Source organism: Pleurodeles waltl, chromosome 5 (assembly GCF_031143425.1).
Source record: "Pleurodeles waltl isolate 20211129_DDA chromosome 5, aPleWal1.hap1.20221129, whole genome shotgun sequence".
Lineage (NCBI taxonomy): Eukaryota > Metazoa > Chordata > Amphibia > Caudata > Salamandridae > Pleurodeles > Pleurodeles waltl.
Genome location: NC_090444.1, coordinates 1,732,496,975 through 1,733,650,407, shown reverse-complemented (window position 1 = coordinate 1,733,650,407; position 1,153,433 = coordinate 1,732,496,975). Strand labels below are relative to the sequence as shown.

The 1,153,433-nt window shown below is 46.1% G+C and overlaps 1 protein-coding gene and 1 pseudogene across 1 annotated transcript; both read right to left on the bottom strand.

The window, feature by feature from the left end:
* Positions 1-27,509: 27,509 nt before the first annotated feature.
* On the bottom strand, positions 27,510-417,982 carry LOC138296721 (cytochrome P450 2K6-like; annotated as a pseudogene).
* Positions 417,983-549,396: 131,414 nt separating this feature from the next.
* On the bottom strand, positions 549,397-1,028,374 carry LOC138296720 (cytochrome P450 2K4-like). The gene is made up of 9 exons (XM_069236121.1): positions 1,028,330-1,028,374; positions 1,001,589-1,001,751; positions 850,531-850,680; positions 675,488-675,648; positions 649,710-649,883; positions 575,296-575,437; positions 559,969-560,153; positions 552,012-552,153; positions 549,397-549,578 (listed from the first exon to the last, which is right to left on the bottom strand). Exons 1-9 carry the CDS (start codon positions 1,028,357-1,028,359, stop codon positions 549,397-549,399), a joined length of 1,329 nt encoding a protein of 442 aa, XP_069092222.1. The 5' UTR covers positions 1,028,360-1,028,374.
* Positions 1,028,375-1,153,433: the final 125,059 nt, after the last annotated feature.

Below are 1,153,433 nucleotides of genomic sequence, written 5' to 3'. Positions count from 1 at the left end.
GCACTCTGTTGACGATGATGGCGACTGACCAGCCATAGATCTAAATATGGCGGGTATCTGGCTGTCAGCTTGACAGAGCACTTGGAACCACCACCACCATAGATTGCCACTAATACCATCAAGTTCTAAATCAGGCCCAGAGTCTGGCTAGATGTGGTGTTTCTGAGAGGCAAGTACAATAGACCTGGGACAGAGACAGGACATGCCCTGTTTCTAAAAGACTGTTAGGCCTGTGGTAGATAAAGGGCACACTTGCCTCTGGCTTTGATATAGACAGGACAGGCAAGTTCCTTTGAAAGCTCTGCTATGCTGGAACATGGACAGAGAAATGGACAGACTTGTCTCTGTAGTGAACGGCAGTGACATGACACCATAGTGCTTCTGAATGTTCTGTAGGAAAAAGGCAGAGGAAGAACACACCACTGTCTCTCAAAGAGAGGTAGGGAATGGACAGGAAAGGGGCAGGCAGGTGTCTTTGACTGTTCTGTTGGTTTGGGGGCAAAGTCAGGGTAGACCAGTTTCTCTAAAAGGCTGACATTTTTGAGACTGAACACAGTAGTGCCTAGTAACGACCCCAAGGCAAAGTAGTCCAGTGCCGATAAACACACGCAGAGGCAAGACAGACCCGAGCCCCTGCATTTGTTAGGTTGGGTTATAGTCATTCACAGGCAAATATGACATGAGCATCAGACTACACTACAAAAGGGCCAGACTCTAGATTTTTAGGCACAGGATCTTAACCAATTTGCCCAGAATCACAGAAAGCTGAGTCGACACCAGGACTCATACCTGGTTCCCAAGTTCCAAAGTCAGCAGCTGTGGCCACAAGGACATATCTCTTTCTTTCCTTACATGAGTGCTTCTGTGCTGTCCGCCTGATTGACCATCTTTTGATTTAGTGGCAGCTGATCCAGCCCTTCTTGTCACGGGTTTAAAACTGGTAGACAGTTCTTGGACATGAGTAATACAGCCTTTGTCTGAAAACTCCTCGTCTCTGTCCTCTTATTTGCCTCAGAGTCTCCCAGCATAACTTTTCTTGTTCTTAAAAGCCCCCAGAGCTGCAGATGTGGGCTCTGCCCAGTGCTCTCTGCCATGGGGTAGCTCATCTGATGTCACTGTGTTTATCCATACCAGCACCCAGTACCAGATTTGTGTAGGGCATTAGTGACTTTGGCTCTGGCCTCGGACACACATTTTTTGGCAACCCTCTTCTGAACTTTGCTGCATATTTACAAGCCTCTAGTGCCTTCTTGCCCTACATTAACGTTAATTTTTTTAAACTCTAATGTGGCATTAACGAGGCATTTTTTCTGCACCATATTTACAAGGTGGCGCAATGCATGCATTTCGCCACTTTGTAACCCCTTGCACCACATCATGCCTGTGCCAGGCATAAGGTATGCAAGGGGGGCGTTACAGCAGTAGAAAGCCTCCAAAAATAGCACTGTGAAATTTGCAAGATTTCACTGCTCCATTTTTGGCATCATTTGTAATGCCTGATCAAAGCAGGTGTTAAAATAATGCACCCATAGTAACCTATGTGCCTCCTTGCACTTTGTTGCACTAGTGTCAAAATGTTTGAAGTTAGTGCAGCAAAGGGCCACAATAGCATGGAAAATTCTGGCGCTATTTGCTTGATGACCATGGTGCATCGTATCATAAATAGGGGAACTACCATGCTGTCGCTAGGTGCAGGTAGGGAGGGCGCAAGACAAGTGGCGCATCATCAATGATGTGCCACTTTCTTGTAAATATGGCCCTTTGTTTTAGCAACAATTAAGGGCATATTTATACCCCATTTGTGCCGAATTTGTGTAAGTTGTGTTTAAGCAAATTTGGTGCAAACCTAACTCCAAATTTATGATTTGAAGCTAGACCCGTCTAGCGCCAAAGTTTTGGAGTTAAATTAATTTTGTGCCTGCGGGAAACTACCTTGAGTCAATGTGATGCAAGGTAGGCGTTCCTGGGCAAAAAATGACGATATGGCCTTAGCGCCATATCTATCCCCGTGCTAAAATCAAGCACTGGGAGAAGGGGGCCTTAAATATTAAAGCTAAGCTTGATTAATGCATTACTTAAAGCCTGGGTCAGGGCAGGCCTTAGGGGACCTGTGAGCCTATTTCCATGGTCAAAGACCATGGAATGGGCCCACAGGTGCCCTTCCCTAGCCCCAGGGACACCCCCACCCACACCAAAGTCACGCCAGAGGATGGGGGACCCTATTCTCTGACATGTATGGTAAGTACAGGTAAGTATATATTTTTTTTAAGAAGTGCCATTGTAGGGCCTAACATGGGCCCCCCTACATGGCACTGGGCCCAGTGGCCATGGCCAGGGGACATATGTCTCCGGGTAATGGCCATTGGGGTGGTGGGAATGACTCCTGTCTTGCCAAGACAGGAGTCATGTACATGGGGGTTGCGTGTCAAAGGATGACGCTAGTTGCGTGAAAAAGTATAAATAAGGGCCTAAATCTTGCTTGCCTTGTTACTTTATCATTACAGTTCAGTTCCCGAAGACCTGCCAAACGGAGTCAAATGGGGCAGTGTTTGTTGTTTGTTTGCTTTGCAGTGGGTTATTAATGACACATGAGAACATTTAAGGAGCAACAGTTTTTTTTTTTTTTTTTTTTTTGTATCGGTGTGAGATTGTGTGATTGTCATTATTAGCAGGCTCATTATCAGGAAACTGAGGGCCTGATTTATTCTTTTTAGCGGTGCATTTGCGTCATTTTTTTTAAAAGCAAAAGCGGCACAAATTTACAAACTATAATTGAATTTTGTAAGTTTGCGCTGCTTTTGCGTCACAAAAATGACGCTAATGCAGTGCTAAAAAAGTTTAAATCGGGCCCTGGGTCTCAGGTTCCAGGAATGAGAAGGTAACAAAGATGTATGAAAATAATTTACAACACTTTCAATATCGGTTCTGTTGACATCAGCTTCTAATACATAAATATTCCCTTGAAATTATATACAAGACCATTTTGTGACGCTTTTACTTTGAAGAGGCAGTGAAGTTGCAGTGTGTTCACTTGAAAGCCCTCATTACTCTCTCCAGAAACCTCTCAATTGGTAATGTCCATTGCTATTTCTTACCCTCGTCATGTTTCACACATGGAACTACAGCTTTGCATTTTCCCTTGAGAACAAAAAACACCCAACTCGGTCGGAGGAGGTGTAGAAGCTTTCACTGGGAGCAGAGTGAGAACCAATTCTCCATCAATGCAGAAAAGGAAATACACTACTTATGTGGCTCACAGAACCACTAGCTGATGCTTCTGAATCCTTATGTTTTGTGACCTCTCCGAAGGCCATCTAATGAGCATAGCTCTTTCACACACCAGAGCTCTAGAGATCTTCTCTTGGTCCCCAAAAGATATGAGTGTGCATCATATGCAGTACAATTTGGCATTAACTAAAGACAAAGTATGGTAAACAGAACCCATTATGAGGACTTGCTTGTCATCACCGTATCATCATCAAAATAAATTTACTTAGGATCAAAATGAAATAGATAAAGCAAAATCAGAACAAATATAAATGTTCTACTGACTCAATTCAGTTCAATTCTTTATTCGGCTATTGCCAAAAAACGTGCATGCCATCAATTTAAAAAAAAGTAATAAAACAAAATATAATTCATATCCATGCCATGGTAATAGTCAATTTGTTCACCTTTTAAAAATGCCTCATTAGCGATAATGCATGCAGAATTTAAAAACGATAACAAGTTAAAAATGGCAGAAACATCATGATATTAATCCACCTAAAACTTATACAAAAAGACGTTGATTGCAACATTACTTTATTTAGCCCTCGGAAAGTTACTTTTTCCTGATTATTAATGAACACCATATAAATCTAATAACTGCACAACAGATAAAATATGCTTCTGAAAGGTGTAGAAACCACAAACCTGACAAATATTTCTGCTCACAGGATTGGGCACAATAATTGTGTTCTTTTCTTTTAAAGATGTTTTTTATTGAGTCTAATACAAGAACATTAACTTAACATTGCCAGGACAGAGATATGCAGTTGTGAATATATATATGCATAAAGAATATTGTACTTATAAATGCATATTAAACATGTAAATGAATTAGGAGTATACAGCAATATAGTATCAAAGACTCTAAGTTTGAATAAAGAAAGAAGAAAGAGAAAGGGAGAGGGAGAAGAGCTATAGGGATAGAAAAGGGAATCAAGTGATAGCTATGTGGCGAGAGAGGAATAGACATTAGTTACAGCGAATGTAAGATGAAATAAGGATATATAAGAAGAAAAACAGGAAATATATTGACGTTTTTAAAAAGGAGGAGAAAAATCAATTTCCTTTGCAGTGCATGAGAGATAGTTACTTAATGGCAACCATAGCTGATGACATTTGAAGAAAGTTCCTGTTGAATCAAGCTTGTAGCCATCAAGTCTATGGTGATAACATACAGAATTCCACCACTGTCTGAGAGTAATGTTCTCCGAAGATTTCCAGTTAGATGTAATAATAGAGATTGCAATAGAAAGCAAAAGGTCCACCAATTTTCCAAGAGGCCTGAATGAACTCTAGATATCGTGTATGCCACCCAAAAACAGTAATTCATAAGACATTGGTAAGGAGATCTGAGCTATTCCTGAAATGCGAGACCATATTGAGGACCAAAAAGTAGATAGGGATGGACAAGAAAAAAATATGTGAAAGTCAGTACCTTGCTGAGTGTGGCAGCGCCAACAATTGTCATTTTGTGCAAGTTTGAGTTTGTAAAGGCGTACAGGAGTGTAGAAAAGTCTATTATAAAAAAAATATAGGGTCTGCGTGAGGCTTGCAGTGCGTGCAGTGGAATGTATCTTATACCATATTCTATCCCATAAAAAAGTTGGCCAAACACACCAAGATCTGATTCCCACAATGTCTCAATAGGTGATTTGAGTCTAGGTGAAACAAATGTTCTTAAAAGTTTATAAAATTCCAGCTGCCCTAGGATAGTTAGAAGTTACAATTGGGTGTGGAGATGATGCAAAAGAAGAATGATTATGATGCATAAGTTTATTGAGGGCCTCTTGGACCAGAGTAGAAAGAATGATATATTGGGATTTCATGCAAATAGGGAGATTATAAATTTCTGAGAGAGTAGTAAAAGGGATGAGAGAGTCTTTATGATATAATTGGGAAATGAGAAGAATACCTTTAGTCATCCAAGCCTTCCAACACAAGGTTTTACCTTGTTTCCTAAGAGAACTATTGTGCCAAATAGGACTGTTAAAGAATTGATTAATGGGGGTAAGATGCGAAATAAAAAAAGGTTTCAGTAAGTTGACTGAATGGGAGATAGTGCTGGGCAACCAGACTTTTGGGGGGTTAGACATAAATATAATGTGTTTATGGGAAAAGGGAGAAATAAATGTTTCTTCCACAAAGAACCATATCTTTTGAGGGGCATCATTGAGTGTAGATGAATAGGGAAGTATTTGATTAATGCCAAAAGATTTGTGATAAGTTAAAAAGTCAGGAAAATTAACTCCCCTTGTACTTTAGGAAGTTTTAATTTCGAGAGAGAGATTTGGGATTGTTTACCGTTCCACAGGAACTTGGATAGAAGTTTATCAATTGAACTAAAAAATAGTTTAGGTATCTTAATAGGAAGCATCATAAGGAAGAAGTTAATGATAGAGAGAAGCATCATCTTAATGGTATCCAAGCGGCCCACCACATGAGATATACAGAGACCATTTCTGTGTGAGATATACAAGCTTTGAGATAAGATTTCTAAATTAGTCTTTAATGTATCCTTGCGAGTAGTGCAGTACCATACCCCCAGGCATTTAATTTTAGAAGAATTCCAAGTTAATCCTGCATCAAGGAATACAGAGACAGTGCAATCAGCATTAAGTGGTAAAACCACTGTTTTGTCTATATTAGGTTTATAGCAGATACATCAGAATATAAGTTGAGCTCATGCAGGAATGCAGGAAGAGAAGTGTCAGGGTGAGACATGAACAAAAAAATATCATCAGCATATGCCATACATTTGATGTGTGCATTAGTAATTTGAAACCCCGTAAATTGTTCAGATGTTTTTAATTGGTATAGAAAAGGTTCAAGAGCCAAAATAAATAGTAAAGGAGATAATGGGTATCCCTGATGAGTACCCCTTTTAAGAGGGACAAAATGAGATCAGATACCATTTGTTATAACTGAGGAACATGGTGAGGAATAAAGAATGGATATAAAATGTCAGAATGTAGTACCTAGTCCATGCCATTCCAATGCCTTTGACAAGAAACCCCAGTAGACCCTATCGAAGGCCTTTTCCACATCAAATGATAAAGCTGCCAGAGGAATCTTAAGTTTAGATGCCTTGTTAATAATATTTAAAAAAAGTACAGGAATTATCTGCTACATTTCTATAAGGGATAAAACAACATTGATGAGAATCAATAAGTTCAGGTATATATGGGAGCAAACGGAGAGCTAAAACTTTGTCATAGAGTTTACAATCAGTATTAATTAAAGATATGGGTCTGTAATATTTACAGTCAGTCGCATCTTGATCTTTTTGGGGAATAAGACAAATCATGGCCTCCGTAAATGAGCCAGATGCAGAACCTGACATTATAAAGTGATTAAGTAATTGAAAGAGTTTGGGGAAGAGAGACTTAGCAAACTGAATAAAGAATTCTACTGTGAAGCCATCTGGGCCTGGAGCCTTACCCTTGGGGAGAGATTGTGAAGCTGTATATAGTTCGGTAAGTTGTAGGTGTTGGTCTAAAGATGAGAGGTCAATCTGCAATGAGTCTCTTGGTTTGAGATTAGAGAAATATTGGTTCAGAGATTCAACTGTCGTGTGTTCTAGTGTGTACAGGTCCTTATAGTAAGAACTGAAATACGTTGCTATATCTTTATCTCTAAAGTGTTTAACACCATTGTTATCTGTGATAGATTTAATAGCTGTTTTTTCTTTTTTTTGTTTCAAGCTAGAAGAGAACCAGCTTTATTGTTACCACCATCATGATACATGGCATTTATTTTCAGGAGAGGGATGCATGCTTGTTCAGTGGTATATTGGTTAATCTCGATGTTAGCTGAGACTAGTGCTTCAAGATGTGATTCACTAGTTTGTGAGTATAGTATTCATGTTCTAGGGACTTTCTATTTACAAGGATGGAAGTCGATTTTTTTTAGCAGACTTTTTTTTGAGTGAGCGTAACTTATGATGAAATCCCTAGATGCTGCTTTGAATGCATCCCACACAAAATGAAATGATAGTTGATCACTATCGTTGATGTGGAAGTATTCTTCTATAAACTTACTGTAGGAAGCGATAAAAGTAGCATCTGAAAGTAGAGATTTATTAAACCTCCATGAAGATGTTTTAGAACCATTAAGAAAAAGATCAAGGTCAGTAATCACAGGTGCGTGATCCGAGATCAAAATAGTACAGATTTCAGAGTTGACCATATGTTGACCATATGTTGCAATAAACCTTTACTCAGAAAGATATAATCAAGCCTAGAATGAAAAGAGTATTTCAAGAGGTCAGGATTGCATATTCTCCAGGAATCAGAGAGAGAATGCTGTAAAATAAAGTTTTTAAAAGCTTTGTGGGAGGCAGGTGGAACGAAACGTGACGTGGAACGTCTGTCCAAAACTGGATCCAGAATTTGGTTGCAGTCACCACCTATTAGTAAATTGTTTGAGGAATGTTCAGAGACAATGTGTGAAAGATTCTTCCAAAAATTTGGGTCTGGATGTGTGGGGCCATATATATTTAGGATAATAAGAGAAATATTGTCAATTGTAAATGAAACAAGTACCCAGTGACCTTCTGTATCTTGATGCTGTGAAATTATGGTGGGTTTGAGAGATTTATGACAGAGTATAATTACCCCATTTTTGTTTGTGGGGGAAGGGGAGTATAAAATGTCCCCCGCCCATTGTTTTTTAAACTTAATTGCCTCAGAGTCTTGGACGTGAGTCTCTTGCAACAAAGCAATGTGGCATTTCAAACAAGCTAGGTGAGATAAGACACACTGACGTTTAATGGGGCGTTTAAGCCCCTTAACATTCCAAGTAACAGTTCGAAGTTGCATAACAAGAAGTATTAATAAACAACTGCTGTAACAAGGAAAAAACTAGGCATATCAATTTTGTAAAAGCAAAGAAATGGGAAAGAAACAAGAGAGTAAAGAAAAAGAAAAGGAGGAAGATGACCTCTAGAAGTTGTAAATACATGGATGTGGCAATATAGGGACTGAAGTCCACGAAAGCTAAAGAAGACAAGATCGAAAGTGAATACCCCCGATAGGTAGAGGGACAGTGTAGAACCTGAAAAGACAGGCAAGAGTGGCTCCAGCACAAGAAAAGTGATATTAGATATTAAAACATATGAAGGCGAGTTTCATGGAAGAAAAAAAAACATACAAACGAAAAATGTACCATTCAGTAGACCAAATAACGTAATAACTACAGTAAAGGAGTGTGACATGAAGAACAATAAAAATCAAATCTTACCAGTGGAATGTGTAGGAGAACAATTTGGATGGTGAGAAAGGAAAACGTTTGGGAAAGGAACATGAGGATTGCACAAAGAACACTATAAAAAATAAAAGAAAATAAGAAGATGCAGAGAAGGAAAACCATGGATATAAATACTAAACATAACCATTACTATTAAACTGTCCAGAAAAAAAAGGAAGGACATTAAAGACAAATTAAATTATATCTTCAAGTAATTGCAGATGCTCCTAGTTCCATTGCTTCTGTTTTGTGTTTGTTAATAAAAGTTTGTAGTGCTGAAGGTTCCTCAAATGAGTAAGATTTGTCCTTGAATGTAATTTCGAAAAGGCATGGGTGAAGAAGACCATATCAAATATTCAAGGATTTGAGTTGTGGACGTAGGTCCAAAAACTGTTTGTGACGTGCAGCTGTAGCAGGAGAGAAGTCCTGTATGAAAACACTTTATGACCTGACCATAGCAAAGAGCCCATCTTTTTGGCTTCCGAGAGTATTTGCATCAAGTCAGTAAATTGTAGAAAGAGAATAATAATGCCTCTAGGATGTGCACAAGGGCCAGTTGAAGTATGTGGACCTAATAGATGTGCCCGTTGGATAGAGAGGTAGAAGGCAAGCAAAGAATTTAAGGTATTGCTGTTTGAAGGAATGCAATCATGTTAGAGCCTTCAGACCCTTCTGGAATCCCAAAAAGTCGAAAATTATTTCTCCTATTTCTATTTTCTAAGTTTTCAGTAAGCCTTTTAAGTTGAGCTATGTCCTTGGAGATAAGAGGATTGACAGTGTTACAATCTTCAAGGTTACTGACTCTCGTTTCCAGAGTACAAATTTGTTGTTCGTTTTGGGACCATTGCTCCTCAATACGTTGCAAAGAGGCATTAGTGTCTATCATAAAGGGCTTTAATGCACGCAATTCCTCCATGACATCATCTAGAGTAAGATGTGTGGGGATTTTGAGGGAGAATCAAGGTATTTTTTTGGGCACTTGACGGAGGAGGTGTTAGATGATTTTTTCGCAATTGCGCCAGCAGTATGAGATGAAGAGGTGTTATCATTTAAAAAGTCTGTAGCACTATCCATTGTTAAAGCTGATGGTAGAGAAGATTTAGTTATATGTGTGCGCACCACTCGAAGAGGATTATTAGACTTGGAGGAAGAGGATGACTGGCTGCTCTGAGAATTATGTGGTCTCCCCATAAAAGCCAGCAGCAATTTGGTAATAGGAAGCCAGTAATGTGGAGGTGATGATGAAATTATTTTAAGATGAGAAGCTGCTGCGAGAAGTTTCCAACAACAGAGCAAAATATAATAAAAAATATATAAATAGAAAATCCTAAATTATTCTCTCAGAACAGGCATGACAGAATAACACAAGAGCAAAGCACTTTACTGCACATAGTCAAACAATTGGTGACTAGTTTTAAGGGAACCTTCTGAAAAGGAAAAATCCCCTCCGTCAAAGGAAAGCATTTACCATGTTATGAAGAGCAAATTGAAAGAGCTCCTTGACAACAAGAGCTGCCAGTAAATACTGAAAGTTGAAAACCTCAGCTAAAGGTGTTTGAAGAGAGAGGTCAAAAGTTCAGCTGGCTGTCAGAAGGTAATACATATTCCATTGCAGAGGAAATTAGATTTGTAGAATGACATCCAGGCAAGCAGTTAAAAGTCAGTTGAAAGTTTAGGTTTGTGCAGAGGCTTATGGAGTGAAACACAAATGATGCAGATAAATAATTACCTCAGGCCCTCACAGGAAATCTCTGAAATGACTTCAAAACTCGATGTCTCTGTAAGATAAAGGCATATTTATGCAGTGGCAGAGCTCCAGTGTTCATAAATTCTGAAGAAATTAATCATTTTGAAGTAAAAACATCTCCTCCTTCCAGGAAGTGCTGAAGCCTCACGGAGCTCTAAAGAGCAGTGGCCATCTTGCGTGACCTCCTGCCACATTCCCGCAATAATTGTGTTCTGGGCAAGCTGTAAAGCCTACAAAAAAGCATAAAATGTACTGTGAAGTGAGGTGACATTTGGTCACAAGGACAACTAACTTAAACAGAAAACCAAGGGCCACATTTTTGAGGATTTGGTGCAGGGCAGCACTGCAAGTCATCTTGTTGTTCTGCTCTCCATTCCATCAAAATGAAAGGGCAGGAATGTGTTGTATCCTTAAGGCACATTCCTTTAGCTTCCAACTGCACTGGTGCCGTTGTTCTGCCTAATCCCAAAGCAGGCACCTTTGAAAGGGGGTTTACATTGTCGGCAAAATTGTTTTTGTACAGGAAGGGGCACCTTCCTGCATAAAATCAATCCCAGGAGTTTTTTTTTCTTTCAATATGTGCTGCAGAATGCAGCATACATAGAAAGAGGAAAAAAATAGGAGAAATTAAGATATTTCTCCTCATTGTGCCTTGCCTGGGGAGGCACAATGTTTTGGTGCATCCCCAGGTATACAGGCTCTTGTAAATCTAGGGATGCATCAAAATCCATGGGTGTTACATGGGAAAACCCACTGCATCTCCCATGAAATGCCTACCAGGCACAGAGTAAGGCAGCACAGCTATTTGTGATGCCTTGCCGTACTCCATATCTATGAGGTCATTCAAAGTTGCTCTGCTTGGCCTCATAGATATGGATGAGAGGTGTGGTCCACCGCTGTGTCACTAAATGTCACGCAATGGTGGCACAAGCCTCTCATAAATATGCCCCCAAGTTCCCTGCTAGAGCATCTATTTGATGATAGATGAGAAATAATTAAACAGATAAATACCTTTCAATACATAAATAGAAGAAACTGCTCCTCAGATGCAATAATTCCAACAGAGTTCACTACTTGATCAAGAATTTGTTTGTGTCACAAAAAAATGGACAATGAGTAGGGTGAAAATCTGAAATTTACAATCAGTGTTTTCACAAAAGATCGGTAGATTTGGTTCTGGTTTAATTGAAACACACGTCTGTTGTATCACAGTATATGTATTTGTGAAAGTGCTAGACTCTATGCTATGTCATATAAATTTACTGGTTACCTGACCTTGTTGTAGGTACAGTAGCATTATCACTGAGGCTACACGAACCATACTTTCACCTGTGATCGGCTGACCCTCAACAAGAAAAAGTTCACTAGCTAGTGAACAGGAGGACTCAAGGAAAGGGAGTCAGGAACAAACATCAAACTAAACTACAAGATAACATAAAGACAAAATTGCCTCTGTGCTTACCAGTAGAGATAACACATTGATGGGCATATTTAGGAGCCCTTAGCACCTCCTTGTGCCACATTAGTGTAATTATTTTTTATGTTAATGTGGTCCGAAGCCAAAATCCCTGCGTCATATTTACAAAGTGGCACAATGCTTACATTGCGCCACTTTGAAACCCCTTGCGCTACATTATGCTTCTGCCAGGCATAATGTATGCAAAGGGAGCGTTCCCTCGTTAACAGATATACTTGCATCATTTTTTTGGCACATTTAATGCCTGCTTGGAGCAGGCATTAAAAGGGTACAAGATTTTTTAGAAAGGGCCCCTCCTGCAGAGAACATCAATAGCGTCATACAAAATTACTGTATTGCCCCCTACCCAGCACCATGGTGCACTGTATTATACGTATGGTGCACATACGGTGGCGATAGGGTTGTGGTAAAGGGTGCAAGAAAATTGGCCCAGCATTTTTCTTAAATATGCCCCTGAATCTCTGGATCAATAACACCCTGGATTGATTTTTCAATGAGGACCTAAATAAAGGAGATGGCAGTAACTGCAGTGAGAACACATCTTCCCTGTATGGAAGCTGGTTGGTAACACAAACTAGTCATTGGTGTTTCTTTCAAATAAAGTTTCCTAATTATATGCATCAATGTTTTAGGCCCGAAATAGCAGTTGTTTCCTGTTTATATGCATCAATGTTTTAGGCCAGAAATAGCACTTGTGAATCATTGAAGAGTTACAGAACCCCAATTTGGAGTGGAACCCCTTCACAAAAGGGAAGTGGTACGGTGGAACCCCTTCTCGTTTATGAATGTTAAATTAAAGTTTGTTGGGGAAGATGCAGTGGCAACTCTCAAACATACATAACACAAACAATGCAGCTCTGTTACCTTTACATGGTTGCCTTCTGGCCCTATCATTTACTTGTCGCAAATTCTGATCAGTACTTTGCGAGCAATAATCAGAACATTTGCCCCTTAGTTCTCTGTTACTAGTTTTGTTTTCCTCATTCCACAGAGCATTTATTTAGTAGTGGTGGATGCAGGTTCAGATGAATCTTTGAAGTATCTAAAGACAGGAGCTGGAGAGTTGGAACGACTACCTTCGCCTCACAGTGTGAAACTGTTACTGCGCCTCCTGACAGCCCCTTTGCCTCTGTGCTCACATCCATATTAGGGTGCGTGTGCAGAGCCAAACTGCTTCCTTCATTAGCATGGGTCCACCATCCCACGTTTATGAGTGAACACCCCCTGAAGACAGTACGAGCACTCTATGTGCACCAACTCAATCTGTACTACAAAAGAGGGTGCACAAGCATCTGTGCCTTCTTCTGTAATACTACATTGTCTCAGGGGAACAGAACATGACATATTTGCCCTCTGAGCTCCCAGGTAACTGTTTATAACACAGACCATGCAGTTTATACTAATTGTAAATGGATCACTCCACTTTTTCTATGGCCACAAACCGTACTTAGATAAAGAGATGCCCATGATAATGTTGCTCGCACCTTATCTTGTTGATTCCTGACAATATACTTTAAGATTATCAAGACACCAAGTCTAAAGCCAAAAAGACAAAAGTGGAATAACTAGTCCCACAAATTATTCATCTAATCCTAGACCTAATAAAAGTGTGTTACACTGGTTCTTGATTGATGGCCAACCAAACAGTGCAAGAGACATTTCTCCACCTCTTCCAAGTTTTGATTATTTATTTTATTTTTCTCAAGAGCTCTGACTATATAATGTGGCAGATAATGCCCTTCCATGTTAGGCTCAATGATACTCTTCTTTCACCAACATTCAGGCTCCGCCACTTTTAGGCACCTATTCTATGTGCCAGTACAAAGGAACGTAGATGAAGCTCCTTACCTTTATTAATGCTCAAGCTATGATCTTTGAAAAAGGAAGACAAGCCATGATACAAGGTTTTTTTAATATCACTGCGATATTTTATATTACTTCAGGATAATCTGCAAATTGTAAAGTTGTAAGTTTTCCTACTAATGTGTGTGCGTTAGAGACAAACTCAACGACAGAGTTGGCTACAAAGTTTTTTTAAAAGTCCGAAAGAAATGGAGACCAATATGCAGTGTTGTCTGACTCATGAAGCCAACATACAGGTAGGAACACTTTCAAGGAATGCTGTATAGATGTCACCTGGTGCCAAGTATTATCCTCTTTATAACACCAGCAATTATCAGTGATTTACCTGCATTTTCTTGTTTATAATTTTAGTCAGTGGCTGTTAGAGGCTGTTAGAAATGGGGTCTTTGGTTGGCAGTCAGGTTACCCCCCTCACTCTAGTCAGGGTAAAGGAGAGTCACCCTCAGTTAACTCCCGCTCTCCTCCTTGGTAGCTTGGCACGAGCAGGCAGGCTTAACTTCAGAGACAATGGGAGTCATTACAACATTGGCAGTAAAAACCGCTTACCGCTGTGCAGAAGGCCGCCAACACACCGCAGCGGCCGCGGAATTCTGCCACCGTCATTATGACCCACAGCTCAGAATCCGCCAAAATCCAGCCACCCACACAAGTCCGCCACACCAAAGGTCAGTGATAAACTGGCAATAACAAAACCTCCACCGTCACGCCAACAGGAATACGCCCACACTATCACGACCCACGAATCCACGCAGCGGTCTTTCAACCGCGGTATTCCATTGGCGGTACATACTGCCGCACTCAAAATACACACACATATACAATACACAACCACATTGGGCAATTCCAAATACACACACCTGATACACATACACACCACACACCACTCCCACACATCCAATACAATATAAAACACACACCCACATCACCCAAAAAACCCTTATGACCACAATTGCGACTGAGGGCCAGAGAGAGACACCACCATCTACAAACTAGCATCCACAGGCGCTCAACACCATCACTCACACAACATCCACGCATCTCACACAACACACCTCTAAATATCACCCCACACATCACAATACACACCACCCCACACATCACCCACACCAGCCCATGGCACCGCAAAGACACCTCAGGTTCTCTGAGGAGGAGCTCAGGGTCATGGTGGAGGAAATCATCCGGGTAGAACCACAGCTATTCGGATCACAGGTGCAGCACACCACCATAGCTAGGAAGATGGAGCTATGGCGAAGAATCGTGGACAGGGTCAACGCAGTGGGACAGCACCCAAGAACTAGGGATGACATCAGGAAGAGGTGGAACGACCTACGGGGGAAGGTGCGTTCTGTGGTCTCAAGACACAACATCGCGGTTCAGAGGACTGGCAGCAGACCCCCACCTCCTCCCCCACAACTAACAACATGGGAGGAGCAGGTCTTGGCTATACTGCATCCTGAGGGCCTCGCAGGAGTAGCTGGAGGAATAGACTCTGGTAAGTGAATTCCGAACGTTTACATCCCCCACCCACCTGCATGCTGTCACATACCCCCACCCTCGCCCGCACCCTTATCACTCCAACTCCTCACATATGTCCCAATATCACAAACCACACATCCCAAACTCAAGCCCTGCATGTAACACCAAAGCATGGACACCCATCACCAATGCATGGCCAATACACATACCCATACATCCCCCTAAACCATTATCACACAAGGTTCTACACAGGAATGCAAGCACTGGGGTACACGGTCACCCACTCATTGCACACCATGGCACACACAGATGCAATAATCATGCCTTTACACCCCTGCAGGACCCCTACCCAATGTCACCGGAAAGGAGGGTCCAGATATGTCCACTCCACCCACAGAATAGGCCCACAGTGATGACAGCAGCTCTGTCCAACTGGATCTAGATGACCAGCCGGGTCCATCTGGGACCTCGGGACAGTCGGTTCCCCTCACACTGGCACAAGCCACTACAGAGCTTGCCCCCTCTGGAAACACCAGCGCAGCACCCATCCACCGGGACCATACCTCTTTCCCCAGGACACGTCAGGGAACCCAGGCTAACCCACCACCCCAACAACACCAGGGACCTGGGGGCAGTGGTAGTGGGCACACGGTTCAGAGGACAGAGGACCAGGAACACAGGGGAACTGGGAGGGCTGCTGTGAGACAGGGGGAGGACAGGCCCAGGGAACCAACTCTCCACGAGGCCCTCTCCAACATCATGGGAGCCTACCACCATTCCCAGGAGACGATGGCAACGGTACTGGCCAAGTTTCAGGAGACCCAGCGGCTGCAGGAGGAACAGTATTTGGGCTTCAGGGAGGAACTCAAATCCATCAATTCCACCCTGGGCAGCATTGTAGGAGTGCTGAAGGAACTCACCAACACCAGGAGGGACACTGTGGCACAACAAGAGGCCCCTGACCCTAGACTGGATGATGAACTGCCCACCACCTCCGCGGGCGCTAGTGGACAGGAGGCACCGCCACATGACCACGACACCAGCACCCCACCCCCCCGCAGATGGAGAACCACCCCGCAAACGGTCCCTGAGATCCAGGACAAAGACAGAGAACAATGCCAAGACCCCTGCCAAATAATGAGACCACCCTGATTGTCATCCTTCTGTCCCACTTTGTCACCCTGTCCATACTTAAACTGCCCCAGCTCCACTTCCTATGCCCCTTTGGACAATGCACCTGTGAGACTAATAGACTGGACTCTGCCATGCACATTCCTCCACCATCACCCCTGACCTTTTTACAACCCCCTCCACTATTGAGCACTTAAATAAACACCCTTAAATCACAAAACAATCTGGAGTCAGTCTGTGCTTTAGAAAAAGGGTATTTGCAATAACAGTGGCAAAATGCTATATCAAATGTAATGTCAACATACCTATGTCACACAGCACTAGTCCATGCGGAAACAAAGCAGATGTCACACAGTGGGACCCACATCTGTGAAATCGTAAGGGAAAGTGACAACTCAGTGACCATACACTGTGTGAAAATGACAGACAGGTGAGAGGTAGTAGAATTAAATCAGATGTAGCAGGCTGAGTTGTCTTCTTACCTGTGTCTCACTGGAAGTATTGCAGGATCACTGTGTTCCTGTTGTCTATGTCCTCTTCTTCAGCTTCCTCGTCTTCACTGTCCACAGGCTCCACAGCTGCCACAACACCTCCATCTGGACCATCCTCCTGCAGAAAAGGCACCTGTCATCACAAAGCCAAGATGTGAAGCATACAGCAGGCCACGATGATCTGGCACACCTTCTTTGGTGAGTACAATAGGGAACCACCTGTCATATGAAGGCACCTGAACCTGGCCTTTAGGAGGCCGAAGGTCCTCTCTGTAACCCTCCTAGTTCACCCATGGGCCTCATTGTAGCGTTCCTCTGCCCTTGTCCTGGGATTCCTCACTGGGGTCAGTAGCCATGACAGGTTGGGGTAGCCAGAGTCACCTGCAAATGTCGAGGGACAACTGTTAGACACACACTAACCCTTAGGGACAACCCCAGACACAGACACCTAGTCACACTGTATAGGGTCCATGTCCTCACCTAATAGCCACACACGGTGCCTCTGGAGTTGCCCCATCACATAAGGGATGCTGCTATTTCTCAAAATGTAAGCGTCATGCACTGAGCCAGGGAATTTGGCGTTCACATGGGAGATGTACTGGTCTGCCAAACACACCATCTGCACATTCATCAAATGGTAACTCTTCTGGTTTCTGTACACCTGTTCACTCCTGCGGGGGTGGACCAAGGCCACATGTGTCCCATCAATGGCACCTATGATGTTGGAGATATGTCCCAGGGCATAGAAATCACCTTTCACTGAGGGCAAATCCTCCACCTAAGGGAAAACGATGTACCTCTGCATGGGTTTCAGCAGGGCAGACAACACTCTGGACAACACGTTGGAAAGCATAGGCTGGGACATCACTGATGCAATGGCCACTGTAGTTTGAAATGACCCACTTGCTTGGAAATGGAGTACTGACACCACCTGCACTTGAGGGGGGATTCCTGTGGGATGGCGGATAGCTGACATCAGGTCTGGCTCCAACGGGGCACACAGTTCCTGGATTGTTGCACAATCGAGTCTGTAGGTGATGATCACATGTCACTCCTCCATTGTCGACAGGTCCACCAGCGGTCTGTACACCGGAGGATGCCGCCATCTCCTCACATGCCCCAGCGGATGGTGCCTATGGAGGAGAACAGCGAGCAGAGAGTCAACCAACTCTGAGGTAGGTAAACACAGCATACTCAGAAATATGAGCAAATCGACATATGCCTATATGAGTGTTTAGGCAAGGCCTAGATATGTGTGACGCAGTCCAAAATAATGTCATGTGGGCCCATGAAATGGCAACTGCCTGACCTGTAATGTGGGACAATGGGATATGAGGTAACTGCGCTGGCGTTGTACACCATCGTGGTAGGCGGTTGAAGACCGCAGAGCAATCCTGCATTTGTTAACATTGGACCCTATGGTTCCCAGGAGCCAATGACGATGTATGCCGGCGGTGACGGTACGCACCGCCGTGGATGTGACATACATTTTCTCTCTGTTCAATCACTTGACACCTGATCTTCGACAGGAGAGGACCTACACTGCAAGTGCTGCTGTGACCTTAGTCTGGAAGAGACAATGGCTCGTGTGTCTGGGGAAAGGGCCCCTGCCTTCTTCAAGGAGGAGTTGCACAAACTCGTGGATGGGGTCCTCCCCCAGTACACGCTACTCTACGGTCCTCCAAACAAACAGGTAAGTACACTGTGAGCATGCTGTATGGGCAATGCCTGTGTGGAGTGGTGTGGATGAAAGATAGTGGGGGGGTGAGAATGAGGCATGCATGAAACAACGGTGAGTGCATGTGCGTCATGGCAAGGGTAGGGATCCGGGCCAATGACTGTGACGGTGCGGACGGTAAATAACTTATCTTTTTCCCCTGTACTATTCCTGTAGGTCAGCGCCCACCAGAAGAAGAACATTTGTCGTGCCATCGCCAAGGAAGTCCGGACCCTGGGGGTCTACGACAGACGGAGATCCTACTGCCTGAAAAGATGGGAGGACATTCGCCGCTGGAGCAAGAAGACGGCGGAGGCCCAGCTGGGGATGGCCTCCCAACGTGGGAGGGGTGCTCGTTGCACCATGATCCCCCTGATGTTCAGGATCCTGGCACGGCATCTACGGAGTTGGATGGGCACTTGAGGGCATCACAGCAGCCACAAGGGGGTGAGTACACTCTCATTCTGCTGATTCAGTGTGCATTGGAGGTGTCTGGGTGGGGGAGCTGGGCTGTGGGTTCCCCTAGGCCACTGCGAGTTTAGTAGGCAAGGACCCTTCTTAAGGCAGGCCCTGTGGCACCCCACCCCACCTGTGTACAGTGCCAACTACACCTAGTCAGGCTCCTGTGACATCCATGTGTGCAGCAATCGGGCATAGCCTTGTAACCCATGTCCCTGGGATTGAATAGGGAACTCCAAGTGCGCGGTGTAGTGCAGGGGGCTTCTGTGTCTGTAGTGTCCGCCATCGGTAGCGGTATTGCATGCACTCAGCATGTCTTTCTTCTGTCTTCCCCCCCTTTTTGTGGTTTCCCTGTTCTTGTGTGCATTAGCATCATCGGGCGGAGGAGCAGTGGCACCGGAGCAGGATGGAGCTGCATCCCACATGGCCCTAGAGGGCGACTGCGGAGTCTGAATTTACCAGTGGGACTGAGGGCGAGGGGAGTTCCACGGCGGAGACAGGAGCTGACACCAGCGATATAGACTCCTCTTCTGATGGGAGCTCCCTTGCGGTGGTGGGCCCATCTGTGCCCCATGCATCTACAGGTACAGCCGCCACCCCGCCTACCAGCACCGCCCTCCCAGCAGTCCCTCAGCATTTGCCCGTGCCCGCTCACCCAGGAGGGTGGGCATCTCCTTTGCCCCAGGCACCTCAGCCCCTGCCCCTGTCACCCCTGCTGCCCTCAGTGAGGAGAACATTGACCTCCTCAGGTCCCTCTCTGTTGGGCAGTCTACCATTTTGAATGCCATCCAGAGTGTAGAGAGGCAGTTGCAACAAACCAATGCATACCTGGAGGACATTCACTCTGGTCAGGCAGCCCATCAGCGAGCTTTTCAGACTCTGGCCTCAGCACTGATGGCAGCCATTGACCCTGTCTCTAGCCTCCCCCCTCCAACTTCCTCCACCCAGACCCAAACCCCTGTACGTCAGCCTATCCCAAACACACCATCAGACCAGCATGCACACACCTCAACACACAAGGGAAGCTCTGGTAAACATAAGCACCACACATCCCACAGGCATACACGCAAGCATCACACACCTGCAGAGACACCAATATCCACTGCATCCACTGTGTCCCCCTCCTCCTCATCTCCCTCCTCCCTCCATGTCTCGTCTCCACTCACACCTGTATGCACTTCATCCTCAGCCACTACGTCCATCACCAGCACACCCACCACCACCCCCCACTCACGTGCAGTAACCACCCCCACTACCATTCACACATCCCCTGTATCCTCTCCCAGTGTGTCTGTGAGGCCACCTCCCAAGGTACACAAACGCAGCCACACACCCACCCAACAGCCATCCACCTCACGACAGCCTCCATCCCATGCACCTTCATCCAAAGTCACCAAAGTTACACCTCCTACAACCACTACCTCTTCTTCCACTCCCAAACCCCCTCCATCTACCCGTCCCAGTGTTCCTAAGAAACCTTTCCTATCCAACCTTGACCTCTTACACTCACCTTCCCCACCCCTTCAGTCTCCTAGGACCCGACTCTCCAGATCCCAACCCAGCACCTCAGCCACAACATCTGCGGGACCAGTGGTGCCAGTAGTAACCGGCTTCTGGAGTGTGCCAGGCAGCAGGGCAGCCAGTGTGGCAAGGAGCCAGAGCACGGACAGTCCGCCACCTTTAAAGCATAAAAAGTTGGCCAGTGCCCAGCGGGAGAGGGGAAAGAAATCAGCCACCAAAGCCACTCCCAGGGGTACAGTTGGGGGTGTCGAGACAGCTGCGCCACCATTCAAGGTGGGAAAGGGGCACAGGAAAACAGGCAAGTCTGGGAAGATCTGCACGGCGGACAAGACCATCACCAGCCCCGCTGCCCAGGACACTGCCAGCAGTAGCACCGCTGCCCAGGACACCGCCATCAGCAGCACCGCTGCCCAGGACACCCCCGCCACCAGCCCGCTGCCGACACCGCCACCAGCAGCACCGCTGGCCAGGACACCGCTGCCAGCAGTACCGCTGCCCAGGACACCTCTGCCACCAGCCCCGCTGCCCAGGACACCACCGCCAGCAGCACCGCTGCCCAGGACACCGCCACCAGCAGCACCGCTGCCCAGGACACAGCCGCCCACAGCACCGCAGGCCAGTGGGCACCAATGATTCTGACGCTACTGAGGCCGCCACGGGCAGGATGAAGCACTCTGGGCACAAAGCCCCCTCCAGAACCAGTGGAGAAAGACATCCACTACCTCAGTCCTTGGCAGGATGAAGCACTCTGGGCACAAAGCCCCCTCCAGAACCAGTGGAGAGATAGATCCACTACCTCTGTCCTTGGCAAGATGAAGCACTCTGGGCACAAAGCCCCCTCCAGAACCAGTGGAGTATCACATCCACTACCGCAGTCCTTGGCAGGACGAAGCACTCTGGGCACAAAGCCCCCTCCAGAAACAGTGGAGAAAGGCATCCACTACCTCAGTCCTTGGCAGGATGAAGTACTCTGGGCACAAAACCCCCTCCAGAAACCAGTGGAGAATGTTATCCACTTGAGAGACTGTGGCTTTGCACTCCCCAGGATTGAACAGTGGGCAGACCACCCACTGTAGAGACTTGAGAGACTGTGGCTTGGCACTCCCCAGGATATAGCAGTGGGCAACACACCCACTGTAGAGACTTGAGAGACTGTGGCTTTTCACTCCCCAGGATTGAACAGTGGGCAAACCACCCACTGTAGAGACTTGAGAGACTGTGGCTTTGCACTCCCCAGGATATAGCAGTGGGCAACCCACCCACTGTAGAGACTTGAGAGACCGTGGCTTTGCACAACCCAGGATATAGCAATGGGCAACCCACCCACTGTAGAGACTTGAGAGACTATGGCTTTTCACTCTCCAGGATATAGCAGTTGGCAACCCACCCACTGTAGAGACTTGAGAGACTGTGGCTTTGCACTCCCCAGGATTGAACAGTGGGCGTGGAGCCCCCTCATAGATCCAGCATTGTGCACTCATCCGGCTGAGGTGCCCCCCCTTTACTTCCCCCTGAGGTGCCTGTTTTATTTCTATATTATGCCCCAGCAGTGTTCTCTCTGCCTTGTTCGAGTATCTTGTGTGGGCCTCGCCCATGCATTTTGGGCCCAGTGGTCCACGGACTATGATAGTGGAATACCTTGGACTTGTATTCTTGGTGTATATATTTGTTTATAGCGTGAATATCTTAATATATGTATAGATTTTTGATTACTGTCTTCGTATATATTACAATCATTCAACTAATTTCCTTTTGTCTTTGCATTCTTCCAGTGGGGGTTGGGAGTGTAACTGTGATGTATCATGATGTATTAGTGTGTGTGTTGTCGTGGGTGAGGGTGGGGGTGGGGTTGTTGTGTGTTGCGTGTGTGGGTCACTGTTTTTTCTCTCCCCCCTCCCCTGTGTCGTAGGTGCAGTACTCACCGTGGTCTTCGCTGCTGGCGTTCATGCTCCTGGTAGAGGAGCAGGAAGATAAGGGCTGGAAGAATCTGAAGTTTCGGTTCCATTGCGTCCTGGTTCCTCGTGGGATGTGTAGAGGTGAGCGTTTTCCCTTCCAAGTCCTGTTTCTGCTGTGTTTTTGTTTGCGGTGTATCCACCCTGGAAAAGGTGGCGGATTGGTGGCTTGTAATAATGTAGGCGGTACATTGTCTTCCGCCTGTCTGTTGGTGGTTACCGCTGCAGTGTTTGTTTGTACTGCCGTGGCAGTCGGAGTGTTAAAGTGGCTGTCTATGTTGGCGGTTTCCGCCACGGTCGTAATTCCATTTTCTTTCCCACCAGCCTGTTGGCGGTTTTACCGCCACTTGAACACCGACCACCAGGGTTGTAATGACCACCAATGTGTTAAGTATTTGTACAAACACACACAGGTTTTCCAAAAAATAGTTCATATTTTATCTAAATAAACAAGACCAAATATGATAAAAATCCACAATATACAGTTAAAAATATGACAATGTTCAAAATGTCCGAGGCACTCATGTAAATCAATATGCAAATGTTCGTGTTGATAGTAGTAGATCCAATCTTCTTCTTATCTTAGGAATATCCCAAAACACCACAATCCACTGCCAACAGCTTGGATCGAATATTCTTGTTGTTTATTTAAAGGTGAATCACACAAAGATAGCCAAGAGTTAACAGCCAACACTTGTTTTGTTGTGCGAAAATTATAGCACATGACTTTGTCAGGGCTGTAAGTACAATTATTATATTGATATATTTAAAAATAAATCAGATCTATCATTTGGCAAATTGTTAGTCCTCTTTTTATTTTATTTTTCTAGCTTTTATCTTTAAAATGCGATTTTCAGCGTCGGCTCGGGTTTACAGGCTTTCGCGGACACGCGTTGTAGGAGTAATAAGACAACTCCCTCTCCGGACAGAGTTTTTTGCTACCAAACTTTAAGGTGGGTGAAATGTTGTATGTAGTTCTTTAGATGTTTAGAGGTCTTTCGATAATATTATCAATGCTGGCAAAACTAATATATTCCAATACCTCCTCAGATAATCGACTTTGATATTTATGCCGCAAATGGATTAAAGATCTCTCGATTTTTTTGATGCATTAGATTTTGGAACTCACTTCTAAAGGTATGTGTCTAAAACCACAAGTTGGGCCCAAAAGAAATATACATCTTTTCTGAGATGTCTAATGATAATCGGGCTCCACATCATTACTTTTTCCTCATGTTTCTTTTTATCAAAAATCCTTTTTCTTTTTTAGTTTTTCATTAATATTCACGAATGTGTGGTGATGGTACACTCTCTGGATTCTTCCCCTTTCTTCTAATTAACATTCACTACTATGTTAGTTATATCACTTGCATGATATAATTACAATGCAGGCGCTTTACTTGTGATAAAGTCATTTTGACAATTGTAGCATTTTCTCAATACTAAAGCCTGATTCCACCCAGTGGGTATTCTGTCATATCACTTTTTAATATGGGTGATGTTTCTATAAAATTACATTTAATTTGCCAAATGATGGATCTGATTTATTTTTAAAAATATCAATATATTAATTGTACTTACAGCCCTGACGAAGTCATTTGCGATAATTTTCACACGACGAAACACGTGTTGGCTGTTAACTCTTGGCTATCTTTCTGTGATTCACCTTTAAATAAACAACAAGAAGATTCGATCCAAGCTGTTGGCAGTGGACTGTGGTGTTTTGGGATATTCCTAAGATAAGAAGAAGATTGGATCTACTACTATCGACACAAACATTTGCATATTGATTTACATGAGTGCCTCGGACAGTTTGAACACTGTCATGCCTCTCTTCTAGAGAAGTGTGGGGGAATTGGGAGGATCCTCCTCCCGGGAGCACCATGCCATTAGTAACTTCTGTTTTAAATTTTTGGTTGTATGATGGATATGCCATGAGCGCCAGCCTTATTTAAATCATTCTCCCTCTATCAACTAATTTACAGTTAAAAATATGAATCTAGCACTTAAAAGTAATAAACAGTGCCTTGAGGCACAAATGCTGTAAGTTGGTAACATGCGGCACCATGACGGAGTTGTTTCCTACAATGCAATGCCAATGGCGCCATTTAAAGAGTCATTCATCCCCAGGTACAGTACCTTAAGAAGAAGTAGAATACAGGCTGGTGCACGGAGTCGGGGAGAGCTGCTTCGCTGGGTCTGATGCTGTGTCTGTTCCGGTGCCATGAGGCAGAAGGACAGCGACGACACGCAGCGGCGTCAGATCCTCCCTACAGGGCGGTGGAGGTGAACCGCCGTCAGATGCAAAGTCGTCCCTCAGTTCCAGCAGATACGAAGTCCACTGGAGCCATGATGCTGCGGTGCGACCTCACGGGGTTACAATGATGTCATTGCGAAGTCGTATGGCATCGTCCGGCATCGCTAGACTGGTTTTTCCCCCAGGAATTCACTTCCAGGGGTCTAGAAACTGGAATGGCACCCTCTGGAAAGCTATAGTCCACAGAAAGCAGACTCAGGTCTGGTTGGTGAAGCCTTTGCTGTCCCTGAGGCTTCAAAACAGGAGGCAAGCTCTACTCCAGGCCCTTGGAGTCACTTCTCAAGCAGGAATGCAACAAAGTCCAGTCTCTGTCCCCTTGCACAGGCAGAAGCAGTGACTGCAGGATAGCCCAACACAGCACAGTCAGAGACCAGAGCAGCACTTCTCCTCAGCTCTTCAGCTCTCCTCCAGGAAGAGGTTCCTCCTTGAAGTAATCTGATTTTCAGTGGTTTTGGGTGCTCTTCTTATACCCCTTTCTGCCTTTGAAGTAGGCCTACTTCAAAGAGAAGTCTCTGTTATTTTCAAGATCCTGCCTTGCCCAGGCCAAGCCCCAGACACACACCAGGGGGTTGGAGACTGCATTGTGTGAGGGCAGGCACAGCCCTTTCAAATGTAAGTGACCACTTCTCCCCTCCCTCACAACATAGATGGCTCATCAGGATATACAGGCTACACCCCCGCTCCCTTTGTGTCACTGTCTAGAGGAGAGGTGCAAAAAGCCTCCACGAACAATCAGAGTCACAGAATGGTTTAAGCAAGAAAAGGCCTGCTTTCTAAACATGGCATTTTCAAACACACAATCTAAAAAACAACTTCACTAAAAGATGTATTTTTAAATTGTGAGTTCAGAGACCCCAAACTTCATATGCCCATCTGCTTCCAAATGGAATCTACGCTTAAATAATATTTAAAGGCAGCCTCCATGTTACCCTCTGAGAGAGATAAGCCTTGCAACTGTGAAAAACGAATTTGGCAGTATTTCACTGTCAGGACATGTAAAACACATAAGTACATGCCCCACCTTTAACATACACTGCACCCTGCCCATGGGCCTACCCAGGGACTACATTATGGGTGCCTTACATGTATAAAAAAGGAAGGTTTAGGCCTAGCAAGTTGATACACTTGCCAAGTTGAATTGACAGTTTAAAACTGCACTCACAGACTCTGCAGTGGCAGGCCTGAGCCATGTTTACAGGGCTAGTAATGTGGGTGGCACAACCAGTGCTGCAGGCCCACTAGTAGCATTTGATTTTCAGGCCCTAGGCACCTCTAGTGCACTCTACTAGGGACTTGCTAGCAAATCAAATATGCCAATCACGGAAAGCCAATCAACAATACAATTTACAAAGCGAGCATCTGCACTTTAGCACTGGTTAGCAGTGGTAAAGTGATCAGAGTCCTAAAGCCAACAAAAATAGGTCAGAAAAAATATGAGTCAGGAAGCAAAAAAATTGGGGATGACCCTGCAAAAAGGAAAAAGTTCAACAAAGCACAATAAATAGTACAACTGATTCTATCATTTATAAACCTCTCTGATCTTGCAGTACATAACATAAATCATGCTTCGTAAGACTAGTGCAATAGTTGAAGGTAAACATGGTGTCCATTGATACAGCATGGAAGGAGTCCAAAACTAGGCTTAACTATTAATGTATACCAAGTGGGAAAGGTCTGATCTTAAAACAATCATTGACAAAGCACAGAAGGCTAATGCATGAAGTCTTAGTACATTAGGGCGAAATACTCTGAAGGGAGCCTCTAAAAATGGAGAGAGAGCTTGATAGTTTCAAAGTAATCCCTGTTGCAGTTCAATGCACGAACTTGAGTGGATGATGGAGGATGCACTCAAACAGCAAAAAACAGTGATGTTCAGTGAGAGATGAGTACTCTACTGTGCTGACTAAATCTCAAGGCAATGACTATAATAGGTTGATCGAAGAAAACCAATGGTTAAAAAAGGTGGACTCAAAGCCCAAACTATGGGGCAAATTTATTAAAGGGATGTGTAACTTTTGCACCACGCAACATGGTGCAAAAGCAGCAGAACCCCCTAAAATGCGATTTATCAAGTCACACAAGGCCACCTTGCGTGGCCCTAAGTGGCTTGAGAAATCCAGAGTGAAGCAGCACATAACTCTGCCCCACGGAGGTGTTCAATGGGGTGTCAATGGATGTGCCCACACAACACCCATGGATTTTGACGCATTCCCAGATTTACCATGAGTGGTTGAGACCTGGGAATGTATAAAAAAAGGCTACGCCTCTCCAGGTGAGGCGTAATGAGGAGAAATATGTTTATTTTTCCTTGTTTTCTCCTCTTTTCATATGTGCTTCATTCTGAAAAAGGGAAATACCTCGGGGATTGTTTTGGGCAGGAAGGTATCCCTCCCTCTCCAAAAATATCCTACGTACAACACAGGCCCCTTGTACCATGGTGCAAGAGTGCCTGCATTAGCGGCAGGCAGCACATTGTGCCCCAACACTGGGAAAAGGCAGGAATGCACTATTCCTGCCCTTACCCTGTCATGCTGCGTAGTGCAGCAAGGTGACTTGCTGCACTGGGCGACTTTTTAATAAATATTCCACTATATATGGACAGAGCAATAGTTATATTTTACAGGTATGCTGTCAAAAACCAGGCCTAATAAATAAGATAACAGAAGCTGATTTGCATGAATGGTAGGTAAGTGCGTGCTATTGAAATGAAAAAAACATCCACCTTAACACAACCAGCCACCCAGCACTTACATTGAAGAATGACAATAAACTCAAACTTTAACCACAATAGGAGGCTGAGGAAAATCCAGGTTTATTTTTATTGATAAGGATTTCTACATTAGTCCAGGCCTATCACAGAGGACAGCATCTCTCAATGGAGTCCAGGCCTATCACGGAGGACAGCATCTCTCTTCCTCACACAGGCCATGACCTTCTCTATTCAGAACTGAACGAAAATTATATTTCACAGTCACATGTTTGAAGTGTAAACACAAATACAAATTCATTTTTTTAGTTTATTGTAGGAATTATGTATTGGAATGTGTGAACTTGTCTCTCACAATCAATTATATGTACCTATAATGAATATCTCAAGCCCATGAATTGTATGCATGTGCCTTTAGTGAATGCACCAGCAGCAATGACTAATGGTTTTAGCCATGACAGTATGAAAACAATTGAGTCTTTATTTAAACTTCGACAAGCTATTGAGAATCTTCTAACAGCGTGGAAGTGCACAGATCTCATAAGGCTTGGGCGGGGTAGTGAATCCAACTGCAGGAGTGAAATCCGTATGAGTTACACCAGGAGGAAGACGTAAAGTACACTTCTGCAGAAGGCTTGTAAAGAACAAAAACAGCTCCATTCTGGCAAGAGTTTCGCCAATACAGATTCTTCGACCTATAACAAAAATGATACGATATATTAAAATATTAGCAATTTTCATTTATTCAAATTGAACCCATCTCCTGATTTTAGGAATCTAATCTGACATTTTTGTTTCTACGTGTGTGTGAAGCTATTTGTGCATATTATTCTGTGGTTTTAGTTCCTACACAATTTGTAGTCAGACGTCTGAGCATTATAGGCTTCTTCTTACATTTTGTGTCTGAATTTGACTGTTACGATATTCACCAAAAGCCATAGTTGTATCCATGGAAATGTATGCAATGGGTAATGTTTTCCCCCTTTCTCATTCGTGCCACAGACGGTTAAAAAGTAATTGTAAGCATGACACATGTGTTCGCGCTTTTCAGTTTTATATTCTTATTTTATTTAACATGAAACATAATTTTACATTGAATCATCACTTCTTCTACATAAACTGAAAATATATGGCTGCTTGTTTTTTGTGTGAAAACACACCTGAAGGCTGTGACTTTGAGGGAGTTTGTCTCTTTACCCCAGCCCTGCCTCCTTGCTCATTCCACGTGAACACTCATGTTTTCACAAGGTTCCTGTTGTAAGCATGAATCTCAGATGATTATGTGAGCAGAAATAACCTCTTGTGTTAGATTGGTTGTGACACAATATCTCTGTATTCTGAGCCTTGAGGATTTGTCTATTGTAGATGCAGGACTTGAAACATAAGACAGAAAATAACCGCTCATATAGAAGTACGTGAGGCTTTTTGTATCAGTGGACCTTCTTTGTTGATTGGCAAGTTCACATATATTTGTGTGTGCATGGATGGGTGAAATGATGAATGTAAAAATAGATAATGATGGATGGATGGATAAATAAATGTGATCGAGGACTGGATACCTTTCTGCCTTGCCACAAGGTTACATTTGATATCTGTAGTACAATCACATTGTACTGACACTAAAACCCTGCTTTGACAGCATCAGCAGTTGGCCAGCTATCTCAACAACAAGAAGAAAGCCTCATGAAACTAACTAGTATTTACAAATAAAAGGAGACATGCCCATGTTCTTAACAGCATCTCATACACATATCTCTTTGTGGCATGAGTCATCATGGAGTTTTCACCTGGTACAACTACAGTCACCAGGTGGGCTCAACCCCACTTTTGGAGGGAGCACTTTGATATAGTAGGGGAAAATACCTCAAGAATCTCGTAAAGGATAAGAGTTGGTTTTGGCTCATTCCCTGACTAATTTGATTATATCATAGGGCCCTCCTAGTAGATTAAAAACCTCGAGGGAGCGTGCAGGGAGTACTTATGACTGCTATGTCCGCTGGCCAACATGTGTCAGCTGTTGTTTCAGCCACTGGGGTAATGCAGCTTTCATCAGGACCATCAAGATTCCTAATGATGATGGGACAAGGCATGTTCAGTGTGTATGCATTCCATTCATGCACATTCTCACGCACACATCAAAAACGTATTGTTTGCGGCAGATACAAATGCCTGCAGCTTCTTATCCCTCAAAGACCACCCAAACAAAACTTCAAAGTTGCTTGGTTTACAAATGTGGGGCACTTTTTTTTTACTAGTCAATTCATAAATGGGGCCATTATTTTTGTCTCAGTCTGACCAGGAGCAACAGCCAAACTGATCTCAGACCATAGAATCCCTCTAGAGCTTGGGGTGGAGGTCGACCTGCACCCACATGAACTGTTGCTGCAGTGAATCTGCCTTGTAGAAAATCAGCGGCAGTATCACACTGCACCGATTTCTCCATCCTAAACATCCGAAACATTCTTCACACACATAAACGCTTCACAAGTGTCTCCCTAACAGAAGATGCAAGCTTTTGAAGCACAACTTCAGATGTTGCTTGTTGCCAGATACCACTTCATTGAAATGAGAAATGAGAAATCTACGAGTCGATGCTGTGGTGAAACCATTACCTCTGATGATGGAGGCCTCCAATATTCCTTAGTAATTACACATATTACTCTCCTTACAGATCAACCTCCTTTTAATGCATATAACTTTTATTCCTACAACATGCAGCATGCCTCTATGTGATTTGCAACCACCTGACTACAAGGTATAAGGCTCACTAACATGATTTAAAAATACGAAAAGATGTTCATCTGAGAAATATTACCTGCTCCAAAGTTCATTAAAGCTTCATTCTTCACAAACTTCCCATCAGAGTCAAGAAAATGCTGCGGATTAAACTCTTCAGGTGTCGCAAATTGACTCTTATCGTACAGCACCGATTCGAGTAGTGGAATAATGTGAGTTCCCTGGGAAATAAAAAGAGATATAATGAAACGCGTGTAGCCAAATTAATTTTGAGTTCCACAATACATTTCATGCCCAGTAAATATGTTCTGCGCCATGACGTCTGGTATTCCTAAAGTTACTACAGTTATGTGTGTGGCCGTTGATTAATTAAAATGCTAGGGATAGTGGAAGTAACGTCATTATGCCCTCTGACCTATGGATGACATCACAGCAAGTTACGTCACATGACCTTTAACTTGTTGTTAGTGATTGATGCTATTGTGTTTTTGGCTGGTGCATGTAATGCTATTTAGTCCAGTTGTTAGAGAAGGTAAAACGTAAAGCCCTGCACATTACATACTCACACTCAAGTTACACTCATTTGAGAGGTTTTATCCTTATTTTGCTTAAACTTTATCATCGATTGTAGTCACAAAAGTATACATTTCTTGCTTGCAACTGTCATACAGTCATCACTTAATCATATTACTTTCAATAGTATATTTGAATTCAACTAACAATTCAGTATCCTAGAAACCATCTTTAGGAACTGAGAGCCATGCTTTGAGACAGTTTTAGAAATTCACAATACAGTGCAAGTTCTTGGCATTTGCTCAAATAAAAATTAAAAAAATAAAAACTGCAAAATGCAATGCACCAACCACATGACAGTCAATTGTATACAATGTGTTTTATGCTTGACACATTTTGTTGGGCAGTTATTTTAAACCATAGTTTGATTCACAACAGTTTAGACTGCTGCAAGGAATTTTCTGTTCATGTGGCATGTTGTCTGTTAGACTTTTCATCCTTGGCGTGGTCTCCCTTAACTTTTTGCCGCTGTTTCCCAGGTTGTTGATGTGTGCTGGACTCTGATTTTGCTGTTTTTATTACTCTGGGCACTTTACCACTGCTAACCAGTGCTAAAGTGCAAGTGCTTCTGTTTAAAATGTGTACGTAATTGGTTCTCCATGATTGGCATATTTGTTTTACTATTAAGTCCCTAGTAAAGTGCACTAGAGGTGCCCAGGGCCTGTAAATCAAATGTTACTAGTGGGCCTGCAGCACTGATTGTGCCACCCACATAAGTAACCCTGTAATCATGTCTCAGACCTGCCACTGCAGTGTCTGAGTGTGTATTTTTACACTATAAATTCGACTTGGCAAGTGTACCAACTTGCCAAGCCAGAACCTTCACTTTTCTTACATGTAAGGCACCCCTAAGGTAGGCCCTAGGTAGCCATAAGGGCAGGGTGCAGTGTATGGATAAGGTAGGACATATAGTAATGTGGTTTATATTTCCTGACAGTGCCAACTTCGTTTTTCACTTTTGCAAGGCCTGTCTCTATCATAGGATAACATGGGGGCTACCTTTAAATATGATTAAAGTGTAGATTCCCCTAGAGTGTAGATGAACATGTGGAGTTTGGGGTCCCTGAACTCACAATTTAAAAATACATCTTTTAGTAAAGTTGATTTTGAGATTGTGCGTTTGAAAATGCCACTTTTAGAAAGTGAGCATTTTCTTCCTTAAACCATTCTGTGACTCTGCCTTGTTTGTGGATTCCCTGTCTGGGTCGGTTTGACAGTTGGGTTGTTTTTCATCTCGCACTAGACAGTGACACAAAGGGAGCTGGGGTGTAACCTGCATTTCCTGATTAGCCATCTCTGCTAGGAGGGAGGGGTGGAGTGGTCACTCTCATCTGAAAGTACTGTGCCTGCCTCTGACAATGCAGGCTCCAACCCCCTGGTGTGTGTCTGAGGCCTTGCCTGGGCAAGGCAGGATTTCACAAGTAGGTGTGAGTCCCCTTTGAAGAAAGGTGACTTCAAAGACTAAAATGGGTATAAGAAGAGCACCCAAATCTACAGACTTGAGAAACACTTCTGGAACCAAGAGGAACCTCTGCCTGGAGAAGAGCTGATAGCTGAGGAAGAAGTGCTGCCCTGCCTGTGACTGTGCTTTGTGGAGCTTTCCTGCAGTGCTGCTTCTGCCAGAGTAAGAGGGCAAAGACTGGACTTTGTGTGCCTTCCAACTTGTGAAGAAATCTCCAAGGGCTTGAGTTAGAGCTTGCCTCCTGTTGTTTGAAGTCTCAGGGACAGCAAAGACTTCTCTCTGCCAGCACCTGGAGTCTCTGGAGAGACTCCTGCTCTGACAAGTGGTGCCCTATCCAGTCCCTGGGCCCTTGAAAGAAAAGCTGGTGGAAATCCAAGGAAATCGACTTCGGACGACTCCGGACTGATGCTGCTGCTGAATCCGGTAACGCCGCCTGCCCCTGACGCCATGACCTTCACTGGAACGTGACGCTCTTTGCAGGCCCGACGCCGCTGCAGCCCTGCTGAAGTCCGCAGCTCCGTGGAAGTCGCCGCCCCCATCGTGACCGACGGCGCTCGAATCGCGTGGATTCAATGTTTCGCACAGACGCCGCGATCCCAGACTTCACGAATCGGCTTGTTTTCACTCTTCACCAAAGGTATTGAACTTGGGGGTCTAAACGACTCCGTGTCCGGCGCCGCTGGTGTCGGCTTGTTGGGAACGACTCCGTCACGACGCCGTGTTAACATCTCATCGAAGCATTTTTGTTTCTAAGCGCTATTATTTAGTTTAATCTTTAAAAATTGATAACTTGACTTATGTAAGTCGGATCTTTGCCGTTTTGGTCTTGTTTTGCTTAGATAAATATTTCCTATTTATCTAAACTGGTGTTGTGTCATTTAGTAGTGTTTTTATTAAGTTACTGTGATGATTGGTACAAATACTTTACACCTAGCGCTCTGAAGTTAAGCCTACTGCTCTGCCAAGCTACCAAGGGGGTAAGCAGGGGTTAGCTGAGAGTGATTCTCTTTTACCCAGAGTAGAGTGAGGGTCCTTGCTTGAACAGGGGTAACCTGACTGTCAACCAAAGACCCCATTTCTAACATTGGTGATCAGCGGTTGGGATTTGGACTTGTATTTGTACTTGACATACAGTAATTAAGTGTACACTACTGTTTGAGTTCAGACCACTACGTGACCACATACTACTAGTCTTGTGATTTTTATTTTTTTTCTATTTGGTCTGTTTTTGCTCTGCATTCAGTTTCTTTTTTCACTGATCCTGTGATTGACTTTTCTGGAACTTCATTTTGGAACTTGTTTTCTGCATTTGGAACTTTGCACTCTTTTTAACCTTTCATCATGTCTCTACTTGGAGATGCATCAGTTGGAGCTGACTTTGACCTTGAGAAATTGGAGAGTTATACCAAAGCTCAGTTGAAGCAGTTCTGTAAAAGTTTTGACTGTCCCATTAAGAGCTCATCCAGGAAGGAGGAGCTGCAAAAGGCGCTGAGGGCCTGGGTGACAGCCAAGAGCACTGAAGGGCACACAGAGGATGAGAGAGATGAGGAGGATGAGGAAGAGTGTTCAGTACACAATGGTATTGTGGGTGGGCCTGTTATGTCCAGGGAGAAGGTCTCCAGGGCAGGTAGCAGTGTCTCATCAAAGGGGCAGACACCTGAGGAATTACAGGACAGACAGGCAGAAAGGGAGTACTAATTGGAGCAGAGGAGGCTAGCCATTGAAGTTAGCAATGGCTCATGAGCTTAGCTTGAGAGAGATGGATCATAGAAGCCAGTCCAGTAGAGATGGTGACAGCAATCCTACAGTGCAGCCTGAGAGAAGGGTACACATCCCAAAAGACCTTGTGAGGGATTATAAGAGGGAGGATGATATCTACTTGTGGTTCAAGGGTTATGAGTCAGCTCTCCACATGAACCTGGTCCCTGAAGCTCATTGCGGGGCAGCCCTGTGGAAGCATTTTGAGGCAGAGGGGAGGGACACACTGACAGCCTTAGGGGATGCTCAGAATCTCACCTAACCTGTCATGAAAGAGGCCTTACTCACCAGGTATGGTCTCACCTCTGAGTAGTACAAGGAGAAGTTTAGATCCTACAAAAGAAAGGAATCCCAAACATGGTTGGAATGTGTTGATTCTTTTTGCAGGTCACTGGATGGTTGGGTGAAGGGCAGTAAGGTAAACACGTATGAGGGGCTTTACAATTTAATTGCTTGGGAGCACTTGTACAGTTTATGTTTTCCAGAGCTGCGCCAGAACCTCATTGACAGCAAGCTGACTGACCCCAGGAAGCTTGCACAGGAAGCGGACCACTGGGAGAGCATCAGGGTCCAAAAGAGGTATGGGGGAGACCACGCCAAGGATGGGCAGGGTCCCTCTCAGAAGAAAGGGGGGTAAGGGAAACAGGGGGAGTTCTCTAAAGGGCCCCAAACTGATTTCCAGGGTAAGGATTCCCAACCCCCCAGTGAAAAGAAGCCATGGTTGTCCAAAGGGAAGCCAGTGGCAGGTGGTCCCCCACGTAAGTGCTATGCATGTGACCAGGTGGGTCATGTGAGGGGGGGACCCCAAAAGCCCCAAAAGTACACCGGCACCCACTGGTGCACCGTCCCAGGGTTTGGCCAGTGTAGCGCTTTGGGAGGAGTTGGTTTCAGGTGGGTGGGAACCAGCCTAAATTACCCTTGTCTCACCAGGGGACAGTGAGATGGTCCAGAGAAACCTAGTGCCTGATAACACTAAGAAGTACAGGCAATGGGTGACCATCAATGGACAGAGGGTAGAGGCTCTGAGAGACACAGGAGCCAGTGTGACTACAGTGAGGAGTCACCTGGTGTCTGAAGAGCAGATTGATCCCCGGGTACTTCACCAAGTAGTTGCGGTAGACAACTCTGAGCGCCTCTGCAGAGTGGCGCAGGTTCCCTTTGAATGGGGGGGGTCTCAGGTTCCTGGAAAGTAGCTGTGAGTCCAACCATGCCTGTTGATTGTTTGCTAGGTACGACCTGGAGGATTCCCCTTAGAAGTAGGTGGAACATAGGTCTCACTTGGAGATGTTGGGTCTGCCTGGGTGGGTATGCGTATCCACCCCGTATATGGCAGCCAATCAGGGTAGTTGTACGAGGCTGGCCTGGCTTGTAGTGGGTACCCAGGGGTACTTACACTCTGTACCAGGACCAGTTATCCCTTATTAGTGGAGAAGAGGTGTTTCTAGCAGCTTAGGCTGATAGAAGGTAGCTATGGAGAGCAGCTTAGGCTGAACTAGGAGACATGCAAAGCTCCTACTATACCACTGGTGTCATATGCACAATATCATAAGAAAACACAATACACAGATATACTAAAAATAAAGGTACTTCATTTTTATGACAATATGCCAAAATTATCTCAGTGAGTACCCTCAGTATGAGGATAGCAAATATACACAAGATATATGTACACAATACCAAAAATATGCAGTAATAGCAAAAGGAAGTAATGCAAGCAATGTACAGTCACAGTAGATTGCAATGAGAGCACATAGGTATAGGGGCAACACAAACCATATACTCCAAAAGTGGAATGCGAACCACGAATGGACCCCAAACCTATGTGAACTTGTAGAGGGTAGCTGGGACTGTAAGAAAACAGTGAGGGTTTGAAAAATAGCCCACCCCAAGACCGTGAAAAGTAGGTGTAAAGTGCACCTATGTTCCCCAGAGAGCACATAAGTCGTGATAGGGGAATTCTGCAAGGAAGACCAACACCAGCAATTCAACAAAGGTGGATTTCCGGACAAGAGTACGTGTGGAACAAGGGGACCAAGTCCAAGAGTCGCGACAAAGTCAAGATTGGGCAGATGCCCAGGAAATGCCAGCTAAGGATGCAAAGAAGCTGTCACCGGATGGTAGAAGCTGTGGATTCTGCAAGAACGAAGAGGACTAGGAACTTCCCCTTTGGAGGATGGATGTCCCACATCGTGAAGAAGCTTGCAGAGGTGTTCCCACGCAGAAAGACCGCAAACAAGCCTTGCTAGCTGCAAGGGTCGCGGGTAGGGTTTTTGGATGCTGCTGTGGCCCAGGAGGGACCAGGATGTCGCCAATTGTGTGAGGAGACAGAGGAGGCGCCCAGCAAGATAGGGAGCCCTCACAGAAGCAGGCAGCACCCGCAGATATGACAGAACAGGCACTACGAAGAAGAGTTAACTGGAGCTCACCCGAAGTAAAAAAAAGGAGATCCCACGACACCGGAGGACAACTCAGGAGGTTGTGCACTGCAGGTTAGAGTGTCGGGGACCCAGGCTTGGCTGTGCACAAAGGAAATCCTGGAAGAGTGCACAAGAGCCGGAGCAGCTGTAAATCACGCAGTACCCAGCAATGCAGTCTAGCGTGGGGAGGCAAGGACTTACCTCCACCAAACCTGAACTGAAGAGTCACTGGACTGTGGGAGTCACTTGGACAGAGTTGCTGAGTTCCAGGGACCACGCTCGTTGTGCTGAGAGGGGACCCAGAGGACCAGTGATGCAGTTCTTTTGGTGCCTGCGGTTGCAGGGGGAGGATTCCGTCATCCCACGGGAGATTTCTTCTGAGCTTCTAGTGCAGAGAGGAGGCAGACTACCCCCACAGCATGCACCACCAGGAAAACAGTCAAGAAGGTGGCAGGATCAGCGATACAAGGTTGCAGTAGTTGTCTTTGCTACTTTGTTGCGGTTTTGCAGGCTTCCTGAGCAGTCAGCGGTCGATTCCGTGGCAGAAGGTGAAGAGAGAGATGCAGAGGAACTCTGATGAGCTCTTGCATTCGTTATCTAAAGAATTCCCCAAAGCAGAGACCCTAAATAGCCAGAAAAGGAGGTTTGGCTACCTAGGAAGGAGGATAGGCTAGCAACACAGGTAAGAGCCTACCAGAAGGGGTCTCGGACGTCACCTGCTGGCACTGGCCACTCAGAGCAGTCCAGTGTGCCAGCAGCACCTCTGTTTCCAAGATGGCAGAGGTCTGGAGCACACTGGAGGAGCTCTGGGCAGCTCCCCTGGGAGGTGCAGGTCAGGGGAGTGGTCACTCCCCTTTCCTTTGGCCAGTTTCACGCCAGAGCAGAGCTGGGGGATCCCTGAACCGGTGTAGACTGGCTTATGCAGAGATGGGCACCATCTGTGCCCATCAAAGCATTTCCAGAGGCTGGGGGAGGCTACTCCTCCCCAGCCCTGACACCTTTTTCCAAAGGAAGAGGGTGTAACACCCTCTCTCTGAGGAAGTCCTTTGTTCTGCCTTCCTGGGCCAAGCCTGGCTGGACCCCAGGAGGGCAAAAACCTGTCTGAGGGTTGGCAGCAGCAGCAGCTGCAGTGAAACCCCAGAAAAGGCAGTTTGGCAGTACCCGGGTCTGTGATAGAGACTCGGGGGATCATGGAATTGTCTCCCCAATGCCACAATGGCATTGGGGTGACAATTCCATGATCTTAGACATGTTACATGGCCATGTTCGGAGTTACCATTGTGATGCTATACATAGGTAGTGACCTATGTATAGTGCACGCGTGTAATGGTGTCCCCGCACTCACAAAGTCTGGGGAATTTGCCCTGAACAATGTGGGAGCACCTTGGCTAGTGCCAGGGTGCCCACACACTAAGTAACTTAGCACCCAACCTTTACCAGGGAAAGGTTAGACATATAGGTGACTTATAAGTTACTTAAGTGCAGTGGTAAATGGCTGTGAAATAACGTGGACGTTATTTCACTCAAGCTGCAGTGGCAGGCCTGTGTAAGAATTGTCAGAGCTCCTTATGGGTGGCAAAAGAAATGCTGCAGCCCATAGGGATCTCCTGGAACCCTAATACCCTGGGTACCTCAGTACCATATACTAGGGAATTATAAGGGTGTTCCAGTATGCCAATGTGAATTGGTGAAATTGGTCACTAGCCTGTTAGTGACAATTTGGAAAGCAAAGAGAGAGCATAACCACTGAGGTTCTGGTTAGCAGAGCCTCAGTGAGACAGTTAGTCATCACACAGGGAACACATACAGGGCACACTTATGAGCACTGGGGCCCTGGCTGGCAGGGTCCCAGTGACACATACAACTAAAACAACATATATACAGTGAAATATGGGGGTAAAATGCCAGGCAAGATGGTACTTTCCTCCAGTAGTCAAGAGCCCCTGGAGCCTGAAACAGTGGCCCAGGGGACCGCCAAGAAGAGGAAGGGCAGGGGGCACGGGAAACCGGCCCGAGGTTCCCGCGGTCCGGGAGGAGGCGGAGCCTGAGGGTGACACCCCGGTACATACAGGGGAGCAGGTGGCTGAAGTGGGGGAGGTCCCTGAGCTGTCACAGTGGCAGCAGGAAGGGGGACCCACCAGGGAAGCATTCTGCACAGCGCAGGAGTGCCCTACTCTTGAGGGGCTGCGGCAACAGGCTGCAGCCCAGGCGGCTGGCGAGGTGCCAGGTACTCACCTAATATATTGGGAGGATGGCCTCCTGTATAGTGAGCCTAAGGTTCCTGAGCCTGGGTCAGCGCGTATGCTGGTGGTACACCAGTGCTTCAGGGCCTTCCTACTGGGCTTGGCTCATGATATGCCTTTGGCAGGACATCTAGGGCAGGACAAGACCTATGAGAGGCTTGCCTCCCACTTTTACTGGCCCTTGATGCACAATCAGTCAGCTGCTTATTGTAGGTCTTGTCAGACTTGTCAGGCAAGTGGCAAGAGTGGGGGAAAATGCAAAGCTCCCCTCCAACCTTTACCTGTAGTCAGTACTCCCTTTGAAAGGGTAGGAATTGACATTGTGGGGCCTCTGGATCCCAAGACAGCCATGGGCAACAGGTTCATCCTGGTCTTGGTGGACCATGCCACACGGTACCCAGAAGCCATTCCTCTAAGGACGGTCACTGCCCCCGTGGTGGGACGTGCCTTGATGGGAGTTTTTACCCACATGGGGTTCCCCAAGGAAGTGGTATCTGATAGAGGTACAAACTTCATATCTACTTATATGAAGTCTCTGTGGAAGGTGTGTGGGGTAACCTACAAGTTCACTACCCCTTACCACCCCCAAAGTAATGGTCTGGTTGAGAGATTCAACTGCACCTTGAAAGGCATGATTCAGGGCCTGTCAGAGCCCTTGAGGCGTAAGTGGGACGTCCTCTTGCCATGCCTTCTGTTCGCTTACAGGGAGGTGCCTCAAAAGGGACTTGGCTTTAGCCCCTTTGAGCTCATCTATGGCCACCCTGTGAGGGGACCAATCAGTCTGGTGAAGGAGGCTTTGGAGAAAGCTCCTAGTAAACCACCCCAGGATGTATTTAGCTGCATGCTGGCACTAAGAAACCAGACTGCCCGCTTCAGGAGTCTCGCTCAGGAGAACCTGGAAGCAAGCCAGGAGGATATGAAACAGTGGTACGACCAGAATGCCACTCTCGTTGAGTTTCAGCCTGGACAAAAAGTGTGGGTCATGGCACCAGTGGAGCCTAGGGCTCTCCAAGATAAGTGGACTGGGCCTTTTGAGGTGGTGGAAAGAAAGAGCGAGGTCACCTATCTGGTAGACTTGCAATCCCCCAGGAACCCTTTGAGGGTCCTACATGTCAACCGCCTCAAACCACACTTTGAGCGAACTGAGCTATCCATGCTCCTAGCGATAGATGACTGGGTGGAGGAAGAGAGTGAGCCTCTTCCTGACCTCCTGTCTGCAGGAGAGAAAGATGGGTCTGTGGAGGGAATGATCCTCTCCCCCTCCCTGACTGAGGAACAGCAGAGGGACTGTCAACACGTGTTGGGACAGTTCACCTCCTCGCTGTTTTCCCTGATCCCAGGAGTCACACACCTGTGCACACATGATGTGGACACTGGGGACAGTACACCTGTTAAACATAAGGTTTACAGGGTGACTGACAGGGTCAGGGCTTGCATTAAGGAGGAAGTCTCCAAAATGTTAACCCTAGGGATCATTCAGCACTCCAGCAGTCCTTGGGCCAGCCCAGTAGTATTGGTCCCAAAGGCTGCTGCTCCTGGTGCCACTCCAGAACTTAGTTTCTGTGTGGACTACTGGGGTCTCAATGCGGTCAGCAGGACTGTCGCACACCCCATCCCCCGAGCTGATGAGCTCATTGATCGGTTAGGAGCTGCCAAGTACCTCAGTACGTTTGATTTAACATCTGGGTACTGGCAGATTGCCTTAACTGAGGGGGCAAAGGAGAGGTCAGCATTCTCTACCCCAGATGGGCACTTCCACTTCAATGTGATGCCCTTTGGGATGAAGAATGCCCCTGCCACCTTTCAGAGGTTGGTCAACCAGGTGTTGGCAGGACTGGATGAGTTCAGTGCTGCTTACCTGGATGACATTGCTGTGTTTAGTTCCACATGGAACACCTGCAACACCTCTGGAGGGTGTTAGAGGCCCTGCAAAAGGCAGGCCTCACTATTAAGGCGAGAAAGTGCCAAATAGGGCAGGGTTCTGTGGTGTACTTAGGACACCAGGTGGGGAGTGGCCAGGTGGCACCCCTACTGCCTTAGATTGACACGATTCTGGCTTGGGAGCCTCCCAAGACCCAGACTGAAGTGAGAGCCTTTTTAGGTCTCACAGGATATTACCGGAGGTTTGTTAAGGGATATGGTACCATTGTTACCCCCTTAACTGCGATGACTTCTAAGAAGCAACCAAAGAAAGTGATCTGGACAGAGGCTTGCCAGAACGCTTTTGATGCCCTGAAGGCTGCCATGTGCACAGCACCTGTGCTGCAGGCACCTGACTACTCCAAGGAGTTTGTTGTGCAAACAGATGCCTCAGAGCATGGTATTGGAGCAGTACTCTCACAGCTTAATGAAGAGGGCCTAGATCAACCCGTAGCATCATTAGCAGGAGGTTACTACCCAGGGAACGTAGGTGGAGTGCCATAGAACGTGAAGCGTTTGCTTTGGTCTCGGCACTGAAGAAGCTAAGACCCTACTTGTTTGGGACTCACTTCCAAGTTCAGACCGACCACAGGCCCCTCCAGATGGTTAATGCAGATGAGGGGTTAGAATCCAAAACTGTTGAGGTTGTCCATTTCCCTACAGGGGATGGACTTTACGGTGGAACATCGTCCTGGTACAGAACATGCCAATGCTGATGGTCTGTCCAGATTCTTCCGCCTTAGTGATGAGAACTCACATGAGGTTGGGTAGTTGCTCCCCACTTTTAGCTGGGGGGGACACGTGTTAGACTTTTCATCCTTGGTGTGGTTTCCCTTAACTTTTTGCCTCTGTTCCCCAGGTTGTTGATGCGTGCTGGACTCAGATTTTGCTGTTTTTATTACTCTGGGCACTTTACCACTGCTACCCAGTGCTAAAGTGCAAGTGCTCCTGTTTAAAATGTGTACGTAATTGGTTCTCCATGATTGGCATATTTGTTTTACTGTTAAGTCCCTAGTAAAGTGCACTAGAGGTGCCCAGGGCCTGTAAATCAAATGTTACTAGTGGGCCTGCAGCACTGATTGTGCCACCCACATAAGTAACCCTGTAATCATGTCTCAGACCTGCCACTGCAGTGTCTGTGTGTGTATTTTTACACTATAAATTCGACTTGGCAAGTGTACCCACTTGCCAGGCCTAAACCTTCCCTTTTCTTCCATGTAAGGCACCCCTAAGGTAGGCCCTAGGTAGCCCCAAGGGCAGGGTGCAGTGTATGGATAAGGTTGGACATATAGTCATGTGGTTTATATTTCCTGATAGTGAAATACTGCCATATTCGTTTTTCACTGTTGCAAGGCCTGTCTCTCTCATAGGATAACATGGGGGCTACCTTTAAATATGATTAAAGTGTAGATTCCCCTAGAGAGTAGATGGACATGTGGAGTTTGGGGTCCCTGAACTCACAATTTAAAAATACATCTTTTAGTAAAGTTGATTTTGAGATTGTGCATTTGAAAATGCCACTTTTAGAAAGTGAGCATTTTCTTGCTTAAACCATTCTGTGACTCTGCCTTGTTTGTGGATTCCCTGTCTGGGTCGGTTTGACAGTTGGGTTGTTTTTCACCTCGCACTAGACAGTGACACAAAGGGAGCTGGGGTGTAACCTGCATTTCCTGATTAGCCATCTCTGCTAGGAGGGAGGGGTGGAGTGGTCACTCTCATCTGAAAGGACTGTGCCTGCCTCTGACAATGCAGGCTCCAACCCCCTGGTGTGTGTCTGAGGCCTTGCCTGGGCAAGGCAGGATTTCACAAGTAGGTGTGAGTCCCCTTTGAAGAAAGGTGACTTCATAGACTAAAATGGGTATAAGAAGGGCACCCAAATCTACAGACTTGAGAAACACTTCTGGAACCAAGAGCAACCTCTGCCTAGAGAAGAGCTGATAGCTGAGGAAGAAGTGCTGCCCTGCCTGTGACTGTGCTTTGTGGAGCTTTCCTGCAGTGCTGCTTCTGCCAGAGTAAGAGGGCAAAGACTGGACTTTGTGTGCCTTCCATCTTGTGAAGAAATCTCCAAGGGCTTGAGTTAGAGCTTGCCTCCTGCTGTTTGAAGTCTCAGGTACAGCAAAGACTTCTCTCTGCCAGCACCTGGAGTCTCTGGAGAGACTCCTGCTCTGACAAGTGGTGCCCTATCCAGTCCCTGGGCCCTTGAAAGCCCTTGAAAGAAAAGCTGGCGGAAATCCAAGGAAATCGACTTCGGATGAATCCGGTAACGCCGGCACCTGACGCCGTGACCTTCGCTGCAACACAACGCTCTTCGCAGGCCCGACGCCGCTGCAGCCCAGCTGAAGTCTGCGGCTCCGTGGAAGTCGCTGCACCCCGCCGTGACCGACACCGCTCGAAGCCCGTGGATTCAACGTTTCGCACAGACGCCACGATCCCCAACTTCGCGCATCGGCTTGTTTTCACTCTTCACCAAAGGTACTGTACTTGGGGGTCTAAATGACTCCGTGTCTGGCACCGCTGGTGTCGGCTTGTTGGGAACTACTCCGTCACAACGCCGTGTTAACATCTCATCGAAGCATTTTTGTTTCTAAGCTCTATTTTTGAGTTTAATCTTTAAAAAATCATAACTTGACTTGTGTATGTCGGATTTTTGTCGTTTTGGTCTTGTTTTGTTTAGATAAATATTTCCTATTATTCTAAACTGGTGTTGTGTCATTTTGTAGTGTTGTCATTAAGTTACTGTATGTGTTGGTACAAATACTTTACACCTAGCGCTCTGAAGTTAAGCCTACTGCTCTGCCAAGCTACCAAGGGGTTAAGCAGGGGTTAGCTGAGGGTGATTCTCTTTTACCCTGACTAAAGTGAGGGTCCTTGCTTGAACAGGGGGTAACCTGACTGTCAACCAAAGACCCCATTTCTAACATTGTCTTATTCACAAAATGCATAATGTGACTCCCTAAGTATGACATACTATCAAGTGAATCTTATTTATTTCGCTATTGTGACTTCCCAAAAAAGTATTGTTCCAATGCATTTCCATAGTGAGTTATATGTTCACCTACATTTCAATAAGAAATGGGGAAGTTTATTCTGGTGCTGAGGCACCGGGAGAACATTGAGACGTGGCAGGAGGTGCTTGAAGCATTGCAGTGCCATCGGGTGCTTTAAAAAGCTGCATCACCTCCCACAGTGCGGGAAGCCCTTTCTGGTGCTGAGACCCTGGAAGAACCTTGCGATGCAGCAGGAGTTGCTAGGAGCAGTCCCACCCTGCAGGGTGCATTAAATGGCCGCGTCAGCTCCTTCATCAATCGACGTGCCAAGACGCATGCCCAGATGAACACTGGTTCAAGAGCGGGCCCATCTGAGTCCATCCACATGGCTGGACTGGGCCTGTATCTTAGTTCATTGACTGGGGATGTATCTGCCACGCTGCTTCGATACATTTGCAAGGAAGTAAGTGATGTCTTCCGTTTCTCTCTTATATTTTACTCAGTCTTGACTGGCCATCACTGCCTTCAGTTTCTCCTGGGACAGTCATAGTATTGTGGGGCTTCTGCATTTTTGTCATAGGAATAAGGAAAATTAGAAACACCAAACCCGTGCTGAGCCCCAACAGCACTACCATAGACAGAGCTGTGGGCATCATTACTAAGCTAAATACCAGCTCTTGGAGGCCAGCTGCTTCTATCCCGCACTCCAGGACACCAGGCGCGCCTGCAGATGGCCAGAGAAAAGATGGAGAAACAGCAAGTCCCCGGAAGACTTCGAGGCCTTCAAAGCTGTCACCAAATCCCATCACCACGTCATTAGTGCCACCACTCTTCACCATGGTGAAAGAGTTTGACAAACCCCAATCAGAAACGGCAAGCATCCCTCCATCTCAAGACATCTGCTACAGACTAGCCAAGTTCTTCCACTGGAAAATCAAAGACATATATGACAGCTTCGGATCCCAAGACCCTCCGAGCCCTCCAACAACCCCCCCAGCTCCGACCCACCAAACCGTCACAGATCCTGCACCGCTGGACCACCCTCACCACAGACAAGACCTACACCATCATGAGCAACACCCACCCCGGAGCCTCTACGGACCCCTGTCCTCATCATATTTTCAACAAAGATGACACATCGCACCTGAACTCTGCCACAACCTCAACTGTTCCATAGAGACAGAGACCTTCCTAGAGGACTGGAAGCATGACAAGATCTGCCCACTCCTGAAAAAACCCACGGCCAACCCCCTGGACCTTCAAAATTACAGCCCCATCTCTATGCTGCCTTTCCCAGCCAAGGTAATCGAAAAGGCCATCAACGCTCAGCTCTGTATGCACATCGAGGACAACATCATCCTGGACATCTCCCAATCAGGAGCAACCACAGCACGGAGACCACCCTCCTCACTGCCACAGATGAGTAACCCATGCTCCCGGTTACCAGAAGACTTGACTATGGCAACGTCCTTGACGCCGGCACCACCTAGAAGAACAGCACATCCGAAATGCCTCCGCCAGACTCATCCTGGACATTCCTTGCTGCAAACACATCTCCAATCACCTTAGAGACCTCCACTGGCTTCCTATGAAGAAAATAATTAACTTCAAACTCCTCGCCCATGGATACAAGGCCCTCCATGACCTAGGACCCGCCTGCCTCCACCACTGTCTCATCTTCTATTACCCCACCAGACCTCTCAGCTCTGCTCAACAAGCACTAGCCACCGTACCACGCATACAGAAGACCGCAGCTGGATTTTGTTGGGCCCGATACCATTCTTTCACCTACTGATGCTAACCACATCTTTTTGGGGGAACATGTAGGGCCCATGCTTTTGGTGGACACTCTGTTAAATGCTACTGCCCCGGGCTCTCCTGTGGATTCACCGGCCCCAGCAATCAATTTCTAACTGTAACCCAGCCGCTAAGTGGAAGCGGATTTCTAGGCATATGACTTCCAGAATCAATGGCATGCATAACCACATCCCTGACACGTTGACCGCCACAAGTATTATTTGCCAGATACGTGTGATGATTCTGCATGGATCCCCCTTCTTACCAAATTTATTGCTGCCCTCAATAAATGTCTGGCTCCAGTAAGGGAGAAACTTAACAAGTTTGGTGCTGAAATTGACAAAATCTTTGTCAGTGTCATCTCAAGCCTACCCCCAAAAACCAGGCACCTGTAGCCACCTCGATAGCCAGGCCTTAATCCCTTACTAAAGCATCTAAATCTATTCAAACCAGCAAACCTGGTCAATACCCAGATGGCAACACCTGGACCACACTGTTCCCTTGGATCTGAGTGTTGACTGTTGACCATTCACGTGCCTCTCAGGCCCACCCAGCTCTCATCAAGAGCAAGGTCATTATAGACTTTCCACCTGCTGCAACTCATTAAGTAGTGGTGATTTGGAACATACCACCACTGGCCTGAGGTATGAGTGAGTCCTTTGACTAGTTAAAAAATGAGGTGATGCAATGGCCTAGCTGCCATTCAAACTTAGGTCCCCATATCCAGCAATGGATAAATATGGTGAGAAGAGTAAGCTCATTGGGAAAAGACATGAAAGCTTATGAGAAAGACTCAGTGGTGGCTATTTCAATTGGTCTCTCGAAGCTGTGCAGGTTTTGGCAGCTGTTGGACCCTGCAGATCAGTTAAACAGTCCTGCAATTCAGGTGTTGCAGCTGAGTTTTTTTCTACAGGCCGGAGGTTGTCTGTCTGGCACCTTGGACACAAATGGGCTGTTCAGGTCATCCTCTGCTCTTGAAGTTTCCGGCAACTACATCTCTGGAATCTGTAAATTAGTTTGCCCCTTTGAGCTCCTTGGATCCTTGTGACTGACTCGATCTTCATGTTTCCTACTTGATCCCTGATACCCTCCCTGCTGCCAGTTCTCTCTTTCTTTCATTTGAATTTAGTCACCCGAACTGGGATTTATTTATTAGGAAAGTTAATGTAATGTAATTTGTTTACAGGAGTCATGGTAGACTTTAAACCGACTCTTTCTAAGGGGTTATAAAGTGTACTCTGTCTCAACTCTTGCTTCAACCTATGGCAGGGTTAAAGGGGGTTTAGTGACCTACATCTTCTTCGAAGTGAATGGACGTGTTAATGAATTATCCTCTGGCTCTCCAGTTTTACAAGCACTAAGGATGAAACTGCCTGGTTCCCTTGTATTTCATCTACTGCATTTTTAAAACACAGTAACAGGCCTACCAAACATTTCTAGTATATCACGTCTGGGTTCTTTTATTGAGTATCTTTCTGACAAAGAGGATGGCTGGCCTAACTTATTCATTGTGGATTTAAACATACACCTTTGTGAGTGCCCTCTAACTGTTAAGATCAAGAAGCCTCCATGAAGGATTCAGAAGGACTTACACATGTAACACTCAAGAGATGGTACTGAGTTAAATAATTGTTTGAATAATAACAACTTAGTTTTCTCTATGAAAAAGCTGGTGTACGCCTTTAGCCCTCAATTTCTTCCTACTGTTATGGGCAGTAGATGTTCAATTATAAATGATTTTATATTTGGTTCTGTCCCTTTTTTTCATTGATCTCTAGGTTCAATATACTACACAGTGTTTTTAGTGGCCACAATCCGATTTTTTCTCACTTGAGTTGGCAGTAACCCATTTTATCCATCACTCAAATGTCACTTGGTGCCCATTGTTTCACTGATAAGGGAAGGCACACAAGTTGGGCATTGGTGGAGCCCAAGCAGTTTAAACACATCCTCTTTCATAGTTGTGCTCAGGATTCTGTTACTTGTTTAGATATGCTTGCCAGTGATCAATTATGTTTGAGGCCTTTGAGAATACCTCTAAAATAGTTGCTATGTTCATATCTCATCCAGTAACTAATTCATCTCCCCTTCACTAGAGATGGTTTGATTCTGGATGCTCAAAGTCCTTACAGACTCTAAAGAGAGCATTAAAATCCAGCCCCAGAGATAGAGACCGTGTTGCCATCCCTTTGTTTAACCTATAAAACTGAGCGAAAGAAATGAAAAGACATTCTGAGAACACACACGTGGGATGACCTGGCGCAAGCCAGCTCGTGGTAAAGCAGCTTAACCTTTTGACGCATTGTTAATCAGCCCTGTTTTGCGTGGGCGAATTATACTGCTGTATGTCACCATATTGCTGTCAACCAGTGGGTGCTCACTTTGAAGAAATTTATAACCATTCATCATTAGCTGAGGCAACGTCACCCATGATTCCGACCCTACTGTGGTTGTACTTGTTTTTCAACTTAGAAGAAGTCGCTCAAGGAATTCAAGGTCTAACGAGTACCAAGGCTCCAGGCCCAGATTGTATCCCCCCTGATTTGTTCCTTAGTGACGTTATGCTTTGGGGGTCCCACCTTGACTGCGATTTTAAACACTGCAGTCCGAGAGAATCCCCTCACTCTTGGTCCAGATCAGTTAGAGTTCCCATTTTCAGAAAGGGGGATAAAGATAACCCACAATGTTATAAACCTATATTCATCATTGACTCAGTCATAAAGGTCTTGGGGCGTGTACTGCTGGCTAGGTTATGTGCTGGGAGGAGGAGAAAAATATTATCTCTGACCTGCAGACAAGGAAAGTCCACCATTGACTAGTGTCTGAACCTATACCTAGTGATTAATAAATATACCGTTGCCCACCTTGACTCTCTTCATCTGGCCCTTATGTACCTCATGCCAGCTTTCAACATGCTCAATAGGGATAAATTGTGGGATATTCTTTTCGTGATGGTGTGGACCCAAATATTGTTTATTTTTTTGCACAACCTCCATACTCACACAACTGTGTCAGTTGGGTATTCAAGTCAGTTAACTCACACTGATTGTATTAAAGTTGGAAGAAGGGTCTGTCAAGGGTGCCTAGTGCCCCCTTTTTTATTTCCCCTTGATACTAATAGTCTTTAGCAAGTTTTCAAAGCATTGAAGGTTGATTGTCCTCACATTGGTACTCGTTTGCTCCCTGTCCTGCTATATGTGGTAATGCAGTCCTGATACAGGGGCCGCTAGGGGATTGCAAACTCTTCTACACACCTTTGTTGCCTTTATGGAGAAACTTGACCTGGCAGTCATTTCTCAAAGTCCTATGTGATGGTTGTGGGTCACAGCCTAACTAAGACTCAATCTTTTAGCATCTGCAACCATGTAGTTGCCAAGGTCAAGGCTATTCCATATTTAGGTATCTTGAGTTGCAAACCCTGTGACACCTAAGAATGAGAAGCTTAGCTGCTCTGTAGCCATAGTTTTCAACTTTGCCGCTAAGTTGGGTGGCAAACCCCTTAAGACCCTGGAGATGAGTTATCAAGCAAAACAGGTCTCAAAGGTATTATGTGGAAGCGACATCTGGGGCTAAGTGGCAATTAACCACTTTCAGGTCCCTGAAAATACATTTTTGAAGTGTTAATTATTATGTGTTCCCCATGGCACCCCATCCCTGTGTTTCCATGAGGATTTGGATGTAGGTTATTTGAGTGATTTATTTGCCCTCAGCCCTTTTTTTGTGATGGATTAGATTGTGGATCGAGGACGAACTAAGCCTGAACAGGTTGATTTTAAGCGGTTGTCTTCCACTTGATTGAGCTCCCACAATTCCCTACTTTAAATATATTAAGGATTTCATACCACACCTGGGGTGGGGGGAGTTTTTTAACAATCCTGAGAGTATATGCAAAGCAGAGAGAATCTGGGTGAAGAACAGCTTTTTAAAAAGAAGATCTCTGCATAGAGAGTCGGAACTAATGAAGCCCATGGTTCACAGGTATGTGTTGTTGACAACAACACAGAAGATAGAACCATATCTTGCACTAGTTAAAAATAACAACAAATGATTCTTCTTTACCAGGTTCACATGAAATCGTCTGCATTTATTCATAGCTTCTCTAGTGGGTGTTATGTTCCTGGGCATGTGGGTGACTTCGGTTGTGAAAATGTGACTCCGCAGGATACCCTTCATTTTGTGATGTTTTGTAAAGATTTTATTGAACCGAGACTAGCTTTTATTATCCTGCTATTGAGGGATAAGGCATTTCTTTAAGTCTGCCCCAATCTTATAATTTTATCGATGTTGACTAATGAACTTGTAATTTTTAATGTTGCATGTCTTTTAAAGTCAATCATGTATCTCAGGAATTTGCAGAAAGATTGACCAGATTTTTATCTTATTATATTTTTTTGTGTACTGTGATTTTATGTGTGTATGCCTTACATTGTGCACTTTTATGGATCAAAAAGATTCTGAATAAAGGTGGTTGCTGATGATGAATAAGAACCATAATTAAAACAGAGGTGGAGAGGTATAAGAGTGCCCAGTTAAAAGAAATGGACAGTGCCCTGGACAGTCCCATGAGGAAGCACAAGAGCCTAATGCTTAAAGAGTTCTAAATATGACCTCTTACCCGCCCAAGTCACCCAGTTTTAATTATCCACTACATAATATTCTGTCCATTTCCAAAGTAATAATGCAACACCCGAAAGACAAAACATAATGCTTCTTTAGATAGAAAGCATTAACACTACAATGATATATACACTACGGTATTGACACACAGCACATTGTACAACATGGTGCACTTGCAGCATATACAGAGCAATGCAATGTGAAGTACAAAACCCAGTTTGAATGCATGTATAATTCAGTGGTTCAAGCACACATTGCATGTAGTCCATTTGTGCATGTCAAACACTCTTCATACTGTCATTTCAACCGTGTTTGAAAAAGCTCATTCTTACTGTTGCAATTCCATCGGATGCATTTCAGTTATTAAGCTCAGCACGCAACTAGATTCCAGAATAAGAAAACTCGTGTTACATCTACCATAGTTTGAAAGTCCTGGAAATTGCTCAGTTTAAACATTTGCACAAAGCAGTGTCGCAGCCACATAGGCTTGGGACACAGGCCCGACATTTTCTGGTGCCACACCGAATTTCCCAGATTCATGACATTTTTCACAGTTGAAAATGACAAGGCAGAAAGCAATGTCCTTTGACATGCAGTATTGAACAGATGCAATAGGCATTGGTCCATGAACATGTATATTGGACAATAATGCCACATAACAGTAACACATGACAACCAGCACATGCTTATGTTAATGCAATGTGCATTTTTTACATGAGCTGGTACTGCATATTGATAGTAATATTGTGCTGTTCAATTTTGTAATTTGGACGTGATACGGCGAGAGAGATCAAATTTATTAAATATATTAGTGTCATAGAAGTTAGCATATGGTGATGAATTAACCTACATTTAAGGGTCTAACAGAGAAAATAATGAGTTGTAAAAAGTGCACATTTGACTTCTGGTGAACCATGTGGCCACCATTCGTATTTAAAACTATGTTTTAACATGAGATGTTTTTATTTTATTAAATGAAAGTACGAATATGAGCTAACGTTAGGGTGTTTTATTAAAATGTAGATTAAGAATTGAAGTATTAAATGAATATAAATTAATCATACTGAATAAATTATTTCATTAACATGAGGTACATGTGTGCAGAAAAATAAATGCACATTTAAACTGTTCTACCGTTATAAAGTTTGCAATTAAATAATTTGCTTTGCATATTTGATATAAATTGTATGGTGCGCAATAGGTTTGTTAATGTATTAATGTATATTAAGTCTTTCTTAGCTTCACTAGACCTGAAAGATCCATTTTGCTGCAGTAATGGAAAGTCACTTGTTTGTTTTGTCCCCTCTGATCTGAATTCTTTTCCAAGACTGTTAATGTTGAATGTCCTATTGTACTGGAGGCAAGAAACGCTTTAGAAATAACAATGATGCATTATTTGTTCTAGCTGTCGAACAAGACAGGACATTTGTAGTTGTCATGTGAAATGTATTAGTTTAGTTTATTGTGTGTCGTGAGAAAGGATCTCAAGTAGCAAGTAACTAGAAAATGCAATATTTTCGCAGAATTGTACGAAGTCATGAAATTAACAATGCACTTTTGCTGAGAAGTTTTGGAATAGTTACAAATTTGATGGTGTCATCTGCTGCTATTGGATGCTGAATCTGACGTCTGAAGTGCACCCACCTGAAGGACCAATCAAGAGGATTGTGGTTATTTTAATTAGTGAGAAACTTGAAGAAGTTCTCCTCCTGCCTCAAAGCTGTCCAGAACCTTGTATGAGTCTTAGGTCACACTCTTATTCTTTAAGTCCCCTGATGAGTTTTCCTATCTTAGTCTTAACTGCCCGAATCTATTCTGCGGTTCAATACTAATATGGCCAACTAATCCTGAACTGCTGAATTGTCCTATATGCAGCCAATATTCTGCACTGTCTTGATGTTGCTGTCAACTGATGCAGGAAGAAGGTGACTGTCCTGTTTTGATGAATCAACTTTGTATGCTGTCTCATGAGGAGAGGTATAACTAAATGTTGTTTCTTGTTTCCTTTTCAGTTAGCCACTTACACCTGAGTATAGATGTTTTTCCAGATTATTTTTGTCTTTTTTCTACTTTTACTTTGCCTGCAAGTGTGAGCCCGTTCCCACACATGCAAGTCAAAATTTGTGTTAGTGATAGGAATGGCCCAACTCTGAAATCTGAAATCTGAAAGTGATTGTGAAAAATTTATTTTGATGGTTTACTGATGTCACCATCATCTGCTTTTAATTCTATCAATAATGAGCATATTGTGTTGTTGTTAATTTACATTATTATTTTGGAGTTTTTAACAGTGTTGACATTTAGCAGTCGAAGAGGTATACTTATGAAAAATGGTGCTGCACCTAGTGCAGCTCCACTTCTCTTGCACCCCTTAGCGCACCCGTAATGCCACCATGTGTGCCCTGTATTTAATATACGGTGCACCATGGCGGTAGTTAGGGAACTAGTGTCAGAATTTTTCACTCTAGTTTGGCGCTTTGCAGGGTTAGTGTAAAGAATGTTGATGCTAATCCTGCAAAGCACCCAGAGGCCCACTGTAACCAATGATAGCCTCCTTTTAATGCCTGCTTAAAGCAGGCATTAAAAGTGCCGAGAAATTATTGCAAAGAAATCTCATAGATTTCTTTGCATCACATTTGCGGCCCCCTTAATGAGGGAATGCCCCCTTTGCATACATTATGCCTGGCGCAGGCATGATGTAGTGCAAAAGGGTACAAATGCATGCACTGCGCCACTTTGTAAATATCGTGCAGCATTTTTGGCTATCTAATGCCACATTAGTGTAAAAAAATTGACATTACTATGTCTTGAATGGCTCTTAGCCCTCTTAAATCTGGGCCTAGATCTTTTTGTTACCTTTCGGTCAGCCTATGGTTTTTATGTATTAATAACTTGTTTTTGCGCACCATTTCATGACATTGATTTTGGGATTGTAATAAAAATGTGAAACTTTATTTGATTTAGAGTTTGATTTAGTGTTTAATTTTCATTGAGATTAATATTGTTTATAATATATTGTCATTGACTTGTGATTGAATGATTCTGACTGCTACACTGTTCACTAAAACAAAAGATTCAGTCGCCCTCTATAGGTGAGATTGGTGATGGTGTCTCCTCTGTGTGCTGGTGGTCATTTAACCCATAGAGGGAAAAAAAATATTCCCGGGCCCCAGCATGTCAACAATGGCAAACTGCATGATGCAATATTCTTCTTTCAAACATATGCCGAATGCTCAGAACTAGGCATTTTTCTTACTACATCACTAGCATCTCATGTAGTAATCATTTTTCTTTGCATTTTGGTGCCTGCAGTCCTGTTTATACCATTATAAACATGTCTACAAGTACCATAATTAAATACAAACACATGGACAGGATGAGTACACATGCACAAATATGGCAAACCTTGTGTAATAGCTCCAGATTTCATATAAATATCTTCCCTGGCTCATATAAATGACATTATGCTTTTTGATTTTATTCTGATCAATATAAAGATATTTCCTGCCAATCCTGACCTAGCTCTCAAAACTCATGTTTGGCTACAAAATGAAGCATCTAAAAGACTGAAGAAGAGTGGCTATAATTAATGAAGCAGTTGCAGTTGCAAGTGGGACCAGCGCTGTAAAGTGCCTATTGAACTGAAGCTTAAATATGGATATCTCTTAACGTCTGTAGGAGAGGCAGGGTGGACAGCTTTTCTTAGCCCTTTGTTAGTGTTATGGCTTGAAGAAAAAGCAACCGCATGGAGTGACTTACAAGAGGAGAGAGGTGAATGAAGAAAAGGAGAAAAACTGTTGATTGAAGTTGAAGGTGATCGCCATTGGGAAATGGGGAAAGCAAAGGGATGTAGCTTCAGGGGGCTGTTTGAGGTCATAGTCTGACAGTGGCAATCACACCAACTGTCTGCACCAACAACATAAATTATTTGTTGCTGCAAGCTGGTAGAGGTGGGCGAAGGTTAACAAAGTAAGAGTGTGAGCTGAGCCTGAACCGAGCTGTCAGCCTTGCTTGGCTCTAAGAGCCCATACACGAGCTGAGCCTTGAACATATTTGGTATGTACATCATGCAAGAAGCATTGTCTAAAAATATGAAAGAATTAGTTCCAGATTTTTTTTAAAGTTCTTTTCTCTAGCATGCTGAAAAAACTCTCTTTAGTCTATCAGGTTATGTGACCTCTTTGAGTGATATTTCTTAATAGTGATAGTTTGGAAACATGAATTTAGGACTATTTAAGCCCCCCACCGCCCAGAGACGGGACCAACACTAGTAAGTTCAGAGGCTTCAGTTGTCCGATGCCTCCTATGGTAACCTAGATTCTTATTATATATGGAGAAAAATTATTGTCTGTTAAATCAAACACAAGAGGTTTTGAACACTGACTCAAAGTCATAATGCCTGGCAACATAACTTTTTTGAATGAGAAATATATGTTGAAAACAATACTTTAAAGATCCGCCAGTACAGAAAGATCTCTTCAACCAACATAGTGTTGTAAGTCAGGTTAGCGCACCCTAAATATCAAAAGAGCAATAAAATATATGGTGAATTGGTGCAAGGTGCAGGAACCTGTAGTCAAGAAAAATATTAACGTAAGACTGAGACAAAAAAGCAATAAAGAAACAACTATAAACAGCTCTAGAAAGTTCAAAATCCAGGAAGAAAATTGGTCTTACTACCACCTAAATATATAACTACCCCTATCAAAGAAAAATACAAAACTGTATGAAATTTAATTTTGCAAAAATTGATCGAAAGTTGTGTACCGACTTCATGCACATCAATTCAAAAAGTAGCAAATTGTAGTGGGTTGCAATCCAACCTACCTCATCAATATTCAAGAGGTGCGTCTTGAATGGCGACTCATTTTAATTGGATGCCATCACAGGGATGGTGCTCTTCTGAGATCAGAAGACCACCGTGTTTGTTTTCCCATTTTCATAAAGCAAACTTTACTTTTTAAATGCAGTCAGTTTTCTTCAACTGAAACAAGACTACATTTAAAAAGAAAAGTTTACTATTTGTTTCAAGTTTGTTTGAGAGCGGGTAGTAGTCTTTCTTTTTTACATTCACAAATGGGAAAGGGTCCAAATGTCAGGGATGACTTACAAAATAGCACATGAGGCATGGCACTGTTCTTTGGTAATGGAGGCAGAATCTTTGACTCTAAAAACATACCCTCAGTTTCTAATTACATTTTCCACTTTTCTTCAGGATTGGAATATAATAACACAACTATCAACAATAAATTGTGGATTGAAATAAAACCCTACAGGAAATCATGTTAAATTAAATTATTTAAATATAATTAAATATAAATTAATGTTCAAAATGTATAAACATATTTATTAGCAATCAAAGTATGTTTTCAGTTTGAATTTAGCAAATTTATCAATTCATCTGCTAGAGCAGACATTAAAAACATATTACAAAAAATACAATTTTCAACCAGCTCGTGTTTCTGCCAATGTTAAAAGCTAGAACATAAATCTCATCAATTTGTCTCTGATTGTTGCTTTAAGATGGTCTTTAAGTTAAGTCTGAGGTGCAGGATTGGTAAATGAATATGTTAAGTCTTGCCACCTTTTAGGATTTACTAACTCTCAATATTATCCCCAAAAGAACAGGTCTATAGCTACTTCTTCAGCCTTAATATTGATTGAACTATAATTCATGCAGTTGTCCTATTCTATGGTCATATCCAACTTACTGAGGGTTCCATTATTCTTTGGGATGCAATTTATGTAAAAAAATTCAGACACAGAAGAAAAATCTTTCCAACTCAGATTGTTTTGGGGTTTCTCATCAGAGATTTTAGGAACTGGAGGTGTACTGCCCTGGAGAGGTTAACCAAACTAAATTCAAATCTTAATTGACTTATGAAGGTGCTATTTGGAAGACTAAACATGTTTTACAACAAGAGACAGTATATTTTAGATCATTGTTCAATTTAGCCCAGCCAGATGGAGAACCGAAAGTGATGGCAAGGAGGAAACTTGCTCCAAATAATTCCAATATGATTATTCCTGCTGGGCTATTAGAATTTGGTATAGAGTTGACGATGTTGAAATTGCACACACTATTTCTCAAGGGCTTGGAGTTGACAGCTTTGGTCTATGTTGTTGTTTTGCTGAGCCATCAGGTATTGATAGGAGGCTATTTGGTGAATAATCTTTCTTCTGATGTTCAAACTATTGGTATGTTTAATCTGCATGAATATCAACATTTTAGAGTTTTCACTTTTAATTAAAGGTCATTATTATTGCACTAATGCAAGGTTGAAAGTGAGCACTACAGACTGGTGGGAGTATAAACACAGAGCACCATATTGTACTGTAATGCTCGTATTTGTTTGGTGCTTAGATTGAGGAAGTTAGCTCTCCTTATCAAAATGTCTGGTATCAGATCCACTGTAATAATTTAAATAGTTGTGGGGCAAGCACTGGGGCACTAATTTGTTTGGTGAGATCTAGCACACCTATAATAATTTGTTCCATGATGTACAAGGGAGATCGTATTTGCCTCAGTTCAGGAATTCTTTTTCCTGATCGTCACAGTAAAGTTCTGACAAGAATGTTGTGTTGTCCTGGATCCAAATGCTCTAATTCTGGTCCTGGCTGTTACCTTTCCCCACAATTTCTTAGAGACATACATAGTGGTCCAAAGCTTGAAATCATGCCATCTTTTTGATTCAAAAGAAACGGGTTCCTTTCAGAACTTTTGTTTATACTTTCATTTACGTGTCTTGCAGTCTAATTGTAATAAGACAATACCATTATTGTTTGGTGCCTGATCAGATGATGTAGGTTTCTTTTTATAAATCCTAGCTCTTGTGAACACCAAATGCTTTTTTATCATGTCTCCTTGTCTGTGATACCGACAGATTTATTCCCAGCTCCTAAATAGAAATCCAGTATGATAGAAGGACATCTTTGCAGTGTCTAATAGTCTGTCCCAGAATAATCGGTCACAGAATTATTACTAGTCTCAATTCCATATTGATTTCTCCAATGCATATAACAATGCTGCATCCATCTACGTTTTCTAACAGTTGACTTTACTTCTGGTTCAGCTACGGTCTTTAGATATTTAGGGGGTCATTCTGACTTTGACGGGCGGCGGAGGCCGCCCGCCAAAGTCCCGCCGGCAGAATACCGCTACGCGGTCAGAAGACCGGCGCGGTAATTCTGAGTTTCCCGCTGGGCTGGCGGGCGACCGCCGAAAGGCCGCCCGCCAGCCCAGCGGGAAACCCCCTTCCATGAGGATGCCGGCTCCAAATGGAGCCGGCGGAGTGGAAGGGGTGCGACGGGTGCAGTTGCACCCGTCGCGATTTTCAGTGTCTGCTTGGCAGACACTGAAAATCTTGGTGGGGCCCTGTTAGGGGGCCCCTGCAGTGCCCATGCCAGTGGCATGGGCACTGCAGGGGCCCCCAGGTGCCCCACGACACCCGTTACCGCCATCCAGGTTCTGGCGGTCAAAACCGCCAGAACCAGGCTGGCGGTAAGGGGGTCGGAATCCCCATGGCAGCGCCGCCATGGAGGATTCCCCTGGGCAGTGGGAAACTGGCGGGACACCGCCGGTTTCCCGTATCTGACCGCGGCTGTACCGCCGCGGTCAGAATGCCCATGGGAGCACTGCCAGCCTGTTGGCGGTGCTCCCGCGGTCGTTGGCCCTGGCGGTAGTCTACCACCAGGGTCAGAATGACCCCCTTAGTGTGCTTGATGCCCCATTCGATTTCAGTAACTTGCAGCAAGTTGTCGCTTTCTCTCCTAACTACAATTTCATAGGAAACAATTTTCTGAAATAAAGATAGAATTGCTAGATAATAATCCGAGAGAGTACCTTTTGTGCCCACAAAGTGTCATGGCCCAGCAAGTATATCTGAGGAAATCGGGCTTGTAAGATTAATCACTAGGAGCCTTAATATAATGGACCAAAAGTAAGAGTTAATATCAATTTTCATGTCAAGTATTTCCCAAAGGTTTGCGGAACTTTTGTTGGATTTGGGGCATTCAGATCTCCTTGGAGTATGAACTGAACTTTCACTTTTGCCATTAATTGTGAATGGGTTCAGGTATAGTGATGTATACTATTCACTTTTTTGTAGTGCATTTGGAGGAATATAGATATTGGACAACATTAAGATTGGAAGATTCGTAACCCTAAAGTTTTTTTAATTTTGAAGCCAATATTAAATCTCAATCGATCTGAAGGATTTTGTTTGATGCCAGTACACTTAAAACTCCCAAACCCAAAATTATTTTAAAATAATGTCATGCAAAATAGTCTTATTTAGGAAATTTGAAAATTGTAAATTCCTTCTTACCTTTGGGATAAAAAAGCCTTTGAAGTTTGTATCCACAGTGGTCTCACGTGGCAAACCTAATGGCAGAATGTTGCCAAATCTCTGAACCTCATGTAACACGGCATCTGTGTATGGCATAAGCTTACGATGCACAGTGTTTGGCTGCTCCAAGCCTATGACTCTGTCAATCTCTTCCTGAACTTTTCCTGATAAAAAACAAAACAACACATTGAAAAACATTTAGAAAAATATGTTCACATTTATTTAATAATAACTGCACATTTGGTAGTTTTCCATGCACTTTTCTGTTCTCATTACAAGGGTTAAATATCGTGTTTTTGAAATCCTTCCCAATAATAGTACACAGTTTAAGGTTAAATTTAGAATATGAATAATTGCGTGCCACCTAGTCAGTATATATGATGAGTAAAGTGTACCCCTGTGAGTAGCCTGAGTCACTTACCAAACAATATGGACAACAGCCAATCCGTTGTTGCTGTATTTGCTGTATGCCTTTCAATTTTGCATACTCAATCACATACATTGAAGGGTAAAAAAGCCCCAAAGATAAACCTCATCAACATTTGTTAGAATAAACTGATTTAAAACGTATGATTTGTGTCTGATCACATTGTTTATATTTTATTTGCAAAGTATCTAAAGCACTTTTATGTTGACACTTCAACATGTATATTATCTCACACACCGCACTGACCATACCCGCATTCTCTCCCAGATCCTGACATTTCAAGAACCCGCAGTAAGTGCACATTATACACAATTTCAGCCTCATAAACAAAAGACTAAACACTACTTACCCACAAATAACTAAATATGATAGAAATGTCTGCAGTCCTCAATGTTCCAGACATTGCAGACCTCGATGTGCTCTTCATCAGTGAGACTGATTCACAGCAACAACCTGACGTGCTGGAAAACTTTGCTTTCAAAGGTCACAACATTCATCACAGAGTCGGAATATGCAAAAAAGAACAGATTTGCAGTTGTCCAAAAGTCTTTCTGCTCCTGTGCTGTAGGTTAACAAGTATTAATTAACTCCATAGAGCACCTCACTTCACGTCTCTCTGTCTCTGCAACTCATTCAACCAGTCCATTTCATGTGCAGGCCCGTGGACAGAACATATAAGAAAAGTGTAACTACCTCACAACCTTAATCATCCAAAACATGCATACAATACATGAAGAAAACAAGACAAATCCTTCTTAGCTTCCTTCTGCTACACCTGTGCCAGGAATTTACCAGTGGCAGCAATTAATATTTTTGAGAAAATAGTAGGTTCTGTGCTCCATGCTTGGTAAAGCAGTGAGTTTTTTGCCCCATGCTCAATGCACAGGATGGCATATCTCCCTCCCTCTCTTCATTTATCAGATCTCACTGGCATTTCAATGTCAGCAGTCACTCACAGTTGGGCTCTTTAGCTTCTGTGCCACACCACCCTACCACCCTGAAGAGTGTTGGTTTGAGAATGTAAGCTAAATGGGGATAAGTATGTGAAACAGAGGGTGTTCTTCTTTCTGTACCTACAGGAGGCAGTATCGCAGAACATATAGTCGGGCTAGACTTATGCATAACCTTTGCTAAGATGGTGGCTTTCCAGTGATAGCTGCCCAAAGTTGCCAATCCAAGATGGAGCTAATCTATTTCTCTAATATAATTTCCTTTTTAGATCATAGTAAACAGGCACCTACATAGGACCGATGTATCACAGTGCATATGGTCCCTTCTTTTTTACTGCAATCATTGTTCACTTGCTACCGGTTTTAGTTCTGATTTATGTTCTGCCTTGTAGTTGCATTCCTGCCTTGATTTCTAGTTCTGAAAGTCTATGCTGAGCTATTTCGCAGCCCTTTTTTAGGGTAGTTTTGGTGCTTTGATTTTCATCTTCTACATTAATTTACCATTTTTAATCAAGAAGTGCAAAGAATGCTGAAGAGGTTTTTTCTTCACTTTGTAGCATTTTCCTCCTAACTGGGATCCCCCTAAGGACACACTTGACACCTTTCACATGGGTAGTGCATGGTAACACCATGGTTACACATTGACACGCTCAACATGATATAGCATGTAACCAAATCAATGCACTACAAGGGATGCATCCTTGACCTGATCCTTTTGGTAGAAATCTTGACCTAGCTATAGTGTGAAAAGTATCTGTTCGATGCAAGGAATTTGTCAGCTGCAAAATTTGAATTTCTCCCACTCAGAGCTTTTCTCTCCAAACTCAATGGATTTAGCAGGACATTCTCCCAAAGCTATTCAGCTTTGAGAAGACTTTGGTAGGGTTAGCCTGCAACCTGGCCCCACAGGAGGATTCTGACTTCCATTTCAGAGACCAAGTCAGAAAGCAAAATGTTTGACTGGGAGAAACCAGCATGGTGCTACCCAAGGGTAGGTCGCTCCCCCTGCCGCTGCAGCTCCTCCAGCTCCTCCAGGTTCCTGAGTTCCTGAGACCCACCTCACAGTAAGTACCCCCCACCTCCCAGCCCCTCGCTCTGCCCCGCGCTACTCACCCTCTCTCCTGCTCCTGCTTCTTTTCTTCTTTTCTTCTTCTCTGTTCTTCCTCCTCGCTCCTCGTCTGTAATCTTCTTCTGTACTCTTCTTTTCCCCGTCTTCTCTCTTCTTCTGTGTGCTTCTCAGCCTCTCCTGTCGCCTCTCTTCTTCCTCATCTTCTTCTGTGGTCTTCTGCCTTCTGCTCTTCGTTTTCTGTATCTTCCTCTGTGTTCCTCTGTGTTCTTCTGTGTTCTTCTGTGTTCTTCTTTTTCTTCTGTTCTTCCGGTCTTCTGTTCTTCTGCTCTTCCGGTCTTCTGTTCTTCTGTTCTTCCGGTCTTCTGATCTTCTGTTCCTCCGGTCTTCTGCTCTTCTGTCTTCTATCTTCTGCCTTCGGCTCTTCTGCCTCCTCTGTCTTCTTCTCCCCGCGCCTGCCCTCCTGCTCCTGCCTCATCCCCCTCCCTCACTCGCCTCCCCCTCTCTATCACCCCTATCTAACCCGTTCGCTATCTACCTCCCTCACTCCTCCTTTCTACCTATCTCTCTATCTCTCTATCCCACTATCTAACTCCCTCACTCTCCACCTCCTCCTATCTACCTATCTCTCTATCTATCTATTTCTATATCTATCGATTTCTCTATCTATTTTCTCTATCTATTTCTCTATCTCTCCCCCCCTTCACGCCACCCCCTCTATTACCTATCTACCTATCCTCTCACTCTACCTCTCACCCTCACCCACCTCTACAACCCCCCCTCCCCTATCTTCACAAGCCTACTCCTATCTTTCTCCCTAATCTCCTAAACCTCCTAACACTCACCCCCCTCCACCCTTAAACCTCCCTCCCCCAGCTCTTCTCACTCTACCTGTCCCCCCCTCCCTCGAGCTTTCCCGCCGCGACCTCCTGCACGCCCCCGCCCCCCAGCTCCCATTCACCCCCAGCTGACCCCTCCCCCCCTCCCCCCCTCCTACCTCATATGGCGGCCGCAGCGCAGCGTGCCGCTGGAGCGCCGGAGGCGCGCCAGAGGCAAGCCCGTCTGCGCCCGTCCGCACCTGGCCCGCGCCCAGCACCACGACCCCTGGTCCCCAGCTCTCCCAAGCCCCGCTGACCCGCTACGACTCCACCACCCTCCACGCCCTCAACCCAGGACGCTCCAACACCTGCTTCCAAGCTCACCCCAAACGCACCCATGGACCCTTCGCCTGCAACTCCTGCAAACGCATCTTCCACCATGCAACTACCACGACCACAAGCCCATGCGCCATCAACCACCTCAAGTGCATCCTGGTCGACGCTCGTTCCGTCCACAAGCACGCCGTTGAACTCTGGGACCTCCTGGACTCCACAGCCCCGGACGTCGCCTTCATCACGGAGACCTGGATGAACACCTCCTCTGCTCCAGACATCGCCACCGCCATCCCCGAAGGCTACAAGATCTCCAGAAAAGACCGCACCAACCAAGTAGGAGGAGGTATCGCCATCGTCTTCAAAGACTCCATCAGCGTCACCACCTCCACCGAAGACACCCCTCTCGCCCCTGAACACCTGCATTTTCAGATTCGCACCGACCCGAGGACCACCCTCAGAGGATCCCTCGTCTACCGTCCTCCCGGACCGCGCGCCCCTTTCAGCGACGCCATCACCGACTTCATCTCCCCGCACGCCCTCGCCTCACCAGACTACATCCTCCTAGGCGACCTCAACTTTCATCTGGAACAAAACAACGACCCCAACACTACCACCCTGCTCGACAACCTCGCCAACCTCGGCCTCAAACAACTGGTGAACACCGCCACCCACATCGCCGGACACACGCTTGACCCTATCTTCTCCGCCAGCAAACACGTCTTCTTCAGCCACACCTCCGCTCTACACTGGACCGACCACAGCTGTGTACATTTCACATTCCGACGCGAGACCCGCCACATCCGCACTCAGCCCATCCCGCGTCGACAGTGGAACAAGATCCCCGAAGAGCAACTCTTCTCAACACTCGCCGCCAACCAACCCACCCTCACCACCGACCCCAACGACGCAGCCCTCAACCTCACAAACTGGATCTCCAACTGCGCAGAGAACCTTCCTCCCATCAAACGCACGCATCGACAGACCAACACCAAAAGACCTCTCTGGTTCTCTGACACCCTCAAAGAATCAAAGAAAACTTGTCGCGCCCTCGAGAAGGCCTGGCGCAAGGACCACACCACGGACAACATGACCGCCCTCAAGAACGCTACCCGCAAACACCACTGCCTGATCCGCGCTGCTAAAAATAACTTTTTCACCGACAGACTGGACAAAAACAGCCACAACAGCAGAGAACTCTTCAGCATCGTCAAGGAGTTCTCCAACCCCAGCGCCAATGCCAACGCCAACGCCGTCACGCCCTCACAGGATCTGTGCGAATCCCTCGCCACTTTCTTCCATCGCAAGATCAGTGACCTCCACGACAGCTTCGGACAACAGACCCAACATAACACCACCGAACCCGCATCCCCGGCCATTACCCTCCACAACTGGACCCACATCAACACTGAAGAAACCAAATCCATCATGAACTCTATTCACTCCGGCGCCCCTTCGGACCCCTGTCCTCACTTCATCTTTAACAAAGCCGATGACATCATCGCCCGCACCTCCAGACCGTCATCAACTCTTCTTTTTCTTCTGCTACCTTCCCCGAATGCTGGAAACACGCCGAAGTCAACGCCCTACTAAAGAAACCTACGGCTGACCCGAGCGACCTGAAAAACTTCCGCCCCATCTCTCTTCTGCCTTTCCCAGCCAAGGTTATAGAGAAGACCGTCAACAAACAGCTGACCACCTTCCTGGAAAACAACAACCTGCTCGACCCTTCACAAACCAGATTCCGAACCAACCACAGCACGGAAACCGCCCTCATCTCAGTCACTGACGACATCAGAACCCTGATGGACAACGGTGAAACAGTCGCCCTCATTCTCCTCGACCTCTCGGCTGCCTTCGCCACCATCTGTCACCGCACCCTAATCACCCGCCTCCGCTCCACCGGGATCCAAGTCCAGGCCCTGGACTGCATCGCCTCCTTCCTCTCAAACCGTTCCCAAAGAGTTTACCTCCCTCCGTTTCGCTCAGAACCCACCGAGATCATCTGCGGCGTCCCACAAGGCTCATCGCTCAGCCCGACACTCTTCAATGTCTACATGAGCCCCCTCGCCAACATCGTTCGCAAGCACTACATCATCATCACCTCCTACGCCGACGACACCCAACTTATACTCTCCCTCACCAAGGACCCCGCCAGCGCCAAGACCAACCTACAAGAGGGTATGAAGGACGTCGCAGATTGGATGAGGCTCAGCCGCCTAAAGCTGAACTCTGAAAAAATGGAAGTCCTCATCCTCGGCAACACCCCGTCCGCCTGGGACGACTCCTGGTGGCCCACGGCCCTCGGCACCGCACCGACCCCCACAGACCACGCCCGTAACCTCAGCTTCATCTTGGACCCTCTTCTCACCATGACCAAGCAAGTCAACGCTGTGTCCTCCGCCTGCTTCCTCACCCTCCGCATGCTCCGCAAGATCTTCCGCTGGATCCCCGCCGACACTAGAAAAACAGTGACCCACGCCCTCGTCACGAGCCGCCTGGACTACGGCAACACCCTCTACGCCGGGACCACAGCCAAGCTCCAAAATCGCCTGCAACGCATTCAAAACGCATCGGCATGCCTCATCCTCGACGTACCCTGCAACAGCCACATCTCCGCTCACCTGAGACACCTGCATTGGCTCCCAGTCAGCAAAAGGATCACCTTTCGACTTCTCACCCACGCACACAAAGCCCTCCACAACAAGGGACCGGAATACCTCAACCGACGCCTCAGCTTCTATGTCCCCACCCGCCTCCTCCGTTCCTCTGGTTCACACTCGCTGCCGTCCCTCGCATCCGCCGCTCCACGGCGGGTGGGAGATCTTTTTCCTTCCTGGCGGCCAAGACCTGGAACTCCCTCCCCACCAGCCTCAGGACCACCCAGGACCACTCCACTTTCCGGAGACTACTGAAGACCTGGCTATTCGAGCAGCAGTAACCCCCCCTTTTTCCCCTAGCGCCTTGAGACCCGCACGGGTGAGTAGCGCGCTTTATAATTGTTAATGATTTGATTTGATTTGATCCTGCACTCCATCACAGTTGGCTTGAAAACATGCCTCGATCCCGGTTAACAGTTACTATATGTGGGACCAGAAGGATGGAAACAAGAACAAGCAAGAAGCAGACATTGTGGGTTAGAACAAAAAGGCAGTTATTACTTTAAGTACCCAATATTTTGACTGACATAGAAAGATCAATGTTGGAATTAGGCCTGTCCTTCAGTCCAAGACGCTTTTGAATTTCACAACAACTAGGATTGATCTGTTTTTATCGAATTTACTTCAGACATGCACATAAAAATATAGCACATAATGAAATACGTAAATTTAACAATAGTTTGTGTATTGGGCATGTGGGAGGCTTTATTGCCTTGAACACCTTGTAAAACAATGATTTTGAGAGTCTGAGTGAACAAGAGACCTTGGTGAAAATGGGTATAGAATTAGACACCAGTAGCAACAGTGGTTTTAAAAGAAAATCTAAGTTTTGCCCAGCCCTGCTGCCCGACAACTTACATACCCTTCAAGAGGTAGTGATCTGGGAACTAGAGAACTTAGAGAGACACATACACAACTGGGAGTAGATCAAATAACAGTATACTTACTTAACACAACAGGAGGACATTAAGGGGCTGATTACGACCTTAGTGGAGGGGATTACTCTGTCCCAAATGTGACGGATATCCTGACCGCGAATTTAAAGTTCCATTATATCCAATGGAACTTGTAAGAGGGTGGACAGGATACATTTGGAACTGAGTAATCCCCTCTGCTAAGGTTGTAATAAGGCCCTTAGACTTTAAGGGCTGACATAATGATTATCATTAAAGCATCCAAAAAGAGTGGGGGTGGTCCTATGAGCCATGGAGGACTATGGAACAAAGATGCATAAGCAACTATACAAATCAGAATGTTAATAGGTAATTGAGAGGGAAATGCACATCTGTACCATTAAAATATGTAATGATCTTGTTAGTGAGTGGAGAAATTGAGGCACACTTAACTATGAGGAATATAGGTACCGTAGAAATGATCATACCATGTTCTTGCCAACTAACAAAAGTACATTAGAGTGTAGAGAAACCATCATGGTAACCTATACTTTTATCCAATGGTAGCCTGATGGAGAAAACCTGTATATGTCTTGATCATTTTGTGGTATGTTTGTACTGAAACTGAATTTGACTTGTTCCTGCGAATGCAGAATTCTTGTGTGAGATGTAAGGATGCTGAGCGCAGTTGCCTGGTAGAGTGGTGAAAGCTGAGGCGGTAGTTGAGATGGGCAGGTCTGACATTGAGGAGGGCTTTTCAGGTGGGGGTGAGCAGCTTGAATTGGCATTGCTTGTGGATCGATAGCCAGTGTAGTTCTTTGAGGTGGGAAATGATAGGTGCATTGCTGGAAGAGTTGGGGATGAACCTAGTTCTGTGTGGTCTGAAGTCTTTATATGAGTTGGTTTGTGATGTTAGTGTAGAGTGTGTTGCCATAGTCTTGTCCACTGGTTGTGAGGGCCTGTGTGACCACGTGTCTGGTGTCAGTTAGGAGCCAACGGACAATCTTGGGGATCAAATGTAGGGTGAAGAAGCAGGAGGTGGTGACAGCATTCACTTGTTTGGTCAATGTGAGTCTGTTGTCCACAATGAAGCTGAGGTTATTGACATGGTTGCTGGTGGTGAGCATGGGCCCAGCTCTGTTACCCACTAGGAGGAGTCCCATGGAGAGCTCCTGCTCCCAAAGATCAGGACTTCAGTTTTATCTCTGTTTAACTTTAGGCAGCTCTGTTTTATCCGGTGTGCTATGTTAGACATGAAGGTGTTGAAGTGAGTCCTGTGTGAGAGTGGATAAGCTGAGTGTATTCTGAGTAGGATACAATGTTGATTCCATGGGATCTTATGAAATGGGCTAGAGGTGCCATGTAAGCATTCAAGAGGGTAGGGCTCAGCGATGTTCCTTGAGGGCCTTCACAGTTGAGGTTCTTGTGTTCAAAGGTATAGCTTGATTCACTGTCAGAGAGGAAAGAGGCCATTCAACTTGTGGTGGGGCCATGTATCCTGAAGTTGGGGTGTCTTGTGATGAGGTTGCTGTGGAAAATGGTGTCAAAGGCAGCAGAGAGATCAAGTAGAATGAGTTCTGTGATTTCTCCTTTGTCTGTGGTGGTCGGGATGTAGTTGCTTCAATGAGAGCAGTTTCCTTGCTGTGGTTGCTGCAGAATCGAGACTGCAAGAAGTCTAGTCGGTGGTGGTGTTCCAGGTGGTTGGAGAGTTGTTTGTTGATAGCTTTCTCCATGACTTTCAATGGGAAGGGCAGGAGTGATATGGGTCTGCAGTGGCTGAGCTCTTTTTGGGTCTGCCATGCATTTTTTCATCAAAGCTGTTATTTATGCATGTTTTCAGTTGTCCAGGAAAGTTCCACTTTGGAGGGAGGTGTTGATGATAGTGGTGAGGTGGGGGTTGATCAGAGTTCCCCCTAAGTTGAAGATATGGTGGGGGCTGGGATCAGTGGGAGGGTCACTGAATGGATTGTACTCATGATCTTGGCAGTGTCTTCTGTGGTGAGGGGTTTCCAGTCTGTGATCTGGTGGTCCATTCTGGAGGTGGTGGGTAGCTGTTTGATGTGATCTTGTGCCTTGCATTACGGGGTCGGAGTTGCTGTAGAGGTTGAGGATTTTGATGCTGAAAAAATTGGAGAAGTTGTCACAGAGGTCTTGTGAAGGGGTGATGGACGGCTGTGGGGTTGCAGAATTCTTTGAGGATGTTGAAGAGTCCTTTGCAGTTGTTGGAGCTGCTTTCCAGTCTGAGAGCTAGGGTTGTTTTTCCAGCTTCACTGAGTTGGGTGTGATACGTCCTGAATGTGGATTTATATGTTTTTCTTGCTGTGTTGTCCACTGAGCCTTTTCCCCTGTTGGAACACCTTTAGTATGGCTACAGAGTGAAAAGATTCCAAACATAGAGGAAGGTTATTCCAGCTGCCAGAATACCAGTACACCTGTGGTGTTTAGATCATTTTGTAATAATCAAACACATGCATAACTTGTGATTAAGGGTCTCTGAGCTGATTCGGAGGAAACTTAGGAAACATTTCAAACCAGAGATTTTGTGGTGGGCTTTAATGAGAGTTGTGTTGAGCCTTAAGGTAAATGTACACCAGGTATAGGTATTGAGGAACATTTTCATTAAGGTTTGCAGATTGTTGGAGCAGTGTAGAAAAAGTTATATAACCTTATGTGATAGTTGGAGTTAGAAAATGATCATCCTTTGAGGACTATGGCACTGTGCCACATGTTTCACCATGAAGATTGAGGTTACACAGTTACTGAACAAAATGTTGAACCTGACCTTGTCAAGCACTAGTCACATACAGATCCAAGCTTTCGTCTGTAAAAACACTAAACTTCAGAATACTTCTCAGGGAAAAGGAAAACGTTTGACAGTGAAAAACTACAAACCCTTCCCTCACGTCATTCTATTGCCAGTATGACTACAAGGGCTCTTATAGGACAGTCATGCATGATGTTAAACCAAGGTGAACGTACAACTTACTTTCGCTCAAGCTCTATCACCACTCAGTTTCAACAAACAACTAAGACCTGGCCAACTGCACCCTGTTAACTCACTCTGATTTTTAGTTCCCATTGATTCTTTTGGTATTTTTTAATGACTTCATCACTAAATGGATTATATAGATTTCGGTTAAGTATTACATTGTTATCTGTTTAACTAAATTAGTTTGGAGGTTTTGGGTTAGTCAGGAATTTCTCCTTGAATCCTATTTGCTGATTAGGAATTAATTTTTTTAACTTTCCGGAGCGCAACCACAGCTCAGGCTGTGTTAAGGGTTACAGGTTTTGGGTGAAATACGTTATTTGCTGAAAATGTGTTTTATAGTCATAATTGTCCTGCAACAACTAAAGTCCTACAAATTTACTTGTGACAGATTTCTTTAGCGCGTCTTCCAAATTCTCAAGCAAATATCTTAGCAGGGCAAATGTGGGGTAAAAATATGGTACATGTGGAAATTGGTACAAAGAGCGTGGATTTAGTTTTTATGTCTCACTGCAAAACACATAACAGGAAACACGTTCCCCAGCCCACAGTAGCAAAATGCATGGGTGTGTTAAATCTTCTATTTACTTTCACTGCACCCGTTATCAGGGCCTACCTCTGTTATTTGTTATTGCGTTCCCAACACAATGTCTACACTTCTGAACAGTGATTTGTGAAAGGTATGGCTGAGCTCCTAGGCATGATTGGACATTTTTAAACCCTGTTAGTTCTTGAAGAGCAACCCCATTGTCCCTTTAAATTAAGTTTTTTGCCTTTTGTATTTAGAACTATCAATACAAAAGGAAGTGATTGATCGTGCTCTCTGATAAATAGCACTCACAATATTCAAAATATTCATAGATGTTGGGATTTCAAACTGACCCCAGTCCATTCTGGCTCATGCAATCTTAAAAATGTTTACATTTTCATCTTTTTCTCGCAGTCTTTATGAACAATAAATATGAGTAACCTGTTAAAATATATTTTGCAACCATTACTGAACATTAGTAGGGATGAAATTCAGTGTTGTTCCAGTGTATTGTCATGTCGTTTCAAATTTGCCTTGAATAACACTAGGCATATAGTACACTAGAGCATCCCATGGAAAGCCAACATTATATGTCTGAAGGAATGATTGGTTGCACTTGACAGCACTCCAATATTTCACAGGTGTGGGCTCTCCTTAGCACTACTATATCTTTTAAATAAACATGGTAGCAGCTTTCCAGGAGACTGGCTGGTATACATCACACTTCTAGTGATGTTGGAACCACATGGCTTAAGATTTTCCTCACAGATTTCTCCATGTCAATTAGATAGCTTAATGGGGTTGGTTGCTTATTTCGGACACATGAACTCTGAAATATATATCTGACAAATATAACTTTACTTTCAATTTTGCTTCCAATACTTGGTGAAAAAGATCAAATATAAAATGTACAGTTTAAAGTTGGCTTGGCTTGAGATGCCCACATTTGTAGTAGGATTCCAGTTGCATATTTTAGTTTTAAAACAGACAATTGCAGCTTGTGGTGGCATTCAAGCAGAGCAGGGCAGAACATATGACACGTGTTTGCTTTCAGTAAGGCTGGTTTCAGTAGGGATGTGTAGCATTGTGGTAGGTGTATTCCTCACATTTTTCTTTTCGTTTTTTAATCTTAATTTCACTATAAAAATACTGGCCAGTTTTCAATGAGGAAACATTCTTCCCACAAATCTCTGTTTCTTCAGCAAACAAACCCAATCCTGAACAGTTTCAAAGGTTCTGTTGTCTTCCTCTTACCCACTGAGACAAAGCACCTTTCAAGAATGCACCACTGGTAAACCAAACAGTGATCTCAATGAAGGGATGCTAGTTGGCAGAACTAAACAAAACAAACCAACAGCCAAACAAAAGCACCAATCATCAGAATTCCAGTGGTTAGAACATACAAAATATGAATAGAACTGTTTGGCAGGCTTAAAAGATCAGTTAAAATGAAAAGAGCAGCCAAAAGTGTAGCCAAAAGGAGCAGCCAAGGGGAGGGACCCAGCCCAACCTCTTCCAGGCTCTTACACGGGGGTAATCAAACGCCGCGGAACTCCTTTGTGTGTCAAGACTTGTTGGGGTTGTACTACCCCTTCTTGAATCGCAATCATCATGGGAACAAAGGGGCATCACACGTGAAGCAGAGAGCATCGACTGAAATTAAATTGAAATGTTCCATTCATTTTCAGGGATTCAGGCAGCAACATCATTAAATGTAGTCAGTGCCAGAGATGCTCAAATTACACACACCCTACCCTGTGCAAAGACGTACAGCTATGGAAAACTGGCCTGCTGGTAATGAGAAGTGTGCCCGCAGTGAATCGTCCCCACCGTGGTTAAGAAGTGCGCTTGTGGCGGTCCTTGCCTCTGAGATCAAGAAGTGCACCTGCAACTGTCAGACCTGCCACGATGAGCCCTCTTTCACCTGGTCTAAGCTGCCTGCAACGTGTGTCGCAGAAGCAGGTTGGAAAATGTCTTACCCTGAGGGGTTCTTTTAACTTCAAGGACATGTGATTGTGATGGCTGGAGGACCTCGGACTTCATCTCCGTTGTCGCCTCTCTCTGCAGTCTATCTGGACTGACAGAAGCATCTCTTGTGGATAGTCTGAATCCTCCCAGAAGTGGGAGTGACTGAAGAGGTGTGTTGCTCGTTCCGCACCGGCCATGATTAGAACATGGTGAGCTTTAAATGGTGAGTCTTTAAGGGGGACTTTATTGGACTGAAAGCTGCTTATTCTTAACTAAGGAATCTGGATGGGCATCTTTATTGGTGCCGCATGGACACTCTACCTATAACAGGGCTAGTGTGGGTGCCATGCCAAGGTGTAGTAAATCTAGGACTGTTTTCCTTTATTGAGCCTGCTAGTATTTCTTGCGTTTTATTCCATTTTAAGTGCATACAATTAAAGTGCCTTTCGTTTCTAAAGTAAAGCACTGAGTTGGACAGATTTTTTAGTACCTCGCACCACCAATGTGAGAAGTCTGTGACTGCTCTCCATCACTACCACTTACACTGAGAGGTATGTGAAGAAGGATTCGTCCCTAGCCCAATTTACAAGGCCATAGAAGGACAGATCCTAGGACATGAGAAGTAAGCCTCTGCATTTGTTGCTGTTTTATTTAGAGTGAACTCAACCCAAAGTATTAGAGCGCTTTACATGAGAACCAGTTACATTGCACAAGAACACATTCATTTTTAAGGCATGAAGAGATTAAGGGGGTCATTACTGTGAGAAAACAGGGCTGATTGCAGAGGCCCCATAACTTTTTGCCCCCATTTTCCACTTTTTGCTGGTGTTTTCCTGACGTTAAAGGTGCCCTGGGTACTGCTAACCAGTCCCAGGGCCTGTGCTCTGTGTAAAATGGATATGCAAATTAGGCTAATTATAATTGGCTAAGTTAACCTACCTATAAGTCCCTAGTATATGGTAGGGCATGTAGGTTTAGGGACCACAGCATAGGTGGTGCACACCTAGGTGCATTGCTGAGGTGCCCAGTGTCATTTTAAAAGCAAGCCTGCCTTGCTGGCTGCTTTTAAATTAAAGTTATATGCAAATTCGACTTTGGAATTAAAGGTACTTCCAAAGTCTTAAACTACCTTATTTTTACATATAAGTCACCCCTAAGGTGTGCCCTATGTGCCCCTAGGGCTGGGTGCCATGTAACTATAAGCAGGGACTTTATAAAAATAGATTTATAAGCCCTGGTGAGGTAAAAACAGCCACATTCGTTTTTCCCTCATTGAAGTAAATGGCCTTCATAGGCTAGAATGGGCAGACTTTATTTTAAATTTTAAAGTCTCCTTAAATGTTACATACCAAGAATTTGGTATCAAATTGATTGTTATAATAAATCCCACAACTTCCAGTTGTTGGATTTAATATAACCAGTTCAGGTAAAAAGTTTAGACTTTACCTAAAAAGTTGCCAATTTCAGCTCTGCATTGTTTTTGCTGCTGTGCTCTGATTGGCCAGCCTGCAGCAGCTTCTGCCAGGCTACTTTAATGAGGTGTGAAGTGGCCTGGCTTCACACAAAGGAATGTGCTTGGGGGAGAGAATCTCCCCTCAGCAGATGGTGAGGCAGGAAGGGGGAGGGCTGCCAAACTGGTCTTCAAAGGCAGAGAAGGACATCTGGAGCACCCAGCAACACCCCCACATCCTGCAACCCCAGACAGCTAGGTGCCCCCTTGATTAGATTAGGAGAGGGCAGGAGAGGGGTGTGTTTATGATTTTTAGCCACACCAGTGGGTGGGCTCAGCCAGATCTCTCCTCCAAAAATCAGATTCATCCATTTTGGATTTTTAGAGAGTGTTGCCTTCTGGGATGGATTTTTGCCACACTTCCCAGGAAGTGGTCATCACAGGGGGACGACCCTGTCCCTGATTGGAGAACCAGGGCCCCCCTGCTTTTCACCCAGGAGCAAGGATAAAACTGGCAGACCTGCACCCACGCCTCAGATCCCCTCCAGAATTCAACAAGAAAGGAACTAAAGAAGAAGAAGGACTGCCCTGCTGGACCCCTGGCCTGCACCTGGAACCTGCACTCAGAAGGACTGCACCAGCTGCACACTTGGGCTTCACCACAAGAAGGACTTTGCCTGGCTTCAACTGGTTCAAGGAGGGACTCCCTGTTTGCTACAGGTGAAAAATTGCTAAACCAGAGTCCCCTGCACCAACTCCTGAAAAAAGAGACCAGTTGACCACTGCCCAGTGGCCAAAAAGGAGTTTGCGCCAGGTGCATTCTGGGAGTTGAAGTCCGCACCCCCCAAGGACCATCACAGAACTTCTGGACCCCTGGGGTGAGCTGTGTACTCCAAAAGAACCTTAAAAGAACATCTGGGTGAAGCCCCAGAAGTTTGGAAAAGATTGGAGAATTTTTGGAAAAAAGCTCCATAAAGTGACCGACCCGACGCGGAAATTCTAGCCGGCTTGCCTCAACCGCGACCCGGCCTGACTTCGTGGTTCGTCCCGGTAAAGAAAAACATCCAAAAAAGAGACTAAGGCCCTCATTCTGACCCTGGCGGTCGGTGATAAAGCGGCGGCCAAGCCGCCAACAGGCCGGCGGTCTAAAATATGCAATTCTGACCCTGGCGGGAACCGCCAACACAGCCCGCCAACTTAACACTCCGCCCGCCACGGCGGTACAAACAAACAGCGCGGCGGTTCCCGCCAACAGCCAGGCGGCAGACAATGTACCGCCCACCCTATTACGACCCACCAATCCGCCACCTTTTCCGGGGCGGGAGCACCGCCGATAAGAACACGGCGGAAACAGACTACGAACGGGAAAACGCTCACCTCTACGCACTCCACTCGAGATTCCGGCAGTATGGAACCAGAGTTGCAGGTCATCCCCGCACTCCTATACCTGCTCATATACCAGGAGCACGCCCGGCGGCGCGGAAGACATCGGTGAGTACTGCACCTACGACACAGGGGAGGGAAAAGATTACCGGCACACACCCACCCACCCACACCCACTACAACACACACATCAATGCATTCCCACAGATCACTGTCACAACCCACAAACCACCCCCAACCGAAATAATGCAAAGACCAAAAGAAGAGATCATAAACGGGCAGATATATTGAAATATGGACACCAGTAATCCCAATAAATAAATAAACTATGTACAAAATATATACAGCTACTAAATGTAGTCCAACCACTGTCCGTGGATCACAGGGGTCCTGTGCAAAGGGGCAAGGCCCAGTCCCACGACAAGAACTCCACGGAGAGAACACTGCAGGGGCATCAGAAAGAAAATAGGACAGGCACCTCAGGGGGAAGGGAAGGGGGGGCACCTCAGCCACTTGAGTACACGACGCCAGATCCACGAGGGGACTCCATGACCACTGGCCCATCCTGGGGAGAGCAAAGCCACAGTCCATACAGTCCATACAGTGGATGGCCTGCCCACTGGGCCATCTTGGGGAGAGCAAAGCCACAGTCCATACAGTCCATACAGTGGGTGGCCTGCCCACTGGGCCATCTTGGGGAGAGCAAAGCCACAGTCCATACAGTCCATACAGTGGGTGGCCTGCCCACTGGGCCATCCTGGGGAGAGCAAAGCCACAGTCCATACAGTCCATACAGTGGGTGGCCTGCCCACTGGGCCATCCTGGGGAGAGCAAAGCCACAGTCCAAACAGTCCATACAGTGGGTGGCCTGCCCACTGGGCCATCCTGGGGAGAGCAAAGCCACAGTCCATACAGTCCATACAGTGGGTGGCCTGCCCACTGGGCCATCCTGGGGAGAGCAAAGCCACAGTCCAAACAGTCCATACAGTGGGTGGCCTGCCCACTGGGCCATCCTGGGGAGAGCAAAGCCACAGTCCATACAGTCCATAACAGACCCCACTGCCACTGGAGGAGGAAAGTTGGCCAGAGGACATCCTGCAGCCCTGCCCGAGATAGATCCTGCCCTGCCACGTCTGCCAAAGGGCCAGCGGTTCTTGCCTTGAAGGGCCCAGTTCAGCGGTTCCTGAGACGGCGGGGCCCAGCGGAGCGGTGCTTGAGACGGCGGGGCCCAGTTCAGCGGTCCTTGCCTTGAAGGGCCCAGTTCAGCGGTTCTGGAGACGGCGGGGCCCAGCGGAGCGGTGCTTGAGACGGCGGGGCCCAGTTCAGCGGTTCTTGAGACGGCGGTGCCCAGCGGAGCGGTGCGTGAGACGGCGGGGCCCAGTTCAGCGGTCCTTGCCTTGAAGGGCCCAGTTCAGCGGTTCTTGAGACGGCGGTGCCCAGCGGAGCGGTGCGTGAGACGGCGGGGCCCAGTTCAGCGGTGCTTGAGACGGCGGGGCCCAGTTCAGCGGTCCTTGCCTTGAAGGGCCCAGTTCAGCGGTTCTTGAGACGGCGGGGCCCAGCGGAGCGGTGCTTGAGACGGCGGGGCCCAGTTCAGCGGTTCTTGCCTTGAAGGGCCCAGTTCAGCGGTTCTTGAGACGGCGGGGCCCAGTTCAGCGCTCCTTGCCTTGAAGGGCCCAGTTCAGCGGTTCTGGAGACGGCGGGGCCCAGCGGAGCGGTGCTTGAGACGGCGGGGCCCAGTTCAGCGGTTCTTGAGACGGCGGTGCCCAGCGGAGCGGTGCGTGAGACGGCGGGGCCCAGTTCAGCGGTTCTTGAGACGGCGGGGCCCAGTTCAGCGCTCCTTGCCTTGAAGGGCCCAGTTCAGCGGTTCTTGAGACGGCGGGGCCCAGCGGAGCGGTGCTTGAGACGGCGGGGCCCAGTTCAGCGGTCCTTGCCTTGAAGGGCCCAGTTCAGCGGTTCTTGAGACGGCGGGGCCCAGCGGAGCGGTGCTTGAGACGGCGGGGCCCAGTTCAGCGGTTCTTGCCTTGAAGGGCCCAGTTCAGCGGTTCTTGAGACGGCGGGGCCCAGTTCAGCGCTCCTTGCCTTGAAGGGCCCAGTTCAGCGGTTCTGGAGACGGCGGGGCCCAGCGGAGCGGTGCTTGAGACGGCGGGGCCCAGTTCAGCGGTTCTTGAGACGGCGGGGCCCAGTTCAGCGCTCCTTGCCTTGAAGGGCCCAGTTCAGCGGTTCTTGAGACGGCGGGGCCCAGCGGAGCTGTGCTTGAGACGGCGGGGCCCAGTTCAGCGGTTCTGGAGACGGCGGGGCCCAGTTCAGCGGTCCTTGCCTTGAAGGGCCCAGTTCAGCGGTTCTTGAGACGGCGGCCGGTCTATGGCCAACTGCTAATTGCCTGGTGGTGCCCTCCTGGGCAGCGGGGATGGTGCTCCTTCAATGCCCACCTGGGCTGTGAGTGGTGGGGCCCTCCTGGCCAGCTGGGCTGGGTCCTCCCTGGGCACCGGCTATGGGGGTGGTGGGCTCTCCCGGGGCAGCTGTGCCGGTTCCTCCCGGGGCAGCGGCTATGGGGGTTGTGGGCTCCTCCTGGGCAGCAGGCCTGCTGCCTGACCTCTCCGACTTGCTGCCCTTGCCCTCCTTAGTCGTGGGCCTGTGGCCCTTTCCTCCCTTTGGAGCTGTGGCTGGTGACTGTCTCTGGGTGGTGTCCGGGGGGGATGTAGAAGGCGGGCTCCTGCGGCGGCCCTTCCGCCTTCTGCTCCTCTTCCCAGGGGGTGGGCTGGCTGTCCCCTTGCTGCTGGGCGAAGATCCAGACATGCGGGCTGGCGGGCTCCAATACCCCTGCACCCTTGTCAAGGGGGCTGCAGGGCTGGTGGTGGCTGAGGTGCTCTTCTTACCCCGACGAGAAGGAGGGGGGGGCTCAGGGTCAGGAAAGAAGTTAGTAGTGGCGAGGAAGAGCTTCTTGGGACAATGGAGAGTGGTAGGTACAGTGGGAATGGGAGTGGAGGGAGAGGATGTGGTTGTAGGTGAGTCACGTTTGCTGTCTTTGGGTGCAGGTGCAGGAGGGATAGGCTGTCGTGAGGTGGATGGCTGTTGGGTGGGTGGGTGGCTGCGTTTGTGTGGTGTGGAAGAGGGGGTGACAGACACAGTGGGAGAGGACACAGGGGACGTGTAAATGGCAGTGGTGGTGGTGACTGCACGTGTGCGGACTGGAGTGGAGGGTGTGCTGGTGATGGAAACACTGGCTGATGGTGAGGTGAATGGAGGTGTGAGTGTAGACGTCACAGGAAGGGAGGAGGGAGACGAGGAGGTGGGGGTCACAGAGGTGGTAGTGACTGTTGGCATGTCTGCATCGGAATGTTGCATGTGTGAATGTCTGCGTGATCTGTGGTGCTTATGTTTGGATGAGCTTCTCTTGGGTGTTGAGGTGTGTGCAGGTTGGTCTGATGGTGTGGGTGGGACAGGCAGAGGAACAGGAGACTGGGAGGAGGGAGTTAGTAGAGGCAGGCAGGAGACAGGGACAATGGCTGCCGTCAGTGCTGAGGCCAGAGCCTGGAACGATCGCTGATGGGCAGCCTGACCCGAATGAATGCCCTCCAGGTACGCATTGCTGCGATGAACCTCCCTCTCCACCCCCTGGATGGCATTCAAAAGGGTAGTCTGCCCAACAATGAGCGTTCGGAGGAGGTCAATGACCTCCTCACTGAGGGCAGCGGGGGTAACAGGGGCAGGGCCTGAGGTGCCTGGGGCGAAGGAGATGCCCGGCTTCCTGGCAGAGCGGGCACGGGGCGAACGCTGAGGGGCTGCTGGGAGGGCGGAGATGGTGCGCTGGGTGGCGGCTGTACCTGTAATGGCGGGGGGCACGGATGGTGCCACCCCCGCAAGGGAGCCCCCTTCCGAGGACGTGTCCGTGTCGCTGCAGGGTCCAGTCGTCCCCGTCGTGGAGCTCCCCTCGCCCTCCGTCTCACTGGTCCAGTCTGACTCTGTGGCATGGCCCTCCTGGGCCATGTGAGATGCAGCTCCCTCCTGCCCCGATCCCACTTCTCCTCCGCCTGATGATGCTGATGCACACAAGCACAGAAAGACAAACAAAAAGGGGGGGGGAGAGAGAAATAAAGGGATATTGAGTACATGGATCTCCGGTATAGTTAGCGGACATGACAGACACAGATGCCCCCTGCACTAAGTTGCGCACTTGGGGTCCGCTACGCATTCCGTGGAACATGCCCTACACGCCTAGAGTTGACAACTGCACCCATGGATGACACGGCCCAGGGATGGCTGTACTGACAAACTACTGAGGGTGGTGGCTGGGGACACAGGGGCTTACGGGGGTGCCCAGCCTACAGATATCGCCCTGGCCTAGGGGGACCCACAGCCCTCCTCCCCCACCCAGACACCTCCACTGCGCGACAACAGAGTAGATAATGCTTGGACTCACCCCCTTGTGTCTGCTGTGCTGCCCTCACGCGCCCATCCAAATCAGGGTAGGCCACCGCCAGGATCCGGAACATCAGGGGGCTCAGTTGACGGCAGGCACCCCGCCTACGTTGGGAGGCCATCCCCAGCAGAGACTCGGCGGTCTTCTTGGTCCCGCGGCTGTCCTCCCACCTCTTGCGGCAGTGGGTGCCCCGTCGATGGTGGACCCCCAGGGTCCGGACTTCCTTGGCGATGGCACGCCAAATCCCGATCTTCTCATGGGCGCGGACCTATGTGACACGTACAGGGAGGGAGAAATACCACGTTCAAGTTTGTCAGCATTTTCCTTGCCAGTGGCCCAACGCCCCCCATCCCCGCCAGGCCCCCCGCCATGCCCCCGCCATGCCCAACATGCCCCCCATCCCCGCCATGCCCCCGCCATGCCCAACATGCCCCCCATCCCCGCCAGGCCCCCCGCCATGCCCCCCGCCAGGCCCAACATGCCCCCCATCCCCGCCAGGCCCCCCGCCATGCCCCCCGCCAGGCCCAACATGCCCCCCATCCACGCCAGGCCCCCCGCCATGCCCCCCGCCAGGCCCAACATGCCCCCCATCCCCGCCATGCCCCCCGCCATGCCCAACATGCCCCCCATCCCCGCCAGGCCCCCGCCATGCCCCCCGCCAGGCCCAACATGCCCCCCATCCCCGCCAGGCCCCCCGCCATGCCCCCCGCCAGGCCCAACATGCCCCCCATCCCCGCCATGCCCCCCGCCATGCCCAACATGCCCCCCATCCCCGTCAGGCCCCCCGCCATGCCCCCCGCCAGGCCCAACATGCCCCCCATCCCCGCCAGGCCCCCCGCCATGCCCCCCGCCAGGCCCAACATGCCCCCCATCCCCGCCATGCCCCCGCCATGCCCAACATTCCCCCCATCCCCGCCAGGCCCCCCGCCATGCCCCCCGCCAGGCCCAACATGCCCCCCATCCCCGCCAGGCCCCCCGCCATGCCCCCCGCCATGCCCAACATGCCCCCCATCCCCGCCATGCCCCCCGCCAGGCCCAACATGCCCCCCATCCCCGCCAGGCCCCCCGCCAGGCCCCCAAGCCAGCCAGTGGCCCCAAATCCAGATTGAATTAAACTCACTTGTTGGTCTGGAGGACCGTAGAGTAGCGCATACTGGGGGAGGACCCCATCCACAAGTTTCTCCAACTCCTCTCCAGTGAAGGCAGGGGCCCTTTCCCCAGTCGCAGCAGCCATTGTCCCTTCCAGACCGAGGTCACAGCAACACTTGCAGTATAGGTCCTCTCCTGTGAAAGTTCAAGTCGCAAGTGGATAAGTAGATAGAAAATGGCGGTCACGTCCGCGGCGGTGCGTACCGCGGCGGTGCGTCCCGCCACCGCCGGCGCCCTTCGCCATTGGCTCCTGAAACCCATAGGCTTCAATGTTAACCAAAGCGGCTTGGCGCCGCGGTCTTCGCCCGCCGCCCGCCGCGGTGTGCCACGCCAGCGCATTGACCTCACATCCCATTGTCACACTTCACAGGTCAGGCAGCCGCCATTTCCAGGGCCCACATGGCTCAATTTCAACTGCGTCACACAGGCCTAGGCCTTGCATAGCCACTCAGACACGCCATTCACTGCATAGAGAATCGTTTACTGTGCTAGCTGTGAGTACCTACCTGTGGGTTGCTTGACTGTGTGCTCCATGTTGTCCTTCCTAGGCACCGTCCGCTGGGTTGGGCGAGGAGACGGATGAATCCTCCCGTGTACCGACCGCTGGTGGACCTGTCGACAATGGAAGAACGCCACATTATCCTGACCTACCGTCTTAACCGTGCCACTATCCATGAACTGTGTGCCCAGCTGGAGCCCGACCTGATGTCCCCCATCCGCCAACCCACAGGGATTCCCCCTCTGGTGCAGGTCCTGTCAGTACTCCATTTCTTGGCAAGTGGGTCATTTCAGACAACCGTGGGAATTGCTTCTGGGATGTCTCAGCCCATGTTTTCGAAGGTGTTATGCAGAGTGTTGTCTGCCCTGATGAAATCCGTGAGGAGCTACATCATTTTCCCTGAGGGGGGCGAATTGGCTACAGTGAAGGGTGATTTCTACGCCCTTGGACATATTCCCAACGTAATTGGTGCCATTGATGGGACCCATGTGGCTTTGGTTCCCCCAAGAGACAGGGAGCAGGTGTACAGGAACAGAAAAAATTACCATTCAATGAACATCCAGGTGGTGTGTTTGGCTGACCAGTACATCTCGCATGTAAATGCCAAATTCCCTGGGTCAGTGAATGACGCCTACATCCTCAGGAATAGCAGCATCCCTTACGTGATGGAACAGCTACAGAGACACCGTGTATGGCTAGTGGGGGACTCTGGGTACCCCAACCTGTCGTGGCTACTGACCCCAGTAAGGAATCCCCGGACCAGGGCAGAGGAACGGTACAATGAGGCCCATGGTCGTACTAGGAGGGTGATCGAACGCACCTTTGGCCTCCTAAAGGCCAGGTTTAGGTGCCTGCATATGACAGGTGGATCCCTAATGTACTCACCTAAGAAGGTGTGTCACATCATCGTGGCCTGCTGCATGCTTCACAACCTGGCTTTGCGCCGCCAGGTGCCTTTCCTGCAGGAGGATGGTCGAGACGGTGGTGTTGTGGCAGCGGTGGAACCTGAGGAGAGTGACGAGGAGGAAGACGACGGGGCTGAAACAGACAACAGGGACAGAATCATTGAACAGTACTTCCAATAGGACACAGGTAACATTTCAAAGATAATTTAGTAAATGTTAACTACTCTCCTGCATCTCTGCTGCCTGTCTATTTGCCCCAGTGTATGATGACTGAGTTTTGGCTTTTCCCTCCCTATTTCAGATCTGGGGTCCCCACTACGAGTCCTGTGCTTCGTTTCCCCATGGACTACAGCTTTGTGGCAGCTGTTTGTTGACTTCACCATGTACAAGGACATATTTGCACTGTCATGTCAATTACAATATATTGAAATCACAGCCAGACTCCAGATATTTTGGTGCAAAATAGGTGTTTATTTAAGTGTTCAAAATGGGATGGGTGGTTTCAAGTGGGTGGGGGCTATGGTGAAGGAATGTCCATGGCAGAGTCCAGAGTAACAGTCACACAGGTGCATTGTCCAGAGGCCTGTGGAGAGATGGAGCATGGGCAGTTCAAGGATGGACAGGGTGACAATGTGGGACAGTGGGATGACATCAGGTGGTATCCATTGCTGGCGGGGGTCTTGACATCCTACTCTGTCTTCTTGCGAGATCTCAGGGCCCTCTTGCGGGGTGGTTCTTCTCCTGCAGGAGGTGGGGGTCTGGTGGGCTGCTGCTGTGCGGGGGCCTCCTGTCCACTAGCGCCGGCGGAGGTGGTTGGCTGTTCTTGGTCCAGGCTAGTGGCAGGGGCCCTTGGGTGTTGTTGAGTGTCCGCCCTGTTGTTGACGAGGTCCTGCAGCAGCCCTACCATGGTAACCAGGGTGGTGTTGATGGCTCTGATGTCCTCCCTGTACCCCTGATAGTGTTCCTTCTGCAGTACCTGGATCTCCTGGAACCGGGCCAGTACCGTCGCCATCGTCTCCTGGGAGCGGTTGTATGCTCCCATGATGGTGGTGAGGACCTCGTGGAGAGTGGGTTCCCTGGGCCTCTCCTCCCCCCCTGTCGCACAGCTGCCCTCCGAGTTCCCCTGTTTCCCTGGGCCTCTGCCCTCTGGCCGGTGTGCCCACTACCACTGCCCCCAGGTCCCTGTTGTTGTTGGGGTGGTGGGTTATCCTGGGTGCCCTGTAGTGGTAGACACACCGCAGATTGACGCGCCCTGGAGACAGAGGCATGGGCCCGCTGGGTGGGAGCTGTGCTGGTGTTCCCAGAGGGGTTTGGGTCTGTAGTGGCCTGGGCCTGTGTGAGGGGAACCGACTGTCCAGAGGTCCCCGATGGTCCGGGCTGGTCATCGGTGTCCAGGTCGACAGAGCTGCTGTCATCGCTGACGGCCTCTTGTGTGGGGGGTGTGGAGAATTCTGGCCCCTCCGCCGTGGTGTGTTGACGGTCGGGTCCTGCAGGGGTATAGAGGTATGGTTATAGTTTCAATGTGTGGCATATGGGTGTATCTGTGGGTTCTCGTGTCCCCAAGTGCTGGCATTCGTGTGTGGGGGCTTTGGTGAGGGTGGCTTGTGGGGGGGATGTGTATATGTATTGGGCATGCTTTGGTGATGGGTGTCCATGCTTAGTGGACGCATGCAGGCCTAGGTTTTGGGATGTGTGGGTTGTGATGGTGAGACATTGGCGGGGAATAGGTGTGCTGGGGGTGGGGGTGAGGATGGTGGTGGGGGTGAGGATGGTGGTGGGGGTGAGGGTGGGGGTGAGGATGGGGGTGGGGGTGAGGGTGGGGTTCGAGGATGGGGGTGAGGGTTGGGGTATGATTTGGCATGCAGGTGGGGGGGAATCAGTATTGAAGCTTCAACTTACCAGTATCCATTCCTCCGCCGACTCCTGCGAGGCCGTCAGGATGCAGGATGTTCAAGACTTCCTCCTCCCATGATGTGAATTGTGGGGGTTGAGGTGGGGGTCCTCCGCCAGTCTTCTGCACGGCGATGTTGTGCCTGGATACCATGGAACGCACCTTCCCCCGTAGGTCGATCCATCGCTTCCTGATGTCTTCCCGATTTCTGGGGTGCTGTCCCACTGCGTTGACCCTGTCGACAATCCTCTGCCATAGCTCCGTCCTCCGGGCAATGCTGGTGTATTGTATCTGTGTGCCGAACAGCTGGGGCTCTACCCGAACGATTTCCTCCACCATGACCCTGAGTTCTTTGTCTGTGAAGCGGGGTTGTCTTTGGGGTGCCATGGGGTGGTGTGTATGATGTGTGGGGTGGAGTATGTGTATTTAAGTGAGTTGAGTGTGGTGGTGTGTGTTGTTTTGTGTGTGGATAGTGTGTGGGTGATGGTGTTGAGTGGCTGTGGCTGTTAGTTTGTGGATGCTGGTGTCTCGCTCTGGCCTTCTTTCAGAATTTTTTAGCGTAGGGGTTTGTGGGTGATGTGGGTGTGTGTTTTATATTGTATTGTGTGTGTGGGAGTGGTGTGTGTATGTGTATCAGGTGTGTGGGATTCAAATCGTCCAATGTGGCTGAGTTTTGTTCGTTTGTGTGTATTCTGACCGCGGCGGTGTGTCCCGCCAATGGAATACCGCGTTTGAATGACCGCCGCGTGGATTCGTGGGTCGTAATGGCATGGGCGTATTTCTGTTGGCGTGGCGGTGGAGGTTTGGTCACCTCCACCTTTCCGCCGACCGCTGGTCTGGCGGTCTGTTGTGGCGGTCGGATTTTCGGAGGTTTGCCTTCTGCGGGTCAGAATGACCGTGGCGGGTTTCCGCGACCGCGGCGGGATTATGGAGGATTTCTGACCGGCGGTAGGCGCCTTTTACCGCCGAGGTCAGAATGACCCCCTAAGTCTGAAGGTAAAAAGTTGACCGGGACCTCCCAGCCATCGTATCCGAGAAGGGCTCCACGGACGTCGGATCAAGATCCAGGTTTACCCCGGTCGAAGGATTTTCATCTCGAAAAAACGACCAAGTCCGAAGGTAAAAATCACCACCGAGGAAACCGACTTCGCGTATCCGGACAAGGGCTCCAGGAGGTCGGATTCATCTGGCAGGTTCGTCCCGGGGAAGAAAAACATCAAAAAAGAGACTAAGTCCGAAGGTAACTTTTTAACCGAGGCCTCCCGCGACTTGTAGCCGAGCAGGGCTCCATCGCGGTCGGCCTGAAAGTTTGACTTTGCCCCGGTCCTGGTGCAACCAGATGACCCGATTGGCGCTTTTTGTTTCTAAGCGCTAGAAAATAATAATACTTTAAAAATTCATATCTCCGGTTCCCCTGAACCGATTTTAATCGTTTTTGTGTCATTTTAAAGATAAAAATATAAGCTATTTTTATAAATTGGTTTTGGATTTTTAAACTGTTTCCTGTGTTTTATTTAATTACTGTTTTGTGATATTTGAATGCTTTACACTTTGTCTCCTAAGTTAAGCCTTGACGCTCGATGCCAAGCTACCAAGGGTAGAGCTGGGATTAATTTACTGAGACCTAACTGTACCTATGTGGAGGTTTGTGGCTTGTTGCTAGGTGTAGGTACCTACCTGCCCTACCAATAACCCATTTTCCAACATAATTGGAAGCAGCGACGGGATCCTGTACTTGTGTTCAATATCACGTTACAGTTTTAGGTAAAACAAATTAAAAATCCTTTAAATTGTCCTAGTGCAAAAATTGTTTTTAATTTTTAATTTGGATTAATTTCAATTATTGAATTTTTGTAATTTTTCTAAATTCTTGTTTCCAATTTTTGCAAAAAGTTTTTGTTGACACAAAACTAGGGAACCATGGAGCTTGATCTGGCTAGCCTACCCACACTGACAGTAGTCCAGCTTAGGGGGTTGTGTATTGAAAGAGGGTTGCCTGCAACCACTGATCTCAGGAAGCAAATCCTGATCACATCCCTGACAGCATGGGCTGAGGCCCAAGAGGTAGAGTCAGAAGAAGCTCCAGAGGACGGAGAAAGAAGGGAGGATGCAAGCTCTAACCACTCAGGGGAGGGAAGGCATCTGAGCCTAAGTGAGGATGAGGAAGAACGGTCCTCAGTAAATACAGTCACTAGGGGCAGATCCAAAGCTAGTGGTGGGAAGGGGGTCCTTTCAGGAGGAGAGAACCCATCCATCAGAGAAAGAGAGCTGGAGGCCCAGCTAGCATACATAGCTTTGGAAGCAGAGAAGCTGGCCCTAGAAAAGAAAAAGTGGGCATACAAAGAGAAAAGAGATGGAAGCAGCGATAAAGAAGCTGAGGTGTCCATGGGTGGGGGAGTTTGCCCCAGATTACCCAAGGGGGTAGTTCCTGCTTATGTAGAGGGGGATGACATAGATAAGTGGCTGGGGGCCTTTGAGAGGGCACTCCAAATGAGAAGGGTTAGGCCTCAATACTGGGGTTCCCTTTTGTGGGAGTTGGTCCCCAACTCAGGGAGGGATAGGCTTCTGACCTTAAGGGGGGAGGAGGCAGATTCATACCCTAGTATGAAGAGGTGCTTAGCCAAGAAGTTTGGTCTGACCCCAGAGCAATATAGAATGAAGTTCAGGGACACCCAGAAGGTCAGTACCCAGTCTTGGGTTGACTTTGTAGACACCTCACTAAAGGCACTAGAGGGCTGGATTATTGGTAACAAAGTAAATACTTATGAGGGTTTATACAATCTGATCATGAGAGAGCACATCTTGACCAATTGTATCCAAGAAAGGTTACGCCAGCATCTAGTGGACTCTAAGCTGACCAACCCTAGAGAGCTAGGGGAGGCAGCTGATGAGTGGTTGAGAACCAGGTTGGTTGTCAAGTCCCAGGGAGGAGACTCCAAGAAGGGGGGGACAGGTCCCCAAAAACCTAAGGAGGGAGGTGGTAAGCCCACCACAGAGACTCCCTCTGTACCCCAGAACCCTAAGAAGGAGGAGAGTAAATCCCACTCCCACTCTGACATGCAGAGACAGGGAGACCCAGGGTTAAAAAAGCTCTTGGACAGTAGGGCTTGCTTTGACTGTCAGCAGACAGGTCACTTCAGAGGAGATGCAGCCTGTCCAAAGAAGGTGGTTAGCACTGGGCTGTCCAGTGTAGCCATAGAGGAGGATTCCTCAGATGATGAAGTCCTCCTAGCATTGTGCTGGGAGACAGGACCAGATGGTAAGCTGGTGATCCCTGAGGGTGGGAGTAGGCACTTCCACCACATTCAAGTGAATGGGATCCCTACCACTGGCCTGAGGGACACCTGTGCCAGTCACACTATAGTGAGTGACCGGTTAGTGACCCCAGACATGTATGTCCCAGGAAAGACAAAGAAAGTCAGGATAGCCACAGGGGAGGTCACCTCCAAACCTGTAGCCATAGTGCCCCTAGAGAGGGAGGGTATCCTTGACTGGATTAGGGTGGTAGTCAGTGCTGACCTTCCCCTAGATTGTATCCTGGGCAATGACCTCCCAGAGGTGAGTCTTGTCACAGATGGGGTGGTCGCCCAGGGCGCCCCCCCAACCCAAAGTCCTGGGGAGTCAGTCCCTACAGTTAGGAGACAGGGGTCCCCAAGAAAAGGAAAGAAGAAAAGGAAGGGTAGGCCACTCTTAAAGAGAGTTCCAGGGAGCCAAGGGCCTTCTGCCCCAGTAAGGGGGGAGCCCAGAGTTGGCACTGGTGAGGCCTCACCTGACCCCAAGGAAGTCCTGAGTAGTCAGGCAGCTGTCCAGATGCAAGGTGTTGCCCCTGCACTGACAGAAGGGAGAGTGGAAGGAGGGTGTCTGCCACAGGAGGTGGTAGTCCCCCACTCTAGACAGCAAGAGGGGTGCCAGGACCCCAAAGATGCCCCTAAAGCAGCTCAGCCACCTGTCAGTGGAGAGCTTAGGGTGTGGTTCTGGGTACTGACAGCTGTCAGTAGCCTCTGCTGGGTGCTAGCCTTCCTGGCAGCAATGTACTTGGCCTGGGAGGCAGAACCCAGGGCCAATAGCAAAGTAGGCCCCCTGACCCTATTGGTCATGGTGGGGTTGCTCAAGTGTTGGGTGACCTCTTTGGGTAAGCTAGGTGTTGCCCTAGCAAAGTTTGGAGTAGTGGAGGTGGGCACCTCACTACCCAAGTTGGCAGAGAGAAAGGAGGAAGACCCCCCTAGAGGGAAGTTTCAGTTTGAGTTGGGTCCTTTTACTGTTGGGATGGCTTCACTACCCAGAGGGAGTGACCCTGACAGGAGGATGTAAGGCAGAGTAGGCCCTGCAAAGGGACAGCCAGTTTTCTTCACTGTCTTCCTCGCCTAACAAGCCAGGAAGACTCTCCCAGGGTTGGGCTGAGTCTCCTGGGCGTGTGGGCTGGGGGGGGGTTGTGTGAGAAAACAGGGCTGATTGCAGAGGCCCCATAACTTTTTGCCCCCATTTTCCACTTTTTGCTGGTGTTTTCCTGACTTTAAAGGTGCCCTGGGTACTGCTAACCAGTCCCAGGGCCTGTGCTCTGTGTAAAATGGATATGCAAATTAGGCTAATTATAATTGGCTAAGTTAACCTACCTATAAGTCCCTAGTATATGGTAGGGCATGTAGGTTTAGGGACCACAGCATAGGTGGTGCACACCTAGGTGCATTGCTGAGGTGCCCAGTGTCATTTTAAAAGCAAGCCTGCCTTGCTGGCTGCTTTTAAATTAAAGTTATATGCAAATTCGACTTTGGAATTAAAGGTACTTCCAAAGTCTTAAACTACCTTATTTTTACATATAAGTCACCCCTAAGGTGTGCCCTATGTGCCCCTAGGGCTGGGTGCCATGTAACTATAAGCAGGGACTTTATAAAAATAGATTTATAAGCCCTGGTGAGGTAAAAACAGCCAAATTCGTTTTTCCCTCATTGAAGTAAATGGCCTTCATAGGCTAGAATGGGCAGACTTTATTTTAACTTTTAAAGTCTCCTTAAATGTTATATACCAAGAATTTGGTATCAAATTGATTGTTATAATAAATCCCACAACTTCCAGTTGTTGGATTTAATATAACCAGTTCAGGTAAAAAGTTTAGCCTTTACCTAAAAAGTTGCCAATTTCAGCTCTGCATTGTTTTTGCTGCTGTGCTCTGATTGGCCAGCCTGCAGCAGCTTCTGCCAGGCTACTTTAATGAGGTGTGAAGTGGCCTGGCTTCACACAAAGGAATGTGCTTGGGGGAGAGAATCTCCCCTCAGCAGATGGTGAGGCAGGAAGGGGGAGGGCTGCCAAACTGGTCTTCAAAGGCAGAGAAGGACATCTGGAGCACCCAGCAACACCCCCACATCCTGCAACCCCAGACAGCTAGGTGCCCCCTTGATTAGATTAGGAGAGGGCAGGAGAGGGGTGTGTTTATGATTTTTAGCCACACCAGTGGGTGGGCTCAGCCAGATCTCTCCTCCATAAATCAGATTCATCCATTTTGGATTTTTAGAGACTGTTGCCTTCTGGGATGGATTTTTGCCACACTTCCCAGGAAGTGGTCATCACAGGGGGACGACCCTGTCCCTGATTGGAGAACCAGGGCCCCCCTGCTTTTCACCCAGGAGCAAGGATAAAACTGGCAGACCTGCACCCACGCCTCAGATCCCCTCCAGAATTCAACAAGAAAGGAACTAAAGAAGAAGAAGGACTGCCCTGCTGGACCCCTGGCCTGCACCTGGAACCTGCACTCAGAAGGACTGCACCAGCTGCACACTTGGGCTTCACCACAAGAAGGACTTTGCCTGGCTTCAACTGGTTCAAGGAGGGACTCCCTGTTTGCTACAGGTGAAAAATTGCTAAACCAGAGTCCCCTGCACCAACTCCTGAAAAAAGAGACCAGTTGACCACTGCCCAGTGGCCAAAAAGGAGTTTGCGCCAGGTGCATTCTGGGAGTTGAAGTCCGCACCCCCCAAGGACCATCACACAACTTCTGGACCCTTGGGGTGAGCTGTGTACTCCAAAAGAACCTTAAAAGAACATCTGGGTGAAGCCCCAGAAGTTTGGAAAAGATTGGAGAATTTTTGGAAAAAAGCTCCATAAAGTGACCGACCCGACGCGGAAATTCTAGCCGGCTTGCCTCAACCGCGACCCGGCCTGACTTCGTGGTTCGTCCCGGTAAAGAAAAACATCCAAAAAAGAGACTAAGTCCGAAGGTAAAAAGTTGACCGGGACTTCCCAGCCATCGTATCCGAGAAGGGCTCCACGGACGTCGGATCAAGATCCAGGTTTACCCCGGTCGAAGGATTTTCATCTCGAAAAAACGACTAAGTCCGAAGGTAAAAATCACCACCGAGGAAACCGACTTCGCGTATCCGGACAAGGGCTCCAGGAGGTCGGATTCAACTGGCAGGTTCGTCCCGGGGAAGAAAAACATCAAAAAAGAGACTAAGTCCGAAGGTAACTTTTTAACCGAGGCCTCCCGCGACTTGTAGCCGAGCAGGGCTCCATCGCGGTCGGCCTGAAAGTTTGACTTTGCCCCGGTCCTGGTGCAACCAGATGACCCGATTGGCGCTTTTTGTTTCTAAGCGCTAGAAAATAATAATACTTTAAAAATTCATATCTCCGGTTCCCCTGAACCGATTTTAATCGTTTTTGTGTCATTTTAAAGATAAAAATATAAGCTATTTTTATAAATTGGTTTTGGATTTTTAAACTGTTTCCTGTGTTTTATTTAATTACTGTTTTGTGATATTTGAATGCTTTACACTTTGTCTCCTAAGTTAAGCCTTGACGCTCGATGCCAAGCTACCAAGGGTAGAGCTGGGATTAATTTACTGAGACCTAACTGTACCTATGTGGAGGTTTGTGGCTTGTTGCTAGGTGTAGGTACCTACCTGCCCTACCAATAACCCATTTTCCAACAATTACGACCTCGGCTGTCTTTTTGCAAGACCGCTGATGGACCGCCATGCGGAAGACCGCCTGTGCAGGCGGTTTGCCGCTCGGCGTATTATGACTGTTGGCTGCTCTCTGTCGTTATTCCGAAAGAGAGCCGCCAACAGCCATACTTGTGGGCGGCGGGGAAGTGGAGGTTGCTCCACCGCCACGCCAACAGAACACCGCCCAGCGAATCACGTCCTGTGATTCGCCGTGACGGTGTTCTGTTAGCGGTGTGGTGTCGGCAGAGCTGCCCCCATGGCTCCCGTCCCCTCCCAGAGGATCGACGGACCAGGTAAGTCGATCGTCCGTTAGGGGAGGGGGGGTGTTGTGTGCGTGCATGGGGGTGTGCGTCTGTGTATGTAGAGGGGGTGTGTGGGTGCGTGTATGCTTGCAGGGGTGTTGTGTGTATGGGAATGAGTGCGTGTATGGCTATGGGTATGTCTGTATGGATGTGTGCGTGTATGTTTGAATGTGGGTATGTGTGTGTGACTGCGTGTGTGGATGTAGGCATGTATGTCGGGGTGTGTGCATGTGTGTGTTGGTGGTGCCTGCATGCGTGTCGGGTGTGTGTGAGTAATGTTATGATGGGGGTCGGGTGGGGAGGGGGGCCCTGCCACTTTTGGGGGGTGGCAGGGGTGGTGGGGGGTGTAGGGGAGGGAGTCGGGTGGCGGTGGGGGAGACCCCTATCAGTTCCAGGGAAGGAGTTCCCTGGCACTGATAGTGCTTACCGCCATGGATTTCATGGCGGTTGAAATTGCTGGAAATCCACAGCGGTAAGCCGGGTCCAAATACCGCCGGCGGTATAGTGACGGACGCCGGGCTGGAGTCCAAGGTCTCCAGCCCGGCAGTCGTCTCCGCCCTGGCGGGTGGGACGGAGAACCGGCGGATGACCATGGCGGTAACCGCCATGGTCATAATTCACCAAGGTAAGCCCGCCAGCCTGTTGGCGGTCTTAACGCCGGTTCTCCGCCATCCCCCAGGGTTGTAATGACCCCCTAAGTGATTTCCCCTGAATCAAAGGCTGTTGAGCCAACATCGAGACTCCAACCTGGTCCCCCATTTCGACAATCTGCAGCTCTGTCTGTTACACCACATCCTCTACTCTGCTGGCCCCATTACACCCTATAGATTCTGACAGAAAGCACATTCTGAGGCTGCGATACAAAGTATTTTAAACACAGTTTCTGACTCATCAGCTGACTTTTGCTGACCTGCTTAGTGTTGATTTCATGCCTCTAACTCTCACTGGCATTAACGAAAATAGGCACTGGGCTATTAACTGTCTTCAGAAGTATGCTTGAAAACAGGCCTGCATTTTTGGACTCACTGTTTTTCAAAATTGTTTGTTGTAGGTGTGGTCATCTGCATCATTCTGCCCAGATGAAGAAACTGCTGTGACCATCTGAGCAGCATTTTCTTTATGCAGTGGTTTTGTACTTTATACTTTGGATTGTAGCTGCTTCTGAGCTTGGATGAACACTGTATTCTGAGGTTTCATAAACGTAAACATAAGTTGTTACAGGATTTGTCTTCCAGTAATGCACTTGCTTTCAGAAATGTATTAAAATATTCAAAACATTTAGTTTGAGCATTCAGCTTCTTGTGGAATGATTGCAAACTAACCACCCACTGAACATTCATCATTGTATTTAAGGAGCTTACAATTGCCCATCATCACATCTGCTTTCTATGGTACTGTAGACCTCTGACATCTTCTTGGTATTCAGCAATTTTTCTCCAGCTCCTGTTGCATTTGTGGCACCAATGCCCATGGTATACTCCTCTGCACCTAGTCTGAAGCCTTGTCTCACCTGCAGCATTTTCAATTAAAATGTTTGCCACAACATCAACAGTTATTGCAAGTTAAGCGAAGACACTCATTTTGGAGCCTAGGGGGAGCATGGACACTTGTTTTGGAGACGGGGGAGCCCGAAACTACAACCCCCAGCGACTATTGGGACAGGAGGGCAGCCCTGTCATCACGCACGCCTCAAGGCGCATTAAAGCAGAGCACTGGTCCCTCTGCATGGGGCGCATGTGGGCAGGCCCGTGCCAAGGCTGAGCTAAGAGCAGGCCCGTCTGCACCTGTCGGCGGCTGGACGGGGCTGGGCTGGGCCACCCCCCCTTGGCTGTTTGAGATCTCAACAAGCTGGTTATGAAGAAGTACCAACTTTTTCTCTCTTCTTTTGTGCTGCTCATCCCTGGCGCTATCGGTGAATCGTAACTGCAGCGTGCTGAAGGGCCAAACAGGGAAACGCAAGGCTGCCGATGGCACCATGCCAGGATCCAAGAAAACTAGTATGGATACATTTCTATCGCAGATGGTTGGTATTATTAACACATAAATTGAGTTGTCAGAATGCAGCCTCTCAGTCTCATCCCTACCCTCTTCCCCCTTAAGAGTTATAGATGATGTACTACCCAACCTGCATAAAAATGTGACTATATTTTGTTGGAAATGGCCTTTCTGCAGGGTCACCCCTAAACTTTTTGTCTTCCTCCTCTTTTTGTGACCTCATTTTTGTTGGCTTTAGGACTGCGCATGTTACCACTGCTAACCAGTGCCAAAGTGCATATGCTCTCTCCTAAAAACATGGTCACATTGGCTCATACCCAATTGGCTTATTTAATTTACTTGTAAGTCCCTAGTTATGTGCACTACATGTGCCCAGGACCTGTAAATTAAATGCTACTAGTGGGCTGCAGCACTGGTTGTGCCACCCACATAAGTAGCCCCCTAACCATGTCTCAGGTCTGCCTGTATGGTTGCAGTTTCACTGCCACTTCAGCTTGGCATTTAAAAGTACTTGCCAAGCCTTAAACTCCCCTTTTTCTACATATAAGTCACTTACATGTCAAAGGACAGTAGCCTGCCCTCACACAAAGGACTGCCACAACCCCTACTGGGACCCTCGTAGACAGGGTGGAATTGAAAGGGGACCCTGTGCACTTCTAAGCCACTCTTTGAAGTCTCCCCCACTTCAAAGGCACATTTGGGTATTTAAGCAGGGTCTCTGACCCTACCAACTTAGACACTTCTGAGGTAGACACTCTACCTTAAAGACGCTTCCTGGAGAAAAGAACCTGAACCAGATTCTACAGCCTGCCAAGAAGAACTGCCTGGCTGCCCAAAGGACTCACCTAACTAAATTCACCGCACGTATAACCGGAACAACGCAGCCCGACTTCGCAACGAGAAGCTCGATGAAGCACCAGCGTAGCGACCGGAAATTTGGCGCACGGCCCACTGGATTGACGCACAGTCAAGCCGGAACGACACAGCCTGCCGTGCATTAGAAATTCCCACACAACGCCCACAGGATCGATGCTGCTCCTGGTACTTCATCCTGTCAGCACTGGAAATCCACGCATTGTCCCCGGGGCGTCGGAAAACCCCGCAACCTGAAGAGGATCTATGACCAAGTGCCAGAAATCGACGCAAAGCCATCCCTGCGTGAAAACTAAACAACGCATTGCCGTGTGTGGCCCGAGAAATCGACGCATCCTGTTTTCCACGCATCTCCTCCTCTGCCATTCTTTTCAGAGATTTTGAACGCAAACCATGTACTTTGTGCTTGAAAGAGACATTTATTGCTTTTAAAAGACTAAAGACACTTTATATTATTTTTACAGTGATATTTCAACATATACTTATTACATTTTAATCGTTTTGACCTGCATCTTATCAGATAAATATTATATATTTTTCTAAAGACTGTGTGGTGTATTTTTGTGGTGCTATACTGTGTTATTGCATGATTTAATGCACAAATACTTTACACATTGCCTTCTAAGTGAAGCCTGACTGCTCAGTGCCAAGCTACCAGAGGGTAGGCGCAGGATAATTTGGATTGTGTGTGACTTACCCTGACTAGAGTGACAGTCCTTGCTTGGACAGGGGATAACCTGACTGCCAACCAAAGACTCAATTTCTAACATATTGCAACTTGCACTAGCACCAAACTCCCCTCATGAAGATCGCAACTAGTTGCACATTAATGGGGCTAACTCCATGCCCTCACAGGTATTTCAACCTCCTGTCCCTTTGGAGGCTGAAGTTGTGATAGTCACCACCAAGAATGGAGAAGAACTTGTGGGGGGTAGGGGAGAGACAAGAGCCTGTTAAGGTTTCCAAATTCCAAAGGGTCAACACCACTCAGCCCCCAAATCAGAAGGCGCCAAACAAGGGAGACAAGCTAGTGCCGGTTATTGCCCAGGACACTCTGAAAGATATGATAAAAGATATGATAAATGCCGCTTTGTACTCCAATTAAACCCACTTGTTGAGCGTTTGGGACAAATTGAACTAGAACTTGAGAAGCTCAGTGACCTGTGGTGTGTGAGATTGCAATCCTTTGATTTGTGTCCTCTGGCTCTGAGGTAGCGACCAGTCATCCACATCTGATGCACGAAGTAGTCATAGAGGCTCTGCATGCCAGCCCTCTGGGTGTACCTAGCCGGAAGTTGAGGGCAGGGCCTATAATGCTAATACTGGAATTCATGTGGGCTTTAACCAGCAAACATCTAATAACCCCTCAACATCGGCATCTGCAAGATCACAGAGTCTAAGGTTATTTAAGAACATTTCAGTAAGTAAGGAGTTGGGTCTAGAGAACATTGCCGCTAGATCTGAAAACACTGATGTTAGACTGGACATTCCCCCAGAGTGTATTCCTTATATTATCATACATGAACATTTCCCACCCCTCCTTATGGTCACTGTGAGTTGCATGCATCCCTCTTAAACAAAGTCTCATATTGGTTACTGAAGCGCTCTGGTTGAATTCATGATTTATCTAAAGATATTATTTCTACCTGTAGGGTTTCCTGGGTTGGCTCTACACTTAAAGTTGCACAGGGTGACTGCATAATTGTGAATTTAAACATACCAAGTTTAGTTCAGTCCTTGTTGCATTTACTTAGTCAGTATTATAGCACTTCCTTTGGGCTTCTTTTACCCCCTCACAGAATTGAGATCTTCCCGTTGCTAGTCAATCTGTTCATCAGGGACCAGTGGAGAGCGTGGCAGGTAATTATCTGATCAGCGCTGTTCCCACCTTTAATAGATTTTCTGCACTGGCCTCTGTAGAGCAGTTGGACTGACTACCTCCCTCAGGGACACAACTAGGCACAAAAAGTAATCATTCTACTTTGTACTTACCTGATGGACAGCAATCACAGGAAGCCTTACCTGTCAGCTGCTAGGAAAAGATCTGCCACAAGAGGGGGGTTTTGAATTAATTTCTTGGAATGCGCAGGTCTGCGTACGAAATTGGAGTCTCTAGACTGGTTAAATTTGATGACCCATTATCAAGTCATCTGTTGTCAAGAGTCATGGCTGGAGAAGCCCCCACATTTGGAGGGTTTTATTACTTATCGGCCACTCAGGTTGTGCCGAGGGTGGCCTGGTGACATTCATCGCTACATCTTTAGTGGTGGGCAAAGTTCAGAATTGGCTACCTCCCCACATTATCAGTTAATTTGGTTCTCATTTATTAAGACTTTTGATCCATTATTGGTCAATTACTACCATTATATTTTTGACCCGGCATTAACAAAGATCATTGATGGGCTGGAGGACGACGTACACAAGACCCTAAATGACATCAGGAGGGAGGTTTTGATAATTTGGGTGGGCGATTGTAACATTGAACTTTGCAGTAAGTGTTCCTCTACAATATGTGGTATTTGTGATGAGTTTGATAATCCACTTACACATTTTAAACACACTCCTTATGGCAAAGTTCTAAACAGAGTATGCCTTGGAAATAATCTGGTATCTGTGCAAGAACATGGGTCTGGGGGGACTGCTCAGATCCCTTCATCTATTGGCCTGGGGGCAGGCTTCTTTATAGATTGCATTTTAATCTCCAAGGACTTGCTGCCGGCCTTGGTAGCATGTAAAATGTTAACCTCAGCTATAGGCAACCACAACCCTTTATCATTGGAACTTAAAAAATTATTTTTATCTCATGCTGTTTTGAAAACACAGCAATTTCACTTCAGTTTTAACTGGAATAAAGGGCTAAGTATTCATTTGGGGAAAATAGATAAGGAGGCTTTTTACAATGATTTACTTGTTCATAAGCAATGTGAGATTAATCAGATTCTCCAGGCGGATCTTCACCCCCACGATGTTATTAAGGCCTTCACTTCCCTCAGAGAATATACAGTATGGCTGACAAACAGACTAGACTACCTAAAGATGTGAGGACTAGCCCCAGGTGGTTTGACAGCGCTAGTAGGAAAGCGCATAAAGCATCAAAGTTGGCATTGAAGAAAAGCCCCTGGGATAGGCTTAGCATAGTGGAAGCCAGGAAGACTTACAAAGAAGTAGCCCTAGAAGGAAGGCTGAGGTAAATGAAAAGGCTCGGGAGGACTTAAGGATTGCTAGCGAGAGTAAAAACCAGCGGGCGTTCTGGCAAGTCCTGAACTCCCAGACAGTTCTGGTAGACTCATCTCCAAACGTTGAGTGTGTGAGTTCTAAACAGGACTGGGTGGCCTATTTTTAAACCATTTCTGGACCCAAGGAGCAGCCTGATACTCCTGCTGATAAGGTTGTTGGCATTATGGACCGTTATGTCAATATGGAAATGAGTAACTATGTCATCCTACCATTTAATAGCTCCCCTTCCGAGAAGGCCCCATGTCTGGACCAAATACCTAGGGATGTTTTTAAATCAAAGCTACAGTTTTGGGGACCTATAGTAACCAATGTGTTGAGAAGCGCTATCCGTGGTCCCTTGGTACAAACATGGGAGGAGGCTACGATTGTCCTAATTTTCAATAAGGGAGACAAAAGACAATCGCTATGCTACCAGTCGATTTTACAATTGGAAAGTATGGTTAGGATCCTGGTAAGGGTCCTATTGGCAAAATTGGAAATTTGGGCTCTAGAGAACTGTAAGCTCTCACCTACAGTTAGGGTTTCGCCCAGGTGTTGGCACAGTTGATTAGGCTTTAAACTTGTCTCTTATAGTCTAAAAGTATACCAAGGTTGAAAAAGATATTGTGCACCCTGCTTTCATGGACTTGACTTGTGAATTTGACTCAGTGGATCGTTCAAGGTTGTGGGGGTTAATGTCACAATTGGGCATAAATAGTGCAATTATCTCCCTGTTACAAAGGCTGCACGCACTTGCCACAGCCAGAGTTTGCTATATAATAAAGACTTAGGGGGTCATTACAACATTGCCGGTAAAAGCCGTTTACCGCCGTGCAGAAGACCGCCAATACACCGCTGCGACCACCGAATCCCGCCACAGGTATTATGACACACATCTCGGAATCCGCCAAAATTCAGACACCCACACAAGTCCGCTACACCAAAGGTCAGTGATAAACTGGCGAAAACAAATCCTCCACCTCCACGCCAACAGAAACATGCCCATGCTATTACGACCCATGAATCCACGAGGCGGTCTTTCAACCGCGGTATTCAATTGGCGGTACACACCGCCGCGCTCAAAATACACACACATATACAAAACACCGCCACATTGGAGAATTCCAAATACACACACCTGATACACATACACACACCACTCCCACACACCCCAACACAATATAAAACACACACCCACATTGTAGTGTGGTCAGTTTTATGTATCCTTTGCGCATTAGCTTCAGGCTTTAGGCCTTTGTGCACTTTGCCCTGGATGTATGTTATTCCTTTGCTCGCATCTTAGAGCATCTGTGCACTTTGCTCTAAATGCTTTGTATTCGGCTTCGTACTGTTATTTTTCAAATAACCAGTTCTACGGTCTTGATTTATTTTTTATATCACACTGTTTAGCCTACTTCAGCACTGGAGTTCTCAATAACACATTCCTGTTCACTCTGCGCTTCAGTCAAGGATACAATCTGGTACATTGCCGATAGACGTGGTAGGAGTTTAGTCTTTGGCGTTCTTGCCTGGGCACATCTAATTTTCAGGTCCGGCTGACTCTCTCGGTCTCATATATATATATTGACTCCTCGGTTCCGATAACGGAGACGTCTGTGGGGCTGAGGATTTCCGCCACCACGAGATAGGTACATCCTATTGCTTAGTGGTCGGTTGTTCAAGCTTGAACTTCGAAAGGGAAACCCCGAAATTGGTGTGCCTTCTCTGCCCTAGTGCTGTTTTGTAATGGCAAATCCTCAAGTAGTGAACATAGCGCTTAATATGCGCCAACCGCTCACGGGACATCTGATAGCACATGGTCTCACGAACCAGGGGGGTCCGGTCACGTTTGTGGTGGATGCCCATGCAGCTTATAGAACAGAACTTTTTTATTCTTGGGTTGTATTTCCAGCAGTTGATGGAGGTACAAACACTTTTCACGAATACACTCTTGCTAATGCCCCTGGACAATGCAGGGCATATGCATATTTAGAAATACCTCTATCATATGAAGAACATAATAATTGGCTTGATGGCACCCTACCCCACACCATAGCACCTGTTAGGTTAGGTCCACTGAGTAATGATGGTCCTACCTGGCCTTTATTGGCTACATATACACCACATCCTGCGGTTGCTCAATTGGCAGTGGCTGAAGTTCGTCGCTTATATACGGAATTAACGGCTACTTAAAGACGTTTGGTTCAATTTGTGATGCAGACACTTAACACAAATCCAGCACGTGTTGCTCCAGCGCAACCCCATGCAGTGGTTCCGGAGGTTAATCCGACCACTGTCCACTCAGTTATGGGTAAAGTCCCAGCAAAACGGGAGGAAACTCCATTTTGGCTGGTGCAAAAAATTAATACGCTGGAAGCAGTATTTCCCCATATGGGACCTCAGGATAAACATAGAATATTGACGATGTGTTTGCTGTATGGAATGGTTCCTACTGTGGACCATTGTAATACTTGGGGCACGGTGTTTGCCGCGCTCTACACCACAGCACACGGTACACCAACATTGGCTAATCTACCGGAGGTGCTGAAACAAATTCAGGATGAATATTGAGCTGCCCCAGCCTTAGATTTAGGGATGCAGCTGATGGGCAATTTTGCCGCAGTTTCTTCTATGATTTTGAATAATCTCAAAGGGGAGGCAGTAGCACTAGCGGTGCATATGCGTCTTCGAGACGTCCCGCAGGGTAACCAGGAAAGGGAACTGCCGAGAATAATAGCAGAAACATATTCGAGTATCGGTCGTGATAGCCTTGGGGCTAGACCGCAACAACCCCAGTTACAGGGTAAGAATAGTAAAGATACTACTAAACAACAGCAACCTGAGGGTACTAAAAAGCGCTGGGAGAAAAAACAACCTAAGAAAGATAGGGGACAATCTCCGCAACCGGAGACCCCGCAGAATAGGTATAATCTCAGGAATAGGGATAATTTGAAGATGCCTGATAAATAACAATATACTGATACACGCCAATCTCGTTCCTTTCAGGACTCCTCGGAAAAGAGAAATGAGAGAGGTGGGCGGTCAGAGCGGAGAACAGAGTACGTGAAACCGAGACAGGAGTCACAACGCTCATCAGAGGTTTCAGTCAAACAAGAAGAGAAACCGATCCAACAAAAGCCACAATTCAAAAAGAAGAAAGTGGCGGCGGTCTCAGTTAGACATGCCACTCAAGAACAGAGTTCTCTTGAAGAACAAGACATGGGCGTTAGCACTGTTAGACAGCGCGGCAGAGGTCACAATAGTTCGCCGGAGTCTTCTAGAGCATCTGGAGGTGAAAGCAACTGATGACTTCATACAAGTCGATACAGCAGATATGCGTGTCTCTAATCCCGATAGAGTTTATACAGTCACTTTACAATTAGAAGGGGATGTTGAATGCACTATAAACGCCATCTTTTGGGACCGTGTGGTCGAATTGTATGACGTTCTGCTGGCCGAACAGGATTGGCCACCTGACTTTGTTCGTGACTGTCCAGTTGGGGAGGAGGTTATTACACCTTCATTCTCACCACTTGTTCCGGAAGAACTAGCAGAGTCCTATAGTAAGACATGGGGTCTAGCACAGGCTCGAGCCCTATATAGAAATAATGTGGGGTGGGATAGAAATTCACCTTATCATGTAATTCCAATAAAAGGCGAACCTCAGCTGCAACCGCAGTATCCTATAAAATTTGAAGCAAGAGCATCGGTAAGGAAAAATCTTACACAATTTAAGTACCAGGGAGTAATTGAACCCTGTTTCTCGCCGATGAATAATTCCTTATTTCCAGTAGAAAAACCGGTCCATTCTTATAGGATAGTGGTGGATTACAGACATTTAAATGGACATACACGCACATATTCAATACAGAATTCACACAGCGCTGCGCTCATGAATAATATAGTGCGTAAGAAATACAAAACAACTTTAGATATCTCGAATGGATTCTTCTGCCAAAATATAGCGCCTGAAAGTAGGGACTATACGAGCTTTACTGCGTTTGGCACTCAAAAATAGTTTTGTCGTCTGCCTCAGGGGTATAAGAATAGCCCAGGACTATTTTTGGCTCGTGTAACTGAAATTTTGCACGAGTTGGACCCCGAAGCATTATCATATGTTGATGATATATATCTGACGGACAATGAGTTGCTGTAACATTTAAGGCGAGTAGCGCGCATTGTTGTGGGATTTGCTGACATTGGCTACAAATTTAATTTAAAAAAATCAAAGATTGCATTCCTCAGCGTCATTTTCCTGGGATATTAGTTGTCTAATTAGGGCAAGAGCTTAGCGCCTCACTTTTTGGAGAAATGTGCTCAATTGCAACCTCCTAATACGATTTGGAAACTCCAGTCATTATTGGGGTTTCTAAATTTTGGCAGAACTTACATTCCTGGTTACGCTACACGTATAAAACCATTATGAGTTGATTCGCCCGAATTTTTCGAGTAGATTTTGGACGAATGAGCATACACAGATTCTTCGAGATTTACAAACTGATCTCTTAGCAGTAACACATTTACACACTCTGGACAATAAAACGCATCTGGTCATCAGGGTTATACTTGGTGCTGTTGGATTTACTTATGTCACCTTTAATAAGGGTGACACAGTCCCGATAGCATACAAGTCGCACTTGTATTCTGCTGCAGAACACCGTTTTGCACAAACTGAGAAAATTCTTACTGCAGTACAGATCGTTGTAATTAAAGAATGACCTCTTGCCCAGGGCCAACGCATCGTTGTCGTTTCCCCAATTACAGCCTTAGAAGCTGTTACAAAAGCGAGTGTTCCTAATTCGAAGGCTTTACACCCGCGATGGATTCAATGGGCTACGTCTTTGACAGCCACTGATGTAGATTACATATTTGACCCTAAACTGCAGACTCAAGAATTCCTTCAATATGAAATGGAGTACCCAGTTCCCGCTGGCACATTGCCTATTGACCAATATGAAGTGGTCATGTAAACCGATGGCTCTGCGCAACCAGCGGTTGGGACTAAACAACAGTATTCTGCTGCATGTGCGGTGGTGAGCAGCTATATGGAGGGGGAAGTGTTCTGCTCCCGACATACTTATACACAGACCTTGGGAGATTGTACGGCACAGTTGGCTGAGCTGAAAGCTCTATTGTCAGCCTTGGAACACGCGGATCCGGCAATATTGACATTGCTGGTTTGTGACTCCTATTACTGTGTTCAGTCTTTCAATGAATATTTGCACTACTTGAGATTGAATGGGTTCAGAGATTCCAAAGGTAACACCATTAAACACAAATTGCTGTGGGGGAAGGTTGCGGATCTGAAAGAAACGCTTCCTAAAGTCCATGTTGTGCATACACTTGGACACCAGCGCGTTGGAATACACATTGCTGGGAATACTTTGGCTGATGAAGCCGCAAAATCGGCAGTGGCTGTTGCCACTGTGGCCGCAGTAACTTGTTCGAGTTCCAAACCAGACACAGAGATTTTGGCTGCCATAAAAGCTACGGCTGATGGCACGCCTTTTCCTAAGGGATTCCCTTCTAAATATAATTACCGTATGGGTGGTATGCTAAATGATAAATAATATCCCAGGCGTTGGTGTACGTGAAATGCCCAATAAAATTGAGTGACCTCGATTAATTACTGCAGCACACGAGGGGGCGGCTTCTGCACATGCGGACATGGCTGCCACTATTTCACTCTTACAGGCTCGTTATTGGTGGCCTGGTCTCTATAAAGAGACAAAGCAGTATGTCCTTTGTTGTGATGTCTGCCAACAAATTAAAGTTTCCACGGCTAGACACCCGCAGCAGGCGCCCCTTCTCATATCAAATAAACCTTTACAGTGTGTGTACTTGGATAATTGTGGTCCGCTGACGCCAGATAGTGCATACAAATATATATTGGTTGCTGTAGATTTGTGCTCCAGATTTGTGTGGGTCTGGCCACAGCGCTCAGCTGATGCTCGAACTGTTATCAAAGATCTGCGCATCTTTTTCGATACATTTGCAGTTGCGGCTTTTCATTCGAACCAGGGCCCTGCCTTTGCCTTTAAGGCATTCAGGGACACCATGGCTTCGTTGGGGGTCCACCTCCAGTTCTCGTCTCCATTTCATCCCGAGGGAAATTCTGTCGTGGAGCATTTAAATCGCGATTTAAAGCAATCCTTAACGGCCAGAGTTATAGGTACGGGTCGTACTTGGCTAGCCCACCTGTATGGAGTACAGAGAGCACTTAATAACTTGCCTAGAAGGTCCCTGGGGGGTCGTACTTCATATGAGTGCCTGTTTGGAACACAAATGTGTGTTCCTGATCTAGATGGTCCTGGTGTGGAGATGGCGGATACGCCCTTTGACATAAATGAACGTGTCACTGTCTTGCAGGATTTACAGCAATTCCGTGAGGAAAACTCTTCTGCGAGTGCTGCCTCCACAGGAATTAAGGATGAACCGGTAACGTCTACAGGTTGGATTTCCAGGATTGGGGATCTTGTGCGTGAAAAGGTCGCAATAAAAAAAAGAATTTGGTCCTTCTTATCGAGTGCCTGTCCCAGTGATAGGGATCAGCGGCACCAGAACTGTAATTTTGCCGCCGTTGCAAGGGGCCAAAGGAAATCGCTTTGTTTCCATTGATAATGTCAAGTTACAACATGTGGCCGATTCTGCACAGCAGACTAAGGGGGACACCCAGTAGTTCCAGAATCCCTCTCACTACTGGGGAAGAAGTTCCGCTGCAGGTGATTTGCACCAACGCTATTTCCTCTCCGAGCATGGGGAGGGTGGAAGCTGATCTTGCGATTGTTCCACAGACGACAAATGATTTGGAATCTTTTAATCAAGTTGCAGTACGTTCTACTGATATTGCTGAACATGTGGTTTATAGTGTGCCAAGGTGGGAGCCACCATCTGCTTCTATGTTTACGGTTGCACCTTTTGCGAGAACTGCCTCAGGCTGCTTCAACACCACTGATGATACTGTGTCGGACTCCTCGTCCTCTTCAACCTCAGCTCTGGGTCCGCGAAAGCTGCTGTGTTGGCTTAAACACACATATTTTGTTGTTCCTTGGATTTATCTGTGGCTTTTTATGACTGTAATGATTGTTTTCTTGTGGCTGGGGTTTGTGGTTACCTTTTTTCTGGTAATACATGGTCATTTTCTTCCTGAACGATCTGACATTGAGCACGTGGAGACGGTGTTGAAACCACATTTTTCATCACATATGGTTCGAAGAGACTTATCCTTTGTGAACATTTCTGCAGTGCTGATTCCGGATGGGATTGTGTGGGATAGAGTAATGTTTGAAATATATGGTCCCACTGAAATAATCCAAATACCGTATGTTCTCAAATTATCAATGAATGATATTGTTATACCAGGCATTGTATCTGATGATTGGGATGTAAAGACAGTGGATTCTATGTTGATGGAATTGCAGTACTATACTGTCTATGAAAATGAAGATGCTTACCAATTTAGAGATAATTATGGTGACATGTTTTGCTACAATTATTATGGACACCACTTTATTCATAAAGCTAGTAGCCCTAAATCGATATTTGAATATATGCAATGGGAACATTGCCCGACTCCTCCACAGGGGAGCTCTAAAACGTATTATGATAAATTTGCATATTTTTCTGGGCATATTCAACAGAATGCTAAGTCTTACTATTTTAAAGTTACTCCACATGCTAATAAGCAAATGTTATTGACTGATACTAAATTGCTGTATTCAAATTTGTTTGTATCCAAACTTTCGGTTGATGGGTATGAATACTGGTCCAAGACTGTTGATTTGAAAAGTGTCTGGGGAACGAAAAATTGGCAAATGCGGGGCAGGTACACATTGTTTAGGGCGTGTATTATTCCTGTCCAAATGATTTTCCTGAATGACACTGTACAACAGACTAGTTGCATGGGCTTAGCAACGATTAGAGATTTGAATTTGCCTAGCATACCTGTCCCTTCCAAAATGAACAATTGGCAGCAATATATTAATGCCACGTTTAGTGAGCTTACAGACTGGGTCCAGAATGGTATGCTTAACACTTCATTGATGCGTCCGGGTGGGTGGTTATTATGGCCCATAGATACTAATGGGTGTCGTCAACGTTTTGTCACCTCTTCGGGGGGGTTCAGGACTAGTAGGGCAGACCCTCGCTACATATCACCAGAACATGCTGATATCATTACTACATACAGCGTGGGCAAACTTTGTCAACAATGGTTGAAGTCGTCCACGCTGGATGCAGTTAAGACACATCTCATGTTACTGTCTAATGATACTGACTTGCAAGATTTTTTGTCAGGACCAAGAATGCCACGGAAGAAACGTTTTTTATATGAGGTATATAATGAGATTTGAAAGCTTTCACAACAAGAGGCAGCCGCCCGGTTGCAGCAGATTGATCAGGAAAATTTGATACAGGCTTTGTCTGTTGTGGATAATGGGATGCATACCCTGTCAGATCGTGTATACACAATTGATAACATTGTTTCCTCTGCTATAGACATCATTAAATCGGATATGTCTTCTTTATATCATGGGCAGAGTCAAACGCGGTCAATCATGCAGTTGGGTTGGACTCTACAGACCTTAAAGGCAGGTCACGTTCCGTAGCAGCACATTCGTGCCAGGGAGATATTTATTTCCTTTAATTTAACTCGTCAACAACAACTGATGGCCAAGAAGGAAGCGACTTATGTTATGTTGAATATTGAAAAGTTGGAGAAATTGCCTTTTACTGTGGCTGAGATTCCATCAGCTGAGTGGTTGATTCACAGGGTTATTAATTTGCCTATCTCCACTCTACAATTTACTTCTTGTTTAAAACACATTCCGGTGGGTAGATATGAACGGTTGGGAGACAGTTACATAAATGAGGTGTGGGAACTTCCCTTTCTATACAGATGTATTAATGGTTTGAGGGAGGTTTTTCTTAGCGGCAGCGAATGTGAGACTTCTGTCAGCCATTCAATGGTTTGTAAACAGCTGTCTTTGCACGGGGCGTGTAATGCCTCAATTGCTAACTTAGCTCGTTATCTAAAGGGAGTTCCAGTCACGGTAATTAAAAACACTTCCCAGGAGCTTTCAAACGGCAGTTACATCCTTCTTAACAGTGAACCCTGTTGTGGCATGCGTGCCTGAATAGTTTACGTAGTCGTTGTCAACAAGGCCGTTACGTGCTGAGGGAATGTGTTGTTTCCCCCCACTCAAATTAGGGAGGTAGCGGACATCTGGCCTCATATTGCTACTTCCAAATTGAATTTCTACAAGTTGAGTCGAATGAAAGCTCTATTGTTTCAAAAGCATGTGGCCCTTACATCTGCTAGCGAGACCTACGCACTTCAGGTGGCGAGGTCATCTGCAGAAATACAGTCCCTTTTGAATACTAACTTTCCGAGTCACTTTGGTGAACTCATGAGACGTATATTTAATGTGTCCAGCACTGCTGGAATTGCACATTTTTTCAAAGCCATTGGTGTTGGTTTTGCTCATACCTTCTCTTCCATATTCGGTTTAATACCTTCGGCTATTCACTCTATTTTCGGAAGCATTTTGGGGGGATTCCCGATTACTTTGGCTTTGTTGGCTGGGGTTTTGCTGTTGCTGCTGTTCATCCGCAATGGCTGTCCCACTGCAACAAGATCCCGTATTAGCACTCCCGTCAGCGCAGCTGTGTCGTGAACGCATGATGCAGCATTTCGGGGCAACACTCCTGGGACATTTGGAGTGTGACTGGTCTCTATCATTCCGACCGGTTTTGGATTGTGTGCAGCCCGTGTTTCGGTGCCTTTAGTGCTCGTTTGAACATGCACTGGCTCTCTGTCTCTCACTGCAGCACCCCCCCAGTGGTTGATACTGATCTGTTGATGTTCCCGATTAGGGCTCATTCCCAGACTTGTGCACTGCGGTTGCGTTTGCTTTGTGAGGCGGTTTATGAGATTCCCTTCCTGGAGGAAGATGGTATTGTCTCATTCATAGGCCCTGCACGGGTGACGCCGCGGATGGTTCTGGGGCCTTGAAACACACATGCTCCGTGTTAATTTTTGGCGTGGATTTTCCGATGTTGACATCTGTCGAAGTGGAGGATCTGCTTTCCGTGGCTTCTGTCTAATATATATATATATTTTTTTTTTAATAAATTGACATTATATAAAATTTGGCTTTATTGTCACATGCTTCCCAATTTAAATTTGTTTTCTGCTTTATTGTCCTCTGATCTTGTCGAAATATGTTAGATGTGTTTTTGTATCTGGGGCATATTTGTTTATTGTTAGAACCACTTGCTATCGACAAGGGGAGGGTGTAGTGTGGTCAGTTTTATGTATCCTTTGCGCATTAGCTTCAGGCTTTAGGTCTTTGTGCACTCTGCCCTGGATGTATGTTATTCCTTTGCTCGCAGCTTAGAGCCTCTGTGCACTTTGCTCTAAATGCTTTTTATTCGGTTTCGTACTGTTATTTTTCAATTAACCAGTTCTACGGTCTTGTTTTATTTTTTATGTCACACTGTTTAGCCTACTTCAGCACTGGAGTTCTCAATAACACATTCCTGTTCACTCTGCGCTTCAGTCAAGGATACAGTCTGGTACATTGCCGATAGACGTGGTAGGAGTTTAGTCTTTGGCGTTCTTGCCTAGGCACATTTTGTGATCACGCTAACATGTTAGTTATAAAATACTTCCTTGTCCAAATACATGCAAGAGGGAGATTCCGACCAGGGAACCACAACTAGACGCTGACTGCCTCGTTGCAGATGCTGAAATAGATCACAGGCCTTTGCTCAGGTATGAGGGTTCATGTCTTCCCAGGGAATCTGAAAGGCAAGTTAGAAGCTTAACATGTTGTGCTCGAAATAGAACTAGCTGAGAGAGAGTAGAAACTGTTAACACCATGATAGCATTATTCTTATGTTTCACTCTCCTCGTGACTATTTCAATCCTACTGTGTTGTATGGTTCTGGGTATTGCGGCTCACGCCTTAATATCTAAAATGCAGTTGTTTTATTAAAACAATATATAAAACTTAAACTGCCTTTGTCATTTGTATATGAGATCATACTGTAAATGAGAGAGTTGGTTTGGATCTGAGTGACCACGACTTCCCTGAGAGGTTCCAAAGATCTCATGCGCTCGGCTGCCTAATCATCCCTTCCCCACGGGAGAGATGAGGCACTTGTAGTTAGCCAGAGCAAAACCGGATTTAGGGTGACAAAGGTCCTTCCAAGTGGGTCAGACTCAGTCCCCCACACCGTGAACGATCCTGCTACCTAGAAATCCAGTAGTCTCATATAGGATAATGAGAGCCCACGCGACATCACCCACAAACCCTTACGACCAGAAATTTAGACGAAGGCCAGAGAGACAGAACAGCAAAGACAACCCCACCACACAGAGGCACACAAAACCATCACCCACACAACATCCACGCACAAAACACCATACACCACTACACATCACCACACACATCAACACTCACACCGCCCCACACATCACACACACCACCCCATGGCACGCCAAAGACACCCCCGCTTTTCCGAGGAGGAGCTCCGGGTCATGGTGGAGGAAATTGTCCGGGTAGAGCCACAGCTATTTGGCTCACAGGTGCAGCACACATCCATAGACAGGAAGATGGAGCTATGGCGCAGAATAGTCGACAGGGTCAACACTGTGGGACAGCACCCAAGAAACAGGAGGACATCAGGAAGAGGTGGAACGACCTACGGGGGAAGGTGCGTTCAACGGTCTCCAGGCACAACATCGCGGTTCAGCGGACTGGCGGCGGATCCCCACCTCCTCCCCCACAACTAACAACATGGGAGGAGCAAGTCTTGACCATCATGCATCCAGAGGGCCTCGGAGGAGTCGGTGGAGGAATGGACACTGGTAAGTCAATTCTTAAATATCATATCCCCCACCCTACCTGCATGCTATCACACACCCCCACCCTCACACCCTCCCCTATCACCCCAACTCCTCACTAATGTACTAATACCACAAACTACACATCCCAACAACAAACCCTGCATGACACAACTAAGCATGGACAACCATCACGAAAGCATGCCCACTGCACATACCCATAACAACCCACTAACCATCATCACACAAGCCCCCACACAGGAATGCTTGCACTGGGGTACACACACACCCACCCATTGCACACCATCACACACACACACATGCAATATTCATGCTCTTATGCCCCTGCAGGATCATGAAGGACCGTCACCACACCGGAGGGTCCAAACAACTCCACTCCACCCACAGAAGAGGCCCACAGTGACGATAGCACCTCTGCCCTACTGGAGCCTGATGGCCAGCCCGGATCATCGTGGGCCTCGGGACAGTCGGTTCCCCTTGCACAGGCACAGCCCAACACTGACCTTCCACCCTCTGGTAACACCAGCACAGCACCCACCCAGCGGGCCTTAACCTCCCTACCCAGGACAGGTCAATCAGATGTGTGTCCACCACTACAGGGAACCCAGGATAACCCACAACCCCAACAACAACAGGGACCTGGGGACAGTGGTAGTGGGCACACGGTCCAGGGGACGGAGGCACAGGAACACAGGGGAACTGGGGGGGCTGCTGTGCGACAGGGGGCGGACAGGCCAAGGGAACCTACTCTCCACGAGGCCCTATCCTCCATCATGGAGCATACCACCACTCCCAGGAGACGATGGCGACGGTCCTGGTCAAGTTTCAGGAGACCCAGCGCCTGCAGGAGGACCAGTATTTGGGGTTCAGGGAGGAGCTCAGGACCATCAGCTCCACCTTGGGCACCATCGTAGGGGTGCTGAAGGACATACAGCAGACCATGAGGGACACTGTGGCACTCCAAGTGGCCCCAGATACTAGCATGGACGATGAAATGCCCACTACCTCCACCGGCGCTAGTGGACAGGACGCCCCGCCACATGACCACCACACCAGCACCCCACCCCCTGCAGACGGACAACCACCACGCAAGCGGTCCCTGAGATCCAGGAACAGGACAGAGCAAGATGGCAAGACCACCGCCAGGAAATGAGACCACCCTGATTGTCCCCCCACTGTCCCACTTTGTTACCCTGTCCATACTTAAACTGCCCAAGCTCCACTTCCTATGGCCATATGGGCAGTGCAACCTGTGAGACTGATAGACTGGACTCTGCCATGGACATTCCTCCGCCATCACCCATCACCATTTTACAACCCACCTCCATTTTTGAGCACTTCAATAAACACCCTTGAAACACAAAACAATCTGGAGTCAGTCTATGAATTGGTAAAATGTAATGTCTATGACAGCGTCAAAAAGCGGTATTAGTTGTAAAGGCAACATACCAATGTCACACATCACACGTCCCTCAAGAATGCATGCGGATGACACACGTTGGTAACCACACCTGTGAAACCGTACCCAAATAATCCCATGAAAGTACACACAGGATAGAGGAGGACGTGTGACAGTGAATGTAATGGTAAAAATGAAAATGTTCTCACCTGTGTGTCACTGGAAATATTGCTGTATGACTGACTCCCTGTTGTCGTTGTCTTCTTCCTCAGCTTCCTCCTCATCACTGTCCACAGGCTCCACAGGCTCCACAGCTGCCACAACACCGTCATCTGGACCATCCTCCTGCAGAAAAGGCACCTGGCGTTGCAAAGCAAGATTGTGAAGCATCGAGCAGGCGATGATGATCTGGCACACCTTCTTCGGTGAGTAGAATAGGGAACCACCTGTCATATGGAGGCACCTGGCCTTAAGGAGGCCGAAAGTGCGTTCGATCACCCTCCTAGTCCAGCCATGGGCCTTATTATAGCGTTCCTCTGCCCTGGTCCTGGGATTCCTCACTGGGGTTAAGAGCCATGACAGGTTGGGGTAACCAAAGTCCCCTAATAGCCACACATGGTGCCTCTGGAGTTGACCAATCATATCAGGGATGCTGCTATTCCGCAGGATGTAGGCATCATGCACTGAGCCAGGGAACATAGCATTAACCTGGGAGATGTACTGGTCTGCCAAACAGACCATCTGCACATTCATCGAATGATAACTCTTCCTGTTCCTGTACACCTGTTCACTCCTGTGGGGGGGGCAAAGCCACATGGGTCCCATCAATGGCACCTATGACGATGGGGATATGTCCAAGGGCATAGAAGTCCCCTTTCACTGTAGCCAAATCTTCCACCTCAGGGAAAATGATGTATCTCCTTACGTGTTTCAGCAGGGCAGACATGTTGGAAAACATAGGCTGGGACATCCCTGATGCCATGGCCACTGTTGTCTGAAATTACCCACTTGCAAGGAAATGGAGCACTGACAGCACCTACACGGGGGATTCCAGTGGGATGGCGGATTTGTGACATCAGGTCTGGCTCCAACTGGGTATGTAGTTCCTGGATTGTGGCACGGTCAAACCTGTAGGTGACGATTACATGTCGCTCCTCCATTGTCAATAGGTCCACCAGCGGTCGGTACACCGGAGGATTCCGCCATCTTCTCAAATGTCCCAGCTGACGGCGCCTAGGAAGGACAACAGCGACGATCAAGTCATTTTTTTTCCATGGATGTACCCACAGTTACACAGAAGACGACACCAAACACAAAACCCTTCCTGTATGTGTGTTGAGTGTAGGCCTAGCTATGTGTGACGCAGAAGTAAATAAAGCCATGTGGGCCCCTGAAATGGCGGCTGCCTGACCTCTAAACTGGGACAATGGGATTGTGGGGTAACTGTGTTAGCGTTGCACACCGTCGCGGTAGGCGGTCATAGACCGCAGCGCAATGCTGCATTGGTTAACATAGGACCCTATGGGTCCCAGGAGCCAATTAACAGGTGCGCCAGCGGTGATGATACGCACCACACGGACGTCACCACCGCGGACGTGACCGCCATTTTCTATCTGTTCAATCACTAGATACCTGATCTTCAACAGGAGAGGACCTCCACTGCAAGTGCTGCTGTGACCTCGGTCTGGAAAAGACAATGGCTGCTGCGTCTGGGGAAAGGGCCCCTGCCTTCGCTGCTCAGGAGTTGGAGAAACTGGTAGACGGGGTCCTCCCCCAGTACACGCTACTCTACGGTCCTCCAGACCAACAGGTTAGTACACATGGAGCACGTTGTATGGGCTAGGCCTGGGTGGAGAGGGCTGGTTGTAAGAGGGAAGGGGGCAGAGTTCAGGGGACATGAATGCATGTGAATGAATGGGCCACATGGCTAGAGTAGTGAGGGGGGCCACTCACATCGACGGTGCAGTTGGTAATGACTTCTCTTCTTCCCTTGTGCATGTCATGTAGATCAGCGCCCACCAGAAGAAGGACTTTTGGCGTGCCATCGCTAAGGACGTCCGGACCATGGGGGTCCACCAGAGACGGGGCACCCACTGCCGTAAAAGATGGGAGGACATTCGCCGCTGGAGCAAGAAGACGGCGGAGGCTCAGCTGGGGATGGCCTCCCAACGTGGGAGGGGTGCCCGTCGCCCCATGACCCCCCTGATGTTCAGTATCCTGGCGGTGGCATACCCGGAGTTGGATGGGCGCTTGAGGGCATCACAGCAGACACAAGGGGGTGAGTACAACATCATTCAGCGGACTTTGCGTGCAGTGGAGGGGCTGGCTGAGGGAGGAGGGCTGTGGGTGTACCTAGGCCAGGCAGAAAAACGTAGACGAGGCCCCTCCGTAATGCAGGCCATGTGGCACTCCACCCCACCGCAGTAGAGTGCCAAGTACAGGTATAGATGCCCCTATATAGGATATAGGCATCCATGTGTGCAGATGTCCACCATAGCCATGTAGGCCTGATCCCGAAATTGCATCTGCAGAGGCCAGGAGCAAGGCGTAGTGCAGGGGGCTGCTGTGTCTATATTGTCCGCCAACGGTAGCGGTATGCCATGCACTCAACCTGTCTTTCTTCTGTCTCCCCCCCCCTTTTGTACTCTCCCTGTTCTTTTGTGCATCAGCGTCATCAGGCGGAGGTACAGTGGCACCGGAGCACGAGGGAGCTGCATCCCACATGGCCATGGAGGGCCACACCACGGACTCAGAATGCACCAGTGGGACGGAGGGCGAGGGGAGCTTCACGTCGGCCACCGGATCACCAAGCAGCGACACGGACTCGTCCGCCGATGGGAGCTCCCTTGTGGTGGCTACCAGCACCGCCGTCCCAGCAGCCCCTCAGCATTCGCCCCGTACCCGCTCACCCAGGAGGGTGGGCATCACCTTTGCCCCTGGCACCTCAGGCCCTGCCCCAGTCACCCCTGCTGCCCTCAGTGAGGAGCCCATTGACCTCCTCAGGTCACTCACTGTTGCGCAGTCTACCATTGTGAATGCTATCCAGGGTGTAGAACGGGAGTTGCAACACGGTAATGCATTCCTGGAGGGCATTCATTCTGGTCAGGCTGTCCTTCAGCGAACCCTGCACTCTCTGGCCTCAGCACTGATGGCAGCCATTGTCCCTGTGTCTAGCCTCCCCCCTCCAACCTCCTCCACCCAGACCCAATCCCCTGTACCCCAGCCCATCCCAAGCACACCTACAGACCAGCATGCACACAAGTAAACACACAAGGGAAGCTCAGGCAAACATAGGCACTACACAACCCACAGGCACACACACATGCATCACCCACATGCAGACACAGCAACATCCACTGCCTCCACTGTGTCCCCCTCCTCCTCTTCTCCCTCCTCCCTCCCAGTGTCGTCTACACTCTCACCTACATGCACTACATCTACAGGCACTAGGACTCGCACCAGAACACCCAGCACCACACCCCGCTCACCTGCACTCACCACCTCCACTCCCATTTACACGTCCCCTCTGTCCCCTCCCAGTGTGTCTGTGATGCCCCCACCCAAAGTACACAAACGTGGCACCCACACACCCAACATCCATCCACCTCACGACAGAGTCCAGTACCTGCACCTGCACCCAAAACACCTAAAGTGACACCTCCTACAACCACCTCCTCTTCCTCCACTCCCAGGCCCCCTCAAACTACCCATCCCAGTGTTCGTCAGAAACTGTCCCTCTGTAAAGTTGACCTTTTTGCCCCCACCCCCCTCCAATTCATCAGTCCCGTTGTAGCGCCTCAGCCAAAAAGCCTCCAATACCAGTGGTGCCTGTTCAAGGTGTGTGGAGTGCACCGGCCACCAGGGCAGGCAGTGTGACCCGGAGCCAAGGCACTGGCAGCCCACCCCCTGTAAAGGCTCTGAAATTGGAAAGTGGCCGACGGGACCCTGTGAAGGCTCCTGGAGGCAAAACAACTCACAGGGGCCCCAGGGGATTGCAGAGTCAGCTGTGACTCCTCCAAAGGTGGTGAAGGGCCAGAGGAAGACTGCACAGCCTGGTGTGAGCATCACGACGCAGAAGGGCAGCATCCTTCCCAGCGGTCGGGACACCACCGCCAGCACCGTCGTCACTGGTCCGGAGACCACCGCCAGAGTCATTGCCCAGGAGTGCCCAAGTATCGTCACTGGTCCGGAGACCACCGCCAGAGTCATTGCCCAGGAGGGCCCAAGTATCGTCACTGGTCCCGAGACCACCGCCAGAGTCATTGCCCAGGAGGGCCCAAGTATCGTTACTGGTCAGGAGACCACCGCTACCACCAGAGTCAGTGCCCAGGAGGGCCCAAGTATCGTTACTGGTCAGGAGACCACCGCTGGAGTCAGTGCCCAGGAGGGCCCAAGTATCGTCACTGGTCAGGAGACCACTGCCGGAGTCAGTGCCCAGGAGGGCCCAAGTATCGTTACTGGTCAGGAGACCTCCGCCACCACCGGAGTCATTGCCCAGGAGGGCCCAAGTATCGTCACTGGTCAGGAGACCACCGCCGGAGTCAGTGCCCAGGAGGGCCCCGGATGCCACAGTCCCGCTGGGCTATGAAGGAACGTTATGCCACACACCAATGCCCGTTCCAGAACCGCCATGGCAATGCACCGCTGAACAGTCCAGAACCGCCATGGCAAAGCACCGCTGAACAGTCCAGAACCGCCATGGCAAAGCACCGCTGAACAGTCCAGAGACTGCAATGGCAAAGCACCGCTGAACAGTCGAGAGACCGCCATGGCAAAGCACCTGCTGAACAGGGCATGCACCAGGGAAGAATGAAAAGACCGCCACATCAAGTATCGTCATACCATGTGCAGCTGGGACAGTGACGGGACAGGAACTTTCACTGGGAGACCAATCCAGTCTGGGCACCAGTCCCCCTCCAGAGCCAGTGGAGGCTGTTATCTACTTGCGAAACTGTGGCTTTGCACTCCCCAGGATGGTCCAGTGGGCAACCCACCCACTGTAGAGACTTGAGAGACTGTGGCTTTGCACCCCCAGGATGGTACAGTGGGCAACCCACCCACTGTAGAGACTTGAGAGTCTGTGGCTTTGCACTCCCCAGGATGGTACAGTGGGCAACCTGGTCCAGTGGGCAACCAACCCACTGTAGAGACTTGAGAGACTGTGGCTTTGCACTCTCCAGGATGGTACAGTGGGCAACCCACCCACTGTAGAGACTTGAGAGACTGTGGCTTGCACTCCCCAGGATGGTACAGTGGACAACCCACCCACTCTAGAGACTTGAGAGACTGTGGCTTTGCACTCCCCAGGATGGTACAGTGGGCAACCCACCCACTGTATAGACTTGAGAGACTGTGGTTTTGCACTCCCCAGGATGGTACAGTGGGCAACCCACCCACTGTAGAGTTTTGGAAGACTGTGGCTTTGCACACCCCAGGATACATCAATGGGCATGGAACCCCGTCGTGGATCTGGCTTTGCACTCATCTGGCTGAGGTGCCCCCCCTTCCCTTCCCCCTGAGGTGCCTGTTGTATTTCTATCTGATGCCCCAGCAGTGTTCTCTCCGATTGTGGACAGGTATCTATTGTGGGCCTCGCCCATGCATTTTTGGACTAGTGGTGCACGGACATTGATATGTGCATATCTGCGCTACTTCTCGTAATGTATATTTTTTTAATTAATTTTATGATATATCTGTATATTTTTGAAACATGTATATTGATACATTACAATGTTTGAACTGATTTTGTTTTGTCTTTGCATTCTTCCGGGGGGTTGTGGGTTGTTACTGTGATTTTTGTAAATGAATTGGTGTGCGTGTTGTAATTAGCGAGGGTGGGGGTGTTTCGTGTGTGTCTCCCTAACTTTTGCCTCCCCCCTCCCCTATGTCGTAGGTGCAGTACGCACCGTTGTCTTCGCCCGCACCGGCGTTGCTCTTCGTAGATGAGTAGGAATACAAGGGCCATTAGAATTTGTAATTCTGGCTCCATGGAGTCCTCTTTCCTCGTGGGATGGGTTCAGGTGAGCGTTTTCCCATTGCAGTAACTGTTCCCGCCGTGTTTTTATCCACGGTGAATCCGCCCCGGAAAAGGTGGCGGATTGGTAGGTTGTGATACTATGGGCGGTACATTGTCTTCCGCCTGTCTGTTGGCGGTGACCGCCGCGCTGCTTGTCTGTACCGCAGTTCCCTTTTTTTGTCCGCCAGGATGTTTGCGGTATTGCCGCACCTTTAACACCGTCCGCCAGGGTTGTAATGACCACCTTAGTGACCTCAGGGAAGATTTCCTAACCGTTTCTGGGGTAAGACAGGGCTGTCTCCTGGTGCCATTCCTTTTCTTGATCCATATTTATGCCCCTAGAGCTCACATGGTTGGGGCTGGGAAAGACATCTGTGAGCTTGCCTCCCGGGAAATGGCAGTTTTACTCTGCGCAGATGTCGTCCTTCTCTTAGCGCAGACAACTAACAGTCTCCAGTCTCTGCTAAATGCCTTACACTCTTTTATGTGCAATCTAGGTCTAATAACTAACCCAACTAAGTTATTTATAATGAAATGTGGACCCAAATTGACTAAGACAAGAAAGTTTTTGCTTGGCGGGAAAGAAATTAAGAAAAACCCTCATTTTACGTATTTAGGGAATCCGTTTGATATTTATTTTTACTCGAGGTTTTTATGGAATGTAAGGGTCCTGCAATTTCAAAAATCAATAAATGCAGTTTTTAGGTTTTCAAAAAGATTGGGACACAAACCTGTAAGTGAGTTATTCTGTATTTATAAGAGAAAATGCATGTCTATTGCACTGTTTGGTGCCAGCATTTGGGGCTTGTTGGCAATGGCATCTCTGAAGGGTCACCCCAAACGTTTTGCCTTCCTCCTCTTCTTTTTCTGAACTCATTTATGCTGGCTTTAGGACTCTGGACACTTTATCACTGCTAACCAGTGGTAAAGTGCATGTGCTCTCTCCCTAAAAACATGGTAACATTGGTTCATACCCAATTGGCATATTTAATTTACTTGCAAATCCCTAGTAAAGTCCACTACATGTGCCCAGGGCCTATAAATTAAATGCTTCTTGTTGGCCTGCAGCACTGATTGTGCCACCCACATAAGTAGCCCCTTAACCATGTCTCAGGCCTGCCATTGCAAGGCCTGTGTGTGCAGTTTCACTGCCACTTCGGCTAGACATTTAAAAGTTCTTGCCAAGCCTTAAACTCCCATTTTTCAACATACAAGTCACCCCTAAAGGTAGGCCCTGGGTTTTGGGTTCCTTTGCTGACGATGTGTTCCGTTTTGCTCTTCTAGCCAAAATTTCCAGTTCCTAGAGGAAATCCAATGTAGCCCTTATTTTTAATAAAGGTAACCGAGAAAACCCAACAAGCTACCACCCGATTTCCCTTTTAGACTCCTGTGTGAAAATCCTAGGAAGTGTGATTCTCCAGAAACTGGAAGATTGGGCTGAAGATAAAGGTTTTCTCTCTGAATTGCAGTTCGGTTTTCGACCAAACATAGGGCACAGTGGAGCAGCCCCTCAAAATGCTCCTGATCACAGGAAAGTGCATTGAGGCAAAGGAAGACATACTACATCTACCATTCATGGACTTTTCTAGTGCGTTCAACCTGGTGACCAGGGGCAGGCTCTGGAACTTAATGAGCAAAGCTGAGGTATTGAGACACTTTAGCTTAAGTATGGTACAGCTCAGATGGGGAATTCATGTCCCCTTTTAAGGTTCAAAAGAGGACTAGACAGGGATGCATATTAGCTCCCTTTCTAGCCCTCTTTTACATTAATTCTCTTGACCAAGTACTGCAGGCCAATGGGAAGAATTTGCCTAGGATATGGGATGGATCAGAACCCATTCTCCTTTACGCAGACGATGCCGTGCTCTTGTCTTGTACTGCCAAGAGGCTACAGCTTCTGCTGGACTCTTAACAAGTTTATTGGGGACTTGAAGCTAAGGCGCAATCATACAAAGTCATATATTATGACCTATGGTTCTAGAAATACATGCTCTTGTATATTTACTATTGATGAGAACCCATCGCCAAGGTTGCAAATATTAACTATCTTGGGATCATGTTGGGTCCCAATTTTAAATGGGATATGCTTTTGGCTCAGAGAGGGCTCAAAATGAAAATGCAGTTGATGCTATTTTTAAATTTGCTAAGAGACTCAAACATAACCCCATTAAATGATTTACTCATTTTCTATAACACTAAGGCCCTCATTATGACATCAGCGGTTTCCAAAGGTTTCCGCGCGCCATAATATGGCTACTGCAGGATTTCTGCCACAATAAGGGCATAAATCCGGCAGTAGCCGTGCTGTCGGTCTGGGCACCTGGCCGTGCTACCACCAACACCACCCCACCAGTAGGGCGCCGCCAGCCTTTTTTTGACCAAAAAGACAGACTGGCGGTGTCCTGCTGGCAGGGCGCTGCTATAGGTAACAGCGCCCCTTCCCGTTCCCTGCAGGACGATCACCTCACCAGACAAGGTAAGTCGGTCGTCCATCAGGGGAGGGGAGTGGAAGGTAGGAGGTGTTGTGTGTGAGTGTGTGGTGTCTGCGTGTGTGTATGCATCTGTGAGTGTTGTGGTGTATGCGTGGTTGTATGCATGTGAGTGAATGCATGTATGGATGAGTGTGAGTGAATGCGTGTATGGATGTGGTGGTGCACCGGTGTATGCGTTGTGCTTGTGGGTGTGCACATGATTGTGGGGAGGAGGGTCGGGGTGGTGTGATTCTACAGGGTGGGGGAGTGATTCTAGGGGGGTGGGGTGTTAGGTGATTGCTGGGGGGTGGGGGAGCCTTCTACCGGCATATGGCGGCAGTACTGCTGCGAAAGCTATGGCGGTGGGCCCGCTCATTATACCGCTGGCGGTCATGTGTGGACCGCTGGGTCAAAAACGCACATCTCCAGCCCGGCGGTTCATACCACTATGATGACAATATGAGTGGTGATGTGGCGGGTTGGCTGCGGCCAACCCGCCATACTCATAATGTGGTGGTATACACAGCCAGTCTGTTGGCGGTGATACTGCCACATTAACCCTGGCGGTCAAAAGGCCGCCAGGGTTTAAATGAGGGCCTAAATGCTTTTCTTTGGGCACCTACAGGACCAGGGTGTGGGGGTATGTGGCCTGCAGCTATTTCCAAACCATTGAAAATAAATTTCTATGCAGATTGCTAGCAGTCCCTAGACGTACTGCCAACATTATTACCCATACTGACGTCAGCCTTCCTTATGTAGAGAATCCAAATCATTCCACTTTTACTGTGGGTGAAAATTTGGAGTTCCCCCTATACAAAACTTTTTCCTGAATTCCTTGCTGATTGCATTAAACTAGATTATGGAGACAATATTGCTTGTCTAGCCTATATTAGAAGATCATTTCTAGATCTCTGTGTCATGCATTTATTTTATTTACCATGCAAAATCAATAGTAATTTAAGGTCCTTGTACAATCTCTTTTTCAAAATAACAGGGACCGAAAAGGATGAATAAGTCTCAGGTTATGGATACTGTACGCTACAATATGGAGATTACATTTATTGAAAAAACTGAATTGTATTTAATTTGGATACACAACCTGGAGCACAGATGTTACTTAACCCAAACCTGTTTTAGGCTGTGTACAGACCACTTCCTGGTGGCACAGCGACTCAGAACCAGCAACGGCGATGAAGGCAACAACCGTGAGTACACACACCTACCTGACACTATACGGAATACCCAAAGTACATATGCACACACATCAAACACATCCAGGACGGCTTGCAATGGCAACACGCACATGTAATCACACACCCATATGCACACACACACACACACACATACACACATGCACATCCATACTACACACACACACACCAATACTACACACACTACCGCCAACACACACATGCAATACACACACCAACCGGCAGACACACAGCAGCGGCACAGTCTAACACAACAATACACAACAGCACCGATTCACACAACAACAACAATACCACAACTGCTAATACACGAATGCACCGGCAAGCAATTTCATTACACACCTCCACATGACACTGCATACAGATAACAATGCGTAACAACATCTGACAACCAATATACACAATCACACAGCCATACAAAGAAGCATACATCATACCACGCTAACACAACACACAATGCATCTGACATATCCATCACCGCACACACGGACACCCACACAACAACCACATAAGGGCACACAAGACCACCATTACACATGTCAACACAAACTAGACATAATTCATCTACATAAATGCGTGTATCAATCACAAACATATCCTACACACAATACACAGCCATGACAGAGGGACAAATGGCCAGGCCACACCCACACATGCAGGCCAGACACAACAACTAGCACAACCAACACACACACACATGTCACACACACACAAACCAAAGCTGCCAAATGCTAAACAGCCATGTGGAAAGAAAGGCAGGACAAGTATGTTACCATCAAATCCAACAACAGGTTGGGCCAGATGTATTAAAAATCTTAAATATGGGTATAAAAATATAACCATGTACAAAGAGAGAAGACCATTGGCCAGTCCAAAGTGCCAAGGGCACAAATGGCACCTCAGTGTGCCCCTACATGACTCCTGACTGCTATATGACCTCCACGGGGGAAGGCAGGCACCTCAGGGATTTGGGGGGGGGAGTTTAGCTTGGGTTTGGGAGGGGGGTCTCTGGGCTTAGGTTTGGAAGGGGGCCCTTGGGCTTGGGCTTGGGATGGGTCGATTTCTTGGCAGGGGGAGGGGCATATGTAGTAGTGGGGGCAGGGGAGGACTTGGAGTTGGAAGGACTGGACTTGGGGAGGGACAGAGACTGGGGGTATCGCAAGGTGGGAGAGTAGTAGGGAACAGGGAAAACTGAGAGAGCAAATGCTTGTTAGACACACGGGGTAGTCATGGCAAAAAGGTTTGGGAGTGGAGGTAGAGGGAGTGGATGCAGGAGGTGTGGATGTGGACATCTTGGGTTCAAGTGTGTGTGAGGAATGCTTGTGGGTGCTGGGTGTCTGTTGGGTGGGTGAGGCGGGCATTTATGCGTCTTGGGAGGAGGGAGAGGAGGTGCTGGGAGATGCCACGGTGGATAGGTGACTGTCTGTTGGGGTGGCGTCTGCAGGTATGTAGATGTGCTGCATGTGGGGGTGTCAGTGGTTGTGGTGGCTGCGGTTGTGGTGACTCAGGTGGAGGGCTGCGGGTCTGTAATTGTGGTGACTGTGGGTAAGATAGGAGTTGTGGCTGGATCAGTGAATGTTGGTGTGGTGGCTGATGGTATTTCTGCTGTAGTGTCTGTGAAGGAGGGGTGGTGGAGGAGTCTGCAGGTAGTGGATATTAGAGTGTCGGCAGGTGGGTGTTGTTTGTGTGCATGCCGGTAGTGAGTCTTGTGGTGCTTCTGCTTGTCAGTGGTACCATTGGCTGTTGAGGTGGGTGCATGCTTGTGTGTCTGTGCTTTGGCTGGGTTTGGGGAGAGGGGTTTGTTATTGGGAAAAGGTAAGTGGAGGGGGGACGGAAGACAAAGGGTGACTGGCTGCTGTCAGTGTGGAGGCCAGAGCCTGAAAGGAACTCTGTAGGTCAACCAGTGCACTGTGAATGCCCTCCAGGAACGCATTGTTCTGCTGGACTTGAGCTGCCAGTCCCTGGATGGCATTCACAATGGTCGACTGACGCACAGAGATGGACCTCAAAATGTCAATAGCATCCTCACTGAGGGCAGCAGGGCTGACAGGGACAGGGGCAGAGGTGCCTGCGACGAAGGAGATGCCCACCCTCCTGGGTGAGCGGGCACGGGCAAATGGATGGGGAGCTACAAGGAGGTCAGTGGTAATAAGTGTGGTGGCAGACAATGATGGTGCTAGGGTGGTCCCAGAAGGGTCCACCACTGCCAGGGAGTATACACTGGAGGAGGATTCTGAAGATGATGTTGATGATCCAGTCTCCCCTGTGGCACTCCCCTCGCCCCCTCTGTGCCACTGGGTCCTCGCTGTCACTGGTACCAGCACTAGGGTCCTGTGGCCTGCAGCATCCCCACTCGCCTGTACCCCTTTTCTTTTGCCTGCCAATGCTAATGCACACAACTAGAGAGAGAGAGAGGGAGGGAGAGAGAGTTATATGGGGTTAACAAGTACCTCACATACACACATTTACACATGCACATCTGTGAAAATACATATCCTGGCTAGGCTAGCTCCAGTGACAGTACACATTTCCTACATCATGTCACAACATGTCTCCACTACCCAGCCCTGTTTGCCAACCCTCACACCTACTTCTACATCTAAGTAAGTCAGCATGACTGGAGTCATCCACACGATCACCACCATAGCCATGTCTGCCTGGACAACATGGTCTGGATGAGGTACCAATGTCTCCCTGATTTCACCTGATACCTCACCGTACTCCAATCACCCTTTGGAAGTGCAGCTGACTGAACAAAACACATCAGGCCTGTACAGTTACAACAGCTGATCAGTCCATGTCCTTTGTTAAATATCCATGACAGTGAAGACTACTCCTCTCACACACCAAACAACATCTGCCTGTCACATTACATGGCTGACATAACACTCTGTACAGCAATGCAAAAATTGATGTATGAACAGATTAAGCCGCTAAAGGTTATACACCCATACAGGTGACATCTATTGTGTACAATACAAGTGAAGGTCAGCAGACAGCAAACACATATATATCACAACTATTCATACATCAAAGTGCATCTACAATGGCCTATATTGCACATATTACACATCCATACACAATCCCAGTCCGGGTTCCGCAAGAACCACAGCACGAAAGCCGCCCTCATTGCATGTAGTGACGATATCAGAACCATAGTCGACAAGGGCGAGACCGTCGCACTCATCCTCTTGGACCTCTCCGCGGCCTTTGACACTATCTGTCACCATACACTCCGCACACACCTCCACAACACAGGGATTTGACACAAAGCCTTAGACTGGCTCACCTCCTTCCTCACCAACAGAAGCCAAAAAGTCTGCCTCCCTCCATTCCACTCCACTGCCACCAAAATCATCTGCGGTGTCCCTCAAGGATCCTCCCTCAGCCCCAACTTCTTCAATATTAACATGACTCCGCTCACCAACATCCTCCGACCACACGGAATCACCATCTTCTCCTATGCAGACGACACCCAACTCATCATCTCCCTCACCCGCAACCCTACTACCGCCAAAACCAACCTCCATGCTGCACTCCTTGACACCGCCACTTGGATGACAGCTAACCACCTCAAGCTCAACTCCAACAAAACCGAAATAATCATTTTTGGCCCCAACAAAGCCATATGGGACAACTCCTGGTGGCCCACCGCCCTAGGCCCCACACCTACCCCTGCAAAACCACGCATGAAACCTTGGCATCATCCTGGACCCCTGCCTCTCCATGACCCAGCAAATCAATGCCGTCACCTCCTCCTGTTTCAACACACTCTGCACGTTGAAAGAAACCTTCAAATGGATTCCCATAGAGAACAGAAAGACCGTCACCCACACACTCATCAGCAGCAGCCTAGACTATGGAAATGCCCTCTACACCGGCATCACACTCAAACTCAATACAAACGCCAGAAAAACCAGAACACAGCCGCACGCCTCATCCTGGACCTCCCTCGCCATGAACACATCTCATCACACCTCAAATCCCTTCACTGGCTCCCCATCGACAAGAGGATCACCTTCAAAATCCTCATCCACGCGCACAAGTCCCTCCACAACGCCGCCCCAACCTACCTCAACGAAAGAGTGAACTTCCACACTCCCAACCGCCACCTCTGATCTGCCAACCTTGCACTCGCAACAGTCCGCTGGATTCAACGCACCACCACAGGAGGAAGATCCTTCTCCTACACCGCCCCCAAGGCCTGGAACACCCTCCCCACAAACCTCCCCAAGACCCAAGACCTCCTGCTTTTCAGAAAGAAACTCAAGACATGGCTGTTCGAACAGTGACCCTCCTTCCCCCCCAGTGCCTTGGGACCCTCACGGGTGAGTAGCGCGCTCTATAAATTTTTTGATTGATTGATTGAATCACTGAGTGCAGCGTCACAACTGGTGAAACTCAGGAACACACATATGACATCATGTTCCACATACAATACCACCACTCATGAAAATTCAACAGTAGGACTTCACAACATGATTACATCACCCTCACTCACACCGTTCCAGATTTGCCGATACCCGTACCTAAGTACAGACAACACACATCTCAACCGGTAAATACATGTAAGCAATATCCATACATGGACCAACACCACTGCCTTTGAACTGAAAACATATCCCACAACTACATAGGACAGTCTCAGGAGAGTAAACACAACATTCATGTCACATCAACATCTCATAAGTCATACAATACACAATCCTGTCCTAATCACCCACTCCAGCTAGGCCAATGGTAGCAGACATTGTCCCACTCCATCAAATGGGCCCCCAAGTAACCATTGAGACATGATGTAGGCAGCATATAAAATATCTTGCGCGGTAATACCTAGGCCACTGGCATACATGCCATCTACATTACATATTGACAATGATGAGGTCTGCCTAGGAACTTACCACCTCTAGTACTATCCCATTGGGTTCAAGGTCTCATCCCCACAAGTCTAGCACTTAGAAATGCATGAGGATTGCAATCAGACCAAATCAAAGGTACAAATTAAATGACCCAACATTTGCAACCTTCACATACCCAATAGATAGCAGATTACCAATATATGGGGATACAACTATCAAGCCAATAATCCAGTCCTATACAGGCAATATATGTGGTGGAAATGCAATGGCTGCCTCACATGGAGTCAATAGCATAACTAGTACGTGATGTATATAGTCACAGTGATGACACAGTTGCATATACAGGTGTGTTATAATGATGGGAAAGGACTGACACCTTAGAGTCACAAATGCTCAAATGCTGATGGATGGAGCAGGTCATACTCAATGGGTAGGGTGATACACAACCTCAAATCCATAGTAAATGCAGGTTGGAGTCACACATGTGCCAATGTGATTAGACCATCACCACAATGCAGACATAGAGAAGTCTGGATATGGGAGAGGTACATCCACTGACAACAAACCAAAACACAGCTACAACTAACACTCTGGCCGGGTGGTTACTACCTATTCCCCCATGTCTACCTACATGTCGCATTAACTACATTGTCAAATAAGCTACAGTGAAGCAGCTAATCCCATACTATCGGAGCCAAGTCCCAGGATACAGTCAGTACTCACCCCCTTGTGGCTGCTGTGCTGCCCTTAAAAGTCCATCCACCTCAGGGTAGGCCATCACCAAAATGCAGGCCATTGGGGGGGTCAGGCTCCGATGGGCACCCCTCGCTCAAGGACATCTCCGGCTGGGCCTCTGCAGTCTTTGGAGCCCAGCATCTCAGGTCCTCCCACCGCTTGCAACAATGAGTGCTCCACCACCTGTGGAGCCACAGGGTCCGCACTTCCTTGGAGATGGCATGCCAGGTCCCTTTCTTCTGCTGAACGTTCACCGGGCTGCTGCCATTTTGTACCCATATCATGCATTGATGTGCCAATATAAGTGTGCCATGCACATATTTGGCCAAATTGTGGAGTAACCCTGTATTGTGCCATCACGGTAGTGTAAAGACATGTGAAAAGCATGACACAGTGACGTGATGTGTCAGTATATCTGTTGATAGGCTTGCTTCATTAATCGGAGACACATAGGTGGTGGCACAATATAGGTATATCTCATTACTTTTGTAATCAGTGCAGGACAGCTCAGTCTGCTATAGATGGTACATTACACATGTGATATGTGTCCTATGCGACTTAAAGGTTCAGCATTGTGCAGCAAGGCAGGTGTCTAAAGCACTACAGCATGTCCATTATAGTATATGTAGGCAGTGCTGCACATGTCCTACAGTGATAGGTGTGTGCTATTTTCACATGTTCTGCTTACATGTGGCAAGTGCATTACTCACTGGTCATTCTCTCCTCCCTACCTAGATATCCTGCCATGAGGAGAATGAGACAGCCACCAGTGTACCATCCACTAGCTGACCTTGCAACTATGGAGGACAGGCATATCATCCAGACCTATCATCTGAATAGTCAGACCATCATGGATCTATGTACACAGTTGAAGCTTGATCTCTTACCAGCCATACTCAATCCCTATGCCATCCCTCACACAGTAGAAGTCCTGTCATTGCTATGCTTTCTTGTCACAGGTTCCTTTCAGAATTCAGTGGGCTTGACAGCAGGGACTTTCCTACAGTAATCTCCATTGCTACTAGGCCCGTTCTCCTTGCCCCAGTCATCACAAGTGAGGTGAGCCCACCTCACAAGACAGAAAAAAGAACAAGAAGAATGTACATAATAATTGCCCCACCCCATAAGGCTGGAGCATATATAGGCATTTCTGACCCAGCATTCCTCCTAAACTACCAATCCCCCATCAGATGAAAGTTAGCAATCCAAGAGGGAAGGAGTGGTGTGCTGAATGAGACTAGACAACAGGACCATGAGTAATGAAGATTACTCATAATTAATTAGTCATTACACCATGTCCCCCTTGTTCTTGTCACTTCTATCAAAAGTGAGGAATACCTAAGCATACAAAGAAGGACTTTCATACGAAAAAGAAGACAAACCAATAAAGAGAAATCATTAGTAGACTGGAATACCCCATAGTGATTTCTTAAACAGAATAAATACCATCACGTTAAGGCAGAATGAAATTTGACACTAGTATCATCATACAGAACATTCTATAACCTGTAATGTTTGACAAATGTATCTGGAGTACCCCATGTGGTGCTAAACAAAGTTCTGAAATAGAACCATCTTTCAATTCAGCCACCTGGCGGAAACACATCTTGTTCTAAATTCCAGCCAGATGAGGAGGAGCAGACAGGCAATAGACCAAAGAGATCAGCTGCTTGATCGACCTGCTGTTTGACAATTAGTTTTTTTTTTCTTCTCTTTATTGGAATCTCCAAAAGAGACAAACAAGGAGTCCGTCCTCTGAAAATGCCTTTTCCTGTCCAGATATGTCAAGGGAGACCTTGTCAAATCAGGCAAACTCTAGTGCAAGTTAGCATCAAAATGACCCCTACAGTTAGATAAGGAAGGACCACTTCTTGATCTTTGTGAAACTGGAATGATACCTTGTGAATGAAGGAAGGAAAGGCATTCTACTCAGAATAGCCTGCGATTTCCCAATTCTCCTTGCTGAGGTAATCGCTACAAGGAACACCCTGTTAGATGTCAAGAACTTGAAATCAGGGAATTCCAAAGGCTCAAAAGTCTGAGAAACTAAGGCCTTCAACACCAACGGCAAATCCCATAACGGATAAAAGGGTTTTACGAATGGTCTGGGAAGATAAAAACCTTTAAACAATCATGGCACCAGACCATTAGCGTCTGACACATTTCCCCAAGGTGCCCTGATAGCCACCCACTGGTCACGCAAGGTGGCAATTGAAAGATGCTTTTTCAAAACCATCCCACAAAATATGCAGGGCATCATTCAAATTGCACCCAATAGGAGAAAGACTCTTAGGCCCACACCATATTTGAAAACTGTCCCAATGCCTTTAACATGGCTTGAACATGGAAGGCTTCCCTGAAAGTTGAATAGCCACAGCTAAATGTCAGGGAAGGTGCTTGTTCTGCAACACCATGCTCTCAACTTCAATACTGCAAGTCGAAGCCTTAGGAAATACAGAGAAAGGGAAGACCTGGGAGGGGGAGGGGTAGAATAGGATCATCCATGGGACTAGATTACTAGAGACATTAGCATGGAGAAACTATGGGCCTCAATACGACCCTGGCGGCCAGTGGTAAGCTGGCGGTAACACCACCAACAGGCTGGCGGTGATCCGCCAGCTATTATGACTGTGGCGCAATAGCCACAGCCATACCGCCGGCCCCTCCACTACACCGCCAGGTTTCCGCCTGCGGTCATAATCCCCGTCCGCCAGCCTGGCCACAGTGGTAAACACCACCATGGAAAGGCTGGCAGTAAGGGGGACTTGGAGTGCCCCTGGGGGCCCCTGAGCTGCCCGTGTACTTGGCATGGGCAGTGCAGGGGCCCCCAGGCATAGTCCCAATTTCGGGCAGTGAAATGTGCGACGGGTGCTACTGCACCTGCTGCACATCAGCATTGCTGCCGGCTCTATTATGAGCCAACAGCAATGTTGATGTGACTTTTCCGCTGGGCCAGTGGATGGTAACAAGTCAAAATAGGGAGCCAGAAATACCGCCCGCAGCCTCGGCGGTCTTCTGTGTAATGAGGGCCTATGTGTCAGGGCCAGAACAGTATTACAATTACTATTTCCCTGTCCTGAAACAACAGTCTGGCAACCAATATCAGATGAATGGGAAGAAAAGCATACAGCAGATGATTTTGCCAAGAAAGACTCAGGGCATCCATTCCTCCTATCCCCCATGCTCCCTCTTGGGAATTCCTGGCAAAAAACCTGGGAACATGAGGATTGTGCCAGTAAAAAAATAGATTCAGGAAGGGAGTGCCAAACTCTTGCAAAGCTGATGAAACAATGGACTGGTTAAGGACAGAGAGAATCTGCCACTACCTTCTCCAATCCCCTGATATGGACTGCCACTGGAGATAGCAAAAGAGCCTGCTCCCACTGGAACAGTTTATTAGTCACTAGATTTAATGATCTGGACCTGGTGCCCACCTAATTGTTTAGGCAGGCTAGAGCAACTAAATTGTGCATTCTGACCACCAAATTGCACCCCACAAGATCCTCTTCTTGTAAATAGCTGTGAATTCTCTCCAATTGGAAGAAGGCCTGACCATGTACCTGAAGAGACAGGGTTCCTAGCGTGGTCTTCTAACCAAAGGAGCTCAAATCCGTTGTCAAACCTTTTGGTGGATCCTGTTGAAGAGCAACCACCTTTGGAAGAGAGTCCAAAAAAGTCCACCATTCCCACTCCTGTTGGATTCCAACTCCAGTGGAACTCCTTGCCCCTGTCTGCTTGGAGTACCTCTAAAATTGTGTTCCTTTGGAGAAGGGCCTATTTCCCCTGACAGAGAGCCTCCCTCTTTATCTCTTTGGAAGGCCACATGGTCTGTCCCCCCCGAGTCCTCAGGTAGTGACACATACTCTATGAAGTGCTAATCTCTGATTATACGAAGCATCCAATTGTTTGAAGTTGTTGCCTTCCATGTCATCAAATTGCTGGATGTTGGCTTCAGCCACAAACCCCTGACTAAGAGCCATCTAGACAAGACCTCTATTTCACAGGGGACTTGAACTTCTTCTCCCCACTTCTCTTGCAATTAAATTTCTCCTGAGATTGTTGTGGTTGTCTACAGGAGAGCTGACAAAAAGCTGATGTCTTCTGTGTAGTTTGTTTCTCTGAAGGGGGTCTGCTTCACCGGTAAAAAACACTTCTTTGTTTCAAAAGGCTTGTGAAACATCTCCTCCAATTTAGCCCCAAACAACTGGACATCCTTAAAAGGCAATCACTGCACTGAAGCCTTCCATGCAGAGTCCTTGAACCATTCCTCAAGAACCAGATGCTTCCAAATTGTGACGGGCAGCAGCTCTCACCAATCAAAAGCTATATCTAACATGTATTCAACCTACCATTCAATTTGTTCCAATAACAAGGAATAATCTGGGGAATCATCCAGGGAACAAAATAATTGATTAATGTCAGAAATCAAGGACTAAAAACAATATGTCCCATAAATGCCACCACAAAAAGCTACATGAGTGCCAGAATGAACCTTTTTTAGATCGAAAGCAATCTTTTTATCATTGTTGTCCCTGATAATAGAGTCCTCTACCAATGATGTTCTATGAACAAGACTTTCCACAAATGAATCAATAGGAATATTGTCTGGTTAGGTCTGTTGCATATCCTTCAGAGAATACAGTTTGACAGTAAAAAGAGGTAATATTATCATATCTGGGTCCTTCCATTTTCACTTAAGGGCTTCTAAAATGTACATATACACCAGAAAATCCAATTGAGCAGCACTATTGAAATTCGTGAGCAAACAACTATAGAAAATCTCTGGAATTTCTTCCTCTTCAAACCCCATATTACTTTTAATATGAGCAACAAACTCTGGCAATACGCTCTTCAATACATATTTCCCCTTTTGCTCTCTTGCTCAGAATCAAAGGAATCTCGAGAAAGTAACTGCTGCGTATCCCGCACAGGACCATTATCTGGGGCCAATTCCAACAAGGTCTCTTTATTTGGCCAGTTTAGCCTCTCCTCCTTACTCTCTAAGTGCTTCTTTGTTGAACAGAGAGAAGGAGAAGGCTCAGATGAGCAGAAAGAAGAAACCACATCTATGCTTCCTCAAATGTTTTACCTTAATGTAAACCAACTTGTCAGCTAAGTACAAGACCACTACACAGACTAACTGCTCATAAATGCCGGCCATTTAACTCACTTCTCCTTCCTGGAGTGAAAGACATGCATCAGCAGGTGTATGTGGGAGTCAATGACCTCCTGAGCATGCACTCTAAATCAAGAAATAACATCACTTGAGCACTAATTTCCTCCAGAATCATATGTCACCACACAAGCCCAGCATTCAAGAAGATACGCAGAACATGCAGGCACTTCTACCCAGCTGGAGTGAAGACAGCAAACTAAACACCAAGTGGCTTAAGCTGTGCAAGGGGCATGCACAGAAAAAAGAACAGGAGGAGTACTGGGTACGTATTTCTTATATAGGCTCCACACTTATGGGGAGGAGCAATTACTAATTGCATTCTTCTTGTTCTTTTTTCTGTCTTGCGAGGTGGACTCACCTCACTTGTGTCAACGCTGAATTTTAATAATGAATATTCATGTACTCTGAGTGTTGAATTCGGATAGAAAATTAATTAATGTAGAGAGAATAATGCACATATTTGAAGTTGTCCCACTTGAGTGGGCGCCAATGTTCACGAAGTGTACTTATTAATAGCTTATTAATGTAAAAGATTGAGCTTATGTTTGGATTAATGTAGTAGTGTGTCATATTAAAGGTTATGTATTATGTATTTGCTTTATTATTCGGAGGCCTTACTTTAGCGAGGTCTTGGGCATAGTTGCACAGCCTTATGTCAAGCTGCATTTCTTAGGCAAATTAAAAGGGCTGCTTAGAGAAATAAGTTGTGATTTTCCACTGCATTGACCAAATGCTTGTAGCTGAAATTCTTTCTCATGAGAACTGCTTGCTAGAATATGCTGTACTAGTTAGGGATGCAATGTATAACTTAGGCCCATATTTATACTTTTTTAGCTCCACATTTGCGACGTTTTTTAACGCAAAAACGGTGCAAACTTACAAAATACAAATACATTTTGTACGTTTGCGCCGCTTTTACATCAAAAAATTAAGCAAATGCGGCCCTAATAAAGTATAAATATGGGCCATAGTGTGTGTAAAGGCGACCTTCCCAGGAGTAGACAATGGAAGCACTGACTGGAGTATAAGCTGATACAATATTGATAAGCCCAACGACGTGAACAGGAGAAGAGTAGCCAATCATAGACATGTGAACCATGTGCTAGTAAATTCTTAGATTTGGGGTTCTACTTTCATTGGACTAAATGTAGACGTATGGTTCTTTGACCAATAGCAATGTGGGAAGTAGTTTTAGGAAATCTAACTTAGACCGACTGCATCGAGAAGACTTACACCATTCTCCTCATTCTTTTTGAGTGTTCAGTTATTACTCTTTTCCAAACTGCATGAAGAGACTTTTGCTTTTCCTGAACTTTAAACGCTGAATTCTGATGCCTTGCTGATCAAACTGATGACCAATTGATAAAGACTGTCACAGCTTGCTGAACCATACTGAGGCCAGGTATAGGACGATGTTAATGATTGTCATGTCTAGTTGCTTTTGTCCTGAGGTACCAACTGGTATTTTTGATAGAACCATAGCTATATGTTTTTCCAAATTTTGTTGACTAAATTGCTTTTGAATGTCCAAACATGCTATTCTAATCTGAAGCTCAGTTAGGATACTCACTGATGATGCTTGCTACATGTAATTTGCTGAATCTAAATGTATGTCATTTTGTTTGCGCAGTTATTCTTGCTATTGATTTGTACTGTAACCTTAGAATGTGTAGTGGTTCAAGCTTTGATTAAATTGTGATTCTTTAGGCGATTTGAGCAGCCAGTATTGTTTCTGTATGTTTACCATTTTTTTTTAGACTAAGTTACGTGATATTATCATTGTTAATATAGGGAAATAAACTTTTTAACTTTTACATAAAGGTGTGGTTATCCATGGCCTAGAGGTCATGGTGTGTGGAAATTACTGACTCCTTTGATTATTAATGTTATTGATTGTTACTGCCATTGATTTGTATTGGTACGGGGTTACATGGTGGGAACTACTCTAAGCGCAGTCAAAAGGTCCATCAACCTACAAACGCATACCCTTAAAAATTAACCAAATAAGGTCAGAAGCACTAACACTTATGATGAATGGGACGAGGTCAACAGGACTAGAAGCAATGAAGATGACCAGCAAGTAATTAGACATTACTACTGTTCAAACTCCTTCCTCTATCAATTGGTTTATTCAAGATTACACTAAATGTTACCCCTTACTCAAAGCACAAACAACTGTGCTGAACAGGACGAGGACAAGTGGGACCTAAGGAAATAACTCTTCAGTCCCAGATATAACTCAGCATTTTTTCCTTTTAGCCCAAAAGGATTATAGGATGCATTTGTTGCTACTAGGTATGAGACGCGAATCATAATTAAGTCAAAATGAAAGTAGGATTAGTGAGACCTCTGGAGAAAATGGATTAGTATTACATACCCATTTAAAACAGATTTTGAGCCTGATTAGACCTGCAGAAGAGTCTTGGTTACCAAAGACAAAGAGAATGCTTGCTACAAAGAGAGTGTCTCATATCTTACATATGACTACTGAAATAATGTCCCTGCTATAAATTGTGGGTTCCAAGAGTTGATTCCAGATCTAGGATGCCAAATGCCTGGCATTGTGCATCATGATATTTCTTGTTGGGAGACTGTCTGCTGCAGAAGCCTGATTCTTAACTGTGTGCTGAAATACTGAAAAGATCCTGGAACAGCAGGGTTGTGGAGACCTTTGAAATCCACAAGTAAATGGGCTGCTTTCATTTGAATAGGCATCTAAAGAAGTAAAACAGAAAATTGTCTTTCTAATCCTGCCTTTACCATTATGAACCTCCGAATGAGCTCCAACATTCAGTACCAACAGTAAACCAGTGCAGATTTTAAAGTGCCTGTCATCACATCTGCATCAATACATGACCTGAGGCACGTTATTTTGCATGGTTAAAGATTTTCCACCAAAGAAAGACTAGCTACCTTTAATACTTTGTGGCACAAGTTCAACACTTTCAAGTGATGAAATTCAGACTAAGAATTGGCTTGACCCTCATTCCACTTTTGCCATTATGGAATGTGATCATGCCATATTCCAGCGAATATTGCACTGTGATTAAACCTGCAGAACCAAAAGCAATTTTTATTAACTGCCACTAGATGCCCTTATTTAAAATTGTACTTCTTTGTGTAGAAGATTCAACATGCACCAATTGGATCTACAAGGTCACGGTCACAATGAGTTATCCACAGCCAATTTCGATGCCAGTTTCAAGGACACTAACTGCTGGCTCTTCCTGTTGAATCATCATTTGAAAGGACGAGCGTGACAGTGAGAAGAAACAATGCAGATTTTCCTAATAGCAATGGCTAAATTATGACATTTGCATTGTGCTGCATTGTAGTGCAGAGATATCAGGTGAGAGTAATATATAAAGAGTGGAATAAAGAGAACTACATTGGGATTTATTCACAAAATTAAATTCAGGCATACATGTAAATTTACAACCATAAAGCTATTCCGGCGGTGTAAATTAATTTACTTTGGCAGATTACTCTGCCATAAATGTAGCGATATCTGCAGTAGCAAATCCCACTCAAGGCACAGGAAGTGGGTGTTTGAAGGTGTGATTCGCACTAGAACTTTAAGAATGTCCATACACATGTGCATATGTTGGCATTCCTAGACTTCTCCATGGACTTCTTCTGCTACTGATAGTGCTCGGAGATTTACTGTTGCCAAAGGCTGGAGTAAACCCTCTTTCATAATAGAGAGGGGAACGGATGACCCTTAGATATGCTGGATGTGTTGGATAAGGGTTTTCTTTATGGGAAACATTCTTTCCCCACAAAGAAAAAAATCTGAATTTGCACAGAAGGCTCCCTTACTACTGCGTAGAGTTATCCACTGTAAAAAAAACTCAACAGGTGGAGAATAGGAGCCCTTGTAAATAGTCAAGTGGCATTCCCACTTTCCAGGCATAGTACTGAGAATGTTTGTAAATAGGAAAAAAAGGAAAGTATGCTCAGTGGGACGTGGACATATCTGCCTATTGTTTAACTTTTTTTAGACTAGTTTGATTGTGTTTCACACCAATATGCTTCCCGGAGGAAGTCACTCAAGAGACTCTGTATACAAGTGTTAGAGCGCTTTACAAAAACTCATATATGAATAAATAAATAAGTAAATAAAATATAGAGAGAGAATGGAAAAACACTTGGATATATTGAGCTCTAAGTTAAGTACGTCAAGCACCGTAATGCACAGGGGGCGAACACAATGTGCTTGAACTCAATGCATTTCTGTGGCTAATATAATAATTTTTAGATATGTAGACAGTAGTAGTTTGTGATCGACTGCATTCACACAACGACTTGTGGTCAGATGTTAAGCATGGAAAAGCACAGTGTTCTGCTCTTTGACTGTGGTAAAACCTATTTGGCTTTACTCAGAGAATATTGCCCTATAACTTGAAAGAGTTCTATTCCCCCAGAGGTCGCATTTCCTGATGCAAAACAGAAGTAACAAATCACCACTATTGATTGTTTATGTGCAGGAAGGAACACCTTCCTGCACATAAACAATTATTCCCTGCTGGTGGACGTTTTTGCTTATGCAGGGTCATCCCCAATCTTTTGCCTCCTGCCTCCTATATTTTCTGACCTGTTGCTGTTGGCTTTTGAACTCTGAGAACTTTACCACTGCTAACCAGTGCCAAAGTGCATATGCTCTCTGTGTAAATTGTATGTAATTGGTTTATCCATGATTGGCATATTTGATGTACTAGTAAGTCCCTAGTAAAGTGCACTAGAGGTGCCAGGGCCTGTAAATCAAATGCTACTAGTGGGCCTGCAGCACTGGTTGTGCCACCCATATACGTAGCTCTGTAATCATGTCTCAGACCTGCCACTGCAGTGTCTGTGTGTGCAGTTTAAAGCTGTAAATTCGACTTGGCAAGTGTACCCACTTCCCTTTTCTTACATGTAAGGCACCCCTAAGGTAGCCCCAAGGGCAGGGTGCAGCGTATGGTTAAGTTAGGTCATACAGTAATGTGTTTTATATGTCCTGACAGTGAAATATTGCTAAATTCGTTTTTCACTGTTGCAAGGCCTGTCCCTCTCATAGGTTAACATGGGGGCTACCTTTAAATCTGATTAAAGTGTAGATTCCCTTTGGGAGCGGATGGACATGTGGAGTTTGGGGTCTGTGAGCTCACAATTTAAAAATACATCTTTTAGTAAAGTTGATTTTAAGATTGTGCGTTTGAAAATGCCACTTTTTAGAAAGTGAGCATTTTCTTGCTTATACCATTTCTGTGACTCTGCCTGTTTGTGGATTCCCTGTCTGGGTCAGTTTGATAGTTGGGCTGGTTGCACCTCACACTAGACAGTGACACAAAAGGAGCTGGGGTGTAGTCCGCATTTCCTGATGAGCCATCTGTGCTAGGAGGGAGGGGAGGAGTGGTCACTTACACCTGAAAGGGCTGTGCCTGTCCTCACACAATGCAGTATCCTACCCCCTGGTGCGTGTCTGGGGCCTGGCCTGGGCAAGGCAGGATTTCACATTCAAAAGAGACTTTATTTTGAAGTAGACCTACTTCAAAGGGGAAATATGGTATGAGAAGGGCACCTAAAAACCACAGACTTTAGATCACTTCTGGACATCAAGAGGAGCCTCTTCCTGGAGAAGAGCTGAAGAGCTGAGGAGAAGTGCTGCCCTGCCTGTGACTGTGCTTTGTGGAACTATCCTGCAGTTGCTGCTTCTGCCAGAGTAAGAGGGCAAAGACTGGACTTTGTGTGCCTTCCATCTTGGGAAGAAATCTCCAAGGGCTTGATTTAGAGCTTGCCTCCTGTTGTTTGAAGTCTCAGGGACAGCACAGGCTTCTTTCTGCCAGCACCTGGAATCTCTGCAGAGACTTCTGCTCTGACAAGTGATGCCCTATCCAGTGCCTGGGCCCTTGAAAGGAAAGCTGGTGGAAATCCAAGGAAATCGACTTCGGACGACTTCGGACCGATGCCGCTGCTGAATCCGGTGACGCTGCCTGCACCCGACTCCATGATCTTTGCTGAAACGCAACAATCTTCTCAGGCCCGACGCCTCTTCAGCCCCACTGAAATCCACAACTCCGTGGAAGTCGGCGCACCACGTCATGACCGACGCCGCTTGAAGTGCGCGGATTCAACATTTCGCACAGACGCCGCGATCCCCGACTTTGCGCATCAGCTTGTTTTCACTCTTCACCAAAGGTACTGTACTTGGGGGTCTACGCGACTCTGTGTCCGGTGCGCTGGTGTCGGCTTGTTGGGAACAACTCTGTCACGACGCCGTGTTAACACCTCATCGAAGCATTTTGTGTTTCTAAGCGCTATTTTTTTGTATAATCTTTAAAAATTCATAACTTGACTTGTGTATGTCGGATCTTTGTCGTTTTGGTCTTGTTTTGTTCAGATAAATATTTCCTATTTTTCTAAACTGCGGTTGTGTCATTTTGTAGTGTTTTCATAAAATTACTGTGTGTGTTGGTACAAATACTTTACACCTAGCACTCTGAAGTTAAGCATGCTGCTCTGCCAAGCTACCAAGGGGGTAAGCAGGGGTTAGCTGAGGGTGATTCTCTTTTACCCTGACTAGAGTGAGGAACCTTGGTTGAACAGGTGGTAACCTGACTTTCAACCAAAGACCCCATTTCTAACATCTGCATATGCTGCAATCATTCCCTGCACTATGGTACAAGAATGCCTTTGTTGGCACTAGCCAGCTAATTTTAGCAGCAGCAGAGGGAGAGAGTACAGAAATATGCTGTATCTTGTAGATACAGCGCATTTCTATCCTTTCCCAGTGGCGCAGTGTCTTGCTGCGCCACTTTGCACAATAGGGGCCTGTAAATAAGCCCCTTTCTTTTTGCTTAATCAGAATTACTTATCAATGACACATTTCAGGTCCAAAGCAATCAGCTGAAATGTGGACCCCCACAGAGTTCCTCATTGTCCCCGATTTTCTTTTACATTTATGCTAGACCTTTGAGATTTCATATTCATTCCTTTGGCCTGGAATGCATGGCATAAGCTGACATCACTCAGTTTCTCTTTCGGTTCTACCATCCTACTGAAGATATTTAACAATTTCTGAAACCATGACATGTTGATGACCACATCTGGATGAGAAAAAAGTTGTTAAAATTGAATGCGTGCAGAACACAACATTTAGCACATGGGTCCTTATGAAACGACAGTTTGTGGTCTGTCGCGTCTTCACCATATGTGGTCCATGTGGGAAAAAAAGTATGGCTTAAAATTCACAAAGACTTTCTTTGGAGACACAAATCAGTGCTGTAGTGTCTACATGCTCCTACCAAAAATTAAACTGTTCACAAAACGTCTGAGTCATTTTGTGTAAAATGTGGGCTATAGTGTTTGCATCAGCCACCTTTTCCAGTATCAACTATGTCAGTCCATGCTATCTGGGCTTGCCTGAAACGTTTTTGTGCAGGCATGAACTCATCCAGAATACAACTGTAAATTCAGCTGTTAGATTGCGTAAATTTGAGCAGACTCTTCTCTAATGGCCTGTGTTACCAAATATACACATGGACTGTTCTGAATTTTGTCAGGGCAAGTGTTCCCCATTTCCAAAAAGCCCTACTGGCAGTAAAATCTTTTTAAATTCAAGCCTCTATGGCCACCTATTAAGTGCCTCCGAACAACTGTGGATTACAGAGCCTGCCACAAGAAATTAAAAACATATATTTTTGGCTAAATATAAAGACAACTGTGACATGCCTGTTAATATCAGTTTCAAATAGTCTGTAAGAAACTGCCATTAATTAGCTCTCCTTTCAGTCTTCGGGCTCCAATGTGTCCAGTGGTGTATATTTGTGCTAAATAACAATTTATTTAGTTCATTCTTTCAAATGGACCACAACATTTTATGTTCAAGAAATGGTTCCAATAAATATTTTAGCAAAGTATAAGTCATGCTTATACTCACTCTGAATGTCTGGGAATTTCATCATCAGCAAGCATCCCCAGCGGAGGGTGGCAGATGTGGTGTCTGTTCCAGCCGTGAACAGGGAAGTGACAACACACAGCAAGTTTTCATCATGAAAATATGAATTTGGGTTTGTTTTCTCCTTTTGAAAAAAAGAGTAGTATATTAAATTAGATTCCACAACAAAACTTGATATTAAATGTGGGCAAAGTTAACATTTACTTTACATTTCACAATTTTCCTTAGTTAATAATGTGATAGCAAGCATATCCACATGCGGTTTCACATATTTCTGCGAATGGGTCTATCAATGAACGCAACAATGTTTTGCTCAACATTTTGCTGGCTCTGTCATCAGCCGGTGTTAGAAATTGGGTTGTTGGTTGCAGTGTGAGCCCTGGTCAATCAGCAACCACAACCCTAGTCGGTAAGACACCGGCAATCTCCAAATTAATCTGTGGTAGCTTGGCACAGAACAGTCAACCTTAATTTGAACCCAATGTGTAAAGTATTTGTTCAACACTTCAAACAGTAAAATCAGGTTAGAAAAATAGGTCTAACAGTAGGTAACAGAAAACCCTTTAGCATTTAGCTATTGTTGCTTAGATTTTTAAACTTGATTCAATAGATGACATCCTAGAACTCAAGGTCATTTGAAAATGGTGAGTACAATACCAAGGCCCATATTTATGCTTTTACATGCAAAACTGTAAAAGTATAGCGCCAGCTAGCGCGATTCCTGGATGCCGCCTGGCCGCCGTATTTATGAAATGGCTCTAATGCCCTGTTAGTGTCATTGTGAATGACCCAGACCGGGTGGGGGAGGGTGGACTGGGGGTTGTGGGCCGAATAATGGCGCTACACTGTTTAGAGGCAAATAAATGCCTCTAAACAGTGTAACGCCACTCCTGGTGCACAAATCCCATGGACATGACTCCTGTCTTAGTAAAGACAGGAGCCATGCCCACCATCCCAATGGCGATGCAGGGGGCCCCAAGTCAGGGCCCCCGAGTGGAAAAAAAATAAAATACTTACCAGGACTTACCTGGGATGGGTCCCTCATCCTGTGGTGTCCCTCTGGTGTGGGTGGGGGTGTCCCTGAGGTCAGGAAAGGGCACCTGTGGGCTCTTACCATGGTCTTTGACCATGGAAAAAAGCCCACAGGACCTCTAACTCCTGCCCTGACCCAGGCGTTAAATAATGGCGCTACGCAAGCTTAGAGCCATTATTTAGGGCCCTCATACCCCTGTGCTAGATTTTAGCATGGGGGGGATAAATATGGCACTGTGGCCATATCTTCATTTTCTGGACAGGAACGCCTACCTTGCATCTAATTGACACAAGGTAGGTTTTACAGAAAATGACGTTAACTTCATAACTGTGGCACTAGACTTGTCTAGTGCCAAAGTAAAGATATTGAGTTAAGTTTGCAGTGAATTAGCAAAAAAAATGATGCTAATTCAGAGCAAACAGAGTATAAATATGGGCCTAAGTGTCATGTTTCATATCTGTCCATCATGATGGTATCTCTTTGGTATGGTATACCAGGTCTGGATGCTCAGTGAACTAATGTATCCATTTCGAAAATACACATTATGTTATGTTAGCTCAACTATCAAAATGAATAACGTCATCATTATTGCAGCATGCTCATTTTCTGAAAGCTTTTAAAAGGTTATCTCTATTTATTTATGCACATGAATGTATGAAATTTATTTTTTTCTCAGTGTTCCTCCGACTTTTTCTAATTTTTCACCCTGGACAACTCATATTTTGAGCTATTTGCACCTGGTTTTGTTTCCCAACTGCACGTGTCGCACTCAACACACAAAACATCCCTTAGAATTAAAATGGCATGTTTAGGGGCAGATTTAAGAGACCCTTGTACCATCTAATGACACATTAGCGTAATTTTTTTGATGCTAATGTGGCGTTAGATGGCCAAAAACGCCACACCAGATTTTTAAAGTGGCCCAATGCATGCATTGCGCCAATTTGTAACCCTTTGCAGTACATCATGCATGTGCCATGAATAATGTAGGCAAAGGGGGTGTTCCACAATTAGGGGAACTGAAAAAATGGCGCAAAGTAATCTAAGAGATTTCTGTGTCTCATTTTTTTTAGCACTTTTAACACCTGCTCTGAGCAGGCGTTAAAAGGAGGCACACCATTATTCATAATGAGTCTCAATGGGCTGTGCAGGATTGGTGTCAACATTTTTTATGCTAATCCTGCAAAGCTCCGATCTAGCATCAAAAATGTTGACGCTAGTTCCCTAACTATTGCCATAGTGCGCTGTATTTTAGATACGGCGCACAAATCGTCGTATTAGGGGGCGCCTAGGGGTGCAAGAAAAGTTGCTCTGCACTGGGTGCAGCGCCACTTTTCTTAAGTCTGGTCCTTAATGTTTTGTAAATTGTTCACTGATGGTGAAAGCTGCCCAGAAGTCAGATTCTAAGTGCAAACTTGTAGAGCAGTGTTCTTAACTTGTAGTCCTGGGAAGTCTGGAGGTTCACTAAGGGGCTCTGCAGCTGCTCTGAAAATTAAATAATATTAACAAGTTAACAAAGTGTATATAAATAATGAAGCAAACTTGAAAGTTAAACATTTTAAAACGTTCTATAACTATTTTTTGAAATTGGGTGATAAAAATGTAGTTAGCATCCTCAGAATTATTTGTGGGAACAATGCAAGTGCATAAAACAGAATATAGTATGGACAATAAGTGACTTCAGTTGAATTTAGAAAATCACAACCGTCTTCTTAGAATTAAAATGTTGATTTTATTTTATATGTATTTTAACTAAATAAAACACTTAGGCCCTCACTACAACCCTGGCGTTAAATGCCGCCTACCGCTGTGCTGACGGCCGCCAACATGCCGTGACCACGGAGGTATTCTGCTACCGGTATTATGACTCACACAGAGAAATCTGCCACTATACAGACACCCACAGAAGTCTGCCAAACCAAAGGTCAGTGATAAATTGGCGGTACCAAAACCCACACTGTACACCAACAGGAATACGCCCATAGTATCAGAGCACACAAATCACTGCAGCGGTCTTTCAACCGCAGTAAACCATTGGCTGTACACACCGCTGCGCTCAAAATACACACACACACTTACAAAACTACACAACATTGGACAATTCAAGCTACACACACCTGACACACATACACACACCACACACTCACACCACTATAAAACACACACCCACATTACCCACAACCCTTTCAACGAAAAAAAAAGGATTGCCAACAGAGAGAGAACACAAGCTAGGAGCACCCACTCAATCAGAGCCACAGAACACCATCATCCATACACCATCTACGCACCTCACACCACACACCCCAACACATCACCCCACACACCCTCACACATATCACTCACACCACATCCATGGCACCCCCAAAGACACCCCAGGTTTTCAGAGGAGGAGCTAAGGGTCATGGTGGAGGAAATCATCTGGGTAGAGCCACAGGTATCCGGATCACAGGTGCAGCAGATGTCCATTGCAAGGAAGATGGAGCTATAGCGGAGAGTCATGGACAGGGTCAATGACGTGGGACTGCACCCCAGAACAAGGGATGACATCAGGAAGAGGTGGAATGACCTATGGGGGAAGGTACGTTCCGTGGTTGCAAGACACCAGGTAGCTGTACAGAGGACTGGCGGTGGACCCCCAGGTCCTCCCCCACAACTAACAACATGGGAGGAGCAAGTCTTGGCGATCATGCATCCTGAGGGCCTCGCAGGAGTAGCAGGAGAACTGGACTCTGGTAAGTCAAATTTCCACTACTTTATCCCGCACTGTACCTGCATGTCATCACAAACTCCTACCCCTACCCTCACCCCCATCACTCCACCACCTCACATATACCCCACTATCACAACCCACTCATTCCAATACCAAGCCCTGCATGCCAAAACAATCCATGGACCCCCATCACAGACCTGCATGGACACCCATCACCCCAGCATGCCCATTAGAGAGAATCACCTAGCCAACAAAATCAACATGCACACAAGGCAAAGCTGACAGGGCAATCACAACCATACAGGGAAATACACCCATGCACAAGATGGAACAAGCAGATACAATAACACTGCATTTGCATCCCCACAGGACCCCTACTCAACGTCACCGGAGAGGAGGTGCCACCAACATCCATTCCCCCCACAGAAGAGGCCCATAGTGATGACAGCAGCTCGGAACACCTGGATCACGATGACCAACCTGGCCCATCAGGGACCTCTGGACAGTCAGTTACCCTGCCACAGTCCCAAACCACCACAGAGCCTCCCTCTTCAGGAAACACTAGCACAGCACCCACCCAGCGGGCCCATGCCACTATCCCCAGGACACGTCAATCAGCAGTGTGTCCACCACTACAGGGACCCCAGGCAGCCCCACAAACCCAGGACGATCAGGAACCTGGGGTCAGTGCCAGTTGGCACACGGTTCAGGGGACAAAGGCACAGGACAACAGGGAAACTGTGAGGACTGCTGTGCGACAGGGGGAGGACAGGCCCAGAGAACCCATCTCCAGGAGGCACTCACCAACATCCTGGGAGCATACCACCATTCCCAGGAGATGATGGGCCAGATACTGGCCAAGTTGCAGGAGACCCAGCGGCTGCAGGAGGGACAGTACCTGGGGATCAGAGAGGACCTCAAACACATCTACACCATCCTGGTCACCATTGCAGGGGTGCTGGCTGACATGGTCAACACCATGAGGGAGGCAGTGGCACACCAACGGGCCCCTGACACTAGCCACACCAAAGAACAGCCCTCCACCTCCGCCAGCGCTAGTGGACAGGAGGCCCTGCCACAAGAACAACAGGCCACCAGCACCCCACCCCCTGCAGAAGGAGAACCACCCCGCAAACAGTCCCTGCGATCCAGGCAGAAACCAGAGAACATGGCCAAGATGCCCACCAGGAAATAAGACCTCCTGATTGTCACTCTCTGTCCCACTCTGTCACCCTGTCCACCTTGAACTGCCATTACTCACCTTCCTATGTCCCCTTGGACAATGCACCTGTGATACGAAGAGACTGGGCTCTAACTGGACATTTCTCCACCATCACCCCAGCCCGTTGCACATCCCCCTCTACTTATGAGCACTTAAATAAACACCCTTGGAACAAATACAAACTGGAGTCTGAAAAATGATTCAAAATGTATTAGTACAACATTATGAAAGCATTGCAAGTCATATGTACAGTTATATTTACATTGGAATGACCTTTAGTGGGCAGCAGTAAATATACCAGAAGCGAGAGTGGGCCACAGAGATCTTAAAATAGAGATGCCAAAAAGTACAGTAAGTGGCCATAGACATAGGGAAATCAGGCTGCCATGTACAATGTCCAACAGAAAACTGAACAGTTGAGTGAAGTTACAGTGTCTTACCTGTGTGTCACTGGAAGTACTGCTGAATAATATTACTTCTGTTGTCAACATCTTCTTCCTCTGCCTCCTCTTTCTCACTGTCCACAGGCTCCACCCCTGCCACAAGACCATCTCCAGGCTCATCCTCCTGCAGAAAAGGCACCTGGCATCTCAAGGCCAGATTGTGCAACATGCAACGATGATCTGGCACACCTTCTTGGGTGAGTGGGATCCACCTGTCAGATGGAGGCACCAGAACCTGGCCTTCTGGAGGCCAAAGGTTCTTTCAATTATTCTCCTTGTTCGCCCATGTGCCTTATTGTGATGTTCCTCTGCCCTTGTCCTGGCATTTCTCACTGGGATCAGTAGCCATGAGAGGTTGGGGTAACCAGAGTCACCTGAAAACATAGAGGGACAACAGTTAGACACACACTAACCCTTAGGGACAACCCCATATCCAGACACCAGCTTCTACTCACCTATTAGCCACACCCGGTGCCTCTGGAGTTGGCCCATCACATATGGGATGCTGCTATTCCTCAAGATAAAGGCGTCATGCACAGAGCCAGGATACTTGGCATTCACATGGGAGATGTACTGGTCCACCAAACACACCATCTGCACATTCATAGATTGATAGCTTTTTCTATTCCTGAACACGTGTTCATTTCTCTGGGGTGGGGGGTGCAAATGCTACATGTGTACCATCAATGGCACCAATGATGTTGGGGATATGTCCCCGGGCATAAAAGTCAGCTTTCACTGTGGCCAAATCCTCCACCTGGGGGAATACAATGTAACTGCGCATGTGTTTCAGCTCGGCTGACAACACTCTGGTCAACACGTTAGAGAACATTGGCTGAGACATCCCTGATGGCATGGCCACTGTTGTTTGGAAGGAACCACTTGCCAGGAAATGGAGCACTGACAGGACCTGCACTAGAGGGGGGATACCTGTGGGCTGGCGGATAGCTGACATTAGGTCTGGTTCCAATTGGGCACACAGTTCTTGGATTGTGGCCCGATCAAGTCAGTATGTTAGGATAATGTGCCTGTCCTCCATTGTCGCAGGGTCCACCAGGGGGCTGTACACTGGAGGACGTCGCCGTCTCATATTCATCCTCAGCGGTTGAAGCCTATGGAGGAAAATGGTGAGCAGAGAGTCATATTCACACATCTATTGAAATAAGGATTCATCTTTTCCTTTACAGAACCAGTATGTGATTCAGGGAGTCAGTTGCTATGCCAATGTATGCTGTGACACAGTTAGGTGCCTGACCTTTGAGGAGGGACAAGTGGAAATGAGGTAATTCTGCTGGCATTGTGCGCCGGTGCGGAAGGCGGTAGATGACTGTTGCGCAACTTCGCATTTTTTTATCATTGGGCCCTATGGGTTCCTGGAGCCAATGGCAATGTACACCGGTGGTGACGGTACGCACCGCCGCGGACGTGACCGCCATTTTCTATCTATTCACTCACTTGCTACCTGACCTTCAACAGGAGAGGACCTACACTGCAAGTGCTGCTGTGTCCTGTGTCTGGAAGCAAGAATGGCTCATGGTTCTGGGGAAAGGACCCCTGCCTTCACTGCGGAGGAGTTGGAGAAACTGGTGGATGGGGTCCTACCCCAGTACACGTTACTCTACGGTCCTCCAGACAAACAGATGAGTACACTGTGAGCATGATGCGTGGGTCATGAATGTATGGATTGCTGTGTGTGTAAGCCATATGTGGGGGGGGGGGTCTGAGGCGTCCTGGCCAGAGTGATGCATGTATGGTGGTCATTGTATGTGCGTCAGGGGATAGGAGGGATCTGGTGGGCCATGAGTGTGACGGTCCGAAGGATTGACTAATCCCCTTTTCTGCTGTCTTTTCCATGGAGATCAGCGACCATCAGAAAAAGGGTATTTCGAGTGCCATCGCCAAGGAGGTGTGGACCCTGGGGGTCTTTGACAGGCAGAGCACCCACTGCCACAAACGGTGGGAGGACCTGCGCCCCTGGCCAAGGAAGACGGCAGAGGCCCAGCTGGGGCTGGCCTCCCAACGTGGAAGGGGTGCCCGTTGTACCCTGACCCCCCTAATGTTCCGCATCCTGGCGGTGCCCTATCCGGAGTTGGATGGGCGCTTGAGGGCATCACAGCAGCCACAAGGGGGTGAGTACAAATTGAGAATCATTATTTTGCAAGCGTTAATAGTTGACCTGGGTGGGATGTGGGCTGTGGGTGCCCCTAGGCCAGAGCGAACATGGCAGGGTAGGTCCCTTGTTGGGCAGGCTCTGAAGCACTCCAACTCCAATAGTGTTAGTGTGCATATACTACTGGTCAGGGCCCTGTTTGTTTCAGGTGTGCAGCTGATGGCGTTAGGCACTGTACCCGATGGGCTGTGACTAGCATTGAAACTGGTAGTGCATGGCCTAGTGCATAGGGCTGTTCCCTGTGAGTTGTGTACGCCAACGGCAGTGTTGTTGCTGGCATTGACCAAGTGTATCCTCTGTCTCCCCCCCTTTTTGTTTTGTCACCCTGTCCTTGTGTGCATTAGCATCATCTGGCAGAGGAGCAGAGGCACCGGTGACAGAGGGAGCTGCATCCCACATGGGCCTGGAGGAAGGAAACCACCGACGGTGAGGGCACCAGTGGAACGGAGGGCGAGGGGAGCACCATGACGGGGACAGCAGGGGACACTACAGACAGCGACTCGTCCTCTGATGGAAGCTCCCTGGCGGTGGTGGACACCTCTGTGCCCACCCCAACAACAGGTACAGCCGCCACCCCCCCACCAGCACCGCCCTCCCAGCTGTCCCTTAGCGTGTTTCCTGTGCCCGCTCACCCAGGAGGGGGGGCATCTCCTTCCGCCCAGGCACCTCAGGCCCTGCCCCAGTCAGCCCTGCTGCCCTGAGTGAGGAGGCTATTGACCTCCTGAGATCCCTCACTGTTGGGCAGTCAACCATTCAGAATGCCATCCAGGGTGTCAAGAGGCATTAGCAGCAAACAAATGCATACCTGGAGGGCATTCACTCTGGCGTGGCAGCCCAACAGAGAGCAATTACGGCTCTGGCCTCCGCACTGATGGCAGCCATTGTCCCTGTCTCTAGCCTCCCCCCTCCAACTTCCTCTGTCCAGTCCCAATCCCCTCAATCCCAGCCTATCCCAAACACACATTCAGACCAGCATTCACCCAAATTAACACACAGAAGTGGCTCAGGCAAACACAAGCACCACACCTCATCTCACAGGCATTCACACAAGCACCATCCCCATGCAGACACACCAACATTCACTGCCTCCACTGTGTCCCCCTCCTCCTCCTCCTCCACCTCACTCCCAGTAAGTCTCCACTCACACCTGCATGTACTACATCCTCATCCCCTACCTCCATCACCAGCACGCCTATCACCACACACCCCTCACTGGCAGTCACCACCTCCACATATATGGACACGTCCCCTGTGTCCTCTCCCACTGTGTCTGTGACCCCTCCTCCCAAAGTACACAAACGCAAGCACCCACCCACCCAACAGGCATCCACCTCACAACAGCATCCAGCCCATCCACCTGCACCCAAACTCAGCAGACAGACCACCCCCTCTTCCTCCTCTCCCAAATCTTCTCCCTCTTCCCGCCCCAGTGTCCCTAAGAAGCTCTTCCTGGCAAACATTGACCTGCTCCCTACCTCTCCCCACCCTAAGGCCTTCCCCTCGTGCCAGGGTGCCCAAAACCCAGGCCAGCACCTCAGCCACCAAGTCCACATCTGCTGTGGTTCCTGCACCTGTCAGAGGCTCAAAGGGGGCACCCGTCAGGCCAGCCAGTGTGGCACCAACCCCTGCCAAGACCATTCTGCCTCCTGGCAAGGTGTAGAAGGGGACAGCATCCAGCAAGGGGAAGGAGCCACAACCACCCAGCAAGGCCACCTCAAAGACTCCAGCTGCCAGACCCAAGGTGACACCACCATCTGCCAAGGGGAGGAAGGGGAACAAAACACCAGGCAAGGCACTTCAGCTGTCCCAGGCTGCAGGTGAAGGCCTGGTGGCTACAAGCACAACCGCCAGCACCGCCACCTGCCCCACAGCCAGCACCGCCACCATCACCACCGCTAGCACCGCCATCAGCCCGCCACTAGCACCACTGCAAGCACTGCCACCTGCACTGCACCCTGCTCTGCCGCTAGCAAAACTACTGTCTGCTGCAGCAGCCCCAGTGGGCAGCCGTCCAAGGCTGCAGGAGAAGGGATGGGGCATCCCCCCCACCACTGGCAGCACCAGCACCTGCACCACGGCCAGCACTGCCACCTGCACCACCGCAAGCACCGCCAGCTGCACGGCTGACAGTAGCACCACTACCAGCAGCAGCAGCCCCAGTGGGCAGCTGTCCGAGGCTGCAGGAGAAGGGCTGGAGCCTCCCTCCACCACTGGCAGCAGCCCCACCAGCACCGGCACTACCACCAGTTTGCAGCCATAGCCGCTGCAGGATGGACTCTAGCCCTGCCTCCATGGACTATCATGCATCCTGGTCCATGCAAATCTCGTGCCTCAGACACCCAGGTGAGGGACTGTGACCTGGCACCCCTCAAGTTTTGCATCACTGGGCACACAGCCCACTCCAGAACCAGTGGAGAAATGCATCCACTCACCCTATCCTTGGCAGGATGAAGCACACTGGGCACAAAGCCCTCTCCAGAACCAGTGGAGATATGCATCCTCACCCTATCCTTGGCAGGATGAAGCACACTGGGCACAAAGCCCCCTCCATAACCAGTGGATTGAGGCATCCACTCACCCTATACTTGGCAGGATGAAGCACACTGGGCAAAAACCCCCCTTCAGAACCAGTGGAGATATGCATCCACTCACCCTATCCTTGGCAGGATGAAGCACAATGGGGACAAAGCCCCCTCCAGAACCAGTGGAAGAAGGCATCCACTAGAGAGACTGTGGCTTTGCACTCCCCAGGACCAATCAATGGGCAACCCACCGACTTGAGGGACTTGAGAGACTGTGGCCTTGCACTCCCAAGGACATCGCTGTGGGCATGGAGCCCCCTAGAGGAGCGGTGGCGTTGTCCCATCTTCCAGCTGAGGTGCCCCCCCATTCCTCTTCCCCCTGAGGTGCCTGTGTGTTTTTGACCTCATGCTCCAGCAGTGTTCTCTGCGTATTGAGGCAGGAGTCAAGTGTGGGCTTGGCCTATGAGTTTTGGCCCAGTGGCCAATGTACTTTTTGAGTGGACAATGTACCGCCTTATGTACATATTGTATATTTTTGTAAATACTGTTTTTCAAGTTATTATGTATATCTGACTATTTCTAATATATCAGAGATTTGACTCAATTCCTTTTGTACTTGCGTTCTTCCAGAGGGTTAAGGGGTGTAAATGTAATGTTGATGCATGTGTTTGTGTGTATGGTGTTGTGGGTGAAGGTGGGGGTGGGGGTGTTGAATGTTGCGTGTGTGTGTCACTCTCTTTTTCCTCCCCCCTCCCCTGTGTGCTAGGTGCAGTACTCACTGTGGTCGTCACCACTGACGTTTGTACTCCTGGTAGATGAGAAGATAGACCAGCATGGGCAAGACCTGCAGCTCGGGCTCCATGGAGTCCTGGTTCTTTGCTGAGTGTCGAGAGGTGAGTGGTTTCCCTTCCAAGTACTGTTTCTGCCGTGGTTTTGATGGTGTTGGTACCGCCCCGGAAAAGCTGGTGGATGAGTGGGTTGTAATGGGGTGAGTGGTACATTGTCTTCCGCCTGGCTGTTGGTGGTTACCGCTGCGGTCTTTGTTGCTACCACCATGGTGGTCGGAGTGTTAAAGTGACTGTCTGTGTTGGTGGTTTCCGTCGTGGTCGTGATTCCATTTTTTTTACCGCCGGCCTATTGGCGGTATTACCGCTGCTTTAACACCAGCAGCCAGGGTTGTAATGAGGGCCTTAATCATTTGTGGATATTTTTGTGTATTGTTTTGTGGTTCAAATCATTAAAAAGTCTGTAGCTGGGGCCCCCGGTTTCCAGTATTGGCTCAGTCGGGGTTCCCCGATTTTAATAATGATTCAGTGGGGTTGTTGGATTCCAGTACTGATTCAGTGGGGTTCACCGATGTCAAAAGGTTAACAACCGCTGCTGTAGATAAAGAATTATCCACTCACTTTTGGAGCAAAACCTGCAGCATAGGCTCAGAAACATACCTTTAGCAGTTCAGTTTAGGGCCGGATATTAAAAGTAAAAGCAAATTTATGTTTTTACTTTCAATGAGCGATTTACCACTTCTAGTCAGTTATAGATGTGTTAGGCATAGCTGCTCATGGCGTAATTTCACATTTTCCAGAAGTGTTCTTAAGCAATCAGGAAGAATAATATACATAGACACATTAGCATTTTATTAAATTTCCTGTACAGAAAACTGCTGCCTGGTGGCCTGCTTAAATGGTTGACCATATTGAGCTCGGCCCTTTTGTCCAGCCCATGCCCATTAAGCAGCAGAAGAGCTCATTTTAATGCATAATCTCAGTTTTTGGCTGATTGTCATCTTTACCTGTTGAAGTCCATAATAAATTGACCATACGTTTTTTCTTTAAACATTTATGTAAAAATCTTACAGGAGTTGGAGTTGGAAAACTGCGGGGGAGAAAACTAAGCCATTCTAAGGTCTTCGGATATGGAACTTTGCTGCCCCAGCAAGTTTGGGTTTTCTTTGGGTTTGGGTTTTCTTTGTGATAAAGCAGCTCAGGTGATATATCGGTCATAGCTAGTTTCTTCCTTTAAGAACGTCTGCATTCATTTTCAAAGCAGTGAGTTTAATAGACCTTAGAAGAGACAAGACAACCTGCATGGAAGAACTGCCACCCACCTACATCATGGCTTTGCCCTGAATCTGTGGGGGTCAATGGATGTTCATGCAGTTAAGGGAACTAACTTTCTGTTGACTCCACATGAACAAACAGAATCCCAAATCTTCCCTGATGATACCTGTCTACTAACTGGAGCATCTTGGGGGCAGATGGACTTTTTCTTTGTTTAGATGGAAATCAGCAAACTAGTAGAAATGGGCATTTGGCTTTAGACTTGTGTTTGTGGTTCCGTGTCCAAGAAGGCTAAGCAGAATTGTTTGAGCAGCAGGAAAGAAGTCCCAGTTAATAGACTTTTTCCTGGACTATTGTCATTTCCAGCTCTAGAGGGCTGAGAGAGACAATGTTCAACAGAGACGTGTCTTTGTAGCTACACATATATGCTAGATGTTCCCGTTTTTTTAGGCGGCTACTGTACAATTGTGAAAACAGGCATCTTAATAGATAGGAGCAGCTTCTAGCCTTCTCCTCTGAAGATCTGCAGCCTCCAGGAAAGCTCCAAAGTCCAACACTGAAACTCTAGACTGGGACTAAATGCTAATCCTTCCTCAATTTGCTGCTCTGCAGGTTGAAACTTAGGGTGCCTAAGTTCAGATCCTCTGCAAAACGTGGTGTGCAAATTGGTTCCACCAATTTAGTCGGCCAGGATTTTTTGCATTCAACTACCTGTTTTTTGGCTGTTTAGTGTGAGTCTCACTATGTGAGTCTCAACCATGGTAAATTCACATCAATTGGACTGAGAATGCTAACCACCAGTGTCCATCTTTCAAGAAAAGGCCACTGCTCCCACTCTGCACCACACAACACAGAGGGAGAATTCTCCTCCTGCTTGTTCTCATGCACTATCCCACACCTTACACCTGCCACTCCCGCTCCAACAACACCCAGCATCCCACTCACTTACACTCACACAGGGGCCACCCGCTCACACTCAAACATACCAACCACCACCCACAAAACACATGCATGTTCTTCAATACCTGCTTGCTCAGCAAACACACCACAGAGATATATGACCTACTATAGGACAATGCTTCTGGTCTGCTCTTCATCACAGTAACATTTCTAAACACAACCTACACACCAGACATCACTACAGTCATCCCTGCTAGCTACTAGATCACCAGGAAAGGCTGTTAATACAAGGCAGAAGGCAGATTCTGCATCACATTGAAAGATACCATCAGCTGCACTATCTAACCTCAACCAGCTATATGGTACACCTCATATCCAAGATACACATCACAGCAAACCTCTCCCCAGGCAGAACCCTCCTGTGTAGACCACGGGGACCTTGCACCAATTTTGCAGGTGACTTTGTTGCATCCCTCATCAATGCCAGCATCTTCATCCTGCTCAGAGACTTTATCTTTCATCTAGTAGACTCCACCAACCTAAACTCCATGACCCTTCTAGAAAACTGCATTAACCTTGGCATCACCCAGCACGTTGCTAAATCCACCCACACTGCCAGACACATATTGGACCTGATTTTCTCCTCAATCAGCAATATCACAGTCAACAAGCCAGCAACTTTGACCTGGACAGCCATGCCCTTGTCAATTTCAGCATACCCACCCCCACCACTAGAGACCTATCACCACAGGATCCCACTGCTGTAGTTGGAAAAGCATCATAGAAAAGGACTGGGCTTCTGGCTACTCTGGGACCAACTTGAGCACACATGCAATCTCAAGAACTTCCTGGCTCCCCACAAGCACAACCTAAAGGCAAGAGCCTGACCCTAGGCTAGGAGGTACACAAAGGAACTCAGGCTGATGAAACACCACTACAAGCAACTAGAACACAAATGGAGAACAAGTAAGAGTCTAAGGATAAAGATATCTCTTGGAAATGGCCCATTTAGCAGGGTCATCCCTAAACCTTTTGCCTCCTTTCTCCTATTTGTTATGACCAGTTTGTGTTGGCTTTAGGACTCTGGGTACTTTACCACTGCTAACCAGGCCTAAAGTGCATATGCCCACTGTGTAAATTGCATTGTAATTGGCTTGTTCATGATTGGCATATTTGATTTACCAGTAAATCCCTAGTAAAGTGCACTGGCAGGGCCCAGGGACTATAAATCAAATGATACTAGTGGGCCTGCAGAACTGGTTGTGCCACCCACATTAGTAGCGCTGCAAACATGGCTCAGAACTGCCACATCAGTGTCTGTGTGTGCAGTTTTAAACTACCAATTTGACTTGGAAGTGTACCCACTTGCCAGGCCTAAAACATCCCTTTTTATACACCAAGGCACCCCTAAGGTAGGCCCTCGGTAGCCCCATGGGCAGGATGCAGTGTATGTTAAAGGTGGGACATGTACTTATGTGTGTTACATGTCCTAAAAGTGAAATACTGCTAAATTCAGTTTTCACTGTTGCAAGGCCTATCTTTCTCATAGGCTAACATAGGGGCTGCCTTTAAATATCATTCCCTTTGAGAGCAGATAGAAATTAGGAGTTTGGCGTCTCTAAACTCACAATTTAAAAATGCATCTTTTAGTGAGGTTGGTTTTTAGATTGTTAGTTTGAAAATGCCACTTTTAGAAAGTAGGCATTTTCTTGCTTAAACCATTCTGTCACTCTGCCTGTTTGAGGATTGTCTGGGTCAGTTTGACAGTTGGGCTGTTTGTAAATCCCTTCTAGACAGTGACACAAAGGATGCTGGGGTGTAGCCTGCATATCCTGATGTGTCATCTGTGCTAGAGTGGAGGGAGGAGTGGTCACTTACACCTGAATGGGCTGTGCCTACCCTCTTACAAAGCAGTCTCCAACATCCTGGTGTGTGTCTGGGGCCTGGCCTGGGCAAGCCAGGATCCTGTAAACAAGAGGGACTTCCCTTTGATGTTTGCCCACTTCAAAGGCAGGAAGGGGTATAAGTAGTGGACCCAAAACCCCATACTTCAGATTTTCTTCAAGATCACTTCTGGAACCTAGAGGTGCCTCTGCCAAAGGGAAGAGATGAGGAGGAGTGCTGCCCCTGCCTGTGACTGTGCTTTGTTGGGTTATCCTGCAGTTGTTAGTTCTGCCTGTGAAAGAGGACAAAGACTGGATTTTGTGGTATATTCCTGCTTGTGAGGAATCCCCAAGGGCTTAAAATGAGCTTGCCTCCTGTTTTGAAGTTTCATCGCCATCAAAGACTTCCTCTGCTAACATCTGGACCCTCTGCTCTGCCAAGTGGTGTCCTAGCCAGTCCCTGGGCCCTTGAAAGGTGAAGTTGGCCAAACAAGAGCTAAAAAAAACAACGCACAAAATGCCTTTCAGGGAAATTTTCGATGCACCATATGCAACGCGGCTGATAAATGACGCGCTGCAGACTGCGTGGCTAAAATCAATGACCACCTGCATCACGGCTGGGTGATTGATGCATCGTGGCTTGAGAAACGATGCACAATGTCCTCTTGCGGCTCCTGATAACAACGCAAACCCCACGCAGCGCAGTTTTCTAACACTGTGAGACTGGATTTTCCATGCATCATCCCTGGGCTTCAAAGTCAACCCGACTCTGTGTGTGTGGATTCAAGGTGCCCATCTGGATCGCATCTCTCTCTTGCGAGGGAAAAAACAACGCATCACTGACCCGACCGGAGAAAAGTGACGAACGGCCTCCCTTGCGAGGAAGGAATCGACCCATCGGTGACTTATCCGACGCACACACTCGCCCATGTGGCTTTATTTTTTACGCTAACCAGGTACTTTGTGCAAAATCATAGTTTCCATTGTTTTCTACGGAGTAAGGCTCTTATTCTTTTGAAAATTCATATTTTAACTTGTGTATGTTGGATTTTTGTCGTTTTGGTCTTGTTTGATTTAGAGAAGTATTACCTATTTTTGTAAACTGGTATGGTGTCCATTTTGTAGTGTTTTCACTGTATTACTGTGTGTGTTGGTACAAATACATTACACATTGCTTCTGAGTTATGAATGCCCGCTCATGCCAAGCTACCAAGCGGGTGAGTGGGGGTCACCCAGGTGTGTTTCTCCTTTGCCATACCTAGAGTGAGGGCCCTTACTTGGACAGGGGGTAACCAGACTGCCAACCAAAGACCCCAATTCTAACAATATCTTTATATTCAACCTAAGAAGCTACCACCAGCGGATATGGAACACCAAGCATAAATAGCAGCAAAGAAAGCTTCACCATCATCGCAGATTTCATTGTGCCTCTTGCTGCCTCCAACAACATCACAACCTTGCAAGATATTTGCAACAAGCTCTTGGAATTCTCCTGTAACAAAATCACAACCACAAATTGCAAATTCAACCCTCAACCAAATCACGTCACCATCCGTAGCAACTCAACTTCTAGGCATATTTCCAGACACCTGGAAACACACAACCATCACACCGTTGACCCAGCCAAACCCTTCAGCTACAGATCCATCTCCCCTACCTTACCCAGCAAAGGTCTTAGAGAAATTAATCAGCCAATGCTTCACTGACCACCTCAGGAATCACCAGCTCCTTGATGCCACCTCGGTTCGGATTCAGGCCCAACCATAGTTCATGATTCTTGACAGAAGGGAAATGGCAGCCGTCATTCTTCTCGACCTCTCTGAAGAATTAGACATGTTTTCACATCCATCCTCATCAGGAGACTGCACAAGATTGGCATCCAAGGACCTGCTGTCCGCTGGATTTGCTCCTTCTTAAATTATAGAAAATAAGCTATCAACCTGGCAAGTTACTATTTGAAAGCCCACAACTCATCCGCAAAGTGCCTCAAGGTTCCTCGCTCAGCCCCACCCTCTTCAAAGCATTCATAATCCCTCTGGCCAATGTCTTTTGTGCACATGACACCAACATCTTCTCCTACGCTGACGACACACAACCCATACTCTCTCTCTCAGGCAAGACCTTCACCACAAGAAACATGTTCACCACCTGTAAGCCCGAAGTTGCTAACTGGAAGGAAGCCAATGGTCTCAAGCTCAACACTGACAAAACAGAGGTAGAGATCTTTGGCAAGAACAACTCACCATGACATTCCAACTGGTGGCTGACCGAGCTTGGACCCACACCCAGCACCGTGGCACGATCTTCCTCAATGAATCACTAAAGCATTGCAAACTATCTAGAACTTGTTCAACCTCCCACACAGAACTCTCATCTCATCACACCGCACCTCAGGGAGCACTACTGGCTCCTGATACACAAACATACTCAGTTCAAACTCCTCACCCAAACATTCAAGCCACCACACAACTAGGCCCCACCTATTTCAACAGTCACATCTCCTACTCCACAGTCACTTCTACTCAAACACATTCCACACATACAAACAACCAGATCAGGAGAACAGGCATGCTTTTAAATGGCCCCTAAAGGCTCCTAAAGCACAGAATGACTTCCCAATCAGATATCAGAGCCTCATCCTCTGTTCTCAAATTCTGCAAGAAGCTGAAGACCTGGCTTTTGAATTAACCAACCTACACTCTGCAGACCTAAGCACACACATTAGCTTAGCACCATGGTTCACTGGAGAAGCCATAAATATGACGATTCAGTGAACTCTAAACAGAACGTGGACCGAAGTTTGTCAAACAGAGTACTATGTCACACATTTGAACAAGTACGGAGTTTGCCAACTTTAAATTAGCTGCAGATAATATAACAACTCACCAACTCATTCACACCGTAGCAACATATTTTAAAAAAAGCCCAATCTGACCAATGACATTCACATTTCTGAATTATTAAATTATTTGACAAGAGTGAGTGGACTTATTTTCTAACTGAAACAAGCTGAAACTAGGTTTTACCAATGTATAATTTTAAAAGCCAGTATCTGATACTTTTAACAACATATATGCTTTTGTTAGTTTTTTTTAACTATTGTACATTCACAATTTACTATTCACATTTAAGCCCATGGCAGCAGGTCAAACGTTTACACAGCACAGTTGCACCTTATTTAAACAGCTGACTTACACAGCGTAAATTCTGCTATTTGGAATACAAACATGGGTTTACCTTTTACTTTTAATCCAGTGCTCTACCTGGTTTGTCAAAGGCTGTTTTGGGAATGGTTTTGGAGTACAAAACAAGTTGTTGGCTGGTAATCAGATTGAGTAATAGCTTTGGGAAATAAATCCATCATTTTCCTTTGTTTTCCCTGAAACTATTTTATTTTTGGAACTCTTGATGATATTGTTTACATCTGGACAAGTAAGGCCTGTTAAACAGGTCCAAAAACTGTGCGTTGCCTTTATTAATCATGGAAACCATTCTGCTCAAAAAGTGTGCATTTGACACATTGGTAAACTAGTGTACATAGGAATTGAGTAGGCATATGTAAATAGTGAAGAAAGTTAAACCATTCCTCGAAGAAAGTGACTACAGAACTGCTGTTCAAGAATTCATGTTGTCACATTTTTTGTAAACATATTTTATCAAATCAACAGCACTTGCGCATTATACCAACACTGAACGCAGCAGATAGTTCACATTCAGTCTGTAAGAATAATAATGAGGAGCATAATGAGAATCACTGTTGCGGAACAGCGCTATCTCAACCTGTCAGCATATGATCTTTAGAGCAGTATAGCAGTATGTATAGATCAGAGTTAAACAAGATCATGGGTAACCAACAACTTGTAAAGCATTATTCCAGTCCAAAGGGGACCCAGTCCCTCCTTCCTCTCATGTCCTCATGCTCTCAAACATCGTGCTCCATTACCTCAATGACTCCACATTGGTCCACATAAAGGCACCCAACTCGAACTAGCATCGTTCAATCATGGAATGAAGAAATATGATCATATCATTCCCATCCTGATGGAACTCCAGTGCTAGGTCTCTGCCAAAATTGACTAACCTGATATAGCATCTGCTGATAATCTACTAATCTCCTCCTTGGAGGGCAACACAGATATAAAGAAGTTCCGCTCATTACCAAGAACTCGGTAGGGGGAAAGGGTGTAAGAAATTGGAGACTTAGGACCGGATGTACAAAGCTATTTCGTGATCACAAAATGGGAAAATCACCTTTTGCGGCTGCAAAATGGCCTTGTAGGATACCATTCCTATTTTGTAAGTCAGTATCTAGTAACAGAATCGCAAAATAGGGACTCCAACTCGCAATTAACAAGGGGCGTTCCAAGGGCGTCCCTTCCTAATAGCGACTCGCAGGACCATGTATAATTGTTTTGTGACCACGAATGCAGTCGCAAAACAATCGCAGTTACCACCAATTTCGAATTGGTGGTAACCAATTCACAAACTGGAAGGTGTCCCCAAGGGACCCCTTTACTCTTTGTGAATGGAAGTGCCAATGGAAGTGGAAGGAAAGTGCCAAGGTTTTCTCAGAGCAGGCAGTGAGCTCATGTACCATGTCCTTCTCTGAAAAAATGAAACTGAAACGTTTCATTTTTATTTTTGAAAAGCATCCTGTTTTCCCTTATTTAAAATGAGCTGCTTTAAAAAAAAAAATGCTTTCATTAAAAAGCAGTCACAGACATGGTGGTCTGCTGACCCCAGCAGGCCACCATCCCTGTGAGTGCGGCCATTCAAAAATGGGTCGCAATTTGCGACCTGCCTCATGAATATTGATGAGGCATGTCCCTTGCGGCCCATTTACAAATCGCAAACAGCGTGCTTCACATTGTTGTACATTTTGAAATTTATGATTCACAAAAAATTGCAAATTGCAAGTCGCAAAACAAAATGGTCGTACATCTGGCCTTTAAATGAAGACAACACTTCCACAGCACCTCATCTACTGGGTTCAGAACTTCATGTCTTACCAGGTTATCGGTTTACAATAGAATGTTATAATCTTGAGGAGAGAGAGAACACTCAAGTGTACAGTAATGCAGGCAATTTCAGCACTGTAATCTCAATGTGTTATACAACTTACTCCATGCTCAGATAGGGCGGTATAGACAATACCGAGAGAGCACCAGAACATCCTTACCAAATTGGAGAACATGGGCAGCAGCATGGTGTATGGCAAGGTGGGAAAACATAGGAATGGAAAAACCAACAAAGGTGTGGGAACGCTAATGGTGAACAAACAAAGCAGAGTAGGAACCTCACAACACTGCAAATTGCGAGTCACAGAGTGATTTCCCCTCCCACTACTTAAAAACAACGGGAAGTACCCGCCCTATTCTGTTGACTGGGAAGACATCCACGATTAGTTCTTGATTTCAGATTGCGCTTCCAGGTCGTCTTTCTCATCCCCAGCCTCCACAGGCCTGTACTCCACCTTTTTTAATCCCACCCAATTCAAGATTGTCTGTGCGCTGATGTCTTTTTTAATTCATTGGCAGTTACATCCTCCCACATTTTAAGGTCTACAATATCAATGTTTGTGGGCACACAGGCAAGAGGAGAAAAGGACTGTTCAGAGAAAAAGATCTGTGGTCATATACGTGACCCTTGCAGAAGACGGTGGCAGTGCCAACCTTGTTCTCACAAGCAGCTGGTGTGGAAGTGACGTGAGAACTGGAAGTCTCATCGGCCATTTTGGGAGCCACAAGTATAAACAGGAGCCACAACAACTGCTCTTGGTTCAGGTGGTTCCTGTCTGCAGCTCTGCAGTGAACTCACAGAGGAATCTACACTGGCGCCTCTATTTGTGAAACTTGGCTAGAGATTTTGAGCATTTCAAAATGTTGTGTTTAGCTAAAAAAATAGTGAATTCCTAGTGGTAAGAAAGTAAGGTTATCTTAGAAAATCGAGAGAACTGAAAAGTGCAGCCATCCAAAAGGAAGATTGTAGTTACCCTAGTTTAACTCCTTAGTATAGAGATATTTAGACATCTAGCAAGCATTTAAGCTGTGAAAGTCCAAGCCATACTTTTCTATTTGAAGTGCTGGAATGTTTCCTCTTAATGTGATTTAATTTCGGAAATGATCCAGTGATTTCATTTTTTAAATATTTGGGGTTAGATGTATCAATCTCTCGGTTTGCATTTCTTAAATAGCAAATTTTAAGAAATCGCTATTTAAGAAATGCAAAATGGGAGGTATGAAAATTGCTTTTCAGTAAAACCGAGTTCTTAAAAATCACAATCGTAATCGCTATTAGCGAATCGCAACTAGGGAATGGGACTCCATTCATCCCTATGGGACATAGGCCCATAGGTGAAAATGGTTTTGCATTTCCGAATTTGCAAATTCCTCTTAGGAATTCACAAATTAGGTAATGCAAATCCCAGGACGCTGGGGGCCCCAGGATGCTGGGGGCCTAATATTTGTGGACATGTAAAGCGCACACGCTACATGTCATTTTAAAAAATGCATTTGTAATACATTTTTAAAAATTGCACATACTTACCACCAAACTTAAATTCATGGTAATTGCATTTCCTAAATACCAAATTCGTATTTAGGAAATTTATGATACATGTGCACTGGTAATTGCAAATATGTATTCCCTGTTTGCGATTACCTATTTAGGGAATCGCAATTTGCGATTCCCTAAATGGAGTCGCAATTTTAAGGAATCGCTATTTTAGTTATTCCTTGAAATTGCACTGCAAATGCCTATCATACATTCTGAAAGGCAATTTTGCATTCGCAAACGGTGGAATTTTGCGATTCGCCCGTTTGCGAATGCAAAAATATTTTATATATCTAGCCCTTGGAGCGTTATATCTATTTTTGGATTTCTCACTCCGTGTCTCCCTCACCGCAACACCCATCTCAAAACCCTTCCCCATATCAATCCACTCCAAACCCCTGCTTCAGATAAACAAACCAGAGTTGATACTGTTGGAAGGTGGTTTTAGGAGTGTGTTGCTCAAGGGAATCGGCTCATAACTGAAAAAAGAAGCTACTGATAAGTATATGTGAATTAATAGTCACTTTTACCATTATGGGATAATTCTTAATGTAAGATGATCAAAGTTACACAAAAAGATTTGATAATGCCTGAGAATGCCGCACTAGCTTTTAGGACCACCCAGAGCAAGTTACATCCCTCCCTGCCCCACCTAGCAAAATTAAAGGATTTTTATTTGGATGTGTTGACTGTAGATGCCCATGGTTTGAGAATGAGTAACGATACAAGATCTGCCACCCCCAGTCCAACATTTAATGTAATGTTTCCTACAGCAGTTCTGTTGTCTCCCCCAGAGAGGGGAGACCCAAGAAAGACCCCACAAAGGTACAGGTTTTCTTGGCCATGTTCAATTACGTTTTATGTTCAAATTGGCAGCTTTTTCCTGATGCTCAATCCAGGGTGGACTTTCTTATTTGGGTGGTGATGCTGCTATTTGGGAAGTGTCTTTGGTACACACCGATGATCCAAACCTGCATAATTGGAATAGGTCCAAACAAGAATTTGAGAAAGAGTTCAACTGCAAATCTTTTACTATGTCAGCCTCCAGGAAACCACCAGGACTTTCACAGGTGTCAAATGATTTGGTCTTTATTCTCATACAAATAAATTATTTGGTGGCTGAAACAGAGTAGCCAGACAAGAAATGAGCTGCCCTGTCTCACCAGGGGCTTAAGGGAGAAGTGAAGGGTGTCCTTCACAAACTGATCCAGGGGTACATTTTTCTGCTGAATTAATTCTTCTTAACCTAGGATTTGATCGTAGGTTAGCTGATCTAAAAGGGGATTAAAACAGGGGTGAAATGAAATGTCCTTTACAGCCAAGGCAAACGATGTCAGCCTTATCCGCCCAAGTAGAACCAATGGAAATGGCAAAAGTGTGAGGAACCTGGACATAATAAGAAAGGTCGCAGAAAATGAGTTCAATGTTTCTATTGTGCAGATAAAGACCTTTGCCAAGGATTGTCCAACAAAAGCAAAACTCAAACCAGCAGGTAAGGGACACTAAAGAGCTTGAGGGTGATTCAGAAAGTACCTTCAAGCAGAAAGGAAAAACGTTTTTTTTAACATTTAGGCCAAAGGGCCTAGTGCCTCCTTGTGCCACATTAGCGTACTTTTTTATGACGGTAATGTGGCCCATCGAGGCCAAATTCGCTGCGCCATATTGAAGAAAAGTGGTGTTGCCCCCCCCCAACGTCACCATGTGTGGGTCGTATTAAAGATATGGTGCACCATGGCAGTAGTTAGGGAACTAGCATCAACATTTCTGGCTCTACTTTGGCGCTTTGCAGGATTAGCATTAAAAAAGTTGACGCTAATCCTGCAAAGCACATTGAGGCCCATTATAAATAATGGTATGCCTCCTTCTAACGCCTGCTCTGAGCAGGCGTCAAAAATGCCACAAAAAATGGTGCAAAGAAATCTTTTAGATTTCTTTGTGCCATTGTTTCAGCCCCCCGATGGGGGAATTCCCCTTCCATCCATTATGCCTGGTGCAGGCATAATGTGGAGCAAGGGGTTACAGAGTGGCGCAATGCATGCATTGCGCCACTTTGTAAATATGGCATGGCAAATTTGCTCTCGTTGGTCCACATTAGCATCATAAAAAATAATGCTAATGTGGCACAAGTAGGTATGAGGGCCTCTTAAATCTGGGCCCTAATACTTAACAAAGTGCCACATCTCACGTTACCTTGAATGTTTGAGACAGTTCAATTAGAACGAAATAGAGACAGTAGTTATGCTTGACTCCGGAGTTACTGTTCATTGACACCTCTTATTTTCGAAAACGAAAGTTGCCTACCATTTACTAAGGCCCAGATATACAAAAAAGTGGTGGAGCGCGGCGACAAAATTTGCAGCACCACGCTGTGCTACTTTTGAAACGCAGGGATGCGCCATGTTTACAAAAATACAGCGCACCACTATGTTTTCCCCTGCCCCGGCATTTCATTTAGCTGCCAGCGCAAAGCAAGCATCCTTGTATCATAGTGCAAGGGTGTCTGCGTTGAGGGAATAGATTGTTTATGTGCAGGAAGGTGCCCCTTCCTGCACTTAAACAATCTACAATGGTGATTTTCTCACTTCTATGTGTGCTGCAGGATGCAAATTGTCATTTTTGAATGATTGTTTATATGCCGGAAGGAACACTTTCCTGCACATAAACAATCATTCATAGCCTTTTGCTCTTTCAATGTGTGCTGCAGAATGTAGCACACATAGAAAAAAGCAAAAACAAGGAGGAATAAAAGTATTCCTCCTTGTTGCACCATGTGGCATTAGCTTTTGGCGCTACCACAGATTTATGATTTCTCGGGGCAGAGTCAAAAGCAATGGGTGTTGCGTGAAACGCCCACAGCAACAACCATTGCAAGCCGCTCTGTCACAGAAAACTGCATTGGAGGGGCCCATATTTACAAGGAGGCCATAAGCCACAAAAAGTGGCTTACCGCCTCCTTGTAAGTATGGTGCAGTGAATAGCCTTGTAAATCTGACGCTAAATCCACAAGCTGTGGGAGCAGTGGATGGGACCATGATGACAACAGGTCCCATCAGCCAGCAAACAAGACCTCTCCTAATGAAGTGAGGAGCTGAACATGATCATCGTTAAGAAGAGCTGCAATTTTATATTATTGATGTCCCACAATCCTAGGGATGCCATGGCTGTCATTAAATATTCCCACAATTAATTTGGCAATGCACAATAACTGTTTAAGTTTCTGATATTATGAAAATACCTTTTTTTGTTCAAGTGACTGAAAAAATGGAGTCCTCAATATATTTGACTCATTCACTTGCAAAAGCAGCAGTAATGTTCATTGCTTTACAAGAAAGATGCATAGAGTTCCAAGATTTCTTTAGTGAGGAAATGGCAGACACCCTCCCTTACAATCACAGTTAGAATAGCCAGGTTGATGTTAAACCTCGGGCAAGTGTCCCATGTAGAAGTATCTATACATTGCCCGAAAGTGAAAATCAGCGCTAACCAGAATACCTGGAGAAATACAAAGGCCAACATTGTACTAAAAAGTCAGTGCCAGCCTCTACTCATCCCAGTTCTGCTGGAGCAAGTAAAATCTGTGCAGTCTGCACAAACTGGATCTCATAAGGAGTTACCATTCAGCAAGGGTACGATCCGAGGATGAGTGGAAGACTGCCTTGTGCACACAGTGTACAAGAAGGTCCCTGATACTAGTGAAATGTTTAAATGTGAACCTAAGTTAATCTATCGGAAAATTCCATGAGTTCAGGATTGTCCAATACTTTACAATTACTTTCTTGATCTTATGAGCTGTGTGCAGTAACTAATGTCCAAGTATCTATCTTGTTTCTCACTTGCAGCTCTCTCTTGTTATTTAGAGATCTTTTATAGCAGTGGTTCCCAACCTGTGGTCCGAAGACCCCGTGGGTTCTGCAAAGCCACCTCAGGGGGCCCGTAACTGCTTAGAAAATTAAATAATATTAACAGATTAATAGAAAGAAAGTGGCTAAACGTACACTTGAAAATTTCAAAACATACTGTAAACATCAAGGAATTTGAAATTGGACAGAATATCCTCAGAATGATTCGTGGGAGCAGTGCAGGTGTATCAAACAATATATATTATGGCCGATGTGTAGCTCAATTGAGTTTAGAAAAGCTCCAACCTTCCTATTAAAACAAAAATGTGTAATTTTTTATTTATTTTTGTTTGTAAATGAAATCAAATGTATTATCATTTGTGTACATGTTTGATGGAATGTTTATTTCTGAAGTTTATATGTATTGTTTTGCAGTTCAAATCATCGACAATATTTAGGCTGGGATCTCCAGCTTCCAGTAATGACTCCATGGGGTGGTCCCTTGATTCCAACAATGTTTCAGTGGGGGGCCTTGGGTTCCAGTAATAATGAAGTAGGGGTCCACAGAAGTCATAAGGTTGGAAACCACTGTTTTACAGGCCTCTCGATAGATTTGTTTAGGCTTAGCCTTCTATGTGTCTTTAAAGAGGTCTGATGTAATGTTGACTCATGAACCTCAGATATATGGCACTGTGAGACAGTCCGAGTTTGATTCCACTAATCTGTAGATGCCAAGTGAACTTTCTTAAATGGGGTCTGTTTTAATATGGCATAGTTAGACAGCATGACTTTGATTCTACTCACCCGTAGATGCCTACAAAATTTTCCCTGAACAGGGCCTTAAAATGGCTAGTATACTTGTTAGCATCTGCATAACACATTTCTTAGACTGGGATACATACAGTCACACATATTGTTTGTATACAACTGCAGCCGCCACATCTTAACATGTGGTGCCAATTTAATTATTTTGGTACACTGGTTTCTAAAAGACCATGCTCACAACTTTGCAGAATAAGGTGTGTGGCAGTTCTTCGAACAAGTGTGTTCCTGCATCACTTGTCATAGGCATCTCCATACAATCTGCTCACAAAAAGAAGTAGTAAGCACACCTCAATACATAACGTGGACCATCAGCATCCCATACCAGAGGCCTGCATTTGGGATGTGCTGATGTAATTAGCTATGTACTTAACATCTTTTAGGTGGTGTGCCCAAGATTGACCGGTGATTATTACGTGAAAGAAAGTGTGGGATGTAGAATAATACTTGCTGTTTACCCAATTTATATAAAGCACATGATCAGGGCTGGCTTTAGCGCTGGTGGGGCCTGGTGTGACAGTCTTTTTTGGCACCCGCAATTACCTCTATTTCTGATTCCTTCACTATCACCCAGAAAAGTGCCCCTCATCTCCCCATAGCCACTCTCTCACATACATTTCATTTTTTTGAAGCACTGGTACAGGCTGGCTTTACTAATCCACTCAGCTAGCTACATAAAATACAGATCAGTTCTTTGCAGCAGACACACTAGCCCGCTCCACTACTTTGTGGCTGTCAAAACTGCCACTAGACAATGTTCTGCTCTCTCAAGCAGGAACAATAATCACAAAACTTTTGTTTACATTTGTATTGCTGCCTGTAACCTGGAGGCACAAGTAATTATAGCCGGTGCCTTTAAATCATAAGCTATTGCTAAACACAGCAGCCCCTCCTAAAGTCAGTGCCCCCCTTCTAGGTCAGCACCCAGTGCAGCAGCACCAGTCACACTGCTCTAAAGCCAACCCTGTGCATGATAAAATGAGTAATTTAACATGGTAGGTATTGTCCTCCTCCCACCTCGGTGTAAGTAAAATATATAATGTAAACTGGAAATACACTGTACAATGGTGATTCTATGCACACTGAGAGATAGAACCATGTTGTTAGGAATTATAATTATAGTAACAAGTGATGCACGAAGGTGTGTGGAACGTTTGGGAATTGATGGTCCTTGATGTTATTATTATGCATGTTATAACATACAGAGGGCAACATAAAAACTATCTTGATGTTTTAGCAAAAAAAAACAATTGAATCTGACATGAGTAACAGACAAATGGATGGGAGCTGATACATGTTGACCGTCATCAGATAATAATAAAAGTTGGTTGAATGTAGATATTTCACCTCACATCCTTCATGTGCCCCCCCCCAGCTTTTTGCCTTCAATTCTCCTGTTTGCTGACTTCTGTTTTGCAGTCTTTAGGGCTCTGAACACTTTACCACTGCAGACCAGTGCTAAAGTGCATATGTTCTTGCCTTAAAACATGGTAGAATTGGCTTATACCCAATTGACCTATTTAATTTACCTGTTAGTCCCTGGTAAAGTGGCACTACCTGCGGCCAGAGCCTGTAAATTGAATGCTACTAGTGTGCCTGTAGCACTGGTTGTGCCACCCACTTAAGTTGCACATTGAAGATGTCTCAGGCCTGCCATTTCAACCTGTGTGTGCAGATTTACACTGCCATTTCTACCTGGCAACATAAACTTTTGCTGGGCTCACACCTTCTTTTCCAATACATATAAGTCACCCCTAGGGTAGGTCCTGAACAGCCCTGCGGCTCGGTTCAGTGTGTTTAAAAAGTAGTTGAGCAAACTCATGGGGTTGAAAGTCCCAGTAGTGTCTATCCTAATTCAAGGGGATATTCTGCTTAAACCAGATGTCCAAAATGGGAAACCCCTGGCCCATTAATATAAAAGCATATATTGGGGTGAAGGACATATATTGGCACAAGCTCTGTCCTTGACCCCTATTTATGTTTAAAATGCAGGACATTTACTTTTAAGGTTTACATGCCCTGGGAGTTAATTTATTTTACCGTACTGCAAGGTCTACTTCTCCCATAGGATAACATTGAGGTTACCTTACTAAATGAAAGAAGCTGTTATTCCAAATTGCAACAGGCAACCATTTCCTGTTTGGTGTCCTTGGAATGATAACAAAAAACCCTAATTTATGGTAAAGTCCGATTTTAAGTTACAATTTTGAAAATTACACATTTAGAATGTTGCCATTTTCATGCCTTAGCCACGTAATGCCTGAAGCCTGTCTCTGGGTCACATGACTGGCTGTACAGGACAGTAGATTGTGTGTATTCGTCCCAGACAGCCACACACAAAAGGTAACTTAGCTGTGCCTGGATGGGCCATCACTGGCACAGTGGGAGTGAGGAGCTGGGCACAGCACCGCTTACACTTGAATAGGCTGTGCCCTGCCTCCACACAAAGGGCTGCATAGCCCCTGTAGCTAGTCTGTGGCCCGGGCCAGGAAGGCAGCGCACCTGTGTACTTCATAAGCCTTCCTCTAGAAGCTTCTCCCCACATCCAAGGCACAACCGGGTATAGATATAGGTCCTCAGACACCAATTCCTCACTACACATTTCGACCTGTGGATACTCTGTCAGGAAGGACTGCTTCTGAAAGCACTGACACTGCTGGACTGCTGCTCTGAAGGACTAAAGCCCTGCTATACTGACCTGCTGCCTGCTGCATTCTTGCCTGGGTAATAAGGACAAGACCTACATCTGTTGAACCCAGGACTGCCAGAGTGACTCCAACAGCTAGTTGGCTTGAGGATTTAAGTTACTTTGATCAGTGGGCCTAATTGGGTCGCTGTCACTGGTCTTCACTCCATCGCGGTCAGCCTGAACTTGTGACTTTTCCTGGTCCAGCGTGATCAGACATTCACAGCTGGTGCTTTGTGTTTTTTGGTGCTATTTTTAATTACATTTTTGAAATTGCATATCTATGGTTCTAATGATTAGTTTTGTTCTTGTTTTATTTATGAAAGAATTCTCTATTTTTTTTAACTTGGTGCAGGATTGATTTTTGTTTGTAGTGCTTTTCTCTTTATTACTGTTTTAAGTGTTGCACAAATACTTTACATATTGCCCCTAAGTTAACCCTGACTGCTCTGTGCCAATCAACCAGAGGGTTGAGCACAGGTTAGGTTTAGCTGATGCCTCACCCTCATAAACATTGTGGTTATTGCTTCACCAGGGCTCACACCCTAGTCAACCAACACCCACATTTCATACTGTAGGTATACATTTATAATTGTATAGTGTGATCGGAACCGAAAAGCAGCAGAGCACTCTATATAATCAAAAGCAACAATCCAGTCAGCAAGTGATTGGAAAGGTATCTGCTTTCTGGGATCAGAAGTATACTGTTAATGTTTCATGTGTCAGAGTTCTTTAAAGAGGTGTATTTTCAATGCATTCTTAAATTGGAGGAGGATTGAATTATTCCTGGTAGAGGGATGTTGTGCCATATCCTGGGTATATAGGTGGAAAAGGCCTGTTTACATTTTTTTTCTTTTTTTCATACTTCTTTGTCTCCAGTCCAATTGTGCTGTGAATGTCTGTGTGCTTAGAGCAACCTGGGATGGTGAAATTGTCAACCAGATAGACAGGGATGCTACTTGTGATGAGTTTGTAAATAATGCAACTGGTTTTGAAGATGGTGCAGGCTGGCAAGGGGAGCCAGTGTATGTCAGGTGACATGAAATCTAGATCTCAAAGCATAGCAAGAAGAGGGGAAGGCTTGCTCACAAAAAGACAGCACGCAGATGATTTAGAATTGTGTGAGAATCGAAGAGGTGATGAACAATCCTGTAGGAATCAGTCTGAGCCTGATGACTTATTGAGAATTAAGGTTTTCGCTCCACTCCTTCTATTCTCCATTAGCGTTCCTACACCTTTGTTGTTCATTCAATTCACTGTTTGTGTTTTCTATCTGCAGGTTTACTGATGTTCTGGTTGTGCCTATGAGAGAGCGTAGTTTAAATATTACATGTTAAAGGCGTAAAATGCTTATGTTTAACAATGCTGCATTAATAATTGAAATGTATTCATAAACGTGGAGAATTGTTCACCTGTGTAAACTAATGACAACTAGAAGATATAATCATTACAATTGAGCACATTAACACGTATGAAACCGCATTCATTAGAACTTGTATACTTTAAGTTAGCGTGAGTCGAGAATTAGCTGTGTAACTCTCATATTAAAGCGTATTTTTCTGTTTCTCCAGTGTGCTGACTTGCAAAAGACCATGACCCAGCGATTATTCTTTCTTCTTACTTATTTGCTACAATGCTCAACTCTCTCATCCGCATGCTAGTAGCTTTATTATAAATTTTATAGGCTTTCAAGGACAATAAAGCGAGGAGAAGAGAACTCTTGACCCGAAGTGTGTGCCAAGGATATGAAGTAACCCCGGATATGCCACCTACGAAAAACGTCAATTATGGAGACCAATTAGGATTTAGAGAGATATCATGAAATGACAAATGCAGTACTTAATGTATAATTTGATTGGTTACCAATAGTGGGGTAAAGTGACTGACCAATAGAATTGTGGGGGAATGTATTTTGGAAAAAGGGATAAAAACCCATGACACAAGAGACAAACGGCATTAGGTAGGGAATTATATCAATTGCATCCAGAAACTCTGTCACTCTATTTGGTGACTTGAGACTTAGACAATAATCTTTGCCCATAGACTGCCCATTACACTTTCCTCCTTAAGGGGAGAGTGTCCCTTGCCTTTACTTAGATAGACTGACGGTGATGTCCTGAAGACGAAGACTGATCCTGTATGCTGACCTATCCCGAGGAGGGTAAATATATTATTAATGAAATCTATTTTGCCTTTTCTTTCTAGGTACCAACTGCTGTATGTTTTGATTAGAAATCTTAGTTAGACGTTTTCCAAATTGATGTTCTAAATTGTTTTGCATGAAGCCCCACATGCTAATGCTAATTCGAGGTTAGTTGAGGTATTATTAGACTGACGGACTCACGTGACTGACGTGGTGCTATGCTGAACTAAGACCTATAAGGGGTATCATATATCGCGATCTGTTCTTATTCATATAATTATCTTATGTTCCTGATCTTTGCATTATTGAAAGCTCATCGTAGTTGTCACCTTGTGATTATGTTCATATGCTTCTTGGTTTTGAGACTAATACATTTATCATTAGATTGTAATCAATAGGGAATAAAATTCACTAAAATCTCCATAAAAGGTGTGGTTATTCATGACTGAAAGGTCATGATTGCGCCGAAAGTTTATTAATGACTAAAGTGAAATATATTTTGATGTTAACCGTTGACAATGTTATTGATATATTGATTGACATCTTGATTGGTTATCTCGTCTTACGGTGTCTCACCACTGGGTCCAAAGATTCATCGGCCTAAAACGAGTCCTGATGTGTATAAATTAACATAGACGGACGCGTTAGCAGTTCTGGTAGCAGAGTGACGGTTAGGCCCTTGGGGGCCCTAGGACGGAGTTCTCATTGTTTAATTTGTTTTCTGTGGTAATACAATTTGGAGAGATGATGAGTGGCTAGGTTCGCCATGGCTTTCCAGGGATCTCGGAGCCTGCCTGAATGAGTTGGGAATGTTCTCGGCACCATAGTATGCGTGGTTAGGGTCTTTGCGCTTATTAAATTTTATGCATCTTGCAGGTGGTTGTGAAAATTTGCGTATGTTTAGGACAAATTAAGTGTTAATTAGAAGGAGTGGGCGTACTCCACGGTATGAGAGTAGGGAAGTCGGTGTACTTCATGTGAATGCAGCGCTTATTGCTCAAAATTATCCACGTGGTTGGTTGTTGTATACGGACCTATTGAGGTCTAAGACTCCGGAGTATGATGGTAAATATGGTTTATGTTGTAATTTGTGTGGTTTAATAGGTCAATCGGGCCTGGTTGACAAGTCAAGTTCGAGTTATAATGCATGTGTGAAACCTTCGATGGAGATTTGACGAGTTCTAAAGTGCACTAGAAGGAGTCATTGACAAGTCGAGAGTAGGATTTGCAGGTCGAATTCTGCTTGCGTATGTGAGAACTGAGAAGGAGAAAGTAGCGGCCGAGGCTTCAAGTGAAATCTCTGTAAAGTTCTGAAGCGAATGTGTTACCCTTCCTGTAGTAAACCAGCAGATTTGTGTTGTCATTTTAAGGTGCTTGCAATAATTTGCATTAGTTTGTATGAATTGTTAGGAGTTAGTGAGGTGTGGACAAGCCGTAAGACTTTGTCAGCCGCAGTGTGTGTGGGTGTGACGTCAGAGGTGCTGCGCTGAGATTGGTCAGATGCCGAGAGGGGTCGTGCACGGATTGGCTGCCGTCCGAGAAAGGCAATAGGTTGAGAAAAGGGCAGGTGAAGAGTGTCCTGGGAATTAAGCCGTTTCCTGATTAAACACGAATTGCAAAAATGAATTTTGTTAAGGCATTCAAAAGCGCTTTGAAAGGAGATGTATATATTGTAGCAACCGATGGGGAACCTACACCACCTGAGGGTACTCCAGCTTATACAGTTATGGAGGAGAAGGGTGTTGCACCTTGTTTATGGATGAAACAATGGCGCAAATTAACAGAAAAAGAGGGGTGTCTAGCGTTTCCAGAACATGGGACATTCAATCCAAAGGTATTAGAAAACCTGAGGTGGATGTTAAGTACGCAGAAACCACCTCCGAGACCGGCACAATACGAGGCTTTGGCGATTTGGGACCTGATGGCTCTTAAACATAGGCAAGAAAGGTTTCACAGAAGATTAACAAGAGCAGAAAAATCCTATGCAGAAGCTAGATGGGACAATGAGAATAAAATGTGGAGACGAGGAATAGTAGATGGGTTAAAGCTGTTTCCAGCAATAACACAGGGAGAAGAGACACAGGAAAAGAAAGCTTCTTGTAAAACTGACAAAGATTCAGGTAAAATTAAAGAGAATAAAAGGTCTTGGGAAGAAGAGGATGATTCAGATGAGGAGGCATTTATGGATAGATTGCTACATGATCGTCCACCACCGTATGCGGTGAGCGACAGTGTTCCGAGTACTAGCTTGGATCCTGGGAACCAGACGCAAGAGAAGGGAGTTACTAATACGGTACAGACTAGTGATACAGCCTCAATACAGAATGGTGACAGTGTACCCACTGCACCAGACTTACCGATACAGTTGCAGCCTCCACCGCAGATAAAAATAATTTATCCTGATGTTCCAGTACTGGAGACTACTACAAACTTGGTGGTGCCTCCAGACCCGATATACACAAAGCCAAGGCTGATTCAGGTTGAGTCAACTCCAAAATTAGTGTCTCAACCGCCACAGCTGATACCTGGGTATAACCCTGTAGCAGGACCGCCGTTAGTACCTGTACCAGGTACATTAGAACAGACCTATGGTGTTGCAGCTCCAAGAAGTTTGGGACCAGGCCAGACACCTGCTGCTATATCACTACCTATTACTGTCGGTCCCCCGGTGCCGTTATATGCACAAGAGAAGACAGGGACATGTGAACAGGGAGTTATGACTCATGAATTGACAAGAGGAGGGCTTATTAGAACTCCACAGATAATGGCCCAAGAAGGACAGGTATGCGAACAACAGAGACCCTTAATAGACCTTAGTCCAATAGGGGCACCTCGTGAAGCAATGCAGCAAGCAGGGTTGGGAGTCTTGACTCCCCAAACTATTAGTACGAATACCTCCCACACTCCAATGATACATGCAGGAAACATTTCACTGCAAGGTTTTACAGTACAACAGTTAAATGAGTGGTTAGAGAAAACTTGCGCTTCACAAAAGACTACAGTGACCTCAATCGATCCTGAAAAAGAAAAACAAGATGAATATCTGAATATTGTACGATTAGGGACAGAAGCTGCCGAGTTGGTAGAAGGAACTATGGGAGTGAATAGGTTGGAATCATACACTGAGGCAGAGTTGAGGTACTTGTGCCCCAAGATTACCAAAGAGGTAGGCAAAGTACACCAGAGATTAACGAATTTGGCAGACAAATACAATATTGATATTGGCAACACAAAACATTTGAAAAGGAGCTACAGACTAGATTTTGACACTAAAGATTTTGAGCACATGAGATCTGCAGGCATGAAGACACACTTGAAAGAGTTGTTGCAAAGTGCACAAATTTGGGGAGCACTAGAGAAATGGGAAGGCCGGTGGGCAAAGAAAAGAGATAAGGAAAAAAGAGATAGCCCAGGGTCGAATGAAGTAACAACTACAACCAATTTAGACACGGTAAAAATCCTACCTATGAGAGAAACAGCTGGTGGTATCTTAGTGCATGTGCCTTGGTCAAGGGGAGACATTTTGTCCTTTACGAATGATTATCCTAGTTTAAGAGAAAAAACAATCGAGTGGTATCAACAGACGGATAGATTTGTGAAGCTTGCGAAGTGTCTTTGGGAAGCCTTGAATACTTTATTTGAGATCATTGTTCTGCCAGATTTGTGGCTCGAGTGCAAGAGAGGAGTAGATTGGCCCACGAAGGAGCCAGCAAGGGATAAGGTGACTGGAGCACCTTCTGAAGAGGTGATGAAATATTATCATAAAGTAATTGAGTTTTTGAAACAAAAGGTGTTGCCGAAGGTGACTGATTGGCAGAAAATTGACTGGACTTCGCAAGAAGTTAAAGAATCAATACATGCGTATTATGAGAGATTGTTGAAAGCATTCAAACATTACAGTGGTACTGAGACCATCGAACCAAAGGACATGAATCATCTTGTGTTTAGGTTCATTGAAGGGCTGAGACCGGAGGTCAGCCAGATGATTAAAAATCATTGGATTTGTTGGCAAGCTAAACCGATTGATGAAGTGTTGCAGTATGCGAAATACTGTAGTGATGAAATTGAGTTAAAACAGAAAAAGTTGAAGGAGAAAGTGATGGTGATGCAGATAAGGGCTGCACAAGCTGGAATTCAGGGAAGTGGTGTTCAGCAGATGATACAACAACAACCACAAATGAATGGGGTGTTTCAGGCACAGCCGAGAGGTAGAGGTCGAGGTTTTGTGAGCCGTAATTCGGATATGAATAATGTTGTTATTCAAAATGACAGTCAGGTAATGAAGAAGATGTCTCCATGTCATGCGTGCGGGGGCATGGGGCATTGGAAACGGGATTGTCCAAACGTGGTGCAGGATGGTACAGTTCAGTAGAGCATTAATGCCGGTACACTACAAAATCCACGAGGTCCAAGAATGAGACACCAGAACCCGAATTTTCTGAATAACTTGGTGCAAATGCCAGGGGTGCAACCCATGCAGCAAATGCAAATGCCGCGTTTCCAAACAGTGTCCGTACAACCAATGCAACAGCAGATCCCTATGGTGCCTAGACAGCAAATGCAGTTACCCCTAGCTCCGATGGGACAGCAACAGGTGACGCTTCCTCAGCAGGTCACAGGCCAGGTAACAAACCAAAACAACACTGTACAACAATTCCCATTACGAGGTGAAAGTGACATGAATGAAGAATGGTCAGACGACAGCTCAGACAGTGAAGAATGCAGGCTTGCTGCCTCTTTAGAGGTAGATCAGAGAGGCCCATATGTAGAGGGAAAAGTAATGTGCTATAAGGTTTCATTTTTAGTTGACACAGGAGCTACACGCTCTACAGTTCGCAGTGTAGAAGTACCGAGATTACCTCTTTCAGGGCGCACCATACGAGTGGTTGGTGTGGCTAACCAGTACCTGACAAATACAATTACTGACCCAGTGCAGGTTGAAATTGGAAATTTCCAAGGCCTGCATAGATTTGTTGAATGCGATTCAAGTCCAGTGTCCTTACTAGGAAGGGACTTATTATGTAAGACCAAATGTTCGATTACCTGTTCCAACAATGGAATAGAAGTTCAGACAAATAGTGATGATGAAGGAGATGAGGGTCAATTAATAGAAGGGGGAGAGACGAATGAAGATTACCCTCTAATTACTTTATTCCCAGTGTTTACTTTGATCGATTTACCTGCTGATCTACAAGGGTCTGTAACAGAGAAAGTGTGGGATTTGAATGGAAAAGAAGTTGGATTAATCAAGGGAGTAGGGCCAGTCAAGGTGCAAATAAAGCCAAACGCAGTGTTCCCACAAGTACCACAATACCACATGACTCAGGATGTCCTCATTGAAGTGACACAGATAATTGCAGATTTTCTCAGACAGGCAGTTTTGAAAGAAGTTTTGAGCAGTCCGTGTAACTCACCTATTATGGGTTTAAAGAAGCCCTGTGGAAAGGTTCGAATTGTGCAGGATTTGAGAAAAATAAACGAAATTGTGATAAAATGCTGCCCTGTGGTACCTAACCCAGCGGTAATAATGTTCCAGGTTCCTTGTGATGCTGAATGGTTTACTGTAGTAGACCTATCACAAGGATTTTTCTCAATACCTCTACATGAAGATAGCCAATTTTTGTTCAGTTTCAAATTCCTGGTTAAGGTGTACAGCTGGTGCAGAATTCTTCAGGGGTTTTCTGAGTCACCATCCATCTTCAATCAGATATTGAAGAAGGATTTGGAACCACTTGAGCTGCCTTTTAATTCGACTCTTGTGCAGTACATTGATGATTTGTTGATTGCATCCAAAACCAGAGACAGCTGTAAATACGATACTATTGCATTGTTGAATCATTTGGGAAAGAATGGACATAAGGTGTCACCTAAGAAGTTGCAATACTGTCAAAGAGAAGTGAAATATTTGGGGCATCTGATTGAGAAAGGGTCCCGAAGAATATCAAAAGAAAGAATAACAGCTGTTTTACAAATGAATCCCCCAACAACAAAAAGAGATGTCAGGATGTTTTTGGGAATGGTGGGTTATTGTCGCCAGTGGATACCCAATTTCTCGATCATCTCAAAACCTTAAATAAAATTGACAGGAAAAGAGGTCAAGGATGAACCATACACAATCACTTTGACAAAAGAAGAGCTTGAGTCATTTTTAGAGCTGAAGGAGTGCATGTGCAGGGCCCCAGCACTAGGAATGCCTGATTATGAGAAACCTTTTCTGTTGTTCTGTCATGAACGTGATGCTTGTTCTTTGTCTGTTTTAACACAGGTCCACGGAGATGCAAATCGCCCTGTAGCATATTTTTCAGCTACTTTGGACCCTGTTGCAGCAGCCTTACCGGGTTGCTTGCGAGCAGTCGCAGCAGTTGGTCAAAGCCTTTCATAATGTGAGGGCATAGTCATGGGATACCCTTTGACAGTATTGGTTCCACATTCTGTCAAAATTCTGTTGACCCGAACTAAGACACAACACATGACAAATGCACGACTTACCAAATATGAGACGATTATTTTGGGGTCACCAAATGTTACATTAAAAAGATGCACTGTGCTGAACCCTGCAACTCTACTTCCTAATGAAAATACCGAAATCAAAGATGGGGAAGAATTTGAGCATGACTGTCTTGAGGTGACTGAGCTCTGTACCAAACCTCGCCCAGACATACAGGACACCCAGTTAAAAGAAAACGACTGCATTATGTTCGTTGATGGGTCCTGTTTAAGAGATTCAACAGGAACATTGAGAGCTGGTTACGCAGTATGTACCATATCTGGCATAGTCGAGGCCTCTTGGCTCGAGAAGGTGTTTTCTGCACAGGTGGCAGAATTAATAGCTCTTACAAAAGCCTGTCACGCTGCTGTAAATTTGAAAGTCACAATCTATACTGACAGCAGATATGGATTTGGAATTGTGCATGATTTTGGCCAACTTTGGTCACAGAGGGGTTTCATGACATCCTCTGGTTCACCAGTAAAAAATGGAGAACAAATAAGAGATTTGTTACATGCGATTCAGTTACCTCTTGAAATTGCAGTGGTAAAGTGCAGTGCTCACACCAGATCACAAGATTTTGTGTCAATGGGGAATGGTTACGCAGATCAAGTTGCAAGATTTTGTGCATTAAACTGTATATCATTTAAGGAGCAGTGGGAATTGTTACCACAACCTGAGAACGACACAACCTTAAGCCTAGCATTACGAGTGGTTGATACCTTAGACAAATTAAAGACATTACAAAGCCGTGCTAGCAAAGAAGAAAAACGTTCCTGGCAGAAAATGCAGTGTGTACAAAGAGCAGATGATATGTGGGTTTCAGAGGAAGAAAAATTGGTTTTGCCAAATAGCCTTCTATCACAATTTGCTCGATTATATCATGGGCAGGCACATTTGGGAAGAGATGCCATGATCAGATCTTTTAAAATTGATTGGTTCAATCCAAAATTCAGACATGCCGCAGAAATTACGTGTCACAGGTGCGTCATCTGTCAGCAGATGAACGCTGGTAAAGGAACAGTGGTAACTTTGAGCCACATTGGAAGAGCTGGAGGTCCATTTAACAAAATGCTAATGGATTTCATTGAAATGCCTGTTTGTGGAGGATTGAAGTACGTGTTGGTGATTGTGTGTGTTTTCAGTCATTGGATTGAGGCATACCCCACACGTAGGAATGACAGTCTTACAGTTGCAAAACTACTACTCAGAGAGTTAATACCAAGGTTCGGGTTTCCGGTTTCTATAGAATCAGATAGGGGAAGACACTTCGACAATGAGGTGATCAAACTTCTGTGTGCCGCACTCAACATTGAGCAGAAGTTGCACTGTAGCTATCGCCCTGAAGCATCAGAACTAGTTGAACAGATGAATGGTACCTTAAAATCAAGAATAGCAAAAATGTGTGCAGCAACAAACATGAAGTGGCCAGATGCATTACCTCTAGTACTGATGTCTATGAGAAACACGCCAGATAAGAAAACAGGACTGTCCCCCCATGAAATCCTCATGGGTAGAGCAATGAGGTTACCAGCGGTACCTGCAAATGCACTAGTGAATATTACAGATGATATGGTGTTGGATTACTGCAAAGGTTTGGCTGACGTGATTCGCTCTTTCTCTCACCAGGTGGAAGCTAACACATTGCCGCCAATCGGCGAAACAGGACATTCTTTGCAAGCTGGAGATTGGGTGGTTGTCAAGAAGCACGTGAGGAAATCGTGTCTTGAGCCACGTTGGAAGGGGCCATATCAAGTAATATTGACAACCACTACTGCTGTGAAGTGTGCCGGGGTTCCCAACTGGATACATGCCAGTCACACAAAGAAGGTAACATGTCCTGTTGAAGGGGAACTTGAAGATTCCGGTACAGTAACTTCAGGAGGAGAAGTCTCAGAATCAGAGAACAGCCAAGAAAGATCTGAGACTGCGGGAGAGCCCACTGAGAACAGCCTTGTCCCTCAAGCTGACAGTGAGTTCGAGAGAGGTGACAGAGTGCCTATCTCAGTTGAGGCAGCAGGAGAACTAAGACAAGGAGAAGTTCTCACAGAAGTAGACGAATATAATTCAGAGCCTGAGTACAGTGTAGAACCGGAAAACGACAGAGAAGGAGAAGTTGAACCAGTTGCAAGTCCGTCAAGAGAAAACACCATATCACAAGAGGAGGGTGCTGTTCAACGTCCTGAAGGAAGACACCGAAACAAGACATACAGAGGTGATAATTGGCCAGACAAGACACATCTCAGAATAAGGGAAATAGCAAACGAGACCATAATAGAAGAAAGTGATACTTAACAAGTAGAAGATCTGAGTGAAGGAGAACAACAAGGTGATCGAAAATTAAAAAAAAAAAGAATAGCAAACCGAAGATACACAGGTCCTGAATGGGCATATGCTACAACCTCTGAATGGCAACAAGAGTTCTTAGCATTCTGCTTTGATCGAGAAGTGCCAGGCCAATACTACGGTACCTGAAGGTATTCTACAAGAAAACTTGGACAAAATTGAAATCGTAAAGCTGAAAAGAGAAAAAAAAAAAGGAGACTTTAGAAAACTATCGGAAAGCGACACTAAACCTGGATTTGACTTCAAGAAACCTGATTACGACAAGCTGCTAACCTGAATTGACGAAAAGGGTCCTGGAGTGAGTGAAGACGCTGTAAAATATGCAGAAAGAGTTTGCCTTCTTGAGTTGATTGTTGATCCGCTATTCTGATTCTATACAAACATGGCTTATAGTAGCAAAGGAAGTAAGGTGTGTGGTTGGTTAGGACTTATGGTAGGTGTTGTATGCGCAATAATGATTGTGGGAGTAATTGTGGGAATGCCATGGAGAGAGAATGAAACTATTAATGCAACTCCAAAACCTGAGACTACTACTGCTAATAAATTATCACCATGGGAGAAATTTGAGCAAGATGCCAGACATCTGCATTAGGGAACTAATGCAAAAGGGGAACTTTCTACAAATGTCTTCTATCGCTTACTAAATGAGTATGTGGAAACAATGGATGCGAAAGATTGTTATGTGTGTACTAAAATTCCTTCATCTGTGCAGGAGGGAGTTACTTATCATAGCCTCCCTCTTACTTATGGGATTAGCTGCAGCTTGCTATTAACAAGATTTTATAATCAAGAGCATGTGCAATACTTTTATTCAAATTTGGATGTTGTGTTTTCTTTTGTGCCTGTGATTGAGTTCTTAAATAAGTTAGCTAAAGAACATGATATTAAAATAGTTAGAGGATTCTTTGAACCAACACTTACATTTGGAACTGCTTATGCACATCGCAATAATTTGACTTGCTTACTGTCTCCTGTAGAGAAAAGCTTTCTAGATCACACAGATGATAGACGCAAAGCATTGAAGGAAAGGTTGGAAAAAGGCTTAGAAAAACATACTTATGCAAATGATTATGCTTACACGGCAATTAAAACACAAGGCAAGTTAGCTATAGATGCATTACATGTAGGTAGACTGTGTATATATAGGCCAAAATCTGATCAAGACAATCTATTTGTAGGTACGAGTGAATGTAGACATGTGTTTCTGTTTCAGAGTAAATGGACTTTTATGTTAAATGGACAAGACCCAGCGATTCCTGGAATCTATTACATCTGTGGTTTAAATGCATATTACCGTCTCCATAAGGGATGGTATGGGACATGTTATTTGGGAATAGTATTCCCAAAGATATACCAGATTGATGACTTAAAACAAATACCTAAAACGTCTGAAATACAACATACTAGACAAAAGCGAGAATCAGTGGCGGCTGTCATTGGTGACATATTTGGAGCTATAATCCCATCAGTAGGGGTTATCTTAAATTCTATGAAAATTCAAAAGTTGTCTACTATTGTGGATAACATGCTGACAAATTTTACAGGAGCTATACTTCTGATGGATACTGAACTTGCTGCAGAAAGAGCTATGACTCTTCAGAACCGGCTTGCTTTAGACATTCTTTTAGCAAAGAGTGGAGGTGTGTGCAAAATGCTTAATGAACGTCATTGTTGTTCATTCATACCTGATAACAGTAAGAAAATTAGAAGCATGCTTACTAACCTTACTAGAGATAGTACAGATTTGAAGGATCTAAAAGAACCTGGTGTTTGGGAAAAATTTGGAAAAGTAATTGCCCGAGTGGGAAGCTGGCTTACCAACATTTGGAATGGGGTACTTGTAAAAATTATGATAGGTCTATTAATGGTTTTGATTTGTCTATTAGGATTATGGGGGGCATGCAAAATTAATGACAAAATAAAAAGAAATTTGTCAAAAAGAGCCAGACAAAATGAAGAAAGTGAAAGAGAGAAAATGTTCAATGAAATATGGGAAGGCTCACATAAAGGGCAGGATGTTGAAATGCGTATCATGCGCAAGGTGAAAAATTAAGATAAAAAGATTGTGTGATGACGAGCGTCATCAGAGGAGGGACTGAGAGAGCGTAGTTTAAATATTACATGTTAAAGGCGTAAAATGCTTATGTTTAACAATGCTGCATTAATAATTTAAATGTATTCATAAACGTGGAGAATTGTTCACCTGTGTAAACTAATGACAACTAGAAGATATAGGGCCTCATTATGACCCTGGCGGGCGGCGGAGGCCGCCCGCCAGGATCCCGCCCTCCATTATACCGCTCCGCGGTCAGAAGACCGCGAAGGGTATTATGAGTTTTTCCCTGGGCTGGCGGGCGGTCTCCAAAAGACCGCCCGCCAGCCCAGGGAAAAACTCCCTTCCCACGAGGATGCCGGCTCGTAATCGAGCCGGCGGAGTGGGAAGGTGCGACGGGTGCAGTGGCACCCGTCGCGTATTTCAGTGTCTGCAAGGCAGACACTGAAATACTTTGCGGGGCCCCCAGGGGCCCCGCGACCCCCCCTACCGCCATCCTGTTCATGGCAGCTTTCCCGCCATGAACAGGATGGCGGTAGGGGGGGTCAGAATCCCCTCGGCGGCGCAGCGAGCTGCGCCGCCTTGGAGGATTCTAAGGTCAGTGGAAAACCGGCGGGAGACCGCCGGTTTTCCCGTTCTGACCGCGGCCAAAGCGCCGCGGTCAGAATGACCAAGGGAGCACCGCCGGCCTGTCGGCGGTGCTCCCGCCCCCGTTGGCCCTGGCGGTAGAGAACCGCCAGGGTCAGAATGAGGGCCATAATCATTACAATTGAGCACATTAACACGTATGAAACCGCATTCATTAGAACTCGTATACTTTAAGTTAGCGTGAGTCGAGAATTAGCTGTGTAACTCTCATATTAAAGCGTATTTTTCTGTTTCTCCAGTGTGCTGACTTGCAAAAGACCATGACCCAGCGATTATTCTTTCTTCTTACTTATTTGCTACAATGCTCAACTCTCTCATCCGCATGCTAGTAGCTTTATTATAAATTTTATAGGCTTTGCAACAAACATGGACACTTTCAAGGACAATAAAGCGAGGAGAAGAGAACTCTTGACCCGAAGTGTGTGCCAAGGATATGAAGTAACCCCGGATATGCCACCTACGAAAAAAGTCAATTATGGAGACCAATTAGGATTTAGAGAGCTATCATGAAATGACAAATGCATTACTTAATGTACAATTTGATTGGTTACCAATAGTGGGGTATAGTGACTGACCAATAGAATTGTGGGGGAATGTATTTTGGTAAAAGGGATAAAAACCCATGACACAAGAGACAAACGGCATTAGGTAGGGAATGATATCAATTGCATCCAGAAACTCTGTCACTCTATTTGGTGACTTGAGACTTAGACAATAATCTTTGCCCATAGACTGCCCATTACACTTTTCTCCTTAAGGGGAGAGTGTCCCTTGCCTATACTTAGATAGACTGACGGTGATGTCCTGAAGACGAAGACTGATCCTGTATGCTGACCTATCCCGAGGAGGGTAAATATATTATTAATGAAATCTATTTTGCCTTTTCTTTCTAGGTACCAACTGCTGTATGTTTTGATTAGAAATCTTAGTTAGACGTTTTCCAAATTGATGTTCTAAATTGTTTTGCATGAAGCCCCACATGCTAATGCTAATTCGAGGTTAGTTGAGGTATTATTAGACTGACGGACTCACGTGACTGACGTGGTGCTATGCTGAACTAAGACCTATAAGGGGTATCATATATTGCGATCTGTTCTTATTCATATAATTATCTTATGTTCCTGATCTTTGCATTATTGAAAGCTCATTGTAGTTGTCACCTTGTGATTATGTTCATATGCTTCTTGGTTTTGAGACTAATACATTTATCATTAGATTGTAATCAATAGGGAATACAATTCACTAAAATCTCCATAAAAGGTGTGGTTATTCATGACTGAAAGGTCATGATTGCGCCGAAAGTTTATTAATGACTAAAGTGAAATATATTTTGATGTGTTTGACAATGTTATTGATATATTGATTGACATCTTGATTGGTTATCTCGTCTTACGGTGTCTCACCACTGGGTCCAAAGATCATCGACCTAAAACGAGTCCTGATGTGTATAAATTAACATAGTCGGACGCGTTAGCACCTATATTGATAATCCATTCAATTTTCTTTTTTGTCATACACAATGCTGGCTCCGGGGCTCCCAAACTTGTAAATTGCCTTCCAGTGCTATCCATGTTTTCTCATCAGCCCACTGTAAATTATATGCTGTGTTGATATTTTTGGGCTTAAATTGCCTGCATCATTGTATACTGAAGTATTTTCAGTTCCTCAGAATTACATCCTTCTACTGTAACCTGCACATGAAAAACATGTTAAGGCGATCCTACTATTCTAAAACCAATAGACAAGATGTATTTTATTTTTCTGTTTTTAATCTATTATTCCTTCCCCCCTGCCAAGGACAGGTAATGAGCTTCTTTAGATGCAGGAAGACTTAGAGCTTGCCCAATAAGAAAGGTTTTCTAAACAGTATTTACAGATTCGTACGTTTTCGAGAACGTTCCCCACTGGCACCACCGGCAGTTTCTATTATCGCTACTCCTGGCATTTCAAATATGCCAATGATAATATTAAAATCAGACCTTTGAATTCGGACAATTGGCCCACACTGAGACATTTCCTTGTTGAATCCCATACGTCAAATGCATTATTTTTTCATTTGATATTTCTTTATTCAGGTTCTTACACAAAATGGAAATGAAGGAAGTGAAGGATATAGAAAACCTGTTGCATCAAACAGTCCAAAACTGTGTCAGCCCCCGTACCAGTACACAGATTGTGCACAATGAAGACAGATTCGGGGCACAGCAACGCAGCAACACCACAGCCCAGAATGACCGGCAAAAGACAGATTAGCAGGGGGCACAGGAAGGATGGAGTGAATGGGGAGAATAGGGGAGAAGAGTGAGCCTGCGAGCCGGGGTGGGGGTGGGGGAGCAGGGAAGAGGGAAAAAAAAAGAAAATGGAGGACAGAGACAAGGAAAAGGAGGAAAGGGGAGGAAGGAGGAGAGGAGAAGGGGGAGGGGGAGGAGGCAAGTAAGAAGATGGGGGGGGGCAATAAGGGCCAATGAGAAGAGAGCAAGGGGAGGGGGAGTGTGGGGGATTGGGACTAAGGAGGGAGGTACACATGTAGTCATAAAACAAAGGCTGTGTAGTGGGTGTGGGGGCAGGTAGCAGCCCTCAAGAGCCAAGACAGGGCCACGATAACCAAGTGGACCTGGACCCAGTCCTTGGAGAGCAAACAGTGGGCGTTCAGCATCTACTATCCCAGGTGAAGGGAGTCCAGTTGAAGAGAAATATCTTCGCCCTTTCCTGCAGCTTATAGATGACAGGTTGAAATAGGGCTGCCTGATATATGATCAAGAGCAACTCCTCATACGTGGGAGAAAGGGGCGAACACTAGTGACGAAGGATGCAATTGTTCGCCGTTGCTAGCTCTTGTGTAGAAAGTAGCCCTAATTCAAGGAAAAGGCTGGGGAATCTGTGAGACCATGTAGCAGAATCAGGGGTTAGGCCACAGACACCGAAACCAACAGGACCTCACTCAGCGTGGCACTGATTGCTTCCCAGAAGAACTAGACATTGAGGCAGTTGTGGAAGACATGAACATGGTGACATTGATCACAGTCAGCAGTTAGAATCGGGCAGCAGCCCCACTGCCCGCAGATTCATCGGGGTTGAGTGTCAGTCATGAAGCAATTTGAAGAAGCAAAACTTCAGCCATAACTCCCTGGAACTATGACCTAGCACCACCAGTAGTTCCGAACAGTCCTCCAGTTTGTAGTCCATCTGTAGTCAGGTTTGCCAACCGATAGGGAGGCTATTCAACAGGGGTAAGGAATACCAATGATGAATCAAGAGGCTATAAACACTGAACATCATGCCTCAAAGCATCCCCACATTCTGAGGTAGGAGACTACTGGGTAGGGCTGGCAGTTCCAGGGATGTGGGTCCAGATGGTAAGTGAGGCAGTATCTCAGCTGGAGGTATCACCAGGATTAGTGGGACAGGAGGCTAAATTCCCTGATTGAGCTTGTAATGGAGGGTGTGGATTCAGGCAGTACACCACAACTCCCACTTCATTGCCTCGCCGCCAGTGCAAGTGCTGGAATTGCCTGCAAGTTTGTGTAAGCAAGCAACCACCACAAAAAAGACTGTGGGCTCTCAACCAAGATGTAGCCATTGCCAGAAGCACCAATTTCCTAGGATATGGGGCGGGAGCATCATACCTAAAGAAAGGACACTCCAGGATGGAGCGCTCAACCATGACCCATAACAGTGGGTCCAGCATTTTGGGAAGCATGTAAGTGAGCTGTGCCAAGTGCAAAAACAGAGTGTAGTGCTCGGCAAGGGAAGGCCCAGGCCACCAAATGTACAAGGGACTATTAATTTGCTACTGGGCATTCAAGTTGTGTCCCAGATGAAGGACCTTATGCTCCTGTCCATTGATGGTAAGAACGAGAGAGGCACGAGCATGGGGTGTGTGCCTAGTATGTAAGTGAATCTCGGCAAGGTCACCATCCTTAGTGCCTGTGTCCTTCCGGACAGTACGAGGCAGAGGCGGGCCCACTCTTCATTCAAAGTCCAGTTTCATGCGTGTCACTAGTGGGTCGAGGTTGTCTGCTACCATGCAGTACAGTCCCAGTTGATGTAGCTCCCCAGGTATTTAAGAAGCAAGGACTTCCACTTGAAGGGGTAGGAGGACACAGTTACACGGGAAGTCACCCGAGGCATCAGTAGGGCCTTGCTTTGTCCCATTTGATCCAACATCCCAAGAGGGCCACAAAGTCAGAGATAATGTACATTAAGGCCAGGAGGCCGAAGCATAAAAGTAGGATGTCATATGTATATAGGTGATATCTCCCTGAGGTTGGTGATTGGAGGAGTGAGGATGCTAGGGTTTCCATGGTGAGGAAAAATAGAAGCGGGGACAATGGGCAGCCCTGCCGGATCCCTTGGAAGACTGGTAAGGTGTCCGAGAGGAAGCCCCCCACAACTAACCTGGGCAGCTGGTGAGTCACAGAGCCACTGGAACTTAGCTATAAAATCCTTCCTGAGACCTGATCTCTGGACTGTTGCAAACAGTTACTCCCACTCTGTCCAGGTCACATGCCTTCTCAGCATCCAATGAGAAAGCTAGCGTATCCTTGGGCATATCACTGGCAGACCACAAGCAGGGGCCAGGGTGCGGAGGTGATTCAGAGGTGAGCACCAGGGACAAACCTCACTTGCGAGTGGTGGATCAGGGTCAGAATCACTGCCCAGAGGTAAGCCTCCATAACCCCAGCCAGGATCTTAATGTTCCTGTTGAGCAGGGATATGGGCCTGTAGCTTCCACAGGGGAGAGGATCCTTCCCCGGCTTGGGGAGGACTGCAATCAGAGTTTTGTTTGAAATTAAACCTAGGGAGCTTGTGTATTCTGTCTCCTGAAAGGCCTCATAGAGGGAATCCTCCACCTCCTCGCCCACCATTTGTAAAACTTTCTGGGAAGCTGTCATTCCCCAGGACTTTGTGGTTTAGGAGTTTTCAGATGGCCTGCATCATTTCCAACTAGATGATCTCCCCTCAGAGCAGGTCCCTGCCCGCTTCGCTAAAATAGGGGTGATGTACTTCGTCAAAGAAAGAGTCTAGGTGGGCAGGGTCTGCTGCCACCTCTGGAGTATGCTGGGCCTGGTAGAAAGCCGCAAACTCCTTCACAGTGTTCTGCGGTCAGCTGAGAATGCTGCTGCTCCTGGACCTGATGGCCAGGATGGCCAGTGTTGCTTCCTGTTAGTCCAGCTGAGCTGCCAATAGCCTTCTTGCCTTCTTGCCCTGCTTATGGTGATGGCTTTTCAACCGTTGTACCACATACACAGCCTTGGAGATATAGAGCACATTAAGGTCCATATGGGCCTTCTCTAGATGGTGCCAGAGTGAGACCAAGGGGTTGTTAGTGTAGAGGCAGCTGAGAGTCGCGATGTAGTCCTCCAGGGCCTTTTTCTGTGCCGCCCTCTGTGTGTTGGTGAGGGCAGTATCTCTCATCAACTGACCTTGCTTTAGCGGACACCCACATGGTGCACGGAAAGGTGATTTACCCCTTGTTGTGCTTCAAGTAGAAGGAAACATGGGATCCTAGTTGAGATTTGCCCCGGGGGGCAGAGGTGGCATGAGACATTGAGGCACCATGGTTTGGAAGACCAGGGAATAGTTCCCTCAAGGATCCACGTCTCCCATGAAATGGCCATCACTTGCTGGGAGACCAGGAAGTAGTCCAAATGGGATTGGGTGCCGTGCACCAGCAACATAAATGTGAACTGTCAGTCCATGGGTGTGAGAGGTGCAAAAGGTCCACAAGACCACGGTCTGTGTTGATGTCCTCTAAAAGAGCCTGGTCTGCATTATTTCCCACATCAAGTGGTCAAGTGCTGTCTAGGACCCAATCCCGGGCCAGGTTCCAGTCTCCCACTATGAGCCAGTTGGTAGCCTGGATTTATGTTAGGAAAGGAAAAATGGCATTTAGGCCCAGAAAGTGCATAAACAGATCCTACACAGAGCGTTTGCTTGCTGAGATGGAGCTTGACAAACTAAAGCAAGGATTTGTGCAGGAGGATCGCCACACCACATTTTTGAGTTTGCCTGGGCACGTCAGTGACTGAGGGTGGCGGACTGCTGTGCATCACCATCCCCTCAGTCACCACACAATTTCTCTGACTCTTGGTGGGAGAGATGAGTCTCCTGGAGAAGGACCATGCTGACTCACTTAGACTGGAGGTTTGCCAGTGCCTTATTGTGCCTGATAAAGTGCTTGATAAAGTGTGTGAGGCCATTGATGTTCCAGGATATGGCATGCAAAGGGTTTTGGGGGGATGGAGAGCACTGGTTACTATTGGGGAGCAGTGGTGCTAAGATTTGAGGGAAGGAGGAACGTGGAGGGGAGAAAGAGGAATAATGAGACCAGGAGGGGGTGGGAGGAATAGTGGCAGGAAAGGGGAGAGGTGAAAACATGAAAAGCAGGGAAGAAAGGAGATGCAGGAGAAGAGGCTTAAAGCTGAGAGTGGGGCGATAAAGTGCTGGGAAATGCCAGGGAGGGAGGGAAGGAGAGAGAGACAAGCCAACAAGAAGCCACAATCTGGCACCTCTGTGTTGCCCTGTAACCTTGAGCTGTGGGTCTAAACCTAAGACACCACGTGGCGCAGGAGGCCATTTGGGGAACAGAAGGTAGTCAGCCAGGACAATAGGGAAGCCGCAGCAACCAAGGGAGTTGAGGAGAGGGGCAGGAGCGAGAGGCAATGTCGAGCGGTCAGAAGGGCATGCCATGATCACAGGGGCAGCCAGGGCTCACGGATGTAGCCATCACCCCCTCAGGGAGATTGGGTGGCTGGCCATGCCAGCAGGAGCAACAAGGGGAGCCAAGAGGAGGGAGGGGAATGTTTATAGCACTGAGGCCTGGAGCTCATGGTCCTGGGGTCCACAGACAGTGTGTGGGGGAGGGATACAACAGAAGGGATACAAGAGACACAAAAGTGGTCCTAAAGGCAAGGAGGTAGCTCAGAGGGAGGTAAAGGAGAAGGACATGAGAAGAACAGAAGAACATGGTTTGAGTAGAGTGGATAACAGGCTATTACCCAAGGACTGGCAACAAACAACAATGAGTGGGGAGATGGCATCAATGGCAATAAACAGCAACACACAGCAATGCAGGCGAAAGACACTCAGGTAACATGATACTACTGCCTGTATCGCCTTGTCCATGCTGCTCTGGGATCTGACTGAGTGGTTCTGCAACCTGCCTTAATGGTGAGCCTGTCTGGGACTTTGGTCCATGCTCACTGAGTTGCCTCACAGGTGCCTCAACAGTTGTAGTGTCCATCCCCTGATTCATGAGGCCCTCCCGAAATGACCACAATTCCTTAGGATCAAGGAAGCCCCTAGATCTTCCATCCTTCGTGATCCAGATGCACACAGGTTCGAAGGGGCCGAGTATGATGTTCAGTTTCCGCAAGTGGAGCCATAAGGCTAGGAATGCCTTCCTCTTTTCATTGGTTTCCCAGACAAAATCCGCAGCGATGAAGACCTCACATCACTCAAAGTCAGACAGGCCATGGATACAGGCCACATTCAGGAGCTGCAGAACCAGCTCATGACAAAGAAAGCAGGCAATGAGGGGGCATGCCCACCCCAATGTCACTGAGCGGATTGGACCCAGTCAATGGGCTCCCTGATTCTCTAAAGGAGGGGAAAAGGTCAGCCCCTTGAAGGTAGGGAGTGGGTGCCCGAGGACACCCCGGATGTTGGAACCCTCAGCGCATAAAGGGAATCCAAAAAAAAACAGAGATTGTCTCTGCAGCTTCCGTCCTCTAGGTCAGTTTGTTGTGTTGGTGCCAAAGCTCTGAGTCCTGGTCCGAGAGGTGACTGAGTTGCTGCTTTATCATCAACAAACGGCAATCCACCCCCTCCACCTTGTCACTGAAGCCTGATATGTTGGTCCGAATAGACTTTCAACTTGATTTGGATCCTGGTAGAGGGGCTTACTCTGTCACAAAGATGATGGATATCCTGTTTGCTGTATTGCAATCCAATAATTCCCTCCGCCAGGATCTAAATCAGACTCTTAGATTCTGCATTAAGGTCAGACTTCTTGATGCCAAGACCTCGAGGCGGGGGCCAACCACAGTGATTTCTTGGAGGATGCTTTCCATTGTGGGCCGGAGTAGGGCGAGATGAAGAAGTGGTGGTCCTAGCAGTAGATGGCAGAAGTCCTGTAGAACAGAATACCCCAAGTCCTGAAGAGGACACTGCCACGAAAAGGCAGAGGGCATCAACCTTACGTTGTCACTAGCCATGGCTGTGGGGGTCGAGGGCTCTGGAGTGTACCACCATCCTGTCCAGTTCTGCACCAGGCAGATTGGCCATGCATTTGGGCTGTCAGGGCAGCCCTGGCTCCAGCCCAATGAGACAGAGGGGGGGGGCGCTGAGTCACTGCAGTCAGGAGTGGAGGGTGCAAACAGGACAGGCGAAACTAAGGAGAAGTTAGGAAGAGCAGGAAGTCCAGAGGGTCTGAAGAGGGTCCACGAGCACTCTAGGAGAGGAAATGACAAAACGCAGCCTCAGGGGTGTCCTACAATGTAGGACGGAGGTAAATAGGTTTCTCCGGAATGTATGGAGTGCAAAGGCCAGCTGGTGCAAAGGCCAGCTGTCCACACTAGGGCTCATGACCAGATCCTATCAAGCCTCTCCACTAGGCCTCCTGGGGCAGCAGGCCACAACTGCTCATCCCCCGCAAGTATCAAAAGATTGAGGCCCTGCTCCACATCAGGCCAGAGAGAAAGCGAGGTGTTGCCGAGAAAGTATGTGCGGATTCGTGGTCTTAGCACTGTACCTCACTTTCCTCTGTAGGTGCCGGGCTGCCCAATACCTCGCACCAGGGTTGGAAAATGAGAGAAGAGGAAGGGCAGGCAAGCACAGTCTGAGGAGGCAAAGTGAAACCACATGAGGTGAGGTGTAGAGGGCAGGCCAGCAGGCTTATGCCCTGATGCAGGCCATCAAGCATGATGCGGTGAGCACGCCCTGAGGAAGCATTGCAGCCCAATGACCCTGTCCTTCTGGGAGCAGAGGCTTGTCACCGTGGCGAGATGCCACTGCCTGCATGGTGGGGGAGCGGTCTGTGGTGCAGTGTGGAGTGTGGATGGCTGTCCAGTGGGGGGAAAGGGCAGGGGGTCAGAGAGGGGCACTGGGATGGTCCTCATGGCTCATCTTAGCCAGGCAGGATGTTGAGACAAATATATATATATATATCCACATGTATGTACCTATAGATATACTTTAGTTCCAATTCTCTCCACCACTATCTGAATCCCAGTAAGCTATTTATTCATTTCTCTTACCTAGAGGCTTGCTCCTCTCATTCACCGAATGTTTCCACTCATCCACATTAGTATTTTAGCACTGCCCCAAGACTTCCCTGCTGACCTCTCTGACACCTATGCCAGCTGTGCAAACAAACTTCTCCAAGCCACGTTGTTAAGTTTAGCTCAGTCTGACACATTAAGTTCAGTCAGTCAGCAACCCAGGCCCCTTTTTCTTACAGTCCACCTGTAGTCTGTTCACTTGTTTCTCCTCACACTGCATTATGTATAATTTTACTCTATGGTCTTGAAGTTTTGTATATGCAGCATTTCTTTTTGTATATGCCTGCTGTCACAGTGCCCTTTCCTCGGGATCTGCACGCTGTTGAACAAAAGGCCCACCTCCTGGCGTCACCAACTCAGAAGGCTATTATAGCACAGAGTTCTGATGAAGCCAGGCAGGGTGAAGGGAACTAGGGTAGGGAACTTCAGGGAGAGAGATCTGAAAAGAAACGGTTAGAACAAATATGCATACATTCATTCATAACAGTATAACTCACCAATAGACTCTTGAATAAAGGCGTCTCCGTAATATCAGGTTGAGACCCTTTGTGAATTGGGCGTAGCCCTTTCTTTGAATCATGGAACAAGAACAAACTGCAACCTCTAAACCTAGAGATGGCAAAAGCTTTGGACTATAGTCATACTATAAATATCAATCATGTAACTATTATGTATTCATAAGATGAACGTTTGATCTAAGCCTAGAGATTCTCAAAGACTTAAATATGTATCTCACATGTTATGTTTCCCAAAAAACAATGAAATTATAATTTGCTTATCTCTGAAACGTTTTCACATTTACTACCTAGGCCTGAAAGTTTCCTCATTGAACTTGAAGCGTTTTGTTCATTGGGCATAAGCCCCTCGCTTGTTGTTCATGAAGCGCTTTGATCATCATACATGAAGTGTCTTTTTCATTATACCAAAGAGCGTTTTTACTTGCTTTGTCTGAAGCGCTACAGTCGTTATGCCAAGGGGTGCTTTACTCATGTGGCCTGAAGTGTTTTGATACTTGTGTCCAGCTCGCTTTACTCATGTAGCCTGAAACGCTTTGATTGTCGTACCAAGGGCGCTTTACTCTTGTACCTTGAAGCGCTTTGCTCTTTGTGCTAAGGAGGCGCATTTACTCATGTGGACTAAAGCGTTTTGATCCTCGTGCCAAGACCGCTTTACTCATGTGGCCTGAAATGCTTTGATTGTCGTGCCAAGGGCGCTTTACTCATGTGGATTGAAATGCTTTGATTGTCGTGCCAAGTGCGCTTTACTCATGTGGACTGAAACGCTTTGATTGTCGTGCCAAGGGTGCTTTATTCATGCAGACTGAAATGCTTTGATTGTCGTGCCAAGGGCGCTTTACTCATGCAGACTGAAACGCTTTGATTGTCGTACCAAAGGCGCTTTACTCATGTGGATTGAAACGCTTTGATTATAGTGCCAAGGGCACTGCACACGTGTGGCCTGAAGCGCTTTGCTCCTTGTGCTAAGGGGCGCTTTACTCCTGTGATCTGAAGCGCTTTGATCATCGCGCCAAGGCCGCTTTACTCTTAGAACTGGAAACGCTTTGCTCGTTGTGCTAAGGGGCACTGTACTTTTGGAAGTAACCACTTCCTTCAGGATTGGGCTCATCAAGACCTTACCGCTACGAGTACGACCTACTCATATCTGAATTCACCATGGAAACAAGGATACTCTGACTTGCTGTCAATCTGCCATGCAGGAAATCTGCTCTTCTTCAGAGGAACCCCCACGAGGTCAGGCTGCATCAAAGTCTTCAAAATAGTGAGCAAGGTGCTTGGGTGTGGCTGGGCTTTATAGGCCTGCCACACCCCAAGATGGCCGCTGCCTCTAAAAACCTGGGAATTGTAGTCCCTTCATAGAATAGCACTGATAAGTGCATCTTGTCCACCAATGTCCTGACCCTGCAGCTACATGAGCTTCACCACAGGGCAGGCGATGCTGATGACCACTTTTAGAATAGGAAGGGATGACAAGTGGTGCGCATGAAGTGCCGCAAATACGTGCAGCGAATTTCGGGCGGGACCTGGACCGCGCACAGCCTTATTCGTGACACCTGCCCATGTTTGGACTGTGTCCCCTTTTAGGGTTTTGCTGTGACAGTACTTTCAAACATATATATCTGCCTGACTTAAATGTCTTGTAAGACGTAACAATAGGATGTGCGTCTTCCTTCTGCCTTGGCCTGCCAATAAACCTTAGTACCTCAACAAACATTTCATCTGTTCCAGAGCCTTGCCTGGTGTTTGTATTTTCTTTGCGTCACTGAGGAGGGTTGGAAAAGTAGTTTACTCAACAACTGGCTTCAGAAGTGGGATGCGTGAGATGCCACCACCGGTAAGTTAATTAAATGCCTTGCTGTTGTGGCCTTTTAACACTTACAATATAGCTGATAGTAAAACTTGGGATTGAGATGTAAATACAAATATAGATGGCAATAAAAAATGTAATTAAACAGGGGACTGAGGAGTGACTAAGTTATCCGTATCATTACTTTAATTGGTAGTGGCAAATTCTTACGGAGAATAGTAAGACCACGCAGGAGAGCCTGGGCCAGAGGGAAGAGAATTATTTTCATTTTAAGGGAACCCCAAAGAGAAAATAAATAAATAAAACAGTCCCAGAATGTAGCTTGGGAAACATTTGATCAGCTGGCGCCAGAACACAGGGAAATGATTTTGAAATGTGCACAAACAAATAGTCTGTCATTGATCGATTGCTGTATTTGAATTACGTGTTGATTATGAATAAGGGGGTCATTTTGACCCAGGCGGTTAATGGTACCGCCAACAGGCTGGTGGTACATACCGCCAAATTATGACATTGGCGGGTTGGCTGAAACCAACCAGCCAATGTACTACTCCGACCGCCATGGAGGTAGCAGCCGCCGGGCTGGAGATAAGAATCCTGCTGCGGTAGGCGGCATTTACCGGCAATGTTTTAATGAGTGCCTAAATTTCCCACTATGTTTCATTCCAATGTTTCTTTGAATTATGTGTAAGGTAGTGGATTACTGTATTAGAGAAGAAAAAGTATTTATGTTGTGTCTCTAAGTTGTCAACAGCTCTTGATTTTCTGCATCTCTCTCTGTCTATCCACCACTGCATAACAACTTTTTCCTGCTTAACAATTTTTTTGCAAGATACAACCATTGTGTTTATTTTTCAGGTTGTAAAATTGTGAGGGAAGGGCATGATGGGCAGCTGGAAGTCTAAAGGAAACATAATGGTGGTAAGCCAGGGAATGCTGAAAAGACTAAAACATTGTTTAAACAGCTGACAGGAGAGAAAGGATTTAAATTACTACCAGATAGCCCTGCAGCACAGGTTCTAGAAGAAACTAATTGTCTGGAATATGTGACACCTTTCTGCATGCTAGTCTGCACTTTGAAAGGAAATAACTGGAGGTGGCCTCAATTTGGTTCTCTTGAGATAGATGATATTGGACACTTGACAGAGACTATAGAATTACGGGGTGACCCATCATGGGATTCACAATATGTAAGCGATTGCTTACAGCAGTGGCTTTCACTTGCTAAAAAGAAAGCTCTACTTTCAAAAAAGAAAGGCCAGGAAAATGTCTCCACAGAGTCCAGAGACTGTTCTGCAGTAGCGGTGGTGAACTGAGAGTTCAAAAAACCCTAATCAAAAGAAGCTAGAACTAGCCAATGTTTATTAGAATTAAGTAACTATGTGCAAACAGAGCAGCATTTTTTTGCACTATGTATCCACTGTGGTTTGACGACAGCTGAAGCAGACAGAGTTAAAACAATACCAAATGCCACCACTTCTAGAAGAGCTGTTGCTCTGCTGTGAATTTGGATCCACCCCCAAGTGTATATTGACATAAATAAATTGAAAAAAACTGTTTATCACCTCCAAGCCTCCTGGCCTTTTTGTAACATTAGGGGAAGGAGAGAACAATGAGCAAATAACTAGTAGTTGACCCGGCGCGCACTACATCCCCCAGTAGTCCAGGGTGCAGGGAAAGCTGCACACCGACATTTCTGGCACCCAAGGCGCATATAACGAATGTCTCATCCCACAGCACAGAGAACTTGGGAACTTGGAAAGTTAACTGGGGGGGGGGCACACTACATCCCCCAGTAGTCCAGGGTGCAGGCGAAGCTGCACACTCACATTTCTGGCACCCTGAGGCGCATTTAATGAACACCGCATCCTCCAGCGCGGGGAACTTGGAAAGTTGACCGGGGTTGGCCGCACTACATCCCTCAGTAGTCCAGGCAGAAGGGGAAGCTGCACATCAACATTTCTGGTGCCCAGAGGCACATATAACGAACACTGCATCCCGCAGCGCAGGGAACTTGGAAAGTTGACTGGGGGCAACACTACATCCCCCAGTAGTCCAGGCGGCAGGGGAAGTGCACACAGATATTTCCAGCCCCCTGAGGCGCATATAACAAACACAGCATCCTGCAGGGTGGGATGCACCCGGGCGCGTGCCCAGGTGAAGATCGGACCAAGACAGGGCCTGTCTTCGCCTGTCATCACCTAGAAGAGACTGGGCCAGGCCTTCTCTCTTGCCTTTTTATCTGTAATTATATGGGCAGAGGGAAGGCTTACTATGAAATGGGGACTTGAGGATCTGGCTAATGTTTGTTGGGACGTATATTATTTCTGCAGTATGCCTAGGCTCAAGAAATCTAGTTGTAAAACATCCAGCAAGACTGACAAAGAGCCTATAAGCCCTATAGGTCAAGCAGGCTCCTGCAAATCGAGAATAGACAAATTTATAGTAAGGGCTGTGGGCATAATTGACAAAGAAATTGAGCTGGCAGACGTCAGCTCTCTGTATCTTCCCAATGCTCCCCTCCTCTGGGAATGCCGGGACCCCATTATCATGCACTACAAACAACAAAGAGTTGGTTGGGAGGGGATGAAGTAGGGCTGAGATGCCCTTTGTTGACCTGGTGGTGGATGGGACCCAGGGGGGTGTGAACGAGTCTGAACAGGTCTTGATGCAGGCATATGTACCTTCATAGTCTAGAGCTGTAGTTATAGCTTCCTCATAAAGTTCAGGTGTAAATACGGCGACAGGCAGGAAGAGGAAACGATCTGACTCTGATAGGAATTATAAGCATCAAAGGATTTGCAGTAACCAGCTAGTAACTCAATGTTCCACTCAACCCAAAAAAAGGGGGGCTAAATTTGGATTTGGCAGAGATCTGTGCAGGCCCAGGGGGTGAAAATTGAACAGATAGAAGTAAAACTATGTTGTATTTTTGATTTAAAATTGTAGCCTCTAATCGAGCATCCTAACTTGATCGAGGAAAAGCTCACACAGTATGAGCTTATTCACGATAGCAGAGACCACTCTATTAATCCTAGGGTTGGGCGTTGTGACAGGTCCCTCAAGCCTTGTGTTATTCCTGATGCCCAGAGAGTTAGCCTGAGAGGGAACAAAGAAGGATTGCTGACCCACCAAGTAATAAGTAGGGAACTAGGACCACTAGTAATTAATGGACCCACAAAGGGAACCTCCCAATGCCCATGTAGCGAACACCTTGTGGGTGAACTGGAAGGGGCAGCAGATCCAGCTAGTGGTACAGAGGAAATAGGGACTTTGCGTTTAGACCCTGGTACCCCTGATATACAACCTAGTATTCCCACGGAATGCACCCCATATATTATCATTCTAGAGAACAGTACACGGCTATCAAGAGGAATAAGTGAGTCACATAACTCATTACTAAATAAAGTTTCATACTGGCTACGGAAACAGTCGGGATGGCCCCAAGATCTCTGTGGGGAAATTATTACTAACCGAAGGGTGCTTGGGTGTGTCCTATGCCAAAATCCCCACAGGGTGACTGTATAATTGTGAACTTCAAGACACCAAGTTGTGTCCAATTTTTGGTAAATTTGATTAGCCCAAAAAGCCAGAAGAATGGGGGCATTAGAGCGCTACCCTTGTTTTTTTTTTATCCCCCAGTAGCAGAGGAAATTGGGAAGACCCAGTCTGATGTACATCGACCACCACAAATTCGGCGTAAACGCCATTCTACTTTTAGGATACAAATTTGTGACCGGTTCTACTCATTCACCATGCTAGATCGGGGCTACAATCTGACAGGAGAACTCTTACCCCCCGGATCTGCTCTCAATGAATCAACCTTGGAGGCTCCCTTTGGGGAGCATCCGGCAAACCGGCAGATGGCATTCATAGGGACGTTTCTCCTGAAATGTCATCTGAATGCAGGACAAATTTATCATTAATCTCCTGGAACGTGACGGGGGTGAACCCTAAGGTGGTAGATAAAGAGTGGATCTTTCTTATAGGGAGATATGATGTCTGTGTGTTTCAAGAAAGAGGGGCTGTTAATAAGGTCTTTGTCTATGGATTTACCACATACAGTGTGGAGGCCCTGCCACCTAAGAAAATGGGCCGGGCAATGGAAGGACTCATGATCTTGATTAGAAATTATATAGCTTGCAGGCACAAATTACTAAGGATAGCCTCCTCTGATTTAATGGGCATCGATTACGATTCCCTAGGGGGGTAACTCTAGTGATATTAAATGTGTATGCATGCTCAATGCCAGCAAATAGGGAGCCCTCGGTTTTGGTCATGCTTGAAAAGTTGGGGCCAGATGTAGGTAGATATGATTTTGCGACTTGGAAATTGTGATTTGCAAAATCAGATGCAGAATTGTGTCCATGACACCATCTGCGAATCGCAAGATTCGCAGATGCGATTTTTATGCTATAATTAATATATAATAATAAGATAATTGTATGCGATAATTAATATTAATGAGATGGGTCGCAGTTTGCCACCCACTTGCGATTCCCTGCACTCATAGGGATGGTGGCCTGCTGGAGACAGCAGACCTCCATGTCTGTGACTGCTTTTTTAATAAAGCAGTTTTTTTTTTGTATTGCAGCCCGTTTTCCTTAAAGGAAAACGAGTTGCAATTCAAAAGAAAACATTAAACCATTTGGTTTCAGTTTTTCAGAGTAGGCAGTGGTCCATTGGATCACTGCCTGCTTTGGAAATAAAGTTTTGGTGACATTCACAAATTGCGAATGAGTTAGCACCCACTTGACATGGGTGCTAACTGCAAATTGCTTTGTGACCGCGTTTGCGGTCACAAAGCAATTCTGCATCGTGATACGAATTGCAAATAGGAATTTTGCAGTTTGCGCCATGCAAAATGGTTGCTACATCTGGCCCTTAGTGTAGACTTATAAATGTAAATCAAGAATAATAGTTGCTGGTCATTTCATTACTTCATTTGAACCTTGTTTTGCTCTCATCCTGGTAACTAAAGAAGAGAATGAGCAGAGGGGTGTTCCCCTGTTGGGTGGCAAGCCACTAAGCCATATTTCTGACATGGCTCTACAGATAGTGGCAATGGTGGCGGCCCATGGGCTACGTGCCTGCAATGGGAGGACCAGTTCGGAACAAGCGTGAGTGCCTACATTCAGAAGGGGGCACAAGAGAAGTGTTATTGATTGCATTCTGATGGATGTGCGGTTATGGCCGGTTCTGGTGGATACGTAGGTGCTGAGTACCACTGAGAGTGGTCATTGCCCTCTAGCTATACTGCTAAATTGACGGAACTATTTCAGGTCTTCCACTCGGAAACATTTAGCCCTGCCGGAACCAAGTGTCACTAGCAACCAACGAAGATTAACGTGGCCTAGAGTTTTTTGGCCAACCAGGACATGCACCCTGAGATTTACCAGTAGTTTGTACAGTATTTAGCTGAATTAGAAGGCCTGCTTGTTGACCCTAATCTTGTCTCACAAATCCATAGCTTATTCTTTGACTAACTTAAATCAGTTTTTGTCAGAGAACCCCAAGGCAAACAAAGGCTGGGAGCGAGACTTCCACAGTGGTTTAATCGGGAATATAGGATGACCAAGTGGGAGTTGGTAATTGCCATAAAAGAATAGAACCGAGCAGACATTAAGTGTGCTCGAGCAAGGTATAAAGAGGCTCCAAGGGTGGCAAGGAAAGAGAGGGACGAAGAGAACTGGCATAAGCTACTTCAGGCCATGAAGCCAAGAGACAATCACACCTTTTGGGTAATAGTCTCTGATAGAACTGGTGAATCAGGTATTCCGAGTCGCTGCAATATCGCACCAGATACGTGGGAGGAACACTTTGGTGCTCTATATTCGGCGAGCTCTAATGAGAAGGGGGATGATCCCTGTCGTCGTCTCATCAACAGATTTGAGCCCCATAGCAGATTATATCACAGCCTTAGGGGTGGAGAATCCATGTACATCTTCGGTTGTGGCAGATGCTGCAGATAGTCTTATAACTTTCTTTTTATTGGAATGCACACTGCCAGCTATAGATTTTCTGAAACTCCTAAAAGCTCCTGGTTTGGACTGAATCCCTGGAGACTTGAATGAGTCTGAACCTCGAGTATGGGCTGGGTATATACGTGTTCTATCTAATGCAATAGCAAGTGGGGGCAGAATGCCGGACACCTGGAAAGGGGCTGACATTTTTGAAGTGTTTAAAAAAGGTGACTCGAGCTGCCCTGCTAACTATCGCCCTATTAGCCTGGTGGAGAACCTCCAAAAAATATTTGCTAGGCAGGTACTCAATAAACTGCTGGGTTGGGCAGCTAGTGAAGAGGTATTGTCACCCCTGCAGACAGGATTCCAGCCAATGACAAGTACCATTGATCAGGTATTTAGGTTTTCAGTATTGTACTGGAAGCCTGTCCTCTTCCAAAGTCAGAGGTTATACGTAGCCCTTGTTGCTTTTGATTTAATCCCACAAGACAATCTGTGGAAAGTCTTAAGGAAAATGGGAGCTCCTAGTAGTCTAGTTGACATCCAAATAAATTACATAGTGGGAACTATGCCCAGGTCTGTTGGGGAGGGCATGGAGAAGTGACATCTAGAATCCCAATCTGCCGGGGGGTACCTCGAGGATGCGTGCTGGCCCCCACACTTTTTTCTTTATATATGAATGAAGTCACGGAATATCTTGGCCAGTGTATAAATGATTCCCCCATCATTAATGGTGGGAACGTTCCTATCTTGCTGTTTGCGGATGACTCACTGATAATTTCTAAGTCCCCAATCGGACTGCAAAACCTGATGACAAAATTTGGGCTCTTTTGCAGAGAAAAAGGGTTGGAGATAAATTGCTCAAAGACCAAGTATATGGATTTTGGGAATTCTCTAGCAAGAATAAGGAGCATAAGCGTGGGTGATTCCAGTCTTGAAAGGGTGTCAGAGTTTGATTATCTGGGTATTACCATGTCTCCAAAACTAAAATGGGATTCCCAAGCAGTAAAAAGCTCCCTAACATTACTACATGGATCTATGGCCATTCTTCGCTTTTTTAGAGCACCCATTCTATTTCACCAGCCCTCGAGGCATATCGAGCCAAGGCCCTATACTGGCCATGTACAGTGCATGTCTGGGCCACTTGGTAAAGCTTGACTTAGCTCAGAAAGCCCCATGGCTGAGTTTTGTTTATGTTTGATACAAAAAGCTGAAGCTTGAGGCACTCTGGGAACAGCTGTATCCAATTTGCAGAGAAGATAAACAGGTAGTCAAGGTGGCTTATTGGCAGTATATTAGGAAGTGCCAGCAGCCTAGGGCCAACCAGGGCCACCTAACAGAAACATATTTGGAGTTTAAACTTGTGCCTAAATTTGAAGAACTATTGGGTTATGTTACCCCCCGAGGGCAAAAAAGTTTGTATTTGCGATTTAGAGATGGCTGCTTGCCGTTGAATGCTTTTTGTAGCTCCTGGCGAGGAGCTAGGTCATCTGCATTATGCCATCTTTGCAAATTAATGCCTGAAATAGGGAACCATATTGTTATCATCTGCCCAGGGCATCGAGCCCTAGGCGGCGGTGGCTTAGGCCAGTATGCCTATCCCTAGGGATCGGGGATTAACGAGTGGCGTTGCACCTGTTTAGGACAAGTACAGATAAGACCATAGTTTACCAAATGAGCCGTTTTCTTCTGGGTGTGTAGACTAGAAGAGATAGGTTTCTGGCTCAGGAGGGAGCTGGGGAAGCTAATTTATAGAAAGCCCTGGGACAAAAGAAAAGTTCAGACCTTGATAGGCTTGACGTTGACGTTGCACTGAGCACGTTATGTAGATTGAGAGTTGGACAGCCTCTAAGAGCTGACACGCAGGCTAAAGATTTGGATGAGCACTGGTCTTATTGATGGGCGGGGCATAAAAGTTTAAACTGGTGGTTTTATTTTATTGTTTGAATCAGGATTTAAGGATGATAGTTGATTATGTGGAGCTATTAAGTGCCTCATATAGATGGATTAAATATTATATAATGACATGTACTACAAGACTATCAAGAGATGGAGTATACTTTATACTACTGATTGATCGACCCTTGTTGGTTTTTATGTGTATTGATTTTTTCTTTGGATTTTAAGTATTTATGTGTTTATGCAAATACAAATCTGAATAAAGTTATTGTTAACTAATAGTACATTAACTGAGGAAGAGATACTGTTGTTAACAGAGGAAAGAAAGGAAAAGACAGAGATTGGATGTGAATAGTGAATTTAATTCCTGGAGCACAGGTAAAGATAGCACTGAGAGCAGTCCCCTAATATCGGAACAGAGCATCCATTCTCCAGGGCGAGTTCTGCCTCTGCAAACAACTTCTATTTACCCATCACTTTCAGACCCCTATACACACTGTGAAAGAAATAACACACACAAGCAGGCTCTGGGTCAAAAACCATGCTTACCACGTCTGCCTTATTTCCATATATCCCTGGAAAGTGATTTAACTAGGATACCTGACAAGCCAATCAGTCCCAGAAAAGGTGGAGCCTCAACACCGGTCCTGAATAGACACCTATCCTTTGGAGGGGAGGGATACCGCTTGCTTTTGAAACCCCTGCCCCAACTTACACTTTTTGTCTAAGGGAGGATTTAGGGCTGAGTGCACAAGAGAATCCTGAGTGGATTCACGGCACAGGGTGCAGATCCACACTAACAACAACTGAGACAGAGGTGCCTGCAACGGATGAGCACCTGCAACCCATGGAGCAGTGCAACACACCAGAAAAAGGGGAGAAAGACCAGACCATTCCTAAGAGCCACGCTGAGGGCCCCTCATCAAGTGTCAGGTGACACCAACTGATGCAGTTGACTGAAGCACACAACGTAGTCTCAAAGAAAGGTGATTGTCGCATCTGCAGAAAAATTGACTGAAGAGGACACCGTAGGGCAGGTCCGTGAAACGGCCCCTGAACAAGACAACTGCAGATCAGTAGAAGAAGCAGAGGACAGCACCCTGCATGCCAGTGCCTTACTGACAATTAGAGAAAGCGACTTAGAACTGAGTAACAGAAAGACATCATATCTATATATTTTGAAGAAATAAAAATGCATTACATAGGCCACATAGCACAAATATTATTTTTTAGTACCTTAATTTTGTGTGTGCTCCCGTTATTTAGGCAACCAGCTGACCATCCCCTCATTGCAGTACGTGAGAAAGTAGCCCAAGTCTTAGGTCTTGAAAATTGCGGGATGTGTAGAGAATTATCCAGACACCCGAATGACCCCATTGGTTTACACGGGGCACCTGTGCCTATACAGCATTATGCACAAGGAAAGGGATGCCTTATACCAAATGTATCTTGGGACTGTGGAGAAGGAAGGATTGGGTAGTACCCACATTGTACCATACTGGCAATTATTCGAGCTGAATACCCAGTGTCTCCTATGGTGGAAAACCATGAGGAGGACAGTGCTTTTCCTGTATGCATAAACCATCAATTTCAGGATGTAACCCAGCTTCCCAATACTTAGGATATCTAGCAAGTAGCAAGTGTCCTAACATATTAGAATTTGATGATACCACTGGTAATTGGAAAATTAGGGATAGACAGTTAATAAGTAGGATCTGGACAACTACGATACAAGGAAAAATTTTAACTACACTTTACATTGCTGGAACATCACTATACAGAGACAGGCACTGTTGATAACACCTGATGGTCTTTTTTGCGATCCATTAATTGAGCAAGAAAATGATTATGCCATTTCACCAAATGTGATTTCTAAAATATTAGAATATCCTTTATGGTCAGCTCGCTGCTCTTACATGGCACCGTGGGCAAATGTTACTCATAAATTCTGCATAGATTGATTATAAATGGTGTGATCAATTTCAGAACTCTTTCCCTGAGGGGGTAGGCCTTCCTCTCAGTAAATATAACTCATTGGACACAAAGTTACAGGGTGGTATGTATTTTATTTGTGAAACTAAGGCTTACAAGGTACTTTCCCGACACTGGGAAGCCATGTGTGCTATTTCTTATTGTTAGACTTGGCATCCTTGGCGTGGTCTCCCCTAACTTTTTGCCTCTGTTTCCAAGGTTGTTGATGTGTGCTGGACTCTGTTTTTGCTGTTTTTGTTACTCTGGGCACTTCACCACTGCTATCTAGTGCTAAAGTGCAAATACTCCTGTATAAAATGTGTTTATAATTGGATCTCCATGGTAGGCATATTTGATTTACTGGTAAGACCCTAGTACAGTGCTTAAGAGGTGCCCAGGGCCTGTGAATCTAATGCTACTAGTGGGCCTGCAACACTAGTTGTGCCACTCACATTAGTAGCTCTGTAATCATGTCTCAGACCTGCCACTGCAGTGTCTGTGTGTGCAGTTTTAAACTGCCAATTCGACTTGCCAAGTGTACCCACTTGCCAGGCCTAAGCCTTCCCTTTTATTACATGTGAGACACCCCTAAGGTAGGCCCTAGGTAGTCCCAAGGGCAGGGTGCAGTGTATGTATAAGGTAGGACATATACTAATGTGTTTTATATGTGCTGACAGTAAAATACTGCCAAATTCGGTTTTCACTATTGCAAGGCCTGTCCCTCTCATAGGTTAACATGGGGGCTGCCTTTAAATATGATTAAAGCGTAGATTCCCTTTGGGAGCGGATAGACATGTGGAGTTTGGGGTCTCTGAGCTCACAATTTAAAAATGCATCTTTTAGTAAAGTTGATTTTAAGATTGTGTGTTTTAAAATGCCACTTTTAGAAAGTGAGTATTTTCTTGCTTAAACCATTCTGTTACTCTGCCTTTTTGTGAAATCCCTGTCTGGGTCAGTTTGACAGTTAGGCTGTTTGCACCTTTCCCTAGACACTGACACAAAGGGAGCTGGGGTGTAGCCTACATATCCTGATGAGCCATCTGTGCTAGGAGGGAGGGGAGAAGTGGTCACCTACACCTGAAAGGGCTGTGTCTGCCCTCACAGAATGCAGTCCCCAACCCCCTGGTGTGTGTCTGTGGCCTGGCCTGGGCAAGGCAGGATTTCACATACAAGAGAGACTTTCCTTTGAAGTAGGCCTACTTCAAACACCAAAATGGGTATAAGAAGAGTACCAAAAACCACAGACTTCAGATCACTTCTGGTCATCAAGAGGAACCTCTGCCTGGAGAAGAGCAGAGGGGAAGTGCTGCCCTGCCTGTGACTGTGCTTTGTGGAGCTATCCTGCAGTTGCTGCTTCTGACTGGACTTTGTTGTGCATCCCTGCTTGTGAAGAAATCCCTAAGGGCTTGTCCTCAGCTTGCCTCCTGTTGTTGAAGTCTCAGGGCCATCAAAGACTTCCCCTGCCAGCACCTGGACTCTCTGCTGAGACTCTTCCCCTGCCAAGTGGTGCCCTATCGAGTTACTTGGGCTTTGACAGGTGACGCTGGCAGACCAAGATAGAAAACCCACGCACAGACCGCTGTGCGGGGAAATTTCTGACGCAACCTCCAAGACGCCGCCCAAGAAACGAAACTCCACCGGCTTCACGGCTGAAATCGACACACCGCTTGCAGCGCGGCTGGAAGATCGAAACTCGTGGCTGGAGAAACAATGCGCTGCATCGCTAATGGAGGCTGGTAACGTTGCAACCCACACATCACGATATTGCCAACATCATGCGGCAGGATTTTCAACGCAAACCTTGCTTGGTGCGGAAAAACAACACCACGCCTACCCAGACCCAAGTGCTGCACGGATTGACGCATCGCTTTCCTATGGAGAGGAAAACCAACACACGTCGACCCGACCAGAGAAGGAGAAACAACACACGATCTCGCTTGCGGGTGAGACGTCGACACACCGCTTACAATTTTTGATGCACACTCGCCTGTGCATGTTATTTTGATGCTACCCAAGTACTTTTCAATGCTAACAGTGCTTTACCTGTATACAAAAGGAAATATGACTCTTTTACATTTAATATTATTAACTTGACTTGTGTATGTTGGATTTTTTTCGTTTTGGTCTTGTTTTGTTTAGATAAATATTTTCTATTTTTTTTAAAATGTGTTGTGTCATTTTGTATGGTTTTGATTAAGTTACTGTGTGTGTTGGCACAAATACTTTACATCTAGAACTCTGAAGTTAAGCCTGCCTGCTCGTGCCGAGCTACCAAGGGAGTGAGCGGGGGTTAACTGAGGGTGATTCTCCTTTACTCTGACTAGAGTGAGGGTCCTTGCTTGGACAGGGGGTAACCTGACTGCCAACCAAAGATTACATTTCTAACACTTATCTACACTAAGCATTTCAGTTGTGCCGCATATTGCAGCACACAAGGTATTCAATTTGGGGAGTTATGCTCATAGGTATAAAAGAGATATACATACACCTATTCTGGAGGCTAGACAAGGTCTTTTTTTCTAGCTAATGCATATATTAATCTCTGGATATGGTGTATGATTTGGAATTGGCCTGTGTTAACATGTCTACTGAGCAAGCTGTAGCGTTCAGTGCCACATGAGATGCACTTCAAAAGTTGCAGGTGGAAATAAACTCAGTGGCTGCCATGCCTATCCAACACAGAGTTCCCTTGACCTCCTGACACTACAACAAGGAGAATTGTGCATTTTTTTAAAATCCTCTTGCTGTTATTTTTTAAATGAAAGTGAAAACATAGCAAGGGATGTGGCCCAAATTAGGAACGCAGTTAGAATATTTAATGGAGAAGAGAAAATGACAGATTCTGATGACTGGTCCTGTCTCTGGTTGTGGTTACCAACAGGATGGTTGAAGAGCTTAGTTCTAGCACTATTTGGTATCTTCATAACAATAGTTGTACTTTTGTGTTGTCATCAGTGTTGTTGCTCCATGCTCCAGCTATTCTGTAGTAAGGGCATCTATTTGATTTCTGCAGTTAAAGCTCTACCTCCTACAGAGCAGGAGCTAACACATAGATATCTTAGAATACAGCAAGATGTAGAGGAAGCACATAAAGAAAAGTTTGATATAATGGCCATAGACCCATAAAACATGAATGCATTAGGTACTAGAATATCATTTTGTCTATGTTTGAATAATCTGTATCTCATAGGTGTATATCTAGACGACAATATCTGAATTTCATCTAAAGACATGTGCAATGCCATCCAAAGATATGTATTTTATTGATACGTTGTTAGTACTATGCTTCTGCCATATATATATATATATATATAGATATATATATATATATATATCTATATATATATATATATATATATATATTACAATTGTGTATGATATTACTATCAAAAATTAAGAATTGTTGAAAAAAAATACATATATACATATGTGTGTGTGTGTCTATATATATTTATATATATACCTATAGATATCATAGTTTAGTTCCAATTCTCTCCGCCATTATCTGAATCCCAGTAAGCTATTTATTTGTTTCTCTTACCAAGAGGCTTGTTCCTCTTATTCACAGAATTGTTCCACTCATCCACATTAGTATTTTAGCACTGCCCCAAGATTTCCCCGCTGACTTCTCTGACACCTATGCCAGCTGTGCAAACAAACCTCTCCAAGCCACGTTGTTAACTTTAGCTAGGTCTGACACTTTAGGTTTAGCCAGTCAGCAACCCATCCCCATTTTTCTTGCAGTCCACCTGTTGTCTGTTCACTTGCTTCTGCTCACACTGCATTATGTATAATTTTACTCTGTGGTCTTCAAGTTTTGTATATGCAGCATTTCTTTTTGTATATGCTTGCCCATGTTTGGACTGTGTCCCCTTTGGGGTTTTGCTGTGACATCACTTTCAAGCATATATATCTGCCTGACTTAAATGTCTCAGGGCAGAAGATGCTTGCTTGAAAGACGTTACACTGGGATGTGTGTCTGCCTTCTGCCTTAGCCTGCCAATAAACCTTGGTACCTCAACAAACATTTCATCTGTTCCAGAGCCTTGCCTGGTGTTTGTGTTTTCTTTGCGTCACTGAGTAGGGTTGGAAAAGTAGTTTCCCTAACACAGGATACATATGGGCAAGCCCAAACACCTGAGGCATCCTGGGGAGGGCAGAGCATTCTGTTCTTGTACCAATGCACGCCATGGTACTGCTTTGTTCGGGATGAATAGATCTCAAGCAGTGCCACAGCTGCATGGCTTGCTCCATCCAAGTCATGTCCCTCCTATTGCTGGCACTAGCACTAGGCGATGACAAAGGCTCTCTGGTTCTGTACTTTACAGTGTTTGCGGTCACGCAGAGGGAGAGTCGAGCTTTCCGCTGTGCCAACAGCTCTAAGGACACTGCTTCATCCTCCGAGGCTCTCCAGCGCCACAGAGGTCTTACCTCAGGTGGCCATCTTTGGTGTTGGCCAGACTCCGCCTACATTGAAAGCATTGTTAAGGCAATGTAGATTACACTTTCTTAATCAACTACAACTACTTGAGATAGGATTTCGAAAATGGCTTTTATGTTATCATTTAACCAGTGATGTCATATGTGATGCTTTTATTATTTAGACAAGCAGCCTTATTCACAAAGGTAAAGTATACTTTTGAATAAGCTTACACCTTAAGACAATTTACTACTTTTTGATATTCATAAACTCTGAGTTTAAACTACTATTTAAAAAAAAATAGTAAGTCCAGCACTACACAGGGACTTAAAATGTAATTACTTTACTTACAATAGTTAAAAATATAAATATATTTATATAAATTAATGTTAATAGATAGAGAAAATAGTGCATATGTATTAATTATAAAATAGTTTGATAATCTATTTGGAATTTAAAAAAATGAATGTAACAATAAGGCGGTCATTACAACATTGGCGGTACAAGCCGCTTACTGCCGTGCAGAAGACCGCCAACACACCGCCGTGGAAATCCGCCACAGCTATTATGACCCACAGCTCGGAATATGCCAAAATTCAGACACCCACACAAGTCCGCCACACAAAAGGTCAGTGATAAATTGGCGAAAACAAAACCTCCACCGTCATGCCAACAGAAACATGCCCACACTATCACGACAAACGAATTGGTGGTACACAACGCTGTGCTCAAAATACACACACTTTTACAAAGCACAGCCACATTGGACAATTCGAAATACACACACCTAATACACATACACACACCACTCCCACACACCCAATACAATAGAAAACACACACCCACATCACCCACTAACCCCTACGACCAGAATCACCGAAAGAAGGCCAGAGAGAGACACCACAAACAACTGCCAAGCATCCACAGGCACACAAAACCCTCACCCACAGAACTTCCACGCACCTCACACAACACACCACTCAATATCACCACACTTACCACTACACACACCACCCCACACATCACCCACACCACCCCATGGCATGGCAAAGATACCCCAGGTTCTCTGAGGAGGAGCTCAGGGTCATGGTGGAGGAAATCGTCCTTGCAGAGCCACAGCTATTCGGAGCACAGGTGCAGCACACCTCCATAGCTAGGAAGATGGAGCTATGGCGAAGAATAGTGGACAGGGTTAACGCAGTGGGACAGCACCCAAGAAATCAGGATGACATCAGGAAGAGGTGGAACGACCAACGGGGGAAGGTGCGTTCCGTGGTCTCAAGACACCACCTTGCGGTTCAGCGGACTGGCGGTGGACCCCCACCTCCTCCCCCACAACTAACAACATGGGAGGAGCAATTCTTGGTGATTCTGCATCATGAGGGCCTCGCAGGAGTAGATGGAGGAATGGACTCTGGTAAGTCAAATCTTAACTATAGCATCCCCCACCCTACCTGCATGCTATCACATACCCCCACCCTCGCCCTCACCCCCATCACTCCAACTCCTCACAAATGTCCCAATATCACAAACCACACATCCCAACACCAAGCCCTGCATGCAATAAAAAAGCATGGACATCCATCAACAATGCATGGCCACTGCACGTACCCATACACCCCCCTAACCCACCATCCCACAAGGTCCCACACAGGAATGCAAGAACTGGGGTACACGGTCACCCACCTATTGCACACCATAGCACACACAGATGTCATAAACATCCCTTTATACTCCTGCAGGACCCCTACCCATCATCACCGGACAGGATGGTCCACACATGTCCACACCACCAACAGAAGAGGCCCACAGTGATGACAGCAGCTCTGTCCAACTGGATCTAGATGACCAGCCCGGCCCATCGGGGACCTCTGGACAGTCGGTTCCCCTCACACAGTCACAGGCCACCACAGAGCTTCCCCCCTCTGGAAACACCAGCACAGCACAAACCCACCGGGCCCATACCTCTGTCCCCAGGACACGTCAATTTGCAGTGTGTCCACCACTACAGGGAACCCAGGCTAACCCACCACCCCAACAACAACAGGGACTTGGGGCAGTGGAAGTGGGCACACCGTTCAGGGGACAGAGGCCCAGGAACACAGGGAAACTGGGAGGGCTGCTGTGTGACAGGGGGAGGACAGGCCAAGGGAACCCACTCTCCACAAGGCCCTCTTCAACATCATGGGTGCCTACCACCACTCCCAGGAGACGATGGCAATGGTACTGGCCAAGTTTCAGGAGACCCAGCGCCTGCAGGAGGAAGAGTATTTGGGCTTCAAGAAGGAACTCAGATCCATCAGTTCCACCCTGGGCACCATCGTAGGGGTGCTGAAGGAAGTACTCAACACCAGGATGGACACTGTGGCACAACAAGGGGCCCCTGACACTAGCCTGGACGATGAACTGCCCACAACCTCGGCCAGCACTAGTGGACAGGACGCCCCACCATAGGACCACCACACCAGCACCCCACCCCTTGCAGAGGGAGAACCACCCCGCAAACGGTCCCTGAGATCCTGGAAAAAGACAGAGAACGATGCCAAGACCCGCCAAGAAATGAGACCACCCTGAATGTCATCCTTCTGTCCCACTTTGTCACCCTGTCCATCCTCAAACTGCCCCAGCTCCACTTCCTATGCCCATGTGGGCAATGCACCTGTGAGACTAATAGACTGGACTCTGCCATGGACATTCCTCCACCATCACCCCTCACCATTTTACAACACCCTCCAATATTGAGCACTTAAATAAACACCCTTGAAGCACAAAACAATCTGGAGTCAGTCTGTGATTTTGAATTTGTGTATTAGCTATTACAGTGACAAAATGCTCTTTGAATTGTAATGTCAACATACCTATGTCACATAGCTCTAGTCCATGAGGAAACACAGCAGATGTCACACAGTGGGACCCACATCTGTGAAATCATAAGGGAAAGTGACAACTCAGTGACCATACACTGGGTGAAAACAATAGACAGTAGAGAGGTAGTAGTGTTAAAGTACATGTAGTAGGCAGTTTTGTATTCTCACCTGTGTCTCACTGGAAGTATTGCAGGATCACAGAGGTCCTGTTATCAATGTCATCTTCTTCTGCTTCCTCATCCTCACTGTCCACAAGCTCCACAGTGGCAACAACACTGCCATGTGGACCATCCTCCTGCAGAAAAGGCACCTGTCGTCGCAAAGCTAAGTTGTGAAGCATACAGCAGGCCACATTGATCTGGCACACCTTCTTTGGTGAGTAGAATAGGGATCCACCTGTCATATGGAGGCACCTGACCCTGGCCTTCAGGAGGCCGAAGGTCCGCTCGATTATCCGCCGAGCTCGCCCATGGGCCTCACTGTAGCGTTCCCCTGCCCTTGTCCTGGGATTCCTCACTGGGGTCAGTAGCCATGACAGGTTGGGGTAACCAGAGTCACCTGCAAATGGTTAGGGACAACTGTTAGACACACACTAACCTGGAGGGATATCCCCTGACCCAGACAACCATTCCCACTGACTTTCTTCCAGGTGCTCACCTAATAGCCACACACGGTGCCTCTGGAGTTGACCCATCACATAAGGGATTCTGCTATTCCACAGGATGTAAGCGACATGCACTGAGCCAGGGAATTTGGCAATCACATGGGAGATGTCCTGGTCTGCCAAACACACCATCTGCACATTCATGGAATGATAACTCTTCCGGTTTCTGTACACCTGTTCACTCCTGCGGGGGGGTACCAAAGCCACATGTGTCCCATCAATGGCACCTATGATGTTGGGGATATGTCCCAGGGCATAGAAGTCACCTTTCACTGTAGGCAAATCCTCAACCTGAGGGAAAACGATGTAGCTCTGCATGTGTTTCAGCCGGGCAGACAACACTCTGGACAACACGTTGGAAAACATAGGCTGGGACATCCCTGATGCTATGGCCACTGTTGTTTGAAATGACCCAGTTCCAATGAAATGGAGTACTGACAGCACCTGCACTTGAGGGTGGATTCCTGTGGGATGGCGGATAGCTGACATCAGGTCTGGCTCCAGCTGGGCACACAGTTCCAGGATTGTGGCACGATCAAGCCTGTAGGTGATGATCACCCGTCTTTCCTCCATTGTCGACAGGTCCACCAGTGGTCTGTACACCGGAGGATGCCGCCATCTCCTCACATGTCCCAGCGGACGGTGTCTATGAAGGACAACAGCGAGCACAGAGTCAACCAACTCAGAGGTACGTACCCACAGCTTACACAGAACACGAATCATAATCAGAAATTTGGCCTGTATGAGTGTTGAGGCAAGGCCTAGGTAAGTGTGACGCAGTTAAAAGTTAAGCCATGTGGGCCCATGAAATGGCGGATGCCTGACCTGGAAAGTGGGACAATGGGATGTGAGGTAACACCGCTGGCATTGTACACCATCGCGGTAGGCGGTCGAAGACCGCAGCGCAATTCTGCATTGGTTAACATAGGACCCTATGGGTCCCAGGAGCCAATAACGCCAATGCGCCGGCGGTGACGGTATGCACCGCCGCGGACGTGACCGCCATTTTCTATCCGTTCAATCACTCGATACCTGATCTTCGGCAGGAGAGGACCTACACTGCAAGTGCTGCTGTGACCTCAGTCTGGAAGAGACAATGGCTCGTGCGTCTGGGGAAAGGGCCCCTGCCTTCATATCGAAGGAGTTGGAGAAACTCGTAGATGGGGTCCTTCCCCAGTACACGCTACTCTACGGTCCTCCAGTCAAACAGGTAAGTACACTGGGAGCATGCTGTATGGGCTATGCCTGTGTGGAGTGGGGTGGATGAAAGATGGGGGGGAGATTGAGGCATGCATTAAACGACGTTGAGTGCATGTGCCACATGTCAAGGGTAGGGATGGGGGACAATGACTGTGACGGTGCAGTTGCTAATAACTTTTCTTTTCCCCCTGTACAATTCATGTAGGTCAGCGCCCACCAGAAAATGGATATTTGGCGTGCCATCGCCAAGGAAGTCCAGACCCTGGGGGTCCACCACAGACGGAGCACCCACTGCCGTAAGAGATGGGAGGACATTCGCCTCTGGAGCAAGAACACGGCGGAGGCCCAGCTGGTCGCACCATGACCCCCCAGATGTTCAGGATCCTGGCGGTGGCGTACCCGGTGTTGGATGGGCGCTTGAGGGCATCACAGCAGCCACAAGGTGGTGAGTACACTCTCATTCTGCTGATTTTGCACGCAGTGGGGGTGTCTGGGTGGGGGAGATGGGCTGTGGGTTTCCCTAGGCCAGGGCGAGTGTGCTCGTTAGGTCCCCTTGTTCTGGCAGACCATGTGGCACCGCACCCCGCCTGTGTACAGTGCCAAGTTCACCTAGTCAGGCTCCTGTGTCATCCATGTGTGTGTGTATGTCGGCCATAGCCTTGTAGGCCATGTCCCAGGCATTGAACAGTGGAGCCCAAGTGCACGGCGTAGTGCAGGGGGCTTCGTGTCCGCCAACGGTAGCGGTAATGCATTCACTCAACAAGTCTTTCTTCTATCGTCCCCCCCTTTTTGTGGTCTCCCTGTTCTTGTGTGCATTAGCATCATCAGGCGGAGGAGCAGTGGCACCGGAGCATGAGGGAGCTGCATCCCACATGGCCCTGGAGGGCGACACTACGGACTTAGAGTTCACCAGTGGGATGGAGGGCGAGGGGAGCTCCACTGCGGGGACAGGAGCTGACACCAGTGACACGGACTGATGGGAGCTCCGTTGTGGTGGCAGCAACATCTGTGCCCTCCCATCTACAGGTACAGCCGCCACTCCCCCTATCAGCACCTCCCTCCCAGCAGCCCCTCCTTTGCCCCGTGCCTGCTCACCCAGGAGGGTGGGCATCACCTTCGCCCCAGGCACCTCAGGCCCTGCCCCAGTCACCCCTGCTGCCCTCAGTGAGGAGGCCATTGACCTCCTCAGGTCCATCACTGTTGGGCAGTCTACCATTTTGAATGCCATCCAGGGTGTAGAAAGGCAGTTGCAACAAACAAATGCATTCTTGGAGGGCATTTATTCTGGTCAGGCGGCCCTTCAGCGAGCTTTTCAGACTCTGGCCTCAGCACTGATGGCAGCCATTGTCCCTGTCTCTAGCCTCCCCCCTCCAACTTCGTCCACCCAGACCCAATCCCCTCTACCTCAGCCTATCCCAAGCACACCTTCAGACCAGCATGCACACACCTCAACACACAAGGGAAGCTCAGGCAAACATAAGCACCACACATCCCACAGGCACTCACACAAGCATCACACACATGCAGACACACCAACATCCACTGCCTCCACTGTCCCCCTCCTCCTCGTCTCCCTCCTCCCTCCCTGTCTCGTCTCCACTCACACCTGCATGCACTACATCTACAGCCACTACTTCCACCACAGGCACTGCTGAACAGGGCACCGCCACCACAAGCACCGCTGAACAGGGCACCACCGCCACAAGCACCGCTGAACAGGGCACTGCCGCCACAAGCACTGCTGCCAATGACACCGCCACAACAAGCACCGCTAACCCATGAGCGCCAAGGGCTCTGACACTACTCAGTCCGTCACAAGCAGGATGAAGCACTCTGGGCACAAAACCCCCTCCAGAACCAATGGAGAATCACATCCACTACCTCTGTCCTTGGCAGGATGAGGCACTCTGGGCACAAAGCCCCCTACAGAACCAGTTGAGACAAACGTCCACTGCCTCTGTCCTTGGCAGGATGAAGCACTCTGGGCACAAAGCCCCCTCCAGAACCAATGGAGAATCACATACACTACCTCTGTCCTTGGCAGGATGAAGCACTCTGGGCACTAAGCCCCCTCCAGAACCAGTGGAGACAAACATCCACTACCTCTGTCCTTGGCAGGATGAAGCACTCTGGGCAAAATGCCCCCTCCAGAACCAGTGGAGACAAACAATCACTACCTCTGTCATTGGCAGGATGAAGCACTCTGGGCACAAAGCCCCCTCCAGAACCAGTGGAGACAAACAATCACTACCTCTGTCCTTGGCAGGATGAAGCACTCTGGGCACAAAGCCCCCTCCTGAACCAGTGGATAATCACATCCACTACCTCTGTCCTTGACATGATGAAGCACTCTGGGCACAAAGCCCCCTCCAGAACCAGTGGAGAATCACATCCACTATCTCTGTCCTTGGCAGGATGAAGCACCCTGGGCACAAAGCCCCCTTCAGAACCAGTGGAGACTGTTATCCACTTGAGAGACTGTGGCTTTGCACTCCCCAGGATGGAACAGTGGGCAACCCACCCAATGTAGAGACTTGAGAGACTGTGGCTTTGCACTCCCCAGGATGGAACAGTGGGCAAACCACCCACTTGTGAGACTTGAGAGACTGTGGCTTTGCACTCCCCAGGATGGAACAGTGGGCAAACCACCCACTTTAGAGACTTGAGAGACTGTGGCTCTGCACTCCCCAGGATGGAACAGTGGGCAACCCACCCACTGTAGAGACTTAAGAGACTGTGGCTTTGCACTCCCCAGGATGGAACAGTGGGCAAACCACCCACTGTAGAGACTTAAGAGACTGTGGCTTTGCACTCCCCAGGATGGAACAGTGGGCAAACCACCCACTTGTGAGACTTGAGAGACTGTGGCTTTGCACTCCCCAGGATGGAACAGTGGGCAACCCACCCACTGTAGAGACTTGAGAGACCTTGGCTTTGCACTCTCCAGGAAGGAACAGTGGGCAACCCACCCACTGTAGAGACTTGAGAGACTGTGGCTTTGCACTCCCCAGGATGGAACAGTGGGCAAACCACCCACTTGTGAGACTTGAGAGTCTGTGGCTTTGCACTCCCCATGATGGAACAGTGGGCAACCCACCCACTGTAGAGACTTAAGAGATTGTGGCTTTGCACTCCCCAGGATGGAACAGTGGGCAAACCACCCACTGTAGAGACTTGAGAGACTGTGGCTTTGCACTCCCCAGGATGGAACAGTGGGCATGTGGCATTGTTTTAGAAGGAATATTTTAGCCAGTCAGCAAAGATGGCCTTCAGGTGGATGACTGCTGCCCAGGCCCTAACTCGGGTTAAGGAGGACAGCCAATTAGGCAGGATCAGAGACTGAGAAAGCAAATTCTGAGACAGCCTTTGAAGGAGGGAAAATGGAGCAAAACCTGAAAGTGATTTTTCAGTCTGCAGAGGTCCATCCAAGGACTTGTCTTTCAGTGCTTTTAAAGGACATGTTGATGGCAGTCATGTTGTTCCTTCACAAGATCATCCTATGCAGTGGGATAACAGCCCAGAGAGCAGGTATTTATGACAGCAACCATTTATGGTGTGTTCTCTTGCCACCCCCCCAATTTAGTTCAGCCCCAAATTCCATATTCACTGATGATGCTGTATGTAGAAAACAAGCTTGCAGACCTACTGGTCTACTTGCACGGTTTGGGTAACACCCATCCTCACACTGTACATGAGCAGAGATAATTTTTTACTATTGTAGTGCATGCTTCATTTCAATTGCAACTGCAGCATTGCCCTAGGACCATCCAAACCACGTTGATCAAAATTCTGCCTTTTGTGGAACATCCGTCTGTCCGCTCTCCAGAGATTTGTACCCCTGGAAAGAATATAGGTGGTCATTACGACTTCAGCGGTCTTTTCTAAAGACCGCCGAAGCTGCGGGCGCCAACATACTGCCAGTGCTGGCGGTATGCTTGGCGCCCTATTATGAATTTTCTGCTGGGCCAGCGGACAGAACCAGCATTTCCGCGCACTGGCCCATCGGAAAAGTCACAACAACATTGAAGCCAGCTTGTAATAGAGCAGGCAGCAATGTTGATGTGCAGCTGGTGCAGCAGCACCCATCGTTCATTTCACTGCGCGTAATTCGGGCAGTGAAATGAGAGATGGGGCTATGCCTGGGGGCCCCTGCACTGCCCATGCCACATGCATGGGCAGTGCAGGGGCCCCCAGGTGCGCCCCGAGACCCCCTTACCGCAGCCTTTTCATGGCGGTGTTTACCACCATGGACAGGCTGGCGGATGGGGACTCATAATCCCCAGGGCAGTGCTGCTTGCAGCGCTGCCCTGGTGGATTATGACTGCCAGGCTGCCACCTGGTGGTACCGGAAGTATTACCATGGGGAATGTGCCACAGTCATAATACGGCTGGGTGACACCGCCAGCCTGTTGGCGGTACTACCGCCACCGCCGGCTGGGCGGTCTGGGACTGCCGGGGTCGTAATGACCCCATAGTCCTTGATCATGCACAAAGGGTGGCAGCTGTTCAGCCAGTACATTTAAAGCTAAAAGGTTTGTAATGGTATCAAGTATTTACATGCTGTGTGAGAGTTCGACTGGCCATGTACACAGCATAAGTGTGTAGACAGGGAAGGACTCCAATAAACTCTGGAGGTTGCCCTCCCAAGCTAGGTGTCACAGGAAAGATTGTATGGGAGCTTGTCCAGCCACTTCTTCACAAAGGTTATAACCTTTATGTGAACAACTTCTATACAGGAGTAGAGCTGTTCAGTGAGCTGTACAAAACTGGCACTGTGGCATGTGGTACAGTTTGTAGTCCACACAAAGGATTCCAGCAGGAGCTTGTCGATAAGGAGCTCCAAAATCCAAGAGACTGCACTACGTTCCAACAAACTGCTCGCTGTCAAGTTCTCTGATAGGTGTGATGTGTTTGTACCTACTATAATTCATGTTCAGAGCACTTCCCCTCTCATGTAAATGTAAATTTTGCACTTGTATAGCGCACTACTCACCCGTTAGGGTCTCAAGGCGCTGTATTCATACCGCTATGGAACCCCTCCTGGCTTTTCCCTGTGAGGCGCCTACTCCTGAGCACCCCCAGGGTGAAGCCAGGCATCCAAGCACTGTTGGGGCTGTTGTGGAGATTAAGCAAGCTATTGCCCAGAGTTGCAGAGTGGGACCCATGAATTAGATTAGGCACTGAGGCGAGAATTATCTGGTCAAAGGGAATTGAGCCCAAGACCTGCCGAAGCAGGACTTGAACCCTGGTCTTGAGCCAGATCTCTGCTTCAGGGTCTGCTGCTCTAACCATTGAGCCACACTTCTCCACACCTCATGGTTGGGGTCACAAATCCTCCTGTATACCTGTTTACAACAACTCCATGGGAGGTGTGATAAGAATGACCTGGTTCTTCAGCCATACAATGCAGGTCGTAAAATTCCCACTTGATATAAGAAACTGTTTACTCACCTGATCCAAATGGAAACATACAATGCATATTGTCAGACCATCCGAGAAAGACTTGGATCTTTCCTTGACTTTCCTTGACTTTCAGTTGACTGTCATTGAAAGTCTTCCTGCTACAGAAGAAGCAGCCTCCACTTCATCTGCTCCAGAGGATGTGGCAAGGCTGCAGGATTGAAAAAAGCTAGAGCTCCAAAATGCACGAGTCAACATGTACAGCTAGTGCCCTAGGGCTATGTGGTAACCAATATAAAACAAAATATTCCAAGTAATCAACTGATACAATACACTAGTAAGTTGAAACACAATTGTAATTATACAAGACATTTGAATAAGTTTCTTGTTTAATCATCACAAATATTGCTTCACAGTTGTGTACTATAAACATGCACAACTGGAAGAAGTATTCATGGCTGATTTACATGACCCAATGAGTTTCAGATGCAAACCCTTCGCTTAGCTTTTTCCAATTTGTTTCCCAGGCCTGGGCAGGGCTTGCTACAACACTGCATTGCACTCAATAAGTTTGTTTCTGATGTCAAAATTGTTTAACAATTTGTGTTCATTTGTGTGCACATCAACCATTGTTTGCAAAGCTGCAGGATCAACACTTTGCCATTGCATTCATGAAAAAGCTAAAACTATTCAACCATATCATCAGTTTAGAGTCTGCTCGAAGCAAGAAAAGTGCCAGGAGTATTGTGTTTACTGTCCCCAGTGACCATCTCAGCCAGTCCTGTGTTTTCTTACTTGTTTTATGTTATACCATAGAAAAAAGAAGTATTGGGATACTACATAAGGTAGAGCTGCCATAAGGCAAACCTTTCAATGGATGTTAATGGATACCCACACTTCCGTGGGCCACTACTTCATTAGGCAAACAGCCATAGCATTTATTTTGTTTACTTTTCGTCTGTGACCTGCACAACACCTTTATCTGCCATCGGAATGTGGTAGGTGTTCTGTTTCCAAGTGCATTATAGTCTCTACACTGCGCACGTTGGTGGAGTGCAGTGTGTGACAAAAATGTAAAGTCTTTACTATTTTTTGAAGTGTTTTTAGGGAACTTATGTATATACCACAAGGACCACTCTGATTGCCCATGAAAACGAGAGTAATTGTAATAAGTCAAAGAAATGTGGGACCCTTAGCAAGTGTAATGAAGCAAACAAACGGGGCACATTTACCAACAGTGCTACATTTAGCTTTTAAACTGAATTAGTAATTTCACACTTCCAACCCAAAAGTAGAAGTGTTTATGAATGGGTCCCACAGGACCTTTGTTTGGCTTACTATTTTAGGGAACTTAGGCAGTATTCCCCAGTATGTTTCTATTTGTTTCAAATGTCAGTCAGTTCAAGGAATAGAGGACTCTGAAGGCATTCTTGGACACCCCCAACTTACATCCACAAACTGGAGGGAGTTGGCTTTAACACAGTGAGTGCACTGAATGCTCATGATAGACATGTTATCTTGAGCTTCAAGTAGCTATAGATGGAAGCCATTGGTATAGGTTCACCTGGCAAGTATAAGCAATTAGTCAGGACTTAGATGAGTACAGAGACACGATCGGGTAGAAAAATGTTGGCTAGGTGTGCTTTCACAGGGATCTCGCATTGGCAGAAGGCAGATAGTCATAGTATTACAGATGCAGATGACATCACTTTATCTTCAAATAAGGACTCAAATCTATAGTCACATCACTCACTCTGATACTAAATTACTCGCTCACTCAATCAAGCAGATGACTCCAAACCGCACAGAACACAACAAGTAACCTCCTCCCTCAACATCCCAACATACACAAACCCTGCACCTCAAACAGCTTCAGTGATTCCCCATCCACAGTTCTTTTCAAACTCCTGACACACACATGCAAGGCCTTACACAGCACCGGTCCAACATACCTCAATACTGACTCAGATATCCGAAACCTTCCAGACATTTTTGGTCAGCCAAAGTCATCCTCACTCATGTTCCACTCATACACAGCATTAGAACAAGGAGAAGTGATTTCTCCTAATTGACTCCAAAAGGGTGTAATGATCTGCCCCTACACATATGCACCATCTCTAAATTATGGCATTCCACATGAAGCAGAACACTTGGCTCTTCAACTCGGTTAATCCATGGATCAGCTCTGACTGCTCCTATGTTAGCAAAAGGATACGCTCCACTGTGACAAAAAAAATCATAACATTACAGAAACCCTGCACCAATGCCAAACATATGGGTAAAATGATTGCCCTGTTTGCTGTATTAGAAGTGCAGTCACAGCACTGCACATAAAAGTGGATGGGATATATGCAACATTCTTACTGACTACCTGTGTGTGAAAAACTAACATTCTTCATAGTTTATAATGTGCTCTTTAGGGAACTTAGGCAGCATTACCCAGCGTGTTTGCCATAGTTTCAAAGGTAGCTATGCTTATTCAGTTCAAGGAATGTAGATCTTGGAAGGCATTCTCAGACACCCCCAACTTGCATTCACAAACTGGAAGAAATAGGATTTACCACAGTGAGTGTGAAAAAAATGCCTGTAAGACATGATTTTCTGATCTTCGTGTGGCTGTCATGGAAGCCATTAGTAAAGGTTCACTAGGCACACATTGAGTAATTTTCAGAAAGTAAGGAGGTATTGATAGGTGGTAAAAATGTGATCCAACTCTTTATTGATTTGTGACGATTGTGGACGAACCAACTATCAACATGTCTTGACATATGTCCTTATATAGGTTTGTTTGTGGTGTGTGGAATTAGGTTGATGCCTGGTTGATAGGTGATTCCATCCTGTGGTGTATGAATGAGATGGGCCCTTGAATGGGAGCAGTAGTGTGATGTGAGTGCACTGATCTGTTGGACTGGGCCTGTGCCCGGTGGTATGAAAGTCTTCTGTGCGGTGTGTGAATAGTATTTGAATGGACAATAAAGTTGTTGGTGTTTTGACGTGGCTTTAGGGCTCACCTGCAGGTGCTAAAACCAAACAGTTCAAGTGTTGGATTATCTCTAAAAAATTAGTATCAGATTTATATCAGTGGCAGTAAGGCTACTCCATCGTAACAGCAATGTTAATAGTCTGCCAGTGTGATATAGATATGCAGACAGACCATTGGTGCAACCATGGGGAAGATGACTCCATCGCTGGTATGGATGCACGCCGCTCACGTCTTGACTGAATAAGGGCCATCTGTGGCTGACCTCTTTGTCCCGGTACCTAATTTAGATGTGTGGACATGCAGGTCAGCTTTCACTGCCCTTCACCACCTGGAAAACTATGGTGGTAAGGGACAGTGAAAACTGTCTTATGCCACCCTTTGTCGTGGGAGATAGCTCCCATGACAAGAGGGGCTTTTTTTTCCAAAAAGAAAATCCGGCTTTGGGATTTTGTTTTTGAAAATTTAAAACTTGATGGATGACTCCATCGTGTTGATAGAGCACTGCATCAAACATAAAAAAGTATTGACAGGATCCACCCTGATAGTGGCTCCTCACAATGTTTTTGAATTGACTGCCAGCTTGGCAGTCATTTCTAAATTTGGCAGGCAGAGTAGCCTCAGCATGGAAGACATTAATTCCTCCACCAGTATAACAGAGTTTTCTTTGCCAGCCAAAATGTAAGTCTGGCCCTTACTAAGAACTCCTTGTTTTTTTGCAATCTAAACATCTGAGGGTGTCCACCGTGGTGTAACTTCTATTGATTCAGTTCCATTTCCCATAGTGCTATACAAAAGGTGAAAGTGCACATATGGCTAGAATTAATAATTTATTTACATTTTGTGTTGGAAATTTCTTTAATCTGTGAAGATCCACGAATTGACAACCAACCAGTGTTTCCACGTGTCTCCACATGAAAAGTGAACCCAGTTTTTGCAGGTGGCCTCAAAACCCACAATTGGAAAATACTGAAAACGCAACATAGACACATCACGTTTCTGCTGTAAAAATGCATCTTTTGTTTGCAATGTTTGGAGCTTGTGGATTTTTGGCACTAGCCCAGCCAGCACCTAGGCATACCTAGCAAACTAGCACATTTTTGAAAGCTTAATGAAAGGTGGTTGGTAGGTTTGAATGGAAAAAGTAGTTTTGTAGACAGCCTAGCCTCTAGAAACATGATAGAGTTGTTGGTCCTCTCATTAGGTTTGACAAGGCATCTTTTCATTAGTTGTAACAAACCTTTTCAGGCTTTTCCCAGGACCTTGGTTTCCTCTGCTCTATGAAGGATCTATTTGCCCTAAATCTGATTTTCCTGGATGCAAAAGAGTGTTCAATTGACATTTTTTGTGGTGATCTATATTTTCATACTGTATGAAATTCTTCTTGAAGAAAATATCTTTTTAAAGTTGTTCTTCAAAGTATTATTCACTTTTAAAAATAATAGGTATTATTCAAAGTGATATTTTTACAAGGAACGAAGTAATACCCATCTTGGACCACTAACATAACTTGATTCGTTCAACTGTATGTTAAAAGGCAAAGAAAGAAACACACTTTTCTCTTTAATCTAGTGCCACTCTTTAAACTTGAGAGAATATTCCAAATGAAAAGGGTTTGAAACATAACTAAAAAAGAAATAGTAAGGGCCTGATTTAGAATTTAGCGGATGGGGTTAATCCATCACAAACATGACGGATCCCGTCCGCCGTATTAAGATCCCTTTATATTCTATGGGAATCGTAATATGGTGGACAGGATATCGTCACGTTTGTGACAGAGTAACCTGTCTGACAAACTCTAAATCAGACCTCACATCAATAAATGCTTTTAACAGAGAAAACTAGAAAGTGTGAATTGAGATTTGCTTTACTATTCTGGTGCCAGAAATATTAACAGTGTTGTTTTGTAAATACTAAACAATAACCCCATTAAATTAGAAATTCAAAAGTTTGAACCATGAATAAATAAATATGGAACTTAAATGCAAACAAACTGTGTTATTCATTACCTCCTTCTCCTTGATAAGAAATGCTTCTATGAAATTTCTCTTTTCCTCGCTTTTCAGTTCATTGCGACTCGCTAAAAATGTTTTCCGCAGAAAAGAATGTATATCTTTTATATTCTGATGTACAGTCTTGTGATTCCCAGGTAGGAAATACAAAGCAGGGAATAAATTGTAGAGCTGCAGTATAGAAGAATAACAAACATTGATAATGCCATTAGATCTAGATCATGAACGAAAGTGCCTTTTGTGTCACTGGTTTGTGTAAGCACCCAAGTCATCATACATGTACTCTGTCACTCATATTTGTTCTCATGCATCCATTACATCTTAAACTAGCGCATTATTGCATTCTTCCTTTGACACATACAAGATAAATTCAAAGAATACATGTACAAAATAAGAAAACACACTGATGTTTAAATAGGATGGCCATATGCTTTCTATAACGAAATTAAACAATATGCTTCCTGGAATAAAACTAAACATGATAGCAATTTTCCAACTTGCAAAGGTACTGCAAATTGTCCAGTGTTGTTTTAAATTACAAGCATGGCTGCACCCATTCAGATACAAATTGTTGGCTATTAGAAATGGGGTTTCTGGTTGGCTAGGGTATGCACCTCAGCCAGGCAGAACCTACCCATTCTAGCCAGGGCTTGGGAGTTACACGTCCAAGATAACCCCTGCTCACCCCCTTGGTAGCTTGGCACGAGCAGTCAGGCTTAACCTGGAGGCAATGTGTAAAGCATTTGTACAACACACAACACACGTGACGCAAAATACACACCACAAAGTAAACACAACACTGAGCTATGTTAAAATAATCTGTATTGCACAAAACATAATTAGACCAACATTACACGTAAGCAATACCCTGCTACCCTAGCAGTTGTCAGAGGGTTACACAAGTTACTAATACTCTGCACGAATATGCAGTGGTCACATTAGAACACGTAAGTACTCAGGATTCTGCAACATAAGCAGTAGTCAGGAAGTATAGGAAAAAGGTATATGCACTTGTCATGAACAATTCCTAAATACCCATAAAAGGAACATTAGAGAATATACCACAAGTCATAAACATACATATCAGCTAGACATGCCTAGAAAAGGAACATTAACACATATATGTACAAAGAACATCAAACACAGGTCGGTAATATATGAGCCAAAGAACTTTGGATTATCATTATTCTTGGTCCCTTAGAAAACGAGTGCCTGGGGGGGTGGAGCTAGCCAGCCAGCAAGATGCCTGGCACTCCGTGAGGCTCTGCTCAGACAGGAGCCCAACTTTAATATTTACCGGGCCAGAACGGCGCTGGCCGAGCAATGAGGCGGCGGGGGAGTGCCTGAGATCGGCGTCGCCCTCTTGCCGCAGAGAGCGGAGGCAGATCGGCGGCACGAGAGGGGAAGCCGGTCCCCTCATGGCGTGGTCTTGGCCACCGCGCCGAATGCAGAGCTGCATCGCGCGGACCCCGGGGAGTCCTGGAGGGCTCCTGGGGCTGTGCCCATTGAGACACACCAGGGTGCCTTTCGGCGGCGGTGTTGTGCCGCGGCCCCCCACCCTCTACACCTGGGGATTGCTTTGTCGGCCGCGCGGATGGCACGGAGCGTTCGGTGGCCGGAGGCCGCCTATTGCTGGAGGACGACCCTGGGCAGTGAAGGAGACCTCCGTTGGGCCATATCTTGGTGTCTGGGGGTTTTGGGAGGCCACTTGGTGGTCGGGTCGGACCACGGCCCCCCCCCCCCCTTCTCCCTCACTCCTGGCTGGAGTGGGATGGTCCCGCGGCTGGCTGTGAATAGCTGGCCAGAAGTTGCCTTGCCTGGCATGGAGGGCAACGTGGAGGAGCAGTACGGTGTGAATTGGCCCCTGTGTCTTGGGCCCGTCTTATAGAGGTCAGTGGGGCTGCGGTGCCCTTTGGAACACATATTGTGCGAACAGTTGGTGTGACGGAGCTGAGTGTGCAACCTGGATGACCGGGGTCGGACAGGGCTGACTGGAAACAGTACGGCGTGAATTGGCCCCTGTGTCTTGGGCCCGTCTTATAAAGGTCAGAGGGGCTGCGGTGCCCTTTGGAACACATATTGTGCGAACAGTTGGTGTGACAGAGCTGAGTGTGCGACCTGGATGACCGGGGTCGGACAGGGCTGACTGGAAGCAGCCTAGCAGACTTGGTGCGCGAGATCTGTACGCCTGGCTCCCTTTCTTGAACTTCCACGGAGGTTAGCGTTATATATCTGGAGACGTTCTGCTGAGTGAGAGATGCACTCCGGGAAGGCGGAGCAGAGGCAAGCTAAACTCTCATTTGAGGGGGGCCGACGGAGGGGGGGGCGCTGATGCCCCATCGCTCTGTGTACTCACGTTATGCTAGAGGCGTAGCGATTTTGATACAGAAAGGGTTACAGTGGCGCACTCGTAAGGTGATTATTGACCCAATGGGACGGTATGTACTGCTTAGTGGGGTACTGATGGATAGGCCGTGCCGCCTTGCATCTGTGTATGGACCCAATACAGATGACCCTGAGTTCTTCAGTGAGGTCTGGTGATTGATTGAGTCTCTGAGGGGAGGAGCTGTGATATGGGGAGGAGACTTCAATGGGACCCTTGATCCTATCCTTGATAGAGAAAGTGCGGCTCGGGTGCAACGTTCTGCTGCTGCTCGCGTCTTGTCCGCAGTTATGGAGGATGCGTCGTTAGTGGATTTGTGGCAGATGCGACACCCTGCGGCCCGGGAGGGCACTTGTGTAAATTATGTGCATAATAGTTGGTCGCTCCTTGATCGTTGGATAGGCTTGCTCGATGTAGCTTTATGGACCCGCTCCGTTGACCATTTGGCTCGTACACTGTCAGACCACTCCCCGGTTTGGATGGACCCACTCAGACTTATGTTTGGAGACTTCCACTAGAGGCGCTTAGAGATGAGGTGTTCCGTGAGGAGCTGCACCAAGATATTAACCTTTATTTCGAACAGAATGCAGGTTCGGTGAAATCTGCTGGCACGTTGTGGGAAGCCTTTAAGGTGGTCGTGCGCAGGACATGTATTTCAAAGCAACACAGTGTATTACGCACGCTGCAGCGGGAGCTGGCTGACTTGGAGGGCCAGATTGCGGAGCTGGAGGCCCGGCTGGTGTTGGATTGGTCGGGAGTTACATTGGCGGCCTTACGGACTGCGATCTCGGCATACGAGGAGGCCTCTCTGAGAGAATTACACTTCTTAGGGAAATTTGCATGGGCCAGACGCTATGGAGAGAGCTGGGAGCACCTTGGTGAGTTTACTCCGCAGGCCATGGGCTAGCAGCTATGTGGCTGAGATGGATGATCCGAGTGGAGAATGAGTGATGGGTACGTCTGAGGTTTTGAAGGTCTTCACTGCATTTTTTCAGGATCTGTATTCTGCCCCCTCTGCGATTCCCGTGGAGGTGATTCAAAGATACTTCTCAGACATTAGTCTTCTCTGGTTTGACAGGGCGCATAGGGAATATTTGGATGTCCCCTTCACTATAGAAGAGGTAAAGGCTGCGATTCGGGGCCTTCCCGGAGACAAGGCCCCTGGGTTGGATGGGTTGACACCGGCGTTTTACAAAGAATATGCTGACATCTTGGCGCCCTATCTGCTTGAGATGTATAATGAGGCCCTACAGGAGGGAGCCCTCCCGGCCCCTCTGCGCGAGGCGCTTATTGTCACGATCCTTAAGCCTGGTAAGACTGCAGCTAGCTGTGATTCGTATCGACCTCTATCGATGATTAATATTGATAACAAGATATTGGCTAAAATGATAGCGGCTCGGCTGCAGCCTCTTATGACGAGACTGGTGCTTCCGGATCAGTCAGGGTTCATTCCAGGGCGGTCCACCGCGCACAACCTACGAACATTCTTTGTCATTGCTGGTTTAATTTCTGCCGATGATGTGGCTGCAGTGGTGTTTCTAGATGCTACTAAAGCGTTCGACTCATTGCTATGGCAATATCTGTTTGCGCTTCTGGAAAGGGTGGGAATGAGCAGACGTTTTGTGAACTGGATACGTTTGCAATATTCGCAGCCAGTGGCCCGCTTGCAGGTGAACGGCTGTGTGTTGGAGCCTTTTGCGGTGGCGCGTGGAACTAGGCAGGGATACCCCCTGTCGCCATTGCTTTTTGCAATCGCAATGGAGCCTCTGGCGGCCTTTTTGAGACAACACCACAGTGAGAGGGGGCTGCCGTTCCGACAGAGAGTGATTCTGATTTCCATGCCGACGATGTGGCACTGTATGTGCGCGACCCTGCACGCAACTTAGATGCGCTGTTAGATGAGATTGTCAGGTTTGGAGGTATTTCTGGAGTGGCGATAAACTGGACGAAGTCGGTTGTGTTACCTCTGTCAACTGGAACAGCGGAGTGTCGATCCCGTTATCCTATTGTGTGGGCGGACGGGCTCCCCTGTGACCCACGCGCCCTGCCGCGCGCTGGAGGCGGTGCGAAGTGCGTGGTCTCCTTGGAGGCTTATCACAAAGCTGTATGGCTGTGTACAGGAGCAGGGGGTGGGGCTGTCGGTGAAGGTGAGGTGGGCGGAGGATGTAGGGGAGATCATTACAGAGGATGCCTGGAGAGCGTGTTGTGCGTATATGAAGGATCTCTCACCCAACTACAGGCTATGCTTTATACATTTTAAGTTTTTGCACCGGCTATATTACACCCCTCGAGGTCTATGTGCTATGGGGCTGCGGGCGGATGACATCTGTACGAGATGCCGGGCCACTAACGCTGATTTTCTACACTTGGAGTCGGCTTGTCCGGAAGTGTATGCTTACTGGAGGACGGTTTTCTGTGCGCTCTCTGGGATAATTGGTCAGGAGATTTCTGCTTCTCCCTTGATGGCGCTGCTGGGTGAGATGAGTGGAGTGCAGACTGCGATGAGACGCCTGGCTGGTATGATGTTGCTGCTGGCTAAGCGCAGGGTGGCAATTTGTTGGGGCTGGGCTCGCTCTCCTTGGGCCTCGGATTGGCTGCAAGATGCTGCGTTCTGCCAGGAGAAATTAACGAACTACTGGGAGCTAATGCCGGCTGGCTCTAGGCCGCGGGACATCTGGGCGCTTCTGTGATTATACCTTGAATCTGAATCTGTCTAAGGGGTCTGCTGTGGACGGGAATCTTAAGGTGTCGTGGGCTGTCCCCGTTTCTACAGGCTGCAGTCAGATGGAACGGCTGTTGCGAGAACTACTTGCTCCCCCTGGCTCTTTCTCCCTGTCCTTCTCTTTACTTTGTTGAGATTTTTGTTTCTCTCTCTCTCCCTATATGTTTAGAGCCCGGCCCTTGGGCTTGACGACCTGCTGAACTCTCGTGGCAGGGGACTGCTTCATACATATATTGGACACTTCTATTGGAGCTAACTCAGCTTGAACATTAAGAACTCTTGAGATTCGAGCCATGAAGAATACTTGAAGTGTTGAGAATCCACTATTGTTTAACTGTTTTTGAGATACAATTGTAAGGGCAGAGGGAAGAACTCTATATTTTTGTTGTATATTGTTTATATAAAATTATAAATAAATATAAAAAAAAAAAGAAAACGAGTACCTGGTTGGATGAAGAGGCACTTCCAGTGCCTAAGGAGGAGTATGGGGGCCCCCAGCGCTCCTATGCATGGAAAACAGGGGCCGCGCCAGTCTCCTGGAAAGGAGGGGTGATCTACACCCTCTCCACGGAAGAAAAAGAACGGGCCCCTCCGAGGACCTGCAATCCTGGTGGGGCCCCCCCCCCCCTGACCTCTGACGGCCCTCTCCGAAGGGGGGGGCCTAATTGTCAAGCAACTGCCTTTATGGTGAAATGGGGTGATCACACCCCTTTGGCAGTGTCAGGGGGAAAAGGAACTCCCTTTCCGCACCTGGAACCTGCGATGTGGATGGTAACGAGGTCTCACGGCGCAGTGACCTCCGATGAGGTCTCCTCCCGCCCGCGACCTCGAAGGGCAGCTGCGGAGGTTGGGCTGCTCCGGAGGAGCTCCTGCCCGTCTCCTCTGGCTGAGGGTGGCTCCCACGTGGAGCGAAGTTCACCAGTACCCCAGGGGCAAGGGTCCAGGTCTGTGCACCCCAGGAGCACGACAGGAGTGGCAGGCTCCTTTCAGAGAGATCTTGTCAGTGCCCTGGGGGCACTGGAGGCAGCGCGGTTCCGGCGCCCCACACACAAAGGGAGCCAGGCTGCGGCGGTGATTTTTCGCGGCAGGAGAGCGTTCATTGAAGCGCGAGGGCTCTGCTTTACACCCGGTCTGCGGCGGTGATTACAGCGGCAGGAAAGTGCTCCTCCAAGCGTGAGGGCACTCCTATGAACTCGGTGCCACGCGGTGATTTCCCTTCAGGCGAGTGGTGCTTTAGCAAAGCACCAGGGCATCCCACAGAGCGCTTTTTACAGCGCTTTCTGTCCCAGCTGTAAGGATTGTGGCAGGGGTCAGGGGTACAGCACCCTGCCCCTGGGAACAGGCCAAACACAAGGAGCACAGGGCTGGTGGGCCCAGCTCCAGGCCAGCACAAGGGGTGCAGGTGGTGCCAGACCTTCTGGTGACCAGGCAGGTCACAGGTCAGCAGAGCAGCAGCAGTCCAAGGTGGTTTCCTGGTGAGTCCATTCATCAGCGCTCTGTGTCCAGTTTCAGTTCCAAGAGTGTTCAAATTGTGGGGAAAATTCCCCTGTACTTATAGTCAGTTTTTACAGTGTTTCACAATGGTAGGGAGAAGAGGTTCCAGCCAGTTACAACTGGTTCTGGGAGTGCCCCCTCTCTCCTTTCAGCACAGGCTCCAAACATCAGTGGGGGGTTAACGACCCTATTGTGTGAGCCAGGGCACAGTCTTTACAAATGCAGGTGTGCCCTGCCTCTCCCTTCTCTCAGCCCAGGAAGGCTTTACAATATGTAGATGCACCTCTGTGTCACCTCCACCCTCCCTGTGTTCAGGCTGTCTGAGAAGTATGCACAAAGCCCCAACTGTCAGTCTGCCCAGACTTTCTAGAAGTGGCATTTCTGCGATAGTAATAAAAAATATACCCACACCACTAAGCAACATTTCTTACCACTGTTACAACCATACCAAACATGCCTACACTACCCCTCATAAATCAGACAATACCCCTTACACATAAGGCAGGGCATCTCCAATGCATTCCTATGAGAGGGCAGCACTCACACCAGTTAGGCTGTTTGTCACTACCAGGACAGGCCACGCAACATCGCACATGTCCTGCCTTTCTACATACATGGCACCCTGCCCAAAGGGCTAGCTAGGGCGCACCTTAGGGGTGACTTACATGTAGTAAAAGGGGAGTTCTGGGCCTGGCAAGTAAATTTAGATGCCAGGTCCCTGTGGCAGGAAACTGCACACACAGGCTTAGGTTAGACAGGCTACTTCAGTGGGTGGCGCAAGCAGCGCTGCAGGCCCACTAGTAGCATTTAATTTACAGGCCCTGGATATAGGGATACCACTTTACAAGGGACTTATAGGTAAATTAAATATGCCAATCAGGTATAATCCAATCATACCAAATTTGTAAGAGAGAGCACATGCACTTTAGCACTGGTTAGCAGTGAAAAAGTGCTCAGAGTCACAACGTCAGCCAACAAAGGTCAGAAAAATAAGGAGGCAAAAGCAAAAAGTCTGGGGAATGACCCTGTAGAAGGGCCATGTCCAACATTGGCCATCTTGGAATGGTGAGAGAATGATACACTGTGGATAAAAGCCTTCTATAATCGTCTCCTGGTTTAGAGGAAGTGGCCACATGGGATGTGACACACTGCAGGTGAAAGGAGCGTCAATCAAGCAACCTGTTAGCACTGCCTGGTGAGCAGTACAGTCCTCTTAAGAAACATTAGAATAAAAAAGAGAAGCTGAAAAGGGACTTGTAGAAGGAGAAAAACAAAACCAAAGAACTGGTCAACCAGCACTAACACTAAAGCAAAATCATTTGCAGGTCGCCGTGCAAATGTGATGCATTTCACTGTCAATGATGGAAAGAGTGAAAAGGACACTCAGTAATATGAGAACAGAGCTGACCCAAAAGTCCTCTATTGATATGGATGTATATTTCTATACATGTTGTATGTATTTAATTATTTATTTTATGACAAGATCCTGACAGACAGCTAAGAAGACATTAAAGCAAGAATTATTTTCTCACCTGATGGGATGTGTCAGTATTGTAGGACTTTCTGTAGACAAGTGGTTGTGCACTAATGCAATTCACTATTCTGGCTTTGCTGTCTGGGTCACTCATCTAGGTTTCACTCTCTGTGCAATGGGTGTGTCAATATTCTAATTAGGTCTCAGGACTGGGACGGGGCGTCAGAACTTAGAGGAATATTTATGAGAGGCTTGTGTCATGTTTGCACTACACAACATGGTACATGTGTGGCACATACTTCTAAGTCAGATGTTTGAAGTCGTGCAAATCCACTTTGTGTTGCATGGAGAGGCTCCAAAAATCAAGAGTAAGGCAACCCAGCTCAAATCGCTGCATAGCTTTATCCTGCACTGGGAAAGGGCTCCATTGGTGTTGTGTGCGTGTTCCCACGCAACGCCCAGGGTTTTGTACACATTCTCAGATCCCATAAATGTGCCCCTTAATGTCCATTTGGGGACAGCCAGTGCTCTACTGTTCCAAATCTCTCTCTCTGTGAGCATACCAATACTTCAGCTCTCTCTCTTTCTCTCTCTCTGGAGAAATAGTATGTCACTATTCCTGATCTCTGTGCAGAGGGTATGTCACTAGTCAGTGTCTCCCTCAGTGCAGAAGCTGTGCCACTATTTTAGGGCTCCTATTGGGCAGAGCTATGTCAATATTCAACTTGTTCTGGCAAACAAAAATCTAACATAATGTTATACTGTAGAATCATCAATGCGATATAAAGTACCATCAATGAAAGTCTGTTAATTTATCATTTCATGCATTAAACACACTTTTCTCTTTAATCAAGTTCCACTCCATAGCATTGAGGGGATATTGCAAAGAAAATGGTTTCAAATATATCTGAAAAAAGAAACACATGTTAAAAACTTGATTATTAAATCCTTTCGACGGTCATTGTTTCATATATGTCACTGGACAGGCAGTGTGTCAGTACTGTAGGAATCTCTGGGCAAGGGCTTTGTAGGTATTCAATGCTTCTCTATGGCAGTGATGTCCTTACTCAAAATTAAGCATTGTGTTACTTCTGGAGATATTGAGAAAAATATATGTCTCAGTTATGTAGGTCTTTCTCTTGGCAGGGAGTATGTCTATGTGATGCCATTCACAGATTATGCTGGGTATCAGTATTTAAAGGCTCTCAGGCCCTCATTATTATATTGGCGATAAAAGCCGCCTACTGCCACGGCGACAGCCGCAATACATACCATCGCCGTGGCCACCAACCGTCCACCAAAATATGACGGTAGCTGGAATTCCGCCAGAAGGCTGGTGGAATTCCGGCTACGGTCATGGCAGCAGACGGCAGTAAGGTGTCGCTGCTGTAGAGCGCCGCCAAACCGCATCATGAGCCATGATACGGCCTGGCGGTGCCCTGCTGGCGAATGCTGCTGCTGGCACCAGCGTTGCGTCCCGTCTCCTGCTGAAGGACTCCCTGCAAGCAGGTAAGTCGGGTTCTCCAACAGGGGATGGGGGTATTGTGTGTGTGTGGGAGTGTGTGTGTGACTGTGTTTGTATGCGTGCATGCAGGTGTGAGGCATGTGGAATGTGTGTGTACATGAATGGATGTGAGTGTACGTGTATGTTGTGTCGTGTGATGGCGTGTGTGCTAGAATTTATGTTAGTGAGTGTTGGTGAATGTGTGTGCATGAATGTATGCATGCATGGGTGAATGTGGATATGCGGGTGTGTATGAGTGTGTATGTATGCGCATGTAGGTGTGTGTATGTCGGGGGAGTCGGGAGGGGGAGGATGAGGAAGGACTCTGGGGAGGGAATGGGTGAAAGCCCTATCAGTGCCAGGGAAGGAATTCCCCGCACTGATAGTGCCTACTGCCATGGTTTTCGTGGCAGTACAGGAGCCATGGAAACCATGGCGGTGGACGGGTCATATTGCCACAGGCGGCCTAGTGACGGACGCCGGGATGGAGACTGTAGTCTCCAGCCTGGCAATCGTTACCGCTGTGGAGGTCGGTGTGTTACATTGGCGGTTTACCTTTTGCCAAACCGCCAATGTCATAATATGGCGGTATGTACCGCCAGCCTGTTGGCGGTACTACCTCCACTATTACACTGACCGCCAGGGTCGTAATGACCCAATCAGTATATTTTGGATTGTATTGTAATTGCAGCAATATATCACTTCATACTTCTGAAGAAGCATTAAAATGCTTTAGCGGACTGTTAGCTCAAGGTTGAAAGAATGAAGACTTGAAGTGAGTTTCTTATTGGAAAATATTTAGGAGTGATGCATGACTGACCAGGGTTGTGATCTTCAACCATGGGTCACTGGAGGCAGCAGAGTAAGAAGGAGTGCAGGACAGAATACAGAAATGTTATAAACAATCTGTTATTATTGTGTTTAGGTAGAGTGTCACTATTTAAGGTCTGCCTTTAGGTAATGGGTGTGTCAGTAACCTAAGGCTGCAAAGGAGGTGTTTAAAGATTTGGGGCCCCTGCACGTGCATGTCACTATTTATGGCGATTTTGTCTACCAACGTTGCTTGCCCAGCAGTTACGTTTTTCTTATTTAAGGTTAATGGTCCTGAGGAGGCAAAGGTCATAGAGAGAAATGGTAGAGCGATCATATCTGACTGTCATTTTAAAATATCAAGAGGTAACTGAAGTGTGCACCTAATTAGGACCTGCAGTGGCAAACTAAATTTAAACCCTCCATTGGCCAGAAGCAGGTGGCAGATTTATTCAGTTATCCCACCCCTGAACATATGGTAATCGGTGTCTTTTTTGCTGTGGTGCAGTACTGGGTGATGTACATGACTGCTAGGAATTGTTTTTTGTGGAAAGGGGTGTGAGCCCTTTTGAAGCAAGATCCACAATCCTTGTCAAGGTGAGCCACAAAAGGTCCCTAAATTAACCTGTGCTTAACCTTCTGGTAGCTTGGCACAAAAGCAGTTAGGCTTAACTGAGACGCAATGTGTAAATTAGGTATGCAGCACTGAAACAGTAATAAAGAGAGAACACAACAAAAGAAAAACCCCACACGATTTTAGAAAAATAGAGTGACATTTGATAATTTTTTTGACACCAAAAAGACAAAAATTAAACTCAGTAGAACCAGAGTTATGATTTTTAAATGTATTAGAATTAACTAGAGGCTACAAGATCGAAGCGCCAACAGTGGATATCTGGCCGAGTGGGAACGATGCAAAGTCAAAGGTTATGTCAGATCATGATGCAGCATGGTTCAGATACACAAAAATGGATTAGGCCAGATAACCCCTCTTCTTTGGACTTCAAAGAAATTTCAAGGAAAAATGTCTGAGAAGGTAAAGTTTAGCAGGGCAAGGAAACTGGTGGTATCCGAGGAGGAGATGTCATTGAGGAGCCGCTGGACAAAGTACGGTGAAGATTTCTACGTTTGGATTTAGGCCCTCATTACAACCGTGGTGGTAAATGCTGTCTACCGCCGTGCTGACAGCTGCCAACATACCGTGACTGCGGCAGTATTCTGCTACAGACATTAAGACCCACACCAAGAAATCCGCCACTATACAGACACCCACACAAGTCTGCCAGACCAAAGGTCAGTGATAAACTGGCGATAGCAAAACCCACACCATTACGCCAACAGGAATACGCCCACAGTATCAGGACCCATGAATCACCGCAACGGTCTTTCAACCACGGTAAACCGTTGGTGGTACACACTGCCGCGCTCAAAATACACACACACTTACAAAACTACACCACATTGGACAATTCAAAATACACATACCTGACACACATACACACACCACTCCCACACACCCACACCACTATAAAACACACACCCACATTACCCACAACCCCTTGCAGCGAAAAAAAGAGAGCAAGCAGAGAGAGACAAGCCAGGAGCACCCACTCAATCAGAGGCACAATACATCATCACCCATATACCATCCACGCACCTCACAACACAACACCCCACACATCACCCCACACATCCTCACACGTACCACTCACACCACATTCATAACACCCCAAAGACACCCCAGGTTTTCAGAGGAGGAGCTAAGGGTCATGGTGGAGGAAATCATCCGGGTAGAGCCACAGCTATTCGGATCACAGGTGCAGCAAACGTCTATTGCAAGGAAGATGTAGCTATGGTGGAGAATCGTGGACAGGGTCAACGCTGTGGGTCAGCACCCCAGAACAAGGGATGACATCAGGAAGAGGTGGAAAGGCCTACAGGGGAAGGTACGATCTGTGGTTGCAAGACACCAGGTAGCCGTACAGAGGACTGGCAGTGGACCTCCACTTCCTCCCCCACAACTAACAACATGGGAGGAGCAAGTCTTGGCAATAATGCATCCTGAGGGCTTCGCAGGAGTAGCAGGAGGACTGGACTATAGTAAATCAAATCTTTACTACTTTATCCCCTACACTCAACCTGCATGCCATCACAAACTCCTACCCCTACCCGCACCCCCATCACTCCACCACCTCACACATACCCCACTATCACAACCCACCCATCCCAATACCAAGCCCTGCATGTAACACCAATGCATGGACCCCCATCACAGACCTGCATGGACACCCATCACCACAGCATGCACAGTAGAGAGACTCCGCAAGCACACAAAATCACCATGCACACAAGGCAAAGCTGACAGGGAAATCACAATCATACAGGGAAACACACCCATGCTCAAGATGGCACACGCATTTGCATCCCCACAGGACCCCTACTCAACGTCACCTGAGAGGAGGTGCCAGCTATATCCAGCCCCCCCCCAGACGAGGCCAACAGTGAAAGCAGCAGCTCTGCATGCCTGGATCACGATGACCAGCCTGGCCCATCAGGGATCTCTGGACAGTCGGTTACCCTGCAACAGTCCCTATCCACCACAGAGCCTCCCCCCTCAGGAAACACCATCACAGCACCCACCCACCGGGCCCATGCCACTGTCCACAGGACACATCAATCAGCAGTGTGTCCACCACTACAGGCAACCCCACAAGCCCAGGACAATCAGGGACCTGGGGTCAGTGGCAGTGGGCAAACGGTTCAGGGGACAGAGGCACAGGACAACAGGGAAGCTGGAAGGACTGCTGTGCGACAAGGGGAGGACAGGCCCAGGGAACCCACTCTCCATGAAGCACTCACTACCATCCTGGGAGCATACCACCATTCCCAGGAGACCATGGGCCAGATACTGGCCAACTTGCAGGAGACCCAGCGGCTGCAGGAGGGACAGTACCTGGGAATCAGGGAGGACCTCAAACACATCTACACCATCCTGGTCACCATTGCAGGAGTGCTGGCTGACATGGCCAACACCATGAGGGAGGCAGTGGCACACCAACGGGCCCCTGACACTAGCCACACTGATGAACAGCCCTCCGCCTCCGCCGGCGCTAGTGGACAGGGGGCCCTGCCACAAGAACAACAGGTCACCAGCACCCCACCCCCTGCAGAAGGAGAACCACCCCGCAAACGGTACCTGCGATCCAGGCAGAAGCCAGACAACATTGCCAAGATGCCCACCAGGAAATAAGACCTCCTCATTGTCACCCTTCTGTCCCACTCTGTCACCCTGTCCACCTTGAACTGCCATTACTCACCTTCCTATGTCCCCTCGGACAATGCACCTGTGTTACAAATATACTGGACTCTACCCTAGACATTTCTCCACCATCACCCTAGCCTATTGCACATCCCCCTCTACTTATGAGCACTTAAATAAACACCCCTTGGAACAAATACAAAGCTGGAGTCTATGAAATGATTCAAACATATATTAGTACAACATTATCAAAGCATTGCAAGTCATATTGTACAGTTTAAGATACTTTTGAATGACCTTTGGTGGGCAGCAGTACACCTAGCAGGAGCCAGCGAGGGCCACAGAGATCGGAAAATATAGATGCCGAAGGGTACACTAAGTGGCCTTAGACATAGGGAAATCAGGCTGCCATGTACAATGTCCAACAGAAAACTGAAAAGTTAAGTGAAGTTACAGTGTCTTACCTGTGTTTCACTGGAAGTACTGCTGAATTATATTTCTTCAATTGTCAACATCTTCTTTCTCCGCCTCCTCTTCCTCACTGTCAACAGGCTCCACTGCTGCCAGAAGATCATCTCCAGGCACATCCTCCTGCAGAAAAGGCACCTTGAGTCTCAAGTCCTGGTTGTGCAATATGCAGCGATGATCTGGCACACCTTCTTGAGTGAGTAGTACAGGGAGCCACCTGTCAGATGGAGGCACGGGAACCTGGCCTTTAGGAGGCCGAAGGTCCTTTCAATAATCCTCCTGTTCCTCTGCCCTTGTCCTGGTTTTCCTCACTGGGGTCAGTAGCCATGAGATGTTGGGGTAACCAGAGTCACCTGCAAATATTGAGGGACAACTGTTAGACACACACTAACCCTTAGGGACAACCCCATACCCAGACACCTACTTATACTGGGTGGGGACCTTGGGCTCACCTATTAGCCACACAGGGCTGGTGACTAGCTGTGTAACTGGTAATGCATGGCCTAGTGCATAGGGCTGCTCCCTGTGTGTTGTGTATGCCAACTGTAGTGTTGTTGCTGGCAATGACCAAGTGTATCCTCTGTCTCTCCCCCCCCTTTTTGTTTTGTCACCCTGTCCTTGTGTGCATTAGCATCATCTGGCGGAGGAGCTGAGGCACAGGCGACAGAGGGAGCCACATCCCACATGGGCATGGAAGCCGAATTCACCGACCGTGAGGGCACTAGTGGGACGGAGGGCGAGGGGAGCACCACAGACAGCGACTCCTCCTCCGATGGAAGCTCCCTGGTGGTGGCGGACACCTCGGTGCCCAGCCGAACAACAGGTACAGCCACCACCCCCCCTACCAGCACCGCCCTCCCAGCAGCCCCTCAGCGTGTTTCCATTACCCGCTCACCCAGGAGGGTGGGCATCTCCTTCGCCCCAGGCACCTCAGGCCCTGCCCCAGTCAGCACTGCTGCCCTCAGTGAGGAGGCTATTGACCTCCTGAGATCCCTCACTGTTGGGCAGTCAACCATTCTGAATGCCATCCAGCGTGTCGAGAGGCATTTGCAGCAAACAAATGCATACCTGGAGGGCATTCACTCTGTCGTGGCCGCCCAACAGAGAGCATTTCCGGCACTGACCTCCTCCCTGATGGCAGCCATTGTCTCTGTCTCTAGCCTCCCCCTCCAACTTCCTCTACCCAGACCCAATCCCCTCAACCCCAGCCTATCCCAAGCACACCTTCAGACCAGCATTCACACAAATCAACACACAGAAGTGGCTCAGGCAAACATAAGCATCACACTTCATCTCCCAGGCACTCACAAAAGCACCATCCCCATGCAGACACACCAACTTCCATTGCCTCCAATGTGTCCCCCTCCTCCTCCTCGTCCACCTCCCTCCCAGTAGCGTCTCTACTCACACCTGCATGCACTACATCCTCATCCACTACCTCCGTCACCAGCATGCCCATCACTACACACCCCTCACTGGCATTCACCACCCCCACATCCATGCACAAGTCCCCTGTGTCCTCTCCCACTGTGTCTGTGACCACTCCTCCCAAAGTAGACAAACGCAAGCAGCCACCCATCCAACAGCCACCCACCTAACAACAGACTCCAGCCCATGCACCTGCACCCAAAGTCAGCAGACAGACACTTCCTACAACCACTCCCTCTTCCTCCACTCCCAAACCCTCTCCCTCTTCCCACCCCAGTGTCTCTAAGAAGATTTTCCTGCAAACATGGACCTCTTCCCTACCCCCTGTCCTTCCCCTCAGGCCAGGGTGTCCAGAACCCAGCCCAGCACCTCAGCCACCAAGTTGACGTCCACTGTGGTTCCTGCAGCTCAAGGGGGGCACCCATCAGCCCAGCCAGTGTGCCACCAACCACTGCAAAGGACAAAACCATTCTGCCACCTGCCAAGGTGAAGAGGGGGACAGCATGCAGCAACAGCAAGAAGCACGAACCACCCAGCAAGGCCACCTCAAAGACCCCAGCTTCCAGACCCAAGGTCACACCACCATCAGCCAAGGTGCGGAAGGGGCAGAAAACACAGGCAAAGCACTTCAGCCATCAGAGGCTGCAGGTGAAGGCTTGGTGGCTACCAGCACAACCGCCAACCCCGCCACCTGCACCGCGGCCAGCAGCACCAGCAGCCCTACCGCTAGCACCGCCACCTGCACCGCTACCTGCACTACCACCTGCACCACCGCTAGCACCACTACTGTCAGCAGCAGCAGCCCCAGTGGGCAGCCATCTGAGGCTGCAGGAGAAGGGATGGAGCCTCCCTCCACCACTGGCAGCACCAGGCACATGCACCACGGCCACCACTGCCACCTGCTCTGCAGCTAGCACCGCTGCAGGCCCCGCCACAAGCACCGCCACCTGCACCGCTGACAGTAGCACCACTGGCAGCAGCAGCATCCCTAGGGGGCAGCTGCCTGAGGCTGCAGAAGAAGGGCTGGAGCCTCCCACACCCACTGCATTACCCCCACCAGCACTGGCACTACCACCAGTTTGCAGCTTTAGAGGCCGCAGGATGGAGTCTAGCTCTGCCTCCATGGACTATCATGCAACCTGTTCCCTGCATATCTCGTGCCTTAGACACCCAGGTGAGGGACTGTGAACTGCCACACCCCAAGTGTTTTATCACTGGGCACAAAGCCCCCTCCAGAACCAGTGGAGAAAGTCATCCACTATCCCTATCCTTGGCAGGATGAAGCAGACGGGGTGCAAAGCCTCCTCCAGAACCAGTGGGGAAAGGCATCTACTATCCCTATCCTTGGCAGGATGAAGCAGAGTGGGCACAAATCCCCCTCGAGAACCAGTGGAGGAAGGCATCCACTCACCCTATCCTTGGCAGGATTAGGCAGACTGGACACAAGCCCCCTTCCAGTCCCATTGGAGAAGCCACCCACTAGAGAGACTGTGGCCATGCACTCCCCAGTACCAAGCAGTGGGCAAACCACCCACTTGAGAGACTTGAGAGACTATGGCCTTGCACTCCCAAGGACCAAGCAGTGGGCAAACTACCCACTTGAGAGACTGTGGCTTTGCACTCCCCAGGACCAAGCAGCGGGCAAACCACCCACTTGAGAGACTTGAGAGACTTGAGAGACTGTGGCTTTGCACTCCCCAGGACCAAGTAGTGGTCAAACCACCAACTTGAGAGACTGTGGCCTTGCACTCCCCAGGACCAAGCAGTGGGGAAAATACCCACTAGAGAGACTGTGCCCTTGCACTCGCCAGGACATCGCTGTGGGCATGGAGCCCCCTCGAGGAGCAGTGGCGTTATTCCATCTTCCGGCTGAGGTGCCACCCTTTTCCCCCTGAGGTACTGTGTTTTCGACCTGATGCTGCTGCAGTGTTCTCTCTGTATTGAGGCAGGAGTCAAGTGTGGACTTGGCCCATGATTTTTGGTCCAGTGGCCCGCGGACATTTTGAATGGACAATGTACTGCCTTATGTACGTACTGAATATTTTTGTAAATACTGTTTTGCAAATTATTACGTATGTCTGCCTATTTCTAAAATATCACTGATTTAACTCAATTCCTTTTGTCCTTGCATTCTTCAAGGGGGTTACGGGTTGTATCTGTAATGTTGCTGCATGTGTTTGTGTGTATGGTGTTTTGGGTGTGGGTGGGGTGGGAGTGTTGCATGTGTGTGTGTCACTCAATTTTTCCTCCCCCCGTGTACTAGGTGCATTACTCACTGTGCCGCCCTTCGTATTCCTGGTAGATGAGGAAGTAGACCAGCATGGGCAGGACCTGTAGGTAGGGCTCCATGGTGTTCTTGTTCTTCGTTGAGTGTCGAGCGGTTTCCCTTCCAAGTCCTGTTTCCGCCATGCTTTTGATGGCATTGGTACTGCCCCGGAAAAGCTGGCAGGTAGGCGGGTTGTGATGCGATGAGTGGTATATTGTCTTCCGCCTGTCTGTTGGCAGTGACCGCTGCCGTATTTGGTGCTACCGCCGTGGCAGTCGGAGTGTTAAAGTAGCTGTCTTGGTTGCTGGTTTCCGCCGTGCTCATGATCCAATTTTTTTTACCGCGGGCCTGTTGGCGGTATTACCGCCGCTTTAACACCGACCGCCAGGGTTGTGATGAGGGCCTTAGTCTCTTTTTTGGAAGTCAAAACTCTTCAGTGAGACAAAGCTGCAGGGTGTCTGAAAAGGGCACCAAGAGGCTGGATACCCTTCCAGAGAAGAGCTGCTTAGGGGTGGGTGTAACTAGCCTAATTCTCTCTAGAGTAATTGCCGAACAATTATTAGTAATTATGAGTAATTATGTGAGAAGTTTAATACAGCATTTTCTTAATGCATAATGCATCCAAAATGAGCCACAGGATGCAATTTGCGCTAAGAAAATAGCAGTAAATGCTACAGGACACAAATAGTAGCCAGTAGCTGCTCACTCCTGTGTTAGGATGTTTGCCCTAAAGTACAGTCCAAAAGTGAACAGAAAAGTGGGTCTGAGAGTCTTATTTTTATACCTGGTACCCACTTCAAAGAGAAAGAAACTTCTAGAGTATTCCCCTATAGACGTTTCTGGAATATACTGCCACCCTGTCCTAGTCCCAGGATGTCTGGAGTGACAATAGCCTAATTTGACGTTCATAGTGCATGTGCTGAGGCGGAAGTGCAAATGGGGCTATGCATAACCCCGCCCCCACCCTGCCAGAGTGGCCCATCCTGCCACCACACATTCCCTCTATTATGTGGCTGTATTGCGGAGAACACAAAGGCCAACTGCCACTCGCACCTACGTACGTGACCCAGGAACAGGTTGCAGGCACCAAATGGTTAGGACAGGAAAATATGATCTTTCTAAAAGTGTCATTTCCATGGTTGTGACATAAACTTGAAATTTACAAAAAGGATGTTGAAATTAATTCCTTAGATACCAAACAAAGGGATGTCGAAATCAATTAATTAAATACCAAACGTGATATTCCTACCTTCTCCCCTATCACTTAATAAATGTAATCCAATGGGAAAGATAAGCCTAATAGCAGTGAAAATGAATTTGTGGGTTTTTCACTATCAGGATATCTAAAATTCAAAGTACATGTCCAACTGTTTTAAATACAATACACCCTGCCCTATAGGCTTTCTAAGGCCTATCCAAGAGGGAGTTTTAGACTTGGGAAAGGGTTTATTTTGCCAAGTTATATTAGGAGCTCAAAATTACATGCAAGCTACAGTGACAGGCCTGAGACATGTTTTCAAGGGGTACCTAAGCGGATGGCTTATGAACTACTGCAGGCCCACTAGTAGCATTTAATTTACCAGCCATGGGTATGTGGTATACCACTTTACTAGGGATTCATAAGTAAATTAAATATGCTAGTCAGGTGCATGCAACCTTGGCCATGTTTTATAGAGTGAGCAAAGGCATATTAGCACTGGTTAGTAGTGGTAAAGTGGACAGTGTCCCAAGGCCGACAGAAAGGAATTAAGCAAAACATGAGGGCAGTAAGCAAAATGTTTGGGGGAAGACCACCCTAAGGCTGACAGGGTTAAAAATGACCCTGAGCATTTTTATCATAAGTGAGTGTAAGAGTGTCAAGCAGTAAAAGTGTATTATTATGCAGCTTGTACAAACTACAATTAACCGTCTGATAACTGCGTGTTATGGTATTGGTTTTAGTGTGGGTTATACATTGTATTAAAATTGCATTTATAGCACTTACTACCTGTGACAATGTGTTGTAGTGCTGAAACAGGACAGCACACTGCTCCACAGTTAGGGGGTCATTACGACCTTGGAGGGCGGCATGAGCCGCCCGCCAAGATCTGACCGCCATGCGGCGCCAATGCGGCCGCACCCCCGCCGTGGCCATTTGGAGATCCCCGCTAGGCTGGCGGGCGGAAACCTGGTTTCCGTCCGCCGGCCCAGCGGGGACCACGGCCGCAACATAGGAGCCGGCTCCAAATGGAGCCGGTGGTGTTGCGGCCGTGCAACGGGTGCAGTTGCACCCGTCGCGCTTTTCATTGTCTTCATAGCAGACAGTGAAAAGCGCCATGGGGCCCTGTCAGGGGGCCCCTGCACTGCCTATGCCAGTGGCATGGGCAGTGCAGGGGCCCCCAGGGGCCCCACGACTCCCCGTTCCACCAGCCTTTTCCTGGCGGTGCAAACCGCCAGAAAAAGGCTGGCGGCTGGGGACTCGTAATCCCCTGGGCAGCGCTGCAAGCAGTGCTGCCCAGGTGAATTAAGACTGCCGGGGCAAATGTGGCGGAATACCGCTGGCCCTGGCGGTGTGACTGCGGCGCTTCCGCCACGGTCGTAATATGCCTGGAAGCACCGCCAGCCTGTTGGCGGTGCTTCCGTCGTTTTAGCCCTGGCGGTCCCGTACCGCCATGGTCAAAATGACCCCCTTAGTGTTTTCTTTCACTTTTTTTGTTATTGTTGGTTATTGGGATTACTCTTGCATTCTTAAGGAAACCATGCCATGCATTTACTCAGTTTCTATGTTGTATATTAAATTAATAGAAGTTAGGCAAGCTTTTTAGTAAGAGAGAGGGATATGTGAATTAATTCATTAGTTTTTAATAATTAATAGATGAGCTGCAGGAGATTAGGCATTGTTAGGTTGCAGCTGTTGGTCTCTATTGATTAATGAATAAGTGATAACTCTCTACGTACAATTTATACCGCACTTCATAGCCATGATCAGTTTCCTAGGATCCATTTAGCTGTATGAATCAAAAAGTGCTGTTTGTAGATCCACCTATGTGAGAAAAATGGGTGCTGTGTGTGAGGTATGGTGGTAAGCTAGAAGTGTGGCACAGAGCTTAAACAGCACATAATTGTTGGTGTTGCAGAGAGAGGGAGGTGTATGCAGGTACTTACCATTTATACATCAATAGTTTTAAATATAGAGGCAGCCACTGATTGTGCCTGTATAGTACACAGTTAGAACTACAAATTGGGCTGCACACTGTTGTTGATAACTTAATTTCTTGCTTAATGTTTCTAAGCAATGAGCCATGTTTCAAAGAATGTACGTTAGTGATAGGGCGCCAAGGCCTATACTGCTAAATATAAACAGCCAGATTTATGCTGGCCTTGCGCCATTCCAAGGCCACATTAGCGTCATTTTTTTCATGCTAATGTGGCGTTGGAAGGCCACAATATGCTTGCGCCAGGCATAATGTATGCAAGGGGGCATTCCAGCGCTAGAGGGGTCGTAGAGGGGTCGTAAAAATGGCTCAAAGGAATCTATAAGATTCCTTTGAGCCATTTTTAACTGCATTTTTTTAACGCCTGCTAGGTGTTAAAAAGAGGCTCCCATTGATTGCAATGGGCCTCTGGGTGCTTTGCAGAATTAGCATTGTGATGTTTTACGCTAATCCTGCAAAGCGTCAGACTAACATAAAAAATTATGACACTAGTCACCCTAACTACCGCCATGGTGCGCCATATTCTAAATATGGCACTACCATGGATGAGTTAGGGGGGCACTAAGGGGTGAAAGAAAAGTGGCCACGCACTAGATGCAGTGCCACTTTTCGTAAAGGTGCCCCTTAATTTGAAAGGTTCAACAATGATCATATATATAATAATGTAAGCTAAGATTAGAGTGTGAGGTTCTAGAAAGGAACTTTGTGCCAGTCTTGAGACAAAGGCCATTCAGAACTATATTGCCTTCCTTTGCTGAAGACTTCAGCAAGGCCTGTTTAGCCTTCACTTGGTGGGCTTATCGGCAGACACTGCCAATTGGATGAACATTGATCCTATTGTTCAGTAGAAGTATGTGGTTGTGACCCACCTTTAAAACTCAAAGTATGCCCCTTTCATTTTGGGGCTACATTTTGTTTAGTTAGCTAAAGGAGTGAGGGTGGGATTTAATATACTTTACAACATGTTACTGTGAGAAAGTCATCCTTTTAGCATGTTCATCCCAATGGGTCTGACTGATATTGGTGGTAACTGAGCCTGACTGTGCCCTAAGCTCTGCTAAAGAGGCCCAGGGCCAGTGTTCTGAATAAAATGTATATGGTAAAATGGTACCATTACAAATGGCAATGACTGACCCGTGTAAGTCCCTAGTAGATAATAGGGAAAGGGTGATTCAAACTACCTATAAGTTCCTAGTATGTGTTAGGGCTTGGATGTTTAGAGCTCCAGTAGATTTGCTACACAGGAGATTGCACCTCTGTGTTACCTGGTGTTTTTTTAAAGGCAGTCTTGCTTTTCAGAGTGTCTTTAAAAAGTAAAGTGTGTGAAAATGTAACTTTGGAATTTAAGGTACTTCCAAAGTGGTAATCTACATGATGTTGACATATACGTCATCCTTAAGGTCTCCCCTACATGCCCCAGGTGTAGGAGCTAATGTAACTATAAGTAGGGACATTATAAAGAAGGTTTATGTGCCCTGGTGATGGAAAAACTGCACTTTTCTTTTTTCCTCATTGTAGACACTTAGGCCCAGATTTATGAAGCCTAGCTCCATTGCAACGTCACATTAGCATCATTTTTTTACGCTAATGTAGTGCTGGAAGGCCAAAAATGTCACACCATATTTATAAAGTGGTGCAATGCTTTCATTGCGCACCTTTGTAACCTTTTGCACCACATTATGCCTGTGGCAGGCATAATGTATGCAAGGGGGAGCATTCCAGCGCTAAGGGGACCGGAAAAAATGGTGCAAAGAAATCTAAGAGATTTCTTTGCATCATTTTTATCAGCATTTTTTAAGCCTGCTAACAGCAGGTGTTAAAAAGCGGCTCCCATTAATTTAAATGGGCCGATGGGTTCTTAGCAGGATTAGCATCACATTTTTTACTCTAATCCTGCAAAGCGCCGGACTAGCGTAAAATATTATTATGTTAGTCCCCCTGACTAACGCCATGGAGCGCCATATTTTAAATACAACGCACACATGGTGGTGTAGGGGGCGAAAGTGGTGCAAGAAAAGTGGTGCTGCACTAGGTGCAGCGCCACTTTTCATCAATCTGCCGCTTAGCTCCATAGGCTAATATGAGAATATTTTACAAAGTATAAGTATTGCTAGGTGGGAGCTAAATGTGTCACAAAAGGACCTAAAAGAATGGTACTGATAAATCCAACAGATTGCCACTGTTGTATTTATCATAACTAATACAAAACATAAGTTATATGGCTTTTTTTCTGCAAGCCAAATTCCAGCCTGCTCCTGATTAGTCAGCCTTAACCGAATTAGCCAGGCTGCTTTGATGAGGTGATAAGGGGCCTGCACAGAGCAGAGAATCTCTAATGGGGGATGGTTGGCAGATGCTGAGGCCAGGCCAGGAAGTGGACTGGGTAAATCAAACTGGGGTTTTAAAGAAAACAGAACAGAGTGGAATGTCAGCCAGGCCTCCTCTCTCACCCTGTACCCCCAGGTAGATAGCAGGCTCAAGAAGGACATTTGCAGATGTCCAGAGGGGCAGTATTAATGGAAATGAACCACACCTGTAGGTTGGTTTAGCCAGGGCTTGCTCCTTTGGAGGAAAATCGTCCATCTTGGAATTTTAAAGTGCAGTGCTTTATTAGACAAGAAGTTGCCACTATTTAGAGGAATCTGTCGTGCTTTTGGGTTGCACCCTGCGGCTCACTGGACAAGGGTGCCCCCTGCTTATCCCCCAAGTTGATTGAATAAAAGTGGCTGACCTTCATTGCAAATCAGGTCTGCTGCCTGAAATCACAAGAAGAAGGATTGCCCTGTTGGAACCCTGGTCTGCAACCGCAAGGACTGCACACTGAAGTACTGCGCCTGTTGCACACTGGAACAAGAGCCCAAGGACTTTGCCTTGCTTCAAAAAGGACTCGGGATTGGACTCCCTAAAAGCAACAGGTTAACAGAGCTTCACCTGCACCTGCACCATCTCCATCAAGAAGACCCAAGCTGAACAGCCGCCAGTGGCCTTTGAGGAAATTGGCCAGCTGAATTCTGAGAAACGTTGTCCCAGCATCCCAAGGATCAGAGCTTCTAGACCCTTGAATTGGTGTTGTGGATGCCCAAAGATCCCTGCCTGGAAAAAAGAAGAAGGGGGACTGCTCTGCTGAACCTCTGGTCTGCACCAAGAAGGACTGCACTCACAAGGATTGCATGTGCTACGCACTCTGGGCTTCACAAAAGAAGACTTTGCCTGGCTTTTGAAGTATTCAGGAGTGGATTCCCTTTAAGTGACAGGTATAAAAGAACTACCACGAGCCAACTGCATCAACTCCTGCCAGAAGAGCCCAGCTGGAATTTAAGGATGTAGCCAGGTGCATTGTGGGAATTGAAGTCCCAATGTCACAAGGAGCAACTCCGAGATTCTGGAACCTTGAATTGGGGTTGTGCACCATTTTCCAGCATCAAGAAGCACTTCTGTAAGTAACTGTAAAAGTGTTACATAGTGGGTGGCTAGAACTCTTGACTGTCCCGGTCCAGTGCAACCTTTTTTTAGCCCTTTGAGTGCTATTTGCTTCTAAGCACTAGTTTTACTTTTAATCTTTAAAATATCATATTTCCGGTTCCCTGTATTCGATTTTTGTAGTTTTGGTGTCTTTAAGATAAAAATATTTCCTATTTTAATAAATTGGTGTGAGATTTCATTGAGTGTTGTGACTTAGCTTTTTGCTGTATTGGTGTACTTAAAAGCTTTACATACCTGTCTCCTAATTTCAGCCTGCCTGCTCATTGGCAAGCTACCAGGGGTTGAGCCAGGGGCTAATGTTTTGAGACATTGACTGGACTTAACATTCTCTGGGGGCATTATTGCTAGTGGTAGGTGCGTACTTACCTTGACTAATAACTGGCCTTCAACATAATTGGCATTCAACGGTGTGGATGCGGACTTGTATTGGAATAACACCACACAGTAACGTGAATAAAGATCAGTATAAATCTACTAAATTGACTTAGAACAAAACTTTTGATTTTGGATGTTTGAAACTTGGACTAGAAATGATTTTTAATCCATTATTTTGATTTTTCCACCTGTGTTTCATTTCTGATTGTAAAGTTTGTGTGTAAGTGAATAAAGATGAGTACAAATCTGCTAAATTGACTTAGAACAAAACTTTTGGATTTGGATTTTTGAAACTTGGACTAAAAATTATTTTTAATCCATTATTGTGATTTTTCCAAATGTGTTTTATTTCTGATTGTAAAGTTTGTGTGACCCAAACTAGGGATACCATGGAGCTGGATCGGTCGAAACTGAACAAACCCAAAGTAGTTGAGCTTAGGGTTCAGTGTCTGTCCAGTGGGTTACCTAATAGCAACAAGATCAGAAAGGTTGAGATGGTTAGGTTCCTGAAGGCCATGCTACAAACAGCTACTGAGAATGAAGGGCAGGGGGAAGGTAGCCCTCCAACAACCTCCCCCTGGAGGAGGACTATGACACCCTGCGCGCAACTTCCAGTACTAGATTTGTGCTCCCAGCTAGGGGAAAGAAGGACGGCTCTCCCAGAGGGGAACCACGACCATCTCTTGAAAAGAGAAAACTTCGGCCTCAGTTGGAAGCCTTGGCTGTAGAAAAGGAGAAGCTAGAGCTGGTAAAGAAGAGGTGAGCAAGGTAAGAAGACAGAAAAAATGGTGGCAGCGATTATGAAGAAAGTGCTGAGATGCCCAAGGGGGGGTAGGGGTACTTTCAGCCTTCCCAAGGGAATGCTTCCTATGTACACTGAGGGGAGTGATATTGACAAATGGTTGACTGCATTTGAGAGGGCCTTTAAAATGAAATAAGTCCACTCTAAGGATTGGGATTCATTCCTGTGGGAACTGATTCTAATAGCTGGGAAGGATAGGCTCCTGACCCTACAGGGGGATGAGGCAAAATCTTACTCTCACATGAAGCAATGCTTAGTCAGAAAATATGGCCTGACCCCAAAACTGTACAGGGTGAAGTTCAGGGACACCCAGAAGGTGAGCACACAGTCCTGGGTGGTGTTTGAAGACATATCAGTGTAGGTACTAGAGGGCTAGATTAAGAGTAACCAAGTGAGTACCTATGAGAGTCTGTATAATATAATTTTTAAAGAGCACATCCTGACTCATTGTGTCGAAGAAAAGTTACATCAGTATATAGTGGACTCAAAGTTGTCTGGTCCCAGGGAACTGGGGGAGATAGCTGATGAGTGGGTGAGAATCCGGGTTTCTAATCAACTCCAGGGAGGTGAACAAATGAAAGGAGGACAGATCCCCTCACAGGGGACAGCCCAGGGGAAAGAAGGTCAAAAACAGAAAGAGTCCTCACAAGGACCCCAAAAACCTGCACAAGAGGTTGGGACCCAGAGCCATGCTACTTTCAAGAAGAAGGGGTATTTTGGGAAGAGTTTTTAACCTACAAAGGCAGGAATGTTTTGTGACATAATGAAGGCAGGACAGTGTTTTGACTGTTACCTGCCAGGACACAAAAGAGGAGATGCTGATTGCACAAAGAAGCCCCCCACTGGTGGGCAGTCCACTGGGATTGCTAATGCAGATGTGGGATTGGGGATTATCCCGGGGATAAGAAAGGGGTTAACAGAGGCAACCTTAGTGTCCTTGAGTGGGGTGGAAATTGCAACCCTAGCCCCCTTGCCTCCCAGCATGCAGAGGTCCTGGCCAAGGCCTAGAATCAATGGAACTGAGATTGATGCTCTGAGAGATACAGGTGCCAGTGTGACGATGGCCACATAGAAGCTGTTTTTTTCCAGAGCAGATCATTCCTGGTGTGTGCCACCAGGTAACCTATGCAGACTGCAGAACCAAACTCCATTCCATGGCAATGGTGAGTTTGGAATGAGGAGGTGTGACAGGCCCTAAGCAAGTGCTTATGTTCCCTGCACTCCCAGTGGTGTGTCTACTGGGGAATTATCTTGAAGCTTCTGACTGGTCAGGGATGGAGAGAATGGTTAATGCAAGGATGCTGGATCCCCCTCAGTGGGTATGTGCTGTGACCACGTCACAGGCTGCTCAACTGGGAAAGGCTGGATGCTTGGACTCTGGAATAATTGCCAAGTACCCAATGACAAGAGGAAAGGCACTGGGTCTAGTGAGCTACTCCAGAGAACCACAGAGGTGCAGGAGGATCTGACCTCTGATGGTGGTATTCCAGCCTTACAAGATATGCCCAACTTGGCAGAAATGATAGGATCTGGTGGACCTGCCAGAGAGGTGTTTTGCCAGGCACAGAGAGAGTGTCCTACTCTTAAGAGCTTGAGGCAGACTCTTGGAAAGATGAGGATGATGTTAGTGTACCCCATGAAGTTTACTGGGATGAAGGAGTCCTATACACTGAGGCTAGAGCCCGAGGTTGCTGGAACCTCAAGTGTATAGAGAATTCCTGCTCACTTTGAGCCATGAGATCCCCCTGGCAGATCATTTGAGTCAGAATAAGACTTGTAAACGGTTGGTGAACCAATTCTCTTGGCCCAGCATTTCTGCCAAAATGAAGGAGTTTTGTACCTCCTGTGCCACCTGTAAAGCCAGTGGCAAGACAGGGGGCAAACCAAAGGCTCCCTTGGTACCACTGCCAGTGGTTGAAAATCCCTTTGAGAGGTGGGGTTAAACATTGTTGGTTCCCTAGACCCACCAACTGTATCAGGGAACAGGCATATCTTGGTGGTAGGGGACCATGCCACAAGGTACCCTGAGACAATTCCCCTCAGAACAGTCACTGCACCTTCAGTGGCTAGAGCCTTACTTATTGTGTTCACCAGAGTGGGTTTCCCAAAAGAGGCTGCTTCAGATAGGGGCACAAATTTCATGTCCAGCTATCTGAAGGTGATGTGGGAAGAATGTGGTGTTACCTACAAGTTCACCACCCCTTATAACCCCCAGACAAATAGTTTGGTGGAAATGGTCAATAAGCCCCTGAAGGGCATGATCAATGGGTTGTCCGACAAACTCAGGAGAAGATGTGATGTTCTCCTATCATGCCTTCTGTTTGCCTACAGGGAAATTCTACAAAAAGGGGTTGGCTTTAGTCCCTTTGAACAGTTGTTTGGGCACTGTCAGGGTCCTATTGTGACTGGTGAGGCAGTCTTAGGAAAAGCCTCTAAAGGAAAGTAAAGGACAATGTGATGGACTATATACTAGGCCCAGATATTCATAAAACAAGCAGGAACTTGGAGGCCAGCCAAGAGCTCATGAAGCTCTGGAATGAAGACTACTATGCTTGAGTACAAACCAGGACAATTGGTGTGGGTGCTGGAGCCTGTAGCTCCTAGGGCCCTCCAGGACAAGTAGACTAGAGAAGAAGGGTGAAGTTACCTATTTGGTAGACTTTAACACGCCCAGGAACCCTCACGGTATCCTGCATTTCAATAGGTTGAAACCCCACCAAGACAGGGCAGACATGACCATGTTGATGGTCCCAAATAAAGGAGGAGAAGCAGAAACTGAGCCACTGCCAGACATCCTCCAACCCAATGTGCAAGATGGGTCGGGGTTAGGGAACTGTGCTCTCTTCCAAATTGACAGACCAACATCACAGAGACTACAAGTGCTGGGGAGGTTTGCTGGTCTGTTCGCCCTGACCCCTGGACTCACCATTTGGTGTGCACATGAAATTGACACTGGTGACAGCTTACCTATCAAAAGAAACCTGAAAAGGTTGTCTGACCAGGTCAGAGCCAGTATCAAAGCTGAGGTAGATAAGATGCTGGAACTGGGGATAACTGAGCCTTTTGACAGTCCATGGGCCAGTCCACTAGTGCTGATACCCAAACCTAATCCCCAGGGGGAAAATAAAGAGCAACGATTCTGTGTGGACTACAGAGGACAGAATGCAGTCAAAAAGACTGATGCTCACCCTATCCCTAGAGCTAAGGAGCTCATTGATAGGTTAGGGCCTGCTAGGTACCTGAGTACATTTGATTTTACTTCAGGCTACTGTCAGATTGCCCTAAGTGAAGAAGCAAAGGATAGGCCAGCATTCTCCACACCAGAGGGACAGTATCAATGTATAGTGTGCCCTTTGCCTAAAAGAATGCCCCTGCCATCCTCCAAAGGTTGGTGAACAGGGTCCTGTCTAGGCTGGAACAGTTCAGTGCAGCTTGCGTGGAGGATATAGCTGTGTACAGTTCCACCTGAGAGGATCGCCTGACCTATCCAGGGCTTTAGGCCCTGCAGCAGACAGACACGAATATTAAGGCTAGTAAGTGTCAAATAGGGCAGTGTTCAGTTATGTACCTGGGTCACCTTGAAGGTGGAGACCATGTATATCCTCTCCCAGCTAAAAGCCAAGCCATACTAGACTAGATTGCTCTTCCAACCCAGACACAAGTCAGGGTCTTCCTTGGTCTGATTGGGTATCATAGAAGATTTGTTCAGAACTATGGGTTCATTGTGGATCCCTGAAAGAACTAACTTCCAAAAAAGACCAAAGAAAGTCATGTGGACCCCAGAGTGTCAGAAGGCCTCTGATACTCTGAAAGAAGGTATGTGTTCAGCACCAGTGTTGCTGGCCCCTGACTACACAAAGGAATTTGTGGTTCAGACAGATGCTCCAGAGCAGGGGATTGGGGCAGTGTTGGCACGGGTAAATGAAGAGGGCCTTGATCAGCCAGTTGCCTTCATTAGCAGTCAACTACTCCCCAGAGAGCAAAGATGGAGTGCCATTGAGAATTAAGCATTTGCTGTGGTTTGGTCCGTGAAGAAGCTCAGTCCATACTTGTTTGGTACTCACTTTTGTGTGCAAGCTGACCACAGTTCTCCCAGATGGCTCATGCAGATGAGGGGGTAGAATCCTAAATGGTAGAGTTGGTCCATTTCCCTACAGGGGATGGACTTCCCAGTTAACACAGACCAGGGATTGCCCATTCTAATGCAGATGGACTTTCCAGGTTTATCCACTTGCGAGAAAGTCATCATTTTACCATGCTTACCCCAATGTTTCTGACTGACACTGGTGGTAACTGACCCTGACTGTGCCCTGGGCTCTGCTAAACAGGCCCAGGGCCAGTGCTCCGAATAAACAGTAGAATGTAAAATGGTGTAGTTATAATTGGCAATGACAGACCTCTGTAAGTCAATAATGGATAATAGGGCCTAATATATAATAGAGCAGAGATGTTTAGTGGCCCGGTAGATTTTCTGCACCAGAGAGTGCAGTGCTGTATTGCCTGCTGTCATTTTTAGAGGCAGCCCTGCCGTGCAGTCTGACTTTAAAAAGAAAAATGTGTGCAAATTCGAGTTTGGAATTTAAGGTACTTCCAAAGTGATAATCTACTTTATTGTTACAGATATGTCATCCCTAAGGTCTCCCCTTGATGCTTCATGGGTGCAGTCCCATGGAAATGTAAGCAGGGACATTTTAACAGATGCTTTCTATGCCCTGGTGAGGTCAAAACTGCACCTTTCATTTTTCCTCATTGTAGATACTTAACTCCATAGACTAGCATGGGGATATTTTCCATGAGCATAATTATTGCTAGGACGGAGCTAAATTGTAATTGTAATTGTAATTGTAATCGTATTTATATAGCGCTTACTACCCAGACGAGGCGTCGAAGCGCTTTTCGATGAGTAGCACGCTACTCCGGTACCCAACAAGAATTAGTGATGGATTAGTATAATTTAATAAGGAGTACAGTTTTAGTATTATTATGAGTTAATTTGAGTTGCGGATATGAGAGTTTGTTAGTTAGATTGACTGGAGTAATGGAGGGGTGGAGGAGGAAAGAAATCCAGAAGTGTTAATTGGGAGTTTATCCTTCATTTACTCAATCCAAAGGCTTGAGATGAATAAAAGGGGAGCGGAGGGGAAAGAGGATGTGGAAGGGTTAGGGAGAGCATAGTAGCAGGGTGAGATGAATGCAGGAAAATTTAGTAGGGTTGTGTGGGAGGTCACAGAGGTAGAGTGAGGTTTGGTGAGTTAGATGTGGAGGTGGAGGGAAGAGCTTAGGCAGAGATATTTAGGAGATGAAAATGGTCGAAGGGATTTGGGATGAGTCCGAGTGAGAATGGAGGATAGTTTGATAGAGACATGACATAAGGATGATGAGTAGATAAGTGTGATAAAAAAAGAGCAGAAATTCATAGATATCTAGTATAACAACCCAAAAAAACCAGGAGCCATGCAATGATCCACAAACATGCCAGGCACAGAAACAACATATACACATACATACACATATAAATATGTATTTATACACACACACACATGAATACACACACATATGCACATACAATACATAATTAGAATCATGGGTAAAAAATACTTAGTCAGACAGGTTTAAAAGAGTGTGTGTGTATTTTATTGTTATAGGTTTAGTTTCTGTAAAATGAGCATCGTGGCCTACCCAACCGGAGTATTTTCTACGAGTATGTCAGTAAGCGTTACCTAGCATGTTTTATACACCCCGTTTATATTGTACACTAAGGGTACGTGATGGGCCGCGGGGTAAACGTCTCCAGCAACCTTGTGTGCCTTTGGCAATGTGATTGTTACTAGTGCGTCTTTGTTGAGATGTCCTTGTGCTTCTGAGCATCAACAACGCACCACCGGAATCGGCGGTAAACGCATTGGGGTCGTTTTGGAAAGCTGTCCATCATTCTGGTAAAAGGCGGGAATTCCTTTACCTACTTCGAGGGTGGACGGGGCGTGGCTCAGCGGGCGGAGCTTACAGGTGCTTTATAAAGGGAGAACCTTCTACTCTGTGTCTCCAGCAGAGGAAGATAGAACCCGCGTGTCTCAGTCAGATACAGATTACGCTCCAGTACATCATCAGTTCACCTCCAGGATGGATTCTAGATCTTTTTCTGCTATGGGATCTCTGAGCGCAAAGCCTTGCTTTATCTTTGCCAAGCCCAAGAGTTAGGGTGGCTTGTCCTTTCCAGAAGCTGAGCTTCAACTGCGGCACCTGCTACAATTATATTTGTAAGTGCTTCCTTTGAGGTTTAGTTTCTGTAAAATGAGCATCGTGGTCTACCCAACCGGAGTATTTTCTACGAGTATGCCAGTAAGCGTAACCTAGCATGTTTTATACACCCCGTTTATATTGTACACTAAGGGTACGTGATTGGCCACGGGGTAAAACGTCTCCAGCAAACTTGTGTGCCTTTGGCAATGTGATTGTTACTAGTGCGTCTTTGTGGAGATGTCCTTGTGCTTCTGAGCATCAACAACGCACCACCGGAATCGGCGGTAAACGCATTGGGGTCGTTTTGGAAAGCTGTCCATCATCCTGGTAAAAGGCGGGAATTCCTTTACCTACTTCGAGGGTGGACGGGGCGTGGCTCAGCGGGCGGAGCTTACAGGTGCTTTAAAAAGGGAGAACCTTCTACTCTGTGTCTCCAGCAGAGGAAGATAGAACCCGCGCGTCACAGTCAGATACAGATTACGCTCCAGTACATCATCAGTTCACCTCCAGGAAGGATTCTAGATCTTTTTCTGCTATGGGATCTCTGAGCGCACAGGCTTGCTTTATCTTTGCCAAGCCCAAGAGTTAGGGTGGCTTGTCCTTTCCAGAAGCTGAGCTTCAACTGCGGCACCTGCTACGTTTATATTTCTAAGTGCTTCCTTTGAGCTTTAGTTTCTGTAAAATGAGCATCGTGGTCTACCCAACCGGAGTATTTTCTACGAGTATGTCAGTAGGCGTTACCTAGCATGTTTTATACGCCCCGTTTATATTGTACACTAAGGGTACGTGATGGGCCACGGGGTAAAACGTCTCCAGCAACCTTGTGTGCCTTTGGCAATGTGATTGTTACTAGTGCGTCTTTGTGGAGATGTCCTCGTGCTTCTGCGCAACAACAACGCACCACCTGAATCGGCGGTAAACGCAGTGGGGTCGTTTTGGAAAGCTGTCCATCATCGTGGTAAAAAGGCGGGAATTCCTTTACCTACTTCGAGGGTGGACGGGCCGTGGCTCAGCGGGCGGAGCTTACAGGTGCTTTATGAAGGGAGAACCTTCTACTCTGTGTCTCCAGCAGAGGAAGATAGAACCCGCGCGTCACAGTCAGATACAGATTACGCTCCAGTACATCATCAGTTCACCTCCAGGATGGATTTTAGATCTTTTTCTGCTATGGGATCTCTGAGCGCACAGCCTTGCTTTATCTTTGCCAAGCCCAAGAGTTAGGGTGGCTTGTCCTTTCCAGAAGCTGAGCTTCAACTGCGGCACCTGCTACGATTATATTTGTAAGTGCTTCCTTTGAGGTTTAGTTTCTGTAAAATGAGCATCGTGGCCTACCCAGCCGGAGTATTTTCTACGAGTATGTCAGTAAGCGTAACCTAGCATGTTTTATACGCCCCGTTTATATTGTACACTAAGGGTACGTGATGGGCCACGGGGTAAACGTCTCCAGCAACCTTGTGTTCCTTTGGCAATATGATTGTTACTAGTGCGTCTTTGTGGAGATGTCCTCGTGCTTCTGAGCATCAACAACGCACCACCGGAATCGGCGGTAAACGTATTGGGGTCGTTTTGGAAAGCTGTCCATCATCCTGGTAAAAGGCGGGAATTCCTTTACCTACTTCGAGGGTGGACGGGGCGTTGCTCAGCGGGCGGCGCTTACAGGTGCTTTATAAAGGGAGAACCTTCTACTCTGTGTCTCCAGCAGAGGAAGATAGAACCCGAGCGTCACAGTCAGATACAGATTACGCTCCAGTACATCATCAGTTCACCTCCAGGAAGGATTCTAGATCTTTTTCTGCTATGGGATCTCTGAGCGCACAGCCTTGCTTTATCTTTGCCAAGCCCAAGAGTTAGGGTGGCTTGTCCTTTCCAGAAGCTGAGCTTCAACTGCGGCACCTGCTACGTTTATATTTCTAAGTGCTTTCTGTTGAGGTTTAGTTTCTGTAAAATGAGCATCGTGGTCTACCCAACCGGAGTATTTTCTACGAGTATGTCAGTAAGCGTTACCTATCATGTTTTATACGCCCTGTTTATATTGTACACTAGGGGTACGTGATGGGCCACGGGGTAAACGTCTCCAGCAACCTTGTGTGCCTTTGGCAATGTTATTGTTACTAATGCGTCTTTGTGGAGATGTCCTCATGCTTCTGCGCATCAACAACGCACCACCTGAATCGGCGGTAAACGCAGTGGGGTCGTTTTGGAAAGCTGTCCATCATCCTGGTAAAAGGCGGGAATTCCTTTACCTACTTCGAGGGTGGACGGGGCGTGGCTCAGCGGGCGGAGCTTACAGGTGCTTTATGAAGGGAGAACCTTCTACTCTGTGTCTCCAGGAGAGGAAGATAGAACCCGCGCGTCACAGTCAGATACAGATTACGCTCCAGTACATCATCAGTTCACCTCCAGGAAGGATACTAGATCTTTTCTGATATGGGATCTCTGAGCGCACAGCCGTGCTTTATCTTTGCCAAGCCCAAGAGTTAGGGTGGCTTGTCCTTTCCAGAAGCTGAGCTTTAACTGCGGCACCTGCTACGTTTATATTGTACACTAAGGGTACGTGATGGGCCACGGGGTAAACGTCTCCAGCAACCTTGTGTGCCTTTGGCAATGTTATTGTTACTAGTGCGTCTTTGTGGAGATGTCCTCGTGCTTCTGAGCATCAACAACGCACCACGTGAATCGGCGGTAAACGCAGTGGGGTCGTTTTGGAAAGCTGTCCATCATCCTGGTAAAAGGCGGGAATTCCTTTACCTACTTCGAGGGTGGACGGGGCGTGGCTCAGCGGGCGGAGCTTACAGGTGCTTTATGAAGGGAGAACCTTCTACTCTGTGTCTCCAGGAGAGGAAGATAGAACCCGCGCGTCACAGTCAGATACAGATTACGCTCCAGTACATCATCAGTTCACCTCCAGGAAGGATTCTAGATCTTTTTCTGCTATGGGATCTCTGAGCGCACAGCCGTGCTTTATCTATGCCAAGCCCAAGAGTTAGGGTGGCTTGTCCTTTCCAGAAGCTGAGCTTCAACTGCGGCACCTGCTACGTTTATATTGTACACTAGGGGTACGTGATGGGCCACGGGGTAAACATCTCCAGCAACCTTGTGTGCCTTTGGCAATGTTATTGTTACTAGTGCGTCTTTGTGGAGATGTCCTCGTGCTTCTGCGCATCAACAACGCACCATGTGAATCGGCGGTAAACGCAGTGGGGTCGTTTTGGAAAGCTGTCCATCATCGTGGTAAAAGGTGGGAATTTCTTTACCTACTTCGAGGGTGGACGGGCGTGGCTCAGCGGGCGGAGCTTACAGGTGCTTTATAAAGGGCAAACCTTCTACTCTGTGTCTCCAGCAGAGGAAGATAGAACCCGTGCGTCACAGTCAGATACAGATTACGCTCCAGTACATCATCAGTTCACCTCCAGGAAGGATTCTAGATCTTTTTCTGCTATGGGATCTCTGAGCGCACAGCCTTGCTTTATCATTGCCAAGCCCAAGAGTTATGGTGGCTTGTCCTTTCCAGAAGCTGAGCTTCAACTGCGGCACTTGCTACGTTTATATTTGGAAGTGCTTCCTTTGAGGTTTAGTTTCTGTAAAATGAGCATCGTGGCCTACCCAACCGGAGTATTTTCTACGAGTATGTCAGTAAGCGTTACCTAGCATGTTTTATATGCCCCGTTTATATTGTACACTAAGGGTACGTGATTGGCCACTGGGTAAACGTCTCTAGCAACCTTGTGTGCCTTTGGCAATGTGATTGTTACTAGTGCGTCTTTGTGGAGATGTCCTTGTGCTTCTGAGCATCAACAACGCACCACCTGAATCGGCGGTAAACGCATTGGGGTCGTTTTGGAAAGCTGTCCATCATCCTGGTAAAAGGCGGGAATTCCTTTACCTACTTCGAGGGTGGACGGGGCGTGGCTCAGCGGGCGGAGCTTACAGGTGCTTTATAAAGGGAGAACCTTCTACTCTGTGTCTCCAGCAGAGGAAGATAGAACCCGCGCGTCTCAGTCAGATACAGATTACGCTCCAGTACATCATCAGTTCACCTCCAGGATGGATTCTAGATCTTTTTCTGCTATGGGATCTTTGAGCGCACAGCCTTGCTTTAGTTTCCAAAGAAACTATAAATAAATAGAAATATACATATAATCTGAAAAAAATAATTATCCACATAGGCATATGCAGTTCATAGTTGTTTGAAAAAGGTGGTTATGAAGGAAAGAGCCAACTCTTGAGTAGTTTCCTGAAAACAAGAAAGTTATCTGTGGCTCTTATAGTTGGGGGTAATGAATTCCATAGTTTGGCTGCTTGGACGGAGAAGGATGTACCACCTACAGTCTTTTTCTTGTATGGTGGTGTTCTAAGGCGGGGTGCCAGTCTTGAGCATAGGGTTCTTTGTTGGATGTATTTTGTCATTTTCTTTCTGATGAAAAGCGGTCCTGTTCCATGTATAGCTTTGTGGGTGATACAAAGCAGCTTGAAAGTGCATCTTCTGGCAACGGGTAACCAGTGTAGTGCTCTCAAGGCAGGGGAGATGTGGGCTTGCGGCTTTATATGTAATAGCAGCCTGGCTGCGGAATTCTGGATACGTTGTAGTTTTTTCATAACAGATAGAGATGATCCATGGTAGAGGCTATTGGCATAATCCAGTTTGGATAATACAAGTGAGATAGTAGCTTGCACCTTGTGTGGAAATCCGAGGTGAGGGAAAATGCGTCGTAAAGTCTTTAAGGTGATGAAGCTTGTGCGTGCTAATTTGTCTACTTGGGCATTCATAGTTAGTTTGGAATCCATGGTGATTCCTAGGTTTTTCACTTCCTTGGATAATTGAGGAGGTGGTCCGAGATCGTCAGGCCAGACGCACAGAGGGTCATAATGTTTCCAGTCTCCACATATGAGTATTTCAGTTTTGGAGGTATTTAGTTTGAGATGGCTCCAGGTCATCCACTGATCAACGGCTCTGAGGCAACTGAAGATTTGAGAGTTTTCAATGTTTTTTGGGGTCTTCTAATTGAAGTAGTATTTGTGTGTCATCTGCATAGTTGTAGCATGTGAGATGGAAATCATTCATCAGTTCTGGTAAAGATATCATGTAGATGTTAAAAAGCAAAGGTGAGATGATTGACCCTTGGGGGACCCCTGTTTTTGTGAGGTAGGGTTCGGATGAGAAGGGGAGTGAGTGGATGATATTTGCTCTTTTTTGGAAATAGGAAGTAATCCAGTCGAGCGCAATCCCTTGTATGCCGGCTTAGTGGAGTCTTTGAGTTAGGGTGTCATGGTCAACCGTATCAAAGGCAGCTGAGAGGTCCAAGAGAAGTAGTGCAGCAACTCCATTTCAGTCAACTGTGTTTTTAAGATCGTCCCAGATTGCCATGAGTGCCGATTCAGTGCTTCTTCCTGGGCGGAATCCAGTTTGGAAGTCTGAAAGTATAGAATTGTCTTCAATGAATTGTGACATCTGGGCGAATGCTGCTCTTTCTATCAATTTGCCCAGGAAAGGTCCATTTGTGATAGGTCTGTAGTTGTTGGGGTCTTGCGGGTCTAGATTTGTTTTCTTTAATAATGGTCGTATGTATGCCTTTTTCAGGTCTGTAGGAAAAGTTCCTGAAGTTAAAGAGTTGTTGATGATTCTTCTTACAGGTGTGGCAGCGGAAGTAGATAGCAGGATGTTCTTGAAGATCTGTGGTGGGCAAGGGTCAGAAGGGCAACCAGAAGGTCTGCTTGCTTTGACCAAATCCATAAATTCATCCTGGGATATTTGTTTGAAGGACTGTAGAGGTTGGGATGGTTTATTCTTAAAGGGTATTTTAGTAAAGGGGTTGGTGCTGATGGTTTTCTTCTGTTTTAAATAGGAGTCCAATGTGTCTGCCTTGGTTGTGTAGTGAGTTGCCAATTTGTTTGTGAAATCTTGAGTGGTGGGATGACTTCCTTCCATGCAAGTGGGTTTTCGAAATTCATTGAGAATTTTGTAAAATTCCTTGGTTGTAGATTGAGCATTTAGAATTCTGTCTGAGTAGTATCTTTTTTTAGCTTTTTTGATTGATGATTTGTATATCCTGTTAAGTTTGTGTAGCTGCAGTTTGTCTTGACTGTTGTTTGTTTTGAGCCAGGTCCGCTGCAACTTTCTGATTTGTTTCTTTTTCTTTTTAAGTTCTGTGTTTCTCCAAGGTGTTGGTTTTCTTTTGTCATGTTTAGTTTTTCTGAGTGGTATTAGGACATCAAAAGCTTCCTGTAGCCACTCATAAAGTTTAGGTACAGAATTGATTGTATCTAGATCTGTGTTTGCTGTTAGTTGTGTTTCTAAGTGATCCAAATTGAGTTTTCTCCATGGTCGATAGGTGTATGTATGTAAGTGGTTGTGGGGTGTGTTGATTTGTGGAGTTGTCTGTCGGAAAGTTATCAGATGGTGGTCTGACCAGGTGGTTGGTGTGATGCTATGAATAGTAACAAGTTCAAGCTTAGCAAAAATGACATCTAGGATGTGACCAGCGATGTGTGTGGGATTGTGTACAATCTGATGTAGATTCAATGCGAGTAGGCCAGTGGTGATAGCTTTTGGATGGGGCATATTGGGTTTGTCAAACCAAATGTTTAGATCCCCAAGAATGCATAGATTGGAGTATAGTGTAATAAGGTTTGAGACTATGTCAAGAAAGGCATCTGGGAAAGTGGAGTTGTTAGGTGGAGGTCTGTAAAGGAGGAGAAAGTTACAGGTGGAAGTTGGAGTAGGGTGGCATCTGGTAAGGAGGGCTTCACAACCTTGTATGGAGATGTTGTCTGTTTTACTGAGGTTTATTGCCTGTTTGAATATAATAGCTAGTCCACCTCCTCTCTTGCCTATACGGTTTTGTGTGATGGTTTGATAGCCTGGAGGAAGGGCTTCGTGCAATACTGGTGCCATGTCATCTTCCAACCAGGTTTCCATAATGAATAGTAAGTCAGGTTGTGTGTCTGTGAGAAGGTCGTAGTTGTGGTGCTTGTTTTTTGAGAGTGATCAAGCATTTATGAGCTGGCAGTTTAGATAGGGTGTGTTAGTGTTAGTGTTGTTTTGTTTAGTAGAAGGGTAAGTAGTATAATGTGAGCTTGAAGCAGGAGTGTTGCTAGTTGTGTTAACTGTTTGAGGCTCACAATAGTCTTGCTTTTCAACATAGTATTCCTCTTCCAGCAGGTTAAGGAGGCATTTTGTTGGGTCTGTGTGTGTGGGTGGTGAACTTGGAGGCTGAGAGAGCCATGAGGAGTGTAGTGTTTTTTGTAGGGTAGTTTTATTATGAAACAAACAAGGGGATGCGAGGTTGCTATGAGTGGCATGTTTTTTATTTTGTTTGCGTTTGTTTAGTGTGGATGGAGTATGGGTTAGGGGTGGTGGAGGAGCATGTGGATCATGATGTAAGGCTCTAAATTGTGCAATGGAGGAGAGGCGACTGAATGAAGGTTGCTGGGATGGGGTGCTTGTGGTAGGTGTTTGTGAAGAGTGGGGGGGTAGGGGTGGAGATAGGGTGGAATTTGTATCCTTTGTGTAGTTTTGGGGGTGAGAGTGGGTATGATGATGAGTGTAATGTAAGTTTGTGTTGCTTTGATGTGCTGATGTTTGTGGTTGGTATTGTTTTTGTGGAATAATGAGAGGGGCTATTGGTGTAGTTGTTTTTGGTGAGGGACTTGTATGTGAGTTAGTGCTGTTAAGTGGAATTTGAGTGTTAGATGGGGTGTTGATGTGTTTTGGAGATGAATGTATGAGGTGTATATGAGGTGATGGATGTGTGTCAGGGAGATAAGTATTAGTTGAGATGACTGGAAGAGGTAATATGTGTGGTGGAGTGAAATGTGGGGATTGTATGGTTGTGTGTAATTGGTGAGCAGAGGGGAAGAGTGTGTGTAGATGATGTTTATGAAGGCAGGGTTTTGGCATTGTTATGAGTTCAGGCGGTCTGTGTGAAGCGAACAGCGGATAGTGTTTTTGGTTAGTATGTGTAGAGAGTGTGTATCTGGGAGACTGAAACTGAGAGAATTGTATGTTGTAGTTTTGTATTGTGTGGGCGGTGGCAGGTAGTGTTAGTGGGAGGGGACAGAGGAGTGTTTGCTGTGAGTATGAAGGTGTTTGACTGTAGTAGTTATGGGGTGTATGTGTATATGTGTTGTATGTAGGGTATTGTGTTGGGTGGTGGGGCAATGCAATATGTCTGTGGTCAGTTTGTGATGCATGAGTTGGATATCTTTGCAGATAATGTGTTTGCATGTTGAGGGATGTGTTGGGGTAGAAACCATTCCTGGTGGAATGAGAATTGGGCAGCATTTTTGGTCCTAGTCCCTACCTGTCCCGAACAGGCCCAAACAGGCAACTGCCCTTGTCCTCTCCGCCCTTTGCCTCGACGCCCGGGCTCAGACGCCCTGAATCCTAGCCTTTTATAGCCCTACTGGCCAATAAGAAGCTGGTCCTAACCCTAGCCAATCCGATTTTAAACCCTGATTTAGCCAATTAATGGGAGACCTAGCCCTAATCACCAGTCACAGCCCTATTTCCTGACCCCCAATCACAGCCCCAGCCCTACAGCCAACAGCCAATCAGAATCCCAGCCCTATCCACCAATCATAGCCCTAGAACCAACAGCCAATCAGAGTCCCAGCCCTATCCACCAATCATATCCCTAGAACCAACAGCCAATCAGAATCCCAGCCCTATCCACTAATCATAGCCCTAGAACCAACAGCCAATCAGAATCCCAGCCCTATCCACCAATCATAGCCCTAGAACCAACAGCCAATCAGAATCCCAGCCCTATCCACCAATCATAGCCCTAGAACCAACAGCCAATCAGAATCCCAGCCCTATCCACCAATCATAGCCCTAGAACCAACAGCCAATCAGAATCCCAGCCCTATCCACCAATCATAGCCCTAGAACCAACAGCCAATCAGAATCCTAGCCCTATCCACCAATCACAGCCCTAGAAACCAACAGCCAATCAGAATCCTAGCCCTATCCACCAATCATAAATGCATCCCTGGAGCTAGCAACCAATGAAACACCATCTCCCAAAAACCAATCACAACAGCATATGCAACAACCACGAGGAACCTATATAAGGAGCAAGTTAACTAAAAGTCCAGTCCCTGTGGCCTGGGGGGAGGCTACTGCTGCTCTATTCAGTATCTCCTTGGATACAGACAGGCTGAATCCACACTTCCAAGCTAGCAGAGTCTACTTTTCAGGTAAGGGGGAGATTGTTTAAGAGACAAACACTGCAATAGTTCTGGGCGCACACTCTAAAATCGGGCTTTTTTAAGGCAAAAAATACAGGGGGGCAGACAGCTTTTAAGCACAATTTAAAACACACAAACAGATTAAAAACAGTCTCCTAAAACCACACTCTGAAAGATCTATGTAGTCTTTTTACTAAGAATAGGGGTGAAAAAAGGGGGGCAGAGGGGGGAAAAAAGGGGGGGGGGAGCCACAAACTAGCAAGGGAATTCACACAGTCACAGCAAAAACGATTTTGAAACAAACACCACTTTAAAAGAGGCTAGGCTGCCTGAAAACACAGAGAGTCCACAGTAAAACAAACACTTTTTGAACAATTAATACTATTTGACTAGAAAATATCTTTGGGCTCCTTACCTAGGTCTCTTTGCAATCCTTGAACACTGGGCTGTATCAGGACACAGGAGAGATGCACAGAGGAACACAAAATGGAGGTGCCTGTCTTTGGCCTTCCCTCCACAAACTTAAGGAGCCAGAGCAGGTGGGGGGGGCGGGTCTAAGTCGACATGACTAAGTCGAAATGACTAAGTCGACATGTCATAAAAGGACTCAAAATAACAGTAATGATAAATCCAACAACTTTTCACCTTGCCACTGTTGCATTTATCATACCTAATGCAGAAAAGCAGCTATACGACTTTAATTTCTGTAAACCAAATTCCAGCTTCCTAGTGGCCTCTCCTGATTGGTCAGCCTAAACAGAATTATCCAGGCTCCTTTGATGAGGTGATAAGTGGCCTGCCCTTAGCAGAGACTATCTGATGAGGAGAGGTTGACAGATGCTAATGCCAGGCCAGGAAGGGGACTGGGTAAATCAAACTGTCCTGGGTGGTGTTTGAAGACATATCAGTGAAGGTACAAGAGGGCTAGATTAAGAGTAACCAAGTGAGTACCTATGAGAGTCTGTATAATATAATTTTTAAAGAGCACATCCTGACTCTTTGTGTAGAAGAAAAGTTACATCAGTATATAGTGGACTCAAAGTTGTCTGGTCCCAGGGAACTGGGGGAGATAGCTGATGAGTGTGTGAGAATCCGGGTTTCTAATCAACACCAGGGAGGTGAACAAATGAAAGGAGGACAGATCCCCTCACAGGGGACAGCCCAGGGGAAAGAAGGTCAAAAACAGAAAGAATCCTCACAAGGACCCCAAAAACCTGCACAAGAGGTTGGGACCCCGAGCCATGCTACTTTCAAGAAGAAGGGGTATTTTGGGAAGAGTTTTGAACTTACAAAGGCAGGAATGTTTTGTGACATAATGAAGGCAGGACAGTGTTTTGACTGTTACCTGCCAGGACACAAAAGAGGAGATGCTGTTTGCACAAAAAAAAACCCCACTGGTGGGCAGTCCACTGGGATTGCTAGTGCAGATGTGGGATTGGGGATTATCCCGGGGATAAGAAAGGGGTTAACAGAGGCAACCTTAGTGTCCTTGAGTGGGGTGAAAATTGCAACCCTAGCCCCCTTGCCTCCCAGCATGCAGAGGCACTGGCCAAGGCCTAGAATCAATGGAACTGAGGTTGATGCTCTGAGAGATACAGGAGCCAGTGTGACCATGGCCACATAGAAGCTGTTTTTTTCCAGAGTAGATCATTCCTGGTGTGTGCCACCAGGTAACCTATGCAGACCGCAGAACCAAACTCCATTCCATGGCAATGGTGAGTTTGGAATGAGGAGGTGTGACAGGCCCTAAGCAAGTACTTATGTTCCCTGCACTCCCAGTGGTGTGTCTACTGGGGAATTATCTTGAAGCTTCTGACTGGTCAGGGATGGAGAGAATGGTTAATGCAGGGATGCTGGATCCCCCTCAGTGGGTATGTGCTGTGACCAGGTCACAGGCTGCTCAACTGGGAAAGGCTGGATGATTGGACTCTGGAATAATTGCCAAGTATCCAATGACAAGAGGAAAGGCACTGGGTCTAGTGAGCTAATCCAGAGAACTACAGAGGTGCGGGAGGATCGGACCTCTGATGGTGGTATTCCACCCTTACAAGTTCTGCCCAACTTGGCAGAATGGATAGGAGCTGGTGGACCTGCCAGAGAGGAGTTTTGCCAGGCACAGAGAGAGTGCCCTACTCTTAAGAGCTTGAGGCAGACTCTTGGAAAGATGAGGATGATGTTAGTGTACCCCATAAAGTTTACTGGGATGAAGGAGTCCTATACACTGGGGCTAGAGCCCGAGGTTGCTGGAACCTCAAGTGTATAGAGAATTCCTGCTCACTTTGAGCCATGAGATCCCCTTGGCAGATCATTTGAGTCAGAATAAGACTTGTAACCGGTTGGTGAACCAATTCTCTTGGCCCAGCATTTCTGCCAAAATGAAGGAGTTTTGTACCTCCTGTGCCACCTGTCAAGCCAGTGGCAAGACAGGGGGCAAACCAAAGGCTCCCTTGGTACCACTGCCAGTGGTTGAAAATCCCTTTGAGAGGTGGGGTTAAACATTGTTGGTTCCCTAAACCCACCAACTGCATCAGGGAACAGGTATATCTTGGTGGTAGGGGACCATTCCACAAGGTCCCCTGAGACAATTCCCTTCAGAACAGTCACTGCACCTTCAGTGGCTAGAGCCCTACTTATTGTGTTCACCAGAGTGGGTTTCCCAAAAGAGGCTGCTTCAGATAGGGGAACAGATTTCATGTCCAGCTATCTGAAGGTGATGTGGGAAGAATGTGGTAATACCTACAAGTTCACCACCCCTTATAACCCCCAGACAAATAGTTTGGTGGAAATGGTCAATAAGCCCCTGAAGGGCATGATTAATGGGTTGTCCGACAAACTCAGGAGGAGATGTGATGTTCTCCTACCATGCCTTCTGTTTGCCTACAGGGAAATTCTACAAAAAGGGGTTGGCTTTAGTCCCTTTGAATTGTTGTTTGGGCACTCTCAGGGTCCTATTGTGACTGGTGAGGCAGTCTTAGGAAAAGCCTCTAAAGGAAAGTAAAGGACAATGTGATGGACTATATACTAGGCTGAGATATGCATAAAGCAAGCAGGAACTTGGAGGCCAGCCAAGAGCTCATGAAGCTCTGGAATGAAGACTACTATGCTTGAGTACAAATCAGGACAATTGGTGTGGGTGCTGGAGCCTGTAGCTCCTAGGGCCCTCCAGGACAAGCAGACTAGAGAAGAAGGGTGAAGTTACCTATTTGGTAGACTTTAACACGCCCAGGAACCCTCACAGTATCCTGCATTTCAATAGGTTGAAACCCCACCAAGACAGGGCAGACATGACCATGTTGATGGTCCCAAATAAAGGAGGAGAAAAGAAAACTGAGCCACTGCCTGACATCCTCCAACCCAATGTGCAAGATGGGTCGGGGTTAGGGAATTGTGCTCTCTTCCAAATTGACAGACCAACATCACAGAGACTACAAGTGCTGGGGAAGTTTGCTGGTCTGTTCGCCCTAACCCCTGGACTCACCATTTGGTGTGCACTTGAAATTGACACTGGTGACAGCTTACCTATCAAAAACAATCTGTAAAGGTTGTCTGACCAGGTCAGAGCCAGTATCAAAGCTGAGGTAGCTAAGATGCTGGAACTGGGGATAATTGATCCTTCTGATAGTCCATGGGCCAGTCCACTAGTGCTGATACCCAAACTTAATCCTCAGGGGGAAAAGAAAGAGTTAAGATTCTGTGTGGACTACAGAGGACAGAATGCAGTCAAAAAGACTGATGCTCACCCTATCCCTAGATCTAAGGAGCTCATTGATAGGTTAGGGCCTGCTAGGTACCTGAGTACATTTGATTTGACTTCATGCTACTGTCAGATTGCCCTAAGTGAAGAAGCAAAGGATAGGCCAGCATTCTCCACACCAGAGGGACAGTATCAATGTAAAGTGTGCCCTTTACCGTAAAGAATGCCCCTGCCATCCTCCAAAGGTTGTTGAACAGGGTCCTGTTTAGGCTGGCACAGTTCAGTGCAGCTTGCGTGGAGGAGATAGCTGTGTACAGTTCCACCTGAGAGGACCGCCTGACCCATCCAGGGCTTTAGGCCCTGCAGCAGACAGACACGAATATTAAGGCCAGTAAGTGTCAAATAGGGCAGTGTTCAGTTATGTACCTGTGTCACCTTTAAGGTGGAGACCATGTATATCCTCTCCCGGCTAAAAGCCAAGCCATACTAGACTAGATTGCTCTTCCAACCCAGACACAAGTCAGGGTCTTCCCTGGTCTGATTGGGTATCATAGAAGATTTGTTCAGAACTATGGGTTCATTGTGGCTCCCTGAAAGAACTAACTTCCAAAAATAGACCAAAGAAAGTCATGTGGACCCCAGAGTGTCAGAATGCCTCTGATACTCTGAAAGAAGGTATGTGTTCAGCACCAGTGTTGCTGGCCCCTGATTACACAAAGGAATTTGTGGTTCAGACAGATGCTCCAGAGCAGGGGATTGGGGCAGTGTTGGCACGGGTAAATGAAGAGGGCCTTGATCAGCCAGTTGCCTTCATTAGCAGTCAACTACTCCCCAAAGAGCAAAGATAGAGTGCCATTGAGAATTAAGCATTTGCTGTGGTTTCGTCCGTGAAGAAGCTCAGTCCATACTTGTTTGGTACTCACTTTTGTGTGCAAGCTGACCACAGATCTCCCAGATGGCTCATGCAGATGAGGGGGTAGAATCCTAAATGGTAGAGTTGGTCCATTTCCCCACAGGGGATGGACTTCCCAGTTGAACACAGACCAGGGATTGCCCATGCTAAGGCAGATGGACTTTCCAGGTTTATCCACTTGTGAGAAAGTCATTATTTTACCATGCTCACCCCAATGTTTCTGACTGACACTGGTGGTAACTGACCAGTGCTGTATTGCCTGCTGTCATTTTTAGAGGCAACCCTGCCGTGCAGACTGACTTTAAAAAGTAAAATGTGTGCAAATTCGACTTTGGAATTTAAGGTACTTCCAAAGTGATAATCTACTTTATTGTTACAGATATGTCATTCCTAAGGTCTCCCCTTGATGCTTAAGTGTAAAAGTGTTACATTGTGGACGGCTGGAACTCTTGACTGTGTCCCGGTCCAGTGCAACCTTTTTATTTTTGAGCACTATTTGCTTCTAAGCGCTAGTTTTACTTTTAATGTTTAAAAATTCATAGTTCTGGTTTCCTATATTTGATTTTTGTTGCCTTGGTGTCATTATTTCCTATTTTTATAAATTGGTATGGGATTTGTATTGTTTGTTGTGTCTCACTAATTTGCTGTATTGTTGTATTTAAATGCTTTACATACCTGTCCCCCAAGTTAAGCCTCCCTGCTCATTGCCAAGCTACTAGCGATTGAGCCAGGGGTTCATTTTTTGAGACCTTGACTGGACCTAAGGTAGTCTGGAAGCATTATTGCTGTTGGTAAGTGCATAGTTACCTCTGCTAACAACCGGCCTCAACATTTACAATATTATCTGCTATTTAATATTGGTAAATTTTGCTGTCACTATCTTGTTTACTTTTATAATTGTTACTATTTATATTGTATGCACTAGGACAGGATTTTTTATAAATGTATTCCTGTGGTTTTTTAGTTTTCTTAATTGTGCCTTTTCTCAGTTAAAAAGGGTTTCAGGTCTACTAATTCTCTCTGTAATATTTCATAGGATTGTTTGTTATCTGAAACACATACCACTTAAGTAGTGTTTAGGGGTTGATGTATGGTTGCAATCCAACTGGCTTTCTATCTCGAGTTGGAACATTAACAAAGTCCTTAGTGGGCCTAGAAAGCCTGTTTCTGGCCCAGGTTCTGCCCAGTCCAGAAAAAATATCAGTTTGTAAGTTCCATGTAGAGTTTATTTTGCATAGTCTAGGTGTGACAGCATTAGGGTTGTTGAGGCTCTGGCAATGTAGGGAGAGCCGAGGTTAGGGAACATTTTTCCTAATGTTTTCATGGCATTGAAGTGTTTCTTTATATTGTTGGTCTTTTTTTGAGTGAGAGTTTGGAGTCCATGATTAGCTCCAGGTTCATTATTTACATTGATGTTGCAAGAAGAGATCCTGGTGCATACTTACAAGAGCTTTGCATCACATTTGCACCATGCAAAATGGTACATACATATCGCTAAGCTCTAAGTCAGATTTATGGAGCCCTGCAAAGCCACTTCGCGTGGCTTTGAGTGGCCTCATAACTTTGAAGTAGCGCAACACAGCACATGTCGCTGTATTGTGCTACTCTGTCCTGGGTAGGCTTTCCATGGGTGCTGTGGTGGGTGTTCCCATGTACCTCCCATGGATTGAGAAGTATCCCCAGATTTACAAGACTTTGTACACCTGCCAATGCGCCAAACCATTACGCCTCTCGAGGGGAGACGCAACAAGGAGAAATTTGACTATTTCTCCTTGTTTTTGATTCTTTTTATGTGTGCTGTATTCTGCATAGGAAGAGAAAAACGTCTCCTGGGATTATTTTTGTGCAGGAAGAGACAATCCTGCATGGAAGGGTGCCTGCATTGGCACTAGGCTGCCAAAACGGCACCAGAAATGGAGGAAAGGACAAGAATGCACCATATTGGATTGATACAGTGTATTCCTGCCCTTTCTTTTAACGCATGCATGCGCTGCCCTGCGCCAAAAGCTCGTAAATATGTCCCCCAATCTTTATAGGCTGCACTATATTAGGTCATGTGTTTCCAATATTCACACATTAGCATCACAGTTTTTGAAGCATTTAATAGGTTATTTTGCTTGTTTTTCAGCACCCATGTGTGAACCCCTTAACTTCCAAACCCCCTTCTCCACAGTGCTAGGCCTTTTTTTTGTTTTGGACACTCAGTCCCATATTTATGGGCTTTTGATGCAAGCAGTGCAGCAAGTCACCTTCAAAATGACAAAGCTATGTTTGCTGTACTAAGATTACCTTCTTCCCAGCTTTTACGACCAGGCTGCGTGGTGATACAAGTATTTTAAGTACAGTTTTTACACTTCTGTAAATGGTATTCGATTTTCCAGATGTTTTCTGCTTTCTGCCTACTTGCAGTTTTTTGTGGAAACAGGTGAGAAATCCATGGGTGAACCTGGAAAGCTATACATTTCTGATACATAGACAAAGTGTGGAATTCAGCAAGAGCTCATTGTTTTCCCAAATATAGTAATACTTGAACTCTGACAGTAATGAAAATAAGTAGGACATATTTTCATGTGTAACTTTGTGCCCTGATTGGCCGGACAATTTACTAAAGTAATGTACTGTCACATTTTTCAGTCTCTTATTGTACCAAGGACTGATAGTATTTGTTGCTTAGTTTTCCAGAGCCAATAACTGAGCTGAAGTTTATACTGTTTTTATATAGGGTACTGAATATTTATCAGTTCATATGGTAAAATTGACTGAATAAAAAATGATGGATAAACCTATGCATCTTTGAAATATTCTTCAGGTGGTGAATTTAGGAAGAGTACTTCCAAAAGTTTGAATTTGAGGGTTACCTATATTATCATTTGATTTAGTTGCCACTTACATTTTTACAAACTGACTGGCTTACATTTGAATGAAAACAGTGGAGAGAAAATAATTCGATAAAAACAAATGTTCAATTATTCTATGTTCCCACACTTCTTCCAATAAAAACAGTAACACACTGGTGTGGGTGGGCCTTCAAGGCACGACAAGAAAGGTCACAAACCGCAACAAGGAAACACCAAGGTTTCACCTTGCAAATCTACACATTCTGACACTGTACTTAGTTGCAGAATGTGACCCTGACTCGACTGCCACCCAGGGAAATGTACCAACATGGGAATCTGCTGGTTATGGGGACTTAATCAGACGAGTCACATATTACTCCTCTTCACTTTATTCCATGCCCCTAAGACTCTCATCATGTTTGCATTGTGCGGCAGCTGCAAGACATCTTGCAGAAGCCTCTTAGAATATCTAGTTGGTATCCACTCTTATTGCACTACAGCCTCATTTTAAAGCTACCCTCTTACTTAGTACACATACCCAAACAACACCTTTCCACTGCTATATTATGCTAGTATTCTATATTATCCTAGAATGAAAATCAGGTATGAAGCTTGTATGCTTGGGAGCATTGAACCCAACTTCCCTGATGCTCACAAGAAGGTGACCCACAAGATTGCTTGTTAGAGTACACTTGACTGAGCCTTGTATTGATCTGCCTGATGCACCAACACCAAGAGGTCAACTTGCTTAATATGTGGATGGCTCCTATCTTTGAAATGATGATGGAGATTTTGTAGGCAAATATGTTTTTGCACCTTTTATAATATTGTTGCAAGTCGCTATTTACCTCAACTCTATTTTGCCCAGATAGCAAACATTGTTGCCCTTACGAAAGCATATATTCAAGCCTGTAAAAAGATTGTTACTGAAGTTAATGATTCAAAGTATATTTTTAGTACGTTCCTTGGTTTGATCCCTTGTTGATGCAAAGCTTGTTCCCCAGCTTAACAAGACACCCATAATAAATGGTATGCTTGTAAAATGTTTTTTAATGCCAGCATGTTGCCATATAGAATAGCTATTATCAATTGTGTTTCTCATCGTATACCCAAGAACTTTCCCAAGGCAGTGCCTTTGTGGATCAAGCAATTAAAAAGCCTAATTTCATTCATGTTGTTCCTTGCACTGGTACTATTATAATGTGCTAAACCTGTTTTTGTACAGTATAGAGATTTGTGTATGTTCAGGGCATAAAAGCACTCTTGGGAACTTCAAATTTAAATAAGATTTTCCTTGGGGCAGTATTACTTAAAACAAAAGTGTCAGACCATCCAATACTTTTACCAAGCTTTATTTATTCTACTGCTCAGGTTTTTATGTTCCTATGTGAATACTTAACGAATCTTCCTAGGTAAAGCGTAGTTGGAGCTTAGTGGTAACTCTGGCAACCATTATTGCACAATTTCTTTTGAAGTCCCTCACTGGCTGCTAAGCAATCTAAACACTCCCTCCTTGCTCCTGCTCTGCCTCCTGTATCTGACTATGATTTACTGAAGCATTACATACCGTGACCATGTGAAAAGATCTCCACTGCTGTATCTTCACAACCACAGCCACTTAAGGATACAGCACCTTCTCATCCTTACCACTGTAATTTTCAGGACTGCTTGCACAGCATCCCGCAATGGGTCTTGTCTGAGTATCATCAGCTTTGGTGTTTTTGGCATGGTGTGGTGCTAAAGTATTGCAAACACCTTTAAATAAAGATCAATGTGCTATATTACATCTACGTCGAAAAAACCTTCTTCCGCCTGGTAGAACAATACAGCGAGGACCTGAATCTTTCTTCTTCCTGGGTTTTCAGTCATTTGCTCACTGATGCACATGAGGTGCGTTCTTGTGCCTTTCAGCTGGCTTGACCATTGTGTTGAATTTGCACCCCAATAAGTTCTGTCAGGAAATGAGACAATGCCACGGAGCCACCTCCTTTGACCAATCTATCCTGCATCTTGCCTACTCTGTTCAAGGACAGTACTGTGAGCAAAGCAATAGTGGAATTTACTTAAGATAAAGTGGGAGAATTTCCTATGTCACAGCATTCCACAACTTCAATATACTCTTTTTTATTTCCGATTGGCCTCCGATAAGGTGCATGCCGAAAGCAAACTCCCTGGACAACTTGAACAACTATTGTATGTGTGGCAGAAATTCCTGTACATGGCTGCTTACTGGCTCAGACCACTCCTATTATCCAGAGTGTGTGGCTCCATATATTCGCCACATAGTTACACAGACTTCCCACCAAGTCAGACTTAATAGTGAAATATCTGAAGTTGCTAAATTTTTTAAGACCCTGATTCCCTTGTATGGGATAGGCATCACCACCCATGATGTCGGAATGGTTGCAAGAAGTCTAGAAGATGTAGCTCATCTATTACTAATTACAATCCTCAAGGGTTGTAATCGTGCAAAATACTATGGCTCCTATATGCCAAGGGCTATGTGTGTGGCCTTGTTGGTGCATCATGATGTTTGTATATCCGGAACACGTCTCTCTTATTGTCCTCGAGCAAATAGATCACACTAGAGATGGTGTTCCAATCTGGTCAGGGCTGAAAATAATATTCGTTGGATGGGGAAGGAAAATTATCTAAATTATATTGGCTGTTCTCCTCATGCTGCTTCTTCTTCACTTATTCATACAAATTACCATTTGTGCAATTAATTCTCTCAACAATAATAAATGTTCATCCCTGGTCTTCCCACTTGCTTTTCCTGAAGATGATGAAAGCTCAATTAGTGCATTTGAGTATAAGATTCAAATGCCATGATGAGATGCAATGATAATTTATTAAATTGATAACAATAAATTTGCTTTAGTTTCTGCACTAAGTGGCGCTTAAAGGAAAAATTATGAAACTGTGAAAATGTGCTGCAAAACTCAGTAAGAGACAACACTATGTTGCTTTACCTGCAGCCATTGTGTTCTCTCATGTAAACCAAGCTGTCTCGTCTCTAAAGTACTTAGGCCCATATTTATACTTTTTGACGCAGTTAGCAAAGACAGGACTCATGCCCCCTTGCCCAATGGCCATGCCCAGGGGACCTATGTCCCCTGGGCATGGTCATTGGGCATAGTGGAATGTAGGGGGGGCCAAATCAGGCCCCCCTATGCCACAAAAGAAATTCTGAAAAAAATACTTACCCGAACTTACCTTTACTTCCCTGGGATGGGTCCCTCCATCCTTGGGTGTCCTCCTGGGTTGGGCAAGGGTGGCAGTGGGTGTCCCTGGGGGCAGTGGAGGGCACCTCTGGGCTCCTTCCGAGCCCACAGGTCCCTTAACGCCTGCCCTGACCCAGGCGCTAAAAAACAGCGCACATCAGGGTGTGCGTCGTTTTTTAAGGCCCACCCCCTCCTGTGCGTCAAAATGATGTCAGAGTATAAATATGGGGCACAGGCCTTAAAGTCATTTTTTGGAAGGGAACGCCTACCTTGCATATAATTAACGCAAGGCTGGTTCCCCCTTCCAAAAAATTAGGCACATAGTGGAATTTTGACGCTCGTAGGGTCGGACGTCAAAGTATAAATATGGGGCAGTGTTTGCGCCGATTGTGCGTCAAATGTTTTGACGCACATACGGCGCAAACAGAGTATAAATATGCCCCTTAGCGTCTCAATCATGCTTGAAACATCTAGGTGAGAATAGTTGTTTTACTAGCTCAGCATTTAAGAATTACTGTTTGTTTGACCTTGATTCTGTTCAAGCTGCTTGTGACCACAGGCTACATTTCCCGGATTGGCCAGTATGCACAATTCTGCGGCTTCCAGGGAAGATGGCATTCATGGCACCACTCTCATGCCCCCACCTCTTGTGAATGTCGGAGACCAAAGTGGAACTGTCATATCTCTGCTGCCAGTACACTTGCATCAACACCTAGTATTTTATTGATTTTATGTCAGAGCAATGAAAAAATATAAAACTAATTTTTCAATATGCTGTTTGACCTCTGGGGCTATATTACACAAAGTGCCCTGGGGGCACAACGGGCATGCGCAACCACTTTTTGTGTCCCCAGGATACTTTGGTAGTATAGATAGCACTGGCCCTTATGTGTACCATCACTATTGTGAGAGGGCATTCCCTGTTTGCATGGGGCCTGGCCCCATGGAAACGAGGGAATCTCTTTATCGCTGTACTACGCCCTATTATGGACGTGGGCACAAAGTCAAACAAGTAAAAAAAAAACTGTCGGTGCATCTCCCAGAGGGCAGACCTCAGGCAGGGGAAAGTGGTTCCCGTTGACCGCCCCAGAGATCCCCAGCCAGGTAAGTCCAGTAACTCTTTGCACCTTCCTACAATGGGATCTCTCTCCCCTCTTGAATGTGCCAGTGGGTTGCCGTCTCCAAAGTGAAACATTTTTGTTAAATGTATTTTATTGGTTTTATTGCAAACAAGAACTTAGACAGTCAGCAGTGACAAAGGGCAGATTAAGTGAAATTTGACACAAAGCAATTTCAAAGTGAGCACACATAGCAGGCTCAATGTAGTCTTACATTTCAGCAGAAAGATTTCAAAATAAGTAATTGCAGTAGTCTGTATTTCCATGTGTCAGCGTTACGCACTTCTATTGTTTGAGTCATAGACTAATAACTCCCTCTCCCTCCTCCCACCTAACCACCTATATAGTCAATCTCCCAACATGAGTAGGTCACAATAAAATGGAGAGTGAGAGGTGTCATCTTCAGAAAACAGTTCAAATGCCAATCTTCCTGTGGAATACCAAGTGAAAAGGAATTATGAATACCCACTAGTCATAGCTCGCGTTTTCCAGGATACTCAATACTGGTCAATTATCGTTCGATTCTTGCAGTCTGAATTCTTCCAGCATAGTGTCCCACACCATAGAAATTGGTCACTGTTGGAAATGGGGTTTCTGGTTGGCTAGGGTACGCACCTCAGCCAGGCAGAACTTACCCACTTTAGTCAGGGCAAGGGAGTTACACGTACAAGATAACCCCTGCTCACCCCCTTGGTAGCTTGGCACGAGCAGTCAGGCCTATCCCAGAGGCAATGTGTAAAGCGTTTGGACAATACACACAACACACGTGATGCAATATCCCCACCACAAAGGAAACACAACACCAGATTAAATGAAAATATACTGTATTGTACACCACGCAATTATTAGACCAACATTACACGTAAGTTATACCTTGCTACCTGAGCAGTTGTCAGAACATTACACAAGTTTTTAATACTCTGCAAGAATATGCAGTTGTCACATTAGAACACGTAAGTACTCAGGATTCTGCAACATAGGCAGTAGTCAGGAATTACAGTAAGAATTCTATGCACTTGTCATGAATAACTCCTAAATACCCATAAAAAGAACATTAGAAAACATCTCACAAGTCATAAAAATACATATCAGCAAATCATGCCCATAAAAGGAACATTAGCAATTATATGTAATGGGAGGAAAAGCAGGTAAAACATATAATTTCCCTAGGTCCATACTTGGCTCACTGAGCCACTATTTCCCTAAAAAGTACCTGGTTTCCTAGTGTAGAGGCACTCAGGGGCGCTCTCCAAGCGCTTCCTCATCACAACAGCCCTCCGTGTGCAGAAATAAGTTTACAGAGGTCAGGGGCCACAGCACCCTGTCTCTGGAGATAAAAACAAGGAAGAAGGGGTGCAGGGCTGGCGAACTCAGCTACAGGCCAGCACACAAGTGGATGTCAGCAGTGCCAGTTTCTCCTTGTGACCAGGCAGGTCACAGGTCAGCACAGCAGCAGCAGTCCAAGGTGGTCCTGGTGAGTCCTCTCAACAGCTTCCTGCGTCCAGCTCCAGCTAAGGTTTCTGGAGTCCAAGAGTGTCCAAAATGATGTCTAAATTGTGGGGATTCCCCTGTACTTATACCAGGTTTACAGGGTGTTTTACAATGGCCAGGAGAGGGGGATCCAATCAGTTACAACTGGTTCTGGGAGTGCCCTTTCTCTCCTCCAGAACAGGCTCCAAACATCAGTGGGGGGGTAAACGACCACATTGTGTGAGGCCAGAGCAAGCCTTTACAAATGCAGGTGTGCCCCGTCTCTCCCTTCTCTCACCTCTGTGACACCTCCACCCTCCCTGTGTTCAGGCTGTCTGAAAAGTATGCACAAAGCCCCAACTGTCAATCTGCCCAGACGTGGATTGGAGGCAAGCTGCAAAACACCAAAGTCATAATCACAGATAAATGCGCACTTTCTAGAAGCTGCATTTCTGTGATAGTAATAAAAAATACACCTACACCAGTAAGCCGCATTTCTCACCACTATCACAACCATACCAAACATGCCTACGCTACCCCTCATAAATTGACGATACCCCTTACACATGAGGCAGGGCATTTCCAGTGCAATCCTATGAGAAGGCAGCACTCTCAGCAGAGAGGCACCAAGTTAGGCTGTTTGTCACTATCAGGACAGGCCATGCAACATGGCACATGCCCTGCCTTCTCCATACATGGCACCCTGCCCAAAGGACTATCTAGGGTGTACCTTAGGGGTGGCTTACATATAGTAAAAGGGGAGTTCTGGGCCTGGCAAGTAAATTTAGATGCCAGGTCCCTGTGGCAGAAATCTGTGCACACAAACCCTGTGCTAGCAGGCCTGAGACAGGTTTGAAAGTCTACCTCAGTGGGTGGCGCAAGCAGCGCTGCAGGCCCACTAGTAGTATTTAATTTACAGGCCCTGGGCATAGAGATGCCACGGTACAAGGGACTTATAGGTAAAATAAATATGCCAATTAGGTATAAGCCAATTATACCAACTTTAGATGGGAGAGCACCTGCACTTTAGCACTGGTCAGCAGTGGTAAAGTGTTCAGAGTTCTAGAGCCAACAGCGAGAGGTCAGAAAAACAATGAGGAAGGAGGCAAAAGACTGGGGATGACCCTGTGTAAGGAAAAAAGTCCAAAAGTCACTTACATGACCCCCTATTTTCTTCCCTGCATAGTGTTGAATTTTCTGCAGCCCCCTATCTGCATGGTTCCTCCCTCCAAGTCAACACCAAGGGTGGAGTTGATGAGTTCCACATCGCATTATCTGCCACTTGGCCAGAAGTAATGCTACGTCTACAAAGGGTGCCTCAGTACGGCACCCCTTTGATCCCCGGTAGAGCCCAAATATGCAATGTTCCAATGTTTCCCAGTAGAGTGTTTCGTTAGTGACTGAAGCAATTCACAAACTCCCTCCCAAGAAGATGATAGGATATGACATGCCCATATTATCCGTATTAAATCCACTTTTTTCATGTGACATCTGGTACAATTTGGCATTGCAGTGGGGAAGAGTGTGAACCTTTGAGGGCTTCAAGTATGGCCTATGAAAGATCATGTATTGAATGAACTTCAACTGTGTGTTACGGGGTATGAGAGAAGCGTATTGTAAGAGAAATCACCATTCTTTATTGTGTAGTGGGCGAGAAATCTGAGTTTCCCATTTGTCGCTCGGGGGGACAATGACAATTGGAGGTGTGAACGTATACCTTTGTACACCCATTTCACCAAATGTCTCCCGTGCCCATCTCATGTATTGTGCTCACCAAAGCGTTAGTTGCTGGTTCTACCCCATCTGTTATCCAGTGTTGTTAAATAAATCTTAAGATACTGGCATGTGTGAGGAAGAGAGTCCCAGGGAGCGTGCACTTCTGTATGAACTCCTGATGAGAGATCAACAATCCCTCCTCAAAGAGATCCCCACCATAGACACTCCCTGTGCTTCCCAATTTCAGAGTCTACCCACTGATAACATACCTGGGGGCTAGGCAACCCGCTTAACTGGATATTGGAGGTTTACGAGATTGTAGCTCATTTGAGGTAGAGCGCTGAGCACCAGTACATTAGGGCATTATGCAATAACAGAGGCAAAGTCTGGAGGGGATCAGTTCCCCCCTGGAAACAGTAGTGCGTGGAGAATGCCTTTATGTAGGTGAGGTGGCGTACAACCTATTTCTTGTACATTAATACCCGCCAGCTAGTGGGAAAGCCATTGTAAGTGGGCTGCTAAACAGTAAGAGGGGAAATCTGGTGACCCCACCCCTTCATCGGTTGGTAGCTGTAATTTTTGGAGACCAATGCGATCGAGGTCATAGGCCCAAATGAGGTCTGTTAGGAGAGAGCTCAGTGTTCTAAAAAAAATGATGATAGGATTATGATAGGGAGGTTAATGAAACAGTATAAAAGTTTCAGAAGCATCACCATTTTAACTAAGGCCAGGCTGCCTGCCACAGACAGTGGTAGAGTAACTCAGAACTTCACCCAGGATCGAAGGTCGGCTATCACATTCTAGTAGATCTGATGGGGATCAGTATATTTGGATGCCCAGGTATCGAAAGGTGTGTTGAGGCACTGGGATTTGATGCCCCTAAGCTTGCTGGAATCCCGCTTCCAATATTAATGTTTGCCGACGAGACCCTGCTCATCTCTAGTACTCCAATGGGCCTCCAGGCAGAACTGGACTCCTTTGTGACCTTTTGTAAGACAAATGATCTGGAAATTAACCCAGCAAAAACAAAATTTATGGGGATAAACACCCACAAGACATTTAGAGGAAGAATGTTAATCAATGGCTCCACAATTGAACAAGTCAAACCCTTTGAATACTTAGGGGTCCGACTGTCTGATTCAATGTCTTGGGGCCATCAGTTGGTGAAGAGCAAAAATCTTCTCACCCAGAAGGCATACGCAATCAGCAGGGAACAGAAGGAAATGGAGGGGGTGGTGCAGTGTCCCCGGTTCTCCAGAAATACAAAGCTACCGCCCTCATGGTAGCCACTTATGGGTTTTAAATCTTTTACATGTGTAAATAATACATTTAAGATCTGTATGCATTAGGAGATTGTATGCACTCAATTTTATGAATGTATTTATGTATACTTTTATGGTTGTCCAACCGAAATAAAGTAAATACTACTACTACTACTACCAAGTTAAATTTTACCGGGGTAGTACATCCTGAAAGGTGAATGCTGTTGATTTGGCCGCACAGCTCCCCAAATAATTTGAGGTTCGTAGCTATGGAAGGAAGGTCCATTGTCATAGTGCTGATATTGATAAGCATGTCATCTGAATATAAGGAGACAGTGTGTCTGATGCTCACATGTTATGTCCCAGGCCATCCCATCCTGGTGTAACCTTTGTGCTAACGGTTCCATGGCCAGGAAGAATATCAAAGGTGATAGTGGACACTTGGAAGATACATATGTCCCAATTCTAGCCTTGGCCATCAGCTGTGCATTTAAGACTTTCACTCAGTTTGTATAGGCAGTCGGAGGATGAAACTTCGGTAATACCTGGAAGAGGTATTCCCTCTCTATGATATCAAACGCCTGTTGTAAGTCCAATGAAAAACAACCTGCATTGAGGAAGTGGGATCTTGCAACCTCTATAACATGGTACAGGTGCCTAATATTCAGGGAAGTTCTTCTATGGGGGATCAGTCCACATTGGTCAATGTTTATCAGTTCAGGAAGCAAGGGGAACAGCCTTTTAGCCAATATCTTGCTAAGGATTTTGTAACCTGAGGTTAGTAAAGAGAATGGTCTATAAGAAGATGGGCCTGTAGGGCCTGAACCGACGAGGGGGACAATTCACCAGCATTAAGAGGAGCTCAATACAGCTTTTCCTGCCGAGGTAGCAGGCGTGTGACAAAAGGCCCCCCTTGGTGCACCCCAAAAATAGGGGGACACCTGTAGAGCACACATATGCCTAAGGGGCATGTGTGTGCTGTATTGCAATTGAAAAAAAGAACTTTGGGGGGCTTTTTTTAAATTGCACCTGGTTACCATCGGCTTCAAGTTGATGGTAATTGCATCCCCTAAATGCCCAAGTCGGAATTGGGAAATGCATGGTACATCAGACTAGGAATCGCATATAGGAAATCCTTTTTAGCGATTCCTTAAAGGGCATTGTACATAGGAAAAACCCAGTTTTCATTTCTTAACGGTCCGAAATAGAGATTTGGACCATTAAGAAATGCAAACAGGCTTCGTACATCTGGCCCTAAGTCCCTTATGAGAGGAACCTATACCCCTGAAGTTCCATGTCATTAAATTGTAATGTTTTATAATGGAAGCCATGTCTTGGGCAGGGGGGACAGGTCAGCAAACATGACCCCAGTCACTTTATATTGTACCACAGGAGCTTTAAGACCTATATGTGGTAAAGGAAAACTATACCTCAATGCTAGGCCAACAGAAAATGTCTGTCCAACCAAACAACAAAAAAGGCAACATAGATAACTGTGAGTCACCACTAAGGGAAGGGATCAACCGTATAAAGAGAATTCTAGTTTGGACTTTTGGAGTCTGGAACTGCCACAGCCGTTACAGCTGACTATGATCCCCCCCCACACCCCCCAGGAGACTGTCACTCCATCTCCTTTATGCACACATACCCACTGAAATATAGTGCCAATAAGGGCCTTAAACACACTTCAATCAATCATCTAAGACTAACAATGCAAAAGTCTTCATGGTATTTCAATTGCACCAGGGAGAGACAGCAAGAAAGAGCAGAAGGGAAAAAAGGAGGGGGGAGGCGAGAACAACAGCAGTCAGAAAAAAGAATAAGATATCTGTTCAGATGAAAACCATTAGAAGGTCACAACAATATAGATGTAAACAATCACATTTGGAGTGGTCTGAAAGTTATCAGTTCAGCTTGTCCGCTGTGGCATTGTCAAAAGTGCCACATTGGCATTTGAGTCTGAGTCAGAGCGTGACAACTTGGAGGAGCTCAAGGAGGGCCTACAGGGATGACACTGTTGCCAGCACCTCCGCTCTGTCCTCTGATGCCTGCTGCGGCGAGGGTACTGCTTTGGATGATATCCCTTGATATTACCCTCATTGCTGGGGTGGCCTCTAGATCCCTACCTGCATGAGTCCCAAAAGGGGTGGGCGGAGAGCAAAGGGGTATTGATGCTCTAGCCAGTCCCAGGCATCCTCTGGGGAATTAAAAAAAGTGAGCACTCATCATGGAAGACCTTCAGGTGTGCTGAAAACAGCAGAGCATATGTGAGGCCTTCCTTATGGAGCTGCCTCTCCACTGATTTATCTGAGGCTCTGCAAGGCTGCACCTCCAAATTACAGTCAGGGAAGAGTGAGATTGTAGTATTATCTATTTTAATGGGTGCTGCTTCCCGGGCCCTCCGTAGAAGATGGTCTTGGTCTCTGAAGGTCAGAATCTTGGCTATCATGGGTTTAGGAGGTGCCCTGGGGAGGTGCTTGCCTTATAGTTACAGGGTGCGAGCTGACATGGTGTGTCCTATACTGATGTCACAGAAAGTGGCCGTAACTGCCCTAGGAGGGGAGCCAGGGGTCACCACTCCTTCTTGGTATTTCTACAACCAGGGTTGGGTTTTATAATGAGGGTGACCAAGTGCCAGACAGGTCGCAGTTTGCGTCTGTTTTAATCCATTCCAGGTAAACAGGAGTGTTCAAAGGATGAATAGCAATTTGACACACCTCGAACCAGGCTGTAGGGCAGTTTGGCTGATGCACCAATCAGTGGGCTCCTACCATACCCAATGCAAACCGGTCTTCGTTTGACACTTCAGAGCATAGATTGTTATGTACATTAGCACAGAAGCTGCATGTGTAAGGACTGAGGGGAATAAATTGTGAAACATCAAGGAAGGGTTTTGCTCTTATATTGGCACATGTGACGGGCCCCATGTAGAGTCCAAACAAGCTTATCAGTAAATCAGTATAGAATTCCTAGTCCACCATCAGATTCATCCTGTGATATTGAGGTGCACAGTTTCCAATTCAAGTGAGGCCTGGAATATACTGATATCACACTATCCCATGCACATTTCTATGTTCTCTTGTGTATTCAGGCCTCACTCAGGGTTCATACGCTTCCCCGCAGCAGAGTAGTTCTGCTACTCCTGGTACTCAGGACAATCAACCAGACCCGTAAATAAGCCTCCCTGTCTGGGCACTGCAATCTGTGTGTGGGAGTCAACAATCGTCTCTCATCTGCCTCGCCCGTAAGTCGGCCGGCTATAGGTGAGTTAGGGGGTCATTTTGACCACCAACAGGCTGGAGGTGCAGACCACAACATCTCCACTCATACCTCCACGGCGGTCGGAACCTCCGTCCCAGAGATCATCATCTCTGACCCGGCGCTGCACAGAAGACCACTGGCGGTATGAGGAGCCAGCCTTCCGACATGGTTCCCGCAGCGGTAGCACCACCACGAAATACAAGGCGGAAGGGCTACCAGTGACTGGGAATTCCTTCCCTGTCACGGGTAGATGGCTCCCCCACCACTCCCCAGCAAGCACTAGACACCCTCTCCCCCCTCCCCTCTCCAGCCACATCTTTGTTTAAGAAGTAGTACTGCTTGCAATTGAATCTTTACTGGCAAGCACCATATGACATCTGCTACACCAAGACATATTTGACTCCCTGATATATCATACATCTACTTTATGCACTAACATAAGTAAGCACCTTTGTTTTTTGAGTTAATTTCTATAGATTTTTCATCATACTTTTTCCATTATTTGGCACTGGTCATCTATGTGAATTATATGTCTTGCTCAGCCATGTGACCCATTTTCTACAGTTAAACAATGGTATCCAAGTACAAAGTTCAAACCCAAGTGTGTTGTGAAAGTGCAGACAAAACTTTATCTGCAAGAAAATTGTACACAGCACCCAAATTCCAAGCAGGCATCCAACCTCCAGTGAGGCTTTGGTCACAGGGCCTAGCCTCTGGTCCTTAGGTACTGACTCCCTTAGTCCTATAATGGTGGCTGCATACTTTTCTCCTGATGTTGTAAACAACTAATCAGATCGTTCTGGTACCACAGATTCTTCTCCAGATCTAGGGCACTGAGATGATTGACATGGTAAAGAGCTCCTGCAGCCAATCAGAATTGAGTTTTCAAAAAAATATTTTGTTTCTGTGAGGGACCACAGCACTAGATATCAATAACATTTAACCCCATTATGCCTACTGAGCACCTTTTTAAATCCTATCAGAGAGAAAAAATCACTATGGAAATTTAAGTGGTAAAATGGGATAATGTGCCATTACCGTTCTTCCCTCCTAACTCCACCAACACCGATTTTCTTTGCCCCCTGCTTGATGGATCACAAAAGTTTCCAAGAAGACCCAAAGTGGATTAACTTTATTTAGGAATGTTTTGTGCAGATTCGTCAAATGGTGGCAAAGTTATGAAGAAAACAAAAAATTCCATTCCAGTGGAAATTCTGACCTAACTCTACCACAGTAGTGCCATACCCAGGACCGGTTTTAGCATTGGTGGTGCCAAGTGCAACAGTTTTTTTAGTGCCCCTCCCCCCATGACCTCCTCCACAGATGCCCTCACTACCACTCTCCAACAGTGCCCCTCATCTCTCTATCATACATTCATATTCTTTATAGTGCTACTCATACTTCACTCACACTCAGTTCTGTGATCTGCATGGTACACGTTCTTTATAGCAGGCACATTAACTCTCCAGCCTACCCTATGATGAGCCAAAACTGCCAGTAAAAAACTTTCTGATCCCTCACCAAAGGTAACATTAACCACCAGAGTTATCTTGACATTTTTCTAGTTGCCTGAAAACTGCTGGATGCACAAGGAAGTTTATGAACTTTTAAACCAAAAGTAATTTTTAAACACAGCCCCCCTGCCAAAGTCAGTGCCATGAGTGGCTGCACCTGTCGGATCGCCCTAAAGTCAGCCCTGGCTATACCACACCAGTGTAACATACATACATACTGTTGGACTTGGCCCAATCTGCAGGGTCACACCCAAACTTTTTGAGTTCACCCCGCCTATTATTGCTGAATTTGTTTTTGTTGACCTTAAAGATTTCTGCACATTACCACTGCAAACAACTGCTAAAGTGCTTGTGCATTCTCCTTTCAATATGGTAAATTGGCTTACAACTGATTGGCATACCTAATTTACTTTGAAGTCTCTTGTAGAGTGGTTAATCATATACCCGGGCCTGCAAAATAGATTCTACTAGTGGGTCTACATCACTTATTGTGCCACCCACTTAAGTAGCCCCTTCAAACATGTCCCAGGCCTGCCACTGCAGCCTGAATGCAGTTTTAAACTGTCAATTCAGCTTGGCAATATAACTCCCTTGTCAAGCCTTACACTCCCCTGTATTGCTTATGTCACCCCTAAGGTAGACCGTAGGTAACCCATAAGTCAGGGCACTGAAATTAAAAGGTTGGACATGTACTTTTAAGTTTTGCATGTCCTGGTAGTAAAAAACTCATAAATCCATTTTTCAGTGTAGCACGACCTACCTCTCCCAGGCCCACTCTTCAGTTCACTTTTTGGACTTGTGGAAGGACTCTCAGAGAACTGCCTGCTGCTGTGGGCTGCTGTGTACTCAATAAGACTGCTTTGCTGCACCTGCATTTGCTGCCTGGAGCTTGCAGTGCTGCTTAAGCCCTGTTTTTACACTTGAACCCAAGACTACCAGAAGGACACCAAGGGCTAGTTGGCTGGCCTCCTGATCAGAGCCTTGGGGACATATAAGGCTTCAACCATCTTGAACCTGCACCTGGGCCCAACCTGAGTGAGTCTTAATCCCTCAAGTAGTACCCCTCCAGTTCTCAATCCTTAGTGGTAGTGCTGAAGGAACACAGAGAGCCAAAATCCAAAACTTGGGACTGAGAACATTTTTGGCTGAAAACTGCTTTGAGAACTGAGAGAAGACTGAGATCAACCTGCTCGTCTATCTGCCTGATGTGCATCACTGGTCGGCCTGACTTCTATGGTAGCTCCTGCTACATTCTTCTCCACAGCAGCAAATTCTGTTTAGTGGAACTTTGCCAAAGAGATATTCAGCCTTGTGGAACTCTTCTTGGCTACAGCCTCTTGCCTCATCCAGCTGGAGGCTTTCAACCCCCAACAAGAAACTAAGATCAAACAAAGAAATCTTCACACCAACTTTGTCCAGCGGCTCCTCGACAAACATGCTCCCTCCTCAAACACCACCTGCAGCCTTGCCCCTCTGAACGTTAAGTTCTCAGAACATTTTCTTCTAAATTTCTTCTGAGTCCAAAGATAAGCACTGACCGGGCCCAATTCACTCTTTGTATCCGACCTGTGCTCCATTGTGGTAGGCCATATTTTTTTACTTTGAGCCAGTTTCATGCGACTAGATGTCCTTCATTGGCACTTTGATCTTTTAGGTGCTAGTTTTTCATTTAAAATTTTAGAAATTCATAACTCAGGGTCTACGGATGGTATTTTTGTTGTTTTGGTGTCAAGAATGTACTCAATTCTTTTAAATGTTTCACTTTATTACTGATTGTGTGCTGCAAAAATACTTTACACATTGCTTCTCAGATAAGCCTGATTACTTTTGTGCCAAACTACCAGAGGATAAGCACAGGTTAACTGAGTGAATTTTGTGGTTTACCCTGACAGAGATTGTGGCTGTTGCTTCAACTGGGGTCACCTCCCACCCCTTTCGAACAACAACAACCCAATTTCTCACATAGGTGTTCAGCGGAGTGGATCAAAAATCTCATAAAAATAATTTGATATCAGAATTGACCTTTTTTTATTCTTCTTAATTTTCCATTGGCTGTTTTCTTCTTTTTCTAAATGTAAGTGCCCTAGCTCCCTTTGTTGTCCCACAGAGATGGATCTGATCAACTTTGACATCCTCAGCAGGGCTGAAGTTAGGCAGGAAGTCTTCCAGGCTGGATTTCCAGGTAACACTCAAAGCATTTGAGGAAGTACAGAGGTGCTAGGCCGCCCCCAGAGGAGGAAGGAGCAAACTTGAATGATGAGGAGATGGAGGACTCAGACCTGGGTCCTGAGCTGCAACAAGAGCATATGTCACCACCAGAAGATGCCCAGGATGCTTTGTGTCTTTCTGGGGTCTGTCATCAGAGGAGCTAGAGGATATAAAGGCAGAAAGGAAGCTCAAACTGTAGCTTGCCAAACCTAGGTTGGAATCAGTGGAAAGAATGGCAAGGAAGAGACTTGCCAAGGAAGAGAGGAGGATGGCCCCTGGTCTCAATATCAAGGAGCTAGACATCAAGGCCAAGAAGGTAGAGTCCAGCAGTATTGGTGGCACCATACCCTCAGTGTCCATTGGAGAGGTGGGGGTCCACATACCACAAGCTCTGGTGGCCAATTATGAGGTGGGAGATAATATAGCCAGGTGGTTTTCTGCATATGAGGTAAGTCTTTGGGTACGCAAGGTCCTAGAGGAGTACGGGGGGATAGCTTATGAAAGCACATACCTACAGTGGGGAAGGCCACACTTCTCACAATTCAGATGAGTGACCATACATAGTATGCCTCATGAAAACCATAGTTTTGCTAAATTTGGGTTGACCTATGAGAGGTGCCAGGAGAAGTTCAGGCACAGCCACAAACTCTCAAGCCAGTCGTGTGTGGATCCCATAGAGTATTCCAGCGAGGCACTGGATGGCTGGGTGAGAGGCAGCAAAGGTGACTCTTATTTTGGGTTGTACAACTTAATCTTGAGGGAGCGCATGATCAATACCTGTATTACAGAGGTGCACCAGTACCTAGTAAACAGTAAGTTCTCTGACCCCAGGGAGCTTGCTAGGGAGGCAGACCTCTGGATAAACATCAGAGTGTCTAAGAAGGTACCTGGGAGTGACTTCATGAGGGTGGTTCAAGTTCCCCTCAGCAGGTTAAGCAAGACACGGACATAGCCCAGACTAAGGGGGGGAGCAAAGGGTTCCCATGCTCCTTCTGAGAAACAGGGAGGAGGTTCTGGTGGGCGGTGGCCGAGGGTGCCCCATTTCCAACCTCGCTGCTTCGATTGTTCTCAGCTAGGATACAAGCAGGGGGACTCTGTCTATCCTAAGGGGTAGCATATACTCTAATCTTCCTTAGTTGGGAGGTGGGCTCACAGGGTAAACATGAGATCCCTGAGGGTGAGAGTGGTCGCTTCCACCTGGTCAAGGTAAATGTGGTGCCTATCATTGCTCCGAAGGACACCGAGGCCATGGTAGTGGTTTTCTCAGAGCAGTACACTGGCCGGGAGTGCAGGGTTGCTCCAGATCAGGAGCAGGACTTTTTTTGTCCCATGGCATCCCTGGTGTGGGGTGGGGAAATGACCCAGCGAAAGATCATAGTAAGTCCCAAGATGCCCATAGACTGTGTTCTGGATCATGAGATTCCCCTGGTATCAGAACAACTATAGGCTTACTACTCCCAAATCTAGGGTTCAGCAGCCCAGATGGAGGGGCGGGCAAAAAAGGACTCACCTCTGACCCCTTCTCAGCCTCAGAATACAGACCCAGTCTCAGGCTACCACCCCTGGACTCAGAATTCAGACTCAGACGCAGAATTCAGATACCCTGGATGACCTGGGGGTTGGCTCTTGACGTTCACAGCTGTAATTGTCCTCTGTTGGTTGCTCTCCTTATGGGTAGAGTTTTTGGTGGGTTGGGGACAGAAGTCTGATCAAAGAGATGGAATGGATCACATCTTTTTTGTTGGAATGGTGGTACTGCCTGCCTACTGAAATGCATCTATGAGCATATTTACAGTTAGGTGCTGCACAGGTGGAGTTTACAGGTGAGGAGAAGGGTTCCACATGGGTCAGTTCATTGGCTCAGGAGAGTGTAGACAGATCGATCCAACTGAATTCAGAGGGCCATAGAACTGGCAAGCACCTCTGCAATAGAAGGCTATTGTACAGATTCTATTGCCTAGGTAGGGAAGCCCACCAAGTTATTGAATAGTCTCCCCTGGCTTTTGGATAGAGGGGGTCACTAGGGGCTAGACCCTCTCTGCAGTGTCATCCCCCAAACATTTTGCCTCCACCCTCCTATTTTTGCTGAATTCATTTTTGTTGGCCTTAGGGCTCTGTGCACGTTACCACTGCTAACCTGTGCTAACGTGCTTGTGTTCTCTCCTATAAACATGGTAAATTGGCTTACACCTGATTGGCATATTTAACTTACTTGAAAGTGCCTTGTAGAGTGGTATCCCCTATACCCCAGCTCAATTGACTAAATGCTTCTAGGGGGCCCACAGCACTTATTGTGCTACCCACTTAAGTAGCCCCTTAAACATGTCCCAGGCCTGGCAATTGCAGCCTGAATGCAGTTTAAGCTGGCAATTCGAACTATACCTCTCTCCCCATGGTAGTGAAACACTCTTAAATTCATTTTGCACTACTGTGTGGGCTACCCCTCCCATAAGATCACATTTAATTACTGCTAACTTTTGATTGGGAACTGGTGAACATTTCAGGTTTGGTATCTGAGAAACTATAATTAGAAATGATCTTCGATGGTAAAGTTGGATTTTAAGTTACAATTTTGAAAATGCCACTTTTAGAAAGTCTGCATTCTCCTGCTGTAACTCTTTGGTGCCTGGAGCCTGGCGCAGGTGACATTGCTGGGTTTAGTTGGCAGTTGAACTTTCTTTATTCCTAGCTGACAGCCACACAATAGAGGGATTAAGTGTGATTGAATGGACCATCAATTAGCAGTATTGGGGGCAGAGCTGGCACAACCTGACTTGCAACCAAATATGCTGTGCTCTGCTTTCACACAAATGACGTGTTACCCCTTCAATGTTCATGAAGCCAGCTTGCAGCCATGGTAGGGGAAGATGGAAGCTTCAAGAACTTCAAAGGGAATTCTGTGTCAACATCTACTTCAAAGAAGGCACCAGGAATGAACATTGGATATCTAAGTTAAGCCTGACTGCTTTTGTGGCAAGCTACAAGAGGGATAAGCACAGGTTAATTTAGTGAATTTTGTGGTTCACCCTGATAGGGACTGTAACTGTTGCATGAACAGGGGTGAGCCCCCCTTCAGCCAACACCCCACTTTCTCAGACATATAAGTCTATCTAGATTCCGGGATCAGAACTAATAGTAGGTCAAAATTATGAATCTGAAGTTGTGGTGGTACACTGGAGGAAGAGGTTGAAAACAGAATGAACACATTTATAGGAATACACCTCCCCTCTTCCACTGCAATCATGCCATGCTTGCAGTTTTTATAGAGCCTTGAGACAATATCATTAGACAATATTACATTCCCATTCCAATAAAACTAATATGCCTATCGGCTGTTTCTTACTAAGGAGAGAAGGACAGAGATAGTAAAGAGTGTGGAGGGGCTGGCAAAGGGCAAAAAGGAGAGAGAAGAGCCGGTATGATGTGAAATAACATTTGTTACTTTTGTTACATTTGTAGAGCCCTTAGATCCCTTCTACAAGGTAAGGGGGCAATGAAGCCATAGAGAGAGGACATGAGGGAGAAGGGTATCATCATACGTTTGCCTATTCTGAAGCACAGATGCTACTTAGGCCACATCAAAAGACTGCAGGGAAATGGAAAAGACAAGGAGGAAACTCTGAGGGAGGTATTTTAAAGAAGAATTTAATGGCAAGAGGATTGTTGATTCTTTTATACTGCTTACCATGCCGTTAGACTGCATCACAGCACTGCACCAGAACATGAGTGAGGACTCAAGGAGGGGGTATAGGGCCAGATGTATGATGCAATTTTGCAGTCGTAAAATGTGAAAATCGCCGTTTGCGACTGCAAAATGGCCTTGTACAATGTACCATCCCTATTTTGTGAGTCTGTATCCAGTTACCAACTTGCAAAATGGGGATTGCGCGGGGGAATGTATGATTGTTTTGTGACTGTGAATGAGGTCAGAAAATAATGGCAGTTAACACCAATTTCAAATTGGTGTTAACCCATTCACAAACAGGAAGGGGTCCCCAGGGGATCCCCTTCCCTTTGTGCATGGTAGCAAAAATGTTTCTCACAGCAGGCAGTGGTCCTATGGACCACTGCCTGCTCTAAAAGCATGAAAAGAAAACCTTCCCTTTTCATTTTGGAAATTCATACTGTTTTCCTTTAAGGAAAAAGGGCTGCATTTTAAAAAGAAAAACAGCTTTTTTGAAAAAGCAGTCCCCAGCAGGCCACCATCCCCGTGAGTGCTGCCATTCCCAAATGGGTTGTAAATTGCGACCTCCCTCGTGAATATTAGTGAGGCAGGTCCCTTGCGAACCCATTTGGAAATCGCACACAGTGTGGTTAACACTGTTGTACATTTTGCGATTCGCTAATGGATCGCAAATTGCAAGTCGCACAAAAGATTGTACATTTAGCCCATGATGTTTTGTATTATTCTAACTTGTATGGCATATAAATTGCTTGTAGGTGACTTCAAAGAATAGAGGGAAAATAAGTGAGGGGAAGGAGATGACATGTAAGGGAAGAAGGGAGGCATAAGATGGAAGGTTGGGTCATAGATGAAAGTAGGAGGAAGGGGCAGGGTTGTTTTGATTGGGGATGGCAAAATATTCCTTTTCTCCGTGGACATGGTGAATTTTGGCCCCTACACATTACTCTTTAATGCAGAGTTCTGGCCAACTTCTGCCATTTGCCACCTGGTGGAATTTTTCTCCTGCAAGGCACCAGAATATGTGAGCTCGAGGGGGAGATTTGGTGTCCACTAGTGCAATTATCTAGTGCGGGTGGTCACCAGCATTCGTGAGTGGTCAGAGGGCTGCTATTTGAGTAGATTTGATGCAGCTCGAGTAGATTTTCTATTGGAGCAGCAGCAAAATCAACTTGAATAGCCGCACACTGTTGTGCAACGCATGATACAGGTTGCGCTGATTTTCAGCGCTGCTCGCGCTACCAGCGCTAAATTTCAGCACAAGCTGCATCTTTTCCTGTGGAATTCCATAGAGTGTAGCTCTGCCTGTTCCGCCCACCCCTAGTTTTGATGTGTGGTATAGCTGGTTTAGAGGTACTAAGGCCCAAAGGTGTGATTGGCCCAGTACCACCTCAAATATTGATATCTTTTACTCAGGGCCATTAGAAGAGGGGTCAGACAGAGCATTATTCCCAAGACTCGGTGGGGTCCCACACTTGTGCTGTGAACTCTGTTTTTAAATTAATTGAAAGAAGTTTGTGCTGTTTATTTAGGCAGCTAAAACCACTAAATAGTGCCAGATATTTAAGTTTCATTTTCTTTCACCTCATGATATTTTAAATTGGAAAACTGGTTCTTGGAACATGTTGGGGCAGGCATTATGGGCCAGATGTATGACTGTTAACATTGTTGTACCTTTTGCGATTCGCCAATGGATCGCAAATCGCAAGCCGCACAAAAGATCGTACATTTAGCCCATGATGTTTTGTAATATTCAAACTTGTATGGCATGTTAATTGCTTGTAGGTGACTTCAAAGTATAGAGGGAAAATAAGTGAGGGAGGGGGATAGTCCCAAACGGAGATTTGGCCCATTTGCAAATGCTAAAATGGCCTGTGGCCTGTACATGGACCACTGCCTACCCTTAAAAATATTAAACAGAAACATTTCATTTTTCCTTTTGAAACACATCCCATTTTCCTTTAAGGAAAACGGGCTGCATTTCAATAAGATAAAACTGCTCTATTGAAAAAGCAGTCACAGACTAGATGGTCTGCTGTCCACAGCAGGCTACCATCCCTGTGTTATTGTCCATTCTCAATGGGTCACAAATTGCGACCTGCCTCATTAATATTGATGAGGCAGGTCAATTACGACTCCATTGGTAATCACTAAATGTGTCTGTGACACATTCGTAAATTTCCTTTTGCGAATCGCATATTGCGAGTCACAAAAAGGCGCAAAAGGAAATGGTTGTACATCTGGCCCTACGTTTCTGAAGTGAGCGCAGAAACTGGAATGTCCACTTTTAATACCCCCTTTTTTGCTCCCGCCATGCCTAGATATCGTGGAGTACTTGCATCGTTTTAAACGTTACGACATTTAAGCATATGATGAATGCGTGATGTAAATTGGTCCAATACTTTCTCATTTTTGCTCAGAATTTCAAAAACCTTTTTTGGAGGAAAACCAAAAAAATCTGAACCACTGACTAAGCTTGCAGTTCCCATTCTTGCTTTCTGGCTTTTCCAGTCTGCTCAGTTTGGACGCTGATATGACAAGACGACTTTGGTTAACAGTCCATTCTTGATTTTATCTGTGTCTGTATCTGAAGATCCTGATTGGGGTCTGCCACATGTGCTGTCAGATAACAATTGTTGGTATAAGTTACGTGGCTGGACTATCTTGATGCCTATATTGCTGTATTAATTATTAATCTTTAAAAAAAAATTCAAAATGTATTGCAGCGTATCATGCGCACGCTCTCGGCACTATGCTACATCTTGTGTCAAATGGTTCTAACATCGCCGACAAACTAGATTTTGTAACGGTTAATATAGTTTCCCAGACTTAAATAACACAGTGCCACACATTGCACCTCTGAGCAAATGCACAGGCAGCTTTTGATTACATTTCGTAGGCTACCAATAGTATGCATTTGCACATCCAATTAATTTGTTCAACACGGATACCTAAATACTTTCAAGTGTATGGCTCACAAAGTCTACATACAAGGTATATTTCCATTTTTGCATCGCAGACAAAATTCCACTTACGTTAACCATAGGACTTCCAATCAACCTTAAATTTTCTGTTACTAGCTGTGTGACCATCAGCAGCCTGGGATGATCGTAGTCAAAGCGGTGTCCAAGCACTATGGATATGATGATATTAGCGACAGCGAAATTCATTATTTCCGTAATGTCAAAGGGCTTGCCTGGGAAAAATAACAATTACAATGCATTTTACATTCCATGTTGAAATGACACCACTATGCATTCAATAATCTATACTGTATTTATTTCATAGAAGCATTGCTGTTACACATTGTCTGTCCAGTAAACCAGTTATTAATGTTTTATTTGTCTTTAAATAATCAACAAGCTGTCTTCCAAAAATCCCTAAAGTAAGACGTACTTATATTGTGAATTTAACTCTATTAAAATTAACATATTTTGCCACCTAGATAACCAGTGCCATACAGTAGTTTAAAGGCTGTATCTAAAGGAATTTAACTGAAATAGACCCAAATTATAAACAGGTTCCCTGTAGCTAATTTAAAAATAAAAACAAGGCAACTGTAGGTTTACTGGAGATGTTTGCTATTTGAAAGCTTTTGATGCACCATTTGGTAAACTCTAGGGCAAAGGGCACAGCAAATGCGTGCTGGTGCTGTTTAGAAATAAACTCCAACAGGGGACTGAGAGTCAACATTGGCTCAGACAGCTTCTTTCGTCTGTAATTCCGCACTGGCTGTAATGCTCACACAATACAGATATGACTTCAAAACCATCACATGTGGAGTACACCCAGGTTTAGTATTGAGATGCACACTTTTTATCATTTACATGGACCTCTCTAGCCGCACTAGAGTGGTTTTAATATCTTTGCCTATGGTGGCGAAACTCAGATCTTTCTCCGACTGGGCAGAGACTAAAATAATCCTCAGCAATATTTTAAGAATCATATAAGTACCATTGTTATCATAAACCAAAATTCTTATTTTCTGTAATACACCAAATGGCGAAATGAGCCGTGGCCTAATCATTTGTGAATAGCATCTCCTGTTATTTCAGCTTCTAAACTGGATATTATTTTCGAAGCTTCACTCATTTTCAACGCTCTAATGTCTGAAATAACAAACGCTTGTTTCATGCTATTGAAAATGCTGCCAAACATCCTAAGTCATTTACACTCGGTTTATCTTAAGACAGTAGTCCTGTCTGTCGTTCTTGCTAGACTGGACAATGGTCATTCACTCATCTTAGCCCACCTCCAACAGCTTATACATTGTCTTCAAGTGGTTCTACATGCAGCAGCACATCTGATCCTGGGATCAGCAAGTGCTTTAGGATAACCACATATGTATGCTCTGGCTTCCCATCAACAAGCACTAACATGTCAACCTCTGTGTCTGTTCTACATAGCACTGCATCTACCAGCCCCCATGTATCTTGTGAACTTGTTATGCAGACACCTTCTAAAACAAAGTACACTTGACGCAGAAAAATAAGGTAGGAAAGGAGTTCAGAGGTTTTGCTACTGCCCCATCCACATTTAAAGGGTTAACTGTCCCCTCGACTCGAAACCCTTCCCGTGTTCCAGAATTTAGAACACTGCCATGCACACAATAGGAGACCATCCTTTATACTAATACCACACATCCTTCCCTTTTAAAAAAAGAAACAAAAATTAATAAGCAATAAACTGTATGAATTTACATTCTGGTTCACCTAAAAAAAAATAATACAAATATTGTCAAGAAAACGTTCAGGAGTAAAAACACAATATTGAATATTTCACCGAAACAATACAATAAATAAATTAACTGCACCTTCATGTTCTTGCATTGACATGGAGATAATTGGGGATCTTGGAGAGCCTTTTTGGCCTAACCTTTTCTGCCATTATAGTTCTTCCACATGAAGAACTATAATCACTTCCATTAGATGAACTACACTTTTTTTTTAAATTTTCTTAAATCCATCGGAATTAGGGCATATTTATACTTTTTGGTGCAAAACTGCACTAATGCAGTTTTGTATCAAACAGTTTTGCACCGGCTTGCACCATTCTTGAGCGCCAGCCGGGCACCATATTTATGGAATGGTGCAAGCCGGTGCAAAGGGTAGGCTAGCGTAAAAAAAAATGACATGAGCTCGGTGGGGGTGGCAGTATGGGAGAAGGGGGTTTTGCACCAAAAAATGACATTAGGCAGGTTAGAGTAAAAAAAATGACTCTAACCAGCCTAGTATCATTTTCTGATACAAAACCATCCATACCATATAACTCCGGTCTTACAAAAGACAGGAGTCATGCCCACCACCCCAATGGCCAGCACAGGGGAGCAGTGTCCCCTGGGCATGGCCACTGCACCCAGTGCCATGTAGGGGGGCCCATTTCAGGGCCCCCAAAGGCACTTAAAAAATATATATATATACTTATGTTTACTTATCTATACTTACCTGGGATGGGGTCCCCCATCCTCTGTTGTCCCTCTGGTATGGGGAGGGGTGTCCCTAGGGCCGGGGGAGGGCACCTGTGGGCTTATTCCATGGTGTTCCACCATGGAAATAGGCCCACAGGCCCCCTAAAGCCTGCCATGACCCAGGCGTCAAATAATGGTGCAAAGCAAGCTTTGCACCATTATTTGACCACTCCTCCCCCATGTGTGATTTTAGCACAGGGGATAAATATGGCCCTAAGGTGCTAGACGGGTCTTGATATCATTTCTTAATGACCTTTCTTGGGGCAGTGAACTTCGATCCAGGTTGAACTCTCACTGGAGCTTTAATTTTTACCCAGTCACCCAACTTAAAATTCAATTCTCTCACAGCATTAAATTCTAGTTTTCCTTTATCCATCTTCTCACATTCTTTGATTCTCCAACCAGTATCTATAGAGACATTCACCCAACTTGTATCCCTTTATTGCAATCAATCCATCCTGGCACCAATTGTGGGTTTTCTCCCTCTGAAACAGAGATTTCCCTGTTGCTATGAAGGGGAAGACAATAGGAAACAAATCAATTCTATAGCTTTTTATTATAATCCAGACCACTAATTTAGCTAACTGGCATCCCTCTTATAGTGGCCTATTGAATCGTTCTTCCATCCCATTGGATTCAGGATGGTAAAAAGCTGACTTCTTGTGTTTCACACTATATGATACCAAGAAATCCTCAAATTCTCTGGAACAAAATTGTACCCAATTAACTGTCAGTATAATGCTTGGTGCCCCTTCTCTTCGGAAAAGTCCTTCCAAAACCCAAATAACAGCATGTGAGGTGATATCAGACACTGACGCCACTTCAGGCCATCTTGGAAATAGATAGATAACAACAAACAAATAGGTTGTAGACCTCTGACCCTTCAACGGTCCCACAAAATCAAGAGCTGTTTCTTGCCATGAGCACCTAGGAATTTCTCTGCAAACCATGGGCACACATCTGATTGTATATATCTTTTCAGTTTCTCCACAATCATAACATTAAAAAATCTTCCTCTCAGTCTCAATATTCAAACCTAACCACCAGAAATCTGACCTAATCCTTTCTTTAGTTTTGATCACACCCTGATTACCCTCATGAGACATATTTATTAACTTATTTCTCATCCATACAGGAAATACTAGACAATCGCCTCTGAAAACCAACTAATCATGAACAGAGTGTTTGTCTCCAATCATTCAAAATGGATGAGTTTTTTCACTAAGTTTAGTTTTTTGTGGGCCACCCATCGAAGTGTATGGAATAATAAACATCAGAGACTCATCTTCCTTCCCCTCAGATCTCCACTTCTCTTCTCTAACAGGACCACCCGTCACAAAAACACACACTCTTGTTAGCCCATATGGTGTCATCCAAACTGTCACAATTATCATTTTGTTCTGAAATCAACCTGGATAAGCAGTCTGCAGTACAATGTCGTACTCCCGGAACATATGCAATATAAAACATAAGTACTCTTGTAGTTCCACAACCCATTTGTGTATTCTAGCTGAAACACTACTCAGCCCTTTTTTCATGGAAATCTCCATTAAGGGTTTGTGTTCCTACAGTGAATGTTCTGCCTCATAAAAAATACTTACATTTCTTAATTGCCCAGCAAACTGCCAAGGCTTCTTTTTCAATGATAGAGTAATTTTGTTTAGCCCCTCTCAGTGCACATGACACACATGCAATCATGTGCTCCTCGCCTTCATCAACCTGATACTGAACCACACTCAACCCTTTGTTACTAGCATTAATAACTACTGTAGTTAATCTGAGTGCTTTGAAAGCATTGTATTTGGGAGCATTATGTAACACACACCTAATTGCATCACACACTTTCTGACAATTATCATTTCAATTAAACTCTGTGCTCTTTCTTCACAAACTTCATATCTCCTTTGTTCTACTGGGCAGATTGCTTATGAATTTTCTATAAAATTCAACCATGACCAAGAAGAACACTACTTCATCCTTGTTCTCTGGTGGACATATCTACATATGGTTCCCATTAATTCTGATTGTGGTTTAACCCCATGATAGTGTGTCCTAAATAAGAATTAAACGTAATTCTTACCAGACAAACTCCAACATCTTGTAACCTTTCCAATAGGACAAAACCCTTTTATTGTGCTCTTCTGAATTGCTTCCATAAATGAGCACATCATCCTGAAAGCATTATACTCTCTACAACTTACAGAGTACGGAAACCTTTGGCCTCTGGAACACAGAAGCTGATGTTATGAGACCAAAAGGTATCCTAAAAAATGAAAATGCCCCCATAGGAGTAATAAAATCTGTTAGATCCTATGAGTCGGTATACAACCTGATTGGATAATATGCAGATGCAAGATCAAGCGTAGCAAAGAATCTCCCATCACATATGGTAGACATCATTTGAGAAATGTTTTAGTAATGGGAATGTATCTACTACCACCTTTTTGTTCAACCCCCTCAAATATACATCTAAACAAATAGTAACTAATAGCTTCTGTGAAACCACAATGGGTGCTAACCATTCTGTAGCCTCCACTGGAGCTATAATACCTCTGTCTCCAATCATTCTAGCTCCTTCTGTGCCTCCTTATGCACACTGAGAGAAACTTTCCTAACTTAGACAGAAACTGACAAAGCCCCTGGCTTAAGTTTTTTTTATAATGAAGATAATCCCTGACACATCCTAGCATATTAGAAAACACATTAGCACATCTTTTTACAATTTGTCTAACTCCTATTTGAGGTTGCACATTTGGATTCAGAAAAAAGCCCAACACTTTTTGATGAGGCCACCCCAGGATATAACCAACCTTATAAGCTACATACAATTTAGCAGGAATAATGTGCCCTTTATACTTCATAGTGCTCACATCTTAATTTCTTGCCTCCTTGAACCACTGGCTACAAGCCGTTGAAAGAAAATGCTATATGCTCTATGCTACTAAAAATGCTGTCAGCTTTCTTGCTGATTTTGCTGCACATTTGAGATTTTGTCTATATTTGATTCTGACTATTATTTTGTATTGTCCTATTACTAAGAGCCTTCATTGCAGTGATATTATGCATATAACAGAGGCTAACTACATCCGCACATCCTGTATTGTACCATTTAAATTTTTGTAATAAATCCCTATCATTTTCTAATTCTCTCCTAGAAAACATTTATTGAGTCTGTCTTTTCTTATTTGATGGTAATTTTATACGCTCAATCAATTAATCAGGATTTATAAAGCATTAGGGTATCTAGGTGTTTGCAGGTCCCGGGGGCTTATTCGAACTGCAGGTTTTGTGGGCGCAAAGGTAAAGTTAGACCAAATGTCTAAGTTTACAACTTTGAGAATTCACAAAGGGCATTTACGAGTAGTATCTTTATGTCCACACTCAAGGCAGAGATCTCCATTGCTCTGCTATTATTATGTTTCATTATCCTAATCGTTGCAGTACATGCCATTTTATCTAGAACATAGTTGATTTAATAAAGTGCATTGAAGCAAGTCCTGCTTCTGTTTGTCTTTGCATGTGTGAGACAAATGTAACTGAGGGAAAAGGATGTGATCTGTTCCACCACAATTTTTCAGAGAAATCAGAATCTCATGCGCATGGCTACCACAAATCACTACCTCTCAAATGAGGTACTGCTAGCTGGCCAGAGGGTTAGGCCGACACTTGTCACACGGTGTGGGATTGGACTCAGTTCCCCACAATCAGTGATGCCACCGCCCGAATCCAGCAGTCTCCTTGGTACAATGAGAGCCAACACAACAGAACTGGAGGCCAGCAAACCAACCCTTGGCATCACTCAAGTAGTCCTAGGTTTAGGTGTTTAAGCAGGGCTCAAGCAGCAGAACAGGCCTCTGAGGAATCAAGGCAGGCTACAGGCAACAAAGCAGTCCTTCCAGGTGCACTAAAGCAGTCTTGTAGAGGACACAGCAAGGCACAGTCCTCTGAGAGTCCTTTTGCAGATTCAGAAAATGAACTGAAGAGTGGGTCTGAAGTCCCTATCTTTAAACCTGGTGCCTTCTTTTATGTGGGAGAAGTTTCTCTCTGAAGTGCTTGGAATTTCCTGACAACACTGCCCTGGCTCCGTGCTGGCTGCTGAGACAGTGTAGTGGTCACAAAACCTTTGTGTGAAGGAAACACACCATCTATTCAGTTGCAGGGGAGAGGTGCCCAGCTCTGTCCCCCACCCTGCCATCGGGAAACTCCCTGAAGGCCACGAAAGAGGAACTACACATTCCTTAACCACGACTTCGTTGTTTTGTGCCTTAACCACGCATGTGCTGAACAACGCACATGCGTGGTTAAGGCACAAACAAGGGAGTTGGCTGAGGAGGATGATGCGACGAGTCAGGTAAGTGGGGCGGGGGTGGGGGATCAGGGTATTTTTAGTTTTAGGGGTGGGGGGTTGAGGTTTTAGTTTTAGGGGCGGGGTGGGGGAGTCGGGGTATTTTGAGTTTTAGGGGCAGGGGTGGGGGCTTGGGGTTTTTTGTTTTAGGGGCGGGGTGGGGGTCGGGGTATTTTTAGTTTTAGGGGCGGGGGTTGGGGTTTTTAGTTTTAGGGGCGGGGTGGGGGGTTGGGTCAGGTAAGAGAAGTGGGGTTGGGGTATTTTTAGTTTTAGGGGCGGGGTTGGGGTTTTAGTTTTAGGGGCAGGGGTGGGGGGTCAGGTCAAGTAAGAGGGGCGGGGTATTTTTAGTTTTAGGGGTGGTGGGTCTTAGTTTTAGGGGCGGGCAGAGGTGGGGGGGTCGGGTATTTTTAGTTTTAGGGGTGGGGCGGGAGTGGTGAGGGGTTGGGGTTTTAGTTTTAGTTTTAGGGTCTGTGTTCTCGACTTGAAGTTGGCAAAGAGATGATGTCCCTACCTCTCCCCATGTGGATGCATTTTTAATTCTTATTTCTAGCTTTACATTGTGAATGAATATATAATCACGGCATATGTAGATATATTATCCATGATTGAAGTAGTGTATTTTCATTGTTTGTTTCTATGATCATTATTATTCTACTGCTGTGATTATTTTTGGAAGTGCATGTGTGTGCTGCATTTGACATTCGACATATACGCCTTCCCTGAGTGAACGTTAAGAAGTGCCTTAATAAATTCATTACTCAGACTAGGAGCTCTGCATGGTGGAATTCCTTTTATTTGTGTTTCATCTCAGTCTGAAGTAAAGCAAAACAGTCAGCTGAGCTAGGGCCTAAACGTCACAACTACCCACATTGGAAAAAAAGAGCCAGTTTTCAGTGGAGAAAAAAAAGTGATGTGTCCATGTTGTGTTTAGGGCCCTTTCCTGTCACGGGCATTAGGCTACCCACACAAGTGACACACCATTTTGATCGGGAACACGTGGGACTAGAGAATAATAGAATAGTTGATATTACCAATTGTATGTCTCTTCACTTGTGCCTTCCAAATGTAAAGCAGTGTGTAAGAAAGAAGACATTTTGATAGATGCCCTCTGAATCACATGATATTATGGGTACCCACAAGTTCTTAGATGTAGAAATAACCGATGCTCATAAACAATGTATCTGGTGTCTTTTAGTTTGTTTGGGAACACCTTGAGGGATCTACACAAATGACCCCTTGCTAAATTTAAACTTTTTGTCTACTTTTTAGAAATGTATAGCTTTCCATGATTCCCATAGGATTCACCCTAGTTTCCATCACAAACTTGAAGTAGGTTGAAAGCACAGAAATTTGGAAACACATCCTACCTCTTTGAAAAATGCCAAAACTGTGGTAAAAAATCATTTTTTTTAAATTCAGCTCTGCATGTTACTGATAACCGGGAAAATTGTGATTTTAGCACAGCAAACCTTTTGTTTGTGCCGTTTTTAGGGGGAAAACAGTAGCATTTTGTGAAGTACCTGTTTCCTATTTTTCCCCCAAAAACTCAATATTTTGCAATATTTTGACTATTTTCATAGTCCCCTCCAAGGGAGTTCACAAGCGCTGGGCATCACCAGGATGCTGGAAATAAGGGCACAAATGTGCTGTGAATACCTTTTTTGGAAAAATTTTTTATGGAGGCCTGAGGAAGAGCTACCCCACATAGCCATAAAAAGGGCTGAGCATTCTAGGGGGAAAGGCCTGGCAGCGAAAGGGTTAATATCAGTGAAATCAACAGTAAACACTGGCCCAGTATATAATGAAACAGGTACACAGACAGAAAAAAGAACAGTCCACATACCGACCTGTCACACCAGCCCATGGGGCAATGCCTAATTAGTCTCTAGGTCGGTTTGACCCTGGGCATTTGTCTGTGTTATGCTATTATACTAATTATGCAGTGAAATCAGTAAGTTCAAAGGGTATGTGATGTCACTTTTGCTACCCCTGGCATTTGGCGAATTGATTGCCATGAAAAAACATCTACCAACCTGTAAATAGCCTGGACCCAAAGTATGTGTAGTTAAAGGTCGATCTGAGCCACTTTCAATTCACCCCACATTCTCTGCGCATTTCCTTTCTCACCATCATTTTCCTTAATGGCTCACATGTATATACACCACCATTGCATAAATGGTGAAATAGGAGCAAAAAGTCTGAACAGAACTCACTTTCCCACATATATCTTTTACGTTTTCCTCATTTTATTACGATAAAAATGAGATTAATCATATCTAATGTAGTATTTGTTAAGGCATTCTGTATCCATGACATTTCCTCTGAATTGTTATGTGATCTCTTCAGCCGGTACACAAACCCACTGAACTCCCATCCCATTAGTCGATATCCTGGATCACAGCACCCCAGTTGCCCCCTCCCTGGATCCTACCCAAGCATATAGTGACTGACTGACTTTTCAGCTGACTGTGTACCTAAATGTATATAACACACTCTACCAGAAAAAGTTTCTTTACTTTGTTTAGACTGCCTAAATCTGTGTTACAATATCGGAAATATAGTTCTTATCAAACTAGAAGCTCAAAAACATAGTGAGGTTAGAGTGTCTCAACAGAATTGGGACTCTCAGTCACCTGATGTTACTTAGTGTTACCAATTGCATTACTCTGAGTCACTCTGCTATTACAGTTCAGTTTTGACATTATAATGCCTCCTGCCAGCAGCCAAGGTGACAAGCGGGTCACAAAGGATAATTACAGCTACAGTATGAAAATAGGCCAACAGACAGGCGGCAGACAATGTACCGCCCACCCTATCACAACTCACCAATCCGCCACCTTTTCCGGGGCAGGAGCCCTGCCGATAAAAACACGGCGGAAACAGACTACGAACGGGAAAACGCTCACCTCTACGCACTCCACGAGGAATCTGGACAGCATGGAACCCGAATTAAACATCCTACCTGCTCTCGTCTACCTGCTCATCTACCACAAGTATGAACGCCGGCGCAGACGACAACGGTGAGTACTGCACCTACGACACACGGGAGGGGGGAGGAGGAAAGGTTACGGCACACACATATGCGACCCCCCCCCCCCCCAAACTATGTACACACCAATGCAGAGCAACAAGTCACAGTGACACCACCCAAACCCCCGTGAAAAATGCAAAGACATAATTAAATTGTGAATCAAAACTTATGTACAAAATAGCCTCTGATAAGTCATGGTCAAATAGCAATAAAAATTATAAAAAATCAATTCAATATTCATTGCAATGGATAAACCGAGGCAATTAGTCCTGCACATTTAACGAAATTCCAAGTGTCCGTGGGCCAAAGTGTATCAACACAAGGGCAAAGCCCACACAGGAGACCTGAGTCCTTTGGAGAGAACACTGCAGGGGCATCTGATGACAAAACTACAGGCACCTCAGGGGGAAGGGAAGGGGGGGGGCACCACAGCCACATGAGTCCACGACGCCAGATCCACGAAGGGGCCACCATGCCCACTGTGCCATCCTGGGGAGTGCAAAGCCACAGTCTCTCAAGTCTCTACAGTGGGTGGGTTGCCCACTGTGCCATCCTGGGGAGTGCAAAGCCACAGTCTCTCAAGTCTCTACAGTGGGTGGGTTGCCCACTGTGCCATCCTGGGGAATGCAAAGCCACAGTCCATCAGGTGGATTACAGTCTCCACTGGTCAAGGAGGAGGCATGGTGGGCACAGTGAACCGTGAACAGTAGCTCGACCCAGATCCGGCACTGTTATTGTGCCAGTGGTGCTTGAGACGGCGGGGCCCAGCGGAGCGGTGCTTGAGATGAAGGGCCCAGCGGAGCGGTGCTTGAGACGGCGGGGCCCAGCGGAGTGGTGCTTGCAGGAAGGGCCCAGCGGAGCGGTGCTTGAGACGGCGGGGCCCAGCGGAGCAGTGCTTGACAGGAAGGGCCCAGCGGAGCGGTGCTTGACAGGAAGGGCCCAGCGGAGCGGTGCTTGAGACGGCGGGGCCCAGCGGAGCGGTGCTTGAGACGGCGGGGCCCAGCGGAGCGGTGCGTGACAGGAAGGGCCCAGCGGAGCGGTGCTTGAGATGAAGGGCCCAGCGGAGCGGTGCTTGAGACGGCGGGGCCCAGTGGAGCGGTGCTTGCAGGAAGGGCCCAGCGGAGTGGTGCTTGAGACGGTGGGGCCCAGCGGAGCGGTGCTTGACAGGAAGGGCCCAGCGGAGCGGTGCTTGAGACGGCGGGGCCCAGCGGAGCGGTGCTTGACAGGAAGGGCCCAGCGGAGCGGTGCTTGAGATGAAGGGCCCAGCGGAGCGGTGCTTGAGACGGCGGGGCCCAGCGGAGCGGTGCTTGCAGGAAGGGCCCAGCGGAGCGGTGCTTGAGACGGCGGGGCTCAGCGGAGCGGTGCTTGACAGGAAGGGCCCAGCGGAGCGGTGCTTGAGATGAAGGGCCCAGCGGAGCGGTGCTTGAGACGGCGGGGCCCAGCGGAGCGGTGCTTGACAGGAAGGGCCCAGCGGAGCGGTGCTTGCAGGAAGGGCCCAGCGGAGCGGTGCTTGACAGGAAGGGCCCAGCGGAGCGGTGCTTGAGATGAAGGGCCCAGCGGAGCGGTGCTTGAGACGGCGGGGCCCAGCGGAGCGGTGCTTGACAGGAAGGGCCCAGCAGAGCGGTGCTTGCAGGAAGGGCCCAGCGGAGCGGTGCTTGAGACGGCGGGGCCCAGCGGAGCGGTGCTTGACAGGAAGGGCCCAGCGGAGCGGTGCTTGAGATGGCGGGGCCCTGCGGAGCGGTGCTTGCAGGAAGGGCCCAGCGGAGCGGTGCTTGAGACGGCGGGGCCCAGCGGAGCGGTGCTTGCAGGAAGGGCCCAGCGGAGCGGTGCTTGAGACTGCGGGGCCCAGCGGAGCGGTGCTTGACAGGAAGGGCCAAGCGGAGCGGTGCTTGACAGGAAGGGCCCAGCCGAGCGGTGCTTGAGATGAAGGGCCCAGCGGAGCGGTGCTTGCAGGAAGGGCCCAGCGGAGCGGTGCTTGAGACGGCGGGGCCCTGTTCAGTGGTGCTCTTCTGCACGGCGGGGCCCTGTTCAGCGGTGCTCTTCTGCACGGCCGGGCCCTGTTCAGCGGTGCTCTTCTGCACGGCGGGGCCCTGTTCAGCGGTGATCTTCTGCACGGCGGGGCCTGTTCAGCGGTGCTCTTCTGCACGGCGGGGCCCTGTTCAGTGGTGCTCTTCTGCACGGCGGGCCCTGTTCAGCGGTGCTCTTCTGCACGGCGGGGCCCTGTTCAGTGGTGCTCTTCTGCACGGCGGGGCCCTGTTCAGCGGTGCTCTTCTGCACGGCGGGCCCTGTTCAGCGGTGCTCTTCTGCACGGCGGGGCCCTGTTCAGCGGTGCTCTTCTGCACGGCGGGGCCCTGTTCAGCGGTGCTCTTCTGCACGGCGGGGCCCTGTTCAGCGGTGCTTGTCCAGTAATTCAAGGGAGCCAGACCTGGCCTGGACTCCATGCTCAGTCGCCCTCCGACCGTGCAGTTGCAGGACCCTTCGGTGACGGAGTCCTGGGCCCTTTGGTGTCCTCCCTTACAGCCGGGATGGGGCTTGTGGGGCCCTCCTGCTCCGCGCTCCTGCTGGCTGACTTTTCCGCCCTGCTGCCCTTTCGCTCCTTAGAAGAGGCTCTCTGGCCCTTGCCTCCCCTGGATGTTGTGGCAGGTGAAGTGGCCGAACTTTGGTCCTTGGGGGCAGCCGTGTCAGTCCTCTCACGGCGGCCCTTGAGTTTCCGGGTCCTCTTGCCTGGGGGGGGCTGGCTGTCCCCTTGCTGCTGATAGAAGTGTCACTGCTGCCAAAGGGTGTACTCCAGAAACCATGCACCACAGTGACACTCGAAGCTGGGCTGGTGGTGGCTGAGGTGCTCTTGGGTCTCTTAGCAGATGGAGGGGGTGGGTCAGGGGAGGGAAAGAGGTTAAGATTTGAGAGGTAAACTTTTTTAGGACCAAGGTAAAGGGTGGGAGTAGTGGTGATGGGAGTGGAGGAAGAGGATGTGGTTGTAGGAGAGTCAGGTGTGCTGTCTTTGGGTGCAGGTGATTGTGACGTAGGCTGTCGTGAGGTGGATGGCTGTTGGGTGGGTGGCTGCCTGCGTTTGTGTGTCTTGGAAGAGGGGGTGACAGACACAGTGGGAGAGGACACAGGGGACGTGTAAATGGCAGTGGGGGTGGTGACTGCACGTGTGCGGACTGTACTGGAGGGTGTGCTGGTGATGGAAGCACTGGCTGATGGTGGTGTGCATGCAGGTGTGAGTGTAGACGTCACAGGGAGGGAGGAGGGAGACGAGGAGGAGGGGGACACAGAGGTGGTAGTGACTGTTGGCATGTCTGCATCTGGGTGTTGCTTGGATGAGTGTTTGTGGGATCTGTGGTGCTTGTGTCTGGATGAGCTGCCCTTGGGTGTTGAGGTGTGTGCAGGCTGGTCTGATGGTGTGGATGGGATAGGCAGAGGAACAGGAGACAGAGACAGGGTGGAGGCAGTTAGAAGAGGGAGGCTGGAAACAGGGACAATGGCTGCCGTCAGTGCTGAGGCCAGAGCATTGAACGATCGTTGATGGGCAGCCTGACCCGAATGAATGCCCTCCAGGTAGGCATTGCTCCGATGCACATCCCTTTCTACCCCCTGGATGGCATTCAAAAGGGTAGTCTGCCCAACAATGATGGTCTGAAGGAGGTCAATGACCTCCTCACTGAGGGCAGCAGGGGTGACAGGGGCAGGGCCTGAGGTGCCTGGGGCGAAGGAGATGCCCGCCTTCTTGGGCGAGCGGGCACGGAGCGTAGGCTGAGGGGCTGCTGGGAGGGCGGGGCTGGTGCGCTGGACCTGTAGAGGCGGGGGGCCCGGATGTTGCCGCCACCGCTAGGGAGCTCCCATCCGAGGACGTGTCGGTGTCGCTGGTGTCACCACCGGTCCCCGTTGTGGTGCTCCCCTCGCCCTCCGGATCACTCGTGCCCTCGGTGTCTGTACCGCAGCCCACCGGGGCCTTGTGACTTGCAGCTCCCTCGTGCTCCGATGCCAAATCTCCTCCGCCTGATGATGCTAATTCACACATGCACAAGAAGATAAAGAAAAAGGGTGGGGGGAGAAATAAAAACTGGTTGAGTGCATGCATTGTCAACACCGTTGGCGGAGAGGACAGACACAGGAGCCTCATGCACTAAGCCGCGCAATCGGGGTACACTACTCAGTACTTCTGACTAGGCCAACAGGTCTAGGGACAACAAACGCACACATGGGTGATGCAGGACCATGGATAGCTGTACTTGGCACCCTACAGAGGTGGGGGGCGGGGGCACAGGACCATGCCTAAAGGAGAGGGCTACACTACAGAAAGCGCCCTGGCCTAATGTCACCCACACCCCTCCTCCCCCACCCAGACGCCTCCACTGCGCATAAAGATAGCAGAATGTGCTGATACTCACCCCCTTGTGTCTGCTGTGATGTCCTCAAGCGCCCATCCAAATCAGGGTAGGCCACCGCCAGGATCCGGGACATCAGGGGGGTCAGGGTACGACTGGCACCCCTCCTAGGTTGGGAGGCCATCCCCAGCAGTGACTTGGCGGTCTTCCTCGTTCCGCGGCGGATGTCCTCCCACCTCTTGCGGCAGTGGGTGCCCTGTCTGATGTGGACCCCCAGGGCCCGGACTTCCTCGGCGATGGCACGCCAAATGTCGACTTTCTGATGGGCGCTAACCTATATGACATGTACAGGGTGGGAAATGAAATTTCATCATTTTTCTAAATGTTAGATGTGAATGCCCCCCCCTCCCCAATTTTGCCATGTGGCACATGCTCTCATCTGTCGTGCGTTGCACTCCTCATTCGCTCCCCACCCCACCAACTTACATCCACCCCACTCCACACAGGCATAGCCCATTCAATGTGCACCCAGTGTACTTACCTGTTGGTCTGGAGAACCGTAGAGTAACGCATACTGGGGGAGGACCCCATCCACAAGTTTCTCCAACTCTTCAGACGTGAAGGCAGGGGCCCTTTCCCCAGTCGCAGCAGCCATTGTCACTTCCAGACCGAGGTCACAGCAGCACTTGCAGTATAGGTCCTCTCCTGTGGAAGATCAGGTCTCGAGTGATTAATCATGTAGAAAATGGCGGTCACGCCCGCGGCGGTGCGTACCGCGGCGGTGCGTACCGCGACCGCCGGCGCACATTCTCATTGGCTCCTGAAACCCATAGGGTTCAATGTTAACCAATGCGGCTTCGTACAGCGGTCTTCGACCGCCGACCGCCTACCGCCACGGTGTGCCACGCCAGCGCATTGACCTCACATCCCATTGTCCCACTTCACAGGTCAGGCAGCCGCCATTTCAAGGGCCCACATGGCTTAATTTCAACTGCGTCACACAGGCCTAGGCCTTGCATTGCCACACATACAAGCCTTTCAATGCATTGCGATTCTTTTACTGTGCAAGCTGTGTAAACGAACCTGTGATTTGCTTGACTCCATACTCCATGTTGTCCTTCCTAGGCACCGTCCGCTGGGACTTGCGAGGAGAAGGATGAATCCTCGCGTGTACCGACCGCTGGTGGACCTGTCGACAATGGAAGAACGCCATATTATACGATACCGACTTGACCGAGCCACTATACATGAACTGTGTGCCCAGCTGGAGCCAGCCCTGATGTCCCCCATCCGCCAACCCACAGGGATTCCCCCTGTAGTGCAGGTTCTGTCAGTCCTCCATTTTTTGGCAAGTGGCTCATTCCAGACAACAGTGGCCATGTCATCTGGAATGTCTCAGCCTATGTTTTCAAAGATTTTGGCCAGAGTGTTGTCTGCCCTGCTGAAACACATGCGGAGCTACATTGTTTTCCCTGAGGAGGGTGATTTGGCCACTGTGAAGGGTGATTTCTATGCCCTTGGACATATCCCCAACATCATTGGTGCCATTGATGGGACCCATGTGGCTTTAGTACCCCCAAAAGACGATGAGCAGGTGTACAGAAACAGGAAAAATTACCATTCTATGAATGTGCAGGTGGTCTGTTTGGCTGACCAGTACATCTCCCATGTAAATGCCAAGTTCCCTGGGTCAGTGCATGACGCGTATGTTATGCGTAATAGCAGCATCCCTTATGTGATGGAACAGCTACAGAGACAACGTGTGTGGCTAATAGGTGACTCTGGTTATCCCAACCTGCCTTGGCTATTGACCCCAGTGAGGAATCCCCGGACCATGGCAGAGGAACGGTATAATGAGGCCCATGGGCGAACTAGGAGGATCATAGAAAGAACCTTTGGGCTCCTGAAGGCCAGGTTTAGGTGCCTGCATATGACAGGTGGATCCCTGATGTACTCACCAAAGAAGGTGTGCCAGATCATCGTGGCCTGCTGTATGCTTCACAATCTGGCATTGCGACGTCAGGTGCCTTTTCTGCAGGAGGATGGTCCAGATGGTGGTGTTGTAGCAGCTGTGGAGCCTGTGGAGAGTGAAGAGGAGGAAGACGACGGGGACGACACAGACAACAGGGACACAGTTATCCAACAGTATTTTCAGTAGCACACAGGTAAGAATCACCCACGCCATTTAACATTTCCTGAAAGCCTCCTGCATCTTTACTTTGTGTATTTCCCCCCAGTTCTTTTTAACTGATGTTTGATTTTCCCTTCCCTTTTCAGTGCTGTATGACCCACTGCGTGACTTCTGCTTGGTTAGCCCATGGACTAATGGTCATTGACATCGGTATGTTGTCATCACAAATTGACTGAACATTATTGAACAGTAATGTGTTATACATTTGTAAATAATACAGGCTGACTCCTGAATGATTTCAGTGCAATGAGTGATTTATTTTTAGTGCTAGATATTGGTACATGATATTAAAACGGTGATGGGTGAGGGTGGAGTAATGTCCATGGCAGAGTCCAGTTCTCAGTTTCACAGGTGCATTGTCCATATGCCTGTGGAAGGATGGAGCAGGGGCAGATCAAGGTTGGACAGGGTGACAATGTGGGACATTGGGATGACATCAGGGGGTATGTTATGCTGGAGGGGGTCTTGGCATCCAACTCTGTCTTCCTGTGAGATCTCAGGTTCCGCTTGCGGGTGGTTGTTCTTCAGCAGGAGGTGGGGTTCTGGTGGCCTGACGTTGTGGTGGGGCCTCCTGTCCACTAGCGCCGGCGGAGGTGGTAGGCTGTTCCTGGTCCTGGCTTGTGACAGGGGCCCTTTGTGGTGCCACATGGTCCTGCAATGTGGTTTCTATCCGGTTGAGGGCCTGGACTATGGTCCCCATAGCGGTAGCGATGTTCCTGAGTTCATTGCTGAACCCCATGTAGCGTTCCTCCTGCTGTGCCTGGATCTCGGTGAACCTGGCCAGTACCGTCGCCATCGTCTCCTGGGAGTGGTGGTATGCTCCCATGATGGTGGTGAGGGCCTCTTGGAGAGTGGGTTCCCTGGGCCTGTCCTCCCCCCCCTGTCGCACAGCAGCCCTCCCAGTTGCCCTGTTTCCCCGGGCCTCTGTCCCCTGGACGGTGTGCCCACTACCACTGCCCCCAGGTCCCTGTTGTTGGGGTGTTGGGTCAGCCTGGGTGCCCTGTAGTGGCGGACACACCGCTGATTGACGCGTCCTGGAGACGGAGGCATGGGCCCGCTGGGTGGGAGCTGTGCTGGTGTTCCCAGAGGGGGTTGGGTCTGCTGTGGCCTGTGTCTGTGTGTGGGGAACCGACTGTCCAGAGGTCCCCGATGGTCCGGGCTGGTCATCAGGTTCTAGGTCGACAGAGCTGCTGTCCTCACTGGGGGCCTGTTCTGGGGGTGGGATGGACAAATCTGGACCCTCCGTGGCGGTGTGTTGGCGTTCGGGCCCTGCAGGGGTAAAATAGTGTGGTTATTGTTTTTGTGTGTGCCATGGCGTGCATTTTGTGAGTGCCCTTGTCCCCCAGTGCTGGCATTCCCTTGTGGGAGGTTTTGTGAGGGTGGTTGGGGGGGTGTATGGGTATGTGCAATGGTCATGCTTTGGTGATGGCTGTCTATGGTTTGTGTTGGCATTCAGGGGTTGGTGTTGCTTAGGGTGGGTTGTGCTGGTGAGACATTGGCAGGGAGGATGTGTGCTGGGGGGGGTTGAGATTGGGGGTGAGGGTGGGGGTGTGGGTTGGCATGCTGGTGGTTGGGGGGGGGTGAAGTAGTTGAGATTCGACTTACCAGAGTCCATTCCTCCGTGTACTCCAGCAAGGCCATCAGGATGCAGGATGTTTACTACCTCTTGCTCCCATGCTGTGAATTGGGGTGGAGTGGGTGGGGGTCCGCCGCCAGTCTTCTGCACAGCGATGTTGTGTCGCGACACCATCGAGTGCACCTTCCCCCGTAGGTCGTTCCATTGCTTTCGGATATCTTCCCGATTTCTGGGATGCTGTCCCACAGCGTTGACCCTGTCTACGATCCTTTGCCATAGCTCAGCCTTCCTTGCTATAGTGGTGTGCTGCACCTGTGTGCCGAAGAGCTGGGGCTCTACCCTAATTATTTCCTCCACCATGACCCTGAGTTCTTGGTCCGAGAACCTGGGGTGTCTTTGGGGTGCCATGGGGTGGTGTGGATGAGGTGTGGGGTGGTGTTTGTGGTGATGTGCGTGGTGATGTGTGGTGATGTGTGCGTAGATGTGGTGTGGGTGATGATGTTGTGTTCCTGTGTGTGTTGTGCTTTGCGTGCCCTGTGCTCTCTCTCAGTGTATTGCGCCTTCTCTCAGATATTTGTGGTTGTAGGGGTTTGTGGGTGATGTGGGCGTGTGTTTTATATTGTATTGGGTGTGTGGGAGTGGTGTGTGTATGTGTATCAGGTGTGTGTATTTCAAACTGTCCAATGTGGCTGTGTTTTGTATATGTGTGTGTATTTTGACCGCGGCGGTGTGTACCGCCAATGGAATACCGCGGTTGAAAGACCGCCGCGTGGATTCGTGGGTCAGAATGGCATGGGCGTGTTTGTGTTGGCGTGGCGGTGGAGGTTTGGTCATCTCCAGTTTATCGCTGGCCGCTGATGAGGCGGCCTTCCGTGGATGTCGGGTTTTTGGCGGTTTCACAGTTGGTGGTCAGAATGACCGTGGCGGTTTACCGCGGCCGCGGCGGTAGAATGGCGGACTTCTGACCGGCGGTAAGGGCCTTTTACCGCCGAGGTCAGAATCACCCCCAGAATCTTTCAGCGTGTTTCTACACATTCCGAGCTACAGCAATTTTTTAATCTGACCTAGATTGATTGAGATATGTTTTTGCAAAGTATTACTCACTGCTTTTTTGTATGTTTAATTTCGTACTATAGATTTTGCGTATATTTTTCAGGTCTACCAGCATAGTATCTTTTTCATATAAAAGAACAATTACTCAAGCAATCTCTGAGAAGGTTAATAGTGTGCCAATGTGTTGGACCTGGCGATTTCTGCAGAGTGTCCACCAAACTGTTTGCCTTTACCCTCCACTTTGTGCAAATATTCATTTTTGTTGGCTCTAGGACTCTGTGCACTTTATCGCTGTTAACCAGTGCTAAAGTGTTGCTGCTCTCTCCTTTATACATGGTAAAATTGGCTTACTCCTGATTGGCATATTTAATTTATTTTAAGTCCCTTGTACAGTGGTATACCATGTGCCCAGGCCTGTAAACTAAATGCTACTATTGGGCCTTCAGCATTTAGTGTGCCACCCAGTTAAGTAGCTCCTTAAAACATGTCACAGGTCTGCCAGTGCAGCCTGAATACAATTTTAAACTGCCAATTTGACTTGGCAATATAATCCCCTTGCCGAACTTTAAACTCCCTTCTTATTGTAAATAACTCACCTATAAGGTAGGCCCTAGGTTGCTCTTAGGGTAGACTGCATTGTAATTTAAAAGGTTGGACTTGTACTATTTTTAAGGTTTACATGTCCAGGTAGTGAAAAACTCCTAAATTCTATTTTCGCTGCTATGAGGCCTACAACTCCAAAAGAAAAACAGCGGCTTGCTGTATTGCATTTAGTAAGTGCGAACCTTTAATTGGGAAGAGATCAGCAATTATTGTTTGGTATCTATAAACTTGTAGTTAAAACACCAATTTAATGGTAAAGTCAGATTTTAAATTACAATTTTGAAAATGCTACTTTTAGAAAGTTGGCATTGTCCTGCTCTGTGCCATTTGGTACCTGCAACCTGCACTAGGTTTCATGACTGGGTCTAGTTGGAAGTTAGATTTTGTGAATTCTTCCCAGACAGTCACACAATTGAGGGCTTATGTGTGCCTGAATAGGACATCTGTTGACAGGAAGGGGGATGAAGGGGAGGGGGGGTGGGGTGGCCGAATTCCGTCTACGGTTATAATGCAGTTGGCGGCTGGTAGCCACGGCGACGGTATGTTGGCGGCCGTCACCATGGCGGTAGGCGGCATTTACCGCCAATGTAATAAAGAGGGCCTAAATGTTTTTCATTGCTTGCCAGTACTGTTTGCTTGTTGCTTTGAATCAAACAGCATACATTAACACTGCAAATGCCTTTTATTTTTTTAGGTACCCAGCAAGAAGCCTTCAAATCAAAGAAACTGAGGAAAATCAGGTAAGTAAAGTAACATTTTTTTGCAGGTTCACATATTACCACACAGTACACATTTGCTGCCTAAAGTGTAACAATCAGTCTTTAGAACAAAGACAATTAAAAATATCAGATAAGGAAAGTAAATAGTTGTTTAGCACGTTCATGCTTTACCACACAGTACACAGCTACTGTCCCACAGCATGTTGTTCTTTTCTTTTTCCTTGCAGGTTATCAAGGATGAATCTTCTTGTATAACATAGGAGAGGATCCGAACCCAGATGCAATGCCAGCAGAGGACCAGAACGACAGCAAGAGCCCAGGAATCCAAAGACGCAATGCAAGAAGTCAGGTAAGTGCCAACACAGGAAGAACTAATGACAAGCAACTTACTGTGGTGCAGCGCACAATCTTAAAGGCTGTGCACTTACCATTTAAAGGGGCCGCACGTTCACGGTCTGAATCCAAACATTCTGACACCCAATCTTGCACCACAAGATGTCCGCAGTTGGCGCTTTGATTTTTTAGGTTCTAGATTTCTATTTGAACATTAAAAAATCATAACTCTGGTTCAACTGATTGGACTTTGATCATTTTGGGGTCATAATATTTATTTTACTCTAGTTTTCTAAATTGGTGTAGATTTTTTTCTTGTGTGTTTTTTTTTCATTTTATTACTGTGTGTGTGCTGCATAAATACTTTACACATTGCCTCTAACAGAAGCCTGACCGCTTTTAAGCACAGGTTAATTTAGGTCTTTTGTGGTTCACCATGACAGGGATTGTGGCTGCTGCTTGAATAGGGGTTAACCCCTTTAGTCAACAACCCAATTTCTCACACCATGTATTACAAAGAAAAAAATAGCCCCCCACCATACGTTAAAAGGATACATCAAGCCACCTCAGAGTTTCGTGACCTTATGAAGGAACTCAGACTTTGGCCTTGTTCCACAATGTGGTCACAGAACATCTTGGTGCAGAGGATACTTTATCATGTATAATCTTAATATACATAGGTATATCTGAATTAGTTCATTTACAAATCTCTCAGTGACTCTGAGTATTAGCAATAGGAGGCCTCTGTCCTAAGGAGAGTATTAGCACACTTTATGACCCTAGACATTTTAAAGAAATAAATCCGTGTGATATCAAAAGCTGAGCCCTGTGTGAGTATTGATTACTAGAAAGAAAATAACTGTGGGTGACTCTGAATATTATCAAAAAGTTAGTTAGTTATTTATAACATAGCTACAAGTGACAAAGAGCTCATTGAAACTGTTTATTTATTACAAGTATCACAGTTATAACAGCAAATCACACTTTGAATGCCCAGAGTGCAGAGGATTGCCAGTTTATATATTTCTACAAAGATAAAACTCCCAAACACATCTAAAAAGCTTTCCTTGATCATCTTCACAGTATATGCCTTTCTTAATGATTACTCTAATTTTTTTTAAGTAAAAAGGAGGATCTGTTGAAATTGTCCTTGAACATTGAAGAATAAAACAGTCTTCATATTAGTATCTAATAATGATAAAGATCTGGACATAGCTCCCGATAACTGGTGGCTGAGTAATCTGGGGATAATGTATGCCCACTGTTCTTTGATGACCATTGCAAACTAGTGCAGTGCTTCTTTGGCGCATTATTTCTACTTCAAGGACAATGGGCCCGATTCACAAAGGTAAACTTAGACCAAAGGTTTCAGGGGCAGATTTAAGAAAAGTGGTGTTGCACCTAGTGCAGCGCCACTTCCCTTGCACCTCTTAACACCCCCCTATCGCCAACATGTGTACACCGTATTTAAAATACGGTACACCATGGGGCATGGTAGGGGGCAAAAGTGTTTTTTTTTACGCTATTGATGTACTCTGCAGAAGTAGCCCCAAAATGTTTGCACTACTCCTGCAGAGTGCATAGGGGCCCATTATGAACAATGGAAGCTCCCTTTTAACACCTGCTCTGAGCAGGCTTTAAAATGCTGAAAAAAATTATCTAAGGAAATCTCTGAGATTTCCTGCCACCATTTTATGAGCCCCTCCAATGCTGGACCACCTCCTTGCATACATTATGCCTGGAGCAGGCATAATGTGGCGCAAGGGTTTACAAAGAGGTGCAATAAATGCATTGCTCCACTTTGTAAACATGGTGCAGGGTAAATGCCACTTTAGCGCAACTTTAGCGTAAAAGAAATGACACTATGGTGGTACTAAGGTGGTGCTAGGGGCTCTTAAATCTGCCCCTAAGTTTAGACCTAAAGTCTAAATTGAGACCAAAAGTCTAACTTTACTTCTAGTAAAGTTAGACACTTGGTCTAAGTTTGGGCTTCTGGTTTATGTTTAGGCTAAAAGCCTAAACCTAGATCTAAAGTCTAACTTTACTTACAGTAAAGTTAGATGTTTGGTATAAGTTTAGACCAACAGTCTATCTTTATTGCAAGTTAGACTTTAGGTCTAAACTTAAACTTTTCGTCCAGGTTTACCTTTGTGAATCGGGCCCATCATTTGTGATGACTTTTTGTCTCTGTATCACACGGTGGACTCAATTACAATTTAGAATGAGAGGTATTTCTTAGTAGGCTACTGCTCTGCGTGATTGCAAGAGGCCTAATGTTGCAGTTCCTTGATATTCTCGGTGTAGAAACGCTTGGCCTGATTTTGCCAGCAAGTACATCTAGACTGCAAAGTCATGTATGGTTGGGGAAAGGCTGCTTGCACAAACAAAGCCAGGTCTCACTCACCCCAGTGGCACTGACCCAGCTTGGCAGTAGCCTCCTTCCTCCTTGTATGTGACTCCACTGCAGCCCACTTGTACACAATTGTACACAATTGTGAAAGGCCCACCCTATTATCCATCTGAATGGATATGAAGGGTAGTTTTGCCCAACCATTTGTTTAGAAATACAGGGACTCATTTACAAGAAACAGACGGATCGTCATCGATACGTCAGATTTCTTGCGTCTGTCGCACATCCCCTAATGATGCCATGGATGGGCTGCATTTATTATACAGAGCTCCATGGCACACATTTTCACAGATGCATCAGAAAGAGACACACTGCTCAACTTGCTTTGTTAAACTGACACAACTCCAGCAATGTGAAGAGAGTCCCATTGTATAAAGCCCTGCATTCATTTTACACCTGGTCTGAGCAGTCAGTAAACTTTTGACACAGTAAAGTCATAGTGAAAAGTTATAAATTTTACTTTGTCAGTTCTACGTGGCTTTTTCCATGGGAATGCCTACCCTACATACATTATACCTGGTGCCCTACGTGGGAAGGGTATGCCCAGATGCCACTGGATTCAAGCTAGCCTGGCTGATGAGGGGTGAAACCCCAAAACCGGTCGCAGGATGCTTGTTTCCAGTCCAGGGAAGACCTGGCCTGGCAGTTCGGGCTGGACTGTTCCCATGGGGAACAGGGTCATGACTGGTTTGCATATGGCTGGGTCCAAACTGGCATGGCATGGGTAGCAAAAAAACGATGGATTTAGGCCCAGATCTCTGTACTGGGGGTGAATGTTTGACATTGTTCAGCATTCCGTCCATCACTTGTTCTTTTTTAAGGTACCAAAGCAACATTCTCATCTCTAACTAGTACCCTGTTGTTCTACGGTTAATATGGGTGAACTATTTAATATAATATTTTGGTAAGATCACTAGTCAATAATCTTAAAAAAATCTCACCCTTGTGAGCCACAATTAGTAGCTGGACCAAAAAAGTAAGCGTGATATTTGAGTAGAAGCTATAAAGTTTATCACTTACCAGCATGTGACTGAAAATATGTTGTTAGAAATTCACTTTCTTCTCAAATTTAATCCTCAATAGTCCTCTTGCCCATTCCAAAATCTTTCAAAGTTAACAGGGTGAATCTTCTCATTCTTTTCCATTTTTCTCCATGTGCAAAAGGAACACCTATAAAAAACTATTTCAGTGACAAAAAATAATGTCATACCGATCTGAAACAATGTTATTCCACCAACTTAAATGAAAAGTCACACATAACAGTGCAAAACATAATGATTTCAATTGTTGTTACATATGATGTACTGTTTGATATTGTGATTAATGCACGAGAGGGTGAACTTTGTGTTGCCTTTTCAGGTTGTCATCCTTAACTTCATTGTCCAATTGCCCACAGATTTTCTGGAAGTTGAATCTTTGCAAAGCATAGTTTGTGCCTCATTGCTCTGACCCTCTCCTTGTTAGCATGGGGGAGTGAGGAAAATCAAAGTGGCATTTATAAATAACCATTAGACTTCTGGTTCAAGGGTGAATAGATAACTTAGTGGATCAGTAATTTGACACAGTTATGCAACACAAGATTAACAAAGCAATTTATAGAATTTAGGGCCAGATGTAGAAAGCATTTTGCATGGTGCAAACTGCGAAAATCGCAGTTTGCGCCATGTAAAATGCCTTTTGCGATGCAAATTCACAATTTGCGAGTCGGTACCGACTCGCAAATTGTGAATGCGACTCGCAAATAGGAAGGGGTGTTCCCTTCCTATTTGCGACTCGCATCGCTATGCTAAATTGCTTTGTGACCGCGAATGCGGTCGCAAAGCAATTTGCAGTTACCACCAGTGTCACACTAGTGGTAACCCATTCGCAAAAGGGAAGGGGTCCCCATGGGACCCCTTCCCCTTTGTGAATGTTGCAATAAGGGTTTTTCAGAGCAAAGGTTTTGTTATTTTTTTGATTGTGCAACTCGTTTTCCTTTAAGGAAAACGGGCTGCAAAATAAAAAAAAAACTGCTTTATTTCAAAAGCAGTCACAGACATGGAGGTCTGCTGACTTCAGCAGGCCACCATCCCTGTGAGTGCAGGGACTCGCTATGGGGTCGCAAAATGCGACCCACCTCATTAATATTAATGAGGTGGGTCTTTGCGACCCCATAGCGACTCGCAGTCGGTGTCTGAGACACCGTACTGCATCCGATTTTGCGAATCGGAAATTGCGAGTCGCACCGACTCGCAATTTCCGATTCTCAAATTCGGAAATTGCTACATCTGGCCCTTAGTGAAGAGTGAAAACATAATTTCTGAATGTCATATAGTTAGCTATGAAGAACAGGTTTTAGTTAACGTTTATAAATAAATCAGGACCCATTTATACTATTTCAGCTGTCTCCTATGTGGTTATTACATACATACCAGCATGATACTGAATGATAAGTCTATCTTGCTATTTATGATACAGCATATTCCTTTGGTGGACAGGGTTAGGCATTTCAAGGGTGATTCCTATGATTGCACGATCAATGTTTTCCCTTTAAGGGAAATCTGGTGAGGGTTTTAGTCATCCCTACGAAAACATAAATAGCATTCTTAGCAGGCAATGAGTCTTTGGTTAACAAGGGCTTACAATTGATGAGGTTATGCTATATTATATGCCAATTATAACACCTTAAAACACCATGCAGTGATCATCAACTAAAAGAAAAATAAGCCTCAGTTCCTGTGCTTGGTAATTCAATCTTCTGGAGTAATTGAAAAAGGGATAGGCTTGAGTGGAAATCTTATAGTAAAGTTTATTATGCATAGTTATTAAAAACTATAGCATACATTAACTCATTGTAAAAGAAATTGCTACAGCATCTTTTCATAATGATAATGCCCATACATTAAAAAGGTTAATATTTTTCACAGTAAAAAAGACCGTATGTTTAAAGAGAAGACATCCTGCATTGTCAGCAGATGGGATCTCACAAGATTAAAATTTGTTACTGTAATCTTTAACAATTTGGTAAAACTACAGTTCACTGAAACGTCTGTTGTCTTGTGAAAAGCTATCACAGCTTGCATGCACAAGTGAATGCCTCGCTGGTTGAAAAGTACCCTCAGCAGCCTCGTCCTTGTGGACAGCAGCCCTGGACAGATGCAGGTTATATGAATAATGTTTTCTCCCCCAGCAAAACACAATCTACAGCAGATGGCTTTAGGACCCCGAAGCCAGTGTACTGCATGAGCAATACCAGGGAAATACAAAAAGGTACTTGCCTGGGCCAACCCGTTTCTAAATAGCATTGGGGTTTAATATTTTTGTATTTGTTTAGGATAATCCAAGCGTGTGATCTGGCTGAAAGGGCCCCTTTATCTATTAATGCAGATGTTTGCTCGTAACACCATTGATCACTTTTTATCAAGGGGGCTAAAGATCTTTTTTCCATAGGGATAGAACGGACAGATCATCAATTACCAGATTTATATACTTCCTGGATGGCTCATTTGTACTTGTTTGAACCTCTTGCCAAAGAACTTGGCACAGTCAATTGGTGGTCAATAATTGTATTCTTTCTCAGACTTTCATATAGGCTCACTTCCTTGATATTGCTTGATTCAATAGACCAAACTCTAGTCTTATCTGGGCCGGAAAAACACTTTAACATCTCTACCTCATAGAGCCTTGCTGCCATAGGTGATACTCGGAGGTAGTTTTTCTGGTAGTTTTGCTGCTATTACCTTTAGCAGGGGCAAGTAGTTTGGGCAGTCTAACAACCTCTGCAAGGTGCGAAACGCAAGGAGTAGATTATGTCTCTTCCTTCGCAATTCCAACCTGTTCTGGAGGAAGGAGCCCTTGTCATTAAATAGTTCTCCAAGGTATTGGTATGTTCTGACTGTCCCCATTTGTTGACCTTGGTGATACCATTTATGTGTTTTCTGTATCTTAACTTCTCTCTTCCATGGTCTTTGTCTTCTCGTTTATCAACACCCATTGGCAGTCAAATAGTGCGATAGCTTGTTGATAAGGCATTGCAAGCCAACTTTGGTTGGCTTAGAAGTATTATGTTGTCTCGTTACAGAAGGTTAAAAATGTGCATACTGCCTGGTTTGGGGTTGTGCGCATTTTTTGCATCCAGTGACAGAGACAAGTCAGCTAAGAAAAGGTTCAACAGGTAGTGCCCAAGGATGCATCCTTGCTTTAGGCCCCGCGAGGTTTCAAATTTCCTTGACATAGGAGTCTTCTCCAATTTGTGCTCTTACCCAGGTGCCCAAGAATAGCAACTATATTGCTATTAAGAGGTGGGGAGTAATACCCCAACTTGACAGTGTTTTCCAAAGAAGGTTACACTGCACACAATCGAATGCCAACTTGCAATCCACAAAGCAAAGGTACATTGTTTGCGTAGTCAATTTTTGTATGCCCATAATTACTGAGAAAGATAAAATGTTTTTTGTCATACCAGCCCCTTCTACAAACCCTGTCTGGATAGGAGGGATAATATGCTTCTCTTCTGCCCAGCACAGTAAATCCATTAGGAGAAGGCGTGCAAAGAGATTTGCCTCGGTTGTGCAGCAGCGCAATTAGGCAGTAGTTGTCCAGTAGATGATGATCACCTTCTTTGAAGATGGGTGTAATTATAGAAACTTTACATGGGTTCAGGATAGTTGTGAGTTGAAGGGCACTGTTAAAGACCACCACAAGGCTGGCTGCCCAAAATGTGGGATCAGACTTGTACCATGCTTGAGGAATTCCATTTGGGCTTGGCACTCCGTCTCATCTGCTCTTTTAAATGTATGTACTTATTGGCTCATCTCAGAGGCTAGGTGCAAGGGTGCCTGAAGTTCTAAGGCTTTTTATTGAGGCTTTGCTAATTAGCTCTTGGCTGAAAGGAGCTTTAGCCACAGGAGTTGAATTAATGTGGTTTGCCAAGGAGTCTGTCCATCTAAATTCTTTTAGGTTTGAACTCAAGATTACCAATGGGGGCCTGCTCAGGTTGTTGACCATTCTCCAGAAGTCTCTCAGGATTTTCTTTTTACTTAGGATACAGTGCTTGTGCCCAGAAACTTTGTTTTATTGTTATTTTCTCCTCCCAGGTTACCCTTCCATATGTTTCGTTTATACATTTAGGTAGGTTTGGATTGCAAGGTTCACTGTTGATGGGCCTGAGTGTTTACTCTCATTTGCCCTGCATCTGCAAAGGCATTTTGCTCTTTGCTTTTGGCATTTGAAAAAAAAATGCCTAACTTAATGAGTGTTCAGAGGATGCAGCTAACTTTATAAAAATTGATGTGGCACAAGATTCTGATTTTTAACTTCAAGTTAGACAAAGGATGTCAACTAATAATATTTCAAAACAAGATGGTTTCCGAGAAATATTGTATTTTCAGAAACAGGAATATAGATTGTCAGGGTCATAGACTACTGTCAATGCAGTGCACTTAAAAAGTTAGAGTGCTGACTGGACAATGCTTTTTGGGTGTTGTTTGTTCTTTACCAGTGAAATGGAGTGGTTATCCTGATCACATCCCTTGAGAAGGCAGTTCTGCCTTGCTACTCTGAAAGAGTCAAGTGCTACAACGGAGTGCTTAGTTCCCAGCAGACCAATGGTCTCACATCTTTGCCAAGGAATAATCAATTTCCTTGCAATTTTCTAGTCTTTTTTTTGGGCCAGTAAAATTGGGTCCAGTGTCCCACCCCTGGGTAAGCAGGGTGAAAAACACTGGACATTTGTGATTTGGTGTAGCAGAATTGTATATTGGATTTCCACTGTACCTGACTCACAAGGAGGGTCTGATGTATTCAAATTAAAAATGAAAAGGTTACTGTTACATCCTTACTTAAACATTTCGTCAGCAATTTTGAAAACCCAGACAAGTAAAAATCATAGATCCCTTATTCTGACTGTGTTTATACATTAGATTCTACCCTAAGGGCAATCAAGAGACATCATTACATCTGTACATTTGCAAACAATGAGCCCTCCTGCATTCAGACTTAACTCTGGGGATCCCTTCCCATTTGCGAACAGGTTGTCATCTCCTTTAACGAGTCTGTTAAATATTAACATCTTCCGACAGCATTTCAGCCGCAAAACATTAATACATACCATAAGGAATCACTCTTTAGAAGGGATGCCCTAAACATAACTGTAGTATTGTACTACAGTTATAGTGCTGTGTATTTTATAATTATATAGTATGTTGTTATAAATTTCATGATGTTTAGTTGTAATTGGTATGTTCCATTTCTTACTGCTACATTCGTGATATGTGTACAATAATTATTTGTTTTATTTTGACGCTGCAGCGTTTCCTTCTCGCGTTATTTAATGTTGCTTAGCATTGGAAGTTCAAATTCGCGGCTGGTTTCACAAGTCTCACGTTCAGCTTTCAGCAGCGCACGATCAATGCTTAGCAACTAACTTTGCTTAGCAACTGACTTTGAGCTTTCCAGCAGCTGTCAATAATATTACGTTTTTCTACAGCACGCAATCTCTGCCCTTCAGCGAGCTTCTGGTTACTTAGTAACCGAAGCTAACAAGATCAGATGGGCACAGAGATACACTGTTGCATTGCAACATCTGCTCCTCAGACCCTTCAGATTCACTAACGTTTTCTAGCAACAGTTTCAAACTATCTCTTCTCCATGTGCTGCATCAGCTGTTAATACTTCCTCGCTAATTTTTGTCATAACTCGAACATCTCGACAACCTCAACGTCATCACAGTCCTCTCTGGAAACAAAGCTGTGATACTATTTGAGAACATTTTAAGATTTGAGTTCTATCTTCAGACATGCAAAATATTTATCCACCGCCTTTCTTTTTATCTATTCCAGGTGAACCATCCATTCCATGGCAAAAATGGAAAAAAGTTTTTTTAACTTACCTAAGAATTTGCGGTAGCAACTTCTCTGCTGAAAAGAAAACATCTGTTCTTCAGCATTGTTTAGGTGCAGAAGGCCAGGATATTCTACAGATGTTGCCAGCAATTTATATACCAGGTTGAGCAGAAGGAGACTCTTCTTTAAATGAATTTGAAGAAGCATTGCTCAAACTAGACAAACATTATTTACCAAAAGTTTTGATCATTCTTCGAAGGTTCTACTTTGGGAAGTGTAAGCAAAGTGATAAGGAGTCAATCGAGGATTATGTGACGAATCTTCGTAAACTAGCTGCCCTTTGCAACTTCGGTGCCAACAGTGATGAACGAATTTGCGATCAATTTATTCTTGAATGCAAAAGTGACAAGGTCAGGGAGGTACTTTGGTAGAAAAGTGATCCTACTTTGGATGAGGTTTTACAAATTGCTAAACAAATTGAACATTCCGAATCCTGCATTGAGAACTTAAAGAAATCTAAGAGTTGTACTTCCATCCAAAAGATTGATTCTAAGTCTAAAGCAACCTCTAACACAAAACAAAAAACTAAAATGTTATGTTTTAGGTGTGGGTCACCTACACATTTAGCCAACTGCAAATAATGTCCTGCTTTTTCAGCAATTTGCAACAGGTGTAGTAAAAAGGGGCACTTTGCTAAGTAATGTAAATCTTCTAACAAGGGTAATGTAAAACTTAATGAAGTAGTATGTGACTTTGATGACTAAGAATTTATTTTACAGGTTGTGAACAACGTAAACTGTATATCTGCAATTCGTTGTGATTACCCAATGGATATGGTTGAAGTCAATGGAACTCTAATTTCCATGATGATGGACTCTGGGGCAAAATTATCCCTCATTTCTGAAGTAGACTTTAAAAACCTTTTTGAAGGAACAGTGATACTGCAATAACCTGACGTGACTCCTTATTCTTATGCTGGTAGGCCTATACAATTAAAAGGGTACTTCGATGCACGTATTCAGTTCAAAGGCAACAAAACGTTTGGCAAAATTGATGTTCCGGTTGTAGGAGACACCATCTTGAGTTGACCTCACCAAAAACAGTTGGGAAAAATCTTAAATCCCAATGCTGTACCTCAAGTACAAGTACAAAAAATTCCAAACATTGAACATGACTTGTGGGTTCAATTTTCCGATTTCTTCAATTCCAAGATATGGTGTATCAAAGGATACAAGCATCGCATTGTGCTGAAGTCCGGCGCTCAACCTATTGCTTGCAAATTAAGGAATGTTCCCATCAGTCTACGTGACAAAGTGAGGTTAGAACTTCAAAGACTAAAAGATGTTGGAATCATTGAAGAAGTTGAGGCAGCTCAATGGATTGCTCCCATCATAGTAGCTACCAAATGTTCTGGCGATGTACGGCTGTGCATAGATCTTCGCAACCTCAATAAGGAAATCGTCGAAGATAGATTTCCACTACCCAATATTTCTGAAATGATTAGTTCATTAGGCAATGCAAATTTTTTCTCTACACTTGGTCTAACTTCTGTGTACCATCAAGTTCAATTGACAGAAGATTCTAAGCTGATGACTTCCTTCATTCCATCGTTTGGTGTCTTCAAATTCTGCAGAATGCCATTCGGTCTCTGTTCGGCAGCTGCACTATTTAAAAGCCTAATGAGTAAGATGTTAGGAGGTATTGAAGGTGTATGTTTCTTTCAGGATGAGAAGGATAAGTGTGAAATTCTAAAGTCAGACATTGTGTATTTGGGTCATGTTATTTCCGGCAATGGAGTAAAGCCTAAAGATGATTTAGTCCGCTCAACTGTAAGCTTGTCCACTCCAGAAAAGATAAGTGACGTTCAGGTGTTCTTAGGTATGGCAGAGTTCTATGCTAAGTATATCCCTGATTTTGCAAAAATGTCAAGTTCCATTGGGGATTTCCTTAAAAAGAATTCGGAATTTTTGTAGACCAATGAGTGTGAGTTAGAATTTCAAGATCTGAAGATTGCATTATCCTCAGCCCAATCTCTTAGCAGTTTTCAACCTGGTTTACCCTGTTATCTCACAACTGATGCTTCTGACAAAGGATTAGGGTGTGTTTTGAAGTAGATAAAAGGTGATGAGACTATTATTATAGCATTTGCTTCACATACTTTGCGAGGTGCTGAGTTTAAGTATTCTACCATAGAGAAAGAAGCACTAGCAATATATTGGGCGAGTAAGAAGTTCAAACAATTCCTTTGGGGTGTTCAGTTTGAAGTACATTCTGACCACAAACCTTTGCGAGAAATCTTTGAGAAAAAGTGGCTTGATAATGTCTCATCTTTCATTTGTAAGTGGGTCATAGCTCTACAAGATGTTCAGTTTGTAGTTAAGTATGTCCCAGGTTGTGACAACAAAACTGCAGATTGTCTGTCTAGGATGAGTTCAGAGAATATCTCTGCTGATTCTGGTACTAATTCATGGTGGGTTGACGAGGAACTGAAAGTGTGTACTGTTACTGAAGGGTGCATATCAGAACAAGAATGGTTAGATGGGATGACTAAGGATGAAGAATTATTGAAAATTAGTGATTTGCTCATGTCAGGAAAGTTGGAGAACTACAATGATCATGTAGTTTTGCCTTTCAAGAAAATTTGGTCAGAACGTTCTGTATCAAATGGCCTGTTGCTAAGAGGATATATGTTAGTGCCTCCCTCTGCGTGAACGTCTCCTCAATCTTGCACATTCTGGTCATCAAGGGATCCGTAAGACTAAGGAAAGAATGAGGAATACGTATTGGTGGCAAGGTATGGACTTAGCTTTAGAAAGGAAAGTTAGGGAGTGCGTGGAGTGTAGGGTAGCCGATAAAACCTTAAAAGTCAGGACTCAACTTTTAGTACTTAAAGACATTCACAAAGAAGTTTGGGAGGAAGTGTCCATTGACATCATGGGACTGATTTCATGTGGTTCTGTTTCCAAATACGTTGTTGTACTTATAGACAAGTTGTCTAGGTGACCTGAAGTATTGGTCACATCCGAAATTACTTCCAAAACTGTTGAAGATTTCCTCATGAATGTTTTCGGTAGGGAGGGTAATCCTAGATTCATTTTATCTGACAATGGAGTTCAGTTTACCTCGAAACTTGTGTGTGACTAATTTTCTTCTAGGGATATAGTTCATAAGAAGTGTGCCTTGTACCATCCAGAAACTAATGGGATGGTAGAACGCTTTAACAGAACCCTAAAAGAGTCTATTCAGCTAGCAAAGGTGGTTGGAGTTAGTTGGGAAGAAATGATTAAGTTCAAAGTAGAAGAATACAGATTTACACTGCATTCCAGGACAAACCAGTCTCCTTTTGTATTGTTTAGGGAGCGAGTTCCTCACACAATTCTTAGTCCACCATGGGTTAAAAAGTTTCTTAAAACAGATTTTGATCAAGAAGAATCAGAGAAAAATGATATATGATGCCCGCAAAGCTGTTAAAGAGAAAGAAGTACATATAGGTGATAGGGTCAAAGTCAAATTACCTGTGAAAACAAAATCTGGAATGTCAGGTTTTAGTAAAATACATCGAACTGTAAAAGTGTTCAGAGGAGCGGTTAAACTTGATGATGGTCGAACCTGGAACCTTAACAGAATTGTAGTTATGTAACTTTATGTGTTTTGTTCGCTGGGAAGGGGGTAGTGTAGTATTGTACTATAGTTATAGTGCTGTGTATTTTATAATTAAAAAGTATGTTGTTATATATTTCATGATGTTTAGTTGTAATTGGCATGTTCCATTTCTTCCCCTGGATTGCTCTGTAATCATATGTCTGGAATTCTGAGAGTGTTTCGGGAGACAGTTGACAGTAGCATCCGGGAGCTGGAGTGGATGGAGTTCTCCTTTCTTCCCTACTACTAACTTGAATAAAAGTCTAGATAAAATGACTTTGCACCGGTGAACCTCATTTCGCTTTCAACTCAAGAGAGGATCTACTTCAACAACCCTTTCAAATTAGCTATTCCTTCTGAGTTCCTAAACCCATTTAGTGAAACAGTAACATGTTACTGAATCACCAAATTGGTTTAGTACATTGAGAAACTACATTTTATTGTTGCAAACCCTGCCATTTACCAAATGGCAGGTGTGAGAAACTGGGGCTGATTGCAGAGGCCCCATAACTTTTTGCCCCCATTTTCCACTTTATGCTGGTGTTTTCCTGACTCTGATGGTGCCCTGGGTACTGCTAACCAGTCCCAGGGCCTGTGCTCTGTGTAAAATGGATATGCAAATTAGGCTAATTATAATTGGCTAAGTTAACCTACCTATAAGTCCCTAGTATATGGTAGGGCATGTAGGTTTAGGGACCACAGCATAGGTGGTGCACACCTAGGTGCATTGCTGAGGTGCCCAGTGTCATTTTAAAATCAAGCCTGCCTTGCTGGCTGCTTTTAAATTAAAGTTATATGCAAATTCGACTTTGGAATTAAAGGTACTTCCAAAGTCTTAAACTACCTTATTTTTACATATAAGTCACCCCTAAGGTGTGCCCTATGTGCCCCTAGGGCTGGGTGCCATGTAACTATAAGCAGGGACTTTATAAAAATAGATTTATAAGCCCTGGTGAGGTAAAAACAGCCAAATTTGTTTTTCCCTCATTGAAGTAAATAGCCTTCATAGGCTAGAATGGGCAGACTTTATTTTACATTTTAAAGTCTCCTTAAATGTTACATACCAAGAATTTGGTATCAAATTGATTGTTATAATAAATCCCACAACTTCCAGTTGTTGGATTTAATATAACCAGTTCAGGTAAAAAGTTTAGACTTTACCTAAAAAGTTGCCAATTTCAGCTCTGCATTGTTTTTGCTGCTGTGCTCTGATTGGCCAGCCTGCAGCAGCTTCTGCCAGGCTACTTTAATGAGGTGTGAAGTGGCCTGACTTCACACAAAGGAATGTGCTTGGGGGAGAGAATCTCCCCTCAGCAGATGGTGAGGCAGGAAGGGGGAGGGCTGCCAAACTGGTCTTCAAAGGCAGAGAAGGACATTTGCAGCACCCAGCAACACCCCCACATCCTGCAACCCCAGACAGCTAGGTGCCCCCTTGATTAGATTAGGAGAGGGCAGGAGAGGGGTGTGTTTATGATTTTTAGCTACACCAGTGGGTGGGCTCAGCCAGATCTCTCCTCCAAAAATCAGATTCATCCATTTTGGATTTTTGGAGACTGTTGCCTTCTGGGATGGATTTTTGCCACACTTCCCAGGAAGTGGTCATCACAGGGGGACGACCCTGTCCCTGATTGGAGAACCAGGGCCCCCCTGCTTTTCACCCAGGAGCAAGGATAAAACTGGCAGACCTGCACCCACGCCTCAGATCCCCTCCAGAATTCAACAAGAAAGGAACTAAAGAAGAAGAAGGACTGCCCTGCTGGACCCCTGGCCTGCACCTGGAACCTGCACTCAGAAGGACTGCACCAGCTGCACACTTGGGCTTCACCACAAGAAGGACTTTGCCTGGCTTCAACTGGTTCAAGGAGGGACTCCCTGTTTGCTACAGGTGAAAAATTGCTAACCAGAGTCCCCTGCACCAACTCCTGAAGAAAGCGACCAGCTGACCACTGTCCAGTGGCCAAAAAGGAGTTTGCGCCAGGTGCATTCTGGGAGTTGAAGTCCGCACCCCCTAAGGACCATCACAGAACTTCTGGACCCTTGGGGTGAGCTGTGGACCCCAAAAGAACCTTAAAAGAACATCTGGGTGAAGCCCCAGAAGTTTGGAAAAGATTTGAGAATTTTTGGAAAAAAGTTCCAGAGAGGGACCGACCCGCCGCGGAAATTCTAGCCGGCTTGCCTCAACCGCGACCCGGCCTGACTTCGTGGTTCGTCCCGGTAAAGAAAAACATCCAAAAAAGAGACTAAGTCCGAACGTAAAAAGTTGACCGGGACCTCCCAGCCATCGTATCCGAGAAGGGCTCCATGGACGTCGGATCAAGATCCAGGTTTACCCCGGTCGAAGGATTTTCATCTCGAAAAAATGACTAAGTCCGAAGGTAAAAGTCTCCACCGAGTAAACCCACATCGCGTATCCGGACAAGGGCTCCAGGAGGTCAGATTCAACTGGCAGGTTCGTCCCGGTGAAGAAAAACTTCAAAATAAAGACTAAGTCAGAAGGTAACTTTTTAACCGAGGCCTCCCGCGACCTGTAGCCGAGCAGGGCTCCATCGCGGTCGGCCTGAAAGTTTGACTTTGACCCGGTCGAGGTGCAACCAGATGACCCGATTGGCGCTTTTTGTTTCTAAGCGCTAGAAAAGTAATAATTCTTTAAAAATTCATATCTCCGGTTCACCTGAACCGATTTTAATCGTTTTTGTGTCATTTTAAAGATAAAAATATAAGATATTTTTATAAATTGGTTTTGGATTTTTAAACTGTTTCCTGTGTTTTATTTAATTACTGTTTTGTGATATTTGAATGCTTTACACTTTGGCCCTCATTCTGACCTTGGCGGGCGGCGGAGGCCGCCCGCCAAAGTCCCGCCGTCAGATTACCGTTCCGCGGTCGAAAGACCGCGGCGGTAATTCTGACTTTCCCGCTGGGCTGGCGGGCGGTCGCCTTCAGACCGCCCGCCAGCCCAGCGGGAAAGAGGCTTCCACTATGAAGCCGGCTTGGAATCGAGCCGGCGGAGTGGAAGCTGTGCGACGGGTGCAGTTGCACCCGTCGCGTATTTCACTGTCTGCGCGGCAGACAGTGAAATACATGTAGGGCCCTCTTACGGGGGCCCCTGCAATGCCCATGCCAGTGGCATGGGCACTGCAGGGGCCCCCAGGGGCCCCGCGACCCACCCTACCGCCATCCGGATCCCGGCGGTCGGACCGCCGGGATCTGGATGGCGGTAGGGGGGGTCAGAATCCCCGTGGCGGTGCAGCAAGCTGCGCCGCCGTGGAGGATTCTATGGGGCGGCGGTACACTGGCGGGAGCCCGCCAGTGGTGCCGGTTCGACCGCGGCTTTACCGCCGCGGTTGGAATCCCCATTGGAGCACCGCCGGCCTGTCGGCGGTGCTCCCGCGGTCCTCCGCCCTGGCGGTCAAAGACCGCCAGGGTCAGAATGACCACCTTTGTCTCCTAAGTTAAGCCTTGACGCTCGGTGCCAAGCTACCAAGGGTAGAGCTGGGATTAATTTACTGAGACCTAACTGTACCTATGTGGAGGTTAGTGGCTTGTTGCTAGGTGTAGGTACCTACCTGCCCTACCAATAACCCATTTTCCAACATAATTGGAAGCAGCGACGGGATCCTGTACTTGTGTTCAATATCACGTTACAGTTTTAGGTAAAACAAATTAAAAATCCTTTAAATTGTCCTAGTGCAAAAATTGTTTTTAATTTTTAATTTGGATTCATTTCAATTATTGAATTTTTGTAATTTTTCTAAATTCTTGTTTCCAATTTTTGCAAAAAGTTTTTGTTGACACAAAACTCGGGAACCATGGAGCTTGATCTGGCTAGCCTACCCACACTGACAGTAGTCCAGCTTAGGGGGTTGTGTATTGAAAGAGGGTTGCCTGCAACCACTGATCTCAGGAAGCAAATCCTGATCACATCCCTGACAGCATGGGCTGAGGCCCAAGAGGTAGAGTCAGAAGAAGCTCCAGAGGGGGAAGAAAAAGGGGAAGATGCTAACTCTAACCACTCATGGGAGGGAAGGCATCTGAGCCTAAGTGAGGAAGAGGAAGAACGGTCCTCAGTAAACACAGTCACTAGGGGCAGACCCAAAGCTAGTGGTGGGAAGGGGGGTCCTTTCAGGAGGAGAGAACCCATCCATCAGAGAAAGAGAGCTGGAGGCCCAGCTAGCATACATAGCTTTGGAAGCAGAGAAGCTGGCCCTAGAAAAGAAAAAGTGGGCATACAAAGAGAAAAGAGATGGAAGCAGCGATAAAGAAGCTGAGGTGTCCATGGGTGGGGGAGTTTGCCCCAGATTACCCAAGGGGGTAGTTCCTGCTTATGTAGAGGGGGATGACATAGATAAGTGGCTGGGGGCCTTTGAGAGGGCACTCCAAATGAGAAGGGTTAGGCCTCAATACTGGGGTTCCCTTTTGTGGAAGTTGGTCCCCAACTCAGGGAGGGATAGGCTTCTGACCCTAAGGGGGGAGGAGGCAGATTCATACCCTAGTATGAAGAGGTGCTTAGCCAAGAAGTTTGGTCTGACCCCAGAGCAATATAGAATGAAGTTCAGGGACACCCAGAAGGTCAGTACCCAGTCTTGGGTTGACTTTGTGGACATTTCACTAAAGGCACTAGAGGGCTGGATTATTGGCAACAAAGTAAATACTTATGAGGGGTTATACAATTTGATCATGAGAGAGCACATCTTGACCAATTGTATCCAAGAAAGGTTACGCCAGCATCTAGTGGACTCTAAGCAGACCAACCCTAGAGAGCTAGGGGAGGCAGCTGATGAGTGGTTGAGAACCAGAGTGGCTGTCAACTCCCAGGGGGGAGACTCCAAGAAGGGGGGGACAGGTCCCCAAAAACTTAAGGAGGGAGGTGGTAAGCCCACCACAGAGACTCCCTCTGTACCCCAGAACCCTAAGAAGGAGGAGAGTAAATCCCACTCCTACTCTGACAAGCAGAGACAGGGAGACCCAGGGTTAAAAAAACTCTTGGACAGTAGGGCTTGCTTTGACTGTCAGCAGACAGGTCACTTCAGAGGAGATGCAGCCTCTCCAAGGAAGGTGGTTAGCACTGGGCTGTCCAGTGTAGCCATAGAGGAGGATTCCTCAGATGATGAAGTCCTCCTAGCATTGTGCTGGGAGACAGGACCAGATGGTAAGCTGGTGATCCCTGAGGGTGGGAGTAGGCACTTCCACCACATTCAAGTGAATGGGATCCCTACCACTGGCCTGAGGGACACCTGTGCCAGTCACACTATAGTGAGTGACCGGTTAGTGACCCCAGACATGTATGTCCCAGGAAAGACAAAGAAAGTCAGGATAGCCACAGGGGAGGTCACCTCCAAACCTGTAGCCATAGTGCCCCTAGAGAGGGAGGGTATCCTTGACTGGATTAGGGTGGTAGTCAGTGCTGACCTCCCCCTAGATTGTATCCTGGGCAATGACCTCCCAGAGGTGAGTCTGGTCACAGATGGGGTGGTCGCCCAGGGTGCCCCCCCAACCCAAAGTCCTGGGGAGTCAGTCCCTACAGTTAAGAGACAGGGGTCCCCAAGAAAAGGAAAGAAGAAAAGGAAGGGTAGGCCACTCTTAAAGAGAGTTCCAGGGAGCCAAAGGCCTTCTGCCCCAGTAGGGGGGGAGCCCAGAGTTGGCACTGGTGAGGCCTCACCTGACCCCAAGGAAGTCCTGAGTAGTCAGGCAGCTGTCCAGATGCAAGGTGTTGCCCCTGCACTGACAGAAGGGAGAGTGGAAGGAGAGTGTCTGCCACAGGAGGTGGTAGCCCCCCACTCTAGACAGAAAGAGGGGTGCCAGGACCCCAAAGATGCCCCTAAAGCAGCTCAGCCACCTGTCAGTGGAGAGCTTAGGGTGTGGTTCTGGGTACTGACAGCTGTCAGTAGCCTCTGCTGGGTGCTATCCTTCCTGGCAGCACTGTACTTGGCCTGGGAGGCAGACCCAAGGACCAATAGCAAAGTAGGCCCCCTGACCCTATTGGTCATGGTGGGGTTGCTCAAGTGTTGGGTGACCTCTTTGGGTAAGCTAGGTGTTGCCCTAGCAAAGTTTGGAGTAGGGGAGGTGGGCACCTCACTACCCAAGTTGGCAGAGAGAGAGGAGGAAGACCCCCCTAGAGGGAAGTTTCAGTTTGAAATGGGTCCTTTCATTGTTGGGGTGGGTTCACTACCTAGAGGGAGAGACCCTGACAGGAGGATGTAAGGCAGAGTAGGCCCTGCAAAGGGACAGCCAGTTTTCTTCACTGTCTTCCTCGCCTAACAAGCCAGGAAGGCTCTCCCAGGGTTGGGCTGAGTCTCCTGGGCGTGTGGGCTGGGGGGGGGGGTTGTGTGAGAAACTGGGGCTGATTGCAGAGGCCCCATAACTTTTTGCCCCCATTTTCCACTTTATGCTGGTGTTTTCCTGACTCTGATGGTGCCCTGGGTACTGCTAACCAGTCCCAGGGCCTGTGCTCTGTGTAAAATGGATATGCAAATTAGGCTAATTATAATTGGCTAAGTTAACCTACCTATAAGTCCCTCGTATATGGTAGGGCATGTAGGTTTAGGGACCACAGCATAGGTGGTGCACACCTAGGTGCATTGCTGAGGTGCCCAGTGTCATTTTAAAAGCAAGCCTGCCTTGCTGGCTGCTTTTAAATTAAAGTTATATGCAAATTCGACCTTGGAATTAAAGGTACTTCCAAAGTCTTAAACTACCTTATTTTTTCATATAAGTCACCCCTAAGGTGTGCCCTATGTGCCCCTAGGGCTGGGTGCCATGTAACTATAAGCAGGGACTTTATAAAAATAGATTTATAAGCCCTGGTGAGGTAAAAACAGCCAAATTCGTTTTTCCCTCATTGAAGTAAATGGCCTTCATAGGCTAGAATGGGCAGACTTTATTTAAAATTTTAAAGTCTCCTTAAATGTTACATACCAAGAATTTGGTATCAAATTGATTGTTATAATAAATCCCACAACTTCCAGTTGTTGGATTTAATATAACCAGTTCAGGTAAAAAGTTTAGACTTTACCTAAAAAGTTGCCAATTTCAGCTCTGCATTGTTTTTGCTGCTGTGCTCTGATTGGCCAGCCTGCAGCAGCTTCTGCCAGGCTACTTTAATGAGGTGTGAAGTGGCCTGACTTCACACAAAGGAATGTGCTTGGGGGAGAGAATCTCCCCTCAGCAGATGGTGAGGCAGGAAGGGGGAGGGCTGCCAAACTGGTCTTCAAAGGCAGAGAAGGACATTTGCAGCACCCAGCAACACCCCCACATCCTGCAACCCCAGACAGCTAGGTGCCCCCTTGATTAGATTAGGAGAGGGCAGGAGAGGGGTGTGTTTATGATTTTTAGCCACACCAGTGGGTGGGCTCAGCCAGATCTCTCCTCCAAAAATCAGATTCATCCATTTTGGATTTTTGGAGACTGTTGCCTTCTGGGATGGATTTTTGCCACACTTCCCAGGAAGTGGTCATCACAGGGGGACGACCCTGTCCCTGATTGGAGAACCAGGGCCCCCCTGCTTTTCACCCAGGAGCAAGGATAAAACTGGCAGACCTGCACCCACGCCTCAGATCCCCTCCAGAATTCAACAAGAAAGGAACTAAAGAAGAAGAAGGACTGCCCTGCTGGACCCCTGGCCTGCACCTGGAACCTGCACTCAGAAGGACTGCACCAGCTGCACACTTGGGCTTCACCACAAGAAGGACTTTGCCTGGCTTCAACTGGTTCAAGGAGGGACTCCCTGTTTGCTACAGGTGAAAAATTGCTAACCAGAGTCCCCTGCACCAACTCCTGAAGAAAGCGACCAGCTGACCACTGTCCAGTGGCCAAAAAGGAGTTTGCGCCAGGTGCATTCTGGGAGTTGAAGTCCGCACCCCCCAAGGACCATCACAGAACTTCTGGACGCTTGGGGTGAGCTGTGGACCCCAAAAGAACCTTAAAAGAACATCTGGGTGAAGCCCCAGAAGTTTGGAAAAGATTTGAGAATTTTTGGAAAAAAGCTCCAGAGAGGGACCGACCCGCCGTGGAAATTCTAGCCGGCTTGCCTCAACCGCGACCCGGCCTGACTTCGTGGTTCGTCCCGGTAAAGAAAAACATCCAAAAAAGAGACTAAGTCCGAACGTAAAAAGTTGACCGGGACCTCCCAGCCATCGTATCCGAGAAGGGCTCCATGGACGTCGGATCAAGATCCAGGTTTACCCCGGTCGAAGGATGTTCATCTCGAAAAAATGACTAAGTCCGAAGGTAAAAGTCTCCACCGAGGAAACCCACATCGCGTATCCGGACAAGGGCTCCAGGAGGTCGGATTCAACTGGCAGGTTCGTCCCGGTGAAGAAAAACTTCAAAATAAAGACTAAGTCAGAAGGTAACTTTTTAACCGAGGCCTCCCGCGACCTGTAGCCGAGCAGGGCTCCATCGTGGTCGGCCTGAAAGTTTGACTTTGCCCCGGTCGAGGTGCAACCAGATGACCCGATTGGCGCTTTTTGTTTCTAAGCGCTAGAAAAGTAATAATTCTTTAAAAATTCATATCTCCGGTTCCCCTGAACCGATTTTAATCGTTTTTGTGTCATTTTAAAGATAAAAATATAAGCTATTTTTATGAATTGGTTTTGGATTTTTAAACTGTTTCCTGTGTTTTATTTAATTACTGTTTTGTGATATTTGAATGCTTTACACTTTGTCTCCTAAGTTAAGCCTTGACGCTCGGTGCCAAGCTACCAAGGGTAGAGCTGGGATTAATTTACTGAGACCTAACTGTACCTATGTGGAGGTTAGTGGCTTGTTGCTAGGTGTAGGTACCTACCTGCCCTACCAATAACCCATTTTCCAACAGCAGGGTTTGTGACAAGAAAGTACAGTAGTACGCCGGCCCATAGTTATGCTTCAGCAGTCCAACCATATGACAAAACATTAAAGGATACATACCAAAACCATTATTTATGTCTTCAAATATGGGAACATGTGCCCTTTCGCCAAACTCGCTGCCATGATGCACAAGGGCATCTTTCACAGTCTCATACCCAGCGAGCACCACCATTTTCTTCATTCCCAACTGGATGCTGAAAACTGAGCCATATTTCTTGGATAACTAAAAAAAGAAAGCAAGCATGCAACTGAAATTAAATATATATTATTAAACCTATTTCTTTAAGTATAGATATGCGGTATGTTGTGCTAACAACTTTTATATTGCAGAAACACACTGTGAAGTGCCAAGGTGCAAGGGCAAATACTGTGTAGGGCTGAAGAGAAATAGGAAAGGCAACCGAATAACCATGTGTAGTATTTGGGTTTGATGTATAAAAGCCACATTTCGGTAGATGGGTAAATTTAGAAATAAGGTTTTAAATCAAGAAGTAACCTATCTGTAAACAGTAGTCTATGCAGCTCCAGCCCAGCATACAAATGCCACTCCTAGAGATTGGACACCCACTCAAGACCTAGGAAGTTATATAGGGTGCAGGTGTGTGGGAATAAAGAACATCATAATACCAAGAACAACATATAATAGCTAATAACCACAACCAAAATAAACACATAAAAAATCACTCAGCAAGAATAGCACACCCCTCCTCCCCAAAAGGACAACAAGTAATAAAAAATGATATAAGATAAACAACTTCGGTCAGAATGTAATCACACAACTTTCTTGGCAAGGAGATAGCACCCTACACTTCGCACACTAAAGAATTATATACATCCTTAGTGCCATCACAGTTAGCGTCTCTAACATCCTCAAATATCTAATCAAAAAAAGCAGCTCTTCAGACAGCCAGATATTTACCTGATTTTCAGCATATCAGCATTCAGACAGCCTTCAGCCAACAAAAATGTTTCTCAGATCTTCTGAACCAAAACACACCATCCTTTACATCCATATATACATTGACACATGTTTCCTCCTCTACTACACACTGAGGGCCTCATTCCGAGTTTGGCGGGCAGTGGAGAACGCCCGACAAACTCATTAGGTCAGAAGACAACCACTCTGGTCTTCTGCCCACTGGCCGTATTGTGAGTTTCCCGCTGGGCCAGTAACAAACAACCCACAACATTGAAGCCCTCTTGTAATCGAGCTGGCGGCAATGTTGCGGTGCATCGGGTGCGACAGCACCCATCCCGCTTTTCACTCCTTGTGATTCAGGCAGTCAAAAGCGCGATGGGGCAGTCCATGGGGGGGCCCCGGCAACCCGTCTTTGCCAGCCTTTGGATGGCAGTGGAACCACCATGTAAAAGGCTGGCGGATATGGGAGTTGTAATCTCCAGGACAGCGCTGCTTGCAGTGCTGCCCTGGTGGATTAAGATCACTGGCACCGCCAGGCCGTCGGGCAGCGGAACAGTGGCGGTGCCAGCGTGGGACTTTGTCACTTTTGGCATGGTCATAATTTGGCTGTTGGACCGCCGCTTTGGTAGCGGTCCAGCCACCACCGCGAGTCTGGCGGTCCTAGGACAGCCAGACTCGTAATCAGGGCCTGAGTATCTTTTGATTCACAAGTCTAAAACAGTTGTGCTTGATGCTCAGTAACCTTTAGTATATAAAGTTTTGACCACCATCTTACATCAGCAACCTGTGCAAATCCTTTTGTAATAATTTAATCATGCAAATGTCTGTCATATTCAAAGACCCATTTAGCACCTTTGCTACTTTTACCATACTTTTGTTTAATTAGAAGCCAGTGTTCGACCAAAACAATGACTACTGCAGTGCTCTTTCTACATTCAACATATTTGTTTCATTTTTTCCTGTTTTAATTACTCTGTCCCTACCTTTCTCGACTGTAACACAATTCTTAGACACACTAATACAGTCCAATAACCAGTTAAGTAGTAACTTATATTTAGTGCACCTTCATACCATTATACCCCCAAAATTCCCACATCTTATGAGAAATTAGCTGCTTAGTGTTAACTGTTATAATTATGTAGCAGCTACTTCAAATACAAACACATTTCAAAAACTCAATATCAAGTGGCTGCCTAAGTAAGTAAGAAATACTTTATTGATTAATTAAAACCATTGCAATAATATTTACAATATACAAGTTAACCTCCTCAATGCCACAGAGGTAACGGTTACGTACGGTGGCACATCGCTACTGTGCCACGGGCATAAACATTACGTCCTGGCTGTGACTTGTGGGGAGAGTGCTAGTGCTCCCCTGGTGGTCACCAACCCCCCAACCCTCCCCCACATGGGCAGGGAAAGCAGCAGAAGCACTTCTGCTGCCACCCCGAACCCCCATTGACATCTGCAGAAACCACTAGACACCAGGGATTTTAAAACAATTTTTACATCAGGGGAGCGGGCCCTTAGGCAAGGGGATCTCCCCATGGGGGCATATTATTTTATGCCATTTCTGTCCCCCTTGCGGGCAGATGGTCCTCTTTTTATTATGTCCATCTGCCCCTAAGGGAGGCAGAAACCATTTAGGCACCAGGAATTCCTGTGGTTGTGTGTTTTGTTTGTGGGGGTGGTCCCTTGGGCAAGGTCGCTCTCCATGGAGGCATATTACTGATGACCATTTCTGCCCTCCAATGGGGCAGATGGGCCTATTTGTATTAGGACCATCTGCCCAAAGGGGGGCAGAAACCACTTAGGGACCAGAGATTGTTGTGTGTATGTTTTTTGGGGGGGCGGCCTCTTGGGCATGGGTCGCTCCCCATGGGGGCACATTACTGTTGGCCATTTCTGCCTACCTTGGGGGCAGATCGGCCTATTTTTGTGAAGCTCATTTGCTCCCAAGGGGGGCAGAACCTAATTAGGTACCAGGGATCGGTGTGTGTTTGTGTGTGTTTTGTTTTGTTGGGGGGTGACAGCCTCTTGGGCAAGGGTCGCTCCCCATGGGAGCACATTACTAATGCGATTTCTTCCCCCCTGGGGGCAGAACAGCCTATTTCTGTAAGGCCTATCTGCTCCCATGGGGGGAAGAAAGCCCACTAGACACCTGAGAAGATTTTCTTTAAAAAAAAAAGAGGGTGGGGCTATGGTGTACTGCCATTTGATGGAGTTTGTTTTGACCAATGACTTTGTGTTTCACCACTGCGCATATTAGTTGCTCAATGTTCACCAGTAGCACATGGTATGTTTTGTTCAGTTGAGCCACCTATGGGCTTTGACATGGCATTAGCCATTGCTTTCTGTATTCAGTTTAGCCGCCTATGGGCTTTGACATTGCATTAGTCATTACATTCTGTATTCTGCCTATTGGCTTTGACATGGCATTAGCCATTACTTTCTATATTCAGTTGAGCCGCCTATTGGCTTTGACATTGCATTCCTATTGGCTTTGACATTGCATTCCTATTGGCTTTGACATGATGTATTCAGTTTAGCTGCCTATTGACTTTGATATGCTATTAGATATTCTGCCTATTGGCTTTGACATGATATTATATATTGCATTTTGTATTCAGCTTAACTGCCTATTGGCTTTGACATGATATTATACATTGCATTTTATATTCAGCTCAGCTGCCTATTGGCTTTGACATGATATTATACATTGCATTTTATATTCAGCTCAGCTGCCTATGGGCTTTGACATGACACTAGACATTGCATTTGATATTTAGGTTAGCTGCCCATTGCCTTTAACGTGGAGTTAGACATTGCAGTTGAGAAACCAAGCTGTATTTTTCCAAGCTGTGTTTTTGCACAAGATGAACCAAGATGTTTTTTTCTCACAGTAGACTAGACCTGATAAGAGAGAGTACATGGGTGTTTTTCTCTTCGCTTGAGCTTGGGAACAGGAGTAGTCTTGGAGACCTTGCCAGTCTCCAAAAGGCTTGCTCAGTTTCCCAGGTCTGAGAGGAGGGGGCACACCTTTGTAACGAATGACACAGGCTGCAGAGAGTCAGATTCGAATCTGCCGGACCTCGTGCTGGAGCTTGGCGCCAGCTGCCAGCAATCCCGTGTGGGTAGATGAATCTCTTTCTCGCGGCTGACAGGGGTCATCAGCTTGCAGACCTTAGAAAGATGAAGCTGTAGATAGTTCCCATACGGTGAAGTATTTGTTTTGCTTTGCATTCAATATCTTATAAATATAACCTGCTGTGTATATTGCAAATTGATATATTTTGTTTGATTAACGCGGACTTGAAAGCTACTAATTCGTCATACATAAAAATTGTGGTTGGAGAAGAATTAACAACAATAAAAGTCTTCTTTGACCTCAGAAGTGCATTTCTAATGTGTGTTATGTTAGTGCTTTAAAACTAGCTAAGAGGAAAGCACTACAATTGGTACCAGGAGTGGGGTCGGTCATTAAGAGGTGATTAAGAGGGTGTTGACGAGTTGGTAGATTTCTAAGTGCACACTTTAAAAGCGTAATTGTTTTTGTTGTTTGGAGAATTACAGAAATTGTTTTCTGTTTGGGGAATCACAGTAGCACGGCAGACCATGTCTGAGAATGCATGTATTGGTAAACTGCCTGATGGTGCTACGAAAAACTGTGAATTGTTTTCTGTTTGGGGAATTACAGAAGAAAATGCATGTGTAGCTAAAATGCCTGATAGTGTTTTGAGAAATAATTCCTGTTGTACATATGTAGAAAAAGTGTCTTTTGGAAGTAATGATGACAGAAAGGTTTGGATACCTTTATTTGCTTACAGAGAAATGCAGGAGAAATGTAGGAAGTTGGAACATGAAAATAGGAATTTACGTGAGCAAATTAGCCCGACTGAAAGTTATAAAAGGGCTGTTTTTGAAGAATCTTTCTTGTCCCATTCCAGTAATGAGGGGGTTAAGACAGCTCCGAGCTGCACTGAGTTTTCGTGTGAGCCAGGGTTTTTGGCAGCCAAAATGCATTCCTTAACTGATAACACGGACGAGAGAGACCAGAATGTGATTTACGAGTTACCGTTGCAAAATGCACAAGTAAAACGAAGGATTTTAGAGCAAGACACCCCGAGTTTCATTAGCTTGTTTGATTTTTGGAAAAAGAATAGCCCTCATTTGAGTGAAATCCTAACACTTTTGTATATGGTCACTGTGAAAAATTATATGCAGCTGCGCGCTTGTGATTTGGCAAATGAAATAATGCAGACTTTAGGTTTCTGCGCAGTGCAAGAAGGAAATACTTATGTACATGTAACTCAAGAACAAGGAAAGAAAATAGTGCCCCTAGCTAGAATCATACAATGGATCTGGTACTTGCAAGACAGGGCTAGAGTACCACAGATAAAAGAGTCCCCAATGAAGTTGAGTGCACCATTTGAATTCGTGTCCACTGAAGATAAAAAGCATGTTTGTTTTACTAATGATTCATTGACTGAAATGTTGTTTTCTGGCACCGTAGAAGGAACAGCGTTGTATAATGTGTGTCAGATTTTAAAGCAAGAGCTACGTGAGATGTGTCATTTTTACGCTGATTTTTGGTTCATTGCTAATGTTTTAGCACCTAACTGGTTCAATTACCTTGCAGATGTTAATGAGAAAAATTCAGAGAGAGAAGTGTTCACCCAGAATTCTGCCTTAGTGGGGATGGCTAAGTGGGTGCCCCAGAAATGTGAACAGCTGAGAGAAAAAGCCACTTACAGGTGGGCAGAGATGAGAGAGATGCACATTCCCCTAGATTTGATAAAAACTGTGCAGCACGCACAAAAGCAATCTGTCATGCAAGCAGTCACAGAGCAGTTGGGGAGAGGAAAGTTACCAGAACAGAAATGGCAAATTGATCAGGTTTTAGGGAGAGTGATTGCTGCAAATTACCAAGGAAAAATCGAAATTATGCTGATACCTAGAAAAGAATCCCAAATTGGCAAAAGTGCAGTGAATGGAGGTTTGTTAAAGAAGGAGTCTGCCCCAGCCCTTCTGACAGTGCAAGAAAAGGGAAGCTGTGGCGCAGCAGATAAAAACCTCAGTGCTGATGTGTGGGCTGAAGCCCCAAGTGACCCTCCAGAACCTGCAGAGAATATAACAAAGGGCCCCAAAAACGTCCTGCTGATTATAAAACAGGGAAAGAAAGAGGAAGGGTGCAGTTTAAATGAAAAATGTTATTTGCAAGAAAAGTCATACTTGTTTCTTTTGCAGATCCTACCACGTTTCGCCACTGTCCCTGAGTGTGCTGTGTGGTCCCCATTCCGGTGTGTGCGTGTGGGGTCGGGGAAGGGACCGAATCCCCAACCTGAACCTGGCTGAGTAAAGTGCCAGCACCATGGATCCATTTTGCGCAAACTGCGCCTTCAGTTCAAGTTCAACTTGTTTGATTGCATTCTTCCACTGGAACTAAGCTGTGTTTTTTTTTTTTTCCCTCTCGTATGGAACTCTGACTTTGGCTTATCTTCCAGCAAACCTTTCAGGTGGACCGTGCCCCTTTACATGAGTAGAACTCATGCCACATCAAATTGCTAACACTGTTGAATTAGAGACTCATTCAGAGAAAAAAAAAAAAATTGCTCAGTCTTTTCTATGTAGATGTATCTGATGTGAAAGGTTATGAAATCAATGTGTTAATTCACTTCTATTGCTTTACAGGGATTGTTTTGATCATTCAAATGTGACTTGCTGATAATGTTTTTTTTGTGCTGATGTTTTTTTTGTTTTTGTTTGAAACAAGAGATATGTGAAACAAAAATTCATTGGTCAAAGGGCGGAATGTACTGCCATTTGATGGAGTTTGTTTTGACCAATGACTTTGTGTTTCACCACTGCGCATATTAGTTGCTCAATGTTCACCAGTAGCACATGGTATTTTTTGTTCAGTTGAGCCGCCTATGGGCTTTGACATGGCATTAGCCATTGCTTTCTGTATTCAGTTTAGCCGCCTATGGGCTTTGACATTGCATTAGTCATTACATTCTGTATTCTGCCTATTGGCTTTGACATGGCATTAGCCATTACTTTCTGTATTCAGTTGAGCCGCCTATTGGCATTGACATTGCATTCCTATTGGCTTTGACATTGCATTCCTATTGGCTTTGACATGATGTATTCAGTTTAGCTGCCTATTGACTTTGATATGCTATTAGATATTCTGCCTATTGGCTTTGACATGATATTATATATTGCATTTTGTATTCAGCTTAACTGCCTATTGGCTTTGACATGATATTATACATTGCATTTTATATTCAGCTCAGCTGCCTATTGGCTTTGACATGATATTATACATTGCATTTTATATTCAGCTCAGCTGCCTATGGGCTTTGACATGACACTAGACATTGCATTTGATATTTAGGTTAGCTGCCCATTGCCTTTAACGTGGAGTTAGACATTGCAGTTGAGAATCCAAGCTGTATTTTTCCAAGCTGTGTTTTTGCACAAGATGAACCAAGATGTTTTGTTCTCACAGTAGACTAGACCTGATAAGAGAGAGTACATGGGTGTTTTTCTCTTCGCTTGTGCTTGGGAACAGGAGTAGTCTTGGAGACCTGGCCAGTCTCCAAAAGGCTTGCTCAGTTTCCCAGGTCTGAGAGGAGGGGGCACACCTTTGTAACGAATGACACAGGCTGCAGAGAGTCAGATTCGAATCTGCCGGACCTAGTGCTGGAGCTTGGCGCCAGCTGGCAGCAATCCCGTGTGGGTAGATGAATCTCTTTCTCGCGGCTGACAGGGGTCATCAGCTTGCAGACCTTAGAAAGATGAAGCTGTAGATAGTTCCCACATGGTAAAGTATTTGTTTTGCTTTGCATTCAATATCTTATAAATATAACCTGCTGTGTATATTGCAAACTGATATATTTTGTTTGATTAACGCGGACTTGAAAGCTACTAATTCGTCATACATAAAAATTGTGGTTGGAGAAGAATTAACAACAATAAAAGTCTTCTTTGACCTCAGAAGTGCATTTCTAATGTGTGTTATGTTAGTGCTTTAAAACTAGCTAAGAGGAAAGCACTACATATGGCCATATCCCAACACACACAAAGTTGTTTTGCCCACCAGGGGAAGATTGGGTAATTACCCCTAACCCACTTCAAGGGGGCAGAAAGCCCACTAGATACCAGAGAATTAAAAAAATAGAGGGGTGGAGCCTGCCAACCACTATAGGCATGGTTATGTCCCCTACCCCAACTGAAGGGAGTAACAGTCTTTCAACCCCGCCCTTCAAATTAAAGCATCTCATCCCAATGGCAAGCAAGAGGATATTTAATTCTTTTGGGTTTTGATTTTATATTTGGGCCAAGAGAGCTTGGCTAACTCCCAATACCATCCCATTTGGAATGGTGAGTGGCTGCACCTTTTGGACTTTGGTACGCTGCCATCTAGAAAAACCTACCAGACCTAGGCACATCTGAAAACTAAACATCTGGGTGAGTCCAGGGTGGTATGCTTCACATGCACCCCACACCATTTTCTTACCCACAATACCCTGCAAACCTTCAAATTGGCTTGAAATCACGCATTTTCCCTAAATTTTTATGATGGAACCTTCTGGAATCTGCAGGAATCCACAAAAGTTCTATCACCCAGCATTGTCGCATCTTTAACGATAAAAATTCTGCCCCACTTGTCAGCCTAAAAATATATATTTTTAAACTGCCCTGTAATTTACATGCTAGCACGGGGACCACTGAATTCAGAGATGTGCAAATAACCACTGCTTCTAAACTTCCATTTCAGAATTATAAAGGTTTCCTTGGTACCTATTTTTTTACTCTTCATATTTTATCAAATGAATTGCTGTATACTCGGTTTACAATGAAAATCCTTTGCAAGGCGCAGCTCGTTTATTGGCTCTGGGAACCTTGGGTTCTTGATGAACGTACAAGCCCTATATATCCCTGCAACCAGAATGGTCCAGCAGACGTAATGGTGTATGCTTTAAAAAATCTGCCATAGCTGGGAAAAGTTGCAGAAGAAAACATAGACAGATATGGCTGTTTTTTTCAACTCAATTTCAACTGTTACTTTCGATAGGAAGGCCTTGAATGATCTACACAAATGACCCCTTGTTGAATTCAGACTTTTGTCCATTTTTCAGAAATGTTTAGTTGTCCAGAGTCCGCCATTGGTTTCACACCCATTTCTGTCACGAAGTGGAAGGAAGCTGAAAGCACAAAAAATAGTAAAAATTGGGTATGTCCCAGTAAAATGCCTAAACTGTGTTGAAAATTTTGGTTTTCTGATTCAAGTCTGCCTGTTCCTGAAAGCTGGGAAGGTTGTGATTTTAGCACTGTAAACCCTCTGTTGATGCAATTTATAGGAAAAAACACATGCTTTCTTCTGCAGCACTTTTTTCTCATTTTTCCCGAAAAAACAAAAGGTTAGCTGTATTTTGGCAAAAGTTTTGGGTGGTCATTACAACCCTGGCGGACGGTGTTAAAGCTGCGGGAATACCGCAAACAGGCCGGCGGACAAAAAAAGGGAAATATGACCCTGGCGGAAACCGCCAACAAAGACAGCCACTTTAACACTCCGACCGCCACGGCGGTACAGACACACAGCGCGGCGGTTACCGCCAACAGACAGGCGGGAGACAATGTACCACCCACACTAATACAACCCGCCAATCCGCCACCTTTTCCGGGGCGGATTCACCGTGAATAAAAACACGGCGGAAACAGCTTTTGCTATGGGAAAATGCTCACCTGAACACATCCCACGAGGAACGACGACTCCATGGAACCAGAGTTGCAAATACTCCCTGCCCTTGTCTTTCTGCTCCTCTACGAACAACAGCTACGTAGGCGCAGAAGACACTGGTGAGTAGTGCACCTACGACATGGGGGAGGCAAAAGTTAGGGGGACACACACCAAACACCCCCACCCCCACCCTCGCATATCACAACATACACACCAATGCATTCACAAAAATCACAAGAACAACCCACAATCCCCCCGGAAGAATGAAAACACAATGCGAAATTCGGTCAAACATTATACTGTGCCAATATACATGTCATACATAAATATACTGATATATATTAGAAAATCACTCATAATTATATACAATACAAGAAGTAGTGCAGATATGTACACAACAATGTCCGTGCACCAACAGTCCAAAAATGCATGCCCGAGGTCCACAAACGACACCTGACCACAATCGGAGAGAACACTGCCGGGGCATCAGATAGAAATACTACAGGCACCTCAGGGGGAAGGGAAGTGGGGGCACCTCAGCCAGATGAATGCGAAGCCAGATCCACGACAGGCACCATGCCCACTGTGCCATCCTGGGGAGTGCAAAGCCACAGTCTCTCAAGTCTATACAGTGGGTGGGTTGCCCACTGTGCCATCCTGGGGAGTGCAAAGCCACAGTCTCTCAAGTCTCTACAGTAGGTGGGTTGCCCAATGTGCCATCCTGGGGAGTGCAAATCCACAGTCTCTCAAGTCTCTACAGTGGGTGGGTTGCCCACGGTGCCATCCTGGGGAGTGCAAAGCCACAGTCTCTCAAGTAGATGCAGTTATCTACTGGTACTGGGTGGGACTGGTGCCCATAATGGATGAGTCTCCATGTGAAAGTTCCTGTCCTGTCACTGTCCCAGCTGCACATGGGATAAGGATGCCTGATGTGGCGGTCCATTCATTCCTACATGGTGCCTGCCCTGTTCAGCGGTGCTTTGCCATAGCGGTCTTTGCCCTGTTCAGCGGTCTTCACCATGGCGGTCTTTGCCCTGTTCAGCGCTGCTTTGCCATAGCGGTCTTTGCCCTGTTCAGCGGTCTTCACCATGGCGGTCTTTGCCCTGTTCAGCGGTGCTTTGCCATAGCGTTCTTTGCCCTGTTCAGCGGTGCTTTGCCATAGCGGTCTTTGCCCTGTTCAGCGGTGCTTTGCCATAGCGGTCTTTGCCCTGTTCAGCGGTGCTTTGCCATAGCGGTCTTTGCCCTGTTCAGTGGTCTTCACCATGGCGGTCTTTGCCCTGTTCAGCTGTGCTTTGCCATAGCGGTCTTTGCCCTGTTCAGCGGTGCTTTGCCATAGCGGTCTTTGCCCTGTTCAGCGGTGCTTTGCCATAGCGGTCTTTGCCCTGTTCAGCGGTGCTTTGCCATGGCGGTTCTGGTACGGACATTGGTGTGTGGCATGACTTTCCCTACACTGGGAATTGGTGTATGGCATGACGTTCCATCATTGCCCAGCGGGGCTGTGGCAGCCGGGGCCCTCCTGGGCTGCGACTCTGGCGGTGGTCTCTGGACCAGTGACGATACTTGGGCCCTCCTGGGCTGTGACTCTGGCGGTGGTCTCTGGACCAGTGACGATACTTGGGCCCTCCTGGGCTGTGACTCCGGAGGTGGTCTCTGGACCAGTGAAAATACTTGGGCCCTCCGGGGCTGTGACTCCGGCGGTGGTCCCTGGACCAGTGACGATACTTGGGCCCTTCTGGGCTGTGACTCCGGCGGTGGTCTCTGGACCAGTGACGATACTTGGGCCCTCCTGGGCTGTGACTCTGGCGGTGGTCTCTGGACCAGTGATGACGGTGCTGGCGGTTGTGTCTGGACCGCCGGAAATTATGGCGCACCTCTCCGCCGTGACACTCACAACAGGCTGGCAAGACTTCCTCTTGACCTTCCCCACCTTTGGTGGAGTCACAGCTGACTCTCCAATCCCCTCCGAACCCAGGTCAGTTGTTCTCACACCAGGAGTCTTAACACGGTCCTGTCGTCCACTCTCCAATTTTAGAGCCTTTACAGGGGGTGGACTGCCAGTGCCTTGGCTCCGGGTCCTACTGCCTGCCCTAGTGGCCGGTGCACTCCACAATCCAGGGGGGGTGGGGGCAAAAAGGTCAATTTTACATAGGGACAGTTTCTGACGAACACTGGGATGGGCAGCTGGAGGGGGTCTGGGAGTGGAGGAAGAGGAGGTGGTTGTAGGGTACTTTAGCTGTTTTGGGTGCAGGTGCAGGTACAGGAGGCTGTCGTGAGGTGAATGGATGTTGGGTGAGTGATTGCCGGCGTTTGGGTACTTTGGGAGGGGGCGTCACAGACACACTGGGAGAGGACACAGGGGACGTGTAAATGGCAGTGGAGGTGGTGAGTGCAGGTGAGTGGCTTGTGGTGCACCTGCACCCAAAACAGCTAAAGTAACACCTCCTACAACCACCTCCTCTTCCTCCACTCCCAGACCCCCTCCAGCTGACCTTTGGTGTGGCGGTGTTGTGTGGGTGTCTAACTTTCACATCAGAGACCAAGAAATTGATATGTTTACTCCCACAGGGATTGTTTCTCAGCCCCACCCTTTTCAATATATACATGACACCTCTTGTCAACATCATCGGATCCCAAGACATCACCATCATCTTATATACCAGTGACACACTAATTTTCTCCCTGAAGGACAAAACAACCACTGCCAGAACCAACTTTACCAATTGCACGGTTTTGGTAACTGGATGTGAATCAACTGCCTGCAGCTCAGCTCTGACAAGATGGAAGTACCGGTCTTTATCAACAGGCTCTCCCCATGGGACTCCACCTGGTGGACGTCAGAGCTAGGACCAACACCCACATCCACAGACAATGCAAGAAACCTAGGGATCATCCTGGATGACAATCTCAACATGACAGCTCAAGTTGATGCAGTGTGCAGCTCCTGCTTCCATACTCTACACATGCTGAGAAAAATCTTGATATGGTTGCCTCAGAACACAAGATGGTCATTCAGGCAATCACTTATCACCAGCATGCTGGACTATGGCAACACTGTCTAAGCCAGAATACCCAAACAACTCCTACACAAACTCCAGACCATCCAAAACACCACGGCAAGACGCATACTCAAGCCCCCACTCCACATCCACATCACAGACTCCCCATTTGCAAGTGCAGCCAATTCAAATTTCTCACACACACATAAAAAGCCCTACATGACACTGGACCAGAACACCTGAACAGCTGCATAAACTTTTACCAAACCACCAAATTGGTAATTTCATCACTCACTCTCACTCATTCCCCTCATCCACAAAATCAAAATTAGGTCGCTCAGTCTCTTACATTGCACCCAAGACATGGAGTGACCTAAATCTACACATCAGAGCATCCTCTGCACTTCTTGAGTTCCGCAAGAAGTTGAAGACTTGGCTCTTTGTACAAGCACCTTGGGAACCACAAAACTACACATATGGCCAAGCTCCTGGATACCCTCTCGGGTGGCTAGTGCACTATAAAACTCAATATAAAATAATATAGCATCATAACAGAGGTACTGTCTAGGAGAGTAACAGAAAGAGAAAGGTGAATTTCACCAACAAGAAAAAAGAGATTTTGATTTCAGAAATGACAAAGCAAGAAAATAATCTGTTGATTCCAAATTGCCATTATCCAAGAAAGACGCTTTATGAGAGCAGTAGTAGACATGGTTACATGCATAGCACTAAGGAAAAACTGACACAAATGTGAAGGCTGCATTGAGAACTGGAATAGGCCAGACATCTGTGAGGACTTGACCCCAGTGGAGGAGCAGGTGGCAGCACTCATTGGACCTGCCTAAGTGTAAATATAAGACTGTTTTATGAATTACTAAAATACAGCTACTTCTACCTAGTACCTGTCAGCACATTGGACAGTGTTTGTGAAGGTATGAGCTCAGGTATATGAAATATGTTTTGAATGTGAGTAGTTGTTTTATATCTTTTATTTGTCCTGTTCTATATTATGTTGCTGCTAGTTCAAATATGCCCACATTGCTTTTTGTGATCTTCTTCTTTAAAAACATGTTTTACAACAGGATTTGGGATACAGCTAAATTATGGTTCCTTAATTTCTGGTGTAAACCATACAAATCAAAATCTTAAACAACTATGTGCACCATTTGGAATTTGTCCATGGCTACGCATATGTGAAAGGTGTGCACCACTCTTGCTTATTTCCTACCTCGTTAAAATGTTTGCCTCTTTTATATGATTGATACCTGCTGCTTGGTCGGCACTGAGCACACCTAGTGATGGCTTTTTAGTTTAAAGTATGGTAGACTTCACAGTCCTGAACTATTTCTCTAAAGGATCATCAAGTCGTAGTGCACACTGAATAATTATGTTCTTCACCTTCGGTGTTTGACCCTGAGATTTTGTTAATTCATTTTGCCCTTATACATTTGATCTTAATGAACAACAACTACCCCAAGTCCCTGGAGCTACAACAAATCGAAATACAATTATTAGCTCATTACAAATGATCCATAAGCTTGTACAGCCATCCATGACAGACCATTGCTCTTTAAAAAATTGACTGTGTTATTATCATGTTTCCTAAGTTATTGTTAGGCAAGTGAGATTCTGCTCTTTAATTGTGTAACAACAATAATGATTTGAAGAATATAATATGCACTTTATAGACCTCACTTATTTTACCTAGAAATAGGAGGCACATTTACAAGAGCTATCAGGAAACACATTTTAAATGCATTCCTTGGCTAGATTGGTCTAACAGCTCTTCTTTGGTATCTCCTTCATTTAATTGAACACTTAAAACATTACCACAACAGAAAATGTAAATACAGCACTCTATTTGATCTTTTAAAAAATAGCACCCGTGACCTTAAATTTGTTATTGTTATAGTGGCCATAAGGTTACATTTACATTTAATATTTGGAATATTTTCACATTCTTATTTCCACTTTTATCAATTTATACTAAGTTATGTGTATTTGTAGAGTGAACTATTACCTCAGAGGGTAACCTGGCGCTGAGCAGGTGACAGTCTAGCCACACCTAGGGCAGAAGGCAGGGCTATTTAAAGAGCAAGGTCTTCAGCAGAACTCAAGAAGTGAGACGGAAGCTCTGACATGTCGTAGTAGTTAGTTTTACACTATATGAGAGGTGTAGGGGAAGGTCTGACCTCCGGATCTGTTTCTGCATATAATGGGATGAGTGCAAGTAGAAGACTGGCAGCGTAGAAGTGTCTGGATGTTTATGAAAGCATATGCAACTATTAAAGTAGGCTGAGTCAGTGTTGTGTTGTGCTTTGAATGTGTGAATGAGGAGTTTGAACTGTGTGTGCTTGTGTGTCGGGAGGAAATTAAGCTTCTTGAGGTGTGTCCTTAGTGGGAATTTAAAAGGGATTCTGCCTGCTGAGCTCTGAATTCTTATAGTCCAATATTTTTTCACACTGCAATGTACTAAATAAGGATTTAAACTCTTAAGAATGAATGTAATTTTTCTTATGTATCCAGAGGCAGACAATCCATCGCCTGAGGAATGTTCCAACAACGGCATGTTTGCAGCCTTGATCCCACCTTGCCCTACTTGGATAATAACCATCTCAGAACTCATATATGTTTTAGACAATTTTCACCCATGTTGGCAGGGGGTGGCAAGGTGGCAGTGTTTCCTCAAGTACCTCAACAGGCTTCTTACCAAACAACATCTGCTTGACACCATTTTTAACCAGCTAGTTAATAGGAGACTTCACTGACCTCTGGTTAGCGTTAGCTTTGCTCCCCCTGTGCAGCACCACCTGTTGCTGCTGCTGCCCGACGTCCTCTGAGCCTGCCTGGCTCTGGGTGTTCAAGCCCCCCCCTCCACCTGCAGGCACCCGTCTGCACCTCATCCCTTGTGGCCAGTGGTGACCTTCTGTCTCTCTCTCTCTCTCTCTCCACTGCCTTCTGCCTTTTTGCTCTTTTTGCCTTTATTTCCCTTTAGTTACTCTTTTTTGCCTCTTTTCACTCTTTTTGCATTGTTTTGCCCCTTTGTCTCACTTTTTGCCCTCTTCGGTGATCCCAGTGCTTCCCCTACCTTTGCTGCTTCTGCAGCCCTGCCCTTCTCACTGCTGTGTTTCTTGCTCTCCTGCCTCCTAGCTGAGTGACCCCTCCCACCTCTCTCCCCTTCTTAATGGTAGCCTCTGTGTGGACGCACCGCTGGCACGACAAAGGCAAGCCCATCTGCACCCGTCCATTGCTCCATGCATCACAGACCCTGGTTCCCACACTATCCTTTGGTACGAAACCAGCACCCTGCACGCCCTCAATACCAGAGGCTCGACGGCCTGCCACCGTGCCTCTCATAAGGACACTCTCGGCCCATTCTCCTGCCATAACTGCACTTTCACCTGTTCTCACACACTATACCACGCCTTCTGCTGGGCCACCCGGACACCTCAGATGTATATTACTCAACACTCGCTCCCTCATAAAGCATGCAATAGAAGTTTGGGGCTTCCTCGACTCCATTGCCCTGACATCGCCTTCTTCATGGAGACCTGGATTACCACCTTCTCATCACCGAACATCACCACTGCCATCCCCGACGGCTACAATATCATACATCAAGACCGCATCAACAAACCAGGAGGAGGTGTCGCCATTGTTTGCAAAAACTCACTCTGCCTCACGATCAGGGTCGATGTCCGGACCCCTGTCGCAGAAAACCTGGACTTTTAGATTCAGACAAATCCAAACATCACCCTCTGCACCACCCTTATCTACAGACCCCCTGGACCCCCCCCCCTTCTGCGAAGCGCTGGCTGACTTCATCACCCTCCCATGCCATCCTCTCAACATACTACATACTCCTTGGCGATCTCAACTTTCAGCTCGACAACCACAGTGACCCAAACACCTCAACCGTCATGGAAAACCTCTCCACCCTCAGGCTCAAGCAAATGTACGCTCAGCAGGAAACACCCTCTACCCTGTCTTCTCCACCAGAAACCACATCTCCTTCTCACACACCTCCAAACTCCACTTGACTGATCACCACTGCATCCATTTCTCCTTCACCAAGACAGTTGAACGGCACCACACCCACCAACCCCTTGCAGGAACCGGACCAAGGTCACCGTAGCCCAGCACACCGCAGCTCTCCGCCACTCCCCACCACCAGACACCATGGATGCTAATGTCTCAGCCCACAACCTCCACTAATGGATCACCAACTGCGCCAACACCCTAGCTCTCCTAAGGAATCCCGCCGGCATTCAACACCACAGGAGACCCAGCTGGTTCCCCCCAACCTCCAAGAATCCAAGAGTGGATGCAGATGACTTGAGAGAAAGCGGAGAAGCAGTGAGAGCTCAACAGACCACAAAGCCTTCAAAGACACCGTCATATCACACCACAGGCTCATCAGATCAACTAGAAAAGTGCCCATTCAGGAGCGCATCAACACCAATGCTCACAACAGCAAAAAACATTTCACTATAGTCAAGGAATTTACGTAACCTGGCAGGGACACCACAGACATCCCACCCTCCCAAGACCTCTGCGACAACCTTGCCACCTTCTTCCACTGGAAAAGTAAGGACATCTACAAAGGATTGGATCTTCTGGACTCTCCCCATCCCAGAAGACACCCGGAAGCTCATGAATACCATCCACTCTGGGGCCCCCTTGACCCATGCCCGCACCACACCTTCAATCAAGCTGGTGCCATCATTGCCCCCAAACTATGCTGTACCGTCAACAGCTCCATCGAGACCGCCACCTTCCTGGACGCCTGGAAACTCATGGAGATAAACCCCCTACTGATGAAGCCCTCCCCAGGCCCAACAGAGCTGAAAAACAATCTCACTGCCCACTTTTCCAGCCAAGGTAACCGAAAAAACGATCAATGCACAGCTCACTGAGTTCATCGAGACCAACAAAATCCTGGCTCCCCCCAATCCCGTTTCAGGAGCAACCACAGCACCGAAACCGTACTCCGAGCAGCCATGGATGAAATCCGCACCACACTGGACCATGGCAAAACAGCTGCCCTCCTCTTCCTTGACCTCTCCGCAACCTTCAACACCATCTCCCACACCATCTTGTGCACCAAACCACAGGACGCCTGCGTCCACGACAAAGCCCTGGAATGGATCGGCTCCTTCTTCACCAGCTGAACCCAGAGAGTCAGGCTCCCACCTTTCACCTCGAAGCCAACGAAAACCAGATGCGGAGTTCCCTAGGGCTCCTCCCTGAGCCTCACCTTCTACAATGTCTACACAACCACCCCCTCGCATAGATCATCAGGCACCCCTTGCTCAACATCGTCTCTTACGATGCTTACAGAGCTCATTCTCTCCCTCACCATCAACACAGAGCCATCAACAGTCAAAAGGAACTTTCACTACAGAGTGAAGGCAGTCGACAACTGAACTAGAGACAGCTGCCACAAGCTCAACTCAGACAAGAGGGAGATCCTTATCCTGGGCCCCACGTCTACCACCTTGGACGATTCCTGGTGGCCCAGTGCCCTTGGAACTGCCCCATCTCCTACCGACCACGCAGGCAATCTCTGCATCATTCTCGCCTCGTCACTGTTCATGGTCTGCTAAGTCAACGCCGTCTCATCCTCATGCTTCCACACTCTCCGTCCGCTCCGGAAAATCTTCAAGTGGATCCCCATCGATGCAAGAAGAACAGTCACCCAGCCACTCTTCAACAGTAAACTCGACTACTCAACATACTCTATGCTGGAATTAACAAGAAACTCCAAACAAGACTCCAGAGAATGCAGAACACCGGTGCCAGACTGATCCTGGACATCCACAGCCACAGCCACATCTCTGCCCACCTGAGAGACCCACACTGGCTTCCCATCAACAAACGCATCACTTTCAAACACACACATACAAGGCCCTTCACAACATTGGACCTGCCTACCTCAACCACTGCCTCTCCTTCCACACACCCTCCAGGCAACTCCTCTCTACTCAACTGGTCCTCACCTCCATCTCCAGGATCCAGAAGAACACGGCTGGAGGATGATCCTTCTCCTACCTCGCCACCCTGATCTGGAACATGATGCTGCTCCACCTCAGGCAGCCCTCCTCACTTGCTCGGTTCAGGAAGGACCTCAAGACCTGACTCTTTGATTGACGCAAGTCTCCCAGCTAGTGCCTTGAGACCCTCCGGTATATACTGCAGCTTCAATACACTGTGTGCAGTGGCATACTACTGTCCAGCTGACTGTAGATGTTTTAAGAAGCCAAAAATAAATCTATCTTCCCTCTTTTCTAATTCTCATATCTTTGTTGATATACAGGCACAGTATTTTGCCCCCCCTTGACACAACATGACATCTCCATTTTCATTACACATACAGGGTAAAAGCCTACTTTACCATTCACGAGTCTGAAATCATAAACATTATTCCCAGTACCAATGTTGGGTGCCTGTTATTTTTCATTAACTGTGTAGGTGCACATGAACAAATTACCCTTCATTACATGTGTCATCATTACTAACATTATCTAATGCTCTAAGGTACATAGGTCATATAGCCCACAACCAAGGGTGCATGATATATAAACGTAGAACATATAGGCCCTCATTTCAACATTGGTGGTATTGACCGCCTACCGCCACGGCAACGGCCGCCAACATACCGCCGCCGTGGCTACCAGCCATCTACCGGTATCATGACCACTGATGGTATTCCGCCAGAAAGCTGGCGGAACATCGCCAATGGTCATGGCGGCGGCCAGCAGTAAGGCGGTGCTGCTGACATGAGCAATGATATGGCTTGGTCGTGTTTTGCTAGCAGACGCTGCTGCTGACAGCAGCACCGCAGATAGTCTCCAGCAGGTAAGTCGGTTCTCCAACAGGAAAGGGGGGGGTGTTGTGTGCATGTGTGGGGGGAGTGTGTATGTTTTGGTATGCATGCATGCAGGTGTGAGTCTCGTAGGATGCATGCATGAATGAGTGATTGTGAGTGTTGTGAATGCATGTGTGTGTCAGGGTATGTTGGTGTGTGTTGCGGTGTGTGGGTATGTATGTGTGCATGCATGGGTGGTGGTGGGTATGCGTGTGTGCATGTGTGTATATGGGAGTGCATGTGTATATGTGCAGGGGCAGGAGAGGGAGGAGGAGAGTGGGGGAGGACTCTGGGGAGGGGGATGGGGGGAACGGATTCCCTGGCACTGATAGTGCCTACCGCCATGGTTTTCGTGGTGGTAACTTTGGCACGAAAATCATGGCAGTAGGCTGGGTCGGAATCCCGACGGTGGGATTGCGGTGGCTGCCGGGCTGGAGACAGAAGTCTCCAGCTCAGCAGCCGTTACCACCCTGGCAGTCGGGTTGTTAAAGTGGCGGTCTTGGATGCGGAAATACACATATTTTCCATTATAGATTTATCATGTTTATAGCACATGTTACATATTATGTCAAAAGCACACACACATTGGATAACATATGCATTATAAATAGATATAGATTTATGTTAAATTGGTAATTTCATTATTCTTGTATTTTGTTAGTTTAATTGACATTTGCCTGAAGGTGTGTCAACTTTTACAGTGCTTTGTCAGGTCATGCAATAAGTTGTAAAGTTGGAAGCGGATCAGTTACGTTTTTCTTTCGAGGGTATAGTTGTTAGAGTGTGTGAAAGTGCTTGGTGGTGATTTGAGTGTTTGGCGAGTTTAGAAGAGTTTTCAGTTTTAGGGCCATATGGACTAAAGCTTTTTCCCGTAGACACAGAATGGATAAAATCCTTTGATACATCTGACCCTTAGGGGGTCATTCCTACCCCGCTGCGGTCAAAAGACTGCAGCGGTCAATTTGACTTTCCCGCTGGGCTGGCGGGCGACCGCCAAAAGGCCGCCCGCCCGCCCAGCGGGAAAGCCCCAGCAACGATGAAGCCGGCTCCGAATGGAGCCGGCGGAGTTGCTGGTGTGCGACGGGTGCAGTTGCACCCGTCGCGATTTTCAGTGTCTGCTTTGCAGACACTGAAAATCTTAATGGGGCCCTGTTAGGGGGCCCACGACACCCGTTCCTGCCATCTTGTTTCTGGTGGTGAAAACCGCCAGAAAAAGGATGGCGGGAAGGGGGTCGGAATCCCCACGGCGGCGCTGCTTGCAGCGCCGCCGTGGAGGATTCCCTGGGGCAGGGGAAAACCGGCGGGAAACCGCCGGTTTCCCTTTTCTGACCGCAGCTTTACCGCCACGGTCAGAATGGCCCCTGAAGCACCGCCAGCCTGTTGGCGGTGCTTCCTCCGTCCCCTGCCCTGGCGGTCCATGACCGCCAGGGTAGGAATGACCCCCTTAGTGTTTTGTCATTGTGCTGAAGTGTGTGTTAGTATAGGTAAGTATTGTCGGTATTTTTGCCAGTCTTTTATTGTTGTGAGTGCTTTTGTGAGTTGTCTGTCTTTGTTTATTATTATTATTATATGTATATATATTTTTTAATTTGTTTGTGTAGTTGGGGATAGTTTTCGGTGTAAATATGACAAGTACATTTTTAAGAAAGGGAGGTAAGTGCTTTGGTGTGGCTAGTTGTGCACTACCTCCCTGAAATGCTTGCTGCTGGTAGTCATGTATGATAGGGCCATCCACCGCAGGAGAGAAGGCAATGTTAGCAGAGGGTCATTTGTCATTTGACTTAAATCTGCATGATTGATCAAAGTGTGCAGTAGGTCCAGCATCAAATGGTGATGTGGTGTACCGAGAAGCAGACCTACTACATCGTATTAGAATTGGAGTAGCAGTGCAAGTTGGTAAGATTTATGTTAATATTTTTTTCAGTAACAAGTAATGCTATATTTTAATTGAATGTTTAGGGCCAGTCTGAACAATGATTTGCAGGTTTTGCTATGAAATCAACAGAATTTTGGAGTGTAATTTAGTACTAAACACAAATCATGATTTGCATTGGATAGTATCCCTAAGTAACACAACTTTCTGCAATGTGCTTCTTTGGGCCACTTTGCATTAACAAGATGTTGCATGTTTGGTGCATAACTGTTCTCATGAAACAACACGTTTATACACTAACCAACAGATGCTAACTGACATTGTTTAACAATGATTAGACCCAAATGCTACACCTCCTTGAGGCAGAACTAATAAGGAAAAATGTTTCAGTTCTCGTTGAGCCAACTTTGCATGTGTGCTGCATTGTACAGAACACAAGCAAAGTCAGAAAACCCTTACAAGGGACCTCAGGACACAAAGTATGGTTCAGACAAGGCATATAGACTTAGAATATGGTGCAACTCAGTGTGCATTGTCACATAGAATTCAAACATGTGCAAACGCACAGATCGAGTACAACAGCACCCCATTCTAATAAATATGGCACTGTTCTGCTCTCTACCTTTCAGGCAACACAGTGCAAACACTTTAGCAGCACAGAAAGCTTACGTGATGGTCTCCATTATGTTATTTTCATGTAAATCCTGGGCTTTGTGTAATGCATTATTGTCAGATATGTGAGTAACATCACATAATTATGTTGATAATGTACTTTGTATGTACATTTCATGGTGTTTAATGTTATTTCAGGTGGCGCACCTCCAATTTGAATATGCTGAAACTGTTTCCATCAGTAATACATACACCGTTGAACTATGCATTTTTATATTGATTAACTTTTTTTTCTTGTTAGTATGGTCACCACAAAGACATTAATTGATACATGGCCAAAATGTTGTTCGTGGTTAATTAATCTGCCTTACATTTACTAAATCTTTGCCTTGTGTTTGACTTACTTCTATAAACGAAACTCAAAGCAAAGTGTTACTGTTTATTGAAATTCCCCCCCCAAAAAAATCTAACTTTAAAATAGTAATCAAAAGTAACCAAATGTGCCTAATGTGCTGCCTTACGTTACTTTATGTTATCCGGTGGTTATAACATGGCAACTCAAGGAATGTGAATATAGAACCACATGTTTTGTGTGACAATTAAGTGTCAACAAAGAATGTTACACAGATATTTCTCGAAAACGACTATTGCTCCTTCATGTATGCACAATGATGACATTTTTCTGTATTTTTTCTAAAATTCATAAAAATCATCAGGAAGCCTTAAGAGACAATGAACAGCATGATAGTCCATGGAGTGCAACTCATGGAAGTCTTCCACGTGAGGACCGGAGTCCACCAGTATTGTTTGCTCTCACCTTTTCTCTTCCTCCTGGTCAGAGACTGGATGATGAAGACAGCCACAGCAAGGAGAAGAAATGGGATCCAGCTAACACTTTGGATGCAGCTCAAAGACCTGGACTTTGCAGGCGACCTGGCTGCGGATGCAACATAAGAACGTCAATGTTGTAGATGCAGATGCAAGATAAAAGTGACAATATGGCAGCCGCATCAGCACAACTTGGCCTCATCATCCATAGGGGAAAACCAAGTTTCTGAAGGCTATCATGGCCAGCACAACTGAAGTCACTCTTGCAGGCGATGCTCTGGAAGAGATTGAGGGCTTTACCTGGCTGGGCATTGTCATCAACAAGCATGGTGGAATAGACACTGACATCAAGGCAACAATAGGCAAAGCAAGGGCTGCCTTCATTCAGCTAAAGAAGATCTGGAGCTCAAAGGACCTAATACTGCAAACAAAGATAAGATGTTTTAACACCAGTGTAAAATTGTTCCTTCTGAATGGAGCTGAAACTTAGAGGACAACAGTGACCACCACCAACAAAGTCCAGAACTTCATCAACACCTGTGTGAGGAAAATCCTCCAAATCCCCTGGCCAAACACCATCAGTAACAACGACCTATGTCAACAGACTTTGCAACTCCCTTTTCATGAAGAAATCATGAAAAGATGCTAGGGCTGGTTAGGTCACAAGTCTGCATCAAACATCACCCGGCAAGCCCCGACCCTGAAACCTCAAGGGAAAACAAAAAGATGAAGGCCAAGAAACACCTGGCATTGAGGCCCTGAGGCTCACTGCAAAGAGAGGGGTTACACCTGAAATCATAATGGAAGAAATGGCCAGACAGAGATGGCTGGAGAGTCCTGATTGATGCCCTATACCCCAGGAGGGGTAGTAGGCATAAGTAATTAAGTGCACATTTGCATGTGTGTTGCACTGTACTACACACATACAAAGAAAAATATTTAAACAGTACTCTTTTTCAATCAAGGTATGCCTTTCAGTGGTAGGCCTATCCTTTAAAGAATGCATACATCCTTGCAATCTTTCACAAGGGTGTATGGCAGAATGTGACAGCATAATGAGAGAGCAGAGAAGCAACATATCTATTAAAATGTGTTGATAATCTTCTTCTTACCTGCGCAGCTGCACTTTTTGGTTGCACGTGCCCGCACAGAAAATCATACTCCATTAAGAAAGGGTGTCTGCATTCTTTGAAACATGTTTTGGGTACTGGAAGGGGTACCTTGCATTATCAAACATATATTTTTAACTTTTCCATCTTTGTATGCATGATGTACATTTCAAAGTGTTCAACAAAGGTTACAAATGACTGCATCTGCCTCCAGTAGGCACAGCACTTAGCAACAAATTACTGTCAGTGTAAATTTAAAGTTAGTGGTTTGATCTGCAAACCTTGCAACAAACACAACAATGAAGTTTGCTGGATTTATTTCTAAATGATAAGGTTGTTTTGGATTACCAGGCTTGCAAGAAGAAATACCACAGAGATGTTCTCCATCGCTGGATTGCAGCAATGCAGGAAGAGCAACAGCAGAGTGCAAGCAGTTGCTGCTGCTATTAAATCATTAAACACTAGCACAACCTACCAAATGCCAGACAAATTGTGGCACACCACTTACATCAGATTCCACATCAGACCCCATCAGACCCACATCAGATGTTTGGGTATTTCATGAGGTGGCAACAAAGCACAACATGCTGTTGCCACCATTGCTATTGCCGCTGCCTCCACCATTGCCACTGCCGCAGTTGCTGACATTACTAAACATTGAAGGTGATGGATGGAATGCTTTAATCAATCTCAGCCACCGGTAATTACTCTGGACCTTATACAATCAAGGACCGGCTTACATCAACCACTGAATGAACATCCATCAACACACTCACCCTGCATCCATCACAGCTGCAGCAGTGGCCGTTCCTTCTCCTTCATCACTGCCAAGACCTGGAACAACCTGCCCCTCCATCTACGAACAGCACCCTCCCTTGCAGACTTTAGAAAAAAACTCAAGACCTGGCTCTTCAACTAAGACTTCGTACCCCCCATGCCCAGATAACCCCAGGAGTGACAGTGCTGAACTTTACAAATACTTATTAACACATTCTGACTGATTTAAGGCCGCAACCTAGTCTATTGTTATTTTGCACGCCATACCATTCCACATAAGTGTGGACCTAACCACATGCAACTCATTCTTGGCCCTGTTTGAATGGGCCTGAACCAGAATACAAACAACCCAGGACTGGTTTCACCACTGTGAGGGCTCATCAGCCAGGTATAACTTGATTCCAGTGACACAGTGTGCATGGGACCCAGGTCAGGACATACCCGTCCCACTGAGGGTGACACACTGAAGTATACAAAACATTGGCATGTGGCAGGCTTTAACGTCTAGCCCCCATTGGCCCCTCAGTGGACAAATGGGAATTTTACAAGGACAAGTATGCAAAACAGGCACTAATCTACCTCTTCTCCACATGGGCCGGGTGCCTTACTCCTAGGGCTCTCCTTAATAGCTCAAATTACTTTGGCAAGTTCAAAAACAGCAATGAAGGTCCCATATCCAGACACTTGGGCCTCCTTCTCCTTATCCATACCCTTGTTATGGGAATATGGATGAACAGAGCTTGCTAAAATGATTTAACCATCTTTCGACTGAGATCAAGGTTTCCACCTGCGGGACATAGAGTTTGTTGGAAAGAAGGTTGAGTAATAACCTTCCAAAAAAGCTCCATGTTCCTTTAATTCACCTGCAGTGATAAGCTCATGCCAAGGTTTTTTTCTGATGTCACTCTTCCTCTGAGCTATTGCGTCCTTATATTTCATCCTGCATTCCTGAACTTCCTTCCAAATTGGTGAGTTCCATTTTTTACAGCTACTAGTAGTTTTCTGTGGGCCATCAAACAAGCACAATTGAACCATCTATTGGACCATCTTTATGGCTTCGTATTGCTTGAGACTTTATTCCTGGTCATCAAATTGTTTAAAGGTTGAGAGTAGAGTGTGGAAGTCAACTACCTCAGTAGGTTCTGGGATATTATCTAAGCAGATAACACAAGACCTTTCACTTACCTGCGTCATACTTCGAAGTGACGCAGGGTCTAGTTTTCTCCATTTAACTATAACACCTTTATTCTTGGAGTAGGATATATGAAGCGTTTTAGTTCCTAGAAGTTCGTTTCTCTAAAATTTTACTTATCCCTGGAAGGAATGTGATATGCCTATAGTTTTTTGCCCTATCACTGTCCAGAAAAACATCCTTTAGCAGTGGTCGAATGATAGCATGCTTCCAAGAGTCAGGAACACAGCCCTCTTCAAAAGAGGCATTGTATAGAGCCATCAGGGCAGATAATATGGCCTTACCTCCATTCAGAAGAATGTTTATAGTAGCTGGATCTAAGGGTGATCTAGACTTTATTGTGTTTGCATCCACTAGAATGTCATTTATTCTTAGCCTAGGGAATGATGAAAGATCTGCTGATGTTCGGGGAGTCTGACAGCACTGCTAAGGAGCTCTAGATCTGTCTAACTTTACATAGAAAGTAGTTTGCCAGCTGCTCTAATAGCTCCTTATAAGGAGGCAGACCCTTCCCTGCCACATTCAGTTTTAGGAAAGAGTTGACCAGGGCATACATTTCGTTAGAGGGATGTGCAGCCTACCTAACTTTGTCGGCAAGATCACTCAGTTTGGCCCTACGAATTGTGTAGGCATATTTTTTTATGCTTGTCTTATAAACTTTTTTGTTTTCCTTGTCAAATTGGCACCTCCACTTCCTTTCTTGTCCCTTAAACTCTTTTTCTAGTTATTTAAGTTCAGGCGAGCCGCATTTATTGACTGGCCCTCCTAGGAACCAGGGTTTCCAGAGTAGAGTCTATCCAGTCCCTAAATGCTAAATAGGAGGTGCATACATCACTATCTAGCTTAGGGATGGACTTATTCAGAGCTGTTTGCCAGCCTGGATTGTCCACTTTTGACCTTTGCCCTGAAGGATTGGAAAGGACTCTATTGGGTTTAAACATTTCAGCTTTGGCGATAGTGAATTGAACAGATGATCGGACCAGAAGGTTTGCAAAGGGTCATATATCTTCCTGGATGCAATGTGTGAAACAATTGTGCTCCGGAATATGACTATTTGAATGGAGGGGAAGTCCCACCAATTGCATGAATTGTATTGCTGATAGATCATATGGTGAAACCTCAGCCTGTGTGCACACATTATCATCAAAGTGGATGTTTAAATCCTCCAATAGCATTACATTAGTTATTGAGAGACTATGTGCAGCTATAAATTCTTCTAGGACCTCTACACATTTTGTTGCAGGCCCTGGGGAACAGTATGGGAGCAAAACAGAAAAGGTATACATATGCAAACATTTAGGTGAGAAAAATAAGCTTTCACATCCTTCAAAGTGTATGGAAGATGACCTACATTCGAGGTGATCTTTAAAAATAATGGGTACCCACCCCCTTTCTTCCCAGCTGACTCATTACTGTCAAATGTATATCCAGGTAGAAAGGCAATTGCGATATTAGGCCTGCTGTCCTCATGCAGCCATGTTTCCATCAGAAAGAGAGCTTTAGGGCTTTTTTTCTTCCAACAGTGTCAGTAGCTCAAGCTCAAAGTCAAAAGTCAACATTCGTGTTGACCTTCTATCTATCGGCTAGCTGACCTCCCTCCACTCGACAACTACACACTTTTGGATCTTTTTAGTGATGTGTGACCAGGGGTGCTTGTGCCCTCATCTGCACTTGTGCCAACTGCTCCTAGTTTGTCAAACAAGGGTGAGAGTTATGAGAACAGTGCAAAGATCGGTTGCAGGGCCCACATTTTGCCTATCCTGTCTATCTGTCCACTTGACTGTTTGTGTTTGCTTGTGTCTGTCTACCTGCTTATCCACTTGCAGCTGCTTGTTTGTTAATTTGGCTGCAGCTTTGTTATGCTACAGCTTTGTGATTTGGTCACCGGTCCTTGGTTTCCGTGCCATTTGCCACCTTACTCCACTCTCCTTTGTCCAATGGTGATGCATCGATCAACAGGTGGTTGTGTCTCCCTTGAGGGAGTGGTTGCTCAGTATAGGTTAAGTATATACATATTTACATGGTTGTGAGCCATCCTTCACACCATACACTACATAAAATTCTTCAAATTTCCACAGGCTGCAGGGTGAACTGGTATGGGCTAATCTGAGTCTCAGCAAGGTTACCCCTAATTTCACCCCACCTCATTCTTGAACAGCCCCGGACTTTCTTTGGCACTGGCTTCACAGTAGCCCAAGATGGCCATTTTGTTGCTACTCTGGGTTATTAAAAGCCCTAATCTTCAATCTAACAAACTATGGATTTATCCACAGAGTGCCATGGCCCCTCAAGCATCATGTGAGTAACCAGAGCCAAAGCTAGAACCATATCTAATCCATATTCAATAATAATGTACTTGAAGTAAAAACAGGTGTTCTGTGAAACTAAAACATTAAAGCTTGATAACAATCACACCCACATAATGCATTTAGATGATATCAGGGACTCTGGGAACCCAGGATAAGGAATGTTAATGATCCCACCTAAGGCCTCAAGACCTAGATCAGTACTCTTCTCTGACAAAAGACAATGTTTCACAAACATTGCCACAAAATGTACCCAGAATACAGATGCAACTGCATCTATAACCTGTTATTCCCCAAAAATATGATGATTGCATTGTCAAATAAAATAACTAATATGGTAACCACAACGAAAAGCCACAGTAGCATGAAGAAGAAAAGCACAATGAAGTTGATCTACAAATGTTAGAGAATGCAGTTCCATGCTCAAATTTAAACCAAGATAACACTCAGGATAAACTTTTAACTGTCATCTTCAACCCAACAGGCATTACAAACTACACGTCTCAGCGAGCAGTTCCCAGTTGTCAAAAACAGATGAACACATTTATTTTCTCTTTTCTAAACTATTAACCACTACCCGGGATTCTTGCGCTGCTACTGCTGCCTATTTTGCACATTTCAGGTCACTTATATGGTTCTTTTAAATGTTTTCAATGTTTTAATACTGTGATAGACTTGTGTGGTCACATTGTATTTTTGCTTGGAAGTACCCCTCTGTAAGAGCGGGACCACTACTACAACTACATTGTTGTTCCCATTCTAGTCATTCTACCTCTTGGAGAGAAGACTACTTATACCAGATGCAGATGCGACTGTGGAGCGGGTGCGCCAAAGGCATGCTAAAGGCAAGCCCGTCTGCGCCCCTCCACACAGCCATGCTTCTGGTTCTCTTGACAAACCCTTAAGATCTCCTAATGACAGACTAACCTATTACTACTATCTCTCTGCAAGGAGGTCAGTAATTATAATCTTTCCCGGCAGGATATAATCCTTCCTGGTGGGATATAAATGGAGAGAGTGCATTACCTGATGTGTCTACACTGTCTGCAACTTTGAAATGCTGTCTGTTGAATGCAAGGTCCCTGGTTAAACATTCAAATGAGATTACCCAGATGTAACTGAATGAAAATTCAGACATACTGTTTGTCACAGAAATGTGGCCTACCCCTGACTCCACCTTTGACCTTGGTTTGGCATGCCCGATGGGCTTATATAGTTATAATATGCACCATAAAAAGAGTAGTGGGAGTAGGAATCATCTTTAAGGAAAGTTGGAACTTGGTGTCCTTAACCCTTGCCGAACCTATGGGTCCTGCCATCATGGGCTTCTCTTTGAAGTCTGAGAAAGGCTGCTCACAGTCAGGAATTTTATGATACCACTCTCTTGGCCTTCCTGCGCACACTTACAACCTCTTATCAAGCTGATTTCAAATGTGGCACTGGCCCACTCTATTTTTGTCATCTTAGGTGACTTTAATATGTGGCCGGAAGTGCCCCTTCTCCCTCTTTGCTTAATAAATTTCCATCTTCATGTGAAAGAACTAATTCCCACCAAAAAAAGTGGAAACTGTTTTGCCGTAGGGCATGGCATAAATTTGGTAGATTTTTCTGAAATGAGCTAACTAATCTGTCCATCTCTTTTGCTCAAGATAAATCAGTTGAAGAACATTATGAAATCATGGGGGAAGAGATTCTCAAACTTCTTGACTCCAAAATTACACAGCATTGAAGAAAAAAGTGTAGTTGTCACTCTGCCCTATGGTGTAATCCCTCCTTGAGGCAGCTAATAGTAGTCTGTAGCAAACTGAGACAAATGGCAAAGATCCCATAAGGAGGAGGATAAAGCAAGGCTAAAATCCTCCCTATACGATTAAAAGAAGGCGCTCAGTGCAACAAAAGCTGACTACTACGTCACTGCTATTCTTACAACACCCAAAAATGTCAAAAAGGGTTTGACATCATGCAAGAGGTGTTTAAACCAGATTGCCTGAAAAGGGACACCATACCATCTCAGGAGCTATGTGGCAACCTTGCACTGTTCTTTGAGGAAAAGATAAACAATATTTTGAAAGACATTAACACTTCCCCTCACCATTCTAGTACTTCATCATCTGGAGCATTGGATTGTAGCCCTTCCACTGAGTCCTTCCTCCATACTGTTTGAAATGTACCTGAATCTCCCAAATTCTCACATAGTCCTGAATACAGTTTTATATTTCAAATGACTGTTTTCGCTCTTTAGCCAAATCTATATCCTCAGGCTCGCCATTCGAACCCTTCCCCCATAGGGTTTGGAAAGATCTGGCAGAAGAAACATTTTTGCTGCTACATCAGATCTGTAACCAATCTTTGAATACTGGCACAGTACCACAAACCTGGAAAAAAGCCATTACAGGCAGTTCTAGGCCATTTGCTTTGCTGCCTTTCCTTATAACATTATTGGAATGCTACATTAGTAAAAACTTATCTCACTGCATGGAACTTCACACCTTGCATGAAAAGGAGAAGTTCGTATTTAGATCTGGGCATGGAACTGTGTCGGTCCTGGATGACCTTCGATTGCTAGTCGATTTTATTAGTATTATCTGCCACTTTTAACACGGTAAATCACAACATCCTCCTAGAATCACCATGGTTGGAATAAGAGGCATCGCACTGAATTGGATGCATTCCTATTTGTCTGAGAATTGTCGGGTCGTTGTTCTTCCCCCTACAGCTTTGCCTTTACAGATGTTGAGCATGGTGTAGTTCAGGGTCTGCCCTCGGTCCTATTTTCTTCAATTTCTATATGAGGCCTCTGGTGACCCTTATCAAAACCCACAATATTCAGTTAGTTAATTATGCGGATGATGCACAGCTAATCTTGTCACTGGACAGTGACCATCAGACAGCGACTAAGACCTTTCACAACTATGAAGGAGATTGTAACCTGGCTAATTGTATAAAATGTAATGGAAACAAAACAGAGCTTCTGTGTTGCTCAGCCAACAAAATTCCCCTAAGTCTCCCAGTCAATTTCTGGCCTTCATCCTCACAGGAAGAACTATCCCCCTCGGACTTTGGGGGTTATTTTTTATAGCAAATTATCCTTGGAAGGTCATGTTACCAAAGTAGCTAGGAGTATCGCCAATATCAAGAAGACAAGATAGGGTGGTGTGGCTTCATAATCAGAGCTCCACAACTCCAATAAAGCAGTCTGACTCTTTTCAGATGGATGAAGAAGATATATGGTTGATGGACAATTGTCACACGTTGTGTAAGACCCTGCTAATTTTAACCAGTCACTTGAAAAGTGCAATGATGAGTCATACACTTGAAAACCACTTTTTAGATGGCCATGAACCACCACTAAAATAAGTCTAAACACTTTTGGAACTCACCTGCCTAACTAATACCAGCAGTTGTGAAAACAATGTGCAGAACTGTAGCCAAGGATCTAAGGGGCATATTTATAAGCCCTTAGCACCACTTTGCACCACCCTAGTGTAATTTTTTTATGTTAAGGTGGCATTAAGGAGGCCTTTCTCCCAGGCTGTATTTACAAAGTGGCACAGTGTTTGCATTGCGCCACTTTGTAAATACTTGTGCCACATTGTGCCTGCACCAGGTATAATGTATGCAAGGGGGTGCGTTCCGACACAGGGAGGCCCGCAAAAAATGGTGCAGTCAAATTTACATTTCAATGCGCCATTTATTCCATAATTTTTAATGCCTGCTCAGAGCAGGTGTTAAAATGACACACTCATTTTAATCAGTGGGCCTCCCTGTGCTCTGCTGCACTAGCATCAACATTTTTTACGCTGGTGCAGCAAAGCGCCACAATGGCATCAGAAATGTTGATGCTATTGTCCTACTGACCACTCTGGTGCGCCATATTGTAAATACAGCACAACCATGGTGTTGTTAGGTGAAGCAGGGGTGACGCAAGAAAAGTGACGCATGTGGACCAATGCGCCACTTTCTTGTAATATGCTGCTAACTGTCCAAAGACAAAATTAGATGATCAAACTGCAGTGATGTGTGAATTCTCAACTCAAAGTTCTAGTACTGATAAAAGAATACATGGAACGTAAAGTGAAAGACAAATTGAATAAACAGCCACCAAATAATGACTGGTGTACCTGCACAGCAATATTAGTAAAGCAATGTAAGAGATGTAATACATTCAATGCATCCAGATTGTGAAAGGGACATGACAAATGGTGACTTGGCATAATCTCCTTTAACACAGGAAATCAACCACAACTGCAAATCATTAACATGCAGAGGCCTAGTCATGTATGGCAATGAGGATCCAAAGGGTCAGACTCAAGCATCAATATCAAATGCAACAGGAAAAAAGAACAGATTAAAAACCAAGACAAGGACTAACAAGACCTTCAAAAAGCTAAAGAAAGAGACACAAGCCAGAGAATGGGGTGAGGGGAGGAGAATATAAAAAAGGTTATATGGATACTATCCAGCCAGAAAATGTGCAAGAGATATGGGACAGTCAAGATGCTCACTTGGCCTGCCTTCTAACCATGAAAAAAGGTTTTTGTCAATTCAAATCCAGGGTTATTGTGTGATAAATATTGAGTAAAATATTCTCTTGTGACAAGAGCACCGACTGGCCTTAGAAAAACACCCCATTCAATGCTGGTAATTGCTAAAACTAGTTTATCTTCAACTATACACCTTACTGATCACGTTAGAGATATGGATCCCGAGTCACCACAAACTTGCCCAGTGAAGCAAAGGAACCCTGAGAAGGAAATGGAGGGAAAATGAATGAATCACATCCAAAACGAGTGAGGTGTTTTTTTGAAGGGCTTACCTAGCATCCCCAACTCTGATATGTAATTGAGAGCCCTAGTAAGGTCAGAAGGTGGTCGGTCTGGTGACGTGAAGAAGAGTGAAGAAGAGGAGGGCTCACACACTAATCGTGCCATGCTTCATCTTCTACAACCTCTCCCCAATCTGGTAGGACAATGCTACCAGGCCAGCCTCAACCACACATGAAGTGGTAAATGGAAGGGAGTTCTTAGATAAATTGTACAGGATAAAGACGGGATCAAGAATAATTAAATATACTGCTTGGTCAGCTTTATTAAAGTGAGGCCATAGGTATGAATATAAACAATGGTGGATGGTCTGTGAGATAAATGACTCACACCATCATTTGAGGATGCAAGATAAGCCCTTCAAAAAACCTCACTGCGCTAGTTTGTGATGTCTTTTTTAAAAAAAGGGAGGAATGTACAGCATTTCCTTTTACTTCCCTATAGTGATTACAGGAATACTATTGAAAATATTGAAGAATTTAACTGGATCATGGATTTTGAAACATAATCTAAAATTGAACCTGTATGTCCAAGTCGTCTTGCAGTGTAACCTTTTCCAAACAATGGCCTGACTAGTATCACTGACAATTAATTCATCCAATGACAATATTACCCAAAACTTACCACTAAAGATCATGAGATTGTAATAGCACATCTGCCTAATTCAGTGGAATGTATTAGGGAATATCCCCATGCTAATAGTAACTTAGTTAAAACCTCTGGGAGAAAAGCATCTGGAAGTAAGTGTTAACTTTATGGTGAAAGAAATTACCTGGACCCCAAAGCATTGGCCCAATTCTGCCCCAGAGAGTAAGAACAAAAACACATATTTTTCACTCCAGTATATCAATCTAGAGGCAAGAATGACAACCTCAACTGTTTAGTGATGCATGGCCTTGAATGTTTTGTTTTATGTAGGCTCTGTGTTTTCAAACAGATATCATGAGACAGAAGCAACACAGATGCTGTTGTCCAGCAAGAACTTTGCTGATATAATTATGGGTCTTGCTGAAAAATTGGCTTAGTGGGGTATTATTATACCCAAGGTTCGAGTGAAGCCTTACTGGCATATTTTACCTGAAAAATAGGGCACAATGCAGGGTAAGCACCAGATAGGAATCAACTTGCTCTCAAATCAGCATGGCGTTCCACACTGAACCTTCCTAGAAATAAAAATCTACGTAAAAAAATAATTGAACTGTATCAGGTTATAACAATAGAATATGCCTTTAGTACCTGTGGATAAGTTCTCCTCCAATCCAAATCAAACCAGATGCAATAACTGGTAAACACTTCAAGAGCTCCCATGCAGCCCTTCTTAGGAACTAATCTCCGGTGTGACATCCTGTTGCTAAGAACAATGTCAAGCTGGAACATAGCAGGCCTCAAACAGAAAATGGACGGCCAGGCCTACATTTCCGTTATAAAAATGCAGAATATTTGCTGCTTTTAAGAAACTTGGACCACAGCTGGTGTTGAATTTGACAGGTGCATATTGTACAGCATCAGAGCAGCAACCAGACAGACCAAGCCCCTCATTATGAGTCTGGAGGTCCTGGGACCGCCAGACTTGCTGTGGAGGTCAGACCACCACCAAAGCAGTGGTCCGGTCTCCACATTACAACCCTGGCGGAGGCGCCACGGTCTGACCGCTGGCACTGGCAGGTTGGCATCAGTCGACAGCCTGGCGGTGCCGATGGTCTTAATCCGCCAGGGCAGCACTGCCCTGGGGATTACGAGTCTCCTCTCTGCTGGCTGGCGGAGACAGGGTGCTGGGGGCCCCTGCACTAGCCATGCACATGGCATGGGGAGTGCAGGTGCCCCCATGGACAGCCCTGTCGCGCTTCTCAGTGCCCGAATTACTAGTTTGGACATACGTGCCCTAGAAAACGCTTAATATGGCAATAAACAAACAGTGGGATCATCGACAAATTGGACAGGAACGCAATTAATATTTTGGAAATGTTGATCAAATAACTTACAGACTAAGGAAGTATACTGGAGCAGCACAATTTAGACTCCAGTCTTAACAGATCATTATTGTGCAAATACGTATTTTACTTTTGACATTACATTTACTACATGCCCTAATATTATTGACTTGGCTGGACATAAAATGCATTAATTCAATGTAAACACTGAAAGACTGGAGCTTTATTACATGCACACTAATCTTAATTTAAAATGCCTACATGTATTCATTGAAAGAAAACAAGTATTCCTTATTCTTGTTCAGTATTTATTTTGACAAGTATATGTGTGTGTGCATATATAATCATGTATTCAAAATGCACATTCAATGTTGGTTAACGTTAGCATGACTAAAGGCCTTACTTAATTTTAAAATTTAGTTTGCTTGGATACTGTGTTCTTTCTTTTGCAGGTGAGTTTCAAGGCTTCATGAGTTAGAGAAAAGGAGTATTGTTTTATGTATTAGTTTGCTGATAGTAAGGCCTGAGGAGAGAAATCTTGGCAATACACATGAAGATCTAATGAGCAGCTGAAGTCTCCTGTTCATCATGTACCAGCAAAGGGAGATGCTCAAGGTTGCAGTAACTGTCTGAGTTCTGTTGGATGAGAAATTTAGGTGGTGTTGCAAATCCAAACGACAAACTAGAAGCTGATTGGTTCTCCAAGTGGAGGAAAGTGATATCATTGATGTTGAGGTTTTGTTGGATTTATTTAATGCATACGCTGTTAGAAGTAATAACAGATTACATTAGACTATGAGGGGTACAGACCTCTCTACTTCCTTTTATTCTTGCAAGTGTGGAGCTTGATCCTAAACACTTATCACTTTCCCCTCGATGATGTCTGCTGAAGCCTTCACTTGCCCACACAGGTGAGGCACAATTTTCCTCAGGAGATTTGGGGGAACGCTGGATAGTAATATATTTGTGGCTACCCACAGATTCCAAGACTGTTTCTTACGGAAATGCAAGGAAAATGGGTCTTTTAGACACATTTTGAGCTTTATGGTGGATTCTGGGTAACAACTGGCGAGAGGTACACAAGCCATACACCCCTGGACTTCCCTGGTTGTCTAGTTTTAAAAATGTGCATGTTTGCCTAGTTGCTGGCTGAGCTAGGGCCTAAAATCCACAGCTACGCATAATGACAAAAAATACAAAAACAAAGTGTTCTTAGTAAGGGCCATCTTACCGCCACAGATACAAATCTGATACTAATTTGTTAAACGTTAATCCACCACTCACACTGGTTGGTTTTAGCACCTCCAGAAATTCTGGCTCCAAACCATACCCATCAAAGTATCTGAATAATGAAACCCTGCCTTCTGAAGGTAAGCCATGAAGCCTCTTCTTGGCACCAACTGGTTTATGGTCCATTCACACGCATTCATGCACCACACACAAGACTTTCATACCGCCAGCCACGGGCCCAATCCAACTGATTAATGTACTCACATCAGCTTACCGCTGCCAGAGAAGGGCCCATCACATTCATATGCCACAGGACAGTATAAGTTTGACTACATTTTAATACCTCTCAAGTAACCACCTCCTTCTTCCTAAACATTACTGAACACGTGCGTAGTGAACCTTTACTAATGGCTCCCATGACAGCCACGTAAGGCTCAGGAAGACATCTTTCATGCGCCTTTACCACACTCAGGGGGTGATTCTAACTCTGGCGGGCGGCGGAGGCCGCCCGCCAGAGTTCCCCCCTCCAGAATACCGCACCGCGGTCGTAAGACCGCTGCGGTGATTCTGGGTTTTCCACTGGGCTGGCGGGCGACCGCCAAAAGGCCGCCCGCCAGCCCAGTGGAAAACAACCTTCCCACGAGGTGTGGGAAGGTGCGACAGGTGCAGTTGCACCCGTCGCGAATTTCAGTGTCTGCTGAGCAGACACTGAAATTCTTTGTGGGGCCCTCTTACGGGGGCCCCTGCAGTGCCCATGCCATTGGCTTGGGCACTGCAGGGGCCCCCAGAGGCCCCACGACACCCCATACCGCCATCCTGTTCCTGGCAGGATGGCGGTATGGGGTGTCAGAATCCCTCGCTGCGCCGCCATGGAGGATTCTTTTGGGCAGCGGGAGACCGCCGGTTTTCCTCTTCTGACCGCGGCCAAACCGCCGCGGTCAGAATGCCCTGCGGGGCACCGCCAGCCTGTTGGCGGTGCTCCCGCCAACCCTGGCCCCGGCGGTCCATGACCGCCGGGGTCAGAATGACCCCCTCAATGTGCTAAATCCAATTCCTTCTAGTTTGTGGATACAAGCTGGGGGTGTAAAAGGATGCCGTGCAAGGCCTATTTCTTCAACTGAGCGAGCATATCTACCTTTTAAACTAAGGCCAACATGCTGGGAAATTTTCGCAAATTTCCCTAAAGAGAGGAATTGTGTACAGTGTAATAGCGAATCATGGAGTAGCATAGAGTATGGTGTTGTACAGTGGAGTGGCGCAGAGTATAATAGTATATAGTGGAGTAGTGTACAGTGGAGTGGTGTATAATAGAGTGGTGTCGACTAAAGTGGCATACAGTGGCCTATGGTAGAGTGTAATACCATACAGTCAAGTGGCATACATTGGAGTGGGGTCCAATGGTGTAGCATAGAATGAAGTGGCGTAGAGTGAGGTGCCATACACTGTAATGGGGTACAGTGAAGTAGCATACAGTAGGGGGGCATACAGTGGAATAGAGTACAGTAGAGTGGTGTAGTGTAGAATGGTGCAGAGTGGAATAGCATATAGTGGAGTAGCATCCAGTGGAATGGCGCAGACTGGAGTGACGTAGACTGGAGTGGCATACATTGGCATTGCATACAATGTAATAGTGTAGAGTGGATTGGCATAGCATGGAGTCTTGTACAGTGGAAAGGCACAGAGTGTAGTGGCATAGAGTAGAATATCATATAGTGGAGTGGCTACAATGGTGTGGCATAAAGGTATATATGACATTTAACAGCACTGTAGATTATGGCATGCAGAGTAAAGCAAAACAGTGAACTGCACTGTCTTCTGTTTCTCCAGATTTACCAGTCAACGCAGGGTCACTCATGGTGGCCTTGTGCTCCTTTCTAAATCTGACTTAAATAGTGCACTGCCTAAGAAACGCTATGAGTGACTCAAGGGTAGTGACTCAAGGGTATGACAATCCAATAATACAGCTACATCTCAGTTTTCTTTGGGCCATGGTATACCGTGATAACTGTGCAGTATACCATGCTACATGGCAAAAACAAGCCAGCATATAATTTGGTAATGGCTGTTTTTGGAGAATGGAAAGATGATCAGTTCGAAGACGAGAATGAAAAGGCAGCCATATTATTTTCACTACATTTCGGCTGTGTTACGTGAATGGGCCTTTGTTATAGGTAAATAGTAGGTCCCTATCTATTACACTTTACTTAAGAGGTAATAGGTAGGGAAATGTATATATATATATGTATTTAAATACCTTTACAGCTATGTACCACGGTAGTTTCCCAAACTTTTGTGAAATTGCCTGAAAGTATCATCTTGAATGATATCACTCAGTTTGGATGCCCTATAACATAAAACTGTACCACAAAAGCATAATCTCTGCAGCACAATGAATAATCCTGCAAAATTTCATGTAGATCCATTAAGCGATTTTTGCCGCTATGTCAAATACAACAGTCTGTGGAAGATGCACTGTTGAAAAAGCACGTTGGATTCCCACCCCCCCCAAGGATTCTTCACATAAATTTACATCATGTCAAACTGTAGAAAATGCTATAGGTCTGGAACATTTTGTGGTGAATTGTCAAATGGGTGGAAAGTTATGATAGAGCTAATGTCCAAGGAATTCCTATCTTCGGGAATACTAACTATAACTTCAGACTGTCAATCAGGTTTAATATAATTTCTTTCTTTTTATCAATTGTATTTGTTCTGTATTTGCTTATTGGTTTAAATTATCATGTGACCATAAATGTGTTGTTTAGTTGTTCATGTAGTAATTCTTAAACTTTACATATGCAGTCTAGTTTAAGTTTTGGGATTCCTTTCTACTTTTAGTAGGATCATGCAGCATACTAAGCCCAAACTGAATGCAAGCCAATCATTATTGTTATAACAATTAAAATTAATATTTTTTTCCTATTGTCAATTATCATGTCTGCCTTATAGTAGTTTATGTATACTGGAAAGTGGTTTATTAATAAGGACAGGTAGGAACCTACACTCACCAATAACACCACAATCACAAATAAGGGCCAGTCAAGGTTGCAATATGTTAACCCTTGCTCAACCCTGGGTAGCTTGGTTCACGAACAGTCAGGCTTAACTTAGGAGACAGCCGTGTAAAGCATTTCATATCAACAAAACAGTTAATAAGTAAAAAGTTCACGTTTGAGGCTGACCACAATGGAGCCCAGGTTGGATAAACTGAACAGTAGGTCTCGGTCAAACTTTTACCTTCGCACTTAGTCACTTTGTTGGTTCTTTTTTCCTCGCCCTCGAGGGAGGCTCCTCTGCAGTCTGGGTTACAAGTTATCAAAGTCAGCTTGGTTCAGCACGAGGCCTCAGTAAACTCCTGGAGGTCTTGGTTCTTGTGCTGAGTGGGCAGAGCTCCATAGCTTACAGCAGGGCGAAACTGAATTTAAATTTCAAAGTCGGCGGCTTGACTCTCGTTGACATGTCGGTCCAATTATGGAGGTTTTTTACAAAAGTTCTCCAAATGCCTCCTACAGTCTTGATCTTTTTTCAAAAGGACAATTTGGGATCTTGAAGTGTCAACACCAGCCAAGGAGGAAGAAGCTCTGAGTTGCTCCTTGGAGAGTTGGGACTATAATTCCAACAATACACCTGGTCAAATCCTTAAAAGTCCACTGGACGCTAGCCAGCTAGGATCTTCTTGCAGGAGTAGATGTAGGGGACTGTTGGTAGCTCTTTGGTACCTGTTGCTTACAGAGACTCCACTCCTGAATCTCAGAAGCAAGGAAAAGTCCTCTTTTGGTGAAGCCCAGAATGTGTAGCAGGAGCAGTCCTCTCTTGGTGCAGACCAGGGATTCAGCAGGGCAATCCTTCTTCTTCTGATTTCTTTCCGCAGAGATCTGAGTTGCTGGGCAGATCTCCCACATTTATCCAGGTTTCTAGGCTGCCAAGCTGGAGGGTACCCATAACCAATGGTGTACAGGGTGCCACCCTCTCCCTTTGATGACCAGTTTGGTTACCCACCCCCACGCCTATCTTGGCGTCTGCCGCTGCAGATCTCTTCCCACCAGATGGTCCCTTTGCCTCAGCAAGGACCGCTTCACACCTCATCAGAGTAGCTTGGCTCAGCCTGTCTAAGGCTGACAATCAGAACAGGCTGCTACTCTGCTGATTTTAAGTAAAGAGTTCTAAAACTATTTTCATGTAATAGTCCCTGCAAGTAGGTGGATATATTTTAACTATTATTCTGACTCTTTGAACTACTGTTCTAGTCTATTTCTAATACAAATTAAGACTTTATTAAAGCTTAATAAAGCCTTCCAATATTAGCCTATGGGGCTAGCAGTGCTACAATAGGGAAAAACGGAATTGGCAGTTTTCCCTCACCAGGGCATATAGAACATCTTTTATAATGTCCCTGCTCTTAACTACAATGCACACTATCCTTGGGGCTCCTACGAGAAACCTTTGAGATTTTGGAAGGACTTTTAATTCCAAAGTCGAATTTGGTCTTACTTTTATTCTAAAAGCAGCCAGCAAGGCAGGGCTGACTTTAAAATGGCACCAGATACCACAGCAGTGCACCCTCAAGTGCCTTAACTCCACGGGGTCCCTAAACCTACATGCTCTACTGTATACTAGGGGCTTACAGGTAGGTTATCAGAGTCAATTGTAATTATGCCTACTTAGTATATACTTTTTAAACAGAGTACTGGCCCTTTGCCTTGTTGCGGAGTCCAGGGTACAGTCAGAGTCAGTGCCCACCAGTATCAGTCAAAATATGGGTGTGATCAGGGCAAAAGGATTACCTTCTCAAAGTGTAGCTCATTGCCAGATCACTTTTCCATTTTGCTGCATAGGAGTACATAAGGAAAGTGGTTTTTGTTTGACTTGTTGGGCACAGTTTTATTGTGTGCCACATAGCATTAAAAAAACATTATGTAGGTTAGGATGTATTGTATTCATCATGTATTTGTTTATAGATTTCCATTAGCATTTGACCAGAAATAGCTCTTTCAGTTGTTCATGTAGTACATCTGTAACTTTACATATGCAGTCTAGTTTATTTTTTGGGCTTCCTTGCTACTCTTATTACGATTGTGCCACAAGATATCACTAAGTAGAAAAAGCTTATAACTTAGGAAATACTTACTCTACTTACCTGCAGTACCCAAAAGAATGATCTGTGCACTGTAATATCTAATGCTGCCAAATTTCAGCAAAATTCGACCAGCTGTTTTGACGCTTCTTGAAATACAAAAGTCTATGTGAAATGCATTGGATTTCAAGGGATCCTCCCTCCCCATTTTCGCTTTACAGCCCCTTGACTAAACGCTCTGAAACTTTCACTACTCTGACAATGAAATAGGGTCAGCAGGTCTGCAAAGTTTCACTGCCATTCATCAAATGGGTGCAAATTAATTCAGGGACAAAAATAAAAAAGGCCCTTATACCTGCTGATCCTAACTATAACTACAGAGTGGCTATATACACAGCATGAGACTGTGGTCTCATGACTGTAGATATATACAGGATGACTGTCATCAAAGACAATGAATCCAAAAGTTATTTGCATTATTCAATCATGAGTGGAGGCATTTCAAGAAATGACATCAAAAGTGAGTTGCACTATTTGAATATATAATGATATTTCAAATGCAGTTTTTAAATTAATTTGTGATTGTGTTGTATGGCCTTTTAGACTGAAACAAACTATTGATGGATTGTAAGGTAATAAAAATCATCTGGTCTGTTTTATAAGTAAACGTATGCTAGACATTGTGCTTGATACATTAGTAGTATAACTAATATTGTATTGCACTGGTAATAGAAATACTTGGGATTTCTGAATTTATTGAAATACTAAAAACTACTTAAGTACCCAACTATCTCTGCTATCAATCTCGCAGAGGCAAAAGCCATACATAAAATGTTTCGATCATCTATTAGGTTTTCTTAGGAGCTTTGTCTTTCTTGCACCTCCAATGGCCTCACCTCATATGGCAAATCTTGGAGAAAGCTGTTAAATCCATTGATGCTGGAAGGTGTTTTTAAGAAGATGGACACACTTTGTGCAAAAGGTCTAAAGGGATGAGGATCCTATTCTGCAAGGCTTATTTCATACGCCATGCATGTCAACTATGGAACACCATTGCTGAGATATTTAGCTCATTTTTTCTCCTCTACATGTATGCTGTATAATGTCGACTAGTGTGTTACTGTAAGCATACATATTAGGGAGTTTTCACATTAATTTATTTATGTGTTAATGTTGTGTGATGCTACTTTTATCTGTCTAAGGATATATTTTAATCCGAAAAAAACATTCTTTCAATTTTTGACTACCTCAGACCTATAAATGCGCATGGATCGATGGTAACAGAGAAAAATGATTGTAATTATTAATCTCCCATTCAAATAACCAACTTATGACAACATGAAAATACAACCATTTCAGATGGGACAATTAACATTTAGATGTCTTGCTCAAATAGGACAAGCTGGCAATCCATGAATCTGTAAGTAAACTTTTAGGTAAGCTTTGTGGGTTAAATCACTAATCATTTTTAGTATTATCAATTAAATAAGAGGTGAATCAGGTTAATAAAAGTAATGCTAAGAGTTTCCAACTGAGGGGATTAGAGAAGTCTGATAAAGATCATCAGTTTTCACAATGGCTAACTAGCAAAATGTAATTATAATAAAAGATGAAGTTATAAGAAATAAGCGACTTAATTAAAGCCAGAAAAAACAATTATGTCAACAGTAAATGAAAGCAGCAAAGATAAATGTGTGACTATTTCAGAAGTACCAGAAAGTTTCTGACGGAACCCATTCATCATGCTCCAGAAGTCGATCAGTGATATATAGCTAAAATTGTAAAGAAAAAAAAACAAAACTGCCGGTGACGAAGGTTTTTCTTAAGAGACTGAAACCCATGTCCACTGCAGTGTGTTGCCCTGTGTCTAACTTTGGGGTGCCCTACTTTCACCATAGGAACGACCCACTTCTGCTGCTGGGGCCCCCTAATTCCACCCCTGGCATTACCCACTGCCTGTAGAGACACCGCCCAAAGCCTTCTGTGCTCTGACTGCCACCTGGCGAGCGTGGTGTTTGGTTGAGCCCCTTCTGAAATCTGCCTCTTTTTAAAATCAGGGGAAGCAGATGGCATCAACATGAGAATAGAGTACAAAGCCTACCAAAAAATAAACTTTGTATTTTGTTCTAAAAAGGCTTCTTCTTTCGACTAAACTCCAAATAGGTTTAGTTAACACTTTGTAATGATGTACGTTTCAAAGAATCGAAAACAAAGCATTAACCTTAAATGTAAAAATAAGAGAATGAGATACCTATCTAGAGACTGAATTTCACATATAAAACAAGGACGCCTGGAATGAATCATCACATCTAAGAGCACTTTGAAATACACTTTGGGATGAGCATTGTACAAAACTCTACTTGTACAGGATTTTATTAAAACAATCTAGGCCACATACAAGGTGACGAGGATATCCCTAATAAATGTCACTCAATTAAGTAAAAAGCATGTTTGTTGACGGAATACAGTATTTACTATATTTGTGCCTGGACATTTCGCGCACCATCAACATGCATGCCAAATATTTTCATGGATCGTTTCGTGTTATGATGTTCTATCATTTCAATACATTACCTCATTTTACTTCCTCTTACAATAGCCTGAGATGCTGTGGCTCCACTGGTGAGAGGAACACGATCAATCATCTTAGAGGGCAAGCCAACAAATCACCATGGAGAGGCGAGCCAGAGTAGAGCCAAGGGTCTGGCTCAGATCTTAAAACCCATGTACAAGATGAGTCCTGAAAATCTGCCTCATGCAAATCATGCAACAAACCACGTAAAATATGATAATGTCTGTTCAGTGTTCAAAAAAGTGTATTCCTTTAACACGTGGAAACTTTGATATTAATAGGGCACACTATAGCATGGCACTGAGAAGTGCATATTAAAAGTGATAATTGTGTACCCACTCACGCATTCACAAGTACTTTCATATATAATAATGAAGAAAACAGAGCGTTGGAGAAAAAAATATTTGCCTAAGATCACACAATTTAAGAAGGGAAGCCATGATTTATCCAGGTTTCCTGGTTTCATTCTGTACAAATCAGTCAGTAAAAGGGTACCTATATGGCTTTTCTTAGGTTACAGCTCTGTTTTTACCTCTTATTGCATTCTACTGCAGTCTTTCAAATTTAGAGCAAACTTGACACCAAGGTATTGGAGTGCTTTGTATGAGCACTGGTTACATTATACAAAGTCATATGCATTGTTCACAGGCATGGTGAGATTAAGTGATTTGCCCAGCATCACATGATGTTGACTCTGAGCCAATGCAGGGACTTTAACCTCATTCCAGAGTTCCTGCGTCAGCAGCTCTGGCCGGGTGTAGGAGCCAGGCAAAAGCCAAATGAAAGCTCAGCTCGTTGTGGGCTCAAGGTTTCAACAGGGCCTTGAGCTGAGCCAGAGACAGGCTTAAGGCTCAATCCTGGCTTGAGCTTTCGCCCACCTCTAATGAATCATGCAATCGAAATTTGTTATCAAGGCCATGCTTTTGGCTTGTGATTTGTTTAATCCTGAACATTTTAAAGATGCTTGAAACGGCAAGAAGTCGCCTTATTTGCTCTGCTCGGATAAGTTATACTTTGTCACTGATTAGAGCCCTTTAGTCTGTATGCAGGTGTGAGCAATTGGGCTGGTGGTTGATTGGGGTGTGAACCCTGGTCAAGCAATAGTCACAATCTCTAGCAGGGGGAACCTAAAAAGTCACTAAATTAACTTGTGCTTACCCTGGGTAGCTTGGAATGAAAATCAGTGTAAAGCATGTATACAGCATGCAAATAGTAATGAGGTGAAAACGCAACTCTAGAAATACCCCACATCAATTTGAAAGGATATAGTGCATTTTAATAGATTATTTGACACCAAAATGACAAAAATCAAATCAGTAGAACTAGAGAAATGATTTTTTAAAGATCTTACTTAAAAGCCCAAAGTGCCAACTGTGGACAAGGACAAAGTCACAAGTTCAGGCTGACCATGATAGTGCGTGCCCTGGCTACAGGGACCCAGTTATGCCTGATGAACAGAGTATCTCAGGTCCTGGTTGCAGAGTGATGCAAGGTTCCGGGCCAAGGAAATACATTGTTTCTGAGGTGCCGTGGAGCTGCGATGCAAGGTCCTGCATCATTTTCGAGGAAGCCAGTTGACAAGGGTTTTTGATGCAAAGTCCAGCTTTGAGGATGCGCAGTCCAGTCTAGGTGATGCATCAGTTCAGAGGAGCTGTGATGCAAGAACCTGCATCACTGTCAGTCTGCTATCGACAAGAGATGCGGGAGCCTATATCAGGAAAGCTTTGCACATGCTGCGGTTCCAATATGGCTGTGGAGTTTGAGCAGAGTACTTTGAGTTAGGAGCTCCCTGGTAGTAGAGATAATCGAAAAGATCTGCTTGGGTTTGCGCCATGCAGCAGAGGAGATGCTTTGTTTCCTGGGTGAAAAGACAGGCTGGCAGAGCACATTCAGGCATACTTCCAAGGGTCCATGACTGGGGTGGAACAAACTTTGTGTCATAAGGACTCTCGCATAGCAACGAGACTGCTGGATTTGAGATGGCAGCACCTTTGCATTGTAGGTGACTGAGTCACTCCTACACCAGTTGGCAGCTGTTGGCCTAACCCTTCTGGCTCACTAGCAGTACCTCAACAAGACCCAACCGGTAAAGGTGATTTGTGGCAGCCTTGCATGGGCTCTGGAAACCCTCTCAGGGAAATTGTGGTGGAAACAAGCCTTACCCTTTTCTCTCCACATACACGTCTCTTACACACACACATAGGTAAGAAAATAGATGCAGGACAGTTTTCAATGCATTTATTGAAAAGACTGCAAGCTACAATAAAATACATGCACTCCAATGATTAGGATAGTGAGGAATAACAAATTCAGGATTGTGAAAATTAGAGATGTGAATATAAATGACCCCAACATATTGTGATAACATGAATACACAATTCCAACCTAAAAGCTTAATCTCTAGCCCCTAAGTGAGAGCCTGGTGATGTAAGCCAAATCTGTCTATACAGTGTGCATGGGAAGTACACCCCTGCCCCGTTACCTTGGTACAAGGTCAGGCCACCAGTCTCCAGATCTGGGTCCATGGAGACACAAAGGTTGAGAAAGGACGAAAAACTGGCATGCAGCATGGTTGGACATTCTGGCTAGAACACCCTTTAATGTCTTTTTCTCTACAAGATGTTTTTATAGGGTACATGTTTATATTCACGCACAGAAGCCTGACATGGGTATGTACCTAAGCGCTGGACTATTTATACAAGCTTGGGACCGGCAATCCAAAATATTATTCTGTGTGCTTCGCATTGTGTTCTTGTGGTACTAAGGAAAAGAATGATGCAAAGTATGTCATTCATAACAGTAATAATGACTCTTTCACAGAATAGCAGCTGATACCGAAATTGAAACAAAAACACTAAAGGGGTCATTACAACATTGGCGGTAAAAGCCGCTTACCGTCATGCAGAAGACCGCCAACACACCACCGCAGCCGTGGAATTCCGCCACAGCTATTATGACCCACATCTCAAAATCTGACAAAATTCAGACACCCACACAAGTCCGCCACACCAAAGGTCAGTGATAAACTGGCGAAAACAAATCCTCCACCGTCACGGTAACAGAAATACGCCCACGCTAACACGACCCACGAATCCACGCGGCGGTCTTTCAACCGCGGTATTCCATTGGCGGTACACACCGCCGCGCTCAAAATACACACACTTCTACAAAACACCGCCACATTGGACAATTCGAAATACACACCCCTGATACACATACACACACCACTCCCACACACCCAATACAATATAAAACACACACCCACATCACCCACAAACCCTTACGACCACTATTACAGAGAGAAGGCCAGAGAGAGACACCACCATCCACAAACTAGCAGGCACAGGCACTCAACACCATCACCCACACAACTGCCACGCACAAAACACCACACACCACTACATATCACCACACTTATAACCACACACACCACCCCACACATCACCTACACCATCCCATGGCACGGCAAAGACACCCCAGGTTCTCGGAGGAGGAGCTCAGGGTCATGGTGGAGGAAATCGTCCGGATAGAGCCACAGCTATTTGGAGCACAGGTGCAGCACACCTCAATTGCAAGGAAGATGGAGCTATGGAGAAGAATAGTCGACAGGGTCAACACAGTGGGACAACACCCAAGAAATCGGGAGGACATCAGGAAGAGGTGGAACGACCTACGGGGGAAGGTGCGTGCCGTGGTCTCAAGACACCACCAGGCGGTTCAGTGGACTGGCGGCGGACTTCCACCTCCTCACCCACAACTAACAACATGGGAGGAGCAGGTCTTGGCGATTCTGCATCCTGAGGGCCTCGCAGGAGTCGGTGGAGGAATGGACTCTGGTAAGTCAAACCTTTAACTACCATATCCCCCACCCTACCTGCATGCTATCACATACCCCCACCCTCGCCCCACCCCTATCACTCCAACTCTTCACAAATGTACCAATATCACAAACCACACATCACAACACCAAGCCCTGCATGCAACAACAACGCATGGACACCCATCACTAAAGCATGCCCACTGCACATACCCAAACACCCCCCTAAACCATCATCACACAAGCCCCCACACAGGAATGCAAACAGTGGGGTACACGGTCACCCACCCATTGCACACCATGACACACACAGATGCAATAATCATGCTTTTACACCCCTGCAGGACCACTACCCAACGTCACCAGATAGGAGGGTCCGGACATCTCCACCCCACCCACAGAAGAGGCCCACAGTGATGACAGCAGCTCTGTCCAACTGGATCTAGATGACCAGCTCGGACCATCGTGGGCCTCGGGACAGTCGGTTCCCCTCACACAGGCACAGGCCACCAGAGACCTACCCCCCTCTGGTAACACCAGCACAGCACCCACCCAGCGGGCCCATACCTCGGTCCCCAGGACACGTCAATCAGCTGTGTATCCACCACTACAGGGAACCCAGGATAACTCTCCACCCCAACAACAACAGGGACCTGGGGGCAGTGGTAGTGGGCACACGGTCCAGGGGACGGAGGCCCAGGAACACTGGGGAATTGGGAGGGCTGCTGTGCGACAGGGGGCGGACAGGTCAAGGGAACCCACTCTCCACGAGGCCCTCTCGTCCATCATGGGAGCATACCAGCACTCCCAGGAGAAGATGGCAACGGTCCTGGCCAAGTTTCAGGAGACCCAGCGCATGCAGGAGGAACAGTATTTGGGGTTCAGGGAGGAACTCAGAACCATCAGCTCCGCCCTGAGCACCATCGTAGGGGAGCTGAAGGACATACTCAACACCAGGAGGGACACTGTGGCACTACAAGGGGCCCCTAACACTAGCATGGACGATGAACTGCCCACCACCTCCGCTGGCGCTAGTGGACAGGAGGAACCGCCACAGGACCACCACACCAGCACCCCACCCCCTGCAGATGGGGAACCCCCCGCAAGCGGTCCCTGAGATCCAGGAACAAGACAGAGCACAACACCAAGACCCCCGCCAAGAAATGAGACCACCCTGATTGTCAACCCACTGTCCCACTTTGTCACCCTGTCCATATTGGAACTGCCCCAGCTCCACTTCCTATGCCCATATGGGCAATGCACCTATGAGACAAATAGACTAGACTCTGCCATGGACACTCCTCCGCCATCACCCCTCACCATTTAACTTCACCCTCCAATATTTTGTATGTAAATAAACACACCTAAAGCACCAAAAGATCTGGAGTCTGTCTGTGATTTGGAAATAGTGTATTTGCAATGACAGTGACAAAATTTCCAGGAATTAGTAATGTCAACATACCTATGTCACACAGCTCTAGTCCATGAGGAATCTAAGCAGATGACACACGTTGGGACCAACACCTATGAAACCGTAAGGGAAAGTGACAACTCAGTGACCATACACTGGGTGAAAACGACAGACAGGATAGAGGTAGTAGAGTAAAAGTACATGTAGTAGGCAGGAATGTATTCTCACCAGTGTTTCACTGGAAATATTGCTGGATGACTGAGTCCCTGTTGTCAATGTCTTCTTCCTCTGCTTCCTCCTCATCACTGTCCACAGGCTCCACAACTGCCACAACACCGCCATCTGGACCATCCTCCTGCAGAAAAGGCACCTGTCGTCGCAAAGCCAAGTTATGAAGCATACAGCAGGCCACGATGATCTGGCACACCTTCTTTGGTGAGTAGAATAGGGATCCACCTGTCATATGGAAGCACCTAAACCTGGCCTTCAGGAGGCCGAAGGTGCGTTCAATCACCCTCCTAGTCCGCCCATGGGCCTCATTGTAGCGTTCCTCTGCCCTGGTCCTGGGATTCCTCACTGGGGTCAGTAGCCATGACAGTTTGGGGTAACCAGAGTCACCTAATAACCACACCCGGTGCCTCTGTAGTTGACCCATCACATAAGGGATGCTGCTATTCCGCATGATGTAGGCGTCATGCACTGAGCCAGGGAACATGGCATTCACATGGGAGATGTACTGGTCGGCCAAACATACCATCTGTACATTCATCGAATGATAACTCTTCCGGTTCCTGTACACCTGTTCACTCCTGTGGGGGGGACCAAAGCCACATGGGTCCCAACCTATGATGTTGGGGACCTATGATGTTGGGGATATGTCCAAGGGCATAGAAATCACCTTTCACTGTAGGCAAGTCCTCCACCTGAGGAAACACGATGTAGCTGCGCATGTGTTTCAGAAGGGCAGACAACAGTCTGGACAATACGTTGGAAAAAAGGCTGTGACATCCCTGATGCCATGGCCACAGTTGTTTGAAAATACCCACTTGCAAGGAAATGGAGCACTGACAGCACCTGCACTTGAGGGGGGATTCCTGTGGGATGGCGGTTCGCTGACATCAGGTCTGGCTCCAACTGGGTACACAGTTCCTGGATTGTGGCACGGTCAAACCTGTAGGTGATGATCAAATTTCTTTCCTCCATTGTCGACAGGTCCACCAGCCGTCGGTACACTGAAGGATTCCGTCATCTCCTCACATGTCCCAGCGGACGGTGCCTAAGAAGGACAACAGCGACCACAGAGTCAAACAACTCAGAGGTATGTACCCACAGTATAGACAGAACACAATTCATACACAAAATCTGGCCTGTATGTGTGTTGAGAGTAGGCCTAGGTATGTGTGACGCAGTTGGTAATTAGGCCATGTGGGCCCCTGAAATGGCGGCTGCCTGACCTCTAAAGCGGGACAATGGGATGGGAGGTAACTGCGCTGGCGTTGTGCTGCATTGGGTCCCAGGAGCCAATGACGATGTACGCCGGCGGTGATGGTACGCACCGCCGCGGACGTGACCGCCGCGGGCGTGACCGCCGCGGACGTAACCGCCATTTTCTATCTGTTTAATCACTCGATACCTGATCTTCGACAGGAGAGGACCTACACTGCAAGTGCTGCTGTGACCTCGGTCTGGAAGAGACAATGGCTCGTGCGTCTGGGGAAAGGGCACATGCCTTCACATCGGAGGAGTTGGAGAAGCTAGTCGACGGGGTCCTCCCCCAGTACACGCTACTCTACGGTCCTCCAGACCAACAGGTAAGTACACATGGAGCATGTTGTATGGGCTATGCCTGTGTGGAGAGGGCTGGTTGTAAGAAGGAAGGGGGCAGAGTCCTGCGTGCATGAAAGACGGTGGGTGCATGTGCCACATGGCAAGGGTAGGGATGGGGGCCAATCACTTAGACGGTGCAGTTGGTAATGACTTCTCTTCTTCCCCTGTAAATTTCATGTAGGTCAGTGCCTACCAGAAGAAGGATATTTGGCGTGCCATCGCCAAGGACGTCCGGACCCTGGGGGTCCACCACAGACGGAGCACCCACATCCGGAAGAGATGGGAGGACATTCCCTGCTGGAGCAAGAAGACGGCGGAGGCTCAGCTGGGAATGGCCTCCCAACGTGGGAGGGGTGCCCGTCGAACCATAACCCCCCTGATATTCTGGATCCTGGTGGTGGCCTACCCTGAGTTGGATGGGCGCTTGAGGGCATCACAGCAGACACAAGGGGGTGAGTACACTCTCATTCAGCTGACTTTGCGCACAGTGGAGGGGTCTGGGTGGGGGAGGAGGGCTGTGGGTTTCTCTAGGCCAGGGCGAGTTCCATAGGCTAGGCCCCTTCGTAAGTCATGGCCCTGTGGCCCCCCATCCCACCTCTGTAGAGTGCCAAGTACAGCTATTCATGCCCCTGTGTCATCTATGTGTGCAGATGTCGTCCATAGCCTTGTATGCCATTTTCCAGGAATTGCACTGTAGAGCCTAACAGCGCGACGGAGTGCAGGGGGCTGCTGTGTCTGTCTTGTCCGCCAACGGTAGCAGTAAGCCATGCACTCAACCTGTCTTTCTTCTGTTTCCCCCCCTTTTTTTCAGTCTCCCTGTTCTTGTGTGCATTAGCATCATCAGGCGGAGGAGCAGTGGCACGGGAGCACGAGGGAGCTGCATCCCACATGGGCATGGAGGCCCACACTATGGGCTCGGAATACACCAGTGGGACGGATGGCGAGGGGAGCACCACGGCGGTCACAGGATCTGCAACCAGCGACACGGACTCATCCTCCGATGGGAGCTCCCTTGTGGTGGCGGCAACATCTGTGCCCCCCACTTCAACAGGTACAGCCGCCACCCCCCCCTACCAGCACCGCCCTCCCAGCAGCCCCTCAGCCTTCGCCCCGTGCCCGCTCACCCAGGAGGGTGGGCATCTCCTTCGCCCCAGGCACCTCAGGCCCTGCCCCTGTCACCTCTGCTGCCCTCAGTGAGGAGGCCATTTACCTCCTCAGGTCCCTCACTGTAGGGCAGTCTACCATTTTGAATGCCATCCAAGGTGTAGAAAGGGAGTTGCAACACACAATGCATTCCTGGAGGGCATTCATTCTGGTCAGGCTGCCCTTCATCGAACCGTTCAAACTCTAGCCTCAGCACTGATGGCAGCCATTGTCCCTGTGTCTAGCCTCCCCCCTCCAACTTCCTCCACCCAGACCCAATCCCCTGTACCTCTGCCTATCCCAAGCACACCATCAGACCAGCCTGCACACACCTCACCACACAAGGGAAGCTCAGGCAAACATAAGCACCACACATCCCACAGGCACTCACGCAAGCATCACACACATACAGACACACCAACATCCACTGCATCCACTGTGTCCCCCTCCTCCTCGTCTCCCTCCTCCCTCCCAGTCTCGTCTACACTCACACCTGCATGCACTACCACTACAGCCACTACGTCCCGCACCAGCACACCCACCACCACACCCCGCTCACGTGCACTCACCACCCCCACTACCATTCACACGTCCCGTGTCCTCTTCCAGTGTGTCTGTGACGCCCCCTCCGAAGATATACAAACGCAGCCACACACCCACCCAACAGCCATCCACCTCACGACAGCCTCCAGCGCATGCACCTGCACCCAAATCCACAAAACTCACACCTCCTACAACCACCACCTCTTCCTCCACTCCCAAACCCCCATCCAGCTACCCGTCCCAGTGTCTCCAAACAACTTTTCATGTCCCCCCTTAACCTATTTCCCACCACCCCCCGTCCAACTCATAGGTCCCGTACTAGCACCTCAGCCACAAAATCACCGGGACCAGTGGTGCCTGTTGTGACAGGTATGTGGAGTGCAACGGCCACCAGGCCAGCCAGTGTATCACGGAGCCAGTGCACAGCCAGTCCCCCCCTTTGAATCACCAGAAGTTGGCCAGTGCCCGGCCGGAGAGGGGGAAGACTCCAGCCACCCAAGCGCTCACAGGGGTCCCGGGGGGAGTGTGGACTCAGCTGTGACTCCTCCCAAGGTGTGGAAGGGGCAGAAGAAAGGCGCAAAGTCTGGGAGGAGCAGCATGGCGGAGAAGACCGCCATCATACCCGCTGACCAGGAGGCCACCGCCAGCCCCATCGTTGCTGCCCAGGAGGCCCCCGCCAGTCCCCTTGTCGCTGTCTAGGAGGACCCTGCCAGCCACAGCCCAGCTGCCCAGGAGGGCCCCGCCAGCCACAGCCCAGCTGTCCAGGAGGACCCCGCCAGCCATAGCCCAGCTGCCCAGGAGGACCCCGCCAGCCACAGCCCAGCTGCCCAGGAGGACCCCGCCAGCCACAGCCCAACTGGGCAATGAAGGACCGCCAGCCCCAGCCCAGCTGGGCAACGAATGACCGCCAACTCAAGCACCGCTGAACAGGGCAATCACCGCTGAACAGGGAAAGCACCGGTGAACAAGGCAAGGACCGCCAACTCAAGCACCACTGAACAGGGCAAGCACTGCTGAACAGGGCAAGGACCGCCAACTCAAGCACCGCTGAACAGGGCAAGCACCGCTGAACAGGGCAAGGACCGCCAACTTAAGCACCGCTGAACAGGGCAAGCACCGCTGAACAGGGCAAGGACCACCAACTCAAGCACCGCTAAACAGGGCAAGGACCGCCAACTCAAGCACTGCTAGCCCATGAGCGGCAGGGGCAGTGACGCAACAGGGACCTTCACGGGGTGAGTGATGCACTCTGGGCACCAGTCCCCCTCCAGAACCAGTGGAGACATGCATCCACTCTGTCTGTCCTGCACAGGATGAAGCACTCTGGGCACCAGTCCCCCTCCAGAACCAGTGGAGACCTGCATCCACTCCATCTGTCCTGCACAGGATGAAGCACTCTGGGCCCCAGTCCCCCTCCAGAACCAGTGGAGACCTGCATCCACTCCGTCTGTCCTGCACAGGATGAAACACTCTGGGAACAAAGCCCCATCCAGAACCAGTGGAGACTGTTATCCACTTGAGAAACTGAGGCTTTGAACTCCCCAGGATGGTACAGCGGGCAAACCACCCACTGGAGAGACTTGAGAAACTGTGGCTTTGCACTCCCCAGGATGGTACAGTGGGCAGACCACCCACTGGAGAGACTTGAGAGACTGTGGCTTTGCACTCCCCAGGATAAAGCAGTGGGCAGACCACCCACTGTAGAGACTTGAGAGACTGTGGCTTTGCACTCATCAGGATGGTACAGTGGGCAAACCACCCACTGGGAGAGACTTGAGAGACTGTGGCGTTGCACTCCCCAGGATAAAGCAGTGGGCAGACCACACACTGTAGAGACTTGAGAGACCGTGGCTTTGCACTCCCCAGGATAAAGCAGTGGGCAAAGCACCCACTGGAGAGACTTGAGAGACCGTGGCTTTGCACTCCCCAGGATAAAGCAGTGGGCAGACCACCCACTGTAGAGACTTGAGAGACCGTGGCTTTGCACTCCCCAGGATAAAGCAGTGGACAGACCACCCACTGTAGAGACTTGAGAGACCGTGGCTTTGCACTCCCCAGGATAAAGCAGTGGGCAGACCACCCACTGGAGAGACTTGAGAGACTGTGGCTTTGCACTTCCCAGGATAAAGCAGTGGGCAGACCACCCACTGGAGAGACTTGAGAGACTGTGGCTTTGCACTCCCCAGGATACATCAATGGGCATGGAGCCCCCTCGTGGATCTGGCGTTATGCACTCATCCGGCTGAGGTGCCCCTCTTCCCTTCCCCCTGAGGTGCCAGTTGTATTTCTATCTGAAGCCCCTGCAGTGTTCTCTCTGTCATGTTCCGGTATCTTGTGTGGGCCTCACCCATGCATTTTGGGCCCAGTGGTCCACGGACTATGAATGGTGTATTACCTGGACTACTATTCGTGGGGTATGTTTTGTTAATAGTGTATATATGTATATTTTTGCTTACTATATTTAGATATTATACAATGGTTACACTCATTTCCTTTTGTCTTTGCATTCTTCCAGGGGGGTTGGGGGTGTTACTATAATGTTTGGACATGCTGTATCAGTGTGTGTGTTGTAGTGGGTGAGGGTGGAGATGTTGCATGTGTGTGTCCCTGTTTTTTGCCTCCCCCTCCCCTATGTCGTAGGTGCAGTACTCACTGTGGTCTTCGCCGCTGGCATTGGTGCTCCTGGTACAGGAGCAGGAAGACTATCGCAGGAAGAATATGGAGTTCCGGCTCCATGGTGCCCTCCTTCCTCGTGGAGTGTGATGAGGTGAGCGTTTTCCATTCGAAATTCCTGTTTCCGCTGTGTTTTTATCCGCGGTGAATCCACCAGTGGCCGATTGGCCTGTCATAATAGTGTGGGCGGTACATTGTCTTCTGCCTGTCTGTTGGTGGTGACTGCCAAGCTGTTTGTCAGTACCGCTGTGGCGGTCAGAGTGTTAAAGTGGCTGTCTTTGTTGGCCGTTTCCGCCACGGTCGTAATTCCAAATTTTTTACCGCCGGCCTGTTGGCGGTCTTACCGCCGCTTTAACACCGTCCGCCAGGGTTGTAATGACCACCTAAATGTTTTAAGAAAATAAAATGTATAAAAACAACAGGACATAATAATTGGGTAAAGGGGCACAGGCCACAAGCCTAGGCTAAGCTGTCACTGTGCCCAAGCAAAGGACTAAAATGGACCCAGGACACGCTCCCTCATTGCCGGAATAAGGGTGTAAAGTCAAGCCCTAATGTTTAAAATTGCTCTAATAAAAGCATAAAAAAATCTAAAAGCATAGCTAAAAATGTACATAAGAGACAAATGTCCATGATGACAAGCCAAGCAGGCCAACAGACAGGTTGAATTAAAAGGCAATTTGGTGTCACGTTTTACTTTTGAGAAAAACCCAATGGTCGAATTTTAGCAATAATCATGTTCCCACAAGAAATCTCTGATGTCATCAAGGAGATTCTACTTTGACAGGTGACAAGTTGATCAAGGTGTTGGCAGAAGGATCGATGGAGCAGAAGTGTGCAGAGCCTTCTGGTGCAGAATGAACTGTGTAAATAACACTAGTCTGCCTGCCAGATCTCCTTGGAGCCAGCAAATCCACAAGTGGTGGCTCATAGGATGCCTCTAGAATCAACTGCATTCTCAAGGGGCATATCCGTGAATGAACCCTCATCGAAAACATTAGCATATCTGTGTCCACAGGAGGTTCAGGCTGCAGGCAAGACACACTATTGGTGCACATTCGAAAAGGCCCCAGGTGCAGTGGAAGACTGGCTGGACACACTTCAAAAATTGGTCTGAATGTCAAAGACCAATCTAGCTCCAGCTCCTCAAGCAAGGAAGCACTGAAGTGCGGCATCATGAGTTCACCACACAGCTGAGCTGGTGGTAGCTCCATCACTCCGCTTAGCTGAGAGAGAACAGCCACTGTGTACCACAAATAGCAGCAGCAGAATTCAGCCAATTGATGCTAAAGGTATAGGGAATCAGTCATGGACACTCAAAAAGAGTGAGTGTATGGCCATAGGTATTTCTCTAAACACGGTCTGGAAGGTGCTAACAAATCCAGAACCGACAGCCTTAAAAAAGTGCAATCCCCACAGTTTTCAATGCATTGAATATTCTGCTGACCAATTCTTCAAAATGCTTTGGGAAGTTGGTATTTATTAGGGGTTGTATCTCAGCCGATGATTTTGCTATGTGCAGATCCACATGTTTTTGAAACAATAACATCTTTAGTCTGCTGAGCTTGTCAAAGTCTACATTAGAAGTAGCAATGTGATGCCACAAGTCTGCCACTTTTATCGCTTGTGTGTGGGGGGCATAAAACATGGCGTAACACGTTACCATGTGAGTAACTGAAATCACATAAGCGATTCCTGGCTTCATTCCACAGCAGATGTGATCGTTCAGAACCACATAACTTCCATTTGAAAGTATCTGAAATACTGGATGAATCAAAGAGACATGAGTACCTTTTACATATCATGCCAAATTTGCGACCTCTGCATTACACAGACTGTGCAAGGACACCTGCTTGCAAATCATAGAATGACTAACAGTAGTCTCACATTCGCTTCTGCTAAGAAAGACCTCTGTTTTGCTGTTCATTCATTTGTAATCAAAAGGCAACTCCCACACCTCAAGCATATGACTGTCTCATAGCCACTCAAACCTGCCTGGACATGGGCAGATTTATTACTGGATGTATTAGCCATGCTGGCGAGGGTATTTCTGCTACAGTGAAAGGCAACTTTTCTCATTTCTCAATGTAAAGCATGATGTAACTTGCTTCTTTTTTAGCCATTATTTTTGTTGTTGGAACAAAATTAAAATCAGCAAACAACTAAGTAACATTAATGTGCATCCAGGCCATGTGGCCACTTTTGAGAACCTGCGGTGTCAAACTTAACTGTTGATAGAACGCAGCTTGCTTTGTCCATGTTGTAAAAAGGGCATCTCATTCTGAATAATGTCAATTGCAGATGACACAATATTATTTAGGGTGTAAATTCAGTTAGATAGAGTTCATGCCATTATTGACAACAGCTAAAGCATTTTCCATGTTTTCTTTATCAATCTGCCTTAAACATGCAGCTTCCATCTGGGATAGTTTCCAGATCTCGTTATATAAGGCATATAGGATATGCTTTGAGCATAGATCCTAGTGCCTAACTGGAAATCTTGTAGATTGACTTCCTCCGGCAAGAGATTAAGGTGTTCCTTTACAGATCTTAAGGTGGAGGAATGCAGACATTGTTGACACAGTTAAACACTGTATGTAGTAATGGTATCTGGATGTTGAGCTGAGACAAAGCGAGGATCTGTCGGGCTTGCTCTGATGCCCCCAGAGGAATTAGAAAATCATGCCTGCCACTCATTTGTGTCCACTGGCTACAATAAACACCCTCTGGGACTTGAAAGTGAGGAATTAAAGGTACCATTCTGAACCCAAGCAGTTACTTGTTTTTGAGCGAGATTTAAGAATGTTGCCAATTGTGAAATTTAGCAAGTGAGGGGATACTGGGCCTGTTTAACTCTTTGATTTTTGGTAACCCCAAACAGGATTTTTGCTGGACGGTGTCACTTAAAAATATCATTTGTAAAGGAATAAAGCATGCTCTAAACAAAACTTCCCTACCCCGAATTTGCCAATCTTTTGTTCCCCTTGCACTTTTGAATTCAATACTGTGTTTCCAAGATTCATAGCCTTCCACAGCAAGACAGGAAACAAAGGAATCTGAATAGGTTAATTTTGTATTGGTTGGCAATAGTTTCGTCATTTTGGAGGCCGCAATTTGAAATAATATGACACAGCATTGCTGGTGTCATGCCCAGTAAAATATGCAAACTTAGCTACATATGTTTTGGGTCTCCCACAGGTGGTGTTGAGCAATGTTCCTACTGTGTGTAATTGTAACCTAATCATGGCGCACTGGTTCAGTGCAGAAAGAAATTTCCATAACGGTGATAACAAAACATTTTCCCATAATTCGCTGCATCTTCAATTTCAAACACAGTGAAGTATTCAAGCTCAGATAGCATAGAATCAACTGTTTTAACACCCCAGTCATTAAACCTCTAAACACATATGGAATTTGAATGATCTCAGTAGGACTGTATTTGTCAAATGGTACTTTATCCTACACAATCCCATCTGGAATCGGGACTGCTGAAATGTTCACAAGGATCAAGTCTCTTCGGATTTCCTGGGAAGATAGGTAAGGTGTCAAAACCTCATTCACCGGCTCAACAGCAGAACGTTCAGGAAGGTAATGACCATTTATTAGGAAGAAAAGGACAATAACGAAACCAATCCAAAAGCAGAAATGCAAGCAATGTCCACATTATCCACAGATAATACCATTGGTAAATTAAGTAATTATTCTTAATCCTAGCGTACAGCTTACGTTTCTTCAATACAGTCCCAGTTGCAAAAGAAGATGAGTCAAAAGAAAAGTAATCAGTGTAGATGAAATAACCAGAAACAGTCTGTGCAAAGCACAAGAGCAGGTGCAGAGCTGGTGGATGAAACCATTTGTGGTAGTTCATAGTAGATGATGTCATCTGTCTGGGTTGAGTTTGAATAATGGTGTTTCATATCTCAGACAGCGTTTGCCAATAAAGTGTTGACAGGAATCAGCAGACGCTCATTCTCACCCCCCCCACCATGCACGAGGAGGCAATTGTAGCATTGGTGCTGGTAGAAACGTTGTTTACTGCTTGTAAAGGTATATCCTGTCGGGTAGTGAGAGGGCAATGGGTACTACCCTAAGGACCTCTGGGTCTACTGTGCAGGATCGGCCACATGGTGCTATTTGACATTGTCAAAAGGAACAAATCTATTCTCCCTGGAACCAGGCAGCGATGGTATGATGACACCTTCGGTACCGTGTATTCACAGGACTGGAACCGGTGCTCTGTAAAATGGTCCGAATTCCTTTTTCGCAGCAATCTTTTCACGCACAAGATCCCCTAATTTAGGAATCCAACCTGTGGATATTGTTGGCAAATCCCTTGTTCCCAAGATGATGGCCAGGTGCATGACTTCTCATCACAAATTTGCTGTAGCTCCTGTAAAAGAGTGACACATTCATTTATGTCAAGCGGTGTGTCTGCCGCCACCGCGCTGGAACCATCAAGATCAGGGACATACAGAGACACCCCGAAGAGGATCTCATAGGGGGTGCGACCTCCCAAGGACCTTGTGGGCTGATCATTTAGTGCTCTCTGGACCCCACAGGGGTGATGAAGCCAACTAGGGCCTGAACCTATGACTCTCGCTGTTAAGGACTGCTTTAGTTCAACCGAAGCTTTCACAGCAGCCAGTGTCTCATTATCCAATCTCGTCTGTGAGCGAGTTAGTTCAGTAACAGAAGATGTAGCTACTGCAGACTTGGCAGCTTCATCAGCCAAAGTGTTTCCTACGACATGTACTCCTACACATTGATGGCCCAATGCACGTACTACATGAGCTTTTGGCAGTCTGTCCCATAGGTCAGCTACCCTCCTCCACAGGTTTTTGTGTTTGACGGTATTCCCTTTGGAATCTCTGAAGCCATTCAGGAGCCAGTGATTCAGGTACACGTTATAGGACTGGACACAGTAATATGAATTGCATACAATCAGGGAGGTTGCCCATTGAATCCAACGTGGATGTAATTCTTTTGCATTTGGAACAAAGGCAAGTGGTCTCTCCTTGATGACAGCCATCTGAACAGCAGTCAGTATTTTTTCAGTTGGTGCAAAAGGTTGTTCTGCATTCGAATACAAATGTGATTCGTATGCTTTGGGTACCATGTCACCTTTATTGAATATGACATAGGTGAAGTTGATGGCACCAGCACTTATTCTGATGGGCAAGTTTGTTTTGTTGCCATATGTGTGTAAATGTTTTGCTCCAAGCAAGTCTTGCTGAAGTTCTCTGAGAATGTGTGTGTGTTCTATTGTTGAGTGTTTGCTTGAAAAATCTGGATGAATTAAATTATAAAGTGGTTTTATGAATTGTGCATAATCAGATTTGTATCTTCCGCCAAAATTAAAGAAACCTGTCAATGACTGCAGTTTCTTAATGTCACTTGGAGGTTGAAGTTGAGCACATTTTTCTCGGAAGTGCAGGACCAAGTTCTTGCCATTAGCTGATAGTTTGGATCACAGATATTGGACACTCAAGAAAGCAATTTTAGTTTTCCTGAAATAAAATTTGGAGCCCTGTGCACCAAATCCTAACATGATCAGATCCCCCCTGGCTAGATGTATGTTTAGGTCGTTATCTGTGAGATAAATATCATCCATGTAAGACAATGCCTCAATTTCATGTAGTATTGATGTTACTCGGGCTGAAAACAACCTAGGGCTCTTCCTTATACCACTGAGGTAATCGGAAAAAGCAATGCTGCAAGCCTAATGAGCTAACTTGACTTTGGGGGGCTAGATTTTGGCAGAAAAAAACACTGGAAATATCTGTTTTGTTTTTGTATTTTTGCACACTATGTTCATAATTAGTGCTGTGCTGTGTGCTTTTTGTATTGCATAAGTGCATGTGTGACTGTTTAAATGTCTATAATCTAAGACTATTCTGTGTGAATGATCTGGGCTGGCAACGGGGAATAATAGATCGTTCATTGCAGAGACACAGGGTTCAATTACTCCCTGGTACTCAAGTTGTGTGACAATCTTTCTCACTGGAGTTTTGGCCGCATGTTTCATACCACATTAAGGTTGAGCCTGTGGTGAAATCTAATTGGTATCACATGGCAGGGGGATTCTTCATCCCACCCCACGTGGTTGCGGTACAGCGCGAAGCCTGCATCAGAGTCCAATCATGGGCAAAAGAATGTCACAGTTTACATTTTTCCAAAATATTGCTTCAATAGTACGCTCTCTGTCACCCTCTTTTTGGACATTTAATTCATAGACCCTGTTGGGTGCAGAGACGTGCCTGCCTGCTGTCTCTATGACGAGAAGACGAGAAAGTCATTAGTTGCGTCACATCCAGATGATCTATAAGATTCTGGTGACAAATTGTGGATTTTGCTGTGCTGTCTAGCAGATTCGCTGCCCACATCCTGTTCTTCAGCTACATTCTGAGCATGGCTGGCAAATCTTACCAAAATTGCAGCCATCTTTTTCCTTTTGAAATGTCTTTTTTATTGAGAAGATGTGTCCTCTTTTTTAACGTAAGCTTCCGAGGAACATTTTAAGTCCTTCTTCGCCTTTGTTTAGCCAATTAAGGTTTCAGATTGTCCCACTCTCTCACTCTGTTTGTCTGGTGTTTCCTTAAAGGAACGAAAGGGGCATGTATCAGTGTATTGGTATCTATCAGGATTTTTTAAAGTTTCTCTATTTCAGAGATTATGGCGGTCATTCTGACCGCGGCGGGCGGCGGTAGCCGTCCGCCATGCTGTCACCGCCATCTGGCCGCACCGCAGTCAAAAGATCGCGGCGGCCATTCTGGCTTTCCCGCTGGGCCGGCAAAGGAGCACCCGCCGGCCCAGCGGGAAAGGCCCTGCAACACAGAGGCCGGATCCGAATGGAGCCGGCGGTGTTGCAGGGGTGCGACGGGTGCAGTTGCACCCGTCGCGATTTTCACTGTCTGCTAAGCAGACAGTGAAAATCATGCTGGGGCCCTGTTAGGGGGCTCCTGCATTGCCCATGCCAGTGGCATGGGCAGTGCAGGGGCCCCCAGGGGCCCCACGACACCCATTCCCGCCATCCTGTTCCTGGCGGTAAAAACCGCCAGAAACAGGGTGGCGGGAAGGGGGTCGGAATCTCCATGGCGGCGCTGCTTGCAGCGCCGCCATGGAGATTCAGCCCAGACAGGGGAAATCCGGAGGGAAACCGCCAGATCCCCTTTTCTGACCGCGGCTTTACCGCCGCGGTCAGAATGGGCAGGGAAGCACCGCCAGCCTGTTGGCGGTGCTTCCGTGGTCATCCACCCTGGCGGTCGATGACCGCCAGGGTTGGAATGACCCCCTATATCTCCTTTCAGAGGTCTCTGGATGCAGAGAATCTCCTCTCTGACTTTGTCTGTCTTTACTTGTTTTTTGTTTATCCCAGCATTTTTAGAACCCTCTTGTATCCCTTCCTATACTACTATAGGTTTTGGAAATAATCTTTGGCAGCTCACGCTCCTGTTCCTGCTTAGGAACTTCTCAGAGTCTTTGGAGAATGTCCAATGCTGCTGCTTTCCCTTTAATGTTACTTAAATAATTGAGGATACTGTGTCAAAACTGTGCATCAGTTTCATCCCAAAATCCAGGGGCAGGCGGCCCTGTGTTCATTTTGAATTTGTTTTAACAATTCCGGCAAATTGGCAAGTGTCAGGGTACCATGCGTGGTAGTGTAAACTGCGGCAAAGACTGAACCCCAAGAGTTAAATCTTCTATTGAGGAGACCATGCCAAACAACAAGCAAATTGTAAGAATTGTATGTTTGTTTTGGGTTCCCTTATGGGGAACCACTGCTTCAAACTGATTTGTTTTTTTGTGTAATCCAGAATGGAATTTTCTGCTACTCTGTGGGTGTTTTCCCATTATTGAGTAGACTGGTTGTGGATTAATTCCAGGAATGGCCAATTGATAAACAGCTTGGGCAACTCTTGCTTGGGCGCATTACAAATTGCATTACTCTTCTATATATTGCTATTAGCTCATTGTAAAGTGTGCCTACTTCAGCTACTGTCATAGCCTGCACATTGGGGTGTGGGGTATACATGCCAATTGCTGGCTACATTGGTCTATCATTGCTTAAAGGACCTAATCTCACAGGTCATGTTACATATGGAAGGGTCCCATTGAAAAGATTTTGATGTTCTTGATAAGAGAGAGGTATCTCTAAATATTGATAAGCTCTGTACTGCTGGGGTATGTTTGCTATTCTGTATGCATGAAATGTATGTGTATTTACATCTACTTCAGGAAAATTGACCCAGGAATAGAACATTTCTGGCCTATATGCGTCATGGGCTTCCACAAAGAATGTGACATCTCAGCCATCTTATGTTAAGTCATGGACTAAGAGAAACTGCATGAGCTGTTGTCTGCAGTTATCCTTGATGTTTACATTATTTGCCATATTTGAAAATAGGTGTTAGGGTTGGGAACAGCAACAAGGGAAAAGATATTTTTATGGTTCAAGCTTGAAGAACCACAGCTTATTCAGCTGAGGAGGATTATCCTTAAGACCTCAGACGTCCCCGTGTGATGGTACTTAGGTTACCTCTAGTATGTGTGAGACAGAGATACTCAAGAGATACTCATGAGACTTAGGGCCTAATTACAAATTTGGAGGTCCCACCACGGGACCACCAAACTCACGGGCAGGGTGCCACTGCCATAGTGGTGACGTTCTCCTGAGCGTATTACAATGTTCTCACCGGGCTGACCAGCGGGAATATTGTTAGGATGTATACCTCGGCTCCCTTAAGGGAGCCAAGGCCAATACCCTAACACTCCAACATCCGCAAAACAGACCCCTGCGCTGCCCATGACATGGTTGTGGCATCCCGCCATAAAGACAGGCTGGCTGTAGTCGGCCAGGCAGTGCTAAATTCAGCACTGCCACGTCTGGTTACAAGCCCAACCACCATCTTGCCACATGGAACCATGGGCCAGATGTATGAAAGCATTTTGCATTCGCAAACGGTGCGAATGCCCGTTTGCGAATGCAAAATGCCATTTCAGAATGTATGAAATACATTCTGAATGCAATTTTAAGGAATCGCCAAAATAGCGATTCCTTAAAATTGTGACCCTGTTTAGAGAGTCGCAAATTGCGACTCTCTAAATTAGAAATCGCAAATAAGGATTCCTTATTTGCGATTCCTTAGCACATGTATGAAGCAATTCCTAAAAGCGATTTTGGCATTTAGGAATCGCCAAGTTGAACTTGGTGGTAACCATGTGCAAAATTTAAAAATGCATTTTTAAATTGTACATGTAAAGCACACATGCTCTTTTGGCATGTGTGCATCTTACATGTCCCAAAAATATTTTTTGGGGTGCAGCAGAGGGGGCCTTAGGCCCCCAGCACCCTGGGGTTTTGCATTTCCAAAATTGCGATTTCTGGTTCAGAAATCGCAATTTTGGAAATGCCAAAAATTTGCAGATATGGGCCAACAGGCCCATAGGTGCGAATGAGGCCTGTATCGCAATTTGCGAATCGGTAATAGCATTTGCGTTTTTTAAGAAATCGCTATTACCGATTCGCAAATGTGATACATGGCACTTTACGAGTCGGAAATAGCGATTTCTTAAAAATCGCTATTTGCGAATCGCAAATGGCCTTGGTGATACATCTGACTCCATGTTCCCAGCGGGGACAGCAGTCCTTTGGCAGTTCAAAAGTCAAATTTGTAATTTGGCAGTTAGACCGCCAAAGCCACGATGGCCTGACCACCACCACAAGTTTTGCAGTCCCATGACCGCCAAACTTGCAATGAGGTCCTTGGTGCCTACACCTTTGATGGTGGTGCCACGTCATAAGGAATCTCTCAAAGCAACAAGACTTGGGGTGGCAGCACCTCTTCATTGTAGGCAACTGAGTTTCTCATTCACCAGTTGGCAGCTGTCGGTCCAACCATCCCAGCTCACTAGCATTACCTCCCCAAAACCCAACCGGTAAAGGTGATTTATGGCATCCTTGCAAGGACTCTGAAAACCCTCTGAGGGAGATCATGGTGGAAACAAGTCTTACTCTTTTCTCTTCACATACAAGTCTCTTACGTACACATAGGCAAGAAAATAAATGCAGGACACTTTTCAATACATTTATTGAAAAGACAGCAATCTAAAATAAAATACATGATATGCAATGATTAGGATAAACAACCCCAACATATTGTCATAATATGAATGTACAATTTCTGCCTAAAAGCATCATCTCTAGCCCCTAAACAAGAGCATGGCAAATCTGTCCATACAGTGTACATGAGAAGCACACCCCACCCCCGTTATCATGGTACAAGGTCAGTCCGCCAGTCTCAGGATCTGGATCCGTGGAGACACAAAGGCTGAGGTCGGTAAAAAAAATGGATTCCAGCTGGAATCCCCTCTAATGTCCTCTGTCCCACAAGATGTTTTTATAAGGGACATGTTTATATTCATGCACAGCAGCCTGACGTGGGTATGTATCCAAGCGCTGGACTGTTTTACGCAGGCTTGGGGCCGGCAATACAAAATATTATTTTGTGTGCCTCACATTCGATTCTTGTGATTCAGAGCAAAAGATCATGATGCAAAGTATGTCATCCATAGCACTGACAATTACGCTTTCGCAGAATAGCAGTTGATATTGAAATTAAAACAATACCACTAAAAGTTTGAAGAAAATAAAATGAATAAAAGCAACAGAGCATAACTGGGTAAAAGGGCACTGGTTGCAAGCCTAGGCTAACCTAGGAATGTGCTCAAGCAGCTAAGTAAAATGGACCCACAAGAATGGCAGGGTAGGACTCACAGATAGCAGAGTCCAGGTGCTGGGTTCAAGTTTGTTTGAGTCTTCTGTTCCTGAGGCTAACTAGCCCTTGAGTCACTTTGGAGACTTGGGTTCAATAGATGCCGGTCTGTTTCATCTTACCCAATTAAGAGGGCAGCAGGCAGTAGGTCAGCACAGCAGGGCAGCAGTCCTTCACAACAGCAGTCTAGCAGAGTGGCAGTCCTTTCAGAAGCACAGCAGTCCTTCTTCCTAGGAAAGTATCCAAAGGTCCAGAATTGTGCTGATGAAGTGGCATCTGAGGTCTTATTTATTTATCCTTGTGCCCTCCTTCTGGAAGGTGGGAGAAGCTTCTAGACAGTGACGTAAGAGTGCATAGAACTTCCTGACACCCCTTCCCCAACTCCAAGCTGGCTGCAATGACAATGTGGAGGTTATCCGCCCTTTGCGTGAAGGCAGAGCACTCCCTATTCAATAGCAAGTGGGGCTGTGCTCAGCTCCGACCCCATCCTGCCAGCAAATGGCTCATTCAGACACCTAATCCCACTATTATGTGACTGGGAGGGAGGAATTCACAAAGTCTATCAATTACATGCAGTCATGTGACTTGGGCAGACTGAAGGCACAAAAGTCCTAAGGGCAGAACAATGACAACTTTCTAAAACTTGCAAATTGTAATCAAAACTTGATGTTAAGTCATTAAATACAGTTATTCATTGTAGTTCCAAAGATAACAAACATTGCATAACTACCTCTCCCAACTGGAAATTATAGCTCATTAAATGTTATAAGGAATTTCAACTGTTATCCTATGGGAAGGATGGGCCTCACAGTAGTGAAAAACGAACAAACTGAAGAGATATTCCCTCAAAGGCCACTATCTTCCTATTCATTAGAAACCTGCATAATATCGTAAGATCTTAAGTTGTCTATTGAGCTCTTGTCCCCTGTTCAGCGCTCCATTGCTTCTAAACAAGCTTTGTGCTATATAAATACAGCTGAACAAACATACCTGATTTACAAGCTAAATTTGAAAAGGCAAAAGCTGACGTAGGTTGATGCTCTTGTTCTATTCATAAATCATTTAAAAGTGCATAATACGAAAAATAAACTGTTACAGATTTTTTTTAAATAGTTTTAAAGATACCAGGCCATAAGAACAAGTATGTATTTTTTTTAAACTATAGAACTAAACTATAGTCATTTCAATAAAGAACAAATTGCACACAATTTCCACAAAAATATTTTTTTTAATGTGTAGCTTTTTTTAGAAAATTCAATATTACATGTATATGTATAATTTTGATGAATTTGATATATGTGATATAGCAAAAACCCTTTACTTAAAAAGAAAAGGTTGAGATAATATATTTCTTTGAGATGGAATTGTAGCTTTTTAAAAGTTGTGCTCAAAAATCTTAACTGATAGAAGCCACACACATTCTGTTACCCCTGAAAAATAAAATTAAAACTAATCTATGGGTCTGATTATAAGCTTTATGATACTGGTGCGTGCAAACTCTATCATTGTAAACATAAATACCATGTGAAAACACAACACCAGTACAGTGCAATGATGTGTTAATCCCCACGGAATGGGGAATAGCTAAGGAGACTTATTTTTTATGGTCAAATTGTGCACAAAACTCTCAATTTCATAGGTATTAAAGCTCCCACTTACCACCTGCTATGAGCAAGTTGTAAATGGGAACTAAGTCGGACTAGGCAAATGGAGGGCTTTAGGGAGTGTGTCAGCTCACAGGGCAGGCTGGTGCCAGACCAGGAGCCGACACCTATCCTTCCCTGATGCATAAGGAGGAGTTTAGACTATGGTGTAGCTTCAGACAGGGGGATTGAGGTGTGGCACTCCCCCAAATAAATACATTCTCTGTAGTTTTGTCTGGGGACCCTGATTCTGCTCCGTATGTGTTGGCTTTTCTTGTCATCCTGATTTTACTATAAGGTTTAACTTAATTTTTTGGGCCAGGGAAGTAAATATATTTAGGCTTGGATTTACAGTGATTTTTCATCAGGGTTGTGTTACTTTTTTTGAAACAGCCCGAAGCGAAATCATTTTTTGGTACCTATAAAACCATGCAAATAGCGATTTGAATGACTTTTAAGGAAAATTGACACAACGAAGTGCATTGCACTCTTTTGTGTTACTTTGCATTAGGTACGCTTTCCAAGGGTAGTGCATGGCGTTCCCATGCACCCCATTCATAGATTTCAGTGCAAACACATATTTAGAAAGAGTTTAGACATTGGTTTGTGCCAAAATGGTGCATTTGTCTGAGGCTGGCATAGGGAGGAGAAATATTTGTATTTCTCCTTGTTCTTTCCTCTTTGTAGATGCATTACATTCTGCAGCACACATACAAAGATGAGAAAGTCTCCAAGGGTGTTATTTTTTTGCTGAATGGTAGCCTCTCCTACATTAAAACTATCCTGACCATAATGCAGACACCATTGTTCAAGGGTTTCTGCATTGGTGGTAGGCAGATGAAAGTGTGGCAAGACAGAGAGTGCAGAAATGTGCCATTCTTTTGAAGATATAGCACATCTCTGTTTTCTTCAATTGACACAACAGAGTGCAGTACTTTGCTTGCTGCTCTGTGTTGCACCACTGCTTTCTAGATATGCCCTTTAGTAACTGTACTAAATAAATTAGCAAATCACCACCCACAGAAATACTTCTTGAATGGATATAAATGTACTACTCTTTAGATTTCACAAACATTGATAGTTGTAGGCTCAGAAAGCCATGCCAGTGTCAGCTTTCCAGGCATACTACTAGCAATCATTCACCCAAAAGGTGATGAGACAAATGCTTGCAACTAGTGTAAACGCTGGTAAGCTCATACTGTAGCATTTCAAATCATTGTTTTTCAGCCAATGTGCCCCTCATGACAGAGGACCTGATTTAGGATTTGGCAGATGGAGTTAAAGCAGATTTGGTGACGGAAGACTCAAGTGCCTTTACTCTACCTGCCAAATTTAGAGATCTCTGCCAGCCCAGTCGACAACTCCAATACATTACATTGGTTGCTCTATGAAAGGTTTAACAGGTGGTAACATCAAACATAACGGCTGACCATCAAACGTTTCCAAAGTTTTTTTATTTATCAAAAACAAACTCCCAAAGCAGGTAAAAAAACTAACAACCCCACATCAGTTTTCTCCCATGAGATGGAGGTCTTTTTTCTTCTTCTAATATTCCTCACTACCACGGTATACATGGCGGTGACAGACAGTAAAAGACAAATGCACTCTAAAAAGGGTGGGCAGTTGGATGGGAAGATCGCTTACTTTTACACAACGTAAGATTCACTCTGCAAGCATAAAACTTGCAGTCTGCCCAAATCAAAATGAGGCAGGTGGATCTTGAGTTTGGCAGACAAAGTACTCCATCACCATTACAACAGAGTACTTGTCTGTCAGGTTATAAATCAGGCCCATTGGCCCACTTTCTGCAAATCAGTACTGATCCTGCTCATCATGTGAACACTTCATCCCAAACCTTGGTCACCACACATATTCACCTCGTGGCTGTAGGAAAGTCTTCCTTTTGCCCTGGTTACCCCCAAAACCTTTTGAACAGATACCAATGGTTACTGACTCTGGGCTTTGCCCTGGGTACTGCTTACCAGTCCCAGGGCCAGTGCTCTTTATAAATTGGATATGCAAATTAGGCTAATAAAATTGGCAGTATCAACCTACCTATAAGTCATTAGTATATGGTAGGGCATGTAGGTTTAGGGACCACAGCATAGGTAGTGCACCCATAGGTACACTGCTGAGGTGCCCAGTGTCATTTTAAAGGCAGGCCTGCCTTGCTGGCTGCTTTTAAACTAAAGTTATATGCAAATTTGACTTTAGAATCAAAAAGTACATCCAAAGTCTTAAACTACCTTATTTTCACATATAGGTCACCCCTAAGGTGTGCCCTATGTGCCCCTAGGGTTGGGTGCCATGTAACTATAAGCAGTGACCTTATAGAAATTGCTTTATAAACCTGGTGAGGTAAAATAGCCAAATCCAATTTTTCCCTTACTATAGTGAATGTCCTCCATAGGCAAAAATGGGGAGACTTTATTTTAATTAATAAAGTCCCTTAAGTATCAGATACCTTGAGTTAGGTATCAAAGTAATTGTTCTAATAAATCCCATGTCATGGGTCCTGTTAGAAATGGGGTTTCTGGTTGGCTAGGGTATGCACCTCAGCCAGGCAGAACCCACCCACTCTAGTCAGGGCAAGGGAGTTACACGTCCAAGATAACCCCTGCTCACCCCCTTGGTAGCTTGGCACGAGCAGTCAGGCTTAACCCGGAGGCAATGTGTAAAGCATTTGCACAACACACACACACATGTGACGCAATATCCCCACCACAAAGGAAACACAACACGAGATTATATGAAAATATACTGTATTGTACACAACGCAATTATCAGACCAAACATCACATATCAGTACTATCCTGCTACCTTAGCAGTTGTCAGAACGTTACACATTAGTTACTCTGCAAATTAGCAATAGTCACACATAACACACAGGTTACTCAGTATTCTGCAACATAAGCAGTAGTCAGGAAACACGTTATCACATTAGAACACTTGTCATAAGAATATCATAAAACGCCCATAGTAGGAACATTAGAAAAAATATGGCAAGTTAGGGAAACATATTAGCAAGTCATGCCCATAAAAGGAACATTTGCATATGCCTATGAAACACCATCAAAAACAGGTAGGCAACATATAAATCAGACGAAGTCTCTAGTAAGAACTTATGCTCTATATATTGTTCCTTTAACGGTACCTGGCTTGATGAAGGCACCTCCAGTGCCTAGAAGATGAACAATGGGGCCCCCGGCGTTCCTATGCGCAAAATGGGGGCCTCTGACAAACCTTTTGAGGAGAAGAGGGCGGCACGCACCTCCTCTAGACCATTGATGGGCCCTTCCGGGGATCGTGATTACTGGGGGCCATCCAGGAAGCGCTTTTCAAAGCGCTAAGGCCATACTTATAGCCCGGGTTGCGGCGGTGATTCCAGCATGAAACAGGTGCCTCGAAGTGCCTGAGGGCACAGAAGAGTGCTCTCTCAGCGCAAAGGGGATATCAAGGCAGCACTCCTCGTGAAGGTAAAAGTTACAGGGGTCAGGGGCCACGGCACCCTGCCCCTGGGAACAATAAAGCAGGAAGGAGCACAAGGCTGGTGGGTCCAGCTACAGACCAGCACAAGGGGTGCAGATGATGGCAGTTCCTCCTAGTGACCAGGCAGGTCACAGGTTAGCACAGCAGCAGCAGTCCAAGGCGGTTTCCTGGTGAGTCCATTCAGCAGCGTCTTGTGTCCAGGTTCAATTTCCAAGAGTGTCCAAATTGTGGGGAAAATTCACCTGTACTTATAGTCAGTTCTTACAGTGTTTTACAATGGTAGGGAGAGGAGGTTCCAGCCAGTTACAACTGGTTCTGGGAGTGCCCCCTCTCTCCTTTCAGCACAGGCTCCAAACATCAGTGGGGGGTTAACGACCCTATTGTGTGAGGCCAGGGCACAGCCTTTACAAATGTAAGTGTGTCCCGCCTCTCCCGTCTCTCAGCCCAGGAAGACTATTCAGTATGTAGATGCACCTCTGTGACTCCTCCACCCTCCCTGTGTACAGGCTGTCTGAAAAGTATGCACAAAGCCCCAACTGTCACTCTGCCCAGACGTGGATTGGAGTCAAGCTGCAAAACACCAGAGTCATAAGCACAGATAAATGCGCACTTTCTAGAAGTGGCATTTCTGTGATAGTAATAAAAAATACACCCACACCAGTAAGCAGTATTTATTATCACCATCACAACCATACCAGACACGCCTACGCTACCCCTCATAAATCAGACAATACCCTTTACACATAAGGCAGGGCATTTCTAATGCACTCCTATGAGAAGGCAGCACTCACAGCAGTGAGACACCAAGTTAGGCTGTTTGTCACCACCAGGACATGCCATGCAATATGGCACATGTCCTGCCTTACTACATACATGGCACCCTGCCCATAGGGCTAGCTAGGGCGTACCTTAGGGGTGACTTACATGTACTAAAAGGGGAGTTCTGGGCCGGGCAAGTAAATTTAGATGCCAAGTCCCTGTGGCAGAAAACTGCGCACACAGGCCCTGCACTAACAGGCCTGAGACAGGTTTAAGGGTCCACTTCAGTGGGTGGCGCAAGCAGCGCTGCAGGCCCACTAGTAGTATTTAATTTACAGGCCCTGGGTATAGAGATACCACTGTACAAGGGACTTATAGGTAAATTAAATATGCCAATTAGGTATAAGCCAATCATGCCAGCTTTAGATGGGAGAGCACCTGCACTTTAGCACTGGTCAGCAGTGATAAAGTGCTCAGAGTCCTAGAGCCAACAGCGAGAGGTCAGAAAAACCAGGAGGAAGGAGGCAAAAAGACTGGGGATGACCCTGCGTAAGGCAAAAAGTCCAACACAACCCCCTACCAGCCAAAAGCCAGGGGAGAACAATCAATACCTTCATGTACTTTCCTGATTGGGGCGATAGAACAAGGACCCAGGCCGACAACAGCAGGGGCATGTTCCAGTTCTACGCCTTCCTGACTCCACTTGGATCTCTCTGTCAATGCTTCCCAGGCAGCCTAGACCAACCCACGGGGGTTCTCTAGCTGCCAATGGCCAGAACCAGGCCCCAGGCCATCTAGGAGACTCTGGTCTCTGAAACCATAACGAGTGGGGGGCAGTATCCCCAGGTGCAAAGCAACCTGTCTCCACTCCATTTCCAATCAGTTCAGGGGCTCTACCCTGCCACTGATCTACCAACCTAGGGTCCGCCCCCATAGGTTCTACAGGGGCTAGAGGCGAGGCTCTCCTCCCTCTACCCCTCCGTCTAGGATCCGCCCTCCTCTCCTAGGAGGGGTATCACCAGAATCCACACTTGCCAGGGTGCTGGGTACAGCAGCCCTGCACAACTCTCTCGCCAGCCCAGGATCACTACCTGGCGACTGACCACCCAACCTAGGGACGACACCCTTGGGTTGCACCGGGGTCCGGGGCGGGCTTCTACCACCCTGAACCCCACTTCCAGAGTCCTGCGTCTCCCCGCCTCGGGAGAAGCCACCAGAAGTTTCACACGGGGTGAGCACACTAACCGCCCCCCCCAAACAGGTCAGAGTTTACCCCCTGAACCTGTCTATCTAGTCCAGGGACGACACCCTTAGACTGAACCATTGCCCAGCGAACCAGGACTTCCTTGGGAGCACACCTACCCCCTACCAGATCAGAGCTTCCTCCCTGAATCTGCCAATCCAGCCCAGAGTCACTACCCTGCGGTTGAACCACTGCCTGGAGCACCAGGACTTCCTTGGGAGCACACCTACTCCCCATCAGGTCAGAGTTTACCCCCTGAACCTGATCATCCAACCCAGAGTCACCACCCTGTGGTTGAATCATTGCCTGGCGCACCAGGACTTCCTGGGGGGCACACCTACCCCCCACCAGGGAAACACCTTCTCCAAGGGCCACACAAGAGTCTGGCTGGCGCAGGTCTCCTGACCTCTGCCCATCTGACAGAGTCTGGATTCCCCCCAGCCCAGAAATGGTCTCACCAAGGTCATTCCTGGGGGGCTCTGCTCTCAGAGCTGACCCCTGACCCTCCAGGTTCTCCACTGGGGCCCGCAGCCCCCTCTCAACCCTATGCCTGGATTTCCGCCTCCTCCGCTGTAGAGCGAGACTACCGGACACCAGGACCGGCGGAACGCTATCACCAGCCACCCGCCTAAGTCCTAATGACAAAATGGGATCCTTCTGAACAGCTGGCCCTACGGCACAGGCTAGGCTCACCTCCTGGCGTTCACTCATGGAACCCTCCAGGACCTGAGACTGGAGCGCAGGTACCCTGGGCCTCAGCCCAACCCCATTCCCTCTCCTCTGAGACTGGACATGGGGTGCCTTACCCGCCCCAACACACTGGGACCTACCTGGGACACAAGCCTTTCCCACCACACCTGGTTGGGAAACACCTAGACCACTCTCATTAGGAACACCCCCTAATGCCACACCAGACCCTCTGGTACGCAACCAGAAGGCTGCCTCCTTTGCAAGCTCCCTGGGGTCAGAGAGCTCACACACTGACAAGTGTTGGCGTAACTCTGAAAAACAACAACGAAACAGGTGCTCTCTGACAATCAGATTAAACAGCCCTTCAAAATTGTTTACTGTGCTATCCTTCACCCATCCATCTAGAGCAATGCATCAATCCTCCACAATCTCCTCCCAAGACTGGTGGGACAGTTTCTTACCACCCCTAAACCTTTTTCTGTATTCCTCAGGGGAAAAACCATACTTCACAATCAGTGCATTCTTGACAGCGGAGTACCCCTCCCTGTCACTCTCTTCTAGAGTCAGTAGGGCATCCCTCCCCTCCTCAGGAATAAAGCTCCCTAGGCCAGTTCCCCAAACCTTCTCAGGGATCCTGCGCTCTACCAGAGCCCTCTCATATTCCTTTAACCACTGACGTATGTCACCCCCCTCTTGGAACCTAGGTACCAGATCTATGGGTATGTGAGGAACATCTTTGCTACAGCACTGAACATTGCTGCCACCACTGGACTCCACCTGCAGCGCTGGTGAGTCCAGAACCTTCAGACTGCGCTCTAGAGCGAGTCTTTCTCTGGCAAAGGCCCTCTCTGCCTCTGCCATTCTCTCCTATACTAAGGCCTTCTCTACCTCAGCCATTCTCTCCTCAACAGCTAGGCGTGCTAACTGCAACTTCAGGTCCCTCTCTTCCCGCCTATCTCTTAGCTCATCAGGCGTCAAGGAATGAGAGGTAGCCCTGCTTCTTACACTGGACCCAGCAAGGGACTCCCTATCACTGGGGCCTTCCCTGTCAACTGGCGTCCCCAACCGGACATTCTCACCCTCCTGATCAGTCTCTCTACCACTCTCTAGGGATGAGGTCTGGGAGCCCTCCCATTGGGAACCCTCGCCACACTCAGGATCCTCTGGGTACCCCCTAAGCACACTCCCTCCCTGGGTATATGTCACAAACCTTTCAAAGAAATTCAGAGATCTCCTGAGGTCCCCTTCTACAGGCAGCCCTCTCTCTCTACAGAACCCCTCTAATTCCTCCTGCGTGTAAAACAGCAGGTCCTCTAAATCAAAGGTAAGCCCCATCTTGAAAAGGTACAAATAACTCAAATGTGACAACCACAATACCAAAGCGTGAGAACTGAAAACAGGAAAAATGACCAAAGAGAGAAAGTTAAGAGAAGCCAAACATGTGATGGTCTTAACGCAATCCTTGTAGTGAAATAATGAGTCACAATGGTATTGTGCAAGCGCAAGTCCTATCCTCACCGCTGATGACCAATGTTAGAAATGGGGTTTCTGGTTGGCTAGGGTATGCACCTCAGCCAGGCAGAACCCACCCACTCTAGTCAGGGCAAGGGAGTTACACGTCCAAGATAACCCCTGCTAACCCCTGCTCACCCCCTTGGTAGCTTGGCACAAGCAGTCAGGCTTAACCCGGAGGCAATGTGTAAAGCGTTTGCACAACACACACACACATGTGACGCAATATCCCCACCACAAAGGAAACACAACACCAGATTATATGAAAATATACTGTATTGTACACAACGCAATTATCAGACCAAATATCACATATCAGTACTATCCTGCTACCTTAGCAGTTGTCAGAACGTTACACATTAGTTACTCTGCAAATTAGCAATAGTCACACATAACACAGGGGTTACTCAGTATTCTGCAACATAAGCCGTAGTCAGGAAACACATTATCACATTAGAACACTTGTCATAAGAATATCATAAAACGCCCATAGTAGGAACATTAGAAAAAATATGGCAAGTTAGGGAAACATATTAGCAAGTCATGCCCATAAAAGGAACATTTGCATATGCCTATGAAACACCATCAAAAACAGGTAGGCAACATATAAATCAGACAAAGTCTCTAGTAAGAACTTATGTTCTATATATTGTTCCTTTAACAGTACCTGGCTTGATGAAGGCACCTCCAGTGCCTAGAAGATGAACAATGGGGCCCCCGGCGCTCCTATGCGCAAAATGGGGGCCTCTGACATCCTTTTGAGGAGAAGAGGGCGGCACGCACCTCCTCTAGACCATTGATGGGCCCTTCCGGGGACCGTGATTACTGGGGGCCATCCAGGAAGCGCTTTTCAAAGCGCTAAGGCCATACTTATAGCCCGGGTTGCGGCAGTGATTTCAGCATGAAACAGGTGCCTCGAAGTGCCTGAGGGCACAGAAGAGTGCTCTCTCAGCGCAAAGGGGATATCAAGGCAGCACTCCTCGTGAAGGGAAAAGTTACAGGGGTCAGGGGCCACGGCACCCTGCCCCTGGGAACAATGAAGCAGGAAGGAGCACAAGGCTGGTGGGTCCAGCTACAGGCCAGCACAAGGGGTGCAGATGATGGCAGTTCCTCCTAGTGACCAGGCAGGTCACAGGTTAGCACAGCAGCAGCAGTCCAAGGCGGTTTCCTGGTGAGTCCATTCAGCAGCGTCTTGTGTCCAGGTTCAATTTCCAAGAGTGTCCAAATTGTGGGGAAAATTCCTGTGTACTTATAGTCAGTTCTTACAGTGTTTTACAATGGTAGGGAGAGGAGGTTCCAGCCAGTTACAACTGGTTCTGGGAGTGCCCCCTCTCTCCTTTCAGCACAGGCTCCAAACATCAGTGGGGGTTAACCACCCTATTGTGTGAGGCCAGGGTACAGCCTTTACAAATGTAAGTGTGTCCCGCCTCTCCCTTCTCTCAGCCCAGGAAGACTATTTAGTATGTAGATGCACCTCTGTGACACCTCCACCCTCCCTGTGTACAGGCTGTCTGAAAAGTATGCACAAATCCCCAACTGTCACTCTGCCCAGACGTGGATTGGAGTCAAGCTGCAAAACACCAGAGTCATAAGCACAGATAAATGCGCACTTTCTAGAAGTGGCATTTCTGTGATAGTAATAAAAAATACACCCACACCAGTAAGCAGTATTTATTATCACCATCACAACCATACCAAACACGCCTACGCTACCCCTCATAAATCAGACAATACCCTTTACACATAAGGCAGGGCATTTCTAATGCAATCCTATGAGAAGGCAGCACTCACAGCAGTGAGACACCAAGTTAGCCACTTTGTCACTACCAGGACAGGCCATGCAATATGCCACATATCCTGCCTTTCTACATATATGGCACCCTGCCCATAGGGCTAGCTAGGGCGTACCTTAGGGGTGACTTACATGTAGTAAAAGGGGAGTTCTGGGCCGGGCAAGTAAATTTAGATGCCAAGTCCCTGTGGCAGAAAACTGCGTACACAGGCCCTGCACTAACAGGCCTGAGACAGGTTTAAAAGTCCACTTCAGTGGGTGGCGCAAGCAGCGCTGCAGGCCCACTAGTAGTATTTAATTTACAGGCCCTGGGTATCGAGATACCACTGTACAAGGGACTTATAGGTAAATTAAATATGCCAATAAGGTATAAGCCAATCATATCAACTTTAGATGGGAGAGCACCTGCACTTTAGCACTGGTCAGCAGTGATAAAGTGCTCAGAGTCCTAGAGCCAACAGCGATAGGTCAGAAAAACCAGGAGGAAGGAGGCAAAAAGACTGGGGATGACCTTGCGTAAGGCAAAAAGTCCAACAGGTCCATTTTAGTTAGTTGCTTGAGCACATTCATCGCTTAGCCTAGGCTTGCAAACTGTGCCCTTTTATCCAGTTACTATGCTTTGTTGCTTTTATTCGTTTTATTTTCTTCAAACTTTTAGTGGTATTGTTTTAATTTCAATATCAACTGCTATTCTGCAAAAGCGTCATTATCAGTGGGTGACCAGGCTGCCTTGATAAGGTGTGAAGCGGCCTGGGCTTAACACAAACGATGTGCCTTGGGGAGGAGATCTGCCTCATTAGATGGGGAAGCAGAAAAGGGGGGGGACTGCCAAACTGGTCTTCAAAGGCAGGGAAGGACATTTGGAGCAGTCCAGCACCTCCCTCACATCCTGCAACCCCAGACAATTAAGGGCCAGATGTAGCACGCCGTTTGCATGGCGTAAACTGCGAAAAACGCAGTTTGCGCCATGCAAACGGCCTCACGCGATGCACATTCCCAAATTGCGAGTCGGTAGCGAATCGCAATTTGGGAATGCGACTCGCAAATAGGAAGGGGTGTTCCCTTCCTATTTGCGACTCGCATCGCAATTCAGAGTTGCTTTGTGAACGCAAATGCGGTCGGAAACCAACTCACAGTTACCACCAGTGTCACACTGGTGGTAACACATTCGCAAAAGGGAAGGGGTCCCCATGGGACCCCATCCCCTTTGTGAATGTCGAGAAAAATATTTTTTCGGAGCAGGCAGTGGTCCTACGGACCACTGCCTTCTCTGAAAAAAACGAAACCAAATGGTTTCGGTTTATTTTTCATTTTGCAACTCGTTTTCCTTTAAGGAAAACGGGCTGCAAAATGAAAAAAAAACTGCTTTATTTATAAAGCAGTCACAGACATGGAGGTCTGCTGACTACAGCAGGTCACCATCCCTGTGAGTGCAGGGACTCGCTATGGGGTCGCAAAATGCGACCCACCGCATGAATATTGATGAGGTGGGTCTTTGCGACCCCATAGCGAGTCGCAGAAGGTGTCTGAGACACCATTCTGCATCCGTTTTTGCGACTTGCAAATTGCGAGTCGCTCAGACTCGCAATTTGCAAGTCTCAAAAACTGATTTTTCTACGTCTGGGCCCTAAGTGCTCTCTTGTTTAGACTAGGAGAGGGCAGGAGTGGGTGGGCTCAGCCAGACCTAACCTTCAAAAATCTCTTTTAGCCATGTTGGATTTTTGAGGAATGTTGTTCCCTGGGATAGATTTTTCCCACACTTCCCAGGAAGTGGTCATCACAGGGGGAAGGAGCATGCCTGTGATTGAATACCCAGGATCCCCCTATTTTTCACACAGGAACAAGGATAAACATGGCAGAGCTGCACCAACACCTCAGATCCCTATGAGGAAAAACATCAGAAGAAGGACTGCCCTGCTGGACCCCTGACCTACAATTGGACACTGCACTCTGAAGGACTGCACCAGCTGCACTCTTGGCTTCACCACAAGAAGGACTTTGCCTGGCTTCAGCTGCATCAAGAAGGGACTCCCTGTTTGCTGTAGGTGAAAAATAGCTAACCAGAGTCCCCTGCATCAAATCCTGAAGAAACTTATCAGCTGGCCACTGTCCAGTAGCCATTTTGGAGTTTGAGCCAGGTGCATTCTGGGAGTTTGAGTCTGCTCCCTCAAGGAGCAACTCAGAGCTTCTGGGATCTTGAGGTGAGCTGTGGACTCCTACATGACCTTCAAAGACCTTCTGGAAGAAGATCTAGAAGTTTGAAGAAGACTGGTGAACTTAATAGAAGGATCGACCCGCGGGGTGAGTCTAACCGGCTTGCCTTACTTGCAAGTTCGTCCCGCTGAAATAAATCTGCAAGAAAACGACTAAGTCCGAAGGTAAACTTTTGACTGAGGCATTCAACTTGCTGTAGCCGAGCAGGGCACCATTGCGGTCATCCTTAAAGTTTGACTTTGCCCCGGTCGAGGTGTGATCAGAAGACCAGATTGGTGCTATTCGTTTCTTTGGGCTAAAAAACACTAAGGCGGTCATTCTGACCTTGGCGGACGGCAGAGGCCGTCCGCCAAGGTACCGCCGTCAGAACACCGCACCGCGGTCAAAAGACCGCGGCGGTGATTCTGAGATTTGCCCTGGGCTGGCGGGCGGCCGCCAAAAGACCGCCCGCCAGCCTAGGGCAAATCAACCTTCCCACTAGGATGCCGGCTCAGAATTGAGCCGGCGGAGTGGGAAGGTGCGACGGGTGCAGTTGCACCCGTCGCGTATTTCAGTGTCTGCTAGGCAGACACTGAAATACTTTGTGGGGCCCTCTTACGGGGGCCCCTGCCGTGCCCATGCCAGTGGCATGGGCACGGCAGGGGCCCCCAGGGGCCCCGCAGCACCCCCTACCGCCATCCTGTTCCTGGCAGGAGAACCGCCAGGAACAGGATGGCGGTAGGGGGTGTCAGAATCCCCAAGGCGGCGGAGCGCGCTCCGCCGCCATGGAGGATTCTGACGGGCAGCGGAAAGTCGGCGGTACACCGCCGGCTTTCCGCTTCTGGCCGCGGCTGTACCGCCGCGGTCAGAATGCCCGGCGGAGCACCGCCGGCCTGTTTGCGGTGCTACCGCCAACCTCCGCCATGGCGGTAATTACCGCCGGGGTCAGAATGACCCCCTAATTCTTTAAAAATATATATCTCCAGTTCCCCTTATCTGATTATATTTAAACTGTTTCCTGTGATTTATTTAATTATTGTTTTGTGATACTTGAATGCTTTACATAATTTGGGGGTCATTTTGACCCAGGCGGTAAAAAGCGGCTACCTCTATGGTGACGGCCGCCAAAAGACTGTCACTGTGGCTACCAGCCATCTGCCAAAATATGACCACAGCCGGATTTCCACCAGACGGATGGTGGAAATCCAGCCGTGGCCATGTGTTGGATGGCAGTAAGGTGGCGCTGCTGCCACCAGCAGCCCCAGGCCAGTAGACTGCCGCTAGCCAAATTATGAGAATAATACGGCCTGGTGGTGTTCTGCTGGCAGATGCTGGTGCTGGCTGCAGCGCCCATCCCGTCTTCTGCCGGGGGACCACCTGGACACAGGTAAGTGGGTGCTCCAACAGGGGAGGGGTGGGGGTTGTTGTGTGTGTGTGGGGGTGTGTGTGTATGTCTGTGCATGCATGTATGCGGGTGTGTGTTGCATGTTGTATGTATGTGCATGTTTAGGGGTGTGAGTGCATGTATCTTGAGTAGTGTGAATGCGTGTCTGAGTGTATGTATGTAAGTGTGTGTGGATGTGTGTGTGAATGGATGCATGCATGCATGGATGAATGTGGGAATGGGTGTGTGTATGTTTGTGTGAAGGGAGGGGTGTATGAAGGGGGGTCTGGCGAGGAAGGGGGAGATGGGGAATCTTGTGGAGGGGAAGAGGGGTAGGGGAGACCCCTATCAGTGACAGGGAAGGGATTCCCTGTCACTGATAGTGCCTACTGCCATGGTTTTCGTGGCGGTAAGGAAGCCATGAAAACCATGGTGGGAGGCGGGGTCATAATCCTGCAAGTGACAGCCGCCAGGCTGGAGATTGTTGTCTCCAGCTTGATGGCCATTACCGCCATGGCGGTCGGTGTGGTACTGTCATAATATGGAGGAAAGTACTGGCAGCCTGTTGGCTGTACTTTCCTCCATATTACCGCCGACCAACGGGGTCATAATGACCCCCTTTGTCTCCTAAGTTAAGCCTTTTCGCTCGTTGCCAAGCTACCAAAGATTAGACTGGGGTTAATTTATTGAGACCTAACTGGACCTGGTGGGGGTTAGTGGCCTATTGCTAAGTGTCTTTTATTACCTTCCCTTACCAGTAATCCACTTTCCAACAGTGGCCCACTACATTATTAGTTGGGAAATTTGAGCTTCATCCTCCTCTCAAATTTCTATGTCTAAGCTATCCCCCTGGTGCCAGATAGTGACCGAGCTGTGCTTCTCTCCACTGCTTCTGCCCAATCTGCATGTGTGTATGATGATTGCATCTTTGTACATCCTGCAGGGCAAAAATCCAATCGAAACCAAGTCAAACATTCATCCCTGTCTCTCTGAGTTTGCTACTGAAAATTGTTAAGACGCTTAAAAATTTACATCTTTTAGTAAAGCATCAGGTTACCATTTATTTCATGGTTCGCCAGCAATAAATATCAGTATTTTGACAAATAGCAATACATACTAATCAGCGGCAGCTCCTCAGCTATGGCGCAGGAGCGTCTCCCACCAGCAGCAGCAGCTGCAAAACTTGAAAAATAAAACGATGATAAACCATGTTTATTATCGCTATATTTGTTGAGGGGGCAGGGCCATGTGGGATGACAGGTAGGGAGGGGGAGTGGTGTGCACTCCCCTTAATGTAAATGTGAGTTTGGTTGGCTGTCTCAGGACGGCCAAACCCACATGCGCACTGAGCTCTCTCTAACCTGAGCTGTGTTGCTGAGTTGGAGACAGCAGGCACAGGCTTTCAGTCTGCCTGGGAGCGTAAAGCAAGGGTGCTCAGACCAATCCTGACTCTGCTTTCATGCTGCTGCCAGCCTGAGAGCAGCATTAGGATTGGCTGCAGGGCAGACTGGGAGCCTGTGCTGTGCCTGCAGTGAGTGGAGCCAGAAGAGCGGCAATGTGGCGGCGATGCGGTGGGCATCACTAAGCTTTTTTTTAATTTAGATTTTTGTTGTCTTTCTATACCCCAGCAGCAGCCACCCCTGCATGTAATGAGCAAAGGAACTTTTCAATACACGTTCAATAAAGGTTTGAATGATTGGATATGGTTACAGCAAATGATAAATGTAATTGACTGATAAAGAAACATAGGATAGACAAGCTGTTTTTTTTTTATTTTTATTTTTTTATATTTAAGATAAAGATTTTCACTGTAATGCAAGATTTTCACTGCAGCCGGAGTATACATTCTAAAATCCAATGTAACCATACGCTATGAAAACATATGTACTGCGGTTGGTTGCAGTACCCCAATGATAATACAATTAATTTCAACTCCATCTTTCACATATGTTATAGAATTACTTCTTCCAGGAAACAAGGGGGGGAACATGCCCCCTGACCACCACTCTACGTGAATTCCACAATTTGCGCTGATGAGTCCAGGCGGTAGGCACCTATGAACTCGGACATATTTTTCATCTTTAAAGCAAAAAAGAAGAGACAGAAAATAGAGGAAGGAAGAGGAGGGAAATAAACAAAAAGTGTGACAAAAGGAGATAGCAGAGAAGAAAAAGAGAGGGTAAGATGGAGATCAAGAGACATACAGTGTATGGTGGTGGAAGAAAGAGGCATAAGGGAGGGTCAGGATTAGGCAGCCTGTGTATTCAGCAGCCCCTTAGGCAGTACAGTAGCAAGGATGAAATGGGCCCAGGTGACTGCAAGGAAAATAGCCCCTTTGACTGCTGTTGAGGTAGTAAAATACAGCAATTATTAGGGTTCAATGTGTTGCTCAGGTCTTTTAGCCCCGGTGCACTGCACCTGCTGCACCAATGATAGCTACGCCCCTGCCCTCAGGAGGATGGTGCAGGCTGCTAATTTTTTTAGCCACTAAGCACTGTTATATGATAAGGGTTTACAAAGTCAAACATCTATTTTTGAATCCATTCCCCGATCTTGCTGTGAAACATGCACCCTAATAACATGTTGTATTTTAGTTAAAAAATATAGCTTGACAAATTTGAATACTTTACCTCTACAAAGGTTTTTTGCGGTCTCTTCAAGTTTATCAGATGCAAGTTTCCAATCAGTGGGAGAGGTCTGGGCCCAGGTGGAAAATTATTGCTGATGCTCTTCTTCCAGGCATTGATCGTACTTTTCACACTAATACAGATAAACAAAATAATGAAAAGAACTAAAATGAATCCTATTAGATACATTTCCCCTGAGGGCCGGAAAGGTACGATTATAAATATATAAAGCAGCTGTGTGCGAACATCCATTTATAATCTTTCACCTGGAAATAAGTAACTTATTTCACTTGGAGAGCTCCCAGTCTTTGGCCTCCTGTAAACTCTTGCACACAAACTCCAGTGACAGTGCACGATGTCTCATTATTAAGAAAAACGAAGGGCGAGAGGTCTGCAAAATGTTGTTTTGTATGTGCAAAGGTTCACGTACTTACAGTGCAACTGGCAGACGTTGCAGGTCACTGGAGCACACCGAGCACCTACCACTTAGCTCTATAAAGCTGTAAATAGCCGCATGTTGTCCTTGTCATTTGTCTTCACAAAGCTGTAGCTATGACTGCAGCGGCCTCCCCTAATCTCAAAAGGAGGGGTGGGGGTGCCTGGCCAAACCCACATGTGCACTTGTTGCAATGAGGCCAAAATTGCTGCACCAAATTTACAAAGTGGTGCAATGCATGCATTGCGCCACTTTGTTATCCTTTGTGCTACATTATGCCTGAGTCAGGCATAAGGTATGCAAAGGGATTTATGATGGAACAACGTATGCGCCAGCCACGCATGCCTGAACAACGCGGTTGGACCAACGACCGCATTGTTTCCATGAATGCCTTTACCGTGCATGCCTTTACAACAATTTTTTGTTGTAAAAGCATGCCTAGTGAAGGCATGTGTGGAACAACATGCATGTTTTTCGCATGTCATCCTCCCCACCCACCCTAAAAATACAACTACCCCGGCCCACCCAACCACTCTAAAATTAATACTATCCCGATCCCCCAACCTGCCCTAAAATGAAACTACCCTGACCACCCCAACCCACCCTAAAAATAAAACAACCCCTACCCCATCCGCCCCTAAGAACTACCCCGATACCCCCACCCACCCTGAGCCCTAAAAGCTACCCCGACCCACCCTTAAAACTGCCCCCACCCCAAAAATAAAACTACCCCACCACTAAAAACAAAATTACCCGACCCTCCACCCCACCCTAAAAATAAAACTACCCTGACCCCCTACCCACCTTAGAAACAAAACCATCCTGACCTCCGCCCACAAAGTAAAACTACCCTGACCCCCTACCCACTTCTAAAAACTACCCTGATACCCCCACCCACCCTGAGCCCTAATCCCCACCCCACCCGTAAAAACCCAATACCCCCACCCGTCCTAAATACAGAATTACCCTGACTCCCCACCCCACCTGCTAAAAACAAAAATACTTAAAACCTAATCCGCACCCACTCTAAATACATAATTACCCCTACCCCCCACCCCTGCCCCTTAAAACCCAATCCCCCACCCGCACTAAATACGAAATTACACCGACCCCCACACCTCCCCCAAAAACCTGATCCGCCCCACCCCTAAATAAAATATTACCCTGAGCCCTGCCCCTAAAAACCTATCCCCCCACCCGCCCTAAATACAAAATTACCCCTATCCCCCACCCTGCCCCTAAAAACAAAATTAGCCTGACTCCCCCACCCCTACCACTAAAAACCCGCACCCACCTGCCCTAAATACAAAATAACCCCTACCCCCACCCCTAAAAACAAAATTACCCCTTGCCCCGCCTTAAAAACAAAACTAGCCCCCAGCCCTACTTACCTGATTGCGTCCTCTCCCGATGCTGACTCCTTAACCATGCATGTGCGTTGTTCAGCACATGCGTGGTTAAGGCAGAGAAAAGGGGAGTCGTTGTTAATGTAAGCGTGGTCCCACTTGCGTTAACAACGTTGTTGCGGTTCTGGCATCGTTTTGGATGTTTCCCATGCAAAGGGGACGTTCCCCCATCAGGGGGTGCGAAAAAAATGGCACAAAGAAATCTAAGAAATTTCTTTGCATCATTTTTTTTCCGCCCGTTTAACGCCTGCTCAGAGCAGGTGGTAAAAGGAGGCACCCGATTGTTTACAATGGGCCTCAATGGGCTTTGCAGGATTAGCATCAACATTTTTCATGCTAATCCTGCAAAGCTCTGAACTACCATCAAAAAGTTAATGCTATTTCCCTAACTGCCACCATGGTGTGCCATATCTTAGATACAGCGCACACATGGTGGCTTTAGGGCGACGCTGAGTTGTGCAAGAAAAATGGCCCTAACAATTTTAGGTGGAGACCGCTCACCAAAGTCTTCTGTGTCTTCTTTAAGCAAGCTTAAATAAGTCCTCAAAAGAAGTGAGGTTAAAAGAGTACAAAAGTTTGGTCACCACACTAGTCACAGCTACACTAAGTACTGTTGAGCTCAATAAAGCCAGCCGGTGAGTAATATGACATGCCAAAAATGGCATTATAGGAGTGAATGACAGCATTGGTCAATTGATACAGAGCATCCTGTTCAAATCCTGCTGCCACCCAGGACTGATACCTATTGTTTTAGCCAATCTAGCCATTTTATTTTTTGTATAAGACCTCTCAGCAAATTCAAATAAATTTAACAATTACAGTCCATGTTATGGGGGAGGAACCAAAACTGGTTCTTTGGTTTATGTTGTTAAAAGTCAAGATGGAGTTTTTGAGCCTGAACATGTTTCGATCTATTCCAAGGTACTCAGCATGCTTGTGAAAACATCTGGAAGGTCAAATGGATGGTCTGGAGTCTACATTTATGGGCTAATATTCTGTATGAGTTTGATAACCCAGTTTCGGTTCACCTATGTTGAAGCGCTCTAACGAGTGATGAATAATAAAAATCTTGATTCCAACTATTCAAGGTTGAAGTAACTGCTCTATCGGGAAAGGAATTTTTAAAATCATGTTTTGAAATCAATAGGACACACAGCCTGGAGGAATTAAGGTGGTGAACTAGCAAAAAACGACTTGGCTGATTATTACTTTAATCTTTGAGACTGCCATATAGATGAATAGACTGATTAATACTAACTTTTGAGACTGACATATGGAACAGTTGATGTCCAGAATTGGTTGGATGGCAGAGCCTGTAGAATTCAAAATACTACATTTCCACAGCCAGGCAGAGGAACTGAGAATATCAATAACATTTGATAATTGTTTGAAGGCGAACAAATATTTTAAGAAGACTTTGTTCTAAGGGTTGTGATCAAACATTGGGACATTTGTCTACTTGTCATATGGCCTTGTCTTGAATTTAGTACCATTGGATATATGCAAATTTCGTCAAGTTGAAAATTTGAGTTTTAAATGATTTCTTGTATATAAAAACTCCTTTATTGATTCATGATTTAAGTAGTATAACACAGTGTACACAACTGTAACCTTCGGAAGGATCCAGATTTGGTTTCCCCCAAATCCTTATATTTACATGCACTTTGTATCTGTATGAATCAGTATGCAGTTGATAGTTACTTTATTTTCTGTGTATCCTCTTTATGGCATCAAGCAGAGAAAACTGTGATCAACCAAAGGGTGCTTTCATTCCTATTCTTATCTAACAGTAACAGTTAATTGCCGGTCCAGTTCAAGTCAATCAAACTTCAAGGGCAGTATACCCTTTATAAAAAAACATTCCACCCCTTGTTTCATAGTTGAAATACTTCCTTCTGCTATGTTCATGGTAGTTTGATTGAATAAGATTTTCCTCCATTCATGCTAATGTAAAATTACTGACTGCTATCAATTTGTGTCACAAAGTCTTTTTGACAAAAAGTGAAGTGAAGTAAATTAAAGTACAACTCAACATTTTCCTTTGAAAAGGAATGCAGCCGAACTGCTCTGGATGTTCCTGCCCTCCCACATGGCATTATAATAAAAAAGGAAATATATCCTGCATGTTAGTGCCCTACTATATGTGCCTCTGCTAATAAAACTGCATATTACCCTACCCTAAGGGTGACCATGTCTCCACTGAAAGAGTTTAACAAGAAAACAGGTAAGTCTGCCACATATGATGAAGTCATAAATTGAGACAAACTCTTGACAAAGTTCCTTTTTATTTCAAAGTTGCTGCTATAACCCTCCTATTTCTAAGAGCATGATATAGTTGTACACAAGTAATCGAAATACAAACATTAGTAATGCAATATTTTTCAAACAATTTACAACATAAATTATAATATAAAGAATTATAGATGGATAACAGTGAACAACCGGAATGTTTTACACCAAGAGAAGGGGTGAAAAATATATCCTTTAAGTTCTTTATATCCTTTATGTTTACCAATTTATAACATCATGCTGAAAATGGCCCACAAAATCATCAGCCCCTGCTTTTTTTTCTATGACAAATTTTATAATGTTTTCCACAAAATCTGGCCTAGGCTGACAGGACACAGAAAATACTTTGCAATAACAGACTCAAACATTAAGTTAAGTCAAGTTTGAATAGCCACCCACTCCCTACCCCCACTCCATTTATGTCCCCACAGCCCCAAAACTATATACTATATCACTGATGGCCCTGGTCACATCATGGAACAAAATAATTTCTGACCTCGTCTTTCAGGTATGAATGAATGGTGCGAAACGGTGGTATCACTATACCCCTGTGAGCCGCCCACCTGCCATATTTTGGGATGTTTGTGTGGGCTTCCCCTTGCCTGGAACACTGGCTCTCTAGTCCCATACTGTATTCCAGGCCCGCTTCCACTCATTTACAGAGGGTGCACTATCTGACATCCGTGCCCAAGCTATGTCCCTTTTTGCAGTAGTGAGGCCCAGGAAAATGAGTGCCTGTTTGTATCTGTTACTCCCTAGTCCATCAGAGATGTGTAGTAGGATCAGTCTGGGGTCTGATGGAATGGTTCATGAGAGAACCTCACTAAGGCAGGCAGTGATACCCAAAAGATCCAAAGCGGGCAACCCCACACTGTATATATGAATGTGCCATCTGTTGTCTGACACTGTAGGCACAATGTGGAATCCACCACCCCCATGCACCACAGGCCATACCTTGTGTAATAGGCCTCATGGAGACATTTCAGTTGATTAAGGCAGAGGAATGTCGAAATAGCCACTTCCCGGTGTGCCTGTATCACCACAGACCAGTCGTCATTGTCCATGGCGTCTACATCAGTCTTCCAGGAACACCGGAGTACTGTGAGTGTATGTGTACTATTGATCACCAAGGAACTATATATTTTGGAGATTTTGTGGTCTCCTAAGTCACCTACCAGGAGTTTTCCCTCCAGGGCATTGAATTCTAGGAGTGAGTCAAGATGTTTGATGTGGGGGGATGGCAGGTCTTAGCTGTAGGTATCGGTAAAATTGGCTTTGGTCTAGCTGATAGTATTGTTGAAGTTACTGGAAGGATTTCAGAACTGTGCTGTCCATGACATCCCAGAGACTTGAGATGCCTATCATTTCCCATTCCAAACCCTTTCAGTTGAACCATCTGCTGTAAAACCACATCTTGCCACAATGGTGTCAACTCTGTGAGTTTGCCCCACCAACCCATACGTTGTTGTGAACCTCGCCATGTGTTGATAACGACCTGCGTTTCAGAGGAGGTTGGTTGATTTTCGCATTACCATACAAGTATTCGAGCAGTGGGGTGTTACCCATGGCCCTCTTCTCAGTTGCATATGCTGGGTCCCCATAACGGCAACACCACCATTCATTGATTATCAATAATTGCGAAACTGTATTGTAGGAATACATATCAGCAGAGGAAATGCCTCCACTATAGGTTGACTGAAAGTAAGTGGCAAGAGCAATGCGGGGAGCCCCCATTCTAAAGTAACCCTGCAGCCCCTGATTTCAACCTCTGCAGAGGAGGTAGAAGGGCAATGGAGGACCACTGTATCATATGGCTTCTCCTCCCTGTCACAAATGAAAAGAGAATGGTCTCTTGCCACCTACTCAGCCCACCCCCTCCTCCTCCATTCCTGAAGCTATGCTCTTTGTTCTCTATTAGAGCTGAGAGTTATGGTTGCACTGACTGGCTTTCAGCCTCTCAGAAAGCACTGTTAGCGGAGCCTGAAGTTTCTTTATGACTTAGCAGCAGTGGGAAACAACTTTTGCTTCACACTGTTGCTTCATCATAGCTGTGAATAGTGAGATTGAGGGTGCTAGTCAGACTAAGCTAAACCTATACAACTGTTTAGTCAGTAACTGCCATGACTGTAACTTTCAGTTCAATTCTCAGCGTGCTTCTAGTTGCCCCTTATCACCTGCGGGCAGGCAGCACGCATATTAAGCTGCAAAAATCAGCTCTGATAATCAGACATATCTCTGTGGCATGTTGCTTAACACCCGGTACCTTACTGAGCACAAAACTGAAACTCACAACTTGGTTCTTGCACTGTCCCTGGATTGTTTATTCATAACTGAAACCTGGGCCAGAGACGACTCTTGTCCTGATCTGGTGTGCACTGTCCCATTAGGATACACTATTGCCAGACCTGATCGCCAGGGCCATTGGGGAGGCAGGCTGGCCACTATAGCATATAATGGGGGTCATTATGACCCTGGCGGTCTTTTGACCACCAGGGTTAATGTGACGATATCACCACCAACAGGCTGGCGGTGTATACCACCACATAATGAGTGTTATGCTGCCAACCCGCCACATCAACACTCATATCGCCTTGGCAGTATGAACCGCCGGGCCAGAGATATTCATCTCTGACCTGGAGGCTCACAGACTACCGGCAGCGGCATTATGGGCCAGCCTAGCGCCATGGTTTCCGCAGTGTTAGCAACGCCATGAAAACCATGGCGGTAGGGCCTACCGGTGACAGGGAATTCCCTCCCTGTCACCGGTAGGCAGCTCCCCCACCTCTCCCAGCAAGCATCTAACCCCCTCCTTTTCAAGATGGCGCCAAAATAAAACGCGATACAAGGCATAAGGCTGTCGCCTGTCCGGAATATTGGATAAATAACGTGGTATTGATACCACATACTGTATGATGCATCTCTTTATAAAAATTCTTGTAATTACTATATATCACCAGATCATCTGTTATACATGACTATTGAAATTCCTTGAGGAAGCCCTAGGAGGACTCACCATAGAGGGCGAAACATGTGTCGGCTGAGTCTGATCTGAAACAATTGAATAAATGATTTAATATCAAATACAGTCTGCAAGTTCAATTCATTCAATTTGAATACCATTGAACAAAATTACAAGTGGGTTCTCATTCTCAACTTGTGCAGGCCATTAAAACCATGGCGGTAGGGCCTACCGGGGACAGGGAATTCCTTCCCTGTCACCGATAGGCGGCTCCCTCACCTCTCCCAGCAAGCACCTAACTCCCCCACGCAAACCCATCCAAACTCATCACCCCCTCCGATTCATTCACAAACACCCCCATACACGCACACACCTGCAGACACGACACCCATTCATGCACACAAAGACACACACCCACCACACAACTGCCCCCACCCCCCACATCCATACACGCACCCAGCCACACACACTCACATCACCCCCTCACCCTCCTCCATACAGTCACAGCACCCCACACCACCCTCCCTACAAACACGTACACAAACACCCACACGCAGCATGCAAACACCCATTCACCTACACCTCCATACATGCATTCACTCATACATAAAATACACATTCAGGCACGCATTCATACAGACATACTCACATGCGTACAACCACGCATACACCACAACACTCACATTCACACACACATGCATAGACACAGGCAGACACCACACACTCACACAAAACACCCCCACTCTCCCACTACCCTCCCCTGTTGGACCCCGACTTACCTTGTCCAGCGAGGTGACGGTCCGGCAGGGAATGAGAAAGGGCACTGCCACCGCCAGCAGCACCTGCCAGCAGGACACCACCAGGCCGTACTAATGGCCTAAATACAGCTGGCGGCGTCCTTCTTCCGGGGCGGTGCTGGTGGTAGCAGTGCCAGGGCACCACCATCTGCCACCATGGCTACTGCAGGATTTCCACCCTTATTGTGGCGGAAATCCTGCAGTGTCCATAATATGGCGGATGGAAGAGCACCAGCACAGTCTTCTTGCACCCTTGGCATCGGCAGTATTCTGAGAATGCTGCCAATGTTATAATGAGGGCCAATGTGTTTTGTGGTACCTTAGACTCTGTGGCCCTGAGTATAGAGGACTCCACGGAGGTAGCCCTCTTCAGGCTCAAACTTTCTGCTAATATCACCTTCTCTGGTCTTCAGGCATACCATGCTCGGGGTTCACAGACCAATTTTCTAGAGGTCTAGGGCCAGAGTTTAGAGTCATTTCTGGTGCATAATCACTTCACTATTTTGGGGATTTTAACTTTCATTTGAATGACTCTTTTTGTAAAGACTCAGCTTCCTTCTTGAACTTATGTCCAAATTAGATTTTTTCCAGCGGGTACCTTTCCCCACCCATTCCGCGGATCATACCCTTGATGGCATATTTCCCAACCACAATGACCTGACTGTTGATTGTGTACATCCCTTCCACTGGGCAGACCATCAGGCAGTCACATTCGCAGTCCATCTTCCACAGCGTAGACCTGGGGTGGCCATGGGCACCTCTAAGCCTATAGCATGAAGAAACCTGAGAAAGATCACACCAGACAGACAGGAAAAGGTGCTAAGCCTCACCAGAGCCCGATACAATGACTTTGTTGTATATTCCGTAGAATGCTTTCAAGCCTCAGCCAGCGCTGCTCTGGATACTGTAGCACCCCTTAAAGTTAAAAAGGTTACCAAATGTAAACAATCTACACCCTGGTTCTCTGAAAAACTCAAGGGCCTAGAACAAGATTGCCAAAGACAAGAGTGTAAATGGAAGTCCAATCCAGGTCCCGGGGAAAAAGAGAAACGTAAGGCCCTTTTGTTGCACTACAAACAAACAATTATACTGACCAAATCGTCCTTCTTCACAGAGAAAATCAGGGCTGCCAACAATTCATTTAAGCTACTTTTAAATGTAGCAAAAGTAAGTAATAATTTTATAAAACGTGTGAATACCGAGGTGTCTTGGTGCTAGCGACTACAGTACAATAACTCCTATTTAAGAGAGGAGCTGAAGAACCATGTTTTCAACAGTTTTCTCAAAAGAGTAAGGTTAGCTTGGGATACAATGGACACTGGCAAACGGTTGCAAAGTTCGCAAGCCAGGAACGAGAAAATTTTGCCTCCCCATCTTATTTTATTGTTCTTGGGTATGACTACCAGTTTCTTACATGAACATCTTAATTCATTCTGTGTTGTGTACAATTTAAAAGTATTTTGTAAGTACTAAGGACCTGTACTGTGTAAGGCTCAGTGAGTAATACGCAGGGCCTTAAATTTTACACTGTCTGAGATGGGCAACCAATGTAATTCTCAGATTTTCATAATTATAGGGCTAAACATGGGAACTTTAAGAAGCAAATGGGTGGTTATGTTTTGCAAGGATTGCAACTTAGCTTATGAGCTCTTGTTAATGCCCAAATACAGAGAATTGCAATACACATTCCTTGAAAGTATAAGGGCTACCACTAACGTTTTTTACATCTCATTCAGGATGAATGGGAAAATATTTTTCAACAATTTAATCAGATAGAAACAGGATGAAGTATTAGAGCTGATCTGACCAAAAAAGGCCATCTGACCATCAAATAGCACCCCAAATGTCTAGGTTTTCTAATGGGGGAAGGAAGAGGTCTGAGATTATCTGGCCACAGAGAAGTACACCAAAGGTCTTGTTTTATCCGAAAACGTAATACCTCAATTTTATTAGAATTCAACTTCAAACAGTTGTCTTACATCCAAGTTGAGACATGTTTTAGGCAGCTATTGAAGTTGTTAGTTACCAAGCCAACCTCCGCAGATGCAGACACAACTATGTGAGTGTCATCAGCGTAAGAGACGACAGAGAAAGAGTGTGGGTGACAGGAATGATCCATGAGGGACCCACATAGGAGGGTAAAGGGCTTAGACTTAAAGCCTCCGATCTTTACCCTTTGTTCCTTATTTGGATAGGAAGGAGCTCAGGATGGAAGGAGCTGTAACACCAGTCCCAATAGTCCTTAGCCGGTTTATCAAAATGGAGTGATTTACTGTATCAAATGCAGCTGAGAGATCTAAAAGGACCAGAGCAGTCTTGCCTCCCTTATCTACAACTTGGTGGCTTTCCTAAGTAGCACAAAGTAGTGCTGACTCAGTACAATGTTTAGGACAAAAACCATGCGGGGCTTGGTCAATGACATCGTGCAAATTTAGATATGCCTTAAGGACCTCATTTAGGGCTTTTTACAATATTTTCGTCAGGAGAGGTAACCTAGCAATGGGCCTATAATTTTTAACAGTCATGAGATCTGATGAGGGTTTTTTTAATATGGGGAGAATAGATGCCTTTTTCCAGGCTGTAGGGAAATGGCTAGCTGTCAATAGATTGTTTAAGAGTTTTGTTAAATGTTCTGCAATGATATTGGAAACAGTGTGTAACACATATGGTAGGCAAGGGTCAGCTGGGGAACCGGATTTAGTTGTTTCTAGTAAACTAATAATTTTATCCTATGTTTAGGTAGGAAAATTATTCAGTATTGGCAGTGTCATAATTGTTAACGTGGGACTCATCAGACATTGGACAATTAGAGTCACTGGAACAAGATAGGAGTGATCCAGCCGAAATAAGTTAAAAACACTGTTGACCTTTGACTGAAAAAACTCCGCTATTTCATCACAAAAAACTTGATCAGGAGTGAAGACTTTGGCCCTCAATATGACATTGACGGTAAGTCACGCTTACCGCCATGCCGACTGCCGCCAACATACCGGGTATACTGCTACCCATATTATGACACACATATAGCAATCCATCACTATACAGACACAAACACAAGTCCGCCAGCCCAAAGGTCAGTGATAAAATGGCAGTACCAAAACCCACACCGTTACGCCAACACACCACTCTCACTACATCCATGGCACCACAAAGACACCCCAGGTTCTCAGAGGAGGAGCTAAGGGTCATGGTGGAGGAAATCATCCGGGTAGAGCCACAGCTATTCGGATCACAGGTGCAGCAGACATCCATCACTAGGAAAATGGAGCTATGGCGGAGAATCGTGGACAGGGTCAACGCCGTGGGACAGCACCCCAGAACAATGGATGACATCAGGAAGATGTGGCACGACCTACGGGGGAAGGTGCATTCTGTGGTTGCAAGACACCAGATAGCTGTACAGAGGACTGGCAGTGGACCCCCACCTCGCCCCCCACAACTAACAACATGGGAGGAGCAAGTCTTGGCAATACTGCATCCTGAGGGCCTGGCAGGATTAGCAGGACGACTGGACTCTGGTAAATCTACTCTATTACTATCACCCCCCCCACCTGTATGCCATCACATAACCCCACCCCTACCCTCACCCCCATCACCCCACCACCTCACATACACCCCACCATCACAACCCACCCATCCCAGTACGCAGCACTGCATGCACCACCAATGCATGGACATCACTCACAGCCCTGCATGGACACCCATCAACACAGCATGCACAATAGAGTCACCTAGCCCACAAAACAACTATTCACACAAGGCAAAGCTGACAGGGCACTCACAACCATACAGGGCAACACACCCATGCACAAGATGCCACACGCAGAAACACTAACACTGCATTTACATCCCCACAGGTCCCACACCAAACGTCACCGGAGAGGAGGTGCCAGCAACAACCAGTCCCTCCCCAGAAGAGGTCCACAGTGATGACAGCAGCTCTTCTCGCCTGGATCTGGATGACCAACCTGGCCCATCAGGGACCTCCGGACAGTCGGTTACCCAGCCACAGTCCCATACCACCACAGAGCCTCCCCCCTCAGGAAACACCACCACAGCACCCACCCAGTGAGCCCATACCTCTGTCCCCAGGACATGTCAATCAGCAGTGTGTCCACCACTACAGGGACCCCAGGCAACCCCTCAAACACAGGACGATCAGGGACCTGGGGTCAGTGGTAGTGGACACACGGTTCAGGGGACAGAAGCACAGGACAACTGGGAAACTGGGAGGACTGCTGTGTGACAGGGGGAGGACAGGCCCAGGGAACTGACTCTCCACAAGGCACTCACCAACATCCTGGGAACATACCACCATTCCCAGGAGACAAAGGGCCAGATACTGGCCAAGTTGCAGAAGACCCGGCGGCTGCAGGAGGGACAGTACCTGGGGATCAGGGAGGACCTCAGGGACATCCACACCACCCTGGTCACCATTGCAGGGGTGCTGGCAGACATGGCCAACACCATGAGGGAGGCAGTGGCACACCAATGGGCCCCTGACACTAGCCACACTGATGAACAGCCCTCCACCTCTGCTGACACTATTAGACAGGAGGCCCCGCCACAGGAACAACAGGCCACCAGCACTCCTCCCCCTGCAGAAGGAGAACCACCCCACAAGCGATCCCTGTGATCCAGCCAGAAGACAGAGAACATTGCCAAGACCCCGCCAAGAAATAAGACTCTCCTCATTGTCACCCTTGTGTCCCACTCTGTCACCCTGCCCACCTTGAACTGCCATTGCTCCACTTCCTATGCCCCCTTGCACAATGCACCTGTGATACAAAAAGAATGGACTCTATCGTGGACTCTCCTCCACCATCACCCAAGCCCACTGCTCATCCCCATTAACTTTTTAGCAACTAAATAAACACCCTTTGAAAAAATACAAATACGTAGTATGTCAAATGATTTAAGTATGTATTCCTTTAACAATCTGTAGACATTGAAATTAGACTGTACAGTAATGTATACATAGGTATGACCTGTATTGTGCTGCAGGCAATACACCAGGAGCCAGAGTAGGGCACAGATATCTGTGAATAGACATGTCAAAGGGTACAGGAAGTGACCATAGTAGTGGGAACAGCAGCCTGCCAGTGGAAATTTACAACACAAAACTGCAATGGAAGGTGAAGTTACAGTGTCTTCCCTGTGTGTCACTGGAAGTAGTGTCGAATGCTAGATGTTCTGTTGTCCACATCCTCATCCTCTGCCTCCTCTTTGTCACTGTCCACAGGCTCCACCGCTGCCACACGCCCATCTCCAGTCTCATCCTGCTTCAGAAAAGGCACCTGACATCTCAAGGCAAGGTTGTGCAACATGCAACATGCCACGATGATCTGGCACACCTTCTTGGGTGAGTAGCACAGGGAACCACCTGTTAGATGGGGGCACCAAAACCTGGCCGTCATGAGGCCAAGGGTTCGCTCTATAATTCTTCTTGTTTGCCCATGTGCCTCATTGTAACGTTCCTCTGCTCTTGTCCTGGGATTCCTCACTGGGGTCAGTAGCCATGAGACGTTGGGGTAACCAGAGTCACCTGCAAAAATTGAGGGATACCTATTAGCCAGACACTCACCCTTAGGGTCAACCCCACACCCATATACTAACATACACTGGGTGGGGACCATGGGCTCACCTATTAGACTCACCCGGTTCCTCTGGAGTTGAGCCATCATATATGGGATGCTGCTATTCCTCAGGATAAAGGCATCATGCACAGACCCAGGATACTTAGCATTCACATGGGAGATGTACTGGTCCGCCAAGCACACTATCTGAACATTCGAGTGAAAGCTCTTTCAATTTCCTGTTAATTTCTCTGGGGGGGTGGGGGAGCAAAGGCAATATGTGTACCATCAATTGCCCCAACAATGTTGGGGATATGTCCCATTGCATAGGAGTCATCTTTCACTGTGGCCTCCACCTGGGGGAATACGATGTAGCTGCGCATATGTTTCATCAGGGCAGACAACACTCTGGTCAGCACATTTGAGAACATTGGCTGTGACATTCCTGCTGCCAAGGCCACTGTCACTTGGAAGGAGCCACTTGCCAAGAAATGGAGCACAGATAGGACTTACACAAGAGGGGGGACCCCAGTGGGATGACAGATAGCTGAGATCAGGTCTGGCTCCAATTGGGCACACAGCTCTTGGATTCTAACCCTATCACGTCTGTATGTGAGGATAATGTGTCGCCATCTCCTAATCATCCTCAGCGGTAGTAATCTAGGGGGCAAAACGATGAGCAACTGGTCAGTTTCCGAGATTTCCTCAATGTACAATGAACTGCATGTTGTGACAGAAACAGTATGTTGATGTTTAGTCCCAAAATGTGGTCATGTCTGCTGTGACACAGTTAGGTGCCATGGCCTGCCCCCCCCTGAAATGGCGGACACCTGTCCTGTGTGATGGGACAGGTGGAAATGAGGTAATGCCACTGACGTTTTGGGCCATTGCGGGAGGCGGTCAAATACCGCCGTGCAACTCCTCATTGGTTATCATTGGGCCCTATGGGTTACAGTAGCCAATGGTGATGTTTGCCGGCGGTGACAGTACGCACCGCCGCGGACGTGACCGCCATTTTCTATCTGTTCACTCACTTGCTACCTGACCTTCAACAGGAGTAGACCTATACTGCAAGTGCTGCTGTGACCTGTGTCTGGAAGCGACCATGGCTCGAGTCACTGGGGAAAGGGCCCCTGTCTTCACTGCTGCAGAGTTGGAGAGACTGGTGGATGGGGTCCTACCCCAGTACCGATTGCTGTATGGGCCTCCAGACCAACAGATGAGTACACTGTGTGCATGATGCATGGGCCATGAATGCATGGAGTGCTGTGTGTGAAGGCCTCGTGTAACGGGGGTGGTTGAAGGGTCCTGGGCAGCGTGCTGCATGTATGGTGGGCAATGTATGTGCGTAAAGGGATGGGAGGGATATGGTGGGCCATGAGTGTAACAGGCCGAATGGTATGACTGATACCATTTTCAATTTTTATTTTTCTGCAGGTCAGCTCCCATCAGAAAAAGGGTATATGGCGTGCCATCGGCAAGTATGTGTGGGCCCTGGGGGTCTATGGCAGGCAGAGCACCCACTGTCGCAAACAGTGGGAGGACCTGAGACGCTGGGCAAGGAAGACGGCGGAGGCCCAACTGGGGATGGCCTCCCAACGAGGAAGGGGTGCCCGTCGAACCCTGAACGCCCTGATGTTCAGCATACTGGTGGTGGCCTATCTGGAGCTGAATGGGTGCTTGAGGCCATCACAGCAGCCACAATATACTACTTGCGCGTGGAGGGATGGTCTCTGAGTGGGGGATGTGCACCTGTTGGTGCCCCTAGGCCAGGCCGGGCATTGCAGTGTAGGATCCATGTGGGGTGGGGCTGATGCACTCCACCCCCAAACAAGCTAGTGGGCATCCACTACTGGGCAGGGATCTGTGGGTCTCAGGTATGCTGCAACTGGCGTTAGTTATTACTGTCCATGGCCTGGTGACTAGCATTGTGACTGGTAGTGCATCGCCTATTGCGTAGGGCTGTCCCCTGTGTGTTGTGTACGCCAACAGTGGTGTTGTTGCTGGCAGTGACTAAGTGTATCCTCTGTCTCTCCCCCTCCCCTTTTTGTTTTGTCATCCTGTCTTTCTGTGCATTAGCATTATCTGTCAGAGGAGCAGAGGCACCAGCGACGGAGGGAGCTGCATCCCACAGGGCCCAGGAGGCCGAATCCACTGACGGTGAGGGCACCAGTGGGAGGGAGAGCGAGGGGAGCACCATGGCGGAGACTGCAGGGGACAGTTCCGAAAGTGATACCTCCTCCGATGGAAGCTCCCTGGTGGTGGCGGACACCTCTGTGGCCACCCCAACTACAGGAACAGTCGCCACCCCCGTAACAGCACTGCCCTCCCCGCAGCCCCTCAGGGAGTTTCCCATGCCCACTCACCCAGGAGGGTGGGCATCTCCTTTGCCCCAGGCACCTCAGGCTCTTCCCCAGTTAACCCTGCTGACCTGAGTGAGGAGGCTATTGACCTCCTGCGATCCATCTCTGTTAGGCAGTCAACCATTGTGAATTCCATCCAAGGGCTGGCAGGGCATTTGCAAAATACAAATGCATTCCTGGAAGGCATTCATTCTGGCGTGGCAGCCCAACATAGACCATTCCAGGCTCTGGCCTCCTCCCTGATGGCAGCCATTGTCCCTGTCTCTAGCCTCCCCCCTCCAACTTCCTCTACCCAGCGTCATTCTCCTGAACCCCAACCTATCCCAAGCACACATTCAGACCAGCATGAACCCAAGACAACACACAGGGGTGGCTCAGGCAAACACAAGCACCACACATCATCCCACAGGCACTCACACAAACACCATCCAGAAGCAGACATACCAACATCCCCTGCCTCCACTGTGCCCCCCTCCTCCTCATCATCCACCTCCCTCACAGTAGCGTCTACACTCATACCTGCTTACACTGCATCCTCATCCCCTACCACCCTCACGCCTATCACTATACGCCCCTCACTGGCAGCCACCCCCCTACATCCATGCACACGTCCCCTGTGTCCTCTCCCACTGTGTCTGTGCCCCCTCCTCCCAAAGTACACAAACGCAAGCACTCAGACACCCAACAACCATGCACCTCACAACAGCATCCAGCCCATGCACCTGCACCCAAACACAGCAGACAGACACCTCCAACAACCACTCCCTCCACTACCAAACCTTCAACCTTGTCCCGCCACAGTGTCCCTAAGAAGCTGTACCTCTCCACCCACGACCTGGGCAGCACCCAGGCCAGCACCTCAGCCACCCAGTCCACAGCCACTGTAGTTTTGGCAGGTAGTGCAGGTGTGAGAGGCTCCAAGAAGACACCCATCAGCAATAGCAGTGTGCCTGCACCTGCTGCCAAGGGGAAGGGCAAGGAGCCACCACCAGCTGCAAAGGGCAAGGAGGCACCAACACACGGCAAGGAGACACCACCAGCTGTCAAGGGCAAGGGTAAAAAGGCACCACCAGCTGCCAAGGGCAAGGACAAGGAGGCACAACCAGCTGCCAAGGGCCTGCAGGCAGGCGGGACAGGAGGCCTGGTGCTGTGACAGGATCTGAGCCCCCACCACCAACCATGGCGCTTCAGCCATCCGAGGCTGCAGGGGAAGGGCTGGAGCCTTCACCCACCACTGGCAGCACCGCCACCAGCACTGACACATGCACCGCCACCAGCACCACTGGCAGCAGCAGCAGCCCCAATGGGCAGCCATTCGAGGCTGCAAGGGAAGGGCTGGAGCCTCCCCCCACCACTGGCAGCACCAGCAGCGCCACCTTCACCGCCAAGTGCACCGTCACCAGCACCACTGGCAGCAGCAGTAGCCCCAGTGGGCAGCCGTCCGAGGCTGCAGGGGAAGGGCTGGAGCCTCCCCCCAGCCGGCACTGCCACCACTGTGCAGCCGTTGCCGCCGGCAGATGGACTGTAGTCCTGCCTCCATGGAGTGTTATGCATCCTACCCACTGCAAATCTTGTGGGTATGATACACAGGTAAGAGACTGTGATCTTGCACTAGGGCAAGAAGTGATGGTTCAAAATGATTCTGCAGTAGGATTTGTTTAAAGACTTCATCTTCTCAGCAAAGTATTTTGTTTTTTCCCTTATAATTGAAGCTTTATAATCATCACAGGTTACTTTGTAAGCCAGTCTGGCTTCAGTTTCAGACTCCTTCCTCCATTTACGTTCTAAGGCACAACATTGTTGGTTCAATTTCCTACGCCCATAGGAATACCTTGGAGTGATGGGACTTCTATAACTTTTTACCATTTTTTCTGGAGCAAGCATGTAACTACCTTATCACCTTCAGCCTACTGATTTGGTAAAAGAATTGTCCAAATCGTTCTTCTTCACAGAGAAAATCAGGGCTGCCAACAATTAATCTAAGATACTTCCATTGGCGGTTAATGAATGGCGCTTACTGCCGTGCTGACGGCCACAAACTTACTGCTGCGGTGGCGAATATCTATGCACCATATTATGACACACAAACCCCAATTCAACAGAATACATACACAAATCCACCAGACCAAAGATCAGTGCAAAAGTGGCGGTCCCAAAACCTACACCGTTACGCCAACAGAACAACACCCATCACATTATGACCCACAAATCACCACGGCGGACATTTAATGGTGGAAAACCATTGGCGGTACATACGACCAGGCTCACATACAAAACAACAATGTTGCATTGGACAATTCAAACAACACACACCTGACACCCATACACACACCACACCCATACCACTATAAAACACACACCCATATTACCCACAACCCTTTGCCAACAACTATTGCCCCCACGAGACTGAGAAGAAGAGCACAGAGACAACTATACACACACACCACTCACCCCTTACACCCCTCACGCATTCCACATCACACATCCCACTACATTACCCAACACACCCTCAGCAACACACATCACACAACACCCACGGCACCACAAAGGCACCCCTGTTTCACTAAGGAGGAGTTAAGGGTCATGGTGGAGGAAAAATCGTCAGGGTAGAGCCACAACTCTTTGGAGCACAGGTGCAGCAGATATCAATAGCAAGGAAGATGGAGCTATGGCGGAGAATCGTGGACAGGGTCAACGCCGTGGGACAGCACCCAAGAACAAGGGATGACATCAGAAAGAGGTGGAACAACCTACGGGGGAAGGTACGTTCCACTGCAGCAAGACACCAGCTCACCATACAGAAGACTGGCAGTGGACCCCCACCTCCTCCCACACAACTTACAGCATGGGAGGATCAAGTCTTGGCATTATTGCATCCTGAAGGACTCGCCAGAGTTGGAGGAGGACTGGACACTGGAAAGTCTACTTTGAGCAATTATCACTCCCATACCTGCATGCCATCAAACACCCTCAACCTCACTCCCATCACTCCACCACTTCCCACACACTCCACCATCATATCTCACTAATCCCAATGCCAAGCCCTGCATGCTGTACCAATGCATGGACACCCCTCCCACCCCTGCATGGACACTCATCACCAAAGCATGCACAGCATAGGGAAACTAACATAACCACAATACACCAACATACACAAGCAAAAGCTGGCAGGTGAACAACAACTATAGAGGGAAAGCTACAAAATTACAAATGTCAGACACTTGAAGCATAATACAATATTTACATCCCCACAGGTACCCCAGCCAATGTCTCTGGAGAGGAGGTGCCACCACTATCCAGTCCCCCAACAGAAGAGGCCCACAGTGATGGCAGTAACTCTAGACTTGAGGATCTGGACGATCTACCTGGCCCAACATGGACCACTGGACAGCCCGTCACCCAAGCCCACTCACAGACCACCACAGAGCCTCCCCCATCAGAATCCAACACCACAGCACCTACCCAGCATACCCACACCTCTGTCCCCAGGACAAGTCAATCAGCAGTGTGCCCACCTGTACAGGGACCCCAGGCCACACCTCACACACAAGACAATCAGGGACCTGGGGTCAGTGGCAGTGGGCACACCGTTCAGGGGACAGAGGCACAGGCCAAAAGGGACACTGGGAGGACTGCTGTGTGCCAGGGGGAGGACAGGAGCAGGGAACCAACTCTCCAGGAGGCACTTTCATGAGATCCTGGGAGCCTACCAACATTCCCAGGAACACGATGGGCCAGATCATAGACAATGTGCAGGAGAACAGGTGGCTGCAGGAGGGACAGTATCAGGGGATCAGGGAGGACTTGCAGTTCAATAACAACACCCTCATCTCCATGGCAGGCGTGCTGGCAGACATGGCCAACAGCATGAGGGAGGCAACAGCACACCAGCGGGCCCCTGCCACTAGCCAGTCATCTGAACAGCCCTCCACTTCCACTGCCGCTAGTGGCCAGGAGGCCCCGCCACAGGAACAACAGGCCACCAGCATCCCTCCCCTGCTGAAGGTGAACCACCCCGCAAACATTTCCTACGAACCAGAAAGATGCCAGAGACACATGTCAAGCCCACCACCAGGAAATAAGACTCTCCTGATTGTCCCCCTTGTGTCCCACACAGTCACCCTGTCCACCTTGAACTGCCATTGTCCCCTTCCTTTGTCCCCATGTGTAGGAAAGTACAATCTTGCCTGGCATGTTACCCCCATTTTTACATGTATGTCAGTTTGTTTTTGCCTGTCTCACTGGGATCCTGCTAGCCAGGACCCCAGTGCTCATAGTTTGTTGCCTGAATGTGTGTACCTGTGTAGTTACTAAGGGCCAGATGTACAAAATTCCGAGTTTGCGACTCGTAATTTGCGAGTCGCAAACCCGGATGCAGGATGGTGTCCCTGGTGTCCCCGGTCGCAAAAATGAGGTGGGTCACAATTTGCGACCCCCTTGCGATTCGCAGCACTCACAGGGATGGTGGCCTGCTAGAGACTTCATCTTGGATGCAGACATGGAAGCTATTTTGAAGAAAGGTTTATCTTTTGTCCCAAGTGTATCCATCAACTTTTTTGGACTTCTTACTGACTTGCATGCGTTTTTTAGACGCATCAGACTTAGCAGATTTTTTGAGAACAGAAATAATACTGCAGAGAACAACCTGTCTGGGTTGAAACCTGTATCCACCTTCTTCCCGAGCCTTGACATGGTGGAACCAGAAATAAGAATCTTTGAGAACTTGGTCCTTGAGAAGGTTAAAAAACTGTGCAAAAATTCACTCCCAAACCTAACTATAATCTGACGAGAAATGAACATCAGGCCCTTTTAAGATTACAGCAGAATAGAAACATTGTTATTAAACTTTGCGACAAAGGGGGAGGAATTGTCCTCCTGGATATGGACCAGTATAAACATAAGATCAGACTTATGTTAGGTGTACCGGAGCATTACAGTAAAGCCAACAGTGGCTGGCAAAGGGAAGTGAAAAAGATAATTCAGGAAGTCAGCTTGAAAGCATATAACGATGGATTGATTAGTGAAAAAGAATATATATACCTGAATCCTATGACTACTAGAGTGCCCATTTTATATGGTCTTCCGAAAGTTCATAAAAGTGAAACGGATCCTCCGTTTCGACCCATTGTGTCCACTGTAGGGTCTGTTACGGAACCATTGTCAAAATATGTGGAAACATTTCTTAAAACAAGAGTAGTACAACTTCCTGCATATGTTAAAGATACAGGACATATTATTTCAATCTTGGAAGGGGCCAGTTTCAATCCAGACAATGAGTTTCTGGTTACTATGGATGTTGAGGCCCTATATACAAATATTCCCCAACATGAAGCCTGGCAGGCGGTTCGACAAATTTTCAATAAGGAAGGCATGACGGACCACTTGCTGTTTGTTCTTGACTGCCTTAAGATTGTATTGGAAAGTAATTTCTTTGAATTTGATGGAGAGATTAGCAGAAGAAGGGAGTCAGCATGGGAGCAGCTTGTGCTCCAAGTGTTGCCAATATTTATGTAGGCCTATTTGAACAGACTCATATATACAACGAAATTGCCCCTTTTTATGAGAATATCAGACTTTGGTCGAGGTATATAGATGATGTCTTTTTTATCTGGTCAGGATATGAAGAACAACTAGAAGAGTTTTGTAAATGGGTTAATTTATGTGATACAAATCTTAAATTTTCCATTCAAAAAAGTAGGGACAGAATTGAATTCCTAGACATTTGGATAAAAAGCCGGAACTCTCAGCTAGAGGTATCACTATTTACAAAACCCACAGCAAAGAATACCATTTTTCACTTTGATAGTTACCACCCTAGAAAGTCAGAAACAGGGGGTTCCCTTCAGTCAGTTTCTGAGACTGGTGGATGGGGTTCTGCGTATCCGTAGAAACTGTACGGAATTGAGTGATTACAACATACATGCAGATGTGCTTCAAGAAAAGCTTCTCCTGAGGGGGTACCCTAAAAGATTGATCAGAGATTCGTACAAACGATAGAGAAAGTATGTTCCAACAATGCATAAAAGAACCTAAGCAACAATTAGTTTGTGTCATTCAACATTCAAACATGAATGACAGGATCAGGAGAATAATCAATAACAATTGGCAAATTCAAAATAGTGATCAAACTCTCAAACCATTAGAGAGACCTCTTTTGGCGTTCAAAAAAAAACAGAACATCCGCAACAAATTAGTTAAGACAGCTCTACCTAGAGAAAAATAATTTTGTCAAAAGTCTATTACTGGTACTGTCCCAGTTTTGGGAAATCACCGGTGTGGAACCGGTAAAATTTGCCCCAAGGCTATTGTCAGTGATTTATTGGTATGGGGACATAAGAAATACAAACTGTGTGACATGACTAATTGTAGAACCTCTAATTGTGTGTACCTGATTATCTGTCCCTGCTTAGTGGGATATGTGGGAGAAACTGGACGTGAAATCAGAGTACGAATCTCAGAACATCTATCGAGTATTCAAAACAAAAGAGAGGGAGCTCCCCTGGTGCAACACTGGTTGGAGGAAAAACATGAGCTTGATGATCTGACGTGGACGATCTTGGAAAAGATCAAGGACGTTCCAGGCAAAATAATGGAAGATATAAGGAAGAAGCGGGAAGTGTTTTGGATTTTTACTCTGGACACATATGATAAAGGCCTCAATGAGTGTATACCTTGGGAGAATGTTTTAATCTGAATTCCCCTAGATATGGGTTCTCTTGTGTAGAGATGGATGGTTCTTTTTCCTTTTCTGGGCAGTATTTGCTTTTTTTGATCTGTCTTATACATAAATAGAGAGATCTTGGTCCTTCTAGGACAAGAGCAAGGTATGATGTAGATATATACTCTTGTTAGGACCCCCTATGGATGTGGTGTTATTAATTATTATAGGAGCCTCTGTTTCTTTGTATTTAATTTTATTTCGTATTTCTTATTTCTTATTTTTTATTTTGTAGTTTCTACGTTGTATTTTTATTGTGGTTGTGGTCTCTCTTTTATTAGTTGGCTACATTTAAGACTCCTTTAAGATGGCCGATCGCATCTTTTGACGGTTTGTTTCTTGGAAACCGGATTATTTCGTTTCGGTCTGGTTCTTTTTTCAATCAGTAGGCCGTATGTAAGATAATTTCAAGATGGCCGACGCTATTTTTCTGATCCTGTTCCAGCTTGAAATCGCGCGATTTTGTTAGACGTCTCGCGGTTTTTACCACGTCTGGGAACTGAATGCCTGACTTTAAAAGGGAGAATGCCGTGTTTGGCAATCTTTTATCGGGCGTCCTCGTGTAACATTCGCCATTGGAAAATCAGTGCATTAGAAGGTATGGTGTCTCCATTTTAAGGATTATAGTTTTTTCCTCTGAACGAGAGGCTTTTGAGTATACAATTTTTTCTCTTGTATATATTGAGGAACTTTACCATTTAGTCTTGAACTTAGGGGAATGGTGAAAGATTAAGTAAGAGTCTTCTTAATATATCTGAGTCGCGTCCTGTGGGTCTAGAGATAAGGGACTTTAATCAAGTTCTTAAAATAAGAGACAGAAGAGAATATTCGAGGGAGGGGAACCCTATCTTGGTTATATTTTTGATCTGCTCTCTCCCTGTCCCTTTTCATATATAGATGGAAGATTGATGGAAGCTGTGAATATTTTTCCCCTAGAAATCCGGTTATTTTGAAGACTATTATGGTATGTGAAGAAATAAGTTATTGTCCCTAGAGGTAAAGGGTTGGTCTCTTAGACGCATGTATTTCTTGCTTTTATTGATTTAAGGCTCTCTGTTTTGTAATAGAGATGGATCTGTGAGTCTGGCTGCATGCCGGTATAAGGAGCCCCGTGTGACCAGAAGTTGAAGCTAGAGAATCATTTTTTCTGTGTTCTCTCTATTAGGGAACGCATCAGAATTGTCATGGTATTTAATAGTGTTAATATATCTATTGTGGAGAGTAGCCTGGGTAAATCACATATATTTGATGGTGTCTTTTGCATGTACTGGGTGTGTTTATTTTCTTGCACTGTTTTGTGGCTTTGGACTTCTTTGGTGGCTATTCTATTTTTTTCTTGATCACTTTTCATTTATCTTGTCACTGGGTATTTGTATTTATGCACTTTAGATCTTTTTTGATGAGAATTTGACTGTGGTATAAAATAGGTGGTTAGCGGAATCTCAAGGAATTGTATTAAATATATATTATTATGGTATTCCTTATTGTTATTTTCTACATTTATTAGATTTGATTCAGATGGGAAAGACCAGAATTTATAAGATCTGCGATATCAGTCACCGAATATTAAAAAGGAATTGCCCTGATGAAGGCTGTTCTACAAATCGGAGTTTTGCCGCCGAAACGCGCGTAGGCTCAGTTCCTACAGTTGTTAGAATGGAATATGAAATTCTAGGGTCCAAGTAATTTTCTCTTATGAATTAGGTGGAGACGTGATCCTGTTCTAAGTTATTATATGTTACAACTGTGAATGTTATTAAGGCTTTAAAGTAGTGCCATAGAGAAAGTATATATTCAATTTGTATTTTATTGTACTTTGTACAGTTTGGACTTCTTGTTTTTCTTCTTTTTATGTTATGTTTCTATTATCTTTTGTGTCTTGTCTTGTATAACACTTTGTCTTTGTCTACTCACTATATATCAGAGTGTGTGTCTTTCCCTTTGAACATGTAAATATTTATATTTTGTACTTGGATTATTGTTGTTTTGTTGTTGTACATACATATGGAATAAATATCAGTTTTTGTATTATATTTATCTTGATTGTTTGGTTGTTTTACATTGTAAACAACAGCGAATATTAGCTGTAGCTCATTTCCTTTCTTATGTTCACCATGTCTGTGACTGCTTTTAAATAAAGCAGTTTTTTATTTGTATTGCAGCCCGTTTTCCTTAAAGGAAAACGAGTTTCAATACAAACGAAAAAATTAAACATTTTTGTTTAATTTTTTCAGAGCAAGCAGTGGTTCATAGGACCACTGCCTGCTCTGAAAAAATGTTTTCAGGGCCATTCACAAACGGGAAGGGGTCCCATGGGGACCCCTTCCCTTTTGCGAATGGGTTACCACCAGTGTGGCACTGGTGGTAACTGCAAATTGCTTTGCGACCGCGTTCACGGTCACAAAGCAATTCTACATCGCGATGAGAATCGCAAATAGGAAGGGGAACACCCCTTCCTATTTGCGACTCGCATTCCCATTTTGCGAGTCGGTAAGCAGGTTACCGACTCGCAAAATGGGAATGAGCATCGCGATGTGCTTTTTGCATGTCGCAAACAGCGAAATTCGCTGTTTGCGCCATGCAAAAAGTTTCGTACATCTGGCCCTAACTGTGTCACTGAGGCTCTGTTAACCAGAACCTCAGTGCTTATGCTCTCTCTGCCTTTAAAATTTTCACTATAGGCTAGTGACCATTTTCACCAATTTTAATTGGCACACTGGAACACCCTTATAATTCCCTAGTATATGGAACCTAGTTACCCAGGGTATTGGGGTTCCAGGAGATCCCTATGGGCTGCAGCATTTCTTCTGCCACCCATAGGGAGCTCACACAAATCTTACACAGGACTGCCACTGCAGCCTGAGTGAAATAACGCACATGTTATTTCACAGCCATTTTACACTGCACTTAAGTAACTTATAAGTCACCTATATGTCGAACCCTCACTTAGTGAAGGTTAGGTGCAAAGTTACTAAGTGTGATGGCACCCTTACATGCGCAAAGGTGCCCCCACATAGTTCAGGGCAATTTCCCCGGACTTTGTGAGTACGGGACACCATTACACATGTGCACTACATATAGGTCAATACCTATATGTAGCTTCACAATGGTAACTCCAAATATGGCCATGTAACATGTCTAAGATCATAGAATTGTCCCCCCATGCCAACTCTGGTATTGGGGTGCCAATCCCATGCATCCCTGGGGCTCCACTATGGACCCCGGGTACTGCCAAACCAGCTCTCTGAGGTTTCTCTGCAGCTTCCGCTGCTGCCACCCCATAGACTGGGTTCTGCCCTCCTGGGGTCTGGGCAGTCCAGTCCCAGGAAGGCAGAACACCCTCTCCCTTTGGAAACAGGTGTTAAAGGCTGGGGAGGGGTAACCTCCCCCAGCCTCTGGAAATGCTTTGAAGGGCACAGATGGTGCCCTCCTTGCATAAGCCAGTCTACACCGGTTCAGGGAACCCCCAGTCCCTGCTCTGGTGTGAAACTGGACAAAGGAAAGGGGAGTGACCACTCCCCTGTCCATCACCATCCCAGGAGTGGTGCCCAGAGCTCCTCCAATGTGTCCCAGACCTCTTGAATCCTGAGGTGTGAGGGCACTCTGGAGTAAGTGACGTCAGAGACCCCTCCTGATAGGTGCTTACCTGACTAGGTGGCCAATCCTCCTCTGAGGGCTATTTAGGGTCTCTCCAGTGGGCTTTTCCTCAGCTAACGACTTGCAAGAATTCACCAGAGTTCCTCTGCACCTCTCTCTTTGACTTCTGCCAAGGATCAACCGCTGATTGCTCCAGGACGCCTGCACAACTGCAACAAAGTAGCAAGAAGACTACCAGCGACATTGTAGCGCCTAATCCTGCCGGCTTTCTCTACTGTTTCCTAGGGGTGCATGCTTTGGGGGTGCCTGCCTTCATCCTGCACTGGAAGCCAAGAAGAAATCTCCCGTGGGTTGACGGAATCTTCCCCCTGCTCCAGCAGGCACCACACTTCAGTATCACCGGTACTCTGGGACCCCTCTCATCCTGACGAGCGTGGCCCACGGAACACAGGTGGTGGACCCACGTGGCCCAGACTGTCCAGTGGTCCAACTGTCCAAATTTGGAGGAGGTAAGTCCTTGCCTCCCCTCCCCAGACAGTAATCCTGTGCACCGTGTGAACTGCAGCTGCAAGGGCTTCTGTGCACTTTTCCAAGGAATCCTTCATGCACAGCCAAGCCCAGGTCCCCAGCACTCTATCCTGTATTGCTCAGTTCCCTGAGTTGACCTCTTGCTTCGTGGGACCCTCTTTTGTAGTGTTCAGACGACCGCTGTGTTCAGTCTTCTTAAACCCATGTTCAAGGACTTCTGTGGGTGCTACCTTCTTGTGCATAGGCTCTCTACGTTGCTGAGCGCCCCTTCTGTCTCCTCTCCCAAGTGGCGACATCCTGGTCCTTCCTGGGCCCCTGCAGCACCCTTTTTCCTCTACTGTGACTCTTGCAGCTAGCAAGGCTTGTTTGGGTCTTTCTCCAAAGAAACAACTCTGCATCCTTCAGCACTCCGTGGTACATCTTCTGCATGAAGGAGAAATTCCTAGCACCTTTTGTTGTTGCAGAATATTCAGCTTCTTCCATCCGGAGGCAGCCATTTTGCACCTTCACCCGGGGTTTAGTGGGCTCCTGCCCCCCTGGACACTTTCACAACTCTTGGACTTGGTCCCCTTCCTTTGCAGGTCCTCAGGTACAGGAATCTGTCTTCAGTGCTTTGCAGTCTGTTGTTGTCTTTGCAGAATCCTCTATCACGAGTTTAGTATGTTTCTGGGGAGATACTAATACTTTACTCCTACTTTCCAGGGTCTTGGGGTGGGGTATCTTGGACACCCTTAGTGTTTTCGTACACTCCCAGTGACCCTCTACACACTACACTAGCCTGCGGGTCCATTCGTGGTTCACATTCCACTTTCTTAGTATATGGTTTGTGTTGCCCCTAGGCCTATTGCATTCTATTGTGTTCTACAATGTTTGCACTACTTTCTGACTGTTTTACTTACCTGATTTTGGTTTGTGTGTATAGTTTGTGTATTTTACTTACCTCCTAAGGGAGTATATCCTCTGAGATACTTTTGGCACATTGTCACTAAAATAAAGTACCTTTATTTTTAGTAACTCTGAGTATTGTGTTTCTTATGATATAGTACCTATATGATATAAGCGGCATAGTAGGAGCATTGCATGTCTCCTAGTTCAGCCTAAGCTGCTCTGCTATAGCTACCTCTATCAGCCTAAATTGCTAGAACACTACTAATCTACTAATAAGGGATAACTAGACCTGGCACAAGGTGTAAATACCATCAGGTACCCACTATAAGCCAGGCCAGCCTCCTACATTGGTGGTGCAGCGGTGGGATAAGTACTTGTAACTGCTTTACCACTTTGTGATTGGTGCTTTTCATAAGAAAAACATATTCCAAATACTTAAAAATATACACAGTTAACATAAACAGTCTAACGCTCTTTCTAAAATCTTTCTACAAAGTTTCTAAAAAGTTTTGAAAAGTTTGAAAAAGGTTTCTCTTTTCTTTAAAAGTTTCCAAACTTGTTTTTCTCTATCTAAAAGTCTTTCTTGTAACTATGTCTGTAGTAGAGGCCATTCCCACAGTTGTCCAGACAACTTATGGCAATTTAAACTTTAAACGTTTGAGGGGTCTCTGCATAGAAAGACGTTTAAGTATTGGTAAGAACCCTTCCAAAGATCTTCTCCTTAGCCTTCTCCTTAGAAAGTGACCAGAACCAGTCTGGCCCATCCCAGGAACAGGGGGTAGAGGAGGAGGGTACCCAGGTAGAATCAGGGGAGGGCCCTGAGGACTCTGGGGAGGGTTCCTCCAAAGACCTGTCAGCTAACAGGCCATCTAGTGAAGCTGGTAGTGTGAGGGGGTCACACATCAGCAGGGCACCTTTCACTCCAAAAGGCCAGGTAACTAGAGTTCAGGCAGTTAGAGACAGGTCCACTTCTGCCAATTCCCACATCACCTCTGTGTCAGAGAATTCCTAAGCCTCCCACCCTGAGGCTAACACCCTAGACAGGGCACTCAGAAAGCTGAGGTTGGAAGAGGCCAGACTGAAGCTGAGACAGCAGCAGTTGGCCTTAGACAGAGAGTCTCTAGATGTAGAGAGGGAGAGACAGAAGTTTGGGTTAGTTCCCCATAGTGGCAGCAGCAGTGTTCTTGATAGTCATCCTGTAAGAGAAACAGATTCAAGAAACCTGCACAAAATTGTCCCCCCTTACAAGGAGGGGGATGACATAAACAAGTGGTTTGCTGGACTTGAGAGGGCCTGTCTGGTACATTTGGTCCCTCAAAGGCAGTGGGCTGCTATCTTGTGGCTATCTTTCACTGGCAAGCGTAGGGATCGGCTCCTTACTTTCAGAGAGAGTGATGCCAACAACTACAAAGTTTTGAAAGATGCACTCTTAGATGGATGTAGCTTAACCACTGAAGAATACAAGATAAAGTTCAGAGATACCAGAAAAGAGTGCTCTCAGGACTGGACAGACTTTGTAGACTGTTCAGTGAAGGTCTTGAAGGGATAGTTACATGGCAGTAAGGTGACTGACTATGAAAGCCTATATAATCTTATTTTGAGAGAGCATATTTTGAATAATTGTGTGGCTGACTTGTTGCATCAGTACTTGGTAGACTCAGATCTGACCTCTCCCCAAGAATTGGAAAAGAAGGCAGACTAATGGGTCAGAACAAGAGTGGGCAGAAAAGCTCATACAGATGGGGACAAGGATGGCAAGAAGAAGGATGGTAAGTCTTCTGACAAGGGTGAGGACAAAGATAAAAAGCATTCTGAGTCTTCATCAGGCCAACAAAAATCCTCTGGGGGAGGTGGGTCCAAATCCTCTTCTAACAATCAAAAGAAGCCATGGTGTTATTTTTGTAAAAGTAAAGGCCATTGGGCAAGTGATTCCACTTGTCCAAAGAAAAACACCAAGGCTCCCACTACCACAACCCCAGCTGCATCCTCTAGTGCCCCTAGTAATAGCAATGGTGGTGGGAAGAATACTAGAAATAGCCAATCAAAGGGTGTAGCTGGGCTCACCATTGGTAATGTAGTTGGGGTTGGCCTTGTTAGGGAGACCACAGAGGCTGTTTTAGTCTCTGATGGTGGTATTGTCTTTGCCACCTTGGTTGCCTGTCCCCTTAATATGGGTAAGTACAAGCAACTTCCCCTAATAAATGGTGTTGAGGTTGAGGCCTACAGGGATACAGGAGCCAGTGTCACTATGGTGATTGAGAAACTGACACGGTTGACTCGTCTCTTACCAGATTTATCTGCAGGATGGTCTTGCCGCTTGTAGGTTCTGACTTGGGCGAGGTATGGGAGACCCTTTCTGGTAGCCACGGTGCTGCTGACAAGGGAACGTCAGGGCAGTCTATGCCTTCCAAAAGGAGTCCCTGAGGAAAAACCCAAAGGAAAAAACCTCAAGGCTGGAACTCCCTAAAACAAAAAAAAGGCACAGGCAAGGTAAGTTTTCAATAACAAAAATATAACTGTAAGGGCCAGAAAAAAGGGCAAAAGAGCTGGAAAAAACACAGAGCGTGATCACCACCAAAGGAAGTGTTGCAGCGCAAGGAGATCAAGTTTCTTAGACCTTACATACCCAAGAACTGGAAGTGACCTTCAGGAATAGAAAAGATACCATGTTAGTTTAGGAAAAACTACCATAGGAATATAGATGAAGTCACCATGTTAGATAGCGATCCTAATGCATGCAGAGAAGAGAAAGACATGCTGGGAAAAAAAGAGCAAAAAACATGTCTCCACCCAACAAGAGACAGAGAATAAAAGGAAGAGCAAAAACAGAAGAGAAAAGAACGGAAGTAAACAAAGAACCAGGTAAGTGGCAATGTGGGGGGAAGGGCCTGTTACTAGCTCCCAGGTTGTGCAGCACTCCGAGCTCACCGAGGCCTGAGAAAACCCCAGGGCCTCGTGTGAGGAAACGCACAAAAGAAAGGAGTGCGGCATGACGGCGGTACAGGAGCTGAACCGCGGCTGCCGCGACCTGACTCAGAGCTTCCGAACACACTGCGGCAGGTCGCGGGGCAACAGTAGGTCTCCCCAGGAGCTCTGTGTTTGTGCGGATGCAGACGGAAAAATTGATGAACCAAAATGGGGACATGAACAGAGGAGGCATCTTCCCAAGAACATTCGCTCAAAGGGTAGCCCTTCCAATGGATAAGATACTGGAGGCGATTGCGGAACAGATGGGAATCACAAATTTCTTGGACCTTGTACTCAGGTTCATTATTCACCAAAAGAGGAGGAGGACAGGTGAATTGTCTGCCAAAAGGATCAGAGCTATACGGCTTCAGGTGCAAGACATGAAAGACAGGATGAATCTTCCAAGTCTGAGGCAAAATCAGCTGAAAAGATACGGGATTGATCTTTTGAAGGATAGAAAAGGGTCCATAATAACGGGGCTTGAATTTGTTTTGTGTTAAACGAAGAGGTAGTAACCGGGAGGAAAGCCAGACTTTGTCTTGAACTTTATAGGATGGAGCCTCACAGTGTCTCTTGTCAGCCATTCTTTTCATCTGTTGCTTTGTAGCTAGAAGATCAGAATGGATGAGGCGTTGAATAGTACGTAATCTTCGAATAGAAGAAGTGACTGCAGGAAGTGTAGAATAATCTCTCATTGCAGAAGGAAAAGACTTGGGATAAAAACAGTATGAACAGAAAAAAGGAGTATTTTTTGAGGCACTATGTATTGGGTTATTGTATGAAAATTCAGCAATAGGTAAATATGTGGACCAATTACTCTGAGTTGTGTTACAGAAGCAAAGTAGATATTGTTCTAGTCCTTGATTTAGACTTTCTGTCAGGCCATTATTCTGAGGGTGGAAACCAGAGGACAAGGCTACCTCAATTTGTAAAGTCTTACAGAAATGCTTTCAAAAACATGATATATATTGTGGACCACGATCGGAGAGGATAACATGAGGGAGACCATGGAGACAAAATATGTCTTGTATAAAAATTTGACTTAATTCTTGTGAGGTTGGTAGTTTCTTCAGGGCGGTAAAATGAACCATTTTAGTGAAGGAATCCACAGTCACCATCATTACCCGGTTACCTGCAGAAGGTGGTAAAGAATACATAAAATCCGTTGATATTGTGTGCCAAGGAGCGGGTGGCACAGGTAATGGATGAAGTAATCCTTCAGGTTTGGTATGAGGTATGTTAGCTTGGGCACAGATGGGACAAGACGACACATAACTCTCAGTATCTTTTTTAAGCATAGGCCACCAGAAGGAACGGAGAAGTAGTTATTTTGTGGCCTTAATTCCACGATGACCTTCTATAGGGGAATTATGACACATTTGGAGTGCTCTCCTTTGTACCTTTTTGGAGGGGAGAAATAATGCGTCTTTGTAATAAAAGTGTTCTTTGACTTTGTGTATTCAGACTGTACTTCATCAAGAAAAGACTGTACTAGACCAATGATTTTTTGGGGGTCAATAAGATGTTGTGAAGGAGAAGGGAGAACTTCAGGGTAACATCGTGACAAGGCATCTGCAAGTATATTCTGAGAACCAGGGATATATGTAATATAAAAATCAAATTGACAAAAAAAAAAAGCCCAACTGGCTTGGCAACTGTTCTGACATTGGAAGTTCCGTAGACATTATACATTTCGGTGGTCGGTTCGTACTTCAAAAGGTTCCTTGGATCCCATAAGGAAATGTCTCCATTCGTTACATGCTGTCTTTAGTTCTAGAAGTTCTCGTTCCAAAACAGGATAATTACGTTCAGAATCTGATAGTACATAAGACAAATAAAAGATTGGATGTTCTAATCCATTGTCAATTTGTTTTTGTAGTAAGGCAGCCCCTATAGCTCTCTCTGAAGCATCTGTAACCACAATAAATTGTTTAGTGGTGTCAGGATGTCGTATTATTGGAGCCTGGGTAAAGGCATGTTTTAAATCCTGGAATGCTCTTTTGGCAGTGTCAGACCACATAAACCCATCACGTAAATTCTCTTTCTTAAGAACTTGTGTTATTTGGCTGGTTCGTTGAGCGAAATTGGAAATAAATTGATGGTGAAAGTTGGCCAACCCTAAAAAACACTGTGTTTCTTTAATGGAAGAGGGGGGTGGCCGATCTAGTATAGCCTGAACCTTCTCAGAATCCATGGAAATACCAGCTGGACTGATGTGATATCCAAGATATTTCACTTCCGTTCTATTGAATTCACATTTTTCCGGTTTGCAGAACAGTTGATGTTGTCGAAGTCTGCCTAGGACTTTTACATGCACGGTATGATGTGCAGGATTCTTAGAGTATATCAGGATGTCATCCAAGTAAATGACCACAGTGTGATTTAGCAGATCAGAAAATATTGACTCCATAAATCTCTGGAATATGGAGGGAGCGTTGGTTAAACCAAAAGGCATTACTCGATATTTGTAATGACCAAAAGGAGTGCGAAAGGCAGTTTTCCATTCATCGCCTTCTTTTATTCTCAACAGATGATAAGCTCCTCTAAGATCTAACTTTGTGAATCGGTGCGCTCCTCTGACAGATTCCAAGATATCCCTTATTAAGGGAAAGGTGTATTGGTCTTTTATAGTATATTTATTTAACCCACGAAAGTCTATACAGAGTCGCAGATCCTTCGTCTTCTTGGGCACGAAGAAAAGAGGAGCCCCAGCTGGGGAAGAAGATGGAGCAATCAGGCCACTGTGGATATTTTACTGCAGATAGTCCTTGAGAATCCTCTTCTTTGATTCAGTAAGCGAGTACATTCTACCAAAGGGAACAACAGCACCGGATTCCAATGGAATGGTACAATCATACTCTCTGGGTGGTGGTAACACTGGTCTTGTTGGTTTTTGAAATACATCGGCATAATCCATATAATGAATAGGTACCCCTTTGATAGCATTTAACAACCCACTTCGGATGCTCTGGGTAACAACTTCTTTGGTGACCAATATGTCCCTGAAGCATAACAGTGGTCTTGACAAAAGTGTGAGGAAAGAGAAATAGTTCTGGTCTCCCAGTTGATATAGGGGTTATGAATGGTAAACCAGGGTATGCCTAGGATTATGGTATGGTTAGGTGTAGACATCAAATCGAAAGAAGCATGTGCTTGATGTTTACCAAAGTGTAAACACAAAGCAGGAGTTGCGTTGATGACAGGACCGGAGGCTAGCAAAGAACCATCAACGGTATGAACTTGTTCTGGTATATCTTTAAATACTCAAGGGATCCTGTGTTCCATAGCCCATGTCTCATCCATATATATTCCACTAGCCCCACAGTCTAATAAGGCTAAAGTTCTTTCTTCCCGACCGTCAAGTAGCTGTAGGATGATTGGTAACAAAAACAATGTAGTGGAATTCTCGTTAGAAGAACTGACAGAAGGTATCGCCGAACATCCCATCCCCTCCCTTCTCATAGAGGATGGGAACTGGTGTTTCCAGAGGGTTTTACTGGATGGACGGGGCAAGTACGTAGCAGGTGGCCAGTCGCGCCACAATACAGTAGAGACATAGGGGATCATTCTAACTTCGGCGGGCGGCGGAGGCCGCCCGCCAAAGTTCCCCCGCCAGAATACCGCAGCGCGGTCAAATGACCGCCGCAGTAATTCTGACTTTCCTGCTGGGCGGGTGGGCGACCGCCAAAAGGCCGCCCGCCCGCCCACCCAGCGGGAAAGCACCAGCAACGAGGAAGCCGGCTCCGAATGGAGCCGGCGGAGTTGCTGGTGTGCGACGGGTGCAGTTGCACCTGTCGCGATTTTCAGTGTCTGCCGAGCAGACACTGAAAATCAATGTGGGGCCCTGTTAGGGGGCCCCTGCAGTGCCCATGCAAGTGGCATGGGCACTGCAGGGGCCCCCAGGGGCCCCACGACACCCGTTCCCGCCAGCCTGGTTCTGGTGGTGAAAACCGCCAGAACCAGGCTGGCGGGAAGGGGGTCGGAATCCCCATGGCGGCGCTGCTTGCAGCGCCGCCGTGGAGGATTCCCTGGGGCAGCGGGAAACCGGCGGGAAACCGCCGGCTTCCCTTTTCTGACCGCGGCTTCACCGGCGCGGTCAGAATAGCCCCAGAAGCACCGCCAGCCTGTTGGCGGTGCTTCCTCCGTCCCCTACCCTGGCGGTCTCGGACCGCCAGGGTAGGAATGACCCCCATAATCCTTTTCTACGCCGATGCTCGCGTTCACTTGCCGTGAGGGGACCACAAGTGGTATCTAGTTGCATGGGTTCTTATTCAGTTGTCTTTTTTGAGGCTGATCGAGTTTCTTCAGTATGATGGACGATTGGACGTGGATTTCCAACATAAGAAGGACCACGATTCTTTCTTCTTTCAGGACGGCGTTCCTTTAGCCGATACTCTATGGAAATTGTTTGATCCATCAATCCATGTAGATCTTCCACTCTGGTTGAATGTACTAATTCGTCTTTGATTTCATCTCGTAGGCCCCGTCGGAACAGAGTGACCAAGGTGCGTTCTACCCATGTTGTCTCTGCTGCTAGTTGACTAAAACGTGTAATATATTGAAGGACATCCTGGTTACCTTGTTGGATATCGCATAACCCTTCTTCTGCAGACGCCTCCAATCCTGGGCGTTCGAACATTTGTTTGAAAGCAGTGAGAAAAGCTGGATAATCAGATAACTTAGGGTCATTGGCGGCTACCAACGGAGTTGCCCATGCCAAAGCAGGACCAGACAAGGTACTGATAAGATATCCCACCTTTGTTTTATCTTGTGCAAATTGTGTAGGACGAAAAGCAAAATAGACGGTCAGGGCATCAAGGAATTCTCGCAGTGTGTTCGGATCTCCTGAGAAACGTGGCATGGTAGCAGAAACAGTGGGAACATCGGTGGTTCGGGATGCCAGGGCTTGACGTAAAGCCACATTTTCATTACGTACTTGTTCTAATTCCTGGGCTTGCTGTTAAATAGTCACCCGCAACGACTGGTTGGATTCTGCAGCTGCCTTTAAGTTATCCTCCATGCTGCTCAAAAAGTGCTGGTTTGTTAGGTGCTGCAATCTGTCACAGTTGACTCGTCTCTTACCAGATTTATCTGCAGGATGGTCTTGCCGCTTGTAGGTCCTGCCTTTGCCGAGGTATGGGTGACCCTTTCTGGTAGCCACGGTGCTGCTGCGAAAGGAACGTCAGGGCAGACCGTGCCTTCCAAAAGGAGTCTCTCAGGAAAAACCAAAAGGAAAAAACCTCAGGGCTGGAACTCCCTAAAACAACAAAAAGGCACAGGCAAGGTAAGTTTTCAATAACAAAAATATAACTGGAAGGGCCAGAAAAAAGGGCAAAAGAGCTGTAAAAAACACAGAGCGTGATCACCACCAAAGGAAGTGTTGCAGCGCAAGGAGATCGAGGCCCTCATTACAACCCTGGCGGTTGGCGGAGAAGCGGCCGTCTTACCGCCAACAGGCTGGCGGTAAACATTTTGGAATTATGGCGGTTACCGCCATGGTCATCCGCCACTTCTCCGATCCGACCGCCAGGGCGGAGACGATCGCTAGGCTGGAGACCAGGGTCTCCAGCCTGGTGGTCGTCACAATACCGCTGGGGGTATCATGACCTGGCTGACCGCCATGGATTTCATGGGGTTAGGAATCGCCATAAAATCCATGGCGGTGAGCACTATCAGTGCAAGGGAATTCCTTCCCTGGCACTGATAGGGGTCTCCCCCACCCCCACCCGAGTCCTTCCCCTACACCCCCCACCACCCCTGCCACCCCCAAAGGTGGCAGGACCCCCCTCCCCACCGCTACCCCCAACATTACATTACACATTCACACCCGACACGCACGCAGGCACCACCAACACACATACCCGCACACATACCAACATACATGCCAACAACCACACACATACGCACACACCCACATTCAGACATACACGCACACATCCATACAGACATACATACAGACAGACATGCACTCATTTCCAAACACACAACACCCCCGCACGCATACACGCACTCACACACGCCCTCTACATACACACACGCACACCCCCACGCACCCACACATCACACAACACCCCCAGTGGGAAGGGCCTGTCACTAGCTCCCAGGCTGCGCCGCACTCTGAGCTCACAGAGGCCTGAGAAAACCCCAGGGCCTTGTGCGAGGAAACGCACAAAAGAAAGGAGTGCGGCATGAAGGCAGCCCAGGAGCTGAACCGCAGCCGCTGCGACCCGACTTGGAGCTTCCGAGCGTACGGCGGCAGGTCGCAGCGCAACAGAATCTGGTTCTCCCTGATCAACACCTACTTGGTCAACAGTACCAAGTGACTGATGCTCATAACAACACTCTTAACCACCCCATTGCTGTTGTGAATCTCAACTGGGGGGGTTACTGGTCCAAAGAAAGTTGTGGTAGCCTCTGATTTACCTGTAGACTGCTTACTAGGCAATGATTTGGAGACATCAGCATGGACTGAAGTGGAGTTTGAGGCTCATGCAGCAATGCTGGGCATTCCGGGGCATATCTTTGCTCTCACCAGGGCTCAGGCCCAGAAGCAAAGAGGACAGGGAAACTTTGATCCTGGAACAATGGACCAAGTGCTCCAAAAGCTTGGGGTAGAAAGGGTAAATCCTTTCCCACTATCCCTCCCTCACCAGAAGATTCCCCTTTTGAGGAAGAGGAATCCTCTCCCTGTGCAGAGCCTACACCAGATAAGCTGGCAGCAGACACTGCTGAGCTTTTGGGTGCCGGGGACCTGCTAGGGAAGAGCTGAGTGTGGCACAGCAGACCTGTCCCACACTAGGGTTTAAGACAGCAAGTTGTCAAACAGCAGAATGGGGATACCACTGATAGCCATCAAGTCTATTGGGAAGATAACCTCCTCTACACTGAGCCAAGGGACCATAAACCTGGAGCTGCCAGGAGATTGGTCATCCCTCTGCAGTACAGGGAGTTTCTTCTGACTTTGGCTCATGATATTCCTTTGGCTGGGCATTTGGGCCAGAGTAAAACTTGGGACAGACTTGTTCTATTATTTCACTGGCCTCATATGTCAGAGGACACCAAGGAGTTTTGTCGCTCCTGTGTGACCTGCCAAGCCAGTGGCAAGACCGGTGGCACACCTAAGGCCCCCTTAATTCCACTCCCAGTGGTTGGGTGCCCTTTGAGAGGGTAGGGGTTGACATAGCTGGCCCCCTTGACCCTCCAATAGCTTCAGGCAATAGATTTATCCTTGTGGTAGATGACCATGCCACTGGGTATCCTGAAGCTATACCCTTAAGGACCAGTACAGCTCCTGCAGTGGCAAAAGCCCTCCTGGGAATATTTTCCAGAGTGGGTTTCCCTAAGGAAGTGGTGTCAGACAGAGGTAGTAACTTCATGTCTGCATACCTCAAATCTATGTGGAAGGAGTGTGGTGTAACTTACAAGTTTACCACTCCTTATCATCCACAGACAAATGGTCTGGTTGAGAGGTTTAATAAAACTCTCAAAGGCATGATCATGGGACTCCCTGAAAAACTCAGGAGGAGATGAGATGTCCTGTTGCCATGCCTCCTTTTTGCTTATAGGGAGGTACCCCAAAAAGGAGTGGGCTTTAGCCTCTTTGAACAACCTGGATGACGTCCCCTTCCTCTTGTAAAGGAGGGTTGGGAACAACCTTTAAAAGCTCACAAGCAAGACATTGTGTATTATGTACTTGGCCTAAGATTCAGAATGGCTGAGTACATGAAAAAGGCCAGTAAAAACCTTCAGGCCAGCCAAGAGCTCCAAAAGCAATGGCATGACCAGAAGGCTGTCCCGACTCAGTACTACCCAGGACAGAAGGTGTGGGTATTGGAGCCTGTGGCCCCAAGAGCACTCCAGGACAAATGAAGTAGACCCCATCTCATAGTAGAAAAGAAAGGTGAGGTCACCTATTTGGTAGACCTGGGCACTGCTAGGAGTCCCCTTAGGGTGTTCCATGTCAATCGCCTAAAACCTTATTATGACAGGGCTGACTTAACCCTGCTCATGGCAACTGATGAGGGACAGGAAGAAGAGAGTGACCCTCTCCCTGACCTCTTCTCTACCACTGAAGCTGATGGCTTAGTGGAGGGAGTTGGGCTTGCAGATTGCTTTACTGCTGAGCAGAAGGACAACTGCATAAATCTCCTAGACCAGTTCTTTGACCTCTTCTCACTGATCCCAGGTACAACTACCTGGTGTGAGCACACAATCAACACTGGAGACAGTTTACCTGTCAAAAGTAAGATTTATAGGCAGCCTGACCATGTCAGAGATTGCATAAAACAAGATGGACAGAAAATGTTAGATCTGGGAGTGATTGAACCTTCTGAAAGCCCAAGTGCTAGCCCAGTGGTGCTTGTCCCCAAACCTCATAGTAAAGATGGTAAAAAGGAAATGAGCTTTTGTGTTGACTATAGAAGTCTAAATCAAGTAACCAAAACTGATGTTCACCCTATACCAAGGGCAGATTAGCTCATAGATACACTGGCTTCTGCCAAGTATCTAATCACTTTTGACTTAACTGCAGGGTGTTGGCAGAATAAGATGTCAGAAGATGCTAAATCTAAAACAGCATTTTCAACCATTGGAGGGCACTATCAGTTCACTGTTATGCCCTTTGGTTTGCAAAATGCACCTGCCACTTTTCTTAGGTTGGTGAATACAAACCTGCAATGATTGGAAGCCTTTAGTGCAGCATATCTAGATGATATAGCTTTCTTTAGCTCCACCTAGGATGATCACCTGGTCCACCTATGGGAAGTTTTGGAGGCCCTCAAAAGGCAGGCCTCACTATCAAGGCTTCAAAGTGCCAGGGGAAAGTGGTTTATCTGGGCCACCTGGTAGGTGGGGAAGAGATTGCACCACTGCAGGGGAAGATCCAGACCATTATGGAATGGGCTCCCCGTACACCTCTAACTATAGGAGGTTCATTAAGAATTATGGCTCCATTGCAGCCCCTCTTAATGACCTCAACCAGCAAAAAGATGCCTAGATAGGTATTGTGGACAGCTAGCTGTCAAAAGGCTTTTGATGAGCTCAAACAGGCCATGTGCTCTGCACCTGTCCTAAAAAGCCCTTGTTACTCCAAGAAATTCATAGTCCAGACTGATGCTTCTGAATTAGGGGTAGGGGCAGTTCTATCACAGCTTAACACTGAGGGCCAGGATCAGCCTGTTGCTTTTATCAGCAGGAGGCTGACCCCTAGAGAAAAGTGTTGGACTGCCATAGAGACGGAGGCCTTTGCTGTGGTCTGGGCACTGAAAAAGTTGAGACCATACCTGTTTTGTACTCACTTTATTGTTCAGACAGACCACAAACCTCTATTATGGTTTAAACAAATGAAAGGTAAAAACCCTAAATTGTTGAGGTGGTCCATCTCCCTACAGGGAATGGACTATACAGTGGAACATAGACCTGGGAGTACCCATTCCAATGCAGATGGACTCTCCAGATATTTCCACTTAAACAATGAAGACTCATCTGGGCAAGGTTAGCCTTATTGTCCCTCATTTGGGGTGGGGGGGTAGGAAAGTACCATCTTGCCTGACATGTTACCCCCATTTTTACATCTATGTCAGTTTGTTATTGTCTGTCTCACTCGGATCCTGCTAGCCAGGACCCCAGTGCTCATAGTTTGTGGCCTGAATGTGTGTACCTGTGTAGTGGCTAACTGTCTCACTGAGGCTCTGCTAACCAGAACCTCAGTGTTTATGCTCTCAGGGTATTGGGCTTCCAGGAGATCCCTATGGGATGCAGTATTTCTTTTGCCTCCCATAGGGAGCTAAGACCAATCTTACACAGGCCTGCCACTGCAGCCTGAGTGAAATAACGCACACGTTATTTCACAGCCATTTTACACTGCACTTAAGTAACTTATAAGTCACCTATATGTCTAACCCTCACTTAGTGAAGGTTAGGTGCAAAGTTACTAAGTGTGATGGCACCCTTGCACTAGCAAAGGTGCTCCCACATAGTTCAGGGCAATTTTCCCAGACTTTGTGAGTACGGGGACACCATTACAATGGTGCACTACATATAGGTCAATACCTATATGAAGCTTCACAATGGTAACTCCAAATATGGCCATGTAACATGTCTATGATCATGGAATTGTCCCCGCATGCCAAATCTGGTATCGGGTGCCAATCCAATGCATCCCCAGGGCTCCACTATGGACCCCCGGTACTGCCAAACCAGCTCTGTGGGGTTTTCTCTGCAGCTACCGCTGCTGCCACCCCACAGACAGGGTTCTGCCCTCCTGGGGTCTGGGCAGGCCAGTCCCAGGAAGGCAGAACAAAGGATTTCCTCTGAGAGAGGGTGTTACACCCTCTCCCTTTGGAAATAGGTGTTAAGGGCTGGGGAGGAGTAGCCTCCCCCAGCCTCTGCAAATGCTTTGAAGGGCACAGATGTTGCCCTCCTTGCATAAGCCAGTCTACACCGGTTCAGAGAACCCCCAGTCTCTGCTCTGGTGTGAAACTGGACAAAGGAAAGGGGAGTGACCACTCCCCTGTCCATCACCACCCCAGGGGTGGTGCCCAGAGCTCCTCCAGTGGGTCCCAGACCTCTGCCATCTTGAATCCAGAGGTGTGAGGGCACTCTGGAGGCCTTTGAGTGGCCAGTGCCAGCAGGTGACGTCAGCGACCCCTCCTGATAGGTGCTTACCTGACTAGGTGGCCAATCCTCCTCTGAGGGCTATTTAGGGTCTCTCCAGTGGGCTTTTCCTCAGATAACGACTTGCAAGAATTCACCAGAGTTTTTCTGCACCTCTCTCTTCGACTTCTGCCAAGGATCGACCGCTGACTGTTCCAGGACACCTGCAAAACTGCAACAAAGTAGCAAGAAGACTACCAGCGACATTGTAGCGCCTAATCCTGCTGGCTTTCTTGACTTTTTCCTGGTGGTGTATGCTTTGGGGGCTGCCTGCCTTCATCCTGCACTGGAAGCCACGAAGAAATCTCCTTTGGGTTGACAGAATCTTCCACCTGGTCCAGCAGGCACCAAACTTCAGCGTCACTGGCACTCTGAGACCCCTCTCATCCTGACAAGCGTGGTCCCTGGAACACAGGTGGTAGACCCAAGTGTCCCAGACTATCCAGTGGTCCAACTGTCCAAATTTGGAGGCGGTAAGCCCTTGCCTCCCCTCTCCAGACAGTAATCTTGTGCACCACATGAAATGCAGCTGCTAGGGCTTCTGTGCTTTTTTCCAAGGAATCCTTTGTGCACAGCCAAGCCTAGGTCCCCAGCACTCTGTCCTGCATTCCTCAGCTCCCTGAGTTGACCTCCGGCTTCGTAGGACCCTCTTTTGTAGTGTTGAGATGACCGCTGTGTTCAGTCTTCTTGAACCCATGTTCAAGGATCTCTGTGGGTGCCACCATCTTGTGCATGGGCTCTCTATGTTGCTGAGGACCAGCTGTGTCTCCTCCCCCAAGTGGCGACATCCTGATCCCGTGCAGCACACTTTTTCCTCTACAGCGACTCTTGCAGCTATAATCAATTTCAGGCACTCGTCCAGCTAATATCTCCCCACTAGTATACTATGCAATGTATATTCCTTATTTATTATTTACACTCATTACTTATTCACACATCTTCTGAAGTACAAATTACAATATTTTTGATATAGATATTGATTAAGGTAATTTATCAGGAACTTGTTGCTGATTACAGGGTAGTTTTGGAGGTGTTCACCCTGTTCAGTGCACCGTCTGGGCTAGTAGTTTGGGTTAATCAAGGGCAGGTAGCGCCATTTACTCTTGAAAACTTCCTATTTCCAGTGACTCTTGCAGCTAGCAAGGCTTGTTTGCAGTCTTTCTCCAAAGAAACAACTCTGCATCCTCCAGCCCTCTGTGGGACATCTTCTGCATGAAGGAGAAGTTCCTAGCACCTTTCGTTGTTGCAGAATCTTCAGCTTCTTCCATCCGGAGGCAGCCATTTTGCACCTTCTTCCGGGGTTTAGTGGGCTCCTGCCCCCCCAGACACTTATACGACTCTTGGACTTGGTCCCCTTCCTTTGCAGGTCCTCAGGTCCAGGAGTATGTCTTCAGTGCTTTGCAGTCTGTTGTGGTCTTTGCACAATCCTCTATCGCAAGTTTAGTAAGTTTCTGGGGAGATAGTAGTACTTTACTCCTACTTTCCAAGGTCTTGTGGTGGGGTATCTTGGACACCCTTAGTGTTTTCTTACACTCCCAGCGACCCTCTACACTCTACACTAGCTTAGGGGTCCATTCGTGGTTCGCATTCCACTTTCTTAGTATATGCTTTGTGTTGCCCCTAGGCCTCTTGCATCCTATTATATTCTACAGTGTTTGCACTACTTTCTGACTGTTTTACTTACCTGATTTTGGTTTGTGTGTAAATTTTGTGTATTTTACTTACCTCCTAAGTGAGCATATCCTCTGAGATATTTTTGGCACATTGTCACTAAAATAAAGTACCTTTATTTTTAGTAACTCTGAGTATTGTGTTTCTTATGATATAGGCCCTCATTACAACCCTGGCGGTAAATCCCGCTGACCGACGTGCTGACGGCCACCAACATACCATTTCTACGGCAGAAATCAGCAACGAGTATTATGGCCAACACTGAGAATACTGCCACTATACAGACACCCACACAAGTCCGCCACACCAAAAGTCAGTGATAAACTGGTGATAGCAAAAACCACACTGCTACACCAACAGGAATACGCCCACAGTATCACGACCCACGAATCAACGCAGCGGGCTTTCAACCGCGGTAAACCATTGGCGGTACACACCACCGCGCTCAAAATACACATACACTTACAAAACACAACCACATTGGATAATTAAAAAAACACACACCTGACACACATACAGTACACATACCACACCCACACAGTCACACCACTATAAAACACACACTCACATTACCCACAACCCCTTACAGTGAAAAATTAGGAAGAAGCAGAGAGAAAAGCAAAGACCACACAAGCATCCAGAGGCACACAACACCATCACTCATACACCATCCACGCACATCACACCACACACCCCAACATAGCACCCCACACATCACATCAACCATCACCTCACACATCACTCACACCACATCATGGCACCTCAAAGACACCGCAGATTTTCTGAGGAGGAGCTCAGGGTCATGGTGGAGGAAATCATCCAGGTAGAGCCACAGCTGTATGGATCACAGGTGCAGCAGACCTCCATTGCTAGGAAGATGGAGCTATGGCGGAGAATTGTCGACATGGTCAATGCAGTAGGACAGCATCCAAGAACAAGGGATGACATCAGGAAGAGGTGCAACGACCTACGGGGGAAGGTGCGTTCCGTGTTATCCAGACACCAGATTGCTGTACAGAGGACTGGCGGTGGACCCCCACCTCTTCCCCCACAACTAACAACATGGGAGGAGCAAGTCTTGGCGATAATGCATCCTGAGGGCCTTGCAGGAGTAGGAGGAGGACTGGACTCTGGTAAGGCAAACCTTAACTACTTTATCCCCCACCCTACCTGCATGCCATCACATACTCCCACCCTCACCCTCACCCTCATCCTCACTGCCATGACTTCACCATCTCCCACCACCCTCACCCCAGTATCATGCCCCACCACTCCTACAACCAAGCCCTGCATGCAACAACAATGCATGGACACCCATCACAGACATGCATGGACACCCAACACCAAAACATGTCCAATAGAGAGACTCACCCAGGGCACACATTCAACACTCACACAAATGCCAATGCGACAGTGCCAGCACAGTAATAGGGGGAAACACACCCATTGCACATGATGGCACACACAGATAAAATAACAATGCATTTACACCCCAACAGGACCCATACCCAACGTCACCGGACAGGAGGAGCCAGCCATATCCAGTCCCCCCACAGAAGAGGCCCACAGTGACGACAGCAGCTCTGTACGCCTGGATCAAGATGACCAGCCTGGCCCATTATGGACCTCTGGACAGTCCGATCCCCTGCCACAGTCCCAACCCACCACAGAGCCTCCCCCTCAGGAAACACCAGCACAGCACCCACCCAGCGGGCCCATGCCACCCTCCCCAGGACACGTCAATCAGCAGTGTGTCCACCACTACATGGACCCCAGGCAAATCCACAAACACAGGACGATCAGGGACTTAGGGTCAGTAGCAGTGGGCACACGGTTCAGGGGACAGAGGCACAGGACCACAGGGAAGCTGGGAGGACTGCTGTGCGACAGGGGGAGGACAGGCACAGGGAACTGAACCTCCACGAGGCACATTCAAACATCATGGGAGCATACCACCATTCCCAGGAGACTATGGGCACGGTACTGGCCAAGTTTCAGGAGACCCAGCTGCTGCAGCAGGGACAACATATGGGGATCAGGGAGGACCTCACCAACATATACACCATCCTGGTCACCATTGGAGGGGTGCTGGCTGACATAGGCAAGACCATGAGGGAGGCAGTGGCACAACAAATGGCCCCTGACACTAGCCACACCGAAGCACAGCCTTCCACCTCCGCCGGCGCTAGTGGACAGGAGGCCCGCCACAGGAACAACAGCCCACCAGCACCCCACCCGCTGTAGAAGGAGAACCACCCCGCAAACGGTCCCTGCGATCCAATCAGAAAACAGAGAACATTGCCAAGAGCCCCTCCAGGAAATAAGACTCTCCTGATTGTCATCCTTCTGTCCCACTATGTCACCCTGTCCACCTTGAACTGCCATCACTCCCCTTCCTATGCCCCACTGGACAATGCACCTGTGATACCATGAGACTGGACTCTACTATGGACCTTCCTCCACCATCACCCCAGCCCCTTATACATCCCCCTATACTTATGAGCACCTAAATAAACACCCTTGAATCACAAAACAATCTGGAGTCAGTCTGTTCTTTCACAAATGTATTATTACAACATCACCAACAAATATCAATGTAAATATTCATTTGCTCATACCAATTTATGACAGTTGTTGGGCAGCAGTACATATAGCAGAAGGCAGAATGAGATACCCAGATCTGTAAAAAGGAAAGCCAAACTGAACTGTCAGTGTCCATAGACAGAGGTGAAGAGGCAGACTTATACAATGTCCCACAGTATTCAGAAATGTGAGGAGCAGTGACAGTCTCTTACCTGTGTGTCACTGGAAGTACTGCATGATGATGTTGGTTCGGTTGTCAATATCTTCTTCCTCTGCCCCCTCTTCCTCACTGTCCACAGGCTCCACCGCTGCCACAAGACCATCATCAGGCCCATCCTCCTGCAGAAAAGGCACCTGGCGTTGCAATGCCACGATTATCTGGCACACCTTCTTTGGTGAGTAGTACAGGAAGCCACCTGTTAGAGGGAGGCACCGGAATCTGGCCTTCAGGAGGCCAAACGTCCTCTCAATAATACGCCTAGTTCGCCCATGTGCTAGCGTTCCTCTGCCCTTGTCCTGGGATTCTTCACTGGGGTCAGTAGCCATGAGAGGATGGGGTAACCAGAGTCACCTGCAAATGTCGAGTGAGAACTGTTAGACACACACTAACCCTTAGGGACTACCCCATACCCACACACCTACTCATACTTTGTGGGGACCTTGGGCTCACCTATTAGCCACACCCGATGCCTCTGGAGTTGGCCCATCACATAAGAGATACTGCTATTCCTCAAAATGTAGGCGTCATGCACGGAGCCAGGATACTTGGCATTCACATGAGAGTTGCACTGGTAGCTTTTTGGATTTCTGTACACTTGTTCATGTCTGCGGGGGGGACAAATGCCACATGGGTACCATCAATGTTACCAATGATGTTGGGGATATGTCCCAGGGCATAGAAGTCAGCTTTCACTGTGGGCAAATCCTTCACCTGTGGAAACACGATGTAGCTGTCCATGTGTTTCAGCAGGGCAGACAGCACTCTGGTCAACACGTTAGAGAACATTGGCTGAGACATCCTTGATGCCATGGCTACTGTTGTTTGAAAGGAGCCACTTGCCAGGAAATGGAGCACTGACAGGACCTGCACTAGAGGGGGGATTCCCGTGGGATGGCGGATAGCCGACATCAAGTCTGGCTCCAATTGGACACACAGGTCTTGGATGGTGGCACGATCAAGTCTGTAGGTGATAATAATGTGTCTGTCTTCCATTGTCGACAGGTCCACCAGGGGTCTGTACACCGGAAGATGACACCATCTCATCATCTGTCCCAGCGGATGTGCACTATGGAGGAGAATGGTGAGCAGAGGGTCAGGTACCACAAAGGTTGCACAAGTGTCTTTGCAATGATGTGAGTAAATCCGTGTGTGGCGTAGTTTGTCCGAATATCTGCCAAATTGTGCTGTGACGCAGTTAGGTGCCATGCCATGTGCTCCCCTGAAATGACGGCTGCCTGACCTGTGAGGAGTGACAAGGGGAAATGAGGTAACTGCGCTGGCGTTCTTAAGCGTCACAGTAGGTAGTCAAAGACCGCCACGCAATTCAGCATTTGTTATCATTGGGCCCAATGGGTTCCAGGAGCAAATGAAGATGTACACACCGCAGCGGACGTGACCTCCATTTTCTATCTGTTCACTCACTTGATACCTGAATTTCAACAGGAGAGGACCTACACTGCAAGTGCTGCTGGAAGCGACAATGGCTTGAGTGTCTGGGGAAAGGGCCCCTGCCTTCACCGCGGAGGAGTTGGACAAACTGGTGGATGGGGTCCTCCCCCAGTAAACGCTACTTTACGGTCCTCCAGACAAACAGGTGAGTACACTGTGTGCATGCTGCGTGGCCAATGCCTGTTTTGAGTCGTATGGATGGAAGATACATGGGGGGGACTGAGGCCTGCATGTGAGGATGGTAAGTGTATCTGCGTCAGGGCATGGGTGTGAATTGGTGGCCAATGAGTCTGATGGTCGGGACGGCTGAGTAATTTCCTTTGCTCCTGTACCTTTCCTCTAGGTCAGCGCCCACCAGAAGAAGGGTATTTGGCATGCCATCGCCAAGAAAGTGCAGACCCTGGGGGTCTATCATAGATGGAGCACCCTCTGCGCTGCTGGAGCAAGAAGATGGCGGAGGCCCAGCTGGGGCTGGCCTACCAACGTGGAAGGGGTGCCCATCGCACCATGACCTCGCTGATGTTCCGGATCCTTGCGGTGGCATATCCGGAGATGGATGGGCGCTTGAAGCCATCACAGCAGCCACAAGGAAGTGAGTACAGTGTCATTATGCTGACTCAGCGCGCCTTACTAATTGTCTGGGTGGGGGATGTGGGCTGTGGGTTCCCCTAGGCCAGGGAGCACTTGGTAGGGTAGGTCCCTTGTTGGGCAAGCTCAGTGGCACTCCAACCCCAATATTTTTAGTGGCTATCTACTACTGGGCAGGCTCCTGTGGGTTCCAGGTGTGCAGCAAATGGTGTTTGGCATGGTACCCCATGGGCTGGTGACTTTCCTACTGACTGCTAGTGCATGGTCTAGTGCATAGGGATGCTCCCTGTGTGTTGTGTCCGCCAACAGTAGTGGTGTTGCTGGCATTGACGATATGTGTTTTTTGTCCCCCCCCTTCTTGTTTTGTCACCCTGTCCTTGTGTGCAGTAGTATCATCTGGTGGAGGAGCTGAGGCACCGGCAACGGAGGGAGCTGCATCCCACATGGCCCTGGAGGGTTAATCTACGGAGGGTGAAGGCACCAGTGGGACGGAGGGCGAGGGGAGCTCCACGACGGGGACAGGAGGAGATACTAGTGACAGCGACTCCTCCTCTGATGGAAGCTCCCTGGCGATGGCGGACACCTCTGTGTCCACCCCAACAACAGATACAGCCGCCACCCCTCTACCAGCACTGCCCTCCCAGCAGCCCCTCAGCGTGTTTCCCATGCCGGCTCACCCCAGGCACCACAGGCCCTGCCCCAGTCAGCCCCGCTGCCCTCAGTGAGGAGGCTATTGACCTCCTGAGATCCCTCACTGTTGGGCAGTCAACCATTCTGAATGCCATCCAGGGTGTTGAGAGGCATTTGCAGCAAACAAATGAATACCTGGAGGGCATTCATTCTGGCGTGGCAGCCCAACATAGAGCATTTCAGGTTCTGGCCTCAGCACTGATGGCAGCCATTGTCCCTTTGTCTAGCCTCACCCCTCCAACTTCCACTACCCAGACCCAATCCCCTCTACCTCAGCCTATCCCAAGCACACCATCAGACCAGCATGCACACACATCAACACACAAAAGTGGTTCAGGCAAACATAAGCACCACACATCCCACAGGCACTCACACAAGAACCATACCCAAGCGCACATACCAACATCCACTTCCTCCACTGTGTCCCCCTCCTCCACGTCCTCCACCTCCCTCCCAGTCTCATCTCCACTCACACCTGCATGCACTACATCATCAGCCACTGCCTCCATCACCAGCACGCCCATCACTACACACCGCTCACGTGCAGTCACCACCTCCACTACCATTCACACGTCCCTTGTGTCCTCCCCCAGTGTGTCTGTAAGCCCTCCTCCCAAAGTACACAAACGCATGGACACACCCACTCAACAGCCATCCACCTCACAACAGCCTCCAACCCATGCACCTTCACCCAAACTTAGCAGATGTACACCTCTTACAACCACTCCCTCTTCCTCCACTCCAACACCCCCTCCATCTTCCCGTCCCAGTGTGTCAAAAAATCTTTTCCTAGCAAACATTAACCTCTTCCCTACACCTCCCCCCATCCTTTCCCTATGGCCAGGATGTCTAGATCCCAGCCCAGCACCTCAGCCACCAAATCTGCATCCGCTGTGGTCCAAGCTATTCCAGTACGGTCTAAGGGGGTACACGTCAGAGCTGCCAGTGTGCCACCGACAGAAAAGCAGGACCACCCTATTCCACCACCTGCAGAGTTAAAAAAGGGGCCTACTTCCAGCAGGGGACAGTCACACCACCCACCAAGAAAGACCTCACCCAAACACCGAGTGGACAGTGCCAAGGTCCCTTCAGCGACTGTCAGGAAGGGGAAGGGCCACAAGCCCAAAGGGCATATCACCTCTCTGACACGATGTCTCCTGGTGAGGGGCTGGTGACCACCATATCTTTAGGGATGGCAGCCACATGCACCCCAGTCACCACCACCGCTCCTACCGCCACCTGCACAGCCGATGCCACAACATCAGTCTGCAGCATCCTCCCCAAGGTTCAGCCATCCGAGGTTGCCGAGACGGTATGTTGTCTCCATCCACCACAACAGTCACTTGCATCACAGCCAGCACTGGCAGCATCTCCGCCGCAGCCACCGCCACCTGCACCACCATCAGCACCGCCATGTGCACAGCCGATGCCACTCTGTTGGACGTCAGCCCCATCCCCAGTGTGCAGCCGTCAGTGTCTGCAGGTGACGTCCTGGACCCTGGACACGCCACTTGACACATCACCTCCAGCACTGACATGAACCAGCAATTGGCATCCTAAGTCGCCTCAGGATGGTGGTGTGGCTCTGCCTCCATGGAGTATCATGCTACCTGTTCCAGGTACATCGCGTGGCTGAAACACCCTGGTGAGACAAAGTGAACTGCCACACCCCAGGTGTAGCATCACTGTGCACAAAGCCCCCTCCAGAACCAGTGGAGAGATACATCCACTCAACCAGTCTTTGGCAAGATGAAGCACTCTGGGCACAAAGCCCCCTCCAGAACCAGTGGAGAAATGCATCCACTATCACTATCCTTGCCAGGATGAAGCACACTGGGCACAATGCCCCCTCCAGAACCAGTGGAGAAATGCATTCACTATCACTCTCCTTGCCAGGATGAAGGACACTGGGCATAAGGCCCCCTCCAGAACCTGTGGAGAAATGCATCCACTATCACTCTCCTTGCCAGGATGAAGCACACTGGGCACAAGGCCCCCTCCAGACCCAGGGAGAAGCCATCCACTTGAGAGACTGTGGCTTTTCACTCCTCAGGACCAAGCAGTGGGCAGTGCACCCACTTGAGAGACTTGAGAGACTGTGGCTTTGCACTCCCCAGGACCAAGCAGTGGGCAACCCACCCACCTGAGTGACTTGAGAGACTGTGGCTTTGCACTCCCCAGGACCAAGCATTGGGCATGGAGCCCCCTCGAGGTGCAGTGGCGTCGTACCATCATCCGGCTGAGGTGCCCCCCTCCCCTTCTCCCTGAGGTGCCTGTTTGTTTATCGACCTGATGCCCCTGCAGTATTCTCTCCATTTTGAGGAAGGTGTCATATGTGGGATTCGTCCATGCTTTTAGGGACCACTGGTCCTCGGACATTTCATGGGACAGTGTACAGACATGTGTACTTGCTGTAAATATTTATGTATACTGTTTATTCGCTGTTCTCTTGGTCTTACTAATTGTTCAAATATTACACTAGTTCAACTCATTTTGTTTTGTCCTAGCATTCTTCCAGGGGGTGACGGGGTGTATCTGTGATGTTGTAGGATATGTGTGTGTGTATGTTGTTGTGGGTGGGGGTGTTGCATGTTGCATGTTGCATGTGTATCACTTTCTTTTCCCTCCTCCCTTCTCCTGTGTGCTAGGTGCAGTACTCACCGTCGTCGTCGCTGCCTTCTTTCCACTTCGTGGTGTATTAAAAGATACAGCAACATGGGTAGGATCTGTAATTCAGGCTCCATGGCGTCCTGGTTCTTCATTCAGTGTGGAAAGGTGAGTGGTTTCCCTTCTGTGTCCAGTTTCTGCTGTGCTTTTGATGGCGTTGGTACCGCCCGGGAAAAGCTGGCAGATTGGTGCCTTGTAATAGTGTGGGCAGTACATTGTCTTCCGCCTGTCTGTTGGCGGTTACTGCCGCGGTGTTTGTTGCTACTGCCGTGGCGGTTGGAGTGTTAATGTGGCTGTCTGTGTTGGTGGTTTCCGCCATGGTCGTGATCCCAATTTTTTTACTGCCAGCCTGTTGGTGGTATTACCGCCGCTCTAACACCAACTGTCAGGGTTGTAATGAGGGCCATAGTTTCTATATGATATAAGTGGTATAGTAGGAGCTTTGCATGTCTCCTAGTTCAGCCTAAGCTGATCTTCTATAGCTACCTCTATCTGCCTAAGCTACTAGAACACTACTAATCTACTAATAAGGGATAACTGGACCTGGCACAAGGTGTAAGTACCATCAGGTACCCACTATAAGCCAGGCCAGCCTCCTACACCATGGACAATGCACCCGTGCTACAAACAGACTGGAACAATACCCTGGACTTTCTTCCATCATCACCCCACTCCATTGCACGTTCCCCTCTATATTTTTGCACAACAGTAAACACCCTTGGATAAAACTCAACTACTAGTATTTCATGTATTGCAAATGTGTATTGATTGAAACAGCTACAACCATTGCAAATGAACTGTACCTAGAATGATCATAGAATTAATGACCTGTAGCTGGCTGTTGTGATCACACCAGGAGAATGTTATCATATCACCAACATCTGCAAAATGAATATCCATAGGTAACAGTAAGTAGGGCAAAGAAGTGGGTAATGCCAGCATGCCAATGCCATACAGAATACACCAATACTAATAGAAATGTGAAGTTGCACCGTCTCACCTGTGTGTCATTGGAAGTACTGACGTATCACTGATGTTCTGTTGTCCACATCATCATTCTCTGCCTCCTCATCCTCACTGTCTTCAGGGTCCTCTGCTGCCACATGGGCATCTCCACCTCCTGCAGAAAAGATACATGCCGTCTGAAGGCCAGGTTGTGCAACATGCAGCATGCCACTACTGTTAAAAATGGGGTCTTTGGTTGGCAGTCAGGTTACCCCCTGTCCAAGCGAGGACCCTCACTCTAGTAAGGGTAAAGGAGAATCACCCTCCATTAACCCCGCTCACCCCCTTGGTAGCTTGGCACAAACAGGCAGGCTTAACTTCAGAGTTCTAGGTATAAAGTATTTGTACCAACACACACAGCAACTTAATGAAAACACTACAAAATGACACAACACAGGTTTAGAAAAATAGGAAATATTTATCTAAACACAACAAGACTAAAACAACAAAAATCCAACATACACAAGTGAAGTTATTAATCTTAGAAGCAAAAGAGTGTTAAATCCTTTTGTAAACAGGTAAAACACTGTTAGCGTTGAAAAGTACCTGGGTAGCGTCAAAATAACACGCACAGGTGAGTGTGCTTCAAAAAAGGTAAGCGGTGCATCGATTTCTCACCCACAAGCGAGACCGTGCGTTGTTTCTTCTTCTCCGGTCAGGTCGGTGTGCGTCGGTTTTCCTCTCAACAGGAGAGCGATGCGTCGATCTGGGCAGCACTCGGATCCGGGCAGGTGCTGCGTTGTTTTTTCGGCACCCAGCAAGGTTTGTGTCAAAAATCCTGCTGCTCAGTGATAGCAAATCCTCACTGTGTGGGAGCACCATTACCAGCCTCCGTTAGCGATGTGGCGCATAGTTTCTCCAGCCGCAAGCATCGATCTTCCAGCCGCTCTGCAAGCGCTGTGTCGATTTCAGCCTTGGAGCCGGCGGCGCGTCGTTTCTTCAGCCGCGTCTCAGAGGTTGTGGCGGAAATTTCCCCACACGGCAGTCGGTGCGTGGATTTTCGATCTTGGTCTGCCACTTCACCTGTCAAGGCCCCAGGACCTGGGTAGGGCATCATTTGGCAGGGCAGGAGTCTCAGCAGAGAGTCCAGATGCTGGCAGGGGAAGACTTTGATGGCCCTGAGACTTCAACAACAGGAGACAAACTCAGGACAAGCCCTTCGAGATTTCTTCATAAGCAGGAATGCACAACAAAGTCCAGTCTTTGTCCCCTTTCACCAGACAGAACCAGCAACTGCAGGATAGCTCCACAAAGCACAGTCACAGGCAGGGCAGCACTTCTCCTCAGCTCTTCAGCTTTCTCCAGGCCGAGGTTCCTCTTGCAGTCCAGAAGTGATCTAAAGTCTGTGGTTTTGGGTGCCCTTCTTATACCCATTTTGGCCAGGCCCCAGACACACACCAGGGAGTTGGAGACTGCATTGTGTGAGGGTAGGAACAGCCCTTTCAAGTGTGAGTGACCACTCCTCCCCTCCCTCCTAGCACAGATGGCTCATCAGGATATGCAGGCTACACCCCAGCTCCCTTTGTGTCACTGTCTAGAGAGGTGTAAACAGCCCAACTGTCAAACTGACCCAGACAGGGAATCCACAAACAGGCAGAGTCACAGAATGGTTTAAGCAAGAAAATGCTCACTTTCTAAACGTGCCATTTTCAAACACACAATCTTAAAATCATCTTTACTAAAAGATGTATTTTTAAATTGTGAGCTCAGAGACACACAGTGCAGCCATCAGAGAGTGCATGGGCTTACCAGGAGCCTCCCCTAACCACCACCACAGTGCAGCCTTCAGAGAGTGCAGGGGCTGACCAGGAGCCTCCCCCAACCACCACCACAGTACAGCCATCGCAGAGTGCAGGGGCTGACCAGGCGCCTCCCCCAACTACCACCACTGTGCAGCCATCACCACCGGCGGACACCATGCAGCCAAGCCTCCAGTGGTTACTGTGCAGCCTGCCCCCTCCAGAACCAGTGAGCAAGACACCCACTTGAGAGACTATGGCCTTGCACTCCCCAGGACCAAATACAGGGCATGTTGCCCTCTCCAGAACCAGTGGGCAAGACACCCACTTGAGAGACTGTGGCCTTGCACTCCCCAGGACCAAACACAGGGCATGTTGCCCCCTCCAGAACCAGTGGGCAAGATACCCACTTGAGAGACTGTGGCCTTGCACTTCCCAAGACAAAGCAAAGGGCATGTTGCCCCCTCCAGAACCAATGGGCCTGTTCCCGCATCCGGCCGAGGTGCCCCCCACCCTCCCCCTGAGGTGGCTGCCTATTTGACAACTGATGCCCCTGCAGTGTTCTATCCAGATTGGTGGAGGATTTGAGTGGGGCCTTGGACTGTGCCCTGTATCCACGTAGGACATTTAAACTATGGACTGGGCAGTGTCCCTTTTTTTATACAAGTATACTTATCTGATTCACGGTCAAATTGGATTGTTGATTTTATTGTTGGACTGATTACAATCACTTTTGTCAATTCCTGTTGTCCTTGCATTAGTCTGCAGATTTTCAGGGTCAAATTGTTTTTGTAATGCATCTGGTTGTGTATATGGCATGTGTGTGTGTGGTGTGTGTTGTGTGTGTGTGTGTGTCACTCACGTTTTCCTCCCACCCTCCCTTGTGTGCTATGCGGCTGTACACACCGTCATCATCTTCGCCGGCGTTGGTGTTCCAGGTGGAGCATAACGTAGAAGGTCATTGGGAAGACTTGCAGTTCATGTTCCATGGCTGTGTGGTTCTTCCCTGTGTCTCCAATGGTGAGTCTTTTGACTTTTGTGCTCTGTTTCCGCCAGGCTTTTGATGGCGTTGGTACCGCCCCAGAAAAGGTGGTGGATTGCAGGATCAAAAAATGGTGGGCGGTACTTTGTCTTCCACCTGGCTGTAGGTGGCTACCGCCGTGGTGGCTCTTGTTTACAGCCTGGCGGTCGGTGTGGTACATTGGCTGTCTATCAGAGATATCACCGCAATGGTCATAATTTGGCAGTAATTACTGCCAGACTGTTGGTGGTATTACCGCCACTTTATCACCAAGCACCAGGGTTGTAATGAGGGCCTTTATGTCCATCCTCATGCTGATTTACACTTAAAATTATTTCGTTCTTTATATTTATGGTCTAGCTATTCGGATTCGATAATGAATTAACTGTCTACTTTTTGCCTTCTTTTCTCTGATTTTAAAAAAGCTATTAGGTTTTAACATGGATTTTTTTCTTGTGTAGGTTTTCTCTGATAGCCTTGGACTTAGCCTCACGAAAACTCAGATAGTTCTGATCGTATGTATTGACCCTTTAATTAGCTAATTAGAAGTGTTAACACAATCACCATAAGAGGCAAAATATTAACTTGTGACAGCCCACCTACCTTACAGAGATACCAGCCTGTGATGTGACAATAGTTTTCCCTGCTCTTCTGGTCTCTTGACACTAGTCTAACGTGCAACTGACTATATGGTGACCTTCTTTCTTTTCAAAGGATTCAGCCTCACAGATGACTGACAATTCCACAGCCATACTGGGCCTTCAAATGCACGAGATTTCAAGAGATTTTTTGAACATTTTGCCCCTAACTGGGCTTTGGAAGGTCTCACCTTGTTCTGAGTGACTCTTTGGCAGCCTTAGATGTGTTTCAGAGACAGGCCGTTATAGAGAGGTATGGCAGACTAAGATGCATGTGTGATATCTCCAGATTTTCTGCTTTTCATCAGACTCACACGTTAGCCAAGTGGTGGAGGAAGAACATGAGAGGGAAGGAGCAAAGAAATAAAAACATTACATTGGAGAAAATAAGAAAAGTAGCAGCAGTAACACCCCTAGTTACCAGAGTAAACTGAACAAATCATAAACTCGAGTGTAAAGTGAATGTGGCATTTGTGGAACTGGAAAGGCTGAGGGAATTTTGTGGGGCAGACAGTGTCTTTATATCCATGATAGAGGTGCGAAGCCAAGATAAGTTTCTAGTTGAGAAAAAATAGGACCCAAAACTAAACTCAGTTTTTAAATGTTGTGACCCTGCTCTATCAGTTTAACTTTCTCTTGCTTGGTCCCACCTGATCCTAAAATATGACTATCTGCAACTTGGATTCAATCTTTATGCATGCCACACACAAACATCTTTCAGGTTCCTCAAAGAAAACAAAGTTTTGTTCTTGCAAAGGAAGTGCACACTGCTAATGTTCATGGAGTTGTGTGTGTGTGCATGTATGGGGAAAGCATGCATTGTTTCTGGCTATTCTGCCTGTCTAAGTGATGGTTGCACACAATTCATGTACTCTGTTGCTCATCTCTACCTTCATGCATCTGTTCATCTTTCCACCCACTGAATCATTCTTGCATTCACACTCTGACGTAAATGTTATAAAATATACACAAATTCAACAACATATGCATGATAAACTAAAAGAATATAAGTAGAAAAAATAAAAACTGCTGCCATCTAAACACAGCAGGCAGTCAAAACTAAACATAGCAGGGGGTGTCTATCTTGCAGAGGTATTGTAAATAGTCAATGATTGCCAAAAGGTTCCAGCATGGCCGCCACATTTAGAATCAATTTGTTGCCCATCTTGGAACAGTAAAACAATGATAAACTATACATAGCTGCATGGTTTAGAGGAAGAGGCCACATGGGATGTGGTGCACTGCAGATGAAATGAGTGGCAAGCAAGTGACCAGTAACCCTTTCTGGAGTGCTACATTAGTGTCTTAAGATATATTCAAATTAGAAGAAGAGAAGCAAAGAAACATAAGGGGAACTATGCAAGGAGTACATTGAAAACTAAAGGTACCCTAAGTATATATACATATATTTGAATGATTTTGGCTAAGAAGAGAGATTCTAGCAAGAATTATTACAGTGCAAATCATTTCTCCTCAAGGGCTTTTCAGAGGTAAATTTCTTCCCTACAAAGTTAATCTGTGACATTTCAGTTAACAGAATACCTGTAGACCCTAACACAAAGAAATAACAATCCACTCTTAAACCTTATTGTCTCCAACATATTTGTTTCACAATCAATATGTCAGGCCTGCTGAGTTTACCATAACTTTTCACAATAAAGAGATTAGATCTATGGCAACAAAAATATTTTTTCCCAGTGAACCAATCCGACCCTAGATGTTATTATTGGATTTTCAACATAACCAATTCAAACCCACTTTGTTGGTTATAAGCCTTTCCACAAGGCATCGATCCAGTATACCATAACACAAATATGTACAAAGTGCAATGGTCAAAACACTATGAAAGCCAAACTAACAGTGCTTTATAAGAATAACCACAGTGCAAATCTTCTATCCCCAAGGGGTGCTCGGGTGGGTCAACAACAATAAAAACATTGCCTACTAATGTAATCCATAAGATTCCATGTAACTAAATACCCATAGGTATGGTTTAATATAGTGTACAATAATAATAATAATAATAATAACAACAATAATAATAATAATAATAATAATAATAATAGCGATAATAATAATAATAATAATAATAATGGAAAAAAAGTAATTTATGGTGTGTAGCAACTTCAAAACGAAGTTCTGTGTTTTCATTTGGAAGCAAAGTTGCCGGATTCAACACTGTACATCTTTTCAACATTACATTTGGTGACCCCAATATAATCGTTTCATATTTTGTCAATCTTGCATTTGTCATGTGCTGAGTTTTAGTACGGGTCAACAGAATCTCAACTGAGTGAGGGACCATGACTGTTAGAGGATGTCCCATCACTATGCCTTCACACTGTGTGAGGCTTTGACCAACTGCTGCTACTGCACACAGACAACCTGGTAAGGCTGCTGCAACTGGGTCCAAAGTAGCTGAAAAATACGCTACTGGTCGGTTTACACCTCCATGGACCTGTCTTAGGACAGACAAAGAACATGCATCACGTTCATAACAAAAAATATACAAAAGGCTTCGCGTAATCAGGTATACCTAAAGCTGGAGCCCTGCACATGCTCTCCCTCAACTCAGTAAACGCCTTCATTTCCTTCTCTGTCAGCACTATGACATCTGGCCCTTCCTTAACCATCAGTCTCACCAATGGCTTGGAGATGACTGAGAAATACGTGATCCACTGATGACAGTAACCCACCATTCCCAGAAACATCCTAACATCTCTCCGTGTCATTGGGGGATTCATCTGTAACAGTGCAGTTACTCTTTCCCTGGATAACTTCCTCAACCCTTTCTCAATTTGATGACCCAAGTACTTCACCTCTTTCTGGCAATATTGCAATTTCTTTGGGGACACATTGTGTCCGTTCTTTCCCAGGTGGTTCAGTAAGGCAATCAAATCATACATGCACTCATCCCTCGTTTTGGACGCGATCAACAGATCATCAATGTACTGCACTAGAGTCAACTGAAAAGGCAATTCCAATGACTCCAAATCCTTCTTCAGTATTTGATTAAATATGGAAGGTGATTCTGAAAACCCTTGAGGAATTCGACACTAATTGTAAACCTTGTCCAGGAATTTGAAACTGAAGAGAAATTGACTGTCCTCATGAAGAGGCACAGAAAAGAACGCTTGGGACAAATCAATTACTGTGAACCACTCTGCATCACATGGAACCTGGAACATGATCACAGCTGGATTTGGCACCACTGGCCAGCATTTCACCACTATGTCATTGATCTTTCTCAAGTCTTGGACAATACGAACCTTCCCACAGGGCTTTCTCAATCCCATTATTGGTGAATTACATGGACTGCTCATCACTTCTTGAAGACTCCCTGCTTCACAAAGTCTGCAATCAATTGCGCAACCTTTAGAAGGACATCCTACGCCATATGATAATGCGGTACCTGGGGAAACACAGCATTTGGCTTCACACTAACTTTAACTGGTTCTACTCCTTTTATCAGTCCTACTTCTTTCCCTCTCAAATCCCACACTTTCTCTTGGACTGTTCCCTGCACATCTGTAGGGAGATCAGCCACAGTGAACATCGAGAAGAAGTTAATCAGAGGATATTCCTGGTCTGTAGTCTCCGTTTCAGGCTCTGAAACCTGTTCCTCTCCTTCATCATCACTGTTTGTCTGGACCTCAATCCCCTCATTTGAACAGGTGATAGAACACCTTGTTTTGCATAGTAAGGGGGTTATTCTAACTTTGGAGGAGGTGTTAATCCGTCCCAAAAGTGCCGGAAAAGTGACGGATTTACCACCAGCCGTATTACGAGTCCATTATATCCTATGGAACTCGTAATACGGCTGGTGGTATATCCGTCACTTTACCGTCACTTTTGGGACGGATTAACACTCCTCCAAAGTTAGAATAACCCCCTAAGTCTATTCCCAGTAGGGACACAGGACTCGAATCGCAGACCACAAACCTGTGCAATCCCTAGAAAGTGCCAAGCTCAACCTGTACTGGATCTGTGATCGGGTTTGTTAGGAGTTGGTTTGCCACTCCCAATACCTTAACTGTACGTCCCGAAAATGGCAGTTTCGGAACCTCTGCACTTCGGAATGCAGAGCGTGTAGCTCCTGTGTCAACCAATAATGAAACCTTGTGACCCATTACTTTCCCCTGAACACAGGGCCCTTTCTGGTCTACCTCAAAGGACGCTGCCAGCCTGCACTCCTCATTATCTGAACTCTCGTCCGATCATTCATTGTTTATTCCATTCTCACCACGCAATGGGAACTGTTACACTGTGTTATTTTTGACTCATTCTTTGACCTGTGACCTGTTGAGGAAGCATCACCTGTTGTTGTTCAATTGGCACTAAAGGCACTTGCATTTGCTGTCTAGGTACCATAGGAACCTGCTGTTGCATTTGTTGCATCTGCATCGGCTGTATACATGGCATCTGTACCTGCTGCATGGGTTGAAACCCCTGCATCTGATTCATATTATTTTGGAAGTTCGGATTAGGACCTCTTAGCCTCAGTCCCTTTACATTTAGAAATGCACTGACATCATTGCTTTGTTGAACAACACCCTCCTGCACCATCATCGGGCACTCCCGCTTCCAAGGTCCAATGGCCCGCAAGCATGACAAGGTAACATCTTCTTCATTCCCTGTACATTGTTTTGAACTACTACTGTGTTCAAATCTGGACTCCTGTTCACAAAACCTCCTCGACCTCTCCCTCTCACTTGCGCCTGAAACATCCTGTTTCCTTGCGGCTGTTGCACCATCTGTTGTAGACAACCTCCCTGCATTCCTGACTGTGCTGCCTTAATTTGCATCACCATCACTTTCTCCTTAAATTTTCTCTGCTTCAACTCAATTTCGTTACTACAGTACTTCGCATACTGCAACACCTCGTCGATCGGCTTCACTTGCCAACAGATCAAGTGATTCTTAATCATCTGACTAATCTCAGGTCTCAACCCTTCGACAAACCTAAACACAAGGTGATTCATGTCCTTCGCCTCAACAACATCTGTACCACTGTAGTGCTTGAACGCCTTCAACAACCTCTCATAATAAGCATGTATCGACTCAATGGCTTCCTGAGCCGTCCGATCAATCTTTTGCCAATCAATTTTCTTTGGCGAAACTCTCTGTTTCAAGAATTCAATCACCTTATAGTAGTATTTCATCACCTCAGGAGACGGTGCTCCTATGATTCTATCCCTTTCCGGTTCCGCTGTTGGCCAATACACACTTCTCTTGCATCCCAGCCACAAATCAGATGGAACTATGATCTCAAAGAGAGTATTCAGGTCTTCCCAGAGACATTTCGCATGCTTCACAAACCTGTCCGTCTGCTGATACCACTCTATTGGCTCCTCCTTCAGCCTGGGAAAGTAATTTGTAAATGACAGAATATCACCTCTAGTCCACGGCACGTGGACAAGAACCCCTCTGGCAGTCTCTCTCATTGGTAACATCTTTACCTTTGCTGGCTGCTCTATATTATCACTTTTCCTCTTATCTCTTTTCTTTGCTCATCTGCCTTCCCACTTCTCTAAGGCTCCCCAAACTTGTGCATTCTGCAGTATTTCTTTAAGGTGTGCCTTCATCCCAGTAGATTGCATGTGTTTAAAATCCTTAGGCTCAAAGTCTAACCTATAATTCCTCTTCAGATGTTTGGTATTTTGTAAATCTATTCCAGATTTGTCTGCCAAATATGCCAACCTCTGGTGCACCTTGCTCACTTCTTTGGTTATCTTTGGACACAAATATCTCAATTCTGCTTCCGTGTATAATGCTAACCTGTTCACTCCCATGCTCCTTTCAACAAGTTCATTTGCCTCCGTGCCCAACCTTACAAAATTCAGGTACTCATCTCCTTCCGTTCTCCCTGCTGCTGCAGGAGTAGTCTGCGGAGTATTAAGCTTGCCTAACCAATCGTTCAACTGTTGTGCAGTTAACCCTTGTAATGAGATATTCCTAATCTGCGCTAAAGGTGTCTGCGGTATATTTGCACTCGAGATCTGTGGAGTTAACAGTCTCGAACCCATCTGTCTCATGGCCTCTGGAGGAGCCCCAATCAGACTGAATTTCAACAAAGACTTAGATCCTTCAAATGTTGGTTCCATTGGAGTCATCCCCTGAGAGCTCCCTACGAACCCTCCTCTTGTCATCTCTTGGGTCGTTATCCCCTGATCGCACACACTAGGCTTCGCCTGCGCATACAATGGTACTGGAGGACCAACAGTAATGGGCAAGGATATGGCGGCTGGCATCTGCCTGTTTCCCAAAACCTGTGGAGTATTAACTCCCATATTCTAGTTCATTACTGGTGCCATAGCTGACTGCGGTCCTGTGACCGAAGTGTAATTCGGGATCATCTATTGCTGTACCTGGGGCAGTAAAGGTGGAGTTGGATCAGTCTGAAACAGCTTTGGTCTCGAATATGCCGGCTCTGTCGGCACCATCAGATTTGTGATAGTCTCTAAGATTGGGACATCAAGGTAAAGCCTCTGAACCTGCGGTAGTTGCAGCTGAGATTGCATACCCGGAGCAGTGGACCCACTAATACTACTCTGCACCGGAACTGGTGTGGAGACAGGACTAACCTGTACCGGATTCGTCGTCACCTTCTCTTGGGTCGAACCTACAGGACATGTACTAGTACTAGGTCTATTGTCATCGATTGCATATGGCGGTGGTCGGTCATTCAGTAACTGATTAAGGAACTCATCATCGTCTGAGTCATCCATCTCTGACCAGGGCTTCCTAGCCTCTTTGTCTTTGGAAGGACTTTTGTCAGTCTTACAAGTAGCTTTCCCCCCTTTGTTTTCACCTTCTTGATATTGCTGGAAACATCCTGATTCCGTCTATTGTTTCTCTCCTTGCTAATGTCTTTTCTGCTTTCCTCATTCTCCTCTCAAATTTCTGTGGCTGTTGTCGTATTTCCATCAGTTCCCAAATTGCTAACGCCTCAAACTGTGCTGGCCTAGGAGGTGGCTTTAGCTCATTTAGCACCCTCCGAAAAGTTTCCAAAACCCTCATGTTGAACGTTCCGTGCTCCGGAAACGCCAAACACCCTTCTTTCTCTGTCGCTTTACACCATTGCTTTAGCCAAAGACATGGCGCAACACCCCTTTCCTCCATTACGGCATAAGCTGGTGTATCTTCTGGCGGTATAACCTCCCCTACACTCGCAGTAATATATACATCTTCCCTCAAGGCGCTCTTTAAAGCCTTGAAAAATTTAATTTTTTTGCGTCTTTTATTTCATTCACAATCAAATGTGGAAGTGACTTTAATTCCCAGAACTCTCTTCGCCTACCTTTGCAACCAATTGCCTCTCACGGGCGGCTACCAATCCGTGCGCGACCCTTCTCACTAACTTACCTATCCAGCATGGCTCCAATGACGTCACACTCATACACACTGCGGCTGACAAAGTCTTGCGGCTTGTCTTCCTCACTCTCGATTCACACAAAACTAATGCAATATATTGTGAGCACCAACAAAAACTCAAATTTGTCAGTTTACTACAGGAAAGGGTAACACAATTGCTTCAGAACTTTACAGAGATTTTGCTTAGCCTCAGCCGTTACTCTCTCCTTCTCAGTTCCCGCACTCGCTAGCAAAATTTTACCCGCAAACTTTACTCTCAACTTGTCAATGGGTTGTTCAAGTGCACTTTAGAACTCACCAAATCTCCATCGAAGTTTTCATTCACTCACTTTGATTCAAACTTGACTCGTCGATTTCACCTTTGACCTATTAAACCGTGCAAATTACAACATAAACCAAGTGCTCATACACTTATCAATATACTCCGGAGTCTTAGACCACGCAGGGTCCGTACATCATCAACAACCACGTGGACAATTTGTTAGCACAAAGCACCACACTCACTAAAGTTCGCCGACTTCCCTACTTTCATACTGCGGAGTACGCACACTCCTACTAAAACATCATCATTTGGCCTAAAATCCTCACAGACTTCACAATTCACCTGCGGTGTGCATAAGCTGGGCAAGCGTAAACCCTACTTCACTCACACTATCACTAGAGCGCCAAGAACATACTCAAACTCCCTTCAGCAAGCTCCGAGATTCCGGGCAAGTCATTTGGGACTTAGGGGCACATCATCTGTCCAACTAGCATCATTGAAAAAGAAAAATTTTCCCAAAACCCAATTTTCCGAAACACCTTGCTTACTTCCAAACTACGCTCATCAATTTCTACCGGACCTTTTGAACCATCAATCCTTTCACATATTTGTCCCTCGTCCTGGGGCCCCCCAAAGGGCCAAACCGTCCGCACTGCTACAAAACTGTTATCAAAATGTGATCTTTCACACTGGGGCCCCAAAGGGACAAAGCATCCTCTGCTACCAAAAACTGATAGCGCGTCAGAACCTTGATAATTAAACTTACAAGGAGACATGCCTAGGTCGAAGAACCTTTGGACCACGTTCGGGGACTTCCCAGTATGCGATATCTTTTTGCTTCACAAAATCAATGGATCAATAACCCAATCAATATTCACAGTAACTAATCAACAAGTTAATCAATAACATTTAATAGGAATCAATACAGTGAACACACCATGGCCTTTCAGTCATGAATAACCACACCAATTTAGTTAAGTGTTAGGTTATTTATTTCCGTATTCGTTACAATCTAAAGTCATTTCTGTTAATCTCATTAGCAATCAACCTCATTAGTAACTCTTCAGATTTTAATTGGAACACAATTAATCAACACATAGAGAATATTCATTCAGCATTAACACGTCATTAATAAAAGCAACTTAGCAAAAGTCTCAGTAGTGCATGATTCAACAAAGCAAGAACTCAGTCATTTGTCTATTTGCATCAGATTTTGTGAACACATTAACTAACCTCGAATTAGCATTAGCATGTTGGGCTTCATGCAAACCAATTTAGCAAACACAAATTTAGAAAACATCTAACTATGGCCTCTATCAAAAGCGCAGTTGGTACCTAGACAGAAAGGCAAACAGGCAATTACAATTTTCATCAGATAGTTACCCATCCACTAATCAGCAAACAGCATCAGTCTTCATCCTCAGGACATCAGTCGATTCATCATCAGCAAAGATAGGACTGGGCAAAGTCTCAGTATGGCATAGTTAAGGAATAAGACTCTTCCCTCATATGGAGGAGAAGTAAATATCAGGTAAGAATCGATAGAGGATGGTCAAAGTATCAGGAAGAATAAACGGCAAAGTCTCAAAAGAATGGCCTAAATGCCAAAGTAAAATGGCAAAGAATGGCTTGGAATGGGATGTCCAATAATGGCTGATTTCTCCTCGGGTCATGCGGTTAAATCAATACTGCCTAATTTGTTCCTAATTCCTCATTGGATAATAATTTGCGCATCATTATCTCTGTCCAATAATTCTCCATGCATTTCACTAGAATTTTCCATAAACCACGGTTCTCATTTAGTTGATTGGCCCATGTTATTGACGTCTTCATCGGTTGGAATGTCAGGTAAGAAAAGTTACACTTTACGCTCCAGTCAGTAGCTCTGTTGTTTTCTCCTACTCCAGGCAGCCTTGCACCTGTTCCGAATTACACTGACATTCAGCAAGAATGTCTCCTTGAGCAAGTCAGGACTCATGAGAAAGAATTTACTACGGCTACACACACATCTAGCGTCTGGAAAAATACAGTTTCGTGTCCTTCAGGAAAACAGCACATTGCACGTTAGGAAAAACACAGTTTAATATGAGACCAGGCAGCTAGGCCCAAACCCTCGCTTAACTAACGCCTTGTAATTTAGTTAACAATCCCCTAATACATGACTCTAATTATAATATGCTAATACAAATTCAAAACATTAGTACGTAATTAATTCATTACGAATAAGTTTAATTAGTCTTCGTATACATTGGTAGCCACTCCCCATGGGCACATTTCAAACGTGTGCATTATTTTCTACATTAACACATTTCTATGCAGCTTCATTACAGAATATATTGCAAGCTTTTCATGTTAATATTGCTTTAAAAGATACACTCCAACAAAACCACATTATTTTGTGAAACAACCAACATTTTTTTGTGTTTTTTTGTCTGTGTGTGCAAAAAGTTCCTGGTGAAGTTCCTGGTGAAATCTGACAGACACCTCACCATACCTGACTGACAATTTATGACAAAATGCATTTATTATGGGTGTGTAACGCCCCAAACACCCCACTAACCCCTGAAGCTACGCCACATTGGCTCCAATAGAATCAACTCATTTGCAAGGGGGCATGATAATTGCTTTTGGCAAGGTAGGTGGTAATATAACATAAACCTTGTGATATTTCTTCAAAGTTTGCTTGGAGTTTCCCAATCGACCACTGGGTGGACTACACCAGGTGGAAGACAAGCATATCTTCGCCTAAATGTTTTCCGGTTTCAATAACTGTGGAAAGTAGATCCTCAATCTGTTAATATTTTCTCAATTGGTCATTGAGGTCAATAAGGTAAAGTACAAGCCTGAAATAAATCAAATCTGTAAATGAATATGTGATTGCAGAGGAATGGTTGGGAAAATATTGTACCTGTACACATCGGCACAAGACAGAACACTAGATCTGATATATTGTATGCCGTAACAATTTCGTATTTGAACTAATAAAAATATATTGAATTTCTCACGGGCAATGAGCACAACTTTGTTTCAAAGTCATTGTTGCAGTGTAATGTTGCTTTGTTAAAAATCCCATTTGCCAATGATTACCTCTCATTAAGCTCAAATTATGAGTTATGTTGAATATGGCCCATTCTGCAGGGTCACCCCAATTTTTTTTGCCTTCACTACTTCTATTTTTCCAGAATTTGTTTTGTTGGCCTTAAGACCCTGTGTGCATTTCACAACTGGTAAACAGTGCAAACGTGCTTGTGCTCTCTCCTTTAAACATGGTAACATTGGCTTACACCAGTTTGGCATATTTAAATTACTTATAAATCCCTATTAAAGTTGTATGCCCCAGGGTCAGTAACTTAAATACTACTAGTGGGTCTGCAGCACATATTGTGCCACCCATGTAAGCAGGTCCTTCAAACATATCCCAGGTCTGCCGCTGCAGGCTGAGTGCAGTTTTAAACTGCCAAAGCAACTTGGCAAGATAACTAGCTTGCCAAGCCTTACACTCTACTTTTATTACATGTAGGTCACCTCTAAGGTAGGCCCTGGTTAGCCCATATGGCAGGGTGTGTGGTAATTAAAAGGTTAGACATGTACTTATAAGTTTTACATGTCCTGGTAGTGAAAAACTCCTACGATTGGTTTGCACTACTGTGAGGATTACCTCTCCCATAAGATAAGATTGTGTTGCCTTATTACATTTAATAATTGCTAACTTTTGATTGGGGACAGGTAAACATTTCAGGTCTGGTTTCTGAGAAATTGTATGTAAAATTCAGCTTTAATGGGGAGTGTGGCTAAGCCAGAGAACATGGTGCTCTCTCTATGAAAGTACTCCGCTTGGCACGCAGGCAATCCGCCTGAAATAGCCGCTCCACAGGATCATCCAACCCAGCTGCAATCCACTGTTGTGGCACACATGATAATTTGCATACAAGAGGTGCCTCGCCGACAGGAGGAGTTAGATGGGCCTGAGGCGGACAAGATGGAGTGAGGGTGAGGCAGCTGAAACTGAGATTGTTCTGGGTCAGGCAGTGCCTTGTGAGTGGAGGGGCTCCTGAGACGTGGCAGAGCTGCTGACAGCTGATGACCGCTGCAATTGGACACAGTACCATGAGGGAATTGGTGCTGCTGGAGGGCTTGACAAGTGCGGAGGGACCGCCTGGACTGCAGCAGAAGAAGACGTCCTTCTGAGCGGCTGTGAAGGACCCCAGAGGAGACTGGCACAGTGATCGGTATCTGTGTTGTGGTGACCCAGAGGGGAGAAGGTGGAGCAATGGGACCTGAGGGGTTGCGGGAGGCTCCTGCAACATCATGGTGTCTGGTGAGGTTGAGGGTTAGGGGAACCCCCCCTCCTGCCAATATCCTTTCCGGACTAAAGAGCGGGCAGGCCCCAAGGGACTGCCCTTGACCCAGAGGTCTTCTTCATTAGTGGTGATTGGGAGGCGCTATTATCACACTGGCAATGGTGATAGGATTTGGAGCAGTGTCACCCCTGAGGCCCTGATAAGACCTGGAATTGAGTGATGGTGCCTCCATGTCTGCTACTGTGCCAATCCTGGGTCACACATGGATTGTCCCTTGGCTTATGAGGGTCCCAGGGGGGTATGATTATCAGCGTTAGTTGCTTTTAGGAGGGCAGTTCTCCTCTGACTCCCAGTCTGCCTGTGTCTGCCAGCCATACAAAATGTTCAACAGCAGAAGGGTTTGCAATGGTGAAGGGCTTTATCTGTGCCAACTGGGAGTGTGACTGGCAGGTCGTTCCAGTGACTGGGGTCCTTCCTTCCACCATAAAAGAGGGCACCCAAGAAAGACCTAATGCATAAGTCTGTGTCCAGGCGCTGCACTTTGGACTGCACTGCACTTTGGACTGCGGTGGAGCTACGACATGGGGGGTAGATGAAGGCTGGATGCTTACCTGTGGCTAAGGAGGTCTGTAGTGCATCTGGCGGAGGCCCACTCATGCTTAGAAGGGCACCAACTGCGTAGCGTCAGGGGCTTCGCCCTAGCCCTGAAACAGGTGCAGCACACTGTGCTCAGCCATAGGAGGTGATGGCATCTCTCACCAGATCTGGCGTATGGCATCCTTGCCACAGTGGTACTACATCATGGCAAGAGACAAGCCGGTCACTGCTGCCTCCAAACAGAAAATTTATAAATATACTAAGCAAAGTGCCCGGGTGGGAGAGGCTGGTGCTGCGGGGGATGCCCCCATCAAAGGGTGATCTGCAAAAGTCTCCTATATTGCATGTAATCCAGGACCTCAAAGTCACCCTAGAGGGCAAGATGATAGAATTGATGTTTGACCTAGTGTTATTTAGACAAGATCTCCTGAACACTAATCACAGAGTCACCAAAGTGGAGAGTAGGTTGTCAGAGACAGAAGACACAGTCTAGTCACAGGAAGAATGCTTGGTGACTGCATCGCATGGTGAGGCAGCTAGAGGCTGCACTGAGGACACAGAGGGGAGGTCCGTGCGAAACAACCTCTGTGTCATGTGCATTCCTGAAGGGGAAGAGGGTTCCACACTTATTAAATTTCTATGGGACTAGCTGACTAGTTGGGTCCCTAAAGAGGAGGTATTAAACTGCTTTAATATAGGACAGGCGCATAGAGCCTGACCTCTAAGCCTCTGGTGGGTTCCCCCTCGACCATTTATCATGCAGGTCCTCAACTATGCTGACTGAGACAGGACAGCTGACCTATCACTCCTCCCACTCTTCCCCAGTAATGTTTGTCTGCACTGTACCCTGCAAGTACAACAGCAACTGTGCTCCTTTCATGAGGCCAAAAAAAATGAGAGCTTTGGAGATCACTTACATGCTTCTATTTCCAGCTCATCTGAAAGTTATTTTTCAGGGCAAGTCCTTTTTCTTTGATGCTCCTGAGCAGTCTAGGACTGGATCGAGGAGCACCCTAAGTGCCATACCACAGATCCTTAACTCCAGGAGGGTGGGGGAGAAGCAAGGGAGGCAATGGCGGGCCTCAGAAAGAATGGCGCACTACTCTGAGGAAACTGCCTCAATGCAGGGAGTGGAGGGCCTGGTCTTTGAGCTCTGAACACACCACCAGAAGGGAGGGCCCTTCCGCAGTGGACAATACCCCTGCGCCCACCAATGTTGTTTCTGTGCTGCAGGAACTACCTGCTACTCATTGTTGTACAATATGAGACACAACAGTGGGTGCTTTTCAACATGACTCATATCAGCTAGTCAGGGCTTTTCACACCTTCTATTCAGTTGGGGAAGGCTTTAGTTGGGGTGGGGGGTTTGGATGGTATGGGTGATAAATATCACATGCTAGCCTGTTGGCTTTGGTCCCTAGTTGCATCACAAATGGAACCTCCAGTTCACAAAGTATGGGGGGAGTGTGGGCGACGGGAATTGGGGATATTGTTTTCTTTCCTTTTCAGACGTTGGCAGTGAACACAGCTACGTGTTGGGCACATGGGATGCTTAGACACAACATACAGGCACATCTTGACCATGGCTGACCCCACACCCCGCAGTGCCTATTGCAGGGAAATGTGACCTCAAATACACTTAAAGTCCTGTCATGGAACATGAATGGGATATTGGACAAAATCAAAAGAGTGGGACGGTGCTTAAGGTGGCCTCGAGCAAAGATGCAGACATAGTGATGCTCCAGGAAACCCATCTTCTGGGCAATTAATACTCTTTCCTGCCCAAAGAGGCTATGTCAAGGTGTCCACTCTGGATTCCACCAATGCTCCCAGGGCATGGCCATCTTAATTGGGAAGGGAACTCCACTAGAGGTTCCAGGGTATGGCATGATAGGTTGGGCCGGTACATGACACTGTCAGACCCACTTCACAGCCTCCCCATCTCCCTGGTTTGCATGTATGCCCACCTCCCCTAACTTCAGACTTTTTTACTAAAATTAGGGTCCTCATACTGGAGTTACCGGAGGCCCCATTGTTACTGGGTGGCCACCTTAATGGGGTGTCTGACACAAGCCTTGACCGCTCCTCGATCATTGTCGGGGCTGGCCACAGGCCAATGCTCCTCACAACCTTTGCACATAACTTAAACCTGACAGACGTGTGGAGGGCACACCAACCGGGGGGAGAGGGAATCCACTGGACTGAATTATTCTTTCATCCATGAGCGGGGGAGCCATTGAGTCCTTGATGTTGGATTATTGGCCCTAGCACTCTTAGATCACTAGCTTGTGGTGATGGATCTGGCTTGAGGCCCCAAGAGAGATGGGACGGGCTGTGGCCTGGATCACTGGAACCTATAAAAGGAAGAATTTAGAAAGATGTGCCAACACACATGCCAGTAATTCATTGCTGAGAATGAGGGACCTGTGACTTCCCACAGTATAATCTGGGAGGCTCAGAATGCCACAGTCAGGGAACACCATAATAGCTACTCCAAAGGTCAAAGGGAAAAGGATCATCAAATGGTCAAAGACCTCGAGGAACTCATACTCAAATTGGAGAGCCCTATATGGCATCAAAGCAAGAATCCCTCTTGTTGGTCTTGCTACACACATAGATCTTTCTCTGGCAAGAACTCACACAAGAAGCGACATAGGCATGGATGGCCAATCGTAGTAGAATTACCAATGGGACACTAAGGCCAGTAAGACTCTGCATTCGGTGTCTACTCCCAGGGAGATAGGAGCTCCAGTGCCTTATTCAATAGCAGAGGTTGGATCCCGGGGGACTGGAAATGAGCCCATTGCAAACACCTTTGCAGCCAACTACCCAGAGCTGTATAGTGCAGACCCTTTGAGCCTCCGTGTGGACCTGCCTTAATGTGTATTAGCGTCGCTTATCTACTGAAGAATGTGAATCTATGGAGGGAAACGTCACCTGCAATGTGCTGCTTGCAGCTCTGGCTCAGCTGCTGGCTGGCAAAGCGCTGAGTCTTAATGGTATCCCAGAGCAGTTTTGGTGCCTGGTGTGGCCCCAGACCAACCCTTTGCTACTGGACACCCTTAACAAGGCTCTAAAGAGCAAGGCGAGCTACCCCTGGACCTTAAAACTACTGAGAATGGTGGGGATTTCAGATCACTCTCACTCTTGAACTTAGAGGTGAAAATCTGAGCCAAACTGTTGGCTACCCAATTAGCAGGAGTTATCACTAGCTTGGTCCACCCAGACCAGTTGGGATTTATGACCCACCGTGCCACTTGTCATAACCTATGGAGAATACAGAACGCAATTGCACTAAGTAAGACCGCCCGAGGCCACAGGGCCCTCCATTCCATTCATTTTGGGAAAGCCTTTGACTCAGTGGACGGGGCATTCCTGTTGGCCTTCCTCCCCTGGGTTTGGTTTGGTCTGAAGTTTATAAGATACGTGCTCCTTTAATACGCCAATTTTGAGACCAGGGTGCGCATTGAGATAGGTGACATTGGAATTGTCCCCTGTAGCTCGGACCACCCAGCAGGGCAGTCCACTGTAACCCTTGCTCTTTGCACTAAGATTGAACCCCTTGCAGCCTGGTTGAGAGTTGGCACGCTTCTTAGGGGCTTAAAGTGCTCTGATGAGATGAGTGCTTTATGCTGATAACAGCCTCCTCTTTCTAGGTGATCCAGACGCATCGGGTCCCAGGGTACTCCAAATTCTACATATCTTTGAGTCCTATTTTGGCCTTCCCTTGTGGAAACATGGACCAAGGGCATGGATCACTGTATGGGACTGGAACACCCGATATACCTGGCAAGGGGTTTCTCCCAATAACACTTTAAGATCTGGAAGGATTGGGCAGGGTACAGTGGCATACAGTTGGAGGCCTGCACAAACAGGCAGTGGGCTACTATGGGGAACATACGCCACCATAATATGAGCACACTCAATACACGAACAGGAGTAGTGGCCCAGGCCCTGATGTAATATTTGATCGTTGTTCTGCCAAGTTTTATGCTAGTATTGTCATAATGGTCTTTTGTGTGCTACTCATGGTGCTGTACTTTATACATGTGCCAAATGTGGCACACCACTTCTCACCTTCGTTGTAAAATATTAAAAAGTTTTTGTTTTTTTTAAAACAGCTTTAATATTAAAGTTGAATTTTAAGTTACAGTTTTGAGAATACCACTGTAGAAAGTTGGCATTCTCCCACCATAACCATTTGGAACATGTAGTCTGTTCTTGTGTCACATGACTGGGTGTAGTTGGAAGTTTGACTTTGTTTATTCCTCCCAGACAGCCACACAATAGCGGGAGTAGCAGGATAGAGGAGCAGAGCAGGAACACCCCTACATGCACATAAATAGGCTGTGCCCTGCCTTCACATAAAATACTTGTCACCTCTGCATTGTTCATGCAAACAGCCAGAGCCAGGCAAGGGAAGCAGGAAACTTCAAGCACTTCAAAGAGAATTCTCTTGAAACTTGTTCTACTTCAAAGAAGGTACCAGATATAAAAATAGGAACCTCAGACCCATCCTTCAGTCCACTTTTTGGACGTGTAGAAGGACTCTCAGAGCACTTCCTGATGCTGTGGCCTGCTGTGCTCACCAGAAGACTGCTTTGCTGCACCTGTAAGGACAGATTTACTGCTTGGAGCCTGCCTTGAACCCTCAGAGGTCCACCCTGCTGAGGTCCAGGAGAGCCCTGTTCTCCTGCTTGAACCCAAGGACTACCAGAATGATACCAAGGGCCAGCTGACTGGCGCACTGATCAGGAACAGAAAAGCCTCCAACCATTTTGAACCCACGCCTGGACCCAGCCTGAGTGTGTCCTAACCCCCCACGTGTTACCCCTCCATCCTTGAGATCATTTGTGGTAGTGCTAAAGGTACCCAGAAAGCCAAAAGCCAGAACATGGCTAAAAACTGCTCTGACAACAGAGGGAAGACCAGTACAACCTACTTGTCTATCTGACCAGGGTGCACTAAGCCTGAGTGAAGCAATCTTCACTGTGACTTTGTCCTGCAGTTCCCCAAAGATGACGCTTTCTCTTTGCACACAGCCTACAGTCTTGCCCCACTGAAATTCTACCTTCTCAGAGACTTTATTCTGAAATTTCTTCTAAGTCTGAAGGTAAGCGTCAACCAAGCCTAATCTACTTTTTGTCTCTGACTCACACTCCATTGCAGCCAGCTATATTTTTTTTACTTTTTCTCGGTCACACATGACTTAGGCCCTCATTATGACATTGGCAGTAAATTCCACTTACTGCCACCCTGACTGCCGCCAACATACCGCTGACGCAGCGGATATCCGTTCACCATATTATGACACACACACACCAATCCGATAGAATTCAGCCACACACACAAGTCTGCCACACCAAAGGTCAGTGACAAACTGGCGGTATCAAAACCCACACTGTTACGCCAACAGAACAACGCCCATCTCATTATGACCCACAAATCACCACAGCAGACATTCAACAGCGGTAAACCATTGGCTGTACATACTGCCGCGCTCAAAATACACACACACATACAAAACATCACCACATTGGACAATTCAAACTACACACACCTGACACCCATACACACACACCCACACCACTATAAAACACACACCCACAGTACCCACAACACCTTACGAATACAAACCATTGGCACAAGACTGACACCACGACTACAGACAAATCCAGAGCCACACACTATACACACCTACAAATCACCCTAGCACCCCACATCACACACCCCAACACATCACCCTACACACCCTCACCTACACACCTCACACAACACCCATGGCACCACAAAGACACCACAGATTCTCAGAGGAGGAGCTAAGGGTCATGGTGGAGGAAATCATCAGGGTAGAGCCTCGGCTATTTGGAGCACAGGTGCAGCTGATATTCTTTGCTAGGTAGATGGAGCTATGGTGGAGTATCATGGACAGGGTCAACGCCATGGTACAGCACCCCAGAACAAGGGATGACATCAGGAAGAGGTGGAACGACCTACAGGGGAATGTGCGTTACATAGCAGCAAGACACCAGCTCGCTATCCAGAGGAATGGCAGTGGACCCCACCTCCTCCCCCAAAACTAACAACATGGGAGGAGCAAGTCTTGGCAATCATGCATCCTGAGGGCCTGGCCGGAGTAGCAGGACTGGATTGGTAAGTCAACTCTATACTACTATCACCCCCCCTACCTGCATGCCATCACATACCCCTACCTCCCACATACCCCACCATCACATCCCACTCATCCCGATGCCAAGCCCTTCATGCACCACCAATGCATAGACATCACTCACAGCGCTGCATGGACACCTATCGCCAAAGCATGCACACTAGAGAGAATCAGGAAGCCCACCACATACCAACCTACACAAGTCAAAGCTGGCAGGGCAAATACAAACAAATAGGGCAACCCACTGATGCACAATATGTCACAAACAGAAACAATAACACAACATCTACATCCCCACAGGAATCCTAGCCAATGTCAGTGACGAAGAGGTGCCAGCACTATCCAGTCCCCCAACTGAAGAGGCCCACAGTGATGACAGCAACTCTGGTCGCCTGGATCTGGATTACCAACCTGGCCCATCAGGGACCTCTGGACAGTCAGTTACCCAGGCTCAGTCACACACCACCACGGAGCCTCCCCCATCTAGAAACAGCACCTACCCAGCCTACTCATCCCTCTATCCCCAGGACACATCAATCAGCAGTGTGTCCACCACTACAGGGACCCCAGGGCACACCTCATACCCAAGACAATCAGGGACCTGGGGTCAGTGGCAGTAGGCACAATGTTCAGGGGACAGAGGCACAGGCCAACAGGGAAACTGGGAGGAGTGCTGTGCGCCACGGGGAGGACAGGAACAGGGAACCGACTCTTCAGGAGGCACTCACCGAGATCCTGGGAGCCTACCAACATTCCCAGGATGTGCTGGGCCAGATCCTGGACAATGTGCAGGAGAACAGGCAGCTGCAGGAGGGACAGTACCAGGGGATCAGGGAGGACTTGCAGGCCATCAACACCACCCTGGTCTCCATTGCAGGGGTGCTGGCAGACATGGCCAACATTATGAGGGAGGCAGTCTCACACCAGCAGGGCCCTGCCACTAGCCAGACATCTGAACTGCCTTCCATCTCCGCTGCCGCTAGTAAACAGGAGGTCCGCCACAAGACCATCAGGCCACCAGCACCCCTCCCCTGCAGAAGGTGAACCACCCTGCAAACGTTCCCTGCGATCCAGGCAAAAGTCAGAGACTATTGCCAAGACCCCCGCCAGGAAATGAGACTGTCCTGATTGTCACCCTTGTGTCACACTCTGTCACCCTGTCCACCTTGAACTGCCATTGCTCCCCTTCCTATGTCCCCTTGGACAATGCACCTGTGCTACAAATAGGCTGGAACAATACCCTGGACTTTCCTCCATCATCACCCCATCCCATTGCACTTGCCCCTCTTCTTCTTAGCACTTCAATAAACACCCTTGGAAAAAATACAAGTTTGGAGTATGTCACATTTTTTAAGCATGTATTCATTTAACCAGCTTCAAACAGTGCAATTCAACTGTACAGTAATTGTTCACATAGGAAATACCTGTAGTTTCCTGCAGTGATCACACCAGCAGCGATAGTGGGGCACCAACATCTGCAAAATGAATTGCCAAAGAGTACAGCAAGTGGACATACAAGTGGGAAATAACATCATGCCAGTGCCAAAGATAATCCAAATAATGACACTGAAATGTGAAGTAACACTGTCTTACCTGTGTGTCATTGGCAGTAGTGTTGTATCACTGCAGTTCTGTTGTCCTCATCCTCATCCTCTGACTCCTCATCCTCACTGTCCACACAGTCCACTGCTGCCACACGGCCATCTCCAGCCTCCTCCTCCTGCAGAAAAAGCACATGGCGTCTCAAGGCAAGGTTGTGCAACATGCAGCATGCCACGATTATCTGGCAGACCTTCTCTGGTGAGTAGCACAGGGATCCACCAGTTAGATGGAGGCACCTAAACATGGCCTTCAGGAGGCCAAAGGTCCGTTCGATTATCTTTCTTGTTCGCCCATGTGCCTCATTGTAATGTTCTTCTGCCCTTGTTCTGGCATTCCTCACAGGGGTCAGTAGCCATGATAGGTTGGTGTAACCAGAGTCACCTGCAAATATCGAGGGACAACATTTAGCCAAACACACAATCCTATATGGCCCACACCACACCCATACACCAACATATGCTGGGTGGGAACCAGGGCTCACCTATTAGCCACACCAGGTGCCTCTGTAGTTTGGCCATCACATTTGGGATGCTGCTATTCCTTAGGATAAAGGCATCATGCACAGACCCAGGATACTTAGGGCCATATTTATACTTTTTGACGCAAAACTGCGCTAACGCAGTTTTGCGTCAAAAAAATTAGCGCCGGCTAACGCCATGCGGGCGCCGTATTTATTGAATGACGTTAGCAGGCGTTAGCCGGCGGCGCTGTCTGGTGTGCGTTAAAAAAAATGACGTACACCAGGCAGCGCCGGCGTAGGGGAAAATGGAGCTTGGGCGCCAAAAAATGGGGCAAGTCAGGCTGAGGCAAAATTTGCGCCGCAACCCGATTTGCGCCATTTTTTTTTTACTCCCAACCCCCATTGACATGACTCCTGTCTTAGCAAAGACAGGAGTCATGCCCCCTTGCCCAATGGCCATGCCCAGGGGACTTCTGTCCCCTGGGCATGGTCATTGGGCATAGTGGCATGTAGGGGGGCACAAATCAGGCCCCCCTATGCCACAAAAAAAAATATAATAATAATACTTACCTGAACTTACCTTAATGTCCCTGGGATGGGTCCCTCCAGCCTTGGGTGTCCTCCTGGGGTGGGCAAGGGTGACATGGAGTGTCCCTGGGGGCATGGGAGGGCACCTCTGGGCTCCTTCCGAGCCCACAGGTCCCTTTTCCAGGCGCTAAAAAACGGCGCAAAAGCGGCCGTACGTCATTTTTTTTGACCCACCCACTCCCGGGCGTGAATTTTGTCCGGGAGTGTAAATACGGCGCACATGCCTCGGAGTCAATTTTTTAGACAGGAACGCCTACCTTGCATATAATTAACGCAAAGTAGGTGTCCACGCAAAAAAATGACGCAAACTCCATGGACTTTGGCGCTAGACGGAGTTAGTTTTGCGTCGGAATTGCGTAAAAAAAAACGACGCAATTCCGGCGCAAACAGAGTATAAATATGCCCCTTAGCGTTGACAATAGAGATGTACTGGTCCGCCAAGCACACCATCTGGACATTCATGTAGTGGAAACTCTTACGATTTCTGAACACCTGTTCATTTTGACGGTGGGGGTGACAAATGCAATATGAGTTCCATCAATCGCCCCAATTATGTTGGGGATATGTCCCATTGCATAGAAGTCAGCCTTCACTGTGGCAAAATCCTCCACTTGGGGAAAAACAATGTAGCTGCACATGTGTTTAATCAGGGCAGACAACACTCTGGTCAGCACTATTGAGAACATTGGCTGTGACATTCCTACTGCCAAGCCCATTGTCACTTGGAAAGAACCAGTTGCCGAGAAATGGAGCACAGACAGGACTTGCACAAGAGGGGGTATCCCAGTGAGTTGACGGATAGCAGATATCAGGTCAGGCTCCAATTGGGCACACAGCTCAGTGATTGTGGCCCTGTCAAGTCTATAGGTGAGAATAATGTGCCTGTCCTCCATTTTTGCCAAGTCCACCTGGGGTCTGTACACCGGGGTATGTCTCCATCTCATATTCATCCACAGCGGTTGCAGTCTAAGGGACAAAAGAGTGAGGAGCAGGTCACAAACTGAACAGTGGAGCCACAACAGTACAATGCATGATGTTAATTACTAATGGTTAAGTGGGATTTGTCCTGTATGTCCAGTTTTTAACTGTAATGCACCTATTATCCAGGGCCTGCCCCCCCCCCCCCCCGAAATGGCATCTGCCTGTCCTGTGTGAAGGTACAGGTGGAAGTGAGGTAATTCCGCTGACATTGTGCGCTTTTGCAGTAGGAGGTCGGGAACCGCCGTGCAACTCCTCATTGGTTAACATTGGGCCCTATGGGTTACAGTGGCCATTGGTGATGTACGCCGGCCGTGACGGTAGGTACCGCTGCGGACGTGACCGCCATTTTCTTTCTGATCACTCACTTGCTAGCTGACCTTCAACAGGAGAGGACAAACACTGCATGTGCTGCTGTGACCTGTGTCTGGACCCTACCATGGTCGGTGTGACTGGGGAAAGGGCCCCTGCCTTCACCTCGGAAGAGTTAGAGCGTCTGGCGGATGGGGTCCTACCCCAGTACGGACTGCTGTATGGGCCTCCAGACCAACATTTGAGTACACTGTGGGCATGATGCATATGGCATGAATGCAGGGAGTGGTGTGTGTGAAGGCCTCGTGTAGGGGGGGTGGGTGTATGTCCCCTGGGTGGCGTACAGCTTGTGTGCTGGGCCATGTGTGTGCAAATGGTGATGCGAAGGGGTATGGTGGGCCATAAGTGTAACAGGTAGGACGGTCTGACTGATACCATTTCCTGTGTGTATTTCCTCTGCAGGTCAGCGCCCATCAAAAGAAGGGTGTATGGCATGCCATCACCAAGGACGTGCGGACCCTGGGGGTCTACGGCAGACGGAGCACCCACTGTCGCAAACGGTAGGAGGACCTGAGATGCTGGGCACGGAAGATGGTGGAGGCCCAGCTGCGGATGGCCTCCCAACGAGGAAGGGGTGCCAATCGAACCGTGACCCCCCTGATGACCCGCATACTGGTGGTGACCTATCCAGAGCTGGATGGGCGCTTGAGGAAATCACAGCAGCCACAAGGGGGTGAGTACAGTGCCCATCATTACAACTTACGCATGGTAGGGTGGTATCTGGGTGGGGGATGTGTGTCAATGGGTGCCCCTAGGCCAGGCCTGGCATTGCAGAGTAGATCCCATTTTGGCCAGGGTTCTGAAGTGATAATCCTGCTACCTAGCTCTTAGGCATTCACTACTGATCAGGGCTGCGCGGGTCCCATGTGTGCTGAATTTGGCGGTGTGCCCCTCCCCATGCCATGGTGGCTAACTATTCATCTGGTTGTGCAATGCATATTGCGTAGGCCTGTTCCCTGTGTGTGAGGGTCGTGTGTACGCCAACGGTGGTGTTGGTGCAGTCACTGACCTAGTGTAGTCTTTGTCTCTTCCCCTCCCCTTTTTGTTTTGTCACCCTGTCCTTATGTGCATTAGCATCATCTGGCAGAGGAGCAGAGACACCAGCGACGGAGGGAGCTGCATCCCACAGGACGCAGGAGGGAGAGTCCATCGACAGTGAGGGCACCAGTGGGACGGAGGGTGAGGGGAGCATCATGGCGGAGACTGGAGAGGACAGTTCGGACACAGATGCCTCCTCATATGGAAGCTCCCTGGTGGTGGCGGACACCTCTGTGACCACCCCAGCTACAGGTACAGCCGCCACCCGTACCAGCACCGCCCTCCCACTAGCCCGACATCAAGTTGCCTGTGCCCACTCACCCAGAAGGGTGGGCATCTCCTTCTCCAAAGGCACCTCAGGCCCTGCCCCAGTGAGCCCTGCTGCCCTGAATGAGGAGGCTATTGACCTCCAGAGATCCATCTCTGTAGGGCAGTCAACCACTGTGTAGGCCATCCAGGGGCTGGCAGCCCAGATGCAACAGACTAATCCATTCCTGGAGGGCATTCACACTGGCTTGGCTGCCCAACAGAGATCAATCCAGGCTCTGGCCTCCTCTCTGATGGCAGCCATTGTCCCTGTTTCCACCCTCCTCCCTCCAACTTCCTCTTCCCAATCCCATTTCCCTCAAGTCCAACCTATCCCATGCACACAGGCAGACGAGCATGCACACAAGACCACACACAAGAGTGGCACAAGCAAACACAAGCACCACACATCATCCCACAGGCACTCACACAAACACCATCCAGATGCAGACATTCCAACATCCACAATTTCCCTCCTCCTCCTTCTCCACCTCCCTCCCAGTTCCGTCTACACTCACACCTGTATGCACTACATCCTCATCCCCTACCAACATCACCACCACACCTAGCAGAACACACACCTTACTGGCAGACACCTCCACAACAGCCATGCAAACGTCCACTGTGTCCTCTCCCACTGTGTCTGTCCCTCCCTCTCAAGGTACACAAACCCAAGCACTCAGACACCCAACAGCCATCCACCTCACAACAGCATCCAGCCCACGCACCTGCACCCAAACATAGCAGACAGACAGCTCCTACAACCACTCCCAAACCTTCTCCCTCTCCCCACCCAAATGTCCCTAAGAAGTTTTTCCTCTCCACCATTGACCTCTTCCCTACCCCTCCACCACCGTCTTTCACGTTTGGCCAGGGTGGCAAAAACCCAGGCAAGCACCTCAGCCAACCAGTCCACAGGCTCAGTTGTCGCCACACCCACTTGTGGTGGGAAAAGATCCAGGGAACATGTCCAGAGGTTGAAGGAGCCTGCACCAGGCAGCCTCAAGGAAAGGGTGCCTGCCCCAGCTGCTGGCCGGAAGACCAAGGAGCCAGCCCCAGCTGCTGCCAGGAAGGGCAAGGAGCCAGCCCAAGCTGCTGCCAGGAAGGGCAAGGAGCCAGCCCCAGCTGCTGCCAGGAAGGTTAAGGAGCCAGCACCAGCAAGCAGGAAGGACAAGGGGCCTGGTGCAGGGACTAAGAATGAGCCCCCACTACCAACCATAGTTGTGCAGCCGTCCAAGGCTGCAGCGGATGGGCTGGAGCTTCCCCCCACCACCATCAGCAGCAGCACCGCCACCACCACCATCAGTGGGCAGCCATCAGAGGCTGCAGGGGATGGGCTGGTGCCTCCCCCCCCCACCACCACCACCACCAGCAGCACCACCACCACCACCAGTGGGCAGCCATCCAAGGCTGCAGGAGGTGGGTTGGTGCCTCCCCCCACCAGCAACAGCAGCAGCAGCACCACCACCACCAGTGGGCAGCCATCCGAGGCTGCAGGGGATGGGCTGGAGCTTCCCCCCACCAGCAGCAGCACCACTACCACCACTGAGCAGCCATCACCGCCGGGAGACGGTATGTAGTCCTGCCTCCATGGGCTGCTGTGCAGCCTGCCCCCTGCAAATCCAGTGGGTATGACACCCACCTGTGAGACTGTGACCTTGCACTCCCCAGGATCAAGATCACAGGGCACGGTGCCCCCTCCAGAACCAGTGGGTAAGACACTCACCAACCCCTGCCTCCCCAAGATCAAGAGCACAGGGCATGATGCCCCCTCCAGAACCAGTGGGTAAGACACCCACCAACCCCAGCCTCCCCAGGATCAAGAGCACAGGGCGTGTTGCCACCTCCTGAACATGTGGGCAAGTCACCCATTTGGGAGACTCTGGCCTTGCACTCCCCAGGATCAAGCACACGGCATGTTACCCCCTCCAGAGCATGTGGGCAAGTCACCCACTTGAGAGACTGGCCTTGCACCCCCCAGGACAGAGCAATAGGCATGTTGCCCCATCCAGAGCATGTAGGCAAGTCACCCACTTGAGAGACTGTGGCCTTGCACGCCCCAGGATCAAGCACAGGAATGTTGCCCCCTCCAGAGCATGTGGGCAAGTCACCCACTTGAGAGACAGTGACCTTGCACTCCCCAGGATCAAGCACAGGGCATGCTGCCCCCTCCAGATTATGTGGGCAAGTCACCCACTTAGGAGACTCTGGCCTTGCACTCCCCAGGATCAAGCACAGGGCATGTTGCCCCCTCCAGAGCATGTGTCAGAGTCACCAGATCCTCCGGGTCTGTGCATGTTCCCAACAGTTTCACCACAAGACAGCTCCAATACTCTGATTAGATTTGCCACAGAGTCTAAGAAAGTCCAAGTGGGGAAAAGGGGATTTGGAAGGGAACAGCTGGGAAGGAGACCTGTAGCAAGCAAAAGGTTAAAACACACATCATCAAAATTACATCTCAAGAAATCAGTACTAGGCTATGGCTCTAAGCATCGTCATTCGGCAAACATGAACAACCTAAGAATAGACTTAAAATGACTAGGCTTCAAGATGACTGAATACCTGTGAAGTAATCAAGAAAGGTTAAATGAAACTTTCAAATTCAAGTACTTTCTTTAGCATGAGTATCAGGAAACAATCTGAATAAGTTCTGAACCATCATATGAATCTTATTTTAAGAATACATATCAGGAACAAACAACATTTCATCTAGAACTCTGGCCTTTTTTTTGTTCTCTCAAAAATGTTGGAACATGAATTGCGCACATTGCAGAATTTCACATAGGTATTAAAACCCCATAGAAAGATTGTGCACCATGAATAACACAACGTAGATTCAAGGAATAAATCACGTGACTTCTCAACTCGAATACTTCCAAGTAAATGCCTTAGAATGATAGCGCACAATGAATAACAAGAATTAAGCACGAGGAAAGAATTGCATGTCTTGCCAATTCGAAAGCCACCATGTAACTGTCAAGGAATGGTAGCGCACAATGAATAACATGAATTAAACACGAGGAAGGAATTGCGCGTCTTGCCGATTCGAATGCCACCATATAACTGCCAAGGAATGGTAGCGCACAATGAATAACATGAAGTAAGCACGAGGAAGGCATTGCGCGTCTTGCCGATTCGAATGCCACCATGTAACTGCCAAGGAATGGTAGCGCACAATGAATATCATGAATTAAAAACACAAGGAAAGAATCGCACGTCTTGCCGATTCGAATGCCACCATGAAACTGCCAAGGAATGGTAGCGCACAATGAATATCATGAATTAAAACACAAGGAAAGAATTGCGCGTCTTGCCGATTCGAATGCTACCATGAAACTGCCAAGGAATGATAGCGCACAATGAATATCATAAATTAAACACAAGGAAAGAATCACGCGTCTTGCCGATTCGAGTGCCACCATGAAAACTGCCAAGGAATGGTAGCGCACAATGAATATCATGAATTAAACACAAGAAAAGAATCGTGCGTCTTGCCGATTCGAGTGCCACCATGAAAACTGCCAAGGAATGGTAGCGCACAATGAATATCATGAATTAAAACACAAGGAAAGAATTGCACGTCTTGCCGTTTCAAATGCCACCATGAAACTGCCAAGGAAATGGTAGCGTAAAATGAATATCAAGGGTTAAATCACCAGGAAGTGAATTGCGCGTCTTGCCGATTCGAGTAACAGCATGCAAATGCCATGAAAAGTCCAAACGCACATTCACACGCGCAAGAGTAAATTGTTTATCATGAAGAATAAGGCCCAAGAATTAGAGTGTCCTCGATAACGGGGTCGGGGGCCCAGCCCAACCTCCGTCTTACCGCTCTGATTAAGGATCACCAATGTAGTATGAAGGGCAGAGGCCTGGAAGATCAAAGTAGGCCACCGGAACAGGAGCTCAGGAAGCTGCTGCTGCTCTGCACCGGGACCTCTGAATAGTGAGCACGTGGAGCGGGGCTGGCTCCCTTTTATAGAGTCTTGGCCCATCCCACAACCACACCCGGGCATGCTGCAGGGAAGGCTTCTAGAAGGCCCTGAAAAGGGACCACACCCTGACACACTCTGAAAGCCTGCACCAATACATTGCAAATGAACAGTATTTATAAGCACCTTAAAAATAAGTCTCTGCAATGCAAAAGGTTAAACAACAACATATCAGCACAATGCATAAATTAAGTTCTCTTGAGAGTGTGGGTTTTTGCATTCTAGTCACCCGTAGAGCGCGCACTGCCCTGGTGTTGACAGCATGTGGGCAAGTCACCCACTTGAGAGACTGTGGCCTTGCTCTCCCAGGACAGAGCAATGGGCATGTTGCCCCCTCCAGAGCATGTGGGCAAGTCACCCACTTGAGAGACTGTGACCTTGCATTCCGAAGGATAAAGCTATGGGCATGTTGCCCCCTGCAGAGCATGTGGGCAAGCCACCCACTTGGGAGACTGTGGCCTTGCACTCCCCAGGATCAAGTACAGGGCATGTTGCCCCCTCCAGAACCAGTGGTGTTGTTCCATCTGCCGGCTGAGGTGCCCCCGTTCCCTGTCCCCCTGAGGTGCCTGCCTATTTTCCAACTGATGCCCCTGTAGTGTTCTCTCAGTGTTGCTGCAAGTGACAGGTGGGGCCTTGGACTTCGGCCTGTGGCCCACACACAATGAGGACTGGGCAGTGACCCTTGAACTGTACAAATGTATTTAACAGTTACATTGCATTTTCATGATCTCCTTATATTCACTTTTGCAAATTGTTTTGCAGTATTCATCAGGGGTATGGGGTAAATATGTTTTATTGCTGTATGCATGTATGGTGTTGGGGGTGGGGGTGTGTGTTGTGCATGTGTGTGTGTGTGTTTCACTCTCTTTTTCCCCCCCCTCCCCTGTGTGCTAGACGGCTGTACTCACCGCGGTCTTCTTCGCTGTCGCTGGTGTTCGTGGTGGAGCAGGACATAGAAAATGATTGGAAATATTTGCAGCTCGGGCCCATGGCGGCGTGGTTGTTCCCTGTGTCTCCAAAGGTGAGTCCTTTCCCTTCTGAGGTCTGTTTCCACCAGGCTTTTGATGTCGATGGTACCGCCCCAGAAAAGGCAGCGGTTTCCTGTCTCATAATATGGTGGGCAGAACATTGTCTTCCGCCTGGCTGTAGGTGGCTACTACCGTGGTTACTGTTGTTTCTGCCCTGGCAGTCGGTGTGGTAAAGTGGCTGTCTATCTGAGTTCTCACCGCCATGATCATACTTTGGCAGTAGTTACCGCCAGCCTGTTGGCTGTATTACCGCCACTTTATCACTGACCGCCAGGGTTATAATGAGGGTCTTAATGTCCACGGTTGGCACTTCGATATTTTTGGCGCTGTTTCTTACCTTAACCTTCAAAAGTTCATAACTCTTGTTCTAATAATTGGATATTTGTAGTCTTGGTGTCAATTGAGGTATTAAAATGTATTCTATTTTTTCTAAATTTGTATAGGATTTTACTTGTCTTGTGTTTTAACTTTTTGTTTGTTTGTGTGCTGAATAAATACTTACACATAGCCTCTAAATTAGGCCTGACTGCTTTTGTGCCAAGCAACCAGAGGGTGAAGCACATGTTAACTTAGTGACTTTTGTGGTTCACCCTGACAGAGACTGTGGCTTTTGCACGACCAGGGTTAACACCCCACTCAACCAACAACCTAATTTATCACAAAGTGACAAAAATATCTATTAAGATTTGTAAGATTTATGCATGTGCCCCTGCAAAGGACATATGTGACGTCCTAATTCTTGTTCCCAAAGAACACATTTAGCGCTGAAAAGAAATAAAAACAAATGAATGAGAGGAGAGTACTTGTATCTATATTAGAACATTGGAAAGTTGAGTGCTCCATTGAAAACGATGGAGTGCTCCAGGCTCCTAATGACCAGTAGAAGCCCGGAGAGTTAACATTCTAATGTTTTTGTTAATAGCTTTTGCTCTGAACTACAGCCTAATGGAGCCTGAGGGGATTTAAATCCCATCAGGCTCCATAAGGCCTTCGTATTATTTATTATAACATTCCGTTTAGAGCCATATTAACATGCATATTATGTTTTACTTATGAAAGCCAATCCTCCTGCTGGAGAGAATTGTATATTTTTCTAAATCAAGAGGTGTTTTTCATTAACTTTTCTGCTTCCTTCAATACCATACTGTGCCATATCAGTAGATGAAGCTAGAGTGTTCCATATTATCACTTGTGGGAGAAACAAAGAAACTGTATGTTTGACAATCACACATTTTGTGCTATTGTTCATCCATACTACCCCATCAGTTTACTGCACACGAATATTCCTTCTTCAAGCTGTATTGTGGTTCCAAAAATGTACCTACGATTAGAAGGAAATATTTTGTCAAAAAAGAATGTACCACGCTGCTTTGCACATTGAAATGTAAGAAAATGATTGTCTCAGATCACGCATAGCAAATGATATGGGCAAGATCATGGCATCTATAGTAGTTGAAAACCTAGATTACAGAAAGCTATGAGGGATATAGTGGTGATTAAAGGGAATGTAGTAGGAGTAAAGAAATGAAATGCAGAGGACTGAGAGACAAGGTAGCATAATCAGCAAGTCTAAGATTAAGCAGAAGATATTGCAAACTACAGAACAGCTCTGGGCAGTGATGATGACTCCCCAATTGATCTCCCTCTCACACCTATTCAACAGTAATTATTGACTACAATGGACATCAGGGCCAGACTGAAAATTCAAAGCAGCCCTGGCAAATTTTGTCAGACCAGCCCCTATAGGGTGCATTGCGAGTGAGCTTGGCTACTACAATGGGGCATTGGAAGTTCTGACCCCCAAGAGAATTTGATTAAAGAATGGTGCATTCTAAAACACATTTTTATATATCCAATTGTATACGTTTTTATAGTGCAGTAAATGATAACCTTGCAGTGCACTAGGATACGGCAATCTTTATTGGGGTTGTTCAATGATTCCCTCACCTTCACCCTCTAACAGTGCCTCTCATCTCTCATCTCTCCATAGCCCCTCTCTCACATGCATTTCAATTGTTTTATGTACCCCCCTTTTACGAGTGCCAGGTGTTGGGAGTACTTTACATTGCTTACACATACAGAGACAAAGAATCATATGTGTGTAAATCAACGTATAGAAAATATTGACAAAGAAGACTTCAAGGTGTAGGATTCATGTAATTCATATAGGTCATCATTCATACAAGTCAGCATTTTTTAGGGTACTTGGTCTGGGGAAGCATAAACCCAGGATTCAGAGTGTTACACTGTCGATAGGGTTGGCTATACTAATTATATTTTTTAAATCTTTTTTATTGAAATTTGAAACTTGCAGCAATATTCAATGATTATGATCTTATATACTACAGATATTTTACGTGCTATGAATTATATTGAATAAAATTGTTCTTTGCACAGATGCATCTTGTATGCAGTCAATGGTCATATTGTACATATATTTTCTATTGGTTAATGGGCAAGTTGAGACATTACAAGATATACATTTCATTTGGTTATGCTGCTGCATTTTAAATTACAGTTGCATCGGATTTGAATAAGAAGCAAGCTGTCTTATTCACTAGTAAGGGTGGAACCAGAAGGTGTAAGATAACAGGGGAGAAAAAAGAGGGGGAAGGAAGATAGCAGGAGGAGAAGTCAATAGTTTCCGACCATGTCAATTCCATTACATTTACATATGATGGTATACAATTTTCACAGTAAAAAGCCTTATATTCAATCAAGGTGACTACGGTTACTGGACATTTAGGTGTTGTGTGGGGCTCCTTCATTAGGCATTTCAATGTGTGTAGCATATTCATGTGTTGCCCCATTGTGTTGTTTGGAAGTATGGAGTTAAGTCAGGATAGTGTTCCAATGGGTTGAAATATGGTATTTGCAGAGTCCTGGACTGTCTTTCCTGTGCAATGCCATGCCCTTGTCCATGCAGAGATGGAGAGATACCAAACTTCAAGTGTGGGGGGCTGAAGGAACTTCCAGTATCTTGTGATGAGGTGTTTTGCCACAACAAATCCCAGATCTAAGAATCAAGTAGTGGCTCTATGTTTTTTGTCCGTGTGATGAAGACCTATAAAGCACTGGTCTTCGAGGGCAAGTGCTTCATCACTTCATGCCAGTAGTGTTGGACAGCAGGACAGGCCCACAGCATGTGTATGAGGTTGGCATCTATGTGCTTACAATGAGGGCAGTCTGCATCCGTTCTATTGAAGTATCCGTCAACTTTAGCTGGGGTCAAGTATGCTCTTGGCATGATATAATACTGTATGAGCCGAAACCTGGAATTTTAGGGCACATATGTTGGGCTTGCCAGCAGTGTAGCCCATTCTTTATCTGTGCATTGTCTAGTCAAGTCTGTCTCTCAGCTTTGGTGAAGGGGTGTGAGTAATGGTGCTGTGCGATGTCTCAGTTAGTCTGTTAACCAGTATGTGATATGACAGCCTGTGCCCATCACATGCAGATACTGCATGGTGAGGTGCATTTTGGGTTCAGTTGATATGTCATCCCAGCTACGCCCCAGTGCTCCAAACAAGGAGTTGTATATAAGGAAATGCCCAGAGAGTAATCCCACATCAACCATTAGGGATTCGTAGGAGAGGAGGGATCCATTGTTAGCTGTGTGCCATGGAGAAAGCTCCACCGTGGAGGTAATAACTTGTCCTCTGGGTGTTCCCAGTACTGTCAACGCTAGTGCATATGGAATGGTTGATCCAGTGAGATAGAGGCAGTGGCAGAAGCAGCGGTGGGCCACAAGGATTAATTTGGGGTGTGGTAGTGGTGGGTTAGTGCATGGGTAGAATAAATGGAGGACAGTGGTATGGTTCAATGTACGTTCTAGTGTGACATTATCTGTAAGTAGCAGGCTCGCTATCCATCGAGCCACCCACTGAAGCTTAGATGTTAAATAGGAGTGTTCGTAGTTTGGTACCACTAGTCCTCGCCGATCAAATGGTAAGTATAGTTTTGTTAATGTCACCCTTCATCAGGTTTTGTTCCAGATGAACCCTTGCATCATCTTTTCCAGAGACCAGAAAAAGTAGGGTGAGATATATAGCAGTAGATTTGAAAAATAGTGGAGAATGGGACAGGGCAATTCGCCCTGCGACAGACAGTGAAAGTGTGGCCCAGAAAGCTATTTGTGATCTTAGCAACGTTACAGTCCTGGTGAGGTTTCCATCAAACAGATCTGTGTCCAAAGGTATCTGAAAACTGACGGGTGCCAGGTTATGAAATTGGTATTAATTTTAAAGTTCAAGACTGACATTGTGGGCGTAAAGGGGATGAGAAAAGATTTTGCCCAACTGACGTTTAGATAAGAGAGATGGATGAAGTGATGTAACGTTTGGAAGACCGTTGAGGGAATGGAGCTGGTATCTTTTATATAAATTAGTAAATCAACTGCATATAAAAAGATTGTGTGTGTCCTTTCTCCCATTGGTATGCCCCAGTCTGCTGACTGAGTCCGCAGTGAAACTGCTAGAGGTTCAATTGTTAATGAAAATAGAAGGGGCAGGAGTGGGCAACCCTGTCTGGTGCCTTTACATATTTGGTTGGGCTCTGATATAAGGTTTCCCGTTTTCACCATTGCCAGCAGATTCTAGTACAATAGGTGTGCTACTTGGGCTAATCTAGGCCCTATGCCATAGTTGGTCAGTATTGCAAACAGGAAGCCCCATTCCAGCAAATCAAATGCCTTCTCAAGATCGAGCATCATGCATCTGGCATGGGGCCAGTTGCCTAGGGCATGAGCGAGCAGCCAAAAAATGCAGCATAGATTGAGAGATATATTGCGAGCAGGGGCAAAGCTGTTATGGTGAGCCAGTACAGCGAAAGGGGGGGGGCAGGTGGTCAGTGAGTATTTTGTCTGAGATTTTGTAATCTGTGTTCAATAAGTCTTGGGGTCTGTACGACCCCAAGACAGTAGGGTTCCTGACCCATTTGGGGAGGGTGATGAGCATAGCCTCGCACAGGGAATCTGGGAGGCAGGAGGACTCTTGTGCAGTTTTGTAAATGTTTTGGAGATGGGGAGTCTAGGGTGTGGCTTTATAAAATGTAGTGGGTAAACCATCTGGTACTGGTGATTTACCCTTGGCCAGCACAAGTATTGCCCCTTGTATTTCAGAGAAGGACATCTGGTTGTCTAATTCCTGGCTGCTGGTCTGCAGTGATTTGTGGAATGGGTAACGCATATAGAAATGTGTTGATCTCATCTGAACTGACGGACAGCGTTGACTGCTACAATGCAGTGTAGTGGCAGGTTACTTCAGCGTGTATATCTAGTTGTGTATATAATAAAATGTCTTCTGCAGAACCCAGTGTGGTGATGGGGTATCATGGGTGTCCCTGCCTGATCAGTAATGCTAAGAGGGAGCCTGATTTGTCAGTGGTTGCGTGGGCCTTGGCAGAGTGGGCCTCTTAGCTAAGGCAATGAAGACGTTCTATCAGGGTTGCATGTGTGGTTTGTGCTTCTGTAAGAGCAGCAGCCTTCGAAGGATCTTGCACTGCTTAGGTTTCTAGACTTAGGGGAGTGTGCCCAATCTGTGACAGTTCCTTATCTATATGTTGGTGCATGCCACCATTTGCTTCCAGGCAGTGTCCACTAAGTGTTACTTTTTGTCAACATCAGGACAGTGCGCGCTCTACGGGCGACTAAAATGTAAAAACCCAGTCTTTATGCAAGAGCATAATTCATGCATTGTGTTTATATGCAGTTTGTTAACCTTTTGCATTGCAGAGTTTTACCTTGAAACCACTATTAATGATGTTTGCAAATAATGTTCATTTGCAAGGTATTGCTGCAGGCTTACAGAGTGTATCAGGGTGTGGTCCCTTTCTGGGACCTTCTAGAAGCTTTCCCTGCAGCATGACTGGGTGTGGTTTGTGGGCTGGGCCAGACTCTATATAAGAGAGCCAACCCAGCTCCACGTGCTCACTATTCAGAGGTCCCAGTGCAGAGCAGCGGCAATTTCCTCAGCTCTTGTTCCGGAGGCCTACTTTGACGTTCCAGGCCTGCCCCGCATTGTCTTGGTGATCCTTGAGCAGGGTGGTAAGACGGAGGTCGGGCTGGGCCCCCGACCCCGTTCTAAAAGACTCATGAGTTTTGGGCCTACTCGTGGAATTTTCAGAATATGCAAATCATTGCTCTGATGTAAATCTTGGTGTTCAGATCGGTAAAGGCTTGCGTGATCATTTCATGGCATTTGCATATTCTTATTAGAATCGGTAGTGTGCGCGATTTATTTCCCGCATGTAAATCTTGGTGTTAAGATCGGCAAAGGACGCGCGATCATTTCATGGCATTTGCATATTCTTATTAGAATCGGCAGTGTGCGCGATTCATTTACCGCATGTAAATCTTGGTGTTCAGATCGGCAAAGGCATGCGTGATCATTTCATGGTATTTACATATTCTTGTTAGAATCGGCAGTGTGAGAGATTCATTTCCTGCATGTAAAACTTGGTGTTCAGATCGGCAACAGTTTGCGCAATCATTTAATGGCAAGTAAAATCTTTGAGGTGTAATGTTTGTTGAAGTACATACATTTATCCTGAGCCTATGGATTTCCTGTGAAGATGATAAAATCAAAATGTGACGTTCCTTGTGCATATTAAGTCCATAGTACTATTCCAAATGTTTTCCAGGGAATGTTTCAGTTTGTTTTGCCCTCATGTTAAAAATGCAGTGTTTGTTCTGAAACATTATTCTAGAAGGTTCTTGTACTCCTAGACGGTATGTGACATTTCATGAAAAGCCCATGTGAAACATTGTATCAATCCATTCTTGATTTTTCCAGGTACCTAGATTTTTCGAGGCCTAGTTGGAGTCTAGTTCTAGGCCATTCATGTTTCTTTAGTACAGAGTGTTATTTCATGTTCTGATCATCATTGAACTCTAGATTCAACAGAGTGTTATTTCATGTTCCGAGTATCATTGAACCCTAGATTCAACAGAGTGTTATTTCATGTTCCGAGTATCATTGAACCCTAGATTCAACAGAGTGTTTTTTCATGTTCCGAGTATCATTGAACCCTAGATTCAACAGAGTGTTATTTCATGTTCCGAGCATCATTGAACCCTAGATTCAACAGAGTGTTATTTCATGTTCCGAGTATCATTGAACTCTAGATTCAACAGAGTGTTATTTCATGTTCCGAGCATCATTGAACCCTAGATTCAACAGAGTGTTATTTCATGTTCCGAGTATCATTGAACTCTAGATTCAACAGTGTTATTTCATGTTCCGAATATCATTGAACCCTACATTTAACAGAGTGTTATTTCATGTTCTGAGTATCATTGAACCCTAGATTCAACAGAGAGTTTTAATGAAACTCAATGTGATTATATCTTGATATTGTGTTGTTTAACCTTTTTGCTTCCTACAGGTCTCCTTCCCAGCTGTTCCCTTCTAATCCCCTTTTCCCCACTTGGACTCTCTTAGGCTCTGTGATATTTCTATCAGAGCTTTGGAGCTGTCTTGTGGAGGACATGTTGGGAACGTGCACAGACCCCGAGGATCTGGTCTCCCCGACACTTTTAGTGCATCCCATTCAATCAACTGTGATGTCACAGTGCCTGTATTGTGCTAAAAATATGTCTCAATGGCGGTGTCCAGTGCTGCACAAAATAGGTGGTCTTCCAGTGTTGTGGCCTGCAGACAACAGGTGGGGATAAGAGGTGGGTGAGTGGCCCAGTCAAGGTGTAGTTATTAGGGGTTATGGTCTGAGTGTATGCGCCCTAAATAGTCAATGTGAGTGAGGGAGGGGAGCAAGTTGTGGGTGCAAACCAGTCAATCAATTTTAACATAGAGTGTATGTTGCGGGGAGCAAAAAGAATATATGGCCACATGTACGTACGTTTCGGACTCGCAAATCAGTCGCAGCGCTATTTGCGCCCAGGCAAAACGCAAAATGGTATGTACAAATGCGATTTCGGAGTCCCAAATAGCGATGCAACCAGTTACCGAATTGCAAACATTTGCGACTCGTAAATAAGAAATCACAATTTGTGACTAGCAAATCGAATGTACAAGGCAGTCGCAAATTGCGATTAGTCGCAAATAGGCCATTTTGCACACCCAGATTAACACTGATTCCAAACAGGTGGTAATCAGAAACAAAGCATAAAAGCAGGCCCAGGAGGCATCTGGGCTTTTCAAAATGGCTGCACTCTACGTGATTGCATGGAGGACAGGAGAGGATATACAGAACCAGGCAGACCATATTTTAACAGACTGAGGAGGAAATATATGAGAAATATAGGTGAACAGCACAGTCATCTTAGAGATCATTGAACTGCTGAAACCTCAGCTAGAAAGACAAACCCTACGCAGCTTCTCCATCCCCACACATGTGCAAGTGCTGTGCTCACTGCACCTCTTGGCCTCGGGTAGCTACCAGGGGGTGATTGCTGTTGCTGATGGGGTGTCCCAAACTGCACTGTCATGGTTCTTAAATGCCATACTCGCACACATGTCCAGATACATTTACCTTCCCAGGAATGCGGAGGAAATACACAACACCAAATTGGACTTCTACAGAATTGCAAACTTTCCCCATGTAATAGGGTGTGTGGACAGGACACATATACCATATACATGTCCTCCTGCAAATCTGGAATATGTGTTCCCCAATAGGAAATGTACTCACTCACTCAACATCCAGGTGGTATGTGATGCCCATAAAGTCATTACTGATATAGTGGCAACATTTCCAGGGAGCACACATGATGCCTACATATTCAGGCACAGTGGGATACACAACGCCTAGAACGTGGGGAGTTTGATGGTGGATATTCATTAGGTACTGTGTAGAACACACCAATGTCATAAATACGTGTCACTGCATAACCATGTGAAGCAATGCTCATATCTGCTGTTTTGTTACACTGGTGACAGTGCATATGATCTGAGGCCATCGATACTCACCCCATACCTAACACCTACCAATCAGAATGAGAGGCGCTACAACATTGGACATTGGCGCACTGGAACCGTCATTGAGAGGACCTTTGGCATGCTGAAGTCATGTTTTAGATGCCTGCACAAAAGTGGAGGTGCACTCCAGTATGCCCCAGAGTCTGCATGCAAGAATGTGGCTACATGTGCCATCCTACACAACATATCAACCAGACGTGGGCTACATCTCACCCTAGATGACACAGATTTGGAGGATGAGGAGCAGGAGCCACCACAACGACAGCCTGGGGATGGTAGCATCGCAATGGAGGGCAGACGGAGGCAGGATCACATAGCAACTCATTACTTTGGCAGGTAAGTGCCAACTGTAACAGCACTCACCAATGTAAGACACACCTAGCCAGGTTGGGCAAAACAAAAATATCTGTTAATGGCAGGAGTGCATAATGTAAATGGTGGCGTATAGCCAGCAGTGAACAAGTCTTATGTAACAAAACCTAACACATTCCACTCATGTGCCTTAGGCTAAACCAAGGGAGATAACATCACACCCTCCTACGCTACAACCACCAATCATAGCGGTAGGAGGGTGTGATGGTATCCAGTGCCTGGTTGGTCCACAGATGTCTGGCGAGCACTGCTACTACGCAGGATGCAGGCTACTGAAGCAGAAACGCTGCTTACACTTGATATGTCCTAGCTGTCCCGAGGGCTGTCACCAGTACCTCTTGCTGCCTGGGAGGTATGAATGAGGTCAACAGCAGCAGTAATGCACCCTAGTCCCCTTGCCACATCTCCAACAAAATGCCCTAGTTCAACCTGGAGTGTGACAGTGCGTCTTGACAGGCATGTAGCTGTGGTGGCTAGTCGGCCAATGGTCTGATGGAGCCGGTCCAAAAGTGCAGCTGGGTTGCACTCTTTGCACCTTGCATGGGTCCGATCCACCACCATTTCCCTACATAGGTCATTGATGACAGTGGTGAGGTTGACCATGTTGGTGTTCATGGTAGATAATTGAGTTTCAACATTCCCAAATCCCTGTGTGAGGGTCTGTTCCATTCAGTGCAGGTTCCGGTTCATCATCCGCATGTGTTTATTTTTCAGGTGGTAACTGCTGAGTAGGGATGCCTCCAGTCCAAGGCATTGTTGTGTAGTGACATCCTCCTCACCTGCATCATGTGTCAGACAATGCCTTCTACGCCCAGACCCTGCTGTTCTCAGTGGCCGGCTCTCACCCATCTGTGGCCCAGGTGTCAGGTTTACTGCCTCATTGTCAACATCTGTCTCCTCTGTTGTCTCGTGTGCATGGGGAACAATTTTTGTGGTGCTGCACTCCTCTGAGGAAATACTGACTGTTTTGTCTGCTGTCATGGTGGCATCGTCATCTCCCTCCACACTGGGGTCATCAGTAGATACCTGAGGGAGACCTGTGGGACACACGGGATACACTGTCAGTGCCTCTTGGATGTGTGGCTTATCAAAATAAATATTCCACAAATATTGGACTACTGAACTACATTACCCATAATGCACTGAACTTGAGGTGGGCATTAAGGCATGGAACTATTTGGATGATGCATGCTTTTGTGAAATGTGGTTGTGTGCATGGTGCCTTGAATAGTGTAAATAAATGTAATTTGCTACTTACTTTTGGAGGTTCAAGGTGCTGAACTGTCCAGGTCCCTAATTCCAGCAACAGCCTCTGGCTCCAGTGTAGTCTCCACCATGCTCTCTATTGCTGTGGGTGGTGGTACTGTGGATGGTCCCCCACCTGTTCCATGCGCCTCCTTCAACCGCTCTGCAACCCTTTCCTTGGTTCTTGACCTGAGGTCATACCATCTCTTGCGCACCTCCTCGATGGAGCGGTGACTGACTCCAGTGGAATTTATCTTCCTTTGTATGTCCAGCCATATCTTCTTTTTTGTGAGTCAGGGACACTCATTGCTGCCTTCCCAAACAGGACCTCCAACTCTTTGTCAGAGAATTTCAGCTTTCTCTTCCTCCCTGCAGTGTTTGCCTCCTGAGTTTGGCTTGCCATGGCTGCAGTTGCTCCTCTCAACTGGGTGTGTCCTTGCTGTCTGTCCTGGCTAGACCCCTCCTACTTCCATGGGAGGTACTTCCTGGTTCTGAGGTCATCATCCAGCACATGTAATTTCTCTTTTCTTTTGCACCCGTTCGCTAATTGTGACTCCGGGTCGCAAATTCCGATTCAGTTAAACCCCCTGTGTGCAATTTAGGAAATCGCAATTTGCGATTTCTCTAATTACGATGCGACTAGGCACCGAATCGCAAAATTGATTTGCAATTTTTTCATACATTCTGTTTTGCGAGTCAGAAATTGCGAATCTCATGGAGTCGCTATTTCCGACTCGCAAATGTTTTGCTTCGTACATGTGCCCCATAGTCTGTCAGTTGGATAGTGGAGGCGCCAAATATCTTCTAAATGCCATTGGGTAAGTCAATCTTGTTATGTCAATATATTGGATGTGGCTGTAGTGCATGGAAGGAGGGAATGAATGATCCAGGTCAACCTTTAACATGCTGTTAAAGTGACCTCCTAGCATCCATGAGACCCCACTTCAGCTGGAAAGCACATTGGAGATAGGTTTTAGAAAGTAGTGTTGGTCAGTATTGGGAGTATATATATTCCCTATCAATACGTGTTGACCATTTAGGCGACCCTTGACAAAGACATACTGGCCCTCGGGTCTGTGACTGCCTCATCCAGTGCAAAGGGAACCACGGGTCTCACCGAAATCAGCACCCCTTGCGTGTAGGAGGAGAAGAGAGTGGCATACACCTCTACACGCCATCTGCTTTGCAGTCTGGTCGCCTCCAAAAGTGTTAAGTGTGTTTCTTGTAATTGAGCAATGTATGTTCCATGACATTTAAGATAAGAGTACACCACATATTGATGTGAAGGGGTGTGCATGCCCCACACGTTTAAAATTATTATATTAGTTTGGATCTTGAGGGCCATGTAGAAATAAGTGTGCACCTATTGTTACTGCGAGGTGTACTGGTCGGTATAGGGCATGTGTTTTTATCTTCCATGTATGTTTGGGTGGTGTGAGGTTGAAGTAATACTTTGGGTCAACAGATCATAAAATACAAGCATTTAGAATACCAATAGAGCAGATCCACAACATGTGTACGCCCAAATTTGTGCCCATTTTGTACCAAGAACCAAGGTCAAAATAATGAAGGGTGGAAGGCAGAAGTGTGATGTATTTCATGCATGGGCACACCCGGTGTTGAAGGATATTCAACCCTTGTCTCTTTTCATCCCCATCGGACTTGTTTATCATGTGCAAGATTCCCAGTCTAGTTCCCATGGTACATTAGGGTGTGACTGCATGTGCTTGGATGATGTACGATGTGTGCAGAAAAAGACATGCCTTAAGGGTGAGAGGGCAGACATATCAAAACAGGTACTCATGTGTGTGCCAGGTTAGGTAATGAGTTCTGTTAGCCCCCGTTTCTGTATTTAAATGATGTTGTTTGAGGGGTCACATCAGGGATGTTCTTGTGGTCTGTTTGGGGAGGCCACTTCAAAGATGATCCCTCATCACTGGAATTATTTTCTGATGCGGTCTCTGAGCCTGAGTTTGGTGTAGTGTTCCGAAGTTGGGAAGCCATTTGTAGGGCATACCACCTTTCAGTACGTCTCTGCTCCAGGTCAGGTACTTCTTTAGGTTGGAGCGATTCACGTGATTGATGACGTCAGCACATGTGACGTACCTCCTCTTTTCTGGCCTGTGCAGCAGTCCCGATGTTTCCAGATAGTCCCACATGTTTTGTGAGGAATCGAAAAACCACTTCTTTCCACCTCACACCACTGTCAGGTGGGCAGAGAACAGCAGTGAGTACCTCAGTTCCATTTCTTGAAGTCGAAGCTTGACAGCTAGGAGTGAGTTACGTTGGCATTGCATCTGTATTGTGTAGTCAGGGAAAAAATTGAGAATTACATTGTCCTCCACCTTGATATTGGAGAGCTTTTGGGTTTCTCTCAGTAGTGAATCATGGTTGTGTACTGTAACAATCGAACTAATAGAGGTCTGGGGTTGGATCCAGGTAGAGGACCTCTCGCTGGGATGTGTTACGCTTGCTCTATGGAAAAGAACTACAACAGAGCCGTGATTGGGAGGAGCTTTTGGAGCCAGGGTTCTAAGTATGCCGTTCCATCATGTCCTTCTGCTCCCCCTGGAAGACCTATTATGTGGACATTGTTGTGTCGGGTGTGACCCTCAGAGTCTTCGGCTCGCACCTCCAGGGTGTGAATTCATTCCATCCAGGACTTGAGGTCCATTTGCAGTTGTTGTGTTGTCAGTTGGATGTGCGAAAGTGATGCTTCTGTTGAATGCTGATGGTCCACCAGTTCGCAGTGGGCCGTGCAAAACAACATGTGGTCAGCGGCATCATGTTTGTCTCCTGTGAATGATTGCTTTTCAGTGCGGGCAGGCGTGGCTGGACCCCTGCCGATGGATGAGTGTGACGATGTCCCTGAAGCATTGGTGCATGAGCGCCCCATGTTAGCGGTTGAAAAATGTCAAATTCGGCTGTGCATCCTGGGACACTGCAGTCTAAGAGTGTGGGGAATGGGCCCACTTCCTAATGCCTATGATTGTGACTAAGGGCCTGCAGCACGTATTATACGCAGTCGCAGGACACGGCTCCTGTCCCCAAACAAGCAAGTGTGCTGTCAGCAGAGGCCAGAGAGGGGAGTGGAGGTAATTTAGATGTGGGCACAAGTCCGGTATCACTTGGCCCAGTTGCCCTGCATGCCATGCCGGTGCAGCTTGCCCCTACCTCGGGTGTGGGTAATGACAGTTTTCAGGCATGTGAGTGCCTCAGGCAGTGATCATTTATCTCCATTACAGCATTCTGCTTGCGCTGGTGCACAAACTGATGCCTAGCACAAATGCACGCACCCTTGCAACATGGTGCAAGGGTGTGAATTTTGTAAGCGGGGATTTTATGGTTAAGGAAGGGAGGCCTTCATGCACAAAATCATTCATCAGAGGCATTTTCTTCTGACTGTGTGTACTGTACAACGCAGCACACTTCGAAAGATGAAACAATGAGGATTTTTCTCCTTGTTGTGCCCTTGGTGGGGTGGTGTACAATTGTTACACTTTCCCAGGGCTACCAGTGTTGGTAAATCTGGGAATGGAATGTTTTACAATGTATGTGTGGGTATGTTGGAATGCCCATGGCATGCCTCCTGCTGGAGAGGAATGCAAGGTAGTAAATAGTTCTTCCTTGTGTCTAGAAGATTCAAGCCACACAGGTCCATGCAAGGTTGTCTTGCATTACCTGGTAATTATCATATAGGCATAGCTTTGTGTTTGCACCCTCTTTCGTGGTGCAAGGTTGACATAAGCCCATGATAAATATGGGCCCATATGCGAGACTGGAAACTGCTAGTAACATACACATTTGTGTTCAAAAATTGAATTTAGTGATATAAAAATGTACACCAACAGCATCATGTACTGAAGTGAGCACAATACATTTCTTAGGAGGGCCACTTTAAAAATGGAATATTGCCATATGTCATGAAATACTGTTTAAAAAAGAAAATCTGTGGACCTAAATGGTATGTTTTGCAAAGTGCATCTCTAAATATTTCTAGTGAATAATGGGGGTGTGAGATCAGTGTACATGGATTGACATGTGACAAGTGACAACAGAACAACAAAGGACATATTCACTTGTAGAAATATATGCTCTTCCTATTCCTGTGTACATGAAAGTGAAGGAAACTTATGTCACAATGTAAGAGATATCACTTACATCATATACAATCATGGAATATTGGTAACATACCACTATTTCTTTCCAGAGGGACAAACAGCATCTCCTGTAGAGCAGTCTGCCTGCGATGATCAACTAGTTGTAAACTCCCTCCTGTACCCCATGGGTGAAGACACCTTCTAACATCTCCTGGACAAAATAGAAACATCTCCTCTGATTTTGGCAAGGGAAGACAATATTTTTGTCTCTCCACATGAACCAAACCAGATTGTGTATGGACCATCTGCATGTCATATTGCAAGTGAGGACTCTAATCAAGGGTAGGTCGCTCCCCCTGCCGCTGCAGCTCCTCCAAGTTCCCGAGTTCCTGTGTTCCTGAGACCCACCTAACTGTAAGTACCCCCCTCCTCCCAGCCCCTCGCCCTGCCCCGCGCCACTCACCTTCTCTCCTGCTCCTGCTTCTTTTCCTCCTCTCTGTCTCTTCCTCCTCGCTCCCCCTCTGCAATCTTCTTCTGTGTTCTTCTGTTCTTCTCTTCTGTACTTCTGTTCTTCCCTTATGTTCTTCTGTGTTCTTCCGGTCTTCTGTGTTCTTCTTCTCTGTTCTTTTCGGTGCTTCTGTGTTCTTCTTCTCGGTTCTTCTGTGTTCTTCTCTGTTCTTCTCTGTTCTTCTCTGTTCTTCTGCTCTTCCGATCTTCTGTGCTTCTGTCTTCTGTTCTTCTGTCTTCTGTTCTTCTGTTCTTCTGTTCTTCTGTCTTCTGTTCTTCTGTTCTTCTGTCTTCTGCTCTTCCGGTCTTCTGTTCTTCTGTCTTCTGTTCTTCTGTCTTCTGTTCTCCTGTCTTCGGCTCTTCTACCTCCTCCGTCTTCTTCCCCCGAGCCTGCCCTCCTGCTCCTTCCTCATCCCCCTCCCTCACTCGCCTCCCCCTCTCTCACCCCTAGCTAACCCGTTCGCTATCTACCTCCCTCACTCCTCCTATCTTCCTATCTCTCTAGCTCCCTATCTCACTATCTAACTCCCCCACTCTCCACCTCCTCCTACCTACCTATCTGTCTATCTATCTATTTCCCTATCTATCGACTTCTCTATCTATTTTCTCTATCTATTTCTCTATCTCTCCCCCCCTCCCGCCACCCCCTCTACTACCTATCTCCCTATCCACTCACTCTACCTCTCTCCCTCACCCACCTCTTCAACCCCCCCTCCCCTATCTTCACAACCCTACTCCTATCTCTCTCCCTAATCTCCAAACCTCCTAACACTCACCCTCCTCCACCCTAAACCCCCTCCCCCAGCTCCTCTCACTCTACCTGTCCCCCCCCTCCCTCGCGCTTTCCCGCCGCGACCTCCTGCACGCCCCCGCCCCCCAGCTCCCATTCGCCCCCAGCTGACCCCTCCCCCCCCTCCTACCTCTTGTGGCAGCCGCTGCGCGACTGCGCAGCGGGCACGCGCAGCGGGCACGCCGCTGGCGCGCCTGAGGCGCGCCAGAAGCAAGCCCGTCTGCGCCCGTCCGCGCCTGGCCCGCGCCCAGCGCCACGACCCCTGGTCCCCAGCTCCCCCAAGCCCCGCTGATCCGCTACGACCCCACCACCCTCCACGCCCTCAACCAAGGGCGCTCCAAAACCTGCTTCCTAGCTCACCCCAAACGCACCCATGGACCCTTCGCCTGCAACTCCTGCAAACGCATCTTCCACCACGCAACTACCACGACCACAAGCCCACGCGCCATCAACCACCTCAAGTGCATCCTGATCAACGCTCGTTCCGTCCACAAGCACGCCGTTGAACTTTGGGACCTCCTGGACTCCACAGCCCCGGAAGTCGCCTTCATCACGGAGACATGGATGAACGCCTCCTCTGCGCCAGACATCGCTACCGCCATCCCCGAAGGCTACAAGATCTCCAGAAAAGACCGCACCAACCAAGTAGGAGGAGGTGTCGCCATCATCTTCAAAGACTCCATCAGCGTCACCACCTCCACCGAAGACCCCCCCCTCGCCGCTGAACATCTGCATTTTCAGATTCGCACCGACCCAAGGACCACCCTCAGAGGATCCCTCGTCTACCGTCCTCCCGGACCTCGCGCCTCTTTCAGCGACGCCATCGCCGACTTCATCTCCCCGCACGCCCTCGCCTCACCGGACTACATCCTCCTAGGCGACCTCAACTTCCATCTGGAACAAAACAACGACCCCAACACCACCACCCTGCTCGACAACCTCGCCAACCTCGGCCTCAAACAACTGGTGAACACCGCCACCCACATCGCCGGACACACGCTCGACCCTATCTTCTCCGCCAGCAAACACGTCTTCTTCAGCCACACCTCTGCCCTACACTGGACCGACCACAGCTGCGTCCACTTCACATTCCGACGCGAGACCTCCCACCTCCGCACTCAACCCATCCCTCATCGACAGTGGAACAAGATCCCTGAAGAGCAACTCTTCTCCGCTCTCGCCGCCAACCAACCCACCCTCACCACCGACCCCAACGACGCAGCTCTCAACCTCACAAACTGGATCTCCAACTGCGCTGACAACCTTGCTCCCCTCAAACGCACGCATCGACAGACCAACACCAAAAAACCTCTCTGGTTCTCTGACACCCTCAAAGAATCAAAGAAAACTTGTCGTGCCCTTGAGAAGGCCTGGCGCAAGGACCACACCGCTGACAACATGACCGCCCTCAAGAACGCTACACGCGAACACCACCACCTGATCCGCACTGCCAAAAGGAACTTTTTCACCGACAGACTAGACAAAAACAGCCACAACAGCAGAGAACTCTTCAGCATCGTCAAAGAGTTCTCCAACCCCAGCGCCAGCGCCAACGCCGTCACGCCCTCACAGGATTTGTGCGAATCCCTCGCCACTTTCTTCCATCGCAAGATCAGCGACCTCCACGACAGCTTCGGACACCAGACCCAACCATACACCACTGAACCCGCTTCCCCGGACATCACCCTCAACAACTGGACCCACATCAACACGGAAGAAACCAAATCCATCATGAACTCTATCCACTCCGGCGCCCCTTCGGACCCCTGCCCGCACTTCATCTTTAACAAAGCCGACGACATCATCGCCCCGCACCTCCAGACCGTCATCAACTCTTCTTTTTCTTCTGCTACCTTCCCCGAATGCTGGAAGCACGCTGAAGTCAACGCCCTACTAAAGAAACCTACGGCTGACCCAAGCGACCTGAAAAACTTCCGCCCCATCTCTCTTCTACCTTTCCCAGCCAAGGTAATAGAAAAGACCGTCAACAAACAGCTGACCACCTTCCTGGAAGACAACAACCTGCTCGACCCTTCACAAACCGGATTCCGAACCAACCACAGCACGGAAACCGCCCTCATCTCAGTCACAGACGACATCAGAACCCTGATGGACAACGGTGAAACAGTCGCCCTCATTCTCCTCGACCTCTCGGCTGCCTTTGACACCGTCTGTCACCGCACCCTAATCACCCGCCTACGCTCCACCGGGATCCAAGGCCAGGCCCTGGACTGGATCGCCTCCTTCCTCGCTAACCGCTCCCAAAGAGTTTACCTCCCTCCGTTTCGCTCAGAACCCACCAAGATCATCTGCGGCGTACCTCAAGGCTCATCGCTCAGCCCGACACTCTTCAATATCTACATGAGCCCCCTCGCCGACATCGTACGCAAGCACGACATCATCATCACCTCCTACGCCGACGACACCCAACTTGTACTCTCCCTCACCAAGGACCCCGCCAGCGCCAAGACCAACCTACAAGAGGGTATGAAGGACGTCGCAGATTGGATGAGGCTCAGCCGCCTAAAGCTGAACTCTGAAAAAACGGAAGTCCTCATCCTCGGCAACACCCCGTCCGCCTGGGACGACTCCTGGTGGCCCACGGCCCTCGGCACCGCACCGACCCCCGCAGACCACGCCCGCAACCTCGGCTTCATCTTGGACCCTCTTCTCACCATGACCAAGCAAGTCAACGCCGTGTCCTCCGCCTGCTTCCTCACTCTCCGCATGCTCCGCAAGATCTTCCGCTGGATCCCCGCCGACACCAGAAAAACCGTGACCCACGCCCTTGTCACGAGTCGCCTGGACTACGGCAACACCCTCTACGCCGGGACCACCGCCAAACTCCAAAACCGCCTGCAACGCATCCAAAACGCCTCGGCCCGCCTCATCCTCGACGTACCCCGCAACAGCCACATCTCCGCACACCTGAGACACCTGCATTGGCTCCCAGTCAGCAAAAGGATCACCTTCCGTCTTCTCACCCACGCACACAAAGCCCTCCACAACAAGGGACCGGAATACCTCAACAGACGCCTCAGCTTCTACGTCCCCACCCGCCCCCTCCGCTCCGCTGGCCTCGCACTTGCTGCCGTCCCTCGCACCCGCCGCTCCACGGCGGGTGGGAGATCTTTCTCCTTCCTGGCGGCCAAGACCTGGAACTCCCTCCCCACCAGCCTCAGGACCACCCAGGACCACTCCGCTTTCCGGAGACTCCTAAAGACTTGGCTGTTCGAGCAGCGATAACCCCCCCTTTCCCCCCTAGCGCCTTGAGACCCGCACGGGTGAGTAGCGCGCTTTATAAATGTTAATGATTTGATTTGATAATGCCCCTGAAGTCACAAGTCAACAGTGAGTGGTAGGGTTCCAGTTGCGAATGGTTGGTGAAGTCAGGTTGAGGATGGAGACTATAGCGAGCCCTTGTGAAGGAGTCTGTAGATGTCGCCCCAACAAGGGGTTGTCAAAGGCTCCATAGTACTGATGTCTCCTTAGCTGATATCGCTGGTGTCAGGATGCAGAAGGACCAACAAGACCAGCCTTCAACATCTGATACCAGTAATGCAGTTGAGTTGAGAAAGCAATCTGCAGCCTTGCAGCCTTGTAAATCACTGCAAATCACAGCACTGCACTGCCTTTGTCATTTATGCCACCCGCCACTGCTCACCATCACTTGCATCATAAAGCAGGAGTGGAGTAGGCACAAGAGTGGACTTGGGGGGGTCCCGGGAGCTCAGTGCCAAAGAGCCCAGAAGCACAAGATTTCAGGAGCGGAGCCCAGGAGGTCTCAAATCTCCCCTCCGGTCATGTCTGCAGGCCCTGTGGTTATCGTTTGATGGAGTGCTGGAGAGTGTAGCCAGTGTATAGCCGGACAGTGAATGTGCCGGTGAATGTGCCAGTGAACATGGAAACAAAGGAAAACAAACCAGCCAAAAAACTGGCTGATCCAGTTAATCCAAACTGAAAGCTAAACCCAATCCAATCCACCTTCAAACCAGTTCTCCAGTCCAGTCTTGGCCAGCCCAACCAGCACAGCTAACTCCACCAGCCCAGCCTAGATTGGCCATTGCTCTCAGCTGCAGCTCCATAATCTGGCTCCATAGCTGGCTTATAATGGCTTCCTAATTGTAAGTTTTACACCAGCTCAATACAACTGGAGGCTGAAGGGATCCAGAAGCGGTTACGTCTCTGGGGAGTGCTGGGGGTTGGGGAGTGTCATTATGAGGAGAGTGTGGAAAAGCGGCAAACGTGGAGAGTGACAGTGACAGTAAAAGTTAAGCAATAGGATGAAGATACCCTCTATCATCCGGATGGAAGGCGTATACACTCAATAAGACACAAAAGACTCTGAAGTTGTAGTAGTAAAGACAGAAAAGACTGTTTTAAAGGGCAAGAGGATTATAAACATGTACATTGGGCACATTGAGTTTAGCAAGTATATTAAACACATTGAGCACACGGTCCGGTGTGACACCGCCCATGAAATAGCAAAAGCGGACCGTATTGGGTGCAGCTTGCAGGAGTTGCAGGGTGTTATATAGTGATAACGCGTCCCAACTTTGACAATTTACTTAAAAGGGGACTCGTTTTAGGCCAATGAACCTTTTGACCCTGATTGGAGGCTCCTCAGGACGAGATATCTATTCAACATCTCAATTGATAGATAAATAATCTAATCAATATTCACAATAACTAATCAATCAAACTGATCAATGACATATGTTAAGAATGAAACACATGACCTTTCAGCCATGAATAACCACACAAACCTGGTAAGATTTTGGATATTTATTCCCTATTAGTTACAATCTACTAGCATATTCATTAGTCTCAATATCAAAAAGCACATCAACAAAACTACAATATGGCAACTCGAATAAGACTTTATCAAAGCATAGATCATGAACATTAGGACAAAGCACGACGTCAACATGAATCAACTTTAGCAGAGTATCATTAGTACATTATTCAACAAAGCAAAGATTTAGTACTTTGTCTGTTGGCACCCGATTTAGTGAACTCCTTAACTAGCCTCTCATTAGCATCAGCATGTTGGGCTTCATGCAAAACAATTAAGCAACATGAATTTTGAAAACATCTAACTATGGCCTCTGTCAAAAGAGCAGTTGGTACCTAGAAAGGAAAGGCAAACAGACAATTACAATTTATCATCAGATAGCTACCCATCCAAATTGGGCAGCATACAGTGTCAGTCTTCGTCCTCAGGACATCAGTCGATTCGCCATCAGCCAGGATAAGCAGGTAAGTCTCAGCAGGGCATAGCAAGAAACTCTTCCCTCATAAAGGTGAGAAGTGCATCTCAGGCAAAGGGTAAGGCAAGAATGGTTTAAAGTAAAAGACAAGGGCCCTCATTACAACCCTGGCGGTCGGTGTTAAAGCGGCGGTAAGACCGCCAACAGGCCGGCGGTATAAAAAAATTGAATCACAACCATGGCGGAAACCGCCAATATAGAAAGCCACTTTAACACTCCGACCGCCACGGCTGTAGAAACAAACAGCATGGCGGTCACCGCCAACAGAAAGGCGGAAGACAATGTACCGCCCACACTATTATAAGAGGCCAATCTGCCACCTTTTGCGGGGCGGATTCAACGCGAACAAAAACACGGCGGAAACATGACTTGGAAGGGAAAACACTCACCTCTACACATTCCACGATGCACCAGTACGCCATGGAGCCAGAACTCCAAATACTCCCTGCAATAGTATTCCTGCTCCTCTACCAGTAGCACGAACGATGGCAGCGACGACCACGGTGAGTACTGCACTTACAACACAGGGGAGAGGAGAGGGAAAAGAGAGTGACACCCACACGCAACACGCAAAACCCCCACCCTCACCCACAACAGCATACACACAAATACATGCTGCAACATTACATTTACACCCCCAACCACCCCTGGAACAACGCAATGACAAAAGGAAATGAGTTGAACGATTGTAATCAATAAAAATCCATTAGTCAAAACTTGAAATACAGTATAAACAATTATATACACCAACTATACAAGTCCGGATAGTGCACCATTCATAGTCTTTGGACCACTGGGCCCAAAATGCATGGACGAGGCCCACACTCGATACCAGACTCCAAACGGAGAGAACACTGCTGGGGCATCAGATCGAAATGAAACAGGCACCTCAGGGGGAAGGGAAGTGGGGCACCTCAGCCAGATGAGTGCACAACGCCAGCTCCACAAGGGGCTCCATGCCCATTGATGTATCCTGGGTAGTGCAAAGCCACAGTCTCTTAAGTCTCTCCAGTGGGTGGTTTGCCCACTGCTTTATCCTAGGGAGTGGAAAGCCACAGTCTCTTAAGACTCTCCAGTGGATGGTTTGCCCACTGCTGTATCCTGGGGAGTGCAAAGCCACAGTTTCTCAAGTGGATAACAGTCTCCACTGGTTCTGGAGGGGGATTTGTGCCCAGAGTGCTTCATCCTGCCAAGGACTGAGGTAGTGGATGCTGTTCTCCACTGGTTCTGGATGGGGCTTTGTGCCCAGAGTGCTTCATCCTGCCAAGGACTGAAGTAGTGGATGTCTTTCTCCACTGGTTCTGGAGGTGGCTTTGTGCCCTGAGTGCTTCACCCTGCCAAGGACTGAGGTAGTGGATGCCTTTCTCCACTGGCTCTGGAGGGGGCTTTGTGCCCAGAGTGCTTCATCCTGCCAAGGACTGAGGTAGTGGATGCAGTTCTCCACTGGTTCTGGAGTGGGCTTTGTGCCCAGAGTGCTTCACCCTGCCAAGGACTTAGGTAGTGGATGTCATTCTTCACTGGTTCTGGAGGGGGCTTTGTGCCCATAGTGCTTCACCCTGCCAAGGACTGAGGTAGTGGATGCTGTTCTCCACTGGTTCTAGAAGGGGCTTTGTGCCCTGAGTGCTTCATCCTGCCAAGGACTGAGGTAGTGGATGCAGTTCTCCACTGGTTCTGGAGTGGACTTTGTGCCCAGAGTGCTTCACCCTGCCAAGGACTTAGGTAGTGGATGTCTTTCTTCACTGGTTCTGGAGGGGGCTTTGTGCCCAGAGTGCTTCATCCTGCCAAGGACTGAGGTAGTGGATGCTGTTCTCCACTGGTTCTAGAAGGGGCTTTGTGCCTCGAGTGCTTCATCCTGCCAAGGACTGAGGTAGTGGATGCAGTTCTCCACTGGTTCTGGAGGGGGTTTTGTGCCCAGAGTGCTTCATCCTGCCAAGGACTGAGGTAGTGAATGTGACACTCCACTGATGGTGGTGCAACATGCAAGCTGCCCAGGCTCCTGGAACTGACCACCAGCCTCGGACGACTGACAACTGGGGATGGCAGCCATGCCTGTGGTGGTGCCACTGGCTCAGGATGTCGGGGGCCGCTGGCAGCGGTGTCAGTAGCGGCAGTGCTTCAAGTGGACTATGTGGCATTGGTGCTGGCAGCAGGCTCTGTGGCATCGGTACTGGTGGCAGCCTCTGTGGAATCAGTGCTGGCGGCGGCCTCTGTGCAATCGGTGCTGGCGGCGGCCTTTGTGGCGGCGGTCTTTGTGGCAGCGGTGCTGGTGGCGGGCTCAGTGACTGCGGTGCTGGTGGCGGGCTCAGTGACTGCGCTGCTGGTGGCGGGCTCAGTGACTGCGGGGCTGGCGGCGGGCTCAGTGACTGCGGTGTTGGTGGCGGTGCTGGTGGCGGTGCGTGTGGCGGTGCTGGTGGCGGTCTTGCCCGCCGTGCAGGTTGGCGTCGACGTGACCTGCCCTTGATCTTCTGGCCCTTTCCCACCTTGGATGGTGGCGCAGCTGTCTCGCCACTATTCTCTTTTGTTTTGCCTGAGCCCTTGGTGGCAAGTGTTTTCGCCTTCTCCCTCTGGGATGTGGGCAGCTTTTTGACTTTTGGAGGTGGCGAATGTCCTTGCCCTCGCTCCATGGAACTCTGGCAGTCCTGTTGCTTGTGCACTCCAAAAGCCCGCAATTGCTGGCACCACTGTGCCCGGTGATGTGGTGGCTGAGGTGCTGGGTTGGGACCTGGAAAGTTGGGCCCTAGGGGACGGACGGCGGGGGAGGTGTAGGGAAGAGGTCAACATTAGATATGAAAAGCTTTTTAGACACACTGGGACAGGTGGATGGAGGGGGTTTGGGAGTGGAGGAAGAGGTAGTGGATGTAGGAGGTGTACGTTTGCTGACTTTGGGTGAAGGTGCATGGGCTGGAGGCTGTTGTGAGGTGGATGGCTGTTGGGTGGGTGTGTGGCTGCGTTTGTGCACTTTGGGAGGAGGGCTCACAGACACACTGGTAGAGGACACTGGGGATGTGTGAATGGTAGTGGGGGTGGTGACTGCACATGAGCGGGGTGTGGTGGTCGGTGTTCTGGTGATGGATGTGGTGGCTGAGGATGTAGTGCATGCAGGTGTGAGTGGAGACCAGACAGGGAGGGAGGAGGGAGACGAGGAGGAGGGGGACACAGTGGAGGCAGTGGATGTTGGTGTGTCTGCATGTGTATGATGCTTGGGTGAGTGCCTGTGGGATGTGTGGTGCTTATGTTTGCCAGAGTTTCCCTTGTGTGTTGAGGTGTGTGCATGCTGGTCTGATGGTGTGCTTGGGATAGGCTGAGGTACAGGGGTTTGGGTCTGGGTGGAGGAAGTTGGAAGGGGGAGGCTAGAGACAGGGACAATGGCTGCCATCAGTGCTGAGGCCAGAGTCTGAAAAGCTCGCTGATAGGCTGCCTGACCAGAATGAATGCCCTCCAGGTATGCATTGGTTTGTTGCAACTGCCTTTCTACACCCTGGATGGCATTCAAAATGGTAGACTGCCCAGCAGTGAGGGACCTGAGGAGGTCAATGGCCTCCTCACTGAGGGCAGCAGGGGTGACAGGGGCAGGGGCTGAGGTGCCTGGGGCGAAGGAGATGCTCACCCTCCTGGGTGAGCGGGCACGGGACACACGCTGAGGGGCTGCTGGGAGGGCGGTGCTGGTAGGGGTGGTGGTGGCTGTACCTGTAGATGCGGGGGGCACAGATGGGCCCGCCACCGCAAGGGAGCTCCCATCAGGGGAGGAGTCCGTATCGCTGGTCTCAGCTCATGTCCCCGCCGTGGAGCTCCCCTCGCCCTCCGTCCCACTGGTGAATTCAGACTCCGTTGTGTCACCCTCCAGGGCCATGTGGGATGCCGCTCCCTCCTGCTCCGGTGCCACAGCTCCTCCGCCTGATGATGCTAATACACACAAGAACAGGGAGACCACAAAAAGGGGGGGGGAGACAGAAGAAAACATGTTGAGCGCATGCAATACCGCTGCTGTTGGCGGACACTACAGACACAGAAGCCCCCTGCACTATGCCGTACACTTGGAGTTCCCTAATCAATCCCAGGGACATGGGTTACAAGCCCATTCCCGATTGCTGCACACATGGATGTCACAGGAGCCTGACTAGGCGTAGTTGGCACTGTACACAGGTGGGGTGGGGTGCCACAGGGCCTGCCTTAAGATGGGACCTTGCCTACTAAACTCGCCCTGGCCTAGGGGAACCCACAGCCCACCTCCCCCACCCAGACACCTCCAATGCACGCTGAATCAGCAGAATCAGAGTGTACTCACCCCCTTGTGGCTGCTGTGATGCCCTCAAGCGCCCATCCAACTCCGGGTACGCCACCGCCAGGATCCTGAACATCAGGGAGATCATGGTGCGACGGGCACCCCTCCCACGTTGGGAGGCCATCCCCAGCTGGGCCTCTGCCGTCTTCTTGCTCCAGCGGCAAATGTCCTCCCATCTTTTCCGGCAGTGGGTGCTCCGTCTGTGGTAGACCCCCAGGGTCCGGACTTCCTTGGCGATGGCACGCCAAATGTCTTTCTTCTGGTGGGCGCTGACCTACAGGAATAGTACAGGGGAAAAGGAGAAGATTTTACCGTCCGCACCGTCACAGTCATTGGCCCGCATCCCTAGCCTTGCTATGACGCACATGCACTCACCGTCGTTTCATGCACGCCTCATTCTAACCCCCACTATCTTTCATCCACACCACTCCACACAGGCATTGCCCATACAGCATGCTCACGGTGTACTTACCTGTTTGTCTGGAGGACCGTAGAGTAGCGTGTACTGGGGGGAGGACCCCATCCACTAGTTTCTCCAACTCCTCCCTGCTGAAGGCAGGGGCCCTTTCCCCAGACACACGAGCCATTGTCTCTTCCAGACTGAGGTCACAGCAGCACTTGCAGTGTAGGTCCTCTCCTGTCGAAGATCAGGTATCAAGTGATTGAACAGAGAGAAAATGGCGGTCACATCCGCAGCAGTGCGTTCCGTCACCGCCGGCATACATCGTCATTGGCTCCTGGGACCCATAGAGTCCAATGTTAACCAATGTAGGATAGCGCTGCGGTCTTCGACAGCCTACCGCGACGGTGTACAACGCCAGCGCAGTTACCTCATATCCCCTTGTCCCACTTTACAGGTCAGGCAGCCGCCATTTCATGGGCCCACATGGCATTATTTTGGACTGCGTCACACATATCTAGGCCTTGCTTAAACACTAATACAGGCATATGTCGATTTGCTAATATTTTCCGATTAAGCTGTGTTTACGTACCTCAGAGTTGGTTGACTTTCTGCTCGCTGTTCTCCTCCATAGGCACCGTCCGCTGGGGCATGTGAGGAGATGGCGGCATCCTCCGGTGTACAGACCGCTGGTGGACCTGTCGACAATGGAGGAGCGACATGTGATCATCACCTACAGACTTGATCATACCACAATCCTGGAACTGTGTGCCCAGTTGGAGCCAGACCTGATGTCAGCTATCCGCCATCCCACAGGAATCCCCCCTCAAGTGCAGGTGCTGTCAGTACTCCATTTCCTAGCAAGTGGGTCTTTTCAAACTACAGTGGCCATAGCATCAGGGATGTCCCAGCCTATGTTTTCCAACGTGTTGTCCAGAGTGTTGTCTGCCCTGCTGAAACACATGAGGAGCTACATCGTTTTCCCTCAGGTGGAGGATTCGCCTTCAGTGAAAGGTGATTTCTATGCCCTGGGAAATGTCCCCAACATCATAGGTGCCATTGATGGGACACATGTGGCCTTGGTACCCCCGCAGGAGTGAACAGGTATACAGAAACCGGAAGAGTTACCATTCGATGAATGTGCAGATGGTGTGCTTGGCAGACCAGTACATCTCCCATGTGAATGCCAAATTTCCTGGCTTAGTGCATGACGCTTATATTCTACGGAATAGCGGCATCCCTTATGTGATGGGGCAACTCCAGAGGCACCGTGTGTGGCTATTAGGTGAGGACATAGACCCAATACAGTGTGACTAGGTGTCTGGGTCTGGGGATGTTCCTATGAGTTAGTGTGTGTCTAACAGTTGTCCCTCGACATTTGCAGGTGACTCTGGTTACCCCAACCTGTCATGGCTACTGACCCCAGTGAGGAATCCCAGGACAAGGGCAGAGGAACGCTACAATGAGGCCCATGGGTGAACTAGGAGGATTATAGAGCGGACCTTCGGCCTCCTGAAGGCCAGGTTCCGGTGCCTCCATATGACAGGTGGTTCCCTATTCTACTCACCAAAGAAGGTGTGCAAAATCATCGTGTCCTGCTGTATGCTTCACAACTTGGCTTTGCGAGGACAGGTGCCTTTTCTGCAGGAGGATGGTCCAGTTGGAGGTGTTGTGGCAGCTGTGGAGCCTGTGGACAGTGAAGACGAGGAAGCAGAAGAAGAGGACATAGACAACAGGAACACAGTGATCCTGCAATATTTCCAGTGAGACACAGGCAAGAAAACAACACTGCCTGCTACATCTGATTTAATTCTACTACCTCTCATCTGTCTGTCATTTTCCCCCAGTGTATGGTCACTGAGTTGTCACTTTCCCTTAAGATTTCACAGATGTGGGTCCCACTGTGTGACATCTGCTTTGTTTCCGCATGGATATGTTGACATTACATTTGATATAGCAGTTTGCCACTGTTATTGCTAATACACATTTTTGAAAGCACAGACAGACTCCTGATTGTTTTGTGATTTAAGGGTGTTTTTTTAAGTGCTCAATAGTGGAGGGGGTTGTAAAATGGTCAGGGGTGATGGTGGAGGAATGTTCATGGCAGAGTCCAGTATATTAGTCTCACAGGTGCATTGTCCAAAGGGGCATAGGAAGTGGAGCTAGGGCTGTTTAAGTATGGACAGGGTGACAAAGTGGGACAGAAGGATGACAATCAGGGTGGTCTCATTTCTTGGTGGGGGTCTTGCCATTGTTTTCTGTCTTTGTCCTGGATCTCAGGGACCACTTGCGGGTGGTTCTCCATCTGCAGGGAGTAGGGTGCAGGTGTGGTGGTCCTGTGGTGGTGGCTCCTGTCCACTACCGCCGGCGGAGGTGGTGGGCAGTTCATCGTCCAGGCTAGTGTCAGGGGCCCCTTGTTGTGCCACAGTGTCCCTCCTGGTGTTGACGAGTTCCTTCAGCACCCCTACAATGGCACCCAGGGTGGAATTGATGGATTTGAGTTCCTCCCTGAAGCCCAAATACTGTTCATCCTGCAGCCGCTGGGTCTCCTGAAACTTGGCAAGTACCGTTGCCATCATCTCCTGGGAATGGTGGAAGGCTCCCATGATGTTGGAGAGGGCCTCGTGGAGGGTGGGTTCCCGGGGCCTGTCCTCCCCCTGTCGCACAGCAGCCTTCCCAGTTCCCCTGTGTTCCAGTGCCTCTGTCCCCTGAACCGTGTGCCCACTACCACTGCCCCAAGGTCCCTGGTGTTGTTGGGGAGGTGGGTTAGCCTGGGTTCCCTGTAGTGGTGGACACACTGCTGATTGACGTGTCCTTGGGACAGAGGTATGGGCCCACTGGGTGGGTGCTGTGCTGGTGTTTCCGGAAGGGGGAAGCTCTGTAGTGGCCTGTGCCAGTGTGAGGGGAACTGACTGTCCCGAGGTCCCAGATGGGCCGGGCTGGTCATCTTGATCCAGTTGGACAGAGCTGCTATGATCACTGTGGGCCTCTTCTGTGGGTGGAGTGGACATATCTGGACCCTCCAGTCCGGCGACGTGGGGTAGGGGTCCTGCAGGGGTGTAAAGGTGTGATTATTGCATCTGTGTGTACCATGGTGTGCAATGGGTGGGTGACCGTGTACCCCAGTGCTTGCATTCCTGTGTAGGACCTTGTGTGATAATGGGGGTATGGGTATGTGCAGTGGCCATGCTTTGGTGATGGGTGTCCATGCTTTGGTGTTACATACAGGGCTTGGGTTTGGGATGTGTGGTTTGTGATATTGGGACATACGTGAGGAGTTGGAGTGATGGGGTGAGGGCGAGTGTAGGGGTATGTGATAGCATGCAGGTGGGTGGGGGATGAAGTAGTTAAAGGTTTGACTTACCAGAGTCCATTCCTCCTGCTACTCCTGCGAGGTCCTCAGGATGCAGTATAGCCAAGACCTGCTCCTCTCATGTAGTGAGTTCTGGGGGCGGAGGTGGGGGTCCGCCGCCAGTCCTCTGAACCGCAATCTGGTGTCTTGGGACCACGGAACGCACCGTCCCCCGTAGGTCGTTCCACCACTTCCTGATGTCATCCTGTGTTCTTGGGTGCTGTCCCACTGCGTTGACCCTATACACGATTCTTTGCCATAGCTCCATCTTCCTAGCTATGGTGGTGTGCTGCACCTGTGATCCGAATAGCTGTGGTTCTACCCGGATGATTTCCTCCACCATGACCCTGAGCTCCTCCTCAGAGAACCTGGGGTGTCTTTGCGGGGCCATGGGGTGGTGTGGGTGATGTGTGGAGTGGTGTGTGTTGTGATGTGTGGGGTGATATTTAGAGGTGTGTTGTGTGAGGTGCTTGGATGTTGTGTGAGTGATGGTGTTGAGTGCCTGTGGATGCTAGTTTGTAGATGGTGGTGTCTCTCTCTGGCCTTCAGTCGCAATTGTTGACGTAAGGGTTTGTGTGTGATGTGGGTGGGTGTTTTATATTGTATTGGGGGTGTGGGAGTGGTGTGTGTATGTGTATCAGGTATGTGTAATTGGAATTGTTCAATGTGGTAGTGTTTTGTAAATGTGTGTGTATTTTGAGTGCGGCGGTGTGCACCGCCAATGGAATACCGCGGTTGAAAGACCGCCGCGTGGATTCGTTGGTCATGATAGTGTGGGCGTATTCCTGTTGGCGTGACGGTGGAGGTTTTGTTATCCCCAGTTTATCACTGAACTTTGGTGTGGTGGACTTGTGTGGGTGTCTGGATTTTGGCAGATTCCGAGATGTGGGTCATAATACCTGTAGCGGAATTCCGCCACCGCATCAGTGTGTTGGCGGTCTTCTGCACAGCGGTAAGCTGCATTTACCGCCAATGTTGTAATGAGGGCCAAAGTCTCTCAGAATGGCTAAGGGTGATTACGAATGTCTCGATAATGGCAGGATAATGGCTCAGTAATAGCTGATTTCTCCTTGAGTCACGTTGTTATATCAAAGTTGTCGGACAAGTCCCTAATTTCCCATTGGGCAATATTTGGTGCAACGTTATCTCTGTCCAATAATTCGTCGCACACCTTACTAGAATTTTCACCTAAGACAGTTCTCATGCAGTTTATTGGCTCCTGTGATTGACGCCTTCAACGGGTAGAATGTCAGGTAAGGAAAGTTACACTTGTCGCTCCAGTCAGTGGTTCCATTGTCTTTTACCAGTTTAGGCGACCTTGCACCTGTTGCCAATTACACTGTTGCATTCGGCAAGAATGTCTCCTTGAGCAAGTCAGGTCCCATGAGAATGAATTTACTACGGTTACACACATCTCTCTAGCTTCTGGAAAAGTACAGCGTTGTATCCTTCAGGGAAGCAGCACAGTGCACGTTAGAAAAACACAGTTAATATAAGACCTGGCAGCTAGGCCCAGACCCTTGCTAACTAAGGCCTAATGAGTAATTTAGCAAAACCTTAATACATAACTTTTAGTGCTAATACAAAATCATACATGAATACATTATTAATTCATTTTAGTCAGTTTCATTAGTCATCGTAGACATTGGTGGCCACTCCCCGTGGGCTCATTTCAAACGTGTGCATTAGTATTGCATTTATGCGGTTTCATTAGACATTACATTGCAAGCTTTTCATTATAATATTCATTATAAAAGTCACACTCCAACAATAGTGCTAGTTTAGACGCAACCGTGACCATAATAAACATCCTATATCGCTAAAGTGCCTAACGGCAGAACTGTTTGATAATATACGTGTATCTTCGAATTGGTTATCATCTACGTTGAGACATTTACACGTACATACTTTGACACGTTTACATGTTGACACTCTGATGTCGACATATTGACACTTGCTACATTGATAAATATCCCAAAATCCCATTACAAGTGAATTCAAGTCAATTCAAGCATAGTAGCTCAGCCCTAAAATGAGGTTGGGCATGAAAGACTGGTAAATACAGAAGTGAGTAAGAGGAAAGGGCTGCAGATGGGGAAACAGTGAAAAAAGTGAAGGCAAACTCGGCAAGGGAAAATGTAGCTCTAATATCACCTGTGACAAGAATGTTTGAGAATGTATTGAAAGGTCCAGAAAGAATTGACTTTTTAAAGGATCCAGTGTGAATAATCTTTTCTACTCCCAAAGACACAAATGTACTCACAGGACCAACTGCACCAATAAAATCCAGACCAGCACAATTGAATGAACAAAGGGACGATGTGATTGAGAATATGCAGGAAAGTGGATTAAATAATTGTTTTAAAAATCAAGAAGAAGAAATTAAGGAGGAACTTAAGGAGGGAAATGGAGATAATGTGATGTTGGGGTGGGGCTCTGTTAGTGACATAGATGTTTTGTCAGTTATGCCAGAATCATCTTCTCAGCAAAATAATAATAGTGAGAATAAATTTCCCCTATTGAAGAATGGATATCCAATGTCAGTGGACGTTATTGTGAAGACTGATGAGAACAAGCGAGGGGAAGCAAAGGAACCCTTGATTAAAATGGACAAAATAGATATAACAGTTATAATGGAAGAAGAAATGGAAGGTAACAACCTAGTAAGGAAAACGAATAAAGCGCCCCAAAATCTCACTCGCAAAATTTCAACAGGGGAAGCAGGCCACACGTGATATCCAGAATGAGTCTACAGACCAACAAAATGAGAGAGGGTTTAAAGCTAACATAATAAATGTGTGGGAAATTATGTTTAAAACATTGCAATTGACTCTTGAGGCACTAACATATCAATCACATAAAATGGATTTCCAGATTGACCTACTGGATATAATGGCAACCTTGATATCAGGTATTGACCAGAGACTGGCGGACTTAAATAATCTGATCACGCAAGCACAAACCCTGGCAGCAGCAGCAAATATTGAATGTATGTGTGCCCCAGTAGTGGACACACTGAAGCAAATTCCTGAGGTGTGCTAGGTACTATAATAGAGGATCTAAAATTAATAACCCTATACGAAATGTAAAAATAGAACACAAATTGAATTAGTGCTGTAGTCCTTAGAAGAGAATTAAAAAATATGCTTCCAAAAGCCTCAACAGAGGAAGAAAGTATAATGATATGGGAAGCAGTGAGAATAATATAAGTGATGTTAAGGTAGAGGTTCTGGAAAAATCCAATACACCTGATGTACAAGTAATAAATGGTCCATTAGAACAGAGAATGACAAAACAACAGAGAAAAAAAAACTGCTTAAAGCCAGAAACAAGCAACATACAATCTCAGTAAGGTTAGAGGTCCTAAACGGGTGGCAAAAGACAGAAAAAATTAGGGAGATGACATTGGAAAAGGTGCCAACAGAGATGGAACAAATAAAACTCTTCCTAATATTTCAAAAGCATGTGAAGGACAATGATGATAATGCTGGAAAGACCACAAATGTCAAATTAATTAAGGACACCAATTATGAAAAAAGCCCAATAAAGGCAGATCAGTCTCCAACAACAATGCCTCTAGCTAAGGGCACAAACCTTGTAAAAAGTACAATGAAGGCACATCAGTCTCCAACAGCAGTGACTCAAAATGATGTGGATAATATAGGCCCTCATTACGAGCCTGGCGGTCTGTGACCGCCAGGCTCGCGGTTGGCGGGAGCACCGCCGACAGCCTGGCGGTGCCCCTTAGGGCATTCTGACCGCAGCGCTTTGGCCGCGGTCAGTGCAGGAAAACCGGCGGTCTCCCGCCGGTTTTCCGCTGCCCGTCAGAATCCTCCAAGGCGGCGCAGCATGCTGCGCCGCCTTGGGGATTCTGACACCCCCTACCGCCATCCTGTTCCTGGCGGTTCGCCCGCCAGGAACAGGATGGCGGTAGGGGGTGTCGCGGGGCCCCTTGGGGCCCCTGCAGTGCCCATGCCAATGGCATGGGCACTGCAGGGGCCCCCGTAAGAGGGCCCCGCTTGTATTTCACTGTCTGCATAGCAGACAGTGAAATACGCGACGGGTGCAGTAGCACCCGTCGCACCTTCCCACTCCGCCGGCTCGATTCCGAGCCGGCGTCCTCGTGGGAAGGTTGTTTCCCGCTGGGCTGGCGGGCGGCCTTAAGGCGGCCGCCCGCCTGCCCAGCGGGAAACTCAGAATGCCGGCCGCGGTCTTCAGACCGCGGTGCGGTATTCCAGCGGCGCAACTTTGGCGGGCGGCCTCCGCCGCCCGTCAAAGTTGTAATGAGGGCCATAGTCTCTAAACAGAGGACCCTGGACCAAAAAAGGCAGCAAGTTGAAGGATCTAATAGCATGGGAGCTTTAGGAACTATAGGTATCAATTATCAACACCAGCAGATAGCGGGGGATACGAATAACAAAGAGGTGAAACTCCCAATAACAAATGAAAATGTGTCAGAAGTACAGAGGGTAAAGGGAAAAGATATGACGTGCCAAGAATTGGACTATAACGACAAAGGAGATCAAAAGGAGATTTTAGGAACTGTGAGGACCAGTCAAATCAGAAAATCAACAGAAAGGGAGGACTGGAAATTTGTTAGTGGATGTTCAACTTTATCAAGTAAAATAATTTTTACCCCCATATACAAGTCTAGAGGTCCACATGACATCCTGAACCAGGGGAATATATTACTTTTCCTCCATGCAATCCCATCACTGTTAAAAAATAACCTCAAATTATATGGGCCCCCATTTCACCCCTCCCCCTATGCCCCAATTCTGCCAGCCAGTGTAAACTGCCATGGAAAGGCTGGCCGAATGGGGACTCGTAATCCCCAGAGTAGCGCTGCAAGCAGCGCTGCCTTGGCGGATTACAATCCCGGGACCGCCAGGCTGCTGGCTGGCAGGAACCTGGCGGAGTCGGTGGTCTGACACAGTTGTAATATGGCGGTCCCACGGTCAGCCTGTTGGCGTTGGTACCACCACTGCGAGTCTGGCGGTCATGAGACCACCAGACTCGTAATGAGGGCCATAGTGTCAATTGAGTTTCTGGGCCATACCGAGGGGAGACTGCAGGAAGCCCCTATGGTCACCTTTCAAAACAAGCTACTAGGACAATCAGTAATGAGACAAAAAGATATCTTGGCAGTATGGGGGATATAATTATATTTACCCCCACAATACGTGTATCCAGAACCGTTTGTGCTGGTAAAACCTAAAAAAAACATGGCCCCACATGATGATAGGGGGATCAATTATATTCAGTCCTCAGATTGGCAAGAGGTAGGATGGAAAAGCTTGAGGAGAATCACCATTCCCTATGCCTACAGGAAAATGAAAGGGGCACACAAGTAAATGTAGGATGGTTAACAGAGACACCACAAGGTAAATATAAGACATGACCGAATGGGAGCAAGGCTACAAACAGATGGTGTGACTTGCTATCCATTACTTCATGGAATATTAATGGAGTACAAACTAACTCACAGAAGAAAGATATAGCCTTGCTGTTGAAAGGAAGTCAGATAATATGCCTCCAGGAAGAAGGGTGCTTGAACCTTTTGATATAGTAGGGTATGTTGGATACTGCAGTCCCACAGTTAAAATTAAAAAAATCAGGGCGACCAAAAGGTGGGTTAGCAATTTTTATTGAAATTGCATTAAAAATGTAAATAGTCCAGGTACCGTCAGGAAATAATAATATTTTGGTGAAAAAGCTTAGCAATTGGATAAATGAGACAAACACTCCATTATATATGATAAATGCGTATATTCCTCCAAGTACAACAAGTAAAGGGTTCCATAGTATCTGAGCTATGCGATGTGATAATGGCCTTGTTACAGGAGCCAAATCTACCAGATATAATAATAACAGGGGAGATTAATATGGATCTGAGGCACAATTTTGACCGTGAAGACAAGGCAAGATTATATATGGCCAATTTCCCCCCAAATGAACAGGAACTCTATAAGAAAAAAACAATATAAAAGGGCAAACACCTTAGTAAAGGACTTGGAGTCTTTAGACATGAGAGTATTAAATTGGAGGTTTCATTCTGATTGTCCACAGGACTGGACTTATTACTTGGTAACAGCATGCTTCATAATAGGTTATACAATGGGAACGCTAACTCTCTGGGATAAGTCAAAGTTGTTTAGTAACAATAAAACACAGAGTAGTGACCATGAGCAGCAAAGAATTGTGCTCTCAGCGCAAGTACAGCATCATCAACAGGCACCCTTGTTGTTTGGGGGAGATACTATGATAAATTATCGAAGACTGATATGGTCTAGTAATTTGGACATCCAAAGAAAGGAGTTAGCCGAAAGATTAGTAAAAGAATGTTTAGCTAGCAGAGATGGTAATAACATTAAACAATGGATGATTTTTCTAAATAGAATAATGAAAAAGGAAGTAGCAAAGAAGCCCCATAAGCTCTCTCAAGAAAAGATAGTTCAGGGGAGTAGGGTAGGGGTAGAATAAAACTATCCATTTCTGCTCAGCTAAGAAAAAAAGGAAAACACTACAAAAGAATATAGGAAAGATCCACAGAATAGAGATCTACGTTGTGCCTACGTTAAACTGAATAGACTCCTGTAAAGACTGGTCTGCGAAGAAAAAAGGAAAGCAAATGATATTTTTTTGGGCCAATATACTATATTTATGGAAACAAAAGAACGCAAGGCAGTTCTGGAAGGTTGTAAATGGAATAAACCACCAACAATGCCTCGTAGTAAACTCCAATATAGCAGAACAGACATGGGTAACATTTTTAAAAGAATTATTTAAATTATCATCAATTGGGATGAAAGAAGAATAACCTGTAAATGAGAATATCAGAAAGGGAGGTCTAGGAAATAAAGCCTCTACTGTAGATAGTTTTTCTGAGAATCAGATAAAGAAAATATTGTTAAGTTCTAGGCAACATGGTGCCCCGGAACCAAATGGGTTACCCCAAGCACTGTACTTGTCAAATATAGATTTATGGGTTCCAGTACTAACTACAGTCTGTAAGTGTGTGTTACAGCAGCAGATAGTGCCAGACTCATGGCGGGGGTCCATAATAAACCCTATATACAAGAAAGGTAATAGGGATCTACTGGGAAATTACCAGCTGATAACACTCCAAGATGTAGAAGCAAAGTATTTTGCTAGCTCATTACTGGATGAATTTCGTGAATGGGCAACAGATAGAAAGATTGTTCAACTAAATCAAACACGGTTTACACTGGGAGTTGGAACAGAAGTTAATATTTTGACCTTGTCCCTGTTAATGGACAAGCAAATTCTTAAGAAGCAACCAATGTACATTTGTTTTGTTGATTTTAAATCGGCTTTCAATACTGTGAATCAGAATTTACTTTGGAAAAAACGTACAACATTGGGTATTCCGTCTGGTCTTCTTAAAGCTATTCAGCTCCTTTGCACTGATACTTGGGTGAGGTTACAGATTGGGGACGGATCTGTATTGTCAAGAAAAATATATACCTTTCAGGGATTAAAACAAGGCTGTGTCCTGGCACCCTATCTATTTAACTTGTTTTTAGCAGATTTATCACATGATTTCAAAGTAGTAAACTCACACGCACCAAGACTGGGCCCGATGTCCATCTCTAATCTGCTGTATGAAGACAATGTTATTCTTATAAACCAAACATGGATTGGACTACAAAGATTATTGGGAAGGTTATCAGATCATTCAAAGGAAAATGGGCTTACTGTGAATGTAAAAATTAGTAAGCTAATGGAATGCAGCCAGAGGATAAATAAAAAGCATAGATGGTTCCTGAACGGAGAACCTGTCGAGTTAGTACAATCTTATCGATACCTGGGAGTATGGTTTGACAAACACAGGAGTTTTACTTAACAAAAGGAAGAACTAAGAAGAAAAGGCACTCCACTGCATTTGGCCTTTTCAACCCTAAAATGATCCTTGAATGGCCCAAGCATTCTACCATTATTAAAGTGATATCAGCCAAATCGGCTCCTAGCCTAACCTATGGTAGTGTAGCACTGAATGGGCACAATGCAGTATGTTTAAATACAATCATAACAAAAACTGTATAGGCAGCTATTTCTCCTGCCACCAAACACATCAGGGCACAAATACGCTTGGAGTTTGGTTTAGTAAACCAGTCAATAGCCAGAAAAGGAGTCTACATGAAAATCTGGTATAGAATAACCACAAATAGGAGGAATGATCTGTGCCAGGTATTGTGGCAAGGACTTCAAAGAAATAGCGGGCATCCAGCCTCGCTTTACTTGGATCTGGCAATAGAGGATTTAGGGTTGCATGAAAGCTGGGAAAGTGACTTATCGGTAGCATGTTTCAAAAGAGTATTAAACAGTAATATGAAGAGGCTAACCTTGTGGATAGATAAAGAAACTTTATCAAAAACATCGCATGCATGAGGGGTGTTAAAACCTCAGTTCAAAAAATTGGATTTTTGTATGCACGATTAGGGAAACTGCCAGATGATAATCAAGGAAGGAGAAGCATAAATGAGGACTGCAGGTTATGCAAAAATGAGAAGAGGAACTCAATCGATTTTTTATGTCTTTGCCCAGCATTAGCGCAAGAAAGAAAATGCTTGTTAAAACCTCTTTTTAATCAACGTGGTATACGAACATGTAGACAAGCAGTAATAGCATGTCTAAAGCCAGATGATCCAATTCTGAAATCTTGTATGGTGAAATTTCAAAGGAGGCAAAGAAGACATGTTTTAGTAAATGAGAGAATAGAATCCTTGCTGTAGCATGTGGGGGATAATACGAAACTGTGAAAATGAACTAAACAATGTATGCGTTTCTGTTAAAAGATGAAGTTATGTTCTGTTTTGAAACTGTATTTTCATTTAATATGTTGTAATATTTATATATTTTATATGCTGCTATTGTGATTTTGTGTGGTAATATATAGTATATTTGCATAATGGTTTTTATTAACTGTACAATAAAGATTCAATCATTCAGTGATGTAGTTAACCAGCTGGAAGCCATCAATTCATCCATCCAGTGCTTGGAAACAGGACTGGAGGCTTTATATAATCATTTGGAGGCCATGATGGATTCCTCAACTCTCTCAATAGCATTGGTGTAGCTGTGTTGTCCAACCAGCAAGCCCATGCCAGTGGCTGTCTTGCTGTCTTACTGGCATTCACAAATCCAACTGGGAAACTGGGAATCACATCTACTGCCTCTGATGTTTTTGTTTCAGTCCTCAGCCTCCTATTCCAACACCACAACATCCATTGGAAGCAGAACACTCACCAGAGAAGGAAGATGTACAGTTCCACAGTTTCAGAACCAGAATTTCACTGTAAGCATTTGAGAAAGCATCCTGGACAGTTTTATGAAATGTCTTGTGTAGGACATTGTGCTGCCTTCTAATCAGCCCTCTACAATACTCTATTTTTGTGACATAATTGACTTTATCCTACTGTTTCCATCAAATAGGATCCATTTTTGATAATGGCAATTTGTTCCTCAGCAGTAAATGAGAATTGCTGAAAATTGACTTATTATGTGATGAAATGTTTGGATCTGAAGCAGGTTTATAATAAATGACCTTGGAATCCCATGACCAGGACCTTACAGCCTAATCTCTAAAGGCTTCATACATACCTTACTAAAACAGGATCAAATAATTATAAAACAAAATTAGAGGGGAATAAAGTAAATATGACATGAGGCATGTGATATTTACTTTAATCCCCTTTGAATATGCATCAACTACTATAATATTAATTGCAATGGAAGATTGAGCAATGTGTAGTACCTCTATGAAACGTACACAATGACTTACCACCTCTAAAATGTATATATAAGGTATGTGAACACAACACACTGTTTCACAGATCCATATCTAAGCTGCAAACAACTTACCTCTATATAAATACATAAGATGTATAACTCACAGTTCCCACAAAGGTTTGTGAGAGATACATGAGTCAGAATAGTGAACTCATGATACTATGGCCCATAAATATTTTTGGTTTGCATAGTCGTTGCAGCACACAAGGGGGCACAAGGGAAACATAAAACCTTGAATGATAATTACCAAATCATCGAAGGCCACCTTAGGTGGCCCTGTGTGTGTTGGTAAATGCAAAGTAATGCAAGGCAGGGCAATATTTGACATATATTGAGAGTGTTGAACATGTGTTGAGCCCAGGGATGCATTACATGTGTTGAGCATGGGTGTACCCACACATCCACACATTAATTTAGGTGCATTCCTGGAGTTAGCATTAGTGTTAGACCAGGGAATATGTAAAAATGCTCCACCTCCCCAGGGGAGGGCTAATGAGGAGATATATGTTTAAATATCTGTGTTGTGACCTCTTTCACCGTGTGCTGCAATATGTAGCACACACAGAAAGTTGGACATGCCTCTGAGGATTATTTTTGTGCAGGAAGGTGTTCCTTCCTGCACAAAAAAAAATTCATTCTACAGCACAAACCCCCCTTTACCATGCTGTCATTCAGACTCTCCTAAACATTATGAATCGAAACATGGCCTAGGGGGCCTTAACCACAGGACCGCAATGCTTGGGCATAGTGGCAGGCAAGTGTTGTCACACTGCTTAGGAAACCTAGTAGAATCCTTTGATTTAGGGCCCCTTCAACAACTAAAACACATATTCAGCAAACCAAGCCAGAATCCATAGCGAACTAGTGTCGGCTCTACCAGACCTCTCAGTTTGACACCTTAGGATAAAAATATCATGAACATCATGCAAAGAGTAGGCCTGTTTTTGTTGGAGTTTCAGTTGACATGAGAAAGTGCTTGTACACAACAGACAGGGACAATGTTACCCCCCCAAATCTTTCAATAATCACATTAATCCAGTAGGCATCTCTAAACACATTACGACAATGGTCCAACAGGCAACTCTCCTGCTCCCTTGTAAACCTTCTATGTCATTTCATGCACATCAATATGGAATGGTCATTGTACTGACTGCCATGGACCACTGTACTGGCTCGAAGGTGTGGCTGCCTGCTGTGCCTCGCAATCATGACCGCCAAAGAAGCATTTGGTGGACAAGAGAGCCAGCTATGAGTTTTCGGTGGGTGTGCCTCCTGAATATCGGAGATAGAATATCATGGTATGTAAATATCGAGGACAAACTATTGAAGCCAAATATCAAAAGCATACGTAAAGATTTCCTATCCCTACCTCAACATGCATGTACTTTAATGATACGTATATCTTCAAGGTACATAGATGTGGAATTAGGAATAATAAATAAATACTTTTATATGCATCTATCTTTCCATATTTTTGGTCCTGGATATTTTGTCCAAGATATTCTTAAATCATGATATTCCTATGTTTTATATTCATTTGTACAATCATTGACTGTGAGAGGTAGCCATGGTCATCAAGTAGTGCTCCAGGAGATGAAAATCTGTTTTTTTGCAGTAATGTTTTCAGGTAGAAATACAAATTCTCCAACATTGCTGTAAATTATGAAGCAGTTTTGTAAATTCCACAGCACTTTTTTGGAGTACTTTGAGCTTTAATGGAATGAGAAGTATTTTCATAAAATGTGTGAGAGAAATCACTGGTACATTTACAAATTCCTGAATGTTCACTACTTGCCAATATGCATGTATAATGGATGCATGTAACACTGAAAATACTTGAAAATGTATGAATTGATTTACATATACTTTTCATTCATCATACTGGTCGGTGCCATTTCTGATTTTTTAAACAGATTTTATTGCTTTTCTGCATATAATCACACATTAATATCAAGTGAGGTACATAACTGTGAACCAATCAGCCAATACAAGAAAAAATGTGTCAGTCAACAAAAATACATATCATTCAACATTTACATCGATTTTGACAACTGAAGGCTGAAAAGGTATTAGAACATAGGAAACAACATGTCCTGAGGACCCTCATAATACATTTGTTTATCAGCCTCTGCTCTCATCAGTTAACGTGTAGCTATAGTAAAAATGTTGTGTGGTCTATGAAATGTGTACCTCCCCTTCCTCCCCTCCCCCACTCTGCCTATTATCCACCTAAGCGTTTGTCTATCAAGTCCTGTGTTATAAAGGAGACAGTATACCCAATGGTGGACATCCCTCGAAGTAGGGAACCCTTAGAAATTGAACCCTTTCCTCAAAGTAGCAGCATCATTAATATCCCCTGGGTTTGTATGTGAAGTAGTGATTGGTTAGGGAGAGGAGCTTTCAGTCTCTGATGATTGGGAATTCTGTTGGTCAAATAGTGACACCAAGGCCTCCCAACCCGCTGCCCCTTCAATGATCCCTGCCCTCTTCCAGTTTCCTGCAACTTGATCACACTCTTGTATCCTGCGCACATTAGCAGTTCTCACCTCCAGCACTCAAAGGTACGCCCTTGTGATGTCTTCCAGCATCTGGTTATTTCCCTCTTGGCTATAATGAACCCTAAATCCACAAATTGGCTTCTAATTTTCATTTTGGAAGTGTGAGCCAATTAAACAGTGCCCTGGGGTACAGAGAACTTCCCGCTTGACTATCAATGTCAGTGTCCTAGTAATGCCCTCCTATTAGCCCAGTAGGGACCTGCAATGCCAAAAAATATGGAGAAACGTGGGTCAGAGCTCCCTGCATCTGGAGCATTTGGCATCTTCCTGGCCGAAGTACCGACTAATCTTAGCCGGAGTAAACTGTGCCCTATGTAGTATGTAAAAATTGATGAGTTTAAACTGGATGTTGTTTGACACCCTGGGCATACGCTCTAGAATCCGCTCTTATTCCTTGTCCACAAAAGAGCATCCCAGATCTTCCTCCCAAAAAGATTTAAGAGCTACTAAAGGTTCAATAGCTCGCTCCTCTGCCACCTATATAAGCAGGTAACTGCCTTAAATATGCCAGAGGTGGTGACCAAGTAGTGGCAGACCACAGAGTGGGGCAGGTTTGCCAAGCCCTGCTTCCATTGCCGGCAGAGCATAGTCGTCACCGCTATGTGAAAGAGGAACTGTCCCAGGGGCAGGACCTAGCATGCAAAGGGTAACAGAGTCCCTGCTTCATATAGAGAACCCACTGTTGTTACTTCCGCCGCTGCCCAATCTCATATCCCTCGCCAGTCACCTTCACTCGGCAGTGCTAGGAGAAAGCGCATTGTGATTTCAGGGGAATTGGGGAAATTTGCGGAGGCAGCGATCCCAGCAGCAACGTGCTACCGAAATCTCCATGCTATCCTTAGTGGCCGGTAATCGTGGTCGGAGAAAGATGGTGGCCATTCTTTTTATGGTTGTAGTACCAGGTTGTGGTATTTCATCAGGGGACCGCCGTACAGCTATCCATTGGGTGAGCTGCTGCATTTGGTTTGCTAAATAATACAATTTGAAGTCTGGAATGGCCAATTCCACCTCCGCCACTAGGCGCTTAAGCACGGACAAAGCCACTTCTGTGACTCGATTCCCACAGGAATCCCATGATGACCATGTTCAGATCCCTAAACCAAGACTGCGGTATCCAAATTAGTAAGGTTACAAAAAAGTAGAGAAGGTGCAGTAATGCTACCATTTTTAGTAAACAAACAAAACTTATGGACAGAATGTGAAACAAATCAAACATTCACCCCCAGTCACAGATCTGGGTTTAATTAATCAATTATTTTGCTTAGCATGACACCTCAGTTTGAACCAGGCCATATGCAAATCAGTCTTGACCCTGTACCCAATGCAAACAGTCCAGCCCAAACTGCCGGCCAGGTCCTCCCTGGAATGGAAACAATCATCCTGGGACAGGTTTCACTGTATCACCCTTCATCATCCAGGCTAACTTGAATCCAGTGGCATAGTGAGCCCAGGACCCACGTCCGGGCATACCCGGTGCACTTAGGGCGATAAAAGCAAATAAAGACAAATGATGGACAGAATGTGATACAAATCAAACATTCACCCACAGTCACAGATCTGGGTTTAATCCTCAAATTTGTTTGCTCACCATGCCACCCCAGTTTGGACCAGGCCATATGCAAATCATTCTTGACCCTGTTCCCCATGGGAACAGTGCAGCCCGCACTGACAGGTCAGGTCCTCCCTGGACCGGACACAAGCATCCTGGGACCGGTTTCAAGTGAAGCCCCAAGCTCAGGAAGTCTAAACATTGCCCAGGGAGCAAGATTAGCAAAATAGGCAAAGATGCCAAGAGTCGAAAAGAGAAACTCCCAGCAGTACTCCAAAGTCAGACATATTCTATTAAGGAAGGTGAAAGTAAATGGGGAAGAAGTCAAGGAAAATGAACAACTGTAAAAGGGGAAAAATACTGAAGGTGACAGATGGGAGTGCTAAACAAACTAGTAAAAGTATAGGATCAATATAAATTAACATTGCCAGGCAGCAATATAATGCCTTCATGGTGTTTTAATACTGCTCCTGCCTGTTGTGACCCAAAAGACCCTCCCTTGACCAAGTTAAGGAGTTACACATTGCACCCCAGGTGCTACATTCTCTTAAACCAAATAATTAAAAGGATCTGCCTCATGGGTGTTCTTGTGGCCATCCTAAAACCTCAGGTACCATGTTGATTCCTGACAGAGCAGTAGTTAGAGTGTTGTTGGTTAAAATGTCAGGCAAGTAAAAGTAAACTAGGCAACCTAGAAATAATATGAACATGGTAGTGTGGTAAAAGAAGTTGAAAAGAAATGTCCATGATTCCAACAGCAATTGTTTGATCTCTTTAAAACTATTGTGAGGTACCTTAGGCTTCTAGTCAAATATATCTGGTTATGGGCTCCCAAGTATCTCAAAATGTGTTTGCATTTTATTACAGGGACACTATTCAAGCACTCCATACTCAGATGAAGCTTGACCAAGATATGCTAATGTTGTTATGCCAGTTTAGGCAACATGATTCTCATTTCCTCACTGTCCATCTGAACAGCTGGGAGGTATTGTACGCGCCTCGCCTTAGGAAATCTTGTACACCTTGAAACATTTTTCATCACTAGAAGGAGTGAGAAGCAAAAGTTCAGGATAACCTCTGCATTCCAATCAATACAGATTCTATCAGAATAAAAAGGCTCTGGTACATTATATGGCTCCCACAGGATTCAGGTGGTAGATGGCTGGACCCTGGAATCTCTTAGATTATACAAAAGGATCCTCATCCAGTTGTACCACCAGTGGCATTCTACATCATCAGATCGTCACCCATTGCACCTATTGTAAGTGGGTAGGCTTGACACGATTTGTAAGTGAAGCACTTATTACAGCAGGACATTTAGTTAAAATTGCCTGCAGGTTTCTCATAATATCCATACTTTAGGATTAGACTTCTAAAAGTAATTTTGTTTTCCCTCGGCGCATGGATTTGAACTACATATTGTGACGCAAGCAGTATTCCATCTGCTCCTACCAAGAAAGCTAAGGTTGATGTACCTGATCCAAACTACCTTTGTTTAATTTTAGAATTACTTTACTTTCAAAAATACTTGAGAGTGATCTAATCTCACAATTCTGAGGATTTAGAACAGAAGACATGGTTGCAGACTTGCAGTTAAAGTTTCAAGTAAGTAAGTAAGTGCGCATCAAAGGGTCCTGCGTAGAAGTTTGGGACAGACTTTCTTTAAGCAAAAGGCTAGGGAAAGTTGCAGACAAAAGGCCTTTGGTAGGTTGGCTTGATTGTGTCAGGAGGGGACAAAGACTCAAGACTACCAGAGGTTTTTGGGGACAGTATAAGCTGCCATGAAGGCCAGGTATCTTGCAGCAATAACATGGGAGGCAAGCTCGAGAGCACCAGAACTGAAGCCTTCCAAGATCATCTTTTTGCTTATGGAACATACAGAGAAAGGTGGAAATGGTGCATCTTACTTCCCACCCTAGGAGCCATGGGAGTAGGAGTGACAGAAACCTTATTTATTTCTCAGGAACAGGATAAACAACAGCATCTGTAGGGCCAGTAGAGAACCTTTTCAAGGAATTAAATCATTTTGTGAATGAAAAAACATCTTTTGTGTGTTTCAATCAAACTTATATGCTCATGTAACATATAAAATGTTGACTTATATAAGACTTTGCAGAGTTTATCCAGGTGTAAAATGTAAATATCTAGTCACTGATATAGCACTTAACATGTGTTATAATTATACCAAACAAGGGGCCTCAATATGACCCTGGCGCCCGGCGGTAATCTGGCGGTAACACCGTCAACAGGCTGGCGGTGTTCTGCCAGCTATTATGACCGTGGCGCATTAGCCACGGCCATACCGCCGCCCCTCCACTATACCGCCAGGGTTGCGCCTGGCGGTCATAATCCCCCGGGCAGCAGTGCAAGCACCGCTGCCCTGGGGATTATGAGTCCCCAACCACCAGCCTGTCCACGGCGGTAAATACCGCCATGGAAAGGCTGGCGGTAAGGGGGACTTGGGGTGGCCCTGGGGGCCCCTGCACTGCCCATGCACGTGGCATGGCCAGTGCAGGGGCCCCCAGGCACAACCCCATCGCGCATTTCACTGGCCGAATTTCGGGCAGTGAAATGCGCGACAGGTGCTGCTGCACGTCAACATTTCCGATGGCTCTATTACTGGGCCAGCAGGCGGAAACACTGTTACCGTCCGCTAGCCCAGCGGAAAAGTCATAATTGGGAGCCAGATATACCGCCAGCACTAGCGGTATACTGGCGCCCCCAGCATTGGCGGTCTTTTCAAAAGACCGCCAAAGTTGCAATGAGGCCCAAGGTAACTGTGGTACAGTGAGATGAAGTGATCTTCCCAAGAAATACACAATGTGGTCGAAGTGTAGAATGTCAGACTAGGGAGAATCTGAGGTTATTTAAAGTGACATTTTCTGAAACTAAGTAAATGCTTAAAAGTACAATCATCAAACAATATGCTTCCCCAAAAACTAAATTAAAAAAGAGAGCAACTACATATATTTATTTTGCTGAAGATGTCGGAGGAAAGAAAAATCTTGTCATACTTAGAGCTCTACCATAATACCACTTGATATTCATTAAGATTAAAACTTACAGAACAAGCATTGGCAAAGCCAAAATAATAGTTTAATGCATTAATGGATGCATTGTTAGCACAATAGAGCTAAATCGGAAACAGAGGTTGATGGTTGTATAGCTGTCTTTCATGCAATTCAATGCAAGCGTTTGAATGGAGGAGGAAGAGCACACTTAAACAGCCAATAGCATTAAGTGAGAGAGGAATACTCTACTGGGCTGAGACAAAATACGATCAACAAAGTTTCAAGAAAATGGTTACAAGTAGCTTATCAAAGAAAAACAAGTGTTGAAAGAGACAGTTCGAAAACCCACCGCCTGTTTTGCTTGTACTGCACTGTCAAAACCCAAGACTTTAAAAATTAGTATCACATCTGCTGAATTTTATAAATGGCTGGGATATCTGACTTGGCTCAATAAGCCATCGAGCGTTTCTATTTTTAGAGTAAAAATAAAACCAAATTTTATTTACATGAGGGATTTTTGGCTGAGATAAACATGTGAGCTTATGCTGATGAGAAGCATTCTATTTGTCTAGGCTCATCAGTTCTCATTGGAAATTTCCCTTTACTCTTCATCACACTGTCCATGGCCTTCTCTATTCAGCACTGAATAAAATCATCTTTGACGGGTAAGTATTTGAAGTGTTTCAAAAAGTACAATTTTTTTTTTTTACATTTATTTTAGTTATTGTTTTTAAGGTATAGATTTCAGTAAAAGTGTCTCTTGCAAACATTTACAGGCCATATATTATGAAAACTATGAATCTCACAAACTCATGAATTGCTTCAACACAGTGGTTGATGTTATCAAGCATGGTGTTGATGAGAATAACTGTGTTTTTCTTTATACACTGATCAACAACTAACAATCTTTTAAGAGCGTGGAAGGGCACAGAGCTCAAAAGGCAAGGGTGGGGTAGTGAATCCAATTGCAGGAGTTAAATCAATATGGGTTACACCAGGAGGAAGACGTAGAATAAACTTCTGCAGCAGACTTGTAAAGAACACGAACAGCTCCGTTGTGGCAAGAGTCTTGACGATGCACATTCTTCGACCTATGACAAAAATGATAACATCTATTACTATATTAGAAATTTTTGTTCTCTTAAGCTGAACTTCACATGCTATTTTTAGTAGCTAAGGCTTGCATTTATAGATAAGTGAATGGGATACTCTATCACAAACATGAAGAATATCCTGTCCTGCGTATTACATGTGGTATGGAGTGAAATGAAGTGGCCATACAGCAGATGTGATATCTGCCACTTTTGTGACAGTGTAACCCATCTGACAAACTCTAAATGAGGCTTATAATCTCCTTCTTCTCGATCTGCCTTATTTTGTTTCCTCATGTTACTTATGCTATATGTGCCTATTATTCTGTGAAAACAAGAAGATGGAATGAATTAATCTCAACTACTGTCAATCGCCCAAGGCCATATTCAATACCATTGTTTTTCACCCACTGTGCCATTCTAGACAGAGGCCCGCCTTATGCAAATCAGTCTTGGTCTTGCATCAATAGGAACAGGCTAGCTCGCGATGCCAAGCCATGTTTCCTCTAGAAGGAAACACAAACAACCAGTTGTGACTGACGTAGGTCTCATCAGTGAGGTACAACTTGAGTCCTATAGCAGAGTGCGCATTGGACACACGTTTAGACATATCTTTCACACACAGGGTGTGTTCTGTAAAACAACAATGTAATAGAAGGAATGTTTGAATTATTCTAAGTCAGCAACAATCGCTCTGATCTACATTTACAAACTGTGTCAATAGCTGATTCTTAGTCGAGTGACAAAAATCCCTATTGGTATCCATAAATCTATTTGAAGATTGTTGTATCCCTTGCCTCATTCTAACCCCCAAAAAATGAGACGTGAACCATCCGCAGTAGTAAGAATGATGAAAAATGTATTTGCGCAATTCAGTTTTACATTCCTCTTCTGTTCTGCATGGAACATATTTTCCTATATTGAGCAATCCCTTTGTTTAGACAATGTGAAAGTATATGGACGCCTTTTTTATTTTATTTTTTTACACTTTATTAGCACATTTGTCACAGCTTTTTGGCGCCAAAAGGAAAAGCTTGTTTTTTTGTGCAAAACCCATTTTGAAGTTAAGACTTTCTTAGTGTTTGCCTCTTTACAACAGTCCTCCCCCGTGCCCGTTCCATGATAAAACTGATGTTTCTATCAAGCATTACGAATTTCCAAAATTCCAGCTGGGTGCAGAAATGCAAATGAGCACAAATATCTTTTTGTGTTATATCACTTGTGACTCAGTAGCTTTGTAGTCTGGGCCTTGAAGTTTTGATTGCCAATTGTATATGCAGAATTAGAAACATTAGAAAGAATATAAGCACTCATGTAAACAGGGCTGGCTTTTTTTCATAATTGGAACTGCCTATTTGTTTGCTCGTGAATTGCACGTGAATTGCTTGAAGGAGTCAAAGGATGAATATGTGAAAGTGAAAGTGAGCCGCTGGTGGATTAATTCACGTCTGGATGGATGGATGGATGTGTGGACAGATAGTGCTTTAACACTGTGGTGCTTACTAAAATCAGCTTGGACTTTTGACAACGTTGATATCTGTCCTGTCTCAACATCCACAAAATAAATGAACTTTACATGCTGTTGCATGGATCTGGGACCTTGCACTATGTTTCAGCAAAGAAACACCTGCAACTGATCAGAGCACGCAAGCAACAGCCATACTGACCTGAGACCATGGAACCCTTCTTGAATACTGGGGGCGAACTGCACCTATTGGTATCCGTTTTGCAGTGGATTCCTCTGGCAGAAAATCCGCTGGGAGAATCACACTGCACGGATCCGATAGTGCCATAGTCGAATCCTCCCACTGTAAGGTTTTTTCCAGGCTTTAATTTGAGCCAATGATTGTAGAAGAGGCCCACTGGCACTCATTTTGATATTATTACTCTTCAGACTTTGACACAAAGCAAGGTTATCAAAAACACACAAGGGGAAAAAAAAAGGGAGAGAAAGACTGAAACGATGCACAGGTAGAGAGAAGGTACCTGCACGAGGGAGATAAAGGTCTAGAGTGCCTGATCCTGGATAAAAGAGGCATGAGGTAGAATTGTGACTACCTAACCTTGGTATTCACCACGCTGACAAGCAATAGCGTCGATCTGTCGCTTTTGAAATTTTTCTCCTACTCAAAACTGCGTTACCAGTGTCACCCTCTGAGATGGTCCAAGATTTCGGAAACCACTGTAGAGTTTGTCGTGCAATGCTGTGGCGGAAGCCATCAACAGGGACTGAGAAGTCTCCAGCATTCTTTAGCAATCGAAAAATATCCCTTTCACTAAAGACCAACTGATTTTAATTCATTTATACCTTTCATGCCTAGAACATGCAGTATGCTATTGTACGTTTTGCAGACTCATCAACAATGACGGTATAAGTGTTGCTGGAATATGAATTAAAAAGTATGAAAAGACATTCTGTTAACAAAATAGTACCTGCTCCAAAGCTCATTAAAGCATCATTTTTCAAAAACCTCCCATCAGAATCAAGAAAATGCTGCGGGTTAAACTCTTCAGGCTTCGCAAACTGAGTCCTGTCGTACAGCACTGACTCCAGCAACGGAATAATGTGAGTTCCCTGCGAGTATTAAAAAAAAACTTTCATAAAAAGTATTTAGCCAAATTGAATATAACGTCCACAATAAGTGTCATGCACGGTAAATATATTTTTATGCTACAGTGGCGTACCTATCATTGGTGCAGCAGGTGTAATGCACCGGGGCCAAGAGCCCTGAGGGACTTATTGGGCTCTCATAATTGTTTTTACTACACCAACAACAGTAACATGGGCCATTTTCCTTACTTGCCCCAGGGCCCTTTCCATTTTTTATACCCTATTGCCATTATGTATGGTATTCCTAAAGCTACTACAGTTATCTCTCTTTATTTATCCATAATCATAATCCTTCTTCTCCCTGTTGAACTACTACCTTGTTATCAAAGGTCTGTACAACACACGTCTTCTCTTTTGTTTTATGAATGCACGTGCCAATACCCGTGAACCTGTGCACAAGCGCAGATAGAGAATTGCAGTGTCAGACCATTTGCAGCCAGTAATTTTACAAGGGAGGGGGCGAGGGAGGGGGAGGTTACTCTTGCACACATACACTTCACTCACACTCATTCATTCACACGCACTCACACACCCATTCACAACACTCACTGCAAATACACATACATTCATAAATGCGCATACGCACACATGCACAAACCATTAAAAAAAACAGAACTTACTTCAAGAGCAACAGCTCTGACGGGAAAGCCTAGGAGGTGGTAGGAGGGTTGGGACTGCTGTCTTTGCTCAGTGACTGACCTAAAGTCAGCCGATGATGAAGGCAGCAGTCCCAGTCTTGTCACAGAGGGGGGTGGAGTCAGTGTGATTGCTGACCCCACCTTATTCTGTAATGAAGTGTCACTAATTGACACTCGACCCAGGGCACTTCAGGGCTTAAAATTGAAGCACTCAGGTCCGAGTCAATCGGTGTTGATCCCCCTCGTCTTGAGGGGGAGGACATTAAGGCACCTTTACCAGGCTGAAAGGGTCATGCCCACAGGGCTGTGACCTATTCAGCCTAGCAAATTTCAGCTCAGGCACCCCAAGCCTGCGCATTTTGCGCACGTCCTGCACCTGGCTACCTGACCTGAACCAGAAGAGTATCTGTCAGGCTGACTTTTGTTTAGCCTAACAGACACTCTCTACATCAGGAAAAGGATAGAGGGGCATGGTCCCTCATCCTGTAAGGACGGGCCACTGCTGAGTCAGAAATAGAAGCACCCGTGTATCCAGATAACCTGACATTTAGGCAACATTGCACACTGACCAACTGTCATAGATAACTGCATTCAACAAATTATTTATGGACATGTACACCTTGGCAAACAAGGTAAGTGATGCACAGCATGGAAACACATGGTGATGCTCACACAAAGTAGAAGGTAAGGTGCACCATGAAAGCACTATATGCACCTCATGGAGTACAATCATTCTCCAGCCATCATTACAGAGAAGAGAGATCTACACCTCTTGCTATAAAATATTAAGTTGATGTTTTCCATTCTGTCATCGAATACCCATCACATCATACACCAAATCACAACAAAAGGAGTACAGGTGGAATCACAGAGAGCTCCGAAAAATGGCAGTCGAGGGAGGAGATGAATGCTATGCTAAATCTTAAAATTGAACCTTCATACAGTATCTGGTCTTCCCCAACTGTTTTGTTCCCAAACTCAGATCAAAATTGGATGGAACCATCAGGCTTTGAATCACTATCTATCAAGTTAACAACATTTCAGACCTGAAAACGTAGTCAATACTTCAAGTAGATGAGATGATAGAGGACTTGGGTAAAACTGTATTCCTCAGCACTTTCAAATTAACAAAAGCGTATTGACAAATCTCTCTGAATTACAAAGGTTGATACAAACCTACATTTCTACTCCCATGGGGCTCTTGTGAATTACATTGCTACATTGTTGGCTTTATTAGGCTCCAGCATAATTTCAAAGACTAATGGACATTATTTTAAGGTCACATTCTCCATATGATCTGCATCACTATTTGTACCAATATCTTTTTGGGTGGCTACCCCTATCTTTTGCACTGATCCTCCTGTTTTTTATCTCTGCACACCGGAGCACTACTGTCGAGGTTCCAATGCCCAATGTGCTCTGACTCCTTAAACATGACAGAACTGGCTGACATCTAATTGGCATATTTAACCTTCCAGTAAAGCCACAGTATGTGGTGCAGGTAAATACACCAATTGCATTGGAAAATGAAATGTAACTTGAGGACTGCAGTACATGTTGTGTGGCCCACTAGGCTGCCAAAGAAAACATAGCTTGTGCCTACCTGTGTAGCTGGACTACTGGAACTTTAAATCTACAGGAAGATCTGTCAAAGTAACCCATTTGACAAGAAATACTCTGCTAAGTAGCCCATAAGGCATATAAGGTGTAGGGTCTAGTATCTACAAGTGGTATATGCAAGACTTTAATGTTGGCATGTACCTATAGTAACTAGCCAACACAAGTTATTTTTACTGTACAAGGATGTGTCTGCATCTATAAGAAAAACTAGAGCTCAGATAACATCTGCTATCATGAGTTTGGGACACACTACCGGAATCATTCTTGTTTATTAAAAATCAAACATATTTGTGAAGCTGGATCTTTAATTAATATCCGGTAAACTTAACTTTTACCTGCAGTTGACTAATGGGCATTAGCCTGCCAACAGCTGTCAGCGCTTCCCCTTAATGAGGTGTGAAAACTGCTCCCAGAACAAAAACAATGGCTTAGGCCTTTTGACAGGAACACCTGGATTTGGAGTATGCTACTTCTATTAGCTCAGGAGGGGCAGTTGGGGTTCAAGAACTTCATTAACTAGAAAAAGACCAGAATGAGGCCTGCCAATTTATAGTTAAGTGTACAGAAAGACCTGGAGGATAGAAGCATTCATTTCGTGGTCCATTTATAGCCAGCTTGGCACATGCCCAGTGGGAAGGGGAGCTGATCCTAACATTAGTTTGTTGTAGTTGAGGGGAAGGGAACTGCTCATTTCCATTAGCACACCCTGGGAGGCACACCAGACGCCTCCAAGGGTAGGGGCCATATTGGATTTGCCTCAAAATACTGCACTGTGGAATAGTTTACAGTAAGGCCACAGCATGGTCTGCAAATGTTGCCCATGGGAATCTTTTTCTCATTAGTTATAGAAGCTCCAGGAGTCACCCCCACCTACTGACTAATGAATCCCATAAAACTGGCACCTCACCAACAGCTTATCAGCTCAAAGCTTATTAAAGCACATCTGAACCCACAGAAGAAGATAAGAGGACTGGACCTGCTTTGACCTGTGTGGAGATAAGAGGGGCTAGACCTACTCCCACGTGTACCCAGGACTGAATAGTGGACTCCAACACTCCGTTGTTTTATCTCCTGTATGACTACGCAGACACAACAGACTGCAAGAGGCCTTTTTTCCTAGGGTGACTAGCTGACCAGTACCAAACAGACCTGGACTGAACCCTAACTGGTGCCCTCTGCTCAAGTCAGTGCTGGCCCCTAACTATATCAGAGAGGTCCTGGGCGCCATAGAAGTGACCAAGAGAAGCTGCTACAGAAACTTTTAAAAATTGGAACTTAGTTGTTGGACTTCCAATACCCCTAGAGCATCAGTGGGATCTTGTGGCAAAGGTGCCTGACTTAAAGAGGACTTTGTTGGATATAGTTTTCAGGATGGTCTTGTTAGAGGATTTTGACAATCAAAACAGAGAAAATGTCTTTACATAGAAATGTTCGATTTTTTCCTGTTACGAATTTTTCTCATCCAAATCAAAGGCTATCTGACTTGGAGAAAACTTCACCAGATAAAGTTTTGGGTGCAAGAGCATTTTTTCTTCTGTAAAAAAGACCAAGGGCCTGATTTAGAATTTGGCTGATGGGGTTACTCCGTCACAAATGTGACAGATATCCCATCCGCCATATTACAATTCCATTACAGCCTATGTAACTTGTAATACAGTGGACAGGATATCCGTCATGGTTGTACCCCTCAGCCAAACTCTAAATCAAGCACTGAGTTAGAACGTAAAAACTTTGACTAGGATAACCCACTTCAGAAAGGGAAGTGAAATTGTAATGAGGAAAGATACTGGGAAGTGAGATGGCCCTTTGTTAGCAGTACGAGGAAGACAGCTGTTTATCTGAGGTGAAGCAATAATGAGGTCTAGAATGTGATATTTATTATGAGTGAGGTTGGCAGACAGTTGAGAGACTGTGAAGACTTGGAAAGTGTCAAAGGTGAAGTAAAATTTGGATTTAGGATCCCTTAGTCAGTCACCCACAAAGATGGTTAATTAACAATGACTGAGATTGGCTTAGGGTTAGGTAATAAAAAGGGCTAACAGCTGCGGCAGAATTTGGGGTCATTAGCACTTAGTATGATGTGCATACTGTTGGACCTGGCCCTTTTGCAGGTTCATCCCCAAACTTTTTGCCTCCTTCCTCCTATTTTTCCTGACCTGTTTTTTTGGCTTTTGAACTCTGAGCCCTTTACCACTGCTAACCAGTGCTAAAGTGCATATGCTCGCTGAGTAAATTGTACTGGTGAAGAATCCCTGAACCAGACCTGCCAAGAGAAACTGCCTGGCTTCCCAAAGGACTCACTGGGACTGCTTTTTTGACAAGGACTGCTGCCTTGCTGTCACCCTGCTGCCTTGCTGCTCTTTGGCTGTGCTGAGAAGTGCTCTCCAAGGGCTTGGATAGAGCTTGCCTCCTGTTCCCTGAAGTCTCAGGACAAAAGACTTCACGCCTGCAACTGGACTCCTTGTGTGGCGAAAGATCGACGCACAGCTTGCTAAAAACGAGACACAGCCTGCCCCGCGGTCATAAATTCACTGCACGCCTAATCGGAACGATGCATCGCGACTGCGCAAGGAGAAGATCGATGCAGTGCCTGTGTTGCGACTGGAACTTTGACGCACAGCCCACTGGATCGACGCACAGCTGACCTGGGATGACGCAGCCTGACTTCCAGAGCGGTATCGACGCAGCGCCTGCCATGCGGGAGAAAATTCCACGCAACGCCCACTGGATCGACGCAGCGCTTGTGACTTCGCTCCACAAGCCCAGGATTCCATGCACAGACCCCGGGGCACCAGAAAACCCCGCAACCCGAAGAGGAACCAAGTCCACGTGCCAGAAGATGACGCAAAACCTTCCCCTGCGTGGAAAATAATGGTGCAAGTCAGAATGCAAAGGGGTAAAATCGACGCAGACATCCCGTTTTCCACGCATCGCCTCCTCTGTGGCCCCTTGCGGAGATTCTGAACGCAAACCAGGTACTTTGTGCTTGCAAGATACTTTTATTGTCTTTAAAAGACATTTACTTGTTTCTCAAAGACTTAAGACACTTTGGGGGTTATTCTAACTTTGGAGGAGTGTTAATCCGTCCCAGAAGTGACGGTAAAGTGACGGATATACCACCAGCCGTATTACGAGTTCCATAGGATATAATGGACTCGTAATACGGCTGGTGGTAAATCCGTCACTTTTCCGTCACTTTTGGGACGGATTAACACCTCCTCCAAAGTTAGAATAACCCCCTTTATATCACTTTTACAGTGATATATCGACATCCACTTGTTGCATTTTAATCGTTTTGACCTGCATTTATCCAGATAAATATTATATATTTTTCTAAACACTGTGTGGTGTATTTCTGTGGTGCTATATGGTGTTATTGTATGATTTATTGCACAAATACTTGACACATTGCCTTCTAAGTTAAGCCTGACTGCTCAGTGCCAAGCTACCAGAGGGTGGAAACAGGATAATTTGGATTGTGTGTGACTTACCCTAGAGTGAGGGTCCTTGCTTGGACAGGGGGTAACCTGACTGTCAACCAAAGACCCCATTTCTAACTTATACCCTTCCTAATTTTACTTGTTGGTCCTCCCCGAACACTGAGCAACCTTGGGGGAATATAGAATTAAACATATGTTAAAGATATGTTCAGCCTCGATTCAATAATGTATAGCAGGTCAAGCTTTTAGAAGCCAATGACGGAGCTGATGTTTGCATGATCAATGTTGGCAGATATTACATAATGAAGCATCCTATCTAATTTAAGATTGATGTATCATAGTTACAAGCAAGATTTCTGGTGAATAAATGTGGGAGTCATTATGCTTTATGTATATGAAGCTGTCTGGGTAGATTTGTGTAAGTGTTGCATGGAATTAATAGGTCGGGGTAAAATTGGAATAGGTAAATTTCATGTTATAAAGCACATCGTGATAACTGAAGTTGAGTGATTGATGAATGTAATACACAAATGTGTGTGAAACTGAAGAGTGGACCTAGCAAAAAAGCAGAGATTGTGGTAGAATGAACTTAAATTATTTGCTCATTAAGGATTTCTGTAGTGAATGGTTGTATCCAGGATTAAAGTCATATGAGGAGGTAAAGCAGAGAATAAATCACACAATAGGCTTGTTAAGAGATGACTTTTAGAATCCCTGGTAAAGAGTAATATTAGGTTTCAATATGAGGAGTAGCAGGAATTCCACTTGAATAAGATGGCATGTCAGGTAGAAGTCAAACTGCTATAAGGTCTTTGACCAGCTGATACAAACTTTGAATGTCTTTTTCAGTCTGAGATTTACTTAGTGAATCTCTATTTGAATCTGAAAGGTGCTGTCAGACTAGTGGAGAGTATTGCGATAAGTATCCTAATTTTACACACTCACTACATTTAGGATGTTGATAGGAGAAAACTTATGACATCATATTATTGATGTTTACTGGGGCCATTACAATGCAGATCATTTTAAAGGTGACCACGTTATGGGGTGACATTTCAAAGTCACAGTGAGATCACCACTCTTCTAAAACTCAAGGGCAGGTACAGTAATCAGCAGCCATTACATTGCCCACTGACAGTGGGTGGCTTGACAATAGACTTGTATAGAACTATGGTGATTAGCAGAACTTTTCACTGACCATTGATAAAGGTGACATGCTAGCAGATTTGAGCGTGTGGACTTGGAGACAAGGACACATCAAGGCATGGAGGGTTGGCCGGCTCGAGGAGCACACAGTCATTAGCAGCACTTTCTACTGCCATTTGACAATGAGTGGCGTATCAGCAGATTAGGTCTATACCACACTACCTATCAGGTTTGTAAAGTAATCGGTTTGGAGACGCATCTCAGATGGCCACCAAATCTGCAGAGCTCCTTAGCTTAGCTGTGGTCTCCAGTCACCGTAATGATAGTTTTTTTTCCAATCTGAGTGTGGCTTTGAGGTGGCATGCCAGATCTTAGGTGAGACAGACAGTAGTTGAGATGATGAAGTTTGAAATTTGTGTTGCACTGCACCGGAATACGTTCCATGGTCTGTTTCTCTTCTATGCTAAATCAATGTAGCCATTTTTCCTCCATGCCGTGTTTTGATTATGCACAGAATAAAATAATGTGCGACTTTCCCTGCTGGGAGACATTGCTGGGGTTGGCTATGCATCACCTTTGCTGGTCTCTCCATCTCTGTCTGTTGTCAATGCAGAAGAAGATAATAAGGTTGAGGGTGGTTCTGGGTACTGCTGACCTCAGCTCGCTGGGGGGCAGCTAAAGCAAATCTATCAAAGGCAAGGAAGATTCCAGGGAGTGCTGCCCACAGATAATTAGAGATCTCACCAGATGGTCAGAATTTGAATGGTTTGAAAAGTTGCACGTGAAAGATGGTTTTTGGAAGGTTTTAGGTGGTCAATGTTAATTAAGTTAGAACAAAAGTTAGAACAAAACTAGAAAACAAAACATCATAATAAAATGCAACAGCCAATGATTGTACTGTCTAGGGACTTGGAATAATGGGAATTAGTTCTTACCTTTGGAATAAAATAGCCTTTGAAGTTAACATCCACAGTGGTCTCACGGGGCACACCTAATGGCACAATGTTGCCAAATCTCTGAACCTCATGTATTATTGCATCTGTGTACGGCATACGTTTACGATGCCCAGTGTTAGAATGCTCCGATCCCAGAACCCTGTCAATCTCTTCCTGAACTTTCCCTGGTAAAAAAGAAATAAAACACACCAGATATTGTAAAACATATCAGGGAAAACGTTCCTTTCCCTTTTTCTGGGCTCACTACAAGGGCAATAATGTGCAATTTTATCACAATCACCCAACAGCTTTATACAATGATCGTTCACTAGACTGCTAAACAGTTTAAGGTTACATTGAGAAATGAACTATTCGAATGTCCACTAGTTAGTATATCAAAAACATTGATTGCACCTTTAAGAGTATGTTACCTTGCAGATGACCCATCCTTCCTTATTTCTAAAGAGTATTCCTTTACGTCTAGACCACTGCCTCACACTCATTTGTAGGTATCAAAGAAAAAGTGATAAACGTCATCAACATTTGTTATCAATGATTGTTCATTATTTGAGCCATAATCATAGTATTTATTTTTTCTTTGCAAAGTATTGACATCAGTGGTCCAGTGACAAATTAACAAGTGACTCATCCTGTACACCACACTGTCCATAACCACAACCAGACCCAGAGGCAGACAATGCAACAATCCAAACAAAGTCCTCACTACAGACAAGTCCAATCCACTATATACCATTCTCCTACAAGCAAGAAACCTCCTACAATCAATGCCCAATATAGCACTTAATGCTGCAGATATTTCTGACCTTATCACAGAATGCAACCTCGTTGTGCCTTTCACCACAAAAATGATATTTCCCCTAGATCCCGAGACACACTGGACAGTCATGTGGCCGCAGTCTACAGCATTAATCATGAAGAATGGATGAAGAATTGTTTTTTTCCAATAGTCCTTCTGTGTTTGTTACCTGAGTGAACAAGTAATGCACAACTCCAATGGGCTCTTTCCATCACTTCTACCTCTCTGCAACCCATTGAACCATACCAGCTAGTACAGGTGCATGGATAGAACAAGGACTTCATAGACAAAACATTTGATGATTGTATAACCTAAACCACCCAACCTATGCAGACTAACACAAACACATGCACACACCATAATCTTTAGAGACTTCGGTTCCTCACCAACATCATGTTACATGTGTGCAGAGGCAGAGGCATGCAGTTATGAGAAGACAGTGTTCCTAGTTTCCATGTTCAGCACGTGGCGAGGCAGCATGGCATTGGTCTGTGTGCTCAGCATGGGGGAGGCTATCATATCCATGTTTGCAGTCAACCAGATAAGTGTTCTGCACCTTGTGTGGAGCATTGGTTTTGAAGAGAGGTGGATGGGGCATGGGAGCTCACAGGAAAAAAGGATGTCAAATGTGAGGCTCTTCCTTTTGTACCTACAAGATGCCATATTACTGAAGATGTAGGCATGGCTAGCATTGTATATAATACTTCTCAAGATGGTGGCTTTTCTAGTGATGTTTGCCTGAAGCTCCCAGTCCAAGATGGAACTAATCTCTTTCTTGTGATATCAATACAGGACACTTTTTCCCTTCTATCTCATTGTGTTCATCTCCTACTTGAGACAATTTTTACCCCTGACTTTTACCTTGTAGATAGAGACCTGCTCAGATTTCTGGCTCTGAAGATTTATGCTGAACTTTTTCTCAAACATGGTTCAATGTAATTTTGAAGTCTTGCTTTTCAATGCCTGCATTAATTCATTATCTTCAATCAAAAGCAACCAAGATTTCCAAGGAGATTTTTTGTGCTAAATGAGACCCTCTTCAGGAAACACTTGACACCTTCCACATGTATATTGATTGCACAGTGTCACCATCATTTCCAGGAGGACCTTGCCTTGGGCAAATGCTAAGAAACTCAATAGACCTAAACTGCATCCAGTCCTTGACACATCAACATGTTCAGCATGGTAAAGCATGCAACTGATCTAACCCATTCCTAAAGATAAACCCTCAACCTAGTCCACTCAGCTTCACCTATGGCTCTCTGCACCTCCTGCCCTGCCACCACCATGCAAGTATCTTGTAGTGAAGACCCTATTGCCTCACTCAGTTTTGACCAGATTTGGACTCAATTTTATCTTTGACCTACTTGGAAAATGGCAAGCGTTTGCTTCCTAGGTTTAAAACATGGTGTAATTTCCTTTCTAGGGAAAATATATACACCATATTCAATTTCAAGGACTGCAAGACAAATGTTGGCCTAATTGAATGTTGATGCTCAGATACGGGCTCAGAGGCAAAGAAGCTATCAGGAGATGCACTGACAGTGAAATACCTAAACGTTAGCGCACTATGGACCCCCCCAGACATTCCCTTGCAGGCGGGTGCAGTCACTCACTGTACCCGCCTCAGAGGGGATTTCTATTCCCCCTTAAAAGTATAGACGGGTCGCCACCTGCACAGTAAAACACAGAGCAGCTTTAAAGCAGCTGCTCCGTTTTAGATTTGAATGCGCTCACATGTTTACGGCTGCCATGGGGTCAGCACATTCAAAGTAATAGGGTACACTTTCTCTGTTTGCACATAGCACACTTCTTTTAAAGTGCAGTGTGGCGCAAACAGAGAAAGTGCACCCTATGCGTAATAGGGCCCCAGGTCGGAGGAAAGTATTGCTAATCACAGGCTTTTGATACATTCCACGCCATGCACCAAGAGCCTGCTAGGAAGGGTAGAAGGTTAACCCAGTAGTCTTTGTAGGAAGTATTGCAAACATAAGACTCTATTTAAAGTACTGTGCTCATAAAATGCTGTCAAAAACAAAGATTGCAATCAGTGTAAGAATTACTAAGTGAAGACCTGTGCTGTGCCCAGTTTCAACTATTTAAAAGTCAAGGACACGGGCCCTAGAGAAGAGATGTTGAACATACTGAAAGTATTGGGGCACATGGGTATCTACACTTCAAACTCTTGGTAAAGTCATCAAACATATTCCCCATTTGTCATATGGACCTGTAAAGGGGTTAATATCAGAAATACATTTTAAACTTTGTGAAGCCAATGTTACTCCACAATGAAGAAAAAGATTCAATTAAGGTTGAATATATGTGTATATTTTAAAACGTTTTTCCATCCAGCATATATGCAAAGTAGGAATACATTTAGAAGATACAGCAATATAGTTTGAAGGCAAAAATGCTCCAGTAAGTTAAATCATAATAAAAAAACATAAAAAAGCCACAATACAAAGAAACCCAATTGAGGCAATAAGGTGTTCCATAAAGAAATTTCCCTTTTCTAATCTGAACATAGACTGAAAAAAGGATTTCCTAACGGGGATTTCAAGTCAGGGAGCATAGAAGGTGACAGCTGAGAATCGAACTTTGAAATAAGAAAATTGTTCAGCATGAAGTTTTACACCCAGGGAGAGCCCAGCAAAGAGATCTGTTCCCTTCCGGAGCCAAGAGAAAGTCTTCCTAACTAGATAAGGAAACACCTATTAAACATAACAGTTTCTTCCAAAACACCTCTCCAACCACAAAAGCAAACCCAGTTGATGAGTTTGAGGGGTGTTCTCATTTCCTCAGAATCAGGTATGCAGCTGGTAGCCTTGGGCATCTCATCCTCCTGGTATGCCGTAAACAGAAGCTCTCCTTTTATCATCATTATTTGGAGTTTGTTGCCATCTTCCTTCCCGCATGCCTCACTATTAGGGTCCGATACAAACAATAAGCCTTTCTCTAACTAAGGAAAAGAATGATAACACACCTGCAAAGGAAAAAATCAACACACTGACAATTTAATGTAAGCATTCTCAGTAAAGACCTAGGTGGTCATTCCGACCTAGGCGGGCGGCGGTTGCCGCCCGCCCGTCGGAATCCGCCTGAATACCGCCCCGCGGTCAATTGACCGCGAGGGGTATTCTGACTTTCCCGCTGGGCCGGCGGGCGATCTGATTCAGATCGCCCGCCGGCCCAGCGGGAAAGCGCCTTCCACAAGGAAGCCGGCTCGGAATCGAGCCGGCGGAGTGGAAGGCGTGCGACGGGTGCAGCAGCACCCGTCGCGCTTTTCAGTGTCTGCATCGCAGACACTGAAAAGCCTAGTTGGGCCCTGTTAGGGGGCCCCGCGACCCCCCCTACCGCCATCCTGTTCATGGCGGCTTTCCCGCCATGAACAGGATGGCGGTAGGGGGGGTCAGAATCCCCTCGGCGGCGCAGCGAGCTGCGCCGCCTTGGAGGATTCTAAGGGTCAGTGGAAAACCGGCGGGAGACCGCCGGTTTTCCCGTTCTGACCGCGGCCAAAGCGCCGCGGTCAGAATGACCAAGGGAGCACCGCCGGCCTGTCGGCGGTGCTCCCGCCCCCGTTGGCCCTGGCGGTAGGGAACCGCCAGGTTCAGAATGAGGGCCCTAATGTCAAGCTAAGCTCTCTTGAAAATCTAAATGGATGTATGTTACAGTATTAAGCATATGTGAAATGAGAACAATAATCAATGTTAAATGTAAATATGCTAATTATGGTTACAACAGCTGCTTAATCAACTTAATAGACTTATGTATAAATATTTAGTGTTTGTAATGGATACACTATTATTTTGATTAAGTGTAACACACACACTAATGAAGTTAAGTCACAGGTTAAATACAATGGTGTATATGAGTATATAGATGTATAGGTATAATATATTCAGGGGGGGCTAAAGTATGCTGCTCCAAAAGTCAGGTCTATTTGCAGCCTGCCTGCAAGCATACAACTTAAACTCAGTGAACAGATGAAGAGATTTGACCAACTTCGGTAAGATCCTCTATTTTGTTAACTTTAAGAAATGAATCTTTTTGCCATGAATCTTCCAATAGCTATCACTAGTAGGCATCTGGTACCCTCACCTTTGGGCAGCTGGAAAATTCTAATTAGCTCCTAGATTCATGTTCTAAGACCATACATTGAAAATGTATTTTTTTAATTACACTGGCATCTTTGCCACTTTGAAGAGGCAACCATTATGTGCGAAACGGGTTGGCACATTTGTTCAAAGCCTGCATCTCATATGAAAGCTGGCAGGACATGGTTTAGCTACATACATGTAGAGAAAAAGGTAATATGCCTAAAAAGCACATGTTGGTACAGTCAGTTGTTTTTTAAATGAAAGTGGCAGATGTGACACTCGTACATCAGCTGTAAAATATACACAAAGTATTTGCACAAACTATTTAAAATTAAAATCTGAAACTTCAGACTTGAAGATTTGGGAAAGACTATTAGCAATAGCCTGCATTTTGAAGTGAAACATTTTGACCTAGCGATATTTGTCAAACTTCTATTATGAAAAGCATCACACTACAAATTTGTAATGCCTAAATATAATAAGTGTGACAAAATCATTGGAAACATTACATTTAATTACACTTGATTTATATGTTTGATAATTTCTTATATTCCACACTTGAACTTTATTAAGTGTTTAAAAAATGCCTTCCTGATATGATTCACAACTAGCTGTCCCATGGCACATTTATTTTTTTGAATCATCATGACCAATGTTACAGCTTCACAAGTTTGCACTAGATATAACTCCAGGAAAGTCTGTCCTACTTACAGGCTCCATCTCCTTGTCAATCAAAGCTAAAACACTTGCCTTCTTTATATAGAAGGGAGCTCATAGTCTGAGCAAGATCTCGTCATGGCCTGGGGTAAAGCTGGAACTTGAAGGGGTTGAGATGTCTTTGATCTTCTAAAGGGAGAAGTGGGCTGCCTTCGGGAAAGTTTGGAAAGGTGTTTGGAGAAAATATGGGACTGCTGCCTTTGTTTGAATTAGTGTAATATACTCTGTTAAGTAATGTAATGTGTCAAATTAAGTCAAACATTTCTTTATTCGGTTAGAAAACCATTAAAGACATAGAAAAGTTAAAATATTAAAAGACATAAAACCAATTAAAAAATCATCAAACACTCCATGAATAAATAGTCAAACAACAATTACTTCCCCACCAGGCCTCTCAGCCTCACAGCAGCAGAGATAAACTTATAAATGCTCATAAATGTATTTAGTCTGTAAAAGTAGTCGGTAAAATAAAGCAGGTCTACTCCTCCTAATATTCAAACATTGTAAAATCGATACTTAGAACTTTTTCCTGGGGACCGAATATAAAGTGCAGAACAAGATAAAGTGCAGCAGAGATTGAAAGGAAACAGATTCACAGGGACAAGGGTCAAAAGCAGAGCTTGAATACACTTTACTCGGGTACGCAACTAAGAAGTGAGATATACCCAACCAAAATCTAATAAGATAGAACCTTTGATAGGGTCCAATGGAAATAGCAAGTAAGGCTCAATACCATGCGTGGTGACCAACGGGAGAAACTCCTCCACACTCCTCTTGCCCTTCATAGCCGACATTCTGCATGGTAAAAACAAGCTCAAAAGATCCTGCTTCAGCCGCTTTCTAGATACCAATACCAGGCTTGTTGGTGAAAGAAACCTCTCATCTCTGCCCAGGGCTACCAAGAGACCCTTCATGTATCTAATCCAAGGAATCCTGCAGGCTTGTTCTAAAAGTAAACTATCTTGAACTATTTCCCGATTGCAGGTGGTTTCATCCTTTGTCCAAAGTGAGTGCCACAGCATTACTGGTGGCTGCCCAATATGGTCTTGCAGAGGGGAAATGCCTAGCTCAGTTTGACATAGAAGGCCTGGGACACTATTAGGAACTGACAATAACCTCCTTGGGAATACATTTTCTTATTCCTGCACCTTTAACACGTGTAGTGTGTATTTGCAAAGCACACTATCACTGCAAGGGTGTCTTGGAACCGAGGTGTGTGCACCTACCCCTGTTTATGGTAGTTTGGGTAATTGAAAATCCAGGTCTCCAGCTTCTTGTGGAATTGAAGAGAGGAGTAGGCTCTCATGTGGAGTTGGAGGTCATCCTACTTTTTAGGGGCAATGTGAGAGTATGATCATCCTCTTGATCTGTTTCTGTGTATGCATTGGGATGTGCGCAAGAAAGAGTCCTGCGAAGCAGTGGTGTCTGGTTGGTTGGTGGAAAGATATGCAACTTCTCAGGTGGGCCTGAGTTGTGCATTGCCTTTTACCTGTGTGTGAGGAGTTTGAATTGAGCATGTTCATGTATCTGAAGCTAAAACAGCTCCCTGAGGTGTGGTGCAGCGTGCGTTCAGTGTGGGAAGTTGAGGATGAGTCTGGCTGCCAAGTTCTAGATGGTTTATAGTCTTCAAATTAGGTGTTTGCTGATCCTGGCATAGAGGGTGCTCCTATAGTCCAACTCTCATGTGACTAGGGCTTGAGTGATAGTTTTCTAGAGTTGTTTGGAAGCCATGAGAAGGCCTTCCCCAGCATCGTCAGGGTCTGGAAGCAGGTTGAAGTGATGGCGTTGTCTTATGCGGTCATGTCCAATTTGCAGGTGATGATAATTCCAAGGTTCCTGGTGTAGTTCTGGGTGTGGGTACAAGTTCAGTCAGCCACTAGTTGGAGTCCCATTGTGAGGTGTTTTTTCTGAAGATCACTACTTTTCACTTGTTGGTGTTAAGTTTGAGACAATTGGCTTTCATCCAGTTAGCAACTTCAGCAGTGAACTTGTCTCTTGCGTTGAGTGCCTTGTCAACAAGGGAGAGTATGAGTTGTGTGTCATCTTCATAGGAGAGGATGTTGATGTCATGTGCACAATGATGTTGGCCAAAGGGATCATGCATGTGTTGAAAAGGGTGGGGCTGAGCAATTACCCTTAAAGCACTCCACATGTGAGTTTACGGGATGCTAAGATGACAGGTTGTGTTCTATCCGTTAAGAAAAAGCAGATTCAGTGGAGAGTGGGTCCTTTTATACTAATCTTGTGCACGCACCGGATAAGGATGGGGCATGAGAACACGTCAATTGCTGCATGTTCCAGGAAAAGAGGGATGCTGTGTTTCTTCTGTCAAGGATCATGCAGATGTTGTCTGTGGCGGTGATGAGTGCTGTTTCTTATGAACTTCTTCCTGGCGAAAAGGACTCTTGGCTCAATTTTTGAGAAGGTACAACTTCATCAGGACTTGTCTGAGACTGTATGCAACCCACGTTCCATCACGGTCGGCCTCAACTTTTAGATATACCCAGGTCTAGCGTGACCAGATATCCCCAGTTGGCGCTTTATGCTTTGAAGCACTATATTGCATTTTATTCTTTAAAAATTCATATCTTGTCATCTGCTCATTGGATTGTTGCTGTTTTGGTCTTGTTTTGCTCATAAGTTTAAGATGTATTATACTAACCAGGTGTGGTGACTTTATGTGTTATGTTTTTACTGCTCTAATGTTTGAAGTGTTGCACAAATACTTTACACATTGCCTCTTAAGTTAAGCCTGAATGCTCTCTGCCAAATTACCAGAGAGTGAGCACAGGTTAATTTATGGTGCATGTCTGACTTACCCTGGCTAGGATTGTAGTTCCTGCTTGGAAAAGGTGCATACCTCTTCCAACCAGAAACCCAATTTCTAATAGGCATGATGACAACATGTTTCACAGTACTCAGGAATGTAGGTTAATCGATGGAAGTGTTGAGGATGGGTGTTAGTGCTTGCCTGATTGATAGAAGTCCTTTGGGGAAGATGTGGTAGGGGCAAGGGTGATATGGTCTTCATGGTAACAGTGATTTCAACAATGGTAACAGTAGGTCACAAGGTAAGGGTTCATTCATCTCCTGTGATGGGAAGTTGTTTTGTGATGGTGACAGGGTTTGAATAATAGCTGAGGTTGCTGTATATGGAGGTGATTTTCTTACAGAAGATTTTGGATAGCTTGTTGGTTGCAGAGGTCTTGTGAAGGGGTAATGTTGCTTGAGGAGGCACAAGGCACAGTGAAATCTTTGATGATGGCAAAGATTTCTTTGGCACTGTTAGTGCTGGTTTCAATGTGATCTGCAAGAGCTGTGTGCTTGGATTTCTGTATCTGCTGATGGCAGGGTCTTATGGCTAATTTGAAGAAGTTTTGATCTGTAGTGTCCCGACTTCCACGTTTGACCTCCAGTTGCTTGCAGTGGCATTTCATCATCCTCAGCTCCTCTGAGTACCAGCTGGCCTGTAGTTAGGCTCTTGCCATTGGGTGCACTTGAGAAGAACCAGGGTGTCGGTGCATGCGGTGATCCAGTGGTTTTGTATTGTTTTCAGCATGTCACTGGTGTGCTTGGGCTGGTGCCTGGACTGGGCAGACACCCACAACTGTTCTGAGATGTTTTTTCAGCAGTGGCAGGCAAGTCCGATGGTGGCAGATCTATGATGGTGGGTGATAGGTATGCTGAAGCTAACGAGGGCGTGGTCTGTCCAGGTCAAAGTTGATGGCTTGCCGACTGTGATATTGATTATTGAGGAGGTAATTGGGTCCAATAGGTCTCTGACAGTGTTGGTGGGTTCGGTAACATGCTGGTTGAGGCCAAGGGTTCCACGGTTTTCTAGTAGAGCAGTAGAGTTTAGGTTAGTGTGGTCTACTAGATGAAAGTTAAAGTCTCCAAGAAGGATTAATGAGCTAGTGTTGATGATGAGGGGTGCAAAAAAGTCCAGGATTTTGCTGGACAGTTTGGTGTTGGGTTCTAGTGGTCTGTATTCATGGGGTTTTCTGTGGTAGCATTTAGACTTAACCACCCTTCTTTAAACAGTAAATGGGTAACACTATAATACATTCTAATAATAGAATTTGAGAGAACTTTAGTGTGATTTCCTTAGGTTTTGTTGGCAATACTAGCAATATTCAACTTTTAAGAAAACTACTGTTTTTGCACTTTCCTTTAGAGAGCAGACTGAAGCATAATTAGAGAAAAATGCATCCCTGCTTCCTGCTGGAAGAATTCCTTTCTACCTGGCCTAAAAAGAGAGTTATTTCTTTTTTCTGAAACTTTGGGACTAGAAACTTGCTCATAATAGCATGGAAGATAGTCTTGTGTTCATCCACAAGTGCAAATGACCTGAGCCTATGTCCATGGAGCTTGTCTGCTGGAACACATTTATAATGCTTGGAGAGTGAAAAGATAAAAAAGACAGTGGAGGTTTTGTCTGCCTTACAGACTATCAGTAAATCAGTGGCATCATGATAATTTCGTCATCCAACCCACAAGAAATGGCTTTCTTGGGTCTGGAGACTGAAGATGATCTTGAGATGTAGTGGGGTTGAGCTGTATAAGAGCAAAGCCTGGAAAACATTTGCAGCTAGATATTTTGCAGTGTCCTTAACTACGAGTGGTGTTGAGTCTGCCCGTTAATTATGATGAGACGTCCCTTTAATAACTCCTGATACCTACTTTGATTTTCTACATGTTGCTATCATTTTATTTATTACATTTTTAAAATCTTTTTAATAAAACTGGATTTGGGATTTTTGGGTCAGCTAGGGATCCTGCCTTGAAATCAATTTACTTATTAGGAAACAGAATGTATTTACTTTGTGGGAACTAAGCCACAATTAATACCATGGCCAGGGATTACAAGTCTCAAGTGGAATACCCATTTTACGAAAATGATGTGGTATTTCAAGTTTTTGTACAATGACCCCATGCCAGCAATTTGCCCTGACAGATTTCTCCACCAAATACTTGCCAAAATGTATCATGCTAATGTGAGAAAAATGTGATGCCTGTATGTGGGTAACTTATTGAGAGAAGGGCCCCCTTCTGTGAGTAGGGTGGGGAAGAGAGCTTACCACACACACTACACACACTACCTTGAAGGGACAGAGCATTTCCCTCCAAACTGACAAGACCTCATGGGCCCCTGTGGGATTCACAGATCAAAAGTTCTACATAAAGTCCTGATTTATCCACTCCGGCATATGCTGAAGGTAACGCTTTTGGGTGTCAAGAAGATGAACTTGAAGGCAATGCCGAACCATGAATGGCATATGTGCCTTCAGTGCCTGGGAGTGGGGAAATTAACAATAGCTCATAATTGGAAAAATGTGGATTGGACTCTGGTTCATATTGCAGTGTGTGAGAAATGGGATTGTTGGTTTGTTTGTTGGTTGATTGGGGTGTTAGCCCTGGTCAGGCAACAGCCACAACTCCTTGCAAGCTGAACCAAAAAAGTCACTAAATTACCTGTGCTTAACCTTGGGTAGCTTGGCACTAAAAAGCAGTCAGGCTTAACTTGTAGGAAATGTGTAAAGTTTTTAAGCAGCACACAAACAGTAATAAAGTGAAAACACAACACAATAAAAATACCGAACCAATTTAGAAAAATAGAGTAAACTGTAATAAATTATTTGGCACCACAACAACAAAACTCCAATCAATAGAACCGGAGATAAGAATTTTTAAAGTTTAAGGTTCAAAAGTGTCGTTAAAAGCAAAAAGCCCCAACCGCGGACATCTGGTCGCACTAGACCGAGACAAAGTCAAAAGTTAAGGCTGACCACGATGGAGCGCGGTTCGGATACACAAAGTGGAATGGGACTAGTCAGCGTTTACCTTAGGACTTAAAAAACATTTGAAGAAAAAGGACTCTGAGAATGTAGAAGTACAGTGGGGCAAGGCTGCAGGAGTGTCCAAGGAGGGAGGGTCTGCCATCGGATAGCCATGGAGCAAAGCCGCAGTGAAGAGTTTCACCTTTGGACATAGCCATTGAGATGGAAATCAAAACTCTCCAGCAGAATGAAGAAGAAGGCTGTAGCCGAAAACTGTTGTACAAGGTCGGAAACCCCTTTGGCGAAGGACTGCTGAAACAAATTTGTTGCTGTGGAGAACGTAGCTGGAGAGATTGCAAAGTCATTCTGACCAATGTTGAACCACGGGTGGATATGCAAGCTGGTTGGTCCTGGTTTCCTCCTGGTTCTCAAAGCACTTTTTCTCCAAATGTTGTCCTTAGTCTTTGAAATTGGCCACCTGGGCACCTTTAGGACCACCACGAAAGGTCCAAGAGTGGATGGGGACCTCTTGGGGGGTTCAGGAGTCACTTAGGCTGTGTCCAGGTGCAGGCGCAAGATGGTGGGAGCATGTTATGTCCCTTTGACTCTGAACAGGTGTCCAGCAAACTAGCCCTTAAAGTCCCTTCTGGATGTCCTGGGTGCATGTGAAGATGCAGGGCTCAGCAGCAGGACTGGCCTCTGAGGGTACAAGGTAGTCTCCGGGCAGCAAAGCAGTCATTCCAGGTACAGCAGAAGAGTGCCCAGAAGGTCAAAGCAGCAGCAGGCACTCCTCTGAGAGTCCGTCTGCAGGTCCAGTAGTGAACTGTAGAGTGAGCCTGAGAGCCTTCTTTGTATACCCTGTTGCCCTATTCCTAGAAGGTGGCAAAAGTTTCCAGCAAGGTTCTTTGAAGTTTTAGGAGTTTCCTGTCTCCCCTGCCCTGGATCCATGCTGGATGCACTGACAATTCAGAATCGTTAAGCCTCTTGTGTGGTGGCAGGGCACAGCCTATTCAGGTGCAAGTGGGGCTGTGCTCAGCTCCACCGCACCGCCAACCTGCCAGTGGAAAGACCATTCAGGCTCTGCTAATCCCACTGTGGTTTTACTGTCTGGAGGGAATTCACAAATTCCTGTCTGTCAGTTACACCCAGTCATGTAACCTAAGGCAGGCTGCAGGCTCAGAGGGCTAAGTACAGAATTAGACCAACTTTCTAAAAAGCGGCATGTTCAAACCTGTAGTGATAAATTTAACTTTACCATTAAAGAAGGTTTATCATTACAAGTTCATAGGTACCAAACATGCCATATGTACCTCCACTCATTTAGGAATTACATCCTGTAATATGTAACAAGGAATCCCCAAAGTTATCCTATGGGAGGGGTAGGCCTCACAGTAGTGAACAACAAATTTGGGAGTTTTTCACAACAAGGACATGTAAAACTTAAAAGTACATGTCCTACCTTTTAATTCCGCTGCACCCTGCCTTGAGGGCCACCTAGGGCCTATCTTAGGGATGACTTATATGTAATAAAAGGGGAGTTTAAGGCTTGGTAAGGGTTTTAAATGCCAAGTAGGCATGGCAGTGAGACACTGCCTTCGGGCTGCAATGACAGGCGGCACAAAAAGTGCTGCAGGCCCACTGGTAGCATTTAATTTACAGGTCCTGAGTACAGATATACAAAGCTACAAGGGACATACAAGTAAATTAAATATGCCAATCAGGTATATGCCAATCGGACCATGTTTAGGGGAGTGAGCACAAGCACTTTAGAACTGGTCAGCAGTGGCAAACTGTACAGAGTCCTAATGCCAGCAGAAGCAAAAACATGCAGAAAGATGGAAGCAAGTCGTCAAAAAAGCTTGGTGGGAGACGACTGTAGGGCTGACAAGTCTAACTCAATGGAATGGTTGACTAGTAACATGAATGGTACACAGCTATTGTTTGATCTTAAATGAATGCCCCTCTATATACAGCCTCAAAATTCCACCCTTTCACTATGTTGGAGTGATTTGGGCTTATATTCATTGATGTACTAGAGCGAAAGATCATGTTTGCTCCAAGATCTCATTGTTAATATAAGTGGGGGAAGAAGCACAAAACCGCTTGGGTTGATTCACAGAGTGGTGGGACATGGTTAAGGACTACAGGGGGTTGCAATGTGGGGAGAGTTGCTGTCTGCAGTTGGGGTTGGCAGTAGGCAGCGGAAGGCAAAAGGGTGACTTGAGGACCAAGACTTAATGCAGTCTGACAGGTACAATGACAAGTCTCCGCCCATGTATTTCACAGCCATTACTGGTCATCAGAGGGCATGTAGTTTACATTGCCATGCTGATTTAAATTTGGTTTGGATTGCACCACAAGCATACTGCAGTCCAGGTAGGCCCTGGAAAGCCAATATCACACCTGTCTGACAAAGTGTTTGGCTGCACTTGACAGCACCTGAAGTATTTCTCAGTTCTTAGTTTTCTCAACACTCTTAAGTAGAGATGATAGCAGCTTCTGCTTGTGGGTCCTGCATCACGCAATCTTCACAATAAATGCAGGTAGAAATATCCTAATGGGTCTGGTCAGGCAGCTCATTGATGATCATCCCCACAGATTTACCCATGCCAGACAGCCTTTGGACCTTAATTCTGACATGTGAAATGGAATATGTCCCAAACAAATTTAACTTCACCACTAATTTGGTTCTAAAGTCTGGTAAAGAAAATCTAATTTAAAATGGACTTGTAGTAGGAATTGAATTACATATTTTTAGTTTTACATGTTTTGAGACATCGAATGGTGAGATCCTGATTCTAAATTCATACATATGGAGATTCGCCTTGTGATTACATTTCTTCACAGCGATTTACACTAGATAATGGCCCATTTGACAGGCCTTTTGGACCTCTGCAATGTCCCAGTGAATGGAAGATGTGTGATCTGAGAATTTGTTACTGAATAGAGCTTCACAAGCTAGCGGTCCAGGCATACTCTAAAACTCTATTGCCCTAATGAACATCCTGAACTAATGCTGTAAGTAAGCAGTAAAAATGCATGTAATCTTGAATATACTGATTGATATTAGGAGGAACTAGAAGGGCATAGAGACCTCTTTAGCTGCAGACATCGCCTCAGCCATTTTGTATTTTAGCCCACAAAGAACTCAGGGCCCCATTTACGAGGCCCTAGTGGCACATTGCACCACCGGAGCATAATTTTATTTTACACTCTGTGCAGTGCAGTATGCCATCCCATATTTACAAGACCACACAAAGCCACCTAGAGCGGCTTTTCATGGCCTTGTAAATATGGGCCCCTTTCAAGCAGAAAACTGTGTGAAAGGGCCATTCCATGGGTGTTGCTGTGGGTGTTCCCATACAACACCCATGGAACGCTAAAGAATTTGACTCATTCGCAGATTTACAAGTCTGGTAATATGTCAGATTCCTACTCCACCTCAGAAGTGGTGTAGAAGTGAAGCAATGGGGAGACATATCTTTATTTCCCCAGTTTTTTCATCTTTCTCAGCAGCACATATAGAAAGAGGAAAACACCTCTAGTGATTGTTTTTCTGCAGGAAGGTGTCCTTTCCAGCACAAAAACAATCATCCCTACAATGCAGGCATCCTTGCACGATGGTGCAAGAGTGGCTGTGTTTGCACTAGGCAACCCATTATGCGCCAGCACAGGGGGAGAGGACAGATATGTGCCATATCTCGTAGATACAGTGAATTTCCACCCTTTCCTGGTGGCACCAGGCGGTGTAGCAAAGTACTTGCTGCGTCACCCTGAGCCACCTTGCGTCACAGCGCTTGTCAATAAGCCCCTAAGAATGACACTTTTTGCCACTCTGCATAGGAACTATATCACAGTGTAAGTGCAAGTGAAAGTGTGGCAAAAGGTACCATGGAAGCAAATGAATGATCATACTTACTTTGAATGACTGGGTATTTCATCATTAGCAAGTATCCCCAGCGGAGGGTGGCGGCAGCGGTGTCTGTTCCAGCCATGAACAAGGAAGTGACAATACACATCAAGTTTCCATCATGGAAATAGGAATTTGGGCTTGTTTTTTCCTGTGGAAAAAAGCAATATACAGTATTATGATTAAGTTTCATCACGAAACTTGACTTTAACATGTGGGCAAAACATATTCTGTTTAAATTTCACACTTTTCCTTAGGTAACAGCATCATAGTAAGCATGTCCAACCATGCTTTAAAATCACTTCTTCTAATGGATCCAACAATGAGATCAAAGATGTCTCTTTCTGACATATTGTTTATCCTACTATTAGCTATTACCCAACAACAGTACAACCCGTAGAGATTGCTTTTTTGATTTCTAAACCTCAGTCAACAGATAAGGTGTTGTAACTCAAGGGAAGGTAATTTGCAGACGCAAACACGTGAAACTGATAGGTACCATAGGCCTGCATGTTTTTGCCATCTCTATGGTGTAATAAAGATGTAGTCCAATTGCTTGAAAGTAGGTTCTTTATTGGAAGTACCTTATCCACAACACAGCAAGACAGTCTCCCTCCAACAGCTCCTCTACCCTCTCAGAATTCTCTCCCCCAACTCTCTAATCTGACATCATGTGTGACATCCAACCTCTTGCACAGAAATACCTTCAGTGCTCAACCTACCACACACCTTCTCTTTAACAAATATTGAGAAGAAAGAGAAAAAAGAAATTAAAAAACAAAAAAATATTACTAAATGTGACCAGATATATTATAGAAAAAAAAACTTCAAACCAAGGTTAAAAACTAGAGTACACATTTCAACATCAACTCATGAACATCTCTTTGAAACCACCACACGATTAAGATTCCATACTCTCCCATCCTTGATTTTCACAGCTTTCCTAAACAACTTTCTCACTTCAAATGGACCCAAAAACTTGCTTCCACTTTTACACTGTGCAGGTTGTTTCACCAGAATTTCATCCCCAACTTTCACATCAATCACACATGTGTTCTTCCTATCATCAAAGTATTCTTTTATTTTTTGAACACATTTCTTTTCCTGTTCCTCCTTCTCCCTCTTGTCACTTCAAGTTACACCATCATTCTTTCCCCAACTTACCCAGCCAAGTGCTAATAACGTATTGGCTTTTCGTCCTTTAAACAATTCAAAAGGAACTTTACCTGTGGTAGTATGGGGAGAGATCCTATACGCATGTAAAACATTTTTTAGATTGTCCTTCCAATTCCTATTCACTGCAACCTACAACTGTATGCACTACTTCACACATTTGTTAAACCTCTCAACTGTTCCATTTCCTTGAGGATGATATAGAGAACACTTCTTGTGCTCAATTCCCTTCTCCTTAAGATATTTCTCCATTTCTCTTGACACAAATTGGGGACCATTATCAGTCACAATGGCGTTCGGATATCCTTCACGTCCAAAGATCTCACTCAAGAAGTCCAATATTTTCCGGGTCTCCATACTACCGCTGACACACAATTCAGCCCACCTGGATAATTGATCTATTACTACCAGAATATAACTACATCCACCTTTCATATCAATTGGTCCAACAACATCAACTGCTATAACATCCCACGGTTTCTGTGACACTTCCTGAATACCCATAGGTGGTACCCTGACTTTATATATCTTGTCACTGTTGCAACAATCAACACACTCTCTGATTTTCCTCTCAATCATAATGTCCATCCCTGGCCACCAATATTTGAGACAAATCCTCGCTTTTGTTTTACTCATTCCTTGGTGTCCTTCATGTCCCAGCTCCATTATTTTCTCCCTCAAATTTGCTGGAACCACTAATCTTGACCCAAGCAACAGAACTCCATCTTCCACCGAAAGTTCTTCTTTTATTTTCCAATAACTTTCCAACTCCCTTTTACACTTTGCATTCTTGTTCCAACTCTCACTTAGGCTACAACACACACTCTGTAAAATAGAATCCTCTTCAACCGCTTTAACCCACTCTTCACGTCCAACAATACCGTCAGTTATACTACATACACTCACTACATCATCCATAACTTTTCCCTCACACTCTTCTGTTTCTGTACTGAGCCTTGACAAACAATCAGCTATCCTGTTAGTCAAATCCGGAACATAATGTACCTTGAAAGCAAATTCTTGCAAACTAACAACCCACCTACTAATCCTGCTGGAAATAGTGTCAAGGCCCTTTCTCGTGAACACTTCTACTAGAGGTTTATGATCAGTGAAAATTTGAAAGTTCTTCCCCCACACACATTTTTTTAGTTTGTTAATTGCCCAATGAACACTCAAAGCTTCTTTCTCAATTGTAGAGTAGTTGATTTCTGCTCCTCGTAATGTCCTTGAACAATATACGATGGGTTGTAGCACTCCCTCCTCTGTTTCCTGCAATAGGACAGCACCAAGACCTTTCATGCTAGCATCAGGCATTACAACACTGTCTCTTCCTGGATCAAAAGATTTCAAACACTCAACACTTGATAATTCTCTCTTGAGATTTTCAAATTCTTCCTTGCAAGCATCACTCCACACATATTCACACCCCTTCTTCAGTAAGTTACGCATGTGCATAGTTTTAGATGCCAAATTTGGTAAAAACTTGGCATGGAACTCTACCATCCCAAGAAAAGAGAAAAGTTCTTCTCTCTTTTCTGGATCTCTAGAATATTTTCCCCCAGTTCCTTCTTTGGATGCATTCCATCCGATGATATTTTGTGGCCCAAATAATACATTTCTGTTCTACAAAAGGAACATTTTTTAAGTTTCAAAGTCAGACCATGTTTCCTCAATATTGTGAGAACTCTCCTGACTCTCAACTCATGTTCATCCTCCGTTTGACCATGTATCAAAATGTTATCTTGGAAAAATTTAACTCCCGGCTCTGACCCAAACAAATTGTGCATGACACGCTGAAACACCGCTGCTGCAGATACGAGGCCAAATGGCATTCTTTTAAATCTGTAGGTACCAAAGGGTGTGATGAAGGTCGTAAAGTCTCTTGAGTCTTCATGTAACTTGACCTGATGGTAGGCTGACGTCAAATCCAACTTGCTGAAAAACGTTGATCCGAGCCAACCGGACCTGTTGTAAGTGTTAAAGTTGAGCAGAAATCAGGAAAAATGTTAGCATTCAAGGAATCTGCCCAGCTAATGAAGTTCCCTAGTACAATAGTTTTAGGAGTTTTGAGGATAATAGTATAATATCAAGTACAGAGTTTAGGACCAAAACACGTTATCAAAATTATCTTTTATGCTGTTGCTTATACCTACCACCACTGTCGCTGATTATCAAATTTGCACTGATGTTGCTGCTCTATATTCCGTCCCTGAGTATGATGTTCCTCAATGAAGGGGTAGTGTGTATTTCAAACAATGGGTCCTTGTTGGCAGACTAACTCAACATCTGAAATCATGTAATCAGTCTTCCAACAATCACATTTATAATTTTCTGATGACTTCCCACATTTGTTTAAAAAATGATGGTTAAGGACGCATCCTTCCCATATATTTCTGTTTTTCAGCTTTTTTGCACCTATCAGATGCTTTCTTGAGACCAATTTGAAGATTTTACTAAAACATCAAACTGATCCTTAATATTAGTCACAGTAAGGCATTCATCGTGCAAATTATTGTTTCACAACAATCACACCTTAACCTTGCACCTATAAGATACCAAATGCCAAAGTAACAAAATCAAAGAATATTAAGGGGCATATTTACAAGAAAGTGGTGCATCAGCATTGATGCGCCACTTTTCTTGCTCCCCCCCAACAGCACTACGGGTGCACCATATTTAAAATACAGCCCATCATGGCTCACAATACCACAATAGCGTCAACATTTTTGGTGCTATTGTGGCACTTTGCTGAAGTAGCGCTAACAACTTTGTCGGTAGTCCAGCAAAGCACAGGGATGCCCACAGGAGATTATGGGTGCGTCATTTCAACACCTGCCCTGAACAAAATCTAGTAAATTTCACTGTGATATTTTTCTGGGCCTCCAAACAAGGGGACGCCCCCTCTATGCCTGCTGCAGGCATAATGTGGCGCAAGGGTTTACAAAGTGGCACAATGCATTGCGCCACTTTGTAAATATTGAGTCCGGAAATTGTCTCCTTATTGCCATATTAGCATAAAAAAATGACGCTTGTGTGGCATAAGGAGGCGCAAGGGGCTTGTAAATATGCCTGTAAGTCTGCAGCGTTTCACACATCTTTTTTCTTATTGGTTATTATAATCATAACTCATCACACAGACCATTCTCACAAAGATCTATTTCTCAGTGCCCACTCAGTCATGATTGCACAGTGTACTTCGAGTCCTTACATTTTGTACTTTCATTCCAGCTACTTTACCATCTCTGAATTGGGGCGAAGAAAAGAAGTATTGTCTGTCATATCACTTGCTTCATTATGAAGCCGTGTTCTATATGAAGTAAAAAAACAGGTAAAGAACAACCATTATGCTGTATGTCGGAATTTCTCTCATATAACACCCAATGGGCAATATTGGCCACTCCAGACAGACAGTTCTTACTGACATGCCCGGACCAAAACGTATTCCAAAGGCCAGGCCGCTGTTATTAGATGCTGGTGGTTGACATGATATATTGAGGCATCTCATGAGCAGTGTATGTGGAAACAGCTCTGTCGTGTGATGCAGGGAGTCATAATTTCACAGACCTCTGGAAAGTGAAGTCTGGTACATGTTTCTGTCCCAAAAAGGGCTTACTTTCAAATACAGAGTTGGTAGTACCATCCTTCAGAGGTTAGTGTACAAATTCAATGTAATTGGGTGAGAGGACGTAAAAGACCAACAACGAGTACTATGGAAAAGGCTGTAATGAAGCAGGTGCCCATTACAAACATTTAACCTTAGGCAAAATCACCATATAAACTATAAAATACCTCACTAGACATCAGTAATCACCTACACCCTCACATACCCCCACCCATCTCCCAACTTAACAGCCCTATCAATGTATATATATCCTATTTCCTGAACTTTATTTGCTTCCTAACACTGTAAACCTTCAACTTCCTGCCTTATGTCTGTGTAAACATACCTCCCCCCACTTTAGACTGCTTCATCCACCCCAAAAGGCAATAAAACCTTTTCAAACCTTTAAAACAGCTCAGTAAGCAATCAACCATAAGAACCCTGCATAAGAAGTTTTTATGCCCCCCACCAAATGGAGCCTACACTCCTCGCCACATCCGAAACTACCACTAATACTTCCTGCAAGGTTCTATATGCACTTCCTTACCACAAAAAGAACTGTGGCTGCACATCTATCTGACACATTCACTTTGGGTGCCACATCTGACTTTCTTTCATAACCCCTTTTATGGTCTTTACTAACAACACTTTAATTCTTACTAGATCATTTTCCTCTGGGGTCACAAGCAACAGGGGGAACATAGAATTTATGTCGCTCTTCAACAAATGTGCTCCCGGCCCTAGCAGTGTCATCAGGCCAATAGCCACATTCAATGAGAAATATGTTGAAAACCATAAGCCATCACAGACATAGTCATTCAGTGACTGTCCTTCCGGCCATGACAAATGTTGAGTAAGTTTGAACTGTCCCTGATCTTTTTTGGGAACTACCATGATGGCAAAGCCATAGCCTGCCCATGGGATACTGAAACAGCTAACCCATTCTGCCTTCCTTAGTTTCCTTCATTAATTTTGACTGTAGTACTTCTGAGTATTCCTTCACCAGTTTTAAATTCTCTGCCCACCTCCTGTTCATTGGCCTGCTTATCCCAACACAAACCCCAAATAAAACGCTAACAAATGTGCATCTTCTTTACTGTCATACCATTGCAGCCAGTAAGCCAACTTCTCCACCACAACTGGAATAAGAGCTCTTTCCTGAAAGTGCTTGTGCCTTTCTAGTGTCCCAGAATCTGTTAGTGCACGTTTTCTTCTACACCCTCTGAGTCCCACCTGTGTTACCTCTAAAGAGAGAATGCAGATATTGTGCTGCACACCTGGAGCAGTTGTGTGAAAACCTACAATACTCCCTGTTGCAGGACCCTGGTTAAATTTTCATCATGCTCCACCCTATTCTGTCTGTCTCCAGTGCAATGCTCGCAACCCACTATGTGTAGGATGCCCTTGAAAGGCCCGTAAACAAGTGACAAGCTGCTGACCATAAACACCATGGGTATTGGCCTGGTCAGTGCTATGGTGTGCAGCCACATGTAGTTATCTAATTCTCCCCATTTTCCTTCTGCAAATTCTGGCACCCTCGCCCTGAACTCATCATTGTACCAAACTCAGACATACACCCCAAAAGTACTGTGGGCCTTCCTAATGACATTCGTGTTAGACCTGTGAGCCTTAGGGTGGTCTTCCCTCAAACTTTCTGCCTTCACCATCCTGTTTTGTAAGCCTGTTTTTGTTGGCCTTAGGGCTATACACTACTTACCACTGCTAGTTCACTCCACCTAACATATGGTAGAATTGGTTTACACCCAATTGGCAAACTGAATTCACTTGTAAGTTGCTAGTATAGTGGCACTAACTGTGCCCAGGGCCAGTAAATTAAATGCTACTAGTGGGCTGCAGCACTCACATTGCAGCCTGTGTGTGCAGTTTAAAACTGCCATTTCAACCTAGCAAAAGAAATGATGTCTCCCCTGTCGCTTCATTCCAACCTGGCTGCAAGGATGGCAGAGGCTTTTCCCAGCTGGAGGCCCTCTCAGACTCTACTCTGGCCTTTCCCCTGTGTCATTTGACTTTGCCCCAGCCCTCAAGCTGACTTCAGCCAGTGATGCTTGCAATGTTGATGAATGCACTGCATGAGGCAGCACATCCTCCTGGTGTCTGTCAGTTACAGCAAACAAACTGCTGATGCACACATCTCCTCTGGCCATTCCACTGTCCTACCAGCCAAAATGTTCTGCAAAAGCATAATTGGGCACTAGTGGAGGTTCCAACCCTACACCATGCCCTTCATGTTCGCTCCTCATAGACATTCCCTGCTGTGCTGGCCACAGACTCATTAGCCGTCCCCACTTGCTCTCCCACCTACAAAATTTTCCATGTGGTGGTGAGCAGGGAGAGACTGCTTTTGGCAAGCCAGCCACAGTGCACCAGCCAGCCAGCGCCACCCCAGTCACCTACCAAAATACCCATCATCAGCAGGTCCTACACCCAGCCTCCTTTAAAAGGTGCAATGCATACCTTACCTTGTTGTTCTCCAATATTCCCGCACCCTAGAAACACTTCACCACTAACTACTCCTAAGCCTTGATACTGCCCTGCCTTTACAGACAGCCAGACATGGTGTCAACTTTTCTAAAATGGAGGCCAATGACCTGCATGTCACCCCCCTGCCCATCAAATAGCCAATCGCATCCTGCAGTCTCCTGCACTGCAACACGCACCCAGGTGGCATACTGTTCCAGGTCAGCTGTCCCACAAGCCTCTATTGCCAGCACATGTTAAATTAAGTTGTATGCAAACAACATGCGTAGCAATACACATCAGATATTTACAAAATGATGCCTGTGACACTAATGGTCATTTAAAAAAAAGACCCACTTCAGAAAGACGGTTGGAATCAACGTCACACTGCCTGACTGCCATATTACTGAGGCCTATGAGCAGCCAACCTTATGGCTGACCGCCTATGTGAACAAAGAAACTCAATTTCAGCTCTTTTTAGGAGACTCTTGTAGTTACTCTGTGAAACTAAGACCAGGGTAATTTAATTTCTGAAAGAAATGGTTCATTAGATTTGTTGTTAGTTTCATTTATATATAATTGTGTTGCACTGCACCTGAATCCTTAGTTTGATTATTCCTGAGGTCATGCAATATACTTCAGCAGTAAATCAACAATAAATATTTTTTTATCTGCATGTCTACTGCTCCATGTGGTTTATCTACAACTGAGTCCGTCAGATCTTAATAAGTGCCTCCAATCACATTCAATGTATACACTCGCCTCTGAAAGACTGAGCTCACAACTTTGCATTTGACAATAATCTCATTTGGTCATGAACTATGTAAGTCAAAACCTTCTGTCAGAGTTGTCTAATATCAGCCAGTGAGTGGTATATGAAAGAAAGTCTGGGAGGTTGAATGATACTAGTGAATATGAGGATGAAGTTGTTTTAATTTAATATAGAACACAACTTCAGAATGAAGCTAGTGATTTGGCAGACTAGGAATAAGTGCAACATATGAAGTGGAATATAGAACGCATGGAATGGACAATGCAATGATGAGCAAGTGGGCACTGAGAGATAGACTATATGAGAATCATCCTCTTTATGATCACAAGTGGTGCACAAAGATTTGTGGAACATTTGGGTCTTAATGGCCTTTGATTTTAGTATCATGGAATTTTATATCATACAGGTGACACAGAGAGTCATCTTTGTGACAATACAATGCCTCATTAATAAGATACTGTCATTAACATTATAGGTCACTACAAGTTTTAAGGAAAATCTCCCCACTGGTCCTGCAGAAATATCCTGACAGCCGCATGTGAGCTGAAATGTGCTGACCACACTGGTATGAGAATGGTGTGTCCTTACAACCGTTTTTTTTTTCCATTGTGGAAAATCACCAGTTGACTGACGACAGACTGCTAACACAATTTTAGAAGTTTTGGTAGTTTGCCGGGGAGCATTGCTTGGGCATCAGCCAAGATGGCTGCTTCACCCTGAGCTCTGAGGCGAGCTGGACACTGCGCTTTGCTTTTCCATCACATGGTGGGGCCCTGTAAATATAAAAAGATACATGTCACTTCACGAGGCTGCTCAGTATGTTTTAGAACTATTTTTAAATGCCTAGGGTATTTCTATCACATTTCAGTCTTCGGACTGTAGTGTAACCATTTTTTTATGTAGCTTCATGCACGTTAGGTTAACATATTAGGCCTCAGTGCACTTTGCCCTAGATACATTTTATTTAGCCTTGCACTGTTATTTTACAATAACCAATTTTACGGTCTTGTTTTATTTATTTCTATCACACTGTTTAGTTTAGTTCAGCACTGTGTTCTCAAACAATGCATTCCTGCTCACCCTGTGCTTCAGTCAAGGCTACAGTCTGGTACATTGCCTGAAAACATGGTAGAAGTTTAGTCTCTAGTGTTCGTAGAAAATACGCATTCTTACGTAGGGACGTTTTTCCTAGAACATCTGCGTGTTAGTTATAAAAACACTTTCTAGTCCTAGTACACGTCAGAGGGAGATTCCAACCAGGAACCTACAACTAGATGCTGACTGCATCGTTGCAGATGCTGATGCAGATTACAGGCCTTTGCTCAGGTATGAGGGTTGATGTCCTCCGGGGTGAACCTGAAAGGCAGGCTTAGAGCTTCACATGCTGTGGTCAGATTATAACTTAGAACCTAATCTAGTTGCACTATGATAGCCTTATTCTTGTGCTTCACTCTCATCGTTACTATTTCAATCCTACTATGTTGTGTAGTTCTGGTTATTGCAGCTCACGCTTTGCTATCTAAAATGCAGTCGCTTTATTAAACCAATCTTTAAAACTTAAACTGCCTTTGTCATTTCTATATGAGACCGTACTGTGTGTGAGAGAACCGGTTGTGACCTGAGTGACCACGACTTCCCTGGGAAGTACTAAGATTTCATGCGCTTGGCAGCCCAATTGTCTCTTCCCTTCGGGAGAGGTGAGGCACTGCTAGTTAGCCGGCGCAAAACCCGGATTTGGGGTGACAAGGGTCCTTCACTGTGGGTCAGACTTAGTCCCCCACACTGCGAACGATCTTGCCGCCCAAAAATCCAGTAGTCTTATTAGGATAATGAGAACCTATGCGACATGGCGCCACCAACGTTTGGTCAGGCTCAAATTTTCGGGTCCACCGGTATATCTCGGTCTCATATAATATAATGATCCCTCAGTTCCTTATACGGAGACGTCCGTGGTACTGAGGATTTCCACCACCGCCGTAAAGGTAACCCTAATTAAGGCGGGTGGTTGTTCAAGCTTGAACCTTAAAAGGATTAAAAAAAACATTTTTGTGTGCCTTCTCTGAACTCTTGGTGCTTTTATGATGGTGAATCCCCAGGTTGTACAAATAGCTCTTAACATGAGACAACAGCTCACAGCACATTTGCTAGCACACGGCCTTATGGCCCAGGGTGGTCCAGTCACGTTTGTGGTGGATGCCCACGCAGCCTATAGAACAGAACTTTTTTACACTTGGGTCACATTTCCAGCAGTTGATGGGAATACAAATACATTCCATACGTATACAGTAGTGAACGTGCCTGGACAATACAGGGCGTACGCATACTTAGAGATGCCTCTATCTTATCAAGAACATAATAATTGGCTTGATGGTGCCCTACCCCATACGATATCACTAGTAAGGTTAGGTCCACTAAGTAATGATGGTCCTACCTGGCCTTTATTGGCCACATATACACCACATCCTGCGGCTGCAAATATGGCAGTGGCTGAGGTTCGACGCTTATATACTGACTTAACGGCAATATATAGACGTTTAGTACAATTTGTGATGCAGACACTGAATACAAACCCAGCGCGTGCTGCTCCAGCACAACCACACGCAGTAACACCAGGTGTAAATCCAGTGACTGTACACTCTATTATGGGTAAAGTCCCAGCAAAACGGGATGAGACTCCATTTTGGCTGGTGTAAAAAATGTATATGCTGGAGGCGGTATTTCCCCATACGGGACCTCAGGACAAACATAGAATACTAACTATGTGTTTACCCTTTGGGATGGTTCCCACAGTGGAACATTGTAACACAAGGGGCACGGTGTTTGCTGCGCTCTATACAACGGCACACGGTACACCGACGTTAGCCAACCTACCGGAAGTGCTTAAACAAATTCAGGATGAATACGGGGCTGCCCCGGCCTTAGATTTGGGAATGCAACTGATGGACAACTTTGCCATGGTTTCTTCGATAATCCTAAGCAATCTTAAAGGGGAAGCAGTTGCACTTGCAGTGCGCATGCGTCTTTGTGACGTCCCACAACAAGATCAGGAGCGGGAACTGCCTAAACTAATAGCAGAAACATATTCCAGTATCGGTCGAGATAGCCTGGGGGCTAGACCGCAAAAAACCTCAATTTAAGGGAAAAATTAATAAAGATAATACTAAACAGCAACCTGAGGGTAATAAGAAGCGCTGGGAGAAAAAACAACAAACACCTAAAAAAGAAAGGGGAGAATCTCCACGTACGGAGACCCCGCAGAATAGGTATAATATCAGAAATAGAGATAATATAAAAACGCCTGATAGATATCAATATACTGATACACGCCAATCTCGTTTCTTTCAAGACTCATCGGAAAAGAGAAATAAGAGAGGTGGGCGGTCAGAGCGGGAAACAGAGTACGTGAAACCGAGACAGGAATCACAACGCTCTTCGGAGGTTTCTGTCAAGAAGGAAGAGAAACTGATACAACAAAAACAACAGTTTAAAAAGAAAAAGGTGGCAGCAGTCTCAGTTAGACATGCCACTCAGGAAGAGGGTTCTCCTGAAGAACAAGACATGGGCTCTAGACAGCGCGGCAGAGGTCACAATAGTTCGCCGGAATCTTCTAAAGCATCTGGAGGTGAAAGCAACTGATGACTTCATACAAGTAGAAACAGCAGATATGCGTGTCTCCGAACCCGATAGGGTGTATACAGTGACTTTACAATTGGAAGGAGACATTGAACGCACTATACACGCAATCTTTTGGGATCGTGTCGTTAAGATATATGACATTTTGATGGCCGCACAAGATTGGCCGCCCGATTTTGTCCGAACCTGCCCAGCTGGGTAGGAGGTTATTAAACCTTCCTTCTCGCCCCTTGTTCCAGAGGAACTCGCTGAGTCCTATTCTATAATATGGGCTCTCGCACAGGCACCTGTGTTATATAGAAATCACATAGGGTGGGATAGGGATTTTCCATATCATGCAATTCCTATTAAAGGTGAGCCTCAGCCACAACTGCACTATCCCATAAGGGCACCGGTGAGAGAAATACTTACACAATTAGAATACCAGGGGGTAATAGAACCCTGTGTCTCACCGATGAATAATCCCTTATTCCCTGTAGATAAACCATTCATATAGAATAGTATTAGACTACGGACATTTGAACGGACATACACGTACATATGCTATACAAAATTCACATAGCGCTGCACTAATGAGCAACATTGTGCGGAAAAAATATAAAACATCTTTGGATATCTCGAATGGAATATAGCACCTGAAAGCAGAGATTTAACAAGCGCGCTAGGCTCCCAGAAAAAAATCTGTTGTTTGCCTCAAGGCTATAAGAACAGCCCAGGACTGTTTGCAGCTCGTGTGACTGCTATTTTACACGAGTTAGACCCTGAAGCGTTGTCATATGTGGATGATATATATCTCACAGATGACGAGTTGCTACAACATTTAAGCCGGGTAGCCCGCATTGTTGTAGGGTTTGCAGAACTCAGCTACAAATTTAACTTAAAAAAATCAAAGATTTCCTTCCTCAGCATCATATTCCTGGGGTATGAGCTGTCGAATGAAGGGAAGAGCCTAGCGCCACAATTCTTAGAAAAGTGTGCACAATTGCAACCACCAAATACGATTAAGAAACACCAATCACTCTTGGGCTTTCTAAATTTTGGCAGAACATACATTCCTGATTATGCTAATATATAAAACCTTTATGTGAATTAATACGTCCTGATTTTTCAAGCAAATTCTGGACAATTGAACATACACATACTCTTCGGGAGTTACAAGCAGATATGCTGGCAGAGAAACATCTACACACACGGGACAATAAGACACATTTGGTCATGAGGGTGAAAGCTGGGGCCATTGGGTTCACTTATGTCACATTTAATGAAGGTGAGACAGTGCTGATTGGATACAAGTCACACTTGTATTCTGCTGCTGAACAACAATTTGCACCCACAGAGAAAATCTGCTGTACAGATGGCTGTTATTAAGGAGAGACCTCTTGCCCAGGGAAAACGCATTATTGTCATTTCTCCTATTCCGGCCCTTGAGGCTGTTACAAAAGCTAGCGTCCCGAACACAAAAGCACTGCACCCACAATGGATACAATGGGCTACGTCTTTAACAGCCACTGATGTAGACTACATTATTGACCCAAATTTACAAACTCAGGAATTTCTACAATATGAAGTTGAATATCCAGTTCGCGCTGACACGTTGCCTATTGATCAATATCAAGTAGTCATGTACACTGATGGCTCTGCGCAACCAGCAATTGAAAAAAAACACCAATATTCTGCTGCATGTGCGGTTGTGAGTGGCTATATGGAGGGGGAGAAATTCTGCCCCCAACATACCTATACACAGACCTTATGGGATTGTACAGCACAATTGGCTGAGCTAAAAGCTCTACTAATGGCACTAGGACATACGGATCCAATGCAGTTCACACTGATTGTTTGTGATTCAAATTATTGCGTCCAGTCCTTTAACGAATAACTGCATTACTGGCGCTTGAATGGGTTCAGAGATTCAAAAGGCAACACCATAAAACACAGACTACTGTAGGGGAAAGTAGTAGACTTGAAAGAGACACTACCAAAAGCCCATGCTGTGCAAACACTTGGGCACCAGCGCGTTGGAATACACGTTGCTGGAAATACCTTGGCTGATGAAGGCACAAAGTCGGCAGTGGCAGTTGCCACTGTAGATGCAGTGACTCGTCTGAGTTCCAAACCGGACACAGATATTATGGCTGCCATAAAAGCTACGGTTGATGGCACGCCATATCCAAAAGGATTTCCTAATAAATATCAATACTTCATGGGAAGTATGCTGAAGGCTGAAGTTAAAATTCCAAGCGTAGGCGACATCCCCAATAAAGATGTAAGACCACAATTGATTAAAGCAGCGCATGAGGGAGTGGCATCTGCACATGCTGGAGTGGCAGCTACAATTTCGCTATTACAGGTCCGTTATTGGTGGCCTGGTCTCTATAAAGAGACTAAGCAGTATGTCCTTTGTTGTGACATCTGTCAACAAATTAAAGTTTCAACAGCTAAGCGCCTGCCGCAGACACCCCTCGTAATATCCAACAGACCATTACAATGTGTGTACTTGGATCATTGCAGTCCACTAACACCTGATAGTGCATACAAACATATACTAGTCGCTGTAGATTCTTGCTCCAGATTTGTGTGGGTGTGGCCACAACGCTCGGCTGACGCTCGGACTGTTATTAAAGATTTGCGAGTCTTTGTCGGTACATATGCAGTTGCGGCATTCCATTCGGACCAGGGCCCTGCTTTTGCCTCAAGGGCATTCAGGGACGCCAAGGCTTAACTTAGGAGACAGAGTGTAAAGCATTCAAATATCACAAAACAGTATTTAAATAAAACACAGGAAACTGTTTAAAAATCCAAATCCAATTTATAAACATAGATTATATTTTTATCTTTAAAATGACACAAAAACGAATAAAATTGGATAAGGGGAACTGGAGATATGAATTTTTAAAGAATTATTGTTTTTTAGCGCCTAGAAACAAAACACCAATCGGGTCATCTTGTTGCACATCGACTGGGGCAAAGTCAAAGTTTAAGGCCGACCGCGATGGAGCCCGGCTCGGCTACAGGCCGTGGGAGGCCTTGGTTCAAAGTTTACCTTCACACTTAGGCCCTCATTCGGACCTTGGCGGGCGGCGGAGGCCGCCCGCCAAAGTCCCGCCGTCAAAATACCGTACCGCGGTCGCAAGACCACGGCGGGTATTTTGACTTTTCCCCTGGGCTGGCGGGCGGCCGCCGAAAGGCCGCCCGCCAGCCCAGGGGAAAACGACCTTCCCACCATGAAGCCGGCTCGTAATCGAGCCGGCGGAGTGGGAAGGTGGGACGGGTGCTACTGCACCCGTCGCGTATTTCACTGTCTGCTATGCAGACAGTGAAATACTAGCGGGCCCCCAGGGGCCCCGCGACACCCCCTACCGCCATCCTGTTCCTGGCGGGCGAACCGCCAGGAACAGGATGGCGGTGAGGGGTGTCAGAATCCCCCATGGCGGCGCAGCGAGCTGCGCCGCCATGGGGGATTCAAATGGGCAACGGAAAACCGGCGGGAGACCGCCGGTTTTCCATTTCTGACCGCGGCCAAAGCGCCGCGGTCAGAATGCCCAAGGGAGCACCGCCGGCCTGTCGGCGGTGCTCCCGCCCCGTTGGCCCTGGCGGTGCAACACCGCCAGGGTCATAATGAGGGCCTTAGTCCCTTTTTCGAAGATTTTCTTCAGCGGGCCGAACCTACCAGTCCAATCCGACCTCTTGGAGCCCTTCTCTGGATACGCGATGCTGGAATCGTCGGTGGAGATTTTTACCTTCGGACTTAGTCTTTTTTTCGAGGTGAAAATCCTTCGACCGGGGTAAACCTGGATCTTGATCCGACGTCCATGGAGCCCTCCTCGGATACGCTGGCTGGGAGGTCCCGGTCAACTTTTTACCTTCGGACTTAGGCTCTTTTTTGGAGATTTTCTTTACCGGGACGAACCAGCAAATCAGGCCGGGTCGCGATTGAGGCAAGCCAGCTAGAGTTGCCGCGGCGGATCGGTCCCTCTATGGAGCTTTTTTACAAAAGTTCTCCAAACTTCTCCAAACTTCTGGGGCTTCTCCCAGATGTCCTTTTAAGGTTCTTTTGAGGTTCCACACCTCACCCCAAGGGTCCAGAAGTTCTGAGATGGTCCTTGGGGGGTGATGACTACAACTCCCAGAATGCACCTGGCGCAAACTCCTTTTTGGCCACTGGACAGTGGTCAGCTGGTCGCTTTCTTCAGGAGTTGGTGCAGGGGACTCTGGTTAGCAATTTTTCACCTATAGCAAACAGGGAGTCCCTCCTTGAACCAGTTGAAGCCAGGCAAAGTCCTTCTTGTGGTGAAGCCCAAGTGTGCAGCTGGTGCAGTCCTTCTGAGTGCAGATTCCAGGTGCAGGCCAGGGGTCCAGCAGGGCATTCCTTCTTCTTCTGTAGTTCTTCCTTGTTGGATGTGGTAGGGAACTGAGGTGTGGGTGCAGGTCTGCCAGTGTTATCCTTGCACCTGGGTGAAAAGTAGGGGGGTCCTGGTTCTCCAATCAGGTGCAGGGTCCTTCCCCCTGTGATGACCACTTCCTGGGAAGTGTGACAAAAATCAATCCCAGGAGGCAACATTCTCTAAAAATCCATCATGGCTGAATCTGATTTTTGGAGGTTTCATCTGGCTGAGCCCACCCACTGGTATGGCTAAAAATCATAAACACACCCTCTCCTGCCCTCTCCTAATCTAATCAAGGGGGCACCTAGTTGTCTGGGGTTGCAGGATGTGGGGGTGTTGCTGGTTGCTCCAAATGTCCTTCCCTGCCTTTGAAGACCAGTTTGGCAGCCCTCCCCCTTCCTGCCTCACCATCTGCTGAGTGGAGATTCCTTCCCACAGGCACATTCCTTTGTGTGAAGCCAGGCCACTTCACACCTCATCAAGGCAGCTTGGCCAGACTGCTAGAGGCTGGACAATCAGAGCACAGCAGCAAAAACAATGCAGGGCTGAAATTGGCAACTTTTCAGGTAAAGTTTAAAACTCTTTACCTGAACAAGTTATATTAAATCCCACAATTGAAAGTTGTGGGATTTATTACAACAATTAATTTGATACCAAATTCTTGGTATGCATCATTTAAGGAGACTTTAAAAATTTAAATAAAGTCTACCCATTCTAGCCTATGAAGGCCATTTACTACCATGAGGGAAAACAAATGTGGCTGTCTTTACCTCACCAGGGCTTATAAAGCTATTTTTATAAAGTCCCTGCTTATAGTTACATGGCACCCAGCCCTAGGGGCACATAGGGCACACCTTAGGGGTGACTTATATGTAAAAATAAGGTAGTTTAACACTTTGGAACTACTTTTAATTCTAAAATCGCATATACCTTTAATTTAAAAGCAGCCAGCAAGGCAGGCCTGCCTTTAAAATGACACTGGGCACCTCAGCAGTGCACCTATGGGTGCACTACCTATTCTGTGGTCCCTAAACCTACATGCCCGACCATATACTAGGGACTTATAGGTAGGTTCACTTAGCCAAATATAATTTGCATATTGATTTTACACAAAGCACAGGCCCTGAGACTGGTTAGCAGTACCCAGGGCACCATCAGAGTCAGGAAAACACCACCAAAAAGTGAAAAATGGGGGCAAAAAGTTAGGGGGCCTCTGCAATCAACCCTGTTTTCTCACAAAGATAAACAAATGTTGCTGACTAACACAAAATTTATATATTCGGACTCCTTTGTTTCCCGGTGATCAATTGAAGGTTATGAATATTGGTCAAAAAATCTTGATTTAAAAAGTGTTTAGGGAACAAAAAATTGGCAAACCAAGGGTAGAGAAACATTGTTTAGAGCATGTCTCATTCCTGTTCAAATGATTTTTTTAAATGAAACAGTACAACAGACCAGCTGCCTAGGCTTAGCTACAATGAGAGAATTAAATATGCCTAGCATCCCTGCCCCTGCGAAATTTGATAACTGGCAAAAGTATACACATGCAACTTTTAGTGAGCTTACTGAATGGGTCCAGAATGGTACATTTAATGCTTCACTGACACGTCCAGGTGGGTGGTTATTGTGGCCAATAGATACCAACAGGTGTCATCAAAGTTTTGTCACCTCTTCGGCGGGTTTCCGAACGAGTAGGTCAGACCCTCGCTATATATCCCCAGAACATGCTGAAATAATTACGACATATAGTGTGGGAAAATTGTGCCAGCAATGGCTAAAAACATCCTCGGTAGATGCAGTCAAGACACATCTCACTCTCCTGTCTAATAACACTGACTTACAAGATTTTTTGTCAGGCCCGAAGATACCACGTAGGAAGCATTTCTTGTATGAAGTGTACAATGAAATACGGAAACTTTCCCAACAAGAGGCTGCAGCCCGGTTAAGGCAGATAGATCAGGAAAATATGAAAAAAGCATTAGCTGTTGTGGATAATGGAATTCACACCTTGTCCGACCGGATATATACAATTAACAACATTGTTTCTTCTGCTATAGACATTATACAATCAGATATGTCTTCTTTATATTATGGACAGGGTCAGACCAGGTCCATTATACAGTTGGGTGGGACGATTCAGACATTGAAGGCGGGTCGCGTTCCGTGGCAGCATATCAGCGCCAGGGAAATATTTTTTTCCTTTAATTTGACGTGACAACTAATGGCTAAGAAGGAGGCGACTTATGTCATGCTCAACATTGAAAAGTTAGAAAGATTGCCTTTTACCGTGGCCGAGATTCCCTCTGCAGAGTGGTTGATACATGGGGTTATAAATCTTCTATTTCTACATTACAGTTCACTTCTTGTTTGAAACATGTTCCGGTAGGCAGATATGAAAAGTTGGGAGATAGTTACATCCATGAGGTGTGGGAGCTTCCCTTCTTGTACAAATGCCTCAATGGCATGAAAGAGGTCTTTCTTAGTGGTAGTGAATGCAAGACTTCAGTCAGCCATTCGATGATTTGTAAGCAGCTGTTCTTGCATGGGGCATGTAATGCTTCGGTTGCGAACTTGGCTTGCTATCTGAAGGGAGTTCCGGTCCCCTTGATTAGACGCACGTTCCAGGTGCTTTCCAACGGCAGCTATGTCCTCCTAAATAGTGAAGACTGGTGTGGTATGCGGGCCGGAATAGTTTACATTGTTTCGGTCACTAAGGTTGTTACTTGCTGCGGGCATGTGTTGTTTCCCCCCACTAAAATTAGGGAGGTAGCAGATATTTGGCCTCACATTGCTACTTCCAAGGTGAATTTCGACAAGTTAAGCAGACTGAAGGCTTTATTGTTTCAGAAGCATGTGGCCCTTACATCTGCACGCAAGACCTACGCATTGCAGGTGGCAAGGTCATCAGCGGAAATACAGTCCCTGTTAAATACAAACTTTCCGAGCCACTTTGGTGAACTCATGGGATCTATATTTAATGCTTCCAGCACGGGTGGATTAGCAAATTTTATCAAAGCCGTTGGTGTTGGTTTCGTTCACACCTTCTCTTCCATATTCTGTTTAATACCTTCGGCTATTCATTCCATTTTCGGAAGCATTTTTGGGAGATTTCTGATAACTTTGGCTTTATTAGCCAGCATTTTGCTGTTGCTGTTGTTTTTCCGCAATGGCTGTCCCGCCGCAACAAGGACGAATGTGGGCGCTCCCATCAGCGCAGCTGTGTCGTGAACGCATGATGCAGCAATTTGGAGCAACACTCCTGGAACATTTGGAGTGTGACTGGTCTCTGTCATTCAGACCAGTTTTGGATTGTGTGCAACCGGTATTTCGGTGCCGTTGGTGCTCTTTTGAACATGCACTGGACGTTTGTCTCTCACAGCTACGCCCCCCAGTGGTTGATGCTGATCTGCTGATGTTCCCGAAGAGGGCTCTTTACCAGACATGTGCGCTGCGGCTGCGTTTGCTTCGAGAGGCTGCTTACGAGATACCCTTCCTGGAGGAAGTTGATTTTAACTCGTTCATAGGCTCTGCACGGGATGCCGTCTTGGTTGACACTAGGGCTTTGGAAAACACCTGCTCCTTGATAGTCTTTGGCGTGGATTTTCCGTTTTTGTCATCTGCCGAAGTGGAGAATCTCCTGCTTTCCATGTCCACTGTTTGATTTGGATTTACTCTAAATTGACATTATCATTTGAATTCGGCATTTGGCCGCATGCTCATAAGGTAAATTGAGGATTAATATGCATTGATGTCCTCTTAACTTATTGAAATTTGATAGGGTTTTACTTATATTTTAGCTTAGGGCATTTTTAGCTTCGGCTTAAACCACTTTCTACCGACAAGGGGAGGGTGTAGTGTAGCCATTTTTTAATGTAGCTTCATGCACGTTAGGTTAACATATTAGGCCTCAGTGCACTTTGCCCTAGATACATTTTATTTCGCCTATGTTGGAAAATGGGTTATTGGTAGGGCAGGTAGGTACCTACACCTAGCAACAAGCCACAAACCTCCACATAGGTACAGTTAGGTCTCAGTAAATTAATCCCAGCTCTACCCTTGGTAGCTTGGCATCGAGCGTCAAGGCTTAACTTAGGAGACAAAGTGTAAAGCATTCAAATATCACAAAACAGTAATTAAATAAAACACAGGAAACAGTTTAAAAATCCAAAACCAATTTATAAACATAGCTTATAGTTTTATCTTTAAAATGACACAAAAACGATTAAAATCGGTTCAGGGGAACCGGAGATATGAATTTTTAAAGTATTATTATTTTCTAGCGCTTAGAAACAAAAAGCGCCAATCGGGTCATCTGGTTGCACCAGGACCGGGGCAAAGTCAAACTTTCAGGCCGACCGCGATGGAGCCCTGCTCGGCTACAAGTCGCGGGAGGCCTCGGTTAAAAAGTTACCTTCTGACTTAGTCTCTTTTTTGATGTTTTTCTTCCCCGGGACGAACCTGCCAGTTGGATCCGACCTCCTGGAGCCCTTGTCCGGATACGCGAAGTCGGTTTCCTCGTGGTGATTTTTACCTTCGGACTTAGTCGTTTTTTCGAGATGAAAATCCTTCGACCGGGGTAAACCTGGATCTTGATCCGACGTCCGTGGAGCCCTTCTCGGATACGATGGCTGGAAGGTCCCGGTCAACTTTTTACGTTCGGACTTAGTCTCTTTTTTGGATGTTTTTCTTTACCGGGACGAACCACGAAGTCAGGCCGGGTCGCGGTTGAGGCAAGCCGGCTAGAATTTCCGCGTCGGGTCGGTCACTTTATGGAGCTTTTTTTCAAAAATTCTCCAATCTTTTCCAAACTTCTGGGGCTTCACCCAGATGTTCTTTCAAGGTTCTTTTGGGGTCCACAGCTCACCCCAAGGGTCCAGAAGTTCTGTGATGGTCCTTGGGAAGTGCGGACTTCAACTCCCAGAATGCACCTGGCGCAAACTCCTTTTTGGCCACTGGACAGTGGTCAGCTGGTCACTTTTTCAGGAGTTGGTGCAGGGGACTCTGGATAGCAATTTTTCACCTGTAGCAAACAGGGAGTCCCTCCTTGAACCAGTGGAAGCCAGGCAAAGTCCTTCTTGTGGTGAAGCCCAAGTGTGCAGCTGGTGCAGTCTTTCTGAGTGCAGGGTCCAGGTGCAGGCCAGGGGTCCAGCAGGGCAGTCCTTCTTCTCCTTGTAGTTCCTTCTTCTTGAAAGTTGGTGGGGATCTGAGGTGTGGGTGCAGGTCTGCCAGTTTTATCCTTGCTCCTGGGTGAAAAGCAGGGGGGCCCTGGTTCTCCAATCAGGGACAGGGTCGTCCCCCTGTGATGACCACTTCCTGGGAAGTGTGGCAAAAATCCATCCCAGAAGGCAACAGTCTCTAAAAATCCAAAATGGATGAATCTGATTTTTGGAGGAGAGATCTGGCTGAGCCCACCCACTGGTGTGGCTAAAAATCATAAACACACCCCTCTCCTGCCCTCTCCTAATCTAATCAAGGGGGCACCTAGCTGTCTGGGGTTGCAGGATGTGGGGGTGTTGCTGGGTGCTCCAGATGTCCTTCTCTGCCTTTGAAGACCAGTTTGGCAGCCCTCCCCCTTCCTGCCTCACCATCTGCTGAGGGGAGATTCTCTCCCCCAAGCACATTCCTTTGTGTGAAGCCAGGCCACTTCACACCTCATTAAAGTAGCCTGGCAGAAGCTGCTGCAGGCTGGCCAATCAGAGCACAGCAGCAAAAACAATGCAGAGCTGAAATTGGCAACTTTTTAGGTAAAGTCTAAACTTTTTACCTGGACAAGTTATATTAAATCCAACAACTGGAAGTTGTGGGATTTATTATAACAATCAATTTGATACCAAATTCTTGGTATGTAACATTTAAGGAGACTTTAAAATTTAAAATAAAGTCTGCCCATTCTAGCCTATGAAGGCCATTTACTTCAATGAGGGAAAAACGAATTTGGCTGTTTTTACCTCACCAGGGCTTATAAATCTATTTTTATAAAGTCCCTGCTTATAGTTACATGGCACCCAGCCCTAGGGGCACATAGGGCACACCTTAGGGGTGACTTATATGTAAAAATAAGGTAGTTTAAGACTTTGGAAGTACCTTTAATTCCAAAGTCGAATTTGCATATAACTTTAATTTAAAAGCAGCCAGCAAGGCAGGCTTGCTTTTAAAATGACACTGGGCACCTCAGCAATGCACCTAGGTGTGCACCACCTATGCTGTGGTCCCTAAACCTACATGCCCTACCATATACTAGGGACTTATAGGTAGGTTAACTTAGCCAATTATAATTAGCCTAATTTGCATATCCATTTTACACAGAGCACTGGCCCTGGGACTGGTAAGCAGTACCCAGGGCACAGCCAAGAGTCAGTAACCACCAGTACCTATCCAGAAAGAGTGGGGGTGATCAGGCAAAAAAAAGGACTTTCCTACACTGCCCCCCCCCCCCAGATGAAAGGTGATGGGTACTAACCTACACCCTGGTAGTCCTCATCAGCTAAGTGGAAAAACCTGGAAAGGCCATCTGCATTGGCATGAGCAGTCCCAGGTCTGTGCTCCACTGTGAAGTCCATCCCCTGTAGGGAAATGGACCACCTTAACAGTTTTGGGTTCTCCCCCCTCATCTGCATCAACCATCTGAGAGGTCTGTGGTCAGTTTGTACACGGAAGTGAGTGCCAAACAAGTAAGGCCTCAACTTCTTCAGGGACCAAACCACAGCAAAGGCCTCCCTCTCAATGGCACTCCATTTTTTCTCTCTGGGGAGTAGTCGCCTGCTGATGAAGGCAACTGGGTGATCATGGCCCTCTTCATTAACTTGTGCTAACACTGCCCCAATCCCTTCCTCTGAAGCATCTGTTTGCACTACAAACTCCTTGCTATAGTCAGGGGCCAGTAACACTGGTGCTGAACACATAGCCTGTTTTAGGGTGTCAAAAGCTTTCTGACACTCTGGGGTCCAAATGACCTTCTTGGGCTGTTTCTTGGAGGTAAGCTCAGTCAGAGGGGCCACTATGGTCCCAAAATTCTGAACAAACCTCCTGTAGTACCCAGTCAGGCCAAGAAAGGCCCTGACCTGAGTCTGGGTTTTTGGAGCCTCCCAATCCAGGATAGTCTGGATCTTGGGCTGGAGAAGTTGTACATGGCCTCCACCAACAAGGTGGCCCAGGTACACAACAGAACTTTGCCCTATCTGGCACTTGCTTGCCTTGATAGTCAGGCCTGCTTGAAGCAGGGCCTGAAGTACTTCCTTCAGGTGGACCAGGTGGTCCCTCCAGGTGGAACTAAATACAGCTATATCATCTAGATAAGCTGCACTAAAAGATTCCAACCCAGACAGGACTCTATTCACCAACCGTTGGAAGGTGGCAGGAGCATTTTTCATCCCGAAGGGCATCACCTTGAACTGAAAGTGGCCCTCTGGTGTGGAAAATGCTGACCTCTCCTTAGCTCTTGGACTTAAGGCAATCTGCCAATATCCTGAGGTCAGATCAAATGTGCTCAGGAATTTGGCAGCCCCCAACCTGTCAATGAGCTCATCAGCTCTAGGTATGGGGTGAGCATCAGTCCTAGTGACTGCATTTAGACCCCTGTAGTCCACACAGAATCTTAATTCTTTCTTCCCACCTTGGGGATTAGCTTTGGGCACCAGTACCACTGGACTGGGCCAAGGACTATCAGAGGGCTCAATTACCTTCAGGTCCAACATCTTAGCCACTTCAGCTTTGATGTTGGCCTTGACCTGGTCAGACAGCCTGTACAGCTTGTTCTTGACAGGCAAGCTGTCACCAGTGTCAACATCATGGACACACCAATTGGTGAGTCCAGGGGTCAGGGAGAACAGACTAGCAAACTGTCCCAAGACTTGCTTACAGTCTTGTTGTTGCTGATCTGTCAATTTGGGAGAGAGTACCACTCCCTCCACTGACCCATCTTTTGCCTTTGAGGACAGGAGGTCTGGCAGAGGTTCACCCTCCTCCTCCTTCCCTTCATCAGTGACCATCAGCATGGTCATGTCTGCCCTGTCCTGGTGGGATTTCATCCTGTTTACATGTAGGATCCTGTGAGGATTCCTGGGGGTGCCAAGGTCCACCAAGTAGGTGACCTCACCTTTTTTCTCTAGGATTGGATAGGGCCCAGTCCATTTGGCCTGTAGTGCCCTAGGAGCCATGGGCTCCAAAACCCACACCAGCTGTCCTGGGTGATACTCAGGCATGGTAGCCTTTTGATCATGCCAGAGCTTCATGAGCTCCTGACTGGCCTCCAGGTTTCTGCTTGCCTTCTTCATATACTCAGCCATGCGAGACCGCAGGCCTAGTACATAATCCAGCACATTCTCCTTGGATTCCTTGAGAGGCTTTTCCCAAGACTCTCCCACCAAGCACAATGGGCCTCTTACAGGGTGCCCAAACAGTAACTCAAAGGGGCTGAATCCAACCCCCTTCTGTGGCACCTCTCTGTAGGCAAACAGCAGGCAAGGGAGGAGGACATCCCATCTCCTCCTGAGTTTGTCAGACAAACCCATGATCATGCCCTTCAGGGTCTTATTAAATCTTTCCACCAGACCATTGGTCTGTGGATGGTAGGGGGTGGTGAACTTATAAGTAACACCACACTCATCCCACATGGCTTTCAGATAGGCTGACATAAAGTTTGTGCCCCTATCTGAGACCACCTCCTTTGGGAATCCCACTCTGGTGAACACACCAAGTAGGGCCCTAGCCACTGTGGGAGCAGTGACTGTCCGGAGGGGTATTGCCTCAGGGTACCTGGTGGCATGGTCCACTACCACCACAATGTACCTGTTACCTGAAGCAGTTGGTGGGTCTAGGGGACCAACAATGTCAATCCCCACCCTCTCAAAGGGAGTCCCAACCACTGGCAGTGGAATCAAGGGAGCCTTTGGCTTGCCCCCTGTCTTGCCACTGGCTTGACAGGTGACACAGGAGCTGCAAAACTCCCTGACTTTTTCTGACATTTCGGGCCAATAAAAATGGTTGACCAGCCTGCTCCAGGTCTTGGTCTGTCCCAAATGACCAGCTAAGGGGATATCATGGCTTAAGGTAAGGAGGAATTCTCTATACTTTTGGGGGACCACTACTCTCCTAGTAGCCCCTTCTTTAAGGGCCCTTGCCTCAGTGTAGAGAACTCCATCCTCCCAGTAAACCTTGTGGGTATCACTGGTATCCCCTTGTTCTTGCCTGGCAGCAGTCTGCCTCAGGCCCTCAAGAGTGGGACACTCTCTTTGTCCCTGGCACAAATCTTCTCTGGTGGGCCCACCTGCCCCTTGCAGTTCTGCCAAGTCAGGCAGAGTTTGCAGGGGAGGTGTCCCTCCCTCAGAGTTCAGATCCTCCCCCTCAGGGTTGGATTCTTCCTGACCCTCTGTACTTGTTGGGGCTGGCAAGCCAGACCCAGTGCCTTTTCTCTTTTTCTTGGAGGCTTGGCCCATTGTTCCAGGGTCCAAGTGTCCAGCATTCCCCTGTTGTGCTGCCTGTGACCTGGTCACAGCACACACCCATTCAGGGAGGTCCAGCATCTGTGCATGGACCCTTCTTTCCACGTCTGACCACTCAGATGCTTCAAGATCATTCCCCAGTAGACACTCTACTGGGAGGGCAGGAGCTACAGCTACTTTTTTAGGGCCAGTCACACCTCCCCATTCCAGACTCACCATAGCCATGGGATGGAGTTTGGTTCTGGTATCTGCATAAGTCACCTGGTGGAAGACACCAGGTAAGACCTGCTCTGGAGAAACCAGCTTTTCTGCGACCATTGTCACACTGGCTCCTGTATCTCTCAGAGCTTCCACTTCAGTCCCATTGACTTTAGGCCTCTGCCTATACCTCTCCATGATGGGAGGTAAGGTGGCCATAGTTGCAATGTCCACCGCACCCACGGATACTAAGGTGACCTCAGTGTACCCTGATTCCACCCCTGGGCCAACTTCCACCCCCAACCCTACACTAGCAATCCCCTGGGATTGCCCACCAGTGGGGGGCTTCTTGGTGCAGATAGCATCTCCTCTTTTATGTCCTGGCTGATGACAGTCAAAACACTTGCCGGCCTTAGCAAGCTCCTGAAACTTTCCTGCTTTAGCAGGATCATAATTCTTTCCCTGATACCCTTTCCCTTTAAAAGTGAATTGGCTCGGGGCTCCCCCTCCCTGAGAAGTTTTTGGGGACTCTTGTGAGGACTCTTTGGGTTTTTTTGTCATCTTTCCCCTGGTTCTTCCCCTGAGAAGAACCATGTCCTCCCTTTTTCTGATCACCCCCTGGGGGTTTCTGGTTAATCCTAGTTCTTAACCAGTCATCTGCTGCCTCCCCCAGCTCTCTGGGGTTGGTCAACCTAGTGTCTACTAGATACTGGCGGAGCCTCTCTTGGACACGATTAGTTAGAAGGTGCTCCCTCATAATCAAATTGTACAGCCCCTCAAAGGTACTTACCCTGTTGCCCTGTATCCAGCCCTCCAGTGCTTTTACTGAAATGTCCACAAAGTCCACCCAGGACTGGGTGCTTGTCTTTTGGGTGTCCCTAAACTTAAGCCTATACTGCTCTGGGGTTAGACCAAACTTTTTAGTCAAGCAACTCTTCATACTGGGGTATGAGTCTGCATCCTCCCCACTAATGGTTAGGAGCCTATCCCTCCCAGAGTTGGGAACTAACTCCCAAAGGAGTGAACCCCAGTACTGAGGCTTGACTTTCCTCATCTGGAGGGCCCTCTCAAAGGCCCCCAGCCACTTATCTATGTCACCCCCCTCTACATAAGCAGGAACCACCCCTTTGGGTAATCTGGGGGCAAAGCCCCCACCCAGGGACACCTCAGTTTCTTTCTCGCTGCTTCCATCTTTTTTTTCTTTGCTTGCCCACTTTTTCTTTTCTAGGGCAAGCTTATCTGCTTCCAAAGCTATGTAGGCTAGCTGGGCTTCCAGCTCTCTTTCCCTGATGGATGGGTTCTCTCCTCCTGAAAGGACCCCCTTCCTACCACTAGCTTTGGGTCTGGCCCTAGTGACTGTATCCACTGAGGACCGTTCCTCCTCTTCCTCACTTAGGCTCGGATGCCTTCCCTCCCCTGAGTGGTTAGAGTTAGCATCTTCCCCTTTTTCTTCCTCCTCTGGAGCTTCCTCTGTCTCTACCTCTTGGGCCTCAGCCCATGCTGTCAGGGATTTAATCAGGATTTGCTTCCTGAGATCAGTGGTTGCAGGCAACCCTCTCTCAATACACAACCCCCAAAGCTGGACTACTGTCAGTGTGGGTAGGCTAGCCAGATCAAGCTCCATGGTTCCCTAGTTTTGTGTCAACAAAAACTTTTTGCAAAAATTGGAAACAAGAATTTAGAAAAATTAAAAAAATTCAATAATTGAAATTAATCCAAATTAATAAAAAAAAAATTAAAATTAAAAATTAAAAAAACAATTTTTGCACTAGGACAATTTAAAGGATTTTTAATTTGTTTTACCTAAAACTGTAACGTGATATTGAACACAAGTACAGGATCCCGTCGCTGCTTCCAATTATGTTGGAAAATGGGTTATTGGTAGGGCAGGTAGGTACCTACACCTAGCAACAAGCCACAAACCTCCACATAGGTACAGTTAGGTCTCAGTAAATTAATCCCAGCTCTACCCTTGGTAGCTTGGCATCGAGCGTCAAGGCTTAACTTAGGAGACAAAGTGTAAAGCATTCAAATATCACAAAATAGTAATTAAATAAAACACAGGAAACAGTTTAAAAATCCAAAACCAATTTATAAAAATAGCTTATATTTTTATCTTTAAAATGACACAAAAACGATTAAAATCGGTTCAGGGGAACCGGAGATATGAATTTTTAAAGTATTATTATTTTCTAGCGCTTAGAAACAAAAAGTGCCAATCGGGTCATCTGGTTGCACCAGGACCGGGGCAAAGTCAAACTTTCAGGCCGACCGCGATGGAGCCCTGCTCGGCTACAAGTCGCGGGAGGCCTCGGTTAAAAAGTTACCTTCTGACTTAGTCTCTTTTTTGATGTTTTTCTTCCCCGGGACGAACCTGCCAGTTGGATCCGACCTCCTGGAGCCCTTGTCCGGATACGCGAAGTCGGTTTCCTCGGTGGTGATTTTTACCTTCGGACTTAGTCGTTTTTTCGAGATGAAAATCCTTCGACCGGGGTAAACCTGGATCTTGATCCGAAGTCCGTGGAGCCCTTCTCGGATACGATGGCTGGAAGGTCCCGGTCAACTTTTTACGTTCGGACTTAGTCTCTTTTTTGGATGTTTTTCTTTACCGGGATGAACCACGAAGTCAGGCCGGGTCGAGGTTGAGGCAAGCCGGCTAGAATTTCCGCGTCGGGTCGGTCACTTTATGGAGCTTTTTTTCAAAAATTCTCCAATCTTTTCCAAACTTCTGGGGCTTCACCCAGATGTTCTTTCAAGGTTCTTTTGGGGTCCACAGCTCACCCCAAGGGTCCAGAAGTTCTGTGATGGTCCTTGGGAAGTGCGGACTTCAACTCCCAGAATGCACCTGGCGCAAACTCCTTTTTGGCCACTGGACAGTGGTCAGCTGGTCACTTTTTCAGGAGTTGGTGCAGGGGACTCTGTATAGCAATTTTTCACCTGTAGCAAACAGGGAGTCCCTCCTTGAACCAGTGGAAGCCAGGCAAAGTCCTTCTTGTGGTGAAGCCCAAGTGTGCAGCTGGTGCAGTCCTTCTGAGTGCAGGGTCCAGGTGCAGGCCAGGGGTCCAGCAGGGCAGTCCTTCTTCTCCTTGTAGTTCCTTCTTCTTGAAAGTTGGTGGGGATCTGAGGTGTGGGTGCAGGTCTGCCAGTTTTATCCTTGCTCCTGGGTGAAAAGCAGGGGGGCCCTGGTTCTCCAATCAGGGACAGGGTCGTCCCCCTGTGATGACCACTTCCTGGGAAGTGTGGCAAAAATCCATCCCAGAAGGCAACAGTCTCTAAAAATCCAAAATGGATGAATCTGATTTTTGGAGGAGAGATCTGGCTGAGCCCACCCACTGGTGTGGCTAAAAATCATAAACACACCCCTCTCCTGCCCTCTCCTAATCTAATCAAGGGGGCACCTAGCTGTCTGGGGTTGCAGGATGTGGGGGTGTTGATGGGTGCTCCAGATGTCCTTCTCTGCCTTTGAAGACCAGTTTGGCAGCCCTCCCCCTTCCTGCCTCACCATCTGCTGAGGGGAGATTCTCTCCCCCAAGCACATTCCTTTGTGTGAAGCCAGGCCACTTCACACCTCATTAAAGTAGCCTGGCAGAAGCTGCTGCAGGCTGGCCAATCAGAGCACAGCAGCAAAAACAATGCAGAGCTGAAATTGGCAACTTTTTAGGTAAAGTCTAAACTTTTTACCTGGACAAGTTATATTAAATCCAACAACTGGAAGTTGTGGGATTTATTATAACAATCAATTTGATACCAAATTCTTGGTATGTAACATTTAAGGAGACTTTAAAATTTAAAATAAAGTCTGCCCATTCTAGCCTATGAAGGCCATTTACTTCAATGAGGGAAAAACGAATTTGGCTGTTTTTACCTCACCAGGGCTTATAAATCTATTTTTATAAAGTCCCTGCTTATAGTTACATGGCACCCAGCCCTAGGGGCACATAGGGCACACCTTAGGGGTGACTTATATGTAAAAATAAGGTAGTTTAAGACTTTGGAAGTACCTTTAATTCCAAAGTCGAATTTGCATATAACTTTAATTTAAAAGCAGCCAGCAAGGCAGGCTTGCTTTTAAAATGACACTGGGCACCTCAGCAATGCACCCAGGTGTGCACCACCTATGCTGTGGTCCCTAAACCTACATGCCCTACCATATACTAGGGACTTATAGGTAGGTTAACTTAGCCAATTATAATTAGCCTAATTTGCATATCCATTTTACACAGAGCACTGGCCCTGGGACTGGTAAGCAGTACCCAGGGCACAGCCAAGAGTCAGTAACCACCAGTACCTATCCAGAAAGAGTGGGGGTGATCAGGCAAAAAAAATGACTTTCCTACAGCCTAGCACTGTTATTTTACAATAACTAGTTTTACGGTCTTGTTTTATTTCTTTCTATCACACTGTTTAGTTTAGTTCAGCACTGTGTTCTCAAACAATGCATTCTTGCTCACCCTGTGCTTCAGTCAAGGCTACAGTCTGGTACATTGCCGGTAAACGTGGTAGAAGTTTAGTCTCTAGTGTTCGTAGAAAATACGCATTCTTACGTAGGGACGTTTTTCCTAGAACATCTGCGTATTAGTTATAAAAACACTTTCTAGTCCTTGTACACGTCAGAGGGAGATCCCGACCAGGAACCTACAAATAGATGCTGACTGCCTCGTTGCAGATGCTGATGCAGATTACAGGCCTTTGCTCAGGTATGAGGGTAGATGTCCTCCCGGGGGAACCTTAAAGGCAGGCTTAGAGCTTCACATGCTGTGCTCAGAATATAACTTAGAGAGAACCTAATCTAGTTGCACTACGATAGCCTGATTCTTGTGCTTCACTGTCATTGTTACTTTTTCAATCCTACTATGTTGTGTAGTTTTGGTTATTGCAGCTCACGCTTTGCTATCTAAAATGCAGTCGTTTTATTAAAGCAATCTTTAAAACTTAAACTGCCTTTGTCATTTCTATATGAGACCTTACTGTATGTGAGAGAACCGGTTGTGACCTGAGTGACCACGACTTCCCTGGGAAGTACTAAGATGTCATGCGCTTGGCAGCCCAATTGTCTCTTCCCTTCGGGAGAGATGAGGCACTGCTAGTTAGCCGGAGCAAAACCCGGATTTGGGGTGACAAGGGACCTTCACAGTGGGTCAGACTTAGTCCCCCACACTGCGAACGATCTGGCTGCCCAAAAATCCAGTAGTCTCATTAGGATAATGAGAGCCTATGCAACAGGACCAGTTCTCACCCTGTGGTACCCTCACCATTTTGAATGTTACTTCTACAGTTTTTTACCCAAAAGATCATGGCTCTCTTTTCTGATATACAGTGTTTATATTGCTTATTTATGAGGCATTTCTAGCTCATTCCTTTTAGCCTGCAGTTATGATTTGTTCAAGTAAACAAGAGGCATGTATCGTTGAAGCATGTTATGGCAAAAATTGTATCTGCAATTTTTTACCGCATGCTGAGACCTTTCATTCAGGCACTCAGTCTTATATCATATTTCTTCCATATATTTCCGGCAATGTATCTAGTGTGACTAATCCTCCTGATTCTATTATTGTGTGGACCATATATTATCTCTCCTATTTGTTAGATTTTCATGATTATATCTCTCGGAGACTGAAGCAACTGATCTGAGATTCTTCTGGGATTTGACTCTCATAGATTGGCTTATAACTCACATTTCTTGCTATCGACTTTGTTCTTCTGGGCAAAACAAAGAAGCTAAAATTGTCATATACTTCTCCTCCTTCTGACCCAACTTCAGTCAGAAGTCTACTGAAAATACTGAACTGGTCATGGATGACAATAAATGTCACTCTTTCCCTATGGTGATTTCTAAAATTTCTGAATTGGTGAAAACACAATTACAGACTAACAAAAAACCTAAGAAGGACCCACCTTCTCCTGTAAAAACATCCTCATCTGTCTCCATGGAGCTTCTTTTGGTGGAAATTAAAACTTTAAGACCATTTACACAAAAGAGTTACAGAAGTCGAACATCGAGTAAGTGATCTCCAAGATGTCGAGTAAGTGATCTCCAAGAAGTAACCTTACAAGCCGATTGATTGCAAATAATCCTGGTGTTTTGATATAATTCTGTAAATAAATTGTTGCCCAGAGATTTTCATTTTTGATTTGTGTTTTTGTACTGTTAGAGAAGTAATTTAGCTGGGGTAGACATTGCTAATCTGGGCCAATTTTTTCTGGACGACATTTTTTAAAATGGCGGATTGTGTTGCAGTAATGATGTAATATTTCAGGAGCTATGAGACCTATATACTTCATTTTGGTGTCAGAACATAGCTTTTGGGGGTCAAGTAGTCCTATAGAGACATTAAAGAACTTCTCAGAGCAACCCTTCTGCCATTTTCCATGATGGCAGCTCTATAATCATGTCTTTTATCCATCATAATGTTAATTATTTTTTAATATTGTTTTTGTTTCAGGTTTTCTGTTGATTCAGATTTGTAAACATGAGCGAAGCAGGTGGCAATAGAGGAACTTTAGCTTCTGACAGAGAGTTCCTAACTACAAAATCTGAGGACTCCTTCACCAAAGAAAAATGTGCCCTATGCCAAACTAATCCATAAGAAAAGTTAACATCAACTGCGGATGGACAAAAGAGAGTTTGAGATGCCGCAGAAATACGGCAAGACAAAGTTCCCAAACGATTGAAACTGATAGGTGAAGAGGATCAAGCATTTTATCATTGTGATTACAAGTGCTCCAAGTCTTATACAGTGGAAAAAAGCATGGAAAACAAATTGTCAAAATATAGCAGAAACCAGTGATTCACAACAAGAATCCAAGACTTCTGAGTAGCAACGACAACCAAACCCAATGCCCATCCATTTAGAAGATCAATGGATACCCCTTGTCTACCTCCAACAACTGCAAAACAACAGGGGAACCCTATAACTCTACCTTACCCAGGGTAAATATATCATGAACAAAGCGTGGCAGGTAGAGACAAATTAAATCCTAAGTTATACAAACAGACCTGTATTCTGTTATTTTTTAGTTTATTTCTTACTCAATTTTAATTTAAACTAACTCATGAAATAGCAAAAAAAGGGGGGAACTAGGATGATGTCAAATACAAATACACAAAATTATAAACATATAACTTCACAATACATACATAATAGACTTAATCACAAATCCAGCAAAACAAAAAACTTCAAAACAAATAATATTTAAGAAAAATGTAAAAAACAATGCCCTATATATTTGAAAGGTGGTCACTGTTATATAACTCCACATGTGATCCACTTCTCAATGCTAAGGGACTGGGCTTATACATGCACTAATTTATCAAAAATGTTGTGCATTTCTTTTACACAATTATGATTCAGTGCATTTTAACTTATTACAATATCTTTTGTTGTTTAACAAGCCCAAAACACTTGCAATACAAAACGTCAACGCGTTTCGGCCTATCAATTTAAGGCCTCATCAGGACTGAAGAAGGGCAAATATAATTCTAGAAGGGAATCAAAGAAAACAAAAGGAATGCTTACAATTGTACATCCATACATGTAATCCAAAAATCAATACACAAATTTTTACAAAAGTTTCTTATAGTGCAAGCCTACAGGATAACTGGTGTTAAATAAAACTCATATATGTTTTTAAAGCAAAAGCAAGACATTTCTTTAAATTCTGTATTAACTAAGTTAGATAGCAATTCCTACTATCCAAATTATCGTATGAAAAAATATTATCACTGGTTGTGGAAAAGTACTGCCCTATTTGTGAGATTATTACAATTATCTATCAAGATGAATGCTGTGTTTAAAATATCTATACTCTATTCAAAATATAGAATATAAAGACCACGTGTCTTTACCTTAATTCAAAAAGGTCAAAACCGGGGGACCAGACTCGTAAATATCATCTCCGATTAACTCAAAGAGCTCTGTTATTTAAAAGCGCTCGTCAGGAATCATCTCCCTGGCAGAAAAACAAATATCGAAGTCAGCATACGCTCTATCTTAATTGCTCTTGAAAACTCAAAGTGACTACAATCCATCAAGGTATTACAAAAGCGCTGTCATGTTACCGGGGTTAACACGTGAATTCCAAGCCTCGCGCTACAACGCGTACATTTGGGATTGCGTCTTCCTAGTTGTGCTTGTAACTAGGCGACGTCATGCACTCGCACTGTGCTGACGTCCCAAATATTAGCGACCAATCACACCCAAAAGTGGAATTCTGGGAAATCTACACGATGTGAAAACACATCGAGAACGCGGCGGCCATTTTAAAGCAGGAGAGCCTAACGCTTCTGTTGTTATATAGGTCAATGATAAAGCCTTCTTTTAACAACCGATGGCATCGTCAGTAACTGTTACCAATTACCAAGTATAAGATGACCTTACTTAAACAGTCGAGAAGAGTATGACCCAAGTATTAGCGACCGATCACACCCGCAAATGGAATTATGGGAAATCTACATGATGTGAAAACACATCGGGACCGCGGCGGCCATCTTAAAGCAGGAGAACCAAATGCTTCTACTGTTATATAGGTCAATGATTAAACCTTCTTTTAAATCCGATGGCATCGTCTGTCGTATTTGCCAATTACCAATTATAAGATGACCTTACTCCAACTAACGGGGAGAGTATGACCCAAATCTTTTTGAACTTGTTGTGACAAAATTACAAAGTTAAAAAAAATTAAAAGGTTAAAAAGTCAGTTATACCCTGGGGGCAGAAACTATTCCCAATCCGCCTTATCCATCTGTTATGGTAAACACAAGAATTTTTGTGCTACACCGTCTAGAATTAACCTCTATTGTTCACACTTTCTATCTCTATTACATTTTTAGAGCAGTTTTATAGACAGTTGTCAAAACATCATATACAAAATATATATATTCATCTCTGAAGCATCTCTTATATCTGATGTTATATAGAATGTAATGCCTGTAGCATTATCATACTGTAGATACTAGCAGCGTATATTAGGCTTCTTGCGGTGAATACCCGATCTTACTTAATTAAAGCCCACATTTCATCATCATCATTTAATCCAGTTCTCGCTGTTTGAAATCGTTCAATCAGTCTTGCTTCCATTCTTAATAGTTTCTTTGTTGTTGGAAATCCGTTAGATTGTATTGCTAATAGTACTGTCCACCAGATGTCTTCTGCTGTGTGCATCCATTCCTGGAAATGATCGACTAATGGGGCTCCTTTGACTCCGCATTTGATTCTAGAGCGATGTTGAAGAATCCTGGTTTTGACTGGTTGTGAAGTCTGTCCAATATATGCTTTTCCACATGGACATTTAATACAGTAAATCACATTTTTCGTATTGCAATTAGTAAAATCATTTTGTACATGTGTTCTACCGTTTATTTTAACCTCTTTGGAATCATGTGTAAATTGACATGCCACGCATTTTCCACATCTGTAGTGTCCTTGAATTGCTGGCAAAACGCCCAGCATCTGTTGGATGCAGTCAACAAAACGATAACAGAGTTCAAAACTAATACGATTAGTCAAAAAACAACCAAACTAGCTCGGGATATAAAGAACTTTGACATTTTACATACTTATCCTTACTTAAGAGAAGACTTTTATAAAAACAACAATCCTAATAATCTTAATTTGCAATTCCAAACGAGATCACGAAAAAAGTTTATCACTTTCTCAGACACATCCTCCGAATCTGAGCCAGAACAAGGCACTTATTCTACGGCTCAACCTTTTTTAGGCAGAGGCAGCCGCAGAGGTGCGAGAGGAGGGGGGGGCAACTCCAGAGGGCAATTTCAAGATCACAACTTTTTCCGGACCAGAAGGAGGGCTTACAGACGACAATAATGAAGTCAGAAAATCTAATTCCTATTTACAACTTGTCGTCACATCCCCTCACTGAAATAGAGAAACAGGTACTGAGTAAAGGGTTATCTTTTGTCCCAATTAAGAATCCAGATCCTGTGGAAAGCAAAATAGAAGTTCTGAAATTCCTTCGTAAGGTGAGATTGAGAGCTTTCTTTAACGCATCTCCTACACAAGAAGATGACGTGGATAGTGGCCTCAGACCTAAATCGAGTTTTCTACCAGATAGAAATGATTTACCAGAAGAAATAAAAATATTTGAAAAGTTAGTGTTGAAAGAATTAGATGCATTAAATTCCAAAAAAATCTACTTTAATGACAATTGTTCTAAAATAGAGAAAGAGGCGATTCACAACTTGGCCGAAAATCAAGAAATCATTATAAAACCGGCAGATAAAGGAGGTGGGATTGTGATCTGGGGGAAAGAACAGTATAACTTAGAAGCCATGAGGCAATTAAGCAACCCACTCCATTATCGAGAAATACAGAGAGATACACCCAAACAGGTCAAGAACAAAATTGAAACACTTACAGGGAGAGCAAAAGAACAGGGTTGGATAAGTAAAAAAGAATATACTTTTCTAAATCAGTCTGATGAAAGAATTCCCTGCTTCTACATTCTACCCAAAATTCATAAAAATTTAGAACTTCCACCGGGCAGACCAATAGTATCAGCTTGCGGATCGATTCTAGAACCTCTTGCTCAATTTGTTGATGTATTCTTAAAACCGGCTGTAACCAAAACATTGGCTTACGTAAGAGACTCCATGGATATCATCAACAAATTGGAAAATTTAACTTTTGAAGAGAACAACCAACTTTTGGTTACTTTCGATATTGAGTCATTGTACACTAATATCCCGCAAGACGAAGCAATCAAAATCATTAGACAGACTTTGAACAACGATATTCAACCTCACACCCCGCCGACAGAATTTGTAGTAGAATTAGCTGCATTATGTTTAAAAAATAATTTCTTCAAATATAATGACCAACTTTACCGCCAAGTTAAAGGCGTGGCAATGGGCTGTAGCTTTGCCCCAGAGGTCGCAAACTTGGTTATGGATTTTTTTGAACATAAATGGGTTTACCCACAAACCAATCCGTTTAGGGAACATATTAACTATTGGTTCCGGTACATTGATGACATTCTGATGGTTTGGGAAGGGTCAGAGGAAGCTCTAGAGGCATTTCATGATTGGCTTAATCACCGCACAGTAGACTTCACATTTACTATGAGTAAAGATAAAGCTAAAATCAACTTTCTTGACTTATGGATATGGAATAAAGATGGCAATTTAGCCGTCAGCTTATACAAAAAACCTACAGATCGTAACACCCTGCTGCACTTTTCGAGTGGACATCCACGTTCTCTAAAACAAAATTTACCCTTTGGGCAATTCCTAAGGATTAGGAGGAATTGTACTGATAAAACTGATTACTTTGATAATGCAGATGAATTGATTAAGAAACTGATTGAGAGAGGATACCCGAGAAAATTGGTTAAAAATGCAGCTAAAAGAGCTTGGTTTATACCGAGAGAAACATTGTTGGTCCCGAAAGAAAAATCAAAAAAGGTCCCCCTGACATGTGTGATCACATTCAGCCCTAAGGCAAATAAAATACGGTCGATCATTGAACGCAATTGGAAAATCATTAGCGATTTGCGCCTAGATACACCACTGTTTTCGTTTAAGAAGGCACGTAGCTTGAGAGATCAATGGGTGAAGGCAGCACAGATACAAACTGATAGAAAGAAAGATTTAAGATCTTTATTACAACTGCCAGCAATTCAAGGACACTACAGATGTGGAAAATGCGTGGCATGTCAATTTACACATGATTCCAAAGAGGTTAAAATAAACGGTAGAACACATGTACAAAATGATTTTACTAATTGCAATACGAAAAATGTGATTTACTGTATTAAATGTCCATGTGGAAAAGCATATATTGGACAGACTTCACAACCAGTCAAAACCAGGATTCTTCAACATCGCTCTAGAATCAAATGCGGAGTCAAAGGAGCCCCATTAGTCGATCATTTCCAGGAATGGATGCACACAGCAGAAGACATCTGGTGGACAGTACTATTAGCAATACAATCTAACGGATTTCCAACAACAAAGAAACTATTAAGAATGGAAGCAAGACTGATTGAACGATTTCAAACAGCGAGAACTGGATTAAATGATGATGATGAAATGTGGGCTTTAATTAAGTAAGATCGGGTATTCACCGCAAGAAGCCTAATATACGCTGCTAGTATCTACAGTATGATAATGCTACAGGCATTACATTCTATATAACATCAGATATAAGAGATGCTTCAGAGATGAATATATATATTTTGTATATGATGTTTTGACAACTGTCTATAAAACTGCTCTAAAAATGTAATAGAGATAGAAAGTGTGAAAAATAGAGGTTAATTCTAGACGGTGTAGCACAAATATTCTTGTGTTTACCATAACAGATGGATAAGGCGGATTGGGAATAGTTTCTGCTCCCAGGGTATAACTGACTTTTTAACCTTTTAATTTTTTTTAACTTTGTAATTTTGTCACAACAAGTTCAAAAAGATTTGGGTCATACTCTCCCCGTTAGTTGGAGTAAGGTCATCTTATAATTGGTAATTGGCAAATACGACAGACGATGCCATCGGATTTAAAAGAAGGTTTAATCATTGACCTATATAACAGTAGAAGCATTTGGTTCTCCTGCTTTAAGATGGCCGCGGCGGTCCCGATGTGTTTTCACATCATGTAGATTTCCCATAATTCCATTTGCGGGTGTGATCGGTCGCTAATACTTGGGTCATACTCTTCTCGACTGTTTAAGTAAGGTCATCTTATACTTGGTAATTGGTAACAGTTACTGACGATGCCATCGGTTGTTAAAAGAAGGCTTTATCATTGACCTATATAACAACAGAAGCGTTAGGCTCTCCTGCTTTAAAATGGCCGCCGCGTTCTCGATGTGTTTTCACATCGTGTAGATTTCCCAGAATTCCACTTTTGGGTGTGATTGGTCGCTAATATTTGGGACGTCAGCACAGTGCGAGTGCATGACGTCGCCTAATTACAAGCACAACTAGGAAGACGCAATCCCAAATGTACGCGTTGTAGCGCGAGTCTTGGAATTCACGTGTTAACCCCGGTAAGATGACAGCGCTTTTGTAATACCTTGATGGATTGTAGTCACTTTGAGTTTTCAAGAGCAATTAAGATAGAGCGTATGCTGACTTCGATATTTGTTTTTCTGCCAGGGAGATGATTCCTGACGAGCGCTTTTAAATAACAGAGCTCTTTGAGTTAATCGGAGATGATATTTACGAGTCTGGTCCCCCGGTTTTGACCTTTTTGAATTGAGGTAAAGACACGTGGTCTTTATATTCTATATTTTGAATAGAGTATAGATATTTTAAACACAGCATTCATCTTGATAGATAATTGTAATAATCTCACAAATAGGGCAGTACTTTTCCACAACCAGTGATAATATTTTTTCACACGATAATTTGGATAGTAGGAATTGCTATCTAACTTAGTTAATACAGAATTTAAAGAAATGTCTTGCTTTTGCTTTAAAAACATATATGAGTTTTATTTAACACCAGTTATCCTGTAGGCTTGCACTATAAGAAACTTTTGTAAAAATTTGTGTATTGATTTTTGGATTACATGTATGGATGTACAATTGTAAGCATTCCTTTTGTTTTCTTTGATTCCCTTCTAGAATTATATTTGCCCTTCTTCAGTCCTGATGAGGCCTTAAATTGATAGGCCGAAACGCGTTGACGTTTTGTATTGCAAGTGTTTTGGGCTTGTTAAACAACAAAAGATATTGTAATAAGTTAAAATGCACTGAATCATAATTGTGTAAAAGAAATGCACAACATTTTTGATAAATTAGTGCATGTATAAGCCCAGTCCCTTAGCATTGAGAAGTGGATCACATGTGGAGTTATATAACAGTGACCACCTTTCAAATATATAGGGCATTGTTTTTTACATTTTTCTTAAATATTATTTGTTTTGAAGTTTTTTGTTTTGCTGGATTTGTGATTAAGTCTATTATGTATGTATTGTGAAGTTAAATGTTTATAATTTTGTGTATTTGTATTTGACATCATCCTAGTTCCCCCCTTTTTTTGCTATTTCATGAGTTAGTTTAAATTAAAATTGAGTAAGAAATAAACTCAAAAATAACAGAATACAGGTCTGTTTGTATAACTTAGGATTTAATTTGTCTCTACCTGCCACGCTTTGTTCATGATATATTTACCCTGGGTAAGGTAGAGTTATAGGGTTCCCCTGTTGTTTTGCAGTTTCATGTACACCTTGTTAGGTGTGAGGATAGGATCGAAATATAAGTAAGATTCTTACCTCCGCAATTTGGAGGTGGAAAAAGTTATAATATTTAGCTTAAAAGGGTTCAATTAGGAAGATGCTTTGCCCCCGGTAATTAATTAAGCATTAGCAAGTATCCTTAAATAGAGACTATGTCAGACCACCAAACAGTCTGTTATACAGATGAACAAATATCCAAGCTCTTGGAACTACCTTCTCTTCTAAGTGGGGAAACCCCTCTAAGCGAGACCCCAAAACTAGACAAAATTGAGAGATTAAAACAACTGAAGAAGAAAAATACAAGAACTCAACTACACGCACAGGTATTACTTGAACATCTAAAAAATAATACAATTCCACTAGGACTACAAGTAAAAAATATTCCTGTAATTTTCACTAGTGACCCAAAATATTTGACACAATTCAGCGGGGTAGGAACTAAGTGCTCTCGTGATTGGTTAGCACTGTCAGTAGAAACAGCCTTAAGAATTAGTGAGTGTGAACTAAAAGAAATAGCCACCCTTGAACAAGAGATATCAGCAGATAACTCCATACAAAACGCCCAGCATCTGTTGGATGCAGTCAACAAAACGATAACAGAGTTCAAAACTAATACGATTAGTCAAAAAACAACCAAACTAGCTCGGGATATAAAGAACTTTGACATTTTACATACTTATCCTTACTTAAGAGAAGACTTTTATAAAAACAACAATCCTAATAATCTTAATTTGCAATTCCAAACGAGATCACGAAAAAAGTTTATCACTTTCTCAGACACATCCTCCGAATCTGAGCCAGAACAAGGCACTTATTCTACGGCTCAACCTTTTTTAGGCAGAGGCAGCCGCAGAGGTGCGAGAGGAGGGGGGGGCAACTCCAGAGGGCAATTTCAAGATCACAACTTTTTCCGGACCAGGAGGGCTTACAGACGACAATAATGAAGTCAGAAAATCTAATTCCTATTTACAACTTGTCGTCACATCCCCTCACTGAAATAGAGAAACAGGTACTGAGTAAAGGGTTATCTTTTGTCCCAATTAAGAATCCAGATCCTGTGGAAAGCAAAATAGAAGTTCTGAAATTCCTTCGTAAGGTGAGATTGAGAGCTTTCTTTAACGCATCTCCTACACAAGAAGATGACGTGGATAGTGGCCTCAGACCCAAATCGAGTTTTCTACCAGATAGAAATGATTTACCAGAAGAAATTAAAATATTTGAAAAGTTAGTGTTGAAAGAATTAGATGCATTAAATTCCAAAAAAATCTACTTTAATGACAATTGTTCTAAAATAGAGAAAGAGGCGATTCACAACTTGGCCGAAAATCAAGAAATCATTATAAAACCGGCAGATAAAGGAGGTGGGATTGTGATCTGGGGGAAAGCACAGTATAACTTAGAAGCCATGAGGCAATTAAGCAACCCACTCCATTATCGAGAAATACAGAGAGATACACCCAAACAGGTCAAGAACAAAATTGAAACACTTACAGGGAGAGCAAAAGAACAGGGTTGGATAAGTAAAAAAGAATATACTTTTCTAAATCAGTCTGATGAAAGAATTCCCTGCTTCTACATTCTACCCAAAATTCATAAAAATTTAGAACTTCCACCGGGCAGACCAATAGTATCAGCTTGCGGATCGATTCTAGAACCTCTTGCTCAATTTGTTGATGTATTCTTAAAACCGGCTGTAACCAAAACATTGGCTTACGTAAGAGACTCCATGGATATCATCAACAAATTGGAAAATTTAACTTTTGAAGAGAACAACCAACTTTTGGTTACTTTCGATATTGAGTCATTGTACACTAATATCCCGCAAGACGAAGCAATCAAAATCATTAGACAGACTTTGAACAACGATATTCAACCTCACACCCCGCCGACAGAATTTGTAGTAGAATTAGCTGCATTATGTTTAAAAAATAATTTCTTCAAATATAATGACCAACTTTACCGCCAAGTTAAAGGCGTGGCAATGGGCTGTAGCTTTGCCCCAGAGGTCGCAAACTTGATTATGGATTTTTTTGAACATAAATGGGTTTACCCACAAACCAATCCGTTTAGGGAACATATTAACTATTGGTTCCGGTACATTGATGACATTCTGATGGTTTGGGAAGGGTCAGAGGAAGCTCTAGAGGCATTTCATGATTGGCTTAATCACCGCACAGTAGACTTCACATTTACTATGAGTAAAGATAAAGCTAAAATCAACTTTCTTGACCTATGGATATGGAATAAAGATGGCAATTTAGCCGTCAGCTTATACAAAAAACCTACAGATCGTAACACCCTGCTGCACTTTTCGAGTGGACATCCACGTTCTCTAAAACAAAATTTACCCTTTGGGCAATTCCTAAGGATTAGGAGGAATTGTACTGATAAAACTGATTACTTTGATAATGCAGATGAATTGATTAAGAAACTGATTGAGAGAGGATACCCGAGAAAATTGGTTAAAAATGCAGCTAAAAGAGCTTGGTTTATACCGAGAGAAACATTGTTGGTCCCGAAAGAAAAATCAAAAAAGGTCCCCCTGACATGTGTGATCACATTCAGCCCTAAGGCAAATAAAATACGGTCGATCATTGAACGCAATTGGAAAATCATTAGCGATTTGCGCCTAGATACACCACTGTTTTCGTTTAAGAAGGCACGTAGCTTGAGAGATCAATGGGTGAAGGCAGCACAGATACAAATTGATAGAAAGAAAGATTTAAGATCTTTATTACAACTGCCAGCAATTCAAGGACACTACAGATGTGGAAAATGCGTGGCATGTCAATTTACACATGATTCCAAAGAGGTTAAAATAAACGGTAGAACACATGTACAAAATGATTTTACTAATTGCAATACGAAAAATGTGATTTACTGTATTAAATGTCCATGTGGAAAAGCATATATTGGACAGACTTCACAACCAGTCAAAACCAGGATTCTTCAACATCGCTCTAGAATCAAATGCGGAGTCAAAGGAGCCCCATTAGTCGATCATTTCCAGGAATGGATGCACACAGCAGAAGACATCTGGTGGACAGTACTATTAGCAATACAATCTAACGGATTTCCAACAACAAAGAAACTATTAAGAATGGAAGCAAGACTGATTGAACGATTTCAAACAGCGAGAACTGGATTAAATGATGATGATGAAATGTAGGCTTTAATTAAGTAAGATCGGGTATTCACCGCAAGAAGCCTAATATACGCTGCTAGTATCTACAGTATGATAATGCTACAGGCATTACATTCTATATAACATCAGATATAAGAGATGCTTCAGAGATGAATATATATATTTTGTATATGATGTTTTGACAACTGTCTATAAAACTGCTCTAAAAATTTAATAGAGATAGAAAGTGTGAAAAATAGAGGTTAATTCTAGACGGTGTAGCACAAACATTCTTGTGTTTACCATAACAGATGGATAAGGCGGATTGGGAATAGTTTCTGCTCCCAGGGTATAACTGACTTTTTAACCTTTTAATTTTTTTTAACTTTGTAATTTTGTCACAACAAGTTCAAAAAGATTTGGGTCATACTCTCCCCGTTAGTTGGCGTAAGGTCATCTTATAATTGGTAATTGGCAAATACGACAGACGATGCCATCGGATTTAAAAGAAGGTTTAATCATTGACCTATATAACAGTAGAAGCATTTGGTTCTCCTGCTTTAAGATGGCCGCCGCGGTCCCGATGTGTTTTCACATCATGTAGATTTCCCATAATTCCATTTGCGGGTGTGATCGGTCGCTAATACTTGGGTCATACTCTTCTCGACTGTTTAAGTAAGGTCATCTTATACTTGGTAATTGGTAACAGTTACTGACGATGCCATCGGTTGTTAAAAGAAGGCTTTATCATTGACCTATATAACAACAGAAGCGTTAGGCTCTCCTGCTTTAAAATGGCCGCCGCGTTCTCGATGTGTTTTCACATCGTGTAGATTTCCCAGAATTCCACTTTTGGGTGTGATTGGTCGCTAATATTTGGGACGTCAGCACAGTGCGAGTGCATGACGTCGCCTAGTTACAAGCACAACTAGGAAGACGCAATCCCAAATGTACGCGTTGTAGCGCGAGGCTTGGAATTCACGTGTTAACCCCGGTAAGATGACAGCGCTTTTGTAATACCTTGATGGATTGTAGTCACTTTGAGTTTTCAAGAGCAATTAAGATAGAGCGTATGCTGACTTCGATATTTGTTTTTCTGCCAGGGAGATGATTCCTGACGAGCGCTTTTAAATAACAGAGCTCTTTGAGTTAATCGGAGATGATATTTACGAGTCTGGTCCCCTGGTTTTGACCTTTTTGAATTGAGGTAAAGACACGTGGTCTTTATATTCTATATTTTGAATAGAGTATAGATATTTTAAACACAGCATTCATCTTGATAGATAATTGTAATAATCTCACAAATAGGGCAGTACTTTTCCACAACCAGTGATAATATTTTTTCACACGATAATTTGGATAGTAGGAATTGCTATCTAACTTAGTTAATACAGAATTTAAAGAAATGTCTTGCTTTTGCTTTAAAAACATATATGAGTTTTATTTAACACCAGTTATCCTGTAGGCTTGCACTATAAGAAACTTTTGTAAAAATTTGTGTATTGATTTTTGGATTACATGTATGGATGTACAATTGTAAGCATTCCTTTTGTTTTCTTTGATTCCCTTCTAGAATTATATTTGCCCTTCTTCAGTCCTGATGAGGCCTTAAATTGATAGGCCGAAACGCGTTGACGTTTTGTATTGCAAGTGTTTTGGGCTTGTTAAACAACAAAAGATATTGTAATAAGTTAAAATGCACTGAATCATAATTGTGTAAAAGAAATGCACAACATTTTTGATAAATTAGTGCATGTATAAGCCCAGTCCCTTAGCATTGAGAAGTGGATCACATGTGGAGTTATATAACAGTGACCACCTTTCAAATATATAGGGCATTGTTTTTTACATTTTTCTTAAATATTATTTGTTTTGAAGTTTTTTGTTTTGCTGGATTTGTGATTAAGTCTATTATGTATGTATTGTGAAGTTAAATGTTTATAATTTTGTGTATTTGTATTTGACATCATCCTAGTTCCCCCCTTTTTTTGCTATTTCATGAGTTAGTTTAAATTAAAATTGAGTAAGAAATAAACTCAAAAATAACAGAATACAGGTCTGTTTGTATAACTTAGGATTTAATTTGTTTCTACCTGCCACGCTTTGTTCATGATATATTTACCCTGGGTAAGGTAGAGTTATAGGGTTCCCCTGTTGTTTTGCAGTTTCATGTACACCTTGTTAGGTGTGAGGATAGGATCGAAATATAAGTAAGATTCTTACCTCCACAATTTGGAGGTGGAAAAAGTTATAATATTTAGCTTAAAAGGGTTCAATTAGGAAGATGCTTTGCCCCCGGTAATTAATTAAGCATTAGCAAGTATCCTTAAATAGAGACTATGTCAGACCACCAAACAGTCTGTTATACAGATGAACAAATATCCAAGCTCTTGGAACTACCTTCTCTTCTAAGTGGGGAAACCCCTCTAAGCGAGACCCCAAAACTAGACAAAATTGAGAGATTAAAACAACTGAAGAAGAAAAATACAAGAACTCAACTACATGCACAGGTATTACTTGAACATCTAAAAAATAATACAATTCCACTAGGACTACAAGTAAAAAATATTCCTGTAATTTTCACTAGTGACCCAAAATATTTGACACAATTCAGCGGGGTAGGAACTAAGTGCTCTCGTGATTGGTTAGCACTGTCAGTAGAAACAGCCTTAAGAATTAGTGAGTGTGAACTAAAAGAAATAGCCACCCTTGAACAAGAGATATCAGCAGATAACTCCATACAAAACGCCCAGCATCTGTTGGATGCAGTCAACAAAACGATAACAGAGTTCAAAACTAATACGATTAGTCAAAAAACAACCAAACTAGCTCGGGATATAAAGAACTTTGACATTTTACATACTTATCCTTACTTAAGAGAAGACTTTTATAAAAACAACAATCCTAATAATCTTAATTTGCAATTCCAAACGAGATCACGAAAAAAGTTTATCACTTTCTCAGACACATCCTCCGAATCTGAGCCAGAACAAGGCACTTATTCTACGGCTCAACCTTTTTTAGGCAGAGGCAGCCGCAGAGGTGCGAGAGGAGGGGGGGGCAACTCCAGAGGGCAATTTCAAGATCACAACTTTTTCCGGACCAGAAGGAGGGCTTACAGACGACAATAATGAAGTCAGAAAATCTAATTCCTATTTACAACTTGTCGTCACATCCCCTCACTGAAATAGAGAAACAGGTACTGAGTAAAGGGTTATCTTTTGTCCCAATTAAGAATCCAGATCCTGTGGAAAGCAAAATAGAAGTTCTGAAATTCCTTCGTAAGGTGAGATTGAGAGCTTTCTTTAACGCATCTCCTACACAAGAAGATGACGTGGATAGTGGCCTCAGACCCAAATCGAGTTTTCTACCAGATAGAAATGATTTACCAGAAGAAATTAAAATATTTGAAAAGTTAGTGTTGAAAGAATTAGATGCATTGAATTCCCAAAAAATCTACTTTAATGACAATTGTTCTAAAATAGAGAAAGAGGCGATTCACAACTTGGCCGAAAATCAAGAAATCATTATAAAACCGGCAGATAAAGGAGGTGGGATTGTGATCTGGGGGAAAGAACAGTATAACTTAGAAGCCATGAGGCAATTAAGCAACCCACTCCATTATCGAGAAATACAGAGAGATACACCCAAACAGGTCAAGAACAAAATTGAAACACTTACAGGGAGAGCAAAAGAACAGGGTTGGATAAGTAAAAAAGAATATACTTTTCTAAATCAGTCTGATGAAAGAATTCCCTGCTTCTACATTCTACCCAAAATTCATAAAAATTTAGAACTTCCACCGGGTAGACCAATAGTATCAGCTTGCGGATCGATTCTAGAACCTCTTGCTCAATTTGTTGATGTATTCTTAAAACCGGCTGTAACCAAAACATTGGCTTACGTAAGAGACTCCATGGATATCATCAACAAGTTGGAAAATTTAACTTTTGAAGAGAACAACCAACTTTTGGTTACTTTCGATATTGAGTCATTGTACACTAATATCCCGCAAGACGAAGCAATTGAAATCATTAGACAGACTTTGAACAACGATATTCAACCTCACACCCCGCCGACAGAATTTGTAGTAGAATTAGCTGCATTATGTTTAAAAAATAATTTCTTCAAATATAATGACCAACTTTACCGCCAAGTTAAAGGCGTGGCAATGGGCTGTAGCTTTGCCCCAGAGGTCGCAAACTTGGTTATGGATTTTTTTGAACATAAATGGGTTTACCCACAAACCAATCCGTTTAGGGAACATATTAACTATTGGTTCCGGTACATTGATGACATTCTGATGGTTTGGGAAGGGTCAGAGGAAGCTCTAGAGGCATTTCATGATTGGCTTAATCACCGCACAGTAGACTTCACATTTACTATGAGTAAAGATAAAGCTAAAATCAACTTTCTTGACTTATGGATATGGAATAAAGATGGCAATTTAGCCGTCAGCTTATACAAAAAACCTACAGATCGTAACACCCTGCTGCACTTTTCGAGTGGACATCCACGTTCTCTAAAACAAAATTTACCCTTTGGGCAATTCCTAAGGATTAGGAGGAATTGTACTGATAAAACTGATTACTTTGATAATGCAGATGAATTGATTAAGAAACTGATTGAGAGAGGATACCCGAGAAAATTGGTTAAAAATGCAGCTAAAAGAGCTTGGTTTATACCGAGAGAAACATTGTTGGTCCCGAAAGAAAAATCAAAAAAGGTCCCCCTGACATGTGTGATCACATTCAGCCCTAAGGCAAATAAAATACGGTCGATCATTGAACGCAATTGGAAAATCATTAGCGATTTGCGCCTAGATACACCACTGTTTTCGTTTAAGAAGGCACGTAGCTTGAGAGATCAATGGGTGAAGGCAGCACAGATACAAACTGATAGAAAGAAAGATTTAAGATCTTTATTACAACTGCCAGCAATTCAAGGACACTACAGATGTGGAAAATGCGTGGCATGTCAATTTACACATGATTCCAAAGAGGTTAAAATAAACGGTAGAACACATGTACAAAATGATTTTACTAATTGCAATGCGAAAAATGTGATTTACTGTATTAAATGTCCCTGTGGAAAAGCATATATTGGACAGACTTCACAACCAGTCAAAACCAGGATTCTTCAACATCGCTCTAGAATCAAATGCGGAGTCAAAGGAGCCCCATTAGTCGATCATTTCCAGGAATGGATGCACACATCAGAAGACATCTGGTGGACAGTACTATTAGCAATACAATCTAACGGATTTCCAACAACAAAGAAACTATTAAGAATGGAAGCAAGACTGATTGAACGATTTCAAACAGCGAGAACTGGATTAAATGATGATGATGAAATGTGGGCTTTAATTAAGTAAGATCGGGTATTCACCGCAAGAAGCCTAATATACGCTGCTAGTATCTACAGTATGATAATGCTACAGGCATTACATTCTATATAACATCAGATATAAGAGATGCTTCAGAGATGAATATATATATTTTGTATATGATGTTTTGACAACTGTCTATAAAACTGCTCTAAAAATTTAATAGAGATAGAAAGTGTGAAAAATAGAGGTTAATTCTAGACGGTGTAGCACAAAAATTCTTGTGTTTACCATAACAGATGGATAAGGCGGATTGGGAATAGTTTCTGCTCCCAGGGTATAACTGACTTTTTAACCTTTTAATTTTTTTAAACTTTGTAATTTTGTCACAACAAGTTCAAAAAGATTTGGGTCATACTCTCCCCGTTAGTTGGAGTAAGGTCATCTTATAATTGGTAATTGGCAAATACGACAGACGATGCCATCGGATTTAAAAGAAGGTTTAATCATTGACCTATATAACAGTAGAAGCATTTGGTTCTCCTGCTTTAAGATGGCCGCCGCGGTCCCGATGTGTTTTCACATCATGTAGATTTCCCATAATTCCATTTGCGGGTGTGATCGGTCGCTAATACTTGGGTCATACTCTTCTCGACTGTTTAAGTAAGGTCATCTTATACTTGGTAATTGGTAACAGTTACTGACGATGCCATCGGTTGTTAAAAGAAGGCTTTATCATTGACCTATAAAACAACAGAAGCGTTAGGCTCTCCTGCTTTAAAATGGCCGCCGCATTCTCGATGTGTTTTCACATCGTGTAGATTTCCCAGAATTCCACTTTTGGGTGTGATTGGTCGCTAATATTTGGGACGTCAGCACAGTGCGAGTGCATGACGTCGCCTAGTTACAAGCACAACTAGGAAGACGTGATCCCAAATGTACGCGTTGTAGCGCGAGGCTTGGAATTCACGTGTTAACCCCGGTAAGATGACAGCGCTTTTGTAATACCTTGAGGGATTGTAGTCACTTTGAGTTTTCAAGAGCAATTAAGATAGAGCGTATGCTGACTTCGATATTTGTTTTTCTGCCAGGGAGATGATTCCTGACGAGAGCTTTTAAATAACAGAGCTCTTTGAGTTAATCGGAGATGATATTTACGAGTCTGGTGCCCCGGTTTTGACCTTTTTGAATTAAGGTAAAGACACGTGGTCTTTATATTCTATATTTTGAATAGAGTATAGATATTTTAAACACAGCATTCATCTTGATAGATAATTGTAATAATCTCACAAATAGGGCAGTACTTTTCCACAACCAGTGATAATATTTTTTCACACGATAATTTGGATAGTAGGAATTGCTATCTAACTTAGTTAATACAGAATTTAAAGAAATGTCTTGCTTTTGCTTTAAAAACATATATGAGTTTTATTTAACACCAGTTATCCTGTAGGCTTGCACTATAAGAAACTTTTGTAAAAATTTGTGTATTGATTTTTGGATTACATGTATGGATGTACAATTGTAAGCATTCCTTTTGTTTTCTTTGATTCCCTTCTAGAATTATATTTGCCCTTCTTCAGTCCTGATGAGGCCTTAAATTGATAGGCCGAAACGCGTTGACGTTTTGTATTGCAAGTGTTTTGGGCTTGTTAAACAACAAAAGATATTGTAATAAGTTAAAATGCACTGAATCATAATTGTGTAAAAGAAATGCACAACATTTTTGATAAATTAGTGCATGTATAAGCCCAGTCCCTTAGCATTGAGAAGTGGATCACATGTGGAGTTATATAACAGTGACCACCATTCAAATATATAGGGCATTGTTTTTTACATTTTTCTTAAATATTATTTGTTTTGAAGTTTTTTGTTTTGCTGGATTTGTGATTAAGTCTATTATGTATGTATTGTGAAGTTATATGTTTATAATTTTGTGTATTTGTATTTGACATCATCCTAGTTCCCCCCTTTTTTTGCTATTTCATGAGTTAGTTTAAATTAAAATTGAGTAAGAAATAAACTAAAAAATAACAGAATACAGGTCTGTTTGTATAACTTAGGATTTAATTTGTCTCTACCTCCAACAACTGATCAGAGCAGAGGATCTTCAATGTGTTCTCTGAACAAGGGCCGAAGGGATTGACGAAAGAACAAACTACAGAGTATGTGAGTCTCAAAGGGCAAGCATGTTTTTATCTGCACCTAGTTTCTTACAAGATTAAGTTTTCAGTTGAGTAGCTGATCTAAACAGTGATGTGAATGTATTTGCAGCAGATTTGCATGCCCACCCAAGCTCCCAGCAGCAACGTAACCACCAGCCTTCAGTTAAGTTTGCACTCCTTGAAAAAGCAAATGAAGTTTTAAAGCCAGCCTTGAGTGGTGGCTATGGGTTCACACTCAGTGAGATCAGAGAAATAATGGTCAACATTAATGGAACTGTATTGATCCATAATAATGAAATTAAGATTTTTCTGGTGAGAATGTACAATGACAGAATTCCATTTTGTCAGTCATACAAAAAGAACGAGCCACTTATTGTGTTCTCAGCTGATTTGACTCCTGAAGTTCTTGCTGCCAAAATAAGATCACAGGATGCAGTAAAATCAGCAGGGACCATTTTTAGAAATGAAAGATTTAGATTTTGGACTTAATGACAAATTTTATAATGCCCCAGAGCTCTGAAAATCATGGTAGTCAATTAGAATGCCTAATATTGTCCTATTTTTTTTTACATCATTGTTTACTGGCAGCAAAGCAAAACTGTTACAAACTAAAGTTGTTGAGTTCGGAACAGAAGCCAACAACATTGATGATGGTTTTAAATATATAAGCAGAGAAGTGGAAGACAATCCCATGAACCAACAGGCTTATGCCATGCAATGTACTGTCTTTTTCAAATCATGTTTTATGAATTACATCACTGCAAAAAAGAAACTCCGCTACACATGATGACTGCACATGCAATCTATGACAAGTGCAAAAGCAGATCACTTCAATCAATAGGATTGATGTATCAACGTTATAATAACATAGTATGGAGCAGGAACTTGTTAGCAGCTCATGCTGTAAGATCTTGTGAATCCAATAGCACATGACTTCCAAGTCACTTTACCAGGAAAGGATTTACAATTGCTGCTCTTGATAATTTTGATTTTAAAGACAGCTCTTTTTGTCTGGAACAGCCAGCACACATGACACTGCCATGGTGCTTTTTCAAGACTGCACCAATTAAGTAGCTGCTGGAAAACAAGCTATGTCAGCTGTAGGCATAAACCAACAAAGCTGCAAACGTATAACCCAACTGCCTTGCCAACCTGTGCAAAATCACTACAAGCCATTAGCACATCCCAGTCTACCAGTTTAAAAGTGGCTAAGGACATGGATATTCTTCTACCTGATGCTACAGTCCACAAAGCTGATTTAATTGAATTGATCATATTGCCTATTCAGTGTGGACTGAAGGATGAAAAAAAGTAATTTCTTCCTTGGGCTGAAAACCGTCCCACTGAAGAAGGTTGGGCTTTTACCAGTTATACCATCTCCAGTCGCAAACTATGCAACAGTATGCACAGTTCTGAAAAAATACCAAAATGTGCATGCTCAGTTCGAAGGCCAGCCTATCCTGCCAATTTTCTGAGATGAAGGAGTCTTCTGTATTGTAGCTGACATTTGTATGAGCAATCCAGTAGAATTTGATGATCATTTTCCACATAACACATGTTGCGTTGCGGTGTGCAGGAAGTTAGCTCAGTGGGTGTGGCATAGATGATGCAGTTATTAAGGCTGAAAACTTTGGAAGCACAACTGTCTAGTCGATATTGAGCAGAACTGATTATGTCCATTTGTCATAGGGTATGCATCGTGTTGGAATGCTTTCTGGAACGAGAATGACAAATTAGGTTTTGCATTTCTCATTTCAGACGTGAACAAGGCACAGGGTGCACTTCATTCAAAAGGCATAATACAAAGTCAGGAAATGTTCAATATACTCAGTTCCAAATCAGAAAACTTGAAAACCACGTTTGTTGAGTTTATCAAAGAATGTGAAAAAAAATCAGAACTTTGCAAGTACTGGTGAAATATTTTACACATGATAGCTCTAGTGAAAAACATGGTACATGATGATTGGGAAGGTGATTGGGAGCTGCATTTGAAGACTGTGGAGTCACTGATTACTGTGTTTTGCGAATTTGATTGCATAAACTACCTGAGATATGGGTCCTGGTATTTGAAAAGTGTGAAGAAGCTATAGGTAGAAAAACCTCACCACTACAGAAAATTAATCTAAAGACATTTTGGGCCAGATGTATGAAGAAAGCTAGCCTGGCTGATGAGGGGTGAAACCCCGAAACCGGTCCCAGGATGCTTGTTTCCAGTCCAGGGAAGACCTGGCCTAGCAGTTCGGGCTGGACTGTTCCCATGGGGAACAGGGTCAAGACTGATTTGCATATGGCTGGGTCCAAACTGGAATGGCATGGGCAGCAAAAAAACGATGGATTAAACCCAGATCTGTGACTGGGGGTGAATGTTTGACAATGTTCAGCATTCCGTCCATCACTTGTTGTTTTTGCATTTGTCGCCCTAAGTGGGAAGGGTATGCCCAGACGTGGGTCCCGTGCTTCCCATGCCACTGGATTCAAGCTAGCCTGGCTGATGAGGGGTGAAACCCCGAAACCGGTCTCAGGATGCTTGTTTCCAGTCCAGGGAAGACCTGGCCTAGCAGTTCGGGCTGGACTGTTCCCATGGGGAACAGGGTCAAGACTGATTTGCATATGGCTGGGTCCAAACTGGAATGGCATGGGCAGCAAAAAAACGATGGATTAAACCCAGATCTGTGACTGGGGGTGAATGTTTGACAATGTTCAGCATTCCGTCCATCACTTGTTGTTTTTGCATTTGTCGCCCTAAGTGGGAAGGGTATGCCCAGACGTGGGTCCCGTGCTTCCCATGCCACTGGATTCAAGCTAGCCTGGCTGATGAGGGGTGAAACCCCGAAACCGGTCCCAGGATGCTTGTTTCCAGTCCAGGGAAGACCTGGCCTAGCAGTTCGGGCTGGACTGTTCCCATGGGGAACAGGGTCAAGACTGATTTGCAGATGGCTGGGTCCAAACTGGAATGGCATGGGCAGCAAAAAAACGATGGATTAAACCCAGATCTGTGACTGGGGGTGAATGTTTGACAATGTTCAGCATTCCGTCCATCACTTGTTGTTTTTGCATTTGTCGCCCTAAGTGGGAAGGGTATGCCCAGACGTGGGTCCCGTGCTTCCCATGCCACTGGATTCAAGCTAGCCTGGCTGATGAGGGGTGAAACCCCGAAACCGGTCCCAGGATGCTTGTTTCCAGTCCAGGGAAGACCTGGCCTAGCAGTTCGGGCTGGACTGTTCCCATGGGGAACAGGGTCAAGACTGATTTGCATATGGCTGGGTCCAAACTGGAATGGCATGGGCAGCAAAAAAACGATGGATTAAACCCAGATCTGTGACTGGGGGTGAATGTTTGACAATGTTCAGCATTCCGTCCATCACTTGTTGTTTTTGCATTTGTCGCCCTAAGTGGGAAGGGTATGCCCAGACGTGGGTCCCGTGCTTCCCATGCCACTGGATTCAAGCTAGCCTGGCTGATGAGGGGTGAAACCCCGAAACCGGTCCCAGGATGCTTGTTTCCAGTCCAGGGAAGACCTGGCCTAGCAGTTCGGGCTGGACTGTTCCCATGGGGAACAGGGTCAAGACTGATTTGCATATGGCTGGGTCCAAACTGGAATGGCATGGGCAGCAAAAAAACGATGGATTAAACCCAGATCTGTGACTGGGGGTGAATGTTTGACAATGTTCAGCATTCCGTCCATCACTTGTTGTTTTTGCATTTGTCGCCCTAAGTGGGAAGGGTATGCCCAGACGTGGGTCCCGTGCTTCCCATGCCACTGGATTCAAGCTAGCCTGGCTGATGAGGGGTGAAACCCCGAAACCGGTCCCAGGATGCTTGTTTCCAGTCCAGGGAAGACCTGGCCTAGCAGTTCGGGCTGGACTGTTCCCATGGGGAACAGGGTCAAGACTGATTTGCATATGGCTGGGTCCAAACTGGAATGGCATGGGCAGCAAAAAAACGATGGATTAAACCCAGATCTGTGACTGGGGGTGAATGTTTGACAATGTTCAGCATTCCGTCCATCACTTGTTGTTTTTGCATTTGTCGCCCTAAGTGGGAAGGGTATGCCCAGACGTGGGTCCCGTGCTTCCCATGCCACTGGATTCAAGCTAGCCTGGCTGATGAGGGGTGAAACCCCGAAACCGGTCCCAGGATGCTTGTTTCCAGTCCAGGGAAGACCTGGCCTAGCAGTTCGGGCTGGACTGTTCCCATGGGGAACAGGGTCAAGACTGATTTGCATATGGCTGGGTCCAAACTGGAATGGCATGGGCAGCAAAAAAACGATGGATTAAACCCAGATCTGTGACTGGGGGTGAATGTTTGACAATGTTCAGCATTCCGTCCATCACTTGTTGTTTTTGCATTTGTCGCCCTAAGTGGGAAGGGTATGCCCAGACGTGGGTCCCGTGCTTCCCATGCCACTGGATTCAAGCTAGCCTGGCTGATGAGGGGTGAAACCCCGAAACCGGTCCCAGGATGCTTGTTTCCAGTCCAGGGAAGACCTGGCCTAGCAGTTCGGGCTGGACTGTTCCCATGGGGAACAGGGTCAAGACTGATTTGCATATGGCTGGGTCCAAACTGGAATGGCATGGGCAGCAAAAAAACGATGGATTAAACCCAGATCTGTGACTGGGGGTGAATGTTTGACAATGTTCAGCATTCCGTCCATCACTTGTTGTTTTTGCATTTGTCGCCCTAAGTGGGAAGGGTATGCCCAGACGTGGGTCCCGTGCTTCCCATGCCACTGGATTCAAGCTAGCCTGGCTGATGAGGGGTGAAACCCCGAAACCGGTCCCAGGATGCTTGTTTCCAGTCCAGGGAAGACCTGGCCTAGCAGTTCGGGCTGGACTGTTCCCATGGGGAACAGGGTCAAGACTGATTTGCATATGGCTGGGTCCAAACTGGAATGGCATGGGCAGCAAAAAAACGATGGATTAAACCCAGATCTGTGACTGGGGGTGAATGTTTGACAATGTTCAGCATTCCGTCCATCACTTGTTGTTTTTGCATTTGTCGCCCTAAGTGGGAAGGGTATGCCCAGACGTGGGTCCCGTGCTTCCCATGCCACTGGATTCAAGCTAGCCTGGCTGATGAGGGGTGAAACCCCGAAACCGGTCCCAGGATGCTTGTTTCCAGTCCAGGGAAGACCTGGCCTAGCAGTTCGGGCTGGACTGTTCCCATGGGGAACAGGGTCAAGACTGATTTGCATATGGCTGGGTCCAAACTGGAATGGCATGGGCAGCAAAAAAACGATGGATTAAACCCAGATCTGTGACTGGGGGTGAATGTTTGACAATGTTCAGCATTCCGTCCATCACTTGTTGTTTTTGCATTTGTCGTATGAAGAAAGCACTCTGCGAATCGCAAATAGCGATTTTTAGGAAATTGCTATTTCTGAGTCGCGATATGCTATGTAACATATTTGCGATTCGGAAATAGCGATTTCTTTAAAAAAGTAGGGATGTGGCACAGGGACTGGTTCAGATCACTAATGTGCTTGATAATATGCTGGGTAACCGCTCTCCTACACCCAGTGAACTGGGACTAGGGAGACTGGGGAGACTGAGGACACATCTAGCCTCAGCAGCGTAGCAGTGCCCACCACTGATCCTAGGCGTCGCAGTGCCAGGCACAGCACTGCCACTGAGGACGATACCAGAGGTGCCAGTGCGGCCACTGCGTACTCGAGTGGCTTGCATGCATGGCCTTAGAAAGTGACTGTAATGGCCACAGGGGACTGTTTCCTTATTGTGTGATACAGTAAACTATGATTCAATAGTGAGATACTGTTATCTGCTTATTTAAAGACACATATTTTTTTCTCTGCTAGTGAAACTTACGTTACCTGATGTTAAGGTAATAAATGTTCTAACTACCAGTACACATGTCACTTAAGTTGTGTTGTCATTACTTACATCTGAAATGGTTGTGTGTGATGTCAGCACGCCTTTGCCTGCCCTCTGCTGCACTGGTCCTGTCTGCTGGCTGTAGGGGGGGATATGGGATCATCATCCTCATCAGAGTCTGAATCAGATATTTCCACAGGTATGCCCCTGGTGGTAGCTATATTGTGCAGGATTGCACATGTGGCCACCATTCTACATGTCATCTCCGGGCTGTACTGTAGTGCCCCTCCACTTTTGTGGATGCACCGGAAGCGACTCTTCAGCAGCCCAAAGGTGCGCTCCACCACATTGTGGGTTGCCCTGTGTGCTGCATTGTATCTCCGCTCTGCTGGTGTTGTAGGATTGAGGTAGGGCGTCATCATGTAGGTGCGCACTGCATAGGCACTGTCTCCTGGAAGGAACAGAGGGTATAATGAGTAAGTGAGCTATCTGACGTCACAACGCCATCAAGGCGCCAGTGTACAGAGGGACAATACCTAGTAGATATCCTTCACCAAACTCCCCAGCTAGCAGTCTTGTGTGAATGCCGCTGTGGGGAAAGATATATGAATCATGTGTGCTCCCTGGGTACCTGGCCACAAGATCAGTTATGATGTAGGAGGCATTGCATATAACCTGTATATTCATTGAATGTTGGTATTTACGGTTGCGGTACACATACTCTGTGGCCGATGGTGGACAGATTGCAACATGTGTCCCATCTATGGCACCTAGGACGTGGGGGAACTGTGCTATCTGGTAGAAATCAATTTTTGTCTGCTGTATTTCCTGTGGGGTGTGGGTAAATCTGATATACTAGTGTATCCTACTCAGCATGGCGTTGATAAATGCATTGAAAAATCTAGAGACGGCACTCTGTGATAGTCCTCCAGCTGCTGCTATGACCCCTTGATAGCTCCCTGAGGCAAGTAGGTGCAGGGAGCATAATACTTGCACACGGGTGGGTATGCTATTAGTCCTATGTGTTGTGCGCTGCAGTATGGGTTGTAGCTCAGCTATCAGGTCCAGTATCATGTCAGAGCTCAACCTGTACTTCTCATATATCTCCTCCTCAGTCTGGTTAAAAAGGGTAATGTGCACTCTGAAAATGCGCTCCAGTCTCCTCCTCCCTCTCCTCAAACCTGCCAAGATCCTCATTCACCTCGTCATGACGTAGAGTGCAGCCATTGTGGAAAAGAGTCTAAGGCATTCTGGGCCTCTTTATATAGGTTGCACCTGGTTACCACCTGGTTTCATTTAGTGGTAATTTGCATGTGCAAAAGGCCATTCTGCGTAAAATCGCAATTTGCGTTTTTTTGATGCATCGAATTGCGACTTGGTTTTGCGAGACGCATTTTGCATCTCGCAATTTCCGACTTGAAATACCGAATCGCTAATTGAGATCCGGTATTTCATGTCGCAATTTGAGAGACGCAAAATGTGACACGCAAAACCAAGACGCAACGCTAAAAATTGCTATTTTTGCGATTCCTTATTTTTGGCCTGCGAATGCCTTTCATGCATCGCAGACCACGTTTTTGCATTCGCAAACGGACAAATTTAGCGATTCGCACCGTTTGCAAATGCAAATTCGTTTGATACATCTGGCCCTTTGTGTTGAAAGACAGAGAGGGAAGGTTCAATGCTGTTGCTCCAGATATGAAACTGGAACAGACGATACAGAGATCATAAAAAAGCTCCAAGAAAATCATTGGCAGACACGTAAAAGTGCATATGTTGCTAAATGGCAGGTAATTTACTATGAAGTCATTTCTATTTGCAATATTTTCAGAGAGATGAAAAATTCAAAATTAATGGACCACTAGTGAACCTGTTCCTCAGCACAAACTTGTGGAAAAGAGAGGGGAACGTTATAGTAAAAATGATGACAGCCTTCTTCATTTCATGCAGCAGCAAAGAAAACCCTTTGAAATGCATGTGCATGCATGGCATGGGGGGTCGAGGTATTTTTAGTTTTAGGGGCGGGGGTTGGGGTTTTAGTTTTAGGGGAGGGGGCATCGGGCGGTTTAGGTTTAGGGCGGGGGAGGAAGGGGAGGGGTATTTTTAGTTTTAGGGGCAAGGGTGGGGCATTGGGGTATTTTTTGTTTTAGGGATGGGGGTCGGTGGTTTAGGTTTGGGGAGGGGTATTTTTAGTTTTAGGGATGGGGTAGGGTGGGGGATGGGGGTGGTTTAGGTTTTAGGTGTGGGGGTTGGGGTGGTTTTAGGTTTATGGGGCGGGGTGAGGGGTTGCGGTAATTTTAGGAGTGGGGGTTGGGGTGGTTTTAGGTTTTAAGGGTGGGTTGGGTGTCGGGTAATTTTAGGGGCGGGGTGGGGGGTTAGGGGGATTTTAGGTTTTAGGGGCGGGTGGGGGGCTCGGGTAGTTTTAGGGGCAGGGGTGTTGGGGTGGTTTGAGGCTTTAGGGGTGGGTTGGGGGTCAAGTAATTTTAGGGGCGGGGTGAGGGGTTGGGAGGGTTTAGGTTTTAGGGGCGGGGGCTCGGGGTAGTTTTAGGGGCGGGGTGGTTTTAGGTTTAAGGAGTGGGGGTTGGGGTACTTTAGGTTTCAGGGATGGGGTGGGGGTTGGGGTTGTTTTAGGGGCAGGGTGAGGTTGCAGTAATTTTAGGGATGAGATGGGGTTGGGGTAGTTTTAGGGGCAAGGGTGGGAGGTTGCCGTGGTTTTAGGGGGGGGCACGCTAATTTTTAGGGGTGGGGGTGGGGGACCCGTGAGGATGCATGCTGGAACCATGCATGCCTATCACTAATGCCTTTACCAGGAATGCCTTTACAGCAAAAAATCATTGTTAAGGCATTCGTGGTAAAGGCATTAGTGGTAACAACGCGGTCGTTGTTCCGACCTCGTTGGTCAGGCATGCGTTGTTCCAGAATTCATTGTTCCGACATACATTCCTTCTTCCCATCAATCTAGGTAGTTGTTTTTAGCTGAAGAAATGGTCTCCTTTAACCGCATTTCTTGTGCGCAATTCCACATCCCTGAAGAAAATTCTCCATCTCCTTGGAAACCAATTGCGCCCTATTGTTTGTTAACAATGTTTCTGGAAGATCCTCCCTCACAATGAGATCTTTATAAAAAATTAATCACATGATGTGTTTCAATGCCTCTGGAAAAACATATTTCAGATCATCAGGAGTACAAATCTATCACAACTATAATGCACCTTTTGTGGGCATCCCCATGTATGGGTCCTAGAATGTCTAGAGCAATATCTTTCCATGGCTAACTTGGCCGATTTCTGATTATCATGGGTTGAGTCCTCAGTTTCACGCCTTTTTTATCACTCAAAGCACATTGCATGCATTCTCTCACCCAAAGTTCTACTTGTGTATCCATTCCCCGCCGCCAATAACTTGACCGTAATCTTTCTTTGGTTTTTGAGATATTTAAGTGAGACCTATGTGCTTCATCCAGCAACTCTTCTTGTAGTTTGACCTGAGGAACTAATCTAGTCCCTCTTAACAATAAACCACCGTTAGACGATAATTGATCCTTCACCAACCAAAAATCCCTTTAATCCACACCCCCTTGTTGTTTGTATTCTCAGCCAGTACAGATAAGATTCATCACCTTTTGTAAAGGTTCATCTCCCTTTACCTCCTCACGCCATCTTTCTTCTGAGATTATCTCACAATCAACTTCACAGACAAACTCTGTGTGATTGTTGGTAACATCCATAACCTGGTCACCATTTCCTCCATGTACTAATCTTGACAAAGTATTTGCTACTACATTTTCTGCTCCTGGAATGTACCTCACACTAAAATTATATTATTGTAAACTTACAACCCATTTAGAGCAAAGCAGAAATAGAGTCTATTCATTTTTTATTGAACACCTCACACAAAGGCGTGTGATCTGTTCTTACTACAAAAGTACTTCACCACAAAAACTTCTTCCATTGTTAAATCGCCCACTGAACCGCAAGAGCCTCTCTCTCTTTTTTATTACAGAGTACTTACATTCTGCACCTTTCAGACTCCTTGATATGAACATGATGGTATTTTCAGTGCCACATCCTCCTTGTTGCAAAACTGCCCGAGACCTATGAGGCTGGCATCAGTGGAATTTGTACTTAATTTTATCAAATTCTCTCATACTCAGCATTCCATGAAAAATGTACTCCTTTCCTCAATAGATTTCTCATATTGTATGTAATATCGACAAAGTTCTCAAAAAATTTATGATATTACTCTGCCATCCCTAGAAAATGCTTTAGCTCCTGCATAGTAGTGGGAGGAACTATTTTCTGAATGGTATCTACGATCCCTTCTGTGGGAATTACTCCTTCGCCTGTTATGGTATGGCCTAGATAATCAATGGTATTAAGGCCAAATCTGCATTTTCCTAATTTTATAGTGAGAATATGATCACACAACTTGCTCAAAACTCTTTCATCATGTTCTGTTTTATCTTTTCCATATACAAGTACATTTTAAGTCTAAACTGTTGCTGTGTCTATCTATGATGTGCAGGTTTGAGGCAAATTCTTACTCAGTATAATTAATTTTGAGGCATTGTGTTAGACCTGACAGCCTTAGGGTGGACACCCCTAACTTTTTGCCTGCCTCCCTCCACTTTTTGGATACTGTTTTTGCTGGTTTTAAGACTCTGAGCACTTTACCACTGCTAACCAGTGCTAAAGTGCATTTGCCTTTAAACATGATAACATTGGATCATACCCAATAAGATTATTTAATTTCTTATAAGTCCATAGTAAAGTGCACGGTATGTGCCCAGGGCCTGTAGATTAAATGCTACTAGTGGGCCTGCAGCACTGATTGTGCCACCCACTTAAGTAGCTTCTTAACCTTGTCCTAGGCCTGCCATTGCAAGGCCTGTGTGTGCAGTTTCACTGCCAATTCCACTTGGCATTTAAAAGTACTTGCCAAGCCCAACACTCCCCTTTTTCTACATATAAGTCACCCCTATGGTATGCCCTAGATAACCCACATGGCAGGGTGCTGTGTAGGCAAAAGACAGGACATGTACCTGTGTAGTTTACATGTCTTGGTAGTGTAAAACTCCTAAATTCATTTTTACACTGCTGTGAGGCCTGCTCCTTTCATAGGCTAAAATTGAGGCTTTCCCCATATACTGTTTGAGTGGTAGCTGCTGATCTGAAAGGAGTAGGAAGGTCATATTTAGTATTGACAGAATGGTGATACAAAATCCTGCTGACTGGTGAAGTTGGATTTAACATTACTATTTTAGAAATGCCACTTTTAGAAAGTGAGCATTTCTCTATACTTAAATCCTTCTGTGCCTTACGATCCACGTCGGGCTGGGTTCTGTTGACAGCTCCCTTGTGCATTCACTCAGACACACCCCAAACACAGGATGCTCAGTCTCACTTGCATACATCTGCATTTTGAATGGGTCTTCCTGGGCTGGGAGGGTGGAAGGCCTGACAATTACATGTCAAAGGACAGTAGCCTGCCCTTATACAAAGGACTGCCACACCCCCTACTTTGACCCTGGCAGACAGGATTGAACTGAAAAGGGACATTGTGCACTTCTAAACCACTATTTGAAGTCTCCCCCACTTCAAAGGCACATTTGGGTATTTAAAGAGGGACTCTGCCCCTACCAACTCAGACACTTCCTGGAGAAGAAACCTGAACCAGGACCTGCATCCTGCCAAGAAGAACTGGCTGGCTTCCCAAAGGACTCACCTGACTGCTATCTGTGAAGGGCTGCTGCCTTGCTGTTGCCCTGCTGCCTTGCTGCTCTCTGGCTGTGGTAAGAAGTGCTCTCCAAGGGTTTGGATAGAGCTTGCCTCCTGTTCGCTGAAGTCTCAGGACCAAAAAGACTTCATCTCTACAAGAGGGACTCCATGTGCGGCAAAAATCGACGCACAGCCTGCCAGAAACGATGCACAGCCTGCATTGCGGTAAAAAGTTTACTGCACGCCGAACCGGAACAATGCCATCTGACTTCTCAAGGAGAAGATCGACGCAGCAAACCGTAAATTCGACGCACGGCCCACTGGATCGACGCAGAGCCGAGCCGGAACGACACAGCCTGACTTCCAGAGAGGAATTGAAGCAGTGCCTGCTGTGCAGTAGAAATTTCCGTGCAACGCCCACCGGATCGACGCAGCTCCTGTGACTTTGTCCTGTCAGCGCCAGAAATCCACGCATTATCCCCGGGGCATCCGAAAACCCCGCAATCCAAGGAGGATCCACGACCCTGCGTGAAAACTAAATGATGCATTTCCGTGTGTGGCCCGAGAAATCGACGCACACCTCCCCATTTTTCACGCATCTCCTCATCTGCGGTTCTTTGCGGAGATTTTGAAGGCAAACCAGGTACTTTGTGCTTGAAAGAGACATTTATTGCTTTTAAAAGACTAACGACATTTTAAATAATTTTTACAGTGATATCTCAACATATACTTATTGCATTTCAATCGTTTTGACCTGCATTTTATCAGATAAATATTATATATTTTTCTCAACACTGTGTGGTGTATTTTTGTGGTGCTATACTGTGTTATTGCATGATTTATTGCACAAATACTTTATACATTGCCTTCTAAGTTAAGCCTGACTGCTCAGCGCCAAGCTACCAGAGGGGGGGGCACAGGATAATTTGGATTGTGTGTGACTTACCCTGACTAGAGTGAGGGTCCTTGCTTGGACAGGGGGTAACCTGACTGCCAACAAAAGACCCCATTTCTAACACATTACAATACCCATCCTCAATGTACTAGTAATGTTCTCGCAGTTGTTTTATATCATTGTATATGCTGTGCACATCAGCCATGTGCTACTTGCAAAACACTAGTTGTATGCAATGTACTAAGGGCCGTATTTATACTCCGTTTGCGCCGAATTTGCGTCGTTTTTTTCGACGCAAATTCGACGCTAAACTAACGCCAACTAACGCCATATTTATACTATGGCGTTAGAGGCGAATAGCGCCAAAGTTCCCGGAATGTGCGTCATTTTTTAGCGTGAACCCCTTCCTTGCGTTAATGATATGCAAGGGAGGCGTTCCCGTCTAAAAAATGACTCCCAGGCCTTTACGTGGTATTTATACTCCCGGGCAAAAGAGACGCCCGGGAGTGGGCGTGGCTAAAAACGGCGCATTTGCGCCGCTTTTTAACGCCTGGGTCAGGCATGGCGTTAAGGGACAAGTGGGCTCAAAATGAGCCCAGAGTGCCCTCCCCTGCCCCCAGGGACCCCCCCTGCCACCCTTGCCCACCCCAGGAGGACACCCAAGGCTGGAGGGACCCACCCCAGGGACATTCAGGTAAGTTCAGGTAAGTATTTTTTTTTTTTTTTTTAATAATTTTTTTTGGCATAGGGGGGCCTGATTTGTGCCCCCCTACATGCCACTATGCCCAATGACCATGCCCAGGGGACAGAAGTCCCCTGGGCATGGCCATTGGGCAAGGGGGCATGACTCCTATCTTTACAATGATAGGAGTCATGTTGATGGGGGATGGGCGTCGTTAAAAAATGGCGCAAGTCGGGTTAAGACGATTTTTTCGACGTAACCTGACTTGCCCCATTTTAAGACGCCCATACGCCATTTTCCCCCTACGCCGGCGCTGTCTGGTCTACGTGGTTTTTTCCCACGCAAACCAGGCAGCGCCGGTCTGATTGCGCCGTCTAACGCCATTCCATAAATACGGCGCCCGCATGGCGCTTCAGAATGGCGTTAGACGGCGCAAAACTTTTTGACGCTAAACTGCGTTAGCGCAGTTTAGCGTCAAAAAGTATAAATATGGGCCTAAATGCTCTGCACATCAGCGATGTGCCTCCCCCAAATCAGATTGATGCGTTTGACCAATAAAGTCTGCTGTGCGCATGTGATATGCCTTTCAAAAAAACACACCCATTGTATGCAATGTATTATGTGCTGTGCACATCAGCCATGTGCCTTTCACAAACGGATTGATGCATTTGTTCAATAAAGTTTGCTGTGCGTATCAGTGATACGCTATTTTCATTTATAATGAAGCGTAAACACTGTGACAATATCTGTAAGCAGACTTGAGAAATTTTTTGCTACAATTCACTATTTCTTGGGGACCCCTTTCCATTTGCGAATGGGTTAACACCAATTTGAAAATGGCGTTAGCTGCGATTGTTTTGCGACCGCATTCACGGTCACAGAACAATGGTACATGGGCCTGTGAGTTGCATTTAGGAAGGGACACCCTTGGGACGCCCGTTCCTAATTCCATGTCCCAATCCCTATTTTGCAAGTCGGTAACAGGATACCAGTCACAAACAGAAATTTTTGCCTGTGCAAAATCGTGTTGTCCATCTTGCCCAATTTTCAGAGAAGGAGATCACGGTTAATTGATGATGGATGTAATGTTCACCATTCTAAAATACCAATAAATTAATTTAAAAAAGAAGAGAGCTAAACGTTGAGGTTTTGAAGTCCTAGCACATAAGATTAGGGTGGTCATTACAACCCTGGCAGACGGTGTTAAAGCTGCGGTAAGACCGCCAACAGGCCGGCGGTAAACAAAATTGCAATTACGACCGTGGCGGAAACCGCCAACAAAGACAGCCACTTTAACACTCAGACTGCCACGGCGGTACAAACAAACAGCGTGGCGGTCACCGCCAACAGACAGGCGGGAGACAATGTACCGCCCACACTATTATGACAGGCCAATCCGCCACCTTTTCCGGGGCGGATACACCACAGATAAAAACACGGCGGAAACAGGGATTTCGAAGGGAAAACGCTCACCTCTACACACTCCACGAGGAACGAGGACACCATGGAACCAGAACTCCAAATCCTACCTGCAAGAGTCTTCCTGCTCCTCTACCAGGAGCACGAACGCCAGCGGCGAAGACCACGGTGAGTACTGCACCTACGACACAGGGGAGGGGGGGAGGCAAAAAACAGGGACACACACACGCAAACACCCCACCCCGCACCCCCTCACCCACTACAACACACACACTAATGCATATCAATACATCACAGTCACAGACCCCCAAACCCCCCCGGAAGAATGCAAAGACCAAAGAAAATGAGTGTAACTATCGGAATATATTACAAACAAGTAGGCAGAAATATATATATACACCATGTCCAAAATAAATACCAGGCATAGAAGTCCAGGTACTGCACAAAGAAAGTCCGTGGAACACTGGGACCACACGGTATGGGCGAGGCCCACACAAGATCCCCGACCATGACGCAGAGAACACTGCAGGGGCATCAGAGAGCAAGAAAACAGGCACCTCAGGGGGAGGGAAAGGGGGAGCACCTCAGCCGCTTCAGTGCATGACGCCAAATCCACGAGGGGGCCACATGCCCACTGTTCAATCCTGGGGAGTGCAAAGCCACAGTCTCTCAAGTCTCTACAGTGGGTGGGTTGCCCACTGTTCAATCCCGGGGAGTGCAAAGCCACAGTCTCTCAAGTCTCTACAGTGGGTGGGTTGCCCACTGTTCAATCCCGGGGAGTGCAAAGCCACAGTCTCTCAAGTCTCTACAGAGGGTGGGTTGCCCACTGTTCAATCCCGGGGAGTGCAAAGCCACAGTCTCTCAAGTCTCTACAGTGGGTGGCTTGCCGACTGTTCAATCCCGGGGAGTGCAAAGCCACAGTCTCTCAAGTCTCTACAGTGGGTGGGTTTCCCACTGTTCAATCCTGGGGAGTGCAAAGCCACAGTCTCTCAAGTCTCTACAGTGGGTGGGTTGCCCACTGTTCAATCCTGGGGAGTGCAAAGCCACAGTCTCTCAAGTCTCTACAGTGGGTGGCTTGCCGACTGTTCAATCCTGGGGAGTGCAAAGCCACAGTCTCTCAAGTCTCTACAGTGGGTGGGTTGCCGACTGTTCAATCCTGGGGAGTGCAAAGCCACAGTCTCTCAAGTCTCTACAGTGGGTGGGTTGCCCACTGTTCAATCCTGGGGAGTGCAAAGCCACAGTCTCTCAAGTGGATAACAGTCTCCACTGGTTCTGGAGGGGGACTGGTGCCCAGAGTGCTTCACCCTGTGAAGGACAGAGGTAGTGGATGGATATCTCCATTGGTTCTGGAGGGGGACTGGTGCCCAGAGTGCTTCATCCTGTGAAGGACAGAGGTAGTGGATGACAGTCTCCACTGGTTCTGGAGGGGGACTGGTGCCCAGAGTGCATCACTCACCCCGTGACTGACCCAGTTGCGTCAGTGCCCCTGCCGCTCATGGGCTTGCGGTGCTTGAGTTGGCAGTGCCCTGTTCAGCGGTGCTTGAGTTGGCGGTGCCCTGTTCAGCCGTGCTTGAGTTGGCGGTGCCCTGTTCAGCCGTGCTTGAGTAGGCGGTGCCCTGTTCAGCGGTGCTTGAGTAGGTGGTGCCCTGTTCAGCGGTGCTTAAGTAGGCGGTGCCCTGTTCAGCGGTGCTTCAGTAGGCGGTGCCCTGTTCAGCGGTGCTTGAGTTGGCGGTACCCTGTTCAGCGGTGCTTGAGTTGGCGGTGTCCTGTTCAGCGGTGCTTGAGTAGGCGGTGCCCTGTTCAGCGGTGCTTGAGTTGGCGGTGCCCTGTTCAGCGGTGCTTGAGTTGGCGGTGCCCTGTTCAGTGGTGCTTGAGTTGGGCAGGCGGTGCCCTGTTCAGCGGTGCTTGAGTTGGCGGTGCCCTGTTCAGCGGTGCTTGAGTAGGCGGTTCCCTGTTCAGCGGTGCTTGAGTTGGCGCTGCCCTGTTCAGCGGTGCTTGAGTAGGCGGTGCCCTGATCAGCGGTGCTTGAGTTGGCGGTCCTTCATGGCCCAGCGGGGCTTGTGCTGGTGGTCCTTCACGGCCCAGTGGGGCTTGTGCTGGCGGTCCTTCATGGCCCAGCGGGGCTTGTGCTGGCGGTCCTTCACGGCCCAGCGGGGCTTGTGTTGGTGGTCCTTCCTAGCCCAACGGGGCTTGTGCTGGCGGTCCTTCATGGCCCAGCTGGGCTGGGGCTGGCGGACCTTCATGGCCCAGCTGGGCTGGGGCTGGCGGTGTCCTCCTGGGCAGCTGGGCTGGGGTTGGCGGTGTCCTCCTGGGCAGCTGGGCTGGGGCTGGCGGTGGCCTCCTGGGCAGCAGGGATGATGGCGGTCTTCTCTGCCGTGCAGCCCTTCCCAGACTTGCCGGGTTTCTTGTGGCCCTTCACCACCTTGGAAGGTGTCACAGCTGACCACACTCCCAACGGGACCCCTGGGAGCGGCTTTGGTGGCTGGAGTCATCCCCCTCTCCCGCCGGGCACTGGCCAACTTCTGATGCTTCACTGGTGGGGGACTGGCTGTGCTGTGGCTCCGTGCCACACTGGCTGTCCTGGTGGCCGATGCACTCCACATACCTGTGACTACAGGCACCACTGGTCCCGGAGATGTTGTGGCTGAGGTGCTACTTCGGGACCTATGAGATGGACGGGGTGGGGGAGGTGTGGGAAAAAGGTCAAGGCTGGACAGGAAAATTCTTTTGGACACACTGGGACGGGTAGCTGGATGGGGGTTTGGGAGTGGAGGAAGAGGTGGTGGTAGTAGGAGGTGTACGTTTGGTGACTTTGGGTGCAGGTGCATGCGCTGGAGGCTGTCGTGAGGTGGATGGCTGTTTTCGGGTGGGTGTGTGCCTGCGTTTGTGTATCTTGGGAGGGGGCGTCACAGACACACTGGGAGAGGACACATGGGACGTGTGAATGGTAGTGGGGGTGGTGACTGCACGTGAGCGGGGTGTGCTGGTGGGTGTGCTGGTGAGGGACGTAGTGGCTGTAGAGGTAGTGCATGCAGGTGTGAGTGTAGACGAGACTGGGAGGGAGGAGGGAGACGACGAGGATCGGGACACAGTGGAGGCAGTGGATGTTGGTGTGTCTGCATGTGTGTTTTGCTTGCATGAGTGTCTGTGTGATGTGTGGTGCTTATGTTTGCCTGAGCTTCCCTTGTGTGGTGAGGTTTGTGCAGGCTGGTCTGATGGTGTGCTTGGGATAGGCAGAGGTACAGGGGATTGGGTCTGGGTGGAGGAAGTTGGAGGGGGGAGGCTAGAGATGGGGACAATGGCTGCCATCAGTGCTGAGGCCAGAGTTTGAAAAGCTCGGTAAAGGGCCGCCTGACCAGAATGAATGCCCTCCAGGAATGCATTAGTTTGTTGCAACTGCCTTTCTACACCCTGGATGGCATTCAAAATGGTAGACTGCCCAACAGTGAGGGACCTGAGGAGGTCAATGGCCTCCTCACTGAGGGCTGCAGGGGTGACTGGGGCAGGGCCTGAGGTGCCTGGGGCGAAGGTGATGCCCACCCTCCTGGGTGAGCAGGCACGGGGCAAAGGCTGAGGGGCTGCTGGGAGGGCGGTGCTGGTAGGGGGGGTGGCGGCTCTACCTGTAGATGCGGGGGCACAGATGTTGCCGCCACCACAAGGGAGCTCCCATCAGAGGATGAGTCTGTGTCGCTGGTATCAGCTCCTGTCCCCGCCGTGGAGCTCCCCTCGCCCTCCATCCCACCGGTGAAATCTGAGTATGTAGTGTCGACCTCCAGGGCCATGTGGGATGCAGCTCCCTCCTGCTCCGGTGCCACTGCTCCTCCGCCTGATGATACTAATGCACACATGTACAGGGAGACCAAAAAAAGGGGGGGGAGACAGAAGAAAGACAAGTTGAGTGCATGGATTACCGCTACCTTTGGCGGACAAGACAGACACAGAACCCCCCTGCACTACGCCGCTCTCTTGGGCTCCTCAGTTCAATTCCTGAGAAATGGCCTACAAGGCTATGGATGACATCTGCACACATAGATGACACAGGGGCATGAATCGCTGTACTTGGCACTCTACAGAGGTGGGGTGGGGTGCCACAGGGCTTGCCTTACGGAGGGGCCTAGCCTACGGAACTCGCCCTGGCCTAGGGAAACCCACAGCCCTCCACCCCCACCCAGACAACTCCACTGCGCGCAAAGTCAGCTGAATGAGAGTGTACTCACCCCCTTGTGTCTGCTGTGATGCCCTCAAGCGCCCATCCAACTCTGGGTAGGCCACCGCCAGGATCCTGAACATCAGGGGGGTCATGGTTCGACGGGCACCCCTCCCACGTTGGGAGGCCATCCCCAGCTGAGCCTCCGCCGTCTTCTTGCTCCAGCGGCGAATGTCCTCCCATCTTTTCCGGCAGTGGGTGCTCCGTCTGTGGTAGACCCCTAGGGTCCGGACGTCCTTGGCGATGGCACGCCAAATATCTTTCTTCTGGTGGGCGCTGACCTACATGAAATGTACAGGGGAAGAAGACAAGTCATTACCAACTGCACCGTCAAAGTGAGTGGCCCCCATCCCTATCCTTGCCATGTGGCACATGCATTCACCGTCTTTCATGAACGCAGCACTCTGCCCCCTTCCTTCTTACATCCAGCCCTCTCCACACAGGCATAGCCCATACAACATGCTCCCTGTGTACTTACCTGTTTGTCTGGAGGACTGTTGAGTAGCGTGTACTGGGGGAGGACCCCATCAACGAGCTTCTCCAACTCCTCTGATGCGAAGGCAGGGGCCCTTTCCCCAGACGCATGAGCCATTGTCTCTTCCAGACCGAGGTCACAGCAGCACTTGCAGTGTAGGTCCTCTCCTGTCGAAGATCAGGTATCGAGTGACTGAACAGATAGAAAATGGCGGTCACGTGCGCGGCGGTGCGTACCGTCACCGCCGGCGTACATCGTCATTGGCTCCTGGGACCCATAGGGTCCAATGTTAACCAATGCAGCATTGCGCCGCGGTCTTCGACCGCCTACCGTGACAGTGTACAACGCCAGCGCAGTTACCTCACACCCCATTGTCCCACTTCAGCGGTCAGGCAGCCGTCATTTCAGGGGCCCACATGGCTTCATTTTCAACTGCGTCACACATACCTAGGCCTAGACTCAACACACATACAGGCCACCTTTTGTGTATGATTGGTGTTCTGGATAAACTGTGGGGACGTACCTCTGAGTTGTTTGACTCTGTGCTCGCTGTTGTCCTTCATAGGCACCGTCCGCTGGGACATATGAGGAGATGGTGGCATCCTCCAGTGTACCGACCGTTGGTGGACCTGTCGACAATGGAGGAGCGACATTTGATAATCACCTACAGGCTTGACCGTGCCACAATCCAGGAATTGTGTACCCAGTTGGAGCCAGACCTGATGTCAGCAATCCGCTATCCCACAGGAATCCCCCCTCAAGTGCAGGTGCTGTCAGTGCTCCATTTCCTTCCAAGTGGCACTTTTCAAACAACTGTGGCCATGGCATCAGGGATGTCCCAGCCTATGTTTTCCAACGTATTGTCCAGAGTGTTGTCTGCCCTACTGAAACACATGCGGAGCTACATCGTTTTCCCTCAGGTGGAGGATTTGCCTACAGTGAAAGGTGATTTCTATGCCCTGGGACATATCCCCAACATCATGGGTGCCATTGATGGGACACATGTGGCTTTGGTCCCCCCCACAGGAGTAAACAAGTGTACAGAAACCGGAAGAGTTATCATTCAATGAATGTACAGATGGTATGTTTGGCAGACCAGTACATCTCCCATGTGAATGCCATGTTCCCTGGCTCAGTGCATGACACCTACATCCTGCGGAATAGCAGCATCCCTTATGTGATTGGTCAACTCCAGAGGCACCTGGAAGCAAGTCAGTGGGAATGGTTGTCTGGGTCTGGGGTTATCCCTCCAGGTTATTGTGTTTCTAACACGTGCCCCTCACCATTTGTAGGTGACTCTGGTTATCCCAACCTGTCATGGCTACTGACCCCAGTGAGGAATCCCAGGACCAGGGCAGAGGAATGCTACAATGAGGCCCATGGGCGAACTAGGAGGGTGATCGAGCGGACCTTCGGCCTCCTGAAGGCCAGGTTCCGGTGCCTCCATATTACAGGTGAATCCCTATTCTACTCACCAAAGAAGGTGTGCCAGATCATTGTGGCCTGCTGTATGCTTCACAACTTGGCTTTGCGAAGCCAGGTGCCTTTTCTGCAGGAGGATGGTCCAGATGGAGGTGTTACTGCAGCTGTGGAGCCTGTGGACAGTGATGAGGAGGAAGCAGAGGAACAAGACATGCACAAGAGGGACTCAGTGATCCTGCAATATTTCCAGTGAGACACAGGTAAGAATACAAACCTGCCTACTACATGTACTTTAACACTACTACCTCTATACTGTCTGTTGTTTTCACCCAGTGTATGGTCACTGAGTTGTCACTTTCCCTTATGGTTTCACAGATGTGGGTCCCACTATGTGACATCTGCTTAGATTCCTCATGGACTAGAGCTGTGTGACATAGGTATGTTGACATTACTATCTTAAAAAACATTTTGTCACTGTAATTGCTAATACACTATTTCGAAATCACAGACAGGCTCCAGATCATTTTGTGCTTTAGGTGTGTTTATTTAAATGCTCAAAATTGGAGGGGGTAGTGAAATGGTGAGGGGTGATGGCGGAGGAGTGTCCATGGCAGAGTCCAGTCTATTAGTCTCACAGGTGCATTGCCCATATGGGCATAGGAAGTGGAGCTGGGGCAGTTTAATTATGGACAGGGTTACAAAGTGGGACAGTAGGATGACAATCAGGGTGGTCTCATTTCTTGGCGGGGGTCTTGGCATCGTGCTCTGTCTTGTTCCTGGATCTCAGGGACGGTTTGCGGGGTGGTTCTCCCTCTGCAGGGGGTGGGGTGCTGGTGTGGTGGTCCTGTGGCAGTGCCTCCTGTCCACTAGCGCCGGCGGAGGTGGTAGGCAGTTCATCGTCCATGCTAGTGTCAGGGGCCCCTTGTAGTGCCACAGTGTCCCTCCTGTTGTTGAGTACTTCCTTCAGCACCCCTACAATGGTGCCCAGGGTGGAGCTGATGGTTCTGAGTTCCTCCCTGAAGCCCATATACTGTTCCTCCTGCATGCGCTGGGTCTCCTGAAACTTGGCCAGTACCCATCGTCTCCTGGGAGTGGTGGTAGGCTCCCTTGATGGAGGAGAGGGCCTCGTGGAGAGTGGGTTCCCTTGGCCTGTCCTCCCCCTGTCGCACGGCAGCCCTCCCAGTTCCCCTGTGTTCCAGTGCCTCTGTCCCCTGGACCGTGTGCCCACTACCACTGCCCCCAGGTCCCTGGTGTTGTTGGGGTGGTGGGTTATCCTGGGTTCCCTGTAGTGGTGGACACACAGCTGATTGACGTGTCCTGGGGACGGAGGTATGGGCCCGATGGGTGGGTGCTGTGCTGGTGTTTCCAGAGGGGGGAAGGTCTGTGATGGCCTGTGCCTGTGTGAGGGGAACCGACTGTCCAGAGGTCCCCGATGGTCCGGGCTGGTCATCTAGATCCAGTTGGACAGAGGTGCTGTCATCACTGTGGGCCTCTTCTGTTGGTGGTGTGGACATGTGTGGACCCTCCTGTCCGGTGACGTTGGGTAGGGGTCCTGCAGGGGTATAAAAGGATGGTTATTAAATCTGTGTGTGTAATGGTGTGCAATGGGTGGGTGACTGTGTACCCCAGTGCTAGCATTCCTGTGTGGGAGCTTGTGTGATGATGGTTTAGGGGGGTGTATGGGTATGTGCAGTGGGCATGCTTTGGTGATGTGTGTCCATGCTTTGATGTTGCATGCAGGGCTTGGTGTTGGGATGGGTGGTTTGTGATGTTGGGACATTTGTGAGGAGTAGGGGTGCTGGGGGTGAGGGTGGGGGAATGTGATAGCATGCAGGTAGCGTGGGGGATGTAATAGTAAAGCTTTGACTTACCAGAGTCCATTCCTCCAGCTACTCCTGCGAGGCCCTCAGGATGCAGAATCGCCAAGACCTGCTCCTCCCATGTTGTTAGTTGTGGGTGAGGAAGTAGGGGTCTGCCGCCAGTCCACTGAACCGCCTGGTGGTGTCTTGAGACCACGGAAAGCACCTTCCCCCGTAGGTCGTTCCACCTCTTCCTGATGTCCTCCCAATTTCTTGGGTGTTGTCCGACTACGTTGACCCTGTCCACTATTCTTCGCCATAGCTCCATCTTCCTTGCAATGAGGTGTGCTGCACCTGTGATCTGAATAGCTGTGGCTCTACCCGGACGATTTCCTCCACCATGACCCTGAGCTCCTCCTCCGAGAACCTGGGGTGTCTTTGCCGTGCCCTGGGGTGGTGTGGGTGATGTGTGGGGTGGATTGTGTGGTGATAAGTGTGGTGATATGTAGTAGTGTGTTGTGTGAGGTGCGTGGAAGTTGTGTGGGTGATGGTGTTGTGTGCCTGTGGATGCTGTTGTTCTTGCTGGTGCTGTCTCTCTCTGGCCTTCTTTCTGAATGTTTGGTAGTAGGGGTTTGTGGGTGATGTGGGTGTGTGTTTTATATTGTAATGGGTGTGTGGGAGTGGTGTGTGTATGTGTATCGGGTGTGTGTATTTTGAATTGTCCAATGTGGCTGTGTTTTGTAAGAGTGTGTGTATTTTTTGTGCGGCGGTGTGTACCGCCAAAGGAATACCGCGGTTGGAAGACCGCCGCGTGGATTTGTGTGTCGTGATAGTGTGGGCGTATTTCTGTTGGCGTGACGGTGTCGGTTTTGTTTTCGCCAGTGTATCACTGACCTTTGGTGTGGCGGACTTGTGTGGGTGTCTGAATTATGGCGGATTCTGAGATGTGGGTCATAATAGCTGTGGCGGAATTCCGCGGCCGCAGCGGTGTGTTGGCGGTCTTCTGCACGGCGGTAAGCGGCTTTTACCGCCAATGTTGTAATGAGGGCCTAGGTCTGCATTTGGTCCTTGGTTCAACCTCGACACACAAGAAACTATTCTTGCGATATGATGGCAAACTATTTGCATAATATTATAATGTAATAGTAGCAATGCCACACCAAGTACCATCATTAAATAGCTGTCCGTTTATCTTTTTGTAAATCAAATATATTTCGCTCTTTACTGGAGAGTCACTCTACAATGTATAGAGGTCAGTGATGAAATAAGATGGCCTAAATGGAAAGAGAGAAACGTCTTTGGGAAACTATAGACCATTATAACAAGAAAGCTACAAAAGGTGAAATTGGGATCTATATAGTATTTTAGGTAAGAATATCTATTCCATATATAAAACCTACCGTAAACCATAGTGAACTAGAGATATAGGTGTTATGAATCATGAATAAATAAACGTCAAACCTCAAGTAAATGAGCATGTATTGGGTTACCGGTTCCTCCTTGATAAGAAAAGCCTCTATGAAATTTCTCCTTTCATCACTATTCAATTCTTGGCGACTCTCCAAAAATGTTTTCCGCAGGAAAGAATGTATATCTTCTGTATTTTGATGTACAGTCTTGTGATTTCCAGGTAAGAATTTGAAAGCAGGGAAAAAATTGTAGAGCTGTAGTATGGAAGAGGAAAAAGTAAATTGCATTATCTCAATAGTTAATTAGTAATTAATAGTATAGCTTATAGGTCGACACAACTAAACCCTAGGACCCCAATCCATAGTGCTGAGTCAGGTGTGTTTGTGCCTGAATTAGTATTGCTAACAATGCACAAAGGGGCATATTTATGGAAAAGTGGTGCATCATTCATGATGTGTCACTTTTCTAGTGCCGCATTGTGTCCCCCTAACAACACCATGTGTGCCATACTTACAACACAGTGCACCATGGCAGTCATGTTCACATTAGCGTCACAATTTATGGTGCTAATGTGGCACTTCGCTGGATTAGCGCCATAAATTATGGCACTAATGCAGCAAAGCCTAGGGAGGCCCATTGTTTTCAATGGGAACATCAGCGTAACGCCTGCCTATAATGAAGCTGGCTCAGAAAAATGGCACAGTGAAATTTACTTGCAAGCATTGTGCCACTTTGTAAACCCTTGCGCCTTAAGCCTCCATTGCATACATTATGCCTGGCGCAGACATAATGTGGCGCAAGGGTTTACAAAGTGGCACAATGCTTGCATTGCACGACTTTGTAAATATGGTGCCTCGGAAATGCCACCTTAAAGCCACATTTACATTAAAATAATTACACTGTGTGGTGCAAGGTGGCACAAGGGGCATCATAATTATGCCCAAAAGTGAATATTCCCGTGTTTTGTGCCAAGGTTAAACTTGGAGCAAAATAGCAGGGTAACGGCACACATGGGGTTTGTGTATTTTGTGTAGACTCTTTCCAGTTATGGATAGAATGGTTTACAGGTACTTTATCCCCCATTTTGAGGTGTACAAAGAGGAAATGTGCTCATATCGGGAGCCTGATAAATACTAAACCATGCCCAATAAGTATTTACACATTGTGCATATTGCCCCTGGTAGAATGTGCAATTCACAGCTATTCTGAGATCACAGCTTTAGTAAAGAAGATGCAGCGGGTCGTAAGTGTTATGTGGAAATAGTATTTGTACTTATTTTATCAGTTGCTTTCATTAGAAACTAAGGGCCAGATTTAAAAGTCCCTATTGCCACCGAAGCGTCACTTTTAGTAACACTCCGGTGGTGCTATGCACTGCGCTGTATTTACAAGGTGGCGTTAAGCCACTTTTTGTGACTTAACGCCACTTTGTAACTATGGCTCCTTCACATGCAGCACTTTGCATGGAAGGGAGCGTGCAATGGGTGTTGCTGTGTGTGTGCCACAGCAACAACCATTGCATTTTGATGTTGCCCCAGATTTAGGAGTTTTTGTAAATCTGAGGCAGCGCCAAAATCTAATGCCACCCCAGGGGCGGCATTAGCATGGCGCAACAAGGAGAATTTTTTTTTTTTCTCCTCGTTTTTTGCTCTTTCTGTGTGTGCTGCACTCTGCAGAACACATAGAAGAAGCAAATAGTCATTAAAGATTGTTTTGTGCAGGAAAGTGTCCCTTTCTGCACAAAAACAATCTTCCCCGCAGCGCAGCCATACTTGCACCTTGGTGGAAGGGTGGCTGCATTGGCGCTCGGCAGCAAATTTAGCACGGGTGCAGGGGGCAACACTGGCGTGTGCAGTATTCTATCAAATATGGTGCATCCCTGCGTTTTAAAAATGAGGGAGTGCGGTGCTGCCAAATGTGGCGCAGCATCACGCTCCATCAATTTCTTTTAAATCTGGGCCTAAATGCCAACTGCATTTTCTCTACTTTCTGCACAGGTCGTTGCCATTAGCTTATACGGGGGGCAATTGTCCATGCAAAACAGTGTTTAAAGACTAATCAATAAAACAGGTCTGGAAACCGATTATTGTTGTACTTACTATAACTTATCAATTGATTATCAAAGGAGTCCAAAAAGAAGATACACCAGAACGGTACCCTGAACAGTTTGCTCATCTATAGAATCTTGCTGTGAGCCCGTTTTTAACAAAATCACTCCCGTCCACAGCTCATAACGAACATTATTTAACTCTGTATTTCGGCAGTAAGTGCAGGAGCTGTTAGCTCAGAAGCGCATCTCTCTCTCTCTTGCATCCCATAATGGGTACCGTGTTTCTGAGCTGTGTGGCCTTCATCTCATAGGCTAAGGCTAACGTGTTCCCGAGTTAGTGCACGTCCTGCAGACAGCATCAACTTCCTCAAAGAATGCAAATAACTCAATTTTGTGTCTTCGCGCTTTATCCATGGTATGGGTCACCATAAATCAATAATCCGGTGTTACATTATGCCATTCTTTCTTAAGTTTTAATTACTCCATCAAGACTTAGCAGAGCAAGGACAATCATAGCACAGCACCAGCTGCAGCAGTAAAGTTACCCAAACATATTGCAACGAGAAAGTGTTAGCATTGTACATGCTCCGATTTCGCATTTACATATCAGTTCAAGAACATGATTTATATCTGGATTGTGGCTGCATAGCAGTGCCTACAGACCAGAGAGGCCAGAAAAGGCAGTAGGCTGAGAAACGCATGGGAAATACAACATAGTACAAATCAAGGCCAGCAAGTAAACCATTTGTGGATGGAGAAGCTATATACTTGCATCTCCTCCAGAGCTCTGTGGTCTATAAAGAAGGTAAGTTCTAAAGGAGGACCAAATATCCCTAGGCTTGGAAGTGGGCAGCTGAATCAAAGCATAGGTTTTTATGCGGCGATTGAATGCCACCATATCTCACAGTCAATCAAGGCACTTGGGTACTCTGGTGCTCCCTCAGTTCATAGCCACTCTGTGCTTGGCCAACAAGAGGGACATCGCCATTAGATTTTGCACACCTTGTGGGATGCCCTTCACATAACTCAATAAACTCATGGGCAGGTGCGCCCCTCCACCACCAGCAGCAGCTGCAAAACCTTTTACCAAAAAACAATAATAAACTATGGTACATATTTATACTCTTTTTGTGCCGAATTTGCATAATTTATTTTTTATGCAAATTTGGCCCAAACTCAATTCGAACGTCAAAATATAGGAGTTTGCACCATTTTTGGGATGAGTGAATTTACCTTGCAGAAATGAGATGCAAGGTAGGCGTGCCCATCCAAAAAATGGTTGCTTATCCCCATAGCTCCATATTTATTCCCCCGTACTAAAATGATGCACGGGTTGGAGGCGGGGCTAAATAATGGTGCAAAGCTTGCTTAGCACCAATATTTAACGCCTAGGTCAGACCAGGCGTTAGGGGACCTGTGGAGCCATTTCCATGGTCAGACACCATGGAATGGGTCCACAGGTGCCCTCCCCAAGCCCCAGGAACACCCCCACCCCCACCACCAACAGAGGGACACCAGAGGATGAGGTAAGTCCAGGTAAGTATTTTTAATATATAATTTTTGGAGGCACAACCTCCTCCTTCCCTACCGCCACCGCCACCTGGCTAGTGTCATCTTTCAGGACGATAGCTGGGCCTTACCTCCAGCTTGCGCCATTAGATTAATATGACACCCGGTATGCGTCTGAGAATGATGCAAGCTGGCGGTAAAGTTTTTGATGCAAAACTGCGTTAGCGCAGTTTTGCACCAAAAACTATAAATATGGGCCTATGTTTTTATCGTTTTTTGGTAAAAGGGGTGGGGCCACAGGCTTGAGAGCACTGAGAGGGAGTGCACAATCTCGAGCCAACCAAACACACATGCGCAGAAGGCTCTCTCCAGCCCAGCAACACAGTTGCCGGGCTGGAGACAGCATGCACAGGCTCACAGTCTGCCTTGGAGCACCCTGGCTAGACGCTCCCAGCCAATCCTAATGCTGCTCTGAGCAGCGTCAGGATTGGCCGCAGGAAAGGCTGCGAGCATGTGCCTGCAGCCTGCATTAGTGAAGCGGCGCGATTGTGATGGCGACAGTGCTGACAGTGGCGACCATGAAGGTAATTTTTAAAAATTTTATTTCATCCAGCCCGGTCCAACCCCCCTCCCGAGTGCCGCCCCGCCCCCGGCTAGCACCGCGAGCCGCTCCTGCACATGGGCCAAACTCCACAGGATTCAGTGTTATATTTCCCATTACCTGAAGAATATCCTGACAATATTTATAAATAGGAAGACATGACAGTGAGTTAAATATGGCATAGTCAGGCTCGCAACAAAGATGTTTGTGGGAACCATATGGATCTATCCTGTTCTGTCACACTGGGGTAACATATGCTTGGTGAAGATATGTAGTTGTTTGTGCCTGTTTTCCATATGTTTGTGTGCATTAATATGCCCAATGAGCATCAGTCAGGGATTCTCTGAGGTCTGCCTTCCAGGCTGTTCTGGCAAAGTCAGAGTGACCCATTCTGCATTGCCACGTTTTGGTCTAGAGTCTAGAGACCCAGCTTGTGACATTGGATGAGGTTGCAGATTGCTTCAGTGGTAAAAAAAGTTGTCCGGTTCTTCTGGAAAACCTGGTAGTCTGTCCTTAACAGTATTACATACCTTGGCATACAAGAAAATATACAACAATATGGGATCCCCATTGTTCCAGAAATACAAATTTCCTATCTATATACAGATGGCCGAAATCAGTCAGAGCCATCTTCTACACAATATTTTGACCAGTGCACTAGGTTTTTGAGGTGTATAGCCCGTTAACATCTCATTTGGTTTGAGAAGCACATAAATCCCTTCCACTTAATGCATTGCTGTGTATTGCATTATGACTGTCTGATCTAATTTCCTGTGAGTGAAAACTGCCTGTTGCTTTGGCAGTGCAAAATCCTGCATTATCTCGCACACACTTTTCCTGGTGCCCAAAGTGTATAGGAGGCAGTCACAGAATTTGTATTTTCTTCTAAACAGGAGTCAGACATACATACATACATACATATGGAATCACCATTGTACTAGTGGTTGCCTGAGTAAGCCTAAGGAGATATAAATTTGCTTTGCGTTATGATCTGAGGTGCTTTGATGAATGATGTCTGTACCAGAGTGGGTGTAACTTGAAAATAATCAATATGGGTACATGGTCCATGAGTGCTTGAAGTAAAGGTGTAATCCCTCTCTGGTGGGAGGGTTAGGCATTACAGATCAACTACCAAATGATCTGCCATTAGGTCATCTAATAGTGTCTATCTCCGGCTCAATATTCTGTAGGGTGGTCTGATTTTTCCAGTAAAGGATCTAGCACTTGGTTCAGACCTCCTCCGTAACACATTGGAACATGACAATGGAAGGAGGATTCTACTAATCACTCTGAAGGATTTACCTTGTCCCCACTGGAGCATAGATAAAACCCAACATGAACATTTGTATTTAATAATAGCTTATGTTGAGGCTGCCCAGTCCATCCAATTCTGAATCACCTACATGGTCAAATTCTTTCGGATCAAAATGGCAACCCCTCCCTTACGATATGGTTTGCATGAAGGAAGTTCAGCTTCAGATTGTGAACTATTACAGGTATGGTATTCTTCCTCTACACAATCTCTTTAGGTTTCTTCCTTTCTATGTGTGGGAGGTGTTTCTCTTGAATGACGGAAATGTCTATGTGGGTATGAAGAGTTAAGACAAGATATCCTTTTGCTTACTGTTAGACCTGAAAGCCTTAGGGTGGTCATCCCCAATTTTTTTGCCTGCCTCCCTCCACTTTTCTGACACTGTTTTTGCTGGCTCAAGGACTCTGCACACTTTACCACTGCTAACCAGTGCTACAGTGCATATGTTCCCTCCCTTAAACATGGTAACATTGGCTCATACCCAATTAGCATATTTAATTTACGTATAAGTCCCTAGTAGAGTGCATTACATATGTCCATGACCTGCCCCCCATTTTGCTCCTTTTCCCGCTCTCTCTCCGCTCCCCCCTCCCCGCCATTCGCCCACGCCTCCCACCTTCCAGCTGCTCTTCCCTCCCTTCTTAATGGCGGTGGCGCCGGCAAGCCTGTCTGCGCCCGTCCGTGCCTGGACCGCGCCCAGCGCCAGAACCCCTGGACCCTGCATCAGCCACACCGCAGCCTCCGCTACGACGCCAGCACCCTCCTCGCACTCAACACCGGTTGAGACACCACCTGCTTCCAGGCCACTCTGAAAAGCACACACAGACCCTTCTTCTGCCGCAACTGCAGCTTCACCTGCATCAGAGCCTATAAACCTCCCAAGACCAAGACCAACCACCTCCACTGCATACTCCTCAACACTCGCTCCGCACGTAAGCACGCCATCGAGCTCTGGGACCTGCTCGACACCAACGCCCCCGACGTAGCATTCCTGACCGAAACATGGTGGAACGATTCTTCAGCGCCTGACATCGCCATAGCCATTCCCGACGGGTACAAGATCACCTGCAGAGTCCGCATCAACAGAACCGGAGGAGGCATAGCCATCATCCACAAGGCCACCCTCGAAGTCCACACCCACCTGGACGACTCCCTCAACTCCGCCGAACTCCTACACTTTCAAATCCACACCGACCCCAACACCACCCTCAGAGGAACGCTCGTCTACAGACCTCCTGGACCCAGGGCACTGTTCAGCTACGCCATCGCCAACCTTGCCAGCACCCACGCACTCGCCTCCACGGTCTACATCCTCCTCGGGGACCTGAACTTCCACCTCAAAAACAATAACGACATCAACTCCACCACCCTGATAGACAACCTCGCCAACCTCGGCCTCAGACAGCTTGTCAACGCACCCACCCACGCCGCTGGTCACACTCTAGACCCCATCTTCTCCACAAGTGACCACATCACCTTCAATCGCACCACCGAACTCTACTGGACCGACCACCACTGCATCCACTTCACCTTCAAGAAACAAACCAAACACCACCACACCGAGCAACCACCCCGCCGACACTGGAGCAAAGTCACCGAAGATCAGTTGACCAGCACCCTAGCCCAGAAACTGCCCCCACTGACCCTGACATCGCCGCCCACAACCTCAGGCTATGGATCGACGATTGCGCCAACCACCTCGCACCACTCAAAAAACCCTCCAACAACCAAACCAACAAAAAAGCCACCTGGTTCACCAACGACCTCTAAGCCTCCAAACGCAACTGCCGTAAACTCAAGAAGAAATGGCTCCACGAACACACACCCGACAGCCACACAGCATTCAAGGACGCCCCACTCAGTCATCACCAACTCCTCAGGCTAGCAAAGAGATCCTCCTCCAAAACCCACCTGGAAAACAACGCTCACGACTACAAAGAACTCTTCAACATCGTGAAGGAGCTCTCCAACCCCAGCGCCACCGTCAACAACATCCCTCCCTCCCAAGAACTGTGCGACGCCCTAGCCACTGCTTTCCACTGAAAGATCGCTGACATCCACAACAGCTTCAACACCCCTACTGCCTCAAACATGCCAGTCTCCCCCTCCACGAACTCCACTCGCACCAACCGCCTGACCTCCTGAACCAGCATCAACGACGACGAGACTCGCAAGACCATGAATTCCATCCACTCCAGATCACCGTCAGACCCGTGCCCACACCACATATACAACAAAGCAGACACAGCCATTGCACCACACCTACGGAAGGTCATCAACATCTCCTTCGAAACAGCAAGATTCCTGGAGAGCTGGAAACACGCTGAAATCAACGCTCTACTCAAAAAACCAAAGGCGGACCTCAAAGACCTTAAGAACTTCCGGCCCATCTCCCTGCTCCCATTCCCGGTGAAGGTCATTGAGAAAATTGTCAACACACAACTTACCCGATACCTCGAGCACAACAACATCCTCGACCCTTCCCAGTCCGGATTCAGACGGAACCACAGCACCGAGACCGCTCTCCTCGGTGCCACAGACGACATCAGAAGACAAGTCAACAATGGAGAAACATCAGCCCTCATCCTCCTGGACCTGTCAGCCACCTTCGACACAGTCTGCCACCACACTCTGAAAATCCGCCTCCACGAAGCAGGGATCCAAGAGAAAGCCCTCGAATGGACCACATCCTTCCTCTCTGGCAGAACCCAGAGAGTCTGCCTCCCCCCTTTCCAATCCGAAGCCACCAACATCATCTGCGGCGTACCCCAGGGCTCATCCCTCAGCCCAACGCTGTTCAACATCTACATGGCCCCCCTCGCACAAGTGGCCCGCCAACACAACCTCAACATCATCTCCTATGCTGACGACACCCAACTCATCCTCTCCCTCACCAAGGACCCACACACCGCCAAAACCAACCTCCACGAGGGCAAGAAGGCCATCGCCGACTGGATGAGAGGCAGCCGGCTGAAAACTGAACTCGGACAAAACGGAGGTCCTCATCCTTGGGACCCCCTCCGCCTGGGATGACTCGTGGTGACCAGCCTCGCTGGGAACCCCACCAACACCAACTGACCAGGCACGCAACCTTGGCTTCATCCTGGACTCATCCCTCTCCATGTCAACGCCATTTCCTCCTCCTGCTACAACACCCTCCGCATGCCTCGCAGGATCTACAAATGGATCCCAACCGAAACAAGAAAAACAGTAACTAAGGCCCTCATCAGCAGCAGGCTCGACTACGGCAACGTACTCTACGCAGGCATCCCGTCCAAACACGTGCAACGCCTCCAACGCATTCAAAACGCCTCCTCCCGACTCATCCTCAACATTTCCCGCTGCAGCCACATCACCCCCCACCTGAGAGACCTGCACTGGCTCCCCGTCGACAAGAGGATCACCTTCAAACTCCTCACCCATGCACACAAAGCACAACACCGGACCAGCCTACCTTAACAACAGACTCAGCTTCTACACCCCCACCCGACAACTCCGCTCTTCCAACCTCACCCTCGCCTCCATCCACCGCATCCAACGCAAATCCTCCGGTGGCAGATCTTTTTTCTACCTCGCCGCCAAGACCTGGAATACCCTCCCGTCTGACCTAAGACAGATCCAGGACCTTCTCACCTTCAGAAGACACCTCAAGACCTGGCTCTTCGAGCAGTAGCAGCACCCCCCTTTTTTCCCCCCAGCGCCTTGAGACCCTCATGGGTATGTAGTGCGCTTTATAAATGTATTGATTGATTGATTGATTGATTGATTGCGTGCAGTTTCACTGCCACTTCGACTTGGCATTTAAAAGTACTTGCCAAGCCTTACACTCCCCTTTTTCTAGGGACATGTACAAAAGTGTTGTATTTGTCCTGGTAATGAAAAACTAAACTAAATTTGTTTTCCACTACTGTGAGGCTAACTCCTTTCAAAGGCTAGCATTAGGATTGCCCTAATATACTTTTTGAGTGGTAGATTCTGATCTGAAAGGTGTAGCCAGGTCATATTTGGTATGGCCAGAATGGTAATAGAAAATCCTGCTTAATGGTGAGGTTGAATTTTATATTACTATTTCTTTTAGAAAGTGAGCATTTCTGTGCACTGAAAACCATCTGTGCCTTACAGCCTGTCTCCAATCAACATCTGGGCTTGGCTGGTTGACAGCTCCCTTGTGAATTTCACCCAGACAACCACAAACAGAGGACACTCAGTCACACCTGCCCTCCTCTGCATATTGAATGGGTCTTCCTGGGCTGCAAGGGTGGAGGCCCTGACACTTACATTTCAAAGGCTTGTGGCCTGCCCTCACACAATGGCTAGCCAAACCCTCTACTGGGACCCAGACAGACAGGACTGGCCTGAAAGGGGAACTTGTGCACTTCAAAACCACTCTTTGAAGTCTCCCCTACTTCAAAGTCATTTTTGGGTATATAAACTGGGTCTCTGACCACACCAACTCAGACACTTCTGGATCTACATCTGCATCCTGTCAAGAGGAACTGCCTGGCTGCCCGAAGATCTCATCTGGACTGCTTTGCTGAGAAGGACTGCTGCCCTGCTGTTGTCCTGCTTCCCTCCTGTCCTCTGACTTTGCTGAGAAGGACTCAGCCTTCCCCAAAAGTGATCTCCAACGGCTTGGATTGAGTTGCTTCCTGTTTTCTGAAGTCTCAGGGACTCCTTGTGCGTCGAAAATCGAGGCACCGCCTGCCGGAATCTAGGAAAAGCCTGCATTATGACCGAGAAATCACCTCACAGCCTACCGTAACGACACAGCCTGTCTTCCCGATGGGAAATTCGATACAGCATCTGCCTTGCAACGGAAAAATCAACGCATCACCTACCAGATCAGTGCAGCGCCTGTTTCTACTTCCAGCACATCAAGGATTTTTCCCTACATCATCTCTTGGCATTAAAATACCCTGCATCGCAGTGAGGAACCAAGACTGCGTGCCAAAAAATGATGCAAACCCCTTGCAGCGTGGAAAGAAATGACGCACCGTCCATTCCACACCAGAAAATCCTATGCACACCTTATTTTTCCCCGCATCTCCTCCTCTGCGGTCTCTGTATGTTGTTATTTTTGATGCAAACCATGTACTGTGTGTAAAACAGAGAAAACTGTTTATTTTTAAGGATTAAGACTCTTTTAAACATTTCAACAGTGATATTTCAACTCGTGCTAATTGAATCTTTGTCGTTTTGACCTTATTTTATTCAGATAAATATAATCTATTTTTGTGGTGTTTTCACTTTGTTACTGTATGATTTATTGCACAAATACTTTACACATTGCCTTCCAAGTTAAGCCCGACTGCTCAGTACCATGTTACCAGAGGGTGGGCACAGGATAATTTGGATTGTGTGTGACTTATCCTGACTAGGATTGTGGTCCCTACTTGGACAAAGGTGTATACCTCTGCCAACTAGAGACCACATTTCTAACACTTACCATTGTGAGTGAGCACATTTACATAAAGCAAGGACACAGCCAGGTCATGAAGATTGGACATATTAGAAAAGGAAGGTTTCAATGAGGAGTAGGGTTCTGGAGTAGAGTAGGGGGCTGACCAGTGAGGATGGCTCCTAGAAAGAATACATGCCAAGAATTAGGCCTGCTTCATAATCTCAATAAGAAATGGGTTGTCTAAGTGGTGATGTGCGCAACCAGGGAAAGGAGTAGACTTGCTCTGGAGTGGACATCTACCAAAGCCTGACAGTGATTTTATTCACTTAGTAGCCATTAGTGGAGTGTCTGGTGTGACAACTTTATCTAGATTAAGTTTTGTCTAGAGTGGACCTGGGGAATATATATAGATATCTATGCTGTGAAAGGGTGAGAGGTGCATAGCCAGGGAAAGTGATTCTACCCAAAGGCAGTTTTTTAATACAGGATGGGGATTAAAAGAATAGGTGTGTGCTTTAACCAAACACCATTTTGTCTTAGAAGAGGACATGCAACTGGAGCAACATCAGGCTAATCATATTGCAAAAGGCTCCATCTATGGCTTTGTGTTCCTTCAACAAGCCTAAATCACTTTGTAATGTACTCCTTCAGTGTCAGGAGCATGTATATTAATATCTAGTATGCTAAATGTAATTGTGTTAGAATTAACTAGAATCAATAATTTTATGCTATCCTTCCCATGGAAATAGTAAACATCCCCAACCATAAAGACTATGAAACAAAAGCAGGCCATAACAAGTATCTATCAAAATACTTATCATCATTTTACTCTCAATTGAAAGGGACTTTGAATTGGGTTGATTCTGTTCTCTGGCCTGAAAATCAGCTTTGAGGAAGTGTCCATGTCTGACCTATCCAAAGTGTCAAAGTTCTTCCAATTGAGAGGGTCAACACATTTTCTTGTAGGGATCACCTAAGGTGACCAGCATGAGTGCTGGGCCAAGGAGACCATAATAGATTTCTAGATTTTTTAACCTGAGTCTGAGGGACAGGAATATTTTCCTCTTAAGCATGGTTTCATGGGCAATGTCTTGAGTGACATGTATTTTGTGGTTGCTTAATATATGAATGGCCCTATAGTCTAGCTGCTAAAAGAAAATCTTGTGCTTGTTGATCAGACAATCTGCAACAAGCTCAGGAAGATCCTGAATACCTCCATCACTGCAGCCTCCTTCCCCGAGGTCTGGGAACATGCTAAAGTGTGGCCTTCCAGAAAACCATCATCTGACCGAGCCAAACTGAAGAACTAGTGACCCATCTGTCTGCTCCCCTATTAAGCAAAAGTCCCCAAGAAAGCAATCAACCAGCAACTCACCAAACACCTAAAAGACTACAACCTCCTGGACTCCTCCCAACCAGGATTTCGAGCTAACCACAGAATGAGACAGCCCTGATTGCAGCCACAAATGACATCAGAAAGCACTCCTGGATCATGGGGAAACAACAGCCCTCACCCTCCTGGACATGTCTGGCCCATTTGACACCGTCTCCCATCACATCCTGAACAACAGACTTCACCACATTGGGATTCAAGGAAACGCTTTCAAATGGATCACTTTGTGCTTCACCGGAAGAACCCAAAGAATCCATCACCCCCTTTCACCTCAGGGCCCAAGAAGATCACCTGTGAAGTCCCCCAAAGATCGTCCCTCAGCCCGACCCTCGTCAACACCAACATGACCCCTCTATCCACCACGGTCAGATCACACAGACTCAATATCATCTCCTACGCCAATGCCACACAGCTCATCCTTAAACTGTCCAAAGATCCCTCAACCACAAAAGGAAACTTCCACAGATGCATGATGAACGTAGCGGACTGGATGAAGGGCAACTGTCTCAAACTCATCACCAAAAAACTGAAATCCTCATCTTTGGTAACAACACCTCACCATGGTGGCTACAGAGCTTGGCACACCCCCCTGCCCCAACAGGCCATCCCCACAACCTCTGCATCATCTTGAATAGCAAGCTGTCCATGAAGAAACAAATGGAGTCAGTCTTATCTGTCTGCTTCCACACCCTCTGCATGCTCCGCAAGATCTCCCGGTGGCTCCCAGCAGAAAGCAGAAGGACCGTCATGCACCCTCTCATCACCAGTAGACTGGACTACAGAAGCACGCTCTACATAGGAATCACAGTACAACTACTGAAGAGACTCTAGACAATACAGACTTATACTTGACCTCTCCAGAATGGTCCACATCACTCCCATCTCAAGTATCTATAATAGCTCTGGTTTCAGAAGAGATGCTCATTCAAGATGCTGACCCATGCCTACAAAGCCCTGCACAATGAAGGACCAACATACATAACAAACACCTAACCTTCCACCAACCTACTAGACACCTCCTATCAGCTTCCCTCTCCCTCGCAGACACCACACTGATCCGTTGTGTCAACAGCGGAGAACGCTCCTTCTCGCACCTAGCAGGCAAGGCTTGGAGCAACCTCCCCCTGCACCTCAGGACTGTCACTCCAGCAATTCAGAAGAGAACTAAAGACCTGGATGTTCAAATGATCATTTCTCACCACAGCAGCATACAGCTCCAGCACCTCAAGACCCTCATGGGGGCTTTGCTGCGCTTTATAAATGTTTAGTTGATTGATTGATTGATTGATTGATGGCATAAGAAACGAACAATGATGTATCTAGGAGTATTTCTGTTATTGCTAATATGTTCTTGTTCCTACTTGCCCTCTGTGGAGCATTAAACTTCAGCTTTGTGAGTTCCAGAGAAAAAAACTAAACATAAAGGCCTTTATCTAGATTTTCCAGGATCCCAGAGATCCCCACATTGTCACATTTAATTATATATTCTAATTCCATATGTTTTATTTGCATGAACCAATGGGTATCTTCCCAGTTGGTTAATTTATATCCAGTTGGTTGCAGGTCTGTTTTTCATCACCACTATCTGGCAGTTAAAGTCTGTAAGACCAGCCCTTATTGAAAGGACTTCAGTCAGTGTCTTAAAAGTATTCTCTTCAATTGACAAGACAGATGTTGTCAAGGCTGTTAGCTCCTTCATTATTGTCTCTGTGACTGTGTCTTGAATTATCATGTCAGTGTCACCTGAGGCTTGTTGAATCTTTCCTGTTACTGCCTTGATTAAAAAAAACAATTAAAGAAGAAGATTTGTAGGGCCTGATTTAGTATTTGGCAGATGGAGTAAAGGCAGTCAAGGGGCAGAGATCATCATGACCGCCAACCTGCCTTCACTCTGCAAGGTTCACAGCCAACCTTCTAGTGAACTCTTTGGATTTGTATGAAGCGCAGTCACAGCAGTTCATACAAGGCCACTGAAAACTTTGATGTCTGTCATTGGTGATGGATGCTTCCACCAAACCTGTGAACATTTTTCAAAAACAAATTATCAAAGCAAAATGTAAAACTAATGCCCCGCCCCCCCACCGTAGGGGTTTCTCCCATAGTGTGGGGTTCATTAGTTTTATTTTTACTGTCCCTCAGTGCCAGATTTTACCTGAGGTGATGCACAGCAAAAAAAAGCTATCCACCCACCAAGTTCGGTTGACGGTTGGATAGCTTACCTCTGACGGCCTGCACTCTGAAATGTGGCTGGAGGAGTATGTCAGCAATGGACCCAGAGTAGTCTCTGTTGTTGACATATTATCGATCCATCCAGCCCTAAATCAGACTGCCGGACCAAGAGTTTGGAGAGGAGTGTACTCTGTCACCCGTTCAACAGAGTAAAGTTTGGTGATCAACTGTCAAAACTGAGTCCACCAAACATTCTGTACCTTGACAGGAACAACCGTGACAGAGTTTCCTATCAAAGCTAAGAGATTGTCGCTGGGCCAGCAGTGATCTCTAAATATGGAGGATGGTAGTTTATCAGGATGGTGGATGTAATTGCCTCTCCCATCCTGACAAATTGTATCATGTACACCAAACTCTAGATCAGGCCCTATGATTTAGTGGTCATGAGAATATTGATGAAATGGGTTCAAGAAAGTTTCACAAAAAGGGGAGTCAGGATGAACTGCTTTGAAAAGCATGGGCCAGCAACTGGTGCTTAGTTATCAAGGTGATTATGGCCACAGATTGATTTTTGACCAGATGTAATGTATCAGGAAAAACGCCCTGTTTAAGAAAAGTGATCTCAAGCAATTGAGGAGCTAGTTTATAAACATTTTCCTTAGCAAGAATAACAGGGAAGAACCAAGCAGGAAGAAAGTTTATTGTTGGGTATGGACAGTTCAAATCAGATTGTGAAATGGGATGAAAAAGGTGCAGTAGACATCATGGGATTTTTGGAGACATTATTAGATTAAGTTTTATTGGATGAAGAGAGGCAGTAAATCCCATCTTTGAATGTCCTGATTGTCTAGCTAAAATGATTAGCAATGATCATTTGAATTTAATTCTTCACGAGCTAAAGGAAGAGTCTCTTGTGTTTGCTTCTTTACAATCCACAACTTTTCTAGGTCTATTTTTTGGCTGTCTGTATTTTGCTCTAAATAAATTGTATTTGCATCTGCTAAAGCAGCCTTTCTTAAGCTTTCCTTATCAAGTTTGCAGAGGAAGGGGGGTTTTCTTCAACAACTTTCAGAGGTGGGAAGGGCTTTCCTCTTGTTTTATATGTCATTGTTAAAAAAGCAAGCAAAGTCTTTAAAGCATTTTGGGTTTCTACATAACCAGAGTTCTTTAGTTTAGCACCAATTAGAGTTTGCCATTATATTAAATGGCTACATTATGTGCATTTTCATGCAATGATTTCTCTAATTGGATTGCTTGAAGTAAATATTCATCAGGTCATGGTCAGTGTTCTTTTTGTTTGACTATGGTATGGGTTTTGGCATTTATTGCCATCATAGTTATGTGTGAACTTGATGTGAAAGGGAATGAAAAAATAGTCAGACAAAACTACTGGGCATGCTGTTTTAATTTGTATGAGTTCATTACTCTATTGAAAATGGACCCTTTAATGTGCAGAGGGAATAAGCAACGTTGGCTAGGCTAATTTACAAGCAAAATATTTTGAGTTGAGGCTTCTAGATTCTTCTCCTTACTGATCAGAAATTCAGGACATAGAGCCCTTAAGGATGTCTTTGAGATATTAGTTAATGGGAAACGTTGGAATGGTTGAGTGGGTGGCAACTTGAGAAAAGGTCAGATTAATGCTATGATCCAATGCGAAAGGAGTTGATTTATTATGAAGGTCATCCTGGCTTGAGAGGGTTTCCCTTATTGTGATTGACACACTTTGGAATCCAATTCTTTTTTAGAAGAAATTTAGTGAGGCAAGATTAAGTTATTCTCCTCGTATGAGGGACTGCAGGGGTGTACTACAGGTTTATTACCTGTCAAGGATCATTTTTAGCTTTGAAACAGTATAATAGATGGATGCTTGGATGTAGTCTCTGTTTTTGTTAGGTATCAATGCTGTTAAATTTGGTATACTGCGAATGCAGTAGTGAGAGCCAGAAATTGTGTTGGTGGTGGCTGGGTCTATCAGAAAAAGAAAACATTACAGAGAGAAGAGAAGGGAAGTAGTTACAAGATTAGGCATAGTCGGACTATGGATATAGGCCAATAGATAGTGGAGATAGTATGTAATAGATGGACAGGCTGATTATGCACATGCGTCATACATTGAAATCATAATCAAAATACAAAGAATACAGTAAGAAATTTTTATAGAATTATTTTATATGAGCAATATTACTATACAGGTGCTATGTTGTACTTCTAAGGGAAACTGATTTCTGTCAATTCAAGGGTGACTGACTCCAACAAAGAAGCAGTCTGTGGATGCGGGAGGAGGGAGAACCTTGCCTGGCATCCCAGCATACAAATCACACAGATGCATTGTAGTAAATGCAGTGCTTGATAACATTCACTTGAGTTGAAAGTTTTTGATATTCACCCTTGTTGGTGCAGCCAGTCTTGAGTTTTTCGAGACATACTTCAGGATATTTGTCCTTCTACAATACAGAGTAACACCTTAAACTTGGATGTGCTGGCAGTGTTGTTCACAGACATCTCAGATTTCTGTACCACTCCCAAAGCACATATGAATCCCAGAGCTAGTCAGCTCAGCAACTTATCAAAGAGCCAATCACAGAAAAGAGGAGGGAGCTAATCCCTCTTTTGTGATTAGCACTCACTCTGTGATTCCCTGGTCTGTACAGCACTAGGGGAGACACTGGGGGACGAAGGCTAGTCACTGAACCCACCACGGTTCTCACTATATTGCTTTTTTGATCAGTAACGGCACAAGACCAGAGTTGTGGTGAGGTAAGAATGTGACTGCCAATGATCAAGTACGTCAAGAAAAATGCTGTAATATGTCCTTTTAAATATTCATAATGTAATGCGCTGGGCATTCCCCCTTAGTGCACGTCACCCCCGTGGCCCCTCCCCTTTCAAAGAAAATTATAATAAACGTTTATTATCATTTTCTTTAAAAGGTTTTGCAGCTGCCGCTGCAAACAGATGCGTCACCACTGCCCATGAGTTGAGCTGTTGAGTGTCATCCGCATAGGATATGACTTTAGCTCCAAAATCTTCTGCTAGATGAGCCAGAGTGGTGAGGTAGATATTGAGAAGGGTGGTACTTAGGGTCGAGGCCTGGGGAACTCCCTCTGACAGTGCAGGGATTGGCTGTGCAAGGAGGAATCTAAACTTGTTGACTCTTATTTGTCAGGAAAGACCTGAGCCAGCTCAAGTCCAATCCTGTTATCCCGATACCTTGAAGGCACTGCAGCAGCTTGTCATGAGAGACAGTATAAAATGCTGCTGAGAGATCTAACATAATCAATGCTGAAAAGCTTCCAGAATCCAGGGTGCCCTTAATATACTCTGAGACCTCCAGCAAAGCTTTCTCTGTGCTGTAATGTGTCCTGAAACCCGACTGGCTAGGGTGTAACCAATTGTTCACTTTCAAATAATCAGAGAGCTGTTTATTCACCTGTTTTTCTACAATCTTCAATAAAGCTGGTAAAAGAGAAATACGCCTGTAATTCGAAGGCATTCTAAGGTCTGCTAACAACTTTTTCACCAAAGGTAGAATTTTCGCCTGCTTCCAACAGCTAGGAACCATGGCTGAAGTTAAGGAAGTATTGAAGATCATATTTACTGTTGGATTAATAATGGAAACCCTAAAGCCAATAGATCAGGAGCACATGAGTCTGCAGAGGAGCTTCATTTAAGAGCCTTCAATGCAGCCATCGGGAAGTCCATAAGAATTGGCTCAAACCTGGTCAGCTTTGTCACAGATTCCTTAGTCAAGCTGACGTGGAACTTGTTTTGTAGGTCTGAATCCAGCTTTGTGTAAGGCTAGCTTGTATCCTGGAGTTTTTCATGAGAAGAAAACTGGCTAACTGTTCGCACCACTCAGGAGAGGCCTGGTGCAAGCTGACTCAAGCTGAGACAGACACAAAGCTCTTAACAATAGAAATAAATTGTTTGTCCTTATGCCCTGCATTTTCAATCTTCACCTCATAAAAGGTTTGCTTAGTAGTTTTTATCGCAATATGATAGTGTTTTAATGACAGTTAATAGGCCACACTATCCTGATGGTTATATTCTGTTCTCCATTTTCGTTCTAACCTCTTACAGTGCTTTTTACTAAGTTTGGAGAACCAAGGACTGGACAGCTTCCTTCTACTTGTTCTTTGCAGTGGATCTGGGGCTCATTTGTCAGTTGCAGTTCTACTCCAGTTATCAAAACTTAAAATGTCATTCTCAACCTCACCAGACATCACCAGGGTGTTCTCCTTCAATGCACTCAAGAATTCTAACGGCTTTATCTTGTGATAGGCTTTTACACTCCCTAACACTTTCGTAAGGGTGGAGTCTACCTTCACAGGCCCCTGCCAGGAGAATCTAATTAAACAATGGTCTGACCAGACCAAAGGTACTGGACATGGAGTGGTTAATCCTTCATTGTCGTGGTACAAAATAGGTATGGGAACATTAGACTTTTTGTGAACCTGCGGGAACAGCCTTTTTCACAGTATTAATGAAATGATGGGAATCATAGGGGGAGACATATTCTTCACAACCCTTAAATATAACCCCTGTCTGCTGTCAGGTTAAGCAGAGTGCTGATTCAAAGGATTTATTAGCATACATAACTCCTTTTTGAACATACCGCTTCAACTGCACGTGCTTTGGTATATGCTCTACAGAATTCCATTTTCCAATGGCTTATGTTGGGAGTAGTACCTGGAATCACATTCTTTCACAATGAGGTTTTAGCTTGTGGTGCCACATCAGAAGAACTCAACATTATAGTGAAAAAGGTACTGGATTTCCTCATGAGATATGGCATGACATTAAAATCAAAATAAAACATAATTATTCCCTTTGGTGCATGTGACTGCCACTGACCGTCACACGCAAACCCTTCCTGGTGTGTCTGACCGCTATTGGCCATCACCAGGGAGGGCTTTAAAAACTACTCCTGTAAAAAGCACAGGAGCATTTTTTTAAAAAACCCTTGTGGGAGACGTAGAACAGTTTCCGCATCTCCCTCCTACACCCATCTGTGACGTCACTCTGACGTCACAATTTTTCCCCACCAGAGCAGAGACACAGCAGGTACGGCCACTCTCTAATCTGGTGGGGGACAAAAGGCCAAAAAACACCTCCCAAGCTTTCGGGGAAGCCTCATTTACAAGGGAAGAGTCTGAAAGGGTTTCCAGGCTGTGGAAGGATTTTTTTTTAAAACCCCTGGGGAGATGCGGAGCAGCTTCCACGTCTTTCCGCGTCCACCCCCCTGCCCATCTGTGAAGTCAAAAGAAATTGACAGGGGGCTCCCCGTGAGCAGGGCTTATACCCTGTGGTGGCTAAATGATTTTTCTATAGATGTGTGATTTCCCTGGGGGCCAGAATCACCCCGCAGGGAAAGCACACATCTATTAAAAAAACGGTGATATATATATATAACTCAAACAGATTTTTGTTCTTTGGTGAGATCATCTGTTTGAGTCACTTCTTTCTTAAATATTACATTTTCTTGTGACTGATTGTATCCTTTCGGATCCAGATTTTTGCCCTGGCTGGCTGTTGTTTTCTTGTGATCCTTCATCTTACGGTATATATGTATATATATATATATATACATATATATATATATCTGTCACCACTAGATAGGTAGATTTAGGACCTAGTTTCTATAGAAAATGTATTTTTTGTTTTGCTAATAACTTAGGCTCCATTTGATGAATCTTTATGACATTTTCAAATTTATACTTTGCTAAGTTCAGCTTCCGTCTTGCAAGTTTTGGGGTGATCTGTTTAGTGGGGGCCGAGAAAAAGGGGATTCCCAAAATGCGTTTTCCCTATTAATTTTTTGCATTGGACTTTTAGACATGCCTACAGCCCGAATCTCTGAATGGAATTACACCAAATTTTGCACGAAGGTAGATTATGTTGCACAGATCACACTTTTTGTGATTTGGTGTAATTCTGTTCAGTAGTTTTGGAGTAATTAATGGCCCCAAAAAAAATATATATAGGGATGCAAATTCTCTGCGGATCCACCGTAGATCCACAAGAAGAATATGATTGGTTGGCCGCAACCTGACAGAAAAATTGTGGCCGCCATTTTGTTTGGCGCATCGGGTCAGGGGGGGGAAAAGAAGAGAGAAAATATACATAACGGGTCAGGATACAGGTATCCTGACCCCATAGGACATATAGCGAGGTCCCCTAGGAGCCCCTCTTGTGGGCAAAAAGTGCCCAATTATTGTTTTTATCATTCCATTTGCAAATCCGCGGATCCACAGATCCCGGATTTGCAAATCCACTTGAGGATTTGTGAATCCAGAGAAAGATTTTTCAAAAACCACCCACTGTATCCAAACTCATGCTGTGCATGGCCAAAGGCCGTACACAGCTTGGGTTTGGGGGCATTCAGGAGGTGTGGACGGTGGACCTGGCCGGGGGCGCGAGTTATAGTTACCTTAGGGCGCGAGTTATAGCTACTTGAAATAACCCTAACTAGAACTGCTGAATTTCTAAAGTTTTGTGCGAGTAAATTGAGAACCTAACTATAACATCCTGTAACCTTTAAGTATATATATATGTATGTATAGAGAGAGACCACTTTTTTCTATACATGTGTAATTTCCCCAGGGATACCACACACATATATAAAAGTGATCACTTTATAGATATATATAATATATATCTCTAACCTAGTGGCAGTCGCCACTAGGTAGTTATAGTTAGGACCTAGTTTCTACAGAAAAAGGTGGTTTTTGCTAACCTATATCTTTGGCGCCGCTTGGTGAATCTTCACAAAATGTTCCCAAAAACTTCAACAGTCAGGTGAACTGCTGTCTGGAAAATTTCAGGGTGGGGGGGCCGATATAAAGTGGGGGGGGAGGGTGAAATTTTGAGGATTTTCAATGTTAATTCTCATAGGAAAAATTGAACAGCGCTACTGCAAAAACCACTGGACGGAATTACACCATTTTTGGTAACTATAACTTGTGTCCGCGACATGCACTGCTAATTAACCCACAAATTACAGCACTCATGACATCTTTCATAACATCATACACATACAGCTTTTAGGCAGAAATAAACTCTTGTGATTATGTTTCTGCTTGAGAGATCGGACTTTTGCCTCTTAGCAGTTTTGACAGCATAAAGTAGTGTAGTGGGGTAATATGCTTGCTGCAGAGAACAAATCTGTAGTTTATGTGGATAGCTGAATGGATTAGTAAAACGGTTACCAATTCTTTAAAGCAAATTAAATGTATAGGCGAGAGAGGCTATAGAAAGATTAGGAGCACTTTTGCTGAGTAGTGAAGGAATCCAAAGAGGAGGTTACGGGAGGGGGGATGCCAAAATTGATTGTCACACTGGGCTCCACCAGGCCTAAAGCCTGTGATGATGGGTATGTTGCAAGTTGAAGTACTACTGTGTCTTTTTTTGGGTTTTGTTTTTAGTATTTTTAGAGAACCTATTGATTGAGGGAAGAAGAAAAGGTGAGGTGACCAATGTTATTTGCTGTTGTACACATCACTCACACGAACACCCACCAACAGTTTGCGAACAACATATCTGCCTTCTACGTAGGATAATGTTTTAGAAGGATAGTTTTAGCCAGTAGCAGATATGGCGTATTGTTGGATGACTGCTGCTCAAGCCCTAACTCGGTTTATGGAGGACAGCTCCGAGGCAGGATCGGAGACTGAGACAGCATATACTGAGACAGCACTTGAGGGAGAGGACAATGGAGCAGAATCTTGAAGTGATTTTTCAGTCAGCAGAGTCCCATCCGACGACTACTCTTCCCGCAATTCTGAAGGAGACAATGATGACAGTCGTGCTGTCCCCTTGCAAGTGCAGTTTGTACAGCGGGACAACAGTAGCAGGTTAAACCAACCCAGAGAGCAGGCAAGGACAGACAGAGTGCTTTCTTGGCAGCCCACCAATTTCATTCAGCCTCAAATTCTGCCTTTCACTGGCGATGCTGGATGTAAATTCAACAGGGCCAACTTTTTGCCAATTGACTATGTCTATCTCTTTTTGGATGTAGACTTCCATGAGCAAATTGTGTAGTTTGCGTGCCTAACAATATGGAGGGAGCATGGAGGCACTCTAGGACCCTGTTTTAGGGCACACTAGTGGACTCTCACTTCGCTAGAGGAGTTCAAGATATTTTTGGGCCTTACGTACAAAATGGGGTTAGAAAGCAGAAACCAACTTTGTGTTCACCCAAGTCTCCTGAGAAAATCTGTGCCTCACTTGTGTGGGTGGACCAAATGACTGTGACGGGAAGAAAACATATTGTGGAGCATTAAAATTATCTATCACAAAACAACCTGGTTTTGTAAGTGGGGCACCAGTTTTTTTGGTCCCAGGTTCGGTGGGCATCCAGTGAAACCTACCAAACCTAGACATTTCTGTAAACTAGACATCCTGGGGAGGTCCAAGGATGACTGGCTTGCACAGATTCTCAATGTTTTCTTTCCCAGAATACCCTTCAAACGTGAAAACACAATTTTCCCTTGCATTTCTGTGACAAACTACAGGAATGTGCAGGGATCCATAAACTTCCTACCTCTCAAGGTTCCCCAACTTGTCTTGATAAAAACATTGCCCAACTTGTGTGCATAGGCCTAGTGCCTGCATCAGGAATAGATCACCGCAGGGCCATTAGTAGTCCTCATTGCCCAGGAAACACATTAGTAGAGTACTGTTTTTATCGGGGAACCCTGGGTGATAGGATGTTTGTGGATCCCTGCACATTCCTATAGTGTACATCACAGAAATTAAAGAAATAACAGTGTTTTTATTCACTGTTTCACATTTGCAGGGTATTCGGGTTAAGAAAACTCTGGGGGATCCACACAAGTGACACCTACCTAGATGCCCTGTGATGTCTACTTTTAAAAAATGCCTGGGTTTGATAGGTTTCCCTACATGGTTGCCAATCCCAGGAGTAATTAGTACACCTCTCACTGTTATTATAATCACCACAATACGTTTTGAGCCTTTCCATGATGTGGGTACATGGCCCACCCACACAAGTGAGGCACCTTTTTCTGGGGAGACTCAGGGGAATGCTGGGTGGTAGGAAATGTGTAACTGTCTGCAAATTCAAGGTCTTTCCATCAGAGAAATGTGAGTAAAATGTGTTTTTTTAGTCACCATTTGAGGTTTGCAAGGTATTCTGGGTACAAAAAAATGGTCTGAGCCACACCAGTCAGCCCACACTGGATACCCCTATGGGTCTGTTTTTCAAAAATGTACAGGTTGGCTAGGTTTCCCTTTCTGCTGGTTGAGCTAGGGTCCAAAATCTCGAGCTACCCACATTGGAAAAAAGGACCCGTTTTCAGTGGAAAAATGTGATGCATCCATGTTGGTTTTGGGACATTTCCTATCGCAGGCACTAGGTCTACCCACACAAGTGAGGTACCATTTTTATTGGGAGACCTGGGGGAATTCTGAGTGGAATGAAATTAGTGGCTTCCCACAAATTCCATAAGTTTCCATCACAGAAATGAAAGGAAAATGTTTTTTTTAATTCAAAGTGTTAGGTTTGCAACGGATTCTCAGTTAAAAAAGTGGAGTGAGCCACGCAAGTTATCTCACCCTTGATGCACCTAGGTGTCTAGTTTTTGAAAAATGTATACGTTGGCTAGGTTTCCCTAAGTGTCAGCTGAGCTAGGGTCCAAAATCTTGAACTACCACATTGGGAAAAAAGGACCAGTTTTTGGTGGAACAATGTGATGCGTCTATGTTGCGTTTTGGGATGTTTCCTGTTGCAGGCACCAGGTCTACCCACACAAATGAGGTGCCATTTTTATTGGGAGACCTGGGGGAATGCCGGGTGGAATTAAGTTTGTGGCTCCCCACAAATTCCATAACTTTCCATCACAGAAATATGAGCAAAATGTGTTTTTTAGTCAAAGTGTGAGGTTTGCAAGGGATTCTGGGTAGAAAACGTGGTTTGAGCCACACAAGTCAGCCCACCATGGGTACCCCTGGGTGTCTAGTTTTTAAAAATGAATAGGTTGGATGGTTTTCCCTTTGTGCCAACTGAGTTAGGGTCCAAAATGTCAAGCTACCCACATTGAAAAAAGGACCAGTTTTCAGTGGAAAAATGTGATGCGTCCAAGTTGCATTTTGAGATGTTTCCTGTTCCTGTCGAGGGCAATAGGCCTACCGACACAAGTGAGGTACCATTTTTATCAAAAGACTTATGGAAGCATAGAATAGTAGAACACATATTAAAAGGCTATTGGATTTTGCTGCATTTGTGCCTTTCAAATGTAAGCCTGTGTATAAGAAAGATGACATTTTGTAACATACCCTCCAAATCATTTGCTAGCATGGATACTGACAAATTCAGAGATATACAAATGACCACTGCTCCTAAACTCTTCATATTGTGTGCATTTCAGAAATATATAGGTTTCCTTGATACCCATTTTTCACTCTGCCTATTTCCCTATACAAATTGGTCTATACTTGTTACTCAATGAAAAAACATTGTATGGTCACCTCAGTTGTTGGCTCTGGGTACCTTGGATTTTTGGAGAACCTACAAACCCTATATATCTCAGCAACTAGAAGGGTTTAGTGGATGTAATGGTATATTGCTTTTGTCAATCAGCCATCATGACAAACAGTTACAGATGGAAATGTTGCCACAAATGCACTTTTTTCCTACTCATTTTAAAAATTTCTTTAATCCAACATTAATTTTCCTTGAGGCATCTACACATATGACCCCTTCTTGAATTTGAAATGTCTATTTTTCAGAAATATGTAGCTTTTTGGGATCAACCAAGTGTTTCACACTGGTTTCTATCACAAACTGAAAGTAGTTTGAGAGCCCAAAAAAAGGGAAAATAGTCTACCTCCTAGAAAAATGCCAAGACTGTGGCACAAAATTAGGTTTTTGGATTCAGCCCTGCATGTTCCTGGAGGCTGGGAAGATGGTGACTTTAGTACAGTCAACCGTTCATGGATGCCATATATTTTCCTCATTTTTCTAAAAAATAAACTCAAAATGTATTTGCCAATTTTCTTCTCCAGGGTAATCCAAAAGCCCTAGGTACCTTTGCAATCCCCAGGATGTTTGAAAAAAATGATGCAAATGTAGCATTGATACCTTATGTGGAAAAAACGTTATGGAGCCCTAAGAGCAAACTACCACAAATAGCCAAAAAAGGGCTCATCACATGGGGCAAGGCTCAGTGGCTAAGGAGTTAAGGATGTTCTGAATTAAACAGACCAGGATAAACAGTGCTCACATTGCATCTCTGACCTCTAACCAGCTTTAATTATATGTGATGGGGTTACAAAAGCATGAATGTCTACTTCAAAATAATGTGCTCAATAATAACATTTGAATACTTTCAAGTGTTGGATTTTCACAGAAACAATTGTGTACTTTCATATTTCTGTAATAGAACCAACCATTCACTTACGTTAACTGTAGGACTTCCTATCAACCTTACGTTTTCAGTTGCTAGCTTTATAAGCATCAGTAGTGTGGGATGGTCGTAGTCAAAGCGTTGTCCAAGCACTATTGATATGATGATATTCGCAACAGCAGCATTCATTATTTCCGTAATGTCAAAGGGCTTCCCTGAGGAATATAACAATGAATTTAACCTGATATAAAAAAATGAAAATATTATGTGAACACATTTGAAATATCTACCACTGTTCTAAAATGATTGAAGGTGTAAAAATATCTACAAGTAAGCTGCAAAGAAACATTGCTGTTAACGTCTTTTCAGTGAACCAGTTATTGAGTATCTGTCCCATTTCATCAAACTTTAAATAATTAAGATGCCTCCATTCAAAATTTTTAAAATGGGACATGACAAATACATAACCATGGACTCTGTTCTTAAAATGCATAGCCACTCCTTCAGATACCTATTTCTCAGTGGTAGTTTATAGGTTGTATGCAAAGGCCAAACAAGAACCCTGCAAATAACTCAAGAGTAAACACCTATGAGGCAGGGGCTGTGTTTGTGAAGAATGTTTGCAGAAATACCTCTAAGGCAAAAGATGCTGAGTCTGTTCTGACCGCGTCACTTCTACACACAACTTTATCCGTTTTAGCATCCATTTGGGGTCGATGCTGTATATCATATAGCTGAACCATTGTTGGGTGTGAGAAAACAGGGCTGATTGCAGAGGCCCCCTAACTTTTTGCCCCCATTTTTCACTTTTTGCTGGTGTTTTCCTGACTCTGATGGTGCCCTGGGTACTGCTAACCAGTCCCAGGGCCTGTGCTCTGTATAAAATGAGTATGCAAATTAGGCTAATTATAATTGGCTAAGTCAACCTACCTATAAATCCCTGGTATATGGTAGGGCGTTTAGGTTTAGGGACCCCAGCATAGGTTGTGCATCTATAGGTGCACTGCTAAGGTGCCCAGTTTTAAAGGCAGGCCTGCCTTGCTGCCTGCTTTTAAATTAAAGTTACATGCAAATTAGACTTTGGAATTAAAAGTAGTTCCAAAGTCTTAAAGTACCTTATTTTTACATATAAGTCACCCCTAAGGTGTGCCCTATGTGCCCAAGGGCTGGGTGCCATGTAACTGTAAGTGGGGACCTTATACAAATAGTTTTATAAGCCCTGGTGAGGTAAAACAGCCAAATTAGTTTTTTCCCTCATTGTAGTGAATGGCCTCCATAGGCCGGAATGGGGAGACTTTATTTTAATTTATAAAGTCCCCTTAAGTGACAGATACATCAAGTTTGGTATCAAATTAATTGTTATAATAATAAATCCTTTCCTTTCCTTTGATGTCTTTCTCAGCATTTCTGAGATTGGGCAGCAGAAATGCCCAATAGACACCAGAGAGTTTTTTTTTGTGTATTTTATACATAAGGGGAGTGCCCCCTTGGGCAAGGGCCGCTCCCCAGTGAGGAAAATTATTTTTAGCCCATTTCTGCTCCCCCTTTTATAATTAGACACCAGGGATAGTGTTTTGTTTTTTTAATATGTGGGGAGCAACCCCTTAGGCAAGGGCCGCTCCCGTGTGGGGGGGCAAATTTATTTTAGGCTATTTCTGCTCCCCGTGGGGGCAGATCGGCCTATTTCTATTAGGACGAACTGCCCCGGGGGAGGCAGAAACCACTTAGGCACCAGGGATTGGTGTGTGTGTATGTGTGTGTTTTGTTTGGGGGGGCATCCCCTTGGGCAAGGGTTTCTCCCCATGGGGGCACATTACTGTTGGTCATATCAACCGCCCTGGGGGGAAGAGGAGCCTATTTTTGGAAGGCCCATCTGCCCCCAAGGTGGGCAGAAAGCTCACTAGAGACCAGGGAATATTTTTTTTTATTCTCAATAACCCCACCCCAAATAAATGGGGCCAAAGGTGTTCTGCCCACCAGTGGGCAGATGGGACAATTACCCCGATCCACACCCCGAGGGGGCAGAAAGTCTACTAGATGCCACAGAATAAAAAAAAAAAAATAGTGTGGTGGTGGCTACCAACCAGTAAGGGCATGGTTATGCCCCCACCCCAACTGAAGGGGGTAACAGTCTTTCAGCTCTCCCCCCACACACTAAAACATCTTATCCCATGGCAAGCAAGAGGACATTTGATTATTTTGAGTTTCGGTTTTACATTTGGCCCATGAGAGCTTGGCTAACTCTCAAAATCGTCCCACTTGGAATGGTGAGGGCTGCACTTTTTGGACTTTGGGACGCTGCCATGTAGAAAAATCCACAAGACCTAGACTCATCTGAAAACTAAACATCTGGGTGAGTCCAGGGTGGTTTCCTTCACAGGCACCCGCACCATTTTCTTACCCTGCAAACCTCCAACTTTGCTGGAAATCACACATTTTTTTCACATTTTTGTGATGTAACTTTCCGGAATCTGCAGGAATCCACAAACTTCCTACCATCCAGCATTGTCTCATCTATACAGATAAACATTCTGTCCCACTAAAAACTATTTTTTTCAAACTGCCGTTTTGGACCGGCTTTGGTTCCCCCTCAATTTCAACATGTTTTTGGCTCTTCCCTGTCACAGGTACTTGGTCCACCTACACAAATGAGGTATCATTTTTACCGGGAGACTGAGGGGAACGTTGAGCGCTGGGAAATTGGTCCCAGTGAGGTGATCCCACACAGAAATGTGGGAAAAATGTGATTTATTTTTCAGCTAAATTTGAGGTTCGCTGAGGATTCTGGGTAAGAAAATATTGTGCGATCCACGCAAGCCAAACCTCTCTGGACTCCCTTGGGTGTCTAGTTTTCAGAAATGTCTGGGTTTGGTAGGTTTCCCTGTATGGCTGCTGAGCCCAGGACCAAAAACGCAGGTGCCCCCCTCCGCAAAAACAGGAAGTTTTGTATTTGATAATTTTGATGTGTCCGGGTAGTGTTTTGGGGCATTTCCTTTCGCGGGCACAATGCCTACGCACACAAGTGAGGTACCATTCTTTTTCGGGAGACTTGGGGAAACACTGGCTGAAGGAAATTTGTGACTCCTCTCACATTTCAGAACTTTCTGTCACCAAAATGTGAGGAAAAAGTGTTTTTTTGGCCAAATGTTGAGGTTTGCAAAGGATTCTGGGTATCAGAACCTGGTGAGAGCCCAACAAGTCAACCCATCCTGGATTCCCCTGGGTGTCTAGTTTTCAAAAATGCACAGGTTTGGTAGATTTCCCTATGTGCCGGCTGAGCTAAAGGCCACAATCCACAGCTTTGCACTTTGCAAAAAATAGCTCTGTTTTTTTGGACAAATATTGAGGTTTGCAAAGGATTCTGGGTAACAGAACCTGGTGAGAGCCCCACAAGTCATCCCATTTGGATTCCCCTAGGTGTCTAGTTTAAAAAAATGCACAGGTGTGGTAGGTTTCCCTAGGTGCCAGCTGAGCTAGAGGCCAAAATCTACAGCTAGGGACTTTGCAAAAAACACATCAGATTTCAATGTAAAAATGTGATGTGTCCATGTTGTCTTTCCTGTCGCGAGCATTAGGCCTACCCACGCAAGTGAGGTACCATTGTTAGTGCCCCTTGTCTTTCTCTACATTTTTTCCTTCCAAATGTAAGACAGTGTGTAAAAAAGATATCTATTTGAGAAATGCCCTGTGATTCACATGCTAGCATGGACACCCCGGAATTCAGAGATGAGCAAATAACCACTGCTTCTCAACACCTTATCTTGTGCCCATTTTGGAAATACAATGGTTTTCTTGTTATCTATTTTTCAATCTTTATATTTCAGCAAATTAATTGCTGTATACCCGGCATAGAATGAAAACCCATTGCAAGGTGCAGCTCATTTATTGGCTCTGGGTACCTAGGGTTCTTGATGAACCTACAAGCCCTATATATCCCCGCAACCAAAAGAGTCCAGCAGACGTAATGGTATATTGCTTTAAAAAATCTGATATCGCAGGAAAAAGTTACAGAGTAAAACGTGGAGGAAAATGGCAGCTTTTTTCACCTCAATTTCCATATTGTTTTATTTCAGCTGTTATTTTCTGTAGGAAAACCTTGTAGGATCTACACACATGTCCCCTTGCTGAATTCAGACCTTTATCTACTTTTCAGAAATGTTTAGCTTTCTGGGATCCAGCATTGGTTTCACACCCATTTCTGTCACTAACTGGAAGGAGGCTAAAAGCACAAAAAATAGTAAAAATGGGGCATGTCCCAGTAAAATGCCAAAATTGTGTTGAAAAATTTAGTTTTCTGATTCAGGCCTGCCTGTTCCTGAAAGCTGGGAAGCTGGTGATTTTAGCACCACAAACCCTTTGTTGAGGGGAAAAAAACAAGCCTTCTTCTGCAGCCCTTTTTCCCATTTTTTTCAACAAATTAATTTTTTTTCTGTACTTTGGCTAATTTATTGGCCCCCTTCAGGGGAACCCACAAACTCTGGGTACCTCTAGAATCCCTAGGATGTTGGGAAAAAAATATGCAAATTAGGCATTGGTAGCTTATGTGGACAAAAAGTTATGAGGGTCTAAGCGCAAACTGCCCCAAATAGCCAAAAAAAGGCCTGGCACCTGTGGGGGAAAAGGCCTCGCAGCAAAGGGGTTAAGGGAGTCTTATAACGATTATTTTGCCAGGTTAAAATAGCAGTTGAAAAGTGCACCACAGGCCGCAGTGCAGGCCTGGAACATGTTGTAAGAGGCCTCTTTAGTGGGTGACTGTTAGACCTGGCATCCCCTGTGTTTTTCCTCTGCCTCCTGTATTTTTGACTATGTGCCGGATTTTGTATTTGCTGGTTTTGGTACTCTGGGCACTTTACCACTGCTGATCAGTGCTAAAGTGCAAATGCTCCCCGTGTAAATTGTGTTTATGATTGGTTATCCATGATTAGCATATTTGATTTACTAGTAAGTATCTAGTATGGTGCACCATGTGTGCCCAGGGCAGATTAATCAATGCTACTAGTGGGCCTGCAGCACTGATTGTGCCACCCATATGAGTAGCTCTGTAACCATGTTTCAGACCTGCCATTGCAGTGTATGTGTGTGCAGTTTTAAACCACCATGTGGACCTGGCAAGTGCACCCACTTGCCAGTCCCAAACCTTCCCTTTTAATACATGTAAGGTTCTCCCAAGGTAGGCCCACGGTAGCTCCACGGGCAGGGTGAAGTGTATTTAAAAGGTAGGACATGTACTGGGATGTTTTACATGTTCTGATAGTGAAATACTGGCAAATTTGTTTTTCACTATTGCAAGGCCTACCTCCCCCATAGGTTAACAGGGGGATTGCCTTGAAATATCTTTTAAGTGTATTTTCCTTTTGGGAGCAGATACAGATGTGGAGTTTGCAGTCTCTGAACCCACAATTTAAAAATACATCTTTTAGTGAAGGTGGCTTTTAAATTGTGTGTTTGAAAATGCCAGTTTTAGAAAGTGGGAATTTTCTTGCTGAACCATGCTGTGCCTCTGCCTGGCTGTGGAATACATGTCTGGGAAAGGATGACAGTTGGGCCGGTTGTGAATTCACTTTAGACAGTCACACAAAGAGAGCTGAGGTGTGCCATGCATATCCTGATGGGTCTTTCTGGGCTAGAGTGGTGGGTGGAGCTGGCACTTGCACCTAAATAAGGCTGTGCTTGACCTTACACAATGCAGTCTCCAACCCCCTGGAGTGTGTCTGGGACCAGGGCAGGAAGGGCAGGGACTTGTGCACTACAAAGACTTTCCTTTGAAGGTTGCCTACTTCATAGGCAGAAATGAGTATAAGTATTTAACCCCAAACCCCAGACTTTTAGAACACTTCTGAATCAGGAGGAGACTCTGCCAAAGAGAAGAGCTGAAGAGCTGTGAGGAGGAGTACTGTCTCTTTGCTGTGTTTGCTTTTCTGGGTTGGCCTGCAGTTGCTGCTTCTGCTTTGGAGAGGACAAAGACTGGACTTTGCTGTGTATTCTGCTTGCGAATCTTCTTCAAGGGCTTGGACTGAGCTTGTCTCCTCCCAGCCTCTGGGTTCTCATACTGAGGACCCTGACAACCACAGCACTGGCAGTCCTAGGACTGCCAGGGTCGAAATGAGGCCCTCTGTGTGCACTGATTAAAAGAATGGGTAGTGCTGTGGTCAGTTGCGGGTGAGGATCCCTCGGACATGGGATCCTTGGGCTGATTCGCTGTGTCGTAAAGTGACAGAGTCAGGGTCCTGCAAGCCTGGGGAATGCTCTCCTGCTTGGGTGGCTGAAAGGGTTTTGACTCACCCCAGGTACAGCTCTGGTTGGCCCACAGGTGGAAGCCCCTATCCTGGACCCAATTACCCAGCCCACCATTTTGCAAAGTGCTTGGGTGGGGTTTCAAAGGCACCAGGAGGGCTCACATGCTTGATTGGGTATAAAAGCTCCGACCGGGCCCAGCCTGAGAGCTCCAGTTGATGTGTAGTGGAAGCCCCCACCCCAAAGCACCCCTCTTCAGCATGCCGTGTTGCAAAGTGCACAGGATGGGTCCCACAGGCACCAAAAAGGCTCCCCTGCCTTGCTGGATTAAGAGGCTCTGAAGCACTGGGTTAGAGCTCTGGCTATCCCAAGAATGGAAGGAGCTGGCCTTGGGTTTCCTTCCTATAGCCTGCTATGTTGCAAATTACCTGTCAGCCTCCCCCAAAGCCCCGGGAACCAGCACCTCCCGGGGGCAATGCAGGCCTATCTGCCTCCCCCACAGCCTCTGGGCCCACCACCTCCCTGAAGCTTCAACTTATTGGAATGGGGGGATGCGTGGCCCCCCACAGCCCCGGGGACCCCCACCTCCCCAGCAAAATGTTTTAATTCTGTGGGGGAGGCCCGTCGACCTCCCCCACAGCCCCGGGGACCAACACCTCCCTGGGGTGATGCTGAAAATATGTGTAAGGGGCCATGCTGCAGCCCGGGGGCCACCACCTCCCCGGGGCAAAATGTTTTCATTATGTGGGGAGGCCCATCAGCCTCCCCCACAGCCCCAGGGACCACCACCTCCCCGAGGCTTCAACTTACTGGGATGGGATGCAGGGGTCCACGTCGCCCCCCTGCAGCCCCAGGGACAGCAACCTCCCTGGGGCATTCATAATTTTGTGTGCGAGGGGGCGAGCCCCTCGGACCCTCAGGGACCACCACCTCCACAGGGCTATATTAAAAATAATCATAGGGGGTCCGTTTCAGACCCCATGGGTGCCACCACCTCCTTGGGGCTCTTGTTGTTGGAGGGGGCCCCTCACGAGGAGCCATAGATGGCCATGGGGACCACCATCCCAACAGCTGCAACCACGTCATAGCAAACACGTCGCTTTCTGACAGCGGGACCTGTCAAACAGGTCCCACTGTCAAAAAGTGAAGTTTTCATTTCTGTTCCCTGCACAAACAGAGATGAAAGCATTGCTTTAGCAACCACGGAGCTGCTACTTAAAGCAGCTCCTTGGTTGCTGGAGCAATTGGGCAGCTGGGGAGGCCTTGAGGCTCTCCCGCGGTCCCAGGTGTCCTATAAAGGGCTAAAAAAAGGATGCTTTCATAAAACATCAATAGCTCAAGTGTGAATATCACAGACCTTCATACTGATCATTAAGGGTTCGAGTCCAGGTGTATCCTTGGTCTTTTCCCTCCTTTTTTTTTAAATTCAAACGTTTAAGGCTCATACTGAAAGGTGATGTTACTCCTTTTAATTGAAAAATAAATTTTTCCTTTCAATTTGTGCATGAAAATCTCATTCTAAACATATCATCCATCAAGGTCTAAAAACTATCTCTCACTCTTTTTCTCTCTCTCTCTTTCAATCTCTTTCTCCCACTCACATATCCAGTCAGACCCTTTCACAGCCACTTATAGACACACTCAGACACACTCAGGCACTCACGCACCCACTCATAGACCCATTCAGACCCTTGTGCACACACTCATAGCCCCACTTAGACCCTCATGCACCCACTCACAGACCCACTTGCACACCCGCTCACACACCCACTCAGACTCTCACCCACGCGCTCATACTCTCACCCACCCACTCACAGACCCACTCACACACTGAAGCACCCACTCACCGACCTGCACCGACACTGACGCACCCACTAAAACACTGATGCATGCACTCTCACACCCAGACACTCTCATAGCTACTCTCATCCCGAGATACACCCTCTTAGCTAGTCTCACACTCAGAGAGACAGGCTGAAGTCAACTCCTGACGCACACAGCCAAAGAGCCATGCACAGTGTGGAGTTTGGTGGTCAGGGGGTTGGCTGCAGGGTCTGGCTGCAGGCCCTACCACGCACAGGTGAAGGCCGTGCACAGTGCAACGTTGGGTGCTTATAGGGGGTTGGACAATGACAAAGGCCTTGCACGGCGGTAGTTGGATTAACGTGTAGTAATGAAAATTCCTATATGTTAAAAAACATAGAAATTCACTGTAAAAAACAAAGGTTACAGGGATGTTATAGTTAAGAAATAGAATTTAAAAAACATAGAAATTCACCAAAGGTTATCTCAAGTAACTATAACTCGTGCCCTAAGGTAACCATTGTTTTTTTCAGTGAATATACTTGCTGCTGCTGAGCTGTGGCCAGTGCAAGAGTTTGCTTTCTTCGTATGCATTTAAAAGTGAGAGCTGCTTTAGCCATAAGATCTGCCACTTCCCCATGCCCTGATTATTCCCTATACCCTTGGTATCCCATGGGAGTGTTAGCAAAGGAGGGATAGCAAATACATGAATAGGAGTGAAAATAAGAAATACTTTATTGAAAGTCTGTTTTTTGTTTGTGAAGTCAGAACAAGGTTTTACACATCCGTTCCTTCTGCGTGCTCTTCTGTTCTCTCAAGTGACACTGTTTCTTTTCTCCTAGGCAGGGCATCAGATGTCTTGGACAAGAACACAGAGACCACAGATAAGTATGTATTTTCAAAGTCTAACTCTTTTCTTTTCTTGCCCTGGTTTTGTTTTCCTTCTCCCTGTTGGCTTTCTTTCTATTATGTTTCATGAGCTCTTATCTTCTACTCTGCTAACTCCCAGAGTTCCTACCTGTCAGGTTCCTTTTTAATTTTCCTCAGTTTCCGTCTCAGTTTGTTATAAACCAAAAGCTTCACAATTAAAACTTGTTTCCATTAGTTAACTCTAAGGTGAGTTTAGCCTACATAGTTAAATGGGGACATAACGCTCAATAAATTTCAAATATCGAAAACAAAGAAAAAAGACTGACTGGCCAGTCCACCCCCAAAAATGTTCCCTTCCTTCCACCCTTTTCTCCAGAATGACTGCGCCACCCCTGTATGCGCAGACTTACATGTTCAAGCCCAGCGCCCGGGTGAGTGTGGCAAGGGCCGCGCACCTTTCCTGTCCCTCTGACTGTTGGGAGGCACGTGGCCGAAGCAGCAGCCTCCCGGTATTTCCTTCCACTAAGGTTTTGGAGTTGCCAGGGCTGCAAGTTCATAGTGCGGGACCTTGGTTGCTTTACCTCCTGTCTCCCTCACCTCCCAGGTTCCTTTGCTGATCCACCAGCAACCATCAGGGATTTTTGCTTCTCCTCTTTTCACCACTGCCCTTTCTTTTTCTCGTGCCTCCTTTTACACCCGCCTGACTTCCGTCTTCTTCCCCTCTGACTTTCTTCCTGTAGGAAAAGAGTGAGTCCCTTTTGTATATTTAGCGTTGGTTTTAACATTGTTTCTGTTTTCTCCTTCTGTTTAGGGAGGATTGAAAGAGGATCCTGCACTGGATGGTGAAGGAGTAATTGGTAAGTACGGAGTCTTGCTGGGTTCAGATTCACACGCCTCCTCGCGGGGAGATTGCTTGCAGATACTCTTTATGCTCCAGTAAGAGTTCTTGCAGCAGGGTTTCTATGGCACACACAGGCCACTTACTTTTGCAAGCATTGGCTTCATGACAATCCATGTTATATTGTTTCTTTGGAGACCACTGTTGTAGTGTTTTTAAAATATGCAAAATGTGCAAACACCATTTGACACTTATTTGTGATAATTTGTGTTTTTAATTTAATGGTGCATCGAGTTGTAACCGATGAACTAATGATGAACTGAAATGAGTTACCAGGGTCACATAAAAGTGCAAAAAAATCCATGAATAGTTTTGCCACATTTCTGTGTAATACATCATTATTTAAAATGGATGTAGTTTCTAGTCCTCTATCCAAATTGCTTCTGCTAATGTCCCCTTTAAGTCAGTGTCCAGCTGCAAAGCCATTGCTCCCCTTGTTTTTGCAGAGCATCAACTGAATGATGGAAATGTACTAGCGATATACATCATGGTGTGAAGGAAGTTTCGATTGTGTACTCAAACTATTATTTGCAAGGACTTCCGCTGGAGGTGTTAAGGTAGTTCGGCTAATTCTATGAGCCATTGTTTAAGAAATATTGAATTTTGGGTTACACATCTCTGGAGTGCAATAAACCAGGAAGCAAGCAGAAGTTTTTTTTTTCTTTAAGAAAAGGGTTAGTACTAAAGACTTAGAAAATTACGTTGTTGTTTCTGATCTGCCAGTGCAACCCTAACCATGCTCATACCATGATGAATTTGCAGAATCCAATAACAGCCTGTGCTATTTGTCTATACATTTTGTGAGTTTCTGTGTTTAGTGTGATTCGTTTGCTATTTTCCTCATAGGTGACATGCTGTCAGTGTACTTTATGAGTCTGAGACTTGGAATTATGTTTAGATTCTGCCTGTCTAGGCATTATATACTTTGATGATTTTTTAATTTATCTTTAGTTCTGTAATTGGGCATTCACGGCAATTATGTTTTTTTTCTCTGTACTGCATTTTGACTATCCTTTAATAAATATACTTTTTGTTCTATCTTTATCGAGAGCTCAGTTCCTTATGATTTCAATGTTCTATTCAGTTTAACTCTGCTAAATTGTGTTTTGATGATGAGGAGTGTAGTCTATAACTCTGGATCAACTGGAGATACTGGAGCCCAAAAAATTGGGGTGATCAAATGTTTTGGTTCAGGTGATTTGGGGTTCGGCTCCCACACCTTTTGAAACAGGAAGAATGTTACTATTTTTTAAACATTTTCTATATTATGTGGTTAGATTTATTCACAATATATTGCTCTTTTAGTACAAGTACTGGTTAGTACTAGTTAAATTATTCTATGTGCTTTGTATATGGTCTTTTTAGTTGGTGGAGGGTTGCAAGTTAGCTGTGAATGTGAATATGATGTAATTTATAATTGTTTTGTAATGTTCACTTGCACCCATGTACAGAGGATGGTATTTATTCACCTCATCACTTGAAAGTGAGTGATATAGCTATTGTTAGTAGTTAACCATTAAGAGCCTGATTCACAAAGGTAAACATACTTTTGTGTGAGTTTACAATTCTTTGCTATTCACAAAGGGGTTTACGAGTAGTATCCTTACAAGTGTAGAGTCTCCACACATAAAAAAATAATGTCTTTTATGTGCGGAGACTCCGCACTCCTAAAGATATTACTCGTCAATCCCTTTGAGAATAGCAAACAATTGTAAACTAAAGTAACTCTTATCGAGTTCACAAGATGTTACGATACTGAGAAGCAAAGATTTAAATTAGGGGCTGGTATTGTCACATCAAAGTTCAACCATTATGAGATTTGTATCCATGTTTCAAAACAAAGGTCACATTTTCTGCCTGCTCTGACTAGGTGGAAAATATCAGCACTGTTATACAATTCCTACGAGTTTAGGAAGACTGTGTTTATAGTAACAAGGACTTCACAATATAGAGCCTTAGGCCCTCATTCATGGGGATTTGGTGTAGGGCAGCACAGTAAGTCACCTTGCTGAGCTGCCCTTTGCCAAACTAAACGGGCAGGGATGCACCATATTTATGCAATATGGTGCATTCCTGTCCTTTCCCCCTGCGCTGGCGTCATTTCGGCAGCCTAGTACGCACACAAGCACCCTGCATCATACTGCAAGGGAGCCTGTGTTGTGCAGGACAAAAACAATTTCCCTCTTTCTATGTGTGCTGCAGAATGAGGAACAAAACACTTAACCTTTGCAAAACTCAAATATTGGAAAAAAAGGAAAAAGACTGACTGGTCAGTCAACACTCAAAAGTTCTACTCTCCCTTCACCCTTCTCTCCAGAACAGCTGCACCACCCTTGTATGTGTGCACTAGCCTGGTCTAGCCCCACTCCCCAGTGGGTGTGGCTAGGGCTGTGAGCCTCTCCTCTCCCTCTGACTCTTAGGAGGCACCATTGCTAAAGCAATATCCTCCTGGTGTCTCCTTCTACTTCCACTTCAGTTTTGAAGTCACCATTCTCACAGGGCCACAAGTTCAGAATGCAGCACAGATGGAAAGGTTTAAAAATTAGAAGAAATAAAGTTATTTTTACTTGGTAACCCTCATCTCGGGAGGCATAAGGTTTTGGCACATCCCCAGGTTTACATGGTTTTGTAAATCTGGGAAACCGTCAAAATCAATGGGTGTTGCATGGGAATACCCGCAGTAATGACGATGTAACCCCTTCCGAGTGTGGAGTAAGGCAACACATCAATTTGAGCTGCCTTGCCTTACTCCATATCTATGAGACCATCAAAAGCCACATAAAGTGGCTTTGCGGGGTGTTATAGATATTATTTTGTAGATTGCACCGGCGAAGGATCACAAAAAGTGAAACTGTGGCAGCACAAGGGGCTCATAAATATGCCCCTTAATCTACATATATCATGAGTAAATGTTGGTTTGTTTTGGCTAGCTCACAGTGCCACATCCAAATTCCTAAACTGACCTGTGCTCACCCTCTGGTAGCTTGGCACAGAGCACTCAGGTTTAACTGAAGGCAATGTGCAAAGTATTTTTGCAACATGTAAATTACAGTAACTCATTGAAAGGCACCCCAAAAAGACTCCACACCAGTTTAGAAAAATAGAGAATATTAATCTGAGTGAAACAAGACCAAAATGCAAAAATCCAACCAGTAGAAATCAACATTTTAAACAGTGCTTAGAAGTCAATAGCGGTCAGAAGGTTAATTGAGGTCATGAGGAATCGGTGCAAATCTAAAATCTAGGCTGACCGCGATTGGGGATATGCAGCTACAGGACCCTGATAGGTTGAGCTGAAACAGTACCTTAGATGGAGCCATTGCCAATGACGAGTATCCACTGTGTTGCCCTCGAGCCGAGCAAAGGGGATCCCACGACGTCATCAAACTGAAGTGAATGGAAATGTGTCGACATCAAGCCACGTCGAGTGTCATCATCCAGCTGATTAGATTGTAGATCTGATGCCCGTCGGTGTTGAGGTAATGTTGTCAAACAGCCGCTGCGTTGGCATTAAAAGGAAGGAGCTGGTATTCAGATATGCACAAAGTCCTCAACGTTGAGAGGAAAAAGGCTGCAAAGCCACTTCTGAGGCCTAGGACTGGATGGGGCACTCAGGCAAGGGTTGGACTCACAGATGGCAGAGTCCAACAGCACCAGGAGAGTTGCAGGCAGTCTGAGTGATGTCCCTAAGACTGCAGGAGAACAGAGGACAAACCATCAAGCCCTTGGAGAATCTTCTGTTCAAGGATATAGAGAACAAGTCCAGTCCTTCTAACTGCAGGCAGTGGGGGAGACTTCAAAGAGGCCTTGGAAGATCAACGGACATCCCACCCTCACAGAACCTATGCGACAGACTCAGCACCTACTTCCACCACAAAATCAAGATCATCTCCGCCAGTTTCAACAAGGACAACCCAAGCGCAGAACTCCCCTTCCAAACCCTGACACCAACAAACCTACAGTATCCACCGGGACACCCCTATCCACCAAAGATACACTGAAAACAATTAAGTCCATACACTCTGGGGCCCCTACGGACCCATACCCCATCACGTCTTTAACAGAGCTGCAGACACCATCGTCCCCAAGTTCCGCCTCACCATCAACTGCTCACTGGCTGCCGCCACCTTCCCCGAAGGATGGAAGCATGCCGAGATCAACCCCCTCACCAAGAAACGCTCGGCTGACCCCACCGACGTCAAAAACTTCAGCCCCATCTCCCTACTCCCATTTCCTGCCAAAGTTATTGAAAAAGCAGTCAACAGCCAACTAACCACGCTTTTAGAAAACCACAACATCCTCAACATCTCCCAATCCGGATTCAGGTCAAACCACTGCACCGAAACAGCCCTCCTGTCCACAACAGATGACATCCGCTCCCTACTAGACAAGGGAGAGACGGCGGCACTCATCCTACTTGACCTCCCGGCAGCTTTCGACACAGTCTCCCATCACACCTTGATAAGAAGACTCCACAAATCCAGCATCAGAGACAAGGACCTCAACTGGATCCAATCTTTCCTCTCTGGCAGAACGCAACGAGTGAGACTCGCCCCCTTCCTCGCAGAACCCCCACCCACCACCTGCGGAGTGCCCCAGGGATCCTTCCTCAGCCCCACACTGTTCAACGTCTACATGGCCCCGCTAGCCACCATCGTCAGAAGCTACGGAATAAACATCATCTGCTACACCGACGACACCTAACTCATCCTCTCCCTCTCCAACGAACCAGACAAGGCCAGACAGAACTTCCACGTAGGTATGAAAGAAGTCGCCAACTGGATGAGAGACAGATGCCTTCAACTCAACACAAACAAGACCGAAGTACTCATCCTGGGCCCTCAACCCAACGCATGGAGTGACTCCTGGTGGCCACCCACCCTCGGAAACCCACCCACCCCCGCCAGCCAAGCCCACAATTTCGGAATCATCCTGGACCCCAACCTCAGCATGAACCATCAGATCAACTCAGTCACCTCCACCTGCTTCCGAACCCTCCGTCTCCTACGCAAGACCTTCAAATGGATCCCCCTCGTACATAGAAAGACCGTCACGCACACCCTCATCACGAGCAGACTGGACTACGGCAACACACTCTACGACGGAATCAACAAAAAACTCACCCGCAAATTGCAAAACTTCCAGAATGCTGCCGCCAGACTGATCCTCGACTTACCCCGACACTGACACATCTAGCAACACCTACGTACACTGCACTGGCTCCCCATAGAGAAAAGAATCACTTTCAAGATCCTCACCTACACACACAAAGCCCTCCACAACACCGTCCAGCCTACCTTAACCAGCGACTCAACTTCCACGTATCCCACAGGGCCCTATTCTCAGCCCAGCTCTCTCTCGCAGAAGTACCCTGCATCAGGAAAACAAGAACAGGAGGACGCTCCTTTTCCTACCTTGCAGCCACCGCCTGGAATGCCCTACCCATCCACATCAGACAAACCACCTCCCTCCCCATCTTCATGAAGGAACTGAAGACATGACTTTTTTAATTCACCTCCGGTACACGCTACACTCCCCCTCCAGCTCCTTGAGACCCTAAGGGGTGAGTAGCTGTGCTTTATAAACACTAATTGATTGACTGATTGAAGATCACAAGGTCAGTGACCTTCCTTCCCTGGCTTCAGACACTGTACAGAGAGTTATGCAGCCCTGTGTGTGAGAAGAGGCACAGCCCTACTCATGTGTTTAACCCATCAGCCTGGTGATGGGTCATCAGTATGCAAATGTCACACCCAAGCTCCTTTTGTGTGTGACTGTCTAGAGGGAATGCACAAAGCAGGGGCACAGAATGGTTAAAGTAAGAAAATGTCAACTTTCTAAAACTACCATTTTGAGACTTACAATTTAAAATCCAACTTCACCATAAGTTGTGATTTTTAATTGTGAGCCCAGAGACACCAAACTTCATATCACTATATTTTCACAGTTGAAAGTTTTACTTAGTAAATGCTTCAAGGTAACCCAAATGTTAACCCTATGAGAGAGATGGGCTTTCCAGTAGTGAAAAACAAATTTAGCAGTTTTTCACTACATGTCCAACTTCGTAAATGACTTACCTGTAATATAAAGGAAGGTTTACGCCTGGCAAGTGGGTGCACTTGCCAGGTCTAAATGACAGTTTAAAACTGCACACACAGGCTCTGCAGTGGCAGGCCGAAGACATGTTAGAACGGCTACTCTATTGGGTGGCACAATCCGTGCTGCTGGCCCACTAGCAGCATTTATTTACAGGTCCTCTATCACATATGATCACTTTACTGGGGGCCTTACAAGTAAATTAATTTTGCCAATTGTGGACAAGCCAATGTTGCCATGTTTAGCACTTCAGCACTGGTCAGCAGTGGTAAAGTGTCCAGAATGATAAACATCAGCACAAATGAGTTAGAAAAACAGGAGGGTTGAGGGCAAAAAGATAGGGGAAGCCATACCAAGGATGCAAGGTACAGCAAGCATCCTATGAATGGTGAACAATACAAACAATTCAACCATGTTAATTGTGACTAATGTTACCTCAGTCCTTTTTGTATCTAATACTATACTAAAGAGAGCGTAGATGAAGTACCCTCTGCCAGGTCCATTGGGATATTCTAACCCCCATACCTTAGGTGTCAGGAAGCCCTTGTAAGTGTACAGGCTATCTTCCTTTGCAGGATGAAGTTCAGAGTTAGCAGGGCTGTATCTCAATAAAAGTTCACAGCAGTTCCCTAAAAATCCAGCATAAAGTTCTAATCTCACCAATCCTAGCATGATTGCTGTTTGTATAATAAAATGCTGTCCTTATCACAATGTGAAAGAGGTGCAGGGCAGTTACTTTGGTTTGTCTAGCACAAACGGGTTGTGCACAGAAGGACAAAACAAGTTCATCACATTTTCATTGCACAGCCCTGGGCTACATGTGCAGACTACAGGAAGACAATGCCTACCAAGAATAAATGTCTATTCAGCACATTCTCTTGTTAGTGGAAAATATTTAAAACGTTGCCATTAGAAATAGATGTCAAGCTAAAACAAAAATCTGAAATGGAAACTGAGGGGCTTATTTACAGCCCTGGTGGCACAGGTTGGTGCAGCAACTGTCTTGCTGTGCCACCCTGTGCCACCGAGAAAGGGCACTGTAACTACAAGATACAGCGCATTTCTGTCCTCTCCCCCTGCGCTTGTGCTAAGATTAACTGCCTAGCACCAACTCAGGCCTGTGTTGCAGGGAACAATTGTTTATGTGCAGGAAGGTGTCCCTTCCTGCACATCAACAATCAATAATAGTGATTTGTTACTTCTATGTGTGCTGCAGAAAGCAACACACATAGAAGAAGCAAATTGTCATTATTAAATTATTGTTTATGTGCAGGAAGGGACACCGTCCTGCACATAAACTATAATTAATGGTGTTTTGCTTTTTCTATGTGTGCTGCAGAATGTAGGACACATAGAAAAAACGAAAACCAGGAGAAATGAAAGTATTTCTCCTCACTGCACCACTCTAACTCCACCTCTGGGGTTACGTTAGTTTTTGGCGCTGTATCAGATTTACAATTTCTTGTAAATCTGGGTCAGTGTCAAAGGCAATGGGTGTTGTGTGGAAACGCCCACAGCAACACCCATTGCACGCCCCTCTGCCGCAGAAAACTGCATGGGGGGGGCATACTTGCAAGGCGGTGTTAAGTCACACAGTGTGGCTTAGCGCTGTCATGTAAATGTGGAAATGGGCACAGCCCCACTGGAGCATCTCTGAAAGTGATGCTCCGGTGACACTAGGGGCTTGTAAATAGGCCCCTAGGTGTGAGCCCTACAACAGCATGGATGACTGATTTTATGGCATGTAGTCTCCAGGCAAAGCTGTTGCCCATAGTTTCCTCCCTGCACCATCATGCACAGACACTGCTCAAGTTGGATTTCAGGGGCCCAAACCATTTTTTTTAAACGTGTGTTCCTGGGCACAATTATAATGGTGAATTGTGTTATTTCCCCTGCAGCTACTGTCCTGGGTCAAATAACCTAACTAATAATTAAGGCCTTTATGAAAGGGCTTCTTGATATTTTATTGAAAAAATATAAATATATCCAGCTTGTATAAATGAGAGAATTTTCATACAATATCCTTTGTAATTTATATTTTGAAATATAGAAATGACAGTATTTAGACGTTGAATTCTGATGTAGCACTCTTAGAATTTAGACATGTAGATTTCTGATATAATTTCCAAATATATTTTGATAAATTAGATTTACAGTTCTAGGCAAAAGGAGTAGATACAGATAGTAGACTAAGGGAAATAGTGCTTGAAACATATTGTTATGCTTATGTTTCTGAGGTGTTTAAACACTGCATTTTTTTCTAAAAAGTTAATCCTTAATTTTGTTGTCGGGAACACAGCAGAGGTTGATCCAGACATGCCCTCCGCAAGCCAAGCACAATTACATGCTGGAAGGTCATGGTCTGGGAGAACATTTACACAAGTTGGTCACACTTGCACTTTGACAAGAGCTCCAGCCCCAATTGCCATTACCACAATACCTGTGCCAAAGCCATACCTGTAACATCTGTCAAATGTTCATCTGATTTATATTAGATATAAAATACCACCTGCTGTACACTGTGAGGATATTGCAAGTCAATGAGGAAGTCCATAACAAAATAGAGGAACAAGACCAAAGGCCGGGTACCTTCATAATCTAATGGAAGTCTGAGAGGTGACTCACAATATCCTAATCATGCTGCACGGCTTCCACTAAAAAGGTAGGACTGCATATTTAGAGTGGTAGGACTGTAGGAGTCCATCAACAGCATCAGTAACTACCACCTGTATTCCTAGCTACCTCACAGTGCCTCACCTTAACCCCCAACCTTGCCAGGGTAACAGATGATTACAGCAACCTCAAACATGACACCCTGACTCCCAAGGAAGTTGTGGAAACAGATCATACCCCTTTCATTGTTTACTCATTCATGTCCTGGGTAGACACAAGAGAAAGATACAAATAAAAGTTTTAGAACATTTATTGAAATAATGATATTCTTCCATTGAGAGAATCAGCTGCGATTATTAGGAAGGTGAAACAAAACATTGTGACCAATGTTACTAACATGTGAAAAGAGTAAACAGTACAACAATGGCAATCTTGGATCTATATATTTTTATTACTACCTAGCTCTACCCACAATCTGAGTGTCATGGTCCCAGCTGTGAGCAGGGCTAGTCATGCCTTAGGCATGTCTTATTCCCCCTTATGAGTGATATCAGCGATGTTGTTGTTTTCATTTCATCACGATACCAGTTTGAATCATGTTATTTTTTTTAAACTGTGTGGAACTTGGCAACCCAGTTATTAACATAATGGCAATGTTTGAAGCTGATCTAGACCAATGCTTGTTATCAAGATAACTTCTGAACACCTGGGCATCACCAAGGTAATCCAGGAAGCAGATGTCAACTGTCGACAACTGCTGGGTCTTTATTTGATCCTCCTAATGGAAAAAAAGACACTTGAGAAACATGTGCAATTACAATAATGACTAACAAGTTCCTCTGTTTTCCCCATGTGTTTCCTTGCACCTGGTTCCGCCCAGCTATAAAAGCCGGTGTTTCAGACTAAATCCTGTCTTCTGCAGCCTTCCCTTTGCAGGCTCAGTCCTCTGTCCGCAGCGGCATCCATACCTGTACAGTGATAGGCTTCTCCTTGCAGCGACGCACTTCTGGAGTTCCCACATAGTAGTTCTGATCTTCTCTGCAGTTACCACAGTACCTGTAAAGGACGGACAGTTTGCAATTCCTCTCTCGCATCGAGCTTTCATGCGCTTGCAAAAAGAGAGGAGTCATCCCAAATAAGGTAAAACAAGTTTTTCTGTTTAATTTGGGATCTTGATCAGCGCTGATTAATCAAACTTATCTAAAGACAGCAATTCAGGTCAATCTAGTGACTGAAAAGACATTAAAGAAAAGTTGTATTTCTTGTAATAGCATCACTTTTCTGGATCTTGTGCTTATACTTGGTTTTCAGTCTGTATTATCTTGATCAGAATCTGATGTTGGTGTTCTAAAGACTTTTGGGACAATAGAGAACTATAATCTGATTGCTATTGCATATTTGCATATGAACCTTGAACTCTCAAGACTCTTAAACTACTGAAAAATTTGATCCATTTCATGATAATTCCTGGATAATTCTTGAATCACACTGGGGGGTGTTTCTAGTGTGAATTATTGGAATTTTGATTTGACATTAGTTAATTCCAAAGATCTGTTTAGTTTTTCCTGTTTTAAAGTGGGATTTCAGTAATGAAAATCCAAGTACAGACCCTTGTATGTGAAAAATCCTGATTGCCAGTATCCTTAATCCAGAACCAGAATCCAGATATCCTTGAGCCCAGCAGTGCCCAGAGTAGAGAAATCTGAATAAGCAGATGTCCTGGTATTTCTTTCTTTCTCTCTCATCCCAACCCCTGTTCCTATTCGAAACTCCTAGGGTTGCAGTGTGTCGTTAATTGCTGCCCTATCAGCTTTCATTGGGATCTGGGGATTATCGCCACCCCATCGGCACCACCTGGCATTCAGGTGAGTGACTTGCAATACTGGAGCATTGCAGATATACAATCTGCCTGTCGTATGTTAAGTAAGGGGGGTGACCAGTGGTATGTATTAGTAGTGGCTTAGCTTGGTGTTTCAGTTTTGCCAGGGTTTACTCTTCCTATTGCAACTCCACGCACCCTACGGCCCTTGGTTTTACCAGGGCTATAAATGGATTTGATGAGTGGGTAGTAATTTACCAGCTTACTGAATGGCTGTGAGAGAGTGTGGGGTTGTTTTTGATTGCTTAAACATAGCCCCTCATGGATGTTTCTCTAGTTTCTCATTGTGCTTTACTGGGTAATCCTTGATTTGGAGTAATGTACTGTTGTGATTATAACACGGAGTGAGGATTAGAGTATTCTTCTTAGAAATAATTTCACAAGAGGGTATTCAAAAAGGATGAGCCTTGAAGGTGTTAAGCTTTTGAAGGTTGAATTTTAGTGAAAATTAGGATGGCATTCTGTCTAGTTTGAATCTACCGCTATTGGAAAATATGCCCTTTCTGGCATATTAAACAGACTATATTTAGGGACTGAAAAAGTAAATATAAGAAAAGTCATACTGTACATTTTTCCCACTTAAGGGTTTGACAGAATGATGGAAGACCAGTGTTGAGGAGACAAGGATCATATAAATGGAGTGAATGCATTACATTTTGGTTTTATGCAGAAATTTGAGGAATTATATTCACTTGGAAGGAGAGAAGACATAATTTGTGATTCAACTTGGCCTCTGTTTGTGGACTTTTGTAGTCTCTCCAACCTTATTTCATTCTATTTTTTTTTTATTAAACTTTTTTTTAACTTTTCAGTGTCAAATACATGATGACTTTGTTTTCTGTCATTGGCAAAATGATCAACATGACATAGAGCAGCACTGGTAAACAACATCAGTTCTTCTCTTGTCTTAATAACATACAGTGACATATGTAGGGCCTGCAAACAGTTACCCATCCACCCTCCATAGAGGATACATCTCCCAGTTTCAACGTCGTCTAGTGGAATTCCTATTGCGAACATCACTCGTCCAAGGTCTTTCTGGGACCGGCACTAGGAGAATCCCCCGCTGCTCTGCCCAACCATTCCATACTTTTGTATACTTTTTGGGGAATCACCGCAATATATATATATATATATATATATATATATATATATATATATATGGGCCTTTCCAGCCCCATGCAGGAGTCCATGCCGTGTGCCCACCCCTCGACCGAAGGCGCCTGTGGATCCTTCCAGGCCCTTGCAATGTCTCTCTTGGCAAGTACCAGACCCAACCACACTAACATTTTTTGGGTATCTTGTACCTTATAGCCCCTGGGAGATGTGTAAAATTATTATTCTGGGGTCCCTTGGAATGTTCCTGCCCACAACCACCTCCAGTTCACCCAAAACCTCTCCCCAAAAAACAGAGAGAACTGAACAGCGCCAGAACGTATGTATAAAGTCCCCCTAACTGACGCTGCATCTCAAACAGGCACTGCTAGTTATGTATCCCATGCAATGGAGTTGTGCTCTAGTATAGTAAGTGCGGTGTAGCAGTTTGAATTGAATGTATCTAAACTGGGAGGCTATGGCCGCCTTAGGCGCCTCCAATGCCTCCCTCCAGTCATCCTCTTCCAGTGTCCCCAAGTCCACTTCCCATACCCTACGCACTTTTTCCATAGGGTCTGATAGATTACGGATAAGCGTTTTGTATGCCAGTGATCGCTTGTGTTCTGCCATATTGGTCAGCAATAGTTTGGCCTCCAGGGGTGAAAACTCCGGCAGCTCAGTGTTGAACCGCAACACAGGTGTCAGTGCATAGTGCAGTTGTAAGTACCTAAAAAACTGTGTTCGGTGAAGTGCAAATTCCGTTTGTAGGTCCTGAAAGGACTTTAATATTCCATTGTGGAGTATATCCTTTAGTTGCGAGATGCCCACAAGGTCCCAGGCAGCAAACTCCTTCCTCAATAACATCACCTGTGGGACATAAGACCCTTGCCACAATGGTGTCTCCAAGGTCAGATTGTGCCTCCATCCAGTAGCCTTTTTTTTCCTTTTCCCACGCCCCCAGCACTACTCTAGTCACCAGTGGCAATTCCATCCCAGAAACCCCTCCGTATAGCAAGTGCAAAATCCCCTGTGGTCCCACCCCCGTCCTATCAAGAGCGTGTGCTGGGTCGGTGAACACCCCCAAGCCACCATTCATTGATGATAATAAGGTGCACTGCCCAGTAGTATAATCGTACATCCGGTGTAGCCAAGCCCCCCTCGATCACTAGTCTACAGCATTTGTCCAGTGAGGTGCGCGGTACCTTGCTTCCCCATAACAACGTATGCAGCTGGGTGTTCACCCTGTTAAAAAAGTACACAGCAACAGGGAATGGATGAATCTGTAGATGGTACAAGAGGCGCAGCAATGCTACCATTTTAAATATGGCTGAAAGCCCCATTAGAGACAACGGAAGAGCCCCCTAAAACGCCACATTCCTGGACAGCCGCTCCAATTGAGGAGCCAAGTTTTCTTGAAAGGAGCATTCTGGGTTCCCCGTAGAATACAACCCTAAGTATTTAAACCCGTCTGGTCTAATGGGCAAGCCTACAGCCATGACATATTTGATGGGCATGAATTTATCAGGTAGATTGCTGACTTTCGCCTGTTAATAAGATGACCCGAGTATTACCCAAACATCTCCAGGATATGCAGTGCTCTTTGTCCAGAGCTCTCGGGATCTCCTAAGTATAAAATCACATCATCTGCGTATAGCGATATTCTGTCGCTCACCGTAGTCTCCTACTGGAATCCTCTATATAATGGGTCCTTTAGCACCCAGGCAGCCAGAGGCTCTATTGCGATTGCAAACAGCAAAGGAAACGGGGGCAACCATGCCGTGTGCCCCTTTCCACCAAAAACCATTCCGAGACCTGTCCTCCCATGAGCACCCTGGCTCTGAGGTCTGTGTATAGGAGTTTTACATAGCTGATAAAGTGTGGTCTGCAACCCACCCTTTCCAGAAGAGCGAACAAATATGCCCAGACGACTGAATCGAAAGCCTTCTCAAAGTCAATGGACAACAGGGGTCTACATTCATCTACTGACGCACTCAGGGCAATAGCATTATGTACGCGCCTCAAATGATGTCTTGCAGCCCACACTGGCATAAAACTGGTCAGAGCTTACCAGATGTCCTATCACCTTCCTCATACAACTGGTCAGCACCTTCTCCCCCACCTTGACCTCTGTTTTTAGCAAGGAAATAGGTTGAAAATCCTCACAACAATGGCTGCCAGTACCCGGTTTGGGTAACACCACAATATCTGCTGTCCTACGCTCCGCAGACAATGTGCCCTTTTCTACAGCCTCTTGGAACATTTTCATCATGGGCCGACCTGCATGCTGCCACACTAGGCGCCAGTACTTGGGTGGCAAGCCATTCGGCCCAGGGGCCTTCCCAGGATTTAATTGTCCTAGGGCAGTATCCATCTCCAAGGAAGCTCTGTCTTCAGCTCATAGGATGGGGACTGGTAGATCTTGTATAAACTGAAGGAGGTCCGGTCGCGGTCTCGACTGTTCTGCCCGATACAGACCCTGATAATATTTAGCAAATGATTGAGCCATCAGCCCATGTCCCGTCACCTTTGACCCATCTCTCATCTGCAAATAGGAGTCAGCCCCGTCCTGGGAGTGCATAACCAATGCAGGGTTTTACTAGCCTTGTCTACCCATTGATATATTCTGCTACAAGTGGCCCGCCATGCTGCCATTGCTTCCCATGTTAGTTCCTGCCGCAGCAGATTTTACGTGTGTAGTAGGTCTCGCAAGTGGGCCTACTGTTCCTGCACTACAAAGCGTCCCTCCAAATCCATAATTCTTCCCTTTAAGTCCCTGATCTTCTACCTACTTTCGTCTTTTTGACCTTTCACATAGATGATGATCTCACCCCTTAAATAAGCCTACTGCACCTCCCAAACCACTTCCGACGAGGCCACAGAGCCACGGTTGTCCGGGAAGTATTGCTTACTCTTTTGATTACACATGTCTCTGAAGTCTTCTTGCTGAAGATGCCACCTGTCCAATCTCCATCCCGCCCTCATTTCTTCTTCCCCCTAGGTCAAGGTCATTTCTATTGGAGAGTGGTCAGATAAACCTCTCGCTAAGTGTCTTACCTCCCTCACCCTATTGCATTCCTCTGCAGGTAGGAGGAAATAATCCAATCTGGAGAAGTTTCAGTGTGCCTCAGGGTAGAAAGTATATCCTCTCTCATCCGGATGGTGTACCCTCCAGGCATCTGCTAAGTTCAAGTTTTGCATAAACGTTGTTAGCTGTGTTAAGCCACCTCTGCTCGTCCCTCCCGAGGATCGATCCAACTGTGCATCGCACACCCCATTCATGTCTTCCCCTACTATCCAAGGGGCCTCTGGTAGTTCCTTGAGTATTCCACTAAGCTGAGCCAAGAACCCACACGCCAGCGGTGGAGGAGCATAAACACTTAAAATCGATATGGGCTGGCCCTGAAGAGTTCCAGCGATAGCTATGTAACATCCCTGGTTATCTGTCCATGTTTGCCTGACAACCAATGAAGTGCATTTTCTGACCAGTATAGCCAGCCCCCGGGATCCCCTGTGAAATCCTACATGATAAGCCTGGGAATAACCTCTACGAAGTAAGAAGGGGCAGTTATTCCCCAGTAGATGTGTCTCTTGAAGAAGTACAATGTCTGCCTCTGTTTTCAGTGCAGCTCTGAGAACTGCCCCACATTTAATTTTGTCTAATATCCCATTTACGTTCCAGGACAGAAGTTTGGGTGTACCCGCTGCAGAGATGACCAGCCCTTTACCTTCCCCCATATTGATATCCATCATGAAGAGATGCACCTGCTCCCCGTGTTCGCTCCTCCTTGCTGCATGCCATGTCAATGTGCTTCCCTGTTCGCAATAACTTATTAGAATTGAACAACACCCCCCTCATCTCCCCTGCACCACCTTCCCAACTCCCTCCCCATACTTCCCAAACTAGAAGTACCTGTTGTGTTGTGCCTAGGGGCCTAGCCAACTGGGCTAAGTTGCGGTCTGTAGCACTCCCTGCACTAACCCCTCCTTCCCCAACAGTAACAAACACCCCCAGGAAAGAAATAGGTTGTTACTCAATAATCATCACTCATCCTATCCCTGCTTTGTACATACATATTGAATATATTGACCATTTCTTATGGATGATTGTGTCTGTCTCTCAGGTGACTGTGACCCCTGTCTTGATTCCACATCGTCTTCCATCATTTCGGGACTCGTCAGCGAGGTGGCCATGTCTTTTGTAACTCGCAACAGCTCGGCTTCTTGGGATCGAACTCGCCGTCCCATTCTTCGAGCCCTTTGTTGCAGCGACATGCGCCACTCTCACCCTGTAATCTGAGCATCTTCCTTCTGTGCGCTGGTCTGGATGTTGGATGTCTTCAGTGGCCTTTCCTCAATCCAATTCCAGGCTGTCTCAGGAGTACCTGAAAACAGGGATTTCCGTTAATACAGCACCTTTTGATTGGCCAGGAACGAGAGCATATATGGGAGTCCCATCCTCTAAGTTTAGACTTGACTTCCAAAAAAGACCTGCGTTGCTGTTGTACTGTTAAGGTATAGTCTGGGAAGATCAGTACTGTTGCGGATTGATAAGTCACTAGCTCCACCTGTCTCTGCCCGCATACTTAAGTAGCCGCACTATAAACGGCCTTGGCGGGGCTTCCACCGGAGGCCGAGCTGTCAATGCCCTATGCGCGCGCTCCATGAAAAAGCATTGCAAGACTTCTTCTTTGGGGACCCAACTCTGTAGCCACTCTCACATGAATATAGTAGGGGTCGTACCTTCCACCCCTTCTGGAATACCCACCACTCTGAGGTTATGCCTTCTGTACCGGCCCTCTGCATCTTCTGCTCTGGTCTCGAGTTGATTCACCAGGTGTTTCAATCTTGTTAGGTTTTCGGCATGTGTTTTAAATGCGTCTTCAGTTTCAGAGAGTCGTCACTCTATCTCTGTGACTCTATGCTTAGTATTGCGAAGATTCTGCCTGATCAGGGCCAGATCCACCTTGAGCTCCCCCATTTTGCCCTCCATCGTTACTTTCTGATCATTGATGGCTTGTAAGATAGTTGCCGTCTGAACTACGCCCCCAGAATCAGGAATCCCACCGGTTGCTTCTGTCTTGCTTCCAGGGACATTCTGCTTGGCAAATCTGTCAATTCTTTGTTGTTGGGCTGATGTACTCCCTGCTTTGTCGCGCCCCATCTCAACGACCAAGCTGTTTCAGCTATTGTTGGTCGCTGTGTTCCGTTACCTCTGGATAATGTGGGGGGAGAAGAGCCCCGAATCTGTCTCCAACCTCTCCTCTGTGTGTCACCACCAGTCGTTTAATAGGTTGGGGTCTGCACTGTAACGTAAGCCAGGTTCCTCTCATCAGAGCCACCAGACCTCTTGTGGTCTTCTCATCTCTCTCCCCTGGTGTTTCTTTCCTGCCCTGCCTGCCCTCCTCTCCCAGCTCTGGCCAGTCAGGCCCCCGTTGTTGACCTCCAGGCCTTCGGTAGGTCCCCCGTGTGGCAGTCAATACACGTCATCCTCTCCCACTGAGACCTGCAAATTGACCCGCTCCTCTGATCAGACTGCAAATGGAGTCTCTCCGGGGCCTGTTTCACAACCATCTGAGGCTCACCTCTGTTGCGTGTCACACCCCAATCCATTGGCACCTTCCCTCGGGACACCGCCAGCAGCGCGTCTCAGCTGCACCCCTGTAGGTCTCGCTGCTCCATCCAGATCTCCACCGCATCCCTCCGTCTGCCTCTGGTTCACCGTCGCCACTTTCCTCCAGTCCCCGCCCACTATGCCAGTCCTCACCGCTCTCCTCCAGGTCTGATCTTTTCAAAGCTGTGCGCCCCCGAGGCCTGCAAACTGATCGGCACCTTCTTGGCCAGCCACTGACAAGGCGCCTCTCCAGCCTGCTCCACGGCATCCAATTGAGGTTCGCCTTTCTCGCTCGGAGAGCCCCGTGTCTTCCAGCCCCATGCGCGGATCTCTGCCACCTGTATACCGTGACCGGTCACACCACTCCTACTGTCACAGTGCCCTTTCCTCGGGATCTGCACGCTGCTGAGCAAAAGGCCTACCGCCAGGCGTCACCAAGCCAGACGGGGGGGGGGGGAATTAGGATAGGGAACTGCAGGGAAGGAGATCTGAAAAAGAAAGGTTAAAGCAGATATGCATACACTCATTCATAGCAGTATTAGCTCACAAAATATGCCTCTGGACAAAGGCGTCTCCAATAGCAAGTTGAGACCCTTACGAACTGGGCGTGGCCCTTCTTTGAATCATGAGACAAAATAAACAGTGATCTCAAGCATTCATAATAGTATTAACTCACAAATATAGTCCTGGACAAAGGTGTCCCTTATGGACTGGGCGTGGCCCTTCTTTGAATCATGAGACAAAATAAAGTGGGATCCCAAGCATTCATAACAGTATTAACTCACAAATATACTCCTGGACAAAGGCATATCCAATAGCAAGTTGAGACCCTTTTGGACTAGGCGTGGCCCTTCTTTGAACCATGGGACAAGAACAAACTATACTCACAATACCTGAGGATGGCATGAGCTTTAGACAATGATCACACTTAGAATAATAACTGGATAACAATAATACTCTCATTAAATGAATGTCTTGATCTTGGCATAGAAATCCTCAAAAACTTAAATATATATCTCACATATCACACTCCAAAAAACAATAAACAACTACGGCTGGCTTTTCTCTTTGTGCTTGGAGCGCTTTGCTCGTTGTGCCTGAAGCGCTTTGCTCGTTGTGTCTGAAGCGCCTTGCTTGTTGTGCCTGAAACGCTTTGTTTGTTGTTCCTGATTCGCTTTGCTCTCTATGCCTGAAGCGCTTTGCTCGTTCTGCCTGAAGCGCTTTGCACGTTATGCCTGAAGCGCTTTGCTCGTTGTGAATTGTTTACCCCTTTTAAGTTTGACCAAACAAGACCTTACCGCCACGAGTACGACCTACTCATTTTTTAATATACAAGAGGAAACAAGAATACTCTGCCATGCTGCCATTCAGCTCTTTCCTGAGAGGAACTCCAACGAGGTCAGACAGAACCAAAGTCTGCAAAATAGTGAGCAATGTGCTTGGGTATGGCTGGGCTTCATAGGCCTGCCACACCCCAAGATGGCCGCTGCCTCTAAAATCGTAGGAGTTGTAGTCCATTCATAGAATGCCACTGATAGGTACATCGTGTCCACTAATGCCCTGACCCTGCAGCTACATGAGCTTTACCACAGGGCAGGCAACACCTATTATCATTCCTGGAGCAAGAGGGGATAAATAACGGTGCGCATGAAGCGCTGCAAAAGCGCAAAGTGGAGGCCAGGGTGGGTCCTGGACTGTGCACAGCCTTATTCCTGACAGCTATCGGGACTCCGGCGTCCTCCTGCATCACCTCCAGCAGCCCCACCCCCTGCTTATCACAGGTTTGCTTCTTTCTGTCACCTCGAGTTCCATCCTGCGCCACACTCGTCCGTGTCCCGCAGAGCTAGGCCTCACTGTCGCAGATTCAGCCTCGTGCGAACCTCGTGTCATCCGATTCTCCAGTTTCAAGGGGTTTAGCTGTCTCCTGGCATTACCATTCAATATCTGTATATCAGATAATGCACGGATATAGAGGGACAGGATTAAGAAGAAGCGCAGAGCTGCATTAGTCTGCCGCCAACTTCGTCAGCGTTTAGCCCCCCCACCTTATTTCATTCTTGATATTCATTAGAGCACCTTGCTCCTTTAAAGAAAGTTGGACTGTAGATGTTAATTTTGACATACGAATTTCCATGTATCCTGATATGTAAGTAGTAAAGGGGGAGCCACTTCACCTTGTGCACAGGCAGGGCACATTAGACACATTAGCATTGGTGGACCTCTTTAGAGAATGCCTTGGAGTGATGGTCTCTGCATGTTTTGATTTTGCTATTTACTATCACACCCTATTTTAATGAGAGCACTGGTGACCTGTGGCATTTGGATGCATAATTTGGTGATTGGGTATGTGCTGTTTGGGCATTAAAAAAGCATTAATTGTTCTTTAAGATGGTCTGAAGATGTTGCTCAGTAATCAACTGTCCGAATGTATGAATGTCTGTGTTTTCGTAGGATCCACCCTGATGGGTTTCCTAGTCAAAAAGAGATTACCTATTGTATAGTAGGTCGTGATGAATGTGGTGTTGAAACGATGAAACCACCTAAATGTACATCGACCAAGAGTACATGGGAACCCTAGATCATTGGAGGACTAAATAAAAAGTGTCCCCTATATAGAACAAATTCATACAATATTAGTTGCTTTTTAGGGTTTCGGTGAGAGAATGTGTGTTTTTAAGTGTGAATGAATGGAGTTCAGAATGAGTGATTGTTAGAAATGGGGTTTTTGGTTGGCTAGGGTATGCACCTAAGCCAGGCAGAACCCACCCACTCTAGTCAGGGCAAGGGAGTTACACGTCCAAGATAATCCCTGCTCACCCCCTTGGTAGCTTGGCACGAGCAGTCAGGCCTAACCCGGAGGCAATGTGTAAAGCGTTTGCACCACACACAACACACATGACGCAATATGTACACCACAAAGTAAACACAACACTGAGCTATGTAAAAATAAATGGTACTGCACAAAACATAATTAGACCAAAAATTACATGTCAGTAATACCCTGCTACCTTAGCAGTTGTCAGAAGGTTACACAAGTTACTAATACTCTGCAAGAATAAGCAGTTGTCACATTAGAGCACGTAAGTACTCAGGATTCTGCAACATAAGCAGTGGTCAGGAATCACAGTAAATACATAACTGCACTTGTCATAAAAAATATCATAAAGGCCTATATCAGGAACATTATAAAATTATATGGCAAGTCATGAAAAACATATCTCAGCATGTCATGCCCATCCCAGGAACATGTAGCAAATATATATATATCGCCTTTAGCAAAATAAGCCTGGAGCAAATCACCCTCCCAGTGTCCCCAAATGTCCTGTTTCGGGAGAAAAAGCCACTCCTAGTGCCTGGAAGAGTAAGGTGGGGCCCCCGGTGCTCCTGTGCGCTCAATGGGGTCCAAGTTTGGCTCCTGGGAAGAGGGGCAGTCGGCACCCTCTCGGTTGCTCCTAATGGGCCCCTCCTAGGGCCTGCAATCTCTGGGGGGCCTCCGCTGGCCCTACCACCAGGGGGGCACCAAAAATGCCAAAAGTGAGTTTCTGGGGTGATCAAACCCCTAAGGCAGTGGCCGGGGAGAAAGGAACTCCCTTTCCGCCCGTGCCCTGCGTCATGCAGGCAGCCACCCGCGTCCTCTGTGCGGCTGCCCAACAAAGGAAAGGGGGAGCAGGGGCCTCCGATGAGGCTTCCCTCCTGCTGCTTCGCAGAAAGCTTGCTCCGGTTACCTTTTCTTTGTGCCCCGGGGGCACTCGCGCTCCCTCTGGCTTAGACGCCCAGGCTGCGGTGGTGAATTGTGATCCCGGGTCACGGCAGTGAAGTCACGGAAACAATGCCTACAGCGCGCTCAGGGGGCCCCACAGATAGCGATCCTCAGTGCGATATGCCCGGGCTGCTGCGGTGATCCTTCCTTACCACACTGCACTCATATGAAGCGCCTCGTCCCCCTACAAGTGCTAGAAGGCGCTTTAGGGGAAAATTGCAGCACTCCTCTTAAGGGAAAGTTGACAGGGATCAGGGGTCACAGCACCCTGCACCTGGAGACAAGCAAGGGGGGGAAGCACAGGGCTGGCAGGCCCAACAACAGGTCAGCACAAGGGGTGCAGGTGATGGCAGTTCCTCCTAGTTACCAGGCAGGTCACAGGTCAGCACAGCAGCAGCAGTCCAAGGTGGTCCTGTTGAGTCCATTCACAGCATCCTGTGTCCAGTTCCAAGTAAGTTTTCTGGAGTCCCAAGAATGTCTAAATTGTGGGGAAAATTCCCCTGTACTTATACTCAGTTTGCAGTGTCTCTTACAATGAGGAGGAGAGGGGGTTTCAACCAGTTACAACTGGTTCTGGGAGTGCCCCTTCTCTCCTCCAGCACGGGCTCCAAACATCAGTGGGGGGTAAACGACCCTATTGTTCAAGGCCGTTACAAATGCGGGTGTGCACTGCCTCTCCCTTCTCTCAGCCCAGGAAGACCATACAATATGTAGATGCCTCTCTGTGACACCTTCACCCTCCCTGTGTACAGGCTGTCTGAAAAGTATGCACAAAGCCCAACTGTCAGTCGACCCAGATGTGGATTGGAGTCAAGCTGCAAAACACCAGAGTCATAAGCACAGAGAAATGCTCACTTTCTAGAAGTGATAAAAAATACACATACACCGGCAAGCAGCATTTCTTATCACCATTACAACTATAGCAAACATGCCAATGCTACCCCTCATAAATCAGACAATCCCCCTTACAAATAATACAGGGCATTTCTAATGCAATCCTATAAGAAGGCAGCACTCACAGCAGCGAGACACCAAGTTAGGCTGTTTGTCACTACCAGGACAGGCCACGCAACCTGGCACATGTCCTGCCTTCTACATGCATGGCACCCTTCCCATAGGGCTAGCTAGGGCGTACCTTAGGGCTGACTTACATGTAGTAAAAGGGGATTTCTTGGCCTGGCAAGTAAATTTAGATGCCAGGTCCCTGTGGCAGAACACTGCACACACAGGCCCTGTGCTACCAGGCCTGAGACAGGTTTGAAAGGCTACTTCAGTGGGTGGCGGAAGCAGCGCTTCAGGCCCACTAGTAGCACTTAATTTACTGGCCCTGGGTATAGGGATACCACTTTATAAGGGCCTTATAGGTAAATTAAATATGCCAATTAGGTTTAAGCCAATCATTCCAATTCTACAAGGGACAGCACATGCACTTTAGCAGTGAAAAAGTGCTCAGAGTCATGATGTCAGCCAACAAAGGTCAGAAAAACAAGGAGCAAAAAGGCAAAAAGTCTGGGGAATGACCCTGTAAAAGGGCCAGGTCCAAAAGTGATGATGAAGCAACTGGCTTGGGGTGTTCTAAACACATATGAATGTTATATTATTGTTTCACATTTGTATTGTATTTGTTGGTTGTTTAATAATTTTTTTATATAATTTCAAAATTAATGTACACATATGTGATTGAAGCTATGGTTTTATGAAAATGAAATAATACAAAATAATATATGATTTATATAAAAAACGAATAAGAGATGTGGTGTGTATTATATTCAGGTCAGTGACTCGGTTGGATATATTCCATTTAGTAATTTAAATGGGTCATTTGGGTACACTGATTTGTTGTTTGATGTTGTATTTCCCCTGTGTTCTCTGACCTTAATTTACCTTTTAGGGGGTGCCTTTTCTGCCAAGTCTGCAATCTCTGCCTGTGTTCGATCTAATGAGAAAGCCTAAAACCCCTATGCCTGCAAAGCTGACCCAGTGTGCCGGTCCAGCATGAAGCTGGCAATTCTTATCTGCAAGGTGAGAGATCTGCATCAGCAGAGCTGCAAGTCGAACGCAGCAATTATTTCAGAACACTAATGGCTGAAGTGCTCCCCTGACCCTTCTGGGTCAGTGCACAGTCTATATAATCAAAGCCACACTGTATTAGAGTCACAGCTCTGATGCAATGATATGTCTGGATGTTAGAAGCTGTCTCTGAGCGGACAACGCAAGCACTAGGATATATTGTTCTATGTTCCAAGCCTTGAACAGAGTGTACAGATTATATGCAGAGAAAGGCTAACCAAAACAAGGAGGATGTACAATGTATTCTTGGAATAATATAATTCAAGCAGAAAGTGTGGACAATGTCATTGCCTAACGCGGTTACAGCTAAAACATGTAAAATGTAAAATATGAAACTAAGCTAAAATGAAGCTAAAATGGAGAACCACTGTGGGGCCAAGAAGGCCTCATGACAATCTTGTAGGCCTGGGGATAGTTTATCCCACATTATACAAGGTCACACCATCACCTTCCCCACAAACCACTTAAAGCTTTGGTGCACGGCTCTTTAATATTAAAGAATGACCATGTTTGCAAGCAAAGTGAATAAAAATAAATCCTCCTGTGCAAAATGAAACCTATCAGAAACCTGATATTTGTTGCAAACCAATGTTAGAAACAGTCCAGTACAAGTCATTTTTTTTAAAGCCATAGCAGCTCAGAGTGTGCAAAAACATGCAGAAAGATTCTAGCTTTTCTTTACGTAAAGAGTGAAAAAAATAAACATATTCTTTTTGCTTGTCATTCTAAGGTATTAAATAAAATAGAAGAAAGAAAAGCAACTTCGGTTTTGCTGCTTTATGCTGCTGCTTTATTTATGGTCTGTCACCTGACCTGCCTTTCACCTCCACTGCTGGTTCTAGCAGCAGGAATTGTGACATCAGAACTCAATTGTAATAACTTAAAATAGTCAAGTTCTTACGTCTTTTCGTAATCGGCGACTGAGTGCACCACTAGTCACCCATTATAAAGAAGATAGTGATATATATTTATACAGGGATTACAGAATCCCATGTATTATAGCCTACTTCCAGCCTACTTCCTAGATAAGGAGGTCAAAGAACAAAAAAAACAACTATAACTGTCATCACAGCTCAACAATCAATACTGTGATAGTACAAAGCACTGGTGCTCCTAAAGAAGCATCCATTACTGTCACATGATGCAGCAACTGTGCTCCTGCTGCTTGAACCATATGGCAGGTGGGGAGCAGCTATCCCCATGCTGCAAGGCAGATAATAGTTAGAATGGCAACAACAATCCTGCTGTAGAGTCACGGGCAGATGAAGCATGGTCTGCTGGTGAGAAACACCCACAAAGAATTCAGTCTTAAGCAGCTGAAGGCGAAAGGGACACCATATTATCCTCAGACCACATAAAAAGGCAAATTACTAAAATGCAGAAGTGCAGTTCTACCTTGATACAAACTTCAAGAGAATCTACAGCTGCTGTTTTAGGTATTGGTGATCAGCTGTGAACAGTAAGTTTAAGCGACAATACATCTAACCTTGTGCATCTGCAATAGAACAGTACAGGTCAGCAAAAAAACATCTCACTCAGTTGTGCAAAGACCTGAGACTGTCACAGTGCCAACGCATGTTCACCCTGACTGAGTCGAGAGCAAATTGTAAGGAATCAAGGAGGATGACAAATTTAGTACACAACCTAAGCAATCAGGTTGAAGAAGCAGTAACTGCTATGTTGTTTGCAACTGAGCCCATACAACAGGGATTGCAACAGCAGTCTTCTGCTTCACAGAATCCTGTCATTACGACCCCTCTCAAACCTACGGCCCACAACTCGGTTTTTATTGCGTCTGATTGCCAATGTTACTACTATAAATTATCCTAAAACGCGGATGCACATGACACAAGTATTTCTATGTATGTTTAAGACTTTACACTTCCCCTGAAAGAAATAGAAGAACTTCTGAGAAGGCCTAGAACTTCACACTTTCTATGAGAGAAACAGAAGAGTTGAAAGTGACAAATAATGGAAATAAAAGTGTTTGAAAGGAAATAATCATACTATTCATGACATTTCTGCCTGGGTCCCACTCAGTTTCCAAGATAATTCTGCTTGATTTGGACAGTCCTGGCTAGAAGTTTTTGTTTTGCAATGTTGGAGAACGCTCTAATTCCATTGTATGTTCTCGGCATGGTGTTGGAAGCTGGGGAGTGAACTTTAGATAGAACAAGCAAGAAAGAAAGAGAGGCAATCTCTAGTCACTGTTTCCAATCTGTGCTATCTGCATTTCTGTGAATTAAAAAGCAAAAACAAGCAAACATATAATACCTGCTTAGTTTTTTTTCTATTGTTTTTGACCATGGGGGTGGAAGGTGGGGTGACATGTTTGCGCCCGAACAGAAATTATGTACAGAAATTCAGCATGTAGTATTACATTACAATAATACTGCACATGAATGATTGACACACATAAACAGGAAATTCATTTTTTTAAATCAGGAAGTGTCTCTTTACCTTACAACAGCATCACCGTTTGGACTTCAAGCATGCCTTTAGAGATTTGTAAGACAATTTTTTCATCACATCCATTTTATTGCTACTTTGAAGTTGCATTTTAAAAACATATTTCGCTTTGACAGCTATTTTTTTTTAATAGAATCAATTACATATTCACAAACTAACTACCATCCGCTATTTTGTTTTTTAAATTTGAACAATATGGCCATTTATAGTGTTAGAAAATATACATTTAGTGATAGTAACCTTGAGTTGCTTGCTGAGGAGGTAATAAAGGAAAAACCTAGGGTAATGTGACACCTTGTTCAAAAAACTAGTGGCAATGTGCAGTCACAGATTTGGCAAGCCACCACACAAAAGGCCAATGGAGTATCTTCACACCCTTGGACATTAAATGATTGTCATCCTTTCACTAACTCTGCTGCCATTGCCCTGCTGTTCCTGGTGGGGTGGGACTACATCCTCCAGCAGGCTTTGTTCAATGGCGAAGTAGGGGGCCAGCATATCGCACTGTAAAAGCGCTTGCAAACAACCGTGGCACGGGACGCACCTTAACTAACTCTGCTGCCATTGCCTTCATGTTCCTGCTGGGGTGGGACTACGTCCCCCAACATGCTTTGCTCTAAAGAGGAGGAGGTGGGCCGGCACATCACCCTATAAAAATGTTTGGAAACAACCACTGTGCGGGATGTGCACAGGGTGCACCTGAGCATGTGCCCGGGTGAAAACCAGGCCATGGCCGGGCCCATCTATGCCTGTCAATGGCTAGAGGAGGCTGGGCCCCCTCTCTAACTTTTTCCTTGGCCTGGGGTTGTGCACTTCCTCTATCTACTGACAACTAGGTACCCCCAGCTGCTCGCCATCTCACTGGATTTGAGCTAGCTCTGTGCCCGCGAGTGCTGCCCTGTCCGAGGGTCTTACCTTGCTTGTGCATATATAGGCGATAAACTTCAAAGGGGAACCTATTCTTATCTGGAACTGAAGGACCACTGATTCCGTGGGCAATGCAAAACCCCAGAACTCAGGACAGTTATACAAATGCCCAGCAATGCTACAGGAAGGGGCTCATCAGAGCAGTCCTCGCGGTTGACCCATTTTGTGGAGGATGTTGTATTGCTACATGCAAGTTAGTAAAGGGGGTGCAGCAGGATGTTGACAAGGGGTGGTGAGACTGGGTTTTTGGATGGCTGCCTAATTTAGGCCAACTGCGTTATATCCTTGGTGTAATCATTATCATAATAGTTATTTTAAGTTCGTTATTTTGTTGTATTCAGTGTGTGCCTAACCTTCTATCTCAATGTCGCCTAAGAGCATTGCAGTTTCAGCTTATAGGATATACTTAGTTGTAAGATGGCCAAATGGTCCAAGGGTGGAATATATTGCTACATGCACTACGTGCAAGTGCACTACGTGCAAGGTGAACAGTGGTGCAGGGTAAGAACAATGAAATATACTATGGACCACTGGCCTCTGCTTCCATTTTACATGGGTTCACGACTCCATTTTGTCGAGTCTGGTTCTGTGCGTAAAGCACTGTTCTGTGTTTTTCCACAAGCTTCGGCAAGCTGCAGGGTGGGGTGTTTTTCTGCTCAACTTCGCTCCATCTGCCTGATACGAAGGGCGCTATTTACATTCCACGAGCTAACAGTTAGGACAACAGAGGGATGCGCCTGTACTCAAGGAGGAATGTAAGCCTCACTTAGAAGCCCTCTTCTGGGAACCTGACCCATTCCAAGGAGACGTCTCAACGGGCGAACAAGGTACCGCCGATTGCACAATTTGTAAAGGAGGGGGTCTTTTTCTAGAAAAGACTCCTGGGCGTTAGTAAATACTATAAAGGTCAGGAGCCTGGATGGACTGGTTTAGGAACTCTCTTCTGGGTTGGACGCAATGCCAGGAGGACTGATTGTCCCGAAGGAGACTCCCTGTGCCAGTCGATTTGGGTTCCCCGGCTTTTTGTGTGCGGAGGAGGGATGCAGAATCTCTTTTCGGTGAAGCCTTTATAAGCATTGAAGCATATTGTGTGTGCGTGTGTTATATGCACTTATTCTTGCAGTTATTTTAGTGTTATTTTTCATGATATCACAGAGTGTTTATATTCTCACGGTTATTCTCATGTTATTTTTCATAATATGTTAGTGTGGTCAGTTTTGCTATATGAGAACTTGCTCCATAAATAAACCTGGTTATTCTACTTACTAAGGTGTGTAAGAGTGATTGTTTCACATTGTGCTCTAAACTATCCTGAAGTGTATAGTTCTGTTATTCTGAAGAGTGAAGCAACACAATTTGGCGTAGTCATTTGCAGGATTCGAAAAAAAAAAAAAGGAAAATGTTTAATAAGATCAAAGCGAGTTCAAAAGCAAGTTCTCATGTATTAAATCCAGACATAGAGATACTGGGGTGGGAAACGGCCCCGTATAAACTTTTAGCTCAGGAATGGTCACGTTGTGCTGGTTTGTGTGAAAACTGGAATGCGTGCATGTTAAATGCAGAACCTGAAGATGTTTTTACATGTTTACAAAAAGTGTCAATTGACAAGGGAAAAGAGATTTGTACGTTAGGGAGGCAAAGCTGGATCTTGCTCTCTGCGTACAGAAAGTTGCATGAAAATTTTTTACAGTTACAAAACGACCACAAGCAGCTGGAGAAGGAGTTAGTAGAAGCCCGAAATTCCTCTACCATGTTAGCTTGTCAAAATAAATTGTTAAGTGATAAGCTTGAAATGTACCAGCTGATTGCAGAGAGGACGGCAGTTAGCGTCACTCAATATAAACACAAGAAACGTAGAGTGAAAGTTAATAAAAATAAGGTACATTTAGCTATCTCTCAGGCATGATTAGCCTTTGACCCTGAGTTTTGGGATGGAAACATCGGGGATACGTCTGATTTTTCAGATGAGTTCGGGGGTGAAAACTGTCAAGATGTTAGTCAGGAAAAGACAGAGCGCAGGAATGTTGTCCGTGCACAGCCAATATATTGGCGAAAGTTACAGCATAGCCCAGCTAACCCTGGAGGGGTGATGCTGGATGCTCTGGAGGATTACACAAAGCAAGAACTAAGTGATGTGATAGACAGATTTCGACAGAGGTCTGGGGAAACATTGCTTACGTGGATGGTGCGAATGCATGATATGGGGGGTCAGGGGGTCGAATTAGATCACGGTGACGCCCTGAGGCTTTGTATCTTAAGTACGGACCCAGTTATCCAAAATGAGTTTAGAACTTATCCAGGGAATGGTCCCATGACCAGTCTGTTGGAGTTGGCGGCAGAAGGGTGTGCTCAGAAGATCCGACAGAGTCAGACTGGCCGCCTAATGATAAACCTTGGTATACTTTGAGAGATGCAGTACAGAGATTGAAGGAGGAAGGAATGAAAACAGCTATCTTTCTGGGTAATGCTCATAATTTGATGAATGGAATTTTAAATTTGTCTGTGCAAAACCGGCTGATTAGGGCCGCTCCTCCTGCATACAAGCATGTCATTATGACTTTGTTAATTAATCAGACCGGTAACCCACTGTCTCAGGTGGTAGAAGCGGTGCATGAGTTAAGTGATTTAGGGGAGTGGACTAAGCCAGAGAGGAATTCACGGTATGAGAGTCGTACTGATAACAACAGCGTGTCAAGGTGGGACATGTTTCTGGCCTTGCTGAAAGATGGGGTGGCCAGGGATGACATTGATGGGATCACCATTAAGGACATGTGGGAGATGTACCGCAAACGCGGTTTGGATAAGAAGGAGGGAAGCAGGAAAGGGAACAAGAAAGATAACAAAGTGGTGAACCAGAGAAAGGCAGGATGGGAGGAGCGCGAGGATGAAGAGGGAGAGAGAGGGAGAGAGCCCTGCAGTAGAGAGAGATCCCCAGATGATGGAGATTGGGAGCAAGAGCACCGAGGCTCAGAGGGAACCCGGAGCAGGGAGAAAGACCGGGAACAGACAGGTCCTGAGAGATCTCGAGGCAGGGACTGGGAGAGAGAGCTGGTAAGCTCAGAGAGGTTGCGAAGCAGAGACAGGGAGGAGGAGTTTCCTGAGAATTACTGCAGACTGTATCCAGATGCGACTTGGGCAGACTCCGATGTGCGCAGAGTGAAAATAGACTAGGAAATAGGTCAAACTCCGGAGCAGGGATGGGCTCGCAAAGATAACGGACCACATGTTAAAGTAGAAATTTTTTGGAAACGTGGAAATGTTCAGAAAGTTCGATCCCTTGTTGACACTGGAGCGGAGGCCTCTTTAATTCATGGAAACCGAAGAAAATTCAAGGGACAGTACTTCACCATTACGGGACTGGGCGGAAAAGAAACCCCAGCAGTGCAGATAGTGGTTCCAATGAAAATAGGTGCACTCCCAAAGAGAGAATACACTGTCTTGATTGTACCCATTCCAGAGTACATTATTGGGATTGACATTTTGAAAGGGATGACCCTACATTTAGAAGATGGATGTCATAAATTTGGCTCCAAAAGATTTAAATCAATAGCCGCCGTGAGGGTGGGGCTGCTGAAGATTTCTCCAGTAATACTTCCCCAAGCCACTAAGGTGATTCAAATGAAACAGTACAGACTACCAGGAGGACATGAAGAGATTAGCCAGACTATACATGACTTACTGGAGGCCGGGGTAATAATTCCCATCACCACTGCATGGAATAATGCCCTCTGGCCTGTTTGCAAAAGTGATAACAGTTGGAGGATTTGCATTGATTATCGTCAGTTGAATAAATATACCCCTCCTCTGACTGCGGCGGTCCCAGACACCATTACCTTGATTGAGAACATACAGAAACACAGTGGGACTTGGTATGCCACAATTGACATTGCCAATGCTTCCTTCCCCATACCAATAGCCACTGAGAGCCAGCCTCAGCTGGCATTCCAGTGGGCGGGGCGCCAGTACACTTTCTGTAGATTGCCCACGGGGTATTTACATAGCCCCACTATCTGTCACCGGCTGGTGGCAGAGCATTTGGATGAAGTACCTGTGGTTCCCGGAGTGCAAATTTCCCACTACATAGATGACGTGATGATGCAGGGAGAGACACAAGAACAGGTGCAGATTCAGCTAGACAGGGTGGTGGAACATTTGCAGAATAAAGGGTGGGAGATTAACCCCGAGAAAGTGCAGGGTCCTTCTCAGAGCGTGAAATTTTTGTGCACTCAGTGGAATCAAGGACACAGAGAAGTGTTGCCAAAAGTGAAACAAAAGATTAAGGAATTTGCAGTGCCGCGAAATCGGAAGGAAGCCCAGAGTTTTATTGGACTATTCGGGTATTGGAGACAGCACATACCCCATTTGTCTCAGATTTTGGCCCCATTGTACAAAGTTACACGAAAGAAGAATGCGTTTGAATGGGGAGAGCAGGAGCAGCGCACGTTTGAATTGGCGAAAGACGCCATTCAGCATGCTTTGGATTTGTGGCCGATTCGGGAGGGAGACATCGAGCTGAATGTGACAGTCCAGGGGCAGCATGCTAATTGGAGTTTATGGCAAAAACAAGGAAGAAAGAGGGTGCCCCTGGGATTCTGGACAAAGAAGTTACCCAAGGCAGGATAGCGGTACACTCCCTTTGAGAAGCAGCTGCTAGCTTGCTATTGGGCTCTGGTTGATACCTAGCAAATTACATTGGGACATAATGTGATTTTAAGACCTGAAATCCCCATCATGCAGTGGGCGATGAGTTCTCCTAGGACTCACAGAATTGGGCATGCACAGGAAGCCAGCATTATAAAATGGAAATGGTATGTCCAGGACAGGGCACGAGCGGCTCCAAAAGGAACCGCCGTTTTGCATGAGCAGGTAGCGCAGGCTTCCGTGGAGAATTCAGAAATGTTGCATGATGTACCACCGGTGTGTGAATCTCTGGTAGGATGGGGCCAGCCGTTCACAGAATTGTCTGCAGATGATAAAAAACATGTGTGGTTCACAGAGGGCTCAGCAAAATATGTTGGAGCGAAAAGGCACTGGAAATCAGTGTCCTATAATCCTGTTACAAAGAAGCTTTTAACAACTACAGGACAGGAAGAAGTAGCCAGTTTGCAGAGCTTTATGCTGTGTATCATGCTTTGAAACAAGAGCTACCCGGAAAATGTCACATTTACACAGATTCCTGGTCTACCGCCAATGGATTAGCTACTTGGCTTCCCATGTGGCATGCACATCAGTACAAAATCCATAACAAGGAGGTATGGGGGAAGGAGTTATGGCAGGAGATCTGGGAAATGTTACCTCAAAGCACCATGACTGTCTATGATGTGGACGCTCACTGTCCAACTGATTCATTAGACCGATGGTTCAATTGTCTTGCAGATGATCGAGCCAAGATTCAAGAGACTGAAGTGGAGGCGCAGAATTCTGATTTGGTGGGAATGGCTAAATGGGCACACCAGAAATGCGGACATCTTGGAGAAAAAGCTACTCACAGGTGGGCAGAGATTAGAGGGATGCATCTTCCCCTAGATTTAATTAAAACAGCAATCATTGAATGTCCCATTTGTCAGCATACACAGCACAGACCGGTCCCACAGGTGGTGAGAGGCAAGCTAGGCAGAGGTAAATTGCCAGGACAGATATGGCAGATTGACTACATTGGACCAATGCCAGTGAGCAGAGGGTGTCAGTATGCCTGCACAGTGGTGAATACTTACTCTGGTTATCTCATAGTGTGAGAAACTAGGGCTGATTGCAGAGGCCCCATAACTTTTTGCCCTCATTTTCCACTTTATGCTGGTGTTTTCCTGACTCTGATGGTGCCCTGGGTACTGCTAACCAGTCCCAGGGCCTGTGCTCTGTGTAAAATGGATATGCAAATTAGGCTAATTATAATTGGCTAAGTTAACCTACCTATAAGTCCCTAGTATATGGTAGGGCATGTAGGTTTAGGGACCACAGCATAGGTGGTGCACACCTAGGTGCATTGCTGAGGTGCCCAGTGTCATTTTAAAAGCAAGCCTGCCTTGCTGGCTGCTTTTAAATTAAAGTTATATGCAAATTCGACTTTGGAATTAAAGGTACTTCCAAAGTCTTAAACTACCTTATTTTTACATATAAGTCACCCCTAAGGTGTGCCCTATGTGCCCCTAGGGCTGGGTGCCATGTAACTATAAGCAGGGACTTTATAAAAATAGATTTATAAGCCCTGGTGAGGTAAAAACAGCCAAATTCGTTTTTCCCTCATTGAAGTAAATGGCCTTCATAGGCTAGAATGGGCAGACTTTATTTTACATTTTAAAGTCTCCTTAAATGTTACATACCAAGAATTTGGTATCAAATTGATTGTTGTAATAAATCCCACAACTTCCAGTTGTTGGATTTAATATAACTTGTCCAGGTAAAAAGTTTAGACTTTACCTAAAAAGTTGCCAATTTCAGCTCTGCATTGTTTTTGCTGCTGTGCTCTGATTGTCCAGCCTGCAGCAGCTTCTGCCAGGCTACCTTGATGAGGTGTGAAGTGGCCTGACTTCACACAAAGGAATGTGCTTGGGGGAGAGAATCTCCCCTCAGCAGATGGTGAGGCAGGAAGGGGGAGGGCTGCCAAACTGGTCTTCAAAGGCAGAGAAGGACATCTGGAGCACCCAGCAACACCCCCACATCCTGCAACCCCAGACAGCTAGGTGCCCCCTTGATTAGATTAGGAGAGGGCAGGAGAGGGGTGTGTTTATGATTTTTAGCCACACCAGTGGGTGGGCTCAGCCAGATCTCTCCTCCAAAAATCAGATTCATCCATTTTGGATTTTTAGAGACTGTTGCCTTCTGGGATGGATTTTTGCCACACTTCCCAGGAAGTGGTCATCACAGGGGGACGACCCTGTCCCTGATTGGAGAACCAGGACCCCCCTGCTTTTCACCCAGGAGCAAGGATAAAACTGGCAGACCTGCACCCACGCCTCAGATCCCCACCAAATTTCAAGAAGAAGGAACTACAAGGAGAAGAAGGACTGCCCTGCTGGACCCCTGGCCTGCACCTGGACCCTGCACTCAGAAAGACTGCACCAGCTGCACACTTGGGCTTCACCACAAGAAGGACTTTGCCTGGCTTCAACTGGTTCAAGGAGGGACTCCCTGTTTGCTACAGGTGAAAAATTGCTATCCAGAGTCCCCTGCACCAACTCCTGAAAAAGTGACCAGCTGACCACTGTCCAGTGGCCAAAAAGGAGTTTGCGCCAGGTGCATTCTGGGAGTTGAAGTCCGCACTTCCCAAGGACCATCACAGAACTTCTGGACCCTTGGGGTGAGCTGTGGACCCCAAAAGAACCTTAAAAGAACATCTGGGTGAAGCCCCAGAAGTTTGGAAAAGATTTGAGAATTTTTGGAAAAAAGCTCCAGAGAGGGACCGACCCGCCGCGGAAATTCTAGCCGGCTTGCCTCAACCGCGACCCGGCCTGACTTCGTGGTTCGTCCCGGTAAAGAAAAACATCCAAAAAAGAGACTAAGTCCGAACGTAAAAAGTTGACCGGGACCTCCCAGCCATCGTATCCGAGAAGGGCTCCATGGACGTCGGATCAAGATCCAGGTTTACCCCGGTCGAAGGATTTTCATCTCGAAAAAAACGACTAAGTCCGAAGGTAAAAGTCTCCACCGAGGAAACCCACATCGCGTATCCGGACAAGGGCTCCAGGAGGTCGGATTCAACTGGCAGGTTCGTCCCGGTGAAGAAAAACTTCAAAATAAAGACTAAGTCAGAAGGTAACTTTTTAACCGAGGCCTTCCGCGACCTGTAGCCGAGCAGGGCTCCATCGCGGTCGGCCTGAAAGTATGACTTTGCCCCGGTCGAGGTGCAACCAGATGACCCGATTGGCGCTTTTTGTTTCTAAGCGCTAGAAAAGTAATAATTCTTTAAAAATTCATATCTCCGGTTCCCCTGAACCGATTTTAATCGTTTTTGTGTCATTTTAAAGATAAAAATATAAACTATTTTTATAAATTGGTTTTGGATTTTTAAACTGTTTCCTGTGTTTTATTTAATTACTGTTTTGTGATATTTGAATGCTTTACACTTTGGGCCTGATTCAGACCCTGGCGGCCGGTGACCGCCAGGGTCACCGGCCACGGGAGCACCGCCGACAGACCGGCGGTGCTCCAAAGGGCATTCTGACCGCGGCGATTCTGCCGCGGCCAGAAAGGGTAAACCGGCGGTCTCCCGCCGGTTTACCGCTGCCCTTGGAATCCCCCATGGCGGCGCAGCTTGCTGCGCCGCCATGGGGGATTCTGACACCCCCTACCGCCATCCTGTTCCTGGCGGTTTGCCCGCCAGGAACAGGATGGCGGTAGGGGGTGCCGCGGGGCCCCTGGGGGCCCCTGCCGTGCCCATGCCAATGGCATGGGCACGGCAGGGGCCCCCGTAAGAGGGCCCCACTGTGTATTTCAGTGTCTGCCTAGCAGACACTGAAATACGCGACGGGTGCAAACTGCACCCGTCGCACATGCCCACTCCGCCGGCTCCATTCGGAGCCGGCTTCCTCGTGGGGAGGGGTTTCCCGCTGGGCTGGCGGGCGGCCTTCTGGCGGTCGCCCGCCAGCCCAGCGGGAAAGCCAGAATGGCCTCCGCGGTCTTTCGACCGCGGAGCGGCCATATGGCGGTTCCCTCCAGGCGGGCGGCGACCGCCGCCCGCCGGGGTCAAAATGACCCCCTTTGTCTCCTAAGTTAAGCCTTGACGCTCGTTGCCAAGCTACCAAGGGTTGAGCTGGGATTAATTTACTGAGACCTAACTGTACCTTTGTGGAGGTTAGTGGCTTGTTGCTAGGTGTAGGTACCTACCTGCCCTACCAATAACCCATTTTCCAACATAATTGGAAGCAGCAACGGGATCCTGTACTTGTGTTCAATATCACGTTACAGTTTTAGGTAAAACAAATTAAAAATCCTTTAAATTGTCCTAGTGCAAAAATTGTTTTTAATTTTTAAATTTGGATTAATTTCAATTATTGAATTTTTGTAATTTTTCTAAATTCTTGTTTCCAATTTTTGCAAAAAGTTTTTGTTGACACAAAACTAGGGAACCATGGAGCTTGATCTGGCTGGCCTACCCACACTGACAGTAGTCCAGCTTAGGGGGTTGTGTATTGAAAGAGGGTTGCCTGCAACCACTGATCTCAGGAAGCAAATCCTGATCACATCCCTGAGAGCATGGGCTGAGGCCCAAGAGGTAGAGTCAGAAGAAGCTCCAGAGGAGGGAGAAAGAAGGGAGGATGCAAGCTCTAACCACTCAGGGGAGGGAAGGCATCTGAGCCCAAGTGAGGATGAGGAAGAACGGTCCTCAGTAAACACAGTCACTAGGGGCAGATCCAAAGCTAGTGGTGGGAAGGGGGTACTTTCAGGAGGAGAGAACCCATCCATCAGAGAAAGAGAGCTGGAGGCCCAGCTAGCATACATAGCTTTGGAAGCAGAGAAGCTGGCCCTAGAAAAGAAAAAGTGGGCATACAAAGAGAAAAGAGATGGAAGCAGCGATAAAGAAGCTGAGGTGTCCATGGGTGGGGGAGTTTGCCCCAGATTACCCAAGGGGGTGGTTCCTGCTTATGTAGAGGGGGATGACATAGATAAGTGGCTGGGGGCCTTTGAGAGGGCACTCCAAATGAGAAGGGTTAGGCCTCAATACTGGGGTTCCCTTTTGTGGGAGTTGGTCCCCAACTCAGGGAGGGATAGGCTTCTGACCTTAAGGGGGGAGGAGGCAGATTCATACCCTAGTATGAAGAGGTGCTTAGCCAAGAAGTTTGGTCTGACCCCAGAGCAATATAGAATGAAGTTCAGGGACACCCAGAAGGTCAGTACCCAGTCTTGGGTTGACTTTGTGGACATTTCACTAAAGGCACTAGAGTGCTGGATTATTGGTAACGAAGTAGATACTTATGAGGGGTTATACAATCTGATCATGAAAGAGCACATCTTGACCAATTGTATCCAAGAAAGGTTACGCCAGCATCTAGTGGACTCTAAGCAGACCAACCCTAGAGAGCTAGGGGAGGCAGCTGATGAGTGGTTGAGAACCAGGGTGGTTGTCAAGTCCCAGGGGGGAGACTCCAAGAAGGGGGGGACAGGTCCCCAAAAACCTAAGGAGGGAGGTGGTAAGCCCACCACAGAGACTCCCTCTGTACCCCAGAACCCTAAGAAGGAGGAGAGTAAATCCCACTCTGACAAGCAGAGACAGGGAGACCCAGGGTTAAAAAAAACTCTTGGACAGTAGGGCTTGCTTTGACTGTCAGCAGACAGGTCACTTCAGAGGAGATGCAGCCTGTCCAAGGAAGGTGGTTAGCACTGGGCTGTCCAGTGTAGCCATAGAGGAGGATTCCTCAGATGATGAAGTCCTCCTAGCATTGTGCTGGGAGACAGGACCAGATGGTAAGCTGGTGATCCCTGAGGGTGGGAGTAGGCACTTCCACCACATTCAAGTGAATGGGATCCCTACCACTGGCCTGAGAGACACCTGTTCCAGTCACACTATAGTGAGTGACCGGTTAGTGACCCCAGACATGTATGTCCCAGGAAAGACAAAGAAAGTCATGATAGCCACAGGGGAGGTCACCTCCAAACCTGTAGCCATAGTGCCCCTAGAGAGGGAGGGTATCCTTGACTGGATTAGGGTGGTAGTCAGTGCTGACCTTCCCCTAGATTGTATCCTGGGCAATGACCTCCCAGAGGTGAGTCTGGTCACAGATGGGGTGGTCGCCCAGGGCGCCCCCCCAACCCAAAGTCCTGGGGAGTCAGTCCCTACAGTTAGGAGACAGGGGTCCCCAAGAAAAGGAAAGAAGAAAAGGAAGGGTAGGCCACTCTTAAAGAGAGTTCCAGGGAGCCAAAGGCCTTCTGCCCCAGTAGGGGGGGAGCCCAGAGTTGGCACTGGTGAGGCCTCCCCTGACCCCAAGGAAGTCCTGAGTAGTCAGGTAGCTGTCCAGATGCAGGGTGTTGCCCCTGCACTGACAGAAGGGAGAGTGGAAAGAGGGTGTCTGCCACAGGAGGTGGTAGCCCCCCACTCTAGACAGCAAGAGGGGTGCCAGGACCCCAAAGATGCCCCTAAAGCAGCTCAGCCACCTGTCAGTGGAGAGCTTAGGGTGTGGTTCTGGGTACTGACAGCGGTCAGTAGCCTCTGCTGGGTGCTAGCCTTCCTGGCAGCAGTGTACTTGGCCTGGGAGGCAGACCCCAAGGCCAATAGCAAAGTAGGCCCCCTGACCCTGTTGGTCATGGTGGGGTTGCTCAAGTGTTGGGTGACCTCTTTGGGTAAGCTAGGTGTTGCCCTAGCAAAGTTAGGAGTAGGGGAGGTGGGCACCTCACTACCCAAGTTGGCAGAGAGAGAGGAGGAAGACCCCCCTAGAGGGAAGTTTCAGTTTGAATTGGGTCCTTTTACTGTTGGGATGGCTTCACTACCCAGAGGGAGTGACCCTGACAGGAGGATATAAGGCAGAGTAGGCCCTGCAAAGGGACAGCCAGTTTTCTTCACTGTCTTCCTCGCCTAACAAGCCAGGAAGACTCTCCCAGGGCTGGGCTGAGTCTCCTGGGCGTGTGGGCTGGGGGGGGGGGTTGTGTGAGAAACTAGGGCTGATTGCAGAGGCCCCATAACTTTTTGCCCCCATTTTCCACTTTATGCTGGTGTTTTCCTGACTCTGATGGTGCCCTGGGTACTGCTAACCAGTCCCAGGGCCTGTGCTCTGTGTAAAATGGATATGAAAATTAGGCTAATTATAATTGGCTAAGTTAACCTACCTATAAGTCCCTAGTATATGGTAGGGCATGTAGGTTTAGGGACCACAGCATAGGTGGTGCACACCTAGGTGCATTGCTGAGGTGCCCAGTGTCATTTTAAAAGCAAGCCTGCCTTGCTGGCTGCTTTTAAATTAAAGTTATATGCAAATTCGACTTTGGAATTAAAGGTACTTCCAAAGTCTTAAACTACCTTATTTTTACATATAAGTCACCCCTAAGGTGTGCCCTATGTGCCCCTAGGGCTGGGTGCCATGTAACTATAAGCAGGGACTTTATAAAAATAGATTTATAAGCCCTGGTGAGGTAAAAACAGCCAAATTCGTTTTTCCCTCATTGAAGTAAATGGCCTTCATAGGCTAGAATGGGCAGACTTTATTTTACATTTTAAAGTCTCCTTAAATGTTACATACCAAGAATTTGGTATCAAATTGATTGTTGTAATAAATCCCACAACTTCCAGTTGTTGGATTTTATATAACTTGTCCAGGTAAAAAGTTTAGACTTTACCTAAAAAGTTGCCAATTTCAGCTCTGCATTGTTTTTGCTGCTGTGCTCTGATTGGCCAGCCTGCAGCAGCTTCTGCCAGGCTACCTTGATGAGGTGTGAAGTGGCCTGACTTCACACAAAGGAATGTGCTTGGGGGAGAGAATCTCCCCTCAGCAGATGGTGAGGCAGGAAGGGGGAGGGCTGCCAAACTGGTCTTCAAAGGCAGAGAAGGACATCTGGAGCACCCAGCAACACCCCCACATCCTGCAACCCCAGACAGCTAGGTGCCCCCTTGATTAGATTAGGAGAGGGCAGGAGAGGGGTGTGTTTATGATTTTTAGCCACACCAGTTGGTGGGCTCAGCCAGATCTCTCCTCCAAAAATCAGATTCATCCATTTTGGATTTTTAGAGACTGTTGCCTTCTGGGATGGATTTTTGCCACACTTCCCAGGAAGTGGTCATCACAGGGGGACGACCCTGTCCCTGATTGGAGAACCAGGGCCCCCCTGCTTTTCACCCAGGAGCAAGGATAAAACTGGCAGACCTGCACCCACGCCTCAGATCCCCACCAAATTTCAAGAAGAAGGAACTACAAGGAGAAGAAGGACTGCCCTGCTGGACCCCTGGCCTGCACCTGGACCCTGCACTCAGAAAGACTGCACCAGCTGCACACTTGGGCTTCACCACAAGAAGGACTTTGCCTGGCTTCAACTGGTTCAAGGAGGGACTCCCTGTTTGCTACAGGTGAAAAATTGCTATCCAGAGTCCCCTGCACCAACTCCTGAAAAAGTGACCAGCTGACCACTGTCCAGTGGCCAAAAAGGAGTTTGCGCCAGGTGCATTCTGGGAGTTGAAGTCCGCACTTCCCAAGGACCATCACAGAACTTCTGGACCCTTGGGGTGAGCTGTGGACCCCAAAAGAACCTTAAAAGAACATCTGGGTGAAGCCCCAGAAGTTTGGAAAAGATTTGAGAATTTTTGGAAAAAAGCTCCAGAGAGGGACCGACCCGCCGCGGAAATTCTAGCCGGCTTGCCTCAACCGCGACCCGGCCTGACTTCGTGGTTCGTCCCGGTAAAGAAAAACATCCAAAAAAGAGACTAAGTCCGAACGTAAAAAGTTGACCGGGACCTCCCAGCCATCGTATCTGAGAAGGGCTCCATGGACGTCGGATCAAGATCCAGGTTTACCCCGGTCGAAGGATTTTCATCTCGAAAAAAACGACTAAGTCCGAAGGTAAAAGTCTCCACCGAGGAAACCCACATCGCGTATCCGGACAAGGGCTCCAGGAGGTCGGATTCAACTGGCAGGTTCGTCCCGGTGAAGAAAAACTTCAAAATAAAGACTAAGTCAGAAGGTAACTTTTTAACCGAGGCCTCCCGCGACCTGTAGCCGAGCAGGGCTCCATCGCGGTCGGCCTGAAAGTATGACTTTGCCCCGGTCGAGGTGCAACCAGATGACCCGATTGGCGCTTTTTGTTTCTAAGCGCTAGAAAGTAATAATTCTTTAAAAATTCATATCTCCGGTTCCCCTGAACCGATTTTAATCGTTTTTGTGTCATTTTAAAGATAAAAATATAAACTATTTTTATAAATTGGTTTTGGATTTTTAAACTGTTTCCTGTGTTTTATTTAATTACTGTTTTGTGATATTTGAATGCTTTACACTTTGTCTCCTAAGTTAAGCCTTGACGCTCGTTGCCAAGCTACCAAGGGTTGAGCTGGGATTAATTTACTGAGACCTAACTGTACCTTTGTGGAGGTTAGTGGCTTGTTGCTAGGTGTAGGTACCTACCTGCCCTACCAATAACCCATTTTCCAACATAATTGGAAGCAGCAACGGGATCCTGTACTTGTGTTCAATATCACGTTACAGTTTTAGGTAAAACAAATTAAAAATCCTTTAAATTGTCCTAGTGGAAAAATTGTTTTTAATTTTTAAATTTGGATTAATTTCAATTATTGAATTTTTGTAATTTTTCTAAATTCTTGTTTCCAATTTTTGCAAAAAGTTTTTGTTGACACAAAACTAGGGAACCATGGAGCTTGATCTGGCTAGCCTACCCACACTGACAGTAGTCCAGCTTAGGGGGTTGTGTATTGAAAGAGGGTTGCCTGCAACCACTGATCTCAGGAAGCAAATCCTGATCACATCCCTGAGAGCATGGGCTGAGGCCCAAGAGGTAGAGTCAGAAGAAGCTCCAGAGGAGGGAGAAAGAAGGGAGGATGCAAGCTCTAACCACTCAGGGGAGGGAAGGCATCTGAGCCCAAGTGAGGATGAGGAAGAACGGTCCTCAGTAAACACAGTCACTAGGGGCAGATCCAAAGCTAGTGGTGGGAAGGGGGTCCTTTCAGGAGGAGAGAACCCATCCATCAGAGAAAGAGAGCTGGAGGCCCAGCTAGCATACATAGCTTTGGAAGCAGAGAAGCTGGCCCTAGAAAAGAAAAAGTGGGCATACAAAGAGAAAAGAGATGGAAGCAGCGATAAAGAAGCTGAGGTGTCCATGGGTGGGGGAGTTTGCCCCAGATTACCCAAGGGGGTGGTTCCTGCTTATGTAGAGGGGGATGACATAGATAAGTGGCTGGGGGCCTTTGAGAGGGCACTCCAAATGAGAAGGGTTAGGCCTCAATACTGGGGTTCCCTTTTGTGGGAGTTGGTCCCCAACTCAGGGAGGGATAGGCTTCTGACCTTAAGGGGGGAGGAGGCAGATTCATACCCTAGTATGAAGAGGTGCTTAGCCAAGAAGTTTGGTCTGACCCCAGAGCAATATAGAATGAAGTTCAGGGACACCCAGAAGGTCAGTACCCAGTCTTGGGTTGACTTTGTGGACATTTCACTAAAGGCACTAGAGTGCTGGATTATTGGTAACGAAGTAGATACTTATGAGGGGTTATACAATCTGATCATGAAAGAGCACATCTTGACCAATTGTATCCAAGAAAGGTTACGCCAGCATCTAGTGGACTCTAAGCAGACCAACCCTAGAGAGCTAGGGGAGGCAGCTGATGAGTGGTTGAGAACCAGGGTGGTTGTCAAGTCCCAGGGGGGAGACTCCAAGAAGGGGGGGACAGGTCCCCAAAAACCTAAGGAGGGAGGTGGTAAGCCCACCACAGAGACTCCCTCTGTACCCCAGAACCCTAAGAAGGAGGAGAGTAAATCCCACTCTGACAAGCAGAGACAGGGAGACCCAGGGTTAAAAAAACTCTTGGACAGTAGGGCTTGCTTTGACTGTCAGCAGACAGGTCACTTCAGAGGAGATGCAGCCTGTCCAAGGAAGGTGGTTAGCACTGGGCTGTCCAGTGTAGCCATAGAGGAGGATTCCTCAGATGATGAAGTCCTCCTAGCATTGTGCTGGGAGACAGGACCAGATGGTAAGCTGGTGATCACTGAGGGTGGGAGTAGGCACTTCCACCACATTCAAGTGAATGGGATCCCTACCACTGGCCTGAGAGACACCTGTGCCAGTCACACTATAGTGAGTGACCGGTTAGTGACCCCAGACATGTATGTCCCAGGAAAGACAAAGAAAGTCAGGATAGCCACAGGGGAGGTCACCTCCAAACCTGTAGCCATAGTGCCCCTAGAGAGGGAGGGTATCCTTGACTGGATTAGGGTGGTAGTCAGTGCTGACCTTCCCCTAGATTGTATCCTGGGCAATGACCTCCCAGAGGTGAGTCTGGTCACAGATGGGGTGGTCGCCCAGGGCGCCCCCCCAACCCAAAGTCCTGGGGAGTCAGTCCCTACAGTTAGGAGACAGGGGTCCCCAAGAAAAGGAAAGAAGAAAAGGAAGGGTAGGCCACTCTTAAAGAGAGTTCCAGGGAGCCAAAGGCCTTCTGCCCCAGTAGGGGGGGAGCCCAGAGTTGGCACTGGTGAGGCCTCCCCTGACCCCAAGGAAGTCCTGAGTAGTCAGGTAGCTGTCCAGATGCAGGGTGTTGCCCCTGCACTGACAGAAGGGAGAGTGGAAAGAGGGTGTCTGCCACAGGAGGTGGTAGCCCCCCACTCTAGACAGCAAGAGGGGTGCCAGGACCCCAAAGATGCCCATAAAGCAGCTCAGCCACCTGTCAGTGGAGAGCTTAGGGTGTGGTTCTGGGTACTGACAGCGGTCAGTAGCCTCTGCTGGGTGCTAGCCTTCCTGGCAGCAGTGTACTTGGCCTGGGAGGCAGACCCCAAGGCCAATAGCAAAGTAGGCCCCCTGACCCTGTTGGTCATGGTGGGGTTGCTCAAGTGTTGGGTGACCTCTTTGGGTAAGCTAGGTGTTGCCCTAGCAAAGTTAGGAGTAGGGGAGGTGGGCACCTCACTACCCAAGTTGGCAGAGAGAGAGGAGGAAGACCCCCCTAGAGGGAAGTTTCAGTTTGAATTGGGTCCTTTTACTGTTGGGATGGCTTCACTACCCAGAGGGAGTGACCCTGACAGGAGGATATAAGGCAGAGTAGGCCCTGCAAAGGGACAGCCAGTTTTCTTCACTGTCTTCCTCACCTAACAAGCCAGGAAGACTCTCCCAGGGTTGGGCTGAGTCTCCTGGGCGTGTGGGCTGGGGGGGGGTTGTGTGAGAAACTAGGGCTGATTGCAGAGGCCCCATAACTTTTTGCCCCCATTTTCCACTTTATGCTGGTGTTTTCCTGACTCTGATGGTGCCCTGGGAACTGCTAACCAGTCCCAGGGCCTGTGCTCTGTGTAAAATGGATATGCAAATTAGGCTAATTATAATTGGCTAAGTTAACCTACCTATAAGTCCCTAGTATATGGTAGGGCATGTAGGTTTAGGGATCACAGCATAGGTGGTGCACACCTAGGTGCATTGCTGAGGTGCCCAGTGTCATTTTAAAAGCAAGCCTGCCTTGCTGGCTGCTTTTAAATTAAAGTTATATGCAAATTCGACTTTGGAATTAAAGGTACTTCCAAAGTCTTAAACTACCTTATTTTTACATATAAGTCACCCCTAAGGTGTGCCCTATGTGCCCCTAGGGCTGGGTGCCATGTAACTATAAGCAGGGACTTTATAAAAATAGATTTATAAGCCCTGGTGAGGTAAAAACAGCCAAATTCGTTTTTCCCTCATTGAAGTAAATGGCCTTCATAGGCTAGAATGGGCAGACTTTATTTTACATTTTAAAGTCTCCTTAAATGTTACATACCAAGAATTTGGTATCAAATTGATTGTTGTAATAAATCCCACAACTTCCAGTTGTTGGATTTAATATAACTTGTCCAGGTAAAAAGTTTAGACTTTACCTAAAAAGTTGCCAATTTCAGCTCTGCATTGTTTTTGCTGCTGTGCTCTGATTGGCCAGCCTGCTGCAGCTTCTGCCAGGCTACCTTGATGAGGTGTGAAGTGGCCTGACTTCACACAAAGGAATGTGCTTGGGGGAGAGAATCTCCCCTCAGCAGATGGTGAGGCAGGAAGGGGGAGGGCTGCCAAACTGGTCTTCAAAGGCAGAGAAGGACATCTGGAGCACCCAGCAACACCCCCACATCCTGCAACCCCAGACAGCTAGGTGCCCCCTTGATTAGATTAGGAGAGGGCAGGAGAGGGGTGTGTTTATGATTTTTAGCCACACCAGTTGGTGGGCTCAGCCAGATCTCTCCTCCAAAAATCAGATTCATCCATTTTGGATTTTTAGAGACTGTTGCCTTCTGGGATGGATTTTTGCCACACTTCCCAGGAAGTGGTCATCACAGGGGGACGACCCTGTCCCTGATTGGAGAACCAGGGCCCCCCTGCTTTTCACACAGGAGCAAGGATAAAACTGGCAGACCTGCACCCACGCCTCAGATCCCCACCAAATTTCAAGAAGAAGGAACTACAAGGAGAAGAAGGACTGCCCTGCTGGACCCCTGGCCTGCACCTGGACCCTGCACTCAGAAAGACTGCACCAGCTGCACACTTGGGCTTCACCACAAGAAGGACTTTGCCTGGCTTCAACTGGTTCAAGGAGGGACTCCCTGTTTGCTACAGGTGAAAAATTGCTATCCAGAGTCCCCTGCACCAACTCCTGAAAAAGTGACCAGCTGACCACTGTCCAGTGGCCAAAAAGGAGTTTGCGCCAGGTGCATTCTGGGAGTTGAAGTCCGCACTTCCCAAGGACCATCACAGAACTTCTGGACCCTTGGGGTGAGCTGTGGACCCCAAAAGAACCTTAAAAGAACATCTGGGTGAAGCCCCAGAAGTTTGGAAAAGATTTGAGAATTTTTGGAAAAAAGCTCCAGAGAGGGACCGACCCGCCGCGGAAATTCTAGCCGGCTTGCCTCAACCGCGACCCGGCCTGACTTCGTGGTTCGTCCCGGTAAAGAAAAACATCCAAAAAAGAGACTAAGTCCGAATGTAAAAAGTTGACCGGGACCTCCCAGCCATCGTATCCGAGAAGGGCTCCATGGACGTCGGATCAAGATCCAGGTTTACCCCGGTCGAAGGATTTTCATCTCGAAAAAAACGACTAAGTCCGAAGGTAAAAGTCTCCACCGAGGAAACCCACATCGCGTATCCGGACAAGGGCTCCAGGAGGTCGGATTCAACTGGCAGGTTCGTCCCGGTGAAGAAAAACTTCAAAATAAAGACTAAGTCAGAAGGTAACTTTTTAACGGAGGCCTCCCGCGACCTGTAGCCGAGCAGGGCTCCATCGCGGTCGGCCTGAAAGTATGACTTTGCCCCGGTCGAGGTGCAACCAGATGACCCGATTGGCGCTTTTTGTTTCTAAGCGCTAGAAAAATAATAACTCTTTAAAAATTCATATCTCCGGTTCCCCTGAACCAATTTTAATCATTTTTGTGTCATTTTAAAGATAAAAATATAAACTATTTTTATAAATTGGTTTTGGATTTTTAAACTGTTTCCTGTGTTTTATTTAATTACTGTTTTGTGATATTTGAATGCTTTACACTTTGTCTCCTAAGTTAAGCCTTGACGCTCGTTGCCAAGCTACCAAGGGTTGAGCTGGGATTAATTTACTGAGACCTAACTGTACCTTTGTGGAGGTTAGTGGCTTGTTGCGAGGTGTAGGTACCTACCTGCCCTACCAATAACCCATTTTCCAACATAATTGGAAGCAGCGACGGGATCCTGTACTTGTGTTCAATATCACGTTACAGTTTTAGGTAAAACAAATTAAAAATCCTTTAAATTGTCCTAGTGCAAAAATTGTTTTTAATTTTTAAATTTGGATTAATTTCAATTATTGAATTTTTGTAATTTTTCTAAATTCTTGTTTCCAATTTTTGCAAAAAGTTTTTGTTGACACAAAACTAGGGAACCATGGAGCTTGATCTGGCTAGCCTACCCACACTGACAGTAGTCCAGCTTAGGGGGTTGTGTATTGAAAGAGGGTTGCCTGCAACCACTGATCTCAGGAAGCAAATCCTGATCACATCCCTGAGAGCATGGGCTGAGGCCCAAGAGGTAGAGTCAGAAGAAGCTCCAGAGGAGGGAGAAAGAAGGGAGGATGCAAGCTCCAACCACTCAGGGGAGGGAAGGCATCTGAGCCCAAGTGAGGATGAGGAAGAACGGTCCTCAGTAAACACAGTCACTAGGGGCAGATCCAAAGCTAGTGGTGGGAAGGGGGTCCTTTCAGGAGGAGAGAACCCATCCATCAGAGAAAGAGAGCTGGAGGCCCAGCTAGCATACATAGCTTTGGAAGCAGAGAAGCTGGCCCTAGAAAAGAAAAAGTGGGCATACAAAGAGAAAAGAGATGGAAGCAGCGATAAAGAAGCTGAGGTGTCCATGGGTGGGGGAGTTTGCCCCAGATTACCCAAGGGGGTGGTTCCTGCTTATGTAGAGGGGGATGACATAGATAAGTGGCTGGGGGCCTTTGAGAGGGCACTCCAAATGAGAAGGGTTAGGCCTCAATACTGGGGTTCTCTTTTGTGGGAGTTGGTCCCCAACTCAGGGAGGGATAGGCTTCTGACCTTAAGGGGGGAGGAGGCAGATTCATACCCTAGTATGAAGAGGTGCTTAGCCAAGAAGTTTGGTCTGACCCCAGAGCAATATAGAATGAAGTTCAGGGACACCCAGAAGGTCAGTACCCAGTCTTGGGTTGACTTTGTGGACATTTCACTAAAGGCACTAGAGGGCTGGATTATTGGTAACGAAGTAGATACTTATGAGGGGTTATACAATCTGATCATGAAAGAGCACATCTTGACCAATTGTATCCAAGAAAGGTTACGCCAGCATCTAGTGGACTCTAAGCAGACCAACCCTAGAGAGCTAGGGGAGGCAGCTGATGAGTGGTTGAGAACCAGGGTGGTTGTCAAGTCCCAGGGGGGAGACTCCAAGAAGGGGGGGACAGGTCCCCAAAAACCTAAGGAGGGAGGTGGTAAGCCCACCACAGAGACTCCCTCTGTACCCCAGAACCCTAAGAAGGAGGAGAGTAAATCCCACTCCCACTCTGACAAGCAGAGACAGGGAGACCCAGGGTTAAAAAAAACTCTTGGACAGTAGGGCTTGCTTTGACTGTCAGCAGACAGGTCACTTCAGAGGAGATGCAGCCTGTCCAAGGAAGGTGGTTAGCACTGGGCTGTCCAGTGTAGCCATAGAGGAGGATTCCTCAGATGATGAAGTCCTCCTAGCATTGTGCTGGGAGACAGGACCAGATGGTAAGCTGGTGATCCCTGAGGGTGGGAGTAGGCACTTCCACCTCATTCAAGTGAATGGGATCCCTACAACTGGCCTGAGAGACACCTGTGCCAGTCACACTATAGTGAGTGACCGGTTAGTGACCCCAGACATGTATGTCCCAGGAAAGACAAAGAAAGTCAGGATAGCCACAGGGGAGGTCACCTCCAAACCTGTAGCCATAGTGCCCCTAGAGAGGGAGGGTATCCTTGACTGGATTAGGGTGGTAGTCAGTGCTGACCTTCCCCTAGATTGTATCCTGGGCAATGACCTCCCAGAGGTGAGTCTGGTCACAGATGGGGTGGTCGCCCAGGGCGCCCCCCCAACCCAAAGTCCTGGGGAGTCAGTCCCTACAGTTAGGAGACAGGGGTCCCCAAGAAAAGGAAAGAAGAAAAGGAAGGGTAGGCCACTCTTAAAGAGAGTTCCAGAGAGCCAAAGGCCTTCTGCCCCAGTAGGGGGGGAGCCCAGAGTTGGCACTGGTGAGGCCTCCCCTGACCCCAAGGAAGTCCTGAGTAGTCAGGCAGCTGTCCAGATGCAGGGTGTTGCCCCTGCACTGACAGAAGGGAGAGTGGAAAGAGGGTGTCTGCCACAGGAGGTGGTAGCCCCCCACTCTAGACAGCAAGAGGGGTGCCAGGACCCCAAAGATGCCCCTAAAGCAGCTCAGCCACCTGTCAGTGGAGAGCTTAGGGTGTGGTTCTGGGTACTGACAGCTGTCAGTAGCCTCTGCTGGGTGCTAGCCTTCCTGGCAGCACTGTACTTGGCCTGGGAGGCAGACCCCAAGGCCAATAGCAAAGTAGGCCCCCTGACCCTGTTGGTCATGGTGGGGTTGCTCAAGTGTTGGGTGACCTCTTTGGGTAAGCTACGTGTTGCCCTAGCAAAGTTAGGAGTAGGGGAGGTGGGCACCTCACTACCCAAGTTGGCAGAGAGAGAGGAGGAAGACCCCCCTAGAGGGAAGTTTCAGTTTGAATTGGGTCCTTTTACTGTTGGGATGGCTTCACTACCCAGAGGGAGTGACCCTGACAGGAGGATATAAGGCAGAGTAGGCCCTGCAAAGGGACAGCCAGTTTTCTTCACTGTCTTCCTCGCCTAACAAGCCAGGAAGACTCTCCCAGGGTTGGGCTGAGTCTCCTGGGCGTGTAGGCTGGGGGGGGGGTTGTGTGAGAAACTAGGGCTGATTGCAGAGGCCCCATAACTTTTTGCCCCCATTTTCCACTTTATGCTGGTGTTTTCCTGACTCTGATGGTGCCCTGGGTACTGCTAACCAGTCCCAGGGCCTGTGCTCTGTGTAAAATGGATATGCAAATTAGGCTAATTATAATTGGCTAAGTTAACCTACCTATAAGTCCCTAGTATATGGTAGGGCATGTAGGTTTAGGGACCACAGCATAGGTGGTGCACACCTAGGTGCATTGCTGAGGTGCCCAGTGTCATTTTAAAAGCAAGCCTGCCTTGCTGGCTGCTTTTAAATTAAAGTTATATGCAAATTCGACTTTGGAATTAAAGGTACTTCCAAAGTCTTAAACTACCTTATTTTTACATATAAGTCACCCCTAAGGTGTGCCCTATGTGCCCCTAGGGCTGGGTGCCATGTAACTATAAGCAGGGACTTTATAAAAATAGATTTATAAGCCCTGGTGAGGTAAAAACAGCCAAATTCGTTTTTCCCTCATTGAAGTAAATGGCCTTCATAGGCTAGAATGGGCAGACTTTATTTTAAATTTTAAAGTCTCCTTAAATGTTACATACCAAGAATTTGGTATCAAATTGATTGTTGTAATAAATCCCACAACTTCCAGTTGTTGGATTTAATATAACTTGTCCAGGTAAAAAGTTTAGACTTTACCTAAAAAGTTGCCAATTTCAGCTCTGCATTGTTTTTGCTGCTGTGCTCTGATTGGCCAGCCTGCAGCAGCTTCTGCCAGGCTACCTTGATGAGGTGTGAAGTGGCCTGACTTCACACAAAGGAATGTGCTTGGGGGAGAGAATCTCCCCTCAGCAGATGGTGAGGCAGGAAGGGGGAGGGCTGCCAAACTGGTCTTCAAAGGCAGAGAAGGACATCTGGAGCACCCAGCAACACCCCCACATCCTGCAACCCCAGACAGCTAGGTGCCCCCTTGATTAGATTAGGAGAGGGCAGGAGAGGGGTGTGTTTATGATTTTTAGCCACACCAGTGGGTGGGCTCAGCCAGATCTCTCCTCCAAAAATCAGATTCATCCATTTTGGATTTTTAGAGACTGTTGCCTTCTGGGATGGATTTTTGCCACACTTCCCAGGAAGTGGTCATCACAGGGGGACGACCCTGTCCCTGATTGGAGAACCAGGGCCCCCCTGCTTTTCACCCAGGAGCAAGGATAAAACTGGCAGACCTGCACCCACGCCTCAGATCCCCACCAAATTTCAAGAAGAAGGAACTACAAGGAGAAGAAGGACTGCCCTGCTGGACCCCTGGCCTGCACCTGGACCCTGCACTCAGAAAGACTGCACCAGCTGCACACTTGGGCTTCACCACAAGAAGGACTTTGCCTGGCTTCAACTGGTTCAAGGAGGGACTCCCTGTTTGCTACAGGTGAAAAATTGCTATCCAGAGTCCCCTGCACCAACTCCTGAAAAAGTGACCAGCTGACCACTGTCCAGTGGCCAAAAAGGAGTTTGCGCCAGGTGCATTCTGGGAGTTGAAGTCCGCACTTCCCAAGGACCATCACAGAACTTCTGGACCCTTGGGGTGAGCTGTGGACCCCAAAAGAACCTTAAAAGAACATCTGGGTGAAGCCCCAGAAGTTTGGAAAAGATTTGAGAATTTTTGGAAAAAAGCTCCAGAGAGGGACCGACCCGCCGCGGAAATTCTAGCCGGCTTGCCTCAACCGCGACCCGGCCTGACTTCGTGGTTCGTCCCGGTAAAGAAAAACATCCAAAAAAGAGACTAAGTCCGAACGTAAAAAGTTGACCGGGACCTCCCAGCCATCGTATCCGAGAAGGGCTCCATGGACGTCGGATCAAGATCCAGGTTTACCCCGGTCGAAGGATTTTCATCTCGAAAAAAACGACTAAGTCCGAAGGTAAAAGTCTCCACCGAGGAAACCCACATCGCGTATCCGGGCAAGGGCTCCAGGAGGTCGGATTCAACTGGCAGGTTCGTCCCGATGAAGAAAAACTTCAAAATAAAGACTAAGTCAGAAGGTAACTTTTTAACCGAGGCCTCCCGCGACCTGTAGCCGAGCAGGGCTCCATTGCGGTTGGCCTGAAAGTATGACTTTGCCCCGGTCGAGGTGCAACCAGATGACCCGATTGGCGCTTTTTGTTTCTAAGCGCTAGAAAAGTAATAATTCTTTAAAAATTCATATCTCCGGTTCCCCTGAACCGATTTTAATCGTTTTTGTGTCATTTTAAAGATAAAAATATAAACTATTTTTATAAATTGGATTTGGATTTTTAAACTGTTTCCTGTGTTTTATTTAATTACTGTTTTGTGATATTTGAATGCTTTACACTTTGTCTCCTAAGTTAAGCCTTGACGCTCGTTGCCAAGCTACCAAGGGTTGAGCTGGGATTAATTTACTGAGACCTAACTGTACCTTTGTGGAGGTTAGTGGCTTGTTGCTATGTGTAGGTACCTACCTGCCCTACCAATAACCCATTTTCCAACACATAGCCTTTCCCTGCAAGCGTGCAACTCAGCAGAGCACCCTGAAAACATTAGATCTGTCGATTATGTACTATGGAGTGCCGCTCCAAATTCAAAGTGATAACGCCAGCCACTTCAAGGGCAGACTAGTGCAGGACTATTGTGCACAACACAATACTGAGTGGATTTTTCACATACCTTACTACCCGCAAGCAGCGGGACTGATTGAGCGAATGAATGGGTTGTTGAAAGAACAATTGCGCAAACTGTCTAATGGGACACTGAAGGGGTGGAGGGATAATTTGTACGATGCTTTGCAAATTTTGAACAACCGACCCCTTACGAATGCCGAGACACTTCTCATGAGAATGCTCACACCTGCTTTACAGATTAATCCATTTACAGCAAGCAATACCATTGTGTATTGGTAAACAGCTCCAGGAGCTTTGGCCCCATATTGAGCTACGCCAGAATCTGCAGGACATGACCTGCATGCTTTACACATGCATCGATTGATGCCTAGAGATATCACCCTGATTGAAACAGGGGTTGGAATTCAGATCCCCCCTGAGCATTATGGTCTAATCGCCCCTCGATCTGGGCATGCCCTGAGAGGCATCCAAGTTTTAGGAGGTGTGATAGATGCAGACTACCAGGGCGAGTTGAAAGTAATTCTCTTGAACAGTGGTGACACAGACCTAGTGGTGCAACCCGGTGATCGCGTTGCCCAAATTGTCATCATGCCGGTTTATGGAGGTGTTGTCAAAAAGGGGAGTGCCCCAGCCCTTCTCACTGTAAGAGGCAAAGGAGGATTTGGTTCTACGGATAAGAACCCAGGGGCCAAAGTGTGGATTGAATCCCCAAATAACCCTCCTCAACCCGCTGATGTCATTGGCACTGGACCAGACAATGTCCTGGTAGGTATGCGACCTGGTCAAGACAAATGGGAACATGTTCCCGCTGACAAATGCTATTTGTGAGAATGATAATACATGTTTTGTCTTTTGTTCTTTTCAGATCATCCTGTGGGGTGCCTGTGCAATGAGTGTGGTGTATGGAGCCCTTTCGGGAGGCTCCACCGGGAAGCGGGAGGGGCTCATAGTCCAAAGATTCAATCGTCAGCCGCAGATGCCAATGCTATTACATCAATCGAACAATGTTTGGATTCATCTGGCGCAGGAAGTGCTGAATGTATCTCACTTTTGTATGAGTAACATACGAAGCGTTCAAGATCTGATTACCACTTGTCTAGTGGCGGTGCCCACTCCTGCTGCTGTATTATTGCACATCTTTAACAATACAAACCAGGATGGAATGGTGGATGTGAGTGACGTTCACTCCCATCTGTCTCTATATGAGTACTGCTGTCATTGCCCAAAGGAGGGCAGGCGGTTGTGGAGGAACATGACATCCATACTCACGTTTAACATCTCAAATGGGGATGTGTGGTATTCATTGACCTGTGATCCTATAAAAATAGGCAAATGTGCTCAGCTGAAATTGGGGAAAGGAGACAAAAACTTAACTGCTGCACAACAGACATTGTGCCACTCACGAAATGATCTGACCTGTTTGAATGTAAACAATTCAATGTTCTGCCAAAATGTGGTGCCTGCTGCCAGCCACATTCAAAACGTTAAGTTGCCTAAAGGTTGGCTCTTTTCATGTGGTAACATCTCTTTTACCTATATCCCAGCCAATCTAACTGGAGGGCCTTGTGCCTGGACACGCTTAGGCTTTCTCATGTTTCCTATGGATACTGCTCTACACCCTCGCTATACCAGAGACACTATTCAATTGCCTACAGACTGTGATTCTGAAATTTCCTTGCTTTCCAAAACGGAATATGTCAGTTTAGCTGGTTCTATCGTAGGGGTGCCAGGGCTCGCAGTGTATAATACCAGAGTTATTAATAAACTTGCATGTTTAGTAGTTAAGGATATTAATTATACATCAGCTGCTTTAGCTGAGCTGTTATTAGATGTACAGGGAACTAGAAAAGCGGCTTTGCAGAATTGCGCCGCTATTGATTATTTACTGCTCAAACGCAACCATGGCTGCAGCGATTTTGAAGGGTTGTGTTGTTTTAATTTATCCGACCACTCCATATCAATCAACTCCCATATAGAGGCCCTGCATAAGTTAGTAAAGGGGGTGCAGCAGGATGTTGACAAGGGGTGGTGAGACTGGGTTTTTGGATGGCTGCCTAATTTATGCCAACTGCGTTATATCCTTGGTGTAATCATTATCATAATAGTTATTTTAATTTCGTTATTTTGTTGTATTCAGTGTGTGCCTAACCTTCTATCTCAGTGTCGCCTAAGAGCATTGCCATCTCAGCTTATATGATATACTTAGTTGTAAGATGCCCAAATGGTCCAAGGGTGGAATGTATTGCTACATGCACTACGTGCAAGTGCACTACGTGCAAGGTGAACAGTGGTGGAGGGTAAGAACAATGAAATATACTATGGACCACTGGCCTCTGCTTCCATTTTACATTGGTTCACGACTCCATTTTGTCGAGTCTGGTTCTGTGCGTAAAGCACTGTTCTGTGTTTTTCCACAAGCTTCGGCAAGCTGCAGGGTGGGGTGTTTTTCTGCTCAACTTCGCTCCATCTGCCTGATACGAAGGGCGCTATTTACATTCCACGAGCTAACAGTTAGGACAACAGGGGGATGCGCCTGTACTCAAGGAGGAATGTAAGCTTCACTTTGAAGCCCTCTTCTGGGAACCTGGCCCGTTCCGAGGAGACGTCTCAAAGGGTGAACAAGGTACCACTGATTGCACAATTTGTAAATGAGGGGGTCTTTTTCTAGAAAAGACTCCTGGGCGTTAGTAAATACTATAAAGGTCAGGAGCCTGGATGGACTGGTTTAGGAACTCTCTTCTGGGTTGGACGCAACGCCAGGAGGACTGATTGTCCCGAAGGAGACTCCCTGTGCCAGTCGGTTTGGGTTCCCCGGCTTTTTGTGTGCGGAGGAGGGATGCAGAATCTCTTTTCGGTGAAGCCTTTCAATTTATAAGCATTGAAGCATATTGTGTGTGCATGTGTTATATGCACTTATTCTTGCAGTTATTTTCGTGTTATTTTTCATGATATCACAGAGTGTTTATATTCTCACGGTTATTCTCATGTTATTTTTCATAATATGTTAGTGTGGTCAGTTTTGCTATATGAGAACTTGCTCCATAAATAAACCTGGTTATTCTACTTACTACGGTGTGTAAGAGTGATTGTTTCACATTGTGCTCTAAACTATCCTGAAGTGTATAGTTCTGTTATTCTGAAGAGTGAAGCAACACAATTTGGCGTAGTCATTTGCAGGATTCGAAAAAAAAAAGGAAAATGTTTAATAAGATCAAAGCGAGTTCAAAAGCAAGTTCTCATGTGTCAAATCCAGACATAGAGATACTGGGGTGGGAAACGGCTCCGTATAAACTTTTAGCTCAGGAATGGTCATGTTGTGCTGGTTTGTGTGAAAACTGGAATGCGTGCATGTTAAATGCAGAACCTGAAGATGTTTTTACATGTTTACAAAAAGTGTCAACTGACAAGGGAAAAGAGATTTGTACGTTAGGGAGGCGAAGCTGGATCTTGCTCTCTGCGTACAGAAAGTTGCATGAAAAATGTTTACAGTTACAAAACGACCACGAGCAGCTGGAGAAGGAGTTAGTAGAAGCCCGAAATTCCTCTACCATGTTAGCTTGTCAAAATAAATTGTTAAGTGATAAGTTTGAAATGTACCAGCTGATTGCAGAGAGGACGGCAGTTAGCGTCGCTCAATATAAACACAGGAAACGAAGAGTGAAAGTTAATAAAAATAAGGTACATTTAGCTATCTCTCAGGCAGGATTAGCCTTTGACCCTGAGTTTTGGGATGGAAACATCAGGGATACGTCTGATTTTTCAGATGAGTTCGGGGGTGACAACTGTCAAGATGTTAGTCAGGAAAAGACAGAGCGCAGGAATGTTGTCCGTGCACAGCCAATATATCGGCGAAGGTTACAGCATAGCCAGGTAACCCTGGAGGGGTGATGCTGGATGCTCTGGAGGATTACACACAGCAAGAACTAAGTGATGTCATAGACAGATTTCGACAGAGGTCTGGGGAAACATTGCTTACGTGGATGGTGCGAGTGCATGATATGGGGGGGTCAGGGGGACGAATTAGATCACAGTGACGCCCCGAGGCTTTGTATCTTAAGTACGGACCCAGTTATCCAAAATGAGTTTAGAACTTATCCAGGGAATGGTCCCATGACCAATCTGTTGGAGTTGGCGGCACAAGGGTGTGCTCAGAAGTATCCGACAGAGTCAGACTGGCCGCCTAATGATAAACCTTGGTATACTTTGAGAGATGCAGTACAGAGATTGAAGGAGGAAGTAATGAAAACAGCTATCTTTCTGGGTAATGCTCATAATTTGATGAATGGAATTTTAAATTTGTCTGTGCAAAACCGGCTGATTAGGGCCGCTCCTCCTGAATACAAGCATGTCATTATGACTTTGTTAATTAGTCAGACTGGTAACCCACTGTCTCAGGTGGTAGAAGCGGTGCATGAGTTAAGTGATTTAGGGGAGTGGACTAAGCCAGAGAGGAATTCACGGTCTGAGAGTCGTACTGATAACAACAGGGTGTCAAGGTGGGACATGTTTCTGGCCTTGCTGAAAGATGGGGTGGCCAGGGATGACATTGATGGGATAACCACTAAGGACATGTGGGAGATGTACCGCAAACGCGGTTTGGATAAGAAGGAGGGAAGCAGGAAAGGGAACAAGAAAGATAACAAAGTGGTGAACCAGAGAAAGGCAGGATGGGAGGAGCGCGAGGATGAAGAGGGAGAGAGAGGGAGAGAGCCCTGCAGTAGAGAGAGATCCCCAGATGATGGAGATTGGGAGCAAGAGCACCGAGGCTCAGAGGGAACCCGGAGCAGGGAGAGAGACCGGGAACAGACAGGTCCTGAGAGATCTCGAGTCAGGGACTGGGAGAGAGAGCTGGTAAGCTCAGAGAGGTTGCGAAGCAGAGACAGGGAGGAGGAGTTTCCTGAGAATTACTGTAGACTGTATCCAGATGTGACTTGGGCAGACTCCGATGTGCGCAGAGTGAAAATAGACTAGGAAATAGGTCAAACTCCGGAGCAGGGATGGGCTCGCAAAGATAACGGACCACATGTTAAAGTAGAAATTTTTGGGAAACGTGGAAATGTTCAGAAAGTTCGAGCCCTTGTTGACACTGGAGCGGAGGCCTCTTTAATTCGTGGAAACCGAAGAAAATTCAAGGGACAGTACTTCACCATTACGGGACTGGGCGGAAAAGAAACCCCAGCAGTGCAGATAGTGGTTCCCATGAAAATAGGTGCACTCCCAAAGAGAGAATACACTGTCTTGATTGTGCCCATTCCAGAGTACATTATTGGGATTGACATTTTGAAAGGGATGACCCTACATTTAGAAGATGGATGTTATCAATTTGGCTCCAAAAGATTTATATCAATAGCCGCCGTGAGGGTGGGGCTGCTGAAGATTTCTCCAGTAATACTTCCCCAAGCCACTAAGGTGATTCAAATGAAACAGTACAGACTACCAGGAGGACATGAAGAGATTAGCCAGACTATACATGACTTACTGGAGGCCGGGGTAATAATTCCCATCACCACTGCATGGAATAATGCCCTCTGGCCTGTTTGCAAAAGTGATAACAGTTGGAGGATTTGCATTGATTATCGTCAGTTGAATAAATATACCCCTCCTCTGACTGCGGCGGTCCCAGACACCATTACCTTGATTGAGAACATACAGAAACACAGTGGGACTTGGTATGCCACAATTGACATTGCCAATGCTTCCTTCCCCATACCAATAGCCACTGAGAGCCAGCCTCAGCTGGCATTCCAGTGGGCGGGGCGCCAGTACACTTTCTGTAGATTGCCCACGGGGTATTTACATAGCCCCACTATCTGTCACCGGCTGGTGGCAGAGTATTTGGATGAAGTACATGTGGTTCCCGGAGTGCAAATTTCCCACTACATAGATGACGTGATGATGCAGGGAGAGACACAAGAACAGGTGCAGATTCAGCTAGACAGGGTGGTGGAACATTTGCAGAATAAAGGGTGGGAGAGTAACCTCGAGAAAGTGCAGGGTCCGTCTCAGAGCGTGAAATTTTTGTGCACTCAGTGGAATCAAGGACACAGAGAAGTGTTGCCAAAAGTGAAACAAAAGATTAAGGAATTTGCAGTGCCGCGAAATCGGAAGGAAGCCCAGAGTTTTATTGGACTATTCGGGTATTGGAGACAGCACATACCCCATTTGTCTCAGATTTTGGCCCCATTGTACAAAGTTACACGGAAGAAGAATGCGTTTGAATGGGGAGAGCAGGAGCAGCGCACGTTTGAATTGGCGAAAGACGCCATTCAGCATGCTTTGGATTTGTGGCCGATTCGGGAGGGAGACATCGAGCTGAATGTGACAGTCCAGGGGCAGCATGCTAATTGGAGTTTATGGCAAAAACAAGGAAGAAAGAGGGTGCCCCTGGGATTCTGGACAAAGAAGTTACCCAAGGCAGGAGAGCGGTACACTCCCTTTGAGAAGCAGCTGCTAGCTTGCTATTGGGCTCTGGTTGATACCGAGCAAATTACATTGGGACATAATGTGATTTTAAGACCTGAAATCCCCATCATGCAGTGGGCGATGAGTTCTCCTAGGACTCACAGAATTGGGCATGCACAGGAAGCCAGCATTATAAAATGGAAATGGTATGTCCAGGACAGGGCACGAGCGGCTCCAAAAGGAACCGCCGTTTTGCATGAGCAGGTAGCGCAGGCTTCCGTGGAGAATTCAGAAATGTTGCATAATGTACCACAGGTGTGTGAATCTCTGGTAGGATGGGGCCAGCCGTTCACAGAATTGTCTGCAGATGATAAAAAACATGTGTGGTTCACAGAGGGCTCAGCAAAATATGTTGGAGCGAAAAGGCACTGGAAAGCAGTGTCCTATAATCCTGTTACAAAGAAGCTTTTAACAACTACAGGACAGGAAGAAGTAGCCAGTTTGCAGAGCTTTATGCTGTGTATCATGCTTTGAAACAAGAGCTACCCGGAAAATGTCACATTTACACAGATTCCTGGTCTACCGCCAATGAATTAGCTACTTGGCTTCCCATGTGGCATGCACATCAGTACAAAATCCATAACAAGGAGGTATGGGGGAAGGAGTTATGGCAGGAGATCTGGGAAATGTTACCTCAAAGCACCATGACTGTCTATGATGTGGACGCTCACTGTCCAACTGATTCATTAGACCAATGGTTCAATTGTCTTGCAGACGATCGAGCCAAGATTCAAGAGACTGAAGTGGAGGCGCAGAATTCTGATTTGGTGGGAATGGCTAAATGGGCACACCAGAAATGCGGACATCTTGGAGAAAAAGCTACTCACAGGTGGGCAGAGATTAGAGGGATGCATCTTCCCCTAGATTTAATTAAAACAGCAATCATTAAATGTCCCATTTGTCAGCATAAACAGCACAGACCGGTCCCACAGGTGGTGAGAGGCAAGCTAGGCAGAGGTAAATTGCCAGGACAGATATGGCAGATTGACTACATTGGACCAACGCCAGTGAGCAGAGGGTGTCAGTATGCCTGCACAGTGGTGAATACTTACTCTGGTTATCTCATAGCCTTTCCCTGCAAGCGTGCAACTCAGCAGAGCACCCTGAAAACATTAGATCTGTCGATTCTGTACAATGGAGTGCCGCTCCAAATTCAAAGTGATAACGCCAGCCACTTCAAGGGAAGACTAGTGCAGGACTATTGTGCACAACACAATACTGAGTGGATTTTTCACATACCTTACTACCCGCAAGCAGCGGGACTGATTGAGCGAATGAATGGGTTGTTGAAAGAGCAATTGCGCAAACTGTCTAATGGGACACTGAAGGGGTGGAGGGATAATTTGTACGATGCTTTGCAAATTTTGAACAACCGACCCCTTACGAATGCCGAGACACTTCTCATGAGAATGCTCACACCTGCTTTACAGATTAATCCATTTACAGCAAGCAATACCATTGTGTATTGGTAAACAGCTCCAGGAGCTTTGGCCCCATATTGAGCTACGCCAGAATCTGCAGGACATGACCTGCATGCTTTACACATGCATCGATTGAAGCCTAGAGATATCACCCTGATTGAAACAGGGGTTGGAATTCAGATCCCCCCTGAGCATTATGGTCTAATCGCCCCTCGATCTGGGCTTGCCCTGAGAGGCATCCAAGTTTTAGGAGGTGTGATAGATGCAGACTACCAGGGCGAGTTGAAAGTAATTCTCTTGGAATTGGCAGGCACAAGGGTGTGCTCAGAAGTATCCGACAGAGTCAGACTGGCCGCCTAATGATAAACCTTGATATACTTTGAGAGATGCAGTACAGAGATTGAAGGAGGAAGTAATGAAAACAGCTATCTTTCTGGGTAATGCTCATAATTTGATGAATGGAATTTTAAATTTGTCTGTGCAAAACCGGCTGATTAGGGCCGCTCCTCCTGAATACAAGCATGTCATTATGACTTTGTTAATTAGTCAGACTGGTAACCCACTGTCTCAGGTGGTAGAAGCAGTGCATGAGTTAAGTGATTTAGGGGAGTGGACTAAGCCAGAGAGGAATTCACGGTCTGAGAGTCGTACTGATAACAACAGGGTGTCAAGGTGGGACATGTTTCTGGCCTTGCTGAAAGATGGGGTGGCCAGGGATGACATTGATGGGATAACCACTAAGGACATGTGGGAGATGTACCGCAAACGCGGTTTGGATAAGAAGGAGGGAAGCAGGAAAGGGAACAAGAAAGATAACAAAGTGGTGAACCAGAGAAAGGCAGGATGGGAGGAGCGCGAGGATGAAGAGGGAGAGAGAGGGAGAGAGCCCTGCAGTAGAGAGAGATCCCCAGATGATGGAGATTGGGAGCAAGAGCACCGAGGCTCAGAGGGAACCCGGAGCAGGGAGAGAGACCGGGAACAGACAGGTCCTGAGAGATCTCGAGGCAGGGACTGGGAGAGAGAGCTGGTAAGCTCAGAGAGGTTGCGAAGCAGAGACAGGGAGGAGGAGTTTCCTGAGAATTACTGCAGACTGTATCCAGATGTGACTTGGGCAGACTCCGATGTGCGCAGAGTGAAAATAGACTAGGAAATAGGTCAAACTCCGGAGCAGGGATGGGCTCGCAAAGATAACGGACCACATGTTAAAGTAGAAATTTTTGGGAAACGTGGAAATGTTCAGAAAGTTCGAGCCCTTGTTGACACTGGAGCGGAGGCCTCTTTAATTCGTGGAAACCGAAGAAAATTCAAGGGACAGTACTTCACCATTACGGGACTGGGCGGAAAAGAAACCCCAGCAGTGCAGATAGTGGTTCCCATGAAAATAGGTGCACTCCAAAAGAGAGAATACACTGTCTTGATTGTGCCCATTCCAGAGTACATTATTGGGATTGACATTTTGAAAGGGATGACCCTACATTTAGAAGATGGATGTTATCAATTTGGCTCCAAAAGATTTATATCAATAGCCGCCGTGAGGGTGGGGCTGCTGAAGTTTTCTCCAGTAATACTTCCCCAAGCCACTAAGGTGATTCAAATGAAACAGTACAGACTACCAGGAGGACATGAAGAGATTAGCCAGACTATACATGACTTACTGGAGGCCGGGGTAATAATTCCCATCACCACTGCATGGAATAATGCCCTCTGGCCTGTTTGCAAAAGTGATAACAGTTGGAGGATTTGCATTGATTATCGTCAGTTGAATAAATATACCCCTCCTCTGACTGCGGCGGTCCCAGACACCATTACCTTGATTGAGAACATACAGAAACACAGTGGGACTTGGTATGCCACAATTGACATTGCCAATGCTTCCTTCCCCATACCAATAGCCACTGAGAGCCAGCCTCAGCTGGCATTCCAGTGGGCGGGGCGCCAGTACACTTTCTGTAGATTGCCCACGGGGTATTTACATAGCCCCACTATCTGTCACCGGCTGGTGGCAGAGTATTTGGATGAAGTACCTGTGGTTCCCGGAGTGCAAATTTCCCACTACATAGATGACGTGATGATGCAGGGAGAGACACAAGAACAGGTGCAGATTCAGCTAGACAGGGTGGTGGAACATTTGCAGAATAAAGGGTGGGAGAGTAACCCCGAGAAAGTGCAGGGTCCGTCTCAGAGCGTGAAATTTTTGTGCACTCAGTGGAATCAAGGACACAGAGAAGTGTTGCCAAAAGTGAATCAAAAGATTAAGGAATTTGCAGTGCCGCGAAATCGGAAGGAAGCCCAGAGTTTTATTGGACTATTCGGGTATTGGAGACAGCACATACCCCATTTGTCTCCGATTTTGGCCCCATTGTACAAAGTTGCACGGAAGAAGAATGCGTTTGAATGGGGAGAGCAGGAGCAGCGCACGTTTGAATTGGCGAAAGACGCCATTCAGCATGCTTTGGATTTGTGGCCGATTCGGGAGGGAGACATCGAGCTGAATGTGACAGTCCAGGGGCAGCATGCTAATTGGAGTTTATGGCAAAAACAAGGAAGAAAGAGGGTGCCCCTGGGATTCTGGACAAAGAAGTTACCCAAGGCAGGAGAGCGGTACACTCCCTTTGAGAAGCAGCTGCTAGCTTGCTATTGGGCTCTGGTTGATACCGAGCAAATTACATTGGGACATAATGTGATTTTAAGACCTGAAATCCCCATCATGCAGTGGGCGATGAGTTCTCCTAGGACTCACAGAATTGGGCATGCACAGGAAGCCAGCATTATAAAATGGAAATGGTATGTCCAGGACAGGGCACGAGCGGCTCCAAAAGGAACCGCCGTTTTGCATGAGCAGGTAGCGCAGGCTTCCGTGGAGAATTCAGAAATGTTGCATAATGTACCACCGGTGTGTGAATCTCTGGTAGGATGGGGCCAGCCGTTCACAGAATTGTCTGCAGATGATAAAAAACATGTGTGGTTCACAGAGGGCTCAGCAAAATATGTTGGAGCGAAAAGGCACTGGAAAGCAGTGTCCTATAATCCTATTACAAAGAAGCTTTTAACAACTACAGGACAGGAAGAAGTAGCCAGTTTGCAGAGCTTTATGCTGTGTATCATGCTTTGAAACAAGAGCTACCCGGAAAATGTCACATTTACACAGATTCCTGGTCTACCGCCAATGGATTAGCTACTTGGCTTCCCATGTGGCATGCACATCAGTGCAAAATCCATAACAAGGAGGTATGGGGGAAGGAGTTATGGCAGGAGATCTGGGAAATGTTACCTCAAAGCACCATGACTGTCTATGATGTGGACGCTCACTGTCCAACTGATTCATTAGACCGATGGTTCAATTGTCTTGCAGACGATCGAGCCAAGATTCAAGAGACTGAAGTGGAGGCGCAGAATTCTGATTTGGTGGGAATGGCTAAATGGGCACACCAGAAATGCGGACATCTTGGAGAAAAAGCTACTCACAGGTGGGCAGAGATTAGAGGGATGCATCTTCCCCTAGATTTAATTAAAACAGCAATCATTTAATGTCCCATTTGTCAGCATAAACAGCACAGACCGGTCCCACAGGTGGTGAGAGGCAAGCTAGGCAGAGGTAAATTGCCAGGACAGATATGGCAGATTGACTACATTGGACCAACGCCAGTGAGCAGAGGGTGTCAGTATGCCTGCACAGTGGTGAATACTTACTCTGGTTATCTCATAGCCTTTCCCTGCAAGCGTGCAACTCAGCAGAGCACCCTGAAAACATTAGATCTGTCGATTCTGTACTATGGAGTGCCGCTCCAAATTCAAAGTGATAACGCCAGCCACTTCAAGGGCAGACTAGTGCAGGACTATTGTGCACAACACAATACTGAGTGGATTTTTCACATACCTTACTACCCGCAAGCAGCGGGACTGATTGAGCGAATGAATGGGTTGTTGAAAGAGCAATTGCGCAAACTGTCTAATGGGACACTGAAGGGGTGGAGGGATAATTTGTACGATGCTTTGCAAATTTTGAACAACCGACCCCTTACGAATGCCGAGACACTTCTCATGAGAATGCTCACACCTGCTTTACAGATTAATCCATTTACAGCAAGCAATACCATTGTGTATTGGTAAACAGCTCCAGGAGCTTTGGCCCCATATTGAGCTACGCCAGAATCTGCAGGACATGACCTGCATGCTTTACACATGCATCGATTGAAGCCTAGAGATATCACCCTGATTGAAACAGGGGTTGGAATTCAGATCCCCCCTGAGCATTATGGTCTAATCGCCCCTCGATCTGGGCTTGCCCTGAGAGGCATCCAAGTTTTAGGAGGTGTGATAGATGCAGACTACCAGGGCGAGTTGAAAGTAATTCTCTTGAACAGTGGTGACACCGACCTAGTGGTGCAACCCGGTGATCGCGTTGCCCAAATTGTCATCATGCCGGTTTATGGAGGTGTTGTCAAAAAGGGGAGTGCCCCAGCCCTTCTCACTGTAAGAGGCAAAGGAGGATTCGGTTCTACGGATAAGAACCCAGGGGCCAAAGTGTGGATTGAATCCCCAAATAACCCTCCTCAACCCGCTGATGTCATTGCCACTGGACCAGACAATGTCCTGGTAGGTATGCGACCTGGTCAAGACAAATGGGAACATGTTCCCGCTGACAAATGCTATTTGTGAGAATGATAATACATGTTTTGTCTTTTGTTCTTTTCAGATCATCCTGTGGGGTGCCTGTGCGATGAGTGTGGTGTATGGAGCCCTTTCGGGAGGCTCCACCGGGAAGCGGGAGGGGCTCATAGTCCAAAGATTCAATCGTCAGCCGCAGATGCCAATGCTATTACATCAAACGAACAATGTTTGGATTCATCTGGCGCAGGAAGTGCTGAATGTATCTCACTTTTGTATGAGTAACATACGAAGCGTTCAAGATCTGCTTACCACTTGTCCAGTGGCGGTGCCCACTCCTGCTGCTGTATTATTGCACATCTTTAACAATACAAACCAGGATGGAATGGTGGATGTGAGTGACGTTCACTCCCATCTGTCTCTATATGAGTACTGCCGTCATTGCCCAAAGGAGGGCAGGCGGTTGTGGAGGAACATGACATCCATACTCACGTTTAACATCTCAAATGGGGATGTGTGGTATTCATTGACCTGTGATCCTATAAAAATAGGCAAATGTGCTCAGCTGAAATTGGGGAAAGGAGACAAAAACTTAACTGCTGCACAACAGACATTGTGCCACTCACGAAATGATCTGACCTGTTTGAATGTAAACAATTCAATGTTCTGCCAAAATGTGGTGCCTGCTGCCAGCCACATTCAAAACGTTAAGTTGCCTAAAGGTTGGCTCTTTTCATGTGGTAACATCTCTTTTACCTATATCCCAGCCAATCTAACTGGAGGGGCTTGTGCCTGGACACGCTTAGGCTTTCTCATGTTTCCTATGGATACTGCTCTACACCCTCGCTATACCAGAGACACTATTCAATTGCCTACAGACTGTGATTCTGAAATTTCCTTGCTTTCCAAAACGGAATATGTCAGTTTAGCTGGTTCTATCGTAGGGGTGCCAGGGCTCGCAGTGTATAATACCAGAGTTATTAATAAACTTGCATGTTTAGTAGTTAAGGATATTAATTATACATCAGCTGCTTTAGCTGAGCTGTTATTAGATGTACAGGGAACTAGAAAAGCGGCTTTGCAGAATTGCGCCGCTATTGATTATTTACTGCTCAAACGCAACCATGGCTGCAGCGATTTTGAAGGGTTGTGTTGTTTTAATTTATCCGACCACTCCATATCAATCAACTCCCATATAGAGGCCCTGCATAAGTTAGTAAAGGGGGTGCAGCAGGATGTTGACAAGGGGTGGTGAGACTGGGTTTTTGGATGGCTGCCTAATTTATGCCAACTGCGTTATATCCTTGGTGTAATCATTAACATAATAGTTATTTTAATTTCGTTATTTTGTTGTATTCAGTGTGTGCCTAACCTTCTATCTCAGTGTCGCCTAAGAGCATTGCCATCTCAGCTTATAGGATATACTTAGTTGTAAGATGCCCAAATGGTCCAAGGGTGGAATGTATTGCTACATGCACTACGTGCTAGTGCACTATGTGCAAGGTGAACAGTGGTGCAGGGTAAGAACAATGAAATATACTATGGACCACTGGCCTCTGCTTCCATTTTACATTGGTTCACGACTCCATTTTGTCGAGTCTGGTTCTGTGCGTAAAGCACTGTTCTGTGTTTTTCCACAAGCTTCGGCAAGCTGCAGGGTGGGGTGTTTTTCTGCTCAACTTTGCTCCATCTGCCTGATACGAAGGGCGCTATTTACATTCCACGAGCTAACAGTTAGGACAACAGGGGGATGCGCCTGTACTCAAGGAGGAATGTAAGCTTCACTTTGAAGCCCTCTTCTGGGAACCTGGCCCGTTCCGAGGAGACGTCTCAAAGGGTGAACAAGGTACAGCCGATTGCACAATTTGTAAAGGAGGGGGTCTTTTTCTAGAAAAGACTCCTGGGCGTTAGTAAATACTATAAAGGTCAGGAGCCTGGATGGACTGGTTTAGGAACTCTCTTCTGGGTTGGACGCAACACCAGGAGGACTGATTGTCCCGAAGGAGACTCCCTGTGCCAGTCGGTTTGGGTTCCCCGGCTTTTTGTGTGCGGAGGAGGGATGCAGAATCTCTTTTCGGTGAAGCCTTTCAATTTATAAGCATTGAAGCATATTGTGTGTGCGTGTGTTATATGCACTTATTCTTGCAGTTATTTTCGTGTTATTTTTCATGATATCACAGAGTGTTTATATTCTCACGGTTATTCTCATGTTATTTTTCATAATATGTTAGTGTGGTCAGTTTTGCTATATGAGAACTTGCTCCATAAATAAACCTGGTTATTCTACTTACTAAGGTGTGTAAGAGTGATTGTTTCACATTGTGCTCTAAACTATCCTGAAGTGTATAGTTCTGTTATTCTGAAGAGTGAAGCAACACAATTTGGTGTAGTCATTTGCAGGATTCGAAAAAAAAAAAAAAAAAAAGGTTTAATAAGATCAAAGCGAGTTCAAAAGCAAGTTCTCATGTATCAAATCCAGACATAGAGATACTGGGGTGGGAAACGGCCCCGTATAAACTTTTAGCTCAGGAATGGTCATGTTGTGCTGGTTTGTGTGAAAACTGGAATGCGTGCATGTTAATTGCAGAACCTGAAGATGTTTTTACATGTTTTCAAAAAGTGTCAACTGACAAGGGAAAAGAGATTTGTACGTTAGGGAGGCGAAGCTGGATCTTGCTCTCTGCGTACAGAAAGTTGCATGAAAAATGTTTACAGTTACAAAACGACCACGAGCAGCTGGAGAAGGAGTTAGTAGAAGCCCGAAATTCCTCTACCATGTTAGCTTGTCAAAATAAATTGTTAAGTGATAAGCTTGAAATGTACCAGCTGATTGCAGAGAGGACGGCAGTTAGCGTTGCTCAATATAAACACAAGAAACGAAGAGTGAAAGTTAATAAAAATAAGGTACATTTAGCTATCTCTCAGGCAGGATTAGCCTTTGACCCTGAGTTTTGGGATGGAAACATCGGGGATACGTCTGATTTTTCAGATGAGTTCGGGGGTGACAACTGTCAAGATGTTAGTCAGGAAAAGACAGAGCGCAGGAATGTTGTCCGTGCACAGCCAATATATCGGCGAAGGTTACAGCATAGCCAGGTAACCCTGGAGGGGTGATGCTGGATGCTCTGGAGGATAACACACAGCAAGAACTAAGTGATGTGATAGACAGATTTCGACAGAGGTCTGGGGAAACATTGCTTACGTGGATGGTGCGAGTGCATGATATGGGGGGGTCAGGGGGACGAATTAGATCACGGTGACGCCCCGAGGCTTTGTATCTTAAGTACGGACCCAGTTATCCAAAATTAGTTTAGAACTTATCCAGGGAATGGTCCCATGACCAATCTGTTGGAGTTGGCGGCACAAGGGTGTGCTCAGAAGTATCCAACAGAGTCAGACTGGCCGCCTAATGATAAACCTTGGTATACTTTGAGAGATGCAGTACAGAGATTGAAGGAGGAAGTAATGAAAACAGCTATCTTTCTGGGTAATGCTCATAATTTGATGAATGGAATTTTAAATTTGTCTGTGCAAAACCGGCTGATTAGGGCCGCTCCTCCTGAATACAAGCATGTCATTATGACTTTGTTAATTAGTCAGACTGGTAACCCACTGTCTCAGGTGGTAGAAGCGGTGCATGAGTTAAGTGATTTAGGGGAGTGGACTAAGCCAGAGAGGAATTCACGGTCTGAGAGTCGTACTGATAACAACAGGGTGTCAAGGTGGGACATGCTTCTGGCCTTGCTGAAAGATGGGGTGGCCAGGGATGACATTGATGGGATAACCACTAAGGACATGTGGGAGATGTACTGCAAACGCGGTTTGGATAAGAAGGAGGGAAGCACGAAAGGGAACAAGAAAGATAACAAAGTGGTGAACCAGAGAAAGGCAGGATGGGAGGAGCGCGAGGATGAAGAGGGAGAGAGAGGGAGAGAGCCCTGCAGTAGAGAGAGATCCCCAGATGATGGAGATTGGGAGCAAGAGCACCGAGGCTCAGAGGGAACCTGGAGCAGGGAGAGAGACCGGGAACAGACAGGTCCTGAGAGATCTCGAGGCAGGGACTGGGAGAGAGAGCTGGTAAGCTCAGAGAGGTTGCGAAGCAGAGACAGGGAGGAGGAGTTTCCTGAGAATTACTGCAGACTGTATCCAGATGTGACTTGGGCAGACTCCGATGTGCGCAGAGTGAAAATAGACTAGGAAATAGGTCAAACTCCGGAGCAGGGATGGGCTCGCAAAGATAACGGACCACATGTTAAAGTAGAAATTTTTGGGAAACGTGGAAATGTTCAGAAAGTTCGAGCCCTTGTTGACACTGGAGCGGAGGCCTCTTTAATTCGTGGAAACCGAAGAAAATTCAAGGGACAGTACTTCACCATTACGGGACTGGGCGGAAAAGAAACCCCAGCAGTGCAGATAGTGGTTCCCATGAAAATAGGTGCACTCCAAAAGAGAGAATACACTGTCTTGATTGTGCCCATTCCAGAGTACATTATTGGGATTGACATTTTGAAAGGGATGACCCTACATTTAGAAGATGGATGTTATCAATTTGGCTCCAAAAGATTTATATCAATAGCCGCCGTGAGGGTGGGGCTGCTGAAGATTTCTCCAGTAATACTTCCCCAAGCCACTAAGGTGATTCAAATGAAACAGTACAGACTACCAGGAGGACATGAAGAGATTAGCCAGACTATACATGACTTACTGGAGGCCGGGGTAATAATTCCCATCACCACTGCATGGAATAATGCCCTCTGGCCTGTTTGCAAAAGTGATAACAGTTGGAGGATTTGCATTGATTATCGTCAGTTGAATAAATATACCCCTCCTCTGACTGCGGCGGTCCTAGACACCATTACCTTGATTGAGAACATACAGAAACACAGTGGGACTTGGTATGCCACAATTGACATTGCCAATGCTTCCTTCCCCATACCAATAGCCACTGAGAGCCAGCCTCAGCTGGCATTCCAGTGGGCGGGGCGCCAGTACACTTTCTGTAGATTGCCCACGGGGTATTTACATAGCCCCACTATCTGTCACCGGCTGGTGGCAGAGTATTTGGATGAAGTACCTGTGGTTCCCGGAGTGCAAATTTCCCACTACATAGATGACGTGATGATGCAGGGAGAGACACAAGAACAGGTGCAGATTCAGCTAGACAGGGTGGTGGAACATTTGCAGAATAAAGGGTGGGAGAGTAACCCCGAGAAAGTGCAGGGTCCGTCTCAGAGCGTGAAATTTTTGTGCACTCAGTGGAATCAAGGACACAGAGAAGTGTTGCCAAAAGTGAAACAAAAGATTAAGGAATTTGCAGTGCCGCGAAATCGGAAGGAAGGCCAGAGTTTTATTGGACTATTCGGGTATTGGAGACAGCACATACCCCATTTTTCTCAGATTTTGGCCCCATTGTACAAAGTTGCACGGAAGAAGAATGCGTTTGAATGGGGAGAGCAGGAGCAGCGCACGTTTGAATTGGCGAAAGACGCCATTCAGCATGCTTTGGATTTGTGGCCGATTCGGGAGGGAGACATCGAGCTGAATGTGACAGTCCAGGGGCAGCATGCTTATTGGAGTTTATGGCAAAAACAAGGAAGAAAGAGGGTGCCCCTGGGATTCTGGACAAAGAAGTTACCCAAGGCAGGAGAGCGGTACACTCCCTTTGAGAAGCAGCTGCTAGCTTGCTATTGGGCTCTGGTTGATACCGAGCAAATTACATTGGGACATAATGTGATTTTAAGACCTGAAATCCCCATCATGCAGTGGGCGATGAGTTCTCCTAGGACTCACAGAATTGGGCATGCACAGGAAGCCAGCATTATAAAATGGAAATGGTATGTCCAGGACAGGGCACGAGCGGCTCCAAAAGGAACCGCCGTTTTGCATGAGCAGGTAGCGCAGGCTTCCGTGGAGAATTCAGAAATGTTGCATAATGTACCACCGGTGTGTGAATCTCTGATAGGATGGGGCCAGCCGTTCACAGAATTGTCTGCAGATGATAAAAAACATGTGTGGTTCACAGAGGGCTCAGCAAAATATGTTGGAGCGAAAAGGCACTGGAAAGCAGTGTCCTATAATCCTGTTACAAAGAAGCTTTTAACAACTACAGGACAGGAAGAAGTAGCCAGTTTGCAGAGCTTTATGCTGTGTATCATGCTTTGAAACAAGAGCTACCCGGAAAATGTCACATTTACACAGATTCCTGGTCTACCGCCAATGGATTAGCTACTTGGCTTCCCATGTGGCATGCACATCAGTGCAAAATCCATAACAAGGAGGTATGGGGGAAGGAGTTATGGCAGGAGATCTGGGAAATGTTACCTCAAAGCACCATGACTGTCTATGATGTGGACGCTCACTGTCCAACTGATTCATTAGACCGATGGTTCAATTGTCTTGCAGACGATCGAGCCAAGATTCAAGAGACTGAAGTGGAGGCGCAGAATTCTGATTTGGTGGGAATGGCTAAATGGGCACACCAGAAATGCGGACATCTTGGAGAAAAAGCTACTCACAGGTGGGCAGAGATTAGAGGGATGCATCTTCCCCTAGATTTAATTAAAACAGCAATCATTGAATGTCCCATGTGTCAGCATAAACAGCACAGACCGGTCCCACAGGTGGTGAGAGGCAAGCTAGGCAGAGGTAAATTGCCAGGACAGATATGGCAGATTGACTACATTGGACCAACGCCAGTGAGCAGAGGGTGTCAGTATGCCTGCACAGTGGTGAATACTTACTCTGGTTATCTCATAGCCTTTCCCTGCAAGCGTGCAACTCAGCAGAGCACCCTGAAAACATTAGATCTGTTGATTCTGTACTATGGAGTGCCGCTCCAAATTCAAAGTGATAACGCCAGCCACTTCAAGGGCAGACTAGTGCAGGACTATTGTGCACAACACAATACTGAGTGGATTTTTCACATACCTTACTACCCGCAAGCAGCGGGACTGATTGAGCGAATGAATGGGTTGTTGAAAGAGGAATTGCGCAAACTGTCTAATGGGACACTGAAGGGGTGGAGGGATAATTTGTACGATGCTTTGCAAATTTTGAACAACCGACCCCTTACGAATGCCAAGACACTTCTCATGAGAATGCTCACACCTGCTTTACAGATTAATCCATTTACAGCAAGCAATACCATTGTGTATTGGTAAACAGCTCCAGGAGCTTTGGCCCCATATTGAGCTATGCCAGAATCTGCAGGACATGACCTGCATGCTTTACACATGCATTGATTGAAGCCTAGAGATATCACCCTGATTGAAACAGGGGTTGGAATTCAGATCCCCCCTGAGCATTATGGTCTAATCGCCCCTCGATCTGGGCTTGCCCTGAGAGGCATCCAAGTTTTAGGAGGTGTGATAGATGCAGACTACCAGGGCGAGTTGAAAGTAATTCTCTTGAACAGTGGTGACACCGATCTAGTGGTGCAACCCGGTGATCGCGTTGCCCAAATTGTCATCATGCCGGTTTATGGAGGTGTTGTCAAAAAGGGGAGTGCCCCAGCCCTTCTCACTGTAAGAGGCAAAGGAGGATTCGGTTCTACGGATAAGAACCCAGGGGCCAAAGTGTGGATTGAATCCCCAAATAACCCTCCTCAACCCGCTGATGTCATTGGCACTGGACCAGACAATGTCCTGGTAGGTATGCGACCTGGTCAAGACAAATGGGAACATGTTCCCGCTGACAAATGCTATTTGTGAGAATGATAATACATGTTTTGTCTTTTGTTCTTTTCAGATCATCCTGTGGGATGCCTGTGCGATGAGTGTGGTGTATGGAGCCCTTTCGGGAGGCTCCACCGGGAAGCGGGAGGGGCTCATAGTCCAAAGATTCAATCGTCAGCCGCAGATGCCAATGCTTTTACATCAAACGAACAATGTTTGGATTCATCTGGCGCAGGAAGTGCTGAATGTATCTCACTTTTGTATGAGTAACATACGAAGCGTTCAAGATCTGCTTACCACTTGTCCAGTGGCGGTGCCCACTCCTGCTGCTGTATTATTGCACATCTTTAACAATACAAACCAGGATGGAATGGTGGATGTGAGTGACGTTCACTCCCATCTGTCTCTATATGAGTACTGCCGTCATTGCCCAAAGGAGGGCAGGCGGTTGTGGAGGAACATGACATCCATACTCACGTTTAACATCTCAAATGGGGATGTGTGGTATTCATTGACCTGTGATCCTATAAAAATAGGCAAATGTGCTCAGCTGAAATTGGGGAAAGGAGACAAAAACTTAACTGCTGCACAACAGACATTGTGCCACTCACGAAATGATCTGACCTGTTTGAATGTAAACAATTCAATGTTCTGCCAAAATGTGGTGCCTGCTGCCAGCCACATTCAAAACGTTAAGTTGCCTAAAGGTTGGCTCTTTTCATGTGGTAACATCTCTTTTACCTATATCCCAGCCAATCTAACTGGAGGGCCTTGTGCCTGGACACGCTTAGGCTTTCTCATGTTTCCTATGGATACTGCTCTACACCCTCGCTATACCAGAGACACTATTCAATTGCCTACAGACTGTGATTCTGAAATTTCCTTGCTTTCCAAAACGGAATATGTCAATTTAGCTGGTTCTATCGTAGGGGTGCCAGGGCTCGCAGTGTATAATACCAGAGTTATTAATAAACTTGCATGTTTAGTAGTTAAGGATATTAATTATACATCAGCTGCTTTAGCTGAGCTGTTATTAGATGTACAGGGAACTAGAAAAGCGGCTTTGCAGAATTGCGCCGCTATTGATTATTTACTGCTCAAACGCAACCATGGCTTCAGCGATTTTGAAGGGTTGTGTTGTTTTAATTTATCCGACCACTCCATATCAATCAACTCCCATATAGAGGCCCTGCATAAGTTAGTAAAGGGGGTGCAGCAGGATGTTGACAAGGGGTGGTGAGACTGGGTTTTTGGATGGCTGCCTAATTTATGCCAACTGCGTTATATCCTTGGTGTAATCATTATCATAATAGTTATTTTAATTTCGTTATTTTGTTGTATTCAGTGTGTGCCTAACCTTCTATCTCAGTGTCGCCTAAGAGCATTGCCATCTCAGCTTATAGGATATACTTAGTTGTAAGATGCCCAAATGGTCCAAGGGTGGAATGTATTGCTACATGCACTACGTGCTAGTGCACTATGTGCAAGGTGAACAGTGGTGCAGGGTAAGAACAATGAAATATACTATGGACCACTGGCCTCTGCTTCCATTTTACATTGGTTCACGATTCCATTTTGTTAGTCTGGTTCTGTGCGTAAAGCACTGTTCTGTGTTTTTCCACAAGCTTCGGCAAGCTGCAGGGTGGGGTGTTTTTCTGCTCAACTTCGCTCCATCTGCCTGATACGAAGGGCGCTATTTACATTCCACGAGCTAACAGTTAGGACAACAGGGGGATGCGCCTGTACTCAAGGAGGAATGTAAGCTTCACTTTGAAGCCCTCTTCTGGGAACCTGGCCCGTTCCGAGGAGACGTCTCAAAGGGTGAACAAGGTACCGCCGATTGCACAATTTGTAAAGGAGGGGGTCTTTTTCTAGAAAAGACTCCTGGGTGTTAGTAAATACTATAAAGGTCAGGAGCCTGGATGGACTGGTTTAGGAACTCTCTTCTGGGTTGGACGCAACGCCAGGAGGACTGATTGTCCCGAAGGAGACTCCCTGTGCCAGTCGGTTTGGGTTCCCCGGCTTTTTGTGTGCGGAGGAGGGATGCAGAATCTCTTTTCGGTGAAGCCTTTCAATTTATAAGCATTGAAGCATATTGTGTGTGCGTGTGTTATATGCACTTATTCTTGCAGTTATTTTCGTGTTATTTTTCATGATATCACAGAGTGTTTATATTCTCACGGTTATTCTCATGTTATTTTTCATAATATGTTAGTGTGGTCAGTTTTGCTATATGAGAACTTGCTCCATAAATAAACCTGGTTATTCTACTTACTAAGGTGTGTAAGAGTGATTGTTTCACATTGTGCTCTAAACTATCCTGAAGTGTATAGTTCTGTTATTCTGAAGAGTGAAGCAACACAATTTGGCGTAGTCATTTGCAGGATTCGAAAAAAAAAAGGAAAATGTTTAATAAGATCAAAGCGAGTTCAAAAGCAAGTTCTCATGTATCAAATCCAGACATAGAGATACTGGGGTGGGAAACGGCCCCGTATAAACTTTTAGCTCAGGAATGGTCATGTTGTGCTGGTTTGTGTGAAAACTGGAATGCGTGCATGTTAATTGCAGAACCTGAAGATGTTTTTACATGTTTACAAAAAGTGTCAACTGACAAGGGAAAAGAGATTTGTACGTTAGGGAGGCGAAGCTGGATCTTGCTCTCTGCGTACAGAAAGTTGCATGAAAAATGTTTACAGTTACAAAACGACCACGAGCAGCTGGAGAAGGAGTTAGTAGAAGCCCGAAATTCCTCTACCATGTTAGCTTGTCAAAATAAATTGTTAAGTGATAAGCTTGAAATGTACCAGCTGATTGCAGAGAGGACGGCAGTTAGCGTTGCTCAATATAAACACAAGAAACGAAGAGTGAAAGTTAATAAAAATAAGGTACATTTAGCTATCTCTCAGGCAGGATTAGCCTTTGACCCTGAGTTTTGGGATGGAAACATCGGGGATACGTCTGATTTTTCAGATGAGTTCGGGGGTGACAACTGTCAAGATGTTAGTCAGGAAAAGACAGAGCGCAGGAATGTTGTCCGTGCACAGCCAATATATCGGCGAAGGTTACAGCATAGCCAGGTAACCCTGGAGGGGTGATGCTGGATGCTCTGGAGGATTACACACAGCAAGAACTAAGTGATGTGATAGACAGATTTCGACAGAGGTCTGGGGAAACATTGCTTACGTGGATGGTGCGAGTGCATGATATGGGGTGGGTCAGGGGGACGAATTAGATCACGGTGACGCCCTGAGGCTTTGTATCTTAAGTACGGACCCAGTTATCCAAAATGAGTTTAGAACTTATCCAGGGAATGGTCCCATGACCAATCTGTTGGAGTTGGCGGCACAAGGGTGTGCTCAGAAGTATCCGACAGAGTCAGACTGGCCGCCTAATGATAAACCTTGGTATACTTTGAGAGATGCAGTACAGAGATTGAAGGAGGAAGTAATGAAAACAGCTATCGTTCTGGGTAATGCTCATAATTTGATGAATGGAATTTTAAATTTGTCTGTGCAAAACCGGCTGATTAGGGCCGCTCCTCCTGAATACAAGCATGTCATTATGACTTTGTTAATTAGTCAGACTGGTAACCCACTGTCTCAGGTGGTAGAAGCGGTGCATGAGTTAGGTGATTTAGGGGAGTGGACTAAGCCAGAGAGGAATTCACGGTCTGAGAGTCGTACTGATAACAACAGGGTGTCAAGGTGGGACATGTTTCTGGCCTTGCTGAAAGATGCGGTGGCCAGGGATGACATTGATGGGATAACCACTAAGGACATGTGGGAGATGTACCGCAAACGCGGTTTGGATAAGAAGGAGGGAAGCAGGAAAGGGAACAAGAAAGATAACAAAGTGGTGAACCAGAGAAAGGCAGGATGGGAGGAGCGCGAGGATGAAGAGGGAGAGAGAGGGAGAGAGCCCTGCAGTAGAGAGAGATCCCAGATGATGGAGATTGGGAGCAAGAGCACCGAGGCTCAGAGGGAACCCGGAGCAGGGAGAGAGACCGGGAACAGACAGGTCCTGAGAGATCTCGAGGCAGGGACTGGGAGAGAGAGCTGGTAAGCTCAGAGAGGTTGCGAAGCAGAGACAGGGAGGAGGAGTTTCCTGAGAATTACTGCAGACTGTATCCAGATGTGACTTGGGCAGACTCCGATGTGCGCAGAGTGAAAATAGACTAGGAAATAGGTCAAACTCCGGAGCAGGGATGGGCTCGCAAAGATAACGGACCACATGTTAAAGTAGAAATTTTTGGGAAACGTGGAAATGTTCAGAAAGTTCGAGCCCTTGTTGACACTGGAGCGGAGGCCTCTTTAATTCGTGGAAACCGAAGAAAATTCAAGGGACAGTACTTCACCATTACGGGACTGGGCGGAAAAGAAACCCCAGCAGTGCAGATATTGGTTCCCATGAAAATAGGTGCACTCCCAAAGAGAGAATACACTGTCTTGATTGTGCCCATTCCAGAGTACATTATTGGGATTGACATTTTGAAAGGGATGACCCTACATTTAGAAGATGGATGTTATCAATTTGGCTCCAAAAGATTTATATCAATAGCCGCCGTGAGGGTGGGGCTGCTGAAGATTTCTCCAGTAATACTTCCCCAAGCCACTAAGGTGATTCAAATGAAACAGTACAGACTACCAGGAGGACATGAAGAGATTAGCCAGACTATACATGACTTACTGGAGGCCGGGGTAATAATTCCCATCACCACTGCATGGAATAATGCCCTCTGGCCTGTTTGCAAAAGTGATAACAGTTGGAGGATTTGCATTGATTATCGTCAGTTGAATAAATATACCCCTCCTCTGACTGCGGCGGTCCCAGACACCATTACCTTGATTGAGAACATACAGAAACACAGTGGGACTTGGTATGCCACAATTGACATTGCCAATGCTTCCTTCCCCATACCAATAGCCACTGAGAGCCAGCCTCAGCTGGCATTCCAGTGGGCGGGGCGCCAGTACACTTTCTGTAGATTGCCCACGGGGTATTTACATAGCCCCACTATCTGTCACCGGCTGGTGGCAGAGTATTTGGATGAAGTACCTGTGGTTCCCGGAGTGCAAATTTCCCACTACATAGATGACGTGATGATGCAGGGAGAGACACAAGAACAGGTGCAGATTCAGCTAGACAGGGTGGTGGAACATTTGCAGAATAAAGGGTGGGAGAGTAACCCCGAGAAAGTGCAGGGTCTGTCTCAGAGCGTGAAATTTTTGTGCACTCAGTGGAATCAAGGACACAGAGAAGTGTTGCCAAAAGTGAAACAAAAGATTAAGGAATTTGCAGTGCCGCGAAATCGGAAGGAAGCCCAGAGTTTTATTGGACTATTCGGGTATTGGAGACAGCACATACCCCATTTGTCTCAGATTTTGGCCCCATTGTACAAAGTTACACGGAAGAAGAATGCGTTTGAATGGGGAGAGCAGGAGCAGCGCACGTTTGAATTGGCGAAAGACGCCATTCAGCATGCTTTGGATTTGTGGCCGATTCGGGAGGGAGACATCGAGCTGAATGTGACAGTCCAGGGGCAGCATGCTAATTGGAGTTTATGGCAAAAACAAGGAAGAAGGAGGGTGTCCCTGGGATTCTGGACAAAGAAGTTACCCAAGGCAGGAGAGCGGTACACTCCCTTTGAGAAGCAGCTGCTAGCTTGCTATTGGGCTCTGGTTGATACCGAGCAAATTACATTGGGACATAATGTGATTTTAAGACCTGAAATCCCTATCATGCAGTGGGCAATGAGTTCTCCTAGGACTCACAGAATTGGGCATGCACAGGAAGCCAGCATTATAAAATGGAAATGGTATGTCCAGGACAGGGCACGAGCGGCTCCAAAAGGAACCGCCGTTTTGCATGAGCAGGTAGCGCAGGCTTCCGTGGAGAATTCAGAAATGTTGCATGATGTACCACCGGTGTGTGAATCTCTGGTAGGATGGGGCCAACCGTTTACAGAATTGTCTGCAGATGATAAAAAACATGTGTGGTTCACAGAGGGCTCAGCAAAATATGTTGGAGCGAAAAGGCACTGGAAAGCAGTGTCCTATAATCCTGTTACAAAGAAGCTTTTAACAACTACAGGACAGGAAGAAGTAGCCAGTTTGCAGAGCTTTATGCTGTGTATCATGCTTTGAAACAAGAGCTACCCGGAAAATGTCACATTTACACAGATTCCTGGTCTACCGCCAATGGATTAGCTACTTGGCTTCCCATGTGGCATGCACATCAGTACAAAATCCATAACAAGGAGGTATGGGGGAAGGAGTTATGGCAGGAGATCTGGGAAATGTTACCTCAAAGCACCGTGACTGTGTATGATGTGGACGCTCAATGTCCAACTGATTCATTAAACCGATGGTTCAATTGTCTTGCAGACGATCGAGCCAAGATTCAAGAGACTGAAGTGGAGGTGCAGAATTCTGATTTGGTGGGAATGGCTAAATGGGCACACCAGAAATGCGGACATCTTGGAGAAAAAGCTACTCACAGGTGGGCAGAGATTAGAGGGATGCATCTTCCCCTAGATTTAATTAAAACAGCAATCATTGAATGTCCCATTTGTCAGCATAAACAGCACAGACCGGTCCCACAGGTGGTGAGAGGCAAGCTAGGCAGAGGTAAATTGCCAGGACAGATATGGCAGATTGACTACATTGGACCAACGCCAGTGAGCAGAGGGTGTCAGTATGCCTGCACAGTGGTGAATACTTACTCTGGTTATCTCATAGCCTTTCCCTGCAAGTGTGCAACTCAGCAGAGCACCCTGAAAACATTAGATCTGTCGATTCTGTACTATGGAGTGCCGCTCCAAATTCAAAGTGATAACGCCAGCCACTTCAAGGGCAGACTAGTGCAGGACTATTGTGCACAACACAATACTGAGTGGATTTTTCACATACCTTACTACCCGCAAGCAGCGGGACTGATTGAGCGAATGAATGGGTTGTTGGAAGAGCAATTGCGCAAACTGTCTAATGGGACACTGAAGGGGTGGAGGGATAATTTGTACGATGCTTTGCAAATTTTGAACAACCGACCCCTTACGAATGCCGAGACACTTCTCATGAGAATGCTCACACCTGCTTTACAGATTAATCCATTTACAGCAAGCAATACCATTGTGTATTGGTAAACAGCTCCAGGAGCTTTGGCCCCATATTGAGCTACGCCAGAATCTGCAGGACATGACCTGCATGCTTTACACATGCATCGATTGAAGCCTAGAGATATCACCCTGATTGAAACAGGGGTTGGAATTCAGATCCCCCCTGAGCATTATGGTCTAATCGCCCCTCGATCTGGGCTTGCCCTGAGAGGCATCCAAGTTTTAGGAGGTGTGATAGATGCAGACTACCAGGGCGAGTTGAAAGTCATTCTCTTGAACAGTGGTGACACAGACCTAGTGGTGCAACCCGGTGATCGCGTTGCCCAAATTGTCATCATGCCGGTTTATGGAGGTGTTGTCAAAAAGGGGAGTGCCCCAGCCCTTCTCACTGTAAGAGGCAAAGGAGGATTCGGTTCTACGGATAAGAACCCAGGGGCCAAAGTGTGGATTGAATCCCCAAATAACCCTCCTCAACCCGCTGATGTCATTGCCACTGGACCAGACAATGTCCTGGTAGGTATGCGACCTGGTCAAGACAAATGGGAACATGTTCCCGCTGACAAATGCTATTTGTGAGAATGATAATACATGTTTTGTCTTTTGTTCTTTTCAGATCATCCTGTGGGGTGCCTGTGCGATGAGTGTGGTGTATGGAGCCCTTTCGGGAGGCTCCACCGGGAAGCGGGAGGGGCTCATAGTCCAAAGATTCAATCGTCAGCCGCAGATGCCAATGCTATTACATCAAACGAACAATGTTTGGATTCATGTGGCGCAGGAAGTGCTGAATGTATCTCACTTTTGTATGAGTAACATACGAGGCGTTCAAGATCTGATTACCACTTGTCCAGTGGCGGTGCCCACTCCTGCTGCTGTATTATTGCACATATTAAAAACAATACAAACCAGGATGGAATGGTGGATGTGAGTGACGTTCACTCCCATCTGTCTTTATATGAGTACTGCCGTCATTGCCCAAAGGAGGGCAGGCGGTTGTGGAGGAACATGACATCCATACTCACGTTTAACATCTCAAATGGGGATGTGTGGTATTCATTGACCTGTGATCCTATAAAAATAGGCAAATGTGCTCGGCTGAAATTGGGGAAAGGAGACAAAAACTTAACTGCTGCACAACAGACATTGTGCCACTCACGAAATGATCTGATCTGTTTGAATGTAAACAATTCAATGTTCTGCCAAAATGTGGTGCCTGCTGCCAGCCACATTCAAAACGTTAAGTTGCCTAAAGGTTGGCTCTTTTCATGTGGTAACATCTCTTTTACCTATATCCCAGCCAATCTAACTGGAGGGCCTTGTGCCTGGACACGCTTAGGCTTTCTCATGTTTCCTATGGATACTGCTCTACACCCTCGCTATACCAGAAACACTATTCAATTGCCTACAGACTGTGATTCTGAAATTTCATTGCTTTCCAAAACGGAATATGTCAGTTTAGCTGGTTCTATCGTAGGGGTGCCAGGGCTCGCAGTGTATAATACCAGAGTTATTAATAAACTTGCATGTTTAGTAGTTAAGGATATTAATTATACATCAGCTGCTTTAGCTGACCTGTTATTAGATGTACAGGGAACTAGAAAAGCGGCTTTGCAGAATTGCGCCGCTATTGATTATTTACTGCTCAAACGCAACCATGGCTGCAGCGATTTTGAAGGGTTGTGTTGTTTTAATTTATCCGACCACTCCATATCAATCAACTCCCATATAGAGGCCCTGCATAAGTTAGTAAAGGGGGTGCAGCAGGATGTTGACAAGGGGTGGTGAGACTGGGTTTTTGGATGGCTGCCTAATTTATGCCAACTGCGTTATATCCTTGGTGTAATCATTATCATAATAGTTATTTTAATTTCGTTATTTTGTTGTATTCAGTGTGTGCCTAACCTTCTATCTCAGTGTCGCCTAAGAGCATTGCCATCTCAGCTTATATGATATACTTAGTTGTAAGATGCCCAAATGGTCCAAGGGTGGAATGTATTGCTACATGCACTACGTGCAAGTGCACTACGTGCAAGGTGAACAGTGGTGCAGGGTAAGAACAATGAAATATACTATGGACCACTGGCCTCTGCTTCCATTTTACATTGGTTCACGACTCCATTTTGTCGAGTCTGGTTCTGTGCGTAAAGCACTGTTCTGTGTTTTTCCACAAGCTTCGGCAAGCTGCAGGGTGGGGTGTTTTTCTGCTCAACTTCGCTCCATCTGCCTGATACGAAGGGCGCTATTTACATTCCACGAGCTAACAGTTAGGACAACAGGGGGATGCGCCTGTACTCAAGGAGGAATGTAAGCTTCACTTTGAAGCCCTCTTCTGGGAACCTGGCCCGTTCCGAGGAGACGTCTCAAAGGGTGAACAAGGTACCGCCGATTGCACAATTTGTAAAGGAGGGGGTCTTTTTCTAGAAAAGACTCCTGGGCGTTAGTAAATACTATAAAGGTCAGGAGCCTGGATGGACTGGTTTAGGAACTCTCTTCTGGGTTGGACGCAACGCCAGGAGGACTGATTGTCCCGAAGGAGACTCCCTGTGCCAGTCGGTTTGGGTTCCCCGGCTTTTTGTGTGCGGAGGAGGGATGCAGAATCTCTTTTCGGTGAAGCCTTTCAATTTATAAGCATTGAAGCATATTGTGTGTGCGTGTGTTATATGCACTTATTCTTGCAGTTATTTTCGTGTTATTTTTCATGATATCACAGAGTGTTTATATGCTCACGGTTATTCTCATGTTATTTTTCATAATATGTTAGTGTGGTCAGTTTTGCTATATGAGAACTTGCTCCATAAATAAACCTGGTTATTGTTTCACATTGTGCTCTAAACTATCCTGAAGTGTATAGTTCTGTTATTCTGAAGAGTGAAGCAACACAATTTGGCGTAGTCATTTGCAGGATTCGAAAAAAAAAAGGAAAATGTTTAATAAGATCAAAGCGAGTTCAAAAGCAAGTTCTCATGTATCAAATCCAGACATAGAGATACTGGGGTGGGAAATGGCACGTATAAACTTTTAGCTCAGGAATGGTCATGTTGTGCTGGTTTGTGTGAAAACTGGAATGCGTGCATGTTAAATGCAGAACCTGAAGATGTTTTTACATGTTTACAAAAAGTGTCAACTGACAAGGGAAAAGAGATTTGTACGTTAGGGAGGCGAAGCTGGATCTTGCTCTCTGCATACAGAAAGTTGCATGAAAAATGTTTACAGTTACAAAACGAGCACGAGCAGCTGGAGAAGGAGTTAGTAGAAGCCCGAAATTCCTCTACCATGTTAGCTTGTCAAAATAAATTGTTAAGTGATAAGCTTGAAATGTACCAGCTGATTGCAGAGAGGACGGCAGTTAGCGTCGCTCAATATAAACACAGGAAACGAAGAGTGAAAGTTAATAAAAATAAGGTACATTTAGCTATCTCTCAGGCAGGATTAGCCTTTGACCCTGAGTTTTGGGATGGAAACATCGGGGATACGTCTGATTTTTCAGATGAGTTCGGGGGTGACAACTGTCAAGATGTTAGTCAGGAAAAGACAGAGCGCAGGAATGTTGTCCGTGCACAGCCAATATATGGGCGAAGGTTACAGCATAGCCAGGTAACCCTGGAGGGGTGATGCTGGATGCTCTGGAGGATTACACACAGCAAGAACTAAGTGATGTGATAGACAGATTTCGACAGAGGTCTGGGGAAACATTGCTTACGTGGATGGTGCGAGTGCATGATATGGGGGGGTCAGGGGGTCGAATTAGATCACAGTGACGCCCTGAGGTTTTGTATCTTAAGTACGGACCCAGTTATCCAAAATGAGTTTAGAACTTATCCAGGGAATGGTCCCATGACCAATCTGTTGGAGTTGGCGGCACAAGGGTGTGCTCAGAAGTATCCGACAGAGTCAGACTGGCCGCCTAATGATAAACCTTGGTATACTTTGAGAGATGCAGTACAGAGATTGAAGGAGGAAGTAATGAAAACAGCTATCTTTCTGGGTAATGCTCATAATTTGATGAATGGAATTTTAAATTTGTCTGTGCAAAACCGGCTGATTAGGGCCGCTCCTCCTGAATACAAGCATGTCATTATGACTTTGTTAATTAGTCAGACTGGTAACCCACTGCCTCAGGTGGTAGAAGCGGTGCATGAGTTAAGTGATTTAGGGGAGTGGACTAAGCCAGAGAGGAATTCACGGTCTGAGAGTCGTACTGATAACAACAGGGTGTCAAGGTGGGACATGTTTCTGGCCTTGCTGAAAGATGGGGTGGCCAGGGATGACATTGATGGGATAACCACTAAGGACATGTGGGAGATGTACCGCAAACGCGGTTTGGATAAGAAGGAGGGAAGCAGGAAAGGGAACAAGAAAGATAACAAAGTGGTGAACCAGAGAAAGGCAGGATGGGAGGAGCGCGAGGATGAAGAGGGAGAGAGAGGGAGAGAGCCCTGCAGTAGAGAGAGATCCCCAGATGATGGAGATTGGGAGCAAGAGCACCGAGGCTCAGAGGGAACCCGGAGCAGGGAGAGAGACCGGGAACAGACAGGTCCTGAGAGATCTCGAGGCAGGGACCGGGAGAGAGAGCTGGTAAGCTCAGAGAGGTTGCGAAGCAGAGACAGGGAGGAGGAGTTTCCTGAGAATTACCGCAGACTGTATCCAGATGTGACTTGGGCAGACTCCGATGTGCGCAGAGTGAAAATAGACTAGGAAATAGGTCAAACTCCGGAGCAGGGATGGGCTCGCAAAGATAACGGACCACATGTTAAAGTAGACATTTTTTGGAAACGTGGAAATGTTCAGAAAGTTCGAGCCCTTGTTGACACCGGAGCGGAGGCCTCTTTAATTCATGGAAACCCAAGAAAATTCAAGGGACAGTACTTCACCATTACGGGACTGGGCGGAAAAGAAACCCCAGCAGTGCAGATAGTGGTTCCCATGAAAATAGGGGCACTCCCAAAGAGAGAATACACTGTCTTGATTGTGCCCATTCCCGAGTACATTATTGGGATTGACATTTTGAAAGGGATGACCCTACATTTGGAAGATGGATGTTATCAATTTGGTTCCAAAAGATTTATATCAATAGCCGCCGCGAGGGTGGGGCTGCTGAAGATTTCTCCAGTAATACTTCCCCAAGCCACTAAGGTGATTCAAATGAAACAGTACAGACTACAAGGAGGACATGAAGAGATTAGCCAGACTATACATGACTTACTGGAGGCCGGGGTAATAATTCCCATCACCACTGCATGGAATAATGCCCTCTGGCCTGTTCGCAAAAGTGATAACAGTTGGAGGATTTGCATTGATTATCGTCAGTTGAATAAATATACCCCTCCTCTGACTGCGGCAGTCCCAGACACCATTACCTTGATTGAGAACATACAGAAACACAGTGGGACTTGGTATGCCACAATTGACATTGCCAATGCTTCCTTCCCCATACCAATAGCCACTGAGAGCCAGCCTCAGCTGGTATTCCAGTGGGCGGGGCGCCAGTACACTTCTTGTAGATTGCCCACGGGGTATTTACATAGCCCCACTATCTGTCACCGGCTGGTGGCAGAGCATTTGGATGAAGTACCTGTGGTTCCCGGAGTGCAAATTTCCCACTACATAGATGACGTGATGATGCAGGGAGAGACACAAGAACAGGTGCAGATTCAGCTAGACAGGGTGGTGGAACATTTGCAGAATAAAGGGTGGGAGATTAACCCCAAGAAAGTACAGGGACCGTCTCACAGCGTGAAATTGTTGGGCACTCAGTGGAATCAAGGACACAGAGAAGTGTTGCCAAAAGTGAAACAAAAGATTAAGGAATTTGCAGTGCCGCGAAATCGGAAGGAAGCCCAGAGTTTTATTGGACTATTCGGGTATTGGAGAGAGCACATACCCCATTTGTCTCAGATTTTGGCCCCATTGTACAAAGTTACACGAAAGAAGAATGCGTTTGAATGGGGAGAGCAGGAGCAGCGCGCGTTTGAATTGGCGAAAGACGCCATTCAGCATGCTTTGGATTTGTGGCCGATTCGGGAGGGAGACATCGAGCTGAATGTGACAGTCCAGGGGCAGCATGCTAATTGGAGTTTATGGCAAAAACAAGGAAGAAAGAGGGTGCCCCTGGGATTCTGGACAAAGAAGTTACCCAAGGCAGGAGAGCGGTACACTCCCTTTGAGAAGCAGCTGCTAGCTTGCTATTGGGCTCTGGTTGATACCGAGCAAATTACATTGGGACATAATGTGATTTTAAGACCTGAAATCCCCATCATGCAGTGGGCGATGAGTTCTCCTAGGACTCACAGAATTGGGCATGCACAGGAAGCCAGCATTATAAAATGGAAATGGTATGTCCAGGACAGGGCACGAGCGGCTCCAAAAGGAACCGCCGTTTTGCATGAGCAGGTAGCGCAGGCTTCCGTGGAGAATTCAGAAATGTTGCATGATGTACCACCAGTTTGTGAATCTCTGGTAGGATGGGGCCAACCGTTCGCAGAATTGTCTGCAGATGATTAAAAACATGTGTGGTTCACAGAGGGCTCAGCAAAATATGTTGGAGCGAAAAGGCACTGGAAAGTAGTGTCCTATAATCCTGTTACAAAGAAGCTTTTAACAACTACAGGACAGGAAGAAGTAGCCAGTTTGCAGAGCTTTATGCTGTGTATCAAGCTTTGAACAAGAGCTACCCGGAAAATGTCACATTTATACAGATTCCTGGTCTACCGCCAATGGATTAGCTACTTGGCTTCCCATGTGGCATGCACATCAGTACAAAATTCATTACAAGGAGGTATGGGGGAAGGAGTTATGGCAGGAGATCTGGGAAATGTTACCTCAAAGCACCATGACTGTCTATGATGTGGACGCTCACTGTCCAACTGATTCATTGGAATGATGGTTCAATTGTCTTGCAGACGATCGAGCCAAGATTTAAGAGAGTGAAGTGGAGGCGCAGAATTCTGATTTGGTGGGAATGGCTAAATGAGCACACCAGAAATGCGGACATCTTGGAGAAAAAGCTACTCACAGGTGGGCAGAGATTAGAAGGATGCATCTTCCCCTGGATTTAATTAAAACAGCAATCATTGAATGTCCCGTTTGTCAGCATACACAGCACAGACCGGTCCCACAGGTGGTGAGAGGCAAGCTAGGCAGAGGTAAATTGCCAGGACAGATATGGCAGATTGACTACATTGGACCAATGCCAGTGAGCAGATGGTGTCAGTATGCCTGCACAGTGGTGAATACTTACTCTGGTTATCTCATAGCCTTTCCCTGCAAGCGCGCAACTCAGCAGAGCACCCTGAAAACATTAGATCTGTTGATTCTGTACTATGGAGTGCCGCTCCAAATTCAAAGTGATAACGCCAGCCACTTCAAGGGCAGACTAGTGCAGGACAATTGTGCACAACACAATACTGAGTGGATTTTTCACATACCTTACTACCCGCAAGCAGCGGGACTGATTGAGGGAATGAATGGGTTGTTGAAAGAGCAATTGCGCAAACTGTCTGATGGGACACTGAAGGGGTGGAGGGATAATTCGTACAATGCTTTGCAAATTTTGAACAACCGACCCCTTACGAATGCCGAGACACTTCTCATGAGAATGCTCACACCTGCTTTACAGATTAATCCATTTACAGCAAGCAATACCATTGTGTATTGGGAAACAGCTCCAGGAGCTTTGGCCCCATATTGAGCTACGCCAGAATCTGCAGGACATGACCTGCATGCTTTACACATGCATCGATTGAAGCCTAGAGATATCACCCTGATTGAAACAGGGGTTGGAATTCAGATTCCCCCTGAGCATTATGGTCTAATCGCCCCTCGATCTGGGCTTGCCCTGAGAGGCATCCAAGTTTCAGGAGGCATGATAGATGCAGACTACCAGGGCGAGTTGAAAGTAATTCTCTTGAACAGTGGTGACACAGACCTAGTGGTGCAACCCGGTGATCGCATTGCCCAAATTGTCATCATGCCGGTTTATGGAGGTGTTGTCAAAAAGGGGAGTGCCCCAGCCCTTCTCACTGTAAGAGGCAAAGGAGGATTCGGTTCTACGGATAAGAACCCAGGGGCCAAAGTGTGGATTGAATCCCCAAATAACCCTCCTCAACCCGCTGATGTCATTGCCACTGGACCAGACAATGTCCTGGTAGTTATGCGACCTGGTCAAGACAAATGGGAACATGTTCCCGCTGACAAATGCTATTTGTGAGAATGATAATACGTGTTTTGTCTTTTGTTCTTTTCAGATCATCCTGTGGGGTGCCTGTGCGATGAGTGTGGTGTATGGAGCCCTTTCGGGAGGTTCCACCGGGGAGCGGGAGGGGCTCATAGTCCAAAGATTCAATCGTCAGCCGCAGATGCCAATGCTATTACATCAAACGAACAATGTTTGGATTCATCTGGCGCAGTAAGTGCTGAATTTATCTCACTTCTGTATGAGTAACATACGAAGCGTTCAAGATCTGATTACCACTTGTCTAGTGGTGGTGCCCACTCCTGCTGCTGTATTATTGCACATCTTTAACAATACAAACCAGGATGGAATGGTGGATGTGAGTGACGTTCACTCCCATCTGTCTCTATATGAGTACTGCCGTCATTGCCCGAAGGAGGGCAGGCAGTTGTGGAGGAACATGACATCCATACTCACGTTTAACATCTCAAATGGGGATGTGTGGTATTCATTGACCTGTGATCCTATAAAAATAGGCAAATGTGCTCAGCTGAAATTGGGGAAAGGAGACAAAAACTTAACTGCTGCACAACAGACATTGTGCCACTCACGAAATGATCTGACCTGTTTGAATGTAAACAATTCAATGTTCTGCCAAAATGTGGTGCCTGCTGCCAGCCACATTCAAAACGTTAAGTTGCCTAAAGGTTGTCTCTTTTCATGTGGTAACATCTCTTTTACCTATATCCCAGCCAATCTAACTGGAGGGCCTTGTGCCTGGACACGCTTAGTCTTTCTCATGTTTCCTATGGATACTGCTCTACACCCTCGCTATACCAGAGACACTATTCAATTGCCTACAGACTGTGATTCTGAAATGTCATTGCTTTTCAAAACAGAATATGTCAGTTTAGCTGGTTCTATCGTAGGGGTGCCAGGGCTCGCAGTGTATAATACCAGAGTTATTAATAAACTTGCATGTTCAGTAGTTAAGGATATTAATTATACATCAGCTGCTTTAGCTGAGCTGTTATTAGATGTACAGGGAACTAGAAAAGCGGCTTTGCAGAATTGCGCCGCTATTGATTATTTACTGCTCAAACGCAACCATGGCTGCAGCGATTTTGAAGGGTTGTGTTGTTTTAATTTATCCGACCACTCCATATCAATCAACTCCCATATAGAGGCCCTGCATAAGTTAGTAAAGGGGGTGCAGCAGGATGTTGACAAGGGGTGGTGAGACTGGGTTTTTGGATGGCTGCCTAATTTAGGCCAACTGCGTTATATCCTTGGTGTAATCATTATCATAATAGTTATTTTAATTTCGTTATTTTGTTGTATTCAGTGTGTGCCTAACCTTCTATCTCAGTGTCGCATAAGAGCATTGCCATTTCAGCTTATAGGATATACTTAGTTGTAAGATGGCCAAATGGTCCAAGGGTGGAATGTATTGCTACATGCACTACGTGCAAGTGCACTACGTGCAAGGTGAACAGTGGTGCAGGGTAAGAACAATAAAATATACTATGGACCACTGGCCTCTGCTTCCATTTTACATTGGTTCACGACTCAATTTTGTCGAGTCTGGTTCTGTGCGTAAAGCACTGTTCTGTGTTTTTCCACAAGCTTCGGCAAGCTGCAGGGTGGGGTGTTTTTCTGCTCAACTTCGCTCCATCTGCCTGATACGAAGGGCGCTATTTACATTCCACGAGCTAACAGTTAGGACAACAGGGGGATGCGCCTGTACTCAAGGAGGAATGTAAGCTTCACTTTGAAGCCCTCTTCTGGGAACCTGGCCGGTTCCGAGGAGACGTCTCAAAGGGTAAACAAGATATCGCCGATTGCACAATTTGTAAAGGAGGGGGTCTTTTTCTAGAAAAGACTCCTGGGCGTTAGTAAATACTATAAAGGTCAGGAGCCTGGATGGACTGGTTTAGGAACTCTCTTCTGGGTTGGACGCAACGCCAGGAGGACTGATTGTCCCGAAGGAGACTCCCTGTGCCAGTCGATTTGGGTTCCCCGGCTTTTTGTGTGCGGAGGAGGGATGCAGAATCTCTTTTCGGTGAAGCCTTTCAATTTAGAAGCATTGAAGCATATTGTGTGTGCGTGTGTTATATGCACTTATTCTTGCAGTTATTTTCGTGTTATTTTTCATGATATCACAGAGTGTTTATATTCTCACAGTTATTCTCATGTTATTTTTCATAATATGTTAGTGTGGTCAGTTTTGCTATATGAGAACTTGCTCCATAAATAAACCTGGTTATTCTACTTACTAAGGTGTGTAAGAGTGATTGTTTCACATTGTGCTCTAAACTATCCTGAAGTGTATAGTTCTGTTATTCTGAAGAGTGAAGCAACACAATTTGGTGTAGTCATTTGCAGGATTCGAAAAAAAAAAAAAAAAAAAGGTTTAATAAGATCAAAGCGAGTTCAAAAGCAAGTTCTCATGTATCAAATCCAGACATAGAGATACTGGGGTGGGAAACGGCCCCGTATAAACTTTTAGCTCAGGAGTGGTCACATTGTGCTGGTTTGTGTGAAAACTGGAATGCGTGCATGTTAAATGCAGAACCTGAAGATGTTTTTACATGTTTACAAAAAGTGTCAATTGACAAGGGAAAAGAGATTTGTGCGTTAGGGAGGCGAAGCTGGATCTTGCTCTCTGCGTACAGAAAGTTGCATGAAAAATGTTTACAGTTACAAAACGACCACGAGCAGCTGGAGAAGGAGTTAGTAGAAGCCCGAAATTCCTCTACCATGTTAGCTTGTCAAAATAAATTGTTCAGTGATAAGCTTGAAATGTACCAGCTGATTGCAGAGAGGACGGCAGTTAGCGTCGCTCAATATAAACACAAGAAATGAAGAGTGAAAGTTAAAAAAATAAGCTACATTTAGCTATCTCTCAGGCAGGATTAGCCTTTGACCCTGAGTTTTGGGATGGAAACATCAGGGATACGTCTGATTTTTCAGATGAGTTCGGGGGTGACAACTGTCAAGATGTTAGTCAGGAAAAGACAGAGCGCAGGAATGTTGTCCTTGCACAGCCAATATATCGGCGAAAGTTACAGCATAGCCCAGCTAACCCTGGAGGGGTGATGCTGGATGCTCTGGAGGATTACACACAGCAAGAACTAAGTGATGTGATAGACAGATTTCGACAGAGGTCTGGGGAAACATTGCTTACATGGATGGTGCGAGTGCATGATATGGGGGGTCAGGGGGTCGAATTAGATCACAGTGACGCCCCGAGGCTTTGTATCTTAAGTACGGACCCAGTTATCCAAAATGAGTTTAGAACTTATCCAGGGAATGGTCCCATGACCAATCTGTTGGAGTTGGCGGCACAAGGGTGTGCTCAGAAGTATCCGACAGAGTCAGACTGGCCGCCTAATGATAAACCTTGGTATACTTTGAGAGATGCAGTACAGAGATTGAAGGAGGAAGGAATGAAAACAGCTATCTTTCTGGGTAATTCTCATAATTTGATGAATGGAATTTTAAATTTGTCTGTGCAAAACCGGCTGATTAGGGCCGCTCCTCCTGCATACAAGCATGTCATTATGACTTTGTTAATTAATCAGACTGGTAACCCACTGTCTCAGGTGGTAGAAGCGGTGCATGAGTTAAGTGATTTAGGGGAGTGGACTAAGCCAGAGAGGAATTCACGGTCTGAGAGTCGTACTGATAACAACAGGGTGTCAAGGTGGGACATGTTTCTGGCCTTGCTGAAAGATGCGGTGGCCAGGGATGACATTGATGGGATTACCACTAAGGGCATGTGGGAGATGTACCGCAAACGCGTTTTGGATAAGAAGGAGGGAAGCAGGAAAGGGAACAAGAAAGATAACAAAGTGGCGAACCAGAGAAAGGCAGGATGGTAGTAGCGCAACGATGAAGAGGGAGAGAGAGGGAGAGAGCCCTGCAGTAGAGAGAGATCCCCAGATGATGGAGATTGGGAGCAAGAGCACCGAGGCTCAGAGGGAACCCGGAGCAGGGAGAGAGACCGGAAACAGACAGGTCCTGAGAGATCTCGAGGCAGGGACTGGGAGAGAGAGCTGGTAAGCTCAGAGAGGTTGCGAAGCAGAGACAGGGAGGAGGAGTTTCCTGAGAATTACCGCAGACTGTAACCAGATGTGACTTGGGCAGACTCCGATGTGCGCAGAGTGAAAATAGACTAGGAAATAGGTCAAACTCCGGAGCAGGGATGGGCTCGCAAAGATAACGGACCACATGTTAAAGTAGAAATTTTTGGGAAACGTGGAAATGTTCAGAAAGTTCGAGCCCTTGTTGACACCGGAGCGGAGGCCTCTTTAATTCATGGAAACCCAAGAAAATTCAAGGGACAGGACTTCACCATTACGGGACTGGGCGGAAAAGAAACCCCAGCAGTGCAGATAGTGGTTCCCATGAAAATAGGGGCACTCCCAAAGAGAGAATACACTGTCTTGATTGTGCCCATTCCCGAGTACATTATTGGGATTGACATTTTGAAAGGGATGACCCTACATTTGGAAGATGGATGTTATCAATTTGGCTCCAAAAGATTTATATCAATAGCCGCCGCGAGGGTGGGGCTGCTGAAGATTTCTCCAGTAATACTTCCCCAAGCCACTAAGGTGATTCAAATCAAACAGTACAGACTACCAGGAAGACATGAAGAGATTAGCCAGACTATACATGACTTACTGGAGGCCGGGGTAATAATTCCCATCACCACTGCATGGAATAATGCCCTCTGGCCGGTTCGCAAAAGTGATAACAGTTGGAGGATTTGCATTGATTATCGTCAGTTGAATAAATATACCCCTCCTCTGACTGCGGCGGTCCCAGACACCATTAGCTTGATTGAGAACATACAGAAACACAGTGGGACTTGGTATGCCACAATTGACATTGCCAATGCTTCCTTCACCATACCAATAGCCACTGAGAGCCAGCCTCAGCTGGCATTCCAGTGGGCGGGGCGCCAGTACACTTTCTGTAGATTGCCCATGGGGTATTTACATAGCCCCACTATTTGTCACCGGCTGGTGGCAGAGCATTTGGATGAAGTACCTGTGGTTCCCGGAGTGGAAATTTCCCACTACATAGATGACGTGATGATGCAGGGAGAGACACAAGAACAGGTGCAGATTCAGCTAGACAGGGTGGTGGAACATTTGCAGAATAAAGGGTGGGAGATTAACCCCGAGAAAGTGCAGGGACCGTCTCAGAGCATGACATTTTTGGGCACTCAGTGGAATCAAGGACACAGAGAAGTGTTGCCAAAAGTGAAACAAAAGATTAAGGAATTTGCAGTGCCGTGAAATCGGAAGGAAGCCCAGAGTTTTATTGGACTATTCGGGTATTGGAGAGAGCACATACCCCATTTGTCTCAGATTTTGGCCCCATTGTACAAAGTTACACGAAAGAAGAATGCGTTTGAATGGGGAGAGCAGGAGCAGTGCACATTTGAATTGGCGAAAGACGCCATTCAGCATGCTTTGGATTTGTGGCCGATTCGGGAGGGAGACATCGAGCTGAATGTGACAGTCCAGGGGCAGCATGCTAATTGGAGTTTATGGCAAAAACAAGGAAGAAAGATGGTGCCCGTGAGATTCTGGACAAAGAAGTTACCCAAGGCAGGAGAGCGGTACACTCCCATTGAGAAGCAGCTGCTAGCTTGCTATTGGGCTCTGGTTGATACCGAGCAAATTACATTGGGACATAATGTGATTTTAAGACCTGAAATCCCCATCATGCAGTGGGCGATGAGTTCTCCTAGGACTCACAGAATTGGGCATGCACAGGAAGGTAGCATTATAAAATGGAAATGGTATGTCCAGGACAGGGCACGAGCGGCTCCAAAAGGAACCGCCGTTTTGCATGAGCAGGTAGCGCAGGCTTCCGTGGAGAATTCAGAAATGTTGCATGATGTACCACCGGTGTGTGAATCTCTGGTAGGATGGGGCCAGCCGTTCGCAGAATTGTCTGCAGATGATAAAAAACGTGTGGTTCACAGATGGCTCAGCAAAATATGTTGGAGCGAAAAGGCACTGGAAAGCAGTGTCATAATATCCTGTTACAAAGAAGCTTTTAACAACTACAGGACAGGAAGAAGTAGCCAGTTTGCAGAGCTTTATGCTGTGTATCAAGCTTTGAAACAAGAGCTACCCGGAAAATGTCACATTTATACAGATTTCTGGTCTACCGCCAATGGATTAGCTACTTGGCTTCCCATGTGGCATGCACATCAGTACAAAATCCATAACAAGGAGGTATGGGGGAAGGAGTTATGGCAGGAGATCTGGGAAATGTTACCTCAAAGCACCATGACTGTCTATGATGTGGACGCTCACTATCCAACTGATTCATTAGACCGATGGTTCAATTGTCTTGCAGACGATCGAGCCAAGATTCAAGAGACTGAAGTGGAGGCGCAGAATTCTGATTTGGTGGGAATGGCTAAATGGGCACACCAGAAATGCGGACATCTTGGAGAAAAAGCTACTCACAGGTGGGCAGAGATTAGAGGGATGCATCTTCCCCTAGATTTAATTAAAACAGCAATCATTGAATGTCCCATTTGTCAGCATACACAGCACAGTCCGGTCCCACAGGTGGTGAGAGGCAAGCTAGTCAGAGGTAAATTGCCAGGACAGATATGGCAGATTGACTACATTGGACCAATGCCAGTGAGCAGAGGGTGTCAGTATGCCTGCACAGTGGTGAATACTTACTCTGGTTATCTCATAGCCTTTCCCTGCAAGCGCGCAACTCAGCAGAGCACCCTGTAAACATTAGATCTGTCGATTCTGTACTATGGAGTGCCGCTCCAAATTCAAAGTGATAACGCCAGCCACTTCAAGGGCAGACTAGTGCAGGACTATTGTGCACAACACAATACTCAGTGGATTTTTCACATACATTACTACCCGCAAGCAGCGGGACTGATTGAGAGAATGAATGGGTTGTTGAAAGAGCAATTGCGCAAACTGTCTGATGGTACACTGAAGGGGTGGAGGGATAATTTGTACAATGCTTTGCAAATTTTGAACAACCGACCCCTTACGAATGCCGAGACACTTCTCATGAGAATGCTCACACCTGCTTTACAGATTAATCCATTTACAGCAAGCAATACCATTGTGTATTGGGAAACAGCTCCAGGAGCTTTGGTCCCATATTGAGCTACGCCAGAATCTGCAGGACATGACCTGCATGCTTTACACATGCATCGATTGAAGCCTAGAGATATCACCCTGATTGAAACAGGGGTTGGAATTCAGATCCCCCCTGAGCATTATGGTCTAATCGCCCCTCGATCTGGGCATGCCCTGAGAGGCATCCAAGTTTTAGGAGGTGTGATAGATGCAGACTACCAGGGCGAGTTGAAAGTAATTCTCTTGAACAGTGGTGACACAGACCTAGTGGTGCAACCGGGTGATCGCGTTGCCCAAATTGTCATCATGCCGGTTTATGGAGGTGTTGTCAAAAAGGGGAGTGCCCCAGCCCTTCTCACTGTAAGAGGCAAAGGAGGATTTGGTTCTACGGATAAGAACCCAGGGGCCAAAGTGTGGATTGAATCCCCAAATAACCCTCCTCAACCTGCTGATGTCATTGCCACTGGACCAGACAATGTCCTGGTAGTTATGCGACCTGGTCAAGACAAATGGGAACATGTTCCCGCTGACAAATGCTATTTGTGAGAATGATAATACGTGTTTTGTCTTTTGTTCTTTTCAGATCATCCTGTGGGGTGCCTGTGCGATTAGTGTGGTGTATGGAGCCCTTTCGGGAGGCTCCACCGGGGAGCGGGAGGGGCTCATAGTCCAAAGATTCAATCGTCAGCCGCAGATGCCAATGCTATTACATCAAACGAACAATGTTTGGATTCTTCTGGCGCAGGAAGTGCTGAATGTATCTCACTTCTGTATGAGTAACATACAAAGCGTTCAAGATCTGATTACCACTTGTCTAGTGGCGGTGCCCACACCTGCTGCTGTATTATTGCACATCTTTAACAATACAAACCAGGATGGAATGGTGGATGTGAGTGACGTTCACTCCCATCTGTCTCTATATGAGTACTGCCGTCATTGCCCGAAGGTGGGCAGGCGGTTGTGGAGGAACATGACATCCATACTCACGTTTAACATCTCAAATGGGGATGTGTGGTATTCATTGACCTGTGATCCTATAAAAATAGGCAAATGTGCTCAGCTGAAATTGGGGAAAAGAGACAAAAACTTAACTGCTGCACAACAGACATTGTGCCACTCATGAAATGATCTGACCCGTTTGAATGTAAACAATTCAATATTCTGCCAAAATGTGGTGCCCGCTGCCAGCCACATTCAAAACGTTAAGTTGCCTAAAGGTTGGCTCTTTTCATGTGGTAACATCTCTTTTACCTATATCCCAGCCAATCTAACTGGAGGGCCTTGTGCCTGGACACGCTTAGGCTTTCTCATGTTTCCTATGGATACTGCTCTACACCCTCGCTATACCAGAGACACTATTCAATTGCCTACAGACTGTGATTCTGAAATTTCATTGCTTTCCAAAACGGAATATGTCAGTTTAGCTGGTTCTATCGTAGGGGTGCCAGGGCTCGCAGTGTATAATACCAGAGTTATTAATAAACTTGCATGTTTAGTAGTTAAGGATATTAATTATACATCAGCTGCTTTAGCTGAGCTGTTATTAGATGTACAGGGAACTAGAAAAGCGGCTTTGCAGAATTGCGCCGCTATTGATTATTTACTGCTCAAACGCAACCATGGCTGCAGCGATTTTGAAGGGTTGTGTTGTTTTAATTTATCCGACCACTCCATATCAATCAACTCCCATATAGAGGCCCTGCATAAGTTAGTAAAGGGGGTGCAGCAGGATGTTGACAAGGGGTGGTGAGACTGGGTTTTTGGATGGCTGCCTAATTTATGCCAACTGCGTTATATCCTTGGTTTAATCATTATCATAATAGTTATTTTAATTTCGTTATTTTGTTGTATTCAGTGTGTGCCTAACCTTCTATCTCAGTGTCGCCTAAGAGCATTGCCATTTCAGCTTATAGGATATACTTAGTTGTAAGATGGCTAAATGGTCCAAGGGTGGAATGTATTGCTACATGCACTACGTGCAAGTGCACTATGTGCAAGGTGAACAGTGGTGCAGGGTAAGAACAATGAAATATACTATGGACCATTGCCCTCTGCTTCCATTTTACATTGGTTCACGACTCCATTTTGTCGAGTCTGGTTCTGTGCGTAAAGCACTGTTCTGTGTTTTTCCACAAGCTTCGGCAAGCTGCAGGGTGGGGTGTTTTTCTGCTCAACTTCGCTCCAACTGCCTGATACGAAGGGCACTATTTACATTCCACGAGCTATCAGTTAGGACAACAGGGGGATGCACCTGTACTCAAGGAGGAATGCAAGCTTCACCTTGGATCCCGCTTCTGGGAACCTGGGCCATTCCGAGGAGACGTCTCGAAGGGTGAACAAGGTACCGCAGATTGTACAATTTGTAAAGGAGGGGGTCTTTTTCTAGAAAAGACTCCTGGGTGTTAGTAAATACATAAAGGTCAGGAGCCTGGATGGACTGGTTTAGGAACTCTCTTCTGGGTTGGACGCAACGCCAGGAGGACTGATTGTCCCGAAGGAGACTCCCTGTGCCAGTCGATTTGGGTTCCCCGGCTTTGTGTGCGGCAGAGGAATGCAGAATCTCTTTTCGGTGAAGCCTTTCAATTTATCAGCATTGAAGCATATTGTGTGTGCATGTGTTATATGCACTTATTCTTGCAGTTATTTTCGTGTTATTTTTCATGATATCACAGAGTGTTTATATTCTCACAGTTATTCTCATGTTATTTTTCATAATATGTTAGTGTAGTCAGTTTTGCTATATGAGAACTTGCCCCATAAATAAACCTGGTTATTCTACTTACTAAGGTGTGTAAGAGTGATTGTTTCACATTGTGCTCTAAACTATCCTGAAGTGTATAGTTCTGTTATTTTGAAGAGTGAAGCAACACAGATGTAGGCTAAAAAATTAAGAATGCCCTGTGTTTGGGATTATAACCATCATGACACGGCTTACTGCACTTGAACAATAGTTTAACAATAACTCTAACATGCAGCTCAAACCCCGCAGGCAAAGGGGACGGTCTCAAGGAGGGGGAGGGGGGATGAGGGGTGCACCTAACCACTCGGCCACCGAGGTGTATACTACGGTTGCACCACTTATGGACCCCGCACTGGACAGTGAACAAGTGGCCTCCACCAACACTACCCCATCTCAGGATAGAGTTGTTTTGCCCTCAGCAGCCAGCTCCAGCAAAGAGGGCCCCCTGGGAGATGTACAGAAGCAAAAGGGAAGCAACAACTGGCTCTTTGAGCATGCATGGCCTTCCCAAGGACAAAAGCTACCCGTGATCCACCTGCTCCCTGCCTCGTGCCCTTATGTGGCAATCCTTACTGGGATCCCACCTCTGTTCGAGGGATGAAAAAAACCACAAGCAGGACTTGCAAACAAATCACTAAATTGGCTTGTCTGCAACAAGAATTTACCCCTTTCATTAGCAAGTCCTATACTACTAACAAGAAAGATGAGGTGGATTGGTCGGGGGCCAAAAGATTTGGTTTGTTTTCTGATTATGCAAGTAATTCCGATGGGGGGGGATGTCAAACATTGCCCTACTGCCCCTAGATTTTTTCAATAAACCCAGTTCTTTCACCAAGCTTGCCCCTGCTTTGCACCATTGACCACCTGACACTTCTACTGTAGGCATCACATGTAATTTTAATAATGTGATTTACAGTGTTCTCATATCAAATAATTTTAAAGGATTAAATAGGGTTGATTGACTCTATAATAAAGAGGATAGTGAGTTCATCCACTATTATTTGGTAGCATGCAACGGGGGCTGTAACCCTTGGCACTGCTGAGTGGACGGAGGGGGGAAGCACAACGGCGAACAGCTGCCTACAAAAAATGGCCCCAAGCTGATCACCCCCCAACAAGAATTGAAGGTCAACCCTCACACAGAAGCTAGGGCTGATTGAGATCCAGACGGCTCATTCCCACTCATCCTTTCTTGCCAAATCACCAAGTCAAGTTTCTGGAGGTTCAAGTAGCTGTGTCATTGGTGACTTAGCAGATGTAGAGTATAAATCTTCTGGTGGGCGTGCTTCTAGTGATTCTAACTCTTCTAGTGAATCTAGGGTTTCTAGTGATCTTTGTGAAATTGATGGGGCAAAGAAGACCCTGCTACATGATTGGTGATGGCAAAGAACATCCTATCGGGGGTAGGGTTTTGGTGGCAGTGGGAGCGAATCATTCGCTACTCACTGTTAAGTTGCTTTCATAGAACATTGCTGGACTGGGATCTAAAGTAGATTGTACAAACTGGGGCCATTTCATAGACCCGTTTGATCTCTGTCCTTTCCAAGAGACCTGGCTCACTACACAGGTCTAACGATCAGGCTATGTTTGCAGTGGTAAAGGCAGACCTTCAGGGGATTAGGCAACCTGGGGAAGTTCTGCACTTGGGTGCAAAGTGGAGGGGATTCCGATTGAGTTTGAAGGCATTCTATGTGTAAAACGTATATTTACACCAAAGCTTGACATATATGTCTACAATGTTTATTTCAGACCAGTGGGGAATCAATTGGAATCACCAATTGTGGTGTTACTTTTTGTTCACCTGGACTCTTTACCGGGAGAAACATATCAAATAGTGGGCGGTGACTCAATTGCCAGTTTGAACCCCTAAATGCTAACTTAAATGCCATCACACAGGAGAAAGACAGGGCCTGGTTAGTCTGATACCTGGCAATTTCAGTTATTAAGAAATGGTCCCCAATGGCATTACAGACTAATGCCCTGGCCCTCACCAGAATATGCACGCTTGCAATGGGAGAATACCCTCAGATAGGAAATGAAGCACATATTTAACAGAGCCCTAAGCACTAGCTTTTTAGATTTCATCTTGGTTGACCGCAGGCTTCGGTCATATCAAATTGATATGGCAGTAGTGCCCAGACATGATATCTATCAACCACAATTCACTAGCTCTCACCTTGAAACTCCCTTTATGTAGAGGGTTGAGCAGCCTCCCTGACCTCTATGATGGCAGGCACCAACTAGCATTAAGGGGGTCATTACGAGCTTGGCGGGCCGCACTCCTGCGGACCCCATTACGACATCCCCGCTGGGCCGGCGGGCGCAAACCAAGTTTACGCCCGCCGGCCCAGCGGGGATGAGGCTGCAACATAGGAGCCGGCTCCTAATGGAGCCGGCGGTGTTGCGGCTCTGCGACGGGTGGAGTAGCACCCGTCGCGCTTTTTACTGTCTGCTATGCAGACAGTGAAAAGCTGCCTGGGGCCCTGTTAGGGGGCCCCTGCACTGCCCATGCCCCTGCACTGCCCAGTGGCATGGGCAGTGCAGGGACCCCCAGGGGCCCCAGGACACCCCTTACCGCCAGCCTCTTCCTGGCGGTGCAAACCGCCAGAAACAGGCTGGCGGTAGGGGAGTCATAATCCCCAGCAGCGCTGCCCCGGCAGATTATCACCGCAGGGGCTAAAACGGCGGGAAACCGCCGGCCACGGCGGTGCGACTGGGGCGCTACCGCCGCGGTCGTAATAAGGGTCTCCGTACTGCCAGCCTGTTGGCGGTGCGGACGCCACATTACCCCTGGCGGTCTCCGACCGCCAGGGTCGTAATGACCCCCTAAGTCGGCAGATAATTGAATTGACTACTGTGGCACACTCAAATGAGAAGGTGGCGAGTGTATATAAACAGGTTGAGAGCAGTCCGGGAGACTTGCTCAACCTAGACACGCATATGGATAAGGGTGACTACCTTAAAAAGATCTGGGGAACCCATAAACTCCTGTTTGGGGGTCTAAAGCATCTTTTCTATGTGAAAGTCATATCTGCAGATGCAAGGACAAGCCCTCCTCCATGGTTTATTTGCCAATGCAGAGAGATCAAACGTACCTTAATAGCATAGGTTTAGGATAGAAGAATGATCCAAGCTAGGCGGGAGGACTGCAGGAGGGCTGTTAGCAAGACCAAGATAGATTGGGACATAGGGAATGGGAGGGAAATGGGACGGTGTACTGGCAGCTGTTTGAGAGAGTGACTATTGCACTTTCTGGAGTATAGTAGTTATGGGTAGTAAGCAGGGCGGTGCCCCAGTCGAGAATAATGTTGCCACAGAGGCTTGAATCACAACTTCTCTAGCCTCTACAATCGTTTTGCGTGAAGTAGTGAGCCTTATGCTGATGTGCCTGGCCCCTGCATGGCTTTTTTAAGGGAGCTGTCAGGTAACGTGGTGCTTCCATCTGTTAAGAGACAAGAAGTGCTCTTGTGCATCAAGAATATCATTGTTAACAAAGTACCTGGCATTGACATGGTACCCGGTGAGCTGATTGTGTCTGAACCTGATGTGTGGCGTCCCTACCTTATGTTATTATTTAATGCCATCAGAAATGGGATGCCCATTCCTTCATCTTGAGCGGGGCAGAAATTACACCGCTATACAAAAAGGCTTCCCCCTCCTGCCAATAAATTATAGACCCATCAGCCTCAGTGACACTACGCAGAAATTGTTTAGTAGATTCATCTTAGAAAGATTACAGGAGTGGATGGACGCTAATTTTAAGTTTTTACCCCCCTTCGAACAGGCTTCTGTGAACGCGCGTTTACTATAGATTGGGAGTTCAGGCTATAATTTATATATTGGAAAACTGTTGCCATTGAAGGAGGACACTTACACATGGCGTTCGTGGACCTGTGATCCCCTTTTGACTTGGTAACTAGACATAAGCTCTGACAGGTGCTTGCCGATACAGGAGTCCCATCGTACCTTGACATTTTATTGATGGGCTCCACGCACAAAATTATGTTCTGGTCAAATGTGGCTGATTGGGAGAAGTGACCAAACCTTTGCCAGTAGAGAGTGTTGTAGGGCATGGCTGTGTTCTTGCCCCAACCCTCTTCACCTTGTATGTCGCTTATCTTGTTGCCCATCTGAATAAGGTTGAGGGCGATGCAGAAGGATTAGCCAACTTGAAGATACCTGCCCTAACGTTTGTAGATGATACTCTTCTCTTTTCTAAGTCACCTATGGGAATCTAGAAAACCCTAGACAGGTTTAGTAACTTCTGCAAGTGGAGGGGACTGGAAATCAATGTGGCGAAGATGAATTATTTGGAATTTAACTCATGCCCCACAAAGAGACCCGACCCCACTTTGAAAGGGACCCTCTTGGTCAGAGTAGTAACCCTTGATTATCTTGGGATCTCCCTTACTGAGTACATGGATTGGGCCACAGACATGGCAGAGCATAGACTGAGACTAGAACAGCACTGCAGGGTTGCTGAAAACTCACCTGGGCTTGTTCTTTAGACCCATCTCCGTGGTACTCCAAATTTACTCACATCAAACACTTGATAGCACACTCTGTGGTGCAGAGCTCTGGGGGCATAAGGCTGTCTAACTTTTGGGTATCCTGGGGGCATAAGGCTGTCTAACTTTTGGGTATCCTGTAGAATCGATTCTTGAGGCAACTATTGTAACCTCCCAGTTAGTACTTCCCTGCTTCCTCTACGGCTCAGGCCTATCTCGAAGGGTATTGCCAGTTTTGTACTGGAGAAGGGTTTGGGCTACCCCTGAGTTGCAATCTTACTGCCAAGGGCTGGAGGAGATACTGGGGATTCCAGGGTCAGGGGAGCTTCCATCAATTAATCACATAAGGGACACCCTGCAAAAGATGGGGAGTGTAAGGATGTGGGAGGAGCGCAAGGGGGCCTCCATTAGCATCTCTAAAAAAGACTAAACGAGAGCTACAAGCAACATAGACTGAGCTCTCTCTCATCTAGGACAGCGATAGGCTCCCTGACAGTTTCATTTTTGCGACTGAATGATGATTATAAACCTGAGAAGTTTTTAGAAGATATAGGGCCTGCTTTGCTCAAAAGCTCTACTTGCAATTTACATTAGCGGACTTTATCCCTGAATCCTTCCACCTCAAAATAGAACCATTCTTCCAGCGCTCTGGAGGTGGCCTGTCCAGCATGTGTCATAAGTGCGGAAACAGTAGAACATATTCTGTTCTTTTGCCCAGAGTACAGAGATGCTAGGAGGAAGTGGGTCATCCTGATATGCAGGAATCTAAAAGCTTACCAGCATGGGGAAGCTCTCCGCATCTTACAGTCTGAAACTGACCAACACACTGTTTTTGCCATTTGTCATTTCTAGGTGTCTTAAATACTGTGACGAATTAAGAATAAAAAGATTCTTTCAAAAATCATCCCTAGAACAACCAGGGCCGAGTCACCACCCAACTAATAGTCCATAACACTTTTCTTACTTAATGCAGTTCATGGAATTCAGGCAACACTTTTTATCTTGTTCCATTTCTATAGATGAATTGTGTTCAATCAATCAGGAATTTGTAAAGCGCACTACTCACCCGTGAGTGTCTCAAGCCACTGAGTAGGAGGGGGGATAAGGTGGACTGTGCTGCTACTGCTCGAACAGCCAGGTCTTGAGAAGTTTCCTGAAGGTAAGGGGGTCTTTGTTATGGCACAGGTGGGTGGGAAGAGTGTTCCACGTTTTGGCAGCGAGGTGCGAGAATGATAAGGAGAGACGCCTGTTCAGGTATTCTGGTCCGGTGTTGTCTAGTGCTTTGTGAGCATGGGTGAGGAGTTTGAGGGTGATTCTCTTGTTGACTGGGAGCCAGTGCAGTTTTCTCAGGTGGTCTGGGATGTGGCAGTGGCGGGGATGTCCAGGATGAGGCGCACAAAGGCATTCTGGATGTGTTGCAGCCTCTTCTGGAGTTCACCCGTGATTCCTGCATAGAGCGCATTGCCGTAGTCCATTGCCGCTGCTTACGAGGTCTTGGGTGACTGTTCTTCTGGTTTCGGTAGGTATCCATTTGTAGATCTTTCGGAGCATGCAGAGGGTGTTGAAGCAGGAGGAAGAGATGGCGTTGACTTGCTGGGTCATGGATAATGAGGAGTCCAAGAGGAATCCTAGGATGCGTGCATGGTTGTGGGAGTCAGAGCGGCTCCGAGAGTGGCAGGCCATCAGGAGTCATCCCATGTGGAGGGGTGGAGCCAAAGATAAGGACTTCCATATTGTCAGAATTGAGTTTGAGTCAGCTGCTCTTCATCCATTCGGCGATGGTCTCATTCCTTCGTGGAGGATGGTCTTGGTGGACTGTTAACTGCCAGTTTTATTCATATTAAGTGGCTAATTTTATTGTTTGTTGCTGAATTTTTTATTGTCTTCTCGTTGTTTTTACTGTTCTCTTATGGCCCCTCACTGAAATAAAGAGTATATTGATCGATTGATTGGAAATGATTGTAAAAAAAGATTTCACAATCTAAAACGAGGTGTGGGAGAACCCATTTCCAGACACAGACGTGATACCCTGGAGACTGGAAGAGGAACAGTACCAGTGCTAGAGCCAACACCAGGGCAGGACACGTCAGAATCATTATCTACATCTTCTGTATTGAGAGTTGTTTGAAAGCCCGAGGTGTAGAAGAAACCAGTGAGTGACTTTTATATGTACAATTTACACTTAGGAAGCACCCATATATCATCATTCTAATCTAATCATCATTTTCTGCTAGGTATGTGCTATTTGTTTAACAATTTTATTTAGATGTAACTCACCTATAGTAAAAACTATTATTGATGTTAGTGAGCAAATAGTTTTTTTGGTAATTATGTTCATTTCGACCCTGGCGGTTGGTGTTTAAGTGCCGGTAATACCACCAACAGGCCAGCGGTAACTACCGCCAAATTATGACCATGGCGGAAAGATCTCGGAAAGACAGCCAATGTACCACATCGATCACCAAGGCGAAAAGAACAGACACCACTGCGGTAGACGCCGACAGCCAGGCGGAAGTCAATGTTTCACCCACCATATTCTGACCCAGGAAACCACCACCTTTTCCGGGGCAGCACCAACAACATCAAACGCCTGGCAGAAACACTGCACAAAAGGGAAAGGACTCACCATTGGAGACACAGGGAACAACCACGCTGCCATGGAACCTGAACTGCATGTCTTCCCCATGAACTTCTATGTTCTGCTCCACCACAAACACCAACGGCAGCGAAGACGACAACGGTGAGTACAGACACCTAGCACACAAGGGAGGGGGGAGGGGAAAGAGAGTGACACATACACACACAACACCCCCCCCCCATCCAACACCATACACACAACTAGCTGCATTACAAAAACAATTTTACCCCATAACTCGGATGAATAATGCAAGGACAAAACGATTTCGCAAAAGTGAATGTAATGAGATCAAAACACCATGAAAATTAAGTTAGGCAACATAATAGATATATACATATTTACAGAAAAAGGGACACAGCCCAGTCCACTATTTGTGTAGTCCACATCGCCGCAGGCCAAAGTCCAAGGCCACACACGTCACCTGCTTCAACACGGAGAGAACACTGCAGGGGCATCAGTTGGTAAATAGTCAGGCAACCCAGGGGGACGGGGGGCACCTCAGCCGGGAGATGTAACAAGACCATTGGTTCTGGAGCAGGGCAACATGTCCTGTGCTTGGTGCTGTGGAGTGCAAGGTCACAGTGTCTCATGTCAGTGTCTCACTCACTGGTTCTGGAGGGGGCAACATGCCCTTTGCTCTTGGTCCTGGGGAGTGATGGGCCACAGTCTCTCAAGTGGGTGTCTTGCCCACTGGTTCTGGAGGGGTCAACATGCCCTGTGCTCTTGGGCCTGGGGAGTGATGGGACATAGTCTGTCAAGTGGGTGTCTTGCCCACTGGTTCTGGAGGGGGCAACATGCCCTTTGCTCTTGGTCCTGGGGAGTGATGGGCCACAGTCTCTCGAGTGGGTGTCTTGCCCAATGGTTCTGGAGGGGGCAACGTGCCCTGTGCTTGATCCAGGGAAGTGATGGGCATGTGGGTGTCTTACCCACTGGTTCTGGAGGGGGCAACCTGCCCTGTGCTCTTGGTCCTGGGGAGTGATGGGCCACAGTCTCTCGAGTGGGTGTCTTGCCCACTGGTTCTGGAGGGGGCAACGTGCCCTGTGCTCTTGGTCCTGGGGAGTGATGGGCCATAGTATCTCGAGTGAGTGTCTTGCCCACTGGTTCTGGAGAGGGCAACATGCCCTCTGCTCTTGGTCCTGGGGGGTGATGGGCCACAGTCTCTGGAGTGGGTGTCTTTCCCATTGGTTCTGGAGGGGGTAACGTGCCCTGTGCTTGATCCTGGGGAATGAGGGGCATGTGGGTGTCTTACCCACTGGTTCTGGAGGGGGCAACCTGCCCTGTGCTCTTGCTCCTGGGGAGTGATGGGCCACAGTCTCCTGAGAGGGTGTCTTGCCCACTGGTTCTGGAGGAGGCAACCTGCCCTGTGCTCTTGGTCCTGGGGAGTGATGGGCCACAGTCTCTGAAGTGAGTGTCTTGCCCACTGGTTCTGGAGTGGGCAACGTGCCCTGTGCTTGATCCTGGGGAGTGATGGGCACGTGGGTGTCTTACCCACTCGTTCTGGAGGGGACAACCTGCCCTGTGCTCTTGGTCCTGGGGAGTGATGGGCCACAGTCTCTTGAGTGGGTGTCTTGCCCACTGGTTCTGTAGGGGGCAACATGTCCTGTGCTCTTGGTCCTGGGGAGTGATGGGCCATAATCTCTCGAGTGGGTGTCTTGCCCACTGGTTCTGGAGGGAGCAACATGCCCTGTGCTTGATCCTAAGGAGTGAAAGGTCACAGTCTCTCAGGTGGGTGTCATACCCACTGGCTTTGGCGGGGGCAGGCCGCACAGCAGCCCCTGGAGGCAGGATTACATAGCGTCCTCCAGCCGTGACAGCTGCACAGTGGTGGTGGTGCTGGTGGTGGGGGGTGGCCCTTGCCCATCCCCTGCAACCTCAGATGGCTGCACAGTGGTGGTAGTGCTGCTGGTGGAGGGAGGCTCCTGCCCATCCCCTGCAACCTCAGACGGCTATACAACCATGGTTGGTGATAGGGGCTCCGTCACAGTTCCTGCCCCAGGCCCCTTGGTCTTCCTGCCTGCTGGTGCAGACTCCTTGGTCTTCCTTCCTGGCAGCTGAGGCAGGCTCCTTTCCCTTCTTGCCTGCCGGTGCAGGCTCCTTGGTCTTCCTGGCAGCTGGGGCAGGCTCCTTTCCCTTCTTGCCTGCTGGGGCAGGCTCCTTGGTCTTACTGGCAGCTGGGGCAGGCTCCTTTCCCTTCTTGCCTGCTGGTGCAGACTCCTTGGTCTTTCTGGCAGCTGAGACAGGCTCATTTCCCTTGAGGCTGCGTGGTGCAGGCTCCTTCATCTTCAGGACATGTGGCCTGGATCCTTTTCCTCCATGAGTGGGTGTTGTGACGACTGGGCCCGTGCACTGTGTGGCTGAGGTGCTTGGCTGGGTTCTTCCTACCCTGCCCAAATGTGCAGGACAGGGAGGAGGGGGAGGGAAGAGGTCAATGGTGGATAGGAACAGTTTTTTAGGGACATTGGGGCGGGAAGAGGGAATGGGAGTGGAGGAAGAGGGAGTGGGAGTGGTTGTTGGAGGTGTCTGCTGGATTTGGTGCAGGTGCATGGGCTGTATGCTGTTGTGAGGTGGATGGCTGTTGGGTGTCTGAGTGCTTGCGTTTATGTACTTTAGGAGGGGGGACAGACACAGTGGGAGAAGACACAGGGGACATGTGCCTGCTGTTGTGGAGGTGTCTGCCAGTGAAGTGTGTGTTCTGCTTGGTATGGTGATGCTGGTAGTGAATGATGATGTAGTGCATTCAGGTGTGAGTGTGGATGGAACTGGGTGGGAGGTGGTGGAGGAGGAGGGACAGACAGTGGAATTAGTGTCTCCAACTGGATGGTGTTTGTGTGAGTGCATGTGGGATGAAGTGTGGTGCTTGTGTTTGCCTGTACCACTCTTGTGTGTTGTCTTGGGTGCATGCTCGGCTGCCTTTGTGCTTGGGATGGGTTGGGGTTGAGGAGAATGGGACTGGGCAGTGGAAGTTGGAGGGGGTAGGGTAGAAACAGGGACAATGGCTTCCATCAGAGAGGAGGCCAGAACCTGGATTGATCTCTGTTGTGCCACCAATACAGTGTGAATGCCCTCCAGGAATGTATTAGATTGTTGCATCTGGGCTGCCAGCCCCTGGATGGTATTCACAATGGTTAACTGCCCTACAGAGATGGATCTCAGGAGGTCAATAGCCTCCTCACTCAGGGCAGCAGGGGTAACTGGGGCAGGGCATGAGGTGCCTGGGGCGAAAGAGATTTTCAGCCTCCTGGGTGAGCGGGCACAGGAGACTCAATGAGGGGCTGCAAGGAGGGCAGTGCTAGTATGGGGGTGGCGGATGTACCTGTAGCTGGGGTGGTCACAGAAGTGTCTGCCACCACCAGGGAGCTTCCATCGTAGGAGGTATCTGTGTCAAAACTGTCCCCTCCAGTCTCCGCCGTGGTGCTCTCCTTGCCCTCCGTCCCACTGGTGCCCTCAGCATCGGTGGACTCTGCCTTCTGGGTCCTGTGGGATGCAGCTCCCTCCATCGCCGGTGCCTCTGATCCTCCACAAAATGATGCTAATGCACATAAGGACAGGATGAAAAAAAAAGGTGGGAGAAGAGACACAGGATACACTTGGTCAATGGCTGCACCAATACCACAGTTGGCGTACATAGCACCCTCACACACAGGGAACAGGCCTACGCAATATGCCATAGCACTACCAGAGAAATAGTTAGCAGCCAAGGCATGGGGATGGGCACACACCGCCAAATGTAGAACACCTGGGACCCATGCAGCCCTGACCAGTTGTGGATGCCTACAAGCTAGGTAGCAAGATTTTCCCTTCGGAACCCTAGCCACCAGGGGACCTACGCTGCAATGTCAGGCCTGGCCTAGGGGAACCCACTGACACACATCCCCCAGCTGGATAACACCTTACCATGTGTAAGTTGTAATGATGGGCACTGTATACTCACTCCCTTGTGGCTGCTGTGATGCCCTCAAGCGCCCATCCATCTCAGGATAGACCACCACCAGTATGCGGGCCATCAGGGGGGTCAGGGTTCGACTGGCACCCCTTACTTGTTGGGAGGCCATCCCCTGTTGGGCCTCCGCCGTCTTCTGTGCCCAGCGTCTCAGGTCCTCCCACAGTTTGCGACAGTGGGTGCTCCGCCTGCCATAGACCCCCAGGGTCCGCACCTCCTTGGCGATGGCACACCATATACCCTTCTTTTGATGGGCGCTGACCTACAGAGGCAATACACACAGGAAAATTGAATTAGACAAACAGTCCTGCCTGTTACACATATGGCCCACCATACCTGTTCCTATCACCATTGGGACACACATGGCCCAGCACACAACCTATACACCGCCCAGAGAACATCCACCCACCCACCCCCTTACACGAGATCTTCACACACACTCCTCCATGCATTCATGCCACATGCATCATGCCCACAGTGTACTCACCTGTTGGTCTGGAGGCCCATACAGCAGTCCGTACTGGGGTAGGACCCCATCCACCAGTCTCTCCAACTCCTCCGAAGTGAATGCTGGGACCCTTTCCCTGGTCACACGGTCCAAGGTAGGTTCCAGACACAGGTCACAGCAGCACATGTAGTGTAGGTCTTCTCCTGTGGAAAATCAGGTAGCAAGTGAGGAATGAGATAGAAAATGGCGGTCACGTCTGCGGCGGTGCATACCGTCACTGCCGGGGTAGATCAGCGTTAGTCACTGTAACCCATGGGGCCCAATTATAACCAATGAGGAGTTGCACAGCGGTTCCTGACTGCCTCCCGCAACGGCGCTCAACGTCTGCGGAATTACCTCACTTCCACCTGCCCCTCCACACAGGACAGGCGGACTCCATTTCAGAGGGGGTGGCAGGCCCTGGAAAATTGCTGCATCACTGGTGAAATTAGGACATACTGGACAAATCACACTGATCCATTACAAGTTAACAGCATGCAAAGTTCTGTTGTGGCTCCATTGTTCAGTTTGTGACCGGCTCCTCACTCTCTTGCCCCATAGATATCTACCGCTGCAGATGAATAGGAGATGGAGACACACCCCAGTGTACAAACCCCTGGTAGACTTGGCAACACAGGAGGACAAGCACATTATCCTCACCTATAGACTTGACCGGGCCACAATCACAGAGCTGTGTGCCCAATTGGAGCCTGACCTGATATCTCCTATCCGTCCCCTGACTGGGATCCCCCCTCTTGTGCAAATTCTATCAGTGCTCAATTTCCTGGCTACTGGTTCTTTCCAAGTGACAGTGGGTTTGGCAGCAGGAATGTCACAGCCTATGTTCTCAATAGTGCTGACAAAAGTGTTGTCTGCCCTGATTAAACACATGTGCAGCTACATTGTTTTCCCCTAGGTTGAAGATTTGGCCACAGTGAAGGCCGAGTTCTATGCAATGGGACATATCCCCACCATAATTGGGGCGATTGATGGAATACATATTGCATTTGTCCCCCCCCGCCAGAATGAACAGGTGTTCAGAAATCGGAAGAGTTTCCATTCTCTGAATGTACAGATGGTGTGCTTGGTGGACCAGTACATCTCCCACGGCAATGCTAAGTATCCTGGGTCGGTGCATGATGCCTTTGTCCTGAGGAATAGCATCATCTCAAATGTTATGTGCCAACTACAGAGGCACAGTGTGTGGCTAATAGGTGAACCCTGATTCCCACCCAGTAGATGTTGGTGTATGGGTATGGTGTGGGCCATATGGGATTGTGTGTGGCTAAATGTTGTCCCTCAATTTTTCAGGTGACTCTGGTTACCCCAACCTCTCATGGCTTCTGACCCCTGTGAGGAATGCCAGGACAAGGGCAGAAGAATGTTATAATGAGGCACATGGGCGAACCAGAATGATAATTGAAAGGACCTTTGGTCTCCTGAAGGCCAGGTTCCTATGCCTCCATCTGACAGGTGGATCCCTGTGCTACTCACCCAAGAAGGTCTGCAAGATAGTGGTGGCATCCTGCATGTTGCATAACCTGGCCCTCAGACGCCCTGTCCCATTCCTGCAGGAGGAGGAGGCTGGAGATGCCCGTGTGCCAGCAGTGGACCCTGTGGAAAGTGAGGATGAGGAGGCGGAGGATGAGGATGAGTACAACAGAATATCTGTGATCAGACAATACTTCCATTTCAATTACATTTGTTTGATTTTCTATGGCACTGGCATGTGGATATTTATCACCTCTATGCCCACTTACTCTTCCCTCTGGCAATTCATTTTGCAGATGTTGGTGACCTCACATATACTCCTGGCGTGATCACTGCAGCCAGCTACAGGTCATTAATCTATGCTCATTTTCTGTACAGTTGATTTGCATTGTTTGTACCTGTTTCAATGAATACATAATTTATATACATGACATACTCCAAACTTCTTTTTTTCCCAAGGGAGTTTATTGAAGTTTTAAAATATAGAGGGGAAAGTGCAATGGGATGGGTGATGATGGAGGAAAGTTCAGGGTATTGTTCCAGTCTGTTTGTAGCACAGGTGCATTGTCCAAGGGGACATAGGAAGGGGAGCAATGACAGTTCAAGGTGGGGGGGGTGACTGGGTGGGACACAAGGGTGACAATCAGGAGAGTCTCATTTCCTGGCAGGGGTCTTGGCAAGTGTCTCTGGCTTCTGTCTGGATCACAGGGAACGTTTGCGGGGTGGTTCTCCTTCTGCAGGGGGAGGAGTGCTGGTGGCCTGTGAGTCCTGTGGCGGGGCATCCTGGCAACTAGCGGTAGCGGAGGTGGAAGGCTGTTCAGATGTCTTGCTAGTGGCAGGGTCCCGCTGTTGTGTGACTGCCTCCCTCATCATTTTGGCCATGTCTGCCAGCACCCCTGCCATGGAGATCAGGGTGTTGTTGATGGCCTGCAAGTCCTCCCTGATCCCCTGGTACTGCCCCTCCTACAGCTGCCTGTTCTCCTGCACATTGTCCAGGATCTGGCCCATTGTGTCCTGAGAATGTTGGTAGGCTCCCAGGATCTCTGCAAGTGCCTCCTGGAGAGTCGGTTCCCAAGGCCTGTCCTCCCCCTGGCACACAGCAGTCCTCCCAGTTTTCCTGTTGGCCTGTGCCTCTGTCCCCTGAACCATGTGCCCACTGCCACTGACCCCAGGTCCCTTATTGTCTTGGGTATGAGATGTGGCCTGGGGTCCCTGTAGAGGTGGATACACTGCTGATTGACGTGTTTTGGGGACAGAGGTGTGAGTACGCTGGGTGGGTGCTGTGGTGGTGCTTCCTGAAGGAGGAGTCTCTGTGGTGATGTGTGACTGGGCCTGGGTAAACGGCTGTCCAGAGGTCCCTGACTGGCCAGGTAGGTCATCCAGATCCTGAAGACCAGAGATGCTGTCATCACTGTGGGCCTCTTCTGTTGGGGGATTGGATATTGCTGGCACTTCCTCTCTGCTGACATTGGCTGGGGTACTGTGGGTATGTTAAACAATGTGTTATGGTTTCTATGTCTGACATATTGTGCATCCGTGACTTGCCCTCTTTGGTTGTATTTTCCCTGGCCGCTTTCACTTGTGTACATTGGTGTATGGTGGGATGATTAGTTCTCTATAGTCTGCATGCTTTAGTGATGAGTGTCCATGCAGGGCTGTGAGTGGTTTCCATGCATTGGTAGAACATGCAGGGCGTGGTATTGGGATGAGTGAGATATGATGGTGGGGTGTTTGATAAGTGGTGGAGTGATGGGAGTGAGGGTGAGGGTGGGGGTATGTGTTGGCATGCAGGTGGAGGGGTGATAGCAGTAGAGAGTTGACTTACCAGAGTCCAGTCCTCCTCCTACTCCGGCCAGGCCCTCAGGATGCAGGATTGCCAAGGCTTGCTCCTCCCATGCTGTTAGTTGTGGGGGAGGAGGTGGGGGTCCACCGCCAGTCCTCTGTACAACGAGCTGGTGTCTTGCTGCAATGGAACATACCTTGCCCCGTAGGTCGTTCCACCTCTTCCTGATGTCATCCCTAGTTCTTGGGTGCTGTCCCACAGCGTTGACCCTGTCCACGATTCTCCTCCATAGCTCCATCTTCCTAGCTATCAATATCTGCTGCACCTGTGCTCCAACTAACTGTGGCTCTACCCTGATGATTTCCTCCACCATGACCCTTAGCTCCTCCTCTGTGAAACGGGGGTGTCTTTGTGATGCCATGGGTGTCGTGTGAGGTGTGCAGGTGAGGGTGTGTTGGGTAATGTGTTGGGGTGTGTGATGTGGGGTACATGAGTGGTATATAGGAGTGTATAGTGTGGGGCTCTGGTTGTGTCTGTGGTCTTGATGTCTCACAGTTGGCAATGGTTTGGAATGGTAAAGGGTTGTGGCTAATGTGTGTGTGTGTTTTATAGTGGTGTGGGTGTGTGGGTATGGTGTGTGTACGGGTGTCAGGTGTGTGTTGTTTGAATTGTCCAATTTGGTGTTGTTTTGTATGTGTGTGTCCACTTTGAGCGCAGTGGTTTGTGCTGCCAATGGTTTACCGCTGTTGAATGTCCATCGTGGTGATTCATGGGTCATAATGCGGTGGGCATTGTTCTGTTGGCGTAACAGTGTGGGTTTGGATACTGCCCGTTTATCACTGACCTTTGGTGTGGTGGATTTGTGTCTGTGGCTGAATACTGACGGATTGGTGTGTGTGTCATAAGATGGTGAACGGATATCCTCCGCCGCCGCGGTGTTAAGTTGGCGGCAGTCAGCGTGGTGGTAAGTGGGATTTACCGCCAATGACATAATGAGGGACACTGTATTGTTTGTACTAGTTAGTACTAGTTAATATTATTCTATGTGTTTTGTATGTGGTCTTGTTTTCAGCAGGGTTGCAAGTTAACTGTGAAAGTGAATATGTTAACGTGCACTCATGGAAGGAGGATGTTTGCCTCATCACTTGGAAGTGAGTGGATTTAGCTATTGTTAATAGCTAACGATTAGGTAACTCACTGGGTGTTGACAAGACTTTGGATACCGAGTGGCAAAGATTTAAATTAGGGACTGGTATGCCTCATCAAAGTGTAACCATTATAAACTTTTAACCATTAATTAAAACAAAGGTCACATTTTCTGCCTGCTCTGACTAGGTGGAAAGTGTCAGCACGGGTGACTGATTTTTATGGCAAGGCAGTTGTCCATAGTCCACAGCAGCATCACGCAGAGACACTGTTCGGGCTGGGTTTCTGGAGCCCATATTTATTTAAATTTTATTTGTGACCCTGGACACAAACGTAATGGTGACTTGTGGTAGTTCCCACAAAGCTATTGCAAATAATGAGGGCCCTTCGTCAAGGTTTGTTGATATTTCAATGAAAAAATATGTCAAGATGCATACATGAGAAAATATGCATACAATATCCTTTGTAATTTATATTTTAAAATATAGAAATCACAGAATTTAGACATGTATATTTCTGGTACAGAAAACATTTGACATTTAGGTTTCTCATATCATTTCCAAATATATGTTTATAAATTAGATTCATAGTCCAAGGTTAAAGGATTGGATAAAGATAGCAGAGGAAGGGAAACATTGCTTGAAACCTATTGTTATGCTTATGTTTATGAGGTATTTAATCACTGCCTTTTGAATACAAAGTGAACATTTAGTAGGTGACACCGCAGAGGGTTATGCCTTCCAAAAGCCAAGCACAATTACATGCTTGAAGATCATGGCCTAGGAGAGCATTAACACAAGTAGGTCACACCTGCACTCTGACAAGATCTGCAGTCACCATCACCATTACCACAATACCTGGTTTCCACAGCCATATCTATTACACTTGTCATGTGATTTTCCTACTTTATGGTCTTCTTTCAGCCTGCTTCGTGGTGAAGGAGTTCAAAGAACACAATCAAACAACTGCAACTGTGATCACAGCTCAACAATCAATACTGTGACAGTACAAAGCACATGTACTCCTACAGGGAAATCCATCACTATCACACAATGTAGTGACGGTGCTTCTGCATAATTCAACCATATGCTAGATGGGAGAAGCTATCTCCATGCTGCGAGGGAGATAAGATTGAGAATGTAAACAACAATTCCACTGCAAAGTCAGGGACTGATATTGAAGCCTGGTCGGCTGGTGAGAAACAACAAGCAATTTAGACTCAAGCAGCTGAAGGAAGAAGGGACACAATATAATATTACATTTAGAACTCACATCAGGCAGATTAATGAAATGCAGAAGTGTAAATCTACCTTGGTAGAAACTTCAAGAAAATCTCCAGATGCCTTTGGAGGCACTGGTAATTGTCTGTGAACACTAAGTTAAATGACAATCTATCTGTCCTGGTGTGTCTGCAACAGAACAGCAATGAAACACCTCACTGAGAAGTGCAGACTTGGGATTGTCAAAGTGCCAATGCATGTTACTTTTACTTTCTCTTACAGCTCATACACAACCTTTCATCAACCTTCTCCAATGAGGCCTCAAAGAAAGTCTACCCATGTTGGCCATCTTACAGAAGAAGAGCAGATCACTGGCAAAAAAAGAGCGGTCCCTAGACCAATAATCCTACTCATCTTTATAAAATACGTTATTGTTTGTGTGATGGTGGTGTGATTATATACCTGCACTCTAGGTGAAGGCTCATATGTATACCAATTCCGCTATTTAGGATGTGAACACAACATGTTAAAGGATATTAGCACTTTAGAAAAAGTCTTGTATGTACCTAGCAAAAGTAGGTTGTTGAATAACTTGAAGTTGCAAAATGTGATAAAAAATTGGGGGATTTCGTGTGTGGAAGAGAAGGGGTAATTGGGGTGGCTAGAAATAAAAAACAATTCACTTATAACTGAGTGAATGTTATTTTTTTACATTATGGGTTTTTTCACTATGGGATGTGTACATTTAAAACAACACCACCTAAGTCAGACAGTCAAATAATCTTTCATCGGATAATTTAAGCTATAAAAAATACATAGAAAATATCAAGATAAAATATATTACACAAGTAAAAAAAAAAAACAACAAATAAAAATACAATACAGTACCAGCTGATCGAAAACCTAAAACATTACATCATCAAAGAGCCACCTTGGGCTCAGTACAACAGTCAACCCCTTCTTTTTCTGATCCGGATTGTACTTGTTAAAAACCTTGCAACATTAAAACAAACATACTCATTATATAGCATTTGTAAGATAATTAATGCTGGTTTAGCCAGGGTAATTTGCTTCCCTCTTAAAAGAGTTAAAATTAACTGATGGCGGGAACCAAAATAAAATTCACAGAACAGGATGAAATGCATGGTATCCATAAAAAGTTATCACAGCCGCATGGAGCTAGGTTCTTAACTTTGTTGCCAAAACCAGGTGCAATAAGTTCAACCTTATAAAGTTCAACCTTAATCTAATCAACAAAAATTGGGGATGAGAGTTATTGACAAAAGTGAGGTAGGGTATGACAAGGTTGCTTTTGGAAACAATAACATAGGTGCTAACTGAGGGCTTAACTAGCTCCAGGCTTTCTCTTGCGGCCTGAACTCTAATACAAAAGTGTGTTTTGACCCACATCAGGTCTCCTCTCACAATCTTTTCCATGTGATCATATAAGTCTGGATGACCCAATTCCCCACAAGCAAGACTAATATGGTTCAACTATAGAATTCATTTGGCTCTATCTAGTTGCAAACAATCCCTCAAAACTACCCTATTTAACTCCAATACAGGGTTGGTCCAAAGTGAAATCCATCTCTTAACAGGCAGGTGGCCAGCAAATCAGAAATATAACCCACACCTAGTTTTTCATGCACCCCAAAATAAGGTGTATATTGGGGCACAGCAAAGAGGCGTCTCAAGAAATTACTCTCAACAACCGGGAGTCCAAGGCTACTTTGTAGTCCCTGATGGTACTAGCATATGAGGCTCTGGCTATGTAAATTTGGATAAGGGCCTTAATAGGTTTTGCCCCAGACGACTTGAACAATCAAACACAGATGTAACCGCTCTGGTCAGCGCATTATTTTTGGCTTTTCAAAGAGCGGATCAAGTGCCCCTATCATCGAATAAAACCCCCAGAGAAAGAAAAACTGTAATTCTTGAGATCTCACTCCCAGGAGGGTATGGACTATCCATCACTTGCTGCCCCTCCCCATTACCATGGTACACAGATTCAGCTTGTTCATGAAGCTAACAAAGAAGATTAACAAGGCCTGAAGCCCAGGCGTGGTCCTTGACTGAAGGACCGTGTCATCTGCATACAAGAGCACTGGTATACTATGGCCCTCATTACAACCCTGGCGGTCAGTGATAAAGCGGCGGTAACACCGCCAACAAGCCTGCGGTAAAAAAAATGGAATTATGACCACGGCGGAAACCGCTCACACAGACAGCCACTTTAACACACCGACCGCCATGGCGGTAGCAAAAAGCACTGTGGCGGTAACCGCCAACAGCCAGGCGAAAGACAATGTACCGCCCACTCTATTATGACAGGCCTATCCGCCACCTTTTCTGGGGCGGTACCAACGACATCAAGAGCACGGCGGAAACAGAACACAGAAGGGAAATGACTCACCTCTGGACACTTCGAGAAGATCCACACCGCCATGGAGCCCGAACTGCAGTTGTTCCCCATGCTTGTCTACCTCCTCCTACACCATGAATACCAATGCCGGCGAAGACGACCACGGTGAGTACTGCCGCCTACCACACAAGGGAGAGGGGAGGAAAAAGAGTGACACACACATGCAACACCTCCACCTCAACACCATACACACAGCCAGATGCAGTAACATTACATATTCACCCCGTACCCCTCAGGAATAATGCAAGGACAAAAAGAAGTGATTAGAGTGAGTGAAATAAGATAAAATACTAGAAATACGTCCTCAAAAATCAAAACAGTATATAGATATATACAAATGGAGGGACATTGCCCAGTCCACAATGTCCGTGGGCCACAGGGCCACATCACATAGGCCAAGGCCCCACTTGACTCCTGCATCAACACGGAGAGAACACTGCAGGGGCATCAGTTTGAAAATACACAAGCACCTCGGGGGAACGGGGAACAGGGGGTCACCTCAGCCGGAAGATGGTACAACAACACTGGTCCTGGAAGGGGCAACATGCCCTGTGTGATGCCCTGGGGAGTGCAAAGCCACAGTCTCTCAAGTGAGTGGTTTGGCCACTGCTTGGTCCTGGGGAGTGCAAAGGCACAGTCTATCAAGTGGGTGGTTTGCCCACTGGTTGGTCCTGGGGAGTGCAAGGCCACAGTCTCTCAAGTGGATGGCTTCTTCACTGGTTCTGGAGGGGGCTTTCTGCCCAGTGTGCTTCATCCTAGCAAGGAGGGGGTGAATGTATGCCTCTTCCACTGGTTCTGGAGGGGGCTTTGTGCCCAGTGTGCTTCATCCTGGCAAGGAAGGGATGAGTGGATGCCTTCTTCCACTGGTTTTGGAGGGGGCTTTGTGCCCAGTGTGCTTCATCCTGGCAAGGAGGGGTTGAGTGGATGCCTTCTCCACTGGTTCTGGAGGGGGCTTTGTGCCCAGTATGCTTCATCCTGGCAAGGATGGTGTAGGAAGTTGGCTCTGTATGTGCTATTTCAAAGTAAGGAATAGCATGCACAGAGTCCAAGGGTTCCCCTTAGAGGTAAGATAGTGGCAAAAAGAGATAATACTAATGCTCTATTTTGTGGTAGTGTGGTCGAGCAGTAGGCTTATCAAAGGAGTAGTGCTAAGCATTTGTTGTACATACACACAGGCAATAAATGAGGAACACACACTCAGAGACAAATCCAGCCAATAGGTTTTGTTATAGAAAAATATATTTTCTTAGTTTATTTTAAGAACCACAGGTTCAAATTCTACATGTAATATCTCATTTGAAAGGTATTGCAGGTAAGTACTTTAGGAACTTTGAACAATTACAATAGCATTTATACTTTTTACATAAAACACATTTAGCTGTTTTAAAAGTGGACACAGTGCAATTTTCACAGTTCCTGGGGGAGGTAAAGTATTGTTATTTTTAGCAGGTAAGTAAATCACTTACAGGTCTCAGTTTTGGGTCCAAGGTAGCCCACCGTTGGGGGTTCAGAGCAACCCCAAAGTCACCACACCAGCAGCTCAGTGCCGGTCAGGTGCAGAGGTCAAAGAGGTGCCCAAAACAAATAGGCTTCAATGGAGAGAAGGGGGTGCCCCGGTTCCAGTCTGCCAGCAGGTAAGTACCCGCGTCTTCGGAGGGCAGACCAGGGGGGTTTTGTAGGGCACCGGGGGGGACACGAGTCAGCACAAAAAGTACACCCTCAGCAGCGGCGGCGGCCGGGTGCAGTGTGGAAACACGCGTCGGGTTTCCAATAGTTTCCTATGGGAGACCAAGGGGTCTCTTCAGTGATGCAGGCAGGAAAGGGGGGGGCTCCTCGGGGTAGCCACCACCTGGGCAAGGGAGAGGGCCTCCTGGGGGTCACTCCTGCACAGAAGTCCCACTCCTTCAGGTGCTGGGGGCTGCGGGTGCAGGGTCTTTTCCAGCCATCGGGAAAGTAGAGTTCAGGTAGTCGCGGTCAGGGGGAGCCTCGGGATTCCCTCTGCAGGCGTCGCTGTGGGGGCTCAGAGAGGACAACTTTGGTTACTCACGGTCTTGGAGTCGCCGGAGGGTCCTCCCTGAGGTGTTGGTTCTCCACCAGTCGAGTCGGGGTCGCCGGGTGCAGTGTTGCAAGTCTCACGCTTCTTGCGGGGATTTGCAGGGGTTTTTAAATCTGCTCCTCTGTAACAAAGATGCAGTTCTTTTGGAGCAGTGCCGCTGTCCTCGGGAGTCTCTTGTCTTTCTTGAAGCAGGGCAGTCCTCAGAGGATTCAGAGGTCACTGGTCCCTTGGAAAGCGTCGCTGGAGCAGGTTTCTTTGGAAGGCAGAAGACAGGCCGGTAAGTCTGGGGCCAAAGCAGTTGGTGTCTTCTGTTCTTCCTCTGCAGGGGTTTTTCAGCTCAGCAGTCCTCTTCTTCTTGTAGTTTCAGGAATCTAAATTCTTAGGTTCAGGGGAGCCCTTAAATACTAAATTTAAGGGCGTGTTTAGGTCTGGGGGGTTAGTAGCCAATGGCTACTAGCCCTGAGGGTGGGTACACCCTCTTTGTGCCTCCTCCCAAAGGGAGGGGGTCACATCCCTAATCCTATTGGGGGAATCCTCCATCTGCAAGATGGAGGATTTCTAAAAGTTAGAGTCACTTCAGCTCAGGACACCTTAGGGGCTGTCCTGACTGGCCAGTGACTCCTCCTTGTTGTTTACTTTGTTTCCTCTGGTCTTGCCGCCAAAAGTGGGGGCCGGGGCCGGAGGGGGCGGGCAACTCCACTAGCTGGAGTGTCCTGCGGTGCTGGAACAAAGGGGTGAGCCTTTGAGGCTCACCGCCAGGTGTTACAGCTCCTGCCTGGGGGAGGTGTTAGCATCTCCACCCAGTACAGGCTTTGTTACTGGCCTCAGAGTGACAAAGGCACTCTCCCCATGGGGCCAGCAACATGTCTCTAGTGTGGCAGGCTGCGGGAACCAGTCAGCCTACACAGATAGTTGGATACAGTTTCAGGGGGCACCTCTAAGGTGCCCTCTGGGGTGTGTTTCACAATAAAATGTACACTGGCATCAGTGTGCATTTATTGTGCTGAGAAGTTTGATACCAAACTTCCCAGTTTTCAGTGTAGCCATTATGGTGCTGTGAAGTTCGTGTTTGACAAACTCCCAGACCATATACTCTTATGGCTACCCTGCACTTACAATGTCTAAGGTTTGGCTTAGACACTGTAGGGGCACAGTGCTCATGCACTGGTGCCCTCACCTATGGTATAGTGCACCCTGCCTTAGGGCTGTAAGGCCTGCTAGAGGGGTGACTTATCTATACTTGCATAGGCAGTGAGAGGCTGGCATGGCACCCTGAGGGGAGTGCCATGTCGACTTACTCATTTTGTTCTCACTAGCACACACAAGCTGGTAAGCAGTGTGTCTGTGCTGAGTGAGGGGTCTCCAGGGTGGCATAAGACATGCTGCAGCCCTTAGAGACCTTCCCTGGCATCAGGGCCCTTGGTACCAGAGGTACCAGTTTCAAGGGACTTACCTGGATGCCAGGGTGTGCCAATTGTGGATACAAAAGTACAGGTTAGGGAAAGAACACTGGTGCTGGGGCCTGGTTAGCAGGCCTCAGCACACTTTCAATTCAAAACATAGCATCAGCAAAGGCAAAAAGTCAGGGGGTAACCATGCCAAGGAGGCATTTCCTTACACACACCCCCCCCCCAAACGAAAGAGGATGAGACTAACCTTTCCCAAGAGAGTCTTCATTTTCTAAGTGGAAGAACCTGGAAAGGCCATCTGCATTGGCATGGGCAGTCCCAGGTCTGTGTTCCACTATAAAGTCCATTCCCTGTAGGGAGATGGACCACCTCAACAGTTTTGGATTTTCACCTTTCATTTGCATCAGCCATCTGAGAGGTCTGTGGTCGGTTTGAACTACAAAGTGAGTACCAAAGAGGTATGGTCTCAACTTTTTCAGGGACCAAACCACAGCAAAGGCCTCCCTCTCAATGGCACTCCAACGCTGCTCCGTGGGGAGTAACCTCCTGCTAATGAAAGCAACAGGCTGGTCAAGTCCATCATCATTTGTTTGGGACAAAACTGCCCCTATCCCATGTTCAGAGGCATCTGTTTGCACAATGAATTGCTTGGAGTAATCTGGAGCTTTTAGAACTGGTGCTGTGCACATAGCTTGTTTCAGGGTGTCAAAGGCCTGTTGGCATTCTACAGTCCAGTTTACTTTCTTGGGCATTTTCTTGGAGGTGAGTTATGTGAGGGCTGTCACAATGGATCCATATCCCTTCACAAACCTCCTATAGTACCCAGTCAAGCCAAGGAATGCCCTGACTTGAGTCTGGGTTTTTGGAGCTGCCCAGTCCAGAATAGTCTGGATCTTAGGCTGGAGTGGCTGAACTTGGCCTCCACCTACAAGGTGTCCCAAGTAAACCACAGTTCCCTGCCCTATCTGGCATTTGGATGCCTTGATAGAGAGGCCTGCAGATTGCAGAGCCTTCAAAACCTTCTTCAGGTGGACCAGGTGATCCTGCCAGGTGGAGCTGAAGACAGCAATATCATCAAGATAAGCTGCACTAAAGGATTCCAACCCAGCAAGGACTTGATTCACCAACCTTTGGAAGGTGGCAGGGGCATTCTTTAAACCAAAGGGCATAACAGTGAACTGATAATGCCCATCAGGTGTGGAGAATGCTGTCTTTTCTTTTGCTCCAGGGGCCATTTTAATTTGCCAGTACCCTGCTGTTAAGTCAAAGGTACTTAAGAATTTGGCAGCCCCTAATTTGTCTATCAGCTCATCAGCTCTAGGAATGGGATGGGCATCTGTCTTGGTGACAGAATTAAGACCTCTGTAGTCCACACAAAACCTCATCTCTCTCCTTCCATCTTTGGTGTGAGGTTTGGGGACTAAGACCACTGGGCTAGCCCAGGGGCTGTCAGAGTGCTCAATTACTCCCAATTCCAGCATCTTGTGGACTTCCACCTTGATGCTTTCCTTAACTTGATCAGACTGTCTAAATATTTTGTTTTTGACAGGCATGCTGTCTCCTGTGTCCACATCATGGGTACACAGGTGTGTCTGACCAGGGGTTAGGGAAAAGAGTTCAGCAAACTGTTGTTGGACCTTCCTACAGTCAGATTGCTGTTGGCCAGAGAGGGTGTCTGAATAGATCACTCCATCCACTGAGCCATCTTTAGGGTTTGATGAGAGGAGATCAGGGAGAGGTTCACTCTCAGCTTCCTGGTCCTCATCTGTTACCATCAACAGATTTACATCAGCCCTATCAGGGAAGAGTTTTAGGCGGTTTACATGGATCACCCTCTTGGGGCTCCTGCTTGTGCCTAGGTCCACCAGGTAGGTGACCTGACTCTTCTTTTCCAGGATTGGGTAAGGGCCACTCCATCTGTCCTGAAGTGCCCTGGGAGCCACAGGCTCCAAAACCCAAACTTTCTGCCCTGGTTGGAATTCAACCATTGCAGCCTTTTGGTCATACCAAAACTTCTGGAGCTGTTGGCTGGCCTCAAGGTTTTTGCTTGCCTTTTCCATGTACTCTGCCATTCTGGAGCGAAGGCCAAGTACATAGTCCACTATGTCTTGTTTAGGCTCATGAAGAGGTCTCTCCCAGCCTTCTTTAACAAGAGCAAGTGGTCCCCTTACAGGGTGGCCAAACAGAAGTTCAAAGGGTGAGAACCCTACTCCCTTCTGAGGCACCTCTCTGTAAGCGAAAAGCAGACATGGCAAGAGGACATCCCATCTCCTTTTGAGTTTTTCTGGGAGCCCCATGATCATGCCCTTTAATGTCTTGTTGAATCTCTCAACAAGGCCATTAGTTTGTGGATGATATGGTGTAGTGAATTTATAAGTCAATCCACACTCATTCCACGTGTGTTTTAGGTATGCTGACATGAAGTTGGTACCTCTGTCAGACACCACCTACTTAGGGAAACCCACTCTGGTAAAGATTCCAATGAGGGCCTTGGCTACTGCAGGGGCAGTAGTCGACCTAAGGGGAATAGCTTCAGGATACCTAGTAGCATGATCCACTACTACTAGGATGTACATATTTCCTGAGGCTGTGGGAGGTTCTAGTGGACCAACTATGTCAACACCCACTCTTTCAAAGGGGACCCCCACCACTGGAAGTGGAATGAGGGGGGCCGTTGGATGCCCACCTGTCTTACCACTGGCTTGACAGGTGGGGCAGGAGAGGCAAAACTCCTTAACCTTCTGGGACATATTGGGCCAGTAGAAGTGGTTGACTAACCTCTCCCACGTCTTGGTTTGTCCCAAATGCCCAGCAAGGGGAATATCATGGGCTAAGGTCAGAATAAACTCTCTGAAACCCTGAGGCACTACCACTCTCCTAGTGGCACCAGGTTTGGGATCTCTTGCCTCAGTGTACATGAGTCCATCTTCCCAATAGACCCTATGTGTTCCATTTTTCTTGCCTTTGGACTCTTCAGCAGCTTGCTGCCTAAGGCCTTCAAGAGAGGGACAGGTTTCTTGTCCCTTACACAACTCTTCCCTTGAGGGTCCCCCTGGGCCCAAGAGCTCAACCTGATAATGTTCCAGCTCCATAGGCTCAGTTCCCTCAGAGGGCAGAACTTCTTCCTGAGAAGAGAGGTTCTCTTTTTCTTGTTGTGTTGCAGCTGGTTTCCCAGCTGACTTTCCTGTTCTCTTGGTAGGCTGGGCCTTTCTTTCAGACTCCAGCTCTACTTTTTCACCCTGTGCCTTGCACTGTGCCCTTGTCTTGACACACCAGTTCAGGGATACCCAGCATGGCTGCATGGGTTTTCAGTTCTACCACAGCCCATGCTGAGGACTCCAGGTCATTTCCAAGCAAACAGTCTACTGGGATATTTGAGGAGACCACCACCTGTTTCAGGCCATTGACCCCTCCCCACTCTAAAGTTACCATTGCCATGGGATGTACTTTAGTTTGATTGTCAGCATTGGTGACTGGATAGGTTTGTCCAGTCAGGTATTGGACAGGGGAAACCAGTTTCTCTGTCACCATAGTGACACTGGCACCTGTATCCCTCAGGCCCTCTACACTTGTCCCATTGATTAAGAGCTGCTGCCTGTATTTTTGCATGTTAGGGGGCCAGGCAGCCAGTGTGGCTAAATCCACCCCACCCTCAGAGACTAATGTAGCTTCAGTGTGACACCTGATTTGCTCTGGGCACACTGTTGATCCCACTTGGAGACTAGCCATTCCAGTGTTACCTGGAGTGGAGTTTGAAGTGGTATTTTTCTTGGGACAGGCCTTGTCTCCAGTTTGGTGTCCAGACTGACTACAGCTACGACACCAGGCCTTTTTGGGATCAACGTTTTTACCCTTGTACCCAGAATTGTTTTGTGAAGAGGCTCTGGGCCCACCCTCCTGTGCAGGTTTTTGGGGGCCTGTAGAAGACTCTTTACTATTTTTGTTTTTGGCTGTCTCACCACCCTTCCCCTGGGGAGTTTTTGTGACCCCTTTCTTTTGGTCACCCCCTGTGGAAGTTTTGGAGACCCTAGTCTTGACCCAATGGTCCGCCTTCTTTCCCAATTCTTGGGGAGAAATTGGTCCTAGGTCCACCAGATGCTGATGCAGTTTATCATTGAAACAATTACTTAACAGGTGTTCTTTCACAAATAAATTGTACAGCCCATCATAATCACTTACACCACTGCCTTGTATCCAACCATCTAGTGTTTTTACTGAGTAGTCTACAAAGTCAACCCAGGTCTGGCTCGAGGATTTTTGAGCCCCCCTGAATCTAATCCTATACTCCTCAGTGGAGAATCCAAAGCCCTCAATCAGGGTACCCTTCATGAGGTCATAAGATTCTGCATCTTTTCCAGAGAGTGTGAGGAGTCTATCCCTACACTTTCCTGTGAACATTTCCCAAAGGAGAGCACCCCAGTGAGATTTGTTCACTTTTCTGGTCACACAAGCCCTCTCAAAAGCTGTGAACCATTTGGTGATGTCATCACCATCTTCATATTTAGTTACAATCCCTTTAGGGATTTTCAACATGTCAGGAGAATCTCTGACCCTATTTATGTTGCTGCCACCATTGATGGGTCCTAGGCCCATCTCTTGTCTTTCCCTTTCTATGGCTAGGATCTGTCTTTCCAAAGCCAATCTTTTGGCCATCCTGGCTAACTGGATGTCCTCTTCACTGGAGTTATCCTCAGTGATTTCAGAGAGGTTGGTCCCTCCTGTGAGGGAACCAGCATCTCTGACTATGATTTGTGGAGTCAGGGCTTGAGAGGCCCTGTTCTCCCTAGATAGAACTGGTGGGGGGAATCACCCTCCAAGTCACTATACTCATCCTCTGTGTTGCCATCCTCAGAGGGGTTGGCTCTTTCAAACTCTTCCAACAGCTCCTGGAGCTGTAGTTTCGAAGGTCTGGAGCCCATTGCTATTTTCTTTAGTTTACAGAGTGACCTTAGCTCTCTCATCTGGAGATGGAGGTAAGGTGTGGTGTACAGTTCCACCACATTCACATCTGTGCTAGACATTATACTTCTAAAAGTTGGAATGCTTTTTAAGAAACTAAAACTAGTTCTAGAATCTAATTCAAACTTTTACCAAACTTTTAAACTCTAAAAGAAATGCTAACAGGGACTAACACAAGGCCCTAGCAGGACTTTAAAGAATTTAGAAAAATTTCAAATTGCAAAAATCAATTTCTAATGACAATTTTTGGAATATGTTGCGTGATCAGGTATTGGCTGAGTAGTCCAGCAAATGCAAAGTCTTGTACCCCACCGCTGATCCACCAATGTAGGAAGTTGGCTCTGTATGTGCTATTTCAAAGTAAAGAATAGCATGCACAGAGTCCAAGGGTTCCCCTCAGAGGTAAGATAGTGGCAAAAAGAGATAATACTAATGCTCTATTTTGTGGTAGTGTGGTCGAGCAGTAGGCTTATCAAAGGAGTAGTGTTAAGCATTTGTTGTACATACACACAGGCAATAAATGAGGAACACACACTCAGAGACAAATCCAGCCAATAGGTTTTGTTATAGAAAAATATCTTTTCTTAGTTTATTTTAAGAACCACAGGTTCAAATTCTACATGTAATATCTCATTTGAAAGGTATTGCAGGTAAGTACTTTAGGAACTTTGAACAATTACAATAGCATTTATACTTTTTACATAAAACACAATTAGCTGTTTTAAAAGTGGACACTGCAATTTTCACAGTTCCTGGGGGAGGTAAAGTATTGTTATTTTTAGCAGGTAAGTAAATCACTTACAGGTCTCAGTTTTGGGTCCAAGGTAGCCCACCATTGGGGGTTCAGAGCAACCCCAAAGTCACCACACCAGCAGCTCAGGGCCGGTCAGGTGCAGAGGTCAAAGAGGTGCCCAAAACACATAGGCTTCAATGGAGAGAAGGGGGTGCCCCGGTTCCAGTCTGCCAGCAGGTAAGTACCCGTGTCTTCGGAGGGCAGACCAGGGGGGTTTTGTAGGGCAACGGGGGGGGACACGAGTCAGCACAAAAAGTACACCCTCAGCAGCGCGGGGGTGGCCGGGTACAGTGTGTAAACATGCGTCGGGTTTCCAATAGTTTCCTATGGGAGACCAAGGGGTCTCTTCAGCGATGCAGGCAGGCAAGGGGGGGGCTCCTCGGGGTAGCCACCACCTGGGCAAGGGAGAAGGCCTCCTGGGGGTCACTCCTGCACAGAAGTTCCGCTCCTTCAGGTGCTGGGGGCTGCGGGTGCAGGGTCTTTTCCAGCCATCGGGAAAGTAGAGTTCAGGCAGTCGCGGTCAGGGGGAGCCTCGGGATTCCCTCTGCAGGCGTCGCTGTGGGGGCTCAGAGGGGACAACTTTGGTTACTCACGGTCTTGGAGTCGCTGGAGGGTCCTCCCTGAGGTGTTGGTTCTCCACCAGTCGAGTCGGGGTCACCGGGTGCAGTGTTGCAAGTCTCACGCTTCTTGCGGGGATTTGCAGGGGTCTTTAAATCTGCTCCTCTGTAACAAAGATGCAGTTCTTTTGGAGCAGTGCCGCTGTCCTCAGGAGTTTCTTGTCTTTCTTGAAGCAGGGCAATCCTCAGAGGATTCAGAGGTCGCTGGTCCCTTGGAAAGCGTCGCTGGAGCAGGTTTCTTTGGAAGGCAGGAGACAGGCCGGTAAGTCTAGGGCCAAAGCAGTTGGTGTCTTCTGTTCTTCCTCTGCAGGGTTTTTTCAGCTCAGCAGTCCTCTTCTTCTTGTAGTTTCAGGAATCTAAATTCTTAGGTTCAGGGGAGCCCTTAAATACTAAATTTAAGGTTGTGTTTAGGTCTGGGGGGTTAGTAGCCAATGGCTACTAGCCCTGAGGGTGGGTACACCCTCTTTGTGCCTCCTCCCAAAGGGAGGGGGTCACATCCCTAATCCTATTGGGGGAATCCTCCATCTGCAAGATGGAGGATTTCTAAAAGTTAGAGTCACTTCAGCTCAGGACACCTTAGGGGCTGTCCTGACTGGCCAGTGACTCCTCCTTGTTGTTTTCTTTGTTTCCTCCGGTCTTGCCGCCAAAAGTGGGGACCGTGGCCGGAGGGGGCGGGCAACTCCACTAGCTGGAGTGTCCTGCGGTGCTGGAACAAAGGGGTGAGCCTTTGAGGCTCACCGCCAGGTGTTACAGCTCCTGCCTGGGGGAGGTGTTAGCATCTCCACCCAGTGCAGGCTTTGTTACTGGCCTCAGAGTGACAAAGGCACTCTCCCCATGGGGCCAGCAACATGTCTCTAGTGTGGCAGGCTGCTGGAACCAGTCAGCCTACACAGATAGTTGGATACAGTTTCAGGGGGCACCTATAAGATGCCCTCTGGGGTGTGTTTCACAATAAAATGTACACTGGCATCAGTGTGCATTTATTGTGCTGAGAAGTTTGATACCAAACTTCCCAGTTTTCAGTGTAGCCCTTATGGTGCTGTGGAGTTCGTGTTTGACAAACTCCCAGACCATATACTCTTATGGCTACCCTGCACTTACAATGTCTAAGGTTTGGCTTAGACACTGTAGGGGCACAGTGCTCATGCACTGGTGCCCTCACCTATGGTATAGTGCACCCTGCCTTAGGGCTGTAAGGCCTGCTAGAGGGGTGACTTATCTATACTTGCACAGGCAGTGAGAGGCTGGCATGGCACCCTCAGGGGAGTGCCATGTCGACTTACTCATTTTGTTCTCACTAGCACACACAAGCTGGTAAGCAGTGTGTCTGTGCTGAGTGAGGGGTCTCCAGGGTGGCATAAGACATGCTGCAGCCCTTAGAGACCTTCCCTGGCATCAGGGCCCTTGGTACCAGAGGTACCAGTTTCAAGGGACTTACCTGGATGCCAGGGTGTGCCAATTGTGGATACAAAAGTACAGGTTAGGGAAAGAACACTGGTGCTGGGGCCTGGTTAGCAGGCCTCAGCACACTTTCAATTCAAAACATAGCATCAGCAAAGGCAAAAAGTCAGGGGGTAACCATGCCAAGGAGGCATTTCCTTACAGATGGGGTGAGTGGATGCCTTCTCCAATGGTTCTGGGAGGGGCATTGTGCCCTGTGATGCAGATCTTGGGGAGTGCAAGGTCACAGTCTCTCACCTGAGTGTCACACCCACACGATTTGCAGGGCTCAGGATGCACTACAGGACTACACACTGCCCGCAGCCGGCGATGGCTGCTCAGGGGTGGCAGTAGCGGTGCTGTTGGCGGGACTGGCAGTGGTGGGGGGAGGCTCCAGCCCAACCCCTTGCAGCCTTGGACGGCTGCCCACTGGGCTGCTGCTGGCAGCGGTGTAGGTGGTGGTGCAGGTGGCGGTGCTAGTGGCGGTGATGCCAGTGGTGGGGGGAGGCTCCAGCCCTTCCCCTGCATCCTCGGACGGCTGCCCACTGGGGCTGCTGCTGCTAGCAGCGGTGCTGATGGCGGTGCAGGTGGCGGTGATGCCAGTGGTGGGGGGAGGCTCCAGCCCTTCCCCTGCAGCCTCGGACGGCTGAATCGCCATGGTTGGTGGTGGGGGCTCAGAATCAGCCCCAGCACCAGGCATCCTGTCCTTCCTGCCTGCAGGTGCAGGCCCTTTGCCCTTGCCCTTATAAGCTGGTGGTGCCTCACTGCCCTTGCCAGCTGGTGGTGCCTCCTTGACCTTTCCCTGTGACAGCTGGTGCAGGCACACTGCCATTGCTGATTGGTGGTTCTTTGGTGCCTCTCACACATGCAGTAGCTGCCAACACAACTGTGGCCGTGGACTGGGTGGCTGAGGTGCTAGCCTGGGTTCTGACTACCCTGGCCCGACGTGAAGGACTGGGGAGAGGGGTAGGGAATAGGTCAACGGCGGCGAGGAAAAGCTTCTTAGGGACACTGGGGCGGGAGGAGGGTGAAGGTTTGGGAGTGGAGGGAGAGGGAGAGGGAGTGGTTGTTGGAGGTGTCTGTCTGCTGTGCTTGGTTGCAGGTGCATGGGCTGGATGCTGTTGTGAGGTGGATGGCTGTTAGGTGTCTGAGTGCTTGCATTTGTGTACTTTGGCAGGAGAGGGCATAGACACAGTGGGAGAGGACACAGGGGACGTGTGCACGGATGTGGGGGTGGTGACTGCCAGTGAGGGGTGTATAGTGATGGGCGTGATGGTGATGGAGGCAGTGGATGAGGATGTAGTGCATGCAGGTGTGAGTGGAGACGCTACTGGGAGGGAGGTTGACGAGGAGGAGGAGGGACACAGTGGAGGCAGTGGATGTTGGTGTGTCTGCATCTGGATGGTGTTTGTGTGAGTGCCTCTGGGATGATGTGTGGTGCTTGTGTTTGCCTGAGCCACTCCTGTGTGTTGTCTTGGGTGCATGCTGGTCTGAATGTGTGCTTGGGATTGGTTGGGGTTCAGGGGAATGGGACTGGGCAGAGGAAGCTGGAGGGGGGAGGCTAGAGACAGGAACAATGGCTGCCATCAGGAAGGAGGCCAGAGCCTGGATTGATCTCTGTTGGGCTGCCATGCCAGAGTGAATGCTCTCCAGGAATATATTTGTTTGTTCACTATGGTTGACTGCCCAACAAAGATGGATCGCAAGAGGTCAATAGCCTCATCACTCAGGGCAGCAGGGCTAACTGGGGCAGGGCCTGAGGTGCCTGTGGCGAAGGAGATGCCCACCCTCCTGGGTGACCGGGCACGGGAAACTTGCTGAGGGGCTGCTGGGAGGGCAGTACTGGTATTGGGGTGGCAACTGTACCTGTAGTTGGGGTGGCCACAGAGGTGTCCGCCACCACTAGGGAACTTCCATCGGAGAAGGTATCACTGTCAGAACTGTCCCCTCCTGTCTCCGCCATGGTGCTCCCCTCGCTCTCTGTCACACTGGTGCCCTCACTGTCGGTGGATTTGGCCTCATGGGCCCTGTGGATGCAGCTCCCTCCGTCACCTGTGCCTCTGCTCCTCTCCGCCAGATGATGCTAATGCACAGAAGGACAGGGTGACAAAACATAAAGGGGGGGAAGAGACAGAGGATACACTTGGTCAATGGCAGCAACAACACCACCGTTGGCTTACACGACACACATACACACACACACAGGGAACCTCCCTACGCACTAGGCAATGCACTACCAGTCACAGTGCTAGTCACCAGGCCATGGACAGGAATACATAATGCCAATTACAGCATACCCGAGACCCACAGACCCCTGCCCAGTAGTGGATGCCTACTAGCTTGGTTGGAGGTATTTTACATCAGGACCCTGCCCAACATGGAACCTACCCTGCAATGTCCGGCAGCAACAGGCCCACATCCCCCACCCGAAGACCACTCCACCACGCACAAGTAGTATAATGTGAAACTGTGCTCACCCCCTTGTGGTTGCTGTGATGCTCTCAAGCTCCCATCCAGCTCCGCATAGGCCACTGCCAGTATGCAGAACATCAGGGGGTTCAGGGTTCGACGGGCACCCCTTCCTCGTTGGGAGGCCATCCACAGCTGGGCCTCCGCCGTCTTCCTTGCCCAGCGTCTTAGGTCCTCCCACCATTTGCGACAGTGGGTGCTTCGCCTGCCATAGACCCCCAGGGTTCGCACATCCTTGGGGATGGCGCGCCATATACCCTTTTTCTGATGGGCACTGACCTGCAGAGAAATAAGCATAGTAAAAAGGTATCAGTCATACCGTCCGGCCTGTTACACTCATGGCCCACCAAATCCCTCCCATTCCTTTACGCACAGACATTGCACACCATGCATGCAGCACGCTGCCCAGGACCCTTCAGCCACTCCCCCCTTACACGAGGCTCTCACACACAGCACTCCATGCATTCATGCCCCATGCATCATGCTCACAGTGTACTCACCTGTTGGTCTGGAGGCCCATGCAGCATTCGGTACTGGGGTAGGACCCCATCCACCAGTCTCTTCAACTCCGCAGCGGTGAAGGCAGGGGCCCTTTCCCCAGGGATACAAGCCATGGTCAGTTCCAGACACAGGTCACAGCAGCACTTGCAGTGTAGGTCCTCTCCTGTTGAAGGTCAGGTAGCAAGTGAGTGAACAGAGAGAAAATGGTGGTCACGTCCGCGGTGGTGCATACTGTCACCGTCGGCGTACATCACCATTGGCCACTGTAACCCATAGGACCCAATTACAATCCATGAGGAGTTGCACGGCGGTACTCGACCGCCTAACGCAACGGCACACAAAGTCAGAGGCATTACCTCATTTCCACCTGTCCATCCACACAGGACAGGCGGACACCATTTCGGGGGGGGCAGGCCATGGCACCTAACTGCGTCACAGCACACATAGGCACCATTTGGGCCTACACAGCAACATACTGTTTCAGTGCACTGCACATTTTGGAAATGTTGAATACTGACAAGATGCTCATGGTTTTGCCCCCTAGATTGCAACTGCTGCAGAGGAATAGGAGATGTAAACATCCAAGAGCTGTGTGCCCAATTGGAGCCTGACCTGATCTCTGCTATCCGTCACCCCACTGGGATCTTCACTCTTGTGCAAGTGCTATCTGTGCTCCATTTCTTGCAACTGGTTCTTTTCAAGTGACAGTGGGCGTGGCAGCAGGAATGTCACAGCCAATGTTCTCAGCAGTGATAACAAGAGTGTTGTTGGCCCTGATGAAACACATGTGCAGCTACATTGTTTTCCCCCAGGTGGAGGATTTGGCCACAGTGAAAGCTGACTTCTATGCAATGGGACATATCCCTAACATCACTGGGGCAACTGATGGTACACATATTGCCTTTGTCCCTCCCCCCCCCGGAGAAATGAACAGGTGTTCAGAAATCGAAAGAGCTTTCCGGGTGTGGCTAATAGGTGAGCCCATGGTTCCCACCCAGTATATATTGGTGTATGGGTATGGGGTTGGCCCCAAGGGTTAGTGTTTGGCTAACAGGTATCCCTCGATATTTGCAGGTGACTCTGGTTACCCCAACCTCTCATGGCTACTGATCCCAGTGAGAAATCACAGGACAAGGGCAGAGGGACGTTACAATGAGAGCAAACATCTGGCCTCCTGAAGACCAGGTTTCGGTGCCTCCATCTAACCGGTGGTTCCCTATGCTACTCACCCAAGAATGTGTGCCACATCATCGTGGCATGTTGCATGTTGCACAACCTTGCCTTACGTCACCAGGTGCCTTTTCTGCAGGAGGATGAGGCTGGAGATGGGCGTGTGGCAGCGGTGGAGCCTGTGGACAGTGACGAAGAGGAGCCAGAGGATGAGGATGTGGACAATAGAACATCAATCATACAACAGTACTTCCAGTGACACACAGGTAAGACACTGTAACTTCACCTTCCATTGACAGTTTTGCATTGGATATTGTCACTGGCAGGCTGATATTCCCACTACTATGGCTTACAGATATATGTGCCCCACTCTGGCTCCTGGTGTGTTGACTGCAGCAAACTACATGTCATACCTACGTATACATTACTGTACAGTTGAATTGCAATGTTTACAGTTTGTTAAACAAATACATAGTTCAATTAATTGACAGACTTAATACTTGTATTTTTTACAAGGGTGTTTATTTATGTGCTAATAAGTGAATGGGGTATTGCTATAGGCTGGGGTGGTGGTGGAGGAGAGTCCAGGGAAAAGTTCCATTCTATTTGTATCACAGGTGCATTGTTCAGGGGGGCATAGGAAGTGGAGCAATGGCAGTTCAAGTTGGACAGGGTGACATAGTGGGACACAACGGTGACATTCAGGAGAGTCTTATTTCCTGGCAGGGGTCTTGGCAATGTTCTCTGGCTTCTGCCTGGATTGCAGGGACCGTTCGCGTGGTGGTTCTTCTTCTGCAGGGGGAGGGGTGCTGATGGCCTGCTATTCCTGTGGCGGGGCCTCCTCTCCACTAGCGTCAGCAGAGGTGGAGGGCTGTTCATCGGTGTGGCTAGTGTCAGGGGCCCGGTGGTGTGCCACTGCCTCCCTCATGGTGTTGGCCATGTCTGCCAGCACCCCTGCAGTGGTGACCAGGGTGTTGTGGATGTCCCTCAGGTCCTCCCTGATCCCCAGGTACTGTCCCTCCTGCAGCCGCTGGGTCTCCTGCAACTTGGCCAGTATCTGGCCCATGGTCTCCTGGGAATGGTGGTATGCTCCCAGGATGTTAGTGAGTGCCTCCTGGAGAGTCTGTTCCCTGGGCCTGTCCTCCCCCTGTCGCAGAGCAGTCCTCCCAGCTTCTCTGTTGTCATGTGCCTCTGTCCCCTGAACCGTGTGCCCACTGCCACTGACCCCAGGTCCTTGATCGTCCTGTGTTTGTGGGGTGGCCTGGGGTCCCAGTAGTGGTGGACACACTGCTGATTGACGTGTCCTGGGGACAGAGGTATGGGCCTGCTGGGTGGGTGCTGTGATGGTGTTTCCTGAGGGGGGAGGCTCTGTGGTGGTATGGGACTGTGCCTAGGTAACCGACTGTCCGAAGGTCCCTGATGGGCCAGGTTGGTCATCCTGATCCAGGCGTGCAGAGCTGCTGTCATCACTGTGGGCCTCTTCTGTGGGGGGACTGGATGTTGCTGGCACCTCCTCTCCGGTGGTGTTGTGTACGGGACCTGTGGGGATGTAAATGCAATGTTATTGTTTCTACGTGTGACATCTTGTGCATGGGTGTGTTGCCCTGTATGGTTGTGATTGCCCTGGCAGCTTAGGCTTGTGTGAGTGGTGATTTGGTTGGATAGGTGATTGTCTCAAGTGTGCATGCTTTGGTGATGTGTGTCAATGCAGGTCTGTGATGGGTATCCAGGCATTGGTGTTGCATGCAGGGCTTGGTAGTGGGAGGGGTGGGTTGTGATGGTGGGGTGTATGTGAGGTGGTGGAGTGATGGGAGTGAGGGTAGGGGTGGGGATTTGTGATGGCATGCAGGTGGGGGGGATAGTAATAGAGAGTTGACTTACCAGAGTCCAGTCCTCCTGCTACTCATGCCAGGCCCTCAGGATGCAGGATTGCTATCTGGTGTCTTGCTACCACGGAACGCACCTTCCCCCATAGGTTTGTTCCATCTCTTCCTGATGTCATCCCTTGTTCTGGGGTGCTGTCCCACAGCGTTGACCCTGTCCACGATCCTCCACCATAGCTCCATCTTCCTAGATATGGATGTCTGCTGCACCTGTTATCCAAATAGCTATGGCTCTACCCTGGTGATTTCCTCTACCATGATCCTTAGCTTCTCCTCTGAGAACCTGGGGTGTCTTTGTGGTGCCATGGGTGTAGACTGAGTGGTGTGTGTGGGGTGATGTGTTGGGGTGTGTGCTGTGAGGTGCATGGATGGTGTATGGGTGATGGTGTTCTGTGGCTCTGGTTCTGTGGGTGCTCTTGGTGTGTCTCTCCCTCAGTTATCAATTTTCTGGAGTTGTAAAGGGTTGTGGGTAATGTGTGTGTGTGTGTTTTATTGTGGTGTGGGTGTGGTGTGTTACAGGAGTGTGTTATTCAAAATGTCCAATGTGGTGTTGTTTTATTAGGTTGTGTATATTTTGAGCGCAGCGGTATGTACCCTCAATGGTTTACCGCGGATGAATGTCTGCCGCAGTGAATTGTGGGTCATAATGCTGTGGACGTAGTTCTGTTGGCGTAACAGTGTGGGTTTTGCTACCGCCATTTTATGACTGACCTTTGGGCTGGCGGACTTGTGTGTGTGTCTGTATAGTGACGGATTGCTATGTGTGTGTCATAATATGGGTAGCGGTAAACCACTGCGGCGTCCGTATGTTGGCGGCTGTCGGCATGGCGGTAAGCTAGACTTACCGCCAATGTCATAATGAGAGCCTATGAGTGCCAACTCATGGGATGCCTATACAGGCAGATTGAAGTGTCTCACCCAGATCATTTATATAGAGGGTACATACCAATGGACCCATAATTACACCCCGTCTAACTCCTCGATGAACTTTAAAAGATGCTGTGGTGCTACCATCATAGTTGTATCTTATAGCCGCCTCCAAGTCCTTATACAAGTCATATAGGAAGTACACGATATCTTTATCCAGACCCATGTTTAACACAATGGACCATAATTTACTTCTGTTGACCTTATCAAATGCTGATGAAAGTTCAATAAATGCCAGATGTAAATGGCCCTTCTTGGCAATAGTATATTTGTCGAAAATCAGCTGTAGATTTGAAGCTTGGTCTTAGGTACTTCTACCCTCCCGAAAAACATATTGCAAATCACTCAGGGCATTATTTTTGTTCAGCCATGTGGACAACCTAACAAGAAGAGCCACCTCATGATTTTCACTAATGAATCAATTTGAGTAATAGGTATATTACAACATGAGTCATTTCTTGCCCCCTTTTTGAAAATGAGTACAATGGTGGACCTAGTCCATGGTTGTGGAATGCTCTCAGCCACCACAACATTCCACATTTTGGTCAAAAATTTGGTTCAGGTCTCAGGAGCAGTTCTAAAGAGATCTGCCTGCACCCCATCCAGACAGGGGGCTATATTTTTGGACATACGCTTAATAACTATATTGAGTTCCCCTTCTTAGAAGATCAAGGGCCTGATTTATACGTTTTTAGCGCCGCACTTGTGTCATTTTTTGCCGCAAACTTACAAAATATAATTGAATTTTGTAGGTTTGCGCCGTTTTTGTGTAAAAAAATGACACAAATGCTGCGTTAAAAAAGTATAAATCAGGCCCCAAGTTTGACTTGCCCACCATGATCATTATATTGGACCCTGGATCTTCAACGTAATCAAGCCTATCAATTCCTTGAAAATGCTCTACCCAAGCATCAAGAGAAATATGGCATTCTGCCTTGATGTTTGTGTCCCCAGTAAAGTAAGGGTACTTTACTATCTCCCAAAATTGGGCACTGTTTTTCAAGATGTTAACTTGAGGAATTTGATCCCATGCCTCCTCACAGATGGACTCTTTCAATGTGGCTAATATGGTCTTACTAACTTCTCTACAAGATGTAACCTCCTTCCTTCTGCGTGTTTTAAAAACAAAAAGAATTAAGCAGATTCTGATCCGCTTTGGAGCATGGTTGGTCGAACCATTTAATTACAGGGCCCACCGATTTATGAATCTATAGATTAAGGGACTACTGAATAAATTCACATATCCTATGGAAGGCAATGAGAACACGTTTGGTTGTAAAGGTAGCCTCTAAACAGATATATAAGTCCTGGCCACAAGCTGAAAATAAATTGGCCAATAAGTTCTTAGGGACCACCTCAGAACACCTTAATCTCCACCCTTGATCTACTGATTTAAGGTCCCAAACATCCAGACTATTTTTGATATTCGTATTCATCCACTGACTATGATCAAGGTCCATACACAGGCGATTGTGGTCACTGAAGTGACTCCACACTGTACCATACTGTTTGACAAAATGAACCAAGTTCAACGATAACAAAATATACTCAATTATGGAGTGACAATCACACCTAACAAATGGAGGAATATCGGGATCAGAGCTGGTATCACTATTGATATGGTTATGGTGCAACAAGTTATTGTCAGCCATGATGCTATCCAAAGATTCACCTTGACCTGTGTGTTCAAAATGGGAATTTCTTTCTAGGAGCAATACATCATGCTTTAGACAGGGCTGGGAACACAGATGGATATTAAAATCCTCCAGCAAAATCACCTCAGGAGCAACGCTTTGTTTGTCCATAACCCCGCCCAAAAACACATTTAATGCCCTCAAGTACTCATAGGGAGAATCCTGTGAAAAAGAGTTTTAATAATTTAATAATAAAAGACCCGGACAGATCTGGGCCATTTTACAGGGAATGTCCAAGGAAATCAGAGTAATTAAGCCACCGTTGGCTCTACCTCTGGCCGATGGAATGGCTGGCAGGAAAAAGGAACAGAAAACATCTAGATAAACATTTTAGCACGTGCCCCAGGTCTCCAGCAGATCCATGATATGACATTTGTTAAATAGGCTCAGCCACTTGTCATCCACAAGTTTACTAGATAGACCTGCCACATTCCAACTCAAAATATCAAAGTGGGTCTCTAACAGAGGATTAACTGTGGGGACAAAGTAGATGCTGTGCACTGAACTCTGCCCTGAGACAGAGATTCAGTGTTAGTAGTGTTGGATAGTAAATCAATACATTCTAGAGAGCTAAGTGGACTGAATCTATTCTTGAGCTGTATGAGTACACCCCATCTCTATGTCCTGCATAGCGTCTCTCAGGATCCATTAAAAAAAACTCTGGACTTTAGGGGGGTGATAGTAGCCTAGGGGTGAGCCTTTGATACTAGCTGTTGAGGGAGAATTCCCTGAGACCTGAGAATGAAGCTTCCGAGCTCCAAATGGGTTGTTAAAGATAACCAGAATGTAGTCCCCCTAACACGTTTTTCCCTAGGTCCAACCCTGGGTATTGTGACCCAGCTATAAATGTGATTGTGTGGTAAACTCAAGATTAGAACAACTCGCACTAAGACCCCTCAGTAAAGACAAACATTGCTAACTAACTGTTCTGCCGTCACGAAGACTCGAATACTAGACTAGTACAAGAATAAGAAGAAGAATGTTCCCTTTTCGCCCTGGTCAGGTGCAGTACAGGGGAGTTTGACTGACTCTCCTGGGGAGTAGGAGAGGAGCCATTGAGGGTTGAATTCGTGGAACTCTCAGAGTTGATCTTCACCAATCTTGACTCAATCAAAGATTTTTCTCAGTTAGTGACAATACATCATTTTTCAGAAATGTTTCCAATTTGCAAAAAAAAGTTAGTCAACAGAGGTTCCAAACTAGATAATAAATTAGCTGACAAAATAGTTAGAACCTCCTTACTAAGATTGGGCGAGGTACCATTGGAAACTAAAACCTCTCCCAGTGTATTTACTTTTCCCCCCCACATAGATCTGAAGCTTGTATCTTTTTTTTCACCAGCTGTACAGGATCGGACGGTGATAAACTTGGGTCATGATGAATATCTGCTACAACAACCCACTTATGACCTTGGGTGCTGGAGGGGGGAACTGCCTGATCATGCCCGTTATCCCCCACTTCGAAAGAATGTGTAACCTTCGTTGGGCAGGGGCAGATGTAGATTGATTACCACCCTACCCAACTCTTTTCAGTGGTTAAAATTTGATCATTTAGGGGTGATAATAATAGAGAGCCAATCCCGAGCACCCTGAGTTATTGCCATCCTTACAGAAAAGAAGGACTTCCTTTTGGCCATGCTACTACACAAAGAACCTGACTCCAAAAGAGTCACAAAGTGGCTAAGAAAAAAGTTCTCACCCCACGAACACCCCAAATATCATACAATCCATATAGTCAGTCGGAGTACCCCCCCAATACTTTACAAGGGGCGAAAAACAACTTGAACACAATCAAAGGCTGAGTCCTGGTGGAGCAAAGCTGGAGTTTCCTCAAAGAGACGTCAGGTAAACGGGGAAATGTGGAAGGCACAACTTGCACTCGAAGCCTCCGGTGCTTTCTTCTTGAAAACTAAAAATGAGCTTGCCCACGTCTCACAATGAGTGGAAATCCAGAGTTTGAAAGAGAAGATTTACCTTAAGTTACCAAATTCTGAAGCCAAGGGGGGTGGCCCAGCCCTGTCTCATCCTGGCTCTGACTGGCTCGGATGAGCCCGCTATTGACCTGGGCTTCACCCGGGTGTGGCATGCACACGTCCTGCGTGGAGGGAAGCTGACCAGCAACAGGTGTGAGGAATCACACGAGCCGCCTCCTGGGACACTCTGAATGATGGTCACTGTAGTCCTGAATGCCCTCAAGCCTCAAAGCATTCAGAGCAGTGGGTAGGTGAAGTGTGCTATATAACACGATGGCCAGCAACAGGTATGAGGAATCAAAGGAACTGCCTCCTAGGGCCCTGTGAATGATGGTCGCTGTAGTCCTGAATGCCCCCAAGCCATCAAGTGTCCACCTAAGTCAATTCTAAATCAGGGTAGTTGAACAAGTGCATGTGACTAAACAATGCCTAAACTTTGCTTGACACCTACATTTATCCGGTAGTAATACAAATCTAAAAACGTCATTGCAAATGCATAATGATTGATGGCATTAGTTTTTTTTCTTAAAATGTTAGATCAGGTTTTACATGCTTAAGACTGGAGGAAACATATAACTTAAATTATATTTATAATATATGTGTATAATAAACGAAAATAATGAGCAATTTATATATTGTTATAGTAGTATAGAAACATAGCTGTTGCCAGTGTTTTCTTTAAAATGCAATAGTATGTCAACCATTGGTTACCACCTGATCTGAGCAGGAGGCATATACATGTTATTTCCTCCTTTATTTCTAATTCTCTGCAACTTGTAACAGTAGATGAACCTTTTTCGACAAGCAATTTTACCACATTGGGAATATCACCCAACCATACATCAGGTGAATCCTCACACTGTAAAATTTGATATGCAGATTTATCACATGCGGAATAAACTTGTCATAAAGTTATGAAGAATTAACGCATGAACCTCTGCATTAATTCCATGCTGCATGACTTGTAATGAGGGCCAGCTGAACTTGTTCCTGAACATTAGAAGCTGAAATGACCCATATTTCAGAATCTAGTTATAATGAAGATCCTCACCTAATAACCTAAAGCTAAAATATGTGGGACTAATTTAGGCCTTTTTCTTTGAAAAACATTGCTGCTTTAAAGCTACTTTTGGGCATTATTCTACTTTGAGCACAGTATCTGTGATGCTCTTTTCTGGCACAGTATTACATATAGATCCGATTATGAGTCAGACAGAGTGATATCCTGTGGGATAGTGCTGATCTCGATAAGTATCCTTTTCATCCCTGGCCCAGATTTTCCAGGGGCAGGAGTAGTGTGTCTGTTTTTTCTAGCTGATTGAACCAAGTATATTTCATAACAAAGGCCACCTAAACAAGTGCAGGCCAGCCCCTACTTGACTGTCTCCTAGGCACCAAGGAGCAATGAACACTCCTCCTGCCTGGCACCAGTGTCTTCTATGCCCAGATACCCTTCCCACCAATCTGCCTCATGCCTCCACACCAACACCGCTGAGAGCAAGTGGTAAATGAGAAGCCTTTATCACTGTATTTGTGTTTGTATTTTTGTATTTATAAAGAGCATTCCAGTCGTACCATTGAAGCACTGAGCAATAGAGGGTAGAGTGTCTAAAGGGAAAACAGGAAAAGAGAAAATAAAACTACTGAGGAAAGAGCCAAGTCATTAGCTGCTTCCTAAAGGCCAAAAAATGATGGCCCATATTTATAATCTGCTTGCGCCGGACTTGTGTCATTTCTTTTGAGGCAAATTCGGCGCAAAACGAACACCATATTTATACTTTGACGCTAGACCCCGCTGACGTCAAAATATCTCAGTGTGCGTCATTTTCTGGATGCGCGAAACCTCCTCGCGTTAATGACATGCAAGATAGGCATTCCCATCCAAAAAATTACTTAAATACCCGTGCGCCATATTTATCCAAACACGCAAAAATGGCACACGGCTGGGAGGCGGAGTCGGAAAAAGGCACACATCCCGATTTGCATAAAAAAATAACGCCTAGGTCAGGACAGGCGTTAAAATGGGGCAAGTGTCTCTTTTCAAACCACTGGTGCCCTGGTTACCGGCATCTCACAGCCCTCATTCTCTGCCTTCCAACCCAAGGTACTGGATGCCATCATCTCCCTCACATCCTGCCACATCAGCTTCCCCAACACACAGCAGAAGCAGCAGGAGACCAAACAGGGCTTCTATCAAATCAACAGCTTCCCACACATGCTTGGTGCCATTGACTGCACACATGTACGGATTGTGCCACCTGCTGCAACCAAGCATCTATACCGCAACAGGAAGCACACACACTCCATCAATATACAAGCCATTGTGGATCACTGGGGATTGATCACCAACATCGTGGCAAAGTATCCCTGTACATGATTCATTCATCTTCCGCCACTGCACCATCAATCAACACTTCAAGGATGGACGATTTGGAAATGGCCTACTTGTTGGTAAGTACAGAAACCTAGTTATATACACACTGCACAGCAACCCTTTAGGACACACATCACATACACCACTACATTGACACGTGGACAGGAAGACACTGAGGTTGTGACACAGCTAGTCATGTTTGAAATCCTGACCCAATGGGATACACACCTATGGACAAATGACAGATGCAAATGACAACAGATGCCACTCTAGAGTCACACGGGACCACATTCAAACCACACAGTGACAATGACATGGCCTTAACTGGCAGTACAACTTGGAAGATGAATCTTCCAATATCACATCAGGAACACTCAATCACACATCCTTCCAAGCAATACGTACTGTGTAAGGGGTGTGTAATGTGTTTTGCTGCAGGTCAAACACCATGAGACACATAGCATGATGATGCTGACTCTAATGAAAGTGACATGGAATCATTGAGGCAGTACCAACATCTCACATCACTCCTGGGGTGACATAGCCTGCTACCAATAAGGAAGTGGACTGTGTTAAAAACACATATTGATGTGACAATATTGCAAAGTGCACACTGCTACACATACGGATTGAGACAATTACACATATACATAACAGATGTACAGGCATATGGACCATCTGACCCCTAAACCTTCAACCCCACAACCAAGTTAGCCAGCTTACCTAGAGCAGGTTCAGTAGTGCAGGCACACGTATGCACATGAGCCAACTCGGTGAGGGCACAAAAATAGGTTTGCATAGAACTTCTCACACACAGGATATTTGTGCATTGTCAGTTGTGAACACTTCAGTGCTGCCAACTTATGGAGGTGTGTTGTACATTGTCACCTAGCCAAATCAAAGGGCCTCACTGTTGTTCTTCACATGCTATTACATATGTTGAATTGGATGGCATGCAAGTATTTACACTCATTTTCTCTTTCAGCTGATCAGGGTTATGGGATCCAGCCATGGATCATGACCCAATTTGCCATCCCAAGCACAGCATCAGAGCGTGCCTATAATGAGGCACATCGGAGGACACGCACCATAGTAGAGAGGACTTTTGGCATCCTGAAGTCCAGATTCCGGTGCCTCGACATCTCCGGAGGCAGCCTCCTATATTCACCTGAAATGGTCTGCAAGATCATTTTGACCTGTGTCATCCTGAAAAACATTTGTGCAAGGAGGAACATTCCCCTCTATAAACCAGACCCACAAATGCCTGAAGAGGAGGAAGAGGAGGATGCTGTTCGCGAACATGAAGGGGAACATCCAAACACTGTAGCAGGATTGCGTCGGAGACAACACATTGTACAAAACTTTTTCTAACTATAGTCACCATCACCACTTTGTTATAATATGTCATTAAACACCTACCTACATCACTCAATCATGCTCTGGGTAATTTTTATGCATCACATTATCCCTGAGAATCATAATCAGAGGTTAGCCTCATGGAGCATTGCAGAAATACAGAATAGGATTCTGAAAAAGCCACATCACATTTGATGGGTATGAATGTACAGCCAACATCACACACAGTGTAAATGACATATGTCCTGTCGATTGCACATGTGAAGGGCAATATCAGAGGACCACAGCTATGACACACATCCATGTTGCAAACATGGTTCATTGCAGTACATGACACACAACTAAGACACCATCAAGCATAAGGTAAAAAAGTGTTTCATACATGAAGTAGTGGATGTGCTATTGCATTGATAACAGGAATGTATGACCAGACTCTTGACAGCAGTAAGTGTGACATCAGCTATCTTTGCAAGGAGCATGTGTGATAAGGAATCCATCTAAGCAGAAAATGGATACCACGAGTCCCCCAGGTATGACAAGCATTGCTCACAAGACATGCCCTGGGCAGTCCATCTCAGGTAATGAGTCCTGCCACTGCCATGTTTTCAGTCTCTGCCCACCCTTCTCTAGGGGGCCCTGTAAATGGACTATCTGTACCCTGATAACCTTCATCTACACACACCCAGACTCCCATTCTGACTCCTGTGTGCTTCCTTCTTCTGTATAGCATGCCATAGTCGTAGTTCATCAGTGTGCATGGATTTCCGGTCCTATAATGCACTGCCTGGTAGTCGGTAGGACCTGTAATCAGCTGTCCATTGCTTCCCATGTGAAAGGTCCAGTTGGCCCTTTGAACTTGATTTTCAACTCCAGGACTTGTGAGAGACTGAAGCTGCACACACCTGTGAGCACTTCCATGCAGATCAGCCATTTGAACCTGCCCTGCCCTTGCTGCTGCGTGGCACTGCTTAGAAGCTGCCGTTTTCTTAATCTCCTTGTTGTGCATAGGTGTACAAATCACTTGTGTAACAGAGCCCTCGGGTATTGTGTAGTGTTGCAGACCACAGCACAAATACAGTTTTTAGTTCCCACTGTGTTGTTCCAGCTTTTCCCAGTCGGAGTCTGCTCACTGTGCATTTGCCTTGTTCATGTTGGTTCCTGACAGAGCATCCTGTTAGCAAGACTGGTTCCTGTCTTTGCATTAAACATAGAGGTTCCCTGTGGCTACATTTGTCTCATAGATGCTTTCCCTGCCCTCTCTTTCCTCATGGGGTATTGTGTCTGGTAGGTCTATGATGAATCCTCAAGTTTAATCAGTTTCCTTATCGTATTCTGTTTTGGGACATGTATTCATATAGCCTAATCTAGCCCCCATCCCTTGTCTGGTTTTGCATGTATTCATTTGTGCCAAACAGTGACAGTGTGCTATGGCTGTATGCATGGATTCAGTACGGTACCTCCAGCACAACAAACAAGGGTTGCCAATGTATACGTAAGGACAAAACATGTTTGTGCCCTGACGGTCCACACACAGATTCACTTCTGCTGCCACCTTTTGATGGGGCTAGTGTGATGTCTAGCTGTGACATTAATCAGCACAGAGACACTGATGTTCCCTGTTGCAGTGGGAATTTTAGAGGCCACCCTGTGTACTAATGTTGTGATGAAACCTGCCTGTTTCCTATTACTGATCCAAAACGTTTTTAAGCACACCAAGGTTGCCCTGTCGTCTGCCTTATTAAAGGTCTTCAGTGCCATTGCTGGGCTATCCCCATGTGTGTTGTTAGTTATTCTTTGGCTTTAGGTCAAATCTGCTTTGAAGGATACTCTGTTAATTCAGGGAATGCCTCCACAGACTCATGACTAGACATGCACGTAACTGTGACAACATGGAGGCCAATACTGATACAGGGTACATATGGCCACACACTTGAACTGGACACCTTTGTGTACTGAACCACTGTAAATATGTGAACACATGCAGCATAGTCTGCTGGTCCTCCACAGCCACAGGAGAAACATAGGTAATTTACATGACTCAAACTGTGGTGTACCATAACCTTTTTGGATTGGTGTTGGGACTCTGTGTCACAAACACTGTACCTACCTAGCATGTTCAAATGCCTGACTCATGGGTAGTATACACACAAATGACCTTGAAGTGGTATACAACATTTTAGTACATGTGATGGCTTACCTTTGTAACATTGCCATTATCAACGCCCTCTATCTATCCTGTGTATAGTTTGCCATGGGAGATGTTTTGTCCCCAAAGTCAGGAAAGTTCACACAGCATAAGATGCTACAGGTAGGACAAACACATATCCTGAATAATGTACCTCAATGAATGGCATCTGATGGTTATCCACAATTACAACATATGCATACAAGCACATAATGCAAAACACGTCTTGTGACATTCACACAGAGGCACAACAACAATTGAAATAGCCAATTCACAGACATGAACACACAGGCCATGAGTGAATTTTTTAAGTTGCGTAGCCTTGCTATCCTCTATTGACACACCACCTGCTCAAACTAGTGAATACCATTTTTAATTCCAAATGTTTGGGTTGCTGTTGCTGTTGCGTCAGTTAAGAGTGCTAATCCGGCACAACAACATAAGTATAATGGTCTGCCACATGTGCCCAAACACTAGAACACACACAGCAGGCCCTAACAGCCTATCTTTGTAAAGTTATAGCTTTCATGTATGTTACAAATGAGAAAAATGACCCAAACACAGTTAAAGACAGATATTTTGACGCAAACACGTAATAAAAGCCGCTTATGCGTCAAAATATGCCGCATATGCGTTAAAAAATGACGCTCACAGCCATTAGACATCAATTGGACCCTAGCGTTAATTCCAACACTGCACCCCATGAAATTGGGTATCCATGAAAAATATATTGATCTTTGAATGCGGGGTAATTTTTAAGCATATGCGTAAAAAAATATTGATGCAAAGCCCTTAAGCGTCATAACAATTTCACGCATCATAATAAAACCGCACCGCATCTGAGGCAGGAAGTGATGTAAGAGGATATCCTGTTTACTGAAATGGTACAGAGCGTGTACTTTCACTTTCACCTTACAGTCTGTGATTCTTCTAGACTGTGTGGCTGTGTTGAGAGTTGTGTCTGTCCAAATTGTGCTTTTGTCTCCTGTGCCATTCCAGTTGTCATCTGTTGTTTTTGTAATTGTCTCAGTAATTCAGTGTAAGTGTGTTTTTGTAATTTTTTGTGTCTAAATTTGTCTTTGTACTATTGGGAGTGTGCAGTGGGTATTGTTAGTTGCGGTATTGTTGGGCTGTTTGTGGGTTCTTTCCTTGTATTTCCCTGTTTTCCCTACCTATTCCTATTATTTTTTGTGATGTTGGGCAGGCTACGTCTGGGGAGAATGGGTGAGGAGGAGCTGGGGGCTTTCATTTGGCTGGTGTGCCACTTCCTCCCCCTGATGTTAGAGGCTGGTGGCAGGGTGATACAGGGGTATCACACCGAGACGAGGAGGCTCAGATGGTCCAAGGTGCTGTTCCACCTAAAGAGAGTATTCAACAGCCAGCACAATGGCCACCAACTCAAACATCGCTGGGCTGACCTTGTGGCCAGAGAGCAAGACCTGCTGGACCACCTGGGTCTGGTGATTGGTGGCCCTGTTGGTCAGTACAAATCAGACTAATGTGTACAGTAAAATGCTCTGTAGTGACAGTAGGAGATTTGGTGACATGCTTCATGCATGCTTTGTGGACATGTGGAATGCAAGTTGAACATACAGTGGCCCTGATTCATACAATATTTGCTACGCATTACCATCATTTGTTGATGCAAAAGCTGCACAAACTTACAAAACACAACTTGAGCTTGTAAAATAGTGCTGCTTTGACGTCAATAGATGATGGTAATGCGGCACACACAAATGTTTTATTCATGGTCTGTGAGTGTACCAGGAATGAGATGTAGTTCACATGCTAAAGCAAGGAATGAATGTAGTCCTCAATTATTTTGAATACATGTCTGAACTGTATTCATGGTCATACGTACAAAGATCTTCATAACCTCTGGTAATATCTTAGGCTGAATTTTTGACTTGGTTTGTTCAGCATTTAAAATAATTATGGATGCCAAAGTAATGCACACTGGATAATATCTAAATGTTTGGTGCTACTTTCCATAGCTGTAGCGTAAAAACATGAAGCAAATGCTACACGTACATTTTTTTTTAAAAAGCTGGCCCTATGTTCATTGTTCCTGTGTGTTTTAATTTGCCTTGGGCACAAATGCTGTTACAGAGCTGATGCATTTGCCATCTGTGTCACTCTTTAGCCAAGCAATTTACATAAGTTAATGGGTCATCATGGGATCCCTGAACTTTGTGAATGCATGGTCACAAATTATTTATTTGCATGATGTTGTGCAAGGGACCCCTGGCTTCTTCCATCGTACATTTAAAGTGACAAAATAGTTTGCTAGTTTAGGTTTGGTACACCCCTGCAGATCTAGTGCAGCATATGTACACTTGTTAACTTCTCAGTATGAAGGCTATCACAGACATGGGTGTATGCTTAGATCAGCAGACCAGCATTCCTGTGACTGCTACCATTCCCAAGGTGCATACAAATTGAGACCTACCTCATCAAGATTGCCACAGTAGGACATTTGCTCAACTATTTTTCAGTTAGGGGACAGTGTCAGTTCATTGTATAACCACTGATCACCCAACTTTGCAAATTTAAGATGATGAATGTGGCTAACTGTGATCTACAATACCTGATATAGGTACACAGGGCCCTGAGTAACACATTTCAGGTGCAATGACTACACCTGTGCCCATGCATTCTGTCACGGATGTTCAAATTAGACACTGTCAGCATATATTTCTTTGTTGTTTTGATTTAGATAAATGGTCAATCCATGTTTAGCGTAACATTGTCATCAAGTAACACACAGGATCATGGTGCCATCATGGTGTCATCGGGGGTCATATACGGCTCTGGGTACACTGGCAATGTGGCATATGTAACCTACAGACAACACAGGACCACATATAATGGACCATAGAAAGCACAATAATTTCTGAACGAAACTCAACCCACATGAGCATCACACAGTAACTGATTGTCCCTTGATGCACAAGCCACAATACCTGAGTGACTGGTATTGCAGTGCACCTGCAATGTGGCTTTGCATGTCTCTCATACCAACAAATGAAGAAATGGAGTACCCTCTAGAAAGAATTCTGTACAAAATTGTGTAATCTTGTTTGTCACTACATGATTGTTAGGGCCAGTGCATGTGTGCATATGTGTGTCTATCACTCACTGGAGTGACAGGGTCAATACCTGTTTGAAGTAGTATGTCTGTTGGGGTGTCTACTAGCCTGATGTGCTGCTCTGTCATATAAAATGTCACACACAGTGATTTTCTGTTCAACGTTTTGTACATTGAGCAGACATTGAGCACATTTCACCCTTCCATGTTTTACAGGTGGACCAGCCCCCTACACAATTGGAGAAGTGGCTCGATTTGCGGACCCAGACATATCCAGTAAGTGTTGATATGTTAGTTCTGTGTTGTGTTTGCAGCTGTTGTGTGATTGGCTCATGTGTGTTGGAGACATTGCAAGGTATGATGTGCTGGCACATGATCTGATATGTGCCTTCCCTGGAGTTTGACATTTTGTTCCATGTTTGAGTTGGACAGTCAGTGGCGGAGAGTCATATTTTGGGATTCTAGTGCTGCGCTATAGGCATGGGCAGGTGAACAGGGTGATATTTGTTGCTACATGTATTCCAATGATAAATTTGGAGGTGGCCATTTGCATGATTGAGTCAGTAAGTCATACCCTGATTCACACAGACCAGTGATGCCGAAGTATTACTCACAGACTTGAGCCTCCCTGTTAACTTATGAACATGTAGGACTGTATGTTTGACTTCCTAACAGGATCTAGCTCCACCTGTTGTGCTCCGTTTATGTGGCACTTGAGTAGAATGTCATAGGTGTGCATGCAGCTCAAGCCCAGATGGCTGCTTGCATCTATGTGCTTGTTTTTGGAAAGGTATTAGTGAGATCAAATGATGTTGACAATTGTCTGCAATTAGGAACATAAATGTGGATGTGATTGTCCAATGTTTTAGTCAATCCTGGTTGGCAGCCCTCCTTACCTGTGGTGGACTGACTAAACCCATGGACAGCTGTCCAAAGCTTCCTGCCTGTCCTTGATGTTTGAAAGTATGAGATGCATGTCCATCACCCCCTGAGGCACAGGGTTAGGGTTATGAAATATGTGTACTTAGGTGTGAGGATCCTAGTGTAGAAGACAGACCTGTAATTCCAACATCCATTTGTTCCAACCTAGGATAACCCCTCATGATTAGCAACTGCATACCCTCCAGGCAATTCCATTTACAAATCGCAGATCTTGTGGGCCCTGATTGTCATCCAGAAGATAGTCATTAGTTGGGCTGTCACATGTGGAGTACTTGCAGCATTTGTTATGTGACTAATGGCAGTACAATGATGCACAGATCATTTAAGTAGGTACACACCCTTTTGAGCATTGCTGTGCTGTTAAATAGGAGAGGTGTAGGGTGCTTTGGCATGTCATTCCTCAGGGACATTCTATGATCTGTACTGTGAGTTGCACTTTTTAAGCTAATTTTGAGGAAGTATTGGAATTTTATTTGTAGATGTATCACACAATAATGTCACTAATGTTTGGCTTTCTCTATTTTTACAGCTGCCAACATGAATGCCCATCAGATCAGGGAATTCCAGAGGCGGGCGTTGCGTTACCGCCACATACTAGATGTGGAGTCTGGGTTCCGCAAAATGGCATGGCGTTATCGCCATGAGAGAGCCACAGGGGCCTGGAGGGCATTTGCCCAAGGGGGCCATCCTTGCCCACAACAGCCACCACCAACAGCACAACCGCTCAGACCACAGTCGCACAAAGGATGACGGCCACTGTTGCAGGTCCCTCTACCTCATCAGCTCCAGGACCACAGACAGCAGCTCCTGCACCTCCCCCTCCAAGCACGGCACTGGCACCAGCACTACCATCTACTAGTGGCACACAGACAACCCCAGCTGCAGTGATAGATAATGCCCAATTCCTAGCAATGAGACGTGACATGCAACGGATGTTGCGCAGGATGGACAGGCTGCAGCAGGAGGTGTCCCGCAATAGCAGGAGACTGCAGGGAATAAAGAAAATCCTGCAGAGGGCAAATTTGTGACTTTGGGACCCTCAGCCATGATTCTCTCCCCTCCCTCCTCTTTCCCGGTTCTTATATTTAGTGGGTTTAGGGGGCTTTAGTGTTAGGTTAGAGTAAGCTGTTAGTTTAGTTAGTAGAAGTGGGTCGGTGGTGGAGGCAGCTATATTATTACATGTGCTTTTTTGTGGGTGGGTGGGGGATGATGTTGGGGTTTATGTGTATAAAAAAATATATTAAAGCATTAAATACCAAAAAATATATATTTCTTTAGGATAAGATAGTATGTGATTAGGTTAGTATATGTTGTCCTACATGTGTCCCGTCATATAAGTGGGGTGGAGGGCTGATGTTTAGAGTATTTAGTTAAATGTGATAAGTAAGTTTAGATTAGGGTAGGTAGGGCCAGTTGTAGGTAATGTGTAGTTAGGATAAGTTAGGTATGTTAAGGTGTTTCTCCTAGTTTTATAATCCTTTTTTACTGTTAAGTAAATATTTAGGTACTCCTTTACAGTATGTGTCATATGCTTGGGGAGCAGGGCCTTGGCATGGGTGAACAGTGTCAATTTAGTATTCACATTTGTGTACCATCCTGCAACTGAATCCCATTATTATTGATATGGTCAGTCACAATTCCTAATGTGCAGTCACATTGGCAGCTACACCACAACTACTTCTCAATGCATCTGCCATCCATTGCACCCACCACTCAAGGTTACTATGGTTCCCAATGTGTTGTGAAGTTTGGATGTGTGTTTTAAATCTGTCATCGTTTTAGACCTGATTTGGAATCTTGGGCACTGTGGTACGTCTGCCTGCAACCTGATGTTCATGTGAAACCTGAAAAGCTGAATGATGTTAGAATCTTATGTAGTATTGTTTACATAACTCACACCTTTAATTTCTTACATTGTACTCCCAGGTTGCAGATTTGTCCATACACTCGTACACATCCATTCCTGCTGTCTGGTGTGTGTGTGTGATGAAAGTTTATAGTCAGATGTCACATACATAAAGATTGTCTTGAAGGGAATGTTTGACACATTGATTTTCAGCTTATACATACCTTGAAGCAGACTTTTTCAGTCCAACACAGCATTATACTGTTTTCAATTTACTTCAGAAATAAGGCTCAGGAAGTGGAGATGATGATACAATCCAGACCCCAGTGCATAGTTATCAGCCCACAATCTGGAAACACAGTTGTATTGACATTCTATGGCCATTGACATGTGACATACATCACTATTCTCCTACACAGTTGATGTGTCCCATTACACGGAGACAAAGTGGTTGTGTAAGTGCTATTTATTTTAAAGTTCTGTAGTGCAATAATTATATAGTCTAGGATTGTGAGTCTATTAGTGTGACACCTTCTATTGTGATGCTACACAAGTGCAATGGGACATGTCATTGGACATGCTGGGGTGAAGTGTCATACAGTGCAGAGGAACATGAATTGCCAATGAGGTAGTGAGAGACAATCACAGAGCATAGTGTCAAGGTAAACAGTGTGCTGGAGAACAAGGCATGTGAGCAGCTGTTGCTAGACTGGCATGTTAAAAAGCACAGGACCTAGGGTGTCAGTGCCCATGTGGCATGGACTTGTGCTACCGGGTACTCCTACGTGTGAAGGTGATCTGTTCCACGTCTTCATCTTCTGATGTGTGTGTCATCTCCTCTGCCCTTGGTGGTGGTGGGTTTGAAGGGGCAACACACACTTTATTGTTTGAAGACGTGGAGTCAGAAATCCCGGTAGCTGCAAACTGTGGGGCTATTAAGGACAGTACTGCAGCAAGGAGGAGCTGCTGGTTCTTAAGTATAGCAGCTACATCACTGTGGTAGGCAGCCAGGTCGGCCCTGAGGGGGTCATGATTGCATTTGTGCACGCAGTGAAAGGTTGGGGGTGCCAGGTGTTGTGGCAACTCCCTTACTGCAGTGGTGAATTCCTTTACACTTTGTTGTAGTACTTGCAGGATGGATGTTAGCACTTGCATGGCTGCTGCCTGTTCTGCAGATGACATCATGCACAAACGCATCCCCTTAAAGCTGACTGCCATATTTTGCATCCCCACCCGCACCTCTTTGGCCAGCTCCCGCTGTACTCCAACTACAGTCCTCTCAAAGGTGGTACCAGTGTCCTCAGAGTCCTCAGCTGGGTTGGAGCTGGCAGGTCGTATTATTGGGGTGGTGGATATTTCCTCTGTGATGGCTGCTAATTCTGTGCTCCTCCTTGCGACTGAAGGTGGGGTCTGGAGGGTTCCAAAGACATCTTGGAGGGTCTGCTGGCTAATGTTTGTCAGCTCGTCATCCATGTCATCAGGGAAGTCCAGGACAGGCATATTCCCAGGAGAGCCTTCATCCTCTGCAATGAGATATTGTACAATTAGTGTGTCTGTGTTGTGGCATTTGTAATGTGACGTTCCTGACTTACTATTAGTTGAACATTGTGATCTTGGTTCCTGTTCATTGTTCCTGTCATTAATATTTGCATTCTCACAGGCCTATGCCCCACCTGCATGTCACATGTAGTGTGGGAAGTTTGAGGAATTGTCAGCGTCACATCCTCTTGGTGTAGGTTCTGTCCAAATACTATGATGAGACCTTCTTGTCCTACTCAACCCTTTGTCTACTTCCATTATCATGGTGTGGCCTTGCACTGGCTGTGGGTGTTCTGATGTCACTTGCACCACACTTAACAATTTGGAACTGACCCAGTCTCAGATATTTCACATCCACCTATATGTTGCTGAGACCTAGCATATACTATGTATAGCACTGGCATGGCACGATACAGGTGTCAGCATTGGTACTGTGTACTGCTGATGTTGGGGGATGTGTGCTACATTGTATTGCACTGATGGTCCTAGCAGTGTTCCATTTCCTCTTATGACTGTGCGGGTATGTTTAACTAGCTAGACACATATGTCCTCCCCCGCAATGCTGTTGTCTTAGCACTATGACACTTGAGATGTTGCATGGTGGCATTGCAGCTATTGTGACACAGGCACAGGGTAGACCCTGACATGTGCAGCATGGTATGACATTACTGCTGAATACCTCATAATGTTAATTACAATCCCTGATGTTTATAGCGCTATAGACATGAGCATTTGACAGGAATTGCACATTGTTAGTAATTACAGGGGATTGATAACATCGTCATCCTGAACCCTCTATTTTGGGTGTGTTTGATCCATGGGCACATAACTGCCATTAGCTCTTGACCTGCACACACAGCACAGGTGGTAGTGGCAACTGTTGTCAATGGTAAATACCACTTGCGGATATGGCCTGAGACTGGAAATTGAGCCCTAGTTCATGTAGCGACAATACTAGCTGTCGTGTGACAGCAGGCCAGCTTTATGTTGTACCCTACCCTCCTGGACTGGCTTTGCCTTTCCAACATCCTTGGCATGGCAATGTACCCTCATACAAAGGTTGTTGGTGTAGTGTTATGCTGTGCCCCAGGTTTCCCCTGCACAGCCCATGCACCCGTGCCGTGCCCCTTTGCCCTTTCCACTACCTGATTATCATGGCTGACATGCATTGTGTGGTAGGTATGTCCCACCCCCTGCTTGCAGTTAACAATTAGAGTTTTGTGTCCCCCATGCAACTTACCCTGCATCTGTGTTGTTTCCTGATAGTCTGCACTGTCCTGTCCTTGAATCCCTGTGACGATCTCCTCAGGGATGACGGCTGCCACCATCTCCTCCATGTGGTCCAGGGCATCCTGCGGTGCTGGACTCCCACCTCCAGTCTGCAGTGCTGCCTTCCTGTTCCTTGACATCTTTTCCTTGGTCCTACACTTGCAGTCATGCCAGCGTTTCTTGCACTCAGTGACTTTTCTCCGTACTTCTGCCACACTGTTGACCTTATCGACAATTTGTTGCCAAATTGCCTCTCTCCTCCCAGTTGGCAATTTTGAGGTGGCAAAAAGTTGATGCTGGTGTTCTGTCACCTCTTTCACCAGTATTTTGTGCTCCTCTGCTCTGAACCAACACTTCCTTTTCTTCTTCTCCCTTTCCTGGGTCTTGTCTGGGTCCTCCTGGCTGGTTCCTGGTCGGTTGTAGTCTTCCTGGGGTCTCTCCTGGCTTCTGGAATCCATTTTGGGGCTCCTTTGCACATTTTGCTGTGTTTGCGCCTCTTTTTGACACTATTGTGGCAAAAGAAGGCGCATATCCGGTTTGCGACGTTGTAAACCGGATTAAAGTCATTTTCGCTGCGTTAACGCCATTTTTCTTTATGACGTCGCACAATGGTTTGAGTAAAAAGAAATTACTCTAACCCGTGGTTTGCGCCACGGAGCATCAAAATATAAATTAGACGCCCGGGTGGCGCAAAGAAATGGCGTTAGGCGGCGTTAAACTTTTTGACGCAAAACTGCGTTGGCGCAGTTTTGCATCAAAAAGTATAAATATGGCCCTATGTTCCTTCCTTATCGTCAAAGGTAGCATATTCCAATGTTTGGAAGCAGCCACAATAAGGCCCTCATTACAAACTTGGCGGTAAAGGCCGCCTACCGCCATGATGACGGCCGCCAACATACTGTGACCGCGGCGGTAAACCGCTACTCGTATTATGACCCACACAGAGAAATCCGCCACAATACAGACACCCACACAAGTCCGCCAGCCCAAAGGTCAGTGATAAAGTGGAGGTACTAAAACCCACACCGTTACGCCAATAGAAATATGCCCACAGTATCAGGACCCACGAATCCCCGCAGCGGTTCTTCAACCGCGGTAAACCATTGGCGGTACACACCGCTGCGCTCAAAATACACACACACTTACAAAACTACACAACATTGAACAATTCAAAATACACACACCTGACTCACATACACACACCACACCCACACACCCACACCACTATAAAACACACACCCACATTACCCACAACCATTTCAACAACAAAAAAACATTGCTAACAGAGAGAGAGACAAGCCAGGAGCACCCACTCAATCTGAGCCACTAAACACTATCACCCATACACCATCCACGCACCTCACAGCACACACCACAAGACACCCCAGGTTTTCAGAGGGGGAGCTAAGGGTCATGTTGGAGGAAATCATCCGGGTAGAGCCACAGCTATTCGGATCACAGGTGCAGCAGACGTCCATTGCAAGGAAGATTAAGCTATGGCGGAGAGTCGTGGACAGGGTCAACGCTGTAGGACAGCACCCCAGAACAAGGGATGACATCAGGAAGAGGTTGAATGACCTACGGGGGAAGGTGCGTTCCGTGGTGCAAAACACCAGGTAGCCGTACAGAGAACTGGCGGTGGACCCCCACCTCCTCCCCCACAACTAACAACATGGGAGGAGCAAGTCTTGGCGATCATGCATCCTGAGGGCCTCACAGGAGTAGCAGGAGGACTGGACTCTGGTAAGTCAGATCTTAGATACTTTAACCCCCCTCCCTCCACCATCACTCCACCACCTCACATATACCCCACCATCACAACCCACCCATCCCAATCCCAAGCCCTACATGCTAAACCAATGCATGGACCCCCATCACAGACCTGCATGGACACGCATCACCACAGCATGCACACTAGTGACCATCACTTAGCCAACCAAATCACAACTCACACAACCCAAAGCTGCCTTGCCAATAACAACCATAGAGGGAAACATACCCATGCACCAGATGGCACACGCAGATACAATAACACTGCATTGTCATCCACACAGGACCCCTACTCAACGTCACCGGAGAGGAGGTGCCACCAACATCCAGCCCCCCTCAGAAGAGGCCCACAGTGATGACAGCAGCTCTGCACGCCTGGATCACGATGACCAACCTGGCCCATGAGGGCCCTCTGGACAGTCGGTTACCCTGCCACAGTCCCATACCACCACAGAGCCTTCCCCCTCAGGAAACACCAGCACAGCACTCACCCAGCGCGCCCATACCACTGTCCCCGGGACACGCCAATCAGCAGTGTGTCCACCACTACAGGGACCCCAGGCCACCCCACAAACCCAAGACAATCAGGAACCTGGGGTCAGTGGCAGTGGGCACACGGTTCGGGAGACAGAGGCACAGGACAACTGGGAAGCTGGGAGGACTGCTGTGCGACAGGGGGAGGACAGGCCCAGGGAACCCACTCTCCACGAGGCACTTGCAGGGATCCTGAGAGCATACCAACATTCCCAGGAGACTTTGGCCCAGATACTGGCCAAGTTGCAGGAGATCCAGTGGCTGCAGGAGGGACAGTACCTGGGGATCAAGGAGGACCCCAAACACATCCACACCATCCTGGTCACCATTGCAGGGGTGCTGGCTGACATGGTCAACACCATGAGGGAGGCAGTGGCACAACAACGGGCCCCTGACACTAGCCACACCGATGAACAGCCCTCCACCTCTGCCGGCGCTAGTAAACAGGATGCCCCGCCACTGGACAAACAGGCCACCAGCACCCCACCCTCTACAGAAGGAGAACCACCCCGCAAACGGTCCCTGCTATCCAGGCAGAAGTCAGAGAACATTGCCAAGACCCTGCCAGGCAAGAAGACTCTCCTGGTTGTCACCCTTCTGTCCTACTCTGTCACCCTGTCCACCTTGAACTGCCATTGCCCACCTTCCCATGCCCCTTTGGACAATGCACCTGTGATACCAAGCGACTGGACTCTAACTGGACATTCCTCCACCATCACCCCGGCCCATTGCACACCCCCCTCTACTTATTAGCACTTAAATAAACACCCTTGGAACAAACACAAATCTGGAGTCTGTCAATTGTTTGAAATAGGTATTAGTACAACAATCTGAAAACATTGCAATTGATATGTTCCGATATACATATATAGGTATGACCTGTAGTGGGCAGCAGTCAACACACCAGGAGCCAGAGTGGGCCGCAGAGATCTGAAAATAGAGATGCCAAAGGGTAAAGTAAGTTGCCATAGACATAGGGGAATTCGGCTGCCTGGTACAATATCCAACAGAAAACTGCAATGGAAGGTGAAGTTACAGTGTCTTACCTGTGTGTCGCTAGAAGTACTGCTGTATGAGAGAGCTTCTGTTGTCCACATCTTCATCCTCTGCCTCCTCTTCCTCACTGCCCACAGGCTCCACCTCTGCCACAAGACCATCTCCAGACTCATCCACCTGCAGAAATGGCACCTGGTGTCTCAAGGCCAGGTTGTACAGCATGCAACATGCAACGATGATCTGGCACACCTTCTTGGGTGAGTAGTACAGAGGTCCACCTGTCAGATGGAGGCACCGGAACCTGGCCTTCAGGAGGCCAAAGGTTCTCTCATTTATCTTCCTTGTACGCCCATGTGCCTCATTGTAACGTTCCTCTGCCCTTGTCCTGGGATTCCTCACTGGGGTCAGGAGCCATGAGAGGTTGGGGTAACCAGAGTCACCTGAAACTTTTCGAGGGATAGCTGTTAGACATACACTCACCCTTAGGGACAACCCCATACCCATATACCTTCATCAACTGGGTGGGGACCATGGGCTCACCTATTAGCAACACCGGGGCCTCTGGAGTTGAGACATCACATATGGGATGCTGCTATTCCTCAAAATAAAGGCATCATGCACAGAGCCAGGATACTTGGCATTCACATGGGAGATGTACTGGTCCGCCAAACACACCATCTACACATTCAGTGAGTGATAGCTTTTTCTATTCCTGAAAACTTGTTCATTCATCTGGGGGGGGGGGGGGGGGGGGGAGGGAATGCTATATGTGTACCATCAATGGCGCCAATGATGGGTATATGTCCCAGGGCATAAAAGTCAACTTTCACTGTGGCCAAATCCTCCACCTGGGGGACTACGATGTAGCTGTGCATGTGTTTCAGCAGGACAGACAACACTCTGGTCAACACATTTGAGAACATAGGCTGTGACATCCCTGATGTCATGGCCACTGTCGCTTGGAAGGAACCACTTGCCAGGAAATGGAGCACTGACAGGACCTGCACTAGAGGGGGATACCTGAAGGCTGGCGGATAGCAGAAATCAGGTCTGGCTGCAATTGAGCACACAGTTCTTGGATTGTGGCCTATCAAGTCTGTAGGTTAGGATAATATGTCTGTCCTCCATTGTTGCCAGGTCCACGAGGGGTCTGTACACAGGAGGTTGTCTTTATCTCGTATTCCTCCTCACCGGTTGAAGTCTAGGGAGAAAAACGGTGAGCAGAGGGACATATTCACACATCAACTGAATTAATGATGCATATCTTCCTTTACAGAAACTGTATGTGAATTTGAGAGTCCATTGATGTGCCAATGTCTGCTGTGACGCAGTTAGGTGCCATGCCCTGTGGCCCCCTGAAATGGCGGCTGCCTGACCTCTGTGGAGAGACAAGTGGAAATGAGGTAATTCCGTTGGCGTTGTGCGTGGTAGCAATTGGCGGTTGATGACCACCGCGCAACTTCGCATTGGTTAACATTGGGCCCTATGGGATCCAGGTGCCAATGGTGATGCATGCCGGCGATGACGGTACGCACCGCTGCGGACGTGACTGTCATTTTCTATCTATTCACTCATTTGTTACCTGACCCTCAACAGGAGAGGACCTACTCTGCAAGTGCTGCTGTGACCTGTGTCTGTAAGCGACAATGGCTCATGTGTCTGGGGAAAGGGCCCCTGCCTTCACTGCGGAGGAGTTGGAGAGACTGGTGGATGGGGTCCTACCCCAGTACACTTTACTCTATGGTCCTCCAGACAAACAGGTAAGTACACCATGAGCATGATGGCTGGGCCATGAATGTATGGAGTGCTGTGTGTGTAAGCTACTTGTAGTGGGGGGCTGAGGTGTCCTGGGTAGAGTGCTGCATGCATGGTGGTCAATGTATGTGCGTTAGGGGATGGGAGGGACCTGGTGGGCCATGAGTGTATCCAGACGGTATGACTAATCCCTTTTCTGCTGTCTTTTTCCTGCAGGCCAGCGCCCAGCAGACAAAGAGTATTTGGCGTGCCATTGCCAAGGAGGTGCAGACCCTAGGGGTCTTTGACAGGTGGAGCACCCACTGCCGCAAACGGTGGGAGGTCCTCTGGGTTTCTGCTGTGCAGCTAATGACATTAGTCAATGTACCCCATGGGCTGGTGACTAGCTTTGTAACTGGTAGTGCATAACCTTGTGCATAGGGCAGCTCCCTGTGTGTTGTGTACGCCAACTGTACTGTTTTTGCTGGCACTGACCAAGTGTATCCTCTGTCTCTCCCCCCCTTTTTGTTTTGTCACCCAGTTCTTGTGTGCATTAGCATCATCTGGTGGAGGAGCAGAGGCACTGGCGACGGAGAGAGCCGCATCCCACATGGGCCTGGAGGCCGAATCCACTGATGGTGAGGGCACCAGTGGGATGGAGGGCGAGGGGAGCACCACAACAGGGACAGGAGGGGACACCACAGACAGCGACTCCTCTTTCGATGGACGCTCCCTGGCGGTGGCGGACACCTCTGTGCCCACCCCAACAACAGGTACACCATGGGCTGGTGACTAGCTTTGTAACTGGTAGTGCATAACCTAGTGCATAGGGCAGCTCCCTGTGTTTTGTGTACGCCAACTGTACTGTTGTTGCTGGCACTGACCAAGTGTATTCTCTGTCTCTCCCCCCCTTTTTGTTTTGTCACCCAGTTCTTGTGTGCATTAGCATCATCTGGCGGAGGAGCAGAGGCACTGGCGACGGAGGGAGCCGCATCCCACATGGGCCTGGAGGCCGAATCCACTGATGGTGAGGGCACCAGTGGGATGGAGGGCGAGGGGAGCACCACAACAGGGACAGGAGGGGACACCACAGACAGCGACTCCTCCTCCGATGGACGCTCCCTGGTACAGGTACCACCCCCCTACCAGCACAGCCTTCCCAGCAGCCCCTCAGCGTGTTTCCTGTGCCCGCTCACCCAGAAGGGTGGGCATTTCCTTCACCCGAGGCACCCCAGGCCTCGCCCCAGTCAGCCCTGCTGCCCTGAGTGAGAAGGCTATTGACCTCCTGAGATCCCTCACTGTTGGGCAGTCAACCATTCTAAATGCCATCCAGGGTGTCGAGAGGCATTTGCAACAAACAAATGCATACCCGGTGGGCATTCACTCTGGCGTGGCGGCCCAACAGAGAGCATTTCAAGCTCTGGCCTCCGCACTGATGGCAGCCATTGTCCACGTCTCTAGCCTCCCCCCTCCAACTTCCTCTACCTATTCCCAATCCCCTCAACCCCAGCCTGTCCCAAGCACACCTTCAGAACAGTATTCACCCAAATCAACACACAGAAGTGGCTCAGGCAAACACAAGCACCACACTTCATCTCACAGGCACTCACACAAGCACCATCCCTATGCAGCCGTCTGAGCCTGCAGGTGAAGGCCTGGTGGCTACAGCATGACCGCCAGCACCGCCACCTGCACCGCCGCAAGCACCACTACTATCAGCAGCCCCAGCGGACAGCCGTCCGAGGCGGCAGGAGAAAAGCTGGAGCCTCCCCCCACCACTGGCAGAAGCGGCACCTACACTGAGGCCAGCACTGCAAGCACCACTGCAAGCACCGCCACCTGCACTGCTGACATTAGCACCACTGCTAGCAGCAGCAGCCCCAGTGGGCAGCCGTCTAAGGCTGCAGGAGAAGGGCTGGAGCCTCTCTCCACCACTGGCAGAACCAGCACGTGCACCGTGGCCAGCACCGCCACCTGTACCCCCACAAGCACTGCCACCTGCACCACTGACAGTAGCACCACTGCCAGCAGCAGCAGCCCCAGTAGGCAGCCGTCCGAGGCTGCAGGAGAACGGCTGGAGCCTCTCCCCAACACTGGCAGCACCGGCACCTGCACCAGAACCACCACCACTGTGCAGTGATAGCCGCCGGCGGATGGACTGTAGCCCTGCCTCCATGGACTAGCATGCATCCTGGTCATTGCAAATCTCGTGGCTCTGACACTCAGGTGAAGGACTGTGACCTGGCAACCGCCAAGTGCTGCATCACTGGGCACCAACCCCCCTCCAGAGCCAGTGGAGAAAGGCATCCACTCACCCTATCCTTGGCAGGATGAAGCACACTGGGCACCAAGCCCCCTCCAGAACCAGTGGAGAAGCCATCCACTTGAGAGACTGTGGCTTTGCACTCCCCAGGACCAGTCAGTGGGCAAACCACCCACTTGAGTGACTTGAGAGACTGTGGCTTTGCACTCCCCGGGACCAAGCAATAGGCAAACCACCCACTTGGGAGACTTGAGAGACTGTGGCTTTGCACTCCCCAGGACATCGCTGTGGGCATGGAGCCCCCTCCAGGAGAAGTGGTCTCGTACCATCTTCCGGCTGAGGTACCGCCTGTTCCCCGTCCCCCTGAGGTGCCTGTGTGTTTTCGACCTGATGCCCCTGCAGTGTTCTCTCCATATTGATGCAGGAGTCAAGTGTGGGCTTGGCCTATGTGTTTTGGATTCGCAAAATCGGAACTTCCTACATCTGGCCCTAAGCTCCTTTTGTAAATAAGGAAAAAATGTCTTCAGACTTTTCAAAGTCCAAAAAACTGATTTAGTAATGGAATTAACTTGAGACTTAAACGATAGGCAGTTGTCGAATATAACTCCCAAATTTCTGGTGGAGGTAATGGGGGTAGGCAATTTACCACATACTGAAGACTACCAGCGTGATCTCCACAGTTCCTTACTCAAGCAAAAGAGCAAAATCTCTGTTTTATTGCCATTCATCTGAAACCATTTCAAGCTCATCCAACTGTTAACCTTACTCATACAGAGATGGAAGCGATCTGCAACTTCCTCCTAGTTCTAAGGAACAGGAATGATTAGTTGTGTGTCATCAGCATAATAAGTGGCCATAAAACCAAACTATCGAATAAGTCTGGCCAATGGTGCTACATACAAATTAAACAGTGTGGGGTTGAGTGAAGAGCCTTGGGGGACCCTGCACAGTAGATGATATGCGGCTGCTCTAAAATCTCCACAACTTACTGTGGTAGATCTCTCTCCTAAAAAGGATTTCAGAATATTCAGTGCTGTGCTTCTGATCCCTGCTCGATAGAGGTGAGATGTCATAATATGAGGGGAGATGGTATCAAAAGCAGCTGATAGATCTAATAGTACTAAAATAGCTCCTTGCCCTTCATCCACTAATCTGCGGATAGTGTCTGATGTGGTAATGAGGGCAGATTCCGTGCTGTGGGCTTTCCTGAAGCCATGTTGAGTAGAATCTAGGCTACCCGAATCTTGAAGCAGTTTGGCTAGCTCTGCATTAATATGTTTTTCAAAGTTTAGCCTGAAAAGGCAGCAAGGCAATGTGCTGCAGATTCTTGAGATAATGTGCCGCTCCATCTGGTTTCTTTTTCAGGGGAACCACCATCACTTCCTACCAGGAACGAGGAAAAACTCCCGTAGTCAGAACCTCCTGGTAGACCGGGACAAGAGCTGTAGATACAAAATCAGGGACAAGCTGTAATACATGATGAGGGCAAGGGTCCCTGGCGGAACCTCACTTAATGCCCATCATGATCTCTTTAATCCTTTCCGGTTGTAGTGGCTGAAAGTTAGTCAACATGGGGCAGTCCTTGTCTGTACTGCAGATAAGAACAACAATATATTACTTGCAGTCACCCTGTCTTCCAATCTAGCTCATTTGTAATCAGACCATAGTGCTTTTACGCTGGAGCTCAGTTTGCCTGAAGATCATTATTTGTATTGCCATTTCATTTGTGGTGAACATTTACTTCAACTGTGTCTTGATATTTCTTGATAGTTTGGCTGTTACATAAAAATATCGGTGTACAGTTTCACAGTTCTAACCTTGCACAAGCTATAGGTCATGGACTTTCTCCAGACGGCTATTGGACCTCACACTGTTGAACCTTTTGAACTATTTGATACATTCATAAGACTTATTAGATCATGATATGTTTGACTGAACAATTTAAACTTGACTTCTGCCTAGGAACTTAAGAAAGCCCTTAAGTGGTTGTTACATGCTATTTATTGGTATCCAACACCCAACTTAAAAGGTACAATATGCTAACTATAAATGACCAGACACATTCATGTCACCCCATTACATTTTAAGGAATCGGTGTATCAAGTTGCTCCACTGTTGTTCATTTTACACAAATTCTGAAAAGCCAATGGATAGCTAGCTAGTAGAATACAGATGGAGTTTTTACTTAAATGCTTATATATAATAGTGGAATTTTAGGGAACTGACACTTCAGAACAACACCTCTGGCAAGGGTAGTGTATAAAATTGGGTAAATAGTTGTGGGGAGTGGAAGTCCAGCTCAGGTAATAAATACAATCCTTGTTAGGGTAAACCACAAAAGTCTTTACCTAAGCATGTGCTTAACCCTCTGGTAGCTTGGCACAAAAGCAGTCAGGCGCAACTCGGAGACAATGGCCACAATATGTATGCAGCACACAAACAGTAATAAAGTGAAAACACAACACAAGAAAAATACCAAACCAATTTAGAAAAAGAGAGTTAAATGTAATAAATAAATTGCCTTAAAAATGACAGAAATTAAATCAATGGAACCAGAGTTATGAATTTTTAAAGTTCTAAGTGAAAATAGCAGTACAATGCCAATTGCCAATCACCAGGGTAAAGTCTCAAGTTCAGGCTGACCGTGATGGGGCATGGGTTGGATACAGGGCCCAGACTTTTTCTTGCTAAAGTTAATGTCTCAAGTCAGGTGCGAGGTGCTACTGTTTGGTTTGGCGGGGCTGTGAACAGGTCATTGTTGGTGTGAGGAGGAGGTCAGGCATTGGACCATCTTTGCTTTTGTAGGCAATCTTGCTGCTGTTGAAGATTCTTATTGGTGGTCAGCACAGGATGTGACACAAAGAGCAGGTTTCGTTAGAGCCAGTCAACAGCAGTCATTGTGGATGGTCACTGTCAGCATGAAGTGCAAGTCTCGCTGGAGCTTTGCTTCAGCATCATTGTGGATGGTCGATTCTTTCAATGAAGAAGTCACTTTGCAGTTACCAGGAGCCCAAAATGTATGTATCTTCAACTTGTCTTCAGGAGGAGCACGATCTGATGTCAGCCAAGAGTCTAGGAGCTGGGGGGCAGCTCTTGTGGATCAGGGTTGACTTCAACAGAGCCAGCAGCATGGTTGAGGCAAGTCCAGTTGGTGCTGGTCAACTGGGCAGTTGCAGGAAAGCTTGGGTGCAAGGCAAGTAGGTTCAATCTTCCTATTTCAGACAAAAGGACAATGCCTTTTCCGAATCTTCCTCAGGTCCAGGAGTGCTCTGATTAGAGACTCTGAAGGTGCTATTTTTACACCTCGTGCCAGCCTTTATGTGGGGGAATTCCCTGGCCTAACCACAAAGTCAGTTCTGGTCACTTCTTCCCCTTATCTTGGTTCCAAACTGTCCAAAGTGACAAGCCAAGGGCAAGTCTGGTGTCACGTTCCTTTGTGTGTACTGAAAGAAGGCCCTTTGAAGTGCAGTCAAGACCGGGTACAGCTACTCCCCAACCAATTTGTCAGGAAGACCCACTCTCCTCACACTCAAGGCCTCTTTTGTCCCAATGTCTTGAAAGAATACACAACCAATATCAGGAGACACATTCACAGTCATGTGACCCAGGATACTGGCAGAAAGGCACAGTTGGTTTGGGCAGAAAAATGCCAACTTTCTAAAAGTGGCATTTCCAAAGTTGTAACTTAAAATCTGACTTTACCATTAACAAGGATTTTGGATTACAATTTATTTGAGTGGAAGAAAAATGTCCCTATCTGTTTCTAAACTTGAGTTATCACGTATTGAGCCTAATAAGGTAACCAAGTGTTAGTCTATGGGAGAGACAGCTTTAAAACAGCAAAACATATTTTAGGAGTTTTTCACTGTCTTGTAGAACTTAAATACACATGTCCTACTTTTAAAATACCATGCAAGCTGCATTAGAAGTGTTTAGGGCCTACCTTAAGGGTACCTTATAAGTATTAACATTGAAGGTTTAGGCCTGGTGAAAGGTTATTCCAGGTAGAAATGGCAGTTTAACACTGCACTACCGGCTGCAGTAGCATGCCTGACACATGTTTTACAGTGCTACTTTAGTTGGTGGCACAATATGTGTTGCAGCCCCACTAATAGCATTTAATTTGGAGGCCACAGGTACAAGGAGTAGCATATACTAAGGACTTACACATAAATAAATGAATCAATCAGGTGTATACCAAGTTAACCATGTTTCAAATGGAGAGCACAAACACTTTAACACTGGTTAGCCAGAGTAAAAGTGTAGAGTCCTTAGTGCCAACAAAAGTGGGTTCAGCAAAGGCATGCACAAATTTGGGGTGCCCTGTAGAAAGGTCTAATAGGTAGAAATGGTGTCTTTGTACACCACCACCTCATCAATCAATGTTAGCAATCAAGAATTCTTTTGTCTTTATAACACTGGACATTTTGACTGAAATGATATAATACCCAGTACGGAGGCCAGCAAAATCATAAGTAAGCAAGTGTGCAGTATAACATTGAACTACATTCATTCCTTAAAAATGTCAGTTGATGTTTTTTTCTCTTTCTGATGGCAGCATGTTTGCTGCTGTGTACTGCAGACAACCACTGGCCTGATTCACAAAGTGTTATCACACTGAAGTTAAACTTAAGTAAGCAAACAAAATACTTGTAAGGTTATCTTCTAACAGAATCAAGATAGGCAGAAATGTACAACTCCAAAGTGCATTTATGAATGTGGACATGTTTCTGCTATACATGAATTGCTACAAATATACATTTAGACATGTTGTTGTTTTTTGGCATTTATTAGTAGGTGCCCCTGAAAAAATAGCTGAAGGAAGACAAACCTGTTATGTTGGGTAAACTGATATATCTTGGACATGTAGTTTGCCTTTCTGGAAATGCATATAAAATTATGCCTGTTAAGGTAAAATATATATTTTACCTGGGTGTTTATCGCCATCTCTAATGGATAATACGGGGGTGTTCTTCATAAAAAACTATTCCAGTGGAGAATTTAAAAAAACGTACATATTCAAATATGCAACTTTTTTCTGATTCTAAATTCAGTCTTATTACATTGTGAAACACCTGCTAGCATATATTTTACACAAGTACTCCTTGAAATATTTGTTTGTTCTAGCTTTTCAGGAGTGCTATTGGGATTCCTTTTATATCCCTGAAAGAGATAACTTTGCTCAAAATGTAAGTGACACCAAATTCCAACATCTTGCGTGCATTGCTTTATTGTTTTATGGTTACTACTGCTGAATCACCGAAAGCTTTGTTTTGCCCTAATCAAGTGTCAATAGGCTTATAAATATCTCACCAATGTGATCTAAAAATAGTAATTCTAATTCATTAAAAGAGAAATGTGATGTCTCAGTAGTGTTTATAAAGCTTATCACTTACCTCCATGTGACTTAACATGCTTTACTAGAAATTCACTTTCTTCCATTATTTTCTCTTCAATTGTCCTCTTACCCATTCCAAAATCCCTCAAAGTTGATATGGTGAACCTTCTCATGGCCTTCCAGTTTTCTCCATGTGCAAAAGATAGACCTATAAAAGAAAATACTTTAAATGGCAAAAACACCAATATATCCTTTTGAAATTGTATGTAATCTCTCAAAATTCCATCAAAATCCTCAGCTGAGAATGTAAAATATAATGAGTCTGATTATTTCAAAAGATAATATGTTGCCTTTTTTGGCTATGTATGGTAACAATACTGTCAGATTATTGATGGACTAAGAGAAGTTGAAACCATGGGAAGGGCATTTAGTGTGTTTTCCTGCTTGGTTGATTCTGACCTCTTCTTCTAAACATGAGGTATTTTGGAACATAAAGGTGGCATTAGTGAATAATCATTGTATGTTTTTTAAGCACAAAGAGTATCAGATTGAAGTGAGCAGAAAATAGTTTTTAGTACTTTCTTTCAGTTGAAGGTAAATACCACTGCCATTATTTTATACATTAAAAATCAGATTTAAAGAAGGGCGGCTTTAGTTTCAATGGTTAGAGTCCATAAGGATTAATTTATATTACTTCAGAAGGGGAACTGCAGCAGGCTAGGCCATCTTTAGTCACCAGCTATTCACTGATGAGGCTACTTTGATTTTAATGAAATAGTACAGTCTTCTGGAACTATGGTTTGGTCTTTGAGGGAGACACCTAAGACTTCAAGGTCAATGTTCAGTCTTTATGGGAAAAAAACTAACAAGGGTTCTAGTCATCAAAATTGAGAAAATGCGATATTTTCTTAGTGGCAAATGCATCTTGGATTAGTGGTGGTTTAAGATTTGTAAAGCTATGTTAGTCTGTGCCATGTTGTGTTATATGCCTTTTGTAAAACGTTGAGACACCACATTGTTTCTTTATGCTTTATCCACTTCTATGATTTCCGAGGTGTTCCTCAGCTTTATAATAATGCTTATCCTCACTATCACTTATTGTGCTTGGTAGTTCAGTCTTGCGGAAAGCATTGGCCTGAGTGGCTTATATCCATTGTCATAATTTGAAAAGATCATTGCCTTCCTCCATTGGCAATGTAAAAGATGCTTGTGAGACATGCTTCTATGTTAGACTAATTAGTCTTCACAGAGAGTGGCCAATATATCAGAACCAGAGTGACACAGGACTTTAGCTTTTAATTTTAAGTCAAAGAATCTGATCCAATATTATTTCGTAACAAAACAGTTTTAAGAAAACACTGTTATTTTGTAAATTGGAATAAAGACTGTCAGAATCAGAGACTTCTGGAACTGCACACTAGCTTATATCAGTTAGTTTTCTTTTTTTATTTTTCTTTTAAGGTTTTAGACAATACATTATAACAGTTAATCCACATGATATCTATCATTTGGTTGTCCATAGCAGAGTGGCTACATTTGGTGTGCATGACCGTTTTACACTGCCATGGCACCTTATAACTACATCATTCCTCAAGATTCTTTTTACAGTATTGTAAAAATCCCCAGGGCAGTCCCCCCTTTCTGCATCTACTGCCTCTACCCAGTATTATGAGAAGAAATCTACATCTTTTGACAGTATGTAAGTTTATATGATTCCTATGATTCCCAAAAATCCCTTAGTCTCACTTTAGGGTGTACTGAGTTACTGTAACATTCAATCATCATTGTAAAATATGCCATATCCGTTAGCCACACTTGATTAGTGGAGGCCTAGAAATCATGCAAGACGTTGTAGCATGCTTCTTAGCTAATTGCATGTCCATGGACATGGACTCTCATATTCCACCAGGTGTAGCAGAAATAAACCTCAATAGTGCTATCTATTTTAGGCATGAGGACTATGGGGGTCATTACGACCTTGGCGGGCGGCTACTGCCGCCTGCCAGGCGGTAACCGCAGTGCGGCCGCCGATGCGGCCGCACTCACGCGGCCCCCATTATGACATTCCCGCCCGCCGGCCCAGTGGGGATGAGGCCGCAACATAGGAGCCGGCGGTGTTGCGGCCGTACGACGGGTGCAGTTGCACCCGTCGTGCTTTTCACTGTCTGCTATGCAGACAGTGAAAAGCTGGCCGGGGCCCTGTTAGGGGGCCCAGGACACCCCTTACCGCCAGCCTCTTCCTGGTGGTGCAAACCGCCAGAAACAGGCTGGCGATAGGGGTGTCATAATCCCCAGGGCAGCGCTGCTTCCAGCGCTGCCCTGGCGGATTATCACCGCCGGGGCTAAAACGGCGGGAAACCACCGGCCTCGGTCTCGGACCGCCAGGGTCAAAATGACCCCCTTTATCTATTTTCAACATCTTGTTTAATATGAAAAAAAAAATGCACTCCAATATGTAGCCACTGCAGGGCAAGTCCATGCGTTATGTAAAAAATGCCACAGTACTCACTTTACATTTTTTACACTTCACTATACTTATCAGTGTGAATTGAGCAATACACCCTGGGGGACTAATCGGTGGCAAAATGTAAAATTGCCTTTGATCTGGATACAGCAATGTTGCTTGGACTTATCAGTGCTTGCGCTCTCAAATTCAATTTCCAGCTCCCTTTTTGCAGATTGTACCATGAAAGCCTTGGCATGTAGCACTTCTCTAGGCAAATGAGATAGTCTTACCCATGCCTTCTCCTTGAATACGTTTGGGCAAGGCCTCAAGCTCCTTTGAGCAGTTAGGGAAGTCTGGGAGCACTGCACTAGCCTCATGCCGTATCCATTGATTGACTGATATATCAATATCACCAACTCAAAATTCCCTCCCTTGTCCATAAGTGCTTGTAGATCTCCCTCCAGAAATAGGTCATAGCATTGTCACATCTATTTTCTCCAGTATTTTAACTGTACATTCTTCAAGCAGTGGAGAAAGGTAAGGGTTATTCTGTATTGCACCATTTCCTAAACTGTGGGTTCAGACTTACTGGTGGGTCACCAGCTCATTTCTGATGGGTAGCGAAAGAGGAATAAATAAAGATGTCTTTACATTTTGGGGGTCATTACAACATTGGCGGTATAAGGTGCTTACCGCCGTGCAGAAGACCGCCAAAACACCGCCGCGGTAGACCACCACAGCTATTATGACACACATCTTGGAATCCGCCGAAATTCAGACACCCACACAATACCGCCACACCAAAGGTCAGCGATAAACATGCGGAAACAAATCCTCCACCTCCACGCCAACAGAAACACGCCCATGGTATTACGACCCACGAATCCACGCGGCGGTCTTTCAACCGCGGTATTCCATTGGCTGTACACACCGCCGCCCTCAAAATACACACACAGCTCCAAAACACCGCCACATTGGACAATTCCAAATACACACACCTGATACACATACAAACACCACTCCCACACACCCAACACAATATAAAACAAACACCCACATCACCCACAAACCCCTACGAACAAAAATTCTGAAAGAAGGCCAGAGAGACAGCACTGATTAGACAATCCCACCACACAGAGGCACACAACACCATCACCCACACAACATCCACGCACAAAACACCACATACCACTACATACCACTACACTCACCACACTCCTACGGGGGAAGGTGCGTTCAACGGTATCCAGGCACCACATCGCGTTACAGCGGACTGGTGGCAGACCACCACCTCCTCTCCCTCAACTAACAACATGGGAGGAGCAAGTCTTGTCCATCTTGCATCCTGAGGGCCTCCGAGGAGTCGTTGGAGGAACGGACACTGGTAAGTCAAATCTTAACTATCAAAACCCCCACCCTACCTGCATGATATCACACACCCCCACCATCACACCCTCCCCTATCACCCCAAATCCTCACCTATCTACCGATTACACCAACCACCTATCCCAACCCCAAGCCCTGCATGACATAACTAAGCATCGACACCCATCACCAAAGCATGCCCACTGCACAGACCCAGAACACCCCCCAACCATCACCACACAAGCCCCCCCACAGGAATGCCTGCACTGGGGTTCACGCACACCCATCCATTGCACACCATGAAACACCACACATGCAATAATCATGTACATATACCCCCACAGGAACCCGAAGGAACGTCACCACACCAGAGGGTCCAGACAACACCACTCCACCCCCAGAAGAGGCCCACAGTGACGACAGCAGCTCTGCCCCACTGGATCTTGATGACCAGCCCGGACCATCGTGGGCCTCAGGACAGTCGGTTCCCCTTGCCCAGCCGCAGCCCAACACCGAGCTTCCACCCTCTGGTAACACCAGCACAGCACCCACAAAGCGGGCCCAAACCTCCCTACCCAGGACAGGTCAATCAGCGGTGTGTCCACCACTACAGGGCACCCAGGCTAACCCACCACCTCAACAACAACAGGGACCTGGGGGCAGTGGTAGTGGGCACACGGTCCAGGGGACGGAGGCACAGGAACATAGGGGAACTGGGAGGGCTACTGTGCGACAGAGGGAGGACAGGCCAAGGGAACCCACTCTCAACGAGGCCCTCACCTCCATCATGGGAGCATACCACCACTCCCAGGAGAAGATGGCCACGGTCCTGGACAAGTTGCAGGAGACCCTGCGTCTGCAGGAGGAACAATATTTGGGGTTCAGGGAGGAGCTCAGGACCATCCGCTCTGCCCTGGGCACCATCGTAGGGGTGCTGACGGACATTCAAAAGACCTTGAGGGACACCGTGGCACTCCAAGGGGATCCTGACACTAGCATGGACAATGAACTGCCCACCACCTCCGCCGGCGCTAGTGGACAGGACGCCCCGTCACAGGACCACCACACCAGCACCCCACCCCCTGCAGACGGACAACCACCACGCAAGCGGGCCCTGAGATCCAGGAACAGGACAGAGCAAGATGACAAGACCCCCGCCAGGAAATAAGACCACCCTGATAGTCCTCCCACTGTCCCACTTTGTTACCCTGCCCAAATCTGAACTGCCCCAGCTCCACTTCCAATGCCCAGATCTGCAATGTACCTGTGAGACTAAAAGACTGGACTCTGCCATGGACATTCCTCCACCATCACCATTTTACAACCCCCCTTCATTTTTGTGCACTTAAATAAACACCCTTCAAACACCAAAAGAAATTGAGTCAGTCAATGATTTGTAAATCTGTATAATCAATTACAGTTGCATAATGGGTTACCCATTAGAAGGCTAACATACCTATGTCACACATCACAAGCCCTTCAAGGATGCAAACAGTTGACACGCAGGTTACCACATTTGTGGAACTGAAATGGAAGGGGACAACTCAATTTAACAAATAGTGAGTGAATTTGAGGTACAGGATAGAGGTAGATGTGTGAAAATGAATGTAATGGTAAAATAGAAAATGTGCTCACCTGTGTGTCACTGGAAATATTGCTGTATGACTGACTCCCTGTTGTCGTTTTCGTCTTCCTCAGCTTCATCCTCATCACCGTCCACAGGCTCCACAGCTGCTACAACACCGTCATCTGGATCATCCTCCTGCAGAAAAGGCACCTGGCGTCGCAAAGCCAAGTTATGGAGCATGGAGCAGGCGATGATGATGTCGCACACCTTCTTCGGTGAGTAGAAAAGGGATCCACCTGTCATATGGAGGCACCTGAACCTGGCCTTAAGAAGGCCGAAGGTGCGTTCGATAACCCTCCTAGTCCGCCCAGGGGCCTCATTGTACCGTTCCTCTTCCCTGGTCCTGGGATTCCTCACTGGGGTCAATAGCCAGGAAAGGTTGGGGTAACCAGAGTCCGCCAATAGCCATACACGGTGCCTCTGGAGTTCACCCATCATATCAGGGATGCTGCTATTGCTCAGGATGTAGGCGTCATGCACTGAGCCAGGGAACATAGCATTTACCTGGGAGATGTACTGGTCTGCCAAACACACCATCTGGACATTCATAGAATGATAACTCTTCCGGTTCCTGTACACCTGTTCACTCCTGCGGGGGGGGACCAGAGCTACATGGGTCCCATCAATAGCACCTATGACGTTGGGGATATGTCCAAGGGCATAGAAGTCACCTTTAACTGTAGGCAAATCCTCCACCTCAGGGAAAATGATGTATCTCCTTACGTGTTTCAGCAGGGCAGACAACACTCTGGACAAGACGTTGGAAAACATAGGCTGGGACATCCCTGATGCCATGGCCACTGTTGTTTGAAAAGACCCACTTGCAAGGAAATGGAGCACTGACAGCACCTGCATGTCAGGGGGGATTCCAGTCGGATGGCGGATTGGTGACATCAGCTCTGGCTCCAACTGGGTACACAGTTCCTGGATTGTGTCACGGTCAAACCGGTAGGTCACGATTAAATGTCGCTCCTCCATAGTCAACAGGTCCACCAGCGGTCGGTACACCGGCGGATTCCGCCATCTTCTCATATGTCCCAGCTGACGGTGCCAACGAAGGACAACAGCAAGTAAAAAGTCACTATTCTTCCAGTTATGTACCCACAGTCACACACAAGACTACCCCAGGCAATAAACCCTTCCTGTATGTGTGTTGAGTGTAGGCCTCAGTATGTGTGACGCAGTTGCAAATGAATCCATGTGGGCCCCTGAAATGGCGGCTGCCTGACCTCTAAACTGGGACAATGGGATTGTGGGGTAACAGCACTGGCGTTGCAAACCGTGGCGGTAGGCGGTCGTAGAGCGCGGCGCAATGCTGCAATGGACCCTATGGGTCCCAGGAGCCAATGAACAGGTGCGCCGGCGGTGATGATGCGGCCCGCCGCGGACGTCACCGCCATTTTCTATGTCTTCATTCACTAGATACCTGACCTTCGACAGGAGAGGACCTACACTGCTAGTGCTGCTGTGACCGCAGTCTGGAAGCGACGATGGCTGCTGCGTCTGGGGAAAGGGCCCCTGCCTTCACATCGGAGGAGTTGGAGAAACTTGTGGATGGGGTCCTCCCCCAGTACATGTTACTCTACAGTCCTCCAGACCAACAGGTTAGTACACAGGGAGCACGTTGTAGGGGCTGGGCCTGGGTGGAGAGGGCTGGGTGGAAGAGGGAAGGGGGCAGAAGTCATACTACAGTAAAGCATGGGAATAAATGGGCCACATGGTCAGAGTATGGAGGGGGACACACACTTTGATGATGCAATTGGTAATGACTGTTCCTCTTCCCTTGTGCATGTCATGTAGGTCAGCGCCCACCAGAAGAGGGACATTTGGCATGCCATCGCCAAGGACGTCCGGACCCTGGGGGCCCACCAGAGACGGGGCACCCACTGCCGAAAGAGATGGGAGGACATTCGCCGCTGCAGCAAGAAGACGGCAGATGCTCAGCTGGGGATAGCCTCCCAACGTGGGAGGGGTGCCCGTCGTAACATGACCCCCTGATGTTCCGGATCCTGGCGGTGGCCTATCCGGAGTTGGATGGGCGCTTAAGGACATCACAGCAGACACAAGGGGGTGAGTACAAACTCATTCTGCGGACTTTGCATGCAGTGGAGGTGTCTGGGTGGGGGAGGTGGGCTGTGGGTGTCTGTAGGCCAGGGCGAGTTAGTTAGGCCAGGCCCCTCCGTTATGTAGGCCATGTGGCACTCTACCCCACCTCAGCAAACTAGCAAGTTGAGGTATAGTGGCCCCTGTGGCATCCATGTGCGCAGCTTTCCAGCATTGCCATGTAGCCCATATCCATTAAATTGCATGTGCAGAGGGCAGGAGCGCGGCGTTGTGCATGGGGCAGCTGCGTCTGTCTTGCCCGCCAAGGGTAGCGGTATGCCATGTACTAAAACTCTCTTTCTTCTGTCTCCCCCCCTTTTCCTGCTCTCCCTGTCCGTTTGTACATCAGCATCAACAGGCGGAGGTACAGTGGCACCGGAGCACGAGGGAGCTGCATCCCACATGGCCATGGAGGGCCACACCACAGACTCTGAATGCACCAGTGGGATGGAGGGCGAGGGGAGCTTCACGTCGGCCACCGGATCACCAACCAGCGACACAGACTCGTCCGCCGATGTGAGGTCCCCTGTGGTGGCGGCACCATCTGTGCGCCCCACTTCTACAGGTACAGCCGCCACCCCCCCTACCAGCACCGCCCTCCCAGCAGCCCCTCAGCATTTGCCCCGTGCCCGCTCACCCAGGAGGGTGGGCATCACCTTCGCCTCTGGCACCTCAGGCCCTGCCCCAATCACCCCTGCTGCCCTCAGCGAGGAGGCCATTGACCTCTTCAGGTCACTCACTGTTGGGCAGTCTACCATTGTGAATGCCATCCAGGGTGGAGAAAGAGAGTTGCAACACGGTAATGCATTCCTGGAGGGCATTCATTCTGGTTAGGCTGCCCTTCAGGGAACCCTGCAATCTCTGGCCTCAGCACTGATGGCAGCAATTGTCCCTGTGTCCAGCCTCCCCCCTCCAACTTCCTCCACCCAGACCCAATGCCCTGTATCCCAGCCCATCCCAAGCACACCTACAGACCAGCATGCAGACAAGTCAACACACCCAAGTAGCTCAGGCAAACATAGGCACCACACACACCACAAGCACTCACACAAGCATCACACCCATACAGACACAGCAAGATCCACTGTCTCTACTGTGTCCCCCTCCTCCTCTTCTCCCTCCTCCCTCCCAGTCTATTCTACACACACACCTGCATGCACCACATCTATAGGCACTAGGACTCGCACCAGGACACCCAGCACCACACGCCGCTCACCTGCACTCACCACCTCCACTCCCATTTACACGTCCCCTGTGTCCTCTCCCAGTGTGTCTGTGACGCCCCCTCCCAAAGTACCCCAACGCCGGCAATCACTCACCCAACATCCATCCACCTCACGACAGCCTCCAGTACCTGCACCCAAAACACCTAAAGTGACACCTCCTACAACCACCTCCTCTTCCTCCACTCCCAGAAACCCTCCAGCTACCCATCCCAGTGTTCGTCAGAAACTGTCCCTCTGTCAAATTGACCTTTTTGCCCCCACTCCCCCCCCAATTCATCAGTCCCGTCGTAGTGCCTCAGCCAAAAAGCCTCCAGGACCAGTCGTGCCTGTTCAAGGTTTTTGGAGTGCACCGTCTACCAGGGCAGGCAGTAGGACCAGGATCCAAGGCACAGGCAGCCCACCCCCTGTAAAGGCTCTGAAATTGGAGAGTGGACGACGGGACCGTGTCAAGACTCCTGGTGGGACAACAAGTGAAATTGGATCGAAGGCGATTGGTGAGTCAGCTGTAACTCCTAAAAAGGTGGGGAAGGTCCAGAGGAAGTCTGCCAAGCCTGTTGTGAGTGTCAAGGCGGAGAAGTGCGCCATCATTTCCGGCGGTCCAGACACAACCGCCAGCACCGTCGTCACTGGTCCAGAGACCACCGCCAGAGTCACAGCCCAGGAGGGCTCAAGTATCGTCACGGGTCCAGAGACCACCGCCAGAGTCACATCCCAGGAGGGCTCAAGTATCATCACTGGTCCAGAGACCACCGCCAGAGTCACAGCCCAGGAGGGCTCAAGTATCGTAACTGGTCCAGAGACCACCGCCAGAGTCACAGCCCAGGAGGGCTCAAGTATCGTCACGGGTCCAGAGACCACCGCCAGAGTCACAGCCCAGGAGGGCTCAAGTATCGTCACAGGTCCAGAGACCACCGCCAGAGTCACAGCCCAGGAGGGCTCAAGTATCGTAACTGGTCCAGAGACCACCGCCAGAGTCACAGCCCAGGAGGGCTCAAGTATCGTAACTGGTCCAGAGACCACCGCCGGAGTCACAGCCCAGGCGGGGCCAGGATGCCACAGCCCCGCTGGTCAATGATGGAACGTCATGCCACACACCAATGTCCGTATCAGAACCGCCATGTCAAAGCACCGCTGATCAGTCCTGAAACGCCATGTCATGGCACCGCTGAAGAGGGCAAAGACCGCCATGTCATAGCACCGCTGAAGAGGGCAAAGACCGCCATGTCAAAGCATCGCTGAACAGTCCTGAAACGCCATGTCATGGCACCGCTGAAGAGGGCAAAGACCGCCATGTCAAAAGCACCGCTGAAGAGGGCAAAGACCGCCATGTCAAAGCACCGCTGAACAGTCCTGAAACGCCATGTCATGGCACCGTTGAAGAGGGCAAAGACCGCCATGTCATAGCACCGCTGAAGAGGGCAAAGACCGCCATGTCAAAAGCACCGCTAAAACAGTCCTGAACCTCCATGTCAAAAGCACTGCTGAAGAGGGCAAAGACCGCCATGTCAAAGCACCGCTGAACAGTCCTGAAACGCCATGTCATGGCACCGCTGAAGAGGGCAAAGACCGCCATGTCATAGCACCGCTGAAGAGGGCAAAGACCGCCATGTCAAAGCACCGCTGAACATTCCTGAAACGCCATGTCATGGCACCGCTGAAGAGGGCAAAGACCGCCATGTCATATCACCGCTGAAGAGGGCAATGCACCGGGTAGGAATGAATGGCCCACCACATCAGGCATCCTTATCCCATGTGCAGCTGGGACAGTGACAGGACACTACCATTCACGGGGAGACTCATCCAGTCTGGGCACCAGTTACCCCCCAGTACCAGTATGGACCAGTATCAACTTGAGAGACTGTGGCTTTGCACTCCCCAGGATGTGGCAGTGGGCAATCCACCCACTGTATGGACTAGAGAGACTGTGACTTTGCACTCCCCAGGATGTGACAGTGGGCAATCCACCCACTGTATGGACTAGAGAGACTGTGGCTTTGCTCTCCCCAGGATGTGACAGTGGGCACCCCACCCACTGTAGAGACTTGAGAGACTGTGGCTTTGCACTCCCCAGGATACATCAATGGGCATAGAGCCCCGTCGTGGATCTGGCTTTGCGTTTATGTGGCTGCGGTGCCCCCCCATTCCCTTCCGCCTGAGGTGCCTGTTGTGTTTCTATCTGATGCCCCGGCAGTGTTCTCTCCGATTTTGGTCAGGTATCTACTGTGGGCCTCGCCCATGCATTTTTGGACAGTTTGTGCACGGACATTGTTGTGTACATATCTGCACTACTTCTCGGATTATATATGTAAATGAGAGTGATTTTAGTATACATATATTTGTTTATTTTTGTATGTCATGTATATTGGCACATTACAAAGTTTGACCGAATTTCGCATTGTCTTTGTATTCTTCCGGGGGAATTGTGGGTTGTTACTGTGATGTTTGTGACTGCATTGGTGTGTATGTTGTAATATGCGAGGGTGGGGGTGTTTGGTGGGTGTCCCCCTAACTTTTGCCTCCCCCCCCGTGTCGTAGGTGCTGTACTCACCGGTATCTTCTGCGCCTACGTCGCTGTTGGTCGTGAAGGAGCAGAAATACAAGGGCAGGTAGTATATGGAGTTCGGGGTCCATGGAGTCGTCGTTCCTCGTGGGATGTGTAGAAGGTGAGCGTTTTCCCATTGCAAAAGCTGTTTCCGCCGTGTTTTTATCCACGGTGAATCTGCCCCGGAAAAGGTGGCGGATTGGCCTGTTGTGATACTGTGGGCGGAACATTGTCTCCCGCCTGTCTGTTGGCGGTGACCGCTGCGCTGCTTTTCTGTACCGCCGTGGCGGGCGAAGTGTTAAAGTGGCTGTCTTTGTTGGCGGTTTCCGCCAGGGTCATGATTCCCTTTTTTTGTCCGTCTGACTGTTTGCGGTATTACCGCATCTTTAACACCGTCCGCCAGGGTTGTAATGACCCCCTTTGTGTTTATCTTGACAAGTTTGCTGCACTTCAGAAACATAGCTCAAAAGCCAGGCGATGTTATTATTCACTTTTATTTCTCTGACAGCAAAGTGACAGGAGTTTGTAAAGTAAACTGTGTGACAGTCTTGCTGGAGTACGTGGAATGTGAAAGGAAGGGCTGTAGGATGTAATTTCTTTATAACATTCAACAGCAGTTAAATACCTGTAAATGGGCGGTATACAAATTTCTGAAAATCTCAACAGTTATGAACAGAAAAAAGAAGCAAATTTTTGGTAGTTCTGAAGTGTAATAAAAAAAGATTTTAAAAGGATCAAAACACATCAAGAGGCTTTTACTTGGGGATGTGCAAAAGATAATTTAATCCCTGAAACCATTTTCCACACATTGGCCCTCATTACAACATTGGCAGTATATACCACCTACTGCCGCAGCGACGGCCGCCAAAAGACTGCCGCCGCGGCTACCAACCTTCCACCAAATTATTATGGCTATAGCCGGAATTCCACCAGAAGGATCGCAGAAATCCTGCTGCGGACATGGCGGCGGATGGCGGTAAGGTAGACCGCCAGCAAACCGCCGCAGACCGTATCATGACACATGATATGGCCTGGCAGTGTTCTGCTGGCAGACGCAGTGCTCCATGCCGTCTGCTGCTGGAGGACCCCCTGCAATCAGGTAAGTCGGTGCTCTGACTGGGGAGGGAGGCTTGATGGTGTTGTGTGTATGTGAGGGTGTCGGGGTGTATGTCTGTGCGTGCGTGCGTGTATGCGGGTGTGAGATGCATGTTGTCCGTGTATGGATGTGTGATTGCGAGTATGTTGTGTTGTGTGCATGCGTGTGGGCATGTATGTATGTCAGTGTGTATAGATGTGTGTGTGTGTGTGTGTGTGTATGGAAGTATGCATGCGTGGATGAATGTGGGTATATGCGTGTATTCGATGGAGCGTGAATGTGCGTGTATGTTGTGGGAGGGTCTGGAGTGGGAGGGGGTGGGGAGGAACCCAGGAGTGCGGGAGGGGGTGGGGGAGACCCCTATCAGTGACAGGGAAGGAATTCCCTGTCACTGATAGTGCCTACCGCCATGGTTTTCGTGACAGTAAGGAGGCCACGAAAACCATGGCAGTAGGTGGGGTCATAATCCAGCAGGCGGACTAGTGATGGACGCCTGGCTGGAGGCTGAGCCAAACCGCCAATGTCATATTATGGGGAAAAGTACCGCCAGCCTGTTGGCAGTACTTTTCTCCATTTTACCGCCGTCCGCCAGGGTTGTACTGAGGGACATTATCCTTTGTGTGCTAGATAGTTTTTTACCAATACAACTTCATGTTTGTACAAATTTAATGGACATTTCAATAGAAAATGTGCTGTCTGGAAATGACAGTGCACTACTGCATGATGCTTTAATAATATAACAATATATTTACAAGAACATACTCCAGAATGCACCGCCAGCTTACCACTCTCCTGCAGAATTCATTTTCTATACTTGTGTGAAGCCAGGATTTTTCGGATGTCCTATGAATTCTGGTGATGTAAAGGTTATGTCAGGAACCCCACTTGAAACATTGTTCCAGCAACACTATTGCAAAGGTGTTGAATTATGGGCCAGAGGTACAAAGCATTTTTGAGGTCACAAACAGCCAAATTCACAGAATCTGGACGTTTGTGACCATAATAATCGTTTTTTACATGTAGAAACACCAAATTGCATTTAGGTAACTTGTTACCAAATAGCAGTTACTCTTTGCAACCTAATTATTATTCAGTATGCAAGTACCAATTACCGCCATGCTGACTGCCGCCAAAATACCACCGCCGCAGCGGATTACCACTACCCATATTATCACACACACACACACACACACACACACACACACACACACACACACACACACACACACACACACACACACACACACACACACACACACACACACACACACACAGCAATCTGTCACTATACAGCCATACACACAAGTCCCCCAGCCCAAAGGTCAGTGATAAACTGGCGGTAGCAAAACCCACACAGTTACGCCAACAGAACTACGCCCACAACATTATGACCCATGAATCACTGCGGCGAACATTAAATGGCGGTAACCCATTGGCGCTACATACCGCTGCGCTCAAAATACATACACACATACAAAACAACACTACATTGGACAATTCAAATAACACACACCCAACACCCATACACACACCACACCCACACACCACTATACAACACACACCCACATTACCCACAACCCTTTATGACTACAAACAAGTGTCACAAGAGAGATAGCAAGAGCACAGACAAGACCACAGCCACACACCACCATCACCTATACACCATCCACGCACCTTACATCACATACCCTAACACATCACCCCACACACTCTCACCCACACCATTCACACTACAACCATGGCACCACAACAACACCCTAGTTTCTCTGAGAAGGAGCTAAGGGTCATGGTGGAGGAAATCATCCGGGTAGAGCCACAGCTATTCGTATCACAGGTGCAGCAGACATCCATTGCTAGGAAAATGAGCTATGGCGGAGAATCGTGGACAGGGTCAATGCCGTGGGACAGCACCCCAGAACAAGGGATGACATCAGGAAAAGGTGGAACGACCTACGGGGGAAGGTGCGTTCCGTGGCAGCAAGGCACCAAATAGCTGCACAGAGGACTGGCGGTGGACCCCCACCTCCTCCCCCACAACTAACAACATGGGAGGAGCAAATCTTGGCAATCATGCATCCTGAGGGCCTGGCAGGAGTAGGAGGAGGACTGGACTCTGGTAAGTCATATCTCTATTACTATCACCCCTCTACCTGCATGCCATCACATACTTTCACCCTTACTCTCACTCTCATCACTCCACCACCTCTCAAACACCCCACCATCACAACCCACCCCTCCTAATACCAAGCCCTGCATGCTCTCCCAATGCATGGACCGCCATCACAGACCTGCATGGACACCCATTACTAAAGCATGCACACTACAGGGAAACAGCAAGCCCACCAAATAACTACTCACACAAGGCAAAGCTGCCAGGGCAATAACAACCATAGAGGGCAACACACCCATACACAAGATGACACACACAGAAACAATAACACTGCATTTTCATCCCCACAGGTCCCCCAGGTCACCCAGCCAACGTCACCAGAGAGGAGGTGCCAGCAACATCCAGTCCCCCCCAAGAAGAGGCCCACAGTGATGACAGCAGTTCTGGACACCTGAATCTGGATGACCAACCTGACCCATCAGGGATCTCGGAAAAGTCAGTTACCCAGGCACAGGCCCATACCGCCACAGAGCCTCCCCCCTCAGGAAACACCAGCACAGTACCCACCCAGAAGGCCCATACCTTTGTCCCCATGACACGTCAATCAGCAGTATGTCCTCCACTACAGGGACCCCAGGCCACCCCACAAACACAGGACGATCAGGGACCTGGGGTCAGTGGCAGTGGGCACACGGTTCAGGGGACAGAGGCACAGGACAACAGGAAAGCTGGGATGACTGCTGTGTGACAGGGGGAAGACAAGCCCAGGGAGCCAACTCTCCAGGAGGCACTCACCAAGATCCTGGGAGCATACCACCATTCCCAGGAGACAATGGGCCAGATACTGGACAAGATGCAGGAGAACCAGTGGCTGCAGGAGGGACAGTACTTGGGGATCAGGGAGGACTTGAAGGACATCAACACCACCCTGGTCACCATTGCAGGGGTGCTGGCAGACATGGCCAACACTATGAGGGAGGTAGTGGCACACCACCGGGCCCCTACCACTAGCCAAACCGATGAACAGCCCTCCACCTCTGCTGCCGCTAGTGGACAGGAGACCCGCCACAGGACCAAAAGGCCACCAGCACCCCTCCCCCTGCAAAAGGAGAACCACCCTGCAAACGTTCCCTGCGATCCAGGCAGAAGCTAGAGACTATTGCCAAGAAATAAGACCCTCCTGATTGTCACCGTTGTGTCCCACCCTGTCACCCTGTCCACCTTGAACTGCCATTGCTCCCCTTCCTATGTCCCCTTGACCAATGCACCTGTGATCCACTTAGACTGGACTCTATCCTGGACCTTCCTTCACCATCATCCCAGCCCATTGCACATCCCCCTCTACTTATTAGCACTTAAATAAACACCATTTGAAAAAATACAAGTATGGAGTCTGTCAAATGATTGAACTATGTATTTGTTTAAAACACATTAAACACTGCAATACAACTGTACAGTAATGCATGCATATGAATGACCTGTAGTTGGCTGCAGTCAACACACCAGTAGCGATAGTTGAGCACAAATATCTGCAAATAGAGATGCCAAAGGGTACAGTAAGTGGCCATAGAAGCGGGAAAATCAGCCTGCCAGTGACAATGTCAAACAAAAAACTGTCAATTAAAAGTGAGGTTACACTGTCTTACCTTTATGTCATTGGAAGTATTGTCGAATTGTTGCAGTTCTGTTGTCCCCATCCTCATCCTCTGCCTCCTCATCTTCACTGTCCACAGGGTCCACTGCTGCCACACGCCCATCTCCAGCCTCATCCTCCACCGGGAAATGGCACCTGGCGACGTAAGACAAGGTTGTGCAACATACAGCATGCCACAATAATCTGGAAGACCTTGGGTGAGTAGTACAGGGATCCACCTGTTATATGGAGGCAATGAAATCTGGCCTTCAGGAGGCCAAAGGTCCTCTCTATGATTCTTCTTGTTCGCCCATGTGCCTCATTGTAATGTTCCTCTGCCCTTGTCCTGGGATTCCGCACAGGGGTCAGTAGGCATGAGAGGTTGAGGTAACCAGACTCACCTGCAAATATCGAGGGCCAAATCTGGGGGAAAACAATGTAGCTGCGCAGGGCAGAAAACATTCTGGTCAGCACTATTGAGAACATTGGCTGTGACATTCCTGCTGCCAAGCCCACTGTCACCTGGAAGGAGCCAGTTGCCAGGAAATGGAGCACAGATAGGACTTTCACAAGAGGGGGGGATCCCGGTGGAGTGACAGATAGCAGATATCAGGTCAGGCTCAATTGGGCACACAGCTCTGTGATTGTGGCCCTGTCCAGTCTATAGGTGAGGATAACATGCCTGTCCTCCATTGTTGCCAAGTCCACCAGAGGCTTGTACACGGGGGGATGTCTCCATCTCTTATTCATCCGCAGCTGTTGCAATCTAGGGGGCAAAACAGTGAGCAGCTGGTCAGTATCCCATATTTCCAAATACTACACTTCATTGCATGTTGTGACTGTAACAGTTTATTGTTGGATAGGCCAAAATGGTGCTTATGTGTACTGTGACACAGTTAGGTGCCATGGCCTGCCCCCCTGCCCTGAAATGGCGTCCGCCTGTCCTGTTAGGAGGGACATGTGGAAATGAGGTAATTCCGCTGAAGTTTTGCGCCGTTGTGGGAGGCGGTCGAGAACCGCCATGCAACTCCTCATTGGTTACCATTGGGCCCTATAGGTTACAGTGGCCAATTGTGATGTACGCCGGCGGTGACAATAGGCACCACCGCGGAAGTGACCGCCATTTTCTATCTGTTCACTCACTTGATACCTGACCTTCAACAGGAGAGGAGCTACACTGCAATTGCTGCTGTGACCTGTGTCGGGAACCGACCATGGCTCGTGTCACTGGGGAAAGGGACCCTGCCTTCACCGCAGCGGAGTTGGAGAGACTGGTGGATGGGGCCCTACCCCAGTACCGAATGCTGTATGGGCCTACAGACCAACAGCTGAGTACACTGTGAGCACGATGCATGGGGCATGAATGCATGGAGTGGTGTGTGTGAAGGCCTTGTGTGGGGGGGTTGGTGGAAGGGCCCTGGGCAGTGTGCTGCATGTATGGTGGGCCATGAGTGTAACAGGCAGGACAGTCTGACTGACACCTTTTCCTACGTGTATTTCTCTGCAGGTCAGCGCCCATCAGAAAAAGGGTATATGGTGTGCCATCGCCAAGGACGTGCAGACTCTGGGGGTCTACGGCAAGCGGAGCACCCACTGTCGCAAACAGTGAGAGGACCTGAAACGCTGGGCATGGAAGACCATGGTGGTCCAGCTGGGGATGGCCCCCCATCGAGGAAGGGGTGCCCGTCAAACCCTGACCCCCCTGATGGCCCGCATACTGGTGGTGGACTATCCGGAGCTGGATGGGTGCTTGGGGGTACCACAGCAGCCACAAGGGGCTGAGTACAGTGCCCCAATATACTACTTGCGCGTGAAGGGGTGGCATCTGGGTGGGGGATGTGGCGTTAGGTATCCCTGTACATGGGCTGCTGACTAACATTGTGCATTGCCTAGTGCGTAGGGCTGTTCCCTGTGTGTGTGTGTCGTGTACGCCAATGGAGGTGTTGTTGCCGCCATTGACCAAGTGTATCCTTTGTCTTTCCTCCCCTTTTTGTTTTGTTACCCTGTCCTTATGTGCATTAATATCATCTGGCAGAGGAGGAGAGGTACAGATGACGGGGAGAGCTGCATCCCACAGGGCCCAGGAGGCTGAATCCACAGACCGCAAGGACACCAGTGGGACGGAGGGCGAGAGGAGCACCACGGCGGAGACTGGAGAGGACAGTTTGGACAGTGATACCTCCTCCGATGGAAGCTCCCTGGTGGTGGTGGACACCTCTGTGCCCACGCCAACTACAGGTACAGCCACCACCCCCATACCAGCACCGCCCTCCCAGCAGCCCCTCAGCGTGTTTCCCGAGCCCGCTCACCCAGGAGGGTGGGCATCTCCTTCGCCCCAGGGACCTCAGGCCTTGCCCCAGTTAGCCCTGCTGTCCAGAGTGAGGAGGCTATTGACCTCCAGCGATCCATCTCTGTTGGGCAGTCAACCGTTGTGAATGCCATCCAGGGATCCAGGGGCTGGCAGCCCATTTGCAACAGACAAATGCATTCCTGGAGGGCATTCACTCGGCCATGGCGGCCCAACAGAGATCAATCCAGGCTCTGACCTCCTCCCTGATGGCAGCCATTGTCCCTGTTTCTAGCCTCCCCCTCCAACCTCCTCTACCCAATCCCTTTCCCCTCAACCCCAACCTATCCCAAGCACACAGGCAGACCAGCATGCACACAGGACAACACATAGGAGTGGTTCAGGGAAACACAAGCACCACACATCATCCCACAGGCACTCACACAAACACCATCCAGATGCAGACATACCAACATCCACTGCCTCCACTGTGTCCCCCTCCTCATCCACCTCCCACCCAGTAGCATCTCCACTCACACCTGCCTACACTACATCCTCATCCACTACCACCATCACGCCTATCACTACACGCCCCTCACTGGCAGTCACCAACCCCACATCCATGCACACATCCCTTGTGTCCTCTCCCACTGTGTCTGTGCTCCCTCCTCCCAAAGTACACAAACGCAAGCACTCAGACACCCAACAGCCATCCACCTCACAACAGCATCCAGCCCATGTACCTGCACTCAAAATCAGCAGACACCTCCTACAACCACTTCCTCTTCCTCCACTCCCAAACCTTCACCCTCTTCCCTCCCCAATGTTCCTAAGAAGTTTTTCCTCTCCACTGTTGACCTCTTCCTTACTTACTTACTTCACCTCGTCCTTCACGTCAGGCCAGGGTGGTCAGAAACCAGGCAAGCACCTCAGCCACCCAGTCCACGGCCACAGTAGTGTCAACAGCTACTGCAGGTGGGAGAGGATCCCGGGCACCAGGCAGCAACACTGAAAGGGTGCCTGCACCAGGTGCTTCAAGGAAGGGCAAGGAAGAACTACCAGCTGCTATAGGGAAGGGCAAGGAGGCACCACCAGCTGTGTCTAGGAAGGGAGGGAGGCACCACCAGCTGCGACAGGGAAGGGCAAGGCGGCACCACCAGCTGCTACAAGGAAGGGCAAGGAGGCACCACCAGCTGCTACAGGGAAGGGCAAGGAGGTACCTCCAGCTGCTACAGGGAAGGGCAAGGGGCAATCCCCGGCTGCTGACAGGAAGGACAAGGGGCCTGCACCAGCAGGCAGGAAGGAATGGAGGCATGGTGCTGGGACTCATTCAGATTCCCCACCACCAACTATGGTTGACACACTTGAGGAGGTCTTCTTCTTGCCTCGGGTACAGAAACCATGAGTGGGCATGTGAGACATCATCAATATTCCAATCATTAGAGTTCGATTAGATCTTTGGACTTGGTGAAGAGTGTAGTAGTTAGAATCATTCAATCTCAAATCAATGACATAAAACCATAAGCACTTTTAATCATGATAAACAATTTAACACTGAATCAAAACTCAAATCTGAATAACGTTTCAAAGCTTTATTACAGTCCCAAAATCAATGTCATACATATGGTGTGCAAAAGTAAATTATAAACATGCATAAAAACCACTGGCTGACCAAAATGAAAAGATTTAGCCTACAAAACATCGTTACTGTTTAAAACTCCAAAATAATTACATAAATTAGCAAAACTACAATATGCACATTCATTTCAGATTTCAAATCAGAAGATGGTGACATCAATAAATCATAAAAATGCAATTTTTAACAGTTAATTCCAGAGATGGGCCATCCTTATCTCTATCACGAATTGGGACTTGCATGTGTGGGAACGAGCTAACACATGTAGCCAAAAGGAAAAGAAAGACAAAAATGATTTAGAAAAATCACCTAACTACATAAATATGTTGGTGTAAGTGCCTAAACTAGCAAAAAAACAAGAAACCACATACCTCTCCTCACGGGACAGCAGACAGGAGTACTTCATCAGTGAGGACAGTCACCTTCCTCTGACGTCAGTTGGCAGCATCAGGGCAGTACACAACACAGGGTGCACCTAAGGCAAGTCAGCACTTCAGAATTAGCTGGACATATTGATACTGAACAGCAGAAACAGATGGGGCAGTTATGATTAAGAAGTTGCTCATTAGAAGAATTTGAGAAGTTTGAGAAAACAGGGCTGATTGCAGAGGCCCCCTAACTTTTTGCCCCCATTTTTCACTTTTTGCTGGTGTTTTCCTAACTCTGATGATGCCCTTGGTCCTGCTAACCAGTCCCAGGGCCTGTGCCCTGTATAAAATGAGTATGCAAATTAGGCTAATTGTAATTGGCTATGTCAACCTACCTATAAGTCCCTAGTGTATGGTAGGGCATGTAGGTTTAGGGACCCCAGCATAGGTAGTGCCACATAGTTGCACTGCTGAGGTGCCCAATGTCATTTTAAAGGCAGGCCTGCTTTGCTGGCTACTTTTAAACTAAAGTTATATGCAAATTTGACTTTGGGATTCAAAGTACTTTTAACCCCTTCGCTGCCAGGCCTTTTCCCCCTCCTGTGCCAGGCCTTTTTTTGCCTATTTGGGGCAGTTCGCGCTTAGGCCCTCATAACTTTTTGTCCACATAAGCTAACCAAGCCAAATTTGCGTCCTTTTTTTCCAACATCCTAGGGATTCTAGAGGTACCCAGACTTTGTGGGTTCCCCTGAAGGAGGCCAAGAAATTGGCCAAAATACAGTGAAAATTTCGTTTTTTTCAAAAAAATTGGAAAAAGTGGCTGCAGAAGAAGGCTTGTGGTTTTTCCCCTGAAAATGGCATCAACAAAGGGTTTGCGGTGCTAAACTCAGCAGCTTCCCAGCTTTCAGGAACAGGCAGACTTGAATCAGAAAACCCAATTTTTCAACACAATTTTAGCATTTTACTGGGGCATACCCCATTTGTGCAATTTATTGTGCTTTCAGCCTCCTTCCAGTCAGTGACAGGAATGGTCATGAAACCAATGCTGGATCCCAGAAACCTAAACATTTCTGAAAAGTAGACAAAATTCTGAATTCAGCAAGGGGTCACTTGTGTAGATCCTACAAGGGTTTCCTACAGAAAATAACAGCTGAAAAAGAAAAATATTGAAATTGAGGTGAAAAAACCATCAATTTCTCTCTACGTTTTACTCTGTAACTTTTCCCTGCAATGTCAGATTATCGAAAGCAATATACCGTTACGTCTGCTGGACTCCTCTGGTTGTGGGGATATATAGGGTTTGTAGGTTCATCAAGAACCCGAGGAACCCAGAGCCAATAAATGAGCTGCACCCTGCAGTGCGTTTTCATTCTATACCGGGTATACAGCAATTCATTTGCTGAAATATAAGGAGTAAAAAATTGCTATCAAGAAAACCTTTGCATTTCCAAAAAGGGCACAAGATAAGGTGTTGAGGAGCAGTGGTTATTTGCACATCTCTGAATTCCGGGGTGACCATAGTAGCACGTGAATTACAGGGAATTTCTCAAATAGATGTCTTTTTTACACACACTCCTATATTTGGAAGGAAAAAATGTAGAGAAAGACAAGGGGCAATAGTACTTGTTTTGCTAATCTATGTTCCCCCAAGTCTCCCGATAAAAATGATACCTCACTTGTGTGGCTAGGCCTAGCGCCCGCGACAGGATATGCCCCAAAACACAACGTGGACACATCACAGAAAACAGAGCTGTTTTTAGCAAAGTGACTACCTGTAGATTTTGGCCTCTAGCTCAGCCGCCACCTAGGGAAACCTACCAAACCTGTGCATTTCTGAAAACTAGAGACCTAGGGGAATCGAAGGAGGGGTGACTTGTGTGGCTCGGACCAGGTTCTGTTACCCAGAATCCTTTGCAAACCTCAAAATTTGGCTAAAAAAACACATGTTCCTCACATTTCTGTGGCAGAAAGTTCTGGAATCTGAGAGGAGCGACAAATTTCCTTCCACCCAGCATTCCCCCACGTCTCCCGATAAAAATGATACCTCACTTGTGTGGGTAGGCCTAGCGCCCGCGACAGGATATGCCCCAAAACACAACCTGGACACATCACAGAAAACAGAGCTGTTTTTAGCAAAGTGACTACCTGTAGATTTTGGCCTCTAGCTCAGCCGCCACCTAGGGAAACCTATCAAACCTGTGCATTTCTGAAAACTAGAGACCTAGGGGGATCCAAGGAGGGGTGACTTGCGGGGCTCGGACCAGGTTCTGTTACCCAGAATCCTTTGCAAACCTCAAAATTTGGCTAAAAAAACACATGTTCCTCACATTTCTGTGGCAGAAAGTTCTGGAATCTGAGAGGAGCCACAAATTTCCTTCCACCCAGCGTTCTCCCACGTCTCCCGATAAAAATGGTACCTCACTTGTGTGGGTAGGCCTAGCGCCCGCGACAGGATATGCCCCAAAACACAACGTGGACATATCACAGAAAACAGAGCTGTTTTTAGCAAAGTGACTACCTGTAGATTTTGGCCTCTAGCTCAGCCGCCACCTAGGGAAACCTACCAAACCTGTGCATTTCTGAAAACTAGAGACCTAGGGGAATCCAAGGAGGGGTGACTTGTGTGGCTCGGACCAGGTTCTGTTACCCAGAATCCTTTGCAAACCTCAAAATTTGGCTAAAAAAACACATGTTCCTCACATTTCTGTGGCAGAAAGTTCTGGAATCTGAGAGAAGCCACAAATTTCCTTCCACCCAGCGTTCCCCCACGTCTCCCGATAAAAATGATACCTCACTTGTGTGGGTAGGCCTAGCGCCCGCGACAGGATATGCCCCAAAACACAACATGGACACATCACAGAAAACAGAGCTGTTTTTAGCAAAGTGACTACCTGTAGATTTTGGCCTCTAGCTCAGCCGCCACCTAGGGAAACCTACCAAACCTGTGCATTTCTGAAAACTAGAGACCTAGGGGAATCCAAGGAGGGGTGACTTGTGTGGCTCGGACCAGGTTCTGTTACCCAGAATCCTTTGCAAACCTCAAAATTTGGCTAAAAAAACACATGTTCCTCACACTTCTGTGGCAGAAAGTTCTGGAATCTGAGAGGAGCCACAAATTTCCTTCCACCCAGCGTTCCCCCATGTCTCCCGATAAAAATGATACCTCACTTGTGTGGGTAGGCCTAGCGCCCGCGACAGGATATGCCCCAAAACACAACGTGGACACATCACAGAAAACAGAGCTGTTTTTAGCAAAGTGACTACCTGTAGATTTTGGCCTCTAGCTCAGCCGCCACCTAGGGAAACCTACCAAACCTGTGCATTTCTGAAAACTAGAGACCTAGGGGAATCCAAGGAGGGGTGACTTGTGTGGCTCGGACCAGGTTCTGTTACCCAGAATCCTTTGCAAACCTCAAAATTTGGCTAAAAAAACACATCTTCCTCACATTTCTGTGGCAGAAAGTTCTGGAATCTGAGAGGAGCCACAAATTTCCTAACACCCAGCATTCCCCCACGTCTCCCGATAAAAATGATACCTCACTTGTGTGGGTAGGCCTAGCGCCCGCGACAGGATATGCCCCAAAACACAACCTGGACACATCACAGAAAACAGAGCTGTTTTTAGCAAAGTGACTACCTGTAGATTTTGGCCTCTAGCTCAGCCGCCACCTAGGGAAACCTACCAAACCTGTGCATTTCTGAAAACTAGAGACCTAGGGGGATCCAAGGAGGGGTGACTTGCGGGGCTCGGACCAGGTTCTGTTACCCAGAATCCTTTGCAAACCTCAAAATTTGGCTAAGAAAACACATGTTCCTCACATTTCTGTGGCAGAAAGTTCTGGAATCTGAGAGGAGCCACAAATTTCCTTCCACCCAGCGTTCCCCCACGTCTCCCGATACAAATGGTACCTCACTTGTGTGGGTAGGCCTAGCGCCCGCGACAGGATATGCCCCAAAACACAACGTGGACATATCACAGAAAACAGAGCTGTTTTTAGCAAAGTGACTACCTGTAGATTTTGGCCTCTAGCTCAGCCGCCACCTAGGGAAACCTACCAAACCTGTGCATTTCTGAAAACTAGAGACCTAGGGGAATCCAAGGAGGGGTGACTTGTGTGGCTCGGACCAGGTTCTGTTACCCAGAATCCTTTGCAAACCTCAAAATTTGGCTAAAAAAACACATGTTCCTCACATTTCTGTGGCAGAAAGTTCTGGAATCTGAGAGAAGCCACAAATTTCCTTCCACCCAGCGTTCCCCCACGTCTCCCGATAAAAATGATACCTCACTTGTGTGGGTAGGCCTAGCGCCCGCGACAGGATATGCCCCAAAACACAACGTGGACACATCACAGAAAACAGAGCTGTTTTTAGCAAAGTGACTACCTGTAGATTTTGGCCTCTAGCTCAGCCGCCACCTAGGGAAACCTACCAAACCTGTGCATTTCTGAAAACTAGAGACCTAGGGGAATCCAAGGAGGGGTGACTTGTGTGGCTCGGACCAGGTTCTGTTACCCAGAATCCTTTGTAAACCTCAAAATTTGGCTAAAAAAACACATGTTCCTCACACTTCTGTGGCAGAAAGTTCTGGAATCTGAGAGGAGCCACAAATTTCCTTCCACCCAGCGTTCCCCCATGTCTCCCGATAAAAATGATACCTCACTTGTGTGGGTAGGCCTAGCGCCCGCGACAGGATATGCCCCAAAACACAACGTGGACACATCACAGAAAACAGAGCTGTTTTTAGCAAAGTGACTACCTGTAGATTTTGGCCTCTAGCTCAGCCGCCACATAGGGAAACCTACCAAACCTGTGCATTTCTGAAAACTAGAGACCTAGGGGAATCCAAGGAGGGGTGACTTGTGTGGCTCGGACCAGGTTCTGTTACCCAGAATCCTTTGCAAACCTCAAAATTTGGCTAAAAAAACACATGTTCCTCACATTTCTGTGGCAGAAAGTTCTGGAATCTGAGAGGAGCCATAAATTTCCTTCCACCCAGCGTTCCCACACGTCTCCCGATAAAAATGATACCTCACTTGTGTGGGTAGGCCTAGCGCCCGCGACAGGATATGCCCCAAAACACAACGTGGACATATCACAGAAAACAGAGCTGTTTTTAGCAAAGTGACTACCTGTAGATGTTGGCCTCTAGCTCAGCCGCCACCTAGGGAAACCTACCAAACCTGTGCATTTCTGAAAACTAGAGACCTAGGGGAATCCAAGGAGGGGTGACTTGTGTGGCTCGGACCAGGTTCTGTTACCCAGAATCCTTTGCAAACCTCAAAATTTGGCTAAAAAAACACATGTTCCTCACATTTCTGTGGCAGAAAGTTCTGGAATCTGAGAGGAGCCACAAATTTCCTTCCACCCAGCGTTCCCCCACGTCTCCCGATAAAAATGATACCTCACTTGTGTGGGTAGGCCTAGCGCCCGCGACAGGATATGCCCCAAAACACAACGTGGACATATCACAGAAAACAGAGCTGTTTTTAGCAAAGTGACTACCTGTAGATTTTGGCCTCTAGCTCAGCCGCCACCTAGGGAAACCTACCAAACCTGTGCATTTCTGAAAACTAGAGACCTAGGGGAATCCAATGAGGGGTGACTTGTGTGGCTCGGACCAGGTTCTGTTACCCATAATCCTTTGCAAACCTCAAAATTTGGCTAAAAAAACACTTTTTCCTCTCATTTCTGTGGCAGAAAGTTCTGGAATCTGAGAGGAGCCACAAATTTCCTTCCACCCAGCGTTCCCCCACGTCTCCCGATAAAAATGATACCTCACTTGTGTGGGTAGGCCTAGCGCCCGCGACAGGATATGCCCCAAAACACAACGTGGACATATCACAGAAAACAGAGCTGTCTTTAGCAAAGTGACTACCTGTAGATTTTGGCCTCTAGCTCAGCCGCCACCTAGGGAAACCTACCAAACCTGTGCATTTCTGAAAACTAGAGACCTAGGGGAATCCAAGGAGGGGTGACTTGTGTGGCTCGGACCAGGTTCTGTTACCCAGAATCCTTTGCAAACCTCAAAATTTGGCTAAAAAAACACATGTTCCTCACATTTCTGTGGCAGAAAGTTCTGGAATCTGAGAGGAGCCACAAATTTCCTTCCACCCAGCGTTCCCCCACGTCTCCCGATAAAAATGATACCTCACTTGTGTGGGTAGGCCTAGCGCCCGCGACAGGATATGCCCCAAAACACAACGTGGACACATCACAGAAAACAGAGCTGTTTTTAGCAAAGTGACTACCTGTAGATTTTGGCCTCTAGCTCAGCCGCCACCTAGGGAAACCTACCAAACCTGTGCATTTCTGAAAACTAGAGACCTAGGGGAATCCAAGGAGGGGTGACTTGTGTGGCTTGGACCAGGTTCTGTTACCCAGAATCCTTTGCAAACCTCAAAATTTGGCTAAAAAAACACATGTTCCTCACATTTCTGTGGCAGAAAGTTCTGGAATCTGAGAGGAGCCACAAATTTCCTTCCACCCAGCGTTCCCCCACGTCTCCCGATAAAAATGATACCTCACTTGTGTGGGTAGGCCTAGCGCCCGCGACAGGATATGCCCCAAAACACAACGTGGACATATCACAGAAAACAGAGCTGTTTTTAGCAAAGTGACTACCTGTAGATTTTGGCCTCTAGCTCAGCCGCCACCTAAGGAAACCTACCAAACCTGTGCATTTCTGAAAACTAGAGACCTAGGGGAATCCAAGGAGGGGTGACTTGTGTGGCTCGGACCAGGTTCTGTTACCCAGAATCCTTTGCAAACCTCAAAATTTGGATAAAAAAAAACACATGTTCCTCACATTTCTGTGGCAGAAAGTTCTGGAATCTGAGAGGAGCCACAAATTTCCTTCCACCCAGCGTTCCCCCACGTCTCCCGATAAAAATGATACCTCACTTGTGTGGGTAGGCCTAGCGCCCGCGACAGGATATGCCCCAAAACACAACGTGGACATATCACAGAAAACAGAGCTGTTTTTAGCAAAGTGACTACCTGTAGATTTTGGCCTCTAGCTCAGCCGCCACCTAGGGAAACCTACCAAACCTGTGCATTTCTGAAAACTAGAGACCTAGGGGAATCCAAGGAGGGGTGACTTGTGTGGCTCGGACCAGGTTCTGTTACCCATAATCCTTTGCAAACCTCAAAATTTGGCTAAAAAAACACATGTTCCTCACATTTCTGTGGCAGAAAGTTCTGGAATCTGAGAGGAGCCACAAATTTCCTTCCACCCGGCGTTCCCCCACGTCTCCCGATAAAAATGATACCTCACTTGTGTGGGTAGGCCTAGCGCCCGCGACAGGATATGCCCCAAAACACAACGTGGACATATCACAGAAAACAGAGCTGTTTTTAGCAAAGTGACTACCTGTAGATTTTGGCCTCTAGCTCAGCCGCCACCTAGGGAAACCTACCAAACCTGTGCATTTCTGAAAACTAGAGACCTAGGGGAATCCAAGGAGGGGTGACTTGTGTGGCTCGGACCAGGTTCTGTTACCCATAATCCTTTGCAAACCTCAAAATTTGGCTAAAAAAACACATGTTCCTCACATTTCTGTGGCAGAAAGTTCTGGAATCTGAGAGGAGCCACAAATTTCCTTCCACCCGGCGTTCCCCCACGTCTCCCGATAAAAATGATACCTCACTTGTGTGGGTAGGCCTAGCGCCCGCGACAGGATATGCCCCAAAACACAGCGTGGACATATCACAGAAAACAGAGCTGTTTTTAGCAAAGTGACTACCTGTAGATTTTGGCCTCTAGCTCAGCCGCCACCTAGGGAAACCTACCAAACCTGTGCATTTCTGAAAACTAGAGACCTAGGGGAATCCAAGGAGGGGTGACTTGTGTGGCTCGGACCAGGTTCTGTTACCCAGAATCCTTTGAAAACCTCAAAATTTGGCTAAAAAAACACATGTTCCTCACATTTCTGTGGCAGAAAGTTCTGGAATCTGAGAGGAGCCACAAATTTCCTTCCACCCAGCGTTCCCCCACGTCTCCCGATAAAAATGATACCTCACTTGTGTGGGTAGGCCTAGCGCCCGCAACAGGATATGCCCCAAAACACAACGTGGACATATCACAGAAAACAGAGCTGTTTTTTGCAAAGTGACTACCTGTAGATTTTGGCCTCTAGCTCAGCCGCCACCTAGGGAAACTTACCAAATCTGTGCATTTCTGAAAACTAGAGACCTAGGGGAATCCAAGGAGGGGTGACTTGTGTGGCTCGGACCAGGTTCTGTTACCCAGAATACTTTGCAAACCTCAAAATTTGGCTAAAAAAACACATGTTCCTCACATTTCTGTGGCAGAAAGTTCTGGAATCTGAGAGGAGCCACAAATTTCCTTCCACCCAGCGTTCCCCCACGTCTCCCGATAAAAATGATACCTCACTTGCGTGGGTAGGCCTAGCGCCCGCGACAGGAAACGCCCCAAAGCGCAACGTGGACACAACCAAAATTTTGGAAGAAAACAGTGCCTACCTGTGGATTTTGGCCTGTAGCTCAGCGGGCACCTAGGGAAACCTACCAAACCTGTGCATTTCTGAAAACTAGAGACCTAGGGGAATCCAAAGAGGGGTGACTTGCGGGGCTCGGACCAGGTTATGTTACCCAGAATCCTTTGCAAACCTCAGAATTTGGCCAAAAAAACACTTTTTCCTCTCATTTCTGTGGCAGAAAGTTCTGGAATCTGAGAGGAGCCACAAATTTCCTTCCACCCAGCATTCCCCCAAGTCTCCCGATAAAAATGATACCTCACTTGTGTGGGTGGGCCAGGTGCCTGCAACAGAATAAGGCCCAAAACCTGAAGAGATAGAAGGGATAGGTATTTTTGCAATATATCATTTTGATGTGTGCACATACGTCCGTGATGTGCCAAACACTAAAATAGTGAAAAGAAACACTTAGGTTATGTGAAGAAGACCCCTCACCCACCAACCAAGTTGGTGGCATGCTTCATCATCGGGGTCCCACCCGAGGCACCTAGCGTGTCACAGGTGTGCTGCGACGCCTGATTACAGCGGAGCAGGTTTTGTCATTTTTTACAACACATACTGGTTGGATTTGGCACGAGGGTGAGTGATGGTTCAGTGGATCAAATTTTATTAACAAGAGATTTCACAAAAATGAAATGCACTGCTAATAACTGAAAGGCAAAAAAGTGAACCAATGACTCACAGCTCATGAGCTGTAAAGCCGCGACAAGGCACCTACCGCTTTACAGTCCATTCACACACCTTTCATACATGACACGCACAAGACCATTCACACCGCCAGCCACGGGCCCTGCACATTACAACACTCACATCGACAGACCGCGCCACTCAAGGGCCCATCACTTACATACGCCACATGCCTGATACAAGAATCACACCAGCTGATGGGAGTGTGGACTGCTGTTTGGCTGGCACCGCCAGCCAAGCGCCACCCCACGCACACCGCCAGCCAAGCGCCACCCCACGCACACCGCCAGCCAAGCGCCACCCCACGCACACCGCAATCACTTTTTTTTATTTATAAACAACAAATAAACTACTAATTATAAAATAGGCACAAAACTACAAACACAAAACCTCAAACTAAATACACGACAGATGCCAACCGTGAAACATATGAAAATATAAAACAGACAGCTTACGCTCACGGTATTTCCCAAAAGTTTTTCCTTGTGTGGTAACTTCTAAAACAGCTGGGCACACACAGCCCAGGCTTTGAAGGGCATTCGGGGCAGTACATCCGGCTCTCCCTCCGGATTGATCTCCGGGCACATACTCTACATTTGTTTGTGGGCATGTCTTTTTTGGGAGTGGGAGGAATGTGATCTGGAAAGTGCCAATCTTTCAATCTAGCCACATCCTCCACCACTTCTACTCTAGGAACTCTTGCCGGTTCCACCACAATAAGGCTTTCTATCACCGACTCTTGAAATTTAACAAAAGTCATCCTTGACTCAGGTGAACAATCCTTGTATACAATAAAGGCATTAAAAGTTGCCAAATGAAATAAATGTAGGGCCAACTTTTTATACCACATACGACTTACGAAGAGCAGTGTAAGGTTCCAACCTCTGATCTACTCTATCAACACCACCCATGTGCCTATTGTAGTCCAAAATGCACGCAGGTTTGCGCACTTCCGCAACCTGACCCCAAACAGCCACAGGGGAAGTACTCTCATCATGGATGGTCGATAGCATGTACACATCCCTCCTGTCTGAAAATTTCATAGCTAACAGCTCATTATTCCGCAAGGCACTGCACTGTCCCCTCTCAAGTTTTTTACAGACAAGCTCCCTTGGATAGCCTTTGCGGTTAGAACGGATTGTGCCACAAGCAACAGTGTCCACCCTAAACAACTCCTTGAACAACTGCACTCCAGTGTAGAAATTATCTACGTACAAATGGTGACCTTTGTTAAACAGCCGTCTAGCAAGTTCCCACACAATTTTTTCGCTAACTCCAAAAGTGACCGGACAACCAGGAGGGTCAATACTGGAATCCCTACCAGTGTAGACCCGGAAATTATAAATATATCCTGTACTGCTTTCTGACAGCAGATACAATTTAATCCCATACCGTGCCCTCTTACTAGGGATGTACTGCTTAAAAACTAAACGCCCCTTGAAAAGGACCAAAGACTCGTCCACACTTATCTCTTTGCCTGGAACATAGACCTCTGAAAACCGATCCACAAAATGATCAAGGACAGGCCTAATCTTAAAAAGGCGGTCACAATCAGGGTGATCTCGTGGCAAGGCTAAAGCATTGTCTACAAAATGCAGCATACGAAGAAGAAGCAAATACCGATTACGTGTCATAGTTGCAGGAAATATAGCAGTTGCCATCAAGGGACTAGTAGACCAATAAGAAGCCAGTGACGGCTTCCTGATCAACCCCATCAAAAAAGACAAACCTAAAAACCTTTTCATCTCTTCCAGATATGTGGGAACCCAATGAGTAGCTCTAGACTGAGGCTTAAGTCTGGCAGCGTTGTCCCGCAAATATTGCTCTGCATACACATTTGTCTGCTCCACAATCTCTTCCAAAAATACATCGTCCATAAACAAGTGAAAGAAATGGACAGGCAGAAAGTTTTCCGTATTAACTCTACACCCTGGGAGACTAGTAAATGCAGGTAACTGTGGCTGCTCCATGTTTGGGGCAATCCAGGTGTCAGGTCTTCTAATGGGAAACCCTTCAGCCCCAGGCTGCTGCACTCTTGGCACATCAATGTCCTCCTCTAACTCAGGCCCTTCATCTGCACTGAGAGTAGCTTCCTCATCAGAAGAATACTCTTGGACAGAAAACTCACTTCCAGAATCTCCTGCTTCCTCCTCTGCCTCAGATGCAGAGTCAGTGTCGTAATCATGGTCTGAAGACGACTCAAAGAGCATGCGAACAACCTGCTGAGCGGTCACTTTGCGGCTAGCCATGATCCTAACAACAAATGGATTGCCAACAACAACTAGCACTAAAATAAGTAATAAACAAAGTGTAGCTTTATCACCAAGAGTTATGTACTACAAAATACTATACCACTCAGTTGCCTGAAATAGCTACTCACCAAGCAACTACTCTGCACAGACACAGCAATCACCAATGATATCCCACTAAAAAGAAAAAAGAAAAAAGCAAATTAGACATATGACAACACAAACATCACTGTGCTCAAATCTAAGGACAATGTCAAACACACAATACTGCATTTAGTACACCACCTACAAACATGTCATTCATGCATGTCAACAATACTCCTTTGGAGTAAATTGCTTTCACTTACCTAAAACATGCAGCTATGCAAACCACTGGACAACTACTGCCAAAACCGCTAAGATCCACAGCAAAGGAAGCAAAAGCGTTGAACTAGAAGAAAAAGAAGAAATAAATTGTTATAATCACAAATACAAATACTTTGCCTGTTGACAAACACCCCACCACCAAGAACTTAGAAGTTGTCCCTGGTACCTAAGTGGATCCTGCCCCCCCTCGGGGGTAGATGGGCGTAAAAAAATTAGCCGAAATGGGCAACACCTCTGTGCCCCCTTTTAGGGGGCAACCCTTCCCAAAGGGGGCACCCCCAGCACAAAACAAAAAAATCCCTGCCGTATTGGTGGTTTCTGCCCTCCTTGGGGGCAGATGGGCCTACAAAATTACACACACACCACACAATCCCTGGCGCCTAGTGTGCTTCCACCCCCCCGGGGCCAGATCGTCCAAAAAATGACTGGTCTGCCATCGGGGGGCCGAAACAGAAAAAAAAAACTCCCCAGGGGAGAGACCCTTGCCCAAGGGGTTGCCCTCAAAATAAACAACAAAAACAAAATCCCTGGTGTCTAGTGGATTTTGCCCCCCCGCACCCCCCCCTGGCGGCAGATCAGCCCAAAAATTGGCAATCTGCCCCCGGGGGGGGAGGGGGTGGGGGCAAATACTAAAAAATGTGTCCCAAAGGGTCGCCCCCCCAAAAAAACTTTACAATAAAAATAAATCCCTGGTGTCTAGTGGTTTTCAACCCCCCTCGGGGGCAGATCTGCCAAAAAATCAGCGGATCTGCCCCCCGGGGGGGGGGCTAAAAACAAATAAAAATTCCCCGGGGGGGCCACCCTGGCCCAAGGGGTTGCCCCCAAAATATACACAAAATATTAAATCCCTGGTGTCTAGTGGTTTTCGCCCCCCCCCCCGGGGGCAGATCCGCCGAAAATTCGGCGGATCTGCCCCAGGGGGGGGGCGAAATACAAAAAAAAATTGCCCCCGGGGTGGGGCGACCCTTGCCCAAGGGGGTCGTCCCCAAAATAAACATAAAATACTATATCCCTGGTGTCTAGTGGTTTTCGCCCCCCCGGGGGCAGATCCGCCGAAAAATCGGCAGATCTGCCCCCAGGGGGGGGCGAAATACAATAAAAAAATGCCCCCGGGGGAGGGCGACCCTTGCCCAAGGGGTCGCCCCCAAAATAATAAATATAATACATTTTCCCTGGTGTCTAGTGGTTTTCGCCCCCCCCCCCTGGGGGCAGATCCGCCGAAAAATCTGCAGATCTGCCCCCAGGGGGGGGCGAAATACAAAAAAAATTGCCCCCGGGGGGGGCGACCCTTGCCCAAGGGGTCGCCCCCAAAATTATGGCAAAATAACACTATCCCTGGTGTCTAGTGGTTTTCGCCCCCCCCCTGGGGGCAGATCCGCCGAAAAAACTGCGGATCTGCCCCCAGGGGGGGGCGAAATACTAAAAATAATTGCCCCCGGGGGGGGCGACCCTTGCCCAAGGGGTCGCCCCCAAAATATTGAAAAAAATAAATCCCTGGTGGCTAGTGGAGATTCCTGCTCCACGATCGCGGGCTCTGCCCGCGATCGTGGAGCAGGAATCTAATGAAAACAGGCACCGGGGAAAGGAAAAACCCTTTCCTTTCCCCCCGTGTCTGTTTCCACCACCCCGACCCCCAAAAACGAAGAGGACTCACCTTTTGGGTCCTCCTCGGTAGACGCGCGGGAAGCAAATGGCTTCCAGCGCGCCCGGCAACACTAGATGACGTCAGCGCACTGTGCGCGCGCTGACGTCATCGGATTGCCGTGGGGGGGGGCGGGGGTGGAAGGGGAAGGTCTTCCCCTTCCGTCCCCGCCTTGGGGGGGAGAAGGGGGTGCACGGGGGCGCGCTAGCGCGCCCCCAAGTTCCCCTGTGCCTAGGACGAGATGATCTCGTCCAAGGCACAGGGGAACTGTAGCCTTGGACGAGATCATCTCGTCCAAGGCACAGAAGAGGTTAAAGTTTTAAACTACCTTATTTTTACATATAGGTCACCCCTAAGGTGTGCCCTATGTGCTCCTAGAGTTAGGTGCAATGTAGCTATAAGCAGGGACCTCATGAAGATTGGTTTATAAGCCCTGGATAGGGTAACATTGCCAAATTTGTTTTTCCCTCACTGTAGTGAATGGCCTCCACAGGCTAACATGGGGAGACTTTGTTTTAATTAACAAAGTCCCCATAAGAGGCAGATACCTTGAGTTAGGTATCAAATGAATTATTATAATAAATTCCACAACTTGCCATTGTTTGATTTAATATAACTAGTACAGGTAAATAGTTTTAAAACTCTACCTAAAAGTTGCTGACTTCAGCTCTGTGGTGCCCTTCTCTGATCAGCCAGGCTGCCTTGATGAGGTGTGCAGTGGCCTGGGCTGAACACAAAGGATGTGCTGGGGGAGGTGATCTGCCTCAGCAGATGGTGAAATAGGATGGGGGGAGAGCACCCAAACTGGGCTTCAAAGGCAGGTAAGGACGTTTGGAGCAGCTCAGGACCTCCCTCACTTCCTGCAACCCCAGACATTTAGGGGACCTCTTGATTAGATTAGGAGAGGGCAGTAGAGGGGGATAAATATGGCAGAGCTGCACCCACACCTCAGATCGCTACAAGGAACAAAACAAAGAAGAAGAAGGACTGGCCGGCTGGACACCTGACCTGAACCTGGACACTACCCTGAAGGACTGCACCAGCTGCACACTTGGGCTTCACCACTAAAAGGAATTTGTCTGTCTTCTACTGCTTCAAGAAGGAACTCCCTGTTTCCTACAGGTACAAAGGAGCTGCCCAGAGTCCCCTGCATCAAGTCCTGCAAGCCGAGCCCAGCTGACCAGTGTCCAGTGGCCATTTGTCTTGTGTGACTGTGTGACTGTAAGCACTCCTGGCATTTGTTTTAGGACTTTTTTCATTTGGGGGGCATTTGTTATGCTTTTAATTACATATTTTATTGTTGACTCTTTTACGGCAAAAGCCGTTTGTGTTCTTTAAGATAGGTGGCCTGTTAGAGCCCTTCTCGCCATTTTTACTACTACCCGTGTAATCAGGTTAGCAGTCTAGTTGTTTGACTGCTTGACGACTACGTGAGCTCGGACAATTTCGAGCCAGTGCTTCTTATTCTGCCCGAATGCAGCTACGCAGACTTGTGTGACTATAAGTGCTGCTGGCATTTGTTTTAGGCCTTTTTTGTATGGGGAGCATTTTTTATGCTTTTAATTACATATTTTATCGTTGACTCTTTTACCGCAGAAGCTGTTTGTGTTCTTAAAGATAATGGGCCTGTTAGAACCCTTCTCGCCATTTTTACTACTACCCGTGTAATCAGGTTAGCAGTCTAGTTGTTTGACTGCTTGACGGCTACATGAGCTCGGATGCTCTTGAGCCGGTGCTTCTTATTCTGCCCGAATGCGGCCGCGCACACTTGTGTGACTGTAAGTGCTGCTGGCATTTGTTTTAGGACTTTTTTCGTTTGGGGGCATTTTTTATGCTTTTAATTGCATATTTTATAGTTGACTCTTTTACGGCAGAAGCCGTTTGTGTTCTTTGAGATAATGGGCCTGTTAGAGCTCTTCTCGCCATTTTTACTACTACCCGTGTAATCAGGTTAGCAGTCTAGTTGTTTGACTGCTTGACGGCTATGTGAGCTCAGACGCTCTTGAGCCGGTGCTTCTTATTCTGCCCGAATGCGGCCACGCAGACTTGTGTGACTGTAAGTGCTGCTGTCATTTGTTTTAGGACTTTTTTTGTTTGGGGGGCATTTTATATGATTTTAATTACATATTTCATTGTTGACTCTTTTACGGCAGAAGCCGTTTGTGTTCTTTAAGATAATGGGCCTGTTAGAGCCCTTCTCGGCATTTTTGCTACTACCCGTGTAATCAGGTTAGCAGTCTAGTTGTTTGACTGCTTGACGGCTACGTGAGCTCGACGCTCTCGAGCCGGTGCTTCTGATTCCAACCGAATGCAGGCGTGCAGCGGTCGCGCCAAAGGTGCGCCTGAGGCAAGCCCGTCTGCGCCCGTCCGCGCCCCACCGGGGGCCGGTGACTATGCTCCTCACCAGGTAACTTCAGGTCACCTTTACTACTCCTCTCAAACTCTCCATCTTTTAGCGAGAAGTCTGTCATGTAAGTGTTTGCATAAGATTGTCCCAGGTAATTTGAAAGGGTGTCACTGTAAAGACTGTGACTGGTCACCTCAGACTTCCCGCGATGTTTGGACACCTAATAAATCTTTAGCTGTGGGATATAAGAGGCCTAATAACAATTCTGGCCTAGCCAAGGCCCCTCTAAGTTGCGCCTTAATTAATGCGCGGTCCTTAATCAAACACCAAATGGAAATTAAAGACTTGATTGACCGGTATAATTTAAATTGTTTGTTTATTACTGAAACCTGGGCAAAAAATGACTCTAACCCAGACTTTATAAATGCTACGCCACCAGGATATATACATTATAGACTGGATAGAGCTTCTGCCAGAGATGGAGGATTAGCAATTATTTGCAGATCACACCTTTCTTGTCAATGGAATGGAGCTACTCCCATATCAGACATATATAAGGGAATGTATTTTAAAAACTTCATATTATTGGAAGGACTACTGGTCTATCGGCCTCTTGGCCCCCACTACAATTTTTTACAGTGCTGGCCAAATTCAATTGAACCTCTAATTTTATGTACTATAGGTATTATTTTAGGAGATTTCAATCTTCATTTTGATGATAGCCAGGGTTCTCATATTGAAGAATTTTTAAGCCTATGGCTGCCTTAGATTGGGAGTTGAAAGTCACATCAGCTACTCACACAGGAGGCCATTGGCTACACAGGATATTTGCCCATCCGGAAGATCAGATGATGCTGACGAATACTCCTCTTGTCTGGACAGATCATCATCTCCTAATTTTTAGATTTATGAGGGCTCACCTATCCCAGAGTTACAGTACTAATGAAAAAACTATTAGACGTTGGAATCTCATCGATAAGCAACAACAAGGGCCGGCATTAGTGGCAGGATTGGCAGCCGCCAAGAATCTTTCTCTATCAGCTATGGATAGTTTTAATTATTTAATGAATACTGCAATTAACCAACTTGCTCCACTTAAGACCTCTATTCCTTCAGGAAGGAAAAAAACTAGCTTCCCTTGGTTTACTGAGGACCTTAAGCAACTTCAAAGGAAATATCGCCAACATGAACGGCGATGGAGGTTAGATTGTAATTCAGTGGAGAAAGATAAGTTAAGATATATTTAGAAATTTTATAAAGAGGCGAGTTCTAAAGCTAAATCTGAGTATTTAACTCAAAAGATTAAGGAGGCATTGAATACCCCCAGAGAACTTTTCAAATCCGTACGCTCCCTGACGATACCTCCTTCCCCCGTGGAGTTGGAAAATTCACAGGAGTTTTGTAATAAGGTGGCAATCTTTTTTTAAAATAAAGTTTTTCAAATTAATTCAAATTTTAATCATTCTGTACAGATAGACTGCTGACCTGATATTACAAATAGCACTGTAGACATGGACTGTCCTCTGCTAACCAATTTTCAGACATTACTCGCTGAAAGGATTGAAGAACTGATGTTAGGAATTAAATTAAGCTCCCGTAATGATCATTGGCCTCCTCAGATTTTGAAGCAGGTTCCCAACCTTATTTCAACAGCTCTCTCCCTGGTTTTTATGGAAGTTCTTTCTACAGGAGTCTTTCCCCCTTTGTGGAAGGAAGCAACGGGGTTTCCTCTGAAAAAGAAACCTGATGGAGAAGGACATGATTTGAGCAATTTATGACCTATCTCTTTACTTCCTTTTCAGGTCAAGATTTTTGAAAAACATATTAATCATGAATTAGCCAATTTTCTTCACAGTTCAGGAGGCTGAGACTCTTCTCAACATGACTTTAGGAAGGCTCATAGTACTGAATCAGCACTTATCACCACCTCTGACACGATTCGTAGATTGGTGGATGAGGGGCAGGGAGCCCTACTGATCCTGTTGGATTTATCTGCAGCATTTGACACCATCTCGCCTCAGATTATGGTATCCCGTCTCCATCAAGCAGGAATTAGAGATAATGTTTTGAAGATCTTGGAATCTTTTTTAAAAGATAGATCTACTACGGTGAGTTGTGGAGATTTTAGGGCACCAGCATATTGTTTGCCTTGCGGTGTTCCACATGGCTCCTCACTTAGTCCCACCTTATTCAATCTATATGTTGCCCCTTTAGCCAGAATAACTAGTTCATTTGGCTTCATACCCTCCTTCCATGTAGATAATACTCAATTGATTGTTCCAGTTTCAAAAAACTGGGAGGAAGTGGCTGATCGTTTTCATATTTGTATGTGAGAAGTGAATAGGTGGATGGGCCTGAACTGGCTAAAGTATACTAGTGATAAAACTGAAATCTTGTGTTTTGGGGCCAGATGTATCAAAGAATTTTGCATTCGCAAATGGTGCGAATTGCAAAATTTGGCTGTTTGTGAATGCAAAATCACCTTTCTGTATGTAAGAAAGGCATTCGCAGTGCAATTTTAAGGAATCGCTAAAATAGCGATTCCTTAAAATTGCGACCCCATTTAGAGAATCGCAAATTGCGATTCTCTAAATAAGAAATCGCAAATAAGGAATCCTTATTTGCGATTTCTTAAGCACATGTATGAAGCAATTCCTTAATGCGAATTGGGCTTTAAGGAATCGCTAATTACCACCAAGTTGAACTTGGTGGTAACCATGTGCAAAATTTAAAAATGCATTTAAACTGCATTTTTAAATTGTACATGTAAAGCACACATGCCCTTTTGACATGTGTGCACCTTACATGTCCCCCAAAAAATTTTGGGGTGCAGCAGAGGGTGCCTTAGGCTGCCAGCACCCTGGGTTTTGCATCTCCAAAATTGCTATTTCTGGTTCAGAAATTGCAATTTAGGAAATATAAAAAATTTGCAGATATGGGCCAACAGGCCGATAGCTGCGAATGGGGCCGGTATCGCAATTTGCGATTCGGTAATCGCATTTGCGATTTTTTCAAGAAATCGCTATTACTGAATCGCAAATGTGATACATGGCACTTTGTGAGTCGGAAATAGCGATTTCTTAAAAATTGCTATTTCCGAATCGCAAAGGGCTGTGATCATACATCTGGCCCTTGGATCCGGCAAGGAGTCGTGGAACTCTCGTAGGTGGCCAATGGAGTGTGGCATGCCCCCTGCACCTACCAGAAATTTGGGAGTTATTTTTGATAACTCTCTTTCTTTCAAATCACATGTTAATTCCATTACCAAATCATATTTCTGGGCTTTGAAAATGTTGAAAATGATCTTCCCCTACTTACAGAGGGAGTGGAGAGTTATAGTTATCCTGGCATTGATAAAATATAAATTGGACTACTGTAGTGCCTTGTTGCTCAATTTGGACAATTTTTCTCTTAGGAAGCTACAGCTGATCCAAAACACTACTGCTCGTTTTATATTAAATCTCCCTTGCTCGGCATCTGCCAGTAGCAGTCCGAAACAATTACACTGGCTACCTGTTGCGAAGCGCATCAAATTTAAAACCTTATGTTTAACTTATAAGTCTGCGCATGGAGGTGGATCTAAATATTGATCCTTGAGATTACAGTGGTAGAGACCTGGGCGGCAATTGAGATCTACGGGAGATTTTTTGATCCAGGGTCCCCGTACTCATAAGGCAAGATGGGGTGATAAGACTTTTACGGTAGCCTCTGCCAAGCACTGGAACTCTCTCCCGCTGTCCATAAGGAAGGAACAAAATGTCTTGACTTTCAGGAGATTGGTGAAAACCTGGCTTTTTCCTCAATTAAACTTTTGTGAATTGAGTCCTTCTCTGTCTACAGTTACTTAGCTGTCTCACACTCAGCGCTTCGATGCTACGGCCAGAATGCGCTTTACAAATACCAAATACAAATACAAATACATTTGAGGATTCTGACCCAGTGCATTCTGGGAATCGTAGTCCCAACTCCCAAGGAGCAATTCAGAGCTTCTGGAACCTTGGAATAAGTTGTGGACACTTCAAGGACCTAAAAAAGACCTCTGGAAGAAGATTCAGAAGTCTGGAGATGCTTGGAGCAACTCCATAGGTTGAAGAGGTGCATTGTCGGAGTTGTAGTCCCAGATTCCAAGAGGCAAACCAGAGCCTCTGAACCATTGGCTGGTGCTGTGGACTACTTTATGGAATCAAGAAACACTTCTGAAAGTAAGTGTGTCATTGCTACCTTGTGGGTGGCCTGAACTCTGGACTTTGTCCCTTTCCAATGTGACCTTTTTTAACCCTTTGAGCAACAGTTACTTCTATGTGTTAGAAAACATTAATTCTTTAAAAATTCATATCTCCGGTTCCCCTTATTGAATTTTAATCATTTCGGTGTCATTTGAGAGATAAAAATATAATCTATTTTTGTAAATTAGTGTTGAATTTTTATTGTGTTTTGTGTTTTACTTATTTACTGTTTTGTGATTTTTAAATGCTTTACACACTTGTCTCCTAAGTTAGGCCTTGTCGCTCGTTGCCAAGCTACTAAGGGTTAAGCTGGGTTTAATTTATTTAGACCTAACTGACCTAAGTGGGAGTTGGCGACCTATTGCTAGGTGAAGGTACTTACCTGCCCTTACCAACGATCCACTTTCAAAATTTTTGGAGTGTCACAGCTAACTTAAGACAGAAGTGGATGGACTCTGACAGAGTTCTGGACAACTTCGACACAGGAGTGAACTAACTAATTAACTCTGAGTTTCCAAGTTTGTCACTAATTAAAATATGTATTATCCCTTCATTGGTCCTTCAGGTGAGATCACTTTGGGTGTCAGATTCCTCCCCTCATTATGAAATTGTCGGTCTTTTTAGAAGACCGCCGGGGCGGTGGCTACCAAAAGACTGCCAGTGTTGGCGGGATCCAGACCACTGTATTACGAGTCCCACACTGAAGTTCACCAAAAAAAGGCCACAAATCCGAGACTGCCGGGCCGACTGAGGGCAGGAGAGAGGCGGTCCCACCACCAGCACTGCCATGCCGACAACATCCCACTCTCCATATTATGACCCACAAATCAGCATAGCGGTCATTGCACGGCAGAAAAGCATTGGCGGTGTGAACCGCAATGGTCAAGAAATCACCTCCACCAGAAGACAATACCACATTGAACATTACGAATACCCCACACCTGAGACACATACACATAACACACTCACCTGCACACTGCATTATATAACACACCCCCACACAACCCACAATCCTTTGCAACTAAAACAACTATCACAGATAGTGAGTAACCAACATCACAGACATTTACACTTGCACACCATGGGCACATTTACATATCTCATTCAGCACACACCACACAATTTCCCCATTAACACAATGCACACATCACAACTGCAAACAAACACCACAACACACCAGCACGCTTAACTATGCACCTCACACACCTCATCAAGCACCACACACTCCACTGTAGAGCACAACACCCCCCAAACCACTTCACTACCACCATGCTCCCTCAAAAGCACCAACGATTCACTGACGATGAGTTGAGGGTCATGGTCAGCTAAATCATCAGGATAGACCTACAACTATTGGGAGCACAGGCCCAGCAAACATCCATCGGCAGGAAAATGGAGTTATGGTGGAGGATCGTCGACAGGGTCAACTCAGTAGGCAACCATCCACGGACAAGGGAGGGCATCCGGAAGAGGTGGAACAACCTACGGTGGAAGGTATATTCAATGACATCACAACCCCAGATTGCCATCAACAAGACTGGCAGTGGGACCCCACCCCCTCCCCCAGAGTTCACATTGTGGGAGGAGAAGGTCTTGGCCATCCTGCATCCTGAGTGCCTGACTGAAATAACCGGAGGACTGGACTCTGGTAAGTCACTATCACTCCCCTGGCACCAACCACACCTGTACAGCATGCGTCCCCACCACCCTTTCATCACCCAATGTGCCCCATCATGTACACCTTCCCCCCTCACCCAATGGCCCTCCCTTGCATGCCACACCACCCCACTGCCACTATTTCCTCACAGCCCCTCCCAGTGCACAGATAGCACTCAGAGTGGCAAGCACTACAACTCCCACAATGCATCACTCCCTACCCTTGAAGATCAGCCACTCCCATACCACAGTGGAACCCCTGCATGTAAAACCATGGTACCTCCTACACCAACTCAATACTTTGACTGCTCACTACTACATGCAATGACAGCAATGCTATCCATTTTCCACAAACCTCAAAGCAGCATGGAACCATCATCACAATCCATCATCCATAAACAATGTCAGCTGTGCAGTAAGTGTCATTACCATGACTGGGAAGCAAGTCAGGGCACTGCCTGCACCAGACCACGATACTAACAAGTACACCTCCACAATGTAAATCTCACCCCCTCCATCCAGAGGTACCCCTACCACTGCCACTTTGCAGCGGATGCCAGAGAAGGCCAGCCCTCCCAGGATGAATGCCCCAGAGAGGTCTACTACTCTGGATGTCTTGACAGTGACAACTTACCTAGCCCATCTGGGACAACTGGTCAGAATACCACTACCAGCCTCACCCTGCCCACATCTGAGCCTCCCATTCCTGCGGAATCAACATCACAGCCAACTCCACATCCCCAGACCTGTGTCCCAAGGAATGTTCAATCAGCAGTGTGTCCCACCGTACAGGGACCAGAGTCTACCCTACACACCCAAGACAATGAAGGTCCTGGTGTAACTGCGAGTTGGCACACTGTGCCAGCGGCACAGGAGGCAGGGGCAGTGGGAGGGCACCTGTGGACCAAGGGATGAGGCCCCCAAAGGAAACGACTGGCCAGGAGGCCATATCCCAAGTTCTGGGAGCGTACCAGCAATCCCAGGACAAGATGGGCCAAATTCTTTCAACCTTGCAGGAGAACCAGAGGCTGCAGAGGGAATACCACCCGGAGGCCATGCAGCAATGGCAGGCACACAGTGCCACCATGGCCATCATTGCAGTGGTGCTCAGAGAACTTACAAGCATCTTGCATGCGTCCACCACCCACTAGCAGGCCCCTTCCACTAGCCACTTACCAACTGTGCCATCCACATCAGCCGCAGCTAGTGGAATGGAGGCCCTGCCAGAGGACCCAAAGGCCAGTAGCATCCCTGCCTCTGCAGCTGAGGGACTCCCACGCAAACAAGGTTGTCCATCTAGACATCCTGCAGGACGTGATGCCAAGACCAAAACCACTGCAAGGAAGTGATCCCTCTCCTGAACATTCTCCCTTGTGTGCCACTGAGGCACCCTGTTGACTATTCCCTGTCATATCTCCATTTTCCCATGCTCCTTGGATACTGGACCTGTACTACCTACAGCTGGGCTAACTACTCTGATGATTTAATTCCCCATGACCCCACTTATCAGCCATTGTACTTGAAAATCACAATAAACACCACTGAACAGAGCTACTGCTTATGTGTCTTTATTGTAACAAGTACGATTTCATGTAGTGTAATATGTCATTTCAGTCCACTCATTGAGCAGCAAATGTCTGTAAGATGGGCAGAGGGGGCAGCACTGTGCAGCCAGTATGATAGTACAACAGGCATATTCTGAAATCCTGTGTCAAGGGAGCCACCAGTCAAGCCAGGAACCAGAGAAGCACCACACAATGGACCTGCAAATAGACCAAGACAGGGGCAACCATCACAATAGGAGTCAATGTTGGCCACTCCATACACATGCAGTACATTTTTGTCCTTACAGGTTCGAATTTGCAAGTGGAATGCTAACATAAGTTACCATGGCAGGTCGACATTTCCAAGACATGCATTCCCAATGGACTATACCTCACAGCTGACATTACCCAACCAAAGGCAAATTCCACTGTCAAAAGTTAGGTTCCATAATCATCTATTGGGTACATTGAGGATGAATAGCAATACTGATAACACTACTTGGTTGGCCCTCCTTATGCAGCTTACATAGCAGTCCTGGGAACATACATGCCCAATCCTTTGCAGATGTGATGCTAACCAACAGCACAGCGTATTCAACATTGCTCTGACAGTTGTACAGTAATACCTCCCCGATGGGCAATATGTTACCTTCAAAACCACACACAGGAATAGCTGCACTTTACACCTCCACTGTTGCCACACACCAGGAGAAGCAATGTCTCAAGGCAGACAGGAGTACAGTTCACATACAATACAGTTTACACATACCTGAAGTTCATTGGAAGAATTGGAGAATCAACTGTTCTAGAGTGAGCTGCATTCTCAACATCTGCCTCCTCATCACTTTCTATACCACCATCAGCCACTGGTTCTGCTGCCACCTCCTCTACATCGAGTAATTGTATATGATGTCTCAGGGCCAGATTGTGTAGCATGCAACAGGCAACAATGATCTGGCAGACATTTGGTGGTCTGTAGAGCAGGGCACCTCCTGAGACATGTAGACACCGAAATCTGGCCTACATGAGGCCAAAACTACTCTTGATTACACGTCTCATACTGCTGTGGCCCTCATTGTAACAGTTTTTCCCATCTGTTGTTGGGTTTCTCACTGGTGTCAGCAGCCAGGGAAGGTTAGGATAGGCTGAGTTACCTGTGTGCACAAAGGTTGGACCTATTACAAAACTGATAGAGACACAGGGCAGAATGTGAAGAGAGGTGACATTACAGTTGGACACATACTATAGAATACATACCAATGAGCCAGGCTCTCTCTCTCAGTAGTTGTGCCATCATGTGTGGGACATTGCTGTTCATCAGAATGCATGAGTCATGCACAGATCCAGGAAACTTGGCTGTCACTTGTGAGATATACTGACACAATACCTGTAGCACACAATAGTACTGTGGACATATAGCTGAAGTATACACTGACTATATGGGGCATGAAGACTGAAGATGTATGCCATCCCAGATGACTGTGCAAGGCCCAGAGAAACTGATTACAACACATAACATATGTGGAACTTCCATTTAACAACACCCTAGTCCCCCAGGGAACGACCTGTATGTAAGCTGCACACATACAGATATGGTAACCCCGTTTATGAGGCAGCAAATGACTGCACATTTCCTCCCATAGTCATCAGTACATCTAACTACACTGTCCATATATGGCACATGTGTGAACCCAGGTTTGATGTGCAAACATTGTAATTCTATGCACATATCAATAAAAATCATCCATGACGCACTTATAATTCACCTGCAATACACTGACTACATGTAAAATGGCAGCCGCCTGTCCTGCATGCACAGGAGAGATGGAAGTCAGCTCATTCTGCCGTCGTTAGAAGTCATGGCAGTAGGTGGTCGCAAACATCAAGCAACTCCTCATTGGATTACATTGATGTCTATGGCAGACTGGGGCCAATGATGATCACCGCCGCCGATGACAGTCGTGTACGCGGCAGCCGTGACCACCATTTTCTGCAGCCTACCTCACTTGACTCCTGACACTTGTGCAAGCAAGACCTCCACTGCGTGAGCTGCTGTGTTTTGTCTCTAGGAGCCATGATGCCACGTCCTGTAGGAGATAGGGCCTCTGCCTTCACACCTGAAGAACTGGAGAGGCTGGTGGATGAGGTCCCACCCCTGTATGGATGGTTTTATAGGGCACCAGAGCAGCAGGTGAATCCAATGTCACTGTCCTGTCAAATAGTGGTGTGTGTAAGGCTGGAAGGCAATGTGACGGCGCACACGGGTTGGATGCATGCTCGTGGCAAAGGAGTGTGTGCGTTAGTGCTCTTAACACACGTTTGCATGGGCATAAGATGTGTTTGATGTGTGAAGGTCAATGCTGTCGCTGTGATGCCACTCAACATGACTCTTTCCTTGTCTCTGTGTGTCCCATGCAGGTCAGCGCCCATCAGAAGAAAGGGATTTGGGTGCCACCCCCAAGCAAGTATTGGACTCTGGGGATCCATAGCCGGCAGAGCTCCCACTGCAGGAAGTGGTGGGTGGACCTGAGATTCTGGGCCCAGAAGACTGCTGAGGCCCAGCTGGGGACGGCCTCCCAAAAATGGAGGGGTGCCTGTCGGACCCTGCCCGCTCTGATGGTCTGCATGTTGGCAGTGGCCTACCCTGATGTGGATGGGCGCTAGAGGGCAGCACAGCAGCCACAAGGCGGTGAGCACAGACTGTAACATATCACTTTTTGGCCCTTTTATGGATTTGGCTTGACTACCTGTGAGAAGATGTGGTGTATCTCATTGGTAGATGCACATCGACTATGGATGTTAGTCTCCGAAGCAGGATCTATCTAGCTTTTGTGTGCCAATACCATGCTGGCAGTGACATATGAGGTGACTCACTCCATGTTTGGGTTTCTCCGGACAGCCGCCATTTATTTTGGTAGAGCAGTTCCTTCCATCAGCATCAGTGAATGAGATAGTGTTAGGCCATTGCCGTCTGTATTGGTCAGCCACTATGATAGTGGTAATGTGTGTGTTCTCAACCAGCTGCCATGTACAGATTATGTAGATGGCTGGAGGGGGGCCAAGGAATGATATGTAGCCATGCAACCTTAACATGCAGAAGTAATTTGGGTTGTCAGTGAAGTACATGTCTGTGTCAACTAGCATGGGAATGTGGCAACTATTCTGCTACTATGCATTGTTACAGGCTTCAACGAGTCATTCATTGACAATATGCCCACATTAGTAGGTCTATTCAACATAGATTTTGTTTGCCCTATGATTTCCCACAGTTTTGCATGTCTCTGTAGTGAAATGCCCTGCCATGACATTAGAGCAATTATAAGGTTTTACCCTGTGTAAATGATGGGTTGGTATTGACCCATTCCACCATTTCTGTCTCCCCCACCCTCCATCTCTCTCCTCCTCTGTCTTTGTTTGCATCAGCATCATTAGGAAAAGGAGAAGGGGCACCGGCGAGTGGGAAGCTGCAGCCCATGGGACCCAAGAGGCTGACACCAGCAAAGCTGAGGGAACCAGTGGGACGGAGGGCAAAGGGAGTGCCACGAGGATACTGGATCACCTACATCCTATTCGGATTCCTCCTCCGATGGATTCTCTCTGGTGGTGGCAGACCCATCTGGGACCAGCCCAGCACCACCCTTGTCACCACACCCCTCACCAGCACTGCTCTCCCTGTAGCTCTCCCCCAGTTGCCAATGCCTGCTCACCCAGGAGGGTGGGCGTCTCCTTCACCGCAGGCACCTCTGCCCCTGCTCCAGTCAGCCCTGCTGCCCTCGATGAGGAGGCTATTGACCTAATGAGGTCCATCTCTGTGGGACAGTGAACCATTGTGAATGCCATCCCGGGACTGGCATCAGAGATGCAGCATAGCAATGACTTCCTGGAAGGCAATCACAGTGCCTTGACTTCCCTGAAGAGATCCTTTCAGGTTCTGGCCTTCTTGTTGACAGCAGCCAGTGTCCCTTCATCTTCTGTCCCCCCTCGAGCTACCTGTGCCCAATCCCACACCCCTCTCCCCACACCCATCCAGAGCACACAGTCAGACCAGCATTCACCCACCTCAACAGACACAGTTTGCAAAGACAACCACAGGCACTAGAAGACCCACCACTGGCATTCACACAGGCAACACACACACATGCAGACATAACAACATCCACTCCCTACATAGACTCCCCACCACCTTCTCCCTCACAGACACTACACCACTCACCCCCGCAATCAGCATATTAACACTCCCAGATCCAGGCACAGGTCCCCTCATACCCACCGTCACCACAATACCAGGCCTGCAGACTTCCACCCTATACACCACATGTGCACTGACCACCACTACCAACACCCCCACTTACCAGCAGACACCACCCCAACAGACACTCACACATCCACCGTGGCTTCTCCCTGCATCTCCTCCCCACCTCTTGCCAAGACACCTAAAGGCACACACTAACCCACCGAGCAGACACCCAGCAACCACACATGGCTTACACCCAGGCACATGCACCCAAGGCACCGACAAAGACACACCTCTCAAGCATTCCCTCTCCCTCCACTCCCAAATGTTTTTCCCATGACCTCCCTTGTGTCCCTACAAAATATTTACTTCGTGAATTTACCCTGTTCCCTCACACTGTTCCAACCCATGCTTCCCCCAGCGCCCTGTTTCTCTCCCCAAGCCCAGCTCTTCTACCTCTCAGTCTTCCCATGCCCCCAGTACTGCCCATGCCCCTACCCCTGCAACATTGAATCCCCCCAAACCCAGGGTCACCCCTCCCAAGACCAAGTCCAAAGACCCTCCCCAAGAGCAGAAGCCCAAACAAAAACTCCTCCCCACCCAAACCAAAACCCAAACCAAGTGACCCCCCTACTAAACCTAAGTCCCCACTTCTACCCCCCTCACCCCTGAGGTGCCTGCCTGCCCTATTGATGCCCCAGCCATGTGTGGGCCACTTTGCAGTCAGGAGTCAAGCTGGGGCTTGTAACTCTGTCCAGTGTGCCTGGGGCACTGTGTACATTTGGACTAGCCCGTAGGCTGATTTCTGACATTCATTACATCTGCACCACAGCACCGTTTGTGTCAAGGTTAACAAATTTTTCCTGCCTTTCCTTCGACATGTATGCGTCGTGGTTGTGTGTATTGGTGTGTGTCTTCTGTGTGTGTTATGTGGTTGTGTGGCAGCATGAGTTGTGTGGGTGGCATGTGCTATGGACTTGTTGTGATGGTGTTGTGTGGCATTGTGTGGTAGTGGTGTGTGAGTCTGTGTGTGTAGTGTTGTATCTGTGATGGGCTTTGTGTGGTGGCTAGACATGGCATGTGACAGGACATGTTGCTTGGCAGTGTTGTTGTTTGTATTGGTTGTGTGCTGTTGTTACGTGTTGCTGCCAGTATGTGTTGTCCTGTGGAGGGGTGCGGTGTGCCTCTCTGCCATTGACTATGTGTAGTTTCTCTGGTGTTGTCGTTGTGTGACTTGGTGGTGTTGTGTATGTGTGTGTTTGACAGTGGCAGTGGTGTGTGTGTGTGTGCGGTGTGGTGTGTGTATGGCATGTGTATGTTGCCCATGGTGTGTGTGTTGTGTGTGGGTGTGTACTAATGGCCTTCCCTCCAGTGTATGCTAGGCGGGTGTAATTACGCATGTTGTCTTCCTCACCGTCGCTGGTTCTGGTGTTGTATGGCCAGAGGTGCAGACGGAAAGACTTCAAGGTCGCGTTCCATGGCGGCTGCAGATGTGTCTTTGTTCCTGAAGGTGAGTGTTCCATTTTATTTGCTTCGTTTCCGCTAGGGTTTTGGTGGTGGTGCGACTGCGCCGGATTTCATGGTGGTGTGCAACCTCATAATATGCTTGGTGGGAACATGGCCCCTACAGGACTGGAGATGCCTACCGCCGTCTGGGGCGGTCCATCCGCACTGGTGGTACTGGCGGTGTATTGGCTGCATTCTGAAGAGAACACCGCCATGGTTCTAATATATGGCGGTCTTCCACGCCGGGCTGGCAGCAGTGCAACCACCACCTCCAACCTCATAATGAGGGCCTCAGTGTCCAATGGCTGTTGATTCCTCCACCAAGCAACTATTCTGGATTCTCTCAATAAAAGTGCATTCTCACTTCAATTATTTCATACAGTTCCTACAAAATATTACATGATCTAATTATTTGTTACCTCAAATCCCTTTCTCACAATTCACATAAAAAACTATACACATTTCTCATGAAAACTACCACTTTCCTATCTTGTTCGACAGCTAGAAGAAATAATGCAACATTGTTAATCCTAAAAGATGTTTTTGCCTTCAATCTAATGGGACATTCAATACCACATTAGCAACCTAGAAAAATAATTCAGGTCAGAGGAAACAGGATAAACAAGTGATTTTCCCTACTACTGCAAAATTAACTTTTGAGGCGTTACCATGCTAAGAACCTTAATACACATTATTACAATTAACCTATTGTGCACCTTACAATTATATCAAATATGCAAGCAAATTATTTAATTGCAAGTACTATTCACAACATTATGAGAACAATTTAAATGTGCATTTATTTTTCTCCACACATGTAATTCACATTAATACATTCCACATAATTCATTATAAGTATGATTAATTCATCTTCATTTAATGCTCCTAACATAGTTCATTTCTAATATTTCTTGTTTATTCTAATTATCAATTTACTTAAATAAAAATGCACAATACCTTCTTGTTAAACGCAATGTCAGATGCGAATGGCAGCCACAATGCCCACCATAATTTAAACGTGCACATTTCACAACTCGTGTTATTTTCTCTGTTAGGCCTTTAAATGAACATTTATAAATCGCCATATGCTAACTTCTGTGCCACTACTATATTAGTACATGTGATCTCTATCAGAATTCTAACTTAATTGCATCACTTCTGTGGGTCTTTCCATTGGTTAAAGCCGTTATTGACAATTTTATATCCTCAGTGATAATGGCGGACTTTAGAAGCTCCTATCTTTCTTCCTCCACCCATACCAAGGCCACCCTATCCAGGTAAGTAGGTATGTCAGGCTGTGAATCTTGTGCTTGGGATATGTACAATACATCATAATGCTTTTTAAATACACTTACTATATTAGTTGGGGATGTTCTAGTTATACCTTCATCCCCTCATATGCCAGCTGTCTGCATGTTGTGTTTATTCGTTTTCCGTCGCCATGCCAATGTTTTACTTGGATGGTCTCCTTCCTCAAATGCTCCAGATCATGTATGTGTTTCCTGATACAATACTTTCTGTCCACTGCTTCTCGAAATAACCTCAAAACTTCCTGAAAATCCAGAAATATGGATGGGCCTCTGTAAGCCTCATAGTCTGTTTGTATGTGCTTATTTTTTTCTTAATATGTCAATTCAGGTTTTTAGGGACATAAGGATACCTGATACTTAGGAAATGCAGCAGATGTATGCTTTGAAAGCATCCCAAAGTGCACCGTTCTCTACAACTGATCCTTCCTTACACGTAAACTATTTGAATGTACTGCTCTAACATTGGACTGCAAATCGGGGCTTATCGTGTAGCTGCTTTCTCCTCAGTCTCCATTGTCTATTCCTTTCTTTATTCAAATTCATATTTATTCAATTTCAAAGAAATCTTGAAAGAAAACGATACATTGCATACGTAAAATACAACCATTAAGAACATTACTATCAGAATTAAAAATTAAAATCATAAAAAACGTTATTCAGTATATTTGCAGATAGTGATGGATTAAAGCATTAAACATGTGACATCCTTGAGAATTCACAGCTAATACTATAAACAGTAAGGGGATCACTCCCTCACGGATTCCCTTGACCTTACTTCCACCTTTAAAAAGGAGCCAACTCACATGCGAACATCAGGATCCCCTAAAATCTACAAATAATTAAGCACAGCCCTGCACTTACGAAACCGCATTAACTTCAAATTCGGCTTAAAAAAAAGGGAAAAGTACTTACAAAATTTACAAACAAATATCAAATGAATCAAAGATTGTACAGACTGCAGATCACAGGAGCAGGCCGAGGAGCTATAAGCAAAGATGCTCTGATGATCCCAAAAACATAGATGCCTCCATACATCCTAGTTCTAAAACTAAAGAGACTCGTAATAAGGCCCCTAGTCTTAAATAGCGCAGGTATAAACATCTTCCCTATCTTCAGAACATCATGTGTGATAGCAGCCAAGAAAGAACTCAAGTTGTTAATATGTACAATGAACAGCAGAGGAGCTAGGATTAAACCCTGGCGCACCCCTATGTCTAAGGTAAAAAAGTCAGCCAGCCCACCATAGAGTCAAATCGAATCTAATTAAGAAATAAATAACATTTTTTAATTGACAAATAATTATAAAATTGTTTAATAATCATATTAATTGCTTAACTGTTTTTTATGTTTATATATATATATATATATATATATATATATATATTTATGTATATATATAAATATGTGCATATTTAACCCCTTCTGTGCCGCGGACGTAACGGTTACGTCCCGCGGCACTGTGCTCCTGTGCTGAGGACGTAACCATTACGTCCTCGGCATGGAGCCTGGAGGGAGTGCTAGCGCTCCCTCCGTGGGGTTCCCCCCATCCCCCCAAGGCAGGGATGGAAGGGGAGACCTTCCCCTTCCACCCCTCCATAATGACGTCAGTGCGCGATCGCGCGCTGACCTCATTACCCAGTGCCGGTCACACTGGAAGCCATTTGCTTCCAGTGCGATCCACGGAGAAACAAGTGAGTTTCTCCTCTGGCGGGTGTTGGGTTTGGGCGAAAGAGGCACCGGGGGAAAGGAAAGGCTTTTCTTTTCCCCCGGTGTCTCTTTGAGCATTCCTGCTGCCCGATCGCATTGCGATCGGGCAGCAGGAATGCCCACTAGACGCCAGGGATTTTTGTTGGGGGTATATTTGTAACATGTTGCATCGGGGAGCGGCCCCTTGGGCAAGGGTCGCTCTCTTTGGGGGCATCTTTATTGTGGCCATTTCTGCCCCCCTTGGGGGCAGATTGGCCTATTATTTTTAGGCCGATCTGCCCCCAAGGGGGGCAGAATCCACTAGACACCAGGGATTCTTTTTTTTTTTACTATTTTGGAAATGCTTGTATTTAGGAGCGGCCCCTTGGGCAAGGGTCGCTCCCTTTTGGGGTCATCTTTATTGTGGCCATTTCTGCCCGCCTTGGGGGCAGATTGGCCTATTATTTTTAGGCCGATCTGCCCCCAAAGGGTGCAGAATCCACTAGACACCAGGGATTTTTTTAAAAACTATTTTGAAAATGTTTGTATTTGGGAGCGGCCCCTTCGGCAAGGGTCGCTCCCTTTTGGGGGCATGTTTATTGTGGCCATTTCTGCCCCCCTTGGGGGCAGATCGGCCTATTTTTTCTAGGCTGATCTGCCCCCAAGGGGGACAGAAGCCACTTAGACACCAGGGATAGTGTGTGTGTGTGTATGTTAGTGGAGGGGGGGCAACCCCTTGGGCAAGGGTCGCCCCCCCTTTGGGGGCACGTGTACCAAGGCCATTTCTGCCCCCCTTGGGGACAGATCGGCCTATTATTTTAAAATATGTTTATTTATGTGGGGGCGTTCCCTTGGGCAAGGGACACCCCCCAAGGGGGGCATTGAACTGTTAGCCATTTCTGCCCCCCTTGGGGGCAGATGGGCCTATTTCTTTTAGGCTCATCTGCCCCCCAAGGGGGCAGAAGCCACGTAGGCACCAGGGATAGTGTGTGTGTGTGGTTTGTTTTTTGTTTGGGGGTGGGCCCTTGGGGACACACTACTAAAGGTACTTTCTGCCTTCCTTGGGCTAGATAGGCCTATTTTTTAGTAGGCCCATCTGCCCCTATGGCAGAATCCACTTAGGCACCAATTTCTAAATGCTTGATGGTGGGATGTTTGTCAACTGACGAAGTATTCGCATTTGTGATATTTTTTTTTCCTCCTTTTTGTTCTAGTTCAAAGCTTTTGCATTCTTTGCTGTGGCTCCTTGAGGTTTTGGTGGTGGTTGACCTGTGGTTTGCATTGTTGCATGTTTTAGGTAAGTAAAAACAATTTACTCCAAAGGAGTATTGTTGCCATGCATGAATGACATGTTTGTAGGTGGTGTACTAAATACAGGTTTGTGTGAAATTGTCCTTAGATTTGTGCACAATGATATTTGTGTTGTCTTATTTCTAATGTGCTTTTCTTTCTTTCTTTTTAGTGGGATATCATTGGTGATTGCAGAGTAGTTGCTGGTGAGTCAAGCTTTTTCAGGCAAGTGAGCGGTATAGTTTTTGAGTGTATAACTCTTACTAATAAAGCTACACTTTATTACTTATCTTACACAGTGCTGGTTGTTGGTGGTGCATTTGTCCAGTTAATTTTAGTAGGAAAGATCATGGCTAGCCGCAGGATGACTGCTCAGCAGGTGGTTGGTATGCTTTTTGAGTCATTGTCTGATCATGATTATGAGACGGACTCTGCATCTGAGGCAGAGGAGGAAGTGAGGGATTCTGGCAGTGAAGTTTCTGCCAGAGAGGAATCTTCTGATGAGGAAGCCACACTCAGTGCAGATGAAGGGCCTGTTTCAGAGGAGGACACTGATGTGCCATTAGTGCAGCAACCTAGGGCTGAAAGGTTTCCCGTTAGAAGACCTGAACTCTGGGTTGCCCCAAACATGGAGCAGCCAGAGTTGCCTGACTTTACTGGTCTCCCGGGGTGTAGAGTCAATACTGAGAACTTTTTAACTGTCAATTTCTTTGAGTTATTTGTGGATGATGTGTTTTTGGATGAGATTGTTGAGCAGACTAATTTGTGTGTGGAGCAGTATTTGAGGGACATCGCTGCTAGACTTAGGCAGCACTCTAGAGCTGCCCAGTGGATTCCCACAAATTTGGAGGAAATAAAAAGGTTTTTAGGTTTGACTGTTTTGATGGGGTTGATAAGGAAGCCGTCACTGGCTTCTTATTGGTCTACTAGTCCCTTGAAGGCAACAGCTATATTTCCTGCAACAGTGAGTCGTAATCGGTATTTGCTTCTTCTTAGGATGCTGCATTTTATTGACAATGCATTAGCCTTGCCACAAGATCACCCTGATTCTGACCGTCTTTTTAAGATTAGGCCTGTCCTTGATCATTTTGTAGATCGGTTTTCAGAGGTCTACGTTCCAGGCAAAGAAATAGCTGTGGACGAGTCTGTTTAGTCCTCTTCAAGGGTCGTTTGGTTTTTAGGCAGTACATTCCTAGCAAGAGGACACGATGTGGAATTAAATTGTATATGCTGTCTGAAAGTAGTACAGAATATGTGTATAATTTCCGTGTCTACACTGGTAGGGATTCCAGTATTGACCCCCCTGGTTGTCCTCCCACTTTTGGAGTTACTGAGAAAATTGTGTGGGAACTTGGTAGACGACTGTTCAACAAAGGTCACCATTTGTATGTAGATAACTTTTACACTGGAGTGTAGTTGTTCAAGGAATTGTTTAGAGTGGACACTGTTGCTTGTGGCACAATTCGTTGTAACCGGAAAGGCTATCCAAGGGAGCTTATCTGTAAAAAACTTGAGAGGGGACAGTGCAGTGCCTTGTGGAATGATGAGCTGCTAGCTTTGAAGTTTTCAGACAGGAGGGATGTCTACATGCTAAGTACCATCCATGATGAGAGTACTTCCCCTGTGACTGTTTGGGGCCAGGTTGCTGAAGTGCGCAAACCTGTGTGCATTTTAGATTATAATAAGCACATGGGAGGTGTAGATAGAGTTGATCAGAGGTTGGAACCTTATACTGCTATTCGTAAGCCTTACGTTTGGTATAAGAAGTTAGCAATTCACCTCTTCCACTTAGCAACTTTTAATGCTTTTATTGTGTTTAAGGATAGGTCTCCAGAGTCAAAGATGACATCCGGAGTCAGTGATAGAGAGCCTTATTGTGGTGGAACAGGCCAGAGTTCCTAGAGAAGCAGTGGTGGAGGATGTGGCTAGATTGAAAGATCGCCACTTTGCTGAGCACATTCCTCCCACACCCAAAAAAGACTTTCCAGCTAACAAATGTAGAGTGTGTTTTTGAAGAGGTATCCGGAGGGAGACTCAAATGTACTGCCCAGATTGGCCTTCAAAGCCTGGGCTGTGTGTGGGTGGTTGTTTTAAGAATTACCACACCCAGAAGAATTACTGGGAACAACCCTGAGTGTAAACTCATGTCTGTTTTATATTTTCATGTGTTCAGTTTCATGGTTAGCATTTCTGTCATGTACTGAGTTAGAGCTTTTGTGTTTGTAGTTTTGTAATTATTTCTACTTAGGGGTTTCTGTGTTTAAAAAAAAAAAAGTGATTCCATTGTGTGTGGAGTGGGGCTTGGCTGAGGGTGTACATAGTGTACATATTGACTTGCTTTTGGCTACTGCAACACACTGCCAGCCAAACACCAGTCCACACACTCCCATCAGCTGGTGTGATTGTTGTATCAGGCATGTGGGCGTATGTAAATGATGGGCCCTTGAGTGGCGCTGTCTGTCGATGCGAGTGTTGTAATGTGCTGGGACCGTGGCTGGCGGTGTGAATGGTCTTGTGTGTGTTATGTATGAAAGGTGTGTGAAAAAACTGTAAAGCGGTTGGTGCCTTGTCGCTGCTTTACATCTCACAAGCTGTGAGTCATTGGTTCAGTTTTTTGCCTTTCAGTTATTAACAGTGCATTTCATTTTTGTGAAATCTCTTGTTAATAAAATTTGATCCACTGAACCATCACTCACCCTCGTGCCAAATCCAACCAGTATGTGTGGTAAAAATGACAAAACCTGCTCCGCTGTAATCAGGCATCGCAGCACACCTGTGACACGCTAGGTGCCTCGGGTGGGACCCCGATGATGAAGCATGCCACCAACTTGGTTGGTGGGTGAGGGGTCTTTTTCACATAACCCAAGTGCGTTTCTTTTCACAATTTTAGTGTTTGGCACATCACAGACGTATGTGGACACATCAAAATGATATATTACAAAACTACCTGTGTTTGGGGGAGAGGGGGCACTTATGTTTTTGGTCCTGGGTGCAGCCTTCATCTAGGGAAACCTACCAAACCCAGACATTATTTAAAACTAGACACCCCAAGGAGTCCAGGGAGGTGTGGCTTGTGTGGATCCCCCATCATTTTCTTACCCAGACTCCTCTGCAAACCATAAAAAAGCATATTTTCCTGACTTTCATTTGTACGAACACCGCTCCAGCACAAAATTCCTACTCCCCAGTGTTCCCCTCATTCTCCCAAGTAAAATGACACCTCACTTGTGTGGGTCCCCAAAGCAGAGTCAGCCAAAAGATGTATAAAAGAAGAATACGCCCTCATCAACTCGCTGTCCTATCCCCTCTATCTCTACAAGTTTTGGGCCTTATTCTGTTGCAGGCACCTGGCCCACCTAAACAAGTGAGGTATCATTTTTAACGGGAACGCTGGGTGGAAGGAAACTTGTGGCTCCTCTCAGATTCCAGAACTTTCTGTCACCGAAATGTGAGGACAATTTGGGGGTCATTCTGACCCCGGCGGGCGGCGGGAGCCGCCCGCCATGCAGGAACCGGCAAATGACCGCACCGCAGTCAAAAGACCGCGGCGCCCATTCTGGCTTTCCCGCTGGGCCGGCGGGCGACCACAAGAAGGCCGCCCGCCGGTCCAGCGGGAAACCCCCTTCAACAATGAAGCCGGCTCCGTATGGAGCCGGCGGAGTTGAAGGGGTGCGACGGGTGCAGTTGCAGACACTGAAAATCTTTATGGGGCCCTGTTAGGGGGCCACTGCACTGTCCATGCCAGTGGCATGGGCAGTGCAGGGGCCCCCAGGGGCCCCACGACACCCGTCCCCACCATCCTGTTCCTGGCGGTAAAAACCGCCAGGAACAGGATGGGGGGAAGGGGGTCGCAATCCCCATGGCGGTGCTGCAAGCAGCGCCGCCATGGAGGATTCCCTGGGCCAGGGGGAAACCGTTGGTTGCCCTTTTCTGACCGCGGCTTTACCGCCGCGGTCAGAATGGCCCAGGAAGCACCGCCAGCCTGTTGGCGGTGCTTCCGCGGTACCCGGCCCTGGCGGTCCATTGACCCCCTTTGTTTTTTAGCAAAATGTTGAGGTTTGCAAAGGAATCTGGGTAACAGAACCTGGTCCGAGCCCCACAAGTCACCCCATCTTGGGTTCCCCTAGGTTTCTAGTTTTTAAAAAAGCACAGGTTTAGTAGGTTTCACTAGGTGCCGGCTGTGCTAGAGGCCAAAATCTACAGGTAGGCACTTTGCAAAAAACACCTCTGTTTTCTGTGAAAAAATTTGATTTGTCCACGTTGTGTTTTGGGGCATTTCCTGTCGCGGGCCCTAGGCCTACCCACACAAGTGAGGTATCATTTTTATCGGGAGACTTGGGGGAACGCTGTGTGTAAGGAAATTTGTGGCTCCTCTCAGATTCTAGAACTTTCTGTCACCGAAATGTGAGGAAAATGTGTTTTTTTAGCCAAATTTTGAGGTTTGCAAAGGATTCTGGGTAACAGAACCAAGTCCAAGCCCCACAAGTCACCCCATCTTGAATTCCCCTAGGTCTCTAGTTTTCAAAAATGCACAGGTTTGGAAGGTTTCACTAGGTGCCGGCTGAGCTAGAGGCCAAAATCTACAGGTAGGCACTTTGTAAAAAACACCTCCAAAAATGGGATGTGTCCACGTTGTGCTTTGGGGCATTTCCTGTTGCGGACGCTAGGCCTACCCACACAAGTGAGGTATCATTTTTATCAGGAGACTTGGAGGAACGCTGGGTGGAAGGAAATTTGTGGCTCCTCTCAGATTCCAGAACTTTCTGTCACCGAAATGTGAGGAAAATGTGTTTGTTTAGCCAAATTTTGAGGTTTGCAAAGGATTCTGGGTAACAGAACCTGATCAGAGCCCCACAAGTCACCCTATCTTGGATTCCCCTAGGTCTCTATTTTAAAAAAATGCACAGGTTTGGTAGGTTTCCCTAGGTGCCGGCTGAGCTACAGGCCAAAACCTACAGGTAGGCACTTTGCAAAAAACACCTCTGTTTTCTGTGAAAAAATGGGAGGTGTCCACATTGTGTTTTGGGGCATTTTCTGTTGCGGGTGCTAGGCCTACCCACACAAGTGAGGTATCATTTTTATCGGGAGACTTGGGGGAACGCTGGGGGAAGGAAATTTGTGGCTCCTCTAGCCAAATTTTGAGGTTTGCAAAGGATTCTGAGTAACAGAACCTGGTCAGAGCCCCACAAGTCACCCCATCTTGGATTCCCCTAGGTCTCTAGTTTTCAAAAATGCACAGGTTTGGTAGGTTTCCCTAGGGGCCGGCTGAGCTACAGGCCAAAATCTACAGGTAGGGACTTTGCAAAAAACACCTCTGTTTTCTGTGAAAAAATGGGATATGTCCATGTTGTGTTTTGGGGCATTTCCTGTCGCGGCGCTAGGCCTACCCACACAAGTGAGGTACCATTTTTATCGGGAGACTTGGGGGAACATAGAATAGCAAAACAAGTTTTATTGCCCCTTGTCTTTCTCTACATTTTTTCCCTCCAAATATAAGAGAGTGTATAAAAAAGACGTCTGTTTGAGAAATGCCCTGTAATTCACATGCTAGTATGGGCACCCCGGAATTCAGAGATGTGCAAATAACCACTGCTCCTCAACACCTTATCTTGTGCCCATTTTGGAAATACAAAGGTTTACTTGATAGCTATTTTTTACTCTTTATATTTCAGAAAATGAATTGCTGTATACCCGGTATGGATTGAAAACCCACTGCAGGGTGCAGCTCATTTATTGGCTCTGGGTACCTAGAGTTCTTGATGAACATACAAGTCCTATATATCCCCGCAACCAAAAGAGTCCAGCAGACGTAACGGTATATTGTTTTAAAAAAATCTGACATTGCAGGAAAAAGTTACAGATTAAAACGTAATAGAAAAATTGCAGTTTTCATTTGTTATTTTCTGTAGGAAACCCTTGTAGGATCCACACAAATTACCCCTTGCTGAATTCAGGATTTTGTCTGCTTTTCAGAAATGTTTTGGTTTCTGGGATCCAGCATTGGTTTCACGCCCATTTCTGTCACTGACTGGAAGGAGGCTGAAAGCACAAAAAATCGTAAAAATGGGGTATGTCCCAGTAAAATGCCAAAAATTGGGTTGAAAAATTGGGTTTTCTGATTCAAGTCTGCCTGTTCCTGAAATCTGGGAAGCTGGTGATTTTAGCACCGCAAACCCTTTGTTGATGCCATTTTCAGGGAAAAAAACACAAACCTTCTTCTGCAGCCCCTTTTTCCCATTTTTAAAAAACAAAACAAACTTTTCACTGTATTTTGGCTAATTTCCTGGCCTCCTTCTGGGGAACCCACAAAGTCTGGGTACCTCTAGAATCCCTAGGATGTTGGAAAAAAAGGACGCAAAATTGGCATAGGTAGCTTATGTGAACAAAAACGTATGAGGGTCTAAGCGCGAACTGCCCCAAATAGCCAAAAAAAGGCTCGGCACAGGAGGGGGAAAAGGCCCAGCAGCGAAGGGGTTAAATATATACATATATATACATGAGCATTATGGGGGTCATTATGACTTCAGCAGTCCGCCTGAGTTCTGATGGGCAGGTTGCTGCCAGCTCGGCCGTCTTCCCACGGGCCCTATTAAGAGTTTCCCACTGGGTCAGCGGGTGGAAAGGGTGTTTCTGCCTGCTGGCCCAGAGAAAATCGGCTTACAAACTTGATTCTGGCTCATAATCAAGCCAGTGGCAATGCTGTAGTGCGTAGTGTGCACCAGTCTGCAAAGCAAACAGACAATGAACATCGCAACAGCCAAGAGCATGAGCAGTGCATGGGCACCCCATCTCCGCCAGCCTTTACATGGCAGTACTACCACCATGTAATGGCTCGCAGAGAAGTGACTCATAATCCCCCGGGTAGCGCTGCCCTGGCGGAGTACGACCAACAGCACAGACCGATAAAAACTCATATTCTGGCGGTCCGGCCGTGGTTCTACCACCACAGTCATAATGTCTTTAGACCTCCAGAGTCGTAATGACCCCATATGATTGAAAGATTGAAAGGTCTCACAATATGGGAATCTTATTGCATAATCAGATGTTAAATACATTTGTAAGCAGAGGGCTCACTAAAACAATATTGCAATTGACAAGATCCATAGGGACCCTCTTGTCTATTCAATCTCGGAGTTAAGAATGCATAATATCATCGGGGAGGGGGTCTGAAACTGTCCTAAGCAATATCTTTAGACCTTTTACCAGCCCCATTATTACATGTGCAAGTGCAAGTTCATGTCATAGTTAGGTGAGTATACCTTTAATAACATGCTCCCTTTATTTTCTACTTGTCATGTGAGTAAGCAAAAAGAAAATCATAACTATCCCATGAGAACTCCCTCCCCTTCTCCCAGCTACGTCAATCAGAATCGCCAGCAAATGATAACTTCTTTACAAACAAGAAAATCTAAACTCAAGCAATGGTGTTCATAATGCTAATAGCGCACTAAATATGTGGTGGTGCCTGAGAGCAGGCATTTAGGCCAGGACATCCAATGAACATTAACTTCTACATGAACAACAATACTCACTGGGCCCCTTTGTGTTTGTTTATGTGAGAGGAATGACCCCCACCTATGTCATGTGTCACATAGAGGTGCAACCAGCATGATGCAATAACGGACTTCTGCAATTAGAAAATACAAAATAGCAAGGAATGCTGTATAGGGGCTACAACTAGCATCAGTCAAATAACAGGTCTTGAGTCTTTTTACTTCAGGAGATGAGCAATCCCATTTCTATCAAATCCATTAACCAAATTCAGAAAAACTAAGTCAGCCATTGTCACTACATGTCAAGTCTTGCCTCTCATCTTGTTGGCTGGATCCAGGTTCACCACCACCCAAAGCAGCCCTCCCTCTAGGTTGTACATGTGTTTCAAGATAGTCTCTTAGTTTAGCTGGGACTAGCACATACTATTTAATTCAGTGTTTGCACAGTTTTTATAATGTCAAGTTATTACATCAATGTCTCTTGTGCAAGGGAGTAAAGTCTTGGTATAAAGCCACTGTTGAACCATTATTTCTGGAGGCCTGGCTAGGCCCTATTAAATATTCGTATGGTATGGTTGTCCTTATAGTTTATTACTCGTGCTATAATCTGTCTCCAGATCTGGTTTGGGCTTGGTGCCAGGGACCTATGATCTCTCTCCACACTGAAAAAACGCAGAGAAGGCCTCTCATCAGAAAAAGGATTGTGTTGTTAATAGAGAGGAGTAGAAGTCCCACTCAGACAACAATCATAATCCTTGTCATGGTAAACCATAAAAGTTACTAAATTAATCTGTGCTTAACTCACTGGTATCTTGGCACAAAGCAGTCAGTCTTAGTCTACAAGCAATGCGTAAAATATTTATGTAGCACACCAATAGTAATAAATGAAAAGTACAATGAGAGATATAACCCTTTAAAGCTTCTGGTGAAAACAGTGTCAAGAAACACAAAGTGCCACTCGCAGTTAGCTGGACACACTGGAGTGGGAGAAAGTCACAAGTTCAGGCTGACCGCAATGCAGTGTGTGTCAGATACAGGGATGAGGTAAGTTCCACTAAAAGGTTACCTTCACAAGTCGACACAAAGAGTTTTGTTCTCATCGGAGGGGGCCTTGATCAGGCTGCCTGCATGAGGAGCTGGTTAAGTATCATGGACGGTTGATGTTGTAGCATGAAGATTCACTCATCGCGGAAGCTTTAAGTTGGTGGTCGTTGTGGGCTGTGACTGTATGGTGTGAAGAGCAGCAGCCCTGATCCTCCTTGACCTCTTGGCATCCTTTGATACTGTATCCCACCACGTACTCAGATGGATCACCTCCTTCCTCATCAGAAGAACCCAGAGGATTCACCTACCTCCCTTTACCTCCAAACCAAAAGATATCACCTGGATAGTCCCCCAATGATCATCCCTCAACCCCAAACTTTTTAACGCATATATGAACCCACTAGCCAACATCGTCAGATCCCACGGTCTCAACATATTCTCCCAAGCAGATGATACCCAACTATTGCTCACCAACGGCACCGCCACCAAAACCAGTTTCTACAGATGCATGACAAGTGTTGCCGACTGGATGAAAGAAAACTGCCTGCAGCTGAACACAGACAGTGACCTTCATTACTAGGACCAGCACCCACTCCCTCCAAAAATGCCAGAGACCTCAGAATCATGAACAAAAGGCTCACCATGGAATCAAAGATTAACAATGTCATTAACATTATAGTTAGTCTGTCCCATATACCATAACTATTCAAAGAGGTCCCTGGAATATGGTTAAGCCCATTCTGTACTTTAGGAGCCAGGATGAACCTGATGATGAAGGATGCCACAACTAGAGTGGTTAGGGCTAGACATAAAAAAGAAAAATAGTCCCTTCTTTTTTTATTCACTAAGAATTTGACCGTCCTGTAGATGCACCTTACTATTGTTATGGCAGATGGTTACTTTTTTTGTTTAGCAGTTCACGTTGAGTGCAAAGGTACCCCAGTCTTCCTTAGACTCCTCGCCCTTTTGTGTGGCAGGTCCCTTCTACAGGGCTTGCCATGCCTTTGTTTAAAGAGGACCATCTAAGAACAGCCATTATGGAGATATGCTAGTCCCAATGACCAATAGAGACCAAATGCTGATAATGAAATTCAGGAAAGAAGTGAGTTCTTTGAAACCAGACTTCACCAAATCCCTATCACAATTAGATCACCATAAACAGAGGGCATAAATAAAAACAGAGGGCATAAATAAGAATAGACACCCTTGAGACGTGAGCTACATAATCATCACAAGAGGAACTGATGCCTGTCTTGAGTGCTGCTTGTTGGCAGTACAATTTATCAGTTAGGACTTTGAATTGAAGAACTCATAAGTCCCCTTATATTAGAAGATTAAAGATTCCCTTATTGCCTGCATTTTACTGCTTATGTATGCAGCTTTATAAATCTACTGAAGGCCTCCCTGCTCCCCTCAGCATGGATGGGTTACCGCCTGCCATTTTCTTATTCATGCAGAAGGTGCAGCTCCCCTATAAGAGGCCAAACACTTCCTAAAATGCAGATAGCAGGAAAAAACTGCACAATTTGGAGGTGAATATGATGTTAATCAGCACTGTGTTTTTTTAAAGAATCATATTTATTGCAACTTAGTTCTGCTAAAACACATGACTCACAATTATTTGTGGCAAATTCCCATTATTAGTGGGTCTAGCTGCACTTTGCCAAAAGTCTATGTTACTTTTTTTCTCAAGTTTCCAATTTTTGAGTTTCTACTCTTTATGGATGCTGTTAGGCACTATAATCCTTTGTCGAAATCCCTGCTGGAACATATCAGAACTTAGACTATATAAATAAAATGACACATAAATACTTATTGTAAATTCCCAATACCACTGTTTTGCCATTTTTCTAAGAGTTTGTTGTTACTTTTTTCTTAATTTTTCCAGATTTCAAAACTGTATTGTCACTTTCGAGCATAATAACATTCTGCTGAAATAGTTACTATGAGGGGAATAATTCATGGACCGCACTATAAGGGTTAATGACAATAACAAAAGCTCTTCTTTCTGCTTCAAAACTCCTAGTATAGTACCGCTTTCTAAACAGTGTTCTCATAAGGAGAATTCTAATCCGGGGGAAAAAAGATTGAATGTATCTGCTTCTGTGAAAAACAAAACTTCAGGAGCCATTTCTAAAAAAAGATGAATTGAGGTCAGCAAAATACCTAAAAAAGACTTTGAATCTCCCTCAAAGTCTTTTACTCCATTAACATTAGAGTACCTGTTAGAGAAAATTAAAGCTCTCTGATGTTGTTATCTTTCCTCAAGTCCCAACTCCCTGACATTTTGGAACTTTGAAGCACATTGTCAACATTCGAAGACCTCATGGAGATGGTCTGGAACCAAGCATGGCTTCAAACATTGTCAAACCTAGAGCTATATTTGTGTACTTTTTTCAGTATACTGATTTCACTGTAGTGTTATCGTTAGACAAAAAGAACAAACAACTATATTGGAAGAGGCATAAAATGTTTATCTCGCAGGACGTTTCAAGAGTCACAGCAAGCAGACTTAAGGAATTTCTAGAACTGTGTCCCATCTCAAACAAATGAATGCTTGGTATGGTCTGCTCCATCCATGTTTTTTTAAATTCACTTATAAAAACAAATCCTACTTTTTTAAAGATCTAAACAACCTTAAAGATTTCCTCTCTAGCCACAAGACTGGTGCAAGGGATTTGGGACCTAGTGCTGACTCTTGAAATGTTTTCCTTTTCTCTTGTTCACTTTTAGGCTCTATGGTAATTTTTAAAATTGCTGTTCTGTGTTAATATGTTTACACTATCAACATGTTATCATTTTGTCTTAATCATATATTTGTTTTCCTTCACATGTTTTACCCTTTATAACAAGATTGTATACCCTTGTTCTGATCTCCATCATTTTGCACATATGCCAATTGGTTGTTTTTATTATCGGAAATACTTATCCTTGCCAACATTTTCTTGGTGAGTCTTTTTTGTTCTATTGTTTGAGGGCTAACAATTTAATCATATCCCTTATTTGTAATTTATGCTGCTTTGTTTATTCTTTAGCAGTTGTTTGTTGTTTTAAAGTATACAATATTAAGGACTGCCCATCTTCACTCACTTGGTGTTACCCACTCCCCATTATCTTTTGACTTGAATCAATCATCAATCAATCAGATGTTATTCGTATAGTATGGCTTCTCACCAGAGTGGGTATCCAGACGCTTGCTTCAGGTGTTTATTCGAAAAGCCAGGTTTTCAGTCCCTTTCTGAAGTGGGTCAGCGAGGGTGCAGTGTGGAGGTCAATAGGGAGGGTGTTCCAGGCTTTGGCGGAGAGGTACGAGAAGGAGCGCCCTCCAGCACAGTAGCAGCATATGCGTGATATTTTTGCGAAGGCGATGTGTGCTAAGTGGAGGTTCCTGGTCGGTTGGCAGAGGTGAAAGCGGTGGTTCAGGTAGGCGGGTCCTTGGTTATGGAGAGCTTTGTAGGCATGGGTCAGGAGCTTGAAGTGGCATCTTTTCTGGATCGGGAGTCAATGGAGGTCCTTTAGGTGCTGGGTGATGTGGTTTCCCTTGGACAGGTTGAGGATCAGTCTGGCAGCTGTGTTCTGGATCATCTGGAGTCTTTGCATGACTTTGGGGGTGGTGCCTGCATAGATTGCTTTGCTGTAGTCCAGTCAGCTGGTGATCAGGGCCTGCATCACTGTCTTTTTCATGCTGATGGGGAACCACTTAAAGATCTTGTGGAGCATGCAGAGTGTGTGGAAGCAGACTGAGGAAAGGGTGTTGACCGTTGACATGGCATTTCAGTAAGAGTTCGCTGTTAAGTATGATGCCAAGGTTATGGGCATGATTTTTCCAAGTGGAGGTGGGGCCGAGCGCTGATGGCCACCAGGAGTCGTTCCAGACAGTTGAGTGTATGCCAAACATCAGAACCTCTGTTTAGTCTGTGTTGAGCTTAGGGTCCTTCATCCAGGCAAATATGTTATTCATATAGTTGTGGAAGCTGGTCTTCATCTTGGTGAGGTCTTGAGAACAAGAGGACGAGCTGCGTGTCATCAGCATAGGAGATGATGTTGATGTTGTGCGATCTTACAATGTCTATGAGTGGTGTCAGGTAGACACTAAAGAGTGTTGGAGGTGAGGTGAAGGGGGAAGGCGGAGTCTTTCTGTGCGTCCAGTGAGGAACAATGCATCCATCTGAGCACATCATCTGTGATCCCAATCTGGTATAGTCGGTTGATCAGTGTGTGGTGGGAGACGGTGTTGAAGGCGGAAGAGAGGTCAAGCAATATCAGGGCGGCTGCTTCTCCTGTTGAGTGGGGCACAGATGTCATCAGTTACAGCGATCAGAGCTGTCTCAGTGCTGTGATTGGCCCTAAAACCTGATTGGAAGGGGTCTAGCAGGTTTTTTCTCTCCAGGTGTTTGGTGAGTTGGGGATTGATGGCCTTCTCCAGTACTTTTAGGGGGAACAGGAGCAGAGAGATCGGGCAGCAGTTAAAGAGCTCGCTGGGGATTGCACAGGGCTTCTTAAGAAGGGGTCTTAACCCTGCGTGTTTCCAGGCTTATGAAAAAGTGGCCTTGGTTAACAAGGCATTGAGGATGGTGGTGAGCTGGTGGCTGATCTTGTTTCTTCTGAGGTAGAAGAAACTGTGGGGGCAGTGATCAGTGGGTGCTCCCAAATGGATAGAGCTCATGAGTGTGATTGTGTCTATGTGCTGAATTGTCCCCATGTGGTGAGTGGGTGGTCGATGGTGGAGTTCGATGGGATGCTGGGGAGGTCACTGTTACTGTAGATGGTTTCTATCTTGTTGTGGAAGTGGTCGTCGAGGGCATTACAGAGTTCTTGTGATGGGGATGGAGTTTTCAATGGCTGATGGGCAGGCAAACTCTCTGATGATGGTAAAGATTTCCTTGGTTTGGTTGGTGCTGTTCTCGATCTGGCGGGTCAGGGCCTCTTTTTTTGCAGCCTTTATCTGGAGGTGGTAGTCATTGAGTCAGTTTTTTTCTAGCTCACAACTGTATATTTATGACACCTCTGATCGTGTTTCAATTTCAATACCTGTTTTTTTTGCAGTTTTATATAGCACAAGCACAACCCACATGTATTAGAGGGTTTTACATAAGAACCAATTAAATTTTACAAGGCAGACTCATTAATGTTTGTTTTTTGTAGGCAAGGGAATTTTAAGTCATTTACCTAAAATCACAGGCTATTGAGGTGACACAGCAACTCAAACCTAGTTCTCTAATTCCAACGTTGGCAGCTCTAGCCATTATGCCACATCCTCTCTATGCTTTATGTTCCCATAGGTTTCATGGATTGTTCTTTATGTCTTTTTTGTGTATTACTTTTTGAGTGAATGTTTTGGCAGTACGTTTTTCAATCTTTTGCAAACTGAGGGTTAATTTATCAGTTTCTATTTTTTCCTATATTTCAACTTCGAATAGTAACCTGGAATGTTAGGGAGGTTAAACATCCAGTTAAGGAGGCAAAGAATACTGTATCATCTTGCTAGACATACTGCTTAGATGGTGTTCTGGCTGGAAACCTACTTATCATTGGCAGACCTTCAGAGATTCGAAAAACAATGGGTTGGGGAAATTCTTTGCTCATCAGCCATTAATAAGGAGACTGAGGTGGCAATGTCTTTCCAAAAGAAGTTTCACTTAGGGGTTATTTCTCATCAAACATATGTGAAAGGCACATAAGTTATGGCAGAAGAGAAAGATTATGAACTTCCTTTTTATTATGAATTTGTATGGCCCCAATGTCTTAAGTAATGTTTTTGGAAAAAGGTCTTGTCTAAATAGTGTTATAATTGAGGGAGACTGCATTCAAATTCTGGACATGGATAGAAATTTGTTTTCAAGATATGTTCTATTTCCAATAAAAAAATTAAAAAAATGTTCTCAAAGAGTTTTGCCTAACGTTTGGAGATCATTCAATTCTGACTATAGGGAATATTAATTTTCCTCTCCAGTACACAACACACACTAGAATTCATTACATATTAAAGCAAAGATTTGGTCCTCGCAATAGCTCATACTGTGATAGTGGTTATTCTAAAATGAGATCATGCCCCAATTATTGTTGTGTTAGACATTTACAATCCAAAGTGAAAACTAATAGATGATATTTTAATAATTCTTTGTTGTTGGATAGAATTTTCCTCTCCCAATCTGAAACTTTTGAAATTGAAATCAAATATTTTAGGTTGAATTCCTTTGGTAACTCCACAGACACTATTTCATGGGACTCTTTCAAAGCAGTTGTCAGAGGCATCATTATTAACTATGTGGCACACAAAAAAAAATAGTGTCCTAGACACTCAACAAAAGTATAGGAAGAAATTAAAATGTTACATACATATCATTCCATGAAAAACAATAAATAAAGATTATAAAAGATCAACAAAAATGACCTGGTGCTATTTAAAAGTACTGCAAGATTACATGGAGAATGCAAAAGAACAAGATGATGGATGGAATGCTTGAATTAATCTCCGCCACTGGCAATCACTCGGGCCACATCCAAATCCATCATCACAACTGATTTGCATGTAGCTAGGTCCAAACAGGGGTGACATGGTGTGCCCAATAAAGATGGACTGCGTTGCTCCCTGAGTAATTAGCAGTGGCTGAGATGAATTCAAGCATTCCATCCGCCATTGGCTAATTATCTTAAAATTAAAAAAGACAGATCCCATATTAAATGTATCTTCAACGAGCACAGGACTAATGTTTTTAAAGATATTTCGGATCTTTTTCCAAATTATTATAAAACAATTATATTCATAAGGAGGGGTATCTTCGGAGATTGAATTAAATAAATATTTTAGTGACCTTAATTAAAATAAAAGTCCATTGATTGTTTTCTCTGATATTGCAAAAAAGTTTGATTTGCTGAGATACATGAAGCCTTATTAGGCTTCAGAAGGACACAGCCTCAGGGCCAGATGGTTTTACAGTGGAGCCTTTCCTCCAGTTTTCAAAACTTTTATTCCTCAACTGTTTGCATTATGCAACTATTTTATCTCAACTGGGGAAGCAGAGGGTATGACCATGGTATGCTTAATCTAGACAAAAGACGGAGATCCCTCTTTTTGTGTGACTTACTGATCAGTTTCACTCATGCTAGAGTAATATCTCACAACTCAATAGATTATTTATGTTATATTTGGGACTTCTAAGAGGAGAGAATCAATGGCATCAACAACACTAGATGCTGAAAAAACATTTAACTTGGTTAATTGGGATTTTATGTGTGAGGCTGCCCACTGGCATGGTTCTGGTACTAACATCCTGATGCACATATTGAATTATGTTTGTCCCTTAGAACATGTGATTATATTAATGGCACTGTGCCCCCTTTATTTTCCACTGTAAAGAAGCTAATGTCAATGCTGCCTTTTATTGCCTTTGTTATTTACACCTTCTTAGGAACATTTCTGTGAGATTAGTAGACAAAATAATTTTATAGATGGATTTACATACAAATCAAATTAGGTTAAATTTACAGTCTATGCTGATGATATTTTATAGTGTAGTTTCATTTCAGAATCTGTTTGCCAGCATTCTTTCTAGAATTAGCTGAATTCTCTGCTGTTTCAAGTTACAAACTTAATACACATACATCTGAAGTCTTACCACTTAATAAAAATTATTTCAGACACTCTTTCAGCAAGCAGGATTAAGCTGGAATGCAACTAAAATAAAATGTTTAGAAATTTGGTACTCCACCTCCATACGTTCTACTCTTAAACTTAACATGATGGATGTAAGATACAAAATTGATAGGTTAATGGAAAGATGTTCTTATTTATGCCTCTCTTAGTGGGGCCATCTTAACAAAATAAAGATGTTTCTTCCTATTCATTTATTTCCCATCAATGTTGCAGATTACGATTATTACGTTTTTTTTTTCTACCACTGGTAGTATATGGGTTAGGGTTTTCCAGAATACTCTCAAGAAACCCTAGATCAATGGGGGAATTCATTTTCCAAATTTTCTTAAATATCATCATTCTTTTTATCTAAAATAAGTATTTTTTTTCAGATGCAGTCATTTGAATCTATTGAAAAATGTTGGTACTCAGGGCACACTAACCTTGAACCCTTCAACTACAGAGAGGCCCTTTCAATGAGGCGACCTCCCTAACACTTCTTAGGACCCACACTATATATGTCTCAAAACATTTTTTGACTGATTCTATGTCACTTAGGTTAGGGTCATATCCAGTACCCCAGGGTGTAATAATAAAGTTATAGTTAGGAAGTTTTGGAATTTGTGGAATTAATAAGGCTGCAACCTTTTTCAGGATTCTGTGATTACACCTTTATGCACCTTTGCTGATTTATATCAGCTACCAATTCATGTTATGAGCAATACAATATATTAGTTAAATTTGTCTTATTTGTATTCAATGCTCCTCTGTACTTTCTAATAATAGTAAATTAACTGAATTATAGGCCATTAAGAAAATGGGCGCAAAGAAGGCTTCCAATATATATACGTATTTCATTATGGCATCATATTCAAGAAAGGAAACTAATGTAGAATTTAAATAGGAAGCACATTTAAGATGTGAATTTTCTTTAGACCTATGAAATAGGATTTGGGCTAAAATTCACTCTATCTCACTCTCTGAAGAAACTACTCAAACATTAATCATTTTTTACTTGTATTATTCTTTTCTCCTGCACAGCTATTTTTCATGAACGCTCATCAACATAATGTGTGTTGGTCATGTGAAGCAGCTATTGGTCCTTAGATGCATATGTTATTTCAGTGAACTGCCATTCATCACTTTTAGGTTCAGGTTTGGAAGAAGGTTACTATTATGTGTGGTTATGCTGACCCTTCTTCATTTATAAATATAAATAGTTTCTTGTTGGTTGTCTTTATCTTTACAAGCATCTAAGTGCCCTGGTCAAGTTATATATATATTGATTGTTAATACCATCCAGGTTATTACTTCAGATTAGAAATTTGCAGATATTTTGTTAAAATGCTGGTGAATTTTACTATGCAAAAGCCATAAAACAGGTATGTATAATGTTACACCTTTACAGTTAGCCTTCAAAAGAGACAGAGGGCCTGATTTAGATTTTGGCAGAGGGGTTACTCCGTCACAATGCTGACGGATATCCCATCCACTGGATTATAAATCCCATTGTTTCGGATTTAGATTTCTGCGGTCAGAATATCAGTCATCGTTGTGACAAAGTAACTCCTCCACCAAAATCTAAATCAGGCACAGAATTTGGCAACCTCTATCAATTTATTTGCCTCAATCGTCCAGGATGTCTTACTTGACAGGGGACACCTTGGATGCTACCTAGCAAGCTCAATGTATTTTAAGTATTTTTTTATAGTAATAAGATTCATGTTATGTTATTTTTATATATACTGTTTAAAGGTAAAATATTTAGCCTCTTCTCTGGAACATTTGATTATTGCTTTATTATTGTCCTAGAACATCCCTAATGCCATATACTTGGCATGGTTCTTTTCACTCCATACTACTCATCACTTACCTCACCAACATGAATTTTTTTTAAACAATCAGACAACGTTAACTTAAACATAGCACATCCTCACATGCACAACACAGAATCATCAGTATATAGCTGATTAAAGATGCCAGTACATATAAAAGAAACCTTACAGTTAGGTCAGCGGGCAACTGTCTAGTCAACAAAAGAAAAGAGTAGTGCATCATACCCATCTACACAAATAACACAATATAAAGATCCTTATTGGGATGAAAAGTATTTTACTCTCATATTAAATACCTTTAACAATTAGTGAACTAGATATTTAATAAATAACTTTCTAGTAATCAAACCCAATGACACACAACTAAACTGCAACATATAATTGATCAATAGAAGATGAATCTGAAAAGGACATCTAGATCAACAAAGCACCATGATAACTATACTAATTATTGAAGGTTGTTCAACAACGCTTGCAATATAACATACCATCAAACAACACAACATATGCCATATAAATTCAGCATTGTAACTTGCCCTGGTTTCCTATAATGCTAAGAATGAAGCTCCAGGGCCTTCATACTTCACATTACGTTTTAGCTGATGTTGTAGTAGAAAGAAAATCAGTTACATGTGCTTCCAATAACAATATTAAAGCTGGGATCCAAATCTCAGTGCAGATTTGCCCATTCTAGATTGTTTCTTTACCTCACTTATATTGATGTAGTAGCAGATTTAGCAATTTGATCATTTAAGTCCTAATAGAGAAGTGTTATGCATTACTTCTTTTTTTAATTTGGAAACTTTCAAAAAAGCAAATGAAACAAAATGTGGATGATGAAACAAGTACTGTAATATGTACAACATTGACCTCTGGGTAAGGACAACCAACAAATATAACACAGGATTCAGAATTAGTCTACTATAAAAGTGTATCAGAGCACCAGTTCCTCCACATTCTTATTGCAATGAAAGGTATCTCAATTTATAAAGAAATGGAAACATGATGAAAAACAGATGAAGAAATAAAGAGCTGACAGCCATTCTCCATGTTCCAAGGGAACTCAGGTGCAATAAGGAACCATAGCTGAAATAACTAAGAGGAAAAACAATTGCTCGGCACAGAAAGTGGGAGGGACATGACCATAAAAAATCCAAAGGATACATAGAATTAAGCAGTGGGATAGTATTCACCTCAAAGCATTTAATGAAATGAGGATGTCCCTAAATTATCAACTTGGAAAATATAGATTTTATGTCAAGACCAGTGGCCCTTATTAATCTTGTAAAAGCATATAAAGGCATATTTATAATTAGTACTGAAGGATAAACACCAGGTTTGCAATATAGCTTTATAGCCTGCCATCGTGGGCTATATACTGGCCATTAAAGGCCCGCTCCAGCTTTAAGGGACCAAGCCAAGGCGAGGGACTTTAACAAGGGACCAGGACTTTAATGCTAGTATAACCCAACTATGGAGGGATATAGGGCTATTAGAACGTTCTGCTACTAGAGGGCAGAATGTTCTAATAAATAAAACAAAGGCCTCACAAAGCCGGAGAGAATTAAAATCCCCTCAGACTCAGTGAGGACTTTGTTCACAGCAATACCTGTGAAGAAAATATTGGAATTTTAAAACACCAAGCTTCTACCGGCCATTAGAAGCCCGAACCACTCCATTGTTTTCAATAGAGTTTCCAACGTTCCAATGTTCTAATGAAGTTTTGAAAATTGAAGCTGAATGTCTTTTAAAGAGGCCCCAGCTAAACAATCTATATGTACATATGTATGTATGTGGTATTTCTATAGGATGACCATAGCATAAAGGCAACAATGTGCTGTAAATGGTCATAGACAAGCATCAACTCAACAAGTGATGGGAGAGTTAGCTGGGTTTTAGACAATTATTGTGTTATAATAAAAAGTGCTTCAAAGAGGTGAGTGCTAAAATCTTTCCTTTATTGGAGCAGTGTTAGGGTAGTCCTGATGAATACAGGGATGTTGTTCCAGATCCTGGGTGCATATATAAAAAAAGCCTGCTTCCTTGTTCTTTTTTTTGTTCTTAAACTATTTAGCCTGAAGTTCAATGGTGTCCTGATGAGGGTGTGCCGAGAAGCAGCAGAGATGGTGAGGTTGTCTGCACGGTAAGCAGGACTACTGGCTTTGATGGCTTTGCAAATGAAGCAGCTGGTTTTGAAGATGGTGCTGGTCAGTAAGGGAGCCAAAGGTGTTTTAGCAGGATGGGGGTCAATTTTCTTCAGGTCCTGCATTAGATGTGCTGCAGTGTGTAGTATGCTCTTAAGGTTGCCAGAGTAGAGCCTGGGAGGCCATAGAGGATGGCCTTACTACCATCCAGATGCAAGAGTATGAAGGCTTGAACAGAAATTCTGGGGGCATGTACTGGAAGAAACTGTTTTTTTTCTTTTTAGAAGAGAGAGCTGGTACCAGGCTGTCCTTATGTGTTTTTGTTGTCAATGTGATCGTTGAGTTAATGTCTAGAGTGAATCCAAGTAACTTAGCATTCACTGAAATTAGGAGTTTTAAGCCATCAAGGTCAAAGTCACTCAGCCAGGTTTATACTGTGTCTTTGTTCGGTAGAGCTTTAGATTGATACATGTCATCCAGGTCGTGCTGGAAGTCTGAAGGACAGGAGGCCTTCTAGTAGAGTTGTGTATTATCAGTTTATTGGTGAATTCTGATGCTGTTATCTGTGAGTGGAGCACCAAGTGGTTCCATCAAAAGTCATAAGCCCATGTGAGAATGAGCCCAAACACAGAAATATCAATTCCCAACTTGCTTCATCTGCCATTTTGCTCACTTAGAAAGAGTAGCTAAGAAACTGGTAAAATAGCCTTTATATCTGAGATAACTAATTAAGCAGCAGACTGTGAGTGCTGACGTCTAATCCTCACATTCCCTGAGGCAATGAACCACAAAAAGCTTAGGTAATCTGGAAAAGAAGGATATTCCACAGAAGCTATTAGGGTCTTCTTGTACTGGAAATAGTGAACGGAACCCCAGAAACAAGTAGATCCAAATCTCTGACATTAGGTACTCTTTCAAACAAAATTGAACATAATACGTTATGAATTTGGCTGATTAAAACTTCAAAGTGGGAGAGGAATTGTCAGACCAAAAATAAAACCAATTCAGAAACAACCTTGAAATCACACAGCAATATTTGATAAGAGGAGGAATACTAACTCCTTTTAGAAATCATTGAATCAAAGGATGTTCACCGACCAGTTTGCCTTCAAAGAAGTTGTGGTTCAATAATTTAGCTGGTCTGGAATAAGTACCTGTTTTATAATACTTACCAGAAAGAGCAAAGCACTGAAATAACTTGCCAAGCATGAAACGTCTGATGGCTCTGGATTGATACCTGATCCTAAGGACTCAATGAAACTGGCAGATTCTGAGGATAGGTCTGGGGCAGAGCAAGGAGGCCTAAGACTTTCCAGTCCACCTACTTAATACTGCCTGATAAAACAATGTTTTCAAAGGGACAGGCCAGATTAACAGAACGTCTAGCTGGGAATCAGAATGGAAATATTTAAACAACATTTGCAGGAAATCTGGGAATGCAATTTGAGATGGACAAAATGGAATTAGCAACAAAAAGACTATGGCCCCTCTTCTGATCTTGGAAAGACAATTTAAGATCATCAGAATCAGGGAACTGCGTACAGAAGGTTTTGTTGTTGAATCTGACCTTCAACTGTCCACTACATTTAGTATGCAGTCCGAATACAAGCAGATCATCTCAGATAGGACAACAGAAATTCTGTATAATTTGGAATATGGGAGCATGGAGGTGCCAACTGCAAACACATTAAATAACATCTAAACCAGTCCACCCCTTATTTAAAACTTCCTGGATATAGTTTGCAGTGAATTCACCATAATGAAGGAGACAAAACTCCCTGAACTGTTTGTCCAGTTCTGCCAGTATCTTTAACTGCATACCGTTGTTAAATTGCCTGTTTAAATAAAGACTGAATAATGTGCTCCCTCGTTTGTGAAAGGCTCGATTGCATTCGGTCCAGCAAGCAGCTCTAAGCAATTGATGTTCATAGTAAACTCTCTCTGAACTGGCTATAACATACCATGGGGCAGCTCCTCTGTAATGGCGCGGGAGCGTCGCCCTACTGGCTCAGAGCCAGCAGCTGAAAAATAAAACAATATTTTCATATTGGTTTATTTTTCAGCTGCTGGCTCAGCCAGCATTTGCAGGGAGGGGTGGGCTGGGCTCTCTGAGGGGGAAGAAGAGGAGTAGAGTGAGTGGACTTAAGTGTGCATGTCAGTTTTAGGCCAGCCAAACTGACATGCGCACTTAGGTTTCTCCGATCTGGCTGTGTTGCACAGCCAGGTTGGAGAAACAGCACAGTCACCAGTGCACTGTCTGAGCGGCAGACCAAGAGCTCAGACCAATCCTGGTGCTGCTCTCATGTGAGGTATTGCATGAGAGCAGCACCAGGATTGCATGGGGAGCCTGTGCTGGTGTCCCATGGACTGCTGTTCACCATCAGAAGAGAAAAGGAGCAAGGTGGCCGACCAACACCGGCAGCAGGACAGGTACATTTTTTTAAAATTATTTTTTTATGTCCCTGTTGCGCCCCCTAATATCCACCTTGAGATTTGCAGCAGCCGCCACTAAACATACACGCTCAACCTTACATACTTGCATCTGACTCTAATGGACGCTCTAGAGTGGTATTGAAAATAGGCTTCATATCCAGTCTTAAAGACATTTGAGACACCAAAAAGCCTCCTCTTTTGTTTACAATTCTATAAGGATCACGTCCGAGTAAGTCAGGTATTTCCTGAGATGGTGAATCATTTAATATGAAAGTGCCTGATAATAAATAAGAGCAAAGAATACTGCTTGAATTAATTACACTAAAAACCCACAATTCTAGCCCATTTTCTCAAAGAAATGTGACCAACGTAATACTGAGATCATTGAGTTTTTCAAACAAGAACAACTGACACATTTAATAATTCGTTAAATTATTTAAAACACATTTCAGTGACTCCAATATATGTAAATATATGTACACAAAAAAGCTGAAATATCAATCGTATACTAGAGACATTGTTCAACACCCAAGTGCCACACACATGCTTTTATGATCAATACTTCAATGGTCCAATGCATTGAAACACCAACTGAATAGAATACATTTCTTAGTGTGTTATTGATCGGACAACCTTTAACCCATCAGCCTCATGTAGTTCCCACTCTTAGAGGACTCGTTAGAGTCTGTGTCCAGATACATTTGTAGCAATTCTTCATGGTAGAAGGGAAGGGATCTGCAGGGAATGAGATACGTAAGTATGAAGATGCAGATTAATACTTAAAACTGCTCTAGGAAGCACCAGTATTAATTATAATATAATCTCCAACTCCCTAATTTCCCAATAAGGAAAAATCTGATTCTTGCTTTAGTTTTCTCCTTTGCACCCATGAACGTCAATTCACCAAATTGCCAGGGGTAGCAGAAGTGACATCACACACCCGTTTTTGACCTTCAATTCCATTCACACACAGATACTTACACATACACACATTAACACTTACACACACACTTGCTCAGCTAAACACACTCACCCTCAAGCATGCACACACCATAAATGTTTTTAATTTTTTTGAAACATTATTCACTATCGGTGTAATAAACAAATGAGAGCAAACAACATCCATAATGACGTGTGGCCACTATGTTTCTGGAACTGCTTTTGCCACCTGCAAGGTACTACACAAAATAGGACCAGCATTCCTCAACCACCGCCTCACCTTCTACGTACCCAACAGACAACACCGTTCTTCCCAGCTTGCCCTCGCAGCCATTCCAAAAATCTGGAAAAGCAGGAGGAAGATCCCTCTCCTACCTAGCAGCCCAGACGTAAAACATGCTACCTCTCAAACTCAGGCAGACTGAAGCAGTTCAGGGAGGACCACAAGACCTTGCTCTTCGAGTGAGCAGCACAACCGCAAACAGCCCATGAGACCCTACGGGTGATTAGCCGCGCTTTAGAAATCACTGATTGACCTGTGAAGCAAGGGGTCATGAAGACAGTGTCAGGGATCCCAAGGGGCAACCTGGCGACCCGTAAATGACATCCATTATCTTTCCTTGGGGGAGACAGATTGGAAGTTTTGGTTATGCTTAACAAAACTCGTAGGACATAACAAATAGACTACATTGCTTTACAAGTTCTCCTTGGCGAACTCAGTTTTGACTGTTCCAAGGATTTTTTAATAAACAAGTACATACTGCAAGGTTATCTTGCTATTCGATAAATAGGTTGTTGAAGCGTCCTTTTCTATCTGCCCTCAGGATCAAACCAGAGACCAGCCAGCCTTAAGGTACAAGCAGAAATATTTAATAATACGTGCACGGAGACTGTGGCTTGAAAGGCCAAGGCCAAGCAGCCTGAATTGCGGAACTCCAATACAATCTTTTATGCATGAAAACCACAAAAGGGTGAAAATACATCATCCAATCAGAACAACTGAAAGATAATTTCTTCATCAAGTACATGGCGTGATGTTGATCAGGAGATGCATGGTATTACACATATATTAGGCATCTATCCAATCACAGTAGAATAACATTTCATGGTGGCAGCGTGATACAAGATGACCACAAGCGTGACCTTCACATTTCTCAGACGTTAGGGACTTTCCAAGGCGTCACCAATCCAGCTTCCTCATAACCTCTCCTCAAACCTATGTGGACATTGAGATGTCTGTCTGTTGCTGGGCGAATGAAGCAATGCATGTCACATGAGCTGTCTCTTTTAGGCAAGCCTTGCATTACAAGCTGCCTGTCAGGGTTAATGTACTAAAGGTCATTTAACATTCTGCATATGTTTTTCAGGCCTGTACATCATTGAGTATCACAGGATGAGGTCAGTCCTGGGGGATAATAAAATGGATTCCTTAGCCAGTTTCCACATTCCGTCCTCTGATAATCAATGATGAAATGGTTTTCCCAAACCTCCTGGAACTGTCTCCCACCCATCAGTGTTTAGGTCTAGATATTGTGTCTGGTATGCATGCTGTTGCTATTTTGGGAATCATTACTATTGCTGTCTTTTGTCATCTTTTGTACCTCTTGTTCAGAGGATACCTGATAAATCACTATATGTGTTTTTTTGTGTAAGCAATGTTGCACATGGGACATTAACCTTAGTTGTTATCTGGTGTGTGTGTGTGTGTGTGTGTGTGTAATTAGGAACAAACATTTGTTTCCTCTACCTGGAATCTGGGAAGCAAAGTTGGGCCATTGCTTACTAATCGAGTCTTAACCTAACAACAACCCATTCCTCCTATTATGATCACTACACCTGTACTTGATATTATGCATTATTATCAATGACAACTCTTATTTGACAGGAAATGGAATGTTGATGCTGTTCTGTCTTTCACAGCTATAGTTGGTAAAGGTCATGTACGGTAGTACTCTGTATTTTTTTTTTTTACTAAGCACTGTTGGAGCAGGTGTGCGCAAACATCAAATGACACAATATATTTAGCTTTGCATCATACTTCACTTTCAATGTAACATTCTTCTAACATTCTTCTTTGTCCCTCAAAGCATCTTTGCTCATCTCTGTGGTGCTTACTTCTACTGATAATTTGGGAAAGAAGTTCAAAGTGTTAATGTTCAAAGTCTCATTGTCATTTAATGCTCCTATTCGAAGTATGGGTGATCCGTGGGAAATCAGCAGACTCCATGAGAAGTAGCACAACAGCAACAAAAAAATCTAGTGCCCATGGCTATTTCTCGGTGGGCCTTGAAGGGGTGTCGGACATCGTTGCCTTATTGAATTTCAAAAGGGAATTTCAAAATGATCAATTTCCTATATCTTATATTTTGTCCCAGAGGTCACCAGTACTTGAGGCAAAAGGTATTGTAGAATGGAGGCCAGGTACTCTAGAACTGAAGCTTTACTGAGGTCTTTCAGCCAGAACTGCAGGAGATGAAGGTTGTGAAGTTGAAGTTGACAGTTGGTGAGGTTGAAGGTGCCCATAGTCCTAGCAGTTACACTCTTTGGCGGAGACAAAGAGATCCTTAAATGTTGCAGTTGTAGAGGGCTCCTATTCCCGGAGCCAACAGCCTGCAGTTACAGTACCATGGAATGGCAATCAGCTGTGCCGCAGTCGGTGGTACCCCCTCAGTGTGGCATCAAAGGATAACTTGATTACTTTGTATTAGAACCAAACAGGGCCCGCTTACACCCTTCGTCTCTTGGAGGCGTGCAGCACGAGCAGCCCTTGTTGAGCGGAGACTCTACCGTGATGGTGGGTCCAACAGTTGTTCCACTCGTTTCTGCTGCTGCGGATGTCCATGTTCTGCTACCTTCTTGGTGTAAGAGATGTGGATCCAAGAGGTCAGGCCTTCCTACTTTACAGGTGACCCAAGCCCAATTTCCTTGTTGGAGCTCATGTCCATGTAGTGTTGTCTAGCCAGGAAGGGCCTGCAGCTCCTAATGCTGAAGGCAATGCAAACTGCTGTCAAAATTTCTTATCAGATAATAACTTCTCAGCACCAGACATGTTCATAGGCCAGTCAAACAGTATTTCAGTCGGTGCTCAGTTTGACAACTTTGTCAAGGGTGCCTTTCTTGACCAATGAAGCAAGTGGGAGTGCATCAATCTAGAACCGCTCAGCAGATGTACAAAATCTTCTAAAGGGACATATCTGACTGGTTTATGGGTTAACTAAATTAAATAAATTATTTCACCCCCTCCTCTTTGCACACACCTAATCCCACAGTCTATTGTACCACCTGTCAGCTGTTACTCATATCAAAAACTGGATCATCATAACACATGTAACATACAACATCACTGTTTGGAGCACAATTCCATTATACTAATGTAGGCAGGACAGTAATATTCACATATCAAAGGCACAATCGTTATCACTGCAAACCATACATGTGCTACATAGGAAACCTGTAACTCATCTAGGTGAGGCTAAAGTGGAGCTAGGGGTAATATACATAAAAAAAAAATGTATTTCCTTATTATCTTTTTTTTTTTTTACCTTATTTAAATTTTTTAAATCAGGAAAGGAAAACCCAATCGAGGTACGTGGGGGGGAAAGGCTCTCTACTCTGTGTAACCACATGCTTCTGAAAGAAGAAAGGTATATTGAAACATGACATAAATCTGTACACAGAACTAAAATTTCTCTCCCTCACATCCCTGCCTCACACTTGCAACATAAACTTCTCTAATTATACTTTAAAAAATAATATGCAGTAATACATTTGGAAAACACATGTTAATAGTGATAGCCAACCATCATTGTATAGTCAAGTGTATAATCAATGCAGCAAGTTCTTATCTTATAGTGTAAGTGTAACACAGGACATAGATTCGGAAGTGACATTGTAGATCTACTGATAACATTATATTAATATTTTGTTACTGTCCCTGTATCTAAAGTCCCATCACTGAGGCATTTAATAAATATGAACAAATAGATCTTATTGGATAGCCCTTATAATCACATATACTAGTACACTCTTAAACGGAAATCAGCACTCAAAAAATAAATTACAATGACACTCAATAACAGTAGAATATTCACACAAACTATTTCACCAAACAAATGGTAATCCAAAGGTCTGGAGAAAACACGTTACCCCTGTATACAGCCAGTATTTTTGGAACACAGCATTGTATCCTATTATTCTCCTTCAACACACAGAATATTTGCATCAATGCTGGAGGGGTTGGGGCATTGCAGGCATCACCGCCATCAGAAGTCACTTCCCCTTTCTCGTACAAGTGTGATGTTGTGAAATGCAGATGTTCCTTTAAGATAAAATATGGGCATGGGACACACACCAGTCTTTACTGTGTGCCCTCAATCTGTAGTTGTCTTTTCGCTAAACTCTTTCATAGTGCAAAAACACAAACAGGATGCAATTTATATTTGGCACCCTCATCATCAGAAGTATATTACTAATAGCTGTATTGCAGTACTACATAGCACATCTTAAGGTAGTAATAACTCTATCCTAATATAGGTATGTTCAATACTCAAAACCAGTATGGAAAATATATAGTTGCAATCTACCAACACATGAAGGCGATCCATGTCACTGTGCACATTAAGATGTACCCCGGAAGACTCCCATTAATTATGAAAACATAAAACGGAACATAGACAGATGGATACAGAAAACACATCTTCTCGTTCATGTTCTGAAACCTAGGAAAAAACACGGATAGAAAAATACTCCTCCTGCAGCCAATTATATGCACATATATATACGTAGATACATGCATCCCTGCATCCAGGTTGTATAAGAAAATCATATAAACTTTAAAATTAACAGTATCCAAATACTTATTAGGCATCAACATTCAGCTGTACATTTATTCTTTATTCCATACTACAACGAATCATGCTAAATCCAGCACACTATCCCATCATCGCGTGCATCACACCTCTACTTTGTCCGTCATGGCGACATATTGCAGCAATCTGTGGCTTTGCCCTTGGAGCCATACCCAGATTCTGTGGTTTTCAGAAATGGGTAAGGTAATCTTAACTGCCACAACTAATGCAGGAACCTCGCAGTTAAATGGTAAATATGTGCCCAGAGCTTATGAGTTAATGTCACAAATAAAATTACAGTAAAAACATTGGATCAATACCATCAAGTCAGTGGATACATGTGGGATAAAAAAAAACACTCACTCTTCTTTTACCTGTGGAGGAGACATAACCTGTAACATTGCATAACTGCACCCAGATAGTGTTATTCTCCTTTTCTTTCTTTTTATTTCGTCAATAAATGCATTTCCTGTCATATTCATATTTTTTCGTGAACTATAAGTGCAGAATTCACCCTGTGTATCTTAGAAGATATGTGTAACCAGAATGTTTTACCCTAAAACATACTTTGTTTGTTCAAAACATATTCCTATAGCTAGAGACATTGTACAAAGTGCAATGCACATTAATTAGGTGGATCCATTAAAGAATCCATTAATATTTACAAGAGATCTACTGTCCTGATACAATATAAGCAGTAATGCCGTTACTGCTATAAAATAAAATACATTTGTGACAAATGTGTTGCATTTATATTTATTTATTGCACCTTTGATACTTTAGTTGCGCTCACATGACGTCAACATACTACATGTACTGCAGGCGTTTCAACATCCACTTCTGTTATTTTCTTTTAGCCGCTTATTAAGTGAAATCGATCACTGTCACTAACACGTCACTTGTCATTATTATTACTGCACGAATATGTTTATTTTGAATATCAATACAACTTAGTAGAAGTTTGTTATCACAGAACTAACTCACTCTACATCCCAACAAGAACCCTAATTTTGTATATATATTATTTCCTGATATTATTTACAATCCAGCACATAGTAACTCTTCTGTTATTGTCTAGATCTTTTCCATAATTGAACATGACTAAGTTATTTGTATGTACTCTATAGAGCTATGAAGAAATACACAACCAGGGGTATGGAATTACCGTAGACAAATGCCCAGCACAATTCTTCCAGAATGCTCTTTCATCAGATGCAAATATTTGCAGAAGCTTGAAAGCAAAATGTACTATTCTTTGCTTTCAAAATATCTTCACAAACAATGTAACTAGTAAAGAAACATTTTGCTAAACTACCATGAAATTTTAGGTGCAATTTCTTTGAAGCATCATTTAGAAAAATGTGAGGATGCATGGTGGTATTTCCAAAATTTATATTTATAACGGAAAAATCAATGTAACCTTTTCAGCAAAGTTATGGGCAAAATGAAAATAAACAAGCATTGGCAAAAGCAAAAATATGTTTTTCTTTTTCCCGTCCTCTAAAAGCACACATTGCCACAGTAGTTCCTGGCATAAACAAAACTACTTTGTGCCAATATGCTTCGTATGGAAGAGCAGAATGGTGTCACTACCAATGAAGCCAGTCGATAAAGAGAGAGACAGAATTCAAATAACAAAAGTTCTGTGATAAGCAGTTTGTGGCAGAATTCTTAAAGAAAATCACAAAGTGCACCCATGGTATCTGTTCTTGCATTAGTGCAGATTTACAGCTTTTATGCATGAGCAAGCATTTACCGAGGCAGACCAGGAAATCAGACTCCTAGACAATATTTGTAAACGTCATTTTAGCAGGAGAAATTATGCATGTGTTTTTACAAGGCAAGTAGACTGATGCCAAAACTGTCCCATGGACAAGTTGACATTTTATAAAATTCCACACTCCTGACAACATATTGTTAACTGCTACAAATGAATCCTCCGTTCCCTCAAGGCTAAATTTATTCACTGTAAGAATTTTGGCAACCTTTGCATGGGCCAAATATTTTTAAATGTAATCCCTACATAAGAAAGTTCTTATTTGTTGTACACCTGTGGTTCCCAACCTTTTGACTCATGGGGACCCCCATTGAAACATTACTGGAAGCCGGGGACCCCCAAGCAATTTGCACAATTTAAATTTCAAACATGAAAACAGTAATTCGCAATAAATAGTACACACCAAACAAATACTAACATTACTAAAGATATAATTCTTTTATATTGAAAAAATATGCAAAAATCTAAACATTTTATTGGGAATGTTGGTGCTGCATCTCGGCGACTAACTTTTCAATTTTTAATTTTATTTAGGAAAGGTGAATCATTTCGGGCAATTTCTTTAGTTATTTCTGGGGCTATTTCTGTTATTATTTTTTTAGGTACATAAGATCTAAGAAATCTTTTACACATAAATATGTGGTGGGGAAAGGAAGTAAACCATAAGTGCCTCTCATATCTCCCTATCCTCTTTGTCACATGTAATTAATTTTTATTATAGCACCTCTCATACCAGAGTAGGGTGTCGGAACACTTTACAGGGGAGTACAAGGTGTAGGATTCACATGGCACCCACACTGGTGGGCATTTTGCTAAGAGTACTTGGTATGGAGAAGCACAAACTCAGCATTCAGAACACAACACAGTGGTTAGCGTTGTCTTTAATAATAAGAATGTATTTCTACACAGGCAAACCTTTTTTTTTTTTGTTTTGAGCAGCATAAGGAAAATTAAAGACTGGGAAAACACAGCTTTCTAATTTGTGCTATGCAGTTGACATACAGCTCCTTAATTGCAGTTCATAGCTCACTGTGCTAGACTACGATTATGAACTGTACAGTAACTAAAGAGTCCATGGGGGTCATTCCAACCCTGGCGGTCAGTGTTAAAGCGGCGGCCAACCCGCCAACAGGCAGGCGGTCAAAAAAATGGAATTCTGACCCTGGCGGAAACCGCCAACACAGACCGCCACTTTAACACTCCAACCGCCACGGCGAAACAAACAGCACGGCGGTCACTGCCAACAGGCAGGCGGGAGACAATGTACCGCCCTCCCTATCACAACTCACCAATCCGCCACCTTTTCCGGGGCGGGAGCCCCGCCGATAAACACACGGCGGAAACAGACTACGAACGGGAAAACGCTCACCTCCACACACTTCACGAGGAATCTGGACAGCATGGAACCAGAACTACACATCCTACCAGCTATTGTCTACCTGCTCCTCTACCAGGAGCACGAACGTCGGCGCAGAAGACAACGGTGAGTACTGCACCTACGACACAGGGGAGGGGGGAGGAGAAAAGATTACAGGGACACACATACGCGACACACACACCCTCACCCACAACTACCTACACATCAATGCAGAGCAACAACTCAGAGTGACACCCCCCAAACCCCCCGGAAGAATGCAAAGACAAAATAAAATGATCATGAAATGTAAATATATTGTAAGGCTAAGTAAAAAATTATTTCGAACATCTATAACTATATACACATATGTAAATTGTCCTGTCCAAATTGGGTTTCAGTCATTGTACGTGGGCCAATGGGCCTCAACACATGGGCAAAGCCTACACAGGAGACCCGAATCCATTGGAGAGAACACTGCAGGGGGATCAGATAGCAAAACTACAGGCACCTCAGGGGGAAGGGAAGGGGGGGCACCTCAGCCACATGAGTCCACGACGCCAGATCCACGAGGGGCCTCCATGGCCACTGTCCCATCCTGGGGAGTGCAAAGCCACAGTCTCTCAAGTCTCTCCAGTGGGTGGGTTGCCAACTGACATATCCTGGGGAGTGCAAAGCCACAGTCTCTCAAGTCTCTACAGTGGGTGGGTTGCCCACTGTTCCATCCTGGGGCGTGCCAAGCCACAGTCTCTCAAGTCTCTACAGTGGGTGGGTTGCCCACTGACATATCATGGGGAGTGCAAGGCCACAGTCTCTCAAGTCTCTACAGTGGGTGGGTTGCCCACTGTTCCATCCTGGGGAGTGCCAAGCCACAGTCTCTCAAGTCTCTACAGTGGGTGGGTTGCCCACTGACATATCCTGGGGAGTGCAAAGCCACAGTCTCTCAAGTCTCTACAGTGGGTGGGTTGCCCACTGTTCCATCCTGGGGAGTGCCAAGCCACAGTCTCTCAAGTCTCTACAGTGGGTGGGTTGCCCACTGACATATCCTGGGGAGTGCAAAGCCACAGTCTCTCAAGTCTCTCAAGTGGGTGGCTTGCCCACTGACATATCCTGGGGAGTGCAAAGCCACAGTCTCTCAAGTGGATTACAGACTCCACTGGTACTGGAGGAGGCATGGTGCCCAGAGTGCATCGTGCAGCCCTGCCGGACATAGATCCGGGCCTGCCCCCTCTGCCAATGGGCCAGTGGTGCTTGACTTAAAGGGCCCAGCGGAGCGGTGCAGAGACGGCGGTGCCCAGCGGAGCGGTGCTTGAGATGAAGGGCCCAGCGGAGCGGTGGTTGAGTTGAAGGGCCCAGCGGAGCGGTGCTTGAGATGAAGGGCCCAACGGAGCGGTGCTTGAGATGAAGGGCCCAGCGGAGCGGTGCTTGAGATGAAGGGCCCAGCGGAGCGGTGCAGAGACGGCGGTGCCCAGCAGAGCGGTGCTTGAGATGAAGGGCCCAGCGGAGCGGTGCTTGAGATGAAGGGCCCAGCGGAGCGGTGCTTGAGATGAAGGGCCCAGCAGAGCGGTGCAGAGACGGCGGTGCCCAGCGGAGCGGTGCTTGAGATGAAGGGCCCAGCGGAGCAGTGCTTGAGACGGCGGGGCCCAGCGGAACGGTGCTTGAGATGAAGGGCCCAGCGGAGCGGTGCTTGAGATGAAGGGCCCAGCGGAGCGGTGCTTGAGACGGCGGTGCCCTGTTCAGCGGTGCTTGAGACGGCGGTGCCCTGTTCAGCGGTGCTTGTCTTGAAGGGCCCTGTTCAGCGGTTCTTGAGACGGCGGTGCCCTGTTCAGCGGTGCTTGTCTTGAAGGGCCCTGTTCAGCGGTTCTTGAGGCGGCGGTGCCCTGTTTAGCGGTGCTTGTCTTGAAGGGCCCTGTTCAGCGGTGCTTGTCTTGAAGGGCCCTGTTCAGCGGTGCTTGTCTTGAAGGGCCCTGTTCAGTGGTGCTTGTCTTGAAGGGCCCTGTTCAGCGGTTCTTGAGACGGCGGTGCCCTGTTCAGCGGTGCTTGTCTTGAAGGTCCCTGTTCAGCGGTGCTTGTCTTGAAGGGCCCTGTTCAGCGGTTCTTGAGACGGCGGTGCCCTGTTCAGCAGTGCTTGTCTTGAAGGGCCCTGTTCAGCGGTTCTTGAGACGGCGGTGCCCTGTTCAGCTGTGCTTGTCTTGAAGGGCCCTGTTCAGCGGTGCTTGTCTTGAAGGGCCCTGTTCAGCGGTTCTTGACATGTGTCTCCAGGGCACCAGATCCGGCCAATATATGGAGTTCACTCGCCATCCGACTTCTCGCTTGCAGGGCCCTCCTGTGCTGGAGTCCCGGGCCCGTGGGTGTCCTCCTTCACACCCGGAATGGGGCTGGTGGGGCCCTCCTGGGCAGCTCGTCTGCTGCCGGACTTGTCGGCCGTGCTGCCCTTGCCATCCTTCGGTGATTCTCTGTGGCCCTTGCCTCCCTTTGTAGATGTGCCAGGTGGCACCCCACTTCCTGACGGTGCCAGGGTAGTGCCTTTGGAGGCTGCCGTCTCTGGCCTCTCGCGCCGGGCCTTGCCTTTCTTTGATTTTTTCCCAGGGGGTGGGCTGGCTGTCCCTTTACTGCTGGCCGATGTAGCTGCCCTTGAAGGTGGTGTACTCCAATATCCTTGTACTATGGTCCTTGTAGGTCCAGGGGTTGTGGTGGCTGAGGTGCAGATTGGACTCTTACGAGATGGAGGGGGTGGGTCAGGTGATGGAAAGAGGTTAATTTTGGACAGGAAAAACTTTTTAGGAGCAGTGGGAAGGGTAGGTGCAGTGGGTATGGAAGTGGAGGAAGAGGATGTGGTTGTAGGAGAGTCAAGTGTGGTGTCTTTGAGTGAAGGTGCTTGTGACGGAGGCTGTCGTGAGGTGGATGGCTGTTGGGTGGGTGGCTGCCTGCGTTTGTGTGGTTTGGAAGAGGGGGTGACAGACACACTGGGAGAGGACACAGGGGACGTGTAAATGGCAGTGGGGGTGGTGACTGCACGGGTGCTGAGTGTTCTGGTGGGTGTGCTGGTGATGGACGTAGTGGCTGATGATGTTGTGCATGCAAGTGTGAGTGGAGACGTCACAGGGAGGGAGGAGGGAGACGAGGAGGAGGGGGCACAGAGGAGGCAGTGGCTGTTGGCATGTCTGCATGTGGCTGTTGCTTGTGTGAATGCTTGTGTGATGTGTGGTGCTTATGTCTGGATGAGCTGCCCTTGGGTGTTGAGGTGTGTGCAGGCTGGTCTGTAGGTGTGTCTGGGATAGGCAGAGGAACAGGGGAGTGGGACTGGGTTAAGGAAGTTGGAGGAGGGAGGCAGGAGACAGGGACAATGGCTGCCTTCAGTGCTGAGGCCAGAGCGTTGAACGATCGCTGATGGGCAGCCTGACCCGAATGAATGCCCTCCAGGTATGCATTGCTCCGGTGCACCTCCCTTTCTACCCCCTGGATGGCATTCAAAAGGGTAGACTGCCCAACAATGAGCGTCCTGAGGAGGTCAATGACCTCCTCACTGAGGGCAGCAGGGGTAACTGGGGCAGGGCCTGAGGTGCCTGGGGCGAAGGAGATGCCCGCCTTCGTGTGCAAGCGGGCACGGGGCGAACGCTGAGGGGCTGCTTGGAGGGCAGAGCTGGTGCACTGGGTGGCGGCTGTACCTGTTGTTGCGGTGGGCACGGATGTTGCCGCCACCACAAGGGAGCTCCCTTCCGAGGACGTGTCTGTGTCGCTGATGTCTCCACGTGTCCCCGTTGTGGAGCTCCCCTCGCCCTCCGTCTCACTGGTGAACTCCGAGTCGGTTGCATGGCCCTCCAGGGCCATGTGAGATGCAGCTCCCTCGTGCTCCGATGCCACTTCTCCTCCGCCTGATGATGCTAATGCACACATGAACAGGAAGAGCAGCAAAAAAGGGGGGGGAAATAAAGACATGTTGAGTGCATGCATTGGCAACACAGTTGGAGGAGAGGACAGACACAAAAGCCCCCTGCACTACGCTGCGCACTTGGGGTACACTACTCAATCATTGGGACTTGGCCTACAAGCCTATGGACGACAACTGCACACATGGGTGACACAGGGCCATGGATAGCTGTACTTGGCACCCTACAGAGGTGGGGGGCAGGGGCACAGGGCCATGCCTTACGGAGGGGCCTAGCCTACAGAAATCGCCCTGGCCTAGGGATACCCACAGCCCTCCTCCCCCACCCAGACACCTCCACTGCGCGCTAAGATAGCAGAATGTGCTGGTACTCACCCCCTTGTGTCTGCTGTGATGTCCTCACGCGCCCATCCCAATCTGGGTAGGCCACCGCCAGGATCCGGGACATCAGGGGGGTCAATTGACGAGTGGCACCCCTCCTACGTTGGGAGGCCATCCCCAGCAGAGCCTCCGCGGTCTCCCTGCTCCCACGGCGGATGTCCTCCCACCTCTTGCGGCAGTGGGTGCCCCATCTGTTGTGGACCCCCAGGGTCCGGACGTCCTTGGCGATGGCACGCCAAATGTCGATTTTCTGATGGGCGCTGACCTATGTGACATGTACAGGGGGAGAAAATAAAATATCATCATTTTCTGCATGCTCGATGTGAGTGCCCCCCCTCCCCACCCTTGCCATATAGCACATGCTCTCATCTGTCGTTTGATGCATGCCTCATTCGCTCCCCTCCCCACCATCGTTCATTCACCCCGCTCAACCCAGGCATTGGCCATAAAGCATGGTCCCAGTGTACTTACCTGTTGGTCTGGAGGACCGTAGAGTAGCGCATACTGGGGGAGGGCCCCATCCACGAGTTTCTCCAATTCTTCAGAAGTGAAGGCAGGGGCCCTTTCCCCAGTCGCAGCAGCCATTGTCTCTTCCAGACCGAGGTCACAGAAGCACTTGCAGTATAGGTCCTCTCCTGTGGATGATCAGGTCTCAAGTGATTAAGCAGATAGAAAATGGCGGTCACGCCCGCGGCGGTGCGTACCGCGGCGGTGCGTACCGCGACCGCCGGCGCACATCGTCATTGGCTCCTCAAACCCATAGGGTTCAATGTTAACCAATGCGGCTTTGCACCGCGGTCTTCGACCGCCTACCGCCACGGTGTGCCACACCAGCGCATTGACCTCACATCCCATTGTCGCACTTCACGGGTCAGGCAGCCGCCATTTCAAGGGCCCACATGGCTTAATTTCTACTGCGTCACACATGCCTAGGCCTTGCATTGACACTCATACAGGCCATTCACTGCATAGAGAATCTTGTATCGTGCAAGCTGTGGGAACGTACCTGTGGGTTGATTGACTCTGTGCTCCATGTTGTCCTTCCTAGGCACCGTCCGCTGGGACATGCGAGGAGATGGAGGAAACTTCCTGTGTACAGACCGCTGGTGGACCTGTCGACAATGGAAGAAAGACATGTCATATTGACATACAGGCTTGACCGAGCCACTATACAGGAACTGTGTGCCCAGCTGGAGTCAGACCTGATGTCACCCATCCGCCAACCCACAGGGATTCCCCCTCTAGTGCAGGTTCTGTCAGTACTCCATTTTTTGGCAAGTGGGTCATTTCAATCAACAGTGGCCATTTCATCAGGGATGTCTCAGCCGATGTTTTCAAAGGTGTTGTCCAGAGTGTTGTCTGCCCTGATGAAATACATGCGGAGCTACATTGTTTTCCCTGAGGTGGGTGATTTGGCTACAGTGAAGGGTGATTTCTATGCCCTTGGACATATTCCCAACATCATTGGTGCCATTGATGGGACACATGTGGCTTTGGTCCCCCCCAGCAGCAGTGAACAGGTGTACAGGAACAGAAAAAGTTATCATTCGATGAATGTCCAGGAGGTCTGTTTGGCTGACCAGTACATCTCCCATGTAAATGCCAAGTTCCCTGGGTCAGTGCATGACGCGTACATCATGCAAAATAGCAGCATCCCTTATGTGATGGAACAACTACAGAGACACCGTGTGTGGCTAATTGGTGACTCTGGTTACCCCAACCTGTCGTGGCTACTGACCCCAGTGAGGAATCCCAGGACCAGGGCAGAGGAACGTACAATGAGGCCCATGGGCGTACTAGGAGGGTGATCGAACGCACCTTCGGCCTCCTGAAGGCCAGGTTTAGGTGCCTGCATATGACAGGTGGATCCCTAATGTACTCACCAAAGAAGGTGTGTCATATCATCGTGGCCTGCTGTATGCTTCACAACCTGGCTTTGCGACGCCAGGTGCCTTTCCTGCAGGAGGATGCTCCAGATGGTGGTGTTGTGGCAGCTGTGGAGCCTGTGGAGAGTGAAGAGGAGGAAGACGACGAGGACGACACAGACAACAGGGACACAGTGATAGAGCAGTATTTTCAATAACACACAGGTAAGAATCAACACCGGCATTTTACATTTACTTACAGTCTCCTGCCTCTCTACTGTCTGTCCTTTTCACCCAGTGTATGGTAATTGAGTTGTGACTTTCCCTTCCAATTTCAGAGATGTGGGCCCCACGGCGTGACCTCTGCTTTGTTTGCCCATGGACTACAGCTGTGTGACAGTGGTATGTTGTCATCAGAATGTAACTTGACATTTTGCAACGGTTAAGTCTAATACATTTGTTCAAAATACAGGCAGACTCCAGATTATTTTTGTGCAATAAGTGGTTTTATCATAGTGCTCAATTTAGGGACATGGTTGAAAAATCGGTGATGGGTGATGGTGGAGGAATGTCCATGGCAGAGTCCAGGTTTTCAGTCTCACAGGTGCATTGTCGATATGCCTGTGGAAGGTGGAGCAGGGGCAGTTTAAGGTTGGACAGGGTGACAATGTGGGACAGTGGGATGACATCAGGGGGTATCCTTTGCTGGCATCCTACTCTGTCTTCTTCCTAGATCTCAGGCCCCGCTTGCTGGGTGGTTCTCCTTCTGCAGGGGGTGGGGTTCTGGTGGCCTGTTGTTCTTGTGTGGTGGCCTCCTGTTCACTAGCGCCGGCGGAGGTGGTAGCCTGTTCTTGGTCCATGCTAGTGACAGGGGCCCTTTGTGGTGCCACAGTGTCCCGCAATGTGGTGACAATCTGGTTGAGAGCCACGACGATGGTGCTCATTGCGGAAGTAATGTTTCTGAGTTCTTCCCTGAACCCCATAAACTGTTCCTCCTGCAGTACCTGGATCTCCTGGAACCTGGCCAGTACCGTCGCCATCGTCTCCTGGGAGTGGTGGTAGGCTCCCATGATGGAGAAGAGGGCCTCGTGGAGAGTGGGTTCCCTGGGCCTGTCCCCCCCCTGTCGCACAGTAGCCCTCCCAGTTCTCCTGTTTCACTGGGCCTCTGTCCCTTGGACCGTGTGCCCACTACCACTGCCCCCAGGTCCCTGTTGTTGTTGGGGTGGTGGGTTAACCTGGGTGCCCTGTAGTGGTGGACACACCGCTGATTGACGTGTCCTGGAGACAGAGGCATGGGCCCGCTGGGTGGGAGCTGTGCTGGTGTTCCCAGAGGGGGGTAGGTCTGCTGTGGCCTGTGGCTGTGTGAGGGGAACCGACTGTCCCGAGGTCCCCCATGGGCCGGGCTGGTCATCTGGGTCCAGGGAGACAGAGCTGCTGTCATCACTGGGGGCCTCTTCTGGGGGTGGGATGGACATTTCTGGACCCTCCTGGGCGGTGTGGTGGCGTTCGGGTCCTGCAGGGGTATAAGAGTATGGTTATTGCTTCTGTGTGTGCCATATCGTGCAATGGGTGGGTGCCCGTGTACCCCAGTGCTGGCATTTCCTTGTGGGGGCTGTTGTGACGGTGGTTTGTGGGGGAGATGGGTATGTGCAGTGGGCATGCTTAGGTGATGTGTGTCCATGGTTTGTGGTGGCATGCAGGGTTTGGTGTTGGGATGGGTGGGTTGAGATGGTGAGACATTAGCAAGGAGGATGTGTGATGGGGGTGGGGGGTGAGGGTGGGGGTATGAGTTGGCATGCTGGTGGGGTGGGGTGGATGAAGTAGTGAAGATGAGACTTACCAGAGTCCATTCCTCCAGCTACTCCTGCGAGGCCCTCAGGATGCAGGATGTTCAAGACTTGCTCCTCCCATGCTGTAAATTCTGGGGGTTGAGGTGGGGGTCCACCCCAGTCTTCTGCACCGCGATGTTGTGTCTGCATACCATGGAACGCACCTTCCCCCGTAGGTCGTTCCAACGCTTCCTGATGTCGTCCCGATTTCGTGGATGCTGTCCCACAGCGTTGACCCTGTCCACTATTCTTTGCCATAGCTCCATCTTCCTGGCAATGCTGGTGTGCTGCACCTGTGTCCCGAAGAGCTGGGGCTCTACCCGAACTATTTCCTCCACCATGACCCTGAGTTCTGTGTCTGAGAACCTGGGGCGTCTTGGGGGTGCCATGGAGTGGTGTGGATGAGGTGTGGGGTGGAGTATGTGTTGATGAGTGTGGTGAGTGTGGTGGTGTGTGGTGTTTTGTGTGTGGATGTTGTGTGGGTGATGGTGTATTGTGCCTCTGTGTGATGGTGTTCTCTATTCTGTGCTGTCTCTCTCTGGGCTTCGTCTCTGATTTGTGGTCGTAGGGGTTTGTGGGTGATGTGGGTGTGTGTTTTATATTGTATTGGGTGTGTGGGAGTGTTGTGTGTATGTGTATCAGGTTTGTGTATTTCAAATTGTCCAATGTGGTTGTGTTTTGTAAGTGTGTGTGTATTTTGACCGCGGCGGTGTGTACCGCCAATGGAATACCGCGGTTGAAAGACCGCCGCATGGATTCGTGGGTCGGAATGGCATGGGTGTTTCTCTGTTGGTGTGACGGTGGAGGTTTGGTCATCGGCAGTTTTTCGCTGCCCTTTGATGTGGCGGACTTTTGTGGATGTCGGGATTTTGGCGGTTTGCCTGTTGCGGGTCAGAATGACCGTGGCAGTTTACCGCGACCGCGGCGGTGTTGTGGCAGTCTTCTGACCGGCGGTAAGCGCCTTTTACCGCCGAGGTTGGAATGACCCCCTATGTGACAAAAGCAGTTACCCACTGTGCCATCCACATAAAATACTGTTCTTTGCATGATACACATCCTTTGCAGCCGGCATATTAATCATCTGCACTACCTTTCAGTCAAAACTGCCACTGTTCAAAACTATTATTCCTCCCCAGCAGGTACATTAATCACTAGAGTTATCTTGATGCTTTTATTTTTGCTGAACAAGGAGCTTTGCAGTGCTTTTAAACCTGCTGAAGAAAGGAAGTAATAAATATTAAAACACGCACCCACATGTTCCTGTAGAGACACCAGCTGGAGAAGTGACTTCCTCCCAGCCAGGCCTGCGGACCCCCTGGGAATGTGTCACGGACCCCAGTGGATCCACGGACCACATGTTGGGAACCACTGTTGTACACTTTCCACAGCTGTACAGTGAAACGCCCCCCCTGAGGATCTTAACCTAGTGCCACTAGCAAGTAATAAAGTCAGCAGCTTGTGCCTTATTAGTTGTGATAACTTAACAATTGAACTTAAATTTTCTATGGTGTGCAAGCATGTTACAACCATCCCTTGTCTACTTGCAAACCTTTCCCATACTTAGTCTAGTGCTAAATGATAGTGTAGTAATTGCAGTACTGGTCACATATTTCAGGCCAGTGTATCACTTTCTTACAACCCTCCCACAAATCTCTTGGTACAATAATTCTAAACAATGAATCCAGATCCTTCCAAACAGCCCTCCTATGGCTATTATTCTGTTTAACTCTGTACATTTTTTTTTTTTTTTGTATACCGAGAGACTGTCTTGTGATTTCCAGCTGTGTGCTTGTATTGCTGAGCACCTCCTACCACATCTTGGTGTTATGGAGTGGACATATCCCATAGTAATTTGTGTGATCCCTCACGCCCCTTGCCAATACACCCTTACATTTCATTTGATATCTGTTCGTACTTCTGTTCATGTTTTCTGATGGCGTTAGCCACTTCCTCTTTACCCTGGCTATGGAATAACTGTCTAATTCTTTCATAAGGTCTCTTACTTTTTTGCTTTTATTTTTCACTTCCTCATCCATCAAACGCCATGCCAGGGTGCGGCTTTCACGTTCCGTCTCTGCCTGCTGCTGTTAAGGCAGCTCAGAGTGTTTGGTCCCTGTTGTGGTGCCCTCAGGCTGTAGTGTATTTCCCGAATGTCCTGAAGCAAAATCAATGTTTTGTTCCAGTGACTGTGCACTCGCCACAGGAAGAGAGCTTGGCAAGCCCCTATTATCTCTAATTGTTTTGTCCTCCAATCTTCCCTGCCCTTGTCAGCCCCCCCACCATGTGGAGGAAACCATTCTTCAGTTCAGGCATTTTTTATTTTTAGATTATCCTCCAAATACAGGACAGCCCTACCTTCAAGGTACATCCCATATGCTACTAGAATGTAGGCGGCATTGTAAAGCACAACACATGTCCGCAAAGCCACAGTAAGAATACTGTCAGTTTCCTTGCAATGTCAAAAGGAGGCCCTTGCCACAATAGAACAGGCACTCAAAACTGAGCAGTATGGAAAACAACACAATGCTACAATGTGATAAATGGCAACATGCAAAACACAGGTACTATAAAATAATCTAAATACCCCTCCCGCCACCCACCTCTTGTACCCAGGGCGAAAAAGTCCCTGGGGACAATCTTAAGGCCCCCCGGGCACCAGGCATCCAAAGAGTGGTTTACAGAAGAACGAAACCGAGGAGGTGACAGGCAAATAAGCAGCGCATTCCCTGCCTGCTGTACCGGGGCAGACCACTACTGCCCCCCTGGCCAGGTTTCCCCCATAGCCCCTCCGGCTGGGTACAGAACAGTCACAACCCCACCGGCTGTGACCAGAGACCACCCACTCAGCGTCCCGGATAACACACGCCTCAGCCCCACTGGCTGACCACTCCACTGTTACAGCCCCTCAGGCTGCAAACCAGGACCAGCCCTCGAGCTGTCCAGAAAACCACACTGCAGCCCCACCGGCTACACACATTCATAAAAACATGACACCTGCTCGCATCCTCGGAGCAGAGGAAACAGACAACAGTATTAGCCCAGAAAGAAAGGGGTAAGGAATTGACAAGTGAAGAGGGTAAGTAGCATACAACCCCAGAATCCGACGCATGGCGCACGTCAACCAATGGAAAAGAAGGAGTAGCCACCTGAACAGGAGTGGCACTACCGTTATCCCAGTGAAGGCAGAGCAGAAAAAGAGCCAGAAACAAAAAACAATGCCCAGGGAGAGGGAGATGGGAAAACTCGGAAGCAACTTCACCACTTATCACTCCACTCCCCACTTATTGAGACACAGACCAAAGCAGACAGGCAAAACCAGAGGGGATCAGGAAGTGACAGAGACTTACCACAGCACTGGCACGCTTTCCAGGGAGGGCACTCCGAGCATAGCAGGGAAACCCACAAGAGCCAGGGGCCCTCCCAAACAGCTGGGAGCCAGGCAGGGGAGATCGTCAATCCAAACACCGCATTTTGCACCAAGATGTCGAAGCGTCCTTTTCTATCTCTCCTCAGGAACAAACCAGAGACCAGCCAGCCTTAAGGTACAAGCAGAAATATTTAATAATACGTGCAAGGAGACTGTGGATTGAAAGGCCAACGCCAAGCAGTCTGAATTGCGGAACTCCAATACAGTCTTTTATGCATGAAAACCACAAAAGGGTGAAAATACATCATCCAATCAGAACAACTGAAAGATTATTTCTTCATCAAGTACATGGCGTGATGTTGATCAGGAGATGCATGGTATTACACATATATTAGGCATCTATCCAATCACAGTAGAATAACATTTCATGGTGGCAGCGTGATACAAGATGACCACAAGCGTGACCTTCACATTTCTCAGACGTTTGAGACTTTCCAAGGCGTCACCAATCCAGCTTCCTCATAACCTCTCCTCAGACCTATGTGGACATCAAGATGTCTGTCTGTTGCTGGGCGAATGAAGCAATGCATGTCACATGAGCTGTCTCTTTTAGGCAAGCCTTGCATTACAAGCTGTTTGTCAGGGTTAATGTACTAAAGGTCATTCAACCTTCTGCATATGTTTTTCAGGCCTGTACATCATTGAGTATCACAGGATGAGGTCAGGCCTGGGGGATAATAAAATGGATTCCTTAGCCAGTTTCCACAGGTAATGCCCTGGCACGAGTTGTACAGTAATTTCTGACATTGTTGTCCAGACATCAGAATGTCTCCAATAAACAAACACGCTACTAAAAGTTTCAAAATGTTCTTTATTTTAAGCCTCCTCTGTTTAGAGGTTAGTGGACTCGAGGTGTCAAAGTTTTGCAGTTTATCCCACTCCCATATGTCACTCTTTGCTTAGTGACGATAAAGGCAATAACTTGTGTTTTCAGTGTCTTTTCCCTTTAATGATTTCTTTAAAGCTCCAAAACATAAGTTCTTATACAAATCCAGTCAAACTCAGGGGCATATTTATGAAAAAGTGGCGCATCATGAATGATGTGCAACAATTCTAGCACCCATTGCGTCCCCTTAACGCCACCATGTGTGCACCGTATTTACAGTACGGCGCATCATGGAGGTCATGTTTACATTAGCGTCATAACTTATGATACTAATGTGGCGCTTTGCTGGACTAGCAACCTAATTAAGGCGCTAATACAGCAAAGCACAGGGAGGCCCAGTGTTTTCAATGGGAGCGTCATCAATAATGATGCAAAAAATTGCGCAGTGAAATCTAGTCAATTTCACTGTGCCATTTCTGGGCCTCCCTAAGTGGAAGCGCCCTCCCTTGCATACATTATGCCTGGCACAGGCATAATGAGGCACAAGGGTTTACAAAGTGGAGACAAAGCTTGCATTGCATTAACTTTGTAAATATGGCACGTGGGAAATGCCACCTTAACACTACATTTACATAAAGAAAATGGCGCAAATGTGACACATGGTGGTGCGAGGGGCATCATAGATAAGCCGCTCAGGTTTCAGCCCACTTTGCTAAACACAACACACATTATTCCCTATACCATTTCAAAAACAGTTATGACACTAGGAAACAAACCCCAAAGAAATTATTCTTCAATCAGCACCATATGCACTCCCACCAGGAGACATGTCCGGTCTCTGCTGAGACTGAAGCAGAGATCACTGCATTTCACCACCTCTCACAAAATAGCAGCCCCTGTTTTCGGTTGGCCGCTGTAGTAACGCACAACTCGCATGTGGTAGATACTAGGTTTATTTACAGACTCCTTGCATAACACGTCAACTGCTGGCACCTCAACTCTCCACTGCTTAGCTCCCTTCACCAACATTCCAAGGTGCACTCCAGGTTGTTCCATTCTCCAACATTCTGAAGGAGAGCCTTGGAGCCTACTACTCTTACATGGAATTAATGTACATACAGATTTACGAGGTTATTGTCTTATAATATGTAGATTATAATGCTGGCAGAGTATACACTCTGTGCAACGTTGTATAACATACTATAATAGCTTATAAAGATATTATAACGATATTATAACATTATAAAAGCCGCCTTTTATTTGGCAGAGCCATACCCAAGATGCTTAGGTACGAGGAACCATTTGACATGTAGTCCCTTCACAGAAAGTTTCTCAGTTTTATGAGCATGGGCGTTCCATAGGCTTCTGCAGCCCTACGGAGGAGGGGCCCACCAAGCCCTCAGGGCCCTCACCATGCCTCCAGAAGGCCCCCATTCATCCCAAGGCCAATGAGTATACGTAAGACATGGGAACCTCAGGGGACCCCCATCACATTCTGTAGGGGGTATTATTTTCTATCAAGTCACTGTTTATGACCACCAGCAAAGGGCCTTGTTCAGCCCCCTTCCGCCCCCAATGACTCTGCTCAAATTTACTAGGGCAGGCTTCAGGTCTCTTGCAAAGAACGCCAAGGCCTGGTGTTTGGAACCCAAGGGAAGATGCCACAATAGCAGAATAGCAAATGTAGGTGCATATTTATGGTTTTTGACGCAAAACTGTGCTAACACAGTTTTGAGGCAAAATCCTTAGCGGCATTCTATAGCAGCAGCTGTGCGCCATATCCATGGAATGGTGCACACCGGCGATAAGGATAGGCTAGCATCTAAAGAAAAGATGCTAGCCGGGGGGTGATGGCCATAGGGTAAAAGGTGCTAGTGGGCCAGAAATGACGCTAGGCTGGTAAGTGGCAATAAATATGCTGCTAACCAGCCTAGCGTCATTTTCTGAAGCACTCGCACCCAAGAATGACTCCTGACTTAGTAAAGATGGGAGTCATGCCCACCACCCCAAAGGCCATCACAGGGGACCAGTGTACACTGGGCAGGGCCATAAGACCCAGTGCCAGGCAGGGGACCCCATGTAAGGGGCTCCCAATGGCACCTTAAAAAAAATAATACTTATCCATACTTACCCAGGATGGGGTCCTGGGTAAGGAGGCTTAGCGCCATTATTTAACTCTGCTACTCCGTGTGCATATTTTTAGCACCGGAGTATAAATATGGCGGTAAGGGGTGAGCATCATTTTTAGGATGGGAACGTGTACCTTGCATCTCATTGATGCCAAGTGGGTTCACGCATCCTAGAAATGGCATTAACTCCTATCTTTGACGCTAGACGAGTCTAGCGTCAAAATATAAATATGGAGTTGAGTTTACACAGTGTTAGCGTAGAAAATGTTAATGCTAACACGGCGCTAACAAACTATAAATATGCACCATCAAGTCATGCAGGGCCACGCAACGGGGCCTTGCGGGGCTTGATAATTCCTACTAAGTAGTGGCTTCACGCTTGTGCCCCCTTGTAGGGCGCAAGGGTGATACAACTCAATGATAAATATGCCCCACACATTGCTATAATCAACATAGAATTTAATGCCCAGTCAGGATGCGAGTGACTCCTAACTGGTTAAAGATGTCACAAGTGATCCACAAACTGCACTTTTTAGTACTACGATAGCACTACAAAATGCAATTTGTAAATAAGGCCCTCTGACTTCTCTTGTCAGTTCTACCCTGCCCCGTCCGCCACTGTCCCCAGCCCAATCACTTGTAATCATTGTAAATCAGCAACTGAAGTGCAGGACAGAATGTTTCCTGTCTCTTGCAAGTGATCTACTCTGCTTCCTGACAGAATGGAGCTCAGGAGCATTATATCTATTTTAAATAAAAACAAATCAGATGAAAAGGTAGAACTTATCAAGCACAAAAGGTCAAAATAACTTTTTTAGAGCAGGCACATTGATTCCTTTTGACGAAGCTCAGGACCACTAATACTAAAATACAAACAACTAATGAAAAATGGAGCAGAGTGCACTCATCTGATTGAGGACATCATATGAGGGTCGGGCTGCCAAAGTTGTTCCTTGGGAAATTATTCAAGGTATTGAGATGAGGGTGGTGTTTGGACAGACTGCATGTTTTATATGTGTTGTGTTATATATGTTATATTTGTTTTGTGTTATATGTGTTGTGTTATATGTATTGTGCTGTGCTATATTTGCTGTTATATGTTTTTGGTAAGTTGTTTGGTATGTTTATTGTTATGGTGCACAACTCACACAGGAGAGTATTCTGGAGTTAAATAAAATCAGCTGTTGATTTATCTTAGTGAGAAGAACTGATGTTTTGTGCCCGGATCGGTCTTATTCCCATCATGTTCACGCTATCCCCTCACCACTTGAGATAGCTAGGTTTGGGGTGTCATCCTGGATTAAGACTGCCCTAGATTGCAAAATTAGTGTCATTCCTTCTGATTGTCCTTTGTTTCAAGCTCTCCTTATTAGCTGGCCGGAATTTGTAATATGTTTTTTGTTCATTTTTACAATGGCTTATCTGAGTCTGAACTCAAGGTGAATTTTAATTTGGTTCGTAACTTTATTGAAGGTCTGGAGCGCAAGCTATCTTATTTGCACGAGGGGTTTTAAATTGTTCTACGTGGCAGATTGGGCTTGACACAGGTGGAAAAGGATTCTCGATTTGATGCCAAACCTGGGCCTGAGCCTGGTTCCTGGATAGAGATAAGAGGGGTTATGCCCTATTGATGTTAATAAACTCCTTGGGCGTGGTGAATGCTGCCGAGATCAGAGACCCAAATTATCCTGCTAAAGCCACATTTGAGAGGGGCTGTCACTCTTCGCTTATTGATTATGTCTTTGTAGCTAGGACCCTGTTATCTAGGCTGAAGGGGGTTGCAGTGGTTCACAGTATTCACAGTGAACACAATCCCATCTGCCTATCTCTCCACCTATTTAAGGGGTGGGTCCCAAGAGTGTGGATGGGACTGTTTTATCAGTTAAGTCCCAGGGTATGCATTTGGCTTGTAGAAATGTGAACTTGAACTCTGTTTTCCAGTGTGTCCTCCTTGCATTATCTTTTGGTATTCAATTGCCTTAGCCTAACCAATGGTGAGTGAGCCGGTTCTTTTGCTCAGCTGAACGTGAAAATTGGAAGCCTTGTAATCCTGGTTGGGTGGTGCTCATGGCCTCAAATTTACTCCATGAGGCTCTCATGGAATCCCCATGGGATGACAGCAAAATCGAAAGCTGTAGATCACAATATAAGTTAACTCACCAGAATAGAACTAAAGAATTGCAAAATGAGTGCTGGTGTAACTTGATTAAGGCAAGTAGGCTGAAGGATACCAGGGCTTTTTGGCATGAGATAAATGGACCCAGGCCCTTAGTGGCCAAATACAACTCTGTAATCACGTCTATTGGTAAGGTGGTCTGGGTTGACCACTTTAAGGCAGTCTATAGTGTCAGGGCTGATCAGTGCTATGCAGAAAAGGAGGTAGCCTTCTCTCTTGCTTTTAACTTCACCTATATAAAAGTCTTGGAGTCTACTTTGAGGAGTCCATCTAACAAAGCCCCGGGTCCTGACAGAGTCCCCATGGATCTCTGTAAGTCAGCCCCAGATTTCTGCACCCCACCCTTATCTGTAATTCCTTCAATGCGATTTGTAAGGTTGCTTCCCCTTTCCTGGCATGCTGCTGTTACTGTGCCTATCCTCAAGAAGGGCCACCCTTCATCACCTGGGTATTATCGTCCAATTTCGCTATTGGATTCTGCAGTTAAATTAGCCGGGCGAGTGGTTTTGGATCGCCTTCTCACATGACTGAAGGGGGCTGTCAGAGGTGCAATATGGGTTCAGAAAAGGGCTCAGCATGATCAAGCAATGGCTTAACCTATATCTTTGGGTTAGCAAATACACGATTTCTAGATAGGGCTCGGTCTGCCTGGCCTTCACGGACCTCTTGTGCGCTTTTGACAGAGTTGTCAAGTCCAAACTGTGGAAGATTCTTCTAGATGTGGGGCTGGAGGCAGAGTTGGTCCAGTTCCTAAGAGCTCTGCATTTTGATCTGTCAGCATTCATTAGATAACAGCCCACTTGAGGAGAGGACTGACAGCTTTAAGCTGGGTTGCGGGGTGAGGCAGGGCTGTGTATTGGCACCTATATTGTTTCTCTGGCTTAGGGGTGGCTTTTTCTGGTGCCACTCCAGATGTCCCCATGATTAGCAGGACAAAAGTTCCAGTTTCACTGTACGCCGACGATGCAGTTTTATTATCCAGAACTCCCAATGGCCTCCATATCCTATTTCAGGAATTTGTATCCTTAATGGGATCCTTAGGCTTGACTACTAATCAAACAAAAACCTTAATTATGGCATGCAATCAGAAGAGTAATAGGATGCAGGGTATTATATTAAATGCTCACTGTTGTTCAGGTTCTTGAATTCTCGTATTTTGGTGTGGTTTTGGATGCCAGGTGTATTTTGGGGCTGTGTATCACTAGGGTGAGGAGTAAAATTGTCAGTGCGGTGGGCTGTGTTTTTAACCTGGCTAAGAATATTGGCAAGAAACCCATGCCCTCTCTTTTGGAAGTATAAAAAGAAATGTCTTCCCATCCTTAAATACAGGGCTGTGATATGGGGGCACATGAAAACTAGTGCTCTCCAGGTGGAGCACAACAGGGTTTTGAGGGGACTCTTGGGATTTCCACCCATGTACTCCACGTTCACTATCCATCAGGTGCTTGGGCTGGAGTACGTGGAGGATGATATCAAGCTTGCACCTCTTCTTCTCTGGTGCTCCACCTGGGCAAAAACCTATGCCGCATTAAATAAGGAAAATATTTCCAACTGTCTGGTGTACGATGAGGGTATGAGAATCTCGTGGTTAGGTTCTATCTTGATCAAACTAGATGAGTTGGGCAGGCCATCCATTTTTATTAATCATTCCTCTATACAAAAGGCTGATTTATTGTGGGTCAAAACTGCCTTCATGAACCAATCTAGGCTTTTGAGGGAGGGAGCGCTTCGAGTTTGATAAATGATCCGTGAGGTATTAAGCGGATGTCCACCTTTCTCCCTCTATGGAGCCCTATCTTGTGTGGATGGATAATTCATGGTTCATAATTCTGCTCACAAGATTTAGGCTGGGTTTTAAGAGGTGAAATCTGGGGTTTTCTTTAGGTCAATTCGACTCCACTAAGGTATTTTTATGCCCTTGTGATGAAACCTTCCCACAAAGTCTGCTGCACTTTATCTTTTTTGTAAATATGTTAAAGATCTTTCTATGCAGTTTCTAGTCACGATTATCCATAAAAAGGGGATTAGATCTGCAGCCACAGCTCTGGTGTGTTCACAACAATTGGAGTCCTCCAATAATTGCCTTAATATCTGTTCCTTTTTAAAATGCACGGTCAGCAGGAGAAAATCCTTACTGTTTTAATCTGGTTATTCTTCCTGTTGATGGTCTTTTAAGAACTAGAACTAGTATATGTATTTGTATGTATATATTTGTATTTTTGTTATGTTTTGATTTCTTTCTTTCATTGAACATTGATGTATTGTGATGTTTTTACTGTGCATACTTTTATGGTCGCTTTTTGGGCCGAAATGACATTTTTGAACTGAACACCTGATTGCAGTAAGCATGTGAACGTATTAGAAGAAATGCCGCTAAAATACTGAGAAAAGCAAAAAAATAATAACCAAATATTTTGAAGGGACATTAACCCTTCAAATGCTTAGTCTTTTTCACTCTAGAGCTGAGTATTTATTTATGTTTGGGGCATTTTGTGCTAAATCTTTCATAACCTTTTTTCCACAAACAATATCCTGACCAAATAGGTCTCCTTTTTAACCACATCTAGGGAATTCGAAATTGGAAGGGTGTATTTGGGAAAAATGAATAACAATGCTACCAGAACGTGTATTTTTTTCTAAACAAAAGATTTGATGTGGTAAGATCACATTCTGCTCAGCATTTACGAGCTTTCAAGATAGGCAGAGTTGTAAAACGTTCATATGTTTTATTACAGGTTAAGCAATTTTATTAATCTTAGTCGAGTTTTCCTTTTCTGTGGTTTGCACCTACTTGAAGTTTATCGTGAAAACAGTTGTGAAACACATAGGTGAATCCAGAAAGTTATAAATGTCAGAAAATTAGTAACAATTCTAAAGCAAGGGGTCATTTGTGTAGATTGCACATGGTTTTCCCCAAGAAACTAACCCTTGAAATAAAAGGCTACTTAATATAAGTAAAAGAAAATAGAAGTAAGTGACAACTGCATTTGTTTGTCCTATTGGTCAATTTATAAAAGAAATATATAATTTTGTCCATCAGACTGGACATAGGAATATTTAGGGGCAGATTCAAGAGCCCCTTGCACCAACTAACGACACATTAGCATCATTGTTCTGATGCTAATTTGGCGTTAGATGGCCAAAAACACTGTGCCAGATTTACAAAGTGACGCAGTGCATGCATTGCACCACTTTGTAATCCTGTGCGCTACGTCATGCATGTGCCATGCATAATGTATACAAAGGGGGTGTTCACCTGTTAGGGGGGCCGAAAAGATGGAGAGATTTATTTGCGTCACTTATTCTCAGCACTTTTAACACCTGCTCAGAGCAGGCGTTAAAAGGAGGCACACCATTATTGATAATGGGCCTCAATCGGCTTCGCAGGATTAGCATCAAAACTTTTGACACTAATCCTTCAAAGATCCAAACTAGGGTAAAAACTGTTGATGCTAGTTCCCTAACTACCGCCATAGTGCTCCATATCTTAGATACAGCGCACACATGGTGGTGTTAAGGGGGCGCTAAGGGGCGCAGGAAAAATGGCGCTGCACTGAGTGCATCACCACTTTTCTTAAATCTGGCCCGTAGTGTTTGTTGGTTGCCAACACCAAAATCCATGAACTGACCTGCAGTTTATAATGGTTTTTCATTCCATGACGACCATGCAGCAATTCATATGGTAAAACCTAATGAATTAAAAATGGAAACTTATGTATTTTAATATGTGCCCAAGAATCTGGGTTTAGTAATAGCGGTTAATTGTATACTTTGGTGTTACCCATCATATCATGTAATTCAGAGGGCATTCTGCGAATGTTGAATCACCCTCAGTTAACCCCCGCTCGCCCCCTTGGTAGCTTGGCATGAGCAGGCAGGCTTAACTTCAGAAGACTAGGGGGCATATTTATACTCTGTTTGCGCCGGAATTGCATCGTTTGTTTTGACGCAATTCCGACGCAAAACTAACTCCATATTTATACTTTGGCGTTAGACGCGTCTAGCGCCAAAGTCCATGGAGTTTGCGTCATTTTTTAGTGTGGACACCTACTTTGCGTTAATGATATGCAAGGTAGGCGTTCCCGTCTAAAAAATTGACTCCGAGGCATGTGCGCCGTATTTACACTCCCGGGCAAAACTCACGCCCGGGAGTGGGCGGGTCAAAAAAAATTACGTCCAGCCGCTTTTGCGTAGTTTTTTACCGCCTGGTCAGGGCAGGCGTTAAGGGACCTGTGGGCTCGGAAGGAGCCCAGAGGTGCCCTCCCATTCCCCCAGGGACACCCCCTGTCACCCTTGCCCACCCCAGGAGGACACCCAAGGCTGGAGGGACCCATCCCAGGGACATTAAGGTAAGTTCAGGTAAGTATTTTTTTTTATTTTTTTTGTGGCATAGGGGGCCCTGATTTGTGCCCCCCTACATGCCACTATGCCCAATGACCATGCCCAGGGGACATAAGTCCCCTGGGCATAGCCATTGGGCAAGGGGGCATGACTCCTGTCTTTGCTAAGACAGGAGTCATTTCAATGGGGGTTGGGAGTCGAAAAAAATGGCGCAAATCGGGTTGAGGCGAAAAATTTGCCTCAGCCTGACTTGCCCCATTTTTTGGCGCCCAAGCTCCATATCCCCCTATGCCGGCGCTGCCTGGTGTACGTAATTTTTTTTCACGCACACCAGGAAGCGCCGGCGGCTAACGCCGGCTAACGTCATTGATTAAATACGTCGCCCGCATGGTGCTTCAGAATGGCGTTAGCCGGCGCTAATTTTTTTTACGCAAAACTGCGTTAGCGCAGTTTTGCGTCAAAAAGTATAAATATGGCCCTAGGTGTAAAGTATTTGTACCAACACGCAAAGTAATACAGTGAAAACACTACAAAATGACACAACACAGGTTTAGAAAAACAGATAATATTTATCTAAACAAAACAAGACCAAATATGATAAAAATCCACATGATACAGTTAAAAATATGAATTTAGCACTTAAATGCAAGAAAACAGTGATCTGAGGTGAAAACACTGAAAGTTGGTAAAACACGACATCGCAACCGAGTTGTTTTCTACAATTCAACGCCAATGGCGCCGTTTATGGAGTCGTCCGACCCCCAGATACAGTGCATTGAGAACAAGTAGAAAACAGGCCGGTGCACGGAGTCGGGGAGAGCGGCGTTGCTAGGTCTGATGCGGCATCGGTACCAGTGCCACAGGACAGAAGGAAAGCGGTGTCGCGTAGTGGCATTGGCCCTCACTACAGGGCGGTGGAGGAGAAGCGGCGTCAGATGCGAAATTGGTCCCTTTGTTCCGGCAGATGCGAAGTCACCAGGCGCTCGATGGCGTTGGGGAGTCACGGAAGTTGGACTTACGACACTTCGGTATCAGCGAAGTTGGGCGGGATCGGCAGTTGCAGCGATGCGGGTCCTAAAGGGTCGTCGGACTTCTATGAGGCAGCATCCTTTGCAAAGTCGCACGGCTTCGGTTGACGTCGTTAGACTGGTTTTTCTCCAGAAATTCACTTTCACGGGTCCAGGAATTGGAATGTCACTCTCTGACAAGCTAGAGTCCACAGCAGGTAGACTCATGTCTAGTTGGTGAAGCCTTTGCTGTCCCTGAGGCTTCAGAACAGGAGGCAAGCTCTACTCCAAGCCCTTACAGATTCTTCTTCAAGCAGGAATGCACAGGAAAGTCTGTTATTTCCCCCTTCCACAGGCAGAAGCAGTAACTGCAGGATAGCCCAACAAAGCACAATCACAGGCAGGGACAGCACTTCTCATCAGCTTTTCAGCTCTTCTCCTTGGAAGAGGTTCCTCTTGAAACCAGAAGTGATCTAATCTTCAGGGGTTTTGGGTCCTCTTCCTATACTCGTTTCAGCCTTTGAAGTAGGCCTACATCAAAGAAATGTCTATGTTCTCTTCAAGATCCTGCCTTGCCCAGGCCAGGCCCCAGACACTCACCAGGGGATTGGAGACTGCATTGTGTGAGGGCAAACACAGCCCTTTCAGGTGTAAGTGACCACTCTTCCCCTCCCTCGTAGCACAGATGGCTTATCAGAATATGCAGGCTACACCCCAGCTCCCTTTGTGTCACTGTCTAGAGGTGAGGTGTAAACAGCCCAACTGTCAAACTGACCCAGACAGGGATGCTACAATCATGCAGAGTCACAGAATGGTTTAAGCAAGAAAATGCCTACTTTCTAAGAGTGTCATTTTCAAACACAATCTAAAAAACAACTTCACAAAAAGATATATTTTTAAATTGTGAGTTCAGAGACCCCCAAACTCCACGTCTATGTGCTCCCAAAGGGAATCTGTGCTTTAATAATTTTTAAAGGCAACCCTCATGTTAACCTATGAGAGAGATAGGCCTTGCAACAGTGAAAACCAAATTTGGCAGTATTTCACTGACAGAACATGTAAAACATATAAGTATATGTCCCACCTTTAACATACACTGCACCCTGTCCATGGGGCTACATAGGGCCTACCTTAAGGGTGCCTTACATGTATAAAAAGGTAAGGTTTAGGCCTAGCAAGTAGGTACACTTGCCAAATCGAGTTGGCAGTTTAAAACTGCACTCACACACACTGCAGTGGCAGGTCTGAGCCATGTTTACAGAGCTACTAATGTGGGTGACACAACCAGTGCTGCAGACACACTAGTAGCATTTGATTTACGGGCCCTGGGCACCTCTAGTGCACTGTACTAGGGACTTACTAGTAAATCAAATATGGCAATCATGGAAAGCCAATTACTCTTAAATTTTACATAGGAGCACTTGCACTTTAGCAGTGGATAGCAGTGGTAAAGTGCCCAGAGTAACAAAAACAGAGTCCAGCACACATCAGCAACCTGGGAAGCAGAGGCAAAAAGTTATGGGAGAACCCGCCAAGAATGCCAAGTCTAACATGATCATTTCTGTGAGGGACATTTCCGGAATCTGCAGTGATTTACAAAAGTCATAGCCCCCATTGTTCCACACTTCCGATAAAAACAGTGCCCAGCTTGTTTGGTTGTATTTTTCCATCAACTTCAGAAAGGGCACCAAATTGCAACAAGAAAACATCAAGATTTCTTTCAAATTCATATGTTCTGGTGATTTGGTAGCTACACGGCTATGCTAAACCGGCACCCACGGAAACCTTCTAACTCCAGGCATTTATGAAAACTAGCCCCTCAAGGAATTCTGGTCTGGTTTGACTTGCACCAAATTCCACTATGTTTTCCTACCCATAATGCCCTGCCAATGTCCAACATTTCTCTGTGGGGACGTTCTAGAATCAACTGGTAAAGTAACATTAGATGAAACACCTCTAAAATATCCTCAGATGTCCTATCACCCATTGTTCATGAACCTCATCTCATAAAAAGAGTACACCAATTGTGTGGCTTGACATATCGTTTGCAACAGGAACTGGAAACTGAGTGCATGCGTGTGTCAAGCCAATTTAGTTTCAATGAGACCTCTACATTGTTACAGTTTTGATCAGTTCCTATGATGTGTATTAGTCACTCCCACACATGGAAGGGAACGTTTCAATCAGGATTAATGTTGGAGTGAAGATTGGTAGTACCTTGGCCATTGGCTGAAAGTTCCCTAATTTCCTGTCACATACATATTAGAAAAAAATATTTGTAATCAATTCTTTGAAATTCACATGACATTCTCGGTAAGAAAACTTAAACAGTTCCATGAAAACCACAGCACAGTGGTTTTCCCCGTGTCTCCGTGTTTTCTACAGTTTGTAGTATTCCCTGATTGTCGAATGACACAGAGCCTGAATATTGCAGCCTTTCACTGTTGGGCTTGGCCCTGTCTTCAGGGTCACCCCCCCAAACATTTTGCCTGCACTCTCCTTTTTTGTTGAATTTGATTTTGTTGGCTTTGGGACTCTGTGCACTTTACCTCTGTTAACCAGTGCTAAAGTGCCTGTGCTCACATCCTACAATCTGGTCAAATTGACTAACACCTAATAGGCATATTTAATTTACTTATATGTCCCTTGTTAAATGGTATGCAATCTACCCTGCACCTGTAAACTAAATGCTTCCAGTGGGCATGGAGAATTGTGCCACCCATTTAAGTAGCCCATTGGAACATGTCTCAGGTCCGCCATCGCAGCCTGAATGTAGTGCTAAACTGCCAATTCAAGTTGGCAAAATAAACTCCTTGCCAATCCTTAAACCCCCCTTTTATTATTATTTATAAGTCACCCCCAAGGTAGACCCATGTAGGCCATAGGACAGTGTGCACTGCAATTTAAAGGTTGGACGTGTTCTTTTAAGTTTTACATGTCCTGTTAGTGAAAAACACACAAATTAGTTATTTATCCACTGTGAAGCCTACCTCTCCCAGATGATAAGTTTGGATTGCTTGCTAACATTTGATTGAAAACAGATAAGGATTTCATGTTTGGTGTCTGAGAAATTGTAAAAATCATCTTTAATGGTTAAAGTCAGATTTTAAGTTCAATGGCTAATTTTGTAAATGCTATGGGTGTGCCCACGCAAGATAGCCGGCAGGACGCTCCTCTAAGATGCTCCTCACGTCTGGGCAGCATCTTGCGGTATCATGCAATACCCAACCATGAATGCCCTGGTATGCTGTGTGGCAAATCCCCTGTCTAGCCAACTGTCATGGGAGGAATGAGCAGCCGCCCCTGTCCCAGGGGAACACCATGGAGCAGTATGCCACGCTGGTCCCACTGACGCAGTAGTAGATGCGGCAGGCTGGTGTTAGGGAGGACCTGGATTCTGGATGATCCAGGTCCTCCCTTACATTTATAGAGCGCTGTATCCATGAGGTGCTGAAGCGTGGACTGTCCCTGCTCTTTGTAATTGAAAGGGTGAATCGGGCCCTGGTGGCCCCCTAAGCACAGGACTCTGCCACACGCAATCATCGCTCGGATCCTGAAATATAAGGACAGAGATTGTACCCTCCGTGCCACCTGGGACACAGATGCTGCCCGTTTTCAGTATCACAAAATCTTCATTTACCATAGATTAACCGGATTACGCCAAACTACGCCCTATTGGCCTTCGCTACATGTTATTGTACCCGGAGTGCCTGAAGGTCCTGTCCGGAGGCAGGCCTCACGTCTTTAACTCCCCCATACGACATATGGAGATGGTTGGAGGTGTGGGAGAAGGTGCCACGGGAGCAAGTAGGACCCTAGCATTGTGGACCTGTGAATGCCCGTGGTGCTTGTAGCCTGCACTGGAGATTCTGCGAGGATGCCGAGCTGGGATGATCGTCCTCACTCAATCATGGGAGCCCGACAAAAGTCGAGATCCAGGGAGATGGCACCATGGTGCTGGCGAACCAGGACATGGAGCCTGTCTCGGACATGTGTGACTCTGCTACTTGATTGCATATCCTTGCCACATACCGAATGTTTGCATTCTTCTAGGAAGTCCCTCCCATTCTTTTGCTTTCCTCTTCCTCAGACTGGGGGGCAAGAGGGAAATGTGCAGTTCTTTAGGTGTTACTATTATTGTAGAGCATTGCATTAGTTGTGTCTGAATTACTTGATAGCTGGTATGGTTCTTGCATACTCTAGGGGGACAGGGGCCTCCTCCACAATCGTGGTAGGCCATGTTTGAGGATCAAGGGGGTAGGCTGTGGGTCCTGACAGCTTGGTACATGATGTCAACACCAGAATGTTACGCACTCTATTGGCGACTAGAATGCAAAAACCCAGCCCTCTCAAAACACTGTAATGTATGCATTATGTTGATAAGTTGTGGTTTAACCTTTTGCATTGCAGAATTCAATCCTGAAGACTGATGTTTAATATGCTTACAAATACTGTTCCTTTGCAATGTATTGTTGCAGGTTTTCAAAGTGTGTTAGGGTGTGGTCCCTTTCCAGGGTCTTCCAGAGACTTCCCTGCAGCATGCCTGGGCGTGGTTGAGGGCTGGCTCAAGACTCTATAAAAGGAGAGCTAGCCCAACTCCCAGTGCTCACTATTCAGAGGTCCCGGTGCAGAACAGCAGCTATTTTCAGAGTTCCTGTCCCGGTGGCCTATTTGATTTTCCAGACCTCTGCTTTTCATGCTTCATTGGTGAATCTTGTTCTTGGGCGGTAAGACGGTAGTTGGGTTTATTCCCAACACCGTTTATTTTCAGAACTCTCGTATTCTAAAGTCTAATTATTTATTTAATTAACAACTTACTTTGAACTCATTGGAAATGTGTATTTGAGTGTTTATAATACTTGCATGGAGGTTTATGAATCGGCAAGACGCGCAATTCATTTTATAAAAATGTAGAACTTGTGTTTCATTGCACGCAATTGTTTTTTTAACTTGTACATGGACACTTACGAATCGGCAGGACGCGCGATTCGTTTTAGGAAGCTTTAAAACTTGTGTTTCATTATGCGCTTCCATTCTTCTTGATGGAGGCTATGAATCGTCAAGACGTGCGATTTGATCCAAGATAATTTTAAAGCTTGTTATTTATAGCGCGCAACCATTCTTGACATTTACATGAAGGCTTACGAATCGGACAGACATACAATTAGTTTTATGATGATTTAAATCTTGTTATTTATTACGCGCAACCATTTCTTGACATTTTTGCATGGTGACATTTAAATCAGAAAGAAGCGCAATTTGCTCGTTGAGTCTATTTCATGTTGTTCATTGTATGCTACCATTCTAGGATATTTAGTTTGGTAGTATTCGAGTTGGTAAGTGTGTGATTTATTTCCTGAACTCATATCATGCTAGTCATTGAAGTACAATTCTTCTATAGTGTTTATTATATATAAATATATATATATATATATATCTGCAAAGTGTATAATCTGTGTTGATACATTTCTAGAAAACACAAAAGGCCAGAGTTTCTGAATGTAATATTGTATGCTTCTATTATGCATTCTTTAAAAAAAAAGGATTTATATGACTGATTTAAAATGTTGTCAGAATATCGTTTCTGATTCTCATGTAAAGGAAAATGCTTGAATAAGAATGTTTTCATTTAAATAATCTTGATTCTAGTACAGGTATCTGGCCATCTTGAAACCTAGTCATTTTAAAACTTCATTCTTAGATTATTCACGTTTTCAGAATGACTATGCTTAAAATCATAGTCTAATATTGCTTCCAAGAGATATAATTTTCATATTGTGTGTTCTAACCTTTTTTCTTACTATAGGTCTCCTTCCCAGCTGTTCCCTTCCAAAATCCCCTCTTCCCCTCTTGAACTCTCTTAGCCTCTGTGATTTATCTATCAGAGTCTTGGAGCTGTTCAGTGGTGGATGTGTTGGGAACGTGCGCAGACCCCGAGGATCTGGTGACTCTGACAGAATAGTGAGCCCACAAATTATTATCCTCCTGGTTTGTGTATGTTCTCAGCATGGCCACGCTAGACGAGTTAGTCAAGGCTATCACCCAGCTACAGGCAGAGGTGGTATCATCCAAAGAATTAACAACTAGCTTAGCTGCGAAAGTGAGTCAGTTGCAAGATAAGGTAGAGAAGAAAGAACAAAGTCCCACAGGTGTGTTTTGGCCAGGTACTTCTTCTCAGGCTTCTGGAAGTAATCCGACAAACATTTCTCTAAATGTTCCTTCCGCAATTCCTTTAGCTCCCCCAGAACGTTTCTCAGATGACCCTTCGAAAGCGCAATCTTTCCTGGTTCAAGTGGGACTACACTTCACCTGCAGACCACATACTTTCCCCGATGCCCAGTCCAAAGTAGCTTTCTTGTTATCATATTTGGCTGGGGATGCAGCTACTTGGGCAATTCCTCTTGTGCGTAAAGATAGTCCCTTGTTATACAACTGGAGACATTTTGTCCGTGAGTTTGAGAGAGTTTTTGATCGTAGAACTGTAACAGAGTCAGCAGATCGTGAATTATTAGATTTACACCAAGGGACTCAAGATCTAGTATCGTATTTAGCCAATTTTAATTGGTTGGTTGCCGAGACATCCTGGCCTGAAGAAAAACAAGCGGTTTTGTTTTACAAGGGACTCAAAGAGGAATTAAAAGATATCTTAGCGCAAATTGACCCACAACCGACAGACTGTCAAGAACTAATAAACCTTGTTTTGAGGCTTGATCATCGTTTAGCAGAACGTAAAGGAACGCGCAACAAGATTGAAAAATATTCATGGCGTATTCATGATAACAGAGACTCAAGAATTTCGAAAGAGAGAACGCCGGAACCGATGGAAATTGGAACCATCAGAAGACCTTTGACCAAATGGGAAAAGGATTTACACAGAATAAATGGACAATGTCTTTATTGTGGGCGGAAGGGTCATTTTGCCAAAGATTGTCCAATCAAACCAAAGAACAAGCAAGGTCCGGTTCAGAAGGTCGCAGCCAATACACCAGTCGAGTTGGAAAACTAAAACACCCGAGATGCAGAGAAGAGTTGCTCTTGGGTGTCACCGTGGACCCTTCACAATCTAGGCATCTTAAACTGGAAATAAGAGTTTAGGTCAAGAAAAATAGTTATTTCAAAAAGGCTCTAGTCGATTCTGGGGATACTGGGAACTTTGTTGATATCCAATTGGTTTGTGCATGGGGGATCCCATGTATTGAAAAGAAAACCCCAGAAATCATCCAGGCAGTTGATGGAAAACTCTTGACTGGAGGCCCAGTAACTCTGCAGACTATCCCCTTGTCAATGATTTGTGAAGATAAAAATCAAAGAAAGAAACATACTGAGAAAATCATCTTTGACGTGATTCATGCTCCCCAATATGGGATTATCCTCGGCTTGCCATGGTTAACTCATCACAATCCAGAGATCAATTGGGCAGAACGAAAAATCGTGTTCTCATCTGCGCTATGTAACGAACAATGTCTCCAAAAAATTTAAGTATCAAAAGTTTGCAAATCTTCCATAGCTACTGCCGCGGAGAAAGAAATTCAATTGCCCAAACAGTATTCAACTTACCAAGATGTATTTGATGAGAAAGGAGCAGAGAATCTACCTCCTCATAGATCTTATGGCTGCCAAATTGATCTAGCCCCAGGTGCGATACTTCCCAACTGTCGTGTATATGCCCTGTCAGAACATGAAAACCAACTTTTACGAAAATACCTAGATCCATTTTTGGAGAATGGCTTCATTCGTCCCTCTAAGTCTCCTGCAGCTTCTCCTTTGTTTTTTGTTCCAAAGGCTAATGGAGAACTTCGAGCTTGCATCGACTATAGGGGTTTGAACAAAGTCACCATCAAAAATAAATATCCTTTACCCCTAATTCCGGTTTTATAGGAACAAGTAAAGAGAGCAAAAATCTACACGAAGCTTGACCTTCGAGGTGCTTATCATTTGGTCAGAATGAGAGAGGGTGACGAATGGAAAACAGCATTCAAGACAAGATATGGCCTTTTTTAATACACTGTCATGCCTTTTGGTCTGTATAATGCTCCAGCAGCATTTACATTTTTCTTGAATGACGCTCTTAGAGAGTACCTCGACATATTTGCCATAGTCTACATCGATGACATTCTGATCTACTCAGACAATGAAAACGAGCATGTTCAACATGTCAAGAAAATTCTCGCAGCCCTTCGAAAGCACAATTTATACTGCAAACTAAACAAGTGTGAGTTTCACGTTACCACAGTTGAGTTTTTAGGAGTTATTCTTACCCCTCAAGGTATGTTGATGGCAGAAAAGAAAGTGAAAGCAGTATTAATTGCCCACCCCAAAGACTGTTTGTGATGTGCAATGTTTTCTGGGATTTGCTAATTTTTACCGGAGGTTCATAAATCATTTCTCCCAGACAGTAGCTCCAATCACTAAGCTACTAAGAAAGAAAGAAAAATGTGTATGGTCCCCAGAAGCTGCTCAAGCCTTCTCGACTTTGAAGGAAGCTTTCTCCACTGCTCCAGTCTTGATTCATCCTGATGCAAATCGACCTTTCATAGTGGAAGCTGATGCTTCAGATGTAGCAATAGAGGCCGTCTTATCACAACGAAATAAAGACACTGGTCAACTTCATCCTGTAGCTTATATGTCTCGGAAATTGAACAAAGCCGAACAGAACTATGTCATTGCTGAAAAAGAGCTTCTGGCGATTCGTGATGCCTTTCAAGAATGGAGACATCATTTGTTGGGTGCCAAATACACGGTTACAGTATATACTGATCATCGTAATCTTCAATTCATGCGTTCCGCCAGACTTTTGACCCCTCGGCAATTACGCTGGATGCTGTTTTTGGCTGAATTTGATTTTGTAGTAACTTTCCGGCCTGGTAAAGATAATCGCAAAGCTGAAGCCTTGTCCCATCAAGAGTCTACCACGTTGCCTGCATTTCAACCCTCCAGAGCTATCATAGCTCCTGACAAGGTTCTATGTGTCATAAAAACTGAAGATTTCTTTGAAGAAATTCATAACTCTTTCACTGTTGAAAAATGGCAAACATGGGCCCAAGCAGATCCCAAAAGGTCAATCAAGCAAGGACTACCCTTTCATAACACTCGTTTGTTTGTACCCACTACCAAGCTTCGCAAGATAGTGTTTCATTGGTTGCATGTTATACCTAAGGCAGGTCACCCAGGTACTCCTAAAACTATTGAACTGATCCAACGTTATTTTTGGTGGCCTACCCTTACAAAAGATGTAAAAGCAATGGTGAACACCTGCGAAGTTTGTGCTCGCATTAAACCAAGTCATTCAAAACCAAAAGGGTTGTTACATCCACTTCCAACTCCAAGTCGTCCATGGGAGCACATTTCTTTAGACTTTATTACTGGTTTGCCAGTGGTTCAACAGCATTCAGTAATTCTGGTGGTAGTAGATAGTCTCACGAAATATGGACATTTCATTGCCTGTAAAAAACTGCCCACTTCTAGTGAACTGGCAACTATTTTACTGAACAGAGTAATTCGTTATCATGGACTGCCAAAGGTTATCCTCTCCGATCGGGAGTCACAATTTACCTCCAATTTCTGGAAGACATGGTGTAAAATACTTCAAGTGACATCTACACTATCTACTAGTCACCACCCTCAAACGGATGGTCAAACGGAGAGACTAAATCAGACCTTGAAACAATACCTACGTGCCTACGCTGACAAGGCACTTCATTCTTGGACATCTATGCTCTGGTTAGCTGAGTTAGCTTATAATAACTCATTCAACACTTCAATTGTCGTTACACCCTTGTTTGGTTTATTTGGCTATCATCCTGACACCTTGCCCATCACAATTCCTAAAGAAAGTTCTCTTACTCCAGCTGTGTCAGAAACCATTCAGCATTTGCATCAAACCCACAAACTGATTCAACAGCATTTAGAAAAAGCCAAACAAAAATACAAAAGGCATTATGACAAGAAACATTGTGAGGGACCACAATATCAACCAGGTGACAAAGTGTGGCTTTCCACAAAACATATAGACTTCAAGAAGAATCATGTTTAACCCCAAATTCATAGGTCCTTACACTGTCCTTCAGCAAATCAATCAGGTGACGTATAAATTACAATTACCCAGATCCTTACGGATTCATCCAGTGTTCCACACTTCCCTCTTGAAAAATGCAGACCAGAAGATCCACCCTCATCCAGCTCCTGTTCTAGTACAAGGGGAAGAAGAATACGAAGTCAAGAAAGTGTTGGATTCTAAACTGAGAGGGCGTAATCTATGGTACTTAATCTCATGGAAAGGTTATGGTCCTGAAAGTAACTCATGGGTTTCCGCCTCTGATGTTCATGCTCCAGTACTTGTGAGACGCTTTCATTGTCTTAATCCAGGCAAACCAGGCTCTAGAGCATGCCTGGGAGTACTGTCAACACCAGAATGTTACGCGCTCTATTGGCGACTAGAATGCAAAAACCCAGCACTCTCAAAACACTGTAATGTATGCATTTTGTTGATAAATTGTGGTTTAACCTTTTGCATTGCAGAATTCAATCCTGAAGACTGATTTTTAATATGCTTCCAAATACTGTTCCTTTGCAATGTATTGTTGCAGGTTTTCAAAGTGTGTTAGGGTGTGGTCCCTTTCCAGGGTCTTCCAGAGACTTCCCTGCAGCATGCCTGGGCGTGGTTGAGGGCTGGGCCAAGACTCTATAAAAGGAGAGCCAGCCCAACTCCCAGTACTCACTATTCTGAGGTCCCAGTGCAGAACAGCAGCTATTTCCAGAGTTCCTGTCCCGGTGGCTTATTTGATTTTCCAGTCCTCTGCTTTACATGCTTCATTGGTGAATCTTGTTCTTGGGAGGTAAGACGGTAGTTGGGTTTATTCCCAACACCGTTTATTTTCAGAAGTCTTGTATTCTAGAGTCTAATTATTTATTTAATTAACAACTTACTTTGAACTCATTGAAAATGTGCATTTAAGTGTTTATAATACTTGCATGGAGGTTTATGAATCGTCAAGACGCGCGATTCGTTTTATAAAAATTTAGAACTTGTGTTACATTGCGCTCTATTGTTTTTTAACTTGTACATGGACGCTTACGAATCGGCAGGACGCGTGATTCGTTTTAGGAAGCTTTAAAACTTGTGTTTCATTATGCGCTACCATTTATTGACAGTTACATGGAGGCTATGAATCGACAAGACGAGCAATTTGATTCAAGATAATTTTAAAGCTTGTTATTTATAGCGCGCAACCATTCTTGACATTTACATGAAGGATTACGAATCGGAAAGACATACGATTCGTTTTATGATGATTTAAATCTTGTTATTTATTACGCGCAACCATTTCTTGACATTTTTGCATGGTGACATTTAAGTCAGTAAGACGCGCGATTTTCTCGTTGAGTCTATTTCATGTTGTTCATTGTATGCTACCATTCTAGGATATTTTGTTTGGTAGTATTTGAGTTGGTAAGTGTGTGATTTATTTCCTTAACTCATATCATGCTAGTCATTGAAGTACAATTCTTCTATAGTGTTTATTATATATAAATATATATATATATATATATATATATATATATATATATATATATATCTGCAAAGTGTGTAATCTGTGTTGATACATTTCTAGAAAACACAAAAGGCCAGAGTTTCTGAATGTAATATTGTATGCTTCTATTATGCATTCCTAAAAAAAAGGATTTATACGGCTGATTTAAAATTTAGTCAGAATATTGTTTCTGATTCTCATGTAAAGAAAAATGCTTGAATAAGAAATTTTTCATTTAATTAATCTTGATTCCAGTACAGTTATCTGGCCATCTTGAAACCTAGTCATTTTAAAACTTCATTCCTAGATTATTCACGTTTTCAGAATGACTATGCTTAAAATCATAGTCTAATATTGCTTCCAGGAGATATCATTTTCATATTGTGTGTTCTAACCTTTCTTCTTACTATAGGTCTCCTTCCCAGCTGTTCCCTTCCTAAATCCCCTCTTCCCCTCTTGAACTCTCTTAGCCTCTGTGATTTATCTATCAGAGTCTTGGAGCTGTTCAGTGGTGGATGTGTTGGGAACGTGCGCAGACCCCGAGGATCTGGTGACTCGGACACATGATGGATGTGCAGTATGAGTTAATGTTGTTATACTGTCTGTCCGGGGTGGGGGCTGTTAAGGGAGTTGTTGTGTTAAGTAGTCCTATAGGTTTTTGAGTGCAAAATGTTGTTTGCTATGCATGTGGGGGTTTATGTCACTCCTCTTCAATGGATGGGGGTGCGTATATTGACCATTGGTTGGACAAAGAGAGGGGTCCAGTCCTGCTAAAGAGACATTGTGCTCAGAGATGGCAGAAGTTGCTCATTTCTTGACATGGAATGTCAGGGGCCTAAAGGGCATTTCTAAAAGGTATAGAGTACTCTCGTTCCTTAGACTAAATAGAGTGCCACTAGCCTTCCTGCAGGGAACCTATCTTCTAAAGGATGTGTTGTGTAGCCATTTTAGCTTTACTTTTCTCACCTTATTTTAGCAACTTAGGCCTGCAGCTGTGCACTTTAGCTTAGACACATTTGCGGTCTTGTTTTATTTTCCCTTTCCCTTGCCTAGGACAGCACTATGTTCTTAACAAGACATTTCTCTCACTCTGTGCTTTCTTCAAGGCTACAGTAAGATAGGTTGCTGGCAAACGTGGTACGCTTTGTCTCCGACGTTCACAGAAACATACATTTCCTTAAGTGGGGATCTTTTCTCAGAAGATCAGCTGTTTTATCATAAAAACACCACTTATCCCCATACACTTTAGAGGGAGATTCCAGCCAGATGACCATGACTATATGCTGATTGCTTCGCTACACCTGCTTACTTAGACTATCTGCTTCTTGGTCTATATGGGAACGGTGTCTACCTAGACCACAGGCCTCTTTGCTCAGGTATGAGGGATGATGTCTTCCCAGGAGGGGGGGGACCCGAAGGGCAGAAATAGAGGTTAACAAGTTTAGGTAGGAACTATGGGGGTCATTGTGACCCTGGCGGTCTTGGACCGCCAGGGCGCAGAACGACGGAAGCACCGCCAACAGGCTGGCGGTGCTTCAAAGCCCATTCCAACCGCGGCGGTAAAGCCGCGGTCGGAAAACCGGGGCTGGCGGTTTCCCGCCGTTTTTGCCCCTGCTGGGCGAATCCGCCAGGGCAGCGCTGCAAGCAGCGCTGCCCTTGGGATTCCAACCCCCTTCCCGCCAGCCTGTTTCTGGCGGTTTACACCGCCAGGAAGAGGCTGCCGGGAACGGGTGTCCTGGGGCCCCTGGGGGCCCCTGCACTGCCCATGCACTGGGCAGTGCATGCATTGGCATGGGCAGTGCAGGGGTCCCCTAACAGGGCCCCAGCCTGCTTTTCACTGTCTGCCTAGCAGACAGTGAAAAGCGCGACGGGTGCAACTGCACCCGTCGCACACCTGCAACACCGCCGGCTCCATTCGGAGCAGGCTTCAATGTTGCAGGCCCCCTTCCCGCTGGGCCGGCGGGCACCAACATTGTTAGCGCCCGCTGGCCCAGCGGGAAGGTCGGAATGCAGGAAGCGGTATTTTGGCCGTGTGGCAGCCAAATGGCGCTTCCCGCCGGGCGGGCGGCAACCGCCGCCCGCCAGAGTTAGAATAAGGGCCTATATCTATTATCCATAGTGACAGTATGGTAGGGTTATTTTTGTGTTTTACTCTCCTTGTCACAATTTTATTTCTATTGTGCTTTATTGTCCTAGTTATTGCAATACATGACTTACTATCTAAGATGCAGTTATTTCAATAAAACCTTATTGAACCATATTCTGTCTCTGATTGTCTTTGCATATGTGAGACTAATGTAACTGAGAGAAACGGATGAGATCTGATAGACCATGATTCGCCTGAGGAGTCATTTCTGTCATGCGCCGGGTTGCCGTAATCATCCCTGCTCTTGGGTGGAGATGAGGCACTGCTAGTTTGCCAGAATAACCCAGATTAGGGCGACAGGTGTCACATGGTGTGGGATTAGACTCAGTCCCCCACACTACAGGTGATTCTGCCACCCAAATCCAGTAGGATAATGAGAACCTACGCAACTGATGAATCTCAGAAACTGGGAAAGAAATAGAGGGGGCAATTGTTCTCAGCTTTTTACTTCTCTGCTTGGGGCGTGGTCATTTGGGGTGCCCTTTCAACACATTTATAGTAAAGCAAGACATAGAGGGGCGTTATCTACTGGCCTAGGGTACACTGGATTGCAAGGCCATTACACTCCTTGATACTCATGCGCCCAATATGGATGACAAACAATGTTATAACCAAATGGAGGATCTCCTGGAAGATAGTGTTGGGACCCCCATAATCTGGGTGGTGGATTACAACTGTATCCTGGATGGGAACCTGGATCGCACCCGCTCAAGTGCGGTACTATGCTCCTGATGACATCCTCTCTTGCAGCAGTAATGCCCAACCTGGGATTCTGCAACAGCTGGTGGGCTCTGCACCCCAATGGCTGCGAGTATACTAGTCATTCCTTGACCCATAATACATATAGCAGTTTGGAACGTATACTGGTTGGTGGAGTAGACATTCATAATTTGATGGGAGTAACACATTCATGGTGCTTTCTTTCTGATCATGAACCGGTATTGCTCAAATTGCAATGGAGCACTGGGGTGCACTAAGCACGATGCAGACATATGCCATCTGACCTCTAGGCTGATGCTGTGTGTTAAGACACACTGGAGTCCTCCCTCCCAGATTATCTGGATGCTAACTGGGGTCTGCCTCCTCTGCAACTCTGGATTGGAAGGCCCTCAAGGTAGTCATGCGTGGGGCTTGTATAGAAACTGCTTGCGGCATAAGTCAACAGCTGGAGGCTGACTTGGGGCGCGGGAGCGTCATTTGATGGAACTTCAGGGATCTAAGGAATTCTCCTCTGAGAAACAGGAGGCAGTGCTCCAGGCCCAACAGGCAGTGCAGTCTTCTTTGGAATCCTTGGATAAGTGCAAACTTGAGGCATACCTTCAATGCTTCCACAGGGAGGGAGAAAAGTCTGGTAAATTATAGGCATGGATATTGCATCAGGAACAGTAGGTACCTCCTATTCTTCATGTTCATGCCCGTAACGAAGGATTGGGAACTAGTCGCTGTCCTTATATCATGGGGGTTTTTGAGGAGCACCTCAAAGGTGTATATCATGCAGGATAGTGGGTTCCCTGGGGTTGATAGAACAATTCTTGTTGAAAGTGGACCTGCCTACTCTGGCACCGGATCTCGTACAGGAATTGGAAAGTGAGATCTCCTTGAAGGAACTGGGAGAGGCCATTTGGGCCCTCAACAGATCCAAGGTCCCAGGTGTGGACGGATTCCCCATGGAATTTTATTAATTACTCAGCCATGCTTAGGGAAAAGCTGTTGGAGGTTCTCCGGGGGGACACCGGTGGGTGGGATACTCCTGCATACTATGAGAGAGGGTATTGTTTGCCTTCTGCTGAAGCCTGGGTGGGACATGGCAGAACCTTCCTCATAAAGACAGCTCTGATGTTAAAATATTATGCAAGATGCTAGCAGCGCGACTGGGGGGAATGATCAGTGCTCTGGTGCATGAGGACCAGTGTGGCTTCATGCCGCCCGCAATACCTCGCTCAATTTCAGAAGGATCACACATATCTTCTATGAAACTATGAATGTTCAACACGAGCTGGCACTAGAATCCCTCAATACAGAAAACGCATTTGATACTTTGGAGGGACCCTATTTGTAGGCAGGGCTGCAGGGGATGAGGTTTGGTCCTATCTTTTGTAGGTGGGCGAAGCTCTTATACACTGGCCCAATGGTTTGTGTCAGGGTTGGAAGTGGTCTTTCTGAGCGGTGGGAGGTTGATAGGGGCCCCAGACAGGGTTGCCCCCTCTCACAGCTCCTGTTTGCTCTCACCATTGAGCCTTTAGCACTCCTCCTGTGTAATGAGCTGGAGCCCTGCAGGATTTGTGTCGGGAGTTCAACACAAGTTATCTCATTTTATACAGACAACACACTATTATATATCCACTACCCTGACCAGACTGCGCCAATCTTGTTGAAGCTCCTAGATGCTTTTGTAGACCATCAGGTCTCTGGGTTAACATTAGGAAAATTATTCTGTTCCCGCTTGGAGGACTGGTCGGGCTGCCAGCTGCCGCTGACCAGGTGCTAGAGCTCGGACTCTGTTGGGAGATGGAGGGCTTTAGATATATGGAAATTTAGGTTGCTCACCGAGTATGTGTATCGGTGCTTGAACGAAGATAGAGTTGAAATAATTAAAAACATGAAATAATTTAAAAGTTCTATCGTAGTACTGGCATACTCAGTCCAGGAAGAAGAGTTTGTCCTCAAACACCGGTGGTTCACCCAGAAGTTGGTCAGCAAACACACTTGATTCTTACCAATCATCCTCTTCCTCCTACTGTGGTGTTTCGAGAACAGTGTAATAGGTAATATAAAATGCTGGTAAATTTTGTACATGGTTAATCTCTCTACAGATTGAGGCAAGAGACTTGTCCTTCTCACTGTAGCAACTGTGCCAGCTGCACTGAACAGACATTCAGCAGACAGGCTGGCTACAGGACAAGCCAGATACTTCATTGCCAGCTTGCTGAGCTCTGGCTACTGGCACATCTTCTCATACCAATACACCTACGGGTTTTCATCCACAAACACCTCTTTTGGGTCATCCAGATACTCCTTGAACATCCTCTGAATTTTCATTGGTGCTGCCACTTGCTTGGCCTCTTGTGCCTTCCCCTCTGCTTTGGTTTAAAAGCCTGCCACTTGAAGCCAAACCAATGCAGAGGTTGGGTCTGATTCTTCTGATACTGTTGTTTCTGGTGTTCTTGTTTCTGTTGTTGGCACGATGTGCACGATGCTTCTCACCTTGGACTGCAGGATTTGAAAGGATACCCAGTCTTCTGCTGGTCCTGGATAAACCAAGATAGGGGCGACCCTTTCTAGTAGCCACAAAGCTGCTTGACAGGTAAACGCCTAAGCAGACCGTACCCTCCAGATGGAGTTCCAGAGGGAAAAAAAAACAAAATGGAGGAAAGACCTCAAAAACAGGAACTCCTGAAATAGAGGAAACAACAGGAATGAAAAAAGGAACAAAAGGAAAAATCTCAATCAGCAACAGGAACATGAAAAAGGAAAAATCTAAATCAGCAACAGGAACATACATGACGAACAGGGTCGAAGATCACCACCAAGAGGAAGTGTTTGCAATGCCAGGCAGATCAGGACTGAGTGACTTATATACTGGAAGACAGGAAGTGACAATACAGGAAAGAGAAGGCAACACCATCTTGGATTGGGAAAAACCCATAGAACAGAATGGGAAAAAAGCAGAAATATAAAAGAAAAAGACAGGCTGGGAAAAAGAAACAGAAAGAAGACAACATGATAACCAGCAAGAAGACAGCATAGAACCCAGGAGAAAGAAAAAGCAACATGCATAGAAAACAGAAGAAAAAGAAGGAAAAAAGACAAGAAGGGAAATCCACATCCGATAAGTAAGAAGAATGTTGAGGAAACAGGTAAGAACGAAACGACCGGGAGCACGAAATGTGCGTCCTGAAATGCGTCATTAAATGTGTGCAAAAACGCAGGGGACGGCGCTCCGCTAATCGGAGTCGCGATCCGACAGTGGCTGAAAAAATAGATGCCGCTGTTAAGCGCGGCGCCACAGATGTTGGCTTCTGTGAGACAAGACTGCCCTCCCTATAAATTGAAGGCAACACCCCAGAACAGAGGAGTGGCACTCTAAGTTTCAGCCATTCTTCTTACAGTTCTGCACCTGGCTCAACAATCAACCTCTTGCATTTTGAAACACCCCCTTCAGAAAAAGGATGCATCTACTTTCACTCACCTACACGTCCTTTCCTTACACTCACACATTCTCTCACTCATATACCATTTTATTCAATTACGTTCAGCTATGCTGATGTATCCCATGTTGTCCCTCCTTGCACCTCATGCTGGAGGCTTTGATTTCTGTCTGTTTGCTAATGGCATCTTACATCCTGTGCCAACCTATTGATGTACTCATACATGTGGGGGTCCCCCTTCAACTTCTTGTTCGGCCACCATAGCTGTACATAGCAGGGTTGTCACCTGGTGTATCCCAGGCCCCAAGATATGTTTACCATTGCTGTCACATTGTAGGTTGTAGGTTGGGTGGGTGGAGGGAGGGTGTGCTTATCTCAACCTGATTGGTGGGGTTGGAGTGGGAGGGGAGGAGGGGAATTTGTTTTCTTATTATGTTTTTCTGTTGTGATTGTAGTTTTCTGTTTCACCCTTGCCACAGGATATACTTTCCTCTAACAGCACCCGCTTGCCGTAGGCCACACAGCATTCACTCATCAGTTTTAGTGCACTATCTCCTCATATAACATGACCACTTTAAATTGCCTAACGTTAAATTTCTGAGACCAAAATGATCACTGTAAAGTGCGCTTATGTTAGACTTAACATCCTTGGCGTGGTCTCCCCTAACTTTTTGCCTCTGTTTCCCAGGATGTTAATGTGTACTGGACTCTGGTTTTGCTGTTTTTGTTACTCTGGGCACTTTACCACTGCTATCCAGTGCTAAAGTGCAAGTGCTCCTATGTAAAATGTAAGTGTAATTGGCTTTCCATGATTGGCATATTTGATTTACTAGTAAGTCCCTAGTACAGTGCACTAGAGATGCCCAGGACCTGTAAATCAAATGCTACTAGTGGGCCTGCAGCACTGGTTGTGCTACCCACATTAGTATGGCTCAGACCTGCCACTGCAGTGTTTGAGAGTGCAGTTTTAAACTGCCAATTCAACTTGGCAAGTGTACCCGCTTGCTAGGCCTAAGCCTTCTCTTTTTATACATGTAAGGCATCCCTAAGGTAGGCCCTACGTAGCCCCATGGGCAGGGTGCAGGGTATGTTAAAGGTGGGACATGTACTTATATGCTTTACATGTCCTGACGGTGAAATACTGCCAAATTTGATTTTTACTGTTGCAAGGCCTATCTCTCTCATAGGTTAACATGGGGGCTGCCTTTAAATATGATTGCAGCGTAGATTCCCTTTGGGAGCAGATAGACATGTGGAGTTTGGGGTCTCTGGACTCACAATTTAAAAATACATCTTTTAGTGAAGTTGGTTTTTAGATTTTGTGTTTGGAAATGCCACTTTTGGAATGGATTCCCTATCTGGATCAGTTTGACAGTTGGGCTGCTGACACCTCTCCTCTAGACAGTAAAACAAAGGTAGCTGGGGTGTAGCCTGCATATCTTGATGCGCCATCTGGGCTGAGTTGAGGGGTGGGGAGAAGTGGTCACTTGCACCTGAAAGGGCTGTGCCTGCCTAACACAGTGCAGTCTCCAACCCCCTGGTGTGTGTCTAGGGGCAGGCCTGGGTCAGGCAGGATGTTTCAAACAAGAGGGTCTTTTATTTGAGGTTTGCCTACTTCAAAGGCAGAAAGGAGTATAAGAAGAGGACCCAAAACCCCTGAAAATTAGATTACTTCAAAGATTCAAGAGGAACCTCTGCCTGGAGAAGAGCTGAGGAGAAATACTGCCCTTGCCTGTGACTGTGCTATGTTGGGATATCATGCAGCTGCTGCTTCTGCATGTGCAAGGGGACAAAGACTGGACTTTGTTGCATTCCTGCTTGAGAAGTAACTCCAAGAGCTTGGAATAAAGCTTGGCTCCTGTTTTGAAGCCTCAGGGACAGCAAAGGCTTCACCAAACAGACCCAAGTCTACTTGCTCTGGCATCTTGCTTGCCAGAGGGTGCCGTTCCAGTTCCCATGCCTATGGAAGTGAATTCCTGGAGAAAAAACAGTCTAACGATGTCGGACAACGCCGTAAGACTTCACAAAAGACGCTGCTACCTGGAACCGCGACGCCGCTTGCCCCAAGGCTGTTGACCTTACTGAGTGCGACTACTCCGACGACCCTGTGAGCTGACGCTGCTTCCCCAAAGCTGCGATGCTGCCTGCCCCGAGGCCGTGGACCTCGTAGAAGTTCGACGACCCTGAAGTCTCCGCGCCGCTGCAATCGCTGATCCCGGCCGAGTTCACTGACACCGGAGTTTCGTAAGTCCAACGTCTGTGACAACCTCACGCCATCACAGCAACCGCGGGCCTGTGACATCATTGCGACCCTGTGAGGTCACTCCGCAGTCTCGTGACTCCACCGGACTTGGCATCTGCTGGAACGAAGGGACTGACTTTGCATCTGATGCCGCCCTGTACTGTGGACCCAATGCCGTTGCGCGACGCCGCTGTCCTTCTGCCCTGTGGCACTGGAACCAACACCGCATCGGACCTGGCGACGTCACTCTCCCTGACTCCCTGCACTGGCGTGTTTTCTACTTGTTCTTAAGGTACTGTACCTGGGGGTTGAACGACTCCGTAAATGGCGCCATTGGCGTCGCATTGTAGGAAACGACCCCGTCACGACATTGCATAATACCAATTTGCAGCCTTTGTGCATCAAGGCACTGTTTTCATACTTTTAAGTGCTAAAGTCATATGTTTAACTGTATATTGTGGATTTCTTTTGTATTTGGTCTTGTTTTGGTTAGATACATATTTCCTATTTTTCTAAATCTGTGTTGCGTCATTCTGTAGTGTTTTCACTGAGTTACTGTGTGTGTGGCTCGTGCCAAGCTACCAAGGGGGTGAGTGTGGTTTAACTGAGGGTGATTCTCCTTTACCCCAACTAGAATGAGGGTCTTTGCTTGGACAGGGGGTAACCTGACTGCCAACCAAAGACCCCATTTCTATCAGCTTGCTACACTTCAAACTCAACAAACTCAAAATAGACATATGCTTTTTTCAGGAAATCCATATGTACAACCCATTAGCACTGTGTCTGTGCACAAAATGGTTAAAACTGCACACACAGACACTGCAGTGGCAGGTCTGAGACATGATTACAGAGCTACTTATATGGGTGGCACAACCAGTGCTGCAGGCCCACTAGTAACATTTGATTTACAGGCCCTGGCACCTCTAGTGCACTTTACTAGAGACTTACTAGTAAATCAAATATGCCAATCATGAATAAACCAATCAACATTACAATTTTCACAGAGTGCATATGCCCTTTAGCACTGGTTAGGAGTGGTAAAGTGCTCAGAGTTCAAAAGCCAACAGCAACAGGTCAGACAAAATAGGAGGCAGGAGGCAAAAAGATTGGGGATGACCTGCATAAGCAAAAAAGTCCAACACTGGTCTAGAATAGACTTTTGGTTCATATGCAAGGATGTCGAGACCTGGATTTCTAGGGTGGTTTACTTACTATGCACCCTCTCAGATCATACTCTGGTTCTTTGAAGATTCAAGTACACCAAACAACGCCCAAAGCATTTAATTGGAGGCTACACCAGCTGTGTTGAGGGATGCTGTATTCTGTGAGGAAATCTGCATAGAAATTATAGACTTCTTCACTCACAACAGAAACTCTGGAGAATAGACATCCACACTGTGGGAAGCCCTTAAGGCAGTAATACAAGACTCCTGCATCAACAAAACAGTCAGGGTCCTGAGAGCAGTGATAAGGTCTTTAACCAAACTGGAGCAGAAATGTGCATCCTTGAAATGCAATACTTTCACTGCAAGGATACTGCCAACCTGGCTTAGATCCACAAGAAACTGTTGGAATTCCAGGAGGCGGTCCCCTGTGAAACTCACAATTTACACACAGAAGCGCAGGCTTGACTCTCTGACTAAGGGGATCAGATGGGCAAAACACTGGCAGGTCTACTTCATCCACCGCAGGCTTCAGAATACATCACTCAACTTTACAACTTTACAACTGTGACTCCAACCTAGTGTCCTCCTCACCAGAAATACTGAATGCAATGTCCACTTTGTATGCCCAACTTTATACAGTCACTCGGGTTCTTGGCAAGGAGGAGCTCAATAAATATTCTGATGTCATATACAACTGATATGGCTTGATAGCGCACACTGGGCCTACCTGAATGTCCCTATCACCAATGATGAAATCATCCAGTTCATGAGCCGCCTCCCAGGAGACAAGAGCCCATATTTATACTTTTTCATGGAAAACTGAGTTAGCGAAGTTTTGCGTGAAAAAGTATAGCGGTGGCTAGCGCCATTCCAAGACGCCGATCAGGCGCCATATTTATGGAATGGCACTAGCTGGGGCTAATGCCCTGTTAGTGTCCTTGTAATGGACGCTAACAGAGTTGGGGAGGCATAGGAGAAACTGGAGCTTGTGGGCCACATTATGGCGCTATACTGATTAGAGGCAAAAAAAATGCCTCTAAGCCATGTAGCGCCATTTTCTTCTGCACAATCCCCATGGACATGGCTCCTGTCTTTGACTCCTGTCTTAGCAAAGACAGGAGCCATGGCTACCGCCCCAATGGCCGTGCCCTGAGGATGAATGGCCATTGAGTCCAGCGCTTTGCAGGGGGCCCCAAGTTCGGGCCCCCGAGCATGATTTAAAAAAAAAAAAAAAAAACTTATCAGGAACTACCTGGGATGGGTCCCCCATCCTGTGGTGTCCCTCTAGTGTAGGTGGGTGAGAGTGTCCCTGGGGCCCGGGAAGGGCACCTGTGGGCTCTTTCCATGGTCTCTGACTATGGAAATATGCCTACAGGTCCCCTAACGCCAGCCCATACCCAGGCGTTAAATTATGGAACTAAGCAAGCTTAGTGTCATTATTTAAGACCCTCATCCCCCCGAGCTGGATTTTAGCACAGGGGATAAAAATGGAGCTAAGGCCATATCGTCCTTTTCTGTATGGGAATGCCTACCTTGCATCTCATTGATGCAAGGTAGGTTTTCACGTCCAGAAAACAACGTTAACTCCATAACTTAGGCGCTAGACGTGTCTAGCGCCAAAGCATAAATATGGAGTTAGGTTTGCGCTGAATTAACGTTAAAAAAATGACGCTAATTCAGCGCAAACCGAGTATAAATATGGGCCAAGGTACCTGGCCTAGATGTGCTAACCACCACCTTTTACAAGGAATATGCTCCCCTCTTAGCCCCACAATTCCTGGCGATGTATCAAGAATCCCTACATCCAGGCTCATTCCCACCCTCACTTCGGGAAGCAGCAATTATCACTCTCCCTAAACCAGATACACCAGCTGAGAGTTGTCACTCGTAAAGGCCCTTCTCAGTCATAAACCCTGACAATAAAATCTACGCCCAGGTGCTTGCCAATCGCTTGCTAGCTCTCTCACCCAAGATTGGGAGGCCCGACCAGTTGGGCTTTGTCCAGGGTAGAGCCACATCCATAACCTCAGAACTGTCTTCGTTGTTATGCACCACCTAAACCCTCAAATATCAGTGGTGACAGCCCTACTCGACACAACCAAAGTGTTTGACTTCCTGGAATGGGCTTACACCTTTCCTCTGCTAGTGCCGATCGGCCTCAGCACACATTACATTAAGCAATTACAACTTCTCTATACATTACCAACAGCCAGAGTGCAACTTAATGGCCTCACCTCCAACCCCTTCCTGGTGTCCTGAGGTAAACTGCAGGGGTACCCGGCCTCTCACAGTTACTCTTCACTATCGCGATGGAGCCCCTGGCTGCCAAACTGCATCAATGCCATGCTAACAGGAGTATAGGCTTCACCACTAGGGGCTGAGTGGTTTCAATGTTTGCTGATGATGTCACCTTCCATGCATGTAACCCTTGGAAGAACCTAGGCCTACTGACATGGTAGGTGGTAAAATTTGGAGACTATTCTGGTATACAGGTCAATTGGGCCAAGTTGATAATATTTCCTCTTACTGATAGCATGTTCCCGTCGTGACCCAGAGGAAATATGGCATGCAAATTACAGTCATGCCATGTATTGAATAGACGACATTCGTCCATCTTGCCAACAACCCTGATACCACCGCTCTTAGAAAAGGACGCACTTGCTGGCGCATGCAAGCACAATCTTAACACATTCTTGGATCTTTATCCTCATGGCCAATTCCTCTGACTGTTTGTTGGCCTAGAGACCACAGCCCTTACTTTCCTGGACACATTGTTATACTATCAGATTCACACCACATGCCGAGCTATAGATGACACATTTCTATTCCTTCTACCACCTCTTCCGACATTGGAACATACTCACCTCCTCTTGCTCACGCAAACTCATAGCTCGTCTTTATAACACCACACAGAACTTGTTGCCGGCAGCCGCCCTGTATACAGATTCACTTTGGGAGTTGAAGATGGACCTGTCCCTCACAGACACACAGTGGTCCTTCCGCTACAGTCAACTAGCACAACTTTCCCCTCAATTATAGACTTAGACTTATCCATTTTAACTTCCTGTGCCATCTTTACTGCACTCCCCTTCAGCTCTTCAGAATGGGGCTGGTTCCTGACCCTAGTAACTTATGCTGCAATTTCACACCAGCAACTTTTATACACCTTGCCTAGTTTTGTCGAAGAGTGTCATTCTTTTGGACAGAAGTCCTTCAAACTATTTATATAACTAGCCATTCTACCCCTTTTACCCACTTGGTGGGCCTGCTGAGTTATGTTAAAGATGTACCTAACACAGATTGTCACCTGAGTACCATGCTACTTCTCCTGTCTGAGAGTAGAGTGGGTATACACAGGGGTAGGACCACCCCCACCAAGAATTGGTTAAGTGATTTAGTGTACTATCAGGAACAACTGACATACTCCTGGGAATAGATGGCTCATAGATCTGCCCTATTGATAACTGGGACCCTTTTATTACCTTCCTTAATAACAGAAACTCTGATACTCCGCCAGCAGCTACTACCGCAGCAGATACCAGTTTGGAATGATAGTCCTCTACCTCCTTTATGTTTAGGATGTCTGGTGGCCATCCTGGGGTCCTTGAGAACCCTCCTAGGTCATTGGTTCACAGTAATTAGCCTGTTCCAACACCTCCTTTGGGAATGAGGCATTGCTCTTATGTGCCCTTATCATCACATAATGTATGGTGGTCTCACGCTTATAGCAGTGTCTGTCCTACTGAGATTGCGGTACACTATACTGTTCTGCCAACAAATCACTACACATTGTGGTGGCTTGTTGTTGTTGTTGTACTGTATGAATAGACACATCCCAAAAAAAAAAACAATTAAAAATAAAATCGCTAAGTTTGAAAGCCCAATCACTTTCAGGAAAAAATGATCACCCATCCAACATTGCAAAGCATTGAACAGAAGTTTGGAAATTAGTAGAATTCCCTCCCTCAGTGTCAGCCACCAATTAAATCATCAATCATCACTCACAATCACTCAATATATCATCACTCATTGGTGCAGTAGTCAGCAGTTACCTCTTCTAATCCAAGCACGATGGCTGATCCAAAATATTATCTCCTTTTTGATGGTAGCAACACATTGGAATTTGGCATTGGCACTGACAGTCTTTAAATCAATGATCTTCTGGGGCAGCCGTGCTATTTGATGTAAAGAAAGGATAGCCAATGGCATGTGAGGGAGACAGGCATTGTCTCCAATGTCTTGAAGAGAATGTTGGGGCTTCTTCACTGCACTCGGGTCCAACTCCAATCCGGCCATGTATGTGCAAAAAAAGGTAGGCAGCATGAATCTGACACAACAATGCTCCAATAGGTATTTATTTCTGCAAAGAAAGAAAGAAAGAAGATCAACATGAAATAATTAAAAAGTTCTATTCTGACACTGGCATACTCGGTCCAAGAAGTAGAGTTTGTCCTCAAACTCAGGTGGTTCACCCAGAGGTTGGTCAGCAAACACACTTGATTCTTACCAATCATCCTCTTCCTCCTCCTGTGGTGTTTCAAGAACAGTATAATCAGGTGGTATAAAATTCTGGTTAATTTGTTCATGATTAATCTCCCTACATTTTGAGGTGAGAGACTTGTCCTTCTCACTGTAACAACTGTTCCACCTGCACTGAACACACCTTCAGCAGACACGCTGGCTACAAGACCAGTCAGATACATAATTGCCAGCCTGCTGAGCTCTGGTTATTGGCACATCTTCTCATACCAATACACCAGACGGTTTTGATCCCCAAACACCTCTTTTGGGTCATCCAGATACTCCTGGAACATCCTCTCAAGTGTCATTGGTTCTGCTATTTGCTCGGCCTCTTTTGCCTTTGCCTCTGCACTGGAATAATAGCCTGCCACTTGAAACCATGCCAATGCAGATGTTGGGTCTGATTCTTCTGATACTGTTGTTTCTGGTGTTCCTGTTGTTGATGTTGGCTTCTGTGAGACAAGACTACCCTCCCTAGAAGTTGAAGGCAGAACCCCAGAACTGCGGAGTGGGACTCTAAGTTCCAGCCTTTCTCTTCCAGTTCTGCAGCTTGCTCAACAATCCACCTCTTGCATTTTGAAACATCCCCTTCAGAAAAAGGATTAAAGTGGTACGAATGTTTTTTTTGCGTGTATCACGTAGGGTGGCACAGATGTACTCTTTGGATGAGATAATGTCATTTTGCAGCCTTGCATTACAAGTCAAGTGATATTTTAGGCTCTCAACCAAGGCATGCATCCACCTCTCCAAGTGTGAATCCCTAGATTTTATGAAGTGCATCGATCTGCAATAAAAAGAAATATCTTTTTTGGAGGTCATCTGGTGGCCTCTCAATATACTTAAACATCGGTTTGGATTTAAATGTGAACAAAGTTCCTGTCCAGGATGGCCTGTTACAATCAATTACATTGGAAGACTTAATATCTAAAGGTTGACAGCTAAAGTCTTTAGTAGTTAATCTCTACCTTAACTCCTTCGGCTACGGGAGGGCCATGAGGATGTCTCAATTAGGTGAAACTTTAGATGGTGTGCTACGCGACCATGCTGGATACAATATCATCATCTGCGGTGACTCTAATCTAAGACACTGGTGGATAGGGGCGGATGACCTCCAGCCAGTATGTCCACCAACCCATTTGCTTTAACGCTTGCTTACCAAACATGTCCTCAATTCTATTCAACACACTCTTAAAAAGAGTTTTAAAGGCACAAAAGTATCCAAAATCCTTCTAGGGGAAAAACACTCTTGATTATATCTTCACCTTGGATTAAGTTATTAAGTGTCTGGAGATATTTGAAATTCTTTACATTGAAGCTAGCGACCATTTACCTCTCCTCGTAAAATTGAATATATGCACCAAAGTTGCCTGTATGGCCAAAAGACACTGGGGACTTCACAGGGAGATGAAAACCTACAGCTAATCAAGCAAATAAAATGGGGGCCAATCTCCTCTAAAAATAGGAAATCTGGAAAGCCTTAAAGGGAACCTCCATGTCATTCCTGACGGGTGAAAATCTGCAGAGCAAATGGCCTGAAATCATCAATCTTCCGACGGTAGACCCCCCTCCACCTCTTCAGCAGACGTAAGCAAATCGCCTCTCTCGGTGCCACACAATGGAGAGTAAGAGGAGACTTCGTAGGCTGCAGATTCTATGCCGCAAAACAAGAAACTCCTCAATTAAGTCGGAGCTAGTGCTAAAGCTGCAGACCCACACCAAACAACATACACAACTGATCTGGTCCCTAAAATGCGAACAGGCAGACAGGGAGTGCCTTTACATCTATTCACTACTAGGTAAACATAACCAGGTAGACCTATGGAGGTACATTAAAAATAAGAGGATCCAGGATGGGCCATGAATCAATGCAATCAACAAACACACCGTATAAATCATGTGAATCAACTATATGCAGCTGACTTAGCTACTTTGGTGGGACCCTGGGTAAAAACCTGCATGCAAGATAGACATCTGGACCATGGCCTAGTTCTTTCTGCTAGGGAAATCTCTTCCATCTTGCATGGCATTAAGGCTACTGGTGCTCCAGGCCCTAATGGCATTCTTGCACAAGTCTTTGAGGAAGATATTGAGGTGTGGTTGTTAACTTTTTCTACACTGTACTGCTCATGCTCAGAGACTCAGGAGGTACCCACCAGCTGGCGGGGCTCTATTCTACACCCAATTGACAAGAAAGGGGACAGGTAAGACCCAGCTAACTACTGTTTCATCGCCCTACTAGACATCAAAGCCAAGGTTTTTGCTTTGGTTCTCCTGAAAGAGTTGGAAAATTGGGTGGAATCAAATTGGATTGTCCCTTTTTGTCAAACAGGCTTCATAGCAAATTCCGCAACCACAGATAAGATAGTGTCTCTTTCCTATTTAATACACCCGGCCACAACTAGTCGCCCCTTCTTTATGCCTGTTTTTTGGACTATTTTGCTGCTTTCAACACTGTGGATAGAAACCAGTTATGGAGGAAGCTTCAAGGCTGGGGTATTCCAAACAAACTTTTAAGGGCAATATTCTCACTTTACTCATCAACTTGGGTGAGGGTTGAGCTGTCACATACTACCATTCGCAGGGAAATCCTCACTGACAATGGCCTAAAGCAAGGGTGCATCTTAGCCTCACTTCTATTTAACCTGTACACAGCAGACATATCCCTGGCCTAAAGACATGCTAACTTGATACCGGCAAACATTTGGAACCTCAAAATCACCCTCTTACAATATGCAGATGATATTGTCTTGTTAGACCACTCACAAATTGGGCTTCAAAACCCATTAACTGCCCTTTATGACTACAACATAACAAACAAAATGAAGGCACACTTCTAAGACCAAAGTAATAACCTTTGGGGGGACGTCTAAATATTAGAACTGCAGCTGCAACATGGGTCCCCTCAAGATCAATGGAACAAACTCATTCATGTGTGCCATATTAAAGCCAAGGCTGGATTTATAACTACAAGGGCACGCCAGCTAAACAATCTAATAGAAAGCCCCTCTGCAGTACCGATCCAACGAGTGCTCAGGGCATCCCTTTTACCAGCGCTAAACTATGGTCACTATGCTTTTCCAGGACAACTCACTAAATTAGTGAAAATGCTTACAGTTAAAGCTTATAAGAGAGTATTCAAGCTACTGCAATGCATAACGGTGTGATAAGGCTAGAACTCGGCCTGGAAGTACAGAAGTGGGCCAATACGGGCTCTTATTTGAAATGTTATCACAGGATTGTTATGGCCAACACCCAACACAATGAAATCAGACTTTCATCCCATTTTTGACATAAAAACGAATCCTTAGTCGCAGTATCTAACTAAAGTGCTCGACTCCCTCCAAATAGATCAAACAGAACTAAACAAGTTGGTGCTTTCTTGCACTGTCATTAAGACTGTGTTGAAAAGGCAGATAAAAATACTATCTAGGACAACTGACCTAGTAAAATTAAGTAGTACACCTGTGCTAGTGGCTGTGGTAGCATCTTACACTAACAGCTTGCACCACCTGTGAGCACAACCATATCTAATGTGTACGACTGGGAAAGCCTGCTTGACACAAATCATGGCTGCAAGGTTATTAGCCCTCAAAATCAAGGAAATGAACCCAAAGTGGCACTCTCTTTCCATGATTGTGAATTGCAGGGTCTGCGGATATAAAACATACATCTGCTATGCCAGGCATTGATGAACGCACATTTCACTTTATTAAAACCTCTCTTTTGACATCTTGGCATAAGAACTTGCAATGAGACAAGGTTACTTATGTTCTCTTTGAAGGAGCCATCTGATCCTGCTTAATTTGGGAAGTTTGTTTATCAGTTACAAAAGCTGCTGAGCGAGAGCAGCATGACCGTCCAGATTTCTACCCCTTAAGCAGAAGAGTGTTTATCTGTAATCCTCTACAGCCTTAAAGGGCTAATTACCAACTCACTGCCTTTCTAAAGTCCTATCGACATTGTTTGACCATCCTGGGTGTGGCGCTTTGCACATCTTAGCTGGAAATATTTATATTTTATCAAGATAATTTGTATTGCTAATTACCTCTTTCAGCGTTTGGGCTTTGATCAATAGCAATCATGAAATATTGTACACATGCTTTTTCATCCTTTTGGAGTGATTACTCTGCTTGTAGTGTCTTTGTGAGCTCTTACTTTTTGAATTAAAAAATGTTTAAGATTTTACGTTGCAGTTTTTATAGGTCCATCGCTGTTTTGACATAGGCCTATTTAGGGAAATGTATGCGCCTCCTGTCGAAACTGATTCCACTTGATTGTAAAGATTTTAAATAATCACACAATAACATTTCCTACATGGAGGAGACCTTTGACATTTTTGCTAAATTGAATAACAACAGTTACAACTTGGGATCTGACAGGAACATAAGCAAGGAATCTGTCAACTTCCTAGATGTAAAAGTAACAGTAGAGGAAGGTAAATTAACATCTATATTACATAGAAAGGGAACAGCAGGCAATAACCTACTACATGCAGAGAGCAGCCACCCCAAAAATCTGATCCAGAGTACCCCTTATAAAGAGTTTCTGTGGGCATGCAGGAACTGTAGCTCTGACACAGCATTTGAGGAAGAGAGCACTGTAATGATTGCAAGGTTCAAGGAGAGAGGGTACAAAGAAGGTGTTCTAAAAAAGCATAATTGAGAGTTGGAGATGTGAGGAGAGAAACCCTTTTATACCCCAGACCAACTCAGGACAAGACAACCTCATAGGTAGTTAGATTTATTACCACCTTTAGTAACAGAGCCAAATATGTTAGAAGAATATTGAACAAGCATTAATCCATATGTGGCACAGAGGATACTTTATTTGCCTTGGTGGGGGACTACCCTAATGTTACATTCTGTAAAGGCAGTTTACTTAAAGACAAGCTATGTAGAAATTATGTCACCAGTAAACCCAAGACAGTAGGAAAAATTGTCATGGAATTCTACATATGTGGGAGATGCAAAGAATGCACATTTAACCCCAACATTAGACATTTTCGCCCCCCCCCATTGAATGACACAGCTAGATACATTGACAAACATCAAACATGTCACTTAGATTTCTGCATATATGTTTTGGTATGCCCCTGTGAAAAACTCTACATAGGGAGTACAACTTTGTCTGTGAAAAAGCGCATACTGGAGCACATGTGCACCGTACAAACCAGGAACAGACAGTACCCAGTGGCAAGACATTTTGAGAAGGTATATGTTGGTAACAGAAATGTATTATGATACTTTGCTTTGGATAGGGTATCTACTCTTGACAGGGGAGGAGATTGAGTACGTAGATTAAGACAGCTAGAATCAAGGTACAATTTGGAGTTGGATAGCAAAACACCTACGAGGGTTAAATGTGGATGGGGAAATGTACATTAATGTAGGAGAGTAACTGAGACCCGATGTTGCCAGGTACCTTGCAATATACAAGACAATGACATCATACATGGTGACCATGGTTTCTACATTTAGTCCACTCACTAGTCTGGTTTTATATTATATGATTTTTAATTTTGCATTGATGTATGTTTCATGTTTTCACTACAGTGTAGGCATATGTGATCGGAGTAAGGCCTGGCATCCTTGATCTATTGGACAATCAATTTGGATTTCTCATTCACCTGTCCAGGTAGTCAGCAAAAGAGCTAAGATATCTTGGTTTCCAGTTTAACCCACTTAGGTGCAATGTATTAATCAGTTAAAACATGTTGAAAAACTCTATTGTATTTAATTTCAATTGTATTATATCATTGAGGTATTCTGGTTCATGTTCACTTGGGCTGGTTTGGGATCTAAATTTTAATATGAATGGATTCATCCTAAGAATTAGGCCATACAGTTTTTAGATACTGAATAATTTGTATATTGTGTTATTGCACCATTTGAGGTATATTGTGTTTTTTTATTTATTTGTAGATGCCCACTGTGTATCACAGAAACTCACTTTAAGGCATGTTAGAGTGCTGTTGCATATATTTCAGAAACAACTATCTGGATATATCCATATATCTGTCTGCTAATGTGCCCTGGCATAATATTATTGAATATTTGGCAATTGAAGGTACTAAGGTTTGAACTCTATTTCAATAGTCACAGGTGGAAATTGATCATTGTAAAACAGAAGGAGGGTAATAACTTATTTCAAAGTTGTTTTTCACATTATGTTGGACCTTTAATCAACTTTTCTATGTGGTGTTTTAATTATTAATAAGATGCAATATACTTAGCTCCTTTTGACCGCATTTCCAGAGTGATTTATTCATGTTGTTTCTTCACTTGTTTTCTCAGCAAGGCGGCTAGACTGGCAAAACATTTTAGGTTACTGTTTGTAAATGAGCAACAAGGATTGATGGACTGTTAGCCATTTATTTCTGCAGGAGTCTACGTTCCTTGCTTGCAGCGTGAGGAGTGATATATGTATATATATATATATATATATATATATATATATATAAAACCTAGTAGTGGTTGCTCCCAGCTGGTTATAGTAGGATCTAGTTTCTATAGAATTATTTTGCTTTTGTTTTGCTAATAAATTTGGTGCCAGTTTCTTCACAAAATTGTCTAAAGCAATACAACGCTAACGTCAGCGTCGGTCTGGAAAGTTTGGGGGTGATCACATGCGGGATGAGGAAAGGGGGGGTCCCAAAACGCTTTTCCCCATGCATTTTTCCATAGTGATTTTGAAGAGGAATGGCGCCAAACCACTGGACGGAATTACACCAAACTTAGCAGAAAGCTAGCTCTTGCTCCAGAAAGTGATCTTGTTGTTATTTTGTTATTTGGTGTAAGTCTGTTCAGTAGTTTTTGAGAAATTAAAGAAAACAACATTTGTATATCTAGGGATGCGAAAGCTCCATGAACCCTTCTGATCTTGTGCTGAGAGCTGAATGGCTGCCAACACTTCAACAAAGAAGTGTTGGCAGCCATCTTGGGACTTGGCTTCAGCCAAGTCCCAGAAGAAAACATAAAAAAAAGAGAAGGGACCATGGTAAGGGCACTCTGACCCCTTAGCTCTGGTGCTGAGGTCCCAAAGGGACACCCCCCTAGATCAAAAAAGCATTTTTTTTTATTTTTGTCTGGAGGCGCGGTGGATATGCCAACATTGTTTTTGAAAAATCAAGTGCAGGCCCTGTGCTTGTTTAAATGCAGCCCTAGTTGGGCAAGGTCCCGGGGGACATTAAAATATTTTATTTGGGGGTGGGACACCTCCATGAGGCTAAAGTCACTATGTGTGAAGGGTCCAGATGGCCCCCCTGTATCCCCAGGTACTGCCATTTCCCCGGGGCTTTAAACTAAATCAATGCAAATGGGCTGTATGACCACCTGCAGCCCCAAGGACAGATACCTCCCTGTGGCTTTAAACTAAATCAACACGGGGAGCTCCCGGACCCCTGGAGTCAAGTTGATTGCCACCTCCCTGGGCCAAAGACATTCTGAGTGTGGGTGGGGCCACCAGCCTCCCCCTGCAGCCCCAGGGCAGCCACCTCCCCAGGACTACAATAAAAGAAATATGGGGGGTCTGTTGCGGACTCCCAGAGCCCCAGGGACCACCACCTCCCCAGTACAAATAAAACATTGGAGGGGGCAACACAGCCCACCTCATGGAGCCAATAATGTTCCTGGAGACCGCCACCCCCCAGGGCCGGCTCCTGCTCTGTCCCGGGGTGCCCAGCCTCAGGACATAGAAGTTTGTTCTGACTTGGTGGGAGCTTTGACAGGCGTCACTTGCTGGAAGCGGGGGTTTCCTCTGTTTACCTGCCTGCATAGGTATAGGCAGAGAAACATAGGAAACTATTGCTTTCACAGAGAGGGAGCTGCATCTTTAACAGCTCCCTCTCTGTGACAGCATTGCTGGCTATGACAGGAGGTGGGAAGCCAGCTGGGACCATGGGGGCCCTCAGGCTCCCTCCATGGCCCCCAACCATTGTGATTTTGGGGAGCACCCAGATGAAATGGCCGAGCCATGGGGGATGGGGTTCCGGGGGCCAAGATCGGCCTGGGGAGCCCCCTCCCCCAAAAAAATATATAAATGTTTAAGCCAGATCCCAGGGCATGTGCTTCTCGGAGCCAAGATAAATAATAAATAAATAATATATGAAGACTGCGCCCTGGGGGATGAGATCCCTGGGGCCTAAATTGGCACAGGCAGGGGGGGTACCCCTCCACAAACAAAAATTAATATTTTAACACCAGGCCCCGGTTGATGGGGTCCCCAAGAATGAAATCGGCCAGGGGAGGGGAACTGCGTGCCCTCCCACCCCAATAAAAAAAAATCCATAAGGCCGGGCCCTGGAGGATGGTGTCACAGGGATAGAAATTGGCCGGGGGGGTCACGCAGCCCCCCATGGAATGGTAAAGGGCCCCAGGAAATTCAGTACCCAGTGCTAAAATTGGCCAAAGGTCATGTGGAGCATTGAGTTAGGTGGCCAGGGGGGTTCGCTGAAGGGACTGGCCGCAGGCCAGGCCCCGCGGGCAACCACACCAAGCACAGTGTTTGTCCGTGCCGGTGCAAGGTTCGGTGGTTATGGGGGGTCAACCACCGCAGCGCACAGCCATAGGCCTTGCACAACACTGGATGGATTAACATATGGTAGTGAAAATTACTTTTGTTATAAATATGACAGATTCTCCATCAAAGTTGACACCTTTATTCAAGTCTCCACTGCTCCACCTTCAATTCCTCCAGCCAACATCGATCGTTTCCACTTTTCTTCTGTCCAACATTCTAAGTCAAGCTCTCCAGCAGCTGATGGAATGTACTAACATTCTAAGGGTGGAGGGGAGTAGGAACATACTACTTTCTTACTTTATTCATTACAACAATTTTACATTAAAAAAGCATGGAAATTCACTGAAAAAACAAAGGTTATGGGGACATTATAGTTAGGCTCACATTTTAAACGTACAAAACCATAGAAATTCACCTGTTATAGTTAGAGTTATCTCAATTAAATATAGCTTGTGGCCGAAGGTAACCATAACTCATGCCCTCCCCATGCACTGCTAATTACCCCACAATTTACAGCACTCATGAAATCTTTAATATCATCATTGATAATATCAATATTAGGCCTGGGTGGAGCACACGAAATTCTATTCTGTGGAATTCTGTAGAGTTTTTAAAAAACTCTGTGTAATTCTGTAGAGTTCCACATGCGCAGGGTGCCGCCTGCTTGTGGCTAGCTACCACCCTGGCTTATACGCCCTATCTCGGAAGCGCTAAGCAGGGTCAGACGGCCCAACCCTGCTTATCGCTTCCCAGCTCGGGCGCAGGTCTCCACACTTTCTTTCACCAACTGCCCTCCTTCACAAACTTGCTATGGAGGGCCAAGCACACCCCCTGTCTTTCACCAGACTTGTAATCCCTTCATCTGCACTTACACAAAGCCTCAGACTGCCCTTTCTTGAGGACCTACCTAGTCAACAGCCTGGTATTTTCACAAAGTGCCCAGCCCTGCCTGCCACTGGGCTCTAAGGCACTCTCTCATGCCACACACATCTCTAGCTGGTGGGGGCTGCCCGACTACCACGCAGCAGCTGATGCTCTCACTGCTGACCTCAGCACCATACCCCATAACACCACTTCCTTTCCCAGGGATGCTGGGGAGAGAGGTTCTCTTCAAGTGGAACTCTGACTGCAAGTTTCCTTTTTCATAAGCACAGACCCCTCCCCCCATATGCAAATCCTTCCATGCCTAGTACCGGACCCCTTCTGCACATAGAATAGAGAGTGAAACAAGAGTCTTACCTGCTGGGACTAGGCACAGTTCCCGTTGCCAGCGGCCTGGCTCTCTGCCTCCCTCTGCGCCCAGGCTGCTGAGGACAGTGAAAGGAGGGAGGCCTAGATCCGGAGTTGGCACTGGTGCAACCCCTCAATCTTATCAAACAGGGAAAGCCCTTGTACCCCCACTAAGCCTGGGCTATAAACCATACTACATACAAAATGGCAAAAAATGGGGAAAAATACACACAATATTATCACTTCAGTGAAAACCTAAATTAATCACTGGAAAATATGTATTTCTTTTCATCTAGGATGACTATGCACAATTTATTTTGGTCTTACACAATCTTACTCTTCAAAATACATTTCTCAAAAGGAGCACTTTTAAAGATACAGCACCAAATAAGGACATACATATATATATCCCCTAAAAATATATAAAAAATGTGTGGTGGATTCACCACCGTCCTTCAATCTTCCTCCGTTATTTGAAGAAAGTGGCTATAAAGTAGTCCCATAAAGCCCAGTCCACAAAGTACTGAGGTAGTTGGAACCAGATATGGAGAGTCTGTTATTGTCCTATGCGGCTCAATCCCTTTAAGTAGAAATAATTTTGTATTTTTAAAAAACTCCTCAATATATATGTCGCCGCGTGTCGTCCTGGCAAATTATTGGCCCCATCAGGACATAGCAAGACAGAAATACTTGTGTATCTGGCAGCTTACATGTGTTTTATGTTATTATCCAGTAAAATGGGATGCCTTAGTCTTCACCACAAGAGGAGCCTTCAATCTCCGCTATTCGCCCTTTCGGAGCAAGCATCTTCAGACTTCAGCAGGGAAACAATGTAACCAAAGCAGCCCAATCTGCTTGTTGAAAGTATCTAAAAAAGAACCTAATTCTTCACAAGGAGGACCACGCAAATCACCCTGTCGGAGCTGGCGTCTTCTGATTGTGGCGGGAAAACAATGTATCCACAGCAGCCCATCAGCAGCAGGTTCATGCTGACCAGAAGAATTTGTCATGCAGCCCAGTTTTAGGCAACACAGCGCAAGTGCAGATTGTCTGTGTTTGTGCTGTGTGGCCCATAAATGGGCTGCAGACTAGTTATGGACTACACAGAAACTGTGCTTGCACTTTGTGGCCCAAAACAACTAGTGCAGTGAGCTCCGCAACGCTCCGGGGCAAGCAGGGTTTTTGGCCAAACTCTCCAAGAGGAGCACGGAGTGCCAAAAACTCAGTTAACTCTGCCAGCGATGCGGAGTTTACCACCCACCCTTAATCAATATAACATTTTGCAGTTACATTTTTGACAAATAAACTGTGCATGGCAGGGGCGCAAGTTATAGTTACCTATGTTTTTGTATAGATATGGGAGGGTTATCTGGCATGAGAGTGGCTGTGAGAGTGTCAGTCTGGATGTGAGAGTGCATACATCATTGTTTTAGTGGAAGCCTCAATGTGTCTGCGGGTCTGTGAGGGGGTGCATGAGGCTGTCAGTGGGTCTCTGAGTGGGTGTATGAGAGTGCGTGGGTGTGTAAATATTTGAGTGGGTCTGTGAGTGGGTGTGTGAGGGTCTGACTGGGGCTGTGAGTGGGTGTACAAGGGTCTGAGTGAGTCTGTGAGTGGGTGCGTGAGTGTCTGAGTGGGTCTGTGAGTGAGTGTGTAAGTGTCTGAGTGGGTGTGTGAGTGGGAGAAATTGATTGAAAGAGAGACAGAGAGGGAGACAGAGAGAACATGGGAGGGAGAGAGATAGCAAGTGTGTTAGTCTTTGATGTATGATATACTTAGAATGAGATATTTCTGTACAATTTAAAATAAAAATGTGTCTGTCATGGTTAATAAATAAAATAATTTGTACGTTTAAAGAGAAAAAAAGAGGGAAGCGAGTCCAGCTGGACTCGAACCCTGAATGTTCAGTGTGTTAATGTTTTTTTTAATTTTTTTTCGCTCTTTATTGGGCTTTCTGGGACTGTGAGGAAGCCCTCAATAGCCCCCCTTGGTCATATATATATATACATTTTATTTTATTTTTATTTTTTAATTCTTAGTTAGGAAAATGGCCATTATGGGCTATCTGGCACCGCAAGGTAAGCCTCAAGGCTTACCTTGCCGTGCCATTTCTTCAGCAAACAAAGACCTGCTATAACAGCAGCTCCCTGCTTGCTGAAGCATATCATCTCTGTTCCTTGCATGCATGCAGTGGACAGAGATGAAAGCTCAACTGTTAAACAGAGGAGTGTCTGGTGTGGCTGCAGCTTCAAAGCTTCAGCCAAGCCAAAACAAGCACCAATGTCCCTGGGGTGGGCACCCCGAGACATAGGAGGAGCTGGCCCTGGGGAGTGGGGGTCCCCCAAGGCCATCTGTGGCTCAATGAGGGGGGCCGCACAGCCCCCCTCCCACATGCACATAGCCCCGGGGAGATGGTGATTCCTGGGGCGAAGGGGGGTCTGAAACGTACTGCCTTTACATTATTTAGTATGTGCCCCGGGGTAGTGATCCCAGGGGCGGGGGGCCATCGAGCCTCTCTCACATATCAAAAGCATTTTTGCCCCCAGGACCTAGTTAACCTGGGGGCTTTTTTAAAAACAATCCAGGGAGCCCACGCTTTATTTTTTAAAATCTTTACCATGGATTCCCAACCCTATTGCGATTCCACAGCAAAAAGTTTTAAAATGCTTTTTTGCACTGGGGAATTCCCTTTGGGACCCCAGCAACAGAGCTAAGGGGTAAGGGTGTTCATACCCTGCCCGTTTTGTATTTTTTATTCTTTTTTTCTGGGACTCGGCTAAAGCTGAGCCCCAAAATGGCTCACAACACTTCTTGGTTTGAACTGTTGGCAGCAAATCATATCGCAGCATGAGATAGGGAGGGTCGCAAATCCTTTGTGTCCCTAGATATACAAATTTGGATTTTCTTAAATTTCTCAAAAACTACTGAATGTATTTACACCAAATAACAAGAGGGCTCTTTCTGGGCCAAGAGCTACCTTTCTGCCAAATTTGGTGCAATTCCAGCTAGTGGTTTTCACACTATCACTGTTCAATTTTTCCTATTGGAATTAACATTGGAAACACTCTAAATTTCACCTCCATTGTTCTCGGCCCCCGCTTGACGGATCACCCCCGAAACTTTCCAGACAGCAGCTCACATGAAAATTTTGGTAAACTTTTGTGAAGATTTGTCAAGCAGTGCCAAAGATATAGGCAAGCAAAAAAAGCTTTTTCTATAGAAACTATGCTAATTATCCACAAATTATGGCACCTTTGATAACATCATTGATAATATCAATGTACATTTTGCAGTAAAATGTTTAACACAAAACTGATCATGGCTGGGGTGCGAGTTATAGTAACCTCAGGGCACGAGTTATAGTTAGATGAGACAACTCAAACTATAACTGGTGAATTTCTAAGGTTTTGCACTTTTAAAATGTGAGCCTAACTATGGCATCCCTGTAACCTTTGTTTTTTTACTGTGAATTTCTCTGTTTTTTTTTAATTCTATTTCCTAGCTATACCGTCCCTATAACCTTTGTTTTTCAGTGAATATATATATATATATATATATATATATACCAAAATATAAAAATACTATATATATATTTATATATATACTTTTACAAATATATATATATATATAGGTATATATATAGGTATATATACATATGTGTATATTTATTTTATACTTACACTTACCATGACAAGGCATCCGTTGTGAAGGCCTGCTCATTGTAAACAATTTTGTTGCAAAAGCCTTTTGTGTAAAGGTATTTTTGTTATAAGGCCTTTGTTGTAAAGGCCTCCCTTTGTTCAGCTTTCATTATAAATGCTGTTTCCCCCTTCACATACCAGAACTTGTACGGGCAGCCTCCCTTTTCCCACAATTCGGCCAAAGAATTAGGCAGCACAGCAAAGTGAGTCTTTACAATCCTTATTTTTAAGTTCCTCCAAAGAGTGCAATAATGCAAACATGGTGACATGTTTCGGCCGGAGCCTCCCACTTGGTTATAGAGATTTTAAGTTTAGAGTGCCATTGATAAGGGCAAACCCCATTTCCCACCACCTGTTAAAATAATAATGACTAGACTGCCACATACTTTTTAGGTATGATCTCGCACTCTTTCCGTCATATTGATGTTATCGTTTTCACAAAATTTTGGACGGAAATGGAATGAAGAGTAATATACGTAGTTTAATGCAGTCTTTACAGATTAATGTTTTCCTGGTAAGGTACCAAAAATTTTCAACGTGAACGCGAACAACCTGAACATTTTCTAAATGCATCTAAACGCATTTGCCTATAACTCATTTTCTCTGACAGTGTTTCACAAATTAATGCAATTCTTAGTTAAATATGCACTCACCATGCACTTCCCACATATTAAATAACTCATTACATCTTCTATGACATCCTTGAGAATATCTCTGCAACATTTGCTGTTAAATTATTGATGTTAAAGCTGTGCATGGTGGGACCATAAGTTATAGTTATTTTAGGGCATGAATTATAGCTACTTAACATAACTACAACTATAACTGCTGAATTTACATGGCTTCTGCATATAAAATGCAAACCTAACTCTAATGTCCCCGTAACCTTTGTTTTTTAGTTCTCTCTATCTAGCTATCTATCTATTTATATATTTATATACATATATTTAGATAGATAGATAGATAGATAGATAGATAGATAGATAGATAGATAGATAGATAGATAGATAGATAGATAGATAGATGAGAGAAACATTTTTCCTCTCAAACATGGTTCATACATTCCCAGCAGAGGATCACCATTTTTTACAAGATAAAACCATCTTAGATTAAACTGCAATTCCTACAATTAGTAGGGTACCATTGAAAAATGACTTTTATCGTGACTAAAATATGTTTTCACCTTTCCTCTGTGCTTCTTTTTTGACCCTCACAAATAGGCATTCAATGGGGCAGACTTCTTTGTTCGCTGCCACAAAATGGACTCCCCACATGGCCCAATGATCAGGTTGTGGCAAACTAATCAGGATTGACTAGTCTCCTTTAAAGTGGAAAATCATAGCACACCTGAACACCAACAGCTCACATATGCCTACTGTTTTAACCCCTTTATGACCACCAAAGCACCTAGTTGAACGCAAATGTTTAAAAAAACAGCAAAACAAATTTCCACCCAATAATGAAAAGCACACTTCCGGAGTAAAGTGCTAACATTCTGCTAGATTTGATGTAATTCTGTTGCCACATATGCATGGCCATACTAGTACCATGAAAACACAAAACACAAGAGAAAAAACACAAGCCCAACAGCCTTCATGATTAGAATTACCAGAAAATGTTCATATACTGATTCATTAGTAATCCTGAATACTATTTCTAAAATGTAATGTAAGAAAGTTATGTTATTTCAAAATTCACAACCTATAACTGGTGGGAGGTGAAGGGTAGATAGTTTAGGATGTGGCACATCTTAGCTTGGGAAATGTTTCGCTTTTTGTTTTTTACGAGAAAGTGACCATCAAGATATTGGTCAATTTTACTTCAGCCCCCTTTTGATGATTGACTTTTGGGAGATTTTGCTGCATTTTATTATTCTGTTAATAACCAGTAGTCACAAGGTTCTGTCTGTTTTTAAGTTCTGGAATTAAAACTTGAGCTTTATTTTCTGATTTTCTTTTTTATTTTTTATTTACTCCTGGTGTTTGCCACAAGGAATTTTCAGAGGAATTGTCTCTAGTCTTGACAAACTCACCCTTGCTCGTAACTAGTTCTTGCAAATGTAATGGAGTTTCAGACCAATCCAGACAGTAATGCTACACTACATGGGCCAGAATGAATGTCATAGTGTTTACAAATTGTTCTTATAGATATATATACATATATATATACATATATATATATATATATATATATATATATATATATATATATATATATATATATATATATATATATATATGTCAAGTCATTTCACAAGCAGGTCTCTTGTACCTGTTCTAAAAAAACTCAACTAGCTATGGGTACAAATTAGGCTAGTTCAGCCAGCTCATGAAGAGACACATCTGCATATCACCATATGAGGGCTTAGAGTAGTCAATGGTGCCCTCCGCCAAGAAGAGCTAAGAACACATTATTCAAGTTATAGTACTTGATGTGCTTCCCATACAGAAATTGTACAACCATTGTTCAACTGAGTTGCTATCAGTCTTTAGCATGATTCAAAGTCTAGCTTAGGCAGCAGTGACATTTTCTGCTCCCAAAGACTTGTGACAGCTGAAGCAGATAAGGCACAAAGTAGGGAAAGGAAAAGAGGAAGAGCAGGTATAGATAAAGAGTCCCATACTTTGTTAGCATTGACACGATCTATAACCCAGACAATCCAAAGGCTTACTCAACTTTGCCACCATTTTGGCATGTAAGTGTTGGGAGGGGGAGACAACCACAATTGGATAGTAAAGAAATGGCAAAATATATTGGAATACTTCCTGAGCAGATGACTAGAGAAATATCACATAAACTCAGGCATACTCTAATGGTATATGTTGTGAAAGGCCACGAATAACCACACCCAGCGGCTTAGTCAAACAGTTTAAAACAAATGCTTTCCTTAAATCCATTTGGGCTGCATGTTAAATCCCACAAAAATAATGTCTCACACTTTTCACCCTAAATCTGAACCCCGGTAATTTTGGAAGTTAAATGTACCATGGGATTATAAATGTAATCTTCAGTGTGCCTGTAGAAATAGGAAATTGCAGTGAGGTTGCTCCTACAGCCAATTCATGGCAGTTAGTACTACACCTAATTTCTGTGGTAATCCCTTACTTTCTGTACCACTCCCACCTGTGGATTTCGCCAGCTTCTAGCCAGCAAAATCTTCAGGGTAGAGGAATTACAGAGACTGTAGTGTCCATGCATTTTTTATAAATACCAAGTTTGCTGGAAACAGTCTGAGGTGAATCTGAAATTACATTGACCTCGTAAAAAGATCCTACATGTAAAGCTTTTTTTAATAAGCTATTAACATCACAGAGAAATATGTTTCAGCGACACTGCATTCAATTTAAATATCAATTCATTTATTTTGTGTCTATTATTGACAACACTCTTCATAAGAAACTGGTTATCTCAAGTTGATAGTAATAATTTAGGAGCTCAGACACAACCATGCTTGAAATCACAATGTGTAGAAAGAAATTAACTCTTCTGCAGTATTTCTAAGGTGTGGAACTGTATCCCCCTGATAATCAGGATGAATGCATCTTGCCAAGTCTTCAGAAGTGAGATGAAGGCTTCTCCTTGACTCTTATATAACTATTTGATCAGCAAAATGGTATTCCCTCACAAGTGAAACAATATATCTGTTACACTGACTGAGCTTTTTCTCTAGTGCACTGTACCCTATTGGCAATCTAGGGAAATCACTGGATTTGTATATATGTATAGTGTCAACAACTGGGCATCTTATCTAAATAGACTTTAGGCTTGATTTAAAGTTTGGAGTAGAGAGTACTTTGCTGAAACAGTGAGGGGAGTACTCTGTCCACCAAACTGAAGGCACGCCTGCCCAATTTGCAGGCAGGTGGACTTTAAGTATGTCAATTATGGAGCCTACTTCAGTTCTGTCACCAACATACTACTCAGATTGCCCGACAAAGTACTGGCCATCAGAGGCTTACACATAACACCATCGCCCTATTACAGTGGATGTTATGTTTTTTCCTTTCTGAACTTGGTGGTGAGGGACAGTAAAGTAAACATAATTACCCCACACCACAGAAGACAACTTACATGGTGTGGAGTTCATAATTTTTATATTTTGCAATACCAAATTCTGACTTTGGTAGTTTGTTTTAGAAAAATGTAGAACATTGTACAAGTTTGATGAACTCCATTCGTGTTCGATGGGGTTTTCCATCAAACCTTAAAAACATTTTCAGGAACCACCGTGGTGGTGGTTCCTACCAATGTTTAGAGATGTTTGTGGGTCAGATGAACATTTCAAAATTTGGCTAATGGGAGGTCTGTGGGGGTGACAGAGCAAAGTATTCTGTCACCTCACAGAAAGTATACTGTCTGCCAAAGGCTAAATCAAGCTCTTAACTCCCTCCCTCACAGCAAAACATTTTCATCTATCTGTACCTATGCATATTGCTACCTTTCAACTGTTACCTCATGATCTTTCATGTAATAAATATTTCGAACCTGAATACAGTATAAATATATTGCTGTTCCTTGTCTCATTTTGAGATAACATTGTTATGGTGTTTCCTACATCTTTTGCAACTACCATGTGTAGTTTATGTATCATAATCACCACCACCTTTACCCTGGCAATAAGTAAGGAATTCTGGTACTCTTTCGGTCTTGTTTGTACTATGTAAAACAGAAAATAAATTGCAGAACAAATACATAACAGCTCATTACATTGCAAAATAATTTGGTAATTTCTAACCTCTAGTCCTATTTTATGTATTACTGATCCAAATTCCAGATGTCATTGCTCTAGGGTTATCATTTGAGTTGAACAGTCAAGCCATTTTACTTCAACAATCTAATTTTTAAAAAAATGGTCAGAAAATACATACCGAAACCTTTATTTATGTCTTCCAAAATTGGAACATGTGCCCTTTCTCCAAACTCTAAGGCATGATGCACAAGAGCATCTTTCACCGTCTCGTAACCTGAGAGCACCACCATTTTCTTCACACCCAATTGGATGCTGAAAACAGAGCCATATTTCTTGGATAGCTGAAAAAAGAAAGAAAAGGTGTGATTTGCAAGCTAAGCTCAAACAGTTAATATGCTCAAAGCAATATGTTATGTCATGTTAACAGCTTTTATGTATCTCGCATAACCATATGGGGCTATGGAAATACTTATGATTTCGTGGGGACAAGGACAAATTTGTAAAAGGCAACAGAATAACCATGGGTCTGATTCACAAACTCCAGTAGTACTATTACCTACTACAATATGCAGTTCATTAACCTATAGGTGGAGTTCTCTACCCCTACCTCTCCTATCTTCTCTGTATGGCATCTCTGCCATGGTCGCATAGGCAAGTATGCATTTTCTTAGTAAATGTAAGGGGGGACCAGTGGAGTAGTGGGAACATAGAGAATAATTACTAAAATGGGTAGGTTAAGGGAAAATTAAGGAGGAGTTTAGGGTTGGACATGGTAACAAAAAACACAAACCAACAATCGAGTAAGAACACTTCAATTCAAAACCTGCACTTCTAAGTTTACCATTCCCATAACAGTGTCAATACAGGCTTAACTATTCAGGCTCAATTGCAGCCCAGTCCAGAAGTAATTCAGGCAGCACACAGGGAACGACCACTTATATTACAATACACTTCCAATGAAAACAAAGTAGGGAAGGAATTTAACCAAAGTTTACAGGGGCGCTATAATTAGGTTCTGAATTCACACACAAAACCATAGAAATTCACCTGCAGCCAGTCCCTGCAGTCAACCCCGTGCAGGCATCCAGCCATTCAAACACCCACTCGCCTAACCATATTGCCACTCAAACACCCACTCACACATCCATACAGCCACTCACGCACCCACTCACAGTCCCATACAGGCACCCACTCACAAATCTATATAGCCACTCACACAGCCTCTCAAACACCAACACATCCACCTCCGCACCCGCTCACTCAACCATACAGCCACTCAGACACGCACTCACTGATCCAGATAACCACTCGCACACCAACTCACAGACCCCGACAGCCACTTGCACACCCATTCACACACCCCAAAAATCACTCACACGCCCACTCACTAAAAAGTTCCATGGACGTTATAGTTATGAAATACCACAAAAAAATAAAGATTACAGGGACCTTATAGTTCTGAAATAAAATTTAAAAAGACATAGAAATTCACAAGAAAATCAGAGGCTACAGGGACATTAATAGTTAGGAAATAGAATTAAAAAAACCTAGAAGTTCACTAAAAAAGTAAAGGTTACAGGGGCAATAAAGTTAGGTTCAGATATTACACTCACAAAACTATGAATATTTAGCAGTTATAGTTACATGAGCTAACTATAACTTACACCCCCGCAATGCACTACTTATGACCTCACATATTACATCACTTATGACATGGTCAGTGACATCACTGATGACATCAATTAAATATGAACTTAACTATAGTGTCCCTGTAACCTTTTTTTTATTACCGGTGGCCACCAATAGGTAGTTATAGTTACAACCTAATTTCCATAGAAAAAGCATTTTTTGACTTGGCTATATCTTTGGCGCCATTTGATGAATCTCCACTACCACCTCAAAGTATGTAGAGGTGGTCCTTGCAGCACCCCCCTGTGCCCCAGGGACCACTATCTCCCCAGGGGCAACATACAATAAAAATATAAGAGGGGGTCCTATGGACCCCTGTCCCCTGGATACTGTTACCTACCTGAGGCTATTTTTAGTTAGTATGTGGTGGCTGTGCTGCCCCCCATTCCCCAGGGACCACTACCTCCCTGGGTCAAAATAGGAAACAAATATAAGGGGGGAAATGCAGAACCCCCATGCCCTGGGGAGCACCACCTCCCCGGGGCAAAACTGAAAACATGGAGAGGGGCTGTGCTGCCTACTCTTGGAGCCATAGATGGCCATGGTGATCACCACAACTCAGGGTCCGCTCCTAGTGCCTCCCAGGGTACTCACCCCCAGGAGGTAGCTGTTTGGTGTTGCTTGGCAGGAGCTGAAAGCTACCACTAAGAAAAAGCAAACATAAGTCTGCTTTCAGCAAGGTTGAGCTGTCAAAAAGCTCTTGCTTGCTAAAAGCAGAATTTTCATGTCTTTCCCTACACACTAACATGTGTGCAGGGAAAGAGATGAAAACATTGTTCCCACACGCAGGGAGCTGCTATTTAAATCAACTCCCTGCAAGCAGGAGCACTGTAGGCTCCTGCAGGAGCCAGGGAACAGGCTAGGATTGTGAGGGCTTTGAGGCTCCCCCGCCCGGTCCTATCACATTCATAATGGGATGGAAGAGAGAGAGAGAGAGAGAGAGAGAGAGAGAGAGAGGGAGATTTTAGTGCAATGGTTTCACCATACAGTGATTTAAAAGTGACACCCCAGCAAGATATATGCTTGGAATGTTATAGTTACCTTTTGATGCACAGCATAACAAAGTGATCTCTGGCCTACTGATAAAGCTCTTTGACAGTCACTCAGTAGGTTCAAGGTTCATATCCTGGTATCTCATGGTACTGTGCCTGTTTATTTACTAGTGTTTTGAATATTAAACATTTCTGGTGATGGAACATTTACATCTTTTTCCCATTACTGTCTTTAGATTGAATGTCATAGAGATGTCTGGACACTGTGAAGCATATCCGCAAGCCCCTAGAGCCACAGAAGCATCACTATTTGTGACGTTCTGGTGGCGCTGTGCACTGTGCCATATTTACAAGGTGCCGGTAAGCCACTTTTTGTGGCTTAACGTCATCTTGTAAATACTGCCCCCTTAACATGCAACACTTTTCGTGTATGGGGCATGCAATGGGTGTTGCTGTAGGCGTTCCACAGCAACACTCATTGCATTTCGACGCTATCCTGGATTTACAAGAATTCGTAAACCTGAGGCCAAAATCTAATGCCACCCTAAGGGTGGCATTAGCATGGCTCAACAGGGAGAAATGCTTTCATTTCTCCTCATTTTTTCTCTTTCTATGTGTGCTGCAGAATGAGCAAATCACCATTAAAGGTTGTTTTTGTGGAGGAAGGTTTCCCTTCCTAAACAAAAACAATCTCCCCTGCAACGCAACCAACCTTGCACCATTGCACTTGGGTGTGGGGTTGGTGCAGGGAGAAAGACAGGAACGTGCCGGATTCTTTCAAATATGGCGCATTCCTCCGTTTTAGAAGTTATGCAATGTGGCACTGCCAATTTTGGGACAGCGCCTGCGCTGCACCACTCCTAATAAATATGCCCCTATGTTCCAAGAAGTCAACTGTGGCTTAGTGGCTAAGGTCTCCCACAGAAGGTTGAAAGTTCCAGTCTAGGTGTGTCATTTGTCATTTCTCAGCATTACATTCTTTTCAACTTCAAATATTTAAGGTTCATACAGAAAGGTGATCTCAATCTTTTTAATTGTCAATTACATTTTTTTTCAACTTGTCAGAATATTTCTCATTGTAAGTGGTGCGGTATTGAGTGGCTCAAGGGGGGTTGGCTGCAAGTGGTTGGTCGGTGGTTATCAATAAAAAGTATAGCAATTAAAATTATTTTATTAAAAATACCATAGAAACTCACAGAAAAAAACAAAGGTTACAGGGGCGTTATTGTTAGATAATGGAGTTTAAAAGAAACATAGAAATTCCCTTAGAAAACCAAAGGTTAAAGAAATGTTATAGTTACGCTAACATTTTAAACATACAAAAGCATAGAAATTCACCTGTTATATTTAGAGTTATTTCAAGTAACTATAACTTGTGCCCTAAGGTAACTATAACTCACACCCTCGCCATGCACTAATTATCTCACATATTACAGCACTCATGACATCTTAGATAACATCACTGATAATATCAATGTAATATTTGCAGTAAAATGTTTGAGCAAAAAACAGCATGGCAAAGGCATGAGGTATAGTTACCCCAGGGCATGACCCGCCCCCCAGGGATGGGTAGTATTTAAAGATGGGCTGCAAACCCCAAGCCTATTTTAGCCTAGGGACTCAATTCCCTGGGCCTCTCATTATAATAGGTGGGTGCCCTGGTGCCCACCCACCGGCAACCCACACAAAGAACCTCTGAGCAGTAATTGACAACCATCCCACTCTGCTTCACAAAGTGAATACATTCTCTAGCTCCTGCGTCCACACACTCAAGATTCTCATGAAGACCTCCAAAAAGCTCCACACCAACATTTGTGAACCTGACGCACCATCTTGCAGTCGCTCTAGAATACTAGAGTAACATCTGCAGTCTCCCGCCCAGACTAACTGTGGCAACCTCCTCCCCTAGCATTATATTGGCAATACCTGGGATAGGCCCATGAGTGGGGGCTGCTTTCTGTGGGAGCAGATGGCATTCTTCTTTCAAGGCCCAAGCTGGTAGCACTCAAAGCACTTTGACTGGAAAAAGCCATAGAGTTTCTTCCCATAAAACTCTCCCTTCCTCTAGTCAGGATCAGACAGGGATTCCTTCCCCAGAAAAATTGTTTCAGGGTTATGACTCAGTTTCATTCAATGGCAAAAAGTTTGAGTGGCCACCGTCGGTTTTAATGGACACTTACCAAACTTTTTCAAAGTTGATGTTTTTCATAAACAAACTCCCAAAGCGGTAGTTTATTCCTGATAAACAAATAAAAAATAATCCCAAAATGCTTGGAGTTTCCTTCCAGGCAATATGAACATTTTGTTGTCTGTCCATTACACCCAGGATTTTCCTTCAATAGAGAAGGTCCTGTAATGTCCTTCCTCCAAAGGTCTCTGCTCAGTTGGGCTGTCGGAGTAAATCTTCCATCGATAAAGTCAACAGTGGCTCCATCAATGGAAAGCTTAAGGTATGTCTCTCTATAAATGAGGCAGGAGGACCTAAGATTTGGCAGATAAGTAGTCGTGAACCAGAGTCCCTGTCTGCAAAACTCTAAATTAGGACCTAAGTCTCTTTTTTGGAACTCAGCAGTCTCTACTGGGCAGCCTGAAGCTGCATCCAATGACTTACTTACTTATGCCTACTGCCTTTCTAGGGGTATAGGCCATCAGCCATGACTCTCCATACATCTCTGCACTGGGCTTTTTTTTCAATTTGACTCTAGGTGTAACCAATCTCCTTGCAGTCTGCCTCTGGGCCTTTGCATCAGGTTTTCCTGGCCTTCTCCTTTTCTCATGAAGGTTACAGGGCTGGGCTTTCCTGATGGTGCTTGATATGGGCTTGCGGAGGGTGACACTTAGCCAGCCCCAGCATCTTCTCATGACAATGTGCTCCATGGAGCTCTGTATTGTAAAGACAGTTCATCCATGGCTTCATTAAGGGATGTGCGGCAGGCACAAGAAATCTAATGCATCGATGATAATGCATCAGATTCTTCTCAATGAAGCATTCTCTGTTGCCCTGCTTGTTTATGACACTGTCCAGGAAGGTGAAAGCATCAACCTCTTTCAGTGTATCCCCTGCAAGAGTGACTGCAGTTTTGCTGGCCAGGTTAGCCTTCAGGGTCTTGGTTTTTCCCTCTAGATGTTGAGGCTAAGTTGTACTGATGTGGCAGCTACATTGGCTGCCTTCTCATGCATCTACAGATGGGTATGGGAGAGTAGGGTCAAGTCATCTACAAAGTCCTGGTCGTCAAGCAGCTTCCAAGGTGTCCACTGTATCCCAATTCTTCTCCTTGCTTTGGATGTCTTCATGATCCAGTCAATGGCCATCAGAGACAAAACAACCCTGGCAGACTCCTTTCCTCCCTTGGAAGGCTTCTGTGAGTTGTCCTCCATGGACTGTCACGTAGGTTGTCATTATTCTAATAAGACTACTGGATTTAGGCGGCAGAATCACCTGTACTGTGGGGGACTGAGTCTGATCCCGCACCAGGTGACACCTGCCAGCCTAACCTGGGCTGTTACCGGCTAACTAGCAGTGCCACCCAAGGACAGAGATGATTGTGGCAAACATGCGCATGACATAGGTGACTCCTCAGGGAATCGTGGTCACTCAGGTCTCATCCATTTCTCTCAGTTACATTAGTCTCCCAAAGGCCAAGAAAATCAGAGGCAGGATATAGTTCAATAAGGTTTTATTGAAATAACTTTATCTTAGATAATAAAGCATGTATTGCAATAACTAGGACGATGAAACTAAAGAGATAAAACTGTGACGAGGAGAGTAAAACACAAGAATAACCCTACCATGCTGTCACTATGGTTTGTGAATATATTTCCTACCTAAGCTAAGTTAGACCACAGCATGTTCAATTCTAAATCTCCCCTGGGAAGACGTCATCCCTCATACCTGAGCAAGGAGGCCTGTGGTCTAGGTAGACTCCTTTCCCACATGGGCCAGGAAGCAGGTAGTCTAAATAAGCAGCTGTAGCGAAGCAGTCAGCAATCTGCATACAGTCGTGGTCATCTGGATGGAATATGCCTCTAACGTGTATGAGGTGAAATTGTGTTTTATAATAAAACAGCTGATGTTCTGAGAAAAGCTCTCCACGTAAGAGTGTATGTGTTTCTGTGAATACTGGAGCCAAAGCATAGCACTTTTGTTGCCAACCTATCTGCACTGCAGCCTTGAAGAAAGTGCAGAGTGACTATTATAAGAACGTAGTGCTTGTCCTAGGCGAGGAACAACCAGATAGAGAATTCAAAACAAGACCACAAAGTGTGACTAATGTTACAATAATAAAATGAAGCAGAATAAGATACTGTATATCTAGGGTAAAGTGCATAACGGCAGGCCTGGATTATTAAAATAACATGTATAAAGCTATGGCTAAAATGGCTACACAACAGACTATCTTGCAGGTAATTCCCTCATAACAGTTCCTGATACTTCTCATGAGTTTATCTTGCACACCATCAGTCACTAGGGTGGTCTCTGACCTCATACGTAAAACTATTCTCCCGGAGACCGCCAAGTCAGATCTGGATCTCTCCATAATGCGTGCACATAGGGTACCATTTGTGCGCTCCACTAATTCAAAATATCCTCGTACTATTTTAGTTAATCTTGGGGATTCCAGGATTAAAGAGTAAATCCTCTCACAGGCAATCAAAAAGGAGCTCTTTGGGTCAGGAGATCTATTCAGCTTCCGCGTGTTTTCAGACATGTCGACCTCAGCAGCCAAATGACGATGTGAATTTGTGGGACTGATTGATGACTTCAAAAAATTTGGAACACAAGCCTGAATCGTTCAAGTAGCTAAGTGGAAAGTTCTGAGTAATGGCAAAATGCATATTTTTCAACGAGATCAAGAAGCCAAAGACTTTTTAACTTCTTTACAATGACATTTGTAATGACATATACCCATAAAGGGCAAGAAATAGACTATGTGGGGACAGTAGCGACTATTTAGGGGTTTATTCTCCCTTTTTTTTCCTCTTTTTTTATTGTTTCTTTTCTCTTTCTCTCTCTCTTTTTGTTTCGCAATTGTTACCGCTCGCAGTAATGCGTATCCTTTGGGGCCAGGCTCCCGGAGTGCTAAGTCAGTGCACTCAATTCAGGGTTGTTGGGGGGGTGCGATAGTTGGGGCACCAGTGGTGGGGCACTAGGCGGGGCAGGAGGGTGGGAGAGGCCAAGACGGGAAGGACCTCGCCGAGTAAAAGGGAGAGGGGCAAGAGAGGAGGGTGCACAGGGGGGGAAGGCAGGGGCAAGAGGGGGGATTACCAGGGGGTGGGGGAATTAAGAAGGAGATTGTACAAAAAAATCAGGTGACACTTAACCAGATTAACTATTTATTGGAAGAGAAAACACAAGGCAAAAACTTAGTTAAAATCAAAGTATCAGGACAATGGGGCAAGGCAACAAAGTTCAGCATCTTGCGAGAGGATGGGAATTAAATTAGGAATAGACTCCTGTAATCACAATGGGGCTTATAACAACGCAAAATTCTGCACTGTGGTAAACTGGTTAGAATCTGCACAGGTGCAGGTATTTCTCCTACAGGAAACACATTCAAAGATTAATGCTAGGCCGCCTAGACATCCGTCATATGTAGCCAATTCTTTTTATGCTTCGGCTGGTACTGCAGTACAGGGGGTGGCAATTCTGTTTTCTAGGAAATTTGTAGGGAGAATTAATAGTGTCATTCGAGATCCGCAGGCAAGATGTATAATAGTCTCCGTGACTATGGCAGGCAAAGAGGTTCACTTTGTAAGTTATTACAGTCCGATAGAGGACGACATAAATCCAATGAAGTCCTTATATACGTATCTTTCTCCTCTTCAAGGGTATTTTGTAATTGGCAGAGACTTCAATGCTATGCCAGATACTATGTGGGATTCATCATGTAAAAACAAAGTACAAAACAAACCAAAAACTTTGCAATTTCTTGCAAAATTGACGCAAGAGCTATCTCTAGTAGATGTGTGGCGTGCGGAAGAGTACACGTTATTCTAAAAGGTTCAATACGGCATCTAGAATCGACTATATTTTAGTGTCTTATAGGTTAAAAAGGTATCAAACAGGAATTTTTGCAAACTCTTTCTCAGATCACTCTGTTACCAGGGTCGATTTTGATGATTCTGAAGACTTGGGTGATCAGTTGCAACGTTCACCATGGCATTTGGAAAGGTCCCTCTTGACAGACGCAGATTGGGTAGCCAGTCTTAAAGGGTTAGTAACTGACTTTTTGAGGGTAAATAAGGGATCCACTTCTATTTTTTATATGTCTGGGGGGCCGCTAAAGCCTTCATACGTGGGGAGCCTACCTCTTTTAAAGCACATCTAGGAAAAATAGCTTGTAAAAAAAGCACTTTACTTCAAAAAGAGGTAGAACAGGCTCTAAAAAGAAAGCAAATATGCTCCAGTCCGGAGACAGCACAAGGGCTGGTAAGGGCCCAGGTCGATTTAAGAGATTTTTTTCTGTCAAAGGTAATTTTAAAAAGACATACTAGCTATCAACGTCAATGCGAAAAGAGTGAACATGCTGGTAGATTTCTGGCCTGGTCAATCAAAAAGAGTGCTAGTACTAGCTTAATAAAAAACATTTTCAATGAAGAACAGGACAGAATGGTTACACATTCTAAAGAAGTCGAGAAAGTGTTTTTATCACATTACTGCAAGTTATATACAGAGACATTACAAGCAAATAATTTGCAAATTAAACAATATCTAGACACAGTAACTCTACCAAGACTCGATTCGGAGGCACAGAACTTATTACTATCCCCTATTACTTCTCAAGTGGTTATTAAAGAAATAAGAGATGCTCCCAATGGTAAAACCCCAGGTAAAGATGGCCTTTTGGCAGAAATTTATAAAATCTTGCAAGATATTAGAAGGAGTGGAGGTTCCCTCCAAGTTTTCAAGAGCTATAGTGGTCAGTTTTATAAAAAAAAAGATAAACCACCAGAATATCCAGGTTCACATTGACCAATTTGCTTGTTAAATCAGGATTACAAAATGTTTACTAAAATATTGGCAGTTCGCGTGGCTCAGGTGGCATTGGTACTGGTACACGAGGACCAGTGTGGATTTCTGCCAGGCAGGTTACTATCTACAAATACTATTTTTTTAGTACAGGCCATAGACTATCTATCACATAGTTCCCATCTGGCAGTAATTATGATGCTCGATGCCAAAAAGACATTTGACTTAGTTAAATGGCAAGTGCTATTTTAGGTACTTGCAAAGTTTGGCTTTCCTGCAAAGTTTGTTAAGATAATACAGACTTTGTATATTGGGGCTCAAGCCAAGATTTCAGTTAATGCCCAAATATTAGGGTCCGTACAAATAACACAAGGTACGCATCAGGGCTGCCCTCTCAGTTTTATTTGCACTCTTCATCGAGCCCCTAGCCGCAGCGATTCGACAAGATGTAACTATTCAACCCCCTTTGCCCTCAGCTCCTAAAGTAAAGCTATTTACGGATGACATGATTTTGTATCTACGGGGGGATCAATATATTATTGATAGAACACTGGCAAAGATCAAGGCATTTTCAGAGTTAGGAGGGTATAAAATTAATCAGATGCTTTGCTGTGTAGTATGGAATCATCGGTCCTGCCGCAAGGTATTCGTGCTGCATCCCCATCATCCCATCCCATTAGATATCTGGATATATACATCTCCCCGAGCTCGGCAGATTTGTTCCAGTTGAATTACATGAGTGTTTTCAAAAAAATTAAAGGATTACTTCGTCAGTGGCAGGAGACTACCATGACTATTATTGGGAGGGTAGCATTGGTTAAAATGTCGATCCTTCCCTTATTGGTATTTGTTTTCTCAAGCGTGATTTTGCGAGTTCCAAAAATGTTTTTTGATATCCGAGACGTATTAATTACACAATTCACTTGGAATCGCAAGAAGCCCAGGCTCCAGCTACCAAAGCTATCTTTGGCAGTGGAAGATGGGGGATTAGCTCTCCCCAACATGATGGTGTATTATGAAGCAGCAGTGTTGGATTGGGCGCTAAGAGCAGCGCAAAAGCCAAAACATAATTTCTATTTTAATCAGATGCTGCTAGAATCCAACCTTCAATTTTCACGCTTCTTGAAATTCCCTTGCTTACCAAAAAGGGTCAGATATAAATTACTGGTTATGATTCAATTAACCATATTACAGATAAAGGACAAGTAACAAATTGACAAAGCACATTTTTTTTTACGAGTAAGGGATTTTTGGCTTTTAGGAGTCGAATTAACTCAAAGCAACACACAGCAATGGAAAGTGCTGGGCTTTACGACTAGAGGAATTTTATCTGCTAGATCAGTTGAAAACATGCAGACAGTGTGTAAGGGGGGTAAGTGATATTCCAGTTAACTTAAAATTCTCATATTGTCAAATTATGCTCTCCCTATATTCAGTGCGACAACCATCAAACAGCGTTAATAAAGCTATAGCTCAAGCTTTTTATGAGAACCAATTAGGTACAGGCAAATGGTATTAACTACTTCAGGACGCAAAGTCAACCAAGATAATTTCCCAGCTTTTGACACAAATAACCAATATAACAGGATATAAGATAGAGATGCAGCATTGGAGAAAGCATAATGAGGTGTCGTATAAAGCGCTTAGAGGGGCTAATTGTAAAAGGATTACTCTCTTCTCCAAGTGGTTGTTATATTATACCCCCGCTAAGATAAAGGAAATGTATCCAGGGACATCAGGTTTGTGTCCACGTTGTCAAAAATCTCAGGGGGACAGGATACATATGTGTTTTTCATGTGAATTATTGGTAAAATATTGGGAATTGATTTTTCAGAGGTTAAGCTCCTGGATAGGCCATGTGATTGCCCGTAGCCCATTTGTGGCTCTTTGGGGCATTACGCAGGATACAAACTTGTCAATTTCTTGCAGACAAATGATCATTGTGGGCACTCTAATAGCTTTATCACTGATTCTTCAGGCATGGAAATCACCAGTCCCCCCGACATAGACACAATGGCAAGTGAAAATGGAATCTACCAGGGTTAAAGAAAAATTGTACACTCAACGGGTAGGAACTATGAAAAGATACACGGGGATATGGGCCAAAATGACCAATATGTTGCTAACTCAAACGGAGAGGAGGGGAAGCAGTAGAAAGTTAGTGGGAGAAGATCAGAGAACCAGTTAAGTCAACTTGCCAGGATGTGTTGAGCCCCATGAAACACCAGTATAAAGAATGGATCTAAACTGAGATTATCTGCAAAGTCTAAGACCAGCCCATTCAACAGTCTTTACCAGACATAAAGCTAGCTGACAAGGACTTGAAAATCAACAGCAGAAGACTAACCAAAGAAGAAATATGGCAAGCCATCAAACATCTGAGAAATGGGAAGGCAGTAGAACCTGACAACACTCCTGCAATGGCACTGAAGTCAGACATTGAAACATCAGTAGAAAGTAGAGGGGAAGCTGAAGTCTTAAATTTTTTAAACTTTAGTATTAATGTAAAAGGTAATGTTAGGAGCTGGACGAATGTTTGTAATGTAAGTTTCACCTGCAGAAAATAAAATATATAAAAAAAAAAAATAGTTTATCTGGCACACCGTAGTAGAGTAGGAGTTTCCAAAGGGTCTCTTTGTCCAGCCTATTGAATGCCTTCTCATGGTCAATGAAGTTGACATAAACGGGTGAGTTGCATTTTATCGACTGCTCAATGATGATGCGCAGTGTTGCAATGTGGTCTGTGCAGGATCTATCTTTACAGATGCCAGCTTGCTGATCTCGCAACTGAGCATCGATTTGTTCCTTTATTATGTTCAGGATGACTCTGTTGAACACTGTGCCTAGGGTTGATAGAAGAGTTATTTAGAGCTATGTATTTATTCATGTCACCTTTCCTGGGGATCTTGATGATATATCCCTACTTCCAGTCCGATGGCACATTATCCTCCACCCAGATCAATCCGAACATGGGGTAGAGCATGTCTGCTGATGTTTCAATGTCTGACTTCAGTGCCATTGCAGGAGTGTTGTCAGGTTCTACTGCCTTCACATTTCTCAGATGTTTGATGGCTTGGTTAGTCTGCTGCTGTTGATTTTCAAGTCCTTGTCAGCTAGCTTTATGTCTGGTAGAGACTGTTGAATGGGCTGGTATTAGACTTTGCAGATAATCTCAGTTTAGATCCATTCTTTATACTGGTGTTTCTTGGGGCTTGACACATCCTGGCAAGTTGACTTAACTGGTTCTCTGATCTTCTCCCACTAACTTTCTACTGGGTCTCTGTCATCCTCTAGTTCTTGTAGGACTTGAAGCTTGTACCTGAGGGTGACACTCATCAATCTCACATCCTGCAGGAATCCCTGGAACATCTTGGCAATGCAGACATGGTTGATCTGATTCTCTGTTGAATGATCTGGTGACACCCATGTTGCCTTGTGTATTCTACAACCTATCACCAGACTGTTCAGGGCACAGAGACCTGCAAGACTTTCACCATTCTCGTTCATGTCACTAAGGCCATAATTACCCATGACTTCTTTGTACCCGGTGTTGTCAGTTCCAATCTTGACACTGAGGTCCCCATCAGAACGGTGATGTCTTTCTAAGGGTGTTTCTCCACGATGGACTGGAGTCTGTTGTAAAACTGTTTTTTTCCTCTACATTGCTGTCATTCGAATGTGCATAACTCTGGATAACATCCATGTTGATCTTCTTTTTCTTTTTGCGGAACGCCACTGTGATGATTCTGAGACTGTGGGGCTTCCTATTCAACAGAGCTTTTTTGGAGATAGCATCAGTGCTACTCCCTAAGTATGCAGGGCATTCTCTTCCTCATGTCCAGAACACAGCAGCAGTCCTGTAGCCAGTCTTTTCTGTCTGGACTGTGCCAGGCAGAGAAAGGTTGTATTTTTTCATCTCTGCTGCCACTTGGACCGTCTTGCCTGTCTTGTACATGGCCCTCGCATTATTTTTATTATTATTATTATTATTATTATTATTATTGCTTATTAGCACTGGAAACCCACCCAAAAAGGGGTTCCCAATGCTCAGCTACCATACAGGATATATAGACACAACACACCAAGATTAAAGCAGTCAGGTTTTCAGCTTCCTGCAGAAGAGTGTTAGAGAGCGACAGGCTCTCAATTCAGTAGGTAAGGCATTCCAAATGTTTGAGTCTAAGTAAAAGAAGGCACGGCTAAGCTTTCCTGATTTGATGAGGTCCAGCAGGGTCCTGGACCTCAATGCCCAATTGGCATATATAGTGACATCAGAGAATTAAGATAGCTGGGGCCTTAATTGGAAAGACACTTACGAAAATAACACAGTATCTTAAATTGAACACGAAATTCAATTGGAAGCCAATGAAGTTCTTGACTAGCTGTGGGATAGAATTTGGGGGATGTAATAGCAGTCTTGTTGCTGTATTTTGCACAATCTGGAGTAATCTAAGAAAACCTTTTTTGACTTACAGATAAAGAATATTTCCATTGTCCAAACTAGAAAATAACTAGAGCTTGAACTATGATTCTTTGTGCAGAGTAAAGGAGACATCCCATTCCATTCCATTTCATGACCGGATGGTGATGGTCATTGGTTGAAAGCAGGTGGATCAGCTTTGTGTATTCAAGGGATCTCTGGCTTTCACCAGAGGGTGTTATAGCTCTCTGTAAAGGAGATTCCCCTCTCCCCAAGGCTGGGATGTCTTTTGGTCTTTTGATTGCCATTTCTGTAGCCAGGATTGTTTTGCATTGTGGGATATCTAGACCCATGCATAACCCTCCTCTTCCATTTGCAGCTAGGCATGGGACCGGCCAAGCAGATTTTGTATTCGATGACGTCCTCTCAAAATCAAATACCTTTGCTGAAAGATGCTACTGAAGCTCCGGAAGTCCAAACATTTACTAAGTCTCAGTTTTTTTGATTTTCTGAAGTGGCTTCTCATGGCCTTTTCTAAGGCTTCCAGGACCTCAGGGACTGCATTTAGGGGCCAGCACTCACTCCAACTGAGGCTACAAATAAGGGCGAGTCCAGATCCAAATACACCCAGTCCACTGAACATTCCAGGAAAAAGCCCGCTTGCAGCATGCTATGTCTAGATAGTTACAAAATAGTTTATATCTTTGGAGTCAACTTCTCAGTCCTGGGAGCAGGTTCAGCCCTCAGGGCTCCCACAAGTCACAGACAGCCGCTCTAATCATCTTCTGTTCATCCAAAGAACCACAAGTATTCTGACTAGCTGGGGATGAGATGCCACATCTGTAGGTTTCATAGCTAGAGGGTTGTGGTGACTCCTGGACACTCCATCACCAGTGAGGTTTGTACTACAGAATATGGACAACATGAATGTCAACATAAATAAATATCAACACCACAATAGTGCAGACCACATACCGAAAATACACTGACCGTATGTAAACTACAATAGGATCAAAAACCATATCAGTAATAAAGCATATTGGAAATTAAAAATATTGTGGTAACAAATATAGGAATATACCTCATTGGCACTCCTATATTCATAATTAGACACCATAAAAATATTGAGAAAACAAAACAAATATGAAAATATACAAATATAAAGAAAACAAATCACTATAAACTTTCAACAGCTTCTGTGCCTGCTTTCAACTTAGAAGAAAGAAGCCAGTCACACTGCCCAAACACTTGCAGACTTTTATTAAAAAACTAAAAGCAAAAAATCAATACTTTACAAACTACATTCTAGTTCGGCAGTGCGCAGTGTGGGTTGGGTACAGGGACTACCCCTATAACCACCCAACTCAGCGACCTGCATGGCCTTCAGCTATGCACAGCGGGGTTGGTCGCAGGGCCTGGCCATTGGCCAGGCACTGCCGCTTACCCCTGCAAGCACCCAACCCCATGCCACAGACAACTTTTTAAGGTGGAACTGCAGAAAAAACGCCCTTGCTTTGCCTTGGCCTTACGCAAGAATATGATCACATTATGCATAGAGGTTCGGGGGGGTCCTTTTCGTAAGCTGTCTATCACCCTGGAAAAAGGCGGGAAGGCCTTGCATACACAAATGTATATTGCGTGGGGCCAAAAGGGCAGGGCTTTTAGGCCATTTTACAAGCTCATAGTATCACTACTTAAGATATGGCGCTCAAAAAGCAAGGATGCAAACACCTCCATCAAGGATTACAGATATCTTTTCAAGGTGGAACTGTAGAGAAAACACACTTGCTTTGCCTTGGCCATGAGCAAGACATTAGGATGATTTGTACTTTACAGAAGTAGGTGCTTCTTTGTTTGGTGGAGATGTGAATATATTCCTGTGCTTCAAGAACGCGTCTCCATAATCAGTGGGAAACATGCTCAGGGGCCTTTTTATAAGCTGTCCATCACCCTGGAAAAAGGGTGGGAAGGCATTGCATACCACCAATATATATGGGACGCCTTCTCTGCCACTTTACATGCTCACAATATCACCACATAAGATATCTTTTTCGAAAGACTAAGGAAGCAAATACCTTCATTGATTATTACAGATAACTTTTCAAAGTGGAACTGAGGAGAAAACACACTTGCTTTGACTTGTCATGCGCAAGACAAGTGTTTCTACGTTTGGTGGAGATGTGATTATATTTCTGTGCATCAAGAATGTGTCTCCAAAATCGTCAATAAACGCCCTCAGGATGACTTTTAGTCAGCTGTCCATCGCCCTGAGAAAAGGGCGGGGGGTGGGGCTCCTAGTCCATTTTACATGCTCATAGTTTTACTACATAAAATGGTGCTCTCAAAAGAGCAAGGAACCAAACACCTCCTGCGAGCATTACAGATAACTGTTCGAGGTGGAACTGCAGACAAAGCACACATCCTTTGCCTTGGCAATACGAAAGACGTTAGGATGATTTGTACTTTACAGAAGTAAGTACTTCTTTGTTTGGTGGATATGTAATCCTATTTCTGTGCATCAAGAATGTGTCTCCAAAATTATAAGTAAGTGTGTTTGAGGGGCCTTTTATTAAGCTATCCATCACCCTGGGAAAAGGATAGGATGATGTTGCATACCACTAATGTATATGGGGCAGGGCTTCTAGGCCATTTTCCAAGCTTGTAGTATCTCAACATAGGCTATTGCAGTCAAAAGATCAAGGATGCTAACACCTCAATTCTCAATTGAGGATTACAGATAACTTTTCAAAGTAGAACTGCAGAAAAAACACACTTGCTTTGCCTTGGCCATGCGCAAGACGTTAGGATTTTTTGTCCTTTACAGAGGTAAATTCTTCTTTTTTTGGTGGAGATGTAATCATATTCCTGTGCATGAAGAATGCATAATTTTCAGTGTATCCACTGATCCTCCATAAATATGTGCCAATTTTGTTTTAAAAACATGCTCTTTTGCCCTGGCACCATCCGAGAATGCCCCAGCACCATGGCTAGGGTGTTAGGGTACTTCTATCCTGCTCTCTCTTTTTCTTTACATTGTTTTTGGACTAAGCTGATGCCAAGTCACAAAATAGCTGCCAACACTTCCTGGTTGAAGTGTTGACAGCCAATCAGATCTCAGCATGAGATTTCCAGGATCTATGGAGCCTCCGCTCCCTAGACAGCTATATTTATTTTTCCTTTAATAGCTCTAAAACTACTGAAAGGATTTCTACCAAAAGCAGGATCTGTGCATCTGGATCTAGCTTCCTGCCAAATTTGGTGTAATTACTTTCAGTGGTTCGGGCTGTAGTCGTGTCTAAAGACTCTTTTGGAAAATGCATGGAGAAAAAGCATTTTCATTCCCTCACAAACTGCCATGGAACAGCCTCAATATGCTCAGAGGCGGTCTAAAAGGTTGCAACCAAATGTGATAATAAAATGTCATATCTTGCATTTTTGCTGATTTTATTCTCTGGGCCATTGGAAATAGTGGTCTAATTTCCTGGTAAGTATGATTTCTATGTTTGTTAGTTGACTGCACATTTTCTCTGTAATGTGTACACCAATAAAAAGAGTGGTCTAATTTATGGCAGTTACAATTTCTATGTGTGTCAGTGGGCTTCACATTTTCTCTGTCATGTATATGCCACGTAGAGGTGCATACAGTGGTGTTGTGCATCCTGGTGGCCTCTGACAATAGGATGATTACCACAGCCCAATAAGGGTGGGGGGGTTACGCCTTAAAGCAAGATATCTCAAAAACTGAAACTCACAGAGTTTCTGTTCAATACATATGTAGGGGCACAATAAATCAAGGGAGCTGTTGTAGAATACTTTGCATGTGAGCCCCTTACGTACAACATACATCATATTTGGTATCATACATGACTGTGCTTATACAGAATCAGGATGAACATATTTCAACTATGATATTATGTCCATGAAGAATGAGACTGTTCAATCCAGATTAGCCAACTAGCAAGGAAGAGTATGAATGCCCTTTCCTACTCTGTGGGAGTCAATGGTTCAAAAAACTGCCACAGCAATACTGTCTCTTTTTTTGAGGGGTTCACTTATTCAAAGCTCTCTGTTCAACCAGTCCTTTTTCGTACACCCTTTATGAACAGACAAGTACAGGGTATTTGCATGATACAGTGGAAAAACATGAGACAAACAAAAGAAACACATTCCAGCTTTAGTTCCTGTATTAGTCCCTATATACCTGTCTTGGACTGAGAAATCACCTCCCAGTCAGTTGTGCCTATGGGATTTAATCATTTAGACTTAGACTCATACTTGATATTCCATAGATCCATCTCTGTTGATGATGATACCTTCTCAATTATGTACCACATGAATTCATTTTTGGAGAGTCCCACTGTTGGACCAGGCACTTTTTGCAGGGTCATCCCCAATCTTTTTGCCTCCTTCCTCCTGTTTTTTCTGACCAGTTTTTGTTGGCTTTAGGTCTCTGGGCACTTTACCACTGCTAACCAGTGCTAAAGTGCATATGCTCTTTGTGCAGACTGTATTAGTGATCGGCTTTTCCATGACTGACATATGTGATTTACTAGTAAGTCCCTAGTAAAGTGCACTAGATGTGCTCAGGGTCTGTAAATCAAATACTACTAGTGGGCCTGCAGCACTGGTTGTGCCATCCGGAGAAGTAGCCGTGTAAACATTACTCAGACCTGCCACTGCAGTGTCTGTGTGTGGAGTTTTAAACTGCCAATTCGACCTGGCAAGTGTACCCACTTGCCAGGCCTTAACCGTTCCTTTTTATACATGTAAGACACGCCTAAGGTAGGCCTTCGGTAGCCCCATCGGCAGGGTGCAGTGTATGTTAAAGGTGGGACATGTGCTGATGTGTTTTACATGTCCTAACAGTAAAATACTACCAAATTCGGGTTTCACTCTTGCAAGGCCTATTTCTTTCATAGGTTAACATGGGGGCTGCCTTCAAATATCTTTTAATTGCAGTTTCCTTTTGGGAGCAGATTGAAATTTGGAGTTTGGTGTCTCTGAAATCACAATTTAAAAATACATCTTTTGGTAAAGCTGGTATTTAAATTGTCAGTTTGAAAATGCCTTTTTTAGAAAGTGGGCATTTTCTTGCTTAAATCGTTCTGTGACTCTGCCTGTTTGTGGATTCCCTGTCTGAGTCGGACTGACAGTTGGGCTGTTTGTAAATCCCCTCTAGACAGTGAGACAAAGGGAGCTGGGGTGTAGCCTGCATATACTGATGGGCCATCTGAGCTAGAGTGGAGGAATGAGTGATCACTTACACCTGAATGGGCTGTGTCTGCCCTAACACAATGAAGTCTCCATCCCTCTGGTGTGTGTCTGGGGCCTGGCCTGGCCAAGTCAGGATCCTGTGAACAACAGAGACTTTCCTTTGAAGTTTGCCTAATTCAAAGGCAGAAAGGGGTTTAAGTAGTGGACCCAAACCCCCAGATATTTAGATTATTACTGGAATCAAGAGGAACCCCTGCAATGGAGAAGAGCTGGAGGAGGAGTACTGCCCCTTTGCCTGTAACTGTGCTTTGCTGGGTTTGCCTGAAGTTGCTGCTTATGCCTGAAAGAGGACAAAGACTGGACTTTGTGGTATATTCCTGCTTGTGAAGAATCTTCAACGTCTTGGATTGAGCTTGCCTCCTGTTTTGAAGTCTCAGGGCCATCAAAGACTTCCTCTGCCAGCACCTGGACTCTCTGCTGAGACTCCTGCCCTGCCAAGTGGTACCTATTCCAGTCTCTGGGCCCTTGAAAGGTGAAGTTGGCAGAACAAAGACTGAAATCCATGCACAGACCACCGTGCAAGGAAAATTTTGTCGCAACACGGCTGAAAAACTACACGCTTTCCGCTTCGCATATAAAAGCAACACTCCACCTGCATCATGGCTGGGAGATCCCCGCATCGCGGCTGGAGAAATGACGCAACACCCACTTGCGGCTGCTGCTAACAATGCAAACCCTATGCAGCGTGGTTTTCCAACGACCGGATTTCTCACACAATGATCGCTGGCCGCCAAAAGTTAATGCAAACCTGCACTGATCCGAGGTGCCCATCCAGAAATCGACCCATCGCTCTGTTGCAGAAGAGAAAAATGACGCCGCGCCCACCTGATCGGAGAAGAAAGTGACACACGGTCTCGCTTGGGAGTGAGAAAACTACACATTGCTGACTTTTTCGACCACATTCGCCCATGCGGCTTTCTTTCTGATGCAACCCAGGTACTTTGTATAACAACAACCTTTCTATTGTTTCATATAACGTAAGACTCTTATTCTTTTTAAAATTCATATCTTGACTTGTATATGTTGGATTTGTGCCATTTTGGTCTTGTTTGATTTGGATAAATATTGCCTATTTTTCTAAACTGGTGTGGTGTCCATTTTGTAGTGTTTTCACTATATTACTGTGTGTGTTGGTACAAATACTTTACACTTTGCCTTTGGGATAAGCTTGACTGCTGGTGCCAAGCTACCAAGGGGATGAGCAGGGGATAATCTTCGGAGTGTACCTCCCTTACACTGACTAGAGTGAGGGTCCTTCCTTGGACAGAGTGCAAACTGAATGCCAACCACATTTTTAACACCCACAGATACAAAATAATGTGTCAATTTTATGATCTTCTTTTGGCACCTAAAAGTACTTCTATGTTAATTGATGCATATTTTGATTTTCCTTGTTGTCATGCTTATGTACTTAAGGCGGCAGGAACAAATCAATATATATACCACATTGGAGCTATCGCAGTTAATATGCTGTTTTAGAATACCACGGTGTTCTTAAATAAACCAAGGTCCTGTTCCTTTGTTGGTTTTGTGTAGGAACAGATAATGCAGTGTCCACATGGGAAATGATCCACTTCCAAAGGGAGGGTCCATAAAGTGTTTTTAGTAGGATTCTTGATGTTTTGTTTCTTTGGTTTTGTGTGGGCCAGAAGATCTCTTAAACATTTGCCTCTCTTAAAGGCAAATAAAGGTTTTTCAAAATCTAGTTGTCCCAAATTCAAAATCCTCTAATGTCTCAAAACTAACGTCTTCATTTGATTCGAATAAGTGCCAAACATGGTGGCACATATCATGTGGTCTTTTTAGGGTTTTCAAAGGTCTGTAGTAAGAAATCTCTAGAATTATTATGAACTCTTTTCACCAGCAGATTGTCCCTCAGGGCTTTTGGAAAGAAACTGCTGTATCTTAATAGTATGTTGCAATCAGTTGATTTATAACACACATCCGTTTTTATAGAGGTCCCATGGGCCCAGACCCTGGGGTCAAAAGATGTAATGGACTCTTTATTGGTTCATTTGGTCCATGATTTTTGTATGATTTTTAATGGTAATAGTGCACTTGAATCACAGGTTGTGATGAAGACCGCAGTGTTGAAACCAGTTAACACTAAATAAAAGCCTCATAACTCACCCTAGAGTGCAATCGTGCCATGCTTTTATGTATATAAATAACCCGTGCCCTAAGGTAAATATAAAGCCCGCCCCCGCCATGCACAGTTTTTTCATAAAAAAATGTACTGCAAAATTAAATTGATATTTTCAATGATGTTATCAAAGATGTCATGATTGCCATCATTTGTGGGGTAATTAGCAGTGCATGGCGAGGGCACGAGTTATAGTTATCTTAGGGAATGAGTTATAGCGCCAGATGTAAGAAGCTATTTAGCATTTTTTTACGGGCCGAATGAATATTTTGGCCCATAAAGAAAAGCTAAAGAGCCTTTTGGCATGTACAAAGGCTGTTTGGGAATCTCAAAATGCAATTTCTACCCTGTAGAAATCTCATTTTGCGACACCCAAATAGGAAATTGCAAATAGGGATTTCCTATTTGTGATCTCCTATGCACATGTACAAAGCGTTTCCTAAATGCAAATTGGGCATTTAGGAAATGCTGTTACCACCGACTCAAAGTTGATGGTGTGATCATGTGCAATTTGAAAAAAACACTCCAAAATGTTTTTTTTTTAAGTGCAATAAAGTGCACACATGCCCCTAGGGCATGTCTGTGCTTTACATGTGCACCACTGTTTTGTGGTGCAGTAAAGGTGGGCCTTAGCTTAAATGTCACCCTTGCTTTAGCATTACCTAATTTGCAATTTCCTATCAGTAAATTGCAAATTAGGAAATGCTAAACCATTTGTACCGATGAGCCCTTATGAATAAATAGTTTGGCATTACCTAAATAGCAACTTCCGAATAGCGATCCCTACACTGTAGGAATCGCTATTAGGGAATCTCTGTTTTAAGGAGTCGCTATTTAGAAAATGCAAAATAAGTATTTTGTAAATCTGGTCCCATAAGTACGCTTTGGGAAAAGATATAAGGGTGAAATCACGGATCTTAATTTTCAGCTTTAGCAAATAAAATTAGTATGAGAAGTCTATGTTTTATTTATTAATCTATAAGGTTTTCAACTGATAAACTAATGAGAGTAGGATAAGGCTTATCATTTGTCACAGAAACTAAAAGATGATAGACAGGTCAGGCGTAAGATATGACATTACTGAAGCCAGAAAGAGAGCAATGTGGTCAATCTATGGATGAAAAGCCCAAAGGATAATGTGTGATTGTTTCACCAATAGCAGTCATTTATAGGACAGAAATCACAATTATGTTTGAGAATCTTTTCAGCAATTAAAAATCGACCTAGAGCTAATCCAGAACTGGATGGCAAGCACATATATAAAGCTCAACCCAACTCAGATAGTGAGAGCACCAAATACCTATAATTCACATTTCACTATCCAATATGAACACAGACACCTTCACTCTTCAGCTGAAAAAAATGTAAAATCACCCAGTGTAGCAGTAAACAGGCTTGTATTTCAAAGAAAACATCTCCAAGAAATACAAAAAAGCATTGAAAAATGTAAGAACCGTTCTACTAAACACCGAATTCCGACTACCTAGTAAGCTTTGCCCTCTAGCGCCCAAGAGGAGGCAATTATCTGCTCAATAGACTCCCCAACAACACATAAACTCCACTTAAAGGCATCACATTTGCTGTGGCTCATCTCATTCAGGGTCTGAAGAAGTCTGACCACATCACAGCAACAGTGAAGGGACTGCATTGCCCCCATCCTCATCCACTTTCAAGAACATATACAAGACATTCTGATACAGCACACCTGTAATGAATTGAGTAATTAGTAGAGGGAAGAAAGTAACCACCTCAAGTAATTATCACAATCCTTGTCAGGGTGAACCACTATGGTCACTAAATAAATCTGAGCTCAACTCCCTGGTAGCAATGGCAGAGAACAGAAAGGCTTAACTTAGAGCCAATATGTAAAATATGTATGCAGTACCAAAAAGTATTAAAGTCAAAACACAACACAAGAAAAATCCCAAACTAATTTATCAAAATCGAGGTCATTGTAGTGAATAAAATGGTAGCAAAGTGACAAAAATCCAATACAGGAAAGCAGAATTATGAATTTTTAGAATTTAAATATAAAAATAGTTTGAAAAAGTGTTAAGTGCCAATAGCAAGCATCTGGGTGCGTATGACCTATGTCGTCACAATTTAAGGCTGGCAGTGATGGAGCCCAGATCAGATACAGAAACCAGGTTCAACCCGGTCAGAAATTTTACCTTCAGGCTTAAGGCCTGAGTTAGCATTTGGCAGATGGGTTACTCCATCACAAACATGACAGGTAACCCATCCGCCACATAGCAGGCTACTGTGGGGCAGAGGAAATGTGGAATGGCTGGGAAGGCAGTGGCGTAACAAAACTAGAGGGGCTTCCCTGCAAGGAACATGGAGGAAGCCCCTGCACCAGACTCACTCGGGAGCTCTCAGGCCAGGGTGCTGTAATTAGGGGGCCCCTGGATCTCAGGGCCCCTCCGGCACCACAGGGGCTGCAGAGGCATTTGTTACACCACTGTGGGGAGGGTGTCACGGGAGAGAGCAGGTTGTTGTAATTTAGAGGGAACAATCCATTCCCCCCTACAGTGACATAACACAGGCCCCATCAGCCCCTGTGGCGCAAGGGGGGGCCTGAGCTCCAGGGGGCGCCCTCAGCACAGCACCTGGCCTGAGTGAGTCTGGAGGGGGTCCTCCATGTTCTTTGCAGGGGTGGCCCCCTCCAGGTTCATTATGCCACTGTTCCCCTATATCTGTAGGAGGAGGAGGAGGTGCCCACACCCCCTACCTGATCATCATACCCTTTTACCAGCTGTATTTTCTAGCTGGGAAATTTGAGGTTGGTATTCCTATTTTTATAAGTGTTGGAACTATGGACCATAGGGGTGCCAGCTAGGGAATTGCTCCTTCTGACTCATAATCAGGCCCTGTGTTTAAAAGTACAGAGCAGCACTGATTAATTTACCTTCTGCCAGAAAAGTAAGTCAATTATTTAAGACAGATGAAAAGATAAATTTTGAAAACATTAACCTTTATATTTTGTTTTTCTTTACTTGGTACCTCTTGAAGAAAGACTACTTTACACAACTGAATTATCATACCGATATATAGGGCCCTATTCACAATATTTGTTCTTTTTCCAGCTGGATTGTCTAGCTGGTAAATTTGAGTCTGGTGTTCCTGTTACCACAAGTGTTGGAGCAACTGACCAGTTCTAATCAGATGGAGAAAGGTGGCACCCAGGGATATTGCTCCCCTGACTCATAATCAGGCCCTGTGCCTGAAAGCACACAGCCACACTAATTAATTCACCTTCTGCCAGAAAAGTACGGATGCAAATATGAATTTGCAAAGCACCGACCTTCATATTTTGTGTTTCCTTACTTGGTACCTCTTGAAGAAGGAATATTTTACATAACTGAATTATCATACAGTTTTATAAGGCCATATTCACAAAGGTAAATTTAAACATGTGAAATTACTCTAGTGTAAATTTAATCTTACAACTAGGAATACGTTTACATTGGTTTGCTATCTACCAAGTGGAGATCTTTGCACATAGGTTGGTGAATAACTTGTTAGTACATGTGTAGTACTACTGTGGGACTGCTTTACACACTACAAAATGCAGTTTGTTAATAGACCCCAAAGTTTATGAATACTTTCCTGACCTGCATGTTTAGGCTTTCACATTTGGATGAGAACCATCTGCATCTCTATAAAATCTCTAAGTCACAGGCATATATTAAATCACAGCAAATTCAACTTTTATCTCTGTCCTTCTGTTTCTTAAGCTGAATATTATTTAGAAGGCTAAAAATTACATACTTTAGTTAAACATGGGGTGACCAATATTTTCTGGTGTCCCGTTCATAAATGTCATTTTTGACACAAATATGAATAATGTTGCAGCGATTCATTTGATCAGGCTAGTACATATAGGTGGTCATTCTGACCCTGGCGGTCTTTGACCGCCAGGGCGGAGGACCGCGGGAGCACCGCCGACAGGCCGGCGGTGCTCCAATGGGGATTCCGACCGCGGCGGTAAAGCCGCGGTCGGACCGGCACCACTGGCGGGGTCCCGCCAGTGTACCGCGGCCCCATTGAATCCTCCGCGGCGGCACAGCTTGCTGCACCGCCGCGGGGATTCCGACCCCCCCTACCGCCATCCAGATCCCGGCGGTCGGACCGCCGAGATCCGGATGGCGGTAGGGGGGGGTCGCGGGGCCCCTGGGGGCCCCTGCAGTGCCCATGCCACTGGCATGGGCATTGCAGGGGCCCCTGTAAGAGGGCCCCTACATGTATTTCACTGTCTGCTGCGCAGACAGTGAAATACGCGACGGGTGCAACTGCACCCGTCGCACAGCTTCCACTCCGCCGGCTCGATTCCGAGCCGGCTTCATCGTGGAAGCCTCTTTCCCGCTGGGCTGGCTGGCGGTCTGAAGGCGACCGCCCGCCAGCCCAGCGGGAAAGTCAGAATTACCGCCGCGGTCTTTCGACCGCGGAACGGTAACCTGACGGCGGGACTTTGGCGGGCGGCCTCCGCCGCCCGCCAAGGTCAGAATGAGGGCCATAATGAGCAAAGTAGCTATTCAACAGAATATTGAGTAGTGAAAGAGGGATGTTCATGATTAAGTGAGAAACTTTTACTGCTGTGTATTCTTAATGGCCATTGTAAATGTTCTTAAAATCACTGTAAAACATGCTATTAGATATTGTGTACTGCATTTACACCCAGGGATATTTCAAATATATCTCACAGATAATAAGCAATGATCTATGTCCAATAATTTTCTCGCCTACATGCAGTGCTTAATTTGTGTAAGTGGCTGCCACTGGCTCTTATTCTTGGGGACCTAGACTTATTTTTCATTAATAGACTTTGACTTATTAGAGAGAAAGGCAGGAGGAAGGAGGAAATGATAGGAAAACAAAGACACAGGGAGAAAGCATGCATAAAAATGAAAGTGCAAGAGTGAGATTAAGAGACAGAGGGCCAGAAGTACAAAGGCCTTTTGCATTTAACGGGCGAATTGCAATTTCGGGCGGTTAAGAAATGCAAAACAGCCTTCATCCATGTACAAAGGCCTTTAGGGAATCGCAAAATGCGATTTCTACCCTGTGGATTTCTAAGGAATCACAATTTAGGAACTGCAAAATAAACATTCCGCACACCTGGCCCAGAAAGTGTAGGGTGATGGAAGAAAGAGGGCTGAGGTAAAGTCAAGACAAGGCTGACATAATTCAGCAAGTCGATATTTGGCGACCAAGGTGTGAGATGATAAGAAAAACTGTAAGCCTCTGCACGTGTTATTATTATTATTACTGGTATTATTATTAGTGTAGTAGTATTATTATCAGTGTTATCATTTTAAGTGGTAAGGATTTACATGTTTTAAATCGTTGGTTAATCTTGAAATGAAAGCAGGATGATGAAAACACATATTTATCGTTTTCTTTAAACATTTGGATGAAATGAACACATTACCTCTATAAATGTTTTCTGCGGTCTCTTCATGTTTATCAGATGTAGGTTTCCAATCAGTGGGAGTGGTCTTGGCCCAGGTGGAAAGTTGTTCGCGATGCTCCTGTTCCACGCATCGTATGTAGTTTTTGCAGTAAGAAAGATTAACATAACCAAAATTACTATAATAAATCCTGCCAGGTACATTTCCTTTTGGGCGCTAGTAGGTATATTTTTCCAGTAACCAAATTTCTTTCTTAGTTGAAGCTATGTCTGTGAACAAATTTGTACATGTCCGACTGGAAACGATCCCTTTATTTCACCCAGGGAATGATCTCTCTGCGTCTTTCAAGCTCTTGTACACAACACCCAGTCATAGTGCATATTGTTTAATTATTAGCAAAAGAAGTAACATTCAGGTCCTGGCAGATTAACACAACAGCGTAGGTCACGCTTCAGAACACCCCAAACACATGAACATCAATTCGCCTAAAGGCCAGAGGTAGCAGAAGTGACATCACAAGCCATTTAACCTTTACATTCGCTCACACACACACACACATTCTCTTAGATAAGCACACTCTCACCTGCATGCATGCACGCAACATACATTTAAAAAACATGTATTTACTTACCTCAACTGCTAGGGATAGTACAGCTAATTGCACTCCATGCACTCATTTGTATTATACTAATAGTAAATAATATATTATAATTTACTATAAGTGTAATAAACATTGGCAAAGAGCAAGGAGATTGCAGCCCCAACTGATGTTCATTAGGACGAGCTGCTTCTTTGTTCCTGGCACTGATTTTGCCACCTCTGAAGCTAGGGGTCGCAAACGCAGTGCCAGGGATCGCAAGGGGCAAGTCAGGAGTTTCAGCTGAGACCTCTAGTGAACCCCAATTGACGTTCATGCCCAAACACCAATTTAGCTCAATAAGGCTGATTTAGGCAACATGATTTGCAAGATATACAAATATTGCCATTGTCCCTAATAAATCTATGTCAATACTCTTTAGCTGTCACGTTCACCAGAGGGGAGGCCACCTTCCATAACATTAAATGTTGCTAAATTGAAGGAATGTATAAGAAAATGTGTTATCGTTTGGGGTGGTGTTATGTCGGGTGAATACTGGACTCTTAGGGACATATTTACAAGGAGCCTGCACCACCGTTGCATCATTTTTTTACACTTCAGCAGTGCAGTCAGTACTCCATATTTACAAGGTGATGCATCTAGGCCAATGCGTCAATGTTTGTAGGCCTGTGTCGGAATTTACCTGTGTCTGAACCAGCTGCGTCAAACAAGTTTTAATATATGCAAGGTAGGCTTTCCATCGTAAATCTCAACATAAAACTGATGCAGTGATATTTACAAGTTTAGTGAAAAGTAATGCATCATTGGCAAGTGGTGCACAGAGCCTGAAATTCATCAACATTTCTGCACATTGTCAACCCAGTTGAAAGACACCTAGCATTGGTTATATAAAGAGAACATGCCCAAAGCACATTGGTGAGTTCAGCTACACCATGGAGATGCTAATATTTCAACCAGGAGTAGCAAGGAGATCACCACCACTTAGGCAGCGCAGTAGAAGGGAACATATGCAACACCAGAGAATTACCCTCATTAACCTTAGGGAGGAGTTGGTCATCAGCTACTACATGCTCTGGAGGGAGTTCATCATATGGCTCCTTAACCAGACTGCACCAAGGCTGCAGGCAACATCTCAGAGGCCCACCAACTCCCTCTGCAGATCAAACTGATGGCAGTCCTCCACATGCTGGCATCTGGGTCATTCCAGACCTCCACAGCCAGAGTGGCAGGAATCTCACAGCCCTCTTTTTCGGCCTTCTTACCTCTATCCTGGATGCCAGTACCTCATGTTCCCCAAAAAACAGAGCAACGACAACTGGACACAAAGCATAGCTTCTATACCATAGCTGTCTTTTCCGAATTTCTTGGAGGCTATGGATTCACAATGTGCAATTGATGCATCCTGCTGCAACATCACACCTGTACCGCAACAGGAAGCACACCTACTCAATAAACATACATGGAATTGTGGACCATCTGGGGATATTCATCAATGAACTGGCCAAGTATCCTGGGAGGGCTCATGATGCCTGCATCTTCAGATACTAAATCATCAATGAGCACTTCTAGAATGGGAGATATGGGAATGGCCTACTGGTTGGTAAGTACATCTCAAGTACATGACAGACCTATTAATAGTGAATAATGAACCTCATTTACAAGAACTGACGGATCCCTTCGTAGTGGCAGCAATACATCAAAAAAACTTGCGCTGAGTGAAAAACGTTTATGACTCCATTGATGCGTCGTATTTACAAAACTGCATCAAGGATGCATCAGAAATACTGATGCATCCAAGGGAAGGATGCTGCAATACATCCACTCAAAAACTGACACATTGCAGAAGTTGGTGTCAGAACTGATGCAAATTTAGCAATGTGTCAAAAATCTGAAGCGATCCATAAGTTCAGATTGACGCATGGAGCCTAATGTGTGAGGACCAATGTAAAAGACTCAAAATGCAAAATGGTGGGATATCATCTTCTACACTTTTATTTTGGTCCTAGATTTAATAGGTAATGTATGAAGTATGCTATGTGTCCCAATACAATAGGCATGGTCTACCTATATGCCTGTAGAGACCGAAGTATGTGTGATATAGCGAGTGACAGGATATTGTAAGTGAAAACAAGCATGTCAGAATGTTAAGTGGCAATGCATGTTTCACAAACCTTATGTGTGTACTTACCTGTTTTTCTTTGGAGTACCACGCCTGCGCATGGGAGTCCCTTCCTCCTTGGAGAAGTGTCAATCCTGTTGTGTCCCTTACAAAAAGCACACACCGTCACATAGCCTTGCTATAGTGGATGATGATATCATAGGTGCTGTGGTCTTAGGTTGGTCAAGGAGTCCTATAGGATGAGTTTCACATGTTTAAACCATTTCAACTAGTGGGAAGGTGAAAACAGACATCTTGCAGAGTGTGACATGACTTCAAATGGTCAAATTTCTGTTTTAAAGCCCTGTGTCAGTCCCTATGTCTGTGTTTTGGCGGTATAGGAATTCTGACGCATTGCAGGCTATGCATGGCGCTTCTTGAAAAAGCGTCAAAAGAGGAAAATGTTGTAACTATCACTGTGTCAGTTTTAAGTGACTTCTTCTTACAGGAACACCCACTCTGCATACATTAAATTCTACATGATGTTGCCCAATCCCACACAGGTTTTGTTTTTATGCAGGGCTAGAAAAAGTGATGCATTTGGCCAAATACGTCAAGTTTTAAATATGGAGCGAGCACAGCACCATAGCTGCGTCAAAAAAAGGATGCAACAGCAGTACAAGCTCCTTGTAAATAAGCACCAATGTATGACAAAATAGCCATCTCTGTGTGTACTACCTGAGACACTGCATATGTAGGAGGCACACCTTATACTTCGCTATACATCATGGCACATGTGCAATGCAAACCCGAAAAGTCTCTTTCTTAAGACATGCTAAGCCACTGTGTGTGTCTATAAACTGTTAAATAAATCCAATCAATTTCCATCCCCTGGTCATGTGTCCCACGAAAAATTACTTAAGTCATCCAACACACTTTAGCCACCTATGAGTGGTGCAGTCCATGGCACACATAAACAATCAGGCCTCCAAGGATTAATGCGGTGCAGAAAGGTGGCACCTCATGCAAAAAGTAAATGTCACAAGAAATACAGCCACACAATCCCCATGTTTGGTGCTATGCAGCCCATTGTGTGCCAGTGCTGCTTGAAAACCCAGGACTGTGCTGTATGGCCTCAAATATGTCCTACGTTGTCCTTTCTCAGTGAGGCAGCGCCGTGCTGATTATGTACTTGCTGCACTGTGCAGTGCCATATTTCTATATATTTGGGCCCTTGCCTCCAGTCACATAGCTGTTGTGGTGCATTGCTGCGTGTAGACAATGATGTTCCTCACTGAAATGCACTCACTAATCTATCACTGGCACTAGCTGCTGTAAATCAGTTATTACTACTTTCACCTTTCAATCTGTGTGAATGAATAGGGCCACTTCATCTGCACTGGGTAACGGATGTAGATTAACACATGTTGTGGGACAGAAAAGCCAAAATGAGTTCTACTCCAACACAATAGAGAAGTGTGAGATAAGTGAATGCTGAGTGAATGCTAATTGGCATACCTTCTCTCTCTATCAGTAAAGATTCATCATGTTCAGGTTAGTGCGAAAAATGTGTTGGTAAATTAGTAAGTGTGTCACACATGACAGTATTCATGGATGTGTAATAAAAGAATAATATTTTAGAAAGGCCATGTGTGCCATCTAATGTCAGTGTAGGCCCCAGACATAGGGAAATGTCTATACAGGTTCACAGAGTGACATCAACAGTCCAAAAACAACACATCCCTCAGCCATATTGACAGTACACGAACAGACATACACTTTGGTATGCAACCACCACTACAGATGCAAACAATATGTTGGTATACCTGTTCTGGTGATAAATTGGCCATAGGAAATCCATATGAAATTAGTAATGTGCAAGTCACAAACACTAAAACAACATAGCCAAATATGACATTGAACAATATCAACATAGATTGTAATGCAACCTGGACAACACACCACACAGTACTCAGGATACCAATCTCAACATTCTTTCGATACAGCAATGGTGATAGAACCATAGGCACACAATCCACATCAATGTACAGTACAAAACATACTTGTGAAAATCAATGTATTTTTCATAGGTCTGTGATAGACAGGTATCAGTGAGTCCTACATAGAGATGCCCTACATTGCATAATCATGTGTCAATCACAGTGCCACATGACATATTGACTGAAGAAGCTGCAGCTAAAGACTGACAATAACTAGTACAAATATCGAGGGAACCTATGTACAGTGCACCTCATGTACTCACAAGATTTCACTTTCTAAAGGAAGTGAACAATTCAAAGACTCCATCATTGGCAGGTAGTGCAATAACAACATCAGTGGTTCCACAGGGACACATGTATATGTGAGTGTGAAACAGGTTAACCTACCTATGCATGATTTAAAAAAAAACAGTTTGTGCATAACAGACTGTCACTGACAGTGGCAATAGACCTAAAAAACACCTATCACACTAAGCTACAGTCCAAATGTCATTGTGGTATTGTGGTACTGTCAAAAGTAGCAGGCCATGCACGTTCCAATATGACACGGACAGCTAGAATAGACATGTGGAATTAAATGTGCTAATCTAAATGTAACCAATAGTGTCCAATACTGGTAGAAATGTGTATGAGTGTGAGAAGGTCATCATTTTGGCCCTGATAACCCCAAAACCTTTGATTGATATTAGTGGTAACTGACTCTGACTGTGCCCTTGGCACTACTACCAGTCCCAGGGCCAGTGCTCTGTGTAAAATTGTAAATGCAAATTAAGCATAAACATAATTGGCTCTGACAACCTGCCTATAAATCCCTAGAATATGGTAGGGTCTGTAGTGCTCATTCCTAATTGGTCAGTCTCTGGCAGCCTGAGCAAACTACCATGATGAAGTGTGAAGTGGTCTAGGCTGAAACAAAGGAAGGATCTGGTGGGAGGAGAACTGCTGCAGCAGATGGCAGAGCAGGAAGGGGAGTTGTTAGACCTGTCAGCTCTTGGCGTGATTACCCCTGTCTTTTTGGCATCTCACCTTCTGTTATGATCCTGTACTGAACTTTGTTTTTGCTGGCTTTAGGACTCTGGGCACATCACCACTGCTGACCAGTGCTAAAGTGCAAGTGCTCTCCGTATAAACTGGGTTGGTAATTGTTTTTCTCCATGATTATCATATTTGATTTATAGTGTGTCCCTAGTAAATCAAATATGACAATGTTACTAGTGGGCCTGCAAATATGATAATGTTACTAGTGGGCCTGCAGCCCTGATTGTGCCACCCTCATGAGTAGCTCTGTAAACATGTCACAGACTTGCCAGTTCGACCTGGCAAGTGCACCAACTTGCCAGACCCAAACCTTCCCTTTTAGTACATGTAAGTCAACCCTAAGGTAGGCTCAAGGCAGCCCCATGGGCAGGTTGTGGTTCATTTAAAAGGTAGGATATGTACTAGTGTATTTTACATGTCCTGACAGTGAAATACTGCTAAATACTTTTTTCACTATAGCAAGGCCTATATCTCACATAGTGTTACATGCAAATTGCCTTGAAATATCTTTTAAGTGCAATTTCCCAGTGGGAGCAGATGGAGAACTGGAATTTGGGGTCTCTGAACTCACAATTTAAAAATACATCTTTTGGTAAAGTTGAATTTTAGATTGTCAGTTTGAAAATTCCACTTTTAGAAAGTGCACATTTTTTTGATTAAGCCATTTTGCAACTCTGCCTGCTTGTGTAATCCCTGTCTGGGTCAGACTGACAGTTGGGCTGTTTTTGAATCTCCAATAGACAGTGACACAATGCAGTCTCCAACCCCTGGTGTGAGCCCGGAGCCAGGTCTGGGCAAAGAGTGTGAAATTGTTTTTTAGATTGTAAATTTGAAAATGTCACTTTTAGAAAGTGGACATTTTCTTGCTTAATCATTCTGTACCTCTGCCTGGCTGTGGAATACACGTCTGAGTCAGGCTGACAGTTGGGCTGTTTGTGAATTAATTCTAGACAGTCACACAAAGGGAGCTGAGGTGTGTCCTGCATATCATGATGAGTCTTCCTTGGCTAGAGTAGAGGAAGGAACTGGCCTTGCATCTAAATAGGGCTGTGCCTGTCCTTATAGAAAGCAGTCTCCGACCCCCGATAGTGTGTCTGGGGCCAGGTCAGGAAGAGGCAGGGTTTTGTGCACTACAAAGACTTTCCTTTGAAGTTTGCCTACTCCAAAGGCAGAACTAAGTATAAGTATTGGACTGCTGACCCCACAACATAAGAACAACTTGAGAACACTCCTGGATTGAGAACATTCTGCCCGGGAGAAGAGCTGGATGCTTGAGGATGACCTGCCACTCTGCCTGTTGCTTTGTTGTGCTGGCTTGCTGCTGCTTCTGCCCTGTGAGTGAAAGGACTGGAATTTACTTTCTACATCCTTCTTTTCAAGGGTCTCCAAGGGCTTGGACTGAGTTTGCCTCCTGTTGTGAAGTCTCAGGGACATCAAAGACTTCATATGCAAGTGCCTGGGCTCTTCTGCTGAGAGTCCTGACTTGCTAAGCGGTGCCACATCCATTTCCTGAGCCCTTAGAAAGTGGAATCTGGTAACCTAAGGGAAAATCTACGTACCAGAGCCATTGCGGGAGAAAAACCGCAACTGCAAAATCAACACATTGCCTGCTTCAGTGTGGATCCATTGTTGCTGTGAGTCTGGATTTTCCATGCATCGTCCCTGGGCGTCAAATCTTCAACATCACCCCACGGATCAGAGGCTGCATGTCGGGAAATCCACGGCAGAGTCACCACCATAAAAAGGATGGTGGAAAGGCAGGGACGAGGTCACATGGGCGCCCCTGCACTGCCCATGACCATGTTGTGGCTGTACAAGGCCCCCCGTCAGCACACCTGGAATGCACAGTGTCTGCCATGAAAGACAGTGGCAGTCCAAGTGTGCTGCCTGTATCAACAGTGCGGCAGCATTGGCCTCGGCTCGGTGCAAGCCAGCCCGGCAGGGAAGTCATAATATGGCGTTGGGGAGGCTGCCAGCTTGGTGTCCACCTCCTCACTGCCGTATTAGTAGTTGGGTGGTTGCACCACCCAGATCGTAACTAGACCCAAAGTCAGAAGGTAACATTTTGACTGAGGCCTATTGCTCAGTGTATCTAACTTAGGCTCCATTGCAGTCAACTTCAACTTTTGACTTTGCATGGTGAAGCATGACCAGAAATCCCGGTTTACACTTTTTTCACTAGAAAGCACATTTTTACATTTAGGCTCTCATTATGACCCTGGCGGTGTTTTGACTGCTACTGTTAAAGTGGCTTCAGTACCACCAACAGGCTGGCAGTAATTACCGCCAAATAATAATCATGGTGGTGATCCCTCCCAGAGACAGCCACTGTACCACCCTAACCGCTGGTGTGTTAACACCACTGACCATGGCGGTAGCCACCTACAGGTAGGTGGAAGACAAGGATATGCCTACCATATTATGACAAAGCACACCGCCACAATTTCCGGGGCAGTAGCAACGACACCAAAAGCCTGGCGGAAACACATCATTCAAAAGGAGCCACTCACTGCCAGGGACACGCAGGAGTCCGCGGCCGTCATGGAACCTGAACTCCAAGTATTCCCGATGTTGTACCATGCCATGGCCGTCCTGGAGCACCAACGCCGACGAAGGCGACAGCAGCGAGTACTGCTGCCTGGGGCACCAGGGTGGGGGAGAGAGTGACACACACAAATGCACAACACACACCATACACACACACCCAGAAACACATGCACAGAAATGAACAGGAACAGAACCCCTGAGTAAATGCAGGACACATACATAGTTCCAACCACTGTAATCCTTTTGTATGAATATGTAAAATGCAAAAACATTCTTATCTGCAGAAATGAAGAAATGCAGGCCCAAAGGCCAGTCTAAAATCACTAATGCCCACAGGGCAAAGTCCAAGCCCCAACTTGACTCCTGACAACATCGGGACTCCACTGTTCAGGGGCATCATGTTGGAAATGGGCAGGCATCTCAGGAGACAGAGGGGGTGGGGTGGGGGTTGCAACTCATTGTGGGGGGCTCCAAGTCCACTGGTTCTGGAGGGGGCTTCTGCCCACAGGTTGATGAGGGGGCTGGCTGCCCTCAGGTTGATGAGGGGGCTTCCTGCCCACAGGTTGATGAGAAGGCTTCCTGCCTACAGGTTGAGGAGGGGCTGGCTGCTCACTGGTTCTGGAGGGGGTTTCCTGCCCACAGGTTGATGAGGGGGCTTCCTGCCCACAGGTTGGGAGGGGGCTAACTGCCCACTGCATTTTGATGGAACCCCTTGGCCTCTGGTTCCGGATGCTGCTCCTTGGCCTCTGGTTCCAGATGCTGCTCCATGGCCACAATACTGTGGGCCTCCTGGTCCAGGGATTTCTGGGGAGCCTCCTGAGGTTTGGATGTGTGTGGGGCCTCCTTGGCCTTTGATTTCCGGGGTGCCTCTTTGGCCTTTGATCTCTGGGATGCCTCCTTAGGCTTGGATGTCTGAGGGCCTCCTTGGCCTTTGACTTCTGGGGTGCCTCCTTGGCCTTTGATCTCTGGGGTACCTCCTTAGGCTTGGATGTCTGGAGGCCTCCTTGGCCTTTGACTTCTGGGGTGCCTCCTTGGCCTTTGATCTCTGGGGTGCCTCCTTAGGCTTGGATGTCTGGGCTGCCTCATTGGCCTTTGACTTCTGGGGTGCCTCCTTGGCCTTTGATCTCTGGGGTGCCTCCTTAGGCTTGGATGTCTAGGCTGCCTCCTTGGCCTTTGTTGTCTAGGTGCCTCCTTGGCCTTTGATTTTTGGGGGGGCCTCCTTGGGCAAGTACTTCGTTGGGGCCTCCTTGGTCCTGGGATTTGTATGTGGTCCCATGGTCTTGCCAGTATGTTTTGGAGGTGGCCGAACATTTGTCCTCTGCTTAGGTCCGGCTTCTCACTCATGTGCCACTCATTGGCAGCTGGAGACTTTGTGGGTGGAGCTGTGTGGGACTGAGTGCTTGAGGTACTGGCCTGGGGTGGTGTGACCTTCCTCTTACAGGCAGGATGGGGGGACAGGGAGTGGAGAGGTCAAAGCGGGCAAGGAACGCTTCTTATGAACAATGGGGCCAGATGTGGGAGGAGGGATAGGAGTGGAGGTAGAGGCAGTGGTTGTAGCAGGAGGAGATGTGCTGGACTTCGGTGCAGGAGCATGGACAGTGTGCGTGTGTGAGGTGGATGGCTGTTGGGGGTCTGAGTGAGAGATTGTGTGTGTCACTAAAGGGCGGCACACAGGATGGGGAGGACAAACATGACGTGTGGATGGATGTTGTGGTGGTGTCTACAAGTGAGGTGTGTGTGCTGCATGAGGTGGTGGTGGTGGTGACTGTGCATGTGGTGTGTGGGGTGCATGTCTGCGTGTCTGCTGTTGTGGTGACTCGGGGCAAGGCTGTGCAGGTGGCAGGTTCAGAGACTGAAGATGCAGTGCATGCAGTTGTGAGTGAGTATGTGACTGTGAGGGGGGGAGAGAGTGGAGTCAGTGGATGATTTGTGTGCATCTGTATGTTGTCTGTGTGAGTGCTTATGGACGGAAGTGTGCTGCTTGTGTTTGTCTGTGCGAGTCTTTTGTGTTGTTTTGGTTGCATGCTTGTCTGATTGTGTGCGTGGGATGGGTTGGGTGTGAGGGGACTGGGACTGGGTAGTGGTACTTTGAGGGGGAACAGAAGGACCAGGGACACTGGCTGCCGTCAGTGAAGAAGCCAGAGCCTGAAACGATCTCTGTAGGGCCACCAAGCCACTGTGAATGCCCTCCACGAAGGCATTGCATTGCTGCATCTGGGATGCCAGCCCCTGGATGGCATTCACTATGATTGGCTGCCCTAAAGAGATGGATCTCAGGAGGAGCCTCCTCACTGAGGGCAGCTGGGCTCACTGGGGCAGGGGCAGGGCCTGAGCTGCCTGGGGCGAAGGAGATGCCCACCCTTCAGGGTGAGCAGGCATGGGCAACTCAGTGGGGGGGGCTACTGGGAGGGCGGTGCTGGTATGGGGGAGGCGGTAGCACCGGTAGCTGGGGGGGGTCCCAGAGGGGTGCATGACCACCAGGGAGCTCCCATCAGAGGACAAATCAAAGTCAGTGTTGTTACCTCCTGTCCCTGCTGTGGTTCTCCCCTCGCCCTCCGTCCCACTGGTCCCCTCAGGGTCAGTGGACTCTGCCTCTTGGGTCCTGTGGGCTGCAGCTCTCTCACTCGCTGGTGCCCCTGCTCCTTCACCAGCTAATCCTAATGCACACATGGACAGGATGACAAAAGGAGGGGGGGAGAGAAAGGGAGTACTGGGTCAATCTCAGCACCAAAAGCACAGATGGCAGACACATCACTGTCGCACACTGAGACTGAGAATGGCCAGTATGGACCACACTGGCATACCATTGGCTAAGTACCACAGCAGGTAGGAGCCAAACACTGCCAGCTACACACCAGCTGGCAGCTAAGCCCTGCCTGATATGGGAAGCCACCTACCTAGCTGTGGAATACATGTTTTACCCCTATTATGCTGAGCGGGACCACGCAGCAAGATCTGAACTGGCATATTGGGGCATCCACTGACTAGTACCCTCCAACCAAATCCCATGCTAGGCAACAGAGATGGCTGACATACACACTGTACTCACCCCCTTGTTGCTGCTGTGATGCCCTCAAGTGCCCATCTAGCTCTGGGTAGGCCACTGCCAGTCTGCGGGCCATCAGGGGGGTCATGTTCTGATGGGTACCCCTCCCTCATTGGGAGGCCGTCTCTAGCTGGGCTTCCGCGGTCTTCTGGGCCCAGGGTCTCAGCTCCTCCCACCGTTTCCTGCAGTGGGTGATCTGCCTGCTATAAATCCCCAGGAACTGCACGTCCTTTGCGATAGCATACCACAATGCTTCTTCTGATGGGCACTGACCTGCAGAGGAAACACAGAAGGCAGTACACCATGAACCTGACAATCCAGCCTGTCACACATATGGCACACAAAAATGCATTTCACCACATCAGGCACACACATGACCCGTACCCCTGCATTGATGATGCCACCAGCCATCACCCCCACCTGACACACTGTCAGCACACGCACACATCTACATGCTGTCATGTTGCATGCAACGTACCCATGGTGTACTCACCTGTTACTCTGGAGGACCATACAACTGGCCATACTGGGGTAGGACCCCGCCCACGAGGCACTTCAACTCCTCTGAAGTGAAGGCTGTGGCCCTTTCCTCTGTAGCACGAGCCATGGAAGGTTCCAGAAACAGGTCACAGCAGCACACACAATGGAGATGTAGTACTGTTCAAAATCAGGAATCAAGTGAAGTGCTAGAAAGGAAATGGTGGTCACGTCTGCGGCGGTAAACACCGTCACCACTGGTGTTAATCGTCATTGGTTCCCATACTCCATTGAGGCCCATGTTAGCCAATGAGGAATTGCACGGCAGTGCGGACCACCTTCCGCCATGACGCGCACGTCGGCTGAGTGAGGTCTCTCCCTACATACAGGACAGGCTGTAGCCATTTTCTCATGCTGGTACACATGGACAGAATAATTAGTGTGTCATTGTAGATGAATGTACTCATCCACACAGTTCCAGTGTCCAACATACAAACATGCTCTGTGTACACTGCTGTAGTGTGTTCATGATTCCTGTTGACACTCCTTTTCTCCATATGGGTCTCTTAGGTACCAAACACTGCGCAGGAACAGATGGAGGCAAGCACCCGTGTACAGACCCCTTGTGGACTTTGCTACACTGGAGGATGGGCACATCATACTAACCTATCGTCTGGACAGGTCCACAATCACAGAGCTGTGTGCACAATTGGAGCCTGATCTGCTACCTGCTATCTGTAGCACCACAGCAATCCCCCTTCTTGTGCAGGTACTTTCAGTACTCCATTTCCTGGCAACAGGCTGTTTCCAGGTGGCAGTGGGCTTGGCTGCAGGGATGTCACAGCCAATGTTCTTGATTGTGCATGCAAGGGGTTTGTCTGCTTTGCTCAAACACATGTGCAACTGCATCGCATTCCCCCAGGTATATGATTTATCCACTGTGAAGGCTGGATTCTATGCAATGGGACATATACCTCATGTTATTGGGGCCATCGACGGGCCATATTGCCTTAGTCCGCCCCCCAGGGCCAATGAACAAGTGTACAGGAATCAGAAGAGTTTCCACTCACTCAATGTCCAGATGGTTTGCCTGGCTGACCAGTACATCTCCCACATCACTGCCAAGTATCCAGGGTCAGTGCATGATGCCTTTGTCCTGAGGAATAGCAGTGTCCCACATCTGATGGCACAACTAGAGAAGCACATAGGGGGTCATTCTGACCTTGGCGGTCTTTTCGCAAGACCGCCGAGTTACCGCCGCGGTGAAGACCGCCGACCGCGGCGGTATGCCGCTGTGCGCATTCTGACCGCTGGGAGCGTTCCGCCGGAAAACCGCCAGCAGCCACACTGGCGGTCGGCGGGAAAGTGGAGACTGGTCAACCTCCACCGCCACGCCAGCAGAACACCGCCCACAGAATTACGACCCACATTTCTGTGTGGCGGTCTTCTGTTGGCGGTCTTCTGTTGGCGGTCACCTCCCCATGGCTCCTGTCGCCTCCCGGAGGACCAACGCACAAGGTAAGTTGATCGTCCGTGAGGGGAGGGGGTGGGGGGGTGTTGTGTGATGTGTGCGTGCATGGGGGTGTGCGTGTGAGTGTGTAGAGGGGGTGTGTGAGTGCGTGCATGCGGGCGGGGAGTGCTGCTGTGCCTATGGGCAATGTGTGTAGTTCGGCGGGTGCGCATGTCGGCATGTATGTGTGCGGGTATGTGTCCCCGTTGTGTATGTGTGTGTGTAGGGGGTGTGTATATGTGCATGTTGGGGGTGTGTGCATGTCGGGGTGCGTGTATGTGCATGTCGGGGTGGGGGTGGGGAGGGGGTTCGTACCACCTCTGGGGGGTGGCAGGGGGGGTGGAGGGTGTGGGGGGAGGACTCGGGGGGGCAGTGGGGGGTGGGGGAGACCCCTGTCAGTGCCAGGGAAGGAATTCCCTGGCCCCGATAGTGCCTACCGCCATGGTTCGCATGGCGGTTCCCGACCGCCAGAAACCGCGGCGGTAAGCAGGGTCATGATACCGTTGGCGGTCTTGGGTCGACCGCCGGACCGGAGTGCGCAGACTCCAGCCCGTCGGTCATGACCGCCGTGGCTGTCGGAGTGGGGAAGTGGCGGTCGATCGCGGCGGTGACCGCCGCGGTCAGAATGCCATTTTTTTTACCGCCGGTCTGTTCGCGGTCCGACCGCCGCCTCTCCGCCGACCGCCAAGGTCAGAATAAGGGCCATAGTGTGGCTCATAGATGAGCCTGTGTCCCCACACAATGTTTGTGAGTGTATGCCTTCAGGAGTACTGGCCCATGCAATTGCGCAGGGCTAATGTGTGTCCCTTACTTCTTGCTGGTGATCCCGGCTACCCAAACCTATCCTGGCTCCTGACCCCTGTTAGGTATCCAAGAACAGGGGCTGAAGATAGGTACAATGATGCCCATGGGTGTACCAGGAGGATTGTAGAAAGGACCTTCGGTCTCCTGAATGCTAGGTTCAGGTGCCTGCATCTGACAGGTGGATCCTTATGCTACACCCCTGAGAAGGTCTGCCACATTGTTGTTGTGTGCTGCATGTTGCACAACTTGGTCCTCAAATGGTGTGTGCCCTATCTGCAGGAGGAGTGGGGTGACAATGCAGCAGTGGACACTGAGGACAGTGAGGAGGAGGAAGAGGAGGAGGATGTGGATAACAGGTCACATTTGATCCAGCAGTACATCCAATGACACTCAGGTAAGACTGTTGAACTAAGCAAAACTACATTTTAGTGTTGTACTGTGTGACAGCAGCATGATGCCAGTCATTCCCTTTGAATACCACCTGACTGTCACCTACATCTTCCCTTATTGCAGATGTTGGTGTTATTCCAACAGTCTAATGCTGTGATGTGTACAGACTGCAGATCATTACAGTTCGTCACATTGTACATTATGTGCAGATAGAGCACTATTACTCAAGTTGTGTCCAAGGATGTTTATTGGAAATTGTTCCATAATTGAAAGTGCAATGGAGTGGGCTGATGGTTGGGAATAGTCCAGGGTAGTGGTCCAGTCTGTTTGTAGCACAGGTCCAGTGTCCAAGGGACCATACGAAGGGGAGCAATGGCAGGTCAAAGTGGACAAGGGGACACAGCGGAACACAAGGGGGACATTGAGGAGGGGCTCAATTCCTGGCATTGGTCTTGGTCTTGGCAAGTGTCTATGGTTTCTGTCTGGGTCGCAGGAACTGTTTGTGGGGTGGTTCACCTTCTGCAGGGGGAAGGGTGCTAGTGGCCTGTGGGTCCTGTGGCAGTGCCTCTTGTCCGCTAGCTGCAGCAGATGTAGAGGGCTGGTCACTTGAAGAGCTGGTGGAAGGGGCCCGCTGGTGTGATGTGTACTCCCTCATGATGTTGGCCATATCTTCCAGCACCCCTGCTATGGAGACCATGGTGATGTTCAGGGCCTGCAATTCTTTCTTGATCTCCTTGTGGTGTTCCTCCTGCAGCCGCTGGTTCTCCTGCATGATATCTATCTCCTGACCCATCTTGTCCTGGGATTGTTGGCAAGCCCCCAGGACATTAGGGCCTGTCCTCCCCCTGGCACACAGCTGTCCTCCGACCATCCCTGGCACACTATGCCTGTGTCCCCTGAACAGTGTGCCCAATGCCACTGACCTCAGGACCCTCATTGTCTTGCCTGCGAGGTGTGGACCTGGGTCCCTGTACATGTGGGCACCCTGCTGATTGACGTGTCCTGAGGACAGCGGTCTGGGGACATTGAGTGGCTGCTGTGGTGTTGGATACTGAGGGTGGAGGCTCTGTGGAGGGCTGGGTGTGAGCTGGAGTATCCGACTGACCAATGGTCCCTGATGGGCCAGGGAGTTCATCCAGATCCAGAACTCCAGAGTAGCTGTCATCACTGGGGGCATCTTCTGGTGGGGGACTGGGTAGCCGTGGCACCTCCTCACCGCTGAGATTGGCTGGGGCACCTATGGGGATGTAAGTGGTGTATTATGCTACATGTCTGTGACATATTTTGCATTCCTAGCTTCCCCTATATTGTTGCTGTTGCCCTGCCACCTTTGTTTGTATATGGTGATTTATTGTGGGATTGCTAGATCTCCATTCTGTGCATGCATTGGTGGTGGGTGGACTTGCAGGGCTAGAAGGGATGTGCATACAGTGGGTATGACATGCAGGGCTTGGCATTTGGATTAGTTAATTGTGGTGGTGCACTGTGTGGGTTGGAGTGGGGGGATGGGTTTCAGGGTGAGGGGTGGTGATGGCATGCAGATATGGGGGGGTGGGATGGTTAGTAAAATTGACTCACCAGTGCCCAGTCCTCTGGCAACTCCAGTGAGTCCCTCAGGATGCAGGATTTGCAAACTTGCTCCTCCCATGCTGTCAGCAGTGGGGGAGGAGGTGGGGGTCCACCACCAGTCCTCTGGATGGTGAGCTGGTACCTTGCTGCTATGGGACATACCTTCCCCCGTAAGTCGTTCTACCTCTTCCTGATGTCATCCCTTGTTCGTGGATGCTGTCCATCAGCATTTACCCGGTCCACTGTTCTCCGCCATAGCTCCATCTTCCTGGCAATGGAGATCTGATGGATCTGTGCTCCATATAGGTGTGACTCTATCCTGACTATTTCCTCAACCATGACCAGCAACTCCTCATCAGTGAAACAGGGGTGCATTTGTGGGAACATGGGTGTTGTGTGGTGTGTGTTGTGCATAGGATATTGGGGAATGTGTTGGGGTGTGGGATGTGTGGTGTGTGACGGTTGACTGTGTAGTTCTGGTGTGTGTGTGAAGTTGCCTCTGTGATGTGCATGGCTAGCTATTGCGGTCTTTTCGTGTTACGAAAGGATTGTTGGTGATGTGGGTGTCTGTTTTATAGAGTGCTGTGGGTGGGTGTGTGGGGTGGGTGTAATTGTGTCAGATGTGTTTTTTTTGTTCTGGTCAATGTTGTCTTGTTTTGTCTTTGGGTGGCCTCATCCGTGGCGGCGGTATTCACCGCCAATGGTTTACAGTAGTTGAATGTCCGCTGTGGTGATTGGTGGGTCATAATTTGTAGGGCGTAGTGTTGGTAGCGTAACGGTATGGGTGGTAGTACCAACAGTTTATCACGTTCAGTGGGTCTTGCGGATTTGTGGTTGGGGCTGTTTTCTGTTGATTTTGTGTCTGTCATAATCTGGCGGACGGATGTTCACCTCTGCTGCAATATGTTGGTGGCAAACAGCGCAGCAGTATTTGGTATTTACCGCCTTAATCTTTTAAAAAATCATGTCTCCAGTTCCCTACATTGGATTTTTTCCTTTTGGTGTCATTTGTAAGATAAAAGTATTTCCTATTTTTATAAATTGATGTTGTACTTATTGACTGTTTTGTTGGTATTAAATGCTTTGCACACCTGTTTCCTAAGGTAAGCCAAATTGCGCCTGGGCCAAGCTACCAAGGGCTCAGCAAGGATTAATTTATTGAGACTTTGATTGGACCTAGTGTGGGATTGTGGCTTGTTTCTAAGTTTAGTTTAGGTACCTACCTGCCCTTAATAATAATCCATTTTCCAACAGTGAGTCATTCAGTACACATAACTGGCATGTACCTGAATGTGGGTTGATCATGATCAGTGAGGGACTTTTCTTTCTTTCTCTTTTCAGCTGACCAAGGATATGGTTGGCAGCCACGGGTCATGACCCTATTTGCACATCACCGGACAGAGGCAGTGCACCTCCAACAATGCACTGGGCAAGACCGTGGGTACTGTGAAGCAGACTTTTGGTGTGCTAAAGTCTCGCTTCTGCTGCTTGGACATGCCCGGTGGGAGATTGCTATACTCCCTCCTATTGTCTGAAAAATGATCCTGGAGTGTTGTATATTGCACATCATCTGTGTGTGGACAAATGACCCCTGTGACATGGGCCTGAAGCCCAGGAAGTACCAGTTGAGGGTAAGGATAAAGAAGAGGACAGAGGAGGAAATGTGCCCACAATTGTGGGTACCCAGCAATGAAACATCAATGTGCTGAACTTTGTGAGTGAAACATGAAGCACCTTGATGACCATAAATCTATTATTTGTTTTTAAAGAGTGTTATAAAATGTAAATAAATTAATGAACCCTTCCTTTGTGTATGCAGTTTCATTTCACCTTTGCTGTAAACATCAAAACACTCACATCTCACCTAATAGAATTTAGCCCATCACAGCGGTATGTAGCTAGGTGTTACACTCGCCACAGGACATCATGTGGCCAAAAATATGTGTGCATATCAACAACATGTGCCAAACACCTTTACTTTGGGAAGACACACACCAAACAAAGTTAGCAATGTGGAACAGTGTGCACATGTTGTGAGTATGTGTGCTGCTACAATGTACTGACTGTCACACATCCTACCACAATCCAAAGCGAGTGTAAATGTAAACAGTGTGCAATTACTGAGTGTGTGTGTTGTACGTCTTAACATTTTTAACTTCCTTACACTAGTAGAGGCCAGTTTAGTGATATTATAGTCCTATGACTGTAAACAGAAGCACATATGTTATGCATGGGTACCCAGTGCAACCCAGATAGTCTATATTTGCTTCATCAACGTTTGCAAGCACAAAGCAAAATCAGTGTGGTATCTCACATAGCACATATAAATGTTGAGTCCTTACCCGGGCCATTGCTGGATTGGCTGCCTAGGCCGGATGCAGGCACACCTTCCCAACTAGGCAAGGATAAAACTATCACATGCAAGAATGGATGTGCCATGTTGTGTTCCTACTCTGAAATAAACAATAATGTGACTCCTACAGCCCCATCTATGTGTGCAAATTAAACCAGGACACAAAGAATATCTGCAAGCAAAATAGATGTCAAGGTATAGCTGCATGTGATATCACTCCTGCCAAGGTAGCACGCACTTACGCATTCCAGGTAAGAGTGGCATAATCTGCAAATAAATGCACAAATGACCATCTGGTGTGAATAACTACACACATTCTACATTTACCTAAGCACTCTATGTAGCAAAATAATATGGTGCATGTTAATTGTAAACATATTCCTACTTGGAAGTCATCACACTTGTTTGGGCTACTCAAGCTGGCCTCGTGATGATCTAAATTTACGCTAACATTTTTGGCAAACACTTTTCTGCAAGTGTAATTTGCATTTGCCACAGATATTATGCTAGACACCAAGCTCAGGCAGCAGATGTGTGTGTACCACAGCATTACATGGTGGTTGATGGGTATTTTAATCTAGTAAATGATGACTTCAATATATTAACAGGTGTCATATTGGCCTAGCCACATACCTTTCATATCTAGACATTCAGTCTGTGAGCTGGATGCCACATACACACTGTAGACTGGCTGAAGCAGCCAATATATGTCATTACCAGAGTGTGTATTGCGTCTGTAACACATCCTCTGTCAGGAATGCAGGCAGATAGTATGACCTTCAAGTTTGGGCATAAACATGTATAACAATGTGTATTACATTTGCATAAATCTGCAATATCTGTGAAATCAAATAGCCTACTATGCAGCTACCTACATTTTACCAAGTGTAATACAAACTATAATACATATAAATAATGTAAAGGTCTCAACAATTCACAATGTGTCTGTGTATTTCACAGAAATATGTTGCCTGTCCTAGTTTCTGCACCATGAATGCAATGACTCACACATATGTCCACTGTTAACAAACACATATAACATATCCGAAGTCTTCAAGCATGTCCGCAAAGAAAATGTGAGCACGAAAAGTTTTCCCTGGAAGTGTGAACCTTCATTCCACAATTCCCTACACTGTACCACACACAATCGATTAGCTGCGTCAATCACAGCACAAGCATTGGCATTTGCAGCCGGAGTGTCAGTCAAAAGCCATGCAGCAATGACAATGGTTTAATCCCTTGGGTGGGGTGGACGAGGTGGTTATGTCCGCTGCCGTGGTGCTCAGGCACCAGGAACGTAACCACCACGTCCATGTATAGGCCCCCAGGGAAGCGCCATCGCTACCCCTGAGGGCCTCGTACCTCCCTCCCATAGGCAGGGATAGAAGGGGAATTGTTTTCCCTTCCACCCTTCCATCCCACCTCCCCTGTAACCCCATGGCATCTGATGACGTCAGCGCACAATCGGAGTCCGGCCCACCACACTGGTCAGAAGAGAAATGCAAGAGCATTTCTCCTCCGATCACAGGCTGGGGGGCGGGAGGGACATCAAAAGAAAGGAAAGGCTTTTTCTTTCCTTTGATGTCTCTCTGGGCATTTCTGCAACCCGATCGTAAAGCGATTGGGCTGCAGAAATGCCCACTAGACACCAGGGATTTGTGGTTACAAAAAGTAAACAATAAAGGAGAGCGCCCCCTTGACCATTTATTTAAGGCCTTTTCAGCCCCCCCACCCCCTGCCCCCCCCCCTGGGGAAGATCTGTCTTTTTTAATTAGGCCGATCTGCCCTAAGGGGGGACAGAACCCACTAGACACCAGGGATCATCTTTTTTTACTTTTTTACACATGGGGAGCGACTCCTTAGACAAGGGTCGCTTCCCTGGAGGGCAAATTATCTTTAGGCTATATCTGTCTATTTTTATCAGGCCAATCTGCCCCCAAGGGGAACAGAAACCACTAGACACCAGGGATTGTTTTTTAGGTCAGTTTCACGCAAGGGGAGTGACCCCTTAGGCAAGGGTCGCTCCCCTAGGGGGGGGAAATTTATTTTAGGCCATTTCTGCCCCCTTTCAGGGCAGATCAGCCTATTTAAATTAAACCACTGGGCACCAGGGATTTTATTTTTGCGCCCATTTCATAGAAGGGGAGCAATCCTTTAGGCAAGGGTTGTTTCCCTAGGGGCAAATTTAGTTTAGGCCATTTCTAACCCCCCCTGTGGGCAGATTGGCCCATTTCTATGAGGCCCATCTGCCCCCAGGGGGCAGAAACCACTTAAGCACCAGGGATTGGTGTGTGTGTCTGTGTGTGTTTTGTTTGGGGGTCAGTCCCTTGGGCAACAGTCGCTCCCCGGGGGCAAATCAGCCTATTTTTGTAAGGCCTATCTGCCTCCAAGGAGGCAGATAGCCCACCAGAGACCAGGGAAGATTTATTTTTTTTTTTTTTAAACCAGGGTGGGGTATGGCAATATCCCCACCCCCAAATAAATGGGGACAAAGGTGTTCCGCCCACCGGTTGGCGGATGGGGTAATTACCCCCAATCCACTCCATGAGTGGGCGGACAGCCTGCTATATGGCAGAGAATTAAAAAAAATAGGAGGGTGGTGGCTGCCAACCAGTATGAGTATGGTTATGCCCCCACCCCAACTGAAGTGGGTAACAGTCTTTCAGCTCTCCCCTCGCACACTAAAACATCTTATCAAACGGCAAGCAAGAGGACATTTGATTATTTTGGGTTTTGGTTTTACATTTAGGTCATGAGAGCTTGTCTAACTCTCAAAATCGCAGAATGGTGAGGGCTGCACTTTTTGGACTTTGTGACGCTGCCAAATAGAAAAATCTACAGGACCTAGACACATCTGAAAACTAAACATCTGGGTGAGTCCAGGGTGGTGTGCTTCACATGCGCCCGCACCATTTTCTTACCAACAATGCCCTGCAAACCTCCAATTTTGCTGGAAATTTCTCACATTTTTGTGATGGAACCTTCCGGAATCTGCAGGAATCCACAAAATTTCCACCACCCAGCATTGTCGCATCTATACTGATAACAATTCTGCCCTACTTGCCAGCCTAAAAACTTCCCTTTTGGACCCGCTTTAGTACTCCCTCATTTTTTGTCTCTTCCCTGTCACAGGCACTTGGCCCACCTACACAAGTGAGGGAAAAATCTGACTTTTTAGCTAAATTTTAGGTTTCCTGAGGATTCTGGGTAAGAAAACACTGGTGGAGCCACGCAAATCACACCTCCCTGGATTCCCTCAGGTGTCTAGTTTAAAGAAATGTTGGAGTTTGGTAGGTTTCCATAGAGGGCTGCTGAACCCAGGACCAAAAAAGCAGGTGCTCTCCCCCCGCAAAAACAGGTCGTTTTGTATTTGATAATTTTGATGTGTCCACATAGGTGGTCATTCCAACCCTGGCGGTCCATGACCGCCGGGTTGGAGGACCGCGGGAGCACCGCCGACAGGCCGGCGGTGCTCCAATGGGCATTCCGACCGCGGCGGTAAAGTCGCGGTCGGACCGGCAACACTGGCGGTCACCCGCCAGTGTACCGCCGCCCATTGGAATCCTCCAAGGCGGCGCAGCTAGCTGCGCCGCCGAGGGGATTCCGACCCCCCCTACCGCCATCCAGTTCCCGGCGGTCCGCCCGCCGGGAACCGGATGGCGGTAGGGGGGGTCGCGGGGCCCCTGGGGGCCCCTGCAGTGCCCATGCCACTGGCATGGGCACTGCAGGGGCCCCCGTAAGAGGGCCCCTAAATGTATTTCACTGTCTGCTGCGCAGACAGTGAAATACGCGACGGGTGCAACTGCACCCGTCGCACAGCTTTCACTCCGCCGGCTCGATTCCGAGCCGGCTTCATCGTGGAAGCCTCTTTCCCGCTGGGCTGGCGGGCGGCCTGAAGGCGGCCGCCCGCCAGCCCAGCGGGAATGTCAGAATTACCGCTGCGGTCTTTCGACCGCGGAACGGTAACCTGACGGCGGGACTTTGGCGGGCGGCCTCCGCCGCCCGCCAAGGTCAGAATGAGGGCCATAGTGTTTTGGGGCATTTCCTAGTGCGGCACTAGGTCTACCCACACAAGTGAGGTACCATTTGTATTGGGGGATTGGAGGGAGTGCTGGGTAGAAGGAAATTTGGGGCTCCCCTGTTATTCCAGAGCTTTCTGTCACCAAAATGTGAGGAAAAAGTGGTTTATTGGCCATATCTTGAGGTTTGTAAAGGATTCAGGGTAACAGAACTTGGTGAGAGCCCCACAAGTTACCTCAACTTGGATTCCCTGTGTTTAGTCTTCAAAAATGCACAGGTTTGGTAGGTTTCCCTAGGTGCCGGCTAAGCTAGAGGCTAAAATCAACAGCTAGGCAGTTTACAAAAAACACGTCTGATTTCTTTGGGAAAATGTGATGTGGCCATGTTGTGTGTTTGGGGCATTTCCTGTCGCGGGAACTAGGCCTACCCACACAAGTGAGGTACCATTTTTATTGGGAGACACGGGGGAATGCTTGGTAGAAGGAAATTTGTGTCTCCTCTCAGATTCCAGATCTTTCTGTCACTGAAATGTGAGGAAAACTATTTTTTTGGGCCAACTTTGAGGTTTGCAAAGGATTCTGGGTAACAGAACCTGGTGAGAGCACCATAAGTCACCCCATCCTATATTACCCTAGGTGACTAGTTTTAAAAAAATGCACAGGTTTGGTAAGTTTCCCTAGGTGCCGGCTGAGTTAGAGGCCGAAATCCACAGCTAGGCATTTTTGAAAAAACACGTCAAATTTCAATATAAAAATGTGATGTGTCCATGTTCCGTTCCTGTCGTGGGCATTAGGCCTACCTACACACGTGAGGTACCAGCAGAACAAGTGTTATTACCCCTTGTCTTCTCTACATATTTCCTTCCAAATGTAAGACAGTGTGTAAAAAAGACATCTATTTGAGAAATGCCCTGTGATTCACATGCTAGCATGGACATCCCGGAATTCAGAGATGAGCAAATAACCACTGCTTCTCAACCCCTTATCTTGTGCCCATTTTGGAAATACAATAGTTTTCTTGTTATCTATTTTTCAATCTTTATTTTTCAGCAAATAAATTGCTGTATACCTGGTATACAATGAAAACCCATTGCGTAGTGCAGCTCTTTTATTGGCTCTGGCTCTGGGATATATAGGGCTTGATGAACCTACAAGCTCTATATATCCCCGCAACCAGAAGAGTCCAGCAGACGTAAAGGTATATTGTTTTTGAAAATCTGACATCGCAGGAAAAATTTACGTGGAGAAAAAAGGCTGTTTTTTTACCTCAATTTCAATATTTTTTATTTCAGCTGTTATATTCTGTAGGAAAACCTTGTAGGATATACACAGATGACCCCATGCTGAATTCAGAATTTTATCTACTTTTTAAAAATGTTCAGGTGTCTGGGATCCAGTACTGGTTTCATACCCATTTCTGTCACTAACTGGAGGAGGCTAAAAGCACAGAAAATCGTAAAAATTTCGTATGTCCCAGTAAAATGCCACAATTGTGTGGAACAATGTGGTTTTCTGATTCAAGTCTGCCTTTCTCTGAAAGCTGGGAAGATGGTGATTTTAGCACCACAAACCCTTTGTTGATGACATATTCAGGGAAGAAACCACAAGCCTTCTTCTGCAGCCCTTTTTCCCATTTAAAAAAAAAAAACATTGGGCCTTATTACAACCCTGGCGGTCTTTGGCGATTGTACCGCCAACAGGTATAATCTTGCTGATTACGACTGCGGCGGAAGCACTGCGGTCGCACCACCGGGACTGGCGGTTTACCGCCATGGTTGTCCCGGCGGTTTTAATCCTCCAGGGCTGCTCAGGGGATTACGAGTCCCCTTCCCGCCAGCCTGTCCATGGCGGTAGAGACCGCCATGGAAAGGCTGGCGGGAAGGGGAGTTGCGGGGCTCATGGGGGCCCCTGCACTGCCCATGCACTTGGCATGGGCTGTGCAGGGGCCCCCAGGCACAGCCCCACCCTGCTTTTCACTGTCTGCTCAGCAGACAGTGAAAAGCGCAACGAGTGCAGCTGCACCCGTCTCACGGCCACAACACCGCCGGCTCCATTAGGAGCCAGCTCCCATGTTGCGGCCAACATCCCCGCACAAAGGAAAAGACACAATGGGCCTGATTCTAACTTTGGAGGACGGTGTTAAACCGTCCCAAAAGTGGCGGATATACCACCTACCGTATTACGAGTTCCATAGGATATAATGGACTCGTAATACGGTAGGTGGTATATCCGCCACTTTTGGGACGGTTTAACACCGTCCTCCAAAGTTAGAATCAGGCCCAATGTCTCTTCCAGGATTCAAACCAGGAAGTGTGAAGTTACTTTCACTTTCACTTACAGTCTTTTTGTCTCTGTTGGCTGGTGAAGGTGTTTGGTGTGTGCTCTGTTGCTTGATTTTTTGTCTGTGCTGTCTGTGCTGTGCTGTCCCTGTTGTGTTCAAATATTGGTATTTGTGTATTGTATTTGTTTTTTGTATTGTTTTGTCCACTGTATTGTTGAGTGGAGGTCTATTTAGGTTTTTGTATTCTTAAGAGTAGGGGGAAGGGTTAGTTTAGTTGCAGTTAGGGGTGAGTAGTTTAGCTAGGGATATGTCTGGGAAGGTCAGAGTCAGAAATCTGTCCAAGGAGGCGTTTGGGGGCCTGCTGTGGCTGTTGGTTCACTATCTCCCCAATATGATCTTTACAAGAGGTAGGGTGAGCCAAGGTTACCCTATCCAAGAGAGAAAAGAGTGGTGGGAGAAGGCTTGTTTCCACATGAGCTGTATGTTTGGAGTCCACAGCACTATCCACCAATTCAAGCACAGATAGGCGGATGTGGTGAGCTGGGAGGCAGAGATGATAGTTCATCTTGGATTGGAAGTTGGTATGCCAGTGGTAAATATCTATATTCCATAATCTTGTTGCTGTGTGTCTTTTGCAAAAGTCTGTTATTACTTTTTTGACTGGAAGGGTCAGACTTGTTTTTGGATGCCATGATATATGCTCACTTAAAAACAAAAACCATGCAACGGGGGAACGTTCACAGTGGCATAGCAATAGCCCAAACACACCATACAGTGCAGGGGAGGCCCTGAGGTGTTTGGGAACCCATCCAGTAATGTGTGGTGTCACCTGGCCCACTAAATTGTGGGGCCACCCACCATGTATGTTGCAGGGGAGTACACTCACATTTCACCACACCACAGGTCAAGGTATTCTGTTCACATAGCCATCAAAGTCAGGTACCCTTATACCATGTAGCAAGGAAGGATGGTTTGGTGCATTGTCTGCACTTTGTGCACCTGAGACATGATTTGTCTGATATTATCCGTAAACACTGCAATATGGCATACAAATGTTCATCATTAAGCCATGTCAATTTTGCCATATGCCACATGTTGAATGTGCAGACAATACATACCTGACATTTGTGAGGTCAATGTACTGTGCTTCATATGAACACAGTGTACACATTCAAAATTCATAGAGCAATGTACCATGTTTTGTCTTGTAGGTGGACCTACACCATACACCAATGCTGAGGTGGATACCTTCAGGGATCCCAATGCTACCAGTGAGTGTCACCTGCAAATTTGCTCTGTAAGGATTGTGTGTGATATTTGATATTGGTGTCATTGAGATGCATAAGAGGTATCATCATTCACCTGAAAACAATTTTCCTTACATGTTATATCACAAATGAAGTACGACAAAGTTGCATGTGCAAAGATGAGGAGAAATGTCAATGTGCATGTATTGCTAATGTATGCAGGTCCACAGGATTGATGGCTCATAATTTGCTGTGGTAATGTTTGGCCAGATATGGTTTGGATGCTTATGGCACATGTACCATAACAAGCCACAAGACAAACAGATGGCATAAGTTCAAATGTCTTTCACCTATACCATGAAAAAAAGTAACACATATTTTCCAAAATTATGTGACAGAAACATTGCATGAGATTAGGTAAGATTTTCAAGACTCTGTGGGCCTTATTATGAGTGTGGAAGTCTACAGACCGTCACACTCGCGGTGGTGGTCTGGACTGCCACTATGCAGCGGTCCGACCACCACATTAAAACCCTGGCAGTCTGACTGCCAGCTCCACCAGGATCTAGGATCCCGGCAGTCTAGAGGTGGTGGTGGTCCTAATACGCCAGGGCAGCGCTGCCCTGGGGATTACGACCCCCTTCTCTGCTAGCGGTTTCATGGCAGTACCACCACCATGAAAATGTTGGCAGAGAACGGGTGAAGGAGGCCACAGGGGACCTGTGCACTGCCCATAAACTTGGGTAGGGGCCCCCCAGGCCAGCATTATTGCAATATTCACTGTCTGCTTTGCAGACAGGGAACATTACGAGAGGGTTGGTGCATCCTGCAGGCTACAGCATTGTCGCTGGCTTGATTATGAGCTGGAGACAATGCTGTAGCCTTTTTCCCGCTAGGCCAGCAGGCGGAATCTTAGGTTTCAGCCTGCCGACCTAGCAGGAAACCCAAAGTAGCTCTGGCAGGGAGGATGCCGCATAAGCGGCAGCCACCCTGTCGGGAGTTTGGCTGACGGACTTTTCCATCTGCCAAACTCAGAATGGGGTCCTGTATGTTTGCCCAAGTCCAAATTTGAGCAGGACACTGGCGTGGTTGTGGTGTAACACATATCTCTGACAACATTACCAACAGTCAACATTACATGTTTATGGGAAACTATACAAAGTGAAAATCTTTTTCAAATAAAACAATCCTCCTATTGTGTGTTCGCATCATGCCATGACTGTACATGCAGCATAGGTTTCGCATCACTACCACAGTTGGTACAGTGTGAAGGATTGAAGTCATGTTCAGACATTCATGCCATTCAAATAGCAAAATGTTTTTAAATCCATACATGTAGTCAGAATGTATCATTTAGTAGCGCAATACCTGTGGCTAAATGGTAAAGCATATCCCCATGTGCTGCTGTGAGTGTGTAAGTACATTTTCCATAGCAATCAATTACTTGGTTTACTTAGCCCACATTTATCATGATGTATGGCAACTATCAACCAGCATCATGGGTACCTGAGCATCTCTCAGAATACTACATATCAGTGATGTGAGATAGGGTGACAGAGCAGCATTCTGCAAAATGTGGTGGTGGTTTTAAGCATGCAGGCGAGAAACTCCATGTGAATGTGATTATGTACACTTCAGCTTCAATTTGAGTGAATGATGCACATTGCTAGTGTACTTGTCCAGATGTCAATATATGGCCATTTTGTCTGGCAGACAGGATGTGAGGATTCGTACCTCAGTGCAGACAGAATAAGGATGACTACATGTGGCACATGTCACCAGTCCATACATAGAAATGCAGTTAAATGCCTAACTCATGCCCTCATATAACTAATGCCCTAAATTCAACACATGATCATACCTTCATTGTGTTGTGTGAAGGAAAAGGCTAATGTGTAAAGTACCACATGCATGTCTGCACTGTGTTGTCAGCATACAGCTCATTATACAGTCCACCTACTGGTGGCGTTATCCATTCTGACTCATAAAAAAGCTGTTACACTTGATTTATTATTGGCAAATACCCGCAAGATACAGCATAAGGTACATATACTGATGAAATCTACAACATGCATGTGCACACTCATCACATGGATATGGTTTGAGGTGATGTACATCAAGGTAACATTCCATAATGGCATGTCTGGACAGACACTGGAGGGCATATTTAAGAGCCCCTAGCTCCACCTTACCACCAACATATTGTCATTTTTTTACGCTAAGGCAGCGCTAAAGTGGCAAATACTTTTCTGCGCCTGTTGGAAAGTGGATTATTGGTAAGGGCAGGTAAGTACCTACACTTAGCAATAGGCCACTAACCACTACTTAGGTCCAGTTAGGTCTCAATAAATTAAACCCAGCACTACCCTTGGTAGCTTGGCAACGAGCGACAAGGCCTAATTTAGGAGACAAAGGCCCTCATTCTGACCCTGGCGGTCGGTGATAAAGCGGCGGCCAAGCCCCCAACAGGCCGGCGGTCTAAAATATGCAATTCTGACCCTGGCGGGAACCGCCAACACAGCCCGCCAACTTAACACTCCGACCGCCACAGCGGTACAAACAAACAGCGCGGCGGTTCCCGCCAACAGCCCGGCGGCAGACAAAGTACCGCCCACCCTATTACGACCCACCAATCTGCCACCTTTTCCGGGGCGGGAGCACCGCCGATAAGAACACGGCGGAAACAGACTACGAACGGGAAAACGCTCACCTCTACGCACTCCACGCGAGATTCCGGCAGTATGGAGCCAGAGTTACAGGTCATCCCCGCACTCCTATTCCTCCTCATATACCAGGAGCACGCCCGGCGGCGCGGAAGACATCGGTGAGTACTGCACCTACGACACAGGGGAGGGAAAAGATTACCGGCACACACCCACCCACCCACACCCACTACAACACACACATCAATGCATTCCCACAGATCACTGTCACAACCCACAAACCACCCCCCTCCGAAATAATGCAAAGACCAAAAGAAGAGATCATAAACGGGCAGATATATTGAAATATGTACGCCATTAATCCCAATAAATAAATAAACTATGTACAAAATATATACAGCTACTAAATGTAGTCCAACCACTGTCCGTGGATCACAGGGGTCCTGTGCAAAGGGGCAAGGCCCAGTCCCACGACAAGAACTCCACGGAGAGAACACTGCAGGGGCATCAGAAAGAAAATAGGACAGGCACCTCAGGGGGAAGGGAAGGGGGGGCACCTCAGCCACTTGAGTACACGACGCCAGATCCACGAGGGGACTCCATGACCACTGGGCCATCCTGGGGAGAGCAAAGCCACAGTCCATACAGTCCATACAGTGGGTGGCCTGCCCACTGGGCCATCCTGGGGAGAGCAAAGCCACAGTCCATACAGTCCATACAGTGGGTGGCCTGCCCACTGGGCCATCCTGGGGAGAGCAAAGCCACAGTCCAAACAGTCCATACAGTGGGTGGCCTGCCCACTGGGCCATCCTGGGGAGAGCAAAGCCACAGTCCATACAGTCCATACAGTGGGTGGCCTGCCCACTGGGCCATCCTGGGGAGAGCAAAGTCACAGTCCATACAGTCCATACAGTGGGTGGCCTGCCCACTGGGCCATCCTGGGGAGAGCAAAGCCACAGTCCAAACAGTCCATACAGTGGGTGGCCTGCCCACTGGGCCATCCTGGGGAGAGCAAAGCCACAGTCCATACAGTCCATACAGTGGGTGGCCTGCCCACTGGGCCATCCTGGGGAGAGCAAAGCCACAGTCCAAACAGTCCATACAGTGGGTGACCTGCCCACTGGGCCATCCTGGGGAGAGCAAAGCCACAGTCCAAACAGTCCATACAGTGGGTGGCCTGCCCACTGGCCCATCCTGGGGAGAGCAAAGCCACAGTCCATACAGTCCATACAGTGGGTGGCCTGCCCACTGGGCCATCCTGGGGAGAGCAAAGCCACAGTCCATACAGTCCATACAGTGGGTGGCCTGCCCACTGGGCCATCCTGGGGAGAGCAAAGCCACAGTCCATACAGTCCATACAGTGGGTGGCCTGCCCACTGGGCCATCCTGGGGAGAGCAAAGCCACAGTCCAAACAGTCCATACAGTGGGTGGCCTGCCCACTGGGCCATCCTGGGGAGAGCAAAGCCACAGTCCATACAGTCCATAACAGACCCCACTGCCACTGGAGGAGGCAAGTTGGCCAGAGGACATCCTGCAGCCCTGCCCGAGATAGATCCTGCCCTGCCACGTCTGCCAAAGGGCCAGCGGTTCTTGCCCTGAAGGGCCCAGTTCAGCGGTTCATGAGACGGCGGGGCCCAGTTCAGCGGTTCTTGAGACGGCGGGGCCCAGTTCAGCGGTTCATGAGACGGCGGGGCCCAGTTCAGCGGTTCTTGCCTTGAAGGGCCCAGTTCAGCGGTTCTTGAGACGGCGGGGCCCAGTTCAGCGGTTCTTGAGACGGCGGGGCCCAGTTCAGCGGTTCTTGCCTTGAAGGGCCCAGTTCAGCGGTTCTTGAGACGGCGGGGCCCAGTTCAGCGGTTCTTGAGACGGCGGGGCCCAGTTCAGCGGTTCTTGAGACGGCGGGGCCCAGTTCAGCGGTTCTTGCCTTGAAGGGCCCAGTTCAGCGGTTCTTGAGACGGCGGGGCCCAGTTCAGCGGTTCTTGAGACGGCGGGGCCCAGTTCAGCGGTTCTTGAGACGGCGGGGCCCAGTTCAGCGGTTCTTGCCTTGAAGGGCCCAGTTCAGCGGTTCTTGCCTTGAAGGGCCCAGTTCAGCGGTTCTTGAGACGGCGGGGCCCAGTTCAGCGGTTCTTGCCTTGAAGGGCCCAGTTCAGCGGTTCTTGCCTTGAAGGGCCCAGTTCAGCGGTTCTTGAGACGGCGGGGCCCAGTTCAGCGGTTCTTGCCTTGAAGGGCCCAGTTCAGCGGTTCTTGCCTTGAAGGGCCCAGTTCAGCGGTTCTTGAGACGGCGGACGGTCTATGGCCAACTGCTAAATGCCTGGTGGTGCCCTCCTGGGCAGCGGGGATGGTGCTCCTTCACTGCCCACCTGGGCTGTGGGTGGTGGGGCCCTCCTGGCCAGCTGGGCTGGGTCCTCCCTGGGCAGCGGCTATGGGGCTGGTGGGCTCTCCCGGGGCAGCTGTGCCGGTTCCTCCCGGGGCAGCGGCTATGGGGGTTGTGGGCTCCTCCTGGGCAGCAGGCCTGCTGCCTGACCTCTCCAACTTGCTGCCCTTGCCCTCCTTAGTCGTCGGCCTGTGGCCCTTTCCTCCCTTTGGAGCTGTGGCTGGTGACTGTCTCTGGGTGGTGTCCGGGGGGGATGTAGAAGGCGGGCTCCTGCGGCGCCCCTTCCGCCTTCTGCTCCTCTTCCCAGGGGGTGGGCTGGCTGTCCCCTTGCTGCTGGGCGAAGATCCAGACATGCGGGCTGGCGGGCTCCAATACCCCTGCACCCTTGTCAAGGGGGCTGCAGGGCTGGTGGTGGCTGAGGTGCTCTTCTTACCCCGACGAGAAGGAGGGGGGGGCTCAGGGTCAGGAAAGAAGTTAGTAGTGGCGAGGAAGAGCTTCTTGGGACAATGGAGAGTGGTAGGTACAGTGGGAATGGGAGTGGAGGGAGAGGATGTGGTTGTAGGTGAGTCACGTTTGCTGTCTTTGGGTGCAGGTGCAGGAGGGATAGGCTGTCGTGAGGTGGATGGCTGTTGGGTGGGTGGGTGGCTGCGTTTGTGTGGTGTGGAAGAGGGGGTGACAGACACAGTGGGAGAGGACACAGGGGACGTGTAAATGGCAGTGGGGGTGGTGACTGCACGTGTGCGGACTGGAGTGGAGGGTGTGCTGGTGATGGAAACACTGGCTGATGGTGAGGTGAATGGAGGTGTGAGTGTAGACGTCACAGGGAGGGAGGAGGGAGACGAGGAGGTGGGGGTCACAGAGGTGGTAGTGACTGTTGGCATGTCTGCATCGGAATGTTGCGTGTGTGAATGTCTGCGTGATCTGTGGTGCTTATGTTTGGATGAGCTTCTCTTGGGTGTTGAGGTGTGTGCAGGCTGGTCTGATGGTGTGGGTGGGACAGGCAGAGGAACAGGAGACTGGGAGGAGGGAGTTAGTAGAGGCAGGCAGGAGACAGGGACAATGGCTGCCGTCAGTGCTGAGGCCAGAGCCTGGAACGATCGCTGATGGGCAGCCTGACCCGAATGAATGCCCTCCAGGTACGCATTGCTGCGATGAACCTCCCTCTCCACCCCCTGGATGGCATTCTAAAGGGTAGTCTGCCCAACAATGAGCGTTCGGAGGAGGTCAATGACCTCCTCACTGAGGGCAGCGGGGGTAACAGGGGCAGGGCCTGAGGTGCCTGGGGCGAAGGAGATGCCCGGCTTCCTGGCAGAGCGGGCACGGGGCGAACGCGGAGGGGCTGCTGGGAGGGCGGAGATGGTGCGCTGGGTGGCGGCTGTACCTGTAATGGCTGGGGGCACGGATGGTGCCACCCCCGCAAGGGAGCCCCCTTCCGAGGACGTGTCCGTGTCGCTGCAGGCTCCAGTCGTCCCCGTCGTGGAGCTCCCCTCGCCCTCCGTCTCACTGGTCCAGTCTGACTCTGTGGCATGGCCCTCCTGGGCCATGTGAGATGCAGCTCCCTCCTGCCCCGATGCCACTTCTCCTCCGCCTGATGATGCTGATGCACACAAGCACAGAAAGACAAACAAAAAGGGGGGGGGAGAGAGAAATAAAGGGATATTGAGTACATGGATCTCCGGTACAGTTAGCGGACATGACAGACACAGATGCCCCCTGCACTAAGTTGCGCACTTGGGGTACGCTACGCATTCCGTGGAACATGCCCTACACGCCTAGAGTTGACAACTGCACCCATGGATGACACGGCCCAGGGATGGCTGTACTGACAAACTACTGAGGGTGGTGGCTGGGGACACAGGGGCTTACGGGGGTGCCCAGCCTACAGATATCGCCCTGGCCTAGGGGGACCCCCAGCCCTCCTCCCCCACCCAGACACCTCCACTGCGCGACAACAGAGTAGATAATGCTTGTTCTCACCCCCTTGTGTCTGCTGTGCTGCCCTCACGCGCCCATCCAAATCAGGGTAGGCCACCGCCAGGATCCGGAACATCAGGGGGCTCAGTTGACGGCAGGCACCCCGCCTACGTTGGGAGGCCATCCCCAGCAGAGACTCGGCGGTCTTCTTGGTCCCGCGGCGGATGTCCTCCCACCTCTTGCGGCAGTGGGTGCCCCGTCGATGGTGGACCCCCAGGGCCCGGACTTCCTTGGCGATGGCACGCCAAATCCCGATCTTCTCATGGGCGCGGACCTATGTGACACGTACAGGGAGGGAGAAATACCACGTTCAAGTTACTCAGCATTTTCCTTTCCAGTGGCCCAACGCCCCCCATCCCCGCCAGGCCCCCCGCCATGCCCAACATGCCCCCCATCCCCGCCAGGCCCCCCGCCATGCCCCCCGCCATGCCCCCCGCCATGCCCAACATGCCCCCCATCCCCGCCAGGCCCCCCGCCATGCCCAACATGCACCCCATCCCCGCCAGGCCCCCCGCCAGGCCCAACATGCCCCCCATCCCCGCCAGGCCCCCCGCCAGGCCCAACAAGCCCCCCATCCCCGCCAGGCCCCCCGCCAGGCCCAACATGCCCCCCATCCCCGCCAGGCCCCCCGCCATGCCCCCCGCCATGCCCAACATGCCCCCCATCCCCGCCAGGCCCCCCGCCAGGCCCAACATGCCCCCCATCCCCGCCAGGCCCCCCGCCATGCCCCCCGCCATGCCCAACATGCCCCCCATCCCCGCCAGGCCCCCCGCCATGCCCAACATGCCCCCCATCCCCGCCAGGCCCCCCGCCAGGTCCAACATGCCCCCCATCCCCGCCAGGCCCCCCGCCATGCCCCCCGCCATGCCCAACATGCCCCCCATCCCCGCCAGGCCCCCCGCCATGCCCAACATGCCCCCCATCCCCGCCAGGCCCCCCGCCAGGCCCAACATGCCCCCCATCCCCGCCATGCCCCCCGCCATGCCCAACATGCCCCCCATCCCCGCCAGGCCCCCCGCCAGGCCCCCCGCCAGCCCCAACATGCCCCCCATCCCCGCCAGGCCCCCAAGCCAGCCAGTGGCCCCAAATCCATATTGAATTAAACTCACTTGTTGGTCTGGAGGACCGTAGAGTAGCGCATACTGGGGGAGGACCCCATCCACAAGTTTCTCCAACTCCTCTCCAGTGAAGGCAGGGGCCCTTTCCCCAGTCGCAGCAGCCATTGTCCCTTCCAGACCGAGGTCACAGCAACACTTGCAGTATAGGTCCTATCCTGTGAAAGTTCAAGTCGCAAGTGGATAAGTAGATAGAAAATGGCGGTCACGTCCGCGGCGGTGCGTACCGCGGCGGTGCGTCCCGCCACCGCCGGCGCCCTTCGCCATTGGCTCCTGAAACCCATAGGCTTCAATGTTAACCAATGCGGCTTCGCGCAGCGGTCTTGGCCCGCCGCCCGCCGCGGTGTGCCACGCCAGCGCATTGACCTCACATCCCATTGTCACACTTCACAGGTCAGGCAGCCGCCATTTCCAGGGCCCACATGGCTCAATTTCAACTGCGTCACACAGGCCTAGGCCTTGCATAGCCACTCAGACACGCCATTCACTGCATAGAGAATCGTATACTGTGCTAGCTGTGAGTACGTACCTGTGGGTTGCTTGACTGTGTGCTCCATGTTGTCCTTCCTAGGCACCGTCCGCTGGGTTGGGCGAGGAGACGGATGAATCCTCCCGTGTACCGACCGCTGGTGGACCTGTCGACAATGGAAGAACGCCACATTATCCTGACCTACCGTCTTAACCGTGCCACTATCCATGAACTGTGTGCCCGGCTGGAGCCCGACCTGATGTCCCCCATCCGCCAACCCACAGGGATTCCCCCTCTGGTGCAGGTCATGTCAGTACTACATTTCTTGGCAAGTGGGTCATTTCAGACAACCGTGGGAATTGCTTCTGGGATGTCTCAGCCCATGTTTTCGAAGGTGTTATCCAGAGTGTTGTCTGCCCTGATGAAATCCGTGAGGAACTACATCATTTTCCCTGAGGTGGGCGAATTGGCTACAGTGAAAGGTGATTTCTACGCCCTTGGACATATTCCCAACGTAATTGGTGCCATTGATGGGACCCATGTGGCTTTGGTTCCCCCAAGAGACAGGGAGCAGGTGTACAGGAACAGAAAAAATTACCATTCAATGAACATCCAGGTGGTGTGTTTGGCTGACCAGTACATCTCGCATGTAAATGCCAAATTTCCAGGGTCAGTGCATGACGCCTACATCCTCAGGAATAGCAGCATCCCTTACGTGATGGAACAGCTACAGAGACACCGTGTCTGGCTAGTGGGGGACTCTGGGTACCCCAACCTGTCGTGGCTACTGACCCCAGTAAGGAATCCCCGGACCAGGGCAGAGGAACGGTACAATGAGGCCCATGGGCGTACTAGGAGGGTGATCGAACGCACCTTTGGCCTCCTGAAGGCCAGGTTTAGGTGCCTGCATATGACAGGTGGATCCCTAATGTACTCACCTAAGAAGGTGTGTCACATCATCGTGGCCTGCTGCATGCTTCACAACCTGGCTTTGCGCCGCCAGGTGCCTTTCCTGCAGGAGGATGGTCGAGACGGTGGTGTTGTGGCAGCGGTGGAACCTGAGGAGAGTGACGAGGAGGAAGACGACGGGGCTGAAACAGACAATAGGGACAGAATCATTGAACAGTACTTCCAATAGGACACAGGTAACATTTCAAAGATAATTTAGTAAATGTTAACTACTCTGCTGCATCTCTGCTGCCTGTCTATTTGCCCCAGTGTATGATGACTGAGTTTTGGCTTTTCCCTCCCTATTTCAGATCTGGGGTCCCCACTACGAGTCCTGTGCTTCGTTTCCCCATGGACTACAGCTTTGTGGCAGCTGTTTGTTGACTTCACCATGTACAAGGACATATTTGCACTGTCATGTCAATTACAATCTATTGAAATCACAGCCAGACTCCTGATATTTTGGTGCAAAATAGGTGTTTATTGAAGTGCTCAAAGTGGGATGGGTGGTTTCAAGTGGGTGGGGGCTATGGTGAAGGAATGTCCATGGCAGAGTCCAGAGTCACACAGGTGCATTGTCCAGAGGCCTGTGGAGAGAGGGAGCATGGGCAGTTCAAGGATGGACAGGGTGACAATGTGGGACAGTGGGATGACATCAGGTGGTATCCATTGCTGGCGGGGGTCTTGACATCCTACTCTGTCTTCTTGCGAGATCTCAGGGCCCTCTTGCGGGGTGGTTCTTCTCCTGCAGGAGGTGGGGGTCTGGTGGGCTGCTGCTGTGCGGGGGCCTCCTGTCCACTAGCGCCGGCGGAGGTGGATGGCTGTTCTTGGTCCAGGCTAGTGGCAGGGGCCCTTGGGTGTTGTTCAGTGTCCGCCCTGCTGTTTACGAGGTCCTGCAGCAGCCCTACCATGGTAACCAGGGTGGTGTTGATGGCTCTGATGTCCTCCCTGTACCCCCGATAGTGTTCCTCCTGCAGCACCTGGATCTCCTGGAACCGGGCCAGTACCGTCGCCATCGTCTCCTGGGAGCGGTTGTATGCTCCCATGATGGTGGTGAGGACCTCGTGGAGAGTGGGTTCCCTGGGCCTCTCCTCCCCCCCCTGTCGCACAGCTGCCCGCCGAGTTGCCCTGTTTCCCTGGGCCTCTGCCCCCTGGCCGGTGTGCCCACTACCACTGCCCCCAGGTCCCTGTTGTTGTTGGGGTGGTGGGTTATCTTGGGTGCCCTGTAGTGGTAGACACACCGCAGATTGACGCGCCCTGGAGACAGAGGCATGGGCCCGCTGGGTGGGAGCTGTGCTGGTGTTCCCAGAGGGGTTAGGGTCTGTAGTGGCCTGGGCCTGTGTGAGGGGAACCGACTGTCCAGAGGTCCCCGATGGTCCGGGCTGGTCATCGGTGTCCAGGTCGACAGAGCTGCTGTCATCGCTGACGGCCTCTTGGGTGGGGGGTGTGGAGAATTCTGGCCCCTCCGCCGCGGTGTGTTGACGGTCGGGTCCTGCAGGGGTATAGAGGTATGGTTATAGTTTCAATGTGTGGCATATGGGTGTATCTGTGGGTTCTCGTGTCCCCAAGTGCTGGCATTCGTGTGTGGGGGCTTTGGTGAGGGTGGCTTGTGAGGGGGATGTGTATATGCATTGGGCATGCTTTGGTGATGGGTGTACATGCTTAGTGGACGCATGCAGGCCTAGGTTTTGGGATGTGTGGGTTGTGATGGTGAGACATTGGCGGGGAATAGGTGTGCTGGGGGTGGGGGTGAGGATGGTGGTGGGGGTGAGGATGGTGGTGGGGGTGAGGGTGGGGGTGAGGATGGGGGTGGGGGTGAGGGTGGGGTTCGAGGATGGGGGTGAGGGTTGGGGTCTGATTTGGCATGCAGGTGGGGGGGAAGCAGTATTGAAGCTTCAACTTACCAGTATCCATTCCTCCGCCGACTCCTGCGAGGCCGTCAGGATGCAGGATGTTCAAGACTTCCTCCTCCCATGATGTGAATTGTGGGGGTTGAGGTGGGGGTCCTCCGCCAGTCTTCTGCACGGCGATGTTGTGCCTGGATACCATGGAACGCACCTTCCCCCGTAGGTCGTTCCATCGCTTCCTGATGTCTTCCCGATTTCTGGGGTGCTGTCCCACTGCGTTCACCCTGTCGACAATCCTCTGCCATAGCTCCGTCCTCCGGGCAATGCTGGTGTATTGTATCTGTGTGCCGAACAGCTGGGGCTCTACCCGAACGATTTCCTCCACCATGACCCTGAGTTCTTCGTCTGTGAAGCGGGGTTGTCTTTGGGGTGCCATGGGGTGGTGTGTATGATGTGTGGGGTGGAGTATGTGTATTTAAGTGAGTTGAGTGTGGTGGTGTGTGTTGTTTTGTGTGTGGATAGTGTGTGGGTGATGGTGTTGAGTGGCTGTGGCTGTTATGTTTTGGATGCTGGTGTCTCGCTCTTGTCTTCTTTACGAATTTTTAAGCGTAGGGGTTTGTGGGTGATGTGGGTGGGTGTTTTATATTGTATTGTGTGTGTGGGAGTGGTGTGTGTATGTGTATCAGGTGTGTGGGATTCAAATCGTCCAATGTGGGTGAGTTTTGTTCGTTTGTGTGTATTCTGACCGCGCCGGTGTGTCCCGCCAATGGAATACCGCGTTTGAATGACCGCCGCGTGGATTCGTGGGTCGTAATGGCATGGGCGTATTTCTGTTGGCGTGGCGGTGGAGGTTTGGTCACCTCCACCTTTCCGCCGACCGCTGGTCTGGCGGTCTGTTGTGGCGGTCGGATTTTCGGAGGTTTGCCTTCTGCGGGTCAGAATGACCGTGGCGGGTTTCTGCGACCGCGGCGGGATTATGGAGGATTTCTGACCGGCGGTAGGCGCCTTTTACCGCCGAGGTCAGAATGACCACCAAAGTGTAAAGCAGTGGTTCCCAACCTGTGGGCGGGGGACCCCTGGGGGTCCGCGAAGACTCATTAGGGGGTCCGTGACTGCTTAGAAAATGTAATATTATTAGGTTCCAACTATAAGCAATGGCTCAGTGGGGGTCCCCGGATTCCAATAATGATTCAGTAGGGGTCCCCGGGCTCCAGTATTGATAAAATGGGGATCCACAGAAGTCAAAAGGTTGGGAACCACTGGTGTAAAGCATTCAAGTATCAAAAAATAGTAATTAAATAAAACACAGGAAACAGTTCATAAATCAAAAACCAATATATAACAATAGGAAATATGTTTAGCTTTAAAATGACACCAAAATGGCGCCTGCTGGCGGTGCACCAGTCAAAACAGCCGTGGCGGTCTTTGACTGCCAGGGTTGTAATGAGGGCCTTAGTGTTTTTTTAGCACTTAGAAATGAATAGCGCCCATCTGGTCCCACCTCGACGGTGGCAAAGACAAAGTTTAAGGCCGACAGCGATGGATCCATGCTCGGCTACAGCAAGCGGGAGGCCTCGGTCAAAAGTTTACCTTCGGACTTAGGGGCTGATTCTAATTCTGGCGGGCGGCGGAGGCCGCCCGCCAGAATTCCACCCCCATAATACCGCTCCGCGGTCAGAAGACCGCGGAGGGTATTATGAGTTTTTCCCTGGGCTGGCGGGCGGTCTCCAAAAGACCGCCCGCCAGCCCAGGGAAAAACTCCCTTCCCACGAGGATGCCGGCTCGTAATCGAGCCGGCGGAGTGGGAAGGTACGACGGGTGCAGTAGCACCCGTCGCGTATTTCAGTGTCTGCAAGGCAGACACTGAAATACCTTGCGGGCCCTCTTACGGGGGCCCCTGCCGTGCCCATGCCATTGGCATGGGCACGGCAGGGGCCCCCAGGGGCCCCGCGACTCCCCCTACCGCCATCCTGTTCATGGCGGCTTTCCCGCCATGAACAGGATGGCGGTAGGGGGGGTCAGAATCCTCATGGCTGCGGAGCGCGCTCCGCAGCCATGGAGGATTCAAACGAGCAGCGGAAAGTCGGCGGGAGACCGCTGACTTTCCGCTTCTGACCGCGGCTGAACCGCCGCGGTCAGAATGCTCGTTGGAGCACCGCCAGCCTGTTGGCGGTGCTCCCGTGGTCGGTGGCCCTGGCGGCCACTGGCCGCCAGGGTCAGAATGACCCCCTTAGTCTTTTTCTTGAAGATTTTCTTCAGCGGGACAAAGTCGCCAGTACGATCCGACCTCCCTGGTGCCCTTCCTTGGATACATGTCGCAGGAGATCTCTGTGAAGATTTCTACATTCGGACTTAGAAGATTTTTCAGGACGTCGACAGACCCTCCACAACAAGATGATTTTGAGTCAACATCGTCGGATTGCCTTTCCAGGAGCCCCCGGTGCATTCATGGAGGTCTGGGGCTCCAGTGCTTTTCAACGGGGCAAACCTTCAAGTCAGGCTGGGTCGCGGTCAACGTAAGCCGGCTTGAATCTCGACAGCGTGTCAGTTTCTTTATGGAGCTTTTTACCAAAAGTTCTCCAATCTTCTCTAAACTTTCGGATTTTCTTCCACAAGATCTTTGAAGGTCCTTTAGGAGTCCACAGCTCACCCCAAGGTTCCAGAAGCTCCGAGTTGCTCCTTGAGGGTGCGGACTCCAAGTCCCAGAATTCACCTGCCTCAAACTCCAAAACGGTCACTGACTGAACAGTGGTCAGCTGGTCAGTATCTTCAGGATCTGAGACAGGGGACTCTGGTTAGCAATTTTTCACCTGTAGCAAACAGGGAGTCCCTCCTTGAACCAGTTAAAGCCAGGCAAAGTCCTTCTAGTGGTGGAGCCCAACTGTGCAGCTGGTGCAGTCCTTCAGAGTGCAGTGTCCAGGTGCACGACTGTGGTCTAGCAGCGCAGTCCTGCTTCTCCTGATGGTCTTCCTTGTTGGGATCTGAGGTATTTTTTGCACCTCTGCCAATTTTATCCTTGTTCCTGGGTGAAAAACAGGGGGGTCCTGGTTCTTCAATGAGATGCAGGGTCCCTCCCCCTGTGATGACCACTTCCTGGGAAGTGTGGCAAAAAATCAATCCCAGGGAGCAACATTCTTCAAAAATCCATCATGGCTGAAACTGATTTTTGGAGGTTACATCTGGCTGAGCCCACCCACTGGATTGGCTAAAAATCCTAAACACACCCCTCTCCTAATCTAATGAAGAGGTCACCTAATTGTCTGGGTTTGCAGGATGTGAGGAAGGTGCTGGGTTGCTCCAAATGTCCTTCCCTGCCTTTGAAGACCAGTTTGGCAGCCCTCCCCCTTCCTGCTTCCCCATCTGCTGAGGTATTTCTCCTCCCCCAGGCACATCCCTTTGTGTTGAGCCCAGGCCATTTCAGACCTCATCAAGGCAGCCTGGCAAGGCTGCCAGAGGCTGGTAAATCAGAGAAGGGCACTACAGAGTTGAAGTTGGCAACTTTTTAGGTAAAGTTAAAAACTTTGTACCTGAACTAGTTATATTAAATCCAACAATTGTAAGTTGTGGGATTTATTACAACAATTAATGTGATACCAAACATGAAGTATCTGACAGGGGACTTTGTTAATTAAAATAAAGTCTCTCCATTTTAGCCTATGGAGGCCATTCACTACAGTGAGGGGAAACTGAATTTGGCTATTTTACCTCACCAGGGCTTATAAAACATTTTATATAAGGTCCCTGCTTGTAGTTACATGGCACCCAACCCTAGGGGTATATAGGGCACACCTTAAGGGTGACATATGTAAAAATAAGGTAGTTTAAGACTTTGGAAGTACTTTTAATTCCAAAGTCGAATTTTCATCTAACTTTAGTTTAAAAGCAGCCAGCAAGGCAGGCCTGCCTTAAAAATGACACTAGGCACCCCAGCAATGAACCTATGGGTGCACTACCTATGCTGGGGTCCCTAAACCTACATCCCCTACCGTATACTAGGGACTTATAGGTAGGTTAATAATATTGCCAATTACAATTAGCCTGATGTGCATATCCACTTTACACAGAGCACTGGCCCTGGGACTGGTAAGCAGTACCCAGGGCACATGCAAGAGTCAGTAACCGCCAGTATCTGTCCAAAAAGTTTGGGGATGACCAGGGCAAAAAGGAGGACTTTCCTACAGCGCCATACTTACAAGTGGCGCAATGCATGCATTGCACCACTTACTCTTGCACCACATTATATCTAAGCCAGGCAAAATGTATGCAAGGGGGGGCATTCCTCGTTAGGGGGTCCAAAATCTAAAAGATTTCCTTTGACCATTTTTTTCAGTACATTTAACGCCTGCTCAGAGCAGGCATTAAAAGGGGAAATACCATTATTTATAAAGGGCCCCTATGTACTCTGTAGAAGCAGTGCCAAAATGTTGGAGCTACTCCTGTAGAGAACATCAATAGCGTAAAAAACAATTATGATATTGCCCCCTACCCTGCGCCATGGTGTGCCGTATTTTAAACAGGGTGCTTACATGGTGGCGTTAGGGGGCACTAAGGGGTGCAAGGAAAGTGGCGCAACTTTCCTGAAATCTGCCCCAATGTATGTAAAGAGCCATATGGTATTGTTTGAAGTTCATTACATGAGCTATGTAATAGGGTTCCAGGTATTTCCATGAGTCAATATTGGAAAAATGTACAACAGGTCTGTTGGAGTTGGAGGTAGCTAGCCACCCTCCATCTATATTTGAAATACCTGTCACTGGGTCGGTCTATGCTGCAATGAGTGGGTTTGTGTATTTATCATATTAGTTGCACAATGCTGAGACACAATACCTGTACTTGCTAGTCATTACTCATTTCACATAGGTTATTAGCCATAGAATATATCCTTTTGCATGCTGCATAACAAACAGCAGGGAGTACCTAGGCGGACCATGTGTACCATTTCATGAGTACACAACACCATTGTTCCTAATCAGTCTTAGTATTATTATGGGTTTACATTTATATACCTACAGTGCAAGCACCTGATTACTTTTGCATTGTTACCTTAGGAGAAGTATATGTTTCTTATGACGGTTGGGCATTTTTTGATCAATAAATGTTTTTTTTGGCTGGACATGCCATATGTGATGTTTTCTGTAACTCAAGCCTAATATTGATGACAACATGTACAAGTTATGCTTTTTCTGAAATATGTTTCCTTCCTCTCCAACACAGAACATGACGCCTGACCAAGAAAAAGCTAATCCAATAACCTAGTTTCCATTGACAAACCGTTTTTTGACTTGCCTATATATGTGGCACAGTTTGACGAATCTTCGCAACATATCCCCCAAATGTGTGCCTGAGAATCTTGTGCATGGGACGTTTGAGGGTGACCCGTCAAGCGGGGGTGAGAAAAGGGAGGTGCCAAGACAAGTGCATTTCCCATTTTAATTCTTAGAGGGAACTGCTGGACAGAATTACACCAAATTTGGCAAAATAGTAGCTTTTGGTCCATGAAGAAACCTTTTTGCTATTTGGTGTAAATCCATTCAATAGTTTTTAATTATTAAAAGAAAAACGAATTTGTATATCTGGAGGTGCTAAGGCTTTGTGAATACTTCTGATGTCATGCAGAGATCTGATTATTTGACAACACTTCAACCAGGAAGTGTAGGCAGCCATTTTGAGACTTGACTTCAGTTACAGTACTGTTCCTCTAGGGACCCCCCTTTCAAGGCTTTCAAGTATTATTATTTTTTTAAATCACAGTGAAAATCACAGCAGATCCGCAAATTCAACCGGGCTCAAATAAAATAATGGAGGGGGTCGACCATGGATCCACAGCCCTCTAGACCACCATCTCCCTGGGGCCTAAATTTAAAAGATGGAGGGGGGCGCACAGCCTCCCTTGTTGAGCCATTGATGGCACTGTGGACTGCCAGGCCCGCGGGCCGGCTCCTACTACCTCCCGAGGTACCCACCCTTGGGAGGCAGCTGTTTGCTTTTGCTTGATGGAAGCTGACAGCTCCCTCCAAGCAAAAACAAACATAACTCCGCTGTCCAACAGCTCCTGCTGGCTGAAAGTGGAGCTTTCATCTCTTTCCCTGCAGGCAAATATGCAGCAGGGAAAGAGATGAAAATATTGCTCCCGCAAGCAGGGAGCTGCTATTTAAAGTAGCTCCCTGCTTGCGGAATCGATTCCGGCTACCACAGGACTCAGGAGCCGGCTGGGACCATTGGGCCCTTGAGGCCCAACCCCATGGTCCCCTAAAATGTACTTTAAAAAAATTATTTTAATGATGGTTCCCCCGCCGTGCATGGCCGGTGTACGGCAGTGGTTGAATTAACAAATAGTAAATAAACTTACTTTACATAAAAAAAAAATAGAAATTCACAGAAAAAAACAAAGGTTTCAGGGCCTTTATAGTTAGGCTCACATTTTAAACATACAAAACCCTTAAAATTCACCTGAGTTAGAGTTATCTCAAGTTACTATAACTTGTGCCCTAAGGTAACTATAACAAGGCACACCCCCCCACAACCGGGGACAACCACCTCCTCGGGACTTCTTCCACATAGGAGGGCCGGCTCCTGCTATGTCCCGGGCAGCCCACCCCCTGGACAAAGATGTTTGCTGTGGCTTGGCTGAAGCTTTGACAGCTGCAGCAAGTCACAGCAAACACTTGGCTTTCTGACAGCAGCCAGAAAGCAGAGTTTTCATCTGTCTTCCATGCACACAGATATTCGTGCAAGGAAGACAGATTAAAACATTGCTCCAGCAAACACTCTCACACCTATTTTAAAAAACAGAGAGGCTGTGACAAGTGTTTCGCTATCATTATAGCTCTTCAGAGACGTTGAGCTTTGTCTAGGCACAACGGAGCACCAAGTATAAATCAAAACAATACTCTTTCATGCTTAGATTGCTGAATATATTAAGCAAAAAAGAAGCAGAGACCTTTGGGTAATTCCCAAGTTTAGGTGGAAAGCAGCTCCTATATAGCGGACCCTACAACACCTACAACACTCTAATTTTGCTTACCTCAAATTGCCTTTTCTAGCAAAGTCTTCAAGCATAGGATTAGCACAGATTAAAACATTAGCTACTAGGGAGTCAGTTAGGACCATGTTTCCATTGAAAAAGTGTTTTTGACTCGGCTATATCTTTGGTGCCGTTTGACAAATCTTCACAAAACATTCCAAAGAAGTGTTCCTGTGAATCTTATTGTACATGGAAAATTTCAGGGTGATCTGTCAAGTGGGAACTTAGAAAAAGGGAGGGGTCAAAAAAGAGTGCTTTCTTTTGTAACTGCAATAGGTATTTTAGACACAACTACAGCCCGAACCGCTGGGCGGAATTACACAAAATTTAGCAGAAAGATAGCTGCTCGTCCAAAAAGAGTGCTTTTTGTTATTTGGTGTAAATCAATTTTAATAGTTTTTGAGATCATAAAGGAAAAAGAAATATACATAGAAATATAGATATCTAGAGACGCGAAGGGTTTGCAAATAATAACACGCTTGTGCAAGGAAATGCAGAGCTTTGATTGGCTGCCAAAACTTCAATCAGGAAGTGTTGGCAGCCATCTTGGGACTTGGCTTCAGATTAGTTCTACAAAAAAAGAAAAGGGGCCAGGGTAGGGACACCCCAACCCCTTAGCTCTGTTGCTGGGGTCCCAGAGGGAACTCCCTGGGGATACCCAAAGGCAAAAAATATTTTCTTAAGATTTTTGCAACGATTCTCAGTGGATCAGTGGATCCGGCAAAAATAAAAAAAACAAAAGCAAGCGCTTGTTTAAATGAAGCCCTCAGATGGGTCATGTCCCTTGGGTATTGAAATTTTGAATGCAGGTAGCGCACAGCCCCCACACAGTGCCTGGGACCGCTACATCCCTGGGGGTTAAATCATAAGAAATGCAGGGGCCACATGCACCCCCACAGCCCTAAGGACCGCCACCTCCCCAGGGCTTTGATTAAAATGAATGCGGGGCCATGCAGTCCACAAGGCCTCCAGGGACCGCCACTCCCACCGGGGCTTTGATGAAAATGAATGGGGGGACCACGCCCCCATGCAGCTCCAGGGACATCCACTTCCCCGGGCACAACTTAAAATGAAATGCAGCCCCGCCATGCACAGTTTTCTCATCAATAATGTTACTGCAAATGTTACAGTGATATTATCAATGATGTTGTAAAAGATGTCATGAGTGATATCTGGGGTAATTAGGAGTGCATGGGGAGGGCGTGCGTTATAGTTACCTTAGTGCTCAAGTCATAGTTACTTGAAATAACTGTAACTATAACCGGTGATTTCTATGTTTTATACGTTTAAAATGTCAGCATAACTATAATGTCCCTGTAACCTTTGGTTTTTCAAGTGATTTTCTATGGGTTTTTTTAATTCTATTTCCTTACTATAACATACCTGTAACCCTTGTTTTTTTCAGTGAACTGCTGTGTTTTTAGTAACGTAAATTAATTTTAATTACTATACATGAAAACAATCCCTTTGGGCATGCCCTTTGGCCGTATACTCTGGGGGTTGGCCAACCCCTTATAACCACCCAACCCCATGCCACGCACAGCGGGGGCTGGATGCAGGGCCTGGCTTGTTGCCAGGCCATGGGGACCAACCCACAGCACTCATGAAGTGCTTCTCTGTTTGGTGGAGATGTGATCATATTCCTGTGCATCAAAAATGCGTCTCCAAAATTGGTGGGAAACATGTTCGGGGGGGGTCCTCTTAGCATGCTGTCCATCTTCCTTAGAAAATGGGAGGACTTCTAAGCCATTTTACATAGTTGTATTTTTTTTAAAGGAATAACATGATATCTTGTTTCAGCAGCAGGTGACAAGAAAGAACCCACTTGTCACAGTCACTACATGATATTGAATTAAAAAAAGCAAGGATGCAAACACCTTCTTCAAGGTTTACAGATAAATTTAATGGTGGAAATGCAGAGAACACACACTTGCTTTGCCTCGGCCATTCGCACAAAGTTAGAATAATTAGTAGTTTAAAGAAGTGCTCCCGGCTGCGTATTAATTTCTGTGACATGTGTTTTCTGCCTGAATGAATCCTGCCCTGCGTATTTAGTATCATAAATACATAGAGCAAGACTTATTTTTTTTATTTCTTGGGCACTGCGGGGGGAACCTTAAGGCCCTAGCCGTCCCAGCTGCCTCTCCGCCTCCTGCAGCAGCAATTCTTTAATCTCTTCCCCTCTTCCAGCAAGTGGGAGCATTTTTACAGCTCCCACTTGCTGGAAGCTGTCATACCTCCCACCAAGTAAAAGCAAACAGCTATCTCCCAAGGGTGGGTGGCCCCCCTTCTATGTTATGCATGGGCTGACCCTGGGGAGGTGGTGGTCCCTGGGGCCGTATATGGTCCCCCTCCCTTCTTTAAAAATGTTAAATGCCCTGGGGAGGTGGTAGCACCCAGGGTGTGAGGGTACCTGCGGCCCCTCACACTAATTATTGGTGCATAGGGGGTCCACACGGCCCCCCTATTAGTTTTTTAATACAATAGCCCTGGGGAGGTGGTGGTCCCTGAGGCCTTGGGGGTCCACACAGACCCCCAGATAATGCTGATTTTAGCTCCAGGGAGGTGGTAGTCCCTGAAGCTTTATTAAGCCCTTGGAGAGGGGCCCCTTGCAACACCCTTAATTTTTTTAAATTGTCACAATGCCCCTGGGACCTGGCCCCCAGGGCCTATTAAAACAACGAGCGTGGGAGATGGTGCTTGTTTTTTTTTATTTTCATCAAAATCCGCAGATCTATTCACAGATTTTTCTGAGAATTTTAAATTCAAAATACTTTGTAGCCCTGGTGGTGTCCCGGGGGGGCCCAGGACCAAATGTAGGGGCTAGGGTATTCCTAACCTGGCCTCTTTACTTTTTTGGGCAGTTTGTTTTGGGACTCGGCTGAAGCCAAGTTCCAAAATGGCTGCTAACACTTCCTAGTTGTAGTGTTGGCAGACAATCAGAAAGGTTACAGTGACAGTATAGTTAGGTGAATATATTTGTTAAAAGATTCTAATTTAAACACAACAAAGTAACTATAACTTGTGCCCTAGAGTAACTCTAACTTGCGTCCCCACCACCCACAGTCATGAATGCAGTCCTTGAAAAAGACATGGGTGATATATGTGAGACTATAAAAAGCTGGCCTTTGCTGAACTCCCTGGAAAGGCATCCAGTGTGCAGTGGTGCACATGCAATGTGTTGCTTGACAACTGATCCACATGTCTGTCATACGGTGGATAGAATGAAGAGCGCTCGGTATCATGGCATTGCCAACCAATTGTAGGACTTCATGATGCAGCGCTGTTACAGCAACTGTGACAAATATGTTCAACTGGGGACTTTCAATGTTGGGTAGAGAGCCCCCACACATTCCAGAAAGCCCCCTCCTTCTGCAAAAGACAGAGGTAGGGTTCTTCTTCCTGTTGCAGAAAGAGGCTTTTTTGAGTTTCTGGTGGTAAAGTTACCCTTAATAGTAGGCTTTTTTGTTGTGATACTACTGCCACAAGTGACCTATGGGTTCCAATAGCAGGTAGGCTACCTGGACACTTTGAGGTAGAAATCACTGTATCCCACTGTGCCTTGTGTCACACAAAGATTGCTGTGGGTGAGAATTGTACAATGTGGGAAAAATCACAGTGCTGCTTTGAGTAATGCTGCTGCTGGTCTCCTCTTCTTCCTCCTCCTTCCTGGACTTTTTTATGGCTAATGGGGCATATTGCAATGTTATCCTCATGCTGGGCAAGTGTAAAGAAGACCCAGCTTTCTTATATTGCCAAAACCGGAAGACCTGGAGGTAAAGTTAGGTGGTTGTGTTCGCCTTTCCATAGGTCGTGCTGCTACAGTGTATGGGGTAGTGGTGGCTGAAGGTTTCTGTGATCACAGAAATATAGGAGCATGCGATGGTGGTGGACCCACATGCCTCTGAGAAGGTTGAAGAGATGTGAGCTGTACTTCCTCTGCTCCATTCTCCACACTGCCAATCACTGGCTCATCATCATTATCACCACCTTTTTCACGTGCAAGTGCAGGGTCAAAAAATATGAATACATTAATTAAGTAATTGCTGGTGCCCATCTAAGGTCATAGGCCCCAAACTGGGAGGCGGGGGTGCGGCCAAAAATCGAATACATTAATTAAATAATTGTTGTGCCACCTCCTACCCTACCCCTGGGCCCACATGGATTCTATGGGAAGTAGAGAGAGGCAAGTAAAAATCTAATAGGCAAATGAAATATTTGTTGTTGCCCCTCCAGGGCCCAGGGGGACTCTATCAGAGGCAAGGGGATGCGGAAAAAATTGAATTAATAAATTATAAACAGGGGCACGTTATTTTTTGGTGCAAAATCCCCTTCTTCGTCCCTCTGAGTGACAGGGCCTTTCTGGGCCCTGGTTCACTGTGTTGGATGGTTTCCAAAGTCCAGCCTGCCAGTAACAAGGGTCTGAGTGACAGTTTTACATTTGTTGATCTAGAGTCATTTGAAAATCTTCCTCAGCATCATCAGGCGTGAGGCAGTGACAGCACTGACTTGGACAGATATGTAAAGTTTGGAGTCCACGATGATACTGAGGCCAATATTTATACTTTTTGAGCACCGCATTTGGGTCATTTTTTGACACAAAAGCGGCGCAAACTTACAAAATACAATTATATTTTGTAAGTTTGTGCCACTTTTGCGTCACAAAATGACGCAAATGCGGCACTAAAAAATATAAATATGGGCCTGAGATTCTTAGCTTCGGCTATGGGAATGGGTATCGGTCCAATTTCTTTCGGCCATTAGTTGAAGTCTCATGGTAAGGAGCTTTTCTCAAAGATTGTGACTTGTTGGTTTTCAGCTTCAGGCAGTTGAATTTTATCCAGTCAGCAATTCTGGTCATGCATGTTGTGATCTTGTTGAATGTGTTAGGCATCTTGCCCATGAGGAAGAGGATTAGTTGCATGTCGTCAGCATAGGATTGCACGTTGATGCTGCCCACTGGGATCATGTAAGTGTAGACTAGTTGTGTAACATGAAATGATTGTGTCACCAAAGGTATTTCTATCTATTTGAATGTCCATATTTGTAAATTAATGCACAGAATTGTAGTGTGTGCGTAGATCAAGTACATTTCCTTTTTGAATGAAGTCACTGACCGGACAATAATTTATTGAATGTCGTTGTCATGTATTAGCAAGCTCAGGTGCTAGCCCATATCAACTTCCCTGAAGAGGAATTGGACTGCTCTGCTTTGTTACCCTGTAAGAGCCAAGTGCTACAAAGTGGTACTTGGATCCCAGTAAAAAGACAAATGCAGATGTATTACATGTGAATGACTCATATCCTTAAAAGCTTATAACCCAATTTCTTATAGGCATCCTTTAATCAATTACATCTTCTATTAATAAACTGGATTCAGGCATTTTTGGCAGATGCCATACTGTGGGGCAGACATACAACTATATGGTCGCATGCAACCAGTAAAGATTTTTAGGACCCAACCTCTGTGCTAAAAAGGCAGAATGGTAGTGGGTCGCGGTTCAACGTATGAGGTAGGTTGCAAATTGTGACACACTACAATTGGGGCCAGCAGACCACAATATCTATTATCACTTTAAAATAAAGCAAACATTTTTCAACTTGCAGTCCATTTTCCTCAAAAAAAAACATGGCTGAGTTTAAAAACAAAATGTTTTACATAAATGAAGGGGCTCCAAGGGAGGGGGTATCCCTTTTGCAAATCCACTCCCACCACATTTGAGGTGTACATTTTCCATGTTTTGCAAGTGGATTTGAGTTACAATACATTGATACATAAAATACAGATTTAGGCGGTGATTCCAACCCTGGCGGTCATGGACCGCCAGGGCCGGGGACCGCGGATGCACCGCCAACAGGCTGGCGGTGCATCCGTGGGCATTCTGACCGCAGCGGTACAGCCGCGGTCAGAAACGGGAAACCGGCGGTGTCCCACCGGTTTCCCGCTGCCCTGGGGAATCCTCCATGGCGGCGCTGCAGGCAGCGCCGCCATGGGGATTCCGACCCCCTTACCGCCAGCCTGGTTCTGGCGGTTTTGACACCTGAATGCCACTTTGATAGAATGAAAGCTGTAAAACTGAATGTATTTCTCACCAGGAAGACTGCTGTGAAGTAAACAATTGAGATGGTCATTTTGTTGTGAAAATCATGGTTGGTGCTCTGGAAAGCTAAAATGAGGACACATTTTCTATGAGCTGTCCAACAGCTTCCTCCTCCATGTCATTAAAACATTCTGAAATGCTGAGAGAAAAACATACTTTCAACACCAGCACCAGCCAGGTAACTTCTTAGTGATCAACTGAAGATTCCCCATGGAGTTCCAATGAATGAGTGCGAACATTCTGTATTTATGCAAAGGTGTGACACACCACAACACCATCATGATGGAATCAAATCTGTAAAACTGAAAATAATTTCATACAGAGGCTACTGCAGTAAATAAACAAAATGAGCAGTTTATTTTTGTCATAGATTTTATGGTTATTAGACTATGAAGTTAAATTGAGGACACATTTTTGTGGGGCTCTCCCCTATCTTCCTCATCCATTTCAGTATAACATTCTAACATGTAGAGTGAAACATATACTTTCAACACCATTAGAAGTGTGTTAGTTAATACTGTTGCTGTAGACTCCAAGGTCACTGAACCCCCGCCGCACATGGCTTCACAACCACGCACAGAATGGGGTTGGGCGCAGGACCATGTCCTGCAGCCAGTTCCTGTGCCTAACCCCCCTGCTGCGCATGACTGACTATGCCCTGCAACAATATAAACTGTCATTTTAAGTAAGGCAGAGCTACTGGCTTTGCCAAAAGTTCAAAATACCTTGGCTGGTGGTAGTTCAGGTGCTGACTCATATATGTTGGTCCTCGTTCTGTGAGGAAGGATGTGATCCATGTGAGAGCATCTCCCTGGAACTCAATGTGGTGGAGGCTCTTGATGAGAGTGTGGTGGGATGTGGTGTGGAATGCTGCTGAAAGAGTCATGAAAGACAAGGGCCAATGTGCCTCTCTGATCGAAAAGGGTTCTGATGTCATCAGGGCCAGCGATCAGGGCAGTCTCGGTGCTGGGGGTGGTGCATAAGCCAGTCTGGGAGATTTCCAGTCGGGTGTTGTTCTCCATGTGTTCGGTGAGTTGTCACTTGATGGCCTTCTCAAGGACTTCGGCAGGGAAGGGGAACAGCGAGATCAGGTTGTAGTTCTTGAGTTCGCATGGGTCAGATGAAAGTTTCTTGAGGCGGGGTCTGACCTCTGAGTGTTTCCATTGATTGGGGAAGGTGGATGAGGCGATGCCCTTACCTCTACCAATGGGATGAGTATCTCTTTTTCAGTTTTTTTATCTTATTGCATGCTGAGTGGTTCTTTTCTCTCTGAGTTAAGGATTTGGGGGATGGGCACTATTTATGCACCTTCACATGCTGTATCTAAGTAATAGCTTTGGTTAGTGCTGTCCTGGTAATAGATGAGATGACTTTTTAGAGCATAACAATTCATGAGTCTCTTTTTTCCTTGTTGGACTTGTCAACAATGAACAAAGCCTTATTAATCAAATTCCAAATTTGATTAAAATCAAACTGCAGTGATTAGACTTGATTAGACTTCAGACCCCATTCCCAAACTCTTACAACGTCTTTTTGCAAATGCTTTCACTAACCTTTTTTCGAGCCAGAGGTCAGCTGATGTTGAGTGTCACATGCAATGTTTTCTTACCACAGATTTTTCTAATTTGGCTTTTTTCTTTGTTTATTATTGTTCATTCCTTACAGGTCGAATCACCAGGAAACTAGGGAGCATGAGTGTCAAGCACTAACTTGCTTATCCCAGGGAGACACAATGTAGACCCAGGTTGCTATTTTCCAACTCCACCTGGACACCCAAGCCCTACCCCCAAACACTACATGGATAGCACAGGAGTGTCCCTGGGGAGAGGGCATGGGAAGAGGGAGAAATGTGATGGTTCCTCAGTGGTCTATCCGATGTTGGTCACAGAGATGATTGTCAATGGGCTGGACACACCCTGTAACGAGAATTGTCTGGTTACCTAACAATACAGTTAAGGATGTGTGTCTAGGTGTGAGGAGGTTTACAGTCCAATGTACCCGTGATAATTCATTTCCCATTTTGGTTGATCCCTCTCCCTCTATGCATGGTTTCCCAGGAATCTCTACTTGCCTGCAACAAAGGAGTTAGTTAACTAGTTGCAGATTTTTTATCTATTGTCTCACCCATGAGTAAGAGCACCTACCTTTGTATGGATTCAGGATGTTGATCGCCCTCTGGTGTCCTAGTTGCATGGTTGGTTCACGAGAAAAGAGCTCATGCGATCACAAATGTTAAACAAAGTTCACAATACATGGATACAGCATTAGTGCCACAAAAAAGTGACATACATTTGTTTTCAGTATTAATAATCACACAAATGTAATGAAATCCCACCATATACCAAGCACCTTAGTTAGACTGTTTCACACACTGTTTCCTCACACTGTGGCCCGTATTTATACTTTTTGACGCTAAACTGCGCTAACGCAGTTTAGCGTCAAAAAATTTTGCGCCGGCTAACGCCATTCTGAAGCGCCATGCGGGCGCCGTATTTATTGAATGCCGTTAGCCGGCGCAAGCAGACCGGCGCTGCCTGGTGTGCGTGGAAAAAAACCACGTACACCAGGCAGCGCCGGCGTAGGGAAAAATGGCGCTAGGGCGTCTTAAAAATGGTGCAAGTCAGGTTGACGCAAAAAATCGCCTCCACCCGATTTACGCCATTTTTAACGACACCCAGACGCCATTTACATGACTCCTGTCTTAGTAAAGACAGGAGTCATGCCCCCTTGCCCAATGGCCATGCCCAGGGGACTTATGTCCCCTGGGCATGGCCATTGGGCATTGAGGCATGTAGGGGGGCACAAATCTGGCCCCCCTATGCCACAAAAAAATATATAAAAAACAAATATTTATACTTACCTGAACTTACCTGAATGTCCCTGGGGTGGGTCCCTCCATCCTTGGGTGTCCTCCTGGGGTGGGCAAGGGTGGCAGGGGGGGTCCCTGGGGGCATGGGAGGGCAGCTGTGGGCTCATTTTGAGCCCACAGGTCCCTTAACGCCTGCCCTGACCCAGGCGTTAAAAAGTGGCGCAAATGCGGGGTTTTCTGCCCCGCCAACTCCCGGGCGTGATTTTTGCCCGGGAGTATAAATACGACGCATTTGCGTCGCAGTCATTTTTTTGGACGGGAACGCCTACCTTGCATCTCATTAACGCAAGGAAGGCGTTCACGCTAAAAAATGACGCTCTTTACTCATACTTTGGCGCTAGAGGCGTCTAGCGCCAAAGTATAAATATGGCGTTAGTTTTGCGCCGAATTTGCGTCGAAAAAAACTACGCTAATTCGGCGCAAACAGAGTATAAATATGCCCCTGTATGTGGTTAATACCAAGTGCTACAAGGAATGATGCGCTTAAATCTCAGGCACTTTTACAATAATGTTCACTTTGCAATCACTATAGTTTGATCGTAAAAGGCGGACAAACAACTAACATAGGCCCTCATTATGACATTGGTGGTCTTTTCCTAAGACCACCGATGCCACGGGCACCAGAAGACTGCCCACCAACTGGTTTTCTGACCACCATATTACGAGTAATTAAGGATTTCCCCCACAATTTAGGTGGAAATCCTTCAGCAGACGTCCTGGCTGTTGCTGGGGCGGTTCTACCACTGGCCCCGCCCCACCAGTAGGACACCACCCACCGTATTATGTGCAATAATACAGCCGAGTGGTGTCCTGATGGCAGGGGGTTGCCTGTGGTCGAAGCACCCCTTCCCGTTTCCTGACGGACGACTGCCTTGCCGGACAAGGTAAGTTGATCGTCCAACAGGGGAGGGTGGTGGGAAGGTAGGGGGTAGACTCCCACCGGGCTGCAGATGGAAACCTCCAGCCCAGCGGGCCGTGGTAAAGCGGTGGGACAGGTGGGAACACATCGGTTTGACCTCCACAGTTGTGATACGGCGGTCTGCACTGTCGGTCCCGTGGCGGTGAGACCGCCACCTTTGCCCTGGCGGTCAGGAGACACCCATAATTCCAGCGAACAAGTAACGTAATATAGTCATAAAGTCAAACAAAAAACTAAAATGTGGGCAACCACAAACGTGATCCATGAAATGTCATCTGCCCTGAAGGTTACTTCAGCATAGTTCCTGTTATAAGTTGAAGTAGCAAAAATCAAAGTCTCAAACAAAAAACTTAAATGCACACTACGTGGCACTTTATCACTACTCAGATGTCTATGATTTCTGTTTTACCTCTTTCTCTTTAGGTGGTGTTGGATACTGTGGCAACGTGGGAGTCAGGCATAGGGACCACTGCCAAAGTTGGCGATTCCTGGATCGCAGCACCACCGGAAGGTGGAAGCGAGATGCTGTGTTCAGGTGTCTCCAGACAGATGCGACTAGTTCCAGAACAGGCATGGCTTTTATACCTGCTACATCCAGCCTAGTACAAAGAAGCACAGGCAAATGCAGAGGCATCCTAGCAAGAAACAGGCATAAGCCAAAGCATTTCCTGGCAATATTATAGACAACAAGTAGAAGTCAATGTAGTTCCAGGCATTAACCATAATGTTCCAGGTTCAGTGGGGTCCTAAAATCATGCACATACATGTGACCTTCCAAACGTGCGTGTCAATGGTCCACAGGCCCACAGCACAGGCCCAACAATGATTCACCAGGAAGCTGGGAGAGACAATGCGGTATTAGAAGAGAAGACGCCAATCAGAAATCTTCTTCTGGAATCAGACAAGTGCTGAGCTCCCAGTTGAAATGCTCTCTCGATGGAGCATGAAAGCCAAACAATGGCTGAGTGCAATCTTTCCAGACATGAAGGCAAGGTGGCCGCCTTGTCTGAAGATTTGTAAGACTTCTGCAAAGTCCTCAAATTCTTGCAACCATTCAGGGGAAGGATGTCTAAGCTGGGTGGAGGGACAGTGGGACTGCACATGTGTCAGTGAAAGGAAGGGAGGCGTAGGGAGTCACTGATAATGAACTGATGCAGTAGAATGGAATTGCGTTGGTGGTGATATACAACGGTTGATACCTGGAACAAAGGGCACAGGCTGCACTAAAATATAAAAGTTGCTGAGCCTGTTGGCTTCATCAAGGGGTCAGCACATCAACATATGTAAAGTATACCTATTGGCTTTGTCAAACATCACCAATAACTATAATCAAATGTATATTTCATACACTGCAGCGTTTAATAATCGTGATTGTTCCAAATCATCAATTATATTATTATCCGTTTAAAAAAAAAAAAAGCATTAAACATGCTAAGACTTTTTTTTAACATTGCTTAGGCCACAAAATGTAACAATAGAACCAACCACCAGGGGTCCCTGCACTCCAGCTGAAGAGTATACAGCTACAGCTTAGAGTAGTTAAAAAAAATATTGTAAACTCTCCTTGGGTCATGGATTCAATGACACAGGAGACCTGCTGAGTTTTTGTAATGTAGAAGTGGGTCTGCCTTACTTCCTGCAGCCTTCAACAACATTAAAAAATTGTTGGCGGTAACCCTGATCCTTTTACAGGCACCACCAGGAAGACAAAATAAAATTTAAAAAAGCCTTTGCAGGAACTTAGGAGGAATCCCTTGAGGAAAAGTAAATAATAAATGAGTGGTTACTGCAGGTCATTTATTATTACGTTTTTTTGTTTATGGGTGCCCACCCAGGGTACCCACAACATAGCATATGCCCCCACATTCCCAGATAGCTACCCAGCCACCACCCTTGTGGGTGGCAGTGGAAGCAGGATCCGTTCCTTTGTTTCCACCCAGGTTAGAGCAGTTTTTTGCCCTACTATTATCTGGGTTGGAGCAAAGTTGTATTCTTTGCCTGGGAGAGGGCTAACAGGGAACAAAGTTTATATTTCCTGCCCATATGTTTCTGGTGGGAACACAGCAGTGTCCTCTGGGATGGGGTCCCCGAAACACTGCACTCATCAGGATGGGGTCCTCATGGCTGATCTATGGCTTGGAGAGGGGACCACATGTCCCCTGCCCAAAATGTAAATCTTGTCCCAGGGTGGGGTTCTCCCAGGCCTCTGTGAGACTAAATGAGGGGGGGGCACTCACCTGTCCATTAAAAGAACAATTGGCAAAGGGAATGAGGTCTCAGGACCTAATGAAAGGCTCAGGGAAGGGGGACACACAGCCCTCCTTATGTTAAGAAAAGCAGCCCAGAGGGATGGGGTCTATAAAGCATAAAAAGACATGGAAAGGGGCTCATGCACCTGCTCTTCTTTTAATGAAAAGCAGGCTCAGGCGAGAGGGTCCCTTAATCCAAAAAATGGATTGGGGAGAGGAGCTGCATGCTCCTCTCTAAAAATAAATTTGAGCATGACTGCAGCCTGAACCTCTGAACAGATTTATACCAGAATTGACGGAAAGCTAGCTTTTGGTCCAGAAAGATCTTGTTCTGTTATTTGGCGCAAACCTTTTCAGTATTTTCAGAGTTATTAAAGGAAAATCAATATAGATATCTAGGGACGTGAATCCTTCACAGATCTGCATCTACCCCGAGATACGTGAGTGCTCATGGGTACCTGCCGTTCCATACCTAATGGGAAAAAAAACTCACCCACCATACCCCTGCCATGCGCAGAGTAGAGTTGGGTATATGTGGGGGGGGGTTGACCCCAGGGTCTGGCCCAGGCGGTACACAGCGGTGGTTGTATAAATGTATAGTATTTAAATATAGTTGGAGCTGGCCCTTTTTGCAGGGTCATCCCTAAACTTTTTGTCTCCTTCCTCCTATTTATTCTGACCAGTTTTTGTTGGAATTTTACCACTGCTAACCAGTGCTAAAGTGCATATGCTCTCTGTATAAATTGTATTGGTGATGGGCTTTTCCATGATTTGCATATTTGATCTACTCATAAGTCCCTAGTAAAGTGCACTAGAGGTGCCCAGGGCCTGTAAATCACATGCTACTAGTGTGCCTGCAAAACTAGTTGTGCCACCCACATGAGTAGCCCTGTAAACATGGCTCAGACCTGCCACTGCAGTGTCTGTGTGTGCAGTTTTAAACTGCCAATTCAACCTGGCAAGTGTATCCTTTTTATACATTTACGGCACCCTTAAGGTAGGCCCTATATAGCCCTATGGGCAGGGTGCAGTGTATGTTAAAGGTGGGACATGTAGTGATGTGTTTTACATGTCCTGACAGTGAAATACTGCCAAATTTGGTTTTCACTGTTGCAAGGCCTATCTCTTCCATAGTTAACATGGGGACTGCCTTTAAATATCATTTAAGTGCAGTTTCCCAGTGGGAGCAGGTAGAGATATGGAGTTTGTCACCTCCGAACTCACAATTTAAGAATACATCTTTCGGTAAAGTTGGTCTTTAGATTGTCAGTTTGGAAATGCCACTTTTAGAAAGTAGGCATTTTCTTACTCAAACCATTCTGTGACTCTGCCTTCTTGTATATTCCCTGTCTGGGTCAGACTGAAAGTTGGGCTGTTTGTGAATCTCCACTACACAGTGACATGAAGGGAGCTGGGGTGTAGTCTACATATCCTGATGGGTCATCTGGGCTAAAGTGGAAGGAGGAGTTGCAACTTAAACCTGGATGGGCTGTGCCTGTCCTCACACAATGCATTCTCCACCCCCTGGTGTGAGTCTGGAGCCAGGCCTGGACAAGGAAGGATCTTGTGTACAACAGAGACTTTCCTTTGAAGTTTGACAACTTCAAAGGCAGCAAGGGGTAGAAGTAGTAGACTCAAAACTCCAGATTTTTAGAACACTTCTGGATTAAGAGGAACCTCTGCCAGGTAGAAGAACTGAAGGAGGAGTACAGCCCCTTTGATGTATGTGCTTTGCTGGGTCGGTCTGCAGCTCCTGATTCTGCCGTAGACAGGGCAAAGGCTGGACTGAGCTTGCCTCCTCTTAAGAAGTCTGAGGAACAGCAAAGACTTCACCTACAAGCCTCTGAGTTTACTTGCTGTGGAATCTAACTTGCCAGGTGGTACCAACTCCAGTACCTGGGCCCCTGGAAGTGAAAGCTGGTGAAAAGCCAAGTGTACCGACATCGGACAACTTTGGACGACATCGTATGGACAACGGTTCCGGAACCCACAACGTTGCCTGAATATGAAGTCGTGGTCCTCGCTGAGGCAGGACAACACCACCAACATTGCAGACCCAACGGCGTTGCAGCCGTTGATGTACATTGACCTCATGAGATCAGAGTGTTGTATCACTGGCGTTTGTGAAAAACGCTTCCTCTGTGGTGCTTGCAGCCCTGTAGCATGATCATGACTCCGTCAGGTCATCCCACAGCATCTTTACCCACCCCACATTGACCCCGAGGGAACTGTTAGGGACAGACACCTCCCACCAACCCTGCCTCACCTCCACTGCTCCGCAGCAAGGACCCGGCACCTCTCACCTATGCCTCTTCTCCTCTGCTTTACAGCATCGGAACCAATGCTGCCTCGGACCCAGCTACGCCTCACTCCCGGACTCCGTGCACCGGCTTGTTTCCTCACTTTTTGCAAGGTGCTGTACCTGGGGGTCCATGTGACTTCATGACCATCGCCATTGGCGTTACATTGTCGGAAATGATTCTGTCACGATGCCATTATAACACCAAAATTCAGCATTTGTGCTTCTAAGCTATTTTTTTTAGTTTAATCTTTGAAAATTCATAACTTTACTTGTGTATGTTGGATTTTTGTTGTTTTGGTCTTTTTTGATTTAGATGAATATTGGTTACTTTTCTAAACTAGTGTGGTGTCCATTTTGTAGTGTTTTCACTGTATTGGTACAAATACTTTGCGCATTGCCTTTGAGGTAAGCCTGACTGCTTGTACAAAGCTACCAAGAGGGTAAGCAGGGGTTATCTTAAGTGTGTATCTCCATTACCCTGACTAGAGTGATGGTCCCTGCTTCGACAGAGTGCAAACTGACTGTGAACCAGAGACCCCATTCCTAACATATGTATCCCAAAAAGCTGGGTGTTTGGTATTTAAAAGTGGAATGACATGGGCAGTGCAGGGAACCTCCTGCCCAGCACCGCTGGAATGCGCACTGTCTGCTCTGCAGACAGTGCGCATTCCAAGGGTGCTGGAGCGCTATGATATTGGCCTTGGCTCCCTTAATGAAGCTGAGACCAAACTAGTAGCACTGTTTCCACTAGGCAGCCCGGCTGGGACCGTGTATTACAATGTCACTGCCAGACAGCCCAGCAGGAACATTGTAATAAGCTCAGGGGGACATCACTGCCATGGCGGTGGTGTTCTCCCACGAGTTTGGTGGTCCTACGGTGGGACCGCCAAACTCATAATGAGGCCCTAAGTCCCAATCTTTACCATGCAAAGGCACAAAAAGTATTCAGCTGACAAGGGGACTTTGGCAGCCACTGAATTAGAATTTTCCCATTCTGAGCTTTCCTCACCAAAACCAAAGGCTTCTGCATGACTTTGTCTAGCAGCTATCCATCTTCAAAAGGACTTCATCAGATATAGATTGCAACCTTGCCCCCATGGAGGATTTCAACTTTCATAAAAAGAATAAGTCAGTTGGTATAAAGTTTGACTAGGATGACTCACTTTGTGTATGGGGCTTCTGCTGCATGGGGGTCAGCCTGAAATTGCACCTAGGTCCTGGTCAATCAAGAACAGTGATTTCTGATTGTCTCCTTAATTTTTTCTCTGCTTTGTACCTGAAAATTCATAAAACCAGACTACCTTGTTGCATTTACGTACTGTTCATTTTATTTTTGTTATTCATTTCTTCTTAATTTAAAAAACATATTTGTTGGGTATTTATTGTGCTGTTGTTAAGTCTGCCAGCCTTAGGGTGGTCTTCCCCCAAACCTTTTGACTACTCCCACCCGTTTCTTTAAATTTGCTTTTCTTGGCTTTAGGACTCTGTGTTCTTTACCACTACTAAGTAGTGCTACAGTGCATATGCCCTCTCCTTGAAAAATAGTAAAATTGGGCTACAGCTGATTGGCATTTAATTTAGTTAAAAGTCCCCACTGAAGTGGTACAACATGTTCCCAGGCCCTGTAAAATAAATGCTACTAGTAGGCCTGCAGCATTTGTGCCACCCACGAAAGTAGATATTTAAACATGTCTCAGCCCAGCCCATGCAGCCTGTGTGATGTTTCAATCTACCTGGCAAAATAAACCTTCTGTCAGGCCTAAAACTCTTTTTATATGCATGGAAGTCACCCCTAAGGTAGGCCTAAACAGCCCATTGGGCAGGGTGAAAAACTCTCAAATGTGTTTTTTACTACTGTGAGGTCTAACTTTCCTACAGAATAAAATTAGGTTACCTCAGTACATTACATAACTGAGCACTTTTGTTTCAGAACAGGTAGAAATGCAATGTTTGTTCTCTAGAAATTGTACTTAAAAACCTCTTTAATGTTACATTTGGAATTTAAGTCACAATTCTGAAAATGCTACTTTTAGAAAGGTTGCATTTTCTTGTCCTATCCATTATGTCCTGTGTCCTGGGTCACATGACTGTGATTAGAGTGGCAGAACGTCATTGTGTATTCCTCCCAGGAAGAGTGGCAAAGGGGAGCTTGGCGTTGGCAGGAGGGCCCATTCTGCCAGGATGGGAGGGGCAGAGCTATTCCCTGTCCAAAGTATATTGCAAATGAGCTGCCTCAAGACACACACATAAAAAAGTGCACCCCAGTTTTTGTCCCCTAAACCTCTGGGAACCTAGGCAGGCAAAAAGTGAATTCCAGAACCAAATTTAGGACTCTCAGACATGTTCTTCAGTTCACTACCGGGCAACAAATTGAACCCTGAACCTGGACCCTGCCAAAGGTGTATTCTACCCTCCCAGTGGTACTCACTCATTCCTGGACCATTGGAAGTGAGGCCAAAGGTTCCTAAACAGACAAAACATAGTTATATGTGTAAGCAGAGACCGGGCCTAATCCACTTCGTGTATCCAAAATGCGAGCCATTGCAGTCTGCCATAAAGTTTGACTTTGTCCCTGTCTTGGGCAACTAAATGGTTACAGTCCGCGCTTTGATCTTTTAGATGCTACTTTTTACTAAAAACTTTAGAAAGTCATAACTCTAGCTCTGCCAATTGGATATGTCATTTTGGTGTCAAATAATTTATATTATATTTTTCCACATTTGTATGGGATTTTTCTTAAGTTGTGTTTTCACTTTATTATTGTTTGTATGCTGCATAAATACCTAACAGTTTCTTTAATTTAAGGCTGACTGCTTTTGTGCCATGCCACCAGAGGGTTATGAGAGCCTTTTGTGGTTCACCAGGCAGGAAGTGGGATTGTTCCTTGAAAGGAGTGTCACCTACTCAAGTACTAACACAATTTCCAAAGCAATGTATTTCTAGAAGGCTTTCCTCATACCCAAAAGGAATGGTATTCATGCCACCTTAACTCCATTATCTTTGTAAACCGAATTTATATGTAGTTGCATGGGTCTGTCAAAATGTTGTCCTAAATAAAATAATATGTTGGCGTATTGTGTTATACACAACAATATTTGCTTTAACCTCGATATAAATTTTACTTTAACATCATATCTTGCTAAGACAGTTAAAATATAATGTAGTGATGTATTCTAAAGCGTAAGCTAACTGTGTAGCTTCATCACTTATAGAGAGAAACACAAGTATAATCCTTTGGTATATTTTTGTGATATCACTGTTATTCCTTGAGTGGCATTTGTGTAATTCTAAATGAAAATGATGATAAATTACCAGATGTATGTTGAAGATCAGAGCTAGACCTCTCACCTTTAGGGTGTTCATCAAACAATTCACTCCTTCTCCTTCTCCTTCACTCCTCCTTTTTGCCAAAACAATTAGTAGCATATTTAAGAGCCCCTAGAACCACCGGAGCGTCACTTTTCGTGATGCTCTGGTGGCGCTAAGCACTGCTCAATATTTAGAAGGAGATATAACGCCACTTTTTTGTGGCGTTACACTTTCTTGTAAATATGGGCCCCTCCGATGCAGTTTTCTGCGTCAGAAGAGCGTGCAATGGGTGTTGCAGTTGGTTTTCCAGCGCAACACCGATTGCTTTTGACGCTGCCTTAGATTTACAAGTTGTCATAAACCTGAGGCAGCGCCAAAACTAGCACATCCCCAGGGGTGGCGTTATAATGGCAAAACGAGGAGGAATGCTTTTATTCCTCCTCGTTTTTTCTTTTTCTATGTGTGCTAATTATTTTCTTTTCCAGAAGACTGTGACCTGCCTATCTGGTCTTTGTGTCTAGAGAGTGCTCCAGCGATGTTCTGACCTGTATTGTGATGGACAATATAGGCATCAGTGTTCTCACTCAGGTCTCCCAATGGTGCTCTACCCCCACAATTGCATGGCCTTTGTACTGTGGGCATCATAACAGTGGGTCCTGAATCACCTGCAGATATAGTTGCCAGAATATGGGTGCACACTACAGGGGTAGATGCTGGGCCACAGGGTGCTATCAGCAGTATAAGCTGTTGAGGAGAGGCAGAGACTACATGATTAGTCATTTAAAGATTTGCTTAAGTGAGGGTCACCCTAGCATCTTGCACACATACACCTGAGGGACAAGTCTGCTCATCACCTGGATGTGAACCAGCAAGAGTTGGTGCTACAGGCTCTGCAGGAGTTGAGGTTGTGGCAGCAGCATTTGTTGCAGTATCCTGGACTTCAGCTCTGCCTGATGATCCTATAATGGTAATTAATAAAGATGTTTAGTGACACATGTATACATGATGTAGTGTACAACTTGTATCTAAATATGCATGAATAACATGAAATTTAAAACAGAAAAGGTGTAGCCCTTACTTTTAAAACTCACAAATAAATACCTTTGTGTGTTCCTGAGGTAAGTTTAACACCATGTTATTGTAGTCATTACATTACATCAAAGTGCTGTATAATTGCTATGAGGATGCTCAAGAAACAGACTGCATACAGTTAATAATGTTTGAAGCTAATTATTGGAATGTACACACACTTGAAAGTCTTAATATTAAATTGGTACTGCTGTGCTTTGACATAGGGTTTGATTTAACTGTGTGGGATGGGATCCTCTGTACAAAGCTGATGGTTAGCCTGCCTACCATATTACAAAATTCCATAGGATATAAAGTACTTGTAATATAGTAGACAGTATATCCATCACTTTTGTGACAGAGTATCCCATCTACCACAGCCTAAAACAGGCCTATAGTCACATTTCTAAAACAAACTCCTTTGAGATAGATTTTTTTGATCAATCAATTAAATCATTGGATTTATGTACTGTGGCTAATCACCCATTTGGGGGGATATCCAGGCACTGGAACTGGGCCCATTTGAAAAGCCAGGTCTTCAGTGGCCTTTAGAATTCCAGTAGTAGGTCCATAGCTGCAGGGGAAGGCTGTTCCAAGTCTCAGCTGCCAGGTAGGAGAAGGAACATCCTCCACTTCTGCTGCATGATGCGTGGACAAGGGAGAGTGGTACAGTGCATAGCTGTCTTGAGATGTGATGGAAGCTGAGGCATTGGTTGATGTAAGTGGGTCCCTGGTTGTATAGAGCCTTTGTTTGAATTGGCATCTTTTCTGTATGGGGAACCAGTGGAGTTGTCTGGGGTGGGGGAGTGGAGGGGTGATGGGTGTTCGATGTGGGAGGCCGAGGATGAAGTTGGCAGGGGAGTTCCATATGGTCTGTAGTCTCTTTAGGAGGTTTGTGAAGATCCCTGCATAGAGGGGGTCATTCTGACCTCGGCGGTAAAAGGCGCTTACCGCCGGTCAGAAGACCGCCATAACACCTCCGCGGCCGCGGAAAGCCGCCACGGTCATTCTGACCCACAACGGCCAAACCTCCAAAAATCCGACCTCCACTGCAGGCCGCCACATCAGCGGGCAGCGATAAACTGGAGATGACCAAACCTCCACCGTCACGCCAACAGAAATACGCCCATGCCATTTCGACCCACGAATCAACGCGGCGGGCTTTCCAATGCGGTATTCCATTGGCGGTACACACCGCCGCGGTCAAAATACACACACAGCACCAAAACACAGGCACATTGGACAATTACAAATACACACACCTGATACACATACACAACCCACTCCCACACAATCAATCAACTATAAAACACACCCCCACATCACCCACAAACCCCTACGACCACAATTACTGAGAGAAGGAGAGAGATACACAGCAGACAATCCATAGCAATACACACTGAGGCACACTACACCATCACACACACCACATAGTAGCACAAAGCACCACACACCAACATACTCATCATCACATACACCACCCCACACCTCACCCACACCACCCCATGGCACCCCAAAGGCACCCACGCTTTTCGGACCAAGAACTCCGGGTCATGGTGGAGGAAATCCTAAGAGTGGAACCCCAGCTCTTCGGCTCACAGGTGCAGCACACCAGTATAGCTAGGAAGGCGGAGCTATGGCAGCGGATCGTGGACAGGGTCAACGCGGTGGGACAGCATCCCAGGAATAGGGAGGACATCCGCAAACGATGGAACGACCTACGGGGGAAGGTCCGATCGATGGTCTCCAGGCACAACATCGCGGTCCAGAAGACTGGCGGCGGACCCCCACCCACCCCTCCCGAATTTACATCATGGGAGCAAGAGGTCTTCAACATCCTGCATCCTCAGGGCCTCGCAGGAGTAGCCGGAGGAATGGACTCTGGTAAGTCCAATCTCAACTACTATATCCCCCCACCCCACCAGCATGCCAACCCACACCCCCACCCTCACCCCCAACCCCCCAGCACACATCCTCCCTGACAATGTCTCACCAGCACAACCCACCCATCCCAACACCAACTCCTGCATGCCAACACAATCCATGGACACCCATCACCCAAGCATGACCACTGCACTTACCCCCCCCCACTAACTACCCTCACAACACCTCCCTCAAGGGAATGCCTGCACTGGGGGACGAGGGCACCCATAACACGCACGCCATTGCACACACAGAAACAATAACCAAACTCTCTTACCCCATGCAGGACCCGAACGCCAACACACCAGCCAGGAGGGTCCAGAAATGTTCATCCCACCCCCGGAACAGGCCCACAGTGAGGACAGCAGCTCTGTCGACACTGAACCTGATGACCAGCCCGGACCATCGGGGACCTCTGGGCAGTCGGTTCCCCTCAGGCAGCCACAGGCCACACCAGACCCGACCCCCTCTGCCAACACCAGCACAGCTCCCACCCAGCGGGCCCATGCCTCTGTCTCTAGGACACGTCAATCAGCGGTGTGTCTGCCACTACAGGGCACCCAGGCCAACCCAACACCCCAACAACAACAGGGACCTGGGGGCAGTGGGAGCGGGCACACCGTCCAGGAGACAGAGGCCGGGGGAAACCGGGCAGCTCGGAGGGCTGCTGTGCGACAGGGGGGGGAGGAGAGGCCCAGGGAACCCACTCTCCAAGAGGCCCTCACCACCATCATGGGGGCCTACCACCACTCCCAAGAGACGATGGCGACGGTACTGGCCAGGTTCACGGAGATCCAGGCACAGCAGGAGGAACGCAACATGGGGTTCAGGGAGGAGCTGAGAATCATCGGGACCGCAATGGGGACCATCGTCCTGGCCCTCAACAGGATAGAAGACGCGTTGCGGGACCATGTGGCACCACACAGGGCCCCTGTCACTAGCCCGGACCAGGAACAGCCTACCACCTCCGCCGGCGCTAGTGGACAGGAGGCCCCAACACCACGACAGGCCACCAGAACCCCACCTCCTGCTGAAGAACAACCACCCCGTAAGAGGAGCCTGAGATCCAAAAAAAAGACAGAGTAGGATGTCAAGACCCCCGCCAGCAGGACATACCCCCTGAACTCTTCCCACTGTCCCACATTGCCACCCTGTCCAACCATGAACTGCCTCTGCTCCATCCTTCCACAGGCAAAAGGACAATGCACCTGTGAGACTGAGAACTGGACTCTGCCATGGACATTACTCCACCCCCACCCATCACCCTTATAATCACATGTACCAATATCTAGCACTGTAAATAAATAACATATTGCACACAAATCAGTTTGGAGTCATGCTGTATTATTAGCAAATGTATTACATATTACTGTTCAATATCTGTTCTGTCAATTAGTGATGACAACATACCAATGTCAATACGCTGTAGTTCATGGGCAAACCAAGCAGAAGTCAGGCACTGAGTCATACAGCACTGAGAAGGGAAGGGAAAAACAAAAATTACCCAAAAAGATCTGGTGGGAACTACAGAAAGTACAGATGCAGGAGGCTATAAGCAATTGTGAAATGGCGTGGGTGATTCTTACCTGGGTGTTACTGGAAATACTGTTGTATCACTCTGTCCCTATTGTCTGTGTCGTCCTCTTAGTCTTCCTCCTCTTCACTCTCCACAGGCTCCACGGCTTCTACAACACCACCATCTGGACCATCCTCCTGCAGGAAAGGCACCTGGCGTCGCAAAGCCAGGTTGTGAAGCATACAGCACGCCACGATGATATGGCACACCTTCTTTGGTGAGTACATTAGGGATCCACCGGTCATATGCAGGCACCTAAACCTGGCCTTCAGGAGGCCAAAGGTTCGCTCAATCACCCTCCTAGTACGCCCATGGGCCTCATTGTACCGTTCCTCTGCCCTTGTCCGGGGATTCCTCACTGGGGTCAGTAGCCACGGCAGGTTGGGGTAACCAGAGTAACCTATTAGCCACACACGTTGTCTCTGTAGCTGCTCCATCACATAGGGGATGCTGCTATTTCGCATCACATACTCGTCATGCACTGACCCTGGGAACTTGGCATTTACATGGGAGATGTACTGGTCAGCCAAACAGACCACCTGGACATTCATCGAATGATAACTTTTTCTGTTTCGGTACACCTGCTCATCGTCTTTTGGGGGTACCAAAGCCACATGGGTCCCATCAATGGCACCAATGATGTTGGGGATATGTCCAAGGGCATAGAAATCACCCTTCACTGTAGGCAAGTCACCCTCCTCTGGGAAAATGATGTAGCTCCGCATGAGTTTCATCAGGGCAGACAACACTCTGCTCAAAATCTTTGAAAACATAGGCTGAGACATTCCAGATGACATGGTCACTGTGGTCTGGAATGACCCACTTGCCAAAAAATGGAGGACTGACAAAACCTGCACCAGAGGGGGAATCCCTGTGGGTTGGCGGATGGGGGACATCAGGTCTGGCTCCAGCTGGGCACACAGTTCATGGATAGTGGCACGGTCAAGTCTGTATTGAAGTATTATATGGCGTTCTTCCATTGTCGACAGGTCCACCAGCGGTCGGTACACGCGAGGATTCCTCCTTCTCATCGCAAGTCCCAGCGGACGGTGCCTAGGAAGGACAACATGGAGCACAGAGTCACCCAAACCACAGGTACGTACAGACAGCTTGCACAGTTAAAGAATGGCAATGGGTTGAAAGGCGTGTATGTGTGGCAATGCAAGGCCTAGGCCTGTGTGTCGCAGTCAAAATTAAGCCATGTAGGCCCTTGAAATGGCGGCTGACTGACCTGTGAAGTGGGACAATGGGATGTGAGGTCAATGCGCTGGCGGGGCACACCGTGGCGGTAGGCGGTCGAAGACCGCGGCGCAAAGTTGCATTGGTTAACATTGAAGCCTATGGGTTTCAGGAGCCAATGACGAAGTGCGCCGGCGGTCGCGGTACGCACCGCCGCGGTACGCACCGCCACGGGCGTGACCGCCATTTTCTATCTGCTTAATCACTCGAGACCTGATCATCCACAGGAGAGGACCTATACTGCAAGTGCTGCTGTGACCTCGGTCTGGAAGATACAATGGCTGCTGCGACTGGGGAAAGGGCCCCTGCCTTCACGTCTGAAGAGTTGGAGAAGCTCGTGGATGGGGTCCTCCCCCAGTATGCGCTACTCTACGGTCCTCCAGACCAACAAGTGAGTACACCGGGTGCACATGGAATGGGCTATGCCTGTGTGGATTGGGGTGGATGTAAGTTGGTGGGGTGGGGGGCGAATGAGGAGTGCAACGCCCGACAGATGAGAGCATGTGCCATATGGCAAAGTTGGTGGGGGGGGCCAATTACATCTAACATGCAGGTCATTGATGATTTCCTCCTTTCCACCCTGTACATGTCAAATAGGTCAGCGCCCATCAGAAGATCGAGATTTGGCGTGCCATCGCCAAGGAAGTCCGGAACTTGGGGGTCCACAACAGACGGGGCACCCACTGCTGCAAGAGGTGGGAGGACATCCACCTCGGAACAAGGAAGACCGCAGAAACACTGCTGGGGATGGCCTCCCAACCTAGGAGGGGTGCCAGTCGCACCATGACCCCCCTGATGTCCCGGATCCTGGCGGTGGCCTACCCTGAATTGGATGGGCGCTTTAAGACATCACAGCAGACACAAGGGGGTGAGTATCAGCACATTCTCCTATCTTTCTGCGCAGTGGAGGCGTCTGGGTGGGGGAGGAGGGCTGTGGGTGACATTAGGCCAGGGCGCTTTCTGTAGTGTAGTCCTCTCCCTTAGGCATGGCTCTGTGCCCCCGGCCCCCACCTCGGTAGGGTGACAAGTACAGCCATTGAAGGTCCAGCATCTCCCATGTGCGCGTTTGACGTCTCTTGGCCTGTTGTCTTAGTCAGTAGTACTGAGTAGTGTACCCCGAATGCGCGGCTTAGTGCATTAGGCACCTGTGTCTGTCCTCTCCGCCAACGGTGTTGACATTGCATGCACTCAACCTGGTCTTCTTTTTTCTCCCCCCACCCTTTCTCTTCATCTTCTTGTGCATGTGTGCATTAGCATCATCAGGCGGAGGAGATTTGGCATCGGAGCACGAGGGAGCTGCAGGACACAAGGCCCCGGTGGGCCCAGGAACAGACACCGAGGGCACCAGTGATCCGGAGGGCGAGGGGAGCACCACGACGGGGACCACTGGTGAGAGCAGCAAAAGCGACACGTCCTCGGATGGGAGCTCCCTAGGGGTGGCGGCAACATCCGTGCCCCCCGCCTCTACAGGTACAGCCGCCACCCAGCGCACCAGCCCCGCCCTCTCAGCAGCCCCTCAGTCTTCGCTCCGTGCCGGTTCGCCCAGGAAGGCGCGCGTCTCCTTCGCCCCAGGCACCTCAGCCCCTGCCCCTGTTGCCCCTGCTGCCCTCAGTGCGGAGCTCATTGACCTGGTAAGGACGCTCATTGTTGGGCAGACGACCCTTTTGAATGCCATCCAGGGTGTGCAAAGGGAGGTGCAACAGAGCAATGCGTACCTGGAGGGCATTCATTCGGGTCAGGCTGCCCATCAACGAGCGTTCACTGCTCTGGCCTCAGCACTGACGGCAGCCATTGTCCCTGTTTCCAGCCTCCCTCTTCTTACTGCCTCCAGCCTTTCTCTGTCTCCTGTTCCTCAGCCTATCCCATCCACACCATCAGACCAGCCTGCACACACCTCAACACCCAAGAGCAGCTCATCCAAACACAAGCACCACAGATCCCACAAACACTCACCCAAGCAACACCCAGATGCAGACATGCCAACAGCCACTGCCACCCCTGTGTCCCCCTCCTCCTCGTCTCCCTCCTCCCTCCCTGTGACGTCTACACTCACACCTGCATGCACCCCACGTTCAGCCAGTGCTTCCATCACCACCTCACCCTCCAGTACAGTCCACACTCGTGCAGTCACCACCCCCACTGCCATTTACACGTCCCCTGTGTCCTCTCCCACTGTGTCTGTCACCCCCTCTTCCAAGACACACAAACGCAGGCAGCCACCCACCCAACAGCCATCCACCTCACGACAGCCTACAGCACCAGCACCTTCACCCAATGACAGCACACCTGACTCTCCTACAACCACCTCCTCTACCTCCACTTCCATCTCCACTTCTCCTACCCTTTACCTTGGCCCTAAAAAACTTTTCATGGCTAACCTTGACCTCTTTCCCCCCGATGAGCTCCCCCATCTATCTTCAAAGAGTCCCAAGAGCACCGCAGCCACCACCAGCCCAGCTTCGGGTGTCACTGTTGTGCATGGGTACTGGAGCCCACCCTTTGCCAGCAGTGACACATCGATCAGCAGCAAGGACACGTCCACCCCCCCCCCCCCCGGCAAGAGGACCCGCAAAAACAAGGGCCGCCGTGCGAGGACCGACAGGGCTGCCCCCAAGGAGCAATGTGCGGCCACTTCACCACCCACACCATCTAGGGGAGGCAAGGGCCCGAGAGCCCCATCAAAGGAGCGGAAGGGCAGCAGGAGCGCGGAGAAGGTGGACCCCACATGCCACATCCCAGCTGGGAAGGAGGACACTAAGGAGGCCAGGAGTCCGTCCCCGAAGGGTCCAGAAACGTCACGGTCCGAGGGCGACTGAGCAGGGAGTCCAGGCCAGGTCTGGCTCCCTTGACCTGCTGGATGAGCACCGCTGAACAGGGCCCGCGGGGCAGAAGAGCACCGCTGAACAGGGCCCGCCGTGGAGAAGAGCACCGCTGAACAGGGCCCGCCGTGGAGAAGAGCACCGCTGAACAGGGCCCCACCGTGAAGATAGGCACCGCTGAACAGGGCCCGCGGTGCAGAAGAGCACCGCTGAACAGGGCCCCGCCGTGAAGATAGGCACCGCTGAACAGGGCCCCGCCGTGAAGATAGGCACCGCTGAACAGGGCCCGCGGTGCAGAAGAGCACCTCTGAACAGGGCCCCGCCGTGAAGATAGGCACCGCTGAACAGGGCCCGCGGTGCAGAAGAGCACCGCTGAACAGGGCCCGCCGTGGAGAAGAGCACCGCTGAACAGGGCCCGCCGTGGAGAAGAGCACCGCTGAACAGGGCCCCGCCGTGAAGATAGGCACCGCTGAACAGGGCCCGCGGTGCTGAAGAGCACCGCTGAACAGGGCCCTGCCGTGAAGATAGGCACCGCTGAACAGGGCCCGTGGTGCAGAAGAGCACCGCTGAACAGGGCCCGCCGTGGAGAAGAGCACCGCTGAACAGGGCCCGCCGTGGAGAACAGCACCGCTGAACAGGGCCCGCCGTGGAGAAGAGCACCGCTGAACAGGGCCCGCCGTGGAGAAGAGCACCGCTGAACAGGGCCCGCCGTGGAGAAGAACACCGCTGAACAGGGCCCCGCCGTGAAGATAGGCACCGCTGAACAGGGCCCGCCGTGGAGAAGAGCACCGCTGAACAGGGCCCGCCGTGGAGAAGAGCACCGCTGAACAGGGCCCGCCGTGAAGAAGAGCACCGCTGAACAGGGCCCGCCGTGGAGAAGAGCACCACTGAACAGGGCCCCGCCGTGAAGATAGGCACCGCTGAACAGGGCCCGCGGTGCAGAAGAGCACCGCTGAACAGGGCCCCGCCGTGAAGATAGGCACCGCTGAACAGGGCCCGCGGTGCAGAAGAGCACCGCTGAACAGGGCCCCGCCGTGAAGATAGGCACCGCTGAACAGGGCCCGCGGTGCAGAAGAGCACCGCTGAACAGGGCCCGCCGTGGAGAAGAGCACCGCTGAACAGGGCCCGCCGTGGAGAAGAGCACCGCTGAACAGGGCCCGCCGTGAAGATAGGCACCGCTGAACAGGGCCCGCGGTGCAGAAGAGCACTGCTGAACAGGGCCCCGCCGTGAAGATAGGCACCGCTGAACAGGGCCCGCGGTGCAGAAGAGCACCGCTGAACAGGGCCCGCCGTGGAGAAGAGCACCGCTGAACAGGGCCCGCCGTGGAGAAGAGCACCGCTGAACAGGGCCCGCCGTGGAGAAGAGCACCGCTGAACAGGGCCCGCCGTGGAGAAGAACACCGCTGAACAGGGCCCCGCCGTGAAGATAGGCACCGCTGAACAGGGCCCGCCGTGGAGAAGAGCACCGCTGAACAGGGCCCCGCCGTGAAGATAGGCACCGCTGAACAGGGCCCGCGGTGCTGAAGAGCACCGCTGAACAGGGCCCTGCCGTGAAGATAGGCACCGCTGAACAGGGCCCGCCGTGGAGAAGAGCACCGCTGAACAGGGCCCGCCATGGAGAAGAGCACCGCTGAACAGGGCCCGCCGTGGAGAAGAGCACCGCTGAACAGGGCCCGCCGTGGAGAAGAGCACCGCTGAACAGGGCCCGCTGTGGAGAAGAGCACCGCTGAACAGGGCCCCGCCGTGAAGATAGGCACCGCTGAACAGGGCCCGCGGTGCAGAAGAACACCGCTGAACAGGGCCCTTCCTCTCAAGCACCGCTCCGCTGGGCCCTTCCTGTCAAGCACCGCTCCGCTGGGCCCTTCCTCTCAAGCACCGCTCCACTGGGCACCGCCGTCTCAAGCACCGCTCCGCTGGGCACCGCCGTCTCAAGCACCGCTCCGCTGGGCCCTTCATCTCAAGCACCGCTCCGCTGGGCACCGCCCTCTCTAGCACCGCTCCGCTGGGCCCTTCCTGTCAAGCACCGCTCCGCTGGGCCCTTCATCTCAAGCACCGCTCCGCTGGGCACCGCCGTCTCAAGCACCGCTCCGCTGGGCCCTTCCTGTCAAGCACCGCTCCGCTGGGCCCTTCCTGTCAAGCACCGCTCCGCTGGTCCCTTCATCTCAAGCACCGCTCCGCTGGGCACCGCCGTCTCAAGCACCGCTCCGCTGGGCCCTTCCTGTCAAGCACCGCTCCGCTGGGCCCTTCCTGTCAAGCACCGCTCCGCTGGGCCCTTCATCTCAAGCACCGCTCCGCTGGGCACCGCCGTCTCAAGCACCGCTCCGCTGGGCCCTTCCTGTCAAGCACCGCTCCGCTGGGCCCTTCATCTCAAGCACCGCTCCGCTGGGCCCTTCTTCTCAAGCACCGCTCCGCTGGGCCCTTCCTCTCAAGCACCGCTCCGCTGGGCACCGCCGTCTCAATCACTGTTTATGGTTCACTGTGCCCACCATGCCTCCTCCTTGACCAGTGGAGACTGTCATCCACCTGATGGACTGTGGCTTTGCACTCCCCAGGATGGTACAGTGGGCAGCCCACCCACTGTAGAGACATTGAGAGACTGTGGCTTTGCACTCGCCAGGATGGTCCTGTGGGCAGCCCACCCACTGTAGAGACATTGAGAGACTGTGGCTTTGCACTCCCCAGGATGGTCCAGTGGGCAGCCCACCCACTGTAGAGACATTGAGAGACTGTGGCTTTGCACTCCCCAGGATGGTCCAGTGGGCAGCCCACCCACTGTAGAGACATTGAGAGACTGTGGCTTTGCACTCCCCAGGATGGTCCAGTGGGCATGGTGGCTCCTCGTGGATCTGGCGTCGTGGACTCATGTGGCTGTGGTGCCCCCCCCTTCCCTTCCCCCTGAGGTGCCTGTAGTTTTTACATCTGATGCCCCTGCAGTGTTCTCTCCAAAGGACTCAGGTCTCCTGTGTGGGCTTTGCCCTTGTTTCTCAAAACTTTGGCCCACGGACATGATGAATTCGTAGGATGTGCAGGACTTGTTACTTCAGTTATACACTGATGTGTATGTCATTTGTTTTCTTGTGAATATCTTTCATGGTTGTACGATATTTTTCAGGACCTTTTTGGTACATAAATATTTATTCCAAATTTGATTATGTCCTAGCATTTTTCAGGGGTGTTTGGGTGGTGTCACTGTGACTTGTTGCTCTGCATTGGTGTGTACATAGTTGGGGGGGGTGGTCGCATATGTGTGTGCCCGTAACCTTTCGTCCTCCCCCCTCCCGTGTGTCGTAGGTGCAGTACTCACCGTTGTCGTCTGCGCCGGACTTCGTACTCGTGGTAGATGAGAAGGTAGACGAGAGCAGGTAGGATGTTTAATTCGGGTTCCATGCTGTCCTCCTTCCTCCTGGAGTGCGTAGTGGTGAGCGTTTTCCCGTTCGTAGTCTGTTTCCGCCGTGTTTTTATCGGCGGTGCTCCCGCCCCGGAAATGGTGGCGGATTGGTGAGTTGTGATAGTGTGGGCGGTACATTGTCTGCCGCCTGGCTGTTGGCGGTGACCGCCGCGCTGTTTGTTTGTACCGCCGTGGCGGTCGGAGTGTTAAAGTGGCTGTCTGTGTTGGCGGTTCCCGCCAGGGTCAGAATTCCATATTTTTTACCGCCAGCCTGTTGGCAGGTTGGCCGCCGCTTTAACACCGACCGCCAGGGTTAGAATCACCCCCAGAGTGTGTTGCCGTAGTCTAGACAGCTGGTGATGAGGTCTTGTGTGACCGTACGTCTTGTGTCCTGGAGGAACCACTAGAAGATTCTTCATAGCATGCATAGAGTAACTAGGCATGTGGAAGAGACTGCGTTAATCTGAGATCTCATGGTCCACTTGTCGTAAGGCCCTTTTAGAACCCCGGTTGGGCACCCTTGTCTTATCTTAGTTTCATGGTTCAGGCCTTATTTTACATTACACTGCATTTTATTTGTGTTTTCGCAGGCCTGTTTTTAGCATTTGCTTTGGCATATTTTATCAGCTGTTTCCTCTAGGAAGACAAAGTTCACACTGTACATTTAATCAGCATTGTACTACCTATAATCTATACTCCTAGTCCAAGGATGGGACGCACAGGACATGATACGCCAACTTGTATTTGCCAGCCCAGGATTACCTCAGAGCTGCTGCCCAAATGGGGCATGGGTCATTATATAAACTACACTTAGGCCCAACGGGGTAGAGGGCATTCCTGTTATGACCATCCAGGGATGCTTTCCTTCTGACCGACAGCCTCTCTGACTCTGATATCTCAGCCTCTTGAGGACATTGCCATATGTATCACAGGCAGACCCCTGCTAGTCGATTAAGGTATGGAGTTGGTGCTAATCCCTTAGGTCAGGCAGAGGGTTACAACCTCTATGCTCTCAGGTTTAGAAATAGTGTTTAGGTAGGGACATCTAGACTCTCTGAGAACATGCAATATGGTGGGGTTGTTTAACTTCTTCGCTCTTGCTGTCATGTTGATAACTCTGCTCTGTTTCATCTGCCTAATTATTTTATCACATGCTTTTTATACTCAAATGTGATTACTTCAATAAATACCTTGAAATCCATCTCGCATCTTGTATTCACATTGGTGTGAGTCAGTAACTGAGCAAAAGGGGTATGATCTGTTTCCACGACTTCCCTGATGAGTCATAGTGTCAGGTTGAGGTTGCTGTAATCACCTTTTGCCCTGACACGTTTGGTGGTCAGGGTGAAGCATTGAGCTAGCCAGGAGCTTGTCCGACAGCTGCCAAGTGGCATGGGGTGCACTAGGTCTCTCACGTTGGTGCTGCCATCCAAAACATGCAGTCCTATTACCAAAGTGGGAACGGCATAGCATGGTACCACCAATGTATCAAGGTTAGGTACTTATTTAATGGATCTCCTGAGTAATTCTTTCTTGTATACCAAAGATGCCCTATATACCTTTTTATACAGTGACGTCTATGGTGTTAGGTTGTTCAAGGTTGAACTTTACAAGTGTTGTTTCTATCTCTGAACTCTTTTAAACAATAGCACAACCAATCGGTATTCCAGTAAGCTATGGATATGTTGTCACACAACATTTACTTGAAAACGGGCTGCCAAATGGGGGTGGAGCTGTTATGTTCATGGTTGAGGCACACTATGCATGCAGAACTGAAGCATTTAACTCATGAGTCTTTTTTTCCTGCAGTTTGTGATAATACAATTACATCCTCAGATCAATGGGCCACCAGGAGTCTTTACAGGCTGTGATGAAAATGTCCGTCCTATCAGAGTTCAGTTTCAGAAAGTTGTCTTTCATCCTCGTTGCAGTGTTCGTCATACACTTAAGGAAGTTTGTTCTGGAGGTGGTGGAGTCCTCAGGGAGGGAGAGGATGAGTTGGGTGTCATCCTCATAGGATATTGTTAGACCTAACAGCCTTAGGGTGGTCACCCCCAACTTGTTGCCTGCCTCCCTCCACTTTTTGACACTGTTTTTGCTGGTTTTAGGACTCTGCACACTGTACCACTACTAATCATGGTTAAAGTGCATATGCTCTCTCCCTTAAAACATGGTGACTTTGGAAAATTCCAAATTAAATTATTTAATTTACTTATAAGTCCCTAGTAAAGTGCACTATATGTGCCCAGGGCCTGTAGATCAAATTCTACTAGTGGGCCTGCAGCACTGATTTTGCCATCCGCATAAGTAGCCCCTTAACCATGTCTCTGGCCTGCCATTGCAACACTTGTGTGTGCAGTTTTACTGCCAGTTCAACTTGGCATTTATAAGTACTTGCCAAGCCTAAAACTCCCCTTTTTCTACACATAAGTCACCCCTGAGGTAGGCCCTAGATAACCCATTGGGCAGGGTGCTGTGTAGACAAAACGCAGGGCATGTACCTGTATAGTTTATATGTCCTGGTAGTGTAAAACTCATAAATTTGTTTTACGCTGCTGTGAGGCCTGCTCCTTTCATAGGCTAACATTAGTGCTATCTTCATATACTGTTTTAGTTGTAGATTCTGATCTGAAAGGAGTAACAAGGTCATATTTAGTATGGCCAGAATGGTAACACAAAATCCTGCTGACTGGTGAAGTTGGATTTAATATTACTGTTTTTTGAATGCCACTTTTAGAAAGTGAGCATTTCTCTGCACTTAAATCCTTCTGCACCTTACAATCCATATCTGGCTGGGTTAGTTGTGCATTTTGCTCAGACAACCCCAAACACAGGATGCTCAGTCACACCAGCACACATCTGCATACTGAATGGGTCTTCCTGAGCTGTGAAGGTGTAGGGCCTGACACTTACATGTCAAAGGACAGTGGCCTGCCCTCACGCAATGGACTGCCAAACCCCCTACTGGGACGCTGGCAGACAGGATGGGACTGAAAGGGGACCTTTTGCACTTCTAAGCCACTCTTTGAAGTCTCTCCCACTTCAAAGGCACATTTGGGTATTTAAACAGGGCCTCTAACAATACTAACTCAGACACTTCTGGACAAGATACCACTGGTGAAGAAACTCTGAACCAGAACCTGCAACCTGCCAAGTGGAACTGCCTGGCTGCCCAAAGGACTCACCTGACTGCTTTTCTGCAAAGGACTGCTGGCCTGCTGTTGCCCTGCTACCTTGCTGCCTTCTGGCTCTGCTGAGAAGTGCTCTCCAAGGGCTTGGATAGAGCTTGCCTCCTGTTCCTTGAAGTCTCAGGGCCAAAAAGACTTCATCCTGCAAAGAACGCCTTGTGTGACGAAAATTCAATGCACAGTCTGCCAGAAACGACGCACAGCCTACATCGTGGGGAGAAAATCATGCACGCCGAACCAGAATGACGCAGCCTGGCTCCCCAAGAGGAGATTGATGCAGCGCCAGCGTTGCAACCGGAACTTTGACACACGGCCAACTGGATCGACACATAGCCGAGCCGGAACAATGCAGCCTGACTTCCTGTGAGAAGAATCGACACAGCGCCTGTCGTGCAACAGAAATGTCCCTGCAACGCCCACCAGATCGACACAGCTCCTGTGACTTCGTCATGCACGACCAGGATTTCTCCGCATCGTCCCCGGGGCTTCTGAATATCCCGCAACCCGAAGAGGATCCAAGCCAGGGTGCCGGAAATCAACGCAAAGCCTTCCCTGCTTGGAAAATTATAAACGCATCGTCTGTGTGCACCCGGAAATACTGACACACACCTCCCCGTGTCCACGCATCTCCTCCTCTGCGGTCCCTTGTGGAGAATTTCAACGCAAACCAGGTACTTTGTGCTTGCAAGAGACACTTGTTGCTTTTTGAAGACTAAAGACTATTTTTGCCATTCTCTAAAGTGAGCTTTCAATGTGTACTTGACCTACATTTAACCGGATAAATATTCTATATTTTTCTACACACTGTGTGGTTTATTTTGTGGTGTTATACTGTGTTATTTCATGATTTATTACACAAATACTTTACACATTGCCTTCTAAATTAAGCCTGACTGCTCAGTGCCAAGCTACCAGAGGGCGGGCACAGGATAATTTGGATTGTATGTGACTTACCCTGACTAGAGTGAGGATCCTTGATTGGACAGGGGGTAACCTGACTGCCAACCAAAGACCCAATTTCTCACAGATAAGATGTTGAGTCCATGGGATCTGATGATGTTGGCCCAGGGGGTCATGTAGATGTTGAAGAGGGCGGGGCTGAGGGATGATCCTTGGGGCACACCACAGATGATGTTTTTGGGGTTGGATGGGAATGAATGCGGTCAGACTGTTTGAATTCTTCTACTAAGAAAGGAGGAGATCCATTTGAGTGTGTCTCGTTGTATTCCTATGCAATGTAGTCTTGTGATCAGTATGTGGTGAGATACAGAATCGAAGGATGCCAAGAGGTCGAGGGAGATGAGTACAGCCAATTTATCCTCAGTTGAGGAAGGCTTGGATGTCATTGGTTTCTGCTATCAGAGTGGTCTTGGTGCTGTGGTTGCTACAGAATACAGACAGAGAAGTGTCAAGGAGGTGGTTCTGTTCCAGATGGCTTGTGAGCTGCCTGTTCATGGCTTTTTCCAGGACCTTGGCTGGGAAGGGGAGCAGAGAGATGGATTAGTAGTTTTTGAGTTTGCTGGGCTTGATTGATGGCTTCTTGAGTACTCGTTTGACCTTTGTGTGTTTCCAGTCTTTGTGGAAAGTGGCTGTGACAAGAGAGGTGCTTAACAAAGTGATGAGTTTGTTACTGATCGTTTGGCTTCGAAGATTGAAGATGTGGAGTGGACAAGGATCCGTGGGAGCTCCTGAGTGGACAGTGCTTAGTGTTGGTGGTGTTGCTGGGGGTGTGAGTTGGGACTATGTAGTCAACAGGTAGTCAAAATTGGTGGCAGTGAGTGAGGGAGGGAAGACGGAGTCTGCCCGGGCTGGGGTTCAAAGTTTCTGTAGATGGTGCTGATTTCGTTTTTTTTGTATATGTATTTATATCATTTACATTTATTCACTATATTACATGAAACATAACTTTCAGATAATATAAATGACATGTTACTGCAGCAATAACTGTTGAAGTATAGACAAACCATGATGTTCAGAACACACATCTAAACAATGCAAAGTGTGAAATAACATGTGTCGCAGTGCTTCTCATTTGAGGAGTTATAACAGCTGGCAGATATCACAGTGTAATATTACGGTTGTCTAGTTGTGCACTTACTACTAAACATGTTGTGATGTGGGTTTTTCATTATATACATGTACCTTAACCATACAGATTATTGAAGATGTAGCCATTGGTCACTAGCGCTAATGAAGTAGTGGTGACTGCATTTGAGAATGCTATAGCAGCAACATACCACCTGAGTTTCATAGTAACTCATATATTTTATGACGTTAGGTTAAAAAACTGTTTCAGTGTTTGTGCTGAGCCTTATATTGTGCATGACTAAATGGGGTGTCTGAGTTAATATGTTGATGAGATTAAACAGGGAACACACAACCATCATGGTTACTCATTTGCAGAGTATTAGACAGATATTTTCTCATATAGATGGATGTAAAGATGACATTGTAAACAATGAAATTGGAATGAATGCACACCCATACATATTGTATGTATCATTTTAATTCAAATGTTATCACTTGAAACATGCATGTGCCTTACTTTTATATACCAACCTTTTAAAGAGCAGTACACCAAAATAGACATCCTCAGCAACTACTGTGATAGTATTACTGCAGACACAGTTGTTATTTGATATACTTTGTTTGTACTTACAAGTCTCCAAACTACCTGGGACTTCTGCAAAGCCTTCAAGAATTCCATAAACATTCTCCTCCCAAAGCAAGAGGGTCATGGGCCTTGGAAACTCCCCACCAGTCTGCCAGGCATCTAGGTGTGCTTTAGAGGCAAAAGAACACACTCTACTGCACAGGTCATTCCAGAGCTTCCTATTATCCTCCTGTGAACACCTGCTGTTAGATACAGCATTCCCTTGTGTGACACATTTCTCCCAAATTTGCATTTTTGGGGTAAAGATGGTCATTTATGACATCACTGATGACATCTCTAATGACATCACTGATGACATCATTGTGATAAAAATATATACTTTTCTTTGTGAAAAAAAAACCTTAGAAATTCATGAAAATACCATGTTATAATTAGATAAATTTGTCAATGAGAACAATAAAGTTTTCAACAAAAAAACCACAAAAAATCTGAAGTTATATACATAGTTAACTCTAACTTGCGCATCGTCAAACAATGCTTATGACCTCACATATGACATCACTCGTGGCATGTTCTATGAAATTATTTATGACATCACTGATTATGACATTGTTTAATTATACCTTTGTTGTTTTCATTGAATTTCCAAGTTTTTTTTTACAAAAAACATATATTTCTTAAACACACCTAACTATAGCATTATTTTAACTTTATATTTTTAAGTGATTTTAATCCAGAAATGTTTAAGGTTAAAAAAACTATATAAAATTACTTAAATACTTAAGTTTAATTTTTTTTTAAAAAACTAAAATTGTTGTTTAAAAAAAATATTTTTTAGGGATTTGTGGATCCACCACAAGCGCAGCCAATGCATATTTCCATTTCTGGGATCCACAGGGAAACCGCAGATCCGATGTGCTACAATATTCAAAAAAATAAATGGACATCATTATGTTATGTTTGAGGTAAGTGATTGAGTAAAATAACAGATTCCAATAAGTAATTGTAACTCACAAGGTTGTTTTAATAGATATTTCTGGATTTGCAGTGACGTTGTGGCACCATCACGATGGATCCACAAATCTCATATGTCAGAGCTGCAAATAAATTTGATTGGTTGGAACACCTGCCAACCTCTTGTTCAGAAAGTTCCTGCCTATTTCTTCTACTTTGTGTGTGTCTCTCCTTACTCTTCACATCTGTGCAGCACAGCTGGATATATTTCTTTTTTTTCTGATGTTTTTAATAACCACCACAGAAAATGGCATCAGGAGAACAAAGGGAGCAGGAGAAATAGCAGCAGCAGCAAGCTGAGGAAGAAAAGGAATCCATCCTATGGCAGCTTTTCTCTATACCATCTGGAGGAAAAAAAAAAAGGGGTATCAAAGGTTGTGAAATCCAACCTTTGTAACAAAGAACTTTTGAGAGGAACTTATAGGATGTACTCTCCAGGGATGAGCAGCATGTTGCAGTGACTCCATACCATTTATCCCTGACAATTGGCATAAGCAGAGGTCCAGAGAGATGCACCACATGATGAACATCGATTGATCAACCTCAGCTTGCTCCTGGAGACCCAGTTCCTCCAACAGTAACTACCAATATTCCATTGGTGGCTCCCCAGGTGCTCAAAATTACATCTTATTACACTGTGTGCAATAAAATAGTTCATGTGGGTGAGCAGTCCATGCCAGCTTTTGTTCAGGCTTTCATGAACCACCAATGTTAACTGTTTGTTTTTTTTAGAGCACTGTTTGCAGATGTCTTGTGCATTTATCTCTTTTATTTTTTCTAGTTATAAGTTGTTGTATAGTAAAATAAAAAAACACCAAAAAACAAACAAAACAAGTTCCAAACACTCCAAAAAGGTTCTTTTCAGCAGTGCCTACTTTGGTTTAAAGAAAGAAAAACTATATGTTGGTTCGTCAATGTGTGAATGACTGCTGCCATATGTCTACATGTATGTCACTGTAAGTGTGATTTTTTTAGAAAGTAAGCATTATGGGATAGATTTACTACAATTAGCTTCAAGGTTGTACCACTTTTGTTGGGCATCAATGACACAAAATGCTAGTAGATATGTGCAAAGCCACACAGGGGTAGTTAATGCCACCGTGTGTGGTTTTGTAAAAAAAAAAAGTACCACAATGCAGCAACTTGCACTGATTTGCATTACATTTCAGAAAGATGGCAAACCTGGGATTGCATGAGCTTGCTACACTTCCCAGAGGATGGCTTATCCAGAAGAAAAATATTTTGAACCTCATTATTTCTGTTTTCTATGTGCCCTCCAATCCTCGGTATACATAGAAACAGGAGAAGCAGTTGAGAGATTATTTTTGTGCATGACGGTATCTCTTGATGCACAAAAAGCAATTCTTCTAGTAATGCAAGCCCTCTTGCACTGTGGTGCAAGGATGCCTACATAGGCACTAGGCTTTCTGCAGTAGATCAGCACTGTGTGATAGCAGAAGTGCCCCACATCTTAGTAGATACTTCTGGTATCTTTCTTTCATTTGATGCACTGCAGCAAGATTCCTTGCTACAATTCATTGTTTGAAAGATTAGTAAGCGTGGCCCAATATTTATAATGAGTTTGCATTGTCATGTACTATGTAGTGGGGTACATAAAAACCTAAAACAATATTTGTCAAGCTATGATTGACCACCCCTAGTGTCTCAGCTTAGCTTTCTAAATTTAGAGTAACATAAGGGAACCAATGTTGTTGTCATGCATTATTCTAGCCGAGGGAGTTGTCACATGAGTGGAATGTGATAGAATCATACTTACAACCATCTTCTTTCCCACATTTTCAACTTGCCATCACTGGTATTCTTGCATATGCATCAAATTGCTATGTTGCCCAGGGGAGGTTTAAAAAGGAGAATATATATGTATTGCTCTTTGTTTTTTTTTCTCTTTTAAGGGTGCTGCATTGCCTGTGAGGATTTTTTATGTACAGTAAGGTCTTCCTTGTGGCACACAAATAATCCTGTGAGTAACGCAGTCACTCTTCCTGCATGCTGAAAGGGTATCTGTGTTATTATTATGTGGCAGTTTGTATGCTTGTGCAGACATAGAGCTAGAACAGGTTCTAAAATTAGAAATAGACTACTTTTTGTCCCCTCTACCTTCTATGCAGCCCATTAAACAAAGATGACTAACTGAGATGGATGGCTTCTAAATGAATAACAATGGTTCACAGTTTGCATGTGTACTACTTAGATAATCACAGATTTCAATGCATAGAAAAATATATTGGAAAACCAACGTACATACATTAACCAGTTTTTTAAAGTTCTCACAGACAGTGAGAACACAAGGACAGTGTTTGAACACTAATTCAATTCTTGTTCCACATAGAAGAATCAAAATATGCACAGCACTGGTAGCATTTTAATAAAATGTTTGTCATCTTTGAGCTACGGGAAAAAACCTATTTAATGTAAAAAAACATGAAGTCTGTCCATGGGAGACTAATATGTATAAACCACTCTGATTATACACCACTACCAGTCAACCATAATGTTTCCAATTTACCATTAGAACAATATTTAACGAAGTATAAATCCACAACAGAAAAATAATTCTTTTGAGGAGCCCTTGATAGGCCACATGACAACTTATTTTCTAAATATAACCAATACTTTCTCCTAAACTAAGTTAGAGGTAATGTTTACTACTTAGTCTAGAAATCTGGTTGAAGAAAAATCAGATATAAGTTTGGCAGTTTCCAAGGCAATTTGACTTCAAAGGTAAAAGAAGTACTCTGTCCATCCAGATACTGTTTTCAAATACATTATGTAGTGACCTGACCTAATACTCTATCCCTGGTGATTGTAGTGTATAGTTTACCTTCTAGAGAATTATGGCCTGTTTGAACTTTGACATTTCAGTAGTAATTTTACTTTTTAATGATCTGCATCTTTGAAGCATTGATATTACACATCTATTACTACTCTGAACATTTATAGATGATAATGCATCTCCTTTACAGTATGAGCCTTCAAGATTTTAAACAGAATTCTTGAATAGCTTTTCAAAACCAACTACTTTGCGATCTGGGATGTACACATACACAAATCACTTGTCCGGTTTGTGAGTAGTTGTGGTATATTGGCAATTTTGACATTCATGTTGCCATGTGTAGCTTATAGAAATTCTAACACAATCATTAAAAAGTTTTGAGCATCTTTTAAGGATTGAGAGTAAATTGAATGTTATCAGTACATCATATCTACACAATCATGTACACTTGTTGTTGACTGGCAAGCATTTTTCTCTTTTGTACAGTTCTTAGTAAAAATATTAGGGCTCTACATAATCTTGGTTTGTCACAGTTTCTTCTATTACTGGTGTGAGCACAAAAAGAACATTAGGAACTGCATTGTAATATCAGTTAACTGCAGATACATTGGAGAAATGATATCCAATAATTTCTGGTACTATATTACCTTTTATCTTTTTGATATGATTTGTTGTTAAACTGTTCAATTTTGACTCATTACTAACTTTACACAGTTTACATTTTGCAAAAATGAATTGTTTTTAAAAAATTGGGTAACTATTTACCCAGATGAGGAGCAAATGCACTTCTCAAATGAATATACTCCCTGATACATGAGCCATCTGCACTCTTTCCGATGTCATCAAAATCTACTAGGTACAGTCCATTAAGGGCCAGATGTATTAAATTTTTTGCACGTCGCAAACAGTGAATTTTGCTGTTTGCGATGTGCAAAAAACACATTGTGATGCCCTAACCCCGTTTTGCGATTCGGTAACCTGGTTACCGAATCACAAAACGGGACTGCGAGTCGCAATTAGGAAGGGGTGTTCCCTTTCTAATTGCGAGTCGCAGCGGGGAGGTATGATTTGGAAATGGAGTACTTAAAGTGCGACTCAGAAGAGCTAGTTTTGCTTCTTTTGTGATTTTTCCTATTCTAATGTCTTTTAATATATCTCCATGCTTCACATCTGCAGATTGTCTCATATTCTTAGTAAGCTCTCTATATTCGAAATTGAACCTAATGTCAACATTTCCAATACTACCTAAAGAATTTCTAGTTTGCTTGTGGAGCAATGTATTACATACTGGCTGACCTTTCATAGGAGTCAACTGGAGTGGATTCCCAAACACTAGAACATATTTACCATCAAGCAAAATATCATAGTCTGTAATGAGAACTTCTTGCATTCTCATATAAAGCATTTTATATTGTTTGCGGCGATTCCAGTTGGTGCTGTTACACCACAAGCAAGATTGGTTTCAGTTACTTTTGTGAAGATATGCAGTCAGCACTTTCAACAGTCCCTGCTTGACCACTAGAATATAGTAGTTTAAGCCTGGATGTGGTGCATGAACCTTGACAATTATCATGCAAAATCCCATGATCTACTGATGCAGTTATCTCCTAATATATCTGAAGTTACTTTTCGTTTAGTTGACCTACCAACTCAACCAAGTCTATAGTTTGAACATTCACCTGGTCCATAACATCCTGGCCCATATTTATACTTCAGTTGCGCCGACCATGCATCATTTCTTTTGACGTAAATACAGTGCAAACCTATCTCCAACCTATCTCCATATTGATATTTTGATGTTAGAAATGTCTAATGTCAAAATATAGGAGTTTGCACTATTTTTTGGATCCGTGCAAAATGGTGCTATCCCCATGCCCCCATATTTATCCCGCGTGCTAAAATGACACACAGGAGGGAGGAGGGGATAAGTAATGCTTGCTTTGCACCATTATTTAATGCCTGGGTCAGACCAGGCATTAGGGGACCTGTGGACCCATTTCCATGGTTAAACATCATGGGATGGGTCCACAGGTGTCCTCCCCAAGCCCCAGGAACATCCTCACACCCACCAGAGGGACACCAGAGGATGGGAGACCCCATCCCAGGTAAGTCCAGGTAAGTATTTTTTTAAAACATTTTTGCCATCGGGGGCCATAACTTGGGGCCCCCTGCATGGCACAGGGTGCAATGTCCATGCCCAGGGACACTTGTCCCCTGTGCTGGCCATTGGGGTGGTGGGCATGACTCCTGCCTTTCCTAAGACAGGTGTCATGTTTTTGGTGGTTGTGCACCAGGAAATGGTGCTAGTCTGGTTAGAAGCATTTTTTTGTCTCTAATCAGGCTAGCATCATTTTCTGATGCACAACCCCCTCCTTCCCTACCCCAACACCAATCCAGCCAGCATCTTCTTTTAAGACACTAGCCTAAGTTTAGCACCGGCTTGCTCCATTCAATAAATACAGCACCCGGCTGGAGTTGTTAAATGACACAAGCTGGCACTAAACTTTTTATCGCAAAACTGTGTTAGCGCAGTTTTGCTGCAAAAAGCATAAGTATGGGCCTCTGTACCTCTTTCATTGCAATGGCTGCCACATTTTCAATAAACGGCTGGCCAAGTGGATCTTGACTTTGTCTTCCTTGTGAATTATCCTTTACATTCTTGGTTACTACAGTCATCTCTGGTAGAATATCATCATTCAACATTTTCAAATAAGTAACAAACACAGAACATACAATCTGATCTTTCACTGAATTGAAAGCATCTTCATAGCAGCCATAACCATTTAACAGTTCTTGTTCAGGGCACCAAGGCTTAAAGATTTGAAGGAGAGCCAAATAAAATACCTCTTTCTTGTCAGCAGTTTGGCACGTCAGTTTGCGGTGGTTTCTAAGATTTGTTTTATTGTGTCTAACTGAACACACATTGCACCCAACTACCGAACATTTAAAACTTTGAATGTTTTCCCCAACATTCGTTCTGTATGTATATATCTGAACTACTTCATACAAACAAATATTTTTTAAATGGGCAATTTGATTCGGGTAGTAAGCGTCCAGCATATTTGTCTTGACAATTTCTGTACTATCAGGATTTGAGTGTGTATGGTATGCAATCTCATAAAAAGATTTCACTATTCTGTTACGAGTAGAAGCAAGGCCCAAACTAATCCAGATGACTAATTTAGATTTACCATACAAACAAGACGAACATAGGGCCTGATTATGACCTTGGAGGATGGATTACTCCATCACAAACATGATGGATATCCCACCCGCTGCTTTAAATGTTCATTAGGATATAATGGAACTTGTAATACGGCGGGCGAGATATCCGTAATGTTTGTGGTGGAGTTTCCCATCAGCCAAGTTCATAATCAGGTTCTTAATCTGTTACATGCCTCATAAGAACTGATCTTTCTGTCTGAAAGCATCTTTAAACTGAAGGAATACAATATCTTCATTAAAGAGTTTTCTGCAGAAATTTATTTCCACACTTTTCAGGTCAGTCGTTTAAAACTTTGTAATCTACTAGGTAACATAGCTTGCAAGAGCAATGGAATTGCCTGCCAGAAACTGAATGTCCATATTTTATTTCCACATAAACAAAATACAGGGTTATAGTCATTTATAACTTTTGAAGCTTCACTTCTCCTTTTATTGCATGTGTTTTTAGGGGATTTGCCAGTGACTGTATGTCTCACTGCAGATATAAAACTATTTACTCTTCATTTAGAGATAACAGGTTAATGGAAAACCAAAGCGACATTTAGTATAGTTGTTATCTTTGCTCCTGTATTTCCGATGACAATATTTTCGACATCTGTGAGACTGAAATCTCAAAACTTGCTGCTTAAGTTTTGTTGACACTCTCACTATGAATGTCATGTTCTATACTGCTCAATAAAATAAAATACCACCTTTCCTTTATGCAGATAAAGGGGGTGATTCTAATTCTGGCGGGCGGCGGAGGCCGCCCGCCAGAATTCCGCCCCCATAATACCGCTCCGCGGTCAGAAGACCGCGGAGGGTATTATGAGTTTTTCCCTGGGCTGGCGGGCGGTCTCCAAAAGACCGCCCGCCAGCCCAGGGAAAAACTCCCTTCCCACGAGGATGCCGGCTCGTAATCGAGCCGGCGGAGTGGGAAGGTGCGACGGGTGCAGTAGCACCCGTCGCGTATTTCAGTGTCTGCAAGGCAGACACTGAAATACCTTGCGGGGCCCTCTTACGGGGGCCCCTGCCGTGCCCATGCCATTGCCATGGGCACGGCAGGGGCCCCCAGGGGCCCGCGACCCCCCCTACCGCCATCCTGTTCATGGCGGCTTTCCCGCCATGAACAGGATGGCGGTAGGGGGGGTCAGAATCCCCCATGGCGGCGCAGCAAGCTGCGCCGCCATGGGGGATTCTGAGGGCAGCGGTAAACCGGCGGGAGACCGCCGGTTTACCCTTTCTGACCGCGGCCAAAGCGCCGCGGTCAGAATGCCCTGCGGGGCACCGCCGGCCTGTCGGCGGTGCTCCCGCCGACCCTCGCCTTCGACCGCCGGGGTTAGAATCAGCCCCAAAGTGACGTATGGCTTGAAATCTGTGATTAAAGTATCTGCATAGATTTGCCGAATCCATTGAGCATAATTCACCTGATGTTTTAAAGGGAATACCTGGAAAAGTGAAGTTTGCTTCTCTAAAAAAATCATGTAAATCATCCCATGCATACTTTGCACAACCATGTTTTGTAACATGCACCTTAATTCACCATGCCGATGAAAACAGTACTCATTAGTACCACACTGACATGAGATTCATTAGGTTACACTCAAGATTCTCATCTTTTAGATGAACTTTTTTAACAAACTCATTGTGCTCCTGTTTTCAAAATATGTACAATAGCAAATGAAAAAAATGACAGTTGCCTTTCAAACAGAAGATTAAAAAGATAGGGAATATTTTGCCTGAATCTGGGAACCTCTGAATACAGGCTAGTTGATTTACATTCTGAAGCAGGTATCTTAACTGGTCGATCATCATAACAACCTCCTCAAATTGGAAACAGATGTGGAAAGCACCCAGCTTCTAAGGTCTTTTGCCACACACTAATGAGTTCACTGTTAGCTTGCTTCATTTGATACAATTCCAATGCATCACTGATAACATCCCTAGAATGAAAAGGATGAATTCTATAGTGCTCATATATGTCTTCAGCTTTTGCAAAATGTACTTTTTCAATTTGACCACCAGTAGAATTTGAAGCAGGCCTCCCCAATAAAGTCACATCCTGATCAATATGTATATCTTTATAAAAAATGTGTTCTCTATCCAAATATTCAAAGGCTTTTTTTTTACTTTGGCTATACTAGCCAATTCCTGCCTAGTCTACTTATTCTTTGTTGCAACACCATTTACTAAAACTACTAATGGTTCCTCTGCTTCTCGCTCTATCCCAAGAATTTCATTTTTTTTAAAGTCTAATGGTAAATACACAACTTTCCCTTTAAGACCTTAAACTAACTCACTTTTAGGCAACTTTGCAGCTTTTGCTAGCATTCTATGGCTTGAAAAGGGTGCACAGTTTGAATCAATATACTCGCACATACATTTAGCTCTTTGAGTTCAGGAGTATTTTGGAAAAAAGTTTAAATCAATCTGTATACTTCTAGCAGGACTTTTAATATCATCAACTAAAGTAATGCAGTATTTGCACACTACTTGATTAACACATAAATCAAACCTTTCCTTCACAATTAAGTTTAAGGCAAATTTACTGCCTTCCTCTTCACTTTTTACACATATATTTATTTTTCTAGTTTGTGCTTTGTAGTGTGAATTTCAGCAAAAAAAAAAAAATGTTTTGTTTAGAATATCAGCAGATGTCACACTGAACAGGCTTATTTCCTTGCAGAACTACTCTAATTTCATTCTAGTAGTGTAACTCTCTTTACAAAATGTGAGCTTCTGACTGGATTTATAATTTTGGAGTGATGGAAAGAGAGCATCCAAAAATAATAGAATGTACTGTCACATATACCTTTAGATACGCTATCCAATGAATGGCCTTGTCGTTTTTAATTGTTCCTTACTGTACAGGAATCAAGATTATGGAGTAATCTAATTTTCTGTTTTAAAGTTCCTCTATGAGACTTTGCCAGGAAAAGTCTAAGCTTATCAATTGATCTTGTCTTATATATTACAGAAACTGCTACACAGATATCTCATATAATGAAGCAGGTGGATGTCTCTGTAAAACTTCAGCCCTGATTAGTTCATCAGGATTTCTAGTTATGAATTTTTCCTTTGGTATGGCTATTCCATGTTTTACCTCCTAAAACCAACCATCTACATCAACAGCAAACAAACATTTATTGTTTTGAAAATAACTTTCATCATTAAAGTAAGGCTCAGTACTTAAAGTATGTTTCCACTCCCCATCAAACTTGTGATAAAAGCTAGTCTTAGTAATGTGTACCATTTGGTGGCATTTGTTTCAAAGAAGACACTAATCTTCTAAACCTTGTGTTTCATCCAAAATCAAAAGAAATAACTTCCTTTTAATTGTAAAACCCTTTTCAACTATACTACCAACAAACTCCTTTTGACAAATTTGATTTTATCTTCTCTGGTTTCCTTGTTTTAAGACTGTTATTTATTACTTTACATGGAAAAGCTTTTGTTTAAGTTCCTTGATTTTTTTGTTCCTTGTATTACAGTACTTGCATTGCTTACGTAATATACTCTCCACTGTACATTCTTGTTGGACAGCTGTTTTAATTTTTAATTGTGGTACAGTATTTCCTCTTCGCAATGTCCTTATTTGCAAGTTTGCTGCTAATAATTATTTTTCTAAGTCATTGTGTGCTCTTACCAATATTCTGTTTTTCTACTTTCAATTGTAATATAATTTCCTTTCCTGTAGTAGCCAAGTTTCATCTTCTTCTGCTGCTGCTTAGTTGGCATTGTGGCAGATGTAAAACAGCTACAGAAAAAGGATGACGCAATAGAAAAAATTGTGTTTTCAAAATGATTTTTATTCTGAATTTACATATTAAGAAATAAACACCATTTTTGTGCTATCTTATTTTTGATTGAAAAGCCTTCTTTCCATTATCTATATTATTACCCTTATTTAAGAGATTATGGACAAAAATAGATGACACACTACACAGTGAACCTACCAGATGAGTTGAAAAGTTAATGGTCACTGTGTTTTGGGTAAAACATGTATGCAGCTGTATGGGTGCCAGGTAAGAAGTGATGTGTGCCCATAAGAACAATTCTTTTCACAGTGCACAAGTGGAATAATGGACTGGGATAAGGTAGATATGGCCTGAGACAAAAGACTACACAGTCACCTGAGTAAAGGCATAAAATTGTACATTAAAGCATTAAAGATGCTTGAAAATGTTCCCTTGTGATATGACTAGAAGGAAACTAGTGAGTGACATGTGCAAGTAACGGATCTGTACTTCTTGGGGCTGCCCTTTTGCTGCATGTTTCTCTTTGGAGAAACAACTATCTGACAAAGAGGCTTCTTCTACTTCTCCTACAGGAAGAATATACTTAACAGTAGAGCTGCAGGGTTTATAGTCACCTCTGCTCAGGAAAAAACTTCAATCTAAAAAATGGTCGCTCCTTGAAACATAAAATATTTTTAATAGCGGAGTAGACAGTGTCTTGTATGCTTTCCTTAGGCCAAAAATTATATGCAGGTTTACTGGGGCCTATAATTTTTTGATAAGGACAATAGCAGACTTTGATTCTCACACACAACGTTGCTCATAAGTCAACTATGTGTACAGGTGACTTCACCGATGAGTACTTGCTATGTGTGGGAAAGGATGTGACTGTTCATGCTCATCTCTTTAATCAGACAAACTTCAATTTAAAAGAGACTCCTTATTTTTCACGTATACTGTACCTACATGATGACTAGAAGGGTAATTGTCACCATGTTTTAGGGAAAGACATGTATGCAGCAGTAGGGGTGTCTGGTAACAGATGATGTGCGCACATGGGAACTCTTCTTTTCATACAGAGTGTTCTCTAAAGTGAGGGATGTGTGTGCAAGGGCTGTTACAGAGCAGGACAAGGTATATATGGCCTGAGATAAAACACTACACCGTCAGCTGTGTTGAGGAAGGATCATGCACATCAAAGATGCTTCATCCTTGCCTCTCCTGATATCAGTAACAGGAAAGCAATCAGTGAGAAGTGCAAGTAGCAGAACTGTGCTCTTGGGCACTGACCTGTTCCTGCACATCTCTCGTTAGGGATACAGCTATCTCTGAAGAATCATCACCCCTACAAGTAGAATATATTTAACACCTAAAAGTGCAGTTGTCATAGTCACCTCTGCTCCGGGAAAAATGTCTATCTTAAAAAAGGACTGCTCCTTTAACATGAAATATTTCCAGTAGGGGATTTATAGTTCCTTGTATGCTTCCCTTAGAAAGAGAATTTCACGTGGATTTGCCAGGGCCTACAATGAGCTGATAAAACACTAGGAGACTTTCTTTCTCATGCACAACTTTGCTTATCAGACAACTGTGTGTGCAGATGACTTCAACCACCAGTACTTGCTGCGTGTGGGAAAACACAGGACTGTTGAAGCTCACTTCTTCTACCTCATAAACTTCAATTTAAAAAAAGCTCATTACTTTTAACACCTCCTGTGCCTACTAAATAACTACAAGGATAATTGCCACTGTGTTGTAGGGAAATACATGTATTCAGCAGCACTGGTGTCTGGTAACAGATGATGCGTGCACGTGGGAACTCTTCATACAGAGTACTCTTGACAGTTAGGGCTCCTTGTGCAACTGCTGCAACGAAATAGGATAAGGTATAAGGGCAGCAGGGAAGTAGTAACTGACACGTGAGCTTTTCTTAGTGGGAAATATTAATATAAAAGTGTCAGGGTCTGCAACTTTATTACAAACATTCCAAAATATTATTATTAAATGCATGAAAGGGAAACATTTGTACAGATGTATCCCTCCAAGTCTTTATTTTCCAAACCTAAACTTCCAAACGCTCATTTTAATTTTCAATTACTCCTTTTTTTAATGTTTTCATTTTAATTTATGTTTTTATTAAATAGTCAGAAAGTGTCAACATACTTTCAATCGTTACCCAGAAAGAATTGGGAAAGAACCCTCTATAGGCCAGACATGGATATGAAAGTAAATGTGAACTGTAATAAAGAAAAAACAGAACACGTAGCAAAACTCACAGTACACAAGCTGTGGGCGACCACAGGAGGTGTAAACCTATGACCTATGAGCTGACAAAGTTGGCAACATGTGATTCTGCATTTTCCTCAGTTTCTTGAGTGAAGTGGCACCCCTGGCCTTAGCTTCGGACTCATAGATTTGACCATAGCGCCCCCACCATTCAATGACGTGTGGAGGAGATGAGGATTCCCACAGTCTAGCAATACAAAGCCTGACTGAGACAATAATCATAGATCAACCAATCCCTAGTCGAGTCTGTGGAACGCTCCACCACAGCCCGATAAACCCGGGGGGAGACGGGCAAGCCCTGTGCTCCCCCCAAGTCCCCATAGATAGCATTTGTCTCCACCCCTCGTCGTATTCCATTTGACATCCTATCATTATTTCACTAGGGTTAAAGCATGTGACATACCCAAGGCAACTGCCTGGATCACCCCTTCCTAAAATTCCCGTAGGTCCGAGCAAGTAATGAACATATGAAGAATACCGGCTGCAAAGCAACCACACCTAGGGCAGGTAGTTGTGTCAGTGCCCAAATCCCCACCCATTTGGTTATTCTCTCAAGTGGGTCATAGAACACGCTGAAAGTCTGAAACTGTTGCAGTGCTATATTAATGGAATGCACTGGGCTGTTGACCATCTCCATGGCGCTGTAGATTTCAGACGGCAGGATCTTGCATGCTAATTCCTTACTCCACTCAGAAGCTAAGAGTGGGGCATCATCGGTCTGATGCTCACAGAGCCCTTGATAAATCATACTGGTCAGAGATTCCATCTTTGTCCAATGCAGACTGACCATGGTATCAGGGTTTTCGGAAATCATTTGGAGATTCAAGCCAGACACAAAGTAATCTCTTAGCTGCAAATATTTTTGAAAAAAAGTGATGAGGAAGGTCATAAGCAGCTTGCAACCTCGGCAAACGCATGAAATACATAAAAATCATACATTTACCCAACTGTTTCTACCCCTATTCTCTGCCATACCCTACAGGCAGGATCATGGAATACTTCTGGAAATGCTGGATTATCCCACAGTGGCGTCAGTGTGTATCAGTTTTAAAAATGATGCCACTGATTTCCTACCAGATGCGTATGGTGTCTCAAACAAACTTAAATGTTACCCGCTCATATTAAGTGGGATCCTTCAGTCTGTAGACGAAGATCCTACATTCAGCTCCTAATGCCAATCAATAACCCAAACCCTAGAGGTCAGGTTCTGTTAGTGTCAGCAAGTTACGTAGATGACCCAGAAAATTATTTAAAATTCGGGTAGCTGATGGCCTCCCTGCCTGTACGGTACTTTTGTAAAGCATGTAGCACTCCAGGCCCGCTTATAGCCCCAGATACAGCTAGTGATGATACCTTCCAGGCGTTTAAAAAAAATTCAGAACCCGAAATGGGATTGACTGAACCCGATATAAAAAGTTTGGTAACACATTAATTTTAATAATATGACATCTATCAATAATGCTGAGCAACAGTCTATTGCAAAATCGCAAATTAGTAGCAACTGAAGCAAGAAGAGGCTCATAGTTCATACTAATGATTTTATCTACCTGCACACTTAGGGTTATACCTACATAAGTACCCGAAGGAATTACCCCTGGAATTGGAACAGCCAGTTTCAAATTCAACAGCTGCTGGATTTTTGCTACATTTAGCTTACAGTCAGAAAAAGTTCCAATTCTATCAGCTTGCCTTTTAATATGGCCTAACACTGCTAGATATACCACAACATCATCAGCGTATGCCGTTATTTTAAACTCATAGCCACCAGACATCCATGGCCAGACATCATGGTTCATCTATAACAATTTCAAGTATAGCTCCAGGTAAGGAGCAAATAAAAGGGGTACCCTACCAGGTACCCTGAAGCATAAGCCCCAACATATACCAACTTGTCACTCGTGGCCTGGTATAGGGACTGTACCCATTTCCAGAACCGATCACCTATCCCAATGGCCTTTTTTGTTTCCATAAACAATCGGATACTACCCAATCGAAGGCTTTCTCAGCATCCAATAAAACCGCACCTAAATGCCTGCCTTGTCTTTCCGCCACATCAAATGCAGTGATTGCCATACTAGGATAGACCGTGCTTGCTGAGTTAAGACCTGACACATTCCAATACATAGACTCATTGCTGTAATTCCAAAATATCTGTAGAAAGGGCCATTTCTTCACCAGATACTTCGGCCAGAGATTGTTGGATTGACGCATTATCTGCCCGAACTTAGGCATAGTGTTCAATCAATCAATCAAATATTTCTAGAGCCTGCTACTCACCCATAAGGTCTCAAGGCGCTGTGGGGTATGTCCTCAGGCTTCAGTCCATGAGCCATGTCTTGAGGTCCTTCCTGAATTGAGGTAGCGATGGTGACTGTCTGAGGTGGAGAGGTAGGGTGGTCCAACCTTTAGCCACCAGGTAAGTGAAAGTTCTTCCTGTGTAGGTTTGGGAGTGACTGCTCGGAGGAGTGAAGAGGTCTGGAAAGGGAGTACCAGGTAAAGTGGCAGTTGAGGTAGTCGTGTTGGAGAGTGACTTTTATAATCATTATTAACATGAAGAGCTTGCAAAATAATGTGTAATGATACTGCATAGAAGATATGTTAACCTAGAGAAAAATAATGAACGCGTTAGAAATGTGCCTACGGGGAGTGGCCATCACATGTATACGATGATTAATGGAACTGACTAATGATTAATTAATAATGTACTAATGCGTGGCTTTATATTAGCATTAAGAATTATGTATTAGGGTTTGCTAAATTAATCACTAGGCCTTAGTTCGCAAGGGTCTGGGCCTAGCTGCCTGGTCTCATATTAACCCCTTCTGTGCCTTGGACGAGATGATCTCGTCCAAGGCTACAGTTCCCCTGTGCCTTGGACGAGATCATCTCGTCCTAGGCACAGGGGAACTTGGGGGCGCGCTAGCGCACCCCCCCCGTGCACCCCACCTTCCCCCCCAGGCGGGGATGGAAGGGGAAGACCTTCCCCTTCCACCCCCGCCCCCCCCCCCACGGCAATCCGATGACGTCAGCGCGCGCGCAGCGCGCTGACGTCATCTAGTGTTGCCGGCGCGCTGGAAGCCATTTGCTTCCAGCGCGTCTTCGGAGCAGGAGCTCACAGGTGAGTCCTCTCTGTTTTTGGGGGGCGGGGGGGTTGAGAAAACAGACATGGGGGGAAAGGAAAGGGTTTTTCCTATCCCCCTGTGTCTGTTTTCTCAAGATTCCTGCTCCACGATCGCGGGCAGGGCCCGCGATCGTGGAGCAGGAATCTCCACTAGCCACCAGGGATTTTCTTTGTTCCTAAATTTGGGGGAGACCCCTTGGGCAAGGGTCGCCCCCCCCGGGGGCAATTTTTATTTGGATTTGGCCCCCCCCCTGGGGGCAGATCGGCCGTTTTTTGGCGGATCTGCCCCCAGGGGGGGGGGCGAAAACCACTAGACACCAGGGATATCTTTGTTTATGTGTGTTTTTGGGGGCTACCCCTTGGGCAAGGGTCCCCCCCCGGGGGCAATTTTTATTTGTATTTCGCCCCCCCCCTGGGGGCAGATCCGCCGTTTTTTCGGCAGATCTGCCCCCAGGGGGGGGGCGAAAACCACTAGACACCAGGGATATCTTTGTTTATGTGTGTTTTTGGGGGCGACCCCTTGGGCAAGGGTCACCCCCCCGGGGGCAATTTTTATTTGTATTTCGCCCCCCCTGGGGGCAGATCTGCTGATTTTTCGGCGGATCTGCCCCCAGGGGGGGGCGAAAACCACTAGACACCAGGGATATCTTTGTTTATGTGTGTTTTTGGGGGTGACCCCTTGGGCAAGGGTCGCCCCCCCCGGGGGCAATTTTTATTTGTATTTTGCCCCCCCGGGGGCAGATCAGCCGATTTTTGGGCTGATCTGCCCCGGGGGGGGGGGGGTGAAAACCACTAGACACCAGGGATTTTGTTTTTATTGTTTATTTTGGGGGCAACTCCTGTGGCAAGGGTCGCTCCCCTGGGGAGCTTTTTTTTTCTGTTTCGCCCCCTCCCCCGATGGCAGACCAGCCATTTTTTGGATGATCTGGCCCCGGGGGGGGGGTGGAAGCACACTAGGTGCCAGGGATTGTGTTTGGTGTGTGTTTGGGGGCACCCCTTGGGCAACGGTCGCCCCCCTAAGGTGGGGAAAATTTGTATTGCCCATCTCTGCCCGTAATTTTGTAGGGCCATCTGCCCCCAAGGAGGGCAGAGACCACCAATACGGCAGGGATTTTTTTGTTTTGTGTTGTGCTGGGGGTGCCCCCTTGGGGAAGGGTCGCCCCCTGAAAGGGGGCACAGAGGTGTTGCCCATTTCTGCCCCCCTTGGGGTCCGATTGGCCAATTCTTTTACGCCCATCTACCCCGAGGGGGTCAGGATCCACTTAGGTACCAGGGACAACTTCTAAGTTCTTGGTGGTGGGGTGTTTGTCAACTGGCAAAGTATTTGTATTTGTGATTATAACAATTTATTTCTTCTTTTTCTTCTAGTTCAACGCTTTTGCTTCCTTTGCTGTGGATCTTTGCGGTTTTGGCAGTAGTTGTCCTGTGGTTTGCATAGTTGCATGTTTTAGGTAAGTGAACGCAATTTACTCCAAAGGAGTATTGTTGACATGTTTGTAGGTGGTGTACTAAATGCAGTATTGTGTGTTTGACATTGTCCTTAGATTTGAGCACAGTGGTGTTTGTGTTGTCATATGTCTAAATTGCTTTTTTCTTTTTTCTTTTTAGTGGGATATCATTGGTGATTGCAGAGTAGTTGCTTGGTGAGTAGCTATTTCAGGCAACTGTGTGGTATAGTTTTTTGTAGTACATAACTCTTTGTGATAAAGCTACACTTTGTTCATTACTTATTTTAGTGCTAGTTGTTGTTGGCAATCCATTTGTTGTTAGGATCATGGCTAGCCGCAAAGTGACCGCTCAGCAGGTTGTTCGCATGCTCTTTGAGTCGTCTTCAGACCATGATTACGACACTGACTCTGCATCTGAGGCAGAGGAGGAAGCAGGAGATTCTGGAAGTGAGTTTTCTGTCCAAGAGTATTCTTCTGATGAGGAAGCTACTCTCAGTGCAGATGAAGGGCCTGTGTTAGAGGAGGACATTGATGTGCCAAGAGTGCAGCAGCCTGGGGCTGCAGGGTTTCCCATTGGAAGACCTGACACTTGGATTGCCCCAAACATGGAGCAGCCACAGTTACCTGCATTTACTGGTCTCCCAGGGTGTAGAGTTAATACGGAAAACTTTCTGCCTGTCCATTTCTTTCACTTGTTTATGGACGATGTATTTTTGGAAGAGATTGTGGAGCAGACAAATGTGTATGCAGAGCAATATTTGTGGGACAACGCTGCCAGACTTAAGCCTCAGTCTAGAGCTACTCATTGGGTTCCCACATATCTGGAAGAGATGAAAAGGTTTTTAGGTTTGACTTTTTAGATGGGGTTGATCAGGAAGCCGTCACTGGCTTCTTATTGGTCTTCTAGTCCCTTTATGGCAACTGCTATATTTCCTGCAACTATGACACGTATTCGGTATTTGCTGCTTCTTCGTATGCTGCATTTTGTAGACAATGCTTTAGCCTTGCCACGAGATCACCCTGATTGTGACCGCCTTTTTAAGATTAGGCCTGTCCTTGATCATTTTGTGGATCGGTTTTCAGAGGTCTATGTCCCAGGCAAAGAGATAAGTGTGGAGGAGTCTTTGGTCCTTTTCAAGGGGCGTTTAGTTTTTAAGCAGTACATTCCTAGTAAGAGGACACGGTATGGGATTAAATTGTATCTGCTGTCAGAAAGCAGTACAGGATATGTGTATAATTTCCGGGTCTACACTGGTAGGGATTCCAGTATTGACCCTCCTGGTTGTCCGGCCACTTTTGGAGTTAGCGAAAAAATTGTGTGGGAACTTGCTAGGCGGCTGTTTAACAAAGGTCACCATTTGTACGTAGATAATTTCTACACTGGAGTGCAGTTGTTCAAGGAGTTGTTTAGGGTGGACACTGTTGCTTGTGGCACAATCCGTTCTAACCGGAAAGGCTATCCAAGGGAGCTTGTCTGTAAAAAACTTGAGAGGGGACAGTGCAGTGCCTTGCGGAATAATGAGCTGCTAGCTCTGAAATTTTCAGACAGGAGGGATGTGTACATGCTATCGACCATCCATGATGAGAGTACTTCCCCTGTGGCTGTTTGGGGTCAGGTTGCGGAAGTGCGCAAACCTGCGTGCATTTTGGACTACAATAGGCACATGGGTGGTGTTGATAGAGTAGATCAGAGGTTAGAACCTTACACTGCTCTTCGTAAGTCATATGTGTGGTATAAAAAGTTGGCCCTACATTTATTTCATTTGGCAACTTTTAATGCCTTTATTGTATACAAGGATTGTTCACCCGAGTCAAGGATGACATTTGTTAAATTTCAGGAGTCGGTGATAGAAAGCCTTATTGTGGTGGAACCGGCAAGAGTTCCTAGAGTAGAAGTGGTGGAGGATGTGGCTAGATTGAAAGATCTGCACTTTCCAGATCACATTCCTCCCACTCCCAAAAAAGACATGCCCACAAAGAAATGTAGAGTATGTGCCCGGAGATTAATCCGAAGGGAGAGCCGGATGTACTGCCCCGAATGCCCTTCAAAGCCTGGCCTGTGTGTTCCCGGCTGTTACAGAAGTTACCATACCCCAAAAAAATTCTGGGAAATACCTTGAGCGTAAGCTGTCTGTTTTATATTTTCATATGTTTCACGGTTGGCATCTGTTGTGTATTTAGTTAGAGCTTTTGTGTTTGTAGTTCTGTGCTTATTTTATAATTAGTAGTTTCTTTGTTGTTTATAAATAAAAAAAAGTGATTGCGGTGTTCGTGGGGTGGCGCTTGGCTTGCGGTGTGCGTGGGGTGGCGCTTGGCTGGCGGTGCCAGCCCAACGGCAGTCCACACTCCCATCAGCTGGTGTGATTCTTGTATCAGGCATGTGGGCGTATGTAAGTGATGGGCCCTTGAGTGGCGCGGTCTGTCGATGTGAGTGTTGTAATGTGCCGGGCCCGTGGCTGGCGGTGTGAATGGTCTTGTGCGTGTCATGTATGAAAGGTGTGTGAATGGCCTGTAAAGCGGTTGGTGCCTTGTCGCGGCTTTACAGCTCACGAGCTGTGAGTCATTGGTTCACTTTTTTGCCTTTCAGTTATTAGCAGTGCATTTCATTTTTGTGAAATCTCTTGTTAATAAAATTTGATCCACTGAACCATCACTCACCCTCGTGCCAAATCCAACCAGTATGTGTTGTAAAAAAAAGACAAAACCTGCTCCGCTGTAATCAGGCGTCGTAGCACACCTGTGACACGCTAGGTGCCTCGGGTGGGACCCCGATGATGAAGCATGCCACCAACTTGGTTGGTGGGTGAGGGGTCTTCTTCACATAACCTAAGTGTGTTTCTTTTCACAATTTTAGTGTTTGGCACATCACGGACGTATCTGCACACATCAAAGTGATATATTTCAAAAATGCCTGTGTTTGGGGGGGGGAAGGGCCCACCTATGTTTTTGGTCCAGGGTCCGGCTGTCATGTAGGGAAACCTACAAAACCCAGAAATTTTTTAAAAATAGGCCCCCCAAGGAGTCCAGGGAGGTGTGGCTTGCGTGGCTCCCCCAACTATCCCTTCAGGTTTTGGGCCTTATTCTGTTGCAGGCACCTGGCCCACCCACACAAGTGAGGTATCATTTTTATCGGGAGACTTGGGGGAACGCTGGGTGGTAGGAAATTTGTGGCTTCTTTCAGATTCCAGAACTTTCTGTCACCGAAATGTGAGGAAAACTTGTTTTTTTAGCCAAATTTTGAGGTTTGCAAAGGATTCTGGGTAACAGAACCTGGTCCGAGCCCCGCAAGTCACCCCTTCTTGGATTCCCCTAGGTCTCTAGTTTTCAGAAATGCACAGGTTTAGTAGGTTTCCCTAGGTGCCGGGTGAGCTACAGGCCAAAATCCACAGGTAGGCACTGTTTTCTTTAAAAAAATGGGATGTGTCCACGTTGCGCTTTGGGGTGTTTCCTGTCGCCGGCGCTAGGCCTACCCACGCAAGTGAGGTATCATTTTTATCGGGAGACTTGGGGGAACGCTGGGTGGAAGGAAATTTGTAGCTCCTCTCAGATTCCAGAACTTTCTGCCACAGAAATGTGAGGAACATGTGTTTTTTTAGCCAAATTTTGAGGTTTGCAAAGGATTCTGGGTAACAGAACCTGGTCCGAGCCCCGCAAGTCACCCCTCCTTGGATTCCCCTAGGTCTCTAGTTTTCAGAAATGCACAGGTTTGGTAGGTTTCCCTAGGTGCCGGCTGAGCTAGAGCCCAAAATCTACAGGTAGGCACTTCGCAAAAAACACCTCTGTTTTTTCCCAAAATTTAGGATGTGTCCACGTTGCGCTTTGGGGTGTTTCCTGTCGCCGGCGCTAGGCCTACCCACGCAAGTGAGGTATCATTTTTATCGGGAGACTTGGGGGAACGCTGGGTGGAAGGAAATTTGTAGATCCTCTCAGATTCCAGAACTTTTTGCCACAGAAATGTGAGGAAAACTTGTTTTTTTAGCCAAATTTTGAGGTTTGCAAAGGATTCTGGGTAACAGAACCTGGTCCGAGCCCCGCAAGTCACCCCTCCTTGGATTCCCCTAGGTCTCTAGTTTTCAGTAATGCACAGGTTTGGTAGGTTTCCCTAGGTGCCGGCTGAGCTAGAGGCCAAAATCTACAGGTAGACACTTCGCAAAAAAAACCTCTGCTTTTTCCCAAAATTTAGGATGTGTCCACGTTGCGCTTTGGGGTGTTTCCTGTCGCCGGCGCTAGGCCTACCCACGCAAGTGAGGTATCATTTTTATCGGGAGACTTGGGGGAACGCTGGGTGGAAGGAAATTTGTAACTCCTCTCAGATTCAAGAACTTTCTGCCACAGAAATGTGAGGAACATGTGTTTTTTTAGCCAAATTTTGAGGTTTGCAAAGGATTCTGGGTAACAGAACCTGGTCCGAGCCCCGCAAGTCACCCCTCCTTGGATTCCCCTAGGTCTCTAGTTTTCAGAAATGCACAGGTTTGGTAGGTTTCCCTATGTGCCGGCTGAGCTAGAGGCCAAAATCTACAGGTAGGCACTTCGCAAAAAACACCTCTGTTTTTTCCCAAAATTTAGGATGTGTCCACGTTGCGCTTTGGGGTGTTTCCTGTCGCCGGCGCTAGGCCTACCCACGCAAGTGAGGTATCATTTTTATCGGGAGACTTGGGGGAACGCTGGGTGGAAGGAAATTTGTAGCTCCTCTCAGATTCCAGAACTTTTTGCCACAGAAATGTGAGGAAAACTTGTTTTTTTAGCCAAATTTTGAGGTTTGCAAAGGATTCTGGGTAACAGAACCTGGTCCGAGCCCCGCAAGTCACCCCTCCTTGGATTCCCCTAGGTCTCTAGTTTTCAGAACTGCACAGGTTTGGTAGGTTTCCCTAGGTGCCGGCTGAGCTAGAGGCCAAAATCTACAGGTAGGCACTTCGCAAAAAACACCTCTGTTTTTTTCCAAAATTTAGGATGTGTCCACGTTGCACTTTGGGCTGTTTCCTGTCGCCGGCGCTAGGCCTACCCACGCAAGTGAGGTATCATTTTTATTGGGAGACTTGGGGGAACGCTGGGTGGAAGGAAATTTGTAGCTCCTCTCAGATTCCAGAACTTTCTGCCACAGAAATGTGAGGAACATGTGTTTTTTTAGCCAAATTTTGAGGTTTGCAAAGGATTCTGGGTAACAGAACCTGGTCCGAGCCCCGCAAGTCACCCCTCCTTGGATTCCCCTAGGTCTCTAGTTTTCAGAAATGCACAGGTTTGGTAGGTTTCCCTAGGTGCCGGCTGAGCTAGAGGCCAAAATCTACAGGTAGGCACTTCGCAAAAAACACCTCTGTTTTTTTCCAAAATTTAGGATGTGTCCACGTTGCACTTTGGGCTGTTTCCTGTCGCCGGCGCTAGGCCTACCCACGCAAGTGAGGTATCATTTTTATCGGGAGACTTGGGGGAACGCTGGGTGGAAGGAAATTTGTAGCTCCTCTCAGATTCCAGAACTTTCTGCCACAGAAATGTGAGGAACATGTGTTTTTTTAGCCAAATTTTGAGGTTTGCAAAGGATTCTGGGTAACAGAACCTGGTCCGAGCCCCGCAAGTCACCCCTCCTTGGATTCCCCTAGGTCTCTAGTTTTCAGAAATGCACAGGTTTGGTAGGTTTCCCTAGGTGGCGGCTGAGCTAGAGCCCAAAATCTACAGGTAGGCACTTCGCAAAAAACACCTCTGTTTTTTCCCAAAATTTAGGATGTGTCCACGTTGCGCTTTGGGGTGTTTCCTGTCGCCGGCGCTAGGCCTACCCACGCAAGTGAGGTATCATTTTTATCGGGAGACTTGGGGGAACGCTGGGTGGAAGGAAATTTGTAGCTCCTCTCAGATTCCAGAACTTTTTGCCACAGAAATGTGAGGAAAACTTGTTTTTTTAGCCAAATTTTGAGGTTTGCAAAGGATTCTGGGTAACAGAACCTGGTCCGAGCCCCGCAAGTCACCCCTCCTTGGATTCCCCTAGGTCTCTAGTTTTCAGAAATGCACAGGTTTGGTAGGTTTCCCTAGGTGCCGGCTGAGCTAGAGGCCAAAATCTACAGGTAGGCACTTCGCAAAAAACACCTCTGTTTTTTCCCAAAATTTAGGATGTGTCCACGTTGCGCTTTGGGGTGTTTCCTGTCGCCGGCGCTAGGCCTACCCACGCAAGTGAGGTATCATTTTTATCGGGAGACTTGGGGGAACGCTGGGTGGAAGGAAATTTGTAACTCCTCTCAGATTCAAGAACTTTCTGCCACAGAAATGTGAGGAACATGTGTTTTTTTAGCCAAATTTTGAGGTTTGCAAAGGATTCTGGGTAACAGAACCTGGTCCGAGCCCCGCAAGTCACCCCTCCTTGGATTCCCCTAGGTCTCTAGTTTTCAGAAATGCACAGGTTTGGTAGGTTTCCCTATGTGCCGGCTGAGCTAGAGGCCAAAATCTACAGGTAGGCACTTCGCAAAAAACACCTCTGTTTTTTCCCAAAATTTAGGATGTGTCCACGTTGCGCTTTGGGGTGTTTCCTGTCGCCGCCGCTAGGCCTACCCACGCAAGTGAGGTATCATTTGTATCGGGAGACTTGGGGGAACGCTGGGTGGAAGGAAATTTGTAGCTCCTCTCAGATTCCAGAACTTTTTGCCACAGAAATGTGAGGAAAACTTGTTTTTTTAGCCAAATTTTGAGATTTGCAAAGGATTCTGGGTAACAGAACCTGGTCCGAGCCCCGCAAGTCACCCCTCCTTGGATTCCCCTAGGTCTCTAGTTTTCAGAACTGCACAGGTTTGGTAGGTTTCCCTAGGTGCCGGCTGAGCTAGAGGCCAAAATCTACAGGTAGGCACTTCACAAAAAACACCTCTGTTTTTTTCCAAAATTTAGGATGTGTCCATGTTGCACTTTGGGCTGTTTCCTGTCGCCGGCGCTAGGCCTACCCACGCAAGTGAGGTATCATTTTTATTGGGAGACTTGGGGGAACGCTGGGTGGAAGGAAATTTGTAGCTCCTCTCAGATTCCAGAACTTTCTGCCACAGAAATGTGAGGAACATGTGTTTTTTTAGCCAAATTTTGAGGTTTGCAAAGGATTCTGGGTAACAGAACCTGGTCCGAGCCCCGCAAGTCACCCCTCCTTGGATTCCCCTAGGTCTCTAGTTTTCAGAAATGCACAGGTTTGGTAGGTTTCCTTAGGTGCCGGCTGAGCTAGAGGCCAAAATCTACAGGTAGGCACTTCGCAAAAAAACACCTCTGTTTTCTCCCAAAATTTTGGATGTGTCCACGTTGCGCTTTGGGGCAATTCCTGTCGCGAGGCCTACCCACACAAGTGAGGTATAATTTCTATCGGGAGACTTGGGGGAACATAGATTAGCAAAACAAGTGCTATTGCCCCTTGTCTTTCTCTACATTTTTTCCTTCCAAATATAGGAGAGTGTTTAAAAAAGACATATATTTGAGAAATTCCCTATAATTCACATGCTTGTATGGTCACCCCGGAATTCAGAGATGTGCAAATAACCACTGCTCCTCAGCACCTTATCTTGTGCCCTTTTTGGAAATGCAACGGTTTTCTTGATAGCAATTTTTTACTCTTTATATTTCAGCAAATGAATTGCTGTATACCCGGTATAGAATGAAAACACACTGCAGGGTGCAGCTCATTTATTGGCTCTGGGTTCCTCGGGTTCTTGATGAACCTACAAGCCCTATATATCCCCGCAACCGGAGGAGTCCAGCAGACGTAACGGTATATTGCTTTCCATAATCTGACATTGCAGGGAAAAGTTACAGAGTAAAACGTAGAGAAAAATTGATGTTTTTTTCACCCCAATTTCAATATTTTTCTTTTTCAGCTGTTATTTTCTGTAGGAAACCCTTGTAGGATCTACACAAATGACCCCTTGCTGAATTCAGAATTTTGTCTACTTTTCAGAAATGGTTAGGTGTCTGGGATCCAGCATTGGTTTCATGCCCATTCCTGTCACTGACTGGAAGGAGGCTGAAAGCACACAAAATTGCAAAAGTGGGGTATGCCCCAGTAAAATGCCAAAATTGTGTTGAAAAATTGGGTTTTCTGATTCAAGTCTGCCTGTTCCTGAAAGCTAGGAAGCTGCTGAGTTTAGCACTACAAACCCTTTGTTGATGCCATTTTCAGGGGGAAATCCACAAGCCTTCTTCTGCAGCCACTTTTTCCATTTTTAAAAAAAAAAACGAAATTTTCACTGAATTTTGGACAATTTCTTGGCCTCCTTCAAGGGAACCCACAAAGTCTGGGTACCTCTAGAATCCCTAGGATGTTGGAAAAAAAGGACGCAAATTTGGCTTGGTTAGCTTATGTGGACAAAAAGTTATGAGGGCCTAAGCGCGAACTGCGCCAAATAGGCAAAAAAAGGCCTGGCACAGGAGGGGGAAAAGGCCTGGCAGCGAAGGGGTTAAACTGTGTTTTTCTAACGTGCAATGTGCTGCTTTCCTGAAGGGCACAAAACTGTACTTTTCCAGAAGCTAGAGATGTGTGTGTAGCCGTAGTAAATTCTTTCTCATGAGACCCGACTTGCTCAAAGAGACTTTCTTGCCAAATGCAACAGTGTAATTCGCAACAGGTGCAAGGTTGCCTGGACTAGAAGAAGACAATGGAACTACTGACTGGAACGACAAGTGTAACTTTTCTTACCTGACATTCCACCTGATGAAGACGTCAATCACAGTAGCCAATTAACGACATGAGAACTGCTTTAGGTGAAAATTCTAGTAAGGTGTGAAAAGGGCTATTGGTTAGAGATAATGATGCACCAAAATCGGTCCAATGAGGAATTAAAGACTTGATATACAGATTTGATATAACAACGTGACACAAGGAGAAATCAGCCATTACTTTGCCATTCTTGAAGCTATTACCTTGCTGCTACTCTTAATCATCACTTTAAGAGACTTTTGTCTTTATTCTAAACCATCCTCTTTTGCCTGATACTTACTTCTCCTCCTTATGAGGGAAGAGCCTTATTCTTCAACTGTATCCTTTTGAAACTTGCCTGTTTATCCTGGCTGATGGCAAATCGACTGATGTCCTGAGGACGAAGACTGACGCTGTATGCTGACCCATTTGGATGGGTAACTATCTGATGATATATTGTAATTGTCTGTTTGCCTTTTCTTTCTAGGTACCTACTGCTCTTTTGATAGAGTCCATAGTTAGATGTTTTCCAAATTCATGTTGCTAAATTGTTTTGCATGAAGCCCAACATGCTGATGCTAATTTGAGGTTAGTTAAGGAGTTCCCTAATATTGGATACAAATAGATAAATGACTTAATTCTTGCTTTGTTGAATAATGTGCTAATGCTACTCTGCTAAAGTTGTTTCATGTTGACGTCGTGCTTTGTTCTAATGTTCATGATCTATGCATTGATAAAGTCATACTCAAGTTACCATATTGTAGTGGTTTTGATGTGTTTACTGAGATTGCGACTAATAAATATGATGTTAGATTGAAACTAATAGGGAATAAATATCCTAACTCTTACTAGCTTTGTGTAGTTATTCATGGCTGAAAGGTCAAAGCGTGTTCACTTCTTATTATATGTTTTAATTAGCTCGATTCAATAGTTATTGTGAATATTGATGAGGTTATTGAATTATTGATTGTGATGATAAACGGATATCTCGTTCTGGGAAGTCTCTAAACGTGGTCAAAAGATGGGAAACAACCTGAACAACTACGTTTGAATTACTACTTGCTTAAACAACGAATCTTGAAGTACTACTGGGTCTTAACAACGAAGTTTTGAACAACTACTTGTTTAACAACGATTTTACCTTAACAACTAATGCTAGAACAACGAATTTTAGGGTAAGCGATTTTTTTTTTGATGAATTTTAAGGTGAGTGTTGTGTTTTGTTTTTTATTTGTTTAGGGTTTAATTATTATATGTTTAATTTTTTAAAGTATATTGTGTAGATTAAGTCATGGATTATATGGGTTGTGGATGTTATGGGTGGGGTTTTGTATTAATACTCAGGTGTTTTTTTATATGTTGTAATTTATGTTGTGGGTTTAGGGGCGGGATATATGGGATGTAGGGGTTATGGGTGGGGAAGTGTATTAATACTCAGGTATTAATTTAAGTAATTGTGTATTTTTTATATGTTGTAATTTATGTTGTAGGTTTAGGGGTGGGATGTATGGGATGTAGGGGTTTTGGCTGGGGAAGTGTATTAATATGTAGGTATTAATTTAAGTATTTGTCTTTTTTTATATGTTGTAATTTATGTTGTGGGTTTAGGGGCGGGATATATGGGATGTAGGGGTTATGGGTGGGGAAGTGTATTAATACTCAGGTATTAATTTAAGTTATTGTTTTTTCTTATATGTTGTAATTTATGTTGGGGATTTAGGGGTGGGATATATGGGATTTAGGGGTTATGGGTGTGGAAGTGTATTAATACTCAGGTATTAATTTAAGTATTTGTCTTTTTTATATGTTGTAATTTATGTTGTGGTTTTAGGGGTGAGATATAGGGGATGTAGGGGTTATGGGTGGGGGAAGTGTATTAATACTCAGGTATTAATTTAAGTACTTGTGTTTGTTTATATGTTGTAATTTATGTTGTGGGTTTAGGGGCGGGATATAGGGGATGTAGGGGTTATGGGTGGGGAAGTGTATTAATACTCAGGTATTAATTTAAGTTATTGTGTTTTTTTATATGTTGTAATTTATGTTGTGGGTTTAGGGGCGGGATATAGGGGATGTAGGGGTTATAGGTGGGGAAGTGTATTAATACTCAGGTATTAATTTAAGTACTTGTGTTTTTTTATATGTTGTAATTTATGTTGTAGGTTTAGGGGTGGGATGTATGGGATGTAGGGGTTTTGGTTGGGGAAGTGTATTAATACTCAGGTATTAATTTAAATAATTTTGTTTTTTTATATGTTGTAATTTATGTTGTGGGTTTAGGGGCGGGATATGTGGGATGTAGGGGTTATGGGTGGGGAAGTGTATTAATACTCTGGTATTAATTTAAGTTATTGTGTTTTCTTATATTTTGCAATTTATGTTGGGGGTTTAGGTGTGGGATATAGGGGATGTAGGGGTTGTGGGTGGGGAAGTGTATTAATACTCAGGTATTAATTTAAGTACTTTTGTTTTTTTATATGTTGTAATTTATGTTGTAGGTTTAGGGGTGGGATGTATGGGATGTAGGGGTTTTGGTTGGGGAAGTGTATTAATACTCAGGTATTAATTTAAGTTATTGTGTTTTCTTATATGTTGTAATTTATGTTGGGGGTTTAGGGGTGGGATATATGGGATGTAGGGGTTATGGGTGGGGAAGTGTATTAATACTCAGGTATTAATTTAAGTTATTGTGTTTTCTTATATGTTGTAATTTATGTTGGGGGTTTAGGTGTGGGATATACGGGATGTAGGGGTTGTGGGTGGGGTAAGTGTATTAATACTCAGGTATTAATTTAAGTACTTGTGTTTGTTTATATGTTGTAATTTATGTAGTGGGTTTAGGGGTGGGATATATGGGATGTAGGGGTTATGGGTGGGAAAGTGTATTAATACTCAGGTATTAATTTAAGTTATTGTGTTTTTTTATATGTTGTAATTTATGTTGTGGGTTTAGGGTTGGTATATGTGGGATGTAGGGGTTATGGGTGGGGAAGTGTATTAATAGTTAGGTATTAATTTAAGTATTTGTGTTTTTTTATTTGTTGTAATTTATGTTGTGGGTTTAGGGGTGGTATATGTGGGATGTACGGGTTATGGCTGGGGAAGTGTATTAATATTTAGTTATTAATTTAAGTCCTTGTGTTTTTTTATATGTTGTAATTGTTTTTGTGGGTTTTGGTGTGGGATATATGGGATGATGGAGTTATGGGTGGGGGAGTGTATAAATATTTGGGTATTAATTTAAGTAGTTGTATTTTATTAGTTTGGTATTATTTATTGTATTTAATGAATTGCTTTGTTTTTTTATTGAAAGTATAATTAGAATTAGGGGTGGGATATGGTGGATGTAGGGTTTATGGTTGGGGTATTGTTTTTATGAATATGTATTTATTTATATGTTTGAGTTTTTTTACTTTATGTTATTTTTTTTTGGGATGCAATTTGCTTTATTGGTGGATTATGATTTGGAGATGTATTGATAGTTTATATTTTTTTATTATGGGTGAATTTTATTTTTGTGTTATATTTTTAGGTTTTGTATTTTTATTTGGTTATTGAAGGTGTAAAAATAAATTAGTTTTAAAATAGTTATGTTTAAAAATTTATATTTGATTTTTTAATGTTGGTATAGTAGGTTTTGGAATATAATAATTATATATTTTTTTATTTTTAATGTTTATTAGATTAAAAAAAAGATTGTGAACTTTTAATTTTTTTTTTTTTAAAAATTATTTTTATTTTTATTATATTATTTTGATGTTATGTAATTAATAATCTTCATATTTTTTAATTATTTTTTTGGATGTATAATTTTTTATATATATTCATTTGTTAGCATATTATTTCTAAAAATTAATTAGTTAAAAAAATATTTTTAGGTTATATATAGAATAGTTGTATTTTTTTTAAGTGTTAAAATTTTTTGCAATTGCAATAATGTTTTTTTCCATGCACATTAAATGAAACAAAAAAAAATGCCATTCATTTTTTTCAAAATATTTTTTATTTTGGCCAAAAGCAAGTTTAAAAAAAGCAAAAAAAAATGTTGATGTATTATTTGATTTTTACATATTTTGTGAAATTTTTTCATTGTTTATTTATATTTCTTTATCTAATTTTAGTGTTATTTTCTTAATTTCCCTATTATAGTCTATGAGTGAAATAGTCCGTTTTCTATTTTTAGTGGTCTTCCATGTTTACGTTGTTTGACGTCTTCTGTATTCAGTCGGAGGAGCGTCGCGGTCAAGATAGGACGGAAGCGGAGACCTCGTTCAGGTAAGTGGGATTATAACTTTTTTTATAGTATGTAGTCGGGTATTTTTATTACAGAAATGGTGGTCGGAGGTAGTTACAAGGTAGGTAGTAGATTTTCGGTGTTAGTTAGGTTTGTTATGTTTAATTATTTCTTTTTGTATAGTTTTGTATACGATAGTGGTTTCGTAAAAGTAAACAAATTTGTTTAGCAGTGTTATATCTTATAAATGCTTATACTGCTTTTGTTGTAGTTGGAAAGAATTGAATATATTTTTGAAAAAAATATTTTTGGGATTTTTGAGGGAGTCAGTTGTTCGTTTTATAAAATAAAATGTAGTTTTTGTAATAGGTTATGTGGTTAATTTTTTTGTGTGTTAATAGTATCCTTTATATCGTTTTCATGTCTTTTTCTTGATAGTTAATTTTTAATAAATGATGTGGTTTTGGTTAGTATGTGATAAATTTTGTTACTTTTTTTTTGGTAAAAAAAAAGTATATTTGGTATTTTACATTATTTAGATATATTTCCATTTTCCTGTTTAGTGAAGTATTATATTTTATTTTTTGATTGTAATTATAGTATATACAGTTGTTTTTGTATCAAGATTTTAATCTGAATATTTTTTATTAGTTTTTGGATGATTAATGTTTTTTTTTCTTTTCTCAGTATGAGATGCTTCTTTCTATATTAATCAAGAAGATTTATTAACCATCATGTGTTTGGATAAAGACATGAAAACTTCAAAGGTAGGAACAATATTTGTTGTGCAAATTTAGTGTAAAAATAATTTGAAAAATGCTAATTTAATTCATGGTGTTTGTTTTTTTTTAGAACTGGCAAGTAATTTTTTAAGTAGGTTAGTTGTTGTTAGTAATGTAGAATGTATGCTAGACTGTTGAGGTAGTCTGATGGTGTTATTGTATCAAATTCTTGTATTATTGCCAAAATTCTTTCGGTCATTATTTTGCTTCTTTTATTTGTGTGTGGATTCAGGCTACCTGACAGTGATTGAGCAAGTCTCATTTCTTGGAAACTTTGTTCCTTTTTCAAAATTTCCATGAAATGATACAGGTTTGGGTGGGGTTTACCTATTACTTTATTGAAGGCGTTGTGCCATCCTTCTATGGCATTATTAGTTTTTGCACCACCTTCTAAACAGGTTTGGTAGCAGTTCCACCATTCTATTGGAAATCTTGGCTTTCGTCTGCGACCAGATCTGTTTAGGTGTCCAATCCAGGTTTCTTCGAAGTAATTTAGTAAGGCTTCTAATTTTTCTTCATTTTGTGTATAATAGTTAGACTCTGTTATTGTGGTGTAATACTCATCTACTTTTGTAGGTGGTACAAAGCATAATGCTGTGAGTTTTTTTAATTCAAATTGTAGTATGCAATCTGAGAAATATTCTCTACTTAGAGATGATTTTTGTATTCTCGCCAATATGCTTGTGAAAAGTGGAAGAAGCATCCTTGAATTTGGGTTTGTGGATATATTTTTAGTATTGTATTGATCATTGATAATTCGAAATCTAGTATTATTTTTCTAGGTGTTTTATTTACTGTTTTGTTTTTGATTGTTGATAAAAATTCACTGTAAGTAGTGGAATGTTTATCAGGTAGTAATGCATACACTAGGGGGATTGTAGTGTTATTTTTTGTGGCATGTATGGTGTAAATTTGAGTGAATGGATGGGGTGTAGATTTAAAGGTTCCATCCATCATCCAAATTTCACTATTTTGTAGGTTTAGTAAGTTGGATGTTGTGCTGAATATTAGTATTCTTTTTTGAGGGTTTTCGTTGTCGTGGATGAGGAAATTTTCTTTGGAGAAGGTAATTGTTAGTTCTGAGGGGATGTTAATGTCTTCATAGGTTTGTGGTGTTATATGTTGGGGATTACTTGCCAGTCTTTCTCGTTGAAATATTCTCCTAAGGTTTGGTACAGAAGGCATGCTACCAGAAATCTGTATTGGAATATTTTGTACTACCTCCCTTATAACCTGTCCACAGGAGTCATTGGAGGTATGTGCAATGTTTTTTATTTTTTATATGTTTTCTCTTATTTCAATTTCTATTGCAGAGGCAGAGTGGTTGTGATCTGTTGTTTTAACAACGGTGTTTTCTAGAGTTACAGCTCTGCCTCTACAATGTGAAGAGTAGAATTGTACACACCTCCAATGGCTCCTGAGGTTGACAACCTTGTCTCTGCAATAAAGATAACCTTCATACTTTAGTAGCTGGTTTCCGGTTCTTGAGGTTATGTAACTTGCTTCTCCTTGCGATGCCATTTGTGAAATATCTGTAAATAATATAAAATAAACAGGTTAAAAGAAGTTTGCGTTTTTTATTATTAAATTTGTGGTGGATTTAGTTTACCACTTAGTAAGTTAATTAAAATATATAATGTATTCTATTTGTAATTATTTGGGGTTGGTGGTTGGGGGTGTGGGGTGTTTTTAGTTTTGGGGAGTGGGGTTAGGGGATTTTAGGTTTTGGGGTGGGGTTGGGGGTGTGGGGTGTTTTTGGTTTTGGGGAGTGGGTGTGGGGTCAGGGGATTTTAGGTTTTGGGGTGGGGTTGGGGGTGTGGGGTGTTTTTGGTTTTGGGGAGTGGTTGTGGGGTTAGGGGATTTTAGGTTTTTGGGTGGGGTTGGGGCCTTTTTGGTTTTGGCGAGTGGGTGTGGGGTAAGGGGATTTTAGGTTTTAGGGTGGGGTTATGGGTGTGTGGCGTATTTGGTTTTGGTGACTGGGTGTGGGGTCAGGGGATTTTATGTTTTGGGGTTGGTGGTTGGGGGGGTGGGGCGTTTTTGGTTTTGGGGAGTGGGTGTGGGGTCAGGGGATTTTAGGTTTTTGGGTGGGGTTGGGGTGTGGGGCGTTTTTGGTTTTGGGGAGTGGGTGTGGGGTAAGGGGATGTTAGGTTTTGGGGTGAGGTTGGGGGTGTGGGGTGTTTTTAGTTTTGGGGAGGGGGTGGGGGTTAGGGGTTTGTTTTGTTTTATTTAACTAGAGAATTTGGTTGTATGTGATAATGAAAATATTATACTTACTTTGAGTTTTTTTTCATATTTTAGAAGTTATTTTTTTTTAATTGATTTCTTTCAATTTTTTAGCATTTCTGGTGTTTTTTTGGGTTCTTCGAATCTGTAAGAAAGAAGAAAAAGGGTATTATTTAGTTTATTCTTTTGTTTTATTAATTATTTAGTTATTTTGATTTAGGAGTAATTTTTTTAATAGGTTTCAAATTTGGTGAATAATATTTTGTTTTAGGTTAAATTTAATAGGTGATTTTTCTCTTTTTAAAAAAATAATTTGTACTTTTAATATTTTATATATATATTTTAATTCTATTTTGGTATTCGTTATTTAACAATATTTAAAATGCATTTGTTTATGGTTTAGTGAAATTGTTTTTGAATAATGGTAATGGTTTACCTTTGATGTTGAAGGTGTTGTGTTTATCTTTTTTGGTTAGATTCTTGATATTTATGCCTGTAACAAAATAGTACGAAAGGTATGTTAATTATATATTATTTTAGCTGTGTTATAGGTTAGTAAATTTATTTACATTTATTTATTATGAATATTTTACCTTGTTATCTCAGTAGATGGCAGTATTGGCTAAATTATATTTTGATTCTTTTCCGTAGTGATATGCTCGTCTTCTCTGTAAGTTGTTCGGTGTATTAATGGGTAGAAAATGGAGGTGGTTCGTATTTATATGTGTTTTTGTAACTATTGTTTTATTTGTATATTGAATGTGTTTTGGATGTGTTTTTTTATTGCAAATTCGTTTGTGATGTTAGATTTATATAATTGTGGAGTGTATTTGTTTTGTAGTTTGCATTTTTTTTTAAGTTCGTTTTCGTTTGTTTAGTGGAGAAAGTACTTCCTGGGTCATGTCGAAAGTGTTGTAGGACTATCGTTTTATGTGTTTTTTTTTTTTAGTGTTGTGTTTGTTTTATAATTATTTAAGTATTATTTAATTTATTTTAAAACGGTGTTTATATGTTTTGGATTTTTGTGATGTTTTGTGTTTTTGTATGTAGAAAATATATAGTTATTTTTGTTTTCGTTTAATTTTTACGTAGTAATGTAGTGGTTTTAATATTTTATTTATTAATCGTTATTGTTTAGTTGTGGTATTAATTATTAATATTGGAGTTTGTTTTAAATATATTCGGTGTTTAGGCGTTTTCGGTGTTGGATAGTATTTGGGTATTCGTTGTTTAGCTAGTCATTTGTTTGGGCAGTAGTTCTTTTAGGATACGTTGTTTCAGTATTCGTTGTTTGGGTAGTAGTTTGTTTGGTTACTAGTTATTTGGGGAGTCGTTATTTAGGTAATTTATTATTTGGGTAGTCGTTGTTTAGGTAGTAGTTATTTGTGGAGTCGTTGTTTAGGTAGTCGTCGTTTACATAGTAGTCGTTTCATGGAAGATTTGTGATTTAGTGGTTTTCGTAGTCGTTAAATAGGTGTTCGTTGTTAAGGAATAATTTAGTTAATGTTTTTTTTCGTTGTTTAGGCTTCGTTGTAAAATAATTTGTTTTATAAGTTTTTTCGGTGTTGGGAAGTCGTTGTTTAAGTAGTAGTTGTTTAGGTAGTAGTGGTTTAGTGTCATATTCTCAAAAGATTCATTGGCCTAAAACAAGTCCCCTTGTAGGTAAATTATCAAGGTTTGGACGAGTTATCAGTCGGGTCTGACGGAAGGCTCTGTAGACATGTATGAGGAGTTTGAAGTTGATCCTCTTATCGAAGCTGAGCCAGTGGAGGTCTCTCAGGTGTTTTGTTATATGTTCTCGGCACAGGATGTTCAGGAGGAGTCTGGTGGTGGCGTTCTGGATTTGTTGTAGCTTGCTCTGGTTCTTCTTGGAGGATCAGGCACAGAGGGGGTTGCCGTAGTCAGGTCTGCTCGTGATCAGGGTGTGTGTCACGGTCTTTCAGCAGTCAGTTGGTATCCATCTGAAGATCTTCCATAGGAGTTGGAGTGTGTGGAAGCAGGTCGATGCAATGGAGTTGACCTGTCTGTTGTTGTTGTGCCTCTGCCCGTTGAGCTTGAAGCAGTTGTAAAATTGACAGCAAAAACGGCTTCTGTGCACTGTCTACTAAAGAGACATCTATAGATGAAGCCTATGAGGAAAGTGGACCACTGGAAACATTGGGGCTGTTCTCAGGAGACACTGAACCTGAAGAACTGGGGAGGGCTAAGGTGGATTCCACTGCACCTTGTTGCTTGTCTGCAGATATTAATGACTAACACTCCATCTGGTGCTCCTTCAGATTTGTAGATAGTCGACAAATTAGGGCTTTCACCTCCTCCCTTGACATAACCCAATCTCACAGTGGACTGCCTGTGGTGCCATTACTTGTAGCCCTTCTCCTTGCCTGCAAGAGTGTTCCTTTACCAGATTGGGGTCCATTTTGAGCTGACTTGGACTTCATAATGTTGTCCCGACCACGTAGCCCCACATGCCTACCTTTCTTGGCTGGGGACAGTGGCAATGGGAAAGAAGCATGTTCTGCGGCCTCTGAATTTGTAGCTGAGATGTCCACATTGTCACCCCCAATGCCATCAGTTTCACATGATTGAGTAGATTGAATAGGTGGGGTGATGGAGCTAGAGGGGAAGACATGAATGAGCCCGGCTCTACATTTACATTCTGATGGGTGACCCATGACCTGCTTTAAGGTCAAGAGCTCACTCCACATGCCGCGCAGCTTTGTGCCATTTTCTGTGCCTGTTTTAGCCTTTTTCCTGTTCTGTGCCTTTGCGCCCCTTCCACCTGTTTTCGGCTCTTCTAAAGTTGTTCTTTCCCGCCGCTGCGCCCCTTCTTAATGGCGCCCGCTGCGCGGTGCTAAGAGTGACCCCTGACCTGCTTTAAGGTCAAGAGCTCTCTCCACATGCCGCGCAGCTCCATCAGACTGTGCCCGTGCCTTCTACCCTACCCTCGCTGCTGCCGTGAGTTTGAGGCCCTCCACCACCCGCTGGCACCCACCTGCGCCTCATCCCCAGTGTCTAGTGGGTTTCCATAAGTATTTTGTGTTGCTTTGTATCTTCCTTTGTTTTTGTGCCATTTTCTGTGCTTGTTTAGTTGTTTTCCTCTTTTTTCCCTTGCTTTGTGCCATTTTCTGTGCCTGTTTTAGCCTTTTTCCTGTTCTGTGCCTTTGCGTCCACTCCGCCCGTTTTTGGATCTTCCAAAGTCATTCTTTCCCGCTGCTAAGTCCCTGCGGCCCGCACCCTCGCACTCCCATTCGTTCACTGCTCCCAACTCCCAGCTGCTCCTCCCTCCCACCTCCCCTTCTTAATGGCAGCCACGCCACTGGTGCGTCAGAGGCATGCCAGAGGCAAGCCCGTCTGTGCCTGTCCACACCTGGACCACACCAGACGCTACTACAGCGCCAACAAACTCCACACCCTCAACCCAGGCTGCTCCACTGCCTGCATCCAAGCCACTCCGAGGCCATTCTCCTGTCAGATCTGTAGTTTCACCTGCCCCCAAGCCACCAAGCACCACGCCAGAACCCCACACAACCTCCTCAGCTGCATCCTCCTCAACACCCGCTTCATCCACAAAGAGGCCGTTGGACTCTGGGGCCTACTCTCCTCATCTTCCCCTGATGTCGCCTTCCTCACCGAAACCTGGATGACTCCCTCCTCAGAACCTGACATCGCCATAGCCATCCCCGAAGGCTGCAAGATCACCCTCAGAGACCACACCAACAGACTGGGAGGAGGAATCGCCATAGTCCACAAGAACACCATCAGAATCTCAACTAACACCGATGACACCCTCGATGCCACCGAACACCTACATTTCCAGATCCACATCAACTCCAACACCACCCTCAGATGAACCCTCGTCTACAGGCCCCCAAGGCCCCAACCTCAGTTCAGTGACTCCATCGCCGACATAATCACCACCCAGGCCCTTGCCTCTACAGACTACATTCTCCTCAGCGACTTGAATTTTCACCTCGAGAACGCCAACGACGGCAACTCCACTGCCCTGACCGACAACCTCGCCAACCTCGGTCTCAAACAACTGGTCACGACACTCACCCACTCCGCCGGCCACACGCTCAACCCCTTCTTCTCCGCCAGCAGCCACGTCACCTTCAGCCATACCACCGAACTCCACTGGACCGACCGCTGCTGCGTCCACTTCACCTTCCAGAAACCCGCCACTCACCACCGCCCTCAAAAGATCCGCCGCCGCAGCTGGAGCAAGATCTCGGAAGACCAACTGATCTCCATCCTCACTCAGGCCCCGCCACCCAGCACCACCAATCCCAACACAGCCGCCCTCAACCTCAGACACTGGATAGATGACTGTGCCATCAACCTCGCTCCGCTCAGGAAACCCTCCAACAACCGCACCAGCACCAAGGCCATCTGGTTCACCGCCGACCTTCAGGCCTCCAACCGGGAGTGCTGGAAAATCAAAAAGAAGTGGCACCACGAACCAACAGAGAACAACCACGCCACCCTCAAAACAGCCATCCGTAAGCACCACCAGCTCATCTGGACCACCAAAAGATCCTTCTACAAAGATTGCATCGACAACAACGTCCACAACAGCAAAGAGCTCTTCAGCATCATCAAAGAACTCACCAACCCCAGGTCATGCTCCATCGACCACCCTCCATCGCAAGACCTCTGCGACTCCTTCGCCACCTTCTTCCATCGCAAGATCACTGAAATCCAGGACAGCTTCAACTCCTTGCCCCCCACTACCACCACAGCCACCACCAATGCACCCAGCCACACCAACTTCTTGCTCCGCTGGACCCACATCAACGACGAGGACACCATTAAAACCATGAGCACCATCCGCTTCGGATCTCCCTCCGACCCCTACCCCCACCATGTCTTTAAAAAAAAACGAGCAAGCCCCATCATCGCCCCCAACTCCGCATGATCATCAATAGCTCCTTCGAGACCGCCACCTTCCCGGACAGCTGGAAGCACACCAAAGTCAACGCCCTACTAAAGAAACCCAAAGCATACCCCGAAGACCTCAAGAATTACCGACCCAACTCCCTCCTTCCCTTCCTGGCGAAGGTCACTGAGAAGATCGTCAACGCCCAACTGACCCGCTTCCTGGAGGACAACAACACACTGGACAACTCCCAATCCAGATTCCATAGGAACCACAGCACCGAGACCACCCTCATCGCCGCAACCAACAACATCAGGACCAGGCTCGACAAAGGCGAAACCGCGGCCCTCATCCTCCTGGACCTCTCGACTGCTTTTGACACCGTCTGCCACTACACCCTCTGCGCTCACCTCTCCGAGGCTGGGATCCGCCACAAGGCCTTGGACTGGATCACATCCTTCCTCTCCGGCAGAACTCAGAGAGTCCGCCTCCCTCCCTTCCTGTCAAGGATCTTCTCTCAGCCCAACTCTTTTTAACATCTACATGGCACCGCTCGCCAACATCGTCTGATCCCACAACCTCAACATCGTCTCCTACGCCGACGACACCCAGCTGATCCTCTCACTCACCAAGGACCCCACCACCGCCAAAACCAACCTCCACGTCAGACTGCATGCCATCGCCAACTGGGTGGAGAAGAGCCACCCAAAATTAACTCATACAAAACAGTGATCCTCATCCTTGGCTCCAACTGCTCCACATGGGACGACTCCTTGTGGCCAGCCACCCTGAGAACTGCACCAACACCCACGACCCACGCACGCAATCTGGGTCTCATCCTGGACTCATAACTCACCATGACCTACCAAGTCAACACCGTCTCATCCTCCTGCTTCAACACCCTTTGCATGCTCTGCAAGATATTCAGATGGATCCCCACCGAACCCAGAAGGACGGTCACTCACGCCCTTGTCAGCAGCAGACTGGACTATGGCAACGCGATCTACGCAGGAACCATGGCCAAGCTCCAGAGGAAACGTCTCCGCACACCTCATCCTCAACATCCCACGTCGCGACCACATCTCAGCCCACCTCAGAGACCTACACTGGCTACCCGTCACCAAGAGAATCACTTTCAAACTCTTCATCCATGTCCACAAAGCTCTTCACAACACAGGCCCTGCCTACTTCAACGAGCGACTCACCTTCCACACTCCCACATGCCAACTCCGCTCCGCCAACCTTGCCCTCGCCGCGGTCCCCCACATCCATCGGACTACAGCCTGTGGCAGATCCTTTTCCCACCTTGCCTCCAAGACCTGGAACACCCTCCCCGCCCACCTACAACAGACGCAGGGCCTCCTGATCTTCAGGAAATGCCTCAAGACCTGGTTATTTGAGCAGTAGCAGCCCCCCCTTCAGTGCATTGAGACCCTAGCGGGTGAGTCGCGCGCTTTACAAATGATTGATTGATTGATGGGTTAATATTGGTCCCTTTGGCCCTCATTGCCCGGTCATGCAAATATCTTTACTTCCCACATCAGAGTCCTTAACCACCCTGCAGCCCCCCCATGTCGGCATGTGAGATAGCCCCTGCAGTACTCGCTGAAGGTTGAGCAGCGCCAACACCAGCACCAGAGTTTTATACAGTCAAAACTTAAGGACTCCAACAGGCAGAGGCAGAAGCAGAGGCTTGAATTGTGTTAAATTGAAGAATGTTACATTGTGGCAAAATCAAAGACTTCTGAATCCCAGCTACAATGTTCCCTTCTGTGACCGACATAGTCATACTCCTTTTCAGTTCATTGGGGCCGCAGCCACAGTCATTAGAATGTCTGCCAAGGTGGGCTCTTGCCCTAGAGCCAATAATTTCCTTGTGTGCACCTAAAGGAGGCCAGACGTTGCCCTCGACTCAAGCAGCTTCAAAGTAGGACGCCCCAGTCCTTTAAATAGGCCTCTCCATCTGCGAATGTAGAAGGCCAGGAGCGGCTTCATAGTACTAATTTCACTCTGGTCTTTGCTCTCACCCTAAGCCCCGTGGCCGCTGCAGGACATGTTTGTGTGCAGCAGTACAATAGTACTGTGGTTTCTGGCCCAGCAACAGGTGAGCAAAGAGCAGGAGCCAGCCTGCTGTATTCTCGGGAGCAGCATCATCATAAGCCCTCACTGCCCCTGGCATACAGTTGCAGCACACGTTGGCACCCTAAATGGCTCCACAATCCATGAGGGATAACTGGAAATCAGGTGGCTGTAGCAGCGGCTGTGGTGGCAGGCAGTCGGAAGCGACAGCAAGAGCAGGCGACAGGAGGAGCACTCAGTGGCAAGACCAACCCACTACCTTCTCCAGCCTAATTTTCATTTACTTCATGAATTTTTTATTACATTATAATAAAGTACATACAAACTCTTTTGGACAGAAAAACTTCTACTTTATAAAATCCTGCAAAGGTTTCTAAATAGAAAGTCACTACCATAACAGAGTCAGTAAAAGTATAAGCAAAGAAAACATGAATATATTTATAATATGTTACTTCACCAAGACCATTATCAAATACTTTACTGAGACCCAGACCCACCCAGGATTTTTTGGCTTTGGGTGGCAAATTTTGTGGCCAAAAAAAGAAATATTTGTGGGCCAAAACCTCAAAATTTGAAGTATTTTTTTAGGTGGCCAAAATAATTAGCCTACCACAAAATTACTGCAAGTCCTGTGCTCTGTCACTGCTGGATTTTGTACTAAGTGACAATCCTTAACCTTGCAGAGTCTCCAGTAGCACAACACCTTTTTTGAGTATGTCTGATGCCACATAGGGCTGAACACAGTCTGTTTGCAGGGCAGCAGATGCTGGGGCAGGGTAGAACTGGAGGTTGGAGACATGTAGAAAATGCCACAAAAAAGAGGAGATATGAGGGTGGGACTTAGGGATTAACAGGAGGCAAGAGGGGGGCAAGAGAGAGAAGTGCAGTGGAGTGTAGGGAATAGGAGAGCCGTTCAATGGCCTGCAGAGACAGCAGGAGGCACACAAAGGTGTGGGGCGGTCTACAGACTAATTGCACAAGTGCGGGCTCTGTGCATTTTCAAGGCAGGCAACAGAGGATGTTAACACCTCTGCTGCCCACTAGCCTGTTTCACAGTCCCTTTACTGGCCCATCGGCAGCACAGAGCAATAAAGAGAGAGTCAACCCCATGTCTTTTTGTACATACATTTTGCAGGCACTTTTGTAAAAATTATTTGACAAAACAGCTGATTTCAAAATTGTTTTGCAAACCATGAAATTGAGATATCCTGCTCCCAACCATCCTGTTTTGCTGACTTTAGGACTCTTCACACTTTACCACTGATAACCAGGACTCATGTAGTTGTTCGCTTACCTTAAAACATGGCAGCATATACTTATACCCAATTAGCATATTTAATTTACTTTTAACAACACCAATAACCCAACTTCCAGCTATTGAGGTCTCATACATTATGTCCCACAGTTCCTGGACCATTCGTGTCATCTCTGCGTCCAGTCTCTCACCAAGTCCACGAAATCTCCCCCACTGTGGTGTGATAAAGCATTTGCAATATCACTGTTGATATTTGGGGCATTCTTTGCTTTAAATCCAATGTTATGAATCAGATATCCCTAAATGAAACAGCTTCAACACATGCATCTCCTTTGCATATTGCCTGTTCACTATTTGCACCACAGCAAACCTTTCCCCGCACTAATCCAAAGCTACCACCAAAGAAAAAAACAAAAATGCTTTTCATCTCTCCTTCCCCTCATTTTGAAGCCTTTGCCCATTGCTCTGTGCACCATGTGCCTTGCCAATACAAATCGAAACCTGAATTTCCTGCTGATTTCAAAATATGTAATTGTTCAGATCCTCTTTGCTCCCTAGCCCAGGCCAGAAAGCATTTCCACATTCTCAAATCCTCCCTCACTATCTGACAGCCTCTGCTAGTGGTGCAGCAGTGACAATCCTGACAACGCTAGACCCACCCTTCAGCTGAATGTCCACCTGCGTGCACCAAGCTTTAGGCAAAGTTTAAAAGTCCCAGCAAAACTTGAACCTCCCTCACTTGTACCTTCTTCTTTGCCAGCATTCTATCAATTAATACAATCATTCTTTCTTTCTTGTCTGCTGGCATCCTTGCCTTCTTGTTGTCTGAGTCAATATCTATCCTTAGAAAGTAGCTTACCTTTGCTGGCCTATAAGTTTTTTGTCTTTGCCAAAAACACCCCTAAGTCCTGCATTAGCTCTTCAAAACTTACCAACATCTGTTGGCAATCCGCTGAGCCATGTACTCCCACAAAAACAAATTGTACGAATAATGCATCATATGTGTCGCTGCTCTCACCTTCACGAACAGCCATGGCAAAAATGCACTGAATATTTCAAATAGGAAGCAAGATAGGAAGCACCTCGTTGGCAGTGCTTTGGTCACATACCATTATCCTTCAAATTGCATCCCCGAGGGTCTCAATCATTTGCATGCAAGACAGTAGTTGAAAGGCTGATTTTATATTGATCTTCTCCATGTAGGCCCCCCACCATCGCATTAAGTCAATTGCCACCGCCACAGCAGAATAGGACACTAAAGATACCTCCTCTGGAATAAAATCATTTACCAAATGTTCATCAGGCCAGAAAAATTGTGAAATAGATTAAACTGCCCCTGTTCCTTCTTTGGCACCACACCAATAAGGAATACAATCAAGTTGTCTATCGGCCAGATGTCAAAGAGGTCTGCCACCCTACCTTTGCTTACCTCCTTCATCAATTTCTCTCTCACCAACCCTCCATGCTTCCTGACTGACTTTAAATTTTCTGCCCACCCCTGCTACCGCAGTGTGTTGTACCCCAGCCTAAACCCCTTGTTGAACCTCACCAACAAAGTGTGTTAGTCCTCGGAAATGTCATAAAGCTCAAGTCAGTATTATAGCTTGCCCACCTTAACCGGCATACAAGCCTTTTAAGATTGCTCTCCTGACCTTCTCTGCCTCCCCTCGGGGATTGCTGCCAGTTACCCCTGGCATTCCCTGCATCATCAAACATGGCTCCAGCATTGTATGAGGGAGTGGCGCACACTTAGAGGACTCATTCTGAAACTTGCATTATTCCCTTATGCTGTTACATTTTCTGAAGGCACCCTCTTCTCCTGCCTGTCCTCTGCACACTTTTCCCACACTGTTTGGTTGGGGTACCCTTGAAATGGCAGATATATCACAGGTAGACCATGGGCTTTGAAAATATTTTGTGTCGGTCTGGTCTGTGCCATAGCATGCAACCATAAATCATTGTCCAGTTCACACCATTTCCACTCCATGTCCTCCACCAACCTCATCTGAAACACCTCGTAGCACTGAACCCATGCATAACCCCCAAATGCAATGTGCACATTCCTCATTACATACATATATTTGAAAGGCTTGAGACACCTCTCCAGGTACTTTTGACATTGTACGCTTTCAGATATATAAAATGTCTCTGCCCAGTTCTCAGTTGTCACTGGTACCTTAAAGTGCATGCCAGTTCATAGTTCTCTTCCTTAGACCTTTCCTTGTCTCTGACCTCCTGATGCAGAAGCTTGAACACTTTATTGGATTCACCCTTCCAAATGTGCTCCTTCAGGACAGCCATAAGGTGCACTCCTTGGGGCTTGGTAATCCCCATTTATGGCATTTTTTCACTTTCAACTCCTTTCTTTTTCTTTTCTCATTTCACCCTCCCCCTATCTTTTTCCCACTCCTTCCTCTTCATTACCACCTGACCCTTTTCCAACTTCTTCGACCGCCTTGGTTTCATCGCCCACCTTTTACTTGTCCTTAACTGTAACTATACCTGTCCCTGTCAATTGTCCGACATTGTCCCATGTCTGTGTCCACCACAAAAATCCCTTTTTAGAGTTGAACACCAAAATCTCCTACTTGATCACGTTTGTCTGTCCCCACCACTTTTGCATCATCGCTGGCATTATTAGGTTTCCCAGTTTACCTTGCTTTAAAGTTGGTGCATGAACTGAAGCCTGCTGCATCACCACCAGTCCAATTTCTATTACCTGCGCTCTCCTGGCCTCCCTCCTCCAGTCCTGCTTTTTTCGCTCCAAAACACCAAACTAATCAGGTTCCTTTGCTACATTTACCCAGCAAAACATCCTCATATTCATTTTACCTGTGCCACTTCATTACTTTTTCACTCTCCGCCAACTCTCCTTCCTCCAAACTGTATTCCTAATTATGCAACAGTGTGTGCTCTCCTCTGTCTCTCAAAGCCACCTATGTGCTACTAGCGCCAGGCACCTCTCCATCTACCACCTCGTTGAATAGCCAATCTCTCTCTGGAATACAGCCCAAATGCCCCAAGGAGGCCACACAAGACCTTTCTGGCTGACTTCTGCTTCCGCCCAGCGCTGCTCTCAGGCTGGCAGCCCACGGACCTTCTCCTCCAGGCTGTGAAGCCACACTAAGCTCTCCCAAGTTTGTCTTCCTCCTGAAGTGAGAGGTTTTAGCTGGAAAGTCCGATATTTGTGGAAGCCCCTACCCGATACCCTGTCTACGTGTCTGCCAACCTGCACCCACCCCCACCTACCCCCTCCGTCACAGCTTGCTGTATTCCCTCCCACACTGGCAACAAGCATAGCATAATGTGGCCACAACCCACTCCCACCCCCCTTAAACCTGGCCTTTGTATTTGTGTCCTGCCTCTGCCTGCATCTTTCTACGATATACCCTCATGGCTAGGTAGGCACCACTGCCCCATCGTTGATTCCCAATTCATCGCTCCACTCTAGCCTGGCCACCACTATGG

Bases quoted from the DNA above. Each gene is read 5' to 3' on its own strand.
- LOC138296720 (XM_069236121.1), bottom strand. From the start codon at position 1,028,359: ATGAAGAGACCGCAGAAAACATTTATAGAG. The intron at 850,681-1,001,588 runs GTATGTATTTTC...TTTCTTTTATAG, and splicing joins AGACATAAATAAAGGTTTCG to GTCTATCTTTTGCACATGGA. The intron at 649,884-675,487 runs GTAAGTGAATGG...TCCATACTACAG, and splicing joins TAGGAAGTCCTACAGTTAAC to CTCTACAATTTTTTCCCTGC.